General features: G+C 38.6%; 1 protein-coding gene across 1 annotated transcript; it reads right to left on the bottom strand.

Annotated features, from left to right (window-relative positions):
- Nucleotides 1-923413: 923413 nt before the first annotated feature.
- On the bottom strand, nucleotides 923414-927108 carry LOC149225091 (uncharacterized). The gene is made up of 2 exons (XM_089386447.1): nucleotides 924076-927108; nucleotides 923414-923976 (listed from the first exon to the last, which is right to left on the bottom strand). Exons 1-2 carry the CDS (start codon nucleotides 926921-926923, stop codon nucleotides 923558-923560), a joined length of 3267 nt encoding a protein of 1088 aa, XP_089242573.1. The 5' UTR covers nucleotides 926924-927108; the 3' UTR covers nucleotides 923414-923557.
- Nucleotides 927109-1153433: the final 226325 nt, after the last annotated feature.

The following is a 1153433-nucleotide window of genomic DNA, read 5'->3' on the forward strand; positions in this document are numbered from 1 at the left end:
ATGAATTGAAGTCTCTATTGATGCTAATAAGTATATGATGTGTTGTTGGTTCTTCGAACCACTTTCCCCATATATATAGAGTGGCCGAAGGTGGGAATATAGGAACAAAAGCTTGAAAGAAAGAGAACCCGGGTCCGAAGGGGAAGGATTCAAAGAAACACTCTCTCAATGAACCGACAGCTCATGATCCTCTTTATTTACGTATTAAAAACCTCTCCAATAATAAGAAAGGGGTGCTCGAGTGCTTGCTAATGAATCCTCCTTCTTTCTAGATCCCTCCTAATGGCCCAAAGGGTTATGACTCCACAAGGACAGAGATTCTCACTCACGCGTGTACATATTGATTTCTTCACTCACCCGAACCGATGGGACCTCCTGATCGACCAGGGACAATGAACGAATAGAGGAACTAGGAGTATCGGGGTATAGAGAAGTCGTATCTCACACCTCCCTACCCACCTGAGCTTCTGTCCGCTTATGGCTATGGCACCCTCACGAGCAAGCAAGCATCTCCTCCGCCCCAACCGGGTAACAATAATGGATTCAACACCGACATTCATTGCTTGCGAGATGGTAAGCACCTAGCAGGGGCACGGATCCATCAGAGATAAAGAAGCAAGGTCAAGTGAAAGCAATCATGAAGAGGGGTCGACTGTCTATTAAGGTCCATTCAGTTCCTTCAGATGCAACTAATTAGTTGTTTCGATAAATCCTATTGTAGGGAGGGCCCCTACTATTTGTTGGGCATGAAAAGGGTCAAATTGAATCTCCCCGGTGTTATAGACATTTTTGTGCCTCGCAACATGGAGCATGAAATGTCGATAATTATAGGGATCCTCAGTCCCTAAACATGTTGTTCTTACCCCTAGAAGAACAAGGTCAGCAAACCACAGCACTTCCCATCAGTTCTCCACCTGAAAACACTCAAAAACAGGCTATTTTTGGATCATGTCAGCTGCTCCACTGAGCATCTGCGCTGGAATGCAACTGCTCCTCCTTGTACCTGCGCTGAAAGTCAAATCTAATGAAGGCTACCTGCGCTGGGCGAGATTGGCCAAGTGGCACAGTCATTCTGCAAGGTGTCAATTGCCCAGGAAGCTTCCAAACTGACACTTGGTTCATGGGATTCGCCCTGTGATGAGTAAGAGGTACTTGATCTCCATGTGTAAGCAAGGATCTCCAAGTGGACTCAAGAACTGAAGTTTAACTAAAGAGGGAGAGGACACAAGGCAGCTTTATGTCAGTCTCAAGCTGACTCATCCTTTCTTCTTCTCTCCTATATATAGAGCTCTTCTATGAGGTCTAAGGAGGCTGGAATTTTGTGCAAAGCAAGGAAGTGCTGTTGGTTTACAGTTAGAGCTATTGGGTGATTGCTTTTATAGAGGTGAAGAGGAGATTTCTTGCTGCTGGGGAGGTGCTGCTGGATTGGAGCCATTGATGGTTGTAACCTTCTCAGAACCCTTTTACTTCTATCAATAAAGCTTTGAATGTTCTCCTATATACTTGTATTGCATTGATGTATTGTATTTGCTTGTATATCTGATTCACTCTAATCCATGCATCAGTTATGAGTACATGTTTCTTGTAGTTTTCCTTCTCTTGTTTGTGCAGGATCTTTGTGTAGCTGGACCGGCAAAGGGAGCAAGGAGCTGGGAATAAGAGACAAAGAGAGAGGATAGGATCGACAAAAGCGAAAGACTCCGGTTGGTCAATCTTTTCTTCCTTCTCTGTACTTTCATAAAGGAAAACATCAAAGCTTTACTTTCAGTTGTTGCTAAGGACTGTCACCCTTAGAGTAGGGATAGGGTCATCCGAGTCGGATACTTTTCCCCACAACACCCGGGGATCCTTTAGTGATCTACTCCCGAGAGAACTATAGATGGTCGGCGCGACCCCCCATCCCATATAGAGAATAGAGATAGGGGTCCTCCATCTATCGTCATATATCATATACAGGGTGCCTACTGACTATAAATAGTATCCCTCAATCTATTGATCGAGACTCGACTTCCCTCTCCTCTATATAGTAGGCCATCGGGGCCTATCTAAAGTAAGTAGCCCACTCCTTGACATATATTTCCCCCAACCATTCTACCAACTAGTAACTATAGATGTTATATCTATATTACATACGCAATATCTGGGCCTTCAAACCAAATGACTAGCCTAGCCTATAGCCTATATATATAGCTTTCCCTTCAATTCATAGGGCCTCCCCTATAGAGAGTTGAGTTGGCCTCTCACCATAGCCATATATAGGGGTGAAGACTATATATAGCCTAGCCTAGCCTAGCCTAGCCTAGCCTAGCCTAGCCCAGAGTGTGGATCTGATCTATATTATTTCCCCTTCTCCCCCAGCGATCTATAGTACTAGGAGGAAATCAACCCCCTCCTCTAGAGATGGGGTCGCTTGTCCGAGAGATAATTACAAATAGAAGTTACCATTGAATGAATATGAGTTCCTCATGAAGAGATGATTGTAATCTCTTGTTCGTCTAGCTTCGAATGGTATATCTGTTCCCCCTTTCTCGAATGGTTGATTTGAATTCCAATCCCGCGGATCAAAGCTTGGAGAGGTAAGAACCAAACATGTCACATTTCGATCATTAAAACCATGTCCTTTCCCTTGCAATATTTGTTACTACCCATGTGAATACACATGTCATAGCCATCATTAATTAGGTCTCAAATTCATCTTAATTAAGAAATTAATGTAGAGGCAGTTTATTATTTAACCACAAGAAATGAGTCTATTGTCATAGTGAAAACAAGTTATTTCAATCGAGTTTGTTATATAAGTCTAATATAGAATGTGTCATCGTCATTTCTTTCCAGGGCGGGATATAGAAGTGGTGAAAATTCTAACTCCCCATGGTGAACTAACTATTCCCCAACACCTATCAACTATTTCTCTCCCCAGTGCTAAAGTAGGGTTGGAGGTTCGTCATCTCATCTAGAGACCCATTGGGGACCCTAGTATGTCAATCCCACTTTACCATTAATCCATCCAAGGTAAGGGACTCCTTATTGGAGTAGTGGGGGGAAGACATAACCTACTTTAAATGAGTGCTATTACAGATTGACTAAAAGGTTCAACTATCTATCTTTGAGCGGAGAGAGACATTCAACCTATGGGATATCCCACTTCTTCGCATTCATCCTGGGATAAGAAAGCATTCAATTTCTTTCTTTACTTGGCCTTCTTACTTACATGGGGAAATCAAGGAAGTCATTGAGTATTCCATTTATTCTACTTTATAATATTTGTCACCGGACTTGATGCCTATCATCCTCTATATTCCCACACACCCTTAGGGACATAGAAAACCAAGCTTACTTACTGGGTGCATAAAAAAATCATTTTGATCCGCCCAAGGGTGGCACTTCTATATCCCACCTTCCCTACATCTCTCTCTAGGAGTGACATCATATCCTCTTGAATCGATAGCAAAATATGGAATGGAATTACTAGCTTTCTCTTCGAGGGTAGTCAAAATAATTCTTGCAGGAGACGGTCACTAATAATGCTTGTTGCAATGGATTTTGATGAAAAACCGAACTATACTAATCTTGCAAGGCGAGAAGATGGACGACAGCGAATGGGCTAGCTCAAATATATCTCACCACTTTCCCATATTTTTGCGTCGGCACGAATTAACTAATCACTCTAATGTTGTTGGGCCATGCATGCTCGGAATGAATGAAAATGGGATTGGGAGACTTGGAATGAGAGAATTGAAAAAGACCCGAATTGAAGAAAATATTTGGGATTTACTATAAGGTTTAGGTGAAATCTAGGTTCAGATGGATTAGCTCATTCTCTGAATAAGTTTGTTTACCTATTTACCATCACTGATAGAGTCTAGGGCATTCATGGAATCGTCCTCAACCTCCTAAACTTCCTCTCCCTCGACCTAAGTAAGCCTTCTGTGTTGGTTAAAGTCATCCTTTCTTTATTTCTTTATAGGCCTTCCTTCCTCTCCCCCTTGGTCAAGCGTTCAAACCCTCACCCATAGGATGGGTGAGCAACATCAACTCCTTGCCATTCGAATGCTAACTACACTCGTTTATGTGGTTTGAATGGCGTTCCAGACTCTTGTTCTAGAGAATGAAACAATGTTATCTCCTTAATGGTACAACCTAGAAACTACCATGGCTCCATATGCACTGGCATGCTACCTTTATATGCTTTAGTGCTTAGTGGCTTTATCATATAAAGGTGCCAATTCAAAAACACAAAAGACTATTCCTTCCTTTGTAGTTGGTAGTGGTATACCATATCAACTTCTTAAGTTCCAATTCCCTAGGTGAGGAGTGCACCATGTCTAATCAAGAGTATGTATTCTTGTTCTTTAGGTGCGGCTAAGATCAGAGGAGTAATAAGGGCCGTGGCTTGAATTAGCTTGTCTTCCGTTCCCTACTGCTTCAATAAGGCCTGTAATCTTGGCTAGGTAGTATCTTGCCCTTCCGGTGGAGCTATAGAAGGGGAGTGTGATGGCTGATTAATTTGATCTCATTGGAGGAGAAGCGTCTCATCTACCCCTTATGCTATATATAGAGGTAGGTTCCTCGGTTAGCTCACTAGCGGATTTAAAATGGGAGGAGAAGTAGGGTGGATTTTTTCGTTTCAAAAGATCAATATATATTGTTTTTTGAGAATCTAGTTCTCATCCCGTGATCTATGATCTTCCTTTAGTTTGGTCCCTGATGAGGATTATTGGCTGCTAATGCATTGAGTCCCACTCTCGGAGTAGCAGGAGGGGCTCTTTGTCTGAGATAGTGAGTCAGTATTTATAGTTGGTTAAGTAGATGGGCTATGTGATTTGGGTATTTTAGAACATATTGGGGTGTAGGTAAGCTCGACTCGTTGGTTGGCTCAGATATATCTATTTCCCTTTCCATTGTTGAGGAGTCTGGGCCAGACCTGCAATATCCCTTCAAGCAATTTCTCTTGGGCTTGAGTGAGGCCCGTAAGCAGAGTATGAAGGTCCGTAATCACTATGTATAGTAGTAAGATAGTATATTTTTATTGGGGTGAGTAGGTTTCCCATCCCTTACTCACATCTCGACCAACTTGTTCATCTGATCTTGTTTGGTAGGTTGTCTCAGATGTAGGAAGAGTCAAACTCTCTCGTTTGATAAAGAGAGAGCTATTTCCTTTTGTTGAGGTACGTAATGGATCGAAGAGGTTGGGATGAGTATTAAAAGATTCTTTCCAAGCTTGGATTAGATAGGAGGACGAGGCTTTGTTTGTCATAAGTTCCCCTGATTTTTTCTTTGAATTCCAGACCTGAAGACTTACATGTTTTCTTACTTTGTTACAAGATGTTGGAGGAGGATATGACCACCATTCTTTATCACAGGACAATGTCATGTTGTTGCTCCATGTCACTACCAAATGGTGTTGTAAATAAAGTCCCAAACTCGTTTATGTTATTGATGCTAAGACATTTATAAAGTGCTCAAAACCTTATCCAATACATTGTTACCTTCAAAAGATGCCACAAGAAACTAGACTTCCTTCCTCTCCGGTGGTCGAGACTAGTTCCTTCCTCGTAATCAGAATACATGGTTTGAATATATGAAACCACCCAGGGATATCCATTTGAATTCACCAAGGCCTATCATATATATATATATATATATATATATATATATATATATGCGGCTCACTATGTTTTAATTTGAACAAAGAGGGTGAAGCTTTATTCACTGTGTTCATTCTTCTCACAGAATAAGCACACTTATATGATCTATTGGGAGTAGTTGTATTCCCTGGATGGGTTGTTTCATAGAGCATTGTCTTAGTAAGAAAGAGACCAAACCTAGTAGCTCTAACCTTATTCAAGATCAAGAATGAATGTCCTTAGCTCTCAACTTGAGTTCTCGACCCTACATTGGTGGAATTAATGAATCAATCTCCTTCCTTCTCTTGACCTACGCTCCCTTAGCCCATTGGTCGAATAAATAGAAAATGGTAGAGAAAAAGGTGCCTTGGCTTACCCCATAGATAGACCAAAGGCCCGGAGGGGATCTCATGGATCGTTGGCAACTACATTATGGTACCGTTGAGATGTTGACGACTGGCTATTCAGTGGCTTCTCGGGTGAGCCAACAACTTCCTTACACGCAACTACACAGTGGCATTCGTACATATTGATGACCATCTACTATCAAGGAATGGAAATAACTAATAGGAAGGGCGGAAACTAAATGTCTATTCAATGGTGGCAAGATATTTGTGATTTAGAAATAATGTTTTTTGGCAGGAGGAAGCCCAACTCATGTGAAGGCCTATTACTCATGGGAAGGCCTACTACTTCTGACTTATGGGGTGAGATTTTTCCAACAAAGTGCTACCTACAATGGGAATGTCTATTCAAAGGAAGGGCGGGAACTAATGGTGAGCTTTCCCAACAGAGTGCTACCCATTCATTGTAACAGAAGGTTGGGGGGATCTCATGACATTGTGGGTGGTGAGATTTTCGTACAGAATGCTACCTATTCAATGGTGAAAGGCTGAGGCAGGTGGAATGTCCCATCTGTACAATGAGGGGAGATTCTGTTGAGCGTAGAGAGCCACCTGACCTTAATAAACAGTTGCTCTAGCGGTTTGAATTCATCATCCATTTTTAGGATAAATAACCCATCTTCGGGCTAGGGATAAATAATCCATATTCAGTAGGTCCAAGAGAATCCTTAGGTAGGTACGTCCAAAAGAATTCATCATCTCCTCTATTTCTCGAACTTGAAATTGGGTAAAGTTGCTAGTATTTTGAATATTGAATTTCGAGCTGTACTGTTACTAAGTAATAAGGAAGGTAGCAAGACCAGACCCCAATATCAAGATTTATCCAGATCTCTTGCACGCTGAGTGAATAATCTATTTTTTATTCTATATTTCTCAGCTTGTCCACACCCCACTGTTCAAGCCTACACTCCATGGTAACTTCCTCACCCCATTCTCCTCCTTCTCACAATGATGTTTGATTGAACCCCTCTAAGTGATATCAATGAGATCCGAGGGATATACCCAAATAGTGTTACATATGGATGCTAAAGTCTAGACAGCCAAGGTCAATTTGCCTCTAAGATAAGTTGCATTCTAGCCCATTTTTTAGGAACCAAATAATAGAGGAATGGAAGGTTAGTTGCAACTAGAGGATGTGCTTGTAGACATGTTTGAACTATTCGAAGGTGAAGAAACCCCCCAGGCGAATGTGGTACTTCCAATCACCAGCGGAGCCATCCCAGCCCCAGCCACACCATAGGAACTTTTGCAAAATCTTGTGCATTTAGTCAATTATTTTAATTCCAGTTTGATTTCACATTGTAATTAGCTGGTGTGAAAAGGAACTAGTGGTAAGAGTAATTGTAATAGTGGAAATTAGTTAACAGTCAATCAGGGGGTGGGATCACATCCCATATACAGAATCAGAATTGAGTAGCACAACTGGGACCTAGAATATTCATTTTGATTGGAATTCCTTCTAGCAATATGGAGGGAACACATGTAGGATCTACATTAAGATTACCTTAGTTCTTGGGTAAAGGTGAAGAGTATTAGAGAAACATTGGTTTATCTATAAGGATATATAGAATGCTAAGTGGTATATGAAGTTCATGCATGGTCCACAAGTGTATAAACTATGACCTTGGATGAGGTAAAGCAACAATTTATTTCTTAGTTCCAACAACCTAAGTTAGAGCAATAGAGTATTTCCAATTTGAAGGATATTAAGCAAATGGTGAGAGAGACTGCACGGGAATATGCTCAGAGGTTTTGGGATCTACTGAGTAAGCTGACTTACCGGATCCACCATAGAGAACATAAAGAGTGGTTCATTGGAGGAAGACTCCCTTTTATCATAATACCTCTAATTTAGTAAGGGATTACAACTCCAAGAGAATCATTGGAACAAGCCATGAGAATAGAATATATGGTGGGGTATCCTGGGAATAACCATATCATAGCATCTGGTGCATCTCCAGAGTTGGCTTAGTTTCAGACATAAACAAAAGCTCTTATAGAACAAATTCAAGAACTAAATAAAACCAAACCAGGAAGATAACATGTGTAATGTACCAGTTGTAAAGTGGAGGGGGTTAAGCCGACCACCCAAATAATAAGAAATGAAGTTCCAATGAATCTTGCGTGGACCAAACCAAACTAGTGATTCTATGAGCGGTAGAAATTGTAATAAGGGGGACATATGATTGAGGGTCAAAATATGGGTATCAACGTTCATAAGGATCAACCATCTTTCATGCAGGGGATAAAAAAATTGGCATGGAGTACTGGATATTGATCGCCCCACCTCAAACTATGTGTGACGCTAGCAATCAAATCAAATCGTTATTGCAATCGTTACTATTTCTAAAACCATTGCAATTGAATAACCAAGGCAACAAATCGACATCAAATGGGAATGACCCTTACTCGTTGATTCACCTAACTTACTCACTAAATGGGCATGTGGGAAAGAGAATAGGTAAAAAAATTAGAAACACCACCACCTCTTATTAACGTGGGATTCAAACTGTTGGTAGAACCTCCTGGGGATGAGATTGGCTATTGGAGACCTCCTGGAAATCCTGTCCTTTTAGTCGAGCCACTAAATGTACGTAAGGAAACTTGAGAAAAGGGTATAGTTCATAAATAATCAAATCTACTTTCATGTCCCGATGATATATTCCCCATCCGAACCCCTAAAAACAAAATCTTATTCATAAAAAAGAGTGAATGATAGGGGCGAGGAACGAGCCGCTCGACAAATGTAGGAGGGAGAGGGTTTCTCAAAATTCCCCCACCCATCAAAATGTAAAGTAAATATACTTTTTTTCTTGCGATAAAGTTTCAATATTTTCATGAACCTGCATGGGCTACCTTGCTGTAGTGAATAAAAGTTCATATTCACTCATATAAACATCATTGTGCAAAATACTGATGAGGCCACCACCTACATAGAGTACATGTAATTATGGCCAATAAAGATGTTCTAGTCCAGTGCGGCAACAACAAATTCTACCATCTCTTTTTCCACCTACACTGCTTCATCAAATGTTTCTCTCGATGTGGCTCTACCCTCTCTCTCTCACTTTCTATTTCGTAATGGTTGGCTAACAATGGTTGGCTTACAATGGTGTCTTGGCCTACTCAATATATTGTGGGTAGCTATCAATCAAATTGTGGGGGTGGCTAATCAATGATACTTCAAAACGTCTACCAGTTTGTCTGCTCTCACACTCTGCAGGGGGAACCTTAGAAAGAGGGCCATAAAAAAAATAGGGAACTGCTAATAACATAGAAATCCTTGTTTAGAATGATTACAGTTGGGCGGAGGTCATTTGGTTAATCCACTAGCAAATATGTAGAGGGTTAATATTAAGTAGCAAATCCAATTTTTCAGTAACCCGACCATCTCAATAAGTCACAAAAAAAGGTCCCATTCAAACCCAAAAAATCATACTCTACTACACTCCCTGTAACAGGAGTGGGCTATGGAATTCTTACTGAACTGTTACATAGGGCTTTAGGCGAGTGCCATTCACCCATCTAGGTCTTAACAAACCATCCAATTGAGCAAGTCTAATAGCTCCAAAATCTCTGATTTCCACAACTAGGAATGGTCCCAACCAATGCATTTGGAGCTTCCCTCGATTCCTTAAGCATCGACTGTCATAGAGTAGAACCATATCACCTTTCTAAAAGGACTTCCGCATAAATACAATTAAAGAAAGCTCTGCGTGTAGCATATATAAGAATATGCATGATGTGACGTGTGATGTGTGAAGTGTATGGAGTGGATGTAGGTAGATGAGTGTGTTAGTGAACTGTCTGTGTGATCAACTGGTGTGAGCCAGTGGCAGGGGGTAGGGGCTCTGCTCTAAGTGGCATGGAGTTGGGGTAGCGGACTAATAAATCAATTCAATTTAGTCAATCAAATAAATAAGAAATCACTCGAGGGCATCACCCACTTCCTGGCACCAATTCTTGGCTATCGTTGATCGCAGGCTATTGATTATGATCAACTACTTGGCACATATAGCTTCATGTCCTTAGTATAGAATTCAATGAGTATAGATCCAATAAGTATTTCAATTCATATAGGTTCTATCTCTTACTTATTGTAGCTTCTAGGCGATGAGTATCCATCCCCCAACCAGTTAGCTCAGTCAATTAGCTAGGCTAATTATCCAAGCCGAGTACCCCAGTAGATTGGAAAATGAACCCCTGGTGAATCATCTTATGTAAAGCATCGTCATTCATTCCTTTGTTCCATATCGTCTCGAGGTAGGAACATTCTATTGTTCCATAGCATGCATTCAGGTATCGTTCAAGGTCGATATCGAGGTTTGATAAATAGGCCGAGGTATAGATATAGGGAGAGGGCTGCTATGGTTCCTCCGTAGAGGAGTTCTAGGTATATGTATGGCATATATAGGCAATACCTTTTGTCAATGATACTATCAATGATCAGCTAGGCCTCCTGCCTAGGCCTTCTATTTCTCAACAAAGAGAACCCATCTATTGGTGCTTACCTTCATGCAATGAGAAAAGGCAATTCTATTTAGGCTGCTATGATACTGGCATTAAGTAGAGCTTGTTGCACTGAGTATAGCTTTATTTTTTTCTGAGTATATATTTTTGCAATGACCAAAGCTTCTTTCTATCAAAGAGCTTATAGCAATGACTACTCCTAGCATTGTCTGTCTCTTCCCCCCCCCCTCCCCCACCTCTCTGTTGATGTGGGCAATCAATGTAATAAAGGCAATTACTATCTGGATCAGCTACCTTCCTAATTGTAATTCCCTGACTAGCATGTGCCACTCTGTGTCTGTCGCATGATCCTCATCGCCGGGTGCATTGTGATTAATGCATTTTTAATGTCATCCAATCTATGTAGTATCCATTTTTTTGTACATACAACCTCGTAGGGTACAACTCTATCGGTTATGTTAGTGCATCTCTGAAAGGGGATGAAGGAATAGCAAGAAGGTTGACGTAGATAGCTAGTAGTCATTGTCAGTTGTCATAGCTCGAAGGTCATTTCCAAGTTACTAACAGACCATAAAGAGGATAGAACGTGAAGAAAGGAAATGGAAGTGGATAATGGCTTGCTCTTTTATACTTGTCAAAAGTAAGGCAACCGGGGTATGCCTTTGAAATGGGTGGTACAATGGTTGAATGACTACCCACATCTTACGAGAGAGGTGTAATATCAATCCTTTGGGTTTATTGATGCAAGAGTTCATATTCATAGGGTTTAATATTATTCAACAATGGTCAACCATGGTCCAATGTCACATTGTGACAAGGATTGTCTCAATATGAAAATCAATCATGCTCAACCATGTTTATTTTAGTATTTTTAATATTTATCTTAGGGTTTTTATACCTTGGGTTTATAATATTAGTCCCTTGGGTTTAATATTATGCCCTTAGGTTCATAATCCCTTGGGGTTTTAGTATTAATCCCTTAGGTTTATTGTTCCTTTGGGTTTATAATATCAATCGGTTGGGTTTATTATTCCCCAATCAACCATGGTTTATTATGATGTCAACCATGGTCAACCATGGTCCAACATGGAATTGTGATAAGGATTGTCTCAATATGAAAATCAACGATGCTCAATCATGTTTATTTTAGTGTCTATAATATTTATCTTAGGGTTTATATATGTTGGGTTTATAATATTAGTCCCTTGGGTTTAATATTATTCCCTTGGGTTCATAATCCCTTGGGGTTTTAGTATTAATCCCTTGGGTTTATTATTCCCTTGGGTTTATAATATCAATCCATTAGGTTTATAATATTAATCATTGTCAACCATGGTCAATCATAACCAACCATGTTCAACCATGGTCAAACAAGGTTGGATATGGAAATCAAGCATGGTCAACCATGGTCTAATGTTGTGTCCCACAAAGATTGTCTCGATATGAAAATCAATCACGGTCAACAATGGTCCAACGTTGCATGGTGACAAGGATTGTGTTGGGTCCCTATAATACTAGTGATTACCCCATTACTATTGTAGTTATACCCCTTATTTATATTGTTGTGCCCCTATTACCCCCATATTGTTATTTCTGTGCCCCATAGAATCCCTCTATTGTTATTTTTGTGGCTTTATATTATTATTGTTAGGTCGGCTGGATTATATTGTGACTCCTTAGACTCCTATATATAGAAAGGAGGTTTTGTCATTTGTCATCATCCAAGAATTGTTCATTTATGTAATGTAAAGGAGGTTGCCCCCTCGAAGAGGCTGAATTCTAAGGCATTGATCTATCTTTTCTTGAGCTGGTTTCATAACATTTGGTATCAGAGCTTTGGATTCTAGGGTTTCGCTGCTCCAAACAGGTCATCGTGGCATTTTCACTATAACTTTTTTTCTGTGACGTTTCAGAAGTCACAAAAAAAAACCCATTTGAGAAGAAATCGCGCTGAACCTTGGGTCAGAATTTCAGAGCTTTTCACGCGATATTTGCGGAGATATGATCTGAGGAAGTTGGTCTTTTTGCAGACTCCTGAATTACATTCAAAACAGGTGACCTAGGGAAAATCGTCATAACTTTCTCTCTGGGGATCGGATTGAAATTTCATAAGAAGGTACAGAAAGAGGACGGACTGTAGTTTCTTGTATGTGTGTTTTAGATCCAAAGGTTGAAACAGTGACTCGTGGCACGTCGTACAAGTTCGCTCTACTGAACTAGTCTAAAAGCAAGTCACTGTGGGAGATTTCACATAACTCTTTCTTGGAGAATCCAATTTGGGTCAGACTTGTGGCATTGGAAAGAGGACATAGAGGGCTACTACAGCTCAAAAATTCAGAACTAGATGATTGGAAAGTACAGAGATACATCAGAGGCAATATCGAGCTCCTACAAAGTGAAAAAAGGTGTGTAGGTTTTCTTAAATTTTTGCTTAAGCTTGGTTTGAAAATTTATTTTGAAGGAATTCAAAGGGCATAGTAGAGCATTATTATCGGTAACTGATGCCCTGAGGAAAGAAAATGCAAACACCTAGTAAGGAACCTGAAAGCTCTAGCATGACTCATGAAGAAGAGGAAGAAATGCAACATGATATATCAAAATTACAAGACCAAGTGCAACAACTGTCCCTTGCACAAAAAGGAACAGAATCTAAGATGGATGGTTTAAAGAAAGGTGTAGAAGCTAAGATGGACTGTTTAAAGAAAGGCGTAGAAGCTAATATGATTGACGTGGAAGCTAAGATGGATGATTTGAAGATAGATTTGAAGACAGACATGGATGAATTGAAGATAAATATGAATAAGTTGCTACAAGAAATGGTCACTAAGGGTGAAAGGGTACTAAAGGAAACTCATGATGAGAACAAAAGAAATGTTAATCATGATTCCATAGATGCTAATGTTGGATCGAAGAATCACCATATTCCAAAAATCGATATGAGGAAGTTTGATGGCAAGGATCCCGCCACATGGATATTACAGATGGAGCAATTCTTCGATCTCAATAATGTGCAAAACACACAAAAGGTACGTATGGCAACTGTATATTTGGAACCAAATCAGTTTGTATGGTATCAATGGCTTTGTTCTCGTAAACAATTTATCACTTGGGCAATTTTTACGGAAGAATTGATAGCACATTATGAGGATACAAAAAGCAACACTTTTTTTAGCCAATTGATAAGTCTCAAACAAAAGGGTTCAATAATGGAGCACATTGAGGAGTTCCAAAAATTGAACATAAGGGTAAAAGATATTCCAGAGGAGCATAGGATTGATGTGTTCATAGGGTCTTTAAAGGATAATATCCAACATGATGTTCGCCTTTGGGAACCTGATTCATTAGAGAAGGCATTCAGGTTAGCAAGAAAAATGGAAAGCAAAATTATGGCAACTAGGAAGCATACCACTCACAACTATAAAGACGGAAGTGTTGTTGCCCCTAGTCTTCCACAACCTACAAGGTTGACACCACAACAATTGGAAGAAAAAAGAGCAAAAGGGCTTTGTTACAGTTGTGATAGCAAATACACAAAAGGTCATAAGTGTGCTGAGAAGAAATTATTCTACATAGATTGTGAAGAGGAAGAAGAAAAGGAGCAAGAAAGGTCAAAAGAAGAGGATATACTCCAGGAACAAAGCCTAGATGAAGAACAAATAAATCCGACCATATCTTGTAATGCATTGGCGGGAATTACCACTCCTCAAACCATCAAGATAGAAGGACAAATCAAGAAGAAAAAGGTAATAGTGTTGATTGATTCAGGAAGCACCCACAATTTTATTCATTGTAGGGTAGCAAAAGAATTGAATTGCTTCCTATATCCAGCACCAGAGTGTCAAGTGATGATTGCAAATGGAGGAACAATAAATTGCTCTGGAAAGTGCCATAATATCAAGCTATCCATGGGAGAATATGTATTGACTAGCCCAATGCTTTCCATTCCAATGGGAGGTGCTGATGTTGTACTAGGAGTCCAATGGCTACAATCCTTGGGTACAATAGCTTTTAATTTTCAAGAACTTTTCATCAAATTTTCTACGGAAGGAAAGGAAGTTGAATTAAGGGGTATTGCAGGGAAACCAGGAAAGATAATCAGCTCTAATGGCATGACAAAGCTTCTAAAAAAGGAGCAAAGAGGTGTAATTGCACAATTATGTTCGCTAGATGTTTCCACATTGGAATCATCTATTTCTCCAGATCTCCAAAAAGTCCTGGACAATCATTCCAAGGTATTTGAGACTCCCAAAGGTCTCCCACCTATGCGTGATCATGATCATGCTATTCATCTGATTCCAGGAAGTGTTCCTCCAAACATCAGGCCGTACAGATATCCCTATGTCCAAAAAAGTGAAATTGAACGTATGGTTGCAGAAATGCTAGAGGCTGGTATAATTCAACCGAGTCAAAGTTCTTTCTCAGCTCCAGTAGTATTGGTGCACAAGAAGGATGGATCATGGCGCATGTGTCCGGATTATAGGGAGCTCAACAAGCTCACTATTAAAGATAAGTTCCCCATTCCTGTCATTGATGAATTACTGGATGAATTGCATGGATCAATTTACTTCACCAAGTTGGATCTTCGTTCGGGATATCATCAAATCAGAATGAAGATTGAAGACATTCCGAAAACGGCATTTAGAACTCATGAGGGTCATTATGAATTTTTGGTCATGCCTTTTGGCCTTACCAATGCACCTTCAACATTTCAAGGTTTGATGAATTCAATTTTCAAACCATTCCTTAGAAAATTTGTGTTAGTATTTTTTGATGATATACTAATCTACAGCAAGTCTTGGAAGGATCATGTTGAACATGTTGACAGGGTGCTACAACTATTGGAGGAGAAACAATTATATGCAAAAAGATCCAAATGTTTCTTTGGAGTCCAGGAGGTGGAATATTTGGGTCATATTGTATCTCATGAAGGAGTTAAGGTAGACCCTAGCAAAATTAAAGCCATTAAGGAATGGAAAATCCCCACATCCATAAAGCATCTGCGAGGATTTCTTGGGTTGACAGGGTATTATCGCAAGTTTGTTAAGAATTATGGGAGAATAGCAGCACCTCTAACAACATTATTGAAGAAAGATTCATTTTCATGGACTCCGGAAGCAACAAAGGCCTTTGAACATCTTAAAGAGGCAATGTGCCAAGCACCGGTCTTAGCTACACCGGACTTCACAAAAACCTTTATTGTGGAATGTGATGCTTCAGGAAATGGAATTGGTGTTGTTCTAATGCAAGATGAAAGACCCATTGCTTTTGAAAGTCGTCCAATCAAGGGAAAGTTTTTAAGCAAAGCTATTTATGAGAAGGAAATGTTGGCAATACTCCATGCACTTAAGAAATGGCGACCCTACCTAATGGGAAGACACTTCAAGGTAAAAACGGATCATGATAGCCTTAAATACTTTTTAGAACAAAGATTATCCTCTGAAGAGCAACAAAAGTGGGTCACAAAGATGTTGGGTTATGACTTTGAAATCATCTACAAAAAAGGGAAGCAAAATGTGGTGGCAGATGCACTCTCAAGAAAGGATGAGGATGTGGAAGCATTGTTGTGTGCCATTTCTATTATCCAACCAGATTGGATAAACGAAGCAAGGGAGGAATGGAAGAATGACGAAGAAGTGTGGGCACTTATTCGAAAGCTACAACAAGATTCCAGTACTTCTGATACATTTAGCTGGCAAAATGATTCGTTATGGTACAAAGATCGCTTATACCTCTGTAAGAATTCCCAGCTAAAACAAAAGATTCTTATGGAATTGCACACTTCTCCCTTAGGAGGGCACTCAGGATTTTTAAAAACTTACCACAGGGTTAAGAAGGAATTTTTTTGGGATGGCCTTAAATCAGATATTCAAAAGTTTGTGGCGGAATGTTTGGTTTGCCAACAAAATAAAGTTGAAACAATTAAGACACCGGGTCTATTACAACCTTTATCCATTCCAAGCCAACGTTGGGAGGAGGTTTCAATGGATTTTATCACAGGTTTACCCAAGTCTGAGGGAAAGAGTGTCATCATGGTGGTAGTTGACAGACTTACCAAGTATGCACACTTTTGTGCATTATCACATCCATTTAAAGCCAGTACAGTTTCTACTGCATTTATGGAAACAGTTCAAAAGCTACATGGAAACCCAAAGATTATTGTAAGTGACAGAGATCCCATTTTCACTGGAAATTTTTGGACAGAATTATTTTCTTGTCTTGGTACTCAGTTAGCTCATAGCTCATCTTATCATCCTCAATCTGATGGGCAAACTGAGATAGTAAACAAATGTTTGGAAGGATATCTTCGTTGCTTTGTATCTGATAAACAGACACAATGGGTCAAATGGTTGCCTCTGGCTGAATGGTGGTATAACACTTCCTTCCATACAACAACAAAAATGACCCCATTTATGGCACTTTATGGGTATCAACCACCATCCATCACATCATATTTAAGAGAAAATTCTAAGGTTCAGGCAGTGGAACATCACATCGAACATCAACAACAAGTCCTCCAACTCTTAAAGGATAACCTCGTGTTGGCACAAAATAGAATGAAACAACAGGCAGATCAACATCGCAGTGAAAGAAGTTTTGATGTAGGTGATTGGGTATTCCTACGGCTACAACCATATAAGCAAATGTCCCTAAAGCAAGCTAAGAAGGATAATAAATTATCACCAAAGTATTATGGTCCTACAAGGTGTTGCAAAAGATTGGTACTATGGCATACAAATTGGAGCTTCCTGCAGCTTCTCGATTGCACCCAGTTTTCCATGTTTCATGTTTAAAGAAGGTTATAGGCGACAAGCTCCCAATTCAAACAATATTGCCAGAACTTGACGAGGAAGGAAAAATTATATTGGAACCGGAAGCAGTCACAGAAACAAGAACTCGACAGCTACGAAATCGATCAATTTCAGAGTATCTTATCAAGTGGAAGAACTTATCCGCTGAAGATTCCACATGGGAGGATGAGAATTTTATGCAGAAGTATCCAAAACTACTCAAGCGTTGAGGACAACACTTTTTTGAAGGAGAGGGGCATGTTGGGTCCCTATAATACTAGTGATTACCCCATTACTATTGTAGTTATACCCCTTATTTATATTGTTGTGCCCCTATTACCCCCATATTGTTATTTCTGTGCCCCATAGAATCCCTCTATTGTTATTTTTGTGGCTTTATATTATTAATGTTAGGTCGGCTGGATTATATTGTGACTCCATAGACTCCTATATATAGAAAGGAGGTTTTGTCATTTGTCATCATCCAAGAATTGTTCATTTATGTAATGTAAAGGAGGTTGGCCCCTCGAAGAGGTTGAATTCTAAGGTGTTGATCTATCTTTTCTATCTTTTCTTGAGCTGGTTTCATAACAGATTGTCTCTATATGGAAATCAACCATAGTCAACCATGGTCAACTATGTTTAATTTGGGGTTTATAATATTGATGTTAGGGTTTATATACCTTGGGTTTATAATTATTATCCTTTAGGTTTATTATTCCCTTGGGTTTATTGATCTAATGGTTCATATTCCTAGGGTTTAATATTATTCAACAATGGTTAACCATAATCAACCATGGTCAAACATGGTCCAATGTTGCATTGTGACAAGGATTGTCTCAATATTTATCTTAGGCTTTATATACGTTGGGTTTATAATATTAGTCCTTTGGGTTCATAATACCTTGGGGTTTTAGTATTAATCCCTTGGGTTTATTATTCCCTTGAGTTTATAATATCAATCCATTAGGTTTATAATATTAATCATTGTCAACCATGGTCAATCATAACCAACCATGTTCAACTATGGTCAAACAAGGTTGGATATGGAAATCAAGCATGGTCAACCATGGTCTAACATTGCGTCCCACAAAGATTGTCTCGATATGAAAATCAATCATGGTCAACAATGGTTGACCATGGTCCAACATTGCATTGTGACAAGGATTGTCTCTATAAGGAAATCAACAATAGTCAACCATGGCTAGCCATGTTTATTTTAGGGTTTATAATATTGATGTTAGGGTTTATATACCTTTGGTTTATAATTATTATCCTTTTGGTTTATTATTCCCTTGGGTTTATAATATAGATCCCTTAGATTTATTGATCTAATGATTCATATTCCTAGGGTTTAATATTATTCAACAATGGTTAACCATAATCAGCCATGGTTAACCATGGCCCAAAGTTGCATTGTGACAAGGATTGTCTCAATATGAAAAACAACCATTCTCAACCATGCTTATTTTAGTATTTTTAATATTTATCTTAGGGTTTTTATACCTTGGGTTTATAATATTAGTCCCTTGGGTTTGATATTAGTCCCTTGGGTTCATAATGCATTGGGGTTTTAGTATTAATCCATTTGGTTTATTATTCCTTTGGGTTTATAATATCAATCCATTAGGTTTATTATTCCCTTAGGTTTATAATATCGATCATGGTGAACCATTGTCAACCATGGTCCATCATGGGGTTTTAGTATTTTAGTATTAAGCCCTTGGGTTTATTTTTCCCTTGGGTTCATAATATAAATCCCTTGGGGTTATTATTAAATTGGATTTATAATATCAATCATGGTCAACCATGGTCAACCATAACCAACCATGGTGAGATGTTTCATTGTGAAAAAAGTTGTCTCCATATAAAAATCATGGACAATCATTGTCAACCATGGTCACCTATGGTTGATCATGGTAAAGTATGTTTTATAGAATCAAACATGGTCAACCATGGTCAATATTGGGTTTTTTTTTAATCCCAATGGTTTGTTATTCCTTTTGGTCAAACATAGTGAATCACAGTCAACCATGGTCAAGGATGCTCAAATGTCGCTTTGTGACAAAGATTGTCTCAATATCAAAATCAACCATGGCCAATTGCGGTCAACCATGGTCCAACACGTCACATTGTGACAAAGAATTAATTATCATTATTAAATATTATTATGTAAAGATGAATTAATTATTATTATTTTTATTTAATTAATTAATATTAATATTATTATTATTTAATAATATTTAATTAAAAAAATATTGTTAGATCTGAGACTTTTGTGATCCATATTGTAGAAATGTCTTTTAGATTAATGACATTATTAGGATTTGGTCGACGTTTCGAACGAACTAATGTGGTTCATCCTCAGGACAAGGTGAAAAAATCATACAATCTTCATGTATAAATATCAAGGATGCATCATTTCAGATCAATCAACTTATAACTAAATTTAGAATATTAAATAATTCCTTTCTAACTTTTTATGATTTCTATTTACCTGTTTAACTAATCTCCAACGACTATTTTCATGAGCTAACCCTAGGGCAATGATGCATCCTTTCTATTTATACATGGAGATTGTATGATTTTTTTGCCTTGTCATGAGGATGAACCACATTAGTTGGTTCGAAACGTCGACCAAATCCTAATAATGTGATTATTCAGAAAGACATTTCTAAAAAAATATAATTATTGTTTAACAATAATTAACTTTTTAAGTATTATTTATTTTTATTAGTAAAATATTATTATTTGTATTATAACTTATAAAATAAAATAAAAGAAAAATATGTATATTTTTTCTAAAAAAATATTAAAATTTGATGTTTTTTAATAAATAAGTAATTATTTATTTACATTTTATAGAAAATGAATAATAAATTATTATTATTATTATTATTATTTGCAATGATTTGTGTCATAGATAGAAATGAAGCCTTATGAGTATATTAGCCATCTTTACTAAAATAATTATTGTTAATTAATATTACTAATATTATTATTATAAAAATATAATATAACGATGATGATGATGATGATGATGATGATGATGATGATGATGATGATGATGATGATGATGATGATGATGATGATGATGATGATGATGATGTCCACTGAGACCAAACTTTGTTCTATCGGACCTAAAGAAACGAATTATTTAGTTTGATTTACGATTTTATTCCTATGCTAAAAAAGCTTGGAGAGAAGCCTCCTGAGCTCACTATAATTTTGATAATGTAAAAGGCTAGGAAGGTCAGTATTGCAACATAGATTTTGAAACTAAGATCTAATGTGGTTGTACGTGGGGCACCTAAGAGGAAGTGATTTTCATCCTCGATGTTTGTATTCCCACAGAGATGGCAGAACCTTTCCATCCATGGTGTTTTAGGAACTGCCCAATGACCTGTTTCACTATGGAGCTCATGAGAGTTCGTTCTAATCTTGGCTATATTAATTTTCTTCTTTGAGCTAGTTAAAACAGAGAGATACTTTTGATCTTCTAGGGTGGGGTTGATGACATCCTTATAATATCTTAATTTTATTTTAGCTGCTAAATCTTTCTCACACCACATGTTTTCTTTAAACTTAGAAGTAACAATATTTTTAATGTTATTAAAATTTTGCAATGCTACATTCTTGTCGATCTCCCAATGGTTTAACCAGCCCCTGGTGTCTTTATACCAACCTCGTTTGAGCCTTAGGTAGTTTTGGATGGAATTTAAAGCTAGCTTAGGAAGTCTATGGTCACCTATGTTATTGAGTTTGTGCTTGTACAACAGAAGCCTAGTCATAGCTAGGCTCTCGATAGGGGAAAGACCCACTTCTATAAGGAGAATAGGATAGGGTGTGTTGCTTTTAATTTTGAGGTTATACGTTATAAAACGCTTCTGTATTTGCTCAATCTTTCTCCAGGATTCTCTAGAGATGCCACAACCCTAAACCTCACATCTATATAAGATAACCAGAGTGACTAAAGTTTCAAAGAGGAACTTCTTTCTATCCCACATTACGAGGTTTTTCGTTTTACAATTATTTTCAAGACCAAAATAAGCTTTCCATCCCCTATTAATCCTTTTCTCGATGTTATAGTTCCAGTTGAGCTTGTGATGAATATCATTCCTAGGTACTTGTAGGAAGACACTTCCGCCAAGTTACTATTGTCATACATAAAATTAGCGTAAGTGTCCTTCTTGGATTTGATAATCATAACTTTTGTTTTGTCAGTGTTAACAATCATACCCATGGTAGAGCAAAAATCCTTAAGAAGTATAAGTTTCTTATCAAGATTAGCTGGGTACCTTGCAAGAAGAACAATATCATCATTGTAGAGAAGAAGGATGATGACTATCCCAGCTAAGATCGTGCCAGCACATCTTGCTTCCTCTAAACAACCTTCTAGCTTGTCGATGTAAATGCCAAATAGGGTAGGGGAGAGGGGGAAACCTTGTTTAACTCCGATATTACACTTAATATCTTTTGACCACCCCTCATTTCTCTTTAACTTGACAATTACATTCTCGTATAACCTTATAGCGACAACTCTCAACTCAAAAGGAACCTTTAGCTCTTCTAATATGTTCCAAAGGTTGTTTCTAGGAACTGTATCGAAAGCCTTTCTAAAGTCCAGAATAATAATAATTATAATTATATTATTATAATAATTATATAATATTACTATTATAATATTAATATAATAATCATAAATATATAAGAATATGGTTGTTATTATTTATATAGTTAGTTTAAAAAATACACATAATAAATAGTTGGTATTTAAAAAATTACACTAATAATTATAGTTGGTTTTTAAAAAAATATACATAATAACTATTAATGTGGTTGATATAGCCTATCGGCGTATATCAATCACATTGGAAAATGTGGTTGTATATATGCTTCATATACGTCTGTCGGCGTATATCAACCACATTGGTAAATGTGATTGTGCTAGTAGTAAATGTGATTGATATATGCTTATAAGCAACATTTTCCATCTTTTATATACCAATAAACTTATAAAAATAGAATAATAGCCATATATGAACCACATTTGTGCTAATATTAATATTAACTATAGTATAATAACATTATTAAGATAATATAAATTATTACAATAATAATATTTATATATATAATTATTACATTAATATTATTAATAATATATTAATATTTCATTATTAATATTACTAATACAACATCATTATGTTAAATTTTATTAATGGTATTTTTATTAATATCAATATCATATTTTTAATAATATTATTAATATTAATATTACTAATATTAATATTTACTATTACAACCACATTAATAATATTTATTACATTATAATTAAAAATTATTTATAAATTTAAATAATATTTTTTTAAATTATAATATATAATTAATACTAAAACAAAATTAAATTAAAATTAAAACAATACTTAAATACAAATTAAAATTTTATCATAAAAATTTCAAAACTTTACTTTAAAACAATAATTTAAAATTTAAAATTATTTAAAACATAAAATAAATAAATTTACAATATAAACCCAATAAACTCTACAATTAAAAAAACCCTAATGAATAAACTCTACAATTAAAAAAACCCTAATGTTTAGAAGCCTCAAGTAAGTAAACTTTGAGAAATCCTAAAAAGCTAAACCTTAATGTTGCAGCATCTCATGTGGCAGAAACCCTAACCCTACTTTATTTCGGCGAAAATATTAATTTTTATATTATATTGGTTAGGAAACCCTATCCATACTTTACTACAACACAAATATTCATTTTATATTATATCACTCTCCTTAGCATGTGTGGAATATAATGCGAACAAGGACGTTTCACCAGCCTAGCCACTTAGATTTAGTGAGTTACGTTTAAAATCTATATTCGTTTGTATCTCGTGTAAGCATAATTTCAAAAAAATATTGTTGAACACAAAAAAGGCATTGAGTTGCATCATTGATGTAATGGAATTAATAATTGCATGTAAAACTATAAATGCAATGAGTTGCATCATTCATATAATGGAATTAATCCATTTGGTAAATATAAAACCAAACGTTGTTGAAGATTTCTAAAGGCCAAGTTCCTTAGTCAACTGTAAATTTTATTTATCTGAGAACAATAATATGCTACGTATCTTTCTCTTTTAATGTTCAATTTAACTTTAATTTATGGTTTAAAATATATGTACTTATTTGTCTACAATTGGATATATGGGACATGAACAATAATATGCGACGTATCTTTCTCTTTTAAGGTTCAATTTAATTTTAACTTATGGTTTAAAATATATGTACTTATTTGTCTACAATTGGATATATTGGACATTTGTTCTTCAACATCTCTACAATCTTTTTGTTAATGAGTAATATCAGAAAAGCAGATGAATCTCCTTAACCTTGAGAGACTCCACGGCCAAAGTAATTTCAAAGTTGAGTGGTGTTGTTTGGAAGCTATCACAAATTGGTAAATGACATAAATAACTCAAAGTTCAGTGTTTGAAAGCTATCACAAATTGGTAAACAACATAAATAACTTAGGATAAAATGTCTCTACTTCATTATCAATTTAATGATCTCATTTCAAGATTGCTACCTATGGACAAAACAGTGGTTGGATTCAAATGTTGGCATAAAAATTCGCGAGGGATATTGAAAGGGGCCTAGAGGGGCAATGCCATTTTTCTCTTTATTCTTTGCTTCTAATTGTGCATCAAACATCACTATCCATTTTCCTTTATTTTCTTCTTCCTTATAAAATTTCTATTACATTATAAATCTTAAATAACTATACTAAAATTGGGTAAAAGTAAAATTCTCATTATCCATTTTTTTAATGAAATTAAATTGTCCATCTACTCAGAAGAATGTAAGAGAATGGAATTGATGGGTTGTAATCATAATAATTTGTAAAGCTAAGAGGATTGTAACTATGTAAATAATTATTTTCCATTTGTAATAAAAAGAATTTATAATGCCAACACATGATTGAGGTTTGAAACTGAAAAATGGTTTGCAAACCCTTCATCTCATCCATTGGATCGTGTATAAGATGAAGAATATTTTTACATGAGTAAATCAAGATTATCCATAATTTCCAATATTTTAAAGCATCAAAATTCACCCACCGAGATTCTAATATAGACCAAGCATATCGACTTAAATATATTTCGTTGATCATATGGATTTGATGACTTCTCATTCACAATGACAATTTATAGAAGCCATGTATGTGAATGGTCAATTCTATCATTATTTATAGAGGACATTTAAGTCAATTATATCATTATTTTTAAAAACTCTTCCTACAACAAGCATTTGATAATGGACTTGATTTGACTATGATAGGTTTTGGAAATTTTGGACAGAATTTTTCCAAACAATTTTGAGTCAGTCATGATTTTTTGTTGTTTACAACCTGGTTGCCTTGATGTCACAAGCCTCTTCTAATGGTATGGGTTTCTTCCCTTGATGACAAGCTCTTCATACCCAAAATCAGTAGCACAAGCTTACAAATCCATGTCTCCTTCCTTCCTCTAGTCTTATGCTCAATTTATAGGAAAGAAGAGGAGGTTCCTAGTTCTTGTTCTCAAGAGATATGATTCTTAAGAGGAGGAGATTAGTTCCATGATCCAAGGTATGAAGCGTAGGCATGTAGTAGTTTGAGGTTTCTAGTTTGTATAATATTCTTCCAACAAAGCTTCTAGATCTTGCTTTTTTATTTTTATGTGCGTGAACAGGATAATGCACTTTATAGTGGAAGACAGTGCACATAATTGCACAGGACACAATGGTAAAAAATTCCCATGCGCAGGTAATGGCTAGTAAAAGTGCACAGATGCTCAAAAATGGTTTTTAAGTAGTGCATCCCAAAATTCTCTTGTCCATGGTACTTTTTTACTTAAAGATTCATAGGGGATTCACTTGAGACACTCATCAAATGGCGAGAGATTTGAATTGACCGTCATGGTGACAAAATTTAGTGTAATGGATTGCCCCTTAAAGTGCAAAGCTAAAAACTATGTTTGATGACTAAAGCGCTTTATCAGGTCAAAGGTTTGGATCATAAACCAACTTGTTGAAGACCTGAAACAAACAATCAAGGATTACCATATCAGGCTTTCATATTAACATCACTGAGGTAGGCATTCCAATACTAGAGTAAAAATATCTCAAAGAATTAGTATGGAAATACATATGAAGATCCATGTCAATAGAAGACATTGTATGGACACATCCATCAATGGATCTATGTTTACAATAATGAATATTTGTTAACTCTACGCAACTTGGATGGATGAAACTAGATCTAGGGTCTTGATCTCCACCTCTCGATGTACAAATCTAACTATGTGAGTAAATGTCTTGAAGTCAAACACTCATAGAAGCATTCGATCAAAGGTCAATGATGAGAACCTATCGTTGATGGGGATAAACCTGAAATGAAGGCAAGCAGGCTTCAAGGTACTTAAGAAGATTTCTAGCTCAACTTCCTAGATAATGAGCTGAAGTTGATAGGAAGCAACCCGTCACAGGAGGGCCTACAATACAAAACTCATGAAATTTTTTGAAGATCAAATACAGAGTGATTAGGGACTGACTCAGGGATGACTAACGTGATGGAGGACTATGAATTGGAAGGTAATTTTTATTGAGGTTGGACATCTCTTGCACATATTGGTGACACGACATTTTGACTTGGCAGCATTTGACTCAAACTAAGACCCAAAACTGATCTGATGAATTTCAATAAGGTGTGGTTGATTAAGAGAAAAATAGATTTCCCAACCTGGACACAAAGGTGATGGAGTGTCATGTCCAATAGCGACATACTTCCTTCTTATAATACAAAAACGAATATTTCTTTCCAATTTTTCCCCGCCACTACTAGTAAGTACCTCTTTATTTTACACAAGCTTGAGTAGGATAACATATGTTTGTCCTATAAGCTCATCCTTCAGATGAATCCTCTAGAGTACTTTTAGCGAACCCTAGGAAGGAGTAGTTCGGTCCCGTCATGATTTATGAGTCCTACACTATTTATGTTTTATGAGTCCAACAAAGAGATAACTCGATGTCATTTTCATATTTAAAGAGTTTCAAAAAGACACAAAAAGAAAACTCATTCAATTCTTTCAACGTAAAATTTTATCGAGCCCGGAGAAAGCTAAGCTCGATGTTTTTCAATTTTAGATAGTGAGGAGAAAAACATAAAAAAATCCAAGAAGACCTTTTTCGTAAATTTGGTCTCTCAAGCCCTCAAAAGGGTAAAATAATGCAAGAGAGAAATATTTTGACCATGATTAGTCAAAGTATACATTTTTCGTAAATTTTCCACATGATCTGTAAAAGTGGTAAACTTATATCAAGCAGACATTCTTTTCATTTTCTTTAATGAGTTCGAAACAAACAAGCATATTCAACAATATTTTCATGCTTCAAGAGTCAAAAAAGAGCTTAAAGGTAACTCTAGGGTTTCGATTTTTCATAAGTTTTAACAAGTCCAAAAAAGTGATAAAAGGGTACTCATATCACTAACTTTCAATTTAATTAATGAGCAGGAAAATACAGGAAGAACTCGACATTTTCAAGTACATTTTACGACCATGAAAATATAACAAAAGAATCTCGGGATTTTCAAGAGTTTAACGAGTCTTGAAAATAATAACTAAAATGGACTCGAGGTAGGTTTCATTTTTATACAAGCTTGAAATAGAGGAAAACTATGCTTGAGAGTGGTTTCATTTTTATGCAAGCTTAAAACAAAGGAAAACTATGCTTGAGATAAGTTTTCATGCCCCCATCATAATGGCATAGGTACATTCCCCCCAAGCTTTGTTTCACGGTGCCTGATTATACTATTGGTTACTACTAGGCAGATGAAATGAAGCTTCATTTACGAGATCAGCTGAAAGGCTCGACTTATTGGGGGAGGGTCTATTTCATTTTTTTAACAAGCTTGACACAGGAAAATAACTATGTTATGGAACCATATTTCATATTTTAATGAGCTTGACATAAGAAAAGGGACTAAGTTTAGGGACTTGTTTCATTTTTTAAAGAGGTTGACACAATAAAAGAACCATCCTCATAAGGGTATGTTTCATTTTTTAATGAGGTTGACGCAGTAAAAGAACCATCCTCATAAGGACCTATTCCATTTTTTAACAAGGTTTACATAGTAAAAGAACCATCCTCATAATGACATTTTTCATTTTTTTAACGAGGTTGACAAAGTAAAATAACCATCCTCATAGTCACATGTTTCATTTTTTAACAAAGTTGACACAGTAAAATAACTATCTTCATAAGGACCCATTTCATTTTTTAACGAGGTTGACACAGTAAAAGAACCATCGTCATGGGGACCTATTTCATTTTTTAACAAGGTTGAAACAGTAAAATGACCATCCTAATGGGGACCTGTTTCATTTTTTAATGTGTTTGACACATTAAAAGAACTATCCTCATAGGGACATGTTTCATTTTGTAATGAGGTTGACACAATAAAAGAACCATCCTCATGGGGACTTGTTTTCCTTTTTAACAAGGTTGACACAATAAAAGAACCATCGTCATGGGGACCTATTTCATTTTTTGAATGAGGTTGACACAGAAAAAGAACCATCCTCATGGGGACCTGCTTCGTTTTTTAATGATGTTGACACAGTAAAACAAATATCCTCATAGGGACCTATTTCATTTTTTAACGAAGTTGACCCAGTAAAAGAACCATCCCCATGGCAACTTGTTTCATTTTTAACAAGTTTGACAAAGTTAAAGAACTATTCTCATAGGGACTTGTTTCATTTTTTAATGAGGTTGACACAATAAAAGAACCATCCTCATGGGGACCTATTTCATTTTTTTAACGAGGTTGACACAGTAAAAGAACCATCCTCATGGGGACCTATTTCATTTTTTTAACGAGGTTGACACAGTAAAAGAACCATCCTCATGGGGACCTGTTTCATTTTTTAACGACGATGACACAGTAAAAGAACCATCCTCATGGGGACTGGTTTCATTTTTTAATGAGGTTTCCATAGTAACAGAACTATCGTAATAGGGACCTATTTCATTTTTTAACGAGGTTGAAATAGTAAAAGAATCATCCTCATGGGGATCCATTTCATTTTTTAACGAGGTTGGCATGATAAAAGAACTATCTTCATATAGACATGTTTCATCTTTTAATGATGATAGTTCTTTTACTGTGTGAACCTCATTAAAAAATGAAATAGTTCCATATGAGGATGGTTCTTTTATTGTGTCAACCTCGTTAAAAAATGAAATAGATCATTATGAGGATGGTTCTTTACTTTGTCAACCTCGTTAAAAAATGAAATAAGTCCTTATGAGGATGGTTCTTTTACTGTGTAAACCTCGTTAAAAAATGAAACAGGTCCTTATGAGGATGGTTGTTCTAGTGTGTCAACCTCTTTAAAAAATGAAATAGGTCTTTGAGCATTGTTCCTTTTCTTGTGTTAAGCTCATTAAAAAATGAAAGAAGGTTCCATGAGCATAATCATTTTCCTATGTCAAGATCTTTAAAAATTGAAACATATCCTCCCCTAATTACATCGAGTCTTTCACCTAATCTCGTAAATGAACCTTCATTTCCGCCACCTATTAGTAACTAGTAGTCTATTCAGGCACATGAAACAAAGCTTGGGGGGCATGTACCTATGTCGTTATGTTGGGGGCATGAAAACTTATCTCAAGGATAGTTTTCCTTTGTTTCAAGCTTGTGTAAAAATGAAACCACTCTCAAGCATAGTTTCCTCTATGTTTCAAGCTTATGTAAAAATGAGACCTCTCTCAAGCATAATTTTTCTCTGGTTCAAGCTTGTATAAAAATGAAAGCTACCTCTAGTCCATTTCAGTTATTATTTTCAAGACTCGTTAAAATCATGGAAATCCTGAGCTTCTGTTGCTATGTTTTCATGTATGTTTTACAAGGATGAAAGAAAAAACATGCAAAAATTATTAAGAAATTGACACAAACCTATGAGTAATGACCAAAGGAAATCAAATTAATAATTTCTCAAAAAGAAATTTCAAAATACACAATCAAATTGAGAGAGACTTTATATGACTATAAACAAGCTTAAGAAACCATAAAAATAAAAATATGGACTTAAATTAGAGAAACCTTAGCTTTTTCGAAAACATTACAGGGTTGTGCAGGTCATTAGTTCTATTGAGTTCATATGCATATTGTGCACCTCAAAAAACTGCACAATTTTGCGCTCTGTTTCTAAAAGAAAATTGAGCAGACCTAAAAACATAAGAAAAAAGAAAAAACAAAGGTCTCAAACTAGAAATTTCAACTCTTAAAAGGGTCTCAAGGTGTCAAGGGTCACAATAGGACACAATGGAGAACTCTTGATCCCCAGTGGAGTCACCAATTTTTTATGTAGACAAAACACTTATTTCAGACAAGAGGGATCTCCCTAGATTTCGAACAAAAGCTAGTAACAAACATCAAAATAATTGCTACCTTTCCTTAGCTTATAACTAAAAAATGAAACATGTAGTACATGAAAAATCATTTACCTATTAGAGAGTGATTATAGAGGTCCTTTTAGTGCTTTCCCCAACTTCTCCATGATGCTCCAAGAGAGATCTTCATAGAAAAAAAATTCAATTGGATCAAAGAATCTCACATATAAAATCAAAGGTAAATGAAATTCAAAACTTAACATACAACATATAGTTGAATCAATAATGATTAGTTATAAACTGTTATACAAGAAAATGACCTCCTCACCAGCTCAGAGGAGAAAGTCAGGATGACTGAAAGACTGACCAAGTTCATAGGCCTATTTGTCAAGCTAACGCTCTCTAGGAACTAGCAACCTGCTTTATAAAGCTTCCTAACAATGCATCAGGTGCGTTAGTGCCTAGGGTAACTCTGTTTGTTGCCTCGGGAAGAGCATTAGTCAATCTAAATGAGTTTCCATGGGTCAAAGGAACAATTTGACCGAGAAATATCCCAATATTCACTCCTATGTCAGCTCATAAAAGCATGGAAACATCAAGATTCAACCTGTTTGGAGGAATTACTATTCCTAACGGAGTCTACAAACAAGGAAAGATCACAAAAGCATGGAAACATCTCTGGTTTTTCCCAAAGGAACTCATGAAGGATTTGGCAAGGCTTATCCTATCGTGCTATATATGTGAGGCTAGGGCCATTGCGGAAAGGGTCGAAACATTTGAAAGGATTTCCTATTTGACTGTCGAAGCTAGTATTTGACAAAGGCACTACAAGAGGTTAAGAAGGGAGAGAGAGAGAGAGTAGATGGAGGAGTAAGGGAAGACTGATACAACCGATGGTTGTAATCACCCTTTTCTATCATTAATATAGAACTGCAATTGTGTTGTCCACTCCATGGCATTGGTATTGTAATTAGTTTACATGTTCATGCAAGGTCGTTATTATGAGTGGCTTAGATACATGTAATTAGATATATTTATATGTTAGTACATTGATTGTTAAAGTTATATGTTGTGATATTATGCCTTGTCTTATCTATGTGCAGGCTTTGATCTTGGAGCTAGTTGAGGGGTCTTCCACTCCGCTACTAACACCACACTAAGACTTGAGGTAATAAGTCCTTCTTCTTACTTTGATTCTAATTTGATTAACATATATATGCATGTATCTTCGTGCCAGCTGCAGCTAATTTGACAGTCTGCCAAGGATCCCAGGAAGATCCTTGAGGTTTTTTCCATCACCAAACACCTATGCATTAATCCTTATAGCAGAATTGGAGACTCTGTTGGGGACTACACTTAGTTCCCGGTTTTCTCCCAGAAAATTCCTAGATCTCTATTTCTTCCAGGCCTTCCTATACTTCTTGATCCCCGTTCTGATCACTTAGGACTATAAAACACCCTTCTCTCTATGCTCAGCCCTAGATCTGATCCCTACAACCTTCTTTTTTAGCCTATTTCCTCACTAATGCACATAGAGTGTTAGTGCAGTCACTAACTCTCTGTACCTTCTGTTACAATGCGTTAGCTATCCACTTCTTGATAAAAAAACTATTCTGTGACCTCATAGGTTGGGAAATCTACTTGTATACTGATCAGGGATCTATAGCTATGCATGTTTGATTGATATTTGTCTCCTGAACAAATTTTTCTTTTAGAGAAATAGCTTTACTACTTAAAGTTATATGTTAGTACATTGATTGTTAGTTATAAACCATGCGAGTGGTCAAGGAATCTCGCAAATTACATCAGAATAGATGTAATTAGGAAAGAACAACTACTTTGTATTAAATTCAAAGGAGAAGAAGCTTACAACCTAGTTGCCTTGATGTCACAAGCCTTTTCCAATGGTCTTCGTTCCTTCCCTTGATGATAAGCTCTTCAGATCCAAAATCAACAACATATGTTTACAAATCCAAGTCTCCTTCCTTCCTCTAGTTGTATGCTCAATTTATACACAAGAGGAGGAGTTTTCTCATTCCTCTTCTCAAGGGATAGGATGCTTCAGAAGAGGATATTAGTTCCATGATCTAAGGGATGAGGTGCAGGTATGTAGTAGTTAGAGGTTTCTAATTTGGATAAGATTCATCCATCAAAGCTTCTAAAAATTGATTTTTTATTTTTACTTGTGTGAACATGATTGCGCAGTTTATAGTGGAAGACAATGCATAGAATTGTGCATGCCACAATGGTAAAAACTTCACATGCATAGGTAATGGCTAGGAAAACTGCGCAGATGCTCAAAAATTATTTTTAAGGAGTGCAACCCAAAATTCTCTTGTCTGTGGTATTGTTTTACTTCAAGCTTCATAGGGTATTCACTTGAGATACTCATCAGATGGCAAGAGATCCAAATTGACAGCCTTGGTGACAAAATTTAGTGTAACAACAAGCCTGGACAACACCACAACTGAGTCACTTAAAGAAATCACAAACGTTGCTCCACTTCCAGCGAGATTGGCCAATACCCGGGTGGAATCGTTGCATCACCTCTCTACGTAGGAAGCCTTTCTCAATCCTTTACCCTTTATTTTCTTTTATTTTCTTTAATGTGCACATTGGCACTTATTATCAGGTTTTTATTACGCGAGGGCACATGAGGGATCTTGACTTATTTTACGAGCAAGAGAGGTTGTTTCTTGTTTGACAAAATTTGAAAGATATTCTGATTTAGGTTTTCTTGTATGCCTAGTTTCTATGCAAAATCTCCAATCATTAGGTGAATAATGAACACATACCAGGAAATATCCAAGACCAAGACATAAACAAGGTTCATGTTAGAAATATAGGTCATTTGATTTGAGTCCCCATAGTTCCTTCTCGTATTTTCCTTGTTAACGAGATACATTGATAGGAAAAATGTCATGGACACAATTTTGATTACTAGTTCTATGAGAGGCTTACATTCGAAGCAACCATTACAACCACATGAAACCATTAAGGTCAAGTTTCCAGTATTAGGGAAAGGTGACCAGGGATGCTCTTCTAGGGTTTTATCATGTGCGAAGAGGTCAGAGCAAACTTTAGGGTTTGAGCATGTGCAAACAAGCATAAGACCACTTATTGCAGCCCCAAAATTTCGAAAGGGATCTATACTTATGTATGGTCATGTGGTGGCATAAATAAAAGTAAGACGAAGTCAACAACGAGTGGGTGCTATGCAAGAAAGGGCATGCACGAGATACTGCAGCAGGAAGGGCTATAATGTGATCCAATGCTATGTAAATGCAAGAAAGAAATATGGAAATCACAATTAAAAGATTGATGCAATGCATATGTAGATATTTCATGAATTCCATACAACAATGAGTAGTGCAAGAATATGAATGCAAGTTAGGTTGAACAATTAAACTACCTACAACAATGAAACACAACAAAGCACATCTAAACTTTAACAATGAAAGAAAACCCTAATTAATAAATTAATAAGAAAAACCTAGGAATTGACTAATCTAAACCCTAAAACCCTAATTTAACTAGAGAGGAGGTCACGTCATGTGAAATAAAACTTCCAATTCAACCACCATAGCAGTTCCCGATGTGCAAAGACAAATATGTTAGCGATTAGAAATGGCATAAAGAGTTGTGCAAAGACCAAAATGCTCACCTCTTACATGCAGAAAATCAAGAAGGTCATGCCTACTTATAGGAAAACATGCCAGAAAAGACTGTTCAAGACAAGTCACAATCCTATCTTGGTAAACAAAATTATAAACTTGAGAACCATGATCATTGAGCCATGAGACACATTTGTTCATGCTTAACCCTAAATTCAATGCAAATGAAGAAAGATGTTGACTAGTTACAGAGGAATTTTCCATATAAGATCCTTCAAGCCATTCAACAATCCTATCATGATATATTTGAATAGATGGGCCTTTATTAGGTGCAACTAAGATACTAGAGAATAGAAGTGCAGAAACCCTAATTTTAGAAATCCTAGTTTGAGGTTCTTCATGGATTTTATCAAGGACGTGAGGACTTGGAAAGAGATGAAGTGCCTAACCATCCTGACATACTTCTAAACACTCACATGATATATCATCAAACATGGGTGGTTTCGCAAGGTCGACAAATGCACACATATGGTCATCATCAAATGTGTCAAAACATCATCACTGGACATATTGTTGATTTGATAAGATGTCCAAACACTCATAGATTGGCGGTTCAAAAGAGAAGATTCTTTAGATTTCGAAGAATGAGGTGAATCAACCGGAAGAATCTCAGGAAAGAAAGTGCTTAGGAAATCGATACCCCAACATATAGTGGATTGTAAGACATCACGTGCTTGCATATGATCAAAAACTATACCGGTTAGGAAAGAGTCAAAATGATTCCAAACAATCGTCGATGTAGTCTCTTTAGCGAACAAATCAGGGAATAGAGGTTGGTGCATATTAGCTGACATAGGATGGAAATATGTACTGAGAGAAACATCACTTGAATTAGAGGTTTTCCAAGATGAGCTTGCATCCGGAAAGATGATGTTGAGAGGAGAGTGGAGCACAAAAACCCTAACTTCAGAAACCCTAATTTGACTTGGTTCGAGGGTCTCATCAGGATAGTGAGAACCTGCCATAACCATGAGCTAAAGCTGAAGTGCCTCAACTTCTTGATGGGTCCGCAAGCCTTCGAAAGGTGAATCATCAAATTCCAGTAGCTTCGCAGGATCAATAGATGGATACAAATGATAATCCAGAGAGGTGTGAGAGAATATGTTTTCGATAGAATGACAATCGTTGAGGCCTCCAATTTGATTAGGTTGGGTATATGAAACATAAATATCTTCTTGAATCAAAAATGAATATGAATCAATGAAAGAACCATCTTCAATTTGTTGAGATATAAGGTCTTGTTCTTCACATGTTAAATACTACGGATGGAAGAGATCAAGAATAAGAGATTCAACATTCTCATATTGTGATTATGAAAAATCACCCTCATGTACATGATCGCAGTCAACGCGAGTAGGATAAAGGTCTAAATGATTTTAAGAAACCATTGGTGTAGTAGAAAATAAATGAGGGTATAATGGATGAAACATTTAGATGAAGGGGAACCAAATACACCAGGACTCCCATCCTGCACATTAGGGTTAGCTAGAGAGAGAAATGAATTGGTATGAATGTCATGGTCCATGGATTTGATAGTACAGTCAACTTATCTAAGACAAGACCCAAGTCACTTCCAACAGGTGAATGAAATTTAGGGATGGACTAAGGCGTATATTTAACGTGCTTGAGTTGGGTTTCATAAACAGGGAGAGATGTTACATCAACTTGATCATTGGGTTCAAATTTAATAGGATGAATGAGAGTCGAAAGAAGTACAAGTTGGTTCATTTCCTTGCAAACATTCTTCATCATCCAAACTATTTCTGACCAAAATTTCATTAGGTAACAAATCAGAAGGAGGATGAGACATTTCATAGGTAGTAATTTCTTCCTTGGAGGTTTGAGGCTTTTCCCGACTCACAAAGGTAGGAAATACAATATTAGGGATAATATTTCAAGAATTTGTAACTTGCAGATTATGATGATGCTCGTAATGATTGGGATCTGTTTCAGATTGAAGCTGTTGCAGAGAAATGTGAACCAACCACTGAAATTTTTCATTCAAATGCACCTAATCGACATCTCTCTTAGGAAATTCAGAACAAAGATGAACAAACCTAGCAGCAAAATCCATAAATGACTCTTCACACTTCATCCTAACTTGATTTATCTTTTTAAAAACATCTTGAAAATCATACCTATCAAAGGCTTGTCAAAGCTTATTGATGAGTTGTTGAAATGAATGGATGAAAGTTGTTAGCAATGTGTGGCACCACTGCTTGATGTGACCTTCAAGCGTGAGGGTAAATAACCTACCAATAATATCTTTACAATGTATTTTGTTAGAGTGACATAACTATAAAACTTGAAGCATGTGTCCAAATGTTGCGACCCTCGCCATCAAACTTCCACTGTGACAAGTGAAATATTACTTTTGCGGGCATTGCAAGATAAATATTTTTAGAAAATTGGCTTCAGATAGAGATTCAGGACGGAGCCATTTACAAATATGAGACTAAAATGCAGGCTCTGAGGGCTCATCTTGTCATCTGGCCCTCCTTCTAGTGCCAAATCTGTTGATGGTTTGGAATATACCACCAACAACTAGGGGTCTCCCGAGTGTGAAGTCCCAATTAGACCTCACACCATTTGGGATAGAAGCCCCATTCGGTATGTGGGCCCAACTGCCACCATGAATGATTTCGCTCTTGGTTGTCAAAAGAAAAGGTGTCAGGGTGAGGACAAGGATGAAATTCCCAGACAATGAAACAAAATGAGCCCAAGATTGACAAACTACATAAAGAGGTACAAGCAAGTCACAAAAACGATAAGAAAGAGTACGCCATGAGAAGGATCAGTGGGCCAAAATCCAATCCGACATCCATGAATGAGAACATGGCAGAGGGTTAACTGTAAATTAGTTCATAATAGATCATTGGTATGGTGAGAGATAGGTAAGTGCAAATTTGAAAGGAAACATACATGCAAGAACTATGAACTAGTCCCTAACATATTGTGTATATGAAGTACACATACAAACATAGTGAAAATATAAGACAACCAATAAAACCACCATGAGTAAGCATGGGAATCGGTGCCAAACATGAAGAAAATATTATTAATGCTGCTGCAAATTCAAGTACATATCTTTCAATTTGTCAAAGCCCAATAGTGGAAAATGGGTTGCTCATACCGTTGCCCAATGAAAAAACCTAGTCTCACTTCAGCTCACCCTCCTAGCTTCCAAGAACAGAGTGCCTCTATATCTCAAGCACAAATCAGTTATCTACTACTACTCCTAGCTCAAGTGTTATAAGTCCCCATATAATGAGGCATGGGGGCACATTTATAGAGGTGAGGTGAGGTGAACTTCTTCACTATTCTCTCATTCCTACTTCCTAGTACATGCTCAATCAATCTCAGCATAGCTACTAACACCATGATGAGAACATTTACATATTAATAGGATAGAAAATGTGAGAAGAGTAAAAGAAGGTTGAAAGAAATCATAGGGTTCTTGTTGCCAATACCATTGTGAAACCATGAAGACTTGAATGAACCATTGAACTGCTTGCTTTATGCCTTGCTGGCATCCAACCATCCTTTGTTGTTGTGTTCTGATATTTCCAGCGGGTTCTAGGAGCTTAGGTGGATCCGGTTTTGGTCTGGTCGAAAGCTTAGTTGCATATTTTGCAGGAAACCCTAACTCTTCCGTCGAGATCAACATTCTCGCTCCCTCCATTTTCCATGCAAAAAAAAATAACACGGGTCATAAGTTTTGTAGATAAGGAATATTATTAGAGAAACAATAAATCGATTAAAAGCGAGAAACCAAATTGAACCCCTTATAGTCCCTTTTGTGCCACAGTGTTTTCGATGCATGGGATCTAGGGCATGATCCAAGAGAAACTTTATCAACTAGTGCTTTGCCATCATCCATAGACCTGTGAGTAGGGCTTTCTGAACAATCCCTCAATGGGAAGCGTTTAAACTCTTTGTGGTGCTACTGATCACAATTGTTCCTCATTCTTCATGAAAAGTAACAAAGCATAATTTAGATGAACCTTCTCTGTCATGTGGTGTCGAGGGGCATGTAGTTCCACCGATTTTAGGAGCTAGAATTCTTTATGCGAGATGCCCAATCTTCCGAATTTTCCTTGGGTAACCATAAATCTCATCAGGGAGATGATTATTATACATTACTGGCTTCCATGAATTGTTTACGAGTTGCCACGATCTTAATTCCATTGACATTGCCCTGCATGCCGCCTTCTATTCAAACGCTGCATCCTTTAAATCACTAAGGAGGTTGTGCTACGCTGCCCATTTCCAATGATGATATCTAGTCGATGGAGTACTGTTGACAAGAGAAGGAAACAGAGTGGTTGTAACGAGTGATTGCAGAACGTGCATTTATAGATGTAGACTGGAGCATAGGCCATATTAAAAAAAAATGTGACTTGGAACAAGTCGCAACTCCATCTAGGTCGCAGGTATAAGTCCCCACAGTAAGTGTTTTTCTGCAAATCAACACAAATTTCCTTCGTGTAAAATTGATTTCTTTGACGTAGATAGAAACCCAACTTCTCCTTAAAGAATTAGATTGGTGTGTACTCTCTCTCTCATGGCCATTAGATGATACTGGTTTCTTCGTCACTGCATTTCTCATTCAATCTTATTATGAAAGGTTCATGAAGAACAACCTACAATTTTCATTAAAGGAACAATTATTTCCATAAGCATGGGCCGACCTTAAAATAGGAAACTAACATAAAAGGGATCTAAGCATAGTCGTAGGAGAGAAGTGATCGCATGTGTCATTATTTTTTTCCCTGCAGCTCTGCGACGTAGCCCCTAGGAAGAGGTCGCATAATCGCAAAAGCGGAAGGTTCGCAAAGGTCATTAGATTTCTCAGGCACATTTCTGTGACCTAGCAATTTGGGGCGAGGTCACATAGTCGCAATACGGTCAAGTCGCATTTTTCAGCCCATCCTTACAGCTCCAAAATGCGACTTTGCAACCTATACAGTGATCGCAGGTGGGAGATGCGCGATCAGTCACACTTGTCAAAGGTAGAGAGGTCGCATCTGCTGTTAACAAGGCGCTTGGAGGAAGTCACAGTGTCCTAGCAGTTGTTATATCCTCACCACAAATCTTCTACACAATGTGATCACCACCCTTCACTTTTGCCTGGTCTTGCACCATTGATTACGGTAAAATGGTCTTCATCTGTCGTCCTATTCTTTAAATGAAATCGCTCCAGTTTTCTTTGAAGTGGGCCACTGACACTCAAATCGACACAAATCGCTTTGGAATACATCGTTTAGACTTGATGGACTAGAGGTTTCAACACATTTTTTACCTGCAGTGGAATAGTTCCCAGGCCTACAGAAGCACAAGCTATCACAGTATCGCAGGTTTGGCTTACTTTGATTCACATGCAAATCTCCCACTATAGTAACTGTCCAATCTATGCGATATGGCGGTGATGGACCTTCAATCTTCAATGTCGACTGTTGAGAGAGAATTTGGCTTAGGTAGCTAATTTCAAAAAACTGTGAGGTATCGAATTATTTTCCAAAGATTAGCCTGGATAATTTACAGTGGCATAAGTATTTGGGGAACAGAATACAGAGTATGCATGAGCTTCTCATTAAAAAAAGATTTAGTTGAATGATCCATTTCATAAAATGATGTTCATCATCGCTCACATGCCTTTGTGATGTATGTTGCACGTAACACCTGTTCTACTGAAACTCCAACGGTGGCTAGAAGAATCAACCTTCATTTGTATGTGGCTTCTAGGTGAATCCATGTGTCATGTTGCGCTAGCTGCAGTTTGTAATCTATGCTATTCATTACGCAACCTTTGGGTGTACAATGCGTTGAAATTTCATGCAACATAAAACCCCTTACAGATGGTCCCAACCTTAATATAACTTGAAGGTGGTTATGAGTTGTAGCCTCCGGCACTGGACACCATGGAACTTTTAGAAGCCCTGTATCAGTGTCTTCCTTTATTTGAGCGTTGGCATGCAATCAATCCCATTGCTACAATGTGTCATTAAATACCAACTAGTTGACCCACGTGTTGGTTGCATTTTCGAGCACAGAGGTGCCAAAGGCTTTAATCAACGCTTTGTAGAGTTGTTCACTTCCCCTTTACTCTATACAGCATCATTTCCAACGGGTTTTTTTTTTTTTTTTTATTATCATGAATCCACTGCACGTAATTTTGAGGATCTTCATCTCCTGGTGTAGGGCCGCTTTAATATGCGGATCCACCATTATATGCAAGATCATTGTCTTGCATGGCAAGCTATTTATCGATATAACATCAATTGTTTTACTTCGTAACAATGGTTGAACATGGAGTACAACCCTTCATTTGACGCCTCCTGTAGATGTTGAGCAAAGTCTAGCATAGCATACGCCTTGTTTTGGATAGAAAAGTTGTGTTTTGTGTTTTGGGAAGTGTTGTTTCATTTTGGGAGTGTGTAATGTTGTTTCACCACGTATGATGCATGTTTGATGGATTTTTGGGAAAATATGCATGTAACCATTGTGTTACAATATCCCTCTAGACCTTTAGAGTGTGATTTTCCTTTAATCATGGGCATCACTCTTTATTTTCTCTTCCTCAACGAATACATATGTTCTCCCAATGCAAACATTCAATATGATGCCCAAAACATTTCATATACACAATGCCCACGGCACTTTTTTTACCGCACTTGATGACTTACCCTAATATGTATCATTTAGAAGGGCGCTTCCAATAGGTTTTCGATATGATGTAAATCATACATCCCTTTACACAGTTTTCCGCATTCTTAGACTTATTATCCATGTGGCTTGCGTGATAGGTGTATGAATTTTCAATGCCTTTTGACATATGTGCATGCATCTTTTCTACCCTTGATAATTCACACCAACAAGGACTTTGCAGCATTAGGCATGTGAAAACAAACCCTAGAATTGTTACATTGTCTTTTAAACCCCTTGGATTGCGCCCTTGTAGAATCCTTATGTACACTGGTATTTTTTGAAGTATTGTCATGCCCCTATGGAGATGATTCAAGACTTTCTTTAATACAAAACCTGAATGCATAGTAATGATAAGTGTTGGCAAGATTATGTACCACAAGAAATACTTTCTTGTACATAAACGTTAAGACCTTAAAAGCACAATAAATAAGGAATTAGCAAAATAATTGTTATAAAACTGGGACGGGTGCTTTAAATGATGTAAAAAATATTAATAATATAAGTGACCTTCTTAAAGGTGATCCAAATCGAGGAGGATCTTGTCTGAGCGTGGTTCAAGTTGAAGTGATCTGCAAATGATCATGGTCGATGAGGTCTTGAACTTTATCAACTTCGTCAGCATTTAGCATTTAGTGTCTCGTATATTCAGCTTCAACAATGATGTCAATGATTGATATGGTTTTCATGGTGTTCAAAGGATATGGTGATTGGTACCTAGTTGTCGACATCTGATTGTCGACATGTGGTTGTCGTCAGTTTTGTCGAGGTTTGGTTGTCAAAGATGGAACAGGTATTGTCATGTGGAGTCTTATGTCACATTGTGACAATTTGTTGTAAAACGGGTTCTTTTAAATCAAGGTGATGTGAGACATAACCTAATACATTATAAAAAAAAAAAAAACCTATGCTAAACCTAAGTCCTAACCCTAAATCCATGGTACAAATCTAATACAACATCTAAACACTAAAACTATGCCTAAAACGCACCTCAGCTTTGTAAAACATTAAAAAAAATGTAAAAGCATTATAAAGCACCGACTGGTCATAACCACAGCGGGACCGCAACATGTGAATATCAAGCAATCACTGCAGTTTAGACCGCAACAGAAATATTAGTTGTAACTGTCGGGGTTAGTGATGGACATGTGAACAAATTTGCAAACTACAGTGGGGAAACCGCGTCGGAACTGTTAGATTAGCCGCAACTACCAACCGTCACCGCGCATGAGAACATTCAACGTGTGAGTCACCGGAACCGCTGGCATGGTGGTTACCACAAACAGTCTATCCACCTATTCACATGCATTGTCAGCGCTACCTCCACCCGGTTAGCTGGCCACTAACGGTTTTGAGTTAAACTAAGGTGCGAAGTGGGTTTTGTTTGTTATTTGGATTTTTTTAATACACCTAAGGTTCTAAATGTCACTATGTGACATACAAATCTTTTAACAAACACTAATCTCATCCCTAAAGTCAACACATACATTCTAAAGTTGGGCAGCAGAGGTTAGAGTGCATTTGGAGGGTTATAAAGACAATTTGGCTCGTTGAAGAGTGGGGGGAGTGGTTTTGGAGTTTTGTGTGCAGATTCTGGAGGACATAGGCAATTTTGTTTTCAGTGTTATGGGAGCATTTGGAGTCGGAATTGGGAACCGTGATAGGCGTTGGAAAGCTAATTCAGAGAGATTTCTTGTGATAGTGGCCAGAAGTGCCTGCATGCATAATCAGTCTAGTTAATTTGTTGTGTAATCGACCTCCTCATATTCAATCCTAATAAATGGGTCGCCCATCTTGAAAGCAGATGCGGAGACATAGTCCATCAGGGATGAACTTGGTAATCAATCTTTCTATCTGGTATCGCTATGTTTTTCTATTTGTCACTGCTGTTTGCATGTTTCTTATGATTCAATTATGTCGTAAAGTCATTCCTTTTCAATCAGTTCTCACGGTTAAAGCACCTTAAGTTAAAATTCAGTTCACTGATGGCATTAATCAATTATACTTCATTTTAATGTATGATCATTTTAGATCATATAATCTAGTATCAGAGCAGGTTGCTTTTGTAGAATTTTTCCATTGGATGTTAACTAGGACAAAATCGCAACGTGGAGAAGGAACACTCGAGGATATTGATCCAGAGATTGGAAAGCGAAGAGTTGCTCATAAATCGACCATGACAAGATCTGATGTAGGTGAAACTCCTGAAACTAAGATGAGTGAGGAATAGTTTCAACGAGCATTCTTGAGTATGCAACAGATGTTGGGAGAACTTTACAAAGCTAATAAGGTGAGAGATGCAACTTCTTCTTCAAAGACATTGAAGAAGGACAAGGGTAAAGGCAAGGTTGATAAACCTCCTTCTCCTCCATTGTCTCCATCATCATCATCATCTTCTTCTTCTAGTTTTGGATCCGAAACAGAAAAGAAACCTAAGAAAACATATCTTTTGAAACTTTATGTAAAATTTGAGTTACCTATTTATGATGGCGAAATGAATCCTGAAAAGTTAGATAACTGGATTAAGAAGTTAGAAGTGGATTGTCGTATTCAGTACATTTCTGATGATAAAACGAAAATTCAGTTAGCTACACTTAGAATGGGGGGAACATATTTAATCTAGTGGGAAAGTAAAACTCAAATAGATGTAAAGCGGAAAGGTAAAGTCATCTCTTGATGCTCTAATTTTTTAAAATCTCTTAGGAAACAATTCTATCCTTTAGGATACATGCATCAAGATGTTATTGGTTGGTAGCACTTGAGGGAAGGTAAAGTGCAGAGTGTTCAGGAGTTTACTTAGGAGTTCAGAAAGAAAGCATTGGTGCTTGGTATTTCATTGGATACACGTGAAACTTTATTAAAGTACATCGATAGTTTACATTCTTATTTGCAGCATACATTATTGATGTTTAATCTTGATGACTTTGATGAAGTGTGTGTTCAAGCCATACATATTGAATCAGGTGGTAAACCATTCAATTTTTCACCGCAATCATCTAAAGAGTTGGAAATCAAGGATTCCAATGACAACAAGAGGAAGAACAATTTGAAGGGAAAGAAATCAGCAACAACTCAAAAGGAAAGACCTACTTGTTCTCATTGCCAGAGAATCGGTCATGATGAATCTAGATGTTGGAAACTTCATCCCGAACTTAAGCCAAAGAAGTTCCTTAAGGAGAAGGATGAAAAGAAAGAAAATTCAGCAATCTAATAAGATTTAGGCTTCGATTGAAGTGATGAAAGGAGGATAACTGCCATAGTTTTGATAGGAAAAACTTCTGACACTAGTTCAAGTTCTAATACTAACGCATATTCATCAAACATAAATCCTTCAAATGAGGGTAAAAGAGTAGAACTATTTCACATAAGGATAACTTCTAAGCACACAAAGATAGATACAATGTTTGACAGTGGATCACAGGAAAATTTAATATCTGAATATTTAGTTAAGAACTTGGGTTTGGAGACATGGAATCATCCAAGACCATACCCATTAGGTTGGCTGAATAAATCAACTCAGATAAATGTCACAAAGCAGTGTTGGTTAAAATTTTTCATTACAGCTAATTACATTGATGAAGTGGAATTAGATGTGGTTCTAGTAGACATATGTGGAGTTGTCTTAGGAAGTCCTTATCTTTATGATCATGATGCAATGTTTTATAGGAGAGAGCATAAATATCACCTTAAGAAAGATGGGGTTGAATTTATTGTCAGGGCACATAAAAGTAAAACTCACTTGAATTTAGTTGTTGTCGATCAAATGAAGCGATTAATAAGTTCAAATAAGAGATTTGTACTCATTTGTGTAAAAGAACAACATAAGAATCAACATGATGTTTGATGAGGTTGTGAGTCTGATTTTAAAGATAGTTTGGTCAAGAAGGTAAAAAAAATTCCAGTTCTATTTAAAGAACCCAAACATATTGCACATAAGTAGGGAATACAACATGAGTTACAATTGATGTCCAAAGCTTCTCTTCCTAATGTCAGAATGTATCATTTTAGCCCAAGTTTGGGAGTTATAAGTTACAGGGATGTAGGCCAGTATTGGGGAAAGTCAGTGTTACATTTCTCTTTTATTGTATTGCCATTTCATGTTTCAAACAATTTTGAAGCCTCTTTTCAAGTGGAGAGGAAGCCTATTTGTTTTCATACCAAAACATTTTCTAAAGCAATGTCAAAGTATCTAGTACATGAAAGGGAAACTTATGCATTAAGGGAAAGTGTTAATCAATGGAGACATCATGTAATGGGTGAGGAAAAAATGATTCAAACAAATTAAGAGACACTTTAATACTTTCAAAGTCAAACTAAGTTGTAGCAGTTTTCACATTATAGTTTGATGGGTTTATTGCAGTAAGTTCACTTAGTAATTAAGAATCAGGAAAGTACATCAAGTCAAGTAGCTGCTATGATGTCAAGAATGTCTTTGAATGTTTCTGTTATTCCACAAAATAAATTGTTAGTACATGTGAAAATTATTAAACAATATATAGTAGAGATTGTTTTTAAAGATGTTTATGAATCACTAATTCATGGTACTCCATGGAAAGAAGTCAATTGCTATGTTCATAACAAGTTGTTTAACCATCTTCGAAAGTTATGCATACTGCAAATGGATAGAACAGTTCACAAATTCAAAATGAGCCATGGTCAGCATCATCAAGATCATCACTTTCAGGTTTTTGATCGAATGCATTGGTACATCATTAAGGCAAGGTGGAGAGTGAGGGAGCTCCACCCTCACCTACTATCTATCTAGTAAAACTTTTTTGGTCCAAAATCTTTCAAGTGGAGAGTATTGATCTAGGAGGATCTTGTCAGTCCAGCATGAGCGAAGTCTTTAGTGGTTCAAGTCGAAGTGATCTTCAAATGATCATGGTCGATGAGGTCTTGAACTTTATCAACTTCACCAGTGTTCATCGTCAGCATTTAGTGTCTGGGATATTTAGCTTCGACACTAATGTCAATAGTTGATATGGTTTTCATGGTGTTCGAAGGATATGGTGTTTGGTACTTGGTTGTTGAAATGTGGTTGTCATCAGTTTCACCAGGATTTGGTTGTCAAAGATGGAACAGGTATCATCATGTGGGGTCTTATGTCACATAGTGACAATTTGTTGTAAAAGGGGTTATTTTAAATCAAGGTGATGTGAGACATAACCTAATACATTATAAAAAAAACTATGCTAAACCTAAGTCCTAACTCTAAACTCGTGGTACAAGTATAATACAACATATAAACACTAAAACTATGCCTAAAACCCACCTTAGCTTTGTAAAAAATTACAAAAAACAATGTAAAAACATTATAAAGCACCCACTGTTCATAAATCACTGGTCATAACCGTAGTGGGAATGCAGTGTGTGAACACTGGGCAGTCACCGCAGTTTAGACCGCAACGGAAATATCAGTTGTAACCATTGGGGTTAGCGGCAGACATGTGAACAAATCTGCAAACCACTGTGGGTAAACTGCATTGGAACCGTCGGATTAGCCATAATTGCCAACCATCACAGTTAGAGGGTGAGTCACCAGAACCGTTGGCCTGGAGGTTATCACAAACGACCTATCCACCTGTTCACATGCGATGTCAGCACTACCTCCTCTCGGTTAGCTGGTTGCTAACGGTTTTGAGTTAAACTAAGGTGCGAAGTGGGTGTTTGCTTGTTATTTGGATTTTTTTTAATACACCTAAGGTGCTAAATGTCACTATGTGACATAAAAATCTTTCAACAAACCCTAATCTCATCCCAAAAGTCAACACATACATTCTAAAGTTGGGCAGCAGAGGTTAGAGTGCATCTGGAGGGTTGTAAAGATAGTTTGGCTCATTGAAGAGTGGGGGGAGTAGCTTTGGAGTTTTGTGTGCAGATTCTGGAGGACATAGGTAGTTTTGTTTTCAGTGTTATGAGAGTATCCGGAATTAGAATTGGGAACCGTGACCAACATTGGAATCTAATTCAGAGAACTTTCTTGTGACAGTGACTAGAAGTTCCTGCGTGCACAATCAGTCTGGTTAATTTGCTGTGTAATCGACTTCCTCAGATTCAATCCTAATAAAGCGGTCGCCCATCTTGAAAGTGGACCTGGAGATGTGGTCCATTAGGGACGAACTCTGTAGTCAATCTTTATGTCTGGTATCAATGTGTTTTTCTGCTTATCACTTTTGTTTACATGTTTCTTATGATTCAGTTCTATCGTAAAGTCATTCCTTTTCATCTAGTTCTCACGGTTAAAGCACCTTAAGTTAACATTCAGTTCACTGATGGCATTAATCAATTCTACTTTAGTTTAATGTATGATCATTTCAGATCAAAAGGCATGAGAAATGATGTGCATATATATCTTTAAAGGTTTAATTTTAGGTAAACAACACTTCCTTAAATATATTAAACCTTCGAGCATTTGAGTTGACTCAATTCCAATGATGACCATGCAGTTGCAGCTATTATGTTCAGGACCTGGATTATGGTTGCATTTTAGAGAGAGGAAATTAAGGTAGGAAGTATTTATTATGGAAATCCTTCAAACACTAGGGCAACCAAAAGTAATGACTAGGGAAACCACAAATAATTTAAGATATATAGAAGTCTTGTGACAATGTAACCTAGGGGATAAAATAATGCTTTAACAAGGCTAGGAATTTAATTAAAAAATCAAGGATTCAAATGCACCTTAGCAAGAAAATGATTTTACACAACCTTATTGAATGTGTAAGGGATGCATACCATGGCGGGGTGAGGTCATTGACATGAGGTACTCCTACAAATAGTAATGCATCACTGTGATTAGGTTTTGAGGTAAGCCAAGAAGAACTAAGATGTGCACCATGTAGATATGATGGTTGATAGGGTTTGGTAAGAACGAGTCATGGGAAGTTGGCCAAATTAAAAATTGATCATGTCTTGGGTAGTCTATTTGGAGTAGTATGAGGTGAGTAAAAGAGGACCCAATATTTTAGATGTTATTGTAGCAGCTACAACATAGGTAAGGTCTTCTTTATTGTAGAGCCAAAATGCGCTGCAAAAAAAGGAAGAATGTCATTCAGTGCCCATGAGGGGAAGCGGTTAGTGTGTAATCACTAAAAAACCCTTTCCACGGTTCGATTAACACTAACACCCCTTCATTGTTGATCTTTTCCCCATTTTTCCAAGAGTCGGTAGTATCGCTAGGTGGCGGAAGATTAACACAGTTTCTCGAAAGGTCTTTTAAAATATCAACAGAGGTGTACGAAGGACTGGGCCTAAGTTTGGGACTAAACAAATATTCGAAAAGTCAGTAGTATCACCAGGTGGTGGAAGATTAACATAGTTTCTCGAAAGGTCTTTTAAAATATCAACACAGGGTACGAAGGACTCAGCCTAAATTTAGGAATAAACAAATATAAAAGTTGAGGAAAAGATTATAAACCATACTCATAATCAATATTCGAACAAAGTTCTCCATATAAACTAAGTGTGGAGATTATGTTACAAGATTTTGAATATATCCTCCCAAGTAACATATAGTCTCTTTTAACATATGCTTGAATAAGAAAAAAAAAACACTTCAAAAAGCAACTAACCCATAGGGTAATTCTAATATAACATTTTAAAGCATGACATTGTACAGTTAATGTAAAAACAATAATGATGGTGTATAAAAATAAAGTCAATAATTTTTATTTTTTATTTTAACAGCTGAGTATTTGGGGTTTTTACATTATTAAATTATAATATAATTATTATTAAAATTAGATTTAAAAAGTTAAAAAGTTGTTTTAAGATTTTTGAGATATATGTTTTTTTTTCAAACTATTAAAAAATTAAAAATTAAAAAGTGTTTAAATCATAAACTTGATATCTAAACATTATTTTTTATATATATATATATATATATATATATATATATATATATATATATATATATATATATATATATAGATATATATTCAAAATAAATTTTAAATAACAAAAATACACATATAATGATAGTTAAGAAAAACCAAAGCTCTTCACATTCTCATAGAACATTACAATTTAATTTTAACATTATAATAGAATCAGAGGTTTATAACTTTAAGAGATAAATTTTCATAGTTTTGAACTTTTTTTTTGGTCAAATAAGAGTTGATCTTTCTATTAACTGAAACCGTTACATTACATATTTTACAGAGTAAACCAAAATTTCTTGTGTTTACCAAAAAATGGCCCACATGACCTAACTGAAGCAGAATTAGCTTGAACAACCAACCCCACAACCTATATATATGACTAACCCAGGTAAAATAATATAAAAATACCCGACACCACTATCTAAAAGTTCAGAATTCAAAATAATTACATTCGCGACCCTAAAAATGCGGGTCCGCATTCCCGGTGCATCCGACCCTCCACCATTGATCATCCCTTCGTGGATCCAACAGTTTACATATATTTCGAGTGGACATGTTGCTCGGGGAATACCCACCTGAAAAGCGGTATCCTCTTCCTTCCTGCTGCTATGTGTCGCTTGCCGAGTGGAATCTGAAGCCATCCTTTGAATACTAGTTCTCGCTTATGCCCCTTCCGAAATACTACTTGTGGTATAAGAAGCCACTTCCTTGTGAAAGGACTTTTGTGCTTTACCACTGAGCGAAGACCGTCGATCCCCCCTTCGGACGCTTCCTGCTCCTTGGATGGATTTATGATGGATCTGTGCTTAATCCCCATTTTCTTTGCTTTTCGCTGAATCACTGTGTATCCATTGATCCATTGAATCACTGTGACGAGCCTACCATGCTTCCAGAATCTGTCCTTATGCCCCTGCTTCCTTCATTTTCCTCCTCTGATCTTGACCTTTCCCATTGTTCCATATCTTTGGCAGCTTGACCGAGATAGTCCTCTAACAGTTTTCCTGGGGGTATCACCTCCCAGACGTACCGAGTGTCCCTTTCCTTTTTAATCACACCTTCATTCGCCAAACGATCTGCTACCATGTTAGCTTTTCTCTTCACATGGACAAAGCTTACATTTTTTAGGATTTGCAGGTGGGAGTAGATATGTTGAAATATTTGTGAGAGCCTCCAGTGTTTCGACACTTTATCCGGTGATGTACCATTACACATTTTCTTGGCTGCTCTGATGATCAGTTATGTATCTACTTCAATGATAACATTATGAGAATCTAAATAAACCAATATTTCCAAGCATTGCTCTAGGGCCATGTGTTCATTAGTTGCCTTTCCCAAGTGGCCATGAAATATTTTCTTAATTTGACCTTGTTCATCTCTTATAACACCCCCAAAACCAGCCAACCTTGGGTTGCCCTTAGGTGCTCCATCTATATTGACCTTTAAGAAACCATAAGGAGGAGGCTTCCAAATGTTTATATCTGAATTTATTTGGCTCACTCCTTTGATAATGCCCTGTGGTCTTATGGATTGAAGACACAAATGTAGTAGAATACTCACATCTTGGGGCAAAGGAGGGTCCTTAGGAAGTGTTCTCAACAGGCTGCTGACTGTTTCTTTGAACTGCCTTAAAATTTGGTCAATTATGTGTTGTGGCTTCTTTGCTTTGTTCTTGAAGATTCGACTATTGTGCTATTTCCAGACATTTCAGATGACAAAGCCTAGAACCAGGGTCCAGGCTCTATTAATAATTTCATTCCCTAAGATTTTTTTCCTCCAATTCTTCAAAGTATTGGAGATGCTAAGTTTGTCCCTATCAATTTGCTTAAAGATTTAGGCCACCCATTCCCACACGATGGAGGTGAATGGGCAGAGGTTAAGAAGGTGATCCATCATCTCCTCTTGTGAGTCACAAAGGTAGCAATTGGAAGGTCCAATGAATCCTTTTTTCAAGAGATTCTCACAAGTTAAGATTTTCCAATGATGAACTAGCCAAATAAATAGTTACATTTTCATCCAGTGGGGGCTCTACCAAAGATTCTTCCAAACTTGATTAGGATTAGGATAGTTAAATCTTGTTGCTACCTTTTTAGCTTCTTTGAGATTAAACTTTCCTTCATTGTTCTTTCCCCATCTTAGCTGGTCAGGCAAGGAGGATACTAGAATTATCCTATGCTCTAGATCCTGGATAATAGAGTCTGCTTGGGCCCTCATAAGACTCTCTTCATTGTGGTCTAGATCCTTCCAAGTTCTCCATTTTCCATTGTTCCTTTCCTGGTCCCAGAAGTCTTTTACTATAAGTAGACCTTTGTTATCTGTGTCATTCTTGAGAGCTGCTAATTCATCCTTGTACAAATTGGGTTCCTGCTGCTAGTTATCCTCCCAAAATTGTGCTAGGTTCCCAGCTCCAATTTCCTAGAAACTATGTTGCTGAACAATACTTTTATTATCCTAGGCAAGGTTCCAAATGTGGGAGCCCTTTATGTGCCCGGACATTCTGATGTGATCTTTCTCCTACCAATTCTTTGCATATTTTTCCTTCCATAGCTTAGCTTAGGGAGTATCTGATTCCTTGATCCATCTCCACCAAAGTTTGGCTCCCGAGACCTTGCTGATTGTTTCCGGATCATGAAGCCCCAAGCCACCATGGCTCTTGGGTTTACAGATCTTGTCCCACGCTACTAAATCCCATTTCTTTTTTATCTCTCCTTTGCCCCATAGAAATTCCCTTTGTATGCTCTTGATCTACTGCTTGACTCCTTTAGGAGTAGGAAGAGTTGAGAACATAAATATGGGAATGGCCTGCAGTACAGCTTGTGTGAGCACAAGGCGCCCCGCCAAATTTAAAGACCTACATGTCCATTTTCGGATCTTGTCCTGCAATTTATTTGCAATTGGCTCCCACACTTCCTTGCTGAGAGGTTTATCTGTGAGAGGTATGCCCAAATACTTCGAAGGTAGCTGGTCCCTTTGAAACCCAAGAATTATAGTGATATTACGTTGAATAGAAATGTCAACATTAAAGAAAAAAACTTTTGATTTGTTGAGGCTTACCTCTGTGCCAACAGCCATAGCAAAATTGTTCAAAATTTGTTTAATCGTTCTGGCTTCCCTGACAGTGGGTAAGCCCTGCAGCATTGTGTCATCCACAAATTTTTGATGTGTATTTGCCACTCCATCCAATTTGAGTTTGATGTCATGGATTCTTCCTTCAGCATTAGCTATTTTGAATGCTCTACCAAGCCCTTCAATCATGAGAACAAAGAGGAAGGGTGAGAGCGGATCCCCTTGCCCGAGACCTCTGGAGGGTGTGAAGAGTCTTGAAGGAGCGCCATTAAGCAATATGGAGAAACTAGTCATGGTGACTAGCGCCATAACCCATCTTATTCAGTTGTGGTTGAAGCCATAGGCTTTTAGAACTGCCCTTATATAAGACTAGCTTAGCTTGTCATAAGATTTCGCCAGATCTAATTGAATGATCATACCAGCTTGTTTACTGCTTTTGAGAGAGTGTACCACCTCATGAGCTTGGATAATATTATTGAGAATTTGTCTTCCTTCCATATATCCTCTTTTCTCCTCTGATATGAGAGCTGGTAATAGTGGCTTGAGTCTATTTGCTATCACCTTGGAAATAATTTTATACACCACATTACATAAGGCTATGGGTCTAAAGCCATCTAGAGTCATCGAATTTTCCTTTTCTGGGATCAAAGCTATGAAGGAAGCATTAAATGCCCTCAGTACCTTCTTAGATCTTCTTGAGTCTTCCACCACCTCAACGATATCCTGTTTGACTTTTTTCCAACATTCTTTGAAGAAGTCTACATTAAACCCATCCGGGCCTGGAGCTTTTCCATTTTGCATTTCATTGATCACCTCATTGACCTCCTCTTCCAACACTGGCCTATTAAGATTGTGGTTATCTTCTCTGGTGACCAGCTGAGAGATGTACTATGTCAAATGGTTAATGAATCTGGAGCTGTCCTCCATGGGCTCCTCTACAATACTGAAGAAGTGTTGTAAAAGTAGAGATTCCATGTCTTTGTGAGAGAAAATTTATCTCCCTTGAGAGTATTTGAGCTTTGTAATTCTATTATGTGCCCTATGATCCATGGTGGATTTGTGGAAGAACTTCGTGTTTCTTTCTCCCTCTTTTATCCACTGTATCCTTGACTTCTACCTCCAGAAAATCTCCTCTTGTAAGCACCGATCTTCCCATTCTTCCTGCAAAGTTTTAGCTAGCCCTTTGCAATGTTGATCCTATTGATTTCCTGGAGTTTCTTCTCAGCTTCTCTTTTGGCTTTGAAGATATTTCCAAATTCCTTTTTGTTCTAGCTTTTAAGCTTGGTTTGATATATTTAAGTTTCTGTTGGAGCATGAACATTTTGGTGCCTTGGATGTTTAGAGCCTCTTTCCACCATTTTTCAATATTACTGTTGAATTCAAGATGAGAGCTAAGCATTCTCAAACCTGAAAGGTCTGTTTTTTGGTATGCCCATAAAAGTGGCTTCCAGCTGAACAGGCCAATGATCCGAACCTCCAAAGGGAAGAATAGTAGCTATCATGGTCGGGCTTGAGAGAAAGAGTTCCTCTGAGATAATAAACTTGTCTAATTTAGAGGCGACTTGTGAAGCCCCTCCCCTCTTGTTGTTCTAGGTGAAGGTCCCATTTATTGTTTCCGTGTCCACTAACCCCATATTCATTATGAAGTTCTGGAAAGTTGTGGAGTCTCTACTTAGCTGCCTATTGCCCCCTTTTTTCTTTGTAAGAGATTTTATCATATTGAAGTCTCCTACAACGATCCAGGGCATATTAGGGTATCTTGCTCTTAGTTCCTCAAGGGAGGTAAGAAGCTTGAATTTATCTTCTTGCTTTTGAGGGCCATATACATTAGTGATCATGTATATCTCCTTATCCCCTAAAGGTTGACATACCAAAGAAAGATAGTTCCTAGATGCCTCAACATCTAGTATTCCAAATTTTTGTGGATCCCACAGCATGAGAATCCCTCCCGCTGAGTTTTTTGCTTTAACCTCTAGATATTCATACTTGATTAGCCATTTATTATGTATTTCTTTAATCTTATCCATCGAGCATTTTGTCTCCTGAATAAACACCATATCTAGTTTTTCTTCTTTTATTCTATTACTGAGATTTCTTTGTTTCCTTCTACTTTCTAAGCCTCTAATATTCCAGGTTGTGAGCTTCATTAAGAGAGATTAGTAAAGGAGTAGCTGGTAAGCTCTTTCATCTTACTTGAGTTAATCAATATTTTTACACATTCGTTCAACAGCTCCTTCTGTCTTTTTCTTCCTCTTTTCTTGCCTGGGTTCTTCGGAGATAGTGCCTGTTTCTCCTCCATCATTTTGACCCCTCTATAGTTCTGGCTTTCATGATTTCTTTTGATTCCATTTCATTTCGATTGTGATATCCATAGGAATAGCTGTTGAACCGTATCATATTCCTCTTTTGGCAGGGAGTCTACTCCTTTGGTCGTTCCTTGTTCTAGAAAATTTTCTAGATCTATATTTTCCCTCTCTAGAATCTCCTGCAGTTCATGGTACTCCATTCCCACTTCACTTGGAGTCATCTCATGGTCCTTATTTATCTCCATCATGGTTTCTATGATTTCTTCCATGCTTTCACCTCTTTCCTTCTCAGTGATAGTGTTCTCCATTTCCTAGTTCGTTTCTTTGTTTCCGTCTTCTTCTTCTAAGATCTTAAAGCTATTGTGGCTCAATTGTTTTTCCTCATTGATCTTCTTTTGCAGCCTCTTTCTGCCTTTCCCTTTGCCCCCAAACTTGGTAAAACCCTCAAGATTTTTATCCACGGTGGTTTTCACATTTCTCTCGATGTTGTTTGTTGGGCAATCTCTATATAGATGCCCATGCTCATGGCATTTGTGGCACCTAAATGGGATGTGCTCATAGTCCACTACCTGTACCCATTCTTCATCATATACTTCTAAAATTATCGCATCCGGGAGTGCTCCAGATAAGTCCATTTCCACACAGATTCGAGCGAAGGAGGTGTATTTTCCTTTTAGAGTTGCATCTGAGATCTTTAGAAAATTCCCCAATTTGTTGCCTATTGTTTTCAGCGATTCTGGTAACCAGTAATCTAGAGGAAGGGAGTATAGTCTGATCCATACCGGAATTGATGAAAATGTCTCACGTTCCGGAACAAAGTTCATTATCCAAGGCCGCATGTAGAGACCTTTAGCAATGTAGAAATATGGCCCTCCTTCAAATACTCTATCTTTATCCTCTAGGCTTGTGAATACTACTAGAAGTTTGGTCTCACATTGTATAACTTTTGACCTTAGAATGTACTGAATTACAGTTTCCTCAGGTTGATAGAGAACATATAAAATGTTTCAAAATGTTTGCGATTATGTGTTTTTCTTCACGTACGTGTTATCGTGTTGTGAATATTGTCAATACTCATAAGGCACTCTATGATTAAGAACAATTCAAGGCCCTGAAGTATTGTGTCTCTGTGCAGAATAAACAAAGCAAGTAAATGGATCTTATTTTGATCCCTTTTACATGTATCTATGTCACTTTATAAAAGATTAGTCATTAATGGCTACAGAACTTAACTACAGCTCCAAACGTGGGTCATGTACTGGGAGGGAACGAGGTTGTTCTGAGGATGTTTAGTGATAAAGCAACATCTTATGCTCTAGATTTTATGGTGTGCATGATACCTTACAGGATGACAAAGGGCATTACTATTCTTACCAAACATTTAATTTATGATTATGCAAACCATGCATGGTTTATGGTTTTAAGTCGTTTCGAACAAAACTTGGAAAGGAATAATCAAAATTGAATTTGTGCATTGAACCTGCTCTTTAAGCCACATTAACATTATCACATTGACCCTGCTTTGAACTTGTGTATCGAACTGGCACATCGAATGGAGCATTGAACCTATGCTTTAATCTACATTAACCTTGTCATATTGAACCATCCCATCAAACAAACACATCAAATCACTCATTGAACATTGCCACGTTGAACCTGCACATTGAATTGAAAACTGAACCTCACTATATTCAAACCGAAATCAAAACATGCAATGGCCAAGCAGAATGGAATAGAAAATTGAACCTCATTGCATGTTGAGCTGTAATTGCAGAAAATAATGGTAAATAAACAAAATAACATAATAATTAAAACCCACATTCTTATCATTAAGGGACATTTACAGCCGACAACACACAAGCATATGTTGTCCAACTATTTGACACACTTTCTATTCATTTATGTGTTCTTTTATTGTCTCTATAGGTTTAGATGGATAAATAGCAACATGTGAGATTTTTTCTAAATTTGTTTAGAACTTTTAAAATTGTTATAAGAAGTTTTTTACATAAAACACAATTGTTTTTTTATGTGTTTTTTTTTCCTAAATTCACATTAGAAAAAACTGTTGGACAGTTAATCTTCTATCGGTTGGTGTGGAATGTGAACAACCACACATTCGAAGATGAATCCAAGAGTCATGTACATTGTAAATGAACATCTTGTGAATAGTAAAGACAATCTAATGCTTATCCTTCATATGCATTGTTTGCATTCTATGTGAGTTTAACATGGTATCAGAGCTGCAAGTATATGTATATTCATGCATTGCCTGTTTAGTGTGAGCCACTTGGATTTTCTAGCCTTGTGAGAAGCTTGGGAATGTTTGTGTTTGTCACCATTGTTCGGTTATCCCTGACATGGATTAAAGAAAAGTGCATTGCTCATTTTGGTGCTTGATTTCCACTCGGTCTTTGAGAGAAAGATGATGGATATTATTCAGAGCAAAGGAAGTGCATGGAGATCCCTAGACATTGCTTTCTTCTCTGTGCTCATGGGCATTGAGGATGATGTGTTGGTGAGTTAATATATGATCTACATATAGTTCGTTGGTCGAGTATTATGGTGCATTTTTAAATTATCTCTGAGGGTTTCTTCTCGTCATCCATATTTGATAACTCCTCCTACATTTTGGTCTGTCAACCCTAGCACTCATGAAAGCCTGTTGTTCTCAGAAATGAGCATATTTTTATTAAATTAATGATACTCGAGTATTTTTTTTTCCATGATTTTCTATCTTTTCTGATGCTTGGAGGCCTTCTCATTATTGACCTTGTTACTTTCCACCTCTTGTGATGCGTTACTCTAAGCATTCCAGGAATTCTGCCACTCTTACTAACATTTATGTAAATTCCTGGAAGGTGAGACATTTCTCCTAAAGTATTCAAGAAAATTTTCTCCTGAGATGTTGCAACCTCCTTCCCTCATTGCAATTGACGTTGCAAACACATCAATTACTGTTGCATCGACTCTGGTTCATACGCAGAGTCATATCACTATGGAGGGGAACCCATTCCACCCTCCTGCTCTCTGCCCACTAAATATATCCGCTCAGAACCCATTTTGGTTTGGTTTGGTTTGGTCTGTTCTAGTTTTCACAAAGAGCACAGGCAATATCGTGCATTTGGAGGCTTCTCCACCTGCTCCTTCGGCGGATAATAGTTCCCTAATTCTAGCATCAAGTTGAATGAACATGCATGATCAATTAGAAAATATTCTGGGTGCTTTAATTGATTCTTCGCAACAGGCCAAGCAAAGATTTATGAGGAATATTGGAAATTTCAATCTTGTAGACCATCCTCGCAGCTGTAAGAGTCTTCAATAGGGATTTGGTCTTCCGAGAAGAATTCCAAGATAAAGATCATTACGCACCATATTTGGGTTCATCAGATCAATTGCATCTACTAGCAGCCGTAATTGCGTTGATAATTTTTTTTGGCCGTAAACTGGTGCCCATCTGTAAATCTTTTTGGAGTTTCATGAAACCACTTGCTTTATATTAGAAACCTCTTGGAAGTTATGGGAAATATTTTAGCTATTGGAGTGGCTGCATTGCAGTTGCTGAGAAAGAGTAGTTGTTAAAGATTGCTTGTTCTGAGCATACATCTTTGTTGATTTGAATGGTTTGAGAGAGATTTTTAGTCGTTCGTATGGTTTGGGGAGTAGTCACTTCAATGCAAGAATATTTTTTTCCAACAAGGTTCACAAGCCCTCCATTTTGAATTATCGAGGACATGGTTGGGTCATTTTTTTTTTATGTTGGTGGTTGTTCTAAGGACCTGCGACTTACTTTTGTTCAGATTTGAGGTGGTCGGTGCTAAGAAATTACTAAAAAAAGCATGGATTAGTGCCTCTATTTATGGGCAGCGTAATCCTCAAACTAAACACAAAGCATGCTAACTTGCAAGTTGTGATAGTTGAGTTTGTACAAGTTATGATGATGTTTATGCATTGGGAAGAGAATATATGCCTCCTCAGTTGTATTGTATAATTGGAGAACGTTTTGGCATATGGCTCTGAATTATATGGTGCATTTTTAGTCGAAGCTAATACCATTCATCTAATTCAATTATTTTGAAATGGATTGAATTAATGATACATTAGAGTTTCTAAATGCCATGATAGTCTCTACTGTAGATGTGATGGTAAACATCAGCAAGAACATTCTTTCCGATATTAAGATTTGTCTCCAAAATGCAAAAGAAAACATTGAATTTTTACAGCCTCAATCAAAGCTACAACAAGATGAGTTACAGAAAAGTCATCATTCTAAACTTGTTTCTGTTTAGAACATTGAGACAGACTCCCATCAGCAATAATAATATAAAGTTGAGGTTGATTTAGTGCTGAGTTCCAAAGCGCATTTGCATGCAGATGTAGAAGTTCAGTCTGCACTTCCCAAGTTGGTCATGAGACCATGGGAAGAACTTGTCCATAACAAACACATAACAGCTCTTGGATATGATAAGGAGGTTTCCTTTCACATTCCAAATTACTCAAAGCCCATCCAGTTTGATAGTGCCGAATTTCTTAATGATAGTTCACCTTCAGCTGTTTCAGATTTTGGTCCTCTTCCATAGCATCCACAACAAATTTTTAAATGCCAACATTGTTACATAGTTGGCCATGTGAAAGATCGTTGTTTTGATCTTCATCAGTGCAAGCATTATGGTCAACGTACTCATTCTTCACACAAATGCTTCAAAAACAAGCCTCCTCAAAGAAAGAAGATTCATCTTGGATGGATCTCTTCTTGGCAATGGGCTTCAACAGCCAAGAAGATATTTCAGTCATGTGTCAGATCTTGCTCTAGAGTATTGAACAATCTTGCAGTTGAGTTTTCTCCATCATCTCACCTTGTATCTAATAGGGGGGAAGTGATGGTCATATACAAGCTTCAAAGCCACATCAAGTGAGCCTGAGCCACAACCTGCCATACTAGATTCATAGTTGTAGCCAAAGACAAAGATGCCCCTGAGCATGCCTTCAATTGACAATCAGCCTTAAACCATCTATGCGGGGTTGAGACATCTCTTCAAAGAATTGGGGACACTTCCTCTAACAGAAGACTTCAGCTTCTTGCTAGTTTTGGAAGAGTTCTAGGAATTGCATTAAGCATTCCAGAGTTGGTATTCATCCCTAAACCATCACAGGTTGAGACCTCCTTTTTCAAGTTGAGGTTCTTCCTTTTTATGCGAGGTGAGACATCCCTTTCAAGGTTGAAGGTTTCCCTCTTCAAAACATGAGGATAACTTCCTCTAGGAGAAGACCTCATGCCCCTTATGTATGTTGGTATCTTTGGAACTATTGTCACGCCCTTATGGAGATGATTCAAAACTTTCTTTAATACAGAACTTGCACACATAGTAATGATAAGTGTTAGTGTTAATGATAATGCACACGGTTGAGTCATTTATTTTTATGCTAGTGGTTGCTCTAAGCACCTGCGACTTACTTTCGTTCAGATTTGAGGTGGTGGGTGCTAAGAAAATACTGAAAACTATCATGGATTTGTGTCTCCATTTATGGGCAGTGTAATCCTCAAACTAAACATAGAGCCTGCCAATTTGCAAGTTGTGACAGTCGAGTTTGTACAAGTTATGATGATTTATATGCATTGAGAAGAGAATATATGCCTCCTTAGTTGTATTGTATAATTGGAGAACATTTGTGCATACGGCTCTGAATTATATGGTGCATTTTTAGTTGAAGCCAACACCATTCATCTAATTCAATTTTTTTGAAATTGATCGAATTAATGATACATTAGAGTTGCTAAATGCCTTGATAGTCTCTACTGTAGATGAGATGGTAAACATTAGCAAGAACACTCTTTCCGATATTAAGATTTGTCTCCAAAATGCAAAAGCAAATATTGAATTTTTATAGCCTGAATCACAGCTACAACAAGATGAGTTATAGAAAAGTCATCATTCTAAACTTGTTTCTGTTCAGAACATTGAGACAGACTCCCATCAGTAGAAAGAATATAAAGTTGAGGTTTATTCAGTGCCGAGTTCTAGAGCATATTTGCATGCAGATGTAGAAGTTCAGTCTGCACTTCCCAAGTTAGTCATGAGACCTTGGGAAGAACTTGTCCATCAAAAACACATAACAGGTCTTGGATATGATAAGGAGGTTTCCTTTCAGATTCCAAATTACTCAAAGCCCATCCAATTTCACAGTGTCGTATTTCTTCATGACAATTCACCTTTAGCTGTTTCAGATTCTAGTCCTCTTCCACAACAGCCACAACAGATTGTTAAATGCCAACATTGTGACAGAGTTGGCCATGTGAAATATCATTGTTTTGATCTTCATCCATGAAAGCATTGTGGTCAGCATACTCATTCTTCACACAGATGCTTCAAAAACAAGCCTCCTGCAAGAACAAAGATTCATCTTGGATGGATTGCTTCTTGGAAATGGGCTTCAACAGCAAAGAAGATATTTTAGTTATATGTCAGAACTTGTTCTAGAGTATTGAACAATCTTACAGTTGAGTTTTCTCCATCACCTCACCTCGTATCTGACAGGGGGAAGTGATGGTAATCTATAAGCTTCAAATCCACATCAAGTGAGCCTGAGCCACAACCTGCCATACGAGATTCAAAGTTGTAACCAAAGACAAAGATGCCCCTGAGTATGCCTTCGGTTGATGATCAACCTTAAACCATCTATGCGGGGTTGAGACATCTCTTCAAATAATTCGGGACACTTCTTCTAGTAGAAGACTTCAAATTCTTGCTAGTTTTGGAAGAGTTTTAGGAATTTCATTAAGCATTCCATAGTTGATGGTCATCCCTAAACCATCATAGGTTGAGACCTCCCTTTTCAGGTTGAGGTTATTCCTTTTTATGTGGGTTGAGAGCTCCCTTTCAAGGTTGAAGGTTTCCCTCTTCAAAACATGAGGATAACTTCTTCTAGCACAAGACCTCAGCTTCATGCTAGATTTGGAGGAGTTCTAGGAACTGCACTAAGCGTTCCAGTGTTGGTGGCCATCCTTAAACCACCCCCCTTATACCAACATTTTAGAGAGCACATTCAGCCTAGTGCAACCATGCATTTTTGCACATTTTTTTATTACAGCTCTCTTCTTGGACTCATACATACCCCTTTGGATTAAGGGGGGAATGTTGGACACCTAATCCTCTTTGGGTTGGTGTGGAATGTGAACAGCCACCAAAGTCCAAGATACATTGGAAGGTGAATCCAATGGTCATGTACAATGTATTATAAATGAACATCTTGTGAATAGTAAATAAAATCTAATGCTTATCTTTCATATGCGTTGTTTTCATTCCATTTGAGTTTAACTAAAACAACCTAGCAAACCATAGGAACCAATTTTAGCTACTATCTTTATTGCACCAAGAGGTCCCCAGTATGGGGTAGTACGGGGTAGATCTCAGGTAAACATGTAAACATAAACTTAAATGTAAACGTAATGTTTAACATTTAACATTTTTAATCTAATGTTGTACATATTTAAAAATAAATCTAGTTATTATTATGTATAAACACAATGCAAATTTAAAATATAAAGAGCTTTACGAACACTTAAAAAAGGTATGGAAAATAAATAAAAATCTAAATAAACCATAGGTATGGTAAATAAATAAAACATCCTTTTTTTTTTTTTAATATTTACTCGAGAAGTATGGTAAATAAATAAAATTATAAATAAACTAGAGGTATGGTAAATAAATAAAACCTCTTTTTATATTTACTCCATAAACCTCTTTATATTCACTAAAACTAAAAGGAAAGGTTTTATTTAGGTGAAGCATATGGACCAAATACCATGGGACAAATAATAATTAATACCATGGGCCAAATACCATGGGACAAATAATTATTAATGCCATGGGCCAAATACCATATTTATAAAAGAGTTATGGTAAATAAATAAATATAAAAAAGGTATAAAGAGGTATGGTAAATAAATAAAAACATATCAAATAAGATTAGAAATCAACATCTAATTATATAGCAAGCCTGTGGGCCAAATTACTATTAATACCATGCAAAAAAATATTACTAACCCTAACATTAATATTAAAAGATTAATATTATTATTATTATCAAATCTAATATTCATATTAATATATTATGATATTAATATTATTAAATTTAATAAATTTGGATTAATACAATATTAAATTTGTTAATACAAAAAGATGGCAAAAGTAAAAAGGGTAACAATAACAATAGTAGAAGAAAATAGTTCGAGATTAATCACAATGAAGACTATTTGTAATTGACTATATTCTTATTATTCAAATTTTCTATCATTAAACACTATTACATGGTCACTTTACATTCAAATTTTTTATTTCATCATTAAAGTTATTAACAATATTTATCATCTCAACAAACTGGGGTAACTAAGCAAATTTAAATTAAAATGATTTTTCATCATTAAAGTTATTAACAATATTTATCATCTCAACAAATTGAGGTAACTAAGCAAATTTAAAATTAAAATGACTAGATTAATCTCAGACATATTTAGCATATTTAAAATTATTATATTAATATTAGATGAATTTACATATTATTGATCAAATTAATCATATGTTCGTTAGATTTTATTTGGCCACACACGACTGAAACCTGTCTAGATCCATCTTACCTCTGGATCTATCAAGCACTGAGAGGGATCAAATCTCTCGAGGTGAAAACCTTTCCTCAAGTTTTGCACTCAAAAAAGAAGTTTGCACCTCGAGAGATTTGATCCCTAGATGGATCTACGTTGGTTGTCTCTAGAGACTTACATGTATAAATAACAACCTGTGAGAATTTTTCTAAATTTGTCCACAACTTTTAACACTGTTACTTTTTTACATAAAAAAAATTGTTCATTTTATGTGTTTTTTTCCTAAACTCTCTTTAGGAAAAACAACCCAAACCATAAGAACCAATTTTAGCTACTATCCCAAGAATATAGGGAAATAGTTGGCAACTTCCAACACCACATTCAAACTAAAACTAAAATCTAAGTATGAAATGTCGATATAGAGTGGAAAGTGTGGGAAAAGGAAGTTGTTGAAGAATCTAGGGCATGGATAATTACATTGATTCTTCATTACATGATAACAATTTGTGAAGTATTTAAAATTTTATCTTAGCTTGATGTTTACTTCATTATTAGCATGTGTATGTTAACTTCGTCAAACTGCTATCAAAACAAAAGAGACAAGAACACAAATGTTTGGCTTTCTGCCACGGCCAAAACCTCTCCCTCTTGGAGAGGAAAACCAATGCATAAATTCTTTTTATAGAGATTCCATTAATGAATACCAAGACCATGACCCTTGACACAATATGCCTCTCCAAGACCAAGACATCAATCCTCTTCTTCTTTGCTTCTGGGATCATCATCCTTGCTGCACCTCTGAGATCATTACTACTGCATTTCCAAGAACTTCATTGTTGTTGCAAGATCATTGCCACGCCATGGAAGTCATCACTATTGAAATCTTCATTGCTTCATTTTCATCATGTTAACAAGATCCATTGAGATATTCATTGTGATAGTCACTGTGATGACTGATTCATCATTTCTCCATAGATGATATTACATTGATTTAGATCATGTCGAGAATGTATTCCCAAAAGTGTAATGATCATTGTCACTCTGTTCTTATTATGTTGAAACAATATTGCTTCTTATTGTGTTGTAACCTTCTTTACCATCACAGGGTCTCCTTCTTATTATACCGAGATTACCACAGAGAAATTGTTTGGATCTTCTTTAGTATGACAAGGCTATGACAATGTTGTACTGAGATATAAATAGAGATCACAGGAAATAGATCTAAATACTGTAATGTCCATCGAGACTGTGTGTATAGACTATGTTCCTTCATTGACCAAGATAGTAGCAATCATTGTCTTCACCGAAATTCCTTTCAACAGAATTATGTGTGCTGAGTTCATAACTAGGATAGTATATACATAATCTGGGGTTGATCCATCCATAGATGACTGCACTTCTGGAATAGACTCTGAGTTCGTTTTTTGTTGAAGGGTTACCAAGATACACAAGTATATACACCAAGATTTCTCCTTGTAATGTGAGATCCTTTCTGAGAAATTTAATTCATCTGGGTTCTTCCTCTCACCCATCCGAGGTCCTTATGGAATAGTCTTCCTACACCTTATACCCATCCAAGGTGCGGTCAGACTCTTTTCCCTGATGCCATGCAGATCGGCTCCTTTTTCTCCATGTGAAATCTCAGAGAAGATGCAATTTTTGTTCCTGTTCCATTATGTCGACATCAAGACTGCACCTAAACCCCAAATGAGGCACAGTCAAGCCCTAACTGCGGCTTTTCTCCTCCCCACAAAATTTCAGAGCCTGCCCAAATTTTCTTGTTTGTTCTTCATTGACTCTTCATTGGTATTTATTGTGGTCATCTCATATATGCAAGCTAACATGAAATTTTGAACCAGCGTGACCCTTTCTTCAAGCTGACATGTCATATATTTATTTATTTAATTCATTCCTTTGTTGTTTTTCTTGCATATTTTGGTGAGCTTGCTCTTGGAGGATTCTTCTTGGTCTTGCAGGTCTGGTTTGACACCAATACATTTTACATAGGATCTAAGCGATCTTATCCATTCATGACATGACTCTTTGACATAACAATAAATCCTAAAGACATGAAGAAGAAGTCTTTTACCTAGAGACACTTCTTGTTCATGAAACCCATGTAGAAATATTACAAAAATAATTGATTTCCTTTAATTACAACAAATACAAAGATCATGTCATCATGAATACCAAACCTAGTTACACTTTCTTCAACACTCCCTCTTAATTAGGGAGGTATTCATAATGGTACTTGGTCATTTTCAATCTAAAGAATTTCTCATAAGAAGAATCAGATTTGCAATCCATCTATTATAGCATCATTTTAACCAAAATTGTTTCCATTTAGCAAGGCCTTGACTAACAACTCTATCTCTCACTTAGATCAGAACACACAATGTTGGTGAGGCCAATGACTAATAGACTTCTCTCTTAGGGTCATACCCACCCAGGTGTTCTCCGAGTATGCCCTACTAGGACTATTCTCATCTTGGGTTCCCAACCCTCAAGAATATCGATCCTCTTGCCCACTCTTGTGTTGGATTCCCTACCACATCCTCAAAGAGTGTCAATGCTAGATGATTACACAACCCTCCATTCTTTCTTCCAAACTGAAGACAAGAATTTCGTGTCTAACTCTCCCTCTTAACCAGGGATGAGTTCCAATTTTCTCTTTACTCAGAAACTTGCTCGAGTTCCTTTTCTCATAGGAACTTCATAGAGCTTCCTCTTACCCAAAGACTCTATCATCAGTGCTTTATAGGGTCTTATAGTTGACTGACGATTCAAGACTTTGATGTCATCAATTTCTTCACATGTAGGGTCAGCCATCCATCACTTTCTTCCATCATGTCATTCCTTCTTTCCGAAAAGTATCCTCCTTGGCTTTACATTTGGGGATTCCTTCACAAGCTTCTTTGTATTCACTTTCCTTCAACAATGATTGCTCTGGATCACAAGGTACATAGTTGTCAGAGGTCAGACACCAAAAAAAAATTACATATTACCTTTTGGTGATGGATTTTTCCAGTGATATCTTCTTGTAGGTATCAATCATCATACATTCATGTTGACACATCTCCCAGTGATATCTGTTGTCAAGGGTCCTCATCTGTTCAGACTTCCATCAAAGTTTTTACATCATTCTAGGAGGTTTCCTAGTCAAATCTTCCTAATCCTCTAGATGTTGACTACCTTCATCATGGTTGCATGTCTTACGATCTCTTCCATCCCAATGTCTTCCATTCCCAGGAACTCTCATAGTTCTTCAATGGTCATCAACTACCTCATACTACATTATGAGGACATATTATGTTGATTTAATCTAGTTTGACTTATGTCTTTCTACATCCTTTCATAGGAGGAGATCCTTTCATGCTTGATCCATTTTATTTGCAACCATATATAATGACATTACAATATCATATGCAAATACAAATACAATCATACATACCTTATTTTTCTTCCGGTATTTTCCCTATAGCTTCCTTGATTGAATGAATATTAAATCCTTGGATTCGCTTCATCATGTCATCAGTTCATGATTTCCATAGGTTGGAGATCCTGATGAAACATTTTTTGGCTTCCCAGACTAGAAGATCCTCCACTAAAGTTTCTATCAGAGATCCTTCAGGATCTAGTATGTCCCTATCTGGCAAATTCTTCCTTTGACCTAGATGACTTCTTCCCTTCCTTCAATGTACAATGAGATTCTCAAGATCTATGTTCTTCATGATTCCATACGAGCTCTTGCTTCCATGATGCCATGATGCATCTTCTTACTATGTTCATATCTGCAAGGATTTCTGATAGGACCCTTTTGAGAGGGATACCATCTCATTCATAGTTGAGATCTATTACTCCATCCTTCCCGTGATCCTTTCCTTGACTTCCTCCATCTATTATGTAATCTTTCCATCTTGTCAACCTTTCCTTTGCTTATCTGAGTCTTTTGTCTTTCTCTATTTAACATAGATACCGCAATTTTTTGATCGAGGTAACCTTCTTATTCATGGTTGTTTGTTACCTTGCTTATCACTATTAATGTCAATGATGATTTATTTGCTTATCATTTTTCTTAGATCTTGTCACTGAGTTCTCATGAAGATATCTCTTCACTCTTCTTTACAGCTTTTCAGATATTATATCCTCTAATATTTCATGCATTATACTTATGTTTCCTTTCTTTCCTTATAGAACCCTACGAGTCCTTATGGATTCAAAAGGAAAGACTTGATGTACTGACTTCTCTAAGGATAATGATAATCCTCCTTATTCCATGCAAGACCTTGATGATCCATCCAATATGTAGGTCTTCTTGCAATCATGAAGTCATAAAACAAAAATTGATTATGAAAAGGTACTTACTCAATTGTAAAGATGTAGTCTTCAACTTGATCATGTTGGCAGTAGTTGAAGTAGATATATTGGTTGAGATCGTTAGACTTCCCTCCAACAAATTGTTGATACATATTGAATTTAAGTTGTTTTCCATGATCCATAGAATAGTTTATGATTTGAATATTGTTCATATACATTCTCATATCAAATATCTACAGAAGGATCAAAACTGAGTTGTCAAAAATACTCTTGAGATATGAAGAATGTTGATATATGAAACCCTTGTTGCTGCATACTGATCTTTGATCTAGGGTTTGATCATGACTAGGGTTTGATTCTGCCATGTAGATCTTCAACCGCTTTGATGTTTTGATTCTTGAATGTCTCTTCTCTTCCCTTATTTTGACTGCTAAACACTTGCTCTGATACCATGTTGAAGAATCTAAGGCATGGATAATTACATTGATTCTTCGTTACATGATAACAATTTGTGAAGTATTTAAACAATTTATCTTAGCTTGATGTTTACTTCATTATTAGCATGTGTATGTTAACTTCCTCAACTTCTATCAAAACAAAAGAGACAAGAACACGAATGTTTGGCTTTCTGCCAGGGCCAAAACCTCTCCCTCTTGGAGAGGAAAACCCATGCATAAATTCTTCTTATAGAGATTCCATTGATGAATACCAAGACCATGAAACGTGACACAATCCGCCTCTCTAAGACCAAGACATCAATCCCAATCCTCTTCTTCTTCGCTTTTGGGATCATCATCCTTGCTGCACCTATGAGATCATTACTAATACATTTCCAAGAACTTCATCGCTGTTGCAAGATCATTTCCACACCATGGAAGTCCTCACTATTGAAATCTTCATTGTTGCCTTTTCATTAAGAGAGTTCAGTGTTTTTAATGATGGGTCATGGGTAAAAAGGATAGAGAGTTTACGGTTTTTGATAATAGGTGAATAGTTCAGGTTTTCAATCACAAGGGATATTTTGAATTCAAATTCTAAATCTTTTTTTATGATAGTTCAGAATTAATTTTAATTTTAAGTTTATTGAAGGTGAAGAATTACACTTTGTAGATTTAATAATTATAGTTTTTTATTATAAACTTGAATTTATTAAGAATGGGAAGTTTATGTTTTCTCAACATAGTGGGAAAATTATTATAATTTAATTTGTGAAATTATTATTAGTAAAGATAGTTATTATGAGAGACTATCAATTAATATAAAAAACTATCAACTAATTGTTATTAATTAATATAAGTCACTATTAACTAATACAAATTGACTCATCATTACTATTTAAAAAAAACTACACCACTTAAAATAATTAATTGATAATTAAAAAAAAACATCCTAATTTTAAATTTATTTTATCAAATTTATATTATACTCAAATTTTTAATTTCAAACATAAAATCATATAAAAAATTTAAGCTAATAAAATAATCCTTAAAAAAAGGTGAAGTACATATCAAACCAGAAGTTTTTACATTGGACGAAATCACCATTCATTTAAAAACACTGGATAACACTACCTCTAATCGAAAGTTTTCAACAGAGTCGGATGTGTTCATCAACCAAGGGCACTGCAGGGGCAATGAAGGCATCCTATGAAGGAGATGGAATTGATATAGGTGCAGTAGATGTATTTGTTAAAAATAGTTTATGCCACGGATTTTTTGCCATGTGATTTTTGAATTTAATTTTTTTCTTGTGAAGTTTTACTATAAAAGTTTTGTATCTAGCTTTCTTCTTGTGAAGTTTCACAATAAGTGCTCTTAGCTTTTGGACAAATCCCTCACTTAATAAATTATCCCAGCCTCACAATAAGCGCTTTCAGTCTCTCACAAATCCATGGGTGAATAACTTATCCCAAACGCTAAATAATATGTGCATAATTGTCCCTTGTGTCTTTGAAGGCTTCGCATTCTAGAATGATATATTTTTATGTTTCCACTTTTTTGAAATAACAAAAAATGCATACTTTTCTGGAAAAACATTTGCATACCCTTATAGGAAATCATTTGCATGGATAGAAAGGCAACCAAGGTTGGTTTTTATCCTGTTTGTGATCATATACAAATAAAATCATTACATATCTGTAAATGTAATTATTGAGATAATCATAAAACAAATAAATTTATTGGTAATATTTTATATTATTAAATTTATTTAGTACAATTAAATTATTAATATTTTTTAATATATTTTTGTCATGTTATAAATTTTAATTATATAATTTGTAAAATTTTATTATTCTAATAATTTTTCAAAATGTTAAATTCATATATATTTAAAATCACATTTTAAATAAATATAAATTATAATCTTATTCAAAATCAAATTATTAAATTTTAATTAAATAATAAAAAAATAATTAACCTCTAACATTTTATTTCAATATTAGGTAAATAAAATTCATTATAAAAATATAGCAAAAGCATGATGAAGTGACGTTTGAATGCATGTATCTGATCTGAATTGGATCTTAAAGCACTCTCTAAGTTTTCATGGCTGTTTCAAATTATGCTAAAAGATCCAAGAAAAATCAAAGCTATCAGAAGGAATCCTCGTAACAGTGGCAGTTGTGGCTAGAGCGGAGCAATGAGGACCCTCGGTCGAGCGCGCAGACCATTGGCCCATGGTAACGTGCGCTGGCACAAACTGGCAAAACCAGAGGCCAAATCAAGAAACGGGGGTGGTTTCTGATACGCGATTAGCACTAGCGCTAAAGTGCTAATCACGTATCGCAAGGCGTCTCCCTCAGTGAAGGAAAACCCTAAAGCGCCTGGACCCGAAATCACTATAAAATTCGGAAAAGTAATGCATTTGGTTCCGTAGCGCGGGATTCCCCAAATCGGCAGGATATTGGAAGGCCTCGAGGCGGTAAGCAGTTTTGATTGAGTCCTGCACGATGCCACACATCGAGCGACACACGTCTAGTGGATGAGAGAGAAAACCACCTGCATCGAACGGGTAAACATCGTGTAACTTGTCCGCCCGATATGAAGGACGACCATAGGATCTGGGGGGGCCCAGATCAACTATGGAGATGTGTTTCGATGACTGACTGGATTTGACAAATCAAAAAGCAAGATGATAGGGGATTTGAAGTCCAACGTGGATGATGAGTTGGCAAACGATTCATGATTTGCGGGCGATCTTGAAGCAAATGAAATTAACGGCCATTCAAATATGATTCAAGGAATCTGACACCCAATTCGTTAGAAAACAGGTGGCCACCTCCTTGCAAGGCGTTATCTAGTGATGATGACGCAAAGCAGAGGAATTTGAACGGACAGAGGTAAGGAAACCAGAAGTCCAGGAAGTGGAAATGAATAGTCAAAGAACATACTGGTTTAAAGCCACGAACTGATAGAGACAGAGCAGAGGCAGTGACAATGAAAGGAGTTAGTTAGCCGAAGATAGCTAAGAGCAGAGAGTAGAAGTTGAGCTGACCTGAAGGCAACAATGAGCCAAACAGAGCTAGAGAGAGTCAGAGAGTCTATGTACTCCATAGAAGGCTTGAGAGGTTCAAGCAAACTCCTCGGCATAGGCCTGTCATACTGCTGTGACCCTTAGAGGTCATCTTTTAGTAAGGAGAGTCTGTGTACTCAGTCTTATTGATTTTTATCTATTTAGTGAGACTTGAATCGAGCTCACTGTTGTAAAAACTCTACTTGAGAACATAATAGAGAGGCCATCACTGAAGGCTGGACCAGGAGACGTAGCCCAGGAGCATTGAGTGAACTCGTTATTAAACTTGTTGTTGTTTTAGTATAGTGCGATCCTTCTGCAGGATCTAGGGGTACTATTATGCGAAGTGATTTATTTTCAAATATCATATTTTGCTTCTTTAGGTTGATTACCCTGTTCATTTCAGTAGCCCAATCAATGCCAAGAAGCACAGGGTACGGGTTGCTGTCATCCACAATTTCTATTACTTCAAAGTCAGCCAATGCGCTCACGCCTTTAATATCTACAGTTACTCCTTGCAGCCGTCCCATGGGGATGATTTTCTGTTGATTTTCCATCCTTAACTGAATTGGAGACCACTGTAGTGCGGGTCTACCCATCTACTCCCAAGTCTGCTTCAAAAAAACGTTTGTGTCTGACCCTAGATCTAGAATAACCTGATCCATTTCATATTCTCGTATCTGCGTGGTGAGTGTCATATCATGCCCTATCCTTGCCTTATGCTTACCAATCTTCCATACCACATGAGGTTCACCTGGAGTGTTTACGACGCATCTATTTATAAATTCTTGTAACCCCTTCACAGCCTTGCTATCGCGTAGTATCTTCATGCAAGTCTCTAGAAAGGTTGTAAGCATAGAAGGGTCCCTTTCCTGAATAGGCTTATCCGGACTCCCTAAGGTAGAGGCCTCAGCGAAGCTCTTCTTTGCTTCCATGAACGTTTCACATGTGTGCTCCAAATCAAATTCAGCCTCTTTGTTTGGAGCTTTACGAATCCATGTGCTATCTTCAAGCTATTTCCCCTTATCATCTCCTGTTGCAATTCCACTTCAGAGCACTATATTCACATTCAAATCCTCTTTATGAGGCTCAACCCTCATCTTCTACAGGTTCTAAGTCGGCTGTGGTGGTAACACACCTTTGTCGTGTATCCTTGCTATCATTGTAGGATAGTCTTCCATATCATGATCAAATTGAGTACAATATTTGCACGACGGAAGCATTGGGTTAGTGCATTCATAGGCATAGTGTCCTAGTCCTCCACAATTGTAATAGATCAATTGTACCCAACCTCTGCCAGGTCCTCCTCGTCATCGGCCTTATACGCACCCCTAAAAGTCTGTTCACGCCATCCTAGCACTCTGGTCAAGAGGCCACATTTCTGCCTGAACTCTATAGGCGGGTGTTCTATCTATAATCAATTCATAACTTCAATAGTTGTGCTCATCATCTCCTAGTGACCTACAGAAGTTGCAGAACAATTGTTGCGGTGTTTGTACAAACTTTTGCAGCAAATGACAGTTATCAATCATATGTTTCCCTGCTACCTGACATATAGTGCACCACAACGTAGGCCCCATGCTCGGTCCTGCTTGGGATTCCAGCCTCAAAGGCATTAGTCCTCCTCCTGCAATATAGTTTGCAGAGACTGGGAAGTGTTCTTTATCATGCCCCTGACCTTTACATTTTAGGCACCATATCTCTTCACATGCCTTCGGTCGAATTGTTCTGTCCTACTTCAAACTTTGCATTTCAAGGAAAATATTTTGCAACTGTGCATGGATCTACTAAACCCCCAGGTTCAGATCTCGCATCAGTGTTTCATGCAGTCTTATTGCATTCTCCAAGGCTTCTGCTTGAGTCATAATCTTCTGTTGTGACAATGCAACCCTTAGGTGAGGTAGGAACGAAGCCACGAACCACTCGCGGTGTTGTCCATCTGTTAAGTTCATATTAGCTTCATGGATTTTAAACCTCAATCTATAATCTAATTCCTAAGGTGTCTCACATGGTTTCATCGTGGTTTCCTTGAACCCCACAATCGATTGCGTCTCCGATTTAGGCCTACTAAACTCTTTATTCAGTGCGGTCTGGATCTCTGCCAACCCAATGTTTGGGTTATCATTAGATTACTTTATGTACCAAGTTAGTGAACGATCCTGTAAAGCACTAACCAATGTTTTCTTCTTCATGTGATCATCTGTGATGCCTTGAGCTTCCCATACAGCTTTCACGACGAACTAGAACTAGTCCGAGTCCTCATTTCCCAAGCCCTTAAACAAAGCCAACTTCACTGAATTCACAATGTTGAACTATGATGGAGGTGGTGGTGGTGTGGGCGAGGTCGCAGGTGACAGTGGTGAAGGTGGAGGTGGTAGTCACGGGAACCCTTGTTTTATCAACTGAACTGCACTTCGCAGAGAAGCCTACGCTACTCCCTCTTCGTCACTCAAAGGAGGTGAAATCAGTGGGCTATATTCAGGACCCTTTCTTCCTTCATTTCTGTAAGTCTTTCCACTTCATGTAGATCTGAACATCAAGGTAGCTGCATAACCCATTTTTCACACAATAGCATCTTAATCCAAGTGTTTAAATACTTCAAGTACTTACCTCGCGGACCTTTGAAAAAGCGTCGCTCCACCTCGTTGTAAATGACTGAGGTATTGACCATGAATTTAGTCACAAATCCTCCTATGATACAATCGAGCCAATGATCGATAGTGCAGGTGTTCTTGTCCTCAGATGATTCCAGACTCTGCACTAACTCTGGGGTCCAGACAATAGGACTGTCAAGCCTCCACATTCCTTGGCTATTCGCTAGCTTCACGATCCACTCGTATAACTCAACTGGAAAGGAACAGAAAAAGATCTCATGGATTTCTGTATACAGGTACCTGTTTAGCCACTGTTCCTTTATCAACCATGAATTTATGTTCTCCTGTGCTGCGAATTTGTGGATCTTTCTATCCAACCAACCTTTGATCTCTTTCTTATTTGGATTCCAGTGATACGACATCACACACCTCTTATGCAGATTCCAGTCTTGGCGACGGAACCATTTGTTGGATTTGTGGGCACTGACCCAGGTTCAACGTTAGTCAGCGAAACAAATCTCTACACTACTGGCCCTTTTGGCATCAGCCCATAGAGAATGGACCGAAGTCTCACCTGAAGTAGTGTGGGGGGATGTTGGAACCAAGTTTCTGCACCCTGAGATGGTTGTGATGTCACTTTATACCCTCTGCCCCTACTTTCACGCATGTCGCTAAGCCTTAGGGCTCTGCCAGTCTACCCTTTATTCTACCCTTCAATACCTCTGCGAAGGTGTACACTTGACCTTCGCACAACCCTAACTCGTGGTCCAGGTACTTTCGCACAGCTATGACAACATATTGTATAGGTTCCCAAGTTATCTCAAGTGTTATACTTATCTTACTAATCAATCACAGTTAGCGTCGTGTAAAATAATACACTTACTTGCGTTCAATCAATCAATATAATCACATACATTCATGCATCAAATAAACATTGTAAATTAAACCCAAAACGCAATATAATCATATGCATTAACAGTGATTAAATACACAGTAATTGTAGAATACTTCTCTTTATTGATATCTTCCGGTTTAATACAGACTCTATCCGCCCTATGCACACAGCTGCAGGGGTTCGTGCACTCAACTGCAGACTTCCACCCTAGTCCTCTATGCACTCAGCTGCAGAGCCTCTACCTACGCTAAGACCTCAAACACTTAGACTTCCCTACCAAAACTCCAATGCTTCTTTTTCTCCTTTCGCCTTTTTTTTCTTAGAGCTTACCTACTTAGCTCTTTTTTATACAATCCCATGGTCCGTGAACCATGGGTAGATATTTACAGTTGACTTGAAAATTTACAAAATAAGGGTGGACAACTGTTTATGACTCTTGACACCTTCGTGCTCCGCAACCACAAAATGCAGAGACTTTACAACTTTATTATAAAATTGTCCCAAAATATGGGTTTTTATACCCAAAACTGCTCTTGGGGGAACCTGTTCCCAACATTATGTAATAGCTTGAATAGTGGGACCACAGATCCATGATATAAGGAGGAAAAGGAAAAATAATCATGTTTGGAGCCATCTGGCACCACTATTTAATTTATGGTAAGTTATCAAGAAAAAAAATAGATGAATCTTTCAAGAGGAGCATGAAGAGACACCTAGGAGGAAAAAAAAAAAAGTAATTTCAAAACAATAAAGGGGTTGAACTTATTCTTGATGGAGCACATGAGGACATCTAGAAAGGCCTGTGAGCTAAGGGAATGAAATTCAGTCAAAGGAGAAATCCTTACTAGGAAGACTTCCAGAAAATTTTAAGGAGATGGGAATGAGTGCTTGCCAAGAAATGGATGAAAAAACACTATGGGTTATTGCTAAAGGGATGATAAACCACATGTAGAATAGTGATTTTTGAGAGAGAGTTGATAAACCAGCTAAGGTGCTCATGGTTGGGATGACAAACCACTCTTAAATTGCTACTGAAAACCAATTAACCATCTAGTATTGTAAATTCTGATGTAGTTTCCCAGTTTATCAACCACCTGATTATATAAGAAGTCCCTTTCCTCTTGAGTTGAGTATGAACTCCTACTTAAAAAAATCAAGAAATTTCACCTTAGGATGTGGATCCATATCGGGGGTGACTACTGCAAGTAATTTTGGCTACAATGAGTCTAAGGTTGGGTGGAAAATTGAAGTCCCCCCTTTAGATTGGTCATTTTCCTTTGGGAAAGGAATGAATTCAACTAAGAGTTGTGAAATTAAAGAACTTCCATATGGAATATATGTATTTAAATCTAATAAAGGTTGCATGGCTATATGATTTTGGTGCATGAAATTATTGGTTGAAATGCTTTTAATGTTATATGAACTTCATGAATTTTTTTCATGTCGTTGTAAGATACATGCCTGAAATATTTATTGTATTGCATATGGACATCATGTATTTGTTTAATGTGTTGTTACAATGTTAAGGAAATTTCTTAGGAATGTTGTTTCCTATGTGAATGAGGATTGCTAATGACCTATGTATGATGTTCATGGATGACTTAATCCATATGTTTATTTATGAGTTTGAAAATTAATCTAATTACCTGAGCATGAAACATGGGCATAATCTTCATATTGGAATGATCTATGTGTTTAACCCCGAAATTATTATATGTATAATGTGTTAGGTTGAATGCAAGATTTAAATACATATAGACATGTATAGGTAAATGTTGTGTAATGTGCACCAATTGTTCAATTTCTTTAGGCATGGGAAGAAGAACAATTCACCATTCTATTATTTTTCATAGAATCCTTGGAATGGTTTACATCCCCATTTTGGCCTAAGCATGGGACTAGGTTTGATTTCCTATGAAGGAATCTATGCACCTTTAGGTGCATTGTTGTCTACATCCAATGCTAGAGCCAAGCTCAAAAGAGCTAGAAATACTCTGTTTGGCTCAAGAGGAGGAATTGGCCGATTGAAATTCAGTGTGGCTTCAAAAGGATTAGTGTAGAGTTCTGCATATGGAAATATAACCATATATACATAAATGAAAATGGACTAGGATAACTAGCTCCACAAACTATACATACACTCATATATATGATTAATACCAGATGGCAATTCCTTAGTGAAATTATTGATGAAATTCTTGTATATAATCATAACATAAATATGTTAATACATTGAGTTTTTAATAATAAGGAGCTGAGGGATAACCCTTTGTCACATTGCATAATATTTGAAATCGGGTGTGGCTCCAAAAAGGATTGGTGTATAGTTTTGTATATGGAAATATAACCATATATACATAAATGAATATGGGTTAGGAGAACTAGATCCATAAACTATACATGTGCTCATATATATATATATGCTTAATATTGGGTGGCAAGTCCTCATTGAAATTATTGACGAAATTCTTGTATATAATCATAATAGAAATATGTTAATACACTGAGTTTTTAATAATACGGAGCTTATGGTTATCCCCCTTTCACATGGCTAGGCATGTGACCTAGCAGAAAGACCAAGGGGAGGGCTCGACGGGGTTCTGCATAATAAACTTATGAGTTAAATGTAAATATGTCATGGGGCATGGAGGCATTATCCTTGAGGACTCAACACCTTTTCAATGCATATGGCCTAGTGCCATTAACAAGGCCAAGATTGGAGGTGTAGATAGGGCGTATGGTCCCCAAATAAATTAACGACAAAGATTGGCATTGGAAATGAATGGAAGGGATCCAATAACAGACCCCCCCACTAGGTCAGCAAGGGGATGGGGTGGTTTGCGTTTGAATATTAACCTTCAAAGGATGAGGCAACATCATGACCATCGATTGGGGTTATAAAAACCATGCTCTTAAACCATGATAGCAAACATCCCCCCTTTTTCATACTAGGACAGAGGGTCTACGTTTGCAACTTGACTGGTGGTTTGTTAAGGCCCCTGCCACTGTTGGATTGATCATGGGGCCCTTCATTTATATTACATGTGGATTACGTGGTTCTAGACCCAGAGTCAACAAAGGTTGGCAAGTTTTTCTAGCAGTTATGTACATGCGCGATTGATGAGGAGGAACCCACAAAGGTGCCATATCATTTATATATGAATAGATGTGTTGAAAGATGGTTCACCAAATCCATATGAGGTAGGACCCTGAACATGGTGGAATACCTCATGTGCATGCCACGACTATGGGTGAGGTGGCATACCATAGGTGCATGCCATGGTGTAATTTAGTGTCAACTGTTATAGCATGGTAGTGGGGCAGCATGCCACATGGCCACCATGTGGGGGGTGCATGGGCACTATGCGGGGGCCACATGGTAAGTTAAAATGAGGGTGAGTTAGCATGCCACAATGTAATTTAGTGCCACTGTTATGGCATGGATATGGGGTATATAGTCATGTGAGAACCTTGTGGGAGCCACATGGCTAGTGAAGATGAGTTTTGAGGGTTTTTCATTAAAATTTTGGGAATCCATAAAATTTGATTCCAAAACCCGATTAGGGTAAAATTTTATACCATCCTAATCATGTCAACAATATGAACACAATTGTTTCATCCATTTTGTGGTTTGAGTGGGTTTAAGAATGGAAATTAATTTTAGACCCCATTTTCATAACAAAACATTAGGAGTCAGGTCAACATAGTAACCACCCCCTTTGGGTTAGGGTGGTAAGGGGGTGTGTTATAGTAATAGGGGATTAAGGTGTGAAATGAGGGGAATTATTAGATTTTGGATTAATAATCTTATGAAAAGTTTTATTAATGATGGACCTCGTGTATCCATTGGAAAATAAAGCTTAAGACATGAAATTTTTATTTCTCTAAAAATTATGGAGGAAAAATTTTCACAACCCAAGTAATGAGGGTGTTGGAATAAGGAATTACTAAGAGGGGGGTGAATCAATAATTAATGCTAATTTAAATTTTTTAATCCTAAATCTTATTTCCTCTTCCAACTTGGAAATCACCCATATGAGATTTCACAACTAAATACATTAGTAGCAGAGTTAATCAATTATATTAACGCACACCATTAACATGAGTAACATTAACACATGGACACAAGAATTTAACATGGAAACCCAAAATGGAAAAACTAGCAATCTATTTTTTGGTATGATTTAATCTACACTCCTACTTAGTTACACCAATTTTTTTTTGAGAACCCACTCACAAGAGGCCCCAAACTGCTTCAAATAAGCAACCACAACTTGCCAAGAGTCACCAACCTCTTATAAATGCAGGCCATAACCTACTTCAACAAATTGTCCTATTTTTCATACAATTTTCAAACTAAGAATCATGACTTATGTTACACAAAGCATAAAGAACCTCTTCTATTGTCTCTTGCAACTCCTTCCTCTCTACACTGCATTCACACTCTTCGTTTCCCTCTTCTCTACAACTTTAGCTTTGTTTCACTCTATTCTCTTACTGCTCTATTTCACTGTCTTCTCACACTACTCCATAGTGCCCTCACACTACATACATAACACACATGCACACACAACGTCCCATACAACTCTATACTGATTCACAATAACTCAATGTTTCCCTGAGTTTTTTGTTCAATTGCAACACACCAAAGGATGTAATTTTTCAATTCATTAGTTATCTCATTAATCAGTCCATATTCCATGCAGTATGGTGCATTGATCTTCAATTAAGAACATGAGTATGGGCTCAATTCACTCAACCAAATGACACTGGTATGGTCTCCATTTTAATTTTGTTAGCACGCTATCAAATATATTTAATACTCAACACAACTTTTCATTCTCATTAAATGAACTGATGCATTGCATTAATGTTGTGATCGAGGATGGACTCCTTTAATATAGATGTTGCATCATTAATTATTTGAGCTTTCATGGTCCTCATTTCCTTGCAACTCAATTCTTTGCAATCACCATTTAATCCAAGCATGAGATTTAACAATGTTCCCAACTCTGGTGAAACTCTAGATATGGCATCACTGCCAAATGTGGCTCATAGTGCCAAACTAGCTTCTGACCAGTTTATGCCAAATGCGTTGATGCCCATAGATATTAGTCCTTGGTGTTTAAGCACTTTTCATTCTATATCCTTAAGGATCTTTTGACTCCCCATAGCATATTTTTAAGTGTTAATAAGCTTAAATTATCTTTGATCACATAACACATGGAGGAACACTATAAAAATGACTCCTAGGCACACCTAATGATGTTGCTTAGGAGGTCGAAGGATGAACAAATTTCCTACTTTAATTTTGCACTTTCCCCAACTTGCATGGAGGACCAACTAGCACGAATCCCCAACTCCATCATTTTCTACTGAAAAACAAATACACGTGAGAATTTCACCAAATCAACTCTCTGGTGTGAAATTAAAAGACTATGTCACATCATACTACATACGCCATTCCTGTTTCATAATAACATCATTTATGCCTACATGGTACCATGCATCACCTGGATTTAGCCCACTTCACCATCTAAAATTTTTGAAAACACATGCCACATGTCCTCTTCCAGTGTTTCCATGCACTCTATGCTGACATCATCTACCACCCTAGCTTCCACCTATAGTTGATCCCTCATAGGTCCCGTGTCAAGGGTCGGTCCTTTGAACTCTTTCTGAAACCTCCTAACTAGGCAGACCTTTGACTAAGTAGCGAAGCCCACCCATGTTAGGGATTGGGGAAGGTATCACTAGGCCTTAATCACCTCAATCCCAACCTTACTCCAAAATTTGTCTAAGTCTGGAATCAAAGAAATTTCACATAAAACACAAGGGATAGGTGGAACCTTGAGCCATGGAGCCTTATTTGTTGACCTTTTGATCTACATAATTTGACCGGCCATAACTCTTGATCTAGAGGGCCTTTTACCAACTTCATCATACCATTGGAAATATATTTTTGAGCACAATCTAGTTATGCCACTGCTAGGGGCATCTAAGTAGATATTTTTGAGGAAAAAATTCCTTCAAAGTGTTGGCTACCCAACAATAATATGTATAAGGTTTTTTATCTTCTTTACATATCATGCTACTATGATGATTCTCTACCGAATACTACAACAACCATAGGAGACCCCTTAACTAAACACACCATGCATATGCTATCCTTTCCTTGTTAACACCGATGCCAAAACACATGATTCCACTTGTCATCCTAACAATGCCAAATGTCCAACAATATCCCCCTTTATCATTGATGACAATAGTTCCATTGTAGTAGCTCCCCTTAAAACCAAGTAGGGTTCTCTCCATCTCTACATTCCCCCTACCATCAATAACTCAGAGACTTCTTCTACCCCTTTGACATCAATGGCAAAGAATGCACCCAATGCAAGGGAATCCCCCTAAAACTTTGTAGCCTACTCTTTAATTGATTTAACAAGATGAGTAGCCACCAATACTCATTGAAATTGAGTCATTTAGTTGTAGGAGAAACAACTCTTATTCATTGTGTAATATATTCAAGGGTTCTCAGGCCAATGGATTTTTGAATATATTTGTAAGTTTCTCATTAGCTGCCACATACTCAAGTCAAACAACATTAGAAACAACTTGTTCTCTTAGAAAATTAAACATAATTGGAATATACTTGGTCTTATAATGCATGATAGGTTTTTTAGATATGTTGATAGCATTAATGTTGTCACACATTATTAGAATTGAATCATTTAGTTCTTCCTTGATGTCCTTTAAGGCCTGTTTCATCCAAATAATATGTGTGTATCAAGTGGTGGAAACAATGCTCTCATCTTCGGTTGTAAATAATGAGATGGAGTCTTGCTTTTTGCTAACCCAAGACACAAGGAAATATTCCAAAAATAATGTTTCTCTAGAGGTGATTTTCTTGTCATCAAGGCTACCTACCCAATCAACATCAATATAAGATTTTAGCTTAAAATATTTACTTCTGGAATACCACAACTCATAGTCTATTGTGCCTTGCAAGTATTTGAAAATCCTTTGTACAACAATAACTTGTCTTTCTCTAGGGTTGTCTTGAAATTTGGCCACTAGGTCCATAACTTGCATTATGTCTAGTCTAGAGATAGTGAGGTACAACAAAATTCCAATCGTTGATTTGTAAATTGTCTGATTTGCAAGAGGAGTTTCATCCTCCTTACATAGCTTACATCCTATAACCATGGGAGTACTAACTTAGTTGCATTGTTCCATCCCAAATTTCTTTAGTGTTTCTCTTACATACTTGGATCGAGAGATGAAGATGCTATTTTTAGATTGAGTAATTTTCCTCTCGAGGAAGAAGGATAGTTCTCCTATCATAGAAATATCAAATTATTTCTACATAGACTTGAAAAATTAGTGTTCCATCTACTCCAAATCAATACCAAAGATAATATCATCTACATAAACTACCACAACTAGCAAATTATCATTTTCATATTTGATATAAAAGTCGCTATCTGTAGTCCCTGTTTTGGAACCCTATTGTTGAAGGTGTTTGTCCAACTTGGAATACCAAGCTATAGGGGCTTGTTGAGCCCATACATAGAATTTTTCAATTCGCACACATAATCTTTATTTTCTAATAGCATGAACCCTTGTTGCTACTCTATATATACTTCCTCTTCCATATCTCCATTTAGAAAGGTTGATTTCACATACATTTGATATACTTTGATATTCTTATGGATGGAAAAAGAAAGAAAATTTTTGATGGATTATAATCTTTCTATAGGTGCAAAGGCCTCTTCATAGTATATCCCTTCTATCTAAGCACACCCTTTGCAGACCAATCTTACTTTGTTTCTTATCACTTTCCCTTCCTCTTTTTTCTTATTCTTCAAGACTCATTTGGTGCCTATAATGTTTTTCTCTTTGGGTCTAGGGAAAAGCTCTGAAGTATAATTTTTCCTAATTTGATCCAATTGTTCATTCATTTCCTTCATGTAGAACTTGTACTCACTTACCTAACTGAGACTTTTGGGATCGATTTGTGACAATAAGTCAATATTAGTATAGCTTATACTACCAAGGAATTTCCTTCTATTCTGAACATCGAACCTATGATCACCAATAATTTGACTTTCCGGGCATTATTTATACACATACCTAGAATAATTTTTAGATGTTTGTGTGGTACCTTCTTGTTCGCTTTCATCTTATACTTCTACTTCTTCATGATATGACATTATGGAGGCTGAATCTTCTTCTTCTTTGCCTAAGTTGTCACTTTCTATAGATGCCTTTGTTCATGAAAGTACTTCATCTAGTACAACATCAATGCAATCTTCAACAATTTTTGTTCTCTTGTTGAAGCATTTGTAGTCTTTACTCTTGAATGAGTATCCAAGAAGTATACCCTCATCAACTTGAGAGTCAAATTTTCCAAGATTTCTATCATTTCTTTTGAAATAAAATTTTCTCCCAAATACTTAGAAAAGTTTCATTGATCTTGGTCTCCCTTTCCATAACTCATAGGGAGTGTTATCACTGTTAAGCCTAAGTTGTGTCCTCTTTGATAAATAGATAACTTCTTGAGTTGCTTCTCCCAAGATGGTGTCTGGTACCTCTGCTTTATCCATCATTTCTATTTCCATCTCCTAAACTATTTTGTTCTTTTTCTCCACTACTTTATTTTGTTGTGGAGTTTTGGCCACTGAGTACTTCCTCCATATGCCATGTTCTTCAAAAAATATTTAAACTCTCTTAAGGTGAATTCTCCTCATTTGACTGTGTTGGTTTAGTGGGTCCCGACCTAGGTTCAGAGCTAGTTGTGCCAAAAAAATCCTTACACTACTAGCCCTTTCGGCATCAATCCACAGAGTGCAGACTAAAGTCTCACCCGAAGCAATATGGGGGGATGCTGGAACCAATTTTCTGCACCCAAAGATCAGCGTGATGTCGTTTGGTGCCCTAGATCTACCTTCGTGCATATCAATAAGCCCATGTGGCTTATCAATGTAACTTCCTTCAATTAGTCTCTAGACCTTCTTGAAGGTCTACGACTAGCTTTCGCGGACCCTGAACAATTGAATTAGCTACTTACGCACATCATAGATTACTCTTAACCTAGTATTTAATCAGATCTACTTAAGTGTTTGATATTTTTAACATAAAATGATATAATCTTTGTGTAAACACTTATCATCAATTGTGTTCAGATAACAATATAGATCAAGTAAATTCGCGCATCAATACATCATTATTTCATAAAACCATCGTTTATCACAGCATCAAGCGCATTCATTCATAACAGAAGTAAGGAGATAAAACACAGGAATTTATGTAGTAATCATCTTTACTGATGTTAAATTAAGCTTACAGACTCAAGACTTCCCTGTGAACTCAGCTGTAGGGGTCCACACACTCAGCTGTGGACTCTACTCTAGACCTCTATGCACTCAGCTGTAGAGCCTTTCTTCTACCTTATGCACTAACTTAGACTCCCTCTATCATACCCAAAGAGCACTTCTATTCTTCTATCTTCCTTTCTTAGAATCTCTAAGAAACACCTATTTATACAATCCCATGGTCCGCAGACCATGAGTAGATCTTCAAAAGGCCGAATTAACTTACATAAAAGAGGGTAAAAACCCTTATTGACTCTTTACTTAACTACGTGATCCGTGACCACAATTTGCGGAGACTTTCCATCTTTTAACATAAAACTTGGGCTTTTGCCCTAAAATTGACCTAGGGGACCCTATCCCAACAGGCCCCCAACACAAATATCGTGACTCACCCTCAAGTCACTCAGATGGTGTGGAGAGCTTACTGCAAAGGTCCCCCAACTCCACTTGTGCAACCACTACTTTAGCTGCGCTCTGCGTGGCTAGCTACTTGACTTGTTCTACCAGCTCCTCTGTGGCTGGTCTTGCGCTATCCTACTTAATATTCTACTACATACTCTGCAAGTTCGCAAAATTTTCCTATATGTTGGTCGAGACTATGTAGGCTTCATCCAACCAAGGCCCCAACCTAGCCTTAAGGATTGCCTCTTTCTTCTGCACTGCTTCCACCTGTGTAAGGCGCTGCTTAGCCTCCCGTAGCTTGGCGAGGAGTTGTGATGTAGCAACAGTGTGCATCGTCGCCCTTACTTCGTCGTATTACTACTGGAGCTTGCGGACCTCTATATTTAATATCTGTAGGGTCAGTGATCCAAAATGGATCCTAAAACCCTCTAATTCTTTAAAATAAAAAACTATCGCATAGGGAAAAACCTTTACAAATGGCAGAAAACAATATCGGGCCTAAAAAACATGAAGAAATAGTGAAAAAAAAACTATCGGAGGCTTAAACAATGATGCATAGGAGCCGTTGGATCTGGCCGATCAATGGTCTAGATCCGATCATCATATCGCAATCGAAGATGGCAAGCAGAGGCTATCGGAGGCTACCATATGAAAGTTGTGACAGTGATCAGCGCGATTCAATGAGGACCATCGATCAAGCACGCAGATCGACGACCCAGGTTAACTCGCAATATCGCTTCAGCAAAATACAAAGGAGCGCTTACCAACGCCCGGGGACTATGCGATATGCGATTGCGATATCGCAATATTGCATTGGAGCAGTGGGGCCAATACATATGTGACTTGTGATAAAGCCAGACCCGACAGGTCTTATGGGTAGAAATATATATCGTTTGAGTTCCGTAAAAGGGCATTTTTTAATGTAAATTCGCGTTTTCGTTAAATAAATGAAAAACAAAGGAAATGTGAATTGGGTAATAAAACAGACCCGAAGAGGTTTATACAGGCAGCAATATATATTTTAAATTCCAGAATGAGTGGGATTTCGGGTGGGCCTTAGGCAGTAAGTGGTATTGGTCGAGCTCCCCTCGAGCCCATACACTGGCTGACACGTGGCTAGGCGCGAGAGAGAGAAAACTGCCTTTTCGGGCGGGTAACCTCCGTGCGCATTAGCCACCCGAAATCAATAACAGTCATTGGAACAACGATCACTTGTGATGGCACTCAAAGACGGATCCGAAAGGATTATAGCACAGAATTGTTAATATTTCAGGTCTAAATAAAGGTTTTTGGGTGGATTTTTAGAGTTTTTGTGTATTCTCTGTGTAAATAGAGAATGACTTTTTTGGGGATTTCTAAAGCGTCGATGATCCCTTCCGTTACAAAATAGGTGGCCACCATCCCTGAAGACGTTATACCATGATTGGTTAACGCTCAATGGGGATTTGAATGGACAGAGGCTGGAAGCCAGAGAGCCCAAAAGAGGAAACGAACAGACAACACCAATTGGCTTAAAATCCACAAAATGACAGAGGCAGAGGCAAGTAGTGCTGAGATAGATAGAAACAGAGACAAAGAGCGAGAGGGAGAGTCTGTGTACTCAGAGAAACTTGAGGGATTCAAGTAAACTCCTGCTGTTTTGTATCTATTGTGTTGAGACTCAAATTGAGCTCACTTTTGTAAAACTCTGTTCTTGAAGACATAATAGAGAGGTCACCATTGAAGGCTAGACCAGGAGATGTAGTCCAGGAGTTTTGGTTGAACTCCTTGATTATCTTGCTATGTTATGTGTGAGTATCTATTATGCATATTTAACTGCTTCATTGTCTATATTATTCACAATCTTATCGATCCGTTGCACTAAGTAATATAGGCAAATCCTGCACATGAGTCTGTAATACCTTAATATTAGTCTAATATCTCATTTTCAGATCAAGTGGTATCAGAGGTTTAGGTTTGCTAAGGTTAGAAAAGCTTGTGCTAGATTGTTGAATACTAATTAGGTCAAAGCTCAAACTAGGAGAAGGAGAACTTGTTGAGGAATACAGAAATTGGAAGAGTCTATCCTAGGAGGAGAATGGCAAAACAAACCTCATTTGGATCAGAATCTCAAGTCATGGATAGTTTCATGACCATGAGAGCCATGGTAGAAGAGGTGTATCGAGATTTCAAGAAGGGTCGAGGTGAAAGTACTTCAACACCCAAGCAAGGCAAGGGAGCAGAGGAACCTTCTCTAGATGCCCCAGAGGGCAAAGGGAAAGGGGAAAATCTTCCTCCATCATCTCCTCCACCATCACCTCCATCATCCTCATCTCCTAGCCCTAAAAAGAAAAGGAAGAAAACATCTTTGATTAAATTAGATGTAAAGTTTGATTTGCCAATCTATGATGGAGAATTAAATGCAGAAAAGCTAGATAACTGGATTAGACAGATTGATGTATACTTCAGGATGCATCACATTGATTTAGAAAGGAGAAAAATTCATCTGGCTAGCCTTCGCCTTGGAGGAACTGCACTAGTGTGGTGAGAAGGCAAGACACAAGCTGATTTGAAGAAGCATGGTAAAATTCTTTCTACCTGGAATGGATTTGTTTCTGCCATTAAAAAACAATTCTATCCACTAGATTATATGCAGCAAGCAATGATGAGTTGGAAAACTCTTCGCCAATTAAAAGGGAAAAGTGTACAAAGTTATACCCAGGAATTTAGAAAAATAGCTTTAACCCTAGGAATTTCTCTAGACTCACCTGAAACTTTGTTGAAGTATATAGGTGGTCTGCATAGCTATTTGAAGCACACCATTCTCATGTTTAATCCTACTAGCCTAGATGATGTATCAGTTTCGGCTACACATCTAGAGGCTAGAGGCAATAATGTGAACCCAGAGATTGGGGGATCATCAAAATTCTCTGCAAGCAAGAACAAGGAAAAGAAGAAGCAAAAATGGAAGGAGAAGAAGACAAACACTGTACAGAAAGACAAACCTTCATGCACTCACTACAAGAAGGATGGACACGATGATGAACATTGTTGGTCTTTGCATCCAGAACTGAAACCCAAGAAGTTTGGTGGTAAGAAGAAGAAGACTGTTGCTGCTATTTAGAAAGACTTGGTGTCAGACTCAGGTGATGAAACAACAGTCACAACCACAGGTATAAAAGGTTATCCACTTTAGAGAATGCAGAGATCAAGAAGTAGGTACAAGAGCCATTTGATAAAGGGTTCATAAGACCAAGCACATCACCATGTGGATCTCCAATTGTGTTGGTGAGAAAGAAAGATGGTTCGTGGAGGATGTGCATTGATTATAGAGCACTGAATAAAATAACGATCAAGAATCATTATCCTCTTCCTTGCATTGATGATCTATTAGATCAATTGAAAGAAGCAGTTTACTTTTCCAAGTTAGACTTGCGCAGTGGCTATCTTCAGGTCAGAGTAGCAGAACAAGATGCATGAAACACTGCTTTCAAGACAAAGCAAGGGCTGTATGAATGGCTGGTTACGCCTTTTGGCTTAACTAATGCTCCTGCCACTTTCATGAGAGTTATGAATGATGTACTCTGACCTTTTATTGATGATTTTGTAATTGTATATTTAGATGAAATTCTTGTTTTCAGTAAAACATGGGAAGAACATTTGAAGCATGTAAATCAGACCTTAGATGTTTTGAAAAGAGAGAATCTCTATGTGATGTTATCAAAATGTGAATTTGGCAAAACATCTTTAAATTATTTGGGTCATATTGTAGGGGGTGTGAATTGAAGATAGATCCCTCTAAGGTTGAAGTCATTGTGAACTGGCCTAAACCCAAATCTGCTACAAAAGTTAGGAGTTTCCTAGGAGCGGCACAATATTGGAGAAAGTTTATTGCTAACTTTTCCTTGATTGCAACTCCCTTACATGCTTTAATAGGATTGAACAAGGTGTTTTAGTGGGGAGGAAAAAAGCAGAAAGCCTTCGACATCTTGAAAGAAAAACTGAGTACAACACCAGTACTAGCACTACCAGATCTTCAACAACCATTTGAGATTGAAATAGATGCCAGTGACTATGCCATGGGAGCAGTGTTGATGCAACACAATAAACCCATATGTTATCATTCTGAGACATTTACTTCTGTAGTAGTTAATTATCCCATGTATGATAAAGAATTGTATGCATTAATACAGAGTGTGAAAAAGTGGAAACATTACCTAATGGGCAAAGAAACAATTATACATACAGATCATCAACCACTTCAATATTTACACTCACAACCTAAATTGTAGAAATCAAGACACTATAGGTGGATGGGTTTTCTATAGCAGTTTCATCTTGTCATTAGATATAAGAAGGGCATATACAATAAGGTTGCAAATATGTTATCAAGACCAATCATAAATGCATCTACTATACTTAAGCATAACTCAGTATTGCATGAAAGCTACATTGAACAATATGCTTAAGATGTAGATTTTAAAGATGTATATGCAAATTTAAGTCATGGCAAACAAGTAGAAGAATTGGATAATCATGTTAAGGACCAACTCTTATATCATTTGGGAAAGTTATGCGTTACTCAAACTGAAAGAGTTAACATAATCCAAGAAGCACATACTTCTCTAATATCAGGTCATTTTGGTGTAAGTAAAACAGTTGCACAGTTGCAAAGGTTCTGTTATTGGCCAAGAATGCATGAAACAGTTTCTAGATATATTAGAGGGTGTACCATGTGTGCTACAAGCAAGCCCAATAATAGAAAATTAGGCTTGTACACTCCGCTTCCAATTCCTTCTCATCCTTGGGAAAGTGTTTCCATGGAATTTGTTGGGGGATTGCCAAAATCTAGAAAAGGTCATGATTATTTATATGTTATTGTGGATAGGTTCAACAAATGTGTATTTTAATACCTTGTAACAAGCAGATTACAACTGAACAAATAGTGAAGTTGTTCTTTCAGCATGTATGGGTTCATTTTGGGTTACCCACTTCTATTGTATCTGATCGAGATTCCTGATTTGTTGGGAAGTTTTGGTCAAGTCTATGGGAGTTGATGGACACTAGATTGAAGAAGAGCACAACATTTCATCCACAAACAAATGGCCAAACAAAGGTGGTCAACAGGACAGTGATCCAGTTTCTCAAGGGCTATTGTAGCAAGCATCCCAAGTTTTGGGATGAACATTTGTGTTATGTGCAACATGCTTACAACCATGCTAAGCACTCTTCTACACAGAGATCTCCTTTTGAGACTTGTTTTGGTTTTACACCAAAGTCTCCCTTGGATTTTGTCTTTAGTAAAGAAATAGCATTTGATGGACACAATGATGTGGACAAAGCAACCAAGTTCATTGAATAGATGCAAGAAATTCACCAGGCAGTGTAGGAACAGCTGGAAAGAAGCTAGGCCAAGTACAAGGCAAGGCATGACAAGCATCAAATTGAGCATAGCTTCCAAGTTGGTGATCAGGTCTAGCTGTACATCAGCAAAGATAGAATGCAAGGTGAAGGTAAGAAGTTGAAACCAATAAGGTATGGGCCTTTCAAGATACTTGAGAAAATTGGTGAAAAAGATTTTTGCCTTGATTTTCCAACTTATATGCATATCTATTTAGTCATTAATGCAGAGAACTTGAGACTATATGAACCTTCATTGATTGAAGATCCAAAGGAGCAAAATCAGTTGCCTTCTATTGATGATCTGTTGCTTGAATATCTCAATGAATTGTAGGAAGACATAGTTCTGGAGAGGAAGGTGAGAATTACATGCAAAGGGGATGTTGAGTACCTGAGAATTGGACTCAAAGGTTCAAAACCAAGCAGTGCAAGATGGATAGAGATTGGACAAGTGAGAAGCTGCATCCTCACTTGAGCGATGCTTAAAAACCAACTTTTGGTGGTCCAAAGGATTTTTTAGTGGGAAGGCGTGATCCAAAATGGATCCTAAAAACCCTATAAGTCTTCAAAATAAAAAACTATCGCATAGGGAAAAACCTTTACAAATGGCAGAAAGCACTATCAGGCCTGAAAAACATGAAGAAATAGTGAAAAACAGAGCTATCAGAGGCTTGAACAATTATGCACAGGAATCGTCAGATTTGGCCGATCAATGGTCCAGATCCGATCGGCATATCGCAATCGGAGATGGCGAGTGGAGGCTATTGGAGGCTACCATATGAAAGTTGCGACATCGATCAGCGCGATTCAATGAGGACCATCAATCAAGTGCACAGATCAATGGCCTAGGTTAACTTGCAATATCACTTCGGCAAAATACAAAGGAGTGCTTACTAAAGGCCCGGGGGCTATGCGATATACGATTGCGATATCACAATATCGCATTGGAGCAGTGGGGCTAATACATATGCGACTTGTGATAAAGCCAGACCCGACGGGTCTTATGGGTAGCAATATATATCTTTGAGTTCCGTAAAAAGGCATTTTTGAATGTAAATTCGTGTTTTCGTTAAATAAACGAAAAACAAAGGAAATGTGAATTGGGCAATAAAACAGACCCAAAAGGATTTATACATGCAGCAATATATATTTTAAATTCTAGAACGAGTGGGATTTCGGGCTGGCCTTAGGTGGTAAGTGGTATTGGCTAAGCTCCGCTCGAGCCCATACACTGGCCAACATGTGGTTAGGCGCCAGAGAGAGAAAACCACCTTTTTGGGCGGGTAACCTCCATGCGCGTTAGCCACTCGAAATCAATAACAGTCGTTAGATCAGTGATCACTTGCGATGGTGCCCGAAGATAGATCCAAAAGGATTATAGCGCTGAATTGATAATATTTCAGGTCCGAGAAAAGGTGTTTGGGCAGATTTTTATAGTGTTTCTGTGTATTCTATTTGTAAATGGAGAATGACTGTTTTTGGGATTTCTAAAGCACTGATGGTCCCTTCCATTACAAAACAAGTGGCCACCATCCCTGAAGACATTATACCATGATTGGTTAATGCTCAGAGGGGGTTTGAATGGATAGAGGTCAGAAGCCAGAGAGCCTAGAAGAGGAAATGAATAGACATCGTCGATTGGCTTAAAATCCCCAGAATGACAGAGACAGAGGCAAGCAGTGCTGAGATAGAGAGAAATAGAGACAAAGAGCGAGAGGGAGAGTCTGTGTACTCAGAGAGACTTGAGGGATTCAAGTAAACTCCTTCTACTTTGTATCTGTTGTGTTGAGACTCAAATTGACCTCACTTTTGTAAAACTCTGCTCTTGAAGATATAATAGAGAGGTCACCACTGAAGGCTAGAGCAGGAGATGTAGCCCAGGAGTTTTGGGTGAACTCCTTGATTATCTCGCTGTGTTATGTGTGTGTGTTTGTTATGCATCTTTAACTGCTCCATTTTCTATATTATTCGCAACCTTATCGATCCATTGCACTAAGTAATATAGGCAAATCCTGCACATGAGTCTGTAATACCTTAATATTAGTCTAAGATCTCATTTTCAAATCAGTGGGATCTTCCTGCAGGGTTGTCACTACTTCAATGGCCTGCTCAAATAACGTGATGCAGTCCACAACCACAACATTCGCTATAGCAACTCCATCCTTAACAGCGGCTTCATGTTGTTTCCTAACCTCTGTCAGGGTTGAAGGCTATGACTTCAGCTCCAGTTCAGTGATTTTCATGTTAATCTCAAAATGAACTTTGGCCACCTCTTCCTTGGCATCGTGCACGCTCGCATCAAGTTTTGTGATCTTGGCCTCTAGTGACGCTTCCTCAGGTATGTGCAACTTCGGCACTATCTTGCATGCTTCTACTACTGCAACTGCTAACTAAGCGCTCTGTGCCTGGATGGTTTCTTTTTCTTTCAAGGCCTCTATCTTCTCAGTGAACATATACTCATTGTTCACTCGATATTCTCTTATGAGATTGAGGGTGCGCTACTCCTGTGCTCTTAACTCTGTCGTCACACCTATCTACAGCTTGTGAAGATACTCATTGGGGATCAAGGCGAGGTTGGGGCCAATGTTCTTTAGAGAACTCATGATGACCATTTCATCCACCTCCTCTGTGCTCAATGATCCTTCTAGTAGCATGAATGCCTAGAGATCCACTGATATGACCATATCTACTGCCTGAATGGTCCCCGATGCTAAGCTTGTCTGTGCGGTTGATCCAAAATTGATTTTGGATAGACTCCTAAGTCTAGTGGTCCTCATATAGGAAAAAAGAAAGTCTAAGGAAGTTCCTAGAACTAGCCCCATTGTAGGGATCATCTCATTCTGAATCTTCTGCAACTTGAATAGGCAAAAATAGACTTAGGATGCAAAAGTTATTGCAGAAAGAAGATGCCTTTGTTCTTTGGGAAAAGAGGCAAAAATCCTTTAAAGATGGGCAATAGACCCTTATAAGGGAAAATCACATTGCATGAGGCAAAGAGGAGGACTAAGGTTGGGCGGAAGGCACCCCTGATCAGCGACCTCAGATGATTGGATCGGCGGTCAGATCGGAGGCAGGGCTGCACACATAACAAGAGGTAAGGACCCCAGGCCGATGCAATATGCCAATCGCCGAAATTGGCCGATCGACATCGGTGGTGGCCACAACATGAGGTAAATGCGGGACCCCGTGACATACGATATGACAATGCGCAATATTACGATCGCTGATATCGGCGGATCGCAATCGACGTCAGAAATAAACAGAACCCTCGGCCGAGAGACATTGCAATTACCGATGTCGGTAATCAGTGATCGTCGACCCCCAACGATGATAAAAGGGTCGGACCCGATAAAATTCTAAACGATATTTAATAATACGTCAAGTCTGCCATAAGGTCCTCTGATGGGATTTTTCAATATTTTAATGTATTTTTAAAAATACCAACGGGAAACCATGAAATATGGGCATTGTGACCTGTGATAGCAATTTCAGGCAAACCTGCTGGAAAATAAGGCTGAGTTCATAATTTTTGAAGTCTGATAGACGCATTTGGGTGGCTTTTTTCAGGCTTTCTGTGTATTTTCTTGTGTAGCAGAGAAATGATATATTTGGGATTTCGACACACCAGTGGCATTTTCCATTGCAAAACAGGTGGCCGTCATGCCTTGGGGACATTAGCAATGATTGTTAAACACTCCAGAAGGAAGATGAAGGGATAGCGACCAGGATCCAGTGAGCCTGAGAGCTGAAATGAACAGACAGCGTCAGTTGGCTTAAAAGCCATGAATGTTAGAGATAAGCGGGGAGTTGTTGGAGTTGTTGCTAAAACCGAGCATAAGCAGACAATATTGAGTCTGAGAGCATGATTGAGAGGCATAAGTAGGCAGCGCAGCAAGCTAAAGGGCAAGAAAGCCTTAGAGTGTGATCGATAGGCAGCAAAGCTATAAAAAGGTCGCTGGAAGGTTGCCAGAGATCACTTGGGATTCAAGAGGATCAGAGAGGCACACAGAGGTCGAGGGAGAGAGCTAAAGATAGCCAAAGCCGAAGAGCCAAAGCCAGAGCAAGAAGGCCGAGAGCTTCAGAGCTGGGGACCGAATCGCATTCTAAACCCATTGTTTCTCTGTAAACCGTGGAGTTGATCCAGAGAGCTTGTAAAAAGATTGCTGCCATAATCCCAGAGAGCCTAGTCGAAGTTGACTAGGGCTCAAGGAGATGTAGCCCAAGAGTTTTGGGTGAACTCCATGTTAAATTGTTGTTCTGTGTGTTTTGTTTATTGTTGCATTAGTATTTATTGTATGTATTTACATATCATCATACACAATAGATTTTAAAGCGCATAAACAACCAACAATAAATATAAGCATACACCTATAATTTCAAGCATATTATCATTTCTGCATTGGTTAATCAAAAAGAATTGGGAATATTTAAAGCTTTGGAAGTGGGAGAGGTTCTTGTAAGTTAGACAAGAAGCCTAAGTTCCCCATTTTCAGATCAGGTAGTATCAGAGCCAGGTTTGGTTAACCACACCTTTAAGAAGGTTATATTAGAATGCTTGATTAATAAAGCAAAGGTTGTTTGTCTGAAAGGTATTTGAACAGCGAGAGGTTGATTGTATGCTTGTTTTGTAGACTGACTATTGTTTGAGTTTGTAGAAGTGAAGGGAAAGCTATTGATAGCTTAGTCCAGGAAGCACAAACATGAAGAAGGACTGAAGGCATTCTTCTATCCCAAAGGACCTTAAGGCAGTCCTTAAAGCGCAAGAGGTTTGTTGCAAAAGGTTGTTGAAATAAGCTTTTTATTAATCTTGTTTGAAGTTCTTTGTTCATTGGCATAATGACAACTTTTACAAGTGTATCCTCGAATTCCTCTTGCATCACAAGACCCTTTGATGAAGACATAAAGTAAGACTTGTTCATTATGATGGGAAAGGTGAGAGAAATGTATGAGGATAGATGGAAGAGAAACATACTTAGAGAGCAATTGAATTCCATGGAGGAAGAGAAGCAGATGCTTTCTGACAAATTGCAGGAAATGGAGAGGCAAATTCATATTGCAAATATGAACTTGAAGAGGATGCATGAATTGGATTCATAGCTCTCTGTTGTCAAAGAAGCCTTAATCAAGTATCAGCTTGAAGAAGAGGTAAACCATTCTAGTTTGTCTTCAAATTCTTCTAAGGATGCTTATATTGGTTCTTTTGAAAAACATACTAGGGGCATAGGTTCCAAGTTAATGTCCAAGATGGGCTATGAAGGAAAGGGCTTGGGGAAGCATGCACAAGGTATTGTTGAACCAATAATGGTTGAGGAAAGGCCTAAGTATTTGGGTCTTGGCTATGGACAGTCTTATGGAGAAAGTTCCAAAGTTTCCATGAAGACCATTGAAACAACTCCAAGAAGGAGTCGCATTGCAGGTCTGAAAGAGTGTGAAGATTGTATTCAAGAGGAATGCAATGGCTTGAAACATCACTTGCAGGATGTAGGTGTTCAGAAGCATACACTTGAACCAGAGAGTTGTGGAAACTCTAACATCCTTGAAGAGATTGATGGTGTTCCAAAGGGAGCCACTCCTTCAGTTGCTTCACCTCCTCATGAAGACAATAAAGGTGAAAGAGGCAGGTATAATTCTGGTTCTAATCATATTCCTTTTGATTTTGTAAAGCATGGTAAATTTCCACATAAGCATGGGCAAAGAATTGCATGTTCCATTTGTGGTTTGGATAACCATCATGTTTCTAGATGTTGGAAGAGAATGACCACATACATGAAACTTTTGAAGGAAAAGAAGCAAAGAGCCAAAGGTCCATTGGACAAGGAAAATCATGTTTCCAAGAGGATGCACATGTGTTGCACTTACTACCATAAGCAAGGGAATCTTGTTGAAAGGTGTTGGACTCTGAATCCAACAATGCTTCCACAAAAGCTAAAGAAAGTGGAAAGAGGAGATGGTAGAAATGGAAAGGAAGTTTCCATAAATAATGTGTTTCAAAATTATTCACATGTTGATGCTGATGTGTAGACAAAGGCAAGTCCTTTGAAATGGATTGGTAAGAAATGTTTAGGGTTCCTTTCCAATTAAGGATTGCATGTCTATTGATGCATCTATTGGCATTTCTTTGTTGATGAGATGCAAGTTGCAGGTTTCTACCAAGATGATGAATGGAAAAAGGTTGAGTAGGAGACTCACTTTGTTGCTGCAACATTATATTTCATTTCAGCTTCAAAGGTATGGTGTGCTTATGTGAAAGTTGAAGGGTGAAATGCATGCATAAGCATGATGTGCATGAACACAGGGATGTTGATGTTTTCCTTGTTTTGAACATGTATGTGTAATTAACTTGAAGGGCTGATTGCTTTAAACATGCATGTAATGTTGACTTGAAAGAATTTAACTTGGTCTCCAAGATGGAGATAATAATGGAGTGTTTCTTCTTTTGAAAAAGAGTCCTAATGGTCTTTTTCTACATGCTTGACTTGAAGGGTCATTTGTTTTAAAGGCTTGTTTTGTGGGCTTGTTGGCTAGTCCATCAGTTGTATGTAGATGTAAGGCATGGAGGTGTTCACAAGATGTGAAATTTATTTCTTTTGTTGAGCAGGAATTTAGTCCATCCAATTGTTGTCTGTATTTCTGTTATTGTTAACAGTGTTGTTGACAGCTTCTCAATCAGGTACAAAGGAAAGTTTTTGTGAAGCAGATGTACTTCATATTTGTTTGAGCCACCTTGGATCAATGATCAAGGTAGAGAGTTAAAACTTCCTTCTGTGACCATCTAAGCAGGAGTTCTGTAGAAAAGCAAAGAAGAAGGCAACTCTTCCCAGGAAGACTAGCCCGTCCAGAAGGGAAGTGGTCAGAAACTTTGGTTTAGAGGCACTATGCAAGGAAAGTGGAGGGAGGCTAAAAGAAGAGGGTAAGTCACTATCATTTACTCTTCAGATTAGTATATTAGTCTTTTGGAGACCAAAAGTTCTTTTATTGGGAAGGCGTGATCCAACATTGATTTTAGATAGACTCCTAAGTCTAGTGGTCCTCATAGAGGAAAAATGAAAGTCCAAGGAAGTTCGTAGAACTAGCCCCATTATAGAGATCATCTCATTCTGAATCTGCTGCAACTCGAATGGGAAAAAATAGACTTAGGATGCAAAAGTTATTGTAGAAAGAAGTTGCCTTTGCTCTTTGGGAAAAGAGGCCAAAATCCTTTAAAGATGGGCAAAAGACCCTTATAAGGGAAAATCGCATCGCATGAGGCAAAGAGGAGGACTAAGGTTGGGTAGAAGGCACCCCCGATCAGTGACCTCCGATGATCGATCAATAGGTCAGATTAGAGGAAGGCCTGTAAACATAACAAGAGGTAAGGACCCCGGGCTGATGCGATATGCCGATCGCCAAAATCAGCCGATCGACATCGGAAGTGGCCATGACACGAGGCAAAGGCAAGACCCTGTGATGCGTGATATCATGATCACTGATATCGATGGATTGCAATCGGTGTCAGCGATACACAGAACCCTCGGCCGAGTGACATTATGATTGCCGATGTGGGCGATCGTCAACCCCCAATGCCAATAAAAGGGCCGGAATCGATAAAATTCTAAACAATATTTGATAATACGTCAAGTCTGCGATAAGGTCCTCTGAAGAGATTTTTCAATATTTTAATTTGTTTTTAAAAATACCAAGGGGAAACTATGAAACATGGGCATTGCAACTTGCAATAGCGATTTCAGGCGGACCTAATGGAAAATAAGGCGGAGTTCATAATTTTTGAGGTCTGATAGATGCGTTTGGGCAGATTTTTGTAGGCTTTCTGTGTATTTTCTTGTGTAAGCAGAGAAATGATATCTTTGGGATTTCGACACGCCAGTGGCCTTTTCCATTGCAAAATAGGTGGCCATCATACCTTGGGACGTTAGCAATGATTGTTAAACGCTCCAGAAGGAAGATGAAGGGACAATGACCAGGAGCCAGATAGCCTAAGAACTGAAATGAACGGACAGCGCCAGTTGTCTTAAAAGCCATCAATTTCAAAGATAAGAGGGGAGTTGTTGGAGTTTTTACTGAAACCGAGCATAAGCAAGTAGCGCTGAGTCTAAGAACATGATTGAGAGGCGTAAGCAGGCAGCGCAACGAGCTAACGGGTGAGAAAGCCTGAGAGTGCGATTGACAGACATCAAAACTATAGAAAGGTCACTGGAAGGTTGCCAAGGATTGCCTGGGATTCAAGCAAATCACAGATGCATGCAGAGGCCGAGAGAGAGATCTCTAGATAGCCAGAACCGAAGAGCCAAAGCCAGAGCAGGAAGGCTAAGAGCTTCAGAGCTCGGGACCAAATGGAATTCTAAACCCATTGTTTCTGTGTAAACCATGGAGTTGACCCAGAGAGCTTGTAAAAATATTGTTGCCATAATCCTAAAGAGCCTAGACGAAGTTGACTAGAGCTCAAGGAGATGTAGCCCAAGAGTTTTGGGTGAAATCCATGTTAAATTGATGTTCTGTGTGTTTTGTTTATTGCTGCATTAGTATTTATTGTATGTATTTACATATCAGGATACACAATAGATTTTAAAGCACATAAACAGCCAACAATAAATATAAGCATACATTATAATTTCAAGCATATTATCATTTCCGCATTGGTTAATCAATAAGACTTGGGAATATTTAAAGCTTCGGAAGTGGGAGAGGTTCTTGTAAGTTAGACAAGAAACCTAAGTGCCCCATTTTTAGATCAATAGTGCTTACCTGCCTACGCCGACCTAGATCCTGCTGGTCTAAATCTGCAACTCATGCAGATCCTTTTGGATAGGACTCAACGCCTGCTATTGCTATTGTTCGAACTATTGCAGTAGTTCCGTTGTGGTTTCACGCACCTTATCTCCGATCTCGTTGGGATCGCCTTCTGTTAGTGTGATCAGATCCAATGATGGATTTGGCGCTTTCGACTTCTTCCAGGGCCCATCCTTCTACTGATCCTTGTACCCTTTTACCCAGAAGGGATTGCTTTGTCCTTCCTCACCGCCACTGCCCTACTCCAACTTCTCCTCTTCCTATGTCTAGGGCGAGGTAGACTTACCACTCTGCTCAGATTCACGCTCTTCTTGTTTGGGTTGCTACTTTGTAGAGCACTCCCTTTCTAGTCGGGCCTTCTCCTCGACCTCTTTCCTTCACTTCTCAGCCAACTCCTGGACTGCCTGCTTTGCTGCTTCCTTCTTTTTCTTCTTTTTGGATTTGCTAGTGTCTGTGGCCAGATCGGATGGAGAATGCTAATCTACCAGCCAGTGCTTGATAACCTCCTGAATAACATCATTTGTAGTAAGATAAGGTAGTTCAAACCATTTCTACTGCGGATCCTTCCACGCCCTAATGTATATGCGGTGGAATTCTGCCTTAAACTCTATGTACTCTGATAGCTATTCAAACACTATCAGAGACGACCGTGGCTTCTGGTTGATGGCCATGCACAGGTTTGCCTCCATCAACACCCAGAAAAATTTGGTCTTTATGACCTGCGCAACATCTTTTGTGGCCCAAAGGGAGGAAAACTAGGTAGCCTCCGACAATCCTTTCTCCAAATGCAGAAAATTGAATGTCCTCTGACAAATCCCAAGCTACTAGCACAATGGAGAGCAAAAACCATGCGTAGTGGAAGGTTTTGCTCTCGGCCTAAGCCTCGTGACAATTCGTAAGGAACTCGCTACAGAGGTAGCACGACCAATTGAACTACACACCCTTTGCGCAATGTGCAGCCAATGAAATTACGGGTGCCAGAACCTCATCCGTGCAACATTTTCTCATGACCTTTCCAGCTAAGATTTGTGTAGCAATTTTCACCGTGGGGTTGGTGATAGATGTGATGGAGTACCTGTGTAGATTTTTAACCAGCTTGAAATTTTCTGTCGTCTTCTCTGCCAAGTTGCACTCACTCGTCTTTCTGCCAAACTCCTTGGTTAGATTCAAGCCTAAGTGCGGTAATAGCGTGATCTGATGGATCAACATATCTATAATCGGGATCGGCACGCTCAACCACAAACATCTGTCATGCACCAGGGTCAACAACTTCTTGATACAAATGAGGTTGATGTTGGAGCGGTGGTAGTGGGGCACCCACAACAGGTTCAACAACCCCGACTGATTCACTCAACGAATCCACTCCACGGGCTCCAACGCAGTGATACTAGATGCTTTGTAAAACACCCTTTTCATGTAGTTCTCCATCGCAAGGTGGGGGAACCTCTCATGGTCTGCCAAATCCCAGTCTTCCATCTTTAAATGGGGAACCCACATTAGGCATGGTCCTTTGAAGGTGATGCTCTTGGGTAGTAGGGGCGTATGGATGATGAATTTTTCTACGTCTGAATCCTTAAGAACTTTCACCTTTCCATCACGTGGAGAGATATCATTTGGAAACTTGGAGATAGGCTCCACGACCTCAGCATCTATATCCTCCCTGCCCTCTTTGTTCTCCAAATCTACCACTTTTTCCTTATCTTTTGTTCATTGTTTTTCTTTCTTCTAGGCCTAGGTAGCAGAATGTTGCCTCGGTGACTCGCGCACTGAAATTGGCCTCTTCTGTTTGTATTTTTTGGGTTTGGGGACTTCCCGCACCGGTCTAGGTTTCAGCCTAGGAAACCTCGGTGCCGTAGGCATAGCAACCAGAGGCTCCATGCCCACAACCTCTGGAGTAGCTCCCTCAGAGGTGACTGTCCCTTCGGCTTACAGTTGCAGTGGGAACTAGTCCTAACATGATGTCACAGATGACTTTTCTATCTAACTTGGGAAATCTATCAAAAACGGGACTTACGATCAAATCAGAAAAGAATTCACGATTCATACATGATGCAAAACATAGATAAAAATTCAAAGGATGTAAAGTGTTATTTGCTGGATGGCCACACATAATTTATAGGCAAATTTGAATTCAAATTCGACCATTCCCCCCAAAATTGTCCATATATGTTGATTTGGCATCAAATCTCCTAAGATTTCACTCTTAATTCAGCCTTAAATGAAACCCCCCCATCTCCTCTTAATCATATCCTTGCTGTCAAATCATGAACAGTGATTGTAACAATCATTTTCTGGCTGTGATGTGCGGTCTCTCCCCCTATAGCACAACTCCCTTTGTGTCTCTTTTGGTGCTGTAACATTACTCTTTTTCGCGTAGACCTTCTATCACGTAGTTCCACTAACCGGGCAATGTAGTTTATATTCCTGCACTCCCTTACAGCTGCCTGGAGTGCTACGATTGTGCTGCCGTCATGTAGTAATTAGACTAGATCCCCTGTGTATGGCTTCAACCGACTTCCATTTACCCTTCCCGGAAATGGTTCTACATTCAACTTCGCGAGTTGAACTGCATCACCATCTATAATTTCCTTGATGACATATGGCCCCAGCCGGTGCATTTCAAAATTTCCTGGAAACTTAGAAAAATTACTATCATATAATAAAACCAGATCATTTTCCTTGAAGGTGTGCAATTTGATGTGCCAATCATGCCAAGATTTTTCACATTCCTTATGAACCTGCTGATGGAATCTAGCCAAAAACCTATCTTCCTCAAGCTCCATTAGCTACGCGAGCCGTTCTTCTAAGGCTTCGCGGTCCACCATTCCTGTGAAAGCCGCTATGTGTAGACTAGGCATGATATACTCCATAGGCATCATAGCCTTGATGCCATAAACCAACCGAAAAGGTGTCTGACCAATGAGATTTTTGCAAGTAGTTTTGTATGCCCTTAATACTACTGGTACACACACATGCCAATCATTCCTCTGCACATTAAAAATATTTGTCAGCTCATTCTCCAATATCTTATTGAAAGCCTCAACTGTTCCATTGGTCTGAGGATGATATGGTGTACTTTTCTGACGGTAAACCTGGAACTCTTTTGTTAGCATGCTGATCGTTTCATTGAGGAAATGTGTATTGCGATCACTCATCAAAACCTTCAGGAAACAAAACCTGGTCAACACATATTCAAACAAAAAAATTACTGTCGTTTCCCCTGTACAGTCCTTCACAAGCTGTGCCTCTGCCCATTTGGTCAAATATCCCATCACGATGATGATGTAGCACACCAGTTTTATTGCGTGGGGTTGAATCGGTCCTACAAAATCAATTGCCCATTTCTCAAATGGTTGTAATGACACCTGTAACACATATTTCATTAAATATGGAATTAAACAATGGATCTAGAATTTAAAAATAACCAAAAACTCAATTCTAGTGATGTCCTTATAATAAAATATTTCTAGTTTTAATGAAATATGTGTTCTGTGGATTTAGCTACAACTTGTCCCTCCGCGACGGCTTGCCCATCCTCTAACATGCATCACATGTCCTACAATATGCTTTAGAATCCTTATGTGGCATTGGCCACCACAACCCAATGCGCAAAATCTTCAGTGTTGTTTCTTTTCCTACATAATTCCCTCTCGTAGCTCCTCCATGAGCTTCAGCGAGGATACTGTTTCATTCAAAAGTAGGCACATAACATTGAAGTATCTCGTTTGACCCCATTTTATACAAATGGCATTCAATTATTGAAAAATTCGTTGTGTGCACTACCAACTCTATCTTTTGTTGACTGGTGTATCCCTCTGGAGTTGTCCCTATAGTCAAGAAGTGGATAATATTTGTGAAGTGGTTATCCATTATGTGCACCGCAAAGAGCTGCGTGTTATGCAGCCCTTCCTCCAAATTAGTAGGCTCCTCTCCTATCTCAATGCGCAACAGATGGTCAGGTCCTGCGTTCAACATTCTTGGCTTCACAATCACCTCAAAATCATACTATTAAAACAACAACAACAATCTGCATATTTTCCGCCCAGTGCTAGCTTATTGACTAGATACTTCAATGTAGAGTGGTCTATGTACATTTTGAAATGCCCGCCTAGTAGGTAATGTCTGAATTTCTGAAGCTCGTACACCATAGCCAGTCCTTCGCGCTCTATCATCGAATAATTCTTTTTAGCCTTTGAATTTTTTTTTCTTACAAATGCTATAGGGTGATATAGTTTTCCTTCACCAATCTGTGTCATCATTGCTCCCAATGCAATACACAAAGTAGGGACATGCACATGGAATTTCTTCTTCCAGTCCAGGAAGACTAATATCGACACAGTAACCATTTTCTCCTTTAAGACATCCAGACTGTGTTGACATTCTTCATTCCAACAGAATGTAGCATCCTTCTTTAGCAAATTTTCCATGGGCATGGTAATCTAAGCATAACTCTTATGAACTTCCAATAGCATCCAGTATGGCCCAGCGTTGCACGTAGCTGTTTAACACTCCTTGTGGCTTCCAAATTGATTATTACTGCAATCTTGGTAGGGTCCACCATTTGTCCTTGCTTGCACACTACATGACCCAGCAAGATCCCAAAAGGGATGTAGAACAAGCACTTCTTCAAGTTTAGCGTAATCTGATACCTTTGGAACGTATCCATCATTAAGTGCAGACTGTCTACATGGCACTTGACTAACCCAAAAAATGCTTATTCATCAAAATATACCTCAAATAATTTGTGAATAAACTCCTTAAACGCCGCGATGACTACGCGTGAGAAGATTGCCAATGCATTATTGAGTCTAAAGGGCATCACTGTGTACTAAAAACACCCCCACTCCACCGTGAAGGTTGTTTTACTCCTATCTTCTAGCGCGATCTTGATTTGATGGTATCTAGAGAATCCATCAATAAATGAGTATGCCTCCAACCCTCCAACATTGTCCAGTACCTCATCAGTAAATGATGTCTGGAAAGGATCATGAATGCAGGCATCGTTAAGCTTTCTTAGATCTACGCAAATCCTTATCTCATCCTTCTGCTTCTTTTCCTGAACTACCATTGGGCTCACCCAACAAGATTCCTCCACCCATTCAATAATACCTACCTCAAGCATATTATCTAACTCCAAGAAGACCTTTTATTTATATTTTGGATTAAGGCAATATGGCCTCTACTTAACGGGCTTTGTGTCTGATTTCAAATTTATTTTCATCACTCCCAAATCGCCTATGATGCCTTTCAAGTCTGAAAATTTGGTAGGAAATAAATCCTTATATTCACAAAGCAACTCAGTGACTTTATCTACTGTAACATCATCCCAGTAATCCCCAATCTTCACAAACTTCAGTTCTTCTTTTGTACCAATGTTTACTTGCTTAGTTTTCAATGGCGCGGTGATATCCGGGTTCTCTATCTATGGACCTTCAACCTCATGGTGACCTTTTGTCTCTGGGACATTGATATTCCTTGGATCCTCATCCTCCACTTCAGTAGTCATATTATAACATTCCAGTGCATGGCATAGCTAGGTGCTCCAATCCGATTGAACCAATTCCAAAGGATCTTGCGAAATTTGGAAGATTACTGCTTTAACCACCTGTAGTGCCTCATCAATTCTTTCTAACCCATCTTCAAAGATGAATGTCCTCACAAACCCTTCTCTTAAGATATCCCATTCTGCAGTGTCATGGTGGAGCTCCATTTCCAAATACCAATTCATAGGGATTACGTCTAGAGTGTGACAGAATAAATGCACCCATTATCGATGTGGCTCCTTTCCATATACTTTAGTCCATTTTTCCAGGTGATCATAGATCATTCCTCCCATCATGTTTCTTGGCTAACCGTACTTTAGGGTAACCAAATCACATCCTCATCATCCTCCTATAATTGCGCCATTCTTCCAAGCTATCTTTATGTGTACCCCACCACCATGTAGGCATAGCACGCAGTGCCAAGTCCAGCGCCTAAAAGCGATGATCCTATAGAAATTCTCTTTCAAAAGCATCCAAAAATATATCTACATCAGTTAAACCATCATAATAAGAGAAATTTCTTACGTCTGATGACACATTGCGCATCGATTTGGTTATCATGTTGTAGCGTAGTGTGGATACTTCATGCAACCCGTTTTGCCAATGTTCCAACTCTTCATATGAATCCCAAGTACATGAACTTTCATGGTCCCATGAAATCTGTCCATCAGCCATTGTATTAACCCAATATTGGTCTCATGCTGTTATCCTATAGATCTGATCCAAATCATCATCACTGTCTTCATAGTCGCAGACTGGTTCAATATAGTGCGGTCCTTCTGCACCAAAGGTACTACAACACTGAGCGTTTTCCTTTCAAACGACATTGTCTGCTTCTTCAAGTTGATGACCCCATTCACGTTGATAGCCCAATAAATTCATAGGAGCACAGGACATTGATTGTTGTCATCAACAATCTCTATCACTTCAAAATCAGCCAGCGTGCTCGCACCTTCTATATCTACAATCACCCCATGCAATCGTCCCATAGGGATAATCTTTTGTTGGTTTTCCATCCTTAATTGAATCGGAGATCACTGCAGTGTAGGTCTCCCCATTCTCTCCCAGGCCTATTTAGGCGATATGTTTTTGTCATTCCCAAAAAATAAAATAACTTGGTCCATCTCATCATCTCATATTTGCACGATGAGACTCATCTCGTGCCCTATTCTCATCTTATGTTTGCCAATCTTGCTTACCGTGCGGTGTCCATCAGAAGCATTATCCTTATCGGTACATTTCTTTATCATCTCCTATAGTCGTTTCACATCCCTACTATCATGTAGTAGTTTCATATAAGTCTCCAAGAACATGGTAAGCACAGAGGGGTCAACCTCTGTAGGTGTGCTGGTGTCTAGCAGTTTGTTCTGACTCCCTGAGGTAGAGGCCTCAATGAATCTTTTCTTCGCTTCCATGAATGTTTCCTTTGCGTGCTCCAGATCAAACCAAACCTCCTTTTCGGGAGCCTTGCGGATCCATCCACCTTCTTCAAGTTGTTTTCCCTTATCATCACCAGTCATCATGCTACTTTGTAGCACGATATTCACATTTAGGTCCTCCTCGCGAGGCTCGGCCCTCATCATCTGCAAGTTTTGGGTACGTTGCTAAGGCTGCGCCTTCTTCTCCTACATTTTAGCTATCAATATAGGGAATTCTTCTATTGCATGGTCAAACTGAGTGAAGTATCGACATGACGGTCATGTCTGGTTCATACACTCCCATGTTTAGTGTCCTGGTGTTTCACAATTATAGTAAATAACTTGTCGATGACCTCCACCAGGTCCTTCTCCTCCTCAGCCTCGTCCGCATCCCTAATATCCTCCATGCATCCCCTAGTGCCCTAATCCAGAGGCTGATTTTTCATTTGCATTCAATATGTAGGTTCCCTCTCCATCATTAAGTCATAGCTTCGACATTGGCACTCATTGTGGCCCATTGATTTGTAGAAATCATAGAACAATTGTTGTGGTGTCTGTACAAACTTTTGCAGCAAATGACATTTTTCTGTTACATGTTTCCTGACTACTTGACAAATAGCACACCATAGCACAGGCTCGACACTCAGTCCTACTAGAGCCTCCTGTCTTAGGGGAATTCCCCCTTCCTATGGTGTAATTCGCGAAGACAGGGCAATGATCTTTATCATGCCCCTGTTTTTTACACTTGAGACACCAAACTTCTTCGCGCACCTTTGGTCGAGCCACTTTTTCCTTTTTCAAGCTCTGTAACTCCAAGTAGAGGTTCTGAAACTCTACATGAATCTATTGAACTCCCAAAGAAGTGTACTGGATAGGCGGCTCATGTAATCTCATCGCGATTTCCAGAGCTTCGGCCTAGGTTCTGATCTTTTGCTGTGACAAAGAAATCTTTAAGTGGGGCAGGAGCATGGCTATAAACCAATCACGATGCTAGCTCTATGAGAGATTCATATTAGCTTCACAAATCCCACACTTTAGTCTTTGATATAGTTCCCATGGCATTTCCCCAGGTTTCATCATGATTTCGTTAAATCCGATTACCGACTGTGATTCAAATTTAGGCTTACCGAATTCCTTGTTCAAAGTGGTTTAAGTATCTGCCAACGACACCAACGGATTATTAGTGCAATACTTCAAATACCACGTTAGCACATGGTCCTACAAAGAGGTGACTAACTGATCCTTCTTTATATTATCATCCAAATTTTTTTGTGTTGTCCACACAGCCTTCGCAACAAACTAAAACTGATCCAGATCCTCACTTCCTAAGCCTTTGAAAACTAGAAACTTCATCGTATTCGACATGTTAACCAGAGGAAGTGGTGGTGGTGGTGTGGGCGATGGTTTATGTTGTGGAGGTGGTGTGGGTGGATGAGGTATTTGCAGAAAACCCTGTCTTATTAGCTAGACTGCACTCTGTGGCGAAACCTGTGTTGCTCCCTCATTGTCACTCGAAGGAGGTCCAATCAAAGGACTATATTCAGGACCTGTTTTTCCTTGATTTCTAAAGAGTTGTCAACTTTGCGTAGATCCAACATCAAGGTAATTTCATAACCCGATTTTCACACAAGAGAATCTTAATCCAAGTATTCAAAGATCTCAAATACTTACCTCGCGGTCACTTGAAGAAGAATCTCTCTACTTCATTATAGCTGATAGAGGTATCGACTGCAAATTCTGTCACAAATCCTCCTATGACTCGATCAAGCCAGTGATCAATTGCACATGCGATATTATCTTCAGAAGCTTCCAACCTTCACAGGAGCTCTGGGGTCCACACTATCGGACTGTCAAGCCTCCACCTTCCTTGGCCGTCTGCCAATTTAGCGATCCATTAGTATAGCTCGATTGGGAAGGTGCAGAAGAAAATTTCGTGTATTTTTGTATATAAATATTTGTCCAAACACTGTTCTTTCATCACGCGTGGATTTTTGTTCTCTTGCACCGCGAATTCATGGACCTTTCTATCCAACCACTTCTCAATTTCCTTTTTGGTTGGATTCCAACGATGCGACATCACACATCTCTTTATGTAGATCCCAGTCCCAGTGACGAAACCATTTGTTGGATTAGTGGGTCCTGACCTAGGTTCTGAGTTAGTTGCGCCAAACAAATCCCTACACTACTGTCCCTTTCAACATCAATTTGTGGAGCACAGATTGAAGTCTCACCGGAAGCAATATGGGGGGAATGCTAGAACCAAGTTTTTGGACCCAGAGATCACCACGATGTTGTTTTGTGCCTTAGATCTGCCTTCACGTAGAACGATAAGCCCTTATGGCTTATTGATGTAACTTCCTTCAATCAGCCTCTAGACCTTCGCGAAGGTCTATGGCTGGCTTTCGCTGACCCTGAACAGTTGAATTAGCCACTTACGTGCATCATAGATTACTCTTAACCCAGTATTTACTCATATCTACTTAAGTGTTCGATGTTTTTAACATACAACAATATAATCTTCGCATAAACACTTAGCATCAATTGCATTCAGATAACAATATAGATCAGGTAAAGTTGCACATCAATACATAATTATTTCAAAAAACCATCATTTATCACAGCATAAAGTGCATTCATTCATAATAGAAGTAAGGAGATAAAACGCAATAATTTATGTAGTAATCTTCTTTATTGATGTTTAATTAAGCTTACAGACTCAATACTTCCCAAGGCACTCAGCTGCAGGGGTCTACACACTTAGCTGCAGCCTCTTCTAGGCCTCTGCACACTCAGCTACAGAGCCTTTCTTCTACCTTCTTCGCTAACTTAGACTCCCTCCGTCGTACCCATAGACCACTTCTATTCTTCTATTTTCCTTTCTTAGAGTCTCTAAGACACACCTATTTATACAATCCCATGGTCCGTAGATCTTCAAAAAGTCGACTTAACTTACATAAAAGAGGGTAAAAACCGTTTTTGACTCTTTACTTAACTACGCACTCCATGACCAAAATTTGCGGAGACTTTCCATCTTTTTACATAAAACTTGGCCTTTTGACTCAAAACTTTGGATTTTGCACTAAAATTGACCCAGGGGACCCCATCTCAACAGTCTGATCTTAAGCATTTAATCTTTAGATATTTCTCATTTTCAAACTGATCTTTAAATATCTTGAGCTTTTTTAGAGCTTCTGGTTTTTATTTCAACAAAATTATCCAAGTGGCTCTGGTAAAGTCATTGATAAATAAAATAAACTACCTTTATCCTCTAATTGGATTATTTGTTCTTGTAGGACCATAAATATTAGTGTGAACCAACTCCAAAGGTTTAGAGGTCAAGAATTCATTTATCTTAAACTATGTCCTTGTTTGTTTGCCACATTGACAAGACTTGTAGACTGAGCTAGCAGGCTTTAACAATCTTTGCAATCCTATGGCTACATCTCTTTTGCTAATATTTATCAGGGTGTCAAAGTTTATATGACCATGTCTTCTATGCCACAACCAATATTGAGTTATCTTACTTAGGTAGGAACTCACTCTATAATCATGAAACACATATACAGTATTGTGAGTCCTGACTACCATTCCCACAACCTCTTATTCTCTTCTTTTCAGATCTCATAGTCTTTAGATCAAAAAGTCACATTATAGAAATTATCACACATTTGACTTACACTAAGAAAATTGTGTTCGAGGCCTTCCATGTACAACACATTTAGGACCTTGGTCTTCTCATCAAGACTGACTATGCCCTTTCCTTTACTTTTTTCTAGAGCATTACTTCCAAAGGTGACATTATTACCTTTGCCTTTTTCTTTCAAAACCAAGAATTTACCCTTGTCCCCATCCATGTGCTTAGAACAATCACTATCCACATACCATCTATTTTCTTGATCATGTGCAAACAAAGCATGTCCACATTCCATGTTTTTCTCAGTCTTATGCTTCGAACTCCTCTTGTTCTTAAATAAACTTGGTTGCCCAATGTACTATGGTTTAGAGGAATACTCAAACCTGCCTTTTCACTCACTTTCCTTGTGCCAAAAATTATTACACTTGAAGCATTCAATTTCATCCATCGGGGAATAAAGGATTTATATTCATGGGGAATGCCTTCTAAACTCTAGAATTTGATAATGTCCATATATGAAATTTTCATCTCTTTCAACTTTAACACTTCTGTAATTAATGGATTTATGTCCAAAGATATGAAATTTATTGAAATGACCATAAAACACCTAAGGATACTTGAAATTTAAAAATTGATGAGCTTGAGCTGGTTGCTTGTACCATTGTTGTCTTATTGGTTGACATACATCTCTGTGTAGAGGAATATTTAAGAAATTAACATTCTTGATCCATAATTTAGTATGGATTCATTCTTATTTATCTTCATTGACTCTAATTTGTAATCCCCTTCACAAAATTATGGGGGGGTTTGAATCCTGCAAGCTTGAAACCTTTCTTTCCTTTAGAATATTTTTGTTGTTCACAGTATCCTAGACTTGTCTTGTTCTCTAAATACCTTTGACTACTCGGGATGTGATATAATTTCTCTGTCCCTTTAGCAATTTGTTTTATCCAGGTGGATATTGGTGGCCACCCACATATTCCACTTGGACCCCCACCATTGTTTCTTTTAGTTTCCTTAATTGTAGCAGACTTTACTAATTTTGGCAGTTTTTCGAGTCCTGAACTTCCAAAGCCATTTTGAGGCCCTAAACGAAGTTTTCTTGGAAAATGGACAAACTAATATCCTCCGGTAGGGGTTTACAATCAAAATTTGTACTATAATAGATATTTCTAATGAGGTGTCGTATGCCAAAGTTACAAACTCGGGAAGTTGATGTACCAATTTACCCCAATGGGGCCCACAAACTTTTTGTGTTTCATCTCCTAGGGTTAGGTTTTTGGATTTTTATGGTTTTACTTTGTTTCTCAATAATAAATAGGCCTTCATTATTCATTGTAGCATGGTTCAGAAGGCATGTATCCACCACATCACTTCTCAGAGATAAGCTACCATTGCCTGAGCTAGTTTATTTTCATCCTGCATGTAAACAATTTTCAGTACTTGGTTATTAATGAATTGAAGTTTTGTTTTCGTTGTATCTATGGGTTTCTATTTATATATGTATTTCATTTTGTTCCTTCATAAAATTCAGATTAGTGGTGTTAGCTCTGCTACATACTTCAATTTTTGATGGATCAAATGCAGGTCTAGCCGTGTGTTATGCTCAGAAGGCAGCTCGCAGCAGTTTGTTCCCTCCTTCTCCTTCATCCTCCTTACACTCTCTTAACCCTGCTACCCTTGTTTTCCCTCCAAAATTGGCATACGCCTCTATTTTCTCAAGCCTCGAAGTGCTAATTCCAAAGTCACGTGGCACCACCACATGACCACGTGATGATCACAGCCCTTTCCTGTCACATCAGTCGAACAAAACATGTGTTAGACCCCGCCGTTCGATCGTTCCTGCCGTGTGATCTGACAGCATTCGCTGCCCCCGATCCCGCAAGCTACTCGCGCATTAACTCGCAGGAAAAGTGGTATTGACCCTATCCCATCTGCCACGCGTTGCCCTCCTATTGTGATCACTCCCCCACATACGTTTACCGCTCACCCACCAAAAGCGGTGCAACCAATATTGCCCACCGCTGAAACCACCATACCCACGCATTAACCCCCTGTGCATGTCCTCTGCATGATGACCGTTGGATTTTCCCGACCAAGATCCAACGACCTATGATCACCCCGATCTCATATCTCTTGATATCTCCTGTAAACTGATCTTTGTCGTCCATCTGCGCAATCTGACGGTTAGCCTCGCTCCTCCATTTAGTTCGTCTACCCGCCATGAAGTCCACATGCATTGATTTCTTCATGCATCTGAAGGATGAAGGTGGCCAGTGTTCAGTACTCCAAGCAGTTACTCCTCAACAACTGCATTCAAGAGCATTATGGCCGAGAAAGAAAGAACAAGCCTCGAGCAGTTAAACACATTTATCAGTTATGGAATGTCTTCCATATTGCACTTCACCTACTCGAGGAGTACAACAGAGTACCAGAGAATATAAAATTCAGTCATTGAAGCAGCAGATTGTAGCAAAGGCCAATTTTAGATAGTTAATGTGGTTGGTGGTCAATTATGACCCCTCCACGCATTGAACAACAGAGCATGTTTGTATTCAAACTCTATATATACCCAAAAAGTAGATGTAATCAGGGTTGATGGTTGTAGTTTTGATGTAGGGTTCAACTTCTAGAGACTGTAACTACTTTGATACTTGCAGCGTCTGGTCTTCATTTTCAGCTAATACAAGCTTCTTTTGTTGTTAATTGCTCACTTTCCATTTCTACTCTATTCTAGGCTGTGCCTATTAGGCATTTGTTCATGTGCTCTTGATATTTAGCATTAGAGGGGCTGTCATCCCACCTCTGTGTTGAATTCTAGTATGTATCATTGAATACGTTATGCAGGTTTCTGTTTACTTAGCGCCAGAGAGCTATCATCCTGTCTACGCATTAGGAAATAGATTTGCAAACCTCTTTACTGGTTGCAGCCGGCCATCACATGGTCTTGTGCATCTGTTGGTGTGGTTAGTTTTCTCCATGTTCACCTAATCCTCAAACTGTGAGTAATTGGTGGTCTAAAGCCTTGTAGTCTGGGGGTGTTCACCCATGTCTAGAGTTAAGCATAGTAGAGGTGGTTATCTGGCTTGAACAAGCATCATTCCTTCCATTCATCCATTTCCAACATTAAGTTGAGTTTTGTAATGTTGTTTAGATAATCTTCAGCAAAATCACATAACCAATCTTTTGTCGACGCGTTTCGAACCAACCAGTGTGGTTCATCGTCAGGACAAGTTGAAGAACAGATCCAGCTTAGCTTGTTTAAATAGCTAGAGCAGAGACACCAACGGTTACCTGGCCAAAGGTTGACTTAAGGAGCAAGGTCAAATTTAGTTATATTAGGTAAGAAATAAATAAATATATCAATGATAAAATTATAATATAATAATAAATAAATAAAAAATAAATAAATATAAATTTAGTTAAATCAGGTGTGAGATAAATATATAAATATATAAATAAAGTAATAATAAATTATTTATTTATTAAATAAATATATAAATATATAAATAATAATAATTTATATTTATTTATTTATTAAATAATTAAAAATATAAATAATAATAATTTATATTTATTTATTTATTAAATAAAATAAATTCAAAAATATAATAGCAAAGGTAAATTATTTACTTAATTTATATAAATGGTATTATTAGTGAGGTAAATAAATATAAAATCATATATAAATATATAAGTTTAGTTATATTAGGTGTGAGATAACTAAATATAGATATATAAATAAAATAATAATTTATTTATTTATTAAATAAATATATAAATATAAAAATGATAATAAAATATATTTGTTTATTTTATTAAATAAATAAATAAATATAAAATTAATAATTAATAATTATAATAGCAAAAGTAAATTATTCATTTAATTTATAAAAATGGTATTATTAGTGAGGTAAATAAATCTAAATTCATATATAATTATATAAATTTAGTTGTAATAGGTGTAACATAATTAAGCAAATGATAGTTATATTAGATAAATAATCAGTATTTATTCAATATTCCAATAAAATTATTAAAGTTAATTCTGTCATTAGGTAATTAAATTATTACTTATATGGTTTAAAAAGAGTTATAGTAGAACTAAATATAAAGGCATAAACAATTGACATTATGGAAACAAAAATTCAAATCTAATTAAAATATACCCAATAGTATCATAAACGGGATAAGGTTAATACCATAATTAGCCCGAAAATAATCAATAACCTAATAATAATAACTCAAACACTCCATACTGTTAGGACTAACCCGCCAAAAGCAAACTTAAGGAGAGGGAAGACAAAAACGCTAAGACCTAACAAACAGGGAATGAGGAGGCTAGGAAGCCAAGGCTGGGACCCAGCAACTGCTAATCCTCCAGCCATCATCCCTATTAAGATTGTTCGGCCTTTTCTCAATCTCCAGGGCCTCTCTAAATTTGTGATGGTGAAACTGCGCAACTTTGGCAATGACTTGAGCCTCCTCTATACATACATGATGCATAGTCTTCTCTGCATGCTCAGCCAGGGCTGAGGACTTGGTCCTACCATGTCTTAAGTCAGCCGAATGCTCGCTAATCTGTTGGTTGATAGAGCGACCAGTCTCACCAATATAAGGGGTCCCACAGGAACAGGGAATGATATATACGCCCTTCATGTCCTTAGGGTCAATCGGGTCTTTCACCGACCTGAGGGAGCCCCGGATAGTGTTGAGAGGTCTGAAAGTTGCGGGCACATCGTACTTCTTTAGAATCCTCGCAATCCTGTCCGTGGTCCCCTGGATGTAAGGAAGGTTCACACCCATGATATGATCTTTAGGGACCCTATGGATTGAAGGCTCCTTCTTGGCCCTGAGGAAGGCTTTTTGACCGAGGTGCCTCTTGTAACCATTCTTTTCAAAAACATCAAGGAGATGAGCCTTCTCCGTTTCCAGGCTCTCCTCATCCGAAATTCTAACAGCACGGGTGGCAAGCGTGCTAAGAACCCCTAACTTCTGAGCGGGGAAATGATGCGAAGAAGCATGCAAGTATTGCTCAGTATGCGTCTTCTTTCTAAATACCTGATGAGAAAAGGAACCATCCACCTTCTTAGAGATGAGAACATCCAAGAACGGAAGACAACCATTATCTTCTTTTTCCATCGTGAATTTAATGGTGGTGGATTGGTTATTGAGGTGACTGAAGAAACGATCCAGCTCATCAGGACCATGAGACCAGACAACACCAGTGTCATCAACAAATCTTTTCCAAAGCTTCGGTAAGAGACGAGAGGAGGCCAAAGCCTTGGACTCAAAATCCTCCATGAAGAGATTAGCGACGACAGGGGACAAGGGGGAGCCCATAGCAACTCCGCAAGTCTGCTCATAGAATTCTCCCTCGAAGCTGAAAAAGGTAGAGGTAAGGCAAAGCTCAACTAACATAGCCGTATCAGGGTCAGTTAGCTTATTAATTACCTCCATGGCCTCATTGATAGGAATACAAGTGTAAAGAGAGACCACGTCGAAACTTACCAGAATGTCCTCGGGCTCAAGTTTAATCCTCTTAAGATCCTCAATAAAAGACGTTGAGTCTTTGACAAAGGATTCAGTTTGCCCAACCAAGGGTCTCAACTTCGCAGCGAGGAACTTGGCTAGGAGGTAAGTCGAACCACCGATGGTATTGACAATGGGTCTCAGGGGGACCCCATCCTTATGGATTTTTGGAAGACCATATATCCTAGGAGTGATGGGGTTTCCCTCAATAAGTTTCTGGGCTAGAGGAATCGTGGAATTGCACGACTTGATCGCAAGAGAGACTGCTCTAGAAACCCTTTTGAGGGGATTTTTCGAAAGCTTCTTATAACTCCCACTATTACAAAGATGGTCAAGCATCTTATTTCTGTAATCCTTTCTATCCAGGATAACGGCAGGCCCGCCTTTATCAGCTTTTAAGACCACGACGTCACGATTTTCATTCAAGCTCTTCAGAGCCTCAAACTCAGCCTTGCTGATATTGCTACGGGGAGGCTTAGCCCTCCTCAGGGTAACTGCACAATCCTGCCTAATTGTGTCTTTAATCTTATCAGGCAGGTTCTTAATGCCATATTCCACATCGCAAATGATGTCTTCAATCGGGATTTTTCTGGGTGCTAAGGCAAAATTAAGACCTTTCCCTAATAGACTAAAAACCACAGGTGGAAAGGAGAAACTCGACAAATTCACCACCTTATTGTCCTTAGGGAGAGAACAAGAATTACCCCCCGACAAACCCTTAAAATTAACCTTACAACTACGGCTATCAATCCTATCTAACACATTATTACTACGGCTATTATTATTATTAATATATGTCTTATTAAGATCACACCTACGATTATCAACTTCATTATTTATATTGTTATTTTTATATATTACAGATTTATTAATAGTAATATTATGCCTATTTTCCTCGCTATTCGGATTAACACTAGCACCATTTATATCGTTATTTTTATATAATACACCTTCACACTCGTTTAAAATCCTATTATGCTTATTATCCACCATATGAAAACTAACGCTAGCACCATTTATATTGTTATTTTTATATACATCTTCACACTCGTTTAAAATCCTATTATGCTTATTATCCATGATATGCAAACTAACGATACCACCATTAACGAGCAGATCTGTTACCGCTGACCTACCAGCAACGTCAACCGAACTATGCGGGTAAACCACCTTACCAGAACTCGCGCACAGATCATAATTCTCTGTCGAGTCAGCAGCTACATCAACCGAAGAACTGGCTACGTTAACACCATTACCGTGCAGATCTATTTCCGCTGACCTCCCAGCAGCAACACCATCCGAACCATGCGAGTAAACTACCTCACCAGGACTTACGCGCAGATCCATATTCTCTGTCGATCCAGCAGCTAAATCATTCGAAGAGCCGGCCACCGACTTCTGCGAACAGATAGGAGATCGATCACCAGAACCCGCTGCTCGGCTAATCAGACTCACGGGTCCTTGATTAACGCAGATCGCTTCACTGTTCAGCCCCATGCCGCTCATAATGCTACTTCCTTTCACCAAACTCGAGCCAGAGGACGGCGGATCAAGACCCACAGGAGAAGAGCCGCTTAAAACCCAAGCCCTCAGGGAGGATACCTGGTTAGAGGAGACCCGACTGTCTGAATCCCAACCATAGAATCGACTAGACTCCTGAATCGAACAGCCGGAAAGTTTATTAAACTTCGCGGACTGTCTGATCTTAAGGGACTCTTCCAATCTCAGGGACTTCAATGCCGAACAGGCATCAATCTTGGACCAGAGAGAGGTAGGTAAAATACTCGCCAGCTCCAAATGAGCCGCCAGAAGGAGTCTGGATCGATGATCAAGATCCCTTTTGTAATGTTCCCGAGCATCTCTGAGATACAACCTAGGAGAGTTTCTTGGGGTGATAAAATTAATTGGCGCCATTGCCGGGGAGAGGAGATTGAAGCTCAGCTTCCCTAGGAGACGACACAGTTCCAAGCTTTGATGATAGACAAAGTCTGGGCACATTTCTGGTTGTAATCATCTATCTGGCGACTCCACTGGAGGAAGACCAACCTTTGGCGACTCCACATTGCAGTTCTGGCTCAGTTTGTGAGACATACTCAAAGAAATCCTCAGAGATCACCAGCTGAACCAGTTCCTGACCCTGAAAAGATCGTTAAGCCGAAGAAAACATCACAGAAAGGAGCATCAGGATTAGGTAAGCCCAAGAATTCTTATGTATCTCTGCAAGAGAAGGTTATAGTTGAGAATATACAGTTTGAAAATCTTGAGCCTAGTATTGCTAGTGAAAATTCACCTTCAGAGATTCATAAAGCCCCTTGTTCTTTTAGTTCCCCTTTGGATCTCAGTCCAAAGAAGACTTCCCCAACAGTCCATCATATTCATGTATCGTTGCCATCTGTTCCATTGTTTCCCACCATTCAATCTGTAAGTATCCTTCCACATATCCCAGTTATGGCAGGCCTACAAGCTCCCACGAAGATGGAAAGAATCATAGCTGCTAGGTATGGACCCATGGTTTTGCCTGTTCCTTTGAATGCCATGCCTGCAGGAGAGTATCAAAAATACATGCCTAAGTTCACTGGTACAGAAGGAGTAACTGCTGAAGAACACCTTGAATATTTTTATAGCTATGCTAACAACTTAGACATTAGTGAAAATGATGTGTGGATGAGAGTTTTTGTCTAGAGCCTTGGTGGAGAGGAAAGAAAGTGGTTCAGAGAATTGACCCCTAGATCTATTGCTGATATTGAAGCTTTAGATGATGCATTTTTGAAGCACTAGGGAGATAAAAAAGACTTGCTATATTACCATACTGAGTTTGGTAATCTGAAAAGAGAAAATGGGGAATCATTGCCTGATTTTAATAAAAGATTCAATCATATGTATAGTAAGATACTAGATGAGGTGAAGCCAACCCCCACCTCTGCCAAACTCACTTATGCGAATGCTTTTGACTCTGATTTCTGCTTGTTGTTGAGAGAAAGAAAATGTGCCACTCTGGCAGATATGCAAGATGCAGCTCTAGAAGTGGAATCTAATATTATGGCTGCAGAAAAGCTTAGAATTCATGCTGACAGAAGGAGACAGAGAGGTGAGGCTTGTTCTTCCTCTGCCTTATCTTCAGAGCCTAAATTAGATAAAATGACTAGAATGATAGAGTCATTGGCAACAGAGATATCTAAGCTAAAGGTTGAGCAGAACTCAGGGAAAGCAAGAACTCAAGGCACATTTTCTCCAAGGAACCCAAATCCATCCAGAAGAGCAAATGAACAATTGCAAATCATGCAGAGGGGTAAAGAAACCAAAGAGGATCAAAGAGTTAAAACCCCTTTCCAAAATGTAGTCATGGAGGAGGAGCAAATTGAAGATGAGGATGAAATACATTGCATGGAAGTTAAAGGCAGTGTTTCCTTCTTGACATTGGTTGAATATGAGGATTCATTATTACAAGACCAAGACAGTCTTGAATGGGACAGAGAGGCTGTTCTGTAGACTAGTGAACAACAAAGATACAATCTGAGGTCGCATGCAAATAATGTCAAGGAGAATCCTGCCCAAAGAGCTGCTGTCCAAACAGAGTCACAGAATACCAGACAGAAGAAACCAGCAGCTGATCCAGTCATCCTCAAAGCACCAGCTCAAGAGGTAAGAGGTACTGATAAGTCCCCTTCCCCTTTCAGTTTCAAAGCAGAAGTCCAGAAGTTAAAAATATATGTGCCTCTGTTAAAGCTCGTAAAGAATGAAGTGTTTAGAAATCCTATCCTTGAAGCTCTTGAGATGAAAGCCATACAAACCTCCACTGACTCTGTCAACTTGTAAGATGATAGACCTGCAGTTGTGCTGAGCCCCATGACTGAACCTGCTGATGATAATTCTCCATCCTTTTATTTCTCCTTGACTATCCATGATAATTTTATCCACAATTTCCTACTAGACACCGCGGCTAGCCACAATCTGATGCCAAAAGCTGTCATGGAAGAGTTAGGCCTTGATATCACCAGACCATACCATGATCTATTCTCATTTGATTCAAGGAAAGTAAAGTGCCTAGGATTGATGAAAGATTTAGCCATTACCCTAACTCAGCTGCCCATGAAGAGTATGATGATGGATATTGTGGTAGCAGATGCCCCTCCTAAGTTTGGCATGCTACTGTCCAGAGGATGGATTAAGAGACTAAGTGGGACATTACAGAATGATTTATCTTATGCCACTGTCCCAGTATTTGGAGGAGAAAGCAGGAGATTGTACAGAGAAGCACAACTGGCATACATCATCAGTGATGAGAAGAATCCTTCTAATCATCCCATTTATGCTGTGGACACTGATTTTGGAGCATGTATACTCCAAATAGAAGAATCTCAGAAGCCCTTAAATTAGATCAGGAAACCAATGATTTAGGCCAAGCAGGGGCAAGGAAGTCAGGTTTGGGAGATGTTCTTTGATGGAACATGTTCCAGAGAGACTGCAGGAGCAAGGGTGGTGCTGGTATCTCCACAACAAGAAAGCACACAACTGCCTTTTAAGTTGGCGTTCCAAGTCACAAACGATATAGCAGAGTATGAGGCTTTGATATTGGGTCTGAATGCAGCTAAAGACAGAGGAATCAAGAACATAAAATTGTTTGGAGACGTTGATCTGATCATTCAGCAAGTAAACAAAACATTCCAAGAAAAGCATCCAAGGCTGAAAGCATACAAAGATGAGGTATGGAGACTCAAAGAATTTTTTGATAGCCTCTGTATCTCGTACATCCCTAGACCCAAAAATGAGCTTGCTGATTCCCTTGCTGTGTCTGCCAGCATGTTCATCCCTCCCATGCCTCCCAGACTAGTTTATGAAGTCCAAATGAAATATAGACCATCCTTGCCTGACAATGTCCAGCATTGGAAAGTTTTTGAAGATGATGACGAGGTGAACAAATTCTTGCAAGTCATTGATGAATTTTCTGAAATGCAAATTGACCAAGAGAATGAAGCCTTGCAAGAAAGCCCTTAAGCCCAGCTTAGAAACAAAATTGGTAAAGATAGCATTGTCCAACTTCCCAACAATCATATTCCTAAGGGTCTAATTCCTCTAGAAAGGTTGTTTGACCACAATGATGTGCCTTATAAGGCTGCCCAAAAAGAATACCAATCTGCAGTCTATAAGCATGATATAGGGAGTCTCGGTCAGCTGAAATACATAAATCTATCCACCCATCTGTCTGCTGACCAATGTTCTGAATACTGTAATTTAATGAAGCAATTTGCTGATGTCTTTGCCTGGGAATATAGTGACCTAAAAACATATGACAAAAAGATCATCCAACACAAAATCCCTTTAGAGAAAGACACCATACCTTTCAAACAGAAGAAGAGGAAGCTTTTGACAAAGGAACAAAGACAGATAATTTTCAGGTTGGAGACTTGGTCCTAAAGTGGGATGCACTGAAAGAGAAGAAAGGAAATCATGGAAAATTTGATGCTTTCTGGACAGGGCCTTTTATTATTTTGCAGATCGAAGGGAACAATACCTTCATACTGCAAAGTATGGGAGGAGAGGCAGTTTTTGATGACCCAGTTAATGGGTGGTTTTTGAAAATCTATGTTGTTTAAGGTATTTTGGCCGTAACGTTGTAAATATATTGTTTCATTAGTCTTAGTGTAGGTTTAGTCAAACTCCATGCCCAATGGAACACTAGGAAATTTTGCTAATTCATTTTTTATAGGAAAGACATTGGTCTGCAGTTCTTGAGACATCACAGGGAGGATCTCATCCCCAGAAGGAGCCAGTGTTAGCTCTGCTACATACTTCAATTTTTGATGGATCAAATGCAGGTCTGGCCGTGTGTTATGCTCAGAAGGCAGCTCACAGCAGTTTGTTCCCTCCTTCTCCTTCATCCTCCTTACACTCTCTTAACCCTGCTACCCTTGTTTTCCCTCCAAACTTGGCATACGCCTCTATTTCCTCAGGCCTCGAAGCACTAAGTCCAAACTCACATGGCACCACCACATGACCACGCGCTGTTCATAGCGCTTTCCTTTCACATTAGTCGAACAAAACATGTGTTAGACCCCGCCGTTCGATCGTTCCTGCCGTGTGATCCGACGGCATTCGCTGCCCCCGATCCCGCAAGCTGCCCGCGCATTAACTCGCGGGAAAAGTGGTATTGACCCTGTCCCATCTACCACACGTCACCCTCCTATTGCGATCGCTCCCCCACTTACGTTCACCGCTCACCCATCAAAAGCGGTGTGACCAATACCGCCCGCCACTGAAACCACCATACCCACGCGTTAACCCCCTGTGCATGTCCTCCGCATGATGACCGTTGCATTTGCCCGACCAAGATCCAATGGCCTGTGATCATCCCGACCTCATATCTCTTGATATCTCCCGTAAACCGATCTTTTCCGTCCATCTGCGCAATCTGACGGTCAGCCTCGCTCCTCCATTTAGTTCGTCTACCCACCATGAAGTCCACACACATTGATTTCTCCATGCATATGAAGGACGAAGGTGGCCAGTGTTCAGTACTTTGAGCAGTTACTCCTCAACAACTGCATTCAAGAGCATTATGGCCAAGAAATAAAGAACAAGCCTCGAGCAGTTAAACACATTTATCAGTTATGGAATGTCTTCCATATTGCACTTCACCTGCTCGAGGAGTACAACAGAGTACCAGAGAATATCAAATTCATTCATTGAAGCAGCAGATTGTAGCAGAGGCTAAATTTAGATAGTTAATGTGGTTGGTGGTCAATTATGACCCCTCCACGCATTGAACAGTAGAGAATTTGTGTAGTCAAACTCTATATATACCCAAAAAACAGATGTAATTAGGGTTGATGGTTGTAGTTTTGATGTAGGGTTCAACTTCTAGAGACTGCAACTACTTTGATACTTGCAGTGTCTGGTCTTCATTTTCAGCTAATACAAGCTTCTTTTGCTGTTAATTGCTCACTTTCCATTTCTACTCTGTTCTAGGCTATGCCTGTTAGGCATTTGTTCATGTGCTCTTGATATTTAGCATTAGAGGGGCTGTCATCCCACCTCTGTGTTGAAGTCTAGTATGTATCATTGAATATGTTATGCAAGTTTCTATTTACTTAGTGCTAGAGAGCTGTCATCCTATATGCGCATTAGGAAATAGATTTGCAGACCTCTTTACTAGTTGTAGCCGGCCATCACATGGTCTTGTGCATCTGCTGGTGTGGTTAGTTTTCTCCATGTTCACCTAATCCTCAAACTGTGAGTAATTGGTGGTCTAAAGCCTTCTAGTCTGGGGGTGTTCACCCATGTCTGGAGTTAAGCATAGTAGAGGTGGTTATCTGGCTTGAACAAGCATCATTCCTTCCATTCATCCATTTCCAAAATTAAGTTGAGTTTTGTAATGTTCCCAAGCATATCCGAGATACAACCTAGGAGAGTTTCTTGGGGTGATAACAAGTGGTATCAGAATGGTCTATACTTTCTTTGTTTTTTTGTGCATGTCCCCAACAAGGTCAAGGTATAAGTAATTAAGACTCGAACTGGTTGAGCCTTTACAAGACTGTCTCGTTCAACACCAATGACCTCCCATGGTGGAAGAAAAGAAATACAAGGGAGTAGGAGATCCTATCAAACTATTTCTCGAAGAAGCTCTCGAGTGGAAAATGAATGAGATGATGAACAACTTTGCTCAGATCCTTTAGCTTATGCCCACTGAAAATACATTTTCATCTAGCAATCACTTCGAAGGTGTCACCCCATTCAAGGTACAAGTGAACTTCGATATCCCTATATGTGAAGGTAAAATAGATGCAAATGTTATAGATAAATGGTTGAATATGTTGAAAGGTTATTTTTTGGTCTATAGTTTCTCCGACAGGGAGAAGCATACTTTTTCACTACTTAAGGTTTCCCCCCATTTTAAGGACTGGTGGGAAACTTACTGTGAGAAAAGGGCCAATTAACCCTCTCTATTTATAGCTACCACCTCTTGGAACTCTTTCTGATACGTTTTCAAGGAACAATATTACCCCGTGGGGATATATGAGGACAACTACATACATTGGAGCACACTACGACAATAGAGGGACCAAGATGTGTATGATTTCACAAATATTTTTCATAATCTATGCATAAAGTTGGGTGTCAAAGACTTTGAGTGACATATGGTGCTCAAGTATCGCATTTTTCTGCACACATATTTTCAGGAAGTAATGGAGTTCGTAGACATCTTCTCACTTGGTGCAACATACCAATATTTTGCAAAGTTTGAACAAAAATTTAGACAAAAGAAGTGTGACTTTCGATCGACGAATTAGAAGCATGGAAAGAGTGCCCACTGACCACAAAACAAAGGACAGATTCTAGGTGGAGTGACCTAGGAAAACCCTTTGAAGCCACAAGAAAATAATGGTTCCATGAAGATGAAGAAGAACATGGGAAAGTGGTGTGAGTTCCACAAGAGCTCCACTCAAAAAACAAATGAGTGTCGCACCAAGTAGTCATTGGTGGCCAAGATGAAAGCTTCAAAATATTATGCATGTTCTAATTCTGAGCCAAAACCCGACAAGGGAGATGACAAGGGGAAGCATATTATTGATGCAGAACTCAGTTCCACCATTGCCACATCGAAGGTCCAAAATATTGAACCTGGAGATCCAGAGGAGGGGGGTCATCTCTTCCATTCACAGATGTGGGTGAAGGGTTCTCTGCTACAGTTCATTGTCACAAGAGGAGACAAAAGAACCTCATTTCAGCATAGGTCATGAAGCATTTAGGATTATCGCCCACAACACACCCATAGTCGTACACCATCAGGTGGCTTCACCAAGTATGATATTTACACGTCAGCCAATAATGTCACCTTCCTTACAACATCAAGCCCTTCACGGATGAGGTACTATGTGATGTTGCTCCTCTTGAGGTTTGTGATATGTTATTATGCCAACCACACTTGTGGAATTATCATGTTGTGTATGAATCTAGGCCTCATTCTTTTATTATTAATTTGGGCAATGAGTTATACAGGATACTGAAGGTAGCCCACCTACTTCCATCTCTTTGATCTATGCTAAGTAATGTAGTAAGATCATCTCCCAGACCACAATTTTTTTTATTTTATTTCTAATTCACTCTCAAAACAAGGGTAACATATATATAGTGGCCATATCCATGGCCCCCAAGAAGGGTTTCCCCACACAGTAGAAGTAGGTGGATCAAGTCGTGGAAGAATACAATGATGTATTCTCCTCACCCATAGGGATACCTTTGCACTTGCAATTCAAGGATTCAATCGATCTAATTCCCACAACACCTCTACCCAATGGCTCAATATATTTCCACTCAATTCTGGAAAATGAATAAATCAAGCGGTAGATATAGGAGTTGCTAAAAAAGGGCACATCTGACCAAGTTCCTCACCCCTGTTGGAGCCCAATTATACTTGTACAGAATAAAGATGGAACCTAGACACTTTTCATTGATTATTAGGCACTAAAAAAAATCACTGTCAGGAATAGTTATCCAATCACACACATTGATGACCTTCTTGACCAGCTCAAGGGGGCCAAGTATTTCAACAATATCGACTTGAATTCTGGCAATCACTAGGTGCCAATAGAACCCACATATGCATGGAAGACCGCCTTTAAATCCAAGGAGGGCCTTTTCGAGTGGTTGGTCAATGGGTCATGCCTGTCAGGTTGACAAATTCCCCAACAACTTTTATGAGGCTAATGGATTACATCTTGCAGCCCTTCACCAACTCACTCATGGTTGTATATCTGGATGACATCCTCATATTCAAGAAGAGTTGGGAAGAGCACCTACAACACATTCGTCAGGTCCTTCAAACCCTACGACAACATAAACTATGTGCCAACTTAGATAAATGCACATTTGGCATGGGTTGGGTCTAATATCTAGGCTACATCATTGATGAGAAAGGTGCACATTTGGATCCAAATAATATCCAATTCATTTAGGATTGGCCGACCCTGACCACTCTAACAGATCTTCACAGCTTTTTGGGCCTTGCCAATTTTTATTGGGGGTTCATGTTGGGGTTCTCTCACATCACTTGGCCTCTGAGTCAGGTTACCAAGGGTGGAGAAAAAGCAATGTTTTTCTGGTGTTAGTCCAATTAGAAAGCATTCATTAATCTTAAGCATCACCTCTACTCTGCACCTATACTCACATTTCTAGACCTAGAACAACCATTTTAAATTGAGACAGATGCCTCTGACTATGCTATTGGTACAATTCTCACTCAGTAGGGGCATCTGGTGGTCTATCACAGTGAGACACTTTCTGATACAATTCGAAAATACCCCACCTATGATAAAGATATGTATTCCATTATGCAGGCATGCCTACAATGGAAACATTACGTTATGGGGAAGGAGATGATCATTCACAAAAATCGCCAACCTCTTCAGTTTATCCAGACACAAGGGAAGTTGTAGAACAATTGACATCAGAAGTGGTCTACATATCTGCAAAATTTCCACTTAAACATTAAATACAAGAAGGGAAGTACCAATCATATTGAATATTTCCTTAGTCAACCCCCAGTTGCATCACTGACTACTATTCTCAACTCTTGTGGCCATGAGACCTTCGGATGGTCACAATTATACAAAAATGATCCAAAGTTTTCCACCACATACCAAATGCTAGTGGATGGAAAGTAAGTTCCATATTTTGACCTCCATGATGCATTATTATGCTACCTAGGACATCTTTTTTTTCCTTCAAACAAGCCCGCTAAAATGATTTTGGAGGAACACTATAATCGGTTGCAAGACACTTTAGGGTGGAGAAAAATGTGGTTGTGCTACAAAATTATTTTTATTGGCTAAAACTCCAACAAGACGTTGGAAAATATATCAATTCCTACACTACCTATGCCATCACCGAGCCAACCATCAAGAAGAAAGGCATGTACACTCCTCTACCTACTCCCATCCAGCCCTTGAAATCCATCTCCATGGACTATCTTTAGGGCCTCCCTTCTACCAAGCATGGTAATGATTGTGTATTTGTGGTCATGGAAAATTTTTCTAAGATGGTCGTATTGGCATCTTGTAAGAAGAGTATAACAATAAAGGACACTGCCAAACTCTTTTTTGAATGAGTATGATTACATTTCGGAATCTCGTAGACCATTATATCAAATCAAGATAGAAGGTTCTTGAGCACATTCTTGTCGAGCCTCTAGATATTATTATACATTAAGCTCACCAAGTCGGATACATTCCATCCCGAGACTGATGGTTGGATAGAGGTCATCAACAGGATGATAATGCACATACTATGCATGTACATCCATGAACCTAGGATGAGAGTCTTCCTTACGTGAAACACAATTATAATAGAGCACTCCATAGCTCTATTGGTTGCAGTCCTTTTCAAGTGGATCTGGGATTTCAACCATTATGTCTAATTGATGTTGTGATGCCTCATGCGACTACGCAGATAAAATCCACACAAGTATAGTCTAAGGCTAATAAAGAAAATTCATTTATTAAATGCATCCAACACATCCTCCAACAAGTGCATGACACCTTGGATAAGTCAAATGCCAAGTATAAGAAACAACATGATCAACATTAGGTGTCGCACAAGTTTCAAGTGGGTGACAAAGTTTGCTTGCATTAAGCAGAAAGAATTCCTTACTAGATCCCATCGGAAGCTAAAACAACTCTGATATGGGCCGTATAACATTGCCAAGGTTGTGGGAGACAATGCTTTTGAGCTAAGCATTCCCCCATTTCTTGGCCTGCACCCAGTGTTCAATGTGGATTGCCTTCGACCATACTTTCCACCATTATTGGACACATCAAACATTGCAGAGAAACTAACGTTGACAAAGCTAAACCCAGACTACATAGAACATGCCACAACTAATTGAATAATGGACAAAAATATCAAGAACAATTGCCAACAAAATATCCAATTGTATAGGGTTGTCAAAGCTGACCAACTCCTGCAGCGAGGCAACTGGCTCATGAGGGACTAAGTTCAACAGAAGTTTCCCCATCTCATGGAGGCACTCAACACAATGGCGACCATTCCTTCCTAAGGGGGGAGGACTAATCGAGGTGGATATTGGTGGCCACCTACCTATTCCACTTGGACCCCCACAATTGTTTACTTTTGTTTTCCTAATTGTAGCACTATTTACTATTTTTGGTAGTTTTTCGAGTCCTGAACTTTCAGATCCATTTTGAGGCCCTAAACAACATTTTTTTGGAAAGCGGTTAAACATATAGCCTTAGGTAGAGATTTGTAGTCAAAATTTGTATTCCTTGAATAAATATTTATAATGAGGTATTATACATGTCAAACGAAGATCGTATGCCAAAGTTACGACCCTGGGAAGTTGATGTACCAATTTACCCCAACGGGGCCCACAAAATTTTAGAACTTCATCTCCTAGGGTTAGATTTTTGGATGTTTATGGTTTTCCATTGTTTTTCAATAATAAATAGGCCTTCAAGCCTCATTTTAACATGGTTCAGAAGCATGTAACTTCCACATATCTTCTCAGAGATAAGCTACCAGTGCCTAAGCTAGTTTATTTCTATGTAAACAATTTTTTGTACTTTGTTACTAATGAATTGAAGCTTTGTTTTTATTTTATCTTTTTTTTTTTCTATTTATATATGTATTTCATTTCATTCCTTCATAAAATCTAAACCATTTTCTGTACAAATCCTTCGTTGTTTTCAATCTCTCAAGATGTTTTCTCAAAGAAACAATTTCTGCTTATAGTCTATGATAGTTCTCTTCCCATTCAAGAATCAAATCAAACCTCTTCCTTTCAATTTTCTTCCTCCAACTTAACTTTTAGTGTCAAAATATCTCCTTTACATTTTTCTTAAATCATCCCCTCCTTTTTCTTGATCAGCTCTTGTATCAAGAGTATTCTCATCCTCTAGCTTTTCACGAGCCTTTTCTTTTTCTTCCAATTGAAGTTCTAAGTCATCCTTCCTTTTAACGGATTCTTCAAATTTTTCTCTTTGATCAACAAACTCCTCATTATCAGAGTTGTACATACCTTTCTCAACTCGTAACAACTGCTCTTTTAGTTGCTTATTCTTCTTTCTAGCCTTCTTTAACTCATCAAGAGCACTAATGAGCACCCATTCGACATGCCCTACTCCTTCTTCTTCCTCCTTAGGGTGTGAGTCCTTCTTGGATTTGGAGTCAACTTCAAATGCCATGAGTAAGCACTCATTAGGCTCATCTTCAGGAGATTGTATTATTTGCTTCTATAGGTTTTAACCCCATACATAAATTACCTACATATGAATTCTAAAACATAGAGAATAAACAATGCGAGAGCATAACACATAAAACACATATACACAGAGATTTTCTCCTGGATCCCAAAACTGGGACTACTAGCTTGATTTTGCATTATGTTGCTTTCAATGTTACAATACATATTTATACATGTCAAAGCATCCAATACCATGGATTGAAAACCATTGCATCCAAAACCATAGACCGAAAACCATCACATCCAAAACCATGTGCAAAAAATAATGCACAAAACCATAGGTAGGTCCGCCCAATCTAATATAGGGTCCAAAAACAAAATTTCCTAGGGCTCCACCCCCCTTCTAACCCCTCGGTTAACTACATGGGCTAGTTGTGGAAAGAATATAACACAACCCAACATTCTCCCACTTGTTGTTTTCTTTCCACAGGGGGCACCAAAAGAGCCTAGTCATTTATCTAGCCCTGCAATGCCCATTTTTTTTCTACACCAAGAGAACTTCTCAGAGCTCATAGTTTTTGTCAATGCATTTGCAATATTCTTCAAAGCGTCCACCTTTACCAGCAACACCTTTTTGTCTTTTATCATATCCCTCACAAAGTGATACTGAACATCAATGTGCTTTGCCTTTTAATGATATGCAGGGTTCTTTGCCAAGAAAATTACACTTTGGCTGTCATAGTCTATCCTTATAGCTCCCTGTACAAACCCCATACATGAACACAATCTCTGCAACCAAACTGCTTCCTTGATTGCATGAGTGGCTGCCATGTATTCTGCCTCTGTAGTTGATAGTGCCACTAGAGATTGTTTCTTACTCATGCAACTGACTGCACCTCCAAATAGGTTAAACACATACCCACTTGTAGATATTCTCTGATCCAAATCTCCAACCCAGTCTACATCAACAAAGCCACGTATATCCAACACTCTGTCCAATCCTGATCTTCTTTGGTAGCACAAACCATAATCACTAGTACCAAGCAAATACCTGAAAACCTGCTTCACTGCTATCCGGTGCTCCTTCCCTAGTTTTGACATAAACCTACTCAATACTCCCATTGCATGTGCAATGTCTGGTCTAGTATAGACCATCGCATACATCAGGCTACCAACTGCACTTTCATATGGAACACGAGACATGTCCTCTTCCTCTTCTTGTGTCTTGGGACACTATTCAGCAGATAACTTTACACCTACAGGAATAGGAACCTTCACTAGTTTATTATCATACATATTAAACCTCTGCAATATTGTCTCGACATACTTCCTCTGGTTTAACCAAAGCTTCCTCTTTGTCCGATCTCTTTTAATTTCCATGGCCAAAATATAGTTTACAGCACCAATATATTTCATGTCGAATTTGGAGGACAAATGGGTCTTCAAATCCTGGATAATTTCTTTGTCATTTCCAACCAGCAACATATCATCCACCTACAAGACCAGATAAATAACACGGTCACCAATTAAGTTAAAATACACACAGTGATCTGCTTTGCTTCTGGTGAAGCCAAATCCCTGTATAAATGTATCAACTTTCTGATACCACATCCTTGGTGACTGTTTTAACCCTTACAAAGACTTCTTTAACTTGCATACCAGTTCTTTCTTACCCTTCACCGCAAATCCCTCAGGTTTCTTCAAGTAGATATCCTCTTCTAGATCCTCGTGAAGAAATGTTATCTTCACATCCATCTGTTCTACTTCAAAATCAAAAGAAACAACAATAGATAAAAGTAATCTAATAGAAATTACCTTAGCAACAGGAGAAAAAATATCACCAAAATCAATTCCTGGTAGCTAGGAATAACCTTTTGCTACCAACTGAGCCTTGTATTTCTCCGCCTTTCCTTCTGCATTTGTCTTCTTCTTGAACACCCATTTGTTTCCAATGGGTTTCCTTCTAGCTGGCAACTCCACGAGATCCCAAGCCTCATTTTTGTGCAAAGATGCCATTTCATCAACCATAGTCTCTTTCCAAAGTTTTCCATCCTATGAATCTACTGCTTCCTTCACAGTTCGAGGATCATCATCAGTAATAGATAAAGCAAATTTTGAACAGAAAGGAGATGGACTATACCTTTATGGCTACCTTCTTTCTCAAACTGATCTTCTCACGCCCGGAGTTTGTGGCTCTTCATCTTCTGATTCCTCCTCTATTGTAGAGTGTTGTGTGTGGAGCATGATTGTTCAGAGGTCTTTGTTTCAGCCGGATGTATACCCCAGGTAGTTTGTACACCCCTCCATGCGGGGGCTCGGGGGCAGCGCCCCCAAAGCTAAAAAAAAATGTAAAATTGCCTTGTAAAAGTATAGTAATTTCTAGTCAATCTAGGCCGTTCATTAGGCGGATGATATGACGGTATAACTTATGTTTAGTTTAGGGTTTTTTGCCCTAGAAGGCAACCCCTCTCTTTGTATGAGGGTATTGTATTTGAGGCTGTGAAAAATAGATGTGTATTCTGTGAGCGAGAAATAGAGAGGTGAGACTGTGAGAGAAAACATAGGATATTACAGCGGATTTGCTGTAGGTTATGTCTCTTCATTTTGCTAGATAATAGAAAGGAAGGACTGGCTGTTCGGGGTGAACGTAGCCCAAACTGGGTGAACCACGTATATCTGTGTCTCTCTTGTTTTGTGCGTTTTCTGTGTTTATATTTCTGCAATATTTTATGTGTTCCATTGCTCCGTAATAAATAATTTTCTAACATAGAGTCTGATTCTTCCTCCTTTAGCTCAAACTCTATCTTCTCAGGTTCCTTTGGTTGGACTTCATGTTTAATAACATCTTTCACCTGTTTGAACACCACATCTTGGTTGTACACAACCTTCCTAGTTACTGGGTTCCAAATATTATAACCCTTTAAACCATCCTTATACCCAATAAAGATGCACTTTTCAGATTTACTATCCAACTTGGTTCTTTTCTCCTTTGGAACATGTACATATGCATCACATCCAAATACCCTCAGATGTGAAAGAGAAGGTTTATTACCAATCCATACCTCTTGTGGAGTCTTATCTTCCAATGCTAATGAAGGTGATCTGTTGACTAGGTAACATGTAGTCTCCACTGCTTTTGCCCATAATTCTTGTCCTAACCTGACATCATTGATTTTGCTTCTTGCCCTTTCCATCAACATCTTGTTCATTCTTTGTACAACTCCATTTTTCTCAGGTGTATATGGAGCAGTATTTTGCCGTGATATACCACACTACTTATAGAATTCTTCAAATTCCTTACTGCAAAACTCTCCACCATTATCTGTCCTCAACACCTTTATCTTCTTCTCTGTCTGGTTTTCCACTAGAGCCTTAAATTCTTTAAACCTGTCAAAGACTTCATATTTCTTCTTAAGGAAATATATCCATGTATTCCTTGAGAAGTCATCTATAAATGATACATAGTACACAGACTTACCCAGTGATTGAACCTTCACAGGTCCAAACACATCACTGTGCACAAGCTCTAATATATGTTTCGCCCTCTTACCACCAAAGGGGAAACTCACCCGATTCTGCTTCCCATATACACAATTTTCACAGAAATCAAAATCCAGAGAGTTATTACTCATACCTTCTACCATACCTTTACCATGAAGTATTCGAAGGCCCTTCTCTCCAATATGTCCAAGCCTTGATGCCATAGCATGGTCTTCTCTCCAAAGACCACTAGATTTTGTACTCCACTTTCAGGAACCACAAAATTTTTGCACCCATCAATAATAGTGCTACCTTGCATCTTGTACAGAGTTCCGATCCAAACTCCCTACATCAATACCAATGCTCCCCGAACCATTTTGCAAGTATCCTTCTCGAACACTATTTTTACACCTGCATCATCTAGCTTTCTTATGGAAATCAGATTTCTGGCCAATGCAGGAATATGCAGAACACCTGGAAGTGTTCTAACCCTTCCACCTTGCAACATCAACTTTACTTTTCCACGACCAACGATTCTAGCCTTCCTATCATCCCCCAAGAAGACATCACCACCATCATATTTCTCATACTCACAGAACCACTCTTTATGGGGAGTGAAGTGAAAGGATGCACCTGAGTCAATCAACCATGCCTCATGATCTACATGTGTACTTAAAGAAGCCAAGTACACATCCCCACCCTTATCTGAGGTGGTTTTCACCTCTGCAGAAGGAGCATCATTAGATCCCTTTCCTTTTTTAGGAGCTTTAGATTTATAATCCCTTTTGTAGTGCCCTTTCTTTCCGCATTTCCAGCACACCACCTTTACAAGTTTTCCTGGAGATTTAGATCTCCCTCTAGATTTAGATCTCCCACTCGATGACTTATTTTTGTTTCTGTTCTGGGACCGTCCTCATACAGACAAGGCATCACCATTCGGGCTCTCCATATTTTTCCATCTCATCTCCTCTATCAGCAAGGATGAGGCTATTTCATCAAATTGCAAGGCAATTGCATTGCTACCTATTGCAATAACTAGACTATCCCACAAATCTCGCAGAGAAAACAACAAACTGATGCACTTATCTTCACTGAAATTTTAATATCAACAGATAATAACTGACTTACCACAATATTAAATGCATTCAGATGCTCTGTCACCGAGTCTCCATCTTTCATCCTCAAGTTATACAACTTTTTTCATAGGAACAATTTATTTACAAGAGACTTAGATTGGTACAAAGTCCCTAACTTGTCCCACAAAGCCTTCGTCGTAGCTTCCCCGAATACATTCAGCAATACTGAATCTGAGACACACAATCATATTATGCTCTTTACCTTATGATTCAACTTCTTCTATTCTTCATAGGATACTCCCATTGGTTTAGTACCCAGATCTATCGTGATCCACTGATCTTTGTTCACCAACAGATCCTCCATCTTGAGTTTCCTTAACTCAAAACTCTGACCATTAAATTTCTCGATCTCTATCTTTCCATTTCTCGCCATCTTTTTTCACCACCAGAATCGATCCCGCAGATCTCCCACTGAACAGGGTCTACTACAGGCTCGAGCGCAACCCCTCAACAACAAAGGCATCCCCTTGAAGCCAAAATAGCTCTGATACCAAATGTAGGTTTTAACCCCATACAGAAATTACTTGCATACGAATTCTAAAACACAAAAAATAAACAATGTGAGAGCATAACACATAAAACACATATACACAAAGATTTTCCCCTGAATCCAAAACCCAAGACTACCAGCTTGATTTTTCATTATGTTCCTTTCAATTTTACAATACATATTTATACATGCCGAAGCATCCAATATCATGGACCAAAAACCATCGCATCAAAAACCATGTGTGAAAAATCATGCACAAAACCATAGGTAGGTCTGCCCAACCTAATATAGGGTCCAAAAACAAAATTTTCAGGGGCATTGCCCTGGACCCCATAGAGTGGGGTTACCTGCACCCCTCAAACCCCCTGTGACTCCCCCCGCTACGCAATCGACACAACAAAGGGGGGCTCTGCCCCCCTTCTAACCCCCCGGCTAATTACGTGGGCTAGTCGTGGAAAGAATATAACACAACCCAACAGCTTCTAAAGTAGAACTGCCTTGTTTGGAGCAGAGCTCCTTCTTCTTGAAGGATTTATTCTTTTGATATTTATGAGTTGTATCTCTAGGCTTCTGAACCTTACCCTTGTATGGATTTTATTTATAAGGGAACTTGGAAGCAAAATTTCCAACTCTTCCACAATCAAAGCATTTGAAGGGTAGCTTGCATTTATACTTATGCGAAACACACTTTAATTTTATTGCAAAGTGAGCCAACTCTTTATCATATTCACAGTTGAAACATTCTTAATGATCTTTGTGCTCCTTAGTCTTCTTAGACACTTTTAATGATGCCTCCTTTGGTTCAGTCTTCTCTTTACCTAATCTCATCTCATAAGTTGTGAGAGTACCAAGTAGTTGGTCCATTGTGATATTTTTCAAGTCTTTCATCTCCTTGATGGTTGAGATTTTGGCATTGAATATCATAGGCAGAGACCTCAAAACCTTCTAAACAATTACTTCCTCTTTGATATCTTCACCAAGTCCTCTAATCATGTTTGTTACCTCATCAATTCTAAGGAAATATTCTGATATGATTTCTTCTTCATTCATCCTTAAGCTCTCAAATCTCATTCTAAAGGTTTGGATCTTGGCTTGCTTAACTTTCTCATCTCCTTCATGACTCTTATTAAGTTTGTCCCACACTTCCTTGGTTGAATTAAAGTGCATAACCTTTACAAGCACAGATTGACTAAGACCATAGAGAATGGCGTTCTTGGAATTTGCGTTATTCACATAAACATTTTTACCATTTGCATATATAGGAGGTGTTGATGGGACAACATAATCACTACAAGAAAAAAAATCATTGGTGAGGGTCATGCCTGTGACGGAACTTTAAGGTCCGTCACCAATGTGACATATGGTGACGGTCTTTGAAAAAGCGTTGTTGTAAGTGTATATAGTGATGTTCCTTTAAGGTCTATCACCAAAGCCATTTTCAATGACACTTTTGGTGAGGGTCGTTAAAGGCTCGTCACTAATTCTCTCTTTGGTGACACGTTTGGTGAAGGTCATTAAATGCCCATCACTAATTCTCTCTTTGGTGACACTTCTAGTGACGATATTTTATTGACTGTCACCAATGATCTTTTTGGTTACTTTTGGTGACGGTCAATAAATGTTCGTCATCATTGATCATTCCAATGAGTTTTTTATGATGCTTCATGCCTTAAGGTCCGTCACCAATGTTGCATATGGTGAGGGTCCTTAAAAAATCGTTGTTGTAAGTGTATATAGTGATGGTCCTTTAGGGTTTGTCATCAAATCCATTTTCAATGACACTTTTGGCAAGGGTCGTTAAAGGCCTGTCACTAATTTTCTCTTTGGTGACAATTTTTGGTGAGGCTCGTTAAAGGCCCATCACTAATTCTCTTTTTGGTGACACTTCTAGTGACAATATTTTATTGACCCTCACCAATGCTCTTTTTGGTTACTTTTGGTGATGATCAAAAAATGTTCATCATTGTCGATCATTCCAATGAGTTTTTGATGAAGCTATGTACTTGTTACTATATTTTTTGTCAAAAGATAACAATTTAAGACCATTATTGTGGAGTCTTTTTTATTATGTGTCCAAGGTCATAGTGGTTATAATAGTCAGTCAATTTGTTAAGAATTAATTAGTGTGTATCATTTCCCTCAAGTCATAAGAATATAGTTTTCCTATGAGTCAACACGTGGTTCATCTCTATTAGGTTTATTATCTAGAAAATTTCCTTTAAATAAAGTTCCACTAGTGTGTGTAGGAACTATATTGTTTAATACATAATCAAGCTCTATCAATTCTATTAATGAGAGAGACCTAGCAGTCCTCAACACTCATGTCACACCTTAACATACTTTAGAACAATACACTAACATTCCTTGGCACTTTTCATGTCTTGGAACATCTTTGTACCTACAACATCTTGCCATGAGTAGGATGCCCAAGCACATGTTGGCATGCCCTAGCATAGCATAACCCTCCCCTATCATGTGTTGGCATGCCCTGGAACACCTTGGAAAAATATTGCATTGAAAAACATTAGAACTTGGCACACATTGGCACTTGGCATGTATTGGAACATATTATAAGTGTGCCTAGCATGCCCCTTTTGAAAAATATAAAGTCCCAACTTATTAACCCTCTTATGTGTTCATTTCCTTGCATTTTAGCTTGTTTATTCCTTTTGTTTCCTTGAAACTCCTTGACGCATATTGGCATTGATCTGGATTTAAACAGGAACACAACAAATTACAGAGATAATCATAAACACAGAGATGCAATGGAAGTAATGCTTCATTTTATTAATGTAAACTACTGAAATATGCTTACAAACATAAATGGAAATAAATCAGCTAGGGCGATGCTGGCTTATCTCTGAGAAGAGATGTGGTGGCTACATGCCTCTGAACTGTGTTACAATGAGGCTCGAAGGCCTATTTATTGTTGATAAACAATGGAAAACCCTAAACATCCAAAAACCTAACCCTAGAAGATGAAACGCCAAACTGTGGGACTTGTTTGGGTAAATTGGTGCATCAACTTCCTGTGGTCGTAACTTTGGCATACGATCTCCATTTGACGTGCAAAATATCTCGTTAGAAAGATCTATTCGAGAACTACAACTTTGGGAAGAGAAACATGGGTCCATTATGGACCCATGTTGCTCCCAATTTTCCCAAAAAACGTCATTTAGGGCCTCAAAACGACTCTGGAAGTTCAGGACCCAAAAAACTGCTAAAAATAGTAAATTGTGCTACAATTAAGGAAACTGAAAAGTTGAAAGAAACAATGGTGGGGGTCCAAGTGGACTTGGCGGGTGGCCACCAATATCCACCTAGATCATTCCTCCCCCCTTAGGAAGTAATGGTCCCCATTGCATTGAGTTCCTCCATGAGATGAGGAAACTTCTGCTGGACTTGGTCCCTGGTGAGCCACTTGCCCTCGTGAAGGAGTTGGCCTGCTTTGACAAATCGATATAGTTGGATATTCTACTGGCGAGTGTGCTTGATCTATGTGTCCATGATCCGATCAGTTGCATCTTGCTCCATGCAATCTGGATTTAACTCTGTGGGTGTGAGTTGTTCTGCAATGTCGGATGTGTCTAGTAATGGTGGAAAGTATTACCGAAGGAGGTCCACATTGAACACTAGGTGCAGGCCAGGGAATGGGGGAATGTTGAGCTCAAATGCATTGTCTCCCACAGCCTTGGTAATGGTGTAAGGACCATATCGGAGTGGTTTAAGTTTCTGATAGGCTCCAGTAAGGCGTTCCTTTTCCAAATGCAACCAGACTTTGTTGCCAACCTGAAACTTGTTTGGCACTCGATGTTGATTTTGTCTTTACTTGTACTTGGCATTTGATTTCTCCAGAATGTCATGGACCTGCTGGCAAATATGTTGGATGTGCTCAATAAAGCTATTTTCCTTATCTATTTCGGACTGGACATGAGCTGAATCTGCGTGAGTAGCTGCAAATGGCATGGCCACATCAATGGGACATAGTGGCTGGAACCCCAAGCCACCTGAAAAGGGTTGTGACCAGTCGAGCTGTGGAGAGCCCGATTTTAGCTGTGTTGAACATAGGGGAGGCTCTCATCCCATGTGCGTGGATGCTTTGAATTGTACATGCGCAGAATGTGTACGATCATCCTATTGACAACCTCTGTTTGGCCATCAGTTTCAGGATGGAAGGCTGTGGACTTAGTGAGTTTGGTGTCCAGCATTGACCATAGATTGGACCAAAATGTACTGAGGAACCTACTGTCCCGATTTGAGATGATAGACTCTGGGATCCCAAAGTGTACCCACACTTGTTCAAAGAAGAGTTTCACGGTGGCTTCTGTTGTGATATTCTTCTTGCAGGCTGCCATAATGGTCATCTTCAAGAACCTATCGACGACCACAAAAACATTGTTGTTTCCATGCTTAGTGGAAGGAAGGCCTGACATGTAATCCATGGAGATGGATTCCCAAGGTCAACTAGGGGTAGGCAACGGGGTATAGAGGCCTTGCTTCTTGATGGTCAGTTTGGCAATGGCGCAGGCAGTGCATGATCTGATTTACTTCCCAACATCTTGTTGAAGATTCGGCCAATAGAAATACTTATGCAGTACTGCCACTGTTTTCTCGACCTCAAAATGCCCAACAGCCTGACTATAGTGTGCTTCCCAGATCATCTTAGCATGCTCGCTTGAAGGAACACAAAGGTGACCCAGGTGGCATAACAGGGCATCCTGAAGGTGAAAATCTGGAACATGCTGACCCTCCATGAGTGTCTAGTATGTGTGGCTGAATTCTGGGTTGCTTTTGTAGAGAAGTGGCCTATCAGAATTCTCATGCCCACAAGAGTTGATCATGGTGGTTAATGCCATGATCGGTGGTCGACTGAGGCAATCTACAACATTATTGGTGTTGCCCTTCTTATACTTGATATTCAAATGGAACTATTGCAAGTATGTGGACCACTTTTGATGGTGATCATTCTACAATTTCCCGTGGGTCTATATGAACTACAAGGGTCGGTGGTCTGTGTGGATGATCATTCCCTTCCCCAAAATGTAATGTTTCCATTGTCAGCAGGCCTGCACAATAGAATACATCTCTTTATCATAAGTGGGCTTCCGAACTGTGTCTGAAAGTGTCTCACTATGATATGCCACTAGATGCCCATGAAGGACTACCCTAATAGCATAGTTAGAGGCATCTGTCTCAACCTCAAATGGTTGTAGCAAGTATGGTAATGTGAGCATTGGTGCCGAGCATAGGTGATCTTTCAACTCTATGATGCCTTTTGTTGAGATTCAGACCAAAAAAAAAATTCTTTCACTCCTCCCTTGGTGACTTGACTCAAGGGCGAAGTGATATGAGAAAATCCCAACACGAACCTGTGGTAGAAGTTGGCAAGACCTAGAAAGCTATAGAGCTCTGTTAGAGTGGTTGGAAATGGCCAATCCCAAATGACTTGGATCTTGGCTAGATTCACATGCACCCCCTGTTCATCAACAATGTATCCCAAATACTAAACCTGGGTCATGCCAAAAGTGAATTTCTCCAAATTGGCACATAACTTGTGTTGCCGTAGTGTTTGGAGAACCTTTCAGATGTGTTGGAGGTTCTCTTCCCAACTACGACTGAAGATCAAGATGTTATCCAAGTATACCGCTACAAATGAGTTGGTGAATGGCCAGAAGATGTAATCCATTAGCCTCATGAAGGTTGCATGAGCATTCGTCAATCTGAAAGGAATAACCAACCATTCGAAAAGGCCCTTCTCAACTTTGAAGGAAGTCTTCCACAGATTGGAGGGTTCGATTGGTACCTGGTGATATCCTGACTTCAAATCGATCTTTTTGAAATATTTTCCTCCCTTTAGTTAGTCCAGGATATCGATTTTCCTCCCTGAGACTTCGAGACTATCGATTTTGGAGAGTGGTTGGAAATGGCCAATCCCGAATGACTTGGATCTTGGCTGGATTCACATGCACCCCCTGTTCATCAACAATGTATCCCAAATACTAAACCTGGGTCATGCCAAAAGTGAATTTCTCCAAATTGGCACATAACTTGTGTTGCCGTAGTGTTTGGAGAACCTGTCGGATTTGTTGGAGGTTCTCTTCCCAACTACGACTGAAGATCAAGATGTCATCCAAGTATACCGCTACAAATGAGTTGGTGAATGGCCGGAAGATGTAATCCATTAGCCTCATGAAGGTTTCATGAGCATTCGTCAATCTGAAAGGAATAACCAACCATTCGAAAAGGCCCTCCTCAACTTTGAAGGAAGTCGTCCACACATTGGAGGGTTCGATTGGTACCTGGTGATATCCTGACTTCAAATCGATCTTGCTAAAATATTTTCCTCCCTTCAGTTAGTCCAGGATATCGATTTTCCTCCAAGTCCCATCCTTCTTCTGTACCAACACGATTCGGCTCCCACAGGGCAATGAACTCGGACGGATGTGACCTTTCTGTAGCAGCTCCTGAATCTGCCTCTTGATTTCATCGTTCTCCAGAGTGGAGCACCGATAGATTGGTCCATTGGGCAGCAGCGCACCTGGGGTCAGATCAATGGAGTGCTTGACCTGACAGTGCAGAGGAACCCCTATGGGGGAGGTGAAGATGTCCTCGTACTCCTCCACGACCTTTTCCATCTGTAGTTGTCGTGTGGAGGGGCCCTGTCTAAAGGTCGTGGCCACCGTCTTCTTCTTTCCTTGAGGGCATATCATTAGGAAAACAAATTTCCTGGTTTTGGAAATGAGCTTACTACATTGTTTTGCAGTAACCAAAGAGATGGTGGTAGGCAGTGCTACCTTTGGTATCTTGTACAACTTATTTCCAAAAGTAACAATAATAGCACGAGGCCTTGATTCATACACAGCATGTCGCTTCCACAAGTATGGTTGTCCTAATAATACATCAAAAACTTCAAGGGGAGCAATGTCACACAATACCTCATCCGTGAAGGGCTTGATGTTGTATGGAAGGAAACACTGCTGGCTCACACGAAGATCCCGTACTTGGTGAAGCCACACGATGGTGTACAATTATGGATGTATTGTGGTCAGTAAGCCCAACCACTTCACAACCTCTGCCGAAATGAGTTTCTTTTGGCTCCCACTATCGATAATGAACTGTAGCAGGGAGCCCTTTACCCACATCTGGGAGTGGAAGAGATGCTCCTCCTCCTCTGGATCTTCGGGTTCCTCCTTCTAGATCTTCACGATGGCAACGGTGGCATTGGGCTCCGCATCGATAATCTGCTTCCCTTTGTCATTCCCCTTGTTGGGTTCTGACTAAGATTTGGAACATGCATCTGATTTTGAAACCTTTAGCTCAGCCACCAGTGACTGCTTGGCCCAACACTCACTTGTGTTGTGAGTGGAGCTCTTATGGAACTCACACCACTTTCTCGTGTCCTTTCTTGGCTTCGCGGCATTGTTCTTTGCTTGCAACTTTGGCGGGTTGTCTTGGGCTACCCCGCATTGGCTTTGTCCTTTGTTATGCGGTTTGGGGGCACCTTTCCCTTGCTTCAGATTCACATATCCAAAGTCTCGTTTCTTCTATTTAAACTTTTGCTTGACGTTGATGGCATGTCGATATGCTGTGCCGAGCGAGGAGATGTTCAGGAATTATATTTCTTCCTGGATGTACTTGTGCAGGCAGCCACGGTATTTGAGTATCAAATGCTGCTCTGAATCCTTGATACCCACCTTTGTGCAAAGGATATGGAAAATATTGGTAAACTCCAGCACGTCTTGGTCCCTTCCCTGCCGCAACGTGGTCCACTTTATGTATTGATCCTCATTGCCTCCGATAGGGTAGTATTGCTTTGTGATGGCATCTCAGAATGAATTCCAAGTGGGTGCAGCTGAAAATAGTGAGCCTGTACTTTCATCCTTCTGCTCGTAATAGGTTTCCCACTAGTCCTTAACTTGGGGGGTTGCTTTGAGAAGAGCGAAAATAATCTTTTCCTGACTGGAAAAATCATGAACAGAAAAATAACCCTCTAGCAGATTTAACCATTTATCGACGACATCTTCATCTATCTGACCCTCGAATATGGGGATTTCAAAATTAAATTGTACCTTAAATGGTGTGGTGTTTCCAAAGTAGTTGTTGGAAGCTGATGCGCCGCCCTTGGGTAGCCATTGAAGGATCTGGGCAAAGTTGTCCATCATCGTATTCCTTTGTCACTCGAGGGCTTCTTCGAGCAAGATTTTGATAGGATCTCCTGCCCTCTCATCTTTATTTTCATTTTCCATGGGAGGCCATCGGGATTTGTGAAGCTAATCTTGCAAAGGTTCGACTAGTTCAAGCCCTATCTCCTTATATCCTGACCTCGTTGGGGACATGCCAAGAAAAACAGAGAAAAAGCAGACCGCTCTGATACCACTGATCTGGATTTAAAAAGGAACGCAACAAATTACAGAGATAACCATAAACACAGAGATGCAACGGAAATAATGCTTCATTTCATTAATGTAAAATACTGAAATATGCTTACAAACATAAATGGAAATAAACCAGCTAGGGCGATGGTAGCTTATCTCTGAGAAGATATGTGGTGGCTACATGCCTCTAAATTGTGTTACAATGAGGCTCGAAGGCCTATTTATTGTTGAGAAACAATGGAAAACCCTAAACATCCAAAAACCTAACCCTAGAAGATGAAACGCCAAACTGTGGGCCTCATACATCAACTTCCCGGGGTTGTAACTTTGGCATAAGATCTCTGTTTGACACATACAATATCTTGTTAGAAAGATCTATCCGAGAACTACAACTTTGGGAAGAGAAACAATGGTCCATGGACCCTTGTTGCTCCCAGTTTTCCCAAAAAACGTCGTTTAGGGCCTCAAAACGGCTCCAGAAACTCAAGACCTGAAAAACTGCTAAAAATAGTAAACTGTGCTACAATTAAGGAAATTGAAAAGATAAAAGAAAAATTGGTGGGGGTCCAAGTGGACTTGGTGGGTGGCCACTAATATCCACCTGGATTAGGCATACTATGGCACCATGCACATCCTAGCATGTCTTAGCACTTGGAATGCTTTGGCACTATTTGGCACATGCTGGCACACCCTGAAAATACCTAGCACACTCTAGTACTTCTTGACATTCCCTGATATTACCTGGCGTGCCTTACCCGTGCTTAGCATACCTTGTCACTCCCTCCTTGGCATGACAACTAGCACTCATTAACACTCCCCGACGCACCCTTATATTCATTCGCTTCCATGAATTTTGACCTAGTGCTCCCTTGTGTTTTCCTAGTACTCCCTAACACTCCTCAGCATGCATTGGCACTCTCTAGCACACCTTAGCACTCTTTGATATGCTCTTCCACTTCATAGCATGCATCACACTCCCTGATGCACATTGGCACTTGGCACGTGTTGGCACTTGGAAAGTATTAGCATGTTTGGCATGTGTTGAGATGACTTGGTATGATTTGGCATGGTTTAATATGAAAGTTATTTGAGATCAATTATTGGAAACTAGATGAGACGAAATGGAGGAAGATTTTACACTTAGAATTCATTGACACTTGGCAATTGGCACCTATTGGCACCTAGTGTTGGTTTTCCTAGCATGACCCTCATGGAAAAGGTAAATTTATGACTTATTAACCCTATTATGTGCTCATTTACTTGTAGTTCAACTTGTTCCTCCCTTTTGTTCCCTTGATAGTACCTGGCATGCATTGTCACACCCTTGTACATCTTGGCGTGCCTTCGCACTTGGAACGTCTTATCTTGTTTGAAATGTCTTCGTACTATTTGGCACATGTTAGCATGCCCTAGAATTCCCTAGCTTTCCATGACCTTGGAACATTACATTCACTAGAACACCTTGGCACTCCCTAGTTTTCATGCCCTTTATTATCCTCCACAATGTCCCAGGCTAATGAGGAGATCGACGGAGGTAATCACAGACCAAGCTTTTAGTTTGGTAGTTATCCCCACCAAACCATAGAGGGCTCTCTCTATGAAATCACAACAAAGAGATGACTGGAATGTAAAGGATTTTAGGCTAGATAGCTAGGTTCAAGTTGGTTTTGGAAAATTTAGGGTTTTGTTGCTGGATAAGGGAGAAAAACCAGGTAGCTAGGTCAGAGGATCAAAGGGTTACAACAAAAAATACAAAAAGGAGAAAGGTATCATTACTTTTGTGATGGATCTTAGGGTTTCTCGGTGTATTGTAGTGTTTAGAAGAAGTGAAGGGTATTAATGAGCATGAAACATGAATTCATTAAGAAAGAAAAAAAGTAACACATAATGATTTTTCCATCAAAACAAAGCTTTATGCAAAGAATTTTGTTTATAAAATGTAAGGAAAACCATTGAATAATTGATGAATGGAAAGATAAGATTAATATCTTTCATATAAAGCTATAACAGAGAAAAAATAACATCACAAACTTACTGCACATGAATTCCTAGATAATAGTTGCAAATTGTGTCCTTTGATTTCCAGAAAATGTCCAAGTACAAGCTACAATAGTTCTCCCCTATGAAATCCAACCCGTTCTATCACTGCGAAAACGATACATAAAGACCAAAACAACATCTCCCCACTCTTAGGGTTGAATCAATGACTCTAGGAACTATTCCATGAGGTGTTCTAACCAAATGCTAATGTCTAGGGAACTTAAAAATGACTTCTACAATTAACTTTGACTCCAACCTCTCTCATAAATGAGGTCAAATTTACATCAAAACAACTTATAAATACTAACCACCCATTATTTTCATTTACTTTTACCCCTCACATCCATCTACTTCACCCTTTTGACTTTTACCAGAGTCAAAATAGGAATTACAAAAAATTACACAGTGAAAATTTTATAAAAATCTAGAATTTTCTAGGTGTACAACGAATTGTTGGAGGCCATTTTTGAGTGCCTTTCTAAAGTCCAAATCCAGATTGGAAGCCTTTTCTGGAGATCTGGTAGAGTTTAGATGTCTTTAGAGTATTGTTTCACTCAAAATGACCAATTATTGGCTGAGATATGGCCATTCTCTCAAGTTGTCTCCAGGTGCGCAACGAAATGGAAAGAGAGGGGAAGAAAGGTGATTTTTGGCCTCTTTTTTGCAAATTTCTCAAAACCTGAGCCCCAAACGAGGAAAGTGGGAAAATGGGGTTTGATTTGGGGTCATAATATTTCCAAAAATGCTGATTTTACATCATTTGGAGCCCTGAGGAAGAAGCAAACCGTGAGCTCGCTGTGCTGCTAGACAAAAAATTGCCAAAAAAATTGCAACTCTGCACCAAAACACAAAAATTTATCCAAACCCTCCCAAAATTTGTCTAGAGATGCCTCCTTAGCACACCCAGAACTTGATAACACTCCCTATCATACACTATTATTCATTCATTTCCACGCAATTGAAACTAGTCCTTCCTTGTGTTCCCCTGACACTATCTAACATTCCTTGTTATTGCCTCCTTAGCACACCCAGAACTTGCTAACACTCCCTATCACACACTCTTATTCATTCATTTACATGCAATTGAAACTAGACCTCCCTTGTGTTTCCCTGGCACTCCCTACCATGCATTGGCGCCACACCCTAACACCTGACACCTCTTGGCATGCCTTAGCACTTGGCATGTCTTGGAATGACTAACACACCTTGGAAATTTCTAGCATGTGTTATCACTTCCTAGCATTCCTTGCACACCTTGGCAAACCCTAGTTGTCATTCCCTCATAGATAGCCTTACTTTTTTTTGTGACTTTGGAACCCAACCAAGTCATTGAAAAATAGTGTTGTCCCTAGAAAAAAGTCTCCCTTTGTCTAAAATTGGCTTTTCCATCCTTTATCGTAATCGTAGGCTTACCTATTGCAAGTCCTATTATGAAATTATCCTAATACACTTCGTCCTTGGGACACCTGGAAGACACTCTTATTTGTTTGTTTCCATGCACTTTGACCTAGTTCTCCATTGTGATGGCCTCACACTCCCCAAAACTCCTTGACATGAATTGACATTGTCTGGCATGTGTTATCATGCCTTTTCATTCCTTGGCATGCCCTTGCACTCCTTAGCTATCATGCCCTCATAACTACCTTTATTGGTTTTAAGACTTGGGAACCAACCAAGTCCTACCTCGACTACAACATCTTGACCATGTTACAGTTACTACAACTATACTATCCCTTGTTCACCTAATAATGGCCTATAACTCATCTTAGGCTACTCATGCCCAATCTTAGCTCATCTCACTTAAGAAGTTACCAAGTCAAGGCTCACGTCTAACCATGGCCATAAAACAACTAAGAAACATAGTTTACATCTTGACACGGCATAACACCTAGTGTGTCTAACAATCCCTTGGCACTATGTGGCACATGTTGGCATTCCCTGCATGCCATGGCATGCTTTAGCACTCCCTATCATACTGTACCACTCCTTGACATGTCATGGCACTCTTGCATGCATTGGAACTACTTAGCATATAACTTTGTCAATCCCTCCTGAGCACACTTGGAATTCACTAACACTCCCTATCATACACTCTTATTCATTCATTTCCATGCATTTTGAACTAGTTTTCCTTTGTGTTTATGTTGCACTCCCTAAGACTCCCTGACACACATTGGCATACCCTAGCATGTCACCCTAACACTCTAGCATTTCTTGGCACCACCTAACATACCTTGTTGTCCCCTCCTTAGCACACCTAGAACTCGCTGACACTCCTTGTCACACACTCTTAGTCATTCATTTCCGTGCTTTTGAAACTAGTGCTCCCTTATGTTTCCCTGGCACTCCATAAAACTCCATGGCATGCATTGGCACACCCTAGCACCTGACACATCTTGGCATGTTTCCCTAGCTTCTAATATGACTTAACACTGCCTAGCATACCTTATCACTCCCTCCTTAGAACACCTAGAACTCACTAACACTTCTTGTCACAAAATCTTAGTTGTTCATTTTCATGAATTATTTTCACCTATTGCTCCCTTGTGTTCCCCTAGCACTCCTGAACACTTCATAGCATGTGCTTTTGATGGAAAAAACACTATATATAGGGCAGTGCATCCTCCATTTGTGGACAAGAAAATTTGGTTAAGTAAGTCTGTAATAAGAAGCGCGAAGATAACCAACCAAGAGAAGGAAACAAAGAGAGAAGATTTTGGTGTTGTTTATGGGTTTGTTTTAGGGATAATAGATCCACACGTGTGAAGGAAGGAAGAACTATCTACTACAGAAAAGTTTGAAGATCTTGTTGTTTTCCATGAAGTCAAATCAAGGAAGAAGATAAGCAAGGTTACATGTTGAATTATAATAAGATTTCATAACATCCAAGCGAAGAAGATCAAGGTTCAAAAGGTTGGTCAACCACACGTTCTAGGGTTTATGCAAGAGGGCCAAGAACTACAGATCCGATCCATGGAACTGGAATTTGAAGGATAGTCGAATTATTGAAGGAAGAAGCCTAATCATCGTTGACTCAAGGAAAAATAAGGAAGTTGAATCAAGGAGGCTTGTGACTTGGTCTTGGAGAGGTCATTGAGTCAAGGGTCTAGGCCATGGTCTTGGTATTCATCAATTGAAGTCTATATAAGAAGAAGATCTCGTTTGGGTTTTCCTCTCATGTTGGAGAGGTTTTGGCCTTGGTTGATCGCATATTCTATGTGTCTCTGGTCTCCTCATTGTTTATCCATTAGTAGATGTTTGATGAAGAATATTGTTTTGAGCATTGTTTGTTATTGTGGATTAGTCTTGAATGTGTTTGTGGATGAAAAATTGGTTGGGTTTGTAAACTATGAGTAAAGCAGTGTTTGATTGATGCATGCTTCCTACAATAAAATGTGTCTCTTACTTAAACAATTAATTTAGTGGGAACATCATTATTTGGACAATTATTTTGGAATTTATGCACCTTACAAGTACATCAACTCATATAATGCATAAATATAATGGAAAGTTGTAACGTGTTACATCATAGAAAGGATGTTGATAAAATATGATAGCTTAAATGTACATGATGGTTTGGAAAGGTGGGGAATAACTCTTATTTAGTCATAGGTATCCTAATCAATTCCTTTTTTAATATTTAAATGTCCATGATGATTTTGAAAGTAGGTGGGTATCAATTCTTACTCATGTCATAGATAGCCTAATGAGTACTTTTCTCTATCTAGAATGATACTAGATACAAAACTTTTTTGTATTGTGTGATTCTTCAATTTTTTTATAATATATCATGTTATAAAAACTTGAAAATAAGCTTCTCACTTTTGTTCTTGCATTTTTGGTAAAATATGAACCCAGCTTCTAAAAGTAGTGTTATTCTGGAGGATACCAACAATATTTTTCACTCCATAAAGGTTTTAACCTATCTTTAGTCTTTGATGAGTTTTTTTGGATGATTGTACTTTAAGAATAAAGATGCATCTGTAGTTTTCTCACTTGCTAATTTAGAATCAATGAAAAAAATCAAAATAATTACTTACATTTATCTGTAGAGTTTACCTAAAATTGATGGAACATGGTAATTACATCAAATGAGTGTGAAATTGAATTTTGAAATTTTATTAATGTCCTCAATGCTTGGAAAATGTAATGGGATCATATGATAAGTTAACATTTAAGGTATTTAGTGAGACATTGCTTCTCTTCTAAGAAAAGTATATCAAGTGCAATACCAGGGAGAGAGAGGATTCTGTAGTGTGCAAAGCTTAGTTGTGTGGGTTTGGGGCTAAGGCATAGTTGCTCCATTTAATTGAAGTAAAATGAGAGGAGATGAGGTAATGCATACTTTGAAAATCTTAGCTATGAGGATTTGGGGTTCAAGGCCTAGTCACTTCACAATTGAAATAAAATGAGATCAAATGAGACAAGAACTTGAAAATTATTAGTTACATGTAATGACATTAAAGTGAGTAAACAAAAAGTATCAAAATTCGAAGTAGAATCAACCCTTGTGTATGAAAATTCAGTCAAGCATTTTTTTATGGCTGAATTCCCCCTCAAATATACATTTGATTAATGCAAAAGCTTAGAAAACCACATCTATGTAATCGAGGTATCCCTCTTAGATGCACAAACCTTTCCCCTTGGCTTCCCATTGACTTTGAGGTTGTGTTCCCCTACACTCCTATATGCTTACTAGGGATACTACACTCCAACATGACGGATTCTAAGATATATTGTGATAGGGGGGTTGAAGGTTTCGGAAATTCTTGTTGCCACAGGGAAGTCTTGCCATGTTTAGTTCAACAATACGGAAGCAAAATGCTCATGTAGAAGGATTTATGGTGCTTTTTCAATTGTGGGAAATAGAAATGCCATACATTATGGTGCTTCTTGGTACAATATTATTGATTCATGGAGAAAGATCAATGGTTCCTTGGGTGGAACTATACCAATGTGTGGGTGGGACCAAGCTCGTGACATTCATTTTTTACTACCATCACAATGAACTACAACCAAATTGACTCATGAGATTCATTTTTTACTGCCATAACAATGAACTACATCCAAATTGGTTATAAAATATTGCATTGTTAAAAGTTAATTTTTAGCTTTAAAGTTTGACATAATAATTATAAAACCAAATCTCATTTGTTTAAATAACATGGAAACCCATAATATTAGTATTAGATAATTAAACATTAATAAAAATATTTATAGTTTTTTTGTTTAATTATATAAAATCCAAATCTGAATTTGTTTAAAATTACAACTTACAACATGGTTAATTATTTTGTAATTTTGAAAAATAAAAAATATATTTTTTGAAATGAGTATACAATAAGATAAGAAAATATATATTCCATACATTTTGATATATTCATAAAATATAATGTTTCTAAATTTATAAAAAAATAAATAATTATAATTAAAAAAATTTAACGATCATCCAAATTAAAAATTTAATTTTTGCCACGTTTTCTTTCCCGCCTTAGTGTATTCGAATGAATGTTGAGTAGTTGAAAAAAAGGAAAGACCATTTTGCCGCATTTTCTTCCCTGCCTTAGTGTATTCGAATGAATGTTGAGTAGTTGAAAAAAAGGAAAGACCATTTTCCTGCGTTTTCTTCCCAGCCTTAGTGTATTCCATGAATGTTGAGTAGTTGAAAAAAGAGGAAAGATCATTATGTCATGTTTATTAGTGTATTCGAATGAATATTGAGTACTTGAAGAAAAAGGGAAAGACTATAACAAGTTTTCTTCCCGGCCTTAGTGTATTTGAATTAATGTTGAGTAGTTGAAAAAAAAATGAAAGACCATGGGCACAGTACAATCTGATCTATGGATATATGGAAACAAGTACAGGTCACTAGATCAATCTTTAGGGTTTCTAGATCGATGGCCATTCTTAGAATTGATTTGCAAATTTGTTTTATATTTTCACACGAAATGTATGTTGAGTAGTTAAAAAAAAAAAAGACCATGGGCATAGTACAATCTGATCTGTGGCTATATGGAAATAGGTACAGGTGGTTGGATCAATTTTTAGGGTTTCTAGATCGATGGCCATTCTTAGAATTGATTTGAAAATTTGTTTTATATTTTCACATGAAATGTTGCAGTAATTCGCTGGCAGTTATTGTTTCATGGTTGAATTTGGATGCGTTGAGAAATAAGATTGAGGAGGATCTCTTCAATGGCTTGCTCACAAAACATGGATCTATTTTCGCTGGGAAAATTTGGACCATGATGGAAGGATCAAAAGCCTTGGTCTTCTTTCAAGAGCCCAAGAAAATACTTGCACAGGTACCCTTTCTCTCCTTTAATTCCTTCCTCGATTTCAATTGCTTCAAACAATCTACCAATTTTTTCACCTGAAATTAGGTTATTTGGGTTTTGTTTTTTAATAATTTAGCTTCAAATGAACTAGCCCCACAAATACTATATTGGAAATGAAATTTATATTAAATATACACTGAACTCTTATAGTAGTTTGGTAGTATACCGCACAATTACAAAAATCGCAGTTTGGTAGTATACCACACCAGAAAACAGCGGAAAAAACAACAAAGTAGACTTCTCAGGGTAACTCCCTGCCCTCCCTCATTTCAATGCAACACGAAAATATTTTCTTGCTATCTTTCCATTTTACGGTAATTCTTAATCAGAAATCTCAATTTCAAATAGAACAAAAGTCTTTGTTTCTGAAAAAAAACCGTATAAAAAATGGAACGGTATGGAAAACGGTGTTTTATACAGTAGTTTTCGTTTTTTAATGCAAGAAACTGGGTTTTCCAAAAACGGTTGGTTTCTTGAAACTGTTTCTGTTTTATGGAAAACGTTAATCTGGTTCATTTGCAATATGGATCTCTTCCCGATTGGACATCGACATGAATCATAAAAAGCATTGGTTTTCTGGATAGTTTTTTAAGGCATTTTCATAGTCTATGGTTAGAAGTCAACCATATATAGCTTAGGTGCTAACGGAACAGGTTTGTTGCAAATAGGTTGGGTGTTCTCCCTAGTGACAACACCTTGCAATAGTGCTTAATATATCTTTAACAACGTTGACTATTTAGGGATTTTATTAGTTAAAGTTATGTTATTTTTTTAATTGTAGCCATTGATGTGTAGCAGTGTATGGTTAAGTTTTTACATTTTTTTTGTTATTTTTGTGTTGCTTTTATTTAAAAATGGATTTAGTGATTGTATCTAATATTTAAAATGTGTATTTTTATATAAAATTATAAATTTAAATGTATAAGTTTTTTTATATATATTTTTATAAATTAGTAGTTAAATAATTTAGTTAATTTTTCTAGTTAATTAATTATTTTATATAAACATTGGGACACAATATTTTTTTTTGCCATTGGTCTGGTTTATAACCTCTCAAATGATTAGAAAAGGATTTTGATAAAACCATCCTATAGAAACTTTTATCAACTATTAGACTATCTATAATATTAAATATCATCAACCAAAGACATTAATTTAATATATAAAAAATAATAATTATCTATTATCCATCCCATTAATAGTTTTATCCTATAAATACTTTTTTCATTAGTGATAAGAGAGATTATGTTAGGTAATTTGCAATAATAAAGCTTAAGAGCAACAAGCTATTTATGTCTATAATACAAACATAATTTCAACTATGATAAATATGGAAAGTTTCATAATTACATAAAAATAGTGATAGAAATAATTGTAAATTTATAAAAATAAACAAGTCTCAAAAATCAAAATAAAAAAATAGAAATCCATCATTTAATAAATTTTAAATACAAAACAAATATGAGTACTACTACAAGAAAATACCCCTCTTCATTTATAAATAACCAGCGTAGATCTATCTCTCTCGAGCATCATGAGAGATAAAATCTCTCTCTCTCTCTCTCTCTCTCTCTCTCTACAAACCTCTTTAAGTGAAGAGATTTGATCCTCTCAACGCTTGATCCACAGTTAAAATGGATCTAGGTTGCAAAAAAATACCATGGACAAAAACCATGGGTTAGGAGTACCATGGGAAAAAACCATGGGCAAGAAAAAACTATGCGCTCGAGAATTTTATGTTTTTTAATTTTTTTTATTTGATTTGATTTTATTTTATTTTGACTGAGTTAAAATGCCAAATATTATAACATATTCCCTAGGTGGAAAGGTTCTCTTGGCACAAAAATGTAACAACCAAAAATATATTAAGAGGGGCCTAGAATAAAATACCTAGATTATGACATTTCTTTTCAGGACTTCAAGGTCTCTCTCACTTGTTTTAATTTATGAAAGAAAATTAATGAGAAAAAACTAATAAATTAAATAAATATTAAATACAGAACCATGGAATCTAACAAAACCATGTGCAAAAATTAGCAAATTAAATGAATATAAAGTATAAAACCATGGGTCCACATGGGATAGCTCAAGCGGCAAGGGCCGTGGAAATGAAGTCTCACCGAACCAGAAGTCTTGGGTTCAAATCTTGGGCTACCTCTCCCCCGTAGAGGGGTACATAATGGACATGTAAATCAGAGAGTCCCGCCCCAGCTTACAAAAAAAAAAAAGTATAAAACCATGGAATATAATGAAACTATTGGCCATAACATTTTTTCAAAAATTATTTTAACATAAACAAATCTAGGGACTAAAAAAGAATGGTTTGGTAAGTTCTAACCATGGGAGATAACATTTTTTTAAAAGTTATTTTAACATAATCATATTTAACAACTAAAAATGAATGGTTTGGTATGTTATAACCACAAGTGATATTTATATATAATATTTAACTAAGTAGAAATTTAAAAAAATCACAATTTAATAAATTTTTCACTTGTTTATATTGATCAACCACACTTGTTAATTGGAAACATTGACTCACATAACAAATTTTAATGGATCCAACAGAACAAAATGAAAATTAATAAAAAATAACTAATATCAAGAAAGAATATCTAAATTTAATTATTAAAATTTAACATAAAAATAAATTTACTATACAAAACCATATTTTCTTTCCCCTGGAAAAAGTCGTAATTTCCATTAAAATTTGAAAATTACATTTTGTAGATGCCTTAGCATATGCATATGTGAGGCGATATAGCCTGTCATTATGTAGATGTACAAAAAAACAAAAAACATGTGTTCCACACAGGAAGCATGGATATATCTACATAATATCAACATAAAACTGTCTCTATGCAGAGAGAATGATCATAACACTGTTTGTGTGAAAGACGATAAAAACTTAGATATACAATAAAAAATTTCTACTGGGCTCATGAGCCCATTAGACTGCATGTAAATCTATGAATGGTCTGTGATAGTGTTGGTAGAAAGCACTGTCCTTCTCTTCTTGTATTAACCAATTGTCATCCTCCCTATGCGCTGCCTCCTTTGATAGGAAGTCTGCCCCTGTGTTGTGCTCTTCGTCGAGAAGACATCCATGATGCATTAAAATAATTAATATAAAACATGACTACATATAATAATCATTTAATCAATGCAAATACAAATATGAGATAGCCATTATACACTTTAACAATAATTATGGTAAATAATATATACTAGCCTAGATCCATCTTAATTTCGGATATACCAACACCCTAAAGGGATCAAATCTCTTTTATAGATTAGTAATGTGTATAGATATTTTATATATATTTTTATAAATTAATAGTTAAATAATTTATTTAAATTTTTTTCCTCGCAAACTAGCAATTTAATATCTAGTTCAACTATAATTTTAAAATATATTATTTTTATTATTATAAAGATTTGTTTTCTATTATAATGGATTAAAGATAAATTTTTGAAAGTTTTCTCTTTAGATTTTGTCTTCAAACATATGTTGTAGTGTTTATGGTTCTGCAAGTAGCAATAGTTCAAGACAACCCTCTATTTTTGGCTCTATATCCAATGGAGATCAACTCAATCTCCACCATCTTGTTACCCAACCAGGAAAACAATAACCCAATAACTGTGTGGAAAATGATACAATAGATTCCAAATTTGAGGTCCACTCATGTCACATCCAAGAAAATATACAATGTATGTGGGATCATGTACTCATCCAGAAAATGCAAAGGCTAAATCAAACTGAATTCGGTGCCAAGTGTTTCTTCACTATTGTATTTGCCAGCCTAGAGGATCAAACATGGGTATTCAAGAATGGCTTATGTGAGAAATGGAATCTTTGTTGTTCACTATAAGTATTAAGGAATGGCCAATTTGAGTAGCTAAAACCTATGAGCAACTACCTATGAACCATAGTATTTGAGAATGTTAATGGTGAATGCTTGGTTTTATGTTTCATATTTTTCTTGTTTTTTCTCTCTCCTCATTTCTTGAATGTGAAACAAATGCTTGGTTGTATGTTTCATATTTGTCTTGTTTTTCTATTGAATGTGAAATCTCCAAACTCCGTTTCTCGTCTCATTGTCGTTTCTTGTTTCATTTCCCCTTTCTAGTTTCTAGTAACATAGATTTCAAGCCCTTCCTTCTAGCTTTGGTTGAATTTCTGCATTGCTCTCAACTCGAAAAGTAGGTGATAGAAGGGATGGGTAGAAAGCTTGGTACCCGGGATAGAGTTAAAGAGGAAGAAACATTGAGTCAGACACTGTAAGATTCCTCTCATGGGGTAAAAGGATCAAAACAAGGCCATAGTAAGCCCCCGAGAGAGAATGAAGATGCTACCGCATGCAGTGGTAACAATTAGAGTATGGTGCAGCGACATATATTAAGGTCCACCAATGACATCATATTAGAAAAAATCTAAGCATGAAAATAGATTGAAACAAAAACAAAAGGGAAACCCTCAATAACTCGTCAGGCCCTTGCTCAATAATCGGGCAACATTTGAGTATGAAAAATCAGGGATCCCTTCTTCAAAGTTCCTGTTTGATTTTATAGATCTCTTCATATTAATGGATGGCTTCGACCCTCCTCGAGTGGCCATTGGATGTGTCACGCCCCCAAGCCTACGGTAGTCTTTCAACCGTGCCGGCGAGGTGCGGCACCACCGAACACTTTCTTTTTAACAATACTCGTGCACATGGACTACGCCTAATTCACTTGTCCTTACTTAGTTTGTGTTTCACAACCAAGTAAAATGCATTTATCCTTTATACTTAATGAAGCCCATACTCATTCATTATCCATATGCAATTAACCAAGAACAATAACAATTGCACACAAGTATAAAGGGAGGGGCAACTCCCGGAAAGTCTGCCCAACAATATATTATAATCAGTCTTTCTTCAATAATACAATACAAGTGTGCTTGACAGACTTCAAGCCAACACTTAGAATAATTTACAATCAAGGCATAGACAGCCTTTACAATACATGTGCTAACTTCATACGGTAGGAGGGTGCTCACCCGAGACACCAAGAACTCCACCTCTAAGTTCTGCACAAACTCTGCACGTTCTTCACCCAACACTCGGTTCACCGTACCAACCAACGACCAAGTAGTAACTCTGCGCAATCCTCAACTCATGCGCATGAGCTATGCGCATTTACCTACTAGAACTGCGCACCTTTTACCCCTCTTGGCTTGTGCGTACTCCAAGTGCGAAGATTGATGTTAAAATGACTCCAACGCATGTCCATATATACACATGCTCCATCGTTTTACAAGTGGGGTGGCAGCCCTTTGGCCGACCACCAAAATAACATACAAACGCCCATAACACATGCTTCTTGCGTCGGCCATGCCTTAACGCATGCCTCTCCCAAGTCGCATATAAACCTCAACACTTAACCGCATTTTTGTCTAAGTGTCGCTCATCGTCGCATATGACTTTTATGGTATCGTCGCAACCAGCTCGCCGAAACGTCGCATACTGCCCGCCCGCGCGCCCACGCGCCCGCCCGCGCGCCCAACTCGTCCGCGTGCACGATGCTCACCCGGCGCCCGTCGCAACCGAGGCTCGAAGGCCTTACAGGATGAGTGTTGAGTAGTTGCATTTGTTAAACTTCCTGTCAACTGTTTGAATTTTTTTAATTTAAAACTTTTATACAGAACTTTGACTTTCACATTTTGTAATTTGGTGCATATGTTTTCTGCTCATGCCGCATTTGTTTAAATAAAATACATATTTATTTTCTTTTGATTAGGTTTCTCAACTATGGCTGTGGATTTATCCTGGACAAGTAATGAAAATAAGATATGTTCCAGGAAATTGGACATATGCTTTTTCATCACTTGTATCGATATACTTTGACAACACGGGCACGGAAACCCAAACCCAATGCTTCATCGCACTATGACCGATAGAGACTTTCCTATCTGTTGAGCACAACACATAGCCCATATCATTCGAAGATATACTGGTGTTATTCTTTCACCTTGATATGGATATATATTTGTTTTATTGCAGTAGGGAAACAACCACTACATTATGATACATCAACTATACTTAAAGGCAAAAACTATTTTTCATATACAACCACATTGAGAGTAATAAGCATCTTCCCATGTGTCATCATAGCAACAGATTCAGTTTTGATAATTCATTGTGTTTCTCATTCTAGTGGCCGCCATTATTGTGCAAGTTTCTCCTGTCACTTTTTGCCTCCATGAAAGTTGATAAGAAAATCCTAAGGCAATGCTAAATGTCAAATTTTAGTAGACATTCTGAAAACCTTTTTGGTCCATTTTCTAACATGGTCCACAATCTGATTTGATAGTACTACGATGTATCTCTTCCAAAACTTGATTGTCTTTCATAGTTGGACAACTAATTTGATAAATGATCTCTTTAAATCTATCTTGGACTCAAACGTTATTGGATGTTCTTGAAGATGGGCCAAGTGTCCACGCAAAATGTCCAAACACATTAATAACAACACATAGTGTAACAGAAATATTCATCCTCATCCAATTATTAAATGTGGAAATATTCCTCTAAAAGCCTGGATTTCCCATACACTGGGGCTATTACTTATATAACCCCTGGTTTTAGTTTCACTTGCATGTTTGGCAATTCAACTGGAATATGTCAAAATATAGAGTTCCTTGATGTCTTCACTCCAAATTCTTAGATGCCATCTCAAAGAAAGGCTCAAAGGATATTCCAAATATTATCTTTAGACGTGGCCATTTCGACCCAAAAGGTCGAGTATCCATGCCATCAGTCACACTCTTCTATGCATGTGTACATTACCAAGCAATTTATCATCAATAAACATTGTTGCAAGACAATAATTGTTCAAATAAATTTCTAAGACGTTCTGGATATCTAAAGAGATTTCCTTATAAAGATCAAGTTTAGCAAAGCATCCAACATATGGATCATGAAACAGTGGATCTTCACATTAATATATTCACCATGGGACTGAGACAAAGATATACAAATTGTAAGCTCCCTCATGTAGATGAGAAAGTGGTGTTGGAAACTCTCCACGTTAGAATTGACATTCTTACCACATTCAAATGGTGTCCTTCCTCAATGTAAACAATTCTTTAATAATATGGCCACTCTCCCACATGTGTCACTTCTCACAATCCTCACACTTAATTGGCACACTGCACCTACACATTTCATTCGACAATGCCTATGTCATGGGACTTTATATTCATTGTAGTGGGCCTTCATCCCTCTTCTATTACAAACCAGAGGGAAATCACAACTCCCTGCCCTCCCTCATTCCAATGCAACACGAAAATCTTTTCTTGCTCTCTTTCCATTTCACAGTTGTTCTTCAATCAGAAATCATATTGTCACAAAGTCTAATCTCCATAGTAAAGTGGGGTCAATTTCCATTATTACCAATATTGTTACATGTTTTTTAAAACGTACCTATGTTTACATCATATATTAATTCTTTTTATAATTAATAATAATAATAATAATAATAATTTTATTTGTGTCTATTAAAGGAGTAATTTTATATTATGATCATAATAAACGAGTGTACAAAAGTTGTCTTAGAGACTCTCCTAGCTTTGTTTAGACCATAGAAGATAGTGAGGAGGACTGGAGAATGCAAGAAATATAACCATACAACCATTATTTCTAAGAGGCCATACAACTTTACAAAGAAAAAAGGTGTCAAAACCCATGAGGTATTGCAAGGAGGTCATCTCCCTCATGCATGTGAAAGTTGATATGCTCCACTCGAGCCTCTAGGTCGCATAATCGGTTGTTGATGCAGTGTCATTCGTTCTCGCAAATGTTCTCCATTTCTTCTAGAGTTTCATTGAGATTGAATTGAATGTCATTCATGCACACCACTAATTCATTTCTATCTTAACAATGGTGCTCAATAATAATAATAATAATCTCTTATCATAATAATATTAAGGCAATACTACTTCTCTACTACTTAATAATTAGAGGAACAAAAAAAACAAACCTAACATAATAATGTGAATTTACCTCAAAAGACTAAGCTTGAAGCTTCAAGTGCCACATCTCATGAAATCAATAACACTCAAATGGAAAGTTAAACCACATAAACGTAGAGATGCAAATCCAATAAAAACTGAAGATCATAGTCGTGCAACACATAAAGTAATATGATATAAGAAGGCGTTCACAAATTCAAAATATGATATATCAATAAATGAGAATCCCATAAGACAAACAAAAGGAGATCACATATTCAAAATATGATATCAATAAATGAGAATCCCATAAGACAAACAAAGGGAGATCGTGAGTTTAAAAAAAAAATTCAGAGACGCTTAGAAATGACAATCTATCCAATATTATCTATGATAGCCAGGAATCACAAGGGCATGAGGAACCTTACACCCTTTCCAACATACCAATAATCAATCATGTCGGGGGTTGGCTACTATGGGCTCTAGGAGCCACTCTTTCTTTTTTCTCACCATTCACTGGATCCACGCCCTCCTCTTCCTCTACAGTAGAGATCCCGCAGATATTAGGGCAAAAATTCGGGCAGCAGGAAGGAACGGGGTTCTGAACCGGCGTGTCTCCGGGGGTTCTGATACCAGTAATCCGGGTAGCTGCCAGAAGAAACAGCATTCCAATCATTAACATATGGCCGCCTCCAATCCTAAAATTATGCATTCTCACAATAATAAAATAACGACACAGTAGTAGAATGTTTGGTAGCCTTCGCACGCAAGAAAGAAAGAAAGAAAATGAATTACTCTCTCCCAATATAATCTCCATATTAATAACAGTTGCTTTGCAGCGGTGGTGATCGAGAAATGAACACGTCTCGGCCCTGTGGTTCTCCATTGACTTGGAGTCTTCCCGGGAACTTGCATCGCATTTTCATTCCCATAAAAGCCTGAAAATACATCTTTCCGGTTTTAGTTTATGATCCCTCCGATCAGTAAAAACAATGCTCGTCATCACCACTGGAGACGAAAAATGAAACGGAGGAATGAAACAAACCAAGTGTGTATATGAGTATAGATATTAGATTTTCTAAATTGTCAGTGGAATGTAAGGAAAGTAAAAAATACCTAAAATTAGGATTCGTAATAAATCTGAACAGAGTTGTTTTTAGTGTGATTTTTTGGAAAAAAATTTGGTGGGTTTTTCATGTATAATTTTCCTAAATTCTATCAGGAATTTATTGAAATTACAAGTTTGATGGGTAACTCTACACAATCTAAATGCCATAAAAAATTTTCAACGTGCTTAATTTATATTGTAGTAAAAAAAACCAAATTAAATAACACAAATCAAAATTTCACCTCAAAATTTTCTCCCAAATTCCCACACCACATAATCCAAAATATTTCACTAAAAACAACTCCAATAACCTTACATTCATACCCTCCACCCTTTTTTCAAATAACCTATTAATCTAGAAATACCTATTAGCGAAATATATTTCGTGGAACATATAGATTAGAGGACCTTTTATGCACAATGACAATTTATAGCCGCCATGTAAGTCAATAGTCAATTATATCATTATTTATTGATGACATAATCGGTAACCATCTTTCTTTTCGGTAATATTTCTCGATGACACGCGTTTGACAAAGGACTAGATTTTATATAATAATCTTTTTGGGCCGGTACTAATTATGATAATGTAACTAATGCGATGAGCATTTTGAAACTTGTCACAGCGACCATTAAATGAATCCGCCAAAATATTAGTCTCTGTAACTAATGCGATGAGCATTTTGAAACTTGTCACAGGAACCATTCAATGAATCCGCCAAAATATTAGTCTCATATTTGACTAATAGAATATATGAGCTCTCAAAATCTTATTTCATCTACCGAAATATATAATGGAGTTGTTTTTAGTGTGATTTTTTGGAAGTTTTTCTTGTGGGTTTTTTCGGTTAAATTTCTCTAAAATTTAGTAGCAATTTATTGAAAACACAAATTTGATGGGTAATCCCTGCACAATCAAAGTGTCCTAGGGGTTTTTCAGGGTGTTGAATCCAAATATGCAGTTAAAAAACCAATTTAAATAACACAAATCAAGATTTCACATCAAATTTTTCCGCCAGATTCTAGCACCGGAAAGTCTAAAAAGTCGCACTAAAGACAGCTCCAATATATATTATATTATTTAAGATTAAGAAAACTTTTGCGCACTACACCATCACTCAGTAGCTATCTTTCTTATCGATACTATATGGTTCCCTTCTCTTTTTCTCGACAACATGAGTTTGACAAAGGACCAGATTTTTAAATAATATAATTGGTGGATCATACCAAATTTTAAATAATTAAGCTGATAGATTTTTTATGGTGAGGTTTTTCCTCACGACACTGTGATAGATTCATTGGCTTTTAAAAAATATATCATTTCGATGGTGTGATTAACCATGGGCTTGCGATCTCTGATTTGATCCACTTAAGGTTTTTCAACTCTTAATAACCGCGCGCCAGCCACATGGCGGAGTATGGCATCATAACTTTGGATAGAAAGTTATGCCATAAATGCAGTGAGCAGTGCCATAAACTTAATCTTTCGGGGCTAAGCCTTTTAGCTTGGGACAGGGGGGCGATTCTTTAGAATACTACACTACAAATGGTCCCAATGTGTAATGCATGGGACCACATCACACACGCCTGGGCTTTTATAATATCGAGGAATCACAATCAGTGATTTCACAATGTAGTATTTGGTGCAATCTAAAACTTGTAATCTTCGATGAGAAACGTGGCTTGATCTACGTGGAGAGGAAATGAGTGAAGCCCCCTGTGAAATTCTATGATATAAAACCTGTGTTAACCCTTCCTGCCTAAATTTACATAAAAACCTTTATTACGTGTGTCTGCCCAACTTCATGATTTAGATAAATAGAACAAATACTTAAACTGTCGCTGCCCCTCCAATGCGGCAATAGCCCTTGATTCCTTTGAACTCTTTGTGACCATGGTGCTAGCCCCCAAATTAGAACCCTCTCTATTGGTAATTTGCAATCGGAAGTGTAACTTTGGTGCACAGCATGTCAATTCGTCGATTGTCGATCATCGATCACCTTCTGTGTTTGGCCCTTAGTCTTGTATCTCTTCATGTGACCACAGTCTAGCCCCCATATCAGAGCCCATCAATTGTAGGTTATCAATCACAGGTTTCACTCCAAAGCAAAATACACCTAAACCCCTGATCACCGATCTCCGCTACGTGACGCCATCACTACCACGTACCTCCAATTTGATCCGCCCGAGGTTCTTTGACTCTTAATAACCGCGCCCCCAAATCAGAGCCCTCTCTATCGATGATTTCCAATCATAGGTGTAACCTTTTTGTATGACATGTCAATTCGCCGATTTCCAATAGTCAATCACCTTTTGTGATTGGCCCTTGGTCCTGTAGCTCTTCACGTAACCGCAGTCTATCCCCCATATTCGAGCCCATCAATCGTAGGTTATCAATCAGAGGTTCACTCTGATGCACAATATGCCTGAACCCCCCATCGTCGATCTCCGATATATGACGCCGTCACTGCCACATACCTTCGATTTGATTTGCCTGAGGTTCTTCGACTCTTAATAACTACACACCAACCACATGGCGGAGTATGACATCATGACTGTGGATATGACATTACACCATAAAGCTAGTGAGCGATGCCATAAACTTAATCTTTCAGGGCTAAGCCCTTTAGCTTGGGATAGGGGGCCGATTCTTTAGAATATTGCACTACAAATGGTTCCAATGTGTAACGAATGGGACCATAACACACACGCATGGGCCTTTATAATATTGGGGAATTGCAATCGACAATTTCACAATGTAGCATTTGATTGCAGTCCCAAACTTGCGATCTCGAATTAGTGACGTGGCCTGATCTATGTGGAGGAAATGAGTGAAGCCCCTCGTGAAATTTATCATATAAAACTTGTGTTAACCCTTCCTGCCCAACTTTACATAAAAACCTTTATTACGTGTATCCACTCAACTTCATGATTTTGATAGATAGAACAAATGTTTAAATTGTCGCCACCCTTCTGATGCGCCAATAGCCCTTGATTCCTTTGAACTCTTTGTGACCGTGGTGTTAGCCCCCAAATTAGAACACTCTGTATCGATGATTTTCAATCGGAAATGTAACTTTAGTGCACAACATTTCAATTCGTCGATCGTCGAACACCTTCTGTGTTTGGCCCTTAGTCTTGTATCTCTTCATGTGACTACAGTCTAGCCCCGTTATCAGAGCCCATCAATCGCAGATTTTCAATTGGAGGTTTCTCTCCAAATCACAATACACCTGAACCTTTGATCACCGATCTCCAATACGTGACACCATCACTACCACGTACCTCCAATTTGATCCGCCCGAGGTTCTTTGACTCTTAATAATTGCGCCCCCAAATCAGAGCCCTCTCTATCGGTGATTTCCAATCATAGGTGTAACCTTGGTGTATGACATGTCAATTCGTCGATCGCCGATGGTTTATCACCTTCTGTGTTTGGCCCTTGGTCCTGTAGCTCTTCATGTAACCGCAATCTAGCCCCCATATTGGAGCCCATCAGTCGCAGGTTATCAATTAGAGTTTTCACTCTGATGCACAATACGCCTGAACCTCCGATCGACGATCTCCGATATGTGATGCCATCACTGCCACTTACCTTCGATTTGATCTGCTTGAGGTTCTTCGACTCTTAATAACTGCATGCCAGCCACATGGCAGAGTATGACATCATGACTGTGGAAAGGACATTACACCATAAAGCTAGTGAGTGGTGCCATAAACTTAATCTTCCAGGGCTAAGCCCTTTAGCTTGGGACAAGGGGACGATTCTTTAGAATATTGCACTACAAGTGGTTCCAATGTGTAACAAATGGGACCACAACACACATGCATGGGCCTTTATAATATCGGGGAATCACAATAAGAAATTTCACAATGTAGCATTTCGTTGCAGTCCTAAACTTGCGATCTCCGATGAGTGACATGGCCTGATCTATGTGGAGGAAATGAGTGAAGCCCCCCATGAAATTTGTCATATAAAACTTGTGTTAACCCTTCCCGCCCAACTTTACATAAAAACCTTTATTATGTGTCCACCCAACTTCATGATTTAGATAGATAGAACAGATATTTAAACTGTCATCGCCCCTCCGATGTGCCAATAGCCCTTGATTCCTTTGACCTCTTTGTGACCGTGGTGCTAGCCCCCAAATCAGAACCCTCTTTATGGGAAATTTGTAATTGGAGGTGTAACCTTGGTCCTATAGCTCTTCATGTGACCGTAGTCTAGCCCTCGTATCGAATCCCAACAATCGTAGGTTATTAATCAGAGGTTTCACTCCGATGCACAATACGCCTGAACTTCTGATCACCGATCTCCGATACATGACACCATCACTACCACATACCTCTGATTTTATCCACCTGAGGTTCCTTGACTCTTAATAACCGTGCCCCCAAGTCAGAGCTCTCTCTATCAATGATTTCTGATCAGAGGTGTCGCCTTGGTGTACGACATGTCAATTCGTCGATTGTCGATTGTCGATCACCTTCTGTGTTTAGCCTTGGTCCTGTAGCTATTCACATAACCGTGGTCTAGCCCCCACATCGAATCCCATCTGTCACATGTTATGAGTGATCTGAAAATCACTCGTGAATGATCTCAGTTAATTAATGAAGGTATTATAGACTCATGTGCTGGGGTGTGTCTATGTTACTTTAAACAAAGGATCGATAAGATTGCGAAATACACAGACACTTGAAACAGTAAGAGAAACACAGTAAGAAAATATAAAAACACATCAAATTTAATAGGGAGTTCACCCAATCCTCCTGGGCTACGTCTCCTGGTCCAGCCTTCAGTGGTGGCCTTTTTTATTGTGTTTTAAAGCAGAGTTTTTACAATAAGGAGCTTGATTTGAGTCTCACTTAACAGATGATGATCAGTAGGGTGGTACTTGGATCCCCCAAGCCTCTAGAGTACACAGATTCCCCCTTACTAGATCCCGACATCAATTGGTCTCGATGGTATGAGCCCAATTTGGTACTCAATACCTAACAGGTATACACAGAGGAGTTGCTTGAACCTCTCAAGCCTACTCTGGAGTTCACAGACTCTCGAACTCTCCCTGTCTCTGTCTTCTTGGTGCTACCTTTGCTTTGCAAGTCAGCTCGGCTTCTCTATTCTTCGTAATTCACTTCTTTCTATATTTTTGTTCCTCCCTCTGCTTTTTGTTAATTCATGGCTTAAAGCTAATCTGCTCTCTGATTGTTCGTTTCCTCTTCCCGGCTCTCTAGATCACCTGCGTCTGTCTGATGGAATTCCCCTGCTCTGCGTCATCATCACTGTGTAACACTGCACAGAGAGGTGGCCACTTGTCGCCTTACGAACTGAGTGTCAGTTTTCTTTGAACGGTCGTTATTTCCGTTACTCCAGGATTTGCCCACGAAACTGATTCTTCTGCCAGCTCATTGGTCATGTCGAACCTCAACTCTTTATGTGCCTCAGTCTATTTCCTCATCAAATCTGGTCATCCATCGGGTTGATTCTCCATCGTTGATCTAGAGCCTATAGATCCTACGATCTCCATCTATATCACGCACTTAAGTTGCTCGCCATTACTCACCCGATGTAAGCAATTTTCTCTCTCATCCGCTAGAGACGCGTCACCCAGTGTATGGCATCACGCTGAACTTGGCCAAACCCGCTTATCGCTCGAAGTGCATGTGATATCCTGCCGGTTTTGGGCACGAGACCCACCTTTTGACGGTTTCCCCACGGTTTCCTATTTTCCTCATGACCGAGCACTCGAGGCTTTCCTTCTCTGAGGGTTTTGCCCTGCAATATGCGATTAGCGCTAATCGCGTATCAGAAATTGCCTCTGTTTCTGGATCCGAGCTTCTGATTGCCAATTTGTGTCCATGCACGGTCTCCATGGGCCAACGGTCAGTGCGCTTTGACCGAGGGTCCTCGTTGTTTTGTGCTGGCCACAATTTCCATTGTCTAGAGGTCATTTCTGATAAGCTTGTTATTCATAAGATTTGATCTGACATAATTTGAAACAGTCATGAAAATGTTTAAGGATCCAATTCGGATTACGGCCTTCCCACTGAAAAATATTTTGGACCACTAAAAGTTGGATTTCAAGCATCGACTAAGTGAGGATATAACTGTCTCACTTGTCCAATCTCTATCCATTTTTCACTGCTTGGCTTTGAACCCTTGAGTCCAATCCTAAGGTACTCAACATCTCCCCTGCGCATCGTCCTCACCTTCCTGTCCAGAATTGTGTCTTCCTACAATTCGTTGAGATATTTAGGTAACAGATCATCAATAGAAGGCAATTGACTCTGCTCTTCAGGATCTTCAATTAATGAAGGTTCAAATAGTCTCAAGCTGTCTGCATTAATGACTAAGTAGATGTGCATGTAAGCTGGTAAATCAAGGTGAAAATCATTCTCACCAATTTTCTCAAGTATCTTGAAAGGTCCATACCTTATCGGCTTTAGCTTTTTACCTTCACCTTGCATTCTATCCTTGCTGATATACAGCCAGACTTGATCACCAACTTGGAAACTATGCTCCATCCGATGCTTGTCATGCCTTGCCTTGTATTTGGCTTGGCTCTTTTCCAGCTGTTCCTGTACTGCCTAGTGAATCTCTTGGATTTGTTCAATGAACTTGGTTGCCTTGTCCACATCACTGTGTCCATCAACTGCTATGTCTTTACCAAAGACAAAATCTAGGGAAGACCTTGGTGTGAAACCAAAACAGGTCTCAAAAGGAGATCTCTGTGTAGAAGAATGTTTTGCTCAGTTGTGAGCATGTTGCACATAACACAAATGTTCATCCCAAAGCTTGGAATGCTTGCTGCAATAGCCTTTGAGCAATTGGATCACTATCCTGTTGACTACTTCTGTCTGACCATCTATTTGTGGATGAAAGGTTGTGATTTTCTTCAGTTTGGTGTCCATCAATTCCCACAGACTCGACCAAAACTTCCCAACAAATCGGGTGTCGAGATCAGATACAATGGAAGTGGGTAATCCAAAATGAACCCATACATGCTGAAAGAAGAACTTGGCAGTTTGTTCAGCTGTAATCTGTTTGTTATATTACAAGGTATCAAAATACACATTTTGTTAAACCTATCCACAACAACATATAAATAGTCATGACCTTTCCTAGATTTCGGTAGTCCTCCAATAAAGTCCATGGAAATACTTTCCCAAGGATGAGAAGGAACTGGCATTGGAGTGTACAAGCCTAGTTTTCTTTTTTGGGCTTGCTTTTAGCACACATGGTACATCCTCTTACATATCTAGAAACCATCTCATTCATTTTTGGCCAATAACAAAATCTTTGCAGTTGTGCAACTGTTTTACTTACCCCAAAGTGACCTGATATTAGAGAAGTTTGTGCTTCCCGAATTATGTTTACCCTTTCAGTTTGTGGAATGCATAGCTTCCCACAATGATACAAGAGTTGGTCCTTAATGTGATAATCCAATTCTTCTACTCGTTTGCCTTGAAGTTGCATATACATCTTTGAAATCTATATCTTGAGCATATTGTTCAATGTAGCTCTCATGCAATACTGAATTATGATTAAGTATAGTAGATGCATTTATAATAGGTCTAGATAACATATCTGCAACTTTATTGTGTATTCCCTTTTTATATCTGATGACTAAATGAAACTGTTGTAGAAAACCCATCCACCTATAGTGTCTTGATTGCTGCAATTTAGTTTGGGAGTGTAGATATTGAAGTGGTTGATGATCAGTATGTATGACTGTCTCTTTGCCCATTAAGTAATGTTTCCACTTTTTCACACTCTGTACTAATGCATACAATTCTTTATCATATGTTGGATAGTTAACTATTGCAGAATTAAATGTCTCAGAATGATAACATATGGTTTTATCGTGCTGTATCAACACTGCTCCCATGGCATAGTCACTTGCATCTGTTTGGATCTCAAACAGTTTTTGAAGATCGGGTAGTGCTAGTACTGGTGCTGTACTAATCTTTTCTTTCAAGGTGTTGAAGGCTTTCTGCTATTTGCCTCCCCACTGAAACACCTTGTTCAATCCTATCAAAGCATGTAAGGGAGCTGCAATTGAGGAAAAGTTCGAAATGAACTTTCTCCAATATTGTGCTGCTCCTATGAAGCTTCTAACTTCTGTAGAAGATTTGGGCTTAGGCCAATTTACAATGACTGCCACCTTAGAGGAATCTATCTTCAATTCACCACCTGCTATTATATGCCCGAAGTAATTCAAAGATGTTTTGTCAAATTCACATTTTAAGAGTTTAACATAAAGTTTTTCTCTTTTCAAAACATCTAGTGTTTGCTTAACATGCTTTAAATATTCTTCCCATGTTTTTCTAAATATAAGAATGTCATCCAAATATACAATAACAAAATCATCAAGAAAAGGTCTGAGTACATCATTCATTATTCTCATGAAAGTAGCAGGAGCATTAGTTAAGCAAAAAGGCATAACCATCCACTCATACAATCCCTGCTTTGTTTTGAAAGCAGTCTTCCATGCATCTTGTTCTACAACTCTGACCTGATGATATCCACTATGCAAGTCTAACTTGGAAAAATAAATAGCTACCTTTAACTGATCTAATAGATCATCTATCTGAGGAAGGAGATAACAATTTTTTATCGTTATCTTATTTAGTGCTTGATAATCAATGAACATTCTCCATGAGCCATCTTTCTTTCTCACCAAAACGATTGGCGACCCACATGGTGATGTGCTAGGTCTGATGAACCCCTTTTCGAGCAACTCCTGCACCTGCTTCTTGATTTCTACATTCTCTAAAGCGGACAACCTGTACATCCCAATGTTAGGCAATGCAGCATCTTGCTGCAAATTAATATCATGCACTATTTCCTTTTTGGATGGCAGACCTTTAGGTTCTTGAAACAAGATATCATACTCTGAAACAACTTTTTCTAAATTAGCTTGTTGTTTAGCATCACAACCCTCAAATACATTGGTTTTATCAGGTTTCTTTTCCTTTACAACCATTAGTAAAAATTGTTTGCATGAATTTATAATTCATTTCATCTGCCCTGAGTTTATGAGAGTATAATTATTCTTGAGCTTATGAGCTCTTACACAGTATTTGATTCCATGTTTAATGAGTAGATACTTGTTCTCAGCTCTATAGAAAATAGCTTTTCTATCATACAAGTAAGGACTTCCTAAAACAATTCCACATATATCTAGAGGAATTATATCTAACTCAACCTCATCTACAAATGCTGACCCAAAAGAAAACTTAAGTTTACATTGTCTAGTGACTTGTAGTTGTGCTTTATCACTTAACCAACCTAATGGGTATGGTTTCTTGTGAGGTGTAGTCAGTAATCCCAACTTCTTTACAATTGCTTCAGAAATTAAATTTACTTGTAAGCCACTGTCAAACAAAGTATCAATCTTTTGATGTTTGGAAATAACTCGAATATGGAAAAGCTCATGTCTTTTTCTCTCATTTTCTTCATCATTATAGATTGCGCAGAATTACTAGTAGATGCTTCATAATTTTTACCTTTTATTCCTATGGCTGCAATGTTTGTTTGATCTCCTGAGTCTGACCCAAAATCTTTCTGAATAGTTGTAACAGTCTTCTTCTTCTTGCCCTTGAACTTCTTAGGTCTCAGCACTGGATGCAGAATCCAACAGTGCTCATCATCATGCCCATCCTTTTTACAGTGAGTGCATGAAGACTTGGTATTTTGTGCAGTATTGGCCTTCCTTTCTTTCCATTTCTGTTTTCTTTTCTCCTTATTCTTTCTTGCAATGGGTTTGGATGATCCCCCAACTTCTGGGTTCCCATTCTTTCCTCTAGCTTCTAAATGCGTAGCTTGAACAGATACCTCATCTATACTAGTGGGATTAAACATGAGGATAGTGTGCCTCATGTAGCTGTGTAGACCCCCTATGTACTTCAACAGAGTCTCAAGTGAGTCTAATGAAATTCCTAGAATCAAAGCTCTCTTCCTAAATTCTTGGGTGTAACCCTGTACACTTTGCCCTTTCAATTGGCGAAGAGTTTGCCAGCTCATCATGGCTTGCTGCATGTAAGCTAGTGGATAGAACTATTTTTTGATTGCAGAAACAAATTCACTCCAGACAGAAAGAATCTTACCATGTTTCTTCATGTCAGCTTGGGTCCTGCCTTCCCACCATACCAAGGCAGTGCCTCCGAGGCGTAGGCTGGCCAGCTGAATCTTACTCTTGTCTGAGTCGATACTCTACACTCTGCAATAAACATCAATTTGTCTGATCCCATTATATAGCTTCTCTGCATTCAGCTCTCCATCATATATGGGTAAATCAAATTTAACATCTAATTTAATCAAATATGTCTTATTTTTATGTTCAGGGCTATTAGGAGGTGTGAGAAAGTTTTCTTCCTTCCCTTTTCCTTTTGAGTGGTCATGGAGGAGAGACTCTTCCTCTCCTTTATCTTGCTTGGAGCCTGATGAGTCCTCATCTTTATGTTTCCTAAAGTCCTTATACATTTCCTCTACCATGGACCTCATGGCCAGGAAACTATTTATAAATTGAGGGTCTGGCCCCAAGGGACTTTCCTCTGACATTTTCTTCTGAGGATAGACTCTTCCAATTTCTAGGTTAGTCTCGACCAATTCTCCTTCTCCTAATTTAAGCTTTGATCTAGTTAGCATTCAACAGCAAAATCCAGCACAAGCTTGTCTTACCTTAACAACCTAATGCTCTGATACCACTTGATTTGAAAATCTCTCATGAATGATCTCAGTTAATTAGTGAAGGTATTACAGACTCGTGTGCTGGGGTGTGTCTATGTTACTTTAAGCAATGGATCGATAAGATTGCGAAATAAATAGACACTTGAAATAGTAAGAGAAACACAGTAAGCAAATATAAAAACATAGCAAATTTAATAGGGAGTTCACCCAATCCTCTTGGGCTACGTCTCCTGGTCCAGCCTTCAGTGGTGGCCTTTTTTATTGTGTCTTAAAGCAGATTTTTTACAATAAGGAGCTCGATTTGAGTCTCACTTAATAGATGATGATCATTAGGGTGGTACTTGGATCCCCCAAGCCTCTAGAGTACATAGACTCCCCCTTACTGGATCCCAACCTCAACTAGTCTCGATGGTATGAGCCCAATTTGGTTGTCAATACCTGACAGGTATACACAGAGGAGTTGCTTGAACCTCTCAAGCCTTCTCTGGAGTTCACAGACTCTCAGACTCTCCCTGTCTCTGTCTGCTCAATGCTGCCTTTGCTTTGTAGGTCAGCTCGGTTTCTCTGTTCTCTGCGATTCGCTTCTTTCTCTACTTCTGTTCCTCCTCTGCTCTTTGTTTGTTCGTGGCTTAAAGCCAATCTGCTCTCTGACTGTTTGTTTCCTCTTCCCAGCTCTCTAGATTGCCTGCATCTATCCACTAGAATTCCCCTGCTCTGTGTCATCATCACTATGTAACGCTGCACAGAGAGGTGGCCACTTGTCGCCTTACGAACTGAGTGTCAGTTTTCTTTGAACGGTCGTTATTTCCGTTACTCCAGGATTTGCCCACGAAATTGATTCTTCTGCCAGCTCATTGGTCATGTTGGACCTCAACTCTTTATGTGCCTCAGTCTATTTCCCCATCAAATCCGGTCATCCATCAGGTTGATTCTCCATCGTTGATCTGGAGCCTCCAGATCCTACGGTCTCCATCTATATCGCACGGTTAAGTTGCTCGACCGTTACTCACGCGATGTAAGTGGTTTTCTCTCTCATCTTCTCAACACGCGTCACCTAGTGTATGGCATCGCGCTGAACTCGGCCAAACCCGCTTACCGCTCGAAGTGCACACGATATCCTGCTAGTTTTGGTCGCGGGACCTGCCTTCTGACGATTTCCGCATGGTTTCCTTTTTTCATCATGACCGAGTGCTCGGGGCTTTCCTTCTCTAAGGGTTTTGCCCTGTGATATGCGATTAGCGCTAATCGCGTATCAGAAACTACCTCCGTTTTTGGATCAAACTTCCGATTGCCAATTTGTGTCCATGTGAGGTCTCCATGGGCCAACGGTCAGCGCGCTTTGACCGAGGGTCCTCATTGTTCTGTGCTGGCCAAAAAATTCCATTGTCCAAAGGTCATTTCTGATAAGTTTGTTATTCATAAGATTTGATCTGACATAATTTGAAACAGTCATGAAAATGTTTAAGGATCCAATTCGGATCAATGAGTTAGAGGTTTCAATCTGATGCACAATATGTATGAACCTTCAATCGTTGATCTCCAATATGTGACACCATCACTGCCACATACGTATGATTTGATCCGTCTGAGGTTCTTTGACTCTTAATAACCGCGCGCCAGCCACATGGCAGAGTATGACATCATGACCGTGGATAGGACGTTACACCATAAAGCCAATGAGCGGTGCCATAAATTTAATCTTTCGAGGCTAAGCCCTTTAGCTTGGGACAAGGGGGGTGATTCTTTAGAATACTATGCTACAAACGGTTCCAATGTGTAACAAATGGGAGCACAACACACACACCTAGGCATTTATAATATCGGGGAATAGAAATCGGCCATTTCACAATGTAGCATTTGGTTGCAGTCCCAAAACTTATGATCTCCGATGAGTGACTTGGCCTGATCTACGTGGAGAGGAAATGAGTGAAGCCCCCCACGAAATTTTATCATATAAAACCTGTGTTAACCCTTATTACATAAAAACCTTTATTAACCTGTGTCCGCCCAACTTCATGATTTAGATAGATAAAAAAAATATTTGAACTGTCATCGCCCCTGCGATGCGCCAATTGCCCTTGATTCCTTTCAACCCTTTTTGACCGTGGTGCTAGCCCCCAAATTAGAGCCCTCTCTATTGGTGATTTCCAATCGAAAGTGTAACCTTGGTGCACGACATGTCAATTCGTTGATTGCCAATCGTCGATCGTCTTCTATGTTTGGCCTGTGGTCATGTAGCTCTTCACGTGACTGCAGTCTAGCTATCGTATCAGAGCCCATCAATTGCAGGTTGTCAATTGGAGGTTTCACTCTGATGCACAATATGTATGAACCTCTGATCATTGATCTCCGATACGTGACGTCATCAATGTCACATACCTGCCCCGTGTCACCTTGTGAGTGTTGACACGTGTCACATGTTTTGGCCTATTGTGAGCCCTGAAACTAGCAAATCCATCTACCACTTGTCAACTGTGCTACCACATCATGGTGACGTGAGCCTCCACATGTCACTTTTCGAAACCAATTGCTGGATGCCATGCGTACCTTGTCGCATCCAGTCGTTGTTTTTTGTGTGTCTCTTATCGGATCCAGTTTTTTTCTACCACGCATCCCTTTTGGAGGAAAGAGAAAAGGCCCAAGCTTCTTTGGTTTTTCACACAAATCATTTGTTAATTTGTTATCGACCATCCTGACACTTTAACACTAGCGGCCCATTCCCGGTGATTTCATCACATATCACAACTCGAATATTGACCTTTTTGAAATGTGGTCACTCTGCCTCAATAGAAATTCGTCGATCATCGAACGTTGATATGCCTACACCCCCGACTATCAATTGTCGATATCACGAGACCTTCGATTGTTGATATGACCAAGCACCTCCGAACTATGGGATCTGGGATTTTGGCCTGATAGGACTATCAAAACAATTTACTTAAAATATCGCATCCATTAGAGGTCAAAGTATGCCCTGGAAATGACAAGTGGCAAGAGCTGAGAGGTATCGGAAAAATGGAAATCGTAGGTTTTAACACTGTCTACAAATGAAAAACATCAACTCTCTGATATTGGGAGGCTCTGCTATGCGACAGACACGATATCACAATTAAACCCATTTTACTTTCAATATCGCATCCATATTAACAACAATTTGAAATATATCTCATTACGAAATTTCTGATAAACGAACGTTCGATATTTGAACTATCGATATGCGCACCCGATCAATTTTATCAGAAAATATTTAATATGAAATTGCATCTACCCTTTATCAAATCTTTTGGAATGAGACCTCCACTTAGATCTACCGATCTCTAGTTGCGATATGTCTTGCAGACTCGATATATCCTATATAATAATAAACATATATCTAAACTCTTAAAATCTGAACTATGTTATGGACCTCCAACCATCAATATGCAAACCCGATTGTTTTATCATATCAAACTTAAATGTAAAATTGCATCTGCCCCTTATTGCAGATTTTGGCATACGAGTTCTGTTAAGATCCACTATCTATGCATGTATCTTTCTCTCACTGTCTATTTCATTCATTAATTAAGCTTGATTAATCGACTATGTGCATTTACTGTCGTTTTATTCTCCCTTGTACGAATATCATATGTTTTATGCTCTTGTACAGAGCCACATTAATATGGTGGATCAAACTTTTGGTTTTAGATATTTCCAAAATACTTGTTCTAATGTTAAGGTTTCAATGCCCAAAAACTTTGATATATATATAATCAATGTGCCACATTGTTTAACAATTGTAACTTAAAACCTATACACACATCTTGGTCTCGGCGGTTATTCGATTCATTAATCTAATTGATGGACAGACTATGTGCATTTATTTTTGCTTTATTCTCGCTCGCACGAAGTTGATATGTATTATGCCCTGGCCACTTTATGGTATGAGTTTCTTGAAACAATCCCAATTCATATGCTGGATCAGACTTTCGACTTCCAAGATTTCCAAAAGGATTCTTGTCATGTCAAAGTTTCAAAGCCCCAAAACTCCCATATATACTTAATCAATATGTCACATTTTCATTTCATTAAGTTTTGAAACCTATCCACACATCTTGATTTCTAGGCATGTTCTATTCAATAATATAATTAATGGCCCAATTATGTGAATTTATTCTCATTTACTCTCGCTCATATGCGAATCTATGAAATTGTCTCTATCACTGGTAGCCCCGCGATCTCTATCTCGTGTCCTTACTCTCATTTATTGCTCCCTCTGCTTCTTTGGTAGATGGGCATGAGCTCTATTTAGCCTCTTCACCTCACACTATTTTGTTGTTTTTTCCATTTTCAGTTTTTTTTGTTGTTCTATTGTTGGTCTCTTTCTATTTCTCTTGTTGTTTCTACTGCACATCATGCTGCTTCATTCAACCGGATAACTATCCCAAAATTTCATTAACAAGCAAGTGAGAATCAAAAACCTGCTAACCATATCGCCTTGTACAATCAAATGGCAAGTATCAATTTTTTCATACTACATATATAGCTTAAAATAATAGCTGCATTGTCACAGCATACAAAAGACCCACTTGTAGAGTTTCTGAAACATCATATATAGAGAGCCAACTTTCTATGCTTCAACATTTCAATCTTGTTTTCTCATTACCTTTCACTATTCACAACAATCTAAATTGAAAAGCGTTGTTTTTGCATTTCACTCCAAATATACTAATCCTCTGAACGACCCCACTCACTGCTTTATTTCTCTTCTCTTCCAATGTTAACAACATTTCACGCACTTCAACCTTTCAAGACAACTCCTTCCCTCCTCATCATGGAAGTTATTATGTAGTCAATTTAGTTTCCTAAATTTCTAGCATGAATTATCAACTGAGGCTTGTAAGCTGATGAAGTGTAGTGCATTATATGTTCTTAGTTAACCCTTCTTACTTCGTTGTTTTGTATTTTTATATTGTTTTGGGGGTTTCTGTTCTTTGATTCCTAATGATGTACAATCTGAAATATGAGAAACTGAGTCTAATTTCCTAAAGGTGAACCAAGAGCTTGAAACTAGTTAAAATCTAAGTCAAAGGAAAGAAAAACAGAGCATATGTCCTATCTTGTCATTAATCCTAAGTCATGAATCTAATTCTTAAAATAAAAAGGTGAATTTGTAAGGCATGTTGGAACAAATACAGAGAATGAAATTAATTGAAGTACTTCTAGTTACTCTAACCCTCAATTTTGAAAGATACCTTCTTGAGATGGAATGCAAACAACTTTCTATACTTTATGATCTAGAGAACTAAATAAAAACATGCAAAAGGTAACTGATTGATTTCAACCATTGTGTAGAGTGAATGTCTAACCATTTAGTTTAAGATGAGTATCAACTTTAAATGGTGATCAGAAACATTTATTAACACAGTGTATTAATAACCTGAACTAGGAAATAATTAACAGAAGCAGTGAGTAAACTAATCAACAATGCATTCCCATTACATTCAACCTTACTTCTGCTTAGAAACAAAGTTCTTTACTTTCATGAAATGGGTTGGAGAAACAAGGTTGTACAATTGAGTTCTAACATTATTCTACTGTTCAAAATTAAAAGAAATCAAACTACAAGAAATCAACCTAAATTAGAAATACTATTAAAAGCAAATGGTGAAGTTAAAATTGAACAGAAAACAAATGAAAAGAAAACCTTGTTCAGTGCAGGGTCCCTTTGCAACTGACTGGGTTGAGATGCTAACTACTTGAAAATGCTTCTTCAAACAATCATTGGTCAACACACACAACTTTGTATTATAAACAGGAACAAAATTCCAAAATACAGGGTTTAAAGTCTAAACTTTATTACATTAAAATCTTCGAACCCACTCAGTTCTGTACAACCAGTATTTAAAAGAAAATATTCATAACTGTATTTGAGGAAAATCAGCTACAGGTGGCCTACACGTATCACAACATGACTGCATAAATATTTGATCAGATACAAGTGACTTGAATTCGAGCTAAATGGTTACACAGAACCGTTAATACAAGTCGTTGATCTGAGCTGATGTTGCAACCAAACTGTTGGATTTATTAATTAACCATGAAAGAGTAGACAAAGAGTCCTATTGCTTCCTGGTTTCGTATGTTTGACTCCACCTTTAACAATGGTCTTGAGCTTTTCTTATCGATCTGGGCTGAGTGACTAGGATGGAATCCATGTGGAAACAATTCGAGAGATGCCCATGTGGCCAATTTCTTCATTTGACACCTGGAATGTGCTAGACCATGGAAGTAGCTATGGAATACTCAGTTAGCTGCAGAATAGGCTGTGTTCTATAGCTAATTTGTAAAAACTTATTCAAATAGCAAAAACATAAAAATATAACATGTCAATCATTTAAATGCCCTCCTTAAGACAACATCTATCATTTATCATTGATGGGCATCTGAAATCTTATGGAAAAGCAAGGGAAAGAAGTGAGAAAAGTTGTCAAGGAGAGGGTAATTCTGAGGTTCAACATATCCCCACTACAAAATCATTGCATGTCCCCATGCAATTTGCCAAAAATGTGAATTCTTCTTTCCTATTGCATTTTCTCAGACGCTTCTGCGAGTACATCTAATTTTCTTCTTTTGCTTCTCTTTGAAGTGACTACCACTCTGGGTTTCTTCATAAGAATCCTATATTTAAGTTTGATGATTGTTTTGTTCAAGCTTCTATTCTTCCTCTTCAACTTCCTATTCTTCTTATACCATAGCCCTAGGTGCAGTATTGTATTATCATGAATAGCCTTATCCAATTTACTTTGTTCCCTCATGGTTTGATTTTCTTTCTTGAATGTTCAATATCTCTAACTCATAGATTTCCTGTTTGAGAGAGTCAATTAGAGGTTCTTGTGGATTGAAAAAGGGTTCTGGATTGGCTAAGGATTTTGGGTCCATTGATGCACTTTTCTTCTCCAGTGATTCTATATAATTATATATTTGTTGTTGCACTGGGTCTATGCCTGGAGATCCTCTGCTAGGGATGCCTTCGAGATACTGTTCAAGAAAACTTTGAGGACTATGTGTTGTAAATGGAACATTATCAGGAGATGGTACTAGCGTTTCTTCTTCTAAATTTATGAACTATGTTCCCTTTGATGATATCTTCTTTATCATACCTCAGAGTCTAGATATCCTTCTAATTTGTAGAGGGCTTATGTTTTCCTTTCTTGTACCCTTTTTCTCCTTCCCTACCTTTTCTTTTCTCTTGATTTGTTTCCTAAACTCTGTCAACTTTTCAGAGATTAATTATTCATCTTCTTGTTGTAATGAAGATTCAAGTTTGTTTCCAGTAATTCCACCAACTTTATTTTTCATCTACCCTTTTTACTTAATTTACTTCTTGATCTCTATCAATTTTTCAGAGATTGGTTCTTCATCATTTTTATGTGTTGGGGACTCAGGGTTTCTTTGAATGGTTAAATTGGTCTTCTATCTCCTACTTTTTCTGATATTACCCTTTTCAGGTGATTCTGGTGCCTCTTGGAAATGGTTTCTTATCAGAAAATTTTCCCAGGTATCTCCTATGTTTTTCAAATGAGACTCAATTAGTATTTTTACCAAACCATGATGGTACATTGTTGTATCTAGGGATTCTATTTTCTTCTGTACATTTGAAGCCATCCTTCTTAAACTATTTAGTAGGAATAAAGGAAGATTGATTTCTCCATTTTTTAGAAAATTCATCAATAATCGTATATGGTAGACATACATGCACCTGAATCTCCCCTCACAGGTGATAAATTTCTGTAATATCAAAAGCATATTTCCCCATTTACTTTTAAGAGCTAAAATAGGAATTCCTTTTCTAAACACAGAGACATCCATACCTGGGTTCCTAAGGATTATTTTCCATGATTCACTATGAAATTCTATTTTTGAGCCATCTTTAACCATGTCTTGCCAGTTATGTAGCTTCTTCTATGAAGGATTCTATGACTGCAAACTTAATATCCCCAATTTCCACTTCTGTAACATCAAATTGTTGGGTTGTGTTATATTCTTTCCACGTAGTTAACAGGGGGTTTGAAGGGCACCCGTAACCGCACTTTATGGGGTCCGGGGCAGCGCCCTGTAAAATTTTGGTTTTGGACCCTATGTTAGGTTGGGTGGACCCACCTATGGTTTTGTGCATGAATTTCGCACATGTCTTTTGGACACGATGGTTTGCAGTCCATGGTATTGGATGCGATGGTTTTCAGTCCATGGTATTGGATGCTTCGGCATGTATAAATATGTATTGTAACATTGAAAGGAACATAATGAAAAATCAAGCTGGTAGTCCTGGTTTTGGTATCCAAGGGAAAATCTCTGTGTATATGTGTTTTATGTGTTATGATCTCGCATTGTTTATTTTCTGTGTTTTAGAATTCATATGCAGGTAATTTCTATACAAGGTTAAAACCTACATTTAGTATCAGAGTTGTTTTGACTTCAAGGGGATGCCTTTGTTGCTGAGGGGTTTCGCTCGGGCCTATGGTAGACCCTGTTCAGTGGGAGATCTACGAAATCGATTCTAGTGGTGAAGGAAGATGGTGAGCAGTGGAAAGATAGAGATCGAGAAATTTAATGGTCAGAGTTTTGAGTTGTGGAAACTCAAGATGGAGGATCTGTTGGTGGATAAAGACTAGTGGATCGCGGTAGATCCGGGTACTAAACCAATGGGAGTGTCCGATGAAGAATGGAAGAAGTTGGATCGAAAGGCAAAGAGCACAATACGATTGTGTGTCTCAGATTCAATATTGTTGAATGTATCATGGGAAGCTACAACGAAGGCTTTGTGGGACAAGTTAGGGACTTTGTACCAATCTAAGTCTCTAGTGAATAAACTGTTCCAGCGGAAAAAGTTGTATAACCTGAGGATGAAAGATGGAGACTCGGTGACAGAGCATCTGAATGCATTTAATATTGTGGTAAGTTAGTTAGCATCTTTTGATATTAAAATTTCAGATGAAGATAAGTGCATCAATTTGTTGTGTTCTCTACCAGATTCGTGGGATAGTCTAGTTATTCCAATAGTTAGCAATGCAACTGCCTTGCATTTTGATGAAATAGTCTCATCCTTGCTGACGGAGGAGATGAGACGGAAAAATATGTAGAGCCAAAATGGTGATGCCTTGTCTGTACGAGGGCGGAACCAGAACAGAAACAAAAATAAGTCATCGAGTGGGAGATCTAAATCTAAAGGGAGATCTAAATCTCCAGGAAAACCTGTAAAGGTGGTGTGTTGGAAATGTGGAAAGGAAGGGCACTACAAAAGGGACTGTAAATCTAAAGCTCTTGACAAAGGAAAGGGATTTGATGAGGCTCCTTCTGCAGAGGCGAAAACCACCTCAGATGAAGGTGGGGATGTGTACATGGCTTCTTAAAGTACACATGTAGATCATGAGGCATGGTTGATTGACTCAGGTGCATCCTTTCACTTCACTCCCCATAGAGAGTGGTTCTGCGAGTATGATAAATATGATGGTGCTGATGTCATCAATAATCGTATATGGTAGACATACATGCACTCGAATCTCCCCTCACAGGTGATAAATTTTTGTAATATCAAAAGCATATTTCCCCATTTACTTTTAAGAGCTGAAATAGGAATTCCTTTTCTAAACATAGAGACATCCATACCTGGGTTCCTAAGGATTATTTTCCATGATTCACAGTGAAATTTTGTTTTTGAGCCATCTTTCACCATGTCTTGGCAGTTATGTAGCTTCTTCTATGAAGGATTCTGTGACTGCAAACTTAATATCCCCAATTTCCACTTCTGTACCATCAAATGATATAGCAAAAGATGTTGTGATCTCTTTGTGGAAGCCATCAAATTTTTCAATGAAATTGAGCCATCCAACCTTCTGCAGCATCTCCTTGAGTTGTGGTTATCGCTCCATATACTTTTCTCCTATTGGCTCTGTCCTGACAATGAGTCCCATAGCTTCCTTTTCGCAAAATTTCTTAACTTTAAGAATTACTCTCCTAGTCTATGAAATGGATTGACTATGGGTATGGTGAAAAAGAGAACCACGGCTTTGCGTGGAATAAGTAGACAGTGAGGGTTTGGAGAGACGTGGATATGTTGGTCACATCGTAGTTTTGACCATTAATAGATGGAGTTATTAAGGACCGTTTAGGTACAGAGTATGGAGAGTATATTGGATATGTGGTGTGATGTAGTTATCATGGACCGTTTGGTACCGAGTATGGAAGATGTGGTGGAGATTTGATATGATGAAGTGACAGTTAAATCAAATGATGACCCATTAAGGAGACATATGATTATTCATATTATACATGCCTTATGTTTTTAACTTGCTATTTGAAATAAATTTTTCATTTTACCTTTAGAACTTACCCTTTCTGTTTGATGATTCTTTTGATCCGTAGGTACCTTTTAGCATGTTTGGTCTCCAAAACTTGATTCTTCAATTTCATGCATTCATGATTTATTTATGAGCTGTACAGTTGTACCAAAGCTGATAAGTAAGTTGTAGCTGTAGAATCAGATTAGCTACAGAATGGAATCAGCTGCAGAATGTGAAAAGAAGGAAAAGTGAAGTATGACTATGGTATATGAGTGTAAATATGAAATGCAAATGAGTTATGACAGTGAAATGGAATGAAATGTACAATAAAATGGAAGATAAGGTGAAATGGAGTAAAACTATAAAAATAAAATGTAAATGAAATATGACAGTGAAATGGAATGGAACTGTAAAATAAAATGAAAACAGAATGAGATGGAATGAGACTATGAACTTACAGACTCTAAAATGCAAATGGATGTAGCTTTTTGTTGCTACTTATTACAGAAAGGAAATGGAAAATATAGGATGTCAGAAATCTCTGATTTTCACCCTGTATTTTCTGTATAAGTATGCCAATCAATGATTGGTTTTCAACCTTATACAATTTATTATCATTTTTTTTGTTCATTTTTTAGGAAAAATAAAGGCTAAGTTAGTGGAGAAGAAGGCTTCTTCTTCACTAGCTTCATTTCAGAGTTATTTTGAAATTTTTTAATGAACTCCATTCTTGAAATTGGTTTCTGATATATCTTCAACCGATGACCATTCACAAGAAGAGGTACCTTTTCCTCATCTATTGTCCTTATTCTCATTGCTCCATTGTTAAAGACTTCTTCAATCTCATATGGCCCAAGCCAATGAGTCTGAAACTTCCCTTGAAAATCTTTAAATTTTGAATCAAACAAAAGTGCCCAATCTCCTATCTGAAATTTCTTCTCCTTGATATATTTATCATGCCATTTAGCCCTATGCTATTGGACTATACTGGTTCTTTGAACTGCATCTTGCCTCATTTCATCAAGCTCATTGAGTTCCTCCAATCTATGTTTCTGTGCCTCTGATAAATCCAGTCCCAATTGGACTACCATCTTGAAGGTTTTGATCTGAAAATATATAGGGAACAAGACTTATTTCCCATAAACAAGTTCATAGAGTGTATGTCCCGTTGTGTTCCTCCATGTAGTTCTATAAGCCCATAAGGCTTCAAGAAGCCTTTCTGCCCAATCTCTTCTATGTAGATGCACAGTGTTAGGGAGAATTCCGTCAATCACCTTATAGGTAGATTCAACTTGGCAATTTTCTTGTGGATGATAGGGGGGTGGATTTCCTCTATTTGATCTTGTAATCTTCCACAAGACTCTTCACCATTTTAGATGTAAATTGAGATCCCTGATCTATCACAATTTCTCTTGGAACACCAAAACGAGTGAAGATGTCCTCAAAAAGAAAATTAACTATAGATTTTTCATTAGCAAAAGGTAATGCCTAAGCTTCTACCCATTTAGTGACATAATCAGTGCATACCAATATATACTTTTTTTTCTTAGATGGGGGATTAATTGGTCCAACAAAATCCCAGGCCCATTTTTCAAAAGGTTCAATTAGTACCTGAATTTGTAGTGACATTTCATTTGAAGAAGCAGGTTTTCCTACCCTTTGGCAACTGTCACACCTCCTGACATATTCTTTGGCATCTTTGAAGATGGATGAACAATAATATCCCAAAGAAAGGATTTTATAGGATGTCCACTTGTCATTAAAGTGTCCACCACACGGTTCATCATGACATGCCTTTAGAATCTCAGGCATTTCATCTTCCCTAAGACATCATCTAATCATGAGATCTGGACCTGTTTTATAAAATTCATTAGTGATCCATGAGTATCTTGCACTTATTTGAATGATTTTTCTTTTCTCTCTAGGAAACAAATGTGAAGGCAATTTCCCTGTGACTAAGTAATTGGCAATATCTGCAAACCAAGGGGTATGAGTAGTCACTGCAAAAATATATTCATCAGGAAACTTATCTTCAACCGGATTGTCATCTTTGATACTTTGAATTCTGGACAAGAAATCAACAACTGTGTTTTGTTTTCCGGGTCTATCTAGCACAATAATATTGAATTCTTGCAAGAGTAGTAGCCATCTTGTAACTCTGCCATTAGTAATAGGTTTATTCGTTAAGTATCTAATTGTAGAGTGACCTGTATGAAAAATGGTTTCATAGTCTGTTATATAATGTCTGAACTTGTTGATGGCATGAACAACAACTAAAAATTCCTTTCTAGTTATAGTATAATTTAAGTCAGTGGGAGTCAAATTTTTACTTTTATAGTAGATGGCATAGGGAATCAAATATTTTTGTCCTAATATAGCTCCCAGAGTTGTATCTGAAGCATCTGTTGAAATGTGAAAAGGTAGTTTCCAATTTGGACCTCTCAAGATGGGTGCTTTAGAAATTTTTGTTTTTAAAGTCTCAAATGTTGATTGGCAATCAGGATTCCAATTGAATACACAATCCTTGGTGAGTAATTTGAATAGTGAAGATGTTATTTTAGTGAAATTTTCTATAAATCATCTATAGTATCTTGTAAATCCTAGGAAACTTCTAACATCCCTTTGGTAATTTGGAATTGATAATTTAGATATGACTTCAAATTTAGATTTATCAACCTTAATTCCATCTCCTGAAATGCGATGTCCTAAAACAATCATTTCTGTAAAAATCATAAAACATTTTTCATGGCTAGTGAAAGGTTTGCTTCCTTACATATTTTAAGAACTTTTTCCAATTTTTCCAAAGCTTCTTCAAATGTATTCCCATAGACTGTAAATTCATCCATATATACCTCTACACAATCATGTATTAGATCAGAAAATTTTCCTATTATTGCTCTTTGGAATGTTACAGATGCATTACATAATCCAAAAGGAAGTACTCAGTAGGCATAGGTTCCCCGTGGACAAGTAAATGTGGTTTTATCTTGATCTTCAGGTGCCACCTGAATCTGATTATAACCACTAAAACCATCCAAGAATGAGAAACACTTCTTGCCTGCTAATGTATCTAACACTTGATCTATAAAGGGTAAAGAAAAATGATCTATAAGGGTAGCTTTATTCAATTCTCTATAATCAATACATACCCTCCATTTACCATTCTTTTTAGGTACAGTCACTAAAGGGGAAACACATTGCCTGTCTGAAATTCGGTAGATGAAGTTTACATTCAGTAGTTTTTGCAGCTCTTCTTTCACAATTTCCCTAAGATTTGGATTCATCCTTCTTTGAGGTTGTCTGATAGGTTTACAATTTTCCTCAATGTAGATGTGATGTATACAAGTCTGAGGACTAATTCCTTTCATGTCAGTATATTCCCATGCATATGTAACATAATGTTGTTGTAATGTCTGAATTAGCTTTTCTTGTTGTAATTTCTCCAAGTTATTGTTTATGTTCAATGTTCTCCCCGGAATGATTTCAATTGTAGAGCTTCCAACTTCTTCCATAGAATAAAGAGACATTTGCCTAGATGAAAAATATTCAATATTGGATTTTTCTTGGAATTGATCATGTTCATATTCTGGAGATGATTCAAAAATTTCCATTGTATTCAAGATTTGACTATCTTCACTAATGTCTAAAATAGTAAAGAGAGGCTGAATGTCATTTTCATCATCAATCCATTCTTTGTCATCTATTTCTGTGAGTGTTCTTGCTGGAGGATATAGAGTGAACTTCCTCGTTGAATTCCCATTAGAAATATACATGTCACCAAGTCAACAGGATATTTCCAAGAATCTAAGGATACTGAAATATCTTCTAACATGCCATCTAGTTTGATTACAGATCTATCTGCTAATTGCAGTAATGTAGGTGTGTAAAGAAGATTGGAAAGATTGAGTTATTCCATGGTATGTTTCCTCATGATGTTTATATCTGCTCCTAAATCAATCAATGTATTTGGAATTTCAACTCCATTGATATGTGTTTTCACAATTGGACTTCCTAGATCTACATTATTTTTCTGTGGCAATTTTTCCCATCATTATATCTGCTATTTTTCCTACTAGGTGAATTCTTTTTGTTTCCTTTTCTTTTCTTCCTGGTTTCTTTATGCTTAACTCCTTTATTGTTTTTGCTAAGATTGGAATCTCCTTATTGGCTTGTAACAAAGGGATTTTGATACAAACATTTTTCAATTCATTTAGAAAATCATAATTAGGAAACATAATATGTTTTTCTACTCCTCTATCAACTTGTAATCTTTCAGGATAAGGAGGTGAAAAAGTAGATACTGGTTGCTCAATGATAGGAGTTGAGTTCACTGGTTCTTTCTGTTTTTATTTTTTAGTATTTTGGTTTTGGAGAGGTGTTCCTTCAAAACTTTTATTGGGTTGTAAAGAATCTTCCTCAGAATTGTCTAGTTCTTGAATAACTACAGAAGGTATTTCTTTTTCTAATATCCTACCAGATCTCAGTTGAACATCATTGAGATCTAGAGGAGTAATCATATAAGTTGGAAATTGTTGTCCTTCCACCATGTAAGTATTCTGAGGATTTTTATTGTTGGGGTTCGGTAATGGTTGGGCAGGTAGCTGATTTCGTCTCTGCTGAAACGGTAGTAAGAGTTGAGGATTTTGGTTTTGTTGTGGAATTTGTTGTGGAAATGGTAGTGAAAGTTGAGGGTTCTGATTTTGGAGTTGTAGCTGCTGATTTTGTTGTGGAATTTGTGGAGGAGGATAATTCTGATATGATGGAGGATATTGATAATATTGAGAAAATCTTCCATAAGGATTTTGTATTCCTTGAGATTGAGATTTAGATTGGGGCCAAGGTTGCTGCCAAGAATTCTAGTTTGGTGGGGGCTAAAGATACATTTGATTGTTAAATCCCTGATTTGTGGCCCCTGCCAAGGTCTTCTAGATACAAAGAAAAGAGATTCTACTGGAATTAGGCTTGTTTCTCCTTGAAAAACAACCTTAAGACCTGGAATTGAAGGACAACCCTTGGTATCATGGTTTCTGAACAAATCACACAAGTCTCTATGATTTTTTCATCCAAAGGGCATTCTCTTAAAGCATGTTTTTTTCTGCATTTGGGACAGAAAATAGCTAAAGCATCAGCCTCGGTTTTCTGCTTGTTTTGCAACTTAAGGGTGTCTATTTACTCACTAAGGCTCCCAAGGATATATTTTTTGAATTCATCAAGCATATTCCCAATTTCTGCCCTACTCACTAATCCAGTTGCAGATTTATTTACTCTAACAAGAGAAGGATCTCTTGGACCTTTCCCAGTTTTGGATATCCCTCTTGAGAGATGAACACATAATTCTGTTATGTCACTTAATGGGAGTTGAGAGATATCTCCCTTCCCGATCATGTTAAGGATATCTATCCACTCATCTCTAATGGCTTTTAATAGAAGAGATTTTAAGGTATCTTCATCTAAATTATCCATCTTTTCTCTTTTCATGTTATAGTTGAATCTCTCAATTAAATCCTGTAAATTTTCATCCTCTCTTTGCATCATTTTGAACACTTCATCCTTGTGATTGGTAGGCATGAAATAATCCAAATACCTATACAAAAACACTTTCTTCATGTCATTCCATGTTCTAATGGACTGAGTGACCAACCCCATGAACCACTTCAAAGCAACTCCTTTCAATGTTGAAGGAAACAATTTAAGTTTTTAAGAGTCTTCTAAGTAATCATAGGTTCTGCACAAGACTTCAAACTCAAATGAAAACGTTTCAAGATCCTCACTTTTTAACCCATGGAAATTTGGGAGGACAGAAGGTGAGATGTTTTTCATTGTGTTATTTGTTTCTTCATCCACTATAGGGAATCCAAAAGAATTATCTATTTCCCTATTTCCTATGCCTCCTCCATTATTTCTTCTACCTCTTCCATTATTTCCTCTACCTCCTCCTCCAAATAGTGTGAATTCTCCATCCTCTCCTTCTTCCGCCATTATAGTTTCTTCAGAGTCAGTATAAGGTTCAACCTGCAAGGTTACTTTCTCTTCCTCTGGTTCCTCTATTAATGGTATGTGGGAGAGAGGTTCTACTTCTTCTTCCTCCCTAGGTATTCCTAATTCTTAAACTAAGTTGTTCTCCCCTGTGGAGGTGAAAAAGGCTACTCCTTCTGTTGGAGACTCAAGATTTTTTCCCTCTAGGACTACCTTAGTAGGTGAAATAGGAGATCCTTTTGAATGGATTTCTGACCTTAGAACTTCAGGAGTGCTATGGCTAGGAGTATGAGCTTGAGATGGAAGTGTATCTGTTCTTGTTCTTAGTGGAGTAGGTGGTGTTGTAGGAATTCAACTCCTGCTCTAGCTATAAATCTACCCCTAGAGTCTCTTTCTCTATGCATATCATTTTCTTAATGTAAGAGATATGGTTACCTAATTTACGCTTCCCTGACAACGGTGCCAAAATGTTTAGTCATTTTGGTTTCCTAAATTGCTTGCATGAATTATCAACCGGGGCTTGTAAGTTGATGAAGTGTAGTGCACTATATGTTCTTAGTTAACCCTTCTTACTTTGTTGTTTTATATTTTTATATTGTTTTGTGGGTTTCTGTTCTTCGATTCCTAATGATGTACAATCTGAACTATGACAAACTGAGTCTAAAATTCCTATAGGTGAACCAAGAGCTTGAAACTAGTCAAAATCTAAGTTAAAGGAAAGAAAAACAGAGCATTTGTCCTATCTTGTCATTAATCCTAAGTCATGAATCTAATTCTTAAAATCAAAAGGTGAAGTTGTAAGGCATGTTGGAACAAATACAGAGAATGAAATTAACTGAAGTACTTCTAGTTACTCTAACACTCAATTTTGAAAGATACCTTCTTGATATGGAATGCAAGCAACTTTCTGTACTTGATGATCTAGAGAACTAAATAAAAACATGCAGAAGGTAACTAATTGATTTCAACCATTGTGTAGAGTGAATGTCTAACCATTTAGTTTAAGATGAGTATCAACTTGAAATGGTGATAAAAAACATTCATTAACACAGTGTATTAACAACCTGAACTAGGAAATAATTAACAGAAGCAGTGAGTAAACTAGTCAACAATGCATTCCCATTACTTTCAACCTTACTTATGGTTAGAAACAAATTTATTTACTTTCATGAATTGGGTTGGAGAAGCAAGACTGCACAATTGTGTTCTAACATTATGCTACTATTCAAAAGTAAAAGAAATCAAACTACAAGAAATCAGCCTAAATTAGAAATACTATTCAAAGCAAATCATGAAGTTAAAACTGAACAGAAAACAAAGGAAAAGAAAACATCATTCAATCTAGGGGCCCTCTGCAACTTACTGGGTTGAGCTACTAACTACTTGAAAATGCATCTTCAAACGATCATTGTTCAACACACAACTTTGTATTATAAACAGGAACAAAAGTCCAAAAATGCATAGTTTAAAGTTTGAACCTTAATACATTAAAATCTTCGAACCCCCTCAGTTCTGTACAACCAGTATTTAAAAGAAAATATTCATAACTGTCTTTGAGGAAAATCAGCTACATGTGGCCTACATGTATCACAACAGGACTACATAAATATTTGATCAGCTACAAGTGACTTGAATTCGAGTTAAATGGTTACACAGAACCATTAATAAAGGTGGCTGATCTGAGTTAATGTTGCAACTGAACTATTGGATTTATTAATTAACCACGAAAGAGTAGACACAGAGTCCTATTGCTTCTAGGTTTCGTATGTTTGACTCCACCTTTGACTATGGTCTTGAGCTTGCTTTCTTATTGATCTAGGCTGAGTGACTAGGATGGAATCCACGTGGAGACAATTCCAGCGATGCCCATGTGGCCGTTTTGTTCGTTTGACACCTAGAACTTGCTAGACCATGGAAGTAGATATGGAATGCTTGGTTAGTTGCAGAATAGGTTGCGTTCTCTAGCTAATCTGAAAAAAATTATTCAAATAGAAAAAACATAAAAATATAACATGTCAATCATTTAAATGTCCTCCTTAAGAAAAAATCTATCATTTACCATTGATGGGGATCTGAAATCTTATGGAAAAGCAATGGAAATAAGTGAGAAAAGCTATCAAGGAGAGGGTAATTCTGAGGTTCAACATACCCCCACTACAAAATCATTGCATGTCCCCATGAAATTTTCAAAAAATATGAATTCTTCATTTCTATTGCATTTACTCAAACACTTCTATGAGTACATCTAATTTTCTTCTTTTGCTCCTCTTTAAAGTGACTGCCACTCTGGGTTTCTTCATAAGAAGCCCTTATTTTAGGTTGATGACTATTCTGTTCAAGCTTCTATTCTTCCTCTTCACCTTCCTATTCTTCTTATACCATAACCCTAGGTGCAATATTGTATTATCATGAATATCCTTATCCAATTTACTTTGTTCCCTCGGGGTTTCATTTTCTTTCTTGATATGCCTGTTCAATATCTCTGACTCATAGATTTCCTATTTGAGAGAGTCAATTAGAGGTTCTTTTGGATTGACAGAGGGTTCTGGATTGGCTGAGGATTCTAGATTGGTTGAGGATTCTGGGTCCGTTGAGGCACTTTTCTTCTCTAGTGATTCTATATAATCATATATTTGTTGTTGCACTATGTCTATGCCTAGAGATCCTCTGCTGGGGCTACCTCCAAAACACTGTTCAGGAGAACTTTGAAGACTGCGTGTTGTAAATGGAACATTATCAGGAGATGGTACTGGGGTTTCTTCTTCTAAATTTATGAACTTTGTTCCCTTTGATGATATCTCCTTTACCATACCTCAGAGTCTAGAGCTCCTTCTAAGTTGTAGAGGGCTTATGTTTTCCTTTCATGTACCCTTTTTCTCCTTCCCTGCCTTTTCTTTTCTCTTGATTTGTTTCCTAATCTCTGTCAACTTTTCAGAGATTAATTATTCATCATCTTGTTGTAATGAAGATTCATGTTTGTTTCTAGTAATTTCACCAGCTTTCTTTTTCATCTTCCATTTTTGCTTGATTTTCTCTCTGATCATTGTCAATTTTTCAAAGATTGGTTCTTCATCATTCTTTTGTGTTGAGGACTCGGGGTTGCTTTGAATGGTTAAATTTTTCTTCTTTCTCCTACTCTTTCTGATATTACCCTCTTCAGGTGATTCTGGTGCCCCTTGGAAATGGTTTCTTATTAGAAAATTTTCCCAGGTATCTCCTATGTTTTTCAAATGAAATTCAATCAGTATTTTTACCAACCCGTGATGGTACATGGCTGTATCTAGGGATTCTATTTTCTTTTGTACATTTGAAGCCATCCTTCTTAAACTATTTAGGGGAGAAAGGAAGATTGATTTCTCCATTTTTTAGAAAAATCATCAATAATCATATATTGTAGACATACACGCACCCGAGTCTTTCCTCACAGGTGATAAATTTCTGTGATATCAAAAGCATATTTCCCCATTTACTTTTAAGAACTGAAATAGGAATTCCTTTTCTAAACACAGAGACATCCATACCTGGGTTCATGAGGATTATTTTCCATGATTCACTGTGAAATTCTTTGTTTTTGAACCATTTCTCACCATGTCTTGGCAGTTCTGTAGCTTCTGCTATGAAGGATTCTGTGACTGCAAACTTAATATCTGCAATTTCCACTTTTGTACCATCAAATGATCTAGCAAAAGATTTTGTGATCTCTTTGTGGAAGCCATCAAGTTTTTCAATGAAATTGATCCATACAGCCTTCTGCAGCATCTCCTTGAGTTGTGGGTATCCCTCCATATATTTTTCTCCTATTGGCTCTGTCCTAACAATGAGTCCCATGGCTTCTGTTTCACAAAATTTCTTAACTTTCAAAACTACTCTCCTAGTCTATGAAATGGATTGACTGCAGGTATGGTTAAAAAAAAAACTACGGTTTTGCGTGGAATAAGTAGACGGTGAGGGTTTGGAGAAACGTGGATACATTGGTCACATCGTAGTTTTGACCATTAACAGATGGAGTTATTAAGGACCGTTTAGGTACAGAGTATGCAGAGTATAACAGAGATGTGGTGTGATGTAGTTATTATGGATAGTTTGGTACTGAGTATGGAAGATGTGGTGAAGATTTGATATGATGAAGTCACAGTCAAATCAAATGATGACCCGTTAAGGAGGCATATGATTATTCATATTATACATGCCTTATGTTTTTAACTTGCTATTTGAAATAAATTTTTCATTTTTCCTTTATAACTTACCCTTTTTATTTGATGATTCTTTTGATCTGTAGGTACCTTTTAGCATGTTTGGTCTCCAAAACTTGATTCTTCAATTTCCTGCATTCATGATTTATTTGTGAGCTGTGCAGGTGTGCCAAAGCTGATAAGTAAGTTGTAGCTGCAGAATCAAATTTGGTTGCAGAATGGAATCAGTTGTAGAATGTGAAAAGAAGGAAAATTGAAGTATGACTATGGAATATGAGTGTAAATATGAAATGGAAATGAGTTATGACAATGAAATGGAATGAAATGTAAAATAAAATGGAAAATAAGGTGAAATGGAGTAGAACTATAAAAATAAAATGTAAATGAAATATGACAGTGAGATGAAGTGGAACTATAAAATAAAATGAAAACAGAATGAGATGGAATGAGACTATGAACTTGCAGACTCCAAACTACAAATGGATGTAGCTTTTTGTCACTACTTATTACAGAAAGGAAATGCAAAATATAGGACGTTAGAAATCTCTGATTTTCACCTTGTATTTTGTGTATAAGTATGCTAATCAAGAAGAGGTACCTTTTCCTCATCTATTCTCCTTATTCTCACTGTTCCATTGTTAAAAACTTCTTCAATCTCATATGGCCCAAGCCAATGAGTCTGAAACTTCCCTTGAAAATCTTTAAATTTTGAATCAAACAAAAGTGCCCAATCTCCTGCCTGAAATTTCTTCTCCTTGATATATTTATCATGCCATTTAGCCCTCTGTTGTTGGACTATATTGGTTCTTTAAACTGCATCTTGCCTGATTTCATTAAGCTCATTGAGTTGCTCCAATCTATGTTTCTGTGCCTCTGATAAATCCAGTCCCAATTGGATTTCCATCTTGAAGGTTTTGATCTGAAACTCTATAGGGAACATGACTTATTTCCCATAAACAAGTTCATAGGGTGTATTTCTTGTTGTGTTCCTCCATGTAGTTCTATATGCCCATAAGGCTTCAGGAAACCTTTCTGCCCTCTTCTATGTAGATGCACAGTCTTAGTGAGAATTCCTTCAATCACCTTATTTGTAGATTCAACTTGACCATTTGCTTATGGATGATAGGGGGTGGATTTCCTCTGTTTGATCTTGTAATCTTCCACAAGACTCTTCACCATTTTAGATGTAAATTGAGATCCCTGATCTGTCACAATTTCTCTTGGAACAGCAAAACGAGTGAAGATGTCCTCAAAAAGAAAATTAACTACAAATTTTTCTTTAGCAAAAGGTAATGCCTTGGCTTCTACCCATCTAGTGACATAATCAGTGCATACCAATATATACTTTTTTTGCTTAGATGGGGGATTAATTGGTCCAACAAAATCCAAGGCCCATTTTTCAAGAGGTTCAATGAGTACCTGAATTTGTAGTGGCATTTCATTTGAAGAAGCAGGTTTTCCTACCCTTTGGCAACTGTCACACCTCCTGACATATTCTTTGGAATATTTGAAGATGGATGGCCAATAATATCCCAAAGAAAGGATTTTATAGGTTGTCCTCTTGTCAGCAAAGTATCCACCACACGGTTCATCATGACATGCCATAAGAATCTCAGGCATTTCATCTTCCCTAACACATCTTCTGAATATGAGATATGGACCTGTTTTATAAAATTCATTAGTGATCCATGAGTATCTTGCACTTATTTGAATGATTTTTATTTTCTCTCTAGGAAACAAATGTGAAGGCAATTTTTCTGTGACTTAAGTAATTGGAAATATCTGCAAACCAAGGGGTCTGAGTAGTCACTGCAAAAAGATACTCATCAGGAAACTTATCTTCAACCGGAGTGTCATCTTTGATATTTTGAATTCTGGACAAGAAATCAGCAGTTGTGCTTTGCTTTCCCGGTCTATCTAGCACAGTAATATTGAATTCTTGCAAGAGTAGTAGCCATCTTGTAACTCTACCATTAGTAATAGGTTTATTCACTAAGTATCTAATTGCAGATTGATCTGTATGAACAAAGCTTTCATAGCCTATTATATAATGTCTGAACTTGTTGATGGCATGAACAACAACTAAAAATTCCTTTTCAGTTACAGTATAATTTAAGTCAGTGGGAGTCAAATTTTTACTTGTATAGTAGATGGCATAGGGAATCAAATATTTTTGTCCTAATACAGCTCCCAAAGTTGTGTCTGAAGCATCTGTTGAAATGTGAAAAGATAGTTTCCAATTTGCACCTCTCAAGATGGGTGCTTCAGAAATTTTTGTTTTTAAAGTCTCAAATGCTATCTGGCAATCAGGATTCCAATTTAATTCACAATCCTTGGTGAGTAATTTGAGGAGTGGGGATGCTATTTTAGTGAAATTTTCTATAAATCATCTATAGTATCCTGTAAATCCTAGGAAACTTCTAACATCCCTTTGGAAATTTGGAATTGATAATTTAGAGATGACTTCAACTTTAGATTTATCAACTTTAATACCATCTCCTGAAATGTGATTTCCTAAAACAATCCCTTCTGTAAACATCATAAAACATTTTTCATGGCTTAGTGAAAGGTTTGCTTCCTTACATATTTTAAGAACTTTTTCCAATTTTTCCACAGCTTCTTCAAATGTATTCCCATAGACTGTAAAGTCATCCATATATACCTATACACAATCATGTATTAGATCAGAAAAATTTCCTAGTACTGCTCTTTGGAATGTTGCAGGTGCATTACATAATCCAAAAGGAAGTACTCGGTAGGCATAGGTTCCCCATGGACAAGTAAATGTGGTTTTATCTTGATCTTCACGTGCCACCTGAATCTGATTATAACCACTAAAACCATCCAAGAATGAGAAACACTTCTTGCTTGCTAATGTATCTAACACTTGAGCTATAAAGGGTAACGGAAAATCATCTTTAAGGGTAGCTTTATTCAATTCTCGATAATCAATGCATACCCTCCATTTACCATTCTTTTTAGGTACAATCACTAAAGGGGAAACACATTGCCTATCTAAAATTGGGTAGATGAAGTTTACATTCAATAGTTTTTGCAGCTCTTCTTTCACAATTTCCCTAAGATTTGGATTCATCCTTCTTTGAGGTTGTCTGATAGGTTTACAATTTTCCTCAATGTAGATGTGACGTATACAAGTCTTAGGACTAATTTCTTTCATGTCAGTATATTCCCATGCATATGGAACAAAATGTTGTTGTAATGTCTGAATTAGCTTTTCTTGATGTAATTTCTCCAAGTTATTGTTTATGTTCAATGTTCTCCCTGGAAAGATTTCAATTGTAGAGCTTCCAAATTCTTCCATAGAATAAAGAGACATATGCTAGATGACAAATATTCAATATTGGATTTTCTTGGAATTGATCATGTTCATATTATGGAGATGATTCAAAATTTTCCATTGTATTCAAGATTTGACTATCTTCACTAATGTCTAAAATAGTAAAGAGAGGTTGAATGTCATTTTCATCATCAATCCATTCTTTGTCATCTAATTATGTGATTGTTCTTGCTGGAGGATATAGAGTGAATTTCTTTGTTGAATTCCCATCAGAAATATACATGTCGCCAGATCTACAGCTAATGAAAGCATCAATTGTGGCCAGCCAAGGTCTTCCTAATATAAGTGGATTTCCTCCTAGATTGTTCTTGGGGGTTAAAATCATAAATTCAATAGGATATTCCCAAGAATCTAAGGATATTGAAATATCTTCTAACACACCAAATAGTTTGATTATAGATCTATCTGCTAAATACAGTATTGTAGGTGTGTAAAAAAGATTGGAAAGCTTGAGCTGTTCCACGGTTTGTTTCCTCATGATGTTTATAGCTGCTCCTAAATCAATCAATGTATTTGGAATTTCAACTCCATTGATATGTGTTTTCACAATTGGACTTCCTGGATCTACATATTTTTGTATGGCAATTTTTCCGATCATTATATCTGATATTTTTCCTACCAGGTGAATTCTTTTTGTTTCCTTTGATTTTCTTCCTGGTTTCTTTACGCTTAACTCCTTTATTGTTTTTGCTAAGATTGGAATCTCCTTAATGGCTTGTAACAAAGGGATTTTGATACAGACATTTTTCATTTCATCTAGAAAATCATAATTAGGCAACATAATATGTTTTTCTACTCCTCTATCAACTTGTAATCTTTCAGGAAAAGGAGTTGCAGAAGTAGATATTGGTTGTTCAATGATAGGAGTTGAGTTCACTGGTTTTTTTAATTTTTCTTTTTCAGTATTTTGGTTTTGGAAGGGTGTTCCTTCAAAACGTTTATTGGGTTGTAGAGAATCTTCCTCAGAATTGTCTTCTTCCTGAATAACTACAGAAGGTCTTTCCTTTTCTAATATCCTACCAGATCTTAGTTGAACATCATTGAGATCTAGAGGAGTAATCATATAAGTTGGAAATTGTTTGCCTTCCACCATGTAAGTATTATGAGGATTTTTCTTGTTGGGGTTTGTTAATGGTTGGGCAGGTAGCTGATTTGGTCTCTGCTGAAATGGTAGTAAGAGTTGAGGATTTTGGTTTTGTTGTGGAAATGGTAGTGAAAGTTGAGGGTTCTGATTTTGGATTTGTAGCTGCTGATTTTGTTGTGGAATTTGTGGGGGAGGATAATTCTGATATGATGGAGGATATTGATAATATTGAGAAAATCTTCCATAAGGATTTTGTATTCCTTGAGATTGAGATTGAGATTGGGGCCAAGGTTGCTGCCAATAATTCTAGTTTGGTGGCGGTTGAAGATACATTTGATTGTTAAATCCTTGATTTTGTGACCCTTGCCAAGGTCTTCTAGAGACAAAGCAAAGAGATTCTGCTGGATTTGGGCTTGTTTCTTCTTGAAAAACAACCTTAAGACTTGGAATTGAAGGACAACCCTTGGTCTCATGGTTTTTGAACAAATCACACAAGTCTCTATGATTTTTTCATCCAAAGGGAATTCTATTAAGCATTTTTTTTTTTTTTTTTTTATTTATTAATTTATTTTTTTTTCTGCATTTGGGACAAAAAATAGCTAAAACATCAACCTCGGTTTTCTACTTGTTTTTCAACTTGAGGCTGTCTATTTGCTCACTAAGGCTCCCTAGGATATATGTTTCGAATTCATCAAGAATATTCCCAATTTCTACCCTACTCACTGATCCAGTTACAGATTTATTTACTCTAACAAGAGAAGGATCTCTTGGACCTTTCCCAGTTTTGAATTTCCATCTTGAGAGATGAACACATAATTCTGCTATGTCACTTAATGGGAGTTGAGAGATATCTCCCTTCCCTATCATGTTAAGAATATCTATCTACTCATCTCTAATGGATTTTAATAGAAGATCTTTTAAGGTATCTTTATCTAAATTATCCATATTTTCTCTTTTCAAGTTATAGTTGAATCTCTCAATTAAATCCTCTAAAATTTCATCCTCTCTTTGCATCATTTTGAACACTTCATCCTTGTGATTGGTAGGCATGCAATAATCCAAATACCTGTCCATTAACACTTTCTTCATGTCATTCCATTTTCTAATGGACTGAGAGACCAACCCCATGAACCACTTTAAAGCAGCTCTTTTCAATGTTGAAGGAAACAATTTAAGTTTTTGAGAGTCTTTTAAGTAATCATAGGTTCTGCGCAACACTTCAAACTCAAATAAAAATGTTTCAGGATCCTCACTTTTTAACCCATGGAAATTTGGGAGGACAGAAGGTGAGATGTTTTTCATTGTGGTATTTGTTTCTTCATCTACTATAGGGAACCCAAAAGAATTATCTATTTCCCTATTTCCTCTGCCTCCTCCATTATGTCCTCTACCTCTTCCATTATTTCCTCTACCTCCTCCTCCAAATAGTGTGAATTCTCCATCTTCTCCTTCTTCTACCATTATAGTTTCTTCAGATTCAGTATAAGGTTCAACCTTCAAGGTTACTTTCTCTTCCTATGGTTCCTCTATTAATGGTATGTGGGGGAGAGGTTCTACTTCTTCTTCCTCACTAGGTATTCCTAATTCTTCAACTAAGATGTGCTCCCCTGTGGAGGTGAAAAAGGCTACTCCTTCTGTTGGAGACTCAAGATTTTTTCCCTCTAGGATTGCCTCAGTAGATGAAATAGGAGATCCTTTTGATTGGATTTCTGACCTTAGAACTTCAGGAGTGCTATGGCTAGGAGTATGAGCTTGAGATGGAGGTGTATCTCTTCTTTTTCTTAGTGGATTAGGTGGTGTTGTAGGAATTGAACTCCTGCTCTAGCTATAAATCTACCCCTAGAGTCTCTTTCTCTATGCATATCATTTTTTAATGTAAGAGATATGGTTACCTAATTTACACTTCCCCGATAATGGCGCCAAAATGGTTAGTCAATTTAGTTTCCTAAATTTCTTGCATGAATTATCAACCGAGGCTTGTAAGCTGATGAAGTGTAGTGCACTATATGTGCTTAGTTAACCCTTCTTACTTCATTGTTTTGTATTTTTATATTGTTTTGGGGGTTTTTGTTATTTGATTCCTAATGATGTACAATCTAAACTATGAGAAACTGAGTCTAAATTTCCTAAAGATGAACCAAGAGCTTGAAACTAGTTAAAATCTAAGCTAAAGGAAAGAAAAATAGAGCATCTGTCCTATCTTGTCATTAATCCTAAGTCATGAATCTAATTCTTAAAATCAAAAGGTGAAGTTGTAAGGCATGTTGGAACAAATATAGAGAATGAAATTAACTGAAGTACTTCTAGTTACTCTAACCCTCAATTTTGAAGGATACCTTCTTGAGATGGAATGCAAGCAACTTTCTGTACTTTATGATCTAGAGAACTAAATAGTAACATGCATAAGGTAATTGATTGATTTCAACTATTGTGTAGAGTGAATGTCTAACCATTTAGTTTAATATGAGTATCAGCTTGAAATGGTGCTAAAAAACATTCATTAACACAGTGTATTAACAACCTGAACTAGGAAATAATTAACAGAAGCAGTGAGTAAACTAGTCAACAATGCATTCCCATTACTTTCAACCTTACTTCTGCTTAGAAACAATGTTCTTTACTTTCATGAAATGGGTTGGAGAAACAAGACTGCACAATTGAGTTCTAACATTATGCTACTGTTCAAAATTAAAAGAAATCAAACTACAAGAAATCGGCCTAAATTAGAAATACTGCTAAAAGAAAATGGTGAAGTTAAAACTGAACAGAAAACAAATGAAAAGAAAAACTTCTTCAGTGCAGGGGCCCTTTGCAAATGACTGGGTTGAGATGCTAACTACTTGAAAATGATTCTTCAAACGATCATTGGTCAACACACACAACTTTGTATTATAAACAGGAACAAAGTCCAAAAATAGAGAGTTTAAAGTCTGAACTTTAATACATTAAAATCTTCGAACCCCCTTAGTTCTATACAACCAGTATTTAAAAGAAAATATTCATAACTGTCTTTAAGGAAAATCAGCTACAGGTGGCCTACACATATCACAACAGGATTGCGTAAATATTTGATCAGCTACAAGTGACTTGAATTTGAGCTAAATGGTTACACAGAACCATTAATACAGGTGGTTGATCCGAGTTAATGCTACAACCGAACTGTTGGATTTATTAATTAACCATGAAAGAGTAGACAAAGAGGCCTATTGCTTCCGGGTTTCGTATGTTTGACTCCACCTTTGACTATGGTCTTGAGCTTGCTTTCTTATCGATCTGGGCTGGGGTACTAGGATGGAATCCATGTGGAGATAATTCTAGAGATGCCCATGTGGCCGGTTTTTTCATTTGACACCTGGAACCTACTATACCATGGAAGTAGCTACGGAATACTCGGTTAGCTACATAATAGGCTGTGTTTTGTAGCTAATTTGCAAAAACTTATTCAAATAGAAAAATCATAAAAATATAACATGTCAATCATTTAAATTCCCTCCTTAAGACAAAATCTATCATTTATCATTGATGGGGATTTGAAATCTTATGGAAAAGCAAGGGAAAGAAGTGAGAAAATCTATCAAGGAGAGGGTAATTCTGAGGTTCAACAGTTATATTGACAGTGAATGCCATCACTTCGTTGTTGTATGGATCTACAACGATCCAACCATCGCTCCAAATAGTTTAAATCAACCTTCTTCCTTTGATAAAGATAACATCCCTGTTGGGTTCTTAATTTATCATTATTATTACCACTTCTTAACATTCATTTCATCTATTTCTATTATTCTTTTATCACATTATTTACCATAATTTATTATATAATTCCATTTCATAATCATTTATACTCTTGTCGATAAATAATATCTGATCTCATTTATTTTTAATAACTAATGATTATTATGCATGATTTTGGTATATTCATTCGTTATAACATCACTCGTGATTTTAGCCTCCAAGATCTTTTCCAGATTGTAGATTTGGTCCTCAACAGATAATTAGATATTCCAACTCAGGAATTTGTTGGCATAAGAAGCAACCGTTTTGCGTTGGATGTTTTGGGCAAATGAAAGCGAATCTAGAAAATCCGAGACATGGGTTTTGTTTAGAACAGAAAAAACCATTTTCCTAATGAGAAGTTTTTAGAAATTTAGTATGTATTGGGAGAAAATCAAGGTTCTTCAAGGGACATATTTGCAGATTTGTTGTTGCGGCCGTTTTCCAGAATTGCCAAATTGTAATAATAAAATTCGAATTGTTCCAGTTGAATCATGATGGACAGATGTCTCAGATCTCATCTTGAATATTGAGATCAGTTTGTTGCAATTTTCCTTTGGATGTTTGTATATTTAAAATACACAATTCAGAGAGAGGGGGGAGCTAGCTAATGTAAGAATTGATCCTTGTAAGAGTGGAACTCTTGTTAATGAAATTTCTAGCCTTCTGATATTTTTCTCAATATGTGAAGTTAAGCACAGCCTTGTCCAGGGAGTTCGACCCACTCTTCTAATCAGGTGTTGTGCATGTGTACTTTTTATGTATGTTGTTTTACTTGTTGTATTTTCTTTATTGCTGCTACAGATTTCCATAGATTGTTGTAAATACTTTTGCTTCTGCAATTTAATTTCCATTACTATTACAGCGATACTTTAATTTCTTAGTCACAAACCCTTTGTCAATGTAATATTGTAACCTTGCTCTTGCATATACTTTGTGCATTACCTTGAAAAGAGTACACACTCGAATTGATGAATTAATGTAGGAAAAGGGTTGACAAATTTTTTCATACTTGGACACCAACATTTTGGCACTGTTGCCGGGGAAGGATAACAAGGTGTAAGACGCGATCTGTATCGACCAGAGGGTCAATCTCTCGTCCTGGGGAGGGAATCATCCTTTGACACCCTACTCCAGGTCCTGAGCGTAGTTATTTTTCCTGCATTTTTGCTTGTTTTTATTTTATAGGATCCACTCTCTCGTCCTGGGGAGGGAAAGAGCTCTCTCACCCTGCTCCAGGTCCTAAGCGTACTTAATTTTCCTGCATTTTTTCTTGTTTTGATTTTGGAAAAACTAATCTCTTGTCCTGGGGAGGGAATGGTCCTTCGATGCCCTGCTCCAGGTCCTAAGCTTTAGGTTTCCTTGTGTGCATTCTTTTCTTGTTTGGTTTCTTGTCCTGGGGAGGTAAGGGTCTTTTGACACCCTTCTCTAGCTCTTAAGCTTTATATTTCCTTTCAAATTGTTTTTTTTGAATAACTAGAAAGAAAAAGGTAGAAATTTGAAGAAATCTTATCATTTCACTCAAGTGGTGATGTAAGCACCACCCATTCCACTAACAAATTGATAGGAATATATGAAGGAGGAACCTCAAAGCAGCACATGAAGAACATCTTCTATTATGGTAAGAAATGGCTCACATTGTTACTTTTGAATTCCCTATCAGAGGTCTAGAAGGAGTGACACAAATGCACATAATTCCTCCATCTTCTCTACCAAATTTTCATGGTTTGGATAATGAGGACCCAGATACATTCTTATTTGAGTTTGAAGTACTTTGTAGAGGATATGATTATTGTACTAATGATCAAAGGTTGAAAGTGTTTCCTTTTACTCTAGAAGGAGCAACTCTCCGATGGTTCATGAGCCTTGGTGGGAACTGCATCAAAACGTGGGAGGACATGAAGAATGTATTCTTGGAGAAGTGCCAAGACTATTGCAAGGCCAATGAAGATATTTTCAGTATGATACAAGGGGAAGATGAAATATTGGAGGACTATTTGGAGCGATTTAAATACAACCTTCAAAAATCAAAGCATAAGCATTTGGAAAAAGAGATCTTAAAAACACTCATTCTTAAAAAAAACAAAGATGAAATTTTAGAATTCTTAAATCTGATAGGAAAATGAGATGTTTTTCATCTATCATATGATGATGTTTGTGATTTATGCATAAGGTATTCAAGAGGAATATCCAAGGCTGGTAAGAATTCTAGAGAATTTTCTTCTTTCCTTCCCAAATCTGCTACAAGAATAGGAGATATAAGAGATGAAATCAATGATTTATTTGAACATTTTAAAGTTGATTTTATTAGCTCTCTGAATTCACTATTTCATGTTTTGCAAGTTAAGAAAAATCAATCAGAATTTGAAGAAGTGATTTTTCCTCAATGCTAAAAGGAGCATCCCACGGATAGTTTCTTTCTTACCTGGGATGAAAACAACATTTCCAAGAGATGGAGAAGCTGCAACAATTTCACAACCATAGAAACCTTGGGCTACATGTATGTTTCAAAACACTTCCTCCCCATTATCTTACTTGCATAATCTATTATGGAATACTCATGTGTTAGGGTAGCCATGCCAATCTCAATATAACCCCCATCAATATTGTCCACAAGTTTGGCATGGTTCATCCTCTGATTACATGACTACTCTCCCTCATCATGTAGCACAAACACATCATCCATATTCTTCACCAACTCTTCTGTTAGCCTCCTGTTGAAACAGGTTTCATATTTCATGATTGACAGTGGAAGTGCCAAAAATTTTCATCTTTTCCATACTGCAAAAGTTCCATTTTTGAAAGATTCCTTGATTAAAGGAAGGCCAAGCAGCTTAATCTTGGCTTCCTTAGGTTTAAATTTCTTGTTTTAGTGATAGAGAATAAATGTTTGTCCAAACTGTTTAATCTTGGCAGAGGAGTAGCTAGGTAGAGAATGAAAGCGCCCAGCTGTCTAATCTGGGCCCTTGGAAGCAATAAGGGTAGTTTTTAGATAGGAAGGAAGTTAAAAAGAAAAAAAAGCAATCAGGGTTTGCAAGTCTAAGTGCACCCTTCCTAAAGTAACAAAAAATGCTAGGTGTATTAAGCTGGGTAGGTAGCTTGGGGTTGCAGAAGCAAGAACATCTTCAGTTTTGGCCTTGACAAAGAAAGCTCATCCCATCATTGGCAGAATTCTGGAAGCATGTCTAACTTTCCTTCACCCTCCCCCTGAAAGTTTCTTAGTAACACTCCTTGAGGACTTTGGGATCTGCCCAACAGGTCCTGTTATCACTTCATTTTTGTAAAATATCCAATCAAGTTTTGGCTTTATCAACTGAAAAGAAGCCACATTTCTTGTGTAAAAATCATTTTTCCACTTTCCATGCAAATCCTATGTATATCATCACTTCATAGACTTATCATTGTTCCCTTTCCATTTGCACTTCATAAAGTCATATTAACTCCTAATTCTACTATGTAGCTCCCTAACTACTTCCCTTTCCCTATTTCACTACTAGAACTATACAAAATCCCAAAAAATAATAATACTCCCACCCCTTGGCATTATAGCCTTATATTCTAAAGGTTTGGGAAATGTCAAATCCATCTGGGACTTGCATTTAACCCTTCCCCATTTGTCCCTTGGGATCAGTTAACCCCAGGTTGAACTGATAACCATTTATTGCCCCCTCATCAACCATTTTCTATCACACTACGCGTTCACATTTTGGAGTATAATTGCCTTAACTCACACCCATGCCGCATTAACCCATAAAACCCATTTTTATTAAAGTTTTCCCCTGTCGTATGAATAAACAAATAAAATAGCGCGTGGGCCCCGTCCCTAACCATCCGCCACCTTATTCCTCCCGTCGACCGTCAGATCTGGTGCGCCCAAGATCTACGGTGGGCGGGTCTTTTCGTGCCCCGACATGCCGAGGGTTAGCGTCCGGGAGATGGGCGGTTTTCCCATCGTACTCCTGCCACGCATCACCCTCCCGGCTGTGGCAGAGCCCCCTCCTCCGAAACCACTTGCGCACAAAAGCGGTGCGCCTAAAACCGGTTACCGCCTCCCCTGTGTGACGTCACCTCCACGCCTCCGCTGCTGTGCCACGGTTGCCACCACCTCATCCCTTTCGTGCCCGCGCCCTGCCACCGTGTCATTGCCACGTCACCGCCCCGTCAACTGCCACATCACCCATCCGTACCCGGGACCTGCCGATGACATCACGCTGAAGTCATCCCGAAAAAGCGCCAAAAGCACCAAAATGTCATTTTCTGCATAAAAAGCGCACAAATGACCGTTTTATTTCACTTCTATTGGTCCATTTGCAAAGCTCTGGTTCACTGTTTTTTACCGTTTTTCATTTCCAAAGCTTGAAATTGACCAGCCAAGCTGCTGCGGCCTGCAATATGACTCCATAGCTTGCCATTGTACCAGCTTGTCCTCCCTCAGCGCCGTTTTAATCAGGTATTTTCCAATTTCTCCTTTTTTTGCTCCTGTTCTTCCATGTTTCTCCGCTGTACATGCTGCAAACCTGTAAAATTCCTCAATTGGCAACTCTGCTACGCCTGAGACTTCACTAAAACCCACTGGTAAGCCCTTATTTCAAAAGCAACCTTGTAAACCCGCGCCCGTTTACAATTTCACCGTCAAAAACTCCATTTAAAGCTTGGCCTCCAGACAAAACCTTGTAACAGCTCAGCATTGCCCAATTTCACCTCATTCCACTGTATAAATCAGTCCATTGAAGTCATAAGTAACTCCTTCCCCTTCTGCATTTTTCCTCACAGTCTTTAACTCCAGAGAATTCACTAAGAGAAGGGAAGTTGGCCCAAAAACTTTGCAAAGTTTGTCTCTCTCATAGCATAAGTGCCAAGCAGTCAAGCTATTGTTACATTTGAATTCAGTCCCAGGTGCCTCTGCTAGTCCTTACAAACAAGTTTGTTAGCCAGCTATTGCATTGACCTTCATTCCAAGCTCAAATAGTGAGAAGTTCCATAATGGCCAATCCATCAAATCCGAGCATCACTCCCATGAATCCACCAAGCAAAGAGCTTGAGTCAATGGCCTTGGCTGACATAGATTATCTTATTCAAGACCCAGTTGGGAACAGGAATCATTTGCATACCTACTGTCAGCTAAGAAACAACTTTATAAACAACTCTGACATGTATGGCATATGGGAGTCCAATTTGCCACATTATTTCCTCCCCTCTGTCAATATTTTTCCTAAGATTATTCACCTGTGTGCTGCAAACTATGAGCCAAGTCAGAGGGCTGTTAAGTCTCCATCTGGGAGCATACTTTTTTACATCACTCCTGACTCCATCAACCAGATGTTAAATTTCAAACAGACTCAGCTACTATTGCCCTTTTCCATGAAGCACTTGCTGGATGAGGCCTCCTGGCTCCCTGGCCCCAAGATTGAAAGAATTGCTAAGACATTTATGAGGGTAGATTGCCAACCCAAGGAACCACCTCCATTCCTTTATGTCCATTTCAATGAGGAAGGCAAGCTACTTGTAGACATGATATCCTATGTGTTAGGCTTCAAAACAAGTGAACATGTGGATGAGGCAGTGCTGGTTCTGTTGTCTTCATTCAGCCAAGGACAGCCCCCTGCTATCAAGTATAATTATGCCAAGTTCATAGCAAACAAAATTCATGACCAGCTCATAAAGCTAAATAGGCAGGGAGTTTTCAAATATTCCTCATACATCTATCATTTGTTCATGTATTATCAGTCTGAAAGCTTCCAATGCCCCATCAAGAAATTGGATTCAAAGGGAGAAAGAAGATCTGTTATCTTCTGGTCATCAGTATTCCATCAAATCCAGCATTCTCCTTACTCTTACTGTGAGTTCATTGACCAGTTTGTTTATCCAGTCTCCTGCCTCTTAATGAAGGCTCCTCCTCCCAGAATAACTTATGAGATGCAGAAGATACTGCAGCTATCTAAGAGCTACAAAGTAGGTGATTGGTACCTATACCAGGATCACACTGTCATCAGAATCTATGGTTGTGAGCTTTGTCCTTACAGGCTCCCAAGATATGTACCAATGAGGCTGTTTGCCTTGGAATACTACAGGCAGCTTATCAATTCAGATCTGACTCATTTTCACAGCACCAAGAAGAAGGCTCGACTGAAATTTAAAGACCACCTAGGCCCCTTTATCATGAACAAGAAGGAAGGTTGGCAAGATGCTGACTTGATACTCAAGGACAAACTTAAGTTGAAAAGAAGTTTCTGGTGGGTCCCTTATGACCCACTTGGCTTTATTAATGCCAGAAGAGTCAAATATAGATTGACACCCTATGATCACTGCAAAACCCCACACATTGAAAAATATGCTAATCAAGATGCATGGGCACAAGGCACTTTAGTTGAAGAATTCACTCAGGAGGAAATTTTGGAGCAAACTGCTAAATATCTTGGAAAAACTCTTGACTTGGATTCTGCTGACCAGGTAACTTTCAAGCCGCCATACCAAATTGAAGAGGGCACATCTACAGCTGCAGCTTCGCAAGCTTCCCAAGGAGCATCTACATCAACAACAGGCACAGCTAAAGGAAAAGAGCCAATGGAGACAGAACAAGGAATGGTCACATAACAGCCTGCCACTTCAATTGAACACTCCCAAAAACAGGCTCCTCCACAGCAAACAGAGGCACCCCAAATGCCAGTTTTACAGACTCCTGCCCATGAGGAAAGAGGCAGAAAATGAGACCGAGAAGACTCCACACCTGCTAGTGGGTCTACACAGCAGCCCGAAACCAAGAGGCAAAAGGTTGACTCTCCAATTGAGGAGGAAGTTAGTGAGTGTTATAGACATTTTTGGGTACCGCAACCCCAAGCATAAAATGTCCATAAACCAAGGGCTCCTAAGTCCCTAAAAGTGTTGTTCTAACCCCTAAAGGAACAAGGTCAACTGATTACAGCTTCTCCCAGAAGTTCTCCATGAAAAACTGCTCAGAACTGGTCAAAACAGGATCATTTCAGCTGCTCCATAGGCAAAGTGCGTTGCATCTCACCTAAGTACACTCTGTGGGTGCGTTGCATTTCAAAAAGCCCTTCTATGGGGTGCGATGGGCGAGAAGTGACAAATGGCAGTGTCAATCCGCAAGGTGGAGAGGCATGGAATCTTCCAGAAACTTCTCCTGTGACACTTGCCTCTCTGAATTCGACCAAGGATGAGTAAGAGATCATCAATATCCAAGTGGAAGCAAGAACTATCAGAGGGAAGACACTAATCAAATCACAAGCTGACTCATCTCCCTTACAGATATCTATATATGGATCCCTCATCCCAGAGATCCAGAGGCTGGAATTTTGCATCTTGTAAGGAATTGTTGTTGGTTTCTTGAGACAACATCATAGTGTTTGGTGATCTAAGCTTTGTATGAGGTGAAGAAGGGCTTACTTGCTGAGAGGATGATGCTGGGTCAGAACAACTGGTTGTAACTCCCTTGGCTCTTTCTTGATTATCAATAAAAGCTATTCAAGTTTTCCTCCATACTCTTGTGTCATTTATGTTTATTCATTTGTACGGTCAATTTACATCTGATCCTAGATTGTTTATGATTATAGATCCATGTTCTTGTATAGTGCTATGCTACTTTGATCCTACAGGTACTCTGTGAAGCTGGGCGTACAAGGAAGCAAGTAGCGAAGGACTATCAGGAGAGAGAGGAATCGAACTAGGAGATAAGCGCAAGACAGAGGTTGGTCTCCTTTGTTCTTCTCTCATCTATATTTCATAAAGGAAAAATGAAAGTAGCTTTACTTTGTTTGTTTCTAAGGTAGCTACCACACCTTAGTGGGATAAGCAGTTCTGTGTAGACACTTTTCCCTGTAACAAAATGGCGACTCCGCTGGGGAGCGACTAGGTTGTTTGTTTATCTTCCTTGTTGTTTATTTTATAAACTTACAGACGGAGCCTGAAGTCGAGCTAGGTAGCTTTCGAACTGCATTTGCTATGCAAATTCAAAGTAGATAAATGTCGCTTCAGTCAATCTCCAGGATTTGTTTATGAATTAAACAACTGATTTACAAACTCTCTAATTGCCCTCGTGGTAGCTCTTGGAACCTCCTTAGATCTACCCTTGTTGTTGATTTACTGATTACCATTTGCTCGGCCAAAACCCCTGAACTGAACTGCAAACTGTGACCCGGAACCCAAGCAAAGTCTCGTCTCTGGCCCAGCGCAGGCTCTGTTCTGTGAATCTGAAATTCAGCGCACTTCCCGAGTGTAGTAGGTGCGCTGCATTTCAAGTTCACTGTGTTACAGGTGCGCTGATCAGACTAGGCATTGTTCCTCAGTTTTGGTTTCTGTGTTCATTCTTTTCAGTTCTATTCATGAGTTTTGTTGTTTGTAATCACTGTATCTCTGTTTGAAACCCCTTTCCTTGCTGATATTCCGCCTCCATTGTGCAAAATAATTGTAAATGTTTTTGTGTATTTGTTGAGTCATTTTCAGTTCTCCTTTGCAAAAAGTAACGTAATTGTACTATTGTTTCTTGATTTGAAAGTGTCGCAAGTGTCGTTTTCAGTCATAGGAGAGATTTTGGTTGCTCTTGATAGTCGATTACCCTGTTACTATTGTATTTGGTCTGAATTTTTAGTTTTTCTAGTGTCGAAAGCAAGTATTCATTTCCGAATCGTAAAGTGTTGTGATTGTCTTCATTTTTTATTTTGGAAAGAAACTTGTTAGTAATTGTCGCTTGAAAAGTAATTCAGATTTGTGCATTAGCTTTCTTTTCTCATTCACATACTAAGAAAGCCGAAAACAAATACATGCATGTGCATTTGCATTTAGACTGTTTGATTGGTTTGATTTAGGACAGTGCATATAGTGTGTGCTCTTTGCTCTTTGTGAAAGAATACTGTCTCTCTTTCCTTAGTAGCTAGGATTTTCATTGCACAAAGAAGATAAAAGACTACTTATCATCTTAGATAGCATTTTAGGAATTGTACATCTACATCTCATGGTGAACCTGAAAGGAAAATTTCTTAAGCAAGATCAACTATAAAATAAATTTAATGAATCTAACAACGCTTTGGAACCTAATGCATAGCATCTAGAAGTCTAGGCTAGAGACGTATTCCGACGTCGTAAAGCCTGGTAACTGTTGTTCTCACTGATGGTTGGGTGATTCCTCCACTTTGAGACGATAAGTGCCAGTACGGACTTGTGCTCCCACGTACCATCGAGTATATTTTGGGAGACCACAATAGGCTTAATCCTTTATCCATAGGAAGCCGTGTCTGTCGCCCTATCGATCGCAATGCACTAAACACAACATTCGGGAAGATTGACTGCTGTACCGTAAAAAGTATTCTGCAGTTTTGCGATTGGTTTGGTAATCCCTCTACCTAGATTTCCAGAGCAGTCCCTTTTGTTCCTTTTCAGACTCCTTAATGGAAAAGGTCCATCTGAGCACTTGTCACTTCAGGCTCATTAAAAATCGAAGGCGACTAGAGTCATCTTTTGTTTTTCTCGACTCTTTAAAATTGAAAAAACAAGTTGTGTCAAAGCGTCTAAAATTTATTTTAAACGGAATAATTGTCACTCTTTCCTACGTTGATCTTAGGTTGAGAAAATGGAATCCACCAACAAGGGAATTCCCCTTGGAGGAAATCCTAGTCCCTTCTCCTCTTGGGGAGATGTTGGTGCACCCCATATGGCCACATTGTCGCTTCCAGGACTGACAATCAGCTTGCCCGTATGGCTCTTCTCAACCTCTGTCATTTAGAACACCGCAATTCCTGAACAATCGAGTCAGCAACTAGACGAATCCAGAGTTACTCCCCAACCCTCTACTTCCTCCAATTCTTCCTCTCCTCCTTCCTCTTCGCTTGATGGGGCTAGTAAAGGCAAAAATCAAGTACCTGAGAAGAAGAAGGAAAAGAAGAAGAAAGAGAAGAAGAAGAAGGAGCCAAAAGCGAAAAGGGGCAACCAAGTGTCATCTAACGAAAATCCACACACTGCACCGACCAGGCCTAAGTCGCCATGTGTCATTTGCAAAGGAGACCACTATCATCGAGATTGTCCCTGCATCCCTCGGATCTTAAGGGACTGGTCTCCTCGTTTGCACAACCCGGTGTCGTCAACCTCTGATGATCATGTTGAAAACACACTGTCGACTAGTGAAAGTGAAGCCCCAGGACAAAAAGGAAAATATAGATTTCCTTGTAAACTGTGTGAAGGCGATCATGCCGTCCACCGTTGTCCCTTCTTAGACGAGGCTAAAAGAGTTTTGGACGATCGTCCGGTTTCACCGTTACGACTTCCTCCTGGATATAAAAAACTCTTGCCGAGTCCGTCACTAGCTGAAAATCCAGCTGACCCACTCAGGTGGTCAGCCGAAGCGTCTATCATTGAAGACAAACCATCTGAACCCATACCAGACGAAAGTCAAAAGGTCGAGGTGGCAATTGACCCGGTCTTGCCTTTAGAGGTTGCATCTTCAGATGATACAGTTACAGAAGAGAATAAGGATGACACCGTCCAAATTCTTTTCGTAAGCACAGACTCCGATGAACATGGGGGCAATTTACCAATTCCTTTACCATAGGAAGGAAGTTCGTCAGAGTCGTACCAGGTCGTCTATTCGGTCCCACCTCCAAGCAACCTAGTTGTTTCCTTCGATTGGAATCAACTAGGCAGACCCCGTTTACCGACTAGTGTACCATTCTGAATTATTGCTCAAATATATAGAATGGTTATGGCTGGTACCATCATAGATGAAGGGGCTTCTGTGAGTATCCTTTCCTCGACTGCTTGGAAAGCACTTGGTTCACCATCGCTTTTGCCTGAGATGAGAAATATAACAGGCTTTGACAAAGGAACCAGTCGACCGTTAGGGATCCTTCCCAATGTGCCCATAACATTGAGAGGGAAAACCGTTCATATGAACGTAATGGTAGTCCAAGGACCCCTGGATTATAATCTACTCCTTGGACGAGATTATATTTATTGCATGGGAGCTATTGTCTCATCACTCTTTAGAGTAATGTGTTTTCCGCACGAAGGAAGAGTGGTCAAGCTCGTAGAGCAGCTTTCATTTCCCGGATCACGCATAGCAAATAGTCATATACCATCCCTAAATGGTCTTTTCACACAAGGAATGTCTCATCAATCTCCAGTCCGTCCACCTGATGAGCACGTGTGATTCGGGGGACATGACTGAAACCCAGGGGGCATGTACCCTGGTCTGCTTCGGCAGGAAAACTTTAGGTATAGGGTAGGTTTCCACGAGAGATATATGACTAGTCTGTACTCCTGTCCGTGATTGGAAAAGGGGGTTAGACTGGAATAAGATTCCCTCGTCAAAGTTATGTGAGTGGATTGTCTCACCTTTGTCTATTTCGGTAGACATCGCCGAAGAAGTGTTTTGTTTGTGGTGTGAATAGAACAATCTTTGGTAACCTGAAAGAGGTAGACCTTTCCTGATAAAACAAATGTTTTGTCGGTAGAATGAAAGGTGACCTTGAAGCTTTATTTTATACCTGGGGGCATGCAAACCTTTTGGCGTGCAAGCGAAGAGCGACCATTTATTTTTTAAATTTGTAGGTCCTCTAACCCTTTAAACTCGTAGGATTGGTCGTTTCCTAACTTGCATAAAGAAAGGATGTGGGGCAAAGATTTGAAAAATTGTCGTTTTCATATATGAGACATTCTTATTATACGACTGGATTAATCGAGCAGTTTTAGCACATAGTTCAAGCTCGTTAAAAAATAAACATAAGTCATGAGCAAATGTTTCTCCCCGCATTTAAGCTCATTAAAAAATGAACTATTTCCCGGTAAATAACCATTGTGAATGTAGTACTTCAGCCTTTAAAGCCTTGGTCGTGTTCTCATCATCACCTCCACTCTGTATTGGCCGATCATTCACCTCCATTTGATTGTTTACCCCTTTTGAGGAACAGCTACGAAGAGTGATCCCACTAGCCATCCTTATAACACTGCCGTGATTGGAAAATTCCAAACCTTACCTGGAATCAGCTGCTACCCAATTTTATCGCTTGTTCCTCAAAAAACGAGTCTTCTTTAAGCTCTTTTCAACTGACTCGTAAAATATGAAAAGGTTGCCGAGCCATTGGCCTCTCCATCTTGTTAAAGGGACCGGAAGTGCTATCCTTTAGATTTTAATCTTTTTGGACCTGAGGGATTATTACACAAAAAGATCGAGCGCTTGTTTTGTTCGGCTCGTTAAAAGTATCGAAAATTCATCCTTTATGTATTGTTTTATAATTTTTCAGACTTAAGGGATTAGATGACGAAAAAGGAATTTTGGAGTTTCCTTTACGTCCCTTTTCAGACTCTCTAAAATTGAAAAGGACCGAGTTATCTTTGTCATTAAACTCGTTAAAACTTAATAGTGACAAACTTGTCCATAGCAGACAAGAACGCGTTTCACTATCTCTAGGCTCGTTAAAACATAGTGATGGGTTTGCTTGAAGGGAAAATTATAGAACAAGCATATGTTATCCTCCTCAAGCTTGAAAAAAAGAAAGAGGTACTGGTCAGCAGTGACTGGGGAAAAATTGGGAAGAAAACTTGAAGAAACTTTGTTGGTAGCAAGTCGCTCTTGAACATGACACTTTCACTCCGCATCCAAGTCGGGTTGGGTTGTTTCATTCACGGTCACATCACCATGGTCCCATCACACCATCCACGTTTGGGGTTAATGCTACCAATCCATCACTTCAGTGTTGCCGATATGTTCAAGAGAAGTCATCCAGAGAATTCACCTGTGTCTCACCCGTTGCAATACATTTACACTCCATTCTTTCATGACCGCCACCCTGAACCTTATATCACCAGATCATCTTCACCTACATTAAAATAATTTGCTCTGTTCCGTGTCATTGATGTGGGATTCATTAAGGCCCTCCTATGACGGATCGCTTCTTGTCGACATCAGCTCATTATCCAAGAAGTCGATCTAGGAACACCCCGTTCAGTACTTTGAAGCTTGCATGCCTCAATGGCAAGTTTCTCACTTCCAACGACAGGTTTACATCAATGGCCTTCGACCGAAAGATTTTGCGTGGTGTTCGACGCCAAGTCCTTTATTCACACCACATGAATTGTACTGCAGTACTGTTGTTGGGAAAAGTATCCAATACGGAATGACCCTATCCCACTCTAAGGGTGATAGTACCTCAGCAACAACCGAATGCAAAGCTATTCGAGATTACTTCTTTATGAAATGTAAGAGAGAGGAGAAAGAGATCCACTAACCGTTATCTTCCGCTAATGGTTGATCCAATCTTCCCACTTTGTTGCTTGCTCCCAGCTCCTTGCTCTTTTACTGGCCCAGCTACACAAAGATCCTGCAAAATAACAAGAGAGGGAAACTACAAGAAGCATACATTCATAATTGATTCAAGGATTAGAATAAATCAAATATACAAGCATCAATTCGCCATAGAGACACATGCATATAGAAGAACCTCAAATGCTTTATTAATGGAAGAAGTAAAGTTCTGAGAGTGTTACAACCATAAGAGGCCCAATCCAGCAACACCTCCCAGCAGAAAGAAATCTGCTCTTCACCTCCTTCAAGCAAATCACCCAATAGTTCTATACTCAAACCAACAGCACTTCCTTACATTCACAAGATTCCAGCCTCCTTAGACCTCATGAGAGAGCTCTATATATAGGAGTTTTGGAGAAAGGATGAGTCAGCTTGAGGCTGGCATGAAGCTGACTAGTGTCCTCTCCCACTTCAGTTATACTTCAGTTCTTGAGTCCACTTGGAGTTTCTTGCTTCCACTTGGAGATCTAGATCCTCTTACTCATCACAAGGCGAATTCCCTGATCCAAGTGTCATTTTGGAAGCTTCCTGGGCATTTGACACCTTGCAGAATGACTGTGCCACTTGGCCAATCTCGCCCAGCGAAGGTAGCCTTCATTAGAGTTGACATTCAGCGCAGGTACAGAGTGGAGCAGTTGACATTCAGCGTAGATGCTCAGTGGAGCAGTTGACATGATCCAGAATTAGCTTGTTTTTGAGTGTTTTCAGGTGGAGAACTGATATTTAGTGCTATGGTTTGCTGACCTTGTTCCTCTAGGGGTAGGAACAACATTTTTAGGGACTTTGGATCCCTCAGATTATTGACATTTCATGCTTCATGCTGTAAGGCACAAAAATGTCTATAACAAGTACCTTGAGGGTCATTATCATTATCGGTGATTCCTCTCGCGCCTGTTAACAGCTTACATCATTGGCTGGTAATCAGGCGATGTCTTTCCATGTTCGACTCCAAAACATCTCTCACATGGATAGACTTGTACTTCGAGTGAAGATCGAATGAGATTGAAGACCTCGGATCTAGTTTCATCCATCCGGGCTGCGATATATATTCAGGGAAATAAAGACATCAAATGTACATCATTGCTGCACAGATAATCATCCAATCAAAGGGATGATGACTCTACAAGAATCATCAGTCTACACTCAGATGATTGTCTGTCCTATGTACATGAAAATGAATTTATAAAGCTGAGCATGGGAATGCCCGCCTCAGCTAGATCATGAAAATATTATGAAGATAATGTATTGTATTGTATCTTATTACAAGTCTCCTCCCAGCTTGAAAGAACTTCGGATCCTCATAATAAAGCATTTCACCCGACATCAAAAGATTAACGACCTCATGCTTTAGGGGGCAACTGTTATAGACATTTTTGGGCACCACAACCCCAAGCATAAAATTTCCATAAACCAAGGGCTCCTAAGTCCCTAAAAGTGTTGTTCTAACCCCTAAATGAACAAGGTCAACTGATTACAGCTTCTCCCAGAAGTTCTCCATGAAAAACTGCTCAGAACTGGTCAAAACAGGATCATTTCAGCTGCTCCATAGGCAAAGTGCGTTGCATCTCACCTAAGTACACTCTGTGGGTGTGTTTCATTTCAAAAATCCCTTCTATGGGGTGTGATGGGCGAGAAGTGACAAATGGCAGTGTCAATCCGCAAGGTGGAGAGGCATGGAATCTTCCAGAAACTTCTCCTGTGACACTTGCCTCTCTGAATTCGACCAAGGATGAGTAAGAGATCATCAATCTCCAAGTGGAAGAAAGAACTATCAGAGGGAAGACACTAATCAAATCACAAGCTGACTCATCTCCCTTACAGATATCTATATATGTATCCCTCATCCCAGAGATCCAGAGGCTGGAATTTTGCATCTTGTAAGGAATTGCTATTGGTTTCTTGAGACAACATCATAGTGTTGGGTGATCTAAGCTTTGTATGAGGTGAAGAAGGGCTTACTTGCTGATAGGATGATGCTGGGTCAGAACAACTGGTTGTAACTCCCTCGGCTCTTTCTTGATTATCAATAAAAGCTATTCAAGTTTTCCTCCATACTTTTGTGTCATTTATGTTTTATGCATTTGTACGGTCAATTTACATCTGATCCTAGATTGTTTATGATTATAGATCCATGTTCTTGTATAGTGTTATGCTACTTTCATCCTACAGGTACTCTGTGAAGCTGGGCGTACAAGGAAGCAAGTAGCGAAGGATTATCAAGAGAGAGAGGAATCGAACTAGGAGATAAGCACAAGACAGAGGTTGGTCTCCTTTGTTCTTCTCTCACCTATATTTCATAAAGGAAAAACGAAAGTAGCTTTACTTTGTTTGTTTCTAAGGTAGCTACCACACCTTAGTGGGATAAGCAGTTCTATGTAGACACTTTTCCCTGTAACAGTGAGGAAATCCTTGGAAGTCCAAGAAGAGACAGAGAAGGGAGCCAACAAACAGCTACAAGCTCTTTCCAACAAGAGCAAGACAGACATCATGGCATGGAGGTGTCTTCCTCTACACAGCAAAGTAAGAAGCCAGCTAGCATCAAAGCCACGTTTAAGGAAATTAAGGCTCAAAATGAGCTATTAAGAGTACAATTGTATGACCAATTTCTTAAGGCAACACCTGCCAAACAGGAAAGATTGATGGCAACATATGACATTAAAGAAGAAAGGATGATTATCGCCCACTTCAAGCCCAAGGTTCAGCAACCACAGTCAGTTGCAAACTATGTCAGGACAAGATTAGAGGTCCTAGCAAAGGACATTCACCCCATGGATCAAATAGAGTTACATAAGCAAACAGGGGAGATGGTTTATGCCACCCTGGTAGAGAAGGCCACGCTAGCTCATGAATTGAAAGAATCTTTAAAGAATACAAATAATCAGCTTGATTTGGAAAGAATGTCCTCCACAGCCAAAGACAACATAATTAAAACATTGGAGGACATTATTGTGGACTTAGGACATGATCCTAAGGATTCTAAAGGTGTGAGGGAACTTATGAAAAAGAAGGATGATGATATTGCAGCATTAAAAAAGTGACTGAGGTTGCTTCCTACTGAGCACCCTCAAACAGGAGAACTGGTGAAAGAGAAAGAAGCTGAGGATACATTAGAACTGCTAATGCAAATGAACCAGAGAGTAATTGAGATGGAAGGAGAGTTGGAGAAAGCACTACAAGGCAAGCAGGGAGAGTCAATTTCCCAGCCACCTCAAATAGTTCCAACTATGGTTACTGTTCTTCCCATGCAAGCAGCAGCGACCCCTCTAATTATTCCAGCAACTACAACAGCTACAGATGCTACAGCGGCAACGAAAACAACGTCTGAGTCTAGCATGAGCATGGATGAATTGACAAAAGCTGTCAGGGAGCTAGAGCTTCAAGCAACAGAAATAAAAGAGGCCAAAGAAAAGTTGGCCAATCTAGAAGGAAAATATGATAAGTCCAAAATGCCAGTGGCTGAGCAGACAAGGGAAATTAAGGCCCTGAAGGACAAAATAAATGCCTTGGAGAAAGAGTTGTCATTGGACAAAGCCCTGGCTGAAATAAAGAAGATTCTGTGGGCCAAGATTAATCAGTCAATCACAAGCCAATGGAGGTCAATTCAGGCCATGTATGAACAGGTAGAACTAATTGGCCTAGCTCAGTTTGAAACTCAGAGAGCCAAAGCAGCATTGGGAAACATGCCTGAGCATGCTAACAAAATGATCAACTTTTTAAATCATCAGACTAAGGATGAGCTGGCAGCACTGCATATCATGAACAGAACAGACGCCATATTGACAGCAAAGAGTGTGCTAGTATTAAGAGGCTTTATGCAAACCCTAGAAGCAAGATGTCGGGAAATACAAAGGGATGTAGACAATTTTGAAATAAAGCTTGCAGCACTACAAACTAAAGGATTGCCCAGCCTACTGACCAGCGCTGGAAGGTTATTGACACGTGATCAATATGAAACCAGGCTCAATAATTATGTCACAAATCAGCTTACTGCTTCATCAAGTTCTCTAGCACAAGCAGGACCTCCTTCAGGACAGACTCTCTATGACAGGCTGGGAAACTTATTTTACATAGAACATGAAGTTAACCATCTGTTTGAGATGCCACCCAACTATTACAAGTACACGGAGGCTGATGAGACACTCGTCAAGATACAAAAGCATCAGTTGCCTCCCGAGGATTGGTGGCAGGCAATGCTGGCCATTTTTCCCAGGTAATTCTAGTTTTTGCCCCTTTTTGTTTATTTTCAAATGTCGGTCAGCTATGAGTCAGCGAAAGGAGGCACGAAAGCACCGGACAGAGCGGTTAAGGAACGCGCAGAGCAGGTTGGAGCAGTGACAAAGTAAAGAACTGGGACGGCAAACCTAAAAGCGCATATTTTTGAAAGCGCAACCCAGCCGACTCAATTGGACTCAAAAGTCAATTTTCTCTGACAAAATGAGCAACTGTTACATTCATATTTACTGCGGCATTTACTCTTTCAACTACTACTCCTTAAGAGTTGGTGAAGAAGTTATGAGCTATTAATTCATCATCTAGATATTTTTGTATCTTGTTTCTTGTATATATACGACCCTCTGTATTGTTTAAAGGGTTGGTTGGTTGATAATCCTCATGAGAGACTCGCACTGTATATCTGATATGTTTTCCTTAATCAAAGATTGCTGAAAAGCTTGGAGAATGGATTGTTTGATGTGTTGTTAATGGTTTCCGAAGAATGAATTTGGAATTCTTGTGTTGCAATATGAATCAATAAGTGTTCCTTAACTCTGTTATTTCAATTTCATATATGTTCAAGTCACAAGAACAAAGGATTGGTTTAGAATTTTCTAAGCTGCACTCTATGCTCAATTTTTGTGGCTTCTTAATGTTTTCCTCTTGATTTAGGCATAAATATGAATTCTTTTATGGCTTATGTTTGATCTATTTCACATATGAATGACTGTTATCTAGGAATTCTTAGCTGCTCCTAGATAGGGCTCATTTATCTTCCCTCTGCTAACCTGAATGAGGGATTCTTAATTGCCTCTCATTCCTTAGCCTTTAATCCATCTCTTTTACCTTGAATGATTGTTTCATATGCAGCTGTCTTGCTCCATATTCCTCTCTTGTGACCAAGAAAACGCACCAGCAGTCTTACTCCATGACTCCACGCCCAAAGGTTCTAAAACTTTCATGCTATCCCCGCCTCTCTATTTGAAAGCATCAATCATCCCACCAAAACTCAAACAAAACCCCTTGAACCCAATAACTAGCCTAAAATCATCATCAACAAAGCTAAATCATTAAGAGAGAGCCCTCTCTGATTGCAGGTAGGCTAGGACCTGCAGTCTAAAGATTGGTTTGTGGTTACCTCGGCTGTATCCTTTAGGAGCTTAAGGACAACCTGAGTGATAACATCTTCCACAACATATTGCTTGCATATCAAAATCATCCACACATCCCAATCAACTACATCATCAAAATCCTCCATGCCCTACACAATATCCTGCTCAACTCATTCCACACCATCACCATAATAAACCAGTAAAACATGCTTACAGAGTTGAATTGCAAAATTTACCTACCCTTCCCACCCAATCTATCTCGCATACACAATTGCAGAAAACTTATATCAAGATTGGAAATGTTCCAAATCAAAAAATTGTAGAAGCTAGGGAAGAAAAGGAAGTTTCTTCTAGTCTGCATCAACAAGTTGTTTTAGAAACTCAAGAACTTCATGATATGACAACTATGGGAAATCAAGAAAGTAAATGATATATTGAAGATTGGTTTCACTGCATCAGTTGTTTTCAGCGTCACTCCATACTTCAGCAATTTTTGACACCATATTTTCAAGGGAAGTTGGTCTCCCATACCCTAGTATTTATTGAAAAACATTTCTCAAATTCGGGTGTGTATACACTTGAGGCCTTATTTCTAAAATGGCTCCATTGCAAGTACTCTTATACATAAATATGCTTTATTTTTCAACGTAGAATAGGTTAGTGTAGAAAATAGAATAATTTAATAGTTTTTTATTTTATATGTAGAAAGAGTTGTGTTTGCTGCAACTTGTTGTATATCAATATCAATGGTAAATATTTAAATTTAATTGTGTATGTATATTTATCATATTTAAAAACATATTTCTACAAACACTCATCATCATTTTAAAAAAAATATAAAAAATTGGGCGTGTGGGCTTGATAAAACCACTGAAATCATAGTCGGTACAGTCATGTTTTGAGGGACAAAATGGGAATATTTTTAAAACCTATTTCTATCCTAAGTATCCCTTTATTTATAGTTTCTAATCCAATTTGAATCACTCAATTTAGATTTGAAACGAAAACATTATGACTAAAACATTAACAGTATGTCTAGCAGGCAACTCAGGAACAGAGTTGGGACAATCCATTTTTGGAGGCCTAAATGACTAGATTTTTGAAACCTATTTCTATGGTATATCACCCTATTAATATAGTTTACAATGCAATTTTAATCACTTGATTTTGATATCGTATGAGAATGTTATGACCAAAATACTGACTATCTATCGTAAATCAGCACCTTTAAAACTCTGTTTTTCCGACTGTTCCTTCGCACATTTGACCCATAAATTCATCATGATTTCAAAAAGTGTTTCTATTGGATATATTCACATGAATCTACTTTAATATACAATTTGAATTGGTTCAATCCATCATCAAACGAAAAAGTTATGGTTAAAATATCAATTGTTGGTCTAAGTTGGGAAATTGAAAATGACTATGTTATGCAGGTTGTTCTAAGTAAATTTGACATATCGTATCATGGAATTTTTAAAACTTGTTTCAATTGAAGATATTTATATTAATTCACTTTCATTTGGCTTTAGAATCACGCAAATCGGATGAAAAACAAAGAAGTTATGCTTAAAATACTGTTGGTTAGTATGGTTGGCCACCGCTGTCCCGCAGGTAGTAAAATAACTCTACTTTGTTATTTGTTTTCCATGGATTTGTTTTACAGAGTAACTACTTGTTAATTTTTTTCATATTTATCGGATTTAGAGAGTCCGATCAACTCTCTTCTTCCATGATTACATGTTTTATTGCAGGTAGACGCTTGTTTTTTGCAAGTCCGAGGAGAATAAAGGAGGTCAATTTGTTTTTGAACCAGTGATTATTGAAGACAATGATAATGAAATAATAGATTTTCATCCCAACATCTATTAAGAAATATAATATCATATAATTTTGATTCTTTCGAGGTGCCATGGAAATTGATCATAAGGTTTTGTTACAAATTATTCCCATTATTTCTCACCAACAACATGAAGACTTTTTCATTACCTAATGGATTCATAACATGAGAAATGAAGAATTGATTTCCATTTGAAGATGCAAGTCATTTCTGCCAAAACATTTTTCTATTCATTTACCATTGATAGATTGATAGATTGTTATTTCTGGAAACATATTGATATTCCCTTAGGAAAAAACATTGCTGCAGTCAAAATCATAGCCGTTGCAACTTAAGTTATTTATTTATTTATTGTTTTTCAATAAAATTGTTGTTTCTTTTCTGATTCCTCAGGTTTTCAAAGTTACAAATTTTTTTCTTTCATCAAAATAAAAGGAAGTTCTCAAGTTTCATGATGTTTCTTTATATTTATCCATTTGTTCGTGAGCCTTATCAGTATATGGTTTCCTCAGATCCATTGGGTGTTGTTACTCTGCCACTGTTGTTACTCCCGAAAATTTTCTAAGTGTTGGATGTCGTTACTCCTTGGTTGCTGTTACTCCTTACGTGCTATTACTCCTGAAAATTTTCTAAGTGTCGGATGTTATTACTCCTTGGATTTTATTACTCTGTCAGTGCTGTTACTCCCCTAGTGTTGTTACTCAGTTGGTGTTGTTACTTCGTTGGTGTTGTTACTCCATCACTGTTGGTACTCCGCTAATGCTGTTACTCCGCCAATGTTGTTACTTCACTGATGTTGTTACTCTGCCAGTGCTGTTACTCCATTGGTGTTGTTACTCCACTAGTGTTGTTACTCTGTCACTACTGTTACTTCATCATTGTTGTTACTTCGTCGGTGTTGTTATTCCATCACTGTTGTTACTCCGCCAGTGTTCTTACTCCGCCAGCGCTATTACACCGCTGGTGTTGTTACTCCGTCAATGCTATTACTCTGCTAATGTTGTTACTCGACCGGTGTTGTTACTCTATCGGTGCTGTTACTTCATCACTGTTGTTACTCCACTGGTGTTGTTACTCTGCTGGTGCTGTTACTTTGTCGATGTTGTTACTCCGTCAATGTTGTTACTCCGTCATTGTTGTTACTTTACCATTGTTGTTACTCTGCCAGTGTTGTTACTCCGCCGGTGTTGTTACTCAGCCAATGTTGTTACTCCACTATTTTTGTTACTCAGCCAGTGTTGTTACTCCACCACTGTTGTTACTCCGCTGATGTTGTTACTCCCGAAATTTTTCTAGGTACCCGGTGTTGTTATTCCTTCGATGTTGTTACTCTTTCAGTAATGTTACTCCTCAGGTGCTGCTATTCCATGGTGAAATTTTCTCTAAGTACCCAATGTTGTTACTTTACCCATGTTGATACTCCACCAAGGTAAGTCTTCAAGTACATCCCTAATCAACTCCGTGTATTTGATTGGTGTTTCAATTATGACTGAGGAAAGTCATACCTTAGTTGGGGGGAGGTGTTGCATTTGATAGAAAATGTATTATATTTAAGATAGATGATGTCATGTCATCATTGTTGTTAAAATTTCATGTCAAATCATACATCTCATGATTATTACCACCATAATTCATAACAATCCGTAACCCCCACTTATCAACACACATTGGAACTTGAATCATGCATGACGACATTAACTTGGTGAATGGGGAAATACATTTAATTGTCTAGGTCCTCTCTGACATAATGATTGGGTAGTTAATTTATCTTTGTTTATCTATAAACATAATTTTGTTTTTTAAGGAATCATTATGAAAATATGATTTAATCATGGCAACTTTCAACTTTCCTAATTTGTCAAGTCCCTGATTTTGTAAAATTTATGATGATGACCACAAAATTGTACTTAAATCTTTCCATCACCATCTAATTATTCCTCAAACCCCAATCTTAACAAAGCAAAATATATTTATCAATATCCATTTGAAGGTTATTAGTATTTAAGAAGCAAAATTACCCAAGTTGAAAATAGTTACTACAAAACGTTTTACGTCATCCCTAGTTCTTAAGAAGTTGGCTTGCCACCCCATCTCTTAAGAGATCTTTTCACAATAACCATAGTTAAATTTTAAACATAAATAGTCAACTGGAGGATATGAGGTCTCATCATGAACTGGCCTACCATGATCATAGGTCCTAATAGAGTGACATTACCACTACTGGTCACCAAGCTGGGGTAATGGCCTTCGGTCATAAAACTGAAGGACAAGAGGTCCCATCACGAGTCGACTTGTTCACTTTTATTAGTTCCCATGAATGGAATTGTTATTAATTGGTTACCAAGCCAGAACAATGATCTTCAGTAGACATCTAAGTAAATTGAAATGCTTTTGTAACTATGTACTTATTTATAATAGATGGGACACTGGCATCTCAATGGGTTAAAAAGGCATCCCTGTCGAGGCTATGGACGCCTGCTGGCAGCAGTGGCCATGCCTATGGTATAGAAGTTAATTCAATACTATGATCTACTTGGTTACCTTGTTTTCTCAAAACTAATTGCCGATAAAGCCACTGTTGCATATATAAGGTTTGCTAGAACTCATGGTTCATGAAGTAATATTTAATCAGTTTGTAGATAATGGTGGTTATCGTTTATATCTATTATTGAGTTATAAATATTTACTTTACATGTTAGGGATGAAACTTTTAGGATATTTGATATTTGACATTTTGTATCATCTAATATATCATTCCTTTATTCTACATGTTTCATATCTTTAACCAAAGATAGTTTCTTTACCCAATCAATCTCTATTTAATCCTAGCTTAACAACACTACTATTATTTTGGGGAAGGATGAAGAGGCATAATTCTAATTTTGAATCCTGATGAATTACTGAATGAGGATACTCATGAGATGTGCTATAGAAATCTTGATGACAGAGAAACTAACCAGTTTGGGGGAAGGAAATCCTGCTACACTTTTTGATTACTTTCTTTGGGCTGACATGACTTCCACCTTCCGCATCACTTATACAAGCTCAACCTACATTAGCTTCAACAAATGTTAATCCATAGATGTTATTCCATGTTATTTTGTTGAAAGTAATAATTGAGGTGAAATAACATGAGTGTTTGATTTATTAAAAGTTTAAGAAAATGTTATATAAAAAAAAACCACTAAGCATTATTCACCCATATTTTTCAAACCATTATTTCCCCTACTTTATACAGAGCCATTGGGTTGCATGTGGGCATGCAACATATTCAGTTTGGGGGAATGTTGGGCTCTTAATTTGTCATTATTATTACCACTTCTTAACATTCATTTCATCTATTTCTACTATTCTTTTATCACATTATTTACCATAATTTATTATATAATTCCATTTCATAATCATTTATGCTCTTGTGGATAAATAATATCTGATCTCATTTATTTTTAATAATTAATTATTATTATGCATGATTTTGGTTTATTCATTTGATATAACCTCACTCATGATTTTAGCCTCCAAGATCTCTTCCAGATTGCAGATTTGGTCTTCAGCAGATAATTAGATATTCCAACTCAGGAATTTGCTGGCATAAGAAGCAACCATTTTGTGTTGGACGTTTTGGGAAAATGAAAGCGAATCTGGAAAATCTGAGACGTGGGTTTTGTTCAAAACGGACCAAATCATTTTCCAAATGAGTAGTTTTCATCAATTTTATTTGTATTGGGAGAAAATCAAGGTTCTTGGAAGGACATATTTGCAGATTTGCTGTTGCGGCCGTTTTCCAGAATTGCCAAATTGTAATAACCAAATTCGAATTGTTCCAGTTGAATCATGATGGACAGATCTCTCAAATCTCATCTTGAATATTGAGATCAGTTTGTTTCAAGTTTCCTTTGGATGTTTGTATATTTAATAGACACAATTTAGAGAGAAGAGAGCTAGCCGATGTAAGAATTGAGCCTTGTAACAGTGGAACTCTTGTTAGTGAAATTTCCAGCCTTTTGATATTTTTCTCAATATGTGAAGTTAAGCATAGCCTTGACCAAGGAGTTGGGCCCACTCTTCTGATCAGGTGTTGTGCGTGTGTCCTTTTTATGTATGTTGTTTTACTACTTGTATTTTCTTTATTGTTGCTACAAATTTCCATAGATTGTTGTAAATACTTTTCCTTCTGCAATTTAATTTCCATTACTGTTACAACGATGCTTTAATTTCTTAGTCACAAACCCTTGGTCAATGTAAGATTGTAACTGTTAGCTCTGCTACATATTCTGATAATTTGAGGATCAGATACAAGCTCGGTCGTATAATTCATGTGCAAGAGAGACTCATAACGGTCACTTTCCCCTTCCCTTGCACCGCTCATTCCCCCTCTGTTAGTCCTAAAAAATGATTAATGCCTTTATCGGGTCCAGGTTTAATCGCTATCGCAAATCACATCCATGTGCGTATAAAGGCTACGCCCCTCGACTTCCGCCGATGCGATATTGCGATGTAATCTGCTCGCAATCGCACCTCGCCCTACGTAAAGGCCCAAAACTACCAAAAGAAAACCTGACCCGATGTCTCCCATCGCGCCCAATAAAGCAACTCGTCTAATCACTCCTCCGCCGTCCGATCACTCCTCCGCCGTCTGATCACTCCTCCGCCGTCTAATCACTCCTCCGCCGTCCGATCGATCCTGAAAAGATCGAACAACCGTCTCTCATTTTGCGCCCACAAAGCGATAGCACGTTAGCACGCGATGGTGAGCGGTTTTCTCTCACCTCTGTCGCTACATGTCATGCCCTAAATGGTATCGCACGCTGCACCCTTTTTACCACCAAAATCCCCAACATAATGCGATCAATATCGCTTACCACCCGTCCGTGCCTGCCAACCTTCATACGCTTCCGCTGCCCGACGACTGTTGGATCTGTCTGCCCGAGATCCAACGACCCACGATGATCCCGCTCCTGCCTCCTCGAATATCCCTGTTGACTCATCTCCACCGTCTATCCACCCGATCCAACGGCCGATATTGCTCCGCCATCCGGCTATTCCACACACTGTGTCGTCCACGTCCTTGAACTGTCCCATGCACCCGAAGGACGAAGGTGACCAGTTATTTGTACACGGCGCATTTTCTCCTCAACGACCAAGTTCAATAAATAGTATGGCCGAGGTGGGAAAGGATAGAGCCCGAGCAGGTGAATGCATTTAACAGTTATGGAATTCCATCCTACACGACACTCCACCTGCCCAAGAAGGACAACAGGGCACAAGAAAGGATAAAATTCGTTCGCTATAGCAAGCCACCGCACTCAGAAGTTCTACCAGGCAGTTAAAGCGGTTGGTGGTAAATTATGACCCCTCCATACTTAGAATGGCCGAGTGTCTTTGTATCCAAACTCTATATATACCCAGAAACAAGATGTAATCAGGGTTGATGGTTGTTGTTTTGATGTAAGGTTCAACTTCTGCAGACTGTAACTGCTTTGATACTTTCAGCGTCTCGTCTTCATTTTCAGCTAATACAGGCTACTTTTGCTGTTAATTGCTCACTTTCCATTTCTATTATGTTCCAGGTTGTGCCTGTTATACATTTTTCTTGAACTCTTGATGTTTAGCATTAGAGGAGATGTCATCCTACCTCTATGTTAGAATCTTGTATGTATCAGTGAATGTGTTATTCATGTTTCTTTTCGCCTAATGCTAGAGAGCTGTCATCCTGTCTGTACATTAGGGAATTAGATTTGCAGACCTCTTTACTGATTACATCCAGCCATCATAGGGTCCTGTGCATCTGCTGGTGTGGTCAGTATTCTCGATATTCACCCAACCCTTAAACTGTGAGTAATTGGTGGTCTAAATCCTTGTAGTCTGGGGGTGTTCACGTATGTCTGGAGTCAAGCAAAGTAGGAGTGGTTATCTGGCTTGAACAAGCATCATTCCTTCCACTCATCCATCTGCAACACTAAGTTGAATTAGTAATGTCCTGAGCATCTCCGAGCTACAACCTAGGAGAGTTTCTTGGGGAGATAACATTAATTGGATCCATTTCCGGGGAGAGAAGAGTGAAGCTCAGCTTCCCAGGGAGAACGAAACAGTTCCAGCTTTGATGATAGACAAAGTTTGGACACATTTCTAGTTATAATCATCTATCTGGCAACTCTACTGGAGAACCAACCTGGTGCTGATTCCACGTTTCAGTTTTGGCTCAGTTCGTGAGGCATACCCAGAGAAATCCTCAGAAATCACCAGCTGACCCAGTGCCTAACCCTGAGAAGATTGTTAATCAGAAGAAAACATCACTGAAAGGAGCATTAGGATCAGGTAAGCCTGAGAAATCTTATGTATCTCTGCAAGAGAAGATTATAGCTGAGAATATACAGTTTGAAGATCTAGAGTCTAGCATTGTTGGCAAAGAAATACTCGCAGAGATTCATAAAGCTCCTTGTTCAATAAGTTCCCCTTTTGATCTCAGTCCAAAGAAAACCTCCCTTTCAGTCCATCAGTTCCCTTCTACCCTGTCATGTAGTTCTCAACCTTCTGTCATCCAAACGACCAGTACCCCTCCCATTTACCCCAGTCATGGTAGGCCCACAAGCACCTACCAAAATGGAAAGAATCATAGCTGCTAGGTATGGACCCCTGGTTCTGCCTGTTCCTTTGAATGCCATGCCTGCAGGAGAGTATCAGAAATACATGCATAAGTTCACTGGCACAGAGGAAGTAACAGTTCAAGAGCACCTCGAGTACTTTTATAGCTATGCTAATAATCTAGATATCAGTCAAGATGATGTGTGGATGAGGGTTTTTGTCCAAAGCCTAGATGGAGAGGCTAGAAAATGGTTCAAAGAATTGACTCCTAGGTCTATAGCAGACATTGAGGCCTTAGATGATGTGTTCCTAAAGCATTGGGGGGATAAGAAAGATCTGCTCTACTATCATACTGAGTTTGGGAACTTACAGAGGGAAGATGGTGAGTTGTTGTCTGATTTCAATAAGAGATTTAACCGCTTGTACAGTAGGATAACAGCTGAAGTTAAACCCACCCCCACCTCTGCTAAGCTCACTTATGCTAATTCCTTCGGTTCTCATTTCTGCCTGTTGTTAAGAGAAAGAAGATATGCTTCTTTGGCTAATATGCAAGATGCAGCCCTTGAAGTAGAATCAAACATCATAGCTGCAGAAAGGCTCGAGGGTAATGTTGATAGAAGAAGACAGAGGGGTGAGCTCTCATCATCCTCAGATCCTAAGATCGACAAAATGGCCAGGATGATAGAGTCATTAACCTCTAAAGTTTCCAAATTAAGGATGGAGCAGCATTTAGGGAAAGGACAAGCTCCTCATATTTTTGCTTTTCCAAATCCAAAACCATTTAGAGGAGAAAAGGAGAAATTGCAGATTTTGCAAAGAAACAAAGATGCAAACAAAGACCAAAGGGTGAAGACAATTTTTCAAGATTTAGTCATGGAAGAAGAGCAATTTGAAGAGGAGGATGAGGTCCATGGTATATAAGACAAGGGCAGTGCCCCTTTCTTAACCAAAGCTGGTTATGAGAAGTCATTATCCAAAGGCCCTGCTCATAATTTTTTTGTCCCTGCAGAACAACAAGCTTATAAGCAGAAGCAACCAGCAGCAGATCCCATCATCCTCAAAGTTCCAGCTGTAGAGGTAAGAGGCCTTGAATGTTCCCCTTCTTCTGTCGGGTTTCAGTCAGAAATTAAAAAGCCAAGAATACCCATGCCTCTGATTGAGCCAGTGAAGAAAGAGTCCTTCAAGAAATCTATCCTTGAAGAGCCGGAGCCTAAAGCCAACCCAACTTCTAATGACTATGCAAATATGCAAACTGGCCAACCTTCTGTTATCCCTAGCCCAGTGATCAAAAAGGGTGAAGTCAATTCCCCATCATCTTATGTTCCTCTGTCTGTTCAAGAGACAATCCCTCATAATTGCCCACTAGGCACTAAGGCCAGCCATAATTCAATGCCCAAGGCTGATATTGATAATCTCAGTCTTGATATTCCGAAGCCTACCCAGGTGGCCTCCACACAGCTTGAAAGGGCAGTTTTCCAGATCACTGAGGGAGAAGGCACACAGATTTGGCACACCTCCTTGGATGAGGCTTGTTCTAAGAAAGTTGCAGGAGAAGGTGAAGTCTTTGTGTCGTCCACACAAGAATACATAGATTCACCATTTATATTAATTGTTCAGGCCACAAATGACACAGCCAAGTACACAACAGCCCTTGTTATCTAGCAAGTGTACAAAATTTTCCATGAAGAACATCCAACGATGAGGGCATATAGAGAGGGGGTGAAATATAAACCATCTCTACCTGATAAGGTCAAATGCCCTAAACTTTTTGAGGTAGACGATCAAATAAATCCAATTTTTCAACTCTTTCATGAACCAGCTCACAGGCGTATTGACCAAGAGAAGGAGAAACAATTTTGATGGCCCAGTAAATGGGCAATTTTGAAAATTATGTTGTTTAAGGTCTTTAGGCCTTAAAGTTGTAAATATGTTTTTTTATCAGTTTTAGTGTAAGCTTAATTAGACTCCATGCCCAATGGAACACTAGGAAATTTTTCTCATCTGGTTTAACAGGAAAGGTGTTGGTCTGCAAGTTCTTGAGACCTCACAGGGAGGATCTCATCCCCAGAAGGAGCCAGTGTTAGCTCTGCTACATATTCTGATAATTTGAGGATCAGATACAAGCTCAGCCGTATAATTCATGTGCAAGAGAGACTCATAATGGTCACTATCCCCTCCCCTTGCACCACTCATTCCCCCTCTGTCAGTCCTAAAAAACAATTAATGCCTTTATTGGGTCCAGGTTTAATCGCTATCGCAAATCGCATCCATGTGCGTATAAAGGCTACGCCCCTCGACTTTCGCCAATGCGATATTACGATGCGATCTGATCGCAATTGCACATCGCCCTACGTAAAGGCCCAAAACTATCAAAAGAAAAACCCGATCCGACGACTCCCGTCGCACCCGATAAAGCGACTCGTCTGATCACTCCTCCGCCGTCTGATCAGTCCCAACAAGATCAAACGGCCTTCGCTCATTTCGCGCCCACAAAGCGATAGCACGTTAGCGCGCGATGGAGAGCGGTTTTCTCTTGCCTCTGTTGCTATGTGTCACGTGCTAAATGGTATCGCACGCCGCACCCTTTTTACCACCAAACTCCCCAATGCAGTGTGATCAGTATCGCTTACCACACGTCCGCGCCCGCCAACCTTTGTACGCTTCCACCGCCCGACGACCGTTGGATCTGTCCGCCCGAGATCCAATGGCCCACGATCATCCCGCTCCCGCCTCCTCAGATATCCCTGTTGACTCATCTCTGTCGTCTATCCACCCGATCCAACGGCCGATATCGCTCTGCCATCAGGCTATTCCACCCACTGTGCCATCCATGTCCTTGAACTGTCCCATGCACCCGAAGGAAGAAGGTGACCAGTTATCAATACACTGCGCATTTGCTCCTCAATGACCACGTTCAACAAACAGTATGGCCGAGGAGGGAAAGCACAGAACCCGAGCAGGTGAATGCATTTAACAGTTATGGAATTCCATCCTACACAACACTCCACCTGCCTGAGAAGGACAGCAGGGCACGAGAAAGGATCAAATTCATCCGCTACAGCAAGCCACTGCATTCAGAAGTTCTGTCAGGCAGTTAAAGAGGTTGGTGGTCAATTATGACCCCTCCATACTTAGAATGGCCGAGTTCCTTTGTATCCAAAATCTATATATACCCAGAAACAAGATGTAATCAGGGTTGATGGTTGTTGTTTTGATGTAAGGTTCAACTTCTGGAGACTGTAATTGCTTTGATACTTGCAGCAACTTGTCTTCATTTTCAGCTAATAAAAGCTTCTTTTGCTATTAATTGCTCACTTTCCATTTCTATTCTATTCCTGGCTATGCCTGTTATACATTTTTCTTGAACTCTTGATGTTTAGCATTAGAGGAGCTGTCATCCTACCTCTGTGTTAGAATCTTGTATGTATCAGTGAATGTGTTATTCAGGTTTCTTTTCACCTAATGCCAGAGAGCTGTCATCCTGTCTGTACATTAGGGAATTAGATTTGCAGACCTCTTTACTGGTTGCAGCCGGCCATCACAGGGTCCTGTGCATCTGCTGGTGTGGTCAGTATTCTCCATATTCACCCAATCCTTAAACTGTGAGTAATTGGTGGTCTAAATCCTTGTAGTCTAGGCATGTTCATGCATGTCTGGAGTTAAGCAAAGTAGGAGTAGTTATCTGGCTTGAACAAGCATCATTCCTTCCATTCATCCATCTGCAACACTAAGTTGAATTAGTAATGTCCCGAGCGTCTCCGAGCTACAACCTAGGAGAGTTTCTTGGGGAGATAACATTAATTGGTGCCTTTGCCGGGAAGAGAAGAGTGAAGCTCAGTTTCCCTGGGAGAATGACACAGTTCCAACTTTGATGATAGATTAAGTTTGGACACATTTCGGGTTGTAATCATCTATCTGGCAACTCTACTGGAGAACCAACCTGGTTCTGATTCCACGTTTCAGTTCTGGCTCAGTTCGTGAGGCATACCCAGAGAAATCCTCAGAAATCACCAGCTGACCCAGTGCCTAACCCTGAGAAGATTGTTAATCAGAAGAAAACATCACTGAAAGGAGCATCAGGATCAGGTAAGCCTGAGAAATCTTATGTATCTCTGCAAGAGAAGATTATAGCTGAGAATATACAGTTTGAATATCTAAAGTCTAGCATTGTTGGCAAAGAAATACTCGCAGAGATTCATAAAGCTCCTTGTTCAATAAGTTCCCCTTTGGATCTCAGTCCAAAGAAAACTTACCTTTCAGTCCATCAGTTCCCTTCTGCCCTGTCATGTAGTTCTCAGCGTTCTGTCATCCAAACGACCAGTACCCCTCCCATTTCCCCAGTCATGGCAGGCCCACAAGAACCTACCAAAATGGAAAGAATCATAGCTGCTAGGTATGGACCCCTAGTTCTGTCTGTTCCTTTGAATGCCATGCCTGTAGGAGAGTATCAGAAATACATGCCTAAGTTCACTGGCACATAGGGAGTAACAGCTGAAGAGCACCTCGAGTCCTATTATAGCTATGCTGATAATCTAGATATCAGACAAGATTATGTGTGGATGAGGGTTTTTGTCCAAAGCCTAGATGGAGAGGCTAGAAAATGGTTCAGAGAATTGACTCCTAGGTCTATAGTAGACATTGAGGCCTTAGATGATGTGTTCCTAAAGCATTGGGGGGATAAGAAAGATATGCTCTACTATCATACTGAGTTTGGGAACTTAAAGGGGAAGATTGTGAGCTGTTGTCTGATTTCAATAAGAGATTTAACCGCCTGTACAGCAGGATACCAGCTGAAGTTAAACCCACCCCCACCTCTGCTAAGCTCACTTATGCTAATGCCTTCGATTCTCATTTCTGCCTGCTGTTAAGAGAAAGAAGATGTGCTTCTTTGGCTGATATGCAAGATGCAGCCCTCGAAGTAGAATCAAACATCATAGCTGCAAAAAGGCTCGAAGGTAATGCTGATAGAAGAAGACAGAGGGGTGAGCTCTCATCATCCTCAAATCCTAAGATTGATAAAATGGCCAGGATGATAGAGTCATTAGCCTCTGAAGTTTCCAAATTAAGGATGGAGTAGCATTCAGGGAAAGGACAAGCTCCTCATATTTTTTCTTTTCCAAATCCAAATCCATTTAGAGGAGAAAAGGAGCAATTGCAGATTTTGCAAAGAAACAAAGATGCAAACAAAGACCAAAGGGTGAAGACCCTTTTTCAAGATTTAGTCATGGAAGAAGAGAAATTTGAAGAGGAGGATGAGGTCCATGGTATGGAAGACAAGGGCAGTGCCCCTTTCTTAACCAAAGCTGGTTATGAGAAGTCATTATCCAAAGGCCCTGCTCATATTTTTTTTGTCCCTATAGAACAACAAGCTTATAAGCAGAAGCAACCAGCAGCAGATCCCATCATCCTCAATGTTCTAGCTGTAGAGGTAAGAGGCCTTGAATGTTCCCCTTCTTCTTTCAGGTTTCAGTTAGAAATTCAGAAGCCAAGAATACCCATGCCTCTGATTGAGCCAGTGAATAAAGAGTCCTTCAAGAAATCTATCCTTGAAGAGTCGGAGCCTAAAGCCAGCCCAACTTCGAATGACTATGCAAATCTGCAAACTGGCCAACCTTCTGTTATCCCCGGCCTAGTGATCAAAAAGGGTGAAGTCAATTCCCCATCATCTTTTGTTCCTCTGTCTGTTCAAGAAACAATCCCTCATAATTGCCCACTAAGCACTGAGGCCAGCCATAATTCAATGCCCAAGGCTTATATTGATAATCTCAGTCTTGATATTCCAAAGCCTGCCCAGGTGGCCTCCACACAGTTTGAAAGGGCAGTTTGCTAGATCACTGAGGGAGAAGGCGCACAGATTTGGGACACCTCCTTGGATGAGGCTTGTTCTAAGAAAGCTGCAAGAGAAGGTTACGTCTTTGTGTCCTCCACACAAGAATACATAGATTCACCATTGATACTAATTGTTCAGGCCACAAAAAACACAGCCAAGTACACAACAGCCCTTGTTATCTAGCAGGTGTACAAAAGTTTCCACGAAGAACAACCAAGGATGAGGGCATACAGAGAGGGGCTGAAATATAAACCATCTCTACCTTATAAGGTCAAATGCCCTAAACGTTTTGAGGTAGACGATAAAATAAATCCAATTTTGCAACTCTTTCATGAACCAGCTCATAGGCGTATTGACCAAGAGAAGGAGAAACAATTTTGATGGCCTAGTAAATGGGCAGTTTTGAAAATTATGTTGTTTAAGGTATTTAGGCCTTAAAGTTGTAAATATGTTTTTTTTATCAGTTTTAGTGTAAGCTTAATTAGACTCCATGCCCAATGGAACACTAGGAAATTTTGCTCATCTGGTTTAACAGGAAAGGCGTTGGTCTACAAGTTCTTGAGACCTCACAGGGAGGATCTCATCCCCAGAAGGAGCCAGTGTTAGCTCTGCTACATATTCTGATAATTTGAGGATCAGATACAAGCTCGGCCGTATAATTCATGTGCAAGAGAGACTCATAACGGTCACTTTCCCCTTCCCTTGCACCACTCATTCCCCCTCTGTCAGTCCTAAAAAACGATTAATGCCTTTATCGGGTCCAGGTTTAATCGCTATCACAAATCACATCCATGTGCGTATAAAGGCTACGCCCCTCGACTTCCACCGATGTGATATTGCGATGCGATCTGATTGCCCCAATCCTTAAACTGTGAGTAATTGGTGGTCTAAAGCCTTGTAGTCTAAGGGTGTTCATGCATGTTTGGAGTCGAGAAAAGTAGGAGTGGTTATCTAGCTTGAACAAGCATCATTCCTTCCATTCATCCATCTGCAACACTAAGTTGAATTAGTAATGTCCCGAGCATCTCCGAGCTACAACCTAGGAGAGCTTCTTGGGGAGCTAACAATAACCTTACTCCTGCATATACTTTGTGTGTTACCTTGAAAAGAGTATGCACCCGGATTGATGAATTAATGCAGGAAAAGGGTTGACAAATTTTTTCATTTCTCGAAACCAACAGTCCCAACGCTACTGCATTTCCCTCTTTGATAGTACCTCTCAGAACAGAACTTTTCTTTTTTTGCCATGTCGTCTCTGGTGCCCTCCTACTAGGGTCGATTATCATTCTCAAAGAAATCACTTGCACTTTTTGCAAAACTATGTGTATGTTCACTCTTCACCATATCCTTCATGTTTTTTTGTTCCTTCCCTCTCCGTGCCACTATCACTCCGACTAATGTTGTGTTGCTTTTCTCTTTCTTTCCTTCTTTTTAGGACTCTACAAGTTATTGAAATTGAAGTTCTTGAACTTCATGCAACTTTGATTTGGGACCCAGAACTTCTTCAAATTGTACACCCATCCAGATACCAACTAGGCTCTTCGACGTCACACGACCCTCCTTGTATACTGCTTCTTTGAGCCATGCTTCTGCTTCATCATCAACTAAGTTTTCCTTTGCTCTCCCTGCTCCCATTCCATTCATGGAGCTAAGCCCCTACCATAAACAATGGTCAATCCAGGGTAGGGTTCTTGGAAAAGCAGTCGTTTGCTCATATAAAAATGCTCGAGCCTATGAAAAGGTCTTTGGATTTGACCTCATTGATTCTGCCAATGATGCAATCCATCTCTCTACCTTCGATGATCTGGTAGATTCGTTGCATGACCTTATCAAAATTGGACAAATTTACATGGTTTCAAATGGCACACTGAAACCATCAAACAAAAATTACAACCATATCGATAGAAAATGGGAAGTCTCCCTCTCATCAACTTCCATTGTTGAACCTTCCCTAAAAGATGTTCCAATAATTCCGTTCCACCGCTTCCATTTTAAATCTATAGATGAAATTAGATTTGCAAACCTCGGCTCAATTGTCGACATCATTGGCATTCTTATGTCCACTTCTCAAACTTCCACCATTCCTTGAAGAGATGGCTCTGAAACACTTAGAAAAAATCTCAGCTTGGAAGACATGTCTGGGTATAATATTGGCATCACCCTATGGGGGGAGCATTTCCATGCCATAGACAAGAAACTCGTTGAACTCGCCTCTTCTTCTACTTTGATTGTGCTTGCAACCAAAGGGATCTGCATATCTGAATTTAATGGAAGAATTGTTGGGACTATCTCGACAACCAGCCTCATGCTAGATCTCGACATTCCAGAGACTGAACAACTCAAATCATGGTTTCATCAAATAGGCCACTTGGCCTCTTCATCATCATTAAGTAGAAAATTCTCGAGCTCTTCCAAGCGAGGCCACCCGCAACGTATAATTGTTGACGTCATAGAATCACATCCCACAAGAAAAGAAACATGGTTCTCTGTTCATGGAACCATCACCTCTATTGACATGCAGGATTTCGACTTCCTTGCATGCCCTCTCTCATTTGATGGCATGCAATGGATGAAAAAATTTTCATCCACTCAAATGAAATGTGGCAGTGCACAAAATGTGGTGGGGACTTTCCGGAATGTGACTATCATTATGTGATGAAGTTTGAAATGCATGACCACACATGCCTATTGGAAAATGTCACTTCTTTTCATGATGCTGCAACTGAACTCATGGGTGTTCAAGAAAAATACTTGTTCATACTCTCCAGCGATCCTACTGCTATCCACAACCTTCGTGCAAGGGTTTCATGCTGTCCTTCCCTCTTCACACTGTCTGTAAAAATCGATAGCTTCAATGGTGTCAACCATTTGAAGTTTGTACTAATCAATTCAAAGGAATTCAACTCTGGATTTGTATGTTCCATTCTCCTCTAGGATATTGAAAGAATGTCTACTAGAGTTTCAGTTGTTCACCACGTTTGAAACTCATTTTCTTTTCCCCATGTCACCCTCAAGTGTAAACAACAACTTCTATATGTTTTTGAGTTCATTGTCGTTTCATCCACTACCACCCTCTTATTTTGTTCACTTCATCATTGTACTTCTCTCCTTTATGTATAAACACCTATGTTACATGTTGCAAGTTGCACCTTTGCATAATTCTCCATCTTTTACCTTTACATATAATATATATGTTTTTTTCCTTCTTCCTTCTAAACAAAATAGAATTTTTGAATCCTTTTATAGTGTGTTTTGTGCAACTAAATACAAACACTGGATTTTTAAGAAGGATTTTTGTTTCGTTACATTAAATTTATTTTCTAAATGAATGATAAATAGTTACCGGTCACCACAAAAATACTTCATTGAAATAATATTGATTATGATCTCATTCTACCCTGCAAAGATAGCTTTGACAAAGTTTCAACAACAAAATTTCAATGACACGACATTAGTGCATAATGTCAAAGCAACTTGAAATCTATTATAAAAAGGTTTCTTTGACCAATAAACTGCAGCCACTTTAACAAAAGACACATCTACTTTATAATTTAAAAGTCACTATTTCGAAAATGTATCCACTAATGAAGTTCTTGGTTTTTGGGGGGCTATGTACTTTATATTTGCGCTCAAGACTACTCTTTCTCGTCTCCTTTATTCACTAATACTTGTGTCCCCATGTTTGTATCAGAATGGACATGCCAACGACTTCTGCAAACCACTAAAGAAATGATCACAAGAGACTCCTTTATGCACAAAATAAAGACGCCTCTAAAAAACTAAGACGGCTTAAATATACAACTGATTTAAACACCAAGAACCTTTCCAGGTATACCCCCATGTATTGTTTCTCTTCCTAAACATCTCGAATCTTCACTTGCAAACCCATCTCCTTCAACATTCCCTACTTCGAATATATCTACCCTTCAACTTCCTCCATTCACTTGCACTTCTTCCCCATATACATCACACACCCCACCATCGACTCATCCTCCTTCACCCTCCCATCCCCATATTTTTCTCAACCCTACCCTTAACCATGCACACCACCGATTTTGTGAAAGGATAGATGACCTTTCTCCCTTGCATGTCTACTCCATATGCAAAGAATCATACCCAAATATGAAAACAAAATTCTTACATGGTAACCTTTATTGCTCCCAATGTGCAACTACAAAATCCACCCACCGCTTCTCCCTTGCAAACAACATGGACCCTGGAAACCAACCATTTGTCCTTGCTTCTCTAACAAAAATAGAGGAAATGCTCATATCACGTGTCAGCCCAATCTTGCAAGTCACCCATGCATGAGGTGGGCAGTACAAATACATTGGTCATACTATTTGTTTCCCCCAAGACATCACTATTATCGCCAACATTTTTCCACGCTTGGTTTCCAAATTGGACATCGTCGTTGTTACTAGACATGGATCTGACCACAAAAAATATGATTTCATTGTTAGCAGGACCCGCGTTCTTGCAGCTTTAGAGTACAAACTAGCCCATGATCCCTACTACAAGGATGTTCATCTGGACCAAGATGCAATATCTGCCTTGCCGACTCACCCTACCAATATGTTTTCTCTTGTCTGTCGGATCACCCCCTCTTCTCTTGAACCATGACTTGGATTCCCTACTTTTGATGATAACATTCTTGCACAGCCCACCCCAACAAACCTCCAACCATCCTCTTTTGTATCAACACTCCCAAATTCCCATACTGACCTTCAAGAAATATGCAACTACCTACACTCTCCCCATCCTAATTCCACTACTTCACTTTCATGGCCCTCCGTTTCCCCCTCTGCTATCAATGAATATACCAAAAAATGCCTCTTTGTTATGGCATTCCCCATAGTCTTCCCCACAGGGGCTGCCATGATTGGTAAACCACATCTTAGAAAAGTTGAAATGCAAGAATATGATGTTCACCTCATACGCTACTATGATAACCATTTTTCCTAGCATCTAAGATTCTGGTATTACTTGTACAATCTTATGTTGCACCATCGTATTCAAGCAACTGTTGTTGTTTTCGTGAAAAGAAACCTTGAAGAGGGATTTCCAATTATTGTTGCAGACCTTCGTGCACGCCTCCATGACATGCTTGATTCCATGCTTCCTAATCAAATTATGTTCTTCGGGTTGGGCCTTAGAGGGACACTATCATTTTGGAACAATTTTAGAGGTGAAATCATTAATATGATCATACAAATAGGTAGCCCTACTTTCTTCTTCACCCTTAGTGTAGCTAACACCAAATGGAATGACATGAACATGGTCATGCCTAATAGCCCCCCCTAGATTCATCGAAGCTCTCTCGATGGAAATTCAAGAATATAATCAAAAATCCCCATCTTACAGCACAGTACATTCATTGTCAATTCACAATATTCCTCGAAGAGGTATTGGAAAAAGGTTTCCATGCAAAGGACTTCTGGTGTAGGTTTTACCTAACCATCCTTCTGTGTTTTGTTTTTTTCCTAGATGTACACTCGCCTCACAAATTTCCTTTCTCATCTTTGCAGGTATGAATGGAAACATAAGGGCTCTACACACATACATGGTTTCCTTTGGCTTGAAAATGCACCTGATATGGACAACCTCAATTGGGATGGCCAAGGCGCAGTCGATAAAGCGAAGTGCTATTTCAATAAACACATTTCTTCTTTGAATCCTCACCCTGCTAAAAAAAGTTTACCTTATCTACACATATCTATAGAGCATGACCCATGCAGCCTCCCATCGCCATTGATATTTTCATCCTCTCACCTTTAGTACTACAAGGATCTTCTTAGTTGCGTTCAACGACATACAAAATTCCACCCCTCTTCATGTCTTCGCAAAAATGGTCCTACTCTTGTTTTTCGCTATGGAGTTCCATGGAATTTGAATTCCATGTCCTCTTTGATGGTTAATGATAGTGGACAAAAGAAATATGTCCCTACTCATAATGATGACAGGTTAAATGTACAAAACTATGACATGATATCCATATGGAGAGCAAACATTGATTTCCAACCAGTTTTGTCTCGCCATGTTATTCTCTGCTACATCATGAAATATGCACTAAAGACAGAGATAAAAGCAAAAAATTATTGACAAATGTTGTCACGTGTCTCCTAGGTTGTCCACCCCGAAACACCCATTGTTAATGTTTTCCAAAAAAAAATTAACAGAAACAGTTTCGAATAGAGACATCAACGCACATGAAACATGCCAGATCCTACAAAAACTGCCCCTTTCACTTTGTATCTGCTCATTTGTTTCCCTCAATGTCACTCAAACTGTTTTTCGATGTGCTTCTCATGGTATAGGTTCCCCCTTCCCAACACCACCCTTCATTGTAGCATACATGAATAGACCTCCTTCGCTTGAAACACTAACTATTCTTGAGGCTGCATGTTCCTACTCCTTCTCTGCCTGCGAAAAACATAACCCATGGAAACAAATAAATCCTTGCAATATTTTTCATGTCCTCCCTTGCTATTCCTCGATTCCTTCTCCTGTTTATGCATCCTATGCTTCTTTCTGCTAGAGTGAACTACTTCTATACTTCCCTTTCTACACACTCCCATCAGACATTGGTTCCACTGATGAAGCAATTATTTCACATTTGGAACAAAAAGGATATGTCTATGTTCCATGGCATGTTCATCAAGCCCCTGAAACCCCCCTTTCCCTTTAATCTAGTGACACCTCCCCTAATGATATGTCGAACTCACCTAAATCCATAGACATTGTGAATGGCAATTCCTTTCTCAGCTACAACCTAGAAACAACATGGAGATTTATGACTTTGACATGCTTGGACATTGCGACTTTGACTCTAACCAAAATTGGGCCCATACTACCATCCCTCTCCCTTTGCAAGAGATAATCATACATTTCATAGACTTCAGTTGCTCATCCACCCAAATCCATTCTAGCCCCTCTCCAGTTCCCTACTCGCTCACCCCATTATCGCCCACCCAGCAAGTTTCTTTCACCATTGTCCTCACCCACTTTAGGACCACTTCCTCCATTCCTCCACTTAGAATGCTCATCCAAGGTATTTCCAGCACGAGGAGGTCTCATTTAATTAACTGCCTAAAAGATACATTTCTTGCTAAATCTGCTCTAAATACAAGTCCATTTCTCCTACTCGCTCCAATAGGTGTTGCAGCATTTAACATAGAAGTGATTACAATCCATTCTTCCCTTCAGATTCCTTTAGTGCCAGTGCATCCTCTTGAGGGCCAACCACTTATGCATGTCCAAGAAAAACTTCGTCACGTCAAATACATTTTAATTGATGAAATGAGATTTATTGAGCCTAAACTTATTTCACGCATATACGATCATCTAAGGGAGGTAATTTCTTCGTATCAGAATGTGCCTTTCAGTAATCGATCTATCATACTTGTTGGTGATATCGGCCAACTACCTCCTGTGAAGGACATCCTCATGTATGTCAACACATCGCATGACAATTCCCTTTGGTGTAGCTTCGGCACGATTGTCACACTATCAACCATCTTTCATCAATAGGGGACCAACCCTCTTCAAATTTCATTATGCCAATTGCTCACGAATCTCAAAAATGTAAGACCAACAATCAAATCTTGGAACCTTCTCATGTCAAGCAAAAATTCCTTTTTTTCAAACCATGAGCAGCGAGAATTCAACAATGCAATCCACCTATATCCAACCAAGCTAGTTTTCGCATTGCATAACAAACAAATGCTCAAAAAATTGAACATGCCAATTGCACGATGATATGCAGAGAAAATGAACCACCATCCTTCTGGTACACACGAAGAAGATGAACAGTTGGATGCAAAAGTTCTTATTTTCAATGAACAACATGTTTTCCACACACATAACTTGTGGGTTGAAGTAGGTATTGTAAACGAAGCACTTGGAAAAGTAGTTTCCATTTTCTATGCACCTGGATTAAAACCCTCATAATTACCATCCTTTGTTGTTGTTGACTTCTTCCGATAAAAAGGCTCTCCATGGGATTGTTTCAACCCATCTTATCTTCTGATTCCCCCAATAACGCGAGGATATCGGAGGAAAAATCCCCTTTGAATGGAATGGGGTTTGACAATACATAAATCACAAGGGATGAAATTACTTAAGGCAACAATGGACATTGGCAACACAGACCGACAAGGCTAAACCTTCATTTCCATCTCCAAAGTTCAAACCTTGGCTAATCTTCGCATCTCTCCACCATTTTGCTTCAGCCACTACTCCCACATGCAAGGCAATCCTTACATCAAACTTAGGCAACAAAATGAATCCATGCTATCATCAAAGTCTTTACAACCACCTATAGTCTAATCGTTGCATCTAGCCCCTTCTGATTTCGTTTCAGTAAGCATACTTTTGATTCAATTTCAGAATAGTTGTTTTCTTTTACAAATAGTTGTTGCGAAACTCAATTAAAATTCCAAAAATTTTCCCCTTTCTAAAAAAAATATAATGTGCATTTGTGTTAAAAAAAAAATGAACAAAATTTACAAGTTCGCATTTTAGTGATTGAAGTAAGCATGGTTTTACAACTCTGATGAGGGCCCTGAAATCGGGTCAACAACAAGGGGGGTACCCACCCGGTCCGGAACCTGGTTGGGGGCTCCTTGCCCGTTTAATGTAGTGGGTCCGACTGGGGATAACGGGACCAACTTCCCAATGCAAAGGGTGTGTGTGTGTGTAGAGTTTGATTATGCTGATTCTAGAAGCATTTTAAAGCTAATTTAAATCTAACTTGTAAACTGACTCTAAACTACTGTAATCTCATGAAAACAACATATCTAATCTACGCTAACCCGGGATATATCTTTTCCATTATGCGATCTAAAAATATTTCATATAATAACTGGTAATAAAGATCATTCAGCCATCATAGAATATAAACCATTTAAGATGAACCATTCTGCATAAGAAGTTAGACAAAACAGTTGTGAGCAGCATATCGCATAATTAAATCATTCATATGTCAAGCATAAATAAATGAGTCCACCGTACAAAAGTGCCAAATGATAACCCATATGCTCATACATTAACATATAAACAACATCAACTGTATATCACTCTAAGAATATAAGCAGAAATTCGTCAAGAGATAAAAGTACCATTTATGACTGATTTTTACTCATAGACTTCAAGCAATAACGATTTATCTCTGCTTGTTCTAATATCTACTAAGAGTACAGAAGTGCAACATCAGTAGCAGACATTAAAATGCAAACATAAATAAATCTCAATCCTTCCATTCATCAAAACCTCCTCTGAGGGTACAGAAGTGCATGTTCCGAGGACAAGTTTTTTGACAAATTTCTGGACCCTTCTCCAATGCAATGAGAAGGGTTAAAATACTACTTCCTAATTCTAATAATAGTATTGTTACAAAATTGAGGATACAGTTTTCAAATGACCGTCCTTTTTCTAATTTAGTTAAAAGGAAAAAACAACATTCTAAATGAAATTACTTGTGAACTTGGTCTTTGAAGTTGCAAGTGTCAAGCATAGGCTTGAGGAGAGTCGGCTGGTTGATTTCTGTGCTGAGCTGGGCTGCGAAAACGGCATCTATGAGAGCTGGCACTACCTTCTCGGCTGCGTTCATGATGCACTTTACTGTCATCCATTGGCTGTGCGGTTTAACCAAGTATGTCCAGTAACCTTCCCAATTCAGCCTAGCCAATGCCTGGATTTCTTTCCCTTTTGCCTGCGCTTTCTGCCTCCATTCTGTCTCCAGTTGCAACTTGCTTGGTAGGTACCCCGGGGTGGTCTCTGTAATCAAATTGGCCCTGTGTAAATTTTCATTTACACAGTCGATAAGAATGCTCGCTTGTGTCGCCGCTGTCTCTGTTGCTTGCTCCGCCTGCGTGATTTGTTTGTCCCATTTATTAAAGAGTAGCTCCTTATGATTTTCATTAATCTTGGGTGCCCCTGTTCTTTTCCCTTCCTCATCATCTTGCCAAGCCAAATATTCTGTCACCCTTTTGTCATTCTGATCATAGTCGCTCCGCAATTCCACCACCTGGCTGGTGATTTTGTCGCTCAGTTCGCAGAAGTGTCTCCACTGTGATATTTTACGTCCCAACTCTTCCTGTTGCTGCAATAGTTGCTCGTTCAAGCCGATGGACTCTGAAATAAACTCTGCCAGCTTAGGCTCGTCTTTATGCGTTTCTTGCACCGTCTGCAGTTGCTTTTCTTTTTCTTCAAGACTTCTTTGATAGCCTATCTGCATCTGTTGAAAGTCTTCATGTAGCTTTTCAAGCTGTCTGGAAGCTTCAATGTTTGCGTTGGCTTGTTGCAACTGTTGTTGTAGCAGTTGTATTTGATTTTCTTGTTGTTTTAAAAGTTGCTGAACTTCAGAGGCCTTGTCAATAGTTGCAGAAGCATATGCTCCTGCAATCTGAGACAGCTTCGTGAGATTTTCGGTTGGATTATTATTTGGGTCTTTCAACAAGACGTCCAAATGTTCAGCATCTTGTGACAGTGTATTCTCAAGCTTTCTCTTCTTTCTCTGTCTCCTTATGACTGCTTTGTGTTGGGGACTGTAGAATACATCCAGTGGGGGAATTTCTTCTACGTTAAGTAGAAGCTCTGAGGATGGAGCGATAGGAAGGTGTTCTGCTTCTGCGGCACTACTGACTATGGTCGAAACGACCTCTTGCACCACCTGTGTATTGCTCACAGGTGTCTTCGGGACTTGCCCTTCAAGATTAATTAATTCATTGAAGGTTTCCCACTCTTTATCTAGCTCTGTTGTGACAAGAGGTGCTTCGATGACAGGAGGGGGAACATCTCTTGGTGGTGAGGCGATAACTTGCTGCTGAGACATTGCACTTGACTGAGCTGTATCTTTGGTTGTTTCTTCGTTTTTTCCTTTGTCGTGAACAGACTCTTCAGGATGTTCAGATATTTCTTTCGCGGCGTTGGACTTAGATCTGGAAGTGCTGGAGTTTTCACTGAGGCTGATGCTCGGAGTCGGTTCTCTAGTAGGTATTCGCAGCCTCTCTAGTGGAATACTAGCCAGCCTTCTTTCTCTGTATAACGTGAATTTCTGGAGGTCATCTGAAGACAACCTCGACTGAGCTTCTCGCAAAATTTCTTTGAGCGAGCTCTTACTCTGAAAGAGATCATCAAACAGATCTTTCTTTCTAGAGAACACTCTTATCTTGACGTTGGTTGTAAATTCTTGGGCCACATCATTTGGGTCGAATGGCCTCGATGGGAACTTAAATAACTGAAGACACGTCACATTCTCCACCTCGCTAAAAGCGTGTCCCACATCGAACAAAGAGAAGGCCCCACAAGTGACGGGAAATTGAGGCCAAATGGCCTTCTTCTTGTCCTTTACGTCCTTGGTTAAGCCGCCTTCAGAACAGGTTTGATAAGCGATTTCCCGGGCCAAAATTTTATCAGGGACATACAAGGGTAGGACATGTGGAGGTACAGTGCTTCCAAAAACTCGAATGTAAGTAAACCATTCTTCCCCAAACCATCTCGCGATGGGGATGATGTCAATTTGGGCCTCGGGAGAGCACCTTGGGGGGTCCTTATCATATATCATTCTATATATGGGCAATATAAGCCCATGGCAAATCTGGTAAAAATGAGGGGCAAACTGGGAATCCCATAAGACTTTATGATAAACATGGATGGGCAATGGGTCTTGGGTAGTCCATTTCCAACCCATAGTAGGAAAATTTGATACAAGACAAACAGAATCCATAACATATGCAGACAAATAAAAAGGGGGATAGACCCTTTGGGAGAAGGATCTTTTAGAACGGTAATTGACAACAGCCGTGTATAGAGTATCTGAAAGGATTTTGGCCCAATCTATGATCTCGGCGCTGGTCGCGGCATCAATTAACGGTAGCCATTCAGATGAAAACTTGTTGATATCGGGCATACCAAATAACCTACAGAGCATGGCTGCAGCAAAACAATATGGAGAGGTAAGGGAACCAGTGCTGTACATACCGTTTTTATCCTTTTTTAACGGCTCGTCTCTTCTAGACCATTCTTTAGTGGTGTCTGATAGATCTGGGTTCTCTACCGCGAACTTCTTAACAAATTGAGCATTATAGGTCGCTTGCGGTTCAGGAAGATGATACATGAGCTTCAGATCTTGGGCAGCAAATGATCCCACGAGCCCATGTCCCTGGACTTTGAATTGCCTGTTTTTCAATTCCGCATCATCTAGAATCCACTTGACCATGTTAGTATATGGTAGAATCTTTGGTCTTGCCGCTATTCTGTGAAGGAAAGAACATGCTAGGTCTTCTAGGGACGCCTCCGAAGAGCGTGGTGCACCCGCGACAGCAATTACTTTCATTATTCTAGGCTTCTCCTCTTCTAACAGCTTGTACATGCCTTCCCATGTTGAGATCCCTGCGTCTCTGTTACAGGCTGTATCTGTGTACAGGGGCGCCATCTCTTTGGTCTTCTCTCTTGCTTCGGATCTTTGAGCTTTGTTCTTCTTTCCCATTTCGCTTGCGTTTCTGTGTGAGTTGTCTTCGCACTTTGTTCCTGTAGATTACGAGTGAAAATGGAAATGACTGATCCAGCAAGGTGATGGGAGAGTTTTAAATGCAAGAGATAAATCAAATATGCCACCTTACATGAAGCAAATCTCTATCAAGCCACGCGTCTTTAATCCACTTAATAACTGACAACTAATTCATTTACTATCATTAAAAGCACATGATTTCAGGTCAGGTTATAGTAAGTGGCTTTTCTTTGGATGGCGCGCCCGAAGGATTCGTACTAAGGTGCTTTATGATTTGCCAACGTACCCTTGCATGTCACGCAATCGCAAATCGCAGTGATCGCAAATCGCATGGATGTGGCATCGCAGCGATCGCAATATCGCAGATCGCAGAAATTTAATGTTTGCTAAACCTTGCCTGGCTCATTTCTGCGATATGCGATCTAGCGATCGCAATATCGCAGATCGGCGAATTTTTAAGCTTTTCCTTATGGACACTTTTATGTTGCGATGCGATGTCATTATTAGCACGAGGATGGTGCGCATATTGATTTTTAGAAGGGAAATGAAGGTGTTTCCTATCCTTTTTCAATGCGACCTTAAAGATTTGCTCTCTTTCTCATAGACTTAGGCTAAAAATATTCAAGAAGCTTTTCCTAAGCGTATGATTGTAACTTCAAAAAGAAACTCTTGCTTTTCCTAAAAATTAACTAAGGGTCCCCATTCATTCAGTATCATGGCTGATACTAGATTGAACAAGGGGGGTTGTTGCTGGCCACAACAATTGGCGATTCACCTGGGAGAACCAGTTATCTCTGTTTTTCTATTGACGCTTTCAAACTCCTAAAATTTTTTTTTTTTTCAGGAAACTTGAACTTTATTATAAAAAGATAAAGCAAATGATACTTCAAATTGTCAATGATGTTTCGTTTCAGCCTCTTTCTATTTCAATTACTTGCATCCTCAGATTGTCTTTGCATTTAAATCAGTCATTACTTGGTCTTTGTAAAACATAAAATAAAGTCTTCTCTACGTATCAGCCCTTCTTAAATATGCTCCTTTGTCGCAGGTAGAGCCTCTGCTGCCAGCAGGCGTCCATAGCCTCGATAGGGTTACCTATTATCCAACAATGATCCTTTATCCTGCTTAAGGTTATTTACAACTTTTTCAGAGAAAATCCCTTTTTTGACGCTTTTTCCTTTTTTATTCTCTAAAGAACAATGTCCTGGTTTGGTGGCCAAATTATGACACAGTCATTCACTTGATTTACACTTTTGTTGAACAAGCTGGCTCGTGATGAGACCCCTTGTCTTTTGATTGCAACAATCTTGAGTCATTGCCCTGCTTTGGTAGACAGTTTTGGCAAAGTCAGCAAGTTATAATATCTGTGATCATGATAAGTCGGCTCGTGATGAGACCTCTTATTCTTTGAGATATAGAATCTTTTTAGGTTATTCCTCTGAATGCTGCGTTTTCCTTTAGCAGGGAGGAAGTCAAATTTTCTTTCCTTAAGAAAGTTCTGGACGACAATGATAGGGTTGTTTTTGGTAATGACTGCTTTCACAGAGAATCTTTATTCATTGTGCTGACCTAAAACAAATCCTTCACTAAGATAGCTTTCTTTTAATTTTTTTGAGTTGAAACTATCATCATATTTGGGTTAAAGTTCTATTGATAATAAAGATCAAATTCTTAAAAGATTTGTTGTTCATAGAAGCAGAAGTTCAAAATCTTTAACAGAGACAAGGTGTCTTTAGTAAATGTCAAATTCCATTTAACCAAAACAAACATTATTAAGAGAGGCAAACATTCCCTAGGGTTACGTAGAGAATATGAATAACTTTGCCTATCGATTATTAAAAGCAAACCTAATAACCTAGCTAAATTACTCCTACTCCTATTCTAACTATATACAGGAAATAACTATGTGAAATGATATTTCCAATGGAACCATCTATTCATTATTATTCCTAGCCGTATGAATCTTCCAAGCATCAGTAAAAAGAACCGAATTTCCCTTGGATCGTAATTGTTGGCTATGGAATAAGAACATATAACCTCAATTGGAATTCTGTCTGATTTTCCTTTCTCATGAGAAGTTCTTTCCAACTGGGTACCTATTGGATCATAAAAATTAGGATGAATTTCTGTTATGAATTGATGATCTTTCAATAGGAAGGATAACAAGTCAAATTGTGAAAATGGTTTTTTAGTTTCAATGGCTTGTAACCTGTTGCTTGTGTTGACGTTGAGCTTTTAACGATTTCGTTTGAAATGAAAGTTCTCATATATAAATCGCTAAAACATAATCTATCAAAAGTTTGAAAATTTAAAAAGAAATCCGATTTTGTACAAAATGAGTGCAAGTGAGAAAGAAATGATTGGGTATTTATACAAATAGTGTTATAGCACAACTGGGAGTTACTTGTAACATCTTGCTCTTCACCAGAACTGGCCAGGTTTTGTGAATCAGGAACTAAGTTATGATTGCGAACAGGGATGGAGCTTTCCTCATGATATGAATCATAGATCGAGGTATCGTCTTGGATAGTGAAATTATTCAAATGAGCTTTTACTTTGAGATGAGGGTCGGCTGATATGATTTCTGATTTAAGATGTTCCTTATTATCTGACCCTAAGTGAGTTACTTGGGATAACTCAACAACATCATCATTGTCAAAGTAACTATCGCAAAAGACTCTACAGATTTCCCTAGGTTCCTCTTTTTCATTATATATTTTCAGACAAGGGAGGTCAGGCTGCTCTTGTTTGACATTGATCAAAGGCTGTGCTAAAGCAGTCTCTTTATCTTGAAAACCTAATGACGAGTCGTTTGAATAACCCTCTGTGTTTTTTGAGATATGTTTGATATTGTGAGGGGAAAAATTGTCATCAATAAAAACATCGGGGTAAAGAGAAAAATGTGAATCTGGAATAATGCATTTAAAAACATCAAATAAATTTTGTTCATCAGATTCACCATAAACATCGGCCTTTAGATCATACCTTTGTGCGCTGATACTTTTTGAAAGAGAAACAGTTGGTTGATCTAACCTTGGCATCAGCATTCGTTGATTTGAAATGATATTGTCTGACTCTATGTCAAAGTCATCTTCTGGTTCCAAGGTAGTTTCCCTTTCAGTATTTTCGTCTTTATTTTCTGGTATTAGAGCATGCATGACTCCTAGGCTTTGCAGATTTTCTTCATTATGGATGATTTGTGTATTTGACTCGAAATGCTCATTCATATTAGAAGAAAACGAAACAAAGTTCGAGCTAATTTCTGCTTGGTCAGACATAGGAGGTAGGAAATACTCATCATAATCTGAAGATTCTTCATCTGTGAGCTCATTCTCGAGATCATACTGTAGACATTTAAGATGAAATCACATATTGAAATCCCTTACGGGTTCGTCTTGTTTCCGTAGATAATCGATTTCATCATATACCTGGTCGTAGTCATAGCAATCAAATTCCAAGATGAAAGTCCTAACGAATTTGTCCCAGCTGTGGATTGATGCAACTGGGAGGTTTCTGCACCATTTTCTAGCTTCCGATGTGAATGTAAGAGTAAAAATCCTGCACAAAATGCCTTCATCAATTCTCTGAACATCAAAACTCGAAACTTTTTGAATGAACTGAAGGGCATGATCAAATGCAGAAGAATTATTCTTACCGTTGAATTTTACCTGAGACAAGAGCCTTACCACGTCTGTTGGAGTGTTGGAAGAGGTAGGAACATGGATGCAACTCCAAATAGGAATTCTATGAGCAGCCATCCTATTTCAAGATTTATAATTTGAAAAACATTCCGACAGACACTATGCTCAGGCCCTCCTTCTAGCGCCAAATATGTTGAGGGCCCTGAAATCGGGTCAACAACAAGGGGGATACCCACCCGGTCCGGAACCTGGTTGGCGGCTCCTTGCCCGTTTAATGTAGCGGGTCCGACTGGGGATAACGGGACCAGCTTCCCAATGCAAGGGGTGTGTGTGTGTGTAGAGTTTGATTATGCTGATTCTAGAAGCATTTTAAAGCTAATTTAAATCTAACTTGTAAACTGACTCTAAGCTACTGTAATCTAATGAAAACAACATATCTAATCTACGCTAACCCGGGATATATCTTTTCCATTATGCGATCTAAAAAGATTTCATATAATAACTGGTAATAAAGATCATTCAACCATCATAGAATATAAACCATTTAAGATGAACCATTCTGCATAAGAAGTTAGACAAAATAGTTGTGAACAGCATATCGCATAATTAAATCATTCATATGTCAAGCATAAATAAATGAGTCCACCGTACAAAAGTGCCAAATGATAACCCATATGCTCATACATTAACATATAAACAACATCAACTGTATATCACTCTAAGAATATAAGCAGAAATTCGTCAAGAGATAAAAGTACCATTTATGACTGATTTTTACTCACAGACTTCAAGCAATAACGATTTATCTCTACTTGTTCTAATATCTACTAAGAGTACAGAAGTGCAACATCAGTAGCAGACATTAAAATGCAAACATAAATAAATCTCGATCCTTCCATTCATCAAAACCTCCTCTGAGGGTGCAGAAGTGCATGTTCCGAGGACAAGTTTTTTGACAAATTTCTGGACCCTTCTCCAATGCAATGAGAAGGGTTAAAATACTACTTCCTAATTCTAATAATAGTATTATTACAAAATTGAGGATACGGTTTTCAAATGACCGTCCTTTTTCTAATTTAGTTAAAAGGAAAAAACAACATTCTAAATGAAATTACTTGTGAACTTGGTCTTTGAAGTTGCAAGTGTCAAGCATAGGCTTGAGGAGAGTCGGCTGGCTGATTTCTGCGCTGAGCTGGGCTGTGAAAACGACATCTATGAGAGCTGGCGCTACCTTCTCGGCTGCGTTCGTGATGCACTTTACCGTCATCCATTGGCTGTGCAGTTTAACCAAGTATGTCCAGTAACCTTCCCAATTCAGCCTAGCCAATGCCTGGATTGCTTTCCCTTTTGCCTGCGCTTTCTGCCTCCATTCTGTCTCCAGTTGCCACTTGCTTGGTAGGTACCCCGGGGTGGTCTCTGTAATCAAATTGGTACTGTGTAAATTTTCATTTACACAGTCGATAAGAATGCTCGCTTGTGTCGCCGCTGTCTCTGCTGCTTGCTCCGCCTGCGTGATTTGTTTGTCCCATTTATTAAAGAGCAGCTCCTTATGATTTTCATTAATCCTGGGTGCCCCTGTTCTTTTCCCTTCCTCATCATCTTGCCAAGCCAAATATTCTGTCACCCTTTTGTCGTTCTGATCATAGTCGCTCTGCAATTCCACCACCTGACTGGTGATTTTGTCGCTCAGTTCACAAAAGTGTCTCCACTGTGATATTTTACGTCCCAACTCTTCCTGTTGCTGCAGTAGTTGCTCGTTCAAGCCGATGGACTCTGAAATAAACTCTGCCAGCTTAGGCTCATCTTTATGCATTTCTTGCACCGTCTGCAGTTGCTTTTCTTTTTCTTCAAGACTTCTTTGATAGCCTATCTGCATCTGTTGAAAGTCTTCCTGTAGCTTTTCGAGCTGTCTGGAAGCTTCAGTGTTTGCGTTGGCTTGTTGCAACTGTTGTTGTAGCAGTTGTATTTGATTTTCTTGTTCTTTTAAAAGTTGCTGAACTTCAGAGGCCTTGTCAATAGTTGCAGAAGCATATGCTCCTGCAATCTGAGACAGCTTCGTGAGATTTTCGGTTGGATTATTATTTGGGTCTTTCCACAAGACGTCCAAATGTTCAGCATCTTGAGACAGTGTATTCTCAAGCTTTCTTTTCTTTCTCTGTCTCCTTACAACTGCTTTGTGTTGGGGACTGTAGAATACATCCAGTGGGGGAATTTCTTCTACGTTGAGTAGAAGTTCTGAGGATGGAGCGATAGGAAGGTGTTCTGCTTCTGCGGCACTACTGACTATGGTCGAAACGACCTCTTGCACCACCTGTGTATTGCTCACAGGTGTCTTCGGGACTTGCCCTTCAAGATTAATTAATTCATTGAAGGTTTCCCACTCTTTATCTAGCTCTGTTGTGACAAGAGGTGCTTCGATGACAGGAGGGGGAACATCTCTTGGTGGTGAGGCGATAACTTGCTGCTGAGACATTGCACTTGACTGAGCTGTATCTTTGGTTGTTTCTTCGTTTTTTCCTTTGTCGTGAACAGACTCTTCAGGATGTTCAGATATTTCTTTCACGACGTTGGACTTAGACCTGGAAGTGTTGGAGTTTTCACTGAGGCTGATGCTCGGAGTCGGTTCTCTAGTAGGTATTCGCAACCTCTCTAGTGGAATAGTAGCCAGCCTTCTTTCTCTGTATAACGTGAATTTCTGGAGGTCATCTGAAGACAACCTCGACTGAGCTTCTCACAAAATTTCTTTGAGCGAGCTCTTACTCTGAAAGAGATCATCAAACAGATCTTTCTTTCCAGAGAACACTCTTATCTTGACGTTGGTTGTAAATTCTTGGGCCACATCATTTGGGTCGAATGGCCTCGATGGGAACTTAAATAACTGAAGACACGTCACATTCTCCACCTCGCTAAAAGCGTGTCCCACATCGAACAAAGAGAAGGCCCCACAAGTGACGGGAAATTGAGGCCAAATGGCCTTCTTCTTGTCCTTTAGGTCCTTGGTTAAGCCGCCTTCAGAACAGGTTTGATAAGCGATTTCCCGGGCCAAAAGTTTATCAGGGACATACAAGGGTAGGACATGTGGAGGTACAGTGCTTCCAAAAACTCGAATGTAAGTAAACCATTCTTCCCCAAACCATCTCGCGATGGGGATGATGTCAATTTGGGCCTCGGGAGAGCACCTTGGGGGGTCCTTATCATATATCATTCTATATATGGGCAATATAAGCCCATGGCAAATCTAGTAAAAATGAGGGGCAAATTGGGAATCCCATAAAACTTTATGATAAACATGGATGGGCAATGGGTCTTGGGTAGTCCATTTCCAACCCATAGTAGGAAAATTTGATACAAGAAAAACAGAATCCATAACATATGCAGACAAATAAAAAGGGGGATAGACCCTTTGGGAGAAGGATCTTTTAGAACGGTAATTCACAACAGCCGTGTATAGAGTATCTGAAAGGATTTTGGCCCAATCTATGATCTCGGCGCTGGTCGCGACATCAATTAACGGTAGCCATTCAGATGAGAACTTGTTGATATCGGGCATACCAAATAACCTACAGAGCATGGCTGCAGCAAAACAATATGGAGAGGTAAGGGAACCAGTGCTGTACATACCATTTTTATCCTTCTTTAACGGCTCGTCTCTTCTAGACCATTCTTTAGTGGTGTCTGATAGATCTGGGTTCTCTACCACGAACGTCTTAACAAATTGAGCATTATAGGTCGCTTGCGGTTCAGGAAGGTGATACATGAGCTTCAGATCTTGGGCAGCAAATGATCCCACGAGCCCATGTCCCTGGACTTTGAATTGCCTGTTTTTCAATTCCGCATCATCTAGAATCCACTTGACCATGTCTGTATATGGTAGAATCTTTGGTCTTGCCGCTATTCTGTGAAGGAAAGAACATGCTAGGTCTTCTAGGGACACCTCCGAAGAGCGTGGTGCACCTGCGACAGCAGTTACCTTCATTATTCTAGGCTTCTCCTCTTCTAACAGCCTATACATGCCTTCCCATGTTGAGATCCCTGCGTCTCTGTTACAGGCTGTATCTGTGTACAGGGGCACCATCTCTTTGGTCTTCTCTCTTGCTTCGGAGCTTTGAGCTTTGTTCTTCTTTCCCATTTCACTTTGCGTTTCTGTCTGAGTCGTCTTCGCACTTTGTTCCTGCAGATTACGAGTGAAAATGGAAATGACTGATCCAGCAAGGTGATGGGAGAGTTTTAAATGCAAGAGATAAATCAAATATGCCACCTTACGTGAAGCAAATCTCTATCAAGGCACGCGTCTTTAATCCACTTAATAACTGACAACTAATTCATTTACTATCATTAAAAGCGCATGATTTCAGGTCAGGTTATAGTAAGTGGCTTTTCTTTGAATGGCGCGCCCGAAGGATTCGTACTAAGGTGATTTATGATTTGCTAACGTACCCTTGCATGTCGCGCAATCGCAAATCGCAGTGATCGCAATATCGCATGATCGCAAATCGCATGGATGTGGCATCGCAGCGATCGCAATATCGCAGATTGCAGAAATTTAATGTTTGCTAAACCTTGCCTGGCTCATTTCTGCGATATGCGATCTAGCGATCGCAATATCGCAGATCGGCGAATTTTTAAGCTTTTCCTTATGGAGACTTTTATGTTGCGATGCGATGTCATTATTAGCACGAGGATGACGCGCATATTGATTTTTAGAAGGGAAATGAAGGTGTTTCCTATCCTTTTTCAATGTGACCTTAAAGATTTGCTCTCTTTCTCATAGACTTAGGCTAAAAATATCCAAGAAGCTTTTCCTAAGCGTATGATTGTAACTTCAAAAAGAAACTCTTGCTTTTCCTAAAAATTAACTAAGGGTCCCCATTCATTCAGTATCATGGCTGATACTAGATTGAACAAGGGGGGTTGTTGCTGGCCACAACAAACTCTAATTCAAATCAAATACTTTCAAAACACTTAACAGGGAAAAAAAAAAAAAACCCTATTCTCACTTATTGACAAATATCTTTTCAATTGTCCAAGGAGTAACTTACCATGGAAGTTGGAAGCCATTTTTCCAAACAACAAAAGGACTCAAAACCTGCTCTGAACAAGCTTTCCAAATTGTTGTGGTGAAAAATACAAAACCCTCTTTTTCACTGTATTATTATCATAATAATAATGGGGGCCCCTATGTATTTGCAACTCGTTTTTGGATCATTTGTTATTTCATTTTTCTTATGTTGTCTTTTTTTTATTTTTCAAGTTGACTTAATCTTCTTTTTATTGTTCATTAATTAAAATAAATAAAACAAATATTCCCCCTAGTCCAAGACTTATATTGTCATCCAACTTTAACCCTTGTATAGTGAACCAACGTTAAATAGGCCCTTTGAGTAATAAAACATTGTCAGAGTATTTAATTGATACTTTGACAACCTTTCAATCAAATTTCACAAAAAAAATTATAACACACATCTTATATAATGAAATCTTATCACAACAATTTCATATCAACGTTTTGGTTATGCCCCATGCCTTCAAACCTTCGATCGCCGATATAATGTTAACTCCTATCTCCGATTTGTTTAGATCTATAATGTGCGATATCACAAGACCTCCGGTTTCTTTAGAGCTCCAATACATGGACCCATTATGGCTATACAATTGATTCAAAATAATATCGCATCCAATTTATGGATCCGATAAAGTTATAAGAAGAAGTTAATTATCATTAACATCCTTGCTAAATGCTAATTATCTTCAACATCAAAATATCTGTAGATCAGTAAAATTCTAATTCTAATTCTATTTCTAATTTAAGAAAATAAAAAATATATATCAACTATTTCATAGTACATAAAAAAATAAAAAAAATAAAAAACTAAAACCGTTTTTCTTTTGTGTTACATTTTTTTCTAATCATTCCCTTTCATTAAAATCAAAGTGAGGAAATAATTAAAAGACAAGCTACATTATTTCCCAAAAATTCCCTTTTTTCTGCATCCAGTTTTTTATTATGTATTTTTTTACTTCAAAATAAAATTAAAATTAATCATATATAGCAGAGATGGGAAGCAAGTGAAAGGATAAAATATTCAAAAGGTTAATATCGATTTCTTAAAATTGTATCGTTTTAAGGAATTAATAAATGAAATGGAGATGAGGCCTGAAAAAATCCGCCTTAACGTCAGGAAACCACTCGGTCCGAAACTTAATGTAGCTCCTTTTCCATTTGGAATGGTGGCTCCGCTAGCGATATAGGACCAATTTCCCCTTGTGGGGTCGACCTCTTTATTACTATTTACATACATATGTCAGCTTTTATTATATTTAAGCCTTAAAACTTTAAAATTTATTTAGGGAAGGTTTTAATCGGCATTTTAATACCTTCGCATAAAGGTTTTAAAGTTAAACCTAAATTTTATTGTTCAAACTCCGATTTTTGAGTTCCGATTAAGGAAATATCTCTTTTTAATTAAGTTTTTTAGAATCTTAAAGCTAAGATTTCCTTATTTTATTGGAAATTTTTGGATTATAACCTAAATTTTAAAACACTCCCCATTATTTATTAATTCTATTATTAACTATAATATGGGGTTGTTGAGTAGTACAACACATGTAGCATTTTACTAAAATGTTCGTTTTACTTGCTTCCATATCTCCCACTTCTCCTATCAGCATTTCTTTGCACCTCTTGATGCAAATGCTAGTATATTTTGTGGATCATATGGATTTGAGGATGACGATTTATTTGAGGGGCCAGGTAAGTGAATAGTCATTATATTATTATTTTAAAACATATTTTTAACCATTTATATGCAATTTAGTGCTAAATCAATATATCCATGAATGAATTTTAACAAAATTATAGAAATATAAAAAGTGTATAGTTATTAGCATTTTATTATGTCAGATTTTTAACATATTTTGAAATTTCTTTGCAAGTAGTAGACATATGATGAAAATAAATGTAATTAGAAATTCCTTTACAACTTATCAACATGAATGATGAGAATAACTATAACTATTATAATATGGTATGAGAAGAACACAAATCATTGCAATTATTATAATATGACAATGAAAGACATGAAGAGCATAGATAAAACATTTGAGAAATAAGTAATGTGGCAACAACTTTTATTCAAAAAAATTAACTAGGTGAAAGAGTCCTGATTGTTAGGTTAATAGTGGTGGTTTGGAGTATCTATTGTTGATGGACCATGGTATTACATAATAAATATATTTTTAACTTGGGACTGTATATTGTGCGCTACAAAAAATAATGTTGTTTGTGATGAAGCAACATGGTGAGAGCACATCGTGTGAGGAGTGAGGAATGATGGAACAACAATAAGAAAATAAAATTACTTTGCAAATGGAAATTTGCAAAGTTCATGTAAATGGGCGCTCTTGTGGAAAGTGGTTAGTACCCATAAAATGTTGACATAGACATAAGTGATAGGGAGAAGAGCATGTGAGTTTTCAATAATTAAGTTTAAAAGAGAGATTGTTAAATAAACTTGACTTTGTAAAATAATCAATATTGTTAACTCATAATAAAAATTTCAATCAATATTAATAACTTATAATTTTAAGTCTTTTGATATTACTTAGTTAAATAATTTTAAAAATTTTAATATTCTCTATTACAATACGTTAAAAGTGAATGGAAGATTCATTTCATTAAAACAAAAATAATAACTATAAATAATAATAATAATTAGTAGTTTCTCTTTCATTAAAATGGTTAAAGTAAATCAAATATATTGTGAAAGCTAAATATATAATGTTCCCATGAAAGTAGAAACAAATTTATGGTGATAAGACCTTCACATGCTCCATCCACAAATAAATTTATGGTGTTGAGATCTTTACACACTCTATCCACAAATATCTTGTTGTAAATAAATCAACGAACTCTCCAAGTATGTCACATGAGAGAATTTTTAATATAGTCATTACCTATTATTATGTTTAATAAATTAATGAAATAATATCATTATTTAAATATTTTTTTTCTAAAACTAGCGATTACATATTAATATTTTAATAAATTAATAAACTAATATCATTATTTAAATATTATTTTTGTAATATTTAGTTTTAATAAATTAATTTAAATATTATTTTTCAAAAACTAACTGTTTAATATAGCAGTTACTTAATAATATTTGTTTTTGATATATTAATAAATTAATATTATAATTTAAACATTATTGTTCAAATATAGTTGTTACTTGGAATTATGTCTCTACATTGCTCTCTATTTAAGCCTTTTACATGGTGTGGCTCTTCATCTAGTCCTGATGATGAACCACACTTGTTGGTTCAAAACGCGTCGGTCAAAAAATTCTCTCACGTGATTTCTACCAAAAGACTTTGTTTAATTCATTATAGATCACAAAAGCTTAAATACATAAATTGTATAAATTGTTTATGAATTTTTGAAAAGTCGCTGGATTTAAAGCCTCAAGAAATAGAGCAACTACATCCTTGACACATTGATATGAAGCGATGACACGTCGTAAACTTAAAAAGTTTTCACTACCGGTGTGACCGTAGAGTGATTTACTTTTTTCATAGTTGTGCCTTTGTTATGGTTCACAAATCCAAAATTTCGTTTCATTGTACATATTGTTGAAACAATGAAATATTTGATAAATCAATACTAGATAGAACATTTAATGCACAACGTTATCCGTGAATTTACCGTACAAATTAAATACAGAGATGGAAAATAAAATAATAGAAGTTGTATTTAGTGTATTTTTTGGAAGTTTTTACCATAGGTTTTTTTGGGTTAATTTCTCTAAAATTCGGTAGGAATTTATTGAAATCACAAGTTTGATGGCTAATCCTGTGCAATCGAAGTGCCTTAGAGATTTTCCAGGTGCTAAATCCATATATATAGTCAAAAAACTAGTTTAAATAACACAACTCAAGATTTCACCTCAAATTTTTCTTTTTCCACTGGATTCAAACAACCGAAAGTCCAAAAAGTCGCACTAATATAAGCCATGAATTAATTAAGTTATAATACAAATTAGATGGAAAATAAAATAATATAATATAAGCCATGAATTAATTAAGTTATGGTATAAATTAAATAGGGTATTTAAAATACATGTTCATAGTACACTTGAAGTTAGAATAGAATTTTTAGATTTCATTTTATTTAATTAATTTTTTTATTCTTACAAATGTATTTTAACGCAGATAAAATTAGTTATTTTCATGTCCTTGTCTAATCAGAAAATTGGAATACAATTTTAAAAAAATATATTGTAAAATCATGGCAAATTTGCTATATTTGAAACAACTAATTAAAGGTCGATCTATTTTGACTAAAAAGTGATTACAATATATCTACCTTCGTCACATAGAATAAGGATTCGATAAGTAAATGAGAAAAGAATTTGGCATCTGTGGAAGCAAACATATCTAAATCATCTATGTTACAATGAAACATCATAATCCCAATGATGATGAAAGGGGTAAAACCAAAACACAAAAATATATTAGCAGTGTTAGCATTGATGTCAAATGAGGTTTGCCATGATGATGAGACCTTTCATGTTGATGATGATTGGGTTACTTGATGATTGATGAGTTTGTCATATTGTCATTAATTGATGTGATGTACAAAGGCTTTGATGCTTGTTAGTTGATGATTTTCTTGATGATTGAATTGATGTTTATCCTACAAAAAAAATGAAGACTTAATGGCATCTAAGGACCAGAAAACATGGCTTGAAGAACTAGAATCAAAGTACAACGTTTGAAGAACATATTGTTGTGATTGAACATATTTAATTTTTATTTTTGGCCTCTTTACAAGTGTAACACTCCTCGTACTCTCAGGACCTATGTTATAGCATTAGTCAACTAGTATCTAACCTGCATTACCCAAGTTAATAATGTACCCTAACCTCTTCCAGCCTATGTTATTGCGTATTTGGTCTTTTGAACCTCGTCTTATGTAATTATGAATGCTTAACCATGATTGTTATGGACGTATGATGCAGGAGCATGTGACTTAGAGGGAAAAATCTTCAAACATATTCCAAAAATACAAAAAAAACTACAGGCAAGGTAGTGGGGTCCTTTAGCCAGCAATTTTTATGCTATCCTAGTTTAAGATAAGAGTAGAATTAAGAATAAAACGTGTTAATTATATCGCTTATGGATAAGCTGTAACAAATCTTTATAGCTTTAAATCACTTATGTAAAAGCATGGATTTGTAAAGGATAATGGCTGAGAAGGCTTTATCTATTATTTATAAATAAGAAACAACGGGACTCTCAGAGCAGGTCGAGCCTGGAAGCATTATCATTTTGCAAAACCTCTCTTTGTTCATCTGAATTAATGACTCTCTGTTAATTGGTATTTTACGCATGTATCAGTTCTGGTTCTGTTGTTTTCCGTGTTTATTAATGGTGATTTAAATGGTTGTTTTCCAATTAACACTTAAGCGTAGGCCTGTTGGGTAGTTTTCCTTCACATCGACGATCGCAGGCTCCTTGAATCGTTTTATAGAGTTCGCAGCCAAACTCTGTTTTACACAGAGAACGTGAAAATTCACTTAGCTGGAGTATAGTTCCGAACCTGAAATTCTATTAGATTTGGTTCATAACCATATCGGGTCTGAACCCTTTATCGCATCGCATAATCGCAAGAGGAGCGGAAAGGGTTGTGGAACTACTAAAGTCCGAAACCCCAATAAGTCCGGAATCAAAACATTATAGAGAAGGGCGGAAAGGTTTGTCGGGTCTGCAAGGATGATCGCATTGCAAATTCGGAGCGAAAGGAGCTAAGTATAGGAGCGTTGGAGGTTGCGATAGCGATTTCAGAGAGCACGTGTTATCACATCAGAGGAAGGAGTGGTTGGAAGCCTGGTTATACACTGATGAGAGTGTTATGCAGCTAACACAAAGTCTTTGGAAAAGAGCGCCAATAGTGTAATTCCTTTGGCATTACACCAAGACTATTTGAGAGTTGCGACAGTGTTAAAGCGTCGACAGTGTTTTTGGGGTAATTCCTTTAGAATTACAGTTCTGACAGTGGACAATACAAGGATTAGAGGGATTGAGGAAAAAACCATGAAGTAGTCAGGCTAATAATAGATGACTGATACACCTGTAGAAAGAGAAAGAAGAATTTAGCCGGATATTGAAGAAATTGTAGCCAGATTTGAGAGGTTATCAATATCGCCTACACCTAGGCCACCATTAGTGGTATCAGAGCAGCCAATTGACATTGGATTGAATCTCAGAAGCAGGAGAAGGAAAGTTACTATGGCTTTCAGATTTGGAAGAGGACGAGGATGTGGTGGAAGAGGACGGCCTGTTGCAAATGCCAAAGTAATGGAAATTGTGCAACAGATGCAAGCTAGATTGGATGCATTAACAACGGGTAGGAACATAGATAATGGAGATTTTAGTGAACCAGATATTGAAGCTGTAGAGGAGGACGCTGTAGCAGTTACTCCTGAAATGAGGTTCTTCTAGTCAGTGTTGAGATCCATAGCCAGGCCAAAGACCGAGGTATCAATATACGATGGAGGATTGAATCCAGAAGAATTAATAGACTGGATTAATGGCATGGAGAAATTCTTCGACTATGAAGAAATAGAAGATGAGAAGAAATTCAAGTTTGCTGTCACCAAGTTAAAAGGCCATGCAGTGCTTTGGTGGGATGGTGTGCAAGCAGAAAGGAAGAGACTTGGCAAGCAACCAATCAAGAATTGGAGCAGGATGGTAGCAAATCTAAAAGGTAAGTTTCTACCAAGTAATTATCAACAAACCTTGTTCAGACAAATGCAAAATCTTAGATAGAGGTCTTTGATAGTGAAAGAATACACAGAGGAATTCTACAAGGTAAGCATAAGAGCTAGAGAAGCCCAGGATACAGATGAGAAGGTGGCTAGTTATATGAATGGTCTCAGGATGGACATTCAAGATGAAATAAGTCTACTGTATCCTAAAACAGTAGAGGAAGCTTATTAGATAGTACTAAAAGCTGAAGAAAAACTCATGAGGAAGCAGTCTTCCAGAGGGAGAGGTATGTTTCGAGGATGGGGAAGTCAAAGTGGTAGAGGAAGATCTACAGCACCTAAAGATGGAGCTAGCAGTAGCTTAACCCAGCATGCACCCACAGGAGGTGATGCAAGAGGCAAAGGGAGTTTTCTAGACGGAGAGGAGGCAGAGGAAGAGGCAAAGAAATAAGGTGTTACAGATGTAACAAGCTGGGACACATAGCTTTTGAGTGCCCAGAAATTGCAAAAACAAATTAGAGGAATGCAATTGTTGCTCCAGTTGAGGGAGAAGCACCAGCAGCAACAGTGATAGAAGATGAAAATATACCAGAGAGAGGAGAATCTTTGATAGTTAATAAAGTTCTGCTCAAGCCAACAAAGGAGATGGCTGAACCATCACAAAGGAAGACTCTATTCAGGACAATGTGTAAGTTCCAAGAGAAATGTTGCCAGATGATCATTGATAGTGGCAGCACTGATAATTTGGTCTCTACAGAAGTGGTGGAGAAATTAAAGCTGAAAACAATGAAACATCCAACACCTTACAAGGTGTCATGGTTGCAAAAGGGACATCAACTGTTGGTAAGTGAACAGTGTGAAGTGGAATTTCAGGTGGGCAAGTATAAAGATAAAATTGTTTGTGATGTGATGCCAATTGATGTGTGTCACATATTACTTGGAAGACCTTGGAAATATGACAGAGGAGCCATGCATGATGGAAAAAGAAACACCTACAAGTTTAGAAATGATGGTGTCATTAATACGTTGCTTCCTCTGCAGGAAGAAGATGTACTAGGAAAGAAGATTGATCCAAAAACTCTGTTACTTGGAGGAAAGGAATACTTGACACAGATTGAAGAAAATGAGGTAAATTTTGTTGTGATTTGCAAGCCCAAGGTAATAATGACTTCTACTAAAATTTCTAATTTACCCATTGAAATTCAAGAAATGTTGGAGAAATATTGTGATATTATTGTTGATGATTTGTCTAATGAATTACCACCCATTAGAAGAATTAGCCATCATATAGATTTGATTCCTGAAGCAAGTATACCTAACAAAGTAGCTTACAAAATGACTCCCACAGAAAATCAAGAGGTTAGGAAACAGGTGCAAGAATTGCTTGACAAAGGGCTGATTAGAGAAATCTTGAGTCCTTGTGTAGTGCCAACAGTGTTGAGTCCAAAGAAAGATGGAAGCTGGAGAATGTGTACAGATTCAACAGCCATCAATAAAATCATAATCAGGTACAGATTTCCTTTGCCTAGAATTGAAGATTTAATGGATTGCTTGAGTGGAGCAAAGTATTTTTCAAAACTAGATCTTAAAAGTGGGTATCATGAGATAAGAATAAGAGAAGGGGATGAGTGGAAAACTACTTTTAAGACAAATGAGGGACTGTATGAGTGGAGACTAATTCCTTTTGGGTTGTCAAATGCACCAAGTACATTTATGAGACTCATGAATGAAGTTCTTAAAGATTTCATTGGTAAGTTTGTAATTGTATATTTGGACGATATATTAGTTTACAGCAGGTCTAAGGAGGAACATATGAGGCATTTGAATTATGTCTTACAAAGGCTACAACAAGAGAAATTATTACTGAATTTGAAGAAGTGTTCATTCATGAAAAAAGAGCTAGTGTACTTGGGTTTTCTTATTTCTGCTGAAGGGTTGAAGATGGATCCAGAGAAGATCAAGGCAATTATGGAGTGGCCTTCACCCAAGAGTGATTTTGAGGTAAGAAATTTTCATGGTCTTGCTAGTTTTATAGAAAATTCATCAAGAATTTTAGTAAGATTAATGCACCTATTATTGAGACCATAAAGAAGGACAAACATCCATTTCGATGGAGTGCTGAAGCAGAAAATAATTTTCAGTTGTTAAAGAAAAAAATCACTGAAAAGCTTATTTTGGTTCTGCCTAATTTTAACAAACCTTTTCAAGTGAAGTGTGATGCCAGCAGAGAAGCAATTGGAGGTGTTTTAAGTCAAGAAGATCGACCAATAGCTTATTTTAGTGAAAAGCTAAATGATTCCAAAAGAAGTAATCTTCTTATGATAAGGAGTACAGTCATTAAAAAAATGGAGGCATTATTTAATGTCAAAGGAATTCATCCTTTATTCAGATAACCATGCACTACAGTTTGTAATGCAGCAGCCAAAACTCAGACAGAAACATGCTAAATGGGTAGAGTATCTTCAAGGTTCCCATTTTGTTTTGAAACATATAAATGGCCAATCAAATAAAGTTGCAAATGCCTTAAGTAGGAGAAATGTATTGCTTCAAGAGAGTCAAATCCAAGTGTTGGGTTTTGATTTTCTTAAGGAATTATATGAGACTGATTCAGATTTTAAAGAGGAATTTGAGGCTTGTAAAAATCCTGTTTTGATGGATAGAAGTAGATGGCTGAATTACTTCTTACAAGATGGATTGTTATTTAAGAAAAATCAGCTATGCATGCCAAACTGTTAAATGAGGGAGAATTTAATAAAAGAAAAACATAGCGGAGGACTTGCAGGACATTTTGGCATAGAGAAGACCTTTGAACAGTTGAAGAGATTTTATTTCTAGCTGAAAATGAAATCTAAAGTGGAGAAGTATTTGAGAACTTGCAAAATCTGTCAATATGCAAAGGGAAGAAGCCAAAACACGGGTTTGTATATCCCATTACCAATTCCGGATAGGCCTTGGGATATGGTAAGTATGGATTTTGTGTTGGGTATACCAAAGACTCAAAGAGGTAATGATTAAATTTTTGTTGTAGTAGACAGATTTTAAAAAATGGAACACTTTATTCCATGTTATAAAACTAGTGATGCTTCTCACATTGCTAATTTGTTTTTTAAGGAGATTGTAAGATTGCATGGATTGCCCAAAAGTATTGTCTCAGACAGGGATTCCAAATTTGTTGGACATTTCTGGAGGACACTATGGAAGAAGCTGGGAACTAAATTAAGTTTCAGTTCTGCCTATCATCCACAAACTGATGGACAGACTGAAGTGGTGAACAGGAGTTTAGGCAATCTTTTAAGGAGCCTTACTGCAGAACATCCAAAGCAATGGGATCAAGTGTTAGCACAAGCTGAGTATGCATATAATGACTCACCTAACAGGAGCACAGGACAGAGTCCATTCCATATTGTTTATGGAATGCATCCAAGAGGAATATCTGAATTAAGAAATTTGGGAAAAGAAGAAATGAGAAGTGCAGAGGGTGAAGATTTTGCTTCAAAAATGCAAGCAATACATGAACAAGTGAAACAGTAGCTGCAGGATAGCAACATCAAGTATAAAACCAGAGCAGATATGAGGAGAAGAGAGGTGAACTTTGAAGTTGGGGATTTGGTTTTAGCACATCTCAGAAAGGAGAGGTTTCCAAAGAGGGAGTATAATAAATTGAAGTTCAAGAAAATTGGACCATGCAGAGTGTTAAGAAAGTTTTCTGCAAATGCATATGAGATTGAGTTACCCCATGATGTTGGGATATCACCAATTTTTAATGTTGCAGACCTATACAAGTATGAAGGTGAAAATGCAGATGATACAACACAAGATCAAGAGACCCAAGAGATTGACTAGGTAAAACAGTTACCCACAGCAAAGAATTTGTAGCCAGAAAGAATTCTGGACAAGAATGTGTTTAAGAAAACAAGGGGACAAGAGTACTTCCAGTATTTTGTAAAGTGGAAGGATCAGCTAACCGTTGAGGCTTCTTGGGTTACAGAAGACATGATACAGAAACTAGGCAGTTCTGTAGATGAACTCATGGACAGGAGCCCATGAAGAATTTTGTCCTTAGGAGTCTAATGCAGGAGCATGTGACTTAGAGGGAAAAATCTTCAAACATATTCCAAAAGTATAAAAAAATCTACAGGCAAGGGAGTGGGGTCCTTTAGCCAGCAATTTTTATGCTTTCCTAGTTTAAGATAAGAGTAGAATTAAGAATAAAACATGCTAATTATATCGCTTATGGATAAGCTGTAACAAAGCTTTATAGGTTTAAATAACTTATGTAAAAGCATGCTTTTGTAAAGGATAATGGCCGAGAAGGCTTTATCTATTATTGATAAATAAGAAACAACGGGACTCTCAGAGCAGTTCGAGCCCGGAAGCATTATAATTTTGCAAAACCTCTCTCTGTTCATTTGAATTAATGACTCTCTGTTAATTGGTATTTTACGCATGTCTCAGTTCTGGTTCTATTGTTTTCCATGTTTATGAATGGTGATTCAAATGATTGTTTTCCAATTAACACTTAAGCATAGGCCTGTTGGGTAGTTTTTCTTCACATCGGCAATTGCAGGCTCCTTGAATCGTTTTATAGGTTTCATGGCCAAACTTTTTTTTACACAAAGAAATCGAAAATTCACTTAGCCAGAGTATAGTTCCGGACCTAAAATTCTATTAGATTTGGTTCATAACCATATCGAGTCCAAACCAATATCACATCGTAGGACCTTAAGTGGAGCAGAAGACCATTGAAAGCTCCGAACTCGGATAGCGCGACACTAGCAGAGCCGAAACGCTATAGGGAGACTTTAATAAATCATCGAGTCCGAACCCTTTATCGCATCGCATAATCACAAGAGGAGCAAAAAGGGCTGTGGAACTGCCAAAGTCTGAAACCCCAATAATTCCAAAACTGAAACATTATAGAGAAGGGCGGAAAGGGTTGTCAGGTCCGTAAGGATGATCGCATCGCAAATTCAGAGCAGAAGGAGCTAAGTATAGGACCGTTGGAGGCTGCAATAGAAATTTCAAAGAGCACGTGTTATCGCATCGGAGGAAGGAGTGGTTGGAAGCCCGATTATAAACCATCGAGAATGTTATTTGCAGTTAACACAAAGTCTTTGGAAAAGAGCTTTGATAGTGTAATTCCTTTGGAATTACACCAAGACTATTTGAGAGTCGCGATAGTGTTTTTGGGGTAATTTCGTTAGAATTACAGTTCCGACAGTGGAAAGTACAAGGATTGGAGTGATTGAGGAAAAACCCATGAATTATTCAAGCTAATAATAGATGACTGATACACCTGTAGAAAGAGAAATAAGAATTCAGCCAGACATTGAAGAAATTGTAGCTAGATTTGAGAGGCTATCAATATCACCTGCACCCAGGCCACCAACGTACAATCAGTTCAAAGAAAAATTTTCCTAATTTGAAGGCTCGGCTAAAATAAAGAGGTAAAATGTAAATATTCCTAGAGTACCAAGAGACATATCCTCAATTCAAATTCCTACATAAAATGCAAATAGTCACAAAGCCGTGTTTATAAAAGATGCGTTGTTGAACGAGAATCAAGTTTTATGAATTTAACATTTGTATTAGAGGGTTCTTAAACAAGCTTAATAAAGAGAAAGAGGAAGAGTAGCAGAAGTAGAGAAGACTTGAAGAAGAAAAGAAGAGAAGATAAGTTGCTAAAAAGAGGATAAGCAATAGAACAGAAACAAGGAACAGGTAATAAGAAAATTTGATTTGTAAATTGATAAGGGGATTGTAGTCTCCTTTCAAGTTGTAGCTTGATAAAGAATAGGTTGTAGCTTGTTGAGGTAAGATCCTCATGTGGGCTGTAGTCTATAGAAAATTTATGGGAGTTGGAGATTTCTTGAGGTAGTAGTAGTCTCCTATAGGTTGGAGCTTGTAGAAAATTTGATGTAATAGGGGAATAAGAGATTTCCTTCACATAACTTTCAACCAAAATTTTGTGGCTTTCTCCCTTTATGGGTTTCCACTTATATTTGGTGTTCTCATGTGTTGTTTATTGAATGTCTCACTTGTGTGAATGCTTTTGGATTTTGAATATGTATATATTCAAATGTCTCTCTCTGGTAACTAAAAAAGAAACAATTAATAGTTGAACATATACATAAGCCATTAACTTCAAAATATATTTGCAAAGTAGGTAAATTTAATTAATTGGTAAAAAAGAAATAATTACTAATTCACCCCCCCTCTTAGTAATTTCCAAGTATTTATCAATTGGTATCAGAGAAGGCTCCTTCAACGTCAATTTAACAACAAGAAGGTCTTAAATCATTAGAATGGCTAATCGGGGAGGGATTCTTAACTAACAAAGACCCTTTATTTATCGGCACAAATTATGCCTTCTGGAAAGTGAGAATGAAGACATGTTTAATGTCTCTTGGAGTAGAAGTCTAGCTGTTGTGTTGATGGGGTATGAAAAACCAAAGAAAATGAATAGTGACAAAGATGACTAACTAGAATTCACAACCAGTTCAAAAGCTATGAATGCTCTTCTTAGTGGATTAAGGGAACCAAATTTTATCAAGGTAATTGATCTGATAATCACCCTATGAGTGACACCAGTTGAAGATTTATTAAACAAAGGTATTACAGACTCATGTGCTGGTGTGTGTTCTGTGTTATTTAAGCAATGGATCGATCAGATTGCCAACACACAGACATTTAAATGGAAAGACAGCAGAGAAATACAGTAAGCAAACACAAAGACACAAGAATTTTTAATAAGGAGTTCACCCTATTCTCCAGGGCTACATCTCCGGTCTAGCTTTCAGTGGTGGCCTTGTTTTATTGTGTCTTTAAGCAAAGAATTACAATGCAAGGACTCAATGTGAGTTCTCCTGAAGCAGGTTTGCTTGGCAGGGTGGTTCTTGGATTCCCCAAGCCATTGGAGTACACAGACTCTTCTTCTTCCTACCAGCTCTGTGACCTTCTGGTCTACAGTGGAATTAGCCAAATGTGATGCTTAGTCCAGATAGATTCCTCTATGGGATGGCTTGAATGTCTCAAGTTCTCTGGTGCTCGATGCTGCCGCTGGTCAGCTCGGCCCTTTGTCTCTTTTTGCTTTTACTTTACTACCTTCTTCTCTGGTTTTTGTCTCTCAGTGTTCAGTCCTCCTCTTGGGGTTTACTCTGATTAAGTCTAACACTCTCTCTTATGTATTCTGTCTCTATTCATGGCTTTTAGCCATTCGTTCCCATGCCAGTTCGGTTCCTCTTCCGCTACTGTCGATTCATCTTCTGTGACTATGCTTTGGGTTCCCTGTTTGGCGTCATCATGATCACTCAGGGAGTGGCCACGTGTCCTCCTCTAAGTGGCGCCAGCCTGCTTCATCGGTTCATTTCTTCAGTTACGTCATGGATGAAGTCTTTCCTCCACTGTGGTGGTCAAACGGATTCAAAATACTTACAAATCGTGGCGTATTCCCTCGTCGATTCTTCTTCCTCCATCAGGTGCGATCTTAGCCATCCGATTGGGGTCCCCTAGATCCAACGTCATACGCACGTCCCGCGCGGTTGACTTGCTCGACCGATAGCATGCGATCAACGGCGGTTTTCTCTCACCTCCACTTGTCACGCGTCAATCGATGTACAGAATCACTCTGCTCTCATCCAAAACCTCTTACCGTTTGAGGGCGCCCCAATCAATACCGCTGGTTTCCAGAGTGCAGGTCCCGCCTTTGTACGTTTAGCGCTTTTTGCCTTTTCCGCCCACGGTTCTCCGGTTTGCCATGCGTCCGAGTGCTCGGGCTTCCCCCATTTTGGCCCTGTTTGCCCAGCAATCACGCATCAAAAACCTCCTTATTTTCCCGATCTGGGGCTCCCAGGGGCTAATTTGGCCTCCTGCGCAGTCTCCATGGGCCTCGGTCAGCGCGCTTTGACCGAGGTCCTTGTCGTTCCACGTTGGCTGCCATTGCCACTGGTTCATGGTGTTTTTGATTGCTGTTTTGGAATTCTTTAATGTTTTGTCCCGACCTGAAACAGTCATGGTTCCTTGACAGTCTTTTATGGATCCAATTCGGATCAGTAATTCATTGTAAAGCATATAAAGAAATCTGGGATAAACTACAAAATATTCATGAAGGAGATACCAAAGTAAAGATGCTCAAACTATAAGTAGATGCAATATAGTTTGAGACATTAAAATTGAATGAATATGAAGATATTGCTAAGTTCTTTCTAAGAGTAGATGAAGTTGTTAATATCATGATGGGTCTAGGAGAAACACTCCAATAGGGTGTAATAGTCCAAAAATTTTGAGGTCATTACCTTCAAATTTTAATCTTGAGGTTTCAACTATAGAAGAAACAACCAACTTCGAGACACTAAATAGTGATAAACTATTTAGTTCTTTGACAACATATGAGATGAGAATTTCAAAAGAAAATTCAACTGCCCAAGATGTAGTTTTCAAAGTAGACAAGTCTACATAAGATAAGGAATGTTCATGCACAGACTTTGATGAAGAAGAAGCAAAATTTGTGAGAATATTGAAGAAAGATACAGGTAAATAAAAAGATGAACTCCCATTTAAATGTTTTAATTGTGGAAGAGTGGGGCATTATGCCTCAAAATTTCCATATAAGAAAGAAGAAAATCAGTTTAGAGGGAAAGAAAAGAACAAGTTTAACAAAATATAGAAAGATAAAAGGCTTAAAAAGAAGATAATTTGTGCACAAAAAGATAATAGAACATTTTAAGGTTCTAGCGAATCCTCTGGTGAAGATGGAGCTAGTGAATTTATTCTAATGGCCTTAGAAAAATTGGAAAAAGAACTTAACGAATATGAAGAAGAAGAAGGAGAGGTATACCTTGAAGGAGTGTTGATCAGTTCCCTATAGGAAATAGAGAGACTCAAACAAAAGAATAAGAAACATAAAGACAATTTATTAAAATTAAAATAGGAGTCTAATTCCAAAGAGCTTGTGAAGATGAAAGTTGAACTAGAATAAGCAAAGAAGGTGGAGGAAATTCTACTACATCAAATAAAAGAGAAAAGTAGTGTGTGAAAAATTGGAAGAGGAAGTGGTAATTCCGAAGAAAAATATAGAGAAGGCACGAAATGATTTAAATATGAACCTTCAACATATAAAAGGATATGAGAAATTACATGTGATATTAAATACTCATATATCTCCACTTATGAAAGTTAGGGTAGGCTATGCAGGAGAATCCAGTGAAACAAAGACAAGAGACAAAAGGACCATCAATTTTGTAAAATAAATCAAGGGAGATAATGACAATCCAAATTAGGATGAGAATAAAGAGGTCATCATTTCACTTAATGAACAAGGAAACATTGTACCTATTGACGGTGCTGGAAATACATCAACCAAGGGGTCTCCTTAATGTGAAGTCCAATTACACTACACACCGTTTGGTGTAGGATCCCCATCTAGAATATCATCTCGATTTCCATATATCTTAAATATATGCCTTGGCACTAACTATCAACCAAAGAGAGAGGGATGCAATGGTGTCTTCAAAAAGCAAGGTGTGCCCGGAGAGTGTTCAGTTGTAAATGTGTCAAGGTTCTTCTACTGAAGAGAGCAGAGAAATGTGAGCCTCTAAGTGAGAGGCAGTAGTACCACCTAAGAAGAGACACACATGAACCAAAAGGATTTGTCTAACATTCAGCGGAATAGTCCACAGAGGGTGAGACAGCCATTACAAACAAAAAGTGAAGAAATATCTTTCTAATATCCTACGTAATAGTCCACAAGGATGGGACAACAATAAAAACCATTACAACACATTCTCAATAAGATAAGTACTAAAATAACTGAAATAGTTCAACTATCTTAACACATGTGAAAGAAAACATGAAATATAAACATCCGTAGAATAGTCTTACAAACATTTATAATCCATGCATGAAGAATGTGTTGGCCTTGAAGGCTTATGTTATTAAGTAAAAGTTCCAAGACACATGTTTACAATGTACATCACTAGCTCCAGTAGTGGAGCATTGGAGCCACTACTTTCTTCTACAAGAATTAGCTTATCTCTTTAATAATTTGCGGGAGTAGCCAAGGTGAAAATTCCTTTTCTCATACAATGAGGGAGTGTATAGAACCTGTTAACCTTGATGGAAAATTACCCAAAAATGGATACAAATATGCTCTTTAACACTCCCGAAGTCTTCAAAATTTGCCTAAGGATCATTCAAAAATCACAACAATCGCATGCCAAGAGCCCTTGGAATGGCAGAAAAGCACTATCGAGAGGCACAAAACACATAAAATCAGTGAAAAACCAAGTATTAGAGGCATAAACAATATAAATCATAGCAGCCGTTTGATCTAGCCGATCAACGGTCCAGATCTGATCGGTAGGTCGCAATCGGTGGTCACAATTGTCACAAGTAGACAGTGGCAATCGACGCAAACCATGTGCAACTTGTGATGGAGATCGACGATTCAACGTGGACCATCGATCAAGCGTGCAAATTGACGGCCCACGTTACATCCGGGTTTCGCTATCGGAGATTACAAAGAGCGCTTATGGGCCCGGGGCATGAGCGATATGTGATTGTGACTAGTCGCATCGTGATATCACATAGGAGTTTCATAGAGGTGCGATTAACCGGATCCGACGATTATATACATGATATTGTATAAAATTTGAGATCCGTAGAAAGCCATTTTTTTAAGTATTTCGCATATTTTCATTATTTAACGAAATACAAGGGGAGCCTTGGAGTAGCACCAATGCGATAAGACCCGGACCCAAAAGGGTTCGGGAATGAAAATATATAATATTTTCAGGACCGCCACAACCATTTTTCAATGTATTTTCAATATTTTGATGCATTTCTGAAAAAACCAAGGGACGGGCCATTTGCGACAGGTGATAGCGATTAAGGGTGGACCCGATAGATGAATAGACCATATTTGAGGACTTTTGAAGTCTGAAAGAAACAAAAATGGGTGGGATTTTACAGTGTTGCAGTGTTTTTCTGTGTTTAACAGAAAAACAATCATTGTTCACATTTTAAAGGGATTACAAAGGCCTGAAGACCCATTCCACCACATAACAGAGGCCGAGAGACAGATTGCCGGAAAAACAGAGACCAGAAAGGGAAATCAGAGGAACACAGCATGATGCAGCCCAAAACAGAAGCGATCATGGTGTTGGAAATAATACTGAGAGGGGGGGGTGAATCAGTATTATCACATTAATAAAACTTTTTCATTTCCATAATCAGATTCATATATGCTACTTCCACAACTTCTTATGATTAAGTTAATTGATCTTCAATGAGTGCATTAGAACATTATCAACCATATTATCAGTTACCAGATGCAGTAACATAGAATAGGTCATCACACATAAGGCACACACATGAACACCATGATATAAGGTGGAAACCCAATGCGGGAGAAAACCACCTGCTGCAAGTCATCTCAATCTTCTTCTTAATAAGAAAATCCTTTTACAATATTTGTACTGGTGTAGTCTTATACCAGTACGGGAGCTAAAACCCCCTTTGTTCTTGTACTAGCCGATCCATTTACTAGTACGCAGGCTGCTACCTACTACGGGAGCTAAAACCCCCTTTAGCTCTTGTACTAGCTTAGATACTAGTACGTAGGTGCTGACCTACAATCTTCTCTCCTCCAGGTACCACGTTTCATCAATTTTCATACTGGATACACTGAAGCACAACACATCATCTGAAAGGCCACATTTCATCCAATTTTCATATTGGGCCCAACAACATTGAAGCTCATAATCAAACAACCTTCTGAATTACCCAAGCACTAGATCAATACATATACAATGAGAGTTATCAACCAGATCTAGTCCACCAGATCATATAAGGATAAGTCATTATGATCCTGATCCATTCATCCATCAATACTGAAAGCTAATCATAATCATTCCATCAATTACTGTTGTTATCAGAACATAATACAACAATGATAAACATGGACAACTAAGTAGATTTCATGAGAAGTACGCAGCTTCACCCATATAACACCTGCGTAGAAGTACGCACTGTTTCCAACTGTGTTCCTGCGTACCCACGCACTGTGCCTCACAGACTTCCTGCGTACCTGTGCTCTGTGTCCAATGAACTGCCTGCGTACCTCCGCATCTGCAGCGCTTCTGGGCCTGCGTATCTGCGCACCTGCAGCGCTTCTGGGCCTGCATACTTACACACTTTTCCTTCACTGTACTTGCGTACCTGCGGGTATAGATAATTTCAAGACTTCAAGAATAACCCAGACTGTCAGATCTACAGATCTGATCATGCGCCGAAGGGATCTCCACCCATTAGTAGATCCGACTTGTAACCCTCATGTTTCTCCTTGATTTAGATTCAGCTATCTCTCACAAACCCATCACTAGAATTTCAGATCTAGCTTCTCTCAAGATCTTCTACTTTCACAAGTGTCTAGCCAAATGATCTCCTTTGCTTTATATAGGCAAGCTCTTCCTAAAATCATGGATCAATAGGGGCTCAATAATAATAATATAAAACAATACCACGGGCCAAAACCATAGAATCAAGAACGGCGGGCTAAATACCACGGGCCAAACATAAGAAACCCCACGTGAGCGCGCTTCTCTGCCTTGAAGTGAGTGAACTGGGGGTACGCACTTCATGAACGGGATAACTGCGGGTATGTACGCACTTTATGTAAGACAGGCCTACGTGTACGCACCTTCTGTACGGTGTACCTGCGTACCCCTTATTTTCTTCAATATTTGAGAGCTGATCATCAATCTCTGCTACTGACCTGTTGTACAGTGATCTATCACCTGTATGGGTTTCCATCAAGGACAATACTTTAGCCATAATGCCAACAATCTCCCCCTTTGGACTTGATGGCAAAGCTTACTTGTGAACTGTCATCTGATCCCTTTGAACTGTCCTACATCCATCTCTTCTGTGGATTCATCTGAATGTATACAAGTGAGATGATCTTCTATGAGAGGGTTGCCATCAAGTACAACACATGCATCATAATGCCAACAATCTCCCCCTTTGGACTTGATGGCAACAACACCAAATCACTCTCCCCCTTTGACATCAAGGGCAAAGGGTTATGCTCCCCCTAAGAACATGCTCCCCTTGACTATAAACCAGATCTGATGAAGTCTCTGATTGAGCTCCCCCTTTGTATATGCCATGGTGCACCAATCTAATAATGCTCTTTCTGAAATATCTGCTCTGCTATATAGTGTTGTTCATGCTCAAGCTCCCCCTGACTGTAAGCAAGGTCTGCAAGAAGATGTTCTACAAGAAGAACATGACTCTATATATCATAAATGACCTTCCTATCACCAAAAGACTCAATACATATATCCATCACCCAACCAAGTGGGGATACATCAGGAACTAAATACATTACATCTTCATCCCAGGCATAGTGGGGAAACCAACATAGGCCGTTACATGACCTGAAGAGAGGACTACAATAGATACACTATTACATCATGAGACTTGATATGACCTTTACATCGAATGATATACATGACAAACATCAGCAACAACATTAAATGATCTGCTCTATAGCGTTTGTCAACAGCAACTAGATCAGCAACTTGCATTAGTGCATGAATCATCAAGGTATGTCCGCATCAACAGGATTTCACATTCTATGTGAGAAACACCATAGCCATCATGATCATCATTTGGGAATATCTGCATCAATCAACATATGTACGAAACAACCTATCATCATATAGGTAAGAGCTCATCATCATCATGTCTTCAACAATGCAACTTTGAATAATCATCCCTGTATCCAGCCAACAATCCTCATCCATTTGTGCCAAGAATGAAAGGAATCATGCATCATAATTGTAATATATGATGTCAACAGCAGCATATGAGTGACTCATCATCAAGAAGATGTGAATTTAAGCTAAGTGCTTCTCCTTATCCTCATGAAAGTTACCATGTAAGCACCATTAAAGAATCAACCACAAATCTGATCCAGGAAACATGTGAACAACTCATAACCATAGCAAGATGAATCATTTATCTATATAAGCATCATCACCAAGGACTATTACCCATAATGCCAACAATGCATTAAAAACATATGCTCCCCCTAAGCTGGTGCCATCTGTCAGATCTTATCAGTAAGAAAAGTCAGCCAATAAATGCCTTAAGACAGATACGCAGTTTCTCATTATACGACCTGCGTGGCTCCGCACTCCATCTTTCGCTCCTCTGTGTATCACCGCAGCTGACCTTCTGAGTTTCTGCGTATCCACGCAGACAGCCTTCTGCTACAGTGCGTACCCACGCACCTATGCCATCAGTTGCGCTGCGTACCTCACGCACCTTTGCTTCTATCGCGCCGCATACTTCTATGTACCTCCGCAGGTTATCCTTCTATCGCGCCGCGTACCTTCGATCTTGCTCCGCACCTCTTCTTCTGTCTCGCCGCGTCCGTCTGCATGTGCCCTTTTGTTACGCTACATACGTATACTGTACCTACGCAGCTCGACCTCCTATGTCCCCATGTACCTATGCACTTTCACTGTGTATCACCTGCGTACCCCCAATTAAATAGACCTCCTCTTGTGCTACTGACAGTCAGATTCCCAGATCTGATCTTGTGCTCGAGAGATCACACTTCACAGATTCACTTCCAACCTCACTTTCCCTACTGCCTTTCTTCAAACAGTCATATACGCGATTGTGCAGTATCCAACTCGCGTATATACGCGACTTCCCTTTATGGAGTTTGCATATGAGATTCAGGGAACTGAAGTTTTGTACTTTCAGCTCCCTGTGACTTTGGTATGTCTGTACGTTGTGTTGTGCCGCCTTTTTCTGACTGTACTTCCTTTTTCCTCCTTATCTTCAAGCGTGATGATGTTTTCTCCTTTTGGTGTGATGTCCGTGCTTTGTTCCTGCATTCCTTTGCTATATGTCCAAGCTTGTTACATGCATAACATCTAACATATTTCATATTCCTTTTGTAGCAATCAGCAGCTTTGTGACCATACATATTGCAAGCAAAGCAATATCCATTAAAGTACCTTGACTGAGAAGATCTGTTTGTTTGATGATCTTGAACCCTTCTTCTTCTACATCTGGCTGCAACATGTCCAAGGTTATGACATACATAACATTCAACATTATTCATAGGAGGAGTAAAGGATTTTCTTTGAGGAATCTCTTTCCTTGGTTGATGATGAGATTGATCTTTCATTTCTTCGTTGATCACTTTAGAGTTCCTTGCCTCACCTTGTGAACTAGATTCACCTTCAACAGATTCATGGAAACCAAGACCAGTCTTTATAGCAGGAGACCTTTGACTACTAAGAATATCATCCAAGACTTTAGAAATATCTTGAAATCGTAAAAGCTTATCCTTTTCTTCTAATTTACCTTTCAAGATATTTACCTCAACCTGAAGCTATTCTTCCTTTTCAAGAGATTGCATTTTCAAATCTTCTTCAGCTTTCCTTCCTTCTTCCATTTGTTCCCTTAGTTTGAAAATCTCCTTTTCTTGTTCTTCATTCAGATCCTGCTACATTTGACGAATTCTGAGGGCACATTCCAGCTGAGATTTTAAGCTGATGACTTCGTTGTCTTGTTTTTCAATTGCTTGGTGTAGATCTTCATTCTGCTTCTTTGATTCTTCAAGATCTCCTTTTAGTGAGAGGATTGTAGCTTCAAGATTTTCATAGTAGCTGGATCTATCTTTGAGTTTATTGATGGCTGTGCTTCTTTCGTTGACTTCTTTTCTTAATGATGTCACTTCATGCTGCAATTTTTGACATTGGTCTTCCTTGTCCTTGAGTAGTTTTCTTACCTTGTTTCCTTCTTCTATTTGGGCCTTTAGTTTGGTAGCTTCTTCTTTGAAGTCACATTCCCTTTTGTTCAATAGATCTTGTTGATATCTAATTTTGTCTGTCAGCCTTTTAAATTCTGCCTCTATTTGATATCTTTCTTGTTCACCCATAAGAGCAAATTCAGTAGATTCGTTATCACTTTCATCTCTTCCAAAAGGAAAGATAGCTGGAACATCAGAGGATAATATATTCATACCTGATAATGATTCTGAATCTGATTCTGAATCTGAAGAGTTTCTTATACCTAATCCCCAATCGATTCTCCCACTGTCATAGTTCTTCTAAGATGACTTCTTTTTCTTAGGTGCTTTCTTCTTAAGCTTCTTTCCCATTGTTCCACGGATCTCCTTCAAGCGATCAAGCTTCTATCAAAGGACCTGCTCTGATACCAATTGTTGGAAATAATACTGAGAGGGTGGGGTTGAATTAGTATTATCACATTAATAAAACTTTTTCATTTCCATAATCAGATTCATATATGCTACTTCCACAACTTCTTATGATTAAGTTAATTGATCTTCAATGAGTGCATTAGAACGTTATCAACCATATTATCAGTTAACAGATGCAGTAACATAGAATAGGTCATCGCACATAAGGCACACACATGAACACCATGATATAAGGTGGAAACCCAATGCGGGAGAAAACCACCTGCTACAAGTCATCTCAATCTTCTTCTTAATAAGAAAATCCTTTTACAATATTTGTACTGGTGCAGTCTTATAACAGTAGGGGAGCTACAACCCCCTTTGTTCTTGTACTAGCCGATCCATTTACTAGTACGCAGGCTGCTACCTACTACAATGCTCCAAAGATTTCCTTTAGCTCTTGTACTAGCTTAGATACTAGTACGTAGGTGCTGACCTACAATCTTCTCTCCTCCAGGTACCACGTTTCATCAATTTTCAGACTGGATACACTGAAGCACAACACATCATCTGAAAGGCCACATTTCATCCAATTTTCATACTGGGCCCAACAACATTGAAGCTCATAATCAAACAACCTTTTGAATTACCCAAGCACTAGATCAATACATATACAATGAGAGTTATCAACCAGATCTAGTCCACCAGATCATATAAGGATAAGTCATTATGATCCTGATCCATTCATCCATCAATACTGAAAGCTAATCATAATCATTCAATCAATTACTGTTGTTATCAGAACATAATACAGCAATGATAAACATGGACAGCTAAGTAGATTTCATGAGAAGTACGCAGCTTCACCCATATAACACCTGCGTAGAAGTACGCACTGTTTCCAACTGTGTTCCTGCGTACCCACGCACTGTGCCTCACAGACTTCCTGCGTACCTGCGCTCTGTGTCTAATGAACTGCCTGCGTACCTCCGCATCTGCAGCGCTTCTGGGCCTGCGTATCCGCGCACCTACAGCGCTTCTAGGCCTGCGTACTTACGCACTTTTCCTTCACTGTACTTGCGTACCTGCGGGTATAGATAATTTCAAGACCTCAAGAATAACCCAGACTGTCAGATCTACAAATCTGATCATGCGCTGAAGGGATCTCCACCCATTAGTAGATCTGGCTTGTAACCCTCATGTTTCTCCTTGATTTAGATTCAGCTATCTCTCACAAACCCATCACTAGAATTTCAGATCTAGCTTCTCTCAAGATCTTCTACTTTCACAAGTGTGTAGCCAAATGATCTCGTTTGCTTTATATAGGCAAGCTCTTCCTAAAATCATGGATCAATAGGGGCTCAATAATAATAATATAAGACAATACCACGGGCCAAAACCATAGAATCAAGAACGACGGGCTAAATACCATGGGCCAAACATAAGAAACCCCACGTGAGCACGCTTCTCTGCCTTGAAGTGAGTGAACTGGGGGTATGCACTTCATGAACGGGATAACTGTGGGTATGTACGCACTTTATGTAAGACAGGCCTGCGTGTACGCACCTTCTGTACGGTGTACCTGCGTACCCCTTATTTTCTTCAATATTTGAGAGCTGATCATCAATCTCTGCTACTGACCTGTTGTACAGCGATCTATCACATGTATGGGTTGCCATCAAGGACAATACTTTAGCCATAATGCCAACAATCTCCCCCTTTGGACTTGATGGCAAAGCTTACTTGTGAACTGTCATCTGATCCCTTTGAACTGTCCTACATCCATCTCTTTTGTGGATTCATCTGAATGTATACAAGTGAGATGATCTTCTATGAGAGGGTTGCCATCAAGTACAACACATGCATCATAATGCCAACAATCTCCCCCTTTGGACTTGATGGCAAAAACACCAAATCACTCTCCCCCTTTGACATCAAGGGCAAAGGGTTATGCTCCCCCTAAGAACATGCTCCCCTTGACTATAAACCAGATCTGATGAAGTCTCTGATTGAGCTCCCCCTTTGTATATGCCATGATGCACCAATCTGATAATGCTCTTTCTGAAATATCTACTCTGCTATATAGTGTTGTTCATGCTCAAGCTCCCCCTGATTATAAGCAAGGTCTGCAAGAAGATGTTCTACAAGAAGAACATGACTCTATATATCATAAATGACCTTCCTATCACCAAAAGACTCAATACATATATCCATCACCCAACCAAGTGGGGATACATCAGGAACTAAATACATTACATCTTCATCCCATGCATAGTGGGGAAACCAACATAGGCCGTTACATGACCTGAAGAGACGACTACAATAGATACACTATTACATCATGAGACTTGATATGACTTTTACATCGAATGATATACATGACAAACATCAGCAACAACATTAAATGATCTGCTCTATAGCGTTTGTCAACAACAACTAGATCAACAACTTGCATTAGTGCATGAATCATCAAGGTATGTCCGCATCAACAAGATTTCACATTCTATGTGAGAAACACCATAGCCATCATGATCATCATTTGGGAATATCTGCATCAATAAACATATGTACGAAACAACCTATCATCATATAGGTAAGAGCTCATCATCATCATGTCTTCAACAATGCAACTTTGAATAATCATCTCTGTATCCAGCCAACAATCCTCACCCATTTGTGCCAAGAATGAAAGAAATCATGCATCATAATTGTAATATATGATGTCAACAGCAGCATATGAGTGACTTATCATCAAGAAGATGTGAATTTAAGCTAAGTGCTTCTCCTTATCCTCATGAAAGTTACCATGTAAACACCATTAAAGAATCAACCACAAATCTGATCCAGGAAACATGTGAACAACTCATAACCATAGCAAGATGAATCATTTATCTATATAAGCATCATCACCAAGGACTATTACCCATAATGCCAACAATGCATTAAAAACATATGCTCCCCCTAAGCTGGTGCCATCTGTCAGATCTTATCAGTAAGAAAAGTCAGCCAATAAATGCCTTAAGACAGATACGCAGTTTCTCATTATACGACCTGCGTGGCTCCGCACTCCATCTTTCGCTCCTCTGCGTATCACCGCAGCTGAACTTCTGAGTTTCTGCATATCCACGCAGACATCCTTCTACTACAATGCGTACCCACGCACCTATGCCATCAGTTGCGCTGCGTACCTCACGCACCTTTGCTTCTATCGCGTCGCGTACTTCTATGTACCTCCGCAGGTTATCCTTCTATCGCGCCGCGTACCTCCGATCTTGCTCCGCACCTCTTCTTCTGTCTCGCCACGTCCGTCCGCATGTTCCCTTTTGTTACGCTGCGTACTTATACTGTACCTATGCAGCTCGACCTCCTATGTCACCGCGTACCTACGCACTTTCACTGTGTATCACCTGCGTACCCCCAATTAAATATTCCTCCTCTTGTGCTACTGACAGTCAGATTCCCAGATCTGATCTTGTGCTCGAGAGATCACACTTCACAGATTCACTTCCAACTTCACTTTCCCTACTGCCTTTCTTCAAACAGTCATATACGCGATTGTGTAGTATCCAACTCGCGTATATACGCGACTTCCCTTTATGGAGTTTGCATATGAGATTCAGGGCACTGAAGTTTTGTACTTTCAGCTCCCTCTGATTCTGGTATGTCTGTACGTTGTGCTGTGCCGCCTTTTTCTGAGTGTACTTCCTTTTTCCTCCATATCTTCAAGCGTGATGATGTTTTCTCCTTTTGGTGTGATGTTCGTGCTTTGTTCCTGCATTCCTTTGCTATATGTCCAATCTTGTTACATGCATAACATCTAACATATTTCATATTCCTTTTGTAGCAATCAGCAGCTTTGTGACCACACATATTGCAAGCAAAGCAATATCCATTAAAGTACCTTGACTGAGAAGATCTGTTTGTTTGATGATCTTGAACCCTTCTTCTTCTACATCTGGCTGCAACATGTCCAAGGTTATGACATACATAACATTCAACATTATTCATAGGAGGAGTAAAGGATTTTCTTTGAGGAATCTCTTTCCTTGGTTGATGATGAGATTGATCTTTCATTTCTTCGTTGATCACTTTAGAGTTCCTTGCCTCACCTTGTGAACTAGATTCACCTTCAACAGATTCATGGAAACCAAGACCAGTCTTTATAGCAGGAGACCTTTGGCTACTAAGAATATCATCCAAGACTTTAGAACTATCTTGAAATCGTAAAAGCTTATCCTTTTCTTCTAATTTACCTTTCAAGATATTTACCTCAACCTGAAGTTGTTCTTCCTTTTCAAGAGATTGCATTTTCAAATCTTCTTCAGCTTTCCTTCCTTCTTCCATTTGTTCCCTTAGTTTGAGAATCTCCTTTTCTTGTTCTTCATTCAGATCCTACTACATTTGACGAATTCTGAGGGCACATTCTAGCTGAGATTTTAAGCTGATGACTTCGTTGTCTTGTTTTTCAATTGCTTGGTGTAGATCTTCATTCTGCTTCTTTGATTCTTCAAGATCTCCTTTTAGTGAGAGGATTGTAGCTTCAAGATTTTCATAGTAGCTGGATCTATCTTTGAGTTTCTTGATGGTTGTGCTTCTTTCGTTGACTTATTTTCTTAATGATGTCACTTCATGCTGCAATTTTTGACATTGGTCTTCCTTGTCCTTGAGTAGTTTTCTTACCTTGTTTCCTTCTTCTAGTTGGGCCTTTAGTTTGGTAGCTTCTTCTTTGAAGTCACATTCCCTTTTGTTCAATAGATCTTGTTGATCTCTAGTTTTGTCTGTCAGCCTTTTAAATTCTGCCTCTATTTGATATCTTTCTTGTTCACCCATAAGAGCAAATTCAGTAGATTCGCTTTCACTTTCATCTCTTCCAAAAGGAAAGATAGTTGGAACATCAGAGGATAATATATTCATACCTGATAATGATTCTGAATCTGATTCTAAATCTGAAGAGCTTCTTATACCTAATCCCCAATCGATTCTCCCACTGTCATAGTTCTTCTGAGATGACTTGTTTTTCTTAGATGATTTCTTCTTAAGCTTATTTCCCATTGTTCCATGGATCTCCTTCAAGTGATCAAGCTTCTATCAAAGGACCTGCTCTGATACCAATTGTTGGAAATAACACTGAGAGGGGGGGGGGGGGTGAATCAGTATTATCACATTAATAAAACTTTTTCATTTCCATAATCAGATTCATATATGCTACTTCCACAACTTCTTATGATTAAGTTAATTGATCTTCAATGAGTGCGTTAGAACATTATCAACCATATTATCAGTTAACAGATGCGGTAACATAGAATAGGTCATCACACATAAGGCACACACATGAACACCATGATATAAGGTGGAAACCCAATGCGGGAGAAAACCACCTGCTGCAAGTCATCTCAATCTTCTTCTTAATAAGAAAATCCTTTTACAATATTTGTACTGGTGCAGTCTTATATCGGTACGGGAGATAAAACCCCCTTTGTTCTTGTACTAGCCGATCCATTTACTAGTACGCAGGCTGCTACCTGCTACAATGCTCCAAAGATTTCCTTTAGCTCTTGTACTAGCTTAGATACTAGTACGTAGGTGCTGACCTACAATCTTCTCTCCTCCAGGTACCACGTTTCATCAATTTTCAGACTGGATACACTGAAGCACAACAGATCATCTGAAAGGCCACATTTCATCCAATTTTCATACTGGGCCCAACAACATTGAAGCTCATAATCAAACAACCTTCTGAATTACCCAAGCACTAGATCAATACATATACAATGAGAGTTATCAACCAGATCTAGTCCACCAGATCATATAAGGATAAGTCATTATGATCCTGATCCATTCATCCATCAATACTGAAAGCTAATCATAATCATTCAATCAATTACTGCTGTTATCAGAACATAATACAGCAATGATAAACATGGACAGCTAAGTATATTTCATGAGAAGTACGCAGCTTCACCCATATAACACCTGCGTAGAAGTACGCACTGTTTCCAACTGTGTTCCTGCGTACCCACGCACTGTGCCTCACAGACTTCCTGCGTACCTGCGCTCTGTGTCTAATGAACTGCCTGTGTACCTCCGCATCTGCAGCGCTTCTGGGCCTGCGTATCTGCGCACCTACAGCACTTCTGGGCCTGCGTACTTACACACTTTTCCTTCACTGTACTTGTGTACCTGCGGGTATAGATAATTTCAAGACTTCAAGAATAACCCAGACTGTCAGATCTACAGATCGGATCATGCGCCGAAGGGATCTCCACCCATTAGTAGATCCGACTTGTAACCCTCATGTTTCTCCTTGATTTAGATTCAGCTATCTCTCACAAACCCATCACTAGAATTTCAGATCTAGCTTCTCTCAAGATCTTCTACTTTCACAAGTGTGTAGCCAAATGATCTCCTTTGCTTTATATAGGCAAGCTCTTCCTAAAATCATGGATCAATAGGGGCTCAATAATAATAATATAAGACAATACCACGGGCCAAAACCATAGAATCAAGAACGGCGGGCTAAATACCACTGGCCAAACAAAAGAAACCCCACGTGAGCGCGCTTCTCTGCCTTGAAGTGAGTGAACTGGGGGTACGCACTTCATGAATGGGATAACTGCGGGTATGTACGCACTTTATGTAAGACAGGCCCGCGTGTACGCACCTTCTATACGGTGTACCTGCGTACCCCTTATTTTCTTCAATATTTGAGAGCTGATCATCAATCTCTGCTACTGACCTGTTGTACAGTGATCTATCACCTGTATGGGTTGCCATCAAGGACAATACTTTAGCCATAATGCCAACAATCTCCCCCTTTGGACTTGATGGCAAAGCTTACTTGTGAACTGTCATCTGATCCCTTTGAACTGTCCTACATCCATCTCTTCTGTGGATTCATCTGAATGTATACAAGTGAGATGGTCTTCTATGAGAGGGTTGCCATCAAGTACAACACATGCATCATAATGCCAACACATGGAACATCAACAGCGCAACACAGCCAAAAACAACCGATGTGATTGTGGGGCATCTCAAGCACGAGAGAGCTCCCTGCTAGCGCAGCAAACTAACAAAAAGCAGTTACTCTGCTGTCAGAAGAAGAAACCTCTGAGACCATGCTTGCTTAGTCAAGGCATCAAACAATTAAAGGGTAGAGAGGATAGATTAAGACACTCCGAGCCTTTGAGAGCTCAGGAGCATTGTAAAAGGCCTATAAATGGCTAAAAGTTAAATGTAACAGTGGTTCAACTTCTGGAGACTGTGGAGACTTTGCTACTCAAGCTTCTCATCTTCATTCTAGCAATATAAGATTCTTTTGTTGTTATATGTTCAATTTCCATTTTCTCTTTTGTTCTAAGCTTGCACTTGAACAGGTTGTTCATGTTTCTTTTGTGTCTAATGCCAGATAATTGTCATCTTATCTCTGCATTGATAAATTAGATTTGCAAGCTTCATTTACTGCCTGTAGCTAGCCCTTCATATGTGTTTATATATGAATTTGCTGGTACAGTCAGTACTCTCCATCTATCCATTGAATCTACAAACTATTGAGCATTAGTGGTCTAAAGCCTTGTAAATTTGAGGGTGTTCATGCATGTCTAGAGTAAAACAGAGTTAAAACGGTTATCTGGCTTGACCCAAACCATCATCCATTCCAATAGTTCAGAGAACAATATTGAAGATTATATGTTACCAGGCATCTTCGAGATACAACCTAGGAGAGTTTCCTGGAGTGATAACATAATTGGCGCCATTTCTGGGGAGAGGAGACTGAAGCTCAGCTTCCCTGGGAGACGACACAAATCTAGATATGATGATAGACAAATTCTGGGCACTTTTTTGCTTGTAATCATCTATCTGGTGACTCTACTAGAGGCCGAACCTCTTGGTGACTCCACTTCATAGTTTTGGCTTAGTTTGTGAGGAATAGTCAGAGAAATCCTCAAAAGCCACAAGTTAACCTAGTACCTGACCCTGAAAATATCATCAAAGAAAGAAAGGTATTGTAGAAAGGAGCATTAGGTTCAGGTAATCCTAAACAATATTCTATATCTCTTCATGAAAGTCCCGTAATAAAACAAATACATGTTGAGAGTATAGCTTCTAATACTAGCAGCGAAGAAAAAATGTCAGAGATTCATAAAGCTCCTTATTCTTTAGGTTCTCCTTTTGTTGTATGCCCAAAGGAAACCTCACCTCCTATCCATCAGACTCCTTTAGTCCTATCAATCACTCCTTAGGCCTCTATCATTTAGACTACCAGTACCCTTATAGCCACCACATCTATGGCAGGACCACAAGCACCCATCAAAATGGAAAGAATCATAGCTGCTAGATATGGACATCTAGTATTGCCCACTCCTTTGAATGTCATGCCTACTAGAGAATATTAGAAATATAGGCCTAAGTTCACTGAGACTGAAGTTTTTACATCTAAAGAACATCTTGAGTCATTCTATAGCTATGCTGATAACCTAGACATTAGTGAAGATGATGTGTGGATGAGAGTCTTTGTCCAATGCCTAGATGGAGAGGCTAGAAAATGGTTCAGAGAACTAAACCCAAGATCTATAGTAGATATTGAGGCTTTAGATGATGCATTCCTAAAGCATTGGGGGGATAAGAAGGATCTCCTCTACTACCACACTGAGATTGGGAACTTAAAGAGAGAAAATGGTGAGTTGTTGTCTGATTTTAATAAGAGGTTTAACCGCATGTACAACAAGATACTAGCTGAAGTAAAACCCACCACTACCTTTGCTAAACTCATCTATGCCAATGCTTTTGATTCTGCTTCCGCCTATTGTTGAGGGAGAGGCGATGTGCTACTTTGGCTGATATGCAGGATGCAACCTTGGAATTAGAATCAAACATCATGGCTGCAGAAAAGCTCAAAGGTAATGTTGATAGAAGGAGACAGAGGGGCAAGTCTTCATCATCTTCAGATCCCAAGATCAATAAAATGACCAAGATGATAGAGTCATTAGCCTCTGAAATCTCCAAATTAAAGGTTGAGCAGCACTCTGGGAAAGGAAGAGTTCCTAATACCTTTGCTCCTAGAGACCCAAATTCATATACAAGAGCTAATGAGAAGTTGTAGATTCTGCAAAGAAGCAAAGATGTCAATGGAGACCAAAGGGTGAAGACCCCTTTTCAAAATGTAGTCATGGAAGAGGAGTAGTTTGATGAAGATGATGAGATCCATTATATGGAATACAAAGGTAGTGCCCCTTTTTTGACCTTAGCTACCTATGAAAAGTTATTATTCAATGACCAAATCAGCCAAGAGTGGGACGGTGAAGCTGTTCTACAAACTGAAGATCAGCACAGATATAATCTGAGGTCAAAGATGAATAATGCCAAGGAAACTCCTATTCAAAGAGCTGTTGTCCCTGCAGTACAACAAGCTAATAAACAAAAGCGACCAGCAATTGATCCTATCATCCTCAAAGCTCCAGCTCACGAGGTAAGAGGCCTTGACAAGTCTCCTTCCCCTTTCAGTTTTCAATCAGAAATTCAGAAGCTAAGAATACCTATACCTCTGATTGAACTAGTGAAGAATGAGTCCTTCAAGAAATCTATCCTCGAGGCCCTTGAGCCTAATGCCATCCAAGCCTCCACCGACTATGTAAATCTACAAGATGACAAACCAGCCATTGTTCTCAGCCCAATGATTGAAAATTATGAGGGCAGCTCCCCGTAATTCTATGTCTCTCTCACTATTCATGATAAAACCCTCCACAACTGCCTTCTGGACACTAGAGCTAGCCATAATCTAATGCCCAAGGCTATCATGGATGAGTTGGGTCTTGACATTACCAAGCCTTATCATGACATGTTTTCTTTTGACTCTAGAGAAGTGAAATGCCTGGGATTAATCAAGGAACTAGCCATCACTTTGTCTCAGCTGCCCATGAAGAGCATGATGATGGATATTGTGGTAGCAAATGTACCCCCCAAGTTTGGCATGTTACCTTCCAGAGGTTGGATCAAGAGATTAGGTGGATCATTACAAAATGATCTGTCCTATGCTACTATCCTAGTTTTTGGAGGTGAGAGCAGGAGATTATACAGAGAAGCTCAGTTGGCTTATATCATCAGCGATGAAAGGAATCCCACTAATCATCCCATCTATGTTGTCGACACTGATTTTGGAGCTTGTATTCTTCAGATTGAAGAATCTCAGTTGGCCTCCACGCAGCTTAAGAAACCAGTTTGCCAGATCACAAAGGAAGAAGGCCCACAAATTTGGGACATGTTCTTTGATGGAGCTTGCTCTAAGGAAGCTGCAGGGGCAGGTGTAGTCCTTGTGTCCCCCACACAGGAATACATTCATTTATCTTTCAAATTAACTTTTCAGGTCACAAATAATATATCAGAGTACGAAGCCTTGATATTGGGCTTAAACGCTGCTAAAGAAATGGGCATCAAAGACCTGAAAGTGTTTGGAGACGCAGACCTCATCATTCAGCAGGTCAATAAAACTTTCCAAGCAAAGCATCAAAGGCTGAAAGCATACAAAGATGAGGTATGGAAGCTCAAAGACTCTTTTAATATTTTCAGCATTTCTTACATCCCGAGAATGTAGAACTAGCTTGCCGATTCCCTTGATGTGTCTTCTAGCACGTTTATTCCTCCTTTTCCTCCTAAATTGACACATGAAGTTCAAGTGAAATATATACCGTCTCTGCCTGACAATGTCAAGTACTAGAAATTTTTTGAAGACGATGATGAAATTAATAGGTTTTTACAAGTTGTTGAGAATTTTTCTGAAACACACATCAACCAAGAAAATGAAAACATGGAAGAATGCGGCCAGTCCAAGCTAAAGAATGATATTTGCCGAGGAAGCATTGTCCAGCTGCCTAGTAACCATATACCCAAAGGATTAGTGCCTCTAGAGAAGTTGTTCGATCACAACGATGTGCCTTATAAACCTGCCAAAAAAGAAAATGAGTCTGCTATTTGTAAACATAATATAGGGACCCCAGCCCATCCGAAATACATAAATCTATCCACTCATTTGTCTTATGCCCAAAATTCCAAGTATTGCACCCTCATGAAGCAATTCTCTGATATTTTTGCCTGGGAATACAGTGATCTTCAAACCTATGACACAAACATCATTCAGCATAAGATTCCACTAGAAAAGAACACCATCCCTTTTAAGCAAAAATTAAGACCTATCAGCCCTCTCTTATTACCTTTGATTGAGAAAGAAATCAAGAAGTTGTTGGATGCCAAAATCATAGCTCTCCTAAGGTATTCAAAGTGGATAGCTAACCTTGTGGTAGTAAGAAAGAAAAATAGAGAAATTAGGGTTTGTGTTGACTTCAGAAATCTGAACAAATGCTCTAAAAAGGATAACTACCCCCTGCCTAAGATGGAACACTTGTTGCAAAATGTTTCAGGGGCTAGAATCATGTCTTTCTTAGATGGATTTTCAGGTTACAATCAAATTGTTGTACATAGAGAAGATTAGGAAAATACCACCTTCACTACTCCTTGGGGCACTTTCATGTACTCCAAGATGCCTTTTGAACTGGTGAATGTTGGGGCTACTTTTCAGAGGGCCATGGACATAGCTTTTGTGGGAGATAAGGACAAGTTTTTCCTTATTTGACTTGATGACATAACAATCTTCTCCAGCAGTCACAAGGACCATTTGCAACATTTAAAGAAGGTCTTTCTAAAGTGCAGATATTTTGGAATTTTGGTGAACCCAAATAAGTCACAATTTGTTCTAGAAGAAGGCAAACTTCTGGTACATACTGTTTCTGCTGAAAGTGTGAAGATTGATCCAGCAAGAGTTCAAGCAATTCAGACATTGTCCATCCCAAGGTCAAAAAGGGACATTCAATCCTTCCTAGGCAAGATTAACTTTGTAAGGAGGTTCATTCCAAACTTTGCAGAGCTAGTGAAGCACATCACTTCCACGTTGAAGAGAGGATCAGAAATAAAATGGACAAATGCTACAAGAAGCTCTTTTGAAGCCATCAAACAAGCTATCATGGAAGCTCCCACTCTAATCAGCCCAGATTAAACTAAGGAGTTTTGTATCTTCTCTTTTGCCTCTTATGATACACTTGCAGCAGTTTTGCTGCAGAAAAATGTTGAAGGCATAGAGCACCTCATGGCCTTTTTCAAAAAAACTCTAAGGGATGCTGAACTAAGGTATGACCTTATTGAAAAAAATCCTTATGCTCTCATAAAATCTTTAAAGGCATTTAGAATTTATATTCTGCATTCCAAAGTGGTTGCATATGTACCTTCTGCCTTAGTAAAAGATGTCTTAACTCAACCAGATATTGATGGAAACAGAACTAAACGGATTGCAAAATTCATAGATTTTAACATAGAGGTGAAGCCCACTAAGGTTGTCAAAGGCCAGGGCTTCGCTAAACTTATGGCTGAGGAAAATTGCAGTTTGTTAGACATAAATTGCATGGGTCCAAATTCAGATGATGAGCAGACAAAGGAAGCAGCAGAAGAGCAAAAGCAGAATCAGTCTTTGGCTGAAAATCTAGCCACCTGTGAATGGTATTCCAGCATAGTTCATTTTTTGCAGAAGCTAGAAGTCCCTCTAGGGCTTAGCTCAAGTCAAGCCCGAGCCATTAAACTCAGATCAGCCAAATTCTGCATTAATAAAAATCTGCTTTATTGGAAAGACCCATCAGGAATCCTCTTGAGATGTCTAGATAAAGGAAAATATGTGGAATTCATGCACCAGTTCCATTCTAGCATCTGTGGAGGGCATCATTATTGGAAAACCATAGCCCACAAAATCCTGATGGTTGGGTATGATTGGCCTACTCTATTCTCTGATGTGTTTTCTTTTGTGAAATCTCGTGACAAATGTCAGAGGTTTGCAGGAAGACAGCAACTAAAATCTCTGCCCTTGAAGCCAGTACATGTCAATGGTCCCTTCCAGCAGTGGGGCTTGGACTTTATAGGTGAGATCAAACCACATTCCAGTGGCCAACACAAATGGATCTTGGTAGCCATTGATTATTTCACCAATTGGATTGAGGCCATACCCATTAAGAATGCCAATCATCAAGTTGTCATAAAGTTCTTGAATGAGAATATTTTCACTAGATTTGGTTGCCCAACCAAAATAGTCACTGATAACGTAGCAGCTTTCAAGGCAGAAGAAGTGGTGGACATGACTAAATCCATGGGCATTCAATTGGTGCATTCTACCTCATATTATCCTCAAAGAAATGGCCTGGCAGAATCATCTAACAAGAGTCTGGTAAGGGTAATCAAAAAACTATTAGAGGAAAATAAAAAGAGTTGGGATTCCAAGTTGAATTTTGCACTGTGGGCTGACAGAGTTACCATCAAAAAGTTCATAGGAAATTCTCCATTTAAGCTGGTTTATGGCCCTATCCAGTAGATTCTCCTTGTGGCCAAATTCTTGCAAGAAGAACAAGATGAAGAGAATGACATGGTAAGGAGAATGAATAACCTGGTTGAACTACAGCAGATCAGAGAGCAGTTGGTTGAGAAGTCAAAAGCTCATCAAAAGAAAATCAAAGAAACCTTTGACAGGAAGGCAAAAGTGGACAATTTCCAAGTTGGTGACTGGGTTCTCAAATGGGATGCATTTAAGGAAAAGAAAGGTAATCATGGTAATTTTGACTCCTTATGGATAGGTCCATTTGTCATCGCTCAAATTTAGTAGAAAAATACCTTTATTCTGCATAGCCTGGAAGGAGGAGATGTTTCTGGTAACCTAGTCAATGGGCGGTTCTTGAAACTTTATTTCATTTAAGGCTTTAAAGCCTTGGTATTGTAAATATGTTTTTTTTAGTTTTTATTTTGTTGCAAAATACACTCCATTCCCAATGGAACACTAGAAGGTAGATTTCGTTTTGGTTTTACAGGAAAGGCATTGTTTTGTAGTTCTTGAAACCTCACAGGGAGGCTTTCATCTCCAAAAGGAGCCAGTGTTAGCCTTGATGGCAAATGGCCCAAAAATGGATCCAAATATGCTCTTTAACACTCCTGAAGTCTTCAAAATTTTCCTAAGGATCATTCAAAAATCACAACAATCGCATGCCAAGAGCCCTTGGAAGGGCAAAAAAGCACTATCGGGAGGCAAAAAACACATAAAATCAGTGAAAAACCGAGTATTGGAGGCATAAACAGTATAAAGCACAACAAACATCTGATCTGGCCAATCAACAGTCCAAATCTGATCGACGGGTCGCAATCGGTGGTCGTAATTGTCATAGGCAGACAGTGGCAATTGGCACAGACCATGTTAAACTTGCAATGGCGATTGGCGATTCAACATGGACATCGATCAAGCGCACAGATCAACGACCCACGTTACATTGGGGTTTTGCTATCAGAGATTACGAAGAGCGCTTATGGGCCTGGGGCATGAGCAATATGCAATTGTGACTAGTCGCATCGCGATATCCCATCGGAGTTTCACAGAGGTGCGATTAACCGGACCCGATGGTTATCTACATGATATTGTATAAAATTTGAGATCCACAGAAAGCCATTTTTTAATGTATTTCGCATATTTTCATTATTTAACAAAATAAAAGGGGAGCCTTGGAGCAGCGCTGATGCGATAAGACTTGGACCCGAAAGGGTTCAGGAATGAAAATATATAATATTTTCAGGTTCGCCAAAGCCATTTTTCAATGTATTTTCAATGTTTTGATGCATTTCTGAAAAAACCAAGGGACAGGCAATTTGCGACAGGTGACAACGATTAAGGGCAAACTCGATAAATGAATAGACCATATTTGAAGATTTTTGAAGTCTGAAAGAAACAAAAATGGGTGGGATTTTACAGTGTTGCAGTGTTTTTTTGTGTTTAACAGAAAAATAATTATTGTTTGCATTTTAAAAGGATTAAAAAGGCCCGAAGAGCCATTCTACCACATAACAGAGGCCGAGAGAAAGATTGTCGAGAAACAAAGACTGGAAAGGGAAACAAAAGGGCCATAGCATGATGCAGCTCGAAACGGAAGCAATCATGGAGCATCAACAGTGCAACACAGCCAAAAAAAATCAAAGTGATTGTGGGGCATCTCTGGCACGAGAGAGCTCCCTGCTAGCGCAACAAACTAACAGAATGCAGTTACTCTGCTATCAAAAGAAGAAACCTTCGAACCCACGCTTGCCTAGTCAAGGCATCAAATAGTTAAAGGAAAACAAGGATAGATTAAGACACTCCGAGCCTTTGAGAGCTCAGGAGCATTGTAAAAGGCCTATAAATGGCTGAAAGTTAAATGTAACAGTGGTTCAACTTCTAGAGACTGTGGAGACTTTTCTACTCAAGCTTCTCATCTTCATTCTAGCAATATAAGCTTCTTTTTCTATTATATGTTCAATTTCCATTTTCTCTTCTGTTCTAAGATTGCACTTGAATAGGTTGTTCACGTTTCTTTTGTGTCTAATTCCAGATAACTGTCATCATATTTTTGCATTGATAAATTAGATTTGCAAGCTTCATTTACTGCCTGTAGCTAGCCATTCATATGTGTTTATACATGCATCTTCTAGTACAGTCAGTATTCTCTATCTATCCATTGAATCTACAAACTATTAAGCATTAGTGGTCTAAACCCTTGTAAAGTTGAGGGTGTTCATTCATGTATTGAGTAAAACAGAGTTAAAATGGTTATCTGTCTTGATCCAGATCATCATCCATTCCAATAGTTCAAAGAACAATATTGAAGATTATATGTTACGAGGCATCTCCAAGCTGCAACCTAGGAGAGTTTCCTGGAGTGATAACAGAACCAAGGGTTACTCTTTGACTACCCTCATGACTATTTGACTTCCAATGAATTTTTAACTTACATGACTCTTTACAATCCATGTGTGTCCTTTGGCCTTCCACTTTACAATACATTTTGTATACAATATACATGATCCACAATAGTGAGGTGACATATGACCACTCATGACATGAAATGAAATGACACTACTGACATGGGATGCTTGATGATGTGGTAATTTCAATCCACTATTGCTGCTAAGTGTCAGATGTCCTCTTGAAAATTCTTTTCTTTCCACCTTTGCATGGCTTAGTGATGAGGAATCTTCAATGATCGCAAGTCTTGAATAATGGTTGCAAACTAATGTCCCTTCACTTTCTCTTAATCGACCAACTTGTAAGTTCATCTATGAGAGAGTATTTGAGTATGCTTCCCTCATTCTTATCCTTCTTCATCATCTTGTCGTGACATGATAGGGTACTGTTCCTGCAATTCACTCATGATGAGATGACATTAATCCGAAAACCCCTAGTCTAAGAAGATGCATTCTGATCCACCAAATTAGCCCAGAACAAGTGACAGGCTATGAAGAGGGACTCAGTGACTACAAAATGCATAGTTCCAGAAGCCAAGGGAAAATCTAGAGCCCTTGGACTACACAGTTCACAATTCAGGAAGGTCTGAGGGACAAGACTGCGCAGTTTCTGGAGCCAGTGAGACGAGTTGAAAGGATTGGAACTGGGAGAGTTCACTATGCAGTTATAGGAGTCAAGGAAGGTTGGTTTGCTATGAAGCTATGAATTTCAAGGGCTCAATGAATGAGCTTGAGGCTTCAGGTTCCGAAGTGCGCAGTTTAAGCTGGGTTTGGGGACAAGACTGCGCAGTTTTGGAATCTAGTGGAACTAACTGAGGGAATGAGCACTAAGAGGACACACTAAACATTTTGGGAGACAAGGGAGGCAAGGATACTATGGAGGTGCACATTTCAAGAAATCAAGGGATGAGCTTGAGGCTTGTGATTATGCAGTGCACAGTGGAGGCCAGGCTGGGAGTAATGACTGCACAATTCTGGAGGAGAAGGTTAGGGCTTGGGCACAAAAAGTGCATCAATCCTTGGAGGCAGGAACTTCACATTGCGCATTTACAAGAATTTAGGTCACAATTAGAGGAATGAGACTGCATAGGGCACAACTCAAGAGAGGCCTGGTGAAGCTAGGTTTCTTGGTCGGGAAATGTTTTCGAAATTGGCTAAGTGTTGGATCAGTGATATCGGTGTGAACAGTGATGAAATTTGACCATGATCACAGACTTAGAATACTTTGATGAAACAACAACATAGATCATCCGAACACATTAAAAAAACATTTCCCTTTGTGCAACACCTTTACGACAAGGTATGATAATTGTGACACTTAAGATAAACTTTGGGACGAATGTGACGACACTTGTGCGACAATGCTTAAAACTTTATGAATGAGTGCGACATATGTTCACATAGTTAGGACAACTCATATACATAAATAAAAACCCTTAGAACCATCAGAATAGTCTTATTGTGTGATAGCCAAACATGCCAAAAGACTACAGTTTACCCAACATGCAAAAGGGAAAAAAACACTTCAAGAAATCCCATGAAATAAGTTTCTGTCAAGCGAGGCAGTAACTCCATAAGGCAAAAATGATTCGTGTGTTTTATTCCATCAGGTAGGTCTTCATTATATACATGAGGGAGAGACTGTTCAGTTCATCTCCCGATGACTGTTCATATTTCTAATTTATCTATTTACATAAATTCACCCAATCACAAGGATTAGGTGTCAACATTCCCCCCCTTAATCTGAAGGGATGTTGGTGAGTCCAAGCATCATTCTAAATCGTTCAAGCTTTTCTCTTCCAAGTGCTTTGGTGAAAATGTCTGCAATTTTCTCATTTGTGGAACAATGACAGAGATGGATTGTTTTGGCCTCAACATGATGTCAAATCAGATGATATTTAGTATTGATGTGCTTCGTCCGACCATGGAATTTTGGGTTCTTGGCCAACTTTATTGTAGAGGTATTGTCAATCATGAGTGGAGTTGATTGTACTTGTTTTACCTGCAAATCTTCAAGAATTTTCTTGAGCCACACAATTTCTTTTGTTGCTTCAGCTGCTGCTACGTATTCTGCTTCTGTTGTGGAATCTGCTGGAACCGATTGTTTGCGTGATCTCTAGGAGACATATCCTGATCCAAGACTCATAACATATCCTAAAGTTGATACCCCAGTTTCTTTGTCTCCATCGAAGTCTGAATCAGAGCATCCAATCAAGCTGAAGTCGTCCACCTGTGTATACTTGATTCCAAAGTCTTGAGTTCCCTTCAAGTACCTTAGAATTCTTTTTGCAGCAGACCAATGTCCCTCACAAGGCTTTTGTATAAACCTGGAGAAGATTGCAACAACAAACGAAATGTCTGGTCTCATAGTAGTTAGGTAGTTGAGACTTCCTACAAGCTGTCTATACTTTCTTGCATCCTCAAATTCTTTTCCTTCAATAGATGTGAGCTTTAAGTTTTGTTCCATTGGAGTAGTAAGAGGATTGCACTCTGTCATGCCAAACTTGTTCAACAGATCTCCAATGTATTTCTTTTGAGAAAGAAATATGGACTTTGGATGTTGGGTTACTTCAATGCCAAGATAGTAATGAACATAGCCCAAATCAGTCATTTCAAAACTTTTCCCCAATTCCTTCTTTATGGATGCAATGTAGCTTTCATTGTTCCCTGTCATCAAAATATCATCTACATATACCACAAGATATACAACTATTTTGCCAACTTTATTGACAAATAAATTTGCATCACCAAGATCAAAATGTTTGAAATTGAGTTTTAGAAGATGCTCAGTTAGTTTTTCATACCAGGCTCGCGGTTCTTGTTTGAGGCCATACAAGGACTTCACAAGTTTGAATACTCTATGTTCATGCCCTTTCACAGCAAATCCTTCAGGCTGGGACATAAAAACATTCTCTTTTAGATCTCCATTCAAGAAAGTAGTTTTTACATCCATTTGATGGACATTCCAACCGTTCTGAGCTGCTAGTGCAAAGAGTGTCTGGATGGTAGCCCATTTTGCTGTGGGGGCAAAAGTCTCCTCATAATCGACCCCTTCCTTCTGTGCAAAACCTTTTGCCACAAGCCTAGCTATGTGCTTGTCAAGTGAGCCATCATCTTTATACTTGTTCTTGTAGACCCACTTGCAGCCAATTAGTTTGGTTCCTAATGGAGGATCAACCAGCTTCCAAGTGTCTTTCTTTATGAGGGCATCATACTCCTTTTGCATCGCTTCTTTCCATTCATCATGAGAAGCAGCTTCTTTGAAGGAAGTTGGTTTAAAATCTATAGACAAGTTCAATTCACAATCATAAGAAACATCCATATCAACAGGTGAATTAGAGTCATCTACATCACCTCCATTTTGCCGGTTTGAATTTCTGGTTCCTGTCTTTCCAACTTCATCAGGATGAACACTTTCAAGTGTTTTTGTCAACCACTTTGGGGGACCTTTCTCAGATGGTCCAGGCTGCTCCGTTGATTGATTTGGGACTGAATCAAGATTGAGTCTCCCAATTCTATCAATCACATCACTTAAAGCATCATCTGTTGTTGGAGTTTCATGTGGGGGAGAATGTTCCTCAGAAGAAGATTCCACATGTTGATCTAGTATATCAATCCCCCCTTCAAGATGTGGAATCTGATTATCTAATTCTTGAAATGATTTTGCTTTTGCGAATCTATCCAAGCGATCAAGTTGCCGCTCAACAAAATTGTCAGTTTTGGATGATTCAAGAAAAATTACATCTCTAGATACAAAAAACTTCTTATTTACTTCATCATAGAGGTGGTATGCTTTGGAGGTGTTTGAATACCCCAGAAAGATACACTTACGACTTCTAGCACCAAGTTTGTTTCTATGTACCTTTGGTATCAAGGCATAACAAGTGGAACCAAAGACCCTGAGATGCTTTACCGAAGGAACACGTCCATACCACACTTCATATGGAGTCTTGTTTCTTATAGCATTATATGGACATCTATTCTTTATATATGCAGCACATAGAACAGCATCATCCCAAAAAATTATCTTTACATTTTTGAAGAAGAGCATGGATCGTACCATATTTAAGATTGTCCTATTCATTCTTTCAGCTACACCATTCTATTGGGGATTATAAGGCACAGTTGTTTGATGTTTGATCCCATGTTGGCGAAGATAGTTTTCAAATTCATTTGATGTGTATTCTTTTCCATTATCAGTGCGAATAGACCCAATATGAGATTGTGCATCATTTTCAATCCATTTATGAAAATTCTTGAATGTTTGAAAAGCATCAGATTTGTTCTTCAATAAATAAACCCAACACATTCTGGTGTAGTCATCAATAAATGTCATGATATATTTATTTCCATTTGCAGAAGGAACAGGCATTGGACCACATAAATCTGAATGAATGAGTTCAAGTTTTCTATGTGCTCTTGAATGTGAATCATGAAAAGACTGTTTGCTATGCTTTCCTAGAATGCAAGCATCACATTGCTTAAGTTTCCTAGGAATTGTAGGCAAACCAGCAACACCATTTTTCTTCAACAAGCGGAGACTGTCATAGTTCAAATGTCCAAATCTAGCATGCCATAATAAACTTGATGGAAGTGTACCTTCTTCATGATAAGAATTGTATGAGAAATGTTGTGCACGAGCAGAGGTTCCTTGTAGCTTGAGAAGCCTTTCTTATTTTATTCCCCTCATGACAAGTGAGTGGTCAGATGCTTTTCTTACCTCAAGCTTGCCATCAAACATATGAATGGAGTGACCTTGCTGGCGGATGTGGACCAAGGACAACAAGTTTCTCTTGAGTTGTGGGAGATATAGAACATGATGCAGAAGAAAGTCTGGAAGACCAGGAAATTTAAGCCTGATTGTGCCAAGCCCTGATGGCTTGATTTTTTATTGGTCTGCAAAGTATACTGCTCCATCAACATTGTCAGTGAAATCTTCAAAAAAATATTTTCTATGAGTCATGTGGCAGGTTGCTCCTGAATCAAGCAACGAATCATTTTTCCAAGAAGCAAGTGAAGCATTAAACAAATCTTCATTTACTCCAATGTTACATTGTGCCACAACATAGTGAGCGGATTCAGGTGCTTTACCTTTGTCTGTATCATCAGTTTTACCTTTCTGTTGGTTTCTTTTCTACTCAATTTTGTCCCATGGTAGCTTGCATGTAGAGGCATCATGTGATCCATTTCTTTTGCAGTGAATGTAGTGAAAATCTGCCTTTTCTCCTTGAGAATGTTTGCCCCCCCGCCTCTGAAATATCTTCCTCTTCCTCTTCGACCTCCTCTTCCTCTTGAAGAATCTTGAGCAGGATGCTTTTCTTTATGAGCAAGGCACACAGTCTCTTCAGAAGATTCAGGGGCTGTCTTCTTTCCAAAAGCTTTCTCTCTTTCAGCAAACTTTTTCACAACAGTCTCAAAGGTTATATCTTTGAGATTTCCATTTGCTTGCAATGACTCAAGATAATTGGAGTAAGTAGGATAAAGTTCCTTGAGAAAAGCAATAAGAGGAATATCAAATTCAACCTTAGTGGATTTGATATCATGCATTATAGACTTTACTTCATATGCAAGAGCAAGAGGATCATTATTTTGCAGTTCAAGGGTGAAGAGTTTAATCATGAGTTGAACAACTTCAAGTGCAGAATGTGAGTCATAGAGTTCTTTCAGCTTTTGTAAGGCTTCAAAGGAAGTTGAATATGACAAAATATGGCGACTCACCTCTTCATTTACAGATGCTGTGATTAATACATAAGCTTTGCTATTCTTGTTTTCCCAAATGATGAGCTCTTTGTCTGAGGTAGGTTGTACTGGTTCATTGTCTCCATCTCCGACACACACTCCTTTCCACAACTCATTGAAAATGAGGGCGTGTTTTATCATCCGGGACCATTCAGGATAGTTCTCCTTGCCAGTGAGAACTATTCCCACCATGGATATGATTGAATTCATTCTGTAAAAAATTATTTCTGTTGATAGAAAATGCTTCTGCTAGCAAGAAAAAATCTGTGTATTGTAAAAAAATACTTCTGTTGGAAAAGAGCAAAACTATATTTTATCCATATAGAATATCACCATTTGTATTTTCAACCTTATTTCATACGATATATCAAGCATCCATGCCCTTGACAAAAAGGAACTGCTCACTGCACCATTATCAATATATTGTATTCCTTAAACCCAGAATGACTAATAAAATAAGGAAAAAATCTTAAGGAAAATTGTTTCTTTCCAATATATTATCATGCTCAACGCCATTTTTTTTTCTTTAGTGATACCAAGGCTAGTCAAACACCTTCACAGTCTCAACATTTAGCACACAAAGATAAACTACTACTCCTTTCAATGCATACGAACCAACACCATTCCAAGACTTAACCTTAATGCCTCTACGCTTATACAATCATAAAAATATGAACCGATTTCTCTTAGGGGCTCAACGCGTAGGAGCCGCAGAAAATACGGAGGCTTTAGGGTAATATATTATCATGCAATATAAAATATTATCTCTATTACCATCTTTGATGTGTTCCTCCGAAATAGTTATGACCTGCAATTGCTTCACATGAGCGGCTCCTTCTCGAAAATGCTCCTCAGACGTGCCTCTGTTTTGCACCTCCTCAAGAAATGCGGCTTGTTCTCGCAAATGCTGCTTAATGGCTCTCTCTAGCAACCACCGCTCCCCAGTTGCACCTCTCTCTCACGACGGCTCCGACAGACGTTCAGACATGTGGCAATTATATTTCAGAGTGCTGATAACAGCTGCGTAGTAGAGCAGGTAGGCGAGATGTGAGAGGATATGGAGGGGAATCTGGTAAAACTATTGGCACGCTGATGTTGAGAAACAAAATCGCCATAGGTTCAGATGTTTAGCACAGAAAATCTGATGAAGAGATGGCGTTGAGGCTTGCTGGTGGTATGTGTAGTAATGAAAACGCAGTGGGTATTCAACCTTGCAGAATACAATGGCCGGAGAATAGAATCACAGGCCCTTCAAAAAAATTTAACGCACAGCGCTTCGCCCAGCTTACTGCCGCCGAGGTATTCGCTAAAGGAATGTCAGGACAACGCTTTTATTCCATGAAAGGATCATTTCAAGCACAGTCATTGTATGGACAGTCCTGCGTGGAGGCACCACAGTCATTAGATAGGGGAGGGGCAGTATGAACAACACTTTTTATGAAACGTTTATGGACAGTCCAGAGAGCGCAGGTAAAGCAGCGTTTAGACCTGGCAGCGACAGTGGAGGGGGCAGGTCTAAATATATGGAATATGGCAGACAGAGGGCGCAGGCAGTGTCAGGAGCAGCTAATTATATGGAGGAGCAGCTCAGCTATATGGAGAGCAGACTAGGGAGTTACAAGGGACATAAGAGCTAAAGAGGAGTTGGCTCTAATACCATGTCAGGCCATGCAGTAACTCCATAAGGCAAAAATTATTCGCGTGTTTTATTCCATCAGGTAGGTCTTCATTATATACATGAGGGAGAGACTGTTCAATTCATCTCCCGATGACTGTTCATATTTCTAATTTATCTATTTACATAAATTCACCCAATCACAAGGATTAGGTGTCAACAGCTTCGATGTTTTTGACAACAATGTACAAGACCAAGGAAGGCTCCAAAATTGAGTGTAAGCCAAAATTTTGGAGGGTGTTGCAGTAGATACAACACTTGGTGACACACTGGTTGAATTCCATCTTCTCTGTCTCAGTTAACTTCTTTTGTACAGGGCCTTGGTTCTTCAGGGAATATTGATTCATTGTGCATATTACTTTGGTCTTTCCACTTACCCCACAAATAGACACGGTCCCCTTTATTCCTTCTTGGTTGAACACAACATAAGTTTTAGCGATATCACAATGTTTGAGTTGGGAAGAGTAGTGTAGCTAACAAGCTTAAGATTTTCAGAGTACAATTTTTCATATCCAATGTTGCTCCACTGCCAGCAAGCCTAGATAGTTCCCCGATGGAGTCATGCAAGAATAAAAACATTGCTCCACTACCAGTGAGCCTGGACAGTACCCCGACGGAGTTTCTTTCTTCACCTCTTTGTGTGGGAAGAATTTCTCTTCTTTCGACTTTATTTATTTATTTTAAGCAGAATTGTGCATCGAAACATATTTATTTTGGGGAAGAAGAGGGATTGTGAATTATTGAGAGCATATAAAGACCTTTGATTTAGGTTTTCTCATTTATATTTTTCCCCTTCTCTGCTTCTACTAGTTGGATAAGCATGAATACATAGAAACGTAAAGACTGAGTGTAGGCATGAGATTTCTGAAATAGACATGGGTTCATGGTTGGACCAAAACTCTCCTTACGGACAGATCGTATTTTCTATAGGACTCCATCGGCCAAAATATATAACCAACGTAAGGAAGATAGATTGGAGGTTAGCCAAATGTTGAAGTGTCACAAGACTCTCTATACTTTTGCCACACACATACCAAGAAGCCAAAATAGGTCTAGGAACAACACTTATTCACATGATGAAAACAAAAGAAGACAAACAACAAGAAAGAAAAACAAAAGAAACAAACAAAAAGGAAAGACAACATGCAACAATGAAGCTAAAAAAAATCATAATGCGAGAGAAAAGTAGGAAAATACAAGAGAGACTAAAGAGAACAACATGAGATGACTACAAGATAAGGAAAACTAGGATGCAGTTAATCCTACTCCTAACCTAAAAACTAGAAGGTCAGGGTCACATATAATGGAATTTCCAATGTAGCCATCGTAATTGTTCCCGAACTGCAATCACAAAGATGCGATCGATTAAAAAAAATGTAAAGCAATGTACAAGAGAAACTGAGAGCTTGAATAATTTGCACAAAAATTTGAAGGTCTTGCATGTGGGTATAAATATGTGTCACCACCACTACTTTCATCCAATTCACACTCTTAGCTCTCTAACAGGAAGCATAATCAGACAAACCTTGAAGAATTATTTTGAATGCACCTTCTTTTGTGTCATCCTACTTAGAAAGCATGATAAAATGTTGAAACATGTTTATTGCAATGGAGCTTGACGATTAAGATTTCTCCAACCATTCAGCAATTGGATCATAAAATTCATGATGATCCTCTTAAAAATCCCAAAATCTTTGAAAAGATGGATTTTCAATTAGAAGCATAGGATTATAACAATAATCTTGTGAGGGAAAATAACCTTGATAATATTCAACATTCATAACGAGACGGTGAGGACCTGACATAACCATCAATGGAGACTAAAGTGCCTCAACCGCTCGAAAAAAAATCTAAATAGTGTGATGTTGAACGATGAATATCGGAGGATGTAAAACAACTACCATTAGATATACTAGTGGGAAAATGATAACATGAATGATAGCCATCAAAGACAAAATAATGATTAGATGAGATGATTAAAGCATTATATTCCCAGTTTTTAATAAACGAATATAAATCAATTTGAATAGTTATGCGAATTCTCTGAACAATCGATCCAATTTCCTCACAAGCCAAATGTGACAAACCATTTTCTTGTAACTGATGACAAACTATGCTAGCATCGTAATCATGAAAATAATTTAAAAGGGATGTCAGTACAACAAATACCTGAGACTAGTCAGGATAGGTGAACGGAGAAGAATTTGATTTGTGCAATTACTCGTGCATTCATTATTACTCAAGAGGATTTTAGGTGTGATGAAGGGGGAGATTTGAAATATAAAGTTTGCAAGAAAAACTGGGAGCTAACTATTAAGAGATGAATCAGATAAGCATGATTCCTTCGGCCAAAGATAGTCTTTGGAATGATCAACTTTGCAATGTCATGAATCTATAGAGATACACATTCCAAAACCGAGTTTGATGCGAGATATTTTCATGAAGATGAATAAACTAAAAAAATTCTTGAATCCAGTCACAAGTAAAATCTTAAAGATATGAAATATCATACCCAAAATACCAAACATTTTTCAAAAAGAAATTTACATCAAGTAAAACCATGCTGAGAGAAGGGTTTTGCAGGAGAGACCAGATCTGTCTAAATCGTGGGGCTTACCAAAGTCATGAGATCATGACATAACCATCAACAGAAGTTGAAGTTCCTTGACTCCCTGGCAGGTCTCGAAACTTTCCAGAATTGTAAAATCACAATTTGAAGATTGTTCTAGATTGCACATGGTGTGAAGATTTTTGTTACCACCGATTTCAAAAAGACCACTAATTACCAGATGGAATCCATCTTTTTCACTGGTTTGACTGAATTCTTCAACTTCAACAACTAGATTACTCAAGTCAAAAGGTTCTTCTGATCACAAATTTAAAGATAAATGAATCGAGGAAATTTCATGAGCAAGCTGATTTGAAGAGTTGTCTTCATGCAAGTGAAGAGATGATGAGGGCCAGGAAGAGAACTTAAAGATTTGATTTTTTCATTTGCATCATGGATAATCTCACCAACCTGTGCCAATTGAGAGTTTAACTTCAATTAGAAGCACAAGATTATAACAAGAATCTTGTGAGGGAAAATAAGGTTGGTCATATTTAGCAGTCATATCGAGACAGTTAGGACCTGACATACCCATCAGTGGAGACTAAAGTGCCTCAACTACTTGATAAAAATCCAAATAGTGAGATGTTGAACGATGAAGATCAAAGGATGTAAAACAACTGCCATTGGATATATAATGGGAAAATGATAACATGAATGATAATTATCAAAGACACAATAATGATTAGATGATCTAATTAAAGAATCAGATTCCCGGTTTTTAATAAATGAAGATAAATCAATTTTAACATTTATGAGAACGCTCTGAACAATCGAACCAAGTTCCTCACAAGCCAAATGTGACAAACCGTTTTCCTATAACTGGTGACAGATAATGCAAGCATCATAATCATGAAAATAATTTAAAAGGTATGTTAGTACAAAAAATACATGAGACCAGTCTGGACATGGTGAACGAAGAAGAACTTGATTTGGGTGATTACTTGTGCATTCATTATTACTCAAGAGGATTTTAGGTGTGATGAAAGGGGAGATTTGCAATATAAAATTTGCAACAAAAACTGGGAGTTGACTATTAAGAGATGAATCTGATAGGCATGATTCCTTCGACCAAATATAGTCTTTGAAATGCTCAACCTCGCAATTTCATGACTCTATGAGAGATTGATGGGGCCTAGCCCAAGTTCGGAGTTAATTAGCCAAAGAAATCCCTATGTTACTAGCCCTTTCAACATCAGCCCGCAGTGCGCAGATTGAAGTCTCACCCGAAGTAGTATGGGGGGATGTTGGAACCAAGTTTCTGCACCCTTGAGATGTCTGAGGTATCGATTTAGTCTAATTGTGCCTATCTTCACGTAGGTCACTTCACGCACTATTCTGACCTACGATACCTTCGCAATCTATTAGAATCACCTTCGCGCAACCCTTACTAGGGGTCGAGATGCTTTTGTTCCCCAAACTACACCGCGTGTCTTACTTATCTTCTTACAAATGTTAGTTAACTTCACGTAAATTGATATTCTACCTTGTATTCACTTAATCAACACAGTCATATATGTTTGCTCATCATATAAAAAGTAGAAATGAAATTTATACCCAATATATTCAATGCATAAAATAGGAAATAAATACGCATAATTGAGGTAAAAAATCTCTTTATTAATGCGCCAACTGTTACAGACTCGACTTGCCCTGTGCACTCAACTGCAGGGGTTTGCACACTCAGTTGCAAACTACTAGGCCTTTGCGCACTCAGCTGCAGAGCCTTCTCCTACTCTACGACCCAAAGACTCGACTTTACACCTCAGCTACGACTCAATTCTCCATCCTTAGACTTTCATGACTTGAATGGTTTACAACTTAGAGCGTCGCTCTATTCATACAATCCCATGGTCCACAGACCATGGGTAGATCTCTATAGCTGACATTACATTACAAAATTAAGGGTGGACAACCCTATGACTCATTTACAAGCTACGCGATCCACACACACAAAATGTAGAGTCTTTACATCGGATTTACAACTTTTAACCAAAATTTAGGACTTAAGACCCAAACCTTCCCTTGGGGGATCCCGTGCCCAACAGGTCCCCAACAGGCTCCCAACACAAACATCGTGACTCACCCTCGAGTCACTCTGTCGGTGCATAGATCTTTATGCAAAGACCTTCCAACTCTGCCTGGATCACTGCAATATTGGCAGCTGCCTGTTGCACTTCCTAGATGCGTTGTTCAGAAATCACTATACTTGAACTGCTTCCCTGAATCTGTACTTGTGTCCCTTGCATTTGCGTGAAATTTTCTTCGATAGAGGCTGTAATGATGAATGTCTCATCAATCCATGGTTTTACACGCACCTTCAAAATGGCTTCCTTATGTCGAGCAACATCCACCTGCTCCTTGAGCGCTTTCGCTTGCTGCATCCGCGTGAGCCTCTGTGTAAGGGCCACCATCTGCGCAGTCCCTTTTACTTTGTTGTATTTTTGTTGCAGCTTGCACGCCCTTGTTTCTAAGCATTGTATGTCTAGGTCCTCCTGCAAAGTGGTGAGAACCTTGAATGACTCTTCAAATAGCTTTGTGCAGTCTTTCATTGCACTGTTGACCTCCGCTAATGCCGTTGTAATCACGTTGGTGCACTGTTCCTTAACCTTTGGAGGCGTTGAAGGTTGGGCCTTCAATTGTAGATCAGCGATATGAAGGTTCAGCTTCAGCTGAACCTTAGCCATCTCTTCCTTCACGTCGTCCACCCTTGCTGCTAGCTTCCGGATGTGCGCCTCCGCTGGTTCCTCGTCTTGGATGGCCAGCTCCGGGACCATCTGGCAAGCTTCATCGACCACCTGCACAATTTTTTGGTTCTACGCCACTACCTCGTCACGCTACAGGCTCAATTGTTCAATATTGATGCGTTGCTCACTCATGACCTAGAGCACACGACCTTCCCTGGCTCGCAGTCATGCAGCCACTCCGTCCTGCAAAACATAGAGAATCTCCCAAGGGAGCACAACCATATTTATCCCAACTCCCTTTAGCACACTGACCATAGGCCTGTCGGCCTCATTTTCTGTCACGAGTGCTCCCTCTGGCAGCACTATAGTGTTGGTCATGCGGACGCACAACATTTCCTCAACCGCGGTCGTGCCTACTGCAAGGCTAGTTGATAGAGTACCAGCCTGTGGAGTGTGCACCTGCAACTCCACTATCTACGATTGGAGAGCCCCCAACACCATCTTGTGTTCCTCCACGAACTGCTAGAGGGCCTCTGCGGTGATGTCCCTCACTGTCTCCCCAATCTCATGCAGATCCCCCTCAGTGAGGGTGATCGGGTCGAAAGAAGTCTTTGAGGCCCTCGACTTCTTCTGTGGCCCCACCTGCTCTCTTGGGTGTTGTCGCTTCAGCTGTGTGGATGCTATTTGTGGGTCCATTCCAGCTTCCTTTGTTTCTATCTCCTGTTTGGGTGAAGGCGACTTCTGTCCTTCATGCTCCTTCTCTGCTGCTCTTCTACTGCCCTCGCAATGTCCCATGACGCCTGGACCTTTGCTACTACTACTTCGTTCCATTACTTCTCTACCAACTGTGCCATCCATAGTTTTACCTCCTTCTTCCTCTTTGCAGTGGACTTCTCTGCTTCCACCATGGATCTAGTTAGAGCGTGCCACTCCGGCAGCCACGACTCAAGGACGACGAATATGACATCATTCATCGCGAGATAAAGGAGCTTGTTCCAAGCCTTTGCGGGGTCCTTTCACACCCTGATGTATACATGATGAAAGTCTGCCTTGCACTCCGCGAAGCTCTACAGACTATTATAAACAGTGGGCGATAACCATGACTTGCGGTTAATCCCCATTCTGATGTTCATCTCCATGAACACCTAGAATATCCTACCTGATTCTCTGCACATCTTTAGTTGCCCATAGCGAAGTGTACTTTGTTGCCTCCCGAAGATCCTGCGTAATCGTTGGGAACTGGTTGTCCTTGGGAAATTCCCAAGCCACCAGCACTATGGATAGCAGAAGCCATGAATAGTGGAAAGTCTTCCCCTGCTCTTGTGCCTCGTGGCAGTTTTCTAGGAACTCTCTGAATAAGTATTATGCCTAGTTAAATGTGACCCCTTCTCCACATTGCGTAGCAAGTGCAACCACTGGCGTGGGCACCTCATCCATGCAACACTTCCGCATAACCTTTCCGGCCAATATTTGCATCACGAATTTGACCGCAACGTTGTTTATGTTGGAGATCACATATCCTCTCTTCTTCTTCTCCAGCTTGAACTTCTTCTTCATGGCCTTCGCGATGGTCAAATCATCACTTTTACCCTCCAAGATATTCGTTGGATCATCCCCTTTGTAAAGGAGCCAGGTAATTCTATGAATTAGATGATCCGTGATGGGGATGGGCTCCTCCAACCACAAGCACCCATCATGCACTAGGCAGAGCAGCTTCCTGATGACGAAAATAGTCATTGAGGCACGATGGTAATGCGGCACCCAGAGCACGTTTAATAGGCCTGCCTTCTCTACACCTCGCAACCATTGGCGTGACTCCAACTATATAACTCCTAGCGGTGTGTTTTTCTTCTTGCACATGAGTTGCGCAGTCACCAAATGTGGAAATTTCTTGTTGTCCGTGAGATCCCAGTCTTCAAATTTTAGCACAGCCACTCGCCCTAAGTGTGCTCCGTCGAAAATGATGTCATCAGGGAGTAGTAGAGTCTGCAGAGAGCTTTTTCTCTCATCCAAGTCCTTGGGCACCCTTGCTTTCCCCTTCCACGCAGGAACATATGTGGGTAGCCTGGTCAGATGGTCCACAACCTAGGTTTCCACCTCCATCTCTACGTCTTCCTCATCCTCTACCAGGATTTCTTTGAATTCTTCCTCCTCATCGGTTTCCAAGTTGACCACCTTCACCTTTTCTTCCATGGTGAACTTGGTCCTTAACGGGTTCCTAGGGCACACACGCACCGATACCATAGGCTGCTTGTCTTTCTTAGGTGGCGATTTATGGATTTTTGCGACCTCCTCAGTAGTCATTTCTTTGGTATCCATGGCTTCTTCAGGTGCTAACATAATTCTAGTTAGAAGGTCTTGCATCTCCTTCGAAAATGTTTCAAACAATGAGCTTCCTCTCAAAGCCTCAAAGTTCGAAAGGTCCATACACAGTTGATAGTGCAACAACTCAGTTCTCAAAATGGCAAGTTTTGTTCGTTGGACAACCACTTGTAATTTATAATGCCTTTTGAATTTGAATTTGACTGTTCCCCCCACTTTCGATCCATTAATGATCCCTTGGTAGCAGATTTTCCCAAATCTAGCCCATAAAGTTCGCCTTAAATGCCTACCGCTCGCTCCATTTGGTCTCAAACCAAGCATGACATCATGAATAGTGACTATAATGGTCACTTTCCAACCAACCCATGCGGCAGCGCAGCTACCCTCGCGTTGTCGTGGACCCTGTGATACTTCACTACTATGGGCAGTGCTGACATCACGCAGCTCTCGGGAAAGTAGTTTACAACCCTGTGCCTCCTTTCAGCGGCCTGGGGCTCTAAGACTGTGCTTCCTGTGGCTAGTCAGATGGTCGGGCCACCTGTATATGGCTTCAAACAACTACCGTTTACTTTTCCTAGGAAGAGTTCGCTATTTAATTTCACCAACTACACCGCGCCACCGTCTATGATTTCCTTAATAACATACGGTCCCATCTAATGCATTCTGAGCTTACCTGGGGATTTATCAAACTTATTATCATATAACAACACCAAATCATTCACCTTAAAGGTGCGCAACTTGATATGTCGATCGTGCCAGGTATTTTCGCGTTGCTTTTGTACCTACTGGTGGAATCCAACCAAAAACCATTCTTCTTTGAGCTCTTCCAACTGCGTGAGCCTCTCCTCTAGGGCTCCACGGTCCGTCATACTTGTGACTTCTATTATGCATAGATTAGGCATGACGTACTCCATCGGCATTACGGCTTCCACTCCATAGACAAGCCGAAAAGGCGTCTGTCCTGTCGATTTCTTGCATGTCATCCTATAAGCCCATAATACTGCTGGTACACGCAAGTCCCAATCACTTCACTACGCATTGCATACTTTGATCAACACGATCTCTAGTACTTTGTTAAATGCTTCTACCATCCCGTTAGTCTGTGGGTGATACGGTGTGATTTTCTGATGATACACCTAAAAATATTCTATCAGCGCGTTGATCGTCTCATTCAGGGAATGCATATCGCAATTTCCCATCAAGATCTTCAGACATCCGAATCACGTCAGTATGTATTCAAATAGAAACTTTGCAGCCGTGAAATCTTTTACCAGCTATGCTTCTGCCCAACACATCAGGTACTCTGTTGCAGTAATAATATATCTCGCACCTGTCTTTCCTTGAGGTTTGATAGGTTCTATAAAGTCGATTGCCCACTTTTTGAAGGGCTGCAACATCATTTATGGATTCAAAGGCATATCATCCCTTCGCGATGGCTTACCCGTTCTTTGACATATATCACATGCCTTACAATGCGCTTTTGAATCCTGATGAAGGGTCGGCCACCACAACCTTGCACGGAGAATCGTCTGCACGGTTGCTCTCCCTGCATAATGACCTCCCGCCATGCCTCCATGAGAATCCGCGAGGATGCTACTTTGTTCAAACTCAGGTACATACCTTGGCAATATCTCATCATTCCCCATTTTGTATAGATTCCCTGCAATGACAGAAAAATCTGTCGTGCACACCACTAGTTCCTTCTTCTACTAGATAGAGTATCCTTTCGGCATAGTCCCAGTTGTTAAAAAGTGAATTATATCTTCAAAATGTCCATCGACTACACGCACACCAATAAGCTGCGCGTCAGGTAGTCCTTCCACCAAACTAGTAGGTTCCTCCCTGTCTCAATGTGTGACATGTGATCAGGTCCCATGTTCAGTCATCCAGGCTTCACAACAACTTCAAAATCATATTCTTGGAACAATAAAATCCACCTTCATATGCGCTCCCACAACATAAGCTTATTTACCAAGTATTTCATCATAGAATGATCTGTATACATCTTGAAGTGTAGCCTAGCAAGTAGTGTCAATATTTCTGGAGTGCATACACCATAGCCAGTACCTCATGTTCAGTGGTGGAATAGTTCTTTTCTACCTTAGACAATCTGCAACTCGCAAACGCGATAGGGTGATCCAAGCCTTCTCTATCATCCTGTGTGAGTATTGCCCTAGTGCTATACGTGACGCGTCAACATGAACATGAAATTCTTTCTTCTAGTTCAGGAAGACAAGAATTGGTGCAGTAACCATCTTCTCCTTCAATATATCTAGGCTTTTCTTACAGTCATCATCCTAGCAGAACGTGACATCCTTCTTCAATAGTTTTTCCATTGGCGCAGTGATCTAGGCGTAACTTTCGATAAAATTTATGTAGTACCCCGTATGTCCCAAGGTAGGGCACAGCTGTTTCACACTGTGCGGTGCTTCCAAATTCAGAATCACCATGATTTTAGCGGGGTCTACCATCAACCCTTTTTTACAAACCACATGCCCCAACAGGTTCCCAAAAGGAATGAGGAACATACACTTCTTGAGGTTGAGCGCGATTTGGTATCTTCGACATGTACCCAGCATCAAGGGAAAGTTTGCTACATGGCACTTAACCAGCCCAAATACAATCCAGTCATCAAATTAGACCTCCAAGAACTTATGAATATATTCCATGAATGTCACAACTACCACGTGCGAAAAGATGGTCAGTGCGTTCTTTAGTCCAAACGGCATGACAGTGTATTGAAAGTAACCCCACTCAGTCATGAAGGTTTTCTTTCTCCTATCCTCCGGCGCGATTCTAATCTGGTGGTACCCTGAGAACCCATCAGTAAAAGAATATGCTTCCTAACCACCTACATTTTCCAACACCTCATCCGTGAACGAAGTTGGGAATGGATCATGCACACATGCGTCATTCAACTTTCTGAGATCCACGCATATCCTTATTTCGTCCTTCTGCTTCTTCTCTTGTACCACCATTGGGCTTACCCAATCAGATTTCTCCACAGGCTCAATGATGCCTACCACGAGCATCTTGTCTAATTCTACGCGGACCTTCTCCTTGTATTTCAAATTTAGGCGGTACAACCTCTACTTAACTGGCTTTGCGTCGGGTTTCAACACGATCGTCATTACCCCTAAATCTCTGATTATTCCCTTTAAATTCGTAAAATTGGTTGGGAATAAGTCATGATATTCGTAGAGTAATTCAGTGACCTTGTCCACCGTTGCGTCGTCCTAGTAATCCCCAATCTTCACGAGTTTAGGTTCTGCCTCTGTACCAATATTCACATCCTTAGTCTTCACTCGCGTGGTTATGTCAGGGTTCTCAATTTGTGGTCCTTGAACCTCTCGTTTTCCTTCTATCTTTTGAATATTAATTTTCCACGGATCTTCATCCTCTTCGTTAGTAGTTACATTATAACACTCCAGCGCGCAACTTAACTGAGCAACCCATTCAGGCTAAATTGATTCTACCGGCTCATGTGGTATCCTAAAGATGCCTACTTTTACCTCTTATAGTGCTTCATCAATACTATCCTATCCATCCTTAAAATTGAAGGTCGTCACAAACCCTTCGTGCAGAACATCCCATTCACCTGTCCCGTGGTGGAGCTCTATTTCTATATACCAGTTCATTGGTATAACATCCAGGGTATGACAGAACAGGTGCACCCACTCAAGTTGCGGCTTTTCCCCATAGTTCTACATCCACTTAGCCAGATGCATGTGCAGATCATCCTGCCCATTGTACTTGTCTGTCAATCGCACCCTAGGCTTCCCAAATCATGTGCGCATCATTCTCCTACATTCGTGCCAGTCATCAAAGATCCCTTTGTGCGTACCCTACAACCTCGTGAGCGTAGTGTGTAGTACCCAATCTAAGGCCTAGAAATGTTTCTTTTTTGGAACTTCCATTTCAAATTTATCCAAGAAGGTATCTACCTCGCTTAACCCATCATAAGTAGAAATATCTCTTACTTTCTTCGATATGCAGTGCAGTGATCTAGTCATCATATTACAATTCAGCGTGGTTTCTTCATGTAACCAATTCTGCCATCTCTCTATCTCCTCATCAGAATCCGAAGTACATGAGCTCTCGTACTCCCATGAAATCCGCCCATCCGTGGTGGGATTTACCCAATCTTTCTCTCACACAGTTATCTTGTAGATGCAGTCCAAATCATCATCACTTTCATAGCCGCGCACTGGCTTTGTATAGCGCAATCCTTCAGCAGAGTCTAGAGGTATAACTACGCATAGTGACTTCATCTCAAAAATCATCTTGTGCTTCTTCAGATTAATCACCCCATTCATGTCAATAGCCCAATCAATTCCTAAGAGCGTGGGATATGGATTGCTATCATCAACAATATCTATCACTTCAAATTCTGTTAGCACGCTCGCTCCCTCAATATCCACAGTGACTCCCTATAATCGCCCCATGGGTATTATTTTCTGCTGGTTCACCATTCGCAGCTAGATAGGAGACCACTGTAGCGTGGTCTTCCCATTCGCTCCCATGTATGATTCGGCAGAATGTTCGCATCCGATCCTAAATCTAGAATTACTTGGTCCATTTCATATTCTCCAAGCTATGTGGTTAGCCTCATTTCTCTTCCCGTCCTCGTCTTATGCTTTCCAATCTTTCAAACTACACGTGGTTCTCCTGGCGCGGTCCCAACACATCTATTAATGAGTTTCTGTAATCCCTTTACAGCCTTGCTGTCACACAGTAACTTCATACACATTTCCAGGAACGTCGTGAGCATAGATGGGTCCATCTCCGGCTCTGGTTTATCTTTGCTTCCTGAAGTGGAGGCATCAACGAAGCTCTTCTTAATTTCCATAAAGGTTTCCCGAGTGCGCTCCAAATCAAACTCCGCTTCTTTTGTCGGAGCTTTGCAAACCCAAGTACTATCTTCTAGTTGTTTTCCTTTGTCATCTACCTTCACAATTCCACTTCGAAGCATAATGTTCACATTTGAATCTTCCTCGCGCAGCTCATACCTCATCATCTACAGGTTCTGAGTTGGGGGAGGTGGTAGCGCTCCTTTGTCGCGAATCCTAGCTATCAGCATAGGACAATCTTCCGTCTCATGATCAAACAAGGTGCAATATATACATGACGGGCACATTGGATTCATACAATCACTGGCATAATGTCCTTGCCCTCCACAATTATAGCATATCAACTGTCTGTGACCTCTTCCAAGTCCTCCTCCACCTCGGCCTCGTCTGTGCCCCTGAAATCCTATTCATGCCAATCTTGCATTCTAGTCTAGGGGTCATGTTTTAGCCTAAACTCTGTAGGTGGGAGTTCTATCCATCATCAACTCATAGCTTCTACAAGTGCACTCATTGTGTCCTACCGATCTACAAAAATTACAGAACAATGGCTGCGAACTCTGCATGTACTTCTGTAACAAATGGCAGTTTTTCGTATCATGCTTTCCACCTATTTGACAAATCGCACACCGCAAAGAAAGTGTCGCGCTAGGTCCTCCTTGTGCTTCCGGTCTTAACAGCATTGATCCTCCTCCCGCGAGGTAATTTGCGAACACCGGGAAATGGTCCTTATAATGACCCTGGCCCTTACATTTTATGCAACACACCTCTTCGCGCGCTTCTGGTCGAGCTGCCTTGTCCTGTTTCAGACTCTGCCTCTCAAGGCATAAATTTTTCAGCTACGCATGGATCTGCTAAACTCCTAAGTTGGGATCCTGCATTTGGGTCTCATGCAACCTCATCGCAATCTCTAAGGCCTCTACCTGAGTAGTTAGCTTATGCTGCGATAGCGCACTCCTTAAATGTGGTGTTAGCGACGCTACAAACCATTCACGATGCTGCCCATCCGTCAAATTCATATTAGTTTCACGAATCATACATTTTAGCCTTTGATCTAGCTCCCAAGGAGTCTCGCCTGGTAGCATTGTGATCTCTTTGAATTTAATGATTGATTGTGCTTCAGACTTCAGCTTGCTAAATTCTTTATTTAGTGCAATTTGGATATCCGCGATTCTCACATTTGGATTATCATCAGAATTCTTAATATACCAGGTCAACGCGTGATCCTGCAGGGAACTAGCTAGTGTCACTTTATTTATATTATCATTTGTAACTCTTTGTGCCTCCCATACAGCTCTTACCATGAACTAGAATTGGTCTGGATCCTAATTTCCCAATCCCTTGAACACATACAAATTTATTGTGTTTGCCATATTGAATCGTGGTGGTGGCGGAGCTAGTACAGGTGAAGATGGAGGTGATGGTGGTGAAGATGGCGGTGGTGTGGGTGGGGGTGGTATTCTCGGAATTCGTTGCCTTATCAAATGGATTGCACTTCACAGATAGACCTTAACGAGCTCTTCCTCGTTCCCTCATGGAGATGAAATCAAGAGGCTACTTTCTGGTCCCTCACTTCCTTCATTTCTGTAAGCTTTTCCACTTAGCGTAGCCTCGAACATCAATGTAACTGCATAATCCTCTTTTCACACAATAGCATTTTAATCCAAGTGTTCAAAGACTTTATGTACTTACCTCGTGGTCCTTTGAGAAAGTGTCGCTCTGCCTCGTTATAGCTAACTGAGGTGTCAACCACAAACTCAGTAATGAATCCTCCTATAATTCAATCGATCCAATGATCAATGACGCACGTGATCTTATCCTCCGATGCTTCCAATCTTCACACCAACTTTGCGGTCCACACAATAGGACCGTCAAGTTTCCACCTTCCTTGGCTATCTACTAGCTTCGCGAGCCACTCATATAGCTCAGTAGGGAAGGACACGAAGAAGATTTTGTGGATCTCCGTGTATAGGTAGCAATCTAACCACTCTTATTTTGACAGTTGCAGATTCCTGTTCTCCTGCGCCGTGAACTCGTGGATTTTTCTATCCAGCCAGCCTTGAATTTCCTTCTTAGTTGGCTTCCAATGATACGACATCAAACATCTCTATGCAAATTCCGGTCCCAGCAACGAAACCATTTGTTGGCTTGATGGGGCCTAACCCAAGTTAGAGTTAATTAGCCAAACAAATCCCTACACTACTGGCCCTTTTGGCATCAGCCCGCAGTGCGCAGACTGAAGTCATACTCGAAGCAGTATGGGGGGATGCGGGAACCAAGTTTCCACACCCTTGAGATGTATGAGGTGTTGATTTAGTCCAACTATGCCTATCTTCGTGCAGCTCACTTCGTGCACTGTTCTGACCTACGATACCTTCGCTATCTATTAGAATCGCCTTCATGCAGCCTTAACCAGGGGCTGAGATGCTTTCGTGCTGCTAAGGCACCGACCTGTGCTATTTCCCCAAACTACACTGTGTATCTTACTTATTTGCTTACAAATGTTAGTTAACTTCGCATAAACATATATTCTACCTTGTATTGACTGTTAGTCCCCTAAATTGTCCCCATACTTGTCCTTTTTCCTTTTATAAATGACAACCATTTATCTATGTTTTACCATTTTCACATACCCTCATCCTGCACTAGTCCAAGCATGGTGATATATTTCACATGTACTTTGTTTTTCATATTTTATTTCAATTTAGCATTTAATTAATTATTTAATTCAGATTTCTTACTTTTAATGCACTTTTGTAACTTATCCTTATGTCTGAAAAATACTTGGTAAATAAAGCCACTTAATGTGATTGTTGATTTAAGTGCAGGATCAGATCTTGCACTATTGCTAGCACAACAAATCCGCACAGCAGATCCGAACTTCCCTAACCACCGCCACATTTTGTGCATCGTTGGCCACAAAGACCAAATCAGCCAAAGGTAGCCAAAGACAACCAAAGACAAGACTGAAGTTGTAGATTGCTTGAATGGAAGCTGAAGATTTGGCCCACGGCCAGCAAGTTCAATTGTCTATATTCAAAAGCTGAGAGGCTAAAATCTCCATTTTGTTATGTAAACGGTTGACCAAATGGTCTGTACTAAGTTTAGTAGTTACGGACTTGGGCCGACGGTCTATAAATCATAGAATAAAGATAGAGTTGGGGGATTGGACGATGGATAGAGGAGATAACAACACTTTGTTCCAAATTTATTGTATATTTTGTTATCGCCCAAATCTGGGTTGGACTCTGTATTCCACGATGTACTTTGCCTTTGTGAATTAATAGAAAGAAGGAGCTCCACCTCATGCCTTTTAAATCTTATCTTTTCTTTTAATCCAACGAGTCTAATTTGAATTACTGAGTAGTGTCGTTTCTTAGAAGGGAAACGAGATGGTTGGCTAGGGCCCAGCCAACCCATCTCATTTACCCTATTTTCGATTTCGTATATATTTATGAGTTCTTATTGTTAAAGTGTTATTTGATTGAATTCTATTTCCATGCACATATATTCCTACCAAAGTGTGAGCGGATCTGTTGTGTGAATTAGTTAGATTTACTTTCCTGCAATTTTATTTCATGTAATTTATTTCATTTGGTTTTTCTAGCCTGGTCCAAGCAGGAGAAATGAACCTGCACCAGTGCATGTTGGTGTGATTAATCCTTTTCCCTTTCTTTCAATTTATTTTCATGCAATTCCTTTTGGTTGGTTTTCCTCGCCTGGTCCAAGCAGGAGAAATGAACCTGCACCAGTGCACGTTGGTGTGATTAATCCTTTTCCCTTTCTTGCAATTTATTTTCATGCAATTCCTTTTGGTTGGTTTTCCTTGCCTGGTCCAAGCAGGAGAAATGAACCTGCACCAGTGCACGTTGGTGTGATTAATCCTTTTCCCTTTCTTGCAATTTATTTTCATGCAATTCCTTTTGGTTGGTTTTCCTCGCCTTGTCCAAGTAGGAGAAATGAACCTGCACTAATGCACATTGGTGTGTTGTAGCAAGTATGTCTAGTCTCTTGCATGTAATGTTTCTTTTCCATTCTTCCAAGTCATATATATGCATATGGAAGGTTGATTCTTTAGTGGGTGTTTCCAGTTATGGTTATTTACTTTCATTTTACATACATTTAAGATTGGAAACATTTACATGTGCAAATTATTTCTTCAATTAAATTTTATTTTCAATAGTTAACGCTTATTTTTAGAATCGATAACGAAGTGCAAGGAACTCTGCTCAGGTGCAAGAATTTGTTTCTTGTCATAGGATCCAAGTGCTCAGAACCCTTGAGGTTCAAGCCCTTGCATGAAGTCAAGGATCTTTGGTAAGACACAACTTATACCTCTCGCATAAATCTTTGCACCTGCACTAGTTGAAGCAGAATGCAATAAGTGCAGGATTGACTAGTGCAAGAAGGAAATCTTTAAGAAAGCAAGTTTAAGGGCCCACTTTATGAGACTACTAAAGTGTTTCTACTAAAGAGGAATATAAGCATATACTCAGTGATTAAACATTGATCAGTTGGAGTGATTGTCTTTTTATTTTGATTCCTTTGCAAATGCATTCTTTCTTGTTCCAGCACTAGATTACTTTGATGATTCAGTTGTCTTTTACTCTTTCCAATTCGATTATGCAAGTTCCCATTTAAGAAAGTAGGAATTTACATCAGAAAGGTTCATACCATCTCTAGCATTGCCTGTGCTTCATCTCTAAGTTTACGGATCCCTTGGGTTGACAATTAAGTGTTGAGGAGTTTCTTAAGTGCAATTCCTGCACCCAACATTTTGGTGCCATTGTCAAGGAGGCGATTTGATTTGGTAATAATTTTCTGTTTGATGCAATAGGGGTAAGTTGCTTTTGTATTTTTTTGTAGTGTGCTCATAATTTTTTGGGAAAGTTTTTTTTGAAGAATTTTACTGGTGTTGAGTATTCTTTGCAGCATTTTATTAAGTTGCTTTGTTATTTTTCTTTTGAGATGAATGCCCAGAAGAGGTAGAGGTCCGAAGCCCACTAAGGGCCAAGGAAATACTGATAAATCTGAAAACAATTTTCATATTGGGTCTTCTCCTACAGGCAGGAAGTCCAAAATTCAAACCCATCACGCAGGAACAATCCACCTAGACTCTGGTGACAGCAGCTCAGGTGTGGTTCAGCCCAAAGAGGGGAAGGAGGAGACTACTAGTAGTCAATATTCTCAACCTGTTGAGAGCAGTTCATATGAAGGGTAAACAATGGCAGATCGTGAATATCATGCGGAAGGAACTAGAAAAAACCAAGTAAATGAGGAACAATCCACTTTTGAGTTTCCAATTGTGGATCCCGATACTATTTCACATATGAAGAATATCCCACCATCGGCTCTTCCTCATTTCCATGGTAAAGTTCATGAAGATCCTGACTCTTTTTTATTTGAATTTGGTATTTTGTGTAGAAGTTATGACTATTCAACTGAATCTCAGAAGTTGAGATTTTTTCATGCTACTCTCAAAGACTCAGCTTTATACTGGTTTATGGGGCTAGGAGGGAACACCATAACTTCTTGGGATCAGATGAAGAGAGTGTTTTTGTCAAAATATCAAGAATATTCCAAAACTTAGGATATACAAGATGAAATCTTTAGAATTCTGTAGAATGATGATGAAACTCTTGAGGATTACTTAGAAAATTTTCTGTATATTTTACAAAGGCTGAAGCTTAAGTTTGATTCTGGTGCTATTAGAACTTTGTTCTTACGTGGACTTAGTGATGCTGCTAGAAATAATTTGAACCTATTAGGATAAGGTGATATTTCTCAGAAAAATTTTGATCAGATCTGTGATTTGTGTAGGAAATTTTCAAGGAATCAGTATAGATTTGGTAGAGGAATTCAGAGTAGAAACAGAAAAAACTGAATCTACTGATGTTATGATTATTCAACTAGAAAATAAAATGGAAAAGATGAAGATTGAAATAATGAATACTATTAGCAAACAGTTAGACTCCTTGAAATTTTATCAAAAACTTACAAAAGAATAAGAGTCATTATGTATTTTCTATCCTAAATGTAGAGATAAGCATCCTCCTAAAGAGTGTCCTTTTGATTTGAAGGAAACTAATAAGTGTGCTATTTGTACAGAAAACCATACCACAGAAAAGTGTCCCTCTATACTAGGAATTAAAGCTATAATCAAAGGGGGACAACCTGAAGCTGAATACTTATATGCCATGGGAGAAAGGAGGAATTGGCCTCAGGTAAGTGCAAGTATGGCTCTTGAATTCTCTCCACACTATTTTGGTTATAATGCACATGCATATTCTTATCCTAACACTAATCATTCTCAGCAGTGGCAGTATGGGAATCAATATCAGCATGGAAAACCTTCTCCACCATGGCAACAAGGTTGGAGAGGGCCAAATCATTCTCAGTATTCCTACCAACCACCTATGCAGTCATATCCACCTACATATGCACCTTATCCAATGCCTCAGCCATATTTACCTCAGAGTCAGTCTACTCCACCTTTGCCTTTACCCCCACTGTTTCGACCTCCTCAGTTGCCTGCTCAACCTGTACCCAATCCTAATAATAATAAGGCGATGCAAATGATCCATGTACGAACCTGCCTTTACCATTCAGGTACCAGTCTATTCCAGTTGGGTTTCATGATATCCAATTGAGATCGGGGAGAACTGTAAGTTCAAAAAACCAAAATCAACCTATGGTGATTATTGAAGAGAAAGGAGAGGAGGATACTCCTAACCATTCTACGGAAGTTGTCACCAAGCAGCCCATTCCCTTACCTTTTGAATCCTTACCATCCTCTTCCAACCAACCTCCCTTTCCAGAAAGGCTAGTTGTGGAAAGAAGTGAGCCTATTTCTGAGACTAGCTTGGTTTCTGAACTCAGGAACCTTTTTATTAAGGTACCTTTGTTTCAGGCCATTAAAGAGATCCCCATTTATACTAAGGTCATTAAGGAACTCTGTCTCAAGAAACCAGGGAGGAAGAGATTAGAACCCCAAACCATTCAATTCATTGGTAGGGCAGCAGAGTTGATGATGGGATATGTGTTTATGGAATAATATACTGATCCCGAAAACCCTATTGTCTCAGTTCATATTGGGTATGTCCCTGTCTCTAATGTTCTTATAGACCTAGGGGCAGCCATTAATGTCATGACTAAACAAACCATGGATCAACTTCGGTTATCTCATCTTCGTCCTACTCCCACTGTGCTTGAATTGGTGGATAGATCTAAAATCAAGCTAGAAGGAGTATTGGATGATGTGATCATTGCATTAGATTCTTAGGAATATCCTGCTAATTTCATTGTGATTCAGCCAAAAAACCCAGTAGGAGCACATCCCTTGATCTTAGGTTGACCATGGCTTGCTACAGCTGATGCATATATTGGATGTTGTTCCGGTGACATGTATATTTCTTATGGAGATTCTAGGAAGAAAGTTACCTTGTATCCCCCTGCCAGATCTATTTAGGACCTCTGAGATACCTTATGGTTGGATCAAAGCAGTGATGATGACACTCAGTCCATTTCCCTTATACATCATTATACTGGGTCTTCACAAGAATATGAGATTCAAGATTTGCTGAATAATCTAGACAATATGCCTAATTTTGAGCCATTGAGCCAGATTTTCAACATAGATTTTCAAGAGAATCATGATTCTCATTCTTCTGTACCACTGCCTTTGACCACTCCCTTGAGTGTTCTTGAGCCTGATACTACTCTTGTTGAGATTAGCCCTAGTAAATCCTTGCATATTAGTACAGATCTAGATTCATCTCAGCAAGAGCAGCTTGTAAACTTGTTGTAGAACCATCTTGGTGCCTTTGTGTGGGGTTATTAGGATATGAAACGTATTCCTCCTGAAACCTGTACACATCATATTTACATTCAAGAAGGAACGCGACTTGTCCGACAGAGCGAAAGGCATATGAATCCATCTCTGAAAGATTTTGTGAACGAAGAATGACAAAAACTTTTAGATGTTGGTTTCATCTATCCTATTTCTGACAGTTAGTGGGTCTCTCCATTAGTGTTGGTTCCTAAGAAAGATGGGAGATGGCATATTTGTATTGACTATTGAGGATTCAACAAAGCCACTCTCAAAGATTACTTTCCTCTCCCTTTCATTGACTAGGTGCTTGATACCCTTGCAGGAAAGAAATACTTTTCCTTTTTGTATGGCTTCAGTGGTTACAACCAGATACAGATTGCATCCGAAGATCAGGACAAAACTACTTTTACATGTCCATAGGGAACATTTGCTTATAGAGTGCTTCCCTTTGGCTTATGTAATGCCCCGGCTACCTTTCAAAGGGTAGTCCTTGCCATTTTTTGCTGATCTAGAATGTGTAGAAATTTATATGGATGACTTTTCTGTGTTTGGTGACTCTTTTGAGGAGGCTCTCGAAAATCTGGAAAAAGTACTTCTTCGCTGCCAAGAAACCCATCTTGCCTTGAGTGATAAGAAATTCAAGTTAATGTGCAAGGCAGGAGTGGTGCTTGGCCATATTATTTTTGATAAAGGTATCCAGGTTGACCCAACTAAGATTGAGATCATTCTGCGTCTTCCTGCACCCAAGACTCGAAGGGAAGTAAGAGGCTTTTTAGGACATGATGGTTACTATAGGAGATTCTGTTGAAAATAGCAACAAGAAATGCTAAATATAGAAGTGCTAAAAATAGCACTACCATAAATAGCATTTCGAGATACCTTCCTATTTTAGTTAGACCCTGAACTAAAATAGTGAAGTAAAATTCGAATTTGATCTTAGCAGTTGTTTGTAAAATAATTAATTAATTCATCTTGAGTTAATTAGTTAAGGAAAAATAAACATGAAGTCTATGTGAGGACATGCAACAATTATTAGTTATTCCTTTGATTAAGGAATTTATCCATTAGTTAAAGGGATAAGGATGAGTTGTAATTATGAGTTGTAATTAGTTAGCTCAGTTAACTGAGTTAAGTCGAGTTAGATTAGTTCCAACAGTTATAGGAATTGATTGTGAGTTTCGTTAGTTAATGCTTGCATGCATGTAACTACTGCACTTCAGATAACTGAATATTCTCTCATAAATAACTCATGCATGTCAGTTTTGTCAGAGACCCAGTTGAGATCAGATGGAGGGATAGTGTACTATCAGTTGCAAGAATATTCTATTGTGAATATCTCTTGCATGCAGAAGGAATTCATTCCTTGAAGATTGCACAGTTACTTCTTTAGTTTAGTGAGTGTGTGATGAGGACAATTCACACAAGTTCCATCATTAGACCCCAAGAAAAACTGCGCAAGGAAATAGGAGGCTTGGAGGGATGAGGATAGTCATATGGTGTGTCTATTCAGTCTGTGAGCTGTATTTTGAGATTGTACTGAGAGCTAGATAGTTTCTGATAATTAATTAATTCATCTTGAGTTAATTAGTTAAGGAAAAATAAACATGAAGTCTATGTGAGGACATGCAACAGTTATTCCTTTGATTGAGGAATTTATCCATTAGTTAAAGGGATAAGGATGAGTTGTAATTATGAGTTGTAATTAGTTAGCTCAGTTAACTGAGTTAAGTCCAGTTAGATTAGTTCCAATAGTTGTAGGAACTGATTGTGAGTTTTGTTAGTTAATGTTTGCATGCATGTAACCACTTCACTTTAGATAACTGAATATTCTCTCATAAATAACTCATGCATGTCAGCTCTGTCAGAGACCCAATTGATATCAGATGGAGGGATAGTGTACTATCAGTTGCAAGAATATTCTATTGTGAATATCTCTTGCATGCAGAAGGAATTCATTCCTTGAGGATTGCATAGTTACTTCTTCAGTTTAGTGAGTGTGTGATGAGGCCAATTCACACAGGTGGAATCATTGGACCCCAAGAAAAAATGCGCAAGGAAATAGGAGGCTTGGAGGGATGAGGATAGTCATATGTTGTGTCTGTTCAATCTGTGAGCTGTATTTTGAGATTGTACTGAGAGCTAGATAGTTTCTGAGCTAAGGCTCTTGTGTAATCTAAGATATTTCCACTTGTATGATAATACATAGAGTGGGGTTTTAGGCTGAGGCTTTCCATGGATTATATTTCTATGTTCATGTTTGATTGTTTCTCATTCTCAGTTATATGTGTTCTTATTTGATGTTGCTCATATTTGATTAAGCTTCCGCAAAGTTGATTGTAGAAGTAGATCTAGTATTATGCTTTAGTACATTGCATTATCAGTTGATCTACAGGTGAAATTCTACATGGTATCAAAGCAAAGGTGATTCAAAGCGAAGAACTGTATACAAATAAGGGAGAAGTACAAATTTTAGAGCTCCCGATTATAGATATCGAGTTCTTATCACATCTCTAATTTCATCAATGGTGGTCAACGGTTTGAGACTTGAGTATGCCCTTGATGGCAGCTCAAATTATATAGCCTGGAAGGATCACATGGAAGTAGTATTAGAGGACAATCGGTTAAAGGACTTCATTGATTAAGAAGTCCCCAAGCCTGCAACAACTAGTGCCTAAGAATTGGTTGAATGGAAGAAATATGTGGCTAGAGCAAGGAGAATCCTCCTAGAGGGAGTTTGATACCACATTGTCTCGAGCCTCCATGGGAAGGAGACGCCATTTTTGATGTGGAAAACATTGAAAGATCTATATCAGAATAGCAGCGATTAGAGGAAGTTGGCACTGAAAGACAAGCTTTGGAAAATCAAGTGTGAAAAGGGCGACACGATCTCTACCTTCCTGAACAAGCTCACCACCTGCAGGGATGAGCTTGGAAGTGTAGGGATCACGACTGCTGACGATGACATGGTGAGTCTTGCACTCCTTGGTCTTCCTAAGAGCTAGCATAGCTACCAAGATTCGGTAAATGGAAGAGAGAAACTGTCAGTTTGGGAACGACTTTGGTCGGATCGAATGCAGGAGGAGATAAGAAGAAGCACTAGAGATGGATCTTCATCAAAACAAGATGATGAAGAAAATCTAGCTTTAGCAAGTAAAGCTAGGAAAGGGAAAGGGAAGGCGTCCCAATCCAAATCAAGTTCTTCCCATGGTGGGAAGAAGTTTGACAAATCGAAAGTGCGATGCTTTCATTGTCATGAGGTGGGCCATTATGCTACAAATTGTCCACAGAAGAAATCCAAGAAAGGATCCTCAAAGGGATCAGATGGTGAGGCACTAGCCTCACAGTTTGAGTTGGATTTCTCTCTTATCGCATGCATGGTTTCATCCATGGTGGGATGTGTTTGGTACCTAGACAGTGGAGCTTCATTCCACATGTCAGGTGACAAGAATCTTTTCAGTACCCTAGAGGAGAAGGATCTCCAGATGCGGATCGAGATGGGTGATGATGGAAAGTACCGTGTCTCAGGTGAAGGTACAGTTGTGTTTCAAAGGGAGCATGGAGCTCCTCTCTCCCTAACTGATGTCAAGTATGTACCAGGTCTGAAGAAGAATCTTGTGTCCATTGCTATGCTAGAAGATAAAGTCTATGATGTAGTTTTTAGTCAAGGAAAAGTATTCCTGAGGCATATCGGCACTGGACAGACCAAGCAAATTGGGATTCTAGTAAAGAATCTCTACAAGCTGGAGGTAGATGACTGTGCTGCACTGAGTTCCAAAGTAGAGGTGGTGCAAAGCCAAGATGTTGGCAAGCTATGGCATAGAAGATTGGGCCACTTGCATCACGGGGCCTTGAAGATCATGCAGCAAATTTCTACCAGACTACCCAAGGGAAAGTTGGAGCAAGTGGATACATGCAAAGGATGTACCTTGGGTAAGTATGCAAAAGCTTCCTTTCAGGATCGAGACAGTAGAGCTAGAGAAATCCTAGAGTGAGTTCACTTAGATGTATGTGGACCATTCTCTATAGCCTCCACCGCTAAACAAAGGTACTATGTTATTTTTATTGATGATTTTTCTCATAGATGTTGGATCTACTTTATGCAAAAGAAGGATCAGACCTTCTTGAGGTTTTGTGAGTTTAAAGCCTTGGTGGAGAAAGAATCTGGAAAGAAAATAAGAGCCTTATGAAGCAACAATGGTGGACAGTATGTCTCCCAGTAGTTTAAGGACTTCTACGCAACAGAAGGAATTAAACAGGAGCTGATGGCACCCCATAACCCATAGCAGAATGGGGTGGTCGAAAGGAAGAACCAATCTATTGTGTGAGCATCTCGAGTGATGTTTCATGACCAAAGCCTACCACTTCATATGTGGGCTACGGCATGCAATATAGCAGTATACTTGCAGAACAGAAGTCCTCACCGTATATTGGGGATGAAGACACCAATGGAGGCCTTTTCCGGGAAGCGACCAGATGTGAGTCACTTCTGAATCTTTGGATCATCGGTTTACTACCATGTGACCAAAGATGCCTGGAAGAAGCTAGATCCAATAGCTAAGTTGGGAATACTTATGGGGTACATAGATACACCCCACAGCTATCAGGTGTTCCTGCTTACCAGTCAGAGGAAAGTGGTATGCAGAGATCTGAAGTTCAACGAGCAAAAAGCCATCTGAGTATCACTTGAGAGGGAGCTCAAGTTGCATGCAAAGGAGGACCTTTTGGTTCCAAAGGATGAGGAACCTTAGATTGATGTGGAGTAGACACATGTAGAGGATCCAGGAGTGCAGACATCCACTCATGCAGAGTCTTCCAGGGATGGGTGGAAATTCTCACGGGAAGCTAACAGGTTGATGCTAGATGTGCGAGAGAATGTGGGGTAGCCATCCTCTCAGCGCAGACAGAGGAGATCTCCCGAGCGGTACACTGGCTACATGGCCCTGGTTGGGGAGTTTATAGTGACCGAACCTTCTTCTTTCGAAGAAGCTGTGCAGCAACTAGTCTGGGTTGATGTGATGGTAGAGGAGTACGACTCTATCATTCGGAATAGTGTGTGGGATGTTGTCCCAAGACCAGTGGACAAGTCAGTGGTGAGTTCCCGATGGCTTTACAAGGTAAAGTAGGCAGCTGATGGCAGTGTTGAGAAACATAAGGCAAGGTTTATTGCCCGTGGTTTCTCACAGGTCGAGGAGATCGAATATGATGAGACTTTTTCTCCTGTAGCAAGGTACTCATCTATCAGATCGATGTTGGCACTATCAGCTCAGATGGGTTGGAAGATCCATTAGATGGATGTGAAGACTGCGTTCCTCAATGGGAAGATTGAGGAAGAGGTGTACATTGGTAGCCCGAAGGATTTGAGACCTTCAATCGTGAGTTGCATGTGCCGACTCAAGCGAGCATTGAATGGGCTGAAGCAAGCACCCCTTGCTTGGTACACCAGGATCGATAGCTATTTCACCGGGTTGGGCTTCATGAAGAGTGAAGTAGATGCAAACCTTTACAACATCTTGGTAGAAGGTAAGCCATTTATCATTGTACTTTATGTTAATGATCTGATTTTGACAAGTGATGATCAGTTGATCAACTCTTGCAAGGAGGACCTTGCAAGAAAGTTTGAGATGAAAGACATGGGCCTCATGCACTACTTTCTAGGCATGGAAGTGTGGCAGAAGGATGGGGAAGTATTTGTGTCTCAAGGCAAGTATGCTAATGAGATACTCAAGTGATTCCACATGGAGAAGTGTAAGCCCATGCAGACTCCTCTAGCTGGTAACTGGAGGAAGGAGGATGCTACTTCAGGTGAGGTAGTAGCTGCTACTGTTTATCGGCAGCTTGTGGGTTCACTGATGTATCTAGTGAACACACGACTAGATTTGTGCTTTGCGGTGAACCAGCTGAGTCAAGCTATGGTTCAGCCAACCAAGATTTTTTTTAAGGCAGCGAAGCATGTGCTGAGATACCTCAAAGGCACGTCTTAGTATGGGTTATGGTACAGACGGACAGAGGGAGTGAAGCTTCAGGGCTTCACAGATGCTGATTGGCCAGGTAGTCCATCAGATTGGAAGAGCACTTAAGGAGGAATCTTCAACCTTGGTTTAGCTGTAGTTTCCTGGTACAGCAGGAAATAGAGGTCAGTTGCACTTAGCTCAATAGAGGCTGAATACATGGCTGCCAGTCAGGCAGCATGCGAGGCCATTTGGATGCGGAAGATTCTAGTGGGATTGTTTGGTCAGATGATGGATCCTACAGTGATATATTGCGACAATCAGAGTTGCATAAAACTCTCTGAGAATCCAGTGTTTAATGACAGGTCCAAACACATAGATATCTGGTACCATCATCTTTGAGACTGTGTGGTGAAGAGGATAATGATGTTGCTGTATGTTTCGATCAAGGAATAGGATGCAGATATTTTGACTAAGGCATTATCAAAATGCAAGTTCGAGTTCCACAGAGACAGGTTTGGGGTGACCGATAATCCCTTTCTTGTTGAGAGGGAGTGTTGAAAATAGCAACAAGAAACGCTAACTATAGAAGTGCTAAAAATAGCACTGCCATAAATAGCATTTCGGGACACCTTCCTATTTTAGTTAGTCCCTGAACTAAAATAGTGAAGTAAAATTCGAATTTGATCTTAGCATCTATTTGTAAAATAATTAATTAATTCATCTTGAGTTAATTAGTTAAGGAAAAATAAACATGAATTCTATGTGAGGACATGCAATAGTTATTCCTTTGATTAAGGAATTTATCCATTAGTTAAAGGGATAAGGATGAGTTGTAATTAGTTAGCTCAATTAACTGAGTTAAGTCCAGTTAGATTAGTTCCAACAGTTATAGGAACTGATTGTGAGTTCAGTTAGTTCACGCTTGCATACATGTAACTACTGCACTTCAGATAACTGAATATTCTCTCATAAATAACTCATGCATGTCAGTTCTGTCAGAGACCCAGTTGAGATCAAATGGAGGGAAAATGTACTATCAGTTGCAAGAATATTCTATTGTGAATATCTCTTGCATGCAGAAGGAATTCATTCCTTGAGGATTGCGCAGTTACTTCTTCAGTTTAGTGAGTGTGTGATGAGGCCAATTCACACAGGTGGCATCATTGGACCCCAAGAAAAACTACGCAAGGAAATAGGAGGCTTGGAGGGCTGAGGATAGTCATATGTTGTGTCTATTCAGTCTATGAGATGTATTCTAAGATTGTACTGAGAGATGGATAGTTTCTGAGCTAAGGCTCTTGTGTAATCTGAGATATTTCCACTTGTATGATAATACAGAGAGTGGGGTTTTAGGTTGAGGCTTTCCCCAGATTATATTTCTGTGTTCATGTGTGATTTCTTCTCATTCTCAGTTATATGTGTTCTTGTTTGATATTTCTCATATTCAATTAAGCTTCTGCAAAGTTGATTGTAGAAGTAGATCTAGTATTATGCTTTAGTACATTGCATTATGAGTTGATATACAGGTGAAATTTCTACAGATTCATTGAAAAAATTTCTAGGATAGCTACCCCTTTTTTTCGACTTCTAGCTAAGGATAGTGAGTTTTCTTGGTCCACAGCTTGCCAACAGTCCTTTGAAACATTGAAAGAAAAGTTAGTACAGGCACCAGTTTTGAGAGGTCCAAACTTGTCCCTACTTTTTCACATTTCCTCTGATGCTTCAGATTTGGCTGTTGGCGCAGCTTTGGGACTAAAGGAAAACAATAAATCCTACGCCATCTATTTTATTAGTAAGAATTTGTCTCCCGATGAATTAAATACAGTTACAGAGAAAGACTTTTTAGATGTGATTTTTGCAATTAACAAATTCAGGCACTATATAACAGGGTATGAAGTCTTTGCACATACTGACCATTCCACAAAACATTTGATGAATAAACCATTGACTAGCGGTAGGCTGACTAGGTGGTTGTTATTGTTGCAGGAATTTAATATTACTATTGTTGATAAACCAGGAAAATCTAATGTGGTAGCAGATTTCCTTTCAAGATTGAATAATCTTGGTGAAGTAACTCCTATTAATGATGATTTTCCTGACGAACATCTTTTTGCTATGTCAATAGAATCCCCATGGTTTGCTGACATTGCTAACTATTTAGTCACTGGAAAGACACCACCCCACTTGTTCGCTCGTGAAAAGCAGAATATTATTCAGAGAAGTGTTGCATACTCTTGGATTCAAGGAGATCTCTTTTACATTGGTCCATATTTCATTATCCATAGATGTGTAAGAGAGGAAGAAGTGTTTGACATTTTAAAATCTGCCCATGATGAACCTTGTGGAGGCCACTTCACTGATAAGCGGACTGCATATAAGGTATTGCACGCTAGCTACTTTTGGCCTTCCTTGTTTAAGGATGCCAAACAATATGTCAGGCAGTGTGATAGTTTTTAGCAAATGGGCCAGCCTAATCAAACCAATGAGACGCCTTTATGCCCCCAAGTTATGATTGAGCCTCTCAAAAAATGGGCTATTGATTTTATAGGGCCAATAAATCCAACTTCATTAAGTAAAAAGCATATTTTGGTTTGTACAGGTTTTGTTACAAAATGGGTAGAACCTAAAGTTGTTTCCTTTGCTACAGAAAGGGTTATTGTTGATTTCCTTTTTACTGAAATTTTTACTAGATTTGGGGTGCCTAGAGAGATTGTTTCTAACAATGGTCACAATTTATTTCTAATCTGGTGCAGGGTGTGATGGAGAAATATAAGATTCGGTATAGGAAATCTATGCCATATAACCCACAAGCAAATGGCTAGGTGGAATCCATGAACAAATTCATCGCGTCCATCCTCAAAAAAATAGTAAATATGCATCGGAAGGATTGGGCTGAAATATTACTGGAATATTTGTGGGCATACCGAACCACTTGGAGAAATAGCACGGGGCATACACCATATGAGCTGGTATATGTAAAACAAGTCTTGTTTCCAATTGAATTCTAGATCAAAACCTTCATAACTGCTTTTCAGTTGGGGCTAGATCTCTCCGAAGTGCAACAACAACGTCTCCTTCAATTGAGTGAGCTAGATGAATTTCAAAGGGATGATGTTCAACAGAACATATTGATTTAGCAACAATGCAAAAGGTGGCATGACAAGTCTATTCAGAAAAAGCAGTTTCACCCAGGTGATTGGGTACTCCTTTATGATTCTAGATTTAAATATTTCAAAGGAAAATTCCATACACACTGGATGGGACCTTATGAGGTGGTTTAAGTATTTGAGAATGGAGTGGTAGAGATTAAAACCATTGATGGAAAAAGTCTAGTGTTCCTTGTGAATGGGCATAGATTAAAGAAATATTTTCAGCCATTTGCCAAGAAGGATTTTACAAAGCAAGTCCAACACCAATTTGTTGGAAATAATACTGAGAGGGGGGGTGAATCAGTATTATCAGAACTATAAAACTTTTCAATGCTCAGAAACATATACGCTACTTTTGTTAAGTGAACCAGCGTGTACACGCAACTGTGTCTAAGGAAAACAGCGTATAACCAGAAATCTTATAATTCAGTCAGTTTATCTTCAGTTAAGTGCATAAGGACATTATTCACCATATTAAGAGTAAACAGATGCAGTAGAACAGATCACACAAAAACCACACACATGAACACCATGATATAAGGTGGAAACCCAATGTGGGTGAAAACCACCTGCTGCAAGTCGTCTCTATCTTTCTTTAATATGAAACTTCAGTTTACAATTATTTTGTACTGGTGCAGCCTTTATACCAGTACACAGGCTACAACCTGCAGAAGGCTACAACCTTCTCTCGTTCTCCAAACTTCCTTGGAAGGGAGCTCCAACCCCCTTTGCTCTTGTACTAGCCAAGATACTAGTACGTAGGTGCTGGCCTACAATCTTCTTTCTTTCAGGTACCACCTTTCATACATTTTCAGACTGGATATTCCTGAAGCACAATGTTACAATCTGAAGACCACAATTCATTCAACTTTCACAACAAATCATTGAAGCACAAAACATCCAATACTAGCATCATCAATCACTGAACCACTGAAACCCTGTCAAACACCAGTTACCAGAACACAGAGCAGACTACAGAACTCTGCAATAACAGTCAGACCCAACTGTAACTCAAAAATCAAGCTCCAAAATATATACGCTACTTCAATGAGAGCAACCCGCGTATACACGCGCTTTTACCGAAGCCAACCTGCGTATAGATCTAAAAATAAATTCTCTCAACTTGCAGCTGTACCAGACATCAGTTAGACCCAGAACATAGCATTGCGTCAGTATGCAGATCTAGAAATACGCATAATCAACCATATCATAATAGTGCATTTCAAATCATTAGATCCCGATCTATCCTTAGATCTAGTCTTCCATCAACTGAAGTGATCTCTCCTTAGCTTCGATCAAACAACCCAGAACCTGCATACCAGATCTCTTTCTTTTTCAGATATTCAAGCCTTTTTCAAAAGATGATCTGCCTAATGGTCTTCTCCTCCTTATATAGCCTTAGGCCTTGCTCAATACCAAGGGCCAAACCATAGAAATCCAATACCATCAACTGAGAAACTAGGGATCAACACGTCTGTCGAGATACTTTGGTCCAAATACATAGGCTCAAGTACCGAGGACTAACTAACATGGACCAAAGGGAAGCTTCCCAACATATACGCCCTTTTCTGTTCATATATCTGCGTGCATACGCGCCTCCGTATATATATAACCTGCGTATACGCGACTTAGTATGCATATAGACTGCGTGTATACGCAACTTGGACTTGATTAACCTGCATATATGAGATTTCTCTTCATTCTGTAGTCTGAACGGAGATCTGTCATCAAAGAGAGTTGCCATCAAGGACAACACCTGTATCAAAGCGCCACACCTGTGCCAAAATGCCAACAATCTCCCCCTTTGGACTTGATGGCAACCTCAAGATCCTTAGAATCATTCTCCCCCTTTGTCATCAAGGGCAAAGGGCTGAGCTCCCCCTGAGTACATGCTGATACCTCTGCTTGGCTGTGCTGAATCATGCTCCCCCTGACAGTAGGCCAGATCTGCAAAAGATGTTCTTCAACAAGAACCAAGACTTATACACCATAAAGGACCTTCCTATCACCAAAAGACTCAATACATACATCCATACTCCCTACCAAGAGGGGACACATCAGAATCAACCAATTATATTACATCATTCATCCCAGGCATAGTGGGGAAACCAACATAGGCCTTTACATGACCTTGATACCATAAAAGAGATATCACAAAAGAGATACATGACATAGAGACAACAGATCTAGACCAAGACTTATGAAAGTCACCAGTAGCATCTGATAAACATCTTTTAGATCAGCAACCAGGATTTCTTTCTGAGCTCCTTCTCCTGAAACCAACAACCAAAACATCTAAATGCCAACAATGCTTTATGAGACTTTTAAGCTGCTCCCCCTGAACCTGTGCCTGCTGCACCTCCTGAAACTGTGTCTGAAGGATTCTGACATACCCATCTCAGACCTTTTCAAAACAGAGTTTGCCCTTGCTGTTCAGAACTCCATATACGGGATTTATCCTGCACAAACCAGCGTATGGACGTGGATATACTCTCTGCAACAGGCGTACACCATACACGCGACTTTCCCAGCATAAATCGGCGTATATACGCGTATATCCCTTACGTAACTTGCGTATACCAACTTTTCTGTAGAACAGACAAGCTTCAACAGCAGGATGAAGCATCAACTACTCCCAGCTTTTTTCTGAGATATTCAAAAGTTTCCCTGGGCAGTGGTTTTGTGAGAATATCAGCAACTTGTTCCTTAGAAGGAACATACTCCAACTTGACCTTCTGCTCAAGCACTTGTTCCCGGAGAAAATGGTACTTGATTGGTATGTGCTTGGTCTTTGAGTGCATGACTGGATTCTTTGAAATGCTGATTGCACTTGTATTATCACATAAGATAGAGACTGGTGGAGTGCAAGTGATTTGAAAGTCCTGCAAGGTCTGCATCATCCAAAGAAGTTGTGTGCAACAAGATGCCGCAGCCACATATTCTGCTTCAGCTGTAGATAAGGCAATCGAACTCTGTTTCTTGCTGAACCAAGATACTAATCTGGAACCCATGAAGAAAGCACCACCACTTGTGCTTTTCCTATCATCCACACTTCCAGCCCAATCTGCATCTGTGTAAGCATGAAGAGTGAGATCTGTATTTCTAGGATACCATAAGCCATAGTTTTGGGTCCCTTGAAGATACTTGAAGATTCTTTTGACTGCCTGAAGATGAGTTTCCTTTGGGTTGGCTTGAAATCTTCCAACAATTCCTACTGCATGTGTAATATCTGGTCGGGTACCTGTCAAATAGAGCAAACTCCCAATCATGGATCTATAAGTGGGTTGGTGAACTGCTGCTGATTCATCATTTGCACTGAGGCTGCATCCTGTAATCATGGGTGTACATACTGGCTTTGACTCTTCCATGCCATACTTCTTCAAGATCTGCTTGAGGTATTTGGTTTGAGACAAGAAGATACCTCCTTCATTTTGTTGAATTTGCAATCCAAGAAAATATGTCAATTCTCCAAGTAGTGACATTTCGAATTCTTTCTGCATAACCGAGGCAAAGTTTTGACTCATAGTCTCTTCATTGCTGCCAAAGATAATATCATCTACATAAACAACAAGAATTAGCAATTTGTTATTTTCAACTTTTATATAGAGATTGCTATCTGCTGATCCTTTTGAAAAGCCTTGTTGGTGAAGATATTTGTCCAACCGATAGTACCAAGCCCTTGGAGCTTGTTTGAGTCCATAGAGAGCCTTTTTCAATCTGCATACAAGGTTTGGATCATTCCCAAGAATGAAACCATCTGGCTGCTCAATATATACTTCTTCTTCTAAGTCTCCATTCAGAAAGGCTGATTTCACGTCCATTTGAAATACCTTGAAGTTTTGAAAGCTTGAAAGAGCAAGGAACATTCGGATGGCCTCAAGTCTTGCTACAGGAGCAAAGGTCTCTTCAAAATCTATTCCTTCTTGCTGTGCATACCCTTTACAAACAAGTCTGGCCTTGTTCCTAATTACTTCTCCATTTTCATTCAATTTATTCTTGAAGACCCATTTTGTTCCTATTACATTCTTGTCTTTTGGTCTAGGAACTAATTCCCAAGTGTTGTTCTTTTCGATCTGCTCAAGTTCTTCATCCATTGCTTTGACCCAACATTCATCTTTGCATGCCTCTTTCACATTCTGTGGTTCAGTGGAGGAGAGTAATGCCAAATAGCTTGAAGCTTCTGCAAGTGTCCTTCTTGTTTGTACTCCTGCTTCTTTCTGTCCCACAATCTGAGATTCCGGATGATTCTTTTGAACATATCTGGATGGAGTCTTCTCTTCTATTCTTGTCTGCTCCTCTGGTTCTTCTTGAGGTTCTTCTTCTTCATCATTCCGTCTTTGAGGGTAGCCTTCATCTTCTTCAATGTCTTCATGATGAACTTGCCTAGGAATATATCCCTTCTCATCAACCACTACATCAATGCTGTCAACAATTCTGCCAAGTCTTTTATTGTAGCACTTGTATGCTTTGCTATGTGGAGAATAACCAAGAAGAATGCCCTCATCTCCTCTTGGTTCAAGTTTGCCAAGTTGCTCATCAGTATTCTTAATATAACATTTGCTCCCAAAGATTTTGAAGTGCTTCACCGAAGGAGTCTTACCACTCCAGAGCTCATGAGGTGTTTGAGTGCTGTTTACTCGGACATTTGTTTTGTTAAGAATAATAACTGCAGCATGTGCAGCTTCACCCCAGAAGGTTGCGGGAGTACCTGATTCATCAAGCATAGCACGAGCCATTTGTTGGATTGTTCTGTTCATTCTTTCCACAACCCCATTTTGCTGAGGAGTTCTAGCTGTAGAGAATTCTCTTCTTATCCCATGTTCTTCACAGAAATTGAAAAATTCGTTTGAGGTAAACTCCCCACCTCTGTCAGATCTGAGGCACTTAATTTTGTGTCCTTATTCATTTTCAACCAAGGCTTTGAAGGATTTGAATTTTTCGAATGCTTCATCTTTGTGCTTCATGAGCCCTAACCAAACAAATCTGGAGAAATCATCAATGAATAATATCAGATATTCTTCTCCTCGAGGTGTCCTCTTCCTAAATGGACCACATACATCTGTATGGACTAGCTCGAGAGGAATGCTAGCTGATCCTTCCTTCTCTGGAAAGTTAGTTCTGGTTTGCTTTCCAAATTGACAAGATTTGCATATGGTATTGTCTGGAATTTTGATATCTGGAAGACCACGAACTGCCTGATATTTGCATGCTTTCCTTATTTGTGAAAAGCTTAGATGCCCCAACCTCCGATGCCATAGCCAATGTTCATCATCCTTGCTTAAGTAGCATTGTTGTCTTTCCTCAAAGATATATAGATTATTTGGAGTCCTTCTTCCTTTGATCATTGTTTTACCTGTATCAAGATCGCGAACACAACATCCATTTGATCTAAATATTACCTCAGTTCCTTGATCGCACATCTGACTGACACTGAGAAGATTATGCTTCAATCCATCAACATATAAAACATTTCCTGCTTTGACCTCCTCTTTCAACGGAGCAACACCTTTTCCTTTTATGGCTGCAGAGATATCGTTCCCGAAAGAAACTTTCTTCCCCTTTTCTAATGCGGTATATGACTCAAGCTTTTCTTTATCCCCTGTCATATGCTTCGAACATCCGCTGTCAATGTACCATAGACTTTCTTGACCTTCTGCATAAAAGGCTATCCCACATCTTTCTGGTTGTGATTCTTTTATTCTCCATGTTCTAACATTTGAGGTTTGTTCCTTCTGAGTTGTCTTCCGGAACCTGCTCTTTGCATTCAGAGTCTTCATGACCAAAGTTATTACAAATAGAGCATTCAACTTCATTTTCAAGAACCGAAAAGTTGTTATCAGTCCTTTTCATGGTTTCAGTCATTCTCCCTTGTTTTTGAGCTTCTCTAGTCATGATCGTTTTGTAGGCAACACATTGAGCTGCTTTGTGACCGAAGTTATGGCAAGAAAAGCATTGGCCATTAAAGAAACTTCTGCGATAATCAGATCTATCATCCAACCGATTGTAGCTTCTATTCATTCTTGGAGCAAATTGGGAAGATTTTACCTGTGGCTGATTGTAGCTTCTATTTAAGGCAGTTTGTCCCCGAATTTCTTGATGGTATTTATTTGTTCTTGAGGTAAATTGTCTCTGATTCACCTGATGACTTTTATTTGGCCTTTGCTCGCTTCTCCTTGCTGCATCAAGATAACTTTTAGAGGTAGAGGCTTGAGATGTTTCTCCATTATATCCAAGACCTGTCTTGATCAGAGGAGATCGCTGCACATTGATAATCTCATCCAAGGTTTCAGATCCTTTAACAAACTTAAGATTAATTGCTTTGGTTTTCTCAATCTCCTTTCTAAGACAAACAATCTCACATTCCAATTTTTCAAGATGTTTTTCCTTTTCAGCTAGTTGACATTGTAGAGAATCAATAATAGCACTCTTCTCTTCTAAACAAACCTTGAGATCTTTCATTTCTTCATAAAAGCCTTCTACATCTATAGCATCCATGTAGTCATCATCTTCAAAAGCCATTAAAAGTTTATATCTATTACCTTGTTCATCTTCATCACTATTTGAAAATCCATCACTATCTTCATGAGTGTAGTAGCTTTTCTTCTTTTCATATTGTTTCTTGTTCCATTTAACAGGTTCCTTTCCCTTGTCATTCTTATCTTTGTGAGGACATTTGGCAGCATAATGACCTACTCTTCCACAAGCAAAGAATTTAAAAGGTAACTTACCTCTGAACCTTCCAGAACCCCTTTGAAGATTTCTGACGAAATTTGATTCCTCTTCTTCATCTTCTGGCAGGTGACTTGCTTCATAATAATCTTCTTTGCCTGAAGCCTTGAAGGCAGCTTCTCTTCTGTCTGATGGACCTCCCTTTCTCATTTCATAAGCGGTTAGAATTCCGTGAAGCTGAGACATAGTAAGAATTTGCAAATTTTCCTTTTCTTCTATGGCAGATACTTTAGATTCAAACTTGGGGGACAAAGATCTTAGAATCTTTTCAACCACAATAGCCTCTTTTATTTCTTCACCCAAGTTTTACATGCAATTGACAATCTCATCTACCCTAAGGAAGTAGTTAGCCACACTTTCATCATTATACATTTTGAGAGTCTCATACTTAATCCTGAGATTTTGAAGTTTAGCACGCTTTACCTGATCGTCTCCTTCATAGCTCGTGACCATTTTGTCCCATATTTCTTTTGCAGATTTATAGTGCATTACCTTCATGAATTCTGATTGAGAGATGCATCCCAATAGAGTATTGACTGCTTTCGCATTTGTTTCATATTTCTTTTTCTCGGCTGGATCTGTAGGAGTAGCTAAAGGAAAAGTGTAGCCTGTTTCTACGATGTTCCAAACTTCTGTACCAAGAGATTGAAGATATGCAGTAACTCTTACCTTCCAATAATTGAAGTTTGTCCCATCAAAAACCGGTGGCCTGATTGATGCTTCTTTCTCGTAGTTGCTCATGATGATCGATCTACCTTCAAGCGGTCAAGCTTCTCTGAAGGACCTGCTCTGATACCAATTGTTGGAAATAATACTGAGAGGGGGGGTGAATCAGTATTATTAGAACTATAAAACTTTTCAATGCTCAGAAACATATACGCTACTTTTGTTAAGTGAACCAGCGTGTACACGCAACTGTGTCTAAGGAAAACAGCGTATAACCAGAAATCTTATAATTCAGTCAGTTTATCTTCAGTTAAGTGCATAAGGACATTATTCACCATATTAAGAGTAAACAGATGCAGTAGAACAGATCACACAAAAACCACACACATGAACACCATGATATAAGGTGGAAACCCAATGTGGGTGAAAACCACCTGCTGCAAGTCATCTCTATCTTTCTTTAATATGAAACTTCAGTTTACAATTATTTTGTACTGGTGCAGCCTTTATACCAGTACGCAGGCTACAACCTGCAGAAGGCTACAACCTTCTCTCGTTCTCCAAACTTCCTTGGAAGGGAGCTCCAACCCCCTTTGCTCTTGTACTAGCCAAATACTAGTACGTAGGTGCTGGCCTATAATCTTCTTTCTTTCAGGTACCACCTTTCATACATTTTCAGACTGGATATTCCTGAAGCACAATGTTACAATCTGAAGACCACAATTCATTCAACTTTCACAACAAATCATTGAAGCACAAAACATCCAATACTAGCATCATCAATCACTGAACCACTGAAACCCTGTCAAACACCAGTTACCAGAACACAGAGCAGACTACAGAACTCTGCAATAACAGTCAGACCCAACTGTAACTCAAAAATCAAGCTCCAAAATATATACGCTACTTCAATGAGAGCAACCCGCGTATACACGCGCTTTTACCGAAGCCAACCTGCGTATAGATCTAAAAATAAATTCTCTCAACTTGCAGCTGTACCAGACATCAGTTAGACCCAGAACATAGCATTGCGTCAGTATGCAGATCTAGAAATATGCATAATCAACCATATCATAATAGTGCATTTCAAATCATTAGATCCCGATCTATCCTTAGATCTAGTCTTCCATCAACCGAAGTGATCTCTCCTTAGCTTCGATCAAACAACCCAGAACCTGCATACCAGATCTCTTTCTTTTTCAGATATTCAAGCCTTTTTCAAAAGATGATCTGCCTAATGGTCTTCTCCTCCTTATATAGCCTTAGGCCTTGCTCAATACCAAGGGCCAAACCATAGAAATCCAATACCATCAACTGAGAAACTAGGGATCAACACGTCTGTCGAGATACTTTGGTCCAAATACATAGGCTCAAGTACCGAGGACTAACTACCATGGACCAAAGGGAAGCTTCCCGACATATACGCCCTTTTCTGTTCATATATCTGCGTGCATACGCGCCTCCGTATATATATAACCTGCGTATACAGGACTTAGTATGCATATAGACTGCGTGTATACGCAACTTGGACTTGATTAACCTGCGTATATGAGATTTCTCTTCATTCTGTAGTCTGAACGGAGATCTGTCATCAAAGAGAGTTGCCATCAAGGACAACACCTGTATCAAAGCGCCACACCTGTGCCAAAATGCCAACACAATTTGGGATGGTAGTGATGGATGGCAATACCAACCTGTTGAAAACATGAACTCTTCTTCTTCTAAAAATAAAAATAAAAAATGTAAAAAAGAAAAAAAATATATATATGTGTATATATATATATATATATATATATATATATATATATATATATATATATATAGATATATATATATATATATATATATATATATATAGATATATATATATATATATATATATATATATATACATATATATATATATATATACATATATATATATATATATACATATATATATATATATATATATATATATACATATATATATATATATCTATATCTATATATATATATATATATATATATATATATATATATATATATATATATATATATATACATATACATAAAATAGTAAAGAAAAAAATCTTTTCCTGTAATTATGAAAATCAGTTTGCTGACATGATTGTAGAAGGATCAACCTGAAAACCAGCTTGCTGGCGGGAAGATAAAAAATTTCTAATAAAAGGAGAATGTTTCTTGATCTTTAGATGTGCTAGCTGCCACCAAGAAGAAGCAGGTTTAGCAGAACCAACCCTTACACAAGTTTGGGGTAACTAGCATGGATATTTTTATTCAAGTAACATTTAATTCTCACTGCAGTATTTTTTTTCTTGCACCAGTGCAGGCAGACTTTCCAGAAAATTTTCTGCCTTTCTTCATATCCCATTTTCGTAATCCCCATCAGTTTTCTTCTTCAATCCCAAAATGATTACCTTCCCATATTCTTTTGAATTCACCCTATCCGTTTCATAAATCCCACTTTTATCCCTTGAATTTTTTCCCTATCCCACTTCTGTTTACACCCTCTTGATGGTACTATTCCTGGAATCCCTGTCATAAACTTCCTTCCCATTCTGAATTTTTCCCTTTTCCCACTTCTTTGTTTCCCCATGAGCTTATTGCAGGATCTAGTGCAGAAAGAGCAAAAGGATGTGCTTAGAAACATCAAAGAAATGGCGAAGCAAACCTTCCATATGATTGGGAAAGTCATGTTAAAGTCCAGCCTATGTTCTACCAAAATTTCCTATTTTTTTCTTCAGCAGATTTTCTGCTTGCACCAGTGCAAGAACATTATAATATACAATAGTTCAAGTAGAATAGTGCAAGAAGAGTAGTGTAGTATAGGAAGTGCAAGTAGATCAGTGCAAGCACACACCCTGTCAGAGATATAATGCATTTTGTTTTTTTCCATGCAATATAGCGTGCGTCATAAAGAAATGGTTAAAATGAAAATTTAAAAGAAGTCTTTTCATTCAATCGTTAAGTACTTTATGTTATCATGTATTAATTGGGGAGAAAATTATTTAGGTACAAAGTGTTTATGGTTAGAAATCGTGATCATTTTAATGAATGCTAAAGGTATTTTTAATGAATTGTGAAGATGATGTGGATTATGAAACCATTGCTTGGCTATGATTACACCTCTTGTGAAATGATCCTTTATGTCCTCCATTTGAAATCATTACTTCACCCTATCCATTAAATCACTGCCGCAAAGTACCCCTAATTAGTCTGACACACCTTTCAAAGGATGCTACGCGTCCATGGAAATCTGAGGGATGTATTAAGTGATTGGATGGTGAGTTGGAAAAGGGTGGTGGATGGTTGGGCCCTTACCCATAAGAATCCGTCTTCCTCGCTTGTTTCATGCAGAAGAGATCTAGACTGTTCATAGCCGTTAAGAAACAATGCGGCCCATTAGAAGTGAGCTGTCGTCCCTCAGGAAAGTAGAGAAAACCGTCGAATACTGCAATAGTCTTGCACTGTTGCAGGAATTAGGGTTTCTTCAGTTTTTACAGAGGTTTGATGGGCACTACAAGGAGGTGGCCCTACAATTTTCCAAGAGTTTTAAGGACGACCGAGTCAAAATTGGCCCCTTGTGGTTCAAGGTCACAGAAGAATTCATCGTAGAGGCCACAGGGCTAGAGAATATTGGTGAGAAATGGTTCAAGAATGAGAAGTTAGAAAATAAGTGGTGGCACCGATTTACCATTGACAAGAAAATGTAGGTGAATTTGAAGAAAGACATACCCTGCAGTGCCCTGCTGGATCAATGGCGAGATATGCTTTATATTTTGCAGAAGTTTTTTGACCTGCGAGGGACGTTATTCCTTCACATTTGTTCACCATTTCAGAATATTTCTATATTTCGAAGCGGCCCGACACCTCTAGTGGAAAATCAATTTCCCCCACTTCTTGCTTAGGATTTTAAAGCGAATGGCCAAGGGCTTGCAAACTAGATGAGAAGGCCAGGCCGACTGAAAATTATACCATCACGGGTTAATCAAGATCTTGGTCAAGAAGGAGTTGGAAGCCAAAGGCATGACCTGGGTAGCATTATTAGAGTAGTTACACAAGAAGACACCCGCTGGGAAAAAGACAAAGGACCCTACTAGTCCAAGTACAAGCAGGGGTCTGGTTAAAAATAATGTGGGAGGTTCTTCTCGCACTAGTACAAAAAGGAAGAGGCCCATAGAGACAGTAGAAGAGGAAACCCCATCTCCAACGGAGAAGGTGACCAATGCCTACGTTGAAAAGAACCCCTCCCCTCAGACTACCTCTCCAGTGCATACAAGTGCCTCTGAAGGGCATAATTTGTCAGTCCTTGTGGACGCGGCGGTCCACTCCAAAGAAGCAGAATTTGAAGAAATTGAAGATGATGCCTTGCTGGCTAATTTTATCTAAAAACCTCGGAAGAAGAAAGAAGAATCGAGTGCAAGCAAGGATTCGGTTGAAGGGTCGGATGTTGATATGGCACAGTCCCCATTTCAACAGGGTACTGAATCCCCTACCACAAATGTTAAAGAGAAGGAAGCAGAGGGTACCGAATCCCCTACCACAACAGTTAAAGAGAAGGAAGCACAGGGTACTAAATCCCCTGCCACAACAGTTAAAGAGAAGGAAGCATAGGGTACTGAATCCCTTGCCACAACAGTTAAAGAGAAGGAAGCACAGGGTACTGAATCCCCTGCCACAGCAGTTGAAGAGAACGAAGCACAGGGTAATGAAATGCCTCCACCTGATGAGTTGGAGACACAAGCCTCTCATTTTAGTAGTCGTATGGCCGAGCTGGAACACCAAGTTCGGAATTTAGAGGAGCTGCTGGTTAAAGAGCAGAATGATAAGCAGCATAGTAAGGAAGAATTTACCATGGAGGTCAAAAGGCAGAAAAGAGAAGTCAGGGTGTGGAAGTATCAAGCTTCGCAGTGTTTTAGGCATCTCAAGAAGGCGACAAAGAAATTGAAGATCAAAGAGAAGAAGTCCAAGACAGTGCAGGCCGACATCAATATTACAGTACAGGATTGAAGTGAAGCACTCAAATTTTTTAGGATTTTTTTTGCAGGTAAAAAGTTGTGTGAGGACACACAACAACTTAGGGATGGGAGGATGTTAGTCCCCTAAATTGTCCCCATACTTGTCCTTTTTCCCTTTATAAACCACAACCATTTACCTATGTTTTACCCTTTTCACATACCCTCATCCTGCACTAGTCCAAGCATGGTGATATATTTCACATTTACTTTATTTTTCATATGCTATTTCAATTTCGCATTTAATTAATTATTTAATTCAGATTTCTTACTTTTAATGCACTTTTGTAACTTATCATTATCTTCGATAAATACTTGGTAAATAAAGCCACTTAACGTGATTTTTGATTTAAGTGCAGGATCTGATTTTGCATTATTGCCAACGCAGCAAATCCACACGGCAGATCCAGACTTCCCTAACCACAGCCATGTTTTGTGCATCGTTGGCCATGAAGACCAAATCAGCTAAAGGCAGCCAAAGACAAGACTAAAGTTGCAGATTGCTTGAATAGAAGCTGAAGATTTGGCCCATGGCTAGCAAGTTCACTTGTCTATATTCAAAAGCGGAGAGGCTAAAATCTCTATTTTGTTATGTAAACGGTTGACCAAATAGCCTATACTAAGTTTAGTAGTTACGGCCTTAGGACGACGATCTATAAATCACAGAATGAAGATAGAGTTGGGGGATTCGACGAGAGATAGATGAGATAACAACACTATGTTCCAAACGTATTGTATATTTTGTTATCGCCCAAATATGGGCTGGACTCTGTATTCCACAATGTACTTTGCCTTTGCGAATTAATAGAAAGAAGGAGCTCCACCTCATGCCTTTCAAATCTTATCTGTTCTTTTAAGCCAATGAGTCTGATCTGAATTACTGAGTAGCGTCGTTTCTTATAAGGGAAACGAGATGGTTGGCTAGGGCCCAGCCAACCCAACTCGTTTACCCTATTTTAGATTTCATATTTATTTATGAGTTCTTGTTGTTAAAGTGTGATTTAATTGAATTCTATTTCCATGCACATATATTCCTGCCAAAGTGTGAGCAGATCTGTTGTGTGAATTAGTTAGATTTACTTTCCTGCAATTTCCTTTCATGCAATTTATTTCAGTTGGTTTTCCCCGCCTGGTCCAAGCAGGAGAAATGAACCTGCACCAGTGCACATTGGTGTGATTAATCCTTTTCCCTTTCTTGCAATTTATTTTCATGCAATTCCTTTTGGTTGGTTTTCCTCGCCTAGTCCAAGCAGGAGAAATGAACCTCCACCAGTGCACGTTGGTGTGATTAATCCTTTTCCCTTTCTTGCAATTTATTTTCATGTAATTCCTTTTGGTTGGTTTTCCTCCCCTGGTCCAAGTAGGATAAATGAACCTGCACCAGTGCACATTGGTGTGATTAATCCTTTTCCCTTTCTTGCAATTTATTTTCATGCAATTCCTTTTGGTTGGTTTTCCTCGCCTAGTCCAAGTAGGAGAAATGAACCTGCACCAGTGCACGTTGGTGTGTTGCAGCAAGTATTTCTAGTCTCTTTCATGCAATGTTTCTTTTCCGTTCTTCTAAGTAATATATATGCATATGGCAGGTTGATTCTTTAGTGGTTGTTTCCAGTTATGGTTATTTAATTTCATTTTACATATAGTTACGATTGGAAACATTTACATGTACAAATTATTTCTGCGATTAAATTTCATTTCCAATAGTTAACGCTTATTTTGAGAATCGATAACGAACTGCAAGGAACTCTGCTCAAGTGCAATATCTGGTTTCTTGTCACAGGATCCAAGTGATCAAAACCCTTGAGGTTCAAGCTCTTGCATGAAGTTTAGAATATTTGGTAAGACACAACTTATACCTCTCGCATAAATCTTTGCACCTGCACTAGTGCAAGCAGATTGCAATAAGTGCAGGACTAACTAGTGCAAGAAGCAAATATTTAAGAAAGTAGGTTTAAGGGCCCACTTTATGAGACTACTAAAGTGTTTCTACTAAAGAGGAATATAAGCATATACTCAGTGATTAAACATTGATCAGTTGGAGTGATTGTCTTTTTATTTTAATTCCTTTGCAATTGCATTCTTTCTTGTTCCAACACTAGATTACTTTGATGATTCAGTTGCCTTTTACTCTTTCCAATTTGATTATGCAAGTTCCCATTTGAGAAAGTGGGAATTTACATCAGAAAAGTTCATACCATCTCTAGCATTGTCTGTGCTTCGTCTCTAAGTTTACGGATCCCCCGGGTCGACAATTAAGTGTTGAGGAGTTTCTTAAGTGCAATTCCTGCACCCAACATTCACTTAATCAACACAGTCATATATGTGTGTGCATCATATAATCAATAGAAATGAAATTTATACCCAATATATTCAATGCATAAAACATGAAATAAATATGCAGGATTGAGATAAGACTTCTCTTTATTAATGCTCCAACTATTACAGACTCGACTCGCCCTGCGCACTCAGCTGCAGGGGTCCGCACACTCAGCTGCAGACTACTAGGCCTCTGCGCACTTAGCTGCAGAGCCTTCTCCTACTCTATGACCCAAAGACTCGACTTTGCACCTCAACTACAACGCAATTCTTCATCCTTAGACTTTCATGACTTGAATCTTTTACAACATAAAGCCTCACTCTATATATACAATCGCATGGTCCGCAGACCATGGGTAGATCTCTATAGCCAACATTACATTACAAAATTAAGGGCAGATAATCCTATGACTCATTTACAAGCTACGTACTCCACTCCCACAAAATGCGGAGTCTTTACATCGGATTTAAAACTTTTAACCAAAATCTGGGCTTTAAGCCCCAAAACTTCCCTTGGGGGATCCTGTGCCCAACAGAGATATACATTCCAAACCCAAGTTTGATGTGAGATATTTTCATGAAGATGAATAAACTGAAAAAATATTCCTGAATCCGGTTAGAAGTAAAATCTTAAAAATTTGAAAGATCACACCCAAAATACCAAACATTTTTCAAAAATAAATTTACTTCGAGTGAAACCATGTTGAGAGAAGGGTTGTACAGGAGAAATGATATATGTCTTAATTCGCAGGGCTTACCAGAGTCACGAGATCCTGACATAACCATCAACAGAAGTTGAAGTGCCTTGACTCCCTGGCAAGTCCTGAAACTTTCCAGAATTGTAAAATCACAATTTGAAGATTGTACCAGATCGTGCATTGTGTGAGGATAGTTGTTACCACCGATTTCAATAAGAACACTACTTACCAGATGGAATCCATCTTTCATTGGTTTGACCAAATTCTTCAACTTCAACAACCAAATTACTCAAGTCAAAAGGTTCTTCTGATCGCAAATTCAAAGATAAATGAATCGAGGAATTTTAATGAGGAAGCTGATTTGAAGAGTTGTCTTCGTAAGTGAAGAGATGATGAGGGTTGGGAAGAACACTCAGAGATTTGATTGTTTTCATTTGCATCATGGATAATCTCACCAACTTGTGCCAATTGAGAGCTTAACTCATTGGATGATGGACTTGAAGACATGGAGCACCCTTGTCACAAGTAGATGCATCGCATATGGCAGAGCATAAGAAATAGTGAGATGAAGAGGAATTTTCTATAAGCACATCTTCTTTGACTAAATCAAATTCTGGATCCAAAGTAAAATATTCATGAGAAACCAAAAGATCAGTTGATGCACCTAGGCATTCGTGATCACATACATCAATAAATTCATCATCATTATAATGATTGTCACTCAAGGCTACAAATTGATTGAAAGAATTAATTACATTTGATTCACTACCGAGATTAGCAGATTGAAAATCATCCAAGAATGGAAGTGCATCATCTTCACATGGAGGATTTTTGAAAATAGAAGAAATATTGAAAGCATCTTCACCTTCCTACTCCTCTTCCTGTGTAAAGTGACTGCCTTGTATTTGATCACAATTTGAACCAGCAACGTGAAAATTAAGAGTGTGAAAGACTAGTTGGTGGAGCAGATTGATTGGACAGATCATAGTACAAAGAGTCATGGTAGGTAGATGATACAGGATCATGGAAATATAGATTAGATTGGAGGCTAGAGTTATGAATGATAACATCATGTTGCAAAATGGGGAAGTTAGTCTTCCCCATGGGCTTCATGAGCCATTATGGGATTTCCTTCATTGAATCTGAGTCATGAGAAATGAAAGAAGAAATAGAAGGTGGATTAATAATTTGATTGCATATTTCCCAACTTCACAATCACTGTAAGAAGGCACACACATCAGGACTGGAAAAGGAGGAGGACAAGGAACAAAAGGAATAATAGGTTCCTCCTCTAAAATTAGAGGTGTCTCATGAACTCACAAGAGTTGGGGAAGTAGGAAAATCAGGGGGTTCAGGTTCACCGTGTAAAGAGATAAGAACCAAGTGCTCAAACTCTTGTTTCAATAAATCTTGATTCATGTCTTCTTCAGAAATTTCACAACAAAGGTGAAGGAATCAATCAGAAAAATCCTCAATTGATTCATTAGGATTCATTCTTAAGAGATTGATTATTTTACAAACATCTCAATAATCATACCTATCAAAGTCTTGATGAAGCTCCCTGAGGAAATGACGAAGGGAAAGGATGGAAGGAGGTGGCAAGGTATGTCACCATCGATTAGCATGACCTTCAAGGGTGAGGAAGAACAACACACTAGCAAACTATTCATCATTCATTTCATAAGATTCACAAAATTTAGGAAAATCAGAAATGTGCTCGGTTATGGATGTTCCATCCTCACGATCAAATATTAATTGGGACAAGTGATAGAGAGGCTCATGAGGATTGAAAATTGATAAAAGGAAAAATTAGAGAAACACCTCAAGAGTAAGATTTGAGTATGAGCCATTTTAGATAAGAGGTTCAAACTAGGTAATTCAATGGATTCAACTTGTCATCTGGCCCTCTTCTGGCACCACTGCTAGCGATGCTCGAAATCCATCAACCAAGCGGTCTCCCCAATGTGAAGTCCCAATTAGACCTCACACCATTTGGTGTACAATCCCCATCTAAAATATCCACCTGGTTTCCATATATCTTAAAGATATGGCTTGGCTCTAACTATCAGTCAGAGAGAGAGGGATGAAATGGTGCCTTCAAAAAGTGAGAAGGTGTGTCTAGTGAGTGTTCAGTTGTAAATGTGTCAAGTTTCTTCTACTATGGAGAGGGGAGAAAGGTGAGCCTCTAAGTGAGAGGTAGTAGTACCACCCAAGAAGCGATAGATATGAACCAGAAGGATCCATCTAACATCCAACAGAATAGTCCATAGAGGATGCAACGGTCATTACAACCAACAAATGAAGAAATATTTGTCTAATATCCTACGGAATAGTCCACAAGGATGGGACAACAATAACAACCATTACAACACATTCTCAATAAGATAAGTAATAAAATAACTGAAATAGTTCAACTATCTTAGTACATGTGAAAGCAAACATGAAATATAAACATCCGCATAATAGTCTTACAAACATTCATAATCCATGCATGAAGAATGTGCTGGCCTTGAAGGCTTCTGTTATTAAGTAAAATTTCCAAGACACATGTTTACAATGTACATCACTAGCTCCAGTAGTGGAGCATTGGAGCCACTCCTTGCTCTGCAAAGATCTAGCTTATCTCTCTAATGCCTTACGAGAGGAGCCAAGGTGAAAATTCTATTGCTCATACAAGGAGGGAGTGTATATAACCAAGGGTTACTCTTTGACTACCTCGTGACTATTTGACTTCCTATGAATTTTCAACTTACATGACTCTTTACATTCCATGTGTGTCCTTTGGACTTCCACTTTACAATACATTTTGTATGCAATATACATGATCCACAATAGTGAGGTGGCATATGACCACTCATGACATGACATGAAATGACACTACTAACATGGGATGCTTGATGATGTGTTAATGTCAAGCCACTATTGCTGCTAAGTGTCATATGTCATCTTGAAAATGATTTTCTTTCCACCTCTGCATGGCTTGGTTATGAGGAATCTTCAATGATCTCAAGTCTTAAATAGTGGTCGCAAACTAGTGTCCCTTCACTTTCTCTTGATCGATAAACTTGTAAGTTCAGATGCGAGAGAGTATTTGAGCATGCTTCCCTCATTCTTATCCTTCTTCATCATCTTTTCATGACATGATAGGGTACTTGTTCCTAAAATTCACTCATGACGAGATGACATTAATCTGGAAACCCCCAGTCTAAGATGATGCATTCCGATCCACCAACTGAGCCTAGAACAAGTGATAAGATGGGAAGAGTGACTTAGTGAATGAGCAATGTGTATTTCCAGCAGCCAAGGGAAAATATTGAGCGCTGAGACTACGTAGTGTGCAGTTCAAGCAGGTCTGAGGGACAAGACTGCGCAGTTTCCAAAGCTAGTGACACAGGCTAAAGGGATGGACACTGGGAGAGCTCACTATACAGTTCTAGGAGCCAAGGAAGGATGGGATGATGTGGATCTACACATTTCAAGGGCTCAGGGAATGAGCTCGAGGCTTGAGGTTGCAAAGTGCACAGTGTAAGTCGAGTTGGGGGACAAGACTGCACAATTTTAGAAGCTAGTGGAACTTACTGAGGGAATGAGCCCTAAGAGGACACACTGCACAATTTTAGAAGATAAGGGAGGCAAGGCTACTATGGAGCTGTGTATTTAAAGGGCTCAGGGGATGAGCTGGAGGCTTGTGATTTCTTAGTGCGCAGTGGAGTCTGGGCTGGCAGGAATGACTATGCAATTCTAAAGGTGAAGGTCAGGACTTAGGCACAAATGTTGCACATTGTAGCATCCTGGGAGGAAGGAACTGCATATTGCGCAGTGACAAGAAGAAAGGTCACAACTAGAAGACTTAGACTATGTAATGTGTAATTTGTAGCTCAACGGAGGCTCAGTGAAGCTAGGTTGCTCGGTCGGGAAATTGTTCTGAAAATGGGTAAGTGTGGGATTGGTGAGATCGGTGTGAACAATGATGAACTTTGACTATGATCACATAATTATAATACTTTGATGACACACCAACCTAGATCATCTGAACACATGAGCAAAGAATGTCCCTCCATGTGACAAATTTACTACAAGGTATGACAAGTGCGACACTTAAGATAAAATTTGGGACGACCGTGACTGCACTTGTGTGACAGTGCTCAAAACTTTGTGAATGAGTATGACATATGTTCACATAGTTAGGGAAAATCATATCCACAAATACAAACCCTTAAAACATGAAAATAGTCTTATACACATTATGCGATATCCAAACATGCCAAAAGATGACAATTTACCCAACATGCAAAAGGCAACAAAACACTTCAAGAAAGTTCATGAAATAAGCTTCAATGTTTGCGACAACAATGTACAAGACCAAGGAAGCCTCTAAAATTGAGTGTAAGACAAAATTTTGTAGGGTGGTGTAGTAGCTACAATAGTACCTAAGGAGTACTAGCAAAGAACCACTTCTAGTTAACTACAATAGACAAAAATATGGACAAATAGATAACAAGCCCTTAAAGACTGTACTTCTTGAGGAGACAAAATTATCAAATATCAAGAAGGATTTATTCTCAAGCATTATTCATTCCCATGTATGAGAAATTTTTCCATGGATAAAAAATCCAGACACAAAGATATAAACTGTAGAGCTTATGTTAGAAGAAATGAACCAAGGAACCCTAACAAAAGTGAAGTAAAAAATAGATCTACAAACATCAAAACAAACATGAATATGGACAAGAATCCATTTTCTCCTCTCTTTGATATCACTGAATTTTTCCATTGTCACAATTTCGGGCATAAGTCATATGAATGTCAGCTCAAAAATAGTAGTTCACAATCATAAAACAACTATAGAATAGAACAAAATATGCAGTGGAGAAAGAAGAAGGAAGAAAAGAAAGTTGATAAGTGTGGCCTATATTTGTATGTTCAAAATCAAAATAGTCAATTGTATGTGGACATTTGCTACTCTAGACATATGATACATGACACAAGCAATTTTGAGTCCTTAGATAAAAATAAAACAAAAAATGTCACATTCAGAAATGAACATCGCAGCTCATATTCTAAACAAGGAACATCTTAGACCAAATTGTGATAAGACACCTTACGAATTGTGGCATTATAAGCCAGCTTCAATAAAACATTTTCAAGTGTTTGAAAGTAAGTTTTACATAAAAAATAATGATGAAAAGTTAGGATTTGATGCTCGATCAAATGAAGTAATATTTTTGGGATACTCTACAAAAAGTAAAGGATATAGGTGCTATAATAAAATACTGCATAAGATCATTGATTGTATAGATTTAAGGTTTGATGAAGAGTTATCTAACAATAACAAGAACATAGTTTTTATCAATCCTCCATATCATCACCATGACAGTGAAGAAAATGAAGTATAGGATGAAGAATCACAAAAGATAGAGACTCATTCACAAGATCCCTCAAGGAATGTACAAAAGAATCACCGTGATAATGAAATTATTGGAGATAAAAGTCAAGGATTTCAATTGAGGAAGCAACTTACAAATACATCATAACAAGCTCAAATAGACATGTTGTCAAAGATTGAACCAAGAAATTTTGATGAAGAAATCAAATACAAACATTGGATAGATTATATGAATGAGGAGCTAGATAAGATTGAAAATAACAAGACCTAAGAATTGAAACCAACACCAACATGAAAGAATGTCATATGTACAAAATGGGTACCCGAAAATAAGATGTATGATGTCATATGTACAAAATGGGTACCCGAAAATAAGATGTATGAATAGAGACAAAGGTGACATGAATAGACACAAAGGTAAAAGGAGGGTTGAGTTCTCTGTGATATATTCTGTGGGTAGAATAGGAGAGTCGAGTTCCCTATGATGGACAAAACCAGTGTTTGTTGTGACAAGAGTCTTGAAGACTTGTGACAGTAAATCCAAGTTCCTTGTGATATATCCTGTGGACAGAAATCGAGCTTCTTGAGAAGTGTAGCATGTCACCAAGTTCAAGTTCCTTGTAAACCTGTGATCTGAGGTGAGGAAACTTTGTGGAGGTTCATTGACTATGGAGGCTCAGATCTGAGGAGTATTTCAAACAGAACTTGTAAACTGCACCTTGAGCTATGGGAAAACCTTCAATAGATTGGAACTTTAGCATTTGAAGCTCCATTTGTAGCAGAACTCAAGGAGTTGAACTTCAAACTTGTGGTATTTGTTAACAATTTTTGGCACCTTTTTGAGAAGCAGTTGCTGGAATACAAGACTAAGTTAAGGCCAAGTTTTGTCAAGTAACACTGAGGTAATTATAGTGGATGGAAGCTCTCAATTGATAGAATTGTAGGAGCATGCTTTGAAGATTTGTTGAAGCACTATTGAAGGTAGCCCTAAAGTATTTAAATCCTATTGAAGACATCTTGTTGGAACATATTATTGGGAAGCTTTGTTGAAGACCTCTTGTAGAAGCAAATATTGAAGTCATTTGTGGAGACCTTTCATGGATGAATGAAGCATTCATGATGTAACCTTAGAGAAAACTGATTAGGGTAATTGTGAAGAGTATTGGAAACACTTACTAAAGTTTTCATTGTTGAATAAAGGGTTATTGAAAGCTAAGTGAAGGCATTGTTGAATAACTTGAAGACATTGTCAGGGCTTATTGTAGAAGACATTGGAAGCCTTGAATAACAGTTAAATCCATATTGAAGATCTTGAAGTTGTGGGTTGGAACCCTAGAGGATAGGAGTCCTCAAGAAGACCAGGCTGGAACCTGTGCCAGTGGAGAGGGTTGGAGCCTCATGAAGTCCAAGTTGGTGCTTGGCAAAGTATAGGTTGGAGCCTGGTGGATTGGAGATTGGTGTCTTCACCTAGGGTTGGATCCCTAAACATTATTGTACTCAATTTATTGTAAAAAGAGTATTGGATGCCTCAATATATCTCATTAATAGAATTATTTTGTGTTAGGCACACACATGGCAGCAACAGAATATTGAAGATAAGCATAAGAGTATATCTATTATTTGACAATGATATACATTTATAGTACAGTCATGTGACCGTTGGGTTCCACATCCCAAGGTCTCTTGGACTCTCATGGCTGTTCACATTCTACACCAACCCATAGAGGATTAGGTGTCGAACATTCCCCCCTTAATCCAAAGGGTTATGTATGAGTCCAAGAAGAGAGTTGTAATACAAAATGTACAAAAATGCATGGCAGCACTAGGCTGAATGTGCTCTCTGAAATGTTGGTATAAAGGGAGGTAGTTTAAGGATGACCATCAACACTGGTACGCTTAGTGCAGTTCCTAGAACTCTTCCAAGTCTGGAATGAAGATCAAGTATTCTGCTAGAGGAAGTGCTCCTGATGTTTTGAAAAGGGAAACCTTCAACCATGAAAGGGAGGTCTCACACCGCATAAAAGGGAGAACCTCAACCTGAAAAGGGAGGTCTCAACCTGTGATGATTTAAGGATTACCACCAACTCTGGAATGCTTAATGCAATTCCTGGAACTCTTCCAAAATTGGAAAGAAGATGAATTCTTATGCTAGAGGAAGTGTCCCCAATTCTTTGAAGAGGCATCACCAACTAAAGGCATGCTCAGGGGCATCTTTGTCTCTGGCTACAACTCTGAATCTGGTGTGGCAGGTTGTGGCTCGGGTGGCTTTGAAGCTTGTAGATGACCATCATTTCCGTCCTGTCAGATACAGGGTGAGAAGATGAAGAAATCTCAACTACAAGACTTTTCAATATTCGAGAACAAATCCTATTGTATGAGCAAAATATCTTCTTGGTTGTTGAAGCCCATTGCCAAGAAGTGATCCATCCAAGATGAATCTTTGTTCTTGCAGGAGGTTTGCTTTTGAAGCATCTATTTGAATAATGACTGGTTTTATGACAGTGCTTACATGGATGAAGATCAAAACAATGATCTTTCATATGGCCAACTCGGTCACAGTGTTGGCATTTCACAATCTTTTGTTGTTGCTATAGAAGAGGAGCAGAATCTGAAACAGCTGAAGGTGAGCTATCATGAAGGAATCCAGCACTCTAAAACTGGATGGGCGTTGAGTAATCTAGAATGTGAAAGGACACGTCCTTGCCATATCCAAGACCAATTTTGTGCTTGTTGTGGACAAGCTCTTCCCAAGGTCTGATGATGGGCTTGGGAAGTGCAGACTGATTTTCTGCTTCTGAAATGAGCACTTGATCTGAATCAACATTATTGACTTGATGACTTGCTGGCTGCTGATAGGATCTTGTTTCAAAGTGAGATAGGGGATTTTTTTGAATAAGAACAAGTTCAAAAATATGCCTTTTCTGTTGTAACTCATCTTGCTGAAGTTGAGACTCCAGTTGCAAAAAATCAATGTTTTCTTGTGTATTTTGCAAACTGTTTTTAATGCCAGAAAGAATGTTTTTGCTAATTTTGATTGTATCATCAATAGAACTAAGTATCAAAGTATTCAGTAACTCTAATACTATATTAATTCTGGTCATTTTCATTGAAAAAAATCAAGTGAATCTCACCCGTGCTGCTCTCAAGTATAAAGAAATCGTTTCAACTGTAAATCAATTCCTTGTCTCTGCCAATCACAATCTATGCAATCGACTTCTTATGTTCTATTAACAACTTGTTTCACCAGCGTATCTTTGAGTGCTTTCTGTCCTCAAAATGTCAACGCACCAAGGGATGCACCAAAATTAGCTCCAATACATTTTAACACACAAAGCCAGTCAATGAACTCACTTCAATAGTCATAATAATATTCACAACTCGATCAACCTTCAATATTTGTTTCTTCTCCAATAATCCCTTAGTCCAGCATAGACATTAAAATGGCTCTTCTGCCTTCCTCTTCACCAATCTTATTCCAGCATGGTTCTTCAGACTCTAGAAGTGGTAGCAGCCATAAATCTCTCCGGGAGATTAGAGAATACTGGGATAGACACCACTCAAACTGGGATCATTGAAGATTCTCCTGTCAAGATGTAGGAAAAGACTGTCATGGCCAGAGAGGGAAGGAACTCTTGAAGGTCTTAGCGGAACTTGATGAGCACTTCCTTTCAGCGTCCGAGAGCGATTATGAGGTGATACCCAAATCAGTTAATAGATAAAGATGCCAAAGGATCTTGAGCAGTCCAATAACTTGGTTTCACGCAAGGCTAGGTGTTCCAGATATCATCCTTACAATGAGCAACATCTTATCTCTGGAGAAAACTCATTGAAAGATGAAGAAATCAATGCTCAGAAGAAAGAGTGGGATGATACAGTGTGCCTAATTTGTATGGAGCATCCACATAATGTTGTGCTTCTCTTGTGTAGTTCTTTTGACAAGGGTTGTTGTCCTTACATGTGTGATACAAGTTATCGGCATTCAAATTGCCTTGATCGGTATAGAAAGCCCTAGAGAAATTCTTGCTGGGTCTTGGACCTCGAGGTTAGAAGGATCTGAAGATTCACAAAATAGGAGGGCTTCATGAAATACCACGCAACAAGTGCTTCCTTGAGAACATCAAATCGTTGGCCTCAATTTTCTTCAAAGATGTTATATAAAGGTATCCCCGTGAGCGGACATACACAACCTGCGCAAATTGAGTGAGAACACAGGGACTAAGAGGAACAAGCATGTAGTCGAGAAATTCCAAGAAAACACCCTGGTTAGACCGAATTAATATCTAAGAAGGTCATGAGTTCAAAACAACTCAGAAACAAAAATAAAATTATCAGTTCAATTTCCTGAAAACTTTCCACTTAAAAACTTTGTATCCTGCCAGAAGGCTAGTGAGGTCAGTGGCGACTCCTATTGGTTGGAATAGTGGGCTACTTTGCACCTGTTACGTGAAGAAATATTGGACAAGTGAGGCATATGACAAATAAGACAGCATTATGAGTATCATTATTGTTGATGCTGCAGGTAAATGTATTGTTCCTACTCTTGCCACAGGGATATAATTGTCAGAATTGCAGCCAGGCAGGATAAGAGATGCATTAGTAAGAGATGAAGGAGAAACATCAGATTATGTTAACACACGACAACTTGGGAATGAAAATGAAGCACACTTGAATGGTGAAGTTGAGCTGAAATGCCCTCTTTGTAGAGGCACAATGAATGGGTACAAGGTCATAGAAGCTGCAAGACAATATCTGAACATGAAGATGAGAAATTGTTCCCATGAGTCAAGCTCTTTTAGTGGAACTTATGAAGAACTCCACAAACATGCAAGAAGCGTTCATCCAACAACCAAACCAGCAGAGGTTGATCCTTCCCGTTAATGTGCTTGGAAATATTTAGAACATCAATGCGACTTTGGGGATGTGCTCAGTACCATATGTTCAGCCATGCCGAGTGCAATTGTGCTTGGGGATTATGTTATTGACAGTGAAGATGGAGTTCATTTTGACCAAGGAGATGAGAATGAAAATTTCACATCTTCTCGAAGTTGGTGGAAAACATTCTTTTTGTTTCATATGATTACTCCAATTGCTTCATTAGCAGAGAAACTACTGAGGACAGCACTGACGAGGTTCCAGGGCTTGGAAAAGTCAGATAAATTGTTGCAAATACACTGGGCATATAAAAATAGCTCATAACATTTTGAGAGCAAAAGCTCAGATGGACAGAAACGTTGGTTTACAGGTCAGTGCACAGATCTTAGGCCAATCACTCTTCAGGGAAGAATCGAGTATCGATTATCACGCATAGAAACGATGGGTCAGGGATGGCAACGCAAGAATTCACCTGCTGCTCTGAGCGTTTTTCATGCTAGGCTGAGAATGGCAGGTAGGTTCTGCAGAGTTGACAGACTCTTAAAATACCCAGGCCTCTATTTTCATATTGCTGGAATGTACGTTACATCCAGAATTGCAGAACTGACAGTTATATGAATGTAGAGAAGTTACAAAGCAGATATATAAGACATGTGACCTTGCGTATGGGGAAAAAAATGCTAGTTTTTCTATATCAGGACAATGGGCAGAGGTACAGGACTGGCATGTAAGAAAGGCCACAGAAAACCAAGTTCATATAAACAAGTGGCTCATACTTGTAGAGGGCATGAGATCGTCCACTCTGATACCATGTTAAACACACACATGGCAGCAATAGAATATTAAAGATAAACAGGAGAGTACATCTATTATTTGACAATGATATACATTTATAGTAAATTCGTGTGACCGTTGGGATCCACATCCCAAGGTCTCTTGGACTCTCATGGTTGTTCACATTCTACACCAACCCATAGAGGATTAGGTGTCCAACATTTTGTATTGTTCATTTTGGGTTCAGTTTATAAGTGATCTAAAACTGGTATAATAATAATTGTAAAATAAACACTGATTCACACCCCCTCTCAATATTTCCAACAGTAGACTGCAGAAAATTTAAGGGAGTTGGAGCTTCCCTGAGGTAGCAACCTCATGTAAGATGGATCTTATATAAAATTTGATGTAATAGGAGAGTAGGAGCTTTCCTTCACATCACTTCTAGCAAAAAAAATGTGGTTTTCTCTCTTTATGGGTTTCCACATATATATGGTGTTTTCATGTGTTGTTTGCTTAATGTATAATGTGTGTGAATGCATTTGAATTCTAAATATGTATATATGCAAATGCCTCTCTTCGATAATTGCAAAAGAAAACAAATAATAGTTGAACATATACATAAACCATTAACTACAAAAAACAATATTTGAAAAGGAAATTGAAATGAAATGATTAATAAAAAAGACACAGTTAGTCACTGATTCAACCCCTCTCAGTAATTGCCAAATATTTATTAAAATATTCATTTTTTATTTAAAAAAAACATTCTTTTTTCAATAAACACATGCACACTATTCCAATTAGAATTAGTGATTTCTTTGTTTGGAAATGAATGTTTTTCGAAAATAACACTTTATATGTAAATTTAAACATTTTTTATATAGTATTAGTGTAAATTTATTAATTTTAATTGTGATTATTAAATTATAAATGCATATAAGCACAATCAACTCACAAAAAATTCACAAGATTCAAAACTTTAAGACTACATAGATTTCGTTCACAAAATTCAAAACTTTCACCCACTTAAATTACTTCATTATATCATATCTTAAAAAATCTTAAAAAACACACCTTAGTGATGACGTTAAATATGGTTCATTAAATTTAAATATTTTATAAATATTTTAAAATGGCTAAAGAATGTAGCAAGAGGTTAAATTTAAGAAGAAAGTTACAATAACATAAAGTGTTGGAATATCTAATTCTTACTTGTCTGTAGTTGTAATTCTTACTAAGTAAAGGAGTTTGTTCCCAGTAGTTAGGATATATTTCCTACATTGGTGTGTGGTTGAGATATTCTCTCTCAACCAACAAATTGTGTGTACATGTATATATGTAATTACATTTGATTAATAAAAATATAAACATTATCAAAATTTATCATAGTATCAGAGTCCTGGGGTTGGCCCGTCTTGGGCCGAGGGAAATAAAAGAGTGTATTTGTTTTTTCTTTAGTTTTTTCTTTGTCCATCTTAATTTAATTAATTTAATCATAGTGGTGACAATGGATCAATGGATCTCTGTCTACAAGCTTGGTCGTGAGCTGGAGAACCTGGGCTTACGATTCCGTTGTCCGTTTTGGAGCCGACGATTAACGACTTCTTCTAAGACTGGGCCGACAGGTTGGATTTGGATGGCTCAATTAGTTTTTTTTTCAATTATGGGCGATGGTTGTCATCCTCTCGGTGCTCAGGTTTACCTTTGCCATTGCTTGCTTAGCCGCAGCTGAGAATTATGAGTTAGTAGGGTCTGTTTGGAGGGCCAGAAGAGATCAGAGGATGTACGCCAAACCCAAATCGACCACCTTATCCAATAACTGTCCTCACGCAGCTAGGGTTTGGAGCTTCGATGAGAGCTTGTGTGTCGCCTATGTGGAGGAGGCGCAGTCATATTCTGCGCAGACTGGCAGTGGAATTTTATTTCAGGCTAAATAACGTCGTGAAAGAGGGAAGAAGAAGCATTGGAAGTTGCATAGTTGAAGAGGAAGTCTGAGATCCATGGATATTGAATTTGCATCTGTTTAGGAGGGCACATATCTCACCGACGAGGCAGCGTGGGAATACGAAGTGAGTTGCATTCTTGTAGAGGGAGAACGCCTTGGCTCGTCGTTTTTGAACAACGAAAATGGAACCCGTTGCAGATTTTACAGGAATTCTGAGGCTCATGTCAACGTGGATGATCGACGTGTCAGTGAGGCCACTGATGTGCATTGCCGCTATAACTCTCAGAATTATAAACAAGAAGACAGGGTGTCTATCATTCTACCGATGGGTGAAGAGCTCTTATGCAAGGCTGAAGTAATTTCAGATACAAATGAACATGAGAAAGAAGAAACGAGCATTTTCCAGTTATGTTGGACGAGGGCGTGAACTTTAAGCCTGCTGCTCCCCGATTGCCCAAAATTGCTTTTCACTTTGGAGTAGGTTCCAGATATGTTTTTCCTGACCATAATAGCTTCATGTCTGTGGAAAGTAGTAGGATGTTTCGGTTTTCCTTGCCTTTGCTTCTAGGGCAACCAACTCCATTTTGCCCACACTAATAGTGCTTCTTTATAGCAATAAGCAAGCAGATAGCATGCAGTTCACCATTTTTTTGTGTTCCCTAAATTGTTGCAATGCGCATTTAAGTCAAAGTGAAATGAAAGAAAAGTTTGGTGAATTAAAGTCGATATCATGAACAGTGTTGAAGTGCCTCACAATGCTTACTCCATCAACAGTGATTACATTTCAGTAATCTTCTGCCATGGTAAAATGAAAAGTAACTTTTCTGAATTTATTTGGAGTTTCGTAAGATAAATACATTGAGCCTTATCAACTCAATGTAGAAATGTAATTTATTAAAATGATTATGACTACATTTTTAGAAACTCCAAAGAAGGGGTATTTATAAATGTCTTGGAATTAGAAGTATTTACATTGAGTTTCAATAACTCAATGGAGTGGTTTTGTTAGAATCAGACAAATGGCGCAGGTGAATCCAAGTCAACAGTTGAACTAGAAAAAGAAAGAGGATGCAAAGACACTTTGTGGTGGATAATGAGGTTGAAGTGCAGCAAATATTGATTTTGAGCAACAACCACATAAGAAATTAAATGATGATGGACAACGAGTTGAAAGTTTGTGTGAGTGTGTAGAATAGACTCTTGAACATGATGTATTAGTGTATCACATACATTTTATTAGTAAGCAAGTCTAGGATGTTTTTTAGTGGTCTTTGTAATGTATGTACCTGGTAAATCCAAAAGTTGGAGTTGTGTTGTAAGCCTTGTAAGGCATGTGTATCCCCATACAGTTCATGGTAATCTAAAAACCACTTTGTATTTGTAGTGTCGGTTTGTGGTAAGCCAAAAACCACATGTAAGAGTGAAGTGGGATAGAGATACATGTTGGCATGGTTTAGGGTTAGCTGAGAAAACCCTTGGCCTGGTTGAGTCGGGTCTTTGGTGAGCGTTAGTGGCTGGAGTGCCATAGTGGCAGGTTTGTGGCCCATAGTGACTAGAGAGCCTTCGTGGCTGTGTTGAGCCCTCATGGCTGAGTTGAGCCTTGGTGGCTGTGTTTAGCCTTGGTGGCTGAGAGCCCTTGGTGGCATGGTTAAGGGTGATCCATTAAAACCCAGAGCATGGTTACGGGTAATCTGATAAAACCCATGATGATATTGGAGGGGATTTATAGGTACAGGTACATGTGTGCAGTTATAATGGTTGGAAGAACCATGTATGTGAAGTACATCCTACAAGACTAGCGGTTGCAGCGATTAGTACCCATGCATTCTGGTGGATGGTTGCTCCTTTATATGGACATAAACATATTCTTTTTAGTATATTTAACCACAACTAGATTTTTCAGATTGATATGGAGACGTACTCATTAAGGGGGAGTGTTGGAATATCTAATTCCTACTTGTCTCTAGTTGTGATTCTCACTAAGTAAAGGAGTCTGTTCCTAGTAGTTAGGATATATTTCCTACATTGGTGTGTGGTTGAGATATTCTCTCAACCAACAGATTGTGTGTGTATGTATATATGTAATTACATTTGATTAATGAAGATATAGACCGAATTAGAGGAGTTTGAATCCATTAATGTCAGGCACGTACACATCATTGATAACACACCCTTTCTCTCTCGAAGCATGGATAATGCCACCGTTGCTCGAGAACATGTTGTAACTTCATATCAGCATGTTTGCAACAAACACATATTACTTTATGTGGTGGAAGCGATGCCTCGGGTACCATCAGAGGTGCTTGCAGGTACAACCTAGTCAAGCTCAGCAAATCCTTGCTTCTTTTTGCGGTCGATAGCTTCATGAGAAGAATTCATAAATGCATGACCATTTCTAGAGTGAATCAGATCTGGGCCTCCCAAAAGAGTGCAGAGGGAAGAACCACTAATCACAGGATCCGAACTGGAAACAATCAAACTCAAATGTTGACAGCAAACAACGATTTTCCACGACGTTCAACTCGATTGACGTTCACTACTCTGTAGCTGAACGTGCCTCACCAAATCGATTTTTCAGCCAGGCCACTGCACCATGCTTCCCCTGACATCAAACTATGTGACCTCTCAAAAAAAAATGGAACGACCCTGTTGCTTGCCGATTTCAACTGGCAGAAAATATCCCACAACATTCCCACATGGGGCCTGAGCCGAACTCGTGGCCAGAAAAATCTGAGGATGCCCACCGGGAAAATAAATTGAGGAATGCGGAATTTTCTGAAAGCCATTCACTGCACTGGTCATCCAAGTCAAAGATCTTGGGGCCGAAGTTGTATGACATGCTCGAGTCTCGCTCCATTTCTAGTTCTTCCACTTAATTGCTAAGTATTGTTTTTGCTTCATATGCAGTTGCTAGGTACTGCTCCAATAGATAGTTCCGACGGGTCTTATATATGATCTTATCATCAACATCAGTGATGTTCATAACATACTGCACTCAGTTGTTAAAAAAAGCCTTCAAAATTTGGTGCAAAATGTCAAAAGTCACATAATTTCTGGCGTGACCAATATGGGAGGAATCATATATAGTCGGCCCGCAAATGTACCATGTAACGAGATTGGAGCCATCTCTAGTGTAGAAAGGGACTTTGGCTCCACAGAGGGTGTTGTTTGTTCGAAGGCCTTTGGTGTGCGTGTTAGGTGGTGTCCAATTGCACCTCGCCTCCGCAGAGGCCCCTCCTTCGTTGTCCACCATAATCATATTTGATTGATTTTCCAATCACCCCTAATACCTGCTATCTCCACGTTGTCCAGAGTGGAAATCCATCCACAGAACCGCCAAAGAGCCACAGATCGGCCAAGATGAGTGCAGAGATGCTCCTCTGCTTCTTCAACATTTAGAACCTCCACTTTCACTATACCATTGACTCGGCTAAAATATCCTATGCATTTGGTTACCACAAATGGCACCAATAGGTCTCGGCTCTACCTATGTGGAGGAACCAATCGTCAACAACTCGGCCTTCCAAAAGAGTCCTGTAGCTCTTCATTGGCAACAGAGAACCAAAAAAAAAAACTAGTGGACAAACAACATACACTAAACTCTTTATTTCCTCGGCCCATGAGAGGTCACAAAACAATGGTAATCCTTACAGGCACAAGGTACATATCAGAGGAGTTCAATTTCTTTGGGTTTTTTAAAATGACATGAAATAAATTCTAAACACAAAAATTATGAGGTATCTATCAACATGAAAATTATGAGATATTACTGACACTCGGGAGAAATGGATTTTTATCAGTAGGTTGTTGCGAAGATGAGCAAAAATTAGATTATAGATAGAATTGTTGTATCAATGAATGTTGTGAAAGTACTTGTAAAAAGCTTTGTGATCGAGAGTCGGGTGCACCATTCAATAAATCTTATGTTAATGTCTCTGCTAAAAGGTTGTTGGATGAATATGTCATTTACATATAATAGTCCTTTGCAAAAGGATTGAAATATTTGTTGAGATGACTATCATGAAATCCTCAAATGGTTCGTCATCTTTAACCAGTAAGAAATGAGGCACTTAATTAAATCGATTTCCAAGCATCATGTTGTCCATTATTCTATTTTGTACTCTAGTTTGAAGAAGCAAATTTGTGGCATGGCTCCTTATGTCATTTATGTTGTCTACAAGAGTTATTGAGATACAATAAGCAATTACTGATACATATATTTCTATACTTCAATATAATGAAAAGCTTCGCAATATTTTATATGTGGTGTTCCTTGTTCATGGAAATGTAATATTCACAACAAAACGAATAGAAATTTTGTGCAGAAAGAAAATTAACAAATTTCAAATTTTGAAATAATGGTAAAAACCATACCCATATTAATATTATGAAACCATATGTCATTAATATTTGGAAGCGTGCAAATATAGTTGACATCTGAGCTTAGCAGCTAAAGAAGTTTTTTTTTTTTTTTTAAATATTGTTTGCAGGTATTGTGAATCAAAATGTGGTTTTGTTTTTTATGAAACCCTTTTAAAACAATAATGATTTACCTTAGGAAGAGTTTCCGAGTACACAATAATTAAGCTTTCATTCATTATAAAGTATACTACAAGACATACCTAATTTATTAATGGTAATTAACAATGATAGATCCCATAGATTATACTTTACAATTAACATAATTACCGATCAAACGTGAACTATTACCTCAAAATGGGTACTCGAGCCCAAAAACCCTCCAATAAACATGAAAAAACAACCAAAAAATAAAAAGTGTTGATTCTGCATCACCATTTTTTTCATAGTAAATTTTCAATATTTTTTAAAAATAACAGTAAAAAGCAATAAAAGTCATTTTGTTTGGTACAAAAAACACCTTGAAATTGAAAAGTGTTCATTCTAGATCAACACATTTTTTTTTCAGGGTACATTTTCAACATTTTTTAATAATGGCGTTAAAAATAAAATATCATGACTATGAAAAACTTTAAATTTCCAACACTTTTTAAGCATGAAATTAATGACAAAATATCACGTCTTTGAAAACCCTTAAAATTCCAACGATTTTTAAGCATGACATTAAATTTAAAATATCACTTCTTTGAAAAACTTTAAAATTCCAATAATTTTCAAGCATGGTGCTAAGAAAAAATACTTATAACTAATTTCGACCATAGCATTAAAGATAAAATATCACGACTTAGAAAAATATTAAAATCTTGACAAATTTTCAACCATGGAATTAAAACCAAAGATTATGACTACAAAACAATCTTAAGTTTTCAAAATATTTCAAGCATGACATTATGGAAAAATTTTATGACTAAAAAACTTTAAAAATGAACACCTGAATGAAAGAGTTACTATACCAAGAGTATTTTTTTTTTAAATGTTAAATGTATAGCAATTTTAAAATCTTAACCTAATGCAACTTGATACATTGGAAAATAAATTTAAAAATCAACTATCAAATTGCACATAATGAGATCGAGTTGTTAGACAAGCATCAACATGGACCCTACAAAATATATATATATATATAAAAGAAAGATACATAAGAAAAATTCAAATATTAGGAAAAAAAATAAAAAATAACAAGTAATAAAACATTAAAAAAATAAAAAAAACATGACAAAAGAATCAAATATAAAAAATATATAGAAATGACGTAAAAAAAACTATAAAACATAACAAAAAATTAACTATACAATATAAAAATAAAATAAAAACCAAATTAAAAAATTAAAATATGAAAAATTAAAAAAAAGTTACATAAATAAAATAAAAAAGTTAAAAAAAAAATCCCCAACCACCCCGAAGCCTAACCGGCCAGGGGTGGTAAGGGGATGATTCATGACAAAAACTAAAGCAAATATAAAAAAAATATATAAAAATAAAATAAAATAAAGAAACAAAAGAAAATCATAAAAATGTAAAAAAAAATTCAAAATTTACGTGTAAAAATGAGAATTTTAAATAATAAATAAATAAATATTTAATAAAAAAAAAAAAAAAAAATATATATATATATATATATATATATATATATATATAATTTAAGAAAAAAAAAAAAAAAAACCAGTTTTTAAGTTAAAAATAAAAACTTAATTTAAAAAATAAAGGTTAAACAATTAAAAAAAAAATGATAAAATATTTAAATTATAAAAAAAATAAATAAAAAAATAAAAAATTTAAAAATACATATATTAAAAAAAAAATTCCTTCCCACCCCCCTCACTCTCCGCCCCATCCCAACCCCGCTCGCCTCCCCAACCCACCCCTCCCTTGCTCCCCGTTCACCCCATTGTTCCCCCCCACCCTTTCCTTCCTCCCCCTCCCCACTCAGCCCTCCCCGCCTGGCCGTGCCCTCAGCGAGTGGCCAAAGGGCCGTAGGTCGATTCCTAGAATCAACCTGCGGCCCTTTGGCTGCTGGCTAAGGGCCCGGGCGGGTGGGGAGGGCTAGGGGGAATGGTGAGGGCGAGGTAGACATGGGGGGGGGGGTGGCGAGAGGCGGTGACAGTGGGGTGGGGCGGGATTATTTCTTAATATTTTTTTAATTTTTTTTTAATATTTTCTTTTTTTAAATATTTTTAATGTTTATTTTTTAATTTTTATTATTAATTTTTTTCTAATTTTTTTTTTACTTTAATTTCCTTTTATGTTAATTTTAGATTTTTATAATTTTAATTAAAAAAAATTCCTAAATTTTTTATTTTATTTTATTTTTTACTTTTAGTTTTGTTTATTTAAATTATTTAATTTAAATATTTTTTTATTTTTTTTATTTTAATTGTTTTTTTTTAATTTAATTTTTGTTTTCTTAGCTTTTTTTTTCTATTTTAATTTTTTTGGTAATTATTTTAATTTTATTTTTTTAATGAGATTTTTAATTTTTATTTGTTTTTTAACTTAAAAAAAAAATTAGTTTTAGATTTTTTTTGGGGCTTAATGTGTTTTTCAATAAATTATAATTTTTTTTGAAAATTCATTCATTTATTTATATCCTTTTTTATATTTACTTTTTTTTGTTTTTTTTTTTCCTTTAATTTTTTATTCAATTTTTTTTAACAAATTAATTTTGGTCTTTTTTTTACATTTTTATAGGTTTTTTGGTCTTTTTTTTCTTTTTTTTTATATATTATTTTTGTATTTGATTTATTTTTTGTCTTTTTTTATTTTTATTTTTATGTTTTAATACCAACATGAAAATCACCAACATTTAAAAAAAAAACTATTCGCACTTAATACATTAGAAAATTTAAAGTTGAAAAAATAAGCCTTCTAAATAAAAAAGGTTGATGCTCATCAACACTTTTCAAAATCAAGATAAAAATCACTAACAAAAAAAATGTTCACACTTGATACTTAAAAAAATTTAAAGTGTCAAAAATAAACCCTATGAATAAATGTGTTGATGCTACATCAACACTTTTCAAAATCAACATGCAAATCACTAACATTTAAAAAAATTGTTCATACTTGATACATAAAAGATTTTAAAGTGCCAAAAATATGCTCCAAAAAAAGAAAGGTGTATTATGAATCACCATTTTTCAAAATCCAGTAATTTTTTGCTACCTCAAAAAAACGGGTACTAGGTAATTTTCTCGTTTGATTGGTAACTATGTTAATTTAGAACAATTGCATCGATTGAGCTTTCAAAAGATCGTCTTGAACCTAATTGATTAATGGTATTGAATAATGACTAACCCCATATATTAGTTGATTTACAATATAGAATGATTGAGCTTTCAAAAGACCAACTAATTGATTAATGATATTGAACAATGATAGATCCCATACATTGGTTGATTTACAATATCGAACAATTGCATAGATTGAGCCTTCAAAAGATCATCTTGATAAGTTTGCCATAATGTGTTAATGCATATATAATGTTAATGTTATTAGCCCAAAATAAGTAACCTAGTTCGTCTTCAAATTATCCTAGAAATAATTATTATAGTCTTTTAAGGTCCCTAAAAAATTGGCAATACTTGATGTGAGTCAAAACTTTTAACTTTAACAAGACATTACCAATCAAAAAAATATCAACCATTTTAATTTAAATGAAATTCCAAATACTTAATGCCTTCGCCAAGAAGAAGACAAAATATAAACAAAACTAAAACGAGGGAAAATATAAACAAAACTACAATGTTCACGATCTCAAAACATGATATCTAACCCATCAATGTAAATGTTTGTCTTCACTACAATGTAGCATAAGTCAAAGGAAATAAAGAATATTCGGAAAAATTAGGTAGATTTTGTTAAAAGAGAATGTGGAGTAGGTATGAATAGACATACATAAGGATGATAGAATAAAATTTTCTTTTGAGTAGGTATGAATAGACATGCATAGCGAATTAATTGAAAATATGAAAGGAATATACAGGTTTAAAAGATTATATTATATTCATTCCATGCAATAAACCACCAAAACAAAAAAACAAGAGTGCTCTTAGGGTGATTGAATTGGCTAATGTGGTGGTGAGAATGCATTGCACACTATTTTAGAATGGTTTAAGGATGCCCTCCCACTTCCTACACTTCAGAAATCGGAAGCAAAAATGTGTCGAAAATGCCCCTCAACACGTTGATAGATTCTTGTCTAAAGCCACACCCTTGAAGCCTCAAAACCCACCATGAAGGTGTCGTTAGCTGCAACAACCATGGCCTTGATGACTTCGTAAAGGTGTAGGCAGCTACAACCTTTTCAAAAAAAAAAAAAAATCAGATGGGTGTGGCAATTCTTCAAAAACCTCCTTTTGTTGGGTTGTGCTATATTCTTTCCACGACTAGCCCTTGTAGTTAATCGGGTGGTTAGAGGGGTCGCAGAGCCCCCCCTTCGTTGTGCTGATTGCGCAGCGGGGGGATCATAGGGGGTTTGAGGGGGGTCAGTAGCCCCCCTCTACGGGGTCTAGGGTAGCGCCTTGGGAAAAAAAAAATTGGACCCTGTATTAGGTTGGGCAGACCTACCTATGGTTTTGTACATGGTTTTCGCACATGGTTTTGGAAGCGATGGTTTTCGGTCCATGGTTTTGGATGCGATGGTTTTCGGTCCATGGTATTGGATGCTTCGGCATGTATAAATATTTATTGTAACATTGAAAGGAATATAATGAAAAATCAATCCGGTAGTCCCGGTTTTGGGATCCAGGGAAAAATCTCTGTGTATATGTGTTTTATGTGTTATGCTCTCGCATTATTTATTTTCAAAGTTTTAGAATTCATATGCAGGTAATTTTTGTACGGGGTTAAAACCTACATTTGGTATTAAAGTTGTTTTGGCTTTAAGGGGATGCCTTTGTTGCTGAGGGGTTTCGCTTGGGCCTGTGATAGACCCTATTTAGTGGGAGATCTGGTGGTGAAAGAAGATGGCGAGCGGTGGAAGGATAGAGATCGAGAAATTTAATGGTCAGAGTTTTGAGTTGTGGAAACTCAAGATGGAGGATCTATTGGTGGATAAAGATTAGTGGATCTCGATAGATCCAGGTACTAAACCAACGGGAGTGTCCGATGAAGAATGGAATAAGTTGGATCGGAAGGCAAAGAGTACAGTACGATTTTGTGTCTCAAACTCAGTATTGCTTAATGTATCAGGGGAAGCTACGGCTAAGGATTTGTGGGAGAAGTTAGGGACTTTGTACCAATCTATGTCTCTCGTGAATAAATTGTTCCTATGGAAAAAGCTAGATAACCTGAGGATGAATGATGGAGACTCGGTGACAGAGCATCTGAACGCATTTAATACTATGGTAAGTCAGTTATTATCTGTTGATATTAAAATTTCAGATGAAGATAAGTGCATCAATTTGTTGCGTTCTCTACCAGATTCGTGGGATAGTCTGGTTATTGCAATAGGTAACAATGCAACTACCTTGCAGTTTGATGAAATAGTCTCATCCTTGCTAACGGAGGAGATGAGAAGGAAAAATATGGAGAGCCAAAATGGTGATGCCTTATCTGTATGAGGACGGTCCCAGAATAGAAACAAAAATAAGTCATTGAGTGGGAGATCTAAATCTCCAGGAAAACTTGTAAAGGTGGTTTGCTGGAAATGCGGAAAGGAAGGGCACTACAAAAGGGGTTGTAATCTAAAGATCCTGACAAAGGAAAGGGATCTGATGATGCTCCTTTTGCAGAGGCGAAAACCACCTCATATTAAGGTGGGGATGTGTACTTGGCTTCTTCAAATACACATGTAGATCATGAGGCATGTTGATTGACTCAGGTGAATCCTTTCATTTCACTCCCCATAGAGAGTGGTTCTACGAGTATGAGAAATACGATGGTGGTGATGTCTTCTTGGGGGATGATAGGAAGGCCATAATCGTTGGTCGCGAAAAAGTAAAGTTGAAGTTGCAAGGTGGAAGGGTTAGAACACTTCCGGGTGTTCTTCATATTCTTGCATTGGCCAAAAATATGATTTCTGTAAGCAAGCTGGATGATGCAGGTGTAAAAACAGTGTGTGAGAAGGATGCCTGCAAAATGGTTTGGGGAACATTGGTGTTGATGCAAGGAGTTTGGATTGGAACTTTGTACAAGCTCCGAGGTTGCACTGTTGTTGATGGGTGCAACAATTCTGTGGTTCCTGAAAGTGGAACAGAAAATCTAGTGGTCTCTAGAGAGAAGACCATGTTGTGGAATCAAAGGCTTGGACATATTAGAGAGAAGGGCCTTCGAATACTTCATGGTAAAGGTATGGTAGAAGGTATGAGTAATATCTCTCTGGATTTTGATTTATGTGAAAATTGTGTATATGGGAAGTAGAATCGGGTGAGTTTCCCCTCTGGTGGTAAGAGGGCAAAACATATATTAGAGCTTGTGCACAGTGATGTGTTTGGACCTGTGAAAGTTCCATCACTGGGTAAGTCTATGTACTATGTATCATTTATATATGACTTCTCAAGGAATACCTGGATATATTTCCTTAAGAAGAAATCTGAAGTCTTTGATAGGCTTAAAGAATTTAAGGCTCTGGTGGAAAACAAGACAGAGAAGAAGATAAAGGAGTTGAGATCAGATAACAGTGGAGAGTTTTGCAGTAAGGAATTTGAAGAATTCTGTAAGAAGTGTGGTATAGCATGGCAGAAGACTACTCCATACACACCTGAGAAAAATGGAGTTGCAGAAAGAATGAACAAGGCGTTGATGGAAAGGGAAAGAATCATGCTCAGTGGTCTCGGGTTATGACAGGAATTCTAGGCAGAGGCGATGGAGACAACATGTTACCTAGTCAACAGATCACCTTCATCAGCATTGGAGGATAAAACTCCACAAGAGGTATGGACTGGTAAGAAACCCTCTCTTTCACATCCGAGGGATGTGATGCATATGTACATGTTCCAAAGGAGAAAAAAACCAAGTTGGATAGTAAATCTAAAAAGTGCATCTTTATTGGGTATAAGGATGGTTTAAAGGGTTATAAGCTTTGGAACCTAGTAACAAGGAAGGTTGTGTACAAGCGAGATGTGGTGTTCAGAGAGGTGAAAGATGTTATTAAACATGAAGTCCAACGAAAGGAACCTGAGAAGATAGAATTTGAGCTTAAGGAGGAAGAATCAGACTCTACAGCAAAGGAGGAATCAGCAGATGAAGAGCCACAAACTCCGGGTGTGAGAAGATTAGTTCGAGAAAGAAGGTAGCCAGAAAGGTATAGTCCATCTGCTTTTTGTTCAAATTTTGCTTTATCTGTTACTAATTATGATCCCAGAACTGTGAAGGAAGTAGTAGATTCAAAGGATGGCAAACTCTAGAAAGCGACCATGGTTGATGAAATGGAATCTTTGCACAAAATGAGTCTTGGGATTTGGTGGAGTTGCCGGCTGGAAGGAAACCCATTGGTAGAAAATGGGTGTTCAAGAAGAAGACAAATGCATAAGGTAAGGTGGAGAAATACAAAGCTTGGTTGGTAGCAAAAGGTTATTCCCAAGTGCCAGGAATTGATTTTGGTGATATTTTTTCTCTTGTTGCCAAAGTAGCTTCTATTATATTACTTTTATCTATCACTGTTGCTTTTGATTTTGAGGTGGAACAGATGGATGTGAAGACAACATTTCTTCACGGGGATTTGGAAGAGGAGATCTACATGAAGCAACCTAAAGGCTTTGCGGTGAAGGGTAAGAAAGAACTAGTATGCAAGTTAAAGCAGTCTCTATATGGGTTAAAACAGTCACCAAGGACGTGGTATCAGAAATTTGATACATTTATATGGGGACTTGGCTTCACCAGAAGAAAAGTAGATCACTGTGTGTATTTTAAATTAATTGGTGACTATGTTATTTATCTGGTCTTGTATGTGGATGATATGCCGTTGGCTGGAAATGACAAAGAAATTATCCAGGATTTGAAGACCCAATTGTCCTCCAAATTTGACATGAAATATCTTGGTGCTGCAAACTATATTTTTGGCATGGAAATTAAAAGAGAACGAGCAAAGAGGAAGCTCTGGTTAAACTAGAGGAAGTATGTCGAGACAATACTACAGAGGTTTAATATGCAAGATAGTAAATCAGTGAAGGTTCTTATTCCTGTAGGTGTAAAGTTATCTGCTGAACAGTGTCCCAAGACACAAGAAGAGGAAGAGGACATGTCCCGTGTTCCATATGCAAGTGCAGTCGGTATCCTGATGTATGCGATGGTCTGTACTAGACTAGACATTGCACATGCAATGGGAGTATTGAGCAGGTTTATGTCAAAACTAGGGAAGGAGCACTGGACAACAGGGAAGCGGGTTTTCAGGTATTTGTGTGGCACTAGTGATTATGGCTTGTGCTACCAAAGAAGACCATGATTGGACAGAGTGTTGGATATTCATGGATTTGTTGATGCAAATTGGGTTAGAGATCTGGATCAGAGAAGATCTACAAGTGGGTATGTGTTTAACCTATTTGGAGGTGTAGTCAGTTGGATGAGTAAGAGATCTGTAGTGGCACTATCAACTACAGAGGCTAAATACATGGCAGCCACTCATGCAAGCAAGGAAGCATTTTGGTTGCAAATATTGTGTTCAAGTATAGGGTTAGTACAGGGAGCTATAAGGATAGACTGTGACAACCAAAGTGCAATTTTCTTGGCAAAGAATCCTACTTATCATTCAAAGACAAAGCACATTGATGTTCAGTATCACTTTGTGAGGGATATGTTAGAAGACAAAAAGGTGTTGCTAGTAAAGGTGGACACTTTGAAGAATACTGCAGATGAATTGACAAATCTATGAGCTCTGAGAAGTTCTCTTGGTGTAGAGAAATAGTGGACGTTGCATGGTTTTCGCACATGTTTTTGGATGCGATGGTTTTCGGTCCATGGTTTTGGACGCAATGGTTTTCGGTCCATGGTATTGGATGCTTCAGCATGTATAAATATGTATTGTAACATTGAAAGGAATATAATGAAAAATCAATCTCGTAGTCTCGGTTTTGGGATCCAAGGGAAAATCTCTGTGTATATGTGTTTTATGTGTTATGCTCTTGAATTGTTTATTTTCATTGTTTTAGAATTTGTATGCAGGTAATTTCTATACGGGGTTAAAATCTACACCTTTAACGTTAGAAGAAACGTTCTTGGTCTCTTTTTTGTATGTTTTTGAAACACAGGTCAGTAGGCGTGGGAATGAATTCACAATGAACCCTGAAACCTAAGAAGCCATTTGTTTATGGATATTGGAAGGGAATGAAGGTTTTTGTATATGAGTAAACATCAATTTTTTAGTTTACTCTAGGGTGTTATAGTTTGGCCTTCTTGTTTGGATTTTGCAGAGTCTTGAAAGAGTTCAGGAAGCCTCAGAAGCTGATGAAAATGCCGAGAACAATAAACAAAAGGTCGATCATAGGCCTATTGACACTAATTATGAACATTCTGTGAAGCATATTAAAAGACTGAAGCAGTCGAGTTTGGCGAGAATGGTAAAAAATAGTAGGGCTTATCTAGAACCTATTGAGCTTATTTTAGTATCAAGTATCTCAAGGAGTGTGTTCATGTAGATAAAATTAGACAAATATTAAGGGAAAATAGGTAGGATGATTCTAGCTCTGATGAAGTCGTTGCCCAAAGATGGTAAGTCTGTATGTGGGTGTTGTTTATTTTTTCTTATACAAATTCATGCCAGAATTCAATGTAATGTAGTACTAACATTGAAGGTTTTTATTTTGGTGTTAAAACTAGTACTGATCTGATGATGTATGGACCGCTTGAGGCTTTCCCTATGTGTGGTGGAAACCTTGAATTTTTAGGGTTTAATTATAGATATCCCATGGGTTTTGTTTTCGATTGGAGTAAGTGAAACTACACCATTCAAACTGCAAGTAGGAAGAATGGATTATCGATTAATATCCCAAGTACATTTAATAATGAATTTCTCTTTGAGATGATTTAATAATGGGATGATTTACAGTTGAAGAGTTTTATGTTTTATAGATGGTTCAGTTGTCAAGGAAGCAAAAAGAGTTTAACCAACGCCATATCAAAGAATCACCCAGAGACAAGCCCTTCTCTAGCATGACCATTTCATTGTCAGTTCAAATGTGGCGTCCTCCAATTGCACTTAAATCCCATCAAATTTTTATGATATAAAATGTCAAACATTTAAGTAAGTGTTCTTTCTTACTACACAATTTGGTTCCATTATTTTTTTTTCATTTTTTGGATTAGTAATATGATTTCAATCCACTTTTAGTAATAGTATCAATCTATGTTTCAGCATCTAGAGAGTGAACAAATTGAGAAGAATGGAGGAATGGTTGTCACTACTATCACAAATGGTTAGATGGTTAGATAATTCAATTTGTGTTATTGAGGTTTAGCAGTAGGGTGAACTTAATTTGAATGTCTATGTTTGAAGGCTTTGATGGATTCACATTATTTCTATATGTTTTCTAGGTGTAGATTGTGTTGTAGTGTTGGAGAAGGAACGACCGAATCGAAGCTCTGCTAAAGTAGCAGAGGAAAAGTAATTTGATCTCTCGACTTTGACCTTGTTAGAATTTTAATTAGTGATATAATGGATATTGTGTTCCCTTGTATTGTATCTCATTTTGTCTAAGGTACTATTATATGTGTAGGGAAAAATGAATCCATGTTGTTAGGGAATCATGATTAAATAATAGTGTTAATAATCAAAAGGTGTAGTCTACAGAGAGCTATGAGAAAATGAGTGGATTCCTTAGAAGGCATGAATTTCATTGGACTGAATGAGCCACAGATGAGGAAGTTGCAGAGTCATTGATGAAAAAGGTATATTTTAAGCTATATATTTTGATATCGCAATCTAGGGATGATGGTAAGAATTTTATGTTTCTTATGGTAATGATACAAAATAATTTACCCCTAAAAATGTTCCCTATTGTAGTTGAAACCATATGGAAAGAAGGGAGTTTACAAGGATTCTGGATTTAGAGATAAAGGTGGATTTATTCTAGAAAGGGATGGCCTTTTTTACAACTATGCCTTCTCAGTTTGCGATCAGGCCATTGGTTCGAATGAGTAAGTGCATTGACCTTCCAACCCTTCACTTGCGATTAGGACATTGGCTTGAATGAGTAAATGCATTGGCCTTCCAAACCTTCACACCATTATGGTTGGTTGTTTCTATAATTAGTGATATCAATATTTCATTTCTAGACTTTTGAATAACACTATCTTTTCGTGGCTACTGTGTTTCACAAATACTGTGTGATGCAGTTGATTAGCATGCCAAAACGATCATGATAATTATAATTTAAGAGAAGCAGAAGCAAAGTAGGTGATGGCACCAACACCCAAGAGAGACATGATAAAAGAACAAACATTGAAGAAGCTATCAATGAATTAAAAAAACTCATTTATTTGAAGAATTGATAGGGAATGAATTCAAGCCATGGGAATGAGAAAATAAGTTTTCCATGAAACATTTGAAGTTTTACCTAGTTGATATGGTAAAAGGACCAACTTAATCTATTTGTAACTGTGTATACAAACATACACTTTTATTAAGTGAATTATGGATTCCAACACATCTACTTTGCATAATTAGGCAGAGGGGGTTGAAGTTCATTATGGAGGTCTGGTTCCAAGGAAACTTGGTATTATAGCTACAGCAACAAAAAATCATACCAATTTCGTATTATAGATATAGCAACAACAACTCATATGAAGCCCCTTTTTTTCAATTTAAGGCATCCTCCAAACCAGTTCCCTAACAATTTTCTTCAATTGACAGAAAACACTCAGCTATTTTCATAGCAATAGGAATCTCGTCTTTAGTTACAACTGTCATTATATTGTTCACCCCCAATTTCCCACTTTCCATTGGACTATTCCACCTAATTTCCTTCACTAGTGGCGACATCAAAGTCAGTGGCTTTGAAATCCATCCTTGAATAACCATAGATCGAAACCCCAAAACCTAAAGGCGAAGTCATCAAAGAAAAGAAAGGCCAATTAATCTAAGTTCACGTGTCAGATTTTGATAGGAGCTGGGATGATAAAAATGAAGGTGTGAATTTCTATAGGGCAGGCATGTAATGAGCGGATCTAGACATAGTCGAGGTGGTAATTTGTTATGCAACCAACTCACAAAATAGAAGAAAGAGATAGATCAATGACTTCAAAAGTAGCCTCTTCAAAGGGGAAACCTCCTTTACATTACACAAATGAAAAATTCTTGAATGATACAAATGAAAATACCTCCTTTCTATATATACAAGTCTAAGGGGTCACAATATAATCATAGCCAACATAGCAATAATAATGTAAGGGCACAACAATAATAATAGTGGGTTTCTATGAGGCACAATAATAACAATATGGGGACAACATGGGCACAGAAATAACAATAAGGGGCTATAATGACAATAATAATAAGGGAATCCACGAGTATTATAGGGACCTAACATGCCCCTTTCATTTAAAAAAGTGTTTTCCTCAACGCTTCAGTAATTCTGAATGTTTTTGTATAAAATTCTCATTCTCCCATATGGAATTTTCAGTGGGTAAGTTCTTCCACTTGATGAGATACTCTGAAATTCATCGATTTCGTAGCTGTCGAGTTCTTTTTTCTATGACTACTTCAAGTTCCAATATGACTTTTCCTTCCTCGTCAAGTTCTGGCAATGTTGCTTGAACTAGGAGCTTGTCACCTAAACCTTCTTTAAGCATGAAACATGGAAAAATGGGTGCACTCAGGAAGATGCGGGAAGTTCCAATTTGTATGACATAGTACCAATCTTTTGCAACACCTTATATGAGCCATAATACTTTGGTAATAATGTATTATCCTTCTTAGCTTGCTTAAGGGACATTTATTTGTATGGTTGTAGTTGTAGAAATACCCAGTAACCTACATCAAAACTTCTTTCGTTGTGATGTTGATCTTCCTATTGTTTCATTCTATTCTGCGCCAAAGTGAGGTTATCCTTTAAGAGTTGGAGAACTTTTTGTTGATGCTTGATGTGATCTTCCACTGCTTGAACCTTAGATTTTCTCTTAAATATGATGTGATGGATGTGGATGATATCCATAAAGTGCCACAAATGGGGTCATTTTTGCTGCAGTATGGAAGGAAGTGTTATACGACCATTCAGCCAAAGGTAACCATTTGATCCATTGTGTTTGTTTATCAGATACAAAGAAACAAAGATATCCTTCCAAACGTTTGTTCACTATCTCAGTTTTCCCATCAGATTGAGGATGATAAGATGAGCTATGAGCTAACTGAGTACCGAGACAAGAAAATAATTATGTCCAAATATTTCCAGTGAAAATAGGATCTTTGTCGCTTACAATAATATTTTGGTTTCCATGTAGCTTTTGAACTGTTTCCATAAATGCAGTAGCAACTGTACTGCCTTTAAATGGACGAGATAATGCACAAAAGTGTGCATACTTGGTAATTCTATCAACTACCACCATGATGACACTCTTTCCTTTGGACTTGGGTAAACCTGTGATAAAATCCATTGAAAACTCCTCCCAATGTTGACTTGGAATGGATAAAGGTTGTAATAGACCTGGGATATTAATTGTCTCAACTTTATTTTGTTGGAAAACCAAACATACTACCACAAACTTTTGAATACCATATTGAAGGCCATCCCAAAAAAATTCCTTCTTAACCCTGTGGTATGTTTTTAAAAATCCTAAATGCCCTTCGAAGGGAGAGGTGTGCAATTCCAAGAATAATATTTTGTTTGAGTTGGGAATTCTTACAGAGGTATAAGCGATCTTTGTACCATAATGAATCATTTTTCCAGCTAAATGTATAATATATACTAAGATATTGCTGCAACCTTTGAATGAGTGCCTGTTGGAAATAATACTGAGAGGGGGGTGAATCAGTATTATCAAGTCAATTGTTTTTTCTTTTCACACCTAGATCATATACGCTACTTCAGTTAGTGAAAACCGCGTATATACACAACTATAGATAAGTAAACCAGCGTATACCATGCAGACTTATAATTTAATTTATTCTACAGATGTTGATCATTAATTTGTGCATTAGAATCATATAAACAGTAACCAGGAATAGTAAAACAGAGCAGAAGACAATCACACACAAGAACACAAGATATAAGGTGGAAACCCAATGTGGGTGAAAACCACCTGCTGCAATTCGTCTCTATCTTCTTTTAATTAGAAACTTCTTTTTACAATGTTTTTGTACTGGTGTAGACTTATACCAGTACGCAGGCTTCTACCTGCAGAAGGCTACAACCTTCTCTCGTTCTCCAGCCTCTCCTAGAAGGGAGCTACAACCCCCTTAGCTCTTGTACTAGCTGAAGTACTAGTACGTAGGTTCTAACCTACAGAAGGCTACAACCTTCTCTTTCTTCCAAGGACCACGTTTCATAAATTTTCAGACTGGATCCATGAATAACATCAATCAAACATCAAGAACTTCTGCATCAAACAATATCCTTTTCACCAATAAAAACTGAATCAAATAGACACTTCTCTGACAGCTGTACCCAGAACACAGTAACAGTAACCATACACCAATTCTGACCCCAGAAGACTGCAGCAATAAACAGAAGTAGCTAAAACATATTTCAAGAGACGTACGCTACTTCAATGTACACAACCTGCGTCCATACGCTTTTGAAACAAGGCCAACCTGCGTATACGCACTTTTGAGTTACAGAAACAACGTATGTATGCGCCTTCGCTTTACTGAACCTACGTACAGATCTATAAAGGATAATTCACTCTTTCAAACATTCAGACATTAGTTAACCCAGATTATCAGATTTATAGATTAAGTGTGCGCCACATATAACAGATCAAAATCATACAAAGATACTATTATTCAAGCCTTAAGATTTTGACCCATCAATAGAACTTATCCTTCTCCTTGCGCTCTGGTTCCTCCTTCATTCAAATCCAAATCTGCACCATAACCCAATCACCAGTATTCCAAATCTAGCACTTTACCAGATATTCAATAATTCAGATGATGGCCATGCCAAATGATCTCCTTCCTCTTTTATAGTTTTAGGCCTTTCACAATACCACGGTCCAAAACCATAACAAATTAATACCATGGACCCAATACTTGGGATCAACACTTTGGACGAGATACCATGGTCCAAAACCATAGGTTCAAATACCAAGGACTAAATACCACAGACCAAAATTAAGTTCTCCCACATGTAAGCACTTTTCCTTGCGTGAAAGTGTGTGTATATGCATACGCGTCTTTGGAACGTCTAACCCGCATGTATACACGGCTTGGTCAAGGTGAACCTGCATATATATCTTCTTCCTTCATTCTGAGAGCCTGAACTATGATCTATCACCCGAGTGAGTTGCCATCAAGGACAATACCTGTGCCATAGCGCCAAACCTGTGTCATAATGCCAACAATCTCCCCCTTTGGACTTGATGGCAACCCCAAGATTCTCAAATTCATTCTCCCCCTTTGTCATCAAGGGCAAAGGTTTATGCTCCCCCTGAGTGCATGCTGAAATATCTGCTCTGCTGTGCTGACCATGCTCCCCCTGACTGTTATAGACATTTTTGTGCCTTACAGCATGAAGCATGAAATGTCCATAATCTAAGGGATCCAAAGTCCCTAAACATGATGTTCCTACCCCTAGAGGAACAAGGTCAGCAAACCACAGCACTTCAAATCAGTTCTCCACCTGAAAACACTCAAAAACAAGCAATTTCGGGATCATGTCAACTGCTCCACTGAGCATCTGCGCTGAATGTCAACTGCTCCTCTCTGTACCTGCACTGAATGTCAACTCTAATGAAGGCTACCTGCGCTGAGCGAGATTGGACAAATGGCACATTCATTTCTCAAGGTGTCAATGCCCAGGAAGCTTCCAAAATGACACTTGGATCAAGGAATTCGCCTTGTGATGAGTAAGAGGATCTAAAACTCCAAGTGGAAGCAAGGATCTCCAAGTGGACTCAAGAACTGAAGTTTAACTAAAGTGGGAGAGGACACAAGTCAGCTTCACACCAGCCTCAAGCTGACTCATCCTTTCTCCACTTCTCCTATATATAGAGCTCTCTCATGAGGTCTAGGAGGCTGGAATTTTGTGAATGTAAGGAAGTGCTGTTGGTTTGAGGTCAGAACTATTGGGTGATTGCTTTGAAGGAGGTGAAGAGGAGATTTCTTTCTGCTGGTAGGTGTTGCTGGATTGGGCCTCTTATGGTTGTAACACTCTCAGAACTTTACTTCTTCCATTAATAAAGCATTTGAGGTTCTTCTATATGCATGTGTCTCAATGATGTATTGTTATACTTGTGTATTTGATTTATTCTAATCCTTGAATCAATTATGAATGTATGCTTCTTGTAGTTTCTGTTAGTGTCAATCTTTACAGCCTTCCTCCAGTGATCAAATGTGCTCTTACATAGTGATTTTGAAGTGTCAAGGTCAAATTTTGTCATTTCAGTGAGTCTTCAAGCAAAATTTGGTCACTAGCCATTAGGTCTAGGGTTTGCCCAAATGTCAGTCTATGTCACTATCCAGTTGATTCTATCATCATTCATAGGGTTGTCATTATCATGTCAGTGTCTAATGGGTCATTTGATACCTTGTTCATGCTTCAGTTGCGCCCAGGCAAGGTCATTTCCCTCTCTTAGGGTTTTGAAGGCAGTTTCTCTTGGGCGGACAAATCATCGGCAAAACTTGTTTCATGATGTTCATACACCTTCCCCTATCCTTAATGTACCTTATCAAACACTTCCCAACACTCAGATCCCCCAAATTCCTCATTTTTGCACAAACCCTAGTTTCTAGCTACAACCTGGCAATTTTCTAGGTTGGGCCTGTGTTTCACTCTTTTGAACCCCTTCCTTTCACTCAATCTCTGAGATTCCACTTTCCCCTGCTTCCTAACATCCCTCCCTACTCCCAAAAATTTTCTCAAGAATTTAGAAGCCCCTTATCCCCTTCATTTCGCTCCATTTCGACAAAATTCCTGGTTTCACACATCGGGGCAAGTTTCACTAAAATGATGGTTCTGAGCAATCAAAGATGAATTTTGCAAAACTGATAGAGTTTTTTGTCCAAAACATGCCAAGGAAGAGAAACCTCCTTCACGTTTTTCACAGGTGTCATGGTTTGAGAGAAATGTCAAGAATACCGTTGCCTCAGGAGAATCAAAGGCACCTCTGAAGTGACCTTGGGAAAATCAAGTTTTCTCCTAGCTTGGTTGACCAAATGACTTTCTTGATGGGTAAAATGATAACTAGACACAAAGATATTTCCAATGAGCTATCATGAGCTCAATTTTGGGTTGAGGAAGGTATTCAAAAGTTGACTGCAACAACACTCTTCCTTGAGGCAGCCTCATTGGGCACTTTTTGACCAGTCTTGGGAGATTTGATTTTTGACAGGTCAAATCAACTCCAAATTAAAAAATTCCACTTGGGTTGGAAAGTAGACTCAAATACCTTTCCAACGAGCTATCCTGCGCCCGATTCTGACACAGGGAAGGCCCCCAAACAGGCCTCTCAATGTGCACGACCACTCAGGAGGTGCGCGACCACTCAGAGGCTCTCCTGCAGTGTTAAATTACAACGTGCGCGACCACTCAGGAGGTGCGCGACCACTCAGGCTATAAGTTCCAAAATCACCTCCAAATCACTCAAAATCTCCTTCAAACTTGCAAATTGGGTTGAGGTAGGCTCTCTACAAATTGTTTTGTTGGTTGATGGTGGTTGTGGATCCTCATGCTTGTGATTATACCTCCAAGAATGCAAGGAAAGAAGACATTGGTAGTTGCTTGTTCATGTAGGCATTATGCTAGGGTTGATGTTTTTTTTTCAAGGTTTAAATCCCTAATTATTCCCTCCTTGTTTCCTATTAAATTCACAAATGTCATAATATGTTTATATCTTATCTCATTTGCAATAAATACTAAATCTCCTATCCCAAATTCCTAAACCCTATCCCTCCCCCAAATCCCTTTACAAAACCCTAATGCCCTTTCATGTATTCTACCCAAACCATAATACCCTCCACATGGCAAGGAAAATAAATAAACAACAGCAAGGATAAAGAAAATGTTATGTAAAAAGAGAAAAGAGCAATAATATGGCAAAATGACCAAATAAAAAAAAAAAACAGATATTGCTGTGCATATCCAAAGCAAAAACAAGAAAAATGCAGCTGTGTATATGTATAAAATGGACATATTGCTGTAAATATTGTTGGCAAAAGAATATTGTTGTGTCTCCCCAAAACCCAAGCCCTGTTTTCCTCTCTATCCCTTCCCTAAAATCCCTGTTCAATTAAGATCCCTTTTCCCTTATGACAAGATGTAAAAGAAGCCTTGTTCCCCTATAACTAAATGTACATAAAATCCTTTGAAAAAAGTAGTGTTTACCTTATGATGTACATTGAAAAACAAAAACTCAAAAGAGCAAGCTATCTATGCTGTCCTATACTCCCGTTGCAAATGCATGTCCTTTCCCTTGATGACTATCATACATGTTTTCCCTAATAAAGTATTTCTTTGCAAATGATTTCCTAATGATGGAAGATGAGATGATATGTGTTACATTTTGTGAATTATCCCTTAAAAATCCTTGTTTTTATATGTTTCCCTTTCCTAATGAAAAATCCCCTCCCCTAACATTTCCTTCATGATTTTGTTCCCCTTGAAAACAACATACAACTCAGTATTTTTGCAGGCAGAGACAGCAGTTCACTTTGTCCACTTTGCTCCTAAACCATGTCAGACACCGAAACCTGTGAGAAAAGTGATGACCATTCATCTTCTACAGAGGTTGAGGTACAGAGGATGACAAAGAGCTTGATGAGCTATGGAAGATTCGAACCGACCGAGTCATCAACCGTAGGAGGCCGGAGACCTATTGCCCAAGGAGAGGGAGTCCATGCTCATCCGGGTGAATGCACACTTGCAGAGGCTGTTAGAGAAGGCAAACGAGGACAAGAGGCTGCTACAGAACATGAAAAATCATTATTGGGCAAGAATGCATGATTGCAACGCAAAGATGAAGATACTCCAAAGGAAGTTGTCCGAGGCCCGCAAGAGGAAGAAGAAGAACAACCCGCTCCGTATCTTGGCTGAGGCATCTCTTACTCACCATGATACTCATTAGTATCCTCCCAGCAGCAAACACAAGAAATTTTGAGGATTTTGAGGCATTTTTGGCATTTTTTCGGCATTTTACAGGTTTTAGTCATTTGAGTGGTCTCACCCCCCGCGCGACCACTCATGGGGACAGCTCAGATTGAGGAAAACTCTACATATTTGGATTTTTCATGACAAAATACACTTGGATATGGATGGGTTTCAAATTTTATGGAGATTTGGGCCTCCAAAAGCTCAAAATACATGCAAATTTTGACTTTCTGCCCCTTTTTTGAGTTGCAGAAAGTTGCCTTGGGAGAAATGATTTTTGAGGGGTCAAATCAACTCCAAATTCAGAAATTCCACTTGGGTTGGAAAGTAGAGTCCCAGAACTTTCCAACGAGATATCTTGCACCTGATTTGGACACCGGGAAGGCCTTCAACCAGAGCTGCAAAGGGGCGCGACCACTCAGGATCAGGGGCGCGACCACTCAGGGAAAATTGCCAGATTTGACCATTTCGGCCAGCAAAACACTGTTTTTACTCTTGGATGACTTTTGGGCATGTAAATAAGAAACTTTGGTGTAATTTTCATGGCACATGGATGCATTTACTCTCCTTTGACACTTCTAGAACTTTCTTTGATGTAAATAGTGAAAATTTAATGCATGGATTAGTTTCCTAAGTTTTAGAGGCAAGTTGTTTTGACTGCCTATTATCTAGTTCTTAGTTTAGAATTAGTTCAAACTGCTCCTAGGAAGCTGAGCTCGACCCCTAGAGGTGGGGAAAGGAGTTAGATCAGCTATATGATGCCTTCTCATCCTCATTTTGATGGTTGGACTCTTGAGGGAGAAGCTCCTATTGTATACTTACTTGTATCTCTGCAATTTGAGGAAAGGGAAGACCAGGGTTTTGCAGACATCATTGGGATTCTTGTGGACTTTTGTGTTGATGGTGTGTTCTCTTATTGTAATTGTAAGTGTGTTTATGTGTTCCATCCCTTTCTTTACTGTAGCTTATTAAACAAATGAAGAGATAAAGTTTGAATTCATGCTTGCCATGCTCAGCTTTCAAATTTGTTTAATGTTTATGTTTTCCACTGTCTAGAGAGGATTCAAAGTCATTGTTTGCCCTCTTTAGCTTCTCTTTTTTCTTCCTTGATCATCCATCTCAGCTAAAGGCATCAGCACAAATTCCTACCTTGCCCCAAAGACCCACCTGCAAAAACTGAGCTCAATCCCCGCACCCTGAATTGCACTCCCTCCAATTGCCACCAAAAACCCCAAAAAACTTTAAATCAACCCTCCTTATCAGTTTACTAGCCTAATATCAGTGTTCCTAATTGGGTCAGCTCATCCTATTGAAAGATCTACCGAGTTTGACCGGAGATAGCCTTCTCATACCCCGTAGGGCTAGCTACGAGGTGAAATGGTTTGATGTTGCCTTGAAGGTTTACCTTCCTCAGCCTAGGGTGAAATCTCAAGCGCTAACATAGTGGCGACCATACTGGGGACAACAAACTTGTTGTGGGTTGATGTGTTTGTTTCATAAGTCTTAGACGGAGCCTGAAGTTACGCCAGGTAGCCTTCGAAAATGCTCTTGTTTTACATCAGCGTAAGTAGATAAACGCTGCTTCAGTCAATCTCCGTGAGCTTGTGAATATAGCACTTCATTTGCATTTTACCCCAGTACATATATCAAGTTCAGATCTGATTGTTGATGGTGAACAACGATCAGACACTTGACAGGCTGAAATCATTCACTTGGCGACTCTAAATCAGTTTTGAAGATCAGATCCAAAGACTCCACTGGAGGATGATCCCGACCAGCAGAAACATGAAAGGAGAATATGGCAAGATCAGGTACTCAAGTTGGAATTTCATCCAAGACATTTTGTTCTTTGTCATAAATTATTTCTTCTCTTTTCCCAAGAATGTCAAGACTGCTTTGCAAAGCATATTGTATTTGAGAAGAGATCCTCGGCCTGCAGTTGATTCTTTCCCTTTGAAGATTGTGAATACCAAAGATTTGCATACCTTTGAGCTTGATCAAGACCTTTCTTCCGAATTTTGTGATGGCTATCTTCAAATTGATGAACCTCAAAAGACCAAGACTGATCCTATACCTGCTGTACATACCCCTATACCTTGTAAAATTCCATATCGGTATAAGCCTCTTGTTTTACCTTCTGTTCTCCATGCTTTCCCCAAAAACTATGATCTATACTTGCCGAGGTTTGATGGTGAATGTAAGAATGTCAACGCTGAGCAACATGTCCAGAATTTTGAGAATTTTCTAGATCTTTTTGAAGTTGATGAAGAAGATGTCAGTATTAGGCTTTTTGCTCTTTCTTTGCAAGCTGAAGTGAAGAGTTGGTTCAAAGCCCTGCCTGATGCAAGCATCTCAGATTTCCAGCAGTTCGTCAAAGTTTTTCTCGATAGGTGGATGATCGGGCAGAACCTTTTCTTGATTGTAGAAGAGTATAACCAGCTGAAAAGATTGCCAGGGGAGACAGTACAACAGTTTTCGGCCAGATTTAATCAAGTTTATTATTCGATGCCAGTTGATATAAGACCTTCTCCTAGATCTGCTCTCTTGCACTATCTGGGTGCCTTTGATCCGGAGATGGAGTTTCAGCTGAGAGAAAGGGATATTGCAACACTTCACGAGATGCAAAACAGTGCAGTAAATGTAGAGGCGCATCTGCTGATCCGAAGGGCAAGGTTGAAGGAAGAAGAGATGAAAAACATAGATCCGGAAAAATCAACATCTCTAGAGGTGAAGCTTGATATTTTGGTAAGTGCAGTGGAAAAGATGATGGAGAAGGTCACCTCAAGAAATGCTTATGATGTTCAAGGCTCGCTGATTGAAGAAGAACAAGTTGCTGATCCAAAACATTTTGTTTCTTATCCTAGTTGTCGTAGATCTGATAATGATTGCTTTGTAGATCACCTTGGCGAAGAAAGAACTGTTGATATGACCTTCATGCTTGATGATATGTTTTATACCGATGATTTGCCTCGGTTTGATCAATATGACGATGATTATGTTCTCCAAACAGAAGCTAATCTTGTAGATAAACCAACAGCTAGTTTGTGGGAGGAAGAGGTTCATTTTCAGCAACTTGAATACAATGTTCAGCCATCATATATCAGCTATGACAGTGACGAGGAAAGTGCAGCAAATTTTGAAGTAAGTGAAGGATCTTTGCCTTTTTGTTTTGATTCATGTCAGTTCATCAGAGATAACTACCATGCAATCAGAAATCAAATGTCAACAAGTCTTGATTTAGATCATCTTGAGGGCAATGAAAATTTTGTTCAAGACTTCTCATATTCAGATTTGCAACCCTCAAAAGCCATTGATTGTCAAATTGCAGCTGATTTAATGATTCAAGGTGACTCCGTACCATTCTGTTTTGAATCATTTCAGTTTTTGAAGGGTCGATTGCATAGTACATCTTCAAATGAAAAACCTATAACAAATCAACAATCACTCAGTTTTAATGTTGAGGATGAAGGTCAGATTATAGATGAAGTTGTGGAGGATGAAATACATGATGTGATGATGCAGGAAGATTCTATACCCTTTTGTTTCGAAGCATTTCAGTTTATAAGGCAGGATTTTTGTAAAATCTCTAAAGAACAGGATGAGCAGCATGTAGGCAATCATGTAATCACAATGGAACCAATAGAAATGGGATTGCAACAGTCTTTTCAAGTTTTTCATGATCCCATAGCTGATGTTTTGGATGAGTTTTGCAGTCAAAATCTTTCTCCATTGACTACATGTGAGCTTGAAACATGTGCTGATATGAATTTGATCCGGCAGCCGGTTTCTTTGTCATCTTCAGCAGGGGTCTCGTCACAAGGCTCAGATCAAAGTTTGCATGCATGGTATGAGGAAAAGAGAAGTACTCCATTGTATGAGCTAAGTTCCAATGTGCTTGAATTTCAAGATCCTTATGCAGTGTTTTTGGAGGCGGATAGAGAGTTCATATCATTCAACAGATCTATTTCTAAGTTGCCATCAGAGTTTCCTTTCAGTAGTTCTCTCTTGTTGTTCATAAGCGAACACTTGTGGAGGATTCAAACAGCAGACGGAATACTTACTTGGTTGCATTGGTTGTTTCATTTCACTTGATCAGGGGATGAATGAAACTGTTAGAGTAGGTTGTGATAAATAAGCTCCACTTTGAGCATCATTTTCAGTTTGTCGGTTGTGTTTAAGTATCGAGTCAGTTTCTAGTTGAGTCATGAGTCCTTTATGAGTCAATTTTTAGTCTTGTTGTTAAGTTAGTTTGTGTCAGTTTTCAGTCATGCATTTCAGCTTGAGTTTATGACTCCATTGCCCAATGAATGAAGCACTGGTCTGCTCTCCCAGAGGTCTAAGGTTCTTGGCACCTCCAAGGAGCTACCATCCCCATTGGAGCCAATGTTAGTGTCAGTCTTTACAGCCTTCCTCCAGTGATCAAATGTGCTCTTACATAGTGATTTTGAAGTGTCAAGGTCAAATTTTGTCATTTCAGTGAGTCTTCAAGCAAAATTTGGTCACTAGCCATTAGGTCTAGGGTTTGCCCAAATGTCAGTCTATGTCACTATCCAGCTGAGTCTATCATCATTCATAGGGTTGTCATTATCATGTCAGTGTCTAATGGGTCATTTGATACCTTGTTCATGCTTCAGTTGCGCCCAGGCAAGGTCATTTCCCTCTCTTGGGGTTTTGAAGGCAGTTTCTCTTGGGCAGACAAATCATCAGCAAAACTTGTTTCCTGATGTTCATACACCTTCTCCTATCCTTAATGTACCTTATCAAACACTTCCCAACACTCAGATCCCCCAAATTCCTCATTTTTGCACAAACCCTAGTTTCTAGCTACAACCTGGCAATTTTCTAGGTTGGGCCTGTGTTTCACTCTTTTGAACCCCTTCCTCTCACTCAATCTCTGAGATTCCACTTTCCCCTGCTTCCTAACATCCCTCCCTACTCCCAAAAATTTTCTCAATAATTTAGAAGCCCCTTATCCCCTTCATTTCGCTCCATTTCGACAAAATTCCTGGTTTCACACATCGGGGCAAGTTTCACTAAAATGATGTTTCTGAGCAATCAAAGATGAATTTTGCAAAACTGATAGAGGTTTTTGTCCAAAACATGCCAAGGAAGAGAAACCTCCTTCACTTTTTGCACAGGTGTCATGGTTTGAGAGAAATGTCAAGAATACCGTTGCCTCAGGAGAATCAAAGGCACCTCTGAAGTGACCTTGGGAAAATCAAGTTTTCTCCTAGCTTGGTTGACCAAATGACTTTCTTGATGGGTAAAATGATAACTAGACACAAATATATTTCCAATGAGCTATCATGAGCTCAATTTGGGGTTGAGGAAGGTATTCAAAAGTTGACTGCAACAACACTCTTCCTTGAGGCAGCCTCATTGGGCACTTTTTGACCAGTCTTGGGAGAATTGATTTTTGATAGGTCAAATCAACTCCAAATTGACAAATTCCACTTGGGTTGGAAAGTAGACTCAAAGACCTTTCCAACGACCTATCCTACGCCCGATTCTGACACCGGGAAAACCCCCAAACAGGCCTCTCAATGTGCGCGACCACTCAGGAGGTGCGCGACCACTCAGAGGCTCTCCTGCAGTGTTAAATTACAACGTGCGCGACCACTCAGGAGGTGCGCGACCACTCAGGCTGTAAGTGCCAAAATCACCTCCAACTCACTCAAAATCTCCTTCAAACTTGCAAATTGGGTTGAGGTAGGCTCTCTACAAATTGTTTTGTTGGTTGATGGTGGTTGTGGATCCTCATGCTTGTGATTATACCTCCAAGAATGCAAGGAAAGAAGACATTGGTAGTTGCTTGTTCATGTAGGCATTATGCTAGGGTTGATGTTTTTTCAAGGTTTAAATCCCTATTTATTCCCTCCTTGTTTCCTATTAAATTCACAAATGTCATAATATGTTTATATCTTATCTCATTTGCAATAAATACTAAATCTCCTATCCCAAATTCCTAAACCCTATCCCTCCCCCAAATCCCTTTACAAAACCCTAATGCCCTTTCATGTATTCTACCCAAACCCTAATACCCTCCACATGGCAAGGAAAATAAATAAACAACAGCAAGGATAAAGAAAATGTTATGTAAAAAGAGAAAAGAGCAATAATATGGCAAAATGACCAAATAAAAAAAAAAACAGATATTGCTGTGCATATCCAAAGCAAAAACAAGAAAAATGCAGCTGTGTATATGTATAAAATAGACATATTGCTGTAAATATTGTTGGCAAAAGAATATTGTTGTGTCTCCCCAAAACCCAAGCCCTGTTTTCCTCTCTATCCCTTCCCTAAAATCCCTGTTCAATTAAGATCCCTTTTCCCTTATGACAAGATGTAAAAGAAGCCTTGTTCCCCTATAACTAAATGTACATAAAATCCTTTGAAAAAAGCAGTGTTTACCTTATGATGTACATTGAAAAACAAAAACTCAAAAGAGCAAGCTATCTATGCTGTCCTATACTCCCGTTGCAAATGCATGTCCTTTCCCTTGATGACTATCATACATGTTTTCCCTAATAAAGTATTTCTTTGCAAATGATTTCCTAATGATGGAAGATGAGATGATATGTGTTACATTTTGTGAATTATCCCTTAAAAATCCCTGTTTTTATATGTTTCCATTTCCTAATGAAAAATCCCCTCCCCTAACATTTCCTTCATGATTTTGTTCCCCTTGAAAACAACATACAACTCAGTATTTTTGCAGGCAGAGACAGCAGTTCACTTTGTCCACTTTGCTCCTAAACCATGTCAGACACCGAAACCTGTGAGCAAAGTGATGACCATTCATCTTCTACAGAGGTTGAGGTACAGAGGATGACAAAGAGCTTGATGAGCTATGGAAGATTCGAACCGACCGAGTCATCAACCGTAGGAGGCCGGAGACCTATTGCCCAAGGAGAGGGAGTCCATGCTCATCCAGGTGAATGCACACTTGCAGAGGCTGTTAGAGAAGGCAAACGAGGACAAGAGGCTGCTACAGAACATGAAAAATCATTATTGGGCAAGAATGCATGATTGCAAGGCAAAGATGAAGATACTCCAAAGGAAGTTGTCCGAGGCCCGCAAGAGGAAGAAGAAGAACAACCCGCTCCGTATCTTGGCTGAGGCCTCTCTTACTCACCATGATACTCATTAGTATCCTCCCAGCAGCAAACACAAGAAATTTTGAGGATTTTGAGGCATTTTTGGCATTTTTTTGGCATTTTACAGGTTTTAGTCATTTGAGTGGTCTCACCCCCCGCGCGACCACTCATGGGGACAGCTCAGATTGAGGAAAACTCTACATATTTGGATTTTTCATGACAAAATACACTTGGATATGGATGGGTTTCAAATTTTATGGAGATTTGGGCCTCCAAAAGCTCAAAATACATGCAAATTTTGACTTTCTGCCCCTTTTTTGAGTTACAGAAAGCTGCCTTGGGAGAAATGATTTTTGAGGGGTCAAATCAACTCCAAATTCATAAATTCCACTTGGGTTGGAAAGTAGAGTCCCAGAACTTTCCAACGAGCTATCTTGCACCTAATTTGGACACCGAGAAGGCCTTCAACCAGAGCTGCAAAGGGGCGCGACCACTCAGGATCAGGGGCGCGACCACTCAGGGAAAATTGCCAGATTTGACCATTTCGGCCAGCAAAACACTGTTTTTACTCTTGGATGACTTTTGGGCATGTAAATAAGAAACTTTGGTGTAATTTTCATGGCACATGGATGCATTTACTCTCCTTTGACACTTCTAGAACTTTCTTTGATGTAAATAGTGAAAATTTAATGCATGGATTAGTTTCCTAAGTTTTAGAGGCAAGTTGTTTTGACTGCCTATTATCTAGTTCTTAGTTTAGAATTAGTTCAAACTGCTCCTAGGAAGCTGAGCTCGACCCCTAGAGGTGGGGAAAGGAGTTAGATCAGCTATATGATGCCTTCTCATCCTCATTTTGATGGTTGGACTCTTGAGGGAGAAGCTCCTATTGTATACTTACTTGTATCTCTGCAATTTGAGGAAAGGGAAGACCAGGGTTTTGCAGACATCATTGGGATTCTTGTGGACTTTTGTGTTGATGGTGTGTTCTCTTATTGTAATTGTAAGTGTGTTTATGTGTTCCATCCCTTTCTTTACTGCAGCTTATTAAACAAATGAAGAGATAAAGTTTGAATTCATGCTTGCCATGCTCAGCTTTCAAATTTGTTTAATGTTTATGTTTTCCACTGTCTAGAGAGGATTCAAAGTCATTGTTTGCCCTCTTTAGCTTCTCTTTTTTCTTCCTTGATCATCCATCTCAGCTAAAGGCATCAGCACAAACTCCTACCTTGCCCCAAAGACCCACCTGCAAAAACTGAGCTCAATCCCCGCACCCTAAATTGCACTCCCTCCAATTGCCACCAAAAACCCCAAAAAACTTTAAATCAACCCTCCTTATCAGTTTACTAGCCTAATATCAGTGTTCCTAATTGGGTCAGCTCATCCTATTGAAAGATCTACCGAGTTTGACCGGAGAGAGCCTTCTCATACCCCGTAGGGCTAGCTATGAGGTGAAATGGTTTGATGTTGCCTTGAAGGTTTACCTTCCTCAGCCTAGGGTGAAATCTCAAGCGCTAACAGTTTCCCTTTCTTGTTCTCTTGCAGGATCTTTGTGTAGCTGGGCCGGTGAAAGAGCAAGGAGCTGGGAGCAAGCAGCAAGGAGAGAAGATTGGATCAAACACTAAGCGAAAGACATCGGTTGGTGGATCCCTTTCTCCCCTTTTACTTTCATAAAGAAGAAATCTTAGATAGCTTTGCTTTCAGTTGTTGCTGAGGTACTATCACCCTTAGAGTGGGATAGGGTCATTCCGTATTGGATACTTTTCCCTACAACAAACTGGCGACTCCGCTGGGGATCGTATCTTGTTGGTTGTTTCTGTTTTAGCTATTCATTTCCTAAACACAGGGAGTACCGAATCGAACTGCATTTGGATCTTTCAAATGCAAAGTAGAGGGCAGCTACTCTAGCTCAGTTGCTGGGCATGTTTATGATTTGAAGAGCTGATCCACAAGGACTCTGATAAGCTCTTAGTGATAGCTTTTCATCCTCCTTATCATCCCTTAGTGTGTACTTGACTGATAGCTTCTGATTTGGCCAAAAACTGTGAATTTTTGAGCAATCTGTGACCCGGAAACCAAGAGAAACGAAAGTTTCGTTCTTCAGTGCAAGTGCTGTGAAGGCAGTCTGCATTTCAGCGCAGTTCCCGAAGGGGCTACCTGCGCTGAATGTCAAACTGACAGTGTACCACCTGCGCTGAACCAGTCTTGCCTTGGGCTACTGGAGTTTCCTGTTGTTTCTTGCCCTGTTTTCACCCTTGTTTTTGCAGCCTGTTACCAGTCAATGTACCTATCTGAAACCAACTTTCCTTGCCACTATTCCGCCTCGGTTGTATAAAGAAACTGTGTTTGTTCTTTGTGTATTTCTTACATCATTTACAGTTTCCCATAACGAAAGTGAACTAGTCTTGCTGTGGCCTCTTAGATCTAGACCTGTGATAGGTGTCTTTCTGATCTTAAGAGTTAGTTTTTGCTGTTCATAGCTGATTGATTGAGCTTTTGCTTTCGTCATATGGTTTGAATTTACATATTTCTAGTGTCGAAACAAGTAAATCTTAAGGTGTCTTTTGATTTTGGACAAGCTTGTTTGCTTTCACTTGAAATTGAATTCAAAATTATACAACAGCTTTCTTTTTGTAATACATCAACATTAAGAAAGAGAAAAGAAATACCTGCATTGTGCATGTGCATTTTGACAGCTTGCATGTTGATTTAGGGAAAAGTGCATTAGTGTGTGCTCTATGATCTGTGTGAAAAGATGATGTCTTTCTTTTCCCTCAGTAGTTAAGATTTTCAAAGTTGAAAGATTGAAAATCTTGCTTATCATCTTAGACTGCATTTAGGAGTGTTACTATACATCTCGTGGTGATCCATAAAGGCAAACTGCTAAACAAGATCAACCTTAAAATAAATTGAATTTACATAACAACGCATTGAAACATAACGCAAACACATAGAGGTCTAAGCTAGAGACGTGTTCCGGCGTCGTTAAACGTGATATCTTAGCATTGAGTGGTTGGGTGATTCCTCCACGGTGAAGCGATAAATATCAATACGGACTTGTGCTCCCACGTACCGTCGAGTATATATTGGGAGACCCCTATAGGAACAAAGCCTTTATCCATAGGAAGCCGTGTCGGCCGCCCTACTGATCGCGATACAGTGAACACAGCATTCACGAAGATCGACCACCCGTACCGTAAAACGTATTCTGTGGTTTCGCGAAAGGTTTGGCACACCCTCTGCCTAGATCTCCAGAGCAGTTTCTTTTGGCCTTTTTCAAACTCTATAACTGAAAAAGTCCATCCGAGCATTTGTCACTTCGGGCTCGTTAAAACATCGAAGGAGACTAGAGTCATCTTTAGCTTTTTCTCGACTCTTAAAAAGTGAAAAAGCAAGTTGTGTCTAAAGCGTCGTTATAAAATTTATTTTAAATGGAACATAATCACCTCCTATTCCCGCGTTGATCTTTAGGTTGAGAACATGGAACGCCCCAACCAAGGAATTCCACATGATGGAAATCCTAGTCCTTTCTCCTCTTGGGGAGAAGTTGGTGCACCCCACATGGCCACATTGTCGCTTCCATGACTGACAATTGGCCTGCCAGTTTGGCTATTCTCAACCAGTGTAGTTCAGAACACCATGGTTCCTGAATAGTCGAGTCAACAGTTAGATGAGTCTAGAGCTGCCCACCATCCTTCAACTTCCTATAACTCTTCCTCCAATCCTTCGTCTTCGCAAGGTAGAGCCGGCAAAAGCCAAGCTCCCATGGAGAAGAAGGAGAAGAAGAAGAGAGAAGAAGAAGAAGAAGGAGCCTAAGGCGACTGGGGGCAAGCAAAAGACATCTGACAAAAATCCACACACAGCACAGACCGGGCCTAAATCGCCATGTGTCATATGTAGAGGAGACCACTTCCATAGAGATTGTCCCTGTATTCCCCGGATACTAAGGGACTGGTCCCCTCGGTTGCACAATTCGGGAGCATCAACCTCTGATAGCCATGTTGATTGCTTACCGTCGACCAGCGAAAGTGAAGGTTCAAGACAAAGAGGGGGAGCGAAATCCCCCTGCAGACTGTGTAAAGGCGATCACGCCATCCACCGTTGTCCCTTCTTAGACGAAGCGAAGAGAGTTTTGGAAGATCGTCCGGTTTCACCGGTGAGACTTCCTCCTGGATACAAAAAACTCGTGCCAAGTCCTTCGTTGGTTGAAAATCCAGGTGGCCTGCTCAAGTGGTCGGCTGAAGTGTCAGTCATTGAAAATGAACCTACTGAATCCAGACCAGACGAAAGTCTAAAGGTCGATACGGCAGTTGACCCGGTTCTTCCTTCAGAGGTTTCATCCTCAAATGACACCGTCACTGAAGATTCATCTTCAAATGACACCCTCACTGAAGAGAATAAGGATGACACCATCCAGATTCTTTTCATCAACACAGACTCTGATGAGCATCAGGGCAATGCGCCCATTCCTTTATCGCAGGAAGGAACATCGTCAGGGTCATATCCGGCCGTGTATTCGGTCCCACCACCAAGCAACCTGGTTGTATCCTTTGATTGGAACCAACTAGGCAGACCTCGGTTACCAGCCAGTATACCATTCAGAATCATCGTCCAAATATACAGAATGGTCATGACTGGAACTATCATTGAGAAAGGGGCATCTGTGGGTATCCTTTCCTCTATTGCTTGGAAAGCACTGGGTTCCCCGGAGCTTTTACCTGAGATAAGAAATCTCTCGGGTTTTGACAAAGGAACCAGTCGACCATTAGGGATCCTCCCCAATGTACCTGTTACATTGAAAGGGAAGACCGTTCAAATGAACGTGATGGTTGTTCAAGGACCCTTGGATTATAACCTACTCCTTGGACGAGACTATATATATTGCATAGGAGCTATAGTCTCCTCACTCTTTAGAGTAATGTGTTTTCCACACGAAGGAAGAATGGTCAAGCTCGTAGACCAACTTTCATTTCCGGGATCTCACATCGCAAATAGTCACATACCAACCCTCAATGGTCTATTCACTCAAAAAATGTCTCCACCCCCAGTCTTTCTTCCCGATGAGTGCGAGTGATTCGGAAAGATAGGACTGGAACCCAGGGGGCATGCACCCTGGTCTGCTTCGGGCAGAAGGAACCTTGGGTATAGGGTAGAATTTCCGCGAAAGAATATGACTAGTCCGTACCCCGTCCGTATGTGGAAGAGGGGTTGTTCTAGAATAAGATTCTTTTGTCAAAGTTATGTGTTTGATGATTGCTAGTCATTCACCTTTGTCTAAACAGGTAGGCAATGCCAAAGAAAGAGATTCCTTTGCGTTAGCAAATTGTAACCATCTTTGGGTAAAAGGCAAGCCTCACCCATTAAAACAAATGTTTTGAAGGATAAGTAGGGGCAGCCTCCAAAGAAAGAGATTCCTTTGCTACAACAAATTGTAACCATCTTTGAGTAACCTAATGATAGACATCGCCGAAGAAAGAGTTTCATTTGCGGCAGCAAATAAAACCATTCTTTGGGTAACCAGAAAGAGGCAAGCCTCCCTCAATAACACCAATGTTTTGTCTTTGAGTAGTGTTCTTCTCTTGTCGCAAATAGCTGTTCGTTAAAAGTTGGGCCGACGGGAAGACAAGTACCGCGTAAGACCCCTTAAAATAACGAGAAGACAAGTATCGTTAACATTAGATTGGCAAGACGACAAGTAGCTGGGAACACCCAAAGAAAAGCAGAGGTGGGGGAGAGGAGGGGCAGCCTTGAAATTGTATTTTATACCCAGGGGCATGCAAACCTTTTGGAGTGCAAGCGAAGAGCGGTTATTTATCTGTTTTTTGGATTAGTCGTTTCCGAACTTGCATAAAGAAAGGATGAGGGGCAAAGGTCAAAATTTGCCAAATTAGGAGCATAGCTTATGTGAGGTGCGAGCTCTATAAAAAATGGAATCTTGCAGGAGACATTTCTTATCTTATGACTGGTATATCGAGCAGTTTTAGCATAAAGTTCATGCTCGTTAAAAAATAAACGCAAGATCCGAGCAGTTTTAGCGCATAGTTCATGCTCGTTAAAAAATAAACATAAGTTTGAGCAGTGTTCAAGCTCGTTAAAAAACGAACCCATCCCGGTAAATAACCTTGGTAAATGTAACCCATCAGCCATAAAAGCCTTGGTCGTGTTTGCACCCGCCACCTCCACCGTCATTTGGCCGATCGTTCACCTCCATATGATTGTTTACCCATTTTGAGGAACAGCTGCGAAGAGTGATTTCACCTAGCCATCCTTGTGACACTGCCGTGATTGGAAAATTCCAACCTGTACCTGGAATCCGCTGCTATCCCCGTTTATCACTCGTTCCTCAAAAGACGAGTCTTCTTTGAGCTCTTTTCATCTGACTCGTAAAATATGAAAAGTTTGCCGAGTTTTGGCCTTCCAGCTCGTTAAAACGACCGGAAGAGCTATCCCTCCTCTAGATTTTAATCTTTTTGGACCTGAGGGATTATTGCACAAAAAGATCGAGCGCTTGTTTTGTTCGGCTCGTTAAAAGTACCGAAAATTCATCCCTTCTGTATTGTTTTATACTTTTTCCGACTTAAGGGATTAGATGACGAAAAAGGAATTTTGGAGTTAACTTTTTGTACCTTTTCAGACTCTCTAAAAATGAAAAGGGACCGATTTTTCCTTGTCGTTAGACTCGTTAAAATGATTAAATAGCGACAAACTTGTCTTTAGACAAGAACGAGTTTCCCTATCGCTAGGCTCGTTAAAACATAGCGATGGGCTTGCCCGAAGGGCAGGTTATAGAACAAGCATATGTTATCCTCCTCAAGCTTGACAAAAATAAAGAGGTACTGGTCAGAAATGACTGGGGAAAAATTGGGAGAACCTCAAAGCTTTAATGGTAGCAAGTCACTCTTGAACATGACACTTTGTCCTCCGTATCACATCGGGTTGGGTTGTTTCATTCACCGGTCTCGTCACCATGGTCTCGCCAAACCATCCACATTTGGGGTAATGCTACCGATCCATCACATCAGTGTCGTTATATGTTCAAGATATGTCGTTCAGAAAGAGTCAACCGTGTCCCATCCACTGTCGTACATTATCCTTCATCCACCCATGATCGCCACCCTGAATCATGTGTCACAGATTGTTTTCACCTCCACTAAAATCATTAGCTCCGTTCCGTGTCACTGATGTGGGATTCATTAAGGCCCTCCTTTGACGAATCGATTCTTGTCGACTTCAGCTCATTATCCAAGAAGTTGATCTAGGAACAACCCCCTCAGTACTTTGAAGCTTGCATGCCTCAATGGCAAGTTTCTCACTTCCGGCGACAGGTATACATCAATGACCTTCGACCAGAAGATTTTGCGTGGTGTTCGACGCCAAGTCCTTTATTCACACCACGTGAATTGTACTGCAGTACCTTGAGGGTCATTATCATTATCGGTGATTCCTCTCGCGCTTGTTAACGGTTTACATTATTGACCGGTAATCAAGCGATGTCTTTCCATGTTCGACTTCAGCGCAATTCTCACATGGATCGACTTGTACTTAGAGTGAAGATCGAACGAGTTTGAAGACCCCGGATCTAGTTTCATCCATCCGGGCTGCGATATATATTCAGGAAATATAAAAACATTTGACATGTACATCATTGCAGCAGATGATCATCCTACCCAAAGGATGATAATTTCAGCAGAGAATTATCAGTCTACCATCAGACGATCGTCTGTTCTATGTACCAAAATGAATTTATAAAGCTGAGCATGGGAATGCCCGCCTCAGCTAGATCATGAAAGCAGAATGAAAAATAATGTATTGTACTGTATCTTATTACAGGTCACCTCTCAGCGATTGAATGAACTTCGGATCCTCTGGATAAAGCATTTCACCCGATAAACGACCTCATACTTTAGGGGGCATCTGTTATAGACATTTTTGTGCCTTACAGCATGAAGCATGAAATGTCCATAATCTAAGGGATCCAAAGTCCCTAAACATGATGTTCCTACCCCTAGAGGAACAAGGTCAGCAAACCACAGCACTTCAAATCAGTTCTCCACCTGAAAACACTCAAAAACAAGCAATTTCGGGATCATGTCAACTGCTCCACTGAGCATCTGCACTGAATGTCAACTACTCCTCTCTATACCTGCACTGAATGTCAACTCTAATGAAGGCTACCTACGCTGAGCGAGATTGGACAAATGGCACATTCATTTCTCAAGGTGTCAATGCCCAGGAAGCTTCCAAAATGACACTTGGATCAAGGAATTCGCCTTGTGATGAGTAAGAGGATCTAAAACTCCAAGTGGAAGCAAGGATCTCCAAGTGGACTCAAGAACTGAAGTTTAACTAAAGTGGGAGAGGACACAAGTCAGCTTCACACCAGCCTCAAGCTGACTCATCCTTTCTCCACTTCTCCTATATATAGAGCTCTCTCATGAGGTCTAGGAGGCTGGAATTTTGTGAATGTAAGGAAGTGTTGTTGGTTTGAGGTCAGAACTATTGGGTGATTGCTTTGAAGGAGGTGAAGAGGAGATTTCTTTCTACTGGGAGGTGTTGCTGGATTGGGCCTCTTATGGTTGTAACACTCTCAGAACTTTACTTCTTCCATTAATAAAGCATTTGAGGTTCTTCTATATGCATGTGTCTCAATGATGTATTGTTATACTTGTGTATTTGATTTATTCTAATCCTTGAATCAATTATGAATGTATGCTTCTTGTAGTTTCCCTTTCTTGTTCTCTTGCAGGATCTTTGTGTAGCTGGGCCGGTGAAAGAGCAAGGAGCTGGGAGCAAGCAGCAAGGAGAGAAGATTGGATCAAACACTAAGTGAAAGACATCGGTTGGTGGATCCCTTTCTCCCCTTTTACTTTCATAAAGAAGAAATCTTAGATAGCTTTGCTTTCAGTTGTTGCTGAGGTACTATCACCCTTAGAGTGGGATAGGGTCATTCCGTATTGGATACTTTTCCCTACAACACTGACTGTAGGCAAGATCTGCAAAAAGATGTTCTTCAAGAAGAACCATGTCTTACGCATCATAAATGACCTTCCTATCACCAAAAGACTCTATACATACATCCATCACCCAACCAAGTGGGGATCATCCACCCAACCAAGTGGGGATACATCAGAAATTTACATATGACAACCAAGAACATTACATCATTCATCCCAGGCATAGTGGGGAAACCAAAATAGGCCGTTACATGACCTTTATAATAAAATATATACATGACATAGAGATGAAATATCTAGAGAAAGACTATGGAAGTCATCAATAACTAATATCAGCAGCATCTGTTAATCACTATTCAGATCAGCAACCATGCTCTCCTTCTGTTCTCCTTCTGCAGTTGATCCACCTGAACCCAAAAACAGCTTGTGTACTTGAACCAAGAGCTTCTAAGGTAATGCCAACAATGCATTATTAGAAGTTTATCTGCTCCCCCTGAACCTATGCCAGATGGTCTCTGTTAGACCCATATCAGACTCTCTTCAACCAGAGTCTGTCCCCACTGATTTCCTTCAAACCACCATATACGCGACTGTATCTAAATAAATCAGCGTATGTACACGGATCCTCCTCATGAAACTCACGTACAACCATTTTCCTCTGAAATAAATAGGTTTCAACAACAGGATGATGCATCAACTACTCCCAGCTTCTGTCTGAGGTATTCAAATGTTTCCCTGGGCAATGGTTTGGTGAGTATATCAGCAACTTGTTCCTTAGAAGGAACATACTCCAACTTGACCTTTTGTTCAAGCACTTGTTCCCGAAGAAAATGATATTTGATAGGTATGTGCTTCGTCTTTGAATGCATGACAGGATTCTTTGAAATGTTGATTGCACTTGTATTATCACATAAGATGGAGATAGGTGGAGTACAAGTGATTTGAAAATCCTGCAAGGTTTGCATCATCCAAAGGAGTTGTGTGCAACAAGATGCAGCAGCCACATATTCTGCTTCAGCTGTAGATAATGCAATTGAACTTTGCTTCTTGCTGAACCAAGATACTAATTTGGAACCCATAAAGAATGCACCACCACTAGTTCTTTTTCTGTCATCCACGCTTCCAACCCAATCTGCATCTGTATAAGCATGAAGTGTGAGATCTGTATCTCTAGGATACCATAAGCCATAGTTTTGAGTTCCTTGAAGATACTTGAAAATTCTCTTCACTGCCTGAAGATGAGTTTCCTTTGGATTTGCCTGAAATCTTCCAACCATTCCCACTGCATGCATGATGTCTGGTCGGGTACCTGTTAAGTAGAGCAGACTTCCAATCATGGATCTATAGGTTGGTTGATGCACTGTTGCTGATTCATCATTTGCACTGAGGCTGCATCCTGTAACCATAGGGGTACATACTGGTTTTGAATCTTCCATGCCATATTTCTTCAAGATCTACTTGAGGTACTTGGTTTGAGATAAAAAGATACCGTCTTCATTTTGTTGGATTTGTAAACCAAGAAAGTATGTTAGCTCACCAAGCAAAGACATTTCGAATTCTTTCTGCATCACTAAAGCAAAGTTTTGACTCATGGCTTCTTCATCGCTGCCAAAGATGATATCATCAGCATACAACAAGTATTAACAATTTCTCATTTTCAATTTTTATATAAAGATTGCTATCTGTTGATCCTTTTGAAAAACCTTGTTGATGAAGGTATTTGTCCAGACAATAATACCAAGCCCTTGGAGCCTGTTTAAGACCATAGAGAGCCTTCTTAAGTCTGCATACAATTTTTGGATCATTTCCAAGGATGAGTCCATCTGGTTGCTCAATATACACTTCTTCTTCTAAGTCTCCATTCAGAAAGGCAGATTTTACGTCCATTTGAAATACTTTGAACTTCTGAAAGCTAGAGAGAGCAAGGAACATTCTGATGGCCTCAAGTCTAGCAACGGGAGCAAAAGTTTCTTCAAAGTCTATTCCTTCTTGTTGAGCATACCCTTTACAAACAAGTCTGGCCTTGTTTCTAATAACTTCCCCATTTTCATTCAACTTATTTTTGAATATCCATTTTGTCCCTATGACATTCTTATCTTTTGGTCTAGGAACCAACTCCCAAGTGTTATTCTTTTCGATCTGCTCAAGTTCTTCATCCATTGCCTTGACCCAGCATTCATCTTTGCATGCCTCTCTTACATTTTGTGGTTCAGTGGAGGAGAGTAATGCCAAATAGCTTGAAGCTTCTAAAATTGTTCTTCTTGTTTGTATACCTACCTCTTTCTGCCCCAGAATTTGAGTTTCTGGATGATTCTTTTGAACATATCTGGATGGAGTCTTCTCTTCTATCCTTATCTGTTCTTCTGGTGCCTCCTGAGCTTCTTCTTCATCATAAGTCTGATTTGATGTTGAAGGATGGTCCTCATCATCTTCAAAATTTTCGGAATTTACCTGCCTAGGAATGTTTCCTTCTTCATCAACCACTACATCAATGTTGTCAACAATTCTTCCAAGTCTTTTATTGTAACACTTGTATGCTTTGCTGTGGGGAGAGTACCGAAGGAGACTGCCTTCATCTGCTCTAGGTTCAAACTTGCCAAGATTTTCATCAATCTTTTTGATATAGCATTTGCTTCAAAAAAATTTGAAATATTTTACCGTAGGAGTCTTACCATACCAGAGCTCATGAGGAGTTTGAGTGTTTTTCACCCAGATGTTTGTCTTGTTGAGAATAGTAACTGCAGCAAATGCATCTTCACCCCAGAAAGTTGCGGGAGTTCCAGACTCATCCATCATAGCATGAGCCATTTGTTGAACTGTTCTGTTCATCCTTTCCACTACTCCATTTTGCTGAGAAGTCCTTGCAGTAGAGAATTCCCTTCTTATTCCATGTTCTTCACAAAAATCGAAAAATTCATTTGAGGTAAATTCCCCACCTCTATCAGACCTGAGGCATTTGATTTTGTGATCTGATTCGTTTTCAACCAAGGCTTTGAAAGATTTTAATTTTTCGAAGGCTTCGTCTTTGTGCTTCATAAGTCCTATCCAACACATCCTGGAGAAGTCGTCGATGAATAATATACAGTGTTCTTCTCCTCAAGGTGACCTTTTCCTAGATGGACCACATACATCAGTATGGACAAGTTCAAGTGGCCTGCTAGCTGATCCTTCCTTCTCAGGGAAGTTAGTTCTGGTTTGCTTACCAAACTGACATGATTTGCATATTGTATTGTCTGGAATTCTGATGTCTGGAAGACCACGAACTGCCTGGTATTTGCATGCTTTCCTTATCTGTGAGAAGCTTAGATGCCCCAATCTCTGGTGCCATAGCCAGTGTTCATCATTCTTGCTCAGATAACATTGTTGTTGTCCTCCCTTGAGAATGTATAGATTATTTGGAGTCCTTATGCCTTTGATCACTGTTTCTCCTGTATCAAGCTCACGAACAATACATCCATTTGATCGAAATATCACTTCATTTCCTTGATCACACATTTGACTGACACTCAATAGATTATGCTTTAAGCCATCAACATACATAACATTTCCTGCTTTGACCTTTTCTTTTAAAAGAACAGAACATTTACCTTTTATGAGTGTAGGGGTGTCATTTCCAAATGAGACCTTCTTCTCCTTCTCTAAGGCACTATATGACTGAAGTTTTTCTTTATCACCCGTCATATGTTTCAAACATCCATTGTCGATGTACCATTGATTTTCCTGCCCTTCCGCATATAAGGCTATACCACATCTTTCTGGTTGTGGTTCTTTCATTCTCCATGTTTTGGCACTTGAGGCTTGCTCCTTCTGAGTTGTCTACCGAAACCTACTCCTGCATTCAGAATCTTCATGACCGAAATTGTTACAAATAGAACATTCTATTTCATTTTCAAGAGCAGAAAAGTTATTGTAGGTCCTTTTCATGATCCTAGTCATACTCCTCTGTTTTTGAGCTTCTCTAGTCATGATAGTTTTGTAGGCAACACACTGAGCTGCTTTGTGTCCAAAGTTATGACAAGAGAAACATTGGCCATTGAAGAAATTCTTGCGATTATCAACCCTGCGGACCGAATGATTGTAGTTTTCATTGACATCCATTCTTGAGGCAAATTGAGAATGATTTACCTATGGTCTGTTGTAGCTTCTGTTTATCCTTGAAGTAGATTGCCCCCGATTTACTTGGTGATCTCTGTTCATTCTTGAAGTAAAATGTCCCTGATTTACCTGGTGAGTAGCATTGTGCCTTTGCTGTCGATTGTCAACTTGTTCACTTCTCCTTGCTGCATCAAGATAACTTTTGGAGGTGGATGGATTTTGCGCTTGAGATGCTTCTTCATTATATCCCAGACCTGTCTTGATTAGTGGAGAACGCTGCACTTTGATAATCTCATCTAAAGTTTCAGATCCTTTAACAAATCTAAGATTAAGAGCTTTTGTTTTCTCAATCTCTTTTCTAAGTCCCACAATTTCACATTCTAACTTTTCATGATGTTTTTCCCTTTCAGCAAGTTGGAATTGTAGAGTATCTATAATCACATTCTTCTCTTCTAAACAAATTTTGAGTTTAGAAATCTCTTCATAAAGACCTTCTTCATCTATAGCATCCAAGAAATCATCATCTTCAAAAGCCATTAAAAGTCTATAATTATTACCTTGTTCATCTTCATCACTATTTGAAAGTCCATCACTGTCTTCATGAGTGTAATAGCTTTTCTTATTTACATTCTATTTTCTGTTCCATCTAACTGGTTCCTTACCTTTGTCAAGCTTATCTTTATGAGGACACTTGGCAGCATAGTGACCGACTCTTCCACAAGCAAAACATTTGAAAGGTAACTTACCTCTGAATCTTCCAGCACCCCGTTGAAGGTTTTTGACAAAATTTGATTCTTCCTCTTCTTCTGACATATGTCCTGAGTCATAGGAATCTCCTTTTCCTGAGGCCTTGAATGCGGCTTCTCTTCTGTCTGATGGTCCCCCTTTCCTCATTTCATAAGTGGTTAGAATTCTGTGTAGCTGCGACATGGTAATGCTCTGTAGATTCTGTTTTTCTTCTATTGCAGAAACTTTTGATTCAAACTTAGAAGACAAAGATCTTAGAACCTTTTCAACCAAAACAACCTCTTTTATTTCTTCACCCAAGTTTTTCATAAAATTAATAATCTCATCTATATGTAGGAAATAGTTAGCCACACTTTCATCATTGTGCATTCTGAGATTTTCATACTGAATTCTGAGGGTTTGAATTTTTGCTCGTTTTACCTATTCATCTCCTTCATAGCTCAGAACGATCTTGTCCCATATTTCTTTTGCGGTTTTGAGCTGCATAACCTTGACGAATTCTGTTTGAGATAGACTCCCTAATAGAGTATTGACAACCTTTGCATTTGTTTCATACAGCTTCTTACCAGCTGGATCTATAGGAGTTGCTGATGGAAAAGTGTACCCTGCATCTATGATATCCCAGACTTCTGTACCAAGAGATTGAAGATAGGCTGTGATTCTTACCTTCCAATAGACAAAGTTGGTCCCATCAAAAATTGGTGGCCTGATCGATGCTTCTCTCTCGTAGTTGCTCATGATGATAGATCTTCCTTCAAGCAATCAAACTTCTTCTGAAGGACTTGCTCTGATACCAATTGTTGGAAATAATACTGAGAGGGGGGGTGAATCAGTATTATCAAGTCAATTATTTTTTCTTTTCACACCCAGATCATATACGCTACTTCAGTTAGTGAAAACCACGTATATACGCAACTACAGATAAGGAAACCAACATATACCATGCAGACTTATAATTTAATTTATTCTACAAATGTTGATCATTAATCTGTGCATCAGAATCATATAAACAGTAACCAAGAACAATAAAACAGAGCAGAAGACAATCACACACAAGAACACAAGATATAAGGTGGAAACCCAATGTGGGTGAAAACCACCTGCTGCAATTCGTCTCTATCTTCTTTTAATTAGAAACTTCTTTTTACAATGTTTCTGTACTGGTGCAAACTTATACCAGTACGCAGGCTTCTACCTGCAGAAGGCTACAACCTTCTCTCGTTCTCCAGCCTCTCCTGGAAGGGAGCTACAACCCCCTTAGCTCTTGTACTAGTTGAAGTACTAGTACGTAGGTGCTGACCTACAGAAGGCTACAACCTTCTCTTTCTTCCAGGGACCACGTTTCATAAATTTTCAGACTGGATCCATGAATAACATCAATCAAACATCAAGAATTTCTGCATCAAACAATCTCCTTTTCACCAATCAAAACTGAATCAAATAGACACTTCTCTGACAGCTGTACCCAGAACACAGTAACAGTAACCATACACCAATTCTGACCCCAGAAGACTGCAACAATAAACAAAAGTAGCTAAAACATATTTCAAGAGACGTACGCTACTTCAATGTACACAACCTGCATCCATACGCTTCTGAAACAAGGCCAACCTGCGTATACAGACTTTTGAGTTATAGAAACAACGTATGTACGCACCTTCACTTCACTGAACCTACGCACAAATCTATAAAGGATAATTCACTCTTTCAAACATTCAAACATTAGTTAACCCAGATTATCAGATTTATAGATTAAGCATGCGCCACATATAACAGATCAAAATCATACAAAGATACTATTATTCAAGCCTTAAGATTTTGACCCATCAATAGAACTTATCCTTCTCCTTGCGCTCAGGTTCCTCCTTCATTCAGATCCAGATCTGCACCATAACCCAATCACCAGTATTCCAAATCTAGCACTTTATCAGATATTCAATAATTCAGATGATGACCATGCCAAATGATCTCCTTCCTCTTTTATAGTTTTAGGCCTTTCACAATACCACAGTCCAAAACCATAATAAATTAATACCATGGACCCAATACTTGGGATCAACACTTCGGACGAGATACCAAGGTCCAAAACCATAGGTTCAAATACCAAGGACTAAATACCACGGACCAAAATTAAGTTCTCCCACATGTACGCGCTTTTCCTTGCGTTAAAGTGCGTGTATACACATACGCGTCTTTGGAACGTCTAACCCGTGTGTATACGTGGCTTGGTCAAGGTGAACCTGCGTATATATCTTCTTCCTTCATTCTGAGAGCCTGAACTGTGATCTGTCACGAGAGTGAGCTGCCATCAAGGACAACACCTGTGCCATAGGACCAAACCTGTGTCATAATGCCAACAGTGCCCACACCTCTTCGTCATTCTTCCATTCATCCCTTGCTTCATTTATCCAATCTAGTTGGATAATAGAAAAGGCACAAAGCAATGCTTCCACATCCTCATCCTTTCTTGAGTGTGCATCAACAACAACATTTTGCTTCCTTTTTTTGTAGATGATTTCAAAGCCATAACCTAACATCTTTATAACCCATTTTTGCTAGTCTTCTGAATATAACCTTTGTTCTAAAAAGTATTTAAGACTATCATGATATTTTTTTATCTTGAAGTGTCTTCCCATTAGGTAAGGTTTCCATTTCTTAAGTGCATGTAGTATTGCCAACATTTCCTTCTCATAAATAGCTTTGTGTAAATACTTTCCTTTGATTGGATGACTTTTGAAAGCACCGAGTCTTTCTTCTTACATTAAAACATCACCAATTCCATTGCCCGAGGCATCACATTCCATAATAAAGGTTTTTGTGAAGTCTAGCATAGTTAAGACAGGTGCTTGGCACATTGCCTCTTTAAGATGTTCAAAGGCCTTTGTTGCTTCTGGAGTCCAAGAAAATCAATCTTTCTCCAGTAATGTTATTATAGGTTTTGTTGTTCTCCCATAATTCTTAACAAACTTGTCATAATACCCTGTCAACTCGAGAAATCCTCGCAGATGCTTTATGGATGTGGGGATTTTCCATTCCTTAATGGCTTTAATTTTTCTAGGGTCTACCTTAACACCTTCATGAGATATAATATGACCCAAAAATTTCACCTCTTGTACTCCAAAGAAACATTTGGAAGTTTTTTCATATAATTGTTTGTCCTCCAATAGTTTGAGCACTCTGTCAACATGTTGAACATGATCCTTCCAAGACTTGTTGTAGATTAGTATATCGTCAAAAAATACTAACACAATTTTTCTAAGGAAGGGTTTGAAAATGGAATTCATCAAAACTTGAAATGTAGAAGGTGTATTGGTAAGGCCAAAAGGTATGACCAAAAATTCATAATGGCCCTCATGAGTTCTAATTTTGTTTTCGAAATGTCTTTAGTCTTCATTATGATTTGATGATATCCTGAACGAAGGTCCAACTTGGTGAAGTAAATTTCTCCATGCAATTCATCCAATAATTCATTAATGACACAAATGGGAAATTTATCTTTAATAGTGAGTTTGTTGAGCTCCCTATAATCCGGACACATGCGCCATGATCCATCCTTCTTGTGCACCAATGCTATTGGCGCATAGAAAAACTTTGACTAGGTTGAATTATACCAGCCTTTAGCATTTATGCAATCATATGTTGAATTTCACTCTTTTGGGCATAGGGATATTTGTAAGGCCTTATGTTTGGAGGAACAATTCCTAGAATAAAATGAATAGCATGATCATGATCATGAAAAGCTAGGAGGCCTTTGGGAGTCTCAAATACCTTGGAATGATTATCCAAGACTTTTTGGATATTTGTAGAAATAAATGATGTCGATGTGGGAACCTCTAGTGAACATAATTACGAAATTACACCTCGTTGTTCTTTATTTAGAAGCTTTTTCATGTTGTTAGAGCTTATTATCTTTCCCGGTTTCCTGTGATACCCATTAATTCAACTTCCTTTCCTTCCAAAAAAAACTCCAAGAATATTTCTTGAAAATTGAAAGCGATCGTACCCAAATATTGTAGCCATTGGACTCCTAGTACAACATCACCACCACCCATTGGAATGGAAAGCATTGGACTATTCAAAACATATTCTCACATATGGTTCCTCCATTTGCAACCATAACTTGACACTCTGGTGTTGAATATAGGAAGCAATTCAATTCCTTAGCTATCTTACAATGAATAAAATTATGGGTACTACCCTAATCATTCAACACTATTGCCTTTTTCTTCTTGATGTGTCCTTCTATCTTGATAGTTTGAGGAGTGGTAATTTCGGCCAATGCATTACAAGATATGGTCAGGTTCATTTCTTCTTTCTCTAGGGTTTGTTCCTGGTGTGTATCCTCTTCTTTTGATGTTTCTTGTTCCTTTTCTTCCTCCTCTTTACAATCTATGTAAATAATTTCTCCTCAGCACACTTATGACCTTTAGTGTATTTTCTATCACAACTATAACAAAGCCCTTTTACTCTTTTTTCTTCCAATTGTTGTGGTGTCAACCTTATAGGTTGTGGAAGGCTAGGGGCAACAACACTTACATCTTTATAGTTGTGAGCGATAGGCTTCCTTGTTGCCATAACTTTTCTTTCATTTTTTCTTGCCAACTTGAATGCCTTCTCCAATGAATCAGGTTTCCAAAGACGAACCTCATGTTGAATGTTATCCTTTAAAGTCCTTATGAACACATCAATCCTATGCTCCTTTGGAATATCTTTTCCCCTTATATTCAATTTTTGGAAGTCCTCAATGTGCTCCATCATTGAACCCTTTTGTTTGAGATTTATCAATTGGCTAAAAAAAAGTGTTTCTTTTTGTATCCTCATAATGTGCTATCATTTCTTCTGTAAAAATTGCCCAAGTGGCAACATTTTTACAAGAGAAAAGCCAATGATACCATACAAACTAATTGGGTTCCAAATATCAAGTTGCAATGCATACCTTTTGTGTGTTTTGCACATCATGGAAATCGAAATATTTCTCCATTTGTAGTATCCATGTTACGGGATCCTTTCCATCAAACTTCCTCATATCGATCTTTGGAACATGGTGGGTATTCAATCCAATGTTTGAGTCTATGAAATCATGAATAACATTTCTTTTGTTCTAATCATGAGTTTCATTTACTCCCCTTTCGCCATTAGTAAACATTTCTTGTAGCAACTTTATCAAATCTATCTTCAAATATTCCATGTTTCATTTAAGTTTTGCTTCCATACCATCCATCTTAGCTTCCATTCCATTCTTTAAACCATCCATCTTGGCTTCAGTTACTTTTTGTGAGAGTGAATTTTATTGCACTTGGTCTCGAAATTTGTTGATATATCATGTTGCATATTTCTAGGTTCATCATGATTTCGGCTCAAATGGGCTTTAATTCCAACTTCTGAAACTTCGTATAGAAAATATTATAGCGAACATTCCATGATGACCTATTTGAAGCAGTGCATCCCTAAAATCCAAAGCTCTAATACCAATTGTTATGCAACCACCTCACAAAATAGAAGAGAGAGATAGATCAATGACTTCAAAAGTAGCCTCTTCGAGGGGGAAACCTCCTTTACATTACACAAATGAACAATTCTTGAATGATACAAATGACAAGACCTCCTTTTTATATATAGGAGTCTAAGGGGTCACAATATAATCAGAGCCGGCATAACAATAATAATGTAAGGAAACAACAATAACAATAATGAGCTTCTATGGGGCACAATAATAATAGTATGGGCACAACATGGGCACAAAAATAACAATAAGGGGCTACAATGAAAATAATAATAAGGGAATGCACTAGTATTATAGAGCCCTAACAGCGTTTATAATTAGAGAGGTGGCAGTTTATAATTGGGCGAAGGAGGACAAAAATAGAGACCTCCTATTGGGCGAGGTAAACAATGTCTGCTCACCCCAACCCCACAGACAAAACACATATCGACGTAATTAATTTGAAAGTACATGAGTACAATGATATACATTAAATAATTGGTAAATATTGATAAAGTTAAAAAATATATATATTATAATAATATATTATCAATATTAAAGCAATTTTATACAAATGTGTTTTAAATAAGATAAAGTTGGTCATTTTAATGTCCTTATCTAATAATACAATTTTAAAAAATAAATAGAAAAATATTTTTATAATTATCAAATATTTGATTTAATAAGTAAATATTTCAAAACTTTTATAAAACCATAGTAAAATCACTATATTTAAAACAACTAACTAAAAATCATTTTATTTTAACTAAAAAGTCATTACAATATATAATACAAGAGTCACGTGGTGGCATGTCATTATTTTTTTTTGTGTAAATGAATTTTGCATGTAGTTTTATTTTCTTTTTAATACTTTTGACAATGTGGGCTGATACTTCTTCTTCTATCCAAAAATTCAATATTGTTAAAATGAGAATAAACTCTAATGAGTTCAAGAGTGAAATAGGCAATTGAACAATTCCCTAGACTTAGAATGTCCAAATAATCTCATCTTTATGACATTAAGAAGGTTGAAGATGAAAAACACTTGTTAAAATATCTTTTATACACCTACAATAAATATCAATTCTTAATATTTTCTTATAATATTGATTTATGATCTCCTCAATTTCAAGAAAGAGATTTTGGGTAATCCTAGTGAAATAAATAAATCATTTTTAGAATTAAAAAGATTTTACATTTGATTCATCCCTCAAGTCAAAATAAACTACATTTACTTAAAACTACCAAATTAATATTTGATTGATTCATATCTCTAGAAGAAGTTGGTTGCTTCAACTAAGTGAGTAAAAAATGGCAGGTAAACTTATTAGCACAATGAGCCTAGATGAACACATCTCTGGCATCTTCTCAACTTTAAACTTACAAATGCTTTTAAGTGAGAATTACAAATTACTTTAAATGATGTCACAATCTGTTTCATTTATAGCCATATATAATTTCAATATAAACAAAAAAATTTAAAATTATTTCCTGAATTTTAAAATTTAAAAATATGTTTAAAATAAATATAAATATTCAAATTAAATACAAATTTTTAATATTACTAATATTTAAATTAAAAATAAAATACAATTAATATCTTATAAACGGAAGTGAGAGATGACAAGTAAACACCCTCGAGATAGGGAGCGTGACTAGAGCCCAACAATATCTAAGTCTCTGCCCAAACTTCCTAGTGACCAAGGAAGTGAGAGATGACAAGTAAACACCCTTGAGATAGGGAGCGTGACTAGAACCCAACAACATCTTAAATCTCTACCCAAACTTCCTAGTGACCAAGTAAATGCCCTCGAGATAGGGAGCGTGACTAGAGCCCAACAATATCTTAAGTCTCTACCCAAACTTCCTAGTGACCAAGGAAGTGAGAGATGACAAGTAAACACCCTTGAGATAGGGAACGTGACTAGAGCCCAACAACATCTTAAAACTCTGCCCAAACTTCCTAGTGACCAAGCAGAATTGTCGATAAAATCATATGCAAAAGAATAAATAAAATCAAATTAAAAATTAGTGTTTAAATTGCAAACCTAATAAATCATTAAATGACACTCGTGATTCGTTTTTAAATAAATTTTAATTTACAATCACTATTTTTATTTTATTTCACATATAATTATATTTATCAATAAAATTTAAATGTAAATTCATTTTTAAACATTTCAATTATCAATATAAGTATATTATAATGGAATATAAATATTAAAATCCCAATACATCATAATGGAGATATAAATATTATAAATTTTAGTTGTAATTTTATTACTAAATTAGAATTAGAATTTATTATTATTAGTATATGATGTAACTTTTGATGTCAATAAACCAAATTTATAGTGGTTTTTTTAATAATTTATAATACTTATAATAAAACTTAATATAATTAATTTTGTTCGTTTAATTATATTTGAAATTAGTTTGTTTAATATTTTATTTCCATAAAATAGATTATGTATTTTATAAAATACAATTCTAAACGCAATTATATTTTAAAATTATTTTACAGTACTAAATTGTAAAATTTTACAATTCAATTATATATCCGAAGTTAAATTTTAAAAACATGTGTCTCTGATGTGGATTTTAGACTTTCAAAAACATGTCTATTTTAATAATATATTTTCAAAACATATAACTGCGAGAAGGTAACCTAGAAAATTAAAAAATAGTCCAAAGATGTTGAAACTCGTAAATCAGCGATATATTTATATTTATGGCCAACAAAACATGGATGGCATCACTCAACAACAAACCACCTCATTACGCTTAGGATCATTGCGGAGGAATGTCATAATGATAAATCCAATTTATTTTGTTGTTTTGTGGACTTTAGAAAGGCTTTCGATATGGTTCCTAGATACAACCTTTGGAATAGATTAGAAGAGCTAAAGGTTCCGCTCGAGTTGAGAGCTGTCGCTATAAGGTTATACGAGAATGTAATTGCCAAGCTAAAGAGCAATGAGGGGTGGTCGAAAGATATTAAGTGTAACATCGGAGTTAAACAAGGTTGCCCCCTCTCCCCTACCCTATTTGGCACTTACATCGATAAGCTCAAAGGCTATTTAGAGGAAGCAGGATGTGATGGCATGATCTTAGCTGGGATAGTCGTCATCCTTCTTATCGATGCTGACGATATTGTTCTTTTGGCAAGGTGCCCATCTGATCTTGATAAGCAACTTAGGCTTCTTAAGGATTTCTGCTCTACCATGGGTATGACTGTTAACACTGACAAAATAAAAGTTATGATTATCAAATCCAAGAAAGACACTTACACTAATTTTATGTATGACAATAATAACTTGGAGGAAGTGTATTCTTACAAGTACCTAGGAATTGATATTCATCACAAGCTCAACTGGAACCATAGCATTGAGAAAAGGATTAATGGGGGGTGGAAAGCTTATTTTGGTCTTGAAAATAATTGTAAAACAGCAAACCTTGTAATGTGGGATAAAAAGAAGTTCCTCTTTGAAACTTTAGTCACTCCTGTTATCTTATATGGCTGTGAGGTTTGGGGTTGCAGCATCTCCAGAGAATCATGGAGAAAGATTGAGCAAATCTAGAAGCGTTTTATAACTTATAACCTAAAAATTAAAAGTAATACACCCTATCCTATTCTCCTTATAGAAGCAGGTATTTCCCCTATTGAGAGCCTAGCTATGATTAGGTTTCTGTTGTACAAGCACAAACTCAATAACATAGACGATCATAGACTTCCTAAGCTAGCTTTAAATTCCAGCCAAAACCACCTAAGGCTCAATCGGGGGTGGCATAAAGACACAAGGGCCTGGTTAAACTATTGGGAGATCAACGAGAATGATGCATTGCAAAACATAAATAACATTAAAGATATTGTTACTTCTAAGTTCAAAGAAAAAATGTGGTGTGAGAAATATTTAGCGGCTAAAAGAAAATTAAGTTATTATAAGAAGGTCATCAACCCCACCCTAGAAGATCAAAAGTATCTCTCTATTTTAACTAGCTCAAAGAAGAAAATTAATATAGCAAAGATTAGAACGAATTCTCATGAGCTCCATAGTGAAATAGGTTGTTGGGCAGTTCCTAAAATGCCATGGATGGAAAGGATCTGCCATATATGTGAGAATAGGAACATCGAGGATGAAAACCACTTCCTCTTAGAGTGCCCCGCATACAACCACATTAAATCTCAGTTTCACAATCTTTGTTACAATACTGACCTTCCTAGCCTTTTACAATGTCAAAATTATAGTGAGCTCGGGAGGCTTCTCTCCAAGCTTTTTGAGCATAGGAATAAAATCTTAAATCAAAATAAATAATTTGTTTCTTTAGGTCCGATAGACCAATGTTTGGTCTCAGCAGACGTTAACCATCATCATCATCATCATCATCATAAAAACGTAAATATTGTTTGTATTTATTACATAAAAGTGTACTGGCATTGGTAATAGAGCTTTTAATAGATAAAAGATGATGTTAGATATGATTGTTATGTAATTACATAATAATAACAAAGTTTATATAGTAGTTAATTTCTGTCGTTAATTATTTTTTGTGTGGAATATGTATGTGTTTTATTTGTTATTTATTAATTGGGTATGTATTTAAAAAAATGTTATTTAAATTTTTTTTAGAACATATGATATCATATGTCACTTTGGCTTTTACAAGAGAGACAAACATTCTCACCATATTAGTTGGTATAACCTTTTAATTTTTGGATATAGCTTTCACAAAAGAGTTTTTTATTTTTATTAATAAGAGGTGTAGAGTAGCTAAATCATAATTTTTAATTAAAATTAAAAACATGCATATTTTTCTCATAAAAAAATGTAAAATATATTTATATTATAATTTATAGTTAATGTTGAATCAATTGCATGTACATTGAAAGCAATGCACTAATGCGAGTATACTAAAATCAATGCATTGATTACAATTGATGTAAGAAAAAATGTCTTGATTTTATTATAAATAATTTAATAATTTGCATATCTATTTGCTTAAAGTATCATTACCCAAACACATTGGAAAATTGATGAGAACAACATAAATGCATGACACATATTTCAAAGCAAAAGACAATAATATGTTTAATTTAATAACCAATCAGATTATATATATATATATATAATAAATTTAGATTTTTAAAGTTGAACCTTAGAAATTTTGTAAATTTTTTTAATCAAACTAAAAGTAATATGAAATTATGAAATTGACCCTAAATCCAATAAATAATCCCCTAAGCTTAAGTCGATTGCAGATTCCCCGGATATTCCAGAATCGGACGGACATAGACCCTGTCAAAAAATTGACCCTGCCCATGTCCCTCCAATTCCCAAATATTCGAGAAATCTATAATCAAATTAAAAATACCCTAAATAATCCTCCCAAAAAACAATAATAAATCAAACCAAAACCATCGCCATCCAAGTGTGAAACGGAGCATTTGTCTTACAACATTTTCAACACCATCTACCTTACATTGTATCATAATCATCATATTGTCCCGTCGCTGTAAATACCACACCACCACTTCCCAGCACCCAATGTGACGATAGTTAACCATCCATTTGCCATGCCATGCGCCCATGGAATCCATTAATGCATCAGACTTGAAATTTGAAGTTGATACAGAGAGCTTATTTGAAATTTAATTGAGCAATCACATCTCCTAAACGCTAGAACTACCAGCTACAGAGTGCCGCTAAAAAGCATGTACAAAAACACACTTTAATACATATAAAAAGAAAAGTATTTTAGATTTTTGTCATATTTTAGTCATGATATTTACCTTTACATTTATTTTAGTCATGAAATCTACATTTTCTCTTTATTTTTAATATAAAATTTGCTTTATCATTTTTTTATATTATTATAAAAGTTTAAAACAATGGCAAATAATATTAATTATGCTAATGTTTTAAAACTAAGAAAACTGTTACCTCCTCTTTTAAAGATAAATTAAATTTATGAATTTTTAATTAATAAATAAATTTATTTAAATAAATAAATTACATATAATATTAGTATCAAAATTTTATTTATGAAAGGAAATTATTTATTAAAAAAAATTGTAATGCTTTCTAATTTTTTTCTTATAAAGGAATTGCTTTAATATTCAAATAGTTTTGGAAAAATAAAATTCACTTTTTCAGATTTGTAATAGTTTCTCACTATAATGTATTTTTTTAATAATAAATTTTACATAATATTTGAAATTCGAAATTCACTTTGATGTATTTTTAAGTTTTTATTACATATTTTACACCGTTTATTAGGTCACTGGTATTTAACTTGGCAATTGAAACTCACTTTCCCATATTTCTCCTTAAAATAAAATTCTGTGTTTTTTAATTTTTAATTTTTAAAAATTAAATATAAATATACATTTAGTAATTAAATGTTTAAATTGATTGTAACGTGATTATATGTAACACAAATTAATTCACTCAATACAAGTTCGTAATTTTTATTTAATAAAAGCATTGTGAAAACAACCTAAAGACTAACTTATCAGTTTTAAATAACCCAATCACAATTATTTAATGTGTTGTGCAGTTGGTTATTTAATGAACAAGTGCACACTTTTGAAAAAACCTCCATTAAAACCTCGAGGCACTATTGCTAACTAACTTCGTGAAAAACAAGCTACATAATACTGCAGTTTAATTTAAATATAAATAAATTAAAATAAAAAATTACATTTTTTAATCATTTTCAAATTAAAAAATAATAATATATTTTTAATTATTTATTAAATTTCATACATTTATATTTAAAAATAGTAATAAATAAAATTTTATTTTATTATAAAATAAAAAGTTAATATTCACAATTTAATTTTAATAAAAAATAAATAATAATCATTTGATTTAGTTTTTTCTTTTTGTTATTTTTATTTTTATGAGCTTTTGTTGTACTTGTACATGCAAAGATATCGATTTCTTCGCCTAGCGAGGTCTATCACTTCCCATTTAATAAGTTCGCACGCGGTAAGTTGTAAATTGGAATGATTCTTTCAAACCTGTACGGTGGCTGATTTTCATTACTAAAATAAGTTCATAAGTCAAACCATTTTTTTTTATAGAATAAATGATAAAATAGTGTGGATGGTAAAGTTATAATTAATAATATTTTTTTTATGAAATAATAATAAAATAGTGTGAATAACCGTTGTAATTAATAATATATTCAAGTTAATGTTTAATATTACTATATAATGAAACATTTCAACCAGTAATATTTATGAATTTAAATTTTATTTAAAAATAATAAATTTCATTTTATAATATGAAACATTTCAACCAGTAATATTTATGAATTTAAATTTTATTTAAAAATAATAAATTTCATTTTATAATATTAAATTTAATTTTTTAGTTAAATAAAAAACAATTGTTAGTAATTTTATTAGAAATTCAAATTTATTGAATAAGATTCACATTATTTTGTCAAAAGGAAAAAAACTCATTTGTTAGTCATTTCATTAGGAATTGAAATTTATTGAATAAGATTCACAATTATTTTGTCAAAAGGAAGAAAATTTCAAAATGCTCATGATCACGATTCCAAATAATGTTACATATGTTGTATTTACTACTATTTATGATTGAACCGAACCTGCAATAAAGTGAGGTCCTTAGCCAATTGACTAAGAATCCCACTCACAAACGCATCTCCAGCACCATTGGTGTCTACAGCTTCTTCCACTCTTCCGCTAAAATCTTGATACACATTAATCACCACATATATAATTATTTTACTTTGACTACTGTCATAAAGCTGCCAGTCCTTATCAGCACTAACTAAGATTCAAAGAAATAACATGGAAATGCTCTGATATCAAATATAAAAGATTTCCAAGTGTATGGTAGCTTATCTCGTTGCAAACCCAAAAAATTTCCCTTTATCCAACAATTTAATAAAAACTTCATATGGAGATTACTTTGCCTAAAAGTACTGTTTTCTTATACTATTTTAGTAGTAGTCAACATTAAAATGGAAAGACTTTATCATCAAATATACAAGATTTCAAAGTGTCTGGTAAGTTCTCTGGTTGAAAGTTAAAAAATATGCAAACCCAAAAATAAACTCTCTTACTCAATGCTTTCACAATTAAACCTGCATTTGCAGAATTAGTTATGTGGGCAAAATAGTCTATCAAATATCTTTAACATTGAAAAAGAAGAGCTGTAAGTTAAATTCAGGTACAAACACATCCGTGAGCACTTAAGGTAGCAAAGTCGTTAAATGAAGGAAGTAACTTGTAGAATCGCAACCAGATGAAGTCTAGTCTGCAGTTATGTGATCAGGGAAGAAGAGCTTTTACAATGGTAGAAACGGTTTCAAGAGGCACACCATTGCAGCCACATCACACAATATACATAGGAGGAGGAGATGAATACCACCTCTGGCAGCTAATTTAACATTATATTAGTTGAAGAGACCACTGTGAAACCACCTAATGGTAGGTTTAGTTTTCTAGGTTTCTATAGTCCAACATAACAATGATCTTTATGTCACTAGGTGTTCATACAACGATCCTTGGGTGATTGGGGTGTTCATAAAAGTGGTTGCCCTCTTGATTGGTTGCTAAATGATGATGGATTACCAAATAATAATGTGTGTTGTTCGACCTTCTTATGTTATGACTTATGAGTACAAAATAACAATAATAATAATAAACAAAATAAATATAAACAAAATAAATAAGCTTATGGAAGATTAGCAGTAAACAGAATAACCTGCATTGAGAGAGTAATAAATACTCCATAAATAGATTATCAAAGAGTTTGAATAAACAATGAATACACAGAGTAACCAGCAGTGATATGGTATGAGCATCCTTAAATCGATTGCTGATTCACCGAATATTTGGGAATCGGAAATACATAGTATAATAAACAGTGTACTATGTAGTCAAATTCTGCAGTTTGGCAAATGTAATCTAATGAACAGATTATCAATCAATCTGAATAAATAATAAACTGAGTAATTAGCAGTCCAATTAGTAGAGTTTAGCTTCTTGGAATTTTTAGTTTAATAAACAAATTAGCAAGCATTTGGAATAAACAACCGACAGACTAATAAGCAATCCCATAAGCAGTGTAATTGCCCGATTCGGCATCTTGGAATAATTTAATAAGCAGTCGGAATAACAGAGCAATACACAGTCTCATAAGAAGTATTTGCGTCTTGGCCAAGCTATGCCTTGTAATAGTTTATAAAAAAATAAACAAGTAGTCTCAAGGAACATTAAACAGAATAAAAAGAATAAAAATAACAAGTAGTTGAATGAATAACAACAAAATTATTATTATTATTATTATTTTCTAATTTTAAGGTTATAGTTAAGCTAGACATTAAATTGGTGCATGAGATTTTTTTTTATTTTTGAGATAAGGGATCTACCTCCACTCAGTTATTTGACTGCTAAATCTACAAAAGCATACATACTGGACTCCGAGTTTTGAACTTGTAATCTTTTAAGAAGAAACACATGGTTCCCTTTTAAAATAGTTTTATATTTTGTTTTTCTATTTCAGATTAGTTGGTTGGGAGATCTGATCTTTATGTCTATGAGATCTTTTATATAAGCCATGTTCTAATTAAATAAATAATGATTAATTGGTTAAGTGGTATTTTTGTAGGTGAGGTGAGGAACTATGAGATGTGTTGTGTGGATGTGTGAAAATAATGAATAATAATAAATAAAAAATTTATGTTATTTCTGGATAAACTAATAATCATTTTCCAATAAACAATATGCACCTGTCAGCACAGTAATAAATAGTGGGATGATCTACATCATGGTCATTTTAGGGTTCAAAATATTCATAATTTGTTCTTCATCTTCATTTTGTGTTCGATTTAACAAACAAACAGTCTACAGAACCAGAACACTTGATACACTTCTTTACTCAACCACAATCATTTGTCACTTAACTCTACTTTGGAGCCAAGTCCCAACCTTGCCATTATCCCAATATGCGTCCCCAAAATCTGGTGCAAAAGTTTATTGCATTATTGTTAGCATCTCAGCCCTCGTGTGATGATAATTTTATGCAAAATATCAATTCACCGTAAACCTTCATTGAATCTTCTAACGTCTTAGATTGTTGCCAACCGAGGCTTGTAATTTATACTTGAAATAACATTATCTGTGGTATTTAAGGTATTCTAATCTTGAAAAAGTTTGTGAAAATGCGGAAAAGGATTCTGCCTTGATTATATGGATGGGACAAAATTCTTCTAGATCCACATCATGGTCATTTTAGGCTTCAGAATATTCACAATGTTGTTCTTCATCTTTATTTTGTGTTCCATTTAACAGACAAACGGTCTGCACTTGATGCGCTTCTTTACTCAACCACAATCATTTGTCACTTAATTGTTGAGGATAATGCTTAAAATAAAGCTATGTAATTGCTAACAAATTACCCAACAAATTTTATGTTTTGAGTTATCAGAATTAGGACAACAAATTTATAGATGTAGTCAGTTACCATTCAACAAATTATTAGGGGCATAATGAAATTAGAAATATGTGAGCTATATAATAATGTATTCATTGATCCTATGAAGATATGAGATTCCAATGAGAGTTCAGCTCATGGATTGAGAATCAATCTCTCTTATTTTTGTTCATTAGTTTTGTTTATGTTTCATATGCATGCTCTTGCTAGATTTAACATGGTATCAGAGCTAGAGTTGATTTATATGTAAAGTGTGTGTTGTTGGCAGGAGGTTTCAAAAGTTTGTGAAAGCCATTTGCAAGAGTTTTCATAATTTTGTGAAGCCTGTGCAAATTCAAGTTATTGGTGGGAGTGCTCAGCAATTAGCAGCAATGGCCAACAATATGAATATTTCTTAGCCACAAATACCAATGTTTAAAGGTGAGAACTTTGGTTTTTGGAGCATTAAGATGAAAACATTGTTTCTCTCACAAGATTTGTGGGATTTCGTAGAGAATGGATATACAGAACCAGATGCTCACACACTTGCACGTTGGACTCAAGACCAAAGAAACCAGCTAAAGAAAAATCATAAGAAAGATTCAAAGGCTCTCTTCCTAATCTAGCAAGCAGTGCATGATTCTATTTTTCCCAGACTAGTTGGAGTAACAAAATCAAAGGAGGCATGGGATGCTTTGCAACAAGCATATCAAGGAAGTGATAAGGTAAAAATTGTTAAGTTGTAGTCATTAAGAAGAGAATTTGAAACCTTGTGCATGCAAAACTATGAATTTATTCAAGATTTTCTCACTAGAGTTATGGGTATAGTGAATGAAATTAGGTCTTATGGAGAAGATTTAAAAGATCAAAAAATTGTTGAGAAGATTTTAAGAAGTTTGCCTGCAAAATTTGATGGGGTTGTTGTTTCTATTGAGGAATCTAAGGATCTAACTCAGTTGTTTGTGAATGAGCTAATGGGGTCCCTTCAATCTCATGAGCAAAGAATAAATAGATCTTCTGAAAAATGTATTGAACAATCTTTTCAAGCAAGAGGAAATATTTTCAAAGACAAAAGTGGTTCCTTTCATGAGGAAAACTAGAACACTTTTGGAAGAGGAAGAGGAAGAGGACAAACATACAGAGGAGGCAGAGGTCGAGGAAGATTTTTTTCTGCATACAACAAAGGAAGAGGTAATGATGAAAGTGATGTAGGTAAAAGATTTAATAAATCCCAAGTTCAGTGATTTTATTGTAAAATATTTGGTCATTATGAAAGAAATTGTTGGAAAAAACAAACACAACAAGCTAATTTTTCTGAAGAAAAAGAAGAGGTCGGCACTTTAATCTTGGATTGTAATTCAATTAATAATGTTTCCAAAGAGGTGTGACTTATGGATAGTGGTTGCAACAATCACATGACAGGAAACAAATATGGCTTTGTAGAGATAGATGAATCTAAGAAATCTGATGTACTTTTGGGAGATGACAAGCTAGTTGAAGCTAAAGGTAAGGGAACAATTGCTGTGAAGACAAAAGAAGGAAAACCAAAGCACATTAATGATGTTTTATATGTTCTTGGTCTAGCACATAATTTGTTGAGTGTGGGGCAGCTCCTTGAAAAGGGATATTTAATTGTTTTCAAGGACAAGCAATGCATAATCTATGATAAAAATGATCACAGTAAAATTATTGCTAAGACTAATATGCTGCAAAATAGAATTTTTGCTTTCAATCTCCCTTCTGAAGCAAGTACAACATTAAACCTTGCTTATGATGATAGTTCCTAGCTATGGCACATAAGGTATGGAAATTTGAATATGAAAGGCTTGAAATTGTTATATAACAAGCAAATGGTCAAAGGGTTACCACTTATTGGTTCCACTGATAAAGTCTGTGAAGGGTGTATTCTTGGTAAGCAACATAGAGATTCATTTCCAGTAGGAAAATCATGGAGAGCAAGTAAACCACTGGAACTAGTACATGCAGATATATGTGGTCCTATGCAAACCTTGCCTCTCAAAAAAAATAAGTATTTCATTATTTTTGTGGATGATTTTAGTAGAAGAGCATGGGTATATTTTCATTAAAGAAAAATCTGATGCATTTGTCATATTTCAACAAGTTAAAGCTCTTGCGGAAAAGCAAAGTGGTTATTGTCTAAAAACATTACACACATATAGATGGGGAGAATTAACTTCTAATAAGTTTGATTCTTATTGTAAAATTAATGGAATTCGAAGGCAATAGACAGCTAGTTATACACCCCAACAGAATGGCATTGCTGAACGTAAGAATAGAACAATTGTTGAGATGGCTAGGAGCATGATGAAAGGTAAAAACCTTCCAAACATTTTTTGGGCTGAAGCTATAGCTACATCTGTTTATTTTCTTAATAGATTCCCAACAAAAAGTGTGCAAAATATTACCCCTTATGAAGCATGGTGTGGAAGAAAACCCAATATTTCTCATTTAAGAGTCTTTGGTTGCATTGCCTATGCTCATGTTCCTACTGAAAAGAGAAGAAAGCTTGATGATAAAAGTGTGAAATGAATTTTTATTGGATATTGTGAGGAAACCAAAGGTTATAGATTGTACAATCTACAAACTGAAAAATTAATGATTAGTCGTGATGTGTTATTTGATGAGAAAGAAGAATGGCAGTGGAATCATGATGTGCAACAACAAACTCCAAGTATTGTTGTACAAGAAGATGAATCTTTTGTTTCTGCAAATCCATCCAGTAATCAAAATACTTCAGAGGCCACATCCACTCCATCATCTTCTGCTACTTCAAGTCCTGTATCAAGTCCAAGTCCTCCTCCAAAAAGGACAAAATATTTAAATGAAATTTATGGTTATACTAATTTTGCTTTGATGTCTCAGATTGAAGTAGAACCAAGATGTTTTGAAGATGCAGTAAAAGAGTTAGTTTGGTGCAAAGCAATGGATGAAGAGATGGCAACAATTAAAAAGAATGCAACATGGGAGCTTGTGGATCCTCCTATTGAAAAAGAAGTCATTGGGGTGAAATGGTTGTATAAAACCAAGTATGCAGCTGATGGATCAATACAAAGGCACAAAGCAAGGTTAGTGGCAAAGGGATATGATCAACAACCAGGTATTGACTACAATGAAACATATGCTCCTGTTGCAAGATTTGATACAATCAAAACTATTTTGGCATTGGCAACACAATATAAATGGTTAGTTTATCAATTTGATGTTAAATTAGCCTTTCTAAATGGTGAGTTGAAAGAAGATGTATATGTTTACCAGCCCCAAGGATATGAAGAAGCAGAAAATGAATACAAAGTCTACAAACTGAAAAAGGCTCTTTATGGGCTTAAACAAGCTCCAAGAGCATGGTACAACAGAATTGACACTTATTTTTTGAAAAAGGGGTTTAATAGAAGTGAAAATGAACACACATTATATATCAAGTCAAATGGTAATGATATAATAATTGTGTTCTTATATGTAGATGACTTGATATACACATCTTCAAGTGATTTGTTAGTGGAAGAGTTCAGGGAGGCTATGATGATTGAATTTGAAATGACTGATTTGGGTTTGCTCCATTATTTTCTTGGCATAGAAGTGACATAGATGAATGATGGAATTTTTATTTCACAAGAAAAATATGTTTCAAATCTTCTTAAAAAATGGAAAATGGGAAATTGTAAACCCATGAGCACACCCATGAATACAAATGAAAAATTTTCTGTAGAAGATGGAGCTGAAAAGGTAGATGCTCAATCCTATAGGAGTCTGGTAGGAAGTCTTTTGTATCTTACTACCACTAGGCTTGATATTATGCATGCAGTAGGCTTGATTTCTAGATTCATGCAAAGTCCAAGTAAGATTCATTTTGGAGCAACAAAAAGAATTTTGAGGTATGTCTGTGGAACAAGAAATTATGGAATTTGGTATACTTCATCAAATAATTTTGGGTTGGTTGGTTATACAGATAGTGACTGGGCTAGATCTTTTGATGATAGAAAAAGCACATCAGGTTATGCATGTGTTCAAAGAAGCATTCATTGTCTTCTATAGAGGCAGAGTATATTGCAGCAGCAACAACAACATGCAAAGCAATTTGGTTGAAGAAAGTATTGATAGATCTAAAACAAGAACCAAAATATGCCACAACTATTTACTGTGATAACTTGTCTACCATTGCCATAACTAAAAATCCAGTGTTTCATAATCGCACCAAACACATTGATATCAAATATCATTTCATAAGAGACTATGTGGCAAAAGGAGAAATTCAAATAAAGTTTTGTACAACAAATGAACAACTTGTAGATATATTTACCAAAGCACTACCTAAAGGAAAGTTTGAATACTTTAGGGATATGCTTCGAATCACCTCATTAAGAATTAAGGGGGAGTGTTGAGGATAATGCTTAAAATAAAGCTATGTAATTGCTGACAAATTAGCTAGCAAATTTTGTGTTCTGAGTTATCAGAATTAGGACAACAAATTTATAGATGTAGTCAGTTATCATTCAGCAAATTATTAGGGGTGAGATAATGGATAATGAAATTAGAAATATGTGGGCTATATAATAATGCATTCATTGATCCTATGAAGATATGAGATTCCAATGAGAGTTCAGCTCATGGATTGAGAATCTGCCTCTCTTATTTTTTTTCATTGGTTATGTTTATGTTTTCATATGCATGCTCTTGCTAGATTTAACATTAACTCTACTTGGGAGCCAAGTCCCAGCCTTTCCATTATACCAATATGCTTGCCCCAAATCTGGTGCAAAATTTTATTGCATTATTATTAGGATCTCAACCCAAACACTCCTGTAATGATAATTTTATGCAAAATATCAGTTCACCTTAAACCTTCATTAAATCTTCTAACTTCTATCGGTGCTTGTAATTTATACTTGAAATAATATTATCTGTGGTATTTAAGGTATTCTAATATTGAAACAGTTTCTGAAAATGGGGAAAAAGATTTTTCTTGCAATTAACTTTCTCCTCTCATGTGAGAATTGAAGGTCTAATGGTCTAGCATACATTTTCCCATTAAGCTGCCTTAATTAAAGGAATTATTTGCATTCCTCTAAGGATTGCTTCACTTATACCATTGTATTGGTAATGATGCTATAACGCTATTTGAAATTTTAATACAGAAATCTTAATTGCATTTTGTTGCATGTTTCAGTGCAGTTATATGTCATTTTTTATTTAAGTTCAACCATTGGCAAGCCTCTGGAAGGAATTGGTAGCAAATCGGTTCATGAATTTTGTGCAATTTCGTATCTACATACTTAAACCCCTCATGGCCATTCCAAACAGACTAGGGTTAGTGTAGTGAATAAAAATATGGAAAACCCAACTTTGATAATTTGCAAAACCCTCACATTTCATTTTATGAAATTTGGATACAACTTGTCTCCATGCATTGTGTAACAAATGTATGTGATATCTCACCAGAGCCCTCTAGAAACATATAGTGATTTCTCTCAATGACCTTTCAAAAAAGATCAAAATTTAGGGAGTACTCTCTAAAATCTATAATCCTCCAGGAAAGATTGAAATTTATGGAGTATTCTCTAGAATCTATAGTCAATCTCTTTACAATTCTCTAGAACACTCTAGCTTGAAAAATCCACTCGCAGTATGTTACTATGTAATTTGTGAGAATTCACTAGAATGCAATATGTAATTTGCAGAAATAATATTTTATGTCAGAATTAAATATGCTAATGCATTTGAAATATTTTACATTAAACAAACTAACACCTTTAAAACATATTTTACAAGATTAAGATTATAATTTTCTATATAATAACAAGTTACAACACCTTTCTCTGTGTATAGGGTTAGTGTAGTGAGAAAAAATATCGAAAACACCACTCTGATAATTTGCAAAACCCTGATATATCTTTTTATGAAATCTGGATACAACTTGTTTCTATGAGTTTTGTAACAAATGTATATGATATTTGGCGAGAGCCCTCTAGAAATATATAGTGATTTCTCTCAATAATCCCTTTCAGAAATGATCAAAATTTATGGAGTACTCTCTAGAATCTATAAGCTTCCAGAATTTTTATTTTCAATAATGTTTTATATGGTAGGAGTGTCCAATTTGCATTAGATCAGGAAGAGTTTGATATACATACACATGATAGGAAATATACTTGGGGGGAATCTGGTGTGGCAGAGATATGTAACCTGCATTGTTCCAGTCCTGATATAAAACCAACCGCTGCGCTGTGTTAGAGGGTATCGTTCGATTCATTACTGCCACGTGTAGAACTAGTAGTGATAATTCTTTATCTATGGTTCTTTTTGACCATACAACAATAGTTGCTGTAGAAATGCAAGAGATGAAGTCCTATAGTCGCTATTTTGAAGAAAATGGAACGAATTTGTAATGCCTCTTTTCAACATAGTCTTGATGAAGTGCAGCTTGCACGAAGGTTTGAGAATTTAACGACTAGTCTGAAGCCTAATGTTGCAGCTTTAATCTGATGATGATTCTTCTCAATTTTGATCGGCAAGAATTGCAATCATAATGTTTTAATTAAAAAATGACTAAATTTACATTGAGATGTTAGATGGTCATGTTTTTTATGTGATCATTCCAAGAACATACCACATCATGTGGTTTTCGTTATTGACAAGTCCTGTTCAATGAGCAGGAATTGCAATTACAATGTTTTAATAAAAAAATGAGTAAATTTATATTGAGATGTTATATGGTCATGGTGTGATATGAAATTTTACGTAGGTTCATTGTTTTGATATGAAATTTTATAGGTGATATGAAATTTTAAGTAGGTTCATTGCTTTGATATGAAATGTAGGTTATTGTTCTAAGGGTGTTCTTCTCTTTTGGTGTGCAAGTTGTATCTTTCTTCTATATTGGTTGAAACAAGAAACATTCATCGCTTTGATATGGAATTTTATAGGTGATACGGAATTTTACGTAGGTTCATTGCTTTGATATGAAATTTTACAGGTGGGTTATCGTTCAGGTAAGTTATTGTATGAACTTTTACAGGTCAGTTATTGTTCTAGGGGTACTCTTCTAGTGTTTTTTTTTTTGGTGTTCAAGTTGTATCTTTCTTCTATCTTGGTTGAAATGAGAAATAAACATTCATTGCTTTATATGAAATTTTAAGTAAGTTCATTTCTTTAATATGAAATTTTACAAGTGATATGAAATTCTAGGTAGGTTTATTGCTTTGATATGAAATTTTACAGGTAGGTTATTGTTCTACGAGCACTCTTTTGATGTTCAAGTTGTATCTTTCTGGTTATTGTTCTACAGACACTTTTTTGGTGTTCAAGTTGTATCTTTCTTCTTGCCCACTCGTGCTAACTCGTGAATATTGTTCTAGTGGCACTCTCCTGGTGTTCAAGTTGTATCTTTCTTCTATCTTGGTTGAAATGAGAAATAAACATTCATTGCTTTATATGAAATTTTAAGTAAGTTCATTTCTTTGATATGAAATTTTACAAGTGATATGAAATTCTAGGTAGGTTTATTGCTTTGATATGAAATTTTACAGGTAAGTTATTGTTCTACGAGCACTCTTTTGATGTTCAAGTTGTATCTTTCTGGTTATTGTTCTACAGACACTTTTCTGGTGTTCAAGTTGTATCTTTATTCTTGCCCACTCGTGCTAACTCGTGAATATTGTTCTAGTGACACTCTCTTGGTGTTCAAGTTGTATCTTTCTTCTCGCCCACTCGTGCTAACTCGAACTTTACAGATTTCTCCTTCACACGTGCTTAGGTGTTTCATCCACTTGGATCTCACTATTTCTATTTACTTTCCAATCAATATTATCATTTTTAAAATATATTTCTTTATAAATAATAATAATTAATTAATAATTAATAATTATTAATAAATTAATTATTTTATTAACATTTATTGAAATAAATAATTTTTTTTATTAATTAATAATTAATAATCATAATAATATTTTTTTAATATTACTACTTTATTTTGTTTTTTATTATAATAATTAATTTTTAATATTACTATTTCATTTTGCATCTTTATAGTTTACTCACATATTTTCAATACACCTATAAATATCATTATTTCTAGATTTTGATTATCATTATTTTATGATTATTTGCGTTTTGTATGATCATCCAATGTAACATTTAATATCTATTTTAAAATTTTTATATTGGAAGTTAACAATTCAATAATTTATTATAAAGAAATACAATAACATTTTTTGTTTTTTAAGGAATTTTTAATTATATTAAATGGTTTAAACTTTAAAAATTTGTTAAATTATCTCTTTATCTTGAGTAGCGTTAAGAAGAAAATGAACATTGTCAAGATTAGAATTGATTCTCATGAATTTCATAGTGAAACTAATCAATGGTAAATTCCCAAAGCTTTAAATAACATGTCACTAGAGAATAGAACCTCAGAAGAGGCAGAATTAAATCCACTAGAAACCACTTGAGCTATTGGACTTTGACAACCTTTAACCTTTCAACTCAACAAAACTATGGTGATTTGGAAGTCATTCTCTCACTTCTTTTTCAGCATAGAAATAAAAGGTTAAAGAATCTTATTTAATATCTTACTTTTTTAAGGTCTAATAGAATATATAGACCTTAGTGGACATTAATCATTCTTTTCAAATTTATGCCTTACGATGTTTCCTTTGCAACATCTAGTGTAATTGCTAGTTAATAATATATTCAAGTCATTGTTTGATATCATTACACAATAAGAAGTAAAACATTTCAATCAATAATATTTAAGATAAATGAATTTAAATTTTATTTAAAAATAATAAATTTCATTTTATAATATTAAACTTAAAATTTTTCAATAAAAAAACTAATAACAAATCAATGAAAAATAAAATATATTAACAACCAATATAATAAACAATAATATTTACAACACTGAATCCCAAAACATTAACAACTCCAGGGCATTAAAACCTCGACCAACAAGGAAAACTGCTTAGCAGCAAATACCTGTGAGCAGAGGCTTGAATGAAAGATTTAGCACATATAATCTAATCGGACTAGATTATTACCGTTGATTCTTTAACTCCTTAGATAAGTTAATCTAAACTTAATCTCAGTTCAACAAGATTAAATATTGAAATGTTACAAAGGGGATAAATATTCTCATGAATTGTATTTCTGTTTGGTTTTATTTTAAAAATAAAAACAAAGAAGTATGATTGGAATATTATAAATGGAGTTGTCTATAATGTGACTTTTTGAAGATTCCGGTGACGGAATCCGGCAAAGAAATTGAGGTCAAATCTTGATTTCTTGCAGTTAAAATGGTTTTTTAACTGCATATTTGGATTCAGCACCCTGAAAAACCGCTGGACACTTTCATTGTGCAGAAACTAGCTATCAAACTTGCGATTCCAATAATTCTTGCCGGATTTCGATCGGAAAAATCCGCCGGAAAGACTTTCAAAAAGTCGCGTTATAGACAACTCCATTATAAATAGCATTATTAAATTACCAAGTTAAGCGAACCGGTCATGTTCGGCGAATCCAATGTCGTAGTATGCAATAATCGATCACATACTGGAGGTGGTAGCTGGACCAATTATCAAAAAGTCAAATTTTCAGTGGGAGAAAAGTAATTAATACCTTTTTCATGGATACCACCCTTACAAAAATGTAGCAGGTTGATCAGATTTTTGTTTTTCTGGTTTATATATCAAAAATTAAATTTAAATGTTTTATATTTTGGTTTTTAATTTAAATAAAATAAAATAAAATAATATAATTATTATTTCTTATTTTTAAAATGGTCTAGTTTTAGCTGAGGCAAAATAAAAAAATAAATAAAAAATAATCAGCAACAAATAAGAATTATACGGGTAGTGTTTTTTGGGTTCAAATAATTGAATGGGTAATTTATTTTGTTATACAGAAAGTTGTTTAGGGATATCGAACCTCTGTAACTAATAAGTTTGAAACGAAGTGTGTTGTAGCCAGAGGTGAACTATTCTGAAACGCAACAAGGAATTTAAAGCGGTCACACTCAACAACAACATTATATTAATTTCGCTCTGTCATGAATTGAATGTAAAATTGTATGTTGAGTTATATATGAATGTAAAAGTCATTTGTAATGGGTTAGAGAGTAAGAGGTAAGAAAAAGAGCGCAAGTCTGTGTAGAGAAAATGGTGGAGCAATTTTTGGTGGGCGCGTGAAAACAACATTTACTTTGTTTTACTGTGTGTTATTCCCCATAAGTTTAAATCATTGTAAAACTTTTATTTTACTTGGTGAATGAGCCACAATCTCATGTAAATGTATTTTCATGTTTAAGAAATGAATACTGAGTTTTAGTGTGTTGCTCCAAACCTATTTTGTTATTTTTGTTGTGAGTATTTATTAAGTCTCTCTAATAGTTCCAGGCTGGGCTAAATCCAAGTGCTCGAAATCAGCTTCCCAGTGCGCGAAATCAGCTTCGCGGTGCATGAACCTAATTTTGCGAAAGTCAAAAGACCTCTGTCCCTCCACGAAAATTAAATTTCCCAAATATTTTTAACATGGTATCAGAGTAGGTTAAATATTGTTAGTGTAAAAACAAGTGTTTTTACTAACAGTGAAAATTGTTTTGAGCGCTTTAACATATTTACCAGCGGGTAGAAAGTTTATTTTACGCTCAGAAATGGCAACATCAGCACAAGCTTGACTAATCCTCAAATACCTCAGTTTAATGGCAAAAATTATGATTATTGGGTTGTTACAATGAAGACCCTATTTTCTTCTCAAGACATTTGGGATTTTGTGGAGAATGGTTTTCAAGAACCAGTAGATGTAGCAGCATACAATGCCTTATATCAATAAGAAAAAGATGTGTTAAGGGACAACAGGAACAATGAATCAAAAGCCCTGTTCTATATTTTCTAAGCAGTTCATGAAAGTATTTTCCCAAGGGTTGCAACAACAGCGAAGTCCAAGCAAGCATGGGACACCCTCTAAACAGCGTACCAAGGCATGGAAAAAGTCAAGACAACAAAGTTGCAAATGTTGAGAAGAGATTTTGAAACACTTCGTATGAAAGGGTCTGAGAATATATACTTGTTTTTTACACATGTAAGTGGGTTGTTTACTCAAATCAGGTTCCATGGTGATACACTTGAGGAAAGAAGAATAGTTGAGAAAGTTTTGAGAAGTTTGCCAGCGAGGTTTGAGGCCATTGTTGTGGCCATAGAAGAGACAAAGGATCTCTCACAGTTCTCAGTGGATGAGCTTAATGCATCACTGATTTCTCATGAACATAGACTAAATAGAGAAACAAGCTCCTCATTGGAGCATGCCTTCAAGACACAAGTATCATTTGGTCAAGGTCAAGGCAGAGGAAGATCATATGCTAGAGGAAGAGGAAGAAGCCCACACAGAGGTGGAAGAAGCAGCCCTTCAAACTCAAATGGAAGAGGGAGCAATCAAAATCCAAGTCAAGGCCCTAGCCAAAATCAAGCACAAGGTCAGAGGTATGATAAATCTCAAGTTCAATGTCATTACTGTAAGAAGTATGGTCATTATGCAAATGAATGTAGAAAGAAGAAATATGACATTAGTAACAAACCAAGTGTAAATTTCACAAGAGAAAATCAGAACCATGATAACATGTTTTTAGCTTGTAATGTAGCACAAGAAAAATAGAGTGATATACGATATCTAGATTCAGGGTGTAGCAACCACATGTCATGAAACATAGAAATGTTTTTTGATCTAGATGAAAGTGTGAAATCTGAAGTGACATTAGGGACTGATAGCAAAGTCGCTGTCATGGGTAAAGGAAGAGTTAATATCTTAACAAAGAAGGGGGATAAGAAATACATCTCAGATGTTTACTTTGTCCCCGGTCTGAAACATAATCTCATGAGCGTTGGACAGCTCATGCAAAAAGGCCACAATGTCTTCTTTAAAAATGATGTGTGCATAATTTTGGATATGCCTCCAAGCAGACAGCTGATTGCAAAGGTTCAGATGACAAACAATAGAACGTTTCCCCTAAAAATAATATTAGATTTGCAGAAAGAAGGTGCACAAGCACAACTATCTATGAACTCACAAGAAGATGGAAGAAAAAAGGCAGTTGTCACACAAGTAAACTTTCAAGCAAAGGTAAAAGATGAAATCTGGTTATGGCACTTGAGATTTGGACATTTCAACTTTGGAGGTTTGAATTTTCTGCATAGGAAAGACGCGGTGAAGGGTTTACCACTCATAGAAAAACCAGACAACATATGTGAAGGATGTATCTTGGGCAAGCAACATAGAGAGACATTTCTAGCAGGAAAGTCAGTGAGGGCAAAGGCACCTTTAGAGATTGTCCACTCAGATTTATGTGGACCAATGTAGACACCATCAATTGGTGGTAGTCACTATGTACTGACCTTCATAGATGACTACACAAGGAAGACATGGGTCTTTCTCCTAAAACAGAAAAGTGAAGTGTTTGAGCGCTTTCGCCAATACAAGGCTCTTGTTGAAAAGCAAAGTGGACACTACATCAAAGTCCTTAGGACTAACAGAGGTGGAGAATACATCTCAAATGAATTCCTTCAATTTTGCAGGGAGCATGGAATTCACAAGCAGTTTACAACAAGATATACACCACAGCAAAATGGTGTGGCAGAAAGGAAGAATAGGACCATTATGGAGATGGCAAGGAGTATGTTGAAGGCAAAGCATTTGCCAAATGACTATTGGGTTGAAGCTGTCGCTTGTGCAACATATATCTTGAATAGATATCCAATTAAAAGCGTCCAGAACATTGTTCCTGAAGAGGCATGGAGTGGAAGAAAGCATAGTGTCACTCACATGAGAGTTTTTGGATGTGTGACTTATGCACATGTCCCAGATAAGTTGAGAAAGAAGTTGGACAACAAGGGGGATGTTGCACTAAAAATTGTCACCTTATCATTCTGCTATCTGTGTGAGTTCATTACCACTCATATTTTCCCCCTCTGTAAGTCTGAAGCATCAGTTCCTCATATCAAGCCTTGAAAGTAAGAGAAAAGCCCTCAAAGTCTTTAAAACTTTGGTTCTGCACTTTCTCTTTGTATTACCTGCGGTCCCGCACCTAATGGTCAAGTCTCCTGCACACTTGACCGCACTGTCTCTGTGTTAAAGGTGCGGACCCCTGTAAAAGTTAAAAAGGTGCAAGTATATTCTGAAAAACTCACTTTTAGTCATTTCTAGAAGCTTCTGGAAGGAATCTTGAGGTGGCAAGTTCACTCTCTTAAGGTTCATGCATCCCATACCTTAAGGAGCTAACCCCTTGATGTGAGGAGCTTATCCCTTTGAAGAAGGATTCTATCCCTTCATAGGTGGATCTGTAACCTCCTCCTCTGCACTATAAAAAGAAGCATTGGCCTGGTTACTGGGGAGGAGAAGCTGAATATTTTTGAGGTGAAATGTTGCTGGAACTTAGTCTTCTTTAGTTGAGTTTTTATGAGGAGATATTACATACCTCTGAGGAGATATTACATACCTCTAAGATCTCATTTGGAGGAGTGCAAGGCTTGTCAAAGTAAAGGAAATTCCTGTTTCGGACCCCAGGAAGAACTTGTTCAACATCAAGGCTGAAAAGGTTGTAAGGTTCTTCTACTATTCAAAGTTAATACAAATATATTTGTTTTTCTCAATAAGCTGTTAATTCATGGTTTATTTTATGGATTTCTTGATCACCATAATTGACATTATTTATGGTATTTTCTATGCAGGTGCTATTTAATGTTTGCTTGTTTGTGATTGCAGGTCTTTAAAGGTAACTCTTTCGAACGATTGGAGGTTAACTCTTTCGAACGATTGAAGGATGACTACTACGAACAAGCATTGGATCTAAGGTAGGATCTTAACACCTTTGTAGTATTTACTTATAAATCGCATATGTCTAGAGAAAGATAGGTTTGTTTGTCCATTTGTTGCTAGACTATCTTCTGATACTAGGGAGATCGGCCTTGTCCGCAAGATCGATTTATCCGGCCAACAAATTGGCGACTCCACTGGGGAATGAATTTGGTTTTTGGTTTTCCTTTGTTTTGACTTGAGAAAATTGTTTTCGTTTCTGGTTTTTGATTGATGTATACTGGCTTGGGTAGTTTTTAGAATCTAAATTATTTTTTGTTTTTTTTTGTTTTTCGAAGTTTTCAGGGGACCACACTTTCTCTTTATAGACAGTGCGGGCATCTCCGTACTTTTCCTTTAATAAACAGAGCAGAATTGCACATGTTTCTTCTGGAGCCTGCGGACCTTGTAAATTTTTTTGAAAAACCTAAAATATCTTCTTCCAGTTAAGTTTAGGTTTCATTTAGGATTTTTAGTGTCTACCCAGATCTGTATTTTTCCTGTCAAAAATCTCTTGTGAGTGAGTTCCGATAGTATTTTTGTTTTGGATGATTTTCTAGAAGTTTTTCATGCTTGGAGTGGTTTTCACTTTGTCTCTGTAGTGACTCAAATATCAGAAGCTTGAGAAACCTTAGATCACCCTGGTGTCTTTTCGTCTTCTTGATGAGTCTGACTTGGTTGTGAAATCTATCCTTTGTGAGAAATAGATTTAGTTTTCTCGTTGCAAATCTTTGAACAAACTTTGTTATAAGTTTTGAATTTCATTTTTACAAAAGAAAACATATCTGGATGTTTTTTGATTGGTTTGTTATTCTGAACAAATGAATCCTTAGTTTACTGAACAACTAAGCAAAACGTCCTAAAAAAGAATTGAAGCTTTTATTTAATTAGATTTTTAAAAGTTTTTAGATCTCAAAATTAGTTTTTGTAGTTTTGAGTGTTTTTCTAGAACTTGTAGATCTCTTTTGAAGCAAATTGTTTTTTGTAGTTTCGAGCTTTGAAAGGGAAAGGGATTTATTGTGAGCATTAATTATTAGTCTCGTTTTGAGTTCTTATTAAAATAGACAAAAATATTTTCCTTCCATTTCCATGTTGAAAGAAAGAATTGTTTCTTAAAGAATTGCATTCTCGAACTCTTTCTTTTAGCTAGAATTTCATTGAAAGAAAAACGCATTGCTTATCATTTTAGGTGCATTTTTTTTAGTGTTTTTGGAGTCAAGTATTCACACCATCAAAGTTTCATTTCCATACCTATTGACTTAAAGAACAACCCATAAAAACAATGCTTAATTAAAATTGATCTAGTAATCTTTTTTGTTTTTAGGACTCTTATCACCAATATAGCTTAGGCTAGTATATTGGAGTAGGGAGTAATTAACTCTCCAAGATAGTTAAAACAAACAAGTAGATACATCTTGTGGTAGGAATAAATCCAATTGTAATTGATACATTATGGGAAGCTTCTCTTAAAGGAGTCAATCACGAGATCATATCCGAACCTTTGAGACAATCAATTATGTTTCATTGGGAAAGATGGAGGATTTGCGCGTATTATAAATGGTAAACCTCGGATTAACCATTTTCGAGGAGCCTTCAAGGGGATTGAGCTTTGTTACTCTGCCCTTGCGCGTAGATCGGATCATAGACTGTTCCCCCAGTTGTATTTGTTGTTGTTGGTAACCTTAGTGTCCATAAACTTAAGATTATTTCCTAAGGCGATGGTGAAGGAAGGATCTCACTGTACCTGGAGCAGATGTCAACTAGACTCACTTGGAATCTCTGGGGGGTTCTCTTCACTCGAGATGGTTTTGTGAAGAAACTTGTGCCAGTCTGTTTCATTAAGCAGGTTGTCGGGGTAACTGTTCCAACCGCCCTTTCTGTATTAAACTTCTACTAAGTTGGATTTCATCACCAACTAGTGTTTTTAGTATGGGAAGTTACTGTTTATGTGTGGTTTTAACTCTTAGATTTTTAGGCATGTGATTCAGTTGTTTGTTTCTTTAGAGACTTTAGGTGTTTTTATTGAAATTTTCTTTGTTTGCGTGTGATTAATTAATATTTAATTGTGGCCGAATTACCGAGACAATCTCGTAGACTTCAGGGGAAACCTCCTGAGTAAAACCCGGGTCTTAGTTTTTCACCACCTCGAATTCCTTTTCATCCTACACCAAGAGGTTATTATCCTTCATCGATCATGTCAAGACAGTCATCTATGTTTTCCCAATCACTGGAAACATTTTTATATGGCAGTCCTTCTGTTCCTTCGGGGTACCAGTCACTCTCTTGTATTTTTCCAGGAGCAACTCCTCAACTGACTGAGCAACAGTTATCATCTGGTAGTAATGGAACTCAAATGTTGAATGCAGAGCAAATCCATATGATGTCTGGTAGTATTCCAAATCCACAACCTCAAGGTAGTGAGTTATTGCCTGGGGGGCAACCCCAAGGTAGTCAGTTACCACCTGGGGGGAAACCTCAAGGTAGTTAGCTGCCACCTGGGGGGCAACCTCAAGGTAGTCAGTTACCGCCTGGGGGGCAACCCCAAGGTAGTCAGTTTCTGCTTGGAGGGCTACCTCAAGATTTTCAACCTTTAGGACAGTACATACCCCAAGGTCAACCCCAGACTCAGTATATTCCTCAGGCTACTTATTAACCCCAGATTCAGTATGTGCCTCAGGGTTATCAACCTCAAGGTCAGTACCCAACACAAGGTTTCCAACCGCCTTCTGGTCAATCATTTTTACAAGGAGCTGGAAATGTACCTCTTAATTATAAGCGCTACGTTCAACCAGGTTATGGTCCTCCATATGCACAACCTTTTATGAGTCCATACCCTGGAATGAACATGGTGTGGAATCCACCTCAAACTCAATAGACTATGCAACTTAATGTGCAGTTCTCTAATCAACGTACACACCCTTTGATTTCTGGTCCAACCCAGCAACCTGTCCAATCTACTATTCAAATCTCTGCACCTAGTTTAGTTTAGCAGCCTGGGCCTAGCACACCTCAGACTCCACCTCAAATTGCTGCGACTACTACAACTTCTGTTCAACCTACCACACCTGTTTCTGGAGTATCTATAGCTCTGGTTTCTACTATCCCTGCATCAGTGCAAATTCCTCAAGTCTCTGTGCCCCAGTCAGGACCTACAGTTCAGACTTCGGTCTAGATGCTTGCAGGAAAAGCTGGTCCAAGTACGATTGCCACAAGTCAACCGCAATTCACCTATCAACCGTACCAGGGACAGTATCAATTCGGTCCTACTGTACAAAACCCAGTTTATCAGTATCAACCGTATCCTAGCTATACTTATCAACAGCCTCAACAACCCCAGTTTGGTCCGGTTAATCCTGGTTTTCTAGGAGGTTATAACATTCCTAATGCAAATCTAATTCCAGGTTATCCTAGATATCCTCCTCCTAGAACTGGTCTCATTACTCAAGGTTTTCGCGACCCTAACCGTCAGTTACCATTTATTGCAACTTTGGATTTACCTGATTTGTCGTGCCTTATGAACAATCTGATTTACTATCTTCCGTATTGGCCGCTAATGCCTAGTAAGTTGCCCAGTGATATCCCGAAATTCGAGGGTAAGTCAGGAGAGGATCCGTCAAATCACGTTATGACTTATCACCTCTGGTGTGCATCTAATTCAATCATTGATGATTCAATTCGATTGCGTCTTTTTCAACAAACTCTTATTGGTCTTGCTGCCAAATGGTACATTGAGTTACCATGAGCCTCTTTTAATAATTTCAATCAGTTAGCCACTGCTTTCTTAACTCATTTTCAGTTGCCTGTCAGATACGACAATGGCACGGAACTGTTAACTTCACTGAAACAATCCACGTCCACATATATTTCTGATCATATTCATGAATGGCGACGTAGAAGGCGTTTAGTGAAAGTTTTCATTCCGGATCAAATTTTAGCGGAATGGTTCATTAAATCATTTTTACCTAAAATCACTGAATATGTAGCTAAGGGAGGGGTTGTCACTGAAGAGCAAGTCATTGCTCAAGCTCAGTACCTTGATCTCGTCTATACACAGTCAGGTACTTTACATGAAAAAATTCCTGATCTTCCAAAAAACGGTCAAATAACTGCAGCTCCTTCAGGGTCTCATGCTGCTAATGGTACCATTGGTTTAGTTAGTACTAAAAGTAAGAAGAAATCTTCAAAGAATTCTTCTCCTATTATAACTTTACCTGATTCCCCGAAAGGAGATTCTTCCACTGAAGTTTCTGTTGACGTTCATGTCGTAGAATAATCTACGACCAAATCGCAATCCGGTAGTAAAGAGAAGGGGAAGAAGAAAAACAAAAAAATTCAAAAGAAAAAATGGATAAAAATGAATCTACTGACGAAAAACGGAAACCTCGTTATCCTTTTTTCATTTGCGACGAGGATCATTTTACCAAAGAATGCCCACATCGAGTAGAGGTTTCGAAATTCATTAAAGGTTCTCAAACACCTACTGTCTTGAAGGATCCGTTTCCTACTCAAGATAGTAAGATGATTGCTTCTTCCTCGAATGCCTCAGAAGAACCCATTATGATGATGTCTCATGTCAGGATTGTGACACAATCGCAAGATTATGGTAGTAAAAATCCTGTTGGTGGTAAAGAAGCAGAATATTCTAATTCAAACACATCAACTACACCTCCTCCTGGTTCTGATCCGCTACAGATCGAGAAACCCAACCCTGACTTAGTAATCAAACCGCCTGCTAAAGGTGTACTTCATAAATCAGCTTTCAATCCACATGCGAGAGCTGCTCAGAATTACAACATTGTTGAAGACTTAGCTATTTCCCCTTTAGCAATGTCGGCTTTGGAAGTGCTGCAATCGTGCCCATCACAGTGTAAATTACTATTTTTTTCTATAGGAGTTGTCAATATTCCGGATTCAAACGTAATAATCTTTGATTTAGAGAATAGTACACCCCACCTACCTCATCAAATGGCTTTCCAGATTCCAGTTTTAGTAAAAAAAAGACCTTGCTTTCGGACTGTGATTGATGAAGGGGCTTCTACGTGTCTTATGTCGATCCATTCTTGGAAATCTCTTGGTTCTCCCACACTCAATCAATCTCCGACAATTATAAAGGCTTTTGATGGTCGAGGGTTCCATCCTTTTGGTATTTTGCAGGATTTACCTATAGGGGTCAAAGGGAAAACTGTAAATCTAGATGTGGAAGTGGTTGATGCCCCTCTAGATTACAACCTTCTCCTGGGTCGCAATTTCTCTTATGCTATGACTGCTATTGTTTCATTGGTCTTTCGGCTTATCAAGTTTCTTGATAATGGAAAGATCATTATGCTAGGCTAGTTGACTTATTTCTCATCTGATCCAGCCTCTACAGATAGTATTTAGCACATCAGTAAAACAACTATCCCTTACAAGGATGTTGGTGTAGGTTTGATTAAAGATTCTGGTTTACTGGAACTTTTTCCTTCCCTTCTCTTAACGTATCACCTTCTATTACAAATATTCATATGATTTCGTCAAATATTGTTACTTTTGATGATCCTTGGATCGTACCTTCTGATTCTGAGGTGGATTCATTTGATGGCGCGATGTCTTTGAGTCCCTTTGAAATTGCATATTAGGCTGTACAGTTGTTTTCTGATTCTTGACCAACCCCGAGGATAGTTTGTTCCTGTGTCAACCTCGTTAAAAAATGAAACCGGGTGTCTGGAGCATAGTTCCTTGTCTTGTGTCAATCTCGCTAAAAGATGAATCAATGGTTTTGGAGCATAGTTCCTTGTCTTGTTTCAAGCTCATTAAAAAATGAATCAAGGGTTTTGGAGCATAGTTCCTTGTCTTGTGTCAAGCTTGTTGAAAAATGAATCAAGGGTTATGAGGAAAGTTCTTGATCTTGTGTCAACCTCGTTAAAAAATGAAACAAGGGTGTTTCAAGGATAGTTTGTTCTTGTGTCAACCTCGTTAAAAAATGAAACCGGGTGTTCTGAGGATAGTTTGATCTTGTGTCAACCTCATTAAAAAATGAAACAAGGATCATGGAGCATAGTTCCTTGTATTGTGTCAAGCTCGTTAAAAAAATGAAACAAGGAGTCATGAGGAAAGTTCTTGATCTTGTGTCAACCTCGTTAAAAAATGAAACAAGGGTTATGAGCATAGTTCCTTGTCTCGTGTCAAGCTCGTTAAAAAATGAAACAAGGGTTATGAGGATAGTTCTTTTACTGTGTCAACCTCATTTAAAAATGAAAGTGAACCTTCATTCCATCCACCTCGTTGAATGCAATGAAGCTTGGGGAGCACGTACCTCGATTTGAGTCATTATGCTGGGGGCATGTGAACTTATAACAAGCATAGTTTTTTGTTTCAAGCTTGTGTAAACATGAAACCGAATCCAAGCAGAATTCTCCATGGTTCAAGCTTGTGTAAAAATGAAACCATACCTGATTTACATCTCGTGATCGCCATTTTTATCAGCTAAATTCTGCTAGATGAGCCTTGATTGTTTTCATTCCATCGCCACCATCTCTTTGGCTGATCATATGCTTTCACTTGGTTGTTTTTCCTTTTGTGAGGGACCGTAGAAATGAGTGGTTTTATTAGCCAGCCTCTTAACCATTATATGTTTTGAGCAGTTCCACCATTCTGGGAACCAGTTGCTACCCTTTATACCACTCGTTCCTTTAGGACGAGTCTTCTTTAAGCTCTTTTCTGACTCATAAAATATGAAAAGATTGCCAAGTTTTTCCCTTTTTAACTCGTTAAACGGAATTAAAAAGGCGGTCCACTTTTAGCTCTTTTCTGAACGTATAAACGTGAAAAGATTGCCGGACTTTTGTCGTTTCAAGTTTGATATTGATTATGAAACAACGTGTCTTTGATCACTTTTTTACTTTTTTCGGATTGGAGCCACTAATTACAAAAAGTACTCCTTGATCGTAATGGTCAAGCGGTTCTCTTGAGTATTATTTTATACTTTTTCGGGCTCGAGGGACACAAATTTACGAAAAAGCGAAACATTGGAGTCCTCTTTAAGCCCTTTTCAGACTCTCGAAAATTGAAAAGATTGCCGAGCACTTGATTGTTTGAACTCATTAAAATAAATGAATAATCGTCCCTTCAGTATAAGTTTACCCCTTTTACAGACTGAAATGGACTATTTACAAAAAAGGTATACGTTGACTAATTATGGTCAATAGAGTCCTCTTTAAACCCTTTTCAGACTCGTTAAACATGAAAATATTGTTGAGCGCTTATCCTTTCCAGCTCGTTAAAGTATTGGAAATGTCATCCCTCCTGTATTATTTTATCCTTTTTCGGACCTGAGGGATTATTTTACGAAAAAGTACCCCCATGGAGTTTTCTTAAGTTTTTCTTCTGACTCCCTAAAATTGAAAAACACTGAGTTTTTCCTATACTGGACTTGTTAAAATTTAACAGTAAAGGACCTGTTCAATTTTAAACAGGAACGAACCACTCCTTCTTAGGGTTCGAATTTTAAACTAAGTTGGACTCATCCGAAGGATGAGCTTATAAACAAGCAAATGTTATCCTCCTCAAGCTTGTCAAAAATAAAGAGGTACTTGCCAGAAATGGTGGGGGAAAAGAGAGAAAAATGAACCTATTTGTTACACTTTGTTTTGTAAAAAGCCGTTAACCACTCTTGAACATGACACTTTTTGTTCACCTGGGTTGGGAAATCCTTTTCCTAACAGTTAATCAAACCACATTGAAAGTCTTCAGCTAGTTTCTGGGTATTAGCTTTGGGTCAATTGTCACCAAGCCATCTACAGTGTTGCTATGTGTTCAAGAGAACAGTTCAAACAAACCATTCATCAGCAAGATATCTATCATCCATTTTGACCATCCCTGAGTTAGTCCTTGCCAATATATTTCTTGAAAACTTCATCTATGATTTCATGTTGTGGGCTTGCCTACGACGGATCGATTTCTATCGACTTCAGCTCATTATCTAGGAAGTTGATCTAGAAATCATCAGTACCTTGCAAACTACATGCCCTAATGGCAGGTTTCTTGCCTTCGACGATAGGTTGCATCATTGACCTTCGATCGAATGATTCTATGACATGTTCGACTTCAGCTCATTTATTCACATTTCATGGATTGTACTGAGTACTTTGAGAGCCATTGACATTACTAGTGGTTTCTCTCACGCTTGTTAACAGTCCACATCATTGACTGGTAATCAAGTGGTTTCTACCTTGTTCGAATTCGACACATTCATTCACATGGATAGAATCGTACTAGTTCGGGAAGTGGAAATCAAGACCCTGGATCTAGTTTCTACCATCCAGGCTGTGAGGAATTTTGTTATTCATTATACAATGGACTATTCATAAATAGATGGCTGCATCCATATTGTATCTACATATGTCTATACTCTTGATGTATTACAAAATCATTCTTGTATCAGAACAATTTAGTCAGTTTTCTAGTCAGTTTTGATCTGAGTATGGGAATGCCTACCTCAGCGATGATATGTCTACATATATATATATTTTGCATTGAATGTTTTTATAGGTTCCAACTGGGGTGTCCACAAGATGATCCTTGAAATGATAAAGTACTTCACTCTTCATAAATGACAGACTCTATCTTCATCTATTATAGACTTTGCACTTTAGGGGGCAATCTGTTGCACTAAAAATTGTCACCTTGACATTCTGCTATCTGTGTGAGTTCATTACCACTCATACTTTCCCCCTCTGCAAGTTTGAAGCATCAGTTCCTCATATCAAGCCTTGAAAGTAAGAGAAAAGCCCTCAAAGTCTTTAAAACTCTGGTTCCGCACTTTCTCTTTGTATTACCTGTGGTCCCGCACCTAATGGTCAAGTCTCCGGTGCACCTAACCACACTATCTCTGCGTTAAAGGTGCGGACCCCTGTAAAAGTCAAAAAGGTGTGAGTATATTCTGAAAAACTCACTTTCAGTCATTTCTAGAAACTTCTGGAAGGAATCTTGAGGTGGCAAGTTCGCTCTCTTAAGGATCATGCATCCCATACCTTAAGGAGCTAACCCCTTGATGTGAGGAGCTTAACCCTTTGAAGGAGGATTCTATCCCTTCATAGGTGGACTTGTAACCTCCTCCTCTGCACTATAAAAAGAAGCATTGGCTAGTTATTGGGGAGGAGAAGCTGAATATTTTTGAGGTGAAATGTTGCTGGAACTTAGTCTTCTTTAGTTGAGTTTTTACGAGGAGAGATTACATACCCCTAAGATCTCATTTGGAGGAGTGCAAGGTTTGTCAAAGTAAAGGAAATTCCTATTTCAGACCCTAGGAAGAACTTGTTCAATATCAAGGCTAAAAAGGTTGTAAGGTTCTTCTACTATTCAAAGTTAATACAAATATATTTGTTTTTCTCAATAAGCTATTAATTCATGGTTTATTTTATGGATTCCGTGATCACCATAATAGAAATGATTTATGATATTTGCTATGCAAGTGCTATTTAATGTTTTCTTGTTTGTGATTGCAGGTCTTTAAAGGTAACTCTTTCGAACGATTGGAGGTTAACTCTTTCGAACGATTGAAGGATGACTACTACGAACAAGCATTAGATCTAAGGTAGGATCTTAACACCTTTGTGGTATTTACTTATAAATCGCATATGTCTAGAGAAAGATAGGTTTGTTTGTCCGTTTGTTGCTAGACTATCTTTTGATACTAGGGAGAACGACCTTGTCCAAAAGATCGATTTATCCGGCCAATAGGGGAGAAATGCATATTTGTTGGATACAACAATGAATCCAAGGCATGCAAACTCTACATTCCATTAACCAAGAAAGTCATAATCAGCAGAGATGTGCAGTTCATAGAAGAAGAAGCATGGGATGGAAGTTTAGAAAAGACAATCAATGTCAAAGCATGCAAACCACACGACGACAAAGAGGAATTAACAACAAAAGTAATTCCTCAACAGTGAATCCCTCTACTCCTATTCAAGTGCAGCAAAGCAGGAAGCAAGCACTGCCATCAACAAATAATAGGACAGTTTCGTGTAGCCAAGCAAGTGCTTCTCCAAGCACACCGTGAAGTGCAACACCAAGTGACATGTCAAGCCCATCTTCAGCAAGCACAAGAAGACCAAAGTTCAGAAATTTAAATGAAATTTATGAGCAAGATGAAGTTGATAGTGGTGCAGGTCTAAATTCCTTATTTTCATTATTTTGTCATGTAGATGACCCAATCCACTTTGAAGATGTAGTGAAAGAAGAAAAATGGGTTGCGGCAATGGAGGAGGAAATAGAAGCAATAGAAAGGAATGATACATGGGAGTTAGTGAGCCTATCGAAAGGAAAACATGTCATTGGAGTAAAGTGGGTCTATAAGACCAAAAGAAACATTGAGGGAAAGATTGAAAGGCACAAAGCAAGGCTAGTTGTCAAAGGATACACGCAGCAACATGGAAGAGATTATGTAGAGATGTTCACGCCAGTAGTGCGGATGGAGACTGTGCACGCAGTTGTGGTGATTACCGCGTAGCACAAATGGAGAGTGTATCAAATGGATGTAAAATTAGTGTTCCTAAATGGAGTGCTGAAAGAGAAAGTGTATGTCGCGCAACTGCTTGGTTATGAGATTGAAGGCCAAGAAGACAAAGTGTATCGGTTGAGGAAAGCTCTTTATGGATTGAAGCAAGCACCATGTGCATGGTACAACAAGATAGATGCTTACTTGTTGGACAATGGTTTCGACAAATGTGATGGTGAGCCTACTCTCTACATCAAAGAGAGCGAAGGTAAGATTCTCTTTGTTATCTTATATGTAGATGATTTGATTTTTACAGGCAGTGATGATTTCCTCATCGTTGATTTCAAATAGGTCATGAAGGGTGAATTTGAAATGATTGACTTGGGATTGTTAAGATATTTTTTTGGAATAGAAGTGAAGCAAACAAAAAATGGCATTTTTATCTCTCAAGAAAAGTATGTGGCAGAAATTTTGGAGAGGTTTAAAATGCAGAACAACAAGTTCGCACCAACTCCAACTGTCATAGGGTTGAAGTTGAGCAAACAATATTGCAGCAGCAATGTCAATCCGACATTATATAAAAGCATGATAGACAGCTTGATGTATTTGACTGCCACTAGGCCGGATATAATGTATGCAGTAAGTTTGGTGTCAAGGTTCATGGAGACACCCAAGGAGACACATTGGCAAGCAGCGAAAAGGATTCTGAGGTATGTCAATGGGACAAAACAATATGGTGTTTTGTACACAACAACAAGTGATTTCAGGCTGGTTGGTTACACTGACAATGATTAGGTAGGCAGTGTCGATGACAAAAAGATCACGTCAGGATATGTTTTTCATTTGGGTTCCGGAGCCATTTCATGGGCCTCCAAGAAGCAGCCAATAGTGTCATTGTCAATAGCAGAAGCTAAATATGTCACAACAACAGCAACAACGTGTCAGGCAGTTTGGATGAGAAGGATGTTGAGGGATCTTCGTCATGACCAAGAGGGTGCGACAACTATTTTCTACGACAACACCTCAGCAATTGCATTGTCAAAGAATTATGTCTTCCACAAGAGGACCAAGCATATTGATGCTAAATATCATTTTATTAGAGAGTTGATTAACAATGATGAAATTGTGTTGCAGCACTGCAGGTCACAGGAACAATTTGCTGACATCTTCACAAAGCCATTGGCATGTGAAAGTTTTGTTTATCTCATAAACTGTTTGGGAATTGTCAATGGCGGCAATTGTGATTAAGGGGAGTGTTGGAAATAATAATCCCAACCACTGCAATAAACAGCTTGACAACAGCCATACTTGTTAGACGTATTTTTGTAGGTTGCGTCTCTGTTTGAAGATTGAAGGACTCAAGCCAGACATGAACCATTCTGAAATGCAACAGGGAACTTAAAGTGGTTAATGTACTTTGGTAAATAGATATGGGCAAGCATTCATTTAGAGACTATTGCCCACACTCCAGAAACAGCTGCGCGATTCTGATCACACTCAACAACAACATCATATTAATTTCGCTCTGTCATGAATTAAATGTAAAATTGTATGTTGAGTTATATATGAATGTAAAAGTCATTTGTAATGGGTTAGAGAGTAAGAGGTAAGAAAAAGAGCGCAAGTCTCTGTGGAGAAAATGGTGGAGCAATTTTTGGTGGGCGCGTGAAAACAACAATTACTCTGTTTTACTGTGTGTTATTCCGTGTAAGTTTAAATCACTGTAAAACTTTTATTTTACTTGGTGAATGAGCCACAGTCTCATGTAAATGTTTTTTCATGTTTAAGAAATGAATACTAAGTTTTAGTGTGTTGCTCCAAACCTATCTTGTTATTTTTTCTGTGAGTATTCATTAAGTCTCTGGAATAGTTTCGCGCTGTGCTAAATCCAAGTGCGCGAAATCAGCTTCGTGGTGCGCGAAGATAGGTGCACGCAATCAGCTCTGTGTTGTGCAAACCTAACTTCGCAAAAGTCAAAAGACCTCTACCCCTCCACAAAAATTAAATTTCCCAAATATTTTTAACATTTTTGCGATTATCATATATATGGCATTATTGGATGATTCTCGCTGAGTTTCCATTAAATATTTGAATGCAAATTCTGTGGCATGTTATTCAGTTATATTATAGCTATATTTCATACTACTCTTTTTCATATTTGGCAACTATCTATTGTGGTCTATGATGAGGTGGAAGGCTATCAATTTCATAAAAAAAAAATCAAATATGTTTTAAGGCATCGTTTGATGGAGAAATCCAATTCGAGCATTCATGCCTATTAATTCGTTTTCTTCTGCGTTCGCCGGATGAAATTTCCTGGGGTTGCTGTAGTGTGCTTGATTTTACTCTTCTGGCAGGGTGGACTATGCGGTGATATTGTTCATGATGACAATGTACCTAAACAGCCTCACTGTGACCACAAATTCACATTGGCGAGTTTTCATCTTGATTTTTCTTGGAGATAGTTAGGGTTTGAAGGCTTGATTACTAGAATATTTTGGAAAATTTTTATTTTGGTTAGAAAATCTATTGTGGCTGATTTGGAATTTATCCAGGACAAAGAATTAAAGGTATTACAGACTCATGTGCATGGATGTGCCTATGTTACTTTATGCAATGGATCGATAAGATTGCGAAATATATAGACACTAAAGCAATTAGAGAAAACACAATAGGAAAACATGTAAATACAACAAGATTAATAAGGAGTTCACCCAATGCTCCTGGGCTACGTCTCTTGGTCCAGCCTTTAGTGGTGGCCTCTCTATTATGTTTTCAAAGCAGAGTTTTTACAACAGTGAGCTCAATTTGAGTCTCACTCAACAGATATGAATCAGTAGGACTGGAGTACACAGACTCTCCTCACTGAAACTTGACCTCTACTAGTCACAGTAGTACGAGCCCAATTTGAGACTCATACATGACAGGCATATATAGAGGAGTTTGTTTGATCCTCTCAAGCCTTCTCTAGAGTTCACAAAATCTCTGACTCTCTCTGGCTTTGTCTTGATGCTGCCTTTGCTCTGTAGGTTAGCTCGACTTATTTCTTTGTTCTATGCTCTTAGCTTTCTTACTCGCTTTTCTCATTGCTTTCTAGCTGCTTGCTTTGTCTCTATCACTTTGGGGCTTTAAAGCCAATCTGCTTTCTCACTGTTCATTTCTGCTTCCTGACGTTCTGGTTCTCCTGCCTCTGTCCATTTGAATTTCCCTGCTCTACATCATCATCACTGTGCAATGCTTCATAGGTAGGTGGCCACCTGTTTCATGACGAACTGAGTGTCAGTTCTCTTGGAAATGTTTAAACAGTTTTTATTTCCATTTAACTCCCAGATTGCTCGTGAACATGATTCCCCTGCTAAATCATCGTTCATGCTAGACTTCAAACTTTATATAACTCGGCCTGTTTACCCCATTGAATTTGGTCATCCATCAGATTACATGTTCGCCGTCGATCTGGAGCCTCCAGATCCTATGGTCTCCGTCCATATTGGGCGGGTAAGTTGCATGACATTTACCCATCTGATGTGAGCAGTTTTCTCTCTCTTCCACCGGATGCGTGGCACCCAGTGTGTGGCATCGGGCGGGACTTGGTTGAAACCGCTTACTGCTCGAAGCCCTTCTGATATCCTGCTGGTTTTCATGTGGGACCTGCCTTTGACGGAATTAGCGAATTCCGTACAGTTTTTGACTTTTCGGTTCCGGTTGCTTGGGGCTTTTCCTTCTCTGAGGGGTTTTCTTGGCGATATGCGATTAGCGACTTGTTGCTAATCGCATATCAGAAACCTCCCCTGTTTCTCCAAAAGACCTCCCATTTTGCTGTTTCGTGGCAGCGCGCATTACCATGGGCCAACAGTCTGCGCGCTTGACCGAGGGTCCTCGTTGCTCTGCGCTGCTCACAATTACAACTGTTCTAAGGGTATTCCTGATAAGCTCGACCTTTGTAAGACTTTGTAACTTTGGCATGAATTTTACGGAGTTATGAAAACTTATAGAGTGTTTTAGGATCTAATTCGGATCACGACCTTCCCACTGAAAAAGCTTTTGGACCACCAAAATTTGGTTTTTAAGCATCAATCAAGTGAGGGTAGAAATTCCTTGCTTGCCCAATTTCTATCCATTTCGCACTGCTTGGTTTTGAACCTTTGAACCTTTGAGGTACTCAACATCCCCTCTGTGCGTGGTTCTCACCTTCCTGTCTAGAACTGTATCTTCTTGCAATTCATTAAGATATTCAGGCAACAGATCATCAATAGAAGGCAATTGAATCTGCTCTTCGGGATCTTCAATTAATGAAGGTTCAAATAGTCTCAAGCTGTCTGCATTAACAACTGAGTAGATGTGCATGTAAGCTGGTAAATCAAGGCGAAAAGAATTCTCACCAATTTTCTCAAGTATCTTGAAAGGTCCATACCTTATTGGCTTCAACTTCTTACCTTCACCTTGCATTCTATCTTTGCTGATATACAGCCAGACTTGATCACCAACTTGGAAACTATGCTCCATCTATTTCTTATCATGCCTTGCCTTGTAATTGGCTTGGCTCTTTTCCAGCTGTTCCTGTACTGCTTGGTGAATCTCTTGGATTTGTTTGATGAACTTGGTTGCCTTGTCCACATCACTTTGTCCATCAACCACTATGTCTTTACCAAAGAAAAAATCCAAGGGAGACCTTGGTGTGAAACCAAAATAGGTCTCAAACGGAGATCTTTGTGTAGAAGAATGTTTAGCTTAGTTGTAAGCATGCTACACATAACATAAGTGTTCATCCCAAAGCTTGGGATGCTTGCTGCAATAGCCTCTGAGCAACTGGATCACTGTCTTGTTGACCACTTCTGTTTGGCCATCTATTTGTGGATGAAAGGATGTGCTCTTTTTTAGTCTGGTGTCCATCAATTCCCACAAACTTGACCAAAATTTCCCAACAAATCAGGTATCTCGATCAAATATAATGGAAGTGGGTAATCCAAAATGAACCCATACATGCTGAAAGAAAAAATTTGCAGTTTGTTCAGCTGTAATATGTTTGTTACAAGGTATTAAAATACACATTTTTCTGAACCTATCCACAACAACATATAAATAGTCATGACCTTTCCTAGATTTAGGTAGTCCCCCAACGAAGTCCATGGAAACACTTTCCCAAGGATGAGAAGGAACTAGTAGTGGAGTGTACAAGCCTAGTTTTCTATTGCTGGGCTTGCTTTTAGCACACATGGTACACCCTCTTACATATCTAGAAACTGTCTCATTCATTTTTGGCCAATAACAAAATCTTTGCAGCTATGCAGCTGTTTTACTTACACCAAATTGACCTGATATTAGAGAAGTATGTGATTCTCGAATTATCTTTACTCTTTTAGTTTATGGAATGCATAACTTTCCAAAATGATACAAGAGTTGGTCCTTAACATGATAATCCAATTCTTCTACTTGTTTGCCATGACTTAAAGTTGCATATACATCTTTAAAATCTATATCTTGAGCATACTATTCAATGTAGCTTCCATGCAATACTGAATTATGCTTAAGTATAGTAGATGCATTTATGATTGGTCCGGACAACATATCTGCAACTTTATTGTGTATGCCCTTTTTATATCTGATGACTAGATGAAACTGTTGTAGAAAACCCATCCACCTATAGTGTCTTTATTGTTGCAACTTGGTTTGGGAGTGTAAATATTGAAGTGGTTGATGATCAGTGTGTATAACTGTCTCTTTGCCCATTAAATAATGTTTCCACTTTTTCACACTCTGTACTAATGCATACAATTCTTTATCATATGTGGGATAGTTAACTACTACAAAATTAAATGTCTCAGAATGATAACATATGGGTTTACTGTGCTGCATCAACACTGCTCCCATGGCATAGTCACTGGCATCCGTTTCAATCTCAAATGGTCTTTGAAGATCGGGCAGTGCTAGTACTGGTGCTGTACTAATCTTTTCTTTTAAGGTGTCAAAGGCTTTTTGCTATTTGCCTCCCCACTGAAACACCTTGTTCAATCCTGTTAAAGCATGTAAGGGAGCTGCAATTAAGGAAAAGTTAGCAATAAACTTTCTCCAATATTGTGCTGCTCCTAAGAAGCTTCTAACTTCTGTAGCAGATTTGGGTTTAGGCCAGTTTACAATGACTGCAACCTTAGAGGGATCTATCTTCAATTCACCACCCCCTACAATATGACCCAAATAATTCAAAGATGTTTTGCCAAATTCACATTTTGAGAGCTTAACATAAATATTTTCTCTTTTCAAAACATCTAGAGTCTGCTTGACATGCTTTAAATGCTCTTCCCATGTTTTACTAAATATAAGAATGTCATCCAAATATACAATGACAAAATCATTAAGAAAAGGTTTGAGTACATCATTCATTACTCTCATGAAAGTAGCAGGAGCATTAGTTAAGCCAAAAGGCATAACTAACCACTCATACAATCCCTGCTTTGTTTTGAAAGCAATCTTCCATGCATCTTGCTCTGCAACTCTGACCTGATGATAGCCACTATGCAAGTCCAACTTGGAAAAATAAACAACTTCTTTGAACTAATCTAATATATCATCTATGCGAGGAAGGGGATAATGATTTTTTATCGTTATCTTATTCAGTGCTCGATAATCAATGCACATTCTTCATGAGCCATCTTTCTTTCTCACCAAGACAATTGGAGACCCACATGATGATGTGCTAGGTCGGATGAACCCTTTCTCGAGCAGCTCCTATACCTGCTTCTTGTTTTTTGCATTCTCTAAAGCGGACAACCTGTACATTCCGATGTTAGCCAATGGAGCATCTTGCTACAAATTGATATCATGTACTATTTCCTTTTTGGGTGGCAGACCTTTAGGTTCTTGAAATATTATATCATATTCTACAACAACTTTTTCTAAATCAGCTTGCTGTTTAACATCACAACCTTCAAATACATTGGTTTTATCAGGTTTCTTTTCCTTTACAACCATCAGTAAAAATTGTTTGCATGAATTTAATATTCTTTTCATCTGCCCTGAGTTTATGAGAGTATAATTATTCTTGAGTTTATGAGCTCTTACAATATATTTGATTCCATCTTTAACGAGTTGATGCTTGTTTTCATCTCTATAGAAAATAGCTTTTCTATCATACTAGTACGGACTTCCTAAAAAAATTCCACATATATCCAAGGGAACAATATCTAATTCAACCTCATCTACAAATGCCGACCCAAAAGAAAACCTAAGTTTACATTGTCTAGTCACTTGTAGCTGTGCTTTATCACATAACCAACCTAATGGATATGGATTTTTGTGAGGTGTGGTTAGTAATCCCAACTTCTTTACAATTGCTTTAGAAATTAAATTTACTTGTGAGCCACTATCAAACAAAGTATCAATCTTTTGATGCTTGGAAATAACTCGAATATGAAAAAGCTCATGTCTTTTCCTCTCATTTTCTTCATTATTAGTAGATTGTGCAGAATTACTAGTAGATGCTTTAGAATTTTTACCTTTTATACCTGTGGCTGCGATTGTTGTTTCATCTCCTGAGTCTGACCCCAAATCCTTTTGAATAGCTGCAACAGTCTTCTTCTTTTTTCCCTCGAACTTCTTGGGTCTCAGCTCCAGATGCAGGATCCAGCAGTGTTCATCATCATGCCCATCCTTCTTACAGTGAGTGCATGAAGATTTGGTCTTTTGTACAGTATTTGTCTTCCTCTCTTTCCATTTCTGTTTTCTCTTTTCCTTGCTTTTGCTTGCAGTGGGTTTTGATGATCCCCCAACTTCTGGGTTCACATTCTTGCCTCTAGCCTCTAGATGTGTAGCCTGAATAGATACCTCATCTATGCTAGTGGGATTAAACATGAGAATAGTGTGCCTTAAGTAGCTGTGTAGACCACCTATATACTTTAGCAGAGTTTCAAGTGAGTCTAAAGAAATTCCTAGAATCAAAGCTCTTTTCCTAAATTCTTGAGTGTAGCCTTGTACACTTTGCCCTTTTAATTGGTGAAGAGTTTTCCAACTCATCATGGCTTGCTGCATATAGGGTAGTGGATAGAATTACTTTTTAATTGTAGAAACTAATTCACTCCAGACATAAAGAATTTTATCATGCTTCTTCATGTCAGCTTGTGTCCTGCCTTCCCACCATACCAAGGCGGTGCCTCCAAGGTGTAGGCTGGCCAGCTGAATGCTACTCTTGTCTGAATAGATGCTCTGCACTTTGCAATAAACATCAATCTGTGTAATCCAATTATCCAGCTTCTCTGCATTCAACTCTCCATCATATATCGGCAAATCAAATTTAACATCTAATTTAATCAGAGATGTTTTCTTTTTATTTTTAGGGCTAGTAGGAGGTGTGGGAAGTTTTTCTTCTTTCCCTTTGCCTTTAGAGTGGTCATGGAGGAGAGATTTTTCTGCTCATTTATCTAGTTTGGAGTTTGATGGATCTTCTTCTCTACCTTTCTTAAATTCTCTATACATTTCCTCTACCATGGCTTTCATGGTCATGAAACCATCCATGAACTGGGAGTCTGATTCCAAGGGACTTTCTTTTGACATTTTCCTCTTAGGATAGACTCTTCCAATTTTAGTGTTAGCTTCAACCAATTCTTCTTCTCCTAATTTACACTTTGATCTAGTTAGCATTCAACAACAAAATCTAGCAAAAGCTTGTCTAACCTTAGTAACCTAGAGCTTTGATACCACTTGATCTGGAATTTATCCAGGACAAAGAATTAAAGGTATTACAGACTCATGTGCATGGATGTGCCTATGTTACTTTATGCAACGGATTGATAAGATTGCGAAATACATAGAAACTGAAGTAGTTAGAGAAAAAACAATAGGAAAACATGTAAATACAACAAGATTAATAAGGAGTTCACCCAATGCTCCTAGGTTACTCTCCTGGTCCAACCTTCAGTGGTGGCCTCTCTATTATGTTTTCAAAGCAGAGTTTTTACAACAGTGAGCTCAATTTGATTCTCACTCAATAGATATGAATCAGTAGGGTTGGAGTACATAGACTCTCCTTACTGAAACTCAAACTCTACTAGTCACAGTAGTACGAGCCCAATCTGAGACTCATACATGACAGGCATATATAGAGGAGTTCGCTTGAACCTCTCAAGACTTCTCTAGAGTTCATAGACTCTCTGACTCTCTTTGGCTCTATCTTGATGTTGCCTTTGCTCTGCAGGTCAGCTCGACTTATTTTCTCTGTTCTCTGCTCTTAGCTTTCTTACTCGCTTTTCTCACTGCTTTCTCTTTGCTTGCTAGCTGCTTGCTTTGTCTCTGTCAGTTTGTGGCTTTAAAGCCAATCTGATTTCTCACTGTTCGTTTCTACTTCCCAACATTCTAGTTCTCCTGCCTCTGTCCATTTGAATTCCCCTGTTCTGCGTCATCATCACTGTGCAACGCTTCACAGGGAGGTGGCCACCTGTTTCATGACGAACTGAGTGTCAGTTCTCTTAGGAATGTTTGAACAGTCGTTATTTCTGTTTAACTCCCAGATTACCCATGAATATGATTCCACTGCTAACTCATCATTCATGTTGGACTTAAAAATTTATACAACTTGGCCTATTTACCCTATTGAATCTAGTCATCCGTCGGATTTCATGTCCGCCGTCGATCTGGAGCCTCCAGATCCTACGGTCTCCGTCCATATCGAGCAGGTAAGTTGCATGACGTTTACCCGTCTGATGTGAGAGGTTTTCTCTCTCTTCTGCCGAACACGTGGCAACCAGTGTGTGGCATTGAGCAAGACTCAATTGAAACTGCTTACTACTTGAAGCCCTTCCGATATCCTGCTAGTTTTCGTGTGGGACCGGCCTATAACGGAATCGGCGAATTCTGTATGGGTTTTGACTTTTCGGTTCCAGTCGCCTGGGGCTTTTCCTTCTCTGAGGGGTTTTCCCAATGGTATGTGATTAGTGAATCAGAAACCGTATGCGATTAGGGGTTTGTCACTAATCGCATATTAGAAACCTCCCCCGTTTCTCCAAAAGACCTCCCGTTTTGTTGTTTCGTGGTAGTGCGCGTTACCATGGGCCAATAGTCTGCGCGCTTGATCGAGGGTCCTCGTTGGTCCATGATGCTCACAATTACTGTTGTTCCGAGGGTATTCCTGATAAGCTCGACCTTTGTAAGTCTTTGGAACTTTGGCATGAATTTTATAGAGTTATGAAAACTTAGAGTGTTTTAGGATCCAATTCGGATCAGTGGCACAATGTAAACTACCATGAAAATAATACTTATACAACCATTCACATGTTACTTATAAATTTTATTTTTCTTATTTTAAATTTTAAAAAATGGTTTCCTTCTCTTAAAAATACTTGCGATTTTGTGTTAGAACAAAAAGAGATAGGTTGTTTAGTCGAAGATCTTGTTATTTCTTGGAAAATACTATATTTTTTTCACTTATTATTTTCTTGGACCGGGAAGAGGGAGGGGTGATTTCATATTGGGATGGCATAATCAACCATTTTACCTTTTTTGCTACATTATGAGAAGTTTTGTGCCGTGTTTTCTAGTTTTGACAGCCTAAACTTTAGGTGGTTTGCTTGCACTTGTCAATGTTTAGAAGGGGATCAGGCAAAAAATATCTCTAGTTTTCTAGAGAGCGGATGATATTGTTCCTTATTCTTCAGATAATTGGTGGATGCAAAGTGTTTGAGAAAAGATGTTGGGATTCATCCAAAGCAAATGTTGGGAAGCAACCAAAGAAGATTGAGAATCTCGATGAAAAGAATGTTGAGTAGAGTTTCCACAAAGAATTTCCACAAAAAAACATATAGATGAGAAGAATCCAGGAGAAACATATAGAGGAGAAGAATCTCGTGCACAAAACCACACTACACTCTGCAAGATGGGGTCTGAGATGGGGTCCGACTGTAACTAAATGGACTAACAAAACCACACATTGCGAGATGGGGTCTGTCTGTAACTAAATGCCATGCACCATTCATAGTCCTACCAATTTCAGTAACATTTTTTGAAATTTTATTTGGAAAACATCTTTACAATGCTCCATTTCTAGATCATGGTTTCAAGGTGAATACCCTAAGTGGAGCATAACATGGGGTACCCATGTTTATGGCAAGGTGCCCTGAACGCGAAAATCCTAGGTCAACAATTTTGGTCTAGATTTTAGCTCTAGCTCTGCAACGTGTTTGTCGGTCTCAATCTCTTTGTCACCAACCTCTTTCTATTCTAGCTTGGTTTTTAATTTTAATGTACATAGAAGCCTATCAGGTAAACCACTAATTATGTGAATTTGTTAAAATTGATTGAATGAATAAAAATCCAATGAAACAAACTCGAATGAATGAATCAATAAGTGTTGTAAACTTAGCTCTTATATTGCTCTACCTTTGCAGGGACCATCTTTATTCACTTCAACAAGTCGAGAGCTTAAGAAACCGAAAAGAAGATACTTATTCTTTTCAATTGTAGAACCACCTAATGCTTCTAATCTACCCACTTTGAGAATCTAGGTACTCTGTCTCCATATACTCGTGGCATAAGAACCCAGTAAAGCATAGCGTATGATGATAGTGCCTTCTTACTGTTTTTCAAGAATTACAAAGAATAATTTTGCAGCTGGAGAGACTACTGCGTGGAAGAAAAGAAAAAAGAACATGCGCTTAGATTATGAGGCAGTTGTCTGCGAGGGAGATTGTGGTGGCAATACCATGGCAAGACTCGTTAGCAAGATCTTGGCAATACACAACGAGCCCAACGAGCCAAGAGCACCAACAACCACATATGCAACCAAGCATTTAATTTTAAGTAAATAATGCTATAGAAACTATGGCGTTACTCAATCATGTCACAAAGCATTATTAATACTATGCTTGCCTTATTAATATTATGCATTTTAAGGTTTAAGTTATGAACCTCTAGGCCTCGGGAAGAGGCCAAATAAGACCTCGGAATGTTTGAATTGCTATCAATAAACTTTGTCCATGTTTAATAAGTTGAGAAAAAAGCGAATTATTGCATGCAAGCCAGACTTTGGGTTCAATCATATGTTGTTTGTATACCGGCTCAGATTTTAAGACAGATCGATTACAATAGCCCATGTTCCATTATGGCAGGGACTAATAACAACATTGGCAACATTAGATCTCAGAACATAATCATATATTGTTTGTATACCAGCTTATATTTTAATACAAATCGATTACAATAGTCCATGTTACCTTATGGTAGGGACTAATAACAACATTGGCAACATTATATCCTAGAACATAACTTCTACAAGACATTTTCTTTGTATTGATATGTACCATTAATATTATTCTTTGAATATACTCTTATTAACCTTGTTAGAAAAAATAAATTTTGAAGTTCCAATATATTGATAAGTGGTAGCTATCTGTTAAGATTAATGTTATCAGAATTAAATCAGAATTGGTGGAATCGACTGGTCCAATTAGTTTAGGGACTAAATTGGTCTAGTTCAAGGTTTGGAACTAGGAATGGCTGATTTAGTAATGGAACTAGTCGGTTCTGCACTGAATTGATTGGTTCCATATAAATTGATCAAAGATTTTTGAAACACACTTTGTTTTAAGAAAAAACAAGATTTTTTGAGTGCTTAGCTTGATATTGAAGCCTATGGCCTGGTATTGCTGTGCAATTCATGGTAATTTCAAATTCTTAAAGTAAAAGTGACATTCTCTTTTTTCTTTCATTTTCATCATTTTACTTAAACTTTTAACATTACCATGAAATGACTCAAGATATTTGAGAGTGATTCCAACCTCATTGGATTTCATGTAGGGAAAATATAATTTTATATCTTACTCAGAATCTAGTGGACTTAACAAATTTTCAAGATTTCAGGATTGAGGGGATTTGCAATGTTTCCATCATATTTGACCATGTACGAGGGTATGGAACTAGTATTTAATCAAGAACACCAAACTCTCTATGTACCTTGATGTCAGTGCCATTGGTTGTTGAACTCATCTATCATGACCCCACTAAAAATGTTCCCATGACTCAAACAAAATGGTTGTTGAACTCATCTATCATGACCCTACTAAAAATGTTCCCATGACTCAAATAAAATCTTGACTCGACATGCTATGATTTTTCTATCTTATTTTATTGTTTAGATGGTAATATTCATGACAAAAATCCCAATATAGGTAATGATTTTGATGATAGGTAGGCATTTGCTGTAACATGATTTTTTTGGGATGCTAGAGGCCATCTAGAGCATGTTTGTTGATATATTGTTGGTTCAAAGATGAATTGCACTCGAAGCTATTTTGGTCATCTCGACATGCTATGCTTTTTCTATCTTATTTTATTGTTTAGATGGTAAAAATGATGACAAAAATCCCAATATAGGTAATGATTTTGATGATAGGTAGGCATTTGCTGTAACATGATTTTTTTGGGATGCTAGAGGCCATCTAGAGCATGTTTGTTGATATATTTTTGGTTCAAAGATGAATTGCACTCGAAGCTATTTTTGTCATGTGCACCCTTACATGCTATATAAATGAGAATTTTTTCTTATTTGTGCATAAATGATTTTGATTCATATGGATGCACTTGAACATATATATGCTTTCCTTTAAATTTTGAATATAACTATGTTTTTGGATGACAGGTTTTTAGGTCTAATTTTTTTACTGGCTTTGGTATGATTTTGATCAATTCCTAGTCTAGAGGGTTTTCTCGTTTGGTTCTAATAACAATGGTTAATATGGGAGGGGAGATACTACTGCACATTTAGAATTACACATCTCTCGATATATATATATATATATATATATATACATACATATATATATATATATATATATTATATATATATATATATATATATATATATATATATATATAGATATATATACATATATACATATATATATATATATATAGATATACATATATACATATATACATATATATATATATATATATATATATATATATATATAGATATACATATATATATATATATATATATATATATATATATATATATATATATATATATATATAGATATACATATATACATATATATATATATATATATATATATATATATATATATATATATATATATATATATATATATATATATATATATATATATCTATATATAATTTTGAGGGCTTTCTGAAATACACATCTCCAACATACTAAGAAATACTAAGAAGTAAGAAGTAAAAAAATATCAAGTTGATATAAAATCATTTTACATAAGATTGGGCATTGAAATATTTTATTTATTATTAACTTTAAAATTCTCTCTCTCTCTCTATATCTCTCTCTCTCTCTCTCTCTCTCTCTCTATATATATATATATATATATATATATTGAAATATTAATTATTATAGATATTCAAGTATTTAAGTATGTTTTCTGAGATATGCATTGAATTATCGAGGAAATACACCTTATTCATACATGAAAGTAAAAGTATTCAAATTGAACATTTTTTTTTGTTATAAATATTTATGTTCAATAAATAATGTTGTTTCTACTACCACGATAATTGTCTATCAATATTTCTCTATAAAATCCCAGTTGCTTTTGTAAAGCCCTAGCTTCAAATTGGTTGTAAAGAGTAGTCCACCCTAGGTATAAAAATCCCAACATCCTCAAACTACCCATTCACTGCATCATTCACCACAACCCAAATGCTGAGTAGTCCACCCTAGGTCTAAAAATCCCAACATCCTCAAACCACCCATTCACTTCATCATGCACCACAACTCAAATACCTCTTTCAGTGTGACTTTGTTTGTATTTTTTGCATGCCACTAAATGGAGAACAACTTTTAAAATGAGGCCTCTGCCAATTTCTTTAGGTTGTTTTTCCTATGGGGTGAACTTATGTTGATTGCATATTTCAAGAATATCCCAAATATCATGGTCGCAAGAGAAGTCAAATAATTGATCTCTCTCATGACCACCGGATTCTTAGATATCCCTGAAATATGTAATTAACCTAAGGATGCCCCTTTCTTGTGGATTTTACTGTTCCTTCTATTGGATGACGTTCCATAAGGTTTTATCGGCCCTGAAACTTCCTAATTGGTTGTGCAAAAATGACCCCATGGTTTTTCTTTCACACACAAATGAACAAACTACAGTTCCCATCATTAATAAAACAACACATTACTCTATTATTCTCATGTCCATAGGCCCTTCCTTGGGGGATTCAGGCCTAGAAATTCTCTAATACCATGTTAAGATGAGAGAGTAGATATTATTACACACATAAAAAATGCCTTGAGAGACTACACTAATCAAATAATGTTAGAAATATAAATACAAAAGATTATGTGTCAATATAGACAAATTATATTGGAGACACAACGACCCAATTGAGATAATATGTCAACCAAATATCAAACTAGGAAGCTAACTAATTAGAGAAAATGTCTCACATCTAACTAGGCCTCAACAATGTCCTAAAAACTAGGAATCACTTCCTTATAGACACTAGAACAATACCCAATAATGACCAGTAATCTCAATAATTAAATAATCATGAAAACACACATGAATACAAATAGGAATTATTTACTCCAATGGTATTATTGTCCCCCATTTATATGTGAAATTTTTTAATTAATCCTATAATTTTAAGTAAAATTCCTTAAATGAATATTGTTAATTTCTTATGTGGCTATTAAACATGTTTGTTTAAACTTTTTACCATATTTTTAACAACTAACCATATTGTTGAATTGAGGCTTCTATGAGCCATATCAAGTTCATGAGAAAAAGTATTTCGGCATAAATCAAATGATAATACATTTGTCGACATGTTTCGAACCAACGAGTGTGGTTCATCGTCAGGAGAATTTGAAGAATTGGATCATGGCTATATATTAAATAGGGAGAGCAGATCATCCAATGGCTAGGTTTGATTGAAAAATGGCTATATTAGATCAGACTGGATAAATGGTTAAGATTGACCAACAAACGGCTAGATTTGACTATTCAAATTGTTCAATTATATAATATTATTATGTTCAAATAAATATTATTTTTATATATATCATGTGTTATTTTAAGTGAAAAGTTAACCATATTTGGGTTAACAATACTTCTAGGGAATATGTATAATAAAATTGATTACAATGTTAAACTATAATAATATATCTAGGGAAAATAATTGTTAGTAATCGAAAGGATTTAATAATAACTAATAATAATTAATATTGTATTACTATTATAATAATGTTATAATATTAAACTTATTATTGATGGCTTGTGTAACTAATTAATATAAATATAATAGTAAGGTTATTTAATGGGAGTAAGTAATAATAGATCTAGGGATATTAGATTATGTAAGGATTTAATATTAACTAAAATAATAATAATTATTGTTATATTATATATACTAGAACCTATCGATTAGTCATGAAAAGGGACTATATATATTAGTATTTCACATATATTATTAACTAAAGTAATATTAGTTATTATTATATTCTTGTTATAGTAATAGTATTATTCTTATTACTAATGGTTAGGGTAACTAATTAATATCAATATCTTAGTAAAGTAATCTAATAGGATCATATATCAATAGTTCTAGGAAAATTAGTAAATTGTAAGGATTTATTGTATTATTATTATTAATATCATAGTGTTATAATAATAATATTATAATTAAAGGATGGGTACCTAATTAATATAAATTTATTAGTAAAGTTGTCTAATTGGAACATAAATTTTCTATTTAAATATCTTATATTGGATAACCCATTAAGATAGAAATGAAAAGGACCATCTCTTAAAAATAAGAAATCAAGGAAGATTTCCAAAGAGGACCAGAGAATTATGGTTGAAGAAAGCAGGTTAAAGGTTAACAAGGGGAGAAATTTTTATAAGAAATCTAGAACAAGCTATTAAAAGAGGGATGGGAGGAAGGGGAGGACATGACTAGGAAGAGAGGGCTAGGATCCAACAACTAGTGATATTCCAACCGTCATCTCTATTGAGATTGCTTGGCCTTATTTCAATCTCAATGGCCTCCCTAAATTTTCGGTGATGGAACTGCGAAACCTTAGCAATAACATCGGCCTCCTCAATACAAACATGATGCTTGGTCTTCTCCGCATGCTCTGCTAGTGCGAACGACTTGGTTCTCCTATGTTTAAGGTCAGCTGTGTGCTCATTAATCCTTTGATTAATAGAGCATCTAGTCTCACCAATATAGGGGGTCCCACAGGAACAAGGAATAATATAGACACCCTTCATGTCCTTAGGGTCGATGGGATCCTTCACTGATCTGAGGGATTTACGAATAACCTTCCACCCTATCCAAGATACCAATAATAAATCATGTCGAGGGTCGACACTGTGGGCTCTAGGAACCACTCTTTCCTTTTCGTCTACTGTAGAGAAACCGCAAACATAGCCTCCAATCCTAAATTTCTGCATTCTCACGATACAAAAACACCCACACAGTAGCAGAAAGTTAGTTGTCCTTCGTACGTCAATCTTCCTTCCGGGATCCTGGAATGCCTTGGTATCAACCTAAGAAAGCAATAAAATGAATTACTCTCTCGCAATATAAATAACAATTGCTTCAAAATATTTAACATGTCTGCCCTGTGGTTGTCTCCAATGACTTGGATTGTTCCAGGGAACTTGCATTGCATTTGTGACGAAAGAAAAGTTTATTGCTAATTGTCTGCCCTCTCAATTCAATGACTTCATTGTTGAACATCACTTTTCTTCAATTGGTGTGGCCTCTCAAAGTAATAATATTGTTGGATTCCTTGAACAAAGCTGTGTTGAAGTAAAGTCAATTCAAATATTTTGTAGTTACCAACTTATTTACGAATTTTCTCGTTATAGGGCCAAACTAGTTTGTTAAGTTTGAAAATGGTTATCATTAGGTGAGTATGAGAGATTACTAATCTCTTTTTCAATAACACATGTTTGACAAATCAATGAATAACATATATATATATATATATATATATATATATATATATATATATATATATATATATATATATATATATAGGAACACAAGAAAGAAATAAATGGAATTACTCTCTCCTAATATAATATCCATATAAATAAAAGTTGCTTGGCACAGGCGGTGATCGAAAATTGATGATAATGATAGTGGTTACCGTCCACTGAGACCAAATTGGTCTATCGGACCTATAATTTTCTTAATTTTTAATTGTATTTTGTTATCTCAACTGTTTTTTTTTGGATACTGTACTACATAGTTCCAATTTTCCAAGGGTGGACTTGGGCTATAAATAGAAATGGAATAAAAGTTGCTAATTCTCTGCCCTCTCATTACAATGACTTCATTGTTTTTCGTCGGTTGAACGTCACTTTTCTTCTATTGTTGGGTTCCTTGAACATCGCTTTGTTGAAGTAAGGTCAATACAAATATTTTGTAGTTTACGAATTTCCTCGTTACAAGGCCCAAGTTTGTTAATTTTGAAAATGGTTATCAACATATTATCATTAGGTGAGTATGAGAGATTACTAATTCGATTTCTCTCTTTTTCAATAATACGAGGAATCAATGAATAACGAATATGTATAAGACATTTTAATTAGAATTTTAATGATTTTTTTCCCTTCTTGTATTCTTATTTATAATATTTTTTTTGTTTTTAATTAATTTAATTTGATTTATTTTATAATGATAAGATTAAGAAATAAATTTATAAAGATTTTTTGTAATTAATTTAATTTGAAATTTGTTATTACTAGTCTAGATCTATCTTGACACTAGATCTATCAAGTCTTGAGAGGGATTAAATCTCTCGAGTTGAAAACCTATTTTTTGTTGAAGATAATGGAGAATATCCTAGAATAGTGTGAGTTGGTTCACGTGACCTCAGGATAGGAATTAGTTTCTTTAGTTTCTATTTCTTAGGTCACTGTTCTAACTTCCCTAAAACCATGATTGCTATATAATGTGTGATGTACATGAACAATGTAGCGCGTTCTGCAGAGTCAGATTCTCTTGGTTCAGACTCTCTTTCATAGCGCTGACTAGTGGGTTTTATCTCATTTAATACAAATATAATCATTTTTATCATGGTATCAGAGTGTCAGGGCTGAGGAACCTATACGCTGAGTGGAGGGCGCAACTGAACCGAAATCGTCGCAGGTTTTAGGAGCATAAACGCGATGATCGCACAGTCATCCTTAGCCTCACCGTCACAGATTTTAGGTGTACATCAGCAAAGATCTTCGTGAGTCCGAGGTGATTACTCGTGCCGATCGTGTAAACAACAGAGGGCTGTGTGGAGGCTGAGAGAAGGCTGCGTCTTGGCTGTAAGCTGACAACATAAGATTGTCTAGACGCTGAGGTTTGCCTTGAAGGTCGTGGTAGAGGCTGTGAAGGAAGCCACGATGGTCTGCGTGTGTGCTGCGAGATCAAACAACATTGGAGATCGACAATTTCTGTCTTTGACACAGATCTGGGGTAAATCAAACATATTTTTTTTTTACCTGTCAATTTTCTTTAAATCGCCAAGATGAATAATCAAATGTTTGAAGCATACTTGAATAAGCATAACAAGCTCGATGGTTCCAATTATTTGAATTGGAAATTCAAGATGCAGACTCTACTAGGAGTGCAGAGTGTTTGGAGGATTGCAGATGGGGATGAGCAGAGGCTAGCAGCTGGATCAAAATTGATCCCAGATTGGGAGAAGTGAGAAGGTAAAACAAAGACACTGTTGAAGATGTCAGTGAAAGATTGCATCATACTACACATCAGAGAATGTAAGTCAACTAGCGAGATCTATGGAATTATGAAGGATTTGTATGAAATCAAGAATACAAATCATGTTTTGTTCCTGAAGAGCAAGATCATATCCCTGAATATGGAGGAGAATGAAACAGTTGCTTCATTTGTAGCAAGGATCAAGGACCTGAAGAACAAATTATTAGATATTGGTGACACAGTTGTAGATACAGATCTTGTGACCATTATAATGAATGGTGTGACAAATGACTACCAAATGTTTATCACTAGGATAAATGCAAGAGAAAAGATCTCGCAGTTTGAAGAACTAATAGGGCTACTGATGCAGGAAGAAGAAAGAAGATCGAATCTGAAGCCCCAAAGTGCCGATCTTGTATTGATGGCGAAAAAGAACTTCTTCAAAGGGAAAGGAAATCCACAATAGCAAAACGGAGGAAACTCATAGAAAAGACCAAATCAGACCCAAGGTATACATCCGAATAGAAACAACTCTGAAATTAAATGTTTTTATTGTGGAAAACTTGGTCATATTTCCAGGGAGTGCAAGAAGAAGAGATATCATGAAGAACAATAGAAGTAGAAACAACATGCAGGTCATCTCGCGAGTGACAATCATGTGCAGAATTTCAGATTGTTTATGGCAGATTTTGATGAGAATGTTGATGCAGACATCTGGTATGTAGATTCGAGAGCATCAACACATATGACAGGGAACAAGCATTGGTTTGAAGATTTTAAAGAAATCAACGAAGGAGCACAAATTTACCTAAGTGATGATAGAAGTCATCAGATCAAAGGGTGTGGGAAAATTTCTGTCATTTTACCTAATGGTAATGTAAAACAAATTCATAATGTCATGTATGTGCCCAGTGTAACAAAGAATTTGATTTTTGTATGTACGATTACAGATCAAGATCTTAAAGTTGAATTTTTAAAATCTAACTGTTATATTAAAGATCTGCTATATGGCATGAAGATTATTGCCATAGGAATTCGAACAAGAGGTATGTACAAATTGGATGTAAGAACTGCACCAATTCGAGCTTTGTCAGCAACATGTTTGATTACAGAAGAACTATGGCATCAGAGATTTGGTCATATCAACTACAATGATTTTCTGTTACTATAGAAGAAGGAAATGGTAGGAGATCTTCCTATGCTAAAACAAGTGCATAATGATTGTGATGCTTGTACATTAGGAAAGATGCATAGAGAAGAATTCCTTGTTTGAGTAGAGAAGAAACAAAGAGATATACTTGAATTAGTGCACACAGATATTTGTGGACCCATGCAAACAAAATCATTAGGAGGTGCACTATATTTTTTTTACTGTTTATAGATGACTACACAAAGTTTTGTTGAGTATATTTTTTGAGTAAAAAGAGTTATACATTTGAATACTTTAAGCAGTTCAGAAATATGATTGAAAGGCAAAACAGGGAACCATATAAAAATTCTCCGCTCTGATCAAGGGGGAGAATACAGGAAGGATGAGCTTATCAAGTATTGTAAAGACCATGGAATAATGCAGAAATTCACAGTACCCCATACTCCACAGCAGAATGGAGTAACTAAAAGAAAGAACAAAACACTGGTGGAATGTGCTAGGAGCATGTTGAAAGGTAAGAATTTTTCGAATGGTTTTTGGGCTAAAGCATCAAATACTGTAGTTTATTTGAAAAATAGGAGTCTTACAAAGAAACTTGAGTTTAAAACTCCTTATGAAGCATTATATGGATTTAAGCTTGCAGTAAAACACTGAAGAGTATTTGGGTCTAAAACATTTGCCCATATTCCAAAGGAAGATAGAAGAAAACTAGATTCAAAAGCCATCAGATGTACTTTTATAGGGTATTGTTCACAATATAAAGCTTACAGATCATTTAATCTCTCTAATCACAAGATTTTTGTTAGTAGAGATGTTATATTCCATGAGCAGGATCATGAAGAATTTGATAAGCATAATGAGGAATGGGATATTCCGTTCTTGACGGAAGAAAGCGAAGAAACAATGAACAATTAGGATCAGCAGCAGACAAAGGCAGAAGATGAACAAAACAGCAGTAGATATAGCAGCAGCAATAATAGGAAGAAAAAGGAAATGATGATCAAACATAGTTTGAAGCTACTCCACCTCTCAGGAGATCAGGTAGGAAAGCTCAATTCCCTGCAAGATATAGGGAAAATGCTTTTATAACTAGTATGATGTGGTTGAACCTTCTAGTTATAAAGAAGAAAATGAATGTAGAGAATGGAAAACAACCATGGAACAAGAATATGAATCAATAATCAAGAACAACACTTGGGAATTGGTTGAACTTCCTAGAAGGAAACAAACCATAGGTTGTAAATGGTTATATAAACCAAAGATTAATGTAGATGGAACCATAGAAAAATTAAAAGTTAGATTGGTAGAAAAGGGGTATTCACAAAAAGAAGGTATAGACTATGAAGAAACCTTCACCCCTATAGCTAAAGTAAATACTATCAGAATGTTAATTTCTTTAGCTACTAAGAAACATTGGATGATACACCAACTAGATGTAAAGTCTACATTTTTAAATGGAGAACTAAAAGAGGAGGTTTATTTAGAGAAAACTGAGGGGTTTTTCCAGAAAGGGAAAGAACATTTAGTCTGTAGATTGAAGAAAGCTCTTTATGGACTAAAGTAAGCACAAAGGTCTTGGTATGAAAAGATTGATTCATTTTTTCTGCAATTTGGCTACAACATAAGTAAAAACAACCCTAATATGTATACAATGCAAGATGAACAAGGGCGCGTAGGGTTGATTTCTTTGTATGTAGATGATTTGATTATTACAGGTGATGCTACTTATCTAATCAAAGAAATCAAGCAAAAAATGTCACAGGTGTTCGAAATGAAAAACCTTGGTGAGTTAAGATACTGTTTGGGTCTTGAGATCTAGAGAGATTCAGGACAAACATTTATGTCCCAAGGAAAGTATGTCAAAGGCCTATTAGAAAGATTTAGGATGGATCAGTGTAAGCCTACAGTAGTACCATTACAGCAGAACATCAAACTGCAGAGTGAGGATGGCTCTAAAGAGGCAGATGTGACACTTTATAGACAGTTGATTGGGAGTCTAATCTACCTAACCACCACTAGACCAGATTTGGCTTATGCAGTTAGCGTGTTAAGCCAATACATGTCCAAGCCACTTGAGAGTCATTGGAATGCAACAAAATGTGTTTTGAGGTATCTACAAGGTACTGTATTTTATAGTATTATTTATACTGATTCCTCTGATGTTAGATTGACAAGATTTACAGATTCAAACTGGGCTGGAAATATAGACGACCGTAAATCCATAACAGGTTATGCATTTAGCATTGGATCCGGGGTGATTACATGGAGCAGCAAGAAACATAACACAATTTTATTGTCCTCAACGGAAGTAGAGTATCAAGCCATGTGTGCAGCAATGTGTGAGGCAGTTTGGTTGCGGAGACTTCTCCAGGATGTCGGGGAAGAACAGATAAACACAACAACAATCAGATGCGACAATCAAAGTTCAATCAAACTTGCTAATAATCCAGTGTTTCACAAAAACACTAAACACATTGATACACAATTCCACTTTGTCAGGGAGAAAGTGAAATAAAAAGAAATCCATTTAGTATATTGTAATACATGTGATAATGTTGCAGACAGTTTCATTAAGCCTCTTGGCAGGATTAAGCTTGAAATTTTTAGGGAGATGTTAGGCATATTTGTGAACCCATTCTCCATTAAGGGAGAGTGTTGAAGATAATGGAGAATATCCTAGAATAGTGTGAGTTGGTTCACGTGACCTCAGGATAGGAATTAGTTTCTTTAGTTTCTATTTCTTAGGTTACTATTCTAACTTCCCTAAAACCATGATTACTATATAATGTGTAATGTACATGAACAATGTAGAGCATTCTACAGAGCCAGACTCTCCTGGTTCAGACTCTCTTTCGTAGAGCTGATGAGTGGGTTTTATTTCATTTAATACAAACATTATCATTTTTGAGTGCAAAACTTGAGGAAAGGTTTGCACCTTAAGAGATTTGATCCCTCTCGACACTTGATAGATCCAGTGTTAAGATGGACCTAGGCTCGTTTCAGTCATGTGTAGTCATATAAATTTTGTTGAACATCTAATTATTTTGATCATTTTAAATAAGCTAAATATGTATAAGATTAATTTGGTCAATTTAATTTAAAATTTTCTTAGTTACCTTAGTTTGTTGAGATGAGAGAGACAGTTAGTAACTTGAATGATGAAAAATGATGAAATACAAATTTTGAGTGCAAAGCATCAATGTAACAATCTTGATAGATAGAAAATGTGAATACTAAGAATATAGTCAATAACAAACAATCTTCATTGCAATCAATCTGAAACTATTTTCTTCTACTGTTCCTACTGTCACACCTATTAGTTTTTCCATTTTCTCATATCAATCATATGAAAAGAGTAGTTGGAATCATAAACCATTCAAATATTTAATTCAAGCTACTGTAGTAAACAACATACATTGTCTCTGTTGCTCTCCAATATTAATAGTAGTTTTCTAGAAATTCAATCAGTGTGACTTATGGAGTGTTAAACCACAAATAATTTTCAATGGTGGTTATATTCTATTACCATGTTTGAATGAAAAGTAATTAACAATGTTGAATGATGGAAAATGGGAATAATAAGAATGTACCCAATTATAAATAGTTTATAGTTTCAAGAAGCAAACATTTGGGGTAAGAAAACATTTTATTTAGGATGAAAATTCAAGTATTGTATTTATGGTTGAATAATTTTTATGTTCTTACACTGAGAGAAAGTGTGTATGTTTTAGGGGTGAGAAGGAGAGACAAGGGGAGATAGAGATATAGATGGGGGGAGAGGGGGACGAAAGAAGAGAAAGGCAAAGACAGGGAGGGAGGAAGAGATATAGATATGGAGAGAGAAATGTTAGAGAGAAAGAGAAGGGGAAGAGAGAGAGAGGGAGGGGAAAGGGATGAAGGTAGAGAGAGATAGATAGATATGGAGAGAGTGTGTGTATCTTTAGGGGTTGAGATAGAGAGATAAAGAAGGAGAGGCAATGGGAGATAGAGATATAGATGGAGGAGGTAGATATGTGCTTACACTAAAATCAACGCACACTATCAATCTAATTACTTTAAAATTAATGTACATCACACATCTTGTTGCATCAAATCAGAAATCAACATCTACACTAAAATCAATGCATCTAGTGCAAACAATAAAATAGGATTAGAAATCAACATCTCTACTAAAATCAATGCATCCAGTGCAAGCAATCAAATAGGATTAGAAATCAATATCTACACTGAAACCAATGCATATAATGCAAATAATCAAATATGAGTAGAAATCAACATCTACGCTGAAATCAATGCATCTAGTCTATTTATTAAATATGATTAGAAATAAAAATCTAAAGTGAAATCGATGCAAGCGATCAAATAGGATTATAAATCAATATCTACACTAAGTCCACTGCATCCTCTGCAAGTAATCAAATAGGAGTAGAAATCAAAATCGACACTGAAATCAATGCATATAATGCATCAAATAGGATTAGAAATCAACAACCACATTGAAAATGTAAAATATTCATGACTTTCTAGATATAACTTGTATGTCTGTATTTGTCTCTATGAGACTCTTTCTTCTTCCCTCTCTCTCCACCTTCCATTCCGTGTCTATCTTCCCCCTCTCCTTCTCTATCTTGCCCTCCCTCTCTCCCCGTCTCACTCTATCTGCCTCTCCCTAACTTTCTCTATCTTTCTCTTCTTTCCTCTCTCCCCCTATTGTTATAGACATATTTGGCCACTGCAACCCCAATCATATATGTTGATAAACTAAGGGCTCTTTAACCCCTAAAAGTGTTGTTTCAAACCCTAAAGGATCATGGTCAACTGATTACATCATTTCCCAGAAGTTCCACCTGAAAAACCACTCAGAACTGGCCAAAATTGGACCATACTGACTGCTCCTTGGTCAAGGTGCGATGCATACTGACTCCTACACTAGCCAGGTGCGATGCATACTGAAAAGGCCTTCTGTGGGGTGCGATGAGTGAGAATGGAAAAATGTCTGAGGTAGTTTGCTAAGTGGATGCTCATGGAATCTTCTAGAAACTTCCTCTATGACACTTGCCTCTCTGAATTCGCCCAGGGATGAGTAAGAGATCCAAGAAATCTCCAAGTGGAACTAAGAACTACAAGTGGAATGACACTAATCAAAAACCCAGAGCTGACTCACACCTCTACAAATATCTATAAATGGATCCCTCATCTGAGAGATCTAGAGGCTGGAATTTTGTAATTTGTAAAGAAGTGCTGTTAGTTTGTCTTTGAGAAGAAGCATTGTATTGTTGGGTGATCTTGCTTTTCATGAGGTGAAGAGGGCTTTGATGATGGGAGGATGATGCTAGATCAGACAACTGGGTTGTAATCCTCTCTTCTACTATTAATAAATTTCTTTGAGTTTTCCTCCATATAATCATGTATTTGTGAATCTTGTTATTTGTGAATGCAATTGTATGGTTTCTGATTCTGCACTGTTTATGATATTATAGATCGAGATGCTTTGATGGTGTTTTTTTGCTTTGTCTCTACAGGTATTCTCTAAAGCGGGACAAGTAGGAGAGGAGTTGCAAGCTCTATCAAGGGAGAGAGAAATCAAGCAAGGAGTCAAGTAGAAGATCCAGGTTGGCCCTCTTTGCTTCTCTCTTATCTATCATACATAAAGGAAATCACAAAGTTCTTTGATTGTTTGATTCTAAGATAGCTACCCATCTTAGTGGGACTAGTAGATCGAAAAGACACTAGTTTTCCCGGAAACAAAATGGCAACTCCACTGGGGACCAAATAGTTAGTTTGTTTTTTATTGTTGTTTGATTTATAAACTACAGACAGAGCTTGAAGTTAGCTAGATAGCCTTCGAACTGCTTTTGCTATGCAACTAGAAAGTAGATGAATGCTGCTTCAGTCAATCTCCAGGTTGGTTTATGAATTGAACATCTGACTTACAAGCATCCTAAATGTCCTTGTGGTAGCTCAATAACCTCATAAGATCATACCCATATACTTTGTTTTTACTGCCTATCATAGCTCAACTTAAATCATTGAACTTAGCTACAAATTTTGAGCAAAAACCCAACTCAGTTTCACTCCCTGGCCCATCACACTGTCTGTAACTAGTAGCCTGTATGCATCGTACCTCCCATGTGTTGCAGGTGAGATGCATCCCTGTTTCTCTAAAGGACAGGTGCGATGACTGAGTGATATTGTTTCTCTCTTTGAAAGTTGGATTTTTCCTCCTTGTTTTCAGCTCTATTCAGTTGTTTTATTGCTTGTGATCAGTATCTCATTACTGAAGCCTCTTTCTTTTACTTTGTTCAACCTCCATTGATAGGGATTTGCAAATGGTTTTACGTATTTGTCTATCATTTGCAGTCCTTCTTTGTCAAAAGTAGCTTAATCGAACTGTCGTTTTTGATGAAAAGAAGTGTCGTAACTATCATTTTGAGTCACAAAGAAGAGTGTCATGAAGTCTTCCTCTTCTAGATAATCGATTGTACTTTTACCGTTGTATTTGATTTGAATTGTTAATGTTTAAAGTGTTGAAAGCAGTCTTCTATTCGAAATCGAAAAGTGTCGTTTTAGTCTTCCTTTCATTTTGAAAAGAAATTGTCGAAGTGTCGCTTTGAAGAAAATAGTTCAGATCTGTACTTAGTTTTCCTTTTTGGCATTCTCACATTAAGGAAATGAAAAAACAAATACATGCATTTGCATTTGCATTTAGACTGCATGGGGAAAATGATTTAGGAAAAGTGCACTTAGTGTGTCCTCTCTACTCTCTGTTGAAAGAATCGTTATCTTCTTTCCTTAGTAGCTAAGATTTTCATTGCTAAAAGAAAATAAACGATTGTTTATCATTTTAGATTGCATATTTAGGAATTTTACATCTACATCATGCAGTGAACCTTGAAAGACAAACTTCTAAGGAATATCAACTCTAAAATAAATCTCAATGAACATAACAATGCTTTGGAACCTAACGCAACACATCTAGAGGTCTAGGCTAGAGACGTAATCCAGTGTTGTAAACCTGGTAACTATCGTTTTCATCGAAGGTTGGGTGATTCCTCCTCTTTGATATGACAAGTGCTAGTACGGACTTGTGCTCCCTGTACCATCAAGTATATATTGGGAGACCACAATAGGCTAATATCCTTTATCCATAGGAAGTCATGTCTGCCACCCTATCGATCGTAATGCACTGAACACAGCATTCGGGAAGATTGACTGCCGTACATAAGTCCTTGGTAATTTCTCTTTAATTTACCACCAAGGTGTATATTGCAGTTTTGTGATTGGTTTGGTAATCCCTCTGTCTAGATTTCCAGAGTAGTCACTTTCATTCCTTTTCAACTCCTTAAAAGAAAAGGTCCATCTGAGCACTTGTCACTTCAGGCTCATTAAAAATCGAAGGCGACTAGAGTCATCTTTATCTTTTTCTCGACTCTTAAAAATTGAAAAAGCAAAGTTGTGTCAAAGCGTCATTAAAATTTATTTAATTCGGAATAACATTTTCCCCCTTTTAATTTTGAGTTGATCAAGTAATCCACAATCATGGAAGAAAGTCAATCAAAACCCTGTCGTTCGTGGAGGCTAGCGAGTCAACCGTCTTTGACTCCAGAAATGAAACCATTCCGAGCAAAACGGTCTCGTTTAACTGAGTCCACCTCTCCTAGTTTATTTGAAACTTGTGTTTCAACATCATCAGAGACTACAGTTACTCTGATCATTTCTAGTACATCTGCCTTTACAGAAGAAGTTCCGCAGTTACAAGAGGACATTAGAACTGATCCTAGTGTAATGGTAGACACTTCTATACCTGAAATAGCTCCATCTAGGGCTAATCTAGAAACTAAAGTTCACTTACCTGAACATCTAGAAGTTGAATTCCAGAATTAGGAAGGTGTCACCCATCCAGTATCTGTCACTGCAGAAGCTATACCTTCTTCGGCTCCAGAAATATTTTATGGACCTGATGGTCTACCTCTTCCACCTGGACTGATTGCTATAGAAGAGGTTGTGGAGGATCTTCCATCCAGTACCCCATTGCATTTTGGAACTGGGATCCACTTATACCCTTCTACTTTTGAGGTTAGTTCTTTAAATAATCATTCATCGCAAGTTCCTGTTGAATCTTTAGGAAATCTTTTAGATAGACTAAATATGTCTGAGCAACTGTCAACATCTAGGACTGTGTCATCTGACACAACCACAGCTGAAATTCCTGCTGCCACTCTGACGATTTTTGCTGGTATACCATCTGTCCCAACTAGCTATCAATCACTCGATGGAGTCCACCCAGGGGCTGTTTCAACGACATGGTCTGTTCCTATTAGTTCCTCCGGGATCCTATCTAGAATTTCATATGTTGAAGCTCACCAAATTGATCCTGCATACCAGTTTCAATTTGGGCAGCTCAGTATTCAAAGGCCCATCTATCCTTTGAGCACTGGATTGCCACCATATGGGAGGCAGTATGATTTTTCATTGTTCCTTCTTGGAGAGCAACCATATGAGAGCTTACAACAAAATTTAGGTCAAACTGGAATTACATCCAGTGGTTGGATACCAATACTGCCTCAAAAACCAAGGGTTGTATATTCAATGCAACCAGCACAACCTGTGTCAAATATTACCACTACACCTGCTATTGTGATTGTGTCGCAAGTGCAAGCATAGCCTGTTGTATGTCAACCTCAAGTATCTCAGGTGGCAGTCAAACATCCTCTTGTCTCTACGGCTTAATCACAACCTCAGATTAGTGCTTCCTTAACTGGAATGACTCAGGCTCAAACGGGTGTTATCACTTCGCATCTTGGTCAATCATCCAGTATTGGGCAACAAAAAATGGTTCAACAACCATGGTTCTTGCAATATCAACAACCACAATTCCAGCAAGCTTACCGAGGACCTGAGCAACAAGGATTTGTAGGTAATGGGCAACCACATTTTCAAAGCAGTTATCAACAACCATACTATAATGGTTATGCCCATCAACCTTATCAAAGTTATCAACATCAGATACATTATGCTGGTATGCAAAGACCTACTATTCAAGCGATCCCATCTTATCTTGGGTATGCTTCGCCAAACCTGAATCAACAGTTGCCTTTTGTAGCAACTCTAGAATTACCAGATCTGAACCGGCTAACAAATGATCCAATTGCTTATGCCCCTTGGTGGCCAGCGATTCCTCATAAACTTCCCTCTGATATTCCTAAATTCAATGGAAATCCAGGTGAATATCCATCGAATCACATAATGACTTTTCATTTGTGGTGTTCGTCTAACACCCTCAATGATGATTCGATTAGGCTTCACCTTTTTCAGCAAACGCTAACTAGTCCGGCAGCAAAATGGTACATTGAATTGCCTAGAGCTTCATTTGATAACTTCAGCACCCTTGCCACTACCTTTTTAACCCACTTTCAATTACCCATAAGGTATGAAACGGGAATAGAACTCCTTACCAACTTTAAACAGACAACAACCACTCACATATCTAGTCATATTCATGAGTGGCAATGTCATCATCAAATGGTAAAGACGTATGTTCTTGATCAACTTCTAGTTGAGTAGTTTATTAAGTCATTATTACCTTCCATTACTGAAGATGTGGCGAAAGGAGGAGTTGTCACTGAAGAGCAACTCATTGCTCATGCACAGTATTTGGACTTGATCTATACTCAGTCTGGCATGCTCTATGACAAAATTCTTGACGCTCCTAGACCAGAATTTTCTAGTCCTCCACTTCCTAAATAAAACAGAGACTCTCATGCTGGTGATGGCGTGATTGGTACCTTAAGTATGCAAACCGCAAAGGCTTCATTTGGTAAAACCCTTGCAGTCTCTAGTCAAAAGGAAAATGACAAACTTCCTGCCTCGGAAGTAAATGCCGTGTCATTTGACAAGGGTAAAGAACCAAAGCAACTAGGGGGAAAGAAGAAAGGGAAAAACAAAAAGAAGAAACAGGAAGATTCAACTCCTGAGAAATCTTTTGAAATCCCTACTGGGTGAAAGAAACCAAGTTAACCATGTTTCATATGTAATCAAGAACATTGGACGAAAGATTGTCCACATCGAGCTGAGGTCAAGAAATTTTTAAAGACTTCAAATACCTTAGCGGTGTTGACTGATCCATTTCCGAACCTAGAAACTAATCTGGTTGCTATCGATCATGCTTCCCCATCCCAAGTGCTTATGTTATCTGTTTCGAAACAGCAAAATGATGCTTTGATATCAACAAGGAATAAAGATTATGGGAATCCACAGATGTCGAACAACAAGGCTACAGATCAACCCAGTAGTTCGACAACAACTTCGTCAGAAGTTGTGCCACCCATCATTCTTGAATTAACTATAAAGCCACCAAAGGGAGTAGTACATAAATCGACATTTAATCCTCGTGCCCGAGCAGCACAAAATTATAATATAGTGGAAGATTTGGCTCAATCGCCATCCGCTATGTCGACACTTGAAGTACTACAAAATTGCCCCTCCCAAAAGCAGGCTTTGTTATCAGCAATAGGTGGGATTGACCCAGCAGATTCCAATCTTGTGGCCTTTAACCATAAAGGATATGAACCTCAATTACCAACCCAACTCAATTTCCTTATACAGGTAAAAACCCTCAACAAAACTATTCATTGAACAATCATTGATGACGAGGCATCTACCTGTATTATGTCAATGAGTTGCTGGAAAAATTTAGGCTCACCACCCTTGTCATGATCATCAACAACGTTAAAGGCATTCGATGGAAGAACATACACGCCGTATGGGATATTAAGTAACTTGCAAATTGAACTGGGGGGAAAAACAATAGAAATTAAAGTCGAGGTTATTGATGGAAACCTCGACTACAATATCTTACTAGGAAGGCCCTGGATTTATGCTATGGTTGTTGTTGAGTCAACATATTTTAGAAAGATTGCATTTCCCTTCCAAGGCAGAAGTACAATTATTGACCAACTAACCTTTTTCCCCAATAGTTCACAAGCTACAGGAAGCATTCCAATGATCCATGGAAGCTCTCAATCGCTTCAAAATGTCAGAGTAGGTCTCCTAAAAGACCTTGCCTTAATGGGTACTTTTGCCCTCTCACCATCGAGTAATCTAGCGGAAGTAGCCACAATGGAGACCTGTCATATGATATCTTCTACATCATCAAAGATTAAGAAGAATTCTAAAAATTTTGTTAGTATGGATCATCGCCAGGTATTGCCCCCAAGCCCCATAGAAATTTTGTAGCAATCAATTTTTTGGGCTTGGGCGGAAAACCCAAATCAACACTCATCGAGTGTTCAGATAGACAGGTCTCTAGAGTATGGCACCTCTTCTGATCCTTGGTCTCGTATACATTCCACAGACGAAGGAATCATTTAGTCAATGATGATAGTAGAGGCACCATGGGAAGATTACCACCATCGTTCCCATCTTTAGGATAACAATGAAGATTATTCCAGTGACCTTAATCATCCTTCAGTTTTTGATTTTCTATCAAATACTGTAAATACAGTGGATTCCGAGCAAAATCTGTCCAATATTGAAGAGACTATCACCATTAATATCTTGAGCAAACCTAATGTTGTAGAGAATATTCATGTTGGCAAATCTTGTTCTCCTTCAGAACTAGAAATATACTACGCTCTCTTTCACGAATTTAGAGATGTCTTTGCATGGTCATATGAAGAAATGCTAGGCATAGACTCGAGAATCGTTGAACATGAAATCAAGATGTATCCAAATGTTAAACTAGTATGACAACAGCTTCGACCGGTTCACCAGAAGAAAGTCGTTGCCATAATGACAAAAGTTGAAAAAACTTTTACATGTTGGTTTCATTTACCATGTTCCTCTAACTGATTGGGTATCGAATATTGTCCCTGTGATGAAAAATCAAGAAACAATTAGAGTGTGCATTGATTACAGGGATGTAAATCAAGCTTGTCCAAAAGACAACTACCCTACACCCTTCATCAACTAGATAATTGATGAATGTGTCGGATGCGAAATCTTTTCATTTATGGATGGATTTTCTGAATACAATCAAATCAATATCCGCCCACAGGACTAGTCAAAGACTGCATTTATATGTCCTTGGGGCACATTCATGTACCGTAAACTACCTTTTGGTTTGAAAAACACAGGGGCAACTTTTCAGAGGGAAATGAACTACGCCTTCCACGACATCAAAAACATCGTTCAACCGTATCTCAACGATCTACCAGCTCACTCGCGAAAGCAGACTGACCATCCACAGCATTTGAGAGCTATATTTCTACGTTGTCGACACTACAAGATACGACTCAATCCACACAAGTGTGTGTTTTGTGTTGGTTCTAGTAGATTACTTGGTTTCGTAGTTTCTAAGGACGGAATTTGACTCGACCCATGTAAGGTTCAGGCAACTATTAACATGCCTCCACCTTCAAATTTGCTTCAAATTCAGAAACTCCAAGGGAAAGCAAACTTTCTAAGGAGGTTCATTCCAAATTACGTCGGACTTTCTAAAGGTTATACATGTCTTTTGAAAAAATAAGTACCCTTCAACTGGGATAAGGTTGCGCAAGCTTCCTTTGATGCTTTAAAGGACTCCCTAGTAAAAGAATCATTAATGTATGCTCTTCACTATCAAAAATACTTTAACTTGTATCTCACTGCTACAGATACAACCATTGCAATGGTTTTAATACAAGAAGACAATGGAATAGAACATCTAGTATATTATTTAAGCTGCAACTTAAATGATACGAAAAGCAAGTACTCCTATGTTGAAAAGCTCGCTCTAGCAGCTGTTCAAGCAGTACATAGATTTCGACACTATATCCTCTTTCGCAAATCTACCATTCTGTCAAATTTCAACCCTATGACCTACATTCTGTCACGTCAATTACTAGGGGGAAAATATTCAAAATAGATAGCCATTTTGCAAGAGTTTGATTTGGAATTCACCAAATCCAAATCAAAGAAATCTCTAGTTTTTGCGGAGTTACTATGTGACATCCCATCATCGTCCAATGATTCGACATCTAAAGCATCAATCGTGGATGAAACTCTGTTTTTGATATCATCAAGGATCCGTGGTATGGAGATATACTAATCTATCTCCAAACACAAACCTTTAGGCCTAGCACCTCTCACTCTGAATAGCGACATACTCGATATCAAGCTAAAGGCTATATGATCGTCAGTGATACACTTTACCATCGTGGTGTCAATACAGTTATGTGAAGGTGCCTCATGCATGAGGAGGCTGAAACAATCTTGAATGACTATCATTCAGGAGCATGTGGGGGGCATCAATCTGGTTACGCAACAACACAAAAGATCTTACGAGCTGGTTACTTCTAGCCTACTATATTCAAAGATTACATAATCGCAGTCAGAAGTTGCCATGCTTGTAAGATTTTCGACCACAAAACCAGATTACCACCTGCACCACTGCATCCAGTTGTTGCTGTTGGGCCATTCTCTAAATGGGGCATAGATTTCATGGCATGTAACCCCACCTCGACCGGGGGGCATGGGTATATCATAGTCGCAGTCAACTATTTTACAAAATGGGTCGAGGCGATGCCTACATTAAACAACAGCGGCGAAACGATTGCCCTTTTCTTTTTCAATCATGTCGTCTCTAGATTTGGTGTTCCACAGGCTATAGTCACAGATCATGGATCGCACTTTCGCAATCACATGATGGTTGAATTGGCTACCAAATTAGGACTGTCCCATGACAGTTCTACCCCATATTATCCGCAAGCTAACGGACAAGTTGAGGCCATCAACAAAATCCTGAAGCGCATACTGCAAAGGATTATCGGAGTCCACAAGCGGAATTGGCACTTAATCCTGTACTCAACTCTATGGGCATATAGGACATCGGTGAGAAATGTGACCGAAGTTGGGAATGGCGTATGGTCTGGAAGTTGTCTTACCGATCCAGTGTGAAATTTCATCTCTCAAGCTCGCAATCGATCTACTTCCCGAAACTTTAGAGGAAGAGGCTCGTTTCTTGGAACTAATCCACTTGGATGAAACTCGTCGTGATGCCGCATTGGCTAACGAAGCTCATAAGAAATGTGTCAAGGCACAATTTGACAAAAATGTCAAACCTTGTGTCTTCTTAGAAGGTGACTTGGTCTTGCTATATGATCAGGACTCTTACAAATTGGGAGCAGGTAAGTTCGAACCATTATGGATGGGCCCCTACATTGTTAAATGAGTATTAGCAAAAGGAGCCTACGAGCTGTTAGGTTACAATGGGATTCCACTATGACAACCCTGAAACAGGTTGTACCTTAAGCGTTACTATGCTTGATTAAGTGTAGTAATCTCTTTATAGATATGCTTTTGTTACATTTTTGTTTTCGTAAAGAGTTATCATTTTGGTTAGGTAATCCACTTTGAATTTGTTACAGATGTCGGACCTTTTGGAATCGTTTGTTGGATACGCCAACAGAGCTAGTTGTAGTATGCAAAACCTATCTTCTGTAGCTTGGGCCATTTTTAATCCAAGCAGCGAGTTAGTGAGTTTCAGGGGGATATGTATTGGTCGATCAACGAACAACATCACTGAGTACAGTGCATTGATGGAGCTTCTCTCTGATGCCATTGCACATGGCATACGCTGACTTGTTGTCAGGCTAGACTTGCAACTCGTCATCCTACAACTTACTGGTGTCTATTCCGTTCGGAATCTAGCTATTTATTGAACGTTCATAAGAGTCAGGATTTTGGAAAGGCAGTTTGATTCCGTTCAATATCAACACATTTCCAGAAACTTAAACACATTAACTGATTCATTAGCAAATTATGTGTTAGGTAGACATTTGTAGCATTTGTAAAGAAAAAGAATTTCACATTAACATTTGCATCAGGGTCACATAACTTAACCAAAATAAAACTTTGAAAATCAGAAATATATAACTATTTATAGTTTTTAAAAAATGTTTTGTGTCCAAGACAAAATCGTTCATACGACCCAAATACTCAAAAAATGCAGAAAAGCACCCTAGACTAATGGTGCTGGTGATAGCAAGTCACCGCCTGTTTAATCATACATAAGAGCCTAGTCCATCGACTCAGCATGCCAGTAGTATGGCGCTGTAACCTCAGAGGTAACTCGTCGGTCTTCACATCTTGAATACCAAGAGTGAGACCCTCAATTTGATCTTGTAGCACTGCCAGGGTCTCCGCTATGTCCAGATCGTGAAGGACAACCCTCCCTACAACCTCTCCTACTGGAACGTCAGCTGCCACCCTTGGGCGTGCTGCTGGTCGCACTGGCCCAAATTCTGCACGAATGTATGAGTTTGATTAGCCTTGATAACATTTAAAAACACGAAAACATTATAAAACTGATAAACAAAGATATGGTCAAATAATTTTACCCATAACACTCCACTGCTCACCAGCCGGTAACGCCAAATCTAGGTCACCTCGGAAATCCATCCCAATGTATGGATACTCTGCAAAGACCATCTCCTGATAGTCAAAGCACTTAAAGAAGGCATCAGAGAAAGAAATCTATGACTGACCAGCATGTCTAGCCATGAGATCGACCCATCTCTGCATCTGTGGTTCCCTCGCTACTGGCAATCCTAGTGAAATATACTGTGGCTGCATCAGTGGAATCCTCTCCAAGGCAAAAGTAGTAAAAATAGAACCGTAGCCAACGTTCTTGGATCTTCCATTCTTTACCTTGGCGAGTTGCTCTTTTATGACTGAAAGTATCACCACACACCAGTTGAATACCTCTGGTTCCAGGCATTCCAGGGCATACTACATATAAGATCTATTGGCCAAATGAAGAGCCGCGCTACTAGCCAATATAGCAAAGGTGAATAAAATGGTCCTCAAGGACTGATCAGTGACATCTCGGATATTGATATTGCCATCCCTGCTAGGCTGAGATCCATCTCTACAAAACTGGCAAATATAATCCCTCATAGATTCACCCCCACGGGCGGATCCTGATAGTGAGAGGGGCACCACGCCTTGATAACCCCGTTAAAAAGTAGATATCCTCGATTTTCAATGGAATGTATTTTCCTCTAATCTGGAATACTTGGTTGATTGGGTCCCATGCATTGAGAAAATATTGCAACAAACTAATTTGTTGCCTCATGCTGGATATGCAGAAGAATTTTAGCAAGCCACAATTTCGCAATGTAGTAACGGTACCCGGATCATGTAAGGCAATCATGTCCTCTTCTTCATGCTCACTTTCATGCCATGTAATGACCATCTTGATATGATAAATCCCTGAAACACAAGAAAAATATGAATTAGGATCCTGATTTGAACAAAAACAGGAAAAAATTTCATGGAAAATCACTGCACAAACTTTCCCTTCTGCACCCATCGCACCCTACCTGTGCACAGGGTGAGATGAATATTGACTGGCCAATGTCCAACTTAGTATTCATCGCACTTTTTGATGTAGGCCAGGTGCGATTGAGGAAGAACGAATTCTTCAAACCCCAAGGGCCTAGAAGCAGGGAAAAACTTGCTCAAAATTAGAAAAGGATGGAATGCAAATCAAGAGCTTAGGGTTAGCTCCTACCTAGTCCTAATGGCGTGGAGAATAGTCCATCAGATCTCCTGAAATCAGCTGATGAAATTTGAGGGGGAAAACCACTCCAGAGCTCCAAAATCCCAAATTTGAAATGAAATGGTAAAATGAGAGGTAAAACTGCTTTTTATGTTACTGTTCACGTACTTCAAGTAAAATGTTGGTTTTTAACTCATTTTTCAGGCATGTACATGTATTTCTAATCAATTTGATGGAGTAGTTGAGTAGGTTAGACGACCGGCGAAAGAATCTAACGTGTTAAATGGTGAAGTGAACATCTTTGACCATTATTATGAGCAATGTTTCCGCAAGGTTCAAGCTCGTTAAAAAATAAACCCACCACTGAGCATATGTTAACGCAAGGTTCAAGCTCATTAAAAAATAAACCCGCCTTCAGTAAACGACCTCTGTGATTGCCATGCTATCAACCTTTCAAGCCTTGGTTGTGTTCTTACCGTCACCTCCATTCTTTTGGCCAATCATACGCTTCCACTTGATTGTTTACCCTTTTGAGGAACAGTTGCGACGAGTGATTCTGTTAGCCACCCTCTTCACACTGCCATGTTTTGAGAAGTTCCAAACTTACCTGGAACCAGCTGCTACCCGAAAACATCACTTGTTCCTCAAAAACGAGTTTCTTTTAAGCTCTTTTTAGACTCGTTAAATATGAAAAGATTGTTGAGCTAATGGCCTTTCCAACTCGTTAAAGTAAGGGGAAGCACCATCCCTCCTCTACATTTTAATATTTTTGGACCTGAGGGATCATCCCAAAAAAAGATCGAGCACTTGTCTTTTTCGGCTCGCTAAAGCAATCGAAGAGTCATCCCTTTCGTATTATTTGATACTTTTTCGGACTTAAGGGATTATGCTACAAAAAAGGACTGCTAGAGTTTCCTTTTTGTCCCTTTTCAAACTCTCTAAACATGAAAAGGACTGAGTTATCCTTGTCGTTAAACTCGTTAAAACAATAGTGACAAACTTGTCCACCTGGACAAGAACGAGTTTCACTGTCGTTGGGCTCGCCAAAACATAGAAACAGGTTTGCTCGAAGGGCAAATTATAGAACAAGCATATGTTATCCTCCTCAAGCTTGACAAAAATAAAGAGGTACTAGTCAACAATGACTGGGGAAAAGGGAAGAAAACTTGAAGAAATTCATTGGTAGCAAGTCGCTCTTGAACATGACACTTTTTCTCCATCACCATGATTGAGTCGGGTTGGGATATTCCATTCACTGGTCATTTCACCATTGGTCCTCCACACCATCCATATTTTGGGGTTAACGCTACCAATCCATCTCAGTGCGCCGACATGTTCAAGAGAAGTCATTCAGAGAATTCACCGCCTAGCTAACGCCTCATCCACTGCAATACCTTCACCCTCCATTTTTCATGATCGCCATTCCTGAACCTTGTATCATCAGATCATTTTCACCTCCATAAAATCATTTGCTTCATTTCATGTCATCGATGTGGGATGCATTAAGGCCCTCCTACGAAGGGTCACTTCTTGTCGACATCAGCTCATTATCCAAGAAGTTGACTTAGGAACAACCCTTTTAGTACTTTGAAGCTTGCATGCCTCAATGGCAAGTTTCTCACTTCCGACGACAGGTTTACATCAATGGCCTTCGACTAAAAGATTTTTACGTGGTGTTTGAAACCAGATCATATATTCACACCATGTGAATTGTACTGTAGTACCTTGAGGGTCATTATCATTATCGGTGATCCCTCTCGCGCTTGTTAATAGCTCACATCATTAGCTGGCAATCAGGCGATTTCTTTCCATGTTCGACTTCAGGACATCTTTTCACATGGATCGACTTGTACATCAGGAAAAAATTGAACAAGTTTGAAGACCCCGGATCTAGTTTCATCCATCCGAGCTATGATATATCCAGGAATATAAAGACATCAAATGTACACTAAAGCTACATAGATGATCATCCAAGCTAAGGGATGATGACTCTACATACAAAGAATCACCAGTCTGCAACAACAGACGATTATCTGTCCTATGTACATGAAAATGAATTTATAAAGCTGAGCATGGGAATGCCCGCCTCAGCTAGATCATGAAAATAAAATGATGATGATGTATTGTATTGTATTTTATACAGGTCACCTTCTAGTTCGAATACCTCAGATCCTCATGATAAAGCATTTCACCCGACATCAGAAGATTTACGACCTCATGCTTTAGGGGGAAACTGTTATAGACATATTTTGGCACTGCAACCCAAATCATATATGTCGATAAACCAAGGGATCTTTAACCCCTAAAAGTGTTGTTTCAAACCCTAAAGGGTCATGGTCAACTGATTACATCATTCCCCAGAAGTTCCACATGAAAAACCACTCAGAATTGGCCAAAACTGGACCATACTCACTGCTCCTTGGTCAAGGTACGATGCATACTGACTCCTACACTATCCAAGTGCAATGCATACTAAAAAGGCCTTCTGTGGGGTGCGATGAGAGAGAATGGACAAATGTCTGAGGCAGTTTTCTAAGTGGATGCTCATGGAATCTTCTAGAAACTTCCTCTATGACACTTGCCTCTCTAAATTCGCCTAGGGATGAGTAAGAGATCCAAGAAATCTCCAAGTGGAACTAAGAACTACAAGTGGAATGACACTAATCAAAAACCCAGAGCTAACTCACACCTCTGCAAATATCTATAAATGGATCCCTCATCTGAGAGATCTAGCGGTTGGAATTTTGTACTTTGTAAAGAGGTGCTGTTAGTTTGTCTTTGAGAAGGAGCATTATATTGTTGGGTGATCTTCCTTTTCATGAGGTGAAGAGGGCTTTCATGCTGGGAGGATGATGCTAGATCAGAAAGCTGGGTTGTAATCTTCTCTTCTACTATTAGTAAAGTTCTTTGAGTTTTCCTCCATATAATCGTGTATTTGTGAATCTTGTTATTTGTGAATGCAATTGTATGGTCAATGTACTTTTGATTCTGCATTGTTTATGATATTATAGATCGAGATTCTTTGATGGTGTTTTGTTACTTTGTCTCTACAGGTATTCTCTAAAGCGGGACAAGTGGGAGAGGAGTTGCAAGCTCTATCAAGGGAGAGAGAAATCAAGCAAGGAGTCAAGCAGAAGATCCAAGTTGGCCCTATTTGCTTCTCTGTTATCTATCATACATAAAGGAAATCAAAAAGTTCTTTGATTGTTTGTTTCTAAGATAGCTACCTATCTTAGTGGGACTAGCAGATCGAAAAGACACTAGTTTTCCTGGAAACACCTTCTATCTATATTTATACCTCCCTCCATCTCTCCTTATTTGTCTCTCTATCCCAACCCCCTGAACATATGTCATGCTCTCTCTCTCTCTCCCCATATCTCTATATATATATATATATGTCTATATATCCCTCTTCCTTTCCCTCTCTATCTCTTCCCCTTCTCTCTCTCTCTCTCTCTCTCTCTCTACCTGCTCCATCTATATCTCTATCTCCCATCTATCCCTCTTCCTCCCTTCCTCTCTTCGCCTCTCTCTTCTACCCTCTCCCCCGCCCCATCTATATCTCTATCTCCCCTTGGCTCTCCTTCTCACCCCCAAAACATATACACTCTCTCTCCAAATCTATCTCTCTCTCTCTCTCTCTCTCTCTCTCGTGTCACTCCCTCTTCACCTTTCTCTCTCTATGTCTTTCTTCCCCTTCAAACTCCATCTCTTTCCCCCTCTCTCTCCTCTCTCTCAAGTCCTCTCTCTTTTTCATTCCTCTCTCTCCCCTTCTCTCCCACCTCCCTCCGTCTCTCCCCCCATCATACACACACTCTCTCTCCACCCTCCAACTCTGTCACTATCTCCCTCCCTCTCTCCTTCTCTCTCTCCTCCTCTCTCCCCCCTCCATATCTATGTCTCCTTGTCTCTCTCTTCCCCTTCTTTCCCTATCTTTATCCTCTCCTTTTCTCTCTCTTCCCTCGTCTCCTCTCTCCCTCATTCCATCTTCATCTCTCCCTTGTCACTCCCTCTCTTTCCCCCTCCAAATCCATCTCTCTCCCTCCCTCTCCCCCCCTCCTCTCTCTCTTCCTTTCTCTCTCTCAGTGTGTCTCTCACCTCTATGTCTCTCTCCCACACTCTATTCCCCCTTCCATCTCACTCTCTTTCTTAAATATCATCCCATTGTATTGTATTTAAGAAAGTATCTAAATTAATAAAAAACATAATTGGTTGTAAAATATTAAACATATATTTTGGATCAATCATGTTAAATAAAATACAATAATAAAAAAGTTAAAAGAATGACGCAGTATCTTTCCTCTACTGTTATTAATCACTTTGCTTTCTCATCGCTTGGATCCTTGTTTAAGATTTTCCCCAAGCCCTCATTTTTTAATTTATTAAAACCTCCATTTAATCTCTATGAAAATATTTTTAGTAGTCATGAGGATGGAGGGTTTAGAGATACCTCAAAAGTAATTATAACCTTTTTCCCCTTAGAATAAAATAATTAAAATAAAATATTTGTAAAATATTTTTATCTTGAAATAAGTTATTGTTTTTGGGCATGCGGTATTGATAAGCCATTGTATTGGCCCATGGTATTGATAAACCATGGTAGTAGTCCGTGGTATTATAATTTTCTTCCCTCCTCTCCCTCTCTATCTTTCGCTTGTGGGTATTGGCCCATGGTATTGTAAAAAAAACCTACTTAGAAGTTAATAATATCCATGGTAAATATTCATGATTAAAAATCTTGTCATATTGTAAATATTAAGTTTTTATCCACTTATTAATTAAATTTATAGATCGAACACATCTATATTAATTGTTACAAATATATTGATTACATAAAATATAATATTACAATATTATATATTATGCAATATTTATAACCACCCCCACTTAATAAATAATGGCCACTAATTAAAATGTAATATTATTAAATTTTACCTAATATTTTAGGTCACACCCCACCCTAAATAATACATTCTACTCAATATTTTCCCTCACTCCTACTATTTTTATTGAAAACCTTCCATTATATTGAGTTTACCTCCCTACAACTGAAAACCTGAATGCAATGAAATATAAATTTACCCGATTATTATTATTACAAAAATGCTATGAAATTCAACGAAATATAAATTTACTTGATTATTATTATTATTACAGAACACCACCAAATTTATGTGTTATTATTACAAGATATGCCCAATTGAATCCTCTGCTTCCTTTACCTAATTTTATTTGTTATTCGATGAATAAGCTAAGCTTATCGATCTCTTTTTAAATTGTATATATATCATTTTCAAAATTGAGTTTGTTTAATTAATTTTTTTTAAAGTACACATATCTTGACCATATACAATATATAAAAGTAATGTTACACATATCTTCAACATATACAATATATAAAAGTAACGTTACACATAACTTTTTGAGCATATACAATATATAAAAATAATGTTACACATATCTTCAACATATACATTTTTTTTTATTTAATTAGTTTTTTTAAAGTAATGTTATACATATCTTGAGCATATACAATATATATTTTTTTAAATTAACGTTACACATATCTTCAGCATATACAATATATATTAGGCGACACATATTCTTTTTAATTTTTTAATGTAACGTTACATATTTTTTAATATTTTTTAACATAATGTTAAGTGACAACATCTCCCTCATATACTGGGCTGTAGAGTGCCCCTCTGCGCAATAATATTGTTAGGCCCCTATACTACTAGTGTAACCCCTTATTGTTATTAGTATAACCCACTTATTATATTGATGTACCCATGTAGTGCCCATATTGTTACTATTGTGCCCCATAGAAGCCCACTATTGTTATTATTGTGCCCTTACATTATTATTGTTATGTCAGCTCTGATTATGTTATGACCCCTTAGACTCCTATATATAGAAAGGAGGTCTTTTCATTTGTATCATCCAAGAATTGTTCATTTATGTAATGTGAAGGAGGTTGCCCCCTTGAAGAGGCTGAATTCTAAGGCGTTGATATATCTTTTCTATCTTTTCTTGAGCTGGTTTCATAACATTTGGTATCAGAGATTTGGATACTAGGGTTTCGCTACTCCAAACAGGTCATCGTGGAATTTCTGCTATAACTTTGTTTCTGTGATGTTTTAGAAGTTGAAAAAAAAACCCATTTGAGAAGAAATCACGCTGAACCGCAGGTCCAAATTTCAGAGCTTTTCACACTATATTTGCAGAGATATGATCTGCGGAAGTTGGTATTTTTGCAGACTCCTAAATTACATTCCAAACAGGTGACCTGGGGAAAATCGTCATAACTTTCTCTCTGAGGATTGGATTGAAATTTCGTGAGAAGGTGTAGAAAGAGGATGGACTGTAGTTTTTTGTATATAATTTTTAGATCCATAGGTCGAAACAGTGACACGTGGCACTTCATACAAGTTCGCTCTTCTGGAAAGGTCTATAATCAGGTCATCTTGGGAGATTGTGCATAACTTTTTCTTAGAGAATCCAATTTGGATCAAACTAGTGGCATTGGAAAGAGAACACAGAGGGCTACTAAAGGTCACAATTTCAGAACTTAAAGATCTGAAAGTACAGAGTTACAGTCATTTCAAGGTCGAGCTCCTAAAATCAAGAAAAAGCAAGATGAGGAAGTTTGATGGAAAGGATCCGGTAAATTGGATACTTTAGATGGAGCAATATTTTGATATACATGGTGTACAACTGTTACAAAAGGTATGTATTGCATCTTCATATTTAGAACCAGATCAATTTTTATGGTACAAAGGGCTTTGTTCTCGTAAACAACTTGTTACGTGGTCAATTTTCACGGAGGAAATGATAGCAAATTATGAGGATACAAAGAGCAACACCTTCTTTAGAGCAACACCACAAAAATTGGAAAGAGTAAAAGGGTTTTGTGACATAGTGGAAAGAAAAATTATGGAAACCAAGAAGCGTACCCCTCACAACTATAAAGATGGAAGTGTTGTTTCTCCTAGCCTTCCACAACCTACAAGGGTTACACCACAACAATTGGAAGAAAAAAGAGAAAAAGGGCTTTGTTATAATTGTGATAGAAAATGTACTAAAGGTCATAAGTGTGCTGAGAAGAAATTATTTTACATAGAATATGAAGAGCAGGAAGAAAAGGATCAAGAAACATCAAAAGAAGAAGATATACGCCAGGACCGCACTCGAGAGAAAGAAGAAATGAATCAGACCATATCTTGTAAAGCATTGGCAAGAATTACCACTCCTGAAACTCTCAAGATAGAAGGACATATCAGGAAGAAAAAGGTGCAAGAAGTGAAAGATCACATCGAGAAAGAAGAAATGAATCCAACCATATCTTGTAATTCATTGTTCGAAATTACCACTCCTCAAACGATCAAGATAGAAGGACATATCAAGAAGAAAAATGTTCAAGAAGTGAAAGATCACATCGAGCATCAAGAAATGAATCTGACAATATCTTGTAAAGGATTGGAAGAAATTACCACTCCTCAAACTCTAGAGATAGAAGGACATATCAAGAAGAAAAAGGTTCAAGCAGTGAAAGATCACATCGAGCATCAACAACAAGTTCTCCAACTTTTAAAGGATAACGCCACTTCGGTGCAAAATCAAACGAAACAACAGGTAGATCAACATCGTAGTGAAAAATGTTTTGATGTAGGTGATTGGGTATTTTTACTGCTACATCTCAAGCAAGCTATTCATGAGAAGGAAATGTTGGCAATACTACATGCACTTAAAAAATGGCGACCTTACCGAATGGGAAGACTCTTCAAGGATGAGGATGTGGAAGCATTGTTTTGTGCTATTTATATTATCCAACTAGATTGGATAAACGAAGCAAGGGATGAATGGAAGAAGGACGAAGAAGTATGGCCACTTATTCAAAAGTTGCAAAAGATCCCAATTCAAACAATATTGCCAGAAATTGAAGAGGAAGGAAAAATAATATTAGAACCTAGAGCAGTCACAGAAACAAGAACCCGATAGTTACGAAATCGATCAATTTCAGAGTATCTCATCAAGTGGAAGAACTTACCCGCTGAAGATTCCACATGGGAGAACAAGAATTTTATACAGAAGCATCAAGAACTACTCAAGCATTGAGGACAATGCTTTTTGAAGGAGAGGGGCATGTTAGGCCCCTATACTACTAGTGTAACCCCTTATTGTTATTAGTATAACCCACTTATTATATTTATGTACCCATGTAGTGCCCATATATTGTTACTATTGTGCCCCATAGAAGCCCACTATTGTTATTATTGTGCCCTTACATTATTATTGTTATGTCGACTTTGATTATGTTATGACCCCTTAGACTCCTATATATAGAAAGGAGGTCTTTTCATTTGTATCATCCAAGAATTGTTCATTTATGTAATGTAAAGGAGGTTTCCCCCTCGAAGAGGCTGAATTCTAAGGCGTTGATCTATCTTTTCTATCTTTTCTTGAGCTGGTTTCATAACAAATATAAAATAAATTTAGAAACAAATTCATTAAAAAAGTAATGTAAATTTAAAAATGGAGATTGTCACAAATATTTGTTGGACTATTCAACTCACTTCTCATAATATGTATGATCATATTTGATTATTTAATTATATAATTATTGGTCATATTATGTCAAGATTTAGTCTTTACGAGGAGTTTCTATTAGTTGGAAGGTTATTAGAGTCTAGTTGGTTTGAGAGATTCTCTTTTATTTTGATAAGTAAGAGATGAACCTTCTATTGATTTGACCAAATTACATAGTTTACAAAGTGTCCCAGTCAGCAGGGATGGCAGAAAACCAGGGACCTAGGCCCACAAAAGCCCTACAGGCAACCCACCAGGTGTCCATAAAGGGACCCACTGTGGCCCATGCTGCACCCAACAAACGGACTCAAAAACAGCTATAGATTGAGTCCGCTAAACAAATTCAGGTCCGGAACCCTCAAGCAACAAGCACGAACCAATCCACCTCATTGATTACACAACCCCGATCCAATGGCTATCGTGGATATCGCGCGGATGAGAAGCACGGAGGTTAACCGGTTTTCTCTCACCTCTCGTTGCAACGTGTCACACAATGAGTGGAATCAGAGGCAACTAACAAAAAACCAAATGCCATACTTGTCCCACGCGATATACCATTTATGGTTTTGCGCCCGAGGTTTCGCGGAAGAACCAAAACACTCAGTCGCCAAGCGAAGACCATCCGACCATTCCTGTAGACATTTCTGAGCCTTTCACCTGGAGTCTCCATCAAAACCCGCTGAGCCAAATGCACATCGGCAGCCAGATCTGTGGCGCTACCTGAAACGTAACCTTCATCATTCAAACGAAAGTGAACAAAGTTGTGGAGAGTAGCCAAAACCAAAAATTGTAGACGAATTAGGTGATACCCTCCTCCTGCCTATCTCCTGAATCCCTTCGATCAGTATTGTTCATCCACAGTTCCATATCTTTGGTTGCTAGGTAGAAACAATCCTCTCACAGTTTTCCAGCAGGTAACGACTCCCAGGAATGCCGAGAATCCCTGTCCTTATTGGTCACTCCTTCGTTGGCCAACCGATCCACTAACATATTTTCCTTCCTTCTAACATGAACAAATCTTATTGTTTTAAGGGTTTGCAAGTGAGAGTGGATACAGTAAAAAAACCTGCAGTAGCTTCCAGTGCTTCGACACTTTATCTGGCAAAGTTCCATTGTGAATTTTCTTGGCTGCTCTAATGATCAATTCTGAATTTGCTTCAATGATAGCATTCTATAAATTTGCCTCCACCAGGATCTCCAAGCATTGTTCTAATGCTAGGAGTTTAGCCATATTATTGGTACCCTTTCCCAAGTGGCCATGGAAGATGTATTTTGTTTGCCCCTGATGATCTCTTATGGCACCCCCAAAGCCAGCTACCCCTGGATTTCCCTTAGAAGCTCCATCAATGTTTACCTTAAAGAAGCCCTGTGGAGGGGGCTTCCAACTACTGGCCCCTGTATTTATTGTTCTCATTCCCTTTATTATTCCTTGAGGACTGATGGACTGTAGTCCCAAATTTAGTATAATATTCTCCTCATGAGGTAGAGGAGGATCCTTGGGAATTGACCTCAAAAGCTTTTAACTATTTTTTTAAGCTGTTTTAGAATTTGATTGATTATGTGCTAGGGCTTGCTAGCTTTACTTTTGAAGATCCACCTGTTGCGCTCTTTCCAAACATTCCAAATGACGAAGCCTGGTACTAGCATCCAAGCTTTGTTGATGATATCATTCTCTGAGATGTTCTTCCTCTAGTTTCTCAATGTGTTGGATATGCTGAGACTGTCCCTATCAGTTTGCCTAAAGATTGAGGCCACCCAGTTCCACACCTTAGCAGAGAAAGGGCAGAGGTTGAGAAGGTGTTCAATTGTTTCCTCATGTGAGCCATAGAGGTAACATTTGGAAGGGCCAATGAAGCCTTTATTTAGTAGGTTTTCCCAAGTTAGGATCTTTCTTTGATGCACAAGCCAAATGAATAACTTTATTTTCATCCAGTGAGGAGTTTTCCAAAGCTCCTTCCAGACTTGTTCTGTATTCACAAAGTTAAAACCTGTGACTGCCTGTTTTGCTTCTTTGAGGTTAAAGTTACCTTCATTGTTCTTCCCCCATCTAAGTTGGTCAGGTGAGAAGGAAACCAGAATCTGCCTATGCTATAAATCCTAGGTAAGAGCATCTGCCTTGGCGTTCAAAGGACTCTCATCACTGTAACCTAGGTCCTTCCATTTTCTCCATTTTACATTATTACTTCCCTGGTCCCAGAAATCTTTTACCAATAACAGACCTTTTCTCTCTGTGTCTCTCTTAAGGGCTGCTAGGTCCTTCTTGTTTAGGATGGGTTCCTATTGCCAGCTGTCCTCCCAAAATCGAGCACGGTCCCCCGCTCAAATTTCCCAGAAATAGTGTTGCTGAACAATGCCTTTATTCTCCCAAGCAAGTTTCAAAATGTTTGAGCCCCTAATCTGTCCTAACATTCTGATATGATCCTTCTCTTTCCAATCCTTGACATAATTTTGTTTCCAAAGTTTGGCCCTGGGGGAATTCGGCTCCTTGATCCATCTCCACCAGAGCTGAGCTCCCGAACTTTGCTGAGAGTTTCCGGGTCATGAAGCCCCAAGCTGCGATGGCTTTTGGGCTTGCAGAGCTTGTACCAGGCCACTAAAGCCCACTTCTTCTTCTCCTCCCCTTTGCCCCACAAAAAGTCCCTTTGAATGCTCCTTATCTGTTGCTTAATATCTTGAGGAGCAGGGAGAGCTGCAAACATGAAAATGGGAATGGCTTGTAGGACTGCCTGTATGAGCACAAGTCGCCTTGCAAGGTTTAAGGATCTGCATGTCCATTTTCTGATCTTGTCCTGAAGTTTATTTAAAATTGATTCCCATATTTTCTTGCTTAGAGGTTTGTCAGTAAGTGGAATGACAAGATATTTGGACGGTAACTGTTCCCTTTGAAAACTAAGAATTTTGGTAATGTTTCTTTGTATAACAATATTGGTATTGAAGAAAAAAACTTTTAACTTGTTGAGGCTTACCTTTGTTCCTGCTACCATAGCAAAGTCTTTTGGTATGTTTTTGATTACTCTTGCTTCCCTAACTGTGGGTATGCCCTGCAACATATTATCATCCACAAATTGTTGATGAGTGTTAGCCTCTCCATCTAGGGTGAGCTTGATTCCCTGAATTCAACCTTCAACATTTTCCATTTTGATTGCCCTACCTAGCCCTTCGATCATGAGGATGAAGAGGAAAGGTTGGAGTGGATCTCCTTGTTTGAGCCCTCTGGAAGGTGAGAAGGGACTTGAAGGAGCTCCATTAAGCAGAATGGAGAAGCTAGTTGTGGTGACTAATGCCATAACCTATCTAATCCAGTTTTGGTCAAAGCCATAGGCTTTTAGAATAGCCATAGGGTCCAACTGAATGATCATACTTGCTTTCTTGTTGCATTTAAGAGAGTGTACCACCTCATGTGCTTAGATGATGTTGTTGAGAATTTTTCTTCCTTCCACATAGCCTGTTTTCTCTTCTGAGATGAGGGAATGTAGCAGGGGCTTGAGTCTATTAGCTATCACTTTGGAGATGATTTTATACACCACATTTCATAACGCTATGGGTCGAAATCCATCCGGAGTCATATAATTTTCCTTTTTGGGGGTTAAATCTATGAAGGAGGTGTTCAGTGCTTTTATACCTTTTTGGATATTCTCGAGTCTTCCACAAACTCGAGGATGTCTTTCTTGACTGTTTCCCAGCAGGCTTTGAAGAAGTCTACATTGAATCCATCCGAGCCTGGTGCTTTTCCACTTTGCATTTCCTTAATCACCTCACTGACCTCCTCTTCCGAGATGTATCTGTTGAGATTGTGATTGTCCTCTCTGGTGACCAACTTGGGAATATAATGGGTGAATTGATCAATGAACCTAGATCTATCCTTTAGTGTCTCCTTTGCAATATTGGAGAAGTGTTGAACTAGACTCGATTCCATGTTTGTGTGAGATACAAGCTCAATACCTTGAGAATCCTTAATCTTTGTGATTCTATTGTGTGCCTTGTGTGACATAGTGGATTTGTGAAAGAACTTTGTGTTTCTTTCTCCCTCTTTGATCCATTGAATTCTAGATTTCTGTCTCTAGAAAATTTCCTCTTAAAGACAGCAGTCCTCCCAATCTTCCTGCAGAGCATTAGTTAGTTTTTTCCTCTCTTCATTGAAGCCCTTTGTGATATTGATATCATTGATTTCCTATAATTTTTGCTCTGTTTCTATTCTGGCCTTGAGGATATCACCAAATTCCTTTTTGTTCCAAGCTTTAAGTTTGAATTTAATATGTTTGAGTCTCTGCTGGAGCATGAAAATTTTGGTACCCTGAATATTTAACTCCTCTTTCCACCATTTTTCAATGTTACTGATGAATTTGGGGTGAGAGAGCGAGGCATTTTCGAACCTGAAGGGCCTGTTTCTCAGAGTGCCCATAAAGGTAGCTTCTAGCTGAATTAGCCAGTGATCTGAACCTCCAAAGGGCATAATGGAGGCGGTGATGGCTAGTCCAGTGAGGAGGAGATACTCAAAAATAATAAATCTGTCAAGCTTGGAAGCCACTTCAGAAGCCCCTCCCATTTTATTGTTCCAAGTGAAGGTTCCATTTATAGTCTTAGTATCCACTAGTCCCATGTTCCTAATGAAATCTTGAAAGGCTTCAGAGTCTCTGCCTAGCAGTCTAGTGCCTCCTTTTTTTCCGAAAGAGATCTTATCATATTGAAATCACCTGCAACTATCCAGGGCATACTAGGATGTCTTGCTCTTAGACCTTCCAGAGAGGTAAGAAGCTTGAGTTTATTTGCTTGCTTCTGAGGTCCATAAACATTTGTTATCATGTAAGTCTCCTTATCACCTACAAGACTACACACCAAAGATAGATAGTTCCTGGATGCTTCAGCCTCCAGGATTCCAAATTTCTGTGGATTCCACATCGTTAGAATCCCCCCCGCTGAGTTATTTGCCTTAACCTCTAATTACTCATACTTGATTAACCATTTATTATGAATTTCTCTTATTTTATCCATTGAACATTTATTCTCTTGAATAAAGACCATATCTGGTTTTTCTTCCTTTATTTTGTTACTCAGATTCCTTTGTTTCCTTCTACTACCTAAACCTCTAATGTTCCATGTTGTAAGCTTCATTAAGAAAGGTTAGTAAAGGAATGGCTGGTAAGATATTTCATCTTACCTGAGTTAATCAATAGCTTTCCACATTCATTTAGTAGTTCATTTTGTCTTTTCCTTCCTCTTTTCCTTCTTGAGTTTTTTGGAGATTGTGCCTGTGGGTTCTCCATCATTTTGACCCCAATTTGCTCCTGGCTTTCGTGGTTTCTCTTGACACCAGCTCCATTTGATTGTTCCATCCATAGAAAGAGCTGTTGAACTCGATCATAGTCTTGTTTTGGCAAGGAGTTCCTGCCTTGTTCCAGAAATAGTTCTAGATCCAGATTTTCCCTGTCTAGAATATCCTGTAGTTCATCGTCCTCTATTCCTACCTCACTTGGAGTCATCTCATACTCTTTACTGATCTCCATGTAGCATGGTAGATCCTCTTTCTGCTGGTTTTTTACTGTGATATCCTCCATTTTAGCTTCTGTTTCCTGCTCCTTAGATGTGTTCTCCTTGTCCTGGACTGTCTCCATGTTCTCCTATACTTCCTCTAGGATTTTGAAACTATTGTGTCTTGTATTCATTTCTTCACTGCTTTTCTTGTGTGGCCATTTGCCCCCTTCCCTTTGGCCCCAACCTTGGTAAAACCCTCGTGATCTCTATCCAAAGAGGTTTTCCCATTTCCTTCCATATTTTTTGTTGGGCAGTCTCTAAATACATGGATGTGTTCATGACATTTGCGGCACCTGAAAGGTACGTGCTCATAGTCCACTGTTTTCATCCAATCTTCATCATATACCTCTAAAATTATTTCTTCCAGAAGGGCTCTAGATAGATCCATTTCCACACATATTCAGGCAAAAGAAATATATTTACCTTTGAGATTTGCCTCTTATATCTTCAGAAAATGCCCCAGCTTGTTGCCTATGGTTTTCAAAGATTCTGGTAGCCAGTAATCCAGAGGTAGTGATTATATTCTAATCCAAACTGGTACAAATGTAAATGTTTCATTTTCCAGGACAAAGTTCATCATCCATGGCCACATGTAGAGTCCTACCGCAGCATAGAAATAAGGCCCCCCTTCAAACACTCTGTCTTTTTCCTCTAGGTTCACGAACACCACCGTGAAGAAGCCCTTGGAACCCAGATTTAAATGTATTTCTCCCTTTGACTTCCAATGGCTCCTAATCCAGATGTGTAATTCCCTCTCCATTGGCCATAACCCCATGAACTTGCAGATGATTGCATGTTCTTTCATATGGTTCATGTGTGCTTGAATCATTGGATCACTCAATATGACTTGGGGAATGATGCTCGATTTGGGTTTGTAGACTCCCGTAGTTCTTGTGGAAGTCATTTTTCCACTGCCTCCCCCTTTCTCCTTTTCTTTACTTGTTTCCTGTTGATTCCCTTCCTGATCCTAGGATTTGCTTCTTCCAGCTGTCTCCTTGCCTCTTGCTTCTCAAATCTTTTCCGACGGTTTTTTGAAATGCTCCCCTCCTGCTTCCTTGCCTCCTTTTGTGACTACCTGACTGTAGGAGGGAGCGACACTCCCCCCTGCACGTTCCACCATGGAACCCTAATGAAAAACCCTAGCGTTAACTTTGATCCTCATTCAAGTCGCAGACCTCCATCCCAGTTCTAGCAACCTTGGTTTGAGAGATTCTCTCCAACTAGTTAGATTCCTAAATTAGTGTGCGTTGAGATATTTCCTCAACCAACAAATTGAGTATCCAAAATAATTTCCCTATCTTGATACAAGGCTCATTGTATTTATATGTATCAAAATTTTGATGTTAATGCAGAGAGTTCTCCATACATGTGAAATATAGTTATACTCTCTAACTTAAGATGGTATCATAACAACTAGTTTGGGTCAAAATCCATCACAAGAGGGCTTGGGGAAAAAGAGAGTAGAGGTAATTTTTATGTGTTTTTGTATACATTAGTATGGAGGTGTAAACACCATTATAGTTGTAAGCAGTCAATAACTGTGTGTATACAAGAGGGGAGTCCATGCTAGAGGGCACATGAGCAGATTATCGAGGGCTCGGTGTTAAGACTGCCCCCTGTGTAGATAAAATGATACGACTACAATTATGATGATTTATCTTATACTTGATAACTAATTTTGATGTGTTTTTACCTTTTATTGATTATTAGATTCTTCTATTATTATTATGTTGTTCCTATCATCAAACAAATACCAAAAACATGAAGACTAACAATACACAAGAACATAGGATGTAGGCTACAAGCCAAGGCCAAAACCTCACCACTTAGGAGGAAAACCCACAAATATCTTCTCTTCTTATATATTATTCAAATGATGAGTTACAAGACCTCTAGACCAATACAAATACCCTTCCAAGACCAAGCCAGACCTTCTTGATGATGTGCTTCTTCTATCCAAATCAAACCCTGTCAAATCTCTTCCAACTGCACAATTTTGATCCCCAGCTATAGAATTTTGACCTGCACTGTAGGTTTGAAATTCCCCCCCCTACAACAATTACTGCTTCCACACGTGTGAGCAATATGAGGGCTTCCAAGGCTTCCTTTGACCTTCACTTGAGTTGGTTCTCCTTCTAGGGCTTGTAGGTGACTTAAAAATCCTTTCTTTGACCTTCTTTCTGCAATTTTCACAACTTTGATCTTGTAGCTACAAAACCCTATTCGTATCTTTGCACATGGGTGAGAGAGAGAGAGAAATAACCCTAAACATTCATCCTACATCTTTCTATCCTTTTGTGCTTGTCTTTCTTCTGCTTCTCCTTTGCTTGGATGATGAGAAGTGAGTGAGTGTCCATAGGAGTTCAAGTTCCATCCTCTATATAGGCTTCCAAGGAGAATAACATGCCCTAATGAGGAAAACTTTTTAGCTACCATGCTGACTTGGTCTTGGAGGGGTATTTGGACACTTTAAATACAAAAATATTTCTTTTGACATGTTATAATATGCCCAATGGGGTCTTCTTCATATGACAATGACTCTATTGACTTCTTGACTCTATGACAAGTCCTAGAAGCACTTAATGGGTGTTTGACCTCTATAAAAATACCTTGACCATGAAACCCATGCTACAAAAACAAAAATCATATGTTTTCTTTCTTTTTACAATATACAAGAATCAAGAGTAAATTTCATATTTATGAAGACCAAACCAAGTTACATATTTCAACGCACTATAGAGAATTGTTTAACAATGTTTCCCTCACCCTTGCCCACTATGATCTCTGGCTTTTTGACAGATAATAGCCACTTAAAATATATAACATGGAAGTAGAATATCCCGATCTATTGCAAAGTGAAATATTGAGGAGACCAACGGAGCACCAACAATAAGCAATCATGGTCAAAGTGAAGGGAGTCAATTTAATAAGGATTAGCCACCATGTATCAACTCTAGTGGACTAGAATGAATGTGGGGGAAGTCATCCAGTGGAGAAAGATCTTTCAATCGTAGGTGTGGCATGCATCTTCAGTGTGACAAGTAAGTATAAATTTGGTAGAAAAAGTCAAAATCATTTTTTTCTTATAATTAATGTCATGCAAAGCTAAAGACATTTGTGTTAGATTTTTTGGTAGCATTGGACAAGTTTTATATTCTCAATTTGTGTTTAAGAGGCTTAGGAACTTGAGATCTCCAAAACCCAGAAAAAGGTTTTGGAAGGAAACACGTAGAGAACACTCAATTAAATTAATAATTAATCAATAATTAAAAATTGCCTAAGTCGAACCTAGGAAAATTGATTAATTAATGAGAATTAATTGAGGAGATTGACTTATTCTCTATAGACTTCTAGAAACTGACTTGGATAAAGTCTAAGATCAAAATTTCTCTAATGTATGCAGTTGAAGCAACTAGACAAAGAAGAGCGCAATTTGAACATGGAAGCTTTGAGAATGTCTTGCATATTTTGAGGCTTTCTGTGAATCTTATTTCAGTGTATTAAATGACACAAATTGACACTAGAAGGAAAGTGGAATTTACCCCAGATTCCATGAGAATTAATGACATGCAAACTAACTTGAAAATTTCAATTGGCGAGGTAAATGATCAATCTCGTTTGTATACCTTTTCTTTGTTCTCCTCACTTAAATTCCATTTTTATATTGACACATGCAAATGAAGAAAGTAGGATTTGGAACAAGAGATTTGGACACTTGAATTTTAGATATATGCATAACATAGAAAGAAGGGCATGGTTAAAGGAATACTAACCATTGATTTTTCAAAGAGTGTTTGTAATGGATGTGCTCTTGGAAAGCATACAGAAGACAATTTCGAGAATGAGCATGCATGGAGAGCCTCTTCATCATAGTAGCTTGTACATAGTGATCTCATGGGCCCATTTCCAGAAAATTCAATGAGAAAGTAAATATATGTGGTGTCATTTATAGATAATTATAGGAGATTAACTTGAGTTTACTTCTTCTAACTCAAGCCTGAATTTTTTTAACATATAAATATTTTCAAAGCGTATGTGGAAAATCAGTTTGGATAACACATCAAGATCCTCTACCAGATAATGGGAAGAAATATGTTAACAAATAGATCCAAAACCTTTGTAATGAAGTAGACATACAATTGTAGCACACAGTTCCTTTCATCCTACGGAAAAACAAGGTGATCGAGAGGAAGAACACATGTTTGAAAGAAACAACCAATTTCATGTTGCATGAAAGATATCTTTCATCAAAATTATGGGTTGAAGCTACCAATTGTTATTCATACATCTAGAATAGATCTCCTTATAAATTTGTTACTCAAAAAATACCTTTTGAGGCTTGGACTAGCATAAACCTATTTGAAATACAGAGACAGGGGGTGAATTAGTATTTCATGCTGAAACAATTTTTACTCAAATTATACTCTTATTTGCAATTTTAACTAAATTTTCATTTAACTAGCAACACATTATCATAGTAGATATATGCACAAGAAATTAATCATGAGAAACATATAATCATAACATAATGTGAGAGATAAGAACGGAACACATCAACACATAGGGACACTGCATATTAGGTGGAAAACCCAACTGGGAAAAACCAACATTGTTGTTGTCTTTGTCTTATTCATAGTATTATAAAGAAAACCTTCATTTACATCATTGGGAAAAACTTATACCAGTGCACAATCTCCTACCTGCTGAAGGTTACTAGCTTTTATTCTTTCTCCATCTACCACTGGATGGAAACCACTACTCCCTGATCAAATTTACTAGTCACTACCAAAAAGAAGCTACCACTCCTTCACTAAAGGGTCCAACCCTCAGACCCTCTCTGGACTGTGTTTCAAAATATTTCATGTTGGTTCCACCTAACTCAAACACAGATCCTGTAGGCCATGTTTCATCCAATTTTGAAAATTGGACCAACATATAACACCTGCTCAATATAAATAAAAAGATATCAAAACCTCTATGCACTAAATCTCCGATCTCAATAACTAAATACACATCAGAGCTCTACACAACTAACAAAAAAAAATGTGCAATAACCAAATCATCTATTGGCAAGCCATATCTACACACAACAAAAATAAAACCATTCCCATTAACCACTTAGCCAAAGCCAATACATAATCCAACAAAATCATAATAGCAACATATCTCCATAAAGGTAACAAAGTTCTAACAATCAATAAGATTTATTCATGCATGAATTTACTCAACCTTATAGCACTCTAGCCAATACTTTGACTCAACTCAATCCTAACATTACATTATCTCATAGGTAAAATTCATGATTCTCACATAATTCATCAAAACGATTACTTTAACAATGTAAATAACCTCAAATCCATGTAATCAATTCATTGCCACAATCCAAGGTTATAAACAATAATGGCCCAAAACTATACTAGTCTTATGTCCTTGCAAAACTCATTGTCAGTCATTATTCCCCTATCCATATAGACTCTAATAAAAAAATTGTGTTAACCTGTGCCTATACAATCAACATCAAACCCTAATTCAATGTAAACAACCTCATCATGATGAGAAAATTAGTACATATAGGTCTACTCATTCACAATAATTCACCATACAAATCTTCACAAGTCATTACCTTTCATTACTCTACCAGTATACTAACCACACCAACAAGTAACATACATCAAAATTAATCAATACCTTGGAAATAGTACACAAATAGACTCATCATCTCTACCCAAAATAACACACTGATAAATTGACTCTCAATGACTAGTAGTAGCATACTCAACAATACATCAATTGTATAAAAATTATGCCATCCTACTCACACCTCAAGGAGAATCACAATCATAAAGATGTTGACATAAGAAGAATATAAACACTATAGGTATTTAGACACTAACTTATAGTGATATATAAACTCTATCACATATAATTTGTTGAGGAAATAACCTCAAACCTTACAATCACACTACTAGTAGCCCCCCCATACATTAATTATGATCATTCCTATGACCTTGCATAAAAAATATTATCCATAAAATTTATCCTTATACATAGTAGAAACATATACAAAATGTTAGTATCATTCCATCACTGGCTCTTCAAGATAACCCAAATGCATCATAATCCACTACAAAAATGAGTAGAAGACTCATAATAAAACTTAGCAGAATAACTGTAATAGAAAATTGATCATAATGTCAGACCCTATAAAGCAAGTATGTTAGGTAAAATTGTGGTCTCTATTACAACAAAAATCCTCTAACTTCCATGTGTCAATGCTCTATCCTTTCACTAATGAACTTTTCCAAGATTCTTCTTTATAATATGTTATAGGTATACAAGTCTATTCACACCATTTTTACCACAAGTATGTCATATTTGCACACTAGTTCCTTTGTCTAAAGTCAATATGTGCTAAAACAATGTTAACTAGACTATAATTATTCCATGCACATTATACACATCAAGGAGGGTCAATTGCACTTGTCTCTATGTAATGGGACATTTAGATCATTCCCTAATAATACAAAACCTCAGACTATCCAATCTTTGATTCAATCTACAACTAGACTCAACAAATATCAATAATATGGGCCACTTAGACAAGTCAATGAATTTACTCAGAGAGAGAAATAGATCAAAGGCTTACGAACTTTACTAGTGCACATGACATATCATATCAGATACAGTAGTAGAAAATGAGAAATTAGTGACAACATGACTAAAAATGTTAGTCACCATAGCTTTTCTAAGTGAAATACTACAAAAAATGAGCAATCTTAAGTGACCCAACTAAAAATGACTAACATAGACAACTAATTTAGTCTCGGGTTAAAATATATGACTAACTAATATGTGATATGACTAAAAATTACTAATGTGAATGACTAATTTAGTCTAAGAACAAAAATGCGACTACCTAACAAGTACCCAATAATATAAATAAATTGTCTATGTTAGTAATTTTAATTGTGTCACTTCAACAATCTAAAGTTACAAGTGATAGGGGATTCAAATGTTGTTATAGATTAACTAAAAGGTTACACTTCTTTAAACACTTTTTTATTGGATCAATGGATGATTAGAGTTATGGAGCTAAATAGAACCTTCAGGGTTATATCTTTGATCACATTCATAGGAAATCAAATTCAAAGGATGACCGATTATCTAAAATGGGAGTAGGCTTATAACTGGTTCAAATACATTTGTATGAAGAATACCTACAAGGAAAAGTGTCAGTTAATTAGTATAGGACATGTTTCCTTTAATGAGAAAATTATAAATAATTATAAACATTATAACCATACATAGAGATTTGACTCACCTTTAGGAAAAAATAGATCAAAACATCTAACCTTAAATGAAAAAGTAGCCATAAATAATACTAAAATTTTTTATCACAAGATCAAAATACCAAATAGTAGAACAAATTCAAATCCCAATACTCTCCACATACCTTAATTACCCAAATTCAATGAAAGACATATATGTGTATATATGTATAAATAAAAATAAAAAAATATATAGATAGAAATAAAAATCAAATTAGAATTCACCCATAAACACTTTGCAACTTCAAAGAAAAACTTGCTATCTTGTTCATCCATAAACCCCTTGCAACTTTGAAAGTTGTTACCTTGGTCAAAGAGTCATGTCTAGAAAGATTTATTTTTCGTTTATGCAGGATTCATGTTTGCAAGGCTTGCCAAGTTCTTCGCAATGGAGGGTGGATTTTTATTCTTTTTGTGAGGTGAGGGAGTTGCAAAGCTATGGTGAAAGTAGAATGGAGGGAGGATTTTAATATTTTTTGGGAGGTGAGGGAGCCGTAGAGCTGTGGTGAAAGCTTATTTTATTTTCCCTTGACAAATCATTGGCATTTAACCATTTGAGGTGCCCTGGTTGAATGTAGGGCACATAGGAGCCTCAAATTCTAAAATATTTTGGGCAACTTTTTAATATAAATGGAAGGAATTTAGGAGGTAAAAATGCAAGTAATCAATAGGCTTTAGTAGCTGGACCCGCTTCCAAAGATCAATGAGAATTTCTATAGCATGACTATATCTGGTGGTTTAACTACACTCATCTCCTCCATTGTGATGGTCCAACTTTTCTTCTCCGAGTTTTGTAAGTTTTTCCTTTTTCTTCTTCCTTATTTTAGCTGGAATTTTTGTCAGCCACAATTCATATGCTCTGAGCATGCCCACCTTTTTCAATCCCAAATTGCAAGTTGTAATGAATGATTTTGTATGGCGTTAATATAACATAATATATATTTACCTTCATGTAATGAATGTTTAGCAAATGCAAATCATGTTTTTGGTCATGAAATGCTAATCAATGATGAATTCAACTTAAATGTCAACATGGAGTCTATACAATAGTGGTAATAATTGAAACCCACAAAAGAACTACAAAGTTGTCGTAATATAAAAACAAATATTCTCATTTTGAATCTCTTACATGTTCAAGGTTCAATATTGGACCAAAATCCTCAAGCGTGATTTTTACCGTTATAGATAATTAATAAATACCCCGATCTTAGCACTTACAAACATTGCACAAACTAGAAATTGAACCCATGATCCACCCCTATATTTTGGGCTACTCTACCTCCTAGCTACATGCCCTTCCAATGATGGGAAATGACATGTTCAAGTGTGGGTTGATACTCTGTTAGAGCCTAGATTTGCCTCAGGCTGAAAAGACAAGGTTCTAGGTCCACATCAAACCACGCTCAGCCTCGTAGCTAGCCCTACGAGGACAGGAGAGGGCTCTCTCCGGGTCAATCTCAGCGAAAGATGATCTATGGGGCTTGAGATGACTGAAATATAAACTAATTTTAGGCTAGGTATGAAGTACAAGGATTTGTTTTGAGTTTTTGGGGGTTTTGTTGGAAAAAGGGAAAGGCAAATTTTGGGTCCGGGGATGAGGCCAGATTTTTGCAGAGTTCAGGTAGGGGCAAGATAGGTAGTAGTTTTGATGCTTTGGATTGAATGAATGGGTCTGGTGAGGAGCCAAGGAGGGAAACAGGGTTTCAAGAGTCCTCCTCAAACAGATGAAAACATGTAGAATTAAACAAAATATCAAGGCAGAGCATAGCAGTCTAATGAATTCTACCTTAATCACTCATTTGTTTAATTGCAGAAGACAAGAGAAGGGAAAATGATACACATAAACATCAGTGAACTTAAAAATACATAGAGAAACACACCATCAAAACATAGAGCCACATGGATCCCAACAAGTGCTGCAAAACCCTGGTCTTTCCTTTGCCAAAATTGCAGAAATGAAATGTAAAATAGAGTGCCAAGCAATCCCAAGTGTCCAACCCTGAAAATGACTTAGAAATTACATAATATAGACAAGCCAAACCTATTCCCTTGCCTCTAGTGGTCGAGCTTATCATTCTAGGAGCTGTTTGAACTAATTCTAAACAAGGAACTAAAATCTAGGTAGTCAAACAACTTACCCCTATATGCTAGGAAACTGATTCATTCATTTAATTTTCACTTTTTAGTGAATGAATCCTCTATAACAAGTAAAAAAGTGCCAATATTACATCATGGTTATCCAATTACATCATGAAAGGTCAAGTGTAACATCAAAAAGCAAAACCGGTCAAAACTGGGCGAATTTTCGAGCTGAAAAGTGAAAAATAGGCAAAAATCCTCTATGCGCTGCGCCTGATTCTCTATGCATTGCGCCACTTTGGAGCTGATTTTGAGGCACGTTCCGAAGTCCAAATTGAGCCCAAGTGTGCTTGTTGGAAAGGTATGCCTGTCTGATTTCCAACCCAAGTAGAATTTCTGAATTTGGATGTCATTTGCCCCTCCCAAAATTCAATCTCCAAAGACTGCTTCCTGTGTGTCAAAATAGGGGCAGTGAGGTCATTTTTTGAGTGTTTTTGGCCTCTTGAGGACTCAAAACTTGCCCAAATTTCTTGGCCATGTACCAGAAACCATAATTTATCATGAAAAATCTAGAAATGCAAAGTTTTTTGGATTTGGATCCCTCTAGCAAAAGCGAGCGCCAGGTGGCGCGACACATAGGGAGGAAAACCCTGTTTTTTAGTGCAAAAAATTTCAAAATGCAAAAATTGCTCCAAATTTCTTGAAATTTGGGCTGTAGGTCCCCCATCAAGTGCCATGCTCATCCAAAGAAGCTTTGGTCAAGACTTGGAGCCGATCATGTGTTTTGCGCCTCCTCAGTACCCTCCTGGTGTATGCAGTTTCAGTTGTAGAGTCGTTGTCTCGGTCATATGATGTGTCGGTGTCCATCTCCATGGTGCTGCAAGGTGTATGTCAAGTGTATGTTTGGTTTGTTTGAAAATGAGAAATGAGAACTTGGTGTCATTATCTCCAATTTCCAACTATGTGCCAAATGTGTGCCAAAGGGAAAAGACTGTGGGAGAAATAGGACAGCGGGAACAAGGACTGTAACCAAGTGAAATTTGCCCTTTTTAAAACTTCTGATTTGTCTCAAATGTGGAGACAATGGGACAGTCACTTGATTGTTTGGGGACTTGAGGATTTTACAAGTGAAATGAGAGAAGGAGAGTGATAGGGAATGGTAGGGTTTAGGAATAGGGATAATAGAACTTAGGAATAAGTGATTTGGGAATTGGGAGCATGGGCTTAGTGATTTTAGGGGATAGGGGGGAACTTAGGGAATGATAAAATCAAAGGACAAAGAAGATGAGGGAGTGAACTTGGTGACAAAACAATGAATTGAAACCCTAGCAGCAAGTTTCTTGGAGGTATTTAAAAGGTAGGGTTTGATTGTTTTACACAAGCATCATGAAATACACATCATCAACAACCATTAATCTTGGATGAAAAACCATGAATGAAGTTCAACCTACTTGTACCAATGGAAATCCATGCATTTTGGGTGATCTTGGAGCAAATTTTAAAAAAAAATCGGCCTTGGCAGCTCTATGCACCGCGCCACAAGCCCAACGCGCCGTGCCAGTGTATTTTTACACTGGAAATTTGAGCCCAATTCGCCGCGCCACCTGCCCTACGCATAATGCTTTTTGTAGGAGACTTTTGGAGGACTTTCCGGTGTCCAAATTGGGTACAGGATAGCTCGTTGGAAAGGTATTTGAGTCTAATTTCCAACCCAATAATAATTTTTCAATTTGGAGTTCATTTTCCCTATCCAAAATCAAATCTTCCAAGACTGGTAAAAATGTGCCAAATGATGCTGCCTCAAGGCAGAGTGCGGTTGCAGTCAACTTTTGAAGGTCTTACTCAACTCCAAATTGAGATCATGATAGCTCATTGGAAATATATTTGTGTCTATTTATCATTTGCCTTATCAGAAAATTCATTTTTCCAGCCAATCTAGGAGAAAACTTGATTTTCCCAAGGTCACTTCAAAGGTGCATCAATTCTCCCGAGGCAACTGTATTTTTGACATTTCTCTAAAACCATGAAACCTGTGTAAAACGTGAAGGAGGTTTTTATTATTTGGCCTATTGTCGACAAAAATTTCTCTCAGTTTTCCTGAATTCATCTTTTCTTGCTCAGAAACATCATTTGAGTAAAACCTACCCCGATATGTGGAACAGGGGATTTTTCGAAATGAACCAAAATGAAGGGGATAAGGGGCTTCTAAATTCTTAAGAAAAATTTTGGAAGTAGGGAGGGATGTTAGAAAGTAGGGGAAAGTGGAATCTCAGAAATTGAGTGAGGGGAAGGGGTCCAAAAGGGAAAAACACAGGCCCAACCTAGAAAATTGCCAAGTTGTAGCAACAAACTAGGGTTTGTGGAAAAATAAGGAATTTGGGGGATCTCAGTGATGGGGAGTGTTTAATAAAGTACATTAAGGATAGGGGAAGTATGTGAACATCATGATACAAGTTTTTTTGATGATTTCACCATTCAAGAGAAATTGCCTTCAAAACCCTAGGAGAGGGAAATGACCTTACCTAGGCGCAATTGAAGCATGCACAAGGCATAAAATAACCCAGTGGAACTTGGCATGATGATGAAAACCCTCTGATTGATGGTACACTTAGCTGAATGGTGACATGGACTGACATTTGGACAACTTTGAAAGGAGTAAAAGCAAACCCTAGACCTAATACCTAGTGACCAAATTTTACTTGAAGACTCACTGAAATGACAAATTTTGACCTTGACACCTTAAAATCACTTCGTAAGAGCATGTTTGATCACTGGAGGAAGGCTGCAAAGATTGACACTAACATACTCCAACATCATTCTAGAACCAAATCAAACATTTAGATGTAGGGATATGAAATCAGTAGCCACAGTTGTGGCACTAATACCATGTAAATCTGTTGGACATGATGAGGATCAAACCCAACTCCAGTCCCCATCCAATGGGATGCTTTACAACTACGTTACATGCCCTTTTAATTATTGACTATATTATGTTCAGTTTTGGATTGGAAATCCCAACATAACATAACTTTTCCTTTCCATCATCCTATCAAGTGAAATATTAAATGTTCATTACCATTTCTCTTACAAGTAAACAAAGTCAATTTTTTCATTGATCTAAACAAGTTGTTTCCTATTTTACTATCCCACAACTTGAAACTTTTGTTTAAGCACAAAAATAAAAAACATTATCATTCGAAAATAATTGATTGTGTTAGGGCTATAGGCCATGTTCTATATGTTTTTACAGGATCAATCTTCACAACAGTGTGCCTCCCCCCTTACTTTATCGAAAATGCTTCACAAAATTTTTCATGAAATCTATGCTTGGGGACTTACTTTTTGGTTTTTCATATTTTGGTCCTTTAGTTTAGTTGGATGGATAACTATCCTATCAACCTTGAAAAAATCCTCTAGCAAACTTCATCTTCAAGACATGTAGCTATTCTATAATGTTTGGAGGATCTCACACCCACTATTTTAGGGGAGGTTCTGAAAGTTGATAGGTTTGGCTATTACAAAATTGTCTACATTATTCAACATGATGAAAATAGGTTTTTGGTCCATGAAAATTGTACATAATTTCTTGACATTTTATTTCATTCATTACTTCCTTAAGGAATGATCCCATATCTGAGTTACAATGTTACATTTTCTCAAACTTGTCTACTATCCTACAATTTGAAAATTTTGTTCGAGCACATAAAATAAAACAAAACACCATTAAAAGAAAATTGATTTTGTTTGGGTTATCAGAGCTAAGGCCACATATTGGCCTTATTTTCAGGACGAGTCTTCAAATTAGTTTACCACCCTACCCACTCCTCAGTCCCTTTATTCCAAAAATGTTTTGACTTTTTCATGAAATTGAAACATGGGGAACTTGCATGTTGTCTTGCATATTCCAACCATTTAGTTTAGTTGGATGGCTTGCTATCCTATCGACCTTGAAAAATTCCTCTAGTAGGCTTCACCTTTAGGACATACAACTATTTTACAACATTTGGAGGATCTTACACTCACTACTTTAAGGGGGGGGGGTGTGGGTTGGGTGGAGAATTGATAGGATTTACTATTACAAACTCGTCTATATTATTTAGTGAAATGAAATTAGGTTGTTGGTCCATGAAAATTTCACATCATTTCTTAGCATTTCTTTCATTCATCACTTTCTTTAGGAATGATCCCATTTGAGTTACAACGTTCCTATTTCTCGAGCAATATAGAAAAGTGCTAAAATAGAAGAAGGCACTCCAATACATAATGAAGATCATGATGATATATAAATATGGGCTTATAATGCCCCATTTTCAGTATTTGAAAAGAAGGAGTTGTATTTCTTATCCACATAAATTGATTGAGAAACTTTATAAAACTATTTCCTTAGCTACCAATTACCATTTAGTCATTTACTACATAGATATCTCTTTCATTTCAATTGTTTGGATTCTTTTTTGATTATATAACAAGAACTTTTGAATTTGTGTTTTATTTGTTGGGGTATGCTAAACAATCTTTGAATGTATTAACACATTATTTTTTAAAAAGAAAATTTCAAGTAGTATTTTTACATTCATTTAGTCGTTTGAGAGGATGTTTACATGGATTGCACAAAGTTTTGGGGTTTCCACTGACAAGACATTGTGCATTGAACATGTATTATTGGTATTTCTTACGGTATTTATTTCTTGGCTAAACAAGTTTCCATTAGCTGGGAGATATATTATCTGAAAGAGTTTCCATTATTTGAGAGTAGATATTTTTTTTGTAATATTTACTGGTTATTAAATTCTAGATAATGATTAGAAATATAAATCTATTGACACATTGTATGAACTATTTTAAATAAGGAATGGATACAATGGAACACAAATTGATTTTTTTGAGAGATGTATTTCATATTCAGGTCACTAGGTCATATATTTTGGAGTTTTCATTCTAGGTCATGGGTTTTACACCACCTAACAAGTAGATAAACCAACTTTAGGAAGCTCCAAAGTTAATCCCATATTGTTTCCATCCTTAGTATACTATTCATTAAGTTCAAAAATGTAGGTATGTTTCCATTACGAGATTCTTCACTTTGGCCTTGGACATTTGGAGAGTGGGGCTCACTCATTCTAGTGAATTACCCGAGATCATACAACTGTGTCCTATTAATCTAGTCCACTCCATGGAGGATATCTCATACTAGTGCATCAAGTCCTTTTATAGTGATTGATGACTCTGATGATGGGCCCACCTCTTGGCCTCCTTACACATACTTGGCCACCAACATCAGCAAGTCATGAAATGCTGCCTCTCTTTAGCTTGGTATCGATATTTGTAGAGCCTTTCAATTTCTAGCAATTTTATTTTATCAACACCTTATCTTATATTCTCTCTACTAGTTGTTTCTTTAGCTAGATATTTAGTGTCTAGTCTCTAGCCTGCACTTTGGATTTTGTTATCTTTTTATTTTTATAATCATTCTATGAAATTCCCTCACACTCCCATTTTGTATTGATACTGAATGTATTTTATTAGTCCTATTTATCTACTTTCATGGTATTTTGTTGGACATTACTAAAATTATATTAGATATATCTAGTTGTGTTATAGACATTTTTGTGCCTTGCAGCACCAAGCATGAAATGTCCATAAACCAAGGGCTCCTAAGTCCCTAAAAGTGTTGTTCCAACCCCTAAAGGAACAAGGTCAACAAATTACAGCTTCTCCCAGAAGTTCTCCACCAGAAACTGCTCAGAATCAGTCAAATTAGGATCATTTCAGCTGCTCCACTAGCTAGCTGCGTTGCATAGCACCTAAATACACTATCTGGGTGCGTTGCAACGCACCTAAATGCACTATCAGGGTGCGTTGAGTGGGAAATGACAAATGGCAGTGCCATTCCGCGAGGTGGAAAGACAATGGAAGCTTCCAGAATCTTCTCCAATGACACTTGCCTCACTGAATTCGACCAAGGATGAGTAAGAGGCTTTCAGTCTCCAAGTGGAAGCAAGAACTGACAGAGAGAAGACACTAATCAAATCATAAGCTGACTCATCCTCCTTGCATACATCTATATATGGATCCCTCATAACAAGAAGATCCAGGAGGAGTTACAACCGATGATTCCTGATCCAGCATCAACCTCCCAGCAAAGAAACCCCTCTTCACCTCCAACAAAGCATAAATCACCCAATACTCTGATATCTATCTCAAAACCAATAGCAATTCTTTGCAATGTACAAAATTCTAGCCTCTGGATCTCTTCTTTGACAGCTTCCAGCTACCTGCTTCCTTACTTGCCCAGCTTCACCAAGTTCCTGTAAGATCACAGAAGAAGAAAACTACACAAAGACATGGATCTATATTCATAAAAAGCTTAGGATCAGATTTAAGCTAAACATACAAATGTAACAAGCATCAATGATACACAAGCATGTAGGAGAAACTCAAATAGTTTTATTGATATAACAAGAAGATCCAGGAGGAGTTACAACCGATGATTCCTGATCCAGCATCAACCTCCCAGCAAAGAAACCCCTCTTCACCTCCAACAAAGCATAAATCACCCAATACTCTGATATCTATCTCAAAACCAACAACAATTCTTTGCAATGTACAAAATTCCAGCCTCTGGATCTCTTCTTTGATAGCTTCCAGCTACCTGCTTCCTTACTTGCCCAGCTTCACCAAGTTCCTGTAAGATCACAGAAGAAGAAAACTACACAAAGACATGGATCTATATTCATAAAAAGCTTAGGATCAGATTTAAGCTAAACATACAAATGTAACAAGCATCAATGATACACAAGCATGTAGGAGAAACTCAAATAGTTTTATTGATATAACAAGAAGATCCAGGAGGAGTTACAACCGATGATTCCTGATCCAGAATCAACCTCCCAGCAAAGAAACCCCTCTTCACCTCCAACAAAGCATAAATCACCCAATACTCTGATATCTATCTCAAAACCAACAACAATTCTTTGCAATGTGCAAAATTCCAGCCTCTGGATCTCTGGGATGAGGGATCCATATATAGATGTATGCAAGGAGGATGAGTCAGCTTATGATTTGATTAGTGTCTTCTCTCTATCAGTTCTTGCTTCCATTTGGAGACTGAAAGCCTCTTACTCATCCTTGGTCGAATTCAGTGAGGCAAGTGTCATTGGAGAAGATTCTGGAAGCTTCCATTGTCTTTCCACCTCGCGAAATGGCACTGCCATTTGTCATTTCCCACTCAACGCACCCTGGTAGTGCATTTAGGTGTGTTGCAACTCACCCAGCTAGTGTATTTAGGTGCTATGCAATGCAGCTGGCTAGTGGAGCAGCTGAAATGATCCTGATTTGACTGATTCTGAGTAGTTTCTGGTGGAGAACTTCTGGGAGAAGCTGTAATTTGTTGACCTTGTTCCTTTAGGGGTTGGAACAACACTTTTAGGGACTTAGGAGCCCTTGGTTTATGGACATTTCATGCTTGGTGCTGCAAGGCACAAAAATGTCTATAACAGTTGCCCCCTAAAGTATGAGGCCGTTAATCGAGTGAAATTCTTTATTATGAGGATCCGAAGTTCTTTCAATGCTGGGAGGAGACCTGTAATAAGATACAATACAATACATTATCTTCATACTGTTTTTCATGATCTAGCTGAGGCGGGCATTCGCATGCTCAGCTTTATAAATTCATTTTCATGTACATAGGACAGACAATCGCATGAGTGTAGACTGATGATTCTGATAGAGCCATCATCCTTTTGGTAGGATGATTATCTGTGCTGCAATGCTGTACATTTTAATGTATTTATTTTCCTGAATATATATCGCAACTCGGAGGGATGAAACTAGATCCGGGGTCTTCGATCTCGTCTGATCTTCACTCGAAGTACAAGTCAATCCATGCGAGAAATGTTCTGAAGTCGAACATGGAAAGACATCGCTTGATTACCAGTCAATGATGTAAACTGTTAACAAGCACGAAAGGAATCACCGATAATGATAATGACCCTCAAGGTACTACAGTACAATTCACGTGGTGTGAATAAAGGACTTGGTGTCAAACACCACGCAAAATCTTTCGGTCGAAGGCCATTGATGTAAACCTGTCGTCGGAAGTGAGAAGCTTGCCATTGAGGCATGCAAGCTTCAAAGTACTGAATGGGGTGTTCCTAGACCAACTTCTTGGATAATGAGCTGATGTCGGCAAGAGGTGATCCGTCAAAGGAGGGCCTTAATGAATCCCACATCAATGACACGGAACAGAGTAAATGATTTTGATGGAGGTGAAAACAATCTGATGATATACGGTTCAGGATGGCGGTCATGAAAGAATGAAGTATAATGTATGGTAGTGGATGGGACATAGGTGACTTCTCTGGATGACTTCTCTTGAACATGTCGGCGACACTTATGTGATGGATTGGTAGCATTAACCCCAAATGTGGATGGTATGGCGTGACCATGGTGATGTGACCGGTGAATGAAACAACCCAACCCGACTCGGACACGGAGTGGAAGTGTCATGTTCAAGAGCGACTTGCTACCAATAAAGATTCTTTGAGTTTTCTTCCCAATTTTTCCCCAGTCATTGCTGACCAGTACCTCTTTATTTTTGTCAAGCTTGAGGAGGATAACATATGCTTGTTCTATAATTTGCCCTTCGGGCAAACCCATCGCTATGTTTTAACGAGCCTAGCGATAGTGAAACTCGTTCTCGTCTAAAGACAAGTTTGTCGCTATTAATCTTTTTAATGAGTTTAACGAAAAAGATAACTCGGTCCTTTTCATTTTTAGAGAGTCTGAAAAGGTACGTAAAGGTAACTCCAAAATTCCTTTTTCGTCATCTAATCCCTTAAGTCCGAAAAAGTATAAAACAATACAGAAGGGATGAATTTTCAATAGTTTTAACGAGCCGAACAAAACAAGCGCTCGATCTTTTTGTGCAATAATCCCTCAGGTCCAAAAAGATTAAAATCTAGAGGAGGGATAGCACTTCCTGTCCCTTTAACAAGCTGGAAGGCCAAGGACTCGACAATCTTTTCATATTTTACGAGTCAGTTGAAAAGAGCTTAAAGGAGACTCGTCTTTTGAGCAACGAGTGATAAAATGGGTAGCAGCTGATTCCAGGTAAGGTTTGGAATTTTCCAATCACGGCAGTGTCACAAGGATGGCTAGTGAAATCACTCTTCGTAGCTGTTCCTCAAAAAGGGTAAACAATCAAATGGAGGTGAATGATCGGCCAATGAAAAAGTGGAGGTGACGGTGCAAACACGACCAAGGCTTTAATGGCTGAAGTACTACATTCACGGTGGTTATTTACCGGGGGAATAGTTCATTTTTTAACGAGCTTAAACGCGGGTGGAAACATTTGCTCGGTCTAGGTTTATTTTTTAATGAGCTTGAACCTCGCGGTAAACACTGCTCGATTAATCCAGTCATATGATAAGAATGTCTCATAAAAACGACAACTTTTCAAGTTTTGCCCCACATCCTTTCATTACGCAAGTTAGGAAACGACCAATCCAAAAAACAGATAAATAATCGCTCTTTGCTTGCACTCTAAAAGGTTTTCATGCCCCCAGGTATAACACAGAGTTTCAAGGTTACCTCTACTTCTCTCCGTCAAAACACTTGTTTTGACGAGAGAGGCCTACCTCTTACAGGTTACCCAAAGACTGCTCTATTCACAGCGCAAACAAAACACTTCTCCGGCGATGTCTCTCGAAACAAACAAAGGTGAGCGATGATGCCCGCCAACTCACATAACTTTGACAAGAGAATCTTGTTCTAGAATAACCCCTCTTCCAATCACGGACGGGGTACAGACTAGTCATATTCTCCCGCTGAAACCTACCCTATACCCGAAGTTTTCCTGCCGAAGCAGACCAGGATATAAGTGGTATGGAGATATAATCATTTATCTACAAGCAATGAGTGGTATGGAGATATAATCATTTATCTCCAAACCCAAAAATTTAGGCCAAACACCTCCCACTCTGAACAAAAACATATTCGATACCAAGCAAAAGACTACATGATCGTCGGTGATACACTTTACCGTCGTGGTATCGATACAGTTCTGAGAAGGAGCCTCACCCATGAGGAGGCCCAAAAAACCCTGAATGAGTGTCATTCAGGCGCGTGTGGGGGGCATCAATCTGGATATGCTACGGCACAAAAATTTTTACGAGCAGGATACTTTTGCCCAACAATGTTCAAAGATTGCATAACCGCAGTCAAAAGTTGCCATGCTTGTCAAATTTTTGATAGCAAAACCAGAAGACCACCCGCACCTCTACAGCCAATAGTTGCTGTTGGGCCATTCGCCAAATGGGGCATCGATTTCATGACGTGTAACCCCACCTCGACCAGGGGGCATGGGTATATCATAGTTGCAGTCGACTATTTTACCAAATGGGCCGAGGCGATGCCTACATTAGATAATACTGGTGAAACAGCTACCCTCTTCTTTTTCAATCATGTAGTCGCCAGATTTGGCGTACCATAGGCTATAGTCACAGATCATTGATCACATTTTCACAATCACATGATAGTCGAATTAGCTGCCAAACTAGGGTTGTCTCACGACAGCTCTACTCCGTATTACCCGCAAGCCAACGGACAAGTTGAAGCGATCAACAAGGTCCTGAAACGCATGTTGCAAAGGATGATCGGAGTTCACAAAAGAAGATGGCACCTAATCCTATACTCAACCTTGTGGGCTTACCGAACATCGGTAAGGAATGCAACCGGGTTCACATCCTTCCAACTGGTATATGGCCTGGAAGCAGTCTTACCAATCCAGTGTGAAATCTCGTCTCTCAAACTTGCAATTGATCTCCTCCCCGGAACTTTAGAAGAAGAGGCTCGTTTCTTGGAATTAATCCAATTGGATGAAACCCGTCGTGACGCTGCTTTGGCTAACGAAGCCCATAAGAAATGAGTCAAGGCGCAGTTCGACAAAAATGTCAAACCCCGTGTCTTCTCAGAAGGTGACTTGGTCTTGCTTTACGACCAAGAATCCGATAAATTGGGAGCAGGTAAATTTAAGTCTTTATGGATGGGCCCCTATATTGTTAAACGAGTGTTAGCGAAAGGAGCCTACGAGTTAATGGATTATGACGGAATTCCATTGGCACAACCCTGTAATGGGTTGTATCTCAAGCGTTACTATGCGTAATGGTAACCAGCATGCTTTTGTTATGTTTTTGTTTTTGCTAAAGTGTTTGTTTTGTTCGAGTAATCCACTTTTTACATTTGTTGCAGATGTCAAACCTATTGGAGCCATGTGTTGGATATGCCGACGGAGCGAGTCGTAGTTCGCGGAACCTGTCCTCCGCAGCCTGGGCCATTTTTTATCCAAGCGGCGAGTTAGTAAGTTTCAGAGGTGTATGTATTGGTCGATCAATGAATAACATCGCTGAGTATAGCGCGTTGATAGAGCTTCTCTCTGATGCCATCACTCATGGTATACGCCGACTAATTGTCAGGTTAGACTCACAACTCGTAATACTACAACTCAATGGTATGTATTCCATCCGAAACCCAGCTATTTATCGCATGTTCCTAAGGGTTAAGATTTTGGAAAGACAATTTGATCTTATTCAATATCAACATATTTCCAGAAACTTAAACACATTAACTGACTCATTAGCAAACTATGTGTTAGATAGACATTTGCAACATTCATAAAAAGAAACATATCATCAATGTTTTAAATGTGGATCATGTATCTCAACCAAAATAAAACTCCGAAAATAAAAAATACATATAACTGTTTATGGTTTACACATAATGTTCTATAACCAAGACAAAATCGGTCAAATGACCCAAAACTCAAAATGCTAGGGGGCACCCTAGTCTAATGATGCTCGTGATAGCAAGTCACAGCCTGTGTGATCATGCGTAAGAGACGAGTCCATCGTCTGGGCACACCAGTAGTATGCCAATGTAACTGCAAAGGTAGCTCATCGGTCCTCACATTCGGAATACCGAGAGTGAGGCCCTCAACCTGCTCCTGCAAAGCTGTGAGAGTCTCGGCCACATCGAGGTCACAAAGAACAACTCTTCCGACGACCTCTTCTGCTGGGGCAGAAGCTGGTACTCTCAGGCGAACTACTGGACGAACGGGACCAACATCTGCATGTACACATGAGTTTGATTAAAGTCTTGATAGAATAAAGCACAAGGACATTATAAGCAAAAAATGATAAACAGCAATATGGTCAAAGATTTTACCAATGGCGCCCCACTGCTCGCCATCCGGCAATACTAAATCCGGATCACCCCGGAAGTCCATGCCAGCATATGGATACTCAGAATAAACCATCTCTTGATGATCAAACCTCCTGAAGAAGGTATCAGAAAATGAAATCTGAGACTGGCCAGCATGCCTAGACGTATGGTCAACCCATCTCTGCATATGTGGTTCAGTAGGAGAAGGTAAATCGAGTGCAATGTACTGTGGCTGCATCAGTGGTATCTTCTCCAAGGAAAAAGTGGTCAAAATAGAACCATACCCAAAGTTCTTCAATCTCCCGTTCTTTATCTTGGTCAACTGTTCTTTCATCACAAGAAGTACTGCGTCGCACCAGTTGAACACCTTCGGTTGGAGGCATTCCAAGGCATGCTGCATATAAGATCGATTGGCTACATGAAGAGACGCACTACTGGCCATCCTACCAAAAGTAAACAGAATAGTCCTAAGGGACCTGTCAGTGACATCACGGATGATGATCTTGCCGTCTTTACTCGGCTGAGATCCTTCTCTACAGTACCGGCAGACATAATCTCTCACAGAATCGCCTCCTCGAGCCGAACCTGACAAAGAGATGGAGGCACCCCGCCTCGCCAAGCCAGTCAAGAAATAGATGTCTGCTGCAGTCAAGGGGATAGATTTGCCCCTGATCTAAAAAACCTGATTGGTAGGATCCCAAGAATCAAGAAAATACTGCAGTAAGTTGATCTGCTGTCTCATGCTAGAAATGCGGAAGAACTTCAACAAGCCACAATTCCGCAGCGCGTTCACTGTAACTGGATCATGTAGGGCAACCATGTCCTCTTCTTCATGCTCACGTTCTCGCCATGTAAGGGTCATCTTACTCCAAAGACCTCTGAAAAACAAACAAGAGAGGAGTTAGGTCCTGATTTTGGTGAGAAACAGGCAAAAATTCCATCAAAAATTGTGCATCAAATTCCCTTTCTGCGCCCAACGCAGCTGCAGCAGTGTTCTAGGTGCGTTGAATGCCAGATAGCCTTTAGACAGGCCAACATTCAGCGCAGGTTTCGATACACTGAGGGTGCGTTGATGGCAGAATGAGTTCCTCAAACCCCAGGGGCTCAGAAAAGCTAGGAATCAAGCTCAAAATGCAAAATGGAAACCATGAAATGAAAGAGCTCAGGTTTAGCTCCTACCTGGTCCAGACGGCGCCGAGAATCGTCCACAGAATCTCCCGAAATCAACTGGTGAAAATCGAGGGGGAAAAGCACCTCCAAAGCTCCAACAAACCAAGTTCAAATGAAATGGTAAAATGAGAGGTAAAAAACACTTTTTAATTACTTTTACGTAGTTCAAAGAAAAATATTAGCGTTTTAACTCATTTTTCAAGAAAATATTGTTCATTTATGACTAGTTTGATGAAGCAGTTGAAAATACAGTACGATCTTTGAAAGAACAAAGCTATTTATGGTAAAATCAGAACAAGACCATCCAATCGAGCAGTGTTTACCACGAGGTTCAAGCTCGTTAAAAAATAAACCCGGACCGAGCAAATGTTTCCACCCGCATTTAAGCTCGTTAAAAAATGAACTATTCCCCGGTAAATAACCAACGTGAATGTAGTACTTCAGCCATTAAAGCCTTGGTCGTGTTTGCACCATCACCTCCACTTTTCCATTGGCCGATCATTCACCTCCATTTGATTGTTTACCCTTTTTGAGGAACAGCTGCGAAGAGTGATTTCACTAGCCATCCTTGTGACACTGCCGTGATTGGAAAATTCCAAACCTTACCTGGAATCAGCTGCTACCCATTTTATCACTCATTCCTCAAAAGACGAGTCTCCTTTAAGCTCTTTTCAACTGACTCATAAAATATGAAAAGATTGCTGAGTCCTTGGCCTTCCAGCTCGTTAAAGGGACATGAAGTGCTATCCCTCCTCTAGATTTTAATCTTTTTGGACCTGAGGGATTATTGCACAAAAAGATCGAGCGCTTGTTTTGTTCGGCTCGTTAAAACTATCGAAAATCCATCCCTTCTGTATTGTTTTATACTTTTTCGGACTTAAGGGATTAAATGACGAAAAAGGAATTTTGGATTTACCTTTACGTACCTTTTCAGACTCTCTAAAAATGAAAAGGACCGAGTTATCTTTTTCGTTAAACTCGTCAAAAAGATTAATAGCGACAAACTTGTCTTTAGACGAGAACGAGTTTCACTATCGCTAGGCTCGTTAAAACATAGCGATGGGTTGCTCCAAAAATAAAGACGTACTGGTCAGCAATGACTGGGGAAAAATTGGGAAGAAAACTCAAAGAATCTTTATTGGTAGCAAGTCGCTCTTGAACATGACACTTCCACTCCGTGTCTGAGTTGGGTTGGGTTGTTTCATTCACCGGTCACATCACCATGGTCACGCCATACCATCCACATTTTGGGTTAATGCTACCAATCCATCACATAAGTGTCGCCGACATGTTCAAGAGAAGTCATCCAGAGAAGTCACCTGTGTCCCATCCACTACCATACATTATACTTCATTCTTTCATGACCGCCATCCTGAACTGTATATCATCAGATTGTTTTCACCTCCATCAAAATCATTTACTCCGTTCCGTGTCATTGATGTGGGATTCATTAAGGCCCTCCTTTGATGGATCACTTCTTGTCGACATCAGCTCATTATCCAAGAAGTTGGTCTAGGAACACCCCATTCGGTACTTTGAAGCTTGCATGCCTCAATGGCAAGTTTCTCACTTCCGGCGACAGGTTTACATCAATGGCCTTCGACCAAAAGATTTTGCGTGGTGTTCGATGCCAAGTCCTTTATTCACACCATGTGAATTGTATTGTAGTACCTTGAGGGTCATTATCATTATCGGTGATTCCTCTCGCGCTTGTTAACAGTTTACATCATTGACTGGTAATCAAGCGATGTCTTTCCATGTTCGACTTCAGAACATTTCTCACATGGATCAACTTGTACTTCGAGTGAAGATCGGACGAGATTGAAGATCCTGGATCTAGTTTCATCCATCCGGGCTGTGATATATATTCAGGAAAATAAAGACATTAAAATGTACAGCATTGCAGCACAAATAATCATCCTACCAAAAGGATGATGGCTCTATCAAAATCATCAGTCTACACTCAGATGATTGTCTGTCCTATGTACATGAAAATGAATTTATAAAGCTGAGCATGGGAATGCCCGCCTCAGCTAGATCATGAAAAACAGTATGAAGATAATGTATTGTATTGTATCTTATTATAGGTCTCCTCCCAGCATTGAAAGAACTTCGGATCCTCATAATAAAGCATTTCACCCGATTAACAGCCTCATACTTTAGGGGGCAACTATTATAGACATTTTTGTGCCTTGCATCACCAAGCATGAAATGTCCATAAACCAAGGGCTCCTAAGTCCCTAAAAGTGTTGTTCCAACCCCTAAAGGAACAAGGTCAACAAATTACAGCTTCTCCCAGACGTTCTCCTCCAGAAATTGCTCAGAATCAGTCAAATCAGGATCATTTCAGCTGCTCCACTGGCTAGCTGCGTTGCATAGCACCTAAATACACTAGCTGGGTGCGTTGCAATGCACCTAAATGCACTATCAGGGTGCGTTGAGTGGGAAATGACAAATGGCAGTGCCATTCCGCGAGGTGGAAAGACAATGGAAGCTTCCAGAATCTTCTCCAATGACACTTGCCTCACTGAATTCGACCAAGGATGAGTAAGAGGCTTTCAGTGTCCAAGTGGAAGCAAGAACTGACAGGGAGAAGACACTAATCAAATCATAAGCTGACTCATCCTCCTTGCATACATCTATATATGGATCCCTCATCCCAGAGATCCAGAGGCTGGAATTTTGTACATTGCAAAGAATTGCTGTTGGTTTTGAGATAGATATCAGAGTATTGGGTGATTTATGCTTTGTTGGAGGTGAAGAGGGGTTTCTTTGCTGGGAGGTTGATGCTGGATCAGGAATCATCGGTTGTAACTCCTCCTGGATCTTCTTGTTATATCAATAAAACTATTTGAGTTTCTCCTACATGCTTGTGTATCATTGACGCTTGTTACATTTGTATGTTTAACTTAAATCTGATCCTAAGCTTTTTATGAATATAGATCCATGTCTTTGTGTAGTTTTCTTCTTCTGTGATCTTACAGGAACTTGGTGAAGCTGGGCAAGTAAGGAAGCAGGTAGCTGGAAGCTGTCAAAGAAGAGAGGGATTGGATCAAAGGATTAGCGCAAGACACAGGTCGGTTCTTTCTATCCCCCTCTATCTTTAATTCATAAAGGAAATACAAAAGTAGTTTTCTCTGTTTGTTTCTAAGGTAACTGTCACACCTTAGTGGGATAGAGTCGTTCTAAATAGACACTTTTCCCGGTAACAAGTTGGTCCCTAAAACCTAGGGCCTAATGGGGAAAATCAAGTCTATATCTTTTTTCAGTAGGAAATGGAAGCCAAAAGAACCCTTACCATGGAAATAATATTGGGGTGTATCTTTCAGTTCAGGTTCCTATTGTTTCTTGATCCAAGATTCAATGGTTTTGTGATTTGGTGATGCCCCTGTGAATTTTTATCCCAATATTTTTTGAGGGTTAAGCTTGCTTGATGAAAGAAACTACCAAGTACTTGAAGGTAGCATTAGTGTCTAAGGAAGGTGAACTTGCAAAAGACATTTCTTTATTGGTGGTTTCTAACAGTGGATGTACCTAGTCCTGTTGACCTACTTTAGTGGTTTTTTGTTGGACATTAATAAAATTATTTTAGATATAGCTAGCTGGTCCATAAAACCCAGGGCCTGATGGTGAAAATTTAAGTCTATATATTTTTTGAGCTGGAAATGGAAGCTAAAAGAACCCTTACCATGGAAATAATATTGCGTTCTACCTTTCAGTTTGGGTTCTCATTGTTTCTGGATCCAAGAGTCAACGATTTTGTGATTTGGCAATGCCCCTGTGAATTTTTATCCCAATATTTTTTGAGGGTTTAGCTTGCTTAACGAAATAAAATACCAATTACTTGAAGGTAGCGCCAGTGTATGGGGAAGGTGAACTTGCAAAAGAAATTTCTTTGTTGGTGGTTACTAACAGTGGATGTACCTAGTCCCATTGACCTAATTTAGTGGTCTTTTTTTGGACATTAATAAAATTATCTTACTTAGATATAACATGTTGCTCTCTAAAAACTAGTACTTGATGAAAAATAATTAAATGTATATTTTCCTTAATATGGAAATGGAATCCAAAAGAACCATTACCTTGGGAATATTATTGTGTTCTAGATTTCACTATGAGTGCCCATTGTGTTTGGACCAAGAGTCAAGAGCTTTGTGATATGGCCACACCCCCATAGATTTTTCTACTAGGATTTGCTTCATGAATAATGATACTTTCTTCTTTGGACCACTTGGATGACTGGTAAAGATTCTAGATCCCATCCAACTCCTAATAAACCTTGATATTTTATTTGAGGGTTTAGCTTGCTTGACAAAAGAAACTACCAAGTGCTTGAAGGTAGCCTCAATGTTTAGGGAACGCTAATTTGTTGAAGCCATTTCTCCATTGGTAATTGCTAACACTAGATGTTTCATCTTAGTCTTGTCAAGCTACACTTGTGGTATTTTTTTGGACATTGATAAAATAATATTATCTTATATTAGTTATATCCTGATGGTTTCTTAAAAGAATGGCTTGATAAGAAAAACAAAGTATTTATGCTCCTTAAGCTGAAAACGGAAGCAAAAAGAAACTTTACCACAAAAAACCATTGTAGTTTGGGTGCCCATTGCTTATGGATCCAAGAGTCTAGGGTTTTGTGATTCGACCACATCCCCATGAATTTCCCTTATAGGAATTGATTGGTAAACAATGAGGCTTTCCTCTTTAGAGTCTAGACCATTGTAGGAGAGATATTCTTAACAAACATTGTTGGTCTATTCGAGGTTTTTGGTTTCTTTATGGAAGAAATTACCAAGTGCATGAAGTTAGCATATGTGTCCGAGGAGGAAAAGTTGCATAAGCCATTTATCCTTCAAGTTTCATGAACTAGAGGAAGAAAGATACACCCATGGATAGGTAAAATTAATTGTGTCATTGGAGCCCTTATTGCCTATATGTAGACTCTGAAGTATAGTCTTACCACTTCTTGAGCATGTACTATATATAATAATTCTCTATGTTAAATGAAATGACCTCTATATAAAATGATTATGTAAGATCATCTATGCATGTAGTGCACTAGAAAGTGTCATAAAGTCAATTTTTTTCCAACTTGCAGGTTAATTACATATATGCTAGAGAATAAGGGACGTTGGCATATTATCATTTGTAGATTGAGTATAATTGATGCTTAAAAAAATCAAGGTATATTATGGTGATATCCATATATATATATATGTGTGATTTATGAGACTCTAGTTGCTTCTCTCTTAAAATGTTTTAGGATTTATGTTCAAAATTATTTTGTTGATTATGATGTAGTAATTTAGGTGGCATGGATAACAATTGCAATGATTATTTGCAGCTATCTACATTAATTCAGAGAATGATATAAATATACCTATTTAAAGGGATATTCTTAGAATGAAAAATATTAAAATCAATCCCATTAGGATAGATATCGTTTCATGCCCAACGAGAGGCAGTTTTCAATGATCATTCTTCTCTATCTATGCTTGCACATGTGGGTTTTCTTTAGTGGATTTATTACCCACATTCTTTTTCTCTATCCATATTTATTATGTCCTTCCTCCGCTACTTGCTGAGATGCCACTTTTTGGTTAGTTATAGATGGTTATTTACTAGTTATATTTACTATCATGCATTTAAATAAAGGAAACTTTTGATGATCATCCTTATCTAGCTACGCTAGGGCATGTGGGTTTTCTTTAGTGGATGAATTTCCCCCATTGTTGCTCTTTTTTTCATTATTTTTTCCTTTCTCCATTATTCATGAAGAAGAAACTTTGTTGTTTGTTATAGAGGGGGCTTTTCCAAATTTGGATGAGTTGGGGTCCCTTTGCTTATCATGCATCCCATTACTTCCTCCTATCTTCTGCTTGGATTTAGACTTGGACCTCAATTTACTTTGTGCCAAGTTAGGCTTGGAAGGTTGATATATTTGTTGATTATGGTTATTTGTGACCTCGGCATGCCAACCCTTAGTTGTGGTCTCACTTTTCACTTGTTAATATATAACATTTGAGATGTACTCTATTTCATCATCACTTCTATTCATTATTAATTATTTATACCATTATGGATGTCTCTACCATGTTTTCATGCATGAATTAGTAAGGAGGTTTGTTTTAGTTGGTATTTGATTAGTGTTTCTCATTTGAGGCATGTGGTCTCATCTACTTGTGGCAATAAATTCTTCCATGGCTTATGGCCAAAATTTGCTTTGTGTGCTAACCAATAATTTCATCAAATCATTAAAGGGAAGATGAGACAAAAGTGTTCAGAAATGGAAAAAATACATAGGTCCTAACCCATAAGCCATAACCCTAATCCTTAGGTTTATATTGATCAGCTAGGGTTTTATATCCAAACCCTAGAATCATAGTCCTAGGGTTTTATCCATAAACCCTATATTCTTCTTCTTCTAACATAGTTAGGGTTTATAAATACTAAAATTACAAACCCTAGATATTCAACCTAGGTATTTAGTCTTAATTATCCAAAACTCTAGGAATTTTCCCATACATGTAGTCTTTAAACCCTAGATCCTCGCAAACACAATATACATTATACAACAAAATCAATATTGCAACTTTATCACGTGAAGTACTTTAATCAAGAGTTCAAATGTTAGAACAAGTTGGGCCAATGAGAGCATGAGTCAAGAAAACACTCTTACACAATCATTAAAAGAACAACATGAATATGCCAAAGAGTTCAATACCAGTAGTTCTTTTATTGTTCTACTAGAAATAATAGTTCCTTGATCCTTTTATCTAAAAGATAAAAAATCAAGTTGAACTTGGTATCTTCAAGTTCATTTAATGACTATAAACCCTAGATAGTAGAAATATTCACTGATGACTTTCTTCCTCAATCCTAGGATTTAGTGTATAAACCTTGAAATTTTCTTCAAAACTATAGATTACTTAGGGTTTTGATTCCAAAACCTAGACTTACATCACTCATCTCTAAGGTTCCAAAGCCTGATAATACTCAATCTTGCACAAATTTCTCAGTCCCAGGGTTTAATCCCTAAGTCCTTCAGGCCCTTTCGAAGGTTATAAACCTGAAACACTCACAAACCTAGGAATGACTCAAGACTTGCTTCCAAACCCTAGGTAGATATATCAATTTAGTTCATTTAAGAAGAGATAACTTATTGACTAGGAGTCATCATCATGGATACATAGTGACATCATCAACAATAGCTTATTTAATGTTGTTGATGATGCGCTACTTACTAGGATCTTTTGCTTAGTTATCCAAAGTACTCAAAACTTTAATGGCTTATAGATTTTTAAACTAAGTAGGAAACAAAATGTTAATTTGCTCAAAATTAACAGAGTCTTTTCCAATTCCAAGTCAAAATCTTACTTTATCAACCCACATAACATCCTACATTAAGGTATAAAATAAAACACCTATTTATTTCAACAATGGAAATTTCACAGAACGTTATTTCGACTACATTTTTATACATTTTTTTACCAAATATACCTAATATTACACTCAAATAGACAAAACAAATATGATGTCAAATATGACTTTCTCTTTTTGTTTGCCTATGTGATTATTGTGTATGAGTGTCTTCACATTTGTAAAATAAGTGCAGTCTTCTCTTCCTATATGTTGTTTCTAAAAAATTTGCACAAATATGACATTTGTGCTAAAATTAGAGTTGAAACTTCTCTTTTACAAAGAAAGTTCTGAAAATAGTTGAAAATAAAGAGTTAACATATCAGTTTCATCATTGAATGCATAAAATTGAAGATGAGTCAATGCCCAATTTTGACATTGGATAAATACCATGCACGTGATGAGAAGAGCTTGCTTAAATATGCATGTCTATGTAATGATTTTCATGGTGGGAATATGAGAAAAAGAAATTTGATTTTTCAACATATGCTAAAATATGGGCATAACGGTATAAGCCCTTTCCCTAAATTTTTTTATCCAGATAGGATATAATTTCATAGCATGAGATATGTCTAGTCACCAAAAATAAATCAAGAGGAAACACACACAAATGAAAAGGTAGGAACCTTTGATGAAGGGATTAAAGTTGATAGAATGTTGAATGCGGGTTTCAAGGACGAATGACAGAAGTTGATAGGACTTCCATGGAATATTGAAATTCTACACAATCAAAAGAAACTCTAAGGCGTAATCCAATGTATCCTGAATAAGCCTAATTAATAGTGATATTATAAGGCCATATCCAATATATTATGAGGACAATCTCATAATTGTAAACCTGAATCTATGAAACATGGAGTATGAAAACATGGTCACTATAAATATTGTGAAGATTTGTATATGTGATAGTCTCTTCCAAGAGTGATTTTTCTCATGACTATCCCTTCTACTTAACACCTAAAAAACCTAAAAACCTAGTCCAACACTGATTTTGCATAAGAATTGCATACATGGAAATTTACTTTAGGAATGATCCTATAGGAATTTATATTGAGTTTGTAAGTCATATGCTTATGCTAGGAATTGTTGTTGATATAACCTGTCTTCCCATCATGTTTCCTTGTTTCAAATAACATAATAAAAATAAAAACAAAAATAAAAGTTAACAAACCTGCCACTACAATACCATAAATCCTCCCACTAGTTGGATATTTTCTTTTTCTTTCATTGTGGGAACTCTTTCGTGATAATGAATTATGCCTAGGGCTTGTTGGGGATGATGGAGAAATATAATTGTCACAAATGTTCATATCTTAATTAACACACATGTCCTTTTCCCAATAATGACATGTGGGCCCTAGATTTGTTTTTTGGAGCAGGTCATCCCCTATCAGAAATTTTCACATTATATCTCAAAATAATGCCTTCGTTGCAACTTCACTTTACACCAAGATACAGAACATACATATGCCTAGATGAAATGAATGTTGGTAATAGGTCATCTCAAACATTATTTATTTGTTCTTTTCATGGATTAATCATAAAATACTATGGTCGTTCTCCAAATCCACAGCTTAATGACTCTTTAATAACTCAACAACTCCTTTCTTTGAGTGGATCTGATGTTTTCTCCCAAAATGTATCTCATGGGAAAATACTAAAAAACATAAAAGAGGGCATAAATTTCCATTGTTCAAATATAATATATCCTATGTAAGCCTTTTTGATAAGGAATGAATCATGGTGTTAAATGTTGCAATATAAGAGGTCAAAATAAGGGTGATATTGTTGCTAGTCTAAATAGATTGGTCATCTAGGATTTTATCCAGAGAAACCTTTCTATATCCCTGACAATGAGCACCTAGGAGAAATGAGCTAGTATACAATGACAACAGGTCCAATGCAAATACAAAATTGCCTCCTGAACTCTTCCACTAGATCCTTCCAAATGAATTAGTATTTGGGTGGCTTTATTTGGGAGACAAATATATTGTCCAAGTCATTATGGAGAACGTTTCTAAGTTAGAGTTGTAGAGGATATATTTTTTGAATGAGTGGAATTCTTGTGTCCATAGCAATAAAGGATGGGAAAGCCATAGACCAAGTTGTCATACACAATCATATCTTTTGGTTGGGAGGGCATGCGTTGTGTGCTATTAGTGAAACTTTAGTAAAATTTCTTTGCTTGGTTGATGGTGACAAATTTACTCATATGTGGCCATGGGCAAGGGAAAAATAAGTTATCCATTAGGACAAGGGGGAGGAGGGATTCACTAGATGAGCCTAGATATGGATTGTGATTGATGAGTGATGCAACAATACCCTCTATTGTCTAATTCATGTAGCATGGCTCTACCTCAACCATGGGTAATGTTATGCTTGTGGCTATTCACATGATAGGAGGACACAAAACATGGAAATCTAAGTATTTAATATGGGACACGTCGACCCTAGAAAAAGACACAAAGGACAAAATTTATATATAATATGTTACTCTAGAAATATAATTCATTTCCTTCTCTTTTAATTTATTTGTAGATGTTTGGTGAGTTATGGCAGAAGAGTTCTAGAGTTACAAAATTAAGATAGAGATACAAGGTTATGATAATATCAGATTTTTCCATCTACAGTTCTATTATCTATCTTTTTTTTTTCTATTGGGATTCCCATGAATAGTAACAGTGACTCAATGTCATTGTGTCACATGACTTGTGTTATAAAATGTTCAAATTAAATTTTTATTTTTTTTATAATTTCATTAATTTTAATTTATGCCCATGGGCTCTCATCCTCTGATTATTTTTTTATTTTTTATATTTGTTTGATAATTCAATTGCTAAAATTTTCTGGTATCCAACTTACATTGAAGCTCATTTAAATACATTGAAATTATTCTTCGAAATGTTTCAATTTAGAGGAATGGAAACTGATGAGTTTAGTACTTTAAGTTCCTGAAGAAAAGGTCATTAGTTGTTTTGGGAGTCACTTTTCTATTTTTTTCTTTTCTTTCCCCTGATTATTTGAAAGTGAGAGGCCATTTAGTACTTTTCCCTTTCATATTTTATTGTGAGCTTTCTAGTATTTGAAACTCCCTAATTTAAATAATGGCACCTTGGATTTCTTCTTTTGTCAAATATTCATTTACTGAACAACTGCTTCCTCGGATGCGAATAATTGCGGCAAAATTTTCTACACCACTGGATATAAATGGTAGGCGACGAGATGCATATGAGCATCCAGATTTTTCTAAGGGAGGTGTGGAATTTGTGGCACTAATTGAGTATATGGTTCGACCTCCAATGTTGCCATTATATTTCTTGTTGATGTCTCTCTATAATCAATTAAAAATGACATGCTTAAGTTATGATTTAAATGTTTTTTGTTAATTGAGTATTTTTCTTGGCTCCTGCTGTTGCGGCTACAACCACCCTCCAAAATGTTTCCTTCGCTATGTTTTGGAGCCTCCCTCTTCGAAATCTTAGCAACCATCTTGCACTGCTCAGGTACATGTGTTTCATTGGAATTTATCTTTCACCTCACAGATTATGTTCACTTACGCATTCTATCGACTAACCACAAAATCACCTAGCACTTGGTTCACAACTGGTCTTGTGTTGTCTGGGAAAACTATGCCATCCTAGAGAGAAGTTTCCTTGCACTCAGAAATTGCACAGAGCGGCCTAGAACCTACCTTGCACTCAGAAATTGCGTAGAGCATGCCAGCTAGCCTTGCTTTGGAAACTGCACAAAGCAGGCCAACCATCACTTCTCTCCAGAAATGCACAAATCATGCCAGCCAGCACTGCTGCCCATAAGTACATAGAGTAGGCCAACAACCATGCTCTAGAAAATTTTGCAGAGTAGGCTAGCCAACTTTGGCCACTCAACCCAGAAACAATGCAGACGTTTTCCCTCAGTTGTTGTCTGTTGCATGTGCCAGTAGGTTTCCCGGTTCCCTCTAGAACAACGAAATTCTTCCTTGCATGCATGGAATATTTATCCCGATAAAGTAAAAATTAAAAATTAAAAATTAAAAAAATATTCCTAGATTTTAGGGATCTATTTTTAGCAACTGGGAGTTACATGCAAAACCAATTTAGAAACTTCCTGCCAAGTTTTGTTGTTTCCTAGATTTGTGGCATGCGCAGCATAAACCCTAAATCTAACAAATTTATTTAATTGATGCACCAAAGCTCATTCTTCACATTCGATATTGGAGCTCTTGCATTCTCGAGACATCTAGGAACTTTTGGCACGGTCAACATTGCTTTTCTAGGCTGATTTTGCTTTTCATGTCTTTTGTTGATTTTTTTGTCGCTTTTGATTTCTTGGCTTGTATGAGTGTTGTTTTCCTTGTTTTAGTGAATTATTGATAGCATTTCAATGTGTTTTAACTTGTAGAAGTGGTTTTTCTAATTTTGCATTGCATTTCCCTAGTGTCGCATGCATGACCCTGTTTTTTCACTAACAGTTGTTGTTACGGTGACTATCTTCATGATCTTAATTATTTTACCATTTGACTTGTTTATGCACTTGCTTGGATTGCATGCATATCCATTCACTCATATCTGCACCATATTTTCACACACATTCAGTCCTTCCCATTTTCAAGTTTCCCTTGGGTAGATTTGGGCTACCTTGGCCCAGATCTTACTTCTCCCGGCATGCACTATGCATTCTTGGAAGTCAAGGATTTGCCTTGCCTCAAGGAATTGCATAGAGGCTTCCCACACTAGCTCCCAGCTGTGCTCTACGTAATCCTAGGAGGCAATGTCCCAACCCTGCCCACTGGAACTGCATAATGCAGAGTACCAACCAGCAACCAAGCTTGACTGGACTACACATTGCAAAGTTCCAGTCCTCAGTCCGCCTCTCTGAATTGTGCATTGTGTAGTTCCAGTCAGTATTAGGCCTCACCAGAAATTGGGACTGCGTAATGCCTAGTTCCATCTAACAGCCTCCCAACCTCTCAAAGTAAATGCTACGCAATCTTTCCTAGCAGTCACCCAATTTTCCGCATGATTGATTCCCGAGTTGCTTGATGTTTTCAGCTAACATTGGCTTACTACAATTGTCTTCTCTGTCTCTAGGTATAATTGGTGCTGAGAAACTTCTCATTAGTATAGGTAACATGGCCTTCAAGGGAGTTGTATCAAAGGAAAATTGAAAGTAGTACAAGAGATGTGGTTGAACAATTATCTATGAGCTTTCTCGCTTATACAGACACACACATGTTCATAGAGAAATACATCAAGATCACATGGAAAGACATCAATAATACATTCGTAGGCAGCTTTGAGGAGAATCTAGACAACCAAAAGGTCTATGTCAACATTCACAAGTCAAGATTGTACAAGGTTGCATGCAAGTATCCCACCTTCTCGTGCACAGACGTGATCCACTAGATTGTCTTACACACTGATTCTGAGATGATGATACTGATCAGTGTCAGTGGATTAGATCTTGCTAACTTCAGTACAAAATATTATCAACATATGTATCATTTTCTGTAGCTGGTGAACAGGATGGATTCTACACTCCCAACAGAAGCAAAAACACAAGAGACATCTTGAAGCATTGGGTAAGGGAGTCATCAAAGTTCAGGACGACACACAACTAGATCTATAAGACAAAGACACTCAAGAAGGCTTACCAACTCTTGATTGTCTTTGCATGGATTTTGTATGGCCAAGAGAGTATGGAGACCTTACCATAGAGTTGGGTTGTTATGTTGGATAATATGGAAAGTGAAGGAAAACCTTTCGACTGGTTTGACATGTTGGATCTCCAGATAAAAGTTCATCTATCAAATGTTTGGAGTCCACCAAAGGATCAACAAGCAAGATTCTTCATGTTCACCTACCTGCTTGATTTAGTCTATGCTCGTTAAGAGTTTGCTAGCATGGGTTGGGCATGGACACCTTTAGAAAATGTTGTGAACGTATATTGCAAGTTGCTATCAGAGTGTGGCTACCAAGGACTCATTGCTAGATTATCTGACCACTTCATTTCCCCTCTATACACGATGATATTTGAATAAGATCTTCCTTGCATGTCTCAGGAAACAATGGAGGCATTATTGAACATTACAGCTTAGTACACCTCACCCAATGGCACCTTCATTAGGATGTAAAATGTGGAGAAGGCTCCACATTTGTTGCCAAAGTTTGCCACAAACAAGCTAGTCATGCAAGAGGTTGCATACCACATCTCGACAGGGTTATCAACTGGATTTCACAGGAAGAAGAAGGCACCATGGCCTATCCTTCCTTTGCGAATTGGGTTGTACACAATCTAGAGTTTGAAAGAAGTGAATGTCAAGGTCAAGGACTTCAAGAAGTTTCATTTTAGCACCAAGAGTTTCAATCCGTACGATCCACATGGCTTATGCAGGGACCACTATTCGAGAGTGTACTATCCTTGGATCCATGGGGCATGTCATTGGCTAGAGGAAAACCCATGGAGATATTGCTATAAATCCTCTAGGGTCAATGAACTGGTTATCATGGAAGTAGAGTGGTTATCAACACTCGAGGCAGTGGCACCATAGGGAGCAACAACAACAACATAAAGCAACACTCCTGTGCAAGACAAAGGTAAGAGGAAGATTTTTAAAAGAGCAGAGGTGGAGCAAAGCTACAAGTTTAAGGAAGATCCACTTGTTGAGAGAGTAGCTTTGGAGATAGAAGAGAGAAGGAAGCGCAACAGGAACAGGAACAGTAGGAAGTGCAAGGCACACAGATAACACAGACTGCATCAATATAGGTTGAAGACATAGATCCACCAGCAACAGATGATGAATAGGGTGAGAAGCTGTAGGAATAAGAACTTGCCTAGTAGGATGAACCAATAGTAAAATAGATGGAAACAGAGATAGAGCAACAAGAATAGGATCAGGACACTGTCATCATGCCAAAAGCAACCAAGGTCACCCCACAGGCTTCACCATCTCTAGCAGTAGAGCAAGTCCCAAGTGAATAAGGGGATACCATTCTCCTTAAAGATGATCCAGGAACATATGTGTGCAGCATAGCCTTTGATTAGTCACAACAAAAGTCATACATGCATGCAGAGCACACATATAGGATGAGCATGCATCACCTGTGCACTTTGAAGAATAGGTGATTATGCTAGATGTGCAAAGACATTTAATTGCCTTGGCTGATGATACGAAGGCTTATGCTGAAGCCACAAGCTAAAGTGTGAAGTTATTGATAGAAGAAAATGAGTGCATGGCTAATAAATTGCAAGCAGTCAGGCAGCGAGAGGAACAATCAACATGATTCACTAGAGCAAAGATGAAGAAAGTAATACATTTTGAAGTATCAGCTCTTAATACAGTCATGCAGAGACTATGAAAGGTTCGTCACCATGCACAAGGCATTTGTCCATCTACATTATCATCAACAATGCTGCACCAAGATAGCATGAACACTTATAGATATACATGTCGTTCTTGATCATGTACAAACATGGACAATGAGGTACAAGGGAGCCTCGCTGCACTTGCAAAAAATGATGAAGCCATAGGTAGAGTTGGAAAAAAGACACATCTGGAGTCTGATATGAAACTATGAGGAACTCGTCTCGCTCACACTAATGCTGAGGCTTTGAACACACGGTTGTTCAAGAGTTTGGATGTTGTGGTTAGAAAGTATGGCACCCCGTCAATTGGAACACTTACCAAATCTAAAGAGAAGAACCAACTCGACAAGAGCTCAATGAATTCTTTAATAATTTAATGCACATGGCCACAAACGTATATATGCAAGCCAATGTAGAGAACATGCAGAGATATGTCGTTGGTTTGGCCATGCTTAGGACTAAGCTCCACATATTACAAGATGAGTTGGAAAAAGGTTCCAGATTAGTATACCCGAAAGTTATGGAGGCAAGAGTTCGTTTCGAAAAAGACATCATCAAACAGTACACGAAAACCATCATGCAATACCAAGCTTGGCATCAGTTTGTCACTGAGGATCACCAAGAGGATGTTGATGAGATGGTATTTCCATAGCCGTCTGAGTCTTAGTGTTGTTTTGTCTCGCTGACTCAAGCCTATTTTGTCCCACATGGGTATACGTGGAAAATGTATTATTATTGTAAACATGATGTAAAGTGAAATTCCAAGTGTCATTAGTGGAATGCAAACAATCATATGTAATGTAAAGAGTTATGTAATGAAGTTAAAGAGTCATGAGGGTAGTCGGAAAGTCACAAAGGGGAATGTCAAGGGTCACCCCACCCTTTGTTATAAATAGAACCTCATAACTCATAGAACGGGCTTTTGGGAGTCAATATTTTTCTAGGAATCACTTCGAGAGGGCTTGGAGAGTATTGTGAAAAGCCTTGGCTTCTCCATAGTGCAGAGCGAGTACATCTCTTTGGAGGAGCAAGCGGTGTTGACTATAACATTCCACTATTGGGGCTAGTGACTATCATGGTTGTATGTATGGATGGAACTTTTACTTTATATAGTATAACAGAGACATCATGTCTTCATGCATATGTTGTTATTGTTGTTTGACTATTTTGGTTACTTTAGCTATGTATGTTGTTCAACTTAGGCATTTGTGTATGAACTATTTCATATACGATTGTATGAATATTGTTGAAGTCGTGTTGTTGGTTTAACCCATCACCTTGGATTGTCGACTATTATACTTTCCATCTTGTGATGTCATTCAACTCGTGTGTTCCTTTCAGGCTACGTATTATGACAAGCTTCTAAGGGATGCACTTCCTTTTCCCCTCTATATGTTAGAACCTCCCCATGCATCTCTCTTGACTCGCTACAAGTTAACACACTTGCTTTTAACAAGGATATCTTGCTTACCTCTGTGCGCTATTGTAGTCAAGGCATAAATTTACTACCCACTACTAGGACTCCTACTCTAAATGGTATGAGGACTAGTTGGGACTTCTTACTAGGGTGATCCCCTGACATGTTAGCGGGTCTAGCACCATCAACATTTCTGGTGCTAGTAGGAGGGCCAAATGACAAGATGAGCCCTCAAAGTCTATTTGGAATCTCTGCACATCTTTCATGACTTATGCTATAGCTAATCCTCTAAGATTTATGTCATATGGAAATGATTTTGAAGTATCAGAGGATCTATGGAATGACTTGTCATGTAACACATATGATGGTGAAGGCAAAGAAACCTTTCTCAGACACACAGTTTCCTTTAGAGGCTTATGTGAAAGGCATGAAATCCATGAGAATTACATTGCCTACTGGTTGTTCAATTTCATGCTTCTTGGGCACCCAATGATGTGGTGTGTCACACTGCCTAATGCCTCTATTCACTCTTTTAATCACTTGGTTGGAGAGTTGACAATTGCTTTCTATCAGTATGATCATCAAGCACTCAAAAAGAAAATTTTGCAATTCTGGAAAGAACCTGATGAATCCCTTGTGAAAATTTGGGAATGCTTTCGTAATCTTTTATATCAAATCCCTGAAGATGAAATCATTTGGAAATTTCTTCGTGAAATATTTCAGCATCTTCTTCACATATCTGAAAATCTACATATCATAGAATCATTCGAACCCCTCCCGACATACCTCGGTGTTAGAGCTGTCAAATTTAAGACGGAAAAGGTTGTTGTCACAAGTGACCCTCCGTCCACTTCTCCTCAAACAATTGTAGTTCCATAGTGTGAGGTAAGAGAAGGTTCACAAACATATGTTCAACTGTCACATCCTCCCTGATCCGGATTTAAACAGGAACACAACAAATTACATATATAACCATACATATAGGGATGCAACAAAAATAATACTTCATTTCATTACTGTAAAATATTGAAATATGCTTACAAACAGAAATGGAAATAAACTAGCTATGGTGATGGTAGCTTATCTCTAAGAAGAGATGTGGCAGCTACATGCCTCTGAAATGTGTTACAATGAGGCTCAAGGGCCTTTTTATTATTGAAAAATAAGAGTAAACCCTAAACAACCAAAAACCTAACCCGAGGAGATGTAAAACCAAGAGTTTATGGGCCCCATTGCGGTGAGTTGGACAACCAACTTCCCGGGATCATGACTTGGTCATATTATCTCCATTTAACGCACATGATAACCCGTTGGAAAGATATCTCTGAGGAATATGACAGAAAATATGATTTTAAGTAGTAAATGGTTGGTGGTAGATTTCCTAAAAAAGATCGTTTAGGGCCTCAAAATGGATCCGGAAGTTTAGAACCCGAAAAACTACTAAAAATAGTAAACTGTCTACAATTAAGGAAACTGAAAAATTGAAAGAAGAAATGTTGGGGGTCCAAGTGGAATTGGTGGGTGGCTACCAATATCCACCTGGATCACTCCCACCCCAGCTGCTCTCACTATCTGTGTAGATTTGGCTTGCAAATCTTATGGTTGCCATGTGAACTCATTCTCTCAGTCTCCGTGTTCTGGTTCCATTGATCCTCCAGATTGTACTGTGTTTTGTTCTCTTATTCTAGACTCCACATCTTGTGTTCACGAGGATCAAGTTGTTGATGGAGTTGGTATTGAGAAGCCAACCTATGCTATCATTTATGATGAGTATGTGTGGGAATATGAAGAAGAACATGTAGAGAAGGATGACCTTCTTTTGTTGCACCTCATCCACTATTTCCTAACATCTTTTGTGATTATGTCATTTCTGATTTATCTTATGAAAATCCATCCTTGGATGCTTTTACTTTTGATTATTCACAAAGCACATCGACTGTCAGTCTGTCATTTCATTGTGGAGAGGACACATATTTCTTTGAAAATCCATTCAATCTTTCATCTCTCATTTCTGGAAACACAGACAGTGAACATTCTTGTTTCTTATCAAGCCCTCTGCATGATTCATCATATCATGAGGATGTCGATGAACATATTGAATTTTATGATCGTGGCTGTCACTATTTCTTCACTCCTCCATTTGATCACGATCGATTTATTAGTTGTTGATCTTTCTAAGCCACTCATCTTTGATGATCTTCCTGATGATGAAGTGGAAACCCCTCAAGATGTCGAGGCACTTCAGCCTGTGTTGATGGTGATGTCAGGTCCTCGTTGTCTTGAGGTGAGTTTTGCTTCCAATCAAAAATTTGTTGAAACAACCAAGGCTCCTCATCACTCTCTTATTTACATTGAATATTAATGTATTTCACATATTTCACATCCTCCACCTGAATCACATGATCCCATCGCTCATGCATTGGAGTAATCATACAAAACGATCACTCTTGTGAAACATAAGTTGTCTTTATTTTTCATGTTTTCTCGTTTGTCGCATTCAAAAGAGTGTGCATCTTCATTGTCTACATACAATGTGTTTCATAACCATGATATGTCTGCAAAATGATTATTTTGCGCTTTTATTGTTTTCTTTTCTGCTTATATTTCTTGTTTTTTGGTTTACATGCTTATCTTTCTTGTTAACCAGGCCTTCACCAACATAGGTCAACCAATGCATTGGTGGTTGCATTGGAAATATCACTTTACGTGAATAGGCCCATGTACTGTTTAGTTTAGGAGTAGGAGTAGTGTTTTCTTTTGATTGCTTTGTTTGCATGTTTTCTTTGCTTTTGTGTTTGCATTTCTTGCTTTCTTGCTTACTTGGTTTGATTTCTTTTACTTCTTCTCTTTTCTTCTTTGTTTGTTTGCTTGTTATGCACCCATAGGTTTAGTTTCACATGAAACCATGTGTAGCTCTTGAGACAAGCAAGGCGAAGTACAAGAAGACTTGTTGAATTGAGGCTTATGTGATCCATATCAAGTTTATGAGAGATTTTTGGGTGTAAATGACATGATATTTCATTTGTCGACGCGTTTCGAAGCAACCAGTGTGGTTCATCATCAGGACAAGTTGAAGAATCAGATCAAGATTTGCATGTTAAATAGTCAGAGCGGGACCTCCAACAGCTATAATTCTTGACCAGACAACAACTATATTGACTAACAGCTAAATTTGACTAGGAAACAGTTAGCTAGACCGGACCAGGGGCATAAAAATAACAGGAATTGTACAACTACCAATACTTGGTTATCTATTATCCTCTCTATTATGAAGAGCATGTTTCCTTCAGTCGATGATATACTGATTGAAAATATGTTCTATTTAGAGTGAGTATTGGTAAAAACAAAACGCTTTCACTTTCAACTAGTACTGCCTACTTTAATCGATTTTATTTTTTTGGGTTAACCCTTGTCAGCACAATCAAGTAGAGTAAGGTGAGGAGGAAAAAATTAACAAGTATGTCAGAGGAAGATATAACATACTTCTCTAAAGGGACAACCTCTTCTGCTCTCAATAAGTTGGGATCCCTCTTCCGCCTCTGAAATAAATAAGTGCCTATACACAGTTCTTTGAAAAAAAAAAAAAGGCGAAAGAAGAGAAAGTCTTCCTATGCAGAGAGGTGATGCAAGTAAATCTGACGGGGTAGTGACCAGGCTCGTTGGGAGCAGAGTGATGCTTGTGTTCCTGTGTGACTTCGTCGAGGTACTGTCTAGGCTTGTTGGTAGTGATGAAATTATGACTCTGACATTTACATTACTTGTGCATCAATATACCCCTCACTTCCAACCAAAATGGCTCAGTTGAATTGGCTTGGTATGTGTGATGATCGATCAAGAGAATGGAAAGGACTATATCTTTAACACAAGCTAGTGTTAAAGCCATGCTGATCAAAGAATCAAACAATACTTCTGAAGGAGTTAGACTCGCTTCTCACAAACAAGGTCCATACAGAGAGATGGAGCTCTACTAGTGTGTCACCAATGTTTTAGTGACTATAACCACCCTCCAAATGTTTTCCTTTGTTTCATTTTAGAGCCTCCCTCCTCGAAATCTTAGCATCCATCTTGCACTGCTCAGGTACATGTGTTTCATTCGATTTTATCTTTCAACTAACAACTTTTCTTCACTTACTTGTTATGTCGACTAACCAAAAGCTAACCCAAAACTTGGTTCACAACTGGTCGTGTGCTATCTGGGAAAACTGCGCCATCCTAGAGGGAAGCTACCTTGAACTCAATAATTTTATAGAGAAACTTAATAGCTTCCCTACACTCAGAAATTGCACGGAGCAGGTGTTGGGAATGGGATCCCCCAAAGGATAGTTTTGGGGCTAAAAGCCCTTGTTTTGGTCAAATTTTGTAATAAACTTGTAAAGACTCCACATTTTGTGGTTGCGGAGTGTGAAGGCATCATAAGTCATAAAGGGTTTTCCACCCTTAGTTTTGTAAAGTAAAGTCGGTTGTAAGAGATCTACCCATTGTTCACGGACCATGGGATTGTATAAAAAGAGCTAAGCTCTAAGTAGTTAGAGACAATCAATAGAAATATCATGTAAGAGAGTCGTAGCTCTGAAGGAGGAAGTCTATGTTTTGGGTCGTAGTGTAAGTAGAGGCTCTGCAGCTGAGTGTGCAGAGGCCTAGGGTAGAAGTCCGCAGCTGAGTGCACGGAGCCCTACAGCTGTGTGTGCAGGGTGGATAGAGTCTATAAACACTTGGAAGATATCAATAAAGAGAAGTATTCTGCAATTCCTATGTCTTTTCTCTTATTGATGCATCTTGTCATTTTATGTATGAAATCCCTTTATAATGCTTATGTGATGTGTGAATGTGTATAATTATGTTGGATAACTAAATACAAATAAGGATATCTGTTGAGGCGGTGCTAACTGTGAGTATCTAATAAGATAAGTAAGATTCTTAAGGTAACTTGACAATCTGAGCAATATGTTGCCTTAGCAACACGAAAGTATCTGAATCGAAGGTTAGGGTTGTGCGAAGGTCAGTTGTACCCTTTTGTGGAGTTATTGAAGGGGGGGAATAACGGTTTAGGAAGACAGAGCCCTATACCTAAGTGACTTGTGTGAAGGAAGGAATAGAAGGAATAAAACAACATCATGACCATCTTAGGGTGCAGAAACTTGGTTCCAGCATCCCCCCATACTACTTTAGGTGAGACTTTGGTTTGCACTCCACGGGTTGATGCCGAAAGAGCTAGTGGTGTAGGGATTTGTTTGCCTAATTAACGTTGAACCTGGGTCAGGTCCCATTAAGCCAACAAATGGTTCTGTTGCTGGGACTAGAATCTGCATAATCGATGTGTAATGTTGTGTCACTCGAAGCTAACTAAGCAAGAGACCAGAGACTGGTTGGATAGGAAGATCCACGAATTCACGGCATATAAGAATAGAAGTCTGCGACTGGAAAAGGAATGGTGGTTGGATAGGTACCTATATACAGAAATACACGAAATCCTTTTTTTCTCCTTTCTGATTGAGCTATACGAGTGGATTGCGAAGCTAGCAGACAACCAAGGAAGTTGGAAACTAGACGATCCTATTATTTGGACCCTCAGAGCTAGTACAAAAATTGGAAGCATCTGAGGACAAGATCATCCACGCTGTTGATCATTGGCTCAATCGCGTCATAGGACGATTTGTGACTGAATTCGCAGTCGACACCTCAGTTAGCTACAACAAGGTGGAGGAGCGATTTTTCAAAGGACCGTGAGGTAAGTACATGAAATATTTGAATACATGGATTATAATGTTATTGTACAAAAAACGGATTATGCAGCTACTTTGATGCTTGGGGCTATGCAAAGCGGAAAAACTTACAGGAATGAAGGAAAAAATGGTCCTGAATATAGCTGATTGATTTCACCTCTGCGAGGTGACGAAGAAGGGATAACGCAGGTTTCTCTACGAAGTGCTATTCAGTTAATACGACAAGGATTCCCATGAATACCACCTCCACTCACACCACCTCCAACTTCACTACCTCCAACTTCACCACCATCACCTGCGACTTCACTTGTACCACCTCCACCTCCACCACAGTTCAATATGGAAAATTCATTGAGGCTACCTTTGTTCAAAGGCTTGGGGAATGAGGACCCACCAATTTTGGTTCATTGTAAAAGCTGTATGGGAAGCTCAGGGTGTTATAGATGATAACATGAAGAAGGCAACATTGGTTAGTGCTCTGCATGATTACATGCTAACCTGGTACATCAAGTACTCTAATGATAACCCTTATGCTGGAGTAGCAAACATCTAGACCGCGTTGAACAAAGAATTGAATAGGCCTAAATATGAAACACAGTCTATTGTGGGGTTCAAGGAAATCATGATGCAACTAGGTGAGACACCTTGGGAATTAGATCAGAGGTTGAAGTGTAAAATTAGCGAAGCTAATATGAACTTGACAGATAGGAAGTATCGCGAGTGGTTTACGGCTTCGTTATTACCACACTTAAGGGTTGCGCTGCCACAACAGAAGATAACAACTCAAGAAGAGGCCTTGGAGATTGCAATAAGACTACATGAAACACCGATGCAAGATCCAAATCTAGGGGTTCAACAGATCCATGCGTAGTTGAAAAATTTGTGCCTTGAAATGCAAAGTTTGAAGTAGGAAAAAATAGTTCGACCAAAGGTGTGTGAAGAGGTATGGTGTCTCAAATGCAAGAGTCAGAGGCATGCCGAATACCATTGTCCGATCTTTGTGAACTATATTGTAGGAGGAGAACCAATTCCTTTGAGGCTAGAAGCTCAAGAAGGACCGAGCGCGGGGCCTGCATTATGGTGCACTATTTGTCAGGTAGCAGGGAAATATGCCATGGATAATTGTCATTTGCTACAAAAGTTTGTACAGACATCGCAACAATTGTTTTGCAACTTCTGTAGGTCGGTAGGACATGATGAGCGTAACTGTATAAGCTACAAATTGATGATGGATAGGACACCCACCTATAGGGTCCAGGCAGAAATGTGGCCCCCTATCCAGGGCGTAGGGATGGCACGGACAAGATTTCAGGGGCAGGGACGAGGCTGAGGTAGAGGAGGACCTGGCATAGGTCGGGGAAAGTTTATCTGCTACAATTGCAGAGGACCAGGACACTATGCCTACAATTTCACTAACCCTATGCATCCATCATGTAAGTATTGCACTCTTTTTTTATCATGAAACAAAAGACTGTCCTATGCTGATATCTAGGATACATGACAATGGGGCGCTATGTTGGGTCCCTATAATACTAGTGATTACCCCATTACTATTGTATTTATACCCCTTATTAATATTTTTGTGCCCCTATTGCCCCCATATTGTTATTACCGTGCCCCATAGAATCCCTCTATTGTTATTTTTGTGGCTTTATATTATTATTGTTAGGTCCGCTGGATTATATTGTGACTCCTTAGACTCCTATATATAGAAAGGAGGTTTTGTCATTTGAATCATCAAAGAATTGTTCATTTATGTAATGTAAAGGAGGTTTCCCCCTCGAAGAGGCTGAATTCTAAGGCGTTTATCTATCTTTTCTATCTTTTCTTGAGCTGGTTTCATAACATTTGGTATCAGAGCTTTGGATTCTAGGGTTTCGCTGCTCCAAACAGGTCATCATGGCATTTTCGCTATAACTTTTTTTCTGCGATGTTTAAGAAGTTGCAAAAACAACCCATTTGAGAAGAAATCATGCTGAACCTCAGGTCCGAATTTCAAAGTTTTTCGTACTATATTTGCGGAGATATGAGTTGAGGAAGTTGGTATTTTTGTAGACTCCTGAATTACATTCCAAACATGTGACCTAGGGAAGATCATCATAACTTTCTCTCTGGGGATCGTTTTGAAATTTATTAAGAAGGCACCAAAAGAGGACGGATTGTAGTTTTTTGTATGCATTTTTTAGATCCATAGGTCGAAACAGTGACTCGTGGCACGTCGTACAAGTTCGCTCTACTGAACTAGTCTATAATCAAGTCACTATGGGAGATTTCGCATAACTCTTCCTTGGAGAATCCAATTTGGGTCAGAATTGTGGCATTGGAAAGAAGACACAGAGGGCTACTGTAGGTCACAAATTCAGAACTTGATGATCGAAAAGCACAGAGATACATCAGAGGCAATATCGAGCTCCTACAAAGTGAAAAAAGGTGTGTAGATTTTCTTAAATTTTTTCTTAAGCTTGGTTTGAAAATTTATTTTGAAGGAATTCAAAGGGCATAATAGAGCATTATTATCGGTAACTGATGCCCGAAGGAAAGAAAATGCAAACACCTAGTAAGGAACCTGAAATCTCTAGCATGACTAATGAAGAAGAAGAAGAAATGCTATATGATATATCAAAATTACAAAAACAAGTGCAACAAGTGTCACTTGCACAAAAAGAAACAGAATCTAAGATGGATGGTTTAAGGAAAGATGTATAAGCTAAGATGGATGGTTTAAAGAAAGGCGTAGAAGCTAAGATGGATGGCATGGAAGCTAAGGTGAATGGCATGGACACTAAAATTGATGGCATGGATGATAAGATGGAAGAATTGAAGGTAAATATGAATAAGTTGCTACAAGAAATGGTCACTAAGGGTGAAAGGGTACTAAAGGAAACTCATGATGAGAACAAAAAAAATGTTAATCATGATTCCATAGACTCTAATGTTGGATCGAAGACTCACCATGTTCCAAAAATCGATATGAGGAAGTTTGATGGCAAGGATCCCGCCACATGGATATTACAGATGGAGCAATTCTTCAATCTCAATAATGTGCAAAAGACACAAAAGGTACGTATGACAAATTTATATTTGGAACCAAATCAGTTTGGATGGTATCAATGGCTTTGCTCTCGTAAACAATTTATCACTTGGGCAATTTTTATGGAAGAATTGATAGCACATTATGAGGATACAAAAAGAAACACTTTTTTTAGCCAATTGATAAGTCTCAAACAAAAGGGTTCAATAATGGAGCACATTGAGGAGTTCCAAAAATTGAACATAAGGGTAAAAGATATTCCAGAGGAGCATAGGATTGATGTGTTCATAGGGTCTTTAAAGGATAATATCCAACATGATGTTCGCCTTTGGGAACCTGATTCGTTAGAGAAGGCATTCAGGTTAGCAAGAAAAATGGAAAGCAAAATTATGGCAACCAGGAAGCATACCACTCACAACTATAAAGACGGAAGTGTTGTTTCCCCTAGTCTTCCACACCCTATAAGGTTGACACCACAACAATTGGAAGAAAAAAGAGCAAAAGGGCTTTGTTACAGTTGTGATAGAAAATACACTAAAGGTAATAAGTGTGCTGAGAAGAAATTATTCTACATAGATTGTGAAGAGGAAGAAGAAAAGGAGAAAGAAAGGTAAAAGAAGAGGATATACTCTAGGAACAAAGCCTAGATTAAGAACAAATAAATCCGACCATATCTTGTAGCATTGGCAGGAATTACCACTCCTCAAACCATCAAGATAGAAGGACAAATCAAGAAGAAAAAGGTAATAGTGTTGATTGATTCAGGAAGCACCCACAATTTTATTCATTGTAAGGTAGCAAAAGAATTGAATTGCTTCCTATATCCAGCACTAGAGTGTCAAGTGATGATTGCAAATGGAGGAACAATAAATTTCTCTGGAAAGTGCCATAATATCAAGCTATCCATGGGAGAATATGTATTGACTAGCCCAATGCTTTCCATTCCAATGGGAGGTGCTGATGTTGTACTAGGAGTCCAATGGCTACAATCCTTGGGTACAATAGCTTTTAATTTTCAAGAACTTTTCATCAAATTTTCTACGGAAGGAAAGGAAGTTGAATTAAGGGGTATTGCAGGGAAACCAAGAAAGATAATCAGCTCTAATGGTATGACAAAGCTTCTAAAAAAGGAGCAAAGAGGTGTAATTGCACAATTATGTTCACTAGATGTTTCCACATTGGAATAATCTATTTCTCTAGATCTTCAAAAATTCTTGGACAATCATTCCAAGGTATTTGAGACTCCCAAAGGTCTCCCACCTATTCATGATCATGATCATGCTATTCATCTGATTCCAGGAAGTGTTCCTCCAAACATCAGGCCGTACAAATATCCCTATGTCCAAAAGAGTGAAATTGAATGTATGGTTGCAGAAATGCTAGAGGCTGGTATAATTCAACCGAGTCAAAGTTCTTTCTCTGCTCCAATAGTATTGGTGCAAAAGAAGGATGGATCATGGCGCATGTGTCCGGATTATAGGGAGCTCAACAAGCTCACTATTAAAGATAAGTTCCCCATTCCTGTCATTGATGAATTACTGGATGAATTGCATGGATCAATTTACTTCACCAAGTTGGATCTTCGTTCAAGATATCATCAAATCAGAATGAAGACTGAAGACATTCCGAAAACAACATTTAGAACTCATGAGGGTCATTATGAATTTTTGGTCATGCCTTTTGGCCTTACCAATGCACCTTCAACATTTCAAGCTTTGATGAATTCAATTTTCAAACCATTCCTTAGAAAATTTGTGTTAGTATTTTTTGATGATATACTAATCTACAACAAGTCTTGGAAGGATCATGTTGAACATGTTGACAGGGTGCTACAACTATTGGAGGAGAAACAATTATATGCAAAAAGATCCAAATGTTTCTTTGGAGTCCAGGAGGTGGAATATCTAGGTCATATTGTATCTCATGAAGGAGTTAAGGTAGACCCTAGCAAAATTAAAGCCATTAAGGAATGGAAAATCCCCACATCCATAAAGCATCTGCGAGGATTTCTCGGGTTGACAGGGTATTATCGCAAGTTTTTTAAGAATTATGGGAGAATAGCAGCACCTCTAACAACATTATTGAAGAAAGATGCATTTTCATGGACTCTGGAAGCAACAAAGGCCTTTGAACATCTTAAAGAGGCAATGTGCCAAGCACCGGTCTTAGCTACACCGGACTTCACAAAAACCTTTATTGTGGAATGTGATGCTTCAGGAAATGGAATTGGTGCTGTTATAATGCAAGATGAAAGACCCATTGCTTTTGAAAGTCGTCCAATCAAGGGAAAGTTTTTAAGCAAAGCTATTTATGAGAAGGAAATGTTGGCAATACTCCATGCACTTAAGAAATGGCGACCCTACCTAATGGGAAGACACTTCAAGGTAAAAACGGATCATGATAGTCTTAAATACTTTTTAGAACAAAGATTATCCTCTGAAGAGCAACAAAAGTGGGTCACAAAGATGTTGGGTTATGACTTTGAAATCATCTACAAAAAAGGGAAGCAAAATGTGGTGGCAGATGCACTCTCAAGAAAGGATGAGGATGTGGAAGCATTGTTGTGCGCCATTTCTATTATCCAACCAGATTGGATAAACGAAGCAAGGGAGGAATGGAAGAATGAAGAAGAAGTGTGGGCACTTATTCAAAAGTTACAACAAGATTCCAGTACTCTGATACATTTAGCTGGCAAAATGATTCGTTATGGTACAAAGATCGTTTATACCTCTGTAAGAATTCCTAGCTAAAACAAAAGATTCTTATGGAATTGCACACTTCTCCCTTAGGAGGGCACTCAGGATTTTTAAAAACTTACCATAGGGTTAAGAAGGAATTTTTTTTGGGATGGCCTTAAATCAGATATTCAAAAGTTTGTGGCGGAATGTTTGGTTTGCAAACAAAATAAAGTTGAAACAATTAAGACACCAGGTCTATTACAACCTTTATTCATTCCAAGCCAACGTTGGGAGGAGGTTTCAATGGATTTTATCACAGGTTTACCCAAGTCTGAGGGAAAGAGTGTCATCATGGTGGTAGTTGACAGACTTACCAAGTATGCACACTTTTGTGCATTATCACATCCATTTAAAGCCAGTACAGTTTCTACTACATTTATGGAAACAATTCAAAAGCTACATGGAAACCCAAAGATTATTGTAAGTGACAGAGATCCCATTTTCACTGGAAATTTTTGGATAGAATTACTTTCTTGTCTTGGTACTCAGTTAGCTCATAGCTCATCTTATCATCCTCAATCTGATGGGCAAACTGAGATAGTAAACAAATGTTTGGAAGGATATCTTCGTTGCTTTGTATCTAATAAACAGACACAATGGGTCAAATGGTTGCCTCTGGCTGAATGGTGGTATAACACTTCCTTCCATACAGCAACAAAAATGACCCCATTTATGGCACTTTATGGGTATCAACCACCATCCATCACATCATATTTAAGAGAAAATTCTAAGGTTCAGGCAGTGGAACATCACATCGAACATCAACAACAAGTCCTCCAACTCTTAAAGGATAACCTCGTGTTGGCACAGAATGTAATGAAACAACATGCAAATCAACATCGCAGTGAAAGAAGTTTTGATGTAGGTGATTGGGTATTCCTACGGCTACAATCATATAAGCAAATTTCCCTCAAGAAAGCTAAGAAGGATAATAAATTATCACCAAACTATTATGGTCCGTACAAGGTGTTGCAAAATATTGGTACTATGGCATACAATTAGGAGCTTCCTGCAGCTTCTCGATTGCACCGAGTTTTCCATGTTTCATGTTTAAAGAAGGTTATAGGCGACAAGCTCCCAGTTCAAACAATATTGCCAGAACTTGACGAGGAAGGAAAAGTTATATTTTAACCGGAAGTAGTCATAGAAACAAGAACTCGACAGCTACGAAATCGATCAATTTCAGAGTATCTTATCAAGTGGAAGAACTTATCCATTGAAGATTCCACGTGGGAGGATGAGAATTTTATGCAGAAGTATCCATAACTACTCAAGCGTTGAGGACAACACTTTTTTGAAGGAGAGGGGCATGTTGGGTCCCTATAATACTAGTGATTACCCCATTACTATTGTAGTTATACCCCTTATTAATATTGTTGTGCCCCTATTGCCCCCATATTGTTATTACTGTGCCCCATAGAATCCCTCTATTGTTATTTTTGTGGCTTTATATTATTATTGTTAGGTCGGCTGGATTATATTGTGACTCCTTAGACTCCTATATATAGAAAGGAGGTTTTGTCATTTGAATCATAAAAGAATTGTTCATTTATGTGATGTAAAGGAGGTTGCCCCCTCGAAGAGGCTAAATTCTAAGGCGTTGATCTATCTTTTCTATCTTTTCTTGAGCTGGTTTCATAACACGCTACCACCTCCACCAACTTAGAACCTGCAGATGATGAGGTCTGAGTTGTCCGAAGAGGATCCAAATGTAAATATAGTGCTCTAAAGTGGAATCACAATAGGAGATGACAATGGGAAACAACTTGAAGATAGTACATGGGTTTGCAAAGCTCCAACAAAGGAGGCTGAGTTTGATTTGGAGTGCATGTGAAACCTTCATGGAAGTGAAGAAGAGCCTCACTGAGGTCTCCACCTCAAGGAGAAAGGATAAGCCTAATTAGAAGATGGACCCTTCTATGCTAACAACTTTCCTGGAGACTTGTATGAAGTTACTGTGCAATAGTAAGGTTGTGAACAGGTTACAAGAGCTCATAAATAGGTGCACCGAAACCGCTCCGGGTGAGCCGTACGTAGTGTGAAATATTGGCAAGCATAAAACAAGAACAGGATGGGAGATGAGACTGACTGTGTAGATAGGAGAGTATGAAATATATTAGGTTATTTTGGACTTGGGGTTAGATGCGAACGTCCTACCGAAGCAGACTTGGGAATGGATGGGAAGACCCTCACTGCAATGGTCTCTGATTCAACTAAGATTGGTGAACCAACAAAATATCATCCCCATGGGGCGACTACAGGGGGTGACTATAGATATTGAAGGTGCAAGCGTGCTGGTTGATTTTGAGGTGATAGAAATTGTGGATAACAACAACCCCTATATTGTGCTACTTGGAATTGATTGGGATACTAATATGAACGGGGTCATCAACCTAAAGAAGCAAAAGATGATATTCAAAAAGAAATCGCCCCGCGTAATAGTACCCCTAGATCCCGCTGAAGGATCGCGCTATACTGAACCAGTCTGAGATTATGAGAGTGACGATGATCTAGACTATATCTATAAGATAACAACGTGAGACCAATATTGGGTGAATCCAACAGTGGATGGAATAATTACATGGGATCGTGAGAGTTCTTGCACGTCGGACTCTGATGAGGAACTAGAGCGCTGCCAGAATTGGCTACATGAGGTGACTACACTGAGTCGTAACATGATGACTCAGTCGTTGCACTATGTTTCATCAAGGGTAAGATATCTACCTATTTATGGTGGCCTGAATGATGTAGATATTTTTCTAGATGCATTTGAGATGGAGGTACTAGAAAAGTAGTGCTTCCAGGCATTGGACTGGGCTCTGCGAGCTACACCTGCAAGATGCTGGGATACGCATAAGGGAGGCTTTGATGATTGGCGTGAATGTAGGAAGATGATGAGAACACACTTTGGGAAGCTGAAGGTGTGAATGACAAACAAGTATGATGGGTAGGATGATCCGTGCACACACTTGGCTAAATGGGCTCAGGCTTATGGAGAGAATCCCCAACTTGAATGGGTGCACTTGTTCTGTCATACCATGGATATAGTCCCGATGAAGTGGTATGTAGAAACAGAGCTCCACCATGGTACAGGTGAATGGGATATTCTGCGCAAAGGATTCCTAATAAAATTCAGTTTTGAAGACGGGTTTGACAATATTGATGAAGTGCTACAAGAGGTGAAAGCAACAATCTTTAGGATACTACAGGATCCTTTAGACCTGATTTAGACTAAGTGGGCTACTCAACTGAGTCACGTGCTAGAATGCTATAATGTAACTGCTAAAGAATAGGATGAGGATCCATGAAAAGTTAACATCCCGGAAATAGAGGGTCACCCCGAGGTTGAAGGGCCATAGGTTGAGAATCCTCATATAATTGCGCCACTGAAAATAAAGCAAGTAAACATTGGTATGGAGGTAGAACCCAAATTCGCAAAGATTGGAGATTACTGGGATGATGCGATGGTGGATAAGGTAGCTGAATTTCTCCATCAATACCAGGATTTATTCCCTACGAAGTTTATGGATCTGAAGGGGATAATCAGAGACCTAGGTGTTATGAAGATCATGTTGAAGCCCGACGCGAAGCCAGTTAAGCAAAGGCCTTACCGTCTCAATCTGAAGTATAAGGAAAATGTCCGTTTAGAGCTAGACAAGATGCTTGCTGCAGGAATCATTGAGCCTATGGAAAAATCTGACTGGGTAAGCCCAATGGTGGTACAAGAAAAGAACCAAAAGGATGAAATAAGGATATACGTGGATCTCAGAAAGTTGAATGACTCTTGTGTACATGATCCTTTCCTGATTCCGTTCAGTGATGAAGTGTTGGACAATGTAGGTGGCTAGGAAGCATATTCCTTCACTGATGGGTTCTTGGGGTACCACTAGATCAAAATCATTTCGAAGGATAGGAGTAAGACAACCTTTGTGACTGAGTGGGGCTGTTTTCAGTACGGCGTAATGTCGTTTGGGTTGAAAAATGCGCCTACGATTTTCTCGCATGTAGTCCTTGCTGCATTTAAAGAGTTTATTCATAAGTTCCTGGAAGTATAGACTGTGTTTCAGCTAGTGAAACACCATGTAGCAATCTTGCACCTGATGCTAGATACCTGTCAAAGATACAAGATCACACTCAATCTAAAGAAGTGTATGTTTTGTGTTCCTTTTGGGATCTTGTTGGGTCATGTGGTTCGTAGACAGGGACTAATGGTAGACCCCATGAAGATCACAGTGATACTGAACTTGGAGGTGCCAAGGAGTGTGAAACAGTTGTGCGCTACCCTAGGACATACAGGATATTACAGTAAGTTTATCAAAGGCTATTCCCAGATCATCGCGCCAATGGAAAAATTGTTGAAGAAGGATGTCATGTTCTGCTAGAGCGAATATTGTAAGAAGATCCTGGATTTATTTAAAGAAAATATGGTCACTGCGGCGATTTTAGTATTCCTGGATTGGAAGAAGGAGTTTCATGTACATGGCGATGCATCATGTATAGCGCTGGGAGGAGTACTGACACATGCTAGTGGAGAAGACTTGGACCATCCTATCACATTTTCAAGCAGAAGATTATCCAAGACAGAAAAGAACTATTCCTCCACTGAGTGTTAAGGGTTAGAAATGGTATACACACTCCAGAAGTTTAGGCACTACTTTTTGGGAGGCCATTTTAAGATGTATACAAATCACTCCTCGTTGAAGTACCTGGTCAATAAGCCGGTGTTTGGGGGGAGAATTTGCAGGTGGCTATTATTATTCCAGGAATATGATTTTGAAATTATTGTGAAGCCTAGATGACTAAATGTGGGACTAGACCATCTATCGCGCATCGAAACATGGGAAGAACCCATTAATTTGGAGGAGGGACTGCCTGACGTGCAACCGTTTGTAGTATGCGTCACAGATGGTCATTTTGAGGATATAATACAATTCCTAACAACAGGATTTGCCTCGGAAGGATACACCGTCCAGCAGAAAAAGGAATTAGTGGTGCGCATGACAGATTTCTTTGTCATTATTGGGCATTTGTAAAAAATGGGGTCTGATGAGATATTGCGACGATATGTACCTGAGTTTGAAAGAAGAATCATCCTCAAAGATGCTCATGGGGGCATCATGGGAGGAAATTATGCAAGGAGAGCGACTGCGCAGAAGATTCTACGTGCAGGGTTGTGGTGGCCTACCCTCCATCAGGACTCAAAAGTGTATTGCAAGGCGTGTGATGTGTGTCAAATGACTAACAGACCATCATGGAGTGATAAGATGCCTTTGAATCCATAGATGAAATTGTAACCCTTTGAGAAATGGGCGATAGATTTTGTGGGACCCATTTAGCCCCAAGGAAAGACGGGAGCGAGGTGCATTATCACTGCGACGAAGTATTTGACTCGTTTGACGGAGGCACAGCTTGTGAAGGATTACACAAGTGTGAATGCTACAAAGTTCCTATCTGAGTATGTACTGACGCGATTTGGCTGTCCAAAGATCTTGATGAGTGATCGTAGCAGGCGCTTTTTGAATGAGACGATCAACATGCTAATGGAGGAATTTTAGGTACATCACCAGAAGAGCACACCTTATCACCCACAGGCTAACGAGACAGTGGAAGAATTCAATAAAATGTTGGAGAATGCTCTGACCAAGGTTTGTAATACTCAGCAAAGTGATTGGTACCTATGCATACGTGTAGTATTATGGGCTTATCGAATGGCATGCAAGAAGTTGACAAGACAAACCCCCTTTAGGCTTGTCTATGGTGTTGAAGCGGTAATGCCTATGGAATATATTATGCCTAGTTTGTGCATAGCGGTGCTCACAGGTATGAAGGATCGCGGAGCACTAGAGGAAAGGCTCGCATAACTTGATGAGCTTGAGGAAGAGAGATTTATGGCTAGATTTCACCAACAGGACCAAAAGCAGCGTGAAAAAACATGGCATGATTGACACATTAAGTTGCGCACCTTTAAGGTAAATGACCTGATTTTGTTATATGATAGTAAATTTGATAAATTTCCAGGGAAGTTCAGGATGCACTGGTTAGGGCCCTATGTCATTAAGAAGATTATCGACGGAGGAGTGGTGTAGTTGGTCAAGTTAAATGGAGATCCCTTCCCAGGAAAGGTGAATGGTAGTCGATTGAAGCCATAAACGGTGGTCTGACCATGTGACTAGATGAAGGTCGCACAGTCTTAGCACTCCAGGGAGCTGAAAGGAGGCACAGGACTATAAACTACACTACTAGGGTTAGGGAGCTACGCGGTTGGAGGATTGTGTGAAGTAAGAAAGTGTCACAGGGTTCATAGAAGTGTTACCCAGGGATAAAATTGCCCAGGTTGGCTAGAAAGTGACCGTTAAAATCACTATTCTTGATTTGACGTTAGAAATGCGGCTAGATGGAGCGGATGGCCAACATTTAAGATGAAATTTATGGCTCAGATCCTTGAACATTTGTCGCCAATCCAGCATTAATGGACTGAATTTGGGGGGAGCGGTCGGATTTGAATTCAAAATGCCCTATAAATTACAAGTGGTTGTCCAATGAAAAACAGTTGGCATTTTTAGAATTGAGTTGTTGAGCTCTCAGGCGCACATGAATCGCATGAATCGCGAGCACTACGAGATTTTGATAGCTAATAAAGTATTTGAGACATTACCAAAGGAGACATAAGAGTTCTTATAGAAAATCATGTTGGCACCCACAAAAGTTGTAGATACTGAAGGAGAAGAATTGGTGCCGAAAGTTGAGATGGAAGCAGAAGTAGCTGCTCCAGAGGTCACCGAGGTGCCTGCTGAAGTCCCTAAATCACCGAGAACGTCGAGACCAAAGCTGACCCTAACCAAAGAGATCGTGAAGGATAAGAAGGGCAAGAAGCCTGCTATACCAGTGCGTGCATCGCCAAGGAGAAGCCCACCAAAGCCCACCACACAAGAGAAGGGAAAAGCTATAAATTTGGAGCCAGAGGAGGAAGACATTAGAGACATCCCGATTGACGATGAGGATGTGGGAGTCGAAGTAGAGGACGTTGAAACCCAGGGTGTAGACCCTATTACTCGGTTGTCAGAGTACATCCCTCCGCACAAGCCTAAGACCAAGGTACCAAAGGACATTGATGAGAGCAAGACTCCCCTGCAAACCCCTCTACTGCTGAACAAAATTATTTTCAACGGGCCATGCTTGGCACGAGTGCTGCTGCTGAAACTTGAAGACTGGGACTTGGCCGATCACGAGAAGTTCCTAGACCTAGTGACTGAGCAGCTGATGCAACACATTATTGATATGAATATGGGAATGACTGCATTGGAGCTACGAAGGTGGCTCAAGGGAGTAGAAAAAGCATGGTTGCTCAACCTGCTTTGGGTGCCACACTACAATGCACCCCGGTGGCAGTTTTGGTCATCAAATAGCTGCTGTGCTTGGTGTATGATGGGTGTCTATGGTTGGAGGAGACAATACCCATCACAGATTGGCTGATTCACAGGATAATGTGATTTTCGTATATAGGCGAGAATCTGACAATGATATTTGGCGGAAAAGGTGGCGAACAGGCTATCGCGAAGTCTATGAAGGAAAAATTTAAGCTGGTGAAGAAGTCACATGGATATGCTATATCCAGCATCTGTGACCCTGCTGTGAAGGTAGCCACACATATCTTAACGGGGAAGGTGAGGAGGAAGTGTCGCACTGATGAGGTGCCATCGCCTATCATCGTGTTCGTAGCACAGTGTGCTCAAGGAGTCCAATTCAACTGGTCAGAATCCCTTCACGAAGATTCTTGGCGAACTACCGCGAAGCGGAAGAGCTCAACAAAATGTTCCACTACGCGTGGATCTTGCTGTTAATTGTGCTGGTAGCGTGGGATTTGCCAGAGGATAGCCATTTCCCTTTGGTCGCGCCAAACCTCCCTGAAGCAGTGAAGTACGCTTCGCTGTGGACAACCAAGGACACGTAGTGAGTTAGGGACAGCAAGATATTATGGATCTTGATGGAGATGAAGATCTGAATGGTGAGTAATCGAAAGCCATGATTTTTTCCTATGGTGTACGCCAACCTGAAGGGCTACGTCGAATTTAAAGCAGACTTCTATCGAGTATCCATCAGGGCGTGGAAGGACCCTGTGTGAAAATGGTATGACTTGCCCTATCTAGAAATGGATGATGCCATTGATGTGGTGCCTGATCAATGAACGACAGAGTGGCGCACTACCATAGACTTGGAAGTGGGTGGGAGCAAGTCCGCCGCATAGAAGAAGAAGAAGGAGGAGGCCAAGCTTAAGATAACACATCTAGCCAAAAAGAGGAGAAAGGAGGCTGCTGATAAGGCCCAAGTGGAGTGCGAGGTCATGCAACAAACAAGGAAGCAGACAGGTGGGACAAAGCAGGGCTCTGACAGAGGAGAGAGGTCGCCTTCACTTGAGACAAAGGAGGAAATAGAACAACACAGCGTGAACCATAAAGAGGCGTCTGTCTGCATCAAGCATCCAAGGGAGCTAGAGAAAGGAGCTCCCAAAAAGAAATTAAAGGCGACCAAGACCTCACTAGACCCCATCACATTAATAGAGGGCGACTTGCATGATATTGGTGACATAGTGAGGGATGTTATAGCGAAGGCCCTGCAACTATTTGAGCAGCAACAACAGATCATCTTGGGGGCTATTCATACAGGGTTGTAGGAGCTACAGACCTACATGTCGCAGACTAGCACAGTGTCTACCAGCCTGGTTATCGACACTTTAGAGGCTGCTGATATGCTGGGCGCAAAGGCCTCCAGTGCGATAGTGATGCCTGATGGAGCATTGACCACATAGAATGAGGTTGAAAGGCCTACTATCAGCGCACTAAAATGAGTAGGGTTGAACCTGGCAGCGCTCTCATGAGAAGTGTGTTAGGATATTCCGACACATAGGATATAGTTAAGTTCAACTTGGTCTAGTATAGAGTTAGGTTAGAGTTAGGTAAAGTGTGTTTCTTTACCGTTGTACATTTTGTAACTTACAATCCGACGGTCACGATATGTAGTGATCCGACGGTTCACTCTCACCTCGGTATTACCGACACTTGATCCGTGGCTTGACACCCGATTGGTCCATGAGTTCTATTTAAAGCGCATGGAGGGTCATTGTTCGTGTAATCCGTGCATGAGAGAAGCTTATGTAAATTTTCATTCTTTGATTAATAAATTGTCTGTACCCACGTTGGGACAGGCCGTGGACTGTTTCCCTCCTTGCACTCTGAGGGTTTTAACCACGTCAAAAATACTGGTGTATTGATTTGAGATCTGGTTGTGAGCGGTGTCCTTTTGGTATTCTTCTGTGGAACTTACCCTGTAAATTCCTACATGGTATCAGAGCTATTTGAGGGCCGCGTCCGTTGGTGATCCAAATCTGAAGCCGGTAGAACTGCATGCGGCTGTCGTTTCCTAGATCTGCTGTTTCTGACTGCTTTCGGGCCGAGAGGACTGCTCTGTTGCATTCGGAGCATCTGTTTCAGTGAGGAACCCCTTTCGTTTCACGCGAAAAGGTTTCCGGTAGCCCTAGCTGCGTCATTTTTCAGATCGGGAGGTATACAGTGTTTTTTTTTGCAGTTTACTGTCATTTTCTCTCTGCTTATTTCGGTTTCGGTTTATTTAGCCTTTTTTTTTTTTTTCCCGGATCTATACCTTTCATTTCTGCGTATGCTCTTTGCCCTGCGACTCTGTGCGATCTGGGCAAATCAGAAACAGAAAGAAAGGATTTTTCTCATGCGTATGCTCTTTTCCCTGCACCTTAGTGTGATCTCGGAAAATCAGAAACATTGAGGAAAATATTTAGTTTTTCGGCTAAAAGCTAACTTTGAGATTTTTTTTTAAAATTTCTAGTTTTTTGGCTAAAGCTAACTTCGAGCCGTAAGGTTCGTTTTTCTTTGGATATTCGTGTTGGGTTTTGTGTTTTGTGTTTTGTAGGGAAAAGAGTCTTCCCAAGGCAAGCACGCAAATCGAGGCCCCCCCCCCCCCCCCCCCCCCCTCTCTCTCTCTCTCTCTCTCTCTCTCTCTCTCTCTCAAATCTTTTGTATAGATCAATTGGTTCAAAGACCTTTTAAGAGAGTAGAGGTCTTGGGTTCAAGTCTCCATTTTGTGGGGGCGGATTTTTTCATTCCCGCACATTCGCGCACTTTGCCGGCAACGTCAACAATTTTTTTTCAAAAAGCCATAACTTCTTCATCCGGAAGCCTTTTTCAGAGCCGTTTTTTTTAAAACCGCCTATTTTTTCGAGATCTATCCATTGGACCACTCACTTTCAGCATCTTCAGCTTTAGTTGTTTTTCAAAAATGGAAAGTCCATGCCAAGTCATTCTTGACAGCACTAACTACTTCCAATGGGTCGCCTACATGGGAGATTTACTTAGAAGTAAAGGTCTCTTCAGAATAGCCACAGACCAAGAGAAGAAACCCAAAGATGAAGACAAGGCCGAAAAATGGGAAAATCGACAAGATCAAGCACGTGGCTTGATAGGAATGTCTGTTTCTCCTGATCTTAGATTCCACATTGCAGAAATTGAAACTCCTCATGAAGCATTAGAAAAACTTGCTAAAGTTTTTGGGATTAAAAATGAAATTAGATCCCATCAACTTGAAAATGAGCTGCTTACTTTGGATCCTAATAATTTTTCTTGCATTGAAGATTTCTTGTCAAAATTCAAGAACCTTAGATATCTCTTGGAAGGTGTTAAAGTTAAGAAAGATGATGGTAACCTTATTTATTCCATCCTCACTAAGTTAGGGCCAGCCTACTCTGTATTTGTTTCCACTTTCCATTCTACCAGGGAAGCTTTCATTTGTCAAGGCAAAGACTACAAGCCCCCTTCCTTTGACTCCTTTTGTGATTCCTTAATAAGAGAACAAGAAAAACTCTTACACCTTGGTCTTCTTAATCTTGGAAACTCTTCCACAAAAGCGTTAGCCGCCCAGCAGTATCCAAATTCAAAGAATCCTAAGAAGTCTTATCCTCAAAGGAATGGTCCTAAACCAACTCAGCCTCAAGATGAAAGATCATTTCAGCAATATGATAAGCCCAATAAAAACAAATGGAAGAAGACTGAAAGACATTGTAACTTTTGTAATCGAGATGGCCACTTAGAATCTAAATGCTTTAAGAAGATGGAAGCCTTGGAAGCCGCAATGAAGAAACATAACATCCATCTGGAGCCTACTTCAACTTCAACTTCCGGAACGGCATTTTCTGCATGTCATCGTCAATCATCTCAGTCTAGTTATGCATTAAATGTATCTTCTTCTTCTTCTCATTCTCATGAGTGGCTCATTGATTCTGGAGCCTCTTGTCACATGGCCAAAAACCAAGCCATGTTTTCTTCTTTAAATGATTGTAACACCAAAAATATATATGTTGGTGATGATAGATCTCTTAATGTTGTAGGGACTGGAACTGTTCATCTAGACAATGGTCAGTTCAATGATGTATTATGTGTTCCAAACTTATCCTGCAACCTTCTATCTGTCTATCAGATAACTCATTCAGGTGAAGGTAAAATTGTTGAATTTTCACCTCATGATGTTGTAATCAAGGATCTAAAAGATCCTAAACAGATTCTAGCTACTGGTCTTGCTGATGATTCCAAAAGGTTGTATAAGTTTCACAACTTTGGGTCATCCCATCTTCCCTCAGTATTTGTTGCTCATAATGATGAAGTGAGCAAACTTTGGCATGAGCGGTATGGTCACTTAAACTATCGCTCCCTTCAGCATCTATGTAAAGAAAACATGGTGACAGGTCTTCCTATGGTATCTTGCAAAGATGGTGTTTGTTCCGGATGTGTACTCGGAAAACATCATCGGGACAGTTTTGACAAACGTGCCTCTTGGCACGCCTCAGCCCCTTTACAGCTTGTGCACAGTGATTTATGTGGTCCTCTTCCTGTTGCTTCATTCTCTGGCTGCAAGTACTTCTTAACTTTCATTGATGATTTCTCTAGACGCACTTGGGTATACTTCTTAAAACTCAAGAGCGAAGTATTTACCACCTTTTTGGCCTTCAAAGCATTCGTTGAAAAACAATCTGGACATCAAATTCTTAAGCTAAGAACTGATAATGGTGGAGAATATGTTAAAAATGCATTCATCAACTTTTGCACCGAAAATGGAATTCAAATGCAACATACTGTTCCATACACTCCACAACAAAATGGTGTAGCTGAAAGGAAAAATCGCACTTTAAAGGAAATGGCTAATTGTATGCTGCAATCTAAAGGACTCAGTCTTAGTTTTTGGGCCGAAGCAATTAATTGTGCAAATTATATAATCAATCGCACTCCTACTAAGGTTCTAGAGAATATCACTCCAGAAGAAGCTTGGAGTTCCATTAAACCAGATGTAAGTCACTTTCGTGTGTTTGGAAGTGAAGCATGGGCCCATATTCCAGATGAAAAGCATAAAGCCTTAGAACCTAAGAGTGAGAAATGTACTTTTGTTGGATATTCTGAAGATGTAAAAGGCTATAGACTTATTCCATTTAAGTCCAAAAATGTTATCATTAGAAGAGATGTAAAATTTGATGAAAATAAATCGGCCTGCGAGCCTAGTCCGGCGGATGTGCCACCTCTTCCCATCTCTTCTATCTTTGAGAACATTTCTTCTTCTGATGATGAAAGCGAGGATGATAATCCTTCCCCACCTTCTCAGGATCCTCAACTTCCAAGATGGGTCCGTGCTACTCGGGATGCAGCAGGTGATCTTGCCGGTGATCCTACAGATCAGCGACGTACACGTTCTCAGTTTGAAAGAGCCTCTTCTTTACTGGCTCAAGCTCCAGTAAATCATGATCCTGACACTTTTGCAGAAGCTTCAGGCCATCCACATTGGGAAACAGCTATGAATGAAGAATATCATTCATTGATGACAAATGATACATGGGATCTTGTTCCTCTACCAAAGGGACGCAAACTTGTTAGATGCAAATGGGTTTACAGAACCAAGTATGGACCAGATGGGAAAGTTAATAAACATAAAGCTCGTCTAGTTGCTAAGGGCTTTTCACAGGTTGAAGGCATTGACTACACTGAAACCTTCTCTCCAGTTGCCAAAATGAACTCTATCCGCCTTGTTCTTTCCCTTGCTGCCTCTTTAAAATGGGAAGTACATCAAATGGATGTTAAATCTGCCTTCTTGCATGGGGACTTGCAGGAAGAAATCTATATGGAACAACCCATTGGCTTCATACAAACAGACTCCAGCCTCGTTTGTCGCCTTAAGAAATCCCTTTATGGCCTCAAGCAAGCTCCTCGAGCTTGGTATGCCAAAATGGATAGCTTTCTTTTAGAATCTGGCTTTTCTAGGTGTCATTCTGACAATACTGTCTACAACAAGAAAGTGGGCAACTCTCTCATCATCCTTGTTCTTTATGTTGATGATCTTATTCTTACTGGTAGTGATCCCAACCTTATAAACCATGTGAAGTCCAGCCTTAAAAAGAAATTTGAAATGACAGACTTAGGACACTTACACTATTTTCTCGGTCTTCAAGTCTTGCAATCCCAAGAGGGTATTTTCCTTTCCCAGTCCAAGTATGCTTGTGATATTCTTCGTCATTTTCACATGGAAGACTGTAAGCCAGCCCCTTCTCCCTTTCAGTCTGGAGTCAAACTTTCAGTCTCTTGTACTTCTCCTGAAGTTGATGCTACCTTATACCGTCAACTTGTCGGAAAACTCTTGTATTTAACCCATACTCGTCCTGATCTTTCCTTTGTTGTTGGCCTTGTTGCTCGTTTTATGCAAAACCCCCGTGAAAGTCATTGGAAAGCAGCTAAAAGAATACTTCGTTATGTTCGAGGTACAATACAGTTTGGGATTCATTACAGTGCCAAAGCAGCTCCTCTGTTAGTTGGTTTCACTGATTCTGATTGGGCTGGTGACCTTGATGATCGGAAGTCTACTGCCGGTTATGTCTTCACTCTTGGTTCAGGACCTATTACATGGGCTTGTAAGAAACAGGCTGCCATTTCTCTTTCGTCAGCAGAAGCAGAGTATCGTGGTGCCGTGGAAGCTAGTAAGGAAGCCTTGTGGCTTCGTCAGATCCTATCAGAGTTTGGCTTTGAGCAGCAGCATCCAACCACACTTTGGTGTGATAATCAAAGTGCCATTCAGCTATGCAAAGATCCAGTCCAGCATCAGCGCAGCAAACACATTGAACTACACATGCACTTCATCAGAAAGCTCATTCTTGACCATGTTCTTGAAGTGCAATATTGTCCAACGGATGATCAGGTTGCAGACATCTTCACAAAGGCTCTCACAGAGGCGAAGTTCACTAAACTTCGATATATGCTTGGAGTTCAGGAAGTTGTCACTAAGGGGGGATAGGCTCTAGTGCCTCCTTCCTTCTCCTATTGTGTCATATTTGTAAATCCTTCAATCCTATCCCAAGTTGTTCTTAAGGGGGGATGTTAGGATATTCCGACACATAGGATATAGTTAAGTTCAACTTGGTCTAGTATAGAGTTAGGTTAGAGTTAGGTAAAGTGTGTTTCTTTACCGTTGTACATTTTGTAACTTACAATCCGACGGTCACGATATGTAGTGATCCGACGGTTCACTCTCACCTCGGTATTACCGACACTTGATCCGTGGCTTGACACCCGATTGGTCCATGAGTTCTATTTAAAGCGCATGGAGGGTCATTGTTCGTGTAATCCGTGCATGAGAGAAGCTTATGTAAATTTTCATTCTTTGATTAATAAATTGTCTGTACCCACGTTGGGACAGGCCGTGGACTGTTTCCCTCCTTGCACTCTGAGGGTTTTAACCACGTCAAAAATACTGGTGTATTGATTTGAGATCTGGTTGTGAGCGGTGTCCTTTTGGTATTCTTCTGTGGAACTTACCCTGTAAATTCCTACAAAGTGCTCCACCTCTTGCAGGATGGAGTGATTGCATAGCTGATGGCCCGTGAGCACCGCATCCTCCAGGTGATTAGTTAATAACAGATCAACAATGAGAATATGGCCCTACAAAGAAATGTTTCCATCACCGCTGAGACTGAGGCGACTAATTAGAGAAAGCACATTATGTAGGTTGTCGAGGAAGCATGTTGAATGGTCCCAGAGTTGGCCATTCCGAGGGAGGATCCAGTCGAGGTACGAATCCATAAATTGGCCACAGGGGTGTGCAAAACTTGTACTGAGATGGCGTAGTTCATTTGATGTTGAGAATACAAATTACGAAGTTACAGTTGAGGGGCCAACCTTCAAATCAACCAGAAGTGAAGGAACAGTGAGCGACTACTGTCACAAGAGTAGTAGCGGTGGTGGATAGTGCAGTAGCAGATTGCATGCAATTGTTTGAGCAGTCATTTGAGTTCTTGATAAGCTTGCAGGAGGACCCCAATGTACAAAGGCTAGATACGGAAGCATACAAGCTACAACAATGCTATGATGAGGTTAAGGGCATAACGTGAACCGTCACACTAACACAGAGACTAGCCAAGTTGTAGGAGGCCAAGTAGCTACAGGAGGCTAAGCAGTCCTAAAGGCAAGACTGAAGCCCTGGCTGGATGAGGCTTACACAGTGATAGGATCTATCGAAGGTAAGCTTGGGACTCTGCAAGTAAGAAACGCAGCAAAAGCTTCAGGCTGACCGTGCAGGAGCAATGACCAAGTAGACAGTGGAAGCCGCGAAGTAGGTGTCTGTATAATGCACGGCTAAGGTTGTGGTCATACGAGTCGAGCTGGAAGGGCTTCGCGAAAAGATCTCTGCACTTACTGAGTGACTCGAGGGTGATTCACAATGTTTGTGTTGGGGGTCTGTTGGGAACAAGATCACCCAAAGGACAGTTTTGGGGCTAAAAGCCCATGTTTTGGTCAAATTTTGTAATAAACTTGTAAATACTCCACATTTTGTGGTCATGGAGCATGAAGGCATCATAATTCATAAAGGGTTGTCTGCCCTTAGTTTTGTAAAGTAAAGTCAGCTGTAAGAGATGTACCCATGGTTTGTGGACCATGGGATTGTATAAAAATAGCTAAGCTCTAAGTAGTTAGAGACAATCAATAGAAAGATCATGTAAGAGAGTTGTAGCTCTGAAGGAGGAAGTCTAAGTTTTAGGTCGTAGTGTAGGTAGAGGCTTTGCGGCTGAGTGTGCAGAGGCCTAGGGTAGAATTCTGTCGTTGAGTATGTGGACCCCTGCAGTTGTGTGCACATGGTGGATAGAGTCTGTAAACACTTGGAAGATATCAATAAAGAGAGGTATTCTGCAATTTTTTTGTGTTTTCTCCGATTGATCCATCTTGTCATTTTATGTATGAAATTCCTTTATAATGATTATGTGATGTGTGAATGTGTATAATTATGTTGGATAACTAAATTCTAATATGAATATCTATTTACGTAGTGCTAACTCTAAGTATCTAATAAGATAAGCAAGATTCTTAAGGTAACTTGACAATCTAAGCAATACGCTACCTTAGTAGCACGGAAGTATCTGAATCGAAAGTTAGGGCTATGGGAAGGTCCACCATACCCTTTCGTGGAGGTATCGAAGGGGGGAATAAGGGGCTAGGAAGACAGATCCCTAGACCTAAGTGACCTGTGCAAAGGCAAGAATAGAAGGAATAAAATGACATCACGACCATCTCAGGGTGCAGAAACTTGGTTCCAACATCCCCCAATATTGCTTCAGGTGAGACTTCGGTCCGCGATCTACATGCTGATGCCGAAAGGGCCAGTAATGTAGGGATTTTTTTGGCTAATTAACATTGAATTTGGGTTAGGCCCCATCAAGTCAATAGTAGGCCAACCAACCTTGCTATCGAAAATTGCACAGAGCAGGCCATTCAGCACTGCTCTCCAGAAATGCGCAGAGTTGGCCAGCTGGCACTGCTCTCCAAAAATGCACAGAGCAACCCAATAACCTTGCAATGGAAAATTGCACAGATCTGGCCAACTAGCTGTGGCCACTCAGCCCAGAAATAACAGAGTATTTTTCCCTCATTTGTTGTCCGTTGTGTGTCGGTAGGTTGCTTGGTTCCCTCTAGAACAATGCAATTCTTCCTTGCATTTATGGTAGCTTTTTCCTGAAAAAGAAAAAAAAAGAGAAAAAGCATACTTAGATTTTAGGGATCTATTTTTAGCAGGTAGGAGTTACATGCAAAACTGATTTAGAAAGTTCCTGCCAAGTGTTCATTTTTCCTAGATTTGTGGCATGCACATCATAAACCCTAAATCTAGCAAATCTATTTAATTGAGCACCAGAACTCATTCTTCACATTCGATCTTAGAGCTCTAGCATTCTCGAGGCATCTAGGAGCTTTCAACACAGTCGACACTGCTTTTCTGGGTAAGTTTTGATTTTCATGTCTTTCGTTGCTTTTTTTGTCGCTTTTGATTTCTTGGCTTATGTGAGTGTTATTTTCCTTTTTTTTAGTGAATGACCAATGGCGGTTCAATGTGTGTTAACTTGTAGAAGTGTCATTTCTAATTTTTCATTGCATTTCCTTAGTGTTGCATGCATGACCCTATTTCTGCACTACCATTCATCGTTGTGGCGACTCTCTTCATGAGCTTCATTATTTTGTAGTTTGACGGACTTGTGCACTTACTTGGATTGAATGCATATCCATTCACTCAAATCTGCACCATATTATAAGACATATTCAATCCTTCCCATTTTCAGGTTGCCCTTGGGTAGATCTGGGCTGCCTTGGCCTAGATCTTGCTTCTCCCGACATGAACTGCACATTCCTAAAAGTCAAGGCTCTACCTTGCCTTGAGGAATTGTGCAAAGGCTTCCCACACTGGCTCCTAGTTGTGCTCTGCGTAATCTTGGGAGGTATTATCCCAGCCCTACCCATTGGAATTATGGAATGTGCAGTTCCATACAGCAACCTAACTTGACTGAAATGTGCATTGCATAGTTCTAGTACTTAGTTAGCCTCTTTGAACTGCACATTGAGTAGTTCTAGTTAGCAACAGGCCTCACTGGCAATTGGGGCCGTGAATGCACAGTTCCATCTGACAGTCTCCCAGCCTCTCAAAGTAAATGCTTCATAATCTTTCCCAGCAGTCACCTAGTTTGCCACATGATTTATTCCTAAGTTGCTTGATGTTTTCAGCTGAAATTGGCTTGTTGTGAGTGTCTTCTTTGCCTCCAGGTACAACAAGTGTTTAGCATCTTCTCAGTAGTACAGGTAACATGGCCTCCAAGAGAGTTGGATCAAAGGACACATTTGAAAGCAGTATTGGAGATTTGGTTGAACAATTGTCTATGGTCTTGCCCATTTACATAGACACACACCTGTTCATTGAAAAAGAAATCAAGATTACATGGAAAGAAATCAATAACACATTCGTAGGAAGCTTTGAGGAGAATCTGGAGGATCGATAGGTCTATGTAAACATTCATAAGTCAGGATTGTACAAGGTTGCATGCAGGTATCCCACCTTCCTGTGTGCAGATGTGATCCACTGGATTATCTCACACACTAATCCTAAGATGATGATACTGAGTAGTGTTACTGGAGTAGATATTCCTACCTTTAGGATGCAATATTATTAGCAAATGCATCATTTTCCACAACGGTTGAACAGGATGGATGCACCATTCTACACTCCCAACAACAACACGAATACAAGAGACATCTTGAAGTGTTGGGTAAGGGAGCCATCAAAGTTTAGGATAACACCCAACCAGATCTACAAGACAAAGACACTTAGGAAGGATTATCAAATCTTTGTCATCTTTGCATGTTGCTTGCATGGCCAAGAGAGTATGTAAACCTTCATGTAGAGTTGGTTTGTTATGTTGGATCAACTAGCAAGTGAAGGAGAATATTTCAACTGGTCTGACATGTTGGGTCTCCAGCTAAAAGTGCATGTATAAAATTCCTGGAGTTTGCCCAAGTATCAGCAAGCAATATTCTTCATGTTTGCCTACCTGCTCGATGCAATCTGTGCCCGTTAATAGTTTCCTAGTATGGGTTGGGAATCTCCCACTTAGAGACTGATTATAGCAACTCCACCGCTGCTTCATTTGCTAGACAATGACTCCACTTTGGACCTGGCTATTTCTAATCTTCTTCATCATACTTGAAGACCAATTGAAATTGAGCAGATTCTTAGTTTCTCCCTAGTTACAACTTTTGTTAGCATATCTGCAGGATTCTTGCTAGTGTGTATCTTTTCCAGATTTAACTGTCCATCTTCTAATGTTGATCGTATGAAATGGTACTTGAGCTGTATATGTTTAGTCTTGGAATGAAATGTAGAGTTCTTCGCAAGATGTATGGCACTCTGGATGTCACTGTATAACCTCCCCAACTCCTGCTTCTTACCCAATTCATCCAAAAACCTTTGTAACCAAATCATTTCTTTACTAGCCTCTGTAGTAGAAACATACTCTGATTCTGTTGTTGAAAGTGCAACAACACTTTGGATTTTTGAAACCCAACTGACAGTTGTTCCACCTACAGTAAATACATATCCTGTTGTGCTCCTCCTGTTATCTCTGTCACCTGCCATATTTGCATCAACATATCCCTGTAGAGTAATGTTTGAACCACCAAAGCATATTGCTTGATTTGTGGTACCTCTCAAATACCTGAGAATCCACTTCACCGCCATCCAATGTTCTTTTCCTGGATTATTCATGTACCTTCTTACAACTCCCAGTACATGTGCAATATCAGGCCTTGTGTAGACAATTGCATACATTAAGCTTCCAACTGCTGATGCATATGGAACTTTAGAAATATGAGCCATTTCTTCCTGAGTCTTGGGCACGTCTCCTTACTTAATTTGAAATGGCTAGCCAAAGGTATACTAACTGGTTTTGCATTCTACATATTAAACCTTTTAAACACCTTATCTATGTACTCACTTTGAGACAATGTTAATTTGCGATTCTTCCCGTCTCTAGTTATTCTCATACCAAGGATTTGTTTTGTAGCACCCAAATCCTTCATTGCAAATGAGTTTGCAAATTTCCTTTTGAGCACATTTATTTCCTGCATGTTACAACCTACAACAAGCATGCCATCTACATACAATAATAATATAATATAGCTGCCATCATTTTTCCTATTGAGATAAACACAATGATCATAGTGACACCTAGTATAACCTTGTTCAGACATAAACCTGTCAAATTTTAGATACCACTGCCTTGGAGCCTATTTTAAGCCATACAAGCTCTTCTTCAACCTGCACACTAGTTTCTCCTTCCCTTTTACCTCATATCCTTGTGGCTGCTGCATATATATCTCTTCCTCCAAATCCCCTTGGAGAAAGGTTGTCTTTACATCTAACTTCTCAAGATGCAAATCTTCAGCTGCTACTAGACTTAGAATAGTTCTGATTGAAGTCATTTTCACAACAGGAGAAAATATCTCATCAAAGTTTATACCCTTTTTATGTGCAAACCCTTTCATGAAAAGTCTAGCTTTATACCTTTTTCTACCTCCATTTACTTCCTTCAACTTGTAAATCCATTTATTCTGCAATGTTGTTTTACTTGCAGGCAACCTGACTAAGTCCCAAGTCCGGTTATGTGCTAAGGAGTCCATCTCTTCTTTCATGGCTTGCTCCCACGTCTTCCTAGTTTCTACCTGCACTGCTTCTTCATAACATTCTGGTTCACTAGAATCAGTCAACAATACATAATATAATGAAGAAGAGTATTGTTCAGGGGGTCTACTTATCCTAATAGATCTTCTAAAACCACTTTCAGGTGTTTGAAGTGCTTTTTGCCGTTGTGGTTGTTGTTCTGGCTGTTGATCATTTTGATTTTTAGGCACCATCACTTTTCCTGTGATATCGTCAAGCACTATGTATTTTCTGTTTTCTTTTTCATGTTTCTTTTCCTGCAGCTGATCCTTATACAAAACCTTTTCATTGAATATGACATCTCTGCTCCTAATGATTTTATGTTTTTCATAATCATAAAAGTGATAACCAAAATCATTAACACCATATCCAATAAAGGTACATTTCTTTGATTTTTCCTCAACCTTTGTTCTATTTTCTTTGTTAATGTGGACAAAGGCTTCACAACCAAAAGTCTTTAAAATGAGTAATTTACATTTTTACCTGTCCATGCCTCCTCTGGAATACCACCATCCAAGGAACTTGAAGGCCCTCTATTTATTAGATAAACAAAAATATCTACAACATCTGCCCAAAATTGTAAAGGCAATCCTGCATGGAATCTCATGCACCTTGCACGCTCCATGATTGTCCTGTTCATCCTTGCTGACGTGCCATTTTCTTGTGGTGTTCCTGGAATTGTCTTCTCTCTATGAATTCCATTCTCTGAACAATACCTATCAAACTCTTTGCTGCATTATTCACCTCCATTGTCTGATCTGAGACACTTCAACCTTTTTCCTGTCTCATTTTCATCCAAAGCTTTCCATTCCTTGAAAGTATCAAATACATCAGATTTATTTCGAATACAATAAATCCAAGTTTTTCTAGTTGCATCATCAATAAAAGTAACATAATAACGAGAGCCACCAAGAGATGATACCTGAGTAGGTCCCCATACATCTGTATGCACAAGCTCTAATTTTTCTCTCTTCTTTTCTTTCCCAACTCTAAGGAATCTGACTCTCTTCTGTTTTCCATGAGCACAATTCTCACAGAATTTTAAATCAACATGGTTCAAACCTGGCAACAAATTTCTTGAGTGAAGAATCTGCATCCCCTTCTCACTCATGTGCCCGAGCCTATGATGCCACAATATGTATCTTCTCTTGTATAGGTTAAAGCATTAACAGAATTAGAAATACCATTGCATAAATATAATGTACCAACCTTTCCTCCTTTCGCTATTACCAGGGATCCTTTAGTGACCTTCCAGGTTTTATCTATGAAAGTAGTTATGCAACCTTCACCTCTCAACTACCCTATTGAAATCAGATTTTTATTTAGATCTGGAACATGCCTTACCTCTTTCAATGGCCATTGATTTCCATTTTGCTGCTTTATGAAAATTGTACCCATTCCAACGATTTTACAGGGTTTATCATCACCCAATCGAACCTGTCCAAAATCTCCTTGAACATAATAATGAAAATGTCTCCTATTAGTTGTGGCATGGAATTAGGCCCCTAAATCTACCACCCAGGCATCAATAATATTTTCTAATGAAAGAATCAAAGAATCTTCCAACACATCACCTGTTACATTCGCTTCATGATTGTTTTCTTGCTGCATGTCTCCTTCTTTTCCCTTCCGAGACTTGCAGTCTTTCTTCAGGTGTCCTTTCTTCCTGCATTTCCAGCATACTATCCCCAATCTAGACTTGGATCTTCCTTTTCTTGACTTACTGCGGTATCCTAGGCTCTTTCCTCTTTCCATTTTTCTTCCCCTAGTCTCTGCAGTCAAAGCATTACTTGATGTCTCACCGGAGCTTTTCCGTCACGTTTCCTCGCTAAGGATTGCACCGACAACATCATCAAATTTTAAAGTACGAGATCCAGAGACAGAGTTACTAATGGCCATAAGTAAACCATTCCAACTTTCTGGCAATGAGCACAGAAATAGTAGAGCCCTAAGTTCATCATCAAAATTTACCCCTACAGAACTTAACTAACTTGTAACTGTATTAAAATCATTTGAATGATCAACAACAGATCCACCTTCTGACATCTTCATATTAAATAAATGCTTCATAAGAAATACCTTATTTGAGGCCGAGGGTTTTTCATATATTTTGGCCAAAGTCGACATTAAACCCTCTATTGTCATTTCCTTTGAAATATTAAACGCTACCGACACTGCTAGGCATAGCCGTATTGTTCCAAGTGTCTTTATGTTAAGAATGTTCCATTCTGTGTCTGTCATACTTGTTGGCTTCTTTGTCTTTCCACTCAATTGTAGGTACAGATCTCTTTGATACAGATAATCTTCCATCTGCATCTTCCATAGCTGGTAGTTTTGGCTGTTAAATTTTTCAACCCTAAACCTACCGTCTTCCGCCATTGCTCCCACTTGAACCAGGAACCCTTCTATCTCCTGTGATTTTATCAGCCAAATAGACCTCTGGCTCTGATACCAGTTGTTAGAAAATTATATATTACAGAGCAATGGAACACATAAAATATTGCAGAAATATAAACACAGAAAACACATAAAACAAGAGAGACACAGATATACGTGGTTCACCCAGTTTGGGCTACGTCCACGGAGAAATTGCCAGTCCTTCTTTTATTATATTATCCAGCAAACTGAAGAGATACAACCTACAGCAGATCCACTATGACTCCCTCTTCTCTCTCAATCTCCTCTCTCTTCCTCACTCAGAATACAGACATACATAGAAGCAATACAATTACCTCATATATAGTGAGGGGTTGCCTTCTAGGGCAAAAAACCCTAAATTAAACATAACTTCTATCGTCAGATCATCTGCCTAATGAACGACTCGGATTGACTAGATTGATTGGAGGGGTGTACAGTCTTCCTAGTGTATACATCCAGCTGAGACCTTTGAATATAAAAGATAATCAGGCTCCACACCCAACACATGGACACCTTTAGAGAATTTTGTGAACGTATATTGTAAGTTTCTCTCATAGTGAAGCTATCGAGGAGTCATGGCTAGACTATATGACCACCTCATTTCCCCTTTGAACATGATTATCTTTGAACAAGATCTGCCTTTCATGTCCCATGCATCAATGGAGGTGTTATTGAACATTGCAGATTGGTATGACTCGCACCTACATCATGATTTACAATGCAGAGAAGGCTCCACATTTATTATCGAAGTTTTCCATAGACAAGATGGTCATGCAAAAGGTTGCATACCACATCTTGATAGGGTTATCAGTTGGATTGCATGGGAACAAGAAGGAACCAAGGCATATCCTTCCTTTGAGGATTGAGTTGTCTGCGATCTAGAGTTTGAAAAAAGCAGTTTTCGAGGTCGAGGACTTCAAGAAGTTTTATTTCGGCACCAGGATTTTCAATCCATATGATCAACATAGCTTCTGAAGGGACTATTGTTTGAGACTATACTATCCTTAGATCCATGGTGTTATCACTCATAATTTACTTTGAAGTTATAAGAAGAAGCCATAGTTTGAGGTAACCACAAACCAATCTTTTAAGTATAGGTTCTAGCCAACCTACACTCAGAGAGGGCTCTCTCTTTATGATTTGACTTTGTTTTTATGGGATCATAGGCTAGCTATTAAAGTTTTGTGGAGTTTTGGTTTTGATATTAAGTTTGGGTGGTGGAATTCTTGGAAACAACTGGATAGAGCAGGGTCTTCAAGCCATTGGGCTATGGAGTCAACTAAAGAAAGGCAGAACTAGACTAGATCATTAAAGGGAATGTCTATAGGGCGAGTTAGCAAAGAAAAAGGAAAATATTTTAGGCCAAATGGATGAAGAGGTTCCAACTAGGGTAAAAGGGCACTTAAGAATCCTTAGACTGGGATTAGAATGAGGAACAGGGGATGATCATGAACAAAGGGAAATGAAGAATCCTTTGCTATAGATCACAGGAAACTACCTAAACTAAGGAGAAGTGAAGAATTCCTTAACTTAGATATAATGAAGAAAACATTGACAAAGTATAACTGTCAAAATAGAGTGCATTCAAGAAAATTCTGAATTATCATTCCATGTTATAACTTTTAGAATTGAAAGATACATCAAAGATTTATGGAAAACATAAGAAAACACAACTTTTAACAAAATATGATACTTATTTGTTTTTTGCTTCACACAGGAATCCTGTAAAATATCTCATCTTTATTCCTTGGTCCAGCAAGCCAATCCAGTCATTGATACAATAGAATTTTGAGTTGGAAGAGAAAGTCTATAACAATGTCTTAGAATCCACCCTACATACTTCGAAATGTGAAGTATTTATACAAAAATAGTTACAAAATATATCATAACAATTTGAGATTTAATCTAGGAAAATAAAAATATCTTCAAGCATGAAGATAGAGACAGATGGAAAACTGCATCATGATGTCCCTTTTATTGTGGTGTTGTTGGCTATTTCTATTGAGCTGTGAGCCTTTTAGGTAGGCTGGTAGTAGTGGTGTTTCCACGCTGGAACCTTATTTCTTTTAATCTTTTACTGATACATTTTGACCCTGCTACTCTTTGACCTTTTTGATCTGCCTTTTACCTGTTTACCTGGCTGTCCTCAGATTTACTATAGTAACTTATGATGTAAAACTTTTTATAGTAAATCGGTCATTTTCTCCCACCATTCATTATTAGGTAATTTCACATTTAGCATCCTTCTATAGATTTCATCTACTTGTGTGTATTTTTCAAATTTTGGCTTTGTGATGAAAAGATGCTTGATTTCATGCTCCAAAAAGAACATGTTCTCAAAAGTGTCATAGAGAACTTTCCCTGTTGGCAAGGCTTTGATAGCAAAAGTGCTTGCTTGTTCCTTTTCCAATTTCCTTAACCTGTCACCATAGTCCAGTTGGGTAATAAGTTTATCATTGATGACCATTGGGCTTGGAATGCCTTTCTCCCTTAAAATTTGAAACTTGGCCATGAATCTATCAATGGCCACCTGCATGTTTTGGCACTTTTCTTAAAAATTTAGCATAAGGTTCCTTTTAGAAAGAACCTTCCTAATTTCTAAGATAGATCCAGTACTATCTTCTATATCAAGCCCCTGGAGCTCATATTTGTCTTTTCTGTTCAGGAATTGGATGAGTCTATTGGCATCCTGAGGCATATCACCCAAATCTTCCTTTACCTTTTGGATAGATTCTATAGCTATCTTCACTAGTTCAGTTTGCTCAAATATGACTTGAATTGATGGCCAAACATCATTGACAGAGTCAATGATGTTGGCCCAAAGCACCTCTTTGGTCTGGCCTAATGGATTTTGTAGTGTCAAATCCTTTTCCAAGGCTTTAATTTTCTCATTCATCCTTTGTGCTTTTTGAGTCTCTTCTCTTTTTTGTATTTGGGCAAGTTTGCTGTCTATTTCTAAAATTGCCACTTTTTCTTTTAACCTCTTGAGCTTTATTGCCTGGATTGACATCTCCTCCATGACTTTAACTAGCTCTATTTTTTTCTCTATTGATGTGTCTGCTGCTATGGATTCAGTGGTGATAGGCAGAGTTGTGGCAGTTGGAGCTGTAGGTGCCAATGAAGCTGCCAATGTTGAAGGTACTGCAGTAGAAACAATTGGAATGGCAGTCCTAGAAGTGGTGGCCAGATCACTTTGTTTGGACTGTGTCAGTGTGTCTAATTCCTTCTCTATTTCTTTCAGCTGGTCATTTAGCTTTAGGACTAAGTTCATAAGCTCTTCCTGTTCCTTTTATGTCTCCAGGACTTTTGTTGTTTGTGGGTGATGTAATTGTGGAATCTTGAGTTGCTTCTTTAAAGCATCTATATCATCATTCTTTTTCTTTATCAATTTTTTTGTAGCCTTTGCATCTTTGGGATCATGTCACAACTCAATGATTAAGTCCTCCAAGGACTTGATTTTGGTGTCTTTGGCCTGTGAGGAGGCCTTTTCTAGCTGGAATTGTATTGATGTAATTCTCAGGGAATTCTGTAATTGGTGAGCTGCTATGGCTTTCCCTATCAAGGTGGAGTAAATCATCTCCCCTGTTTGTTTGTGCAACTTAATCTGGTTAATAGGATGTATGTCCTTTGCTAGTACTTCAAAATCCATATTTGTGTATTCTGCTATTGTTCTTGGTTGCTGAATAGTGGGCTTCATGAAAGTCATCTACATTTTTCCTTCTTTAACATCAAAGGCTGACATCAGCCTTGTTTGATTGGTAAGGGCCATATTTAAGTATTGTGCATAACTTTAGGCTTTTAGCCTCTCATTTCTAGCTTTTATGTCCTTGTATTTTTCTCTAATATCTTGGTATTTGTCAGTTAGCATTCTAAATGAGGACACTTCAACACTCTGCTACCTTTCCAACATTTGAGGGTGTGATGTTGAAGGTTCTTATGTGCCTCCAGAGGGTGTAGCATGCCTACTTCCTTCTCTTTCTGTGCTTGTGGCTCCAACTGTTTCTTCTGTGAATTCCCGTTCAGAGAAAGGATTTAATCTTTGCCTTTTGACAAGGCTTGCCACAACATAGGCCTGTGATGTTGCTCTACCTGAAGCAGTGGCCTCTTCCTTGTTTCTTTTGAGGTTTTTCTCCTCATTTAGAGGAATTTTGAAGACTGGGGGAGTACTCATGATGGGCTCTGGTATACTTGTTTGAATAAGCTCCTCTGATAGGTTTGGTTGTTCTGACTCTTGTTGTACCTGGGATTCTTCTTCTACATGCGATTCACTTTGTGCATGTGTTTCACTTGGTGCTTGTGATTCACCTGGTACTTGCAAGAAAGAAACTTCATCAAGCCATTTTTCTATGTTAATCATTGTGTTTTTCCACGGCCCTTTCAGTACTATCCCTGTCCTCTAGAGTGTTTTCTACCCACTCCAATTGGTTGGCATATTTTTCTATTTCAAGGATTCTATGATGAATATAAGGAGCCATCTTGTTTTTCTGTCTTTTGTGGAAGATGAAATCCAAGGGATCGTATCTCCATATGAAGCTCTATTTGAGATTAAGTCTTTGAAGGATCTCTTCTGCTTCTTTTCCAGCTTCTTAGATATTACACGCCAAGGGGCCTAGTTGATCTTTCATTCTGAATTGAGTCTTCTTTTTGGCTTTGACAAAATGTACCTCATTTGAATTAATTATATGCCTGTAGTAATCCAGAGCAAATAACCTCATTGGGAGGTATCTGGGTAGTTTATATCGGGCCAACTCACAACCATAAATCTGATTTTCAGTGTGATTTTGGTACAAGTACCAATATCCCACTTTATGTTGTTTTGAAAGTTGAAGGATCCTCCTGATATCTGAACTGATTCTTGGAGGAGGGATGCCTATCAGCATTGTTACAATAGGATGTACAACTAGATCTATGAAGTCTGTATATGGATATGGGGAGTCATACTTATGGATCAAAGGAGTCTAGAAAATCACTAACCTAGGGTGACCTTTGGTATCAATCTTTTGGAGAGTAAATGGAAATTTGTCAGCTTGGAAATATAGGAAAAGGTGGTATAATATTGAGGAGTATTTGAAGACTTGTTCATTGCTCATTCTCAGGAATTGGTCTAAAATAAATTTGGCATAATCATAGATCATGGCAGGGGGCTATCCTGGAGTAAAAATGGACATGAAAGCTAAAATGATCTCATCTATGTACTCACTTGATGTGTAGCCTAGAACTCTAGAAATCATTGCTACAATATGTTGGCCAAATGGGGAAAATATGGTGGCCAGATAGGGAGGGGGGTCTCTTGGGATATGTTTTTCTTTCCTGATGAAAGTTTGAAACATTTTAGCTAGTTTTCCAGTGGGAAGATTAGGGAATTGGTCAAGTATATTACCAATTAACAGAGGGGTTAGGTTTTGTCCAGGTTGAAATTGGAGCATTTCATTGATGGATTCAACAATGATGGTAAAGAGTGTGGTTTGGGGACATCACTTTTCTTTGACTGGGGATATAGTTGGCATGGAAATAATGGACAATTTCAGGGAAAACATGTACTTATAGGAATTGTTACTTGGGAAAATTGGATTCCCAAAGCCCAATTTGGTCAGCATGATTAAGGAATAGGTCTCTGTATCTGCAATGCAATATTAATGGGGATTCAAGGATAGCAGTGTACTTAATTTGGAGATCTTTATCTGCCAAAGGGAGATGGTGTAAGTCTACATGACGAGTTGAAACTGGTTAGACATCCATGGCAATTGGAGCGGCCATTCTTAGTTCTTGTGGATTTGAGAACGGGGGAAGGGTTTTTCAGTTCTTGAGTGCAATAGTGTTTTAGTGTTGAGTAGTTTTGGGTTACTGTGAACTTATTTCAATTAATTTTTACTTTAATTTCAGAAATTGAGTAACTGGTTCAAATTTAGACAAGGTTTGTAGTGAATTTTGGGTTAAATACCTAGAATTTGGGGAAAATTGGCTCAGAACAAGTTGATGGGTGACTATGCATGGTCAAAAAAGTTCTGTGTGGATAGGAAGGTGCACTGAGCGTTCTATGGCATCTTCAAGTTGGCAAATGGACGTAGGTTGATAGGTTTTTCTTTTGTTGGCACGTGCATGGAGGTCTGGAGTTGAATTTCACAATAAAACAAATAGCTTTGGGGTTTTTGGCTTTATTCGCCAAGTCAAATTTTTGGCAAGTGATGTGAACATTAGTTATTTTGGCATTTAGTGGGGTGACAGTGACGGTTTTTCGTGTAGCGAGTGATGATATGCGGTTTCCATCACACCGCTTTAGGGTGCTGGGTGGTTTTGGGGAGAGGCTGCCCAATTCCATACATTGAGTGCCATGTTGCACTGGGGGCCCAGTGGAAAACAACCCTTTTCGGGCAGGTAACATTTGGATTTCGGGCCCTTCCGAAATCAACACGAGCCATTGGATGGGGAGGGGAGAGATCGTGTGGTGGTCGGGCAATGGAGTTGCACGGAAGGTAATGGGGGGGCCCGACGGGGGTTTAAGCATGACAGTTTTGATTTAATGCGGGATTGAGGTGAGGGTTAAGGTATCGGGCGAGATTTAATTGGATGATTTTAACTAACTTAATCGAGGATCGATTAGTTAGTGGGTTCGAGGAAGAAAACCTTAGTGGATGGATTAACTTTAATTAATCACAAATCGATTAATTACGTAAATTTGCTGGGGTTTGGATAAAGTAAAGTTTATATTTCAAACTTGGGGTAGGGGTATTTAATATTAAAGGGATTTAATAAATATATACTGGAAAAGGGTATTTTCAGGAATTAATATGTATAAATAAAATTATAAGTTAATATGAAAATAGCCCCAAGAGTTAGTTCAATCGGTCAAATCAAGTGCTTCGCCAATGGGAGGTCACAGGGTCGAATCCCGAAAGCTCTTGGGGTTAGGTCAGTAAATAGGCCGAGGGGTGTTGATGCCCTTCGGGTGGCGTCCACTCAGTGTTTAAAACCCTGGACGTAGCGGCTACCCACTGACCTGGGTATCCGTGAACCAGTAAGTGAAAAAAAAAAGTTAATATGAAAATTGCAGGAAATGAATTGCGTTAAATATAATGCATTCATTGTAATTGATTTGCTTTTCACATTGAAACATCATAACTTAGGCTTAAAGTATTTTTGAGGGTTTTTTGGAGAAAAGGGATTTACATGGGGGTAATTTCTTTTCCTTAGGAAAATAGTGTTTTAACCTTAGGAAAAGGGAATTCTTTTAGGAAAATGAGGTGGAGTGAAGAGGGGTAAATGTTTATGAGGGGATTCTTAGTACTTATGATCTATAAGTCATTGAGCCGAGGGTCCAGTCCCTCCAAAAGTCAGAGAAATGCTCTGAGCCCCTTTGACTTAAGATTTTGGGTAGTTAAGACTTATTGTGGGAAATTAGCTAAGTAAAAATTGAAGTGAATGAGGGAAGTTAATTAATTGCCTCTGATTTTCAATTTCACGCTTTATTGTCTATTTATCCATAGAATTTTCTTGATGGAGAACGTAATAAACATTCTCTTGTCTAATCAATCACCATACTTCTTCAACCTTTCTACTACTTACCCATCTACTCATCCTACCATTTTTACTTCTCTTTGTTAGGGTGCGTTTTGGCTAGCAAACCCTTATCAAACATTTTTATTTTCTTTACAATTGAAATCTAGCTAAGTCTAACCTTATTACATCCAAGGGTTTAGATTAAACAATTGAGCTTCTTTTATTTACTCTACTTATCTAATTATATGCCAAGATTAAACTGTTTGGCTAGATCTTATTCTCTATATATAAACATGAAATAGCCAATTTTAAACATTTTGACTATCATGGATTGTGGCAAAGATTACAAGTTGCACACAATCATTTATTCTGCATAAAAGTAAACTAGGAGTGGCATTTTGACTTGCTCACTTTCATGGTGTTTTTCGTTTCTTGGGGTTCATATTTTCTTTTATCTTTTTTTGACCTTTTTTATTGTTTTTTCCCTTTGATTTTTCTTTTAGGACATACCCTCTTTACATTTTTTAATTTTTTGAATATGGAAAACATTTGCGAAAGCAAAGGTATGTACATATTACAGGTTTAATCTCAGTCATTCAAAAATTATGACTCCTATTGGTATAGGAACCTAATAGTGGCTCCACTTGGGGATGGCATTTTCCTGGTGAAATGTCAAGAACTTTGTAGATCAGTGGCCTTCTGAATTATTGTAATATTTCCTTGAAACATTTTCCTTTATGCTTATGCATTATTACTATTTATGATAGTAAAATCTTCAAAGCTTAGGGCCTTCTCTCCAGGCTTCAACTTCAAAAATTTACCATCCAATCAACTCTAGACATTTGAAAGGTAAAGTATGTACAACTGTTAAGTGAAATTAGTAACTAGGTTCAATGTAGTTCTTAAGCATTTGACCATTTACTGGTCCCCCTTCTGCCTCTTGTTACAGGGAAAAGTGTCTATGCAGAGCTGCTAATCCCACTAAGGTTGGTAGATACCTTAGAAACAAACAAACTAAAACTACTTTCGTTTCCCTTTATGAAAACTAGATGAGAGAAGAATGAAGGAGACCAACCTCTGTCTTGCGCTTGGTTCCTTACTCGATTCCTCTCTCTCCTGATAGTCCTTTGCTACTTGCTTTCTTGTATACCCAGCGTCACAGAGTACCTGTAAAATCAAAGCAGCATAACACTATACGAGAACATAGATCTATTATCATAAACAATATAGGATCAGATGTAAATTGACCATACAAATGCATAAAACATAAATCACACAAGAGTATGGAGGAAAACTTGAATAGTTTTATTGATAATCAAGAAAGAGACAAGAGAGTTACAACCAATTGTTCTGACCCAGCATCATCCTCTCAGCAAGAAGCCCTTCTTCACCTCATGAAAAGCTTGGATCACCCAACACTATGATATTGCACCAATAAACTAGCAGCACTTCCTTACCAGATACAAAATTCCAGCCTCTGGATCTCTGGGATGAGGGATCCATATATAGATGTCTGCAAGGAGGGTGAGTCAGCTTTTGAGATTTGATTAGTGTCTTCCCTCTGATATTTCTTGCTTCCACTTGGAGATTTATGATCTCTTACTCATCCCTGGTCGAATTCAGAGAGGCAAGTGTCAGAGGAGAAGTTTCTGGAAGATTCGATGCTTCTCCACCTTGCGGATTGACCTTGCCATTTGTCCCTTCTTGCCCATCGCACCCCATAGAAGGGATTTTTGAAATGCAATGCACCTACTGTGTGTATTCAGGTGAGATGCAATGCACTTTGCCTATGGAGCAGGTGAAATGGTCCAGTTTTGACCAGTTCTGAGTAGTTTTTCATGGAGAACTTCTGGGAGAAGATGTAATCAGTTGACCTTGTTCTTTTAGGGGTTGGAAAAACACCTTTAGGGACTTAGGAGCCCTTGGTTTATGGAAATTCATGTCTTGGGGTTGCAGTGCCCAAAAATGTCTATAACAGTTGCCCCCTAAAGCATGAGGTCGTTAATGTTTTTGATGTCGGGTGAAATGCTTTATCATGAGGATCCGAAGTTCTTTCAAGCTGGGAGGATACCTGTAATAAGATACAATACAATACATTATCTTCATAATATTTTCATGATCTAGCTGAGGCAGGCATTCCCATGCTCAGCTTTATAAATTCATTTTTCATGTACATGAGACAGATAATCGTCTGAGTGTAGACTGATGATTCTGGTAGAGCCATCATCCCTTAGATTGGATGATTATCTATGCAGCAATGATGTACATTTGATGTCTTTATTTTCCTGAATATATATCACAGCCCAGATGGACGAAACTAGATCCGGGGTCTTCAATCTCGTTCGATCTTCACTCAAAGTACAAGTCGATCCATGTGAGAGACGTTCTGGAGTCGAACATGGAAAGACATCGCCTGATTACCAGCCAATGATGTAAGCCGTTAACAGGTGCGAGAGGAATCACTGATAATGATGATGACCTCAAGGTACTACAGTACAATTTACGTGGTGTGAATAAAAAACTTGGCGTCGAACACCACGCAAAATCTTTCGGTCGAAGGCCATTGATGTAAACCTGTCGCCGGAAGTGAGAAACTTGCCATTGAGGCATGCAAGCTTCAAAGTATTGAAAGGGTTGTTCCTAGATCGACTTCTTGGATAGTGAGCTAATGTCGACAAGAAGCGATCCGTCATAGGAGGGCCTTAGTGAATCCCACATCAATGACACGGAACAGAGCAAATGATTTTAATGGAGGTGAAAACGATCTGGTGATATAAGGTTCAGGGTGGCGGTCATGAAAGAATGGAGCGTAAATGTATTGCAGTGGGTGAGACACAGGTGAATTCTCTGAGCGACTTCTCTTGAACATTTCGGCGACACTGACATGATGGACTGGTAGCATTAACCCCAAATGTGGATGGTGTGATGGAACCATGGTGATGTAACCAGTGAATGGAACAACCCAACCCGACTTGGATGCGGAGTGAAAGTGTCATGTTCAAGAGTGACTTGTTACCAACAAAGTTTCTTCAAGTTTTCTTCCCAATTTTTCCCCAGTCATTGCTGACCAGTACGTCTTTATTTTTGTCAAGCTTGAGGAGGATAACATATGCTTGTTCTATAATTTTCCCTTCGGGAAAACCCATCGCTATGTTTTAACGAGCCTAGCGATAGTGAAACTCGTTCTTGTCTGTTATGGACAAGTTTGTCGCTATTAGGTTTTAACAAGTTTAACAACAAAGATAACTCGGTCCTTTTCAATTTTAGAGAGTCTGAAAAGGGATGTAAAGGAAACTCCAAAAATCCTTTTTCGTCATCTAATCCCTTAAGTCCGAAAAAGTATAAAATAATACAGAAGGGATGAATTTTCGGTACTATTAACGAGCCGAACAAAACAAGCGCTCGATCTTTTTGTGTAATAATCCCTCAGGTCCAAAAAGATTAAAATCTAAGAGAGGGATAGCACTTTCGGTCACTTTAACGAGCTGGAGAGGCCAATGGCTCAGCAATCTTTTCATATTTTATGAGTCAGTTGAAAAGAGCTTAAAGGAGACTCATCTTTGAGGAACGAGTGATAAATTCAGGTAGCAGCTGACTCCAGGTAAGGTTTGGAATTTTCCAATCACGGCAGTGTTACAAGGATGGCTAACAAGATCACTCTTCGAGTTGTTCCTCAAAAGGGGTAAACAATCAAATGGAGGTGAATGATCGGCCAATACAGAGTGGAGGTGATGATGAGAACACAACCAAGGCTTTAAAGGATGAAGTACTACATTCGCGATGGTTATTTACCGAAAATTAGTTCATTTTTTAATGAGCTTAAACACTGGGGGAAACACTTGCTCATTGCTTATGTTTATTTTTTAACGAGCATGAAGTCCACGTTAAAACCGCTCGATCTAGTCGTATAATAAGGATGTCTCATCTAAGATGCCATTTTTGTGGAGCTTGCACCTTACAAAGCTTTGTTCCGGATCCTTTCTTTATGCAAGTTAGGAAACGACCAATCCTATGAGTTTAAAGGGTTAGAGGACCTAAAATTTTTAAAAATAAATGGTCGCTCTTCGCTTGCATGCCAAAAGGTTTGCATGCTCCCAGGTATAGAGAAAAATTTCCAGGTTACCAAGAAAGTTTCATCCGCGTAGCGGATAAAATTCTTTCTCGGCGATGCCTATCGTAATAGGAAAAGAGGAGTGGTGTCCACCCGGCATAACCTTAACGAAGGTATCTTATTCCAGTCTGTTCCCATTTTCCTGTAAGGATAGGTTCGCCATATTAGTCATATATCCCTCGCGGAAATCAACCCTATACCCAAGGTTCTCTTGCTGAAGTAGACCAGGGTGCATGCCCCCTGGGTTTCAGTCATGTCCCTCGAATCACTCGCGTTCATCAAGTGGGTGGATTGGGGATTGATGAGACATTCCTTGCGTGAAAAGACCATTCAGGGTTGGTATATGACTATTTGCTATGTGTGAACCAGGAAATGAAAGTTGGTATACGAGCTTGACCACTCTTCCTTCGTGCAGAAAACACATTACTCTAAAGAGTGATGAGACAATGGCTCCCATGCAATAAATATAGTCTCGTCCAAGGAGTATATTATAATCCAGGGGTCCTTGGACTACCATTACATTCAGGTGAATGGTTTTCCCTCTCAATGTTATGGGCACATTGGGAAGGATCCCTAACAGTCAACTGGTTCCTTTGTCAAAGCCTGTTAGATTTCTCATCTCAGGCAAAAGCGATGGCGAACCAAGCGCTTTCCAAGCAGTTGAGGAAAGGATACTCACATAAGCCCCTTCATCTATGATGGTACCGGCCATGACTATTCTATATATTTGAGTAATGATTTGGAATGGTACACTGGCCGGTAAACGGGGTTTGCCTAGTAGATTCCAGTCAAAGGAAACAACTAGTTTGCTTGGAGGTGGGACTGAATAGACGGCCGGATATGACTCTGAAGAACTTCCTTCCTGCGGTAAAGGAATGGGTAGACTGCCCCCATGTTCATCGGAGTCTGTGTTTACGAAAAGAATTTGGACAGTGTCATCCTTGTTCTCTTCGGTGATTGTATCATCTGAAGATGGTTCCTCTGAAGGCAAGACCGGGTCAACTGCTGCCTCGACCTTTTGACTTTCATCTGGTATGGATTCAGATGGTTTTTCTTCAATGATAGATACTTCGGCCGACCACAAGGGCGTGTCAGCCAGATTCTCAACTAGTGACGGACTCGGCAAGAGTTTTTTATATCCAGGAGGAAGTCGTAACGGTGAAACCGGAAGATCGTCCAAAACTCTTTTTGCCTCATCTAAGAAGGGGCAATGGTGGACAACATGATTGCCTTCACATAGTTTACAAGGAAATTTACATTTTCCTTTTTGTCCAGTGGCTTCACTTTCACTAGTTGACGGTGTATTTTCAACATGATCATCAGAGGTTGATGACACCGGGTTGTGTAAACGAGGAGACAAGTCCCTTAAGATCTGAGGGATGCAAGGACAATCTCGATGATAGTGGTCTCCTTTGCAAATGACACATGGCGATTTAGGCCTGGTCGGTGCAGTGTGTGGATTTTCGCTAGACGATGTTTGGTTTCCCCGTTTTGCCTTTGGCTCCTTCTTCTTCTTCTCTTTCTTCTTCTTTTCCTTCTTCTTCTCAGGGACTTGATTTTTGGCTTTACCAGCTTCATCAAGCGAAGAGGAAGGAGGAGAGGAAGAATTGGACGAAGTAGAGGGTTGGGGGGTAACTCTGGTATCATTTAGTTGTTGACTCGATTGTTCAGGAATCGTGGTGTTCTGAACGACAAAAGTTGAGAAGAGCCATACGGGCAATCCGATTGTCAATCCTAGAAGTGACAACGTGGCCATATGGGGCGCACCAACATCTCCCCAAGAGGAGAAGGGACTAGGATTTCCACCAAGGGGAACTCCTTGGTTGGTGGACTCCATTTTCCTCAACCTAAGACCAACGTAGGAAAGGTGATAATTATTCCGTTTAAAATAAATTTTAGACGCTTTGACACAACTTTTTTTTTCAATTTTTAAGAGTCGAGAAAAAACAAAAGATGACTCTAGTTGCCTTCGATTTTTAATGAGCCTGAAGTGACAAGTGATTAGATGGACCTTTTCCGTTAAGGAGTCTGAAAAGGAACGAAAGGGACTGCTCTAGAAATCTAGACAGAGGGATTACCAAACCAATCACAAAACTGCAAAATACTTTTTACGGTATGGCAGTCAATCTTCTAGAATGATGTGTTCAGTGCATTGCGATCGATAGGGCGGCAGACACGGCTTCCTATGGATAAAGGATTAAGCCTATTGTGGTCTCCCAAAATATACTCGACGGTATGTGGGAGCACAAGTCCGTACTGGCACTTATCGTCTCAAAGTGGAGGAATCACCCAACCAACAGAGAAAACAATAGTTACCAGGCTTTACGATGCCAGAATATGTCTCTAGCCTAGACTTCTAGATGTTGTGCGTTAGGTTCCAAAGCGTTGTCAGATTCATTAAATTTATTTTATAGTTGATCTTGCTTAAGAAATTTTCCTTTCAGGTTCACCGCGTTATGTAGATGTACAATTCCTAAAATGCAATCTAAGATGACAAACAGTCGTTTTATCTTCTTTGTGCAATGAAAATCCTAGCTACTAAGGAAAGAGAGATGGCGTTCTTTCAACAAAGAGCAAAGAGCACAAACTATATGCACTGTCCTAAATCAAACCAACAAACAGTCTAAATGCAAATGCACATGCATGTATTTGTTTTCAGCCTTCTTAATGTGTAAATGATAAAAAGAAAGCTAATGCGCAAATCTGAATTATTTTTCAAAGCGATAATTACTAACAAGTTTCTTTTCAAGACAAAATGAGGACAATGACAACACTTTGCAATTTGGAATTGAAAACTTGCTTTCGACACTAGAAAAAACTACTAATTCAGATCAAATACAGGAGTAACAATATAATCGACTATCAAGAACAATCAGATTCTCTTCTATGACTGAAAGCGGCACTTGCGACACTTTCAAATCAAGAAACGACAGTACAATTATGCTACTTCTTTGTAAAGGAGAACTGAAAATGACTCAAAAAATACATAAAAACATTTACAGTTCTTTGCACAATGGAGGCGGAATAACAGCAAGGAAAGGGGTTTCAAACAGAGGTGTACTGACTACAGGTAGCAGAACTCTTGAATAGATCTGAAAAGAGTGAGCACAAAAACCAAAATTTAGGAACAAGGCCTTGTCTGATCAGCCCACCTGTAACACAGTGAAACTGAAATGCAACGCACCTGCTACACTTGGGAAGTGCACTGCATTTGAAGTTCACAGAACAGACAGTGCGCTAGACCAGGGACGAGACTTTGATTGGGTTCCGGGTCACAGTTTGCAGTTCAGTTCAGGGATTTTGGCCAAGCAAGTGGTAATTAGTAAATCAATCACAGAGGTAGATCTAAGGAGGTTACTAGAGCCACCACAAGGGCAATTAGAGAGCTTGTAAATCAATTGTTTAATTCATAAAAAAAACCCAGAGATTGACTGAAGCAGTGTTGATTTACTTTGCACTTGCATAGCAAATGCAGTTCGAAGGCTAGCTGGCTTGAATTCAGGCTTCGTCTGTAAGTTTATAAAGTAAACAAATGTAGATGAAAAAACAATCTACTCGCTCCCCAGCAGAGTCACCATTTTGTTCAAGGGAAAAGTGTCTATGCAGAGCTGCTAATCCCACTAACGTTGGTAGCTACCTTAGAAACAAACAAATTAAAACTACTTTCGTTTCCCTTTATGAAAACTAGATGAGAGAAGAATGAAGGAGACCAACCTCTGTCTTGCGCTTGGTTCCTTACTCGATTCCTCTCTCTCCTGATATTCCTTTGCTACTTGCTTTCTTGTATACCCAGCTTCACAGAGTACCTATAGAATCAAAGCAGCATAACACTATATGAGAACATAGATCTATTATCATAAACAATATAGGATCAGATGTAAATTGACCATACAAATGCATAAAACATAAATCACACAAGAGTATGGAGGAAAACTTGAATAGCTTTATTGATAATCAAGAAAGAGCCAAGAGAGTTACAACCAATTGTTCTGACCCAGCATCATCCTCTCAGCAAGAAGCCCTTCTTCACCTCATGAAAAGCTTATATCACCCAACACTATGATATTGCACCAATAAACCAGCAACACTTCCTTACCAGATACAAAATTCCAGCCTCTAGATCTCTGGGATGAAGGATCCATATATAGATGTCTGCAAGGAGGGTGAGTCAGCTTTTGAGATTTGATTAGTGTCTTCCCTTTGATAGTTCTTTCTTCCACTTGGAGATTGATGATCTTTTACTCATCCTTGGTCGAATTCAGAGAGGCAAGTGTCACGGGAGAATTTCTGGAAGATTCCATGCTTCTCCACCTTGCGGATTGACCCTGCCATTTGTCCCTTCTCGCCCATCGCACCCCATAGAAGGGCTTTTTGAAATGCAACGCACCTACTGTGTGTATTCAGGTGAGATGCAACGCACTTTGCCTATGGAGCAGGTGAAATGGTCCAGTTTTGACCAGTTCTGAGTAGTTTTTCATGGAGAACTTCTGGGAGAAGATGTAATCAGTTGACCTTGTTCTTTTAGGGGTTGGAACAACACCTTTAGGGACTTAGGAGCCCTTGGTTTATGGACATTCATGTCTTGGGGTTTTAGTGCCCAAAAATGTCTATAACACCTCTGTACCATCCATTTCCCTTAGGAAGAAAGCATTATTCCCCCTTAAAGCATCAATGATATATGGGCCTTTCCATAAGAAGTCAAACTTCCCATGTTTACCTTCATCTTCACTCCTTGACTCCCATTTCAACACTTTGTCCCAAGATAGAGCTTATCAGCCTTGTTTCTTCTATCATAAATCTTCTTGATCCTTTATTGCACAACTTGAGATCTGATGTACATTTATTCCCTGGTTTGTTGTAAGTGAATTGTTTGGTTGATTCTTCTTTGGATGTCATTTGGTTCAACCTGCAATTTTTGGAGTAGTTTCATCACTGATGTTCCTAGAGAGGAAGGAAAGAAAATTTTCATTCCATACACTAACTAGTAAGGAGAGGTTCCAATTGAATTTTTAGTAGTTAACCTATCTTCCCACAAGGCATTCAGTAGCTTTTTATTCCATGTCTTCTTGTTATCCTCTAACAATTTTTTAATCATATTAACAAGACTTTTGTTTGAGGACTTTGCTAGTCCATTTCCTTGAGGATAGTAAGTTGTAGAATGGTCTAGGATTATGTGATACTTGTTATAGAAATCAATCATTCTCTTGGATTTGAAAGTTGTTGCATTGTCAGTGATGATTTTGGTTGGGCACCTAAACCTGGATAGGATATTGGCCTCAAGAAATGTTATGATAACTGTGTCAGTGGCTTGTCTTGATGGTATGGCCTCTATCCACTTGGTAAAATAGTCTTTTGCAGTAAGGATCCATTTGTGTTGGGCTGAGGAAGGTGGGTGGATTTAACCAATGAAGTCTAAACCCCATTATTGAAAAGGTGCTTCAGTAGAGATTGGTTTTAAGGGTAATGGTAAAATATTTTTTTGTCCTTCAAAAATTTGACATTTATGGCATGAGGTGACAAGTTTCTTTACATCAGAAAATAGAGTGGGCAAATAGAAACCAGCTCTAAGGATTTTTTCAGCTATAGTTTTCCAATAAAGATGTCCTCCATAGTAACCTGCATGAAACTCTTGTAACATTGTGTCAGCTTCTTCTTTCAATAAACAGTTAAGAAGAATACCTTCATGATTACTCCAAAACAAAGCATTATCTATGATGCAAAACTTTAAAGACTTCATTTTCAAAAACGTACTTTTGGTCCTGGATAATTCAGGAGGAGCTTGTAAGTTTAGTAAAATATATAGGATATCAGCATACCATGGTGGAGTCACCATCTCGTCTTCATTATCCATTTCTGCAATGAAATTTATGTCTAAGGCCTGACAGTTTGATTCAGCCATGAGTTTGGCTAAACCTTGGCCTTTGATCAACTTTGTTGGTTTGATTTCCAAGTCATATTCCAAAATGGTAGCTATCCATTTCCCTCTTTTTCCATCTGGACCTTCCTAAGTTAGGATGTCCTTGACTATTGAATTAGGGACATAGGCTACTATATGGGAATACAAGATGTAAACTCTGAAATCTTTAATAGCTTTGACTAGGGAAAAAGCTTGTTTTTCCATTATGTTGTATTTTAAAGGGGCATCCCTCAGGGCTTTTCTAAAAAAGGCAATTGGTTGTTCATAGCCCTGATCATTCTTCTGCAGTAAAACTGCAGCAATTGTATGTTCTGAAGCGAAGGAAAATAGAATGAAATCCCTATCAAATTTTGGACTAATTAGAATTGGTGTTTTAGTTAAAGCTAGTTTGATATCTTCAAATGATTTCTTAGCTTCAATAGTCCATTTTATGGTCGAATATTTCTTTAACATGTTATTCAATAATCTAATTAACTCTGCTAAATTAGAAATAAATCTCCTAAGAAAGTTAATTTTTCCTAAAAATGCTTGTAATTCTCTAATATTCCTAGGAGGTTGTATCTATAAGCTGGCTTCAATTCTGGCAGGATCTATTCGAATACCATCCTTTGAGATTATATGACCTAATAACTTTCCCTCTTCCAACCCAAATAAATATTTCTTGGGGTTTAAAGAAATTCCATACTTCCTACATTTTATGAAAACTTGCCTTAGATGATCTAAGTGTTGATTATCAGATTTCGAAAAGACAGTGATGTCATCTAAGTATATCACTAGGAAGTCATGGATCTCCTTAGCAAAATCTATGTCCATTGCTCTTTGGAAGGTGGCTCTTGCATTCTTTAATCCAAAAGGCATCTTCAAATACATGAAAGTGCCCCAGGGAGTGGTGAAAGCAGTTTTAGCTTGGTCATCTGGGTGAACTAAGATCTGATTGTAACCAGAGAACCCATCTAGTAATGAGATCCTGGTTGCCCCAACTACCCTTTGTAAGATATGATCCATTTTAGGGAGGGGGTAGTTGTCTTTAAGTGAGACTTTGTTAAGATTTCTGAGGTCTACACAAAGCCTTATTTCTCCAGTTTTCTTTCTTGTAGGAACCAAATTGGAAACCCAATCAGAAAATCTGATTGGTGCAATTATTTTGGCCTCATACATTCTTCGAATTTCCTTTTCAATAGAGGGTAGTAAAGTGGGATTGATCCTTCTAATATTTTTCCTGAAAGTCTTTTGGTCTTCTTTGATAGGGATTTTATGTTGTATTATGCTGATGTCATAGGACTTGAGGTCCTCATTACTCCAAGAAAAAACATATTGGAATTCTTTTAGTAACTCAATGTATTTTCCCCTTTCAGTTGGAGGTAATGACTTGGAAAGTTTGATAAGTTTTGGATCTTCTTTAGTGCCTATATTACACTCCTCTATATCAGATTTCAAGGGTTCCATTTTAGGATTTTTAGGGACATCATTTGAATCAAACAAATCTTCTAAAGGGGTTAATCCTTTGGGTAAAAAGTTATCCTTAAGATTAATGACTTCAATATCTTCATCAAGTATTTCATCAATCTCAATTTCTTTTAAGCTTTCTACATCTGATTTTGTGAATTTGGTGGGATGGAATCTATCTATCTTTTCACTTTCTATTTCATTAAATTCCATTTCATTTTCACAATCTGAATCTACTGTAATGTCAGTATCTATATTACTATTTACAAATTCATCTTCTAAAGTTAAGAAATTATTTATCTGTTGGTCATTTGCAAATACTTGCCAGTTTTTCAAGTTATCAGGGATAGCAGGTCTGTGCCTGACTTTAGCAGTGTATTGATGATTTGGTTGGAAAGGTAACTTGCAAGTGCTAGCAAACATTGCTAAACTATGTGCCTGCATATTGTGTTTTCTTGGAATGACAACAAGCTTAGTTTCTAAGAAAGTGTTCAATATTTCTATAATTATTCCTCTATAAAAACTTAATCTAGGATCTTTAGTCATATATACAACATTAATTTGTTTAATAACCAACTCAGAGTCTCCCATGATAGAGACCCTTTGGGCTCCTAAGTTTCTAACTAGTTTGAGACCTAATATTAAGGCTTCATATTCAACCATATTGTTAGTGCATCTAAAATTTAGCCTATAAGCATGACCCTCTGAATGATCATTTTCTAAATTATAAATCCATACTCCTGCTCCTACTCCTAACTTATTTACTGATCCATCAAACTCAAGATGCCATAAAATCTCATGTTCATAATTTTCACTATAAGGAGGAAGAGAATTTTCCTTGTTTGTTGCATTTGGATTAATTTTTTTATTGGAAAAATCTTGAATTTGAATAGTTTCATAATTACTTATAACTGCAATTTCTTTTGGTTCTGCACAAATAATGCTTGCAATTGTCTTTGGTGTTTTTTCAACATTATACAAAATGAAAGAATCAATGTATGAATGCATGGAGTATATGGGAAAGTTTTGAGGACGATCCTCACTACTCACCACATATTTCATCAAAATTTCTCTATACAGTTTCTTAGGTTGTCCAAATATAGAGATGGTAGCATAGGACATGTCCAGTTGTAAAGATCCTTGGAGTTTGGCTCCCCATGATCTAGACAAAAGCATACCATATTTAGGTGGGATGTTAGCCACTACTATGTCCATGAGAATACTCTTAGCAGGATATTGTACCAAAGTGACACACAGGTCTTTGATTAAACCTAGACATTTTACTTGGCTTGAATCAAATGAAAACAAGTCTTTATAGGGCCTAGTGATGTCTAAGTTCAATTTTTCCATAACAGATTTAGGCATTAAATTATGTGATGCACCTGAATCTAACATTGCATTGTGTAAGATCTTGTCATGAATGCTAAGGCTTATATAGAAAGGTGGTACACCTCCTTCTACTGGTTTACCATTCACATCAGGGACGAATATAAGTTTAGGCTGATCATCGAATAGGTTCACAGAATCTTCATTCTCAGAAATTTTCAAAGTTTGGTTTATCTGAGACTTATATGTTTCACTTTTCATCAGTTGTATCAATGGTACTGAAATTTTTGACTTAGCCACCTCTGCCCCCAAATTGAAAGGTAAAGGAGCTTTTTCCGTTTGAAGGCTTGGGATTTTCACAATAGGAATTTGAGCAGGAAAATCTTCTTTTTCTATGAGGAATCTTTTAATGTTGTTTTTCTGATATGGGGTCCTGAGGTTTTTCCACTATTTCCTGGGAGGGAGTTGAAGTGGAAGGTCGATTATCAGAGGGTTGATTGGGAGTGATATCTACCATGGTGGGACCTGAAGGATTTTTATTTGGTCTAGGAAGGATTTGGAGCGTTTTAGTTATTGGAGCTACTTTAATCTTCTTAGGTTGATTTGTTACAATTTTCTTAGCTTGATGAGGAGTATCAGTGTTCTTTTTACTCATTAAATTGTAATGTTTGTGCACCTAAAAAATGGCATAATCATATCCTTGTTTGTAGTCAAATGATTCATCGGATTGGTTCTGCAATTACTGCAGCATATGCAGTTCATGCTCATCTTGAGTTAAAAATACTATATCTTCATCATCTAATCCCATTAGATTTATCTGTGTGTCTTGTTCAAGGTCATCTAAATGAGAAGTTTTAGTGTAGTTTTCTTGGAAAGGAGGCCTAATGTTTTTATTAGATCCATTCTTCCCATAGTTTTGATTTTGGTTCTTCGTAAAGTTTGGATTCCTTGCCAGAGGTGCTTGTTGATTGTCCCACTGAGGTTTCCTCTCTATGTTTTCTATTCTATCCATAAGTTTCTCCATACTTTTGGTTAGAACATCTATTTTGAGATCAGAAGGTGAGGCTTCATCTTTAACAGGTACTCTCCTCTCATTTCTAACTCTAGCTCTCTTTGCTAACAGATTGGCTTCTACACTCACAGCTACACTCTGCATATGTTCTAGGGTTGGTGGGTTTCTCTCTCTAAGCTGGAAAGCCATATATGTATCAAATCCATTAGGGAATTTTATCAAAGCTAAACCAGGTGGGGGTCTAAGGTCAACTGGTGTTGCTTTATATATATTGTTGAATCTTGTGCAATAATCCTAAACTGTCTCATTAGGTCCTCTTCTGATGTTTTCATATTTAGAAAGGATTTGCAAATGATTCTTTTCCTTCTCCCATCTATTTAAAAATTCTTGATAAAATACTTCTAAACTATCTATAATATTTTCAGGTAGTGCCCTAAACCATTTTCTAACATCCCCAACAAGAGTTTGAGCAAACAATCTCGTTTGAACATCTCCTATGCCAATTTCATGCAATTTGAAATACTCTATCATTTTGTTTACATGAAAATGTGCTGTATAAGGTCCTATGCCATCAAACTGGACAATTTTGTTTTGATAGTCTTGTGGCATAGCACCTAATGGGGCAGATAGTACCAAAGGAGCATATCTTTTTGCCATGGCTCTAAGTTAGGCAGGGCCAAGAAATGGGGTTGGGGTGCTAGGGGGTGATGTAGTAGTAGATGAGGAACTAGCAGTAGTAGGTATTTGATGAGTGATGGTAGGTTGGTGAGGTACCCCTGGTATGAATGGAGGTGAGGAAGAAAATTCAGAGATGGATGGAAATAATGGTGAACTAAGGGTATGGGATACTGGGGTTCAGAAAGCTCAGGGATCCTAACAATGGTGAGGGATGATTGAGGGGAATTCAGAATATACTCATCAATTGACTGGTTTGCCTTTTGAATCTCAAGTTCTGCAATAAACTCAGGATCTAGAACTAGGTCATCAAGTGCATCTGACTTGGTTCTAAATAGGGAAAGGTCAAATGATACATCAAAAGGTAGGTCTTCTAAAAAAATCCACTCATCAAGGTAGGAATATACTTTTATTGAAGGTGTGGGGCTAACTGAACTTTCTGGTTTTTTGGATCTTCTTGAAATCAGGTTAGGATTATCCACTACAGGGGCAGGGTTTGGATCTGGATTGGCCCTAGTGTAATGAGTTCTCTTTGAAGCCAGATTTTCAAGATTTTTCTAATTATTCTCTTTTTATGAAATTTTGTAAATAACTTCAAATAAATCCTTCAAGAAGCATGAAATAAAGATTTAAAATTTCCTTAAAGGTTTATTAAGACTGAGGATTTGAGTCCCCAGTATGGTCGCCACTATGTTATCACTCATAATTTCCTTTGAAGTTATAAGAAGAAGGCATAGTCTGAGATAACCACAAACCAATATTTTAAGTATAGGTTCTAGCCAACCTACACTCAGAGAGGGCTCAATCTTTATGATTTAACTTTGTTTTTATGGGATCTTAGGCTAGCTATTAAAGTTCTATGGAGTTTTGGTTTTGATATTGGGTTTGGGTGGTGGAATTCTTGGAAACAACTAGATAGAGTAGGGTCTTCAAGCCATTGGGATATGGAGTCAATTAAAGAAATACAGAACTGGACCAGATCATTAAAGGGAATGTCTACAGGGTGAGTTAGCAAAGCAAAAGGAAAATCTTTAAGGCCAAGTGGATGAAGAGGTTCCAACCAGGGTAAAAGGGCACTTAAGAATCCTTAGACCGGGATCAGAATAAGGAACAGGGAATGATCATGAACAAAGGGAAATGAAGAATCCTTTGCTATAGATCACAGGGAACTACCTAAACTAAGGAGTAGTGAAGAATTCCTTAACTTAGATATAATGAAGAAAACATTAATAAAGTATAACTGTCAAAACAGAGTGCATTCAAGCAAATTCTGAATTATCATTCCATGTTATAACTTTTAGAATTGAAAGATACATCAAAGATTTATGGAAAACATAAGAAAACACAACATTTAACAAAAGATGATACTTATTTGTTTTTCTCTTCACATGGGAATCTTGTAAAATATCTGATCTTTATTCCTTGGTCCAGTAAGCCAATCCAGTCATTGATACAATAGAATTTTGATTTGGAAGAGGAAGTCTCTAACAATGTCTTAGAATCCACCCTACATACTTTGAAATGTGAAGTATTTGTACAAAAATAGATACAAAATATCTCATAACAGTTTGAGTTGTGAGCCTTTTAGGCAGGCTGGTAGTAGTGGTGTTTCCATGCTAGAACCTTCTTTCTTTTAATCTTTTACTGATACTCTTTGACCTTGTTAATTTGCCTTTTACCTGTTTACCTGACCGTCCTCAGATTTACTATAGTAACCTATGATGTAAAACTTTTTACAGTAAATCGGTCATTTTCTCCCACCATTCATTATCATGTAATTTCAAATTTAGCATCCTTCTGTAGATTTCATCTACCTCTGTGTATTTTGAAAAGTTTGGCTTTGTGATGAAAAGATGCTTGATTTCATGCTCCAAAAAGAACAGGTTCGTAAAAGTGTCATAGAGAACTTTCCTTGTTGGCAAGGCTTTGATAGCAGAAGTGCTTGCTTGTTCCTTTGCCAATTTCCTTAACCTGTCACCGTAGTCTAACTGGGTCATAAGTTTATCATTGATGACCATTGGACTTGGAAGGCCTTTCTCCCTTAAAATTTGAAACTTGGCCATGAATCTATTAATGACCACCTGCATGTTTTGGCACTTTTCTTTCAAATTTAGCATAAGGTTCCTTTTAGAAAGAACCTTCCCGATTTCTAAGATAGCTCCAGTCCTATCTTCTATATCAAGCTCCTAGAGCTCATATTTGTTTTTGTTGTTTAGGAATTGGATGAGTCTATTGGCATCCTAAGGCATATCACCCAACTCTTCCTTTACCTTTTGGATAGCTTCTGTAGCTATCTTCACTAATTCAGTTTTCTCAAATATGACTTGAATTGATGGCAAAACGTCATTGACAAAGTCAATGATGTTGGCTCAGAGCATCTCTTTTGTCTAGCCTATTGGCTTTTGCACTGTCAAATCCCTTTCCAAGGCTTTAATTTTCTCATTCATCCTTTGTGATTTATGAGTCTCTTCTCTTTTTTGTATTTTGGAAAGTTTGCAGTCTGTTTCTAAACTTGCCACTTTTTCTTTTAACATTTTGATCTCTGTTGCCTAGATTGCAATCTCCTCCATGGCTTTAACTAGCTCTATTGTTTCCTCTGTTGGTGTGCCCACTGTTGTGGATTTAGTGGTGATAGGCAGGGCTATGGTAGGTGTAGCTATAGGTGCCAAAGAAGGTGCCAATGTTGAAGGTACTACAGTGGAAACAGTGGGAATGACAGTCCTAGAAGTGGTGGCCAGCTCACTTTATTTGGACTATATTAGTGTGTCTAATTCCTTTTCTGTTTCCTTCAGTTGGTCATTTTGTTTTAGGACTAAGTCTATAAGCTCTTTCTATTCTTTTTATGTCTCCAGGACTCCTTTTGTTTATGGGTGATGTAATTGTGGAATCTTGGGTTGCTTATTTAAAGCAGCTATATCATCATTCTTTTTCTTTATCAATTTTTCTGCAGCCTTTAAATCTTTGGGATCGCGTCCCAACTCAATGACTAAGTCCTCCAAGGACTTGATTATGGTGTCTTTGGCCTGTGAGAAGGCCTTCTGTAGCTGGAATTGTGTTGATATATTGCTCAAGGAATTTCGTAATTGGTGAGATGCGATGGCTTTCCCTGTCAAGGTGGAGTAAATCATCTCCCTTGTTTGTTTGTGTAGCTTAATTTGGTCAATAGGATGTATGTCCTTTGCCAATACTTTGAAATCCATCTTTGTGTAGTCTAATATTGTTCTTGGTTGCTGCATAGTGGGCTTCATGAAAGTCATCTACATTTTTCCTTCTTTAACATCAAAGGCCGACATTAGCCTTGTTTGATTGGTAGGGGCCATCTTTAAGTACTGTGCATAACTTTGGGCCTCCAGAGGGAGTAGCATGCCTTCTCCCTTCTCTTTCTGTGCTTGTTGCTCCAACTATTTCTTCCATGAATTCCTGTTGAGAGAAATGTTTTAATCTTTGCCTTTTGCCCAGGCTGGCCTCTACATAGGCATGTGATGTTGCTATGCCTGAAGTACTAGCCTATTCCCTGTTTCTTTCAAGGTTTTTCTCCTCATTTAGAGGATTTTGCAAGATTGGGGGAGTACTCATATGGGATCCGGTATACTTGTTTGAATAAGCTCCTCTGATAGGTCTGGTTGTTCTGACTCTTCTTATACCTAGGATTCTTCTTCTACATGTGATTCAGTTTGTGCCTGTGTTTCACCTGGTGACTGTGATTCACTTGGTAACTACAAGAAAGAACCCTCATCAAGCTGTTTCTCTAAGTCAATCAGTGTGTTTTCCACAACCACTTCAGTACTATCCTCGTCCTCTAGAGTGTTTTCTACCCACTCCAATTAGTTGGCATATTTTTCTATTTCAAGGATTCTATGATGAATATAAGGAGCCATCTTTTTTTCTATCTTCTGTGGTAGATGAAATCCAAGGGATCATATCTCCATATGAAGCTCTATTTTAGATTTAGTCTCTGAAGGATCTCTTCTGCTTCTTTTCTAGCTTCTCGGCTATTACACACAAAGGGGCCTAGTTGATCTTTGATCATGAGTTGGGCCTTCTTGTTGGCTTTGACAAAATGTACCTCATCTGAATTGATTATCTGCCTGTAGTACTCTAGAGCAAATAACCTCATTGGGAGGTATCTAGGTAGTTTATATGAGGCCAACTCACAGCCATAAATCCTAATTTCAGTGTGATTTTGGTACAAGTACCAATCTCCCACTTTTTGTTGTTTTGAAAGCTACATGATCCTCTTAATATATAAACTGATTCTTGGAGGAGGGTTGCTTGTCAGCATTGTTACAATAGGATGTACAAACAGATCTATGAATTCTGTATATGGATATGGGGAGTCATACTTATGGATCAAAGGAGTCCAGAAAATCACTGACCTAGGGTGACCTTTGGTATCAAGCTTTTGGAGAGTAAATGGAAATTTGTCAGCTTGGAAATATAGGAAAAGGTGGTATAATACTGAGGAGTATTTGAAGACTCATTCATTGCTCATTCTCAGGAATTGGTCATGCATTTTGTCTGCTATAAATTTGGCATAATCATAGATGATGGCAAGGGGCTGTCCTGGAGTGAAAATGGACATGAAAGCTAAAATGATTTCATCTATGTACTCACTTGTAGTGTAGCCCAGAACTCTGGAAATCATTGCTACAATATCTTGGCCAAATGGGGAAAATATGGTGGCCACATAGGGAGGGGGGTCTCTTTGGATATGTTTTTCTTTCCTGATGAAAGTTTGAAACATTTCAGCTAGTTTTCCAGTGGGAAGATTAGGGAATTGGTTCAGTAGATTACCAATTAACAAAGGGGTTAGGTTTTGTCTAAAATTGGAGCATTCAATTGATGGATTCAACAATGATGTTAAAGAGTACAGTCTAGTTTGGGGAAATCACTAAGGAATAGGTCTCTGTATCTGCAATGCAATTTTAATGGGGATTCAAGGACAATAGTGTCCTTAATTTGGAAATATTTACTTTCCAGAGGGAGATGGTATAAGTCTAGATGAAGAGTTGAAATTGGTCGGACACCCATGGCAATTGGAGTGACCATTCTTATTTCTTGTGGATTTGAGAACGGGGGAAGGGTTTTTCAGTTCTTGAGTGCAACAGGGTTTTAGTGCAGAGTAGTTTTAGGTTACTGTGAACTTCTTTCAATTAATTTTTACTTTAATTTTAGAAATTGAGTAACTGGTTAAAATTTAGGCAAGTTTTGTAGTGAATTTTGGGTTAAATACTTGGAATTTGGGGAAAATTGGCTGTGAACAGGTTGACAGGTGACTGTGCATGGTCAAAAAAGTTCTGTGTGGACTGGAAGGTGAACTGAGTGTTCTATGGCGTCTTCAAGTTGGCAAATGGATGTAGGTTGATTGGTTTTTTGTTTGTTGGCACGTGCATGGAGGTCTGGAGTTGAATTTCACAATAAAACAAATAATTTTGGGGTTTTTGGCTTTATTCGCCAAGTCAAAGTTTTGGCGGGTGATGTGAACAGTAGTTATTTTGGCATTTAGCGGGGTGACAGTGACGGTTTGTCATCTAGCGGGCGGCAATATGCAGTTTCCATCTCACCTCTTTAGGGTGTTGGGTGGTTTTGGGGGGAGGCCGCCTGATTCCATACATTGAGCACCACGTCCCACCGGGGGCCCAATAGAAAACAAACCTTTTTGGGCGGATAATGTTCGGATTTTTGGCCCTTCTGAAATCAAAATGGTCCATGGAATGGGAAGGGGAGAGATCGTGTGGTGGTCGGTCGATGGAGTTGCACGGAAGGTAATGGGGGGGCCCGACAGGTGTTTAAGCATGGCGGTTTTGAATTAATGTGGGATTAAGGTGAGGGTTAAGGTATTGGGCGGGATTTAATTGGATGATTTAACTAACTTAATCGAGGATCAATTAGTTAGTGGGTCCAAGGAAGAAAACCTTAGTGGATTGATTAACTTTAATTAATCGCAGATCAATTAATTACGTAAATTTGTTGGGGTTTGGATAAAGTACAGTTTATATTTCAAAATTGGGGTAGGGGTATTTAATACTAAAGGGATTTAATAAATATATACAGGAAAAGGGTATTTTCGGGAATTAATACATATAAATAAAATTAGAAGTTAATATGAAAATTGTGGGAAATGAATTGCATTAAGTATAATGTATTCATTGTAATTGATTTTCTTTTCACATAGAAACATCATAACTTAGGCTTAAAGTATTTTTGAGGGTTTTTTGGAGAAAAGGGATTTACATGAGGGTAATTGCCTTTCCTTAGGAAACTAATGTTTTTACCTTAGGAAAATGATGTGGAGTGAAGGGGGGTAAATGTTTATGAGGTGATTCTTAGTAATTAAGATCTATAAGTCATTGAGCTGAGCGTCTGGTCCCTCCAGAAGTTAGAGAAATTCTCTGAGCCCCTTTGACTTAAGATTTTGGGTACTTAAGACTTATTGTGAGAAACTAGCTAAGTAAAAAGTGAAGTGAATGAGGGAAGTTAATTAATTGCCTTTGATTTTCAATTTCATGCTTGATTGTCCATTTATCCATAGAATTTTCCTGATGGAGAAGATAATAAACATGGTCTTGCCTAATCAATTGCCATACTTCTGCAACCTTTTCACTACTTACCCATCTACTCATCCTACCATTTTTACTTCTCTTTATTAGGGTGCATTTAGGCTAGCAAACCATTATCAAACATTTTTCTTTTCTTTACAATGGAAATCTAGCTAAGTCTAAACTTATTACATCTAAGGGCTCAGATTAAACAGTTGAGCTCCTTTTATTTACTCTACCTATCTAATTATCTTCCAAGATTAAACGGTTTGGCCAGATCTTATTCTCTATCTATAAACATGAAATTGAAAACATGAGATAGCCAGGTTTAAACATTTTGACTATCATGGATTGTGGCAAAGATTACAAGCCTCACATAATCATTTATTCTGTATGAAAGTAAACTAGGAGTGGCATTTTGACTTGCTCACTTTCATGATCTTTTTCTTTTCTTGGGGTTCATATTTTTTTTAATATTTTTTTACCATTTTTGTTGTTTTTTCCCTTTGATTGTTCTTTTAGGACATACCCTCTTTACATTTTTTAATTTTTTGAATATGGAAAACATTTGCACAAGCAAATGTATGTACATATTATAGGTTTAATCTCAGTCATTCAAAAATTATGACTCCTATTGGTAGAGGAACCTAACACATGGGGCATGTCATTGGCTTGAGGAAGACCCATGGAGATATTTCTATAACTCCTCCTAGCTCAATGAACCAGTTAGCATGGCAATAGAGTGGCTAACAACACTCAAGGTAGGGGCACCATAAGGAGCAGCAATAAGTAGCAAACATGCACAAGACAAAGGCAAGAGGAAGTTTGTTGGAAGCGTAGAGGTAGAGAAAAGCTACAATTTTAAGGAAGATCCACTTGTTGAGAGAGTAGCTTTGGAGATAGAAGAGAGAAGGAGGTGTAGCAAGAACAGGAACAGGAACAAGAATAGGAACAAGAGGAAGTAAAAGGTGCACAAATAATGAAAACTGTGCCGATGCAGGTTGAAGACTCAGATCCACCAACAATAGATGAGGACTAGGGTGAGCAGCCACAGGAATAGGAACTTTATCAACAAGATGAGCCAATAGTAGAAGATATGGACATGAATATAGAGCAAACAAAACTGGATTAGGATATTGACCTCATGCCAAAAGAAACCGAGGTCACCCCATAGGCTTCACCAGCTCTAGAAGTAGAGCAAGTCCCAAGTGAATAAGGGGATACCATTCTACTTGAAGATGATCTGACAACATATGCGTACAACATACCCTTTGATGAGTCAAAACAAAGATTTTTATGGCACAGAACGCGCACATCCTGGATGAGCATGAATCACCTAAACACTTTGAAGAATGGGTGATTATGTCAGATGCGTGAAGATGTCCATATGCCCTGGCCAATGCTATGAAGGCTTATTCCGAAGCCACAATCTTAAGTGTGATGTTATTGATAGCAGAAAAATGAGTGCATGGCTAAGGAATTGCAAGTAGCCAAGCAGAGAGAGGAACAATCAACAGGATCCACCATAGCAGAGATGAAGAAAGTGATACTTACTGAAATAATGAATCTTGAGACAATCATGTGGAGATTGTATGACATGTTCGTCATTGTGCACAAGGAATTTTTACATCCACATGGTCATCAACAATGCTACACCAAGATAGCATGAACACTCACAGATATACATGTCACTATTGATCATGTACATAAATGGACAATGAAGTACAAGGGAGCCCCGCTGCACTTGCACAAAATCATGAAGCCGCAGGTAGAGTTGGACAAAGCACACATCCAAACTCTGATCCAGAACTATGAGGAACTCCCACCACTCATCACCTATGTTGAGGCTTTGTATACATGATTGTTCAGGAGTTTGGATGTCGTGGTGAGAAATTATGGCACCCTATCAATTGGAACACTCATCAAAGCCAAAGAGAAGAACCAAGTCCAATTGGAGCTCGATGTGTACTTTGAGCAGTTGATTCACATGGCTACTCGCGCAGATTTGTAGGTCAAAACAAAGAACATGTAGAGATATATTGTCAGTCCGACCATGCTCAGAACTAAGATGCGCATGTTATATGATGAATTGGACAGAGGTTCCTGATAAGTATACCTTGAAGTGATGGAGGCAAGAGTTTGTTTCCAAAAAGACAATATCAAGCAGTGTGCGGACACCATCGCTTAATACCAAGCTTGGCATCAGTTTGTCACCGATGATCATAGAGAGGATGCTGATGAGTTGGTCTTTCCACAGGCATCTGAGCCTTAGTGTTGTCTTTTTTGGCTGACTCAAGCCTATTTTGTCCCACATGGGTATATGTGGAAAATGTGTTATTATTGTAAAAATGATGTAAATTTAAATCCAAAGTGTCATTAGTTGAATGAAAATAGTCATATGTAATGCAAAGAGATATGTAATGAAGTTGAAGGGTCATGAGGGTAGTCCAAGAGTCACAAGGGGGAATGTCAAGGGTCACTCCGCCCTTTGTTATAAGTATAACCTCATAACTCATAGAACGGGCTTTTGGGAGCCAAGCTTTTGTCAGACATCGCTTAGAGAGGGATTAGAGAGTATTGTAATGAGCCTTGGCTTCTACACAGTGCAGAGTGAGTACATCTCTTTAGATGAGCAGGTGATGTTGATTGTAACATTACACTATTGGGGCTAGTGGATGTCATGGTTGTATGTATGGATGGAACTTTCACTTTATATAATATAACAGAGTCAACACGTCTTCGTGCATATGTTGTTATTGTAGTTCGACTATTATGGTTGATCTGTTTGTTGTGTCTGGATGGATCTTTATTTTTTCTCATGCTAATCTCATATATGTTCCTCATCGACCTGTTGGATTGCTTGCTTTAGCAATTTCATCTTTAGTAGTTTGATTGATAGATTGAACATATTATGACTTTGGAAGAGCTCATTGTTTCTTTCTCAAATTATTTTTTGTTCACCTATGGTGGCAAGATTATTATCATAATCTTACTACAGTTTGTATCTGAGTGATTTCAAAGATGTGAAAACTTTAAAAAAAAAACATGGTACACCATACATGAAGGATGGCAATTATGGATTTCAGAAAATTTCAGAAGCTTTCTCTTCAGCTCTAAAGTTGATGTTAGGGTTAAGAAGACCTATTTGAGGTTATCATTATTCTACCCTAAATATGTAAACAACTATACTAATTCTCAAGTAGAATATGATATGCACCATTGGATGATAAGAAGTTAATCACAAGATCATAAGTGAGTAAAACCATATACAAAGAAAATACAAATTACTAAATAGAATCTAACTTTAAGAAAGAGACACACATAAAGATAAATCATAAATAGGTAGTGTAAATACTATGTCAAGAGATAGTATTGTCCTTAGTGATATGCTTATAGGAGCCTTCTAGGCCAACTTGAAGAAATTATAAGGAGGGAGCTGAATCAATGGCTTCAAAATTTTTCAAGTTTTCAACACAAGTATTTGATCAATATTTGGATGGGTGCCAACCTGCTAAGGGTTAGAAGGTGGCACTTCATTGTTTTAATAGCATATCATTTCATGTATTCCTATGAGATCCAATAGAGGTTTCATTGTTTTTATAGTGACTCAAGGGTCTATCTTACTACTTCCTTTGATTATTAAAATAATATGTGCTTCTCTTTCTTCATTGTTCGTGTGTGAGGTGATTAGTCAAACATAATAGATCTTAGGAGGTCCACCTAAAGCCAACCCGAATGTACAAATTACCTCCTTTCTAATTATCTTAGCTACAGAAGGACACAAGTGTTGTGCAAGCTCCACCACCGTGAATAAATATTGTACTTGATCAATGGAACCATGGAATTTCTCCTTTTTGATGGCCAAAATACTTGCTTCCATAAGGTCATAGAAAATTACCACTTCCCAACCCTCATATGATCCTCAAACACTTATTAATAGATTCTTTTCAATGACCTTGAGTGTTATGGGGATTTTACTGACTACTTCCAGTTTTCTCCTAGGATCACCATTCTGTCCCTCTCAACATTGGGCACTTCCCTGATGATGTTATCCTGTAGTGCATTGATTTCTTTGCAATGATTGATGTGGCTGAGATGTTTTTTCTCCCTCTACTTCCAAATTTAGACTTAATAATCAGTAGTACTTTATCTTTTTGTTATTTATGTATACCTTTATACATACTTGCAACTTTCACAATCACATTGTATGCCTTTAATGGATGGTACATTTGAGTCCCACTAACCTACTTTTTTTGGTACCTCATGGAAATTGATAAAATCATCTTATGTCTGGACTCTAGAGCACTCCTTATAGTAGATTTTAGAGATAATAATTTCACATTGTCTAGTACATGTGTCTGGAATGATAAAAACATTGTGACTAGTGAGCAACAATGTTGCAAACATTGTGATTTTATTGCCCAAAAAATGGAAAATCATGATTTTCTAGCATGGGCTACTTTTTCAAGGGAAACCCACTTGACATATAACTAGAAGTAAACCTATGGGGGTCGACGACCTCTCCTCCTCTCTGTAAACTAGGTCACAACTGGGGGATTTGAACCTTACATCTCTCATTTTTCATAGATTTCACATTACTTCGATCACCAATTGAGCTTCCCCCCCCCCACAAGGAATTTTGTTGTATTTTTTTAAGTTTTCTAATGTTTTCTAATTTTTACTAAATTTTTATTGGAATTTTTCTTTTCTAGACCCTTACTCATTTTGTCCCGATGAAGATGTTGGGAACACTGGTGAACAATAGGGGAAATTCTAGGGGCTAATATTTGTAGATTGGCTAATTTTCCATGCTTTTTCCAAAAAAGGGTTCGTCAATTCCCATTTTTTGCTAAAAATGATTTGCCCAAATCTTATAAGAAAAACATTTTACCTTAAAAATCGAAAAAGCATTATAGAAACTATATAAAATCATTTGAAGTTTGAATATTTTTACTAAAATATCACTAAGAATTTTATAGTGTTCATATTATGGATTAGTAAGATTCACCAATGTTTCTAATCTTTAAGATAAATTTCCATCCTTAAATTTTTCCCTAGCGAACAAAACTAGAGCATGAATTTAGACTTTAGACTTTAGATAGACACACCTAAAATTTGTCATGATTTTAGCTTTTTATGTTTTAGAGCTTATTACTTGGCAATATTGTTGATTTGTTACTGCATAATACATAGTTATTATTTCATTAGAGATTATTGCAATATCAATCGAGCTTATTTTAGATAGTGAAGAAAGTAAATTGGGGTCTATTAAGATTATCCTTCATAAAGTGTTCATTTGAGTTAAGGCAAGATATTAGGCCAAAATTTTGTGTTAAATTATCAATTTTTGAGTGCGTTTTCTTTTACATTGTGAACATCTTAGTCAAATTTTGATCTATATTGAGAGAAATGTTCATAACTTGCAACTTTTCATGATGGATGCAATCCTTTTATATTTTCCAGATAATTATTAAGATGTATAATTGTGGATTGTTGCTTATTACTAGATCCTCTCCTGCTCTCTAATTTGTCATTTTTAGGCCTTCAATTTATATTGGTTTTTAATTTTTCCAAATTGCAGGAAATTTTTGGGGCAAGATCAACATTCAAAATGGAGGAGTTACCTAAGCTTCTATCAGAATCTTCCACAATATATCTAAATCGCTTAGGATTAAGGCTCTACCATATGAAAGTTGATCAAGGATTTTTTGTTGTAAAAAAAGGTGGGTCCCACATTTATTTTGGAATAGTTATTCCAAAGAAAACAAATGTTATTTTTTGATCTTTCAGACGAAAAATTAGTTAGAGAGTAGGATTCATTCTCTTTGTTTATTTAATACAGTTAGTTTTTTTAGCAATCTTTGTTGGTTCCACGAGCTATTTATGTATATATATTTCCAAGTCAGACATGATGTGACTTAAATTGTTGTAAAAATTTATGGATTGGACTTGTTAGGTTGGAAATTATGAGAAGGGTCAGTAAGAGTAAGATTGGAATTTGGGTAATTCAAAAAATGGGAGTTAAATCTAGAGTGCATTGCATAAAGCTAGTGGGCATATCAGTCAATTGGGTCAAGCTTGGGTTTTTGAAAAGAGATGTTATTCTCCTCACCTATTTTCAAATACAATTGGTGACGTGTTTGTTATTTGTAAGTTGATTGTTGGTTGGGGCTCTTCATGAGACAATAATCAAATTTGGGTTGGGAAGGAACAAACAATCTCATTCTTGGATATGGATTGGAGGGTGGGAAAAATAGTTACAAGTAAAAAAAGAAAAAAATTAATAAGCATATTGAGAAACTAGTTTATCATTCAAGTCAAAAGGTATATGATGCTATCATGGGATATTTGTTTCATCGTAAAGTGGGGTTATTTCATAATCCCCACCAAGGTTTAATACCCTCAGTGGCATGTTTCACCCCTTATGGGTTGTTTCACCCATGAAAAATTATCTTATTTCCTTTATAATCATGCCTCTGTGTAGATGGATCATGGGACCAGGTGCAGGCCTAGGCCATGTTTGGATGATTAGATTCCCCCTCATTATGGCTTGGTAGAGAAGTTGTCTACATCCCATTGTAAAATTCCTACATTGGGAAAGGGCATGCTTACTACCAAGTTAATCATAAGCATTTCAAACAAAAAGGAAAAAGGTTTGGGATGTTAACATTGAATAACCAAGGAGTGTAAATGTAGATTTTGTTGTTGTTTGTAACATGGCTACATGATATTTCAAGAAATGAACATTATCTTAGACCATCCTAAACTAACAAGGGAGATAACTATTCAAGATGCAATTATGGAAGTGGCTACTATCATGGGAGAGAATGTGAAGCTTCGATGAGGTTTTTCCTTGTCCTCTGCAAATGGTGTTGTCTCCTCATATCTTCATACTTCTCCCCAACCAGGTTTGTACTATTTCTAACAATACATTATTGGATTCCTTCTATTGTGATGGATGAGGGAATATTGACACAATCGATATATACATTGAAGAAATGGGATTTCATCTGCCTCATATGTTTCTGATTTTTAACACTCATTAAAATCAAAATGGTTGATGTCTCTTTTCAAGCTGAATTTATTGTTGCAACTGTCACATGTATGATTGGAATGTTTTAGATATTAGTGCTCAAAATTAGGGATTGGATTGTCATCTTGGATTTTGTCCCACTTCACTTTCTACTAGTGATATAATGAATTCTAGCTATTTGAATAAGAGTTGATTGTTTTTGTATTTTATACAAATCTTATACATAAGTTGACTATCCCGTGCAATATCAATCTACAAGTTTAAGGTTGATAGAGAAACAAGGTCTTTCAATCAAATATGTTTCTTTATTCTACATCACCAAGCATTATCTAACATCCTAATCTATTTTTGAAACATTTAAATTTTTACCATTACACTATAGTTCCCTCTAGAATCCCACATGTTTGAATTTCTACAGATATTAGAGCAACACATAATTTGTAGGTAGGTTTGGTCTTGATGTGAGTATGCACATCATCATCCCCTTGAAAATAATAAAATAAATGAAAAATTGGCTATAGAAGGTAAAATAGAGCAAACAAAATGGTTAAACTAAGTTATGGTTCACTTCCATGCATTCTGTATCTTTGTAAGTTATTGTTGGCACTCCCTGTAAAGAAATTTCTAAATAAATTGGGAGTACCAACACAACTTGGACTAGATTATTTGTTCAGAGATTTTCCTCCAGTAATCATCATATCTGTGGATGCAGGAATTGGTTCCATAACAGGCTTGTTGACATTGGAATAAAAAATAGGGGATGCACCAATAGAACTGCTTCAAAGGGTGTGCTGAAATCTTGCAATGCATGTTGTTGCAGTGAATATTCTCTCAAAGGATCATGTTGCAACTAAAACAATAGAGGTTGAGCTTGATATCCTCAAAACTCAGGTACCATATTTATGAACTTTAATACATATATTACATTATGTGTTGAAAGTGTTATATGTGATAACTTTAATTGAACAAAGAGATAACCTAGATAAGTATGTTAAAACTAAAAAACATAGAGAGTGCAAGGTTCAAGACCAATTTGATTTATGATCTTGATGCCACCAATCATAAATCACTCTTTTTAGAAGGACCTTAAATTTTCCAGTCAAGTAAAACTAAATTTCGGTACTATTAATAATGAAACACACCTTGATTTCACACTAACATCCTAATGAGTGTTTTGCGACTAATAGCCAAAAGATGTTTATCATTGTGACTATGTTTCTGCTTCACTTTTTTGAACTTTTTTCCTTTTTTTTGAATGGAAAATAGCTTGATGATTCCACCCCAAGTTTCCTAAAAGAAATATGTAGCTCAAATGAGTATGTGGAATTTACCATAAACATGAAGTAGAAATATTAGGACCAAAAGCCACAAAATAGGACCACCGAAAATGAAAAGGGAAGAGAATTTGAGTATTTTTATAAAACTAAAAACTTGTGTAAAGAGAAGAGGAAGATAACACATTCATTTTGATAAACAATGCAAATAATACAAACAAAGTATTTAGGAAATCAAAATTCAACCTGATTCCCACCACTTTGAAGTCATTTTCTCAAGATCTCTTTATATGTACTTTTTCATTTAATTTTTTGTTCATTAAGAAGTGGGCCCATAAAATCAAAATGAGATGGTTGATGAAAAAGCTAGTGGAAATAATAGTGACACAAACAAAACATCTGACCAACTCACAGAGAAAAGGAGAAGTTCACTTACAGACTTGGTGACATTGAAGAGATAGGTGGAAGAGAAACAATATTGCGTATGTTTCAAATCAAATTATCTAAATTATGTCCAATGGTTTAGGTTCATAGCCTTACTATACTTGATTTTTATTCGCTATACCGAGTTTTAACTATGATTGTAAATAACATAAAATTAATTCAAGATGTAACTTTATAACAAAAGGGTATTTTGTTAGGCTCACAATTTTGGCTTCAATACTTCATAGTTAGTTGGATGTTTTATGTTTTTAATAATTTCTTTCCCTTATTTGAGAAATTTGGTTTACTATCATGAGCATTTTGTTTTTCTTTCATTCCTAATCGCACATCATTGGTATAGTCACAAAGGATTCAAAGACTCTTTCATTGCAAAGAATTAGCTATGTTGCAGGGATGATATGCCTCACATAGAAGTGATTCAGAAGTTATGTGAATTCCAACAAATTCAATAGACCTGAAACATATAGAGGATACATGGCCTGCAAAATTCAAGGATGAATTACGAAGTCTACAACTTAGCATAGCCATGGATGGTGTCAACCCATATTCCCTCCAAAACACCAACTATTATGTTTGGCTTGTACTAGTCATTAATAACAATATCCCCTCATGGTTGTTCGTGAAGAATGAACATCTTATGTTGGCTCTCATAGTCCCTACTAGAAGACAAGTGAAGAATATGGATGTCTGCTTACAACCATTTCTAGATGAATTGAAGGAATTATGGGAGGGGATACATGTGTACAATGTATCAAGACCCATTGCAATAGAGAGGAGTTTTACATTGTATGGCCTATGTGCTTACACCATACATTATTATCCATGCCTAGGAGTTATCTATGGTAAAAAATTACATTCATATTGATTTGTTTAGTAATGATATTGTTTCGCATAATAATCTAATTTACTGCAATTGTTCATATATTCATGGTCGTTAACATACCGGACTATATACAATAATTTCGCAGGTCTTGTAAGAAAAGGGTATCATTCATCCCATAAGAACACCCTTATAGAAGAGAAACATCTGCTTTTAATGGTAAACCGGAGAGAACCCAAAGGCCTACAATAATGACACCGGATGAATGGCTTAGAGCATATGAGAGAGAGAAGGAGAAAGAGTTTACAAAAATGTTTGATTCAAATGGGGAGCCTATGTTTGATGATCCAAAATTATTTGACACCTATGTTGAGAAATTTCACATTGGGATGAAAAAGAAATTTGTGTTTTATGAGCTCCCATATTGGGAGCATCTTAAGATTTCCCATTTACTAGATACCATGCATATATTTAAAAATGTTTCATCTTCTTTATTGGGGAACATTAATAGAAATAAAGTGACACATTGGTTGTTAGGAGAGATCTTATTTCTTCCAAAAAATAAAAAGAAACAATGGCCAAGACAAGAATCTAGAGGAGAGGTTGGTCCCTTCGGGTCTTTCAAAGAAGGTGATGTCCCATGGATTTTAAAGAAAGATGATCTTTTGTTGGCAAAGGAATTTATAGTGAGCGTGAGAGTGCCTTCTTTATATGGGTCTTCACTATGGCACTACTTCACTTTGGAAGACCATTTTCCATTGTTGAAATCACATGAAAATTTGAGCCTTCTACAAGTACATATGTCAAAAACATGATTTTATTATTATTTTTTATTTTTATGTAATGGGATATTTTATACTTAATTTTTGTATAATGTACTATTTATTGTGCAATGTCATTAACCTCTACTCATGTGTGGGTGTGTGAACCATGAATTCCCCCAAGACCTATGACATGCCATATCAAAGTTATCTTTATTTGTATGTTGGATCACATCAAAGGAGATTCATATGGATAGAATTACATGGTGGCGGGAAGAGATAGTTGATATTGTTCATATGTTTCATGGACTTGCAAGTTCATATTATAATTCACCTAGTAGATGAGGTTGAATTAGTTGGGGTCATTTCTTGTTGTTGGATGTTATTCTTAAAGATGTACATGAATAAATTGAAAGGTTTTATTTGAAAAAAAGGGAAAACCCTGAGGGATCTATGGAAGAGGGGTATATATCATATGAGTATTTCTATTATGCCAGTGAGTACATCAAGTAGATCAACAACACACTAGGTGTGACGATTTGGGACCATGAAAGGGATGAAGACAAAAGAGAAGGGGGGCTGATCGAAATGGATGGAAATAAGTGCAGGATACAGAGTAAGTCCAGGCTTATCATTTTCCAAATTACTACATCTTAACTATTCACACTCAACTTCATATTAATGCATATTTTGATCTCATACGTACTATATATATGTTGGTTTTATTTCATCGGTGAATTCATAAATTGAAGACAACAATAAATTCATTCTTTACAATATGGAAGCGACACAACTGTGGGTCAGATTGTACGAAGAGAAGAGGAGGATATGGGACAATGATAGGAAAGAATTCAAATGGTTGAATGGTAGAATCTTGCCTTATCTTATTCATTTAAAAGAAAATATGCCAAGAACATGCCCTAGTAATTGGGTTGTTGATCAAGTCAGAGAGAAATACAGTGCATCTGGTTGTTACTCGTGTGCTGAAGAGGATGCACTAAACATAGGGATTAGGTGCAATAACTTGGCAATTGTATTCTCTTTCTGTACAGTTTTTACTTCACACTGCACCTTTGAATTGTAACATCTATATATATTTTATATTTTTAATTATGTTCGGGTTATTAGACACATTACACTTTGATTTTTCACTTTTTATAAGTGCATTTGTTCCCATCTATGTTGGAATATGGACATCATTTTTACACGGAGGATGTTGTTGTGGGATGCATGACACAAGATTGTGGAGTGGAAGTCATGCTAGCCACCACTATCAAAACCTAATGCAAGGGACATTAGGTTACACTAGAAAGATACAAGAGATCATTCAAGTGGACTTCTCTTTGTTCCAATGTGCTATTTTTAGGTGCAAGTGGTGGGAAACCTTTGATCATAATAATGTAAAGGAATATCACGATAGTGGGCTGATATCTATCAACTCTAGCAATATGTGGCATGAAGCAAGGGAGCCTTATGTTTTCCCAAAACACTGCAATCAGGTGTTTTTTAACCTAGATGTGTTGGATAGGGATTGGTGGTTCGTATTAAGACACGACCCTAGATCAAAACACATTTTTTAGAAAAACAGTGTTATCATGCCAAGAGATGAATATAATTAGGGTGATGACAATGGAGAGTGATATGTACTTGTGCTATTTCATCATTTATACTATTGTTGTATGTTTTTGTTGTCATTACTTCACTAATTATATTGTTTTTTCTTCATCTTGTTGGAATATTATAATATAATTGGTAAGATTCACAAATGTTTTTACATGTTTTTTTTGTCGTGGAAATATTTTTATAGTACTTAAAGCTAAGTATTTCCAATTGGGTACATTATCTATGATAATAAGGATTCAAGGTCACAAACCTTCTCTGACAGGAAAATGCAAACAAAATAGTGAATTTGTGATGGTGATTAAGAGGCATTTGTTTGACTTTAAAATAGACTTGGTGATGCATTTTTGTTTCCTATTTAGATTATGTGAAATAAAAATCTATTTTTTTTTATGTATTTATAACTTAGTTATTTAAAGTAGACATGTATTTATCATTGTGTACATGATGCAATATTAGCTAGGAGAAATGTGTAAAACATGAATTTTAGTGACTATTGTGTGATAAGTATGTGACAAAAATAATATTTTTTGAGTTTTTCACTAAGAAAGAATCAAATATATTATTTGTCAAAAGTTTAAATCTAACATATTATTACTTTTGTATTATTTAATACATATTTATTATTAAAAAGAGTTAAATTTAAACCAGTATAATAGAAAACAAAGAACCAAAATAGCATCAAAATATAAATTTTTAAGTTATATTAAATCTAAATTAATTGCATCAAGAGACACCTTTACAACTCGGTATAGGAGAGAAATTAACAAATTAAAAATAATAATAACCAAAGAAATAAATGTTGGCCATAATTAAAATACTTCAATTTTCACCTAATCTTATATAACTTTATGTAGAGATATAAAGTAACCAAAATTAATTTAGCTTTTATTATGAGGAAGAAATGTAATGAGTAAAAAAAATATAATTTACTTTTTACTACAAGGAAGAAATGTAATTTTTTCACGTGAGAAGAAATAGTATTATTGATATTACATTATCTGTAATTCATTCTATGTTCCATTTACATGTGATATTTAAAACAAATATATATTTATAACAATTTTTTTTACTGATAAGTAAAATATTTCAATATCCATATTAAATAACATATTTTTATAGATACTTTATATAGGTAAAAGTAAATAATTTAAATTGAAAATTTTCTTATATTTTCACTTTAGTGAGAAAGATTGAGAGAATTTTCATTCCATTAATAGTTGCTTTCTAATTTAGTGTGTGAGGAATATTTGTAATTTTTCAATGTTTAATATGGATTTGATATGTAATATTTTTAGAAAATATTAATAAAAATATAGGAAAAAATTATGAGGGGCATATTTTAATATTTTAATGCAAAACATGAATTATAAATAAAATACTTCAATTTCAACTACATATATATTATATCATCCTAGATCCATCTTATGATCCATAAACTGTCGTGGATATTCCACTGGATAGTTCGTCACAATAGATATGATAATAATATATTAAAGTCACAATAGATTTGATAATAATATATTAAAATGCTGAAATTTTACATTATTGCAGTTTTATTAAAATTCTGTATTTGTAGATTTAACTATAATTAGTGGATACATGTGAATGGAAATTATGTAGAAAAGTAGAGAATGACAAAATAAGTTCACACACACACATAATACAGAAAATATGCTCTCCAGGAAACCCTTTCGGGAGAAAACCCATCTTTAAGGTTAGGTCGCCTCACTCTCTTTCTCTGTCTGGAAATATGGCTACAGGTACAAATGAGTAATGCTTATGGCATGTGTCCTGCTACAATGTACAGATCCTCTTTATGTGCTATGCCTCCTATATCTCATGTCTATTTTTTCTCAATTATGGAACATAATGCTCTCGAAATAATTGAATCCCTCTTCCTCCTAGTGGCCCGGTTAGAACACAGCCTGATAGCCTACTTAGTGGTTAATTGTGACTACATCAACTATTAACTAGAGTTATAATATAGACTCTTCTATATTCTTTTACATCACAAACACGTGAAAAGCCCCTTTTCCATGAATATTATGTAACAACCCAAAATAAACATGTAATTAATTTTCTAATTAATATCAAATTCAAATCAGAGTAGCACTTACATATGTTACCTGTGGTTGACGTCTGCTAACGGCAACAAGGTTTTGGGGATGACTCTCCACCCAACCATAGACTCAATTGCGCAAGGACTTGCTACAACTGGCCACCCCCGAGTCCTCAATCAACATACTACTTCCAGTGACTCCTCTGCCTTAGAACACTATTCTCCCAAAAGAATGAATGATAGAATCTTGGAATGATGGAATGCCTCCAATCTTCCTCACCATCTAATATATAAAACAAACATTGGAAGGGGAACCACATGCACACACTCCATGTGTCTACATGCAACTTTATTGCTTTCTTGCTTTATTTCTTTTTTATAGCTTTACTGATTTTTTTACTGTTTTCTTGTTTTATTTCTATTTATTTTATTTAGAGCTTTAGTATGGTTATTTATTATTTATTACTATTTTTATTTTTTATTATTCTTATTTTTATTCATTGTTTATTATTTATTTTCTTGTATTTTTTTAATATTATTTATTATTTATATTATTATTTATTATTTATTATTTATTATTTATTATTTATTATTAAAGGATTTATTATTTATTATTATTATTATTATTGTTATTTAATATTAACATTTTATTTTGTTATTTATTACTTCATGTTGCCGACACCCTCTACTGAACCAGCAGGCATTGAAAGTTTCACAACACCTGGGAAATCCCAAGGAATCTCTGTCTTTTTTCCCACTTTCGGCACTATGCATAAGCCTGACCCAGTCTGTATCCTAGTCCAAGGCTGGCCCCAAGGCTTGTGCCTGACACAGACCTCATCTGCCCTAAGGCAAGCATCTGGTACGGTACTCAATGACTCTGTGCATCTCGCAAGGCTAGCCCACTCCCTCCACAACTACTAAGGTGCACAGCGCCAGGCATTGAAGTCCTTACAGCCCCACCAAACTTTGGCATCCCAGTCCAATAACAGGCACCTAGCCTAGAACATCAGGCACTTGGCCTCCTCAAGATGGTCCCATAGCCCTACAAGAGCTATCCATCAAGAGCTACACAAGACAAAGGAACCACTGGCATATGTAGTGTTGATTGAGTTTGTCCCCAGCCTATATGGTGTTACTTATTCTCCCTCATGCGTATGGGCTCGCACAAGATCATCAAATAAACCGACCCTCTCGGCCCATTTGTGGAGTCCTGTGAATCATCACACCTCAACATGCAACCAATGCATTAGCCATACCATCATAGTATCATAGAAAATAATCCACATGCCAAGTCTTGCATGTCATCATGAGAACATTCATCATTGTTAATCGCAACATTATGAATAATAACGAACTGCATGCTCATGTATGTCATAAATTTGTACGCAACTATCACATGCTTCACCTCATGAAATACCATTATAAGTTATAACATTAACATATTTGCATCAATTCCATTTACTTTACAAACATTCAACTATGAACTAAGATTATTCAACTTCCATCTAGGATCTTTGTTATCTCATCAGTGTTATCAGTGTTATGTTTTCATCAAGATACCAATTACTTTTTCAATAATAATTTCCACTTCTTTCAACTAGGAAGTTGACCCTTTACACCATAGGTATAATCATCTAAGTACATTGTTAAATTTCACATGAGCCTCATCATCTTGAGTCTTAATCTCTCGTCATATATTCTTCCTTCCCCAAGGAAAGTTTGGTGAAATTCATTGTTAAGATATTACAATCATTATTTAAATCATCTATCTCAAAATTAAAATCCCTTGGTTTTACATCTATTTAGCCTTTGGCTTACTGATTCCAATACTGCTATATGTAGTTGCATATAAACACTAGGTCATCATGATTTAGTTTTATATCATGCTTAATTTACTTGCATGAGGGTTTGTTGATCCATGTTGACTTATACATACATCACTTAACCATTATCATTTTCATCCACAAAAATATTTTCTTATCTCGTCAAGTTCCTATCTCAATACCACTTGATTGCTTTATCGTAAGTTCACCCTTCTTCAAGTTGGACAAGAGACTCTTTCTCATTAAATAGTATGATTTTTAGCTTTTGAAACAGTTGGAAACACTACTACCATCATTGTCCATGAAAAATTTAAATGTGAGGTGTTATGTGGAAACAACCTCTTTTAACGTTATGGAAAGTCTTACTCATGAATCAATAAACAAGTAATTAATTTTCTAATTAATATCAAATTCAAATCAGAGTAGCACTTACCTATGTTACCTGTGGTTGACGTCTGCTAATGGCAACAAGGTTTTGGGGACGACTCTCCACCCAACCGTAGGCTCAATTGCGCAAGGACTTGCTACAACTGGCCACCCCCGAGCCCTCAATCAACGTACTACTGCCAGTGACTCCTTTGCCTTAGAACACTATTCTCCCAAGAGAATGAATGATAGAATCTTGGAATGATGGAATGCCTCCCATCTTCCTCACCATCTAATATATAGAACAAACATTGGAAGGGGAACCACATGCACACACTCCATGTGTCTACATGCAACTTTATTGCTTTCTTGCTTTATTTCTTTTTTATAGCTTTACTGATTTTTTTACTGTTTTCTTGTTTTATTTCTATTTATTTTTATTTAGAGCTTTAGTATGGTTATTTATTATTTATTACTATTTTTATTTTTTATTATTCTTATTTTTATTCATTGTTTATTATTTATTTTCTTGTATTTTTTTAATATTATTTATTATTTTTATTATCTATTATTAAGGGATTTATTATTTATTTATTATTATTATTATTATTATTATTATTTATTCTGTATTATTAACATTTTATTTTGTTATTTATTACTTCATGTTGCCGACACCCTCTGCTGAACTAGTATAACCAGTAGGCATCGAAAGTTTCACAACACCCGGGAAATCCCAAGGAATCTCTGTCCTTTTTCACACTTTTGGCACCAAGCATAAGCTTGACCCGGTCTATATCCTAGTCTAAGGCTAGCCCCAAGGCTCGCGCCTGACTCAGACCTCATCTGCCCCAAGGCAGGCATCCAGTACGGTACTCAATGACTCCAGGCATCTCACAAGGTTGGCCCACTCCCTCCACAACTACTAAGGTACACAACCTCAGGCATCGAAGTCCTTACACCCCCACCAGACTTCGGCATCCCAATCCTATAATAGGCACCTATCCTAAAACATCAGGCACTTGGCCTCCTCAAGATGGTCCCATAGCCCTACAAGAGCTATCGATCAAGAGCTACACAAGACAAAAGAACCATTAGCATATGTAGTGTTGATTGAGTTTGTCTCTAGCCCATATGGTGTTACTTATTCTCCCTCATGCATATGGGCTCGCACGAGATCATCAAATAAACCAGCCCTCTCGGCCCATTTGTGGAGTCCTATGAATCATCACACCTCAACATGCAACCAATGCATTAGCCATACCATCATAGTATCATAGAAAATAATCCACATGCCAAGTCTTACATGTCATCATGAGAAAATTCATCAATGTTAATTGCAACATTATGAATAATAATGAACTGCATGCTCATGTATGTCATAAATTTGTACGCAACTATTACATGCTTCACCTCATGAAATACCATCATAAGTTACAACATTAACATATTTGCATCAATTCCATTTACTTTACAAACATTCAACTATGAACTAAGATTATTCAACATCCATCTAGGATCTTTGTTATCTCATCAGTGTTATTAGTGTTATGTTTTCATCAAGATACTAATTACTTTTTCAATAATCATTTCCACTTCTTTCAACTAGGAAGTTGACCCTTTACACCATAGGTTTAATCATCTAAGTACATTGTTAAATTTCACATGAGCCTCATCATCCTGAGTCTTAATCTCTTGTCATATATTCTTCCTTCCCCAAGGAAATTCTGGTGAAATTCATTGTTAAGATATTACAATCATTATTTAAATCATCTATCGCAAAATTAAAATCCCTTGGTTTCACATCTATTTACCCTTTGGCTTACTGATTCCAATACCGCTATATGTAGTTGCATATAAACACTAGGTCATCATGATTTAATTTTATATCATGCTTAATTTACTTGCATGAGGGTTTGTTGATCCATGTTGACTTATACATGCATCACTTAACCATTATCATTTTCATCCACAAAAATATTTTCTTATCTCGTCAAGTTCCTATCTCAATATCACTTGATTGCTTTATCATAAATTCACCCTTCTTCAAGTTGGACAAGAGACTCTTTCTCATTAAATAGTATGATTTTTAGCTTTTGAAATAGTTGGAAACACTACTACCATCATTGTCCGTGAAAAATTTAAATGTGAGGTGTTATGTGGAAACAACCTCTTTTAACGTTATGGGAAGTCCTACTCACGAAACAATAAACAAGTAATTAATTTTCTAATTAATATCAAATTCAAATCAGAGTAGCACTTAGATTCTTTCTCATTAATAGTATGATTTTTAGCTTTTGAAACAGTTGGAAACACTACTACCATCATTGTCCATGAAAAAATTAAATGTGAGGTGTTATGTGGAAACAACCTCTTTTAACGTTATGGGAAGTCCTACTAATGAAACAATAAACAAGTAATTAATTTTCTAATTAATATAAAATTCAAATCAGACTAGTACTTACCTATGTTACCTGTGGTTGACGGCTGCTAACGGCAACAAGGTTTTGGGGACGACTCTCCACCCAACTGTAGGCTCAATTGCGCAAGGACTTGCTACAACTGGCCACCCCATAGCCCTCAATCAACGTACTACTGCCAGTGACTCCTCTTCCTTAGAACACTATACTTCCAAGAGAATGAATGATAGAATATTGGAATGATGTAATGCCTCACATCTTCCTCACCATCTAATATATAGAACAAACATTGGAAGGGGAACCACATGCACACACTCCATGTGTCTACATGCAACTTTATTGCTTTCTTGCTTTATTTCTTTTTGATAGCTTTACTGATTTTTTTTACTGTTTTCTTGTTTTATTTCTATTTATTTTTATTTAGAGCTTTAGTATGGTTACTTATTATTTATTAATATTTTTATTTTTTATTATTCTTATTTTTATTTATTGTTTATTATTTATTTTCTTGTATTTTTTTAATATTATTTAATATTATTATTATTATTATTATTATTATTTATTTGTTATTAAGGGACATTACATATTGGGAGCTGATGCAACATACTCCCAAACTATAGGTGTGAAAAAAAAAAGATGAACTTCTGAGTAGCATAATGTTTGCATATGGACTTCAATTGATTTGTCTATTGCGTCGTTGGAAAGATATTTGTGTGTAGAATAGTATAAAATGTTTTTGTGTGAGAGCAGAAAAGTTTTACCCCCAAAAAACATCATTTGATGCCTCAAAATTGTCTCACAAGATTTTAGACCCCGTTTTTCCAAACTGGATCCCGTTGGTAAAAACAATCCTCTGAGTTTATTCCTCCACTTTTCCCACTCCAAATGCATCAAGACGGATGAAAAACAATATAATGATCCAATTGGGATCACATCTCCCCATTTCCAGAGGATTTTGGTCCCCAAAAGATTCTACTATATGAGGTGATGAATGTTTTTCCTCCACCTTCTCTCTGGTGTACCATTTAGCTTTCCCTGGAAGTTGTCCTTTCAATCCAATCTGCCAAAGGTCATGCTTCCCATGTCTTGTAGTTCTGGACCTCTTCTCCAAAACTGTATCTTTTGTCAACTCTGCCTAAACATTTGGTTCAAAATCCTCCACAAAAGGTAGGACATGTTCCTCTTCCCAACCTAGCATGGAAGGCTCATAGAGTTTCAACTTATCTACATTAAATATTGAATAAATGTGAATATATGGTGGTAAACTGAGTCGATAGACATTATGACCCATATTTTCCAGTATCTCAAAGGGACTATACCTCAGAGCCTTGATTTTCTTACTAGGCCCCTGAAGCCTCTCCTTGTTCAACTATAACCATACTCTGTCTCCCACCTTGAATGACTTATTTTTTTTGTGTTGATCATGCCTAGCCTTATACTTCTCCTGCGACTTTTGTAGTGTTTCTTGTACTTTTATAGTGATCTACCTGATCTTATCTATAAAATTTTCAACACTTAAAGAATTTCCTATAAGATCTTCACTCAATCCTCCTTTCTGACCATATGCAATGTCCAATGGTGAAGATGGAAAATATCCAAAAAAAGTTTCAAATGGGGACTTTCCTACAGAAGTGTGGACTACTCTATTTTAGGAATGTTGTATATATACCATATTTTCATCCCAGGTCTTTGGATGCTTTTGGTTGTATCCCCTTAGAAGTTGCACTAAAGTCTTGTTGACTACTTCTACCTTCCCATCTATCCGTGGATGGAATGATGTATATCTCTTCAACTTCATGTATATCTTTTCCTACAATGTAGTCCATAATTCACTGAGAAATTTTGTATCTCTATCTAGAATGATGCTCCTTGGTATCACAAGGTGCACCCATAACTGTCCAAACAACAAGCTTGTTTCTTCTTACCCACTGATGGTATTTTTACAGGGCATCATAATACACATCTTGCTGAACCTGTCAACTACCATGAATAGGTAGTCATATCCCTTCTTGGTTGTCGGTAAACCTCCCACAAAGTCCATGGAAATGCTTTCCCAAGGATGAGTAGGTACAGGTAAGGGATAATATAGACCATGTTTCTTGTTGTTAGGCTTGCTGGTACAACAAATCATACATCTCCTTATGAACCTAGCTAACTGCTCTTGCATTTTGGGCCAATACACATACCCCTTCAAGTTAGCCACAATCTTCTCTACACTAAAGTTCCTTGCAAACTTGGAGGTGTGAGCTTCTTTAATCAGTTGTAATCACTCACCTTTAGGAACTCATAGTTTATCTAGCTTGTAGAGTATCTCGTCCCAGAGATGGTAGTCAATGGTGCCCTCGCCATCGTGCACATGACTTTGACTCTGCAACTACTAATACATCGCCTTGAATTCCTCATCCTCTGAATATGCCTCTTTGTATAAATCATGGGAGAATTGCTCCATGTGCATAAGAGTCTCCAAAGCTGTAGTATTTGATGTGGGTATCCTTGAAAGCATGTCGGCCAGCTTGTTTATGCTTCCCTTCTTATACTTGATCTCCAAATGAAACTACTATAAAAACCCCATCCACTTGTAATTCGTGGTCTGTTGTAGCTTAATCTAGGCCTATAAGTACTGTAACAGTTGGTGATCTATGTGGATTACTTTCTCCTTTCCCATTAGACAGTGCTTCCACTTCTTCACCTCTTGCACCATGGCATATAGCTCCTTGTCATAGGTAGGGTAGTTAACAACTGCCTCATGAAAAACTTCAGAATGGTAACATAAAAACCTTCCTCCCTACATTAAGATAACTCCCATAGCATACCCACTCACATCTATCTCCACTTCGAAAGGCCGTTGCAATTTTGGTAATGCCAAAACTAGTGCTTGGTTGATCTTATTCTTTAGTTCCTCGAAAGCCCTCTTCTAATATTTTCCCCATTGGAAAGTCTTGCCACTTGTTGTTATGACATGGAGTAGTGTTGCTACCATTGGAAACAAGCCTATGAATTTCATTAGGTATTGTTCTGCCCAAATGAAACTCCTAACCTCAAAAAAATTAATAGGCACCGACCATTTCATGATGGCCTCCATCCTATAAGGATCTATCTTCAGTTCTCCTCCACTTATCACATACTCCAGATACACCAAATATTACTACGGAAACTCACACTTCTTGAGATTTGCTAGCAATTGGTGCTCCTTCAATGTTTCCAGCACTTGCATCAAATGTGACATATGCTCCTCCAAGGTGGCACTATATACTAGTATATCATCCAAATATACAATAACAAATGAATCTATAAAATGACACAATATATCATTCATTAATCTCATAAATGTAGATGGTGCATTACATAGGTGAAATGGAATGAATAACCACTCATACAAACATTGCCTAGTTTTGAAGGTGGTCTTCCATGTATCTTGTTCTTTGGCTCGAACCTGGTGATATCCAGACTTGACGTCCATCTTGGTGAAGTATTTTTCTTATTGCAACTGATCGAACAAATCATCTAACCTCAGCAAGTGATATATGTTCTTGAGCGTGATTTTTTTCAACGCCATATAATATATACACATCCGCTAAGTCCCATTCTTCTTCGACACAATGATGATGGGTGACCCACATAGTGATGTACTTGGTCAAATGACACCTTATTCTAGGAGCTATTGTAACTATTTATTCACCTCACTTGCTTCTATAACAGACTACCTATATAGAAAAATATTCAGTAAGGGGGAGTCCAACAATAGTTGGATCTCATGTTCCACTTCCCTCTTAGGTGGTAGTCCTAGAGGCTCTCAGAACACATCTCTATATGTCTATAGAAACTCCTCTAGTTGTTGTTTTTGTTTCTTACTACACCCCTCTATGGTCGCCTTTCCTCTTATTGACTCCTCTACAAAATGAATTTCTCTTAAAAGCAATAAAACATACTTCTTTCTTGAACTGATCATTTTCTTGGCTTGGTTGGCACTTGCGAGTGAAATTTTTGACTTTCCTTTGTGTTTGTTAATGATGAATTATTTTCCATCCTTGTTGAATTTATATTGGTTGTCTCTCCTCATGAATATTACATCACGCATGTACATGTATGGGCTCCCAAACACGACTCCACATACATCAAAGGGAACCACATCGAGATCTACTTCATCAATAAAATCAATATTGATAGAAAATCTATTTTTGCATTGTTTTGTTGCCTTCAGCTCAACGTCCTTATTTACCCATCCCAATGGATATGGGTTTGGATGATCATGAAATTTTATCCCCAACTTCTTGACCAAATCTACTACAATGAGATTCGCCTGCGATCCTAAGTCAAAGAGCATCAATCTTTGTCTTCTTACCTATATCTTTATATGGAAGAGCTTGGACATTTCATCCTATTTCTGTTGCTGAAGGCTACTCACACTCGCCTCCTTTTTTATTGACGTACATAAAATATTCTCATCCAAATATGAGTTGCTTTCAAATTGGTTGTTTGAATCAATGGCCATGAGATTCTTCTTCTTGCTATCTTTCATCTTTTTCTTTAGGTTTAGCTCTAGATGCAACTTTCAACGTTTTTCCTCTGTATGGCCATCAATGTTGCAGTGATTATAATGGTTTCTAGGATCTTTGCAATGGTGTGTTGTGGCTTACATATTCTTATATTTTCCCCCTTTTTTCTTCTTCTTCCCCTCAGAATTTTCTAGTTTCTCCTTCTGGTTCAATCCAATTGATTATGCTCTCCTCAGGCCTATTTTCTTGAGGTACTATGCCTATACACAAGCCTCATCCACTGATTTGGGCTTGAACAACATCACTTGCTCACGCAGATGGCAGTGCATACCCCCTAAATACTTGAGGAGTACATCTGGGCTATTTGGAGAGATACCAAACATTATAGCCACCTTCCTAAATTTTTTGGTGTACTCCTACATGCTTTGGCTCAGCTTTTGCCTGAACTAATGCCATTGCATCCACTGGTCCTCCACATACCCAATGGGATAAAACTCTGACTTAATGAGGGTTTTGAAATATTCTGACTTAATCACTAGAGGTTCTCCCTCCAACCTCATGGTTTTCGTGTGTCTCTCCCACCAAGTTAGTTCATGTACCTCTAATTTCAGTAGCGCAAATGAGACTTTTTCCAATTCTTTAATCCAATGAGTGCTGAAATACACTTCTAGTTGTTGCAACCAATGGTTCAACTTCAAAGAATCATTATCGCCAGAGTATGACTTGATATCAAATTTTGCTTCCATTTCAAATAGGGAATGTGATTGGTTGACGAAACTCAAACTAGGTTAATATTTTTTGAGCTCCTTCTTTGACTAGTTCTCCATTTCTCCCCAATCTTCTGATCCACATTTTGATTTTTCCTCTACATTCAGACCCCCATATTTTGCAAATATCCCCATCTTATTATTCAAGGCCACCATGAGGAGGCTTACATTGCAGTTGATATCTGCAACTTGTTGTTCCGACCACATAAACCTCACCGCTGCAGGATCACGAGGTTCATTTACATATTCGTCACCCATGATTAGGGTTTTACGATTTTTAGCCTTGCTGATCTAGATCCATTCAATCTCCACAAAATACCTAAAGAAACTTGATTTGATACCAAACTATCCATAAACTTTCGTGGATATACCATTTGACAGTTTGTCATAATAGATCTTGTTAGAGTGTAGATCGACCTCAGGCTGAAGGGAGGCAATCCTAGGATAGCCACAAACCACGCTTAATCTGGTAGCTAGCCCTACCAGGTCAGGAGAGGGATATCTCCATGTAAATCTCAGTTAAGATGACTACAACTACAACTTGAGATGACTGAATTGAATGTATAGTAGCTCTGAGGACTTTGGGTTGATTTTTAAGGTTTTGTTGTTGGATCCAATGGAGCAAGGCAAGTTGGGTCCAAGAAATCAAATCAGGGATACAAACATGTTCTGTGGGGCGAGGTAGACAAAGGATTTATGTACTAGAAATTGATTGAGATGGTAGATTTAGACTACTAAGGGGTTGAGGAGGGCATGAGGAACATGAATCCTCTTCAAACTGTTGAAAACACAGAAAACCAAATGCATTCCCAAGACAAAGCACTGTAAATTAGTGTATTTTGTCTATTCACCTTGATTCATTTAATTTAAAAGAGAGACAGAGATGTGGATATATATAAAACATCAGAAAAACTCATTACAAAGAAGAAACAATACATAAACTCAATATCACAAGAATCCCACAAAAATAGCTGTAAAACTTGGTTTTATTCCTTGCCAATCTGTTGATACAAGTACACAATGAGTGGACCACTTCCAAAAGAGTCCAACACTTGCAAATGACTGAAAAAAGACATCATATATACCTCAAAACCATCTAAGCTATCAATCAGGGGTCTAATCCACGAGAAAATGGGTGGTTTCAACCATATCTAAACTAGGAACACAAAAGTAGGCAGTGGAATAGCTTGCCTCTAAAACCAAGTAAACCAATTAATTAAGCTCAAAACCACCTTTGACTTGATGTATCTACCCTATCAAGTTTTTTACATCCATAATCACATAAAATTACATCATTTACCATGCTAATTTCACCAAGAGAGCAAGAAAAAGTCAACTGGAGAGAAAACTAGGCGAAATTTGGTTTTTCTGGCAAAAACTGGCAAAATTCATTTAATGCACAGCACCACATTAGAGGCCGTTTTGGAGGTCTTCCTCTCATCCAAATCAGACCTAAGATGGCTTGCTGGAAAGCCCTACCTATCTAGTTTCTGGAACAATTTGAATTTCCTAATTTGGAGGTCATTTACCCCTCCAAAAGTTGATTTTTCCGAGACTACTTCCTGTGGGTCAAAAAAGTGGTAGAGAGGGCAATTTTTTGTTGTTTTTTGCCCTTTTGGTGGCCAAGATCTTCCCCAAATTTTCTCAAACTTTCTGGGTTTGATTATTTTTTGATGCTCAATCCAAATCTGCAAGCCATTTTCCAAAAGAGTGTCCCCATCAAAAGCACAGCGCCACCTATTGGGTTTTCCTATTTTTCTAATTTCAAAATTTGAAAATGACAAAAAATTCTCAAAATTGCCCCAAATTTGGTACAGAGCACCCTCAAGCACTGCTATGATGAGCTAAGAAGGCATTAGCAAGAATTTCTAATTTGTTCTTCTCCTTGTTCCATTTTTCACCTATGTTTGGGATGCCTGTAGCCTCTGAAATGATGGTAGGTGACAGAGTGAAAGTGACACCAGCAAGTTGTACTTCATTATTGTCCAAGTGTGACACAAATAGCCTTGCTAATTCATGGTGATATTTGACCCTCTCCACCATTTCATAGAACTCATAACAAGACTGATGCTGGAAACATGTGATGGAAAAGGGACAAGCAAGTAATTCTCTGAGGCTGATGGGCTTCCTCCCTGTTTATCTTTCCTCCTTTGTGAGGTCTCCTCTGCTGCAAGTTTAGTTCCCTAGAACTGTCACTGAGGGTCTCTTCCCCAGTCTCATAATCACTATCCATTGTCTTATTTGACTGTATATGCTTGTGGGGAAAGAAAGATAATGTAGGTGAATGATGAGTATGAAGAGATTTTCAAAAGAAAGGGAATGAGTGAGAGGAAATAGGGATATGAGTGAGATTTGATAGAGTGTAGGGTTTGAGGGAATAAGGTATGAAGGGGATGACTAGGGTTTTGAGAATTGAGGGTATAGGGTTAAGGTAAAAGGTTATGTATGTAAATAGGGTTTTAGGGAAGTGTACGTGAGGGAATGGGAATGGGAATAGGAAGTGTGTGTAGGGGTTTAGGGTTTTAGGAATAGTGTATAATTTTGAGAGATTATGTGTGGGAATAGGGTGTATGTAGGATAGGGTTTATATGGGGGGTAGGTTTTAGGGATAGTGTAGGGTTTGGGAAGTTTGTATGAAGGGATGAGATCTAGGGAAATTTATATGAGGGAATGAAGTTTAGGGGGAGAGTGAGTGGGATGTAATAGGATAGAGGGAATAGGGTTTTAGGGGGACAACCAATGGATGAGATATGACAAAAATCTATGAATGAGCTTTAAATTTTATGAGAGGCTTTGGTGAAAACTAGGGTTTGGTTTTTGATAAACACAATTACCATAGACTGATGCAAAAAACCCTTTTTCAACAAGAATAATTGTGTTACTTACTTGTCAAGAGGCAAATTTGGAGAATTAAGGAAAATTGGAGTGATTTGGATCAGTTTTTGGGAGGGTTCAATAGGTGTGCAGCGCCAATTTAATGCGCAGTGCCAGTGTTATTTTGCACTGAGAGGAACCATCCAATGCGCAGCGCCAACTGACAGGTGCGCAATGCCTTTTTGCAGACCACTTTTGGAGGCCTTCCTAGAGTCCAAATTGGGTGTGGGATAGCTTGTTGGAAATATTATTGAGTCTAATTTCCAAAACATCTTGAATTTTTCAATTTTGAATTCATTTGCCCTGTCAAAAGTCAAATCTCCCAAGACGGGTCAAGATGTGCAAAATGAGGCTGCCTAAATGCAGAGTGTTGTTGTAGTCAACTTTTGAAGGTCTTTCTCAACTCCAAATTGAGCTCATGATAGCTCATTGGAAATATATTTGTGTCCATTTATCATTTGACTCATCAAGCACGTCATTTGGCCAACCCAGATAGGATAAATCTTGATTTTTCCAAGGTCACTCCAGAGGTGCATTAACTCTCCTGAGGCAACTTGTATTTTTGACATTTGTCTAAAACCATGACACCTGTGTAAACATTGAAGGAGGTTTTTCTTCCTTGGCCTACTATGGAGAAAAACCTATCTCACATTTTCGAAATTCATTTTTTATTGCTCAAAAACATCATTTGAGTAAAATCGATCCTGATGTGTGGAACAGGGGATTTGTAGAAATGAAGGGAAATGAAGGGGTTAAGAAGCTTCTAAATTCTTGAGAAAATTTTTGGAAGTAGGGAGGGATGTTAGGAAGTAAGGAAAAGTGGAATTTAAAATATTGAGTGAGGAAAAGGGGTCCAAAAGGGAAAAACACAGGCCTAGCCTAGAAAATTGTCAAATTGTAGCAAGAAGCTAGGGTTTGTGGGAAAATGATGAATTTGAGGGATATTAGTGATGGGAAGTTCTTAATAATGTACATTAAGGATAGGAAAAGGTTTATGAGCATCAAGATACAAGTTTTGTTGATGATTTGACCATCCAAGAGAAATTACCTTCAAAACCCTAGGAGGGAAATGAGCCTTACCCAAGTACAACTGAAGCACGAACAAGGTGTAAAATGACCCATTGGAACTTGAAATGATGATGAAAACTCTCTGCATGATGGTACACTCAGCTGAATGGTGACATGGACCGACACTTAGAAAACTTTGGAAGGAGTGAAACCAATCCTAGACCTAATACCTAGTGACCAAATTTTACTTGAAGACTCACTAAAATGACAAAATTTGACTTTGACGCCCTAATACCACTTTATAAGAGCATATTTGATCACTAGTGGAAGGATCCAAAGACTGAAACTAATAGATCTGATAATAATATATTAAAATACTGAACTTTTACACTATTAAAGTTTTATTAAAATTCTATATTTATAGATTTAACTGTAATTAGTGCATGCATGCAAATGGAAATTATGCGAAAAATTAGAGAACGACAAAATAAGCTCACACACACACATCAGATACAAAATATGCTCTCTAGGATACCCTTTTGGGAGAAAACCAAGCTGGAAGTTGAGGTCGCTTCGCTCTCTTTCTCTATCTGGAAATATGGTTTTAGGTACAAAGAAGTAATACCAATGGCCTGTGGGATGCTACAATGCACATATCCTCTCTCTGTGCTCTACCTCCTTTCTCTCCTAGAAATCTTTATGATGGGTCACATTAATAGGTATATTTTGAAGTTCATTATGTTATCCTCCAGCCTTGGGATTATCCTTTTCTCACATGAATTCACATTTTTAGTCATAATATGGTTAGTAAGAAGAGTAAAAAGTGTTTGTCATAGTATGTGGCCTAATGTGATAAAATTGTAGAAAAAAGAAGCATTTTCAGGGAATTTACTACCCAAGGGCTTGATGGAGACAACCAAGAGATAATATAAGGGTGCCTATCCACATCCTTAACTCTTTAACTCGGCTTGAGATCATAGGATACTCACTCACAAGCTCAAATTCATTGACAACTGTGTAACTCGAAGTACACATGAAGCTCATGGAGGACTAGATCCAAAATTTTCAAGCTCTTGGAGGGAATCACTCATATTTTTAAGGGCTTCCATGAACTACCTTTTGCATAAATAAACCAGCTGAAAGCTTCATTAGGATTAGAATAATTTTTTATTCAAGTAAGAGAGCTACTGATCCTAGCATTTAACATTGTTATTCTTAACTTTTATGTGATTTATGAGACTAATGTTTTCTGCTAATGAGAAGTTTGTCATTAATCAACATCTAAGCTAGTTTTAGAGGGTTGAAACCCTTGGTTTTGGGCCCAACCCAAAAGCCTTAGTCCACCTTTTGTATTCCTTTCTTGTTCTTATTTCAAATAATTTCATGTCTTTATTTTGTTGCAGTAGATGTTAAGATATAAAAGCTTCTGATTGTAGGCTTTCCTATCACCTCTCTTGTGGGAAGAGTGATTGGACATATTTACAATCTCAATAAAAAAACATTTTTTCATGATTTCTTGGAAATAGATGGATGTTAGTTACAATCCTTTTGCATGATTATTCTATGAAACTTAGGTGTTAGTTCAATGATCAAATAGTGTTGTGGATTAGAATAGATTTTGGTCAAATTCAACTCATCTTTTCCATGATAAGTTTATCTCACCATGTTATTGGTCATTTGATGCATGTATTTGGCTAGTTGTAGGGTTGTGCTAATCTATAGGGGTGGCCACTTATTTCCATCTCCACCTGGAACTTTCAATCTTCTCCCTTTATACCTCACACTTCTCTGCAAATTTTGTTTCCACATTCATGCTATTAAGGCAATTAGAATACATCGTGAGCATCAACCTTAGTGCAAGATAGACCTCTGAGAGGTCCTAGTATTGGCTAGGAGGCTCCCCTAACCTTCATTCACTTCCTCCTACCTTCATCCATATTCTCCTGTGTTGGACATTTGATGGTGTATGGGTGGTTGTGTAAGTGTTATTGATGTCAAACAAGGGTTAGCATGATGATTGGGCATTTTGGAGGAATCCTGTGTTTGTTGAAGTGATTTGTATAAAATCATCATAGTAACATGCTTACTGAAGAAGCCATAAAATGATTACCATTGTGATTGAGAGTTCAGTTGTCCAAGCACAAAGTAAATTAAATTCAAGCAGCGTAAAGTTTTGCAGCCATATCATAGGTTAAAAATGTATTCAAAACCTACATTGGCCCCATCTAGTGCAAATTTCTCTAGAAGATTTTTCCTACAATATGTGGAAGTTCATAAATGGATTCCTGGATCAAAAGATATGGTCTGCTGAATTTCAGGGTTGTGAAGCCTTAGGAAGGAAGGAATATATCATATCATAGGTTTGGGATATCAGTGCATCGGCATATTGGCGACTTGGATACCATTCATTGGGTACTGAAATATCAGAGGTCAAGATATCGACGTATTGGCATATTATAGGTTCAGGATATTAGCACATCAGCGCATCGACGATCTAGAAACCAGTCATCAACACATCGAAATATTGTAGGTTAACATATCGGTGCATCGGAATATTGGAGGTGTAGAAATTTCACCTATATAACAAACCAATATATGTAATGTCCTAAAGCATAATACTTGTTCTACTTCTACAAAACATTAAGCGGAAGAATAATTGAATTCATGAGCAACATCAAGTAGAAACATGCATAACTGATCAAGAGAAATAATCACACATAAAACAAGATATATCCAGGGGAAAGCACCAAGATAAAACCCTAACCATGTATTATCAATCAAGTGGAAATCCTCTTCACAATACAAAAGGAATTAGCCCTCAAGCTATTCAATTCTCAATGAACTATGAAGATATGAAGATATGTCTCATGAACCAACCAAGCCCTGTTTATATAGGCTTTACCTATGGTCCTTGCATAGTTTGCTTAGGAAATAATAGCAAAAGCATATGCTATTAATTCCAAACATACCAAAATAACCAATGGTCCAACTACGCAATTCTTGAGGACACTAGTTCCTCAACCATGCAAAAACTACTTAATAGAAATAGTCAAGCATCTGATAGTACACTGTCCCACATCTGATCTCAACTGGGTCTCTGACAGAATTGACATGCAACAGTTATCCATGAGTGAATCCTCAGTTATTTAAAATAATAGTTGTCACATGCATGCAAGATTTAACAAACTATATTTTATTATTTTAACAACTTGTTAAAATAATCTAACTGGACTTGACTAGTTAGAATTAAGTCAATTGATTCTCTCATTATAGAACTCATACTTATTCCCTCAATCAGTGGAGGAAATTAAGGATAAATTCCTCAATCAGTGGGACAACTCATGTGCATGCTCACAAAGACTTCAAATTCGAATTTCCTTAACTAATTAACTCAACTGAATTAATTAATTAATATTTCCAACTGCTGTTAAGACCAAAATTAATTTTACTTCCTATAGATAGACTAGGGACTACTATAAATAGGAAGGGACCCAGAAATGCTATTTTTAGAACTTTCTATTTTTAGCAGTTTCACCTCTCACCCAATGTGGCCAATGACCTCACTAGCCAAACTACTATTTTTAGACATGCTATTTTTAGAAGTCCTATTTTTAGCACATTCTAAATTTAACATTTCTTGTTGCACATTTTTCAACAGGAGGACCGTGACATCGGGGTATCCGAACTTATCAACTGTGGTACACTAAGAAATTCTTATAGTATTAAAAGTGTTGATTAATTCCAAACAAGATTAACAAAGGATTTTGTTTCAAATCCAAGGGTTAAGGGGTCCTCTTCTCTCTCCTCCCAATAGGACACATGGAAGCATGAGATTGGTTATGATAAGCAACAATGTTATTTGACATCAACATGATGTTGCAGTATGACAAGACACATGGCAGGAAAATTCAATGATATTGGGTTCCCGAGTGTTCCAGAACAAGGTGACACATGTCGTCGCAATAATGATGCCATGTGGAGTGATGGTGTCATATTGGATCTTGGCATATCAAAGGATTAACATATCATAACTTTATAACAGATGGTTATTGAAAAGTTCTGATGGAGGGGGCTTCCAATATCGGGTTGGCTCTTGGTCACGTAAATCCAAAGAACCAAGGGCACATATTAGTAGCAAAGGAAGATTACGCCCGCCCCCCTCCGACAGGAGAAAAATGCCTTAGCACCTTCATGCTAAGCTGCAGGTCACAAATTATAGTGTCATGGAGGAGAAATACTCAAGGAGCTCACCGTAAGAGGAGCTAAAGACATCAAGACTAAGGAGTATCGGTACACTACACCACTGTGAATTTGCAATATTGATTTTCTTCAATAACAAAGTACACAGACTTAAAGGATATATGGTTCAATGGTTGAGAAATTGAATGAAGGGATAAAGGAGTTGGTAGTTGAAAGGGGCTAAACCTATAGAAGAATCTATAACAAGAAATTGAGGACAAATTTTTTTGCAAAGACTAATTCAAAATAATGAAGGAAGAAATCTACTGCTTCATGTGCACAAATGGTTGTGCTAAATGAGAATAAAGAAATCACTTATGTGATATGTTAAAATATTTATGGATTAATAAATGAATTTTGGGCTCTCGGAGGAATGTGCAGGTCACCTGAGAATTAATTTCTTAGCACAGGAGCCATGTGCAGTCAGGCTATGAAGAACTGCAAGGTCCATCTCTATTTTAGGTGTTGTGACCAGAAATTATGAGAAAATGCAAGAGTGGCAAGTGAAGCCATGCCTAAGTATAGATTGGCAACTAAAGGAAAAAGAGGAGAGACTCCCTTGTGCAGAGTGCCTCAGTAGAAAAAAAAACCATTAGAGGCAACGAAAAAGATGGGGATGTGAGCATATGTGTGAGAGTGCAATACTGTGATACTGTGCATTGAAGCAGAGAGGCTGAAGCACCTGAGAGGACATAGTGTAATACAATAGAAGAGTAGTGTGAGGACTACGTGAAGAATTTCAAGGGTAGTGCTAAAGTGTAGTCGGTGTAAAGCCCTTGATAGTGAAGGCAGAGCGTAGAGGAAGTGTTGATGTAAGCAACAAGAGGATGGTGCAAGTGAGCAGATAAGGTAGAGTGCAGAAGTCAAATATGAAAACATTGATTGTTGGTATTTTACTTGTATAATTGTATGCCTCTATTTTTAGTTTGAAAATTGTATGAAATAGTAGAGCAGTGGCAAGAGAAGGTTGGCGCCTGCATATTGAAGAGGTTGGTGCCTCTTGGAAATTTGGTGCTTTCTAACCAAAGGGGGTCGGTGTTTCCTGTGAGTGGGTTCTCACAAAAAAACATATGTAATTAAATGGGTTCTTAATTTACATCATAAACAAAAATCAAAATTGGTGTTTTTTTCCCTTTAGGTTTCCATGTGAAAATCACTGTGTCAAATGTGTGCTTCTCATGTTATTGTGGTTTGAACATGCATGTCTGAAATATTTTTGAATCACTATTTTTGTGAATGAATTCACTCACAAGTTAAATAATATAAAAAGGGAATAAAAGCATAATGAGAAAAATAAAATAGTTTCTTAATTACTGATTCATCCCCCTCTCACTAATTCCTTATTTCAACAATTGGTATGAGAGCCAAGGTTCCTTCAACAATAGCTTAAACACTGGAAGGTAGATCTATAAGGAATTATTTCTAGGCAAGAGATTCAAGAGGGTTACCCAAGCAGAATACCAGTCTTTTATGGGACCAACTATTCTTTTTGGAAAGTGAGAATGGAAGTGTATCTTATGTACCTAGGAGTAAAGGTTTGAACTTCAGTACTAGTATACTACAATGTCCTTGATATTCCACCCACTGATGCAAATGGTAAAATATTATATGGGAACAATGCTAAAGCCAAGAATGCCATTCTCTTTGGTCTTAGTCAATCATAATTGGTAAAATTTATGCATTGTACGTCTAGTAAGGAAGTGTGGGTAAAGCTTAACTAGAGTCATAAAGGAGATGACAAAGTCAAGAAAGAAAAACTTCAGACTTTCAGAATGAGGTTTGAATGAGAACAAAAGCATAGACTAATTCTTTCTCAGAGTTGATGAAGTGACTAATATGATTAGAGGACTTCGTGAAGAATTCAAGGAAGAGACGATTGTTCAAAAAATATTAAGATCTCTACCCATGAGGTTTAATGCCAAAATCTCAGGTATCGAGGAAATGTCTAATTTATAGGATCTCAAGATGGATCAATTGCATGGTACTCTCACAACTTATGAGATGAGAGTAGGAATAGAAAAATCCAAACCAAAGGAAGAAATGTTCAAAGTATCTAGAAATGGAAAGGAGCACAAAGATCATCAAGACTACTCCAGCTGTGAATCTAATCAGGAGCTAGCTCAACTAGCTAGAAAACTAAAGCATGGCTCAAGAAAATGTAAAGTGAAATTACCATTTAAGGTTTTTTGACTGTGGAAGAGTTGGACATTTCTCTTCCAAATTCCCTTATAAAGAAAAGGCTGAAAGGGAAGAGGATTTGAAATTTGGAAACAAGTCTCAAACACATCAGAAGAAAAAGCCCTATAAGAAGAAGGGGTTCTACTCGAAAGAGGATAGCTCAGCACCAGAGCCAGACTATGAAGACTCACTAGAGAATGAGTTAGATAAGTATCTTCTTATGGCCTTTGAAACAAACTCCAGGAAACAAGGTATTATGGACTTTGAAGAGGAAGAAGAAGGAGTAGTAGACCTTGAAGGGGAAATCATCAGTGTCCTCAGCGAGTTAAAGAAAGCAAGGAATAAGAATAAGAAGCTGGAGGAACAACTACAACATGAAGAGGAAGGTATGTATAACTTTGATAAGGAGGATTTTTCCTATAAAAAAGAAAAGCATGACGAAGCTATCAAGAGCAAGGATAGTCTAGTACTTCTACTTAAATAACAACAAGGAAACTATGAGAGATAGTAAGAGGAGAACAAGCAGTTGAAACAAGGGTTGCTCAAGTTAAAAAGGGAAAAAATTTCACAGATATGCAAAGATGATATTTTATCCTTGATAGTTGAGTTAGAGGAGGGAAAACAAAAATAAGAGATTCTTCAAGACCTAATTCAAGAATGGGAAGAGAAGTGTCAGAGTATTGAAGAAAAGGTTGTCTCTCTGAGAATTGATCTTGAGAAAACAAAGACCAAGAAGGGTATAAATGAAAAACTTGCTAAAGGGACAAGGAGAATAGATCAGATCTTGAATAATCAAAGGCCCTCAAGAATCAAAACTGGTATGGGATACTCCAAGACACAAGAATCTTCTATTGGGAAGATAAAATCTAGGTCCATAGTATTTGAAGAACCACAGAGCCATGGGAAGAATCATCATGAAATAATTAATGAAGACAAAAGAGTAGACAGGCAAAGAGGAGATCGTCAATGAAGAATGAACCAATCAGTGAGACAAACAAGGTATTTTTCTGCACAATATCATAATGCTTCTAGCAATAGGCATGCCTATTTGTTTTATGGTCACTGCTATAGGTGTCATATCTTTGGACATAAAGCCATTGATTGTAGAAGGATCAAATTTGAAAGAGATGAAAATCCCAGATATAATACACATCAAATTTCTAAGTCCTCAAAACTTTTCTCTCATAAATTAGAATGCCTTCTCTCCCTTGTTAAGTGAAGTATAATGCTTAAAATGTAATAATTTTTGGCACAAATCTAGTGAGTGAAAAAAAAGGTTTGAATACCTATCTAAGTCCCAAAATTTCAGATTGACAGCTATCCAAAAGGGTAAAGGGAGATGGAAACTAAAGACTAAAAAGATCATGCAAGGTGGACTCGCCTTATCAGCTCATAATCAATAAAACAAATGGTATGGGGATAGTGGTTGTTCCAAACATATGACTAGGGAAAAAAAACAAACTATGTCACTTAAGGAAAAGGACAAAAGAAGCAATGTCACTTTTGGAAACAATGATCCAACAAGAATCAAGTGAAAAGGAGTAGCCAGTATTGATAAATAAATAAAAAGCATACAATGTCCTGTATGTAGAAAGTGTCAAGAACAATCTACTCAGTGTTAGCCAGATGTATGAAAATGGCTATGATCTAACCTTTCAATCTAAAGACTGTAAAATCCACAACATAAAGAATGGAAAATTGTTGGGAAAAACAATTAGAATCCACAATAATGTATATGTGTTTGACGATTCTAGGGTTAACTGCTATTTGACCAAAATAAGTGAAGAATGGTTGTGGCACAAGAGGCTTGGGCATATTAATTTTGATATTTTGATAAAAATAAGAAATATGGATGTAGTTAGATGATTACCAAGAATTTCAAAGCCCAATAACACAATTTTCAAGTCGTGTTAGTTTGGAAAGTAGACTAGGACTCATTTCAAATCGAAAGACTTCTCCTCATCCAAACCTTTATAGCTCATTCACACAGACATTTATGGCCCAACGAGAGCAAAAAAACTCAAAAGAAGAGGTATTTCATGTTGCTCATTGATGATTTCACCAGGGATACTTGGATTGTTCTCTTAAAAGAAAAATTGAAGGCATTCAAGCATTTCAAGAAGTTTAAACCTCAAGTAGAAAATGAGAAAGAATTAAAGATAAAATTCTTAAGATAAAGTAGAGGGGGAGAGTACACCTCAATAGAATTTGACAAATTCTATGAAGAGCATGATATTAGGAGGTGTTACTTAATGGATAGAACTCCTCAGCAAAATGGGGTAGTGGAGAGGAAGAACATGACAATTCAGGAAATGCCCAGATCAATGCTTGATGAAGCAAGAGTGTCTCACAACGTCTGGGGAGAAGCAACCCATGCAGCTATATATTTTTCAAATAGAACTCAATTCAGGCCTAATAGTGATCAAACTCCCTATGAGTTATGAAAGGGAATATCTGGATCAGTTAAACACCTCAATGTGTTTGAAAGCAAGTGCTTCATTAAAAGGAAGGAAAAGAATCCTGGGAAGTTTGATTCACCCGCTGATGAAGGGATATTGGCTGGGTACTCTATTTGAAGCAAAGGATATAAGTGTTACAAAAATTTGAAAAGGAATATTGAGGGTTGCATCGAAGTAATTGTATATGTGGTACGTTCACAACCTGAATACTCTAAAATAAATATGAACTCAGATGGTGAAGAAATTTCAGATTTGAGGTTCGTGGATCTGGAAGAAACATATTCACATAGTGAAGGTGAGGAGGTTGGCATGACTTCAAGGTCAAAGACACCCTCCAAGCATGTACAAAAGGAAAATCTCAAGATTCAGATTCTTGGAGATCAAAGACATGGTGTCCAAACTAGAAGGAAAATTGTGGGTAGTACAAGTTCTGAAAATTTGGCTTTGTTATCAAATATAGAACCTAAGAACCTTCGTCAAGAAAGTGAAGAAAAGGTTTGAGTGAAAGTTATGAATGAAGAATTCTACCAGATTGAAAAGAATGATACATGGGAGGTTGTTCCAAGGCCGAGAGAGAAAAATGTCATTAGAACCAAATGGGTTTTCAAGAAAAAACTTAACGAAAAGGGTCAAGTAATCAAGAATAAACCTTGGTTAGTTTGCAAAGGGTATGCCCAAGTAGAAGGGGTAGATTTCGAGCAAACATTTTCACCAATAGCTTGACTTGAAGATATAAGGATCTTTCTTTCTCTTTCCATCCATAATAATATTAAGGTATATCAAATGGATGTGAATTCATCATTTCTCAATGGAGATTTAGAAGAAAAAGTTTACATTGAACAACCAGAAGGATTTCTACTCACCTCTGATGAAGGAATCGTATGCAAACTGAAGAAGGCCCTATACGGATTAAAATAGGCCCCAAGAGCTTGGTACGAAAGAATGAATAAGTTCCTTCAGCAATAAGGGGTTAAGAAAGTCACATGTTATAGTAACCTTTATGTAAAATCTCAAGGTGACCATCTACTAATATTAGTTGTGTATGTGGATGATATAATATTTGGTAGCGATATAGAATAGCTGGGGCATCAATTTGAAAAATGTATGCAAACAAATTTTGAAATTTCCATGATCGAAGAACTGTCCTTCTTTATGGGTTTGCAAATCACACAGTCTCCACAAGGGGTGTTTATATCCCAATCCAAATATCTTAATGAAACCCTGTTGGGTGTGGATCCTAATTATCTCCTTTATTAAGAGGTATCACCACATTGGACCCTAGTTCGTAATGTGGAAAAACTGCTTCCCATAATATTTTCGCTGCAACAAGGGTCCACGGGGGGGTGACTGCGATCTTTGGGAGCCCCCTCCTGGCTGGGGATCAGGGGCAGTGCCCCCGAAGCTAAAAATATATGTAAAATTGCCTTGTAAAATTTTGTAATTTCGTAGTCAATCTGGGTCGTTCATTAGGCAGAGATCTAACAGTAGAAGTTATGTTTAATTTATGGATTTTTGCCCTAGAAGAGGACCCCTCACTATATATGAGGGAATTGTATTGCGTTTATGTAGATTTGTATTCTGAGTGAGAAAGAGAGAGGAGATTGTGTGAGAGCAAAGAGGGAATTACAATGGATCTATTGTAGGTTGTATCTCTTCAGTTTGTTGGATAATATAAAAGGAAGGACTCATTGTTTCTCCATGGGAATTGCCTAAATTGGGTGAACCTCGTATATATGTGTCTCTCTTGTTTTATGAATTTTCTATGTCTATATTTCTACAATATATTTTATGCATTCTATTGATCTGTAATATATAATTTTCTAACAAACCCTGAAGAAATTTGGAATGGAAGACTGCAAACCTGTCAGCACACCCATGACTACAAGCTATAAATTATGTAAAGAATATGGAACACCGCCCGTAAATTATATTGAATACAGGTCAATGATAGGAAGCTTACTGTATCCAACAAATTCAAGGCTAGACATCATGCAAGCAATGGGGATTGTGGCTAGGTTTTAGGCTTTTCCATGAGAGAGTCATGTTGTTGTTGTCAAGAGGATTTTCAAATATCTTCAAGGTAAAATAGAGTATGGACTGTGAAATGCTAAGAGTGAAGAATTCAAGTTGAAGGCTTACACAGATGCAGATTGGGCTAGAAGTCTTGATGACAGGAAGAGTACTTCTGGTGCAGCTTTCTTCCTAGGTAAATTCTTGGTGTCATGGGTTAGAAAGAAACAGGGCTCCATTTCTCTATCGATTGCTAAAGCATAGTATATTTTTGTTACTACCTCCTGTATGTAGATTCTGTGGAAGAATAAAAACTTGAAATATATACAGGTAGAGTTGACTGATCACATTCCAATAATATGTGACAACACAAGTTCCATCAGCATCTCCAAAAATACATCCATGCATTCAAATACTAAGCATATTCTAATCAACTTCCATTTCTTGAGAGAACAGGTTGCAGCCAACACTATCAGACTTGATTATATATCCACTAAAGAGAAACTGGAATATGTCTTTACCAAGCCATTGGAAAGAGAACCATTTGAATATCTCAGGTAGCAGATAGGAGTTGTGACTCCTCCCTCTAAATGACTTCATTTTAGTAGGAGGTGGAAACTACCCAACATGTGGAACTCATGGGAGAGTAGGCTACAATGGTTTAGGGGAGTAATCGAGAAGTATTATTTGACATTGATGTCAAAGGGGGAGAAGATTGGCATCAGTGTAGACCATGCATAGTCAAAGAGCTGCTTATGGTGTTGCCATCAATGCGAAAGGGGGAGATTGTTGGACATTTGATGGTGTATGGGTGGTTGTGTAAGTGTTGGCATTGATGTCAAGAAAGGTTCAACATGATGATTGGGTGTTTTGGAGGAATCCCATAGTTATTGAAGTGCTTTGTAGAAAATCATCATAGTAGCAATCTTACTGAAGAAGCCATAAAATAATCACCATAGTGATTGAGAGTTCATTTGTCCAAGCACAAAGTAAAGAAAAGTCAAGGAGCAAAAAGGTTTGCAGCCATCTCACAGGTAGTAAATGTACTCAAAGCCTACATGTGACCCCATCCAATGCGAAGTGCTCTGGAAGAGTTTCCCTATGATATGTGGAAGTTCAAAAATGGATTCCTAGATCAAAAGATATGGTCTGCTGAAGTTCAAGGTTGTGAAGCCTTAGGAAGGAAGGAATATTAGCATATTAGAGGTTCGGGATATCAGCACATCGACATATCGGTGATCTAGATACTAGCCATCAGGGATCAGAATATCGAAGGTCATCATATCAACATATCAACATATTAGAGGTTCAGGATATCGACGCATGGACATATCGAGGATCTAGACACTAGTCATCGACGCATTAGAATATTGAAGGTCAGTTTATCGACACATTGGAATATCGGAGGACCATGACATCGAGGTATCAAAACTTCTCAACTATTGTACACTAAGAAGTTTCAATAGTATTAAAAGTCCCGAGTAATCCCAAAGAATATTAATAAATGATTTTGTTGCAAATCCAAGGTTTGATGAGTCCTTTCCTCTCTCCTCCTAGTAGGACACATTGCAACATGAGATTGGTTCCAATAAGCTACAGCATTATTTGACGTCAGCATGACATTTCATTACTATTGGACATGTGGTAGGTTGATTAAATGATATTGGGTGCCCTAGTGTGTCATATCAAGGTGACACATTTCATTGCTATAATGACACCACCTAGAGTGATGACATCATATCGGAGCTTAGCATATACGAGGATTAACATATTAGAACTCTAGAACTTACGGTTATTGAAAATTTCTGATGGAGAGGGCTTTCGATATTGGCTTGGCTCTTAGTCATGTAAATAAAAAGAACCATGGGCACAGAGCAGCAACAAAGGAAGATTGACCCCCGAGTAGAAACAAAATGCCTTAGCACCTTAATGCTAAGCTGCAGTTCATAGCTCACAGTCCCATGGAGGAGAAATAATCAAGGAGCTCAGCCTAAGAGGAGCTAAAGACACCGGGACTGAGGAGTATCAGAACATTGCATCACTGTGAAGTTGTGATATGGAGTTTCTCTGATAAGGAAGTATAGAGAATTAAAGGATGTATGGATCGGTAGCTGAGAAATTGAATGCAAGCACAAAGGAGTTGGTAGTTGAAATGGACTAAACATGCAAAAGACTCTGTAACAAGAAATCGAGGGAAACATTTTTTGTAGATATTCATTCAAGAGAATGAAGGAGTTAATCGAATGCTTTGTGTGCATGTATTTGTGCTAAATGAGAACAGAGTAGTCAATTATGTGATCTGTTAAAAGATCTATGGATTAATAAATTAAATTTGGGCTCTCAGAGGAGTGTCCAAGTCACCTGAGAATTAATTTCTTAGCACAGGAGCTATGTGCAGTCAGACTATGAAGAACTATAAGGTCCATCTCTGTTTTGGGCACTATGATAATAAACTATGAAGAACTACAAACTCCATCTCTATTTTGGGCACTGTGACAAGAAACTATCAGAAGACGCAAGAGTGGCAAGTGAAGCCATGCCTAAGTACATATTGGCAGCTAAAGGAAAGAGAAGAGAGACTTCCTTATGCAGAGTGCCTTAGTGGAACAAAACCATAACTGATAATAGAAAATATGGGGATGTGAGCATATGTGTGAGAGTGTAGTGTTGTGAACATGTGCATCCAAGCAGAGAGGCTGAAGCACCTGAGAGGACATAGTGTAATACAACAAAAAGAGGAGCGTGAGGATTGTGTAAAGAATTGCAAGGGTACTACTGAAGTGTAGTTAGTGTAGAGCACTTGATAATGAAGGCAGAGCACAGAGGAAGTGTTTCTATAAGCAGTGAGAGGAAATATAATGCAAGTGAGCGTAGAAGGTAGAGTGCAGAAATCAAATCTGCGAACAATCATTGTTGGTATTTTACTTGTATAATTGTATTCCTCTGTTTTCAGTTTAAAAATTGGTTGAAATAGTAGAGTAGTGTCAAGAGCAGGTTGGTGCCTCTTGGAAAGTTGGTGTATGCTAACCAAAGGGGGTCGCACCTCCTGTGAGTGGGTGCTAACAAACAAACATATGTAATTAAGTGGGTGCTTAATTTACATCATAAAGAAACAACAAAATTGGTGGTTTTTTCCCTCGAGGTTTACACATGAAAATCATTGTGTCAAATGTGTGTTCCTCATGTGATTGTGGTTTGAACTTGTGTGTTTGAAATATTGTTGGCTCGTTGTTTTTGTTAATTAATGCTCTCGCATGTTAAAGAATATAAGGGACTAAAATCATAATATGAAAAAGAAAAATATTTTCTTAATTATTGATTCAATCCCCCTCTCATAAATTCCTTATTTCAACATCTTGCCCTCAAGACACCATTTCTACCCTCAAAAGGCTCTTGGAACCCCTCCTGTAGCAAAATAGGGCCTCTTTTAGCAATACAAGACCCCCTATAGTAATTCCTGTAGCAGGCTCATAACATTTTCTTCCTCAACCTGTTTCACTGCACATTTTGATGTTAGCCTAGTTAAGATGAATAATGACCCCCAACTTTTGATTTCATGATTAAGAGAATATCTTAGACCTCTCCAACCACCCCCTTTCCTCATTTCAAAACATAATTAGAATTAGTGTTTTCATTCATGAACATGTTAAGAGTTACATTCCTTATTTTCAAGCAAAGTAAAGTAGATTAATGATACATTCAAGTAGGTTACTGATTTGATTAAATGTGCTAAGTAGAGTAGATTTGCTTCTGCAAGTAGACTTGATCTAGATTTAATCATGAACACAACAAATTATAGATATAACCATACATATAGAGATGCAACAGAAATAACACTTCATTTCATTAATGGAGAATATTGAAATATGCTTACAAATAGAAATGGAAATAAACTAGCTCAGGTGATGGTAGCTTATCTCTAAGAAGAGATGTGGTGGCTACGTGCCTCTGAACTATGTTACAATGAGGCTCGAAGGCCTATTTATTGTTGAACAATAAGATCAAACCATAAACAACCAAAACCCTAACCTGAGGAGATGTAACACCAAGAGTTTATGGGCCTGTTGGACAGCCAACTTCCCGGGGTCGCGACTTGTTCATACTATCTCCGTTTGACACACACGATAACCCGTTGGAAAGATCTCTTTGAGGACTACGACAAAAAAGATGATTTTAGATAGTAAATTTCTAGCAGTAGATTTCCAAGAAACGTCGTTTAGGGCCTCAAAATGACTCCGGAAGTTTAGGACCCGAAAAACTGCAAAAAATAGTAAACTGTGCTACAATTACGAAAACTGAAAAATTGAAAGAAGCAATGGTGGGGGTCCAAGTGGAATTAGTGGGTGGCCACCAATATCCACCTGGATCATTCCTCCCCCCTTAGGAAGCAATGGTCCCCATTGCATTGAGTTTCTCCATGAGATGAGGAAACTTCTGCTGAACTTGGTCCTTGGTGAGACACCTGCCTTGGTGAAGGAGATGACCTACTTTGACAACTCGATACAGTTGGATATTTTGTTGGCGAGTGTGCTTGATCTGCGTGTCCATGATCCGATTAGTTGAAACTTGTTTGATGCAATCTGGATTTAACTCTGTTAGTGTGAGCTATTCGACAATGTCATATGTGTCTAGTAATGGTGGAAAGTATGGCGAAAGGCAGTCCACATTGAACACTAGGTGCAAGCCAAGGAATGGGGGAATACTGAGCTCAAATGCATTGTCCCCCATACCCTTGGTAATGGTGTAAGGATCATATTGGAGTTACCTGAGTTTCCGATAGGCTCCGATAAGGCATTCCTTTTGCAAATGCAACCAAACTTTGTCACGCACTTGAGACTTGTGTGGCACCTAATGTTGATCATGTCATTGCTTGTACTTTGCATTTGATTTCTCCATAATGTTGTGCACCTATTGGTGGATATGTTGGATGTGCTCAATGAAGTTGTTTGCCTTATCTGTTTCAGACTAGACATGAGTTGAATCTTCCTGAGTAGCTGCAAATGGCATGACCACATCAATGGGACATAGTGGTTGGAATCCCAAGCCCACCTAAAAAGGGTTGTCGTCAATTGAGCTATGGAGAGTCTGGTTATAGCTGTGCTGGACATAGGGGAGGCTCTCATCCCATGTGTGTGGATTCTTTGAATTGTACATGCGCAGAATATGTACAATCATCCTATTGATAACCTCTGTCTGGCCATCAGTTTGGGGATGGAAGGTTGTGGACATAGTGAGTTTGGTGTCCAACATCTACCAGAGACTGGACCAAAATGTATTGAGGAACCTATTGTCCCAATCTGAGATGATAGACTATGGGATCCCAAAGTGTACCCACACTCATTCAAAGAAGAGTTTAGTATTGGCTTCTGTTGTGATATTCTTCTTGAAGGCTACCATAATGGCCATCTTCGAGAACCTGGCGATGACCACAAAAACACAGTCATTTCCATGCTTAGTAGAAGGAAGGCCCGACATGTAATCCATGGAGATGGATTCCCAAGGTTGACTAGGGGTAGTCAGCGGCATATATAGGCCTTGCTTCTTGATGGTCAGTTTGGCAATGATGCAGGCAGTTCAGGATCTGATGTACTTCCCGACATACTGTCGAAGATTTGGCCAATAGAAATACTTCTGCAGTACTGCCACCATTTTCTCAACCTCGAAATGCCCAACAGCCCGACTGTAGTGTGCTTCCCAAATCATCTTGGCACACTCGCTTGAAGGAACACAAAGGTGACCTAGGTGGCATAACAGGGCATCCTGGAGGTGAAAATATGGAAAATGCTGACCCTCCAAGAGTATCTGGTATGTGTGGCCAAATTCTGGGTCACTTTTGTAGAGAAGTGGCCAATCAAAAGTCTCGTGCCCACAAGAGTTGAGCACGGTGGTTAATGCCATGATCAGTGGTCGACTGAGGCAATCTGCGACATCATTGGTGTTTCCTTTCTTATACATGATATTCAAATGGAACTATTGTAGATATGTGGATCACTTATGATGGCGATCATTCTACAATTTCCCTTGGATCTGTATGAACTGCAGGGGTCGGTGGTCTATGTGGATGACCGTTTCCTTCCCCAAAATGTAATGCTTCCATTGTCAGTAGGCCTACATAGTGGAATACATCTCTTTGTCATAAGTGGGATACTTTCGGACTATTTCTAAAAGTGTCTCATTGTGATAAACCATTGGATGCCTGTGTTGAGTGAGGACTACCCCAATAGCATAGTCAGAGGCATCTGTCTCGAGCTCAAATGGTTGTTGCAAGTTTGGTAATGTGAGCACTGGTGCTGAGTAGAGGTGATATTTCAACTCTGTGAATGACTTGTGTTAAGATTCAGACCAAAAGAATTTTGCTTTCGCTCCTCCCTTGGTGACTTGACTTAAGGGCCAAGTGATATGAGAAAATCCCAACACGAACCTGTGGTAGAAGTTGGAAAGACCTAGAAAGCTACGGAGCTCTGTCAGCATGGTTGAAGATGGCCAATCCCGAATGACTTGGATCTTGGATGGATCCACATGCACCCGCTATTTATCAATAATGTATTCTAGATACTGAACTTGAGTCATGCCAAAAGTGCATTTCTCCAAATTGGCACATAAATTTTATTGCCGTAGTGTTTGGAGAACTTGTCAAATGTGGTGGAGGTGCTCTTCCCAACTCTGGCTGAAGATCAGGATGTAATCCAAGTATACCACTACAAATGAGTTGGTTAATGTCTGCAAGATGTCATCCATTAGCCTCATGAAGGTTGCAGGAGCATTTGTCAATTTGAAAGTCATAACCAACAATTCAAAAAGGCACTCCTTGGCTTTGAAGGCAGTCTTCCACACATCGGAGGGTTTAATTGGTACCTAGTGATATCCTGACTTCAAATTAATCTTGTTGAAATATTTTTCCCCCTTCATTTGGTCTAGGAGGTCATCAATCCATGGGTTCGGGTACCTATTACAGATAGTGATCTTGTTCAGCACTCGATAGTCAATACAGAGTCTCCAAGTCCCATCCTTCTTTGGTACCAACACGATCGGGCTCCCACAGGGTGATGAAATCGAATGGATGTGACCTTCCTGTAGCAGCTTCTGAATTTGCCTCTTGATTTCACCATTCTCCAAAATGGAGCACTGATAGATTGGTCCATTGGGCAGCGGCGCACCTGTGGTCAGATCAATGGATTGCTTGACCTGACAGTGCAGAGGAACCCCTATAGGGGAGGTGAAGATGTCCTCATACTCCTCCACGACCTTGTGTGTCTATAGTTGTCATGCAGAGGGGCCCTGTCTAGAGGTTGTGGCCATCTCCTTCTTCTTTCCTTGAGGGTGTATCATTAGGAAAACAAATTTCCCTGTTTTGGAAATGAGCTCACTGCATTGTTTTGCAGTAACCAAAGAGATGGCAATAGGAGGTGCTACCTTCGGTATCCTGTACAACTTATTTCCCAAAGCAACAATAACAGCACGGGGCCTTGATTCATACACGGCATGTTGCTTCCACAAGTATGGTTGTCCTAATAATACATCACAAACATCAAGGGGAGCAACATCACATAATACCTCATCCGTGAAGGGCTTGATGTTGTATGGAAGGCAACATTGCTAGCTCACGCGAATATCCTGTCTTTGGTGAAGCCACCAGATGGTGTACGGTTGTGGATGTGATGTGGTTGGTAAGCCCAGTCGCTTCACGACCTCTACCGAAATGAGGTTATTTTGGCTCCCGCTGTCGACAATGAACTGTAGCGGGGAGCCCTTAACCCACAACTGGGAGTGGAAGAGATGCTTCTCCTCCTCTAGATCTTCGGGTTCCTCCTTCTGGATCTTCATGGTGGCAACGATGGCATTGGGCTCTGCATCGATAATCTACTTCCCTTTGTCATTCCCCTTGTCAAGTTCAGACTTAGAGTTGGAACATGCATATGATTCTAAAACCCTTAGCTCAGTCACTAGTGACTACCTAGCCCGACACTCGTGTTGTGAGTGGAGCTCTTATGGAACTCACACCACTTTCCCATGTCCTTTTTTGGCTTCACGATGCTTTTCTTTTCTTGCAGCTTTGGCGAGTTGTCTTGGGCCACCCAACCTTGGCTTTATCCTTTGGTCTATGGTTTGGGGGCACCTTTCCCTTGCCTCGGATTCATAGATCCAATGTCTCGCTTCTTCTATTTAAAATTTTGCTCGATCTTGACAGCATATCGGTATGTCGTGTTGAGCGAGGAGATGTTCAAGAATTCTATTTCTTCCTGGATGTATTTGTACAGGCATTCACAGTATTTGAGTACCAAACGTTGCTCTAGATCCTTGATATCCAACTTTGTATGAAGGGTATGGAAAATATTGGTAAAATCCAGCACGTCTTGGCCCCTTCCCTGTCGCAGCTTGGTCCACGTTATGTGTTGATCCACATAGCTTCTGACAAGGTAGTACTACTCCTTGATGGCAGTCTAGAATGAATTCCAAGTGGGTGTGGCTGAAAACAGTGAGGCCGTACTTTCATCCTTCTACTCGCAGTAGGTTTCCCACCAATCCTTGATGTGGGGGGCAGATTTGAGAAGAGCGAAAGTAATATTTTCCCAGATGGAAAAATCATGAACAAAAAAATACCCTTCTAATAGATTTAACCATTTATCTACGGTGTCTGCATTGATCTGACCCTCAAATATGGGAATGTCAAAGTTAACTTGTACCTTAAACAGTGTGGCGCTTCTAGAGTCACTGCTAGAAGTAGATGTGTAGCCCTTGGGTAGCCGCTGAAGGATCTGGGCAAAGTTGTCCATCATCACATTCCTTTGTCACTTGACGGCCTCTTCAAGCAAGATTTTGATAGGATCTCCTGCCCCCTCATCTTTCCTTTCATCCACCATTGGAGGTCATCAGGATTTGCGAGGCTGGTCTTGAAAAGGTTCGACCAGTTCAAGCCCTAACTCTTTATATCCTGACCTCATTGGGGACATGCAAAGAAAGATAGGGAAAGTGCAAATCGCTCTGATACAACTTATCTGGATTTAAACAAGAACACAAAAAATTACAGATATAACCATACATATAGAGATGCAACAGAAATAACACTTCATTTCATTAATGGAGAATACTGAAATATGCTTACAAATAGAAATGGAAATAAACTAGCTCAGGCAATGGTAGCTTATCTCTAAGAAGAGATGTGGCGGCTGCATGCCTCTGAACTATGTTACAATGAGGCTCAAGGGCCTTTTTATTATTGAACAATAAGAGTAAACCCTAAACAACCAAAAACCTAACCCGAGGAGATGTAACACCAAGAGTTTATGGGCCCTGTTGGGGAGAGTTGGACAGCGAACTTCCCGGGGTCATGACTTGGTCATATTATCTCCATTTGACACGCATTATAACCCGTTGGAAAGATCTCTCTAAGGAATAAAACAAGAAAGACAATTTTAGGCAAAAAATCCCTAGTGATAGATTTCCAAAAAAATGTTGTTTAGAGCCTCAAAACGACTCTAGAACTTAAGGACCCGAAAAACTGCTAAAAATAGTAAACTGTGCTACAATTAAGGAAACTGAAAAATTGAAAGAAGCAATGTTGGGGGTCCAAGTGGAATTGGCGGATGGCCACCAATATCCACATGGATCAAGACTAGCCCCTTCTCTTTCATGCAATGTTAATTAGCATCACATTTGAATGAATGCCATTTTCACTTTCATTGTTAGAATCAGGTTCAATTATGCTTTCATACGAATGTTTCACTATAGTTAACTTGGAGGAATGGTCTCTATAGAACCTAACCTACTGTGAATATAACATTGTCACCTCTAAGATTGTACTAACCACAGGTTGATAATTTAAGTTCAGGAGCCCTTGGGAGTTGTAGCACTATTGGTTCAATACCAGGGATCACCGCTTTTCGGTGTCATTGTCAGGGAGGTGTCTAAGTAGGTGTTGTTTATGCTTGTTTGTTTTTTTGCATTAGTCTTATTCCTTTGAAAAAAGTAAAAAATTCCAAAAACAAGTTCTTTCTTGCCTCGTAGGAGTAGGTATAACCAAGGAAAATTCTTGCCAAGACCCTCACACCCTCAGGCAACCAACCTTAATTCCTATTTGGTGATTGTGAATTGCCCTCTCTAACTACAGGAGACTTAGAAGACCCTCTAGGTAAGAAACCTGAAACTTTTTACGAACCTATCGGGGAAGAAGAAGAAGAACCCACCTCACCTACCCAAACCATGGTTGAAAATAGGAACAATGAGATTTCCCCATTAGAGAAACCAATGGAGAAACTAGAATGAACAATATAAGCCCTGCTGCCCTTCCACATTTCCATGGCCTGACATTTGAGGATCCTAACACCTTCATGTTCATGTTTTTTGTTGTCTATAGGACCTATGACTATGCCTCTACTGAGAAAAAGCTAAACTTGTTTCCTTCTACCCTTAAATATATAGCTTTATGTTCGTTTATTGGTCTACATGGAGGTAGCATCACTACTTGGGCCGAAATGCAGGAAGCCTTCAATGATAAATACCGAGACTACTGTAGGTCCAAATAAACAAAGGAGGAAATCTTTAGGATAAATCTTGGACCTAATCAATCCCTAGAGGACTATGAGGTAACATTTCAACTCAATTATAGGAGGGCCAACTGTACCCTTTATGTTGAGTCACTCAAGCTAGTTCTTATCTAAGGGATTAGGGAGGATGTGATGGAAAACCTGAACATGATATCTAGAGGAGATATCTACCAATTACCTTATGATGACATCAAAATTTTATTCAAGGATCACTTTGGGGATGTTAGGAAAAAGGGTAGGTCTAGCAAAAAATTGGTCAGTTCCTCTCCCTCCCAACATTCATCAAGCATGAGATAAGGAACATGTTGGAGTATTTCAAGAGTGAAATGTTGCATATGTTTTCCTTGAAAATGGATACTATTCAAGTCAAAATAAAGAACGAGGAAGTAGAATGGGCACTAGCTATTTTCTTCCCTAGATGTACTAAAAGAAATCATAGGAATGAATGCTCACTGAATTTCATAGAAGTATGCCTAGTCTGTGAGGAGAATCATGCAATAGATATATGTCCCTCTCTTCTAGGCCTAAAGGCTATATACCAGGGAGGAATGGAGTGTGGGTCATAATAATTGTGCTTCATTAACCAAATGATACCCTCGGGACCTCAGCCATATCAACAATGCATGCAAGGTGCACATTATCTTCACTACAATCCAAATCAAAATGCACCATTCCAGCATTGGTACCCTTATACTCATCCATCATGGTCCACACCTCCTTCTTAGAATTATGCCCCTCCATATCCTTCTCAACCTATCAACCATCCTTTTCAGCCATATCCACCTCAATATTCCCAATGGGGAAACCTCTCACAAGGGCGGAGGCCTCAAACAAACCAGCCTCCTACTTTACCTCCACCAAAACCTCAACTATTGCTAGCTCATCGTACCCAACCTAAGAAAACACAAATGCCTCCTCAACCCAATCTAAGCCTAAACAATGAGAAGGCACAATGGAGGAACACCTTATCCTACTTCTATTGTGGAAATCCAAGAGATAAACCTTAGGTCGGGGAGGGTGCTCCCAGATAATCACCCACCTTCTCCACCTGAAGAGATTGAAGAAGAGAAGGAAGAGAGTGCCCCTTAAGTCAATTCACCACCCTATCTTGAAATGTTTTGTTGATGGTGCTGGACCTGCCAACATGTAAAAGGGATCTCCCCGGTAAGAAGTCCCAATTAGACCTCAGACCATTTGGTGTAGGAGTCCCAGCAATGGGTCGTAAGGTAATGCCTTGACCGTGATGTCGCACAGAGGCAAGTAAGATAACTCTATCAGTAGAAAGGGTGTGACTGCTGTAGTGAGTCAAGGAAGGTGTATGAGAGGTTATAACACATAAGGGGGAGATAAGGGTGAAGGTGAGTTCAAGGTTGATAGGGATCAGTCCCAACTCAGCTAGGAACACATGACACAAAAGGACATACACAACTTCTGGCAGAGCAGTCCACTCGGATGCGGTAGTCACAACATACAAGGTAAGAAAACACGTACAACACTCACAGATCAGTCTGAACGAGTGCAACGGTTTTTACAGTAAGGTTCATGTGAAAGTTCTGTCTGGTGTCCGATAGAGTAGTCGACACAAAAGGGACAACATTAACAGCATATACAACACATTTGCAACAAGATTCATATAATTTCATACGAATCAATTCATACACAAATACGTAAGTTAAACAACATGTATCATTTAGGCAATCAATGCAGTCCAACTAAAATAACAACATATGCATGAAAATGTGCTGGCTCTTATTATATAAAATGTGTAAGTTACAATCATACAATACATCCATTGAAACATGCTAGCACTATCAGTGAAATGTTACAACCACATCCGCCTGCTCCTCCAAAGAGATGTACTAGCTCCGTGCAGTGGAGAAGCCAAGTCAAGTTACAAAACTGTCCAAGATTTCTTCAAGATAGTCTTAATAGAAGCTTGGTTGACTAAAAGCATATATAATGATTTATGAGGGACTATTTATAGCAAAGGGTGGGGTGACCTTTGACATTCCCCTTTGTGACAATTCAACTACCCTCATGACTCTTCACCTACTCTATGACTGTTGCATCCACGATTGGGACTTTGGGCTAGTGGTGGTGCGCATCAACTCATCGAAGTATGAGTCAAGCTCTTGTCAGACCTACTTTTTTGTCTTCACCTGGGTGAGAGTCCCAAGTCATGGGATCGCATGCGTGTGCACTATAACATCCATGCTCTTGAATACTCATGCATGGGAAGCATATATGCTAGTGATGAGTTGCGGTAAGTATTCATAATTCTAGATATGACTCTGGATACATGCTTGCAGCTTGACCGCATTGGTCCTCATCATCTTTGGAAAGTGAAGTGGGGCTTCCTTGTACTTCATCATCCATGCTTGCATCTTATCAACAACAACATGTATGTTCTTCAAAAGGCGTGCTCTTCTCGCACATCACTGCTGCCATTCGTGGAGATGGACGACTGCTTGGTGCACAGTACCAAACTTGGAGTACAATGCTCGCATAACTGTATCAAGGGACAATACTTCATCTAGTATTGCCTTCTTAAATTCCACTCAGGCGGACATTGTCACCAAGTCCCCTCCTTGCTTGGCCACTTTTCGTTCATTTACCATTTGCTCATTCTCAGCTATGAGGAAACAAACACTGGAGCTAGTGGCCTTGACATACACTTTAGTTGCATCGGCCAAAGAAGCCTGATGTTTTTTCACATCAATCACGATCACTTTCTCTTTAACTTGCACAGGGGATGTTTGGTCCTCTAGATTCGGTACTCTATGAGACTGCACAAATCGGTGATGAGATTCATCAAAGGAGATGTTGTGCACCACTGCTTCCGCCTTACCACCAAGGATCTCAGTGCCTCCTTGGTCATTCGAGACTTGTTCATTATCTGGATGCCTTGAAGCGGGTGAGTTGACCTCTTTGTGGTGAGGCATGAGGTCACTGTCCTGTTCCAACTCCCGCTGCTACATGTTTTCATCCAAATTTTCAATCCCATGTTCTATCTCATGAGAAAAGTCTTTCCCTTGTGATGGTTCACTCCTTTCACCTGATGCCAGCTGTTCAGATGAACCAACTACTTGTATGGGCACCGCTTCGTCTGTCTACATGTGATGCGCCCCCTACTGTATTTGTGATTCCTTCTCTTATTGGCACAGTTCTGGTTCTTTCAGGATTTTCTCCCTTAACTCATGCAAATCCTTCTCTACTTCTTCCATTCTCTTATTATCCCTCTGCCTTAGTGTGATGCACTTGTCAGGCTATTGCCTCTTTGCCTGAATAGCCATAGCTACTTGTTCTACAAGTGGATCTGCTCGAAACTTTCATCTTTGCTCCTCCTCCATGTGGTTGATAATCTTCCTCTTCCCTTTATCGTTCAAAGGTATGCTTGGTTCTGCTACCTCTATTGTTGCTGCTACTGCTGTTGCTCTCCGTGATATTGCTTCATGCTGCTTTGCTAACTACTCTATGGAAAATCTGACATGTTCAGTGGGTCTAAAGGAATTGCAGCAATACCTCTTTGAGTCTTCCTTGGCCGAATGAAATGCCCCATGGATCCAGTTGAACTAAACTCTCATGTTGTGATCCTTCACAATGCAATGTGGGTCATACTGGTTGAAGCTTCAGAGGTCAAACGGGTACTTCTTCATCTGTTCTGCTTTGACATCTGCTTGCTTGATACTTCGAATCCCATATAACCCAATCTGCAATTGAAGAGTGGGCCAAGGTGCCTTCTTCTTCCACTGTAGTCTAACTGTCAGTCCTGCTGAGAAGTGATACGCTACTTCATGCATAACAAGTACGTCCAAGGCAAACATTGGCAGAACATGCGGAGGCTTATCTGCACTGAACATTCAGATAAAAGTGTCGGGCGGTGAGGAATACCAATCTGAAATGCCTAACAATGCCTCCATTTCTTCCTTTGACATGCAGGGTGGATCCTATTCGAATATCAACATTTACACTAGGGTGACAAAATGCTCAGACAACCGTATGATTACTCCCCTGAAGCTGCATTCGGACAACAACTTGAAATATGTGTTCACAATAGTTTCTGTCAGTGACCATGCCCACTCCAAGCCCAGGAACTCATTTTAGGCACAAACTGAATCTAGGATGTAGGCGGACATGTAAATATATGCATGCATACCCTCGGGTGACTGTCGACCCTTCATGACTTGTTCCTTCAACTAATGAGCCAGTATGTTAGACAAGATGCATGGTCTTCCTTTTCTAGCCAGTTGGTCCAATGCAATCACCCAACTTTGAGGAAAGGTTTTAGTGCTTACTTGGCCACTCAGTCACCTTGTGAATATGACCAAGTATTGGTATGCCTTCCTCAATATCTTGTCTTGTAGATATGGTCGGGCGTCATCCTGAAATAGGCTGGCTCTATTACCCAATCCTTCAAAATGTCTCTGGAGTTTCCTCTTCCTATGTGCAACCTGAATGGAGGACTCATGACAGTCATGGGCTCTAACATCTGATACATCTCATCATAATATCATGCCTAGAAGGTCGCAAGCATCATCCCACTGACACTGCTCAAAGTCATCGTCTCAAGATCAGTGTGAGAGATGATCTAGTGAATCATGTCCTCGCATACGAACACGGGGTATGTGCATGAAATTTGGTACAAGCTAGACTTGTGAATGTTCATGTATACCTAACAGTCTTCGAGGTCTTCCCCAAAAGTTCCTATGAATGTTTCATTAATCTTTTCCCACTTCAGTTTGATCTCATTATGTATATACAACTTCATATCTTCATAGATCGGGAAACTATAGGACACTTGTTCAACTGTTGCTCTAGCTGCAACTTCATCAGTGTCATGTGATCCTATTTTCTTGGAATTCATTGAGATAGATGAACACCTAAAAGATTTCGAAACAAGCAACATGCATGGAAAGAAATATGTTAGTGGAAACAAAGCTAATCCGGGGAAGGATACAGCACATACCTAGGACACTGATGAGCAAGATTGTGCAAATGTTACTGGGAGGCTGGGTGACTGGTTGTTAGAACAATGCAAAAAATAGTATGGCCTCTCTGGGAGGTAGGACTGGTTGCTGGATTTGAGAAATGCACAATCCAGTCAAGCAACTCGCTCCCGGGACTACGCAATGCGCAATTCAAGTTGGGAAGGATTGTTGGCCCAGGGACAGATTTGCGCAATTTCTTGAGCCAAGCAGCCACTGTCCTCCAGAAATTCGCAAAATAGTCTTGGAGGCTAGTGTTGGGAAAAAATGCGCATTTCTGGAGAGAAAGGTGAGTGTTCCTTTCCCAAATTGCGTAATATAGCTTGGGTGAAAGCAGAGTCTAGGCCAAGCTTGGCCCGACTCATTGATGGGCGACTGAAAGAAACTAAGATAATAAATTCATGGCGATAGTAAGCGATAGCAGAAGTGATTGACAATGCATGAAAAACATGAATGGAAGATTCAACAAATAGATCAATATGCATGTGGGTGAGGCAGTTCGCTGGTTGGGTGAACGTCCATGCAAAACAATTTCATGCATGCGACAATAGTGAGATAGCAAAGAAAACTGAAATAGAGATAGGATAAGCTAGTACACATGTAAATCACAACAAGCATTCAAAGAAATCAAGCAAACAACACTCACACAAGTGAATACACAAAAAGCGATAGAAATGTTGCAGAAGACATGTTGATGACACTTACTCGTGAATAGCTGAGATGGATGTGTCGAAGAGTCTTGGATGTGATGTGGGATGTCAAAACTCCAAGATCGATGTCCATGAATGAAATATGATGTGTTGAATAAATAAGTTTGGTCTCATGACACACATGCCACAAATCTAGGAAAAAATGACACTTGGAGGGAAACTTCTAAAGAAACTTTGCATGTAACCCCCGACTACTAATAATAGCTATCTGAATCATGGGGTGCCTTTTGCATGTTGTCTCTTACTATTTCAGGAAGAGCAAGTCATGCATGCATGCAAGTCAAGTCTCCTCGATCCCGGGTGGAACCGGTCAACCAGACTGTTCATGCATGTAGTTTCTCAACTGCTTGGGAAAAATGTGTATTCTTGGTTGGGAGCTAGGTTGATTACCCAGGAGGATTGCACAGTTTCTAGGTAGAGCAGCTGACTGTTGTGCAGATTTGCGCAAATCCTGAGCTGAGCAACTCTACTGGGGAAATTTGCTCAAATCCTATTGGGAGTGTTGGCTGGGAGGATTGCGCAATCCTAGAGCTCAGCAGGTTGCCAGAGAGGACTGCGCAATTTCTGGTGGGAAGGTTGGTTGCCCTCTAGAAATACACAATTTTCAAGGGGAAGCTACTCAACCTGCGGCTAGACCAAGTTCAGGTGAATATCCTGTGAGGGGAATGGACCGACTGTGACCGATAGGCTGGATTTGTGTGAGGAAAACACTGAAGCTTAAGTACTTGATGAAGCAAGAAAAAGTGTTTTGAAAGGTTGGTAGGGAGGCTCCAAAATAGGTTAAGGAAAAAATTTGGAGGCTAGTTGTAGCCGCTACAACACTTGGCAACACACTGGTATAACTCTAGCTCTCTAGATAGACCTTGTTCGTGAAAAGCAAGTCTAACACCTCCGAAAGTATTGTTCAGTTATCATCTCATCTTGGATTCACACTAGCTTGATTGTAAGGTGTAGCATCTACCAAAACCTTGGTCGATTGACACACATTCCAAGACAAGGCAACACAGTTGTTTTTTTTTGGGTTTAGGGGTATATAACTGCACAAGCAGTATGGTTGTCAAAGTCTTAGTTTTAACTCTGGTGTTTCTCCATTGCCAGTACCCCGGTGGAGTCACATAGGAATACAAGCATGGCTCCACTGCCAGTGAGCCTAGTCAATACCCCGGCTGAGTTACTGGCATCACCTCCCTACGTAGGAAGCCTTTCTCTTCTTTCGCCTTATTCATTTTTAATTTTTAATTTTTTGACTTTTCATTTTTTTTCACTGTGCATAACACTTATTCATTTCAGAGGTGGAAGAGGGATCCTAACTTATTGAGAGCAGAAGAGGTTGTTCCAGTAGAGAAGTAGTTTATTGTATCTCTGATGTGCATGTTAAGGTTTTCCCCCTCACCTTACTCTACTTGACTGAGCTGACAAGGGTTAACCTGAAAACAAACAACTAGAGAAGGTGACACTAGTTAGCGTGCAAGCGTTGTGTTATCACCAAGATTCATTTCGAATAGTACATATTTTTCTTTGATGTATAATGGACTAAGAGTAACAAGCTTATCATACAGAGGCAAGATGACATATAACCAAGTAGTGACAGTTGTACAAGCCCTCTTGTACTTTACCCAGCTCGCTTCAAGAGTCATACATGGTTTCATGCAAAACTAACCTACAAATCAAACAAGCGATTGACAAACAACAAATCAAAGCGAAAGTGAAAGAAAAGTAAATAAGAAAATAAGCAAGAAAACAAACCAACAAACAAAGCATGTAAGCATACAAGCATGCAAGCAAACAACTGAAAGAAAACACTACTCCTACTCTTACACTAATGGTGTGTGGGCCTGATCATGTCAAGTGATACTTCCAATGTAGCCACCGTTGCATTGGTAAACCCATGTTGGTGAAGGCTTTGTCTACAAGCAACCCGGTTGTGCAAACCAACAAGAAAGAAAGATATAACAATGAAGACAGCCACACTTCATGTTTCAAAGTGCCCACGAGACATAAGTGAGTGTGTTGGCTTGTTGGGGCCTGACCCAGGTTTAGAGTTAAATAGCCAAACAAATCTCGGTACTACTGGCCCTTTCAGTAACAGTCCACAGTGAGTGAATTGAGGTCTCATCCAAGGTGGTATGGGAGGGTGCTAGAACCAGGTTTCCGCACCCTGGAGATGTCTGATGAGTTCACGTGGTCTGTGGTTCATCCCTGTGCGTACGTCGCTATGCGCACTTATCTGTACTTCGTAGCCTGAAATGCTGCCTTCGCGCAACCTTTATCACGCTCTGTGTTATTACCCTAGATCTTACTTATATGTATTTATGTTAGTTCATTAAGTGCCTTAATTCATGAAAAGCATAAACCATTCATCTTGATGCACGCAGTAAATAAAACATACAATTGCAAATCAAACAAATAATAACTCAAGAACAGATACACAGAATTATACAAGAACTTCTCTTTGTTATATTCTTCTTTGGTTATAGACTCGACTCTTCCCTGCGCACTTAGCTGCAGGGGTCCGCGCACTTAGCTGCAAACTACTAGGCCTCTGTGCACTCAGTTGTAGAGCCTTCCCCTACTCTACAACCCAGAAAAGCACTTACACACTTAGACTTGACCTTATTAACTCATCCTTCGGAAATCATAATATCTATTTCTTCCTCCCCTTTACAACTTAGAAACTTGCTCTATTTACACACTTCCATGGTCCACAGACCATGGGTAGGCTGACATTACATTACAAAACTTAGAACAGACAACCCTATGACTCTAACCTACTTTCGCGCCCCACACCCGTGATTCGCGGTGCTTTTCAATAGACTTCAGTCAAAATGTGGACTTTAGGCCCCAAATCATGCCTCGAGGGGGGCTTCCATGCCCCCAACACAAACATCGTGACTCGCCCTCAAGTCACTCAGTCGGTGAGGTGATCTTGGCAAGGAGTTCCTCCAACTGTCCATGAATTGTGCTGTTGTCAGCAACGCACCGAGCCGCTACTTGTTGGATCTATTGCATCCTCTATTCTGAGACCTATGTGTCTGAGGCACCGCTCTATATTAAAGTGTGCATCTCCTATATGTGCGCCAACTTTCCTTCAATGTCTGCTACGATCGTGAAAGCCTCGTCGTATTGATGTTGAAGTTCTTGCGCCTCTGTCTTCAGGCGTTGGATGTTGGGGTCCTCCTAGAGAGTTGTGAGGACCTCAAATGCTTGCTCCAACAACGTGGTATAGTCTCTCACTGCACCTCCAATTTCTGTCAATCCCTCTATAATAGCGCTCGTACACTGTTCTCGAACCTCCAGGGGAGTGGAAGGTTACACCTTTAACTGCAGCTCAGTGATCTGAAGATTCAGCTCTAGCTGAACCTTGGTCGTTTCTTCCCTAGCCTCGCAGACTCTGGTTGCCAACCTGTGAATTCATACCTCTATTGGTAGATCTGCTAGAATGGCCAACTCCAGGATACTGTTGCATGCATCATCGATCACCTGTACCAACTATTGGTTTTGTGACACCAATTCTTCGTGCTGCAGATTGAGCTATTCGATATTTATTTTCTGCTCACTCTGAACTTGGATTGCGCAGCTCTCCCCGACTTGCAGTTCTGCCGTTATCCCATCTTGTAGCTGATATAATGTTTGCTGGGGGAGGGCAGCTAGATTAAGGCCAAGGCCTTTCGACATGCTAACCAAAAATTGATCCATCGCATTGGATGACATGAGCACTCCCTCTTGAAATATTATTGTGTTGGACATCCTTGCGCGCAACATCTATTCCATTGCTAAAGTTCTTGCTACGACGTGTGTTGAAAATGTACCTTCCTAAGGGGGTCGCACCTGTAACTCCTGTAGCGGCACCCTGAGGGCCCCCAATGCAGTCTGATTCTCCTACATGAACTCTTGGAGCACTTCATCTATGACATCATAGACCATCTCAGCAATGTCATGGAAATCACCTTCGGTTAAGCTGATCGGGTCAATAGCCAACTTCGAGGCCTTGACCTTCTTCCTTGGACCCGATCTCTTTGCGATGTGCGACCGCTTTAACTATGTGGTCGTGGCCCCTGAGTCGACGCTCCCTTCTACTATTCCTACTTCCTTTGCCTCCTGCCCCGAGGATGTTGCTTGGCCCTCTTCCGCTTGTGTTGTTACTTCCTCTGTTGCCTGCTCTGTTGTTGCTTCTTCTGTAGCCTTCTTCTGCTAGGCGGTTTTTTGTGTCACATCCTGCGCTGGTATTTCCTTAGCGGCTACTACTTCTTGTAGCCTTTTCTCATCCAATTGGGTGATGCGCAACTTGGCATCGTCCTTCTTCTTCTGCAATGTCACCTTCTCAAGTTCTGCCAGATCTGGGGCACACCATTCAGGAGGCCATGTCTCCAAGATAGTAAAAATCACGTCGTCTGTGGCTATGAATGGTAGCTTCGTCCACTACTTTATCGGATCCTTTCGTGCCCTGATATATATGTTATGCATATCAACTTTGAAATCTATAAAACTCTACAGATTATTGTGCACCGTAGGTGACAGGCGCATCTTCCGATTGATCCACATCTGGATACTTGCTTCCATGAGTATCCATAAAATTTTGGCATTGCGAATCCGCCTTGCATCCTTTGTGGCCTCTGGTAAGTCTCGGTCAATGTTGGGGAATTGACTGTCCTTTGGAAGTTCTCCCGCTACGAGCGATATGCATAATAGAAACCACGTGTAGTGGAAGGTTTTACCCTACTCCTGGGCTTCGCAATAGTTTGTCAAATTTTTTTCGTAGAGGAATGTGACCCAGTTGAACTGGACCCCCTCTACACACTTCTCGGCCAACGCGATCAGCAGTGCCAGTACCTCATTTGTGTGACACTTCCTCATAACTTTGTTGGCTAGGAGTTGGGTAGCTATGCACATCCCTTTGTCCTTGATGCTGGAGATGGCATAGCCCCTCTTCTTCTTCTCCAACTTATATTTGGCCTTCATGGCTTTTGCAAGAGCCAAATCGCTACCTTACCCCGCTATAGTCGCAGGGTCATTTCCTTTACAGGGGAGCCGAGAGATTCTGTAAATCAGGTATGCTATGATAGGAATAGGATCCTCCAACCATAGATACCCACCATGCACCAGGCAGAGCAGCTGCTTGATGACAAAAATTGTGATGGGCGCATAGTGGATATGTGGTATCCATAACAAGTATAGCAATCTGACCTTTTCCACACCGCGCAGCCACTTCTGTGGCTCTAATGTGATCACCACCCCCTCAATATTCTATTTCATTAAATTCCTAGTCGCGAGGTGTGGGAAGTTCTTGCTGTCAATGAGGTCCCAGTCTTCAAACTTCATGGTGGGCACACGGAGTAGGTGCGAGCCCTCAAATGCAATGCCATTGGGGAGGAGCAATGTCTAGAGAGAACTCTTCGTTCGTCTAGGTCCTTCAACACTTTGGCCTTTCCTTTCCACGAAGGGACATATGCACACAGTTTCGTTGTAGAGCTCAAAGGTTGAATCTCCTCCACTATATCTTCATCTTCTTCTCCTATGCTGGTTGGGACCTACAAATCTTCTTCTTCCTCATCTGTGTCGATTGTGACAACTTTCCCTTTTTCTACAATTGATAGCTTGTTGCATAGTGGGTTCCTTGGGGACACGTGTACGCTGGCCATTGCTTGTTTATCTTTCTTGGGCCTCGGCGTTCATGGTGATTTGGGGATTTCTACCACAATCCCGGTTCCTTCTGGAACATCCTCCAACATTGGGGTCTGTGCAGCCTCTCTTGTGGTTACCTCTTCAATTCCAAAACCATCCTTAGTGGTTGTCATCGTAGCAAGGTTGTATTCTGTCACTTGTGAACTTAGGGGCTCGATTATCACCCGGCCCTCAATGCTCAGTACTCTGCTCCAATTCTCAATTCTCAAAGGACCAAGTGTTGTTTGCTGGCCCACCCTCTATGTTTCATAGTGTCTTTTAAATTCAAATTTGACTGTTACCCCCAATTTCGGGCCATTAATTCTTTCTTGGCGGCAGATTTTTCCAAATCTTGCCCATAAATCGTGTCTTAAATGCCCACCACCCACTCCCTTTGGCCTCAAGTCATGTACCCATCGTGGATAGTGACTTCAATGGTCAATTTGTTGCCAACCCACACAGCAGCATAGCCCACCGTGTGCGGTCGCAAACCCTATGAAGCTCTACTTATATGCACATCCCCAATATCATGCAACTCCTGGGAAAAACAATTTATAGTCCCACGCTCCCTTTCAACTCCTTGGAGCGCTGTGACTATTCTTCCTATGGCTAGTCATGTGGTCGCACCACCCATGTGGGGTTTCATCCTGTCCTCCATCATGGTTTGTGGAGAATACACACCTTCCATTGTTGTGATCAGCCTCGCACACTTTACTACTCTCAATGCGCTACCCTGGTCATTACGTTTGGCGATATGCGGTCCAAGCTAAGGTAACAGACTACCCAGTTCAATGTGATAGCCCTCCAACCTATCAGTATGATCGTGCACACCTTGCCTCAGTTTTTCGACGAGAAATGCTTTCTTTATTTCATTTTCCATCTTCTTGACCTCCACATTCATCAAAGTGATTTTCTTCCTTAGCCGAACCCCATCTTTTTCAAGTTTGCGAAGTCTAAGGTTTCCCTGTCAGATTTCTTCCTCAAGTATCATGTGTTTAGTTTCTTGCAATTGTGTGATTGCTTCATTCTAGGTTTTGCGGACTGTCATATCTATAGGTGCTGATATGCACGGACTAGGCTCCGCATGTTCCATAGGAATTACATTCCCTACTTCATACTTCAGCGTCAGAAGTGCTCGCATGGTCAAGGTCTTGCACAGGGTCCTATAAGCCCATAGGACTGCTGGTATGTGCACATCCCAGTTAGCGCGTCTCACATGGTGGACTATGTTCATTGCTTCACACATCTTGTCAAAGGCCTCTCCATGTATACTCTTTGGTGCACTTGGTCTTATCATATTGCATCGTTCGCACCCTCGTCGTGCCCGCTCCTTATTGGTCATGGTTCCGATCGTAAGGATGGTATGTGCTCATGCAGGTTGCGGACCATATACCTATACCCATCTGGAGAGGTGGGCACATAGGATGTTTTGTCCATCATACCCAGTTTCCATATGTAGCTGAGGCTTTCACAAATGTACAAGCATCATTCTTCTGCAGTTGCGCCAGATCTCAAAATTTTCTTGATGTGTACCCCACCATCTTGCAAGAATATCATGCAGTGCCCATTTTAGTGTGTCGAACCACTGCGACTCGGGTACTTCTCTTTCAAATATTTTCAAGAAGCCATCCACTCTACTTAGCCCATCATACGTAGGCAAATTTCTAACCTCTTTTGTAATACAACGCAACGACCGCATCATCATATTACAATTGAGTGTGGTTACATCATGCAACCTGTTTTCCCATTGTTCCATTTCTTTGTTAGAGTCCGAGGTGCGGGAGCTTTCATGCTCCCAGGAGACTCATCTATCCTCGGTGGGGTTCACCCGATCTTACTCTAGTCCAACTCACACTCTGTGTAGTACGATCCTTCCGCAGGGTCTAGAGGGACCACTATGCAAAGTGACTTCTTTTCAGAACTCATTTTGCGCTTCTTCAAACTATCACCTCATTCATGTGAGTGGCCCAATCTATCCCCAAGAGTGTGAGGTATGGATTCCTGTCATCCATAATTTCTATTACTTCGAAATCTACCACAGCGCTTGCACCTTCGACATCGACGGTAACTCCTACCAATCTTCCCATTGGTATGATCTTCTGCTGATTGGCCATCCTTAGCTGTATAGGTGACCATTGCAAAGGAGGCCTATCCATGCACTCCTATGTCTGCTTTGGCAGAACGTTCGCATCTGAACCTAGATTTAAAATCACTTGATCCATTTCATATTCTTCGATTGGTGCAGTCAGTCTCATTTCCCTTCCTGTTCGTGTCATGTGCTTTTCCAGCTTTCGAACTGTGTAGGGTTCTCCTGGCACGGTCCCAGTGCATCTAGTAATAAGATCTTGCAATCCTCTTACCACCTTACAATCGCGCAACAACATCATACATGTTTCCAAGAAGGTGGTAGGAATTTACAGGTCCAACTCAGATTCCGGTTGGTCTTTACTCCCTGAGGTGGAGGCCTCCGCGAAGCTCTTCTTGGCTTCCATGAAGGTTTCCTTGGCACACTCTAAATTGAATTTGGGTTCCTTCTCTAGAGCCTTGCGAACCCAAGTGGCTTCTTCTAGCTTCTTTCCTCTATCATCACCTGTCGTGATCCCACTTCGAAGCACTATATTTATGCTTGGGTCCTCCTCGCGTGGCTCAGATCTCATCATCTCTAGGTTCTATGCTGGGGGTGGTTGAAGTGTCCCTTTATTGCACAACCTTTCTATCAATGTAGGATAGTCCTCCACCTCATGATCAAACATCATGAAATACACACATGAAGGATGCATTGGATTTGTGCAATCTCGAGCATAGTGTCCTAGTCCTCCATAGCTGTAACATATTAACTCTCCTCGACCTCTTCCTGGTCCCATTTTTCCTCATCCTCGTCTGTGCCCATGAAATCCCGTGGGTGCTATCCCTTCATTTTGATCAAAAGCCTGTATCTCGGTTTGAACTTGGTAGGTGGGGAGTCTGATCCATCATTAGATCATAACTTCAATAGGTACGCTCATCATGACCTACTGATCTGCAGAAATTACAAAACAATTGTTGAGTGATTTGTTTATACTTCTGTAAGAGATGGTAGTTATTTGTCGCGTGCTTCCTTCCCATCTGACAAATTGTGCACCACAATGCAGGTGCCTCGTTGGGTCCTACTTGCACCTCCAGTCTTAGTGCCATCAGTTTTCCTCTTGCCAAATAGTTCACAAATATTGGAAATGGTCCTTGCCATGTCCCTGGCCCTTACATTTTACACACCACACTTCTTCACACGATTCTGGGTGAGATGTCCTATCTTGTTTTAGACTTTGCATTTCCAAACACAAGTTCTGCAGTTGTGCCTAGATCTGCTAGACTCCTAGGTTGGTATCCTGCATCGAAGTCTCATGTAACCTCATCGCAGCTTCCAGGGCCTCAGCTTGGGTAGTGAGCTTTTGTTGTGTCAGCGCGTTCCATAGGTGTGGTGTTAACGATGCTACAAACCATGCGAGGTGTTGCCCATCTGTCAGTGTCATATTTGCTTCGTGAATCTTACACTTCAATCTCTGATCTAGATCCCATGGAGTTTCGCCTAGTAACATCGTGATCTCCTTGAATCCAATAATTGACTGGGCCTCCGACTTCGGCCTGCTAAATTCCTTGATCAATGCTGCTTGGATAACCACGATCCCTGCATTCAGATTATCACTAGAGTGCTTGATGTACCAAGTTAGTGCGTGATCGTGTAGAGCACTAACCAGTGTTGCCTTCTTTATATTATAATCCGTGACCCCCTGCCCTTCCCATAGAGCCTTTACCACGAACCAAAACTAATCCAAGACTTCATTCCCTACTCCCCTGAATACTGGAAATTTTATCGTGCTTGCCATATAGCTTCGCGGTGTTTGCGGAGGTGGCATGGGCGAAGATGGGATTGAAGATGGCGAGACTGGTGGGGGTGTAGGTGGGAGTGGTGAGCACAAAATTTTCCACCTTATCAAATTGATCGCACTCCTTGGTGAGACCTTCGCGAGCTCTTCTTTGCTCTTTCACGGTGGTGAAATCAAGGGGCTGGTTTCTAGATCTGCACTGCCTTCGTCTCTATAGATCTTCTCGCTTCACGTAGCCCCTAACATCAATTTATTCACATCACCCACTTTCCACACAATAGCATTTTAATCTAGGTGTTCAAATATTTAAAGTACTTACCATGCATTCCTTTGAGAAAGCGTCGCTCTGCCTCACTATAGCTAACCAATGTGTATACCACGAACTCAGTGATAAATCCTCCAATAATTCAGTCGAGCCAGTGATCCACAACGCTCGCGATTTTGTTTTCTGATACTTACAATTTGCACACCAATTCTGGGGTCCACACAATCGGTTTCTCAAGTCTACGCCTTCCTTGACTGCCTGCTAGCTTCGTGATCCACTCATACAACTCAGTTGGGAAGGATGCAAAGAATATTTCGTGGATCTTTGTATACAGATAGTGGTCCAGCCACTTTTCTTTTGGCAACCACGAACTCGTGAATCTTCCGATCCAACCAATTCTCAATTTCTTTCTTTGTTGGGTTCCAATGATCCAACATCAAACATCTCTTATGCAGATCCCGGTCCTGGAAATGGAACCATTTCTTGGCTTTTTGGGGCCTAACCCAGGTTCAGGTTGAAATAGCCAAACAAATCTTGGAACTACTAGCCCTTTCGGCAATAGTCTACGGTGCATGGACTGAGGTCTCACCCGAAGTAGTATGGGAGGGTGATAGAACCAGGTTTCTGCACCTTGGAGATGTCTGATGAGTTCCCATCGTCTGTGGTTCGTCTTTGTACGTACGTCGCTACGTGAACTTATCTATACTTCGTAGCTTGAGATGTTGCCTTCGTGCAACCTTTACCATGCTCTGTGTTATTATCCCAGATCTTACTTATATGTATTTATGTTAGTTCATTAAGTTCCTTAATTCATGAAAAGAATAAACCATTCATCCAGATGCATGTAGTAAATAAACCATACAATTGCAAATCAAACAAGTAATAGCTCAATAACAGATACACAAAATTATACAAGAACTTCTCTTTATTATATTCTTCTTCGGTTATAGACTCAACTCTGCCCTGCACACTCAGCTGCAGGGGTCCGTGCACTCAGCTGCAGACTACCAGCCCTCTACGCACTTAGCTGCAGATCCTTCCCTGAGTCTACGACCCAAAAAATCTCTTACGCACTTAAACCTGACCTTATTAACTGATCCTTCAAAAATAATAATATCTATTTCTTCCTCCTCTTTACAACTTAGAACCTCGCTCTATTTATACACTTCCATGGTCTGTGGACCATGGGTAGGCCAACATTACATTAAGAAACTTAGGGCAGACAACCCTATGACTCTAACCTACTTCCGCACCCCACGCCCGTGATTCGCATAGCTTTTCAACAGACTTCGGTCAAAATGTGGGATTTAGGCCCCAAAACATGCCTCGGGGGGGCGGAGGGTGGGGTTTCCATGCCCAACAAAGTGCATGTGCATGAACGACAGTTCATGGAATTACCATGGTTTTGTGTGACATTATGTGCAACTTTGAAGCATAAGCACACTCTTGACTTTAACATGCAAGCAAACAAAAGAAGCAAAGATAACTTACGTCATAAATGAGTGATTGGAATGTAAGAATCCTCCAATGCATGAGAAATGGGATCATGGTTCAAGTGGAGAAAGTGTGATCAGTGAGTGATATGGATCTTCAATGCATATAGATGAGTGATTAGGAGCCTTGGGTGATTGAACAATTTCACAATCAGAAGTGAGACTCGCCCCAAGAGAGCGAGGACTTGACATAACCATTGGCTCGGGTTGAAGTGCCTTGATAGTCTTGGGTGTCTCAACTTCATCAATAGGTAGGTCATCATAAACTGGTGGCTTCGAAATATCAACTGTGATAGAGTCATAATCATGATAAAAAATAAACGTAAATGGATCGCAACCGCCACAATCAGAAAAATCAATGAATTCTATGGCATCCTTATGATCAAATAAATTGAACAGAGGGGTAGATGGAAAGCGAACAAACTCATCCTCTGTGTATCCAGAAAAGATAGATGAAGGATCAAGTGGATCTTCAATGAGTAACTTATCCTCTCTGTTGTTGAATGATGGACTAACATCCAGTGAGTCCTGCGAGTGATCAACAATGGGTGCATCCGTGGATGAAGACACACATACAAAATCATGGGTGTTAGGTTGTTGGGCTCGAATGGAAGGTAGTCATCCTTCACCGAGTGTTGATGCTTAAGATCCTACACATACTCTTCATGAATGACAATGCATGTTGCTTATGCAACACCAACTATGTCAATGGGTTGCTCCTCGTTCACAACAAATGAAGAGACTAGAATGGACGAACAAAATACAACATCATTCGAAGGAACACACGAGTTCAAAGACAAAGGTCATAGACAAGCATGCATATGAGAACTCGAAGAACTCACAAAAAAATCTGCGTGAAAATTGAGTGAAGTGATGTTGGGAGAGTGTGAAGGGTGAACAGGTGTGTGAGCATGCTCTTTAGCATCACTTGGCAGTGGTGGAGCTGTTGAATGAGAGGAAGGTAGACAGTCAGTTGAGATAATGTACGCATCCACATGAGATTGCATAGCTCTATCAATGAAGAATGTTGAGTGAATCTTGATTTTAGTATTTCTCTTGGGACGTGCACATTTATTAAGGCAATACTCGAATCGATCCCAAAGATAAGAAAACTTCATCTGGCTCCTAGGAGCTTGAAACTACAAGTCATGGAAGCGTTGCCAAAAATCAATTACTGATTCATGTGGAGCCCTCTGTTGTTGTAATAGATTCCAGTCAAGATGGTCTGGATCAAAAAGATAGAACGTGTCTTCAATAAGATCACATATGTGCCCAAATGAGTGCATTGTGTTAGCCGGTAGGCTAAGCACCCAACGAAATGGAGATTCATGAAGTGTGTATGTAAGTAGAAAACCGATCTGTTTGTCAGAAAAATCATCTTCCTCATGAAGCATAGAAAGAAATTTATGTAAGTGCTCAAGACAAGCCACCTCAACTTCACCATCATACATGTGAGTGGAAAAGAGATTGAAAAGCTTCCCCGTGATGGAGACATCTTCATGATTTGGAAAACACCATGTGGGAAGAAGAGTGCAAGATTCCATGAAAGATATGCAAAGGTTGAAAACTGGATGAGAGGACACATCTTGTCATCATGCCCTCCTTCTAGTGCCATAAATGTTGATAATGTTGGACCCGCCAACATTTCGAAGGAATTCCTCAGTAAGAAGTCCCAATTATACCTCAGACTATTTGGTGTAGGAGTCTCAGCAATGGGTCGTAAGGTAATGCCTTGACTACCATGTTGCACAAAGGCAAGTAAGATAACTCTGTCAGTAGCAAGGGTATGAGTATTGCAGTGAGTCAAGGAAGGTGTATGAGAGGTTCTAACACATAAGGGGAGAGATAAGGGTGAAGGTGAGTTCCTGGTTGAAAGGGATCAGTCCTAACTCGGTTAGGAATACAAAAAACAAAAGGACATACATAGCTTCTAGTGGAGAAATCCACTTGAATGCGGTAGTCATAACATACAAGGTAAGATAAAATGTATAACACTCATAGATCAGTCTGAACGAGTGAAACAGTTATTATAGCGAGTTTCATGTGAAAGGTCTATCTGGTGTCTGGTAGAGAAGTCGACATGGACAGGACAACATTAACATCATGTACAACACATTTGCAACAAGATTCATATAATTTCATATGAATCAGTTCATACACAAATACGTAAGTTAAACAACATATATCATTAAGGCAATCAGAGCAGTCCAACTACAATAACAACTTATGCATGAAAATGTGTTGGCTCTTATTATATAAAATGTGTAAGTTCCAATCATACAATACATCCATGTAAACCTGTTAGCACTATCAGTGAAGCATTACAGCCACATCCGCCTGCTCCTCCAAAGATATGTACTAGCTCCGTGCAGTGGAGAAGCCAAGGCAAGTTACAATACTATCCACAACTTCTTCAAGATATTCTTAATAGAAGCTTGGTTAACCAAAAGCCTATACAATGAGTTATGAGGGACTATTTATAGCAAAGGGTGGGGTTACCCTTGACATTCCCTTTTTTCATCATTCAACTACCCTCATGACGCTTCACCTACTCTATGATTGTTACATCCACTATTGGGACTTAAATTACACTTGACATGACTCAACATTACAATGCACGTGTACCCATTTGAACAATGGCTTGAACAAGCCAAACTAGAAATCATTCTAACTTAGAAAAATATAGAAGTCCAACTGCTCGACATCCTCATGCTAATCAATAGTAACATATTGATGCCAAGATAGGTAGTCCTTGATAGTGTCTGTGTGTTCCACTGTGACATCTGTCTGAAACCTGAACCTTGCCTCCATGTCATCCGAGTACACTGCTCAGGATCCTCTATCCAACTCGTCTGAAAGCATGTGCATCATTATCTTCAATGTGGCTGGACCAACAACATACTTGCACATGATGTCTGCACTAATAGGCAATTCTGGGCTGGTGGCGATGCACATCAACTCGTCAAAGTACGAATCAAGCTCCTGTTAGATCTGCTTCCTTTTCTTCACCTAGGTGAGAGTCCCAAGTGATGGGATCACATGAGTGTGCGCTATAACAAACATGCTCTTGAATACTCATGCATGGGAAGATTGTATGCTAGTGATGAGTTGTGATAGGTCTTCATAGTTCCAGATCTGACTCCGGATATGTGCTTGTAGCTTGACCGCATTGGCCCTCATCATCTTTGGCAAGTGAAGCAGGGCTCGCTTGTACTTCATTGTCTATGCTTACATGTTATCAACACCAACATGTATGTTCTTCAAGATGCGTGCTATTCTTGCACATCCCTGCTGCCATCTATGGAGATGCATGACTGCTTGGTGCACGGTATCAAACTTGGACTATAATGCTCACATAATTGTATCAAGGGACAATACTTCATCTAGTATTGCCTTCTTTTGTTCAGCTCAGACAGACATTGTTACCAAGTCCCCTCCTTTCTTGGCCACCTATAGTTCCTTTGACATTCACTCATTCACGGCTCTGAGGAAATGAACAATTGAGCTAGTGGCCTCGACATAAACTGTAGTTGCATTAGACAAAGCAGCCATATGCTTGTGTACACCAGTCACGATCACTTGCTCTTCAACTTGTGTAGGGGATGTCTGGTCCTTCGAAGTCGGTACTTTATGAGACTGAACAACTCAGTGATGAGATTCATCAAGGGAGATGTTGTGCACTTCTGCTTCCGGCTGACCACCAAGGATCTCAGTGCCTCCTTGGTCATTTGAGACTTGTTCATCATGTGGATGCATTGAAGTTTGTGAGTCGACCTCTTTGTGATGAGGCATGAGGTTAGTGTCCTATTCCAACTCTTGTTGCTCCATGTCTACATCCAACTGTTCAAGCAACTGTTCTATCTCATGAGCAAATTCGTGCCCTTGTAATGGTTCACCCTGTTCGCCTGATGCCAATTGTTTAGATGAATCAACTACTTGTACGGGTGCTACTCGTCTATCTGCACATGAAGTGCCCCCTGCTATATCTGTTGTTGTTGCGCTTCCTTCTCCTATTGGCGTAACTCTTGTTCTTTCTGGAGTTTCTCCCTCAGCTCATGAAACTCCTTCTCTACTTCTTCCATTCTCTTCTTATCCCTCTGCTGTCATGCGTTGTGCTTGTCGCACTGCTACCTCTTTTCCTGAATATCCATAGCTGCTTGTTCTACAAGATGATCTCCTCGAAACTTACAACTTTGCTCCTCCTCCATGCGGTCGATAATCTTTGTCTTCCCTTTGTCACGCACAAGTATGCTTGCCATTGTTGCATCTGATGTTGCTGCTACTACTGGTGCTCTCCATGATGCTGCTTCATGCTGCTTTGCTAACCACTCTAAGGAAAAGTTGACTTGTTCATTGGGTCCAGAGGAATCGTAGCAATACCTCCATGAGTCTTCCTCAACCTAATGAAATGCCCCATGCATTTAGTTGAACTGAACTCTCATGTAGTGATCCTTCACAATGCAATGTGAGTCGTATGGGTTGAACCTTTGGAGGTCAAACGTGTACTTCTTCATCTATTTTTCTTCGACATCCGCTTGCTTGATACTCTAGATCTCATATAACCTAATCCACAATGGAAGAGTTGGCCAAGGTGCCTTCTTCCATTGTAGTCTAGCTATTAATCCTGTTGAGATGTGATATGCTACTTCCTACATGACAAGTACATCCAAGGCAAACTTTGGCATAACATCCAGAGGCTTCTCCACACTTAACATTTGGATAAAAGTGTCAGGCAGTGAGGCATACCAATCTGCAATGCCTAACAATGTCTCCATTGCTTCCTCTGACATGCAAGGTGGATCCTATTCAAATATCAACCTGTACACTGAGGTGTTAAAATGGTCAGATAGTCGTATGATTACTCCCTTGAAGCTGCATTCGGACAACAAATTCAAATATGTGTTCACAACAGTTTCCACTGGTGACCATGCCCACTCTAAGCCCAAGAACTCATGTTGGGCACAAACTACATCTAGGATGTAGGCAGACATGTAAATCTCTACATGCATGCCCTCGGGTGACTATCGAGCCTTCGTGACTTGTTATTTCAGCTAATGAGCCAGTATGCCAGACCAGTTGCATGGCCTTCATTCTCTAGCCAGTTGGTCCAATGCGATCACCCAACTCTGAGGAAAGGTTTTAGTGCTTTCTTAGCCACTCAGTCGACATGTGAATATGACCAAGTATTGGTACACCTTCCTCGATATATTATCTTGTAGATATGTTTGGGTGTCATCTTGAAACGAGCTGGCTCCTTTACCCAATCCTTCAGAATGTCTCTAGAGTTTCCTTTTCCGATGGGCAAGATGAATGGAGGACTCATGACAGTTGTGAGCTTTGACATTTGATACATCTCATCATAATATCGTTCCCAGAAGGTTGCAACTGTCATCCCACTTACACTGCTCAATTTCATTGTCTCAGGATTAGTGTGAGAGACGATCCAGTGAATCATGTCTGCGCATTGGAACATGGGGTATCTACATGAAATCTGGTACAAGCCGGACTTGTGAATGTTCATGTACACATGATGGTTTTTGAGGTCTTCCTCAAAAGTACCTGCAAATGTTTCATTAACCTCTTGCCACTTCAGTTTGATGTCCTTGTCTAAATACAACTTCGTATCTTCATAAATCAGCAGACTAGAGGTCACCTTTTCAATTGTTGGTCCAGCTGCAACTCCATTAGTTTCATGTGGTCATGTTCTCTTGGAATCCATTGAGACAGACGAACACTTGAAATATCTAGAAACATGCAACATTCATTGTAAGAAATATGTCAGTGTAAACAAAGAAAATCCAGGGAAGGAAACAACACATACCTGGGACACTGATGAGAAAGATTATGCAAATTTTATTGGGTGGCTGGGTAACTGGCTACCAGAATAGCGCAAAAGGTAGCCTGGGTTGTCTAGGAGGCAGGACTGGTTGTTAGATCTTTGAAATGCGCAATCCAGTTAGGAAACTAGCTCCTGGGATTGTGCAATGCACAATTCCAGTTGGGAATGACTGCTGCCCAAGGAAAGATTTACACAATTTCTTGGGCCAAGAAGCCACTATCCTCCAGAAATGTACAAAATAGTCCTAGAGGCAAGTGCTAGGAAAGAATGCGAATTTCTGGAGAGGAAGGTGATCCTTCCTTCCCAAAATTGCACAATGCAACCTTGGCGAAAGAAGATTCTGGGCCAAGGTTGGCCTAACTCGCCAACAGGCGACTGAAAGCAACTAAGACAGTAAATGCATGGCGAAAATAACTGACAGCAGAAGTGATTTAAAATGCATGCAAAACATGAATGAAAAGATTCAACAAATAGATCAATATGCATGTGGGTGAGGTAGTTCGATGTTTGGGCGAATGTCCGTGCAAAATAGTTTCATGCATGTGACAGCAGTGAGATAGTAACGAAAACTAAAACGGAGTTAGGACAAGCTAGTACACATGCAAACAACAGCAAGCATTCAAAGAAATCAAGCAAACAACACTCACACAAGTGAATACACAAAAAGAAATAGAAATGCTGAAAAAAGACAAGTTCAGACCACTTACTCGTGAATAGCGAAGCCTGATGTGTCAAAGAGTCCTCAACATGTTGTGGGATGTCAGGGCTTCAAGATTGATGTGAATGAATGAGCTAGGATGCATCGAATAAATAAGTTTGGTCTCATGACGAACATGCCTCAAATATAGGAAAAAGCAACACTTGGACGGAAACTTCTAAAACAAATTTGCATGTAACCCGTAGCCCCTAATAATAGCTCCCTAAATCATGGGATTCCTTTTGCATGTTGTCTCTTGTTATTTCGAGAATATAAAGTCATGCATGCATGCAATTCAAGTATCCTCGGTCCTGGGTGGAACTGGTTAACCAGACTGTTCATGCATGCAGTTGCTCAACTGCTTATGAAAAATGTACATTCCTGTATGGGATCTGGAATGACTGCCTAAGAGGATTGGGCAATTTCTAGGCATATCAGCTGATTGATGCCCAGATTTGTGCAAATATTGGGCTGAGCAGCTCTTTTGGGGAAATATGCGCAAATCCTACTGGGAGTGTTGGCTGGCAGGATTGTGCAATCGTGGAGCCCAGCAGGCCTCTAGAGAGGATTGCTCAATTTCTGGAGGGAAGGCTCGATGCCCTCCAGAAATGCGCAATTTTCAAGGGGAAACTGCTCAACCTATAGCTAGTCCAAGTCTAGGTGAACATCCTATGAGGGGAATGGATCGACTGTGATCGATAGGATGCCTTTATGTGAGGAAAACACTGAAGCTTGAGTACTTGACAAACCAAGAAAAAGTGTTGTGAAAGGTTCATAGGGAGGTTCCAAAATAGGCTAAGGAAAAATTTTGGAGGGTGCTTGTAACCGCTACAATAGGTTGGTCCACCCTAACCATCACACCACATAAGAGGTTCAAATTCTAGGAGAATTCAAGAATTTTTGTGTCAAGATACCCCTTCCCTAAGCCATTAAAGTTGTTCCATCTACGACAAGCTTATGAAGTAAAAATGTTTCATAATTCTTGGGGGAAGAAGATGAGATACCCCCACCATCAATACTATTGGGAAACTATTTGATCTAATGCTTGGGAGGGTGATCTCCCAAAAATACCTAGACCTTGTAGCTTAGTAGCGTAGTAGTGGATGTGCAAATCGATGGAATTATGATCCCTACTACTCTGATTGATATTGGGACCGCAATCAATGTGATGACTAGGGAAACTATGTTGGAGCTCAATATCCAAGGGTATTTGAGAAAGACCACCATAGTGTTACACTTGCAAATAGATCCATAGTAGCTTCTAAGCGAATTATTGAGGATTCCATGGTCTCCATTGACTCCTAGGAGTACCCTATTGATTTCCTAGTACTCTAGCCCAAAACCAATTTTAATGGATGTCCTCTCATTTTAGGAGGATCTTGGTTGGCTATTGTTGTTGCCTACATTATTTGTAGGGCTGGGAATATGTTGGGCAGTGGATCCCCCGTGCAAGGGTTTTGGGGCTTAAAGCCCACATTTTTGGGAAATTTTATTTTAAAGGCTACGTGAAGTGCACGGTGCATGAAGTGTAAGGAGTCAAGTCAAAGGGTTGTTCGCCCTCGAATAATGTAATTAAATGTAAAGTGAGTTGGCCTACCCATGGTCCCCGGACCATGGAAATGTATAAATAGAGAAAAGCTCTAAGATGTAAAATAGTTCTTAAGCTTTAAGCATGGAGTTATGAAGATTCTTAGTGAGTAATTGAGAGTCTGTAAGTTCGAGTCTCAGGTAGTAGAGTAGATAGAGGTTTTGCAGCTGTGTGCGCGGAAGCTTGGTAGAGTCCGCAAATGTGTGCGCGGACCCTTACAGCTGTGTGAATAGGGTAGGAAGTGGATTGTAACTGGAAGAAGCATTAATACAGATAAGTTGAGTTCGAAATATTGTTCAATTGTGTTTTGTGTATCTGTTTACGCATTCGTTACATTTTTATGATTGCGCGCATATCTTTTTAGGTACAATGATAAATGAAAGAGTATCGGGCCTACTTAATTTAATTCAAGATCTATAATAATAAGCATAGAAAAGGGTAAAGTATAATTGCACTCTTCATTTAAGTCTTGTGAAGGTAGTTGCACCAACGGGACAGCTGCACGAAGGTAGCACAACGTGTAGAGTTAGATCACGAACTTTCCAAGACACATCACGACATCCCAAGGGTGCAGAAACCTAGTTCCAGCACCCTCCCATACTAACTCAGGTGAGACCTCAGTCCGTGCTCCACAGACTATTGCCAAAAGGGCCAGTAGTTTAAGGATTTGTTTGGCTAACTCATGACTAAACCCGGGTTAGGCCCTATCAAGCTAATAAATGGTTCCGTTGCTAGGACCGGGATCTACCTAAGGGATGTCTGATGTCGGAACGTTGGAACCCAACGAAGAAAGAAGTTGAAGACTGGTTGATTAACAAGATCCATGAGTTCGCGACATGGGAGAACAGGAATTCGAGAATATCCAAGGAGTAGTGGTTAGATCGTTACCTGTATATAGAAGTGCATGAAATTTCTTCACATCTTTCCCGGTCGAGCTATACGAGTGGATCGTGAAGTTAGCAGACAGCTAAGGAAGGTGTAGATTGGATAAACTAATAGTGTGGACTTTGGAGTTAGTGCGTAGACTAGAAGCCTTGAAGGATAAGATTGTGCATGCTGTAGATCATTGGCTGGATCAAATCCTAGGTGGATTCATTACTGAGTTCGCGGTCAATATGACTGTCAGAGACATCAAGCCAGAGTGAAGGTTTCTTAAGGGTCTGCAAGGTAAGTATATCAGAACTCTGAAAACTTGGATTAAAATGTTGTTGTGTGAGAAACGTGTTATGCGAGTAAATTGATGTTGGGGACTACGTGAAGTGGAAGAGCTTATAGAAACCTAGATAGCAAAGGAATAAAGGATAGTACTTTGATCTCACCGTGAAGGGAAAGCGTGGACGAGCTCGTGACAGTTTCACCAAGAAGTGCGGTAAGGTTGATAAGGGAGGGGATCCCACAATTTCCATTACCACCCACACCGCCACCCACTTCACCATTATCACTGATATCCCCACCCACTTCACCTCTACGGCCATCACCATTTAGTATGGCAAGTGCAATTAAGCTACCAATGTTCAAGGGAGTAGGAAATGAGGATCCTAATCAATTCTAGTTTGTGGTACGAGCAATATGGGAAGCACATGGTGTAACAGATGATAACATTAAGAAAGTAACCCTAGTGAGCATGCTGCAGGAATTCGTTCTGACATGGAATATCAAATACTCTAATGATCACCTGAACATAGGGATTGCGGAAGTGTAGACTGTGCTGAATAGAGAATTTAGTAGACCAAAATCAGAAACCCAGTCGATAATTGGATTAAAGGAAAGTGCGATGCTCCTGGGTAAGACCCTGTAGGATTTGGATCAGAGGCTGAAGAACATGATTGCAAAACAAATATGACGTTGACTGATGCACATCACCACGCTTGGTTCATAGCCTCGTTATCACTCCATTTGAGAATGTTGATGACATAATAGAAGTTGACCACGCAAGCTGAGGCATTAGAGATGGCAATGAGGCTGCATGAGACACCAATACAGGATCCAGCATTGGGAGTCCAACAAATTCATGTGTAATTGTAGAATCTGTGCTTAGAGATGAAGAGCTTGAAGCAAGAAAGAACCTCGCGACCTGAAGTGCGCAAAGAAGTATGGTGTGTGAAGTGTAAAGGACAGGGCCACAACAAGGATCACTACCCTATATTCGTGAATTACTTGGCAGTGGGAGGACCTACGCTGCTGAGACCGGAGGCACAAGCAGGGCCCAACATGGTGCCTACCTTATGGTGCGTGATATGCCAAATAGGAGGAAAGCATAATACTGACAACTGTCATTTATTGCAGAAGTACACGCAGACATCACAATATCTTTTCTATAACTTTTGTAGATCAGTATGGCATGACGAGCGAACCTGTCAGAGTGATGAATTAATGATGGACTGAACATCTACCTACAGAATGAAAACCGATACGTGAGGTCAGGATCCAGCCCCAGCAATAGCGTGCGGTGGATTCCAAGGACGCGGAAGAGGGATAGGAGGAATGGGACCCAGTAGGGGTCACGGACAGTTAATCTCCTATAATTGTGGAGGACCTAGGCACTACGCATGTGACTGTACGAATCTGACCAAAACATGTTGTTTGTATTGTTATCAGTTTGATCATGAAGCGGTAGATTGTTTGACGTTGATAGCGCAGAAGGGCGAGAAAGGGGTCCTTTAGATACCACCGACTCAGAATGTGCAGATGATAAGATCGGAACCACGCGAAGAGGAACCGATGATGAATATGATGCTTAGAAGTGGCAACGCGACAGGAGAAGATAAGGGGAAACAACTTGAAGAAGATTAGTGGGTGCAAAAGACTCCTACAAAAGAGCCCGAATTCGATTTGGAGCGCACAAAAGAGACCTTTATGGAAGCTAATAAGAGCTTTGCAGAAGCCTCCACGTTAGGTAGTCAAGATTAAATCGAGACAGGAATGGATCCTTCTATGCTTACTACCTTTTTGGAAACCTGTATGAAGTTGCTACGTGACAGTAGGGCGGTAAAGGGATTATAGGAACTTATTACTAGGTGCGTGGGATCTGGAGAACCACGGATGGTCCAGAAAATAGGGAAACGTGCCTCGCGCATAGGAAGGGAGATGAGGCTGACCACAAAGATAGGAGAATATGAGCTGGATCAGGTAATCCTGGACCTGGTATCAGATGCCAATGTATTACCAAAGCAGACCTGGGAGCGAATAGGGAAGGCTATGCTATAGTGGTCTCCCATTCAGTTACGGATGGCAAAACAGCAGAAAATTATACTGATGGGAAGATTGCAAGGGGTCATTGTCGATATTTAGGATGCAAGCGCATTAGTAGACATTGAAGTAATTGAGATTGTGGATGATAGAAATCCCTATCCCGCATTATTGGGCATCGATTGGGCTACGGATATTAACGGGATTATTAATTTAAAGAAGTGCAAGATGGTTTTCGAGAAGAAAGCATTGCACGTAGTCATACCCCTGGATCCTGCTGAAGGGATGTGATACACTGAGGCAGTGCACGATGATGGCAGCGATGACGAGCTAGATTGCATTTATCAGATCACTGCACATGAGCAAGATTCGGTGAATCCAACGGCCGATGGAAGAATTTCAAGGGAGCATGACAGCTTGTATACTTCGGATTTGGAAGAAGAAATGGAAAGGTGGCAGAATAGGTTGCATGAAGTAATGACACTTAATTGTAATACATTAATAAGGTCACTACGCTGCGTAACAATGGAGGCGCACAACTTACCAAACTATGACGGATTGACCGAGGTAGAAATATTCTTGGACAAATTTGAAAACATAGTACCATTGTCGTAGCAATTCAATGCACTCAAATGAACACTATGCGCTACCACCGCAAGATGGTGGAGTACACACCAAGGGAGTTTTGAGAACTGGCGTGACTGTCGAAGGATGATGTGCCTATGCTTTGGGAAGCAATAATTGCAAATACAAGACACATATGATGGTCGGGATGACCTATGCTCCCATCTTGCAAAATGGATGAAGGCTTATGGGGAGGAGCCACAACCTGAATGGGTTCACTTGTTCTATCACACTTTGGATGCCATACCTATGAACTGGTATGTAGAAACAGATCTCCACCATGGTACGATCAAGTGGGATATCCTGCGCAAAGGATTTCTGCTTACTTTTTCATTCAAAGACTGTTGTTTGGATACTATCGATGATGCGCTACAAGTACTCAAGGCAACGATTTTGAAGGTACCTCAGGCGCAGATAGAAGCAGTTGAGCTGGAGTGGGCAACACAATTAAGCTGCGCATTGGAATGTTATAATGTGAACATTGAGGAAGATGAAGAGGACCCCCTGAATATTAGATAGAAACGTACCGCGAAGTAAAAGGTCCCTCGATTAAGGACCTTGACATTAATACGCCACTCAAAACAAAATAGGTCAATAGTGGAACAGAGAAGGAACCCAAGTACGCGAAGCTGGGAGACTATTCAAATGGTTCCATGGTAGATAAAGTCATAGATTTACTCCACGAATACCAGGACCTGTTCCCAACCAAGATCTCGGAGCTGAAAGGGATTATTGGTGATTTAGGAATGATGAGGATCAACTTAAAGCTTGTCACGAATCTAGTCAAGCAATGGCCTTACCATTTGAATCACAAATACAAAGAAAAGGTCCACGTGGAATTGGATAAGATGCTCGCAATAAGAATTATTGAGCCCATAGAAGAATCTGATTTGGTAAGCCCGATGGTGGTGTAAGAGAAGAAGCAAAATGGAGAAATAAGAATATGTGTGGACTTGAGGACGCTGAATGATGCATGTGTACATGACCTGTTCCTGACACCATTTACAAATGAAGTGTTGTAAATCATTGGTGGGTAGGAAGCATACTTATTCACGGATGGGTTCTCAGGATACCACTAGATCACGATTGTGCCAGAAGATAGGAGAAAAATGACCTTCGCAATAGAGTGGGGTTGTTTCCAGTACATGGTTATGCCATTTGGATTGAAGAACGCACCAGCCATCTTCTCGCGCATCGTTGTCATTGCATTTAAAGAGTACATCCACAAGTGTTTGGAGGTATACCTGGATGACTAGACTGCTTTCGGTTTAGTGAAGTACCATGTGGCAAGTCTGCGCTTGATGTTGGATACTTATTGACGGCACCAGATCACGCTTAGCATTAAAAAGTGCACTTTCCTTGTTCCCTTCAGAAATCTGTTGGCCCATGTAGTCTGCAAGTAGGGGTTAATCATGGATCTGACGAAGATCGCAATGATTTTGAATTTGGAAGCACCGTGTAGTGTTAAACTGCTACGTGCCACCCTAGGGCACACAGGGTACTATAGGAAGTTTATCAAAAGTTATGCTCAAATTACCATGCCAATGGAAAAGATCTTAAAGGACGCTACATATTGTTGGAATGACAATTGCATGAGAAGCTTGGAGGTTCTGAAGAAAAAGTTAGCATCCGCACCGATCCTGATTTTTCCAAACTGGGATGAAGAGTTTCACATTCATGTGGATGCGTCGTGTATCGCGTTGGGCGCAGTACTTACTCAAGAGAGAGGTGAGGGCTTCGATCAACCTATTGCATTTGCAAGTCGTCGATTATCCAGGGCCAAAAAGAACTATTCTACGAACTAGCGTGAGGGATTGGTGATGGTCTACGCACTTCAGAAATATAGACATTATTTGCTTGGAGGACACTTTAAGATGTATACGGACCATTCCGTGTTGAAATACTTGGTCAATAAGCCTGTGTTGGGGGGGCGTATCTACAGATGGTTGTTACTATTCCAGGAGTATCACTTTGAGGTTGTAGTGAAGCTAGGATGCTTTAACGCAGGACCGGATCATTTGTCATGCATTGAAACAAGCGAGGAACCTAATAATTTGGAGGATGGACTACCAGATGCTTAGTTGTTTGCATTACACGTTACAGATGGGCACTTCGAAGATATCATCCACTTTCTAACAACAAGGATGACGCTAGAGGGATACTTTATCCAACAGAAGAAGGAGTTGGTGGTGCACACGGTGGATTTTTCTATCATTGTCAGACACTTATATAAAATGGGAATTGATGAAATATTGAGACGATATGTACCTGAATTTGAGCGGGGTCAAATGCTGGCGGAAGCACATGGGGGCGCTGCAGGAGGACATTATGTAGGGCGCATGACCGCACAAAAGATAACGCGTACACGGTTATGGTGGCTAACTTTGCACCAGGATTCCAAAGAGTATTGTAAAGATTGTGATGTATGTCAAAGAACTGGGAAATCATCGTGAGGGGATGAGATGCCATTGAACCCACAGATGACACTATAGCCCTTTGAAAAATGGGTGATCAATTTTGTGGGACCAATCAAACCTCAGGGAAAGATGGGTGTGCGATATATTATCACTGCGATGAAATATCTAACGTGATGGGCAGAGGCACAGCCTGTCAAGGACTGCACGGCGGCTACAGCTGCAAATTTCTTGTTCAACAATGTATTAACCTGGTTTGGCTATCCGAAGATCTTAATGAGTGATTGTAGAACACACCTTTTGAATGAAACCATCAGCGCACTCATGGAAGAGTTCTAGATATACCATCAGAAGAGTACGCAATACCACCCACAAGCCAATGGGATTGTGGAAGCTTTCAACAAGATATTGGAGACAATGCTGACGAAGGTATGCAACACGTAACGCAGCGATTGGAATTTGCGTGCACCTATGGTATTGTGGGCATATCGGACCACGTGTAAGAAACTAATAGGGTAGACACTGTTCCGACTAGTGTATGGGGTCGAAGCTATTATGCTAATGGAGTATATTGTACCGAGCCTATGCATTGTAGTGCTCACCAGTATGGCGGACTGCGAAGCATTGGAAGAAAGGTTAGCACAATTAGAAGAACTGGAGGAAGAATGATTCTTGGCTAGATTTCATCAGCAGGTACAAAAGCAACGAGAAAAAGCTTGGCACGATTGTCATATCAAGTGCACTTTCAAAGTCAATGATTTGGTGCTACTCTATGATAGTACGGTTGCAAAATTTCCAGGAAAAATCAAAATGCATTGGCTTGGACCATATGTGGTTTGTGAGATCACAGATGGAGGTGCAGTCTAGCTTGATAAGTTAAATGGTGAACCGTTTCGTGTAAAAGTGAATGGCAGCCACTTAAATCTCTATACAAGTAGCACAGCTACCTGACTCTGCGATAGAAACCCATGTCACCTGGGGACCAGTCGATAACACAGGACTATAAATGTAGGTTGGAGCTAATGTATGAAGGTGCTTTGGAAGTCAGACGAAAGGGAAAAAGGTACAGTGTGTTGCAAATACTCGAGCTACATAGAAGTTGTCGGATGGGCTTCGTGCAATGGACTTCACGCCATGCGGTGACTCGAGGGTGAGTCACGATGTTTGTGTTGGGGGCTGTTGGGTAGTGGATCCCCCGCACAAGGGTTTTGGGGCTTAAAGCCCACATTTTTGGGAAACTATATTATAAAGGCTCTGCGAAGTGCACAGAGCGTGAAGTGTAAGGAGTCAAGTCAAAGGGTAGTCTGCCCTCGAATAATGTAATTAAATGTAAAGTGAGTCGGCTTGCCCATGGTCCACGGACCATGGAAATGTATAAATAGAGCAAATCTCTAAGATGTAAAATAGTTCTTAAGCTTTAAGAATGGAGCTATGAAGAGTCTTAGTGAGTAATTGAGAGTCTATAAGTTCAAATCTCAGGTAGTAGAGTAGATAGAGGTTCTGCAGCTATGTGTGCAGAAGCCTAGTAGAGTCTGCAGCTGTGTGCATGGACCCCTGCAGCTATGTGCGCAGGGTAGGAAGTGGATTGTAACTAGAAGAATCATTAATAAAGATAAGTTGAGTTTGAAATATTGTGCAATTGTGTTCTGTGTCTCTGTTTATCCATTTGTTACTGTTTTATGATTGCACGCTTATCTTTTTATGTTGAATGGTAAATGAAAGAGTATCGGGCCTACTTAATTTAATTCAAGATATATAATAATATTCACAAAAATGGTAAAGTATAATCGTGCTCTTCATTTAAGTCTCGCGATAGTAGTTACATCGAGGGGATAGCTACGAGGTAGCGCAGCGTGTAGAGTTAGATCGTGAACTTTCTAAGACACATCAATACATCCCAAGGGTATAGAAACCTGGTTCTAGCACCCTCCCATACTACCTTGGGTGAGACCTCAATCCACGCTCCACAGACTATTGCCGAAAGGGCTGGTAGTTTAGGGATTTGTTTGGCTAACTCACGACTAAACCTGGGTCAAGCCCTATCAAGCCAATAGAATATGACTATGAGGAATGGAAATTTATCAAAACAACCTGTGTTGTATCCTCGTTCTCAACCTTCTATTGAACATGATTTACCAATATGCTTAGAGGATGAGGAAGAGGGTGAATTATATCACACAACCCCCTACCCAATCTGCACTCTAGATATCATTATAGGAATGGGGAACTAGATGAAGACTACATTATCAACCATATCCTCAATAACCAGCCTCCCACTCCCATGCCAGTTGATGAATTGCTGAAAGAATCTGAGAGTAGTCCTTGGATTAACTTGTGCTTTGTTGACTCTATCCTAGAACATGTAAATATTATAGAGTTTGGTCCATCCAGAACTCTAAATATTAACCCCTCTCTCTTGGCCAAACAAGAAGAATAGTTGTGTAATGTACTGAGGCAACATCTGTATGCTTTTGCTTGGAATTATAAGGAAATGAAAGGTGTGCATCCCTTAGTTTTTACTCACCATATTTACATCAAAGAGGGATGAAATACTATGTGCCAACCCCAGAGAAGGATGAGCCTAGCTCTTAAGGACATTGTGAAAGAAGAAATAAAAAATCTATTGGATGCAAGGTTCATATACGCCATTTCAGATAGTGAGTGAGTGTCATCTCTTGTTTTAGTTCCCATGAAAAATGGGAAGTGGAGAATCTGTATTGATTACTAGGAATGTAACAAGGCTATAAATAAGGGCCATTTTCCTTTGGCCTTCATTGACCAATTCCTAGATGACCTTGCAGGGAAGCAATTATTCTCCTTCCTGGATGGATTTATTTGATACAACTAGATTCAAATTAGCCATAAATACCAAGACAAGACCATGTTTACATGTCTGTGGGATAACTTTTCTTATAGATTTCTTCCATTCGGTCTATGCAATACTCCTGCTACTTTCCAGAGGGCAATCCCAAGTATCTTTGTTGAACCTTTTCATGACTCTGTTGGAAGATACATGAATGATTTCACTCCTTATGGGTGTGATTTCCAAGAATCTCTCTCTAATTTGTACAATTTATTGAAGAAATGTATTGAAATGAATCTCTCATTGAGACCTCATAAATGCAAGTTTTTAATGAATGTAGCAATTTTCCTTGGCCATTCTATATCCAAGGAAGGGATACAGGTTGTCCCCAACAAGATTTCCATCATCAAAAGGGTCCCTATCCCTAAAAAACAAGGAGATGTGAGAATTTTCCTTGGATTAGTTGCATATTATAGAAGGTTCATTAAACATTTTAGTAAACTAACTTCACCCTTGTTTGGATTGTTGGTTAAAGATTCATATTTTTGTTGGAAAAAAAACTATCAAGAAGCTTTTGAAGTACTAAAAGAAAAATTGACCAATGCACCCATCCTTAGGTGTCCCAACTGGTCCTTACCTTTCCATATACATGCAGTTGCCTCAAACAAAGTTATAGGGGTTGCCTTAGGACAGGTAGAAGAAAAATTACCTTATGTTATCTATTTCATCAGTAAGAAAATTTTAAAATCTTAGTTGAATTATACTGTCATTGAAAATGAACTATTGGGTGTGGTGCATTCTTTGAATAAGTTTAGGAATTATATCACTGGTTATTAAACTTTGGTCCACACTAATCATGCAGCCATTAAGTATTTAATAAATAAAACTGATGTCAATTCTACAATAATTATATGGTTGTTATTATTGCAACAATTTGTTTTGACTATTGTTGACAGATCAAGGAAAGAGAATGTGGTTGCATATTTCTTGTCAAGACTAACCCTACCTGCAGGAAAGGAAGAAATGATAAATGATAAATTTCCAGATGAACACCTCTTTTCCATAATATTTCTTTCTCCTTGTTTTGCTGATATAGCCAACTATTTGGTTGTTGGGAGGTTCCCTCCTAACCTATCGTCTAAGGAGAAAAGAAATATTGTGAGGAAGAGTACCACATTCACTTGGATTGGGGGAAACATTTTCAGATTGGGGCAAAATTAGATCCTGAGAAGATGTGTGAGGGAAGACGAGCTCTTTGACATCCTCTCAACATGCCATGATGGACCCTATGGGGACCACTTTGTTGCTAATAGGAAAGCCTTAAAATTTATACAATCAGGTTATTATTGGCCCACTTTACATCAGGATGCAAGGAGGTACACCAACAAGTGTGATCAGTGTTAAAGGATGGGTAAGCGAACACCAAAGGATGAAATGCCCTTATAACCTTAAATGGTTCTAGATCCATTTGAAAAGTGGTCCATGGATTTCATTGGACCTATTGATCCCCCATCAGGACAGAAAAGGTATGTCATTGTATGCACTGGTTACTTGACGAAATAGGTTGAAACAAAAGTAGTAAATCCAACAACTGAGTAGAAGGTGGCTAAATTCCTCAAGGAGAACATCTTCTACAAATTTGGTTTTCCAAGGGAATGTCACTAATCAAGGAGAACCATTTACATTGAGTTTGATTGAATATTTCATGAAGCAACACCACATCAAGCATAGGACATCTACTACCTATCACGCTCAAGAAAATGGGTAGGTGGAAGTCTGAAATAGAGCATTAGAGAGCATTCTTACCAAGGTTTTTAGCAGCAGCAAAAATATTGGGCAAAAAAACTTGTGGAAGCCACTTGGGCCTACAACACCACATGGAATACAACCACTAGGTTCACTCCATTTGATCTTGTCTATAAGAAGAAGGCATTTTTTTCTATTGAATTTGAGTACAAAACCTTGAGGATGGAATCTTAGTTAGACTTGGATATCACTACATCACAACAGGAAAGGTTTCTCCAACTCAATGGTCTATATGATTTCAGAATGCAAGCTCTCCTACACATTAAGGTAATCCATCAATAAAGGAATATTTGACATGATAAGCACATTAGAGAAAGGTCTTTTCAAGAAGTATATTGGGCCATGTTGTATGATTTTATATTCAAGTATTTCAAGGGGAAGTTAATGATAAGATGGATGGGTTTCTATCTGGTCGAGAATTTTCATGAGAATGGGTCTGTCCAAATTAGAACAATTGATGAGGAAGGGATTCCCTTACTTGTCAATGGTCATATGTTGAAGTTGTACAAGAAACCTTTGTCCAAGGAAGAGTTTGTCACTTCAATTAGCAGAGAATTAAATGTGATTGGGAGGCTTATAACCCTCAGTCCATCAAAATTCTAAAAAAAAGAAGAAACATGATAAGAGGGCCTATATGAAAACCTCCATGAGGCATCTAGGGCTAACTCCTGAGTTGAAAACCTCTCTGAGACAACCCAGGAGAAAAAAATATAAAAGGAGCAATAAAATATCCCCAAGTCTTCTGAGGTTCCTAGGGAAGGCATGCAGGTTGAAAACCTCTGTAGAGGCAGCTTGTTTGTCTAAGAAAAAGAGAGAAAAAAACAACGAAGAAAAATAAAAACACAGGGAAGGAGTTCTTACACCACCTCTATTAACGATTTTTTTTCTTTGAAAAAGTCCAAACAGTTTGCAGAATCATGGTTATAGGGTAGAATTTACAAGTGCATTCCTCCATTTTTCCTTATATACATTTCATTTCCACACTCTCCACTCACATACCTACCTCTCTCCATCACCCAGTTAACAAAACAATCAAAATTTTCCTCCTCGTTGTAATGCTACAGGAGGAACCTATAATGCTACAAGAGGAGCTTGTAATGCTACAAGAGGATCCCAAAATGATACAAGAGGGAGATATGATGGGAAAAAGAGACCAGAAGGTCATGATTTCTTTAGGTAATGTTAAGGGGAGTCCTACAGTATCAACTCCATAACCCATCGACTCCATCTAGCCAAAATTAGTTCAAAATTTCCACTATGTCATTCATCTAAAAACACATAGAAAATCCATGATTTCCATTCTTATATTGTATCCTAATCATATCCTCATACCTTTTATAACTTTCCCCGAATATAACATGCAAAATGAAGTCTTGAAAAGGGGATTAAATGATTGCTACAGGAATGAGACTCCTCTTTTAACAGTATGTTCGGTCACAATGAAAATCCCTAAAATTATTTTTTCCACCCACAAAGAGAATCATGGAACCATTTTTGAAATAGAAAAGAGGCACATATTCCTTAGGAAGCAGTCCATCCACTCCACTTGTAGCAACTTGGAAACAGGTAAGGCACCTGTGCACACAGCAAAGTTACCAGTCAAAATATCATCCAATTATGAAGACCTAAATAGAAACAAGCAAAGGAAATCAACTCCCTCAGGATCATGATATTTTGAGGCCCATATCCAACAATTCAATCCACAGGTAGGATCAGGTATGAAAATCCTCACCTCTTCCCTATGCATATAATTCTAAAATGTTTTAATGGTTGAGAAAGGAATTTTAATAGGCTGGAGGTGGCCAGTGAACTTGGCCACCGTCGAATAGTAAAATAAAGTTCATATTAGTCACACATGCAACGTGGAAATTTCAAATTGACTGAGCTTTTGATTACGAGGACTGAGGTGATGATCATGACGAACAGGGAAATGATTGCAAGGAGTGGGGACAACTGTCCAAAAAAGGTATTTCATGTACGAGCCATGTCACCAAAGCACTTCAAGCCTTTGCCACAAAGAGAATATTAAGTACTAGGATTGACTCCATCTGCCACATCGCTCATTTCTATAAAAAAATAAAGAATAGTTAGAGGAAGGATGAGTTATTGGTATTAGACTACCTACGGTGCCACTGAGCTACTTGAACCATGTTTGAAGGTGCTATAGGGGAAACTATAGGAGGAGCTATGGGAGGGTTTGAACTACTATAGGAGGGACGAGAAGGAGCTACGAGAGGAAATTGAAGGTTGAAAGAGAGCCAAAGTGACCCAACATTTTCCTCAAACCCTCATGCACATGAAAAAGCTATTTTGAAAAGGAGTAAGTGGCTTTCTCCCTCCTTAGTTTCCACACAATTTCATGGGATATTATGCCTGAAGTTAGTGACTTGTAAGAGAAAATTGAGTAGTAGGTCCTTTTGGAAATTCTTGTGTGTAAAGGTAATATAGGGATAGAAAAAGAATTTATCTTCATATAAATTCTAGCATCCTTCTCCCTCGGTGATTAAAAGGAAGTTTAATTCTATTTCTACCACTGGGATTGCTTGAAATTCACACCTAAAATAACACCAAGAAGAGAAATAGAAGAAATGGGGAGAGGATTCAATAGAAGAGAACTGACAGACACAAAGAGAATTCACCAACACCCTCCTGTAGTGAAAAAGTTTTGAAGACATCGATTATTGGGTTTCTTTGAGCTGTTGAAAGGGTACAATGATGGGCATCACCCAAGAATTTTCCATGGAATTACATTCTCAAGGAGAAGATAGTGACATTAGTGTTTTTAGAGGGTCGGCTATCTCTTTAAGTCTTGAAACCATAAGTAGAGTGACCATGCTACCCTTGGGAATTCGGTGGAGAAAACAAGACAAAGTAGTAAGTTTCACAGCGAGGAAAAACTTATTTATTCTGAAAGAAAAACCTATAGAAGATTAAAATGGAGTGAGAAGGGAGATCCTACCTTACCCATGGGATGAGGGGGCTTATCACATCCTCAAATATATCTATTGTGAAAGGAGATTGAGGATTGTATATTCCTACCATTTCAGCCTGCTCCATGAGTTAAGATTCAAGGCAAAAATTTCTATCCCACAAAGACTCAATGTTCCCCATTTCCTACTACAGTCTATCATTGAGATGAGCTCGAAAGTGAGAGAATGGAAAAACCAACGCATTTCTCACCATGGCCTCACTAAATTTATTGTTATGGATTCCGTCAACCAATTAAGGAACCCTGTTTTATGTGTTACAAATCATTTTGTCATTGTCCCTGTACTCCCCGTTCCTTGATCCTGGAGGACCTCTACAGTGAACCCTGCATGCTTTGCCTTCATGGAGAAACTCCCATTAGATCCCTCTTCATGAGTAGATAATTTCCCTTTTGCACCATTTCCCCTGAAACTTATGTTTTTCCCAATTTACAAGGCCAGTGCCAATGACCTTTGTCCCCCCCACACCGATGTGAAAATATTAGCACTATTCCCTGCACCAACCAGTGTGACTAAGCTGTGTTCTAATCTTGCTAGTCCTGTTATGGAAAGCTTTTTAAATTAGAGCCGAAGCTTCCAGCTCTAGAAGCTCCATAACCGAAGTTTGGTAAATGGTTTGGCCGGATGGGGTTGAGGATGACAGTTTGGGCTCCTTTCCCCTATAATGATGGAACTACCTCAAGGGATAAGTCCTCCCATGAGAAGAGGATCCATATCCATCCATATTTCCTATATAAACCTCCCTTCTTCCAAAGCACAATCTAGTTATAGTTTTGGCTGAGTGTGAGTATACTATTTTGATTAGTCAAGCAAGCTATTACTAGTTGTAGCCATCTAGTTGTATGAGGGAGAAGTGTGTTTGGTTTGGAGTGAAGCCTAAAGGGAAAAGCCTTTAAACTATTGTTGTTTGAAGCCATCATGAAGTGCTAGTAGAAGTGTTTGGGAACCCAGTCTTGTGAGAGGAAAACTGTGACGTCAAGACGAATGGTTGTAATCTCTCTTTGATATTAATATATGAAACTATTCATTGATTTCCTACATGCTTTGTAATATTACATATTTGTGTCTTAATGCTTCTTGACTCATTAATTAGGTTGAATTGCAATTTGTCTATTATGATGTTTGTGCGTTGTTGTTGTTTACTTGTTTTAGGAGCTTGAAGAAGGAAGCGAGAGATTGTTGGAGTGAGCAAGTGAGGACATCATCAAGCAGGATAAGCAACCAAGAGGTTGGCCCTTGTGATTGATTCTAACCTAGGGAAATATTCCATAGAATGTATCTGTTGTAGCTAGACCCATTATCGGGCTAGAGGAATTTGTTTGTGTCCGCACTTGCAATTTTACTTCACCACAAAATGGTGACTCCACTGGGGAGATCCCATCTTTTATTTGTTTTGGATTTCATGATTTCGTGAGAACTTTGCTAGTTTCATGTTTTCCCTTTGGTCCTGTTTCTTTTCTCCTGCTTACTAGCCTAAGTCTAAAATTAACAGTAGCAGATCTAGTTCTTGTTTTGAATTTTTTTTATTTTTCCTCAGTTTCCTCGGAAAACACATTTAATCAGCTGAGAGTCACACCGATAAATGTGAATTGTGGGGTAACAGTGCTTCCGACCAGCCTCTGGCACTTGTTTTCAGTTAGGCAGTCGTGCCAATGCCTGTAAGTGAAGATTAGGGCTAGACCCCAATCTTGGCCAGTGTGTTCTGCTCATGTGTTTTTGACCCCATGAGCCGTTTTGACTATTTTCTCCCTAATTAGGAGGCTCCTTTTCATTTGGTTTTTTCTTGCTTGTTGGCTTCTCATCTTTTTGTTTGATTGATTGAGTCATTGAGTGGCCAGCGACACTAGGGTATCTAGTTAGTCACCCATTCAACATCTTGTGGATCCATCAAGTCTGGTTGTGGGTGTGTTTTCTCTTTGCATTTGTTTTTTGGTCATTTTTATGACTTTGACATCTTTTTGCACAAGTTTGAAAAAGTTTAGTTTACTATTTTGAACCTCTTTTTCCAGCATAGATTACATTGTCGGTCTTGTGTTTGGTAAAGTCAGTGTCTCATTGATCTGAATGAACTTCTCTTTTCATGTTTTCATCTACTTGAAGAGCTAATGTCTCAAAAAAAAAATCATTGAAAGATTGTATGCGAAAAGTTGTTTCGTTGTTTCATGAGAGAAGTATGAAATTCTATCTTGTTGCATCATTATGATTTGCATCTATTAAAAACTAGAATTGCATCAGCATTTGAAAAAGGAAGAGAAAATTTTTCATTTCAAAAGGACTAATAGATAAGTGCTTATTAGGAAATTAGGAATTGGAATGCATTTTTCATTAGTTTATTTTATGAAAAAGTGAAGTAGTGAAAAATCATTTCGTTTTCAGTTGCTTGGTTTTTTGCATTTGATTGAGTAGTTTCTACCTTCTCTAGTGTAGGCATTTCATCTAATTGAAAGGGTCTTGTCCCATTTAGTTGCATTTTAGGTTTTTTTATTAGAATCGCTAAGACCTGAAAACTGAAACTTAACTCAAGATCAACTCTAAAATGAATTCAATTAACCTAAGGCACATTTGACATTAACGATCATATCTAGAAGGTCTAAGCTAGAGACCTATTTCGGCATCCGTAAACCTAGCAGCTATCATTTTCTTCGGCATTAGACAGCTCTAGCACAAATTTGTGCTCCCCATACCATCAAGTATATAACGGGAGACCCCACTAGGGTGCAATCCTTTTATCCTTAGGAAGCTGAGTCGGCCGCCTTGCGAACATGATACACCAAACACAACATTTAGGGAGATTGCCTACTCGTACTTCTTGGTTCACCAAGAGGTATTCTGCAGTTCACGATTACCTGGTAATCTTGTTTACCCAGATCATCCAGAGTAGTCATTTGATATTTTTTACTCATTAAACTTAAAATATCATTCGAGCACTTGTCGTCTCGAGCTCATTTCCAATTGAAAGTGATAGAGTCATATTTGTTTCTTTCTTGACTCCTAAAAAATGAAAGAACTTTAGTCTTTTATGTGTATTAATAATTGATTGCCCACAATCCAAAACATCTTGTTAGTTTTTTGACCAAATGATGAGTTCCCTTAAAAGGACATTTTAAAGCCTTGAAGTTATTTTTTCTGTCGACTAAGACAAGGTCATCGTGGCTAAACCATCTGGTTCACCCAATTCCTCTTCCTCTCCTCCATTTGAAATATTTTCTGAGGAGTCATTTCCTGAGTTATTAGAGTCACTTGAGGACCAAAATGTTGAACTCGCAATTGTTTTGAGTGTTCAACCATTGTCATCTCGTCCTCTGCCTACTTTCGATTTAGGGTCATTTGTTGATCTTGGCCCGAAATCTCCTCATAATCCTGTTCGAACTCCAGAGGACTTGCTGACTACTGATGGTCAACTTGGACTTTTTATCTATCCTCTGAACCCTCTATTTGATGTTATTGAGATATCGCTACAATGCCCTTACAGTCCATACGATCAACTGAGTGTCCATTTGGAACTATCCCTACACGTTCGGCCATTCGTCATCGTTTTTTTTTAGACATGGAACCCGAGGGCGATGCTCCAGTCACATCTTCAAATGAGTCCAAAGTCTCTACTCCACACGCTGTTGAGGGGGAAGAATTATAGTTGTAGTTTCCTCCCGAGGGTTTCCCTTATTCCGAGGGTATTCCTGCCAGCTTTCCACCCAGCTATGTGCCTTTAGGGAACTTAGTTTCAGGCACACCTAGTGCCTTATCACTCTACCATAATCTTGTTTGGGCATCAGGCGCCAGGCCTATGTTAGGTCCGTTCATCACGAACACGACTTCTCAACCAGCTGTTGCTTTAGTCCCTGTGCAACCCACCGTTCTGAATACTCTAGTATCATTAATCCCAGTTACACGTCAGTCATAACTGGCAGTTTCAAAGATTGTTTCTATCAGTTCTTCTGTCCCATTAGTGAGTATCCAGATTGTGCTACCACCTGGGGGGTAGAATCTGAACGTATCTTTTTGGGTTGTGTTATATTCTTTCCACGACTAGCCCATGTAGTTAACTGGGGGGGAGTCCCCCCCTTCGTTGACCCGATTGCGTAGCGGGGGGGTCACGAGTGGTTTTAGGGGTGCAGGTAGCCCCCCTCTATGGGGTCTGGGGCAGCACCCTAGAAAATTTTGCTTTTGGAGCCTATATTAGGTTGGGCGGACCTACCTATGGTTTTGTGCATGATTTTCGCACATGGTTTTGGACGCGATGGTTTTTGGTCCATGGTTTTGGACGTGATGGTTTTTGATCCATGGTATTGGATGCTCTGGCATGTATAAATATGTATTGTAACATTGAAAGGAACATAATGAAAAATCAAGCTGGTAGTCCCGATTTTGGGATCCAGGGGAAAATCTCTATGTATATGTGTTTTATGTGTTATGCTCTCGCATTGTTTATTTTTTGTGTTTTAGAATTCATATGCAGGTAATTTCTGTATGGGGTTAAAACCTACATTTGGTATCAAAGTTTTTTTGGCTTCAAGGGGATGCCTTTGTTGTTGAGGGGTTTTCTCGGGCTTGTCGTAGACCCTGTTCAATGGGAGATCTGCGGGATTGATTCAGGTGGTGAAAGAAGATGGTGAGTAGTGGAAAGATAGAGATCGAGAAATTTAATGCTCAAAGTTTTGAGTTATGGAAACTCAAGATGGAGGATCTGTTGGTGGATAAAGATCAGTGGGTCGTGGTAGATCCAGATAATAAATCAACAGAAGTGTCTGGTGAAGAATGGAAGAATTTGGATCGGAAGGCTAAGAGCACAATACGATTGTGTGTCTCAGATTCAATATTGTTGAATGTATCAGGGGAAGCTATAGCGAAGGCTTTGTGGGAAAAGTTAGGGACTTTGTACCAATCTAAGTCTTTGGTAAATAAATTGTTCCTACGAAAAAATTTGTATAACTTGAGGATGAAAGATGGAGACTCGGTGACAGAACATATGAACACATTTAATACTGTGGTAAGTGTTACAGATCCATTTGGACACATCAACCCTGACTTACAGATTAGTACTATTAGGGCCCATCAAACCCTAATTCAGTTGTTACATGCCCTATTGAAGTCAACCATCAAAATGCCTCCTTCCCAAGAGATTCCACGACTGAAATCATCCAAAAACTACCTCTAAGAAGATCAGCGCAGGCAGGCCTTTATCAAGGTGCACTGCAGTGTAGTCCAATACATTGCTAGGGTGCATTACAATGCACTTGAGTCTTCTTTGGCCTGCACTGGGTGAATTTGAGCAAAATATGCATTGGGGTTTGGAGTATTCTTATCCATAGGATGCTTCTAGAAGTTTCCCAAGGCTATCCACTCCTTGGGCTCGAAATTGGATGAGGGAGGAAGTTAAGGGACATCAATCCCTTTATCCCTTCCTTCATGGAACTAAATCCTAAGTTTGGGAGGGCATTCATTGTCACCATTTATGGCATAGCTTCCTTCATTCACCTATAAAAATACCACTCATCTAAGTGATCAAGGGGCTGGAAATCATTGAATTATAGGGAGATGCTGTTAGTATGAGACTTGAGTTGGTTTCAAGTATTGTAATGATGTCAAATTATCTTGCTTGTTATGAGGAAAGGATGGGATTGAACTGGAGGAGTGGCACTGAATCAAGAAAATTGGGTTGTAACTCTTCCTTTTACTAATAAAGTGTTCAAAGATTTTTCCATATGTTTGTATTGTTTATTGATGCTTTCATATGTGTATTATGCACTTGATTCCATTTTATGTTTAATCAATAGATCGTTATCATATGCTTTGATCGGTTCTTGTCTTATGTCTCTGTGTAGGTACTTTTCAAGCAGATTAAGTATGGAAAGGAGTGATAGAATTGGTCAAGGGAGATAAGGAGTAAGCGAAAGCTTCAGGTAGGTTTCTTTAATATCTTATTTAATCTATTGGTTAGAGAAAAAGTAGAGAATGCTTTGCACTGTTGTTCTAGACTTAGCTACTAGTCTAGGGGTTTAAGCGTTTATCCATAGACACTAAAATTCCCAAAACAAATTGGAGACCATACCAGGGATCAATTATCCATCTTAGTAGCTCATCAACCTCTTAAGATATTTTTACTTACTGTACTTATGGTCGTTGATTGAATTTCAATCTTATTTCATTGAAAATTGAGTCAAAAGTGTGTCAAATTGCCTTCAAAAAATGGCTTATTGTCACCAACGTAGCCTAGTGAAGGACGCAGTGTGCTGCAATGCACTTCCTGCATAGATCCAGTGCACTAAAGTGCACTGTCTCTCACAGAAACTTGCCCTAATCCCTTGAGGGTCAGTGTCCCATCTAGGAACTAAAGGTTTTTGACAATTTTCTCGTGTTTGAATGATTTGCTAAATGTCAATGGTCTCTTGTCTCTGAAAATATTTTTTTCATCTCCTTAGCTGGCCCCACTTAGACTAGGATTGATAAATGTTTCTTATGTATTTACTTTGTCATTTTCAATCTATAGTCGAAAGTTAGCTTTTTGGTCGATTGATCTTTGTCAAAAGAAAGTGTCGTAAAATCGTCTTTTCCTTCAAAAATTTAATTGTCGTAAAGTCTTCATTCATGAAAGATCGATTGATTGATATGTGCATATGATTAGTCTTTTCATTGAAAGTTTCATAATTCCTCATTTATTTGAAAACGAAAGTGTCGTAAAGTCTTCCTTTCCCTGAAAAGAAATTCTCGTAAAATCGTCATTTTTATGAAAAGAGTTTATTGATCGATTGTGCATTAGTTTTCCTTTTTGTTCATTCACATTAAGGGAAATTGAAAAGAAATACATGCATGTTGCTTTGAAAAAGTTTGTGTGTGATGATTGGAATAGTGTAGGGAATTTGCATTTAGATTGTGCTCTTTGCTCTTTGATCAAAAGGAATCTGATTGCTCTATCCCTGAGTAGCTAGGATTTTCATTGTTAAATTGAATGGGAAAAAATGATTATCATGATAGTTGCATTCCTAGGAATTCCCGAATACATCACGTGGTAAACTTGAAAGGAAAATTCCTAAGCAATATCAACTTAAAATAAACATCAATTTACCTAATGAAGCATTGTCATTAATGAGTACATTTAGTGGTTCTAGGCTAGAGACGTGTTCCGGCGTCGTAAAACAAAGCAGTTGTCGCTAACTTGTCTGCAATACATCCCGAGTGTGATACGTCATTCCACGTACGTGAGTGTATCGTAGCTCATCCACGTACCTTCGGGTATATAGGGCAGTGTTACAGTATGTAAAGTATATGGGAATGCTCTCACTGTGCGGTTTTGCATTAGACAACGCTTATACGAACTGGACCTCCACGTAATTTTGGGTATATATGGGAGGACAACTCTAGGTTGCTATCCATCCTTAAGTAACCGATTTGGCTACCTTGTAAACTGTGATACACCGAACACAACATTCGGGGATATTGCTTGCTCATACTTCTTGGTTCGCTAGGAGGTATTTTGCAGTTCACAGTTGCTTGGTAAACCTTTTTCCTAGTATACCCCTTTTTGTTTATTTCTTTTTTGATAATAAAATTAATCAACAATCGTGGAGGAACATCAACCCATACCCCGACATTTGCAGAGAATAGCGAGCAAACCACCTTTGCCTCCCAAAGCGACACCAATTCAGGAAAAGTGGTCTCGCTTACCTGAGTCTAGTACAACAAGAACTCCTAGTTATTCATCTGAGTTACCCGAAACATCTATTTCGGTAAGTGCAAAGACTCCAGTTACTCCAACTATTTCTGGTACATCTATTCCTGAAGAAGAAGTTTCACAATTACCTGAGGACATTAGCATTGATCCTAGTGAAAGAGTAACTGAAGTTGTTCAACAACAAGTTGATCCTCAACTTGAAATTTCTCAACAAGAAAGTACTTCTGAACTTGAAACAGTTCAACGAGAAGTTAATCCAAAATCTATCCTAATTCAAACAGAAGTTACATCTGAACTGGAAGTTGTTCAAGAACCTCTTCTAAAATTGTTGTTCACTTACCCAAACATCTGAACTTCGAATTTGAACATTCAGAAGTTGTTGATTTACTGGAAGACGATCAATCGGTTACCTCTCAGACATTAGTAACTATTGAAACTTCAACTTCATCAACACCATAAATCTTTTATGGACCTGATGGTGAAGTTCTTCCACTAGGCTTAATTGCTATAGAGGAGGAATTGGAAGAATATTCCACACCTGGAACCCCGTTTCAATTTGGAACTGGGCTTTATCTTTATCCTAATACTCTTGATTTTTTCACTTCATTTGATCCTGCTTCTTTTCAAGTACCCGTTGATTCTTTAGGAAACCTTTTGGGTTAGTTAACTATGGCTAAACAACCATCAACATCTCAAACAATATCATTTGATGCAGCTACAACTTCGATGTTTTCTACCAAACCTGAGTTGTACCTCTATGGTGAATCATCTATCCCGGTTGGTTACCAATCATTGTCTAGAACCCACTCAAGAGTTGCTTCTACACCATGGTCATCACCAATTTCCTCAACCAGAATTTTACCTGGTTCTTCTCTAATGGGAACTCAACACTTTGATCTTGCATATTAGTATCAAGCTGGGCAATCTAGTCAACAAAGACCTATGTATCCATTAAACACTGGATTGCCACCATATGAAGGGAAATATGCTTATTCACCTTATCCTCCTTATCTCGAAGGACCATCATATGGTAATATCTTGTAGTATTTAGGTCAGTCTGGAATTAAAGTTTGTCAATGGCAACCAACAATGCCAATTCAACCAAGGCTTGTGTATCCAACACAACCAATGCAAGCTGTGTCAACTGTTCCTACTACACTTGTTGTTACTACTGTACCACAACCACAAGTTCAAATTGTTGTATCTCAACCAGTAAAAATTGATTCTTCTACTTTACAACCCCAGGTTACATATCAAGAAGTTCAAATCCCTCAAGTTGTTATAAAACAACCACTTGTTTCTGGAGTTCAGCAACGACCTCAGGTTAGTATACCCTTATCTGGACTGACCCAATCTTACACTAGTATAGTTTATTCACAACCAGGCCAACCTTTCATTGCTAAGCAAAAACAATCATTAAATAAAAAACAGTTGTACCAACAACAACAACAATTGATTCAACAACCGTGGCAGCCTCAATTTCAACAATCCCAATTCCAACAATTCCAACCCAGTTTGGACTTGTTTCACAGGCTCAACCTGGTTTTGGTCAATCTCAAGCCTACCAAGGTCTTATTCAACAAGGCTTTGCAGGTTATGGACAACCACACATTCAACCTGGTTATCAACAACCACTTTATAGTGGTTTTGTTCAACAACAACCATATCAAGGTTACCAAATTCATATTCCCTATGTCGGTATGCAAAGACCTATTACTCGGGCAATTCCATAATATCCTGGGTATGCTCAAACTGACTTGAATCAACAGTTGCTATTTGTAGCAACTTTAGAATTACTAGATTTAAATCGGCTTACTAATGATCCAATCCTATATGCACCTTGGTGGCTATTAATTCTGCATAAGTTACTGTTGGTACTATTTTATTGCCATTCTTTTCTTCTAAAAATCCATCATTCATCTATCATTTTCTCCCATAAACCCCTCATAGTCCATTGAAATTGATCAATTAAGCATTATAATTTTTATTTTACATTAAATTTATTTTGTGGATTTTTATGTTAAAAATTAGAAATTTTCAAAAAAATTACGGGATGTCATGACTTCCTGTAATTGGTTTATGTTGTGACACATGGCATGGCAGGAAAATCAAAACCGAGGATAGGGACGTGATCACAGATGTACATACATGGTGAAATATATATTCAGCATCACATCTGCAGCTCCTGGATACATGGTCAATGCTGGTCAAACCCAGCCTTTTTGGTCATAAAAGCAGCAAAAAGCCAGAGTTACCTAAACTGATTTCTTTTTGTTTTGGAAATCAGTTAAGATTAGAAAAAACAAAAATCACCTTTTTGATTGTAAAAGCAAAAACATCTGTGTGGTAATGTATCTACATTCAATTGCAAATAGGACTGCGTGATAAGAGACATTAAGCGTATCATATTGTATGGTATTGTTACCAGAACTCTGTTCTTGCATGTAATTGATTTCCAGACTTTAATCACAGGCAGCGTTTTATCATTCCAGTGTTTCATGTGTTAACGATTTCAACATCTGAAGTTTTCTAAGTGTACCATCAATGCGTGGATGGGCCCTATGTGGGGACTGGTATACTTTTATTTCATTTCCATAGCATTTAGACTTCAGATCTGAATAGTGTTTGATGCCATTTCTTTGGTTGTGAATTAATTAATTCGATTAGAAGTTATTGCGAAGTGTTATTCATGGTGATAGCTTGAAACTTCAATTGCTAAATTATTGAACAAGATCTTGTAAAAGATTTAATGGAGCACTGAATTTAAAAGTGTCTCTGTGGACTTTGTTTTCATGCATTTAAGTCTTAGTATGCTTAAAATAGTTTTTGGTTTTCATGAATGCTTAGTGTGTTCGTTGGAAAGAGTTTTTTTGAATGATCTCCTTGTAAGAGGATTGAAAACTCGGACTAGTAACACGCTGCGTTTTTAGAACAGTTAATTAAATTAGATAATCTGAGTGTTTAAAGTGTGAAAGGAAACATATTCTAATCTCTTGTAAAAGAGTGTTGTAGCCTGTCACAGTAGACACTTATCTAGGTAGATGAGATCCTTTTAGGTCTATAGATTGTAGACACATGCCTCTAAGTTTACCTACCTTGGTTGACATTAAATTTAGTCTAATCTAGACCCCTGGATTGGTCACTACATTTTGGCGCCGTTGTCGGGGAGGCACATCGAGAGGATTTCTAAAAACAAAATATAAACAAAAACAAACAAAAACATAGATTTAATTTTAAGTCATCATTTTAGAAGTCATGTTTACTTATGTCTAGATCTAGAGATGATAAAGGTAGATTCATAAAAAAACCCCATCCAAAAACTAACCTACCACTAGGAGTAGACCCTTTAGGAAAAGTTGAACACACAACACCAGCTGGGAAAGTCACCATACAAACACTAGAGGATAAACAGAAATCAGGGCAAAGACTCACGCCCATTGAGAGGCAAATTCTATTAGCACACGAATCACAGAAGAAACATCTCCCTGAATCCTCTATAAAAAGAGAACGTAGCACAGTAACTCAACAATCTCTCCTTGAACTTCTCTTTGAAACAAGTGACACTGAACAAGAAATTAAATCAACAGAGGAACCTATCAAAATGGCTGAGGAAGGAGATGGATCAGCAAGAGGACCACAAAATCAAGGTCGAAGAGAGGACGAAGAGTCAACCTTTAAATTTCCTATTCATGAACCAGAAGAAGATGAGGAAATAAAAACGAAAAATATACCTCCATCTGTGCTACCAAAATTTTATGGCATGGCTTCAGAAGACCCAGATTCATTCTTGTTTGAGTTTGACATAGTATGTCGAACATATGGTTACATAGATGACGCCCATAGGCTTAGACTCTTCCCAACAACATTAAAAGCATCAACATTAATATGGTTCATGGGACTTGGTGAACATGCAATAACTGATTGGGATGGCATGAGAAGAATATTCCTAAAGAAATACCAACCTTATTGCAGATCGAAAGATTCTAAAGATGATATCATTAGGATGAATCAACAAGAGGATGAAAATTTAGAGGAGTATTTGGAATGATTTGTTTACAATTTTAAAAATTCAAAACATAGGACCATGTCTCTTGATCTGATTCGAGCAATATTTTTGAAGGGCATTCGAGGAGAATACTTAGATGATCTTAATTTGATGGGAAAAGGTGATATTTCCACTTTACCTTTCGAATAAATTTCTGATTTATGTGAAAAGTATTCAAGGAGCAAAGCTAGATATGGAAAAAGAGCTCTATCATCTAAAGCCACAAAATCTGCTTCAGCAAGTGTCACAAGGGCTGAAATAGGAAACATGTTAGAAGAATTCAAAACAGATCTATTAACTACCTTAGGAACTCAAATTGACACTCTGAAAGCCAAGAAAAGACAAGAAGAGGAAGATCAAATAATGACTGTCTTTTGTCCAAAGTGCTGAAAGAAACATGCCTTGAAAGACTGCCCATTAGAAAACATTCAAGTTTGTGCCTTTTGTACTGAAAATCATGATATATTTCATTGCTCTAAAGTCAAGATTTTGCAGAATTGTAATGTGGAAGTAGCTAATACAGATAAGAAGAATGTGTATTTCATGGGCACTAAGAGATCATGGCAACCTAGACCTCCACCTCCAGGTATGTTTCCAAACCAAAATTTGCAATTTCCTACACAATATCAGATGTATGCTCAAAATTCTTGGAATGTGCCCATGCCATGGCAACACCAAAATTACCCACAACAACAATGGAGAAAATTTCAGCAATACTCTCAACAATATCAACCATATCCTCAACCATACCAATAGTATTCTCAGCCATATCAACAGTATCATTAGCCACATTCGCAATATCAACCATATCCTCAACCATACCAATAGTATTCTCAGCCATATCAACAGTATCATTAGCCACATTCGCAATATCCTCAAACATATCGGCAATATCCTCAGCAGCAAGTTGTTTATCAACCCCAAAACACTCAACAAGCATTGCCTACTCCTCCACCAATAAATCCACCCCACCTACAACTCCCATCTAACCAACAACCTCCTAGACCCACTCAGATTCCTGCTCAGCCTGTACCAAATCCAAATAACAGAGCAGAGAGACCAACCTATAATGTAGATGAGGGACCATCATATCCCACATTACGTTTACAAAATATCAATCTGACGTCTCGTAAGGTACTTCACAAAGAACCTCCAATAGCTGAAAAACAAGAAGAAAACGAAGAAAATGAAAATGAAACTCCAACTCAAAAGAAACAAAATGATGACATCAAAAATAAACAAATGCAACCGTTGCATCCACCACCTTTTCCAGAACGATTGGTCCAAGAAAAACTTCCCATGTCTATACCACAGTTTGATGTTTTAGATGAGCTAAAGAATGTCTATATAAAAATTCCACTATTGCAAGCCATAAAAGACATTCCCATATATAATAAAGCAATCAAAGAACTGTTCCTCAAGAAACCTACTAGGAAAAGAATTCATCCACAAACTATTCATGTTATTGGACATTTAGCTGGCCTTATGACAAACACCATTTCAATGGAAAAGTATGTTGATCCTGGTATTCCCAGAGTCACTACAATCATTAACAACATACATATTCCAAACACCTTAATTGATCTTGGGGCCACAATAAATGTGATGACTCTTGAAACAATGAAGACATTGCAGCTCACAAACTTGCAGCACACAACAATTGTTCTAGAACTAGCTGATAGGTCTAAAGTGATTCCTGAAGGGATTTTGGAGGACATAATTGTCTCACTAGACTCCTGGGAGTATCCAGTGGACTTTTTAGTTCTTCAGCCAAAATCTAATTTAGGAGGACACCCTATCATCCTTGGTAGACCATGGTTAGCAACTGTTGATGCATTCATAGGATGTAGATCGGGTAATATGATCATTTCACGAGGAACTGAAAGAAAACAACTCACTCTTTACCCATCAGCACAATCACTAGCAGTAGCACACAATTTATGGCTTGACGATAAATACAATGACAAGGAAGAAGTTCAATCTGTTTTCAGCATCAATCAAATCTATGATTTTCAAGAACATAATAATGATGATTTGGTAGAATTGTTCCTTTCTCAACCTGATATTTCTGAAAAATTAAGAAATGAACAATACCATGTTGCAGATGAACTATTGGCACAGAATTTTCAGGAAACATGCACAATTCAATCTTTGCAAACAAGATTTCAAAACATTTTTCCTATTCAATCTATCACAAACACACAGAGCAAGACCATAGAGATTAGTCCAAGAAAAACTTTGAATATTAGCACTCACCTAGACTCATCTCAGGAGGAAAAATTGATCCAATTATTGAGAAAATACCAGAGAGCATTTGCTTGGGACTACACCGATATGCATGGAATTCACCCTGAAACATGCACTCACCATATTTACACGGATAGTAATATCAAACCAGTGAGGCAACTGCAAAGAAGAATGAATCCTATGCTTCAGGATATTGTTAGGGATGAATTACAAAAACTATTGAAAGTCAATTTTATTTATCCTATCTCTGACAGTCAGTGGGTATCCCCATTGGTAGTAGTGCCCAAGAAAAATGGCAAGTGGAGAATTTGTGTTGATTACAGACAATTGAACAAAGCAACCCTCAAAGATTATTTCCCACTACCATTTATTGACCAAGTGCTAGACACATTAGCTGGGAAATCATCATTCTCTTTTCTTGATGGTTTCAGTGGTTATAATCAGATCAGGATAGCCTTAGAGGACCAGGACAAAACCACTTTTACTTGTCCCTGGGGAACTTATGCCTATAATGTTTTACCATTTGGACTTTGCAATGCTCCAGCTACATTTCAGAGAGCTGTATTAGCTATTTTTGCTGATTTAGTTCATGATTGTGTTGAAGTTTACATGGATGATTTTTCAGTGTATGGTAATTCATTTGAGCATGCATTAGAGAATCTTGAAATTTTTTTGAAGAGATGTATTGAAGATAATCTGTCCCTGAGCAATGAAAAGTGATTTATGATGTTAAATGAAGGTATAGTATTAGGACACTATATTTCTTCTCAAGGTATTAAAGTTGATCCATCAAAAATCCAGATCATTGTCAATTTGCCAATTCCGAAGACTCAAAAAGAGTTAAGAAGTTTCCTTGGGTATGCAAGCTATTACAGAAGGTTTATTGAACATTTTAGTAAAATAGCTTCACCTCTGTTTAAGCTTCTAGCAAAAGATACACCTTTCAACTGGAATGAGAATTGTCAGCAAGCTTTTGAAACACTCAAAGAAAAGTTATCAACCACACTAGTCTTAAAAGGACCTAATTGGACCCTACCATTTCACATCTTTACAAATGCATCTGATATTGCGGTAGGTGCCTCATTAGGCCAAAAAGAAGAGTCTTTCAATTATGCCATCTATTTCATTAGCAAAAATCTAACACCTGCAGAATTAAACTACACAGTCACTGAAAAAGAAATGCTTGCCATCATACATGCTATGAATAAATTCCAACATTATATCACTGGTTATGAGGTTTTTGTACATACTGATCACTCTGCCATTAAATATTTAATGAATAAACCAATCACTAATGACAAAGTTACCAGATGGCTATTATTATTACAGGAATTTAATATTACAGTGTTAGATAGACCAGGTAAGGAGAATCAGGTGGCAGATTTTCTTTCTAGACTGCAAAATTTAGGTGAGGTTGTTCCAGTTGAAGATTCTTTTCCAGATGAAAATTTATTTGCAATTTCAATATTGAATCCTTGGTATGCTGACTTAGCCAATTATTTATCCACAGGAAGAACACCTCCATATTTTACTCCAAAGGAAAAGAAGAGGCTGATCAAACAAAGTGCTAGATACTCATGGGTTAATGGCGATTTATTTTACACTGGTTATGATATGATTATTAGACGATGTGTAAGAAATGATGAAATAATTGATATTTTAAAATCTTGCCATGATGAACCATGTGGTGGGCATTTTGCAGCCAAAAGAACAGCATTCAAGATTCTCAGTCTTGGATACTATTGGCCATCTATTTTTAAGGATTCGAAGAAATATGTGAAACGTTGTGATAGCTGTCAAAGAATGGGCATACCAACAGCTATAGATGAAATGCCACTTCAGCCTCAAGTACATTTAGAGCCATTTGAAAAATGGGCTCTAGATTTTATAGGACCCATCAATCCAACTTCAAAAGGTAAAAAGTACATCCTAGTATGTACTGATTACGTGACAAAATGGGCTGAAGCCAAAGCACTAGTCCGGGCAACTGAACAAACAGTGGTAAAATTCCTTTTTGAAGAAATTTTTGTAAGGTATGGAGTACCAAGGGAGATAGTGACGGATCAAGGTACTCAGTTTACCTCAAATCTGGTCAAAGACATCATAGAAAAATATAAAATCAAGCACAGGAAAAGTACACCTTACCATCCACAGGCCAATGGCTAGGTGGAATCTACCAATAAAACATTGGAAGGAATTATCACTAAGACAGTAGCAATGAACAGAAAGAATTGGGAAGGGAAGCTCAAAGATTCACTCTGGGCTTATAGAATCACATGGAAAAACACTACAGGATTTACACCATATCAGTTGGTGTATGGAAAAGAGGTAATGCTTCCTATTGAATTTCAAATACATACTTATAAGATGGCTGCAGATTTAGGAATTGATCTCAATGAAGCACAAAAAGAGAGAATTATGCAATTGAACCAATTAGATGAAATGAGGCAGCAAGCAAAGGAGACAATAATCCTAATGCAGAAACAAAGGAAGCAGTGGCATGATGCACACATAAAAAAGAAACAGTTCAAAGAAGGAGACTGGGCTTTACTGTTTGACTCTAAATTCAGAGATCATAAAGCCAAATTTACCACACATTGGATGGGCCCATATGAAATAGTTCAAGTCTATGAAAATGGATCAATCAAGCTTACTACCATTGATGGAGAAGGCAACACCTTTCTTGTCAATGGCCATCGGTTGAAACTCTATCATAAGCCCATCAACAAGGAGGATTTTATTCACACTGTATCTCAGCAAAGGGAGGTTGAGATATTGCAGCCTTCAGCTATGATATCTCTACCTTAGTTCATTCAACTTCATTTAAAAAAAAAAAAACACATAAAATAAATATATATATATATATAAATACATATAAAAAAATAAAATAAAAACAATAATGGTTTAGATGTGAAAACCAGACTCTGGCACACTCTAACCCAGAATTCTTACTAGAAAACCATTCATTTGGCTGGTAAGAATTCCTTGTTCTTCTTGTTTACTGTTTTGTTCATCACTTCAATAATGACTTGAGGACAAGTCAAAGCTTCAGTGGGGGAGAAGAATCAGAAGAATCAGCATTTTGTTTTCCCTATCTCATCTCCTCATTTGTAAATCTTCAAAGAATTTGTTTCAGTACTTCAGTATTTCAATAAAAGAGTTGTTTTTGTTTTTTTGTTCTAATCAGAGGGACCTGTTCAAGCAATATGCAGTGGGACCTGTTCAGAAGACTATGTTACCAGTACCAATATTAGAGGGACCTGTTCAACAAATATCAGAGGGACCTGTTAAAGACTACATTCAAGATACATCAGGCTACTTCAACAAAGTTTTCAAAAGTTGCTTATAATCAAGGCTACATCAACGCCAGGATAAAAGAAGCTGCACAAACATAGTTCTTCAGAGTTCTTTAGAGTTATTCAGATTTCAAAGGGACCTATTATATTCAATCTCATTTTAAAGGGACCTGTTTTGGCCAGTGAAGACCAGTCATATTTGGACAGTGAAGATCAGTCCTACCTGTGCACACCAAATCAGCCATTGTCAACCAACAAGTGTAATGTATTGGTGAAATTTTTATTTTTAACATTTAAAATTCTTGAATTATTTTAGTGTTAAAAATGATGATTATGATTGCTTGTTATCAATTTCAAAAACCCCTATACCCATTACCCTTGTAACATTCCTAACTACTCAACTCTACTATCATTTCCCATCACACTTTAGCCTATTGCCATATTCCTACTATGATTTTCAAACCTTTTCTTACACCACTCTTCAAACCTTGTCATCAACTCCTCATTTTTAAATCGGCCATCAAACCTTGTCATCGATCCATCATTTTTCAATCGGCCGAGTACCAACACGTAGTAGACAAGTGGTAAACCATTGGAAAGACAAGTGTTAAATGATTTCGTTCATTTTGAATGTGGGAGTTATAAAATAGTCCTTTGACCCAAGTCGACTCATGAAACATATATCCGTTATCATCACTACAACACTCTTTATATGTATATGGTGTTCTCATGATTGTACCTATGCAAATCAGTACCGCTCCTTTGTCTTTATGATGTGAATGCGCCTTCAGCTCTACATTATCATTATAGCAATTGGGTGAAGGTCGGCTGTTAAGTTTTCACTTTATAACACTCTCAGCTCATAAAAGTGCGTTACCATGTGAGTGTTTAAACTCTGAGTTTTCAAAGAGGCCGAGCATTACCATGTGAGTGTTTAAACTCTGAGTTTTCAAAGAGGCCGAGACAGCAGGCGCTACAAAGGGAGAGCATAGCACAGGCTTACCACAAGTTTCTACCACCGCCCAAGCAATTAAAGAAGAAAACCCTGAGAATCGAGGGCGTTACCAGGTTGGCTAAGTGGAACGCAAGAAGAGAGGTAACACATTGAAAAACCATGATTGAATTGCTAAGCATAAATAAAAGGGTTAGAACAGAGTTTTTTTTTTTTTTAAATGACCAATATAGCAGAGCCTGAAACATTTGATAGTTCACAATATCATGATGAATGTGTCACGATTTTAAGGGAAAAACATTGGTTACCCTTTCTAGAGAAATTCAATGGAAACAATGAAGAAGTGACAAAGCAGTTTGCATTCACATTCAATGGAGAAAAAGTATTAATAGGAAACTTCTCTTTTAGAATTTCAGAGGATACCATAGCACAAACATTGGGAATCAGTCCAAAAGGGGAAAAGTATTTCAAGACCAAACAATTTAAGGAAAAATCATGGACTTAGTTTATGTCTAGGTCAATGGTTTCTTCTGTTAATTGGAAAAAGGGTGTTCCCAGAAGTCGGCTAATTCACCCTTGGGACAAAATGGTATACATTATTTAGAAATTTGTTACATGTGAAGGGCATTATAGTATAGTGTACCTATATCACATCAAACTTCTGTTGCACTTAAAAGGTCAATGCACCATCAGTTTACCTTACTTACTCTTACAGAGTTTGACTAAAATGGAGAAGACCATTCAGAAACGAAAGGGTAATGAAGATAAGATTTTATGTCATATTGGGTTGATCAAAATTCTAATTGAATTTGAGTTGTAGAGGAGAGGAAAAACATGGAAGGAATTTTTAATTGCCAATCAAATTAAAGAAGATGAACAGGAACAACAGCAAGAACGCACCGAGTTTATGCTCAATATTGATGAGGAAATCCCTGAGCGTAAGTCAAGCAATGTTCCTCAACCCGGCAATGGTGTAAGGACAAGAAAGATGAGGCAAGAAATTGCCAATAAAATTGAACAAGACAAAATCTTCACTACTTATACGAGAAGATCAAGAAGAATACAAAAGAACCGAACACAAGATGATCAACCGGAGTCAAATGCAAATGCACCAATGGACATTGAAAGCAGTGCTCATTCACAGCCAGAACAGGAAGCAGAAATGGAAATTGAGAGTAGCAAGGGAGAAAGGAAAGAGCCAGTACCTACAAACAAGAAACAGAGAAGGTTAGAGAAACAAATTGAAGAGCTAAAAGAGGAATTGATGGAAGCAAACATGCTGGAGAAGGTCATAAAGAAGGAAAATGAAATGCTGAGAGCTCAGAGCAAGAAGATTCAGCAGAAAAATGAGAAACTGAAGAAGCAAATCAAAGAACTTAAGGTTGATCAAACTGAAACGTGCAAATGGGCAACAAAATGGTACACTCAGAAAAAATCTCTCAAAGAAAAATATAAGAAACTGAAACATGAGCTCCAAGTTCAGAAGAATGCCCAAGTTTAGAGGAGTATAGATGTCTTGCTACAAGCGGCAGAGGCACAAGCAGGAACAGAATATAAAGGGAGCACATCAGGATTAGCATGAGGACATGCTAAATCATTGAGCTTGGGGGAGATGTTGGTACTATTTTATTGCCATTCTTTTCTTCTAAAAATCCATCATTCATCTATCATTTTCTCCCATAAACCCCTCATAGTCCATTGAAATTGATCAATTAAGCATTATAATTGTTATTTTACATTAAATTTAATTTGTGGATTTTTATGTTAAAAATTAGAAATTTTCAACAAAATTACGGGATGTCATGACTTCCTGTAATTGGTTTATGTTGTGACACGTGGCATGGCAGGAAAATCAAAACCGAGGATAGGGACGTGATCACAGATGTACATACATGGTGAAAGATCTATTCAGCATTGCATCTGGAGCTCCTGGATACATGGTCAATGCTGGTCAAACCCAGCCTTTTTGGTCATAAAAGCAGCAAAAAGCCAGAGTTACCTAAACTGATTTCATTTTGTTTTGGAAATCAGTTAAGATTAGAAAAAAACAAAAATCGCCTTTTTTATTGTAAAAGTAGAAACATCTGCATGATAATGTATGTACATTCGATTGCAAATAGGACTGTGTGATAAGAGACATTAAGCGTATCATATTGTATGGTATTGTTACCAGAACTCTGTTCTTGCATGTAATTGATTTCCAGACTTTAATCACAGGCAGCGTTTCATCATTCCAGTGTTTTATGTGTTAACGATTTCAACATCTGAAGTTTTCTAAGTGTACCATCAACCATGGATGGGCCCTACGTGGGGACTAGTATACTTTTATTTCATTTTCATAGCATTTAGACTTCAGATCTGAATAGTGTTTGATGCCATTTCTTTGCTTGTGAATTAATTAATTCGATTAGAAGTTCTTGCGAAGTGTTATTCATGGTGATAGCTTGAAACTTCAATTGCTAAATTATTGAACAAGATCTTGTAAAAGATTTAATGGAGCACTGAATTTCGAAGTATCTCTGTGGACTCTGTTTTCATGCATTTAAGTCTTAGTATGCTTAAAAGAGTTTTTGGTTTTCATGAATGCTTAGTGTGTTCGTTGGAAAGAGTTTTTTTGAATGATCTCCTTGTAAGAGGATTGAAAACTCAGACTAGTAACACGCTGTGTTTTTAGAACAGTTAATTAAATTAGATAATCTGAGTGTTTAAAGTGTGAAAGGAAACATATTCCAATCTCTTGTAAAAGAGTGTTGTAGCCTGTCACAGTAGACACTTATCTAGGTAGATGAGATCCTTTTAGGTCTATAGATTGTAGACACGTGCTTCTAAGTTTACCTGCCTTGGTTGACATTAAATTTAGTCTAATCTAGACCCCTGGATTGGTCACTACAGTTACCATTTGACATTCCGAAATTTAACGAAAATCCTGGAGAAGACCCATCAAATAATGTCAAGACCTTTCATTTGTGGTTTTCATTAAACTCCTTAAATGATGATTCAGTTAGACTTTGTCTTTTCCAAAGAACACTTACCGGTCCAACTGCTAAATGGCACATTGAGTTATGAAGAGCTTCTTTCGATAATTTCACCACTTTAGCCACTACTTTTTTGACCCACTTCCAATTACCAATCAGATATGAGACTGGAATGAAACTCTTGACCAACTTTAAACATACCACTGCTAACCATATATTAGATCATATTCACGAGTAGTAGTGTCGTCGTCGAATGGTTAAGACATATGTTCCCGATCAGCTTTTAGTTGAGTGGTTCATAAAATCATTATTGCCATCAATCACTGAGGATGTGGAAAAAGGTGGAATTGTCATAGAAGAGCAAGTTATTGCTTGTGTGCAATACTTGGATTTGATTTACACACAATCTGGCACGCTTTATGATAAAATTCCCAATGCACCTCGACTAGCTTTCATTGTTCCCCCTCCTCCATAATTGAGTAAGGACTCTCATGCCGACGACAGTGTGATTGGTTCTTCAAGCACACAAATAGCAGGAAGACCATCTGGTCAAACTCTTGCTATTTCCAATCAAACTACCAATGTATCAGAAAATACTATTACCTCCGAGATTAATGTCATGTCATCTTACAAAGGAAAAAATTCAAAGCAACCAAGGAGCAAGAAAAAGGGGAAGAACAAAAAGAAACAAGATAATTCTCCTCCAGAGAAATCATTTGATTCCTCTACTTCGGTAAGGAAACCTTGTTATCCATGTCTGATATGTAAAGACGAGCATTTTACAAGAGATTGTCCACATTGTTCTGAGGTCTCTAAACTTTTAAAGACTTCAAACACATTGGCAGTGTTGACTAATCCATTTCCAACCCCCCTAGAGACACATTTTGTTGCAACAAACTATGCTTCCACATCTCAAGTACTCATGTTATCCATCACAAAACGAAGTTTTGGTGTCAACAAGAAACAAAGATTATGGAAATCTATTGTCATCCTCAAATAATTAGGCCACTGATCAACCTAACCCTTTGACTTCAACTTCATCTAAAGTTGTTCCACCTATTGTACCTAAATTGACAATAAAACCACCAAAGGGAGTTGTGCACAAATCGACATTCAACCCTTAGGCTCGAGCAGCTAAAAATTATAACATAGTGGAAGATCTCGCTCAATCACCTTTCGCTATGTCGACACTCGAGGTGTTGCAAAACTATCCTTCCCAAAAGCAGGCTTTATTGTCAGCAATAGGCAGAATAGATCCTACATATTCAAATCTTGTGGTTTTTAACCATGTGGGGTATTCACCAAAGTTAACGGCATAATTAGCTTTCCTAATCCAAGTAAAATCTCTCAATAAGAATGTTCACTGAACTATTATTGATGAGGGGGCATCTACTTGCATTATTTCCATGAGCTGCTGGAAAACACTTGGTTCACGACCATTGTCACAATCACCAACCATGTTGAAAGCTTTTGATGGAAGAACATATACTTGATGTGGGATTTTGAGTAACCTGCAAATCGAACTTGGGGGTCAAACGGTTACTGTTGAAGTTGAGGTAGTTGATGAACCCCTCGATTATAACATTTTACTTAGAAGGCCTTGGGTATATGCTATGGCTACTGTGATTTCCATGTACTTTCGTACTATTACATCCTTTTAAGGGTGGAATCATAGTCATTGATCAACTAGCCTTCTTTGCCAATATTTTACAAGCTATGGGAAGCATTCCATTGGTACACAGACCCTTGTTGTCACTTCAAAGTGTTGGAGTAGGTATCTTTAAAGATCCTTCCCTAATGGGTACTTTTACCCTCCTGTCACCATCTGATTTGGTGGAAGTTGCAAGAGTAGAGACTTGCAACATGATTCCCTCCACCTCATCTAATTTAAGGAGGATTGCCAACCAAGTTGAAGTTGATAGTAATATTGAGGTGATGCCGTTAAGCCTCATTGAATCATCATAGCAATCAATCTTTCGGGCTTGTGCAACAAACCCAAATCCGCACTCAACAATTGTATGGGTAGATAGGTCGTTAGAATATGGTACCTCTTCAGATCCTTTTTCACGTATACATTCTATAGATGAAGGAATCATCCAATCAATGATGATTGGAGAGGAACTGTGGGAAGATTATCATCATCGTTCCCATCTTATAGATGACATCGAAGATTATTTGAATGAGAAAAACCACCCATCAATCATTGATTTCTTGTTGAATTCTGTTAGGATAGATATTGTAGATTCTGAGCATAATTTTTCAAACATAGAAGAAACGATTTCTATAAACATTTTGACCAAGCCTAACATTGTAGAGAACATTCATGTCAAAAAATCTTGTTCTCCATTGGAACTTGATAATTATCGTGCTCTCTTTCGTGAATTTAGAGATATCTTTTCATGATCTTACAAGGAGATTCCAGGAATTGACTCAAGCATTGTTGAACATGAAATCAAAATGTACCCTGATGTCAAACCAGTACGACAATGGCTTCGACCTGTTCATCCAAAGAAAGTCCTTGCCATTAAAACAGAGGTTGAAAAACTTTTGCGTGCTGGCTTCATTTTCCGTATACCTCTTACTGATTGGGTATCTAACATTGTTCCATTTATGAAAAAACAAGGGACAATTCGAGTTTATTGACCATATTATTGACGAATGTGCCAGATGTGAAATCTTCATTCATGGATGGATTTTCTCGCTACAGTCAAATCAACATCTGCCCACAAGACCAATCTAAAACAACTTTTATTTGTTCGTGGGGCACATTCTCCTATTGAAAGTTACCTTTTGATTTGAAGAATCCAGGGGCTACAATTCAGAGGGCAATGAATTATGCTTTCCATGACATCAAACACATTGTTCAACCTTATCTTGATTATTTTCCTGCTCATTCACAAAAGCGGACTGATCACCCGCAACATTTGAGAGGAATATTTTTACGATGTCGACACTACAAGATACGACTCAATCCGCACAAGTGTGTGTTTTGTGTTGGCTTTGGTTGATTGCTTGGATTCGTGGTCTCAAAAGATGGAATTCAACTCAATCCAATTAAGGTTCAGGCAATCCTTGACTTGCCTCCACCTTTAAACTTATTACAGTTACAGAGACTTCAAGGGAAGGAAAAATTTCTGAGGAGGTTCATTCCAAACTATGTTGAATTGGCTAAAGGTTTTACTCATCTATTGAAGAAAGGGGTACCCTTCCATTGGGATCAGGTTGCGCAAGCTTCCTTTGATGCTCTTAAAGATTCCCTAATTAGAGAATCATTAATGTATGCCCCAAACTATCAAAAAGACTATTACCTGTATCTCGCCATTGTAGATACAACCATTGGCATGGTTTTAGTCCAAGAAGAAAGTGGAATTGAACATCCTATTTATTACTTGAGTCATAATCTCAACAATACAGAAAGTAAGTATTCATATGTCGAAAAGTTAGCTTTGGCAGTCTTTCACGCTGTGCAGAGATTTTGTCATTAAATCCTCCTCCATAAAACTACTATTGTTTCAGATTGCAACACTATGACATACATTTTGTCACGTCAATTGCTAGGGGGAAAATATTCAACATGGATAGTTATTTTACAGGAGTTTGCTTTGGAATTCATCAAGTCTAAATCAAAGAAATCTCTTGTTTTCTCCAAATTACTTTGTGACCTTCCCCCTTTCTCCAATGATTCAACATCAGAAGCATCAATCTTGGATGAGTCTCTATTTCTTATGTCGTCAAGTGATCTGTGGTATGGAGATATACTAGTCTATCTCCAGACCCAAGCTTTCTGGACTGATACCTCTTGCTCTGAACAACGACGTATCTGATACCAAGCCAAAGATTATCTCATCATTGGTGATACGCGTTATCGTCATGGTGTCGATATGATTTTATGTAGGTGCCTCACTCATGAGGAAGCCAAGAAAGTCTTGAATGAATGTCATTCAGGTGCTTGTGGTGGACACTTATCTGCGTATGCTACCGCGCAGAGAATTCTCTGTGCTGGTTACTTCTAGCCAACCATATTCAAAGATTAGATTATTGTTGTTAGAAGTTGTCACGCATGTCAGATATATGACCGTAAAACTAGATTACCACCTGCACAATTGCATCCAGTAATTGTTGTTGGCCCATTCACCAAATGGGGCGTTGACTTTATGACATGTAACCCCACCTCGGCTAGGGGGCATGGGTATATTATAGTCGCCATTAACTATTTTACCAAATGGGCTGAGGCGATGCCAACATTGAACAACAGTGGCAAAATGGTTGCTTTATTTTTCTTCAACCATGTGGTTTCCAGGTTTGGTGTACCACAAGCCATAGTTACAGATCATGGATCGCATTTTCGCAATCACATGATGGTTGAGTTGACTGCCAAGTTAGGACTGTCACATGATAGTTCTACTCCATACTACCCGCAAGCTAATGGACAAGTTGAGGCCATCAACAAAGTCCTTAAGTGCATGTTGTAGAGAACAATTGGAGTTCATAAAATAAATTGGAATTAAATCCTATACCTAGCTCTATGGGCATATCGAACCTCGGTGAGAAATGCAACCAGATTCACACCCTTTTAGTTCGTGTATGGTTTGGAAGTAGTCTTACCAATTCAATGTGAAATCTCATCTCTCAAACTCACAATTGACCTATTACTCGACACTTCTGAGGAAGAAGCACATTTCTTGGAGTTAATCCATCTTGATGAAACCGGTCGTGATGCCGCATTGGCTAATGAAGTGCATAAGAAACGTATTAAGGTGCAATATGATAGACATATCAAGCCTCGTGTCTTCTCAGAAGGTGACCTAGTCTTGCTTTATGATTAGGAGTCTGATAAACTTGGAGCAAGGAAATTTGAACCGCTATGGATGGACCCTTATATTGTTAAGCATGTTTTGACCAAAGGTGCCTATGAGTTAGTGGACTATGATGGGATTCCACTATCGTAGCCCCAAAATAGGTTGTACCTTAAATGTTACTATGCTTAGTTAAGTGTAGTAAAACTCATTGTATATACGCTCTGATTGCATGTGTGTGTGTGTTTATTTTAGAGTTTTTATTTAGTTAAGTAATCCACTTTGCATTTGTTGCAGATGTCAAACTTTTCGGAACCATTTGTTGGTTACATCGATGGGGCTAGTCGTAATATGCAAAATCTATCCTCTGCATCTTGGGCCATTTTTGTTCCAAGCAATGAGTTAGTGAGTTATAGAGGGATTTGTATTGGTTGATCGACAAACAATATCGCTGAGTATAGCACGTTGATTGAACTACTCTATGATGCCATTTCACTTGGCATTTATCAAATCATGATTAGGATGGACTCACAACTCGGTGTACTACAACTAACAAACATTTATACTGTCCGAAACCAAGCAATTCATCGCATGTTCGTTAGAGTTTGTATTTTGGAAAGGTATTTTGAGTTTATTCAATATCAACATATTTCCATAAGTCTAAACACATTAACTGATTCTCTAGAGAATTATGTGTTAAATAGACACTTGTGACATATGTAAAGTAAATATTTTCAATTCACATGATCAGTTGAATAGGATTTCATCATATAACCATAATAAAACTATGAAAGTAAAATAGATAGTTGTTTTAAGAGTTTTTACAAACAGTTTGTGTCCAAGACAAAAATTGGTCATCTGACCCGAAAACTAAAAATGTATGCAGAAAACATCTAAGTAGACTAGTGGTGCTCATGATAATAGGCCACAGTCTATGCTATCATGGGTAAAAGTCTCATCCAACAACTCGGAACACCAATGGTGTGGTGCTGCAGTCGCATAGGTAACTCATTGATCTAGACATCCGGAATGCCTAGGGTCAAACCCTCTATGCGGTCCTATAGTTCATCCAGTGTCTCGGCTAAATCTAAGTCTCGAAGAACTGCTCTCCCAACAGGTCTTTGTGCTAGCCAACCTGCCTCTTGTTGGTGCCCCACAAATCAAATAGGTCCAACATCTGCATACATAAAAAATGAATTTTTTTAGCCTTGGAAATAAGCAAAAAACACAAAAAATGTAGAAACTTTAAAATCAAAAAACAATTTGGTCAAACAATTTACCTATAGCACCCCACCGTGTTCCAACTGGTAACATCAAGTCTCGATCTCCATGGAAATCCATCCTTGAATATGGATACTCTGTAATGGCCATATCCTATCGATCAAGCCATTCAAAGAATGCAGGGGTAAATGTAATCAATGACTGACCAGCATGCCTAGCCATAAGATATATCCATCTATGCATCCATGGATCCCTAGGTCCAGATATACCCATTGAAACAAGTTTTGGATGCATAAGTGGAATTCTCTCCAAGGAGAAAGAAATTAGGATCGACCCATAGCCAAATTTCTTTTCTTTCCGCTTTTCACCTTGGTCAGTTGTTCTTTCAAGGATGAAAGTACTGCCTTTCACCAGTTAAACACTCTAATGCATATTGCATGTATGATTTGTTTGCCAAATGTAGTGTCACGCTGCCAGCCAATTTGGCAATGGTAAAGAGGATTGTCCTCAATGGTAAATCACTAAAATCCCTGATGTTAATCTTTTTATCCCTGTTAGGCTATGCACCTGGCTGGAAAAACTATCATATGTAATCTCTCACTGTAGGTTTTAACCCCATACAGAAATTACCTGCATATGAATTCTAAAACACAGAAAATAGACAATGTGAGAGCATAACACATAAAACACATATACACAGAGATTTTCCCCTGGGTCCCAAAACCGGGACTACCAGCTTAATATTTCATTATGTTCCTTTCAATGTTACAATACATATTTATACATGCCGAAGCATCCAATACCATGGACCGAAAACCATCGCATCCAAAACCATGGACCAAAAACTATCACATCCAAAACCATGGATTGAAAACCATAGGTAGGTCTACCCAACCTAATATAGGGTCCAAAAAAAAAATTCCTGGGGCGTTGCCCGAGACCCTGTAGAGGGGGCTACCTGCCCCCCTTAAACCCCCCCGATAAGGGGCGCTGTCGCCCTCACTGTGACCCCCCTGCTGTGCAATCAATTAGTCGTGGGAAGAATATAGCACAACCCAACATTCTCCCACTTGTTGTTTTCTTTCCACAAGGGGCCATAGGAGAGCTTAGTCATTTTTCCAACCCTGAAATGCCCATTGTTTCTCTACACTAGGAGAACTTTCAAAGCTCACAGATTTTGTCAATGCATTTGCAGTATTCTTCAAAGTGTCCACCTTTACCAGCAACAAACTTTTGTCTTCTATCATATCCCTCACAAAGTGATACTGAACATCAATGTGCTTTTTCTTTGAATGATAAGCAGGGTTCTTTGCCAAGAAAAATGCACTATGGCTGTCACAGTATATCCTTATAGCTCCTTGCATTAACCCAATACTTGAACACAACCTCTGCAACCAAACTGCTTCCCTGCTTACATGAGTGGCTGCCATGTATTCTGCCTCTGTAGTTCATAGTGCCAATACAGATTGATTCTTATTCATCCAACTAACTGCTCCTCCAAATAGGTTAAACACATACCCACTTGTAGATCTTCTCTGCTCTAAATCTCCATCCCAATCTGCATCAACAAAGCCATGGATATCCAAAACTTTGTCCAATCCTGGTCTTTCCTGGTAGCATAAACCATAATCACTAGTGCCACACAAATACCTTAAAACCCGCTTCACTGTTGTCCAGTGCTCCTTCCCTGGTTTTGAGATAAACCTGCTCAATACTCCCACTACATGTGCAGTGTCTGGTCTAGTACAGAACATTACATACATTAGGCTACCGACTACACTTGCATATGGAACGCGAGACATATCCTCTTCCTCTTCTTGTTCCTTGGGACACTGTTAAGCAGATAGCTTTACACCTACATGAATAGGAACCTTCAACGGTTTACTATCCTGCATATTAAACCTCTGCAATACTATCTCAACATACTTCCTCTAGTTTAACCAGAGCTTCCTCTTTGCCCGATCTCTTTTAATTTCCATGCCCAAAATATTGTTTGCAGCACCAAGATATTTCATGTTGAATTTGGAGGACAATTGGGTCTTCAAATCTCATATAATTTCTTTGTAATTTCCAACCAGAAACATATTATCCACATACAAGACCAGATAAATAACATGGTCACCAATTAATTTAAAATACACACAGTGATCTGCTTTGCTTCTGGTGAAGACAAGTCCCTGTATAAATGTATCAAATTTCTGATACCACATCCTTAGTGACTATTTTAACCCATACAGAGACTTCTTAACTTGCATACCAGTTCTTTCTTACCCTTCACCGCAAAGCCTTCAGGTTGCTTCATGTAGATCTCCTCTTCCAGATCCCTGTGAAGAAATGTTTTCTTCGCATCCATCTGTTCTACCTCAAAATCAAAAGAAACAACAACAGATAAAAGTAATCTAATAGAAGTTACCTTGGCAGCAGGAAAAAAAATATCACCAAAATCAATTCCCGACACCTGGGAATAACCTTTTGCTACTAACCGAGCTTTGTATTTCTCCACCTTTCCTTCTACATTTGTCTTCTTCTTGAACACCCATTTGCTGCCAATGGGCTTCCTTCCAGCCGGCAACTCCACCAGATCCCAAGCCTCATTTTTGTGCAAAGATGCCATTTCATCAACCATGGCCTCTTTCCAGAGTTTTCCATCCTCTGAATCTACTACTTCCTTCACAGTTCTAGGATCATCATCAGTAATAGATAAAGTAAAATTTGAACAAAAAGTAGATGGACTATACCTTTCTAGCTGCCTTCTTTCTCGAATTGATCTTCTCACACTCGGAGTTTGTGGCTCTTCATCTTCTAATTCCTCCTCTACTACAGAGTCTGATTCTTCCTCCTTTAGCTCAAACTCTATATTCTCAGGTTCCTTTTGTTGGACTTCATGTTTAATAACATCTTTCACCTCTCTGAACACCACATCTTGGCTATACACAACCTTCCTTGTTGCTGGGTTCCAAAGCTTATAACCCTTTAAACCATCCTTATACCCAATAAAGATGCACTTTTCAAATTTACTATCTAGCTTGGTTCATTTCTCCTTTGCAACATGTACATATGCATCACATCCAAATACCCTTAGATGTGAAAGAGAGGGTTTCTTTCTAGTCCATACCTCTTGTGGAGTTTTATCCTCCAACACTAATGAACGTGATCTGTTAACCAGGTAACATGTTGTCTCCACCACCTCTGCCCAGAATTCTTATCCTAACCTGGCATCACTAAGCATGCTTCTTGCCCTTTCCATCAGCGTCTTGTTCATTCTTTCTAAAACTCCATTTTGCTGAGGTGTATATGGAGTAGTCTTCTGTCATGCTATACCACACTTCTTACATAATTCTTCAAATTCCTTACTGCAAAACTCTCCACTGTTATCTGTCCTCAGCACCTTTATCTTCTTCTTTCTCTGGTTTTCCACCAGAGCCTTAAATTCTTTAAACCTGTCAAAGACTTTAGATTTCTTCTTAAGGAAATATATCCATGTATTCCTTGAGAAGTAATCTATAAATGATACATAGTACACAGACTTACCCAATGATGGAACCTTCACAGGTCCAAACACATCATTGTGCACAAGCTCTAATATCTGTTTCACGCTCTTACCACCAGAGGGGAAAATCACCTGATTCTGCTTCCCATATACACAATTTTCATAGAAATCAAAATCCAGAGAGCTATTACTCATACCTTCTACCATACCTTTACCATGAAGTATTCGCAGGCCGTTCTCTCCAATATGTCTAAGCCTTTCATGCCACAGCATGGTCTTCTCTCCAGAGACCAGTAGATTTTCAGCTCCATTTTCTGGAACCATAAAACTGTTGCACCCATCAACAACAGTGCTATCTTGCAGCTTGTACAAAGTTCCAGTCCGAACTCCCTGCATCAATACTAGTGCTCCTCGAACCATCTTGCAGGTATCCTTCTCGAACACTGTTTTTACACCTACATCATCCAGCTTGCTTACAGAAATCATATTTCTGGCTAATGTAGGAATATGCAGAACACCCGGAAGTGTTCTAACCCTTCCACCTTGCAACTTCAACTTTACTTTTCCACGACCAATGATTCTAGCCTTCCTATCATCCCCTAAGAAGACATCACCACCATCATATTTATCATACTCGCAGAACCATTCTCTATGGGGAGTGAAGTGAAATGATGCACCTGAGTCAATCAACCATGCCTCATGATCTACATGTGTACTTGAAGAAGCCAAGTACACATCCCCACCTTCATCTGAGGTGGTTTTCATCTCTATAGAAGAAGCATCATCAGATCCCTTTCCTTTTTCAAGTGCTTTAGATTTACAGTCCCTTTTGTAGTGCCTTTCCTTTCCGCATTTACAGCACACCACCTTTACAGGTTTTCCTGGAGATTTAGATCTCCCTCTAGATTTAGATCTCCACTCGATGACTTATTTTTGTTTCTGTTATAGGATTGTCCTCGTACAGACAAGGCATCACCATTCTGGCTCTCCATATGTTCCATCTCATCTCCTTCGTCAGAATGGATGAGACTATGTCATCAAACTGCAATGCAGTTGCATTGCTACCTATTGCAATAACTAGACTATCCCACGAATCTGGTAGAGAACACAACAAACTGATGCACTTATCTTCATCTAAAATTTTAATATCAACAGATGCTAACTGACTTACCACAGTATTAAATGCATTCAAATGCTCTGTCACCGAGTCTCCATCTTTCATCCTCAGGTTATACAGCTTTTTCCGAAGGAATAGTTTATTCACTAGAGACTTAGATTGGTACAAAGTCCCTAACTTGTCCCACAAAGCCTTCGCCATAGCTTCCCCTGATACATTCAGCAATACCGAATCTGAGACACACAATAATATTGTGCTCTTTTCCTTCCAATCCAACTTCTTCCATTCTTCATTGATCACTCCTATTAGTTTAGTACACGGATCTACCTCAATCCACTGATCTTTATCCACCAACAAATCCTCCATCTTGAATTTCCACAACTCAAAAATCTGACCATTAAACTTCTCGATCTCTATCTTTCCACTGCTCACCATCTTCTTTCACCACCAGAATCAATCTCACAGATCTCCCACTGAACAGGGTCTACCACAGGCCCGAGCAAAACCCCTCAGCAACAAAGGCGTCCCCTTGAAGCCAAAACAGCTCCGATACCAAATGTAGGTTTTAACCCCATACAGAAATTACTTGCATATGAATTCTAAAACACAGAAAATAGACAATGCGAGATCATAACGCATAAAACACATATACATAGAGATTTTCCCCTGGATCCCTAAACCAGGACTACCAGCTTGATTTTTCATTATGTTCCTTTCAATGTTACAATACATATTTATACATGCCGAAGCATCCAATACCATGGACCAAAAACCATCGCGTCCAAAACAATGGACCGAAAACCATCACGTCCAAGACCACGGATTGAAAACCACAGGTAGGTCCACCCAACCTAATATAGGGTCCAAAAAAAAATTTCTCGAGGCACTGCCCTAAACCCCGTAGAGCCGGGCTACCCTTCCCCCTCAAACCCCCTTGTGACCCCCCCCCCGCTGCGCAATCGGTGCAACAAAGGAGGGGCTCCGCCACCCCTCTAACCTCCGGGTTCACTACATAGGTTAGTCATGGAAAGAATATAACACAACCCAACACTCACTGATTCACCCCCTTTGCAAATCCAAAAAGTGAGATGGTGGCATCTCGCCTCGACAGTCTGGTAAGAAAGTACATGTCATTGATGGTAACTGAGACCACTTTGTCTCTAATGTGAAATTCGTGATTGGAAGGATCCCATGAATGAACAAGGAATTGCAAAAGCTCAATTTTTTACCTCATACCAGATAATCAGAAATATTTGAGTAACCCACAATTCCTTAGGGCCTGAACCGTGCCCTAGTTATTTAGGTAAATCATATCCTGTTCTTCGTGTTCTCGTTCTCTCCATGTATTCTATGAAATGAAAGATAATGGAGATAGTTCCTACCTGGTCCAAACAGCATGAGGAATGGTCCACTGAATCTTTCGCAATAAGCTGGTGAACTTCGAGGTAAGAAACTACTCCAAAGCACCAAAATCAAAGAGTAAATGTGAAATGGTAAAAATTAATGGTAAAACTTGTTTTTATGTTTATTTCTTGCACATTAATTGAATAAACATTAGTTTTTATTCATTTTATCCATGAAACATGTACTTTTAATCTATTTTGATGGTGTTTTGAGTAGGTTTGACAACTGACATGCAGAATTTGACGTGCTCAAATGTAAATTGAACATCTTTGACTGCAAACCAAACTTTTATCTCTTTCTCGAGCATTGTTAAAAATGAAAAAGGAACCCCCTTGGAGTCCTCTTTAAGCTCTTTTTAGACTCTCTAAACATGAAAAGATTGCCAAGAACTTGTCATTTCCAGCTCGTTAATGGATTGGAATTGATATCTACTAAGTATAAGTTTGACCCTTTTTCGGGTTGAGATATATTAACTATGAAAAAGGAATACGTTGATCGAACATGGTCAATAGGTTCTCTCTCATATTGTTTTATGCTTTTTCAGACTTGAGAGACAAATCTATGAAAAAGAACTTTTGGAGTTTCCTTTTCGTCCCTTTTCAAACTCTCTAAACATGAAAAGGACCGAGTTATATTTGTCGTTAAACTCGTTAAAAACATCAAATAGCGACAAACTTGTCCATCTAGACAAGACCAAGTTTCACCTTTGCTATACTCGTTAAAGAATCAAATAGCGATGGATTCGCCCAAAGGGTGGAATTATACAACAAGCATATGTTATCCTTCTCAAGCTTGATAAAAATAAGGAGGTACTAGTCAACAATGACTAGGGAAAATTGGAAAAAGGGAAGAACACTTATAGTAGCAAGTCACTCTTGAACATGACACTTTCACCTCATCACCATGACTATTTGGGTTGGGTCATTCAGCTTGATGGTTATCTCACCGTTGGTCTATCATACCATCCATTGCTTTGTTTTGGGTCAATGTTACCAATTCATTTTAGTGTCACTGACATGTTCAAGAAAATTCATTTAGTTCAAACTTCATCCTTTGCAATACCATAAAACTTCATTTTCATGACCACCATTCCTGAACCTTCTGTCGTTAGTCGATTTTCATCTCCAAAATCACTTACCTCGTTTCGTGTCGTTGATGTGGGATACTTCAAGGCCCTCCTGCGATGAGTCACTTCTTGTTGACATCAACACATTATCCAAGAAGTTGACTTAGAAACACCCCTTCAGTACCTTGAGGCTTCCATACATCAATGGTAGGTTTCTCGCTTCCAGCAATAGGTTGACATTACTGGTCTTCGACCGAAAGACTTTGTATGGTGTTTGACATCAAATCATTTTTTCACACCATGCGAAATGTACTATAGTACCTTGAGGGTCATTATCATTATCGATGATTCCTCTTGTGTCTGTTAACGACTTACATCATTGGCTGGTAATCAGACAATGTCTTCCCGTGTTCGACTTTAGATCATCTATTCACATGGTTAGACTTGTACTTGAGCGAAAGATTGAATGAGACTGAAGACCCTGGATCTAGTTTCATCCATATTGGCTGCGATATTTTCAGGAGTACTAAATCAAATGTACAATGGCCTTATATTCATGGTCATCCATCCATGGGTCTATATCTGTAGATGACTATATTTGTACATGTAATGAAAGTTTATAAGCTGAGCATGGGTATGCCTTCCCTCGGAAAGTTTATGAGAAAAAAAATAAAATTATCATGATAAATGTATTGTAATTGATGCAAGTCACATTCCACTTCGAAACCTCCTCTCCACATAGTAAAGTATTTCACTCGACATACATATTTATGACTTCATGCTTTAGAGGGAAATTGTTACAAATCTATTTTGGCACATCAACCCTGACTTACAGATCAGTACTATTAGGGCCCATCAAACCCTAATTCAGTTTTTACATGCCTAATGAAGTCAACCATCAAAATGCCTCCTTCCCAAGAGATTCCATGACTGAAATCGTCCAAAAATTGCCTCTAATAAGATTAGCGTAGGCAAGCCTTTATCAAGGTGCACTTCAGTGCAACCCAGTACATTACCAGGGTGCATTGCAACACACTTGAGTCCTCTTTGGCCTGTGCTAGGTGAATTTGAGAGAAATATGCATTGGGGTTTGGAATATTCATATCCATAGGATGCTTCTAGAAGTTTCCCAAGGCTATCCACTCCTTTGGGCTTGAAATTGGATGAGGGAGGAAGTTAAGGAACATCAATCCCTTTATCGCTTCCTCCATGGAACTAAATCCTAAGTTTGGGAGGGCATTCATTGTCACCATTTATGGCATAACTTCCTTCATTCACCTATAAAAAGACCACTCATATAAGTGATCAAGGGGTTGTAAATCAGTGAATTATAGGGAGATGTTGTTAGTATGAGACTTGAGTTGGTTTCAAGTATTGCAATGATGTTAAAATGTCTTGCTTGTTATGAGGAGAGGATGGGATTGAACTGGAGGAGTGGCAATGAATCGATAAAATTGGGTTGTAACTCTTCCTTTTAAAAATAAAGTGTTCAAAGATTTTTCCATATGTTTGTATTGTTTATTGATGCTTTCATATCTGTATTGTGCACTTGATTCCATTTTATGTTTAATCAATAGATCATTATCATATGCTTTGGTCGGTTTTTCTCTTCTGTCTGTGTGCAAGTACTTTTCAAGAGGATTAAGTATGGAAAAGTCCGACATAATTGGTCAAGGGAGAAAGGAGTAAGTGAAAGCTTTAGGTAGGCTTCTTTTTTGTCTTATTTAATATATTGGTTATAGAAAAAGTAGAGAATGCTTTACATTGTTGTTCTAGACTTAGCTACTAGTCTAGTGGTTTAGGCATTTATCCATAGACCCTAAAATTCTCAAAAGATTAAGTCAGTTATAATCTGTTGATATTAAAATTTCAGATGAAGATAAGTGCATCACTTTGTTGTTTTCTCTACCAGATTCATGGGATAGTCTGGTTATATCAATAGGTAACAATGCAATTGCCTTGCAGTTTGATGAAATAGTCTCATCCTTGCTAACGGAGGAGATGAGATGGAAAAATATGGAGAGCCAAAATGGTGATGCCTTGTCTGTACGAGGACAGTCCCAGAATAGAAACAAAAATAAGTCATTGAGTGGGAGATCTAAATCTAGAGGGAGATCTAAATATCTAGGAAAACTTGTAAAGGTGGTGTGCTGAAAATGCGGAAAGGAAGGGCACTACAAAAGGGACTGTAAATCTAAAGCTCCTGACAAAGTAAAGGGATCTGATGATGCTCCTTCTGTAGAGGCGAAAACCACCTTAGATGAAGGTGGAGATGTGTACTTGGATTATTCAAGTACACATGTAGATCATAAGGCATGGTTGATTGACTCAGGTGCATCCTTTCACTTCATTCCCCATAGAGAGTGGTTCTGTGAGAATGAGAAATACGATGGTGGTGATGTCTTCTTAGGGGATGACAATAAGGCGAGAATCATTGGTCGTGAAAAATTAAAGTTGAAGTTGCAAGGTGGATGGGTTAGAACACTTCTGGGTGTTCTACATATTCCTGCATTGGCCAGAAATCTTATTTCCGTAAACAAGCTAGATGATGCAGGTGTAAAAATAGTGTTTAAGAAGGATACCTGCAAAATGGTTCGGGGAGAACTGGTATTGATGCGGGGAGTTCAGATTGGAACTCTGTACAAGCTGCAAGGTAGCACTGTTATTGATTGATGCAATAGTTTTGTGGTTCCTGAAAGTGGAGCAGAAATGGATAGAAGACCATGTTGTGGCATCGAAGGCTTGGACATATTGGAGAGAAGGGCCTTTGAATACTTCATGGTAAAGGTATGGTAGAAGGTATGAGTAATAGCTCTTTGGATTTTCATTTCTGTGAAAATTGTGTATATGGGAAATAGAATCGAGTGAGTTTCCCCTCTAGTGGTAAGAGGGAAAAACATATATTAGAACTTGTGCACAGTGATGTATTTGGACCTATGAAGGTTCCATCACTGGGTAATTCTGTGTACTATGTATCATTTAGATATGACTTCTCATGGAATACATGGATATATTTCCTTAAGAAAAAATATGAATTCTTTGACAGATTTAAAGAATTTAAGGCTTTGGTGGAAAACCAGAGAGAGAAGAAGATAAAGGTGTTGAGGACAGATAATGGTGGAAAGTTTTGTAGTAAGGAATTTGAAGAATTATGTAAGAAGTGTGATATAGCATGCTAGAAGAATTTTTCATACACAGCTAAGCAAAATGGAGTTGTAGAAAGAATGAACAAGATGTTGATGGAAAGGGAAAGAAGCATGCTCAGTGGTGCCGAGTTAGGACATGAATTCTGGGAAGAGGTGGTGGATACAACATGTTACTTGGTCAACAAATCACCTTCATCAACGTTGGAGGATAAGACTTCACAAGAGGTATGGACTGGTAAGAAACCCTCTCTTTCACATCTAAGGGTATTTGGATGTGATGCATATGTACATGTTCCAAAGGAGAAAAGAACCAAGTTGGATAGTAAACCTGAAAAGTACATCTTTATTGGGTATAAGGATGGTTTAAAGGGTTATAATATTTGGAACCCAGTAACAAGGAAGGTTGTGTACATCAGCAATGTGGTGTTCAGAGAGGTGAAAGATGTTATTAAACATGAAGTATAACCAAAAGAACTTGAGAATATATAGTTTGAGCTTAAGGGGGAAGAATCAAACAATACAACAGAGGAGGAATCAAAATATGAAGAGCCACAAACTCCGAGTGTGAGAAGAACAGTTCGAGAAAGAAGGCAGCCAAAAAGGTATAGTCCATCTGCTTTCTGTTCAAATTTTTCTTTATTTGTTACTGATGATGATCCCAGAACTGTGAAGGAAGGAGTAGATTCAGAGGATGGAAAACTTTGGAAAGAGGCCATGGTTGATGAAATGGCATCTTTGCACAAAAATGAGGCTTGGGATCTAGTAGAGTTGCTAGCTGGAAGGAAACCCATTGGAAGAAAATCGGTGTTCAAAAAGAAGAAAAATGCAAAAGGAAAGGTGGAGAAATACAAAGCTTGATTGGTAGAAAAAGGTTATTCCCAGGTGTCGGGAATTGATTTTGGTGATATTTTTTCTCCTATTGCCAAGGTAGCTTTTATTAGATTACTTTTATCTATTGTTGCGGCTTTTGATTTTGAGGTAGAACAGATGGATGTGAAGACAACATTTCTTCATGGGGATCTGGAAGAGGAGAAATACATGAAGCAACCTGAAGGTTTTGTGATGAAGGGTAAGAAATAAATGGTATGCAAGTTAAAGAAGTCTCTGTATGGTTAAAATAGTCACCAAGGATGTGGTATGAGAAATTGGATACATTTATATGGGGACTTGGCTTCCCTAGAAGCAAAGAAGATCACTGTGTGTATTTTAAATTAATTGGTGACTATGTTATTTATCCAGTCTTGTATGTGGATGATATGTTGCTGGTTGGAAATGACAAAGAAATTATCTAGGATTTGAAGACCCAATTGTCCTCCAAATTCGACATGAAAGATCTTGGTGCAGAAAATTATATTTTGGTCATGGAAATTAAAAGAGATCAGGCAAAGAGGAAGCTCTGGTTAAACCAAAGGAAGTATGTCGAGACAATACTGCTGAGATTTAATATGCAGGATAGTAAACCAATGAAGGTTCCTATTCCTGTAGGTGTGAGGTTATCTGCTAAACAGTGTCCCAAGACACAAGAAGAGAAAGAGGACATGTCCCATGTTCCATATGCAAGTGCAGTCTGTAGCTTGATGTATGCAATGCTCTGTACTAGACCAGACATTGCACATGCAGTGGGAGTATTGAGCAGGTTTATCACAAAACCAGGGAAGGAGTACTGGACAATAGTGAAGCAGGTTTTCAAGTATTTGTGTGGTACTAGTGATTATGGTTTGTGATACCAAGGAAGACCATGATTGGACAGTGTTGGATATCCATGGCTTTGTTGATGCAGACTGGGCTGGAGATCTGGACCAGAGAAGATCTATAAGTGGGTATGTGTTTAACCTATTTGGAGGTGCAGTTAATTGGATGAGTAAGAAACAATTTGTAGTGGCACTATCAACTACAGAGGCAGAATACATGGTAGCCACTCATGCAAGAAAGGAAGCAGTTTGGTTTCAGAGATTGTGTTCAAGTATGGGGTTAGTACTTGGAGTTATAAGGATAGAATGTGACAGCCAAAGTGCAATTTTCTTGGCAAAGAACCCTGCATATCATTCAAAGACAAAGCACATTGATGTTCAGTATCACTTTGTGAGGGATATGATAGAAGAAAAAAAGGTATTGCTGGTAAAGGTGGACACTTTGAAGAATATTGTAGATGCATTGACAAAATCTGTGAGCTCTGAGAAGTTCTCTTGGTGTAGAGAAACAATGGGCATTGCAGGGCTGGATAAATGACTAAGCTCTCTTGTGGCCCCCTGTGGAAATAAAACAAAAAGTGGGAGAATGTTGGGTTGTGTTATATTATTTCCGCGACTAGCCCACGTAGTTAACGAGGGGGATGGAGCCCCTCCCCCTTCGTTGCGCCGATTGCATAGAGGGGGGTCATAGGGGGTTTGAGGGGTGTGAGTAGCCCCCCTCTATGGGGTCTATGGCAATGCCCAAGAAAATTTTGTTTTTGGACCCTAAATTAGGTTGGGCAGGCTTACCTATGGTTTTGTGCATGATTTTCGCACATGGTTTTGGAAACGATGGTTTTCGGTCCATGGTTTTGGACACGATGGTTTTCAGTCCATGGTATTGGATGCTTTTGCATGTATAAATATGTATTGTAACATTGAAAGGAACATAATGAAAAATCAAGCTAGTAGTCCTGGTTTGGGATCAAGGGGAAAATCTTTGTGTATATGTGTTTTATTTGTTATTCTCTCGCATTGTTTATTTTCTACATTTTAGAATTTGTGTGCAGGTAATTTCTGTAAGGGGTTAAAACCTACATCTCTATGGTGTCAAGTGCCACTACTGTGAGAAATTCACAAGCTCACATGCTTGGTATAAACCAGCCCTCTTCTGGTATTTTCTATAACCCTGCTGACCCTGCTGGATCAAGCAATGTCCAGTACCAACAGGTTTAGAATCCTGTTGCTCTGTCCGGATCAAGCAATGTTTAGTATCAGCATTCCTATGGGGCTCAAGTCCAATACCAAAATCCTTACGTTCCAAATGGTTCTCAGGAATTTGCTAATCAACCTTACACCCTTCAATCTTGGCAGTACATCCAACCTGGTAATTTACCGGGCACTGTTCAAGTACCCTTGCAACAGCAAGGACAACCTTTACAACAACCAGGGCAGCCTTTGTTACCGCAAGGGCAACCTTTGTTGTAGCAAGGGCTTTCCATGCAACAGCAAGGGTAGATTATCCCACAACAAGGTCACCTGCAACAACTGCAAGGTCAATCCTTCCAACAGTTGCAGCAGGCCGCACAACAACAGATGCAATATGCTCTGCATATCTCTCAACCCATACCCTCGCAGGGCCAAACTCTGCAAACCTTGGGACAAATTTTTCAACTGCAAGGTCAATCCTTGCAACACCAAAACCAACCCAGACAGCAGTAACCCTTATATATGTATCAATAAGGTCAACCCTTGCAGGGACAGGGTCAAGGTCAAATCCTGCAGCATCTGGTGCAGAATCCTCTTGTCCAGGGTCAACATGTTCAAAATCCTATTGGCCAAGGGCACTAGGTACAAAATCCCTATGTCCAAGGGAAACAAGTGTATCAACCTTATGCCCAAGGACTGCAGGTCCAAAACCCTCTTGTTCAGGGACAATGGGCTCAACAACCCTATGTTCCAGAAAAACAGGTCCCATATCTGTATGTCTAAGGTCAACAAGCTCAATAGTCTTTCAACCCATATGTTCCCTATCGACAACCTATGCCTGGATAGTTTCAAGGTATTCAAGGTCCAAATCCTCCCTTTGGTCAAGGTAATCTGCAATGGGGGCAGCCTTAGATGCCATATGGCTAAAATCCCCACTGTGCGGCCAAAATCCTTACCAGCAAGGATGGACTCCTCCTTATGGGCCCACTTATCAACCTCCCATGCCTTTTAACACCTAGTTATCTTTCTTGGCTACACTTGAGTTGCCAGATGTATCGCACCTTACAAATGATCTGATTCTTCATTCGTCATACTAGTCTCCAATGTCGTCCAAGATACCAAGTGATTGCCCAAAGTTTGATGGAAAAGCTAAAGAAGATCCTCATGCCCATGTGATGAAATATCACGTCTAGTGCTCGTCTAACTCGTACATGGACAATTCCATTTGTCTTCGTCTTTTCCAACAAACCCTCGTGAGTGCCGCAATGAAATGGTACATCGAGCTATCTCAAAGTACTTTTCATGACTTCACTTCGTTAGCCATGGCTTTCCTCACACATTTTCAGTTGCCGATTCATTATGAAACTGGCACCTATTTTCTTACATTGCTTAAGGAAGACACTGTGACACACATCTTTGATCATATCCATGAATGGAGACGTAGACATTGCTTGATCAAGTTCAAGATAGCTGACCAGTTTCTCACTGAGTGGTTTACCAAATCATTCATAGCCCCAATTTCTCGTGATATAGCTATGGGTGGATGCATCATTGAAGAGAAAGCCATCGCTCATGCCCAGTACTTGGATCTGGATTACTCTCATTCTAACACCTTATATGAGTTGTTACCCAATGCTCTATGGCAATCATATGATCCTGCAGCATCAAAGTCACCCGTTTTCCCTCCTGTTGATGGATTTATTGGTTCAGTATCCTAGGCCCCTGCTAAAACTTCTTCCAAACAGAAGTCAGTCTCGAATGCTGCTCATAATAGTTCATCTCAAAATCCTCAAGGCCCTAGTAAAACCTTAGAGGTCCATGATGTCTAGTCTACCGGAATAGACAAATCCTCAAAAGGAAAAAATAAAGGCAAAGGAAAAGCTAAAGTCGATGCCCTGAAACAGGGTCCTCCCAAATCTTCTGCTGGCGAATCTTCACAACAAAAACCTAAGTATCCCTGCCTCATTTGTGAGGAGGATCACTATACTAAGGATTGTCCATGACAATCTAATGTTAGTCACCTACTCAAACGGACCCCTGCCATCCTCAAAGAGCCATTTCCATCTTAGCAGACTCATATGGTAGACCAACCCTGATCTGCCTCCTCTGGATCTCAAGTGTTCATTATGAGCATGCCCATTAATGTTGCTACCCAATCGAAAGATTATCAAACTCCAGCTCCAGCAGCTAGGACAAAAAAAGAAGTTGCACCTTCTTCTTCTACCCCAAGTTGTGTCCCTCTACAAATCAAGTGCCCTAACCCTAATTCCGCTACACGTCCACCCTCTCGAGGTGTGCTACAGAGATCCTTGTATAACCCCAATGCCCGAGCCACTCAACACTACAATATTGTTGAATATTTGGTTCAGGCACCATTAGCCATGTTGCCTCTCGAGGTACTCCAAAGCTTCCCATCACAACAGAAATCTTTGTTGCTAGCTATCGGGGGCATAGATCCCAACGATTCTAATTTGATCTATTTTGATCTGGAGAACCATGTTCCGTGGCTCCCTCATTCGATTGCCTTTCTTATTTAGGTGATCATTAATGAGAAGACCATCCACCGCACTGTCATTGATGAAGGTGCTTCCACCTGCATCATGTCAACTGTGTGTTGGAAGGCTATTGGTTCCCCTACACTAACCAGTCTCCGAACACTTTGGAAGCTTTCAATGGGCGCAATTCAAGACCCTTTCGTGTCTTACCTAACCTTGCCATCACCCTGGAAAGCAAGAAAGTGCATGGTGAAGTAGAGATTGTTGGCGCCAATCTCAATTATAATCTTCTACTCGACCGAAGTTGGACTCATGCCATGCGTGTCATGGCCTCCTTTTTGTTTTGTGTGATCCGTTTTTCCCGTCAAGGGAAGATTGTCACCGTTGATCAACTGTCTTTCTTTTCCTCTTCCTCCTTGGATGACAATGTTCCGTATGTCAAGCACTCTCATGCTCCCTATGAGAGTGTGGGGGCAGGTCTCTTCAAAGATTTTGCCTTAATGGGAATTTTTCCACTCCCACCTCCTCATGTTGCCTCTGTCATCATGGTCTCAGTCAAATCTGATCTCTGGGTCATACCTACACCAGATCTTGTTGATTCTTGGGGTGAGGTCATGCCACTTAGTCCCGTCGAAGTCAATGATGTGGAAATTGTTTCGGCTTTGAACTCTTCATCCTATGATTCTCATATGTCGAATACCTCTCTCAATATGTACTCTCAATCCCCCTGGCTTGGCACTTTGGAATCATTTGATCCCTTAGTTGAGACCTTCCTCGCTGATGAAGGTATCATGGAAATCATGTCTCTCGAGGAACCAACATGGATCGATATTCATTATCACTCCTCATTCTTTCCTTGCCCGGTGGTCATTTCTACCGTTTTCAAAAAATCCTCTTCTCCATTTCCTATTAACATGTTAGTTCATCCTAACATGGTCAAGATCTTTCAGCTAAGGTCACCTCTATCCCTTCATGGATTCAGGATTTTTTACCCTCTCCGAGTTTTCCCCCATTGTCCTCTGACTCGTAACCCTCCCTCACCCAGGGGGCATGGAGGCAAAGCCTTATATGAGTTCTACTCCATTATTTGGTAGAGTCGATGCTTACTCATCATGGCAACGGTCAAACTCCGGAGTCCTCCTAAATTGATTGACTACCTGAGTCCCAACATGGACTCTTACCTCAAAAAGTACTATGCTTAGGTCATCTTGCATGGTTACTTATATACATTAGTGTGTGATTAATTTTTGTACAATGTCGTTTTGTGTGATAGTTTTCAAACAGATTTCCTGTTTACTATGCTTTTCTTGCTTTGCAAATGTCTGCAACTCCTCACGTTGGTTTCACCGATGGTGCTTTCCAAAGTACTCGGAACCTACCATCTGTGGTATGGGCTATCTATAACCCTAATGGTGAGTTGATTGACCTTCAAGGTATCTTCCTGGGTCATACAACCAACAACATTGCTGAATACAGTGCGGTCATCGAACTGTTGTCAGAGGCCATCACCCTGGGCATCAGGGAATTGGTTGTTAACTTGGATTCACAGCTTGTCGTCCTTCAACTCAATGAGAAATATTACGTTAGGAACCCTCAAATATTACGAATATATCTCCATATCTATCTATTGTAAAGATAATTTAACTATATTACATATCATCATATTCCTAGACACATGAATACATTGACAGATGCATTAGCTAATTACGTGTTGGATAGACATTTAAGAAACGTGTAAAAGATAAGACAAACCATTTGTACCATAATAGATAGGAAAATGCAACATATATAAATTTTTGGAAATGATTGATACATCAAAACCCAAAAAAATAATATGTGTGTAAATAATAACATCGACAACTTATAGGCCTCGTACATCCATGGAACGCAGGCCTCAAAAAATATGTAAGTGTTGGACCTAGGAAGTACTCAACATGGTGGTCATGATAGCATAAGACAACTCGTGCAACACGACTCAGCAGTCGGTAGATCCGATCTGAGACTCCCACTGTGTGCCTCTAGTAACACCGGGGCATGTCTCCTATCCGAGCATACTCCGAGAAACCATGAGTCAACCCCTCGAGGTTCCTCACAATCTCCTCCTCTTTATCACTCTCTTCCTAATAATGAGCGATAACATCAATAGGACAGGTGACACGCTAGGCTATCAGGGACATCCCGACTGGCCGCTCTGGTCCAACATCTGCATAGACAAGTGAAATCTTATAAGCATGCATATACCCAAAACAATTAAAAAACATCAAAATAAAAAATTTTATTTTTTACCTTCGTCATTGAAGTCCTCTCCATCTCGTAAGGGCATATCTGGGTCTCCACGGAAATCAGTGTCGTTGTATGGCCAATCCTCCATGACGATCTTCTATTGTCGTAGCCATGAGAAGAATGTTGGTCGATATGACATATGCTAACCCCTAGTGATCCTGGGCATCAAACGACTCGAGAGGGCCATCCGTAGATCATGTGGCACTGGAGGATCAACCTTAGTCAACTGATACTGGAACAGTGGCACTAGTTCTAGGAAAAAGGTCACAAGTACTGATCCAAAGCCAAATTGCTTTAGATCCCACACCTTGGCCTTGGAAAACTGGCACTTGATGTTCATCTTCATGGCCTCTGCCCAGTTGATGACTGTAGGAGCTGTGCAGTCAATATCATAAAGGAAATTCAACTTGGTAGTCTCATGTTTTGCCTAGGACCCCACCACTCTATTGATGGTCAATAGAAGCACCCTCAGTGTTAGATCCTGCACACTGGAAATCTCTATCTTCCCACTCTTGGATTTCAGGGCCTTAGGACAATGTTCGGCAAGCAGGGAAGATATGCTTTCCTCGATATGACATGACCCATATAAGTTCATTGGCTCACCTCTGCAATATAGTCCAGTGATGAAGTAGATGTCTAAAGTTGTCAACTCCAGCTCCCAATCCCCAATGACAAAAATCTCACGATTGATGTCCCAAAGGCTTATCAAGTATTGAAGCAACTCGGGTTGGGCCTGGATCCCTGGGGTAAGGAAAAATTTGAGGAGCCCACAAGCCCTCAAAGCCTCCAAGAGATTTGGATCATTCAATGTCTGGGTGTCAACATCTACGTGCTCTCTTTCCTTCCAATCCACCATTTTCGGCAATTTCTCTCCTCCAAAATCCATTTATTTAAGTCAATGATCAATTTTGGCACATAAAATTCAAGTTTTAACGGTTAGTTCTTGAAAAAAAATGGTTTTTCCCTATACATGGACTTGGTGCACCTATTTTAGAAATAGTTTCACTGATCGACGCGGATGGTTATGAAAATCACCCTCGGCCGACGCAATCCATGCCCAGAAATCGTGTCGACCGAGAGTGAAACAAATTCTCAAAAACCTCCCTAAAAATCTAAAAAAATGGCTAAAAACATAAATGAATGACATGAAAAAGGAGCTCAGGGCTTTGGTTATTACCTGGAACTCACGGCTCGTCGATTGACCTCCGGGATCTCTCGTAATCTGCTTTGGAAAAACTAGGGCAAAACTGGGTAAAAATTCTTCACTACAAAGGTAAAATGGTAAATGGTAAAAATATATTTACTTTTCCCCCTTTTATTCATTTTTTCATGAAAATATCAGGTTTTTGTAAATAATTTTGACTTAAGGACTTGATAATACACTTTTCCTTACTTGTGCAGCAACAAGTGATGGATGTTCGACGATGACGATGAGTCATATTTCAGCTCTTTTCTCGACTCGTTAAACTCATATGAAAATATTTCCAAGTATTTTTCCCTTTCTGACTCATTAAAGAGAATAAAAATGGGGGGTCCACTTTCAGCTCTTTTTTGACCCTTCAAAAACGAAAAGATGGTCGAGCCCTTGTCATTTCAAACTCGTTAACGGATGCAAAACATCATGCACCCAGTATAATTTTACCCATTTTTTTGGGTTGTGAGGCACTATTTACAAAAAAAGGTACTCCTTGATTGAAATGGTCAAGCGGTTATCTCAAGTATTGTTTTCTACCTTTTTGGGTTTGAGAGACAAAAATGTATGAAAAGAGACCATGTAGAGTTTTCTTTTACGTGTCTTTTTCAAACTCTCTCAACATGAAAAGGATACCGAGTTAGACCTTTGTCGAACTAGTTAAACTATTAAACATCATCGGATTCATCACCATGACGAACACGAGCTTCTCCTTCCTAGGGCTCGTTAAACTTACTAAGTCAAATTCATCCAAAGGATGAACTTATAGTGCAAGCATATGTTATCCCCTTCAATCGTGCGATTAAAAAATAATTGGGGTATGTTGGAGAGGTAAATCCCCTCTGCGGACAGAGGCAATCCCACTAGCCCAAAATGGGTCTAGCAACAATTAAACAATACTATCATGCAGGTTCCTAATTGCAAATTAAAAGTGGATTACGAGAACCTACTTGGATTCCAACGCTAGTGTTGTAGGAGAGTTGACGCTCCCGTTCCTTTGCTTCGGCCGGTCACGATCCTCACGATCTCCGTGAATGGACACCTGCACATGCAAAGAACGATACGAATACAAGCATAAAATCCAATAGATGCAATTATATATCAGTCAGAAAAGATATAATTCAATCATCATTATAATGAACATCAAGAATGGAACCATAATGATAGTCATCTATTATTGATAATCAACAAAGGAGTATACAACCGAAGTTTTGACATCAAATCCTCCTTTGGCTGGGTGATCAGCTACACATGTCTTGCAAAGCTTGTCGAGATCAGGAACAAGCCTCTCTCTCTCTTTGACTATGAATACAAAGAAGACACAACAACAATCTCTCAGACTTCTGACAGTATCATTCTCCCTATACTCAAAACTAGCTTGTCAAATGCACCAGAACAAGCTTTTATAGATGGAGGAGGAGGAAGAGATACAATGAATCCAGACATTCATGGGATAAGCATTATCCTTGAAAAGCTATTGTGGATGATGATTCTCGACATCCATGAGATTGACATTATCCCTGAAAAGCCATATGAGTCGAAAGGAAACAACTCTCGGGCGTGCGTTTGTTAACAAACTTTCTCAAACTTGGTTGGCACGGGTAAGACTCTGAGACAGAGCGCTAATGAGCGCACCCTCTTTGGAGAATTTCCTTCATTGGCGCGGGTGATACACTGTGGATCCGTGCTAATGGAAAAAGGGGACTTTTTAAGGATATTTTGCAGGAGATGTCTTCAAGGCATATGAAGTCCATACTTAGGGGAACATAATGCAAGTGTTTTCAAGTTATGTCACTTCTCACAAGTCCCGAAATCAGTCCTCCAAAGTGCGGGAAAGGGGTAACAGGGACGGTGACCAATGGTGACAAATTACTTTGTAACAGGGTACTCGCCAGGAATGGTGGGGGGGAAATTTGGAAATCTATCAGTCGTGTCGGTAGCTCACTCTTGAACATGACACTCTTTGCTTCATGTTGGGTTGGGACATCCTCCTTTGTATCGTTGACCTTTTTGGATTTGGGTTGTTCATTTTTTCCTTCCATTTGATCTCTGCCCCATCATCATGACCACTAATCCCATGGATCCAAAAGCTGCCAAACTTCCAGTTGTGTCGTTGATATGTTTGTTGGGCATGGAATCCCCCCCACAACATGTTTTGGGGCTCAAAGCCCAAGTTTTGGTCAAATGTCATTATAAGACTCCGCAAATTGCGGGCGCGGAGCGCGAAGTGTATGATTGAATCATAGGGTTGCCTACCCTAAAAACTGTAATGTAATGTAATGTCAACCTACCCATGGTCCACGGACCATGGGATTGTATAAATAGAGTGAGGCTCTAAGTTGTAAATGACAACATAATTCTGATGGAGAATCAATAATGTATGTGAGATAGCTCTGAGGTGTAAGTCTAATTCTTGGGTTGTTGTAGTAGGAAGAGGCTCTGCAACTAAGTGTGAAAAGGCCTAGTAGAGTCCACAGCTGAGTGCACAGACCCCTACAGCTGAGTGCATAGGGTGGAGTTGAGTCTGTAACCGAGGAAAGATATAATAAAGAGAAGTTTGAGTCCAACTTCTATGTATCTGTTTTTGTCTACTTTATATGCATTTATACTGTTTTGTTTATCACTACAGTGAGGCGGAACAACACTTCCTCAAAGGACCGCGAGGTAAGTATATCAAATCTTTAAACACTTGGATTAAGATGCTATTGTGTGAAAAGCAGGTTATGCAGCTAAATTAATTTTTGGAGCTACGCGGAGTGTAAAGATCTATAGAAATGAAGGTAGCGTAGAGATAGAGAATAGCCTCTTGATTTCGCCGCGACAAGAAAACGAGGAAGATATCGTGGAAGTTTCACCAAGAAGCGCGGCCAGTCTGATATGACAGCGAATCCTACAGTTACCACCTCCACCTACACTGCCACCCGTCTCACTGTTTTCACCTCCATCTCCACCCACCCCACCTCCGCAACCCTCGCAGTTTAGTATGGCGAGCGCGATCAAACTCCCGGTATTCAGAGGAGTAGGAAATGAAGACCCAGACCAATTTTGGTTCATCGTGAGGGTAGTATGGGAAGCACAAGGAGTTGTGGATGACAATATAAAGAAGGCTACATTGGTAAGCACATTGCAAGATCACACCCTAACGTGGTACATTAAACACTCTAATGATCATCCAAATGCAGGAATCGTAGAAATTCAGGCAGCGCTGAATAGGGAATTTAGCAGGCCAAAATCAGAGACACAATCAATTATTGGATTTAAGGAGATCACGATGCTCCTGGGCAAGACCCCTTAGGTTCTAGTTCAAAGACTAAAGAGTATGATTCACGAAGCCAATATGACATTGATAGATGTGCAACACCACACATGGTTTGTAGCGTCACTATCACCGCATTTAAGGACGTCACTATCACAACAAAAGCTTTCCACCCAAGCTGAAGCTTTGGAGATGGTAATGAGATTGCTTGAGACCCCTATACAAGATCCTAGGCAGGGAGTCCAACAAATCCACGTGTAACTACAACATCTGTGTCTAGAAAAGCAGAGCTTGAAACAGGACATGACACCATGGCCGGAGGCATGTGAGGAAGTATGGTGCATAAAATGTAAAGGTCAAGGGCATGATAAGGACCATTGTCTGATTTTCACGAACTACTTAGCAACATGAGGGCCAATGCCAGTAAGACTAGAGGCACAAGTAGGGCCCAACGCGGTGCCTGCATTATGGTGCATGATCTGTCAGATAGGAGGGAAACACAATACAAATAATTGTCACCTATTACAGAAGTATATGCAGACGTCCCAACAATTGTTCTGTAATTTTTGCAGGTCAGTAGGCCATGATGAATGCACCCGCAGAAGCTATGAACTAATGATGGATCAGACTCCTACCTATAAAGACTAAAACATGAGCCCTCGATCTAAAAGCAGGGATGGCACGCGCTAGATTTTAGGGGCGCAGATGAGGACGAGGAGGAACAGGACCAGGAAGGGGTCATGGACAACTAATTTGTTACAATTGCAGGGGGCCATGACACTAACCTATGATTGTATGAATCCGAACAGAACATCATGTTTGTATTGTACTTAGTTTGATCATGAGACAAAAGACTGCCCTACATTGATAACAAAGCTATGCGAAAAAGGGGTACTCCAGCCTCCCCCGGCTCAGAATTTATAAATGATGAGGTTTGAACCACGCGAAGAGGACTTGAATGTAAATATAGTGCTTAGAAGTGGTATCATGATACGAGATGACAAGGGTAAGTAGTTGAAGAGACTGTGTGGGTTCACAAGGCTCCTGCAAAGGAACCTGAATTTGATTTAGAGTGCGCAAAGGAGACATTCATGGAAGCTAAGAAAAGCTTTGCAGAGGCCTCCACTTCAGGTAGTAAGGATCAACTAGAATCAGGGACAGATCCTTCAATTATCACTACCTTTCTAGAGACATGCATGAAATTGTTGTGTGATAGCAAGGTGGTAAAAGGACTACAGGAGCTTATCACTAGGTGTGCGGGGTCAGGGGAACTACGAATGGTCCGAAAAGTTGGAAAGTATGCATTGCACATAGGAAGGGAAATGAGATTGACTGTGCAAATCGGAGAATATGAAATGGATCGGGTGATTCTGGATTTAGGATCGGACGCGAATGTATTACCAAAATAGACATGGGAATGCATGGGCAGGCCCATGTTGCAGTGGTCTACCATTAAATTATGAATGGCTAATTAGTAGAAGATCCTACCGATGGGAAGATTAGAAGGGATAACAGTGGATATTGAAGGTGCGAGCACATTGGCGGATTTTGAAGTGATAGAGATTGTCGACGATAGCAATCCCTATCCCACACTACTATGCATAGATTGGGCCACTGATATCAACAGAGCCATAAATTTGAAGAAGCGCAAAATGATTTTTGAGAAAAAGTCACTACGCATTATAGTACCGCTAGACCCTAGCGAAGGAGTGTGCTACACTGAACCTGTCCGTGATGATGATAGTGATGACAATCTCGATTGCATCTACAAGATAACTACACAAGAGAGGATTGGATGAATCCAACTGCAGATGGTAGGATTTCATGGGAGCGTGAAAGCTCCTGCACTTCGGATTTGGATGAAGAAATAGAATGAAGGTAGAATTGGCGGCATGAAGTAACAATGCTCAATTGCAATACAATGATGAGATCACTGCACTGTGTGACGATAGAGGTAAGGGATCTACCAATATATGATGGGTTGACAACGGTGGAGGAATTTCTGAACAACTTTGAAAGCACAGTACCAGAACAGTAGCGGTTCGATGTGCTAAATTGGGCACTGCACGCTACGCCCACAAGATGGTGGGGTATGCATCAAGGAAGTCTTTAGAGCTGGCGTGAATGCAAAAGGATGATGCGCCTATGATTTGGAAAACCCCAATTAGTGATGAGAGCCAGTTGCAGGGGACAAAAGAAACTTGCGCACCCACCTTTCTCGATTGGTGCAGACCTATGACATGTAGCTTGCCCTAGTGCACACTAGTCTCAAAATAAAGAATCAAAATAAGAAGCAGTGGCATAAAAGGTGAAGCACGCTATGGATTATCCACAGAGAAGCATTCGACAGGGTGTGTGAAGTACTGAACAGGGTTCACCAGGTGCGACGTACTGACTGGGACCTGCGTGTTCCAGTGATCCAATGGGCCTATAGGACAATGTGCAAAACCCTAACCACGAAATCAATCCCAAGGTTGTGGAATGGAGAAGGGACTGTAATCTCTGAAGAGCCTGCAAAGATGAACCCACATGAAATAACACCTAGAGGTGTGACAACGCACGAAGATCAGAGAAAAGAAATCACATAGCTACGTGAATTAGAACGTAAGACTTCAAGAAGCCATTCAGAAAGGGAACTGTAGACTTCACGAACTTGAAAAGGACCAGGTACGGCTAAGGAAGAAAATCATGTTGATGGACGCAGAGGTCAAGAAGTTGGAAGATGAAATAAAGGAAGCCTTTCTCATCGAAAAACCAAGGGTGGTACGGCAAGGTGCACACACCCATAGTGATAAGTGGGAGAACTATCACTGAGAATTAATTAGTCTACTGTCATGGCTCGCACCGTATATCACACAACGCGGTAATCAAGATAGCGCACTACAACCCGTAGAGTGTGCGGCGAGAAAAACTAAGGATTTTTCGCAGACTATCCTGAGGAGCGAAATGAAGCTCTGCATGGGTGGTGCGACCACCTGACTACCTGTCGGAAGAATAGTCTCAATACTCCAGGTAGTTGAAAGGGAGTGCGGGACTATAAAAAAGTTTGCTTGGGAACTGCGTGATAAGGGAGGTGCACGCAGAGCCAGCATGTCACAAGGTTCGCGCCTGCGCAGGGGGGGATACCCTACTGCATGGGTAGGTGGGAAGTGATCGTTGGTGTCACTATTTATGATGACATGTCTAGTTTGAGGCCAAATGGAGCGGCCGATGGGGACTTAAGACAACAGTTATGGACCAGATTTTCGCAAATCTGCCGCCAATAAAACATTGATGGCCTGGAATTGGGGGGAACAGTCGAATTTGAATACAAAAGGCAATATAAAACTCTAAGGGCTAGCCACAAGAAAACACTTGTTCACTTGAGATTTGAGCAGTTGAATAGAGCACAGAGTGTTGAGTACCGAACAGTATTCAAGCCCCTAAGTTTGTGAAAGACCGTATACAGTGCAAACAAGATGACGAAGACCAGGGCAGGTTTGGGCTTTGTAGAAGAAACTGTTGGCGAGGCAGCGCAGACCCATATGGTACACGATGATCCCGAAGGTACTGAGGTTGCACCAGAAGTCTCGAAATCACCTCAAACACTGAGACCAAAAAAATATAAGTAGACAATGGGACCAGTCTACATATCCCTGTGGAATCCGCGGTTCAGTAAGCTATCAATGGACGAAAAGGGCAAGGCAGTCACCATTGAGTCCAAGGAAGAGGAGGAGGACTTATAGGATCTGATTGCTGAGATAGAGGAAGAAGAAGACATGGAGGAGGACATTCCGCTGATGTGTTCTGTAGCAAAATTACCCGAGTATGTCCCTCAGTGATAAGGGAAAGCTAAGGTACCAAAGGACCTAGATGCCACGAAGAGTGCGCTCCATACCCCGCTCCTCCACAGTGGAATTACTTTTGAGTGTCCGCTCCTAGGCCGTGTGCCAACCCTAAAATTTGAAGATTGGGACCTCGTGGACGGCGATAAGTTCCTGCACTTAGAGACAGGGAGCCTGATGAAACAAAATACAGAGGGGCCAATAATCACTTTAGAACCACAAAAATGGTCGTGCAGAGTGGAGAAGGCTAGGTTGCTTCATCTGCGATGGATACCACATTTTCACCATGCTCCTATCACTATTTTCGTCATTAGGCAACTGCTTTGCTTGGTGCATGATAGGTACTTATGGCTGGAGGAGCCTATTCCCATCATGGCTGATCTCATTCACAGAATTTCTCAGCTTCCTTATAAGGGAAAGGATCCAACGATGATAGCAGGAAAAAGTAGCAATTTAGCTCTTGCGGAAGCCATGAAGACCAAATATAAGCTAGAAAAGGAAAAGAGGGGTTATGCCATCAACAATATCAAGGATAAAGGGGTTCGTGTAGCTACCCAACTCCTGGCTGACAAGTTAATGTCGAAATGTTGCGTTGACAAAGTACCAATGCTGGTGATTGCGTTGGCCGAACAATGCGCAGAGGGGGTCCAATTCAACTGGGCCAAGTTCCTCTGCGAAGAGTTTTTGCTCAACTATCAGGAGGCGCAAGAGTAGGGTAAGACCTTCCACTACGCGTGGTTGCTCTTATCCATTTTGATGGTAGCGGGAGAACTGCCAAAGGATAGTCAGTTCCTGAGCATTGAACATGACTTGCTAGAGGCCATGAAGTATGGTTCGCTCTGGGCTACCTAGGACACAAAAAGGATTCGCGAGACAAAGGTTTTCTGGGAGCTTATGGAGGCGAGTATCTAGATGTGGATTAATATGAGGTCGTGCCCATCCCCCACAGTGCACAATAGTCTGTCGAGATTTGCAGACTTCAAGGTAGACATGCACAATATTTACATTAGGGCATGAAAGGATCCGGCGCAGCAATGGACAAAGCTCCCATTCATAGCCATTAACGACGAGATCTTCACAATGATAGAAACATGGCCTGTTGAGTGGTGCAGCTTGGATTTGGCAGAATTGGAAAAGGTAGCAGCACAGCAAAGGAAGGATGAGGCCAAGCTGCGCGTCACATAGTTGTCCAAGAAAAGGCGTAATGAAAAAGCAGCAACTGCGAAGCAGAAGAAGGTCGACGAAGCAGCCCCAGTAGCATAGACAGCAGAGACCGCAACAGAGCAGGAAGAGGAGGGCCAAGAAGTGTCTACATGACAGGATGCAGAGGACACATACCTGGCAGAAGAACGTGTAGACCCAGGAACCACTTCGACCCAACTTAAATGGTCACGCGTCACTAAAAGATTGGGTCCACGAAAAATGGTCAAGGCTTCGGAGCTGGACATAGACTCGATCACATTAACTGAAGGAGACCTCTATGACATCAACAAGATGGTTCGCGATGTCACCAAGGAAGCGCTCCAAGAATTTATGACGGATCAACAGGCTGTGTTGGGGACCCTACAGGTGCAGCTGCCACATGAAGGATCCTTGGCCACCTACGCTGCAGCAAGCACATTAGTAGCAGAACATATGCTACGCACAAGGATGGCCAATACCATAGTGTTACCAGAAGGTGCACTAGCAGCAAAAAATGAGATCGACAGAGCTGCGGTGGGTAGGATCAAGGGACTGGGCCTTAATTTGGCTGCCCTTCTACGTGAAACACTATACTAGTTGTAGGATGGAATAACAGCAAAGCTTCACGCCAGGGAAGGCTGTGCGCTACAGGTTCTAAGTGAGCAAAAGATAAACATTAAATAGCTTAGCCTGCAGCGTGATGAACTAGGGTCAAAAAATCAGCGGTTGGAACAAGTGGTAGACGTCACTTGCAGATGCGTCTTGGAACTGGCCATCCCAGCAGATCTACCAGCATCAGAGCGGATCCACAAGTTGGTGGCCGATGTCCACGAGGCTAGACAAGAAACGACAAAGGTTCAGCTGGATATGAATCTTCAAATTGCTGAGCTACGGTTGAAGGCACAGCCTTCCACTCCCCCAGAAGTAAGAGAGCAGCGTGATAGCGTTATCCAAACAGGGTTGGAAGAAATTGGATGAGCAATGCAAGACTGTACTGATATGTTAGAGCAAGTCGTTGTGGTCCTCACATCTTTGCAAGAGGACCCCAACATACAGTGCCTGGAAATAGAGGCACGCGAACCTCAGGAGCAGTATGACAGTGTCTAAGGAACTGCATAGACAATCATCCTCACTCAACGACTCGCGAAGATGTAGCAAGCAAAGGCACTGAAAGAGCAGGTGGATGTTACAAGATAAAAAGAGGCAATTCTCAAAGCACGTGTCCATCCATGGATTGACGAGGCCTTCACCATCATGGTAGATATCGAAGGCAAGCTCGTGTAGATGCAACGGGTGTACATGATGAGGTAGGGATTTTCTCTTGATAAAGAAGCTCCAGAATAACGCATGTAACAAGTCCAGCAAACAGCAGAGCAGTACGCTATAGACCTCCGAGCAACGCGGGACCAACTAGAGGGACTTCACGCCAAGATCGTCACGCTAATAGAGTGACTCGAGGGCAAGTCACGATGTTTGTGTTGGGGGCCTGTTGGGCATGGAATCCCCCCACAACATGTTTTGTGGCTCAAAGCCCAAGTTTTGGCCAAATGTCATTGTAAGACTCCGCGAATTGCAAGCGTGGAGCGTGAAGTGTATGATTGAGTCATAGGGATGTCCACCCTAAGTTTCGGAATGTAATGTAATGTAATGTAATGTAATTTCAGCCTACCCATGGTCCGCGGATCATGGGATTGTATAAATAGAGTGAGGCTCTAAGTTGTAAATGACAACATAGTTTTTATGGAGAATCAATGATGTATGCAAGATAGCTCTAATGTGTAAGTCTAAGTCTTCGGTCGTAGTAGTAGGAAGAGGCTCTGCAGCTGAGTGCACAGAGGCCTAGTATAGTCCATAGCTAAGTGTGGAGATCCCTGCAGCTAAGTGCATAGGGCATAGTCGAGTTTGTAACTGAGGAAAGATATAATAAAGAGAAGTTTGAGTCCAAATTTTGTGTATCTGGTTTTTTCTACTTTCTATGCCTTTATATTGTTTTGTTTATCACGCGCACTTATATGAATGTTGAAAAATATAAAGTATAGTTGGGCTAACATAGATAAGTTAAGTAATCAATTAATATTAGATTAATACTATGGAATTTGGGTAATAGCACAAATCACACCTTGAACAAGGCTGATGTGAAGGACTGATAGTTGCACGTAGTGACGTGCGCGCAGGGTCAAACCATGGACCGCCAAGAAGCAATAGACATCTCTAGGGTGCGAAAGCCTGGTTCCAACACCCTCCCATACTACTTTGCGTGAGACCTCAGTCCGCGCTCCGTGGACTATTGCCGAAAGGGCCAGTAGTATTGGGATTTGTTTGGCTAAATCATCTCTGAACCTGGGTCAGGCCCATACAAGACAACAATGTTCAAGAGTTGTCCTTCTGTAGTTACACTTACCTTTGAGTCTTTGTATCATCCAAAATCAATTTGCATCCTCTCATCTCATGCCGATGATGTGGGATTAATTATGGCCCTCGTTTGACACAGTCACTTTTCGTCGACTTCAGCTCATTATCCGAGAAGTTTACTAAGAGACTCCCTTCCAGTACCTAAGAGCTCACATGCCTCAATGGTAAGTTCTTCACACTCAATGACAGGTTCACATCACTGGCTTTTGATTGAGTGATTTTGTGGATGTTTGACTTCAGTTCCTGTATTCACATCCTGTGAATTGTGCTGATAGTACCTTGAGGTCCATTGTCATTATTGGTGGTGCCTCTCGTGCTTGTCAACAGTTTATATCATTGACTAGTAATCAAGCGAATTTCTAGCATGTTTAACAACAACACATCTATTCGCGTGCTAGAATATGTACTTTGATCACGTCGTGTTGGAACACAAGACCCTGGACTCAAATCACACAAGTCCAAGTTGCGAAGTGGTGTGACATAGTTTATGATGATATGCATGTCTCTTTCAGGTGGCTGGCTATGACCAGACCATGAGTTATCATATGTGATCCTTCTCATTATTGGATGGTTGTGACCATACCTTGGTTTCATTATGATCCCCTTTGACGGATGGTTGTACCCGTACCTAGATCCATTTACATGATCATTCTCTGGATGGTTGCATCCATGCCATGATTCATGTATCATTCGATAGAGATCTTAGTTTATATATGTATATGTATCTATACTTGCTTGCAGGCTTTGTGATGATAGGTCGGTTCCCTGCACTGATTTATAAAGCATTTCATCCCTCACTCCGGCTCGGCCTTCACGCTTTAGGGTGCATATGCTACACAAAATTTTGTCACTGTCCCTGTACTACCCATTCCTTGATCCTAGAGGACCTTTATAGTGAACCCCACATGCTTTTCCTTCATGGAGAAACTCCCATTATACCCCTCTTCATGAGCAGATCATTTCCCTTTCGCACCATTTCCCCTAAAACTTTTGATTTGCCCAATTTACAAGGTAGACATTAATGACCTTTGTCTCCCCCACGCCAATGTGCAGATATTATCATTATTCCCCGCGCCGACCAGTGCGACTGAGCTATGTTCCAGTCGTGCATGTCCTGTTATGGAATGTTTTTTAAATTAGATTTGAAGCTTCCAGCTCTAGAAGCTCCGTAACGGAAGTTTGGTAAATGGTTTGGCCCGATGGGGTCGAGGATGACAGTTTGGGCTCCTTTTCCCTATAATGATGGAACTACCTCATGGGATAAGTCCTTCTCCCATGAGAAGAGGATCCATCTCCCATCCATATTTCCTATATAAAGCTCCCTTCTTCCCAACCACAATCTAGTTAGAGTTTTGGTTGAGTGTGAGTATACTATTTTGATTAGACAAGCAAGATATTACTAGTTGTAGCCATTTAGTCATGTGAGGGAGAAGTGTGTTTGGTTTAGAGTGAAGCCTAAAGGGAAAATACTTTAAACTATTGTTGTTTGAATCCATCATGAAATGCTAGCAGAAGTGTGTGGGAACCCGGTCTTGTCAGAGGAAGACTGTGATGTCAAGATGAATGGTTGTAATCTCTCTTTGATATTAATATATGCAACTATTGATTGGTTTCCTACATGTTTTGTAATATTACTTATTCGTGTCTTAATTCTTCTTGACTCATTAAGTAGGTTGAATTGCAATTTGTCTATTATTATGTTTGTGTGTTGTTGTTGTTTACTTGTTTTAGGAGCTTGAAGAAGGAAGTGAGAGATTGTTGGAGCGGGCAAGCGAGGACATCATCAAGTAGGATAAGAGACAAAGAGGTAGGACCTCTTGATTGATTCTAACCTAAATAAATATTCAATAGAATGTATCTATTGTGGCTAGACCCATTCTCGGGCTAGAGGAATTTGTTCGTGTCCGCACTTATAATTTTACTTCACCACACTATGGACTAACTTTATGGACATGGACAGGGAGGCCTTCATTGGAATTGAAGCCATCACACCTGAAGATATGCCAAACTCTAGCACTTGATGTAGGGGAGGAAAAATAGAGGAAGAATAGGCAAGAAAAAAAGAAGAAGAATAAGCAACAGAAACAAAGGAAGAAGAAGCAGGGATTAAGGAATAAGAAGGAGAGAAACAAGTAGAAGAAAAAGAAATCCCCGAGGAAACTTCTAAGCCCCAAGAGAGAGAGAAGTAGGGACATAAAAAACGTCTCTCTCTAGGGAATATAGAGAAATAAGTAGTTGCCACCTTGGCCACATTGAGCACATTTGTGAAGCCTAAAATGAGGGAGCCAAGGAAAGTACCCTTATATTTGAAAATAAGGTAGAGCACCAAGACTAGGCAGGGGAAACCACAACCTCCTTCAAAGTTCCCTATCACTATTGATGACTCACCAAGTAAAAAGGGAGAGTGGAGCTGAGTGAAGGTAACATTGAGGAGATTACCTCTTCTAAGGTCAAAACCCAGCCACCTGTGATACATGTGGGAAGGCCCACCACTAGGGAAGTCACCTTCAAAAGAGTCAAGACACAAATTTCCATTAGACAAAAAGAAAAAGAGGACCTATAGGAGGAAATAGGGTTGTTACAGAAGAAATAAGGGATGCTACAGGAACATAAAGAGGAGCTATCGAAAGGAGAAGCCACCTGAAAAGCAGATTCAAAAGTCCTCCAAGAGTTTCAAGAGCCGGATCCACAACTCAACTTAGAATCCTACTACAAATTTTTTAAGGGAAGTAGGATTATACCTGAGAAATTTGTAGTCCCATTCCTATATGAGTTGGAGATAGAGAGAGGCAAAACACATAGATGGATGTAAATTTCCAAATCTAGAAATGTAGAAGATGTGGGACTCATGGAGGAGAAATTCACTAAATGGGTAAGGATTTGAGTGACTTGAGACTAAGGGAGTCAATTATGAGGGATAAGTTTTATGCAGAAAGAACAATGTTAAGAGAGAAGATGCAAGGAAAAGAGACATTACTTGCCACTATGGAAAGTATATCTATGGAATCCATACAATTCAAGCAACAATCCAAATCCTATGCTTTTTTCCTCAAAGGAGCAATGGTTGTAATTCCAAATAAAGGTACTAGCACAGTATGGGTCTTTTCCTTCCCAAGACTATAGGCAATTTATTGAGTTTTGTAAAAAGGCAAGTATGGAAGATAAAGGAAAACTAGCTGAGTTTTAAATGAACAATATCATTCTAACATATCTAAATTTATGGGACCCTAATTCAATATTAGAGACATGAAACTCGTGGCATTGGCATCTTGGTTGACTCATGAGGAAGAAAGGGTTGAAGAAGAGAAAAATGTGATGAAAAAATAAGAAAAGGAGCCCTCGTATATCAGAGCAAAGCTGGTAAGCCCTAATGTTTTCATCAACAATCACAACCTTATCTCCTTTGATTCTGATCTAGCACCTAAGAACATAGAAATCTAAGAGAAATCCATTCTACATTTTGAGGACACTTTTATAGTGTTTGGAAAAGAGAGTCTACAAGCTTGTTAGACAAGGTGACATGTCTTACCCCACAGTCTACAAATCGGAGAGTATTACTCTCCCGAAAGGCTAAGGAATTCATTGGAAACAACCCCATTATACAAGATAATAAAGGCACTAGCACAGTATGGGTCTTTTCCTTCCCAAGACTATAGGCAATTTATTGAGTTTTGTAAAAAGGCAAGTATGGAAGATAAAGGAAAACTAGCTGAGTTTTAAATGAACAATATCATTCTAACATATCTAAATTTATGGGACCCTAATTCAATATTAGAGACATGAAACTCATGGCATTGGCATCTTGTTTGACTCATGAGGAAGAAAGGGTTGAAGAAGAGAAAAATGTGATCAAAAAATAAGAAAAGGAGCCCTCGTATATCAGAGCAAAGCTGGTAAGCCCCAATGTTTTCATCAACAATCACAACCTTATCTCCTTTGATTCTGATCTAGCACCTAAGTACATAGAAATCCAAGAGAAATCCATTCTACATTTTGAGGACACTTTTATAGTGTTAGGAACAGAGAGTCTACAAGCTTGTTAGACAAGGTGACATGTCTTACCCCACAGTCTGCAAATCGGAGAGTATTACTCTCCTGAAAGGCTAAGGAATTCATTGGAAACAACCCCATTATACAAGAGAATCATGCAAATACTGAAGATCAAATGGATAGGACTCAAAATCAGTCCACCCTTATTGTTGGGCTTACAATAAGGAAGAAACCAAGCAGAGGAACAAAAGGTATTGACAGAGATAGAGACAAACTTTGGTTTTTATCCACAGGAATGCACACCATCTTAGGCACCTTATGATGTCAAAGAGACCACCAAGTCCATGAATGAGCTTCATATGGATGACTAAGTTTCTCAGAGGATGAGAAACACCTTTAGTAGGGGGGTATTGATGGGTCCCATTAATAGGTATATTTTGAAGTTCATTATGTTATCCTCCAGCCCTTAGGATTATCCTTTTCTCACAATAATTCAAATTTTTAGCCATAATATTCTTAGCAAGAAGAGTAAAAGGTGTTTGTCATAGTATGTGGCATAATATTACCAAATTACAGGAAAAGAAGCATTTTTGGGGAATTTACTATGCACGGGCTTGATGGAGACAACCAATAGATAATATAGGGGGGATTTTCCACATCCTTAATGCTCTAACTCGGCTTGATGTCACAAGATACTCACTCAAAATCTCGAATTCACTGACATCCGAGTAACTACAAATACACATGGAGCTAAAGGAGGACCAAATCCACAATTTTCAAGCTCTTGGAGGGAATCACTCCTATTTTATAGGGACATTCCATCAACTAACTTTTTGTATAAATAAACCAACTGAAATGTTCATTAGGATTCAAATTTTTGATTCAGCTGAGAGTAGCTACTGAGCCTAGTGCTTAACATTGTCATTCTTAACATTCATGTGATGTATGAGACTACTATTTTCTGATAATGAGAAGTTGTCATTGATCTGCATATGAGCTAGTTTTAGAGGGTTGAAACCATTTGGTTTGGGCCCAAAATAGGGGATTTATTCCCTCTTCTATATTCCTTTCTTGTTCTTATTTTAAAAAATTTCATGTCTTTCTCTTGTTGTAGTAGATATTAAGCTATAAAAACTTGTGATTTCAGGCGTCCCTATCACCTCTCTTGTGGGAAGATTCATTAGAAAGATTTACAATCTCAATCCAAAAACATTTTTTTATGATTTCTCTGAAATAGATGCATGTTAATTACAATCCTTTTTCATGTTTATTCTCTACAACTTAGTTGTTAGTTTAGTGATCGAGTATTTTTTGTGGAATAGAATATATTTTAGTCAAATTCAACTCATCTTTTCCATGATAAGTTTATCTCACTATGTTATTGGTCATTTGATGCATGTATTTGGCTAGTTGTAGGGTTATGTTGATTTGCAGGGGTGGCCACATATTTCCATATCTACCGAGACATTTACATCTTCTCCCTCTATACTTCACACTACTCCCCAAACTCTGATTCCACAGTCATTTTTTTAAGGCAATTAAAGGACGCCATGAGCATCAACCTTAGTGTAAGATAAACCTATGAGAGGTCCTAGGCTTGGCTAGGGGGTTCACAAAACCTTCGTTCACTTCCTCCTACCTTCAATGAAACCTCAAGACACCATTCCTACCTTCAAAGGCTCTCACAACCCCTCTAGTAGCAAAATAGGGCCTCCTGTAGCAATACAAAACCTCCTGTAGTAGCTCCTATAACAAGTCTATAACACTTTTTTCCTCAACCTGTTTTCCTCCACATTTTGACCTTAGCCTAGTTAAGATGAATAATGATGCCTAACATGTGATTTGATGATTAAGAGAAGCCCTTAGACCTCTCCAACCACCTCCTTTCCTCACCACAAAACAACATTAGAATTAGTGTTTTCATTCATGAACATGTTAAATTTTAGATTCCTTATTTTCGAGAAAATGTAAGGTAGATTAATAATACATGCAAGTAGGTTATTGATTTGATTAAATGTGCTAAGTAGAGTAGCTTTACTTTTGCAAGTAGACTATCCCTTTCTATTTCATGTAACGTTAATTAGTTAAATGAATGGAATTTTCACTTTCATAGTTAGAATCAGGTGCAATTCTGCTTTCATAAGAAGTTTTCACTATAGTTAAGTTGGATGAATGGTCTCTAAACACCTTGATCTGACGTCATGATTGAGGGTGACATGAGTAGAACCTAACCTATTGTGCATATAGCATTGTCACCTCTAGTTTTGTACGAAACTTGGGTTGATAATTTAAGTTGAGGAGCCCTTGGGAGTTGCAACCCTCTTGGTTCAATACCAAGGCTCACCACTTTTCTCAGTTGTGGAACAAAATTCTCTCGAAATAATGAAATGCCTCTTCCTCCTACTGGCCCGGTTATAACACAACCTGATAGCCTACTAGTGGTTAATTTTGACTACATTAATTCTTAACTAGAGTTACAGTATAGACTCTTCTAGAGTATTTTACATCACAAAAATGTGTCTAGCCCCTTTTCCATGAATAATGGGGGCTGACGCTGTTAGGGTCCAACCCTAACCCCCTTATTTATGTAATAGGATCGAGTCACTATTATAGTTAAGTAAAGAGCCAATAAAGCCCATATTAATAATTGTAAGTGGTTAACCCGCATTTAATGAAGGGACCACAGTTAGCTACAAATGGGCCATGGTATTAGATAGATGGCATTAATAAGAACCATGGTATTGCCCCATGGTATTACATGTATGAATCCTATATAAAGGATAGAGACTCCCCTCGAGGAGTATCATGTCTTATTTTGTAATTGAGCTCAGCTCTGTTGGAGGTTGCCCCCTCAAAGAGGCAAGTGAACATTGCTTTCTGAATAATAAAATACTTGCTGTTATTTCTCATTGTTCTATGTTCTGGGTATATTTCTTCGTATATTTGGTATTCTGGTATCGTCTTGTAGGTTAAGAGAATAACAAATGGTATCAGAACACTTTCGAGGGCCAGTGGGATCTCCAATTTTTAGCAAAAAAAAAAATTTGGCTAGAGACGTGTTTCGGCGTCCTTAAACCATGGGATCTGTCGTTGAGTGCATAAACCTGCGAATTTGGGGAGGCATGCATGCAGGAAATACAAGAGGTGGTCACGCTTGTTGGACTCCCTTGTAACCCCTGTGGGTACCCCTTCGAGTAGTAGTGCATTAGACAGAACCACACACAGATTGTCTTCCAAGTACCCTCTAGGCATATCGGAAGCCCCCTAGCTCCCTTGAAACCTTGCCATAGATAAAACATCGGTCGTCTTGTTGCTACAGTACATCAAGAATAACACTCGAGGAGATTACTCATGCGTACAATAGGGTAGTCGGGTTGTACGGCTAAGGGTACGGTTGATCCTCCTTGGTTAGTGTCCTGAAAGATTGGGCCGAGTATTACTATTAGACCCTTATGTATATTGCGATCTATAGCACCTGACACTCCTGGAGACCATAGTTCCCTTCTCTATCTCTGATCACGTATCATCTTTTCCAGATCAAATCTCGCAGGTGGGATTTTGTCACAGCAGCAAAAATCAGTTATGTCGTTCAGATCTATCAAATCAGCCATTCAGATCTATCAGATCCATCGGATCTGCCATCCAGATCTAGCAGTTTGGGTTCTGTAGCCGTCACAACAATCAAATCCACCATTCAGATCTGACTAATTGTGTGGGTTCCTATACTCGTGAGTGATTTTCGCAGGACTTTGGAAAGCATTGAATTTTCTGGGATTCAGCTACTGCAATATTCCTAAGCAAGGAGTAAAACTCCGTTCAGAGTATTAAAAAAAAAAAAAAAACGAGTTTGAGACCATCAGGGATGCTTATTGAAGACTTAGCCCATAAGAATCAGGTCGAAGAGCTGAGCAAGGTGGTACCATTCAATTGTTAGTGAAAAAAAAATTTGGGTGGTCCCAAATTTCAAGTACATCGGATCGGTGCATGGTACAAACTAGAGCTCAAGCTATGGCCAATGAGAGGATTGACAACCTTGAATCACAATTGAAAGATGTACTGTTGTAGCTGAAGAACTTAAATGAAACAATCTCAAAGGGCAAGGTGGAGGAACGCGCGGAGGCATATATTGGCAATGAAAACATTGGGGGCGAGTCTAGCCAGCCTCTTCACCTCTTTGGCACCCACCAACAATCCCATCCACGACCACCCAATTTGGACATGTATAAATTTGATGGCTCTCACCCGACTGCATGGATAGCACAAATGGAGTAATATTTCACACTAAATTACATCATGGATGATGCAACTCAGCTTAGTGTGGGTAGCATGTACTTGCATAATGAAATATGGCAATGGTGGCAATGGCATCAGCGTTGCTATGGAAGGCCCTTGACTTGGCAGACATTCAAAAAATATCTTACGGATCGCTTTGACCATGAATCTAATTTTTTGGGTCGTCTCAGTAAGCTCTGACAGACAAGAACAGTGTACGAATATATGACAGCCTTTGAAGCCTTAGCTTTCTGCACAGGAGGTCTACACGATGAGTTCTATGTGGAATGTTTTGTCAGTGGTCTCAAAGAAGCCATGCAAGCCCACGTCTGACTGCACCACCCTATCTCATGGTTGCATGCTTGCAGGATAGCTCATGAAGTAGAACATGCATTAACGGCCCAGTCCAATCGCCCAAATTTCATAGCCAAGGGTCGCCCTACCCAGACTCAAAGCACTACCCAAACACTCAAGGTTCAAAAGGTGTCACCAGCAGAAATGGCGGAAAAAAGAAAGCAAGGATTGTCTTACTATTGTGATGAGAAATACTCCCCCAAGCATAAATGCAAGGAGCCCAAATTCTTTCAAATTGATGCTACTAATCACAGTTCATCGGACGAAGCCCCACCACTTTAGGAATTGGAGGAGGAAGAAGAGGACAACCAGCAGGACAATGTACCTAAAGAACCAGTTATCTCATTGCATGCTTTGGCAGGAATTTCTTCTCCCCAAACTCTCAAAATCATAGGTTTTTTTAAGCATCACCCAGTAGTAGTCTTGATTGATAGTGGCAGTACACATAACTTTATCCGTCAAAGAGTCATGGGAGCAATGCATTGTTTTGTCTAAGCAGTTTCTAACTTCCGGGTCCAAATTGCTGATGGGGGGACAATGAAATGTGAAGACCGTTGTGAAAATGTTAAACTTCAAATGGGGGATTATCACTTAAAGACCCACATGTTTTCCATCCACATGGGAGGGTTCAACATTGTCCTAGGTGCTGAATGGCTTCGTACACTTGACCCAATCACAATGGGTTTTCAGGAGTTATATATGAGCTTCAAGTAGAACAACTACACACATACCCTCCGCGGACTCCAGGTGGGAGCTCCCTCTATCATCAGCTCACGTTAGATGGAAAAATTGTTAAAAAAGGGCCACCATGGAGTTATAGACCAATTTAATGCCATCCAGGCCTTCGAACCCAATTCTCTTCATATTCATCCTAAGATGCAATAGATCTTAAACAACCATCTACCAGTCTTTGATAAGCCTCATGAGCTTCCACCCTCGAAAGGGGAACATGATCATAACATTACTTTGGTCCCAGGGGCCCAACCACCAAATGTGCACCCATATTGATATCTATTTGCCCAAAAGAATGAAATTGAAAAAATCATCAAGGAACTCTTGGAAGCAGGCATCATTCGTCCCAGCATTAGTCCTTATTCATCGCCAGTGGTCATGGTGCTCAAGAAAGATGGGGAATGGCGTATGTGTCCAAACTTTAGGGCCCTCAATAAGTTTATGGTCAAAGATAAATTTCCCATCCCGGTTGTCGATGATTTTCTAGATGAACTAAATGGGGCTCAATTCTTTACTAAGCTCGACCTTCGCTCGGGCTATCACCAAATTCGCATGAAAGAAGTAGACATTCCAAAGACTGCTTTCCGAACTCATGAAGGCCATTATGAGTTCCTGGTCATGCCATTTGGTCTTTGTAATTCCCCATCCACTTTTCAGAGCCTTATGAACCACCTGCTCAAACCATATCTCAAAAAATTTGTCCTTGTTTTCTTTGATGACATCCTCATCTACAGTCGCACCTGGGCCACACATCTTCAGCATGTAGATCTACTCTTGCAACTGCTCCGCAAGCATAAATTATTTGTCAAGATGTCCAAGTGCTCTTTTGGCATGGAAGAAGTTGAGTATTTGGGCCACATTGTGGGGCGTGAAGGTGTTAGGGTGGACCCCAAAAAGATCTAGGCAATGCAAGATTGGCCTCAACCAAAGACCTTGAAGAGCTTGAGAGGATTTTTGGGTCTCACAGGCTACTATCGCAAATTTGTCTGCAATTATGGTCGCATTGCTAGGACCCTCACTCAACTCCTCAAGAAAAATTCATTCCTTTGGAATGACGAAGCACAACAGGCCTTTATAGCTCTCAAACATGCCATGTGTTCCACTCCAGTCTTAGCACTACCCGACTTCACCAAATCTTTTGTGATTGAATGTGATGCTTCTGGTACAGGTATTGGGGTGGTCTTAATGCAGGAACGTTGACCCTTGGCCTTCACAAGCCAACAACTAAGTGGGAAGAATCTGGGACAATCTACCTATGAGAAGGAGATGATGGCCATCTTACATGCAGTAGATACTTGGCAACCATACTTATTGGGGCGACGTTTCCAAATCTGCATAGACTATCAAAGCCTTAAATATTTTTTGGAGCAATGCCTATCCTCTCCACAACAAAACAAATGGCTCGCCAAAATGCTGGGATATGATTATGAGATAATTTACAAGAAAGGGCAAGAAAATATTGTAGCAGATGCATTATCCCGCCAATTTGAGGAGGAAAGTACCCTACTCGCAATTTCCCTTCCCATTCCAGAATGGATTGAAGAGGCTTGCAAGGAGTGGTTTTCACATTCTTGGCTCTCCCAACTCATTAATCAATTGCAGTTGGATCCAAATTCCACAGCCGGCTACTCGTGGTAGGATGAGATTCTTTGCTACAAGGATAGAGTCATAATATCACCAACATCCACCCTCAAAAGCTGAATTTTGGCAGAGTTGCACTCATCTCCCACTGCAGGACATTCAGCCTTTCAGAAGATGTATGCTCTCACTCAAAGATCATTTTTTTGGACAGGCATGAAAAAGGACAATCTTACTTTTGTAGCTGAATGTGACGTCTGTCAGTGCCATAAAGGAGAAATAGTCAAATCCCCAGGCACATTACAGCCATTGCCCATATTGGCCTCAATCTGGATGGAGGTTTCTATGGATTTCATTACAGGTCTTCCAAAGTCAGGAAACAAGTCAGTCATCATGGTGGTTATGGACAAACATTCTAGGTATGCTCATTTTTGCACCCTACCCCACCCTTTTACATCGACTTTGGTCTCTCAATCTTTCATGGATCAGATCTTCAAATTGCATGACATGCCCACTTCCATTGTGTCTGATCATGACCTGATCTTCAACAGTAACTTTTGGCAGGAACTCTTCCGGCTACAAGGTACCCAACTACAACTCAGTACTTCTTATCATCCACAAACCGATGGTCAAACTAAAGTAGTCAACAAATGTCTGGAGACTTACCTTAGGTGTTTCACTTCAGAAAAGCAACATCTCTGGGTACAGTGGTTACCTCTAGCCAAATGGTGGTATAACACCAACTACCATGCCACCACCAAAATGACTCCATATGAAGCAGTTTATGGTTAACTCCCTCCTTCCCCTACTTCTTATATCAAGGGATGCTCGAAGGTACAAACAGTGGATCAACTCCTACAGAACTGCACAACCATGTTGGCCCACCTTAGAGAGAATCTTCATCAAGCCCAAAACCGCATGAAGCAATAGGAAAATCAACATCGCTCAGAACGCCAATTTCAACAAGGGGATCAGGTATTTTTGAGGCTACAACCATATAAAAAAACATCACTCAAAGAAAAGGGTTGTCAGATATTATCTCCAAAATTCTACGAACCATATCAAGTACTTCAGCACATTGGAGAAGTCACTTACAAGCTAGCTTTGCCACCCACTGCAAAAATCCATCCAGTCTTCCATGTCTTATGGCTCAAGAAAGTGATTGGGAACCATTGCAGAATTCAAACTAGTCTACCTGAAGTGGATGAAGAAGGCTCAATCTGGCTCCAACCTAAATAGGTTCTTGACACACGAGAACGACACCTGCATGGCTGCACGATCAAGGAAGTCCTCATCAAGTGGAAAGACACCTCACCGGAAGATGCAACCTGGGAACCAACTACTATCCTTCAGTTGTTTCCGCAGCTTTAGCCTTGAGGACAAGGCTATTCTTATGGGGGAGGGCATATTAGGGTCCAACCCTAACCCCCTTATTTATGTAATAGGATCGAGTCATAGTTATAGTTAAGTAAAGAGTCAATAAAGCCCATATTAATAATTGTAAGTGGTTAACCGGCATTTAATGAAGGGACCAAAGTTAGTTGCAAATGGTCCATGGTATTAGATAGATGGTATTAATAAGAACCATGGTATTGCCCCATGGTATTGCATGTATGAATCCTATATAAAGGATAGAGACTCCCCTCGAGGAGCATCATGTCTTATTTTGTAATTGAGCTTAGCTCTATTGGAGGTTTCCCCCTCGAAGAGGCAAGTGAACATTGCTTTTTGAATAATAAAATACTTGCTGTTATTTCTCATTATTCTATGTTCTGGGTATATTTCTTCACATATTTGGTATTTTGGTATCGTCTTGCAGGTTAAGAGCATAACAGACGCGACATCCTCATGAAAATAGGAAGGAAAACTTCTGAGTGGCATAACCTTTGCTTACAGACTCTGGTTGATGTGCTTCTTGTACCGTTGGAAATATCTCTGTGTGTAGACTAGCATGAAATGCATTGCACTAAGGAGACAATGTTTTACCCCAAAAAACATTGTTTGATGCCTCAAAATTCTCTCGGAAGGTTTCAGACCCTGTTTTACCAAACTGGGTCCAGTTAGTAAAAACAGTCCCATGAGATGATTCCTCCACTTTTTCCACTCCAAATGGATCGAGATGGATGAAAAACAATATAATCATCCAATCTGAATCATCTTAACTCAGGATCTACCAAGTGCCAAGAGGGATCAAATCTCTTTTCACTCTAAAATATGTTTACATCTCAAGAGATTTGATCCATCTCGATGCTTTGTAGATCAAAGTTAAGATGGATCTAGGCTGTAGGTTATAAAAAACTGTGACTTAAGTTTTTTAAATTTAACAATAAATTGAATTTTATAAACCAATATTGAAATAGTTAAATTGTAATTTTGAATAATTTATTTTTAATAATATTTTATATTAAAAATTTAATGAGTTAGACAGTTTTGTCTTATTAAGAACTAACTAAATTATTTTACCTCTAAATACTTTTTCCTTGTCAGTATTGAAATATTTTACTAATTAAGTTAGATTGAATATCAATAAACTCTCTAACTAATATAAAAATATTTATCGTAATTTCACAATCATAGTTTCAACCATACTAAACTTTGTAATTTATAAAAATATCTTTGTGCTTTTCTTAAAGTAAGTTGTTTTGCATGTAATTTCGTATATAAAAGTTTGATATAAGTTCACCAATACATAATCTATAATAAATATTATTTCATAAAAATAAAAATCATGATGATAACCATCATCATCTAAGATACACATTCAAATTCACTACCATCATCTAATTATATACATCTCTAGCACACATAAATGTCATTAGCTAGCACACAAATATAATAATATAATAGGGCATCATCATCGTGATCACATATAACAAACACAAACATTGTAATCTAACATCATCACCGCACACATCTTCGAATCAATATAAATATCATGTCAAATAATTGTTATCACATACACATCTATCTGCAATAACATTAAATGAACATATCTAACATAACCTAACAATATACACATCAACACCGACATATAAATTAAATACATAAATAAGAAAAAAAATGCACCATATACTCACACACACACACACACAAACAAGTCAAATAAGTGCAATCAAATATATGATAAAAAAAAAAAATAGTGATAGCCTCATTTGTAGTAGAAGACGATGGATGGTAAACTACTGCATGATCAATGTATCTCGAACGCAGCTAAGGTGGAGTAGGAGGTGGCTAGTCTATAGTAGAACACGACGGATGGTCAACTATATCTGTACCCTCAATGTAGTATGGAAAACTCTAAGGTGGAGGAGGAGGTGGTTAGTCTTCTCTGTCTGGAGAAACATAAGGAACATCCTCTAGCTTTGGCATCTCATCATTAGGTGACTAACGAGGAGGTGTAATACTATAAGGATCACCGAGACCCTGATGGCCATGATTTGATGGGGTTGTACTACTAAAAGCATCATGATCACCACCCTCATCATCACGATCATGATCATCACCCTAATAATCATCATTACCGCCCTCATTTGACATATTTTCCATTGCATGATGTTGGCCTGCATCACTCGTCGCTCTCAGCACCCTACTAGATTTGATGATATGTTGCATAAGAGACATCATCTCGCACAAACAACCCCTATACAGGCCCATGAAACTAGGATCCATGATGATACTTTGAGCCCTCGTAGCATAGACTCCTGCATCAAATAGAACTATGCCCAATCTGTTGCAGTAGTCTATCAGAACTCACAGACTGGCCCTGTGACCCTTGACACCCACGCCCCCGTGAGGATGTTCCTCACCCTCTTGGGTGTCACCCATATCCTTTGACATGTGGTGGAGCAGGAGGCATGTCCCCATCAAATGTGCTGATGTCTACAATATATATAGTACATAAAATTAATTAGACAATTTCATTAAACAATTTAATAAAACAAGTTAAAGAATGTGCTAGAATAAATTTTATTCTAATTCATTAAAATAATAAAATGAAGCTAGATTAACTTAAATAAAACACTAATATTACCTCTATCATCTAGAGGCTCAATCGTTGTAAAGAAGATGTTGGGACACCATCTCCAATCAATCCAAGTGTACATAAACACCAATGTGATAAACACATGGTCCTCCTCACTGGGTAGTGCCTCAAGAGAAATCTCGGTTGGATACTTCGACAAACCCCTCTTGGGCATCATCCATCCCCACATGTGCATCCGAACCTCAATGATTGGACTAGGAGGGAAAAGCTCAAATTTAGGATTCGTCTGTGGAAACCTATCAAAAAATAAACAAAAAATCTCGGAAGTGAAAGGGAAGGTTTCCTTCCCATGTCTAAGTTAACGACATCTATCTAAAGCCATGAAAAACTGCCTCAAAAAAATGGCAAACCATTAGATGCAACATGGCATATGAATCAAAGAATCAACATAATATAAAAGAGGGCAAGTAATGTGTTTCCCATCACTACTAAATTGTGAAATGGTTGAGACTAATAACGAGAGGAACCTAACCTCCTCTATAGAAAAGGAAGAAATCTGTAACTATCCAACATAGACCTAAAAATATGATGGACAGAAGGCATGAGGCTCGACATGTCTCTAACTGTATGTAAGATGAATCTCAGTTGCAACCCCAGGGGGGACATCAGGAAACTAGGGAAAATCCTTCCATCTCCTACATAGGCCAATGATAAAGTATATGTCCTCCTTAGTGGGCCTATACCACACCCAAGGACCGACACAAAAAGCCTGCTCCTAGAAACTCCAACAACGAATCAGATGTGCCAAAAAGAAAAATTGTCCCTTCAATGATGTAGCCTCCTCATAGTACTTGAGGAGGCCTACATTCCTTAGGAGTGCTCGAGTCATTGCTATAATAGGGAGAGGTTATAAATCCCTCTCTCTCTCTATAGCCTACCATGTTCGAATCATATTGTATGGATCCACCTGCTGCTCCTGCTCTTGCTAGTGCTCCCTCTGTTACACAGTAATTTGTCACTGCCTTCACTCCCAGGCCTTCCACTATGTCATGTGTCCAAGTAAAACATGCTCATACTGAACAAATGCTCTTTTATGTTGCCAATTGACCCACTTTTCCAAAGTTATCTGCCTCATCGTGAGAATGGACTTAATATATGCGATGAATGGTGGTCGTAAACAGTATAGTCACGCTTCCAGTGCAGAAGTACATCTGATTCCCGCGATGGGCTGATTTCATGCTCCGGCGTGAGGATGTTTGCTATCTTTAGCAACGATCTGACTGGCTACATTTCTCACTAGCGATGTCATCGCTAAAGCTTAGTTATGGACCTGCGATGATCCAGATTGGGTGAATTCGTTCCAACAGTCAGCCTTCTGGATGACTCCAGACCTAGTTGTTGGCATAGGTTGTGTCACCCTTCCTTCTCTGGTATGGCAGTTCCATCAATTGTGCTACCTTCCTTGGGGATAAGCTCTCTCTTCCACCTTTCATGGAGACTCCTTCTCCTATTTAAACACTCACCTTTGCTATGATCAGCTAGTTGGTAAATTCTTGGATTGAGCAGTGTTGTTAGTGATTTTGGCTTTGATAGATACCTAGTGTGGGTTGTGAAGTGCCCTTAACTTTGTGTTAAAACTTATGAGTGAGAGAGAGGCCTTGTATGTTGGGAGATCCATCTTCAAAGAGTGAATGCTTGAGGAACATGCTGGCTGGATTCCTTTGAGAAGGCTTGCGACATCAAGACCTTGGTTGTAAGCTTCCTCCTATTTCATTATTAATACAATCAGTGATGTTTTCCTATGTCTTGTATGTAATTTACTTGATAGCTCATGACTTCTTGACTTTGTGAGTAAATAGATCATTATTGTTTTCTGGTTACATGCTTTGTTGTATTTCCTTTGCATTGTTTCAGGTTGATCACTCATTGAGGAGAAGGAAGCGAAGGCTGGAGCAGCGCAACGGGACTCCATTGACCACCGATTAAGGTAGGCCTCCAACTATGACTGTTTAAGGAAATCTATTGCTGATCTGTCCTTGCTGTGACTAGACCCACTCTAGGGCTAGAGGGGTTTCCTTTGTCCGCAGAGGGAACACTTTCCTGCATCACAAGTTGGCAACTCCACTGGGGAGTTTGTCCTATGTTCTTCTTGTTTGCTCTTGTTTTGACTTTGATTTTGGTCTCTCTTGAATTTTGGGGATTAACTATCAGTCTTTTGGGTCACTTATATCGATCTGGGAAGTCCCTCTATTGTCTGTTGGATTGACTAGTTTTTGTTTGGGATTTTTTTGTTCTTTTGTCATTGTTTTTAACATCATCGTGGAAAATATTTTAACAATCACGCTGAAGTCAAACTCACTCTTTTGTAAAATCTTGTGCATCATTGAATAACGTCTCACAGTCGCGATGACTCTGAAATCAGTACGTTGCGGAAAAGACGTGTACAGTCGCTATGACATCACCATTTTGTAGCTTTGCACCTGTGACAATCTCTGGTTGCTAGTTTAATTCCCGTGACAACTCTTGAAATCAGACCGTCGCGGAAAATAGGTGTACTCTCGCGACCGTCTCTAGTTGTCAGTGTAACACTTGTGATGATCTCTAGTTGTCAGTATCACACTAGCGATTCGTCTCTAGTTGTCAATGTAACACTTGCGACGATTCCTGTAAAGTTGTTTTTACAACTTTACCTCCTGAATTCATCAATCTTGTTGATCCCATGTTGTTTCTTGTCTCTCATTAGCTTGTTTTAATTGCTTTTGGTTAGGGTACTATCTCTTTGATTTCTTTGAGTGAGTCTTGTGTTTTTAGACCATGTGACCTGGCCCTTTAGGAGTTTCATCGAGAAACTGTTTGCTTGGGTTACTTGTCTGTTCAAGGTTCATCCACAACCGTCTTGTGATTTGCTTGAGGCTCTTTTATTGCTTGTTTTCTTGCTGGTTGATTTTTAGTGTCGATTATTGAACCAATTTTTTATGTTGATTCGATTTCTTCACTACCAAGCATAGACCACAATTGTTTGGATCGATCAGTTCACACTTGCTTGTTTGTCTCTTCAAATTCAAAAAAAAAGAAAATCAAAAGTTTGCATTCATTTAGCATATGAAAGTGAAAGTACATTTGCATTACGAATTTTCATGTTTGAGAAATTGGAAAGCAAATTTTAAATCTTTCATTAGTAATATCGATGCATCGTGAGATTAGTGTGTTGATGAATTGTGTTTCTTAGTGTTTGCATTCACTTTTCTTGGTTTTCTTGGTTTGGGAATGATCTCTCTACCCTCCTGTAGGTAGGTGTTCATTAAAGTAAAAGGGTATTTTGCTCATTCTAGCTGCATCCTAAGTTTTTTTGTACACATACGGTAAGGCCTGAAAACTGAAACATAATTCAAGATCAACTTTAAAATGAACTGAATGAACCTAACAACACATTGGAACATAACGCTCATTACTTAGAGGTCTAGGCTAGAGACGTGCTCCGGCGTCATTAAACCTAGTCACTATTACTTTCACTCAAGGTTGGGTGATTCCTCCTTCTGTGACTCAATAGCGGTCTAGTACAAAATTGTGCTCCCAGTACCGTCGAGTATATGTTGGGAGACCCCACTAGGTTATCATCCTATATCCCTAGGAAGCCGTGTATGCCGTCTTGCAAACTGTAATGCACCGAACACAGCATTTAGGAAGATTGACTGCCGTACGGAAAGTCCTTGGTTTTCATATTACTGCCAAGGTGTATATGCAGTTTTACGGGTTGTTTGGTAAACCTTTTGCCTAGTTCTCCAGAGTAGTCACTTTCGTTCCTTTTCGGACTCCCTAAATGAAAAGGTCCATCTGAGCACTTGTCCTTTCTAGCTCATTAAACCTCGAAAGAAATAGAATCACCTTTTCATCCTTTTCCCGACTCTTTAAAGATGACAAGGTCAAATTTTGTTCCTGCGTCATAAAATTTACTGCCCACGAAATATTCCCAGTTACAGTTCGAGTTCTTGGTTGTGATAAGAGTGCTTTTTCAGGCTTGTTCCCGATGGCAACCTCCCCCGAGTCTACCGGCCAAGGTCTTCCCCCAGAAGGAAATCCTGGTCCATTTCCGCCTTTTGGAAATGTCGGTGCTCCATATATAGCAACATTGTCTTTGCCTGGGTTAACCATCGGTTTGCCCGTTTGGTTATTTTCACCCTCGGTGGTTGTTGAGCCTCAAACCTGCATTTCTTTACACGTCCTCTCAGCCTCCTTTTCCTATTCATTTCCTTCTTTTGCCACTCATTCCCTCCATCAAATTGCTCAAATCATTGTATTTTAGGACTTTTTACATGGTTTGCTAATTATGCTAATGACTGTTGTTGGTTTAGAATTTTGGTACAAAGTGCTGCGTTTCCGCAGCTCACACAGGGTTTCCATAGCTGATCCCGGTTTCCGCAGCCAACCCTGGATTCCGCAGCCGTTTTATTAAATGATATGTTCCAGGTGTCCTCCGGGAAGAAGAGCCACATGGGCAAGTTCGTGGAACCAAGGACATGGTGTGTGTCCTTCCAGCTCACCCAAACCGGTCATAAAAACCCGTGGTCAACGAGGAAGCAAATACGGTGAAACAGAGGTCATTAGCGGTGGCACGGCTCTGCGTGTTCTGTTTTGGAGCACGTGAAGCATAGGTGGCATCTCCAACAACCACAAAGACAGTGGGAAACATGAATCCAACAGCAGATTGAATGCCCACAATGACCGTTGCCTAAATCCGAGGACGCAGCAAGATTACGTGTTTTTACACAGCTGCTTGAATAGCTTAGTTTTCGTTAAGTTAGTTTGCTTTCATCTGCTATAAATAAAGCGTCTTTGAACGCTGGATAGTTGGCCGTTAATCCATCTTGTAAAACTCTGTTGAAGCCTCTTTTGTAAACGTTTTATAATCTCCCCACTGTATTTTACATTTGCTGATTAATCTATGAGAAGATTGTTCTGTTTCTAAGCGTGTAACTGCTCTTTGGATTGGCTGAAGTAGGCAGAGGGCCCCTGTTTGCTACAGCCACTGTACAGTAGTTTTACTTTTACTTTCTCGCATTTCTTTTTCTGATTTCATGTATATTAATGTACAGTTACCTTTATGAATTGCTGCATTTTATTTTTCAACATGTATATTAGTGTACATAAACTTTGAATTCTGCTGATTTACATTTCTGCACTTTTGTTCATGACTGATCAGTGTGTTATGCAGGTTTCTTAGGCGAGCCCGGGACAGTTTTCTTTCTTTTCTTTTTACAACTAGTGGCATGTGTGATCGTCTTGTCTAGGCTGCTGACCTTTACTTTTTTGCAGTTTGATTTTCATTAGTATCATTTCTCTTAACTTGCACTTTACTTTCTGCTCAGTAGTTATCAAGTTGTTCATTTATTGATGGTTCTTTTTCTATAATCAACTCACTTTATTGGAGCCAAAATATCACTTAGTGCAGCTTGGTTTATCTTGCTTTAAGGCTCACATTACTGACCTGTTCGTAATTGTTCTCACATGATTAAGAAAAGGTTAAAGTAGTGTGATTTGTCTCACTTAGATTTCACATTGACTAGATTTAAATGAAGAAGTTAAATAGTGTAAAGTAGTGTAAAGTAGTTGTTCTTGCTTTTAATTGAGTTAATATAGATTTCATTTTCATTTTCATCAGTAGCAGAGATACTGGGCCGATGCCATTAGCCCTTTATTTGATTTTAAGCTTTGATTTTATCGCAATTGTTGTTCAAGCTTTCTTCTAGAATACCCTTTAAGTTTCAAGAAATCACTTAGAAATCATCACAATCACCCACGTTCACTCACTTTATTACATCTCCACCACATCACATTAGGAAAGATACAATCAAAAACAAACAAAAAGATAAAAACGACAAAAGATTAAGAAAAGGTTATCTAAGTACATATAGTACACCTCACTTCATCAGCTTACGAGCCCCGGGTTGACATTTAAAAGTTGCAATTTAGACATCACTAAATTGACCAAACATTTTGGCGCCGTTGTCGGGGAAGTGAAATTAGGTAGCCAGATTCTTAAAAAAAAAAAAAAAACAATAAGAAAATTTCAAGGAAGGAAATTGATAACATCTCAAAGTATGCTCTCCTCTTGCACTTAATGTGATCTGGAGGATCAGAAAAGAGAGAGTTATTGGTTTAATAGTTTCTTGAGTATGCTCTCTTCTTGCACCTAGAGTGACCTGGAAGATCAGAAAGAGAATTATTAGCCCGACTTGAAGAAAAATAAAAAATGACATGCATAGGGCAAGAGATTCTAGGGGAAGGTTTTTAGCTAGAGCCAAAAGTTCGATTTTTACAACTCCATCTACTTCAAGGAATAGACAAGAGACACCTCCATCATCTCCAACTTACACTCCTAGCCCTAGGATTCCTGGAATTCAAGAGGCAGGAGTCGACTCTCCCATACCTTCCATCGAATCTGAATTAGAGAGAGATCATTTGCTTCTTTCTCCAGAGAGACAAATTGTAATTGAAGAAGTAGAATCACCTGAAGAAGAGGGAGAAATTCCTTCTCATACACCCTTAGTAGAAGAACCAAAAGACTCTGAAGTCTCCAGGGAAACTACCATGACAGAGGAAGGAGCAACTGGATTTGGTAGAGGTAGAGGTAGAGGAGGAGGAGGAAACAATGGAGGAGGTAGAGGTAACATTGGAGGAAATAGGGATGGGGATAACTCATTCAGGTTTCCTATAGTTGATGAGGACTCTCGGGCCACAATGAAAAACATCTCACCATCTGTCCTCCCAAACTTCCATGGGTTTAGGAATGAGGACCCTGAAACATTTCTATTTGAGTTTGAGGTAGTGTGTCGAACTTATGATTATCTGAATGACTCTCAAAAACTCAAACTGTTTCCTTCAACATTGAAAGGAGCAACCTTGAAATGGTTCATGGGATTACTCACTCAATCCATTAGGTCTTGGAATGATATGAAACAGGCATTTTTCTATAGGTACCTGGACTATTGTATGCCCACCAATCACAAGGATGAGGTGTTCAAAATGATGCAAAAAGAAGATGAAAACTTGGAGGAATTACTTAAAGATTTCAATATAATTTGAAAAGAGAAAAAATGAGTAACTTAGATGAGGAGACCTTGAAAGCCCTTTTACTAAAAGCCATTAGAGATGAATGGATAGATCTTTTGAATATGATGGGAAAAGGAGATGTATCTCAACTTCCACTTTCTGATATAGCAGAATTATGTGTCCATCTCTCAAGTGGGAAATCCAAAACTCAAAAAGGGCCTAGAGATCCTTCTCTCATCAGAGCAAATAAATCTACAACTGGATCGGTAAGTAGGGCTGAGATTGGCAACATCTTGATGAATTCAAAACTGATATCTTAGGGAGTCTTAGTGAGCAACTAGACACCCTTAAGATTCACAATAAGCAGAAAGCAGAAGTTGAGGCTTTGGCCATCTTTTGCCCAAAGTGTAGGAAGAAACATGCTCTAAGGGAATGTCCCTTGGATGCAAAAGTTGTAGAAACATGTGTAATTTGTTCAGAGAACCATGAGACCAAGGATTGTCCTTCAATTCCTGGGCTCAAAGCTGTCTTTCAAGAAGATCCAAATACAATCGAATCTCTTTGTTTTGTTGCAAGGAGACCTTGGCAGGGGCAACAAAATCAAGGGTTTAACAACTCTATGAATTTTCAACCCCAACCAAATTGGAATCCTTGGCAACAACCTTGGTCCCAACCTCAAAATTCTTTTCAATCATGGGTACAAGGTATGCAAAATCCTTATGGGAGATTTGCTCGATTTTACCAATATCCTCCATCTTTTCAAAACCAACAAGCTCCACAACTTCCAAATCAAAATCCACAACTATCATTGCCATTTCCACAACAACCTTCTCAACAGAATCCAAATTCTCAACTCTTGCTTCCATTCCAATAGAAGTCAAATCAACTTCCTTCTCAGCCATTGCCAAACCCCAATAATAAAAACCCTCAAAATGCCTACATGATGGAAGGTCAGCAATTTCCTACCTATATGATTGTTCCTCTCAATGAAGTACAACTCAGAACAGGTAGAGTCTTAGATAAACCTTCTATAAATGATCAAAAGCAAAGAATTTTTGAGGAAGAGTCTCTTGAAGCCAATAAGGGTTCTGAAGCATCTCTTCAAAACCCAAACACTCAAAAAGAAAAAGAAAAAGAATTAACCCCCACAACTCCCATAGTTGAGCAACCTGCATCCTTATCCACACCTCCTTTCCCTTGAAGATTACAAATTGATAAAGGAGTGGAAAAACAAATTTGGTTGCCCGACTATAATTTTCTAGATGAATTGAAGAATGTCTGTATCAAGATTCCCTTGTTACAAGCCATTAAAGAGATTCCTATTCTAGCAAAAACAATAAAGGAGTTGAGTCTTAAAAGACCAGGAAGGAAACCAAGAGATACCAGAAGAATCCACCTGGTAGGAAAAATTGCAGATATCATGATGGGAAAAATTACTATGCAGAAATATGTAGATCCCGGTAGTCCAATTGTCAAAACACATATCAATGGGGTAGAAATACCAAATACTTTGATTGATTTAGGGGCTGCTATCAACATCATGAGTAGACAGACTATGGATCAGCTAAAACTTCCTAATCTTCTTTTTACACCTACTTTATTGCAACTTGCAGATCGATCAATTATTAAACCAGATGGTGTATTAGAAGACATTCCAGTCTCCCTAGACTCTTGGGAATATCCAGTGGATTTCATGATTTTAACTCCCAAGAGTAATCTAGGAGGACATCCTCTTATTTTAGGAAGACCTTGGCTAGCCACAGCTGATGCTTTCATAAGTTGTAGGTCTGGGGATATGTATATTTCTGATGGTAATTCGACAAAGAAGTTCAATCTGTATCCTCCAGCAAAAGCAATTACAGAAATAGGGGATAATGAGTGGGTTGATGATGAAGATACTATACAACCTGTCTTTACCATTTCTGAGATTAGTGAAGATAGTCAAATTCTGAACACATTAGAAAATTTTGAACCATCTTCAGAATATGACCACACACAATTTCAGTTGGATTCTGACATTGAGTGTCTATCATCTAGACAGATGTCTCTTTTCTCTATGGAAGAGTTTGGTAGTTCTGCCATTGAGATTTTTCCAGGAAAAACACTGAATATCAACGAAAACTTGGAAAAATCACAACAGGAAGAGCTAACCAAAGTCTTGCAAAAGCATTCTACTACATTTGCATGGGAATATACAGATGTGAAAGGTATTGACCCGAAGACTTGCATTCATCACATCTATATTGAGGAAATAGTAGACCAATCAGACAACCTCAAAGAAGGATGAATCCAAACCTTAGGGAAATAGTGAAGGAAGAGCTCCAAAAGTTACTTAATGTAAACTTCATTTACCCCATTTCAGATAGCCGGTGGGTTTCTCCTTTGGTTATAGTACCTAAAAAGAATGGTAAATGGAGGGTTTGCATTGATTATAGGGAATTAAACAAAGCAACTTTGAAGGATCACTTTCCTTTACCCTTTATTGATCAAGTATTAGATACTTTGGCAGGTAAAAAGTATTTCTCATTTCTGGATGATTTTAGTGGTTACAATCAGATTCAGGTAGCACTTGAAGACCAGGACAAAACCACATTTACCTGTCCATGGGGGACTTTTGCTTACCGAGTACTTCCTTTTGGATTATGTAATGCACCCGCAACATTTCAAAGGGCAGTAATAGGAATCTTTTCTGATCTAATTCATGATTGTGTAGAGGTCTATATGGATGATTTTACAGTTTATGGTAACTCATTTGAAGAAGCATTAGAAAATTTGGAAAAAGTCCTTATAAGATGTAAAGAAACAAATCTTTCATTAAGTCATGAAAAATGCTTCATGATGTTTACTGAAGGGATTGTTTTAGGACATCATATTTCAGGAGATGGAATTAAAGTTGATAGATCAAAGGTTGAAGTCATTTCCAAATTACTTATTCCAAATTGTCAGAAAGATGTTAGAAGTTTTCTTAGATTTACTGGATATTATAGAAGATTTATTGAAAACTTCACTAAGATAGCATCTCCACTTTTCAAATTGCTTACAAAAGACTGTGAATTCAATTGGGATCCTGACTGTCAATCTGCATTTGAAACTTTAAAAACAAGAATATCTGAAGCACCCATTTTGAGAGGACCAAATTGGAAACTTCCTTTCCATATTTCTACAGATGCTTTAGATACAGTTCTAGGAGCTGTGTTGGGTCAAAAGGATTTAATTCCTTATGCCATTTACTACACCAGTAAAAATTTGACTCCCACTGAGTTAAATTATACTGTGACTGAAAAAGAGTTCTTAGCCGTTGTTCATGCAATCAACAAATTTAGACATTATATAACCGGCTATGAAACTTTTGTCCATACTGATCATTCTGCAATTAGATATCTCATGAATAAACCTGTTACTAATGGCAGAGTTACAAGATGGCTTTTACTTTTACAAGAATTCAATATTACTGTGTTAGATAGACCAGGGAAACAAAATACAGTAGCTGATTTCTTGTCCAGAATCCAAAATACTAACGAAGATTCTCCTGTAGAGGATAAGTTTCCAGATGAATATTTGTTTGCAGTAACTACTAAAACTCCTTGGTATGCAGACATTGCTAACTATTTGGTTACAGGGAAGCTACCTCCACACTTATTTCCTAATGAAAAAAGGAAAATCATTTAGGAAAGTTCAAAGTATTCATGGATTTCTAATGAATTTTTCAAAACAGGGCTAGATTGTGTGATCAGAAGATGTGTTCAGGAAGATGAAATGCCTGACATCCTTAAGGCATGTCATGATGAACTGTGCGGTGGACACTTTGCTGACAAGATGACTGCCTATAAAATCCTTTCTTTGGGATATTATTGGCCTTCTCTCTTCAAAGATGCAAAACAATATGTTAGAAGGTGTGACAGCTGCCAAAGAGGTGGGAGACCAACTCTTTCAAATGAAATGCCATTACAACCACAGGTACTCATCGAACCCTTTGAAAAATGGGCTTTAGATTTCATTGGACCTATTAATCCACCATCTAGACAAAAGAAGTATATATTGGATTGCACTGATTATGTTACTAAATGGGTAGAAGCCAAGGCATTGCCTTCTGCCACTAAAAATTCAGTTGTTCAATTTCTTTTTGAGGATATTTTTACTCGTTTTGGTGTCCCAAGAGAAATTGTGACAGATCAGGGAAGCCAATTTACATCTAACTTGATGGAGAAGCTGATGGAAGAATACAAAATCAAGCATAGAAAATCTACTCCATACCATCCGCAAGCAAATGGTCAAGTGGAATCCACAAATAAAGTTCTTGAGAGCATCATCACCAAAATTGTTCATCTCCATAGAAGAGATTGGGCAGAAAGGCTTCCTGAAGCCTTATGGGCCTATAAAACTACATGGAGGAACATAACAGGACATTCTCCCTATGAACTTGTTTATGGGAAAGAAGTCTTGCTCCCCATTGAATTTCAAATCAAGACCTTCAAGATGGCAGTTCAGTTGGGGATGAATCTATCAGAAGCCCAAAAGCACAGAATGGAGCAGCTGAATGAGCTAGATGAAATAAGACAAGATGCAATTTTAAGGACTGATCTATTTCAACACCAAAGAACTAAGTGGCATGACAGATATATCAAGGAGAGAAAGTTTCAAAAAGGAGATTGGGCGTTACTGTTTGATTCCAAGTTTAAAGACTTCAAAGGAAAATTTCAAACTCATTGGCTTGGACAATATGAGATTGATGAAGTCTTTAGCAATGGAGCAGTTCGAGTCAAGACTATTGATGAGTTTCAAACTCCTCTCATTATGAATGGCCACCGATTGAAAATTTATCATAAGCCACTCTCAAAAGAGGACTTTGTCAAAATATTCCAAGAAAATTCTGCAATGAGGCTGGTGGAGAAGAATTCTTCTCCTCCATCAGCCTAGTTTTTGTTTCTTTCAGTTGAAAAAAAAGAAAAAGAAAAAAAATTATCTCTTATATAAGCCTGAAAACCAATCTTGAATTGGCAGTCTTATACAGAAAATATAAGGTGAAAATCAGGGGCACCTGAAACTTTATATTTTCCAAAAAAAGAATCTCTCTCCCTTTCCATCTCATTCACCATTTCATTTCATCCACCTCACTTCCATCTCCATCTCCATCCCACTTCATTTTCATTCCATTTCATCCATCTCACTCCATTCCATCAATAAAAGTCCCTCTCAGGACTATTTCATCCAATTAGTTCTTTTTCTAACTATTTTGTGAAGTGAAAGGAGTGTTGTCTCAGTTTCCGCAGCTAGGAACCGTTTCCGCAGCTAACACCAGTTTCCGCAGCTCGAAACGATTTCCGCAGCCAGCACACTCTGTCTCTACAACCAGGATTACTCTGTTTTCAAAAAATCACAGTTAGAGGTATCATCATCACCAAGGGCAGCAAGGATATGACGCATCTGCAAGATCAGAAAGCAATAATGGGTCAGAAACCTTAATCAACACATGGCAAACTCATGAAGGTATGATCAAAATCTTTTCCAAACAACAATTTAATGTCATTTTATGCATAATTATTAAATCGTGGAAAGAGCCACTAAATGCAATGATTAGGCAAGATCATCCCACTCCTCCTCCACGATAATGCTTCATCCACCTCATACCTTTTTAACGGTCCCCTAATCATCATTAATTCGAAACTTGAAAAGGGGATGCTCCTCCATTACTGGCCGTACCTCTGTGACGTAACCCAATGTACCACGGCTCTCCTTACCGTCATTTCCGCAGCCAGCACTGAGACGTGTGTGTAAGCCACCCGACTCTAAAGGATTCGACCGTTATTCCGTCCACTTATCACTCTATTTCCGCATGCATCGAACTCATTTCTCGTGTTGTCTTCTACTCCCTCGTACTCACACCATTTCTACTTTCATTTCCGCTGCAAACTCCACAGCTCTGTTTCAAACCCCGATTACAGTTTTGCAATACGCCTACATTTCGTTACGGCTACTCCACTTACAGCCGTAATCCACCTGTGTTTTTTTTTCCCGTAAGCATCGGCTACTCCACTTACAGCCGTAATCCACCTGTGTTTTTTTCCCGTGAGCATCCTCCTTGAGCATCCACACACAGTCAAAGCTTCAGCCGAAGTTGAGAGCCGAAGATGGGGAAGCTGCTTAGAGCTGAACCTGAGGGTCCGAAGTATTTAGAAGGGTACCCACAGACGAAGGAAGCATTAAAGAAAGCGAAGTGGTTGAAGTTCATTCAAAAATTCAGAGGGTATGATAAGGAGGTAACGAAAGCATTTGCTCGATCCTTCAATGGACACACCGTGGAAGTAGGGGACCTGAAATTCACAATAACAGAGGCCACAATAGCAGCAGCAACCAGTTTACCACAGCAGGGAGACAGATGCTTTAAGAACAAAGGGCTGGAAGATCAGGGATGGAAAGACATGCTTAAGAACCCAGGTATGGATACTTCCATATTTACCAAAGGAATTCCTGTGAGACTAATTGAAGAAGAATGGTCTGCGCTGTTATTACTTGTTCAGAAGTTTATTACATGTGAGGGTAGGTTTGGCACTATGTATATGTACCATGCAAGGATTATGATGAATTTCATGGAAGGCCATGCCCTCAATTTACCCTACTTTCTATTAGCAAGCCTAAAGAAAATGAGTTCCACTGTCCAAAAGCATGTAGGCCATATTGAATCCCACTTGTATCATCACGGGTTCATTAGAATTCTCATAGAAGAGCAATTGAAGAATAACAAGGATACATGGGAAAATTTTCTAATCAGAAACCATTTCCAAGAGGTGACTGAAGCCTCTAGCAGCTCCCCTAGAATCCCAAAAAGAAGTAGGAGAAGAGAAAGAGATGTTGCAGCCCAAGATCCTCCTATAGTAGAAACCCAAGAAATTGCTCAAGAAGAAGAGGAGGGAGCCAGAACTAAGAAGCAGAAAAAGGATAAAGGGAAAACAATTGTTCAGGAATCACATCCATCACCTGAACCTTCAGTAGAAGAAGACTCTCAAACCTTGGCTGATAGACTAGCACAACTTCAAGTTGCTGCCCTCTCAAAGAAGAAACAAAAAGAAAAACAAAGTGCCCAGCAAAAGAGCACTAGTGCACAAGTGAGAAGAAGCAGTAGACTTAAAGGAAAAATGAGTGTGACTAAACAATCACATTTCATTGACTTAGGAACACCTGAAAAAGGTCCAGCTCAGCAAGATATAGAGGCAAGTCCTCCACGTGAGGAAAGTCCTTTTCAACAGGAAAGAGAAAACAGTCCTCCTTTATCAGAATTTGAGTTCAGGCCGAGAAAAACACCTGAGATTGATTCCACCCAGCAAGAAGCCTATAACTACTTAGAGACCTTGGAGCAATCAGTTGCAGGTCCAAGCACTATATTGCCCTTTGATGAACACGTCAAATCTTTAAAACAAGAGGTGTTTGAGCTAGAAGTCCTGAACTGGCATATTAAACAAGAAAACGAAGCATTGAAAGAACAAAGCAAGGTGGACAAAATTTTCCATGACAATACCATGCTTCACTTAGGACTCTGGCAAAAGAAGAACAGAAAATTGAAGAGAAAATGTAAGAAACTGAGCAGGGCATTGATCAATTTGAAATTCAGGTGTTTAGTCAGAAAACCAAGGACAATTTTGGCAGCAAGAAGAAAGAGAAGAAGGCTAGATGTTTTGGCAAAAGCATCTGAGCACATGGATTGAAAAACAATGACAAAGTTTTGGTTGCATGAGGACATGCAACACCTTCACAGTGGGGGTATGTTGAGCCTCAAACCTGCATTTCTTTACACATCCTCTCAGCCTCCTTTTCCTATTCATTTCCTTCTTTTGCCACTCATTCCCTCCATCAAATTGCTCAAATCATTGTATTTTAGGACTTTTTACATGGTTTGCTAATTATGCTAATGACTGTTGTTGGTTTAGAATTTTGGTTCAAAGTGTTGCGTTTCCACAGCTCACACAGGGTTTACGCAGCTGATCCCGGTTTCCGCAGCCAACCCCGGATTCCGCAGCTGTTTTATTAAATGATATGTTCCAGGTGTCCTCCGGGAAGAAGAGCCACATGGGCAAGTTCGTGGAACCAAGGACATGGTGTGTGTCCTTCCAGCTCACCCAAACTGGTCATAAAAACCCGTGGTCAACGAGGAAGCAAATACGGTGAAACAGAGGTCATTAGCGGTGGCACAGCTCTGCGTGTTCTGTTTTGGAGCACGTGAAGCATAGGTGGCGTCTCCAACAGCCACAAAGACAGTGGGAAACATGAATCCAACAGCAGATTGAATGCCCACAATGACCGTTGCCTAAATCCGAGGACGCAGCAAGATTACGTGTTTTTACACAGCTGCTTGAATAGCTTTGTTTTCGTTAAGTTAGTTTGCTTTCATCTGCTATAAATAAAGCGTCTTTGAACGCTGGATAGTTGGTCGTTAATCCATTTTGTAAAACTCTGTTGAAGCCTCTTTTGTAAACGTTTTATAATCTCCCCACTGTATTTTACATTTGCTGATTAATCTATGAGAAGATTGTTCTGTTTCTAAGCGTGTAACTGCTCTTTGGATTGGCTGAAGTAGGCAGAGGGCCCCTGTTTGCTACAGCCACTGTACAGTAGTTTTACTTTTACTTTCTCACATTTCTTTTTCTGATTTCATGTATATTAATGTACAGTTTCCTTTATGAATTGCTGCATTTTATTTTTCAACATGTATATTAGTGTACATAAACTTTGAATTCTGCTGATTTACATTTCTGCACTTTTGTTCATGACTGATCAGTGTGTTATGCAGGTTTCTTAGGCGAGCCCGGGACAGTTTTCTTTCTTTTCTTTTTACAACTAGTGGCATGTGTGATCGTCTTGTCTAGGCTGCTGACCTTTACTTTTCTGCAGTTTGATTTTCATTAGTATCATTTCTTTTAACTTGCACTTTACTTTCTGCTCAGTAGTTATCAAGTTGTTCATTTATTGATGGTTCTTTTTCTATAATCAACTCACTTTATTGGAGCCAAAATATCACTTAGTGCAGCTTGGTTTATTTTGCTTTAAGACTCACATTACTGACCTGTTCGTAATTGTTCTCACATGATTAAGAAAAGGTTAAAATAGTGTGATTTGTCTCACTTAGATTTCACATTGACTAGATTTAAATGAAGAGTTAAAATAGTGTAAAGTAGTGTAAAGTAGTTGTTCTTGCTTTTAATTGAGTTAATATAGATTTCATTTTCATTTTCATCAGCAGCAGAGATACTGGGCCGATGCCATTAGTCCTTTATTTGATTTTAAGCTTTGATTTTATCGCAATTGTTGTTCAAGCTTTCTTTTAGAATACCCTTTAAGTTTCAAGAAATCACTTAGAAATCATCACAATCACCCACGTTCACTCACTTTATTACATCTCCATCACATCACATTAGGAAAGATACAATCAAAAACAAACTAAAAAGATAAAAACGACAAAAGATTAAGAAAAGGTTATCTAAGTACATATAGTACACCTCACTTCATCAGCTTACGAGCCCCGGGTTGACATTTAAAAGTTGCAATTTAGACATCACTAAATTGACCAAACATTTTGGCGTCGTTGTCGGGGAAGTGAAATTAGGTAGCCAGATTCTTAAAAAAAAAAAAAAACAATAAGAAAATTTCAAGGAAGGAAATTGATAACATCTCAAAGTATGCTCTCCTCTTGCACTTAATGTGATCTGGAGGATCAGAAAAGAGAGAGTTATTGGTTTAATAGTTTCTTGAGTATGCTCTCTTCTTGCACCTAGAGTGACCTGGAAGATCAGAAAGAGAATTATTAGCCCGACTTGAAGAAAAATAAAAAATGACATGCATAGGGCAAGAGATTCTAGGGGAAGGTTTTTAGCTAGAGCCAAAAGTTCGATTTTTACAACTCCATCTACTTCAAGGAATAGACAAGAGACACCTCCATCATCTCCAACTTACACTCCTAGCCCTAGGATTCCTGGAATTCAAGAGGCAGGAGTCGACTCTCCCATACCTTCCATCGAATCTGAATTAGAGAGAGATCCTTTCCTTCTTTCTCCAGAGAGACAAATTGTAATTGAAGAAGTAGAATCACCTGAAGAAGAGGGAGAAATTCCTTCTCATACACCCTTAGTAGAAGAACCAAAAGACTCTGAAGTCTCCAGGGAAACTACCATGACAGAGGAAGGAGCAACTGGATTTGGTAGAGGTAGAGGTAGAGGAGGAGGAGGAAACAATGGAGGAGGTAGAGGTAACATTGGAGGAAATAGGGATGGGGATAACTCATTCGGGTTTCCTATAGTTGATGAGGACTCCCGAGCCACAATGAAAAACATCTCACCATCTGTCCTCCCAAACTTCCATGGGTTTAGGAATGAGGACCCTGAAACATTTCTATTTGAGTTTGAGGTAGTGTGTCGAACTTATGATTATCTGGATGACTCTCAAAAACTCAAATTGTTTCCTTCAACATTGAAAGGAGCAACCTTGAAATGGTTCATGGGATTACTCACTCAATCCATTAGGTCTTGGAATGATATGAAACAGGCATTTTTGGATAGGTACCTAGACTATTGTATGCCCACCAATCACAAGGATGAGGTATTCAAAATGATGCAAAAAGAAGATGAAAACTTGGAGGAATTACTTGAAAGATTTCAATATAATTTGAAAAGAGAAAAAATGAGTAACTTAGATGAGGAGACCTTGAAAGCCCTTTTACTAAAAGCCATTAGAGATGAATGGATAGATCTTTTGAATATGATGGGAAAAGGAGATGTATCTCAACTTCCACTTTCTGATATAGCAGAATTATGTGTCCATCTCTCAAGGGGGAAATCCAAAACTCAAAAAGGGCCTAGAGATCCTTCTCTCATCAGAGCAAATAAATCTGCAACTGGATCGGTAAGTAGGGCTGAGATTGGCAACATGCTTGATGAATTCAAAACTGATATCTTAGGGAGTCTTAGTGAGCAACTAGACACCCTTAAGATTCACAATAAGTAGAAAGCAGAAGCTGAGGCTTTGGCCATCTTTTGCCCAAAGTGTAGGAAGAAACATGCTCTAAGGGAATGTCCCTTGGATGCAAAAGTTGTAGAAACATGTGTAATTTGTTCAGAGAACCATGAGACCAAGGATTGTCCTTCAATTCCTGGGCTCAAAGCTGTCTTTCAAGAAGATCCAAATACAATCGAATCTCTCTGTTTTGTTGCAAGGAGACCTTGGCAGGGGCAACAAAATCAAGGGTTTAACAACTCTATGAATTTTCAACCCCAACCAAATTGGAATCCTTGGCAACAACCTTGGTCCCAACCTCAAAATTCTTTTCAATCATGGGTACAAGGTATGCAAAATCCTTATGGGAGATTTGCTCAATTTTACCAATATCCTCCATCTTTTCAAAACCAACAAGCTCCACAACTTCCAAATCAAAATCCACAACTATCATTGCCATTTCCACAACAACCTTCTAAACGGAATCCAAATTCTCAACTCTTGCTTCCATTCCAACAGAAGTCAAATCAACTTCCTTCTCAGCCATTGCCAAACCCCAATAATAAAAACCCTCAAAATGCCTACATGATGGAAGGTCAGCAATTTCCTACCTATATGATTGTTCCTCTCAATGAAGTACAACTCAGATCAGGTAGAGTCTTAGATAAACCTTCTATAAATGATCAAAAGCAAAGCATTTTTGAGGAAGAGTCTCTTGAAGCCAATAAGGGTTCTGAAGCATCTCTTCAAAACCCAAACACTCAAAAAGAAAAAGAAAAAGAATTAACCCCCACAACTCCCATAGTTGAGCAACCTGCATCCTTATCCACACCTCCTTTCCCTGAAAGATTACAAATTGATAAAGGAGTGGAAAAACAAATTTGGTTGCCTGACTATAATTTTCTAGATGAATTGAAGAATGTCTGTATCAAGATTCCCTTGTTACAAGCCATTAAAGAGATTCCTATTCTAGCAAAAACAATAAAGGAGTTGAGTCTTAAAAGACCAGGAAGGAAACCAAGAGATACCAGAAGAATCCACCTGGTAGGAAAAATTGCAGATATCATGATGGGAAAAATTACTATGCAGAAATATGTAGATCCCGGTAGTCCAATTGTCAAAACACATATCAATGGGGTAGAAATACCAAATACTTTGATTGATTTAGGGGCTGCTATCAACATCATGAGTAGACAGACTATGGATCAGCTAAAACTTCCTAATCTTCTTTTTACACCTACTTTATTGCAACTTGCAGATCGATCAATTATTAAACCAGATGGTGTATTAGAAGACATTCCAGTCTCCCTAGACTCTTGGGAATATCCAGTGGATTTCATGATTTTAACTCCCAAGAGTAATCTAGGAGGACATCCTCTTATTTTAGGAAGACCTTGGCTAGCCACAGCTGATGCTTTCATAAGTTGTAGGTCTGGGGATATGTATATTTCTGATGGTAATTCGACAAAGAAGTTCAATCTGTATCCTCCAGCAAAAGCAATTACAGAAATAGGGGATAATGAGTGGGTTGATGATGAAGATACTATACAACCTGTCTTTACCATTTCTGAGATTAGTGAAGATAGTCAAATTCTGAACACATTAGAAAATTTTGAACCATCTTCAGAATATGACCACACACAATTTCAGTTGGATTCTGACATTGAGTGTCTATCATCTAGACAGATGTCTCTTTTCTCTATGGAAGAGTTTGGTAGTTCTGCCATTGAGATTTTTCCAGGAAAAACACTGAATATCAACGAAAACTTGGAAAAATCACAACATGAAGAGCTAACCAAAGTCTTGCAAAAGCATTCTACTACATTTGCATGGGAATATACAGATATGAAAGGTATTGACCCGAAGACTTGCATTCATCACATCTATATTGAGGAAAATAGTAGACCAATCAGACAACCTCAAAGAAGGATGAATCCAAACCTTAGGGAAATAGTGAAAGAAGAGCTCCAAAAGTTACTTAATGTAAACTTCATTTACCCCATTTCAGATAGCCGGTGGGTTTCTCCTTTGGTTATAGTACCTAAAAAGAATGGTAAATGGAGGGTTTGCATTGATTATAGGGAATTAAACAAAGCAACTTTGAAAGATCACTTTCCTTTACCCTTTATTGATCAAGTATTAGATACTTTAGCAGGTAAAAAGTATTTCTCATTTCTGGATGGTTTTAGTGGTTACAATCAATTTCAGGTAGCACTTGAAGATCAGGACAAAACCACATTTACCTGTCCATGGGGGACTTTTGCTTACCGAGTACTTCCTTTTGGATTATGTAATGCACCCGCAACATTTCAAAGGGCAGTATTAGGAATCTTTTCTGATCTAATTCATGATTGTGTAGAGGTCTATATGGATGATTTTACAGTTTATGGTAACTCATTTGAAGAAGCATTAGAAAATTTGGAAAAAGTCCTTATAAGATGTAAAGAAACAAATCTTTCATTAAGTCATGAAAAATGCTTCATGATGTTTACTGAAGGGATTGTTTTAGGACATCATATTTCAGGAGATGGAATTAAAGTTGATAGATCAAAAGTTGAAGTCATCTCCAAATTACCTATTCCAAATTGTCAGAAAGATGTTAGAAGTTTTCTTGGATTTACTGGATATTATAGAAGATTTATTGAAAACTTCACTAAGATAGCATCTCCACTTTTCAAATTTCTTACAAAAGACTGTGAATTCAATTGGGATCCTGACTGTCAATCTGCATTTGAAACTTTAAAAACAAGAATATCTGAAGCACCCATTTTGAGAGGACCAAATTGGAAACTTCCTTTCCATATTTCTACAGATGCTTCAGATACAGCTCTAGGAGCTGTGTTGGGTCAAAAGGATTTAATTCCTTATGCCATTTACTACACCAGTAAAAATTTGACTCCCACTGAGTTAAATTATACTGTGACTGAAAAAGAGTTCTTAGCCGTTGTTCATGCAATCAACAAGTTTAGACATTATATAACCGGCTATGAAACTTTTGTCCATACTGATCATTCTGCAATTAGATATCTCATGAATAAACCTGTTACTAATGGCAGAGTTACAAGATGGCTTTTACTTTTACAAGAATTAATATTACTGTGTTAGATAGACCAGGGAAACAAAATACAGTAGCTGATTTCTTGTCTAGAATCCAAAATACTAACGAAGATTCTCCTGTAGAGGATAAGTTTCCAGATGAATATTTGTTTGCAGTAACTACTAAAACTCCTTGGTATGCAGACATTGCTAACTATTTGGTTACAGGGAAGCTACCTCCACACTTATTTCCTAATGAAAAAAGGAAAATCATTCAGGAAAGTTCAAAGTATTCATGGATTTCTAATGAATTGTTCAAAACAGGGCTAGATTGTGTGATCAGAAGATGTGTTCAGGAAGATGAAATGCCTGACATCCTTAAGGCATGTCATGATGAACCGTGCGGTGGACACTCTGCTGACAAGATGACTGCCTATAAAATCCTTTCTTTGGGATATTATTGGCCTTCTCTCTTCAAAGATGCAAAACAATATGTTAGGAGGTGTGACAGCTGCCAAAGAGGTGGGAGACCAACTCTTTCAAATGAAATGCCATTACAACCACAGGTACTCATCGAACCCTTTGAAAAATGGGCTTTAGATTTCATTGGACCTATTAATCCACCATCTAGACAAAAGAAGTATATATTGGATTGCACTGATTATGTTACTAAATGGGTAGAAGCCAAGGCATTGCCTTCTGCCACTGAAAATTCGGTTGTTCAATTTCTTTTTGAGGATATTTTTACTCGTTTTGGTGTCCCAAGAGAAATTGTGACAGATCAGGGAAGCCAATTTACATCTAACTTGATGGAGAAGCTGATGGAAGAATACAAAATCAAGAATAGAAAATCTACTCCATACCATCCGCAAGCAAATGGTCAAGTGAAATCCACAAATAAAGTTCTTGAGAGCATCATCACCAAAACTGTTCATCTCCATAGAAGAGATTGGGCAGAAAGGCTTCCTGAAGCCTTATGGGCCTATAAAACTACATGGAGGAACACAACAGGACATTCTCCCTATGAACTTGTTTATGGGAAAGAAGTCTTGCTCCCCATTGAGTTTCAAATCAAGACCTTCAAGATGGCAGTTCAGTTGGGGATGAATCTATCAGAAGCCCAAAAGCACAGAATGGAGTAGCTGAATGAGCTAGATGAAATAAGACAAGATGCAATTTTAAGGACTGATCTAGTTCAACACCAAAGAACTAAGTGGCATGACAGATATATCAAGGAGAGAAAGTTTCAAAAAGGAGATTGGGCGTTACTGTTTGATTCCAAGTTTAAAGACTTCAAAGGAAAATTTCAAACTCATTGGCTTGGACCATATGAGATTGATGAAGTCTTTAGCAATGGAGCAGTTCGAGTCAAGACTATTGATGAGTTTCAAACTCCTCTCATTGTGAATGGCCACCGATTGAAAATTTATCATAAGCCACTCTCAAAAGAGGACTTTGTCAAAATATTCCAAGAAAATTCTGCAATGAGGCTGGTGGAGAAGAATTCTTCTCCTCCATCAGCCTAGTTTTTGTTTCTTTCAGTTGAAAAAAAAAAAAAAAAAAAAAAAAAAAAAAAAAAAAAAAGAGAAAAAAAAAAAAGAAAAAAAAATATCTCTTGTATAAGCCTGAAAACCAATCTTGAATTGGCAGTCTTATACAGAAAATATAAGGTGAAAATCAGGGGCACCTGACACTTTATATTTTCCAAAAAAAAGAATCTCTCTCCCTTTCCATCTCATTCACCATTTCATTTCATCCACCTCACTTCCATCTCCATCTCCATCCCACTTCATTTTCATTCCATTTCATCCATCTCACTCCATTCCATCAATAAAAGTCCCTCTCAGGACTATTTCATTCAATTAGTTCTTTTTCTAACTATTTTGTGAAGTGAAAGGAGTGTTGTCTCAGTTTCCGCAGCTAGGAACCGTTTCCGCGGCTAACACCAGTTTCCGCAGCTCGAAACGATTTCCGCAGCCAGCACACTCTGTCTCTACAACCAGGATTACTCTGTTTTCAAAAAATCACAGTTAGAGGTATCATCATCACCAAGGGTAGCAAGGATATGACGCATCTGCAAGATCAGAAAGCAATAATGGGTCAGCAACCTTAATCAACACATGGCAAACTCATGAAGGTATGATCAAAATCTTTTCCAAACAACAATTTAATGTCATTTTATGCATAATTATTAAATCGTGGAAAGAGCCACTAAATGCAATGATTAGGCAAGATCATCCCACTCCTCCTCCACGATAATGCTTCATCCACCTCATACCTTTTTAACGGTCCCCTAATCATCATTAATTCAAAACTTGAAACGGGGCTGCTCCTCCATTACTGGCCGTACCTCTGTGACGTAACCCAATGTACCACGGCTCTCCTTACCGTCATTTCCGCAGCCAACACTGAGACGTGTGTGTAAGCCACCCGACTCTAAAGGATTCGGCCGTTATTCCGTCCACTTATCACTCTATTTCCGCATGCATCGAACTCATTTCTCGTATTGTCTTCTACTCCCTCGTACTCACACCATTTCTACTTTCATTTCCGCTGCAAACTCCACAGCTCTGTTTCAAACCCCGATTACAGTTTTGCAATACGCCTACATTTCGTTACGGCTAATCCATTTACAGCCGTAATCCACCTGTGTTTTTTTTCCCATAAGCATCAGCTACTCCACTTACAGCCGTAATCCACCTGTGTTTTTTTACCATGAGCATCCTCCTTGAGCATCCACACACAGTCAAAGCTTCAGCCGAAGTTGAGAGCCGAAGATGGGGAAGCTGCTTAGAGCTGAACCTGAGGGTCCGAAGTATTTAGAAGGGTACCCACAGACGAAGGAAGCATTAAAGAAAGCGAAGTGGTTGAAGTTCATTCAAAAATTCAGAGGGTATGATAAGGAGGTAACGAAAGCATTTGCTCGATCCTTCAATGGACACACCGTGGAAGTAGGGGACCTGAAATTCACAATAACAGAGGCCACAATAGCAGCAGCAACCAGTTTACCACAGCAGGGAGACAGATGGTTTAAGAACAGAGGGCTGGAAGATCAGGGATGGAAAGACATGCTTAAGAACCCAGGTATGGATACTTCCATATTTACCAAAGGAATTCCTGTGAACCTAATTAAAGAAGAATGGTCTGCGCTGTTATTACTTGTTCAGAAGTTTATTACATGTGAGGGTAGGTTTGGCACTATGTATATGTACCATGCAAGGATTATGATGAATTTCATGGAAGGCCATGCCCTCAATTTACCCTACTTTCTATTAGCAAGCCTAAAGAAAATGAGTTCCACTGTCCAAAAGCATGTAGGCCATATTGAATCCCACTTGTATCATCATGGGTTCATTAGAATTCTCATAGAAGAGCAATTGAAGAATAACAAGGATACATGGGCAAATTTTCTAATCAGAAACCATTTCCAAGAGGTGACTGAAGCCTCTAGCAGCTCCCCTAGAATCCCAAAAAGAAGTAGGAGAAGAGAAAGAGATGTTGCAGCCCAAGATCCTCCTATAGTAGAAACCCAAGAAATTACTCAAGAAGAAGAGGAGGGAGCCAGAACTAAGAAGCAGAAAAAGGATCAAGGGAAAACAATTGTTCAAGAATCACATCCATCACCTGAACCTTCAGTAGAAGAAGACTCTCAAACCTTGGCTGATAGACTAGCACAACTTCAAGTTGCTGCCCTCTCAAAGAAGAAACAAAAAGAAAAACAAAGTGCCCAGCAAAAGAGCACTAGTGCACAAGTGAGAAGAAGCAGTAGACTTAAAGGAAAAATGAGTGTGACTAAACAATCACATTTCATTGACTTAGGAACACCTGAAAAAGGTCCAGCTCAGCAAGATATAGAGGCAAGTCCTCCACGTGAGGAAAGTCCTTTTCAATAGGAAAGAGAAAACAGTCCTCCTTTATCAGAATTTGAGTTCAGGCCGAGAAAAACACCTGAGGTTGATTCCACCCAGCAAGAAGCCTATAACTACTTAGAGACCTTGGAGCAATCAGTTGCAGGTCCAAGCACTATATTGCCCCTTGATGAACAGGTCAAATCTTTAAAACAGGAGGTGTTTGAGCTAGAAGTCCTGAACTGGCATATTAAACAAGAAAACGAAGCATTGAAAGAACAAAGCAAGGTGGACAAAATTGTCCATGACAATACCATGCTTCACTTAGGACTCTGGCAGAAGAAGAACAGAAAATTGAAGAGAAAATGTAAGAAACTGAGCAGGGCATTGATCAATTTGAAATTCAGGTGTTTAGTCAGAAAACCAAGGACAATTTTGGCAGCAAGAAGAAAGAGAAGAAGGCTAGATGTTTTCGCAAAAGCATCTGAGCACATGGATTGAAAAACAATGACAAAGTTTTGGTTGCATGAGGACATGCAACACCTTCACAGTGGGGGTATGTTGAGCCTCAAACCTGCATTTCTTTACACATCCTCTCAGCCTCCTTTTCCTATTCATTTCCTTCTTTTGCCACTCATTCCCTCCATCAAATTGCTCAAATCATTGTATTTTAGGACTTTTTACATGGTTTGCTAATTATGCTAATGACTGTTGTTGGTTTAGAATTTTGGTACAAAGTGTTGCGTTTCCGCAGCTCACACAGGGTTTCCGCAGCTGATCCCGGTTTCCGCAGCCAACCCCGGATTCCGCAGCCGTTTTATTAAATGATATGTTCCAGGTGTCCTCCGGGAAGAAGAGCCACATGGGCAAGTTCGTGGAACCAAGGACATGGTGTGTGTCCTTCCAGCTCACCCAAACTGGTCATAATAACCCGTGGTCAACGAGGAAGCAAATACGGTGAAACAGAGGTCATTAGCGGTGGCACGGCTCTGCGTGTTCTGTTTTGGAGCACGTGAAGCACAGGTGGCATCTCCAACATCCACGAAGACAGTGGGAAACATGAATCCAACAGTAGATTGAATGCCCACAACAACCGTTGCCTAAATCCGAGGACGCAGCAAGATTACGTGTTTTTACACAGCTGCTTGAATAGCTTAGTTTTCGTTAAGATAGTTTGCTTTCATCTGCTATAAATAAAGCGTCTTTGAACGCTGGATAGTTGGTCGTTAATCCATTTTGTAAAACTCTGTTGAAGCCTCTTTTGTAAACGTTTTATAAGCTCCCCACTGTATTTTACATTTGCTGATTAATCTATGAGAAGACTGTTTTGTTTCTAAGCGTGTAACTGCTCTTTGGATTGGCTGAAGTAGGCAGAGGGCCCCTGTTTGCTACAGCCACTGTACAGTAGTTTTACTTTTACTTTCTCGCATTTCTTTTTCTGATTTCATGTATATTAATGTACAGTTTCCTTTATGAATTGCTGCATTTTATTTTTCAACATGTATATTAGTGTACATAAACTTTGAATTCTGCTGATTTACATTTCTGCACTTTTGTTCATGACTGATCAGTGTGTTATGCAGGTTTCTTAGGCGAGCCCGGGACAGTTTTCTTTCTTTTCTTTTTACAACTAGTGGCATGTGTGATCGTCTTGTCTAGGCTGCTGACCTTTACTTTTCTGCAGTTTGATTTTCATTAGTATCATTTCTTTTAACTTGCACTTTACTTTCTGCTCAGTAGTTATCAAGTTGTTCATTTATTGATGGTTCTTTTTCTATAATCAACTCACTTTATTGGAGCCAAAATATCACTTAGTGCAGCTTGGTTTATTTTGCTTTAAGACTCACATTACTGACCTGTTCGTAATTGTTCTCACATGATTAAGAAAAGGTTAAAATAGTGTGATTTGTCTCACTTAGATTTCACATTGACTAGATTTAAATGAAGAAGTTAAATAGTGTAAAGTAGTGTAAAGTAGTTGTTCTTGCTTTTAATTGAGTTAATATAGATTTCATTTTCATTTTCATCAGCAGCAGAGATACTGGGCCGATGCCATTAGCCCTTTATTTGATTTTAAGCTTTGATTTTATCGCAATTGTTGTTCAAGCTTTCTTCTAGAATACCCTTTAAGTTTCAAGAAATCACTTAGAAATCATCACAATCACCCACGTTCACTCACTTTATTACATCTCCACCACATCACATTAGGAAAGATACAATCAAAAACAAACTAAAAAGATAAAAATGACAAAAGATTAAGAAAAGGTTATCTAAGTACATATAGTACACCTCACTTCATCAGCTTACGAGCCCCGGGTTGACATTTAAAAGTTGCAATTTAGACATCACTAAATTGACCAAACAGTGGTCCCAAGTGTCATGTCTCCTATTCCACCATCTTCTTCATCTGAATCACGGCACGATGATTCCAAGGTTGAGCCTACTCCTTCTTCCCCTGTTTCTTCCTCCTCCTCTCCTCCTTCGCCTGGTGAAAGTTTCACATCTAGTAACCAGGAGACTAAGAAGAAGAAGAAGATGAAGAAGAAGAAGAAGAAGTCTGATAAACGTGAGGCCACCTGTGCAACTAATGCTCTGAGTACATCTCAAGTTGGAACACCTTCTGCTCCTCCGCGGAAGGTTAAGTTTCCTTGTAAATTGTGCAAGGGTGACAATCTTCTTTGTGATTGTCCTAGCATTCCTAGGATCTTAGAAGTATGGTCCCACAATCTCGCTCGTCCCTCCTCATCCTTTGAAGCTCATGGCGATCCTACCCTATCAACTGGCAATGGTAATAATAAAGGAAAGATTCGATTCCCCTGTAGGCTATGTGAAGGCAACCATCCCCTTCACCTTTGTCCGCTCATGGATAAAGCTTCCACCGTTTTGGAATGTCTTACAGCTTCTTCACCCCAACTTCCCGTTGGTTATCAGAGGATCTCTTTAAACCCTCTCCCCATTGACCAAGAGATTGACTTAGATTCTTCTCTTGTCCGTCCTCCACTTTCCGAACCTGCCTGTGCTAAGCTTGTTCCATACCAACCATTAGTCAGAGAGAGTGTCGACTTGGGTTCACCACCTGTTGATCACTCTGTTTTGGAAGAGTGTCATGCTCATGTTCTTCTCGTCTCATTAGATTCTCCTGAGTCCGAATACGACCCTCCTATCCCCGCTAGTCAAGAGGGTCCTTCTTCGGTTCCTATAGAGCAGAGGGGCAATCATACAATTCCCCCACCAAGTAGTTCGGTCATTTCCTTCGACTGGAGTCATTTGACTACATTCTTCCTTCCATCCTATGTGCCTTTCCAGATTACAGTACATGCCTATGATAAGGTAGTACTTGGCACTATTTTGGATGACGGTGCATCGCTTAGTCTCATGCCTTTCACTACTTGGCAAGCTTTGGGCTCCCCACAGCTTATGCCAGTCACACAGAATCTGTTGGCATTTGACGGAGGAACCTGTCAACCTTTAGGGATCCTCCTAAAGTTTCCTATTACTTTGGGGGGCAAAACCATCTATATAGACTTCATGGTTGTCCAAGGTGCTTTAGATTTTAGTCTTCTCCTTGGCCGTGACTATGTTTATGCCATGAAGGCTCTCGTCTCTTCACTTTTCCGTGTGGTTTGTTTTCCACACGATAGAAGAATGGTGACCATAGATCAATTTTAGTTCTTTAGTCACCCAGTGCCTCCTGTACCACCATCATCTCCCATCGGTTCTTATTCGCAAGTAGTACCTTCCTTTCCATAGGTCAATTATGTGGCTACCCGTTCCATCTCCGCCTCTACTGATGATCATGTAGATGGTCTCGTACATCATGTACTGGGGGCATTGGAACCTGATTTGTCATTTGTGCCTCATGACATGTGTTCCTCCCAGAGTGCATTTCTTCCATCTAGTGAAGACCTCTTGGGAGCCATGTTCTCATCTAGCCCATGAACAGATGACCGAGGATAGTTTTGATCTTGTGTCAACCTTGTTAAAAAATGAAGCAAGGGTCCAAGCCTAGTTCCTTGTCTTGTGTCAAGCTCATTAAAAAATGAAACAAGGAGTCTCAAGGATTGTTTTTTCCTGTGTCAACCTCGTTACAAAAAGAAACAAGGGTTACGAGGATAGTTCTTTTACCGTGTCAACCTCATTAAAAAATGACACCGCTCCCTTTCCAAATCGAGTCTTTGCTTAAGATCTCGTAAAATCCAAGTCGAGTCTTTCCAAGATCTCGAAAGTGAACCTTCATTCCATCCACCTCGTTGAATGTAATGAAGCTTGGGGGGCATGTACCTCGAATTGTGTCATTATGCTGGGGGCATGTGAACTCATAACAAGCATAGTTTTTCATTTCAAGCTTGTGTAAACATGAAACTGAATCCAAGCAGAGTTCTCCATGGTTCAAGCTTGTGTAAAAATGAACCCATACCCGATTTACATCTCGTGATTACCGCCATCTCTTTTGTCGATCATATGCTTTCACTTGGTTGTTTTTCCTTTCCTGAGGAACCGCAGCGATGAGTGGTTTTATTAGCCAGCTTATTGACCATTACATGTTTTGAGCAGTTCCACCATTGCCGGAACCAGTTGCTACCCTTTATACCACTTGTTCCTCCAAGATGAGTCTCCTTTAAGCTCTTTTTTGACTCGTAAAATATGAAAATATTGCCGAGTATTTTTCCCTTTTTGACTCGTTAAAGAGAATAAAAATGGCAGTCTGCTTTAAGCTCTTTTCCGACCGTATAAACGTGAAAAGATTACTGATCTTTTGTCATTTCGGGCTCGCTATTGGTTACGAAACGACGTGGTTTCGATTGCTTTTTTACTTTTTCGGGTCGAAGTCACTAATCATGAAAAGTACTCCTTGATCGTAATGGTCAAGAGGTTTTCTCAAGTATTGTTTTATACTTTTTTTGGCTCGAGAGACACAAATCTACGAAAAAGGACCCCCTGGAGTTTTCTTTTCTGTGTCTTTTTCAAAGTCTCTAAACATGAAAAATACTCCGAGTTTTACCTATGTCGGACTCGTTAAACCCTGACGACATTGGACTCATCACCATGATGGGACTCAAGCTTCTCCTCCCTAGGGCTCATTAAACTATTACTAGGTTGGATTCGACCGAAGGTCAAACTTACAAGCATATGCTATCCCCTTCAAGCTTGTTTTCAAAAATAATTGGGGTACTCGCCAGCAATGGTGGGGGAAAATTTGGAAATCATCATTGATCGTCCATGGCAGCTAGTCACTCTTGAACATCGACACTTTTGCTTCTTGTCGGGTTGGGACATCCATACATCGTCATTTGGCCTTCCGTGGGTTTGGGTTGCCATTTAGCCTCATTCCATCTAATCCATGCTATCTCCATCAAGCCTCTGATCCCTTTGTACCGAAACGCTGCCACCCTCCGGAGTTGTGTCGCTTACATGTTCAAGAGTATAATCCTTTTGCAGTTTACATCCTTGTCTCTCCTCTGATACTCTGTTTCACCATCTACCACTTGTTCCTTATCTCGTGTCATTGATGGGGGAAACATTATGGCCCTCCTGCGACAGATCGTCTCCTGTCGACATCAGCTTATTATCCAGGAGATTGATCTAGAGATCCCATTTGGTACCTTAGAGCTTGCATGCCTCAATGCCAAGTTCTTCGACTGTCATCATTGGTTGTCGATTGGGTGATTCCACGAGTGTTCGACTTCGGCTCATTCTTCACACTTCGTGGGTTGTACTAGACAGTATCTTGAGAACCATTGGCATTATTGGTGGTTTCTCTCGCGCTTGTTAACGGTTTTCATCATTGGTCGGTAATCAAGCAACTTTCTATCATGCTCGACTTCAACACCTCTATTCGCATGCTAGAATTTGTACTATGATCAGTTGGGTTCAAGACCCCGAACTCAGATTACACATGTTCAGGCTGCGTGGATTGGTTCGTGATTACATGACTCATTGATGGATGACTGCAACCATACCTGAGTCCTCATGGATGGCTGCGACCATACCTTTATCATTATCATGGTGTTATTCGCTGGATGGTTGCGTCCATACCGCAGACCTCGTTCGTATGTCTTTTGGATGGCTGCGACCATGCCTAGACTACATGTATTTCACTATCAGAGATATCAATTGTACTTGCGCCAGCAATTTCTTCTATATGGTTTTCCAGCTCAGTCAGTTTCGTAAAGCATTTCACCCCTCCCACTCTCTCGGGCTTCATACTCTAGGGGACATCTGTTACACAGTAATTTGTCACTGCCTTTACTCCCAGTCCTTCCACTGTGTCATGTGTCCAAGTAAAACATGCTCATACTGAACAAATTCTCTTTTATGTTGCCAATTGACCCACTTTTCCAAAGTTATCTGACTCATCATGAGAATGGACTTAATATACGCGATGAATGGTGGTCGTAAATAGTCTAGCCGCACTTCCAGTGTGGAAGTACATCTAATTCCCGTGACGAGCCGATTTCATGCTCCAGCGCGAGGTTGTTTGCTATCTTTAGTGATGATCTGACTGGCTACATTGCTCACTAGCGATGTCATCGCTAAAGCTTCATTATGGACCCACGATGATCCAGATTGGGCGAATTCATTCCAACAGTCAAACTTCTAGATGACTCCAGACCTGGTTGTTGGCATAGGTTGTGTCACCTTTCCTTCTCTGCTATGGCAGTTCCGTCAATTGTGCTACCTTCCTTGGGGATAAGCTCTCTCTTCCACCTTTCATGGAGACTCCTTCTCCTATTTAAACACTCACCTTTGCTATGATTAGCTAGTTGGTAAATTCTTGGATTGAGCAGTGTTGTTAGTGCTTTTGGCTTTGATAGATATCTGGTGTGGGTGTGACAAGTGTGAGAGCGTTGATAACTTGTGGAAGGTTGTGAAGTTCCCTTAACTTTGTGTTAAAACTTATGAGTGAGAGAGAGGCCTTTTATGTTAGGAGATCCATCTTCCAAGAGTGAATGCTTGAGGAACATGCTGGCTGGATTCCTCTGAGAAGGCTTGCCACGTTAAGACCTTGGTTGTAAGCTTCTTCCTATTTCATTATTAATACAATCAATGATGTTTTCCTATGTCTTGTATGTAATTTACTTGATAGCTGATGACTTCTTGACTTTGTGAGTAAATAGATCATTGTTGTTTTCCGGTTACGTGCTTTGTTGTATTTCCTTTGCATTGTTTCAAGTTGATCACTCATTGAGGAGAAGGAAGCGAAGGCTGGAGCAGTGCAATGGAACTCCATCGACCACCGGTTGAGGTAGGCCTCCAACTATGACTGTTTAAGGAAATATGTTGTTGATCTGTCGTCGCTGTGACTAGACCCACTCTAGGGCTAGAGGGGTTGCCTTTGTCCGCAGAGGGAACACTTTCCTGCATCACACCCTTTGTTGACATCTCTGCTACATGGTTGACATATGAAATACATTAACTTCATACATTAAATACATTTTTTTTTAATTATGTGTAAAATGTATTTATAAATATGGAAACATAACTTTCAATTAAAAAAGCAAACATTGGGGCTCTCAAAACACAGTCGTGCACCAGAGTTGGTGCACTTTCAAATATAACTGCACTGATATCATTGTGCACATAAGTATGACACGCCATTGTTGGTTCACAACTTTAACTTTTGATAGTGGTGCGACAAACTTGTGCACTGGTGTGCACCAATAACCTTTTCACACTGGTACAGATCATTCAGGTTATCAAACACACAAAAGCCATAGCTATGTTTTTAAATATTAATTTTGCAATGCGTTTGGTAAATATAAAAACATCAGGTGTGACGCACTGATGTACAGTATGTTGCATCATTACCGATGTGTTTTCATTTACAAAACACACCGCAATAATAGCAGTGTGTTATGTTCACTTACTGAATTGCAATGCACCCTGTAAATTTATAAGGCGCACTGCTATCGGTGCAAGCCGAACATATCGAGTGCACCACAGTGTGATTTTTTTTTTTCAAAGAAGGTGGCTAATTTAACCTAATTTACAATTCTAATAAGTTAAAAAGTTAAATTACAAAGAAACACATATATTACCTAGACGTTTGGTCGTCGGGGAGGCAATGTGGGCAGATAATAGAGAAAAAAAAATTTAGGATGGTTTGAAAAAATTGAAAGCTAAAATTATGAGCATAGTAGGAAAGGATGGTGAGAAAGAGAAGAATCTACATTAGGGGGCTTGCATGTGGCAAGAATGGCACCAGTTCTTGAGATCTCTCCTGCACTGTAGATTGTACAAATGACTTCCACTACAAACAAATTTTTGGGCTATTTTCATAGGGGCCTCCGCAAAAACCTCCACTAGAAGGTCTTTTCCTTGTAATGAATCACAATACAAAGAACATATTCTAAGGCAGAGATCAGGAGAGTGTGGGGGGTTGGAGGGTCCCTCCTACACCATTCTAAGCACATAGAACCAACGACTCTTCTAGTTCCCTTTTGAATCTTTGTGGCTTGAAGCAGAAACTAACCATGTGGGAAAAGGAATAGAAAAAACGATTCAATTTCAATTTAATTATTTGATTAAATAGGTTTGTGCAATGCACAAGAGCAAAGAGCTTGGTGAAATTGAAGCCCTCCATTGGCTTATTAGATGAAGCATATTCAATTAAAATACAATCATGTCCTTGGATTTAAATAAAAATTAAAATTCTACAAACCTACTTCTATGAGTGGAAATAAATACACCTATCGCCATAAATATTTTTAACAATTAACAATATTATTTTATATATAACAACATTATACTTATGAATTTCCATAAAAATTTCACAGCCACATTCTAGTACTCTACATGCTACAACATCATCACACTGATTTTCTTGTTATAACATATTTATGATTCTTTGTAATAATATATCACAATATAATTGACTAGATTCAATATTTCAAACCATTTTAATTTGATTAATTTAAATAATTTAAAAATATATAATATATAACTATTGAAAATATCTTACAAGGTTTAAAGCTAATACAACCATATTTATAGGCATTAAGTTATTACAACAATATTGATATGCACGAAGTGAGAGATAGGTTGTTAGACTCTCTTATGGGTGGGGAAGATAACATTCATTTTCCCAACCACCTGAGATAGCCCTCCCTCTTAGCTCAAAGGAAAGAGAGAGGTTGTTGGTACTAGGGTTGCCATTAATATAGACTAATTTAACAACTCAACATAGTTACTCTATTTTACTGAGCATAAACATATCAACTTACAAAATTTGAATTTGGGTGGAGAGTGTAACAACTATTTTGCACAACGAACCAACCTAAAGTTATATATATAATTCCCATGTACAACTTATTTAACTCACTAAAACCATACACTATAACTAAATTTATTAAATATAATAATAATTTTACTTATGACATATATCTTTGGGAATAAATTTCTAAAATTTTAATTTAATTATCAATAATTAACATGTGAATAGTAAAGATATAATTTTATGACTAAGAGAAAAAATACCAAATAAGCCTGCTAAAAACCCCCTAAAAAAGCATCATAAAAAACCCAAAAGCAGACATCCATCATTGCAATGCCCGTCAACAAAACCTAGTAGGAAACCCAACAATGAGTGACCATCTAAAAAAACCAGATGGAACACGTCTCCATGAAAATCCAATAAGGGGAACAGTTCGCCCCCGTAGCCACTCAAACGAGCCTAGAACAGGAAGTGAGGAAAATAGCCACGAGGCACTGGGAAAAATTGTTGAGATACCAACCAACACCTGCATACTAAGTCGACGACAGGAAAACCCTTGGCTGCAAGATATGGGCTACAAATCCTAGGAAGTCAACGACAACTCCAAATTACCTGGAAATATGTGGAAGCAGAGTAGGACGATGAAACACCAACCAAACCTGAAAGCCTGTAGCACACCACGAAAACACCGTGTAGAGAGAGAATCTACAAAAACTACAACACCCACAAAGGAGAAAGAGGCAAACCCTCTGCTTCATGGATAGGGTAGGGTGGCATGAACCAGGGGCAGGGCAACTAGGTTCGAGCTGCTGCCCCTTATTCTTTTAAATCTCAATTTTTTTTTATTTAATAAAATAAATTTTAAATTAAATAAAACACATACTTTAATTTATGATATTGGTCCATAGTATTGTAACAAAGTATTTTTATAGATTAACAATATGCTTGATAAAGTAGAAGTGAATTCTCATAATTATTTTGTTTTCAATATATATATGTTTAACTCATATACTCGGGCAGCTATATAAATAAAATGGAAAATGGTTGGTAAATAATGATAAACATCAATTCATAATAAATATCAAAACACTTATATCATGATACATCTAACGTGGGTAAAATTTAAAAAAAATGGAGTTGTTAACGAGGGCCAAAAGTGGCCAGAATCCGTGCAAAAAAAATTCAAAAAATCTTGTAGAGGCAGTGTTTGAATTGCGTTTCTAATGGTGGAAATGGATTCAACACCATCAAAAACGTCGAGGACACCTAAAATTTTGAAGTTTAACAACTATAGCTTGAATTTACAAAAATCTGGAATTTCCATAACTTTCCGGGCAACTCCTCCGCCTCGTTAGACTACACGAAAAAAAATGAAAACTAATTAAATCATAACTTTATTATTATTATAAATAATTTATAAGTTAAACATATATACATTTGAAGAAGAACAAGGAGATTATTAATTAGTAAAATAGGTTTTGTTACAATACCTAGGGTGAATACCATGGATTATCAATACATGAAAAAAAAATGAAAACTAATTAAATCATAACTTTGTTATTATTATAAATAATTTATAAGTTAAACATATATACATTTGAAGAAAAACAAGGAGATTATTAATTAGTAAAATAGGTTTTGTTACAATACCTAGGGTGAATACCATGGATTATCAATACACGTGCCTAAAGAACCATAACTCGCTTCATAAACATGGAGATTATTAATTAGTAAATAGGATTCGTTACAATACGTAGGGTCAATACCATGGATTATCAATACACGTGCACCATAACTGGCTTCATATGACATTCCATGGTCAATACCATGGATTATCAATACACATGCCTAAAAAACCATAACTGGATCCATCTTAATACGGGATCTACCAAGCGTTGAGAGAAATAAAGTTTTTCACTTTAAACGAAGTTTGCTTTGGTAAATCCAGAATTAAGATGTACAACCTAATTGAATATTGATAAAAAAAATAAAAATAACATCAACTTACATTACTTAATCCATCCATTTAATAATATAATATTATTAATTTAATAAATTTAACTAGTAAGGAGTAAGTTAACTCCTAGTCACTCCTCTCCCGTAATCAATGGACCAATAATTCTCATAGGTGAAAAACAAGAACATAACGGTGAGAGTTTTCCTCAAGAGGCTTAACTTCATGTTTCAAGTCCCACATCTCATGAAATCAATCGCTGTTCACCTCATATATATTAACATAAATAGGTGCTCACATACTCGAAGTATGATATTTAGAAATGAGAATCCCAGAGGACAAACAAAATGAGATGAAGAGTTTCTTTCCCCCAAAAATTAAAACATCATATAAATTTAGAGAAGACAACCTATCCAGTATTATCCACAAGGGCCAGGGATCTCAAACCCTGAGCAACCTTCCAAGATACCAATAATCAATCATGTCGGGGGTCGACCACTGTGGGCTCTAGGAGCCACCCTTTCCTTCCTTCCACCATGTATTGGATCCACGCCCCCCTCCTCCTCTAGTGTACGGCAGAGATAAGGACAAATATTCGGGCAGCAGGAATGGACGGGGTTCTGAGGAGAGGCGGATTCGGAGACAACTGCTAGAAGAAACAGCATTCCAATCATCAACATATGGCCGCCTCCAATCCTAAATTTCTGCATTCTCACGATACTAAAACACCCACACAGTGGTAGAAGGTTTGGTAGCCTTCGCACCCCAATCTTCCTTCCCGAGGGAATCCTGCAATGCCTTGGTATGAACCCAAGAAAAGAAAGAAAGAAAGAAAATGGAATTACTCTCTCCCAATATAATCTCCATATAAATAACAGTTGCCTGGCACCGGCAGGGATCGAAATTTGAACGCGTGTCGGCCCTGTGGTTGTTCCATTGACTTGGAGTCTTCCCGGGAAGTTGCATTGCATTTGCAACAAAGAAAATTTTGTTATTCCAACTGCTCTTTTTTGGATACTGTACTACATAGTTCCAATTTTCCAAGGGCGGCCTTGGGAATGGAATAAAAGTTGCTAATTCTCAGCCCTCTCATTCCAACGACTTCATTGTTTTTCGTCAGTTGGACATCACTTTTCTTCGATTGTTGGGTTCCTTGAACATCGCTTTGTTGAAGTAAAGTCAATACAAATATTTTGTTGTAGTTGCCCACTTATTTACGAATCTCACAAGGCCCAATAACACGTGTTTGACGAATCAATTTCTGCGTAGGTGAGTATGAGAGATTACTAATTCCATTTCTCTGTTTTCAATAACACGTGTTTGACGAATCAATGAATAACCAACCTATATATATATATATTTGGAGTTGAAATGAGATGAGTAGTATTTTTTTTAATTAATTTAATTTGAATTATTTTATTATAATAAAATAATTAAGAAACAAATTTATAAGTATTTTTGTAGTTAATTTAATTTGAAATTTGTTATTATATTAAAAAATAAATTAAAGAAAATTAGAAACAAATTCATTAAAACAAAGTGGTCTAAATTTTAAGATGGTGATTGGGACTATGTAACGTTCATTTGTCTTAATATGTGTGACTATATTTAATTTTTGAATTGTTGGTCATATTGTGTATAGATTTAGTCTTTATAAGGAGTTTCTATTAGTTAGAAGGTTGTTGAGGCTTATTTGGTTTGAGAGATTCTCTCCAACTACTTCGATTTCTAGATGGGTGTGTGGTTGAGATATTTCCTCAACCAACAAATTGAGTATCTAAGATCTTTGAATCGTGGGTGTGGCATGCACTATTAGTGTGACGAGCAGTGAAATTATTAGAGCATATGTAAGGACCTAGCCAGAGAATAATTACATAAACTTGCAAGAATTGAAAAGAAAATTGGAAGAGAGAATGAATTGATATCTCAATATTGATAAAAGAATCAATACATAAAGCAGCTAAGTTAAGCTTAACTGTATGCAAGCACCAAGGCTAACTAAAGTTAAGTGTTCTTTATGTTATACTAATGTGCGTGTACACCACATGCAAGCACTAAAGTTAACTAAAGCTAACTAAAACTAAGTGCACACCACATGCAAGCGCTAAAGTTAACTAAAGCTAAGTGCACACCACATGCAAGCACTAAAGCTAATTAAAGCTAACTAATACATGCATGTACACTAACACACCCCTTAAACATAACTTAGGTGAATACGATGCAATATGAATGAGTCTCGGCAACAAGCCCATTTTAGGTACCCATGTACAATGAATGAAAAAGGAAAGAGGAAAAACCCAATGGGAAGAAAACCCCCCTCAAAATACAATGTGAAAAAAAAAACAACGGTTAAGCAATTGTGTCCTTCACCCCAAGATGATGCCGCAAAAATTGAACTTCTACTCAGTGAAAACCTTAGTGAAGATGTCGACAGATTGCTTAGATCTCGGATAGCATTGCAGATCAATGAACCCATCATGAATCAATTCTCTGATGTAGTGCATGTGGATCTCAATATGTTTAGTTCATTGTCGCTACATTGGATCTCTGCAAAACTTCAATGTATTCTAATTATCGCAACATATGACAATCAGACGATGGAAAACGATACCAATCTTAGAAATGAAATGCCACACCCAAATGGCATAAATGGAAACATTGACTTCTCCTCTATACTTAATCTTTAAAGATGAAAAAGCAATGTCGTCTTGCTTCTTTCTTGACCAAAAAATGGGGTGAATCCCAAACTAAGTACAAATCCAAAGGTACACTTGTGATCAAGGTTATTTCCAACCCAATCTAAATTTGTGAACCGAATGAAACCGAAAGAAAAATTCACTACATAATGAATCCTATAGGTGATTGTCCCCCAGACATATCGAAGGATGCACTTCATAAATTTCCAGTGTTACTCATGTGGATCTTGCATGTATCGGGAAACTGCTCCTATAACATATGAGAGATCAGGAAAGGGAGCGAGTGAGATAAAGAATACTCCCCACAAGCTAACAGTACAATGTGAAATCAACCAATGGTGTGTCTTTGCCATCCTCACGCTTTATCCCTGGTAAGAAAGGTGTGAATTTTGGCTTGCAGTCACTCATGTGAAATCATGCCAAAAGATCTCTAACATACTTTGGTTGAGAAATGGTAATCCTAGAACCATTCTGATTGATCTCTACTCCAAGGAAGAAATTGAGTAGGCCCATGTCTTTCATAGAAAACCACTTATGTAATGCAGTTTTAATCTCAACAATGGCAGAAGTTAAACTACTTGTTATCAAATGATCATCTGTGTAGAGTACTATAATGAACAAGGAGTTAGTTTTATTCAAAAAATAAACACTGGAATCAGATTTGTAGCGTACAAAATATTGAGATAAAAAATAGGAGTCCATGTTTTCATACTATGCTCTAGGTGTCTTCTTGATGCCATAGAGATATTTCTTTTGTTTGCATACCAAAGATGAATTTTGCATGTATCCCTGTAGTTTGTCCATGTATATTTCCTCATCGAGATCACTGTGAAGAAATGAATTCTTCACATCCATGTGATGCACCTCCCATTGTCATTTTGCTGCAATGGATAAAGTTAGGCTAATAGAATCCATTTTTTCCATTGGAGCAAAAGTATCACCATAGTCAACACCATGTACTTGTCAAAAACCTTCGGCCACTAATGGTGCTTTATATCAACTAATCATCTATAAATGAAAACACATATCTTGCTTTTCTCATTGAAGTTTCTAGAAATTGGCCCATGAGGTCACTATGTATAAACTCTGAAGGTGAATAGGCCCTCCACGCATTCCCCTTCTCGAACTTGTCTTGTGGATTATTTCCAACAGCACATCCATTGCAAACATCCTTTGAAAATTTAATGGCTAACAGTACTTTAACCATCCATCGCTTGTTAAGTTACTACATATATCTAAAATTCAAGTGTCCAAATATTTTGTGCCAACACCTATTTTCTTCATTTTCATGCGTCAATAGAAAAATGGAATCTGAGTGTGGAACAAAATCAAAAAGGTATACAGACGGGACTGGTCATTTACATTACCAAATGAAATCTTCGAGTTGGTTTGCATATCATAAATGCTCACAGAATTCGAGTTAAATTCCACTTTCCTTCTGGTTCCTGTGTGTGTCATCTAATACACTTAAATAATATTCACAGAAAGCCTCAGAATATGTAAGAAATTCTCAAAAATTCCATCTTCAAACTACATTCTTCCTTTTCCAGTTGCTTCAACTACAAAATTGTCTCCCAAGAGAATAGGAGGTCCCGAGTATGGTTGTAGAGAATAAATAAATTCCTTTGAAGAATCCATATGATGCAAAGATCCTGAATTGATGATCCATTCTTGCATTGTAGAATGAAGGGAAATCAAATCTTGACCATTACCCCTATTTTCGATGGTTTTGCTTGCATCTTCTTCTTAACACTTTTTGGAATGTGTGACTAAGATTATTTTTTTGAAGAGTATTTTCCATCAAATAAATGACTTTTTGCATGCAAGAGGATTCAGGATAATAGCCTTTGTTACAATAAGGACACTTGGAGTTCCCTTTATTTCCCTCATTACCCTTGGAGCTAGAAGAGTCATCTGGAGGTTTTGGATTTCCTCCCTTTCTTGGATCTAGATCTTTTGTCTTTCCTTTGCCTTTGGATTGCTAATTTGGTTTCGAGTTGGACTTTCCTTTTCCATGCATGGAAAGAGCATGTGCATTTGAAGACTTTAATGAACCCATCTTTATGAGTTTATCCTGCTCATGGGTGAGAGACTTAACAAATGCATCAAGTTTGGGAATTTTCCATTTATTTCCAATTGCAAGTCTAACTATATGAAATGTAGAAACAAAAACAACATATTCAAGACCTAATTTAGACAAAATAGAAAGGATCAATTGACTTTCCTATTTGGATCTATCGATCCTGTAATCTTCTAATTGAAGAAGCAATGATTTGAATTTCATAAATAAATCCTAAATGTTATCAAAATTTCTCAGATATAAGGAATTTAGCTCATTTTCAACAATATTATCGTACATCTCATCCTGCTTTCCAAATAAATTCTCCAAGGTTATCCATATTTGATTCTATGTGGTACATTTGTCTACATGGAAACACAATGTTGGAGATATTGTCAACAATATAATACCAAAGGTATCATCCATCCTGTTGAAGTATTTGGAATTTTCAATGGCAGAATTGGGTTTAATTTATGTATCTATAACTATCTAATACAAGCATTTTCCAATGAGATGAAGAAATAACTAGCTTCCATTGGAAGCAGTTATACAAAATCAGAATAGCTAAAGATGGAAACTCCATTGTTTCACCTTTCAGATGTTGCGAAAATTCTCCAATATTCTTATGTTGATACGGATTGGATCATTATATTTTTTTCATCCATCTTCGTGCTTTCTATGTGGAAAAGGTGGATGAATTAGCTTTTAGGACCATATTTACCAGCGGGACCTAGTTTGGAAAATTCAGGTCTAAAACCTTCTGAGAGAACTTTGAGGCATCAATTAATGTTTTTTGGGGGTAAAACTTTATCAATTTTTAAAGCACTTTTTTTTCCTATTCAACACTCAGATACCTTTCCAAATATGTACGAACCACGTCAGTCATAATCCATATGTGAAATTTATGCCACTCAGAAGTTGACCTTCTTGTTTTAACTAGCATAATTCGAGATGATGCCACGTCAACCTCCATTATTCATGAAAAAGGGGTTAACCACGTGATGATGATGTAGAAGACTCTAGAAGAGTCTATATTGTAACTTTGCTTAAGAGTTGAGGTAGTCAAACCTAACCAATAGTAGGGTATCAATTGTATTATAATCGAGCCACTAGGAGGAAGATGGTTCATTTCTTTTGAGTGTGTTTGTTCCATGACTAAGGAAAAAATAGCTAAGAGGGAAAGGAGGTAGAGCACACAAAGAAGATTCATTTACCATAGCATCCCATTGGCCACAAGCCATACTTCTTTGTACTCTTAGCTACATTTCCATTAAGAGAAAGGAGTGGAGCGACCTCACCTTCCAACTGGTTTATTCTTCTGATAGGTTTCCTAGGTCATATCTTATTCCAAATGTGTATGTGAGATTTTATTTCATTCTTATCTATTTTCGGCATAATTTTAAATTTGCATGCATGCACTATTAACAATATATCTATAGATCCAAAAATCTAATAAAACTGTAATAATGTAGGATTTCATATTTTAAATATATTTTTATCAAGTCTATTGTGGTGAACTGTCAAGTGGAATATCCACATAACTTTACAGATCATATTGATATCAAAGAAGGTTTCTTTGGGTGTATTTTGGAGATTTGTAGGGGATCTAGATCGACTGGGTCAAAAGTCGTAAAATCAATCAGAGCCCTTGTTTAAAATGGAAGTAAAGGTTGATATCAAGTCATACCACTTTAATATAATGATTTAAAGATAAATCATTGGTTGTAGCAATTGGAAGTGTATTCCAATGTCCATCAAATTGAGGAAGAACACAAGATTTCATTTGCATGGATGAAATTAGAGGGTTATGCCCTAACTTGGCGGGAAATCCACACAGAGATCCTGATGTTGGAGGGATAACCTCCAATGAATAAGTGGGAGGACTTCAAAACCATCATTAAGTCAAAATTTTACCATATTGGGTATGTATAGGACCAATCAATCCGGTGGCACTACTTCAAGAAAAATCTAGGGCAAAGTGTGCAGGAGTATACCATAGAGTTCAGAAAGATGGCCATAATGTTGGGTATCGCACCAAAGAACCCATATGTACTCCTCAATTATTTGGGGGGTATACACTTCCATCTGTGAGAGTAAGCGATGTTGTTTAAGCCCAAATTGGTGGATGAGGCTTGTGTATAAGCACATACTTGGAGAACATAAGCCTCAAGAAAGCACAATCAAGTGGATTGAAGTAGAGGGAGAAACATCACGGAGTCTAATGAGGGGAAGAAGAAGAAAAAAGGGGGAAAAGATAAAAAGACAAAATCCACAGTTAAACAGTGCAAAGATTCTAGCAACCACTATAGCTAATGGAACATTGATAGCCATATAGAGGAGAAGTGTTGGAAGTTGAATCCAGATCTTAACCCGAAGAACAAAAATAAATTCTATAAGAAGAAGAAGTTCATGGCCACTGATTCGATGAACCGAGTTGAAAAAAACTAAGACGTGGATGAGAAGATCATATGTACATAAGTGTAGAAGTAGGTGAATCTGAGTACCCTTTAACAATAGGAAGAGAAAGAAATGACCAAATTCTTCCATATAAAGATACAAGTCAAGAAGACCAAGATTGATGCTTTGTGTGACTTAGGATCACAGGACAATCTCATTACACCAGAGCTGGTCAAGAAATTGTGATTGGAAGTTCGTGATAATCCAAGCCCATATCCACTAGGATGGGTAAATAAGGATGTAGAGCTAAAGGTAACAAAATAGTGCAAAATTAGATTTCCCATCAGTGTTGATTTTATTGATGAAGTAGAACTAGATGTGGTTCCTGATGTTGTATGTGGAGTCATGTTTATGAGTCCCTACATGTACATGCAAGATGCAATATTCATGTAGAGATCCCAACAGTATCGTCTTGTCAAAGATGGAAAATAATTCACCATCAATGTGTACAAGGGAAAGTCAAAAATATCACTAGTAAGTTCCAACCAAACTAAGAAATTGATTAGTTCTAGCCAAAAGTGTGTTTAATTATTTTTAAGATAAAATCAAATTGTAGAAGAGTCAATAAGAGGAAATTCATACCTAAAGGGGTGTACTAAGAAACAAAAACAACAACTGGAAGAGTTTCTACAGGCATATAGGGATGTGTTCTGAGAGCCTAAAGGGTTACCACCTAAGAGGGATGTGGAGCACTAGATCCAACTATTTCTGAACTCCCCATTGCCAAACATTGGGCTATATAGGTAGTTTGTTATAGAAGCGAGGTGAAGAAAAAGTTGTGGCAACCACTGGAACATGGTGTCATTCGACCAAGTACATTACCATGTGGTTCACCCATCATCATTGAGCCAAAGAAGGATGGGACTTGGAAAATGTGTATAGATTACAGGGAGTTGAACAAAATTACGGTCAAGAATAGGTACCCCTTTCCCAAGATAGATTATCTGTTGGATCAGTTGCAACAAGAAAAATACTTCACCAAGATGGAATAAAAGTCTCGATATCACCAAATTTGAGTCAAAGAAGAAGATACCTTGAAGATCACCTTCAAAACCAGGCAAGGTTTCTATGAGTGTTTAGTCATGCCATGTGGCCTATGTAATGCACCAACTACGTTTATGATATTAATGAATGATGTACTACACCATTTTATAGATTCATTTGTTATTCTCTATTTGGATGATATATTGGTATACAATGCTACCTAGGAGGAGCACATCTCACATTTGACATAGGTGTTGGACACATTAAAGAAGCACTAACTACTATGAAATCTCAAGAAGTGTGAGTTTGTACAACAATATTTGGTGTATCTGGGGTCTGTGATAGGTGGAGGAGAGTTGAAGATAAATCCCACCAAGATGGAGGCCATGATGAAATGGTCAGTTACTACTAATGTTTATGAGGTTATGAGTTTCAATGGAGCAACAAAGTACCTGGGGAAATTCATAGCCCCATTTTCAGTGGTAGTAGCACCATTCCACGCCATAACAATAAGTAACAAGGGTTTCCTATGGGGAAAGGGTCAACATAATTCTTTTGAGGACCTAACGAAGAAGATCATTCAAGCACCATTTCTAGCATTACTGAACTTGCAGAAACCCTTGGAAGTTGAGACAAATTAGAGTGAGTATGTTATGGGAGTGGTCTTAATGTTGCGAGGAAGGCCTATATGCTACCATTTTGAAGTATTTCATGTGGAAGTTCTTAACTAATCTACCTACGACAAGGAGCTCTATTCCCTGGTGAAAGTTTTCAAGAAGTGGAAACATTATCTTATGGGAAAGGAGATAGTAATCCACACAAATCACCAGCCACTATAATATTTGCAGGCCCAAAGTAAGCTACAATAGACTAGGAGATACCAATGGATGGGGTTTCTACAAGAATTTCATTTTGTGATCAAGTACAAGAAGGGAAGAAAAAACAAGTTAGGCAAAATTCTCTCAAGGCCACCCACATCAAATATCACAACTTTGCGGACTCTTATGCACATGGATCCATTCACCCATGATGCATGCACAGAGGCATTTTCAAAGTATGGGGACTTCAAGGAGGTGTTTCAACATTTGCAGAGTTAGATTCATGTGCATGATTGCAACAACATTGTTGACTAACATCTCTAGGACAAGTTACTCTACAGGATAGATAAGTTTTGTGCGCCTAAAGATGAGAAATTACAACTAATTAGAGAGGCTCACACCTCTAAGCTTGCAAGGAAATTTGGTGTAGGAAATACCATGGCCAACTTGTAGAGGTATGTGTATTGGCTTAGATGCAAGAGAAGGTAGCTAGGTTCATAAGAGGATGCATGCTTTGTTGAACCAACAAGTCTAGGCCAACATGAAACATGGTCTACATCATCCCTTACCTATACTCACTCATCCATAGGAAAGAATTTACATGGACTTTATGGGATATTTATTAACAACCAAGAAGAGACATGAATACTTATTTGTGGTAGTTGATAGGTTTAGCAATATGTGTGTTCTAATGCCCTATAAAAATACCATCACTAAGAAAGAAGCACCAACCTTTTTCCTTGCACAAGTTTGGGTGCACTTTTGGATACCAAGGAGCATCATTTCAAATAGGGACACAAAATTTCTCAGTACATTTAGGACTGTATTGTGGAGAATATGGACACAGATAGATGTGTAGACAAAAGTAATCAACATGAATTTAGTGCAAATTCTAAGGGGATACAACCAAAACCATCCAAAGAACTAGGATGAAAGTATGGTATATATACAACATTCTTACAACAAATAAGTCCACATGTTTATAGGAAAGTCCCCATTTGAAACCTGTTTTGGATATTTGTTGCCTTCACCTTTGGACATTGCATATGGAAAACAAGGAGGAGTGAGGGAAGATTTTACAGGAGACATCTTGAGGGTTAAAAAATTTATAGAGAATATTAGGAATATCCTTATACATGTACAAGATATACTACAGAAATCACATGAGAAATATCAAGCCAGGAAAAATAAACATTGAACAAAGAAATCATTCAAGGTGGGAGACAGTGTATGACTAGAGGGGTCTAGTAAGAAAATGAAGGCTCTGAGGTATGGTCCCTTCGAGATACTAGAAAATATGGGTGATAATTCCTATTCACTTAGTTTACCACCATATATGTGCATTTAAATAGTTGTGAATGTAGAGAATATGAAACTCTATGAATCTCCCATGCTAGATCAGTAAGAGGAACACATCCTACCTTATGTAGAGGATTTCACACTAGATGATCTAGAAAAGTTGATAAAAGATACATTCTTGTAGAAGAGATCTATAACTATAAGATACGGGCGGCATGACCATTGAGAGATTGGGTTGAAAGGACAACTTCTAGGTAAAGTTAAATGGTACACCAGAGAAAAGGTCAAGGAAACATTTCCTTGCCTTTTTCAGTAGAAACTTTTAGGGACCAAAATCCTACCAAATGGGAGGTATTATCCACATTGGATTATTATATTTTTTTTCATCCATATAAATATTTTTCTAAGTGAAAAAAGTAGAGGAATCAGTGCTCATGACCATTTTTACTAGCAGGACCCAGTTTGAAAAATTGGGATATGAAACCTTCCAAGAGTGCTTTTGAGGTAAAAATGATGTTTTTCAGGGGTAAAAATTGATCGTTAAGTGCACACCACATGTTAACTGAAACTAGGTGCACACCACATGTAAGAACCAAATATAACTAAAGCTAAGTTCACACCACATGCAAGCACTAAAGCTAAGTAACGCTAACTAATGTGCATGTGCACCAACACAAGCAAGTATAAGTTTGGTAGAGAAAATCAGAATCTCTTTGTTCTTATAATTATTTTGATGAAAAGTTGAAGATGTTTGAGTTTGTATCATAAATCCACACTACAACAATCCCAAGAGTAGGTTGTACTGTTGGAAAAAGAAAGCCAATGGAGTGAATAGAGGGTTGAGTTTCATGAGTCTAATTCCTTTCTACCATCCCAACATCAAGCAAATGAGAGAGACCATATATATTATTATGTATAAATGTGAAATGGAATTGAATTGAGTACTGGAATTCTCATTTTATTATGCATAATTAGATGGGAATGGCACGTGAATCATGTACAAACTATTTTATGTGCTATATGGCCTACCGTGGAAAATTGTGATTGAATTTAGTTAATAAATATATGAAGACTGCAACAAAAATTGCACTGTGGTGGGAATTTTATTGAGCCCTCTCAGAACATCAGGGATTTCAATGTGAAGCTAAATTGAGCCCTTGTTTATGGCATGCTAGAGCAAAAGAAGGTTATTGGTGTAGACAATTGTGACAACTTCTTCAATGGTTGTGAGAATGATAAAAGATGTAGGTGCCAAGGAGGTTCACATGAGAATAAAAAGCCATCCAATAATTGAGTCTAGCTATAATGGAATGGACACTCCAAGCAAAGAGAAACAAATATCCTATAGGGTGAGCCACAAGGAGACCTTCAAATATATCGGCATTGATTCCCTCACTTTCTTTCCTCTGCATAGGTTTTGGGAGATATTGGAGGAAAAGGCACCATATTTCTACTATGCCTATGTTTACGGAGTTCGATGTCACCAACAATTAATGTGTCTTCCCAATATTAAGTCCCAACTAGACCTCACACCATTTGGTGTAGGAGCCCCATCTGGGAAATAGGTTCGGTTGCATAAATCTTAAATATTTTCATTGGTTGCAAAAAATGACACAAGAGAAATGCATATACTTTTGAGAAAAACAAGTTAGCCTTGTGGTGTATTCAATTGCAAAGTGTATAATGGTTCTTTCATGAAGAGGAAGAGAAAGTGAATCTTTAAGAGAAAAGTAATAGTATTATCCTAATAAAGACACACGCATATATATGAAAGAATCGTTAGTGACCTTGTGAGTTAGCTCACAAAAAAATAATGATCATGAAAAACAAGAGACACGCAATTCAAAGATGCATACTATAGCCAACAAAATAGTTCATTTTCATTATTATGTAGAAACATAAACATACACCACAAAACAATGAAAGAATATTCTTACAATTATTCATGACATATGCATGAAAGTGTGTTGTCTCCAAGAGCTTTGAATTATAAAATGGAAGTCCCAAGATACACCATTACAATGATAGAACACTAGATCCAACAGTGGAACATTAAGCAACTACTTTCTTCTCAAAAGACTAATCTTCTCTCCCATGCCTAGCTTGAGAAGCCAAGGTGAAAAGTTCGTTGCTTAAGTTATGAGGGTGTATATATATCAAATGAGGTGACTTTCCACCTCCCTTGTGACTCTTGAGCTTCCCTCATGACTCTTGACCTCCCTTGTCACTTTTGAAATTCATATGAGACCCTTAAGCTTCTACATTACTCTTCACATTCTATGTGTGACCCTTGGGATTCCACACATTTTACATTTTCTCATTTAAAAAAAATAAAATATTAAATTTCCACAAATTATGTGGCAAGATATAATGACACATAAGACTCTTATGGTGATACTTGGATAAACCATGACTTAGCGATGGTGACATGGATCTTCATTGTAGAGTAGTAATGTCAAGATTTTCTCCTTGTTGCTATATTTGCATCTTCATGACAAATTTTTCATTTACTTCATCTTCATCCTTCAAGAGTTTGGGATGATATAGAGTATTCCATGTGATCTTGATCTTCATTCTTCTATTGCAATCCAGTTTCCATTCATCTCTTTGCTTGATGATCTCTTTTTGTTTTCAGCTTCACAAGTGCATTCTTACATCAACTCCTTGGCATCCTCCTTGAGCATCATCTTTTCATTTCAAGATAGTAACACCTGCAAATAGGATTCACTCATGATAACATGACATCAGTCCCAAAATGTCCTAGTCTACCATATTTCTTATGCAACATTCTGAGAAGGAGGAGCTAGGACAATGTGCAAGATTGAGGAGGAGTTCTTAGTATTGCGCAGTGCATAAGAGCAAGAGGTAGTTACTAAGGGATAAGGAGGCTTGAATGTGTAATTAAGGGAGTCAAGGAAGTAGGGACTCGATAGGCTAGCTCGCTATGATTATGCAGTGCACAGTTCTAGAAGGAGAAGGCCCATGTGTTACACAGTTGAGGGGGTTAGGGACTGAGACATGGCCCAACTACTGAATAAAATTGCACATTGCATAGTGGAGGAAATGTTGTGCAAGGAAAGTCTAGAGTGACTAAGCAGTAAGATTGTGTGATGCACAGTTCTAGGAAGTTGATCTTTGTGACTACACAATGTGTAGTTCCCAGAGGCGTAGGATGGTTGACTAGGGCTTGTGACCATGCAGTGCATAGTTCAAGGAGATAAGAGGATGGGTGCTTGGTTGGGAAATTTGAAAAGATAAGAAAACTCCAAAATTGACTAAGTGTGGGATCAGTAGGGTAGAAGGATAAGACTAGACCCTGTGACAAGACTTGAGCATGATCACACACTCAAAAATGGCATACACATGAAAATGAAACAATCAAAAAACTAAATCAACATGCAACCATTTAAACAAAACAAAGTGACACTTATCTCCAAGAGGGACACTTAAGATACAATTTTTGACACAAGAATCAACTATAATAAGAAGGTGTGCAGTACCTTGAAAATGAGTCCAATGCATATCCCTATGATAGATAGAATCCATTAGTACAAGAGATAATTAGTGTTTTCATTCATGAACATGTTAAACATTAGATTCCTTATTTTCGAGCAAAGGTAAGTTAGATTAATGATACATGCAAGTAGGTTATTTATTTGATTAAATGTGTTAAGTAGAGTAGCTTTACTTCTGCAAGTAGACTATTGCTTTCTATTTCATGTAATGTTAATTAGCATCACACTTATATGAATGGCATTTTCACTTTCATGGCTAGAAGCAAGTTCAATTCTACTTTCATAAGAAGCTTTCACTATAGTTAAGTTGGGTGAATGGTCTTTGAACACCTTGATTTGATGTCATGATTGAGGGTGACATGAGTAGAACCTAACCTACTGTGCATATAGCATTGTCACCTCTAATTTTGTACGAACGTTGGGTTGATAATTTAAGTTGAGTAGCACTTGGGAGTTGCAGCACTCTTGGTTCAATACCAAGGCTCACCACTTTTCTTAGTGTTGGAAAAAAATGCTCTCCAAAGAATGAAATGCCTCTTCCTCCTACTGGCCCGATTGTAACACAACCTGATAGCCTACTAGTGGTTAATTTTGACTACATTAAATCTTAACTAGAGTTACAATATAGACTCTTCTAGAGTCTTTTACATCACAAAAATGTGTCTAGCCCCTTTTCCATGAATAATGGGGGTTGGTGTGACATCCTCCTGAAAATAGGAAGGTCAACTTCTGAGTGGCATAACCTTTGCTTACAAACTCTAGTTGATGGGCTTCTTGTGCCGTTGGAAGTATCTTTGTGTGTAGAATAGCATGAAATGCTTTAACACTAAGGAGACAAAGTTTTACCCCCAAAAAACATTGTTTGATGCCTCAAAATTCTCTCGGAAGGTTTCAGACCCTGTTTTGCCAAACTCGATACTGCTGGTAAAAATAGTCCCATGATATGATTCCTCCACTTTTTCCACTCCAAATGGATCGAGATGGATGACAAACAATATAATGATCCAATCCGAATCATCTTAATTCATGATCTACCAAGTGCCTAGAGGGATCAAATCTCTTTTCACTCTAAAATATGTTTGCATCTCAAGAGATTTGATCCCTCTCGACACTTGGTAGATCCAGAGTTAAGATGGATGTAGGCTGTAGGTTGTAAAAAATTGTGACTTAAGTTTTTAAAATTTAACAATAGATTGAATTTTATAAACCAATATTGAAATAGCTAAATTGCATTTTTGAATAATTTATTTTTAGTAATATTTTATATTAAAAATTTAATGAGTTACACATTTTTGTCTTATTAGGAACTAACTAGATTATTTTACCTTTAAATACTTTTTCCTTGTCAGTATTGAAATAGTTTACTAATTAAGTTACATTGAATATCAATAAACTCTCTAAGCAATATAAAAATATTTATCGTAATTTTACAATCATAGTTTCAACCATACTAAACTTTGTAATTTATAAAAATATATTTGCGCTTTTTTTAAAGTAAGTTGTTTTGCATGTAATTTCATATATAAAAGTTTGATATAAGTTCACCAATACATAATCTATAATAAATATTATTTCATAAAAATAAACATCATGATGATAACCATCTAACAATCATAAACATCATCTAAGATACACATTCAAATTCACTACCATCATCTAATTATATACACTCTAACACATATAAATGTCATTAGCTAGCACACAAATCTAATAATCTAATAGGGCATCATCATCATGATCACATCTAACAAAACACAAACATTGTAATCTAACATCATCACCACACACATCCTCAAATTAATATAAATCTCATGTCAAATAATTGTTATCACATACACATCTATCTGCAAGAACATTAAATGAACATATCTAACATGACCTAACAATATACACATCAACACCAACATATAAATTAAGTACATAAACATGAACAAAAAAATGCACCATACACACACACACACAAAAGTCAAATAAGTGCAATCAAATATCTGATAAAACAAAAGTAGTGTTAGCCTGGTTTGTAGTAGAATATGATGGATGGTAAACTACAGCATGATCAACGTCTCTCAAACTTAGCTAAGGTGGAGTAGGAGGTGGCTAGTCTATAGTAGAAGACGACAGATTGTCAACTACGTATGTGCCCTCAACGTGGTATGGAAAACTTTAAGGTGGAGGAGGAGGTGGTTAGTCTTCTCTGTCAGGAGAAACATAAGGCACATCCTCTAGCTTTGGCATCTCATCATCAGGCGACTAATGAGGAGGTGTACTCCTATAACAATCACCGAGACCCTGATGGCCATGATTTGATGGGGTGGTACTACCAAAATCATCATGATCACCACCCTCATCATCACGATCATGATCATCACCCTAAGCATCAAGATCATGATCATCACCCTAATAATCATTATTACCACCCTCATTTGATGTATTTTCCACTGCATGATGTTCGTTGTATCCCTCATCACTATCATCACCCTACTAGATTTGATGATATGTTGCATAAGAGACATCATCTCGCACAAACAACCCCTATGTTGGGTTGTGTTATATTCTTTCCACGTAGTTAATAGGGGGGTTGAAGGGCACCCGTAACCCCACTTTATGGGGTCCAGGGCAGCGCCCCGGAAAATTTTGGTTTTGGACCATATGTTAGGTTGGGCGGACCCACCTATGGTTTTGTGCATGATTTTCGCACATGTTTTTTGGACGCAATGGTTTTCGGTCCATGGTATTGGATGCTTCGGCATGTATAAATATGTATTGTAACATTGAAAGGAACATAATGAAAAATCAAGCTAGTAGTCCCGGTTTTGGGATCCAGGGAAAAATCTCTGTGCATATGTGTTTTATGGGTTATGCTCTCGCATTGTTTATTTTCTTTGTTTAAGAATTCGTATGCAGGTAATTTTTGTACAGGGTTAAAACCTACACCCTATACAGGCCCATGAAACTAGGATCCATGATGATATTTCGAGCCCGCGTAGGACAAACTCATGCATCAAATAGAACTCTGGCCAATCTATCACAGTAGTCTATCCGAACTCATAGACTAGCCCTATGACCCTTGACACCCACGCCCCACTAAGGATGTTCCTCACCCTCTTGTGTGTCACCCATCTCCTTTAACATTCGATGGGGCTGGAGGCATGTCCCCATCGAATGTGTTGATGTATACAATATATATAGTACATAAAATTAATTATTCAATTTCATTAAACAATTTAATAAAACAAGTTAAAGAATGTGCTAGAATAAATTTTATTCTAATTCATTATAATAAGAAAATGAAGTTAGATTAATTTAAAGAAAACACTAATATTACCTCTATCATCTAGAGGCTCATCCATTGTGAATAATATGTTGGGACATCATCTCCAATCAATCCCTGTGTACGTAAACACCAATGTGATAAACACATGGTCCTCCTCACTGGCTAGTGCCTCAAGAGAAATCTTGGTCAAGTATTTTGACAAACCCTTCTTGGGCATCATCCGTCCCCACATGTGCATCCGAACCTCAGTGATTCGACTAGGAGGGAGATGTTCAATGTAGGCTTTGTCTTTGGAAACCTCTCAAAAAATAAACAAAAAATCTCAAAAGTGAAAGGGAAGGTCTCCCTCCCATGTCTAAATACACGGCATCTATCTAAAGCCATGCAAAACTACCTCAAAAAAATGGCATACCATCTGATGCAACATTCCATATGAATCAAAGAATCAACATAATATAAAATAGGGCAACTAATGTGCTTCCCAACTCTACTAAAGTGTGCAATGGTTGTGACTAATAACGAGAGGCACCTAACCTTCTCTATAGAAAAAGAAGAAATTTGTAACTATCCACCATGGACTTGAAAATATGGTGGAGAGAAGGCATGAGGCCTGAAATGTCTCTAATTGTATGTAAGTTTAATCTCAGTTGCAACCCCATGGGGGACATCAAGGAGCTGGGGAAAATCCTCCCCTCTCCTACATAGGCCAATGATAAAGTATATGTCCTCCTTAGTGGGCCTATACCACACCCTAGGACCGACACAAAAAGCTTGATCCTGGAAACTCCAAGAACGACTCAGATGCGCCAAAAAGACAAATTGTCCCTTCTATGATGTAGCCTCCTCACAATAATTAAGGAGGCCTACATTCCTCAAGAGTACTCGAGTCGTTGCTATAAAAGGGAGAAGGTATAAATCCCTCTCTCTCTCTCTCTAGCCTACCATGTTCAAATCATATTGTATGGGTCCACCTGCTGCTCCTGCTCCTATTGGTTCTCCCTCTGTTGACGTCTCTGCTACATGGTTGACATATAAAATACATCAACTTCATACATAAAATACATTTTTTTAATTAAATGTAAAATGTATTTATAAATATGGAAACATAACTTTAAATTAAAAAAAAAACATCGAGGCTCTCAAAACATAGTCACGCACCAGATTCGGTGCACTTTCAACTATAATCGCATTGATATCAATGCGCACATAAGTATGACACAACGTTGTTGGTTAACAATTTTAATTGGTGCGACAAACTTGTGCACTAGTGTGCACCAATAACCTTTTTGCACTGGTACAGATCATTCAGGTTATCAAACACACAAAGCTATAACTATGTTTTTAAATATTAATTTTGTGATGTGTTTGGTAAATATAAATGCATCAAGCGTGATGCACCGATGTACAATCCGTTGTATCATTCCTGATGCATTTTCATTTACAAAGCACACTGCAACAATAGCAGTGTGTTATGTTCACTTACCGAATTGCAGTGCACCCTGTAAATTTATAGGGCGCATTGCTATCGGTGTGAGTTGAACATATCGAGCACACCACACTATGATTTTTTTTTTTTTTAAGTGGCTAATTTAACCTAATCTACAATTCTAATAAGCTAAAAAGTTAAATTACAAAGAAACACATACATTACCTTGACATTTGGTCGTCGGCGAGGCAATGTGGGCACATACTAGAGAAAAACAAAATTCAGGATGGTTTGAAGAAATCGAAAACTAAAATTGTGAGCACAATGGGAAAGGATGGTGAGAAAGAGAAGCATCAATGTTAGGGTGCTTGCATGTGGCAAGAGTGGCACCAGTTCTTCAGAGCTCTCCCGCACTGTAGATTGTAAAAATGAAAATTATGGTCAAGAAGGTTTTTTTATTTAACCCTCCTCCAATGTGTTTCTCCAACCGCACCGGTGCGTGATATATCCAAAATCACCACATTTTTTTTAATTATAAAACACCACAATGCTTTTCTCGAGATGCCCCAAGGTGTTTCTATACAAGTATCACATGAGTATTGTTTTTTTACTATAGCACTGCTATTTAAAACAAAATTAAAAACAACCTAGTGGTGCTCTTTAGAAGATGCCTTGGAATTTTTTCTTAAGTTTACAGCACCGGGGCATCCAAGGAAAATAACACCACATTTCTCTAAGATTTAAAACTACAACAGTTCTCCTTACTGGTATGCACTAAGGTGTTTTACTACGTGAAGGGCACCAGTGCTATCGATTATTCAAACACCGGTGCATTATGTTATTTAGCGGACCTTGTTTTTTTTAAATAAAAATAACTTTTTGATGATGCACCATGATATATGCAACACCACTGCTTTTATGGATAATAAAGCACCAGTGTGTTTGTATATTTTAAACGCACCATCCATAAAACATCTGCTAAAACATCCACCCACCCACCTCTGCTAAAACATCTTCCCACCCACTTATGTAATTAACTTCCACTACAAAAAACAAATTGGCCTATTTTCGTAGGGGCCTCCACAAAAACCTCCACTAAAAGGTATTTTCCTTGTAGTGAATCCCAATACAAAGCACATATTCTAAGGCAAAGATCAGGGGAGTGTGGGGAGTTGGAGGATCCTTGCTCCACCATTCTAAGCACATAGAACCAACAACTCTTCTGGTTTCCTTTCGAATCTCAGTGGATTGAAGCGGAAACTAACCATGTGGGAAAAGGAATAGAAAAAAATATTCAATTTCAATTTAATTATTACATTAAATAGGTTTGTGCAACGCTCAAGAGAAAAGAGCTTGTTGAAATTGAAGCCCTCCTTTAGCTTATCAGACGAAACATATTCAATACAAATACAATCATGTCCTTGGATTTAAATAAAAATTAAAATTCTGCAAACCTACTTTTATGAGTTGAAATAAATACGCCTATCGGCATAAATATTTTTAACAATTAACAATATTATTTTATATATAACAACATTATGCGTGTGAATTTCCATAAAACTTTTACAATCTCATTCTAGTACTCTACATGCTACAACATCATCACACTGATTTTCTTATTATAACATATTTATGATTCTTTGAAATAATATATCATAATATAATTGACTAGATTCAATATTTCAAACTATTTTAATTTGATTAATTAAAATAATTTAAAAATATATAATATATAACTACTTAAAATATTTTATATATATATATATATATATATATATATATATATATATATATGCTTAAGAGTTGACAAGGTTTAAAGCTAATACAACAATATTTATAGGCACTAAGTTATTACAACAATATTCATATGCAAGAAGGGAGAGATAGGTTGTTAGACTCTTTTATGGGTGGGGAAGGTAACATCTATTTTTCCCAGCCACAAATCAACCTAAAGTTATATATATATATATATATATATATATATATATTTGAAAAATTATAAAGTATTGATAAACACTACAATTGTTCACAGGTATAACTTATTTAATTCACTAAAACCATACACTATAACTAAATTTATTAAATATAATAAGAATTTTACTTATAACACTTATATTTGGAAATAGACTTCTAAAATTTTAATTTAATTATCAATAGTTAACATGTGGATGGTAAAGATATGATTTTATGAAATATCCATGAAATACTTTTAGTAGCAACCAGTAGTTGAGACTCATTTCAAAGTTAGTTATACACTTTTTTTTATTTTTTATTTTTTCCATAAAAAAAAACATTTAATTTTATTCATTACAGAAGAAAAAAATTTCATTTTTCATTTGTACCAAGTGCATACCAAATACCCATAAACAAATGCTTTATCTTTAGAAAAAAAAGAAAACCTTCGAGACAAGAAGCCCTGGGCCTCAAGACAGAGAAAAAAAACAGGCATGTAGGCCTGCTAAAGAACCCTGAAGAGAGCATCATACAAAGCCCAAAAGCAGACATCCATCATTGCAATGCCAATCAACAAAACCTAGTAGGAATCGCAACAGAGATTGACCATCTAAAAAACCAGAAGGAACACGTCCGCATGAAAAGCCAATAAGGGGAACAGGTTGCCCCCATAGCCACTGAAACGAGCCCAGAACACGAAGTGAGGAAAATAGCCACGAGGCACTCGGGGAAAAAATGTCGAGATACCAAGACAACCTATCGACTATTATCCATCATATAAATTTAGAGAAGACAACCTATCGAGTATTATCCACAAGGGCCAGGGATCTCAATGCCTGAGCAACCTTTCAAGATACCAATAATCAATCATGTCGGGGGTCGACCACTGTGGGCTCTAGGAGCCACTCTTTCCTTCTTTCCATTATTTATTGGATCCACGCCCCCCTCCTCCTCTAATGTACGGCAGAGATAAGGACAAACATTCGGGCAGCAGGAATGGACGGGGTTCTGAGTAGAGGTGGATTCGGAGACGACCGCCAGGAGAAGCAGCATTCCAATCATCAACATATGGCCGTCTCCCATCCTAAATTTCTGCATTGATCTCACAATTATAACAACACCGACAATCTTCCTTCCCGAGGGATCCTGCAATGCCTTTGGTATCAACCCACGAAAGAAAGAAAGAAAATGGAATTACTCTCTCCCAATATAATCTCCATATAAATAACAGTTGCTTGGCACCGGCAGTGATCGAAATATGAACGCGTCTCGGCCCTCTGGTTGTTCCATTGACATGGAGTCTTCCCGGGAACTTGCCTTGCATTTGCAACAAAAGAAAATTTTGTTATTCCAACTGCTCTTTTTTGAATACTGTACTACATAGTTCCAATTTTCCAAGGGCGGCCTTGGGAATGGAATAAAAGTTGCTAATTCTCTGCCCTCTCATTACAACGACTTCATTGATTTTCGTCAGTTGGACATCACTTTTCTTCGATTGCTGGGTTCCTTGAACATCGCTTTGTTGAAGTAAAGTCAAAACAAATATTTTGTAGTTAGCCAACTTATTTACGAATCTCCTCGTTACAAGACCCAAGTTTGTTAAGTTTGAAAATGCTTATCAACCTGTTATCATTCGGTGTGTATGAGAGATTACTAATTCGATTTCTCTGTTTTCAATAACACGTGTTTGACGAATCAATGAATAAACAACCTATATATATATATATATATATATATTTCGAGTTGAAATGAGATGAGTAGTATTTCTTTTTAATTAATTTAATTTGAATTATTTTATTATAATAAAATAATTAAGAAACAAATTTATAAGTATTTTTGTAGTTAATTTAATTTGAAATTTGTTATTATATTAAAAAATAAATTAAAGAAATTTAGAAACAAATTCATTAAAACAAAGTGGTCTAAATTTAAAGATAATGATTGGGATTATGTAATTTTCATTTGTTTTAATATGTGTGACTATATTTAATTTTTGAATTATTGGTCATATTGTCTAGAGATTTCGTCTTTATAAGGAGTTTCTATTAGTTAGAAGGTTGTTGAGGCTTATTTGGTTTGAGAGATTCTCTCCAACTACTTAGATTTCTAGATGGGTGTGTGGTTGAGATATTTCCTCAACCAACAAATTGAGTATCTAAGATCTTTAAATCGTGGGTGTGGCATGCACTATTAGTGTGACGAGCAGTAAAATTATTAGAGCATATGTAAGGACCTAGCTAGAGAATAATTACATAAACTTGCAAGAATTGAAAAGAAAATTGGAAGAGAGAAAGAAGTGATATCTCAATATTGATAAAAGAATCAATACATAAAGCAGCTAAGTTAAGCTTAACTGTATGCAAGCACTAAGGCTAACTAAAGCTAAGTGTTCTTTATGTTATATTAATGTGCGTGTACACCACATGCAAGCACTAAAGTTAACTAAAGCTAACTAAAACTAAGTGCACACCACATGCAAGTGCTAAAGTTAACTAAAGCTAAGTGCACACCACATGCAAGCACTAAAGCTAACTAATACATGCATGTACACTAACACCCCCCTTAAACATAACTTAGGTGAATACGATGCAATATGAATAAGTCTCAGCAATAAGGCCATTTTAGATACCCATGTACAATGAATGAAAAAGGAAAGAGGAAAAACCCAATGGGAAGAAAACCCCCCTCAAAATACAATGTGAAAAAAAAACAACGGTTAAGCAATTGTGTCCTTCACCCTAAGATGATCCCGCAAAAATTGAACTTCTACTTAGTGAAAATCTTGGTGAAGATGTCGACGGACTGCTTAGATCTGGGATAGCATTGCAAATCAATGAACCCATCATGAATCAATTCTCTGATGTAATGCATGTGGATCTCAATATGTTTAGTTCATTGTCGCTACATTGGATCTCTGCAAAACTTCAATGTATTCTAATTGTCGCAACATATGACAGTGAGACAATGGAAAATGATACCAATCTTAGAAATGAAATGCTACAGCCAAATGGCATAAATGGAAACATTGACTTCACCTCTATAATTAATCTTTGTCGATGAAAAAGCAATGGCATCTTGCTTCTTTCTTTACCAAAAAATGGGGTTGAATCCCAAACTAACTACAAATCCAGAGATGGACTTGTGATCAAGGTTATTTCCAACCCAATCTAAATTTGTGAACCGAATGAGACCGAAAGAAAAATTCACTACATAATGAATCCTATAGGTGATTGTCCCCTAGTCATATCGAAGGATGCACTTTATAAATTTCTAGTGTTACTCATGTGGATCTTGCATGTATTGGGAAACTGCTCCTATAACATATGAGAGATCAGGAAGGGAGCGAGTGAGATAAAGAATACTCCCCATAAGCTAACAGTACAATGTGAAATCAACCAATGGTGTGTCTTTGCCATCCTCATGCTTTATCCCTGGCAAGAAAGGTGTGGTTTTTGGCTTGCAGTCAGTCATGTGAAATCATGCCAAAAGGTCTCTAACATACTTCGGTTGAGAAATGGTAATCCCAGAACCATTCTGATTGATCTCTACTCCAAGGAAGAAATTGAGTAGGCCCATGTATTTCATAGAAAACCACTTATGTAATGCAGCTTTAATCTCAACAATGGCAAAAGTTAAACTACCTGTTATCAAATGATCATCTATGTAGAGTACTATAATCAACAAGGAGTTAGTTTTATTCAAAAAAAAAACACTGGAATCAGATTTGTAGCATACAAAATATTGAGATAAAAAATAGGAGTCCATGTTTTCATACCAGGCTCTAGGTGTCTTCTTGAGGCCATAGAGATAATTCTTTTGTTTGCATACCAAAGATGAATTTTGCATGTATCCTTATAGTTTCTCCATGTATATTTCCTCATCGAGATCACTGTGAAGAAATGAATTCTTCACATCCATGTGATGCACCTCCCATTGTCTTTTTGCTGCAATGGATAAAGTTAGGCTAATAGAATCCATTTTTTCCACTAGAGCAAAAGTATCATCATAGTCAACACCATGTACTTGTCAAAAACCTTCGACCACTAATGGTGCTTTACATCAACTAACTCGGCCATCTGTTTTTTTCTTGGTCTGGTAAACCCACTTGCACCTGACAAGTTTATGATTGGGAGGTAGTGAAACCAAGTCCTAAGTATGGTTCTCATTAAGAGAGTTATATTCCTCATCCATAGTTGTTTCCCATGTAGGATTCCCAAGTGCTTCTACATAAATTTTTGGATCAAATGAATGCATCGTATAAGAATGCATGGGAATTCATGGCTCCATATATGAGAGTGCTTGTGGAGCTTCCTCAAACTGAGGTCTAGTGGTAAGATCATCTAAGAGATCATTCATGTTATGTCATTTTTATGTTGAATGTGGTCGATAATATTTGAAACTGCATGAGAAAGTATTATCTTGATGTTCAAAACTAATGATCCAATAGGTATTGCATGAAAAGGCTCATCTAGATCATAAATCGAACCTGAAGTATCATTTTCATACTCATCAACTGGTGGTGACAAAAACTTTGTAACAAGTTCATCTAGTGGTGCATGCAAAGCATCTTCAAACTTTACGCTCCTTTCGCTAAAGAGCTCTTCAGTGTTGATATCAAGAAATTTGTACCCTTTAACTTCAATGGAATATCTAAAAAGCATTCATTCCTTGCTCTGAAGATCCAAATCCTTTCTCTTCTCTGTAGGAATCCAGGCCCATGCTTGAGATTCAAAAATGTAGAAATGACTTACTTCATGTTGCATGTCATTCCAAGCCTCAAAAGGTGTTTCTCCAGTAACAAATTTATGAGGAGATCTATTATGGATGTATGAACCATAGTTGATATATTCAACCCACAATTATCATGGAAGAGATCTTGTGTGCAACACGTAACAAGCCATCTCTATCAAAGATCTGTTTTTCCTCTCAGACACCCCATTTTTCTATGGAGTGTAAGGAACCATGTGTTGAAACTGTATGACTACTTCAATACAAATATTTTGGATGTCTTTGCTGAAATATTCCTTCCCATTATTTGTGAGGAGGATCTTGAAGCATTTTCCAAACTGATTTTCCACTTACACTTTGAAAATATTTATATGCTAGAAAACTTTAGACTTGAGTTTCAAGAAGTAAACCCAAGTGAATCTCATGTAATCATCTATAAATGAAAACACATATATTGCTTTTCTCATTGAAGTTTCTAGAAATGGGCCCATGAGGTCACTATGTATAAACTCTGAAGGTGAATAGGCCCTCCACACATTCCCCTTCTCGAACTTGTCTTGTGGATTATTTCCAAGAGCACATCCATTGCAAACATCCTTTGAAAATTCAATGGCTGATAGTACTTTAACCATCCATCGCTTGTTAAGTTACTACATATATCTGAAATTAAAGTGTCCAAATATTTTGTGCCAACACATATTTTCTTTATTTTCATGTGTCAATAGAAAAATGGAATCTGAGTGTGGAACAAAATAAAAAAAGGTATACAGACGGGACTGGTCATTTACATTACCAAATGAAATCTTCGAGTTGGTTTGCATATCATAAATGCTCACAGAATTCAAGGTAAATTCCACTTTCCTTATGGTTCATGTGTGTGTCATCTAATAAACTTAAATAAGATTCACAGAAAGCCTTAGAATATGCAAGAAATTCTCAAAAATTCCATCTTCGAACTACATTCTTCCTTTTCCAGTTGCTTCAATTATAGAATTGTCTCCCAAGAGAATAGGAGGTCTCGAGTATGGTTGTGAGAATAAATAAATTCCTTTGAAGAATCCATATGATGCAAAGATCCTGAGTTGATGATCCATTCTTGCATTGTAGAATGAAGGGAAATCAAATCTTGACCATTGCCCCTTATTTTCAATGGTTTTTCTTGCATCTTCTTCTTAACACTTTTTGGAATGTGTGATTAATATTATTTTGTTGAAGATTATTTTCCATCAGATAAATGACTTTCTGCATGCAAGAGGATTCAGGATAATAGCCTTTGTTACAATAAGGACACTTGGAGTTCCCTTTATTTCCCTCATTACCCTTGGAGTTAGAAGAGTCGTCTGGAGGTTTTGGATTTCCTCCCTTTCTTGGATCTAGATATTTTGCCTTTCCTTTGCCTTTGGATTGCTAATTTGGTTTCGAGTTGGACTTTCCTTTTCCATGCATGGAAAGAAAATGTGCATTTGAAGACTTTAATGAACCCATATTTATGAGTTTATCCTGCTTATGGGTGAGAGACTTAACAAATGCATCAAGTTTGGGAATTTTCCATTTATTTCCAATTGCAAGTCTAACTATATGAAATGTAGAAACAAAAACAACATATTCAAGAGCTAATTTAGACAAAATAGAAAGGATCAATTGACTTTCCTATTTGGATCTATCGATCCTATAATCTTCTAATTGAAGAAGCAATGATTTGAATTTCGTAAATAAATCCTAAATGTTATCAAAATTTCTCAGATATAAGGAATTTAGCTCATTTTCAAGAATATTATCGTACATCTCATCCTGCTTTCCAAACAAATTCTCCAAGGTTATCCAAATTTGATTCTATTTGGTACATTTGTCTACATGGAAACACAATGCTAGAGATATTGTCAACAATATAATACCAAAGGCCTCATCCATCATGTTGAAGTATTTGGAATTTTCAATGGCAGAATTGGGTTTAGTTTCTGTATCTATAAATATCTAATACAAGCATTTTCCTTTGAGATGAAGAAATAACTAGCTTCCATTGGAAGCAGTTATACAAAATCAAAATAGCTAAAGATGGAAACTCCATTCTTTCACCTTTCATATGTTGCGGAAATTCTCCAATATTCTTATTTTGATACGGATTGGATCATTATATTTTTTTTTCGTCCATCTCCGTGCTTTCTATGTGGAAAAGGTGGAGGAATTAGCTTTTAGGACCATATTTACCAGCAGGACCTAGTTTGGAAAATTCGGTTCTAAAACCTTCTGAGATCGTTTTGAGGCATCAATTAACGTTTTTTGGGGGTAAAACTTTATCACTTTTTTAAAGAACTTTTTTTTTCCTATTCTACACTCAGATACCTTTCCAAATATGTACAAACCACATCAGTCATAATCCATATGTGAAATTTATGCCACTCAAAAGTTGACCTTCTTGTTTTAACTACCATAACTCGAGATGATGCCACATCAACCTCCATTATTGATGAAAAAGGGGTTAACCACATGATGATGATGTATAAGACTCTAGAAGATTCTATATTGTAACTTTCGTTAAGAGTTGAGGTAGCCAAACCTAACCAATAGTAGGGTATCAATTGTATTATAATCGAGCCACTAGGAGGAAAATGGTTCATTTCTTTCGAGTGCATTTGTTCCATAACTAAGGAAAAAACAGCCAAGAGGGAAAGGAGGTATACACTTCCCATATGTACTCCTCAAGTATTTGGGGGGTATACACTTCCATCTGTGAGAGTAAACGATGTTGTTCAAGCCCAAATTGGTTGATGAGGCTTGTGTATAAGCACATACCTGGAGAACATGAGCCTGAAGAAAGCATAATCAAGTGGATTGAAGCAGAAGGAGAAACATCACGGAGTCTAATGAGGGGAAGAAGAAGAAAAAAGGGGGGAAATATAAAAAGACAAAATCCACAGCTAAACAGTGCAAATATTCCAGCAACCACTATAGCCAATGGAACATTGATAGCCATACAGAGGAGAAGTGTTGGAAGTTGAATCTAGAGCTTAACCTAAAGAACAAAAATAAATTCTATAAGAAGAAGAATTTCATGGCCACTGATTCGATAAACCAAGTTGAAAAAAACTAAGATGTGGATGAGAAGATCATATGTACATAAGTGCAGAAGTAGGTGAATCTGAGTACCCTTTAGCAATAAGAAGAGAAAGAAATGACCAAATTCTTCCATATAAAGATACAAGTCAAGAAGACCAAGATTGATGCTTTGTGTGACTTAGGATCGCAAGACAATCTCATTACACCAGAGCTAGTCAATAAATTGTGATTGGAAGTTCGTGATAACCCAAGCCCATATCCACTAGGATGGGTAAATAAGGATGTAGAGCTGAAGGTAACAAAATAGAGAAAAATTAGATTTCCCATTAGTGTTGATTTTATTGATGAAGTAGAACTAGATGTGGTTCCCATTGATGTATGTGGAGCCATGTTTATGAGTCCCTACATGTACATGCAAGATGCAATATTCATGTAGAGATCCCAACAGTATCATCTTGTAAAATATGGAAAATAATTCACCATCAATGTGTACAAGGGAAAGTCGAAAATATTACTAGTAAGTTCCAACCAAACTAAGAAATTGATTAGTTCCAGCCAGAAGTGTGTTTAATTATTTTTAAGAGAAAATCAAACTATAGAAGAGTCAATAAGAGGAAATTCATACCTAGAGGGGTGTACTAAGAAACAGAAACAACAACTGGAAGAGTTTCTACAGGCATATAGGGATGTGTTCTGAGAGCCTAAAGGGTTACCACCTAAGAGGGATGTGGAGCACCAGATCCAACTATTTCTGAACTCCCCATTGCCAAAGATTGGGCTACATATGTAGTTTGTTATAGAAGCAAGTGAGGTGAAGAAAAAGTTGTAGCAACCACTGGAACATGGTGTCATTCGACCAAGTACATTACCATGTGGTTCACCCATCATCATTGAGCCAAAGAAGGATGGGACTTGGTAGATGTGTATAGATTACAGGGAGTTGAACAAAATTATGATCAAGAATAGGTACCGCTTTCCCAAGATAGATTATCTATTGGATCAGTTGCAACAAGAAAAATACTTCACCAAGATGGAATTAAAGTCTCGATATCACAAAATTTGAGTCAAATAAGAAGATACCTAGAAGATCACCTTCAAAACCAGGCAAGGTTTCTCTGAGTGTTTAGTCATGCCATTTGGCCTCTGTAATGCACCAACTACATTTATGATATTAATGAATGATGTACTACACCATTTTATAGGTTCATTTGTTATTCTCTATTCAGATGATATATTGGTATACAATGCTACCTAGGAGGAGCACATCTCACATTTAACACAGGTGTTGGAGACATTAAAGAAGCACTAACTACTATGAAATCTCAAGAAGTGTGAGTTTGTACAACAATATTTGGTGTATCTGGGGTATGTGATAGGTAGAGGAGAGTTGAATATAAATCCCACCAAGATGGAGGCCATGATGAAATGGTCAGTTACTACTAATGTTTATGAGGTTAGGAGTTTCAATGGAGCAACAAAGTACCTGGGAAAATTCATAGCCCCATTTTCAATGGTAGCAGCACCGCTCCACGCCATAACAATAAGTGGGAAGGGTTTCCTATGGGGAAAGGGTCAACATAATTCTTTTGAAGACCTAACGAAGAAGATCATTCAAGCATCATTTCTAGCATTACTGAACTTGCAGAAATCCTTGGAAGTTGAGACAAATTATAGTGGGTATGTTATGGGAGCGGTCTTGATGTTGGGAGGAAGGCCTATATGCTACCATTTTGAAGTATTTCATGTGGAAGTTCTTAACTACTCTACCTATGACAAGGAGCTCTATTCCCTAGTGAAATTTTTCAAGAAGTGGAAACATTATCTGATGGGAAAGGAGATAGTAATCCACACAAATCACCAACCACTATAATATTTGCAGTCCCAAAGTAAGCTACAACAAACTAGGAAATACCAATGGATGGGGTTTCTACAACAATTTCATTTTGTGATCAAGTACAAGAAGGGAAGAAAAAACAAGTTAGCCAAAATTCTCTCAAGGCCACCCACATAAAATATCACAACTTTGCGGACTCTTATGCACATGGATCCATTCACCCATGATGTATACACTAAGGCATTTTCAGAGTATGGGGACTTCAAGGAGGTGTTTCAGCATTTGCATAGTTAGATTCATGTGCATGATTGCAACAACATTGTTGACTAACATCTCCAAGACGAGTAACTCTACAGGATAGATAAGTTTTTTTGCTCCTAAAGATGAGAAATTGCAACTAATTAGAGAGGCTCACACCTCTAAGCTTGCAAGGAAATTTGGTGTAGGAAATACCATGGCCAACTTGCAGAGGTATGTGTATTGTCTTAGATGCAAGAGAAGGTAGCTAGGTTCATAAGAGGATGCATGCTTTGTTGTACCAACAAGCCTAGGCCAACATGAAACATGGTCTACATCATCCCTTACCTATACTCACTCGTCCATAGGAAAGAATTTACATGGACTTTATGGGAGATTTATTAACAACCAAGAAGGGACATGACTACTTATTTGAAGTAGTTGACAGGTTTAGCAAGATGTGTGTGTAGAAATTTTGAATAATAAACACATATTCAACAGAGATTATCCCGATTATACACTATTGCGGAATACATGCATAATACATAACCTCCTCTACGTTGATCATCAATTTGCAGAAGCAGAAACAATGACATGTGCACATAGAAGCATCAATCACACATATCAACACAGTATTTTCCCGGGGAAAGCATCTCGCTAAAAACCCCAACTATCTGTATATTATATTGATTGAGAACATGTAACAAACATAGTACAATACTCCTCACAAGTACTCAGTACTATCTTCACCTGTTACACACAATACAGCTCAGATCTGATATCCAAATCTCCTCCGCTGCTTGCCTGCCTCCAATGCACAATACCTACTGAGAATGAATGAGAATGGCTGATCCAAACTCATATTTACCTTGTGAAAATCACCCACACTGTAAATCACGTGAGCACAAGCTATATTTCACTCGGTATTGGCCCACACTACGCAGAGATCATTGGCATAACTCAATCCCATGCATGTGCACAATCTCATGCACAACTGATAGCAATCTCAACCTCTAACACCTGTCTCCACTGAACTATACATGCACTGAGTTAACTGATGTATTCTTCAGTTGCATTATGAGTTAATAATTAGTGAACTAATTAATAACTAATTCACACAACTCATCACTTAGTCTATTGATCAGTTAGACTAAATACAACTAGTTTAACCAAGTCAAATTGAACACAACTCCATCAACTCCACATCCAACTCCACAAAACTCAACCACATGAGTTCTAACTGATGTCATGCATGCAATAGCTCAAATGACTCATAAGAAAAATGTATTTCCTTCTGACAGCTGCATGTGCCACATCTGTAGCTCAAACTGAAGTGATCCAAGAGAATAAGATAAAGTTTATAGTCTAAATATTATTATGAGACAATAATATTTGACTTTTCTATTTTTGACAGCCATTCTAAAAATAGACTTTGATCACTCCTGCTGTGATCACTCCTGCTGTGGTCACTCCTACTGTGATCATCCCTGTTGTGATCCAAAAATATACTTTGCGCCATAATTTGCCTACGGGCCCACTTAGTGAAGGCGACTCCTTTCCACTAAGCTCCATCATCTTGTTGCATTCTCAACAAGCATTTCTTGTTGCACACTTTTCAACACTCCCTCTCAACAAGAAAGGCTTCCTCTCAAACCCGATCTTATAACTCTGGAATGTTCTACATGCAACACATCTGCCCGGTCCACTTTGCTCCAACAACACTTGGAACAAAAACACTCCCAACTGACCACTCTGTTGGGATAGGAACATACTCTGATGCTGAAGCTCTACCTGCTGCTGACAAGTGCTCCCTCTCTGACATCTGTGCTACTGCAACATCTCCATGCATCTCGCACCATTCCACACCTCTCTATGCCACCTAGCACTGTGCAAAACACTTGTGCCTCTCGCATTGCTGCAGCCTGCATGCTATGCGTTGTCCTGGGATTCCCTACACTATCGCTCTCTCTGCCGCTCCATCTGCATCTGTCTCTACCCAATCAATCAATTCCTGCTACTCCACATCAAGGCTCCCGTAGCAAGGTCTCATCCAAGAGGTTGGGTACCTCAAGGATCTTGCCCCTCCTCCTTGGGACGGTCAATCGACATCACCCCACCTCCTACCTGGAGGTATGGCTGCATGCGATCCCTCTGCCCACCTGGCTCGAAGTTTCCCCCTACTGGAGGTCTCTGCATGAGTAGATGTCTCTACTCGATCTCCTCTCAGCTTCCCTTGTTGTGGCTGCTCCACAACCTCCTGAAGCTGCTGCACCAATCGTGGCTCCTCCACAATCATCTGAGACTTCTTCTGGCTCTGCATGTTGAGAGGTAATATACGCTCCCTCTCAACCACCAAGTCTCCATCAGTTGCCTCGCTACTCAAGGCTTTGCATGCATCTTGAACCTCAAGAGCATACAGGTTCTTGACCCATGAACCAATCTGCTTCGCCTGTCTAGTGATTATGTGTCTAAGGAAAACCTTTCCCTTATTGAAGACCACATCATAGCCTCTGTCTTCCAGCATCGCGATCGACACCAAGTTTCTCTTCAGTCCTGGTACATACTTGACATCGGTCAAGGTAAGGCGAGCTCCATGCTCCCTCTGAAAAATAACCGTGCCTACACTTGAGACATGATACTTCTCATCATTACCCATCGCTATGAGTATCTGGAGATATTTCTCCTCCAAAGTACTGAAAAAACTTTTGTCACTGGTCATGTGGAAAGAAGCTCCACTATCAAGAAACCAACCACTTCCCACCATGGATGAAACCATGCATGTGAAGAGTGTGAGATCCAACTTAAATTGTGAAGCAAGTGCCTCACCTTCAGATCCTTCCCCGAATCCCTTCTTGGACTTCTTCTTTGGGCAATTAGTAGCATAATGGCCCAACTCATGACAACGAAAGCATCGCACCTTCGACTTGTCAACCTTCTTCCCATCATTGGAAGAACTCGATTTGGAAAGAGAAACCTTCCCCTTCCCCTTCTTTGCCTTACTCGCTAAGGCACAGCTCTCCTCATCATGCATAGATGAAGAACTGTCTCTGGTGCACTGTCTAATCTCCTCTTGCACAAGATCCGACCAAAGTCTCTCCCATCCTGGTAATTTCTCCCTTCCATTCACCGAGTCCTGGTAGCTATGCCAACTCTTAGGAAGGCCAAGGAGTGCTAGACTCACCATATCCTCATCCTCAACAGTTACCCCTACACTTCCCAGCTCATCCCGGCATTGGGTGAACTTCGTGAGATACTAGGGCATACTATCTCCATTCTCACACTTAATGTTTCTGAGTTTATCCTTGAGCGCCATTCCACCAGCTCAAAACTCAATCGCTTCTGATCTAAAATTCGTGAGAACAAAGTATTTCTTGCACAGAGATCGACTGTATGGGCATTCACCGAATATCTCACCTTCCAAAAGAAGGATGAATCCAGAGGCTACCTAGCCCGATTACAGACTCTGCCTAAAGAAATAAATTGTAAACACTTTCTAAATAGTAGATCTGATGATCAATCCTCACTTTGATATCCTGTAGAACTTTTCCTACAAATCAAAGGGCTCCGATACCATGTAGAAATGTTGAATAATAAACACATATTCAACAGAGATTATCCTGATTATACACTATTGCGGAATACATGCATAATACATAACCTCCTCTACGTTGATCATCAATTTGCAGAAGCAGAAACAATAACATGCGCACATAGAAGCATCAATCACACATATCAACACAGTATTTTCCCGGGGAAAGCATCTCGCTAAAAACCCCAAATATCTGTATATTATATTGATTGATAACATGTAACAAACATATTACAATACTCCTCACAAGTACTCAGTACTATCTTCACCTGTTACACACAATACAGCTCAAATCTGATCTCCAAATCTCCTCCGCTGCTTGCCTGCCTCCACTGCACAATACCTGCTGAGAATGAATGAGAATGGCTGATCCAAACTCCTATTTACCTTGTGAAAATCACCCACACTATAAATCACGTGAGCACAAGCTATATTTCACTTGGTATTGGCCCACACTACGCAGAGATCATTGGCATAACTCAATCCCATGCATGTGCACAGTCTCATGCACAACTGATAGCAATCTCAACCTCTAACACCTGTCTCCACTGAACTGTACATGCACTGAGTTAACTGATGTATTCTTCAGTTGCATTATGAGTTAATAATTAGTGAATTAATTAATAACTAATTCACACAACTCATCACTTAGTCTATTGATCAGTTAGACTAAATACAACTAGTTTAACCAAGTCAAACTGAACACAACTCCATCAACTCCACATCCAACTCCACATCCAACTCCACAGAACTCAACCACATGAGTTCTAACTGATGTCATGCATGCAATAGCTCAACTGACTCATAAGAAAAATGTATTTCCTTCTGACAGCTGCATGTGCCACATCTGTAGCTCAAGCTGAAGTGCTCCAAGAGAATAAGATAAAGTTTATAGTCTAAATATTATTATGAGACAATAATATTTGACTTTTCTATTTTTGACAGCCACTCTAAAAATAGAATTTGATCACTCCTGCTGTGATCACTCCTGCTGTGGTCACTCTTGCTGTGATCCAAAAATAGACTTTGCGCCATAATTTGCCTGCAGGCCCACTTAGTGAAAGCGACTCCTTTCCACTAAGCTCCATCATCTTGTTGCATTCTCAACAAGCATTTCTTGTTGCACACTTTTCAACAGTGTGTTCTAATGCCCTATAAAAATACCATCACTAAGAAAGAAGCACCAACCTTTTTCCTTGGACAAGCTTGGGTGCACTTTTGGATACCAAGGAGCATCATTTTAGATAGGGACACAAGATTCCTCAATACATTCAGGACTGTATTTGGGAGAATATGGACATAGATAGATGGGTAGACAAAAGTAATCAACATGAATTTAGTGCAGATTCTAAGGGGGTACAACCAAAACCATCCAAAGAACTAGGATGAAAATATGGTATATATACAACATTCTTACGACATATAAGTCCACATGTTTATAGGAAAGTCCCCATTTGAAACCTGTTTTGGATATTTGTTGCCTTCACCTTTGGACATTGCATATGGAAAACAAGGAGGAGTGAGGGAAGATTTTACAGGAGACGCCTTGAGGGCTAAAAAATTTATAGAGAAGATCAGGTATATCCTTATACATGTACAAGAGATACTACAGAAATCACAGGAGAAATATCAAGCGAGGAAAAATCAACATTGAACAAAGAAATCATTCAAGGTGGGAGACAGTGTATGACTACAATTGAACAAGGAGATGCTAGAGGGGTCTGGTAAGAAAATGAAGGCTCTGAGGTATGGTCCCTTTGAGATACTACAAAAGATGGGTGGTAATGCCTATTGACTTAGTTTACCACCATATATGTGCATTTAAATAGTTGTGAATGTAGAGAATATGAAACTCTATGAATCTTCCATGCTAGATTAGGAAGAGGAACACATCCTACCTTATAGAGAGGATTTCACACTAGATGCTCTCGCAAAGTTGATAAAAGATACATTCTTGTAGAAGAGATCTATAACTATAAGATACGGGTAGCATGACCATTGAGAGATTGGGTTGAAAGGACAACTTCTAGGTAAAGCTAAATGGTACACTAGAGAGAAGGTTAAGGAAACATTTCCTCACCTTTTTCAGTAGAAACGTTTGGGGACCAAAAGCCTACCAAATGGGAGGTATTATCCACATTGGATCATTATATTGTTTTTCATGCATATGAATATTTTTCTAAGTGAAAAAAGTAGAGGAATCAGTGCCCATGACCATTTTTACCAGCAGGACCCAGTTTGGAAAATTGGGGTATGAAACCTTCCAAGAGTGCTTTTGAGGCAAAAATGATGTTTTTCGGGGGTAAAAATTGATCGCTAAGTGCACACCACATGTTAACTGAAACTAGGTGCACACCAAATGTAAGAACCAAATATAACTAAAGTTAAGTTCACACCACATGCAAGCACTAAAGCTAAGTAAAGCTAACTAATGTGCATGTGCACCAACACAAGAAAGTATAAGTTTGGTAGAAAAAATCAGAATCCCTTTGTTCTTATAATTATTTTGATGAAAACTTGAAGATGTTTGAGTTTGTATCATAAATTCACACTACAACAATCTCAAGAGTGGGTTGTCCTATTGGAAAAACAAAGCCAATGGAGTGAATAGAGGGTTGAGTTTCATGAGTCCAATTCCTTCCTACCAGCCCAACATCAAGCAAATGAGAGAGGCCATATATATTATTATGTATAAATGTGAAATGGAATCGAATTGAGTACTATAATTCTCACTTTATTATGCATAATTAGATGGGAATGGCATGTGAATCATGTACAAACTATTTTATGTGCTATATGGTCTACCATGGAAAATTGTGATTGAATTTAGTTAATAAATATATGAAGACTGCAACACAAATTGCACTGTGGTAGGAATTTTATTGAGCCCTCTCAGAACATCAGGGATTTCAATGTGAAGCTAAATTGAGCCCTTGTTCATGGCATGCTAGAGCAAAAGAAGGTTATTGGTGTAGACAATTGTGACAACTTCTTTAATGGTTGTGAGAATGATAAAAGATGTAGGTGCCAAGGAGGTCCACATGAGAATAAAATTCCATCCAATAATTGACTCTAGCTATAATGGAATGGACACTCCAAGAAAAGAGAAACAAATATCCGATAGGGTGATCCACAAGGAGACATTCAAATATATCAGCGTTGATTCCCTCACTTTCTTTCCGCTGCATAGGTTGTGGGGGATATTGGGGAATAGGCACCATATTTCTACTATGCCTATGTTTACGGAGTTCAATGTCACTAACAATTAATGTGTCTCCCCGATATTAAGTCCCAACTAGACCTCATACCATTTGGTGTAGGAGCCCCATTTGGGAAATAGGTCCAATTGCATAAATCTTAAATATTTTCATTGGTTGCAACAAACGACACAAGATAAATGCATATACTTTTGAGAAAAACAAGTAATTTAGCCTTGTGGTGTATTCAATTGCAAAGTGTATAATGGTTCTTTCATGAAAAGGAAGAGAAAGTGCATCTTTAAGAGAAAAGTAATAGTATTATCCTAATAAATACACACACATACATATGAAAGAATCGTTAGTGACCTTGCGAGTTAGCTCACAAATAAATAATGATCATGAAAAAAAAGAGACAGACAATTCAAAGATGCATACTATATCATTTTCATTATTATGTAGAAATATAAACATACACCACAGAACAATGAAAGAATATTCTTACAATTATTCATGACATATGCATGAAAGTGTGTTGTCTCCAAGAGCTTTGAATTAGAAAGAGGAAGTCCCAAGATACACCATTACAATGATAGAACACTAGATCCATTAGTGGAACATTAAGCAACTACTTTCTTCTCAAAAGACTAATCTTCTCTCCCATGCCTAGCTTGAGAAGCCAAGGTGAAAATTTTGTTGCTTAAGTTATGAGGGTGTATATATATCAAATGAGGTGACTTTCCACCTCCCTTGTGACTCTTGAGCTTCCCTCATGACTCTTGACCTCCCTTGTCACTTTTCAAATCCATATGAGACAATTAAGCTTCTACATGACTCTTCACATTCTATGTGTGACCCTTGGGATTCCACACATTTTACATTTTCTCATTTAAAAAAAATAAAATATTAAGTTTCCACAAATTTTGTGGCAAGATATAATGACACATAAGACTCTTACGGTGATACTTGGATAAACCATGACTTAGCGATGGTGACATGGAACTTCATTTTAGAGTAGTAATTTCAAGATTTTCTCCTTGCTGCTATCTTTGAATCTTCATGACAAATCTTGCATTTACTTCATCTTCATCCTTCAAGAGTTTCGGATCATATAGAGTATTCCATGTGATCTTGATCTTCATTCTTCTATTGCAATCCAGTTTCCATTCATCTCTTTTCTTGATGATCTCTTTTTGTTTTCAGCTTCACAAGTGCATTCTTACATCAACTCCTTGGCATCCTCCTTGAGCATCATCTTGTCATTTCAAGATAGTAACACCTACAAATAGGATTCACTCATGATAAGATGACATCAGTCCCAAAATGTCCTAGTCTACCATATTTCTTATGCAACATTCTGAGAAGGAGGAGCTAGGACAATGTGCAAGATTGAGGAGGAGGCCTTAGTATTGCGCAGTGCACAGGAGTAGGAGGCAATTACTAAGGGATAAGGAGGCTTGAATGTGTAATTAATGGAGTCAAGGTAGTAGGGACTCGATAGGCTAGCTCACTATGATTATGCGGTGCGCAGTTCTAGAAGGAGAGGGCCCATGTGTTACACATTTGAGGGAGTTAGGGACTTAGACATGGCCCAACTACTGAATAAAAGTGCACATTTCATAGTGGAGGAAATTTTGTGCAAGGAAAGTCTACAGTGACTAAGCAATAAGATTGTGTGATGCGCAGTTCTAGGAAGTTGATCTTTGTGACTACGTAATGTGTAGTTCCCAGAGGCATAGGATGGTTTACTGGGGCTTGTGACTGTGCAGTGCATAGTTCAAGGAGATAAGAGGATGGGTGCTTGGTTGGGAAATTTGCAAAGATAAGAAAACTCCAAAATTGACTAAGTGTGGGATTAGTAGGGTAGAAGGATAAGACTAGACCCTGTGACAAGACTTGAGCATGATCACACACTCAAAAATGACATACACATCAAAATGAAACAATCAACAAACTAAATCAACATGCATCCATTTAAACAACAACAAAACGACACTTATCTCCAAGAGGGACACGTAAGATACACTTTGTGACACAAGCATCAACTACAATAAGAAGGTGTGCAGTACTTTGAGAATGAGTCCAATGCATATCCCTATGATAGATAGAATCCATTAGTACAAGAGAAATCACTATATCTCCCTCTTAAAAGTGTGCCATGACTCCCTTTTTCAAAGAGCGACACTGCCCTTAACGAAAGACGACACTTGGAAATCCTTTTAAAAAGGGACTTAGAAACTTAGAATGCAAACATGGGATATCTCAAATAACTAGAAACAAAATTTCACATAATCAAAGGGAGGCTCCAAATATTGAATATAGGGTAAAAATTGGAGGGCATTGTAGTAATGAAAACACTTGGTGATTCACTGGAAGAACCCCAACTTCTTTGTTCAGATCTAGTTTTATGCATAGGATCTAGTCTTTTAGGAATGTTGATTCACCATGTACACTAACTCAACTTCCCCATTTATCCTGGTTATGGATGTAGTCTCTCCCATTCTAATTCTTGGATAAACACATTTACAAATTTTACCCTATCACAATTTTTCAATATGGGAAAAGGGTAATATGTAGTCACAAGTTTAAAATGATCAGAGTTTTAGTTCCATCTCTAGTGTTTCTCTACCACGAACAGGCATGTTCGATACCCCAATGAAGTCACTAAAGGAATACAACCATCGCTTCACTTCCAATGAGCATGTTCAATACCATGGTGAAGTTACTTGCTTCACCTCTCTATGCAGGAAGCATTTCTCTTCTTTCACCCCTTATTTCATTTTCAATATGCTCATTGGCATTTTATCGATGCTTATATCACCAGGGTGGAAGAGGGATCCTGACTTATAGATAGAAAGATAGTTTATTCATTGAGAGACTGTTATATACCTCTGAAATTAGTACGCTTGTCTTTAGTTTTCCCCTTTCCCTTCTCTACTTAATTGGATCAGCATGCAAAACACCATTCAATTATAATACTGAGTCAAGGAATGAAGATCCTAAAATAAATACGGGTATCATGGTTCTTCTTGAAGTTTTCCATTCGAATGGATCAAATTTTCCATTCATACATTATTGACCTTAAAGATATAAGACCCATGCAAAGAAGAGGAACCAAAAGTTAGCCGAATCTTGATGGATGTCACATAACCCTTTAAAAATTTCACCATATTGGTTAGAAATAGACAAAAAAGCTTTCACAAGTGGTTTTATTCATAAGAATGACAAACAAAAAAAGATGATGGAAAGGATGAAACATGAAAAAACTTGAAAAAACAAACAAAATGAGCAAGGAAAGAAATACGTACATAGGTAGAAACACAACCCTAGGATGTTATTGAAAATAACGCTTTACATCTTGACCATTGATAGGAAGAGAAGCCATCTTCTCGTCCAAATATTGGATACAATAAGTATGGTGGCCAAGCTTATTATGCAGAACAAAGGGTTTGATCCATAGCGATTGAAATTTGTTGTGTTTACCTTTCTCTTCATGAGCTTTGTCCCATTTCAATACTAGGTCTCCCACACCGATTCTAATGCATAGTAAAACATTTCTTTTTTGATTCCACCTTTCCTCCTCTAACTTAAGTAGGGTGTCTATCCTACTTTGAACAACAAGACATGGCTTACCTTGCGATTCTTGAGAAATTTGAAGGGTCGAGAGTTATATGTTCGACGGAAGGATAACTTCTTTTCCATACATGTGGAAGTGAGGGGAAGTCTTTATAGCGAGTTTTGGTGTGACACAGTCATCCCACAATGCATTCATCAATTCATTATGCCAATTCCTTTTCTCAGAGTAAATGATTTTCTTGGTGATTTGAATTAAATTCTTATTAGTATAATTAACTAAACTATTTCCTTGAGGGCATTAATTAGATGAGTGCTTTAAAACAATACCATTCTCTAATGCAAAATCATAAATTTTTAGCAATGAAAATAAGTTGCATTATCGAAAACAAGTGGCATGAGAATGTTGAACCTGGTGATGGTATTTTGTTTAAGGAAGTGGATGAATTCTTGTTCATTCACTTGTTTTAATGGAACTATTTCAACCCACCAAGTAATATGTAGCAGTTAAGATATATCAATGTTGCTTTGGTGAATGAGGAAAAGTTTTCCAATAGGATCCAACCCCCATTGTTGAAATGGCTCTTCAATGACAATGGGCTACAATGGGCCCAATTGACTTATTATCTACACCAACACATCTTTGACACATGAAACACTTACAGCCATAGTTGTGTGCATCATTAAATAATATGGGCCAATGATAACCAACGTACACGACTTTATGAGCAATAGCATCGCCTACATAGTGTCCACTATTTGGCCCATCGTGGAGGTCTTTCAATACCCTTTCATATTCTTGTGCTTCCAAACATATGAGTAGGAAACCATTGTGGTGCTTCCAAAAAGTCACACCATGCACAAGCTTATAAAGTAAATATTTAAGTCGAATCTTCCTCTTTTGTTTCGTTGATAGGTGCAAGGGCTAGGTGTCATGCTCTAAATGTTGTCGCACATTAGTGTTCCAACATGTGGTTGTATTTGTAGGGGTGGCTTGCTCAATATTGTACATTTTGATTTCTCGTTCCCATATAGAACAATCCTCTTCTAGAAAATTTACTACTTCTATTGCAATCTGACAAAGACCATGGCCTTTTATTGTATGAACTAGCTTGAATTCTAGATAATATTCTTGAAGGCTTGTCATCTAGTTCACCCTACTCTAACCAAAATCTTGTTAACATATGAAGAATGATCTAACCACTAGGTGAGGCACAAAGATAATAATGTAGATTTTCAAGAGGTAAGGCCTAAGGTGCTTCACCACTTATATATTTCATAGGTTTTCTTATCGATGGAAGGATAGCTCAATTCAAATCCCTGTAAGTCATCACTCATAAATGATATGGGACGTTGATTTTCCTTCTAAGTGAGAACGGTTGCAATAGATGTGTCAGAAGCAAGAGTATACAACAATAAATCTTTGTTAAAATCTAGACTATATAATGTTGGAGCATCCACGATATCTTACTTAATTTGGGTGAAGTCATCTTTCTTCCTTTGGTCCCACTTGTAAACTGCATCCTTCTAGATCGTCCCTTGTAATGGTTTAACAGCAAAGGGAATCTGAGCAATAGTCTTGACCTATGTCGAGTCCACTTTATTTCTGCTTTTAGCTATGATGTTTCCCAAGAGGTTTTCCTCGGACACTCTAAAAATGTTATTCTTATGATATAAAGATATGCCATATCTTCGACACAACTCAAACATTTTCCTTAGGTGATGAAAGTGATCAAATATTAATTTAGAAAATACTATAACATCATCCAAGCAGGGAAGTTAATCTTAAAGTTTGAAAACCTTAGCGAATCTTACTAGTCCCTAATATGCAAATTGTAAAATGTTTAGCAATATTTTTGTAAAAAAAAAATATTTATAATTATTTTATATTAGTCTTATAAAATTTGGGTGATTTTCAAGGTAAATACTCTAAAATGTGGGTGAATCATTTTTAGAAAAAATGAAAATTGGTGAATCTTTTTTTTGGAAAAAACATGGAAACTTAGCACACCTAGGAATATTAGCCCCTAAAAGTTTCCCTGCATCCAAGTAGAAAACCATGATTTTTCCAATCAAACCACAAAACGTGATGTCCATAGCCCACTGAAAGGTGGCACCAACATTATTGAGTCCAAAATGCATCCACCGAAATGTGAATGTACCCAATTTAGTGTTGAAAGTAGTTTTAAACCTGTCAAGTTCTACTACTAGAACTTGGTTGTATCCAGAAAATCCATCTAATAGTCAAAACATCTCTAACCCAGATACCATTTGAAGTATCTACTCCATATATGGCACGGGATAATTATCTTTATTTGAAGCCAGATTTAGGTTTCATAAATCAACACATAAGCATATCTCTCTAGAAATCTTTATGACAAGAACCAAATTTGAGACCCAAATAGAATGACAAACTTTGAATATGATCCGAGCATCCAACAATTTTCTCAATTCTTTCTGAATGAGGGGTTCAATCTTAGGATGATTTTTTCTTAACTTTTTCTTAAATGGCTTTACCCCTTCCTTAATGGGTATCACATTCTGGATAATTCGTGTATCATAGGTCTTCAAATTATCATATGTCCATGCGAACACATCTCGGTAATGTTTAAAAGGATAGGCAAAGGCTTTTTGCTCTTGGAGAGAACAACACGTATCGAGATGCACATACTTCATATCTTCTTTGGTACCCAAATTAACTTGTTAGTGCGATAGTGTAGAACTGAGGGTCTTAGCATTGGTAGGTCCCTTAAAGCAGTTTTACAGGTTGTAAAGCTTCTCTAAAGATACCACACCCTTGGGCATGGAGTTCCCTTTATGTACCTAAGTTGGTTCCTACAAAGCCTTTTTCGTTCATCTTCATCTATCGCGGCATCTTTAAACACATCACCATTAGCCATAAAATATAATATCTACTAGTCATCATTGAAAACACAAAAATTAGTGATATTATTGGGCACATATGGATTATAAATAATCTGATCGGAAAAACCATCTCTAAGTGGTGATAACCTAGAAGCAACATTAACTAATGTGTCTGTAGCTGCATTGTGAATCCTACGAATGTAATTGATATTAAAAGATTGAAATAAAGAAATAAGACACCATACATCTTGTTGGTAGTTTCTAATATTAGGCGACACATAATGAATAGTATTTTGTACCTAACGTGTGATAATCTTTGAGTCACTTATTACCTTAAATGCTTCCACTTTGATGTATATGGGTTTATTTACACCTAGAATGAGTGCTCCATATTCAACGGTGTTATTTGTGCACTCAAATTTCAATTGGCATGAGATCAAATACTTGTTTTTTCGTGCGTCGATCAAAATACAACTAACTCCAAAACCCTCATGTGTTTTCAAACCATCAAAATATAAAGTCCAGATGTTAGCAACAACATGGTTAGTTCCTACACTAGTAATATTTACATCTATATTATAGAAGTGATTAGCAATAGTTCGATTTCAAGGAAGGGGTTCCAGCTATGTATCTGGTGCTATAGGGGATGGCTACACAAGATAACATCCATGATCATCTTTTAAAAAACAATTTCCAAATATTACTTGCACATAAATAATAGGCCCATTAGGGACTTCAAGCGTCATGACATTATGCTTCATGAAAAGTTCACTATCGACTCAAATATGATTATTATTTCCCCTATAGTGAAGCCACAAATGTGACAAGTTAGTCGCAAAGTATCCTTGCAACTTGCTAGACCAATCTCTACTTAAAAGCAAGCCATAAGATTTTGGAATTTCCACAATGACAATATCAATACATTCGTGAACTCTATGATATGATGATAAATGGATTATAACATTATTAATCTCACAAATTGCCTACACTAAAGGACTATCTAACTGTATGATTTCAGCATCAATATTTTCCCATTTAGCATTGATTCTCTTTGGAACATATAAAGGCATGACATTTTCAGAGGCAACAAAATAAACTAGGAAATTATGGACATTATAATTAAAAATTTTGAAATTTAAAAGAAAAGGGGGGAAAGTGGATCTACAATTTACATTAGTTTCATTAACGACTAATTCAGGAATAGGTTTAGTGTCAGTATTTGAATATTGCCATCAGTGATAAAAAATACTCTTTTCATATCATATTAGGGTCCCATTCTGAAATTGTTGTCATTCCACTACGTCGTCATGCAAAAATTTGGTCACTGAAGGTTGAATTAGGGTTTCCTTTACTCCTTTTAGAAATTTACCCCTTGTTGGCTCATTTCAACCTTGTTGAGTATCCATTGTCCATAAAGTTAATGACATCATGCCATCACATCAGTCATGTCATCTTAAAATTCGGTCCTTCAAGGTCTCATTAGGTCTTTTAGGGTATTTCAAGGTTTCAATAGGTCATTAGGGTTTCCAAGGTTCCAATAAAACTCCATTCCATTGCATAAGACCAGCAAGTAAAGGGTGATCAAATAACATCTCTTCACCATGTGAAGATGATTTGTAAAGAGAAATTCTTATTTCATCATGTAATTTTATGTTCACTATATGTAATAAGTATTATTCCTAAAGTTGCCAACTCAATCTCTATATGCCAACTTCATTAAAGAAAAGTCAAATTCAAAGAGTTCTCAAAGACCATAAAAACATCAATTTGTCAAAGGAAATAGTCAAGTGAAATGGTAATGTTTCAAAAATTTAAGTGAATTCCAAAGGGAGTTGTCTTTTCCCAAGGGTGTCCAAATCATCATTTTCCACAAGCACTAAACCCTAATTTCCTCTCCCATTGAGCTAGGGTTGGCTATGGAATCAAAGAAATCTGAGCAGAGAAGGGCTAAGGGAGGTCATTTCAGCAAGTATTAGGACATTCCAACTCATAAACAGCATGTCTCCATCATGTTTCAAGAAATCATTCCAAGGGACAAATCATTTGCAACACATAGGGCCAGTTTTGCTTCAAATTATGTTTCCAACAAAACGGAGCTGAATTTTACAAAAGTGAGATAGATTTTTGTCCATAATAGTCCATGGATGAAAAACCTCCTTAATTTTTTACACAGGTGGTATGGTTTTGGATAAATGTCAAAAATACAATTGCTACAAGAGAGTTGCAGCACCTCTAGAGTGACCTTGGCAAAATCAATTTTTCTCCTATCTGGAGTGTCAAAATAACTTTCTTGATGAGTCACACGATCCCTAGAAAGAAATATATTTCCAATGAGCTATCATGAGCTCAATTTGGAATTGAGTAAGAGCTCCAAAGGTTTCCTACAAGAGCACACTTCATTTTTGCACCCTCATTCTGCACTTTTTGACCAGTCTTGGGAGAATTGATTTTTGAGGGGTTATCATTGATCATTTTCAGTGCTTGATACGTCCATTGTGTAGCCAAGAGAGATATATTTCCAACGAGCTATCATGGGCTCAATTGTGACTTTGGGAAGTCACTCAAAATTTGGTTTGCATATGGCATTGCATACGCATCAAAGGCGTTACGCATAGAGTAGTCAGGCACTATGCATGCATCAAAGGCGCTACACACCTATCAAAATTCATCTGTAAGCTCTCAAATTTCATGAAATATCTCCAAAACTTCAGCACTTGGTTTCTTAACCTCCTAGCAAATAATTAAGGCCTTACTATGCCCTCCTTACATTTCACAAGTCATCAATTCATGGTTTTAAGTTTCTTGTGTGAAACTTGGAGTTCTCAAAACTTGTAAACACTAGTTTCATTCCCACACCTCCAAAACTATTCCTAAGACCCTACTATCCTTCCCACATCACAGTAAACCCTATCCATACCCCTGTATTTCTAAATCCCTATCCCAAATTTATTCTCCCTTAAACCCTAAGTCCTAGGTAGCCATACTGCCATACCTGTAATAAAATACCAGTTCCCAAATCCCTTAAATATTTCAATCCCCTATCACCTCCCTAAGTTCCCTAATCCCTTCACCCATTCCCTAAATTTTTCCTACCCCATTCCCACTCCTATTTCCTAATCCCTATGGTTTCAAGACAAAAATAAAAAAAAACGAATCATGGAGGAGGAAGATAGAGATTTTACAGAGGAAGAAGATACTGAAGAAAGAAGGCCACACAAAGGAGGAAAAATATTGAGGTTTGGGCCTACCAACACTAGAGAACTAATGGCTTCACCCATGACAGTCACTTGTTTCGAGCATATGGGATGCTTTTATTTTTGCGAAATGATACAAAGAGTTCAAAGCCACCATGTTTTGACTAGAGTTTTCATTTCAAATCTTAAGGACAACCAAGTGACCCTTGCTAGTGTAACCTTCACCATATATTATTTGTTCAGGAGCATTGAAAAAATGGCATACACATATCAGCGAAAAAATTATGATCTACAAATGAATAGCCTCTTTCATCACTCTTTGATCAAGATCATTGTCCTCCATCACCTTAATCAGTTGAACATCTCATCGGACACTTTCATTGCCAATGATATTTTCACTACTCCACATGCTGAAGATATACCTTGTTCATCTCATCCCATTGATCATCATGCTAAATACATACCCCCTCCATCTCAACCCACTACATCTATCCATCCATCATCTCAACCTATTTCACCATCATCATCACCATTGTATGATCATATAGGGTCACCTAGCAGAGTTGAGGTAATCAAGCCTAAGAGGGCAGATTTGGGCACTTTGTCAGATAATTATCAGAGAGGTCATAGGTAGGTTTTTGCCCCATAGATTGTGGGAGGGGCCCTGCCTTCTTCATCAGCAAAATAGATACACAAAGGAAAATAAAAGATGACAGAAGCAGAGGTTCATGCAGAGATCAAATATGCAAGAGGAGAAGAGAAAACCTGATATCCTTGCTGAGGCCTCTTTCCATGCTTGACCTACTTCATCAGTAGCTCATGTATCAATTTTGAAAAGTTTCTGAGCATTTTTTAAATTTTTGGGTTTTTTTTGTGCAAACTTTGAGAGTTTTTGGCACAGTTGGATTGTCCTATGTGTAGTACCCTAGGCACTGCACACCTTCTAGAGGCGTCCAAATGCAAAACCAAGACCACCATTGGATTCAAAAGGCAGTAAACATGCAATTTTAACTATTGGCACATCAAAATTGGGCAATCTGACAGGGAGAAATGGCAAAAAACACCTCAAAAATCACATCTCTGCCCTCTTTTTTAACTAGGCGTTGTGTACAGGAGCAGTCTTGGGAGATTGACTTTTTGGAGGGACAAATCTTATCACGTTTTGGAAACAAGTACATTTCTGGAAAGTAGACAGTATAAGCTTTCCAATGAGAAATATTGAACTCAATTTGGACATCGTGGACCCCTTCAAAACTCAGTTGGAAGATGGTGTTGAGCACAAACCAAAGGCGCTGTGCATAGACCACTGGCGCTGCGCATAGGACAATTTGCCTGATTTTTCACTGTTGTTCTCTAGTTTTGATTTTCATCCTTGGGAATCAACGTTTTACTAATTTAATTGATATGCTAAATGTAATTATGGTCTTTTGCTATTACCTAGGGGTAAATACATTAGGTATATGGACTTCATCAAGTCAAATGAATCAGTTTCAATGTAATTAGGGATGAGTCACTTTGACCACCCTACACTCTAGCTATCAGTTAAAATTTTGGTGGAACTGCTCCTCCTCTCATGGATTTGACCCCTCAGGTTGGGAGCAGTTTGTTTTGATGTCTATATCTTCCCCTTCTTCACTCTTTTTAGAGGATGGACTCAGTTGGATGTTGTACTAGTGATCAAAGACACTATTGTATCAGATTTTGGCTAGTATTAATAGATGAGTTGTAGCTATTTCTTTGGGATACATGTGGTATGGATGTTTAGCGTTGTTTCTTATTTTTTATCATTTGTATGAAGGTTTTGTAAGCTCATAAACCATTTCATGTCTATTATATGGTAATTTTCAAGTTGATAGGTAGAATACATGCTTTCTCACGCTCTGTTTTGGGAAAGTTATCATAATTTGTCCATTTTTTTCTTCAGTTTAGGAAGAATACATATCCTATGCTCTTCCTAACTCCTCATTAGTTTTAAACCATCTCACCAAATCACCTTTTAATAGATAAGCCTCCTTCCTACCTTGCCACTTTGAATGTCTGCAATCATATCTGATTTTCCCTGACCTAGCCCCTTTGACCTAATATCCTCATCTAACATAATCTCACCAAATCAAATAAAACAACCTCTACACTTTATACCTAGCCTAAAACGCTAATCCATCCAGCCCTCTCGGCTACAATTTTTTGGAGAGAGCCCCCTTTATCTTGGTAGGGCTAGCTACCAAGTCAAAAGATTGGTCTGTGGTTACCTCAGCTAGACTCTTCCTCAGCCTTGGAGATCTGGAAGAGTGATAACAAACAGTGGGAGACTTACTAGATGAGGCTTGAGAAGAAAAAATCATTCTACCTAATGGAGGTTGAGATGCAAATGCTTGGATGATCAACTCACGTTGCCTTGCCAACTTTGCTAGCTCCAATATGGAAATATTAGTGCGAAATTTCTTCACTTCTTCAAGAACATTGTACTCTATATCTTCATCTTCGGTAGGGTGTGCTGAAGTGGTAGGAAGTGTGAACTTGTTTGATACCTTAGTAGTGACAGACTTGTTCTTACTATTTCCAAAAGAATTGTTTTGATCAGACTGTGCATTTCTGGACTTGTTCTGAGTTCTCTAAGAAGGATTACTAGGAGGTAGAATTTTTCTCAACAACTTCTTTCTCACATCTTGCTCAAGCACCAGTCCTTTTTTCCTCAAATTTTACTGCTTAGCGGGTTGTTGAGAAGGAGTATCACCCACTAGGGGTTCACTAGCACCTTTTCAATCATTGTTCAATATGAGATCAAATGTGAAAATTGAATCACCCGCATTTGATTTTTCCTCTATCGAGGCAGGTTTATCGATCTCTTGATTTTACTCTAAATGTTCTTCTGCTGACAAGATTTCTATAACATTAGAAACCACAACATTCATTTTGTGTTTCATTCGAGGACATGTTTTCTCTGAATGCAATTCTTGATGAAAAGTATAGTAGTTATCCATGCCCAGGTTCTCAACATTGAATACAACATTAGAAATTTGTGCAGACTTAGTCGGTTGATTGAATTTCTTCTTAAGAAATGGCTTAAAAGACTTGCTAATAGTAGAAGCCTCACTTGACTTCCTCTTGAGTTTAGATATTCATTGGTTAACAAATTCAAAGATTTAGTTAAAGTTTCCATGTTGAAAGGATCTTTCTCTTTAGTTTAATGGAAGAGGATTGGGACATTTTACTAGTGTCTTCGTAGTCCTTTGAATCTTCCTAATCAACAATGACCCCAATATTCCTTAAGTCCTTTTCAACAACAATTTCTTCTACAAAATTAAGAGCCAAAGTATCCTTTGCAGCACGCTTAACAAAAATGGAAATTTTGGTAGGCAAGGCAACAATATAATAATATTTAGTTATTGAATCATGAGGTTGCACATAAATGGGGAACTTATTGAAAATACATGTAAATCTATGATTAAAATCTTTAACCTTTTATTTATCCCCATCTTAATGTTTCCAAGCTATTTAAGAAACACGGCGGGAGTTTTATCATCAACAAAATTTTCTAAGAAAATTTGTTTAAACTCCCTCCAATTATGGATTGAATTTGGTGGAAGGCTATGATACCATACTAATGCCCTACCTTCTAGAGTGTATGAAAATAATATACAAGAAACATCATAAAAATGTACCTCTAACATTAGTGGATGCAAGTAGAAATCATGAATATGATCATAATGTTGGTGGAAAATTTTAAATGGAGAATGACCCAAGGTTCGTCCTAGGGTGCCAACAAAGATTTCCGCGTAGTCCAGCACTTCCCTTGCATTTTCACTCCCTTGGATCAAAGGAGCATCTCACTTGAGGTGAGCCAGAACCATAGAAAGGTGGAAGGGGATCTAGAATTATATATTTATGCAATTTACGCAACCATTTATACATTCATTGCGACAATCTAAATTAGACATCTAAAAAAGTAACAGCGTACAATGTTTTTTAAAAGGGGGTTTGAAACACATAATCATAAGAAAAAACTCCCATTCTCATTTTATTAATAAATTTCAGAGCTCCGTTACATCGGAATTATCTCAATACAGCTTGTGGCACATTACAGACTATGTGTAGAAATCAACTCAAAACACTTATCAAATATGGATCAGTACATCACAAATCTGCATACAACAATCTTTCTTTCCCAGTTCAAATCTGAACTTTTCGATGGCTTCTAAATGATGCGTTGTTGTCTAAACCTTGAAAGGTTCTCTAAACTTATTTCTCGCTACTCGACATCTTCTTTTATAACCCGCATTCACTTGATATGGCATTCGATCCTTCCCTCGCTTAATCCACGGTTTCCCAAAACCTGGGGCCATTACCTTGGTTTTCTATTGATTGTATCAAAATCAGTTCTAGTTTTTTAGGTGCGCGCCATTACATTCCGTTGCGCAAGTCCCAAAACAAATATTCTTCTACCACTTTGGTTTTCTGGTGCTCTGCTTCTGACAAATTTATACAAAATGTCATTCGTAACTTCTATTCCTTCAAAAAAGAAGGACCCAATATGCCTTGACCATAATCCATTGACTCACACTTGATTCAATGTGTTGTTGTTGCTTCTCTTGTTGCCTAAACTCTAGGCTAGTTGGCTTCTGTGTTGATCAGTTGTGGTACCTTCAAACAAAGGACCCAACTCTAGAATAGTTTGAAAAGTCGATTCCTTAAATGCGGTGAATGCAGAAATAGAGGAGTTCCACCCAGAAGTGTAGACACTTTGCTTAAAAAAAATTCAACTGTCTATGCACTAAGATCACTGGGTTATGAGTGGACACGTTCTTGGATTTACTGATCAAAAATTGTGGACATAGTGCTCAAGGTTATAAAATGTCTCTATGCTTCTAGGCAGAGCTTGTGAAGAACGCGTTTAGTTTCCTGCATTGCATCTTCCAACTAACTATTATGAGCATCTATTATATCGGCTTAATTTGGGAGCTTCTTCTTGGCTTCCATATATGAATTCACCATCACCTGCTAGAACAGGTGTTGAACGTTCTCACGCAAAGGATCAATAACAACATTCTTCTTCACAAGAATTTGATTGCCATCATAAATTTGACTGAACATTTGTTGTGACTCCTGCATCACTTGTGGTAAGGTGGCAAAAACAAAGGTGGCTTTCGGAATCGTGTCAGCGATCTAGTCTCAGTAGAGTGCCGAAGGATCTGATGAATATGGTTGCAAAGTAGTGATAATGTCCTAGAGCTCAATAGTCTTGGAAACAATTTGTTTACACACTTCTTCAACAAAAGTACAACATTTGGCAAAGGTAACATGCAACGATATATTTAGGTTATTAGTCAGACAAAGGAGCAAGTGTCGACCACAATGACTATAGTTTAGAACGAACATCACTCACCTGAGCCTCTATCCCATCTTTCTCAAGGCACAATTATGTTTTTATTGCGGAAGAGACATTCAGTTGATGATGTTGTTTTTCACAGGTAACTTGAAGATACATGCACTAAGTCTCTATTTGAATTAAACAATTCTCTAACTAAGATATTGCAGCATGAATGAAATGGAACAATTGCGGAAAATACCATGTGTTGGGGGTGTCTACCAAAAATGTATATGTTGGTGGAAGTTGCGATTGCAGTGGTTGGCCACTAGAAACTGAACGCTCTAATTAAGCCTATGGTGAAGATTCCCTCTATAGAGTACCATTCTGATTTTGCGCAATCCTATGAAGAACAAGGGCCAAAATGAAAGCAATGAGATCAAGTTTTTGGGCAGAAAGGGTGATCACTTGACGAAATTTCTATGGGTCTTTCATGAAGTTAGAGACTTTCTCAGCAGAGATGAGTGAAATGGAGGAAGAAGAGGGACGAGATGAGTTAGCTGCCAAAGGGAGAGTGGTGGATGGTGAAGGAATGGTAGCGACAGGAAAACTAGCAGAACTAATAAATGTGGAGTTAGTTTCTATATCTTCCAGCTCATCAGGGAAAATGGGTGAACCTAGATGATCAGACAAGGTGGCTTCCAAGGAATGAGGTGACTCATCAAAAGTTGTATGCGAGGATAAAGGTTGTTCTTCAAGAATGGGGATAGCAAGAACAATAGATGTGGGTTTGACATCATGGTCAATGATGGTGGAGGCATGAGTATTGTGACAAATTTGGTGAGATGAAGTGGAAATAGGGGTGGTAGTGGGTGGAATGGTGGTTTTGAAAGTGGGCGGTGCAGTGGACATAGGAGTGACTTGATGTATCTAAGTAGCTTTCTAAACTAAATAACCTACCTCAATCCAAGTAGCATATGGATATCTCACACACTCCTTATCTTTATTTAGAAGGGGTTGGATATCTTCTGATGTATCCCTGGTGTGCTTGCACAAGGATGAAGGGGAATATGGGGTAGGTCTCACTGCATCAAAATTATACAGGTCCTTGCCATCTTTCTTCCATGATAAGAATATTAGACAAGTAATGACTTCATTGTGGAAATCATTCTCACTAATGTAGAACAGCAGTTTCTGCATAGCGAAAGTGGTATAAAAGACATGCAGCGCCCTGAAGATAATGGGAATTATGAGTTATTTGGAACTAGACCTAATGAGCGTACTGGTCGAGAAGAGGGAGTGACACTCGTGAAATACTTATAGTCATCACATCTATTTTATTGAACCATTGCCAAATGTAAGATCATTGAATACCCTGTTGACAGTGTCTTGAGTGCTACGCCAAGGTATATAAGTATATGCAAGAGGTTCACCATTTGCAGCTGTGGTGAGGTCTCAGCCTTCTGGAGTGCACCATTTATACGTAGCAAGTGGAAGAAGCAGGTATCCAAAAATGAATATGTGTTCCAGGTATAAACATCATGGGCAGCATCAAATAATTCAGTAAGGAGATAACTAGACCAATTCAACTAGTTCCCTCGAACGCAAGCCTCTGTAACTGATATGACGTCTAATGAACATTCTCCTCTGGTAAAGTGGCACATGAATTTAGTAGCGATGATGGTGGAAAAAACTCGAACTGACATATTTTTGATCATATTAAGAACAACTTTGCACCCTTTTCTGGTGGTTTCATACTTTTTATACAAATTGGCCTCATCTATCTTCTTTCCATGTTTAGCAGTTTTCTGAAAAGTTGAGATAACATCGACACCATAAGCGGAAAGTCCTATGAGTCTATACACATCTTCTACATGGATGGGATATTCTCGATCCAACCAAAGAGAACCCCCATGGAGGTTACTGATTAAGAACTTTGTTAAACGAATTACTTCTCCAGTGGCACCAAAAATAGGTAACTCACACAAAAGAAGGAGAGTGTATTGTTTCAAAGGATGGAAATTGGTTGACTTTCAGGGTCAAGCAAACATTGGGACATGTATTAGGCTCCATAAAAACATTGGTTCAGAGCATAGGGAACAATGACGGATCAGTGAGGTCATTATCAATAAGATGGGCTTTCTCATACTTCGCCAAGAGGTCGTCGTGCAGTGGATACGGGATACAATAGGATACAGACTAACAAAATTTCTTACTTGACAAACTGTGGTTGCAGAGCAATGGGTATACACAAAATGAATAGGGGGGCGACAAGTCAATGAAGGTGTAGGGATACGGGATAACGAATCCATAGCGGAAACTTAGAACTCGAGATAGGAAAAGATGAAAATGGAAATGAATGGCGGGGATAAATAGAATGGTTGGTGGGATGGACAACATAGCCATTGCACACAATAAATGTGAATCTAACTGAGAGTAATGACAAGAAATTCGGGCACAAACTGAGGAATGACGTGATTTAACAGGAAATCTAATGGTAAAGGGAAATCTTATCAAGAATTAGGAATTGGGTTTGACAACTAACTCAGATGTGATAGGAATTAATGACAGAAAATACAAGAATTAATGACACTGACAAGACAAGATACAACAAAATCTCCCCGACCACAATGGGTTGTGATGGGTCACAACTAAAAATACAACACACTTATGGAAAATACCGAAATAAAAACTAGAAAGCTAACAAAATACTTATTGACACAATTATCCTAACTCTTATCTACTACTCTCATGAAGAGAGGACACTTTATTTCAAAGTTGAAGCAGAAAAATAAGGTTTCAGGCAGGCGCCATTCACCCATCTAAATAAAAATGTATTGTCTAATTGAGCAAGTCGAACAACACCACAATATTTGATTTCCGCAACATAAAAACAACCAAGCCAATGCATTTGGATCTTACCAAGATGTTTTTGATACTTATTTTCATAGAGTAATACATGGTCACTCACAGAAAATGATTTATTCTTGATATGCCAATCATTCCAAGCCTTATGGCGCTCCTTCTCAATAGTTTGATGTAAACAAGTAAGAAATCAGGACTCATCAAGTTGTAATAATTCATGCAATCGTTTGAGGATGGATTCATCTTCAGACATTCGAGTTGCATGAGAAATAAAAATATTAGGAACAATGAACTCAGCATGAACAACAAGTTCTTTCCCATAAACCAGTTCAAAAGGAATGTACTTGTGAAACCGCTTAACTGTAGTTCACTAGGCCCATAAAGTAGCAGGAACTCATTCATCCTAATCATCTCTAGTGGTGGAAAAATCCTTAGTAAGTCCCTTTTCTAAAATTTAATGAAATCTTCGACAGTTCCATTGGCTTTCGAATGATAAGGAGTGCTTTTATGGTGTTGTATCATGAAATTCTGTAGCAAGGCCTAGACTGTTTCATTGATGAAATGGGAGCCTTGGTCACTTGTAAGACTTCCTGGACATCCAAATCTGGTAATAATTTTTTCGAAAATAATTTGAGCAGACATTTCAATAGTGAAATCTTTAACCGGAGTGGCTTCAACCCAACAAGTTAAATAATCTTTTGCGGTAATGATATATCGAGCATGTGAATGACGAGAAGAAGTGTGAATAGGTCCAATAAAATCAACAACCCAATTCTCAAAAGCAGCCAGGGCTTGTACCAGATGCAATGGAATTTCATTGCGATGGACAGTCGGCCAACCCGTTGACAGACATCACAAGTCTTTACATATTATTTCACATTCTTAAAGAGAGTCGGCCAGCAGAGGCCAACTTGCAGAACTTTCTGATCAATAGCTTTACCTCCAACATGACATCCTGCAATCACAGCATGACATTCCCTTAATACACCTTCATGTTCATGATTAAGAATACAACGATGCAAAACTTGGTCTAGTCTTATTTTATATAGTTGTTATGCAATAATTTGTCCACAAAATGATTCTTTTACATAATAGTATAATTAGGAGGGCATTCTCCTGTAGCAAGAAAAGTGGAAATATCTTCTAAGTAATCAGGGACAAATTCAATACGAAACAAATGAGCATCCGATAACTGATCATCAATTGAACCCTTCAATTCTCCTGACTCTAACATGGACAAATGGTTTGGCCCCACATTCAATCTTCCCGGCTTAACAATCACCTCAAAAGTAAAGTCCTAAAATAGAAATAACCACCTACAAATCCTCCCTTCGAATGCAGGCTTATTGACTAAATATTTCAGTGTTGAGTGGTTTGTGAATAACTTGAAAGGACCTCCCAACAAAGATGTCAAAATTTTTGGAGATAATATACCATAGCTAAAGCCTCCCATTCTATAGTACTATAATTTTTCTCTGTGGTGGAAAGTTTTCTGCAGGAAAAATAAATAGGATGATCCAAGTTTCCTTCACCTGGTTGCATTAATATAGCTCCTAAGGAAACTCCAGATTCATCAACATGGAAATGGAATTTCTTATTCCATTCAAGGTAGACCGGGATGGGTGCACTTGCAAGTTTCTCCTTCAAAGTATCCAATGCAACATCACATTCGGTACACCACACAAATCATTCAGATTTCTTAAGAATCTTCTCAAGCGGCGTTGTGATTGAAGCATAATTTCTTATAAACCAATGATAATAACTAGTATGTCCCAAAGTGGAATGCAACTGTCATAAAAAAGTTGATGGCGACATATTCAGTATTACCACAACCTTGGCAGGGTCCACACATACTTTTTCTTTGCAGACAATATGCCCCAATAATGTTCCAAAAGGCACAAAAAAATACATTTCTTCAAGTTCAAAGATATTTGAAGTTTTCTGCATCTATCAAACATAACTCTCAGCAAGCTAGGATGATTCTTGAGCAGGCTATAAATAGTCCAATCATCCATATAAAATTACGGAAACTTATGTATATATTCATGGAAGGTAGCAATAACAATGCGCAAGAAAATAGTAGGGGCGTTTTTCAATCCAACGGAAAGAATGTTATATGCATAGGAAACCCATTCAATAGTGAATGTGGTATTCTTCTTGTCTTCTTATGCAATTCAGACTTGATGATACCCCAAGAAACCATCATTAAAAGAATAAGCTTCATTTCCCCCAACATTATCCAAGACTTCATCGCTAAATGGAGTTGAAAATAGGTCATGTACACAAGCGTTATTAAGGCTGCAGTAATTAACACACACTCGAATTTCCCTTGAATCCTTCTTATCTTGGATAACAATGGGGCTTATCCATTTAGCTTCATCAATAGGGAATATAAGACCAACAACTAGCATTTTGTCAATTTCCTTCTTCAAGTATTTCTCCTTGACTCGCAAATTCAATTTGTAGGGCCAATGTTTAACTGGCTTCGCATCTGGATTTAGTGTTGTCTTCATTTCTCCCAAATCTCCTATAATTCCATTTATTTCTGAGATGGAATATTCAAATAAATCCTCATATTCTTTGAGCAAATAAAAAAAATCCTGAATGGTTTGATCATCCCAATAGTCCCCAATAGATGCAAGCTTCAGTTTTTTCTTTTGTCCCAATATTCATCTTCTTCAACTTAAGAGATTACAAATGTGGAGCATCATGTATAGGATCCTCTTTTATTTTGCATTCCCCTTTAGAATATTTAATGGATAAATGTCTTAGCTCCTCCAGTTCATCCTCCAGATCTTTATTAACTGAATGGTTTGATCATCCCAATAGTCCCCAATAGAAGCAAGCTTCAGTTTTTCTTTTGTCCCGATATTCACCTTCTTCAACTTAAGAGGTTACAGATGCAGAGCATCATATATAGGATCCTCTTTTATTTTCCATTCCTCTTCAGACTCTTTAATGGATAAATGTCTTAACTCCTCTGGGTCATCCTCTGGATCTTTATTAACTTTACTGCAAATAACATCTTCATGGAACCCTGATTCATATTGGTGTGGAAAGTCTCCATACTTGTTGCATTCTGCCAAAGTATCCCCACTTGAAAATAATACTCCTCTAGCAGCTCAAAGGGCTTGCACTATCCTTTCATCAACATCTCAAAAGAAAAAATCTCTACACAACTAGGTAGACAACACGTCCCAAATCCGTTGTTTTTCGTTTCAATTCCTCCTACAGATACCAAGCTTGCGAAATATTTCTCAAGGAATGGATGAATAGATGCAGTTATATTTGAACTGTTAGGCTATCAACTTGCCATACAAAACAACAATGTGCAACATGCTCTTACAGATAAATACGACCATCCTAAGTGGCGATTTTACTTAAAATCTCATTTAGAGGAACAAACTGATAGAGCATGGAAACCTTAATTGTGCTCTAGTATTGAAGTTGATCCTAATGGGTCGCCCACCATATTTAGGGAGTCTCTTGAAAAGAAACACTCATTAAAGGAACATTTTTACTTTCTTCTATGCAAGAATCAACTTATTTAATACAATTTTCAATAGAATTAGTACCATTGAAAATGGGAAACTCGCGTACCTCAGTACCAATCCAGCGATCACATCGAATAGTGGCACAGTGTCAAGAATGAATTTCGTGAGATCCCTGTTGCCAATCTTCCATCGCAACATCAGAGTCAACTTTATTACTTTCAATACTCCACCAACTAATAGATCCAGTTTCCATGGGATTAGTATAATCTTCTTGCCTCCCAGCATTCAGTTGATATAATTGGTTCAGTAAATTAGGTGACTCAACATCATCCACTAGTTCAGTAAATCTTGGGCCCTAATAAGGATCAAGAGGTTGTATTACTCGCATGCCATCCACTTCAAAATTCATAGTTTCTCACTTCAATTCAATTAATGCATAATTTTCAAAAGCCCAATTGATGCCCAAAAAGGCTGGATATGGATATTTATCCCCAATAATGTCAGTAACTTCAAAATATGCATATGTTTTGACACTGACGATATCAACTTCAACATCCTCTAGTATGCCAATAGGAAGAATATAATATTGATTTGTCATGCGCAATTAAATAAGGGAAAATACCAACTTGGGTTTTCCAAGAGCTTCCTAGGATTTTCTTGGCAGAATATTGACATCTGAGCCCAAATCCAACATGGAGTCCTTAATTTGAAAACCTGCAATCTGAGAGTTTATCTGGAACTCCTTTCCAGTTCACTTCTTATTACTTCATACTCGCCTAGAATGCTGCTCAGGTTGATCCAGGTGGATATTGGTGGCCACCCACCAAGTCCACTTGGACCCCCACCATTGTTTCTTTCAGCTTTTCAGTTTCCTTAATTATAGCATAGTTTACAATTTTTAGCAGTTTTTCGGGTCTTAAACTTCCAGAGCCGTTTTGAGGCCCTAAACGACGTTTTTTGGGAAAACTAGGAGCCTCTTGCTCTTCCCAAAGTTGTAGTTCTCAGATAGATATTGCTAACAAGATATTGTACGTGTCAAATGGAGATCATATGCCAAAGTTACGACCCGGGAAGTTGATGTACCAATTTACCCAAACGGGGCCCACAATTTGGCATTTCATCTTCTAGGGTTAGGTTTTTGGATGTTTAGGGTTTTCCATTGTTTCTCAACAATAAATAGGCCTTCGAGCCTCATTGTAACATAGTTCAGAGGCATGTAGCCACCACATCTCTTCTCAGAGATAAGCTACCATCGCCCTAGTTGTTTATTTCCATTTTCTGTTTGTAAGCATATCTCAGTATTTTACATTAATGAAATGAAGTATTATTTCCGCTGCATCTTGTTTTTATGGTTATATGTGTAATTTGTTGTGTTCATGTTTAAATCCAGATCAATGGTATCAAAGTGGTCTGCTTTTTTCTCTGTTTTTCTTTGCGTGTCCCCAACGAGGTCGAGATATAAGGAGTTAGGGCTTGAACTGGTCGAACCTTTGCAAGACCAACCTCGCAAAACCCTACGGCCTCCGTGGCGGATTAAAAGAAAGATGAGGGAGCAGAAGATCCTATCAAAAGCTTGCTCGAAGAAGCCCTCAAGCGACAAAGGAATGCGATGATGGACAACTTTGCCCAGATCCTTCAGCGACTACCCAGGAGAGATGCATCGGCTTCCCACAGCTACTCTGGAAACGCCACACTGTTTAAGGTACAAGTTAATTTTGAAATCCCCATATTTTAGGGTCAGATAGATGCAAATGCCATCGATAAATGGTTAAATCTGCTAGAGGGTTATTTTTCTGTTCATGATTTTTCCAGCCGGGAAAAGATTATTTTCGCTCTTCTCAAATCAGTCCCCCACGTCAAGGGCTGGTGGGAAACCTACTGCAAGCAGAAGGATGAAAGTATTGGCTCACTATTTTTAGCCGCACCCACCTGGAATTCATTCCAGGATGCCATCAAGGAGCAGTACTACCCTGTCGGAAGCTATGAGGATCAATACATAAAGTGGACCACGCTGCGGCAAGAAAGGGACCAAGACGTGCCGGAGTTTACCAATATTTTCCATACCCTTCGCACAAAGTTGGGTATCAAGGATTCAGAGCAGCATTTGATACTCAAGTACCACGGCTGCCTGCATAGGTACATCCAGGAAGAAATAGAATTCCTAAACATCTCGCTCAACACGGCATACCGATATGCCATCAAGGTCGAGAAAATGTTTAAACAGAAGAAGCGAGACTTTGGATCTACAAATCTGAAGCAAGGGAAAGGTGCCCTCAAACTGCAGAACAAAGGACAAAGCCAAGGCGGGGTGGCCCAAGACAACCCGCCAAAGCTGCAAGCAAAGAATAGCGCCGTGAAGCCAAAAAAGGACATGGGAAAATGGTGTGAGTTCCATAATACTCACAACACAAGTGAGTATCGGGCCAAGCAGTCACTAGTGGCTAAGCTAAAGGTTTCAAAATCAAATGCATGTTCTAACTCTGAGTCAGAACCCGACAAGTGGAATGACAAAGGGAAGCAGATTATTGATGTGGAGCCCAACGCCACTGTTGCCACCACGAAGATCCAAAAGGAGGAACCCGAAGATCCAGAGTAGGAGGAGTGTCTCTTCCACTCCCAGATGTGGGTAAAGGGATCCCCGCTACAATTCATTGTTGACAGCGGGAGCCAAAAGAATCTCATTTCGGTAGAGGTCGTAAAGCAGCTGGGTTTACCGACCACAACACATCCACAACCGTACACCACTGGGTGGCTTCACCAAGGACGGGATCTCCGCGTGAGCCAGCAGTGTCGCCTTCCATACAACATCAAGCCCTTCACGGATGAGGTATTGTGTGACATTGCTCCCCTTGAAGTTTGTGTTGTATTATTAGGACAACCATACTTGTGGAAGCGACATTCTATGTATGAATCAAGGCCCCGTGCTATTATTATTACTTTCGGAAATAAGTTGTACAAGATACCGGAGGTAGCACCGCCTACCACCATCTCTTTGGTTACTGTAAAACAACGCAATAAGCTCATTTCCAAAACCAGTAAATTTGTTTTCCTGATGATACGCTCTCAAGGAAAGAAGAAGACGGTGGCCACGACCTCCAGACAAGGCCCCTCCACACGACAACTACAGATGGACAAAGTCATGGAGGAGTATGAGGACATCTTCACCTCCCCCGCAGGGGTTCCTCTACACTGTCAGGTCAAGCACTCCATCGATCTGACCCCAGGTGCGTCGCTGCCTAATGGACCAATCTATCAGTGCTCCATTATGGAGAACGATGAAATCAAGAGGAAGATTCAGGAGCTGCTATAGAAAGTTCACATCCATCTGAGTTCATCACCCTGTGGGAGCCCGATCATGTTGGTACAGAAGAAGGATGGGACTTGGAGACTCTGTATTAACTATTGGGCGCTGAACAAGATCATTGTCCGTAATAGGTACCCGATCCTATGGATCGATGACCTCCTGGACCAACTAAAGGGGGAAAAATATTTCAACAAGATCGATTTGAAGTCAGGATATCACCAGGTACCAATCGAACCCTTCGATGTGTGGAAGACTGCCTTCAAAGCCAAGGAGGGCCTTTTCGAATGGTTGGTTATGCCTTTCGGATTGACGAATGCTTGTGCAACCTTCATGAGGCTAATGGATGACATCTTGCGGCCATTCACCAACTCATTTGTAGTGGTATACTTGGATGACATCCTGATCTTTAGCCAAAGTTGGGAAGAGCACCTCCAGCACATCCGACAGGTTCTCCAAACACTGCGGCAACACAAGTTATGTGCCAATTTGGAGAAATGCACTTTTGGCATGACCCAGGTTCAGTATCTGGGATACATTATTGATGAATAGGGGGTGCATGTGGATCCAGCCAAGATCCAAGTCATTCGGGATTAGCCCTCTCCAACCACTCTAACAGAGCTCCGCAGCTTTCTAGGTCTTGCCAACTTCTACCGCAGGTTCATGTTGGGATTTTCTCATATCACTTGGCCCTTGAGTCAAGTCACCAAGGGAGGAGCGAAAGAAAAAAAATTTGGTCCGAATCTCAACAGAAGGCATTCACAGAGTTGAAAGACCGCCTCTGCTCGGCACCAGTGCTCGCATTGCTATACTTTCAATAACCATTTGAGGTCAAGACAGATGCCTCTGACTATGCTATTGGGGCAATCCTTACCCAACACGGGCATCCATTGGCATATCACAGTGACACACTTTCAGACACAGTCCAGAAGTATCCCACTTATGACAAAGAGATGTATTCCATTGTGCAGGCCTGCCAACAGTGGAAACATTACATTTTGGGGAAGGAAATGGTCATCCACACAGACCACTGACCCCTCCAGTTCATACAGACCCAAAGGAAATTACAGAATGATCGCCATCAGAAGTGGTACACATACCTGCAGCAGTTCCATTTGAATATCAAGTATAAGAAGGGCAACACCAATAATGTTGTAGATTGCCTCAGTCGACCACCGATCATGTCATTAACCACCGTGCTCAACTCTTGTGGGCACGAGACTTCTGATTGGCCACTTCTCTACAAAAGTGACCTAGACTTTGGCCACACATACCAGACACTCTTGGAGGGTCGGCATGTTCCAGATTTTCACCTCCAGGATGCCTTGTTATGCCACCTGGGTCACCTTTGTGTTCCTTCAAGCGAGCATGCCAAGATGATTTGGGAAGCACACTATAGTCGGGCTGTTGGGCATTTCGGGGTTGAGAAAATGGTGGCAGTACTACAGAAGTATTTCTACTGGCCGAATCTTCGATAGGATGTTGGGAAGTACATTAGATCATGCACTGCCTGCGTCATTGCCAAACTGACAGTCAAGAAGCAAGGCCTCTATACCCTATTGCCTACCCCTAGTCAACCTTGGTAATACATCTCCATGGATTACATGTTAGGCCTTCCTTCCACTAAGAATGGAAACGACTGTGTTTTTGTGGTCATCGACAGGCTCTCCAAGATGGCCATTATGGCAGCCTGCAAGAAGAATATCACAACAAAAGCCACTACTAAACTCTTCTTTGAACGAGTGTGGGTGCACTTTGGGATCCCATAGTCTATCATCTCAGATCGGGATAGCAGGTTCCTCTGTACATTTTGGTCCAGTCTCTGGTTGATGTTGGACACCAAACTCACTAAGTCCACAGCCTTCCATCCTCAAACTGATGGCCAGACAGAGTTTGTTAATAGGATGATTGTACACATTCTGTGCATGTACAATTCAAAGCATCCACACACATAGGATGAGAGCCTCCCCTATGTTCAGCACAGCTACAACCGAGCTCTCCACAGCTCGACTGGCCATAGCCCTTTTCAGGTGGGCTTGGGATTCCAGCCACTATGTCCCATTGATGTGGCCATGCCATTTGCAGCTACTCACGCAGATTCGGCTCATGTCCAATCCGAAAAAGATAAGGCAAACATCTTCATTGAGCACACCCAACATATTCGCCAGCAAGTCCATGACATTCTAGAGAAATCAAATGCCAAGTACAAGCAGAGACACGATCAACATCGGGTGCCACACAAGTTTTAGGTGGGCGACAAAGTCTGGTTGCATTTGCAAAAGGAACACCTTACCGGAGCCTATCGGAAACTCAGACCACTCCGATATGGTCCTTACACCATTACCAAGGCTATGGGAGATAATGCATTTGAGCTCAGCATTCCCCCATTCCTTGGCCTACACCCAATGTTCAATGTGGATTCGGCCATACTTTCCACCATTACTAGACACATCCGACATTGCAGAACAGCTCACACCCACAAAGTTAAATCCATATTGCATGGAACAAGCTGCAACTGATTGAATCATGGACACACAGATCAAGCACACTTGCCAGCAGAATATCCAACTGTATCGAGTTGTCAAAGCAGGCCAACTCCTTCACCAGGGCAAGTGGCTCACCAGGGACAAAATTTAGCAAAAGTTTCCTCATCTCATGGAGGAACTCAACACAATGGGGACCATTGCTTCCTAAGGGGGGAGGAATGATCGAGGTGGATATTGGTGGCCACCCACCAAGTCCACTTGGACCCCCACCATTGTTTCTTTCAGCTTTTCAGTTTCCTTAATTGTAGCACAGTTTACTATTTTTAGCAGTTTTTCAGGTCCTAAACTTCCAGAGCCGTTTAAGGCCCTAAACGATGTTTTTTGGGAAAACTGGGAGAAAAATGGGTCCATGGACCAATGTTTCTCTTCCCAAAGTTGTAGTTCTTAGATAGATCTTTCTAACAAGATATTGTACGCATCAAACGGAGATCGTATGCCAAAGTTACGACCCCGGGAAGTTGATGTACCAATTTACCCAAACGGGGCCCACAGTTTGGCGTTTCATCTTCTAGGGTTAGGTTTTTGGATGTTTAGGGCTTTCCATTGTTTCTCAACAATAAATAGGCCTTCAAGCCTCATTGTAACACAGTTCAGAGGCATTTAGCCACCGCATCTCTTCTCAGAGATAAGCTACCATCGCCCTAGCTGTTTATTTCCATTTTCTGTTTGTCAGCATATCTCAATATTTTACAATAATGAAATGAAGTATTATTTCCGTTGCATCTTGTGTTTATGGTTATCTCTGTAATTTGTTGCGTTCCTGTTTAAATTCAAATCACAGGTATATTTACAGAAATTGGTTCTTCAGAAAACACATCATCCTTAACAATAGCCTTTAACCTTTTCTGCAACTGACCAATGAGTTTTTCATCATTCATAATTTGTAAAAATAGCTTAAACCAATCCATTATTAGTTACAAAGGTTCTGCAAAATGTTTCTCATCGCAGACCTTAACTTGCTCCTGCTATTCAATGTGAGAACCTTTCAAAGAAATCAATTGCTGGAAAAGTTCATTTGTGTCCCTATAGTATTCCTTTTACTAATTTGGATCATAATACTTCTTTGGAGATGTAGATCTTATGACAATTGGTTGATCAAGAGTTATAATATCAGCTCTAGTCTTCTTTCCTCCCCTTGTAACAACATTGATATTGGGTTGCATCGTAGGACTAGAATCCTGAGGCTCTGCACAGACCAAATTATCTCCTTTAGCCCGGTTGTGCTCCTCCCACCGAGCAATAAGTTCAGGACAATATTCAGTTGCATGAGTATTCACTCAAAAGTATGAACACCAAGGTCTTCATGGCATAGGGAATTCTCTCGTAACATGGCCTTCCTGATCACAATTATAACACCTAATCGGGCCTCTCCCATCCATCCTTCCTCCCCTGGGAGTTCCCCCTCCTTATCCTTGAGGAGTCTCATTGATACAAAAAGTGGAACATTCAAGGCGGTCAACTAAAGCATCAAAGCACTGACATTTTTCCATATGATCGTTGGGCGATACATAAAAATAAAAAATAAAAAATATTGGGAATATTGGAATACTTTTTCAAAATTGGACATATGTGAGGAAAATGACCAAAACTTTGACATACCTCACAATAATCATTTTAAGACATACCTTGAGAATTTGGAAATGATTGAAATTGAGTATCGCCCTGATAAGGAAGAGCATATGAAATTTTTGCAACTCCAGGGGATTGTGGTGGAGGAGGTCCCATAGGAGCACTAGACTATCCTAGTCCCCTTACTCACAAGAATTCTGTAACATGATGTCCTTCAACCTGACAGTGGGTACACCAAATATGGGGTCTCACAAGTCGTAAAGGTGGAAGATCCTTTAGTCGGTCTATCAAGGTAGAAATTTGATTTTGAAGGCCCACAATAGCAGGATCTGTTGAGGAACCACTGGTTCTACATCCTTGTGGATAACCAACCATAACTTCTATCTGCATTGCTTGTTCCAAAGCATCTTGAATTGTATCAATATTTTGTTGAGACAAAGGAATGCGAGTCATTGGTAACAGGGTCTTAATGAGGAAATCCCTTTGATGATTCGGATCGATGGGATAATAGAATTTGTTGATAGCATATTTAAAATGCTACATACACTTCCAAGCATAATCTCCCTCCTGTTGGCAAATATCTAGAAATTCCGCCAATACTTGTTGATTTGATAGAGGTAACTTAAATTCTTGAATAAATTCATATTTGACTAAATCCATACCAGCATTTGAGTTAGCATCAATCCATTTTATAAACCATCGTAATTCTCTATCCCACAACTTAGTTTGAAATTCAATAAGCTTAGTTGTGTCAAGGGTCTGACGAGCTCTGCAGAAAGCTTCGCATAAATACCAGTGTTGTTCGACATCTTCACCCCCCCTCCTGTAAATTCTTAGTATCTAGTAAGTGATCTAGATGCGAATCTAGCCATCATTGGTTGGCTTGAACAAACAAGTATAAATCCTTGGGAACCTGGTTGATAACAACTAGCTAGACTTGGCTGACCAAGTGATTAGGTGCTCAAAATTAGGCTCAAAAATAAAAGTATCATAATCTTGATAAACTTATCTTCAGATCGAAGAGCTCGTCATTCTGATTCCAATGGTGCAAACGACACTCAAATCCGATCTCATATGCAGAAGTTATAGCAAGTCAAAGTTCAGGTTTGACTTGCTCACATGGTAGGATTGGGTGACGTGGTAGGTTTCATCAGTGAATCAGGAAGCGCCAAGTGGAAGGATGCCATTGGTTCTCACATTTCGTAAATCACATATAGTAGGGGGGTCGGCATTAAAAATCATCCCCAAAACAACCAAGGTGCAATACGATAAGGGAGGTGGGAAGGCTTTCAAGAATCGACCGGAGGCGCGATGCGATGTATTGCAATTGCATATCGGCGAAGGGAAGGCAATATGGAAAATCAGCCCCAGCATACTCAAAGTTGTGATGCATCACAGATCACAATATCACACCGCAGGAAAACAGAGTCCCACATTATAATTACTCGTTGATTCACCATCGAACTGCAATTTGCGATAAGTTCTGGGATGCGAGATGTTTATCGGTTCCAATTTATAGTGTCGGCGGGTCCGCCACATCGCAATCACACAATCACCCGCCACATACACACACCTTAAGTCGTTGTTCCTTGTTGATTGCTATTTTCGATGAACATTTGGCTGATATATTATGGCCCACCACGCGGCAAAATTTTCGCCCAGTTAGTGCGTTTTTGGGGCTAATTTGTAGGATCATGCCGGAAATGGGGCAATTTGTGGAGAAAATATTGGGAGAACTAGGAGAAGTCATAACTTCTTCATTTTTCCACCAAATTGGATACAAAAAGAGGCTAGATGGCCATTTTTGAACATTTTGGACTCATTGGAGCATGTTTCAGAAGCATTTGTGCATTGTAAACACATTTTTTACACTTTTGAGCATAATAGAGAGGCTCAAGCCATTGGAAGCTGAACAAAGTAGACGTAGCCCAGGAGGGGTGAACTCCTATATCATGTGCTTGTTGTAATGTGTTTTTGATGATGTTCTATAGATGTTTATGTTGCTATTTAGTTTCTATTTTATGTTAAATTGCTCATCAAATTAACATAAAAACTCTTCATTTCAATTGCAAAAATTGATGATTCCTTATGCACAATGAAATCATTTTGTTAATAATCTAAGGAAGATATTAGCAATGTAAACTAATATTCTAAATCAAATCAATTTGGTATCAGAGCACTAGGTTTTCTTTGTGAAAGAATGATTTAATTATTTGCAAGTTTATGTCATGCTTACAAGGTTAAAACTCAAAAGAGGTGAAGGAAAGCTGGTTGGAAGCCCTAAAGTTGGGTCAAGGGGAAGAAGAGCAAGGTTTCCACAATCTCCAACACCATTTTAGCTTCAAGTTGCAGTTGAGACTCTAGAGATCATGTCTCATGAAAGAGAACCTACAAACATGACAGAAGATGAGAAGACCTTCAAAAAGGATTTCTTTGATATGATAGAGATCGTGAATGTCCTTTATGAAGAGAGGAATAGCAGGTTGCAAGGAGAAAGTTCGAAACCTCCCAAAAGAGAAAGCTCTTTAGGAGGACATAATGGAAATGGAGACAAATCTCCACCCTCTCCACCATCTTCTTCTTCACAGGCATCTCCGCCCTCTTCTACTAACACAACCCTTACTCGTACTCATCATCATTCTTCAAAAAGAACTCGTGAATCACCTTTTTTTAAACTTGATGTTAAATTTGAGTTACCCATGTATAATGGTGAAGTGAATGCATAGAAGCTTGATAATTGGATTCATTAGTTGAAGGTCTATTACAGGATTCAAAACCTTCAAGAGGATGAAATAAAGATTCATTAGCTTCCTTGACAATGCAGGGTGTAGCACTAGTATGGTGGGAATCAAAGACCCAAGAGGAGATTAAAAAACATGGTAAGATCTCAATTTCTTGGAATGATTTCATTGGTGCAATTAAAATACAATTCTAACCTCTAGCTTATATGTAGAAATCAATCATGAATTGGCAAAACTTTAGACAACTAAAAGGTCAAAATGTGCAAGATTACACCCAAGAATTCAGAAAAAGGTCCTTGATGTCACGTGTGGATTTTCAATCACATGACACATTGCTAAAGTACATAGGAGGTTTAGACAATTATATTTGGCATACTATCTTAATTTTTAATCCCAATAATCTAGATGATGTGTGTGTGCAAGTCACTCATCTTGAGGCAAGAGGGAAAAACATCTTAGAAGAAGGTAGTAAAAAGTCGCTTAAGGGTAAACAGAAAGAAAAATGCATCCATTAAAAAGGAAGGAGAGAAAACAATATGTCAACATTGTTCTAGAGAGAGTCACGATGAAGCACATTGTTGGAAGCTTCATCCCGAAATGAAACCAAATAAATTCAAAAACAAAGGAAAAGAAAAGATAGATGCAATCACTCAAGAAGAGAATTTGGGATCCAAATCAGGCGATGAAACAAAAATCATAACTATGGGGTTTCAAGGAATGGAATCCATTGCCAACACTAGTTCTTCAAACTCACATAATGAAACTCCAAATGAAAAGAGGAGAATAGAACTGTTTCACATAAGGGTGATATCGAAACATAACAAGATTGATATGAGGTTTTATAGTAGCTCTCAAGCCAATCTCATCTCAGAAATCATTGTCAAGAGTTTAAATATGGAAATTGTTCCACATCATAAACCGTATCCGATTGGATGGGTATGTGACCATGCGCAATTGCAGGTTACGAGAAAGTGTAAACTGAAATTCATTATCACTACAAAATTCGTAGATGAAGTGGAGCTTGATGTTGTGTCGTTAGATATCTATGGCATAGTTCTGGGCAACCCGTACCTTTATGACCAAAAAGCTATCTTCCATCGACATCAAAAAAAATATCACATATTCAAAAACAGAGTAGAATATATTATGAGAGCTCATAGCAAGAAAATAAATCTTTCTCTTGTTAATGCAAAGCAGATGAAAAGACTAGTGAATTCGAGTAAGAATTTTGTGATTCTAATGATCAAACCCAAGGATGATGTTGATAATGAAGCTTTTAATGGTTGTAATTTGAATTTGAAAACTGATTTGGTTGATGTTGTTAACCAATCTGTTGAAATGTTTTAGGAACCATAGGGATTACTTCCCAAGAGTGGAATCCAACCTCAGTTACAGTTGCAGCAAAAGTGTCTTCTTCCTAACATTGGCATGTACAGGATTTCAGTGATGGAAAGCGCATAAATTAAGACGCAAATCCAAGGATTGTTGAATAAAAGGATCATTCGGCTTACTCCTTTACCATGTGGTGTACCTCTTGTTTTGGCACCCAAGAAGAATGGTAAGCATTTCGTTGAATGGGATTCAAGAAGTGGTTTTCATCAAAGTAGAGTTGTTGAATGAGATATATAAGATGACATTCAAAACTAGGTAAGGTTTATTTGAATGGCTTGTTACGTTTTTTGGTATTTTCCATGCTCCTACTACTTTACGCATATGAAGAAAGATGTGTTGAAGCCATTTCTAGACATGATAGTCTATTTGGATGACATTTTCATTTTCAGAAAATTTCATTATTAACATGTCATGTGTGAGAAAAAAATATTTAATGTCGTATGTCAAGAACATTTGTTTCTAAAGATGTCAAAGTATATGTTGGATACAACTTCTTTGATTTACTTGAGCCGTGAAATGGGTTCTTCCAAGCATGTTCAGGGTCCCAAGGGCTTTTTGGTAGTCTGCGTGGGACGTGGAGAAGGTGAGCTGATGCTAGACCTCTCCAAGATTGAAGTTGTAACAGTCTGTGGTGGTATTGACTCCATTCCTGCATACACAGATAAAGGAATCATACATCCCCGTGAAGCCGTAGATGCCTTTTCTCTACTCACAATTTATGCAGGAAGGCTCAAGATAGCCATTTGGATAAGATTTTTTTTTGGAACAACCCAATGTTGGAAGAGAAGTTTTGTTAATTTTTCTTCTATTGTAGTTCATTTGCATTCGTTTTTAGTTGTGCAAAAGGTCTTCCAATGGGGAGAAAAACAATAAGAGGCATTTCATGCTTTAAAAAAAAAGATCAATACAGCTCCAGTACATGCTTTTCCAAACTTGAGACAATCATTTAAGTTTCAAGTTGATGTATGCAACTATGCCATGGGCGCAGTCTTTATGCAATGTGGTAAGCCCATTTCTTTTCATTCAGAAATTTTCAATGATAAAGTGTTTAAGTTGCAGCAACAAAGGCACTTCCATTGGATGGGTTTTATTCTACTATTCCACTTGGTTAAAAGGTATAAGAAAGGTATAAGTGAAAAGTTTGTTGATGTACTTTCTAGGCCTATACTTTTTATAACTACTTTCCTCAAGCATAATTTTGCTTTACATAAAATTTATGTTCAGAAAAATACATACTTTCAATATGTATATTCAAGCTTGAGTCAAAGGAATCATGGAGGAATTTGTTTACCATTTGCATCATAATGTATTGTATCATCTTGGTAAGAAGGATGTTGCTACTGATATTAACATGTACAAGGTCAAAGAGTTCTTTGAATGACTCCCAATGGTACATCAAAAAGTGCAAGAAAAACTTGAAAAGGACAAAGGAAAGTACACAGCAAGGCATGAAAAGCATCATGTAGATCACGAGTTCCAATTAAGTGATCAGTGGATCGAGATTGGAAAGGTGAGAGAACTGTACCCTCACCTACTGATCAATTGAAAGTGATCTTCTGGGGTCCAAAAGACTTCCAGTGGGGAGGAATGATCAGGTGCTCAAAATTAGGCTCAAGAATCAAAGTGTTAGAATCTTGATAAAATTAGATTTAGATCAAAGAACTTATCATTCCGATTCCAACGGTGAAAATGGCACTCGAATCCGAGCTCGTATGCATAAGTTATAGCGAGTCAAAGTTCAGGTTTGACTTGCTCACATGGCAGGATTGGGTGATGTGGCAAGTTTCATCAGCGAATCGGGAAGCGACAAGTGGCAGGCTACCATTGGTTCGTACATTTCACAATTCACATATTGGAGGCAGGTTGGTGTTAAAAATTGGCCCTAGAAAAGCCAAGGTGAGATGCGATAAGGCAGGCGGGAAGGCTTTCAAGAATCGGTCGGAGGCGCGATGCCACAGATCGCAATCGCACATCAATGAAGGGAAGGCATTATGGAAAATTGGCCCCAACATACCTGGAGTTGCGATGCGATGGATAGTAGATCGCAATCACATACCGTAGGAAAACAGAGTCTCGCATTATGATTACCCGTCGATTCACTGCCAAACTGTGATTTGTGATAAGTTCTCGGATGCGAGATGTTTATTGGTTCCATTTTATAGTGTCGTCAGGTCCGCCACATCGCAATAGCACAATCGCTCGCCGCGTACACAAACCTTAAGCCCACCGGTACTGACAGATTTTGATTTGCGTTGAACAGTCGGCCGACAGATTATGGCCCATCGCACGGTGAAATTTTCACCCAGTTAGCGTGTTTTTGGGGATAATTTGTAGGATCATGCCAAAAATGGGGCAATTTGTGAAGCGAATATTGGGAGAACTAGGAGAAGTCATACATTCTTTAGTTTTCCACCAAATTGAATGTAGAAAGAGGCTAGATGGCCATTTTTGAACATTTTGGACTCATTAGAGCAGGTTTCATAAGAATTTAAGCATTGTAAACACATATTTTTATACTTTCGAGAATAACAGAGAGGCCCAAGATGTTGGAAGATGGACCAAGAAGACATAGCCTAGGAGGGGTGAACTCCTTTAAACACATATTTTTATACTTTCGAGAATAACAGAGAGGCCCAAGACGTTGGAAGATGGACCAAGAAGACATAGCCTAGGAGGGGTGAACTCCTTTATCATGTGCTTGTTGTAATGTGTTTTTGTTGATGTTTTATACATGTTTATGTTGTTATTCAGTTTTTGGTTTATGTTAAATTGCTCATAAAATTAACATAAAAACTCTTCATTTCACTTGCAAAAATTGATGAATACTTAAGCACAATGAAATCATTTTGTTAATAATCTGAGAAAGATATTAGCACTACAAACTAATATTCTAAATCAAATCACCAACACCACTAGAACTACCTTCACCCTTATATCAACTATGCACTAACTGAGCTTTAATAAGCTTATGTACCTTAGAAAAGAAAAGATCAGGACTTTGATATGGCACCAGGGAAAGGTTAGGGAGAGGAGGAGTCATGTTGTTGTGCTGTGGGGTTCTATATTCTAGTATTGAATCATCATCAAAGAAAATATACCTCATCACAAAGTGAAAATCATCATCAACTGGTGTATTCTCATATGGTAACATAGTTGGTTGGACATTAGCTTGGGCATATAAAATCATATTGAATCCTCGTGCATTAGAGTAACCACTTCTATACCTTCCACTTCACTCCCACTAGTAGCTCCTATTTTTCCAGAAAAATAACCTTCCTCCTCATTTCCTCTCCGCAACTCAGGAGTCTCCATTTCCTTATTCCACACCGTCAAACTTCTTACAACGTCTCCTATGCACTGCAACTCGCTTCTTCTAGCCCTAACTTCCCACAACTTTCTTTCTCGCTACTTGTTAGTTATTATTTTCCTCTGCAATGCTCTTAAATATCTCACCTTTCACAACTCTTCTTGATTCATTATAATAACTTGTTCATTCAGCCACATCTACACAACATTCCTCTCCCCTAATACATTCCCCTAGTAATAAAAATTGAAGTTGCAATTTGACCTTGCGGAAATACCAATAAGTTGTCTTCAAACATTAGTACTTTAATCCAAAGAGGATCTCTTTTAGCAATCCTCCCCGTAACCCAAACTTGAATATGTCTTATGCATGAGAGAAGTATTGGTGCTTCTTAGTTGTAAATTCAATGATGTAGCTCTCGAGAGTTGCGTCAAACCAAAAGTCGACAACTCTCGTTAGATCTGTATCCAACTCATGAACATTGGCCAGATCAACATTAGTCCAAGTTTTGCACAACCTCGGTTGTGTCGAAGCACCTTATTTACGCTGATGTTAAGTCAACCAATGCTCTAATTCCTTGAGAAACTTACCCCAAAATATCTCATATTGATCATAGGCAAGCTTGACATACAGAACCTCCTCTCGGATCCAATCTTGATCCTTATGTCTCAATTTTTCCTGCTGCAAAACAAGGTGATCCACTCTCATACCACCATTCTCGGATATCCCAGCCAATATACCTTGGTCGCATGATCCATATCCCATACGAAGCTCGAGGTCCTGGCAATGGAACCATTTATTGGCAGAAAAATTTAAATGGAGAATGACCTAGGGTTCATCATAGGGTGCCAACAAATATTTTTGCTTAGTCTAGCACTTCACCAACATTTTCACTCCCTTGGATCAAAGGAGCATCTCACACGAGGAAAGAGAGAACCATGAAAGGTGGAAGGGGATTTATAATTATAAATTTATGTAGTTTGTGCAACCATTCATACATTCATTGCGACAATCTAAATTAGACATCTAAAAGAGAATAAAAACATACAATTTTTTTAAAATGGGGTGTGAAACACATAGTCATAAGACAAAACTCCCATTCTCCTTTTATTAATAAATTTCAAAGCCTTGTTACATAAACATTCTATCAATACATCTTGCAGCACATTAAATATTGTGTGCATAAATTACAACTCAAAACACTTATCAAACATGGATCGGTACATCAACAGATCTGCATACAACAATCTTTCTTTCCCAGCTCAAATCTGAACTTTTCGATGGATTCTAAACAATGTGTTGTTGTCTAAACCTTGCATGGTTCTCTAAAAAAAATTCTCTCTACTTTGCATCTTCTTTTATAACCCGCGCTCACTTGATTTAGTCTTGGATCCTTCACTCGCTTGATCCGGGGTTTTTCCCAAAACCTAGGGCCATTACCTTGGTTTCCTATTGACTGTATCAAAATTGGTTCCAGGTTTTCTAGTGAGTGCCCTTACTTTATGATGTACAAGTGCCAAAACAAATATTCCATTGCCACTTTTATTTTTCGATGCTCTACTTCTTGCAACTTTATCCAAAATGTCCTCCATAACTTATATTCCTTGAAAAACAAAGTACCTAGCACATACTTTATAAGAAACTTTTCTGAATGCTTTCGTAAGTAATGGAGATTTCTCAGAAGAGAAAAGGCCCTTGGGCCATCCAATCCAATTGGTCATCGACCATGTCTTCGTTCTCCTCCTCCTCCTCCTCATTCTCTGATTCTGAAGGCTCCTCTCCTTCACCATTCAAATTATCGTTGCCATCTGATTGTTTATAGTCCCTCAGTTGTTCTTTGTCAAAAAAATGAAATTTCTCACCATATCCTTCTAGATATTCCCTAATGTGTGGTACGAGGTCTCCTTGATGAAGGGAATATTCAAGTGAAACGACTAAATAATCAAGAGTAGCAATGATTGAATCCTCCACTGAAGAAAATAAGATACCACGAAAGGTGGTCTCTTTTTTTTATTGCTTATGAGGGAGAATAGATGCAACAAGTAGTAATCCAAGAGCTCTAGAAAACCGACGAGTAATAGGTTTAATCTGACAAAGTTGATCATAAGTAACTCCGTATGCACACTCTAAACCTTAGTGAGGGAAAATTCATTTTTCAAATATATGGGTTGGAGTTGGAATTAGACCATTACTACCTTGCAAAAAAGGTTCTTTGTGTGAATGTGGCGAATTATCATCCATAAAAAGCTTTCCCTCCTTATAGCACCAAATTTGTTTATGGTGTTGGACACTACCAACAATCAGGGGGTCTCCCCGATATGAAGTCCCAACTAGACCTCACACCATTTGGAGTAGGAGCCCCATCTGAGAAATAGGTTTGTTTTCCATAATCTTAAATATTTTCCTTGGTTGCAATAAATGACACAAAATAAAAACATATACTTTTGAGAAAAACAAGTTAGCCTTGTGGTGTATTTAATTGCAAAGTGTATTAATGGTCATTTCACAGAAAGGAAGAGAAAGTGAGTCTTTAAGAGAAAAGTAATAATATTATCCTAATAAAGAAACATGCATATGTATGAAATAATCATCAATGACCTTGCGAATTAGTTCACAAAGAAATAACGATCATGAAAAACACGAGACACACAATGCAAAGATGCATACTAAAGTCAAAAAAATAGTTCATTTTCATGAGTGTGTAGAAATGTAAACATACACTGCAAAAAATGAAAGAATAGTCTTAAAATCATTCACGAAATATGCATGAAAGTGTGTTGGCTCCAAGAGCTTCAATTATAAAGTGAAAGTCCCAAGTTACACCACTACCATGATACAACACTAGCTCCAATAGTGGAATGATAAGCAACTACTTTCTTCTCAACAGACTAATATTCTCTCCAATGCCTAGCTTGAGAACCCAAGGTGAAAATTCCTTTTATTGAGTTATGAGGTTGTATATATAGTAAATGAGGTGACTTTCCACCTCCCTTGTGACTTTTGAGCTTCCCTCATGACACTTGAGCTCCCTTGTGACTTTCCGAATTCCTATGAGAACCTTGAGCTTCTACATGACTCTTCGCATTCTATGTGTGACTCTTTACATCCTCTCATTTTTTAAAAATACAATATTACATTTCCATAAATGATGAGGCAAGATACACTGACACGTAATACTCTTATGGTGACACTTGGAGAATCCATGACTTGGAAATGGTGACATGGAATTTCATTGTAAAGTAGCAATGCCAAGCTTTTCTCCTTGATGATATGTTTGCATCTTCATGATAGATCTTGTATGTGATTCATATTCATCCTCCAATAGGTTGGGATAATATAGAGTCTTCCACATGATCTTGATCTTTATTCTTCTGTTGCAATCTAGTTTCCCTTCATTCTTCTATTGCGCACTTGATTTTTGAGTATATATTGTCGATGTTTGGGTGCCCGAAGATCCTGATGAGTGACAGAGGAACGCACTTCCTCAACTGCACGATTGAAGCATTAACAAAAGAGTTTCAGGTACATCACCAGAAGAGCACGCCTTATCATCCTCAAGCAAATGGCATGGTTGAAGATTTTAATAAAATTTTGGAGAACGCTCTGACGAAGGTGTGCAATGTCAATAGGAATGATTGGGATGTGTGCATACCTGCAATATTATGGGCATACAGGACTACTTGGAAGAAGCTGACAAGGAAGAATCTGTTCAGGATGGTGTATGGATAGGAAGTTGTAATGCCAATGGAATATATCATCCCCAATATTAGAATCACAGCAGTCACGAATATGGAAAACAACGATATTATGGAAGAAAGATTGGAACAACTGCTTGCACTAGAAGAATATTGCTTCCTTGCAGGATTTCACTAACAAGTACAGAAAGCTCAGGAAAAGGCATGGAATGATCACCATATTAAGCAGCGAACTTAAGAGTGGAGACTTGGTTTTGTTGTATGATAGTAAGTTCGTGTAGTTCCCTGGTAAGTTCAATATGCATTGGCTAAGCCCGTACATTATCAGGGATATCTCAGATGGTGGCGCAGTTCAACTCACAAAGCTGAATCGAGAATTAATTATTGGATGAATAAATTGGAGTAGGTTGAAACTCTACAGAGACGACTCTGTCTCTGGGACTGCATGATGAATATATGAATGGAGGATAGTCTTAGTGCTACAGGCAGTTGGAAGGAAGCACGGGACTATAAAGTACTCTACCACTAAAGGACCTTGTCAAAGAAGGGGGGCTACGTGGAATTCAGGAGGATGGCGCAGGTGGAGAAAGTTGTGACAAAGAAGGGGTAACTGTGTTGCAGGGAGGGCTCTGACGAAATTTTTCCAGAATATGACCGTTGGGGATGATTTGACAAGGAAATTTTTGTTAAAAGGAGTAGGGGAAACGCATTTAAGAGGCATATCTAGGAAAATCTACCACCAAATCCACATTTATGAGGAAGATATGGAGGGAATTAAGTGGTTTGAATTTGAAAAAAGCTATAACTATGGCACCCCACTCCACATTCAGACACTTCGTTTTCTGAGAATTCGTTGCATAATTTTGTGCCTAAGTGTGAGCCGAGCTTTCTGTTGCATGTCTAGTTGTATTTGGAAGAAGCTTGAGCAAGAAATTTTTTGTCGAGGGCTACAATCCATTATGACTACCTCCCAGCCATCACATACTACTACACCTATATCACCAAGAACTAAGCCTACCGCTACCACATTAGTGGCTAAGAAGCAAAAGAAGCCCCAAAGGACCCCGGTTAGACAATCACCGGGGAAAATCCCCACAAAACTATGGAGTAAGGAGAAAATGGATCCCCAAAACCAGGCAATGGAGCCCCAAGATCTGAATGAGAAAGAATTAGCAGGCGAATTTGTGGATATCAGCATAGATGACGTGGAAGCAATCTCCAGGTTTCCACCCTATATGCCACCAAGGAAACCAACTGCGAAGATGACGAAGGACCTAGATTCCATCAAATACAAGGTATTTACACCCCTGTTACGAGAGGAAGTGCCCATTGAGGGGGAATTGTTGGCCAAGATGCCAAACCTACACATGGAGGACTAGGATTTGAATGATCACAGCAAGTATCCCCAATTTGATCCCAGCAAGTACCTCTAATATTTCTATTATGAAGAAGCTAGAGTAAGAAGGTTTGAACCAATGAAGTGGGTAGTCGGGATTTAGCACACTAGGTTGTTGAATATGATTTATGTTCCACATTTCGGGTGAAGCAACATAAACACAATTTGTGTATGCCAACTGTTGGCATTGGTACATGATGGGCATCTGTGGCTTGGAGAGCCAATTGATTGATGATATGTTATAAAGAGGATTACGCGCTGCCAATAAGGAGCGAACCCCAAGGACGCATTTGTTGGGAAATATTAGGAGAAGAAGTTCGCTAATCATATGAAGAATAACTATAACATCATCAAGAAGTCTTAGGGCTATGCTATTAGTTCTATTAACGATGAAGTAGTTCACTTTTCCGCATCCTTTTTGGCGAGAAAAATCATGAGGAAATGTCGAGTAGACAAAGTGTTGGCCCTAGTCACATCCTTGGCTTCACAGTGCAGAAAGGGGGTTCAATTTAATTGGGTCGGGTACCTCTGTCAAGAGTTTTTGGATGACTGCTGTGAAGCACAAGAAGAAGGAAATCCATTCCATTATGTGTGGCTATTACTCTTAATCGCATTGGTAGCATGGTGAACACCAAAGGATTTGTAGTTCCCTAATGTGGAACCTAATGTGTGCGAGGCTGCGAAGTTTGCCTCGTCATGGGCCTCTAAGGAATTGAATCGGGTTATGGAGAACAAAATATTATGGGTTCTCTTTGAGATGGACCTACGCAAAGTCATCAACCAAAGGCCATGGTTGTCACATGCATTATTTCAATAATTTGGTGACGTTGCTGATTTTAAAGTGGACTTTCACCATGTCTCTATCTGCGATAAGAAAGATTCAGAGAAGGTATGGCATCAGCTACCATACTTAGTGTTTAAAGACGACATCTTGGCGGTCATTAGTAAGTGGTCGAGTTATTGGCTTACCCCAAAACTGTAAAAGTGACTGAGAAAGTAGGAATGAGTGTGTAGGCTGAAAAATCAGCAACCAAGAAGGATACTGAGAAAGTGCCTCTGATGGTCACCATTGACCTTGAGGGAAAGACTACCGAGCCCATAGTCGAGTAGGAGACTGGTGAAGGGGAACAGGGTGGTGGAGACCTTGATGTAGACATGAAGGACATTGATTCCCCATTTATAATCAAGAAGTAGAAGAAGCAGAGTGCTAGCAGTGCATAGAAGAAGTAAAAGTCAGATAAATTTGCCAACATCGAAGCTTTGGTCCTCACTAAGGGGGACTTTGATGAAATTGGTGACATTGTTCATGTTGTAACAGAGGATATGTGGGGGAACATCGAGGATCAATACAGGTCAGTTTTGACAAAGGTCCAGCAGGGCCTTAAATAATTTCAAGTGCACACGAGCATGTTTCAAGTGAGTGTGGTTCAAGTGAGCGTGAAGCAAGCGAACGTGGTTCAGGCGAGCGCGAAGCAGGCGATCGTGGTTCAGGCGAGTGTGAAGAAAACGAGCATGGTTCAGGCAAGCGCGAAGCAAGCGAGCATGGTACCTTCAACCAGGCTTACTATATACCTTTGAGCAATCCATTTTCCAAAAGGATCACTACACGACAAAGTTGTAGAGGAATGGGAGAGCGCACAAAAATTGAAGAATCTAAGCTTAAATCTTGCGGCGCTCCCCCTTCAAACATTGCACGAGCTTCATCAGGGCATCATAGAAGAGCTCAAGATATAAGACCAATGAGCTTTGTTGATCATCAATGAAATCAAACTCAATAACCAACAGATGTTTGAGGAGAAGAATAAAGAGATGCAAGATTGTGAGGAAGGAGCTGCGCACAGCCAGCACCTTAAAGATGCCATAACCAAAGCATGCAGTGAGCTTCCAGAGCTCTAGATCCCCATCGAGGCAGCTTCAGCGGAAAATATTCAAAAACTAGCAGCAGCAGTTAGAGAATAAAAGTAAGAGGTGGGCAAGGTTCGCTTTGAACTACAGATGCAGATCACAGAGCTTCAAATGAAGCTATAGCCTACAATGCTATCGGAAGCTCACGAGCAGCACGAAGCTGCCACCAAAGTTGCTAAGGTTCAAATAGAGATTGCAGTCAAGGACTGTAGTCAACTTTTTGAAGATACAATGGAAGTGTGGGCCTCGTTGCAGGAGGACCCACATGTGTAGAAGATTGAAGCAGAGATCAGAGACAAGCAGCTATAGTTTGATGAGCTTAAAGCCACGGCACAGACCTTAGCACTTGTGCAATGGTTCACCCGTCTCCAGGAAGGAACACTTCTGTAGGGCCAGATAAATGAGCTGCAGAGAAAGGAGTAGATCATCTCCACGTGGATGCAACCTTGGGAATGTGAGGCCCGCTAGCTCTCATAGGAAGTAGAGGGAAAACTAAAGAGCATGGAGAAAACTTAGAGGACAATTGGCCTCGCAGCAGAGGGGTCGACGACAAAGAAGATTGTGGATGAAGTTCATCAGGCCGCAAAACAATGCAGAGCAATTCTCAATCCATTACAGAATGCCTACAAGGGCCTGAAATCCAAGATCGAGGATGTACTAGCTAAGTGACTCGAGGACAAGTCACATATTTTTGCTGGGAACCTGTTGGGTAGGGGTCCCCTAGGTCTAATTTTTGTCCAATTCAAGTAAAGTCTCTGCATTTTCGGGAGCACAACATGATTAGCGCAACGTTTTAAGAGTCAAAGGGGCTTTAGGGCAGGTCAAATCCCCTTATTTTGTAAAGGGATGGGATTACTTAGAGGATTTTGAGCTCCGCCCATGGTTTTCAGACAATAGTATTGTAAGGGTAGAAGCTTATATAAAGGGATGGTTTTGCAAGACTAAGGCATGTATTGAATTGATGAAACAATTTTGAGTCTGTTTTGTAAGATCTTTCTATATTCGAGCAAAGGGGAAGGCTCTTATAGCTGTGTGCATAGAGACCTTAGTAATTCTGCAACTGAGTGCGCAGACCCCTACAGTTGTGTTCGCAGGGTCGGAAAGATTGTATTTTGAGGAGACTTCACTAAGATAGAAGAAAATTGAGCATAAATTTGTGTATTTTTTATGTTCGAATAGTTTCTGTGTTTAGTCTATTTTGTGTTCATTTTATATATTTATTCTGCAATTGCCTCACAAAGGTTCAAGTACTTTTTTGTATGATGAATAATGCATGTTATTCCAGCTTCGCACAAATCACTAATCTATTAAAGTAGGAAACTTTTTACTATTGTAAGAATAAGGTTAGGAGTTCGCGAAGGTCAGATTAAGCCCTAAAATGTCAAGAACCTTACAACCACACTGCATAGTCCCTCTAGATGTGGAAACTTGGTTCTAGCATCCCCAATATCACCTCGGGTGAGACTATGGTCTGCGCAAGCAAATCATTGCCGAAAGGGCCAATTGTATAGGGTTTTGTTGGTTAGTGTAGCTAACTCTGAACCTGAGTCTAAGCCCCTAAAGCCAACAATACACTGTGCGATACATGTCAGCTGCAACAAGAAGGTACGCTATACTTTGATAATGAGTCTAATGCATATACCTATGATAGATAGAATCCATTAGTACAAGAGAATGCACCATATCTCCCTCTTAAAAGTGTGCAATGAATCCCTTTCGCAAAGAGCGACACTTCCCTTACCAAAAGACGACACTTGGAATTCCTTCAAAAATGGACTTACAAACTGAGGAAGAAAACATGGGATGACCCAAATAACTAGAAACGACAAATCACATAATCAAAGGGAGGCTCCAAAGTTTGAATATAGGCAAAAATTTGGAGGGTGTTGTAGCATGACAAAAACTTGCTTCTAAAGTTCATATCCTATTTTGTTATGCCTACTTCTCAAGTACATATCTTGTTCCACATTGCAACACTTTGTAATAAGCTGAGGGGAAAGAAATGGTAGAGGTAGGTGAAGAGGAAGAGAATCAATTTGTAGCATTCTTAAATAAGGATGAAAGAGATATTAAGTTGTTGAATTCTCTTAATTATATATTTTTAGAAGTAGCCATGGATGTTGCACTAGACTTGAATGGTGAGAGGAACTATCCACCACAAAGTAGGGTTCTTGAGCATGATCCTACTAGTGCTTTGTAAGAATCAACATGAGGTATGCCCTTATTTTGCTCACTTATTAATATTTTAGTTATTTTCAATAAATATAAAAAATTGCAATAAAGAGTATAGCTTTAGTGTGGATTTTTGTTATGTGTCTATCTGCCCATTTATGATATTTTGACAGATTTTTCCCATGTGATGAAATGATTGTCTAAATTCAAATACATTAATGCAGTAAGGTAAGGTATCACCTTATATCTTGTACATCTTTGTCAGTACCATGAAGACAATTAGGGGGGTTAAGGAACCTATTGCTTTGCAGGTTGTTGGTGTTTGGAATTTGAACTGTGATGAGGAGATTGATATAAAGGAAATATCCATGGATGATTTCATTGATATAATTGGAATGAAAAACAACTCATCCATACTTATTCTACAAAACACCTCATGGAGATATCAATGATTTTCCAGTGGAAGAAGCATTTGTTGGACTAAAGATCACACTGAGGGGGGGTTGAATCAGTGTGGAAATAATTTTACCTTTTCACAACATTTATGAATAAACAATTATATACTGATGAATCATAACCATTCTCAACATATAAATAAATAGAATAATGCATCATGACACTACCATCACCTCAACAATCCATCAAGAAGCCATCACATCAACACAAGGAGACAAGATTTTATCTGTAAACCATACAAGAGAAAACCACAAATTCTTATTCTTCTTATTCGTCTTCCTCTTCTTCTTCTTCTTCAATTCATTACATAGATTTGCAAGAACCGACTTACTAGAGGTACCCACCCCCAGGATATGTAAGTAACTACTTGCGATAGGATACAACCAGACTAAGGCACCAACCTCGAAAAGTAGAAGAGGCACCCATCCCCAAGATATACAAGTAACTACTTGCGATATGATACAACCTTATTAATGCACCAACCTCGAAAAGTAGAAACAATTTCTCATTATAAGATACAACCTAATTGAGGCACCAACCGAAATAGAGGAACCCACCTCCTTCTTCAACTTCTTGTAGGCCTCTTTTCAAAATCCTTCAAACTGGATTCACCTACTCTTCAAACAGTATAAATATTCAAATTGAATAACCTATTGCCTTCATATTCTTGTCAACATCTTGTCACACCCTGTCCAAACTTTGTTCCAACCTGCTCATCAATCTAGTCACATAAAAACCATTTCAGAACTGCATCTTACCATAAACTCAACATCAACCACAACCTACTCATCATCTCCCGAAACACATACCATTGAACTTGAGAAATAAGAAAACATCATTAAGGCTTTTCATGACTTAGAAACTATTCATCACTAAACCCTGGTCATCATGCTTCTTTCATAATCTAATTTTGACTTGTAATGAGCCCAGAAACCCCCCAAAAACCATATAAAATTAAAAATTAAATTAACCATTCTGCAAAATGCCCCTTTCAAGGTGCATTCTATAGAATGGGCATTTTCTGGTGGCCGATCTACAAAATTTCTATTTCTAAATCACTAATAATTTGACAAAATGATCATTGACAATAAGAATAAAAAAATTTGGTTTTTAACCTGACAATCATTGGGGCTCAAAACTGGGTCTCGCCCAAGACAACATTGACCTATAAATAATATACCCACACTATGTTACTTGAAATATCATGCCACAAACTTTGTTTTATTGCAATGATCAAAATTCCAAAGGGAGAGCATCAGGATTCAGCCCGTGGTCAATCGACAATGAAAAATCTATTATATATACATGTCTCAACTCATAATCATACAACGTCAACTGTGTTGTTCCTTCAAATTTTAAAGGGATTCCCTATGGGCTCAGGTTGTAGATAATACAAATAGTGTGAGGCCCTCTGAGATTGGGTTGTAAAAAATACAAATAGTGTGAGGCCCTCCGAGATCAAGTTGTATAAAATACAAATATTCTGAGATCCTCAAGACTTGAGCCAAAGACAATACTGTAACAAGATAAATTCTCCTTGGACTCAACGAAATAGCATTGCAACAAACAATTGACGCCCCTTGGGATCAACCAAACAACACTATAACAAAACAATGATGCCCCTTGGGCTTGGCCAAATAACACTGCAAGAACGATTCTCTAACACCCTCTTCCTACATTTACCCAAGTTAACCGATCCATTGTGGTAAACGTGAGATGAGAGGATACTATGATGTCATTCAAATTGTCATGTATAGTTAAGGAAGTGGAACTGGCATAACGAAACCAAACTGACCTTCAACACATGCTACAGAACCTTCAGGAGCCAACCAACCCTTGCAGGTGGCCAACCCCTAAGAGAACTTGACATTTCACTGATCTATACCCTCAGTTGCTCCCATGACAAGCCATGCATGTGGTTGAGGCCTTCCAGTCACTCCCACTATTAGGCATAGCCCAACTTAGCCTAGATTTTGCAAAAGACTCTGCATTTTGTGGGACGGAGCGTGCAACAGAGTGCACAGTAGAGCGTGCAACGAAGTACATTTATACCGCGTGGTGTTGTAAGGGATTTTGGGTGGATCGAAGCCCCTCCTTTTTGTAAAAGCGCTTGATTTTGTAAGGGATCAATGGTTTTGGGCACCATAGATGCTTGTTTTAAGGAGTCCATGGTATTTGGACCATGATATTTTGATGATGTAACCCTACAATGTAATAGTATATATATGGTGAAATAATAAGAAGAGATATCAATTAATTTTGATCCAGATCAATGTTATGGATGAATTATTGTGATCTGTAATTTGGTAGCATAGGAGAGGCTCTATAGCTAAGTGTACGGAGGCTTGGAGAAGACCCTGTAGCTTAGCGCGCAGGCCAAGAACTGGTTGTTGTTCAAATATTCATTATATTAAGCAACATTTCTTGTGGATGTAGCCCTACAGTGGAGTGAACCATGTTAATTTCATATTTTTATGTGTATATTTTCTTATTATCTGTTGTAGAGTAGTAGTTATTACAGTTGCATTTTACTTCAGCACAACGATAGTTTATGGTTTTATATGGCATGTTTAAGTGATTACTCTAATGCGGTGAGGTGATTTATAAATTCTAAGAATAAAATAACATAATAATACCACATCTCCTAGTCCCTCAAGGCTACAGAAACCTGGTTCTGAATCCTCCCATAGTCACTTCGGGTGAGACTGCGATCTACTTGTAGGTTTTTTTCGAAAGGTCTAGTGATCAAGGGTTTTGTTGGTGTGCAGTATAAATTGAACCTGGGTCAACCCAAATCAACTCAACTAATGGTGGACCCTGCTAAGATTGCTATCATTGTGAACATGCCTCCACCTAAGACAGTAAGACAGCTTTGCACTATGTTGGGACATACTGGGTATTACAAGAAGTTCATCAAGGGGTATGCTCAAATCACTACACCTATGGAAAAATTGTTGAAGAAAGATGTAAATTTTTAGTGGAATGAAGAATGTCATATGAGCCTCGACATATTTAAAGAAAAAATGGTAGATGCACCTATACTAGTGTTCCCTGATTGGAATAATGAATTCCATGTCCATGTGGATGCCTCTTATATAGTTTTAGGAGTGGTACTAGCACAACCTGGTGTAGGAGAGATTGATCATCGTATAGCTTTTGCAAGTAGAAGTTATCTAAAGAAGAAAATAATTACACCACTACAAAAAGGGAAGGACTAGCCATGGTGTATGCTTTGCAGAAGTTTAGACACTATTTGTTGGGGTCACACCTTAAAATGTTTGTAGATCATTCTACACTGAAGTATTTGGTTAATAAGCCTATATTAGAAGGAAATAATTGCAGATGGTTACTGTTATTCTAGGAATATGACTTTGAGATCATTGTTAAACCAGGGGAGACTAAATGCAAGACTTGACCAGCTGTTAAGGCTGGAAACAAGGGAAGAACCAACCAACATAGAGGATAATCTCATTGATGCATAGTTATTTGCAATCAGAGTGGAAGATGACCATTTCATGGATATCATTCAATTTTTTACCACAGGAATGGCTCTTTTAAAGTATACTACGCAGCAAAAGAAAGAATTAGTGGTTAAGGCAATTTAATTTTCATTAATAACAGAACAATTATATAAGATAAGACTAGATGAGATATTGCGCAGATATGTTCCTAAACATGAAAGACAGATGATTCTAGCAAAATCTCATGGGGGCACAACTGGCGAACACTATGCAAGAAAAGATACTGCACAAAAGATTTTGAGAGCGGGATTGTGGTGGCCTACACTACATAAAGATACGGAGTATTGTCGAGCATGTGATGTATCTCAAAGAATAGGGAAGCCTTCTAGAATGGACGAAATGTCGTTGGTACCACAAGTTACATTGCAGGCCTTTGATAAGTGGGACATTGATTTTGTTGGACCCATCAACCCACCTAGAAAGAGGATTGGTGCAAGGTACATAATTACAATGAATGATTACTTAACAAGATGGGCTGAAGCACAACTAGTAAGGGAATGCAGTGTAGAGACTATTACAAAGTTTATTTTTGAGTACATATTGTCTATATTTGGATGTCCGAAGATTTTGATCAGTGACTGTTGGCCGAATAAATCGATCTTGTGGATAAGACCGATCTCCCTAGTATCAGGAGATAGTCTAGCAACAAACAGACAAACAAACCTATCTTTCTCTAGACATATGTAATTTATAAGTAAATACTACAAAGGTGTTAAGATCCTACCTTAGATCCAGTGCTTGTTCGTAGTAGTCATCCTCCAGTCGTTCGAAAGAGTTATCTTTGAAGACCTGCAATCACAAACAAGCAAACATTAAATAGCACCTGCATAGAAAATATTATAAATCATGCCTATTATGGTGATCAAGGAATCCATAAAATAAACAATGAATTAACAGCTTATTGAGAAAAACAAATATATTTGTATTAACTTTGAATAGTAGAAGAACTTTACAACCTTTTCAGCCTTGATGTTGAACAAGTTCTTCCTAGGGTCCGAAATAGGAATTTCCTTTACTTTGACAAGTCTTGCACTCTTCCAAATGAGATACATAGAGGTATGTAATCTCTCCTCATAAAAACTCAACTAAAGAATACTAAGTTCCAACAGCATTTTAACTCAAAAAATACTAAGCTTATAAATTCAACCAGTTAACCAGCTCAATGCTTCTTTTTATAGTGCAGAGGAGGAGGTTACAACTCCACCTATGAAGGGATAGAATCCTCCTTCAAAGGAATAAGCTCCTCACATCAAGGGGTTAGCTCCTTAAGGTATGGGTTACATGAACCTTAAAAGAGCGAACTTACCACCTCAAGATTCCTTCCAGAAGCTTCTAGAAATAACTGAAAGTGAGTTTTTTCAGAGTATACTTACACCTTTTTAACTTTTACGAGGGTCTACACCTTTAACACAGAGACAGTGCGGTCAGGTGCACCGGAGACATGACCATTAGGTGCGAGACCGTAGGTAAGACAAAGAGAAAGTGTGGAACCAAAGTTTTAAAAACTTTTGAGAGCTTTTCTCTTATTTTCAAGACTTGATATGAGGAACTGATGTTTTAGACTTGCAGAGGAGGAAAGTATGAGTGGTAATGAACTCACACAGATAGCAAAATGTCAAGGTGACAATTTTTAGTGCAACAGTGACCAAGGTTCACACTTCCTAAATAAGACTATTGAAGCATTGACTAAGAAATTCCAAGTTTATCATCAGAAGAGTACCCCTTATCACCCTTAGGCCAATGGAATAGTAGAAGCATTTAATAAGAATTTGGAGAATGCACTTACTAAGGTATGCAATGTGAATAGAGATGATTGGGACCTTAGAATTCCATTAGTTTTATGGGCTTATAGGACAGCATGTAAAAATTTAATAGGTCAGACACCCTTCAGGTTAGTTTAAGGGTAAGAAGTTGTGATTCCCATGGAGTACATCATTCCTAGCTTGAGGATTGCAGTTTTTATAGATATAGCAGACCCTGATATAATCAAGGAAAGAATGTTGTAGTTGTTTGCTTTGGAGGAAGATAGATTTATAGCAAGATTCCATCAGTAGGTACAGAAAGAAAGAGAAAAGGCCTGGCATGATAGACATATTAAGCAGAAGAATTTCCACGTAGGAGACCTTGTTCTCCTTTATGACAGTAAGTTTGTAAAATTTCCAGGAAAATTCAAGATGCATTGGCTGGGCCCATACATTATCAAGTATATTACTAAGGGAGGCACAGTTCAATTAGAAAATTTAAATGGAGAATTGGTTCAAGAGTAAATGGAAACATGCTGAAGTTATACAATGACAACCCTGCCCCTATAGCTTCGCTCTGAAGAAAGGAGAAAATTCTTAGTATCACCTGCAGTTGAAAGTGGGCACTGGACTATAGACTACGTTGTAGAGAGAGATTCAACGTAGGAAGTTAATTTGCTACACTATGGATTATGTCGAATTTTGTAGGAGCCTCGATGTAAGAGGGGTTTCTTTGCCACAATATGGGATGCATCGAAGTTCGCCGATAAAATATGACTGTTAAAAAGGAAATTTTATATTGAAACACGCAGAAAGATGCATTTATGAGGACAAATTGAGTGGATCTAGCGATAGATATGCAATTAATGAACACAATATGAGATAATGATGGGGTTAGAAATTTAGATTTTTTATCAAAAGCCACCTCCCACCCATATTTGGCATTTTGTTGTCCTAAGAGTTTGAGTATTGCTATTGTGGAGAAGTTGAGGAAATTTTCGCTGTCGTATGACACCTAAAGAATTTATTCACCTATTTAGTGAGAAGGGCTTATCTGGAGTCATGGAAGCATCATATGATATGCTTGCAGCAACATCACCACCCGCCCCATCATCATCATGCACATAGCGAAGATCTTTGTGAAAGAAAATGACCAGAGAGCAGAGAACGAAGAAGAAACAAGAAAGGAGACATGTTGAGCCTCAAAAAGATCCCAAACATGTGAGAGATGATGAGGAAGAAGCAGAGCGAGAGCGAATGGAAACGAATGGCACAACATTTTCATCTCCTCTCCCACCATATATTCCACCAAGGAAACGAGATGAAAAACCAGTGATAGAGTCGAAGGACGCAAAGTATGGCACTTTCACACCTTTATTGCTGGAGTCGGTGCGATTTACTGGAGAAAACCTTGGAAAGATTCTGCAAATGAAGTTTGCGTACAATGATTTCAATGAAAGAAATAAATATATGCAGTTCACACCAGAAAAAATGCTTAAAACAAGTGCACTACCCTGAGAGTAGTGTGACGAGGTTAGAACCGCAGCACTGGGCAGCTAGATTAGCGCAGTCGGGCTTGTTGAATGTGTCGCACTTCAGCGGAAGTCCATGAAGCAAAACTTGTGTGAGACAACTATTGTTGGCTTGAGGGGCTCAAACCCAGGTTCAGAGTTAGCTGCGCTAACCAACAAATCCCTATACCACTAGCCCTTTCAGCAACGATCTTCTCGCGCAGACCGCAATCTCACTCGAAGCAATATTGGGGGACGCTGGAACCAAGTTTCTGCATCCAGAAGGATATGGAGTGTGGATCTTGGCTTAGTCTTACTTACAGATCTATTATTGTGTTATGCGATCTTACTCAATATTATATTGAATCCTATATATTCATACAAAAAAAATTACTCGCGGATCTAAAATCATATCTACTGTGAATAAATCAATGGATCTTAACTGTAATTAACTGTAACTGCATTCAGATCTTATCTTTTATTGTGAAACACAAAAGTAAGTAGTAATCGCATAAAGTAAAGTAAAAAAGGTAAGTATACAGATCTACCTTAAAAATCTTCTTTATTAAATTCAAATATTCACAATTACCCTGTGCACACAGCTGCAGGGGCCTGCACACACGGCTACAGACTTACCAAGGTCTTTGCGCACATAGTTGCAGGAGCCTTCATCTTCGCTCTAACATAGAAAGATATGACAATTACAAATCAAAACATCAAAACATTGAATTGAATTACTTTTCACTTACTAAGACAACCCTTTATATATCATTTTCCTTTACAATACCATAGTCTGCAAACCATGGGCGGAACTCAAAACATATGATATAATCCCATTCTTTTACAACATAAGGGGCTTTGACCCGCCCTAAAGCCTCTATAACTCCTAAAACACTACGCAATTTGAATTCCGTTCCTTAAAATGTGGATTATTTACAAAACTTTGACCTTGTGGGACCCTACCCAACAGGCCCCCAACACAAAGATGTGACTCATCCCGAGTCACTCAGCTGGTATGTCCTGAATCGCTTTGACAAAGGTTGAAGTGTCTTTGCGCACTGCATGGCAGCCTCTCGTACTTAAGCGAAAAATCACTAGTGGAAATCTCAGTGAGAAAAGTGTTCGAATGTGGAGCGGGTTGCCATATTTATAACCTTTTTGAATTTCAAACTCCATGATCTCCTTCAGATCCTCCTCATAAATGCAAATTTGGTGGCATATTTTCCCAAATATGCCCATTAAATGCGTTCCCCCTATTCCTTTTGACGACAATTTCCCTGTCAAATAAACTATAACAACCACAACAGTCATATTCTAGATGAACTATGTCAGACCCTTCCCTGCAGAGTAGTTATTCCTTTTTCGTCACAACTTCCTGCATCTGCGCCATCCTCCTGAATACCGTGCAACACTTCCTCTCTAACAAAGTCCTTCTTTAGCAGCATAGGTTAAAGTCTCATGCTTCCTTCCAAATTCCTGTAGCACTAAGACTTTTCTCCATTCATATAGTTATTGCGCAGTCCTAGGGACATAATCGTCCCTGTAGAGTTTCAATCTACTTCCATTTACTCGTCCAGGAAATATTTATCCATTCATCTTCATGAGCTTAACTGCGCCGCAATTTGAGACATCCAAGACAGTGTATGGTCCTAATCAATGCATTTTAAATTTTCCAGAGGAACCTTGCAAACTTACTATCACACAACAGCATCAAGTCTCCTTTCTTGAAAGTTTTTTGCTTAATGTACCAGTCATGCCAGGCCTTTTCCCTGGCTTTTTGCACTTGTTGGTGAAATCCTGCAATAAAGTGATCTTCCTTGAGTGTGAGCAGTTGTTCCAATCTCTCCTCCATAATGTCGATGCCCGTTATGTCTGTGAATGCATAAATTCTAAGACTCAGTACTATGTATTCCATAGGCATTATGGCTTCCTATCCATAAACCAATCTAAACGAAGTTTGTCCCGTCAACTTCTTGTAGGTAGTCATGTATGCCCATAAAATTGTTGGTATGTGCACATCCCAATAATTTATGTTGACATTTCATACTTCAATCAAAGTGTTTTCCATAAAAAAATTTAAAAACCTCAACCATGTCATTCGCCTAAGGATGAAAAGGCATGCTCTTCTAATGATGTACCTGAAATTCCTTTGTCAATGCTTCAATCATGCTATGTAGGAAATGAGATCCTCGATCACTCATCAAGATCTTTGGACACCCAACTCTCGACAATATATATTCAAATATGATGTGCGCAATAGTATTTGCGTTGTAATCCTTTACTAGTTATGCTTCAACCCACCTGGTCAGATAATTTGTCACAATAATAATGTATCATGCACCAGTCTTCTTTCCTGGCGGATTGATCAGCCCAACAAAGTCAATCACCCACTTATCAAAAGCCTTCAAGGTGATTTGTGGATTCAATGACAATTTGTCCCTTCTCGATGGTCTTTCGGTCCTCTGGCAGAGATCACAAGAACTAAAATATTCTTTGGAATCCTTGTGCATTGTGGGCCACCATAATCTCGCTCTTAAAATATTCTATACAGTGGATTCTTTGGTAGAAAAAAAGTAGATGATATCAGTGAAATTATTGTTAGAAACCCTTACTGCAAAGAATTGTGCATCAGGTAGTCCTTCTTCAATTTTCATTGGTTCTTCATCATTTTCAATTTTGGACTGATGATCCATCCCAACATTCAATCGTCCTGGCTTGACTATTACTTCAAAATCGTACTCTTGGAATAGCATGAGCTACCTACAAATCTTCCCCCCCCAAGATAGGGTTGTTCACAAAGTACTTTAGCGCAAAATGGTCCGTGAACATCTTGAAGTGCGCCCTAATAAGTAATGTTTGAATTTCTAAAGCACGCACACCATAGCCAAGCCCTTTCGTTCCATAGTGGAATAATTCATTTTTGCCTTAAATAATTTTTGACTCACAAATGCGATGGGGTCATCAAGATCCCCTTCTCCTAGTTGCACTAAGACAACCCCCAAATCTATGTACGATGCATCTGCGTGAATGTGGAACTCATTCTTCCAATATGGAAACACTAGGATTGACACAATGGCCATTTTTTTCTTTAAGATGTCGAGGCTCTTTTGACATTCATCGTCCCAACAAAAGGTGGAATCTTTCTTCAGTGATTTTTCCATCGGCGTAGTGATCTACGTGTATGCCTTTATGAACTTCCGATAATAACCAGTATGCCCGGGAGTCGTGCGTAGCTGCTTCATGTTCTTTGGCAGAGCCAGATTGATATTGAAAACAATTTTTGCAGGGTCCATCATCAGCCCCTACTTGCAAACAACATGTCCAAGTAATATTCCATATGCTACACAAAAAATACTCTTTTTTATGTTCAATGAGATTTGATATTTCTTGCAAGCATCCAACATCAAGTGCGGGCTTGAAACATGCTTCTTTAACAGTCCAAAAATTGTCCAGTCATTAAAGTAAACCTCCAGAAATTTTTGGATGTATTCTTTAAATGCTCCGATGACAACTCTGGAGAATATCATAGGTGCAGTCTTCAACCCAAACATCATGATTGTATACTAAAACGATCCCCATTCAGTAGAAAAAGTGGTCTTACTCCTATCCTATGGTAGGATCTTAATCTAATGGTACCCTGAAAAACCATCTGTAAAGAAGTAGGCCTCTTGTCATCCCACATTATCCAAAACTTCATTAGTGAACAATGTTGGGAATAGATCATGTATGCATGTGTCATTCAACTTTCTTAAATTGACACAAATCCTTATTTCTCCCTTAGTCTTTTTCTCCTACACTACCATCGGGCTCACCCATTCGGATTCTTCCATAGGTTCAATTATTCCAGTTGCGACCATCTTCTCAAGCTCCTCCTTCACCTTCTCTTTGTATTTTGGGTTTAGCCTATATGGTCATTGTTTTACGGGTTTCGCATATGGCTTCAAAGTGATCTTCATTACGCCCAAATCACCTACAATGCCTTTTAACTCAGTGAACTTCATTGGAAACAACTCATGGTACTCATGCAGTAATTCAACAACCTTACTTACTATATCCTCATCCCAGTACACTTCGATGCACACAAATTTGGGCTCTGCCTCTAATCCTATATTGACTTGCTTCGTCTTAATAGGATATGTTATGTTAGGTATCTCAACTTTTGGTCCTGCAACCTTACATTGTCCTTCTAATTCAAGGATGTTAATGTTGCGCAGATCGTCCTCGCCCTCTTTCGCAGTCATATTATAGCATTCTATTGTGTGCTGCAACTGCGCGTTACAATTTGGCAGTACCCAAGTTGTTGGCTAATTTGATGTCTAGAAAATTGTTACTATGATTTCCTAAACGGCATCATCGATACATTGAAAACCATCTTCAAAGCTAAAGGTTAATATGAATCTTTCCTTCAGACCGTACCAGTCAATATTGCCATGGAAAAAATCCATTTCGAGATACGAATTCATCAGTATCACATCCAAAGTGTGGACAAATATGTGTACCCATTCTGGTTGAGGTTCTTCGCCCCATGTCGTAGTCCAATGAGACAAATATTCTCGAGGACCATCCTTACCATTATACTTCTCTATGAGCATTGTGTTTGCATGACCGAACCTGAGCCTCATCAATTAGCAATACTCCTTCCAATATCTGATATCGTCCTTATGTGTGCCCCACCATCGCGCAGGTGTAGACCTCAAAGCTATATCCAAGGCCTGGAATCATTGTTCTTCCAATACATCCCTTTCAAACTTATCAAGCAATAAGTTGACATCACCTAGCACATCATAATAAGGTAAATTGTGTACCTCTATTGAGATGCAGTGAAGACATTTTGTAAGTCTATTACAGCATAAAGTAGAAATTTTGTGCAACTGGTTCTGTTAGTTCTCCAATTCCTCATCAGATTTCGAGACACGGGAACTATCCTTTTCCTAGCTTATCCTCCCATATGCGGTGGGGTTGATCCAATCCCCATCCCATGCAGTTAAATTATAGATAAATTTGATATCTTCATTGCCATATTTGTCGCGGATAGGTTCTGTATACCGCACTCCTTCAGAGGGGTCCAAAGGAACAATGACCTTGGTACCATTCTTCTTGAATACTATACTTCTTCTTTTCAGATTGATTATGGCATCCATATCAAAAGCCCACTTGATTCCAAGTAAATCCGGATACGAATTGCTGTCATCCACAATATTAATGACTTCGAAGTCGCCACCACGCTTGCTCCTTCAATTTCCACAATAACTCCATGTAATCGACCCATTGGGATGATTTTCTACTGATTGGCCATGCGTAGTTGAATCGATGACCATTATAGCTTTGGTTTCCCCATTCGCTCCCAAGTCTACTTCGATAATACATTCGCATCTGATCCCAAGTCAAGAATTACTTGATCCATTTCGAATTTGCTAATCTGCGCAGTTAATCGCATCCCTCAGTTGGTTCTTTTCTTATTTCTGCATACTTTGTTTACTGTGCATTGTTCAGGTTATGGCTTCTCTTTACTAATGCAGTTGTTGATTAGTTCTTGCAATCCTTCCACTTCTTTTTTATCCCTTAGCAACTTCATACATGTTTGCAGAAAGGACTTCAGAATGGTCGGATCAGGGTTCTCCAATGCAGTAACTACTTCAAGAATATTCTTTCCTGGTATTAATTGCATCTGTCTTTGATGTCGAAGCTCCTAGGTCCATGAAACTCTTCATCGCTTCCATGAAGGTTTCCTTCTCTCTCTGCATATTGAACTCAGTACTCTTTTCTCCAGCCTTCCTGACCCATGCATCCGCCATACGCTTCTTTCCCTCTGATTTATCTTCTCCTGTAGCTATGCCACTTCGTGTCACTATGTTAACACTTGGATCATCTTCACGTGATTCGGCTATGATCATTTGCAAGTTTTGCGTAGGCTGTTGATTCTTCTTTTCCTACATTTTAACCATCAAAATAGAACAATCCTCTATTACATGGTCAAACTGTCTACAATACTTACAAGAAGGGGTAGTGCGGTTCTGACAATCTTGCATAAAATTTCCAACTTCACCGCAATTATAACATATAACCTGACCCCAACTTCGTCCATCACCCCCTCCTCGACCATGTCCTCGGCCCTTAAATCCTCTACGGGCTGCGGGTGAACCATGATTTTCCTGTGCGCGGCCTTCAGCTTGCATTTTGTACGTTGCATTTTTCTCTATCATCAAATCATAGTTGTGACAATTTATTTCGTCATGTCCTACTGACCGGCAGAAGTTACAAAATAATTGCTTTGGCACCTGCACATACTTCTGTAATAGATAACAGTGGTCAGTCAGGTGTTGTCCTGCAACTCGACAAATACTACACCAAACACTTGATCTTGTATTTGGTCCAACACTAGGATATGGTTTCATAGGATTAGGACCTCCAACATCCAAATAATTAGGATAGACGGGACATTGATCCTTATAGTGACCTTCCACTTTACACTTTATGCACCAAATGTCTAAGCACATCTCAGGATGAACTTCTTTTCTCTTCTTCAAATCTTGTAGCTCCATATGTAATCTTGCTAACTAGCTTTGTATATGTTGAACTCCTATGTGGGTATCCTGTACCAGTGATGCTTCTAGCTTCATCGCAATTTCTAATGCCTCAACTTGTGATGTAGTCTTTTGGTGCAATAGAGGTAATCTAAGATGCAGTAATAGCACAACTATATACCACTCTTTGTGCTGCTCATCAAAGATTTGAAAGTTGACTTGTCCCAACAAAAATTTTAATCTCTGATCTAATTCCCAGGTGGTTTCATTGACTACTTTCTTAATCTCTTTTATCTCCATAATGCATTGCGACTGCAATTTTGGGTCCTTGAACTCTACGTTCAGTGATTTCTTTGTCTCAGATAGTGAAGCGGATGGGTTTGTTATACTGTACTTAATATACCATGATAGCACTTTGTCCTGCATCGCTGTGAGAAGCTAAGATTTCTTCATATCTTAATCATTGATTTGTTGCACCTTCCTTACAGCTTCTGCGATAAACCAAAATTGTTCGAGATCCTCTAATCCTTGACCCTTAAAAACTTGCATCTTTACTACGTTATCCATATTAAATGGGGCAAGTGGAGGTGGATGTGGAGGTGTAGGTGTAGGTGTATGAGGTGGAGGTGAAGGTGGAGATGGAGTGGTCAGATGGGGAATCCCATAAGTGCCTTGATTATCTGACTGTGATGCACCTCTAGGTGTACTAGGGTTTCTTCTTTCTTCTTCGCTTTCTAATTCACCTAATAACAAACTGTAAATGGCTTTAGTGAAATTATTGTAGTCTACTCTAAATCTCTTTCTACTTCGCGTAGATCCAATCTTGTTTCCTTTAAACATCAATATTCTTGCATGTGCAGTACGCCCTTTTCACATAACATCTTAATCCAAATCTTTAAGGAATTCAAATAATTACCACGTGGACCCTTGAAAAACAATGCTCAACTTCACTGTAGGATACTGATATGTCAATCGTGAATTCAGTAATAAAGCTCCCAAGAACACTATCGATCCAGTAATCAACAACTCTTGTGATCTTATTTTCAGTCTCCTTGAGTTTCTTAATCATCTTTGGGGTCCACGCAGTAGGCTCATCGTGCTTCCAATAGGTCTTCTATCTAGCTAGCTTTGAAAGCCACTCGTGCAGCGGGTTAGTGAACGATACAAAAAATATCTCGTGTTTTTTTGTATAGATATACCTCTTCAACCACATTTCTATTGACAGGCGTAAATTTCTATTCTTGTGCTGCAAATTCGCGCAACTTCAAATCAACCCAATCTTGAATCTCTTTTCTGGTTGGATGCCACATCACATATCCCTCAAATAGATCCTAGTCTTGGAAATAGAACCATTTGTTGGCTTGAGGGGCTTAGACCTAGGTTCAAAGTTAGCTGCGCTAACCAACAAAACCCTATATCATCGGCCCTTTCGGCAACGATCTGCTCGCGCAGACCACAGTCTCACCCGAGGCGATATTGGGGGATGCTAGAACCAAGTTTTTGCATCCAGAAGGATATGGAGTATGGATCTTGGCTTAGTCTTACTTACAGATATATCACTGTGCTATGCGATCTTACTCAATATTATATCGAATCTGATCTATTCATACAAAAAAACTACTTGCAGGTCTAAAATCCTATCTATTGTGCATAAATCAATGGATCTTAACTATAATTAACTATAATTGCATTCAGATCTTATCTTGAATTATGAAAAACAAAAGTAATCAGTAATCACATAAAGTAAAGTACAAAAGGTAAGTATATAGATATGCCTTCAAAATATTCTTTATTAACTTCAGATCTTCATAATTACAATCTTTCTTACCCTGCGCACACAGTTGCACACTTACCAAAGTATCCACGCACATAGTTGCAGGGGCCTTCCCCTTCGCTCTAACACAGAGAGATATGACAATTATAGATCAAAACATTGAATTTAATTACCTTTCAATTACTAACACAACCCTTTATATATCTTTTTCCCTTACAATACCATGGTCCGCAAACCATGAGTGGAACTCAAAACATATGATTTAATCTTATTCTTTTACAACATAAGGGACTTTGACCCACCCTAATGCCCCTATGACTCCTAAAACACTGCGTGAATCAAATTATGTTCCTCAAAACGCAGACTCTTTATAAAACTTTGACCTAAGGGGACCCTACCCAACAACTGCTCGTGTTCGTGCATGATGGATTCCTATGGATGGGGAAGAGGATCCTTATCGATCCAATGTTAATATGGATAATCACAAGACTACATTATCAAGGGTTGAAACTTGCAAAGGAGTTTGTTGGGAAATATCATAATAGAGCCATAACAGACAACATGAAGAAGAGGTTTGGATTGACGAAAGGGAAGCAAGGTTATGATATCAACTCGATCAAAGACTAGGGAGTTCGCTTCGCAACACATTTATTAGCTGGAAAAATCACGAGGAAGTGTCAGGCTAATGAATTCCCTGTGCTAGTGGTTTCATTAGCTGCGTAATGCGCTAATGGGGTTCAGTACAACTGGGCCACATATCTATGCCAAGAGTTTCTGGGTGACTGCTACGAGGCTCAAGAGAAAGGTACTATGTTTCACTACACATGGTTAATTTTGATAATTGCAATGCTTGCATGGAAAGAGTCGAAAGATTCGCAATTCCCTTTGCTTCCCTCAGATGTTTGTGAAGTCACACGATATGCCTCGCTAAGGTATACCACTGAACCGACGTGAGCACGGGATAACATAATGTTTTTCTTTTTATACCATATGGACTTACACATGTTAGTGAACCAACACTCTCGCCTTTCACCGACACTATACAAGCAGTATAGCTATGTCGCGAAGTTTAAGGTTGACTTCCACAGAACTTAGATACATGCTAGCAAGGACACAAGGAAGACATGGCATCCCCTGCCGTATTTAGTGACCGAAGACGATCTCCTAACAAAGAGACAACAATGGCCCGCGGAGTGGATCACTACGTTGGAACCTTGATAAATTGAGCGGTAACATGCCCCATGCTCCTTGATAGTAATTGAAATAAATTTTTGTCCTTTCTTTGCACCTTCAATTATACTTCCAACAATTTTCTTTCCATACAAATCCTTTGAGGCTTTAAACACCTCAGATTCCTTCAATTCATTTTTCCCATAATATCCTTCTTTTGGGTCAGTGATTAAGTGCATTCCGTAATTGGTTGAGTCTTCTACTTCTCGCAAAAAAAAATTCTACTTTTGTCTTTCTTGGATGGCCTGCATAACGTTTACTCTCGATGACAAAATTTTCCTACATGTTGCGGCTTCACATTCTCTGCAATCCTTCTTTACCTCAATAATGTTCTGCTCATGAATTGCAAAATATTCTCTTGCTTTTCTTCATTCATCTCCATAGTACATGGTTGCTATATCAAATCTTCTGTTAGCCTTATGAGAGGTTGTTTATTGTCATTCTCAGAATTCTTAATTCTCGTCACATCTACATACAACAAACATGTTATGGAAAAAAAATTCTCCCTTCTGACTTTCTGTTGCAACTGCGTGGGTCTTTGTCTCTTCAAACAAATGAGTTCCTCCCTGAACCCTTTTACCATCTTCTGTAACTTCCTAGATGACATTCCTGTCACTATTCCATAGAACCATGGCTTGCTCTGCATAAGCCTCCTCATCTATGCTTCGATCTACTCCTCTTTGAGATTTTGCATTCCCCATCATCTTTGGCACCTGTTTAACTCTGGTACTTAGTACCTGCAAATTCAAACTCACTCAAACAATTAGATATAAATACATTAATTTCTTCTTTCTCATTTGATGTCATGGACACCACTTCCTTATACAGGGGTATGTACATAATCATTTCATCACCATCATCTTCCTATCCTAGGGTTAATCCTTGCTTTGGTTCACAGAAGTGGACTTCCATTCCACCATTCTAAGTGAATATAGTTCTTATTTCACTAACGAAGCTCTTAGGCTATGCTTTGGCCTCTTCTGCAATAGAGACCACTTCATCTTCTCTCTCCCTTTCAACACTCATCCACCTCTCTAGGTTTTTTGGAGCAAACTTACTTTCGTGTTTCCTCTTTGGACAATTTGTCCATGCTTTCGATCTGCAAGGACCTTTACTGGTTTCTCATATTCCTTACTTGCAAAGCTTGCATCCACACATAATTTGGTAGTGCTAAAAATACAAGGTACTTTGACCTCATTATCCATCACCTTCTCTTGCTTTAGACTTCCACCAATCCCTTATCCTTATCTTCAAGGAGTGATCCTCCTTCTAATTCACAAAAATTAATTGTCCCTCCTTTAGGCTCAGCGGCTCTAAGACTTTCTTCTTCCATCCAAGCTTTTGTCAAAGGCCTCGTCCTCAGCTTCCCTATCTCTCTGGCTTTTGGTGATTTCCTCTTAAATTCCTTTTGTTTAACAGATAATCTGACCTTCCTCCTGATGTATATTTGGCTTTCTTCCATGTCTTGTAGCAGTTGCATTAGCACATTAAGTTGTGCCTTCAACCCACTCATCTCCTTTTCAAATTCCTCCTAGCTTAGTTTTCTCATGCCATTTCTCTTGGCATCCTTCTCCTCTCTGTTGTGGATTTTAGTTGACCCTTCCTCATGACCAACAATGGTCACCTTCTTCCTTCTTCGCATGTGCTCCTCCATGTTCATCGTGAGCTGCAACCTAGCCCTGTAACAAGCCTTACCTCACTTGTTGTTTGAACACCTCACCTCAGCCTAGCTATTGATGTCCCTCTTGGTTCCCTCCTTTGGAACCTCTTGAGCACTATTTGCTCCTCTTTGGCGGTTGCACCTACTTCTCACCTCTTGAGAACTTTTTCTTGTTCTCTTCGCCTCGAGGACTCTCTCTATCCCCTTTTCAAATGTGGTTCTTATACTAAAAAACCTTGCTGCCACAATCTTGGAGAAAACTACTCATTCTCTTCTCAAAGATTTGTCAGTGTCAACTGTAATGTTGTGACCAATTTCTTAATAAAATAAAATTTAAAGCCCAGACTTACTTCCTTTAGCATTGGAGTCTTTTCCTTTACCTCGATGTACTTTTCTCCCAAATCCCTTATATTGTACACTGACAATTCTTCTTCAGTTTTCTATGCTTCTCTGTCTCCTTCAAGTGCAAATTCCTCAATCTTCTCAACCATGGGACTCTTCACTATCTCAACTCATTCCTTCTTGTGCAATTTTTATTGATCATTTGGGATTTTTCTATCCTGCTTCCAATCTTCAATCTTGGTATTTTTTCCAATCCTGCTTTTAAAAAACAAAGCCACTACTAGTCATAAACCATAAAATTTCTTTATTACCTTTTGGTTTTGCTCCAAATCTTCACGAGATTATTTCTTCCCCTATCTTTGGAATTTTTCATTCACCGGCTACAATATCCCTTTATATTTTAACATCCAAAGAGCTAATGGGCTCATATATCACTTGACAGCAGGCCCCTTTGATGGACTACTTCAATTTGCTCAGGGTTCTTCTTTGTATGGTGATGGGCAAACCAAAACCTCAACACCAAGAGCCTTGGGCCGAGTTAAATTCCACATGGCGTCTCAATCCTCGTGACGGAAACCATTTTCATTCTCTAAGTGGTGGTACTTCTCTTTTATTTTAATGAATCGAAATTCCTCCTTTATAGATGTCGATGAAATTCCCTATAAACTACGCCCTCGTCTACGCCTCTTGCTTTGTTAAAACTCCTTTATAAAAACCCCACCAATGTTAAATGTGTATAGAAAGAAGAAAGAAAGAAATTATTTTAATGTCCACGAGGCTAAAGATAGCCTATGGGATAGATTGCTTTTTCACCTTCTTGATGTATTCGACCATTTTTCTATGAAGCTTCAAAATAAATGCTCCCAGTTTCTCGACAAACCCCTCGCTAAATAGATTATCTCAAGAGCTAGCTGCCAACATATCTGCATAACTTTCCCTGTTGTCTTTGAAGGCCTCACATTCTAAAATGAAATGTTTTTCTGTTTCCACTTTTCTGGAAGTGTTAACACTCAGGTTGTCCCTAAAGCTCCTTAAGGGATATGGCCGAGGTAACCACAAACCAATCTTTGGATTGCAGGTCCTAGCCTACCTACAATCAGAGAGGGCTCTCTCTTTCTGATTTAGCTTTGTTGATGATGATTTTAGGCTAGTTATTGAGTTCAAGGGGTTTTGTTTAAGTTTTGGTGGGAAAGATGATGCTTTCAAGTAGAGAGGCATGCATAGTGTGAAAGTTTCAAACCATTGGGCATGGAGTCAAGGAGTAGGACTGCTGGTGCATTTTCTTGGTGACAAGAGGAATATGGAGCAAGCTAGCTGCACATGAAACAATGATTCAAGCTAAAAGGATGGAATGAGGGCTAAGGAATGAGAGGCAACAAAGAATCTCTCATTCAGCTTAACAGAAGGAAGGTGAAAGAGCTCTATCTAGGAGCAGTCAAGAATCCCTAGATAACTATCAAACATGGGTGAATTAGAGGAAATATGAGCCAAAGGGAATTCATATTCATTACTAATTCAGATGAAAACATAAAGAAACAGCAGACATTGAGCATAGAGTACAGCCAAGCAAGTTCTAAGCTAATCTTTCTTTTTTCTATTTAGATGGCGATACATGTATAATATGAGCATATATCAATGAAAATAGAGGTAAGAGGCACTTATTGAGTCATGTTGCAGCACAAGAATTCCATAATTCACTCTTCAAACATTAATACATAGCACACAGTCCATTCTCCAAGCTTTCAGCAGTCTTTGATTAAGGAAAACATATCAGATCTACAGAGCGAGTCTCTCTTGGAGTGCATTAACTAACCAACCCTTTAAACAATGAACAGGGTCGTTTATATAGAGGAAAATGTCTACAAAATATCTACAACAACATATCTTAAACAGATCTGAGGAAAATAAGTGCTTTTTAATCTAAGTTATCCTGAAATAAATGCATAATGATCTATCTAAGTACGATGGGGGCAACCGCCTCAAAAATGAGCTGAAATCTATCCTGGTGGCTCTGTGCTGTTCATTTAGCCATAACTGCACATTGGTCTCTCATCCATTGCTGTTCGGTGGCTTTAAATGCTTTAATCACTGATCTGAGAGCCTTGATGGGCTTTCACCGCTTTCTTTGACTTTGTTGGAGGCCATTCAATGTTCACCTGCTTTGGGAAATAAAGATTTCCACTAAAAACACTTAACTGATACTCTTTGCTGCAACACTGATACTCTTTGACATGCATTTGGGCTTTCTCTTTCCTCTGATACTCTTTGCCGCTTTCTTGATATGCTTTGGCATTGAATGTGCGCCTTTTCTCACCGCTGATACTCTTTAAACTGTCCCATCACCCTTTTTTGTCTATTCAAGGCAAAAATAACTGCTGCAAATGCTTTCGTGGCCTTTGGGATGCTATCGGCGCTGGCTAATTGAATATGAACCTTTATGCAGAAATCCTGTTTAAATAATGCTGGAGGAATGCAACCTGATAACTGTGTTGGACTGAGGCTGGTTTTTAATCTGCGTTTTTTGGGCCTGCTGGTAGCCAAGCAATAGGAGGCCTTCCATTTTGGGCAATTTTTCTTAGCGATGCGCGATTAGGCGCTAATCGCGCATCGAAAACTGCCTCAGTTTCTCATTCCGGGCATCCTTTGCTGTGATTTTTGCCTTCTGCGCCCTTTTGGTGATGACAAAATGGCTTGAAATGCATGAATTCCCTTATTGGGAGCGGGTGCTGGAAGAAACCCTGTAAAAATGGCCATTTTCTTTAAAACAGACAAAAAGCCCATTTACACACAAAAATCGTAAAAATCCGGGGCGGGAGCGATCACTGTTCATTGGATTAAATCTGGGCCGTTGGATCCGGCGCGGGCCGATCCAACGGCTGGCGCTATTTCAGCGGTCGGCAGATTGGCGGTCCAACACATAAAAACTTGCGATGAGCGATATAGAGGGCGGACCCGAAATCCATTCAAAAACTGTGTTTTATGGCTTTTCGGGTTTCAAAAGGGGCATACAGTACCACCACCTTTTCGGACCCGAAATCTTTTATGCTCTGTTTTATTGTTATCTCGGCTCTGGCATATCGGAGCCTTTCCACTTCGCTGTACAAGGGGCCTTTACGGACCCGAAATATATATGCGCCGCGCTTTGTAGCTTTTCGGCTCCGCTGGTCGGAGCCATATATATGGAATGATGCGATAAGACATGAACCGTTGGATGAGCGGGCCCGAATGGGTGGCTATGATTTCTTCGGCATTTCGGCAATCGACGGGGACATGGGTATACACATATGTGCGATCGCCGAAATGGGCGATCGCCGAAACGATCTGGACCATTGATCTGGGCGGAACGATGGACGGCCATGATTACATCGGCGTTTTACCATCGGAAATATTTGCGATAAGGCTTGCGATAGATGAAATGCGGGGTTTTTACGTTAAACTTAAGTTTTATGAAAACTTAGGTTTATGCGGTAAAATGCGATATATGCGGTGAAACATGAAATTGCGATGCGGAGGGCTCCCGATAGCGATATCGCATCGGTGGAGAGGTCGGGGGCTTATATACATGGCACAAAACTTTGCGATACGCCGATGCGAAGTCGCGATCGGCGATAAACCATCGGGGGAACATATATATGGGCCAACATTGATCACTGCCCCCTCCCGACTGCGATATCGCATCGGAGGGGGTCCCAAAGGAAACTTTTTGAATCGGAGCAAGGCTTTTGCGCTAAAGGTAAGTTTTGTGAAGTCGGAGGGGGGTTTCTTCATGGAAAGGAGGGCTTTTATGATTCGGCAAAGGGTCTTTATGGCCTTAGAATGATTTTTGGGTGTTTTAAAAGGTTTTTAAGGCATCAGAAGGGGCTTATGCCTTGAGAAGGTGAAAACAAGGCAAAAGGGATGGTTTTTATACAGATGAAGGGAATCTATGCTTTGGGAAGGAGTCCAAAAAGCATGAGAAGATGGTTTGAGGGTGGCAATGAGGGTTATTGCTGAGTTTCAGATAAACTTAGCAATTCCCAAGTGTACTTATGGTCATTTTTCAACCAGGGGGAGGGGATATGTATTTAGGGGAGCTATTAACATAGTTTTAGTAGGGGGGAAGGGAAACAGATAGGGATTTACATAATAGAGTTAGTAGTTAACATGAAAGTGTGAAGAAAGCGCTAAGTATGGAAATCTTAGGCTACAAAGGGGAAATAGAACTTGTAGAAGAGATATCAGCACTCCTAAGTAAAGCAGATCTCTACTTAGGCAAATGTTTATGAAACATGATGAAACTAAGAGGTATCAAGCAGATCTTGACCTCTTTGGGGAAGTTAGTGAATGATTTGGGGACAAGGAAGAATGGGGAGTTAGTCATGCCTCGCTTGAGCTGCTCCAAGGGAAAATTGCTTGATACATGTGATCTGAAGTAAAATATCCCTTTGAAACACAAAATTGATCACAAATCAACATTCTGCAACCTCAAAACTACCTACCCTGCCTACTTACCTAGCATTTTCTCTTCCTTTTGGTTTGGGTGCACTTGAACTAGCATACCCAGCTTTTCAATTTTTCTTTTAGCTATCCTCCTATCTAAATCTGCCCTTATAGCTTCCAGGGGCTCAGATTAAGCTGTTGAGCACCCTTGTTTCTCTACCTATCTACAAATCTGCCAAGATTAAGCTGTTTGGACAGATAATGATTCTCTATATTCTACAACAGGAAATTGAAACCTAGGGAGACCAAGATTAAGCTGTTTGGACCTCCCTTAACTGAAAACTCATCAAAAATGGATCAACTCATCAAAAATGGAACACAGTAGTGGCACTTAGACTAGCACACTCTCATGGACACTTCATTGGCCTCTGTAGCAAATATGGAACGTTGCAGCATGCAAAGTATGACATATTTGGCATGTAAAAAGGTCAATCATGAAAGATGAATACTTGCTGCAGCAGGAGGCTAACAGTGGCTCCACTTGGGGATGGCTTTTCCTTGTGAAAAGCCAAGAACAGTAGGTCAGACTGCCTTGATCTTCTATTGTTGCTGTGGAACTGAAAACAATTCTTTGTTGGCTGCTAAAAGACTAGAATTTTGAGATCTGAACAACACTCTCCTCAACTGAATCACGGTGAACTATATAGCATCGTCTGCTTTCTTCTGCGTGCTTAATGTTATGTACAATGTTGCCTGAGCACTGCCCTTTGAAATAGTCTCAAAACATGGATCAAAACTAATGTATTTCCCTTACTTTTGCTTTGACCAAGGGTGCTGATATGAAACTAAAAACCGCTCCTCTGTTTTAATACTATTGACTGAAGTGGGAAGCTTGATTGTAGCACTTCTAACTGAATTTGATTTGATATAACAGTGCTGCTCTGTCTTTGTATAGTTGAAAACTGCTTGTTCCTTTCCTTTTGAAACCGCTTCAAAACATGGATAAAAAGGAGCATTTTCTCTTATTGGCTTCCACCTGATTTAAGCTTGAACTCTGAACGCAGCCTCCTTTAAACATGAATCGCTGTAAAATATAGCGCTGCCTTAGATTATATCTCAATTGGCCCTGAGCATCCTTCTGCACTTTATTTGAAAATAGGGATCAAAATCGGTCACTCTCTTTGAAATCAATTTCACAAGAACAGAGAGCTGGGTGTTGCGTTCTATTGCTCCTTTCACTCAAAACTGCGCTGCACACTTATGCTGAAACCAATGCAAAGACAGAGCCTTTGAAATAGATGATTTGCATGGGCTGTGCCTTATAAACTTTGCTGCGCTGTTCTCCTGAGAATGATGCTGTGACTGATCGTTACAATAGAGGACTGCCTTGCTCTGTCTCCATAACTTCGCTGCTCGGTTCCAAGCAATCGGATTGCTTATACAAACATAAAAAGGAAAGCGCTGACATATATACAAACATCAATATACAAATATATACACAGGAGCATTGTATCCCTTAAAAGGGATCTCGATAATGTTTCAACATTCGGCCATTTACAGGGCCGTCTTCCACTGTGCTGTCATCTATAGATTTGAGAAAATACGTGTTATTGCCCTGCACAGCGCTGATAACAAATGGGCCTTTCCATAAAAAATCGAACTTTGCATGCTTCCCCTTGTCTTCTCTTCGTGAGTCCCACCTTAGAACTTTGTCGCCAATGTAGAAATCCTCAGCCTTGGTCCTTTTGTCAAATGCTTTCTTCAGCCTCTCTTGCACAATTTGAGCTCTATCATACACTTGCTCTCTGGTTTGCTGAAGATGAATGGTCTGATTAATTCTTCTTTGAACATCATTTGGTTCTGCCTGAATCTCTTGTAACAGCTTCATAATGGAAATGCCCAAAGAAGATGGAAACCTGGCCTCCATACCATATACTAGCTCATAAGGGCTCATCCCAATGGATCTCTTTGTTGAAAGTCTGTCTGCCCATAGGGCATTTGTGAGCTTTCTATGCCAGTTTTTCTTGTTTTCTTCTAAGGTCTTCTTGATAATACTAATCAGGCTCTTGTTAGATGACTCGGCCAAGCCATTACCTTGAGGGTAATAGGCTGTGGAGTGGCCTAAGGTAATGTGAAATTTATGGCAAAAATTGATCATATTTTTGGATTTGAAGGCAGCAGCATTGTCAGTGATGATCTTCTCAGGGCAGCCAAATCTGGAGAGGATATTGGTTTCAAGGAATTGGATAATGGTGGAGTCATTTGCCTGCCTACATGGGATGGCTTCAATCCACTTGGTGAAATAGTCTGTGGCTGTTAGAATCCACTTATGCTGGCCTGAGGAAGAGGGATGGATTTCTCCAATGAAGTCAAGACCCCATTGTTGAAAAGGTTTTTCGGTTGAGATGGGCTTAAGGGGCAAGGGCAGCAGCTTTCTTTTGCCTTCAAAGATTTGGCATTTGTGACATGAGATAGCAAACTTCTTTACATCTGCAAACAAAGAGGGCCAATAGAAACCAGCCCTTAAAATTTTATCAGCAGTGGACTTCCAATACAAATGTCCTCCACAGTCCCCTACATGGAACTCTTTCATGACATTGTTAGTTTCATTCATGGTTAAACAATTAAGCAATATGCCTTCATGATTTTTCCAAAATAATGCACCATCTACGACACAAAATTTTAAAGCTTTCATTTTCAAAAATCTTTTCTTGGTTCTGGACAATCCTGGGGGAGCAAACAGGTTTAACAAAACATAACAAATATCAGCATACCATGGGGATTGCAAGAAGGTTTCACTGATCTGTGGAGTCGCCAGCTCCTGTTCATTGTCCAGTTGGTTAATGTCTAAGGCTTGAAAATTTGTTTCGGACATCAGTTTGGCTAAACCTTGTCCCTTTATCAGCTTGGTGGGTTTTATCTCAATGTCATACTCAAGGATGTTAGCAATCCACTTGCCTCTTTTGCCTTCTAATCCCTCTTGAGTTAATATGTCTTTTACAACAACATTTGGGACATAGGCAATCACATGTGAATATAAAATGTAAACTCTGAAATCCTTGATGGCCTTAACAAGGGCATAGGCCTGCTTTTCCATTATTTGGTACTTCAAAGGGGCATCCCTAAGGGCTCGGCTGAAGAATGCAATTGGCTTTTCATTTCCTTGATCATCCTTCTGCAAAAGGACAGCAGCTATGGTGTGATCAGATGCAAAAGAAAAAATGATAAAATCTTTGTCAAATTGTGGACTTGTGAGGACTGGGGCTTGGGTTAAGGTAGCTTTGATACTCTCAAAGGCTTGCTTGGCTTCAAGAGACCATTTTACCTTGGCATCCTTCTTTAACATGTTGCTTAGCATTCTGGTTAACTCAGCTAAGTTTGGGATAAATCTCCTTAGGAAATTGATCTTTCCAAGGAATGTTTGCAACTCTTTTATGTTTCTTGGATATGGGATTTGAAGGATGGCTTGAATTCTTTCAGGATCAATTCTAATCCCATCTTTTGAAATGATATGGCCTAGTAATTTTCCTTCTTCAAGGCCAAATAAAGACTTCTTGGGGTTCAAGGAAATGCCATATTTCCTACATGTTAGGAACACTTGTCTTAGGTGTTTGAGGTGCTCTTGATCAGATTTGGAGAAAGGGGTTAAGTCATCAAGGTAAACAACTAGGAAATCATGGATTTCCTTGGCAAATGCAATGTCCATTGCCCTTTGAAAGGTGGCACCTGCATTCTTTAGGCCGAAAGGCATTTTCACATATTTAAATGTTCCCCACGGTGTTGTAAAGGTTGTCTTGTCTTGGTCATCCGGGTGAACCAGTATTTGATTAAAACCTGAAAAGCCATCTAGCAAAGAGATTCTAGATGACCCTACTACTCTTTGTAGGATGTGGTCCATCTTTGGCAGTGGGTAGTGGTCTTTAAGGGAGACTTGGTTTAAGTTTCTCAAATCTACACAAAGTCTAATCTCACCTGTTTTCTTTCTTGTGGGAACAAGATTGGATACCCATTCTGAAAATCTAATGGGTGCTATGATACCAGCCTCAAACATTCTTTTTACTTCTTTCTCAATCAAAGGGAGAAGCACAGGATTGATTCTCCTTAGTTTCTGTTTGAAGGGCTTTTGATTTGGCTTTAAGGGAATGGTATGTTGAATAACAGAGGTGTCATAGGACTTCAAGTCCTCATAACTCCAAGCAAACACATCTTGAAACTCTTTGAACAAGTCAACATATTTTGGCTTTTGATCAGCAGGCAAAGACTTGGACAGTTTAATCATTTTGGGCTTCTCTGCTGTCCCAATGTTGTATTCTTCTATGGCAGCGTCTAAGGGCTGCATCTTAGGCTTTTTGGGGACATCATTAGCATCAAACATATCTTCTAATGGAGTCAGGCCAGCAGGCAAAAGGTTGTTCTTTAAATCAATGATTTCGGCCTCTGTTTTGGCTATTTCCTCCAAATGCATCTGTTTCAGCTCTTCTATGTTTGTGTTGTCAAAAATAGTTGGGTGTAGGATTTGGTTTGCTGCTTCAGCTGTTATGGTTTGCTCATTTTGGCTCATTTGCTGTTGTGGGTCATCCATGGCATCTTCATCAATGTTTAGGCCTGAAAACTCGTGCTGTGAGGTGAGAAAATTGTTGATTTGATCATCATCCTCAAACACTTGCCAATCTTTAACGTTATTTGGGACAGCAGGCCTATGTTTTATCTCAGCAGTGAAATGGTGATTTGGCTCAAAGGGAAGCTTGCATGTACTAGCAAAAGTGGCTAGGCTATGTGCATGAATGTTATGATTTCTTGAAATCTTGGCAAGCTTGGATTCAGTGAATGCATTGAGTATATTAGTGGCAGCAGTCCTATAGGCTCTCAGCCTATTGTCATTGGTAACAAAGTTACCTTTCATTTGTTGTATGATTAAATCGGAGTCACCTAGAATGGACACCTTTGCAGCTCCTAGAGCTTTGAGCAGTTTAAGGCCTAAAAGGAGAGCCTCATACTCTACCATGTTGTTGGTGCATTTGAAGTTGAGTCTGTAGGCATGACCCTCTGCATGGTTGTTATGTGTGTTGTGAATCCATATTCCTGCCCCTGCTCCTAGCTTATTAACAGAACCATCAAACTCTAAATACCATGTGATTTCTTGCTTGTGGTTAGTATTAAGAGTTTCAGTCATTTTAGGAGTGGGCAGATGTGAGTTTTCTGTTTCATTGAGTTCCTCTTGTATGCTGGTTACATTGACTGTTTTGACTATTTCTTGGGTATGGGCAATCGATTCCTCATTTATGCATGTCTCTTGTTCTAAAGCCAAAGGCTTATCATCAGTTGGAGGACTTGTTTCATCATTAAACAAAATAAAAGAATCCATATCAGAATGGATTGAATAGATAGGGAAGTTTTGGGGTTTTTCCTCACTACTTACCACATACTTCATCAATGTTTCTCTATACAGTCTCTTTGGTTGCCCAAAGACTGAAATGGTGGCATAAGATAGGTCTAATTGGAGAGATCCTTGGAGTTTTTCTCCCCATGATCTTGACAGGAGCATGCCATACTTTGGTGGGATGTCAGCAACCACCACATCCATTAGGATTGTTTTGTTGGGATATTGGACTAAAGAGACACATAAGTCTTTGATTAAGCCTAAACACTTGACCTGACTAGAATCAAATGAGAATAAGTCTTTGTATGGTCTAGTAACCTCAAGGTTTAGCTTCTCCATTACAGCTTTGGGCATTAGGTTGTGTGAAGCACCTGAATCAAACATAGCATTGTGCAAAACTTTGTCATGAATGTGCAGGCTTACATAAAAGGGTAGAACAGCTCCATGTGCTGACTTGCCATCAACTTCAGGACCAAAAAGCAGCTCAGGTGTATCATCTAAAACATTGACATCATCCTTGGTCTCTGGCATTTGAAGTGATCTTTGGATTTGCTGCCTATAGATATCATGCTTTGCAAGTTCAGATAAAGGGATGGATATCTTCAGTTTACCTATTTCTGCTTCTAAATCAAATGGTTTTTCTGACTGTGTTTTAGTATTGTGACTGGCATATTTTCCCTTTTCAATTGTATCTTCAGTGATCTTCTCTTGATTACCAGTGATTTCTTGAGATTTTTCTGTTTTGGGAAGGCTTTCAGGAGTGCTGTTTACATTTTCTTTTGAGGGAAAGGATACAAAAGGCTGATTTTTAGAGGGCTGAACATCTGTGACATCCTCTATGGTCACTCCTTTTGGATTTGGGACTGTTTTATCAGCAGTTTCTATGAGGGCAGCCTTGTCCTTAATCTTCTTGGGCTGCTTGGTATCATTTGGTTTAACCTTTTCGGGCACATCTATGGTTCTTGTCCTCAGCTTATACTGTTTGTGGACCTCATAAACAGCTGAATCATAACCTTGTTTAAAATCAAAAGACTCACCAGACTGAGTCTGAAATTGATTAAAGTCATGATCATCTTGGTCTTCTTGGGTTAGAAAAATTGGTTGCTCACCCTTCAAATCCATCAAGTTCATGTGAGTGTCTTCTATGGGCTCACTAGATGTAGATGCTTCTGTATAGTTTTCTTGGAAAGGAGGCCTTATATCACGGTCTGGGCTTGCCCTTCCAGCATTTGGATTTGGATTTTTCCTGAAATTTGGGTTCCTTATGGTATTGGGCTGTTGTCCTTCCCATGATGATTTCCTCTCAACACTCTCTACTCTGTCTCCCAGCCTGTGCATGCCACTGATAATAGCATCCAGCTTTTGGTCTAAGGCTGAGGGTTCTTCCTTGAAAGTGGTTCTTCTCTCAGTTCTAGCTCTGTTTCTTTTGGCAATTAAATTTGCCTCCACAGTGACAGCCACATTTTGCATTTCGGCAAGGCTGTTAGGGGCTCTTTCTTTTAACTGGTAGGCCATATCTGGGTCGAATCCATCAGGGAATTTATACAAGGCAAGGTCAGGTGGAGGCCTTAAGTTCTGTGGTATTGCATTATAGACATTATTGAATCTTGCACAATAGTCCAAAACAGTCTCTTGAGGGCCTCTTTTAATTGTATCGTATTCAGCTAGTATGTGCAAGGGGTCTTTCTTTTTCTCCCATCTGTTGATAAATGACTGGTATAAGGCTTCTGGGTCTGCTATGGAATTGGCTGGGAGTGCTCTAAACCAAGTCCTAACATCACCTGTCAAACTTTGGACAAAAATCTTCATTCTCACACCATCATCGTCAATCTCATAGCTTTCAAAGTAATCTTGCATTTTATTTGTATGTTGAAGGGTTGTGCAGGCACTTGTGCCATCGAAATAAGTTATCTTGGTTTGATAATCCTGAGGCATAGCCCCTGGATTTGCTGGTAATTGCAGAGGTGCATATCTATTAGCCATATTAACAGGTATAAGTGGAACAGCAGGGATAAATGGAACGACTGGAACAGCAGTGATAACAGTGGTGATAGGAGGAGTATGTGCAGTGAATGGAGGTGTGGAAGGAGTGCTTTGAGAGGTGGATGATGAACTAGGGGAAGTAGAGGTTGAATGAAATAAAACTTTGACAAGGGTTGGAACACAGCTTGGCTGAACTGTTTAAGGACTAGAATCAGCAAAATCCTCTATTCGCTTTAGTTTCCTGAGGTTTCTTGGGATTAAATTCGGATATTCAAAAGAAGCTGCGGGATTTGGGTCTGGATTTGACCTTGTATACCGTGGATTCTTTTTTGGAGCCAGCTTCTAGCTTGTTTTTTGGGGAATTTTCTAAGAATATTTGGGTTAGAAAGAAACTTTTGAAGGTCTGGTTCCTTCCCAGCGGAGCTTTCCAACTTGATTTGTGAAATTATCTGAGAATTTTCCCCAGTGGAGTTGCCATTATGTTAACACTCAGGTTGTCCCTAAAGCTCCTTAAGGGATACGGCCGAGGTAACCACAAACCAATCTTTGGATTGCAGGTCCTAGCCTACCTGCAATCAGAGAGGGCTTTCTCTTTCTGATTTAGCTTTGTTGATGATTATTTTAGGCTAGTTATTGAGTTCAAGGGGTTTTGTTTAAGTTTTGGTGGGAAAGATGATGCTCTCAAGTAGAGAGGCATGCATAGTGTGAAAGTTTCAGACCATTGGGCATGGAGTCAAGGAGTAGGACTGTTGGTGCATTTTCTTGGTGACAAGAGGAATATGGAGCAAGCTAGCTGCACATTAAACAATGATTCAAGCTAAAAGGATGGAATGAGGGCTAAGGAATGAGAGGCAACAAAGAATCTCTCATTCAGCTTAACAGAAGGAAGGTGAAAGAGCTCTATCTAGGAGCAGTCAAGAATCCCTAGATAACTGTCAAACATGGGTGAATTAGAGGAAATATGAGCCAAAGGGAATTCATATTCATTACTAATTCAGATGAAAACATAAAGAAACAGCAAACATTGAGCATAGAGTACAGCCAAGCAAGTTCTAAGTTAATCTTTCTTTCTGCTATTTAGATGGTGATACATGTATAATATGAGCATATATCAATGAAAACAAAGGTAAGAGGCACTTATTGAGTCATGTTGCAGCACAAGAATTCCATAATTCACTCTTCAAACATTAATACTGTTAGGATATTCCGACACATAGGATATAGTTAAGTTCAACTTGGTCTAGTTTAGAGTTAGGTATAGAGTTAGGTAAAGTGTGTTTCTTTACCGTTGTACATATTGTAACTTACAATCCGACGGTCACGATATGTAGTGATCCGACGGTTCACTCTCACCTCGGTATTATCGACACTTGATCCGTGGCTTGACACCCGATTGGTCCATGAGTTCTATTTAAAGCGCATGGAGGGTCATTGTTCGGGTAATCCGTGCATGAGAGAAGCTTATGTAAATTTTCATTCTTTGATTAATAAATTGCCTGTAGTACCCACGTTGGGACAGGCCGTGGACTGTTTCCCTCCTTGCACTCTGAGGGTTTTAACCACGTCAAAAATACTGGTGTATTGATTTGAGATCTGGTTGTGAGCGGTGTCCTTTTGGTATTCTTTCTGAGGAACTTACCCTGTAAATTTCTACATGGTATCGGAGCTATTTGAGGGCCGCGTCCGTTGGTGATCCAAATCTGAAGCCGGTAGAACTGCATGCGGCTGTTGTTTCCTAGATCTGCTGTTTCTGACTGCTTTCGGGCCAAGAGGACTGCTCTGTTGCGTTCGGAGCATCTGTTTCAGTGAGGAACCCCTTTCGTTTCATGCAAAAAGGTTTCCGGTAGCCCTAGCTGCGTCATTTTTCAGATCGGGAGGTATACAGTGTTTTTTGCAGTTTACTGTTATTTTCTCTCTGCTTATTTCGGTTTCGGTTTATTTAGCCTTTTTTTTTAACCGGATCTATACCTTTCATTTCTGCGTATGCTCTTTGCCCTGCGACTCTGTGCGATCTGGGCAAATCAGAAACAGAAAGGAAGGATTTTTCTCATGCGTATGCTCTTTTCCCTGCACCTTAGTGTGATCTCGGAAAATCAGAAACATTGAGAAAAATATTTAGTTTTTCGGCTAAAGCTAACTTTGAGATTTTTTTTAAAAATTTCTAGTTTTTTGGCTAAAGCTAACTTCGAGCCGCAAGGTTCGTTTTTCTTTGCATATTCGTGTTGGGTTTTGTGTTTTGTGTTTTGTAGGGAAAAGGAGCTTTCTCAAGGCAAGCACGCAAATCAAGGCCCCCCCCCCCTCTCTCTCTCTCTCTCTCTCTCTCTCTCTCTCTCTCTCAAATTTTTTGTATAGATCAATTGGTTCAAAGCTATTTTAAGAGAGTAGAGGTCTTGGGTTCAAGTCTCCATTTTGTGGGGGCGGATTTTTTCATTCCCGCACATTCGCGCACTTTGCCGGCATCGTCAACAATTTTTTTTAAAAAAGCCATAACTTCTTCATCCGGAAGCCTTTTTCAGAGCCGTTTTTTTTAAAACCGCCTATTTTTTCGAGATCTATCCATTGGACCACTTACTTTCAGCATCTTCAGCTTCAGTTTTTCTTCAAAAAATGGAAAGTCCATGCCAAGTCATTCTTGACAGCACTAACTACTTCCAATGGGTAGCCTACATGGGAGATTTACTTAGAAGTAAAGGTCTCTACAGAATAGCCACAGACCAAGAGAAGAAACCAAAAGATGAAGACAAGGCGGCAAAATGGGAAAATAGACAAGATCAAGCACGTGGTTTGATAGGGATGTCTGTTTCTCCTGATCTTAGATTCCACATTGCAGAACTTGAGACTCCTCATGAAGCATTAGAAAAACTTGCTAAAGTTTTTGGAATTAAAAATGAAATTAGAGCCCATCAACTTGAAAATGAGCTGCTTACTTTGGATCCTAATAATTTTTCTTGCATTGAAGATTTCTTGTCCAAATTCAAGACCCTTAGATATCTCTTGGAAGGTGTTAAAGTTAAGAAAGAAGATGGTAACCTTATTTATTTCATCCTTACTAAGTTGGGACCAGCCTACTCTGTATTTGTTTCCACTTTCCATTCTACAAGGGAAGCTTTCATTTGTCAAGGACAAGAATACAAGGCCCCTTCCTTTGACTCCTTTTGTGATTCCTTAATAAGAGAACAAGAAAAACTCTTACACCTTGGTCTTCTTAATCTTGGAAACTCTTCCACGAAAGCATTAGCCGCCCAGCAGCAACCAAATTCAAAGAATCCTAAGAAGTCATATCCTCAAAAGAATGGTCCTAAACCATCTCAGCCTCAAAATGAAAGATCATTTCAGCAAAATGATAAGACCAATAAAAACAAATGGAAGAAGTCTGATAGACATTGTAACTTTTGTAATCGAGATGGCCACTTAGAATCTAAATGCTTTAAGAAGATGGAAGCCTTGGAAGCCGCAATGAAGAAACATAACATCCATGTGGAGCCTACTTCAACTTCAACTTCCAGAATGGCACTTTCTGCATGTCATTATCAATCATCTCAGTCTGGTTATGCATTAAATGTTTCTTCTTCTTCTTCTCATTCTCATGAGTGGCTCATTGATTCTGGAGCCTCTTGTCACATGGCCAAAAATCAAGCCATGTTTTCTTCTTTAAATGATTGTAACACCAAAAATATATATATTGGTGATGATAGATCTCTTAATGTTGTAGGGACTGGAACTGTTCATCTAGACAATGGTCAGTTTAATGATGTATTATGTGTTCCAACCTTATCCTGCAACCTTCTATCTGTCTATCAGATAACTCATTCAGGTGAAGGTAAAATTGTTGAATTTTCACCTCATGATGTTGTAATCAAGGATCTAAAAGATCCTAAACAGATTCTAGCTACTGGTCTTGCTGATGATTCCAAAAGGTTGTATAAGTTTCACACCTTTGGGTCATCAAATCTTCCCTCAGTATTTGTTGCTCATAATGATGAAGTGAGCAAACTTTGGCATGAGCGATTTGGTCACTTAAACTATCGCTCCCTTCAGCATCTATGTAAAGAAAATATGGTGACAGGTCTTCCTATGGTATCTTGCAGAGATGGTGTTTGTTCCGGATGTGTACTCGGAAAACATCATCGGGACAGTTTTGACAAACGTGCCTCTTGGCACGCCTCAGCCCCTTTACAGCTTGTGCACAGTGATTTATGTGGTCCTCTTCCTGTTGCTTCATTCAGTGGCTGCAAGTACTTCTTAACTTTCATTGATGATTTCTCCAGACGCACTTGGGTATACTTCTTAAAACTCAAGAGCGAAGTATTTAACACTTTTTTGGCCTTCAAAGCCTTTGTTGAAAAACAATCTGGACATCAAATCCTTAAGCTAAGAACTGATAATGGTGGAGAATATGTTAAAAACACATTCATCAACTTTTGCACCGAAAATGGAATTCAAATGCAACATATTGTTCCATACACTCCACAACAAAATGGTGTAGCTGAAAGGAAAAATCGCACCTTAAAGGAAATGGCTAATTGTATGCTGCAATCTAAAGGACTCAGTCTTAGTTTTTGGGCCGAAGCAATTAATTGTGCAAATTATATAATCAATCGCACTCCTACTAAGGTTCTAGAGAATATCACTCCAGAAGAAGCTTGGAGTTCCATTAAACCAGATGTAAGTCACTTTCGTGTGTTTGGAAGTGAAGCATGGGCCCATATTCCAGATGAAAAGCATAAAGCTTTAGAACCCAAGAGTGAGAAATGCACTTTTGTTGGATATTCTGAAGATGTAAAAGGTTATAGACTTATTCCATTTAAGTCCAAAAATGTTATCATTAGAAGAGATGTAAAATTTGATGAAAATAAATCGGCCTGCGAGCCTAGTCCGGCGGATGTGCCACCTCTTCCTATCTCTTCTACTTTTGAAAACATTTCTTCTTCAGATGATGAAAGTGAGGATGACATTCCTCCCCCACCTTCTCAGGATCCTCAACTTCCAAGATGGGTCCGTGCTACTCGAGATGCAGCAGGTGATCTTGCCGGTGATCCTACAGATCAGCGACGTACACGTTCTCAGTTTGAAAGAGCCTCTTCTTTACTGGCTCAAGCTCCAGTAAATCATGATCCTGACACTTTTGCAGAAGCTTCAGGCCATCCACATTGGGAAGCAGCTATGAATGAAGAATATCACTCATTGATGACAAATGATACATGGGATCTTGTTCCTCTACCAAAGGGACGAAAACTTGTAAGATGTAAATGGGTTTACAGAACCAAGTATGGACCAGATGGCAAAATTGATAAACATAAAGCTCGTCTTGTTGCTAAGGGCTTTTCACAGGTTGAAGGCATTGACTACACTGAAACCTTCGCCCCTGTTGCCAAAATGAACTCTATCCGCCTTGTTCTTTCCCTTGCTGCCTCTTTAAAATGGGAAGTCCATCAGATGGATGTTAAATCTGCCTTCTTGCATGGGGACTTGCAGGAAGAAATCTATATGGAACAACCCATTGGCTTCATACAAACAGACTCCAGCCTTGTGTGTCGACTTAAGAAATCCCTTTATGGTCTCAAGCAAGCTCCTCGGGCTTGGTATGCCAAAATGGATAGCTTTCTTTTAGAATCTGGCTTTTCTAGGTGTCATTCTGACAATACTGTCTACACCAAGAAAGTGGGTGACTCTCTTATCATCCTTGTTCTTTATGTTGATGATCTTATCCTTACTGGCAGTGATCCCAACCTTATAAACCATGTGAAGTCTATCCTTAAAAAGAAATTTGAAATGACAGACTTAGGACACTTACACTATTTTCTCGGTCTTCAAGTCTTGCAATCCAAGGAAGGTATTTCCCTTTCCCAGTCCAAGTATGCTTGTGATATTCTTCGTCATTTTCACATGGAAGACTGTAAGCCAGCCCCTTCTCCCTTTCAGTCTGGAGTCAAACTTTCAGTCTCTTGTACTTCTCCTGAAGTTGATGCTACCTTATACCGTCAACTTGTAGGAAAACTCTTGTACTTAACCCATACTCGTCCTGATCTTTCCTTTGCTGTTGGCCTTGTTGCTCGTTTTATGCAAAACCCCCGTGAAAGTCATTGGAAAGCAGCCAAAAGAATACTTCGTTATGTTCGAGGTACAGTACAGTTTGGGATTCATTACAGTGCCAAAGCAGCTCCTCTGTTAGTTGGTTTCACTGATTCTGATTGGGCTGGTGACCCTGATGATCGGAAGTCTACTGCCGGTTATGTCTTCACTCTTGGTCAGGACACATGGCTTGCTTGTTGATTACATGGGCTTGTAAGAAACAGGCTGCCATTTCTCTTTCGTCAGCAGAAGCAGAGTATCGTGGTGCCGTGGAAGCTAGTAAGGAAGCCTTGTGGCTTCGTCAGATCCTATCAGAGTTTGGCTTTGAGCAGCAGCATCCAACCACACTTTGGTGTGATAATCAAAGTGCCATTCAGCTATGCAAAGATCCAGTTCAGCATCAGCGCAGCAAACACATCGAACTACACATGCACTTCATCAGAAAGCTCATTCATGACCATGTTCTTGAAGTGCAATATTGTCCAACAGATGATCAGGTTGCAGACATCTTCACAAAGGCTCTCACAGAGGCGAAGTTCACTAAACTTCGATATATGCTTGGAGTTCAGGAAGTTGTCACTAAGGGGGGATAGGCTCTAGTGCCTCCTTCCTTCTTCTATTGTGTCATATTTGTAAATCCTTCAATCCTATCCCAAGTTGTTCTTAAGGGGGGATGTTAGGATATTCCGACACATAGGATATAGTTAAGTTCAACTTGGTCTAGTTTAGAGTTAGGTATAGAGTTAGGTAAAGTGTGTTTCTTTACCGTTGTACATATTGTAACTTACAATCCGACGGTCACGATATGTAGTGATCCGACGGTTCACTCTCACCTCGGTATTATCGACACTTGATCCGTGGCTTGACACCCGATTGGTCCATGAGTTCTATTTAAAGCGCATGGAGGGTCATTGTTCGGGTAATCCGTGCATGAGAGAAGCTTATGTAAATTTTCATTCTTTGATTAATAAATTGCCTGTAGTACCCACGTTGGGACAGGCCGTGGACTGTTTCCCTCCTTGCACTCTGAGGGTTTTAACCACGTCAAAAATACTGGTGTATTGATTTGAGATCTGGTTGTGAGTGGTGTCCTTTTGGTATTCTTTCTGAGGAACTTACCTTGTAAATTTCTACAAATACACAGCACACAGTCCATTCTCCAAGCTTTCAGCAGTCTTTGATTAAGGAAAACATATCAGATTTACAGAGCGAGTCTCTCTTGGAGTGCATTAACTAACCAACCCTTTAAACAATGAACAGGGTGGTTTATATAGAGGAAAATGTCTACAAAATATCTACAATAGCATATCTTAAACAGATCTGAGGGAAATAAGTGCTTTTTAATCTAAGTTATCCTGAAATAAATGCATAATGATCTATCTAAGTGCGATGGGGGCAACCGCCTCAAAAATGAGCTGAAATCTGTCCTGGTGGCTCTGAGCTGTTCATTTAGCCATAACTGCGCATTGGTCTTTGATCCATTGCTGTTCGGTGGCTTTAAATGCTTTAATCACTGATCTGAGAGCCTTGCTGGGCTTTCACCGCTTTCTTTGACTTTGTTGGAGGCCATTCAATGTTCACCTGCTTTGGGAAATAAAGATTTCCACTAAAAACACTTAACTGATACTCTTTGCCGCAACACTAATACTCTTTGACATGCATTTGGGCTTTCTCTTTCCTCTGATACTCTTTGCCGCTTTCTTGATATGCTTTGGCATTGAATGTGCACCTTTTCTCACCGCTGATACTCTTTAAACTGTCCCATCGCCCCTTTTCTGTCTATTCAAGGCAAAAATAACTACTGCAAATGCTTCCGTGGCCTTTGGGATGCTATCGGCGCTGGCTAATTGAATATGAACCTTTATGCAGAAATCCTGTTTAAATAATGCTGGAGGAATGCAACCTGATAACTGTGCTGGACTGAGGCTGGTTTTTAATCTGCATTTTTTGGGCCTACTGGTAGCCAAGCAATAGGAGGCCTTCCATTTTGGGCAATTTTTCTTAGCGATGCGTGATTAGGCACTAATCGCGCATCAAAAACTGCCTCAGTTTCTCATTCCGGGCATCCTTTGCTGCGATTTTCGCCTTCTGCGCCCTTTTGGTGATGACAAAATGGCTTGAAATGCATGAATTCCCTTATCGGGAGTGGGTGCTGGAAGAAACCCTGTAAAAATGGCCATTTTCTTTAAAACAGACAAAAAGCCCATTTACACGCAAAAATCGTAAAAATCTGGGGCGAGAGCAATCACTGTTCATTGGATTAAATCTGGGCCATTGGATCCGACGCGGGCTGATCCAACGGCTGGCGCTATTTCGGCGGTCGACAGATTGGCGGTCCAACACATAAAAATTTGCGATGAGCGATATAGAGGGCGGACCCGAAATCCATTCAAAAACTGTGTTTTATGGCTTTTCGGGTTTCAAAAGGGGCGTACAGTACCACCACCTTTTCAGACCCGAAATCTTTTATGCTATGTTTTATTGTTATCTCGGCTCCGGCATATCAGAGCCTTTCCACTTCGTTGTACAAGAGGCCTTTACAGACCCGAAATATATATGCGCCGCGCTTTGTAGCTTTTCGGCTCCGCTGGTCGGAGCCATATATATGGAATGATGCGATAAGACATGAACCGTTGGATGAGCGGGCCCGAATGGGCGGCTATGATTTCTTCGGCATTTCGGCAATCGGCGGGGACATGGGTATACACATATGTGCGATCGCCGAAATGGGCGATCGCCGAAACGATCTGGACCATTGATCTGGGCGGAACGATGGACGGCCATGATTACATCGGCGTTTTACCATCGGAAATATTTGCGATAAGGCTTGCGATAGATTAAATGCAGGGTTTTTACGTTAAACTTAAGTTTTATGAAAACTTAGGTTTATGCGGTGAAACATGAAATTGCGATGCGGAGGGCTCCCGATAGCGATATCGCATCGGTGGAGAGGTCGGGGGCTTATATACATGGCACAAAACTTTGCGATACGCCGATGCGAAGTCGCGATCAGCGATAAACCATCGGGGGAACATATATATGGGCCAACATTGATCGCTGCCCCCTCCCGACTACGATATCGCATCGGAGGGGGTCCCAAAGGAAACTTTTTGAATCGGAGCAAGGCTTTTGTGCTAAAGGTAAGTTTTGTGAAGTCGGAGGGGGGTTTCTTCATGGAAAGGAGGGCTTTTATGATTCGGCAAAGGGTCTTTATGGCCTTAGAATGATTTTTGGGTGTTTTAAAAGGTTTTTAAGGCATCGGAAGGGGTTTATGCCTTGAGAAGGTGAAAACAAGGCAAAAGGGATGGTTTTTATACAGATGAAGGGAATCTATGCTTTGGGAAGGAGTCCAAAAAGCATGAGAAGATGGTTTGAGGGTGGCAATGAGGGTTCTTGCTGAGTTTCAGATAAACTTAGCAATTCCCAAGTGTACTTATGGTTATTTTTCAACCAGGGGGAGGGGATATGTATTTAGGGGAGCTATTAACATAGTTTTAGTAGGGGGGAGGGGAAACAGATAGGGATTTACATAATAGAGTTAGTAGTTAACATGAAAGTGTGAAGAAAGCACTAAGTATGGAAATCTTAGGCTACAAAGGGGAAATAGAACTTGTAGAAGAGATATCAGCACTCCTAAGTAAAGCAGATCTCTACTTAGGCAAATGTTTATGAAACATGATGAAACTAAGAGGTATCAAGCAGATCTTGACCTCTTTGGGGAAGTTAGTGAATGATTTGGGGACAAGGAAGAATGGGGAGTTAGTCATGCCTCGCTTGAGCTGCTCCAAGGGAAAATTGCTTGATACATGTGATCTGAAGTAAAATATCCCTTTGAAACACAAAATTGATCACAAATCAACATTCTGCAACCTCAAAACTACCTACCCTGCCTACTTACCTAACATTTTCTCTTCCTTTTGGTTTGGGTGAACTTGAACTAACATACCCAGCTTTTCAATTTTTCTTTTAGCTATCCTCCTATCTAAATCTGCCATTATAGCTTCCAGGGGCTCAAATTAAGCTGTTGAGCACCCTTGTTTCTCTACCTATCTACAAATCTGCCAAGATTAAGCTGTTTGGACAGATAATGATTCTCTATATTCTACAACAGGATATTGAAACCTAGGGAGACCAAGATTAAGCTATTTGGACCTCCCTTAACTGAAAACTCATAAAAAATGGATCAACTCATCAAAAATGGAACACAGCAGTGGCACTTAGACTAGCACACTCTCATGGACACTTCATTGGCCTCTGTAGCAAATATGGAACGTTGCAGCATGAAAAGTATGACATATTTGGCATGTAAAAAGGTCGATCATGAAAGATGAATACCTGCTGCAGCAAGAGGCTAACAGGAAGAACAAAAAATGCATACTATTTCCTCCCACACTTCCTTTGGCCTTTTCCAGTGCCCTATTTCACAACAAAGTTGATGAGAATTAGTCCTTAACTGAGCAATAAGAATTTTGTCTCTCCAAGAGATATTGGCCTCTATGTATGCTTTTGGCTAATGACTATGAGTGGGATTAAACACTTCAATATTGTACTTTTTCTTTCTTCCTAGCTCCTTATCCTAAGTATGCTTGTGTAACTTTTCCATAACAAAAGTTTTTATCTCTTTGTTGTTTATGGGACACACATTCAAGCAAATACCCCATTTACTAAACCATTTTTTATTTTGCTGCATCCAAGTTTTTTTTCTCTTGCACAATCTATCAATAAAGACAACCTTAGATCATCTACCCTCTTCCATTTGCTCAATTTTTTTTTAGATACCTTATTACCCGCACCATAGCAATTGCTTCAATAGGAGCAATCCCTGTTTCACTTAACAAGATAGCATAAGGAACTGCACTTTTAATCTTAAATTTGTTTGTAATCAATCGCTTCTGAATTTTATCAATTTATCTCCACTGCATGTCGAATGTACTGCTGGCCCATATTTCACAACCATAGAGAATCACCATAATCACTAGAAGCCCAAAAAGAGTTTGAGTTGTTTTTCAGTCCCATAACTCTACCTCTCTACACCTATTTTGAAAAGCATAAAATGCTTCCCAACCCCCCAAAGTTATTTTCTTTCTACAACCATTCCATCTTAGATTTTTGTTGAAGTCAATTCCGAGGTATTTGTAATCCACATCTTCTTCCAGAATGTTTCCTTCGAAGTAGAACTTATGTTGGTTATGTTTTCTTTTCTTAGAGAAAACCACTACTTTCATTTTGCTGATATTGACTTGCATCCCCACACTTCTACAAAAATGCTCAAGGGATAGTAAGTGCTCTTGCAAACCAAGAGTCGCTTTAGCAATCAGAATAAGGTCATCTGCATACAAAGGAAGCCTTATAACAAACTTGCCCAAATAGATACCATCACCCCCTTGCGAATTTAACCACTCTTCAAGCTTGTCGATATATAAACCAAAAAGGGTAGGAGACAGTGGGCAACCTTGCCTGACCCCGATATCGCTTCTAAAACTTTCAGAAATGCCTATTGAAGTTCTAATTTTGACTTTCACCTCTTCATACAACCTATGCATAGCTGCTCTCAAATGTTTAGGAACCTCGAGTTCCTCCATTCTGTGCCAAATCTTATCCCTAGGAACCGAGTCAAACTCTTTTCTGAAATTAACAAAGCAACAAAAGACTTCTTCCTTTTTCTCCCAAAGTTTTTCAATGATATGCCTTAAATTTATACAATGATCAACTGTGGAATGTTTAGGCCTAAAACCTGCTTGACCTTTAGCACAGTTATCTCTTTCTTCTGCCCACTTGCTAATTTTGTTTTCTAGTATGCTTCTAAATAGCTTTGTAAACAAAGGGTTTGTCATGATGGTCCTATAATTGGAAGGATTATTAACGTCACCGCTCTTGAAAAGAAGTATTGCAAGACTAGTTGTCCAATCTGTGGGGAGCCCCTGTTGTATGATGTTGTTGAAGATTTTTGTAATGTGAGGTGAAAGAATCTTTGAACCCCGCTTTAGATATTCTACTTGGAGTTCAGCTAAGTCTTTTGCTTGTCCAACACCCAACTTCTTGATACCCATCTCTACCTCTTTTACCATGAAGAGTTCAGTATCAGTGTTGACCAAGGGGGGAGGGCCAACCTTGGGAACCTGCTCATTGAGTTGTCTTGCATAGTCAAACCATTTAGAAGTTGTAATATTATTTCCAATTTGTATATTTTTCAGTTGGAGCTCCTTCCAAAATAATTTTGGATTATTTTTCCCAAGGAAGATTAGTTATTCCCTCCTTGAAACCATGAAATCGGCCTTTTTCTTGCTTAATAACTACTTGTAAGCTTTGAGCTTTATGTTATCCTTGTTTTCCTCTTTCCACATTCTCCTTGCCTTTTTGCATTCCTCGTCAAAACCAAGCATTAACCAGAAAGCAATTTGTTTCAGACTTCTTAATTTTTTCTCTTTTGCACTTTGCAAGTGCGCATTGAATTAAATGTGTTAATTCATGACTATGAAGGCTGTGAATTGTAATTTTCTCCTTCTCGAGGAGTCTCTCTAGCTTCATTTTGAAGGTATTACAATTTTCTGGGGTCAAAAGAATTTTTCCCTGTAGGAGACTTTGTTGGACGCGCTGAATTTTTTACTCTAATTGTTTATTTCCAATCCAAGAGAAACATAAATAAATTGGCTTGTGATCTGATTTCAAGTCCTACAGTTGATCTCCAATCAAAACCTCCTCCATTTTCTCACACAAAACATGCGAGCAAATTACATAATCTACCACACTTGCTCCATTGTAAGTATTGCAAGTGAAATTACCGGACTTTTCCCATCTAGTTAAGCCATTACAAATGACTAAATCAAAGGCCCCACATAGAGTAAGAATTGTTCACCAAAGAGATTGCAGCCATTGTTCTCTGAAATTCTTTCCCACTAATGATTACTTTCTTCTGTAAGCCAGATAGGGTTGCAATCATTTTTACAACAAAGAATGCTAGCTTGCTCACTTGCAATCCTAGCATTGAAATCGCCCACTATAAGGACTTCACCTAGCTGCGAATATGTTGCAATATCCTCTTTTAAGGCTGCAAATGGATCTTTGTGGTCAAGCCCTCTACCTTTGTAGATTTTTGAAACCTGCAGCACAAAATAACACGCTGCAATTTTGATGTGGTTTCCATTTTCTGATATTTTAAACCAAATGAATTGCTTATTTGAGCCTTCTTTTTCTAACTGAATGAGATGACCTTCTTTCTCCCTTACTAAAACCATGATACCCCCATGCCCTTTGCCATTCCCTGCTGCCTTGTTACATATTGTCATCTTCTAGTATCCTTCAATTAGAGGTGTCTTGCACCCTTCATGCTCATGTGTTTCTATGAGGCAAATTATGTCTATACCTTCCACAATAGGCCCTAACCTAGGTCCTCGTCTCCATGGGTAACCTCTGCAGTTCCAACAAAATAATCTTAAGGAAACTTGGATATGACTTGATTGCTATTTATTTTGACATGCAAGACTCACATTTAAGTCTTTGGCCCTGCTTTCCCATACTGGCCTTGCTTTCTGATTTCCTGTTGAAGAGTTTGTTTTCTCTTATTTATTACCACCTTGCTGCTCTATTTTGAGAGGTCCAAATCACGCTATCACAACTTTTCCTTTATAAATCTATGCTCTCTTGCCTTCATCTCTTGCTACCCTAACCTTTAAAATTTCCCCCCTTCTTTCCTCTTGTTGTTTTACAGTTAAATCTTCTTCTAGAAAAAAACAAGAACCCCTCAAGAGATGTTTCTTGCTTAGAATGATATATTTATCACGCAAGTTAGGCATGATGACTTTTATGGGCCTAGCTCTCTCCTCGTTAAACTTACCCACCCTCGATGTTTCTTGCTTAGAATGATATATTTATCACGCAAGTTAGGCATGATGACTTTTATGGGCCTGGCTCTCTCCCCGTTAAACTTATCCACCCTCCATACTTGCCATATTTGTCCTTGCCATAGCAACTTGTCTTTCAAGAAGTCTTTTGCAAGGTCAAGAGTGCATTCATTTTTTCCATAGTCTTTCACTCCTTTAATAATTATGTTTGTTGCCCGATTTTGTATTTCCTTGCCTTCACTATTTTGCATGTTGTCAACCTAAATATTTGTTTCTCCTTCCTTATTAGCAGAATTGCTAATAACTTGAAGCCAAGTTTTGGAAACTTTGGTGGAATCTCCTTTCGTTTGATTTCTTGTTTTCTCTTCTTGGTTGTTTATTTGGGCAATCATTTTCCGTTTAGCCTGGATGATTTCACATTCACCACCTCTGTACTTTCCACTACAGATTTCTTTATGTTTTTCACATCTGCCTTCATGCGTTGCCATTATGTCTTCCCTATCAGGAAAGCTTCTTGTAGAAATATCACTTGTTCTTTTAAAACTTTATTGCTTTCTGCTAAAACCATGTTCGAACCTTGTGCTCCACATAAGAACCAATTGAATGTCAGCCCCGACTTGAAGTTGGAGGTCGAACCTTGCCTCTCCATTGATTCACTCCACATTAGGCCTGGAATTTGACGTCCTACGAGACGTATTTTGAGTTGTAAGACGTATTTGACAGCGATTACAAAATTTTCCACGTCAAGTTTGACGTGTCTTATGCCCCTGTAACCCGTCATTTTGACGTTTAATTTGAAATGTAAACTGTCAAAAACTATGATACCTCTGTCATACCTAAAATTACAAGTGCCTTGAAATTATGGGTGGATGGAGTGGTGGACCCGTACACAAAAGAGTTTGACTTCGATCTTAAATTTATTTAAATGCTCCTAGTCGTGACTGCCTAGTGCCTACCATTCCTTCCTTCTGACGGTTGGGAGTAACTCCTCCTTACACAGAGCTACCATCCATGATCCGACCATTATCCATACGAATGATGTTATTTATGACCAAATTTAATTGGGAGCTACCATGGTCCATCGCAGTATCTACCCTTCAAATTATAATGCGTAACATCAGGTCAACCACTGATTCGAAAATGCAGTGACTAGGAAATTGCCGAAACTTCGCTTTCACCAGCCAATTTAGGGCATTAGTTCCTTTAATCCACCTATCAAAAAATAATTTAACAGTCAGAAAAATGAATTATATATCATTGTTTTAGTTTCTTCAACAAAACAAGAATTTCAAAAATCAGCCAGATCTCGTTGTTATTTTGTCTTCAATCGATTGGCGTATTATCTTCTACGACGTCAAAGCCTTCAAAGCTTCGCTGGATGTAGGGTAAAAATGGAGTCCATGCTTGATCTCTCTGCGTGCTCAAAGAGAAGAAACCATCTGGTGGTCGACTCCATATGACTCTGGCATTATGGAAAGATCTGGGAATGCTCTCTCTGAAGCTACAGAAATAAAAGGTTTTGACAGAGAGACTTATAATAGGTGAGAAACCTACCCCTACTCTTATATTTGTTGGATTGAAGATATATGACATTTATGTAGGCATTTCTACTCAGTGAAAGAGGCTACCCTATCGCCATTTACGATTGGTTGTAAGTTTAGTTTAAATGGAGTGAAAGTGGTGAGGATGAACTTAATATGCGTGGTAGCATTTTTGAAATGTGGTCAATAAAACCTTTTTTCTCTTGGGAAAATAATCGAGAATAAACAAAGATTTTGGAACAGTAGAAGTTAGCATAGAGTAACAAGAAGTGAAATTAATAGATTTGTCATAGTTAAAAACAACTGTTGATAGACTAACGGAAGCAAAGTTGGATAATGATAACTTGAAAAACCAAAAATGCATAATTTCCGGATTCAATCCAACGAATGTTTGTGCCGTCTTTATTATTGTGTTTTGTTCAAAGACATCTAACTAATTTCAACAAGTGTTTACCTTGGACTAAACGTTGATTTATGTTGTAATGTTGGTGTTTACTAGTTAAAATTCTGGTTTTTCCTGTTGATGATGGATCTCGGATCTAGAAAGTTTTAAGGAAAGAAAAATTCTTATCCTTATAATCGTTTGCCTTAATAAAGGGTTACCTCTGTAAGTGTGCAGTGAAAATTTTGTATAATACGAATATAAAATATAAAAGAGACACTTAGTTGCCTGAATAATGTTTAGATAAATAGTTATTTAAACAAAAGTTAAGTTAAATTTGTTGTGTATTATATTTATTATAAAATAGAGAAAATAAAATCAATTCTAGCTTTTTTTTAATGCCTCATTTCTAGTTCAGTATGGGACTTTCGTTCCCAAATAATTGACATAAAATATATTTATTGTTTTTGTTATTTATTTAGTGCTATGTGATTTTATAAAAAAGATTAATGTTGATTTTTTCTTCTATCATCAAATAGGTTATTTTTCTGAGTTTTTTTTTTTTTTGACAATTTTTTTTTGGTTAATTTTGGCTTAAATTAGACAAGGATATCTTGAAATTGTAATTTCCAAATGTAAAATCTAAAAAAATATTGAGTGCACTGGGATGTTTTAGATAATTTTCCACTGTAAAATCTAAAAAATATTGTGTTGTGGGATGTTAGATAATTTTCAACTACAAAATTTAAAAAATATTGAATGTAGTGGGATGCTTTAGACCACAGAGTTTAAGACTGGTTTTAATTTTATTTGGAAAGGCATATATTCATCTAACTCTTCAAAAATGAATGATTATAAAAAAAATGTAGCATTATTGACAATTGTATCTTAAATAAACACTTAATTAAAAAATGTCAAAATGAAAATGATAAAGGAAATAGAAACTCTCAAATTTACCTAAAACATAAAATGAAAAGCATAAAAAAACAAAAAACATCATCAAATTTTCATTTGACGGACAAAGAAGATTTGAAATTCCAAGACTGCGCCACGTGCACCGACTCCAGTCAGCCCCGACTTGAAGTCGGAGGTTGAACCTTGCCTCTCCATTGATTCACTCCACGTGCACCGACTCCAGTGAGCCCGAGGCCCGACTTCCAACTGTTGTAAGTAGTCGGGGTCGGCACTATTATTTTTTCCACAAAGAACGGATTAAAGGGAGCTCCGCTTGTCGGGTGCCCGGCGCTTACGCGCTCTAATTCTTGTTTGCTGTAAATCGAGGATTTCAATACCTGAAATCGTTTCAAGGACTTCCCCTCTCCAGTGAATCAACAAGAGCTTGTACTTCATTTTGTTCCTCATTTGATGATGGGAAAAGGATTCATAATTCTCAACGGTAATGTCAGAGTCCTCAATCCTCTTTAGCTCGCTCGCCTTCTGACATCGGTTGGCCGCTGGAACCTTCGAATCGAATTGCAGGGTATACGCATAGACTTCTTGGTTGCACGCTCGCTCACCATCAACGCTGCTCTTCCCTTACTGGCTTCTTCACGATCCAATCGGAACTCATACGCATAACTATACTCGATACGTTTTCAGAGAGTCGACCCTAAAACCATAAATGATGATTGGTGGAATTTTGTGCCGTCTCGACTTTCTTGGGTGAATGATAATTATACCCAGAGATTGAACGAGGTTCCCTCATGCTAGATCCTTCACTTCGTCCCTTCCAGCAAGCATATTTTTCCGAGCCTAAGTTAAGGGGTTTTCTCATCTAGACGTCCAAACTGGCAGGATTCACTCGAGAGACTATGCAAAGCAATCATATATTGATACACAGAGTAGATTCAAAAAAAGGTCGTATTAATTCTTTACCAGAAAATATATACAATTGAGTCTTATGGAACTCTTGTCCGAATCCTTTCTCGTACTAGGCTGGGAGCTTCCCTTCCTATTCTACAAATACTTCTATAAAATGGTATTTTTCAGGAAAATATCTCTACAATCAAAGAGAAATTGGACATCTGTCCAGTAAACTAAAAGTACTAGATTTCTAACTCTACACTTGTTACATTGGCGAAGGCCCACTTGGCCAGCCACTAAAACAATCTAACACCTCATCTACTAATTGGCAATATTGCAATGAGCAACATGGCTAGACTAACTACCTAGATTCCCATTACAATTTCTACACAAAAGTTAAATCTCCTTTCTAGAATTTACATGGCTCCCTTGGGTGCTAAACAAAATGATTTGCTTAGGGTGATGCTCCTGCATCAGAAAGGAGGACTAGAAAACAAGGAACAACATTGTGTCACATTGCTTCTTGTCATTCAATCTTCCAACTGTAGTGACGAATTACAGTGAAAGAAAAAATAATGAAATCAATCCAGCATCCCCAAAAACTGATGATATTGAGCTTCAGTCAACGATATGTACATTTCCAAAATCCAGTTTCACCTTTCTAATAGACAAGTCCCCAAGAGTGGGAGTGTAACCAGGGTGGTGGCATAGTGAGAGGATTTCTTTACCCTATTATCCTGCTTAATTAACCTTATCCTCAGAGAATTTGGCCACTGAAAAGGAGGAGGCACTCAGCGTCACTGTAGCAGAGAAAATAAACAGAAGCCTCATACCCCAAGGCATCACACTAGAAACTGCCAAAACCAGGATGTAAATATCTAGCAACTAAAATCATGAAGCCTCCCAATGAAAGCAACACACATTATAGATGGAGATATTTTTTTAGTAAAGAGAATGGGCAATGACAACTACATAGAATAAGAATAATCTTTTTTCATCTGTGTTCTTATGCAATATTTCTGTTTGTGATTCAGGAAGACAAAATGATGGTTTCCACCATTTAAGGATTTGGGGCGACTATTTTATCGAAATTGCATGAATATCAACTAAAAACACATCAAGTCCAAAACCCATTGATGACCACTCGTTATGAAAACTTAAGACTTCAGTCATATGGAGAAATGGATAAGATTGGTCACAAACATACAATGAAGGAATACACCAGAGAAACCATCTCATTTTAAGTCCCTGTGCAGCTCTTTATCTACCTATCCATTGACATGTGATGACACAGGTGGTGAAGGTGGTGAAGAAGGTCCAGAATCCAATCAAGTAGCAAGATAACCCAAGTCATGCATACCACCATATCCTCTAATATCCTTCCAGCTCTTCCTGAAGGACTGCTGATCCATTGACATGAATTGTTGCTCTTCATGATTATTAACACCCAACTACAAAATCTAAGGACTTTATAGCTCAATAATGTAGCTATAGTAGACTCAAAATTAACATTTTTTGAGTTCAATGACAGATCCATCTCCTGCTCCTGAAAAACGTATGGACCAATTTCATCTTTGTGCCAAATGTATAAACCCAAATGCTGAAAACCACCAAATCATCATACTAAGTCTGTATCTCCTATGGTCCTCTGTTTCTTCTGTCGAATATGGGAACCCAACTCAAGATCTGTGACAATTTCTTTGGTGGATCCACTAAAAATTATGTGGTTACTCTTGATTTCCCAGGCAGAGAAAAACAACAATCTTTCTCAGTATTCAGAGTTCAATTCTCTTGTCAAATGAGCACCCTCTGTATGTTTGGAAGTTTAAAATGCACAATATATGGTTACGTTTGACTGAAGTAATTGATGTAAGTTACATGGACCATGGTATGTTGGGCACTCTAAAAAGGACCGCATGAACAGTAATTACTTGTTTAAGTTGTTATGGACTACGGTTCTTTCAAGTCTCTGTCAATCCATTGGTTTGAAGAAAATTAAGGGCAAGATTACAAGGAAAATCTCCTTCAGCATCACACCAAAAGTTAGTCTGTCAGCATGCTTTCGAGACCATAAAGATTAATGAAAGTTATATTATAAAACTTGACTGTTAATTCAATGTTGTGTCATCTTCAATACAATCCAAACATCTTCTAAAATCCATTGTTTTTCTCCTTTTTATTTCTGTCTGCTATAAATAGAATGATTATTGTATATGTCACGGTGAATGGTGTTATCTAGTTCAATATGGAAATGGCTAAAGAGGAGGTTCCTATTGTGTCCTAGACGAATGGTGTAATGATATGATCTTATTTCAGGAAATGTTGTCCTTTTACATCCTTCAACCCAAATTTCTATATCAGAATGTGACTCCCTAAAGGCTAAAACCAATCATTTACGGCTAGATTAAGTTGCACATGTAGGATGTGTAAATGGATGTGTTAACTCTGAAAATCCCATCTTCTTTAATATAATGAAAAAGGTTGTAGAGTTCTGACACGAGATGTCTTTCATTTCTTCAAAATGATGTAGTAGACACAGAACCCACCCTGTCCCATATAAAAATCAGAAATCAATAAAGGGCAACATCCAACTCCTCTTTAATATCTCCCTATCATTTGAAGAAGCAAACCAAATAAAAAATCTTCAGGAAATTGACTACTGCAATCTGTAGGGATCTCAAAATCCAACTCCTCTTTAATATCTCCCTATCATTTGAAGAAGCAAACCAAATAAAAAATCTTCAGGAAATTGACTACCGCAATATGTAGGGATTTCAAAATAAGATAGGCCCTTGGGCAGACACTCGTTGAAACATACATAAAGACAAGTGGAAGAATCCATTATTGGTAAGCCCAAACATTGTGAATGTTAAAACATAGCGATATTAAGAGGATATCATGACTGTGGAGTGAAACATAGCAATATTAAGTGGATATCATGACTATGGAGTGAGCCCTATAGATTATAGTGATAATTTTTCCTCTAAGTTTATAGAAAAATACTCCGAAATTATATGACATGGTTTTAATTTTTTTTGTCATTCTATACTGATATTATTTTTCTATGTCATGGCTATGACGTGAGCTTCACTCACGCCAGAGTCCAGACTATACAAAAACAAGTGCATACAAATTTCAGTGAATGTCTATAGCAATAAAAGTGGAGAGAATTTCTAGAGAGCGCTACATATTGACATAGAAGCATTAGAAATTTGGATGCAATGCGCATTGCAATGAAAAGAAACAGCATCTATCCTTCACTTCCATGCAACGAAAAATACAAGAATTTGATGTGAGGCCAACTACAAAGCTTCTAGTAAACGGAATATGTGAGAGCTTTGACAGCAAACAAGGGTGAAAGAGCAATATTTTCATGGGCAGCTTTCACCAATTTCAGAGATGCTTAAGAATAACAAAATGAATTTTCATGAGATGAATTCATACAACCTTTTCCCTCCATTCCTGCATTAATGGATGGACAATTGAAACACATCAAGACATCTAGTTTTACAATCTCTTTAGTTACAAAAGCATCTAGTTTTCATCATCTAGTTTTCATGTTGAAAACTATTCTTTTCCAAAGTCTGACATCTTCATAGGCTAAAATGCAAAATTCGGATCATTTGATGCCACTGCATTATTCCTTATTGCATTCATCGGCAAGCATAGCAGATATGCTTCGTTTTAAATTCCTTTCAGCAACACTATTTTCCACCAAACCTTTTCTAAGTCTCTCCAACATAGTTGACACATCTCTCATAGTTGGACGTTCTCCAGGTGAATCTTTTGAGCATAGCAAACCAACATGTAGGAAATAAACTATGCATTTATATGCATCATTTTCTCCAATTCCATCTCCATCCATCTCCCTCAAGAGATCACTGTCAATTACCTCTTTCACTCTATTTGGAAATGCTAAGTTCACCCACTTATGCAAGTTCAAGTCTCCTACAAACATTTCACTAGTTGGCCTTTTTCTAGTAAGCATTTCCAATAACAGAATGCCATAGCTATAAACATCTCCTTGAGTGGAAACCCTCTCACCCAATCCATACTCTGCATTCAAGAAAACCTTGAACAAAAGTTACTCACAAGTCTATATATGATTGTTATGAAGAAAATACAAATAAATATAACGTTTTAAAAACTCCATACCTGGGGAAATGTAGCCCATGGATCCTTTTAGAGCAGCTGTTGTAAGTGAATCACTAGAGGTTGCACCAACTAATTTTGCAATCCCAAAATCTGTTACATGGCCGCCCATGTCTTCATCCAACAACACATTGCCTGGTTTTATATCACAGTGCACTACTTGGACAAAAGAATCATGATGAAGATATTCCATGGCATGGGCCACATCAATGGCAATATCCAATCGTGTTCTCAATCCCAACTCACAGATATCCTCATCATTGTTGTCATCTTTATTAGGATATAAATGCTTCTCTAAGCTTCCATTACACATAAACTTAAACACTAAAGCTTTGAAATGCAGGTTGGAACATGAAGCTATGATTCCCACAAGATTTCGATGTCGAACCTTTTGCAATGCATCACACTCTGCTTCAAAACTCTTTACAACTTGGTCATTTTGTAAATGGAAAATCTTCACAGCAGCCAGTGTGCCATCACTCAAAATTCCTTTATACACTGATCCAAAATTGCCTTTCCCCAACAAATTTGCCTCAATGAATCCATTAGTTGCTCTATAAAGTTCTTGATATGATATACTCTCATGCTCTGACTTATTGGAAATAACTTGTGGAAAATGAAAGATTCTTATATGCCCTCTCGAGAGGAATCTCAAAAGTAGACAACATAGTACAAATCCAATACCACCCACAATTGGCAATATTACTTTTCTCAAAATATCAAAATGATTTTTTGGTGCTGGACATGCCGGCAAGGAAAATACTTGTGGCCCACAAAGACCCAAATTTCCATTCAAGGATATGATAATGGTATGATTTGTAGAAAACTCTCCTTTTGATATTTCTCCTCTAAGATTGTTAAAAGATAAATTCAAATAGTTTAGCTCTTTCAACTCGTTGAGAGTAGTGGGTATTGTACCTGAGAGGGAGTTGGAAGAGAGATCCAAGTTCATGAGATTTTGTAAATATCCAAGTGAATCTGGAATGGAACCTTCTAAGGAATTGTTGGATAGATTTAATGATTCGAGTGCAGTGCAACTTCCAAGTGTTGGTGGAATGGAACTGGTTAATAAATTTGCAGATATGTCTATAGCTAAAGCATTTCCAAGTTTCCCAATCTCAGGAGGCACAGGTCCATCCAAAAAATTCGATGACAAATTTAAATAAAGGTTCAAGTAAGGAAGAGTGGCGACTTCTGGTGGTATTTTTCCTCTAAGTCTATTGTGAGACAAGTCAAGTAATGCCAAATTTCTACAATCTCCTAAGCTGGTAGGTATTTTATCTGAAAAGTAGTTGTGATGAAGAGAAAGGATCCTTAGTTGTTCAAGATGGTGTAAGGAATCTGGAATTTTTCCAGAAAACATGTTTCTACTGATATCTAGAAGACCAAGATGTTTTAATTGTTTCAAATCGTTGGGAATATTTCCTTCTAATCTATTGTTTCCTAAATCCAGCCTTTCTATTTTTTCAAGGTTACGTAATGGTGGTATACTGCCATTTAAAAGATTTCCACTTAAATTTAGAAAGTTCAAGCTGCTCAGATTGCCAATATGTGGAGGGATGTTTCCTTCTATTATGTTGCTTGAGAAAGACAAGTAAGATAAATTGACAGAAAGTGTGCTTATCACATGGGGCAAAACACCACTTAGTTTATTGTCACTCAAATCTAGATCTTGCAAATGGGAACAATTGGTAAGAAATACAAGAAAAGGCATGGTTGCAGTGGTTCCGCTATCAAGTTGATTAGATTGTAAATCTAGTCGTTCAAGGAGTAATAAGTTACCCAACTCTACTGGCACACTCCCACTCAACTTATTGTTGCCTAATGATAGTATCTGGAGCTTGGAACAATTTCCAATAGAATTTGGTAGGTTTCCACTTAGTTTATTTCCCCATAAATAAAGACTATTCAAATTAAATATTTTAGACAGAGAACTGGGAATGATGCCTACCAATTCATTCTCATTTAGAGAAAGCACTTGCAGATTGGTGAGCAGACCCAAATCTTCTGGAATGGTGCCAGTGAGTTTGTTTTCAGAAATGTCCAAGTAGATCAAAGCAGAAATATTTGATAAAGAGCGGGGAATGGTACCAGACAATTCATTGCCATTGACAATAAGTACTTGCAGACTGTTGAGCAGACCCAATTCGTGTGGAATCATGCCACTAAGTTTGTTACTGAAAATATCCAAATGAGTCAGAGTAGAGATATTTGACAAAGAAGTAGGAATGGTCCCAGACAATTCATTTTCTGATAGCTCAAGTGTTTCTAAACCTGTGAGCAAACCCAGTTGTGGAGGAATGGCACCGGTGAGACTATTTCTTCCTAAAGCCAAAACAGTCAACGATGAAAAGTTGCCTATGAAAGAGGGAATGGTACCTGTGAGGCTGTTTACTGCTAAGTTTAGGAATTGTAGACGTGTAAGAGAACCCAACTCCATGGGGATGCTTCCGTCCAGCTGATTGAAAGACAACGTGAGTGTTCTCAACCGAAAGAGGCGCCCCATTTGAAGTGGGATATGACCGTGAAGCTTATTTCTAGAAAGATCGAGGGAGTGGAGAAACGACAAATTGCCGAGGGCAGGAGAAATGGTGCCCTGCAGACCCATGTTAGTGAGGTTGAGCGTGGTCACTCTGTCCAATGGATGGCGGTGGGTGCAGGTAACCGCACTCCAATTGCACAAGGGGACGGCTAAACTCCAATCAGCCATGGATTGATTGGGATTGTGGGTGATGAGCGACCTGAACTCCAATAGGGATTGTCGATCATCATGAAACGTGTGAGCGGAGGAGGAAAGGAAGAGAAACAAGAAGAGCAGAGAAAGTGGAAAAGAGAAACAGAGCATCGCCATGTTCGAAATGGAAATGGAAACAGGGAGGAGGTAATTGGGACGAGGAGAAATACCATTGCGTTCTATGCGCAATCTTACGCCTATTTAACACGGAGAGAAGCCGATATATTCGCCCTTTCGTCCTCGTTTTCTGAGTGTCAAAATCAAATCAATTCGATGCAATTGTCGCTTGTGCTCCTTTCGTCAATACGCAGGGCTTTGAAGCGCACATCAATTTAGACTAATTTCCCTTTCACGGTCACAAAACACTAACACGGAGCCCGCCGGTAACAAAGTCAAGTCAACATATTTGCCCACCAGAGCTAAAAATGTAGAACATAAATATTAGACAAACCAGCGTAGTAAAGAAGAAGAATAAAAAAATTCCAACCCTGATCAAAATCCTATTTGAAAATGTAATTGAAAACGTAATTGAAAACATTTAATTAACATACGCGCGTAGATTTGTTGGTACATTCTATCTGAAAATGTAAGAGAACAAAATTTAATTAATATATATATGGTTTTTTTTTCACAGGCAAAACAAATAAAATAATTAATTTAATTAATGTGGAATGTACGTTTGTTTTGTAAATTCTGATGGGGTAAAAGGGAAAAAAAAAATAAAAAAAAAATTACATATAAAACTTAAATTTATTTACGTTTAATGTATTAAGTTTCAAATTATGATTAAAATATGTATTCAACAAAATTAGTCCAAACTTTAATTCAACTAAATATTTTAAAAATATATATTTAATATAAACTAAACATAAAATAAAATACTAAAAAAGATTCAACCATTTTAACTTATGAAAATAGTAAGGAAAACATTTATAAAGTAGAAGGGAATTGCTAAATGTTAAATTAATTTAGCTGGGATGAATTGCTTAATTTTATTAATTTAAAATGTAAATAAATAATTTTCATTTAAAGATATAGAATTTCAAAATTATTTTATAATGATTTAATTTAATAATTTTATATTTTTATTTTAGTTAAAATTTTGTTATATAAATGTAGATGAGATTATAGTTTTTGTTATTTAAAATATATTTTTGAATGTATAAATAGATTGAGGGTTATTTAAAATTTTGGAAACACTCATATTTATATAGATTTCAAAACTAAAACTTATGATTTCAAGAAATTCTTTAGTAGATCTTAAACAAAATTAACAAGAAAAAAATACAAAAAAAAGTCCAAACTACCATCCAATAATTCCTAATATCAATAACCACTAAATATAAATATCACTAGAATCAATAACTATTGTACTCTATACTTACTATATTTTGTAGTTATATTTTAAGTAACATAATCAATTTTTACAAGACCATGCATGAGGTTTTTTCGCATCTCTCTCTCTCTCTCTCTCTCTCTCTCTCTCTCTCTCTCTCTATATATATATATATATATATATATATACACAGCTTGAGTGGGCCTAATGGTTAAGAGCATGTATTTCCTCCTAAGAGGTCACAGGTTCAAAACTAGAGGGGGGTAGAGTATGTATGTCTTTGTAGACTTAGCAGTGAAATCCCTGCGCGGAGGTGGGTCCCTTGTCCCACAAACAAGGGGGTCTCATACACCAATTTAATTTCTGGCTTGGCTGTGACCTTAAAAATGGATATTATTATTATTATTATTATTATTATTATTACAAAGTACTAAATACATCATAACAAGTTGGATGGCATCTCATTTATTAAGCTAGAGGTATTTTGAAATAGGCTTCTAGAATTTTAATTTAGTTAATTACTCTCCCCTGCGCGGAGGTGGGTTCCTTGTCCCACAAACAAGGGGGTCTCATACACCAATTTAGTGTCTGGCTTGGCTGTGACCTTAAAAATGGATATTATTATTATTATTACAAAGTATTAAATACATCATAACAAGTTGGATGGCATCTCATTTATTAAGCTAGAGGTATTTTGAAATAGGCTTCTAGAATTTTAATTTAGTTAATTACTCTCCCCTACGCGGAGGTAGGTTCCTTGTCCCACAAACAAGGGGGTCTCATACACCAATTTAGTGTCTGGCTTGGCTGTGACTTTGAAAATGGATATTATTAGTATTATTATTATAAAGTATTAAATACATCATAACAAGTTGGATGGCATCTCATTTATTAAGCTAGAGATATTTTGAAATAGGCTTTTAGAATTTTAATTTAGTTAATTACTCTCCACAAAATATTCACGAAATATTCTTAAGAGTAGTTAGGATACATTGTTGAGGTTTATCTTAAAAATAGTTATGTTTTTTTTTTTTATTATGTTTTAATTTAATTAAAAAAAGCATTATAAAAATAAATTAAAATAAGATACATATAAAATTCTTTGTTATAAAATGATTTATGGTTTTTTAGGCTTGTAATATTAATAAGCTATATTTTTGGTTTATGTTATTGTAACAAAACTTATTTACAAATGGAAGTGAATCTTTTTGGTTAAAAAAATTTGTTATATATATATATATATAACTTGAATGGATCTAATGGTTAAGAGTACGTGTTTATAAGTTCAAAACCAAAGAATTATATATATATATATATATATATATATATATATTTATATATATACAATTTGAGTGGGTCTAATGGTTAAGAGCATGTGTTTCCGCCTAAAGAGATCACAGGTTAAAAACTAGAGGGGTTAGAGTATGTATGCCTTCGTAGACCCCCTTGTCCCACAAACAAAAAAGTCAATTATCATCATCATCAGTAAAATATATCATAAAGTAAGTGTATTAATATTTATTATAAATTAATACATATCAATATTTACTAGTCATTTAATTTGTATAACTACATTAATGTATTATTATTTCATATTTAATATTAATATTTTTATTTTTATTTCAAAATTTTCACTAACTAAATATTAAGGTTAAAATATTTTCTAAATAAATTAAATTGCCCATTAATTATGGAGTATCACATGATTCAATATTCGATCACATGATTCAATATTCGTTCATTTCACATTTTCTGCGATTGCATAAAAACTTATATATCATTTTTCATTATTAGCATTGATTGTAATTAGCTTTATCAAAACCATATTGACTTCAAGCTAAAGTATGCATTTTATAAATAAAAATAAAAGAAAAACCTTTATAAGATTGAATATTGATTTTATTTTATTTTATTTTTAAATTATTTCAAATATTATATTATTATAAAATATATTTAATGTGTTTCTATAATTATTTAATAATATTAATATATAAATGTAGGTTTTTATAATTATTCATGTTGTTGTATAAATGTAGGTTTTCACATTTATTTATATTTTATTATTGTTCTAGGATATAAATGGTGTGTGGACAAAAGAAAAACCTATTATTTTGGGTGAACATTCTAGTCATCATCAAAGAAATAATAATATTAATATATAGATGCAAGTTTTCACAACTATTCATGTTGGATAATTTCTTCTGCATGTAAATGGTACATGGGCCAAAGTAAAGCCTGGCCTTTTTAGTGAGCATTTCACCCATCATCATCAAGACAAAGAAGACAAAGAAGAGTAGATGGAGTGTGCACCAGTGTCTTGCCACTATGGTTTTTCTCTCACTCAATTTATATTTAAAAACAATATATATATATATATATATATATATATATATGAATTATTTTAGATAATTATTAATATAATTGAATTTTAAATTTATTTATTTTTCATAAGAATATATAATTATATTAAATATTAATTAATAAATAACAATTTTGTTTTTAAATAATTAACTTCTTTTCAAATAAAATATTAAGTAGAATCTTAATTCTTTAGAAAAAAATATTTTAATTTAATTTCATAATTAGGTTAGCGTTCACTAATAAATCATTATATTTATATTTAAGAGAGAAATAGTTTTTTATTTAACAAATTAATCACTTAAATTATTAATTAGCCTTTTACACTACATTACTAATAATTGGTTTTGGGTCTCTGGTTATCGATCCAGCATACTTATACTGTGTTGAAATATATATAAAAAGGTGTTTGAAACATATGAATAAATAAATATAAAAAATATTTGAAGCTACTTCATAACTGCGTGGCCTTGTTTGGCGAAACATGGTCTAAAACCTTCTAGGATCGTTTTGAGGCATCAAATGACGTTTTTGGGGGATAAAAATTTGTCTCTTTAATGTTGCGCCTTTTCATGCTAATCTACACACATAGACCTTTCCAACGACGCAAGAAGCACGTCAATAAGAGTCTATATGCAAAAGTTATGCCACTTAGAAGTTGACCTTCCTGTTTTCACACCTATAGTTTGGGAGGATGTCATGTCAGCTCCCATTATTCATGGAAAATGGGCTAGCCATGTGTTTGTGATGTAAAAGTCTCTAGAAGAGTCTATATTGTAATTCTAGTTAAGAGTTGATGTAGTCAAACTTTTCCACTAGTAGGTGATCGGGTTGTGTTATAACCAGGCCACTAGGAAGAAGAGACATTCCATTCTTTCAAGAGAATTTTGTTCCATAGCTGAGAAGATAGTTACTAGAGATAGGAGGTAGAGCACACACAGAGGATATGTGCACTATTTCTCTCGAAAGGGTTTCCAAGAGAGCATATCTTGTGTCTTATGTGTGTGTGAGCTTATTTTGTCGTTCTCTACTTTTCTGCGTAATTTTCATACGCATGCATGCACTAGTTATAGTTAAATCCACAGATCTTAAAGTTTAATAAACTGTAATAGTGTAAAATTTCAATATTTTAATATATTATTATCAGATTTGTTGTGACGAACTGTCTAGTGGAATATCCACGACAATTTACAGATCAATTAGTATCAGAGAAAGTTTCTTTGGGTATTTGTGGATATTTGCAGGGGATTTAGGTCAGCGGGATCGAAAATTGTAAAACCCTAATCATGACCAACGAATGTGTAAATGAACCTTGCGATCCTACAGAAGTGAGGTTTTCACGGTTCGAACAACAAGTCACAGATATAAAGCGCAATGTACACCTCCTCATGGTGGCCCTAAGCAATAAGCTGGGGATATTTGGAGAAGATAGGAGTTTGAATGAAGAGGAAAAATTAGAACGAAGATGAGAAGATCGGGGATAAATGAAGAAACAGTCGAAGAAATGAGTGTCATTAATTCTCGAATCCTCCAGGATCCCGTTTTGTATTTGTCCATTATTTTCTTTATGTTGTTGTCCTACTGTTGCAGTTGTCTTCAAACTTCCAAGCTTCCAAATCTTATGTTGTAGTCTCCCAATAATTTTGTTGATGTACAATCAACTGTATCATGTTGATGAGTGTCTCCTTCTTCCTACAATAACTCTTTTTATGTCTCTTCTTCATCAACATCCTTATTTATTCAATTTCAATTTCCAACTTATGCCTTCGCTAGAACACACTACTAACATTACTTACTTGCATCGGTATTTTGGAATTTAAAATTTTTATGGCTACCATTCCCATTTGATTATCTTCATAATCACACATTTTTTCAAAGATGTGTAAGACACTTGAATGCCTTCTCCATAACTACTTTATGAAAGATTGACTTTCATTTTCTAAACATTCACTACAACACATACTTTTCTCATTAAATTCTTCTAGATCTTCCTGTTTTCCTTTTGTAGCCTACTGATTATCCTCTTGATTATCCTGCAAAACAATTTCCTAGTTTGTATCTTCTTATTGAAAATAAAATAAAATTTCATTTTCGTGAGGCAAATTTGCCTCGTCTTCTCTCATCTTAGCTTCTTCTTATTTCCATTGTTGTCCTTTGTCTTCATATATAGGAAATAGCATAGATTCTATCTCTTGTATTACAGCTTCATGTTCATCATCTTTCTTTGTACCTGCAAGAATATAATTAGTTTGAAAACAAAATTCACCCTTGTTCCTTAGAAGTAATAGGCACCTCTTCCTTGCTAGACATTATTGAACATTTCTCCTCTCTGATTGTAATCTTAGGTTGTCTTAATAACATTTCCAAGAATTTTATTTCCTCCTCAAATTTCATGAGATTTTTTTTTTTTTTTTTTTTTTTTTTTTTTTTTTTTTTTTTTTTTCCGGAATAGAAAAATTCATAATTTCAAAAAAGAAATTACATGTTGTATATGCCCGAAGGCATATGCTGTAATGTGGCACATGTCCACTGTCAGAGTCTAGATGCTGTATATAAAACCCATAGGGTGTACAGTATTGGTGCAGAGACCATCAAAAAAGAGATAGTATCGCCCGTACATAGAAGATTTCCTATTTACTAGTATAAGTACTGAATATATACAAAGAAAAATAACATAATCAAAAGTTCATGGTCATCAAAAATAATTGATAATATAGAGGCTGTTGCCTCACTAGAGTGCCCCATCTATATAAGGCCTGTGAAAATATTGGTATGTCCCTGCGTTGCTTCTTTCGATAACTGGTCAGCAGTTCCATTTCTTTCCCTGTAGATGTGAGAAACAGATATCTGGTCAAAGAAAGTTTTGAAAAAAACAATTTCTTCCAAGATATGCTTCAATGAGTATGCATGACAGACAGCCGTGTTGTTAAACCAATCAATCACAGTCTTTGAATCGCCAAATATTTGCAAGTTTCGACAGTTTTTCATAATGGCAAATTATAAAAGGTGTCTCAGAGATATCAATTCGGCGTGGTTGTTTGTTCCCGGGCCTAGCCCCATGCTAATCTGAAAGTAATGGGTTTCTGATAGGTGAAAGAGTATTCCGCCACCACAGCCTTGCTGTTGGGCGGCTCCGTCAAAGTAGGCCCACGGCCTATCTTTATTAATCTGCTCCTGTCGAATGTTTCTGGGCTTTCCATGACTGTTCTCGTTTGGTAGTTCTGAGTATGCCGTGCAGATTATGGGGTGGAGAAGGTTCCAATTAACATGTCTGTCCTCAAATATGATGGTGTTCCTCTTGATCCATATATACCATGATACCAGGAGAGGGAGGTTCCTAGGCTTTTCCGCTGCCACGTTACTCCACCACTGTTCCCACGCTGTGTTGATATCCGCCCCCTGCCAGTTCACATTTAAATTAAGAGATTGAATGACCTGAGACCAGATAGTCCTGGTGGTCGGACATGAGAGGAATAGATGATGGGTCGTTTCTTCATCTTGCAAGCACAACACACATCGGGACAGTCCCGAGAAAGCCCTTTTTTTAAGATATGAACCAGTGGGGACTTTATTTTCCAATATGTTCCACATCAGCAGCCTGGTTCTTGGAGGAGCATTCAATTTCCATAGAGAGACCCACCAGCTTTTGAGGTTCTCAGGTTTTCTGTCTTCAATAATTGTGTCATAGCCCATCTTTGGCGTATATTGTCCAGATTTTGAAAGAGCCCATATGAGTTCATCCTCTTCTGCCTTAATCTGACATGAGTCTCAGCAAGGGCCTGTATATATCTCTGCCAAACCTCATTCCACTCAATAGGGATGTTCCAGTGTTGTTCATTCAACCAGGCCTGAGAAAAGAAGGTAGAATTCTGTTGGTCGCCAATCTGTGAAAGAAATTTAATACCTCTGTTATTTAGATAGAGCACCAAACCTTCTGGTAGTCTATGGGAGTTTCCGCAGCCCGGCCATGGGTCAATACCAATACGGACTGATGCGCCATTGCCAATTTTCCATAGCAACCTATCTTTTATAATGGGCAAAGCATTGAGAATGGCCCTCCAAATCCCTGAGATACCTTTTCGATTCCAATTCGGCCTTCTGATCCAGTCAGTGATGGTCAATGGCCAAATATATTTGTGGTGTATGACTTCCGCCCATAGACTGTTCTGTTTCAATAGAAGCCATCCTTGTTTAGCAGCCAAGGCTTGTGCAAAAGCCGGGAGTGATTTAAGTCCCCACCCTCCCCACTTCTTAGGAGTAGCAATTTTGGTCCATTTAACCCAGGCAAAGGTCTTGCCCTCCTTCTTGCCATTCCAGAGGAATTTACAACAAATTTGTTGAATTCTGTGTAGTATACCCCTAGGTATCCAGGCAAGTGACATCCAGTATACCGGGGTGGCTTCGAGGACTGATTTTATTAGGGTAAGTCTTCCCGCTTTAGAGAGGAGCCTGTGATACCAGCAGCTGATTCTCTTTTCGACCTTTGTGATGAGCCAGGTCCAGTTTGCAATCTTGTATCCATCAGGTTTAAGCCTGAAGCCCAGGTATTTGATACCCTCCAACAGATCAGTTTCTTGGAAGGAAAATTTCTGCAAGGCAAGCTGTGATTCCTGCAGGGTACATTCCGATAGGGATATGGTGGATTTTCCTCTGTTTATTTCCATTCCTGTAGCTCTGCAGAAAAGGTTCAGAATCTCATTGAGCGAGGTAGTATCCCAGACACTTCCATTTAAGAATATCAGGATGTCATCAACAAAAAGTAGATGAGTTAGGCAAAAGTGCTCCATGATTTTTAGTCCACTAAATCCCCCGCTCCTTTTGGCGGATGCTATAAGTCTGCTCAGGCCTTCCATAACAAGCAAGAAGAGGAGTGGGGATAGCGGGCAGCCCTGCCTGATCCCTCTGTCAATATTGAAAGATGTAGTGGCCGAACCATTAACGAGAATAGCAAATGAAACAGATGAGATACAACCCATAATCCAGGATATGAGAGCGGGGGGGAAGCCCAAATGGGTAAGGATCATTTTCAGATAAAGCCAATTTACTTTGTCAAAGGCCTTCGATAGGTCTATTTTGAGGGAGATGCCCTTGAGGTTTTTGAGTTTGATGGAGTGTAGGGCTTCCTGGGCTGTACCAATGGCATCCTGAATGTGGCGATGATGGAGGAAAGTGAATTTCTCCTGGGAGATGTGAGATGATAGGATGGGCTTGATGCGGTTAGCTATGATTTTAGAAATAATTTTGTATAGACAGTTGCATAAGGAAATGGGCCTGAAGTCATTGAACGAAGAAGGGGAGTCAGATTTGGGAATCAAGGCTATGTAGGTGAAGTTCATAGGGGGGTGAATGTGCCCAGTGATTCTGCTTTCTTCTATGACTGCCAGTAGATCCTCCCCCAACAGCTCCAGGAAAGCCAGATAAAATTCCACAGGCCAGCCGTCCGGTCCCGGACTCTTATCTTTCTTAAACCACTTCAGTGTTCCTTCCAGTTCCTCCATGGTGACCGGTTGAATCAAATCCTCGATAGCCTCAGGCTCAACAAATCTAGGAAAATGTCCTGCCAGGTTGATAATATCCGGGAGGTTGATGGCAGTCGAAGCAGTAAATTGCCTTTTGAAATGTGATATACCCAATCTGGCTAATTGTTGGTGTGTTGAGGCCCATCCTTCCGGTTCACTAGGCATCTGCCATATAGTATTAGAGGCCTTTCTGCCATTTGCAAGGTTGTGGAAGAACTTAGTATTGCTATCTCCCGCTTGCAACCAAATGGCTCTGCTTTTTAACCTCCACTGTTCTTCTTTGTCTTGTAGCAGCTTGATTTTTTGCTTTTCCAGGTTGTTCAGCAGTGATTTTGAATCCTCCGATTGAAAGCCAAGCCCCCTTTCATCCATAAACTGTGCAATCTGTAATTCGATATCCGAGAGGTGCTGATCGTCTCTCAATCTCTTCCTCTTTGCCCAATCCTCAGTCATGATCCTGAGCGCTTTGAGTCTTTCGCAGAAATCCGCCGCCTTCCTCTGTGCCCTCAGCGGGGGTTGAGATCTCCAGAAATCCGTGACTAGGTTGATGAAATCTGGATCTTGCAAATGGCCAGAGAAGAATTTGAAGGGGGAGCGGGGCTTCTTTGTTGGTCCACTGACTTGGAGAAATATGGGAAGGTGATCGGATAAACCGCCTGTGCCTACCCATTGTCTGTACAGGGGTAGTTTATGGATGAGGTCTTCATGGATTAGGAATCTGTCCAATCTCCGTCCCAATGCAGCTTCCCCCGTTCTCCTGTTATGCCAAGTGGGGACCTTCTTGTTCATGGGAACATCAACTAGCTTGTATGAGTCTAGTAACGTACTCATCTGCTCCGAGATTGGGTCCAATTGAGCATGATGTCCCCAGGATTCCTCCAAACCCAAGGAGAAATTTAAATCTCTGCCAATTATGGTAGAGTTTGTGACAAGATTATTTTCCAATAGATTGAGCCAAAAAGCCATTCTGTTCTGATTAGGGGCATAAATGTTGATAACTTTTAATGTGAGCCCAAGTTCCCCCATGAAGATGTCCATTCCAATGAAACCCCAACCGCCCCAGGATGAAATGATCTTGACAGTCCTGGGGTTTATGCCAATAGCAAGGCCACCGGATTTTCCGTTCGCATCCAAACCTTGAAAAGTCCAACCCAGCAGGATGGAATGTAGAGTTTTCACAGAGTTTTCCGAAGAGCATAGAGTCTCCTGTAGGAAGAGGATGTCACATCTGGATTCCTGTGCTAGCCTTTTGAGAGCCAAACGCTTTTTGGGGTTGGCTAATCCCCTGCAGTTGTAGGAGAGCCAAATCATGGGGAACCAAGGGCAAAGGGCTCAATTGCTCTAAGCGCCCTCTCAATGGTGCATTGTCGGCCTCGTGCAACATCTGCCACGGCAGACTGAATGGCTGATTTGAGTTTGGATGGACGGCCCCTTGAAGGTTTATGCTTTTCATGAGAATTTCATCTGAATGCTTCTCTCTGTTCTTGCTTCGACTATCTCCATGAACCAAATTTTTCGTGTTTTCTTCACTAACATTTTCTTGCAATTATACACCATCAACTGTATTTACCCACCGTGTATTATTTCCATTCTAACTTTCCTTGTGAAACAATGATGTTTTATATTCCTCCATAATAGAAATATGTGTATGTTCTTATCTTGTGCTTTTTTTCTTGTTGGTCTAACCCACATGGATTTGAACTTTAAATCTCATGCTTTACATATTACTTCATAACAAGGCAATTGGAATTTGAGCTACATCACGCGGGCTTCTTCTCTTGTGCTTTCAAAAAATCATACTTTCGCCTTATTTATCATGTATGGTAGGTTGAGTGAGTTTACAGCTTTATCAATGCCCGTAACCATACAAAAATCATTAGTTTTAAAAACATAAGAATTTATTGTCTCATTCGATTACTAAGTCATCAATTCCTCATACTGTTATGATTTTTCCACATAGTTGTAAAGATCATCTACATATCTCTTCTCATCATCCTCGTCACATTCATCTTGATTTCCTTGAGCACTTTGCTCCTATGTTGACTACTTAACCTATGTTTCATCTTCACTTGTAACTTGTACCACTTCACCTTTTTCTGTAGCACCCATTTGAATCTTTGGTCTTCAACATCTTGTTGTAGCATATCCATAAGCACATTCATTCACGCCTTCATCTCAGTGAGTTCCTTATCAAACTCTTCATCACTCATCTTCCTGTTGATGTCTTTAACCTTGACATCTTCTTTCCTTCTGTTGTGGTTTTCCCTTGAACCTTCTTTATGACCTTTTATAGTCATCTTCCTTTCCTCTTGTCTTTTATGAACTTGTCCTTGTCCACTAAGCCTCCGCAATATCAAGTTTGTTTCACCCTGCTACAAGTACCTCACCATGTTTCCTCCTCTGAACTTAGACTTTGGGTAACCTTAAGGTCCTTTCTCTAGAATGTTCTCTCTGAGATTCCTCTTCTCTAGGCTTCTACACTTCTCTTGAGAACTTTACTTTTTCTCCCTCTTTCCAACCTCAACTAGAATTATCACTACTCTATGTTGTAAGGTTCTTCTACCATAATATCCTTCTGTCAATTGCTTCTACTTGCAAATTAACATTTGACAAATTCAATTTAAAAAAAACACAGAGATCTTACATTATTAGACAATATATTATCTACACTTCTTTAAATTCTACCAAATTCATTCCTGGGATTGTTTCTTGTCTCTCTATAAATTTCATGTTGCAGAATTCACCATCTTTCACAAGTTTCTACTCCCAAAGTAGAAAAATCCCTTTCCTTGTAACTTTTAAAGAACATAAGTGTTCTTCTTCCTCTTCAAAAATGAGCAACTTGCAAATATCATCTCCTGCTCAAATTAATTACAACATCAAAGCTTTACTTTTCATATCTTACCAATTCATATCATATGCAAGTTATGTAAGCTCTATCTTTCTTCGATCTTCCCACCAAGAGCTTTCTAGCTCTAATACCACTTAGTGCAAGAAAACTCACTTTTCATGCCAATTTTGACTCTCTATTTCTGGGATTTCAATGCAATACAGACATCAAGGTGCCCATACACCTTTAAACACTTTTTGATCTTGTTCTTTGTTCATGCAATAAAAAGACACAAAATATCTATGCACCCTCACTTGTGATATTTAAATCTCATATCATTTAATAACTCTGTACATACATATTCAAACTCTGGCTTCTCTCTTGGCCTGATTCTACATTCGTTTGGTCATTCGCTTTTCCCTTCAGCTTACAATGATTAAATACAAAATTACAAGAAAAGTATATTTTTTCTACATCCATAAATCACTCGATTTATTCCCTAAAGTTCTCATGATTTATTTCCTACAAATCTCATGCTTTTCAAGGTAAATTAGTTTTTTCCTTATGGAAAAAATCTTACCTATCCATAGATTTTCTAAACCTATGACTCATACATCCTATAATAATATAAGAAACAAATATTATTTACAAATAAGGAATCCAAATTCATTTTAAATGTTTAATCCCATTTTTGAGCTTTTCTTCAAAAAGCTAGATGGCTTTGGGAAGCTTTAATGTTCTTGCATCACCTTGTTAAATATTGTTGTAATGAATTTGTGCCTATTAATATTGTTGTATCGAATTCAAGCCTTGTGAAATCTTAAGTGAGTATACCTGTGGGATGACCTTAAGTAAATATACATGAGTTAGCTTTAAGTGAGTATACCTATGAGCTAGCTGATGAGCCACAGTATTGCAGCAAGGATGTTGCAACTCCTAGGGCTACCAACTTTACTTTATCAACTTGGGGTTTCATAAAAACTTGGAGGTGACAGTGCTATATACACAGTAGATGCATCATTCTACTCATGTCACTTCTCAACTGGGGCGCTTAACCATTAGGGTTCCAGACCAGTCCTCTATTGACTAAAAGGAGTCTGACTACTGGCAGTGAATGTAAAGCTAGTTCTAATTCATGAAAGTAAATGCTTGTCTGTTCAGGAAATGAAAGCAGCCAAATGGTAAATTCTATGTAATGCCATAAATCATCTAGCTATGGAATGACACAAATCACTTTGCAGAAAGGAAACTATGCTAAGCTTGCAATTGATCATCTAACTATTAGGACTACTTAGAAATGGAAAGTTACTCTATGATCTCAAAATTCACACATGCATGCATTAAGTATCTCATTTACATCTGCAAATAAGAAGAGTCTTTAAGTGCTAACTTCAGAAATATAAATGCCAATGTTATTTGTTCTTACAGGAGGGAAAGGAATGGGAAGATTGGTTTAGGGGGCACTCATGGGCATGGAATCCAAGCTGAGGGGTTAAACTACTCCTATACTAGGTTATCCTATCATTTATGGTCAAAACAGGGTCAAAACAGGCTGCTACAGAAGATCTTGTAGCCGCTACAAGAAATTGTTACAGGATGTCCTAATCTGCTACAAGATGTCCTGAACTACTAAAGGAATTTATCTGAAGGGTTTTGGAGGGCAAGAATAGTGAGATGAAGTGTTGGAGGGGTGTATGACAACTATATAAGGTGCAGGGAAGGTGCACATTACCCAAGGCTAAGCCCAACACTCCAAGGAGGTTGGATTTGCCGAAGGTGGCTGCTCATGATGGTTGGAAAACATTGGTTTGGACTATGGGATGGTCTGCCTTGACAGAAGGTGGAGAAGACTTAGGTGAAATTGGTTGGATGAGTCCCTTCCTGTAGATCAACAATCCCTATGACAAAACCTATTTCCCTTTTCATGTATGCATCACTACATGTCCACATGGAAAATATGAATTGAATTTGAGGAAGCTAATCTATCTATTGTTTAGGACTAGATCTATGATATGGACTGTTTTTTAAGCTACAACAAACTTAAGAAAACAAGATAACAACTGTAGGTGCTTCCAAGAAATCATAAACAATGATCTAACTAATAATGAAACCTAATCTATAGAATGATCAAAAGTCAACTCTGTTTTTGGGGCTGTGAGAGTGGGGTCGTCTAGTCATGATCCCATGAGGGAGATGATGTAGGGGCCACTATCACCAACTTTTCTGGTATAATTTCTTCACTAAAATGCAACACTAATCTATCTCTTCAAACTAATGGAAACAAGCTTGAACAACAATTTGAGTACTTGTTAAGCTAATAAAAAAATAAAAAAAAACTCAACAACTAACTATCATTCTAAGCTAAGTGTTATTACCCCAAGAAACTCTCCTAGGTTGTATCTCAGAGATGCTCGGGAACATTACAAACTCAACAAAAATGTTGGAAAATTGGTGGATGAATGAAATAAATGATGCATATTCAAGCTAGATAGCCACTTCTACTATGCTTAACCCCAGACATGGGTGAACACCCCCAGACTACAAGGTTTTAGACCACCAATTACTCACAGCTTTAAAGAAAATGTGATGATGGAGAATACTTATCACACCAGCAGATGCACAGGATCCTGTGATGGTCGGCTGCAACCAGTAAAGAGGTCTGTAAATCTATTTCCTAATGCACAGACAAGATGACAGCTCTATGGCATTAAAACAATAGAAACTTGCACACACATTTAATGATACATGCTAAATTCTAACATAGAGGCAGGATGACAACCCCTCTAATGCTAAACATCAACAGCACACGAATAAATGCATAACAGGCACAACCTGGAACAAAGAAGAAGTGGAAAGTGAGCAATTAACAACAAAAGAAGCTTGTATTAGCTGAAAATGAAGACCAGACACTGCAGGTATCACAGTAGTTACAGTCTCCAGAAGTTGAAGCTTACAACAAAATAACATTCATCCCACATCAACCCCTATTACAATCTGTCTTCTGGATATATATAGAGGTTTATTACAAAGATATTTAGCCAGGTTATGCGTGGAGGGTCATAGCTGACCACCAAGCACATTAATTCTCTGAAATCAACTTCTGCCACGATCTGCTGGCTTTAATGGACAAATCTGGTCTTTTCTGATAGTCTGATGTCCTTCTCTAAGCAGGCGGAATGCTGATGGAAAGAAACCCATAACTGATAAATGCTTTAACTGCTCGAGGCTGTCCTTTTTGTCCTTCGTCCATTCTATCATTTAAATGCGGTTGCTGAGGATTTATTGTGCAGGTCACTGGATCATGGCCTCCTTCCTTCTTCGCGTACATAGGACAGGCCCAAAACACAGAAAATGCATTGAAAATGGACGATGGACTGGGCATGAATATTAACCGTTGGATGACAAAATGGACAGTGGAGATCGGAGTATGCATGCTATATGGAGAAAGTGTGAATAGAAGAATGAGTGTGGGCCGTCGGATCGCTGTTGGGCAGATCCGACGGCTATCGGGCGGCATAGGTGATCGACAGTTTACGAGCGAGGGAAGGCAGTTTAGCGGGCGAGCGGTATTCCCCGCACTGCCTATGGGGGCTCGGTGGTTTCCGTATAAACCACCACAATCGAATCAAAAAGAAACACGTGGCAGCTGAAAACCGCCGCTCCCGTAGGCTAACGCGTGTGCAGGTCGCGCAATCGGGGGAAGCGACTGCCATCCGATCGCGCGATGGATGACCAGATGATAGGGAACGTGCAAGAAGTTTAATGTGCGGGAAAAAGAAAATTGACCGTCGTTGGATTGGGACGATCAACGACTACGATTAAACGATGAGGAATAAATGGATAAGGCGCGTAGTCATGCGATTTAAACTTTGCGCCCGAGAGTTAAACAACCTGGGTTTACACTGAAATTCAAAGGAAAATAGGGTTAGTGGGAAAAGAAGAAGTTTTGGAAACAAAATAGAGAAAGCGTGGCTCAGAGAAAACACGGGATTAAACAGAGTTTTAAAGGAGAACAGGGAAAGAAAGCAGGGGCTATAGAGTTACAAGGAGAATGAGGGAGAAAAGGAAACCAACAGCTGCGAGCACCTTTCTCAGCACAAACCAATCATCCGCCCTGAATTTGGCCCTTTAAACATTGAAGTTGTAGCAGAGCTAACACTGGCTCCTTCTGGGGATGAGATCCTCCCTGTGAGGTCTCAAGAACTGCAGACCAATGCCTTCATGCAAAACCAGCTTTAAAAACTATGCCTAGTATCCATTGGGCATGGAGTCAAACCAAGTCTACACTAAAACCTGAAAAAGAAACTGCTTACAATCAACACAATTACTCAAAAATTGGCCAACTGATAGGCCATCAAAATTGTTTCTCCTGCTCTCAGCCCCTTCATCATAGAGCTGCAAAACAAGATTGATTTGATCCTCTACCTCAAACAGTTTAGGACATTTGAGCTTAATAGGTAGATATGGATCAAATTTCATCTCCCTTCTGTGTATTTTCCTCCTTGGATGTTCTTCACAGGAGCCTTTGTACACCTGCTGAATAACCACTATTGTTGTGTACTTATCTTTGTCACCTGTGGCTTGCACAATAAATATGAATGGTGTACCAATGTGTTCATGTGTGGAGGACACAGAGACCTCATCTACTCCAGTATCTTGCTCAAAACAGTCCACATCCAAGTAGGAATTCCAAGACTGCGCATCCTCTTCCTCTATCATCTGATAAGCTTCCCTTTCAGTCTGTGTAGAGGCCACCTGAGCAGGCTTCAGAAAATCAAAGCTGAGGTGATCAATCTCAGCCTTGAGAGTAGAGCTATTTCCTGCCTCAGTGTTCGAGGGACAACTTTGAGGGATTGTTATTTGAGCAGAAAGAGAAGAAAAATATGATGGGGAGCTTTCCTCTCCCTTATTGATCACTGGACAGGGGATGATAGAAAGTTGGCTAATTTGCAGATCTGCATAGTCATGTGAAGATGAGCTGGCTTCGAGCATAGATTCTTGGAGGATGAAGGTTCCTTCTGCTGATTGCTGTTGTTGATAAGCTTGTTGTTTTGCAGGTACAACAAACTCACGAGCAGTGCCTTTGGATAATGCTTCTTCAAAAGCAGCTCTGGTTAGGAAAGGAGCACCTTCCAAACCATGGACCTCCTCCTCTTCATCAGGATGCTCTTCTTCCATGACTATATTCTGTAAAAGGGTCTTGACCCCTTTATCTTCATTTGTAACTTTATTTCTTTGCAAAATCTGCAAATGCTCATGTGCTCCTCTATATGGGTTTGGAGTTGGAAGAGGAAAGGAACAATGAGCTCCTGCTTCCTGAGAATACTGCTCAGCCTTTAGTTTGGAAACTTCAGAGGCCAAAAACTCTATCATCCTGGCCAATTCATCGATCTCAGGCTCTGAGGATGATGAGGATTCACCTCCCTGTCTTCTCCTTTCAGCATCACCTTCAAGTCTCTCTGCAGCAATAATGTTTGCTTCTACTTCAAAGGCTGCAATTTGCATATCAGCCAAAGAAGCACATCTTCTTTCTCTCAACAGCAAGCAGAACTGAGAATCGAAAGCATTGGCATAAGTAATCATAGCAGAAGAAGGGGTAGGTCTTACTTCAGCTGGCATTCTGCTGTACATGTGATTGAATCTGATGTTGAAATCAGACAGCAGCTCACCATATTCTCTCTGCAAGTTCCCAAATTCATCATGATAAAAGATCAGATCTTTATTATTTCCCCAGTGCTTTAAGAATACATCATCTAAGGCCTCAATGTCTGCAATAGAACTAGGGGGTAATTCTCTGAACCATTTTCTAGCTTCCCCATCTAGGCTTTGTACAAAAACCCTCATCTAGACATCCTCTTCATTGATATCCAAATTATTAGCATATCTATAAAAAGATTCGAGGTGCTCTTCAGCTGATACTGCTTCTTTACCAGTAAACTTAGGCATGAATTCTTGATAATCTCCTGCAAGCATGGCATTTAAAGGGGTAGGCAAGACTAAGGGTCCATACCTAGCAGCAACTATTCGTTCTATCTTTGTAAGGGCTTGCTGGCTTGCCATGACTGAGGTAAGGTAAAAGGATACTGGTAGACTGAGAGGTATGAATCAATGAAAAGTATGACAGAAGCAGAGGAATATGATGGACAACATGGATGCTTTTTTCTACTGAGGTCTGAAAGGGAAATGAATGACTAAGGAGCCTAAATGAATATTTGAAGGTGACATTCACTAACAGAGATACATGGAATTTCTAAGGCTTACCTGGTCTTGATGCTCCTTACTACGATATTTTCTTCTGCTGAACGATCTTCTTAGGATCAGGCAATGATTCAGCTGATGATTTCTAAGTATTTCACCGAACATGCCTCACCAACTGCACCAGAACTGCAATGTGGAGTCGCCAAAAGATAGTCTTCCTCCAGTGGAGTCGCCAAATAGATGATTACAACCAAAATATGTGCCCAGACCTTGTCTATCATCAAAATATGGAACTGTGTCGTTCTCCCAAGGAAGCTGAGCTTCAATCTCCTCTCCCCGGCAACGACGCCAATTAATGTTATCACCCCAAGAAACTCTCCTAGATTGTATCTCAGAGATGCTCGGGAACATTACAAACTCAACAAAAATGTTGGAAAATTGGTGGATGAATGAAAGAAATGCTGCATATTCAAGCTAGATAACCACTTCTACTATGCTTAACCCCAAACATGGGTGAACACCCCAGACTACAAGGCTTTAGACCACCAATTACTCACAGTTTTAAAGAAAATGTGATGATGGAGAATATTGATCATACCAGCATATGCACAGGACCTTGTGATGGCCGGCTGCAACCAGTAAAGAGGTCTATAAATCTATTTCCTAATGCACAGACAGGATGATAGCTCTCTGGCATTAAAACAATAGAAACCTGCACACACATTCAATGATACATGCTAAATTCTAACACAGAGGTGGGATGATAGCCCCTCTAATGCTAAACATCAACAGCACATGAATAAATGCATAACAGGCACAGCCTGAAACAAAGAAGAAGTGGAAAGTGAGCAATTAACAGCAAAAGAAGCTTGTATTAGCTGAAAATGAAGACCAGACGCTGCAGGTATCACAGTAGTTACAGTCTCCAGAAGTTGAATCTTACAACAAAATAACATTCATCCCACATCAACCCCTATTACAATCTGTCTTCTGGATATATATAGAGGTTTATTACAAAGATATTTTGCCAGGTTATGCGTGGAGGGTCATAGCTGACCACCAAGCACATTAATTCTCTAAAATCAGCTTCTGCCACAATCTACTGGCTTTAATGGACAAATCTGGTCTTTTCTGATAGTCTGATGTCCTTCTCTGAGCAGGTGGAACACTGATGGAAAGAAACCCATAACTGATAAATGCTTTAACTGCTCGAGGCTGTCCTTTTTTTCCTTCGGCCATTCTGTCATTTAAATGCAGTTGCTGAGGATTTATTATGCAAGTCGCTGGATCATGGCCTCCTTCCTTCTTTGCGTACACAGGACAGGCCCAAAACACAGAAAATGCATTGAAAATGGACGATGGACTGGGCATGGATATTAACTATTGGATGACAAAATGGATGGCGAAGATCGTAGTATGCCTGCTATCGGGAGAAAGCGTGAACAAATGAATGAGTGTGCGCTGTCGGATCGTTGTCGGGCAGATCCGACGGCTATCGGGTGGTGGAGGTGATCGACAGTTAACGAGCGGGGGAAGGCGGTTTAGCGGGCGGGCGGTATTCCCCGCACCGCCTATGGGGGCTCGGTGGTTTCCGTATAAACCACCGCGATCGAATCAAAAAGCAACACGTGGCAGCTGAAAACCACCACCCTTGCAGGCTAATGCGTGCGCAGGTCGCGCGATCGGGGGAAGCGATTGCTGTCCGATCGCGCGATGGATGGCCAGATGACAGGGAACGTGCAAGAAGTTTAATGTGCGGGTAAAAGAAAATTGACCGTTGGATCGGGATGATCAATGGCTATGGTTAAACGATGAGGAACAAATGGATAAGGCACATGGTCATGCGATTTAAACTTTGTGCCTGAGAATTAAACAACCTGGGTTTACACTGAAATTCAAAGGAAAACAGGGCTAGCGGGAAAGAAGAAGTTTTGGAAACAAAACAGAGAAAGCGTGGCTCAGAGAAAACATGGGATTAAACATTGTTTTAAAGGAGAACAGGGAAAGCAGGGGCTATAGAGTTACAAGGAGAACGAGGGAGAAAATGAGACCAACAGCTGCGAGCACCTTTCTCGGCACAAACCAATCATCAACCCTGAATTTGACCCTTTAAACATTGAAGTTGTAGCAGAGCTAACACTAAGAATATAGGAACAAAACGACGAACTTTTGCTACTAGGGTTGGGCCCTAACCCAAGAGTTTCAATCCTCTGAGTCAACTTAGTGTTGGATCAAGGTAGAATTTCTCATTATCATTAAAATGTCAAGTATAACATAACAATAACAGTCACAATGTTTCAGCTCAAATGACCTCTTGGATACAACAAAAAAACGAATCCTAATGAATCCCTTGGTTCTCTTATTTATACAAACTAGAGCTACCAACAAATCCCTATAAAATAGGGAGGCTTGGCTCCCTAACTCGAGAATAACTCTCCCTTGACTGTCATTGGTTTGGCTGCCAATGGACTCGGCTTGCTTGGCTGCTAGTGACATCGAGCTTATGAGATATGGTGGAGGAATGTTCGAATGATTTGAGGAGTCAAGGAGGGAGACCAACTCCTAAAATCTCTCTTGCTTGCCTACTCCAAGTTCTTGCACTTAAGTCAACCCAAAACTGCTCCAATTCCTGCATTTAACAGACATTAGGCCACATGACATAGTATCTCACCTTTACTCTTCTCACTAAGCAAAATATAACAAAATATGTAAATAAATGTGAGAAAAATCAATTTAATAAGCTGGAGAGTAGCAATGTGACCCATATAGTTTACCTATTGATGAGCCTCATTACTAGCAGTACCAACAACCTCACTTTAGCCCTCAGGCAAAGAAGGATGCAAGCAAGAAATAATATTGTGACAGTATGATTAGTAAGAATTTGAACCTTAAGATTGAGAGTTAACTACTTGGATGCAAATAATTAGAAATCTTCATTTGTAAAATACAACTTAATAAATTTAATTACAACTTTTTATTAAGTTGTAACTGCTAATTTATCTATTTATTTATTAAATCTTACACATGCAAAAAAAATTCTAAATACACTTTTTTTTCTATATAAACATGACTATAACCATAAAAATATTAAAAATATTATAATTAATTAATTAAATCTAATGGAAATAAAATATATTAATTTCATTCCATTTTGAAATAACATTTATATTAAAAATTTTAAATACACTCTTTTTCCATAGAAACATGACTATAACTATAAAAAAATATTAAAATTAAATAATTAAATCTTTAAAACAAAATATTGAATTCACTGGCTTATTGAGTTCATTAACTCTGGCATTTGAAACCAAGCATTAAAAATAAAAAGCTCACTTCACCTCCCTATACATTTGACATATATATCAACAATAAAATTAGTCACACAAAAATTTATATCAAATATAGTTTTAACTATATAAACTCCCACTTTATTAAACAAATTAAACAAATTATATGAGGATTACATGGACGGCAAAATCCTAGGCTTTCAATCCATGCCTATAGTCTACATGAAATTAAACAAATTATATGAGGATTACATGGACGGCAAAATCCAAGGCTTTCAATCCATGCCTATAGTCTACATGATATTGGACCTGTCAGCGATTCAGAATGAAATTATTTTAAAGGATTAAATTGATTGCTTCGATTTTTTTTTTGGTTAATTTTTGTTTTGGAATTTTTTCAAGTATTTTTTTATTATATTTTTGTAATGAAATGAAATGATATTTTAAAGTTTATCAGATTAAAAATAGTCTATAAAATTATTAGTTTTTTGTTTTTGGCTTTTTGTAATTCAATCTTTTTCCGATTCAAATTGATGATGATCTGGCTCAACTTTCCAACAATCCCCTCGCTAAAAAGGCATGTCAAAAAACTGATGCTAACATGTTCTCATAACTTTCTCTGATGTCTTTGAATGCGTCACATTCCAAAATGAAATGTTTTTCTGATTCCACTGCCCCAGACTTGCAAAATGTACACGCTCGTTCTTCCCAAGCTTCTTTAGGCCTTTTCCACAGTCTTGTTTCACACTGAAGTTGATGTGAGTTGGTCCTTAATTGAGCAATAAGAACCTTTGCCCTCCACAAAATGCTAGCCCCAATAAACTATTTTTTGTTATAGATCACACGTAGAATTGAATTCCTCAATGCAATACTTGTTCTTTCGACCTAACTCTTTTCCCCATACCTCGCACATACACAATTATATTATTTATTTTTTAAAATCATTTCTATATGTGATATCTTTATGTTATATAAAACAACCTTCAAAATTGTGTTTTTGGTCGGCTACTCTTGCAAACTTTTTGTAAATAGTTAAAAAATTTATTATTCTATCAATCAATCAATAAATAAATAAATAAATAAATAAATAAATAAATAAATAAATAAACCTTTGCATTGAAAACAACCCTCCCCTCACCAAAACAACGAATTTGACCAATAGAATATATTAATTATATTTCTTCCCCGTGCGATGCGCATTTTGAAAGATGAACCCAACTTCCTCCCCCCACTAAACCTTAATCTAATATTTAATGAATGGAATATATTAATTCTCTCATTTTGAAACTTCTCACAACGCCCATTCAATGAACCCACCTTCCACCCACCCAACCAACCAAAATTAGTCTAATATTTGACTAAAGAATATATTAATTATCTTTCTTCCGTGATAAATATTCCCTATGCACAACTTCGTCGATCTTGCACTTGCGTCGTCTTTTTGACTTATTATTCTGGAGAGTGATTGGTTAAGAAGGCAAGTCATGTCTATCAACAACTTGCAATTTCTTTATTGAAGCATTAAATTACAGGATTGGAAATTGATTGGAAATTGGGGATGATACCTGGCGTAGAACAGAGAAATGAATCGAGAAAAGTAGTGTGATGAACTGATAAATATTATGAGGAATTTTTATTTTTATTATCAAAGAAGTAACGTTTAAGAGGATACTATTTTGTGAAATCGTAGTTTTTAGTTATTGATTTGACTATGTATTAATGTGTAATTTTTTAAAAAAATTAAAATTTTATAAGTTTATATTTATATTTATGTTAATTTATTAATAATTATCATAATTATATTTAAGTATGTTTTTTTTATTGGAATTGGACACTTTAATCATTTTGTTAATTAATTTTTTTTGATTTGATGGTGTAAATTGAAAAACACCAGTATATTTTCATAGTAGCCACTCCATTAATGATTGAAATTAAAAGTGATAACCTTCTTGTATATCTAAATCGGTGTTTAAACCCTACTTAAATTAATTTTTTACCAAATGATCATTAAAAAATTATTGTGCCTCTTATTTCTCTATAGGTAGGAGGATTAGGTTTTATAATTTTAAAAAATTAGTGTGGAATGTGCATGTGAAAAGATACCTGTGTGTGTCGATTTAAATTCTGAACTGTATGCATGATTAAACATGGAAGAATAAACCACAACAACGTCGAGGTATAATGAAAAGGTTTCCGACCCTACGTTCTAGGATTAGGTTTTATAATTTTAAAAAATAAGTGTGGAATGTGCATGTGAAAAGATACGTTTAAATTCTGAAATGTATGCATGATTAAACATGGAAGACTAAACTGCCACAATGTGGAGGTATCATGAAAAGGTTTCGACCCTACGTTCTGGTAAATGTGGCCTGGTTATGTAACGAATTTTGTTCAATTCCTCATGTAACAACTCATCTTCAATTTCTCCTTCAAGCCATGCTCTTTTTCACCGTAGTGAATCTTGTTCAATTTCTCATGTAACGGATCCTCTTCAATTTCTTCTTGAAGTCATGCCCTTTTTCACCATACAAGAAGATGTTTTTTGTGATGGGTGACCTCTTGGGAAGTCCTCGTTACCGGGTGAAAGCCCCGGAAGTGATGATTGACGCTATGTGATTCATTTCACTAGTTTCAATCGCACTTCTTCACCCTTGTGAGCATCACCCGATGCAAGGAGTGCTAAGTGGAATATTCAAAAATCATGAGAAATTAGTCAATATGACTACCTCTCATGGAAATGTTCGTACATGAATGACTTACTTAACGCAATTGAATCCCAAAAAATGATATCTAGATGGTTTCTATTCCTCATATTTCTTCGAATCAATTTCTCTTTGTCATGCTTATTTCATTGACTCAGAGATATTTGTTTATCATATAATGGATCACCCAAAACTCTCTGTAGATTTAGTGAATAAATATTAATGGTGATGAGATCTTACTAGCTCCCCTTCTTATGGTAGCATATCCACAGAGTCTATTAGTTCATTCTCTTTCCAAGTAGGTGGCTTTTTCAGGGGCTTGTAGAATTATCATTGAAAGGTGGGCAAGTAATAACCTTCATGGTAGCGATATTAATAGTTCTAAACTAGTAATGTTCAAACTTTATTTAGCTTTTGCAGAAGTAAATGTGGTGGTCATGGTCAATTTGACTTTATTTTCTTGAGGTTTATTTGAGAATGTTTTTTACAAATGAATTGAATATAATTTTTTCAGGAATTCGTATTTTTTTCAATAGATTACACACTATTTACCAGATTTAGGTTAACCTTAGGGCTAGATTTCTCAAAATGTAACTAGAGTGTCACAAGAATTCTATAGTTATTTACTAATAAATTGCAATGTGTTGAATGGTTGGTTGAGTCAGGTTAAAAGTTTAGAAGATTTCTGCAAGATCATCTCTTCAATTTGGATCTAAGCATGCAACTCTTCAATTTGCATCAAATCACTGGATAAATTAGGGAACATCAATGATGAAGATATGCATAACAACAACCATAGAACAAAGGCTTCCTCTTCATTTACATGTTCATTTGATAATAAAAAAATCTTGAATTTTTTTGGTGGAGTTTTCGGTTTTTTTAATAGAGGAGCATTCAACTCTGAGACTTTGAGTATATCAAAACCTCGATGAATGCTCCACTATTTGAGACATATATAAAAATGTTCAAAGCTTCCTACATTAAAGTGGATTTTTGACCAATTAAATTCATACAAGTTTTCCCAACACCAAATGACCATGTTTTTTACTTATTTGATATTTGGGTTCTAAAGACTCACGAGAGTGATGTAAAGTTTGTACAGATTCTCTAAAAATTGAATAGTTGATACATGTAATCTTCGTCTCTGGATTATTTAGACATACCCTAGGCCGTTGGGTGATTTAATTTTCTGTCTTTACTCAATGGTAGATGGTCACATTTATTATTCTAAACTTGGCTGTTATTTCTTAAGAGAATAAAAATGATGATTTAATATTTAAAAAAATAAAAATCTATGTACAGACGAACAAACCATTGATATTGATTTTGCTATTTATAAAATATGATAGATTTTGTTTCAAATGTAAACTATACTTTTATAATGTTTGAATTACAAGATTGATGTAGCAAATGCTCATAAAATGATTTGATATTATTCTTTTAGTAGTTTAATTGGTTTATATTTTTACTTTTAATTTTTGGATGATATAAAAAAAAAAAAAAAATCTTATTTAAAATGTACAAATAAATTAAATATTTTGATTTTCTTCTTTCATATTCAACATATTGATTTTTTTGTTAGATGTTTTGAACTATGAAGTTTAATTGATTTCCAATATAAAATGACAACATTAGAATTTGTTTTAATTAATTGTAAAAAAGAGCATTCAAAGAGAGGTTCCACTCATTATTGTTTTGTGTTTTCAACTATAAAGTTTGATTCATCTTCAATATGAAAAAAAAAAATTAGAATTTGTTTTAGTTAATTGTAAACGAGAGTATTCAAAGAGAGTTTCCCCTCATTATTTCAAAATTATGTGATTTGAAATGACTTAGAGCTTCTTCTAGGATCCATGATATTGAAATTAAAGAGTTCAAAAAGATGAACCTTATAAAGTGTTTATTTTCAGTATAAGGTTAGTGTTTCAAAATTCAGGCTTTGTGATTTAGAATAATTTGAAATTCTTCTTCCCAATTCAAATTAAAGAGTTCAAAAAGATGAGCCTTATAAAATGTTTATTTTAAGTATAAGGTTAGTGTTTCAAAATTGAAGCTTTGTGATTTCAAATAATTTGAACTTCTTCTTCCCCATTCAATGTTTCCAAAATCTTTTCAATAAAAATATTTTTAATACATTCAAATTATATTAACTCCATAATTCAAATTAGCAATTTTCATACATGCATATTGAGAATAACAACCAAAAATTAATTATATGGAGAAGATTGTTCATAAAAGTAGAGGTAGAAAATTTTGAATAAACTTCAATTTGATTAGTGAGATTGCTAAATTAAATGCATCTTCAATTTATGATGCTAAGTGAATGGATGATTCAATATTTGACTTTTTCCATAGAAACTTTGAAGGAATTTATAGGGTAAGTTCCTTAGACAGAACACCAAAGGACACCGCTCACAAACAGATCACAGAACAATACACCAGTATTCTTGACATGGTTAAAACCCTCAAAGAGGGAAACAATCCACGGCCTGAGCCAATGCGACCACTTCAACCAATTTATTAATAAAAGAATGAAATTTTACATAAGCTTCTCTCATGAACAGTTAACCTACAAATGACCCTCCATGCTCTTTAAATAGAGATCATGGATCAATCGAGTGTTAAGTCATGGATCAAGTGTCAGTAATATCGAGGAGAGAATGAATCATCGAATCACTTCATGTATAGAACATATCGTGATCGTCGGATTGTAAGTTACAAAAGTACATAGTAAAGAAACACACTTTACCTAACTCTGCACTAGACCAAGTTATACTTAACTATTTCCTATGTGTCAGAATATCCTAACATCCCCCCTTAACAACAACTTGGGATAGGATTGAAGGATGTAAAAATTTGACACAATAGGAGAAGGAAGGAGGCATTAGAGCCTATGCCCCCTTAGTGACAACTTCCTGAACTCCAACCATAAATTGAAGTTTAGTAAAATTCACCTCTGTGAGAGCCTTTGTAAAGATGTCTGCAACTTGATCATCTGTTGAACAATATTGCACTTAAAGAACATGGTCATGAATGAGCTTTCTGATGAAGTGCATGTGCAGTTCAATGTGTTTGCTGCCCTGATGTTGGACTGGATCTTTGCATAGTTGAATGGAACTTTGATTATCACACCAAAGTGTAGTCGGATGCTACTGCTGAAAGCCAAACTTTGACAGGATCTGACGAAGCCATAGGGCTTTCCTACTAGCTTCTACGACACCACAATACTCTGCTTCTGTTGAAGAAAGAGAAATGACACTTTGTTTCTTGCAATCCCATGTAATAGGTCTTGAACCAAGAGTGAACAATAACCTGTAGTAGACTTCTGATCATCAAGGTCACCAGTGCAATCAGAATCAGTGAAACCAACCAATAGAGGAGATGCTTCTACACTGTAATGAATCCCAAACTAAACTATACCTCGAACATAACGAAGTATTCTTTTAGCTTCTTTCCAATGACTTTCATGTGGGTTTTGCATAAACCGAGCAATAAGGCCAACAACAAAGGAAAGTTCAGGACGAGTATGGGTCAGATACAAAAGTTTTCCTACAAGTTGACAGTATAAGGTAGCATCAACTTCAGGAGAAGTACAAGTGACTGAAAATTTGGCTCTAGACTCAAAGGGAGAAGGGTATGGCTTACAATCTTCCATGTGAAAATGGTGTAGAAGATCACAGGTATACTTGGACTAGGAAAGGGAAATACCTTCCTTGGATTGCAAGACTTGAAGACTAAGAAAATAATGCAAGTGTCCTAAGTCTGTCATTTCAAAATTATTTTTAAGGCTGGACTTCACATGTTTTATAAGGTTGGGATCACTGCCAGTAAGGATAAGATCATCAACATAAATAACAAGAATGATAACAGACTTGCCCACCTTCTTGGTGTAGACAATATTGTCAAAATGACACCTAGAAAAGCCAGTTTCTAAAAGAAAGCTATCCATTTTGGCATACCAAGCCCGAGGGGCTTGCTTGAGACCATAAAGGGATTTCTTAAGCTGACATACAAGGCTAGAGTCTATTTGTATAAAGCCAATAGGTTGTTCCATATAGATTTCTTCATGCAAGTCCCCATGCAAGAAGACATATTTAACATCCATCTGATGGACTTCCCATTTGAAAGAGGCAACAAGGGAAAGAACAAGACGGATAGAGTTCATTTTGGCAATAGGGGAGAAGGTTTCAATATAGTCTATGCCTTCAACTTATGAAAAGCCCTTAGCAACAAGACGAGCTTTACGTTTATCAACTTTTCCATCTGGTCCATACTTGGTTCTGTAAACCCATTTGCATCTAACAAGTTTTCATCCCTTTGGAAGAGGAACAAGATCCCATGTATCATTTGCCAATAATGAACGATATTCTTCATTCATAGTTGTGTCCCAATTTGGATGGCCTGAAGCTTCTATAAAGGTGTAGAGATCATAATTCGCTGAAGCTTAAGCTAGTAAAGAAGAGGCTCTATCAAACTGAGAACGTGTACATCATTGATTTGTAGGATCACCGGCAAGAGCACCTGTTGCATCCTGAGTAGCATGGACCCATTTTGGAAGCCGAGGAGCTGAAGGAGGATCCTGATAAGGTGGGGGAGGATTGTCATCCTCGCTGTCATCATCTGAAGAAGAATTATTTTTCAAAAGTAGAAGGGATAGAGAGAGGTGGCACATCCGCCGAACTAGGCTCGTAGGCCGATATATTTTTAATGAACTTTACATATCTTCTAATGATAACATTTTGGACTTAAGTGGAATAAGTCTATATCCTTTGACATCTTCAGAATATCCAACAAAAATACATTTTCACTCTTAGGTTCTGAAGCTTTATGTTTCTCATTTGGAATATGGGCCCATGCTTCACTTCCAAAAACACGAAAGTGACTTACATCTGGTTTAATAGAGCTCCATGATTCTTCTGGAGTGATATTCCTTAAAACCTTAGTAGGAGTGCGATTTACTATGTAATTTGCATAGTTAATTGTTTCTGCCAAAAATTAAGACTAAGTCCTTTAGATTGAAGCATACAATGAGCCATTTCCTTTAAGGTGTGATTCTTCCTTTTAGCTACACCATTTTATTTTTGAGTATATGGAACAATATGTTGCATTTGAATTCCATTCTCAGTGCAAAAGTTGATGAATTTGTTGTTAACATATTCTCCGCCATTATCAGATCTTAGCTTAAGAATTTGATGTCCAAATTGTTTTTCAACAAAGGACTTAAAGGCCAAGAACATGTTAAATAATTCACTCTTGAGTTTTAAGAAGTATACCCAAGTGCGTCTGGAGAAATCATCAATGAAAGTTAAGAAATACTTGTAGCTAGAGAATGAAACAACTGGAAGTGGACCACATAAATCACTATGCACAAGTTGTAAAGGGGCTGAGGCGTGCCAAGAGGCATGTTTTTCAAAACTATCCCGATGATGTATTTTGAGTACACATCCGGAACAAACACCATCTCTGCAAGATACCATTGGAAGATCTATCACCATATTTTCTTTACATAGATTCTGAAGGGAGCGATAGTTTAAGTGACCAAATCACTCATGCGAAAGTTTGCTCACTTCATCATTATGAGCAACAAATACCGAGGCAAGATTTGATGACCCAAAGTTGTTAAACTTATAAAACCTTGTAGAATCATCAACAATGCTAGTAGCTAAAATTTGTTTAGGATCTCTTAGGTCCTTAATTACAACATCGTGAGGTGAAAATTCAAGAATTTTACCTTCACCTGAATGAGTTATTTGATATACAGATAGAAGGTTGCAGGATAAGGTTGAAACACATAATACATCATTAAATTGACCACTGTCTAGATGAACAGTTCCAGTCCCTACAACACTAAGAGATCTATCATCACCAATATATATATTTTTGGTGTTACAATCATTTAAATAAGAAAACATGGCTTTGTTTTTGACCATGTGATAAGAAGCTCCAGAATCAATGAGCCACTCATGAGAAAGAGAAGAAGAAGCTACATTTAGTGCATAACCAGACCAAGACGCTTGAAAACCACATGTAAGAAGTGTTATTCCTGAAGATGAAGTTGAAGTTGAAGAGTGCTCCAAATAGATGTTATGTTTCTTCATTGTTGCTTCCAAGGCTTCCATATTCTTAAAGCATTTGGATTCTAAGTGGCCATCTCGATTACAAAAGTGGAAATGTCTATCTGTATTCTTCCCTTTGTTTTCATTTACCTTATCATTTTGTTGAAATGATTTTTCATTTTGAGAATGAAATTGCTTAGGACCCTTGTTTGGTTTAGGACCATCCTTTTTAGGATATTGCTTCTTAGGATTCTTTGAATTTGGTTGCTACTAGGCGGCTAAGGATTTGTTAGAAAAGTTTCCAAGATTAAGAAGACCAAGATATAAGAGCTTTTCTTTTTCTCTTATTAAAGAATCACAAAAGGCATGAAAAGAGGGGGACTTGTAGTCTTGTCCTTGAGACATAAAGGCTTCTCTAGTAGAATGGAAGGTGGAAACAAACATAGAGTAGACTAGTCCCAACTTAGTAAGAATGGAATAGATAAGGCTACCATCTTCTTTCTTAACCTTAACACCTCCCAAGAGAAGTCTAAGGGACTTGAACTTGGACAAAAAATCTTCAATGGAAGAAAAATTATTGGGGTCCAATGTAAGCAACTCCTTTTTGAGTTGATGTACTCTAATTTCATTGTTAATTCCAAAAACTTTAGTGAGTTGTTTCATTGCTTCATTAGGAGTATCAAGTTCTGTGATATGGAATCTAAGGTCTAGAGAAATTGACATCCATATCAATGCACGTGCTTGATCTTGCCTATTTTCCCATTTGGCTGCCTTATCTTCATCTTGAGTTTTGGTTTCTTGGCCTGAAGCTATTCTGTAAAGACCTTTACTTCTAAGTAAATCCATAATGTAGGACCACCATTGGACGTAGTTGGTGTTGTCAAGAATAAATTGGCATGGAATTTCCATTTTAATAGAAACTAAAGCTGTAGATACTGAAACTAAGTGTTCCAATGGAAATATCTCGAAAAATTAGGCTGATTAAAAAAAAGGGCTCTGAAAAACGACTTCCGGATGAAGAAGTTATGGATTTTTTAAGAACAGTTGTTGAAGATGCCGACGAAGTGCATGAATGTGCGGAAATAAATGATAATGTTATATTTAAACCCACTCTCCCCGCCGACCCCTCGCCCCCTTTCCAAACTTAATCTAATTAGCTCACTTAAAAAAAAAATTATGTTACTCACTTTTATAAATAAGTGAAAGTCACATTTACAATGGTACTTTATGAGCTACCCACTAATTTGTCACTTAAATAAACGATAAAGAGTTTAGAATTATGAGTGACTCACTTTTTATAATGGGTGATAACACTTTTACATAAAGTAACTTTAAAACATAAGTTACATGTGCTTTTTGAAAAAATAACTCAACAAAAAGAAAGACTTGAACTCAAGGCCTCTATTCTCATAAAGTAACGTTGGACTAAGTAAGCTAGATTGAAAGGTTAGTAACTTTAGGAAAAGAGGAAGGGGGGGTTTGTTTGTTTTTCTTTTTTAGTCACTAAAGCTTTGGGGTGTGTGCTTACATGAAAAACTCTTTTTTTTTCCTACAAAACAAAAACCACAAAACCCAACACAGACATACAAAAAAAACAAACCTTACAGCTTGAAGTTAGCTTTAGCCAGAAACTAAATATTTTCCTCAATGTTTCTGATTTTCCGAGATCACACTAAGGCGCAACAGAAAAAATCATATGCATGAGAAAAATCCTTCCTTTCTGTTTCTGATTTGCCCAGATCACACTGAGTCGCGGGGAAAAGAACATACATAGAAATGAAAGGTATATATCCAGTAATAAAAAAAGAGACCTAAATAAACCGAAATAAATAGAGAGATGAATAGCTAGAAATGCAAATAAAGACTGTATACCTCTAGATCTTAAAAATGACGTAGCTAGGGCTACCGTAAACCTTTTTGCGTGAAACGAAAGGGGTTCCTCGTTGGAAAAGATGCTCCTAACATAATAGAGCAGTCCTCTCAGGCCGAAAGTAGTCAGAAACAATAGATATATGAAATGATAGTCAGATGCAGTTGTATCAACTTCAGATTTAGATCACCAACATCTGCGACCCTCAAATAGCTCTGATACCAAATAGGAATTTACAAGGTAAGTTTCTCAGACAGAACACTAAAGGACATTGCTCACAAACATATCACAGATCAATACACCAGTATTCTTGACGTGGTTAATACCCTCAAAGAGGGAAACATTCCATGGCCTGAGCCAACGCGATCAGTTCAGGCAATTTATTAATAAAATAATGAAAATTCACATAAGCTTCTCTCATGAACGGTTAACCTACAAATGGCCCTCCATGCTCTTTAAATAGAGATCATGGACCAATCGGGTGTTAAGCTATGGATCAAGTGTCAGTAATACCGAGGAGAGAATGAACCGTTAGATCACTTCATGTATAGAACATATTGTGACCATCGAATTGTAAGTTACAAAAGTACATAGCAAAGAAACACATTTTACCTAACTCTACACTAGACCAAGTTATACTTAATTATTTCCTATGTGTCAGAATATCCTAACAAACTTTAGCGGACATTACTTATCATTTGTCTTTGTTTATAAATGTAAAAGTATTAGGGAAAAATATACTCTTAAATATCGTAATTTTTTTTATTCTAAAAGTACTTCCATAGTTTAATGGTTTCATTGTTGGTATAATGAAAGAAATTGAATTTCAATGCCTTTATTTTCTTTTTTCAATCAATATGACTAACCACTATTAGTCATATTAGTGATATTCATTGAAAATAAAATCAATGCAATTTTTTTTCATTATACCAATATCTTAAAATTATTTAATATTAGTCATATTAGTGATAGTCATTGAAAATAAAATCAAGGTATCAAATTTTTATTATTATACCAATATCTTAAAATTATATAAAATATCCCTACTGAAAATGAAGTGGATGATAACTTATATGCAAAACCTTGAATAACTAAGTATTTTGGGAATAAGAAATTTATGAAATGTAAGTATATTTTTTTAGTTAGTTATTATTTTACATTTATTGGAAAAAAATAATCTTTTGATTAGCACTTATTTTTACATTTAAAAGAAAAAATGTAAACACTTTATTTTTTTATTTTTATTTTTATTTAAATTTTATGCTTTTTTAAATTATATTTTTGATATAAAAATTGATTAATATAAAAACAAAATTCAACATTTTGAACCAATTATATAACATTAAAATTTCTTTAAAATTATATATATATATATATATATATATATATATATATATATATATATATATATATATATCACATCAAGTAAATTTATATTTTTCATATATTTTGTTAAAAATACAAAGTGAAAATATTGATGACTAGGATATTTATATAATTTTTTTAAAAATTATTATAATTTTTTTTTACTTTAAAATAAAAAAAAGGAGATTTTGAACACTTATAAATATCTATATCATCAACATGTGTCAAACTTTATATCACTCATCTTTTGTGTCACATATTTATTTCCCAATTTTTTGTTATTTTGAGATTTGATAAATGCAATTCTTCTCAAGTTTATACAGAAATGACAGAACTGATAAGGGAAAGCTAGGCTTTGAAGTAGCCAAGAATATCTCTTTGCCTTACCTTCCTGCCTTTCAGTTTTCTTTTATATTCATATGCAAGAGCAAACCATCAATTATTATGGGATGTAAACATTTGTTTTTGTTTTTTGTTTTTTTTGTTTTTTGTTTTTTGTTTTTTTGTTTTGTTTTGTTTTGTTTTGTGTTTTTTTTTGTTTGTTTTTTTTGTTTTTGTTCTTTTTAAGATATTATTTTTGTTAAAGCTATTTAAATGGTATTTTTAATATAAATTTTAATGATGATGAGATCTGACTAGCTCCCCTTCTCATGACAACAAAAAGAAAAAAAAATGTAAACACTTTATTTTTTAATTCTATTTCTATTTAAATTTTATGATATTTTATTTTAATTATATTTTTAATATAAAATTTGATTCATTATAAAAACAAAATTCAACATTTTGAACCAATTATATAACATTAAATTTCTTTAAAATTATATATATATATATATATATAAACAATTAAAACAATAAAGCATCAACTAAATTTATTATTTCAATTTTAAGATATATATATATTTTTATAGATTTTATTAAAAATACAAAGTGAAAATATTGATGATTGACATATATATATATATATATATATATATATATATATAGATATATATTAATTTTTAAAAATTATTATAATTTTTTTCCTTTAAAATAAGAAAAGATTTTGAACACTTATAAATCTCTATATCATCAACATGTGTCAAATCTTATATCACTCATTTTTTGTGCCACATATTTATTTCCCAATTTTTTTCATTTTGAGATTTGATAAATGCAATCTTTTTCAAGTTTACACAGAAATGACAAAATGGATAAAGGAAAGCTAGGCTTTGAAGCATCCAAGAATGTCTCTTTGTCTTACCTTCCTGCCTTTCAGTTTTCTTTTACATTCATATGCAAAAACAAACCATCAATTATTATGGGAGATTTGTTTTTTTTATTATTATTTAAATTGTATGATACTATTTTTTTTGAAGCTATTTGAATGGTAGTTTTAATATAAAAAATAATTTAATATTTTGAATTTTTTTTATAAAATTTAAATTTTAGAAATTTTATAATTTAAAATTATATTTTTTTAATAAAATTAATTAAAACTAATTAAACATAAACTAAATTTAGTATTCCAATTTTAGGTTATATTCTTTAGTGGATTTTAAAAAAAATATTAAGTGAAGATATTGATGGCCAAAATATACATATTGATAATATGTAAAACATTTTCAAATTCAGAGAAACCTAGAACGGATAAAACAAAATAGAATTCTTTTTTGTCTTAGCTTTTATGTCTTTTCAAGTAGTAACATAGTACAAAGAGGAATTAAAAATAAATGGAATGAATATTTTAATTCCAATGAAAAAATTATTAATACATATAAATAAGAATAATAATATTTGCTTTAATTGACAATAAAATTATTAATAAAAAATAAAATTTGAAAATTCTATTCATTTTAACAATATTAAAGATATTAACATTAATATTCTTAATATAAAGTGTATTAATATTAATATTAATAAATAACATTAATAATATGTACATTTTAATTATTTTAATCAAATGTGTTCAAACATTGTGAATATTATCAATTATTCTTACTCATAGCCAACCATGGTTGAATGTCGCATTGTGACAAGGATTGTCTCACTACGAAAATAAACCATATTTATTTTAGTGTTTGTAATTTTTATATTTGGGTTTACCAATGTTCGATCTATAATATTAGTCCATTGGGTTTAATATTATTCCCTTGGGTTCATCGTCCCTTGGGGTTTTAATATTAATCCCTTGGGTTTATGTTTCCCTTGGGTTCATAATATCAATCCCTTGGGTTTATTATTAACTTGGCTTTATAATATCAATCATGGTCAACCATAATCAACCATAACCAACCATGGTCAACTATGATCAATGATGGTCTGCTCTCACATTATGAACAAAATTGTCTCCACTTAGGGTTCATATACCTTGGGTTTATAATATTAGTCCCTTGGGTTTGATATTATTCCCTTAGGTTCATAAGCCCTTGGGTTTTTAGTATTAATCCCTTGGGTTTATTGTTCCTTTGGGTTTATAATATCAATCGCTTGGGTTTATTATTCCTTGGTCAACCATGGTTTACTATGATGTCAACCATGGTCAACCACAGTACAACATGGAATTGTGATAAGGATTGTCTCAATATTACAATAAATTATTGTCAATCATGTTTATTTTAGTGTTTATAATATTTATCTTAGGGTTTATAATATTAGTCCCTTGGATTTAATATTATTCCCTTCGGTTCATAATCCCTTGGGGTTTTAGTATTAATCCCTTGGGTTTATAATATCAATCCCTTGGGTTTATTATTCCCTTAGTTTTATAACATCAATCACGTTCAACCATTGTCAATCATAGCCAACCATGATTGAATGTCACATTGTTACAAGGATTGTCTCACTATGAAAATAAACCATGTTTATTTTAGTGTTTGTAATATTTATATTTGGGTTTACGAATGTTTGGTTTATAATATTAGTCCGTTGGATTTAATATTATTCCCTTGTGTTCATATTCCCTTGGGGTTTTAGTATTAATCCCTTGGGTTTATGTTTCCCTTGGGTTCATAATATCAATCCCTTGGGTTTATTATTAACTTGCATTTATAATATCAATCATGGTCAACCATGGTCAACCATAACCAACCATGGTCAACTGTGGTGAATGATGGTTCGATCTCGCATTATGACAAAAATTGTCTCCACTTAGGGTTTATATACCTTGGGTTTATAATATTAGTCCCTTGGGTTTAATATTATTCCCTTAGGTTCATAATCCCTTGGGTTTGTAGTATGAATCCCTTGGGTTTATTGTTCCTTTGGATTTATAATATCAATCGCTTAGGTTTATTATTCCCCCATCAATCATGGTTTATTATGATGCCAACCATGATCAACCATGGTCCAACATGGAATTGTGACAAGGATTGTCTCAATATGACACAATGATGGTCAATCATGTTTATTTTAGTGTTTATAATATTTATCTTAGGGTTCATATATGTTGGGTTTATAATATTAGTCTCTTGGGTTTAATATTATTCCCTTGGGTTCATAATCCCTTGGGGTTTTAGTAATATTCCCTTAGGTATATTATTCTTTTGGGTTTATAATATCAATCATTTGGGTTTATTATTCCCTTTGGTTTATAGTATCAATCATGGTTAACCATTGTCAATCATAGCCAACCATGGTTGAATGTCGCATTGTGACAAGGATTATATCACCATGAAAATAAACCATGTTTATTTTAGTGTCTATAATATTTATATTAGGGTTACTAATATTGTGTTTATAATATTAGTCCCTTGGGTTTAATATTATTCCCTTGGGTTCATAATCCCTTGGAGTTTTAGTATTAATCCCTTGTGTTTATGTTTCCCTTGGGTTCAAATATCAATCCCTTGGGTTTATTATTAAGTTGCGTTTATAATATTAATCATGGTCAACCATAACCAACCATGGTCAAGTGCTCTCAATCATGGTTCGATCTCGCATTATGACAAAATTTGTCTCAATATAAAAATCATTCACAATCAAGGACAATCATGGTCAACCATGGTCAGCCATGGTTTTTGATGGTCAACCATGTTTTACAAAATCAAACATGGTCAACCATTGTCAATTGTGGTCAAACATGTTTGAATGTTACGTTGTGACAAAAATTGTCTTGATATGAAAATCAACCATGATCAACCATGGTCCAACGTCGCATTATGACAAAGATTGTCTCGATATGAAAATTAACCATGGTCAACCATGGTCCAACATGGCACTGTGATAAGGATTGTCTCAATGAGAAAATCAACAAAATAATTTAATATTTTGGAAAAACTTTATAAAATTTAAATTTTATAAATTTTATAATTTAAAATTATATTTTTTAATAAAATTAATTAAAACTAATCAAACATAAACTAAATTTAGTGTTCCAATTTTAGGTTATATCCTTTACTTGATTTAAAAAAAATATCAAGTGAAAATATTGATGGCCAAGATATACATATTGAAAATATGTAAAACATTCTCAAATTCAGAGAAACCTAGAACGAATAAAGTAGAATAGAATTTTTCTTTGTTTTAGCTTTTATGTATTTTCAAGTAGTAACATAGTACAAAGAGGAATTAAAAATAAATGGAATGAATATTTTAATTCCAATGAAAAAAATATATTATTATATATAAATAAGAATAATAATATTTGCTTTAATTGACAATAAAATTATTAATAAAAAACAAAATTTGAAAATTCTATTCATTTTAACAATATTAAAGATATTAACATTAATATTCTTAATATAAAGTGTATTAATATTAATATTAATAAATAACATTAATAATATTTACATTTTAATTATTTTAATCAAATGTGGTCAAATATTGCCAATACTATCAATCATTGTTACTCATAGCCAACCATGGTTGAATATCGCATTGTGACAAGGATTGTCTCACCATGAAAATAAACCATGTTTATTTTAGTGTTTGTAATATTTATATTTGGGTTTACCAATGTTTAGTTTATAATATTAGTCCCTTGGGTTTAATATTATTCCCTTGGGCTTATAGTCCCTTGGGGTTTTAGTATTAATGCCTTGGGTTTATGTTTCCCTTGGGTTCATAATATCAATCACTTGGGTTTATTATTAACTTGGCTTTATAATATCAATCATGGTCAACCATAGTCAACCATAACCAACCATGGTCAACTGTGATCAGTGATTGTCTGATCTCGCGGTATGAAAAAAGTTGTCTCCACTAAGGGTTTATATACCTTGGATTTATAATATAAGTCCCCTGGGATTTTAGTATTAATCCATTGGGTTTATTGTTCATTTGGGTTTATAATATCAATTGCTTGGGTTTATTATTCCCAGTCAACCATGGTTTATTTTGATGTCAACCATGGTCAACCACGGTCCAACATGGAATTGTGATAAGGATTGTCTAAATATTACAATAAATGAAGGTCAATCATGTTTATTTTAGTATTTATAATATTTATCTTAGGGTTTATATATGTTGGGTTTATAATATTAGTCCCTTGGGTTTGATATTATTCCCTTGGGTTTATAATATCAATCCATTGGGTTTATTATTCCCTTAGGTTTATAATATGAATCATGGTCAACCATTGTCAATCATATCCAACCATGGATGGATGTCGCATTGTGCCAAGGATTGTCTCACTATGAAAATAAACCATGTTTATTTTAGTATTTGTACTATTTATATTTGGGTTTACCAATGTTCAGTTTATAATATTAGTCCCTTGGGTTTAATATTATTCCCTTGGGTTCATAGTCCCTTGGGGTTTTAGTATTAATCCCTTGGGTTTATTATTAACTTGGGTTTATAATATCAATCATGGTCAACCATAATCAACCATGGTTAATTGTGGTCAATGATGGTTCGATCTCGCATTATGAAAAAAATAATCTCCATTTAAGGTTTATATTCCTTGGGCTTATAATATTAGTCCCTTCGATTTAATATTATTCCCTTAGGTTCATAATCCGTTGGTTTTTAGTATTAATCCCTTGGGTTTATAATATCAATCGCTTGGGTTTATTATTCCCTAGTAAACCATGGTTTATTATGATGTCATCCATGGTCCAACATGGAATTGTGATAAGGATTGTCTCAATATGATAATCAATGATGGTCAATCATGTTTATTTTAGTGTTTATAATATTTATCTTAGGGTTTATATACATTGGGTTTATAATATAGTCCCTTGCATTTTATATTATTCCCTTAGGTTTATAACATCAATTATGGTTAACCATTGTCAATCATAGCCAACCATGGTCAACCATGGTTGAATGTCGCCTTGTGACAAGGATTGGCTCACCATGAAAATAAACCATGCTTATTTTAGTGTTTATAATATTTATATTAGGGTTTACCAATGTTGAGTTTATAATATTAGTCCCTTGGGTTCATAATCCCTTGGGGTTTATTATTAATCTCTTGGGTTTATGTTTCCCTTGGGTTCATAATATCAACCCCTTGGGTTTATTATTAACTTGGGTTTATAATATCAATCACGGTCAACCATGGTCAACCATAACCAACCATGGTCAACTGTTGTTAATCATGATCCGATCTCACATTATGACAAAATTTGTCTCCATATAAAAATCATTCACAATCATGGACAATCATGGTCAACCATGGTCAAACCATATGGATATGGAAATCGACCATGGTCAACCATGGTCCAACGTTATGTTCTAACAAAGATTGTCTCAATATGAAAATCAATCATGGTCAACCATGGCTAACCATGGTCGAAGGTTGCATTGTGACAACGATTGTCTCTATATGGAAATAAAAAATGGTTAACCATGGTCAACCGTGTTTATTTTAGGGGAGCTTCCACCCTTCAGTATTGAAATTACTAGCTACTACTTACATTTTCTCAATTTTGAAATAACATAGTTACATATATAATATAATATCTCTTTGTATACTATATTATTCTATTTTCGTTACCTCACCCTTGATTGATTTCTTCCCCTCAAAGAGCTATGCGAAGGCAAGGTTGATAATCCTACTCCATAAAAACGATCCTACTCGGTGAAATCAATCACCTCGATATCCACTTTCAATGGATGGAAGAATGTGATTTTTCTACCTAGGGGGGTCGACCCATTTCTTCCAATGAGCGAGTGGATACCCTACTCTCGATGCTACACATAGTTGGTTCAAGCTCTCTTATTTATGTATTAAGACACCTCCCTCCCTTTGATTCTCTCAAAAGTGTGTAAGAGACCATTGGCAGGGTTCCAAGCCAGACTATAGTAGGCAAGGAAGTCAGAGGCTTAATTGCAATTTATTGGGGCACGAAAATGTGCTTAGGTGCCACTTTCAATGCTTCGAAGGTTGGACCGGGGGCATATGAACTCGATTTATTTCTTCGAGCTGAGTCATCTCCTATAATTGGATCCGTATCGGCATCTCAATTTGGAACTACAAGATCTTAACCTTCCCCTTGGAATATTGTGCTTATACCTGTATAGAGATTCGTTTCATTCTGTGCATGCTCCTACGTTTTCCATTGCACCTACCTCTTCTCCCATTGCCTCTGGTTCTATAAAAATAAGATCAACAAGTATTCCCAGGTCGTGGTAATTTCCAATTTTTCCATCCATTCAAGATGTAGTTATAGTGGTAGCTTTTATTACCCAACAAGTAGGTAGTTCCATTATAGCCCAAAAAGGAGCGGTGTTGAATATTACCCAACCAGTAAGGAAGCGGTAGGGTCAAAACACATTAGCTAAAGCTCATAACACTATCTCCTTCCCTTCCTTCGCTCATAGTCGAAGTTATTCAACGTTTCATTTGGTTGAAGTTTCATTGGGAGCTAGTGAGACCTCATTGGGTTCTTCTTTGCTCTTTCTTTCACACTTCAGCACCATTAGATTTTTCTCTTTCTTTCCACCACCATTCCCATTCTGGTTAGGTGGAAGAGTAACCTTCCGTCCCATTGAGTGTTCATTAGCAGCCATGAGCTCCAATGATTAACAAAATTTGAACCATTAGCTTTAGCTCTATCAAGGTTCCCTTCCCATTAAACCACTGGTCTGGTAGTAGATGGGGATGGAAATAGTTGATTGGTGGAAATATTATATTGTTCATATTGGTATTAATGGATTGGGCTGTTATTAGATTGGTAAGGTCTTAGTTGATGGTCCTAGTGAAATAGTATACGGGGAGTATATTGGGATTCAAATAGTTGATGGGATGGAACTAGTATAGTGGGATTGGATATAGTATAGTGGTAACTGTACCATTATAATCATGACATGGTGATATAAATGATATGGTTGAAACGATCTATTGGTAGAAATCCCACCCCTTACAACTTCCTCAAGGTGAGGTTGCTGGGTATGATATTAGTTGATTTCCATAGTGAAATAGTATATTGGGAATGGATTCATCACAGTGTTTCGTTCAGTGTTAAGTCAAACAATTGGCTTCAGATCCAACCTTTCTTTTGTCCAACCAACCCATTGGCTCAAGCTCTATCTGATAACACTCTCCTTGTTGACCCCACCCGTGGAGGGCATTATCAGTCGATTGTTGAACCCCCACTCCCTAACCAACCCCATGGACTCGAGCAAGTTACAAATGGCTTTCCCATAGCCTCATTAAGTGTAGAAACGATATCCCTTTTTCCCCACTTCCTCGTGGTTGTACAAACAATATGGTAGAAACACGATCTATTTCCCACGACCTTTCTCATGGTGGAAGTGTAGAAATAATATCCAACCCCATGGCTTCATAAAGTGACAAATGCCTACCCTATCTCATAGTGTTTAGTCGAAGTATTCCCATAGTTCCATACCGTTCAGTTAGCCATGAGCTAAAGAGATTAACCAGTGAAAATTCAACCATTAGCTCTATTATTTTTCTTATTTGATTAGCTAGTGTAGTGTTAGTTCGCTTCGTGGGCTCTTAGTTCGATTAGTTTCCTTCTTAGTTTTCTTAGTTTCCTTAGACTTATCATATGAGCTTATGTTCCTATTGAGCTTAGTGGGGTTATCTTTGTTAGTTCTTTCAAATTAGCTAGTGTAGTTTGTTTAGCAAGTTGAGTTTGCTTGGTGAGCTTGTTGTGCTTAGTGAGTTCTATTCGGAACTAGCTCAAAAAGCTTTCATCCAAGAATATAGCTCAAGTAGGAGTTCATAAGTAAGTAAACCATTACCGTTAGCTCATTCATTCATTCATTTTTTTCATTTCTTATTATATACGTTCTAATGCACCATTAGTTGTATTAGTTTGTTTCATTCATTTTATTAGTTGGATTCGTTTCCTCTAGTGTTATCCTTCCTTTCGCATACACTATTGAGTTAGATTATTTGGTTCTATTATCAATGAAAACCAATAGTTATATAGCAACAATTAGATTTCATTCGTTCAATCAATTAGTTTCTTTCTTAGTGCTATTATAAATTAACACTAAATATCCTCTATTATAAATTAACACTAAACAATTATTTTTATTGCTAATAGTTTGATATCAATTCACACTATCCACTATAGCTAGCGTTCTTTCAATATCTCTATTCATTGTATTGTCAAAGGTAATATTTTGTTAGTAGTCCCAGTGTCCCATACTGTTCATAGAAGGCAGGAGGAGAGCTATTAGGATTGGAGTTTCGTATCGTTCATTGAAGGCAGGAGGTAAGTGTTAGTGAATATAGCACAATAAGCATTGAATAGAGCCCATGTAGTGACAAAAAAAATCAAAGCTTCAATTGTGTAAGCTTTAAGCAGCTTCTCTCTAGTAGTGTGTCAAGGTTCGAAGCGTCTTTCCAAGTGACAAGGGTAAATGGTGTAGCTTAGTCAAAAGCGTATTGTTCAGATTCCACATCAAGGTATAGGTGGTAACTTAGCATTATATATGAGCATATATCCATTTTGTTTTTCTTTCTTTGTTCCCCACGTCCTTATGGTTTTCAATCTATATGTTGTTGTCTGTTGCATGTTAAGAAGGGGCAAGGGTAGATGCGTATGTCCAATTCACATGGGGTAAACCGTTAGAGATTTCTTGGGTGGGAGAATGTAAGAATGTGAAAGGTGTAATGTGCATCAAGACCTCTATTCCTAGGCCTCTATCAAGCATTAACAGTCTTAATCCTAATAATGTGGGCAAGCATTAGCGATCAATCACCAACATGTAGGCAAGCAACATGGATCAAATATTTGAACTCATGCATGTGTAAGCCGACGTACTTCCTGTGGCCTAATGAAACAAGTGACTAATCCCTATCCCACGGCCTTATGCTAGATGTGTAAGCCTCACATAGTACTCCATGAACTCATAACTAACTGCCTCACCTCACTGCTAGTGTAAGATAACCTACAATAATCATTTTCTTATTGGTAAGCAACCTTAAGGGGACAAGCGGTATGATATTCCACCTCATGGGGCAAGATGTAGTAGCTCTCCAACCAAGCTCAAGAAAGCGCATTCATATTTCATCAACTTGCAGTAGCCCTCTAAGGTCAAGGGGGATTTTCATAAGCCCTTCTTAAACTAGGCGCAAGTGGAAGCGATCATTACCCAACCTGGAGGTAAGCGTTCTCTTCTTTTTTTGCTCTCAATATCAACCTTCTGGCAAGGTGATATCACTATTCTCCAACCAAGAGTAACATGAACTATAAACCTTAATAACGAAGCTCACAACTGCTGCTATTCTATTTTGCATCCTGATAATTGTGGCAAGATCTGTGGGTCTGAGGGGCCCTATTAAGTGCTGTTGTCTGTTCTATTGGTTGAGCCGTTGGTTCCTTATGCCCTTCCCTCCTGGGCAAATAGCAGCTCTGTATCTAGAGTGGGATGAAGGGGGAAGTGTCAAAAGTGTAAGTCCTGATTACACGGGGTAAAGCACTAGAGTGTCTTCCTCTCCTTTTAGTTGAGCCATCCTTTGTCTTCCTGGGAGGTTCAAAATAAGGTACTGTGCTCTGTTCCTCTCTCGTGTGTCAAGACTATAATTATGTCCAACTAGGCCTCTTCTTGTGAGTGTCAAGGCCTCTATTGTCAAGGATTCTCTCTTGTAAAGGCTTCTATAGGTTCCAAAAATAAAAATGTGTGTATGAACTGAGAGCATCATAAATAACATAATGTTTCCTAAAGGCATAAAGGGCCATGCTGATTGACTTGTACTTGGAGGTGGTGGCTGTGATTGGTCCATCCATTGTACTAGCTAAGCTCAAACAAAGTTCTTCTTCAATTGAATCAAACCCAGTCGATTATAGAGAAATTTTGAGAGAATCTAGTCTCTCGAATCTTCTTGCCTGCTCGCGGCATTGTTGTTGAAGATGCAATAAGTGACCGAACTTGAAGAAGTGGTGCGATAACAAAACTTGTTTACATATTATATATGAGAATATCCAAGGACATATCATCTTCCTCTAGTGGTATTGACTAACTCACTCGGTCTCTTCCCATCCTGTACTGTACCTTCCCATACTATACCGTTCGTTGACCCCAACTCACACCCAACAATATGTGTTCTATCAATTGAATCAATCAATAAGTCTGCGGTGCGACTTCTGGAAATGTGTACAGTTGTGCCCATTGTACTGGTCCACCCCGACCTTGGTTGTTGCCTATCAATCTCACCAATCTCATAAAAAACTGTAGGCCCCGCTCACTCATCCAATGTGGAAATCAATTAGTAATTAACCGATGCTACCTGTTTCCATCATCGCTTACAGGGATTAGTTCACACATGGCATGAACACCTACCTCCATGGAAGGGGTATTGAGAACTGGTAACAATGGGCTTTCTTTGTGCTATTGGTAAAGATCTGAACTTACTGACTAACTCACTGTCTCCTAACCTGCCTCACTTGAGTGACTGATTGACTGACTGACTACCTCCTCTCTAGGGATGGGGGGTAAGAGAACTGGTAACAAAAATATAATAACCTCCAGTTAATGTCGAATTGGTCAAAATGGAAAACCATCTCCATCCAGGGCACATGGTATTACAATAGGTGGGGACAACAACCCTCCTATGCCAAAAAGTGAATGTCGAATTGGGCAAGGGGTAAAGATCACGTCGAACAGTTCACTGCATATAGGTTCATTCACGTAAGGTTCCCATGAGTAGGTCCATGTTTCTATCACTGGAAATAGTTATCACCTCTTGGCTATGAAAATGACCCCTTAGCTATGACCCATCTGTGAATGTACTAGATTACAATGACCACCACCTCCTGGCTAGCAATGATGACCTCCTTCCTAGCTCTAAGCCCCCCCACCTAGCTATAACTGGTTCATCACGACCTGTGGTGTCCTTCACTATGCATCCTAGATCACAAACCAAAAACACACGCCACAAGGTGGTTTTGCATGGCTATATATATCATACAATCTTTCTAATTTATCCAGAAAATACCACTTGAGGAACCTCATGATAATCCATTTGTATCCATGTTCATTGACAATTCAACTCATTCCTCAAATTATGGGGTTCATTACATAAAGAAGGGCCATCTAACCAGGTGGACAAAGGGGTTCATCTATCACCATTAGTTTGCCCCGGTCTGATGAATGGTGGTGGAGAGATGAAAAGGCAGGCCAAGGGGAAGTGCTAGGCACTATTTATGGACCATCACATGTGTGCTTCTCAGCCGGGACATGGGTGTCATCCAAGCCCATTGCTTTTTATTTTGGCCTTACTTTTGACTTTGCCTTTTTCTATTGAATCTTTTGGGATTTTTCCTAATTAGGGACACTACCATAGGCTCACAGTCTACAGGGACATGACAAGTAGTTTTTAATATCAAAGGGGCTTGTTGTTCTAGCCAAACTCCGAGAGTCCCGACAACAGTCTCTACTCCCTCAATATTTCCCAGTCAACATTTCTTTTATTTTCCCAGAATATTGGACTAAACTAGAGTGACCATGGACTTAAACCTATATGATTTCCAAGTCACCGATTACTATGAGGAGAGATATACCATCTAGAATCTAATAGTCCCAATGATATAATAGTAACCTCTAGTAGGATAGGAGTTTAATCCTTCCCAAACGCGTTCCCTAGTTCAGGTGTCCAATACTTGCCTTTTTTCTTCTTTTCTTTTCAATATCCCTTTCGTGAGAGAGTCACTCTTTTGTACAATGAAAAAAAAATAAGGGTCAAAGGGAGGGCATATAGCGGGATCGGGTTTTTGGATCTAGGTGATGAAGGCTACATTGGAACACGAAATCTATGAGTTTCTTTTTGGGTATTAGCCTAATACGAAGTGAAAAAAGCTCCCCCCTTGCTCTCTCAATTTGGAAGTATACTTAAGCAAGCAGCTTAAAGAGCTACCATAAAAAATGTTTCCTACAAAGGCTCTTTATTTAGGTGGAAAAATCACTCTATAAACCAGGCTATTGGGGTGGAAAGTTGGTGACAAGGTAAGCTGGGCAGATGACTGACTGGTAAATTCAAATATTTGGGTCAAAATATTTAAACTGCCTACACAAGTGCCTTTAACTCCCCATCTTCTTGTTTCCAGCCTAAAATGCAATGCCCCATAACCTTTTTTGAAGAGCCATAACTGGAACTACCCATACTACCTTAGGGTCGAATTCGACGCTACCTAATTAAAGTGGCTTCAATGATGTGCTTGTTTTTTCTTCGCATATATTAGGTGGATATCAAGTTGGTTGGAGTAGCTATCAGTCACTTCCAGAGTTTCCTTAAGCAAGCACATGTGAAGCTACAGATATAAAGTGTATATGAAGCCTGCCTATTGGGGTGGTAAATTCCTCTCTGTAATGGTGGGTCACAAGCACGGTTCTACTAGAGTCCTAGCAATGGGAAAATATCCTTATCCATCACGATGAGTATGACATGAGTTTGATTCATGCATTTCACTCTACAAGGTTGTTTGCAATAGCTAAATAGTAAACTCAGTCTCCATCTCGATCTCTACTAATTGGATATGGAACAAGATCAATAACTTGAACCGGGTAGCGAACTGTCTCCACCCTCCTATTTCTATTACATTCCCATCAGGAAAATCAAGGGGAGCAACACTAGCTCACTGCAACCTTTTGAACCACCTATCCCACTTTTTATAATACTCACTCCTATTACCTATTTGAAACCAGAGGAATGAAACCTAGCATAGAGGGAGTAGGCCTAGTGAACTTGCATCTCGTAACTTACTTGATATTATTTAGGGTCCCACCCTCACACACATATGATTTCAACCTGCCTTATACCTCTTATACCTCCTATTATGACTACAAAACCCCCAACAATTTGTACCATTCTCATATGGAAACCATCAACATCTTACTAGACATTTAGCAAGATCATTTACCAATATCAAGTCAATAAGCACTTACATTCAACAAGCACTTTGACTAGTAGTTTGGCCAAAAAAACCAACCTTAATACTATATCCATCTAACTACATGATTTATTAGGCAAAGGAAGATATAATTATGCAAATTCCTTTCCTATAGTTAGTAGTGAGACACCCTCCCTGGCTAACTTACTATACTGAACTGATGCACGACTATGAGGCAAGCTATTCCACTACCTATTCGATTGTAGCTATGAGGCAATACAATAGCAGAGATGACTATGATAGCAAGGACCCCTAAAGAAATACAATATCCTAGGCACAAGTCGTTAAGGGTGATGCAGTAATAGAGAAGTGATCCAACCTATATGATTGATACAGGGTAAGTGCCCCTTCGGCCTGTGTAGTAATGGGTTAGTGGGTCTCACTCCCGCCTTGACATTTTCTTTGGTGACATTGTTCCTCTGTCCAGGATATTTGTGATTGGCTTATGACTGTTATGATTATAGATGGGTAGTCTTAGTTGGTTGGTCTCCCTTGTTGTAATGCATAGTAAGATATGGGTTATTAGCTCCTGACCTATGTAGTTATATTATGGGTCTTTGGGTCTTTGCTCAGAAATTGAATTAGTTAGTTGTGGTTCCTGCCATTTATCCATATGCTAAGTGCAGATGGGACCATTACATAGGCATTGTCTCCATTCCTTTTATTAGTATACCTATACTGTTATAAGTACTTTCCCCTTCTAAGTAGACCTTTACTGTTACTTAGTTGGTTTCCTTGATCTATATTATTGATTTGGTGACCATTGATCTAACCTTTGTTGGTACCTTAAACCATTGACTAGTGCTTTCCAAGCAACCCGTACCTATCATTCATTGGTTGATCGTTACCCTTTCTCGTACTATGATGATTGGACATTGGAACTGTGCCTCTACCCTTAAACCAGTGACCATTGATTTCCCATCAACCATCTGTACGTGACACCTTGATGCCTCGATAAGTTGTGTTAGGTTCCTAAGATGTTCAGTTGCTGCTCAAAAACTGCATAAGCAACAACTACTGGCTTTACTGCTGGCGGCTGACTATAAAAAAAGGGGCGGTGTTCCCTTCTTCTCTTGTGATCGGTTGGAGTGTTTCACACGATCCTTTTTCTGTACGAGATAGGGACACATCAATATATGAAGTTTTGAGTGCAAGTCATTGTGATTGGGGAACAACAGGGAAATTAAGGGACCATTCCTACCTGCTCTACATGGCATACGGAAATCACCTTCGAACCTAAGAGCTTGGAACTTCTAGCCTACTAGGCTACATGTATCACGCGTGCAACACATACTAGTCACTTATTCTCTCTCGTCTCTTTGCTTCCCACTTTTAATAAAGGCCAAGTACGCTTGTGAGGAAGACTAAGTATGACCAAAAATCATCTATAAATCATGCTTATAAGGAAATAAACCTCCCTTATCTCTTCTGAAGATTGGATCGTAGCAAACCGATACACTAACCTATTACTTTCCCTTAAAGTTACAAGAATCATTCATCATTACCATGATTCCACTTCCCTCTCGACCTACAAAACCCACCTCGTTACATCATAGATTATTTCTTCCTTCGTCCGGTGGAAAACAACAGATCGTTACAGGCCAATCGTTACTTTCTTCATTATTGATTGCTACTGCTTCCTCACTTGCGAGGAGGTTTAACGAAGAACCCATGGGTCCAGACCAACTAACATGACGAGGTGGCACCCATCACCCTCTTGAATGTTCAACATAGAGCATTGTTTGACGGGCCTTCGGAATACATTGCCATGATATTCTTGGATGGATCCTAGTCAACATTTATATAATAGCCCAGCCAGACAACATTACCAGGAGATTCTTTTATCACACTTTCTTAATGAATTCTTAGGATCCCCTATCAAAACATAAGATAGGGTAAAACTCAGCTTAAAAGAGCTAATGTGTAAGGAGTAATCAGGTTTGAAAAGTGAAAAGAGAGGGTGATAAGTCATATTCGCTATCTAAACAAGATCAAATATAGAGTTCTTGAAGTATCTATATTTATAGAAGTTAAGGGATTGTATTCGTTCAGCTTCTTGCACCGAAAACGAATCAAATTCCTATAGTATTAGTGATTCAAGTAACGGTGATGAAAGAAACTAACTGAAGGTAAGGCTATCTGGATCAAACCAACAAACAAAACAAGGGAAGCGATCTCAAATCCTATCCTCCCTGATCCAATATCTAGCGAATGAATGAACCAGGAGCTTTGGTCCTCTTCAGTGTCTTCTGTGGTCATGGGCTTCTCGTTGTCCTCGTGGTCTATGGCTTTGGCCCATTTCAATGTCCTGTGGTACGATATTATTTCTAGCCCTCCTGGTCATTTAATTATTTTCCCGGATTAGATCAGATTGACAAAAGAATGCAAGCTGTAGAATGAAGGAAGCATACATAATGACTATCGGAGATAAAGCATGTGTGGGTGTATTCTAACTCAATGGGAATGACGATTATGTCGGGTGCGATATGTACAATAGAGATAATAGTCTAATTTTGTCATGTGTAATGTGTGTTGTAGCATAGGTGTTGGGTATCAATCCTCTGTTAGTCGAAAGTATAAGTCAAAGGTGAAGGGATGATAAGGAAACATCTACCTAGAGTGGAGCGACCCCCTCCCTCTGTAGAAAGTGGAAGTAGAAGGAGAAGAAGGAGTCAAAAGGAGTAGAGGTTAAAGTCTAGATATAAGAGGCGTATTATTGACCAAGCGAAATTGGTACTCCACAATCAGGGCTCTTGGGAATGCAGGTCTTATTCGGTTTGGTGTTCTGGGCATTCGGGCTCCTCTCCATTGTCCCTCCCGGTCTGGTCCTGTTTGGCTTGGTTTGGTTTGGTTCATTTCGGTGTCCTGGGCAGTCTGACTTCTTTCTTTTTTCCCTCACAGTCTGGTCATCCTTCAAGGTGCACGGTTCAAAGTGTATGTTAGAGCCTAGATTTACCTCAAGCTGAAAAGGTAAGATTCTAGGTCCACATCAAACCACGCTCACCCTCGTAGCTAGCCCTACAAGGATAGGAGAGGGCTCTCTCTGGGTCAATCTCAGCAAAATATGATCTATGGGGCTTGAGATGACTAAAATACAAACTAATTTTAGGCTAGGTATGAAGTGAAAGGATTTGATTTGAGTTTTTGAGGGTTTTGTTGGAAAAAAGGGAAAGGCAAATTTGGGTCCGGGGATGAGGCCAAATTTTTGCAGAGTTCTGGTTGGGGCAAGGTAGGTAGTAGTTTTGATGCTTTAGATTAAATGAATGGATGGAAAAGACCGCTGAGGAGCTGAAGAGGGCAAGAGGGTACCAATAATCCTCTTCAAACTGAAGAAAACATTGAAAATTAAACAAACTAACAGGCAGAGCACAACAAGCTAATGAATTCTACCTTTTGTCACTCATTTGTTTAATTTCAGAAGCAAAGAGAAGGGAAATGGCATACATGAAACATCAATGAACTTACAATTGCATGAAGAAAACACCATCAAAACACAGAGCCACAAGGATCCCAACAAGTGCTGCAAAACCCTGGTCTTTCCTTAGCCAAAAATGCAGAAATCAAATGTACAATGGAGTGCCAAACAATCCCTAGTGTCCAACCCTGAAAATGAATGAGAAAGTACATGATATAGACAGGCCTAACTCCTTCCCATGCCTCTAGAGGTCGAGCTCATCATTCTAGGAGTTGTTTCAACCATATCTAAATAAGGAACTGAAAAATAGGTAATGAAACAACTTGCCTCTATATGCTAGGAAACTGATTCATTCATTTAATTTTCACTTTTTAGAGAATGAATCCTCTAGAACAAGTCAAAATGTGCCAATATTACATCATGGTCATCAAATTAAATCATGAAAGGTCAAGAGTAACATCAAAAAGTAAAACTGGTCATAACTGGGCGAATTTCTGAGCTGAAGAGTGAAAATGAGGTGAAATTTTTCTATGCGCTGCACCCAAATTCTCTATGGATCACGCCACTTTGGAGCTGATTTTGAGGCATTTCCCAAAGTCCACATTGAGTCCAAGATAGCTTGTTGGAAATCCCTACCTGTCTACTTTCCAACCCAAGTGGAATTTCTGGATTTGGTGTCCATTTACCCCTTCAAATGTCCAATCTCCCAAGACTGCTTCCTGTGTGTCAAAATAGGGGCAGTGAGGTCATTTTTTGAGTGTTTTTTGACCTTTTGAGTCCTCAAAACCTGCCCAAATTTCTTGGCCATGCATAAGAAACCATAAATTTTCATGAAAAATCCAAAAATGTAAAGTTTTTGAGATTTGGAGCCCTCTAGCAAAAGCGAGCGCCATGTGGCACGACGGATAGGAAGGAAAAGCCTGTTATTTAGTGCAAAAAATTTTCAAAATGAAAAAATTTCTCCAAATTTCTTGAAATTTGGGCTGGACCTTCTTCAACAAGAGCTATGGTGGGCCAAGGATTCCTCATCCAATATCCGGAGTCGATCATGCTCTTTTTGCCTCTTTTTCCTTTTTGATGCCTTCCTTAGTTTTGCCTTTAAATTTCTTATTCGTGCCTCGCAAACCTTGTTCCGTGCCATGTAGTGGAAAGCCATGTGTCTCAGCAATGCTTTATCCCTATCGACCTTGTCCAGTAGTCTCTCTAATTGGATGTTGACTCTTTCGAGCCAAGATTCCCGATCATCATTAATCTCTTGCTCCAATGAAGCGAATTCAATCCTCCTCCTTTGGGCAACTTGACGATTCTCCCTGATGTTTTGTATTTCCACAATTACCTGTTGATCTTCAAGCTACTTATTCATTTGCTCCAAGTATTTTATAATCCACTTAGCCCTCTCCAAGTTGAGGGACAAGGCTTTGATCTCTGTATGCTGCTCCTGGATGATATCTCTAAGGTTGGCACTTTGCGGGCCCATGTCTGTATCGTCATCCTGAATGAGAATGAAGTCGGTCTCTCGTTCACCTAAAGGCCCCTCATCCTGCATTGGCCTCTTGCCTTTGTCCTGTACCTGTGGTGCTGATGTCGGAAGCGAGGCCCCTTCCACCCCAGGTGGAGATAACACTCTCTTTGTTGCTGCAAATAACTGTCTAGCGGCCCTCTGATAAGTGATGAATACTAGCATAGTAGCAGTATGTGTCTCATGACCTTCTTGCTAATAAGAAGGTCCTCCTATCACATGTCCAGCCTCTGAAGATCCCTGTGAAGCTCTGAAAAAGTCATAAGAGATAAAATCATCCCAAGTGATGCCCTGTTATCCAAGCTGATGAACAACCACAATCTTGATGAGAGCATAATGATAAAGACTGTTAAACTGCTGTTGAGGGGTCTTCTGCTACACAAGGGTGGTCATCCTTTCTATGTTTCGGCATATGAAATAAGGAATGTTCATCATCCGTACCCGAGTGAAATGCATCAACAGCCTGATGTGATAAGCATACAAGCGGGAGAACTGGCCCTCACAGGTGAAATATTTCATGATCAGTTTCATTAAAGCCACATATTCATCTTTGCAGTAACGAAATAGAAACACTTTCTTGAGTTGTCTCAAAAAGCCGGGCTTGATGTACGATTCGTAGTGCAGCTGGTCAATTTTCTGCCTCTTGTTCCATGGTTCTCCAATGTTTGGTATACCGGTTGCTAATGAAATGGAATTTGGTGTTAGTGTGAAAGTGACACTAGCTAAAGTGGCCTGGTCACCATGTAAATGCAGTACAAACAGACGAGCCAACTCATGATGAAATTGAACATTAGTGACCTTCTCACAAAAATCATAACATGACTGATGCTGAAAACAAGAGATGGCAAGAGGGCAGGCCTGTAATTCAGTAAGGGTGGTTGGTTCTTCTCTGATATGTCTACCACCTCTATGAGGCCTCCGGGGTGCATGTTCTTCCATGGGTGAGTCACTTTGGGTTTCCACTTCATAATCAGATGAATGCTCAGATGCCATAACCGCTGATAGACAAAATGCCTTGGAGAAAACTGATTGTTGATGTATGAAAACTGTGTTGGATTGCCTTTTGTGTTGGATTTGACCTCTGTCACCAAGAGGAAAATAGTGAAACAAGGGACTATTAGGAGAGGGGAAAACTAGTGGGAAATTTTCGGATTGTTAGGATAGAAGTAATTAGGGAAATATGGGATGGTTTGGGATTTTATGTATAGGATTAGGGTTTAGGGTTTTACATTAGGAAATTTGTGAAATGGAACTTGAGATAGGGGTTTAATGATTTTAGGGGGTAGGGAACAATGAAATCAGGGAAAAAATGGGATAAGGGAAATAAGGGATGATGGAAAGAGGATAAACTTGGTGGAAAATAGTTTTTAAAACCCTAGGCAGCAACCTTTATGTGAGGACTTTGAAATGGTAGGGTTTGATCAATTGTTTAACCATTTCCACTCATCAATCATCATACCATAGCACAAACTTGGATAAATCACAAAGATGAAGGCTCTACCTGTCAAATCCGTGCAAGTTCTTGGCTATTTGGAGCAAAGGTTAGCAGTTTCGAGCCTTTTAATTGTATGTGCCGCGCCTCCCCAGTGAACCGCGCCCGTGTAAAATAACATTGCGTGTTCGCTCCCAGTGCGCTGCGCCTCCTGCTTAATGCACCGCGCCGGCGATTTATAGTGATTTTTGCCCAATATCCTCAGTTGTTCACAAAAATCGATTGGTGTTGCTTCCTCTTTGCTCTTGGCATGCAAATGAGCTTTCAAAACTTGGAGACATGTTTTATACATTGGATTTTCAAATTAATTTTGCCAAAGACCCACTTTCATAATGTTTTGGATTTGCTTTATCTTTCAACTCTGTTTTTGGACCTTTTCACTGCTTTTTCACTTTGTAATGAGTGAAATGACCTGAGCTTGTCTTATCTTTGCAGGTGATGGAGCTTCTAGGCTAAGGAAAGAAACCAGGGTGCAGATGAAAGAATTTACAATGAGGAAAACAAAGACTTTCATGATTTTGTACAATAAATACTAAATACTCTGTTTTTTCCTCAAAACAGAGTTTTGAGGAAAAACACACTTGCGAACACTTGGCAATGAAATTTATTGCTATTGAAACATCCTCATGGCTTGCTGGAAATTATTGAACACTCTGACACATTTTTTGACAAAACCCTAATAAAACCCTAGACCTAAGTGACCATGAAACCCTAAAGAAAACTTTTGCAATTTTCAAAATAAAAAGACTGTATATGTTTTTTTTTTTTTAATGAACACACACACATGAGCCAGCAGGTAGATAACATTAGGGGAATAAGTGACAAGGCCCTTTTGTCAGACTATGGCATGCTCCCTAATGGAATGCAGATGAATGAACTGAGACACCTAAAAAAAATGAAATGCAATAAGAGAAATGATCTCTGATGGAGGGATGTAAAGATCGACTCTAACATTGGCTCCAATGGGGATGGTAGCTCCTGGGAGGTTCCAAGAACTACAGATCTCTGGGAGAGATAGACAGTGCCTTCATCCATTGGGATATGGAGTCCATTATTTTGACAAATTAGCACAAGACACTTGACTTATTTATTAACTGAAACTTGACTGAAACCGACTCAATTATGAAACCAAAATGACTGAAAGACTAACTCGACAAACTGAACCCAAAACTGAAATCTTTCTTCAGAATTATAGCCTTCACTTCGGGTCCAAAACTGAAGAAAAGACCACAACACACACTTGAAATGAAATTGAAAGAAAAATGGTATTTACAGTGACAATGTAAACAGCAGAAACAACTCAGAAATGATACCTCTTGAGCAGCCGACCATTGATTTGCCCTCCTGGACAATCTTCCCCATTCATTTCCTTCAGAAGAAAGGCATTCTGACCTCGATATGCTGCAATCTTAAAGGGACCTTTCCAGAGATTTTCAAACTTACCGTGCTTGCCCTTTTCCTCATTCCTTGCATCCCACTTCAGCACCACATCATCCAACTGAAATTTGTCCGCCTTTGCTTTTCTGTCATAAATTTTCTTAATTCTCTCCTGCAACTTGAACGTGTTTTGAAAAACTTCTTCCCATGTCTGCTGCAAATGGATCATTTGATTTAGTCTTCTCTGCATTGGATCATCTTCACTACCAGCCTCCTGAAGAAGTTTGACTACCAGAGCTGCGAGAGAGGTAGGAAACACTGTATCAACTCCATAAACTAGCTCAAAGGGGGACATACCAATGGATTTCTTCTGACTCACTCGATCTGCCCAAAGTGCATGGACCAACTTCTTATGCCAACTTTTCTTGTTTATTTCTAGCAATTTTTTAATGATATTAACCAAAGATTTGTTGGAAGACTCTGCCAATCCATTGCCTTCTGGATGATAAGCAGTTGAGTGCCCCAAAGTAATGTGATATTTATTATAAAAGTCAATCATCTTTTTTGATTTGAAAGCTATTGCGTTATCAGTGATTAACTTATTTGGGCAACCAATGCGAGACAAAATGTTATTCTCAAGGAAAGAAATTATTACTGCATCCGTAGCTTGTCTGGTGGGAATTGCTTTGATCCATTTCGTGAAATAATCTGTCGCCGTGAGGATCCATCTATGCTGACATGAAGAAGCAGGATGAATTTCACCAATGAAATCCAACCCCCACTACTGAAAAGGGCCACTCACCTCAATGGGCTTAAGCGGCAAAGGCTGTAATTTCTGCCTTCAAAAATTTGACAGTTATGACAGCTTTTGACAGTCTTATACACATTAGCAAACAATGTTGGCCAATAGTATCCGACTCTCAGAATTTTATTTGCCGTTGTTTTCCAAAAAAGGTGACCACCACAATCTCCTTTATGGAAATCCTCCATGACCTGCTTCGCTTCTTCTTCCACCAAACAATTCAACAAAACACCATCGTGATCTTTCCAATAAAGTGCAGAATTCAAAACACAAAACTTAGCAGCCTTTAACTTGAGAGTTCTACCTTTGTTTCTAGCTATACCAGGTGGTGGGGACAAATTCTGAAGCACATATATGATATCTGAATACCACGGAGAAAGAAAAAATATTTCAGCTACCTGAAGTGACGAACCTTCCTCATTTTCATCGGACGTAGAAGCAATCAGATTTATGTCTAAGACATGCAAATTCGATTCAGCTATTAACTTTGCCAATCCCTGTCCTTTAACAAGCTTTGTGGGCTTTATCTCCACATCATACTCCAGCAAAGCTGCAATCCACTTGCCTCGTCTTCCTTCTAGATTTGTTTGTACCAAAATATCTTTGACAGCAACGTTAGGAACATAAGCCAAAATATGAGAATGCAGAATATATACCCGAAAATATTTCAATGCTTTTACAAGTGCAAGGGCTTGCTTTTCAATGATGTTGTACTTCAAGGCTGCATCTCTTATAGTTCGGTTGAAGAAAGAAATTGGTCTTTTGTGCTCATCTTTTTTCTGCATTAATACAGCTGCCATAGTATGCTCTGAAGCAAATGAAAACAATATAAAATCCTGAGTGTAATCCGGGCTGATTAGAACCAGAGTTGAAGAAAGAGCCAATTTTACTAGATTGAAAGATTTTATAGCCTCTTTGGTCCACTTCACTTGGCTGTCCTTTTTAAGCATGTTTGTAATCTCTCTTAGGTGTTCAGCAAGATTAGGCACAAAGCGGCGTAAAAAATTCATCTTACCATTAAAAGATTGAATCTCCTTCTTGTTCCGGGGAAGGTCAATTTGCTGAATCGCTTCTACATGTGCTGGATCAATACGAATGCCATCTTTTGAGATAATGTGTCCAAGTAGTTTGCCCTCATCCATGGCAAACAAGCTCTTCTTCGGATTCAGCGACACACCATATTTTCTACACTTTTGAAAGACAACTTTCAAATGATACATGTGTTCTTCATCTGAATTAGAAAACACCGTCAAATCATCAAGGTACACAACGAAGAAGACATCCTTCTCATTTTCAAAAGCAATATCCATTGCCCGCTGAAATGTGGCACCTGCGTTCTTCAAACCGAAAGGCATTTTAGCGTAATGAAAAGTCCCCCACAGAGTGGTGAACACTATTTTGTCTCGGTCATATTCATGGACCAAAATTTGGTTATATCTAGAATAACCATCAAGTAGTGACATACGAGATGCTCCAACTACTTGCTGAAGTATGTGATCCATTTTTGGCAGCGGATAATTATCCTTCAATGAAACTTTATTGAGATTCCTAAAATCAATGCACAAACGAATCTCACCTGTCTTCTTTTGTACGAGAACCAAATTAGATATCCAATCAGGAAATCTGATGGGAACGATGATTCCTGATTTGTACAACCTGTTTACCTCCTTCTCAATTGATGGCAACAGTTTTGGGTTTAGCCTTCTCAACTTCTGTCTGAAAGGTTTCTGATTAGGCTTAATAGGAATAGTGTGCTGAATTATACTGGTATCATATGTCTTCAAGTCAGAATAGTCCCAAGCAAACACATCAGCAAAGGATGAAAACAAACTGATATATTTGGCCTTTACCTTTTGTGGCTATTCTTTGGACAACTTTACCATCTTCGGATGTTCAGCTGTTCCAATATTCACCTCTTCAACTCCCTTCTCTGTTGGCTGCAATGTTGGTTTGTGGGCTACATCATCGTGATCAAAGAGTTCTTCTAAAGGTATCAAGCCTTTAGGAATAATATTATCCTTAAGCTACAACACTTCCATTTGATTGATCTGCACATCATCTTTTCCATCATCATGTTCTACATCAATTGAGGTATCTTTAAACTTACCTTTGTTTTGCAGAAAATCATCAATCTCCTCGTCATCTTGGAAGACTTGCCAATATCTCTGATTTTCCGGGACAGTTGGACGATATTTCACATGGATTTCAAATTTATTACTTGAGTTCATAGGAATCTTCAAATTACTCGCTGCCTTAGCAAGTGCATCTGCAATACTATTTTGAATACGAGGCACACACGTCAAGGTATAATCTGAAATAGCTTCAGGATATCTAGAACAACATTCCGGTATGCCCGCATCTGAGGATGCTTTGCTTGATATTTTCCTTTGACTTGCTTAATCACCAATTCGGAGTTGCCATATACCGCAATCCTCTTAGCATTCAGCTTTCTTAGAATTTTTAGGCCAGTAATCAAAGCTTCGTACTCAACCTCATTGTTTGAACAATCAAAAGCAAGCTTGTAAGAACATACCCGCACATTACTAGGCACTTTGTTTGGAGCAGAAAAAGGACTGTGTACCCAAATACCAATTCCAGCACCATCATTTCCCACTGCTCCATCGAAATCCATGGTCCACAAACCATCTTCCTCTTCTTCTAAGTGCTGAAATTCTATTAGATTTGTTTTTTCTGCTTGTTGTCCATTATCTTTTTCTGATCGCTGAATAGTATTTTCCTACTCTTGTCCTTCTTTCTTCAAAACTTCTCTGAAATTCTCTGCTATTTCTGAAATATCATCTGCTACAACTAACTAACTATCAATATCATTGAAACTATCTGAATACAAAACAAAAGACTCCAAATTTGTATGTACATAATTAATCGGATGATTAATTGGTTTCTCCTTGCTTGTAATCATGTATTTCATTTTTTGTTCCCAATACAGTTTTCTCATTTGGCCAAACACAGGAATCATTGCATAGGAGAAATCTAGTTGTAATGTCCCTTGAAATTTTGCTCCCTAGGACCTGGAAAGAAGCATACCAAATCTGGGAGGAATGTTTGCCACAATGACATCCATCAAAACATTCTTCGTTGGAATTTGATCCAAACTTACAACCAAGTCTTTAATGAGCCCAATACATCTCACCCTGCTAGAATCAAATGAATAAAGATCATGGTATTTCCTTGTGATGTCCAAACCCAACTTCTCCATAATAGCCTTCGGCATAAGATTGTGGGAAGCGCCGGAATCAAACATAGCATTATGCAACACAAACTCATGCAATCTCAGACTGATATAAAAAGGTGGCACATCGCTGTCTGGAGACTCACCATTTAATGCTGGTCCAAAAATCAGTTCAGGTTGATCATCTTCCACACTCACCATATCAGACATTGGGTCAAAATTCAAAATTTTAGAGACTTGACCTCTATAACTGCTGTTCCTCATTAATTCAGTCAAGGGAATGGATACCTTCAATTTAGAAATTTCATTTTCTAAACTAAAAGTAGAAGTCTTTTCTACCTCTTTGGCTGGAACATCTTTCCTTTCAGCTTTATCTTTTGATACAATTGGCTGATTTACTCTTTCATTTGCTGGTGGAGACTTGCTAGTAGTAGGATCAACAATTTCTTTTCCTTTATTTGGTACAACAGGTGGCTCATTCTTAGATGCTGGAACTTCCTTTCTCTTCTGGATTGGATTGATGGGGAAATTTCTGTTTCTAAGTGAATACTGACGTTGCTGGGCGGACAAAGCATTCATATAACCTCTCTGATACTCATCCGACTCCTCTTCAAGAGTTGTGTCATTTGCCAAGATAAAATCTGCATCCTTCTGTACAGCTGAATTTTCTGCATACTCATCATCTTCAGTGATAAAGGTGGGCATATCATCAGGAGTAAAGAAGTGATTTTCTTCTCCTATTACATTGTCTTCATCATCAGATTCGGGACCAACAAAATTTTGCTGAAGAGGTGTCTTTACTTGCTGTTGTTGTGATGCCGGTTCTTGTGCTTGCTGCTCATGCTGTTTGATCCTGAATTGAGGTTGCTGCTGGCCACGGAAATTAGGATTCCGAATCTGCGGTTCAGGCTTATCAAGTGTTAACCTTTCAATCATCTTTTCTACCTTGTGGAGCACTTGGTCTGAGGTAGAAGCTTCTTCCTTTATTGAGACTCTCTTCTCGGCTTTCAATCTAGCTCTCTTGTCATTCAGATTTGCCTCAACACTAATGGCAATTTTCTGCATTTCTTCTAAGGTTTCCGGATCTCTCTCTCTTAATTGATAAGCCATGTCTGGATCAAAACCATCCAGAAACTTAAGCAAATCCGACTTTCTAGATGGCCTTAAATCATCAGGAATTGCATTATAAACCGCATTGAATCTAATACAATAGTCTTGCATGGACTCACCAGCATTCCGCTTGATCTTGGTATATTCAGAAGTGATTTGAAGAGGATCTTTCTTTACTTCCCAGTGATCCAAGAACTGTCTTTGAAGCTCTTCTAATGTGGGAATACTTCTAGCTGCTAAAGCTCTGAACCATTTTATTACCTCACCGTCGAAAGTTTGCACAAATAATCTCATGGTCACGTTTTCTGCATCAATCTCATCAAGATCGAAGAAATCCGTCATTCTGTCCACATGTTGCTGAGTTGTGGTACCATGAGGAGTTCCATCAATAAAAGGAATTTTACTCTGATAATTTGCGGGAATGTCATCCAAAACTTGATGCAGCGCGAGAGGTGCAAAACGAGCAGCCATTGCTTTTGGTGGATTTGAAATCAGTCTTGGTGAAGTTGGGGGAGTGGGTCCAGCTGATGTGTGAGGTGTATGAGGAGGTGTATGTGGAGGTGAAACAATATTGGGTATTTTAGGAGTAGAAGGAGTAGATGGAGGCGATACGACTGCAGATTTTTGATCAGAAATAGTAGGCTGCGGGGGAAGGGTAGGAATGAAAGGAGGTTCGGTGGGAATTCTTGAACTAGACGCAATTGCGGATGACCCAAGGGTTGCAGAAGCAGTCTCTAAGAAATCAACAATATTAGAAGCTGTAATTGAAGTCTGGAGCTGGTTCAAAATGTAATCATCAATGGATTTATTAGCCCTTTCAGTTTCAAGATTCCGAACAAACTCAGGATTAAAGACAGTGGAAGCAACAATGCTTTTAGATTTGGTTTCAAACAAAGACAACTCAAAATGCTCATCAAATTCTTGATCCTCAAGATACTCAAAATCAACAGGACACGATTGATCTTTGAACACGAGAATGATAGAAATTCCTTGGCGAAAAATTCTTGGAATTAGATTGGGATTTTTGTAGACAGGAGGGGGATCAGGATCCGGATTTGCTCTAGTATGTCTTCTGGAAGCCAGTGTGTTATTATTTCAAGAAATAAAAGGGACATAAACAACTTGTTCAGCCTATCAAATTCTAAACTTATCATCCAAAAGCTTAGAATTCTCAGATGTACTGGGGTGATCTATAAGTTAGATACTCTGCTTATAAGATTAGACCGGAGATTGACTGAAGTAGCATTTATCTAATTGCGCTAATGCAAAGCAAAAGCATTTTGAAGGCTACCTGGCTAGTCTTTAGGATCCGTCTGTAGTTTATAAAACGAAGAATACCAACAAAAAATTAATTTAGGTCCCCAGTATGGTCGCCACTATTTTAGAGCCTAGATTTACCTCAGGCTGAAAAGGTAAGATTCTAGGTCCACATCAAACCACGCTCAGCCTCGTAGCTAGCCCTACGAGGATAGGAGAGGGCTCTCCCCGGGTCAATCTCGGCAAAAGATGATCTATGGGGCTTGAGATGACTGAAATAAAAACTAATTTTAGGCTAGGTATGAAGTGCAAGGTTTTGATTTGAGTTTTTGAGGGTTTTGTTGGAAAAAAGGGAAAGACAAATTTGGGTCTGGGGATGAGGCCAAATTTTTGCGGAGTTCTGGTTGCGGCGAGGTAGGCAGTAGTTTTGATGCTTTAGATTAAATGAATGGATGGAAAAGACCACTGAGGAGCTGAAGAGGGCAAGAGGGTACAAAGAATCCTCTTCAAACTGAAGAAAACATTGAAAATTAAACAAACTAACAGGCAAAGCACAACAAGCTAATGAATTCTACCTTTTGTCACTCATTTGTTTAATTTCAGAAGAAAAGAGGAAATGGCATACATGAAACATCAATGAACTTACAATTGCATGAAGAAAACACCATCAAAACACAGAGCCACAAGGATCCCAACAAGTGCTGCAAAACCCTGGTCTTTCCTTAGCCAAAAATGCAGAAATCAAATGTACAATGGAGTGCCAAGCAATCCCTAGTGTCCAACCCTGAAAATGACTGAGAAATTACTTGATATAGACAAGCCTAACTCCTTCCCATGCCTTTAGGGGTCGATCTCATCATTCTAGGAGCTATTTCAACCATATCTAAACAAGGAACTAAAAAATAAGCAATGAAACAACTTGCCTCTATATGCTAGGAAACTGATTCATTCATTTAATTTTCACTTTTTAGTGAATGAATCCTCTAGAACAAGTCAAAATGTGCCAATATTACATCATGGTCATCAAATTACATCATGAAAGGTCAAGAGTAACATCAAAAAGTAAAACTGGTAAAAACTGGGCGAATTTCTGAGCTGAAGAGTGAAAATGAGGCAAAACTTCTCTATGCGCCGCGCCCAAATTCTCTATGAATCGCACCACTTTGGAGCTGATTTTGGGGCACTTCCCGAAGTCCAAATTGAGTCCAAGATATCTCATTGGAAATCCCTACTAGTCTACTTTCCAACCCAAGTGGAATTTCTAGATTTGGTGTCCATTTGTCCCTCCAAATGTCCAATCTCCCAAGACTGATTCCTGTGTGTCAAAATAGGGGCAGTGAGGTCATTTTTTGAGTGTTTTTTGACATTTTGAGTCCTCAAAACCTGCCCAAATTTCTTGGCCATGCACAAGAAACCATAATTTTTCATGAAAAATCCAAAATTGTAAAGTTTTTGAGATTTGGAGCCCTCTAGCAAAAACGAGCGCCACATGGTGTGGCGCATAGGAAGGAAAAGCCTTTTTTTAGTGCAAAAAATTTTCAAAATGCAAAAATTGCTCAAAATTTCTTGAAATTTGGGCTGGACCTTCTTCATCAAGAGCTATGGTGGGCCAAGGATGCCTTGGCCAATATCCAGAGTCGATCATGCTCTTTTTGCCTCTTTTTCCTTTTTGATGCCTTCCTTAGTTTTGCCTTTAAATTTCTTATTCGTGCCTTACAAACCTTGTTCCGTGGCATGTAGTGGAAAGCCATGTGTCTCAGCAATGCTTTGTCCCTATCGGCCTTGTCTAGCAGTCTCTCTAAGTGGATGTTGACTCTTTCGAGCCAAGACTCCCGATCATCATTAATCTCTTGCTCCAATGAAGCGAATTCAATCCTCCTCCTTTGGGCAGCTTGACGATTCTCCCTGATGTTTTGTAATTCCATAATCACCTGTTGATATTCAAGCTGATTATTCCTTTGCTCCAAGTATTTTACAATCCACTTAGCCCTCTCCAAGTTGAGGGACAAGGCTTTGATCTCTGTCTGCTACTCCTGGATGATATCTCTAAGGTTGGCACTTTGCGGGCCCATGTCTGTATCGTCATCCTGAATGAGAATGAATTCGGTCTCTCGTTCACCTGAAGGCCCCTCATCCTACATTGGCCTCTTGCCTTTGTCCTATGCCTATGGTGCTGATGTCAGAAGCGAGGCTCCTTCCACCCCAGGTGGAGATAACACTCGCTTTGCTGCTGTAAATAATTGTCTAGCGCCCCTCTGACAAGTAATGAATACTGGCATAGTAGCAGTATGTGTCTCATGACCTTCATGTTAATAAGAAGGTCCTCCTGTCACATGTTGAGCCTCTGAAGATCCTTATGAAGCTCTGAAAAAGTCACGGGAGATAAAATCATCCCAAGTGATGCCCTGTAATCCAAGCTGATGAACAACCATAATCTTGACGAGAGCATAATGATAAAGACTGTTAAACTGCTGCTGAGGGGTCTTCTGCTGCACAAGGGTGGTCATCCTTTCTATGTTTCAGCATATAAAATAAGGAATGTTCATCATCCGTACTCGAGTGAAATGCATCAACAGCCTGATGTGATAAGCATACAAGCAGGAGAACCGGTCCTCACAGGTGAAATATTTCATGATCAGTTTCATTAAAGGCGCATATTCATATTTGAGGTACCGAAATGGAAACACTCTCTTGAGCTGTCTCAAAAAGCCGGGCTTGATGTACGGTTCATAGTGCTGCTGGTCAATTTTTTGCCTCTTGTTCCATGGTTCTCCAATGTTTCGTATGCCGGTTGCTAATGAAATGGAAATTGGTGTTAGTGTGAAAGTGACACCAGCTAAAGTGGTCTGATCACCATGTAAATGCAATACAAACAGATGAGCCAACTCATGATGAAATTGAACATTAGCGACCTTCTCACAAAACTCATAACATGACTGATGTTGAAAACAAGAGATGGCAAGAGGGCAGGCCTGCAATTTAGTAAGGGTGGTTGGTTCTTCTCTGATATGTCTACCACCTCTATGAGGCCTCCAGGGTGCATGTTCCTCCATGGGTGAGTCACTTTGGGTTTCCACTTCATAATCAGATGAATGCTCAGATGCCATAACCGCTGATAGACAAAAAGCCTTGGAGAAACTTGATTGCTGATGTATGAAAATTGTGTTGGATTGCCTTTTGTGTTGGACTTGACCTCTATCACCAAGAGGAAAACAGTGAAACAAGGGACTGTTAGGAGAGGGGAAAACTAGTGGGAAATTTTGGGACTGTTGGGATAGAAGTAATTAGGGAAATATGGGATGGTTTGGGATTTTATGTATAGGATTAGGGTTTAGGGTTTTACATTAGGAAATTTGGGAAAGGGAACTTGAGATAGGGGTTTAATGATTTTAGGGGGTAGGGAACAATGAAATCAGGGAAAAAATGGGATAAGGGAAATAAGGGAATGATGGAAAGAGGATAAACTTGGTGGCAAATAGTTGTTAAAACCCTAGGCAGCAACCTTTATGTGAGGACTTTGAAATGGTAGGGTTTGATCATTTGTTTAACCATTTCCACTCATCAATCATCATACCATAGCACAAACTTGGATAAATCACAGAGATGAAGGCTCTACCTGTCAAATCCGTGCAAGTTCTTGGCGATTTGGAGCAAAGGTTAGCAGTTTCGGGCCTTTTAACTGTATGCGCCGCGCAGCATACCCAATGCGCCATGCCTCCCCAGTGCACCGTGCCCATGTAAAATAACACTGCGTGTTCGCTCCCAGTGCGTTGCGCCTCACCAGTGCGCCGCGCCTCCTGCTCAGTGTGCCGCGCCGGTGATTTACAACGATTTTTGCCCAATATCCTCACTTGTTCACAAAAATCGATTGGTGTTGCTTCCTCTTTGCTCTTGGCATGCAAATGAGCTTTCAAAACTTGGAGACATGTTTTATACATTGGCTTTCAACTCTGTTTTTGGACCTTTTCACTGCTTTTTCACTTTGCAATGAGCGAAATGACCCGAGCTTGGCTTATCTTTTTAGGTGATGGAGCTTGTAGGCTAAGGAAAGAAACCAGGGTGTAGATGAAATAATTTACAATGAGGAAAACAAATAATTTCATGATTTTTTACAATAAATACTAAATACTCTGTTTTTTCCTCAAACCAGAGTTTTAAGGAAAAACACACTTGAGAATACTTGGTGATGAAATTTATCATTGTTGAAATGTCCTCATGGCCTGTTGGCAATTATTGAACACTCTGACACATTTTTTGACAAAACCCTAATAAAACCCTAGACCTAAGCGACCATGAAACCCTAAAGACAACTTTTGCAATTTTCAAAATAAAAAGACTGTATATGTTTTTTTTTTTTTAAATGAACACACACACATGAGCCAGTAGGCAGATAACATGAGGGGAATAAGTGACAAGGCCCTTCTGTCAGAATATGTCATGCTCCCTAACGGAATGAAAATGAATGAACTGAGACACCTAAAAAAAATGAAATGCAATAAGAGAAATGATCTCTGACGGAGGGATGTAAAGACCGACTCTAACAGTGTATGTCTAGCTTAATGAGTTTCATCAACTATTCTGTAGCAATCAAAGCCATAATTGATATAATAATATTAGTGTCACTAAACTCTTGAAACCAAGATCTTTCACGAGCGCCATTTCAACCAGGGCTATTAAGAAATCTAGGACTACTATTGAAACTAGACTCTTCTTTCAAAAGTACTCCTCTTTAGGGTTCCTCTCTCTTAAAACCAAGGCTATTACAAGACTCTTTGAATAGGGTGACTTTTTAGTGTTACTCAATCAACAAAGCTTTTTCTTATTATTATTGAACCGGGGCTCTATAAGTAAGGCTATCTTTCTGGAACAAGCATTCATTTCTATGAAACAAGGGCTCAATAAAAACAGGGGATTTGAGTTGATATGGAACAACGAGTCGTCAATCTATCTATTTGAACCAAGAGAGGGATATAATACTTGAATGACCAACCAAAACTATGAACTGGGAATGCCAATCTTTGTCAGGTGAGGCTACTATGTCGGGCAACTATGTCATTTGTCCCCTTGTTGGTGAGGTAGTTCTTTCCAGGTGGATATGGCGTGTTGAAAGTTGGGTCTTGTGGGGCCTTCTTATCCTCTTGGCCGATGGTGATGTGGGCTATGATCTGTCTGGTGTACCGCCTAACTTCAACGATGTGTTCTATTAAGTGAATCAATCAATCCTTTCTTTTACGGGCCTCAACCCCACTAAATAAGGCTGTCATTCGTTCGTTGTACTGACCTACCCAAACTACTCTACTATTCCCCATAAATTTCATAAATCCAATAGTGTCCGGGCCTACCCCCACCAACAACTACTATGCCATGAATCGAATAACTCACTCAATATAAAGCCAAGACTTCCTTGTATTGCCCTACTCCCGAAAATGTAGGTAGGTGCATATGTTATCTCAATGTTGTCCCATACCATTGGATGTTGTGGGTAGATTTCACCCCGTAGCATGTGTCATGCCATACTGTCCCGGTTCTGGCTCATTACGCTACGTGGTAGGGAATTTCTATGTGGAGAGTTGGCTCTTAACTATCGGGGAGTCCAATATTGAGGAGGGGTTCCTGAAAGCTGGGAATGAGGGATACGAGAGGGTAGATGACTCGGCCATGAGAAGGGTACATGAGATCTTGAATGAATGATGGGAAGAGGTGATCAATAAGTGATAGAATTAGTGAGTCTGACTTTATTTATCTCACTGTATCCATTGTCTGGTGGACAACCTCACCCCTAATACAATGTCTGTTGCCCATCTGGTGGACCACCTTACCTCAAACTATGTTTTCCATCAAGTGAATCATCAATAAGTGCCAGGGGGCCCTTATAAGAATATGTTGTCTAGTGTGGGATAACTGAATGCATTAATGTAGATTGGGGAATTTTGGGGAATGCCCTTATTTCTTGTAAGATGTGGCATTTGTTGGTGGAAACGCCTATCTCAAAAGATGTTTCATTTTGAAGTTGTCATTATATACATTATTATACCACAAAGGGCTCAACAACTTCTCAAAATAGGTGAATCGTATTGTGCATCCGTTCCAAAACATCCAGGAATCAAAACTTAGTTTCGAGCGTGTTGACAAGCGACATTTTTTTGACTTCTGGGTCACCTCTCTCGGAAAACTTGACTGTTGTTTGTGGGAATGCCTTTCTTGGAAAAGATTTTGGTTGTTGCGTATTTAACAGAAAGTGGAATGGGGAATTGTCACCTACCTACCTTCCTACCTCTATACTGGGATATCACTACTTGGCTAGTGACAATGATCTATTGATTCTCCCCCAGTACCGGCGGGAATTGGAACCTACCTCCACCACCATGCTAGGGATCCATACTTGGGTAGTCCTGACATAAAGCATAAAGTGGTGAATCGAACCCATTCGTTAAGTACATCATCGCATGTATTTGCAACATCAAGTACTGGGTTGAGTGGATCTCCTTTTGGCATTGCCACAAAAATGTATAACAGGTACATTGGCTTGATCAACATTAGTAGTTTCCCATCCATTTCTCTAAGGGGAGGCCATGGCTAAGGTATCAAAAAATTTCAAAGATCATGGCTCCCACACCTCTGGGACAAGGGGCCACCCATTAATCAACCCCATAGTGATGATGTTCAAGTCATAAAGTTAAAGGAAAACCTCCATTAGGAAGGATAAAGGGGCTCAACCTCCTCCAATTGGTTCTATCCTGCTCGCCTAACACATTTCCTTTATATACGTAATTATCCTCAAATTCTTTTGGAAAATTCTAGTGTTACATCATCTGTTTCTCTCATAGCATATCAACATACGTAAGCATCATCCATCGTTGAAGAAAGATACAAGAAGGCATCGACACCTGACATTTACTACTGGCTATCGTATAAGTTATCTAACTCACTCGGGCCTGTATCTTCCTGTCCTAGTACAATCCCATAGCTTCCTGTGATCCTCAACCAGTGAATTGCTGAAACTAGTGAATCATATCTTAAAAATAGTAGTAACTTGAAGGTTTCACTACAAATATCCCTGTTCAATGCACACAACTGTTGTTCACTGCACATAGTCATTATTTTCCCGCCTCTTGTCGCACCCACGTGTTAGTCAACTCTTTCTAAAAACACATCTATCTCCACCAACCAAATAGAGAAATGGGCTTGACCAGCCTCGGGTGTATTTCCGCAAAGCCTAACGTCTATCTAGCCACAACTCAATGTTTTTGCATAACGTTTTGTTAAGCCAGTAATTTCATATCCTTCCTAGGTTTATGGTCTAAAGGTAAGAGTCAGTTTTCATGCCATCCAATCTTGGGTCATCTATAACAGTACTTCTTATGATTCATAAAGGTCAAGGGTTCTCAAATTCTTTGACTGGCTATTTGGCTGGGCATCAGATCCTCTCAATGTAACGAGTATATCTTCTCTTCTCTAATGAACCATAATCTAATAAAGCCATCTAGCAGTAGTTCAATGATCTAAGCTAAAGGTCAAAAGACTTCTTGGTACCATCATAGTATAAATAATTCTATCATTCTCTGGAGGAATATACTCCTCTTGATGGAGTTGAGAATGCAAATGCCTACTCCACATGTGCATCTATCCCTTCTCCAAAATCTAGTGTACTCTTTCCTTTCAATCCAGCTGAATTATACTCTACTGGGTCAAGATACAACTTGAGGAGTATGTATGCCTCTACGCCTATTGATCGCTATGTCTATCTCCGCTCTTATCAAGCTGCTATGAAAGATTCATACTCAACTCACCATCAAAACATATTAGTGAAAGTAATATGATTGATAGTTGTCCCTGAATCCAACTATTGATTGAATTCTAGCTATAGTTTAGAATGGAAGAGAATAGGTGGAAAAGGATTAGTAATAATAAGAGTGGTAAAATATTAGTAATAATATGAGTGGTAAAGGATTAGTTATAACAGTAGAGAAGGATGGGTGCAGGAGAAAAACTGAATCGTTGCTTTGATAAGAAAGTGCCAGTTACAATGGGATGTGAAACCCTGGATTTTGGGTTGGTTACTGGTTGAGCCACTGTAATGGAATGGTATAAGAATCACTGCGAATGGCATAGTTCTGCCCCGATCAATCTCCTTTCATCTTTGGGCTCCTTACTCAATAGCCTCTCTGGCTTATGAATTGTCTCAGATCATCGTTGGTTTCTTCATTGAGGTTCGTAGATGGGAGTATAGGGGATCCACTGATCAGATCGATCATGCATGATGAAACTCCTCTCCTATAAGTAACTAGAAAGTGCTTAATCACATCAATGGCCATGAGGCACAACTCTTTTCTATTGTTATAGTATCTAGCTAGATCAACATTCTCTCAGAATCCAACTCCCCCCTACCAAATCAAGACTTAGGTACAAACCCACTCGCCTTTGGCTCAATTTTTCAATCTCCTGCTATCCCCTACTAACCAAACATGGATTCAAGGGGTTTTTTTGGAATGGGTGCATAAGTATCACCACCCATTGAAGGGAAAAGTTTCATGTATATGTTAGAGTCGGTCTGGTTATCCCTCCCTCAGAGATCAAAACTCTTTTTTTCATTTCATGTTTAGGTGTCTCATCAGTTTCGATTAGTTGCATTTCGTTAGAAGCATGCCATAAATCTGACGGAGAGGTTTGTGTCACTCATTCCCCTCGTGCTTGGCACTGCTGGCTTAGGTCTATTCTTAAAAATCAAGTCTTGAACAGTCATTTGCAGTCCTGTTTCAGTCTCTAGGTCATAATAGTTTTTTCGGTCATTAGTTCTAGGGTTGAGTCGATGGGTCTTTGACAAAGTGTAATAAAGCCAACAGGCCAGAGGGAGGTCCTTGTTAGATTGTTATCTCAGAGATTTTTATCATTATACGGATAGATTATGACTTCTCTTCAAAACTCTGTTTTGAAGATAAGTCAATATTTCATTTTTGTAATAAATTTTCAAAAATTTCAGTTCTTGAAATGTCCCGGCGCAGCCCTGGTCTCCTTTGCCAGATCATATCATAGCTATCCCTGCAAAAAATTGTCAAAGAAAATCATTATTTCAACCAAATTTAAGGAGGAAACAAAAAGGTCAAAATTCTATTAATCCTGAAAAAGTGTCAATTGCAAAACATAACAAAGTGGGTTATGAAAGAGGAAAAAAACAAATTGGTGTCTATATAAAGGTTTTTCAATCAAGTTTCATGTCATTGTGCATACAAAAGGACGAGAAAATCATTGCAAGTCGTGTTTGAGTGTTTTGGAGCGGATTGGTCCTCATTTCACCTGCGCGGTGCATATAACAGTCTGCGCGGTGCATATAACTTGCGCGGCGCACACAGACATTCAGGCCAGTGCAAATTATAACCAGCGCGGCGCATATAACTTGCACGGCGCACTGGGTAAGGAGCGCGGCGCTTACAGTTTGGAGCCCGTAACTTGTTTGAAACCTCATCAAATCGCCTCCTCTTCACATCAATTTGTCAGGTAGGCTCGCCTCCATTGCCTTTGCTTTGTTTTTAATGGTGAATGTGATGGGTTCATGGATGATTGCCGTGGAGACTAGATTTTGAAAGCCTCCCTTTGTCAATATAAAAGTGCTGTAGGGTTTGAAAACAGTTTTGTTACCAAGGTTGTGTTTTTTCCCCATTTCCCTTTGTTCCTCATTCCCAAATCCACTCATCATACTTCCTCATTAATTCCCTCCATTAATTCCCTCATTAATCCTACACTACAATCCCTGAAATCCTAATCCCCCACCTCTATAAAAAGCTCCTTAATCTTGTTTAATATCCCAAACCCTAAAACCCTAATCTCATATTTACATTTCCCCTCCTATCCCTAAATACATTTTATTTCAAAGTTCCCTAATTCCCTGATATTTTCCCTTTCCTAATATCCCTTGTACATTGTTTCCCCTTGGTCACAACATTGTTTAAATCAAAAGAACAGTCCATATCAGCACACAGCAGTTTCACTTATCAACATTCATTTGAGGCAGTTTGTATATCAGCAGTGATGTCATCTGGTCACTCATCGGAATATGAGGCAGAAACCCAAAGTGATTCTCCCGTAGGTGAACAAGAACTCCAGAGGCCTCGTAAAAGTGGTAAACATGTCAGGGAGGAACCAATCAACCTTAGAGAATTGCATGCTTGTCCTCTTGCTATGCAGTGCTTTGAGCATCAGTCATGCTATGAGTTTTGTCAAAAGGTAGCTGAGGTCCAGTTTCATTATGAGTTGGCTCGTCTTTTTGTCTTGCATTTGCACGGAGACCAAGCTACCTTGGCTGGGGTCACCTTTACACTTACACCAGAAACTGTTTCGCTAGCAACAGGTATACCAAATATTGGTGAACTATGGCATAAAAAACAACAGATTGATAAGCAGCATTATGAGCCATATATCAAACCCAATTGCTTGAGGCAGCTCAAAAGAGTGTTCCCGTTCAGGTATCTGAAAGATGAGTATGCTCCTCTCATGAGATTGATCATGAAATATTTCAGCTGTGAGGGATGATTCTCTCGTCTTTATGCTTATCACATCAGGTTACTTATGCATTTCACCAGGGTGCGGATGATGAACATTCCGTATTTCATCTGCTGGAATATAGAGAGGATGACAACCTTTATACAGCATAGAACCCCTCAGCAGCAACTCAACAGTGTATATCATTTTGCGCTTATAAAGATTTTGGTGGTTCATCAGCTTGGTTCGCAGGGCATCACTTGGGATGACTTTATCTCATGTGATTTCTTCAGAGCTTCACGAGAAGTATCAGAGGTGAAACATGAGGGTGAACCTTCTCAGTAGTATGAGCATCATGAGACCAGGCCTATTTTCATTACATATCAGAGAGGCTATCCGAAAGGTACCAGAACTTTGTTTGCAGCAGCAAAGCGAGTGTTATCTCCACCTAGCGTGGAAGGGGCCTCGCTTCTGACATCAGCACCACAGGCACAGGTACAGGACAAGGGAAAGAAACCCATGCATGAGAAAGGGCTTTTAGGTGAGCCATCAGTTTTCATTATCATTCCTGATGTTGAGACAACTACGGATTTAGAGAAGTCTAGATATAGAATGATGATTGAGGAGCAAGAAACAAACATTCAAGCCTTGGAAATCCAGTTGGAGATGGCCAAATGGAACATCAGGTATCTAGAACAGAGAAATAAGCAACTTGAAGATCAACATGCGATCATGGAGCTACAGAACATCCGTGAGAATCACCAAGCTGCCCGACATAGGAGGATTCAGTTCACTTCTCTAGAGCGACAGGTCAATGAGGATCGAGAGTCTAATCTCGAAAGGGTCAACATTTACTTGGAGAAGTGGCTGAGCAAGGCCAATAGAGATAATGCATTGTTGAGACATATGGCTGTTCACTACAGGGCACGGAACCAAGTTTGCAAGGCTCGGATAAGAAATCTAAAGGCAAAATTGAAGAAGGCAATCCGCAAGAAAAAGAAACAAAGGGAGCTCGATTGTCTTCAGATTTTGGCTGAGGCCTCTTTAGCTCATCATCACACTTGATAAGGGAACTCCGCCCAAATTTCAAGAGATTTGGGGCATTTTTGGTCATTCTGAAATTTTTGCATTTAAAAAACAGGTTTTTTCCCTATATGCGCCGCGCACCTTGCGTGACCCATATGATTGGGAGCTCCGAATCACAAATGGCTTGCAGTTTTGGATTTTTCATGGAGAATCATGAATTTTGGTACTTGGACAAGAAGTTTGGGAAAGTTTTGGGTCCCCAAAAGGTCAAAACACATGCAAAAAATGACCTCATTGCCCCTATTTTGACACACAGGAAGCAGTCTTGGGAGAATGCACTTTTGGAGGGGCAAATGGATACCAATTTTGAAAATTCCACTTGGGTTGGATAGTAGATGGGTAGGGCTTTCCAACAAGCCAACCTGAGCTCAATTTCGAATCCTGTAGGTACCTCAAAAACAACAGCAAAGTAGCGCGGTGCATATAGAAATCAGCGCGGCGCATATAGATTTTTGCCCTATTTTTCATCTTTCAGCTCAAAAACTCGGCTAGTTTGACCAGTTTTGATTTGTGATGTAATTTGTGACTTTTATTGATGTAATTAATTGAAACATGATGTAATTTGACACTTAGTTACTTGGTCTAGAAGATTCATTCACCAAAGAGTGAAAATTTAATGAATGAATCAGTTTCCTACCTTATAGAGGCAAGTTGTTTTGACTGCCTAGATTGTAGTGCTTTGTTTAGAATTGGTTGAAACAACTCCTAGAATGATGAGCTTGACCGCTAGAGGCAAGGGAAGAGGTTGGCTTGCCTATATTATGTAATTTACAAGTCATTTTCAGGGTTGGAGTCTTGGGAAAAGCTTGACACCCTATTGTACATTCACTTCTGCATTTTTGGAAAAGGAAAGACCAGGTTTTGCAGCATTGTTTGGGATCCTTGTGGCTTTATGTGTTGATGGTGTGCTTCTTTCAGTAATTGTAAGTTGTTATGTGTATCATTTTCCTTATCTCATCTTCTACAATTGAACAAATGAAGTGTTAAGGTAGAATCCATAGTTTCTTATGCTCTGCCTTTAAGTTTGTTTGATTTTCCATGTTTTCATCTGTTTAAGGAGAATCCTTGAAAGCTTCTTGCTCTCCTTAGCTTCTCATCAGTCAGATCTAGCCATTTATTTTCTTTAAAAGCATCAAGACAATCGCCTACCTTGCCCCAAGTAGACCTCTGCAAAAACTGTGTCTCATCCCCGCACCCAAAATTGCCTTTTCCTTTGATTCAACAAAAACCTCAAAAATCAACCTCAAACTCCTTGTACTTCATACCTAGCCTAAGATCAACTGCAAACTTAGTCATCTCAAGCCTCATCGTTTACCTTTTGCTCAGATTGACTCGGAGAGAGCCCTCTCCTATCCTCGTAGGGCTAGCTACGAGGCTGAGCATGGTTTGATGTGGACCTAGAACCTTGTCTTTTCAGCCTGAGACAAATCTAGGCTATAACAGTATATATGCAAGTATCTCATATATATGTGATTCAAGTTAGTAGGTAGGTCTTGCTGTCTCTGCCAGGTGCTATGGTACAACCTATGTAGTAGTAACTGTGTGTTTCATCCAGGGTAAGCTCTTATGATTGAATATTCATATTACTTACAAATAAAAGTGAAATGTATACATGAAATATCATATATTTTGAATTTCCCTTGTTGATTCTCCATTGGACCACTACTAGTTGTTTTTGTCCAAGCACTTTTTTTTTTGCCCGCCCCGACCAAACTTGAGGCCGCCTGCCATGGATTACAACTCAATGTCATCTAGTGGTACAATATGGATGGGTAACTTGTGGATTATATCTCCCATGGATTCTTCCCAATTAGACAACCAACATGGTGCCTACCCCGAATGAACCTGCTGAGGCCATTGACAAATAAACGTTTGGTGCTAAGTAATGTGTAAGAAAGAAAGAAAGGAGACCTTACCTCATGCTGAGAACATTGAGAAATTAATGTCTGGTGGTAAGTAATGTGTAAGAAAGAAAGGAGAGGTATAGTATACTACGAAAGAGATGAAAAATGAAACGTAGACATCATGATATCATAGTTCAACATAGACTAGTATAATATGTCTATCAAATTGATTTATAGGGAAATAAGAGTATCACTTGAACTGGGATTTGACCATTTACTATGTGGTTATTTTAATTCTAAATTGATTGAATTAGAATTAACAAGTTCAACGCATATATATGCAACACGTAGATATGCGTTAGTATAAAAAGAAGTTGTTGTCATTTTGTTTCTTGAATGGAAGCACTAACTAGAGTTATCATGGTGTACTTAGGTGTAATGTGCTAATTAAGGAGGAGGATCACACCTCTCAAATGGGAACAAGTTCAACGTAGATATGTGACATCACATAGTAACATGTAGGGACCAGGGAGACAACCTATAGCTTCTTCACTAGAGCTATTAGTAGAAGTAAGGCTTCTTTCTTTCATATTGTATGGAATAAGACTTCATGAAGGGATTATGGAAACAACTAACTAACTGGTAATTCTTACAAAACAATAAAGGGGGGAGAATCAATACTATTTATTGATCTCTATTGATACTAGATATATATTTAGACTATATATTGATTGTGGAAATATGGAGGAGAATACTCACATATTACATAACTGAGATTAGTATCTCTGTTGGCATATGACAGACTTATTGTTGGAATTCCCAGCCACCTATCATCAAATGGAAAAGTGACATGTAGATATGCAATATTTTCTTATATTCATTAATATTAATGTGGATAAGTGAAAAATGTGGATGACGTACACTGGTATACTATTGTGGGTACTATCTGAAGTGGAGGATTAAGGGAGAGCCGCTAGGCGAACCATAGTTGGTAGGAAGAAAGGAAGTGAGCATTGTGAACTATCGTTAGGGGAAGGAGGAGAGCACAACGAACTATTATAGTTGTAGGAAGAAGGAGGTTTACATTGCGAACCTTAGCTGGCAGGCTGATTCTCTCTCATGGTGATCCAACCAATATACCCCCTATCGGTTCCAATAGACCCTATCAGTTGTGCAACCTCATCAGCGATATAAGAACCCTCCATCTTCTTAGTAGTTCAGAAGTAATCTACCTATACATTAAGTTCATAAGGACATACATACCATACATACATAGATGCTATTAGACACTCTTTCATTCACTGAATTCACACTTCAACTTCAGCTTCATCAAATTCAGATTGCTAGAGATTACAAATTCTTACAATGGTATGGTGGTTGGCAAAGGAACTTCTCTTGGATTAAGTTGTAACACATCAGCCAAATGTGAAAATGAAATGTATGACTTAGTTTGATATGGGTTGACCATCTCCTTCCTATCAGCTATGGAGGGGTTACTGTTGGCATTATGGCACAGGTTTGGAGCTATGGCACAGGTGTTGTCCTTGATGGCAACTCTCTCTGGTGACAGATCTTAGTTCAGGCTTTTAGAATGAAGGAAAAGACATATACGCAGGTTCACCTAGACGAAGGCACGTATACACGCGGGTTAGACGTTACAAAGGCGCGTATGCATATACACGCACTTTCATGCAAGGAAAAGCGCGTATATGTTGGAGAACTTACTTTTGGCCCATGGTAGTTAGTCCTTGGTATTTGAACCTATGGTTTTGGACCATGGTATCTTGTCAGAAGTGTTGATCCCAAGTATTGGGTCCATGGTATTGTTTTATTATGGTTTTAGACCATGGTATTGTGAAAGGCCTAAGACTATAAAAGAGGAAGGAGAGCATTTGGCAAAGGATCATCCGAATTAATTGAATATCTAATAAGTGCTAGATCTGAAATATTGGTGATTGGGGTTATGGTGCAGATCTAATTCTGAATGAAGGAGGAACCTTAGCGCAAAGAGAAGGATAAGTTCTATTGATGGGTCATAATCTTTAGGCTTGAATGATAGTATCTTTGTATGATTTTGATCTGTTATATGTGGCGCATGCTTGATCTATAAATCTAGTAATCTGGGTTAACTAATGTCTGAATGTTTGAAAAGAATGAATTATCCTTTATAGATCTATACGCAGGTTCAGTGAAGCGAAGGCGCGTATACACGCTGTTTTGGTAAGGGAAAGAAGCGTATACGCAGGTTGGCTTTGACACAGAAGCGTATACATGCAGGTTTCTGAACAGTGAAGTAGCGTACATCTCTTGATTTATGTTCTAGCTGCTTCTGTTTATTGCTGCAGTGTTCTGGGTTCAGAATTTGGTGTATGGTTACTATTACTGTGTTTTGGGTACAACTGTCAGAGAAGTATCTACTTGCTTCAGTTCTAATTGGTGAAAAGGAGATTGTTTGATGCAGAAATTCTTGATGATTGATTGATGTTCATGGATTCAGTCTGAAAATTTATGAAACGTGGTCCCTAGAAGAAAGAGAAGGTTGTATCCTTCTATAGGCCAGCACCTACGTACTAGTATCTTGGCTAGTGCAAGAGCTAAGGGGGTTGTAGCTCCCTTCCAGGAGAAGCTGGAGAACGAGAGAGGGTTGTAGCTCTCTGCAGGTTGTAGCCTGCGTACTGGTAAAGGACTGCACCAGTACATTGTAAAAAGAAGTTTCTAATTAAAAGAAGATAGAGACGAATTGCAGCAGGTGGTTTCCACCTTATATCTTGTGTTCTTGTGTGTGTGATTGTCTTCAGATCTGTTTTACTATTTCTGGTTACTGTTCATTTGATCCTAATACACAGATTAATGATTAACATCAGTGAGATAAATTAAATTATAAGTCTGCATTGCATACACGGGTTTCCTTCTCTGTAGTTGCGTATATACGCGGTTTTATATAACTAAAGTAGCGTATATGATCTGGGTTTGAAAAATAAAATAAGTGACTTGATAATACTGATTCACCCCCCCTCTCAGTATTATTTCCAACAATTGGGATTAGAGCAGGTCCTTCTGAAGAAGCTTGATCACTTGAAGGAAGATCCATCATCATGAGCAACTACGAGAGAGAAGCATCTATCAGGCCACTGATTTTTGATGGGACAAACTTTGTATATTGGAAGGTAAGAGTTATTGTCTATCTTCAATCTCTTGGTACAGAAGTCTGGGATATCATAGATACAGGGTACTCTTTTCCATCAGCAACTCCTACAGATCTGGTTGAGAAGAAGAAATATGAAACAAATGCAAAGGCTGTCAATACCCTATTAGCATGTCTATCTCAATCAGAATTCATCAAGGTTATGTAGTATAAATCCGCAAAAGAAATATGGGACAAGATTGTTCTGAGCTATGAAGGAGATGAACAGGTAAAACGAGCAAAACTTCAAACTCTTAGAATTCAGTATGAAAATCTCAGAATGCACAATGATGAAAGTGTGGCTAACTATTTCCTGCATGTAGATGAGATTGTTAATTGTATGAAAAACTTGGGTGAAGAAATAAAAGAGGCTGTTGTGGTTGAAAAAGTTCTAAGATCTTTGTCCCCTAGGTTTGAATCTAAAGTTTCTGCAATAGAAGAAAAAGAGAATCTACGAAACCTTACCATGTCACAACTGCACGGAATTATAATTGCTTATGAAATGAGGAAAGGAGGACCATCAGACAGGAGAGAAGCTGCCTTCAAGGCTTCAGGCAAAGGAAACTACTATGAGTCAGGACACGTGTCAGAAGAAGAAGAAGAATCATATTTTGTCAAGAACCTTGAACGGGGTGCTGGAATATTCCGAGGTAAGTTACCTTTCAAATGCTTTGCTTGTGGAAGAGTCGGTCACTATGCTGCCAAATGTCCTCATAAGGATAAGATTGACAAGGGGAAGGAACCTGTTAGATGGAACAAGAAACAGAATGTAACTAAGAAAAGTTACTACACTTATGAAGACAGTGATGGGATTTCAAATAGTGACGAAGATGAACAAGGTAACAATTATAGACTCTTAATGGCTTTTGAAGATGATGATTTTGTGATGCTATAGATGAAGAAGGTTTTTATGAAGAGATTTCTAGACTCAAAACATGTTTAGAAGAGAAGAATGTGATCATTGATACTCTTCAATTCCAACTTGCCGAAAAAGAAAAACTTCTTGAAAAGTTAGAATGTGAAATTGTTGGTCTTAGAAAAGAGATTGAGAAAACAAAAGCTCTTAATCTTAAATTTGTTAAAGGATCTAAAACTCTAGATGAGATTATCAATGTGCAGCGTTCTCCACTAATCAAGACAGGTCTAGGATATAATGGAGAAGCATCTCAAGCATCCACCTCAAAAAGTTATCTTGATGCAGCAAGGAGGAATGAGCAAAAGCCCAATGGAGATCACCAGGTAAAATAGGGACGATTTGCATCAAGAATAAACAAAGACTACCAGGAAAATCGGGGGCAATCCACCTTAAGGATGAACAAAAGCTACAACCAGCCACAGGTAAAGTCTTCTCAATTTGCCTCAAGAATGGATGACAATAGAAAATACAATCATTTGGCTGGTAGATTTGATAATCGCAGGAGTTTCTTCAATGGCCAATGCTTCTCTTGCCATAAATTTGGCCACAAAGCAGCTCAATGTGTTGCCTATAAGACAATCATGACTAGAGAAGCTCAAAAACAAACAAGTATGACTGGAATCACGAAAAGGACCTATAACAAATTTTCCACCCTTGGAAATGAAACTGAATGTTCTATTTGTAATAACTTTGGTCATGAAGATTCTGAATGCAGGAGTAGGTTTTGGAAGACAACTCAGAAGGAACAAACCTCAAGTGCCAGAACATGGAGAATGAAGGAACCGCAACCAGAAAGATGTGGGATAACTTTATATGCAAAAGGACAGGAAAATAAATGGTACATCGACAGTGGATGTTCGAAGCATATGACAGGTGATAAAGAAAAACTTCAATCATATAGTGCTTTAGAAAAATGAAAGAAATTTTCTTTTGGAAATGATACCCCTGCAGTCATAAAAGGAAAAGGCACTGTTCAGTTGAAAGAAAAAGTCAAAGCTGGAAATGTTTTGTATGTTGATGGCTTGAAGCATAATCTACTGAGTGTCAGTCAGATGTGTGATCAAGGAACTGAGGTAATATTTCGATCAAATGGATGTAGTGTTCGTGATCTTGATACAGGAAAAACAGTGATCAAAGGCATAAGAACTCCAAATAATTTATACATATTTGAAGAAGGACAACAACAATGCTATTTGAGCAAGAATGATGAAAACTGGTTATGGCACCGAAGGTTGGGGCATCTATGCTTTTCACAGATAAGGAAAGCACGCAAATACCAGGCAGTTCGTGGTCTTCTAGACATCAGAATTCCAGACAATACAATATGCAAATCATGTCAGTTTGGTAAGCAAACCAGGACTAACTTCCCAGAGAAGGAAGGATCAGCTAGCAGGCCTCTTGAACTAGTCCATACAGATGTATGTGGTCCATCTAGGAAAAGACCACCTCGAGGAGAAGAATACTTTATATTATTCATTGAGGACTTCTCTAGGATGGTTTGGATAGGACTTATGAAGCACAAAGATGAAGCCTTCGAAAAATTCAAATCTTTCAAAGCGTTGGTTGAAAACGAATTAGATCACAAAATTAAGTGCCTCAGGTCTGATAGAGGTGGGGAATTTACCTCAAATGAATTTTTCGATTTTTTTGAAGAACATGGAATAAGAAGGGAATTCTCTATAGCTAGGACTCCTCAGCAAAATGGAGTAGTGGAAAGGATGAATAGAACGGTTCAACAAATGGCTCGTGCTATGCTTGATGAGTCTGGAACTCCCGCAACCTTTTGGGGTGAAGCTGCATTTGCTGCGGTTTTTATTCTCAACAAAACAAATGTCTGGGTGAATAGCACTCAAACTCCTCATGAGCTCTAGCATGGTGAGACTCCTTCGGTAAAACATTTCAAAATTTTTGGAAGCAAATGCTATCTTAAGAATAATGATGAACATCTTGTCAAGTTTGAACCTAGAGCAGATGAAGGCATTCTCCTTGGTTATTCTCCCCACAACAAAGCATATAAGTGTTACAATAAAAGACTTGGAAGAATTGTTGACAACATTGATGTAGTGGTTGATGAAGAAGGAAACATTCCTAGGCAAGTAAATTATGAAAATATCGAAGAAGATGAAGAACATCATTCAAATCAGACTGATGAAGAAGAAGAAGAACCTCAAGAGGCACCAGAGGAACATATAAGGGTAGAAGAGAAGACTCCATCCAGGTACGTTCAGAAGAATCATCCAGAATCTCAAATTTTGGGGCAGAAAGAGGCAGGTATACAAACAAGAAGAACAATTGCAGAAGCCTCAAGCTATTTGGCATTGCTCTCCTCCACTGAACCGCAAAATGTAAAAGAGGCATGCAAAGATGAATGCTGGGTCAAGGCAATGGATGAAGAACTTGAGCAGATCGAAAAGAATAACACTTGGGAGTTGGTTCCTAGACCAAAAGATAAGAATGTCATAGGGACAAAATGGATCTTCAAAAATAAGTTGAATGAAAATGGGGAAGTGATTAGAAATAAGGCCAGACTTGTCTATAAAGGGTATGCTCAACAAGAAGGAATAGACTTTGAAGAAACTTTTGCTCCTGTTGCTAGACTTGAGGCCATCAGAATGTTCCTTGCTCTCTCTAGCTTTCAGAAGTTCAAAGTATTTCAAATGGACGTGAAATCAGCCTTTCTGAATGGAGACTTCGAAGAAGAAGTGTACATTGAGCAACCAAATGGTTTCATTTTTGGGGATGATCCAAATCTTGTTTGTAGACTAAAAAAGGCTCTCTATGGTCTTAAACAAGCTCCAAGGGCTTGGTACTAATGTTTGGACAAATATCTTCATCAACAAGGTTTTTCAAAAGGATCAACAGATAGCAATCTTTATATAAAAATTGAAAATGACAAATTGCTAATACTTGTTGTGTATGTAGATGATATTATCTTTGGCAGCAATGAAGAAGCTATGAGCCAAAGCTTTGCCTTGGTGATGCAGAAAGAATTTGAAATGTCTTTGCTTTGAGAACTGACATAGTTTCTTGGATTGAAAATCTAACAAAATGAAGGCGGTATCTTTTTGTCTCAAACCAAGTATCTCAAGCAGATTTTGAAGAAATATGGCATGGAAGATGCAAAACCAGTATGTACCCCCATGGTTACAGGATGCAGCCTCAGTGCAAATGATGAATTAGCAGCAGTGCATCAACCAACCTATAGATCCATGATTGGAAGTCTTCTTTATTTGACAGGTACCCGACCAAACATCATGCATGCAGTGGGAAGATTTCAGGCGAATCCTAAGGAAACCCATCTTCAGGCAGTAAAGAGAATTTTCAAGTATCTTCAAGGAACTCAAAACTATGGCTTATGGTATCTTAGAGATTCATATCTCACTCTTCATGCTTATACAGATGCAGATTGGGCCAGAAGCGTGGATGACAGGAAAAGCACTAGTGGTGGTGCATTCTTCATGGGTTCTAGATTAGTATCTTGGTTCAGCAAGAAACAAAGTTCGATTGATTTATCTACAGCTGAAGCGGAATATGTGGATGCTACATCTTGCTGCACTCAACTCCTTTGGATGATGCAAACCTTGCAGGATTTTCAGATCACTTGTACACCACCTATCTCCATCTTATGTGATAATACAAGTGCAATTAGCATTTCAAAGAACCCAGTCATGCATTCAAAGACCAAGCACATACCGATCAAGTATCATTTTCTCTGGGAACAAGTGTTGGAACAAAAGGTCAAATTGGAGTATGTTCCCTCTAAGGAACAAGTTGCTGATATACTCACCAAACCACTGCCCAGGGAAACTTTTGAATACCTCAGACATAAGCTGGGATTAGTTGATGCATCATCTTGCTGTTAAATTTTGTCTGTTTCAGAGAAAAATGGGTGTACGCGAGTTGCCTAAGGAGGATCTGTGTACATACGCCGATTTGTGCAGAGACAGTCGCGTATATGGAGGTTTGATGGATATCTGTAGGCACAGGCTCTGGTTGAAGATATTCTGATATGGGTCTGACAGAGTCCATCTGGCACAGGTTCAGGGGGAGCAGATAAACTTCTAATGATGCATTGTTGGCATTATCTTAGAAGCTTTTGGTTCTAGTTCACAGCTGTTGTTGGTTTTAGGTGGAACAAATGCAGAAGAAGAACAAAAGGAAATCTTGGTTGCTGATCTGAATGGTGATTGACAGATGTTGCTGATATCAGTTATTGGTGACTTTCATAAGTCTTTCTCTAGATATTTTGTCTCTATGTCATGTATCTCTTGTATGGTGTCAAGGTCATGTAACGGCCTATTGTGGTTCTCCACTATGCCTGGGATGAAGATGTAATGTACTTGGTTGTCATATGTAAATTTCTATTGTATCCCCACTTGGTTGGGTGGATGATCCCCACTTGGTTGGGTGATGGATGTAGGTATTGAGTCTTTTGGTGATAGGAAGGTCTTTTATGATGTATAAGTCATGGTTCTTCTTGAAGAATATCTTTTTGCAAATCTTGCCTACAGTCAGGGGGAGCATGGTCAGCACAGCAGGGCAGAGATTTCAGCATGTACTCAGGGGGAGCACAACCCTTTGCCCTTGATGAAAAAGGGGAGAATGACTTTGAGGATCTTTGGGTTGCCATGAAGTCCAAAGGGGGAGATTGTTGGCATTATGGCACAGGTTTGGAGCTATGGCATAGGTGTTGTCCTTGATGGCAACTCTCTCTGGTGACAAATCTCAGTTCAGGCTTTTAGAATGAAGGAAAAGACATATACACAGGTTCACCTAGATGAAGGCACGTATACACGTGGGTTAGACGTTACAAAGGCGCGTATGCGTATACACGAACTTTCACGCAAGGAAAAGCGCGTATATGTTGGAGAATTTACTTTTGGCCCATGGTAGTTAGTCCTTGGTATTTGAACCTATGGTTTTGGACCATGGTATCTCATCAGAAGTGTTGATCCCAAGTATTGGGTCCATGGTATTGTTTTATTATGGTTTTGGACCATGGTATTGTGAAAGGCCTAAGACTATAAAAGAGGAAGGAGAGCATTTGGCAAAGGATCATCCAAATTAATTGAATATCTAATAAGTGCTAGATCTAAAATATTGGTGATTGGGGTTATGGTGCAAATCTGATTCTGAATGAAGGAGGAACCTTAGCGCAAAGAGAAGGATAAGATCTATTGATGGGTCATAATCTTTAGGCTTGAATGATAGTATCTTTGTATTATTTTGATCTGTTATATGTGGCGCATGATTGATCTATAGAGCTGGTAATCTGGGTTAACTAATGTCTGAATGTTTGAAAAGAATTAATTATCCTTTATAGATCTATATGCAGGTTCAATGAAGCGAGGGCGCGTATACACGCTGTTTTGGTAAGGGAAAGAAGCGTATACGCAGGTTGGCTTTGACACAGAAGCGTATACACACAAATTTATGAACAGTGAAGTAGCGTACATCTCTTGATTTATGTTCTAGCTGCTTCTGTTTATTGCTGCAGTGTTCTGGGTTCAGAATTTGGTGTATGGTTACTGTTACTGTGTTTTGGGTACAACTGTCAGAGAAGTATCTACTTGATTCAGTTCTAATTGGTGAAAAGGAGATTGTTTGATGCAGAAATTCTTGATGATTGATTGATGTTCATGGATCCAGTCTGAAAATTTATGAAATGTGGTCCTTGGAAGAAAGAGAAGGTTGTAGCCTTCTGTAGGCCATCACCTACGTACTAGTATCTTGGCTAGTGCAAGAGCTAAGGGGGTTGTAGCTCCCTTCCAGGAGAAGCTGGAGAACGAGAGAGGGTTGTAGCTCTCTGCAGGTTGTAGCCTGCGTACTGGTAAAGGACTGCACCAGTACATTTTAAAAAGAAGTTTCTAATTAAAAGAAGATAGAGACGAATTTCAGCAGGTGGTTTTCACCCACATTGGGTTTCCACCTTATATCTTGTGTTCTTGTGTGTGTGCTTGTCTTCATATATGTTTTACTATTTCTGGTTATTGTTCATTTGATCCTAATACACAGATTAATGACTAACATTAGTAAGATAAATTAAATTATAATTCTGCATTGCATACGCGGGTTTCCTTCTCTGTAGTTGTGTATATACGCGGTTTTATCTAACTGAAGTAGCGTATATGATCTGGGTTTGAAAAAGAAAATAAGTGACTTGATAATACTGATTCACCCCCCCTCTCAGCATTATTTCCAATAGTTACCTCCTCAAATAGTAGGAAATCTCAACATAGGTATGCTATATCCTATTTAGAAAGGAAAGGCCAGTGAAAAGGTTAGGACATATAGATATTCCAAATTCTATGTTGGCAAGGGCACATCGATGTGATGATCCTCACGTAGATATGGGAAATATGGTGAGAGGATTCTCTTTCACTATTATTATGACACTATCACTAAGAGGAGTGTATGTCTGGTCCGAAGGGAAAGGTAAATGCCTCCATGGTGATATCGTATAGTAACAATAGGTTGTAGTAGGCCTGGCTGCAATGGAAGCAATATATTTAGGTTAGATTTTCCAACTAGTTATTATCCTTTCAAAGGAGAGGAAACAACCTATAGCTCTACGCTAGTTTTGTTGTATATGTGGGGATGATTCCCCTAGTGGAATACCAACAAATATCTTACTTCACTCTGCTACGCTTAAACCTATCAATACTAGGGAATATTTCAGATTGAATTTATTCATTCTAATAATAACAGAAGGTGGTGCATAAACTACAAGCACGTAGGACTCGAAAGACATAAGGAGGGAGAGGATGTATCGATGCACATATCGAACGAGGGAGGAAGGTGAGAATGTTGTACTTGCTATGGCAAGGATGTAGGGCTCTAAATACATAAGGAGGGAAAGGACGTCTCTATGTGATATTTTAGTTCAATGTAGATATGTGGTATCATATGTATATTGAATTGATATAGTTAGTTGATTTCTTTTCTTATTTGAATAATCACATATAGAACTTATCACCTATATAACTTAGATCATACCTATGTCTATCAAGCTAATAATGTAGATATATTGTTGGAATTTCCAACCAACTCAAATGAAAAGTTGAACACACACACATAGATATATATATATATATATGTGTGTGTGTGTGTGTGAGTTTGGTCGCGCCTCAAGTAGTCAAACTATGTATGGAATATTACCTCTATGTAAGATTAGCTCCATTGGTTATTACCATTGGTTGGATCACTGTAAGGAGTAAGCCCCATTGGACATGAAGAATAAAAACTTTCCCTGGTACACCTATGGGATGTGTGGATGATGCCACCGGAACCCATAAAATGGAGGTTGATCCAAATCAAACCATCAAATTCAAATTCTCAGAAGTTGTCATAACTATCCACCTGAGGTATAGCTAGAGATAGGTAAAGGTTATAGGACCTAGGGAAGATAGGTAGACCACCCAATAGCATTGACATAGGCCTTATTCATAGAGAGATAGTTGAGGTATAGGAGATCATTTTTTCCTTACCAAGATTTTCACCTAATAAGAGAAGGTACCACTCTAACTTGCAATATGGATGGAAATTAGCCTTAATATGGGCACTTTCGAAGTGAAAAATTCTGAAACTCTTCTTGCCTAGTGGGATTCTCCTGCCAAATACTGGTTCCACATATTGGAAGTGAAAAGTATCAACACCTCCTATGGAAATGGAAAAGTGAAACGTATCGATCAAAGAGTGAAACCTTGGAGAAGGTGACTAATGAATGCATCCCGTTTGCTTTCATCATAGGGGTAGTAGGCCACCCGTACATGTATCCTAGTTGTGGGCTATCAATATTGTGACAATGGAAAAGTGAAATGTATGATGAGCACTAATATTGCACCAAGAATGCTGCAACTTTTGGGCTACCAACTTCACTTTATCAACCTGGGCTTCATACAAACTTGGAGGTGACAGTGTTGTATACACAAGTAAAAGTGATGGTTCTGCCTTTTGTCACTGTTTAGCTAGCGAGAGACCAATAGGATTTTAAAGCCAGACTTCCATGTATTCAGAAGAAGCTTGGTTCCTTGATGAAAGAAATAGAAATCTACTCTAAGAGAGGGATGATCTACTGTAATAATGAAAAATATTGAAATTCAATACTAAGGCACATCATTTCCTACTTAACTGCTAAGAGCTATGCTTTGCAATAATGCTAAATTAACATGAAAAAAATTCTATTGTCCTAATCATGGAAGTCAAAAACATCAAACATCATTGTTATGCATGTAAAGGGCTGTAATAAATCTATTTTGTCTTTTTAAGCTTTTCATGAAAAATCAAGTGTGCAAGCTAATCTCTTTTGGTGATGTGGTAGGTGGCTTAGGAATGCTGATGGATGGCTGGAAGGTTTAGGATATGGTTGGAAGGTTTGGGAGACCCTTGGGTGACCTTGGGTGGCTTCCTAGAGGTTTTCCCTCAATTTGGCCTCAAAACAGGCCACTACAGGATGTACTAGAAACCTACAAGATTCCCTGTATTTCTATAGGATATATTTGAGAGAAAAACAATGGGTGTTGGAGGTGATGGAAGGCTTAGGGAAGGTGGTTGATGGGTGGAATGGAGTGAGAAAAGGCATAGGATCACTCAGAACCCAAAACCAAGTTTAGGAGATGGTTGGATTCACTCAACATGCGTGGGGGAATTTCTATGTAAAATGATGAAATTGGTGAAGGTCTTGATGAAAACAAGGAATGCCTATGGGTGGATGAAGTTGGGAGGTGGTTGCTTGCTATGAGATCTCTTTCTACTTCTGAAGAACCTGCTTTGCATCAAACATGTGTAATTTCCAAAAGTCATGTAAACAAGAAAAATTCTCATGAGATAGAAAAGCATAATTTAATGAACTAACTGTCTACCTTATGCATGAAGAAATTGCTTAATAAAATGGAATCATGGATGAGATCTACTACAAGAATGAAGATAGAAGAGATGTTAATGAAATCCTACACTTTCAGAAATGATCAAATGCTGGTTAAAGTACAACAAACTCTAAATCTTATGAAACAAATGGAAATCTATCTTTTTGGGGCTGCATAAGGGTCTTTTCCTCAAATCATGATCCCAGAAGGGAGAAGTGAGACAGGACACCTACTGATAGCTTTGTGGTGCTTATTTTATCCCTTCTAACCTGCTACTGAAGTAAGGTACAAATGGAAGCAAACTAATAAACAATTAATCAAATATACACTACTTGCAATGAAATACTTCTAAAGACAGTTTAACCATGAATGTATGAAACTAAGCTAAGCATACAGATGCAAGAAGAGGAGCCTTTGCTACTAGGGTTGGGCTCTAACCCAAGAGCTTCAGCCCTCTGACTTAACTCAGTGCTGGATCAAGAAAAAACTCATGCTTATTACCAAACCAGAAAATTACATCAAACTTTTCCACAAGTCTCGAGCTCGAAAATAACTAGAGTTTTTACAACAAAAATTTGAATCCTAATGAGGCTCTAGGCGTCTCTAATTACAACTGAAGTCCCCAAAGAATTCCTTAAATTTAGGGAGGCTTGGCTCCCAAAATCAAGATGAACTAACTCTTTGTCTATCACTTGCTCGACTACCTTATGATCTTCATGACTTGGCTACTCGCACTCCGAGCTGGTGGGATTAATGGAGGAATATTTGAATGGGGGAGGAGTAAATGAGGAGGATTTACCTCCTACAATCTCTCTCCCTTGTCCCATTCAAGTTTCAAACCCTAGTCTTTCCAAAATTCCTTGATTTTCTCTTCCAAACCTGCATTCAATGCATATTAGTTCACTAGGCATAATATCTCACTTTAACTGATCTCATTAAACAAAATATAATCGAAACATATAATAAGTTGTGAGAAGAGTTGGTTTGACTAAGCTAGGAGGTGAATTAAGGCCCATATAATTATCTAATGATGAGGCTCAACATCACCCCCTTACTGAAAGTGTTTCTCATTCTCTGAGCAACTCAATCAATATCCATGTCTTTCATAGATCTAGTGGCCTCCCTGACATCCCATGCCTCTGCTATGGTTTCCTCTTCTTGTGCATAGAAACTTGCCTTCTTTTCTACCTCCTCCCACTGCCTCCTTTCTTCTTATTCCTTCCTTCCTTCTAGCATCCCTAAGAGTAGTGGGTGACTAAGTCTCAAGCCAATCCAATTAACTTTGATCCTTTGAATAGATTTCTTATAAATGGGTGTCCTGTTCAGTGCTTCTCTCATTCTTTGAGGAGAGTGGTATTCTCTTATATTTAAACTGTATGGCAATGTGTTCCATCTCCTTAGGAAATCTTGCATGTCGTCATCCCGTAACAACCTAAAAATGTCTTCAAAATGTGTAATTTCTTGCTCTTAGGCAACAAGATACCTGGGTGCAAGCTGAGGATCATTTGCAATTAAATGATGTGTACTGATGAGGGCCATTGGATTGGACTACTCATCTCTGATAATAAGAGGCTCTATTTGTTCTCTTGCTAATATCTTCTTCATTTCTGCAGCCCTTGCTTCCTCATGGTTCATCCATGATGCCAAAGCCATCAACTGTAAACCTCCTAGCTTGGCATTAGGGTCCCATACATTCATGTTTATTAAGGCCATGTTATGCAAATAAAACTCAAACATCTTGGCCCTATCTTCCAATGTACTTTGATCACAAATATCAATGAACTGTCTATAAACCTGAAATGGCATAGTGCCTCTCTATGTTAGGGTCTTGATTTGGAACTACAACCACTGTTCCTTAATGTATAGGGCATATGATTTAGCTAGCATCCCACATTGAATTTCTTCCAAAGAGAGATTGGACATGGATGCCAATTGACTCTCTCTTTCTTCTAGCTGCCCTTTCAACCATCCATTTTCTATATCTAACTAATTTTTCATTATGGCCTCTCTATCTCTCAAGCTAATTAGTTCTCTGCCCATCTCCTTGAGCTTCTCCTCCATGTGACCAATGTCCTCCACCCCCTTGAACTTGGCAATATGCATCCATCTATGAGTTTTGGCTCTCTCCTTCTCAAGCTCAAAGAATAATGGAATATCAAATTTTTGTGGAATGACCCTGGCCCCTTCAATAAATTTGTAGTAGGAGTCAAGGTTAGGTTGGGGGCTAGGTTCCATTAGCTCTGGGTCCTATTCTTTAGTTTCTTTCTATAGGTTTCCATCCTTATCCAATTTTTGAGTCTCCTGTAGGTTTAGCAGAGTCTCTTGTAGGTTTAGCAGAGTCTTCTGTAGGACTGCTTCTACTTCCTGTAGGTCCTGATGTGTATCCTGTAGGATTTATTTTCCTTTGGATGAGGTGGATCTAGTTACAGGCCTTCTCACATAGGTGATAGGAGACTTAGGGGAGGTTTGTGTTGAGGATCGTCTTTCTTGAGTTTTCATAGGAGGAGGCATTTTCTCCTGCTATTTAGGTGAGTCCTCAATTAAAATGGGAATTTTGGAGTTTGGGGTTTCCCCTGCCTTATCCTTGTGCTTTTCCTTGTTATGAAATATAAGGGGGTCTGCCTATGTCTTTTTCCTTTTTGTTTGATAGGGGTGCTAAGAGCAGTGAGGGAAGCTACTAATTCTCTCTCTATGGGTTATGGAGACAACCTAGGTGGCTCCTCCTTGTCTTCTTCCCCCTCTTTCCCATTTCCCTTTTCTCCTATGTCTTTCCCTTCTCCTTCTCCTTGTAGATCGTCATCTTGATTATCAGTTTCCTCTTTTTCATGTTCTTCTGTTTCTTCATCATCCTCTTTCTATTCTTCTTCCTCATCTATTTCATCTTCATCCTTCTCACTAACAATAGGACTAACATCATCTGTGAGGGCTTTGATATCCTCCTCTATCTGCATGTCTCTGAAAATTGACCATTGGATAGGAATTACGAGGTTATGAAGGGAATCTTCTATAATGATTCTAATTAATCCATGGTGAGCTAACTGCTAGGGGATTCCCTCCTGCACCTTTATGCTTATGTAGATCAGTGATTGTAGAAGGAAGTATGGTATGTTGATCCTGTGGCGAGGAGGTGTTTCTTCTCCAAACCTCAATTCTTCAAGAAGCCTAAAGTGATATCCATAAACCACACTATACCTACCCTCACATGATATGTATTTGATAAGGTGGTAGCTCACCTCATTCTAGGGATATGGTAGGGTTGTTCTCCATACTCCATTCTTGTCCTCAATGGGCTCCTCACTCTCTAAAAATAATTTCTTCTTAGTAGTCTCTCTATCTCCCTTGTCTTCCATTCTCCAAGGCACTCCTAGGGGAAGTGTGGTAACTCTTCTTATGAGTTCAGGGGTGAGCTCTATGGAGAGGCCTCTTACCACAATAGTGGCATAGACTTTGGTTAGTGGAATGATGGGGAGAACAAAATCTTGGGCCACTTCATCATCATACCCTCTTAATTTTTCAAAATACCCCATCCAGTTATGCCTTGTGAAGATTTCTAACACCTTAGGGTGTTGGTGGATTCTCACAGTGTTAATGGGATCCCTTCTATTAAACCCCCCTATCATTTTGGTTGTTGAATTTTGAGGAGCTAAGATGGTTGATACAATTTTTGAATGCAGAAGTAAATAACTGAAAGAACTGTGGAGACAATTCCCTTACACAACTACCAAAGTCAGTCAATACTAGGTGATTTTATGTTCAATTCACTTTGAAAAAGGGAAGTAACTATAGAGCCTACCTCCTTATAGTGTTTTTTGTAGCCAACCCCCATGTTTTCCCCCCTAAAACTCCTCTCGGCCAATTCTATAGACTATATGTCTGTATCCTATAGGATACCTGTGCAATCCTGTAGGATTTCCTATGTAATCCTGTAGGAAGTCCTGCGCAGGAGAAAGATGGAATTTTCCTCTTTTATAGGTTTCCTGGGTATGAAAGTGACTTTGCTCGAGTGAGCCTCGAGGAAATGAATGCATGAGCGCATGGGGATCAACGATTATTTCCTCTTATGGTCGAGTTGGGTGAGGTGGTGTGCTGGCAGCTAAGGTACGTTTTCCCTTTTTGGACCTTTGGTCCCCACTACCACCTCATCATTCCCCTCTCCTCGTAATCAACTCCCAGTTCATGCCTCCATAGAATTAACTGATTTTGTCCTTCTCCTCTCTTTTTTTTAACTTGATTGCTGCCACATGTGGGAGGACCAACTGTTTTGTCTTTATCGACTAAACAAAGGTGGCCAAGTTAAATGGCCTACTTTCACTTATAAACCAACTTGATCACAACCTTTACATTTTTTTGACTACATAATGCAAATGAGAGAGTGATGCGAGATACTTATCTATGGTGCTAATACCTTGCTGCAGTGTGTTGAAGACATGAGGTGCTTGTTGTGTGTTGGCTACATGTTATTTTTCCTTCCTTTTCTATTGCTCTCTGATGATTCCTTTGATGTGCAGGTACCTAGTGTTGAAGATGATGGTGCTGCCACTAATCTGGAGCTCCTTCTGCCCTTTGATCTTCATGTTGGAAGCTTGCTGCTACTCATGATTTTTATTCTGTGGGATAGGCTGCTATAGGATTTCCTACAGGATGTCTTATAGTTGCTTCTCCCTCAGAACTTCTAATAATACACTATGCTGGGATTTTGAGGATGATGACATGGATACAGAGGAGGTATAGGAGTGTGAATAATGAGGAATACACTTAGGTGTTGTCCCTTTCTGCCCTCTTGTTTCATTTTTTCTCTGTGTTTTCCCTTTAGGACTATGAATATTTTTTTTGGAAATTGATTTTTTTATGATGAATGCAGGGGTGATCAAGGTGGAGAGAGGTATAGTAATGAAATGGTGATGCTGGGATGTTATTTTATTTTTGACATGGCAGGTCATTTTCTCTCCCTAGGGTCACTTCATGTAGGATTCCCGAGCCACTGTAATTCCTACAAGATCATCCTGTAGGTTTTCAGGGGATCGTGTAGGTTTACAGGGGATCCTGTAGAAAGCATAGTCCCCTTGTAAACTGAAGCAAAGGAGTGAAAAAAATGAAAGAAATGGTGGAGTGATGAATGATTATGGGTGGAAAAATAAAAGTGTGAGTGAAATATGTCCCTTTTTTACTCTCTTTTGTTCTTTGATCGTCCTCCTACTGTCGTGCAAACAAATTTTTTTCATGACTTTTCTCTTTTATTTTTATTTTTATCTATTTATTTGTTTTTTATATTTTTTTAAGACAACTAGTTTGCCTCTAAGAGGTTTTCATTATAGCTGTTTGCCCTGGGTGCCTCAAGAGAGGTTTTCACCCAGGGATCTTTTTATTTCCCTTTTTTTTCTTTTTTGTTCTTTTTGACACCATTGTGCCACCCCAAGAGGTTTTCAACCCACTAGTGGGACTCAGGCGCCTCATGGAGGTTTTCACCTGAGTCCTTATTTTTTTTTTCCTTAGTGATTTGATGAGGTAGGAGCTGAAAATTGCTCCATCACTATCACTGTTTTATTGATACCATCAATGAAATCTTTCTTTCACAATGGCCTCTTGTAAACTTTCATTCTATGCCCATCAACAAGTAAAGGAATGGCCTCTTCATCTATGGTTATGATCTGCAATGAACCATTATCATGACATCTTTCTATAACATAAGGCCCTAGCCACATTGTTTCTTAACTTGCCCTTAAAGTCTTTATATCTGGAATGATATAACAAAGCCCAATCACCTTCTTGAAATTGGTTATCCTTGATGTTATTATCATGCTAGATCTTCCTCTGAAGTTGGGTTACCTCTGTATGTAGGAGAGCCTCCATTATGAACTCATCTAAACCATTCAACTGGAGTAATCTCTCTTTTTGTGCACTGCTGAGATCTAGATCTAGTTGGGCTGCCATCCTTAATGTGTTATACTCAAACTCAATGGACACCAAGGCCTTTTTCCCATAGACCAGCTCATATAGTGTGAATCTAGCAGTGGTCTTCCAAGTCGTATTATAAGCCCAGGTGGCCTCAACTAGTATATCTGCCCAATATTTCTTGTTGTTAACCACTTTGGTCAAGATTCCCTCCAGCACTCTGTTGGTCACCTCCACTTGCCCATTAGCTTGTGGGTGATAGAGAGTGGATGTTCTATGCTTTATCTTTAGTTGAGTAAGTCTTCAATCATGTTGGAGGTAAAATGGTTGCCTTGATGAGTGACCAACTCTCTAGGGTACCCAAATTTGTAAAATACATTCTACCTTAAGAACTCAGTCACCTTCTCCTCTGTTGCTACCTTATTTTCCTTGGTTTCAGCCCACTTAGTGATATAATTAGTGCACACAATGATGTACTGTTTTTTCTTGGAAGGAGGGTCAATAGGTCCAATGAAATCCATGCCCCACTTGTCAAATGGCTTGAAATTCACTTGAGGCTGCAGAGGCATTTCATCCCTTGGAGTAGGCTTCCCCATCCTTTAGCATCGATCACATTGACTGGTATATCTTTTCACATCCTAATGAAGAGTGGGCCAATAATAGCCTGCTTGTAACATTTTGAATGTTGTGCTCTTTGCTGCAAAGTGATCTCCACAAGGCCCATTATGACAGGTCAGAAGGATATCAAATACTTCCTCCTCCCTGACACACTTTCTTAAGATTTGATCTGGGCCAAGTTTGAAGAGATTTCCCCCAATTCATGTGAAGGGGGCACTCTTCCTTATAATCTTTCTTTTCTCTTTGGAGGACAAGCTCGGTGGGAAATGTGTAGATACCAAATTGTTTTCTATGTTAGCAAACCATGGAGAGAGAACTGAAATGGAGAACAAGTGCTCATCTAGTAACTAGTAATCAACCATTCCCTCCTCACCTACAGGAAAAGTTAATCTGGATAAAAATTATGCAACAAAATTTTCCTTTCCAGGCTTATAATCAATAGTTAGATCAAATTGCTGTAATAAAAGTAACCATCTTATAATATGAGTATTAACATCGGGTTTATTGATTAAATATTTGATTACAGCATGGTCAATATGGACAAATGTTTGATAGCTTGTAATATAATGCCTAAATTTGTTCAATGAATGCGCAACAACCAGGAGCTCCTTTTTAGTCATTTTGTAGTTCAGTTCGACCTTTGAGAGATTCTTACTGGTAAAATAAATGGCATAAGGAAATTTTTTATCTATCTGACCTAGGGCTGCTCCTATAGCTTTGTGTGAGGCATCAACATGAATATGAAAAGGAAGGGCCCAATTTGGGCCTCGGAGAATTGGTGCAGTGGTTAACTTGTTCTTCAGGATGTCCAAGGCCTCTTGACATCTTTTTGAACATATAAACTCAGAGTCTGTGGCCAAAAACCTAGATAAAGGAGAAGCCAACTTGCTAAAGTCTTTTATGAACCTTCGATAATATCCATCTAATGCTAGGAAATTTCTTACATCTCTCTACTTTTGAGGAGGTGGGACCCTTTGGATGATAGCTATTTTGTTTGGCTCTACTTGCAGTCCTTGCTGAGATATTGAATGACCTAGCATAGTCCCTGTAGTAATCAAGAATTCACACTTTTCGAGACTGAGAGACAGGTTCATTTCAATGCATTTGTGCAAAACCTTACCTAAGTTGGACAAAGCCTCCTCGAAATCACCCCCATAAGGTGTGAAATCATCCATATATATTTCTACCACATCATGGACTAACTCAGCAAAGATACTCAAGCCTACTCAAGCCTGCTCTCTGAAAAGTGGCAGGAGCATTGCATAGGCCAAAAGGAAGGACCCTATAGGCAAAAGTGCCCCAAGGACAAGTGAAGGTAGTTTTATCCTGGTAATCTGAACTGATCTAGATTTGATTGTACCCACTGAATCCATCTAGGAAAGAGTACAACTTTTTCCCTGCCAAGTCATCTAGAACTTGGTCAATGAAAGGTAGAGGGAAATGGTGCTTCTTTGTCGCTTTGTTCAATTCCATGTAATCAACACAAATCCTCCACTTACCATTTTTCTTGGTCACTAACACCAAAGGAGAGACCCACTCACTGTCGAAGATAGGATAAATGAATCCTGCATCTAGAAATTTTTGCAGTTCTTCCTTGACTATATCTTTAAGAGTTGGATTCATCCTGCTTTGGGGTTGCCAGACTAGCTTACATCCTTATTTGATGTAAATATGGTGAGTACATACCGAGGGGTGTACTCCCTTCATTCCTTTGTCAATCCAAGTGAAGGCATCTAGATGTTCCTTTAGCATGTTGCAAAACTTCTCCTCTTGGAGAACAAAAAGAGATGGATTGATTTTCAAAGTTCTCTGAGGGCCGAATTCTATGGTTTTGACATGGAAAGGGTTAGAATTGGCCAAGTACAGATCAATTGGATGGTTGTTTTGGGTTTCCTTTACTACTTCTTTTAGGGATAATGCACTGGGAGTTAGACTTTGGAGTAGGTGTTCAATCAAATCATCTTCATCCTGTTGTCCTCCTCCCATGGTTGCTTCTAAGGTATACATTTGGGCAGAATAAAATTAATCTTCTTCCTCCTCTTCTAGCCATAAAGGTAAATCATGTTCTAGATATGGCTGAGCAAGAGGGTATAGTAATAATTGCTTGGAAATATGCCCATTCTTGATGGTCATATTCCCAGCTCTGCAGCTGATGTAAGCATCGGTAGTGGCCAACTAGGGCTTCCCAAGGAGGAGAGGCTAACTAGTAAGCTTAGCCTTAGGCTGGAGAACTAGGAAATCTGCAGGGTACTTCCAAGAGTCAATGGAGACCATCACATCCTCCACAATCCTAAGGGACTTTCTTCTGACATTTTCTTCTTAGGATAGACTCTTCCAATTTCAGGGTTAGCTTCAACCAATTCTTCTTCTCCTAATTTAAGCTTTGATCTAGTTAGCATTCAACAAAAAAATCCAGCACAAACTTGTCCAACCTTAAAAAACCTAGGAGCTCTGATACCACTTGATTTGAAAATCACTCGTGAGTGATCTCAGTTAATTAATGAACGTATTACAGACACATGTGCTGGGGTGAGTCTATGTTATTTTAAGCAACAGATCGATCAGATTGCGAAATACACAGACACTTGAAACAGTATGAGAAACACAGTAAGAAAATTCAAAGACACAACAAATTTAATAAGGAGTTTACCCAATCCTTCTGGGCTATGTCTCCTGGTCCAGCCTTCAGTGGTGGCCTTTCTATTGGGTCTTAAAACAGAGATTTTACAACAAGGAGCTCAAAGTGAGACTCACTTAATAGAGAATGATCAGTAGAATGGTACTTGGATCCACCAAGTCTCTAGAGTACACAGACTCCCCTTACTGACTTTCGACCTCAATTGGTCTCGGTGGTATGAGTCCAATTTGGTACTCAATACTAGACAGGAATGCACAGAGGAGTTGCTTGAACCTTTCAAGCCTTCTTTGGAGTTCACAAACTCTCGGACTCTCTCTGTCTTTATTTGCACAATGCTGCCTTTGCTCCGCAGGTCAGCGCGACTTCTCTGCTCTCTGCAATTTGCTTCTTTCTGGCCTTTTCGACTTTTTTCTTCTCTTCCTCTCTGTCTCTCTCTATCTGTTCGTGGCCTAAAGCCAATCTATTCCCTGACTGCTCGTTTCATCTTCTCGGCTCTCTAGATCGCCTGTCTCTATCCGCTGGAATTCCCCTGCTCTACGTCATCATCACTATGTAACGATGCACAAAGAGGTGGCCACTTGTTGCCTTACAGACTGAGTGCCAGTTGCCTTCGAAGGGTCATTATTTCTGTTACTCCAGGTTTTGCCTGTGAAACTGATTCTCCTACCAGCTTAGTGGTCATGTCGGACCTCAATCATTTATGCGCCTTAGTCTATTTCCCCATCAAATCTGGTCTTCCATCGGGTTAAACCTCTGCCGTCAATCTAGAGCTTCAAGATCCTAAAGTCTCCATCTATATCACGCAGGTGAGTTGCTCGACCACTACTCATACGATATAAGCGATTTTTGTCTCTCATCCGCTAGACACACATTGCCCAGTGTGTGGCATCTCACTGAATTTGGCCAAACCCACTTACCGCTCGAAGTGCATGCAATATCCCGCCGATTTTGGGTGTGGGACTCGCCTTCTGGAACTTTCCACATGGTTTCCCCATTTTCCTAGTGACCAAGCACTCTGAGCTTTCCTTCTCTGAGGGTTTTGCCCTGCGATACGCGATTAGTGCTTTAGTGCTAATCGCGTATTTGAAATTGCCTCTGTTTTTAGATCGAGGCTTCCAATTTCTAGTTTGCATCCATGCGTGGTCTCCATGGGCCAATGGTCAGCGTGCTTTGACCGAGAGTCCTCGTTGTTCTGTTCTGGCCACAATTCCCATTGTCCAGAGGTCATTTTTGATAAGCTTGTTATCCACAAGATTTTGAAGCCTAACATAATTTGAAATAGTCATGGAAATGTTTAAGGATCCAACTCGGATCACAGACTTCCCACTGAAAAGCTTTTGGACCACCAAAAGTTGGTTTTCAAGTATCGACTAAGTGAGGGTATAGCTATCTCACTTGTCCAATATCTATCCATTTTTCACTGCTTGGCTTTGAACCCTTGAGTCCAATCCTGAGGTACTCAACATCTCCCCTGAGTGTCATCCTCACCGTCCTGTCCAGAACTGTGTCTTCCTACAATTCATTGAGATATTCAGGTAACAGATCATCAATAGAAGCCAATTGACTCTACTCTTCGAGGTCTTCAATTAATGACGGTTCAAATAGTCTTAAGCTGTCTGCATTAATGACTGAGTAGATGTGCATGTAAGCTGGTAAATCAAGGCGAAAAGCATTCTCACCAATTTTCTCAAGTATCTTGAAAGGTCCATACCTTATTGGCTTTAACTTTTTGCCTTCACCTTGCATTTTGTCTTTGATGATATACAACCAGACTTGATCACCAACTTCGAAACTATGCTCCATTCGATGCTTGTCATGCATTGCCTTGTATTTGGCTTGGCTCTTTTCCAACTATTCCAATACTGCCTGGTGAATCTCTTAGATTTGTTCAATGAATTTGTTTGCCTTGTCCACATCACTGTGTCCATCAACTGCAATGTCCTTACCAAAAACAAAATCCAAGGGATACCTTGGTGTGAAACCAAAATAGGTCTCAAAAGGAGATCTTTGTGTAGAAGAATGTTTTGCTTGGTTGTAAACATGCTGCACATAACATAAATGTTCATCCCAAAGTTTGGGATGCTTGCTGCAATAGCCTTTGAGCAACTGGATCACTGTCTTGTTGACCACTTCTGTCTGGACATCTGTTTGTGGATGGAAAGTTGTTATTTTCTTCAGTTTGGTGTACATCAGTTCCCACAGACTCGACCAAAACCTCCCAACAAATCGGGTGTCTTGATCAGATACAATGGAAGTGGGTAATCCAAAATGAACCCATACATGCTGAAAGAACAACTTTGTAGTTTGTTCAGCTGTAATCTATTTATTACAAGGTATCAAGATACACATTTTGCGATACCTATCCACAACAACATATAAATAGTCATGACCTTTCCTAGATTTAGGTAGTCATCCAACAAAGTCCATGGAAATACTTTCCCAAAGGTGAGAAGGGAATGGTAGTGGAGTGTACAAGCCTAGTTTTCTATTGCTAGGCTTACTTTTAGAACAGATGGTACACCCTCTTACATATCTAGAAACTGTCTCATTCATTTTTTGCCAATAACAAAATCTTTGCAGTTGTGCAACCATTTTACTTACCCCAAAGTGACTCGATATTGGAGAAGTGTGTGCTTCTCGAATTATCTTTACTCTTTCAGTTTGTGGAATGCATAGCTTCCCACAATGATACAATAGTCGATCCTTAACATGATAATCCAGTTCTTCTACTCGTTTACCTTGACTTAAAGTTGCATATACATCCTTGAAATCTATATCTTGAGCATATTGTTCAATGTAGCTCTCATGCAGTACTGAATTGTGCTTAAGTATTGTGGATGCATTTATAATAAGTCTAGATAACTGTTATAAACATTTTTGGGCATTGCAACCCTAATCATATATGTCCATAAACCAAGGGCTTCTCAGTCCCTAAAAGTGTTCTTTCACACCCTAAAGGAACAAGGTCAGTTGGTTACATCATCTCCCAGAAGTTCTCCATGGAAAATTGCTCAGAACTGGTCAAAATTGGACCATATAGACTGCTCAGTGCTAAGGGTGTGATGCATCTCACTTGATCAGTGCAAAAAGTGTGATGCATACTAGAAAACCCTTATGTAGGGTGTGATGAGCGAGAGTAGACAAATGGCAGAGACAGTTTGCAAAGTGGATGATCATGGAATCTTCCAGAAACTTCTCCTGTGACACTTGCCTCTCTAAATTTGCCCAGGGATGAGTAAGAGATCATGAATCTCCAAGTGGAACCAAGAACTATCAGAGAGAGGACACTAATCCAAATCCCAGAAGCTAACTCACCCCCCTGCAAACATCTATATATGGATCCCTCATCACAGAGATCCAGAGGCTGGAATCTTGTATTTTGTAAGGAAGTGCTGTTGGTTTCTTTGTGGAACATCATAGTGTTGGGTAATCTAATCTATTCATGAGGTGAAGAAGGGATTTCATGCTGGGAGGATGATTCTAGGTCAGATCAATAGGTTGTAATCCTCTTTGCTATTTTTTCTATTAATAAAGCTATTCGAGTTTTCCTCCACATTCTTGTATGTTTGATGATATATGCATTTGTGTGGTCAATATATATCTGCTCCTATATTGTTTATGATTGTAGATCTCTGTACTTCGATAATGTTATGTTTCTTTGACTCTACAGGTGCTCTCTGAAGCGAAGAAGGAAGCGACAAAGATCTGTCAAAAGGGAGAGGAACCAAGCAAGGAATCAAGCACAAGACTGAGGTTGGTATCCTTTGTTCCCCTCTTATCTACTTCTCATAAAGGAAAGCGAAAGTAGTTTTAGTTTGTTTGTTTCTAGGATAGCTACCCGTCTTAGTGGGACTAGCAGCTCCAAGTGGACACTAGATTTCCTGATAAGAAAATGGCGACTCCGCTGGGAATCGAATAGCTTGTTTGCCTATCTATATTTGTTTGCTTTATAAACTATAGATGGAGCCTGAAGTTAAGCTAGCTAGCCTTCGAACTGCATTTGCTATGCAAGTGCAAAGTAGATCAATGCTACTTCAGTCTATCTCCAGGTTTTGTTTATAAACCGAACAATCGATTTGAAAACATCCTAATTTCCCTGGTGGTGGCTCTAGTAACCTCATTAGATTAGCCCCTGTGATTTCTATTTACTGACTATCATTTGCTCGGCCTAAATCCCCGAACTGAGCTTCAAACTGTGACCAAAAGCTAAGTAAAGTCTCATCCCTGTACCATCACACCCTCTATTCAAGGAAATCTAGATGCATCACACCTCCCATGTGGAGTAGGTGAGATCCATCCCTGTTTCCCTGTGTTACAGGTGTGATGATCAGATAAGGCTAATTTTGCCTTCAGATTTTGGTTTTTCTTCACTCTCTTCAGTTTTATTCAGGAGTTTTGCTGTCTATGATCAGTATACCACTGTGGAAACTCCCTTCCTTTCCATTATTCCACCTCCATCATGTAAGGAATTGTGAATGTTTTTATGTATTGTGTGCCATTTATAGTTCTCTTTTACGAAGAAGTAGCGTAATCAAACTGTCATTTTTTTTTGATTTGGAGGTGTCGCAAGTGTCGTTTTCAGTCAAAGAAAAGAATCCTATTGTTCTTGATGGTCGATTATACTGTTACTCTTATATTTGATTTGAATTAGTATTTTTTCAAGTGTCGAAAGCATTTTTCAATTCAAAATCGTAAAGTGTTGTCATTATCCTCTCGTTTTTGAAGAGAAATTTGTTAGTATTGTCGCTTTGAAAAAATAATTCAGATTTGTACTCAGCATTCTTTTTGTCATTCACACATTAAGAAAGCAAGAAACAAATACGTGCATGTGAATTTGCATTTACACTGCTTGTTGGTTTGATTTAGGACAGTGCATCTAGTGTGTGCTCTCTGCTCTATGTTGAAAGAATCTCATTTCTCTTTCCTTAGTAGCTAAGATTTTTATTGCAAAAAGAAGATTAAACGATTGTTTATCATATTAGATTGCATTTTAGGAATTGTATATCTACATCACGCAGTGAACCTGAAAGGAAAATTTCTTAAGAAATATCAACTGTAAAATAAATTTAATGAACATAAAAACGCTTTGGAACCTAACGCATAACATTTAGAAGTCTAGGCTAGAGACATATTCCGGCGTCGTAAAGCCTGGTACCTATCGCTTTCATTATTGGTTGGGTGATTCCTCCTCTTTGAGACGACAAGTGCCCGTACGGACTTGTGCTCCCACGTACTGTCGAGTATATATTGGGAGACCACAATAGGTTATATCCTTTATCCTTAGGAAGCTGTGTCTGCCGCCCTATCGATCGCATTGCACTGAACACAACATTCGGGAAGATTGACTGCCGTATTGTAAAAAGTATTCTGTAATTTTGCGATTGGTTTGGTAATCCCTCTGCCTAGATTTCCAAAGTAGTCTCTTTCATTCCTTTTCAGACTCCTTAAAGGAAAAGGTCCATCTGAGCACTTGTCACTTGAGGCTCATTAAAAATCGAAGGCGACTAGAGTCATCTTTTTCTTTTTCTCGACTCTTAAAAATTGAAAAAGCAAGTTGTGTCAAAGCGTCTAAAATTTATTTTAATCGGAATAATATCACTGTTCCCGCGTTGGTCTTAGGTTGAGAAAAATGGAGTCCACCAACCAAGGATTTCCCCTTGGAGGAAATCCTAGTCCTTTCTCCTCTTGGGGAGATGTTGGTGCACCTCATATGGCCACATTGTCCCTTCCAGGATTGACAATCGGCTTGCCAATATGGCTCTTCTCGACCTCTGTCATTCAAAGCACCATGATTCCTGAACAATCAAGTCAGCAACTAGATGATACTAGAGTTACCCCTCAACCTTCTGCTTCTCTTGTTTCTCCCTCCCCTCCTTCCTCTTCGCTTGGTGAAGCTGGTAAAGCTAAAAACCAAGTAACTGAGAAGAAGAAGAAAGGGAAGGAGAAGGAAAAGAAGAAGAAGGAGCCAAAGGCGAAAAGGGGCAACCGTGCATCGTCTAGCAAAAATCCACACACTGCACCGTCCAAGCCTAAATCTCCATGTGTCATTTGCAAAGGAGACCACTATCATCGAGATTGTCCTTGCATCCCTTGAATCTTAAGGGACTGGTCTCCTCGTTTGCACAATCTGGTGTCATCAACCTCTGACGATCATGTTGAGAGTACACCGTCAACTAGTGAAAGCGAAGTCTCTGGATAGAAAAGAAAATGTAAATTTCCTTGTAAACTATGTGAAGGCGATCATGTCATCCACCATTGTCCCTTCCTAGACGAAGCTAAAAGAGTCTTGGATAACCGTCCTGCTTCATCGCTACAACTTCCTCCTGGATACAAGAAACTCTTGCCGAGTCCATCACCAGTTGGAAATCCGAGTGACACATCTTTAGGGTCGGTCGAAGCATCTATCATTGAAGATAAACCTCTGAATCCACACCAGATGAAAGTCAAAAGGTCGAGGTGGCAGTCGACCCGGTCTTGTCTTTGGAAGGCCCATCTTCAGATGATACAGTCACCGAAGAGAATGAGAACGACACCGTTCAAATTCTTTTTGTAAACACTGACTCCGATGAACATGGGGGAAATCTACCCATTCCTTTACCATAGGAAGGAAGTTCATCAGAGTCGTATCCGGCCGTCTATTTTGTCCCACCTTTGAGCAACCTAGTCATTTCCTTCGATTGGAATATACTAGGCAGACCCTGTCTACCGTCTAATGTACCATTCCGAATCATTGTACAAGATTACAAAATGGTCATGGTTAGTACCATCATAGATGAAGGGGCTTCTCTGAGTATCCTTTCCTCAATTTCTTGGAAAGTGCTTGGTTTGCCATCGCTTATGCCTGAGGTGAGAAATCTAACAAGCTTCGACAAAGGAACCAATCGACTGTTAGGGATCCTTCCAAATGTGCCTATAACTTTAAAAAGGAAAACTATATAGCTGAACGTAACGGTAGTCCAAGGACCTTTAGATTATAATCTGTTCCTTGGGCGCGACTATATTTATAGCATGGGAGCCATTGTCTCCTCACTCTTTCAAGTAATTTGTTTTCCGCATGAAGGCCGAGTGGTCCAGCTCGTAGACTAGCTTTCGTTCCCCGGCTCACACATAGCTAATAGTCAAATGCCATCCCTAAATGGTCTTTTCACGTAAGGAATGTCTCATCAATTTACAATCTGACCACCTGAAGAATGCAAGTAATTCGGGGGTCATGAGTGAAACCCAGGGGGCATGCACCTTGGCCTGCTTTAGCAGGAAAACTATAGGTATAGAGTAGGTTTGCACGAAGGACATATGACCGGTTTGACACCCTTCCGTATAGGAAGATGGGATTAGACTGGAATAAGATACCTCCGTTAGAAGGTAGGCCTTTCCAAATAGAACAAATGTTTTGTCTGCAAAGTTAAGGGTAACCTAGAAACTCTACTTCACTATACCTAGGGGCATGAGAACCTTTTTGCATGCAAGTGAAGAGTGACCATTTATTTGCTTAGTTTGTAGATTCTCAACCCTTTAAACTCATAGGATTGGTCGTTCCTAGCTTGCATAATGAAAGGATACAGATAAAAGTTTCGAAAGGTGCAAGCTCCATAAAAATGGAATCTATCGATGAGATGTCCTTATTATACAACTAGCACGAGTAGTTTTTATGCCAATTTCGAGCTCGTTAAAAATTAAACCTAAGCAATGAGCAAATGTTTCCCCTAGAGTTTAATCTCACTAAAAAATGAACCAATCACCGGTAAATAACCATTGTGAATGCGTTATCATCATCTTTTGAGCCTTGGTCATGTTCTCATCATCACCTCCACTCTATTTTAGCCGATCATACGCCTCCATTTGATTGTTTACCCTTTTGAGGAACAGCTGTGATGAGTGGTTCTGTTAGCCATCCTTGTGACACTGTCGTGATTGGAAAATTCCAAACCTTACCTGGAATTAGCTGCTACCCGAAATTATTACTCGTTCCTCAAAAAACGAGTGTCCTTTAAGCTCTTTTCGTCTGACTCGCAAAATATGAAAAGATTACCGAGAAATTGGCCTCTCCAGCTCGTTAAAGCTATCAGAAGTGCTATCCTTCCTCTAGATTTTAATATTTTTGGACCTGAGGGATTATTACACAAAAATATTGAGTGCTTGTTTTGTTCAGCTCGTTAAAACTATCGAAAATTCATCCCTTTCGTATTATTTTATACTTTTTCGGACTTAAGGGATTATATGACAAAAAAGTATTATTGGAGTTTCCTTTCTGTCTCTTTTCAGAGTCTCTAAAATTGAAAAAGGACCAAGTTATCATTTTCGTTAAACTCGTTAAAATCAATAGCGACAAACTTGTCCATATAGATGAGAATGAGTTTCATTGTCGCTAGGCTCGTTAAAACATAGCGACGGTTTTGCCCAAAGGGTGAATTATAGAACAAGGATATGTTATCCTCCTTAAGCTTGATAAAAATAAAGAGGTACTGGTCAGCAATGACTGGGGAAAATTGGGAAGAAAACTTGAAGAAACTTTATTGGTAGCAAGTCACTCTTGAACATGACACTTTCACTCTATGTTTGAGTCGGGTTGGGTTATTCTGTTCACCGGTCACATTACCATTGGTCCATCGTACCATCCATATTTGGGGTTAACACTACCAATCCATTTCAGTGTCACCGATATGTTCAAGAGAAGTCACTCAGAGAATTCACCTGTGTCTCATCCACTACAATACATTCATGCTCCATTCTTTGATGACTGCCACCCTGGACCTTGTATCATCATATCGTTTTCACCTCCACAAAATCATTTGCTCCATTCTGTGTCGTAGATGTGGGATTCATTAAGGCCCTCCTACGACGGGTCACTTCTTGTCGACATCAGCTCATTATCCAAGAAGTAGACCTAGGGACAACCCTTTTAGTACTTTGAAGCTTGCATGCCTCAATGGCAAGTTTCTCACTTCCGGCAACAGGTTTACATCAATGGCCTTCGATCGAAAGATTTTACATGGTGTTCGACGCCAAGTCCCTTTCTCACACCGCGTGAATTGTACTTTCATACCTTGAGGGTCATCATCATTATTGGTGATTCCTCTCGTGCCTGTTAACAACTTACGTCATTGGCTGGTAATCAGGAAATGTCTTTCCATGTTCGACTCCAGAACATCTTTCACATGGATTGACTTGTACTCCGGGTGAAGATTGAATGAGTTTGAAGTCCCCGGATCTAGTTTCATCCATCCGGGCTGTGATATATTTAGGAAAATAAAGACATCGAATGTACATCATTGCCGAACAGATGATAATCCAAATCAAAGGATGGTGGCTCTATCAGAATCATCAGTCTGCTATACAGACGGTTGTTTGTCCTATGTACATGAAAATGAATTTATAAAGCTAAGCATGGGAATGCCCACCTCAGCTAGATCATGAAAATATTATGAATATAATGTATTGTATTGTATCTTATTACAAGTCACCTTCCGGTTCGAAAAACCTCGGATCCTCATGATAAAGCTTTTCACCTGACATCAAAATATAGAGTTTAATTAAAATTTAATATAGAATGAATTTAAATCTTAGGTTATATTAATATTAATTTATTGTTATAGATATTAGGTTTTATTAATACTATTATAACTTAATATTAATTTATTGTTATAGATATTAGGTTTTATTAATACTATTATATACATTAAGTGATATAGTTTTCAGGTTAAAAAATTTTAGTTATATAGGGCTCAAGTTTTATAAAAAGCATTAAGTTATTTTGTCTTAAGTTATATAAATATTAATATTATATTAATATTATATAGATGTTAGATTATATAAATATTAATATTATATAGTTATTAGGATTTATAATATCAATTCTAATATATATATTAGTTTTTAGATATTAATATTAATATAAAATTTTTTATGTTATATATAAGGTATTATGATTAATATTTATATTAGTTTTAGAGTCTAATATAGATATGAGGCTTTATTGATTTTAATTCTATTATATATATTTTAAGTTATATAGATTATATAGATTATATAGATTTTAGGTTATACAATTATTAAGTTATATATTAATCATATTTCACAAATATAAAGTTATATTAAAATTTTAAAGTTATATATTAGGGTTTATGTTATCAATATTAACTTATATTTTAGTTTTAGATATCATTATCATTATAGATTTTAGGTTTTTAATATTTTATGATATTAATATTATTATATATATTAGTTTTTAATATTAATATTAATTTAGATTTTAGTTTAAAGTTTTTATTTTATAGATATTAATTGAATGATATTAAATTAAAATTAAAATTAAAATTAGGTTTAAGTATAAATCTCTCTGGCCGACCGTGCTGTTCCTTTAACTTTCATCCCTCATGAGTATTTATTTCCTTCATCTGGCTCTTCTTTTTATCATCTTTCTCTTATCATCTTTCTCTGTTCCCTGATGATGGATCCCATTTGGGATTCGAAACGTTGGTGTATAAATTCTACAACTGTGGATACTCCGGTCATAAATTCAAAAAGCACAAACCACAGATCTCTGAAATCCAATCAAAAGATTAACAACCTCATGCTTTAGGGGGCAACTGTTATAGACATTTTTGGGCACTGCAACCCCAATCATATATGTCCATAAACCAAAGGCTTCTAAGTCCCTAAAAGTGTTGTTTCACACCCTAAAGGAACAAGGTTAGCTGATTACATCATCTCCCAGAAGTTCTCCATGGAAAACTGCTCAGAACTGGTCAAAACTGGACCATACAGATTGCTCAGTGCTAAGGGTGCGATGCATCTCACCTGCTCAGTGAAAAAAGTGCGATGCATACTGGAAAGCCCTTTTGTAGGGTGCGATGAGCGAGAGTAGACAAATGGTAGAGACAGTTTGCAAGGTGGATGATCATGGAATCTTCCAGAAACTTCTCCTGTGACACTTGCCTCTCTGAATTCGCCCAGGGATGAGTAAGAGATCATGAATCTCCAAGTGGAACCAAGAACTATCAGAGAGAGGACACTAATCAAAATCCCAGAAGCTGACTCACCCCCCTGCAAACATCTATATATGGATCCCTCATCACAGAGATCCAGAGGCTGGAATCTTGTATTTTGTAAGGAAGTGTTGTTGGTTTCTTGGTGGAACATCATAGTGTTGGGTGATCTAAGATTTTCATGAGGTGAAGAAGGGCTTTCATGCTGGGAGGATGACACTGGGTTAGATCAATAGGTTGTAATCCTCTTTGCTATTCTTTCTATTAATAAAGTTATTCGAGTTTTCCTCCACATTCTTGTATGTTTGATGATATATGCATTTGTGTGGTCAATATATATCTGCTCCTATATTGTTTATGATTGTAGATCTCTGTACTTTGATAGTGTTATGCTGCTTTGACTCTACAGGTGCTCTCTGAAGAGAGGAAGGAAGCAGCAAAGATCTGTCAAAAGGGAGAGGAACCAAGCAAGGAATCAAGCGCAAGACTGAGGTTGGTATCCTTTGTTCCCCTCTTATCTACTTCTCATAAAGGAAAGCGAAAGTAGTTTTAGTTTGTTTGTTTCTAAGATAGCTACCCGGACTAACAGCTCCGAGTGGACACTAGATTTCTCGATAACAATAACATATCTGGAACTTTATTGTGTATGCCCTTTTTATATCTGATGACTAAATGAAACTGCTGTAGAAAACCCATCCACTTATAGTGTCTTGATTGTTGCAACTTAGTTTGGGAGTGTAGGTATTGAAGTGGTTGATGATCAGTATGTATGATTGTCTCTTTTCCCATTAAGTAATGTTTCCACTTTTTCACACTCTGTACTAATGCATACAGTTCCTTATCATATCTAGGATAGTTAACTACTGCAGAATTAAATGTCTCAGAATGATAACATATGGGTTTACTATGCTGTATCAACATTGCTCCCATGGCATAGTCACTAGCATCTATTTGGATCTCAAATGGTCTCTGAAGATCAGGTAGTGCTAGTACTGGTGCTATACTAATCTTTTCTTTCAAGGTGTCAAACTCTTTTTGCTGTTTGCCTCCCCACCGAAACACCTTGTTCATTCCTGTTAAAGCATGTAAGGGAGCTGCAATTAAGGAAAAGTTGGAAATGAACTTTCTCCAATATTGTGATGCTCCTAAGAAGCTTCTAACTTCTGTAGCAGATTTGGGTTTAGGCCAGTTTACAATGATTGCAACCTTAGAGGGATCTATCTTCAATTCACCACCCCCTACTATATGACCCAAATAATTCAAAGATGTTTTGCCAAATTCACATTTTGAGAGTTTAACATAAAGATTTTCCCTTTTCAAAACATCTAGTGTCTGCTTAACATGCTTTAAATGTTCTTCCCACGTTTTGCTAAATATAAGAATGTCATCCAGATATACAATAACAAAATCATTAAGAAAGGGTTTGAGTACATCATTCATTATTCTAATGAAAGTAGCAGGAGCATTGGTTAAGCCAAAAGGCATAACCAACCATTCATACAATCCCTACTTTGTTTTGAAAGCAGTCTTCCATGCATCGTATTCTGCAACTCTGACCTGATGATATCCACTATGAAAATCTAGCTTGGAAAAGTAAACAACTTCCTTTAACTGATCCAGTAGATCATCTATGCGAGGAAGGGGATAACGATTTTTTGTCGTTACCTTATTTAGTGCTCGGTAATCAATGCACATTCTCCATGAGCCATCTTTCTTTCTCACCAAGACAATTGGAGATCCACATGGTGATGTGCTAGGTTTGATGAACCCATTTTCGAGCAACTCCTGCACCTGCTTCTTGATTTCTGCATTCTATAAAGCGGGCAACCTATACATTCCGATGTTAGGCAATGGAGCATCTTGCTGCAAATTAATATCATGCACTATTTCCTTTTTGGGTGGTAGACCTTTAGGTTCTTGAAACAAGATATCATATTCTAAAACAACTTTTTCTAAATAAGCTTGTTGTTTAGCATTATAGCCTTCAAATACATTGGTTTTATCAGGTTTCTTTTCCTTTACAACCATGAGTAAAAATTGTTTGCATGAATTTACAATTTGTTTCATCTACCCTGAGTTTATGAGAGTATAATTATTCTTGAGCTTATCAGCCCTTACAAAGTATTCGATTCCATCTTTAATGAGTAGATACTTGTTCTCAGCTCTATAGAAAATAACTTTTCTATCATACAAGTAGGGACTTCCCAAAACAATTCCACATATATCCAGAGGAACTATATCTAACTCAACCTCATCTACAAATGCTGACCCAAAAGAAAACTTAAGTTTACATTGTCTAGTCACTTGTAGTTGTGCTTTATCACTTAACCAACCTAGTGGGTATGGTTTCTTATGAGGTGTAGTTAGTAATTCCAACTTCTTTACAATTTCTTCAAAAATCAAATTTACTTGCGAGCCACTATCAAACAAAGTGTCAATCTTTTGATGTTTGGAAATAACTCGAATATGGAAAAGCTCACGTCTTTTTGTCTCATTTTCTTCATTAACAGTAGATTTTGTAGAATTACTAGTAGATGCTTCAGAATTCTTACATTTTATACCTGTGGCTGCAATTGTTGTTTCATCTTCTGAGTCCGATGCCAAATCTTTCTGAATAGCTGCGGTAGTCTTCTTCTTCTTACCCTCGAACTTTTTAGGTCTCAGCTTCGGATGCAGGATCTAACAGTGCTCAATATCATGCTCATCCTTCTTACAGTGAGTGCATGAAGACTTGCCTTTCTGTGCAGTGCTGGCCTTCCTCTCTTTCCATTTCTATTTTCTTTTCTCCTTATTCTTGCTTGCAATGGGCTTGGATGATCCCCCAACTTCTGAGTTCCCATTCTTTCCTCTAGCTTCTAAATGAGTAGCTTGAATAGATACCTCATCTATACTAGTGGGATTAAACATGAGGATAGTGTGCCTCATGTAGCTGTGTAGACCACCTATGTACTTCAATAGAGTCTCAGGTGAGTCTAATGAAATTCCTAGAATCAAAGCTCTCTTCCTAAATTCTTGGGTGTAACCTTGTACAATTTTCCCTTTCAATTGGCGAAGAGTTTTCCAGCTCATCATGGCTTGCTGCATGTAAGCTAGTGGATAGAACTATTTTTTGATTGCAGAAACAAATTCACTCTAGACAGAAAGAATCTTACCATGTTTCTTCAAGTTAGCTTGTGTCCTGCCTTCCCACCATACCAAGGCAATGCCTCTGAGGCGTAGGCTGGCTAGCTAAATCTTACTGTTGTTTGAGTAGATACTCTACACTCTACAATAAACATCAATTTTCCTGATCCAATTATCCAGCTTCTCTGCATTCAACTCTCCATCATATATTTGTATATCAAATTTAACATCTAATTTAATCAAAGATGTCTTCTTTTTGTGCTCAGGGCTATTAGGAGGTGTGAGAAAGTTTTCTTCTTTCCTTTTGCCTTTTGAGTGGTCATGGAGGGGAGATTCTTCTTCTTCTTTATCTTTGGAGTGTGAGGAATCTGCATCTCTACCTTTCTTAAACTCCCTATACATTTCCTCTACCATGGACCTCATGGTCAGGAAACTATCTATGAACTGGGGGTCTGATCCTAAGGGACTTTCTTCTAACATTTTCTTCTTAGGATAGACTCTTCCAATTTCAGGGTTAGCTTCAACCAAATCTTCTTCTCCTAATTTAAGCTTTGATCTAGTTAGCATTCAACAACAAAATCCAACACAAACTTGTCCAACCTTAAACAACCTAGGAGCTCTGATCCCACTTGATCTGAAAATCATTCGTGAGTGATCTCAGTTAATTAATGAAGGTATTATAGACTCATGTGCTGGGGTGAGTCTATGTTATTTTAAGCAATGGATCGATCAGATTGCGAAATACACAGACACTTGAAATAATAAGAGAAACATAGTAGGAAAATTTAAAGACACAACAAATTTAATAAGGAGTTCACCCAATCCTCCTGGGCTACATCTCCTGGTCCAGCCTTCAACGATGGCCTTTCTATTGGGTCTTAAAATAGAGATGTTACAACAAGGAGCTCAAAGTGAGACTCACTTAACAGAGAATAATCAGTAGGATGGTACTTGGATCCCCCAAGTCTCTAGAGTACACAGACTCCCCTTACTAACTTTCGACCTCAATTGGATCTCGGTAGTATGAGTCCAATTTGGCACTCAATACCAGATAGGAATGCACATAGGAGTTTCTTAAACCTTTCAAGCCTTCTCTGGAGTTCACAGACTCTTGGACACTCTCTATCTCCGTCTGCACGATGCTGCCTTTGCTCTGTAGGTCAGTGCGGCTTCTCTGCTCTCTGCAATTCACTTATTTATGGCCTTTTTGAATTTCTGCTTCTCTTCCTCTCTGTCTCTCTCTCTATTTGTTCATGGCTTAAAGCCAATCTGTTCCCTAACTGCTCGTTTCATCTTCCTGGCTCTCTAGATTGCCTGCCTCTGTTTGCTGGAATTCCCTTGCTCTGCGTCATCATCACTGTGTAACGATGCACAGAGAGGTGGCCACTTGTCGCCTTACATACTGAGTGCCAATTGCCTTCAAAGGGTCATTATTTCCATTACTCCAGGTTTTTCCCATGAAACTGATTCTCTTGCCAGCTCAGCGGTCATGTCGAACCTCAAACCTTAATCGCCTCAGCCTATTTCCCCGTCAAATCTAGTCTTCCATCGAGTTAAACCTCTGTTGTAGATCTGGAGCCTCCACCTCCTATGGTCTCCATCTATATTGCACAGGTGAGTTGATCGACCGTTACTCACGTGATATAAGTAGTTTTTCTCTCTCATCCATTGGACACGCATTGCCTAGTGTGTGGTATCGCGCTGAATTCAGCCAAACCCGCTTACTGCTCGAAGTGCAAGTGATATCCTGCCGGTTTTGGGCACGGGACCCACCTTCTGGCACTTTCCGCAAGGTTTCCCCATTTTCCTCATGACCAAACACTCGGGGCTTTCCTTCTCTGAGGGTTTTGCCTTGAAATACGCGATTAGTGCTTTAGCGCCAATCACGTATCAGAAACTGCCTCTATTTCTGGATTAGGGCTTCCGATTGCTAGTTTGTGTCCATGCGTGGTCTCCATGGGCCAACGGTCAACATGATTTGACCGAGGGTCCTCGTTGTTCCATGCTGGCCACAATTCCAATTTTCCAGAGGTCATTTCTGATAAGCTTGTTATCCACAAGATTTTGAAGCCTGACATAATTTGAAACAATCATGGAAATGTTTAAGGATCTAATTCAGATCAATTTACTTTAAGAATTATTTTCCCTCTTTCTTCTTCAACCTCCCTAGGTGGAGGTGGAGGTTGGTTATCTGGGAGAGCTCTCCCAGATCTCAGGTTAATTTCCTGGATCTCCACAACATAAGCTAGATATGATGTTTCTCCACTATATACTTGTTGTGCCTGTTTATTATTCAGGTTCAAGTTTGGATAGGAAGGCATTTGGGGTTGTTTAGGTGGAGCAGAGTGTAACATTTGTGGTTGGGTAGGTGGTGAAGGCAATAAAGTTAGGAACATTGTTGTATTAGGGCCTCCATCCCTAAGGCGATGCATTCCACTGAGGTTGTGGAAGAGCATATGGTTGAAATGACTAGTTGTCTAGCTGCGAATGATATTGAGATGCAAAGGACCAAGGAGGAGGTGAAGACTAGGAAGGATGAGTAGGTGGTCCCAAAAAAGGTATGGGTGTGGTTTGGTTAGGGTTGTATATGCATGGGATTACCCTTGCATGCCCTACTGGTATGGCCTAGGCCCATGAGGTCTCCTTTGGTTTATATAGCAGAGATGCTCAGTGACCCCTTCAGCGCCTTGATATAAAACTTTGAGTCCAGGCAAAGAAGGGAACTTGTCTATGGAGTGGTTTTATTCACAAACTGAGAAAATTTCAATAGAATACAATGGACATTCATTCCTAGGGTGCCTCCTGGTGCATCTATGACAAAAAATGGCCAAGGCTCTCTCAACTTCCTCCTTTTTTATCCTAATGTGCATGGTGTCCATCTATAAGGCAAGGGTTTGCAACATCTCACTCTTGAAATCTTCTAGCATGTTTCCAATTTCACCCTTGATGGACGAATTAGAAGAGGATGTATTGACCATAAGTTGCCTTCCCCTACCCTTTTTCCTAGCTTCCCTAGAATGGTTTCTAAAGACAATCTTGATATCCTCATAGGGTAACTAGTATTTACCTCCTCCTGCTAACAAGTTTTAGGGTATCCAAAAGGTCTTCTCTTACTCCCCTAAGTAGGACCAGCTTTAGTGACTCAGGGTCAAGTGTGCACCTGGCCCTTTTGTAACTAAGCTGGAATATTTCTTCATAATCCTCTAGGGATTCATCATTACCTAAGGTCATCCTAAAATTTTCCTCTTTAGTATCTTTAAACCTACAGTAGTCTCAATACTTGCTGTTTAGGGCTTGTTGCATCTGAGCCCAAGTTGTGATGCTATCCCTAGGTAAACCCATGAACTAGTGCAAAGCTGCATCCTTGAGGGTAGATGGAGATAGTTTCAACTTCTGCTCATCAGTTGTGTAGTCATAGCTTTGGGATATAACAACAAACTCAAATAGGAATGTGTCAGGATCTTCTATGGTCAAGCCATGGAAATGAGGAAGGGTGGAGGGGCTTATATTTTTCATCTTAGTGTCCCCATTAGTTTCCCTAATGGGGAAGTAACCCTAAACTCTCTCTCTGTTCCCTCTGTCATTTCTGTTTTCAGCCATTGGATTGGTAGGAATGGGTTCTTCTTCTTCTCTTGTAGGTTCTTCAAATATGTCTGGTTGCTCACCTAAGGGTTCCTCCAGTTCATAGCCACTGAAGAAGAGGGAAGGTTGGATGTTTGATGCAGTGGGCATATTTGGAAAAAATTTCCCTAAGTTATCCCTATTCCTACGAGGCATGAAAGGAAATGCTTTTTGTTTGGTTTTGTGTTTTTTTCTAAACTTTGGGAAGTACTTTGTAGAACGAAAATTGTAGATTCAATGAAAACTACTGACGGAATGAAAACCTAATTGCTGAATTGAAATTTTACTTGCAAAATGGAAAGGAAAGCAGAGAATGTAGAATGAAAAAGGAAAAAACTAAATTACTTTTATAGAAATGAAACTAATGGAAAAATATTAGAAACAAGAAATAGAAGAAAGAAAGAAGTAATCACATATTACTCAGACGCATCCCCGACAACGGTGCCAAAAAGTGATGAGCACCAATATTGTGTCAAGAATGCTGCAACTCTTGGGCTACCAACTTTATTTTATCAACCTGGGGTTCGTACAAACTTGGAGGTGATAGTGTTGTATACACAATTAAAAGTGATGGTTTTGCCTTTTTTCACTATTCAAATGGTGAGAGATCACTAGGGTTTTCAAGCTAGACTTCTATGGATTCAGAAGAAGCTTGGTTCCTTGATGAAAGAAAAAGAAATCTACTCTAAGAGAGAGCTGATCTACTGTAATAATGAAAAGACTGACATTCAATGCTAAGGCACGCAATTTCCTACTTAACTGCTAAAGCTATGATTTGCAATAATGCTAAATTAACATGAAAAAAATGCTACTTTCCTAAGCATGGAAGTCAAAAACATAAAACATCACTGTTATGCATGTAAAGGGTTGTAATAAATCTATTTTGTCTTTTTATGCTTTTCATGAAAAGTCAAGTGTGCAAGCTAATCTCTTTTGGTGATGTGGCAAGTGGCTTAGGGATGTTGATGGATGGATAGAAGGTTCAGATGATGGCTGGAAGGTTTGGGAGACCCTTGGGTGACATTGGGTGGCTTCCCAGAGGGTTTCCCTCAATTCAGCCTCAAAACAAGCCACTATAGGAAAACCTACAGGATGTACTAGAAACGTACAAGATTCCATGTATTTCTACAGGATACAACTGAGAGCAAAATGATGGGTGTTGGAGGTGATGGAAGGCTTAGGGAAGGTAGTTGATGGGTGGAATTGAGTGAGGAAAGGCCTAGGATCACTCAAAACCCAAAACCAAGTTTAGGAGATGGCTGGATTCTCTCAACATGCTTGGGGGAATTTCTGTGTAAAATGATGAAATTGGTGAAGGTCTTGATGAAAACAAGGAATGCCTATGGGTGGATGAAGTTGGAAGGTGGTTGCTTTCTATGAGATCTCTTTCTACTTCTGAAGCACCTACTCTGCATCAAACATGTGTAATTTCCAAAAAGTCATGTAAATAAGAAGAATTCTCATGAGCTAGAAAAGCAGAATTTAATGAACTAATTGTCTACCTTATGCATGAAGAAATTTCTTAATAAAATGGAATCATGAATGAGATATACTGCAAGAATGAAGATAGAAGAGATGGAAATGAATTATCCTACACTTTCAAAACTAATCAAATGCTGGATCAAGTACAGTAAACTCTAAATCTTATGAAAGAAATGGAAATATGTCATTTTGGGGCTGCATACGTGTCTTTTCCTCAAATCATGATCCCAGAAGGAAGAAGTGAGGCCAGGACACCTACTGACAGCTTTGTGGTGCTTCTTTTATCCCTTCTAACCTACTACTGAAGTAAGGCACAAATGGAAGCAAACTAATAAACAATTAATCAAATCTACACTACTTGCAATGAAATACTTCTAAAGACAGTTTAACCATGAATATATGAAACTAAGCTAAGTATACAGATACAAGAAGAGGAGCCTTTGCTGCTAGGGTTGGGCCCTAACCCAAGAGCTTCAACCTTATAAGTTAACTCAATGTTGGATCAAGAAAAAACTCATTCTTATTACCAAAACAGAAAATTACATCAAAGTTTTCCACAAGTCTAGAGCTCGAAAATAACTAGAGCTTTTACAACAAAAATTCGAATCCTAATGAGGCTCTAGGCCTCTCTACTTATACAACTAAAGTCCCCAACGACTTCCTTAAATTTTAGGAGGCTTAGCTCCCAAACTTGAGATGAACTAACTCCTTTTTTATCACTTGCTTGACTGCATTCTGATCTTCATGACTTGGCTGCTTGCACTCTGAGCTGGTGGGATTAATGGAGGATATTCGAATGGGGGAGGAGTAAATGAGGAGGATTTTTCTCCTACAATCTCTCTCCCTTATCCCATTCGAGTTTCAAACCTTAGTCTTGCCAAAATTCCTTGATTTTCTCTTCCAAACCTGTATTCAATGCATATTAGTTCACTAGGCATAATATCTCACTTTAACGCATCTCATTAAACAAAATATAATCAAAACATGAAATAATTTGTGAGAAGAGTTGGTTTGACTAATCTAGGAGGTGAATTAAGGCCCATATAATTAGCCAATTATGAGGATCATCAACGTATCCATGTGATTTTGTAGTATATTTCTCATTTCCCCTTATTGATGCCCCTATTGGATCCCTTAGGAGTAATATACTCCCTAATATACCCCCACATATAGAGTTAGGTCACTAATCCCAAGCCTTACTACTAGCCCATAGAGGTATTGGATTCGTCCCAATTAGTGGAGTATCCTCGAGTCATAGGGGTCAGAATCATCACATATATAGTGAGTGGGTACATGGTGACATGTATTGATAAAAAAGTGAAACCTTGGAGAATGTTACTTAGGTAGTCCTAGCAGTCAGGAGTAGTCATTGCTAATCTCAAAAATGTATTTCGTGGAAAATGGTGGGATACTCAAATACCTATCTCTATTGTGAGATTGGTTAGTGGCTTACTGGCTAGCGACGACCTTATGCCTTATGGTGGGCACTTAATGACTAGTGACTATGACTAGCAATGTGTTATTGGCTATAGAAATGACAACCTTAGGTAATAGTATAGGTAAAGTTCACTTTTTGCTACTAGATAAAAAACAAATGGATATCAAACCCATCAAAAAGAATATTTGACTAGACCAAAATGTCAAATGAGGAAGTTTTTGATATATGTCCTAAGCCAAACCAAACTAGAGATTCTCTATGTTAGTCTGGTGTCCTTGCTTACTTATTGATTGTTATAGCAGGATCTAACACAACATAGTTTGGTGTATCATCTATGTAGTATCATGCCTCATGGGAGAACTATACCTACGTTTTTGATTGAAAAGGAAAAATGAAACGTCTTTATGACGAGTCCAAGTTGAACGAGAGATATTTGATATATTATCACTCCAAATTCATAGCTTGGGGAAATAACTATATGGGAAAGTAGGCTATCTAACAAACCACTAGGAGGGTAGAGCTCTCATGAAATGTCCATCATAAAGAAAAGACAACCTCTTTTTTGATTCCGATGAGTATGATTCCTCAAACCCATTCAAATGAGGTTGTGACTATGGCAAGCCAAATGGAAAAGGGTAACATAAATATGTGAGTATCATATGAATGAGTGTAGTTAACTGGGGAGTAGTGGGAACATCCCATACCCTATAGGTTTTGCAACCTCATTAGCTACCCCAATAAGAAACAAGGAATTTGGCTTAACCTCATCACCTCCTCATCAACTATGGCTAAGCAAGGAGAATTAGGTTGAAACTTATAATTTGTGTTCCATCGTCAAGTTTCATTGATAACAACATTGAATTGGAAGAATTTGTGGCATCTGATCCAACCAACAAATGTATGGTTGTGTCCTCCAACTGAAGAACCTGAGGCCATCATTGATTGACAATGATTTGATGTCAACCACTATTATTAGAAATTAGGTCTACTCTTTATTTTGACAAGAATGGAGACTAGGATTTCCTATTATTTTATTTTGAAGATATGGAAAACTATATCCCTTTTTCTTTTGTCAAGCAGTGCTATGTATGCTTATATGAGGTATGCTCTATTTTTCAAAGGAGTAGTAGGTATGGTCGATATGGCAACTAGGTATTACAAGTTTAATGTCTCTATGGTGATATCATATTCTCTTTTCAAATATGGGTTTTCTTCCCTCATTGAAGGAATTCTTAGTTGAATCTAATAGACTATCGGTAGTGAAAATATACTAATAGATCCTATTGGTTGTGCAACCTACTCTCATGGTGCCATATCAGTTGTCACCTCGTTGTTAGTGGCCTACCCTACCATACATAATAGTGATTTTGGTTGAATCTCTTCAGTAGTAGTATCGATTCATCCTCCTAATGGAGAACGTCTCCTTCACTTATTACACTTTCATTATAAGACTTCTTATTCACTAGCACTCTGCTATGTTAAACCTTTCAACAAAATATGGATTCCCATATTCTTCAAGTTACTAATTCTAATAATAATAAGGGAACTTATTACAATCCCTAGTAGTATCAATCGATAGCTGATTCTGAATGTTTTGACAACATCTTTCTTGGAGAGGTAGGTTCCCAAGTTACACATATATATGCGGGTATGATACCCCTACTCGGTTGAATCTAATCAACTATCAGTAGTGGGAAGGAACATTCCAATAATACCATTTATCAATTATACTATTGGTTGGTTGTGAAACCTTATGGTGCTATCTCGGTAGTAGTGGGAACATAATCCCACACCCTAACGGTTGTGAAACCTCATCTGCCTCTATGGAGAGTGGCGCCTTCTCATAGTGCTACCCCTCTAAGCAAGGAATTCAGTCGAACCTCACCAGCTCCTTCCTATAAGTAGCTATGGGAGTAGTGGAAAGGGTGGTGATATTTCCCACAAACTAATCGACCATGGATGGATTCAACTTTGTTTTCTTCATGTTGGATTTGTATGTAATACCCCAATGGATATCATCCCATGGGGCCTCATGCTGCACCTTATTGAGATCGAGTGAACACACCCTTTGAGTTCATGATGTTTTAGTGGATGCCCCAACCAAATGAAGCCAACTGTGGTAGTTCCACATATTCAAATTACTTACCAGAGTCCCCGAAATTAGGAAATGATAGGCTTGGTCCACATGATAAAGGTCTTGGGAAATGGGTGGGTGCTATGGATCACTACCTCAAATGGTGAAGTGAAACGTGGGTATGCATTACCAACATGTCATATTAAGAAATCAACCATCTAAATGTTTTGACTAGATCAGAATATGATGAAATGAGGAGGTTTGGGTTGTACCATCCAAACCATGGTCAATATATTGGCTATTTCAAGTGGTGTATTTTAGAAATGGTGGTGTTGAAATGGGAAAAGTGAAATGTCTCCATGCAAGCTTGTATAGTAATAGGTAGTGGTAGGTATGTCTGTTATGCTAGGGTCTGTTGGGGTTTCCCAGCTAGGTCTTTTGGAAAAGTTCAACTTAGAGATGAGATCTCATATATTATCAATAGATACACACTTAAAGGGTTTATACCCTCCTTGTATATTGGTGGGTGATACCACCTACAAACTCAAATTAGATGAAGTGGTCATATTGTCAACCAACCAATCATGATGGATTCTTTAGCTGTATGCATGAACTAGTATAGGTATGGAATGACTAGTATACTAGTATAGATGCCCCTTATTATTAAGGGTGTTGTGTGTTGGGTCCCTATAATACTAGTGATTACCCCATTACTATTGTAGTTGTATCCATTATTAATATTGTTGCGCCCCTATTTCCCCCATATTGTTATTACTGTGCCCCATAGAATCCCTCTATTGTTATTTTTGTGGCTTTATATTATTATTTTTAGGTCGGCTGGGTTATATTGTGACTCCTTAGACTCCTATATATAGAAAGGAGGTTTTGTCATTTGAATCATCCAAGAATTGTTCATGTATGTAATGTAAAGGAGGTTGCCCCCTCGAAGACGCTGAATTCTAAGGCATGGATCTATCTTTTCTATCTTTTTCTTGAGCTGGTTCATAACATTTGGTATCAGAGCTTTGGATTCTAGGGTTTCGTTGCTCGAAATAGGTCATCGTGGCATTTTCGCTACAACTTTTTTTCTACGATGTTTCAGAAGCTAAAATAAAAAACCCATTTGAGAAGACATCGTGCTGAATCTTAGGTCTGAATTTCAGATCTTTTCACACTATATTTACGGAAATATGATCTAAGGAAGTTGGTCTTTTTGCAGACCCCTGAATTACATTCCAAACAGGTGACCTGGGGAAAATCATCATAACTTTCTCTCTGAGCATCGGATTGAAATTTCGTAAGAAGGTATAGAAAGAGGACGGACTGTAGTTTCTTGTATATCGTTTTCAGAGCCAAAGGTCGAAACAGGGACACGTGGCACGTTGTACAAGTTCGCTCTACTGAACTAGTATGTAATCAAGTCACTGTGGGAGATTTGACATAACTCTTCCTTGGAGAATCCAATTGGGATCAGACTGGTGGAATTGGAAAGATGAGATAGAGGGCTACTATAGGTTGCAATTTCAGAACTGGATGATCTGAAATTACAGAGAGACATCAGAGGCAATATCAAGCTCCTACAAAGTGAAAAAAGATGTGTAGATTTTTTTAAATTTTTGCTTAAGCTTGGTTTGAAAATTTATTTTGAAGGAATTAAAAGGGCATAGTAGAGCATTGCTATCAGTAACTGATGCCCCGAGGAAAGAAAATGTAAACACCTAGTAAGCAACTTGAAAGCCCTAGCATGACTCATGAAGAAGAGGAAGAAATGCTACATGATATATCAAAATTACAAGACCAAGTGAAACAAATTTCACTCTCACAAAAGCTAACAGAAGCTAAGATGAATGGCATGGAATCTAAGATAAAGGGCGTGAAAGCTATGATTTGAAGACAGATTTGAAGAGATACATGGAAGATTTGACAAATTTTCTACAAGAAATACTTACTAATGGTGAAAGAGTAGTAAAGGAAACTCATGATGCTAACAAAAGAAATGTTAATCATGATTTCATAGACTCTAATGTGGGATCGAAGGCCCACCACATTCCAAAAATTGATATGAGGAAGTTTGATGGCAAGGATCCCGCAACATGGATATTACAGATGGAGCAATTTTTCAATCTCAATAATGTGCAAAACACACAAAAGGTACGTATTGCAACTTTATATTTGGAACCAAATCAGTTTGTATGGTATCAATGGCTTTGCTCTTGTAAACAAATTTTTACGGAAGAATTGACAACACATTATGAGGATACAAAAAACAACACTTTTTTAAGCCAATTGATAAGTTTCAAACAAAAGGGTTCAATAATGGAGCACATTGAGGAGTTCCAAAAATTTAACATAAGGGTAAAAAATATTCCAAAGGAGCATAGGATTGATGTGTTCATAGGGACTTTAAAGGATAATATCCAACATGATGTTCGCCTTTGGGAACTTGATTCATTAGAGAAGGCATTCAGGTTAGCAAGAAAAATGGAAAGAAAAATTATGGCAACCAGGAAGCATGCCACTCACAACTATAAAGTTGGAAGTGTTGTTGCCCCTAGTCTTCCACAACCTATAAGGTTGACACCACAAAAATTGGAAGAAAAAAAAGCAAAAGGGCTTTGTTACAGTTGTGATAGAAAATACACTAAAGGTCATAAGTGTGCTGAGAAGAAATTATTCTACATAGATTGTGAGGAGGAAGAAGAAAAGGAGCAAGAAAGGTCAAAAGAAGAGGATATACTCTAGGAACAAAGATAAAGAAGAAATGAATCCAACCATATCTTGTAATGCGTTGGCGGGAATTACCACTCCTCAAACCATCAAGATAGAAGGACAAATCAAGAAGAAAAAGGTAATAGTATTGATTGATTCAGGAAGTACCCACAATTTTATTCATTGTAAGGTAGCAAAAGAATTGAATTGCTTCTTATATCCAGCACCAGAGTGTCAAGTGATGGTTGCAGATGGAGGAACAATAAATTTCTCAGTAAAGTGCCATAATATCAAGCTATCCATGGGAGAATATGTATTGACTAGCCCAATGCTTTCCATTCCAATGGGAGGTGCTGATGTTGTACTAGGAGTCCAATGGCTACAATCCTTGGGTACAATAGCTTTTAATTTTCAAGAACTTTTCATGAAATTTTCTGTGGAAGGAAAGGAAGTTGAATTAAGGGGTATTGCAGGGAAACCGGGAAAGATAATCAGCTCTAACGGTATGACAAAGCTTCTAAAAAAGGAACAAAGAGGTGTAATTGCACAATTATGTTCGCTAGATGTTTCCACATTGGAATCATCTATTTCTCCAGATCTCCAAAAAGTCTTGGACAATCATTCCAAGGTATTTGAGACTCCCAAAGGTCTCCCACCTATTCATGATCATGATCATGTTATTCATCTGATTCCAGGAAGTGTTCCTCCAAACATCAGGCCGTACAGATATCCCTATGCCCAAAAGAGTGAAATTGAACGTATGGTTGCAGAAATGCTAGAGGCTAGTATAATTCAACCGAGTCAAAGTTCTTTCTCTACTCCAGTGGTATTGGTGCACAAGAAGGATGGATCATGGTGCATGTGTCCGGATTATAGGGAGCTCAACAAGCTCACTATTAAAGATAAGTTTCCCATTCCTGTCATTTATGAACTACTGGATGAATTGCATGGATCAATTTACTTCACCAAGTTGGATCTTCATTCAGGATATCATCAAATTAGAATCAAGACTGAAGACATTCTGAAAACAACATTTAGAACTCATGAGGGTCATTATGAATTTTTGGTCATGCCTTTTCGCCTTACCAATGCACCTTCAACATTTCAAGGTTTGATGAATTCCATTTTCAAACCATTCCGCAGAAAATTTGTGTTAGTATTTTTTGATGATATACTAATCTAGAACAAGTCTTGGAAGGATCATGTTGAATATGTTGACAGGGTGCTACAACTATTGGAAGAGAAAAAATTATATGCAAAAGGATCCAAATGTTTCTTTGGAGTACAAGAGGTGGAATATCTGGGTCATATTGTATCTCATGAAGGAGTAAAGGTAGACCCTAGCAAAATTAAAGCCATTAAGGAATGGAAAATCCCAACATCTATAAAGCATCTGCAAGGATTTCTCGGGTTGACAGGGTATTATCGCAAGTTTGTTAAGAATTATGGGAGAATAACAGCACCTATAACAACATTATTGAAGAAATATGCATTTTCATGGACTCCAGAAGCAACAAAGGCCTTCAAACATCTTAAAGAGGCAATGTGCCAAGCACCAGTCTTAGCTACTCCGGACTTCACAAAAACCTTTATTGTGGAATGTGATGCTTCAGGGAATGGAATTGGTGCTATTTTAATGCAAGATGAAAGACCCATTGCTTTTGAAAGTCGTCCAATCAAGGGAAAGTTTTTACACAAAGTTATTTATGAGAAGGAAATGTTGGCAATACTCCATGCACTTAAGAAATGGCGACCCTACCTAATGGGAAGACACTTCAAGGTAAAAATGGATCATGATAGCCTTAAATAATTTTTAGAACAAAGATTATCCTCTGAAGAGCAACAAAGGTGGGTCACAAAGATGTTGGGTTATGACTTTGAAATCATCTACAAAAAAGGGAAACAAAATGTGCTGGCAGATGCACTCGCAAGAAAGGACGAGGATGTGGAAGCATTGTTGTGCGCCATTTCTATTATCCAACTAGATTGGATAAATGAAGCAAGGGAGGAATGGAAGAATGACGAAGAAGTGTGGGCACTTATTCGAAAGTTACAACAAGATTCTGGTACGTCTAATACATTTAGCTGGAAAAATGATTCGTTATGGTACAAAGATCGCTTATACCTTTGTAAGAATTCCCAGCTAAAAAAAAGATTGTTATGGAATTGCATACTTCTCCCTTAGGAGGCACTCAGGATTTTTAAAAACTTACCATAGGGTTAAGAAGGAATTTTTTTGGGATGGCCTTAAATCAGATATTCAAAAGTTTGTGGTAGAATGTTTGGTTTGCCAACAAAATAAAGTTGAAACAATTAAGACACCGGGTCTATTACAACCTTTATCCATTCCAAGCCAATGTTGGGAGGAGGTTTCAATGGATTTTATCACAGGTTTACCCAAGTCTGAGGGAAAGAGTGTCATCATGGTGGTAGTTGACAGACTTACCAAGTATGCACACTTTTGTGCATTATCACATCCATTTAAAGCCAATACAGTTTCTTCTGCATTTATGGAAACAATTCAAAAGATACATGGAAACCCAAAGATTATTGTAAGTGATAGAGATCCCATTTTCATTGGAAATTTTTGGACAGAATTATTTTCTTGTCTTGGTACTCAGTTAGCTCATAGCTCATCTTATCATCCTCAATCTGATGGGCAAATTGAGATAGTAAAGAAATGTTTGGAAGGATATCTTCGTTGCTTTGTATCTGATAAACAGACACAATGGGTCAAATGGTTGCCTCTGGCTAAATGGTGGTATAACACTTCCTTCCATACAGCAACAAAAATGACCCCATTTATGGCACTTTATGGATATCAGCCACCATCCATCACATCATATTTAAGAGAAAATTCTAAAGTTCAAGCAGTGGAACATCACATCGAACATCAACAACAAGTCCTCCAACTCTTAAAGGATAACCTCGTGTTGGCACAAAATAGAATGAAACAACAGGAAGATCAACATCATAGCCAAAGAATTTTTGATGTAGATGATTGGGTATTCCTATGGCTACAACCATATAAGCAAATGTCCCTCAAGCAAGCTAAGAAGGATAATAAATTATCACCAAAGTATTATGGTCCGTACAAGGTGTTGCAAAATATTGGTACTATGGCATACAAATTGGAGCTTCTTGCAGCTTCTCGATTGCACCTAGTTTTCCATGTTTCATGTTTAATGAAGGTTATAGGTGACAAGCTCCCAGTTCAAACAATATTTCCAGAACTTGACGAGGAAGGAAAAATTATGTTGGAACCAGAAGTAGTCACAGAAACAAGAACTCGATAGCTACGAAATCGATCAATTTCGGAGTATCTTATCAAGTGGAAGAACTTATCCACTGAAGATTCCACATGGGAGGATGAGAATTCTATACAGAAGCATCCAGAACTACTCAAGCGTTGAGGACAACACTTTTTTGAAGGAGAGGGGCATGTTGGGTCCCTATAATACTAGTGATTACCCCATTACTATTGTAGTTGTATCCCTTATTAATATTGTTGTGCCCCTATTTCCCCCATATTGTTATTACTGTGCCCCATAGAATCCCTCTATTGTTATTTTTGTGGCTTTATATTATTATTATTAGGTCGGATGGGTTATATTGTGACTCCTTAGACTCCTATATATAGAAAGGGGGTTTTGTCATTTGAATCATCCAAGAATTGTTCATTTATGTAATGTAAAGGAGGTTTCCCCCTCGAAGAGGCTGAATTCTAAGGCGTGGATCTATCTTTTCTATCTTTTTCTTGAGCTGGTTCATAACATTGTCGGACCTACTCTATAAGGAGGATAGTGGTTGAAGTAAAAAAGACAAGAAGTATAGCTTATTTTTTACTTAGGGGATGGGTGTGGGGAATCACACCACCTATTCAAATGGGAAAAGTGAAACGTCTCAATGGCGAGTCCAAGTTTGTAGTAGGAAGCCCATACATACCCCTACATTCATTGGGAATGGTTTCAATACCCATAGTATTATTTCATTTATTAGCTAAGTATTTCATTTATTAGTTAAGTATTTCATTTATTAGTTAACAGGGAATCTATTGATATTTAGTTCATAAACAATACTGGCTATAATGGAGAAACCTCATGCTCTATGAGAGAGAAACCTCAGGAAATGGTATAGTTCAGTATCGAAAAAACTGATTTTTCTTGCCCAGATGTGAAATTTTACCTCGGATCCTCAAACACGACATCAGACCTGTGGGATCACAGGAGGAAAACCCAACCATATGGATAGGATTAGTGGAGCAGTCCAGAGATCTCTATTTGGTTCAGAAGGAATCCAAGCTCTCAAACAAAGAGTTAGTTTAGGTGAAAATATGTTCAAACACATGGTGATTTTTGATTGGGAATTACTTGTCATGCTCGTCTCTTCTATGTATGGATCTACAGATAAGGTAAATGTCTACATGGTGATATCATATATAAATCTTCTTGTTGCTATAGTTGTACCTGCTGGCGGTGAAAGGTAAAGGTGAGGCTCTAAAGGTGGTGCATCAATTACAAGGACGTAGGGCTCTAAATACATAAGGAGGGTGAGGATGTATCGATGCGAAATCTCAATCTTGTATATTTTGGAATTCCCCATTCTGATTATTGGACCACTAGGGACCACTAGTTGTTACAATTTTGTTAAGTAAACAACATAAGGGCACAACAACCTGCTTATTCACTGAAGCTCTTATTCATCCGTCATTGTCAGAGGCTCAACAACCCCACACTAACACCTCTTGTTAGAGCTTCACATACCTCACCAATGAATATTGTGTCGAAGCCTCTTGCAACTGAACTTCTTCATGCACCAACAAAAAAGAGAAGAGCCTCTCTTTCACTATTGCTAACATGTTACACGTAGATATGCGATATCATATATCACACATTGTCTTGAGTCTTGTTACATAATCATGAACCTTCCTGGGTGGGAACTTGAATAGCTTTGGATATGATTTATGTCAACATAGTTCACTAGAACACTTGCTAGGCCATTGAGAAATCAATGGATTGTTTAGTGGGTGAAGTATATATGCGCAATATTTGATATTATCGATAGACACACACTTAATAATAGGTTTTATCAACCCTCCTCATCTATATGACTCTTATGTCTAGACCTCAATGTCAAGGCCATAACATATTGCTACCGCTTGCCTATATCATAGTAGGGTAGTAGAATAAGTATATGTCTTGATGTTCTAGGTTGATGTCCATGCCTCTAGATCTATAGCTGATGATCTATAGCTATGGGATTGTGTCCACGCATCAATGTCAAAGTTAGAGAGGCATGTCAACCTCCTCAATCACAATAACTAAGGGCCTAATTCACCTACCTCATCATGGTTCTGCCCCTACTAAGGAATTCAGTTGAACCTAACGGTCGGTTGAATCTAATCAAACCTCATCAATTGGATTAGTACCGAGGGGGTATCCTTGATTCCCCTCCTTACTCTCACCGTTATAGAAGATCCACACTCAACCTCTAATCCAAGGAAATATGGCTCACTCATTATTAGCCTAACTCACTTCACCTTAGATAGTGGTGCAAACCTACGCGTAAGTGGAACTTCTCCTATCATCGGTTGTGAACCTCATCAGCGTAATAAAAACATATCCCAGATAGAAACTTAAGGAAATTCCATTATGACTAAATAATAATATCCATTTTTAATCCCTGATGGAGAATGTTTCATCTGACCCTTCAAAATGAGTTTAGGTTTTGACTTATGTTCATTGTGGTTGAGCAACTCAAGTTCCTCACCCTTATGGTCGAGCGATTTCATTCCCAAGGCAGTGATTCCTCAAGGGATCCCACCACAACCAACTGAGTTGTACAACAACTTCCATTAATTTGGACTCTTCTTTATCATCTTTTTATGGATGGCTATTATTGAGCAACCACACCTTCTGCACCATAGACCTTGAGTTTCATAAGAAGAACTTATTTCACTTTGACTTCCTATTTTATCATCTTTCCTTAGTGGAAGTTAGTGAAATTGAATGCCTCTTTTATCCTCTTGATCCTCTCAGCTTGGTGTATAAACTACCACTTCTATCCTCATTATGAAATGATATCTTATGGTAGGCCTTACTCATATTACATTGGCTCCTACACCCGAAGAAATCCATCCTTTTACAATGGATCATACTAGAATCTCATATATAAGGAGAGTCTAAATTAGGCCTTGATTTCTTCCCTACAATCCTGCTGCTTCCTCAATTACTTATTGGGGGAGGGGGCGTAGCCTCTTTCGGTTCACTAGAACACATACCTCATGATGCTATTCCACTGGTTACCTCTAAACATAGTCTCAACTTCGCCATTAACCAAAGCTACCAAACCATACTCATATAGACCTGTATAGTTGGGCTAATCAAGCAAGTAATGAACTAACCTAAGCAAGAAGATTTGTATAATCCCATCTATACAAGCTAGTTGATCTAATCAATGGGCTGGTTACTATAACTTAGTTTTACTTGGTATACCTTGCATACTCTACCTAGCCGCTTGCTGGGCTACTAAACCTACTACTAAGAATACTTTGACTACTACCCATACTACAAGATAACCACTCATAGTATTCATTTCTCTCTCTCTCTCTCTATATATATATATCTATCTATATATTTTGTTTACTGCTTATATAAAAGAGCTCGAACCCCATCCTCAATCCACCCCGCTTGGACACGTACACCTAACTTCCCTCATTTACCTTCCCTCATTTACCGTGTCTACGTTGATCAGTTTTGTTATTGCCACTAGCCCATCCATTCCTTCCATAAAGAAAGGGTTTACATGCCACCACTCATTTCCTTACTCTTTCCCCCTGTCCATCCTGTGATGGACCATCCTTAGTTGAATATTTGCGAGCATGGGTTTGGTGGGGTTTAGGTATGGATGAACCTTCTTGCCTTACGTTCACCCTTGATTTTATAATTCCAATAAGAATATGTAGGAATAAGTCAATTTGATATGGTAAAGAGAGGTACGGATAGACATGAAGTCTGATTAAACCAGTATGTCAGAATATACGTGTTATCGGGAAAAATGTCTATCTAAAACTGCTCTATCCCACTAAGGTGTGACAGCTACCTTAGAAACAAACAGAGAAAACTACTTTTATATTCTTCTTTATGAACTATAAACAAAGAGGAATAGGATGAACCAACCTGTGTCTTGCGCTAGTCCTTTGATCCAATCTCTCTCCTCTTTGACAGCTTCCAGCTACCTGCTCCCTTACTTGCCCAGCTTCACCAAGTACCTGTAAGATCACATAAGAAGGCAACTATACAAAGACATGGGTTCATATTCATAAATAACTTAGGATCAGATTTAAGTTAACCATACAAATGCAACAAGCATCAATGAAACACAAGCATGGAGAAGAAACTCAAATAGTTTTATTAATATACAAGAAGATCCAGGAGGAGTTACAACTGATGATTCCTGACCCAGCATCAACCTCCCAGCAAAGAAGTCCCTTCTTCAACCCCAACAAAGCATAGATCACCCAATTCTCTGATATGTGTCTCAAAACCAACAACAATTCCTTACAATGTGCAAAATTCCAGCCTCTGGATCTCTGGGATGAGGGATCAATATATAGATGTATGCAAGGAGGATGAGCCAGCTCATGAGTTGATTAGTGGCTTCTCTCTGTCAGTTCTTGCTTCCACTTGGAGACTGAAAGCCTCTTACTCATCCTTGGTCAAATTCAGTGAGGCAAGTGTCATTGGGAAAGATTCTGGAAGCTTCCATTGTCTCTCCACCTCACGGAATGACACTGCCATTTGTCATTTCCCGCTCAACGCACCCTGGTAGTGCATTTAGGTGCGTTGCAACGCACCTAGCTAGTGGACTTAGGTGCGTTGCAACGCACCTAGCTAGTGGACTTAGGTGCTATGCAACGCACTTGGCTAGTGGAGCAGCTGAAATGATCCTGATTTGACTTATTCTGAGCAGTTTCTGGTGGAGAACTTCTGGGAGAAGCTGTAATTTGTTGACCTTGTTCCTTTAGGGGTTGGAACAACACTTTTAGGGACTTAGGAGCCCTTGGTTTATGGACATTTCATGCTTAGAGCTGTAAGGCACAAAAATGTCTATAACAGTTGCCCCCTAAAGTATGAGGCTGTTTATCGGGTGAAATGCTTTATTAGGAGGATCCGAAGTTCTTTCAATGCTGGGAGGAGACCTGTAATAAGATACAATACAATACATTATCTTCATACTGTTTTCATGATCTAGCTGAGGCGGGCATTCCCATGCTCATCTTTATAAATTCATTTTCATGTACATAGGACAGACAATCGTCTGATGGTAGACTGATGATTCTGATAGAGCCATCATCCTTTTGGTAGGATGATTATCTGTATTGCAATGTTGTACATTTCAATGTCTTTATTTTCCCGAATATATATCGCAGCCCGGATGGATGAAACTAGATCTGGGGTCTTCAATCTCGTCCAATCTTCACTCGAAGTACAAGTCGATCCATGTGAGAAATGTTTTGAAGTCGAACATGGAAAGACATCGCTTGATTACCAGTCAATGATGTAGACTGTTAACAAGCGCGAGAGGAATCACCGATAATGATAATGACCCTCAAGGTACTGCAGTACAATTCATGTGGTGTGAATAAAGGACTTGGCGTCGAACACCACGCAAAATCTTTCAGTTGAAGGCCATTGATGTAAACCTGTCGCCGGAAGTGAGAAACTTGCCATTGAGGCATGCAAGCTTCAAAGTACTGAATGGGGTGTTCCTAGATCAACTTCTTGGATAATGAGTTGATGTCGACAAGAAGTGATCCATCATAGGAGGGCCTTAATGAATCCCACATCAATGACACGGAATGGAGAAAATGATTTTGATGGAGGTGAAAACGATCTGATGATATATGGTTCAGGGTGGCGGTCATGAAAGAATGGAGTATAATGTATGGTAGTGGGCGGGACACAGGTGGCCTTTCTGGATGACTTCTCTTGGACATATCGGCGACACTGATGTGATGGATTGGTAGCATTAACCCCGAATGTGGATGGTATGGCGTGACCATGGCGATGTGACCGGTGAATGAAACAACCCAACCCGACTCGGGGACGGAGCGGAAGTGTCATGTTCAAGAGCGACTTGCTACCAATAAAGATTCTTTGAGTTTTCTTCCCAATTTTTCCCCAGTCATTGCTGACCAGTACCTCTTTATTTTTGTCAAGCTTGAGGAGGATAACATATGCTTGTTCTATAATTTGCCCTTCGAGCAAACCCATCGCTATGTTTTAGCGAGCCTAGCGATAGTGAAACTCGTTCTCGTCTAAAGACAAGTTTGTCGCTATTAATCTTTTTAACGAGTCTAACGACAAAGATAACTCAGTCCTTTTCATTTTTAGAGAGTCTGAAAAGGTATGTAAAGGTAACTCCAAAATTCCTTTTTCGTCACCTAATCCCTTAAGTTCGAAAAAGTATAAAACAATACAGAAGGGATGAATTTTCGATCGCTTTAACGAGCCAAAAAAAACAAGCGCTCGATCTTTTTGTGCAATAATCCCTCAGGTCCAAAAAGATTAAAATTTAGAGGACGGATAGCACTTCCCGTCGCTTTAACGAGCTGGAAGGCAAAAACTCGACAATCTTTTCATATTTTATGAGTCAGAAAAGAGCTTAAAGAAGACTCGTCTTTTGAGGAACGAGTGATAAAATGGGTAGCAGCTGATTCCAGGTAAGGTTTGGAATTTTCCAATCACGGCAGTGTCACAAGGATGGCTAGTGAAATCACTCTTCGCAGCTGTTCCTCAAAATGGGTAAACAATCAAATGGAGGTGAATGATCGGCCAATGGAAAAGTGGAGGTGACGGTGCAAACACGACCAAGGCTTTAATGGCTGAAATGCTACATTCACGGTGGTTATTTACCAGGGGATAGTTCATTTTTTAACGAGCTTAAACGCGGGTGGAAACATTTGCTCGGTCCGGGTTTATTTTTTAATGAGCTTGAACCTCGCGGTAAACACTGCTCGATCAGATGGTCTTGTTTTGATTTTTTACCATAAATAGCTTTGTCCTTCCAAAGATCGTACTGTATTTTCAACTGCTTCATCAAACTAGTCAGAAATGAACAATATTTGCTTGAAAACGAGATTAAAATGCTAATATTTTACTTTGAACTACGTAAAAGTAATTAAAAAGTGTTTTTTATCTCTCATTTTACCATTTCATTTGAACTTGGTCTGTTGGAGATTTGGAGGTGTTTTTCCCCCTCGATTTTCATTAGTTGATTTCGGGAGATTCTGTGGACGATTCTTGGCGCCGTCTGGACCAGGTAGGAGCTAAACCTGAGCTCTTTCATTTCATGGTTTCCATTTTGCATTTTGAGCCTGATTCCCTGCTTTTCTGAGCCCCTGGGGTTTGAGGGACTCGTTCTGCCATCAACACACCCCTAGTGTATCGAAACCTGCGTTGAATGCTGGCTTGTCTGAAGGCAATCTGGCTTTCAACGCACCTAGAACACTGCTGCAGGTGCGTTGGGTGCAGAAAGGGAATTTGTTGCACAATTTTTGATGGAATTTTTGCCTGTTTCTCACCAAAATCAGGATCTAACTCCTCTCTTGTTTGTTTTTCAGAGATTTTGGAGCAAGATGACCCTTACATGGCGAGAACGTGAGCATGAAGAAGAGGACATGATTGCCCTACATGATCTAGTTACAGTGAACGCGCTGCGGAATTGTGGCTTGCTGAAGTTCTTCCGCATTTCTAGCATGAGACAGCAGATCAACTTACTGCAGTATTTGCTCGATGCTTGGGATCCTACTAATCAGGTTTTCCAGATTAGGGGCAAATCTATCCACTTGACTGCAGTAGACATCTATTTCTTGACTGGCTTGTCGAGGCGGGGTGCCCCCATCTCTTTGTCAGGTTCGGCCCGAGGAGGCGATTCTGTGAGAGATTATGTCCGCCGGTATTGCAGAGAAGGATCTCAGCCGAGCAAAGACGGTAAGATCATCATCCGTGATGTCACTGACAGGTCCCTTAGGACTATCCTGTTTACTTTTGGTAGGATGGACGGTAGTGCATCTGTTCATGTAGCCAACCGATCCTATATGCAATATGCCTTGGAATGCCTCCAACCGAAGGTGTTCAACTGGTGCGACGCAGTACTTCTTGTGATGAAAGAACAGTTGACCAAGATAAAGAACAGGAGGTTGAAGAACTTTGGGTATGGTTATATTTTGACCGCCTTTGCCTTGGAGAAGATACCACTGATGCAGCCGCAGTACATTGCACTCGATTTACCTTCTTCTACTGAACCACGTATGCAGAGATGGGTTGACCATATGTCTAGGCATGCTGGTCAGTCTCAGATTTCATTTTCTGATACCTTCTTCAGGTGGTTTGATCGTCAGGAGATGGGTTATTCCGAGTATCCATACGCTGGCATGGACTTCCGGGGTGATCCAGATTTAGTACTGCCGGATGGCGAGCAGTGGGGCGTTATTGGTAAAACCTCTGACCATATTTTTGTTTACTGTTTTTGTTTATAATGTCCTTGTGCTTTATTCTATCAAGACTTTAATCAAACTCATGTGTACATGCAGATGTTGGTCCTGTTCGTCTAGTAGTTCGCCTGAGAGTACCAGCTGTTGCCCCAGCAGGAGAGGCCGCCGGAAGGGCTATTCTTCACGACCTCGATGTGGCCGAGACTCTCACAGCTTTGCAGGAGCAGGTTGAGGGCCTCACTCTCGGTATACCAGATGTGAGGACTGACGAGCTACCTTTGCGGTTACAGCGGCATACTACTGGTGTGCCCAGACGATGGACTCGTCTTCTACGCATGATCGCACAGGCTGTGACTTGCTATCACGAGCATCATTAGACTAGGGTGCCCCCTAGCATTTTGAGTTTTTTGGGTCGCGTGACCGATTTTGTCTTGGTTACAGAACATTATGTGTAAACCATAAACAGCTATATATATTTGTGATTTTCGGGGTTTTATTTTGGTTGAGCTATATGATCCACATGTAAAACATTGATGATGTGTTTCTTTTTATAAATGTTGCAAATGTCTATCTAACACATAGTTTGCTAATGAGTTGGTTAATGTGTTTAAGTTTATGGAAATATGTTGGTATTGAATAAGATAAAATTGTCTTTCCAAAATCTTAACCCTTAGGAACATGCGATAAATAGCTGGGTTTCAGACGGAATATATACCATTGAGTTGTAGTATTACGAGCTGTGAGTCTAGCCTGACAATTAGTCGGCGTATACCATGAATGATGGCATCAGAGAGAAGTTCTATCAACGCGCTATACTCAACGATGTTATTCGTTGATTGACCAATACATACACCTCTGAAACTTACTAACTCGCCGCTTAGATAAAAAATGGCCCAGGCTGCGGAGGACAGGTTCCGAGAACTACGACTCGCTCCGTCGGCATATCCAACACATGGCTCCAATGGATTTGACATCTGTAATAAATGTAAAAAGGTGGATTACTCGACCAAAACAAACACTTTAGCGAAAACAAAAAATATAACAAAAGCATATTGGTTACTATTACGCATAGTAACGCTTGAGGTACAACCCATTACGAGGTTGCGCCAGTGGAATTCCGTCATAATCTATTAACTCGTAGGCTCCCTTTGCTAACACCCGCTTAACAATATAGGGGCCCATACATAAAGACTTAAATTTACCTGCTCCCAATTTATCGGATTCTTGGTCGTAAAGCAAGACCAAGTCACCTTCTGAGAAGACACGGGGTTTGACATTTTTGTCGAACTACGCCTTGTCTTGTTTCTTATGGGCTTCGTTAGCCAAAGCGGCGTCACGACGGGTTTCATCCAATTGGATTAATTCCAAGAAACGAGCCTCTTCTTCTGAAGTTCCGGGGAGGAGATCAATTGCGAGTTTGAGAGATGAAATTTCACACTGGACTGGTAAGACTGCTTCCAAGCCATATACCAGTTGGAAGGGTGTGAACCCGGTTGCATTTCTTACCGATGTTCGGTAAGCCCACAAAGCTGAGTACAAGATTAGGTGTCATCTTCTTTTGTGAACTCCGATCATCCTTTGCAGCATGCGTTTCAGGACTTTGTTGATCGCTTCAACTTGTCCGTTGGCTTGCGGATAATATGGAGTAGAGCTGTCGTGAGACAACCCTAGTTTGGAAGCTAATTCGACCATCGTGTGATTGCGGAAATGCGATCCATGATCTGTGACTATAGCCTGTGGTATGCCGAATCTGGCGACTACATGATTGAAAAAGAAGAGGGCAGCTGTTTCACCAGTATTATCTAATGTAGGCGTCACCTCGGCCCATTTGGTAAAATAGTCAACTGCGACTATGATATACCCATGCCCCCCGGTTGAGGTGGGGTTACATGTCATGAAATCGATGCCCCATTTGGTGAATGGCCCAACAGCCACTATTGGCTGTAGAGGTGCGGGTGGTCTTCTGGTTTTGCTATCAAAAATTTGACAAGCATGGCAACTTCTGACTGCGGTTATGCAATCTTTGAACATTGTTGGCCAGAAGTATCCTGCTCGTAAAATTTTTTGTGCTGTAGCATATCCAGATTGATGCCCCCCACACGTGCCTGAATGACACTCATTCAGGACTTTTTCGGCCTCCTCATGGGTGAGGCACCTTCTTAGAACTGTATCGATACCACGACGGTAAAGTGTATCACTGACGATCATGTAGTCTTTTGCTTGGTATCGAATACGTTTTTGTTCAGAGTGGGAGGTGTTTGGCCTAAATTTTTGGGTTTGGAGATAAATGATTATATCCCCATACCACTCATTGCTTGTAGATATCAGAAACAAACTTTCATCCACGATTGATTCTTCAGATGTTTCATCGTTGGACGACGATGGGAGATCGCATAATAATTCTGCGAAAACTAGAGCTTTCTTTGACTTGGATTTTACAAATTCCAGATCAAACTCTTGAAGGATTGCTATCCATTTTGAATATTTTCCCCCCAGCAACTGTCGCGACAATATATAAGTCATGGGGTTGCAATCTGACAGAATGGTAGTTTTCCGAAAGAGGACATAGTGTCGAAATCTTTGTATCGCTTGAACAGCTGCAAGCGCTAGTTTTTCAACATAAGAATATTTGCTTTCTGTATCATTTAAGTTTTTACTTAAATAATATATAGGATGTTCAATTCCATTTACTTCTTGAACTAAAACCATTGCGATGGTCGTATCTGCTGCAGCCAGATACAGGTTAAAATCTCTTTGATAATCAGGGGCATACATTAATGATGCTTTCATTAGGGAATCTTTTAAAGCATCAAAGGAAGCTTGTGCAACCTAATCCCAGACGAAGGGTACCTCCTTTTTCAAGAGACGAGTATAACCTTTAGCAAGTTCAGCGTAATTTGGAATGAACCTCCTCAGAAAGTTTGCTTTCCCTTGGAGTTTCTGAATTTGAAGCAAATTCGAAGGTGGAGGCAAATTTATGATTGCCTAGACCTTACACGGGTCGAGACGAATCCCATCCTTGGAGACTACAAAGCCAAGTAAATGACCAGAACTAACGCAAAATACACATTTGTGCGGATTGAGTCGTATCTTGTAGCGTCGGCAACGTAGAAATATCGCTCTTAAATGGTGCGGATGATCAGTCCGCTTTCGCGAATGAGCCGGAAGGTCGTCGAGGTATGGTTGAACGATGTTTTTGATGTCATGGAAGGCATAATTCATTGCCCTCTGAAACGTCGCCCCTGCGTTCTTTAAACCAAAGGGTAATTTTCGATATGCGAATGTGCCCCACAGACAAATGAATGCAGTCTTTGACTGGTCCTGTGGGCGGATATTTATTTGATTATACCCGGAGAATCCATCCATGAATGAAAAGATTTCGCATCCAACACATTCATCAATTATCTGGTCAATGAAGGGTGTATGGTAGTTGTCTTTTGGACAAGCTTGATTTACATCCCTATAATCGACGCACACTCTAATTGTCCCCTGTTTTTTCATAACAGGGACAATATTCGATACCCAATCGGTTAGCGGAACCGAGTAGATGAAACCAGCATGGAGAAGTTTTTCAACTTCTGCCTTAATGGCAGTGGCTTTCTTGGGGTGCACCTGCCTTAGCCGTTGTCGTACTGGTTTGACATCTGGATACATCTTAATTTCATGTTCAATGATACTCGAGTCGATGCCTGGCATTTCACTGTATGACCAAGCAAAGACATCTCTGAATTCGCGAAAAAGAGCATTATATATTTCCAGCTCTAAAGGAGAACAACATTTGCCGACATAAATATTCTCTACAACATCTGTTTTGGTCGAGATATTTATGGCTATAGTCTCTTCAATGTTGGACAAGTTTTGCTCGGAATCCACCGTATTTACAGTATTTGACAGAAAATCAACTACTGAAGGATGATAAAGGTCATCTTGAGTATCTTCTTCAAAATCTGGAAGAAGAGAACGATGGTGGGAATGATTCCATGGTGCTCCTTCAATTACCATAGCTTGGAGAATTCCTTCATCGATGACATGCACTCGCGACCAAGGATCTGAAGGAGTACCATATTCTCTAGACCTATCTATCCAAACGCTTGATGAGCGTTGATTTGGGTTTGCCTCCCATGCTAGAAACATTGATTGCTATAATATTTCCATTGGGCTTGGGGGCAAAACCATTGCATGATCCATGTTGATATCGTTTTCTGAGATCTTTGTAGAAGATATCATTTTGCAGGTTCCTATTGACGCTACTTCCGACATATTGATTGAAGGTGGAAGAGCAAAAGTTCCCATTAGTATAGGATCTTTTAGTAGGCCTACTCCGATATTCTGAAGCGAATGGGGGCTTCCATGGATCATGGGAATGCTTCCTGTAACTTGAGAAACATTGGGGAGGAAGTTTTGTTGATCGACGATTGTAATCCCTCCTTGAAAGGGAAATGCAATCTTTCTAAAATAGGTCGACACAACAGCTGCCATGGCATATATCCATGGTCGTCCCAGTAGGATGTTGTAATCTAGATTCCCATCGATGACTTCAACATCTATTTCTACTGTTTTCCCTCCTAGTTCAACTTTCAAGTTATTTAGGATACCATATGGGGTATATGTCCTTCCGTCGAATGCTTTTAATGTCATCACAGACCGCGACAAGGTTGGAGATCCTAAATTTTTCCAGCAACTCATCGACATAATACATGTAGATGCCCCCTCATCAATAATTGTTCGATGAACAGTTTTGTTGAGGGCTTTCACTTGAACAAGGAAAGCTAGTTGAGTTGGTAACTGAGGATTGTATCCTTTGTGGTCGAAGGATACAAGATTGGAGTCCTTTGGATCAATCCCACCAATGGCCAATAATAAAGCCTGCCTTTGGGATGGGCAATTTTGTAGTACTTCAAGAGTAGGCATAGCGGATGGCGTTTGGGCCAAATCTTCCACTATGTTATAATGCTGTGTCGCTCTAGCGCGGGGATTAAACGTCGACTTGTGTACTACTCCCTTCAGCGGTTTTATTGTCAATTTAGGGATGGTGGGTGGTACAACTTCTGTCGAAGTTGTTGTCGAACTACTTGGTTGATCTTTATCCTTGTTGTTCGACAGCTGCGGATTCCCATAATCTTTGTTCCTTGTCGAAATCAAAGCATCATTTTGATGTTTTGAAATCGACAACATTAGCACTTGAGACGGGGAAGCATTTCCACTTTCAACCAGATTTTTTCCTGGATTTGGAAACGGATCAGTTAACACTGCTGAGGTTTTCGAACTCTTAAAGAATTTCTTAAGCTCAGCTCTGTGTGGACAATTCGCGGTCCAATGATCCTCATCGCATATAAAGCATGGATTTTTTGGTTTCCTATCTCCAGGAGGGTTTGAAGAAGATTTTTCGAGTGATGATTCCTCCTATTTCTTCTTCTTCCCTTTGCCTTTCTTCTTGCTTCCTGGTTGTTTGGTTTCTTTGCCCTTATCTGTCGATACAACATTTACTTCCGAAGCAAGAAGTTCATCTTTTTCATTTTGACCTGAAATCTTAGGGGCCTTTTTGGATGTAGCCTTTGTCGATTTCATGTCTATCATGCCAATCACGCCATCACCAGCATGAGAGTCATTGTTTGATTTAGGAGGAGGAGGAATTGAGAATTCCAGTCTAGGGGCATCAGGTATTTTGTCGTAGAGCGTGCCGGACTGAGTGTAAATCAAGTCCAGATATTGCGCACGAGCGATAACTTGCTCTTCTGTTACGACTCCCCGCTTTTCCACATCTTCCGTGATGGAAGGTAGTAATGACTTGATAAACCGTTCAGCTAATAGCTAATCGGGAACGTATGTTTTTACCATCCTACGACGACGTCGCCACTCATGTATATGATCAGATATGTGAGTGGCCGTTGTCTGTTTGAAGTTGGTAAGAAGTTCTGTTCCCATTTCGTACCTTATTGGTAATTGAAAATGGGTTAAAAAGGTTGTGGCTAAGGTACTGAAGTTGTCGAATGAAGCTCTAGGCAATTCAATGTACCATTTTGCCGCTGGACCCGTTAATGTCCTCTGAAAGAGGTGAAGTCTTATCGAATCATCATTTAGGGTGTTTGATGAACACCATAGATGAAAGGTCATCACGTGATTCGATGGATCTTCACCCGGATTTCCATTAAATTTAGGAATATCTGATGGAAGTTTATGCGGAATCGCTGGCCACCAAGGGGTGTAAGCAATTGGATCGTTTGTTAAACGGTTTAAATCAGGTAACTCTAAAGTTGCCACGAATGGTAACTGTTGATTCAGGTTAGGTGAAGCATACCCAGGATACGATGGAATCGCCTGAGCAGTTGGTCTTTGCATACCTGCATAATGCATTTGATGCTGGTATGTTTGGTAAGGTTGGTGGACTTGACCATTATAAAATGGTTGATTTTGACCGTTTTGAATGTACGGCTGTCCACTGTTCGCAAAGATTTGCTGCTCAGAACCTTGGTATACTTGTTGGAATTGCGGTTGTTGGTATTGCACTAGCCATGGTTGTGAGGCCATGTGCTGTTGCCCAATACTAACCGTTTGACCAAGGTGAGGGGTAATTGTACCCGTCTGGACCTGTGTCGCCCCACTAGTCGGCGATTGTGTTGAGTTGCAGGGTCAAGGGGCTGTTGCATTACAACCTGAGAAACTTGAGGTTGGCAAACAACAGGCAGCGCTTGAACTTGCGACGCCGTCACAATAGCTGGCGTAGTCGTGAAGTTCGACATAGGTACACATTGTTGCATCGAGTACACAACTCTTGGTTGTTGAGGTAGTATAGGTACCCAACCACTTGAGGTAATTCCAGTATAACCTGAATGTTGTTGTGAACTCCCGTATGGATATCCTCCCAGAGGGGATAATGAAAGGGCATATTTCCCCCCATACGGTGGTAATCCAGAACTCAAGGGAATTGTTTGCCCTTGGGGGCCGGATTGCCCAAATTGACCTCCAAATGGATCAATTTGTTGAGACCCAACATAAGAGTTTCCAGATATTATTCCGGATGAACAAACAAGAACAGATCAGACTGTGGAAATAGCCCCTGAGTGGGCTCCTTCTAGCAGTTGAGAGCCAGTCAGGACAGATGGTATGCCGGCGAACATTATCGGAGTGACAACAGGGAGTTCTGCCGTTGCTGTGTCGGATGACACAGTCCTAGATGTTGACGGTTGTTCAGACATTTGTAGTCTATAAAAAATATTACCTAGCGATTCTACAGGAACTTCCGCTGGTGGTAGACTAACTTCTGATGACGAAGGATATAGAGTGATCCCGACTCCAAAGTGCGTTGGAGTACTTGTTTGAGGATCTTCTACAATTTCTTCTATTGCAATTAGACCAGGTGGAAGGGGAAGACCGTCAGGTCCGTAAAATATTTCTTGTGCCGAAGAAGCAGCGACAGATTTTTGAAGAGTAAGACCCTCCGAACCGGTTGTATATGGAACTGGTTCGGTAACACAAGTGTTTATTCTCAAACTAGGATCAGTACCACTGTCCTTTTGTGGCTGTTGAACTTCTTCTATAGAGGCAGGGGTTCCAGAAATGTTTGGAGTAACCGGAGTCTTTGATGTTGTTGGAACACTTGTTCTAACTTTGATAGGAGATTTGGAACCGGTTAAACGAGTTCGCTTTGTCCGTACTAGTTTCGATTCCGGAGACAAAGACGGTTGACTCGTAAGCCTCCGCGAACGACGGGGTTTCAATTGACTTTCTTCCACGATTGCGGATTACTCGATCAACTAAAATAAAGGGAAGGTATGTTTCCGAATTAAATGAATTTTAGACGCTTTTGACACAACTTGTTTTTTCAGTTTTTAAGAGTCGAGAAAAAACAAAAGATGACTCTAGTCTCCTTCGATTTTTAATGAGCCTGAAGTGACAAGTGCTCATATGGACCTTTTCCGTTAAGGAGTCTAAAAAGGAACAAAAGGGACTGCTCTGGAGGTCTAGGTAGAGGGAGTACCAAACCAATCGCAAAACTGCAGAATACTTTTTACGGTACGGCAGTCAATCTTCCCGAATGCTGTGTTCGGTGCATTGCGATCAGTAGGGCGGCCGACACGGCTTCTTATGGATAAAGGTTTTAAGCCTATAGGGGTCTCCCAATATATACTCAACGGTACATGGGAGCACAAGTCCGTACTGGCACTTATCGTCTCAAAGTGGAGGAATCACCCAACCATCAGTGAGGACAACAGTTACCAGGATTTACGACGCCAGAATACGTCTCTAGCCTAGACCTCTAAATGTTGTGCGTTAAGTTCCAAAGCGTTGTTAGGTTCATTAAATTTATTTTAAGTTGATCTTTCTTATGTAGTTTTCCTTTTGGGATCACCACGAGATGTAGATGTAATTCCTAAAATGCAATCTAAAGATGATAAACAAACTTTTATCTCTTTTCAGCAATGAAAATCCTAGCTACTAGGGGAAAAGAAAGACACAATCTTTTCGCAAAGAGCAAAGAGCACACTGTAAATGCACTTTCCTAAATCAAGCCAAATAGACTGTCAATATGCAAATGCACATGCATGTATTTGTTTTTGACTTTCTTAATATTGATGCCTAAAAAGAAAGTTGATGTACAAATCTGAATTTGCTTTCAAGTGACAAACACAAACAAGCTTCTTTTCGAAATCAAAAGGTAGAGATTATTACGACACTTTATGATTTTGAAATAAATACTCGTTTCGACACTAGAAAGTCACAAATTCAAACCAAAGGCAAAAGTAAAAGCATAATCAACTATCAACAGCAAATGAACTTTATCCTATGATCAAATCGACACTTACGACAGATCTAAATCAAAGGATGACAGTACTACTATTATACTTTTGCAATGGAAAACTGTAAACGACTCAACAAACACATAAAAACATCTACAGTTCTTTTGTACAACTAAGGTAGAATATCAGTAAGGAAAAGGGGTTTGAAACAGTCAAATACTAATCACAGGCTGCAAAAATCAGAGACAAAACTGAAAAGAATGAAGCAAAGAACCTCAGCTGCACAAGGCTAGGCTGATCAATGCACCTGTTACACAAAGAAACTGCATTGCAGTGCAGGTAGCCCTCTCGGGAAGTGCGTTGAAATGCAGAACCTCTTCACAGAGCCTGCGCTGGGGCAGAAACGAGAATTATATCCGGGTTCTGGGTCACGGTTTGCAGTTTAATCTTTGGTTTTTTGCCGAGTAAAAGCAATCAGTAATGCACAATCAGAGATAGATCTAAAGGGGGTCTAAGAGCTATCACAAGGGCAACCAGTTAGTCTATGAATCAGTTGTTCAAATCATAAATAGATCCAGTGAATGGATTGAAGTAGCAGATGTCTACTTTGCATTTGTTAATGGCAAATGCAGTTCGATTGCTACTTATAAGTTTATGAAATAAACAACAAGAGAAACACAAACAAACTAATTAGACACGATCCCCAGCGGAGTCGCCATTTTGTTATCGGGAAAAGTGTCTATCTAGAACTGCTCTATCCCACTAAGGTGTGACAGCTACCTTAGAAACAAACAGAGAAAACTACTTTTATATTCTTCTTTATGAACTATAAACAAAGAGGAATAGGATGAACCAACCTGTGTCTTGCGCTAGTCCTTTGATCCAATCTCTCTCCTCTTTGACAGCTTCCAGCTACCTGCTCCCTTACTTGCCCAGCTTCACCAAGTACCTGTAAGATCACAGAAGAAGGAAACTATACAAAGACATGGGTTCATATTCATAAATAACTTAGGATCAGATTTAAGTTAACCATACAAATGCAACAAGCATCAATGAAACACAAGCATGGAGAAGAAACTCAAATAGTTTTATTGATATACAAGAAGATCTAGGAGGAGTTACAACCGATGATTCCTGACCCAGCATCAACCTCCCAGCAAAGAAGTCCCTTCTTCAACCCCAACAAAGCATAGATCACCCAATTCTTTGATATGTGTCTTAAAACCAACAGCAATTCCTTACAATGTGCAAAATTCCAGCCTCTGGATCTTTGGGATGAGGGATCCATATATAGATGTATGCAAGGAGGATGAGTCAGCTCATGAATTGATTAGTGGCTTCTCTCTGTCAGTTCTTGCTTCCACTTGGAGACTGAAAGCCTCTTACTCATCCTTGGTCGAATTCAGTGAGGCAAGTGTCATTGGGAAAGATTCTGGAAGCTTCCATTGTCTCTCCACCTCGCGGAATGACATTGCCATTTGTCATTTCCCGCTCAACGCACCCTGGTAGTGCATTTAGGTGCATTGCAACGCACCTAGCTAGTGGACTTAGGTGCTATGCAATGCACTTGGCTAGTGGAGCAGCTGAAATGATCCTGATTTGACTTATTCTGAGCAGTTTCTGGTGGAGAACTTCTGGGAGAAGCTGTAATTTGTTGACCTTATTCCTTTAGGGGTTGGAACAACACTTTTAGGGACTTAGGAGCCCTTGGTTTATGGACATTTCATGCTTAGAGCTGTAAGGCACAAAAATGTCTATAACAATACGGCACTATGAAACCACCTCATCTACTACCCAACTACGTACCTAATCAATTGGTATTGCAGGAAGTCATCTACCAAACTTACATGCATGGTGTAGCTACCATTTTGAAGAAGAAAAGAAGTGATGCATGGAAAATTACACCAATTAGCATATGCTAGTATGTTTCCAGGACTGAGGCTGATATGAACAAAGAAGTCGATATGCCGAAGACCTTTCATTTTGCTGATGAAAGCTTTAAAAGGCACGATCCCCTTTGTGTAGTAGAAATACACTGCATTAAGAAAGAAGTAAGCTAACCATATACTAACTAAAGCTACCTTAAAGAGGAGCCTTATAGACGAGATGTCACACTGAAAGAGGTCGAAGCAAGAATTGGCATCCATAGAAGAGCTTCAAAAAGATCTTCAAAGGATAGGCAGATTATGAACACAAAGGGAGTGGATCATCAGAAGGAGAATCTTGAACAAACAACGAAAGAGCTTGATCGAGAAATGCTTAGATGCAGTAAGTGAACAATTAGAGTCAATAAAGGGATAAATCCAATCGATCACAACTCTCATGAAGGAGATCGTAGATCAATTCATCAACAGTCCATCAAAGCAATGTACCCAAGTCAATACATTTGTGGCGAAGCTCAAAGACTCGACCGAATTGGCACCGAGCATGTATGCAGAATGTGCTACTGATGTTGATGACTGATTGTAGCTAGACTGGTGGAAATCTATGAGAAATATGACATATGGTATGCTTACGTGGCTAATAAGACAAAGCCACATGAATACATACCAAGCTAGAAAAAAAACTAAGGAAAGGACAAAAAGGGAAGATCAAAAGTGTCTTTCTTTTTGTAATATTGAATTAAGGAAAAAGAAGTCCTAACCACAGTGAAGAAGGTGGCAGCTAAGTTCAAAAGCACTAGTGTAAAATAAGTAAGAGCTAATGTGTTAAAGATGGTGGAAAAATTCATTACATCAATCGAATTAGCTTATCCCCGGTTTATTTGAAAAGGCCTCCCTGGGGTGAAGTGAGTCCTTCTGGGTGCTGAGAGTAGCATAGATTCAATAAGCGGGAATTATTTCCATCAATGAGTGTTGAAAGGAGGAGCTAGCGATACTTCATGCTATGGAAATAAGATTCAATAGTGGATAAAAGTGAGCCTACGTTCAAACGACGATCAATATATCAATAATAAATAGATAGATGTTGGGAATGGGTTCCCCTAGGACAGTTTTGGGGCTAAAAGCCCATGTTTTGGGACAATTTTGTAATAAAGTTGTAAAGTCTCCACATTTTTGGTCACAGAGCACGAAGGTGACAAGAGTCATAAATGGTTGTCCGCCCTTATTTTGTAAAGTGTAAAGTTGACTGTAAAGATCCACCCATGGTCCGCGGACCATGGGATTGTATAAAAGGGAGCTAAGTAAGTAATCTCTAAGTAGTGAAAAAGAGTGAAGCATTGAAGTTTTGGTAGAAGTCTAAGTGTTCTTGGGTCTTAGCGTAGGTAGAGGCTTTTCAGCTAAGTGCGTAGAGGCCTAGGGTGGAAGTCTGTAGCTGAGTGCGCAGACCCCTGCAGCTACGTGCGCAGGGTGATAGAGTCTGTATTAAACTGAAAGATATCAATAAAGAGAAGTATTTTGCAATTATTGTGTATTTAGTTCCTGTTAATGCATCTGATTATATTGTGTTTTGGGTTTAGTTTACCATGTTTATTTGATGCGTGAATATATGTGATTGTATTGGTTAATTGAATGCAAGTAAGGATATCAGTTTACGCAACGCTAACAATGAGCGATTAGTAAGATAAGTAAACACTTAAGATAAATTGGGAACCTATACAATACATTGTCATAGCTATGCGAAAGTACCTGGACCATGGGTTAAGGCTGTGCGAAGGTCAATCGTACACCTTCGCAGAGGTATTGAAGGGCGGAATAAAAGGTAAACTGACAGAGCCCTAAGGCTTAGCGACCTGCGTGAAAGTAGGGGAAGAAGGAATAAACTGACATCATGACCATCTCAGGGTGTGGAAACTTGGTTCCACATCCCTTGATACTACTTCGGGTGAGACTTCGGTCTATGCTCCACGAGCCAATGCTAAAAGGGCCAGTAGTGTAGGGATTTGTTTAGCTAACTAACTCTGAACCTGGGTCGGGCCCCACAAAGCCAACAAATGGTTCCATTGCCGACACTGGAATCTACATGAGAGATGTGTGATCTCGTATCACTAGAATCCAACTAAGAAAGAGATCCAAGACTGGTTGGATAGGAAGATCCACGAATTCGCGATACAGGAGAAAAAAAATCCACGGTTGACAAAGGAACAATGGATAGACTGGTACCTGTATAAGAAATCCACGAGACCTTCTTCTGTTCCTTTCCAGTTGAGTTCTATGAGTGGATCATGAAGCTAGCGGATAGCCAAGGAAGGTGGAGGCTTGACAGTCCTATTGTTTGAACCCTAGAGTTAGTATAGAGACTAGAAGCCTCTGAGGATAAGATCACCTGTGCTGTCGATCATTGGCTCGATCATATCATAAGAGGATTTGTGATTGAATTTGTAGGCAATACTTTAGTCAATTACAGTGAGGTGGAGCTAAGCATTTTCAAAGGTCCACGAGGTAAGTACTTGAAGTCTTTAAACACTTGGATTAAGATGTTATGGTGCGAAAAACAGGTTATGCAGCTACTTTGATGTTCAGAGCTACGTGAAGTGGAAAGACTTACAAAAATGAGGAAATAAAGGGTCCCAAATATAACCCACTGATTTCACCTCCTTTGAGTGACAAAGAGGGAGTAGCACAGGCTTCTCTGTGAAGTGCAGTTCAGTTGGTAAAATGTGGGTTCCAATGACTACCACCTCCACTCACACCACCTCCGCCTTCACCACCATCGCCCTCTGTGACTTCGCCCACACCACCACCACCTCCACCACAGTTCAACATGGCGAATTCAATGAAGCTACCTTTGTTTAAGGGCTTGGGAAATGAGGACTCAGACCAGTTATGGTTCATCATAAAAGTTGTATGGGAAACTCAAGGCATCGCAGATGATCACATGAAGAAGGAAACATTGGTTAGTGCTTTACAGGATCATGCGCTAACTTGGTACATCAAGTACTCTAATGATAAACTAAATGCTGGGTTGGGAGAGATCCACACCACACTGAATAAAGAGTTCATCAGGCTTAAATATGAGGGTAATTTATTATGGGGTTCAAGGAAATCGCGATGAAACCAGGTGAGACACCTTGGGAATTGGATTAGAGACTAAAGTGTAAAATCTGTGAAGCTAATATGAAATTAACAGATGGAAAACACCGCGAGTGGTTCGTGGCTTCGCTCCTACCTCACCTAAGGGTTGCACTATCACAACAGAAGATTACGACTCAGGCAGAGGCCTTGGAGATTGCAACAAGACTGCATGAAACACTGACACAAGATCTGAATCTGGGGTTCAACAGATAAATGCATAGCTGCAAAATATTTGCCTCGAAATGCAAAGTTTGAAGTAGGACAGAACAATTTGATCGGAGGCGCATGAAGAAATATGGTGCTTGAAATGTAAAGGTTAGGGGCATGACAAAGACCACTTCCCGGTATTTACGAACTATATTGTAGGAGGAGGATCGATGTTGGGTTGTGTTATATTCTGTCCACGACTAGCCTATGTAGTTAACCGGGGGTTAAAGGGGGGGCAGAGCCCCCCCTTCGTTGCGCTGATTGCACAACAGGGGGGTCACAAGGGGGTTTAAGGGGGGTGGGTAGCTCCCCTCTACAAGGTGTAGGGAAGCGCCACGGGTAAATTTTTTTTGGACCTTATATTAGGTTTGGCGGATCTACTTATGGTGTTGTGCATGGTTTTCGCACATGGTTTTGGATGATGGTTTTTGGTCCATGGTTTTGGATGCGATGGTTTTCAGTCCATGGTTTTGGACATGATGGTTTTTGGTCCATTGTATTAGATGCTTCGGCATGCATAAATATGTATTGTAACATAGAAAGGAACATAATGAAAAATCAAGCTGGTAGTCCTAGTTTTGGGATCCAAGGGAAAATCTTTGTGTATATGTGTTTTATGTGTTATGTTCTCGCATTGTTTATTTTCTGTGTTTTAGAATTCATATGCAGGTAATTTCTATATGGGGTTAAAACCTACATTGGTATCATAGCTGTTTTGGCTTCATGGGGACGTATTTATTGCTGAGGAGTTTCGCTCGGGCCTGTGGTAGACCTTGCTCAGTGGGAGATCTTTAGGGTCGATTCTGGTGGTGAAAGAAGATGGTGAGTAGTGGAAAGGCAGAGATCAAGAAATTTAATGGTCAGAGTTTTGAGTTATGGAAACTCAATATGGAGGATATTTTGGTGGATAAAGATCAATGGATCGTGGTAGATCTAGGTACTAAACCAATGGGAGTGTCTGATGAAGAATGGAAGAAGTTGGATTGGAAGGCAAAGAGCACAATATGATTGTGTGTCTCAGATTCAGTATTGTTGAATGTATCAGGGGAAGCTATGATGAAGGCTTTGTGGGACAAGTTAGGGACTTTGTACGAATATAAGTCTCTAGTAAATAAACTGTTCCTACGAAAAAAGCTGTATAACTTGAAGATGAAAGATGGAGACTCGGTGATAGAGCATATGAACACATTTAATACTGTGGTGAGTCAGTTGTTATCTGTTGATATTAAAATTTCAAATGAAGATAAGTGCATTAGTTTGTTGCGTTATCTACCAGATTTGTGGGATAGTTTTGTTATTGCAATAGGTAGCAATGGAACTGCCTTGTAGTTTGATGAAATAGTCTCATCCTTGCTGATGGAGGATATTAGATGGAAAAATATGGAGAGCCAAAATGGTGATTCCTTGTCTGTATGAGGACGGTCCTAGAATAGAAACAAAAATAAGTCATTGAGTGGGAGACCTAAATCTAGAGGGAGATCTAAATCTCCAGGAAAACCTGTAAACGTGGTTTGCTAGAAATGCAGAAAGAAAGGGCACTACAAAAGGGACTGTAAATCTAAAGATCCTAACGAAGGAAAGGGATCTGATGATGCTCCTTCTATAGAGGTGAAAACCAACTCAAACGAAGGTGGGTATGTGTACTTGGCTTCTTCAAGTACACATGTAGATCATGAGGCATGGTTGATTGATTTAGGTGCATCCTTTCACTTCACTCCCCATAGATAGTGGTTCTGCAAGTATGAGAAATATGATGGTGGTGATGTCTTCTTAGGGGATGATACGAAGGCTAGAATCGTTGGTCGCGGAAACATGAAGTTGGAGTTGCAAGGTTGAAGGGTTAGAACACTTCTGGATGTTCTACATATTCCTGCATTGGCCAAAAATCCGATTTCTATAAGCAAGCTGGATGATGCAGGTGTAAAAATAGTGTTCGAGAAAGATAGATGCAAGATGGTTCAGGGAGCATTGGTATTGATTCTAGGAGTTTGGATTGGAACTCTGTACAAGCTGCAAGGTAGCACTGTTATTGATGGGTGAAATAGTTCTGTGGTTCCTAAAAGTGGAGCAGAAAAGCTAGTGGTCTCTGGAGAAAAGACCATGCTATGGCATCAAAGGCTTGGACATGTTGGAGAGAAGGGCCTTCTAATACTTCATGGTAAATGTATGGTAGAAGGTATGACTAATAGCTCTCTGGATTTTTATTTTTGTGAAAATTGTGTATATGGGAAGTAGAATCGGATGAGTTTCCCCTCTAGTGGTAAGAGGGTGAAACACATATTAGAGTTTGTGCACAGTGATGTGTTTGGATCTGTGAAGGTTCCATCACTGGGTAAGTCTGTGTACTATGTATCATTTATTGATGACTTCTCAAAGAATACATGGATATATTTCCTCAAGACTAAATCTGAAGTCTTTGACAGGTTTAAATAATTTAAGGCTCTGGTGGAAAACCAGAGAGAGAAGAAGATAAAGGTGCTGAGGATAGATAACAGTGGAGAGTTTTGCAATAAGGAATTTGAAGAATTCTATAAGAAGTGTGGTATAGGATGACAAAATACTACTCCATACACACCTGAGCAAAATGGAGTTGCAGAAACAATAAACGATATGTTGATGGAAAGGGCAAGAAGCATGCTCAGTGGTGCCGGGTTAGGACAAGAATTCTGGGTAGAGGCGATGGAGACTGCATGTTACGTGGTCAACAAGTCACCTTCATCAACATTGGAGGATAAGACTCCACAAGATGTATGGACTGGTAAGAAACCCTCTCTTTCACATCTGAAGGTATTTGAATGTGATGCATATGTACAGGTTCCAAAGGAGAAAAGAAAAAAACTGGATAGTAAATCTAAAAAGTGCATATTTATTGGGTATAAGGATGGTTTAAAGGGTTACAAGATTTGGAACCCAATAACAAGGAAGGTTGTGTAAAACTAAGATGTGGTGTTTAGAGAGCTTAAAGATATTATTAAACATGAATTCCAACCAAAGGAACATGAGAAGATAGAGTTTGAAGCTAAAGGAGGAAGAATTAGACTTTACAGCAAAAGAGGAATCATAAGATGAAGAGCCACAAACTCCAGGTGTGAGAAGATCAGTTTGAGAAAGAAGGTAGCCATAAAGGTATAGTCCATCTGCTTTCTGTTCAAATTTTGCTATATCTATTACTGACGATGATCATAGAACTGTGAAGGAAGTAGTAGATTTAGAGGATGGAAAACTTTGGAAAGAGGCCATGGTTGATGAAATGGCATCTTTGAAAAAAATGAAGCATGGGATCTGGTGGAGTTTCCGGTTGGAAGGAAACCAATTGGCAGCAAATGGGTGTTCAAGAAGAAGACAAATGCAAAAATAAAGGTGGAGAAATACAAAGATCGATTGGTAGCAAAAGGTTATTCCCAGGTGTTGGGAATTGATTTTGGTGATATTTTTTCTCCTGTTGCTAAGGTAGCTTCTATTAGACTACTTTTATTTGTTGCTACTGCTTTTGATTTTGAGGTAGAACAGATGGATGTTAAGACACCATTTCCTCACAGGGATCTGGAAGAGGAGATCTACATGAAACAACTTGAAGGTTTTGTGGTGAAGGGTAAGAAAGAACTAGTATGCAAGTTAAAGAAGTCTCTTTATGGGTTAAAACAATCACCAAGGATGTGTAGAAATTCTCACCTGTAGATCAAACTGATATATGAAATGTCCTAAAGCATAATACTTGATCTAGTTCTACAAAACATTAAGCGGAGGCAAAATTGATTTCATGAGCATCATCAAGCATAAACACATATAACTAATCAAGAGAAATAATCACACATAACACAAGATATATCACTGGGGAAAGCACCAGCATAAAACCCCAACACTATATTATCAATCAAGTGGAAATCCTCTTTTTTCTACAAAAATATTAGCTCAAGAGCTATCCTGTACTTCCTGCAATCAAAAGATGAAGATCATAGACTCACTAGGCCTCAATATATAGGCCACAAGTCTTCCAATCTCCTATAATATGTATTTCTCTTGGAAACAGATCCTTCTCCATGCAAGGAATACGTACTAGAAATATCCAAGCATCTGATAGTACATTGTCCCTCATCTAATCTCAACTGGGTCTCTGTCTGAACTGACATGCATTAGTTATCCATGAGGGAATGCTCAGTTATATGAAATAATAGTTGTCACCTGCATGCAATCATTAACAAACTATATTTCATTAATTTAACAACTTTTTAAATTAATCTAACTGGACTTGTCTAAGTAAAACTAAGTCAACTGATCCTCTCATTATAGAACTGAACCTTATCTCCTTTAATCAAGGGATAAATTCCTAAATCAAGAGAGAAAATAATTGCATGATCTCACAAAGACTTGTATTTTAATTTTCCATAACTAGTTAACTCATGGAGATTAATTAATTAATATTTTAAACTTCTATTAAGACCAAATTCGTTTTTACTTCCTGTAATTAGACTAGGGACTGCTAAAAATAGGAAGGGACCCAGAAATGCTATTTTTAGAACTTTCTATTTTTAGCAGTTTCACCTCACACCCAAGGTGGCCAATGACTTCACTGGCCAAACTGCAATTTTTAGACATGCAATTTTTAGGACTTCTATTTATAGCACCTTCTAAATTTAGCATTTCTTGTTTCACACTTTTCAACACTCCCTCTCAACAAGAAAGGGATTATTAGTAACCCCGATCCTGTCTCTGTGGAACTCAAACTTTCCCTTTGACAAAGCCTTTGTCAAAATATCTGCATCCTGTTCCTCGGTCGAAATGTACTGCAACATCATGATCCTCTTGACCACACAATCCCATAGATGATGATAGCGAATATCTATATGCTTTGACCTATCATGAAACACTGGATTCTCAGGGAGTTTAATGCAACTTTGATTATCACAATATATCAATGTAGGATCCATCATCTGACCAAACAATCCCACTAGAATCTTCCACATCTAGATGGCCTCACATGCAGTCTGACTAGCTGCCATGTACTCTGCCTCCACTGTGCTAAGTGCAACTGATCTTTGTTTCCATCTATACCAAGAAACCGCAGCTGACCCAAGGTTGAAGATTCCTCCAGAAGTGCTCTTCCTGTTTGATGGACTACCTACCCAATCTGCATCTATGAAGCCTTGTAGCTTCACTCCGTCTATTCGCCTGTACCATAATCCATATTGTGTAGTGCCTTTGAGATATCTCAGCACATGCTTTGTCGCCTTCCAAAATAACTTGGTTGTCTGAAACATAGCTTGACTCAGCTGGTTCACTGCAAAGCACAAATCTGGTCGTGTGTTCACTAAATACATGAGTGAACCCACAAGCTACCTATAAACTGTAGCAGCTATTACCTCACCTGAAGTAGCATCTTCCTTCCTCCAGTTACCTGCTAGAGGAGTCTCTATGGGCTTGCACATCTCCATGTGGAAGCACTTGAGTATCTCATTGGCATACTTGCCTTGAGACACAAATACCTCCCCATCTCTCTGCCACACCTCCATGCCTAGGAAATAGTGCATGAGGCCCATGTCCTTCATCTCAAACTCTCTTGCAAGGTCCTCCTTGCAAGACTTGATCAATTGATCATCACCGGTGAAAATAAAATCATCGACATAAAGTACAATAATCAATAGCTTACCTTCTACAGTGATGTGGTAGAGGTTTGCATCCGCTTCACTCTTGGTGAAGCCCAACCCGATGAAATAGCTATCGATCCTGGTATACCAAGCACGGGGTGCTTGCTTCAGCCCATACAATGCTCACTTGAGCTGACACACATGTGACTCACGATTGAAGGTCTCAAATCCCTCTGGCTGCTCTATGTATACCTCTTCCTCAATCTCCCCATTGAGGAATGTTGTCTTGACATCCATTTGATGGATCTGCCAACCCATCTGCGCTGATAGTGTTAGAATCGATCTAATCGACGAGTACCTTGCAACAAGAGCAAAGGTCTCATCATAGTCAATCCCCTCAACCTGTGAGAAACCACGAGAAACAAACCTTGCCATGTGTTTCTAAATACTACCATCAGCTGCCTACTTTACCTTATAAAGCCATCGGGAAGTAACCATTGACTTGTCCCCCGGTCTAGGGACAACATCCCACACATTGTTCCACATGATAGAATCATAGTCCTCTATCATCGCATCAACACAAACTGGCTGTTGTACTGCCTCCTCAAAAGAAGAAGGCTTGGTCGCTACACATTCCCCAACCACCGTCATGTAGCCAGTGTATCTCTCGGGAGATCTCCTCTATCTACGCTGAGAGGATGGCTGCCCCACATTCTCTCTCACATCCTGCATCAATCTATCACCTTCCTGTGAGCCTTTCTGCCCATCTCTAGAAGACTCTCCAGGAGTGGTGATCTCCACTACTGGAATCTCTGCATGCGGCTGATCAGCATCATCAAGAGGCTCCTCCTCCTTAGGAACTAATAGTTCCTCATCACCACCATGCAACTTGAGCTCCCTCTCAAGTGACACTCGCATGGCTTGTTGCTCATCAAACATCAGATCCCTACACACTATGGTCCTCTGACTGGCAAGCAGAAACACACGATAGTTGTGAGGTGTATCCATGTACCCCACAAGTATTCTCAACTCAACTGTTGGGTCTAGCTTCCTCCGAGAATCTTTTGTCACATGATAGAATACTGGTGATCCAAATATGCGGAAGTGACTCACATCTGGTCTCTTCCCCGAAAAAGCCTCCATAGGTGTCTTCATCCCCAAAATATGATGAGGACTTCTGTTTTGAATATATAGTGTTGTATTGAATGGCTCAACCCATAGATGAAGTGGTAGGCCTTGGTCATGCAACATCGATTGAGCTGTGCCCCCCATTTTGTTGTGGGTTATGAGGTGCCATGAGTTCCCGTTTAATTCCTTCTAAAGCACAAAAGTCCTTAAACTACTGGGAAATATACTCTCCACCGTTATCGCTCCGTAAGGCCTTTACTTTCATCCCTGATTATTTCTCTGCCAAAGCTTTGAACTCACAAAACTTAAAGAAGGTTTGATCCTTCTTTTGCATAAAGTAGATCCAACATCTACGAGAAAAATCATCAACAAAAATAACATAATACCTTTGCTTCATGATGGAGGTTGTAGAGAAGGGCCTCCATACATCTGAATGAACTTGCTCCAGAACTGCTCCTGCTCTACCATCCCGATCATGAAAGGAAGATTTTGCATATCTACCCAAAGTTCAACCTTTGCATGTTCTCGTTTGCTCTAGCTCGCACTTGGGTAATCCGGTAGAAATCTGTTGCATGATCTTCAAGGCCCCATGATGCAAGTGGCCCAGTCTCCTATGCCATAACTCGCCAATATCTTGGCCATGAATCACCTCTGCTTTGGTACTCAAAGCAGCATAGTCTTCTACCTGTAACTTACAGAAATTCTTAACTCAAATCCATATCTGTTTGGTCTGTCCAGTGCCGACACGCCTTAGGAAAGCCTTTCCAAAACTAAAGACTACATCATAGCCTTTATCCTCAAGCATAGCAATAGACATAAGATTATTTTTCAGCCCTCGTACATACATAACATTAGAAAGAGAGAGGGGAGAGCCATGCTCCCTCTGAAACACAACCGTACCTGAACCTGAGACATGGTACTTTCTGTCATTGCCCATCTTGATCCGTATTTGGAGATCCTTCTCCTCCAAAGTGCTGGAAATAGTCTTGTCACTTGACATGTGGAAAGAAGCTCCACTGTCCAAGTACCAAACACATCCCATGCTAGATGAAACCATGCATGCAATAAGTGAGAAATCCATCTCAAATTGTGAAGCTAGAGCATCACCATTAGATTCCTTGGAGGAACCCTTCTTAGACTTCTTCTTTGGGAAACTAGTAGCATAGTGACCCAACTCATGATAATGAAAGCATATCACCTTCAATTTGTCAAACTTCTTCCCTCCTTGATAAGACTTGGATTGGGATGACTTCCCTTTCCCATTCTTAGCTTTAGATGCTAAAGCCAAGTTATCTTCCTCATCATGCTTTGATGAAGAAGCTCCATCTCTAGTGTTCCGTCTGATCTCCTCCTGCATAAAATCCGACCATTGTCGTTCCCAATCTGGAAATTTGTCCCTTCCATTAACTGATTCCTAGTAACTATGCCAGCTCTTAGGAAGGCCAAGAAGTGCTAGACTGACCATATCATCATCAGTGGTAGTGATCCCTACGCTTGCAAGCTTATCTCTATAGTTGGTGAGCTTGTTCAGGAATGTAGTGATCGTATTGCCCTTCTTGCCCTTGATCTTTCAAAGCTTGTCCTTCAGTGTCAGCTTCCTCTGATCACTACTATTCTGATATAAACCTTTCAATGTTTTCCACATTGCAAATGGAATCTCCTTCCCATGGAGGGTCAAGACTATGTGATCTCAAACTCCCTCGAGGATGATTCTCCTAGCTCTAGCCACATTCTTCTTCTAGTCTACAACCTGAGGAGCATCAGTAGGCTTAGGGACATCTTGATCAATGTAGTCCTTAATGCCATTATCTTCCAATACTTATTCCATGCAATCCTTCCAAGCTATATAGTTTGAGCTACCATCAAGGGCATACTCAAGCCTCAAACCAGTGAAGGCCATCTGGATGAAATCTGAAATGTGATGAGAACTAGATATCTATATCTCGAATAATAAACTTTGAATTCCTTTCTCTTGCTTGTATACTGTTCCTTGCTTGATTACCAGTGCTCTGATACCATGTATAAATTCTCACCTGTAGATCAAACTGATATATGCAATGTCCTAAAGCATAATACTTGATCTAGTTCTACAAAACATTAAGCGAAATCAAAATCTATTTCATGAGCATCATCAAGCATAAACACATATAACTAATCAAGAGAAATAATCAAACATAACACAAGATATATCACTGGTGAAAGCACCAACATAAAACCCCAACACTATATTATCAATCAAGTGGAAATCCTCTTTTGTCTACAAAAAATATTAGCTCAAGAGCTATCATGTACTTCCTGCAATCAGAAGATGAAGATCATAGACTCACTAGGCCTCAATATATAAGCCACAAGTCTTCCAATCTCCTATAATATGTATTTCTCTTGGAAATAGATCCTTCTCCATGCATGGAATACTTACTAGAAGTATCCAAGCATCTGATAGTATAGTGTCCCTCATCTGATCTCAACTGGGTCTCTGTTTGAACTGACATGCATCAGTTATCCATGAGGGAATGCTCACTTATCTGAAATAATAGTTGTCACATGCATGCAAGCATTAACAAACTATATTTAATTAATTTAACAACATGTTAAATTAATCTAACTGGACTTGACTAAGTAAAACTAAGTCAACTGATCTTCTCATTATAGAACTGAACCTTATCTCCTTTAATCAAGGGATAAATACCTAAATCAAGAGAGAAAATAATTGCATGATCTCACAAAGACTTCTAGTTTAATTTTCCATAACTAATTAACTCATGGAGATTAATTAATTAAAATTTTAAACTGCTATTAAGACCAAATTCGTTTTTACTTCCTATAATTAGACTAGGGACTGCTAAAAATTGGAATGGACCCAGAAATGCTATTTTTAGAATTTTATGTTTTTAGCAGTTTCACCTCACACCCAAGGTGGCCAATGACTTCACTGGCCAAACTGCTATTTTTAGACATGCTATTTTTAGGACTTCTATTTATAGCACCTTCTAAATTTAGCATTTCTTGTTGCACACTTTTCAATAGGATGTGCTATCAGAAATTTGATACATTATACGGGGACTTGGCTTCACTAGAAGCAAAGTAGATCACCGCGTGTATTTTAAATTAATTGGTGACCATGTTATTTATCTAGTCTTGTATGTGGATGATATGCTTCTGGTTGGAAATGACAAATAAATTATCCAGGATTTGAAGACCCAATTGTCCTCCAAATTCAACATGAAAGATCTTGGTGCTGCAAACTATATTTTGGGCATGGAAATTAAAAGAGATCAGGCAAAGAGGAAGCTCTGGTTAAACTAGAGCAAGTATGTTGAGACAATACTGCAGAGGTTTAATATGCATGATAGTAAACCGATGAAGGTTCCTATTCATGTAGGTGAAAAGTTATCTGCCGAAGAGTGTCCCAAGACACAAGAAGAGGAAGAAGACATGTCTCATGTTCCATATGCAAGTGCAGTCGGTAGCCTAATGTATGCAATGGTCAGTACTAGACCAGACATTGCACATGCAATGGAAGTATTGGGCAGGTTTATGTCAAAACCAGGGAAGGAGCACTAGACAACAGTGAAGCGGGTTTTTAGGTATTTGCATGGCACTAGTGATTATGGTCTATGCTACCAAGGAAGACTAGGATTGGACAGAGTTTTGGATATTCATGGCTTTGTTGATGCAGACAGGGCTGGACATTTGGATCAAAGAAGAGCTACAAGTAGGTCTGTGTTTAACCTATTTGAAGGTGGAGTTAGTTGGATGAGTAAGAAACAATCTGTAGTGGCACTGTCAACTACAGAGGAAGAATACATGGCAGCCATTCATGCAAGCAAGGAAGTAATTTGGTTGTAGAGATTGTGTTCAAGTATGGGGTTAGTACAGGGAGCTATAAGGATAGATTTTGACAGCCAAAGTGCAATTTTTTTGGTAAAGAACCCTGCTTACCATTCAAAGACAAAACACATTGATGTTCAGTATCACTTTGTGAGGGATATGATAGAAGAAAAAAAGGTGTTGCTGGTAAAGGTGGACACTTTGAAGAATACTAGAAATGTATTGACAAAATCTATGAGCTCTAAGAAGTTCTCTTGGTGTAGAGATACAATGGGCATTGTAGGGCTGGATAAATGAGTAAGCTCTCCTGTGGCTCCCTGTGGAAAGAAAACAACAAGTGGGAGAATGTTGGGTTGTGTTATATTCTTTCCATGACTAGCCTCTCTAGTTAACCGTGGGGTTAGAGTGGGGGTGGAGCCCCCCCTACATTGAGCCGATTGCACAACGTGGGGGTCACAGGCGGGGAAATAGCACCCCCTGTTCAGGGGGTTTGAGGGGGGTGGGTAGCCACCCTATACGGGGTCTAGGGTAGCGCCCTCAATAAAAAAAAATTTGGACCCTATATTAGGTTTGGCGGACCTACCTATGGTTTTGTGCATGGTTTTCGCACATGGTTTTGGCCAGGATGGTTTTCAGTCCACGGTTTTGGATGCGATGGCTTTCAGTCCATGGTTTTGGACGCGATGGTTTTCGGTCCATGTGTTACAGGGAAAAGTGTCTATATAGAACTGCTCTATCCCACTAAGGTGTGACAGCTGCCTTAGAAACAAACAGAGAAAAGCTACTTTTGTTTTTCCTTTATGAATTATAGATAGAGAGGAACAAAAAGACCAACCTCTATCTTGCGCTAATCTCTTGATTTGATCCCTCTCTTCTTTGATAGTCCTCAGCTACCTGCTCCCTTGCACACCCAACTTCAAAAGGTGCCTGTAAGATCACAGAAGCATAGCACTATACAAAGACATGGATATATAATCATAAACAATCTAGGATCAGATGTAAATTGACCATACAAATGTAACAAGCATCAATGACACAAAAGCATGGAGGAAAACTCAAATAGCTTTTATTGATAAGCAAGAAAAGAGCCAAGAGGAGTTACAACCAGTTGTTCTGACCCAACATCAACCTCCCAGCAAAGAAGCCCCTCTTCACCTCAAACAAAGCTTAGATCACCCAACAATCTGATGTTTGTCTCAAGAAACCAACAGCAATTCCTTACAATATGCAAAATTCCAGCCTCTCGATCTCTGGGATGAGGGATCCATATATAGATATCTGTAAGGGGGATGAGTCAGCTTGTGATTTGATTAGTGTCTTCTCTCTGATAGTTCTTGCTTCCACTTGGAGACTGATGGCATCTTACTCATCCTTGGTCGAATTCAGTGAGGCAAGTGTCACAGGAGAAGATTCTGGAAGCTTCCATTGCCTCTCCACCTCACGGAATGACACTGCCATTTGTCATTTTTCACCCATCGCACCCCACAGAAGGGACTTTTGAGATGCAACGCACCCTCACAGTGTATTTGGGTGAGATGCAACACACATAGCCAGTGGAGCAGCTGCAATGATCCTGTTTTGACCAATTCTGAGCAGTTTCTCATGGAGAACTTCTAGGAGAAGCTGTAATCTGTTGACCTTGTTCCTTTAGGGGTTAGAACAACACTTTTAGAGACTTAGGAGCCCTTTTTTTATGGACATTTCATGCTTAGGGTTGTAGGGCCCAAAAATGTCTATAACAGTTGCCCCCTAAAGCATGAGGCCGTTAATCTTTTGATGTCGGGTGAAATGCTTTATTGTGAGGATCCGAAGTTCTTTCAATGCCGAGAGGAGACCTGTAATAAGATACAATACAATACATTATCTTCATAATATTTTCATGATCTAGCTGAGGCGGGAATTCCCATGCTCAACTTTATAAATTCATTTTCATGTACACAGGACAGACAATCGTCTGAGTGTAGACTGATGATTCTGATAGAGCCATCATCCTTTTGAGTGGATGATTATCTGTGCAGCAATGATGTACATTTAATGTCTTTATTTCCCTGAATATATATCACAGCCCGAATGGATGAAACTAGATCCGGGGTCTTCAATCTCCTCCGATCTTCACTCGAAGTACAAGTCGATCCATGTGAGAAATGTTCTGAAGTCGAACATGGAAAGACATCGCTTGATTACCAGTCAATGATGTAAACTGTTAACAAGTGCGAGAGGAATCACCGATAATGATAATGACCCTCAAGGTACTGCAGTACAATTCACGTGGTGTGAATAAAGGACTTGGTGTCGAACACCACGCAAAATCTTTCGGTCGAAGGCCATTGATGTAAACTTGTCGCCGGAAGTGAGAAACTTGCCATTGAGGCATGAAAGCTTCAAAGTACTGAATGGGGTGTTCCTAGACCAACTTCTTGGATAATGAGCTGATGTCGACAAGAAGTGATCTGTCACAGGAGGGCCTTAATGAATCCCACATCAATGACACGGAACAGAGCAAATGATTTTAATGGAGGTGAAAACGATCTGGTGATATAAGGTTCAGGGTGACGATCATGAAAGAATGGAGTATAATGTATGGTAGTGGGTGAGACACAGGGGAATTTACTGAATGACTTCTCTTGAAAATATCGGCGACACTAATGTAATGGATTGGTAGCATTAACCCCAAATGTGGATGGTATGGCATGACCATGGTGATGTGACCGGTGAATGAAACAACCCAACCCGACTCGGACATGGAGTGGAAGTGTCATGTTCAAGAGCTACTTGCTACCAGCAAAGTTTCTTCAAGTTTTCTTCCCAATTTTCCCTAGTCAATGCTAACCAGTACCTCTTTATTTTTGTCAAGCTTGAGGAGGATAACATATGCTTGTTCTATATTTTTCCCTTCGGGCAAACCCATCGCTATGTTTTAACGAGCCTAGCGACAGTGAAACTCGTTCTCATCTATAGACAAGTTTGTCGCTATTAATCTTTTTAACGAGTTTAACGATAAAGATAACTCGGTCCTTTTCAATTTTAGAGAGTCTGAAAAGGAACGTAAAGGTAACTCCAAAATTCCTTTTTCGTCATCTAATCCCTTAAGTCCGAAAAAGTATAAAACAATACAGAAGGGATGAATTTTCGATACTTTTAATGAGCCGAACAAAACAAGCGCTCGATATTTTTGTGTAATAATCCCTCAGGTCCAAAAAGATTAAAATCTAGAGGAGGGATAGCACTTCTTGTCCCTTTAACAAGCTGGAGAGGCCAATGGCTCTGCAATCTTTTCATATTTTACGAGTCAGTTGAAAAGAGCTTAAAGGAGACTCGTCTTTTGAGGAACGAGTGATAAAATGGGTAGCAGCTGATTCCAGGTAAGGTTTGGAATTTTCCAATCACGGCAGTGTTACAAGGATGGCTAGTGAAATCACTCTTCGCAGCTGTTCCTCAAAATGGGTAAACAATCAAATGGGGGTGAATGATCGGCCAATGAAAAAGTGGAGGTGACAGTGCAAACACGACCAAGGCTTTAATGGCTGAAGTACTACATTCATGATGGTTATTTACCGGGGAATAGTTCATTTTTTAACGAGCTTAAATGCGGGGGGAAACATTTGCTCATGGCTTATGTTTATTTTTTAACGAGCTTGAACTATGTGCTAAAACTGCTCGATTAATCCAGTCATGTGATAAGAATGTCTCGCATAAAAACGACAACTTTTAGAGTTTTGCCCCACATCCTTTCTTTATGCAAGTTAGGAAACGACCAATCCTACGAGTTTAAAGGGTTAGAGGACCTATAAATTTTAAAAAATAAATAGTCGCTCTTTGCTTGCATGCCAAAAGGTTTGCATGCCCCCAGGTATAAAACAGAGTTTCAAGGTCACCTTTTATTCAAGCTGACAAAACATTTGTTTTATCAGGAAAGGTATACCTCTTTCAGGTTACCCAAAGATTGTTCTATTTAGCGCGTAAACAAAACACTTCTTCGGCGATGTCTACCGAAATAAACAAAGGTGAGCGGCGATGCCCGCCAACCCACATAACTTTGACAAGAGGATCTTATTCCAGTCCAACTCCCTCTTCCAATCACGGACGGGAGTACGGAGGTCATATTCTCTCACGGAAACCTACCCTATACCCGAAGTTTTCCTGCCGAAGCAGACCAGGATGCATGCCCCCTGGGATTCACTCATGTCCCCCCGAATCACTCACGCTCATCGGGTGGACGGACTGGGGATTGAGACATTTCTTGCATGAAAAGACCATTTAGGGATGGTATATGACTATTTGCTTTGTATGATCCGGGAAATGAAAGCTGGTCTACGAGCTTGACCACTCTTCCTTCGTGCGGAAAACACATTACTCTAAAGAGTGAGGAGACAATTGCTCCCATGCAATAAATATAGTCTCGTCCAAGGAGTAGATTGTAATCCAGGGGTCCTTGAACTACCATCACATTCATGTGAACGGTTTTCCCTCTCAATGTTATGGGCACATTGGGAAGGATCCCTAACGGTCGACTGGTTCCTTTATCAAAACCTATTAGATTTCTCATCTCAGGCAAAAGCGATGGCGAACCAAGCGCTTTCCAAGCAGTTGAGGAAAGGATACTCACAGAAGCCCCCTCATCTATGATGGTACCAACCATAACCATTCTATATATTTGAACAATGATTCAGAATGGTATACTAGCTGGTAAACGGGGTCTGCCTAGTTGATTCCAGTCGAAGGAGACAACTAGGTTGCTTGGAGGTGGGACTGAATAGACGGCCGGGTATGACTCTGACGAACTTCCTTCCTGTGGTAAAGGAACGGGTAAATTGCCCCCATGTTCGTTGGAGTTTGTGCTTATGAAAAGAATTTGGACGGTGTCATCCTTGTTCTTTTCAGTGATTGTAGCATCTGAAGATGGAACCTCTGAAGGCAAGACTGGGTCAACTGCCACCTCGACCTTTTGACTTTCGTCTGGTATGGGTTCAGATGGTTTATCTTCAATGACAGATGCTTCGGCCGACCACCTGAGTGGGCCAGTCAGATTTTCAACTAGTGATGTACTCGGCAAGAGTTTTTTATATCCAGGAGGAAGTCGTAATGGTGAAACCGGATGATCATCCAAAACTCTTTTAGCTTCGTCTAAGAAGGGACAATGGTGGACGGCATGATTGCCTTCGCACAGTTTACAAGGAAATCTATATTTTCCTTTTTGTCCTGGGGCTTCACTTTCACTAGTCGACGGTGTGTTTTCAACATGATCATCAGAGGTTGACGACACCGGGTTGTGCAAACGAGGAGACTAGTCCCTTAAGATCCGAGGGATGCAAGGAAAATCTCTATGATAGTGGTCTCCTTTGCAAATGACACATGGCGATTTAGGCCTAGTCGGTGCAGTGTGTGGATTTTCGCTAGACGACGCTCATTTGCCCCCATTCGCTTTTGGCTCCTTCTTCTTCTTCTCTTTCTTCTTCTTTTCATTCTTCTTCTCGGGTACTTGACTTTTGGCTTTACCAGCCCCGTCAAGCGAAGAGGAAGGAGGAGAGGAAGAATTATAGGAAGTAGAAGGCTGGTGGGTAACTCTGGACTCGTCTAGTTGCTGATTCAATTGTTCAGGAATTGTGGTGTTCTGAATGACAGAGGTTGAGAAGAGCCATACAGGCAAACCAATTGTCAGTCCTGGAAGTGACAATGTGGCCATATAGGGTGCACCAACATCTCCCCAAGAGGAGAAGGGACTAGGATTTCCTCCAAGGGGAATTCCTTGGTTGGTGGACTCCATTTTCTCAACCCAAGATCAACGTAGGAAAGGGTAATGACTATTCCGCTTAAAATAAATTTTAGACGCTTTGACACAACTTGTTTTTTCAATTTTTAAGAGTCGAGAAGAAATAAAAGATGACTCTAGTCTCCTTCGATTTTTAATGAGCCTGAAGTGACAAGTGCTCAGATGGACCTTTTTCATTAAGGAGTTTGAAAAGGAACAAAAGGGACTGCTCTGGAAATCTCGGTAGAGGGATTACCAAACCAATCGCAAAACTGCAGAATGCTTTTTACGGTACGACAGTCAATCTTCCCGAATGCTGTGTTCAGTGCATTGCGATCGATAGGGCGGCAGACACGGCTTCCTATGGATAAAGGATTAAGCCTATTGGGGTCTCCCAAAATATACTCGACAGTACGTGGGAGCACAAGTCCGTACTGGAACTTATCGTCTCAAAGTGGAGGAATCACCCAACCATCAGTGAGAACAATAGTTACTAGGCTTTACGACACCGGAATACGTCTCTAGCCTATACTTCTAAATGTTGTGCGTTAAGTTCCAAAGCATTGTTAGATTCATTGAATTTATTTTAAGTTGATCTTGTTTATGAAGTTTGCCTTTCGGGTTCACCACGAGATGTAGATGTAATTCCTAAAATGCAATCTAAGATGATAAACAAACTTTTTATCTCCTTTATGCAATGAAAATCCTAGCTACTAGGGAAAAGAAAGACAGAATCTTTTCACAAAGAGCAAAGAGCACACTCTAAATGCACTTTCCTAAATCAAGCCAATTAGACTGTCTATATGCAAATGCACATGCATGTATTTGTTTTCTGACTTTCTTAGTATATGAATGCTAAAAAGAAAGTCGATGCACAAATCTGAATTTCTTTTTAAGCGACAAATATCAACAAGTTTCTTTTCGAAATAAAAAAATGGAGATGATCACAACACCTTATGATTTTGAAATGAATACTTGTTCTCGACACTAGAAAATTACAAATTCAGACCAAAAGCAATAGTAACAGAATAATCGACCATCAACAACAATTAAATTCTTTCCTACGATTGAAATCAACACTTGTGACAGTTTCAAATCAAAAGACGACAGTACGATTACGCTACTTTTGCAAAGGAGAACTCTAAATGACTCAACAAACACACAAAAACATCTACAGTTCTTTTGTACAAAGGAGGCGGAATAACAACAAGGAAAAGGGGTTTCAAACAGACATATACTGATCACAGGCAGCAAAATTCAAGAATAGAACTGGAAAGAATGAACCACAGAAGCCACAATTGCACAGAGCTAGTCTAATCAGCGCACCTGTAACACAGAGAATCTGAAATGCAGCGCAGGTTGTCCACTCTGGAAGTGCGCTAAAATTCAGAATCTCTGAACGATACCTGCGCTGGGCTAGAAACGAGACTCTATTCGGGTTCTGGGTCACAGTTTGCAGTTCAGTTCTTGGGTTTTGTCCGAGCAAAAAGCAATCAGTAATGCAACAATCAGGGGTAGATCTACGGAGGATCTAAGAGCTATCACAAGGGAAATTAGATAGTTTGTGAATCAGTTGTCTAAATCATAAACAGATCCAGTAGATGGATTGAAGTATCAGTTTTCTACTTTGCATTTGTTATGGCAAATGCAGTTCGAATGCTACTTGTAAGTTTATAAAACAAACAACAAAGAATGATAAACAAACAAACTAATTAGATCCCCAGTGGAGTCGCCATTTTGTTACAGGGAAAAGTGTCTATATAGAACTGCTCTATCCCACTAAGGTGTGACAACTACCTTAGAAACAAACAGAGAAAAGCTACTTTTGTTTTTCCTTTATGAATTATAGATAGAAAGGAACAAAAAGACCAACCTCTGTCTTGCGCTAATCTCCTGATTTGATCCCTCTCTTCTTTGATAGTCCTCAGCTACCTGCTCCCTTGCACGCCCAGCTTCACAAGGTGCCTGTAAGATCACAGAAACATAGCACTATACAAAGACATGGATCTATAATCATAAACAATCTAGGATCAGATGTAAATTGACCATACAAATGTAACAAGCATCAATGACACAAAAGCATGGAGGAAAATTCAAATAGCTTTTATTGATAAACAAGAAAAGAGCCAAGAGGAGTTACAACTAGTTGCTCTGACCCAGCATCAACCTCCCAGCAAAGAAGCCCCTCTTAACCTCAAACAAAGCTTAGATCACCCAACAATTTGATGTTTGTCTCAAGAAACCAATAGTAATTCCTTACAATATGCAAAATTCCAGCCTCTGGATCTCTGGGATGAGGGATCCATATATAGATATCTGTAAGGGGGATGAGTCAGCTTGTGATTTGATTAGTGTCTTCTCTCTGATAGTTCTTGCTTCCACTTGGAGACTGATGGCCTCTTACTCATCCTTGGTCGAATTCAGTGAGGCAAGTGTCATAGGAGAAGATTCTAGAAACTTCCATTGCCTCTCCACCTCGCGGAATGACACTGCCATTTGTCATTTTTCACCCATCGCACCCCACAAAAGGGACTTTTGAAATGCAATGCACCCTCACAGTGTATTTGGGTGAGATGCAACGCACTTAGCCAGTGGAGCAGCTGCAATGATCATGTTTTGACCAATTCTGAGTAGTTTCTCATGGAGAACTTCTGGGAGAAGCTGTAATCTGTTGACCTTGTTCCTTTAGGGGTTAGAACAACACTTTTAGGGACTTAGGAGCCCTTGGTTTATGGACATTTCATGCTTGGGGTTGTAGGGCCCAAGAATGTCTATAACACCATGGTATTGGATGCTTCGGCATGTATAAATATGTATTTTAACATTGAAAGAAACATAATGAAAAATCAAGCTGGTAGTCCTAGTTTTGGGATCTAGGGGAAAATCTTTGTGTATATGTGTTTTATGTGTTATGCTCTCTCATTGTTTATTTTCTGTGTTTTAGAATTCATATGCAGGTAATTTTTTCATGGGGTTAAAACCTACAACCGATGCGTATGAGGCTGGAATCCCAAGAAGGACTGAGCGCGGGGCCTGCGTTGTGGTGCGATGTATGTTAGGTAGTAGGGAAACATGTGATTAATAACTATCATTTTCTGCAAAAGTTTGTGCAAACACTGCAACAATTGTTCTACAACTTTTGCAGGTCGGTAGAGCATGACGAGCACAACTGTTGAAGTTATAAATTGATGATGGACAGAACACCTACCTATAGAGTTCAGGCATAAATGTGGCCTCCTGACCAGAGCACTAGGATGGCGTGAATAGGTTTTCAGGTGCATGGACAAGGTCGAGGCAGAGGATGACCTAGCAGGGGTCGGGGACAACTGATCTATTACAATTGTGGAGGACTAGGACACTATGCCCGTGAATGCACTAACCCAACGCGTCTGTCGTGCAAATTTTGTACTCAATTTGATCATGAGATGGAGGACTATCCTACACTGATAGAGAGGATATGCGACAAAGGGGTGCTACCACTGCAACCAACTCAAAACCTACAAATGATGAGGGTTAAGCCTTGAGAAGAGGATCTGAATGTGAATATAGTGCTTTGAAGTGGAATTGCAGTGGGTGACGATAAGGGAAAATAACCTGAGGACAACACATGGGTTCGCAAATCTTTGAAGAAGGAGGCTGAATTTGATTTGGAGCACGCATGCGAAACGTTCATGGAATCAAGGAAGAGCTTCGCTGAGGGCTCTACCTCAGGGAGATGAGATAATCTTGTTTATGAAATGGACCCTTCTATGCTTACGACCTTTCTAGAGACCTGCATGAAGCTGCTGCGTGATAGAAAGGTTGTAAAGAGGTTACAGGAACTTATAAATAGATTCGTCGGAAACACTTCAGGTGAACCACGTGTGGTATGAAATATTGGTAAGCCTAAAGAAAGGATAGGACGTGAGATGAGAATGACCGCGCAGATAGGAGAATATTAGATGGATTAGGTTATTCTAGACCTGGGATCAGATGCGAACGTTTTGCCAAAGTAGACTTGAGAGTGGATGGTGAGACCCATAGTGCAGTGGTCTTTGATTCAGTTAAGGATGGCAAATCAGAAGAAGATCATCCCCATGGGATGGTTACAAGGAGTAAGAGTAGATATTGAAGGTGTGAGCGCATTGAGTGATTTTGAAGTAATAGAAATTGTGGATGACAACAACCCCTACCCTGTGTTCTTTGGCATTGATTGGACTACTGACATGAAGGAGGTAATCAACCTAAAAAAGTGAAAGATGATATTTGAAATGAAATCACTTCGCATAATAGTACCCCTAGATCCTGCTGAAGGATCGCGCTATACGAAACCAATCCACGATTACGAAAGTGATGACGATTTGGATTTCATATATAAGATAAAAGCATGAGACCAAGATTGGGTGAATCTGATAGTGGATGGACGAATTACATGGGATTGCAAGAGTTCCTGCAACTTAGACTCGGATGAAGAATTAGAGCGTTGGCAGAATTGACTACATTAACCACGCTGAGCTGTAACATGATGACCCGGTCACTGCATTGTGTCTCATTAGAGGTAAGAAATCTGCCCACTTATGAAGGCTTGAATGATGTGGATGTGTTTTAGGATACAGTTGAGAGGGAAGTACCAGAGAAACAACGCTTCTAGGATTTAGACTAGGCACTTCGCACTACGTCGGTGAGATGGTGGGGTATGCACAAGGGTAGTTTTGATGATTGGCGTGAGTGTAGGAGGATGACGCAGGAGGTCAATTGAACAACAATTGAACAACAATTGAACAGTAATTGAACAACAATTGAACAACAACTGAACAACAATTGGTCCCACGTTGACTTCCTACGTTGACTTTCCTTTTTTTCACAGGCGCTTCACTCTACACCATTGATCAAAATGTGTTGGATCCAATGGTTCACAACGATATCAGCCAGGGAACTTGTGCAACAATTAATCACGCTTACAGAGCTGATATGGTTTATAAAATCTTGGTCTATAAGAGTTTGGGTCTGGATTTGAGATTATCGTTCGATCATATTAAAACCTGATATCCATTGGATAAGGGAGTTCATCAAATGCTACGGCTAGCAGTTCTTCAACTAACACACAAGTTAAAAACAGGCCTAACCCCATTGTTGACTGTGACCCAAAAATTTGAATTTGCGACCGATGACTAAGATCGATTGCGGGTCTTCAACCATGATCAAGCCTTTCTGTGCTCTTCTATCCCTGCCATTAATACTAATGACCGCGATTAACACATAAACACTGAGATTTACAATTAAAGTGTGAAAACAAGGAAAATACCTGATTTATTTTTAGAATGCAAATACAAAGAGGTAAACGAGAGTTTTCACTAGGATTAACACATAGATGCACACTAAATAAAATTCCTTCAATATAATAATAGTTACAGAGTCTTGGCCCTCTTGGCTCAATTACAACAATTTAACAGACCTATGTTTCAATCTCAAAACCCTCTCTATCACTCAACTCTCACCTCTCACTCCAATCTCAATCATCTTAGCTAATCTCCCTTCATTACGTTTTCTTCTCTTTATGAGTGGAATCGTATTCTAACTGTACTAACAACTCGATCTCTATTTTAATAATTCTAACAATCAAATCTCTATTTTCAAGTTCCATTACACACCTATGCTAACAAATTATCCCTTAATGTAAAATAAGACAATTTCCTAACTATTACAATAATGAAATACAAATCATTTTCGAGAGATCCAACCTTCTCGACTAAAACTGACTTTTGACCACTTAGGTCAATGAAATTCAACTCATTTAGCCACAACATGTGAACAAACCATCACATTGTTGGCTAAGTCTAGATGCTCCCGCATCAGAGGATGATGAGAACACGCTTTGGGAAACTGAAGGTATGAGTGACAAACAAGTATGACGGGAAGGATGATCTGTGTGCACACTTCGCCAAATGGGCTAAGGCCTACGACACGAAGCCCCAACCTAAATGGGTGCACTTGTTCTGTCACACCTTGGATGTCATCCTAATGAACTGGTACATGGAGACAGAAGTCCACCATGGTACAAGTGAATGGGATATTCTACGTGAAGGATTCATAATGATGTTCAGCTTCAAAGATGGGTTTTACTATATTGACGAAGCGCTACAATAATTTAAAGCAATGATCTTTACGATACCATAGGATACTTTGGATCTGATTCAACCCAATTGGGCTACTCAGCTGAGCCACGTGCTGGAATGCTATAACGTGACTACTGAAGAAGAATATGAGGACCCAGGAAAGATTAATATTCTTGAAACCAAGGTTCACCGCAAGGTTGAGGGACCACACATCGATAATCCTGATATAACTGCACCACTAAAAACAAAACATGTAAATATTGGTACGGAGGCAGAGCCCAAATTCGTGAAGATTGGAGATTACTAGGATGATGTGACTGTAGATAAGGTCACTAAATTACTCTGCAAATACCAAGATTTGTTCCCTACCAAGTTTACGGAGTTAAAGGGGATAATAGGAGACCTGGGCATTATGAAGATCACATTAAAACTCGACGCGAAGCCAGTTAAGCAAAGACCTTACCGTCTCAATCTGAAGTATAAGGAGAAGGTCCGCTTAGAGTTGGATGTGATGCTCATAGCAGCCATCATTGATCCTGTAGAAGAATCTAATTGGGTAAGCCCAATGGTGGTATAGGGAAAGAAGCATAAGGATGAAATAAGGATATGTGTAGATTTGAGGAAGTTAAATGACACTTGCGTGCATGATCCTTTCCCGACTCTGTTCACTGATGAGGTATTGGATAATGTAGGTTGCGAGGAAGCGTACTTCTTCACTGATGGGTTTTATAGGTACCATTAGATCAAAATTGCGCCTGAAGATAGAATCAAGATGACCTTCGCAACTGAATGGGGATGTTTTCAGTACACTATAATGCCTTTAGGATTGAAGAATGCACCTGCGATTTTTTCATGCCTAGTCATTGTTGGATTCAAAGACTTAATTCATATGTTTCTGGAGGTGTACTTTGATGACTGGACTATGTTTGGGTTGGTGAAACACCATGTGGCAAGCTTGCGCTTAATGCTAGATACTTGTCGAAGGTACTAGATTGCATTCAATCTGAAGAAATGTATGTTTTGTGTTCCTTTTGGGACTCTGCTCGGTCATGTGGTTTGTAGACAGGGAATGATGGTAGATTCCATGAAGATTGCAGTGATACTTAACTTGGAGGTGTTGAGGAGTGTGAAACAGCTTCGCGCAACCTTGGGACATACTGGCTGCTATAGGAAGTTTATCAAGGGCTATTCCCAGATCACCGCGCCTATGGAGAAGTTGTTGAAAAAGGATGCCACATTCTGTTGGAACGAGGAATGTTAGGAAAGATTGGATGTATTGAAAGGAAACATGGTCACATAGCCGATTTTAGTCTTCCTGAATTGGAAGAAGGAGTGTTATAGACATTTTTGTGCCTTACAGCTCTAAGCATGAAATGTCGATAAACCAAGGGATCCTAAGTCCCTAAAAGTGTTGTTCCAGCTCCTAAAGAAACAAGGTCAACAAATTACAGCTTCTCCCAGAAGTTCTCCACCAAAAACTACTCAGAACTAGTCAAATCAGGATCATTTCAGCTGCTCCACTAGCTAGCTGCGTTGCAAAGCACCCAAATACACTAGCTAGGTGCGTTGCAACGCACCTGAATGCACTACCAAGGTGCGTTGAGCGGGAAATGACAAGTGGCAGAGTCATTCCACGAGGTGGAGAGACAATGGAAGCTTCCAGAATCTTTCCCAATGACACTTGCCTCACTGAATTCGACCAGTGATGAGTAAGAGGCTCTCAGTCTCCAAATGGAAGCAAGAACTGACAGAGAGAAGCCACTAATCAATTCATGAGCTGACTCATCCTCTTTGCATACATCTATATATGGATCCCTCACCAAGAGATCTAGAGGCTGGAATTTTGTACATTGCAGAGAATTGTTGTTGGTTTTGAGATAGATATCAGAGTATTGGGTGATTTATGCTTTGTTGGAGGTGAAGAGGGGATTCTATGCTGGGAGGTTGATGCTGGATCAGGAATCATCGGTTGTAACTCCTCCTGGATCTTCTTATTTTATCAATAAAACTATTTGAGTTTCTCCTACATGCTTGTGTATCATTGATGTTTGTTACATTTGTATGTTTAGCTTAAATCTGATCCTAAGCTATTTATGAATATAAATCCATGTCTTTGTGTAGTTTCCTTCTTCTGTGATCTTGCAGGAACTTGGTGACGCTGGGCAAGTAAGGGAGCAGGTAGCTGGAATCTGTCAAAGAGGAGAGAGATTGGATCAAGGGACCATCGCAAGACACAGGTTGGTTCATCCTATTCCTCTTCGTTTATAGTTCATAAAGAAGAATACGAAAGTAGTTTTCCCTGTTTGTTTCTGAGGTCATTGTCACACCTCAGTGGGATAGGTTCATTCTGAATAGACACTTTTCCCGTTAACAAAATGGCGACTCCGCTGGGGATCGTGTCTAGTTAGTTTGTTTGTGTTTCTCTTGTTGTTTGTTTCATAAACTTAGAAGTAGTGAATCGAACTGCATTTGCCATTAACAAATGCAAAGTAGACATCTGCTGCTTCAATCCATTCAATGGATCTGTTTATGATTTGAACAACTGATTCACAAATGATCTGATTACCCTTTGTGATAGCTCTTAAACCTCTTTTAAATCAACCCTCTGATTGTGCATTACTGATTTCTTTCACTTGGCCAAAAACCATAGATTAAACTGCAAACCGTGACCCAGAACCCGGATAGAATTCTCGTTTCTGCCCCAGCGCAGGTGCTCTGAAGAGTTCTTGCATTTCAATGCAGTTCCCGAGAGGGCTACCTGTGTTACAATCCAGTTTCTCTATGTAGCAGGTGCGTTGATCAGCCTAGCCCTGTGCAGCTGAGGTTCTTTGCTCATTTTTTCCAGTTTTGCCTCTGATTTTTGCAGCCTGTGATCAGTGTGTGTGTGTCTGTTTAAAAGCCCCTTTTCTTTGCCTTAATTCCGCCTCAGTTGTATAAAAGAAACTGTATATGTTTTTGTGTGTTTGTTACGTCATTTACAGTTTCCCATTGCAAAAGTAGAATAGTCATACTGTCGTCCTTTGATTTAGATCTATCGTAAGTGTCGATTTTGATCTTAGGAGAAAGTTTATTTGCTGTTGACAGTTGATTATGATTTTACTTTTGCCTTTGGCTTGAATTTGTGAATTTCTAGTGTCGAAACAAGTGTTTATTTCAAAATCATAAAGTGTCGTAATCATCTCTACCTTTTGATTTCAAAAAGAAGCTTGTTTGTGTTTTTCACTTGAAAACGAATTCAAATTTGTACAACAACTTTCTTTTTAGGCATCAATATTAAGAAAGTGAAAAACAAATACATGCACATGTGCATTTGCATATTGACAGTCTGTTTGGCTTGATTTAGGAAAAGTGCATTTACAGTGTGCTCTTTGCTCTTTGAGAAAAGATTGTGTCTTTCTTTTCCCCTTGTAGCTAGGATTTTCATTGCTAAAAAGAGATAAAAGCTTGCTTATCATCTTTAGATTGCATTTTAGGAATTACATCTACATCTCGTGGTGAACCCAAAAGGAAAACTTCATAAGAAAGATCAACTTAAAATAAATTCAATGAACTTAACAACGCTTTGTAACTTAACGCACAACATTTAGAGGTCTAGGCTAGAGACATATTCTGGCGTCGTAAAGCTTGGTAACTGTTGTCCTCACTGATGGTTGGGTGATTCCTCCACTTTGAGACGATAAGTGCCAGTATGGACTTGTGCTCCCATGTACCGTCGAGTATATATTGGGAGACCCCTATAGGCATAAAACCTTTATCCATAGGAAGCCGTGTCGGCTGCCCTACTGATCGCAATGCACCGAACACAGCATTCGGGAAGATTGACTGTTGTACCTTAAAAAGTATTCTGCAGTTTTGCGATTGGTTTGGTACTCCCTCTACCTAGACCTCCAGAGCAGTCCCTTTCGTTCCTTTTCAGACTCCTTAACGGAAAAGGTTCATCTGAGCACTTGTCACTTCAGGCTCATTAAAAATCGAAGGAGACTAGAGTCATCTTTTGTTTTTTCTTGACTCTTTAAAACTGAAAAAACAAGTTGTGTCAAAAGCGTCTAAAATTCATTTAATACGAAAACATACTTTCCCTTTTATTTTAGTTGATCGAGTAATCCGCAATCGTGGAAGAAAGTCAATTGAAACCCTGTCATTTGCGGAGGCTTACGAGTCAACCGTCTTTGTGTCCGGAAGCGAAACCAGTACGGACAAAGCAAACTCGTTTAACCGGATCCAAGTCTCCTATCAAAGTTAGAACAAGTGTTCCAACGACATCAGAGACTCCGGTTACTCCAAACATTTCTGGAATCCCTGCCTCAACAGAAGAAGTTCAACAGCCACAGAAGGACAGTGGTACTGATCCTAGTTTGAGAATAAACACTTGTGTTACTGAACCAGTTCCATCTATAACCGGTTCAGAGAGTCTTACTCTTCAAACATCTGTCGCTGCCTCTTCGGCACCAGAAATATTTTACGGACCTGATGGTCTTCCCCTTCCACCTAGTTTGATTGTGATAGAAGAAATTGTAGAAGATCCTCAAGCAAGTACTCCAACGCACCTTGGAGTCGGGATCACTCTATTTCCTTCGACATCAGAAGTTAGTCTACCACCAGCGGAAGTTCCTGTAGAATCGCTAGGTAATCTTTTGGATAGACTACAAATGTCTGAACAACCATCAACATCTAGGACTGTGTCTTCTGACACAACGACGACAGAACTCCCTGCTGTCACTCCGACAATGTTCGCCGGCATACCATCTGTCCTGACTAGCTCACAACCGCTAGAAGGAGCCCATCCAGGGGCTATTTCGATAGTCTGGTCCATTCCTGTTTGTTCATCTGGAATTATATCCGGAAACTCTTATGTTGAGTCTCAACAAATTGATCCATTTGGAGGTCAATTTGGGCAGTCCGGTCCCCAAGGGCAAACAATTCCCTTGAGTTCTGGATTACCACCGTATGGGGGGCAGTATGCCCTTTCATTATCACCTCCGGGAGGATATCCATACGGGAGTTCACAACAGCATTCAGGTTATACTGGAATTACCTCAAGTGGTTGGGTACCTATACTACCTCAACAACCAAGAGTTGTATATTCGATGCAACAATGCGTACCTGTGTCGAACATACCGACTACGCCAGCTATTGTGACGGTGTCGCAAGTTCAAGCACTGCCTGTTGTATGTTAACCTCAAGTTTCTCAGGTTGTAATGCAACAACCCCTTGACCCTGCGACTCAACCACAACCGCCGACTAGTGGGGCAACACAGGTCCAGACGGGTACAATTACCCCTCACCTTGGTCAAACGGTTAGTATCGGGCAACAGCACATGGCTTCACAACCGTGGCTGGTGCAATACCAACAACCACAATTCCAACAAGTATACCAAGGTGCTGAGCAGAAAATCTTTGCGAACAGTGGACAGCCGTACATTCAAAACGGTCAAAACCAACCATTTTATAGTGGTCAAGTCCACCAACCTTACCAAACATGCCAACATCAAATGCATTATGCCGGTATGCAAAGACCAACTTCTCAGGCGATTCCGTCGTATCGTGGGTATGCTTCACCTAACCTGAATCAACAGTTACCATTTGTGGCAACTTTAGAGTTACCTGATTTAAACCGGTTAACAAACGATCCAATTGCTTATGCCCCTTGGTGGCCAACAATTCCGCATAAACTTCCATCAGATATTCCTAAATTTAATGGAAATCCGGGTGAAGATCCATCGAATCACGTGATGACATTTCATCTATGGTGTTCATCAAACACTTTAAATGATGATTCGATAAGGCTTCGCCTTTTTCAGAGGACGTTAACGGGTCCAGCGGCAAAATGGTACATTGAATTGCCTAGAGCTTCGTTCGACAACTTCAGCACCTTAGCCACAACCTTTTTAACCCATTTTCAATTACCGATAAGGTATGAAACGGGAACGGAACTGCTTACCAACATTAAATAGACAACCACCACTCACATATCTGATCATATACATGAGTGGCAATGTCGTCGTAGGATGGTAAAAACATACGTTCCCGATCAGCTATTGGCTGAATGGTTTATCAAGTCATTACTGCCTTCCATCACGGAAGATGTGGCAAAGGGGGGAGTCGTAACAGAAGAGCAAGTGATCGCTCGTGCACAATATTTGGACTTGATTTACACTCAGTCTGGCATGCTCTACGACAAAATACCTGACGCCCCTAGACCAGAATTCTCAATTCCTCCTCCTCCTAAATCGAACAATGGCTCTCACGCCGGCGATGGCGTGATTGGCACAACAGACACGAAATCGACAAAGGCTACATCCAAGAAGGCCCGTAAGATTTCAGATCAAAATACAAAAGATGAACTTCTTGCTTCGGAAGTAAATGCCGTATCGACAGATAAGGGCAAAGAAACCAAACAACCAGGAAGCAAGAAGAAAGGCAAGGGGAAGAAGAAGAAACAGGATGAGTCGTCACCTGAAAAATCTTCTTCAAACCCTCCTGGAAATAGGAAACCAAAAACTCCATGCATGATATGCGATGAGGATCATTGGACGAGAGAATGTCCATACAAAGCTGAGCTTAAGAGATTCTTTAAGAGTTCGAAAACCTCAGCAGTGTTAACTGATCCGTTTCCGAATCCAGGAAAAAATCTGGTTGAAAGTGGAAATGCTTCCCTGTCTCAAGTGCTAATGTTGTCGATTTCAAAACAGCAGAATGATGCTTTGATTTCGACAAGGAACAAAGATTACGGGAATCTGAACCTGTCGAACAACAAGGATAAAGATCAACCGAGTAGTTCAACAACAACTTCGACAGAAGTTGTACCACCCACCATCCCTGAATTGACAATAAAACCACCGAAGGGAGTAGTACACAAGTCGACATTTAATCCCCGCGCTAGAGCGGCGTAGCATTATAACATAGTGGAAGATTTGGCCCAATCGCCATCCGCTATGTCGACTCTTGAAGTACTACAAAATTGCCCATCCCAAAGGCAGGCTTTGTTATCGGTCATTGGTGGGATTGATCCAAAGGATTCCAATCTTGTATCCTTCGACCACAAAGGATACGATCCTCAGTTACCAGCTCAATTAGCTTTCCTTGTTCAAGTGAAGGCCCTCAACAAAACTGTTCACCGAACGATTATTGATGAGGAGGCATCTACATGTATTATGTCGATGAGTTGCTGGAAAACTTTAGGATCTCCAACCTTGTCGCGATTTGCGACAAGATTAAAAGCATTCGACGAAAGGACATATACCCCATACGGTATCCTAAATAACTTGAAAGTTGAACTAGGAGGGAAAACAGTAGAAATAGATGTTGAAGTCATCGATGGGAATCTTGATTACAACATCCTACTAGGAGGACCATGGATATATGCCATGGCAGCTGTTGTGTCGACCTATTTTAGAAAGACTGCATTTCCCTTTCAGGGAGGGATTACAATCGTCGACCTACAAAACTTCCTCCCCAATGGTTCTCAAGTTACAGGAAGCATTCCCATGATCCATGGAAGCCCCCATTCGCTTCAGAATATCGGAGTAGGACTACTAAAAGATCCTATACTAATGGGAACTTTTGCTCTTCCACCTCCAATCAATCTGGCGGAAGTAGCGTCGATAGGAACCTGCAACATGATATCTTCCACAAAGATCTCAGAAAGCGATATCAACATGGATCATGCGATGGTTTTGCCCCCATGGCCAATAGAAATATTATAGCAATCAATGTTTCTGGCATGGGAGGCAAACCCAAATCAACACTCATCAAGCGCTTGGATAGATAGGTCTAGAGAATATGGTACTCCTTCAGATCCTTGGTCGCAAGTGCATGGCACCGACGAAGGAATTCTCCAAGCTATGGTAGTTGAAGGAGCACCATGGAATGATTCCCACCATCATTCTCTTCTTCCGAATTATGAAGAAGATACTCAAAATGACCTTTACCATCCTTCAGTAGTTGATTTTCTATCAAATACTATAAATACGGTGGATTCCAAGCGAAACTTGTCCAACATAGAAGAGACTATAGCCATAAATATCTCGACTAAAATAGAAGTTGTAGAGAATATTTATGTTGGCAAATGTTGTTCTTCTTCAGAACTGGAAATATATAACGCTCTTTTTCACGAATTCAGAGATGTCTTTGCTTGGTCATACAGTGAAATGCCAGGCATCGACTCGAGTATCGTTGAACACGAAATTAAGATGTATCCAAATGTCAAACCAGTACGACAACGACTGAGGCAGGTGCACCCCAAGAAAGCCACTGCCATTAAGGCAGAAGTTGAAAAACTCCTCCATGCTGGTTTCATCTACCTGGTTCCGCTAACCGATTGGGTATCGAATATTGTCCCGGTTATGAAAAAACAAGGGACAATTAGAGTGTGCATCGATTATAGGGATGTAAATCAAGCTTGTCCAAAAGACAACTACCCTACACCCTTCATTGACCAGATAATTGATGAATGCGCTGGATGCGAAATCTTTTCATTCATGGATGGATTCTCCGGGTATAATCAAATAATTATCCGCCCAAAGGACCAGTCAAAGACTGCATTAATTTGTCCATGGGGCACATTCGCATATCGAAAATTACCCTTTGGTTTAAAGAACGCAGGGGCGACGTTCAGAGGGCAATGAATTATGCCTTCCATGACATCAAAAACATCGTTCAACCATATCTCGACGACCTTCCAGCTCATTCGTGAAAGCGGACTGATCATCCACAACATTTAAGAGCGATATTTCTATGTTGCCGACACTACAAGATACGAATCAATCCACACAAATGTGTATTTTGCGTCAGTTCTGGTCGTTTACTTGGCTTTGTAGTCTCCAAGGATGGGATTCATCTCGACCCGTGTAAGGCCCAGGCAATCATAAATTTGCCTCCACCTTCAAATTTGCTTCAGATTCAGAAACTCCAAGGGAAAGCAAACTTTCTGAGGAGGTTCATTCCAAATTACGCCGAACTTGCTAAAGGTTATACACGTCTTTTGAAAAATGGGGTACCCTTTGTCTGGGATCAGGTTGCGCAAGCTTCCTTTGATGCTTTAAAAGATTCCCTAATGAAAGCATCATTAATGTACGCCCCCGATTACCAAAAAGATTTTAACCTGTATCTGGCTGCAACAAATACGACCATCGCAATGGTTTTAGTTCAAGAAGTCGATGGAATTGAACATCCTATATATTATTTAAGTAAGAACTTAAATGATACAGAAAGCAAATATTCTTATGTTGAAAAACTAGCGCTTGCAGCTGTTCAAGCGATACAAAGATTTCAACACTATGTCCTCTTTTGGAAAATTACCATTCTATCAAATTGCAACCCCATGACTTATATATTGTTGCTACAGTTGCTGGGGGGAAAATATTCAAAATGGATAGCAATCCTTCAAGAGTTTGATCTGGAATTTGTGAAATCCAAGTCAAAGAAAGCTCTAGTTTTCGCAGAATTATTATGCGATCTCCCATCGTCGTCCAACGATGAAACATCCGCAGAATCAATCGTGGATGAAAGTTTGTTTCTGATATCTACAAGAAATGAGTGGTATGGGGATATAATCATTTATCTCCAAACCCAGAAATTCAGGCCAAACACCTCTCACTCTGAACAAAAACGTATTCGATACCAAGCAAAAGACTACATGATCGTCGGTGATACACTTTACCGTCGTGGTATTGATACAGTTCTGAGAAGGTGCCTCACCCATGAGGAGGCCGAAAAAGTCCTGAATGAGTGTCATTCAGGCGCGTGTGGGGGGCATCAATCTGGATATGCTACAACACAAAAAATCTTACGAGCAGGATACTTCTGGCCAACAATGTTCAAAGATTGCATAACCGCAGTCAGAAGTTGCCATGCTTGTCAAATTTTTGATAGCAAAACCAGAAGACCACCCGCACCTCTACAGCCAATAGTCGCTGTTGGGCCATTCGCCAAATGGGGCATCGATTTCATGACATGTAACCCCACCTCGACCGGGGGGCATGGGTATATCATAGTCGCAGTTGACTATTTTACCAAATGGGCCGAGGCGATGCCTACATTAGATAATACTGGTGAAACAGCTGCCCTTTTCTTTTTCAATCATGTAGTCACCAGATTCGACGTACCACAGGCTATAGCCATAGATCACGGATCACATTTTCGCAATCACATGATGGTTGAATTAGCTGCCAAACTAGGGCTATCCCACGATAGCTCTACTCCATATTATCCACAGGCCAACGGACAAGTTGAAGCAATCAACAAGGTCCTGAAGCGCATGCTACAAAGGATGATCAGAGTTCACAAAAGAAGATGGCACCTAATCCTGTACTCAGCTTTGTGGGCTTACTGAACATCGGTAAGGAATGCAACCGGGTTCACACCCTTCCAACTGGTATATGGCCTGGAAGCAGTCTTACCAGTCCAGTGTGAAATCTCGTCTCTCAAACTCGCAATCGATCTCCTCCCCGGAACTTCAGAAGAAGAAGCTCGTTTCTTGGAATTAATCCAATTGGATGAAACCCGTCGTGACGCCGCGTTGGCTAACGAAGCCCATAAGAAACGAGTCAAGGCGCAGTTCGACAAAAATGTCAAACCCCGTGTCTTCTCGGAAGGTGACTTGGTCCTGCTTTACGACCAAGAATCCGATAAGTTGGGAGCAGGTAAATTTAAGTCTTTATGGATGGGCCCCTATATTGTTAAACGAGTGTTAGCAAAAGGAGCCTACGAGTTGATGGATTACGATGGAATTCCACTGGCACAACCTTGTAATGGGTTGTACCTCAAGCGTTACTGCGCCTAGTAGTGACCAATATGCTTTTGTTATATTTTTGTTTTCACTAGAGTGTTTGTTTTGGTCGAGTAATCCACTTTTTACATTTATTGCAGATGTCAAACCTATTGGAGCCATGTGTTGGATATGCCGACGGAGCGAGTCGTAGTTCGCGGAACCTGTCCTCCGCAGCCTGGGCCATTTTTGATCCAAGCGGCGAGTTAGTAAGTTTCAGAGGTGTATGTATTGGTCAATCAACGAATAACATCGCTGAATATAGCACGTTGATAGAACTTCTCTCTGATGCCAGCACTCATGGTATACGCCGATTAATCGTCAGGCTAGACTCACAGCTCGTAATACTACAACTCAATGGTATATATTCCGTCCGAAACCCAGCTATTTATCGCATGTTCCTAAGGGTTAAGATTTTGGAAAGACAATTTGATCTTATTCAATACCAACATATTTCCAGAAACTTAAACACATTAACCGACTCATTAGCAAACTATGTGTTAGATAGACATTTGCAACATTTATAAAAAGAAACACATCATCAATGTTTTACATGTGGATCACATAACTCAACCAGAATAAAACTCCGAAAATCAAAAATATATATATAGCTGTTTATGGTTTACACATAATGTTCTGTAACCAAGACAAAATCGGTCACACGATCCAAAACGCAAAATGCTAGGGGGCACCCTAGTCTAATGATGCTCGTGATAACAAGTCACTGCCTGTGCGATCATGCGTAAGAGACGAGTCCATCGTCTGGGCACACCAGTAGTGTGCCGCTGTAACTGCAAAGGTAGCTCGTCAATCCTCACATCTGGAATACCGAGAGTAAGGCTCTCAACCTGCTCCTGCACAGCTGTAAGAGTCTCGGCCACATCAAGGTCACGAAGAATAACCCTTCCGGCGGCCTCTCCTACTGAGGCAACAACTGGTACTCTCAGGTGAACTACTGGATGAACAGGACCAACATCTGCATGTACACATGAGTTTGATTAGAGTCTTGATAGAACAAAGCACAAGAACATTATAAACAAAAACAGTAAACAGCAATATGGTCAGAGAATCGAGCAGTTTTAGCGCATAGTTCAAGCTCGTTAAAAAATAAACATAAGAACGAGAAAATGTTTCCACCTGCGTTTAAGCTCGTTAAAAAATGAACTATCCCCCGGTAAATAACCACCGTGAATGAAGCATTTTCAGCCATTAAAGCCTTGGTCGTGTTTGCACCGTCACCTCCACTTTTCAATTGGCCGATCATTCACCTCCATTTGATTGTTTACCCATTTTGAGGAACATCTGCGAAGAGTGATTTCACTAGCCATCCTTGTGACACTGCCATGATTGGAAAATTCCAAACCTTACCTGGAATCAGTTGCTACCCTTTTTATCACTCGTTCCTCAAAAGACGAGTCTTCTTTAAGCTCTTTTCAAATGACTCGTAAAATATGAAAAGATTGCCGAGTTTTGGCCTCCCAGCTCGTTAAAGCGACAGGAAGTGCTATCCCTCCTCTAGATTTTAATCTTTTTGGACCTGAGGGATTATTGCACAAAAAGATCGAGTGCTTGTTTTGTTTGGCTCGTTAAAGCTAATCGAAAATTCATCCCTTATGTATTGTTTTATACTTTTTCGGACTTAAGGGATTAGATGACGAAAAAGGAACTCCGGAGTTACCTTTACGTACCTTTTCAAACTCTCTAAAGATGAAAAGGACCGAGTTATCTTTGTTGTTAGACTCGTTAAAAAGATTAATAGCGACAAACTTGTCTTTAGGCGAGAACGAGTTTCACTATCGCTAGGCTCGTTAAAACATAGCGATGGGTTTGCCCGAAGGGCAAATTATAGAACAAGCATATGTTATCCTCCTCAAGCTTGACAAAAATAAAGAGGTACTAGTCAGCAATGATTGGGGAAAATTGGGAAGAAAACTCAAAGAAGCTTTATTGGTAGCAAGTCGCTCTTGAACATGACACTTCCACTCCATGCCTGAGTCGGGTCGGGTTGTTTCATTCACCGGTCACGTCACCATGGTCACGCCACACCATCCATATTTGGGGTAAATGCTACCAATCCATCACATAAGTGTCGCCGACATGTTCAAGAGAAGTCATCCAGAGAAGTCACCTGTGTCCCATCCAATACCATACATTATACTTCATTCCTTCATGACCGCCACCCTGAACCATATATCATCAGATCGTTTTCACCTCCATCAAAATCATTTGCTCCGTTCCGTGTCATTGATGTGGGATTCATTAAGGCCCTCCTTTGACGGATCACTTCTTGTCGACATCAGCTCATTATCCAAGAAGTTGATCTAGGAACACCCCATTCAGTACTTTGAAGCTTGCATGCCTCAATGGCAAGTTTCTCACTTCTGGCGACAGGTATACATCAATGACCTTCGACCGAAAGATTTTGCGTGGTGTTCGACGCCAAGTCCTTTATTCACACCACGTGAATTGCACTGCAGTACCTTGAGGGTCATTATCATTATCGGTGATTCCTCTCGCGCTTGTTAACAGTTTACATCATTGACTGGTAATCAAGTGATGTCTTTCCATGTTCGACTTCAAAACATTCCTCACATGGATCGACTTGTACTTCGAGTGAAAAGTGGACGAGATTGAAGACCCCAGATCTAGTTTCATCCATCCGAGCTGCGATATATATTCAGGAAAAATAAAGACATTGAAATGTATAGCATTGCAGCACAGATAATCATCCTACCAAAAGGATGATGACTCCATCAGAATCATCAGTCTACCATCAGACGATTGTCTATCCTATGTACATGAAAATGAATTTATAAAGCTGAGCATGGGAATGCCCGCCTTAGCTAGATCATGAAAACAGTATGAAGATAATGTATTGTATTGTATCTTATTACAGGTCTCCTCCCAGCATTGAAAGAACTTCGGATCCTCCTAATAAAGCATTTCACCCGATAAATGACCTCATACTTTAGGGGGCAACTGTTATAGACATTTTTGTGCCTTACAGCTCTAAGCATGAAATGTCCATAAACCAAGGGATCCTAAGTCCCTAAAAGTGTTGTTCCAGCTCCTAAAGAAACAAGGTCAACAAATTACAGCTTCTCCCAGAAGTTCTCCACCAGAAACTGCTCAGAACTAGTCAAATCAGGATCATTTCAGCTGCTCCACTAGCTAGCTGCGTTGCAAAGCACCCAAATACACTAGCTAGGTGCGTTGCAACGCACCTAAATGCACTACCAAGGTGCGTTGAGCGGGAAATGACAAGTGGCAGAGTCATTCCACGAGGTGGAGAGACAATGGAAGCTTCCAGAATCTTTCCCAATGACACTTGCCTCACTGAATTCGACCAGTGATGAGTAAGAGGCTCTCAGTCTCCAAGTGGAAGCAAGAACTGACAGAGGGAAGCCACTAATCAATTCATGAGCTGACTCATCCTCTTTGCATACATCTATATATGGATCCCTCACCAAGAGATCTAGAGGCTGGAATTTTGTACATTGCAGAGAATTGATGTTGGTTTTGAGATAGATATCAGAGTATTGGGTGATTTATGCTTTGTTGGAGGTGAAGAGGGGATTCTATGCTGGGAGGTTGATGCTGGATCAGGAGTCATCGGTTGTAACTCCTCCTGGATCTTCTTGTTTTATCAATAAAACTATTTGAGTTTCTCCTACATGCTTGGGTATCATTGATGTTTGTTACATTTGTATGTTTAGCTTAAATCTGATCCTAAGCTATCTATGAATATAAATCCATGTCTTTGTGTAGTTTCCTTCTTCTGTGATCTTGCAGGAACTTGGTGACACTGGGCAAGTAAGGGAGCAGGTAGCTGGAATCTGTCAAAGAGGAGAGAGATTGGATCAAGGGATCAGCGCAAGACACAGGTTGGTTCATCCTATTCCTCTTCGTTTATAGTTCATAAAGAAGAATACGAAAGTAGTTTTCCCTGTTTGTTTCTGAGGTCACTGTCACACCTCAGTGGGATAGGGTCGTTCTAAATAGACACTTTTCCCGTTAACAAGGAGTTTCATGTACATGTAGATGCATCATGTATAACACTGGGAGAAATACTGACACAGGACGACAGAGGAGAATTGGACCATCCTATAGTGTTTGCAAGAAGGAGGTTATCTAAGGCTGAGAAGAACTATTCCACCACTGAGTGCAAAGGATTAGCCATAGTCTACGTGCTCCATAAGTTTAGACACTATTTGCTAAGTGCACATTTTAAGATGTATACAGATCATTTTGTGTTGAAATACCTAGTCAATAAGCCGATGTTGGGGGGGAGAATCTGTAGGTGGTTGTTGTTGTTCCAGGAGTACGATTTTGAAGTTATTGTGAAGCCTAGATGACTGAACACGGCACCAGACCATCTATCACGCATCCAAATGGGGGAAGAACCCACTAATTTGGAGGAGGGATTTCCTGACACGTAGCTATTTTCAGTGCCAATCGCGGATGATCACTTTGAGGACATCATACACTTCCTAACGATAGGAACTACCCTAGAAGGCTACACCATCCAGTAGAAAAATGAATTAATGATGTGCGTGACATAATCATTACTGGACATTTGTACAAAATGGGGTCTAATGAAGTATTACGATGATATGTACCGGAGTTTGAAAGGAGCAGTATCCTTGCGGATGCTCATGGGGGCACCGCGAGAGGGAATTATGCAGGAAGGGTGACCACACAGAACATTCTATGCGTAGGATTGTGGTGGCCAAGCATCCATCAGGATTCAAAAGTTTACTGCAAGGCATGTGATGTGTGTAAAAGGAATAGCAAGCCATCTCGAAGAGATGAGCTACCCCTGAACTTGCAGATGATGCTACAACCTTTCAAGAAATGGGCGAAAGATTTTATGGGACCTTTTCAACCCCAAGGAAAGAAGACAAGAGCGTGGTACATTATCACTGCGACTCAGTATTTGACTAGATGGGTGTAGGCACAACCTGTGAAGAATTGCACAAGCATGACCACTGTGAAGTTTCTCTTTGAGTATGTATTGACGCAATTTGGGTGTCCAAATATTTTGATGAGTGATCATGGTACGCACTTTCTGAATGAAACGATCAACACGCTAATGGAGGAATTTCAGGTATATCACCAGAAAAGCACACCTTATCACCCACAGGCTAATGGGATGGTGGAAGCATTCAATAAGGTACTAGAGAATGCGCTGACCAAGGTTTGAAATGCTCAGCGAAGTGATTGGGACCTGTGCATACCCATCATACTATGGGCCTATCGAACGACATGCAAAAAGTTGACGGAAAGACACCCTTTAGGATTGTATATGGTGTTGAAGTAGTGATGCTCATGGAATACATTGTGCCTAGTTTGTGCATAGCTGCACTCACGGGTATGACAGATTATGGAGCCTTGGAAGAGAGGCTTGTGTAGCTTTATGAGCTTGAGGAAGAAATATTTATGCCTAGAATTCACCAACAGGTCCAAAAGCAGCGCGAAAAAGTGTGGCATGTTCAGCACATTAAGCTACGCACCTTTAAGGTAAATGATTTGGTTTTGTTATATGACAACAAGTTTGACAAATTCCAGGGAAATTTAGAATGCACTGGCTAGGGCCCTATGTCATTAAGGAGATTACTGACGGTGGAGCAATTTAGTTGATTAAATTGAATGGATATCTCTTCCTAGGAAAGGTGAATGGCAGTTGATTGAAGCCATACACCAGTGATCTGGCTAGGTGACTATATGAAGGTACAATAGTCTTAGCACTCTAGGAAGCTGAAAGGAGGCGCGGGACTATAAACTACACTATCCGGGTTAGGGAACTGCGCGATTGGGGGACTGTACGGAACAAGGAAATGTCATAGGGTTCGCGACAGTGCAAAGAGAGCTGCACTGCACAGGGAAAGATCACGCAGGTCATCTGAAAAGTGATTGTTAAAGTCACTGATCATGATTTGACGATAAGAATGCAGCCAAATGGAGTGGGCAGCCGACATTTAAGACATAATTTATGGGTAAGATCCTTGGAAATCTATCGCCAATCCAGCATTAATGAATTGAATGTGGGGGGAATGGTCAGATTTGAATTCAAAATGGCCTATAAATTATAGGTGGAGGCCCAACGAAAAACACTTGGCATTTTGAACATTGAGTTGGTGAGCTCTCAAATGTGCATGCCCCGTGCATTCTTTGAAGAGTTGCTTGACTTCCGCTGTGTTTGATCAGTTTCCAGAGTCTAACTGCAATTTCATCCATGATTTTATCCCAGAATCCATAGCTATGGATGCCGAAGCCATGACAGTCGAGGGGGCTATGTTGGAAGTTGTTAGGGAGGCATAGGGAGTTGCTCCAGAGGTTGCAGTGCTACTAGTTGAAGTCCCTAAGTCACCACGGACGCTTAGATCGAAGCCTACCCCGACCAAGGAGAGTGTGAAGGATAAGAAGGGCAAGCAGGCTATGATACCGGTGCGCAAATCACCTAGAAGAAACCCACAGAAGGACAAACCCACTGTACAGGGAAAGGGAAAATCTATTAACTTGGAGCTAGAGGAGGAAGAGATTGAGGACATCCCGATGGATGATGAGGATTTGGGGGTGGAAGTGGAGGAAGTTGAAGTTGAGTATTTGGACCCTATCACCAAGTTTCCCGACTACATCCATCCATGCAAGGGCAAGACCAAGGTGACAAAGGACATTGATGAAAGAAAAGTCACCTTGCACACACCTTTGTTGCCAGACGAGATTGTCTTTGAAAGACCATGCTTGGGGCAAGTTCCACTGTTGAAACTGGAATATTGGGACTTAGATAACCATGAAGAGTTCTTTCACTTAGCGACAGAATAATGAATGCACCATGTTGTTCACACAACCACCGGCATGACTACATTAGGACCACAGAAGTGGCTCAGGGGAGTAGACAAGGTAGGTCTGCTCAACTTGCTATGGGTGTTTCATAATAATTGCACACCCATTACAACATTGGTCATCAAGAAACTACTATGCTTGGTGCACGATGGGTGTCTATAGCTAGAGGAGCCGATACCCATCACTGACGGGTTGATCCATAGGATCACGCGACTGCCCTATACAGGGGAAAATCTGGCCATGATTTTTGGTGGAAAACTGGCGAGCAGGCCCTTGCGGAGACCATGAAGGAGAAATTCAAGCTCGTGAAGAAGCCATGAGGCTACTCCATCTCGAGTATCTGCAATCCTGCGATCAAGGTGGCCACGCAGATTTTGGCAGGAAAAGTTATGAGGAAGTGTTGCACAGATGAAGTCTCGACACCAATCGTCGCTCTAGCTGCCCAATGTGCCAAACGAGTCAAGTTTAATTGGGCATGCTATCTCTACGGTGAGTTCCTTGTGAACTGCCACGAGGCATAGGAGCTCAGCAAGACCTTCCACTATGCGTGGCTCTTGCTATTGATTGTGCTGGTAGCCTAGGAGATGCCGAAATATAGTCAATTCCCCTCAGTCGCGCTGGACCTGCTAGAAGCAGTGAAGTATGCTTCGCTATGGGTGATCAAGGATGCTCAACGCATTAAGGATAGCAAGATCTTAGGGATCTTGATGGAAATGAACATACACATGGCTATCAATCACAAACCGCAATTATCACCTACTGTGTTTTCCAAACTGTAGCAGTATGCGGAGTTCAAGGAAGACTTTCAACACATATCGATCAGGTCACAGAAGGACCGTGAGAAAACATGGCATGACTTGCCTTACTTGGCAATGGACGATGCGATCGGTGCAGTTCTTGATCATTGGTCGGTAGAGTGGTGCACTGCCTCAGACTTGGTGGTGGGGTCGAGTAGGTCTGCCGCGCAGCGCAAAAAGGAAGAGGCCAAGCTCAAGATGGTGCAGTTGGCTGAGAAAAGGAAGGAGACTGCTGACAAGCCCCAAGCAGAGCACGATGCCACGTAGCAGGAAGAAAAACAAACAGGTGAAATAGAGAATGGTTCTGACAAAGGTGCGAGGTTGCCTTCGCCTGAAATAGAGGAAGAAACGGATGAGCATAATAGAGTAGCAGGGAGCAGACCCACAGGTGGCATCGTACCGCATCAAGCATCCAAGAGAAAAAGAAAAAGGGGGGCTGCGGAAGAAATCCAATGCAAGTAATACAGCGTTAGACCCAATCACCCTAACAGAGGGATATTTGCATGACATTGGAGACACGGTGCCAGATGTCACCACGGAGGTACTGTAGCAATTCGAGCAGTAGCAACAACAACTATTTGGGGCCATCAAGACAGGTTTGCATGAGCTGTAGATTTTCACATTGTAGGCTAGCACAATGTCCACCAGCCTCGCTATCAATACTTTAGAGGCTGTCGAGATGTTGCACATGAAGGACTCCCGAGTTATAGTGCTGCCAGATGGAGCACTGACCACAGAAAACAAAGTTGACAGGCCCGCTGTCAGCGCCCTCAAGGGAGTGGGATTGAACTTGGCAGTGCTCCCTGGCGAGGTGTTCCACCAACCATAGGATGGAGTGATTGCTGAGCTGAGGGCCCACAAATAGTGTGCTGTGCATGTAATTAGTGAATAGCAGACCAATAATGTGCAGCTAGCCCTACAATGAGACTCTACCATCGCTACCGTGACCGAGGTAACTGACTAAAACAAGCACATAGTTCAGGTCGTGGAGGAGGTATGCCAAATGGTCCAAGAGTTGGCCATTCTTGAGGGAGAACCGATCGAGGTGTGTGTTTGCAAACTTTCTACAGGGGTGCGTAATGCTTACATAGAGTTGGGTAAGGTTCAGCTGGAGATGAACCTACAGATTGTAAATTTACAGTTGCAGGCCTAGCCTTCAACTTCGACAGAAGTAAAGGAGTAGTGTGCAACTGTTTTCAAAGAGGCGATAGCGGCGGTAGACAGTGTAGTAGAAGACTGCACACAACTTTTTGAACAGTCATTCAAGGTCCTGACAAGCTTGCATGAAGATCCTAATGTACAATGGTTGGAGACAGAAGCGCGAGAACTGCAACAACGCTATAATGAGGTAAAAGGTACAATGCGTATCGCTGCTGTCACACAAAGATTGGTGAAGCTGCAGGAGGCCAAAACATTGAAGCAATAGGTAGATGCAGTGCAACAGAAAGAGGTAGTGCTAAAGGTGTGCTTGAAGCCCTGGTTAGACGAAGCTTATTCGGTCATGACCTCCATTGAAGGCAAGATTGCTAATCTGCAAGCGACTCAACAAAAGATTCAAGTTGAAAGTTTAGGACCAATGATAGAGTAGTTGGTTGAAGAAGTGAAGAAGGCAGCCTCGTAGTGTACTGCCGAGGTTTCCATCATACAAGTCGCGCTTGGAGGTCTTCACACCAAGATCTTTGCACCCATAGAGTGACTCAAGGGTGAGTCACCATGTTTCTGTTGGGGGCCTGTTGGGAATCGGTTCCCCCAAGGACAGTTTTGGGGCTAAAATCCCATGTTCTGGGACAATTTTGTAATAAAGTTGTAAAGTCTCTGCATATTATGTTCATGGAGTGCAAATGTGTCAAGAGTCATAAAGGTTTGTCCACCCTTATTTTGTAAAGTGTAAAGTCGGCTGTAAAGATCCACCCATGATTTGCGGACCATGGGATTGTATAAAAGGGAGCTAAGTAAGTAAGCTCTAAGTAGTGAAGAAGAGTGAAGCATTGGATTTTTGGTAGAGAAGTCTAAGTGTTCTCGGGTCCTAGCGTAGGTAGAGGCTCTACAGCTAAGTGCGCAGAGGCCTAGGGTGGAAGTTTGCAGCTGAGTGTGCAGACCTGTGCATTGTGTGCACATGGAAAATAGAGTCTATATTAAACTAAAAGATATCAATAAAGAGAAGTATTTTGCAATTACTGTGTATTTAGTTCCTCTTAATGCATGTGATTATATTTCATTTTTGGGTTTAATTTACCATGTTTATTTGATGTGTGAATATATGTGATTGTATTGGTTAATTGAACACAAGTAAGGATATCAATTTACGCGGTGCTAACTGTGAGCGATTAATAAGATAAGTAAACACTTAAGGTAACCTGGAAACCTATACAATACATTGTCATAGCTGCACGAAAGCACCTAGACCATGGGTTAAGGCTGCGCAAAGGTCAATCATACATCTTAGCGGAGGTACTGAAGGGCAGAATAAAGGGTAGACTGATAGAGCCCTAAGGCTTAGCGACCTACATGAAAGTAGGGGCAAAAGGTATAAACCGACATCACGACCATCTCATGGTGTGGAAACTTGGTTCCAGCATCCGCCCATACTCCTTTGGGTGAAACTTCAGTTCGCGCTTCGCGTGATGATGCCGAAAGGGCCAGTAGTGTAGGGATTTGTTTGGCTAACTAACTTTGAACCTGGGTCAGGCCCCATAAAGGCAACAATAGATCAATCTTTCATTCCTTTAGTGTTCTGTCCCATCTTAAAAGCTCCACCTTACCACCAAAGAAATTTCACATAACATAGTAGATCAATTCATTTGCATATTATACTCAGTAGGTTGAATTTGAACTTGTATTTATGGTTCAAATGATCGAACAAATATCATACATAATAATTTCTATATTATAGAGAGATAAATGTGTATATATTTCTATATACGAAGTAGTATCCTCGATTTGGATAGTGACGCAAAGTGAATTCCAATTCAATATCCTATAACCTTATGTAAGAGCCAGTTTGAAAACCATAAGCAAAGGTAGGCACAAATCCAATTGATCGAGATAGATACCCTCCATCTACGGGGCATAACTTGTCAATGATCTTGCATAGGCCAAGAGGAAACAGTTCCACCAGTAGCAGGAAAGGTCACAGTTTCATCATTGATCCAATCGATGAACCCGTACCCGTTGGAGTTTACCCAGCTAACTGAGTTTCTTATATTAGGATCATCGATTAAAGCATATTCATTTCCATCCATTCCATTCATTGCATATCTAGATGTGGATCCACCAGTAGTAGATCGAGGTCGAGATCCAATGCTAATTAGAGGGAGGGGAACCGCCTTGCTAAGTATATCTATAAATTCCAACGCCATAGCCCGCCCTTCCGATTTCACTACCAATCGATGCATAAAGCCTCTAGATTAAGAGTCCCCAGCAACATATCAAGATGGATATTGAGACCTAGATTCATATTAAGTTGAAATGATGGGAGTAGAACCCAGACTTTTTCTATAGTAACTATCTCGCCTAGGATCCCTACTAGTGACCATTTTATAGTAATCTATGACAACAGAGACAGGAGAGGAAAAGGAATTAGTAAGTAGTTGGATCACATCAATAGGTAATTTATGTCTGTAATCATCATTCCATCTATTTGTGGTCAATGCTACATGGTCTATTCCGTGAGCACAGGTAAAGTGGATATCCTCTAAATGTATTATCTTTTCTCGAGGGTTTCATATTGAGATCCATATCTAGTGGTGTATCCAGTACTAGATCCATTCGAAGTACCAGTAACACCACCAATAGTATCAACAGCATCAGTACTTAAGGCAAAGGCAGGGGCAGAGGGAAATCCATACACAACAGTTTCTTCTGTAGCTTATCTAGTCAAAGATTGATACCCAACAACATAAGTAACGTAGCCATAAGCAAAGAAAAATCCAGATGCATCGATTACGGTTCGTATAGCGGTATCCCTTACATACTTATATCGATACCCACCATCAGTAACTTACCCAGTAGACCTTAGAAGAAGTAGCACCGTCTCACCTAAAATCCATTCCTGTCACAGCTTCCCTTCTAGTTACATATTGATAGCCAGACCGAGAAGCATAGATAGAGGTAGTTGAAACAATAGTTTATGCTATTGATTCTTATTAAGGTATGATATTTATTACTTTATTGTATAAATAAAGGTTCCATAGGTATTAGGAATCTTAGACTCTAAAAAAATAAGTAAGGTATTAGAATAATAAGTATTAGTTAGTAGGAATCCTTAAGGTTAGGTTTGAGTGTAGTATACCTAGGGGGGAATAGTATGGGATACAGAGGGAGGTACCCAACGGAATAATGTAATAATGGGATGGAACATAGTTATAAGGTAAGCTTGTGGTATTGGACATATGGTATTGAGAGAACCATGCTAATGACCCATGGTATTGTATGTATAAATCATATATAGATGCCAGAGACTCCCCATTGAGAATGTCAAGTATTATTGTATTGGCAAGCAAAAGGCTTGTGGAGTGTTCTCCTTCCTTAAGGAGTGTCTGTATGGTGTTACCCTACCTCAAGGGTTTGATCAATAAAGAGAAGCATTTTCATGTTATATTATTGGGTCGATCTTGTTATTTATGGGTATATTTTATTTATTATATACTTTCAAGTCAAATTTATTACAAGTGGAATCGTAGCACTTTCTTGGGCAAAGTGGATAATTTTTCTTTTTTTTGCAGGAATTTTTTGGGGTGGCGAGTTTGCAGATCAGATCTGTATTTTATATTGAAAATTTTGAAGAAAAAAATTGCATATTGGGATTCTTTGCGAAAAAAAACCCAATTTCAAAAAACAAATCGACCGAATCGGAGTCCGGATGAGGGAGATATCGTTGATTTAAAAATCAGCTATGTTGTAGAAAGTTTCTGACGAAAATTTGTGGACCGTAGATCTCTAGTTAATTTTTGTCATTTTTGTGGGGGATTTTGAGAAACTAATTGCAGATCTAATATCCTCCTGAAAAATTACCCAATTTCAAAAAAACAATCAGTCGAATTAGAGTCCATATGAGGGAGATATCGCTGATTTAAAATCAACTATTTTTTTAGATTTTTTTTGTGATGACGGGACAGTTGCAGCGCGAGTCTGAAATTCCAGTGCCTAGATCGAGATTTCTATCACTTGTGAAGATGAAAAGTGGTCATTCTATTTCCGAAAACAAGCCATAATAAGGATTCTAAGCAATATTGATAGATTTGTGGCCATTTTAATTTTCGCCAAGTAAGTGATTTTTTTCAAAACCCTCTTCATGGCTTCTGGCAAGAAATATTTTACAGGAAAAGATGATGGCCCTACTATTGAAGAATTAACAGAAAGACATAAGTCATTATGGACGACAAGTTGGAAAAATTTCATAGTGGCTCAGGTTAAAGAGGAGACGACGACATGGTGGGAATCACTTAACGAGAAGTTGTTAAACCGACCAGATGAGGAATTTGAAAAATTATTTTTAGACAAATGGTCTCATGTTGGAAAACATGATAATGTGAAACATGTGGGGATAGTTTCCACTGGTATCTCCTTATTATAGGTTCATGGATGTATTCATAAGGAGAAGATCATTGTGTCTATTAATCCTAGTTGCAAGCAAAATCTTATAAATGTTGATTTGGCAAAAAGATTGCAAGTTCTAGCAAAACAAATGGAGCACACATAGGTTGATAATGTGAATGTTCAAGTTTATAAATATTTGAAGATTTCTATGGATAAGTATGTATTGCATTCTGATTTTTATGCTTTCGATATGGCTAATGTGGATGTTGTTTTGGGATACCCTTGGATGGAATCTATTGGTACTATCAATATTAATGTGCAGAAGAAATTCCTGAAGCTCTGGTATAAAAAGAATAAAATTACATTACAAGATATTTCCATCAATAAACAGGTAGAGTCCAAGGAGGCTGAAGTAGTAGATGGTCTAGGGTCTGACACATCAGATGAGGAATCTCTGGTTGACGTAATACTAGAAGATAAGAAACAACAACAGGTGCCACAACATGTACCAGATACTAATCAGGCTCAATTAGGTGGTGAATTAAAGCAATATATACCATTGGTTAAAACTTCAGCATATCACTACCTACATCACCCAGTTAGAAAACAACCTACAAGATAACAACAAACCAACAACAAGGACAACAACCACCACATGACAGATAGAGAGGGGAGACCATCCACCGACAACACATCAACACAAAAGAGCTACTAGGGTCAACTTCCATCTCAAGCGAGCGAGGCACCAACTAGATCGAGGGTTCACCTTTCTCTTGGATGGCTAGATGCACGTGCATGGTACTAGTGGACTACTCTTTTGAGTAGATCTTATTATTTGTGTTCTTCTTATGTTTCGGGGATGAAACATGTTTAAGGGGGTGGAATTTAGTATACCTAGGGGGGATAGTATGGGGTACATATGGAGGTACCTAAGGAAATAATGTAATAATTGTATGGGCCATAGTTATAAGGTAAGCCGATGGTATTGGATATATGGTATTGAGAGAACCATGGTAATGACCCATGGTATTATATGTATGAATCATATATAGAGGCTCGAGACTCCCCATTGAGAATGTCAAGGATTATTGTATTTAAGTATGGGGGATTTACGCAGTGCATTATATTAGATATCATTTTTGGGATTCAACTGCGTTAAGTAAGTCATTCAAACGTATGACCATTTCCATGAGAGGTAGTCGTAACTGACTAATTTCTCATGATTTTTGAATAGTTCACTTAGCACTCATTGCATCGGGTGATGCTCACAGGGGTGAAGAAGTGGGATTGAAACTAGTGAAATGTGGAGAACGAATCACATAGCATCAATCATCACTTCCGGGGCTTGCACCCGGTAACCAGGACTTCCCAGGAGGTCACCCATCCCAGAACTCCTCTGGCTCAAGCGCGATTATTGTATTGGCAAGCATATCGCTTGTGGAGTGTTCTCCTTCCTTAAGGAGTGTCTGTATGGTGTTACCCTACCTCAAGGGTTTGATCAATAAAGAGAAGCATTTTCATGTTATATTATTGGGTCGATCTTGTTATTTCTATGTATGTTTCTTTATTATATATTTGTAGGTCAGCTTTATTACAAGTGGAATCAAAGCACTTTCTTGGGAAAAACGAACAATTTTTTTTTTTTTTTTTTGCAAGAATTTTTTGGGGCGACGAGTTTGCAGATAAGATCTGTAATTTATATTACAAAATTTGAAGAAAAAATTGCAGATCTAGATTCTTTGCGAAAAAAATACCCAATTTCAAAAAACAAATCGGTCGAATCAGAGTCCGAATGAGGGAGATATTTCTAATTTAAAAGTCAGTTGTGTTGTAGAAAGTTTTTGATGAAAATTTGTGGACAACAGATCTCCAATTAATTTTTGTCATTTTTGTGGGGAATTTTGAAAAATTACCCAATTTCAAAAAAACATCAGTCGAATCGGAGTCCAGATGAGGGAGATATCGATGATTTAAAATCAACTCTTTTTTTAGAATTTTTTGTGACAGTGGGATAGTTGCAGTGTGAATCTGAAATTCCAGTGCCTAGATCAGGATTTCTATCACAAGAGAAGATGCAAAATGGTCGTTCTATTTCCGAAAACAAGTCATAACAAGGATTCTAAGCAATATTGACCAAAATGTGGTCATTTTAATTTTTGCCAAGTAAGTGATTTTTTTCAAAACCCTCTTCATGGCTTCTAGCAAGAAATATTTTACAGGAAAAGATGATGGCCCTACTATTGAAGAATTAATGGAAAGACATAAGTCATTATGGACGACAAGTTGGAAAACTTTCATAGTGGCTCAAGTTAAAGAGGAGGTGGCCACATGGTGGAAATTACTTAACGAGAAGTGGCTAAACCGGCCCGATGAAGAATTTGAATAATTATTTTTAGACAAATGGTCTCATGTTGGAAAACATGATAATGTGAAACATGTGGGGATATTTTCTACTAGTATCTCCTTATTACAGGTTCATGGATGTATTCATAAGGAGAAGATCATTGTGTCTATAAATCCTAGTTGCAAGCAAAATCTTATAAATGTTAATTTGGCAAAAAAATTGCAAGTTCCAGCAAAACAAATGGAGCACACACAGGTTGATAATGCGAATGTTCAAGTTTATAAATATTTGAAGATTTCTATGGATATGTATGTATTGCATTCTGATTTTTATGCTTTAGATATGGCTAATGTGGATGTTGTTTTGGGATACCGTTGGATGGAATCTATTGGTACTATCAATATTAATGTGCATAAGAAATTCCTAAAGCTCTGGTATAAAAAGAATAAAATTACATTACAGGATATTTCCATTAATAAATAGATAGAGTCCAAGGAGGCTGAAGCAGTAGATGTTCTAGGGTCTGACACATCAGATGAGGAATCTGTGGTTGAAGTAATACTGGAAGATAAGAAACAACAACAGATGCCACAATATGTACCAGATACCAATCACGCTCAATTAGGTGGTGAATTAAAGCAATATATACCATTTGTTAAAACTTCAGCATATCACTACCTACATCACCCAGTTAGAAAACAACCTACAAGATGGCAACGAATCAACAACAAGGACAACAACCACTGCATGACAGATAGAGATGGGCGACCATCCACCCACAACACATCAACACATAAGAGCCACCAGGGTCAACTTCCATCTCAAGCGAGCGAGGCACCAACTAGATCGAGGGTTCACCTTTCTCTTAGATGGCTAGATGCACGTGCATGGTACTAGTGGACTACTCTTTTGAGTAGATCTTATTATTTGTGTTCTTCTTATGTTTCGGGGATGAAACATGTTTAAGGGGGGTGGAATTTAGTATACCTAGGGGGGATAGTATGGGGTACAGAGGGAGGTACCCAAGGGAATAATGTAATAATGGGATGGGCCATAGTTATATGGGAAGCCCGTGGTATTGAATATATGGTATTGAGAGAACCATGGTAATGACCCATGGTATTATATGTATGAATCATATATAGAGGCTTAAGACTCCCCATTGAGAATGTCAAGGATTATTTTATTGGAGAGCATATGGCTTGTGGAGTGTTCCCCTTCCTTAAGGAGTGATTGTATGGCATTACACTACCTCAAGGGTTTGATCAATAAAGAAGCATTTTCATGTTATATTATTGGATCCATCTTGTTCTGGGTATATTTTGATATATAAAGAGAAGTTTATCTATTTCGATCTTGTTATTTCTGGTCATATTTCTATATTTCTATATTTGCAGGCGAGATTTATTACAATGAGCTTCTATGATTAGAAAGGAATTAGAGAAGCATCACTTTATATTAAGGTAGAAGGTAAGAAGGCATCCTATAATATTTCTTTCCATCACTTCAAGGAATTAGATTCATTAGAATGTTATTAAAACACATTATCATCTTAGTAGAAGCCCTCAACTATGAAGGAACACCAAGGGCTTAGGGATATTGGAATCACTTCATGTCAGTTATGTGAGTCACTTATAGGAAACCTAGGACCACCTCCTTGTTTCTTCACTTGAACTTACTTTACATACTATATTCTTGGCTTTCTCTTTATTGGCGGTTTATAAAATGAAGAAATGGATGTATGGTGTCTTTTATGGATGTTGAATATAATGAAGAAATGTATGTATGGGGTTTGTTTCCTCCTTTTTACAGATAATAAATTGAATTAACCCATGTAACTAATCATGTTGAATTAATGAATAGAACTAATAGTCATGTTGTCCGAATGAATCAAACTAATCTATGTCTTCCTAATGCTCCTAATGAAGCTAACTAACCTCATAACTAATCTCCTAATGTTCCTAATGAAGAGACAACCACATCCATGAGTTGTTAGATAAAACCCAATGTGCTTATGTTCCTTCTTAACCTAATGAGCCTAATGAAGAGAAAGAACCAATGTGCTTAATAAAGAGAATCTAATAGATTTCTTTAGCTAGGGAGATAGAGTGTGAGTCGTTAAAGCAACTTAGAGGTATTTCGTTAGGAGGATTGTTTTGCATTATATATGATATTTCGCTTTCTCGTTCAAGGACTATGACTTCGGTAATAGACTCTTACCTGAATTTGTGACTTGACTGAAGGATTTTACTTTGTGAAACGCTTTCACTTCGACTTCATTTACGATGCTAAAGCGTAATTGCTAATTTCAATGCATAATTACTTATATAATTCATGAATCACTCTCTCCTAATAAGATGAGTGGCAATCTCTATCAAAGTAGGTCAAAACTACCCCAATCTCTCTCAATGTCTCATGTAACGTAAGGTAAGATTTATCAATCATAATGACATTTATAATATATCTAATTCATTACTGGAAGCCTCTTACTTCTTAGCTTGGTTGGAAATGAAATAATCAGAAATGGATAATGAAATATATAACATGTCTTACCAACATGTTAACTCCCATTCTTTCCTCCTCTGATTTGCAGCTTTTGGATATGGAATGTAGCAAGTACGAAATAGGAGCAGTTTGGAGACGAAAATTAGTAGCAGTGATTCACTTTATGTCCTATCAACTTGAATCATCCTAAAAGCAACAAATTAGAACCATCTATAAGGTTTCAGGAATAAGGAGCAGGTACCTACAGTGCATTTCAAGAAAACAGTTCACAGGGAGGTGAAAGGTAGTAGTTCAATGTGTGATTAGCTGCACAATAGGCTAGTAAGAATGCCTATGGTAGGTCTTTTCTAGGTGATTGGTACTCTGTCTTGTATCAGCTTAAAATTCATCTTTTCTGCTTCTATTAGGATTTTCAATACACTTGAGTGGGTAACAGTAAGCTTCAGATGTTTGATAGTAGGTGAAAAAGTCTGTCTTACTCTTGTCAAGGGAAGCCTATCTTGACTCGACTTGTTAGAATGAGGTATCAAGATCAATGAAGTTTATTCACCCTCGAAGTTAGGAGTAGGAAATGAATAGGAGCAGCAAGCGAGATGTCTTGATAAAGGAAGCATGTTAATAAACACAATACCCTATCTAAGCAATGATTCTACTAAGCTAATGTAGCTAAATGAGCGAGGTGAATTTCTGACAAGTTTTTTGCTAAATGAATAGCGTTCTGCTGATATCATTAGAAATAATAGGATAGTGGTAGCTCCATAAATCGTCATCCATCATTTCATCACCTTCTTATATCATCTTAATGAGACCTTATAGGAGAACAAAGAGGAAATGACGCAAGCGAGCCTACTGGATGATAGTAAGCAAGGGGAAGAAGTTGCATCCTTCCAGAAATCGAAAGCTAATCCATTATCCTCACTTCCAAAGAGGGAAAAGACCTATTTATATGGCCCTAGATGTAGTGAAATTGTTGCGATGGAAGTTTCAGCTGTTCCCTTTTCTTGACTTCCTTAATGGGTGGCTGTTAACAACCATCTTTTAGGAAGGTCTGATTTAGGCGGAGTAGGTGGGGAAGGCGAGGGAAGGGTGTGATCTTGTCAACACTAAATGAAGGGTGTTGTCCTTTAGCCTCCAACCTATGTTTTAATGGTTTGGATTGTTAGTTTGAAGCAAGGAATGTCGCTAGGAAGGCTAAAGGGAACATCTTTGTAGTTGTTTCACCCCTACTCTCTCAGCAAAGCTTCTCTTCGGAGAATCCCATCGCTCCACTTGCCAGAAATCACCTACGGACTAAGAAGGTGCACCTCCTTAAGGTAGTCTTTAAAAAGGATAGATTGATTCTACCGACTGATGGGACTGACATAACTATACCACCCACAGCTTTGGTTTGGCAAGAGTTGGAGATGGGATGGAGATTATTAATGGATTACCTAGAGTGCTCTCCTTACCACCCAGAAAGGGCAACCAGGACTTGTGATGTTGTGCCATCTATCGTCGAAGAGAGGGATAAAAATTAGATGGGTGGATTGGATCCAAGGTCAGGCGCTAAGAAGTCAACTTGTTCGCATGGAACATATTACGTATATAAGACAATGACCAATCCTTAACTATGAATTGAAGTATCTATTGATGTTAATAAGTATATGATGTGTCATTGGTTCTTCAAACCACTTGCCCCATATATATAGAGGGGCCGAAGGCAAGAATACAAAAACAAAAGCTTGAAAGAAAGAGAACCTGGGTCCAAAGGGGAAGGATTCGAAGAAACACTCTCCCGATGAACCGACATCTTGTGATCCTATCTATTTATGTATTATAAACCTCTCTAATAATAAGAAAGGGGCACTCGAGTGCTCTCTAATGAATCCTCCTTCTGGTTAGCTCCCTCATAATGGCTAAAAGGGTTATGACTCCACAAGGATAGAGATTCTCACTCACGCATGTACATATTATTTCTTCACTCACCCGAACTGATGGGACCTTCTGATAGACCAAGGACAATGAACGAATAAAGGAGCTAGTAGTATTGGGGTATAGATAAGTCATATCTCACACCTCCCTACCCACCTAAGCTTTCATCTGCTTTTGGCTATGACACCCTCATGAGAAAGTAAGCATCTCCTCTACCCCAACCAGGTAACAATAATGGGTTCAACACCGACATTCATTGCTTGCAAGATTGTAAGCACCTAGCAGGGACACAGATCCATCAGAGAGAAAGAATCAAGGTCAAGTGAAAGCAATAATGAAGAGGGGTCGACTGTCTGTTAAGGCCCCTTCAGTCCCTTCAGATGCATCTAATTAGTTTTTTCGATAAATCCTATTGTAGGGAGGGCCCCTACTATTCATTGAGCATGAAACGGGTAAAAATGAATCACCCCGGGGATCCTTTAGTGAACTTCTCTGGAGAGAACTATAGATGGTCGGCATGAACCCCATCCCATATAGAGAATAGAGATAGGGGTCCTCGATCTATCGTCATATATCATATACAGGGTGCCTACTTACTATAGAGAGTATCTCTCGATCTATTGATCGAGACTCGACCTCCATCTCCTCTATAGAGTAGGCCTTTGAGGCCTATCTAAAGTAAGTAGCCCCCTCCTTGACATATGCGGCCCCCAACCGTTCTATCAACTAGAAACTATAGATGTTCTATCTATATTACATACGCAATATCTGGGCATTCAAACCAAACGACTAGCCTAGCCTATAGCCTATATAGATCTTGCCCTTTGATTCATAGGGCCTCCCCTATAGAGAGTTGAGTTGGCCTGTCACCATAGCCATATATAGGGGTGAAGACTATATCTATAGCCTAGCCTAGCCTATCCTAGCTCAGAGTGTGGATCTGATATATATTATCTCCCCTTCTCTCCCAACGATCTATAGTACTAGGAGGTAATTGACCCCCCCTCTCTAGAGATGGGGCCACTCGACCAAGAGATAATTAAAAATAGAAGTTACCATTGAATGAACATGAGTTCCTCATGAAGAGATGATTGTAATATTTTGTTCCCCCAGCTCCAAATGGTATATATGTTCCCCCTTTCCCGAATGGTCGATTTGAATTCCGATCCCATGGATTAAAGCTTGGAAAGGTAAGAACCAACCATGTCGCATTTTGATCATTAAAACCATGTCCTTTCCCTTGCAATATTTGTTACTACCCATGTGAATATGCATGTCGTAGCTATCATTGATTAGGTCTCAAATTCATCTTAATTAAGAAATTAATGTAGAGGCAGTTTATTATTTAACCACAAGAATTGAGTCTATTGCCATAGGGAAAACAACTTATTTCAATCAAGTTTGTTATATAAGTCTAATATAGAATGTGTCATCATCATTTCTTGCTAGGGCGGGATATAGAAGTTGTGAAAATGCTAACTCCCCATGGTGATCTAACTATTCCCCAACACCTATAAACTATTTCTCTCCCCGGTGCCAAAGTAGGGTCGGAGGTTCCTCATCTCATCTAGAGACCTATCGAGGACACTAGTCTATCAATCTCGCTTTACCGTTGATCCATCCAAGGTAAGGGACTCCTTATTGGAGTAGTAGGGGGAAGAAATAACCTCCTTTAAATGAGTGCTATCACCGATTGACTAAAAGGTTCAACTATCTATCTTCGAGCGGAGAGAGACATTCAACCTATGGGATATCCCACTTCTTCGAATTCATCCTGGGACAAGCAAGCATTAAATTTCTTTCTTTACTTGGCCTCGACTGCTTCTTTACTTGACCATCTTCCTTGCACGGGGAAATCAAGGAAGTCATTTAGATTTCCATTTATTCCGCTTTATAGTATTTGTCACTGGACTGGATGCCTATCATCCTTTATATTCCCACTCACCCTTAGGGACATGGAAAACCAAGATTACTTACTAGGTGCATAAGAAAATCATTTTGATCCACCCGAGGGTGGTACTTCTATATCCCACCTGCCCTACAACATCTCTCTCTAGGAGTGACAACATATCCTCTTGCATCGGTAGCAAAATATGGAATGGAATTGCTAGCTTTCTCTTCGAGGGCAGTCAAAATAATGCTTGCGGGAGATGGTCACTAATAATGCTTGTTGCAATGGCTTTTTATGAATGACTGAACTATACTAATCTTGCAAGGCGAGAAGATGGATGGCAACGAATGGGCTAGCTCAAATATATCTCACCAATTTCCCATATTTTTGCACCGACACGAACTAACTAATCACTCTAATTTTGTTGGGCCATGCATGCACGGAATGAATGAAAACATGATTGGGAGCCTTGGAATGAGAGAATTAAAAAGGACCCAAACTGAAGAAAGGATTGGGGATTTACTATAAGGTTTAGATGAAAACTAGGTTCAGATAGATCAACTCATTCTCCAAATAAGTTTGTTTACCTATTTACCATCATTGATAGAGTCTAGGGTATTCATGGAATCATCCTCAACCTCCTAAACTTCCTCTCCTTCGATCTAAGTAAGCCTTCTATGTTGGTTAAAGTCATCCTTCCTTTCTTTCTTTATAGGCCTTCCTTCCTCTCCCCCTTGATCAAGCGTTCAAACCCTCACCCACATGATGGGTGAGTGACATCAACTCCTTTCTATTCGGATGCTGACTACAATCATTGTTGTTGTTCGGATGGTGTTCCCGACTCTCATTCCAAATAATGAAACAATGTTCTCTCCTTAATGGTACAGTGTAGAAAATACCCTGGCTCCATATGCACTAGCATGCTACCTTTATATGCTTTAGTGTTTAGTGGCATTATCATATAAAGGCGCCAATTCAAAAACAAAAAAGAATACTCCTTTCTTTATAGTTGGTAGTGGTATACTGGATCATCTCCTTAAGTTCCAATTCGCTAGGTGAGGAGTGCACCATGTCTAATCAAGAGTATGTATTCTTGTTCTTTAGGTGTGACTAAGATCAGAGGAGTAATAAGGGTCATGGCTTGAATTATCTTGTCTTCCTTTACCTACTGCTTCAATGAGGCCTATAATCTTGGCTGAGTAGTAGCTCACCCTTCCAGTGGAGCTATAGAAGGGGATTGTGATGGCTGATTAATTTGATCTCATTGGAGGAGAAGTGTCTCATCTACCTCTTATGCTATATATAGACGTAGGTTCCTCGGTTAGCTCATCAACGGATTTTAGATGGGAGGAGAAGTAGGCTGGATTTTTTCGCTTCAAAATATCAATATATATTGTTTTTCAAGAAGCCAATTCCCATCCCGTGATCTATGATCTTCCTTAAGTTTGGTCCCTGATGAGGATTATTGGTTGCTAATGCATTGAGACCCAATCTCAAAGTAGGAGGGGTGCTTTATCTAAGATAGTGAGTCTGTATTTATAGTTGGTTGAGTAGATGGGCTATGTGATTTAGGTATTTTAGATCATATTAGGGTGTAGGTAAGCTTGACCCATTGGTTGGCTCAGATATATCTATTTCCCTTTCCATTGTTGAGGAGTCTGAGTAGGACCTGCAATATCCCTTCAAGCAATTTCTCTTGGGCTTGAGTGAGGCCCATAAGAAGAGTATGAAGGTCTGTAATTGCTATGTATAGTAGAAAGATAGTCTATTTTTATTCAGTTGAGTAGGTTTCCCATCCCTCACTCACATACCGACTAGCTTGTTCATCTGATCTTGTTTGGTAGGTTGAGTCTTAGATGTAGGAAGAGTCAAAATCTCCCATTTGATAAAGAAATATCTATTTCCTTTTGTTGAGGTATGTATCAGATCGAAGAGGTTGGGATGAGTAGTAAAAGCTTCTTGCCCAACTTGGATTGGATAAAAGGAGGAGGCTTTAATTGTCACATGTTCCCTGGCTTGATCCTTTTCTTTGAATTCCAGACCTCAAGACTCACATGTTTGCTTGCTTTGTTACAGGATGTTGGAGGAGGATATGACTGCCATTCTTTATCATAGGACAATGTCATGTTGTTTCTCCATGTCACTACCAAATGGTGTTGTAAATAAAGTCCCAAACTCGTTTATGTTACTTCTTCTAAGACATTTAGAAAGTGCTCAAAACCTTATCTAATACATTGTTACCTTCAAAAGCCGCCACAAGAAACTAGACTTCCTCCCTCTTCGGTGGTCGAGACTAGTTCCTTCCTCGTAATAAAAATATATGGTTTGAATATATGAAACTACCCAAGGATATCTATTTGAATTCACGAGGGCCTATATATATATCTATATATATATATATATATATATATATATATATATATATATATATAATGCAGCTCATTACGTTTTAATTCGAACAAAGAGGGTGAAGCTTTATTCACTATGTTCGTTCCTTTTCACAGAATAAGCACACTTCTATGATCTATTAGGAGTAGCTGTATTCCTCGGATGGGTCATTTCATAGAGCATTGTCTTAGTAAGAAAGAGACCAAACCTAGTAGCTCTAACCTTATTCAAGATCAAGAATGAATGTCCTTAACTCTTGACTCGTGCCCTCAACCCCATGATGGTGGCATTAATGAATCAATCTCCTTCCTTCTCTTGACCTACACTCCCTTAGCCCATTGGTCAAAATAAATAGAAAATGGTAGAGAAAAAAGAGCCTTACCTTACCCCATAATTATACCAAAGGCCTGGAGGGATCTCATGGATCGGTGGAAACTACATTATGGTACCGTCGAGATGTTAATGACTAGTTATTTAGTGGTTTCCCAGGTGAGCCAACAACTTCCTTATGAGAAACGACACAATGGAATTTGTACATATTGACAGACCATCTACTATCAAGGAAGGGCGGAAACTAAATGTGTATTAAATGGTGGCAAGATATTTGTGATTTAGAAAGACTTTTTTTTGGCAGGAGGAAGCCCGACTCATGTGAAGGCCCATTATTCAGGGGAAGGCCTACGGTTCTTGTCTTATGGGGTGATATTTTCCCAACAGAGTGCTACCTACAATGGGAATGTCTATTCAAAGGAAGGGTAGGAACTAATGGTGAGATTTCTCAACAGAGTGCTACCCATTCAATTTAACAGAAGGTTGGGGGGATCTCATGACATTATGGGTGGTGAGCTTTTCCAACAGAATGCTACCTATTCAATGGTGGAAGGCTGAGGAAGGTGGAATGTCCCATTTATACAATGAGGGGGGATTATGTTGAGCATGGCGAGCCGCCCGACCTCAATAAACAGTTACTCTAGCGGTTCAAATTCATCATCCATTTTCAGGATAAATAACCCATCTTCGGTCCAGAGATAAATAATCCATCTTTGGTAGGTCCAAGAGAATGATTAGGTAGGTACGTCCAAAAGAATTCATCATATCCTCTATTTCTCAAACTTGAAATTGGGTAAAGATGCCAGTATTTTGAATATTGACTTTTGAGATGTACTGTTACTAAGTAATAAGGAAGGTAGCGAGACTAGACCTCGATATCAAGATTTACCCTGATCTCTTGCCCATTGAGTGAACCATCTATTTTTTATTCTATATTGCTTAGCTTGTCTACACCCCACTGTTCAAGCCTACACCCCACGGTAACTTCCTCACCCCATTCTCCTCCTTATCACAATTATGTTTGATTGAACCCCTCTAAGGGATATCAATGAGATCTGAGGGAAAAACCCAAATAGGGTTACATATGGATGCTAAAGTCTAGACAGCCAAGTTCAATTTGCCTCTAGGATGAGTTGCATTCTAGCCCATTTTTTAAGAACCAGAGAATAGAGGAATGGAAGGTTATTTGCAACTAGAGAATGTGCTTACAGATAGGTTTGAACTATTCGAAGGTGAAGAAACCCCCAGGAGAATGTGGTACTTCCTATCACTAGCAGAGAAAACCCAGCCCTAGCCACACCATAGGAACTTTTGTAAAATCTTGTGCATTTAGTCAATTATTTTGATTCCAGCTTGATTTCACATTGTAATCAACCGGTGTGAAAAGGAGCTAGTGGTAAGTGTAGTTGTAATAGTGGAAATTAGTGAACAGTCAATCAGGGGGGGTCCATATACAAAATCAGAATTGAGTAGCACAACTGGGACCTAGAATATTCATTTTTATTGGAATTCCTTCTAGCAATATGGTGAGAACACATGTAGGATCTACATTAAGGTTACCTCAGTTCTTGGGTAAAGGTGAATAGGATTAGAGTAGCCTTGGTTTACCTACAAGGATATATAGAATGCTAAGGCTACTGCTCCACTAGCAAAGATTGTGGAGTTATGGAAAACTCTATGGGATAGAGCCTTGCAGTGGTATATGAAGTTCATGCATGGTCCACAAGTGTAGAAACTATGACCTTGGATGAGGTCAAGTAATAATGTCTTTCTTAATTCCAATAGCCTAAGTCAGAGCAATAGAGTATTTCCAAGTTGAAGTATATTAAGCAGATGGTGGGAGAGACTGCACAGGAATATGCTCAGAGGTTTTGGGATCTAATGAGTAAGTTGACTTATCGGATCCACCATACATAACATAAAGAGTGGTTCATTGGAGGAAGACTCACTTTTATCAAAATACCTCTAATGCAGTAAAGGATCACAACTCCAAGAGAATCATTGGAACAAGCCACGAGAATAGAATCTATGGTGGGGTATCCCAGGAATAACCATATCATAGCATCTAGTGCATCTCTAGAGTTGGCTTAGTTTCAGACATAGATAAAAGCTCTTATGGAACAAATTCAAGAACTCAATAAAACCAAACCAGGAAGATAACATGTGTAATGTACCAGTTGTAAAGTGGAGGGGGTTAAGCCAACCACCCAAATAATAAGATATGAAGTTCCAACGAATCTTGCCTGGAGCAAACCAAACTAGGGATTCTATGAGTGGTAGTGATCGTAATAAGGGGGGCGTATGATCGAGGGTCAAAATATGGGTATCAGCATTCAGAAGGAGCAACCACCTTGCATGCGGGGGATCCAAAAATTGGCATGGAGTACTGGCTATTGATCGTCCCACCTCAAACTATGTGTGCCGCTACCAATCAAATCAAATCGGTATTGCAATCGCTGCTATTTCCAAAACCATTTTAATTGAAAAACCAAGGAAACAAATAAACATCAACTAGGAATGGGCCTTACTTATTGATTCACCTAACTTACTCACTGACTTGGCATGTGGGAAAGAGAATAGGTAACGAACTTAGAAACACCACCACCTCCTGTTAACGTGGGATTCAAACTGTTGGTAGAACCTCCTGGGGATGAGATTGGCTATTGGCGACCTCTTGGAAATCCCCTCCTTTTAGTCGAGCCAGTAAACGTACCTAAGGAAACTTGAGAAAAGGGTATAGTTCATAAATAATCAAATCTACTTTCATGTCCTAATGATATATTCCCCATATAAACCCCTAAAAGGGAAATATTATTCATAAAAAAGATCGAATTAGAGGGGCAAGGAACGAGCTGCTTAACCAATGTAGGAGGGAGAGTGTTTATCAAAATTCCCCAACCAATCAAAATGTAAAGTAAATATACTTTTTTCTTGTGATAGAGTTTCAATCTTTGCACGAGCTGCATGGGATACCCTGTTATAGTGAATAAGAGTTCATATTCACTCATATAAACATCATTGTGAAAAAGATTGATGAGGCCACCACCTACATAGAGTACATGTAACTATTGCCAGGAAAGATGTTCTAGTCCAATGCGACAACAAAAAATTATACCATCTCTTTTTCCACCTACACTGCTTCATCAAATGTTTCTCTCAATGTGGCTCTACCCTCTCTCTCTCACTTTTTGTTTCGTAATGGCTGTCTAACAATAGCTAGCTTACAATGGTGGCTTGGCCTACTCAATCTATTGTGGGCAGATATCAATCAAATTGTGGGGGGGGCTAATCACTGATACTTCAAAACGTCTACCAGTTTATCTGCTGTCACACTCTACAGGGGGAGCCTTAGAAAGAGGGCCACAAAACAAGTAGGGAACTGCTAATAACGCATAAATCATTGTTTAGAATCATTACAGTGGGGTGCAGGGAATTTGGTTAATCCACTAGCAAAGTTGTAGAGGGTTAATATTAAGTAGCCGATCCAGTTGGTCAGTAAATCAGCCATCTCAATAAGTCACGAAAAAAGCTCCCATTCAAACCCAAAAACTCATACTCTACTACACTCCCTCTAATAGGAGTGGGTTTTGGAATTCTTATTGAGCTGTTACACAGGGCTTCAAGCGAGTGCCATTCACCCATCCAGGTCTTAACAAACCATGTAATTGAGAAAGTCTAACAGCTCCAAAATCTTTGATTTCCGCAACTAGGAATGGTCCCAACCAATGCATTTGGAGCTTCCCTAGATTCCTTAAGTATCGACTGTCATAGAGTAGAACCATATCACCTTTCTGAAAGGAATTCCACACAAATACAATTAAAGAAAGCTCTGGGTGTAGCATATATAATAATATGCATGATGTGATGTGTGATGTGTGAAGTGTATGGAGTGGATGTAGGTAGATGAGTGTGTGAGTGAACTGTCTATGTGATCAGCTAGTGTGAGCCAGTGGCAGGGGGCAGGGGCCCCGCTCTAAGTGGCATGGACTTGTGGAAGCAGACTAATAAATCAATTTAATTTAGTCAATCAAATAAATAAGAAATCATTCGAGGGCATCACCCATTTCCTGGCACCACCTCCTGGCCATCATTGATTGCAGGCTATTTACTATGATTGACTACTTGGCACATATAGCTTCATGCCCTTAGTATAGATTTCAATGAGTATAGATCCAATAAGTATTTCAATTCATATAGGTTCTATCTCTTGCTAAATGTAGCTTCTAGGTGATGAGTATCCATCCCCCAACTAGTTAGCTCAGCTAATTAGCTAGGCCAATTATCCAAGCCGAGTACCCCAGTAGACTGGAAAATGAACCCCTAGTGAATCATTGTATGTAAAGAATCATCATCCATTCCTTTTTTCCATACCATCTCGAGGTATGAACATTCCGTTGTTTTGTAACATGCATTTAGGTATCGCTCAAGGTCAATATCTAGGTTTGATAGATAGGCCAAGGTATAGATATAGGGAGAGAGCTGCTATGGTTCCTCTGTAGAGGAGTCGTAGGCATATGTATGGCATATCTAGGAAAGACCTTCTGTCAATGAGATTGTTAATGATCATCTAGGCCTCCTATCTAGGCCTTCTATCTCTTGGCAAAGAGAACCCATCTGTTGGTGCTTGCCTTCATGCAATGGGAAAAATAAATTCTATTTAGGGTGCTATGATACTGGCATTGAGTAGAGCTTGCTGCACTGAGCATAGATTTATTTTGTTTTGAGTAGATATTTTTACAATGACCAAAGCTTCTTTCTATCAAAGAGCTTATAGCAATGACTGCTTCCAACATTGTCTGTTTGTTCCCTCCACCTCCCTAATGATGTGGGTAATCAATGTAATAAAAGAAATTACTATCTAGATCAGCTACCTCCCTGACTGTAATTCCCTTACTAGCATGTGCCACTCTATGTCTATCGCATGCTCCTCATCGTTGGGTGCATTGTGATTAATCCATTGTTAATTTTTTCCAATCTAGGTAGTAAGCATTGTTTTGTACGTACAAACTCATAGGGTACAACTCTATCGGTTCTATTAGTGCATCTCTGAAAGGGGACGAAGGAATAGCAAGAAGGTTGACATAGATAGTTGGTAGTCATTGTCAGTTGTCATAGCTCAAAGGTCATTTCCAAGTTACCAACAGACCATAAAGAGGATAGAATGTGAAGCAAGGAAATGGCAGTGGATAATGGATTTCTCTTTTATACTTGTCAGAAGTAAGGCAAATAGGGTATGTATTTTAAATGGGTGGTACAACGATCGAATGACTACCCACATCTTACGGGAGAGGTGTAATATCAATCCTTTGGGTTTATTGATGCAAGAGTTCATATTCCTAGGGCTTAATATTATTCAACAATGGTCAACCATGTTCAACCATGGTCCAATGTCACATTGTGACAAGGAATGTCTCAATATTGTTACAGGGAAAAGTGTCTATTTAGAACTGCTCTATCCCACTAAGGTGTGACAGCTACCTTAGAAACAAACAAAGAAAAACTACTTTTGTATTTCCTTTATGAATTATAGATAGAGAGGAATAGAAAGAACCAACATGTGTCTTGCGCTAATCCTTTGATCCAATCCCTCTCTTCTTTGATAGTCTCCAGCTACCTGCTCCCTTGCATGCCCAACTTCACAAAGTACCTGTAAGATCACAGAAGCAGAACACTATACAAAGACATGGATCTATATTCATAAACAACTTAGGATCAGATTTAAGTTAACCATACAAATGTAACAAGCATCAATGATACAAAAGCATGGAGGAGAACTCAAATAGTTTTTATTGATAAAAAAGAAAAGATCCAGGAGGAGTTACAACCAGTGGTTCCAACCCAGCATCAACCTCCCAGCAAAGAAGCCCCTCTTCACCTCAAACAAAGCATAAATCACCCAACAATATGATGTTTGTCTCTAGAAACCAACAACAATTCCTTACAATATGCAAAATTCCAGCCTCTGGATCTCTGGGATGAGGGATCCATATATAGATATCTGTAAGGAGGATGAGTCAGCTTGTGATCTGATTAGTGTCTTCTCTCTGTCAGTTCTTGCTTCCACTTGGAGACTGAGGGCCTCTAACTCATCCTTGGTCGAATTCAGTGAGGCAAGTGTCACAGGAGAAGATTATGGAAGCTTCCATTTCCTCTCCACCTCGCGGAATGACACTGCCATTTGTCATTTCTCACCCATCGCACCCCACAGAAGGGAGTTTTGAAATGCAACGCACCCTCACAGTGCATTTGGGTGAGATGCAATGCACCTAGCCAGTGGAGCAGCTGCAATGATCCTGTTTTGACCAATTCTGAGCAGTTTCTGGTGGAGAACTTCTAGGAGAAGCTGTAATCTGTTGACCTTGTTCCTTTAGGAGTTAGAACAACAATTTTAGGGACTTAGGAGCCCTTGGTTTATGGACATTTCATGCTTGGAGTTGTAGGGCACAAAAATTTCTATAACAGTTGCCCCCTAAAGTATGAGGCCGTTAACCTTTCGGTGTCAGGTGAAATGCTTTATTATGAGGATCCGAAGTTCTTTCAATGCTGGGAGGAGACCTGTAATAAGATACAATACAATACATTATCTTCATACTGTTTTCATGATCTAGCTGAGGTGGGCATTCCCATGCTCAGCTTTATAAATTCATTTTCGTGTACATAGGATAGACAATCGTCTGAGTGTAGACTGATGATTCTGATAGAGCCATCATCCTTTTGGTAGGATGATTATCTATGCTGCAATGCTATACATTTAATGTCTTTATTTACCTGAATATATATCGCAACCCGGATGGATGAAACTAGATCCGGGGTCTTCAATCTCGTCCGATCTTCACTCAAAGTACAAGTCGATCCATGTGAGAAATGTTCTGAAGTCGAACATGGAAAGACATCGCTTGATTACCAGTCAATGATGTAAACTGTTAACAAGCGCGAGAGGAATCACCGATAATGATAATGATCCTCAAGGTACTGCAGTACAATTCACGTGGTGTGAATAAAGGACTTGGCGTCGAACACCACACAAAATCTTTCGGTCGAAGGCCATTGATGTAAACCTGTCGCCGGAAGTGAGAAACTTGCCATTGAGGCATGCAAGCTTCAAAGTACTGAATGGGGTGTTCCTAGATCAACTTCTTGGATAATGAGCTGATGTCGACAAGAAGTGATCCGTCACAGGAGGGCCTTAATGAATCCCACATCAATGACACGGAACGGAGCAAATGATTTTGATGGAGGTGAAAACGATCTGGTGATATAAGGTTCAGGGTGGCGGTCATGAAAGAATGGAGTATAATGTATGGTAGTGGGTGAGACACAGGTGACTTCTCTGGATGACTTCTCTTGAACATATTGGTGACACTGATGTGATGGATTGGTAGCATTAACCACAAATGTGGATGGTATGGCGTGACCATGGTGATGTGACCGGTGAATGAAACAACACAACCCGACTCGGACACGGAGTGGAAGTGTCATGTTCAAGAGCGACTTGCTACCAACAAAGTTTCTTTGAGTTTTCTTCCCAATTTTTCCCCAGTCATTGCTGACCAGTACCTCTTTATTTTTGTCAAGCTTGAGGAGTATAACATATGCTTGTTCTATAATTTTCCCTTCGGGCAAACCCATCGCTATGTTTTAACGAGCCTAGCGATAGTGAAACTCGTTCTCGTCTAAAGACAAGTTTGTCGCTATTAATCTTTTTAACGAGTTTAACGACAAAGATAACTCAGTCCTTTTCAATTTTAGAGAGTCTGAAAAGGAACGTAAAGGTAACTCCAAAATTCCTTTTTCGTCATCTAATCCCTTAAGTCCGAAAAAGTATAAAACGATACAGAAGGGATGAATTTTCGATAGTTTTAACGAGCCGAACAAAACAAGCGCTCGATCTTTTTGTGCAATAATCCCTCAGGTCCAAAAAGATTAAAATCTAGAGGAGGGATAGCACTTCCTGTCCCTTTAACGAGCTGGAGAGGCCAATGGCTCGGCAATCTTTTCATATTTTACGAGTTAGTTGAAAAGAGCTTAAAGGAGACTCATCTTTTGAGGAACGAGTGATAAAACGGGTAGCAGCTGATTCCATGTAAGGTTTGGAATTTTCCAATCACGGCATTGTCACAAGGATGGCTAGCGAAATCACTCTTCGCAGCTGTTCCTCAAAATGGGTAAACAATCAAATGGAGGTGAATGATCGGCCAATGAAAAGTGGAGGTGACGGTGCAAACACGACCAAGGCTTTAATGGCTGAAGTACTACATTCACGATGGTTATTTACCGGGGAATAGTTCATTTTTTAATGAGCTTAAATGCGGGTGGAAACATTTTCTCATGTCTTATGTTTATTTTTTAACGAGCTTGAACTATGTGCTAAAACTGCTCGATTAGATGGCCTTGTTTTGATTTTACCATAAATAGCTTTGTCCTTTCAAAGATCGTACTGTATTTTCAACTGCTTCATCAAACTAGTCAGAAATAAACAATATATGCTTGAAAATGAGTTAGAACACTAATATTTTACTTTGAACTACGTGAAAGCAATGAAAAAGTGTTTTTACCTCTCATTTTACCATTTCATTTGAACTCGGTTTGTTGGAGCTTTGGAGGTGCTTTTCCCCTTCGATTTTCATCAGCTGATTTCAGGAGATTCTGTGGATGATTCTCGGTGCCGTCTGGACTAGGTAGGAGCTAAACTTGAGCTCTTTCATTTCATGGTTTCCATTTTGCATTTTGAGCTTGATTCCTAGCTTTTCTGAGTCCCTGGGGTTTAAAGAACTCGTTCTGCCATCAGTGCACCCTCAGTGTATCGAAAACTGCGTTGAATGTTGGCCTGTCTAAAGGCTATCTGACATTTAACGCACCTAGAACACTGCTGCAAGTGCGTTGGGTGCAAAAAGGGAATTTGATGCACAATTTTTGATGGAATTTTTACCTGTTTCTCACCAAAATTAGGACCTAACTCCTCTCTTGTTTGTTTTTCAGAAATCTTTGGAGTAAGATGACCATTACATGGCGAGAACGTGAGCATGAAGAAGAGGACATGCTTGCCCTACATGATCCAGTTACAATGAACGCATTGCGGAACTGTGGCTTGCTGAAGTTCTTCCGCATTTCTAGCATGAGACAACATATCAACTTACTGTAGTATTTGCTCGATGCTTGGGATCCTACCAATCAGGTTTTCCAGATCAGGGGAAAATCTATCCCCTTGACTGCAGTAGACATCTATTTCTTGACTGGCTTGTCAAGGTGGGGTGCCCCCATCTCTTTGTAAGGTTTGGCTCGAGGAGGCGATTCTGTGAGAGATTATGTCCGCCGGTACTACAGAGAAGGATCTCAGCCGAGTAAAGACGGCAAGATCATCATCCGTGATGTCACTGATAGGTCCCTCAGGACTATTCTATTTACTTTTGGTAGGATGGCTGGTGGTGCGCTCTTCATGTAGCCAACTGATCTTACATGCAGCATGCCTTGGAATGCCTCCAACTGAAGGTGTTCAACTGGTGCGACGTAGTACTTCTTGTGATGAAAGAATAGTTGACCAAGATAAAGAGCGGGAGGTTGAAGAACTTTTGGTATGGTTCTATTTTGATCGCCTTTGCCTTGGAGAAGATACCACTGATGGAGCCGCAGTACATTGCACTCGATTTACCTTCTCCTACTGAACCACGTATGCAGAGATGGGTTGACCATATGTCTAGGCATGCTGGCCAGTCTCAGATTTCATTTTCTGATACCTTCTTCAGGTGGTTTGATCGTTAGGAGATGGTTTATTCTGAGTATCCATACGCTGGCATGGACTTCCGGGGTGATCCAGATTTAGTACTGCCGGATGGCGAGCAGTGGGGCGCCATTGGTAAAATCTTTGACCATATTCCTGTTTATCGTTTTTTGTTTATAATGTCCTTGTGCTTTATTCTATCAAGACTTTAATCAAACTCATGTGTACATGCAGATTTTGGTCCCGTTCATCCAGTAGTTCACCTGAGAGTACCAGCTGCTGCCCCAGCAGGAGAGGCCGTTGGAAGGGCTATTCTTCGTGACCTCGATGTGGCCGAGACTCTCACAGCATTATAGGAGCAGGTTCAGGGCCTCACTCTCGGTATTCCAGATGTGAGGACCGACGAGCTACCTTTGCAGTTACAGCGACATACTACTGGTGTGCCCAGATGATGGACTCGTCTCTTACGCATGATCGCATAGGCTGTGACTTGCTATCACGAGCATCATTAGACTAGGGTGCCCCCTAGCATTTTGAGTTTTTGGGTCATTTGACCTATTTTGTCTTGGTTACAGAACATTATGTGTAAACCATAAACAGTTATATATATTTTTGATTTTCGAAGTTTTATTTTGGTTGAGCTACATGATCCACATGCAAAACATTGATGGTGCGTTTCTTTTTATAAATGTTGCAAATGTCTATCTAACACATAGTTTGCTAATGAGTTAGTTAAAGTGTTTAAGTTTCTGGAAATATGTTGATATTGAATAAGATCAAATTGTCTTTCCAAAATCTTAACCCTTAGGAACATGCGATAAATAGCTTGGTTTCGGACGGAATATATACCATTGAGTTGTAGTATTACGAGTTGTGAGTCTAGCCTGACAATTAGTCGGCGTATACCATGTGTGATGGCATCAGAGAGAAGTTCTATCAACGCGCTATATTCAACGATGTTATTCGTTGATCGACCAATACATACACCTTTGAAACTTACTAACTCGCCACTTGGATCAAAAATGGCCTGGGTTGCAGAGGATAGGTTCCGCGAACTACGACTCGCTCCATCGGCATACCCAACACATGACTCCAATAGGTTTGACATCTGCAACAAATGTAAAAAGTGGATTACTTGACCAAAATAAACACTTTAGCGAAAAAAAAAATATAACAAAAGCACACAGCTTACCATTACGCATAGTAACGCTTGAGGTACAACCCATTACGAGGTTGCGCCAGCAGAATTCCGTCATAATCCATTAACTCGTAGGCTCCTTTTGCTAACACTCGTTTAACAACATAGGGGCCCATCCATAGAGACTTAAATTTACCTGCTCCCAATTTATCGGATTCTTGGTCGTAAAGCAAGACTAAGTCACCTTCTGAGAAGACACGGGGTTTGACATTTTTGTCGAACTGCGCCTTGACTCGTTTCTTATGGGCTTCATTAGCCAAAGCGGAATTACGACGGGTTTCATCTAATTGGATTAATTCCAAGAAACGAGCTTCTTCTTCTGAAGTTCTGGGGAGGAGATCAATTGCGAGTTTGAGAGACGAGATTTCACACTGGATTGGTAAGACTGCTTCTACGCCATATACCAGTTGGAAAGGTGTGAACGCGGTTGCATTCCTTACCGATGTTCGGTAAGCCCACAAAGCTGAGTACATGATTAGGTGCCATCTTCTTTTGTGAACTCCAATCATCCTTTGCAGCATGCGTTTGAGGACCTTGTTGATTGCTTTGACTTGTCCATTGGCTTGCAGATAATATGGAGTAGAGCTATCGTGAGACAACCCTAGTTTGGCAGCTAATTCGGTAGCTAATTCAACCATCATGTGATTGCGAAAATGCGATCCATGATCTGTGACTATAGCCTGCGGCACGCTGAATCTGGCGACTACATGATTGGAAAAGAAGAGGGCAGCTGTTTCACCAGTATTATCTAATGTAGGCATCGCCTCGGCCCATTTGGTAAAATAGTCAGCTGCGACTATGATGTACCCGTGCCCCCCGGTGTAGGTGGGGTTACATGTCATGAAATCGATGCCCCATTTGGCGAATGGCCCAACAACAATTATTGGTTGCAGAGGTGCGGGTGGTCTTCTGGTTTTGTTATCGAAAATTTGACAAGCATGGCAACTTCTGACTGCGGTTATGCAATCTTTGAACATTGTTGGCCAGAAGTATCCTGCTCGTAAGATTTTTTGTGCCGTAGCATATCCAGATTGATGCCCCCCACATGCGCCTGAATGACAATCATTCAGGATTTTTTCGGCCTCCTCATGGGTGAGGCACCTTCTCTGAACTGTATCGATACCACGACGGTAAAGTGTATCACCGACGATCATGTAGTCTTTTGCTTGGTATCGAATATGTTTTTGTTCGGAGTGGGAGGTGTTTGGCCTGTATTTTTGAGTTTGGAGATAAATGATTATATCTCCATACCACTCATTGCTTGCAGATATCAGAAACAAACTTTCATCCACGATTGTTTCTTCGGATGTGTCATCGTTGGACGACAGTGGGAGATCGCACAATAATTCTGCGAAAACTACAGCTTTCTTTGACTTCAATTTTACAAATTCCAGATCAAAATCTTATAGGATTGCTATCCATTTTGAATATTTGCCCCCCAGCAACTGTCGCGACAATATATAAGTCATGGGGTTGCAATCTGACAGAATGGTAGTTTTCCGAAAGAGGACATAGTGTCGAAATCTCTGTATCGCTTGAACAGCTGCGAGTGCTAGCTTTTCAACGTAAGAATATTTGCTTTCTATATAATTTAAGTTTTTACTTAAATAATATATAGGATGTTCAATTCCATCGACTTCTTGAACTAAAACCATTGCGATGGTCGTATCCGCTGCAGCCAGATACAGGTTAAAATCTTTTTGATAATCAGGGGCGTACATTAATGATGCTTTCATTAGGGAATCTTTTAAAGCATCAAAGGAAGCTTGCGCAACTTGATCCCAGACAAAGGGTACTTCCTTTTTCAAAAGACGTGTATAACCTTTAGCAAGTTCGGCGTAATTTGGAATGAACCTCCTCAGAAAATTCGCTTTCCCTTGGAGTTTCTGAATCTGAAGCAAATTCGAAGGTGGAGGCAAATTTATGATTGCCTGGACCTTACATGGGTCGAGACAAATCCCGTCCTTCGAGACTATAAAGCCAAGTAAACGACCAGAACTGACGCAAAATACACATTTGTGTGGATTGAGTCGTATCTTGTAGTGTCGGCAACGTAGAAATATCGCTCTTAAATGCTGCGGGTGATCAATCTGCTTTCGCGAATGAGCCAGAAGGTCATCGAGGTATGGTTGAACGATGTTTTTGATGTCATGGAAGGCATAATTCATTGCCCTCTGAAACGTTGCCCCTGCGTTCTTTAAACGAAAGGGTAATTTTCGATATGCGAATGTGCCCCACGGACAAATAAATGCAGTCTTTGACTGGTCCTAAGGGCGGATATTTATTTGATTATACTCGGAGAATCCATCCATGAATGAAAAGATTTCGTATCCGACGCATTCATCAATTATCTCGTCAATGAAGGGTGTAGGGTAGTTGTCCTTTGGACAAGCTTGATTTACATCCCTATAATCGACGCACACTCTAATTGTTCCTTGTTTTTTCATAACAGGGACAATATTCGATACCCAATCAGTTAAAGGAATCGGGTAGATGAAACCAGCATGGAGAAGTTTTTCAACTTCTACCTTAATGGCAACGACTTTCTTGGGGTGCACCTGCCGTAGCCGTTGTCGTACTGGTTTGACATCTGGATACATCTTAATTTCGTGTTCAACAATACTCGAGTCAATGCCTAGCATTTCATCATATGACCAAGAAAAGACATCTCTGAAATCGCGAAAAAGAGCATTATATATCTCTAGTTCTAAAGGAGAACAACATTTGCTGACATAAATATTCTCTACAACATCTGTTTTGGTCGAGATATTTATGGTGATAGTCTCTTCAATATTGGACAAGTTTCGCTCGGAATCCACCGTGTTTACAGTATTTGATAGGAATTCAAAAACTGAAGGATGATACAGGTCATCTTGATTATCTTCTCCATAATTCGGAAGAAGGGAACGATGGTGGGAATCATTCCATGGTGTCCCTTCAATTACCATAGATTGGAGAATTCCTTCGTCGGTGACATGCACTCGTGACCAAGGATCTGAAGGGGTACCATATTCTCTAGACCTATCTATCCAAACGCTTGATGAGCGTTGATTTGGGTTTGCCTCCCATGCTAGGAACATTGATTGCTACAATATTTTCGTTGGGCTTGGGGGCAAAACCACTGCATGATCCATGTTGATATCATTTTTTGAGATCTTTTTAGAAGATATCATGTTGCAGGTTCCTATCGACGCTACTTCCGCCAGATTGATTGGAGGTGGAAGAGCGAAAGTTCCCAATAGTATAGGATCTTTTAGTAGGCCTACTCCGATATTCTGAAGCGAATGGGGGCTTCCATGGATCATGGGAATGCTTCCAGTAACTTGAGAACCATTGGGGAGGAAGTTTTGTTGATTGATGATTGTAATCCCTCCTTGAAAGGGAAATGCAATCTTTCTAAAATAGGTCGAAACAACAGCTGCCATGGCATATATCCATGGTCTTCCTAGTAGGATGTTGTAATCAAGATTTCCATCGATGACTTCAACATCTATTTCTACCGTTTTCCCTCCTAGTTCAACTTTCAAGTTACTTAGGATACCATATAGGGTATATGTCCTTCCGTCGAATGATTTTAATGTCGTCAAAGATCGCGACAAGGTTGGAGATCCTAAAGTTTTCCGGCAACTCATCGACATAATGCATGTAGATGCCCCCTCATCAATAATCGTTCGATGAACAGTTTTGTTGAGGGCTTTCACTTGAACAAGGAAAGCTAGTTGAGCTGGCAATTGAGGATCGTATCCTTTATGGTCGAAGGATACTAGATTGGAATCCTTTGGGTCTATCCCACCAATGGCTGATAATAAAGCCTGCCTTTGGGATGGGCAATTTTGTAGTACTTCAAGAGCCGACATAGCGGATGGCAATTGGGCCAAATCTTCCACTATATTATAATGCTGTGCCGCTCTAGCGCGGGGATTAAATGTCGACTTGTGTACTACTCCCTTTGGCGGTTTTATCGTCAATTCAGGAATGGTGGGTGGCACAACTTCTGTCGAAGTTGTTGTCGAACTACTTGGTTGATCTTTATCCTTGTTATTCAACAGTTGTGGATTCCCATAATCCTTGTTCCTTGTTGATATCAAAGCATCATTTTGCTATTTTGAAACCAACAACATTAGCACTTGAGACGGGGAACCATTTCCACTTTCAACCAGATTTTTTCCTGGATTTGGAAACGGATCAGTTAACACTGCGGAGGTTTTCGAATTCTTGAAGAATTTCTTAAGCTTAGCCCTGTGTGGACAATTCGCGGTCCAATGATCCTCATCGCATATAAAGCATGGATTTTTTGGTTTCCTATCTCCAGGAGGGTTTGAAGAAGATTTTTCAGGTGATGATTCCTCCTGTTTCTTCTTCTTCCCTTTGCCTTTTTTCTTGCTCCCTGGTTGTTTGGTTTCTTTGCCTTTATCTGTCGATACGACATTTACTTCCGAAGTAAGAAGTTCGTCTTTTGCATTTTGACCTGAAATCTTACGGGCCTTTTTGGATGTAGCCTTTGTTGATTTCGTGTCTGTTGTGCCAATCACGCCATCGCCGACATGAGAGTCATTGTTCGATTTAGGAGGAGGAGGAATTGAGAATTCCGGTCTAGGGGCGTCAGGTATTTTATCGTAGAGCGTGTCGGACTGAGTGTAAATCAAATCTAGATATTGCGCACGAGCGATAACTTGCTCTTCTGTTACGACTCCCCCCTTTGCCACATCTTCCGTGATGGAAGGCAGTAATGACTTGATAAACCATTCAGCTAATAGCTGATCGGGGACATACGTTTTTACCATTCTACAACGACGTCGCCACTCATGTATATGATCAGATATGTGAGTGGCCGTTGTCTGTTTGAAATTGGTAAGAAGTTCTGTTCCCGTTTCGTACCTTATTGGTAACTGAAAATGGGTTAAAAAGGTTGTGGCTAAGGTACTGAAGTTGTCGAACGAAGCTCTAGGCAATTCGATGTACCATTTTTCCGACGGACCCATTAACGTCCTCTGAAAGAGGCGAAGTCTTATCGAATAATCATTTAGGGTGTTTGACGAACACCATAGATGAAAGGTCATCACGTGATTCGATAGATTTTCACCCGGATTTCCATTAAATTTAGGAATATCTGATGGAAGTTTATGCGGAATCGCTGGCCACCAAGGGGCGTAAGCAATTGGATCATTGGTTAACCGGTTTAAATCAGGTAACTCCAAAGTTGCCACAAATGGTAACTGCTGATTCAGGTTAGGTGAAGCATACCCAGGGTAAGATGGGATTGCCTGAGCAGTTGGTCTTTGCATACCGGCATAATGCATTTGATGCTGGTATGTTTGGTAAGGTTGGTGGACATGACCATTGTAAAATGGTTGATTTTGACCGTTTTGAATGTACGGCTGTCCACTGTTAGCAAAGATTTGTTGCTCAGAACCTTGGTATACTTGTTGGAATTGCGGTTGTTGGTATTGCACCAGCCATGGTTGTGAAGCCATGTGTTGTTGCCCGATACTAACAGTTTGACCAAGATGAGGGGTAATTGTTCCCGTCTGAACCTGTGTCGTTCCACTAGTCGGCGATTGTGGTTGAGTCGCAGGGTCAAGGGGCTGTTGCATTACAACCTAAGAAACCTGAGGTTGGCATACAACAGGTAGCGCTTGAACTTGCGACACCATCACAATAGCTGGCGTAGTCGGGATATTCGACATAGGTACGCATTGTTGCATTGAGTATACAACTCTTGGTTGTTGAGGTAGTATAGGTACCCAACCACTTGAGGTAATTCCAGTATAACCTGAATGTTGTTGTGAACTCCCGTATGGATATCCTCCCTGAGGGGATAATGAAAGGGTATACTGCCCCCCATACGGTGGTAATCCAGAACTCAAGGGAATTGTTTTCCCTTGGGGGTCGGACTGCCCAAATTGACCTCCAAATGGATCAATTTGTTGAGACTCAACATAAGAGTTTCTGGATATTATTCCAGATGAACAAACAGGAACGGACCATACTGTCGAAATAGCCCCTGAGTGGGCTCCTTCTAGCGGCTGAGAGCTAGTCGGGACAGATGGTATACCGGCGAACATTGTCGGAGTGATAGCAGGGAGTTCTGTCGTCGCTGTGTCAGATGACACAGTCCTAGATGTTGATGGTTGTTCAGACATTTGTAGTCTATCCAAAAGATTACCTAGCGATTCTACAGGAGCTTCTGCTGGTGGTAGACTAACTTCTGACGAAGAAGGATATAGAGTAATCCCGACTCCAAATTGCGTTGGAGTACTTGTTTGAGGATCTTCTACAATTTCTTCTATGGCAATCAGACCAGGTGGAAGGGGAAGACCATCAGGTCCGTAAAATATTTCTAGTGCCGAAGAAGGTGTGAAATCGACAGCGACAGATGTTTGAAGAGCAAGACTCTCCGAAACGGTTGTAGATGGAACTGGTTCGGTAACACAAGTGTTTACTCTCAGACTAGGATCAGTATCACTGTCCTTCTGTGGTTGCTGAACTTCTTCTGTAGAGGCAGGGATTCCAGAAATGTTTGGAGTAACTGGAGTCTCTGATGTCGTTGGAACACTTGTTCTAACTTTAATAGGAGATTTGGAACCGGTTAAACGAGTTCCCTTTGTTCGTACTGGTTTCGATTCTGGAGACAAAGACAGTTGACTCGTAAGCCTCCGCGAACGATGGGGTTTCAATTGACTTTCTTCCATGATTGCGGATTACTTGATCAACTAAAATAAAGGGGAAGTATGTTTCCGAATTAAATGAATTTTAGACGCTTCGACACAACTTGTTTTTTCAGTTTTTAAGAGTCGAGAAAAAACAAAAGATGACTCTAGTCTCCTTCGATTTTTAATGAGCCTGAAGTGACAAGTGCTCAGATGGACCTTTTCCGTTAAGGAGTCTGAAAAGGAACGAAAGGGAATGGGCTGGAGATGTAGGTAGAGGGAGTACCAAACCAATCGCAAAACTGCAGAATACTTTTTACGGTACGACAGTCAATCTTCCTGAATGCTGTGTTCAGTGCATTGCGATCGATAGGGTGGCAGACACGGCTTCCTAAGGATAAAGGATTTAAGCCTATAGGGGTCTCCCAAAATATACTCAACGGTACGTGGGAGCACAAGTTCGTACTGGCACTTATCGTCTCAAAGTGGAGGAATCACCCAACCATCAGTGAGGAAAATAGTTACCAGGCTTTACGACGCCGGAATACGTCTCTAGCCTAGACCTCTAAATGTTGTGCATTAAGTTCCAAAGCATTGTTAGATTCATTGAATTTATTTTAAGTTGATCTTGTTTATGAAGTTTGCCTTTCGGGTTCACCACGAGATGTAGATGTAATTCCTAAAATGCAATCTAAAGATGATAAACAAACTTTTATCTCTTTTGTGCAATGAAAATCCTAGCTACTAGGGGAAAAGAAAGACAGAATCTTTTCACAAAGAGCAAAGAGCACACTGTAAATGCACTTTCCTAAATCAAGCCAAACAGACTGTCTATATGCAAATGCACATGCATGTATTTATTTTCGAATTTCTTAGTATTGATGCTAAAAAGAAAGTTGATGTACAAATCTGAATTTCTTTTCAAGCGACAAATATAAACAAGCTCCTTTTCGAAATAAAAAACAGAGATGATTACGACACCTTACGATTTTGAAATGAACACTCGTTCTTGACACTAGAAAGTTACAAATTTAGACCAAATGCAATAGTAACAGGATAATCAACCATCAACAGCAATCAAACTTTCTCCTATGATCGAAATCGACACTTGCGACAGATTCAAATCAAAGGACGACAGTACGAGTATGCTACTTTTGCAAAGGAAAACTGTAAACGACTCAACAAACACACAAAAACATCTACAGTTCTTCTGTACAAAGGAGGCGAAATAACAACAAGGAAAAGAGGTTTCAAACAGACATATACTGATCACAAGCAGCAAAATTCAGGGATAGAACTGGAAAGAATGAAGCACAGGAATCACAGCTGCACAGAGCTAGTCTGATTAGCGCACCTGTAACATAGAGAATCTGAAATGCAGCGCAGGTTGCCCCTTCGGGAAGTGCGCTGAAATTCAGGATCTCTGAACAGTACCTGCGCTGGGCCAGAAATGAGACTCTGTTCGGGTTTCGGGTCACAGTTTGCAGTTCAGTCCTTGGTTTTTGGCCGAGTAAAAAGCAATCAGTAATGCAACAATGAGGGGTAGATCTAAGGAGGATCTAAGAGCTATCACAAGGGCAATCAGATAGTTTGTGAATCAGCTATTTAAATCATAAACAGATCCAGTGAATGGATTGAAGCAGCAGTTATCTACTTTGCATTTGTTATGGCAAATGCAGTTCGAAAGATACTTATAAGTTTATGACACAAACAACAAAGAATAATACACAAACAAACTAATTAGACATCCCCAGTGGAGTCGCCATTTTGTTACAGGGAAAAGTGTCTATTTAGAACTGCTCTATCCCACTAAGGTGTGACAGCTACCTTAGAAACAAACAGAGAAAAACTACTTTTGTATTTCCTTTATGAATTATAGATAGAGAGGAATAGAAAGAACCAACCTGTGTCTTGCGCTAATCCTTTGATGCAATCCCTCTCTTCTCTGATAGTCTCCATCTACCTGCTCCCTTGCATGCCCAGCTTCACAAAGTACCTGTAAGATCACAGAAGTAGAACACTATACAAAGACATGGATCTATATTCATAAACAACTTAGGATCAGATTTAAGTTAACCATACAAATGTAACAAGCATCAATGATACAAAAGCATGGAGGAGAACTCAAATAGTTTTTATTGATAAACAAGAAAAGATCCAGGAGGAGTTACAACCAGTGGTTCCGACCCAGTATCAACCTCCCAGTAAAGAAGCCCCTCTTCACCTCAAACAAAGCATAAATCACCCAACAATCTAATGTTTGTCTCTAGAAACCAACAACAATACCTTACAATATGCAAAATTCCAGCCTCTGGATCTCTAGGATGAGGGATCCATATATAGATATCTGTAAGGAGGATGAGTCAGCTTGTGATCTGATTAGTGTCTTCTCTCTGTCGGTTCTTGCTTCCACTTGGAGACTGAGGGCCTCTTACTCATCCTTGGTCGAATTCAGTGAGGCAAGTGTCATAGGAGAAGATTCTGGAAGCTTCCTTTGCCTCTCCACCTCGTGGAATGACACTGCCATTTGTCATTTCTCACCCATCGCACCCCACATAAGGGAGTTTTGAAATGCAACGCACCCTCACAGTGCATTTGGGTGAGATGCAACGCACCTAGCCAGTGGAGCAACTACAATGATCCTGTTTTGACCAATTCTGAGCAGTTTTTGGTGGAGAACTTCTGGGAGAAGTTGTAATCTGTTGACCTTGTTCCTTTAGGAGTTAGAACAACACTTTTAGGGACTTAGGAGCCCTTGGTTTATGGACATTTCATGCTTGGAGTTGTAGGGCACAAAAATTTCTATAACAAATATGAAAATCAATCATGCACAACCATGTTTATTTTAGTATTTTTAATATTTATCTTAGGGATTTTATACCTTGGGTTTACAATATTAGTCCCTTGGGTTTAATATTATGCCCTTAGGTTCATAATCCCTCGGGGTTTTAGTATTAATACCTTAGGTTTATTG

This window comes from Pinus tabuliformis, chromosome Q (assembly GCF_031772625.1).
Source record: "Pinus tabuliformis cultivar Carrire ecotype Pingquan chromosome Q, CPIR1, whole genome shotgun sequence".
Lineage (NCBI taxonomy): Eukaryota > Viridiplantae > Streptophyta > Pinopsida > Pinales > Pinaceae > Pinus > Pinus tabuliformis.

Excerpts from the sequence above, each read along its gene's own strand:
- LOC149225091 (XM_089386447.1), bottom strand. The coding sequence starts at position 926,923 with ATGGCGATGCTCTGTTTCTCTTTTCCACTTTCTCTGCTCTTCTTGTTT. Across the intron at positions 923,977-924,075 it reads CATGGGCTACATTTCCCCAG|AGTATGGATTGGGTGAGAGG; the intron begins GTATGGAGTTTT and ends TCTTGAATGCAG.